Source organism: Dermochelys coriacea, chromosome 22 (assembly GCF_009764565.3).
Source record: "Dermochelys coriacea isolate rDerCor1 chromosome 22, rDerCor1.pri.v4, whole genome shotgun sequence".
In the NCBI taxonomy this organism is placed as follows: domain Eukaryota; kingdom Metazoa; phylum Chordata; order Testudines; family Dermochelyidae; genus Dermochelys; species Dermochelys coriacea.
In genome coordinates, this window is record NC_050089.1 from 4,679,239 (window position 1) to 5,672,697 (window position 993,459).

The window sequence follows — 993,459 nt, forward strand, 5'->3', positions numbered from 1 at the left end:
TGCCACTTACAATCTTGCTGTAAGGAGTTGCAGCTCTAAAGATTTCCCCAAACAGCAACCACCTCCACCTAATCGCTTTGGTAGTGGAAATATTCAGCAGGTCATGAGGCTCAGGGGCCCAGACACCATAGGGTGTGTTGCTCATGAGGAAGGTCCCAACTGAGGACATCCTGATTCCTGACTGGGCTGGACTTACTATTAAGCTTGGGGAGAATACAGGAAGTTTGTCTGTAGCTAGCTGTTGCTACAGAGCTGGTGCTGCTCTTGATTGTGACCCCTGACTTTGGATTTGGGTTGCCAACCCTCCAAGATTGTCCTGCAGTCTCCAAGAATTAAAGATTAATCTTTAAAGATTATAATGCGATGAGAAATCCAGGAATACAGCCAACCAAAATTGGCAACCCTACTGGATCTAATCAATTCCTGATGCCTGAGTCTGGCTGTAGCAGCTAGTCCAGATGCCCATGACCTGGCCTTGACACATACCAAGAAATTGCATTATGGGGCAGTAGACTCACCACTAAACTTCAGGTGAGTGGCTAAAAAGATCTTCTAAGGCTATCTACTGAAAGACCAAGTACAGTCTATGGTGAATAGCTGCCAACCTTCTTTGATAGTTTGCACCAGCCAGTGCCGTCAGCCTCTCATCTGGTTGTTCACTCCATATGTCACCAAGGATCTTGGGCTGCTCTGAGTCCTAGTTCTGCCATTGATATCAATAGCAACCCATACAGAACATGGAAGCAAATGGGAGACAGGCCAGGGTGATGCAACAGCACAGTGGGGCTCTCTTAAGGCAAGAGGAGGCCTGGAGACCAGTCATACACCCCTGAAGGATTGGTACTAGCATGTGCAGCAGTAGTTGGGAACCCATGATCTGTAAGTTAGGAATGATACCGTTGCAGTATGATATGCTTTTCATATCATCAGTGGAAAAAACTATCATCATCTCAGCATACTCAGACACTTCTGTTTCTGGATCACCTGGGCATCTATGATCCCACTGCTCCTGAGATTTAGTTGCTTTAGTGATTCTTTGTCTCTAATCTCTGATTGCCCGTGGTAGTTCCAAGTGTAACATGCTGGCTCTGTGGGTCTTTGTCCCCTTCTAGAAGCTGAGCCATATGGAGACTTTAGAACCTGTTGCTGCTGCAATTGAAGGAAGCTTATCGTTTAGCTCAAGCAGTAGAAATGCATGCTTGTAGATGCAGAGCTCCTGGGTTAAATCCTTGCAGACGACCCTATCAGAAGTTTTATTACATAAGATTAGTGAGATGACTCTATTACTGTTACTGGTACTCTCTAGTCCTAATTCCCCACACAACTCCCACCAAACTCCAAACCACAGTACAAACAATGGTACAAGTATCAATGTTCTAATGCTCCATTTCAATGTCCTGTTGAAATCTGCCGGCTGAGTTGTGGTTTTGAGTTCGTTTCCTCTATTTGCAGCTTGCCCTTAGCCTTCTGAACATCAATAAAACATTAGAGTGAGGTGGGGGTGGGGGGAGATACAAACATAGGCAATTAAAATAAGGGGAGATATCTAGGCATATTGCTATTTTAGGTAAGCTAGGCACTGGTGGTTAGTGTGTACATTACATTAATAGCTATGATTAATGCAACTATCAAATATAATCAACGGGTTTTGTTCTCTTCAAGATGGTGGCATTTGCTATATTAGTAAAGCTGGTGAAAACATTTATGAAAATAGCCCTTTTTTCCCCCCCCAATGAGGATTTTTGTTCAGTTTTCAATGAAACCTACTTTCCATTTTTCCAAAAGCAGAACCTGGAAATGTGGAAACCACTTTTTTTTTTTTTTTTAATTTCTGGGAGGCTTGGTTTTTTTGTTTTGTTTTGTTTTTTTTTTGGAGGGGGGGAGACATTTTGATTTAAATTATTTTCTTTTAAAAATTCTCTATCTATCATGTCCCTAGGAGCTCTCTCTGTTCCTTTTACCAGAAAAAGCAAGGGTACCTCTAGATCCACTTTGAAAACTTCATACTGGGGGGAAAAAATATTTCCCCAAAAAGAAAAATTATTGACCCCGCTCTACAATGGAGAATCACCCAAAAATAAACTTATGGTTAAAACTCTGGACCCTTCAATCCAGATTTAATTTCCTGGTCCTGCCACAGACCTCGAGCAAGTTACTTGGCATTCTATGCCTCAGTTTCCTCATCTGTAGAGCTGTCATAACACTTCCTTTCTCCCCTCGGGCCTGTCTTGTCTATTTAGATTGTTTGCCACTAAGGGCCAGGACAATACATGTATATAGTGCTTAGCACACTGGTCTTTGCTGGGTGCTACTGAAAGATAAATAATCCTACAGGCTCCCTGTTAGAATCCTGAGCCCCTATGAGGCTTTGGCAGTGCAACAGCCCTTGCGTTCCTGTCCTGAGACCCTGGCAGCTTGGAGAAGCAAGTCATTCAACTAGACTGAGGTCTCTCTGATTTGTGTCACCCAGGGTCTCCTTCGAATCCATGTCTCTGGAGTTGAAAGGCTAACTCACCATTCAGCCCTGTCAGGGATGTTTTACCGAAATCCAAAGAATCTCCATAATTCTCCTGTAGGTATGTGTTTTCCAGACGCAGCCCTGCTCTGCTTCTAGCAAACGCATGGCATATATAACTCCCTTGAGTCACCATAAACCTTCAGTGTAATCAGAATCAAAGAGTTCTGCTGGCTGAATAGTCAACAGGCTGCCTATGGACTGTTAGTTCACTTTTCATATTAAAAAAAACAAAACAAAACACTACCCCACCCCTGGAATTGAATTAGGAAAGCAAGAACCAAGGTCTTTCTTTTAATGCATTTCAATTACCAAGGTGCCTGTTGGTCACAGGAACTGCAGGGACTCCGGGTTATTTATTCAGCCGCCTGGATCCTGGTCTCTTTCTCAGCTGGAGTTTAGATCAGGCTCTTGTCTTCCACATATCTCTGAAGAACAATAAGGTGGGTGGGTGGGGATTTATCTTATCACCAGCAGGCAGGACAATAACAGGAAAGGGCAGGGAGCCAGGAGCTGGAGGTGGGGAGGGAAGGGCAGGGAGTGAAGAAGGGTTAAAAGCAGAACCTTGTTGTGCCCCAGGGACGTCTTTAATCAGAGGCCTGGCTGGCGTGCTGATATTTCGCCTGGCAAACACCAGTTGCAATGGGAAAAAAAAGAAAAGCCAATTGTATACGGCCAGGTTGGGAGTAACAAGCAAGTCAGGCAAAGATTAAAGGCCACTTCCCCTATTAGTCCACTCTGAAGGCACTGGGCACTGCACATGGGGAAACTGAAATGCATATATTTCCAACATTAACTATGCTGGGCCACTCTTCAGCTGTTGTAGCCCTCTTGACTGCAATAGAGTTGTACCTGTTGACACCAACTGAAGATCTGGCCTATCCCTCTCTTTAGCTGTGTAGGAAGGCTGGTACCTGTGGGAACTCCTCTTCCTCCTCAGAAGCCTCATGTAACCAGATATTCCAAGTATCCTGTAAGCAGAGCCAGTTGCATCCTAATGTTGAATAACTGACATGACCAGTATTGGAGTATTTTTTTTAAGCAGATTATTCAACAGTTCTCTTCCCTTTATTCATGCCTCGCACAGGCAGAACGAACCAGCTGCTCAGAGAGCGGCGCTGCTGCAGGGAAAACCTTGAAACAGCTACACTTGAGGAGAGAACTTCCAATGACATTTCATTGTTGTTGTGTCCACAAACACAGAAGTAAAAGACCAGTCCCTGACTTCTTATTTATTATTGTTGCCTGATTACAAATGAAGCCCCATTCCCAGGAAGACAGTAAGTTTGGATGATCTATTTAGTGGGCCTATTCTGGAATGGAAGCTCCACCCACATGGGTTTTTGTCTACCTGATAGATAGATACCTGCATCCGCGTGTGAACAAAGGGACTGAGGTGCCAACAGGAGTATTCCTGCACTGCACTTTGCAGAATCAGAACGAGCACGGGCTGAAATGTTTTGAAGTTCAAAAATGTTTGCCAGCCTTTTGAAATTTAAAAATAAAAGGTAAACACTTTAATTTCAGTTTTGTGAAATGCCCCTTCTCCGTTCCTCACTAGCTAGAGATCTTTTTTCCAAATTTCAAACAAATCAACATTTCAAATTTTGAAATAGAAGGGAAATTTCAAAAAACAAACAAAAAAAACCCCACAACTTCCTTCCCTATGCCCCCACCCTGACTTCCCCTAACTACTTTTAATTGAGACCAGTTATGACCACAACATAAGGAAAATTAACTTCTGAAAAATGCATCGTGTGCTTAAGTATGAGTGGTTTTTTTCTGATTGGCTTAGAGAAAAAGCATTGTTGGGTGCTTTAGCCAATCAGCTTCCTTTTTATAACAGTAGGAAAAACAGCTGCCACTGATCCATCTCCTAGAAGAGTGACTTGCCTTGTGATGACATCTCTCTCCCCACTGTTTTTTATTTGATTGTTTAAACCGGCCAGTAGAATACCAGTGAAGACAGGTGCATTGCAACAGGGGAATGGCCCCACCTTTGAAAATCAGATCTGTTTCTCTAGCCTATATCAAGTACCAGGAGACCATTAGCTTGTCACACAGTACCTTGCCCTATTGACAGTATCTTTTAATTATACAGATGTATTGTCTCATCTGCAACATTTGAGAACCCCCATCTCAGTGTCTCTTTATGAATATTTTACTGGCATTTTTATTGCAGGCATCAGAAAATCAAGAAGTGGGGGGGATTGATTAAAGTCTTTTTGGAAATGGAAGAGCAGGGATTAGGAAAGGGCAAAATGTACATTTATGAAGACAATTAAAGGGAAAGTATCATAACATGAGTACTGAAGAACAGATGTGTAGGACTGGGAGCAATGAAAACAAAGAGTAATGCATGTTAAATATGATCCCCGTGAAGAAACAAAATCCATTGACTTGGAATTTTTGCTTACTTTCTTATTGGCACCAGTTCAGACCTTTGGGAGAGATGGCTAGCATATAGCAGTTAGTTGGCCACATTAAACATTGGGCAAAGTAGCAGCAAAGGCAGCTATAGGAGAAAAGTCTGACCCATGTTGTTATATGCAAAGGGATAAATTCTAGCTGCTTATCGAGAGAGCAGGAGTGGTCTAGTGGATGAGGCAAGGATGCGAGAGGGCTGGGTTTGAGTCCCTCTTCTTCCACAGACATCCTGGGTTAAATCACTTGGCGTTAGATCCCAAAGGGATTTAGGTGCGTAGGTCCAAAATTTAGATCCTCAACTGCCCCTGCTGAACTGGCACCTTCCTTTCCGCCAATAAAGTCCCACAGGCTCCTAGATTTCTGACACTGCACTCACACATACACAGCTGCCTAAGTCCTGACACTACTGAGTGGCTTGAACTTCAGCCCCAGTGACATCCTCAAACTAGGTGTCTCCCTCCCCCGTCTCCTAAGCTGGTAGACCTGCTCAGAAGGCCACCTTAGAGCATGCTGACTGACTCAGGCCCTGCATCAGAGTCGATGTGGTGGGATCCGCATTTATACTTAACAGTTCATGGGTTAGATGTTCACCCTGGATGTGGGAGACTTGGCTCCAAATCTCCACTCTGCCTCAGGGGAGCAGGGACTCGAACTCAGGTGTCCCTCACCCGGGTGCCTGCCCTAACCACTGGACTATTGGATAAAATGGAGACAATGGAGCCTCCCTGTTTTTTGTTGTGATAAAGGCTGATCTGGCTTAGGTACCTCCTCTACCTCCGGGAGAGGGTCCATGGCCGAGAATCCCAAGCGGAGGATGGCACCTCCCTCCAAACCAGACTTAGGCACCTAACTCCTAAGCCTCTTTGGCATTTCCTATCGGCTGGCTTAGGCAGTTCCCCGCTGAGCATGCAGGTTTCTATGAATCCTGTTCAAAGGAGGCCAGCTCTGCCCATACAATGTATTGGATGTCTGACTGCTTAACTCAAGACTGAGGAATTCCACAGGGTGGCAGGGTACCTAACCATTAGGAGTGGCAACACTGATACATCCCCTTTGTGGATCTGGCCCTTTCTCTTTCTCTATGCCTCAGTTTCCCCTGTACAGTGGGGATAATAGAACTGCCCTACCAGACAGGGAGGCTGTCAGGCTTCGTACATTGAAGATTGTGACATGCTCTTCGGCCAAGTTTTTTTTACCCTTTCATCAAAGGTCAGGTTTCCTGAACCTTTTATCATTTGTGTTGCTTTCCTCTCTCCCTCTCCCATCTGATCCACATTTCCTAAGGTGTGCGTGCCCAGGATTGCACACAGCTCTCCATCTAAGGCCTCTCCAGGGCCAAGAACAGAGGGATAATTACCTCCCATGTCTTATATACGACACTCCGGTTAATAAACCCCAGAATGGTATTAGCATTTTTTTTATTTGCAGCTGCATCACATTGTCAGCTCATATTCCGTTTGTGATCCACTATACCCCCCAGCCCATTCTAGCAGTGCTGCAGCCAACCCAGTTATTCCCCCTATTGTAGTTGTTCTTTTGCTTTTTTTTTCCTTAAGTGTAGTATTTTGCATTTGTCTTGCTGAATTTCATCTAGTTGATTTCAAACCAATTTATCAAGGTGGTTTTTAATTTGAATCCTGTCCTCCAAAGTGCTTGCTAACCCTCCCAGCTTGGTGTCATTCACAAATATAAGCATACTCTCCACTCCATTATCCAAGTCATTAACAAAATTCTAGAATAGCGCCAGACCCAGGACAGACCCCCCTGTGGGACACTGTTAGATACATCCTCCCAATTTGGCAGCAAACCACTGATAAATAAATACTTTGGTCCCCTGGGACCTCTCCCATCCTCCATGAGATCTCAAAAATAATCACTAATGGTTCTAAGATTGCTTCAGCTTCCTTGAGTACCCTAGAGTGCATTTCATCAGGCTCTGCCGACTTGAATACATCGAATTCATTTAAATAATCTTTAACTTGTTCTTTCCCTTCTCTGGCTTGTGTTCCTTCCCCCTTGTTGTGAATATTAATTGTGTTCAGTGTTTGCTCACAATTACCCTTTTTAGTAAAGATTGAAAGAAGATGGACACTAAACTGGGTTCAGGGCATTGATCTTTCCTAATGTCTGACTGGGTCTTTCACAAAGAGAACCTGGGAGGGCCAGTGAGAAGAAGGGGAAAATGAGAAAAAAACAAACAGCATCAGATTCTGAAAAGCTTCATACCCACTCTCCCAATTCCCACCACATGATGGATGGGCTAACGGAAATGGCACTGGAAGATCAGGCTTCAATTCCCAGATCCTCAAAGGCATTTAGATGCCTAACTCCCATTGAAATCAGCTAAAATGATTGGTCCTTTAGGAGTCTGCATTCCTCCAAAGTGATGATCCCAAAGCAATTTATAGCACCAAAGTTTTGCAATAAAGTGCAGTTTCCTAATCTAAGCAAGGGAGAAAGTGTCATGCCTAATGAAGCCTTGTTCATCTAGTCTATGTCTGAAATGTTTTGCAGGTGTTTGTTTCAGAGATGAGGACAGATAATGAATAAAACATGTTTGTTCTTTAGTCTTCAGCAAATGTGACAAGCTCCAATCTTATGACTGGAGGAATGATATGAAATACGAGTTTGAGCTCATCTGAAAAGCTCCTAACTAATCCAAGATGTTGCATTGAGTATTCTTGCTTATACGGGTTATGTTTTGGGCCAGGGTTTATAAGGGACCAGGGAGATAAAGAGGGGGCGGAATGATCTTTAAAAAGACAGCAGGATGTGATCTCTGACCGATGAGGATATAATACCAAGCATTCAAGCAAATGCTGGCTTTGTCCCTTTGCTTTAAGACTAATTTGACCTGGCTGTTTTGGAGCCCAAAGGAAAAGCAAAATGGGGGGAGGGATAATACGCCAAAGTTTATTACATTAAAGTACACATGCAAAACAAGCCTCCAGAGTCTATTGGCATTAGCATAATGAGGTCACTGTTTGAACAGAGAATCCAACAAGATTCTGCTATTGATTATTAACGTCACCCCTAGAGGTGCCACTATGGATCAGGGCCCCATTGTGCTGGGTGTTGGACCAAGGCAGAGATAGATCTGCTGAAACTCAGCACTCCAAATCAGGGCCAGATTTGCATAAGAACCCAGCATGGTGGGTGTACATTGGCTGCAGAGCACATCTGAAAAATCTGACATCTTAGTTAGATGCATTAAAGTGAGCTAAGCAGTTTGGAAAACCTGGAGTCTACAATGTAGATAGACAGCTTTCGCCTCAAAGAGAAGAGCTTCACAGAACTGTGACTCATCATTGTCACTTCTCGGACATTTATTCTGCCCAGAAAACGATGAGGGTTAGAGCACTACTGAAGCCCTTAGCTGGATGTTATTATGTATAGACATAAGAAATATTATAAGATCACATTGGCTGAAGTCAGTTTTTCAAGCAATAATGAATAATTCCCCAAAAGACGGGACAAACTCTGCTCTCGCTCCCGTATTCTGCAGATATGAAGCAATTCCACTGACATAAACGGGTGATTGTTCTGAAGTAAGGGCCTGCTCCTTCTCCCACAGACATCAGCTGGAGTTTTTCCATAGGCCCTTACCCTTGAGTAACTAAATTCAACCCACCGATTGTAACAAACAGGTATTTTCAGTGCTGCTGTCAAGATAACATTGTTCTAGCCTTATCCTTGCATAAGCAGTTGCTAAGAGCCACTAGGTGTCGCTGCAATATAATTTACTGTATCAGCATCAAGAAAAGGAGGACTTGTGGCACCTTAGAGACTAACACATTTATTTGAGCATAAGCTTTCGGGAGCTACAGCTCACTTCATCGGATGCATTCAGTGGAAAATACAGTGGGGAGATTTTATATACACAGAGAACACGAAACAATGGGTGTTACCATACACACTGTAACGAGAGTGATTGGGTAAGGTGAGCTATTACCGAGGGGAGGGGCTCACCTGACCTGATCACTCTCGTTACAGTGTGTATGGTAACACCCATTGTTTCGTGTTCTCTGTGTATATAAAATCTCCCCACTGTATTTTCCACTGCATGCATCCAATGAAGTGAGCTGTAGCTCACAAAGCTTATGCTCAAATAAATGTGTTAGTCTCTAAGGTGCCACAAGTCCTCCTTTTCTTTTTGCGGATACAGACTAACACGGTTGCTACTCTGAAACCTGTATCAGCATCATGAATGCAGTGGTGTTGTAGCTGTCAGTCCCAGGATATCAGAGAGACAAAGTGGGGGAGGTAATATCTTTTATTGGACCAACTTAAGTTGATGAAAGAGACAAGCTTTTGAGCTGAGACAGAGTCCTTCCTCAGGTCTGGAGAAAGTACTCCGAATGTCACAGATAAATACAAGGTCGAAAAGATAGTTTAGCATAAGTAGCTAGCACCCTGAGTATGTCAGTGAGACCCACCAGGAGGATACCTGGGAAAGAATTCTCTGTAGTAACTCAGAGCCCTCGCTGTCTAATGTCCCATCTTTGGTTATTGGGGATATTTGCTACCAGCAGTCCCAGATGGGCCACCTCAATAAATGTATCAAGCTCAGTCTTGAAGCCAGTTAGGATTTTGCCCCCACAGGTCCCCTGGGAAGGCTGTTCTAGAACTTCATTCCTCTGATGGTTAGAAACCTTAATCTAATCTCAAACCTAAACTTGTTGATGGCCAGTTTATAGCAATTTGTTCTTCTGTCAACATTGGCACTTAATTTAAATACCTCGTCTCCCTCCCTGGTGTTTATCCCTCTGATGTATTTAGAGAGAGCAGATCCTCAAAGGTATTTAGGCTCCTTGATTCCAATGGAAACAATGGACGTTAAGACTCTAAATAACTTTTGAGGATGTGGGCCAAAAGCACTGTATAAAAGTGTGGTTAAAAACCAGTGGTAAATGGGCTCAGCTACCCTAATGATGAGTAATGAATGTGAAATTATAAACCACCCCCTTGCCGCCTTCTTCTCTAATTCCAGGCTTCTGGCTTACTTACAATTGGAAAAGCCTCATCCCTCGGCCTGATCAAAAATTCCCCAACAAAACTTGGAAAATTGGGGTTTTGACAAAAAGAAAACTTTCATGGCTGTTTTTTTTTTTTTTTTAAATTTTGGCAGTTTTCAGCTAAATATTTTAAGTTGGGGGGTGGGGAAGGAGGTCAATTTGTTTTGACAAAAGGTCAAACATTTTCCTGGAAAAAAGCCCTCATTTTTTCTGACCAGCTCAATCAGTTCAGCAAAACACTTAGACACATGCCAAACTTGTGCTTAAGTTCTTCCCTGTTCACCAATGATTTTAATAGGTTTTTGATCAAGCTCATAGGCGCCGATGCTTCTCCTAGAAGATGTCCTTGATTTAGATTCTAAGCTGGTGTCAATTGGGCTAGTTCCACTGATGTCAATGTAGCTTTGCTGATTTACACTGGCCTCAGTAAAGATTTAATAGAGCATGTATTATTTGACTCTGATGGAAGCATGTTCAACTCCAGCTGGAAGACGGCCAGGGAGTGGGTGTAAGTGATGTTACTTGTGGCATTCAATGAGTGTAGAAAATGAGCCTGATGGACCGGCTGGGGGGAAGAGGACACTTTAGCAAAAAAAACCCACTAACCTTCTGTAAATTGTTCTTTTGCCCAGTGGGTGCGTCAGTTACACTTTTTGGGCCTGATCCTTCTCTTGCACCTCATAATTCCACTTATTTTCCATGGAGGTACTCCCGATGTACTCCAGTTTGAGGAAGAATAGTTTTGGCCCTCTTGAAAATGCTCATTGAATGCCAAAAAACAGCAGCAGTTTACCACTTACACTTCCTCTCTGACCAGTTTACGCTAGATACACAATTCTTTTCAAACCACCATGGCTGAACTTGGATCAGAAACCTCTCTAGGAATTTGCTTACTGAATTTAGGTCTGAATTTAGCACAGAGAGGCTCAACAACTTGCCCAAGCCATCAGTTAATGGCTGTGTGGAGAGATCAGAACTCGGGAGTACCTAGTGCCTTTCCTCAGGCCAAGATACCACTGAAGTTCTTATTTTTGGAACCTTCTCTGGGGTGTCATTATTATCCTGACAACTCAGAATAAGGTGTCTAGGAATGTGACCTCAAAGTAGCCCAAAATACAAATTCCATGGAGAGTGCCATTATCATAACATGCTGCTGCAAATCAGGATGGCTCCAATTGACTCCAATGCAATTTAGCTTAGGCTGAGGACCTGGATCTCTTCCTTTCACACTGATCAGGACTCAACAGAATTCCATTATTCTAAAACTTACTCTCACACCACTGGGGATAAGTGAGCTCTGAGCCTCAAACTTAGAACCCTTTTAGAATTTTATGATCTCTGGGAGGGTGAACTTCCTGGGTTCTAGATTTTAGATGCTTTTAGAACTTCTAGACATCAGAATGGCCTATCAAAGTAAATTGCCCTAACTTTTTGCATTTATTTTCTTCATCCCTTCTGTCATGTTGTAATCTACTCGGTTGTGTTCCTTGAGGATATTCTCCTTCAGTTCCCCATCCAGTCCTTCTGCACCTTGTTGAACATCTTACATGCTGTTAATGGCCCTTCTTTCTGTTGGGTCAACTAATATCTCCTACGAGACTTTGCAGAGCATTCCAACTCTTTAGAAGAATAGCTGGCTCAAATGGTTCGTTCCAGTGTGTATTCCCAGAAGGATCTAATCCCTGACTTCTCGTATTGTGTTATACAAGCACTGGCCACTATTCAGAATCATTTTCCTTTCAGTTCTGTCTGCAAACTCTGTAAATTTTTTAACCCAGATGGCCTTTTCCTATCGAAAACACTAACTGTCAAAACTGGTGAAGGCAGCTGCTAAGTTATTCAGTTTTGGCCTGTTACTTTTTGCAAGAGGAAAGAATAAAATAGTGCATTATGATTCATCCCAGTATGATTTGCCAAAAAACCTCTTGAACCAAATAGTCCTTTTGCACATTATTTTACTATTGGCCAGAGAACAGTTTTGGAAGGAATTTGTGTTCTTTAAAAAAAAAAAAAGACCTAAAAAGAGATCCATGAATATTATTATTTGTATTACAGTGGATTCTCACTGAGACAAGGACCCCATTGTGGTAAGCTCTGCACGTACACATGTTAAGAGATCATTTCTGCCCTGAAAAGCTTACAGACTAGGTAGACAAAGTGTGGGGGAAAGAGTATCCACATAAGATATAGAGAGATTAAGTGACTAGCCCAAGATTAAACAGGGATTTGGTGGCAGAGAAGGGAATTCAGTTTTCTTACTGTCAGTCCAGTACCTTAACTAGAAAACCAACTCTTTAATAAAAAAACAAAACCAAACAAGCAAACAAACAAAAAAACCACCCCAGAACCCCCGTCCTTCTCCCCCCCCCCAAACAACTGAAAATAAAGATACTCTGATTACTTTTGGGTGAACCTCAAAGGCCAGATTTACAAAGCAATTTAGATGCCCAAAGAGGTAGATGCCCAATTTACAACAGGGCCTCGGCAGGTTAGGCACCTAAATCACATGTAAATGGCCCTTAAATTGCTTGTTCTCTTCATAACCTTGCAATCTCCAGTGACTTTAAGGGGGTTGGGTGGGTGCACCTGAGATCAGAATTCAGGCCCCACGTTAAGGGCAGAGGTGCTGACCACCTGCATCTCCCAGTATTGACTTCAGTTGCAACTGGACATGCTTGGTCCCTCTGGGAGTCAACCCCTAACCCTATCCGTTCAAGCAAGCACACACTAGTTTGGATGCTTCTCCTGTCCCTTTGAGGTGCCTTGCCTCTCTGCAACATACCCATGGGCCTCACCTCCCTCTTTACCACTCACTCGAATCTCACCCACGATGATCACAACACAGAATCTTTCCTTTGCATAGCAATGGCTGCTGTGCCAAGTAACGTTATGCTTCCGCAGCAGAATGATCAAAGCTGTTGTACATTCTGTAGGACCCGAAACAGCACCCTTGCTGGTGCCATGTGGTACTTCAATGAGGACTGAAGCAGATTTTAAAATCGCTTATTTATTTAACTAACAGCATGAGATAGCTTATAAAATAAGCACAAGGCTGAGGCTGTTGTGATCTAGCCTGGCTGTGTTTTCCCTCTCATTTTTCGGTGTGTGTGACAGAGAGAGAGAATCAACACACAGCAAGCTTTGCACTGCATAACATCCTGCAGGATGTGTTACAGTTTCCTGCTGGAGTATAACCTTCTAGGGCCCGGCTGCTGCTGAATTCACATCTCAGGGGACCTTTGAACATTTAAACTTCTATTTGGGAAATGTAAGCATTGGCCCCGGAGCCCTATTCCTCTAAGAGTTATGTTCATCCAAGCAGGGAAGAGATGCCCACCATGTGTTCCTGGATCAGCACAGTATGGGTGTTGAATGCTGAATATTCACAATGAACTGCTTGCAAGCAAGCTATGAACTTAGAACTGTTGGTGGAGATTATCTGGCAAGCAAGGAAGGAAAGTTTTCAAGGAAGCAGACATTAGGGGAAATATGAACTGCTCATGGACAACTGGGAAAAGATGCAAGATTTTGTCAGAATGTATTTGTTCAGCTCAGCTCTAGAAAACAGGTATCCAAACCAAAGCAATTGAGAAAGGAAGAGCAGGTGGACAAAGGTGAAGCGAGATCCCTTAACCAAGAACCCATACCTGTAGTGCTGAGCCCTTTTAAATAATTTGTGAGCACTCTAGTGACTCTCCCCTTGTTCTATGGTTTACAAACCATCAGAAATCAACCAGAGAAGCTGGGCTTGCATGGGTGTGTAAAATTAGTATACGTGGTTATGTGGGACTCAGTTGTGCCCTCGTGACTTCTTTATGTTGTTTTGTTGTGTAAATGTAACCCAATCAATTTGTCACTCTCTAGTGGGGGCTGGGTCACAGAGAGAGGTTCATGAGCTTGCTATCGCCTTTGCTACCAGAGGTGAGTCCTTCAGCTCAGGCAGTAGAGATATATGGCCTACTTGATGCAGAGGTCCAAGCAAAGATGTCCCATGCTTGCCAATAGCATGGGGCAGAGTGAGGGCTGCCGGCTTCAGCAGTGTTACTGAGCATGCTCAGGACAAGCCAAGCAACAAATCTTGGGGGCCGGTGACCCCACATGTCCCCACCATGCATTGCTTCCTGGTCCAAGGTTTGATCCTCACTGTGTAACAATATAATATATCCCCTGATTTCAGTGAGCCCACAAAATGCAGAGCAAACCCCAGCTGGCTAAAAGGGAGCAGCAATTGCTCATGTGCTGTCAGCCATTATTACCATTAACAAGATCTTTCCATACTCTCAGCAGCAATGAACAAATCATGTACAAGTCACGAATCTGTATGTGTTGTACAAACCTAAATGCATTCCCTGCGGATCTGGTTGTCTTACCTCACATGCCTGGCTGTAACCAGAAAGTATGTTTGTCTTCCCTATGGGCAAATCCTTGGCCTTGCAGACAGACACAGAACAATCCAAAATAAGAAAGTGGAAGGAAATGACCCACATGCGCGCACACACTCCCAGCAGCAACCCAGTGTATAAAACTTGGCAACCCACTCCTGGCCGTTAATTGATTCCAAGTGCTGTAGGTCAGCTGTTAGAAAAATTTCCTGCCCACAGCTGAAGAAAGAAGGCGGGGGGGGGGGGGGGGAAGGAGGGGATATCCTACTGTTGGGCCATTAAAAAATGGTTCTTGTTTATCCTCATCATTTATTATTAGTCAATTTCCCCCAAACTGTTTTATGTTTGGACTTGCAGGTTAAAAAAAGAGAAACCCACTTGTTGGGTCATAACTAAAGACTGGGAGAAGGGAGAGATGCTGAAGGTCTGGCAAAAGCTTTACAATGTAAAAATTAATGGTGGCTGGGAGGTAAGTTGATTGGGATCCACTGAGTTCCCCTTGCCACCTGCAAGGGGGAAAAGAATTAGTTGGGATAAAATTATCTAAGAGCGATTTATTTCCCCAGTTCAGAGCAGATTTCCAGACTCTCAGCAACTTTAGTCTGGTTGGGGCAGAGGGTTTCATCCCTTGACAATGTTGATTGGATTAGCTTCTCTCACTTCATAAACTGCCCTTACTGGTCCAGAAACTGCATTCCTACTGATGCTAATGGAAGGTCCTTTTGCCCATCAAAGGCTGCATAAGGGTGACCCTTTTCCTCCACTCTCTATCCCCTGCATATTCTATTCCAGTGCCCAGATTTGCTCTCCCTCTTTCCCTTCCTCACACATGGACTAGGTGTAATTCCCACCACCATGGGGCAGTGTTAAAACACACACACGACATGTTATAAAAATTGTGTGTACAATTTTCAAAAATTCTAAAGTGACTAAAATACTGAAGTCCCATTTTCAAAATTGACTTGAGCACCTAAGAGCCCTTTTGGTCTGTGTTGGTACAGCACCTAGACCTGGTCCATGAGTGGGGCTCTTAGGATATGTCTACACTGCACATTAAGCCCGGGATCTGACTCATGTTTGTGCCCCAGTCCCCCCTGCCGTTCTCACACAAATCAGTCTGACTCAGGTCAACAAGCACTCAGGACCTGGGTCCTAGGACTCCGCTGGGGGTGGTAGGCCAGAGCCTGAGTCTTGCTGAGACTTGGGATGAAGCCCTGCCATTTTGCAGTGTGGAGACAGCTGAAGCTGCAGACCCGACAGTCTGTGTAGTGCAATTCGGATGCATCAGCATGGTTGTGGGACCTGGGTCCAGCAACTGTAAATCCAGGTGTACAGTGCAGTGTGGAGGCACATGCTCAGATCTCTCACATCTGGGTTTACAAAGTAGCGTAGGCACTCCCATAATAATAATTAAATAAGTCTAATTGCAAACCAAAAGGCCTTAGGCCTCTAAATTCCTTAGGAACTTTTGAAAATGTCCTCCTCTATTATCATGGGTTTGGGATAGCCATCCTTCCTCAAAAGTGCCAAAGTGATGGGTAGGTTCTGCTGCGTGTCCAAAATAAAGGCGGATAGAGTTTATCTTAGCAATGGCTTGGAGTGTTTTAGGAAACATTATCAGGATCATCCTTGCTTCTTTCCCCCTGTAATCCCAGGTGATCCAGCTAACACTGACCTGACAAGAGAGTTCCAAGGAACGGCAACATTTACATTGCAAGGCCAGATTCTGTTCCGAGTGGCTGTCGTGTGAGTAGAGTTACTCTGGGCTTACAGTGAGGTAACTGAGAGCAGAAGCCAGTCAATAAAACCAAAATACCTTTAAAATAACCAGGTGTAAAACAGCTCTTCGGTTCATCATAACACAGTGACTTTAATCCCAGGATTGTTGTAGGACTGTATATTCTAGGAATCCAGGGACCAAAACTCCCATGTCTAATTCTGCAGGATTCCCGGGAGCTTAGGCAGGTATAACTTCTGGAGAGGAAATCTCACTACATGAGCATATTAGTAGCCTGTTGCATTTTGCACAAAGGAGTCAATTGGCAGCTGCTGAGAAGTTTGGGATGTCAAAATAAGTGCCAGAGGATACAGTTTTGGGGCAGCGTTGATATTAAACTGTGCAAAATTTTTATTACACTGCATTTGGAATGAGACATAACTGAGGGTATTGGAATTATCCCATGGCCTCTCATATGCACCACGATAGACCGGAGGTGAACCTGACTACATTTCCCAGCAGGCCTCAGGGCTCTTTCATCATTCAACAGCTTCAGTGAAGAAGTGTTAATTTGCTGGGACCCATTGGCACAATAAAGGGAAAAAGCAGGCCTGGAAGAAGGCAGATTGGAAAGGGCTATGTCCCGTGTTTTGGCTCATATCTAACATTTCCCAGGGCAGACAATAGCAAAGTTCCTATTAGAATCCTAAGAGGACTCTGACCAATGATCCACCTTATCGCTCCGTGCAAACATTTGTCAAACAGCCAAAATTCAGGCCCAGTGTCCACTGCTACAATGGCGGATTCAAAATAAACAGACTGAACTGTTTGGGAAAAGCAGAGGCTGAGGAGCATTGCGTAAGGCTAGAAAAGAAGCTGTCTGCTCAGAGCCATTAGATGTGCTTGCCAGAGCTTGTGTTCATCAGCCTACATGGTTTGCTGATGTGAAAGGTGAAGGACCTGAGCTCCCCTCATAACAGTGCCCTGTTATTTGGCATGACATCATCCATCTAAATTGAACCGGCCAGGTCCAGCTGAGCTGTGCTTAGTGCAAAGCCCAGGGTGTTGTGGAAAGTTCATCCCTATGCCAACTTTCTGCTTCCCTCATCCCGGACCTGGCTAAGAATTGAATTGGCCCCTGGTATAATTTAGAATAATGTAAAGGCAGCTTTAAGTTACATGAGACACAGCACTGCCCTAGGAAAGTGTGAGGGTGGGTGAATGTGCAGCTTTATGCCTCCAGGAGACTTAAATTAGGGGAATTTCTAGCTGTTTTTTTAGGGCAGCTGTCCAGGGGCCAGGAATTGTCCCTGTATTCCTAAATGATTGCTAGAGTTCAATAATGCCATTGTAGGGAGAGCTGATATGGTGCTAGCTGGGGAGAAAAGGTACATTGCTTTCAGTTCCATTACAGCTGATCCAGGAAGGCTGTTGAGGTGGCAGGTGATGTCCCAGCAGCCCCAGTCAGCCCATGGGAAAAGCTCGGACAGATAAATGGCGAGAGTAGAGAAAGAGACGCTACAGTCATTGTGTGCCACCCAGATTGTGCAGATCCTCAGCGGTGGTTCAAAGTGGTTCAAATTCATACCCGCGTTAGAGTGAATGGACCGTTAGAGCGAACGACCTTGTGAAAACCAACCAGCAGAGGGCAGCATTGGCATACATACACAGGAGTCAATAGCGGGCGAAGTGATATTAAGGGACTTTCCCTGAATTTATCATCGTTTGTTTACTATTTTAGAGCTTCCGATTTTCGGTTGTAACCAACAAACACCGTGAAAACACCCCCAATAAAAAAATAGGAAAGAAAGCAATTGGTGGTTGTACCATAAACATGAGAAAAACACTGGAAATGGTTACTTGAATCTCAGGGTTTATCTTTATGGAGCAGTTATGCAGAATATGGGGGTGTAATTTCTAGAGTGCACTAACATGTTGAGCATTAATGGGTTTACCTAGACCCTGCTGCTGCGCGTGAAAGGTCCCCTCGTGCGCTTTAATTGAGTGTTGTTTGCAACAGTACAATGTTAAAGAGCCCTGTGGAACATTACAAAGAGATTACTCACTACTGTGCATACTACTGGAATGAATAATGTATAAGATATACAATATGTAGTACATATAAGTATTGCTCATTACAGTATATACAGAGAGAGACCCAACCCCCCTGATTTTTTACATCTTCAAAAACTCAAAATTTGCTAAAAATACCCCCCCACACACACACAATTAAATTAATAACCCCACCCCGCAAACAGAAGCCCTATCTACTTACATTACAGCAGTGCCCTGAGGGCCCAGTCGGGATCAGGGACTGACTTGGCTTGGTTCTGTACAAAGGAAAATTGGAAGAATGTTCATATCCCTTCTCCCAAATGTTCTCCTACATTGTGAATTGCTGCTTTGGGGGAATGGTCCAAAGGGTCAAGGGTGATATTAACTCCTGTTCAGAGGCCCAGCACTGGGTTGTGCCAGGGGCTTTGGGCCCAGTAAAAATAGGACTTATGTGGGACTTGGAATGAGGCGTGGGAGAGTGAGATGCAATGGTTTTAATGCATTTTTAATTGAAAAATGTTTTTGTAAATCGCAGGTTTTTGCAATTTTCTTTTGAATTTGCCATTTGGGGATAAAACGGGAAAATATAATTGATAAACTATTTTTAATACTTTAATATTTTTAAAAATATTTTTGCAGTTTTTTTGGTTTTATCAATTTTCCTGGTTCCCTCTTTTCTCTCTCTCTCTCTCTCTCTCTGCCCCCCCCACCCCCCTTTATCCTCACCTCCTGAAAATTTCCATGGGCAGAATTAAAAAAGGAAATGGGGCTGGAGGGAAGAAAAAAGTGAGAGAAAGTAAGGGAAACCAGAAAAAAAAGGAAAGTGGCCATTTTTCAAAAATGAAGATCAACAATATAAAAATTTTCTATAGAAAAAATTTCAACTGTTTCAAATAAATCAAATTGCTCTTATCTAAAAACTGCCAAATGAAAATGATTTTGAATTTTCAAAAAATTTTCATAACAATTATTTTTTATTTCCCCCCACCAGTTCTAGCACTCCAGGCCTGTGGCTGCCCCTGTGCACATGGAACAATTAGATTGGAAGCACAGCACTGACTATTCTCTGTTTGTACAGCACCTAGCACAAGAGTCTCCTGGTCCATGACTGGGGCTCTTACACACTCCCTCTATACTATTGCTCCTACTGCTAATAATGAGCAAATCCAAGTTAATGGTCTACACAGAGATTGGAGCTTTTTCTTCTCTTTTCTCTTCCCCTGTCCAGGTTAGAACCTGTCCACGGGAAGGAAAAGTGCTTCTACTCTACCAAGAATGGGCCAAATCCTCAGCTGGGGTAAACTGGTGTCACTCCATGTTCAGAGAGCCAATTGCATATTTCTAATTTATACCCCTAGGGATCTGGCTCTCATAGTTCTGGTTACTAGGCTGGAAATCTGGTGAGGCCAAATTTCTAAAGAGATCTCCAGTATTTCTCATTTTCAGCCACATTAGGTATCCAAAGATCTTTAGGCCCCAGATCTTGCCATCAGTAAAATCCCTGGGCATTTTACCACTGATTTCACCAGAACTGGGATGAGATCTTTTATGGAATGTTTCATTCCCGTAAGTAATTATCTTCATATATGTATTATGAAGCTAAGCTTCAGGAAAATGTTTTACAGCTTAAAGGAACTGAACTAACATCACTTTAAGTTACTCCCTTGCTATTTTTCATTTAGATCTTTGCAACATATTTGAGTCCTTCCTGGGCTGGAAGTAGTGATGGATCCAAAAGAATCTGGAGTTTTGGTTTGGATGACATTCAGACATGGGTGCTTCTCTAAACACCATAAATGTGATTCTCCACTGTCCTGTACCTTGTGTCATCATTTATTCTTGACCAAAGTGGTCATAAAACTCTGCAATTCTGAGTCTGATAACACTCTACATCCACGTTGCAGAGATATAAATGTCAACACAGTGGAGAATTAGGTTCCTTGATTTTGCAAAGTTGGGCTTGCAAATCACACGAAAATGGACCTTCTTGAGATATTTTGCTGATTCTGCTTTGAACCAGTACACAGAAATGCAGAAACAGTCACAACAATGAAAAATAAAAGTGGCGGTAAAAAGTTACTTGAAAATTTCCGAACCTCAGGAACTTTTGGATTCAATTTAAATTTCAGACCTAAAAAGAAAAAAACAAACAGAATTAGTTCATATATAAGTAAGATTCAGGAAGTTCTTTGCTCTTTTTAAAATAGCAAACCTGTTCCTTTCTAAGGGTTCAAAAATGTCTAAGAAATTATTTTTTCACATTAATTTTTCAGTTTCACATGCTCTTGCAGCAGTTCTGAGTTCTACCTTGGGCTGGAGGTGGAAAAGCCAAAATGCCATAAGAAAAAGATATCTCACAAGAAGTGTTTTCTTATGGCCCCAATCTTATGGCCCCTGTGATAGGGCCCATATACATGTCTCTTTACTCCTGCATGGAGTTGCTCTGAAATCAATGTGGATTCCACATGGGAGCCATATGTGTATGGATCCCTTTACAAGATCAGGCTTTAATTTTGCAGGCCCAAGACATTTGACTTGTCCACATAAGCCTCCAAACTTCTAAGTGTGTGTCTGAAGCAAACCTTTCTTTGAGGATCTTATTATGTGGGAGCCACTTTGCCCGGCACTACTTTGACAATCTGCTGTTCTGCAGTGAGCAGAAAAAAACAAACCCAGCTTGCTGAAATGTGGCAGGTTGGTTGCCAGCACTTTGACCATATGCCATAAAGAGCAGATACAGACTTACTGTCTCGTGCCCTTTAGAAGTTTCCTATGACAGGTTGACCTAGATTTTTTTTTTTAAGGGACGAGATCTTCAGCTAATGCCAAAAATGCAAACAGAACAAAACAAGAGCCCTGCAGCCATAAATAATTCATCGGCCGAAATCCACTTGGTCAGTAGATATTAAGAGTCAACTTCGCAAGGGTATAAAGAGGACTCTTTACAAAAGGCTCCCATCTTTACGTGACAGATCAGGCCACATGGCGGTTATTGAGGATACAGGAGAGAAGAAAGTCAAGGAATTAAATTAACTGAACCATTCCAAATAAGTAGGGAAGGTGCTGATAGATCACAATAACGACAAAGGCAAGAAGTAGTTTCTCTCCTAGAAACAAATGTGTCTGGCCTGTATCCATGGCTAGATCATATATCTGACAATATCCTCTCTTTAATGCTTTGCAGACCTAAGGTATATTATCATACCCCAAGCCTGAACTCTCCAGGGAAATCATGTCAAGGAATAACCAAGGAAGCGTGTTCATAAAATAGAATGTATAGTGGGCTGGGACTGCCTTATATCCTGCGATAGGCTGCAAGTCATGCCAAGAACCAAAAGGGGGCGCTGTTAGACTGCCATAGGGTTTCATTTATCGCTGGGCCTGTGGGTTCGGTGGTAAGATTAACATGCACGCTCCCCCAGAAAAGGAAAACCGGCACATACCAAAGGCAGTGGTATTTTTAGCCCTTATCTGTGTGCACTCAGGGTGGACTTAGAATTCTCATACAATAATCTTCTCAAGTTTATCCTGCATGGACAACAAATTCCCCAAAGAGGCAGAAAAGCAGCTCATTTTATGAAGCACAGACAGCATGTGGCACGAATCTTTCACTTCTACCGGCTTTATTTGGAGGGACTGCTAATTAAATGAAATGGAAAGGACGATTTTTATTTTTCCTGTCCAAAAAAGCATGATTATTCCTTATGCTAAACTAGAGAATCATATTTTAAGGGGCAATCAAGAGCGGTTGATTCTCATATGGGGAAATACAGAAGGGGTTTTTTTTGCTTTTAATTTATTTTTGGCTCATGAAATGTGCAGGATTGACAGCCTTGGGGCCAGGAGTCTTCAATTTACTCACAGACCAGGGTCAGCATTATAACAGCATAGCAAGTCCCCCACCCCGCAGCAATGTCCAACATCAAGGGTGTAATGGGATCCCCTCAAATAGTCAGTGAAGTCTCTTCTCCATGGACCATTCCGTCTTTGGGGAGATCATCAGCAAATGGGCCACCTGTGGTGGTTGTAGCTTTTGAGAAGTGGGTATTTCTCCAATAGGAGACTCACCAAACACTGTTTTGTTAAGGCTAAGGAACTGTTAGGAACAAACAGACTTCAATGGAGTTACCCCTAATTTACACCAGCGTACGAGAGATGAAAATTGGGCACTTTGAATGTCCTTTATCTGCTGAACCAAACTTAGGGCCTCAGCGTCTGCCTTTAGAGACCCCCTTCATTGACATCACTTTCAGATCTGAGCATTTTAGGGGAAAAGGGATACCAGTTGAAATCCTGTGTAATGGATCTGAGATGAGATTTTTGTTGGCGAGGTGATGGCTGAGAACACAGAGCAGAAGGTTCCCTCCGTTTTGTGCATATTTTAAGCATTTATTATTTCCCTGGGTTGTATGTACTGTGACAAAGTTCCTGCTCTACCTTGGTGGGTCTTGCGCTTATTGGCGGATTTGCTCGCCTTGGAGCTTCACGGCAGCCCTCAGCTTTGCCGTTTTTCTGAATTTACAGTCCAGGTCGATGACTCCTGTGTCTGACCAGGAGTTGGGAGGATTTGGGGGGAACCCGGGCCCGCCCTCTACTCCGGGTTCCAGCCCAGGGCCCTGTGGAATGCAGCTGTCTAGAGAGCCTCCTGGAACAGCTGTGCAACAGCTACAACTCCCTGGGCTACTTCCCCATGGCCTCCTCCCAACACCTACTTTATCCTCACCACAGGACCTTCCTCCTCATGTTTGATAATGCTTGTACACCTCAGTCCTCCAACAGTCCATGTTCTCACTCTCAGCTCCTAGTGCCTCTTGCTCCCAGTTCCTCACACGCACACCACAAACTGAAGTGAGCTCCTTTTTAAAAACCCAGGTGCCTTGATTAGCCTGCCCTAATTGATTCTAGCAGCTTCTTGATTGGCTGCAGGAGTTCTAATCAGCCTGTCTTAATTGTCTCTAGAAGATCCCTGATTGTTCTGGAACCTTCCCTGTTACCTTACCCAGGGAAAAGGGACCTACTTAGCCTGGGGCTAATATATCTGCCTTCTATTACTCTCCTATAGCCATCTGGTCCAACCCTGTCACAGTATGCATTAGTCAAGATGATGTCCAGAGCTGGCTAACCCTCTTGCCCATTTTTTGAAGGTTTGACAAATCTAGGCAAGATTTAGGAGCCTCCATTTCTGGATATCCAACTTGAGACCCTTTAAAGAGGTCTCACTTGGAGGGGGTGAGAGCTCAGCACTTTATGAAAATCAGCCCTTGTAAGGTGTCTCGATTTGTACACCCAGAGATCACTAGTCATTATGGAAAATCCTGGGCTATGTTCACAAAGACAGTCCAAAGGGAGTTTCACAGAAGCTGTTTGTGGTGGACTCCAGGAAACCTTGCATTTTCAGAGAAATAAGCCCCAAAACCACCAATCTTTCAGGGCATGCTTGATAAGAAACCTGAAAAAGCTAGTAACTGCAGGAAAACCCTCACTCAAAGACATGGCCAGCTTTGCTGCTGCTTATATTTCCTCTACACCTCAAGATGCGAAACGCTGCAAGATGCACTAGACATGAGTCACTTTGGAAATACCCACTGTCCCTTGATGTTCTTCCTCTAGGGCACCCCTTCTTAAAATACCCACAAATGCAACTGATGATGTCATCGTGGATATGATGCCATGGCAGCCACTCAGCATTTCCAGTACCAGACTGGACTTTCTGATAATGATGGCGGGGGAAAACATGGTGCTACCTAACCCAGGTAAAAAAAATGCATGCGTTGCTAACCAGCAGGTTTGCAAGCAGTCTAGCACTCAGAGGGTAGTTCTATTTTTTCCGTTTCATCATAAATTAATGGCACGGTCACATTCACTCCTAAGTAGGGGGCCAGTGAAAGGGTTATGCACCACTTTTATCCCATGTAAGTTCTCAAACTAGGGTGTAAATGGTCCATAGACTTCATTCGAGCGCTCTGCACAGGGTTGATTGAAACTTTAAATAGATGCCAAGGATTTACATAGAACATGAATGCCATGTGACCTGGTGACCTTTACATCAAAAGACATATAGGCAGGAAGACTCTTTAGGCCAGATCCAGAGCTGCTATAAATTGGCATAGCTCGACTGAAGTTAACAGACCAAATCTTCATGTGGTGTAAACTGGCATAACTTCATGGAAGTAAATGAGCCAGATTCTGACCCAGTATAAATCAACACCATTTCATTAAAGTTAATACAGCTATGCCAGTTTTAATCCATCTGAAGATTTGGTCTTGGGCTCTAATCACTAATGGGTGAATTGCAAAGGTTCAGTGGTTTGGAATGAGCTAGATAAGTTCCTGAAAGTTTGCAGACAGAGATTAAAAACATGGCAGAAAACACTTAAAAATAAAATTCAGAATGAAAAAAAGAAATGCAAACTAACACATACTTGGGGGAAATAAATTGAAATACAAATATTCAATGGAAGGAGGAGCATAGGGAATATAAACGCTGAAAGAGACTTGGGGTGAAAGTGGGCAACAAATTCAACATGTGATTGTAATGTGATATGGCTGCAGGATGACCAGTGCTACCTATGCAGTATGTTATATATAGAACACATGCAAAAACATCACACAACCAACCAAGGATATAACTGTCTCTCTCTATGGGTGAAATTCAGCTCTGTGTAGAGAGTCAACATAAGATCTAGGTGACACTTAAATCCCATGCTAGCCCTCAAAGTTGGTCTTAAGTGTGATTTAAAACGGAAGAGAAGCTGAGTGGATAGAGCTCTAGACTGAAGCTTGGGAGATCTGGATTCTATTCCCATCTCTGCCACTAGCCTACTTGGTGGCCTTAAGCATGACACTTCCCTTTCTGTGCCTCAGTTTCCCTATCTGTGAAATGGGGACAATGATACTGACCTCCTTTGTAAAGTGCTTTGAGCTGTACTGAGGAGAAGTGCTGTACAAGAACTAAGTGTTATGTAAGTGATGCATAGGTTGTTGACTGACACTCGATATGGTTAAATTCCACCCTATGTAATTCTGGCACAATTGCACCTGGAATAATAGGAATATTAAGCCAGATCCTTAGCTGGTATAAATCAGCGTAGTTCCACTGACTGATCTGGCTAGTTGTGGTCACCTGATTGCCAGAAAACATATTGAGAAATTGGACAGCGTTACACAGGCAACCTTAAATTCAACCATTCCTAACTCAGTGCATGGCTTTGCAATCTTAATAATGTCTTTTCCCCTCAGTTTCTTTTGTGTGTGGCTCTTCTGGGCAAAGTCCAAGATTTTTTCCACTTTGAATTCCCACTGCAGTTTCTGCTGGGTATAATAACCCACGCCACACTCTGTCCCAAAATGTTGAGTAATGCTGCTGTGGGCTTTAACAGAGAGAAAGAGCTGCATTTGAGGAGTTGGGCATGTGATTCCCATAGGTGTAGTTTGTGAAATGGTCAGGGATTTGGGGGATTATAGGGTACACATTTCAAAAGCATCTAGGTGACTTTTGATGGACTTTAGGCGCTTTTGAAGCTTGTTTCCATAATTAGTTATTATTTACACAGCACCACAGATGCACATTGCCCTTTGCAAAACAAATGAAGATGGAGTTGCAGCCCAGAAGAGTTTAGAGTATGTTGACACTGTCTTGTAAAGCTGGGTCTGTGAGACCCGGGCTTGTGGAGTCCCTGCATTGTGAACCTGGATTTGTAAGTGCTAGACCCAGGTCTCACAGCTGTGCTAACACAATCCAAACTGCACTGGACAGACCTTTCGCCTCATGTCTGCAACTTGAGCTGCAGCCACACTGCAGGATGACAGTTGATGCATGACTTGGACCCTGACTCACTCCCTTAGCAGGGTCCTAGAACCTGGGTCTTGAGTCCTTGCTGACCAGCGTCAGACTGATTTATGTGTGGACAGAAAGGGGACTTGGGCTCACATCTGAGTCAATGCCTGGGTTTGATCCTATAAGCACTTATTGCCATGTGGCATTCTTACTATCAGGAACAGACCCCTTTGAAGCCAATGGGACAGCTTAGGAAGATAACCATTCCCCCTGGTAGCCAGGAGTTGTAGCACTGGGCCCCAAATTAAGGCAAGGACAATGGAAAAATAGAAAACTATGGAAGGGCCAGGGAAGAACCAGGCCTATTGGCTTCAGTCTTCATTGAGAGAAAACTCAGTTGCATGCAGTATGAGATGAAGAAGCATATTGTGTGATTACAGGCAGTGGACTGGGACTTGGGAGACCTCAGTTAAATGCTCAGCTCTGCCACAAACTCCGTGTGACCTTCGGCAAGTCACGTGATCTCTGTGCCTCAATTCCCCATTTGTAAAATAGCCATAATAGACAAAGGGTGGGTTTTCATGTCTATTTAGGTTTTAAGGTCTCCAGGGCAGGGGCTGTCTCACACTTTGTGTTTGTGCAGTGCTTAGCAAAAGATGGTCTGGATCTCATTTGGAGTCTCTACACACCACTGTAATACAGTAATAATAACAGGGCAGATTCAGACTCTGCCCATGCCAGGAATAGCACTGTAATGATGCTGCCTCTGGTGGGACCCAACGGAGAGTACCAATTCAGGATAAATTGCTTACAGCAGGGCAGTTACAGCTCAAGGCTGGGGTTCCTTTGCACACCAAGGTAAACAGAGAAGACTTTGGTTTTACCCCACTGGCTAACCATAAGTCATACAAGCAATTCCCTTAGACACTCCAGTTTCCCAGTATCACCACCAGTGCCACTCGTTATGGGGATGAATGGTTATGAAAACCAATACCCCAGTAAAAGAAAAAAGGTTCTCTCGATCCCAAAGGATCAAGCCCCAGACCCAGGTCAATATACAAGTTAGATCTTACCCGCAATCATACTGTTGCCAATCCTTTAGAATCTAAAATCTAAAGGTTTATTCAGAAAAAGAAAGCAATATAAATGAGGGCTAGAATTGGTTAAATGGAATCAGTTACATACAGTAATGGCAAAGTTCTTTGTTCAGGCTTGTAGCCGTGATGGAATAAATCAAGTTGCTGGAATACATCCACAGCTGGGATGGGTCATTTAGTCCTTTGTTCAGAACTTCAGCTTGTAGCAAAGTCCCTCCGGAGGTCAGAAGCAGGACTGAAGACAAAATGGAGGAGATCCAGCATCTTTTTATATCCTCTGCCCTGTGGACGATCACAGCAGCAAGATGGCGCCTGGAGTCACATGGGCAAGCCACATGTCCATGCATGACTCAGTTCTTTATAGACCAATGCCATTGTTTACATGTTAGTTTGAACGTTCCCAGGAAAGCTCAGATGTGGATTGGCATCTTTCAAAGTGCATTGTCAGCTAAGTGTTTCTTGATTGGGTACTTATTGAGAATAGCCACTTCTCAAGAAGTTGATCAAATGCTTCAATGAGGCTACTTAGAATAAAATCATATTAAGATACAAGTACATAGCCAATATTCATAACTTCAACTACAAAAATGATACACGCATACAGACAGCATAATCATAATCAGCAAATCATAATCTTTGAATAGACACCTTACACAACAACCTTTGTACAATATTTTCTGCAAATATATCACCGTGGTTGCAACAATGATTGACATGGTCACAGGGTTATGTCAGTAACATCACAAGCTCATGCATGTAACGGGGAATGGTGCAAGCAAACGGTTCTTGAGTGTGAAGCTGGTCTGTTTTGGGCATAATATGCCTGCAGCATCATTGCCATTTGCACTGGCACATGTTGATTGTGTAGGTGCAACTTCAGTGCCTTGAAAATCAGACCCTTTATATCACCTGTGTGATTCACCTGCAGCAAGATAGGTTTTCCAGTCAAATATTCAGGTGGTCTGAAAAGCTGATCAGAGTCCCAAGTCCCATTTGAATGATATCATTATAGAGGGAATGAAATCAGTGCCTCCAGTCCTGGCCATCTTTTATAAAGCTAACTGTTTCATTGGCCTCTTGAAAGTCCCACGCCTTTTTGTGCCACTTGCTGGCATGGCATCCCGGCATCCTGTATTTGAATCTTCAGCATCATGTCGTGACTTCTGGGACAGCTGCAAAACAGTCTGCGGCTTGGCCTCTGTGTCACTAGGCCCATAAATAACAAAACACACAGAGGCCCCTAATGTTTCAAGCAGCGGGCTTGAAATTGACATGATGGATATCTAAGCAAAGGACAGAGGAGAGAGGAGACTGGGGTGGGAGAGGCTTACAGTGAGCGAACAATGAGAGGAGGCCTAAGTGACTCCACTTTCTAAACAACTCTGCTGTTTCCTAGACGTCATAATTCTAGCGTCCGACAGGGGAATTATGAAGCCGGTCAGGAGTCAAGTGGAGATTTTATCATGAATCGGAGCTGCGAGGCAGGGACTGTGAATAGCACTTGGGTGGAGGACCAAAAAAATAAAAATTGCAATCAGCTTTTCCGTGGCCTACATTTAATGTGATAGGCTGTCTCTGGACTGTACAGCCCTCATCTCCCAGCTATTCTTTACTCCAGTAATGTTATCCAGACTCTTCCCTCTCTCACCATTTTTATTTAATTAATTATTTGTATAAGTTGCATCTAGAGGGTCCAGCCAAGATCAGGGATTCATTGTGCTGGTTGCTGTACTGTCACATAGGGAGATGCATCTAAATAGACCAGACAGAGAAAAAGGTAGGAAGGGAAATTGGCATGGCCAGTACCTTACAAGTCAGTTGCAGAACCAGACATAGAACCCACATCTCCTAATTATTAGTCTAGCTACCTACCCACTCACTAGACCACACAGCCTCTTACAGCATATACTTAGCATTTCTGAATATAAAGTGCATATAACAGTGAACAGTTGTTTGGCTTTGGATTAATGGCAGGCAGCTTGGTTTGCTGAAAATAAAAACGGTACCAAAGCTGTGTGAGAAATTCAAATCAAGCCTCAAACAATTTGTTGAAAGTTAAAAAATGCAGGCTAACTGCTTATTAATACTTCTTCTTATTAATCTGATGTTTGATCACCTGTTATTTCTGGTCCTTTGTTCTTGTGACACTTCTGATCAGAAGCCAGAAGTAGCTGAAATCCTACAAAAGAGTCATTTCTGGGATAACTTTTGAAGATTGAGAAGGATATGGATATAATTTAATATTTATATTGCCATAGGTCCTAGAGACCCTATCCGGATTGAGACCACATTATGCTAGATGCAGAGTAACCACAAAAAGTGATATGATTCCTGTCCTAAGGAAATTAAAACCCTAGAAGGCAAGTGACATATGAAGGGTGAGGGCAGAGCTGTTAATAGATGCTCACTTTTACAATAGAGCTGGTCTGAAAGTGGATTTTTCTTTTTTCTTTCTTTCTTTTTTTTCCTTTGCAGGAAATGTCTTGTTTTTTGCACAAAATCAAAATCCATAATATTTCAGCAGAAAACCCCTTCTAGATATTGAAATGCCTTGTGCTCCTATTCTCTTTTACAGTGTGGGTTCCCTGGTCAGACTACATCTCCCATGATGCACTGTGGTCAGATCTCCCCCTCTTGGTGAAAGAAGCTAGGGTCTCACGGCAGTCCCATGGCTTTCGTACATCATGGGAGTTGAGGTCTGGCTGGAGAGCCTTGTCCGTACAGGAGAATGAGGGTATGAGAAACCTGAACCGTTATTCCTGTGAGGCTCTGCAGTGGCATTTCAGGTTTTTAGTCTTAGGGTGCAACGTTTTACGACAAAAATCTAAATTTTATGTAGAAAATGAAAATTTTAATTTAATCAAAAACCCAATTTCTCATTAAAAAACAGTTTGGACAGATCGTTTTCAACCAGCCCTGATTTATAAACATATATACACTTTTTTAGATTTTTTTTTTTTTTAGAGCTAGTACCAGCTATTACCATACACCCCTCCACCAAGCCACCATGAATGGCCTGATCTCTTACATGGCAAATGTAGCTCCGGCAGAGGGATTTGAAGGAGAGGACAGTTGCCTTGCAGATCAGTTCAGAGAGGGCACTCCATGCATTGGGGCAACGTGGAAGAAGGTGCAGCGACGCTTGTGTGTGAAACTAACCAAAGAACAGACAAAGCTGGCCATATTGGCAGACCACAGAATGCAAGGATGGCAAGACAAACAGGGATGGTGATAGCAGTCAAGAGTGGGCAAGACTCCCCCATTGCTAACAGCGACTAACACCTGAAAGGAACACTTAGGGATTGGACATTTATACGCATATCCAGACCATCATGAGTTATCATAATTATTCTGGAAGGGATAGCAACCCTCATGCTTCAGGTTTTAAATCAATCTCTAAGTATTAGAGATCAGGATGAGACCAGGGTGGGGAGCAGATTATTCCACATCAGCTAGAGCTGGATTCTTATACCCTTCTTGGAAGTAATTGGTGCTAGCCAATGTCTGAGACAGGATACTGATCTAAAGGGACCTCAGGTCTGATCCAGTCTGGCAATGTCTATGTTCCTTTGCACTGCGATCAGCCCCAATTAAGTAAATGTCTAACCCTATTCCTATTTAGCCAAGCACGTAAATATGCCTAACTTTAAGTGATGAACTGCTGAATCATGGATGTAATATCTTTCGTCTAAGGAACTCAAAGCTCATAACCCTCATAACCGTCCTCTGTGGTAGGTAAATACTATTAGTGCTATTTAACTGCAATAACTCCTTGTAAATTATAGTCACAGATAAACAGCACATGATTTGATGTGGATAAAAATAAAAATCCATATTGCCCCATTATCTGGCATTGGTTAAGCTTCTACTCGTATACATTTTTGGCTAATTTCTCGTGCTCTCTCAGTCTCTCTTTTTTAATGAAATGTTATTTATTTATAGCTAACCTCGCTTTGACTTTGAAGCAGGAGCCAAGCGTTTGTGAAGCTGTTCAGATAGGGGGCTTGAAAAGGAGAATTATGTCTGTTTCAGATGTTTTCAAAAGTTATTGTTTATAGCCAGAGAGAACTATGACACTTCTCCAAATTAACTTTCCCTCCCCTCTGCATTTCTATAGGCCATGGGCAAAGCAGATGTCTCCAGAGTTAGGAGAAGAAATCGTAATGAGTGTGGGGGAAAGAGAGATGAAAAGGGATTTTAGACAGGAAGTCTCCAAGGGCCAGCTTGCTGGCTTAGTTGAATATTCTCCACTGCCATATGGGTAGCCTGTCTGGGAGACTCCATTTCTCACTCCCCTGGCCAATATGGGTGTGGAGTGCTATGGACATAACACGCTCTGTAACATTGATCAGAAAATTGGGCAAATGTTGACCTTTTGGCAAAAAATCGAAACCATAAATATTTCAATTGGGAAATTCCGCCATAGTGCCTCTTGGGAGTCATTTTGTGCTCCCGTTCCCTCCTACATGCTCGGCTCTCTAGTCAGAGTGCATCTCTTGTGATGTACAATGGTTTCTCCAGTTGGTCTTCTCCCCTGCCACTGCATCTACTGTCTAGAATACCAGCAATAGGGTCTGATCACGCACATTGGGAGGTAGCTGTTGCCTAGGGTCTTGGCATAACTAGATGTGTTTTTCTTTGGAGATGGCTAAAATTCACCAGCAGTATATTATTTCGTTTCTGTAGTTTTCCATGTAATATACTTGATCCATATTTTCTCACCTTGCACCATCCTTGACTTATAAAGACTCAGGACCATGGCCTATGAAAGATAAGCATTTCCATAAGTGTCTGCAGTCTCATGGCCTATCCAGGCTATGACAACCGCTCAAGCACAGGAAGGGTGGAACCTCCAAAGAGGAGAGAAATTATTTAAGGGTATAAAATCATAGATCTAGGAATAAACCAATGAACTTAAGAAAGGGATAATGCAGACTGACTATAATAAAAGCTTTTATATAGCACTTTTCATCAGTAGATCTCAAAGTGCTTTAAAAAGGTCAGTATCGTTATCCCCATTTGTAAAATGGGGAAACTAAGGCACAGAGCGGCAAAGTGACTTGTCCAAGTTCACCCAGCAAGCCAGTGGCAGAGTGAGGACTAGAACTGAGGTTTCATAAGTCTTACTCCACAGCTGTACCCACTAGGCAATACTGCCTATCAGGAAAAAAACCCCTATCCAATTAGTAGAGCTGGTCAACTTTGTCCTACATTTGGATTTTTTTGGTGAAGGCTTTCACTGAAATTTTTTAATTTCAAGGCAAAACAATGGGAAAAAAATTCAGCCACAACAATTGTATCTGTGTTTCAGCCATCTCTGTCATATCAGCCTCTGGAACAGTCTTGTAAGGGAAATAATAATAATCGCTTGGGATACTTGAAACAAGACTGGACTGATAGCCAGAGTATGTGTGGTGCAGAAAAAACCCCAGCAGTTGTTAGGGTCTGGCTGAATGAGTTCATGAGAGCTGTTTAAGAAAAGGACAGTGTTGGCACAAGAACAAGTGGGGATGAATAACTTTTGGCTGGAAATTAGAAGAAGTTTCTAACTATCAGAGGAGTGAGGTCCTGGAACTGCCTTCCAATAGGAGTAATGGGGCAAACAATCTAACTAGTTTTAAGATGGAGCTTGGTAAGGTTATGAATGGGATTCTATACAGGGTTGCCTGTGAAAGCAGAGGACTGGATTCAACTACCCAGAAGGCCCCTTCCAGCCCTATGTTCCTAATAATTATTTCTCCATATCCAACATTGATTCTTGACTCAGTGCTTGTCAGCTTGTCCCACTTCAAGTTGACCCAAGTAATGACCTTGGTGACCTTCAGGAATAATGCCCCATCTCCAGGCTATTTCTGGCAGTCTGTCCAATAAACAGAACATTTAAATGTCTAGGTGAAGTTAGTTGTTGGAAAGCTCAGATTTTTCTATCAACACATGAGAGAGGCTCATTGAAATACTGGGATATTTCTATGGCTCCATCTTTGGTGTCTGAATTACATCATGCGCTCACGATAAGGTGAGAGGCAGAAAGCATGACAGAGAGTCTTTGATAATGTATGTGGTGGCTCTGGATCCTTGCCAAAAATGATTATGGGAGTCACATACCTTAATCCCATTGCATTTGCCAAGCAATTCCTGGGGAGTGATGTGATTTCCTTCGTTTAAGCCAGGAATGGAGACAAATTGAGCCTCTGTTGTTGACACACAGATTGTTTGGGGGCAGGAGTGAGAGAAGAGATAGAGAATGGTCTTCACAGCTGACCTGTGGTACGTGTATGAAGCAGGATGGACAAGTACCCTGGAAATTGTGGCATCTTTCCCTTGTGTTTCAATGTGCTCCCTATTTGACCTCTATTCACATTATCTAAATAGTTCCAATGCACACTGTGATGTACATATTTACCAAGATCTCTGTGGACAAGAACAAGATGTGTAACAGACTCTCGCTTTGATAAATGAGCCATTGCTGGCGTACACACCCAAACATCCCATAATCACGTTTCACAAACCACATTCAAACTGGTTGCCTTCAAAACAAAGCTACTCTTAGGCAGTTGGGGAGGGAGAATGACTGTTCAGATTGCTGCTGGGACCCAAAAATGTCCTAGGTTAGCTAAGGTGCAGTGATTTGGGAAAATGCTCCTTTCTTCATGAAGGGACACCAAGTGAGAGATGCACAACCTGGTCCCTACAGGTGCTCAGGAAGGACCATACGCTGGCAGCATGGCTGGCAGAGGGGGAGAGTATCTTTGGGGAGGGGGCCAGCCTCACACCCAGGTGCTGCAGGACCTAGTTGAACCCTAGAATGGGGCATATTTCCCTTCTTCTTTTACTGCTGCTGCTACTACTAACTTGCTTTGATTTCTGGTTGGAAACATTATCCCTTGAGAAGAATTTTGCTACATCTGTCTTTTGTTTCTGCTGAGCCATTCATCAGTTTTCCAATGCAAGTGGGGACTCCTGTACAATGGAGGAGCTCCCATGGAAGGACAGACCCATCCTTTCATAAAAGTTATGGCAGAAAGACAGAACAGGTGCATATCACTTCAAGCCTTCCACATGATTCACTGTGTTTATTATTAATCATGTGCATGGAGCAGGTGCAGAGAAAGTCTATTAGGATGACAAGGGGAAGGGAGAGCCTGTCTTTCAAGAAGAGACTAAAAAAGCTTGGCTTGTTTAGCCTAGCAAAACTCAGGCCGAGGGGCCATCTAGTTGCTCTCTATAACTACTTCAGGGGAGTGAACATCAGGGAGGGTGAAGAGAGATGTAAACTAAAGGACAGTGTTGGGACAAGAACAGCTGGGTGCAAACTGGCCCTGAATAACTTTAGGCTGGAAATTAGGTTTCTCACCATCAGAGGAAGGAAGTTCTAGAACAGCATCTCAGCAGGAGCAGTGGGGGGAAAACAACCTAAAAAGTTTTAAGATGGGGTTTGATAAATTTATAAATGGGATTATACAGTGGAGTGGCCCATAATATCAAGGGACAGGATTCAGTGGTTAGAAACCATGTTCTATGTTCCTATATTCATTACGGTAGCGCACTGAGACCAACCAAGATAGCACCATACAAACACAGAGGAGTAGGACAGTCCTTAGTTTGGACCATTCCAGCTTGCAATACAATTCAGTGCAAACCCTGATGTGTTCAGAAATGCATCTCTTTCCCCAGCAGAAGTTTTTGTCCAGGTCTTTTGCCAAATTACATTATTCCTCTGGGAGAAATGGCAGGGTTGGTGATTGTGCATTGTTTTGTTTACATGCTTGTGCTATCTGCCATCATCGTAGCCAGGGGAACTTTTTAGGAACAATTTTAAAGTCATTTAGAAAAGCACTCAATCAGCTACATGTATACAGTGTATCAGGAGACCCAAAATAAATGCAACTTAAAGATTTGCTGGATTTGTAAGATCAAGTATCTTTTTCTTTTTCTTTTTTTTTTTTTTTACAAGCCTTCCTAACATTCAATTAGCTGAGCTTCCCAGCTGGAGACTAAGTTAATGGAGGAATTTGTCTATAAAACAGAAATTGCAGCAACAAAGTTCACTCTAGCAGGATTCTACACTCTATCTGGGCATGCCGGACCACTGGAGCATCCTAAACGTTGGAGCAGAACCATGAAGTGGTTATTTACTGTGCTGAAATCCAGAGTTTGGCTTTATGGAACCCCTGGGTACAGATGGTAACACAATACATATTCCCTGCACCTATCCACCCTAAATGGAATGCAGGGAAGCATTTACTGTGAATGAGCAGGGACAAGATCAGCCCTTGGATGGTGCTCCCATTGAAGTCAGACACATGAGAAATGTCATGGCATAGTGGTCCCCTTACACCACACTACACTCCCATTTGATCATTTTGAAACAGAAGCCAGGAGAGGGAATGAGCCGATCGAGCTGGAGAATTCCAGCCATGGCTACCAAGAAAGGTGCTGGAAAATGCCCCTCCCCACCAAAAAGAAGATGCTATTTTTATTTTGAAGGAGGGAAACCAGTTTGGGACGCAGTTCTCTCTCACTCTCTCTCCCTGTGTGGCAGATCCAAAGAGTTTCCTGCAGTCCTGAGGCTCAAGTCAGGGCTGGTTCGAGGGACAAGGCAAGTAGGGCAGTGGCATTAGAAGCCACCTTCCAGGGGTACCGAACTGCAGTGCAACTCAGCATTGGTCAGTTGCTGGTTGTGGGAAATTTTTTGCCCAGTCACTTGGGAATGGAATACTGGGAATGGAACACTGGGAAACAGACTCTGCTGATGTGTAGAGCCATGGATATGCTTGCTTGGAACTAACCCCAATAAACATTGCATTGCCTGCACTTCAGACTTCCGGTCTTCTGCTTTCTGTCTGCATGACAAGAACCAGAGAGGGGGTGAAGGGAAAGCCCCCAAACAGGGCGGTGCTAAGAATATTTTCCACAACTAGCTGGCAAAATAGCTAGGGCCATGCCTGGCTCAAGGCATCTGTCCATGGTGATAGCACTGTGGAAAGAGAAGAAGAGGATGCACAGACACCCCAATGAATAGCTCCACTTGGGGCCTCTTCTATAGCTATTTGCCCATTCATAGTCAGGGCCAGTCAGCCTAGCATGGAACCTGTCACAGCACATGGGATTAGCAAGTACCAGGTCTGGCACATCTGATAGTTTAGGGAAGAATTTACACACTAACCTGTGATAGAGGTTTATCATGGTACATTTGAGGCAAAGTGAAGAAAGAATGTTTGGGTGAGCTCATCACAAGTCATGGAGATCATGGTAAGAATGTGAAGAAGTCATGGACATGTTCTGTGGGAACCAAATAACAGGTACCCCTGCAGAAAGTGGCCTCTGGGTGCAGGTGTTGTTCGTTTTGGGGGTACCTCACACAATGACTTGTATTTTCGGCTACTGAAATTGTCTTAAATTTTATGAAGTGCCTAATCCTATCCCGGACCCTTGCCTGAGAAGTAACTCTAACCCTAATCCTCCATCTATTTTTCCTGGACCTTTTTGATCTTCTGCTGGTGCCCACAAGGATAGGCTGGTGGTTTCCAGTCAAGTCCTTTTTGTCCCTATAATGTTCTCTGTCTGTCTACTCTCTGATAGACTCCTATGGACTTTTTTCTCAAAACAGATTGTAGACTGTCCACCTGGTCATCCACTCACCCACTCCGTCACCCAGTCACATACATGGTTACCCAACTACCTCTCCTACACTTTGACGTTCACTCCGAAACCCACTCATATGGTCATATGCCCATGAACTCACTCATGCCTTCATCCACCTCCCTGCCAACTCATCTGCTTACTGTATCTGCCTGTACAGGCAGTCCTCAGACTTATGACATGATTGGTTCCAGAAAATTGCGTCTTAAGTCAAAACGTCGTAACTCGATTTGCCCATTGGAACAATGTTGGATCAAGCATCATAAAGTTGAAACCGACCTTGGAAAGTTGAAATAGGATGTCAATTTATAAGTGTCGTAAGTGCCGTTCATCATAACTCAAACATCATAAAGTCAAGGATGGCCTGTACATTCATTAATTCCTTCTTCTGACTAGGCACTTGCCCATCTATCTGTGACCTCTCCATTCGTGCTTGTTCTCACCCATCCACCTTCATACTAGCTCCCTCAAATACCCAAATGTGCAAACTCCAGATAGACTTTTTTTAAGCACAAACTTGAAAACCCTGTGATTCCTCACGCTTATGAAGACCATTGCAAACATCCAGTCTTAGAAATGAAACTCAGCTTTACTGTCTCTTAAGAGTAGCAACAGTAACAATATAATTTATTTCAAGGTTTTTTTTAACAGGAGCTGAGGGAATAATTGAATTTTTGGTTGCGGGGGAGGGGGCAACCTGAAAAATTCCAAAAATATTTTGGACCCTTTCAACCCAAAACTGATTTTTTGTTTGTTTGTTTCAGACAGAAAAAACACTAAAAAATGAAACCAAACCAAAACATTTTTTTCAATTTTTTTTTGTTTTTGGGTGTTTTCAAACAAAAGATTGTTTTGAAACAAGAAGTCTAAACGCACTGTTTAGAAATGATCAAAATGAACAATTTCTCCTTTTTAAAAAACATTTTGATTTTCCTGGTCAAAACTATTCACCAAATTTGACCCATATTCATGATTAGTTTTGGTGTCCTAAAACATGAAGTTTGTGGTGCATGTACTATTCACTGGAAAATAAAAATCTCCCAGCTCTATCCTTAAAGTTTGGGTTTTTTATATATAGTGCTAATGTGCATTCACCCAGTTTGTGAGCATGCAATGTATATGTGCAAATCTGGGATTTGCTTACATAAATGTCTATTTGTGCATGAAACTCTGGCTTGCAAACACATTGGGCATTCCTTGCATGCATTTCAAGTGTGTGCAAAAATATGGATATACAGAGTTTTGAAAACTGGGACCCTGAGCAATGTCTTTAATTTCAGATTGATTCATCTTCTGAACTCAAGATTCAAGGCTGTACAACAGTGGAATTTTTTTGAAAGACACTCCCACGTCTAAAGAATTCATGCAACATCTGGGAGGCACGTCCATGCTGGAAAGGACAGTGCATTATTAATTGGACATTAAGTGGTGGGCCTTATCTGAGGCTATTTCACATTTTATTAATTACAGAGTGGTTAATAACAACCTTCTGTCACTGGTATTTATAGAACCATAAAATGGATCCATGATTCTGGTCTCACATCTGGTGAAACTGACAAACATATTTTCTTTTACCTTCCATCCCCAAACTTTCTAATGGCTTGCAGATTTCCAGGACGACAACTGGAGATAACAGATTAGGGTATTTTGGAGGCATTGCTAGTTGCTCCATTGTGAAGGGTGTATTGAGCTTTGTACTTCAAACAGGACCAAAATCCCTCTGTTCTATACTTTACTGATGGAATTGAGTCTCCAGATTTGGCACAATGACTCTTCAAGGGAAGAGTTGAATTTTCTGTGTAATAAATAGTAAAATACTCCCTCTTTGATATTCTGCCTTTATTTTTGTCACATTGATTTGGTTCCGCTAGCTGAAAACCACAACCCACCCAGCACACCACTTCTGATAACACCTCAGACATAGGCCACTTCTGAAATATTATAGTGAAGCACCCAAAGCAGAGTGGATTGATTTACTTTAAAGTGATGTAAAACTCTGCTTTTAATCATGATTGAAATCGGCAAGCAGGAAACCTTGAATTAAATAAGTGTTTTTAATCATGTTTTGCATTTGTACTTTTCCCCAAAAAAGTTTGATTCTCATTGGTTGATAACCATTAAAACATGCCAATTTGCAACTAAATAATAGCTTTTATACTAATTTTTGACCTCCTTTTTGCTAACCAGGAGGATACACTATCCATACACATTTATTTAAGCAATTATATAACTTAACTTACATTTATTCAGATTCCTAATTTTTATATTTTTATCATGTTAGAAAATGTAAAATGGGGCATTTCTATTAGATTATGGGGTTTTTTTATTTGTGATCTGTATCAAACTCTATTTGTATGGAAACTCAAACTGAAGAAACATGCAAAACAAAAACAGGTTTTTTTAAATTAATTAAAACTACCTTAAATGTGCAGGATACATAAAATTTTCTTGTTATCAAAACATGTTTTGCATTTAAACCTACCTGATTTATTAAACACAGGTACTATTACTAGTAGTTGATTAATTGAACTGATTGTTTCAGATCACTATGCCCTTCAAGATTTTAGAACTAGTAGATCTCATCCTCTCACATCTAATTCATAGCTTGGAAGAGGAAAACAAGCTTTTCTGAATTTTTAACTCCCAATTGGTTTCTTAATTTTGAATGAAGTAGTCATTGAACGGAACTATTTGAATAAACAGAAATGAAGAAAATATTCTCTCTGCACCTGACTACTCTGTCAAAAGCAGGCTCCATGTGCTTAGCCAGTGACTTCCACCAGTTCAGTGGTTTCACTTTTTTTAAAGCATATTAGCAAATGTGCAGTGCTTAATGTTATTTTTTAAAAATAATTTAATTTAATAGATTAAAATAAATTTAGGCCTTAACATAAATTGCCCATTCCAAATTGGCTATTTTTTAAAAAAACCTTCCATTTAAATTTTAAAAAATCTGATTTTTAATTTTTTTTAGAAAGTAATACATTTTTATCCCCCCCCCACCCCCGACCCAAAATGTTGTTCCCAACTGTGAGTGGCTAATGTGGCTGAGAAGGGCCAATTAACCAGCAAGGCCACAGCTGAGGGGAATTAGGTGGCCTACATAATCCCCTGAAGGATGATGGTGCCCAGCTGAGAAGGAACAGACAGGGCTAGGATAAAGCCAACAACAGCAAGGGGTTGCTGGGAAGCAGGCTGTAGTAATTCCCTGGGTGGTGTGTCTGAGGCTATGGAGTTTAGTAGTTTGCAGTCACTCCCTGGGAGTAGGGAGGTGTGTCTGAGTCTATGGAGCTCAGTAGTCTGCAATTATTCCCTGAAGTAGAGCATGTGAGCTGGTACACCCAGAGTGGGGGGAATAGAAGCCATAGGAAGAAGTCCAGAGAAAGAGCAACTGGGTCTGAGGGGAAGCAGATTACAGTTGCCAGGTACAGGGTCCTTGGACTGGAACCCAGAGTAGAAGGTGGACCCATGTTCCCTACCAGCCAGTGGGGAAGTGGCACCATAAGGCAGTGAATGAGAAGACTACCTGAGACCGTTGGTATGGAATGACTTGCATACCCTGGAAGGGGAGGACTCTAGTACCCGGCCAGAAGGCCAAGCCATGAAGACGAAGCCCCCTGAGTCACAGGGAGAGAGAGGTGATGGGGCATGCAGCGTGCAATAGAAGAGGGCTTTGGTCCTGGGAAGAGCCAGTCCCCAGAGCAGCCAGGCAGAGGAGCCACAAGCGGTGCGTGGATCCGGTGACACCCTCATTCGGGGTAGATGACTTGAGTTAGAACAGAGGTTCTCAAACTTATGTACTGGTGACCCCTTTCACATTGCAAGCCTCTAAGTGTGACCCCCTCTCTTATAAATTAAAAACACTTTCAAAATATATTTAACACCATTATAAATGCAGGAGGCAAAGCGGGGTTTAGGGTAGAGGCTGACAGCTTGTGGATCCCCCCGTGTAATAACCTCTTCACCCCGAGGGGTCCCAACCCCCAGTTTGAGAACCCCCGAGTTAAAAGATTAGCCAATGGATCTGTCACACTTCCTCAGGGCTGCTTGCCTGAATGACCATGCCACTACTCCCAGGCGCCATGGAGAGTTAGGCTGGGGGAGGTGGAGAGGGCTCTGGGCGGGAGAAGAAGCCCTAGATGCCATCAGAGGGCGAGAGGTGATACCATCACATTGAGTGCATGTGGGTTACGATGTCCCACTGTCACGGTGGTTGGTGGATGAGCCTACTGCAGCCCTGGCTGACAGACCTGGTCCTGGTGCTCCGACAATAAAGGCTCATGCTTTAAGATCCAGCTATCTGAGGTTCAGTTTTCCACTGCTGATGACCCAGCTTGGGAGCGGCACAGCCTGGGCTTTGGGAATCCAGTGGTGGTTAGCAGGGATGTGGAGGGGTTGCTTGTGTGCTACAGAATCAGTGGTGTTGGACTCCGTGGCTGTGCCAAGGGTGTTTGGGTTGGGGGGGAAGCTCTGGGCTGCAGCATTGGTGCAGGGGGCTGTTCCCTTGGAGATGCTACCTCAGATCTCCAGAACATCATGCAGCAGCCAAGAAAACACCAGGTAACTCCTCACTCAACCCATGCGACCTGTAACAGTCACAGGAGGCTGAACTTTGCAGAGATGGGGGGGCTTATCAGGGAGAGTGGGGACGGGAGCCTGGTGGAGAAAAGGCTTGTGTAGGGTGAGGGGTCTGAACTGGCAGGTGGCGTGGAGGGGGAGTTCTCCACATCTACCTCAAAAACATGTTTCCTTCCTTTACCTACACACAAAGCATGGTGCTAGATGCATGTAGCCATTGTTGTTGGCTTTTGGGCCAAATATACTGTTTACAAATGATAGCTGGATGCTTATTAGTGTCAAACATCATTGTATGGTCTTCAAAGTCATCTCTGTAGGTGGAAGCTCAGACGGCCCGGGCAATTCCTGGCTTTTTTGTCATGTATGGAGAGAAGTGTAAATTATGGCTTACAAGGCAATTCTTCAGCTGGTGTGAACTCTGCTGGAGTTAGTGTATAGGGAGGGTAGGTTTGTGGTTAAGGCTGCTACAAGTTTCCTGTGTTACCTTGGACAAGACACTTAATCTGTTCCTCATCTGTAAGGGGGGTAAGATGACATCATGGAGGTTTGGGGAGGATTAACTCATTAATGGTTGTGAGGTGCTCAGATACTAGCAAGATGGGGGACTTGGAGGTACCTGGATGGATGGATTTTACAACATTGACTTCAGTGAAGCTATTCTGATTTAGGGCCCGATGCTCTGATGCCATAAAAGTACCTGAGTTCTTTGTTCTATTCCTAGTTCTGCTGTAGATGCAAAGTGTGACCTTGCCCAAGTCGCTTCCCCTCCTCTCATTTGTAACATGGGGACTAATATTTACCTGCCACATGGGAGGGAATATTATGATGTCTAATTCAGTAATATTTGCCAAATGCTTTCCGTTCTTTGCCATGGCAGGTGCTCTTGGAGTATGAAGTGCTGTTATAATAATGTATTTCTGTATAATAATGAAAATCACTTGCACTAAAAAATTAAGATTAATTTAACAAATCATCTCAGTCAATTCCAGGAAAGAGATCCAGATCCTAGAAATATCCTTTCCCTCTTCAGGCTTGTCTGTCTGAAACATCCAGGCAAACTTTATTAGCCTGCTGCAAGCTTAAGCTTTTCATTAGTTGTGGAGGAATGCTGTAAAAGATCACACCATGTATGTTTAGAACCCACAGTCTGGAGATTGCAGAAGGTCCACAGCTGTGGTGTAAAAGAACAGAATCTCCCAGCTCCGAGACAATCTATTGAAACAACTGTCAGGAACATGGCAACAATAGATTGAAAGGAGACAAATGCAAGGCACACCTTCATATTTGCTATGCCAAGGGTCAGTTTTTTGTATTTATTTTTAAAGTACATAGGAGCACCCATTGTGCACACAGCACACACTGTTTGGGTTCATAAGTCAGGTGTTTGCATACATGGCAATTCCCTGGCTTGAAGAAGCAAATGCATGATTTTGCAGGGGTGATCAGTACCCAGAAATTTTGTAGGCACAAAATAGTTGGCTGCATTGGAACGTTTGGCCCCCCCAGAGTCAAATTTTATCTAGAAACACTGCAGAAAACAAGGACCCCCGGACAGTGCAGGAGGCAGATGGTGTAGATGGCATTGTGGGTCAGCCTGAGCAACCTGTCTTAGCAGGGGGAAGCATTGACAGTGTTGGAGAATTTTCCCCCAGGGATTCTTGGGGTAGAGACTATACTCCCTTTGACAGAGACAGAGTTAACTGAAGCCAGACAGCAAAGACTGTCCCAGGTAGCACCTGGATGGTGGGCCAGGCCCGACCTGGCCCAGTTTAGGATAAGGCCTAGCTGAGAAGAGAGGGGTGACTATTAAAGGAAGGACTTCAAGAGGGAGCAGAAGGCCTGGGGGAGAGGAGGCCTTGGGACCATCTCCTAAGCAGGAGCTCTGGCAAAAGACCCGGAGAGACACTGAGAAGGACCAGAAGCACAGTGAGATCCTGTGATGAGCCTGGACAAAAGGGCCACATCCTAAGGAAGCAACCTGAAGGGCAGGGTTTCTGGAGGAAAGAGACTGGACACACGAGCTCAGGGAGAGGCAGAGGGGAGCCGGGTCTCCAGGGAGAAAGCTCTGGACAAGAGTAGGAGAGCACTCTTCGTCCCTTCCCAGGCTCTGCAGAGGAGTGAACCCAGGAAAGGGCTCAGGAAAAGGACTTGAGACAAGCTGAGGTAGAGAGTCGAGGGAGGCTGACAAGGCAGACCTTAGCTGCTTGTTACATGATCCCTGGCTGGAATCCAGAGTAGAGGGAGGGCCTGGCTTCTCCTACCAGTCACTGAGGAGGAAGGTGGAGTGAAAGCTCCTAGATATCAGGGGTGTAAGGACTACAGGGTTTGTTGACATTGCAATTACACATCCGTGGCTGGCCCATGCCATCTGTCTCTGGCTCGGGCTAAAAGGCTGTATTAATTGTGGGGCAGGTGTTTGGGCTCCAGCTGCAGCCCAAGTTCTGGGACCCTCCCACCTCACCGGGTCCTAGAGCCCAGGCTCCAGCCTGAGCCCAGTGCCATGTCTAGCTAACATGGTGACTGGAAATGTTACCCAGTCTTTCCATAGACTGGAGACTAGCTAGACAAGGATGGCACCGCTAGGAGTATCATCTCTTTGGTCCTGAATCTGATTTTTGCAACCCTTATTCATGTCGGTGAGCAGCTATTCACTGGAATAGTCTTACTGGCTTCATTGGGATCATCGCAGCAGGGACAGAATTTAGCAGCCAGGGGTCAAAAGAATCCCTCGCAGACGTGAAGTCAGGGAGGTGCAAGCCAACTAGCCTGTCTTGGCTCTAGCAACAATGCAGAGGGGAACCAGGACTCTAGAGTCTAGTCATAGGAGCCAGACTCTCCGGCTGTGTTGTTTGTGCCTTGTTTTCTCTAGTGCTTTCTCTTTATATAATAACAAATAATAACAAATGGAGACCAGGATGGCTGACGTCCTTTGTGCAAAATCTTTGGGGCTGAGAGCTCAGAGGGTTTTGTTGGGAATCCATGTCACAGACTTGTAGAAAAGCTCATGGCAAGTTGGCACTTTGCCTCCTTGCTGCACGTGGATGCAAAACGCTGCTCAAGGAGTGTTGCACTGGGGCTTGCTTCTTCCTGGGATGAGGGAAGGAAACAGTCAGTGCCAGGTGATAGGGAGGGTGCTGTGAGGGTGAGCAAGAGAGTCTGAGCTCTCTGCGTGGGAGGATTGGAAAGGTTTGGTGCTGTGGAGGGCAATAGGGCATTAGGGCTTGAATCTGCCCCCATTGAAGTAAAATTGCAAAGTTTCCATTGACTTCAGTGGTGCAGGATCAGGGCTTTTGTGGGTGGGTTCTCCAAGCAGAGTTATCCTGGGGCCCATGTACTTGCCACCCATGTATCAGCAGCCACAGAAAACCCCAATACGCTACAGACATGGTGTAGAGGGAGAGCTGTAACTTCAGTGTGGTTTGCTAGGATCCTGATGGGGGAGGAGGGAACAGCCATTGGAGAGTGGGTAGAAGTCAGCCTGCTGCAAGTATCTAAAATACTGGTCCTTGAGGCCAAGTTCTGCCTGACATCTTGGTGGTCTCAGCCCAGTCCTCCGTGAACAGCAGTCCACCTTCGAAGAACGACCATAAAAAATAACACGAATTGGAGCCTTTTTTAGAGGGACTTAGCTGCCTTGGTGATGGACAGAACTTCAGGCTCCAAAAAGACACCTGTCACCAGCCCATTTAGGGTCTATGTAGCTTCTTTGTTGAATTTGATACCACCCTGATTGCAGTAGGTGTTTAGCATTACCTTATGGCCAAGGCTTTGATCAAACACTCAAGCATGCCCCTAATTGTAAGCACGTGAATAGCCCTGGTGCAGTCAACAAGATGAGCACATGCTTAACTTCATGCAGGTGAGCAAAGTGCTTTGCTGAATCTCCTTGCTCCTTGGATGACTTGTCTCTTGAAAACAAAGCTCTGTTTTTTTGTTTTTGGTTTTTAACAGCTGGGGCTGGTTCACAAAGCTGAGCAGGCAATTGGCGTGGGACAGCAGACAAGTGGGATGTGGCTGCGGGGTGGATGGTGTTAATCTGTGACCTCCAGTCTCCTGGCTGACAGCCTGATGCGCCTTTGTCTTTCCCAGTGTGGTTCCCCACCCTGCTGAGGTTCCCCTTCCACAGCACTGTCTGCTCATTCCATTGTGAATTACAACTGTCTGTGGCTGATATCTGACCAGGAGATAACATTTCATGTGCGGTGATGGCATAGTTTGGCTACCGAGGTTGTGGCCCAGCATCTGAAGTATCTGTCAGGATGAGGTTTACAGAGCTGTCACTCTCAAGGCAGAGCGGGTTTGTGCTCACAAAGTTTGGTAAGGAAGGCAACAGGGTGGTGGCTTTCGGCTAGACGCCGAACTAATTAATAGCAAGTAGCAAAACCTCCTGTTACACTGCAGCTTCTAGCATGCTTCATAACAGATACGTTCACACATGGTTGTGATCCAGAATTCAGTGTTCCCTCTAATTTTTCCCACGTGTGTGTGGAATGAATTTTATGTGCAGCAATATGGAGGTGATGTGTAAGGAACATGGAGGCAGGTCCAGGCCGGGACTGGGTTGGAGCCGCGGGAAGGGTGCCCCTTCCCCAGCCATGGCAGGTCCAGGCTGGGGGAGAGGCATCTCTCCCCATTGCAGCCTGAGTGCCTGCATGGCACTTAATAGGCTGCTGCACGGCAGCACACAGCTTAGAGGGCACTTAGATCCAGATCCTGAATAAATCTGGAACATGCCACCAGTGCTGTCTGGATATGATAGCCCTGACCTTTCTCTCCCTGTCCTTTGTCTAGCTAGAGAAGTCTGTTCCATCCTCAAGCACTGTTAACAACTTCAGATCCAGTCATGGGAATGAGCCTGATTTCTCCATTGTTACCAGCACCTTCCCTCCATAAAACATTATTAAGAATAGAAGCCCATCATGTAACACACTTGCCAGGTCCATGCAAACTATTATTTAGTAGACACCACAGATTTCCCCTGAATCAGTTTCAATGGAAATTTTTCAGCCAACTCATGTGTCTCTTTTCTGTTCTGTCCTCTGCATTTCCTTCCCTTCAGCAACTTTCAGTTTCCACCGTCCTCAGCTTTACTCCTCCTACTTCTCCAGTCCATTCACTAAAATGATCAGCAATTAAATCATTAATGCTGACATTAACCCAATGCAATCGATGTGGGGTGAGGCCATTCTTCTCTCTCTAAACCGTTGTTTCAGGAAGTCTGTAGGTTCAGACAGATGTCACTGACCTGGTTTTCACTCCATTTACATTTGGAAGGTTTTCGTTGCAGTTGTAAGAGCCAGAAATGTCGTAGGCTGGATCAGGCCCATGAACGAAGTAGGCACTGGACACCTCTACTTTATTCATCCCTCATTTGAGTTCCAAGTAGATTTCTAAACCCCTGCAAAATACTGGGCCTGATTCTTAACTGTTTTCCCCTCTCTTATGTCCGTGTGATTCCACTGAGGTCAGCAGAGTCATGCTGGAGTAACATCTTTGTAACACAGTGGAGAAGGAGACTATTTAGGTTTCTCTCCTACACACAACGAGCTGGTCATTCAGAATGACTTTGTTTAAACTGAGAGCACCAAACCCCAGAAAAAGCAAAAGGAAAGTTGCTGAGAAAGAGCATGGTGTGAGCCTCTCTGCTCACAGTCTGCACTGACTGAGCCCAAAATGGCTCCCTCACCCTTTCCGTAGCAGAGCCTTTACAAATGGAAAGGTGTGATACAAGTATATTCATTACATACCCTGCAAAACAGGTGGCTTTTGTGAGTGTGTATATCCTTTGGGCCACATTTTGCACCTTCCTAGCTCACATACTGAGAGAGCCTTCTTTGTTCTAGTGCCATTACTAATGTGGAATTCCTTAGATGAGACACTCCATCAGTGGCACATAGTGGAGGAAGGCTGGATCACATTTTCTGCACCCAGCTGGAGTGGATTTTGCCTCTAGCCCTTGGGTCCAGCACTCAGCGAAACTCTACACATCCAAAAGCTCAAGTGATTTATTTTATTTGTATGTGCGTAAAATGTCTTGGCACTCTATGAAGAGGGCCCTGCCAATTGCAGTCTAGAGATGATATACCCTGGTGTAAAACAAAAAGGATGAACAAGAGATGTTTTCCATGATACCACAAAAAAGAATGATCTACGAACTATATTCTTCTAACATCCAGCTCTCCCTCTAATTCCCCAACTCACTGACCTCCGAGCAGTTTGGCAGCTGGCCCCCGAGATGTGTAGAGATGATAAAGCTGCTGGCCAAACCCTTGCTGCTTTCCTAGCTCCATCAGGGATGTCATGCAGCAAACTCTTTTGTCAGATTCACTCCCTGAAGCTCCCCCAGGGCCATATCCAAAGCAGCTCTTGTGAAAATGGGGAAAAGGCCCCAAACCATTTACAAGTGAAATTGTTCTGCCTCTTTCCACCTTCCCCTCAAAAAAAGTTTTTTGTTTTTTTTTTTGTCCAGATTTGGGATGAATTTTATTCAAAAATGCAAAAAAATGTTGTGGGAAAGGATTTCTGTTTTCAGCCTCCTGTACTGCTGGCCCTGGGGTTCCACAGGGAACAGGCAGTCAGGACTCCTGCCTTCTATTCTGAATTCTGTCTCTAACTTGGACAAGTCACTTCACTGCCCTCAGTTAACCCATCTGTCAAATGGTGGAGGGATTTAGGTGTGAAAACTCAGTTATGAGCTTCTACTGGGTTCAAAGTGGATCAATATCTATGAAGTTTCCTGTGACCGTTTTCTCTGGAAGATTTATCTGCATGAATCAAATGAATCACTCTGCTCTGACATTCCTCTCCTGCTAAACATCAGAAGAGTGAGAATTTGATCACTTCAAATATATCCTTGATCCTGCTAAAATAGAAGTTAAGTAAAATATTCTCGGTGACCAGTTAAATTCAGCTGTCTGTGACCATGGTGGAGATCCAGAGAGACTCCATCAGAGCCAATGAGTTACTCCAGATATAAACCAGAGTAAGGGAAATAGTAGAACATGGCCTTTAGAGTTTAAAAGAAAACAAAATTTTCACCATTAGATTATAACACTGGGAGGTGGAATTTTCAAAAGCACTCTGTGTTGACCTAGCTTTTTGTTCATATTGCATCACTGGTTTTGGGGCAGGAGAACTAGATCAGCACTGACAGCCAGATCTTTAGGCAGCTGATTGGAATTGAAATCAATGGGTATTACGTGCCTAAATAACATTAAATATCTGTCTGTGTGCTTTGGAAAACCCACCTGTAATGCAGATTATAAATGTCTGTACAATCTGGAACTGCCATAGTATCCTATTAGCTACTTTGCTCTGGGATTGAACACTGAACCTATTACATGGATGCTAATGAGAGTTTTCCACTAGGCCAAATCCTGTTCTCTATTATACCAGTGTAAATCTGGAGCTACTCCATGGATTTACACCAACGTAACTCAGATTAGGGATTGGCCCATTGACATCAAACTGGCTAGCTCCCTCCCCTCTTCATTCAAAACTCCCTTGATCTGAAGGCTTTGGGTGTCTCCTGAGACCTACGGCTAAATGGGGTTGTGATCTATGGTTCCAAAACGAGCAGAACAAGCCTGTAAGAGGAAAAGGGCTTTGTGAAGGAGGGAGCTCTGGTGTGACAAGGTTATCTCTCTAACAGGTTCCTCCTGTATTCCAAACACATGTGCAGTCACACAAATCTGGAAAATATGTGAACAGGGGAGCCTGGACACAGCTTGTTCCCAGATGGGACATTACACAGCCCACATCACAAAACTGCCAGGTGCTGGTTGACAGAGCTGCTAGCCTGCTCCGGGAGGGGCCCAGAAATGACCATATGATCCTTTCTCTCCCCCACCCTCCTCCCCTTGCTTTGCTCTTGGTCAGGAGCAGGAAACACTGGCAAATGGGCTTGGCCAGAGTGAGACATGCAGGGATGGGGGCAGGAGGGAAACAAAGCTTTCTCCCTCTTTCTGTAAGAAGATGCATAGGAGCAAATGCATTGGCAGTGCTGGGTGTTTTGTGAGGTCGGCAATGGGATATAGGTTACTGGCTCAGCTCAGAAGTGACCATCTGGCATCACCAGCTGATAACTCTTCTGTGGCCTGGGTGACATGAGTTGGTCAGTCCCAGTCCCATTCCTGATGGCTATGGGGCGGTCCATAAATCACACAACGCATGAGGAGTTTCACTTTGCATGTTTATTTCCGTGTTGTAAAGTGGTACAAGGGGGTTGGGCAGGTCTTGAAACTCTCAAAAAAGCATCATGTAACGCCCCCTGACCACAGCCCCACTGCCACAGATTGACCCCCTTCGTGGCAACTTCAGTGGAATGGAGAAGGATGGACTAGGCCATGGAAACAGCACTATCCCTGCCTATAGGGGTGCCCTATAAGGGGTGAGTGGGGCAACCTAGAGGAAGCTTGCATTGCTGTTGTCCATATAGTAATTGCCCTGTAGATAAATAGAGGGCTTCAGTCATTGCAAGTGAATCAGTCCGGCACCTTTTACTAACACCGAAGTGACTAACCAGTAATATAGTGTGTATGTCTATATACCCTATGCTGCTAGCCAGTACCACTGTAAGTGGGCATGTATTGCAGCATACAGAACACCCAGAACAGGAAATCTCTTCTGCAGGCTAATAGCAATATTTTGAGAACTTAAGTAGTGCCTAGGCCTTTGATACGTGGATTGTCATACTGCTCTTTGGGTGGGGGGCAGGCAGTGTCCTTTTTGACATGTTTGTACAGCTCCTAGTCAGTCTCTGCCCCGCTCCCCACCATATAAACGTTAAATAATATCAGACACAGAAGGAAATAAATCAATTTGTATCTGTACGACAAGGGGTTTCTGAATGAAACAACCACAGCTGGGCGGTCTTTTCCCAGCTCTAATGATCTGTCAGAGCAGGGAGCTATTTTCCTGCTACTAATGGGATGTAATTCTCAGGAAAACTGTCTAAGCCCTTAGCCTTGGCTCAAAATGCATTAGAAAAATACAAACATTTATTTTATCCAATTTCTCTCCAGAGCTTTGCTCAACGTTATCCAGGACAAGGAGGCTTATTAGTCTTCATTTTGCGACGTGCAGACATTTACCTTTCATAGCCCTGCATCTTGTTCATACATTATATATATACACACACACACACACACACATATACTGTCTGAGTAACTACCTTTAATACCCCATTCTTATTCATTATTCCCCTTTTGGCTGCTTGTCTATTGCTTCCTAGCTCAGTTGATGTGTCAGTCTTAATTATTATTAACTACTTTGATAGCATCTTTCCTCCAAAGATCTCAAAGCCCATTACAGGCAAGTGATTAATTAGCCACCTGGAAGACTCATTCAATAATTATAACGCACTTGTGATTCAATTAGATCCTGTTTTAGGGCCTGATTTCAAAGCCTTTGAAGTCAAAGAAGAGATGCCCATGGGCTTCAATGGGCTTTGGATCAGGCCCTTATGCCCAGACCCTCCAAGGTACTGAGGTGCTCAGCTCCTTTGAGATGCCTAAATACCTTCTGAGGATCAGGACAGTGAGTGCTCTCATCCATCACTAAGGGAGTGGAGGGTGCATGCTATCTTGCAGAATCAGGTCACCGATCCCTAAATAACCCTCCTCTGGCTGTGACAGCCCCGAGCGTTGTAAGGGCGGAGAGCAGTGGTGGATGACAGAGTGCAGATAGGTAATGCTTAAACATCCCATTCCACCCCCTTGAATCCTGACCTCTCCAGTCCTGTTTGAAGTCTCTGCGGAGAGTATAACTGGGTAACACTAGTGGTGAGTTCACGGTATGGGGGGGGGTTGCTTTTTTTTAAACCAATAAGCCACACTTGATCACTAATTCAGGGGCTGCAGATAGCTGATGTCAGCCATTGACCTTTTCTATCTCAAACCCTGGGTTCAAATCCCAGTTTACAAAATTGATGACACATTTGAGTAGAGCTGTGAGAGAAATGGTTTTTCCATCCCAGGAGAATTTTTGAGCTTTTTGAAAAAATTTCTCCTCCCAAATTGGGATAAAAAGTTGAAATCTTGAAAGTTTTAACAAACTGAACATCTGGAAAAAAGGGATCAGGTCGATCAAAAAAAAATGTTTTTTTGTTTCAATTCTGACCTCTAAATTTTATTTTATTTTTTTAACATTTTTTGTCATAAATTAACTGGTTTCTAAACAAAGTCAGTTTGAACTGAAAAATGGAACACCTATGTTTCAGAAACACTGCGGATTCTGTTCCAACAATGTCAAATAAAATTTCAAAACAGGAAACTCGTAAAAACTGGCCATTTCCCATGAAGCATTCTGGTTCCGATGAATTAGCATTTTCCAACCAAAAAATATTGTCAGCTAATTCCAGACCAGCTCTACATTTGAGCATCTGACACTAAACCCCACATCATTTTGTCACTGGTGACCGTCTGCCCTGGGGAGGCCCACGTCTGGAATGACAGGCAGTGCAGTCAGGATTGGGGTGCATTGGCAGAGGTGGGTTTGAAAGCCAGGAGCTGGGGAGTGAGAGGTCAGAATTGAGGATGGCTGTTGTGTGAGCGCCACATCAGGGTTAGTAGGCCAGGGGAGGTTGGGTAGGGTGGTGGTGGAGCAATCAGGTATGAAGTGCAGTGGCTGAGCTGGGCAGGATTCCAGGTCAGGATTCAGGTATGTTTGTCAGAGTGAGTGAGTATGCATCTTGCCAGCGCTCTTAGCCCATTGTTTTCATCACAAATCAAACTGCTTCCTTGCCTCCACCTTCTCCCCCAATTTGGCATGGGTGGCGACAATGGAAGAAACAACTCCGTGTCTGAGATGCCCTTTAGCAGCTCATCAACTGTCCCCAAAGACAGGGGGATCCAGGCAGCATTAAGCCCATAGCAGTACTTCAGCACTTGGAAATGATTTCACTGGGACATTGGCTTGCTCTGAGGTTTGACAGAGGCCTATTCTTCTCCATAGATTTGACTCAAAGTAAAACTGGAACTTGCGAGAAGAAGAGACCCTCCCTGTCCATTGCTGGAAATCTTTCTGTTTCCTTTGGATGGCCCTGGTGCATATTTAAGGGATATGAAAGGGAATGATTGCACCCATTTAGAACCCAGGTGATAGGTGCTGGCACAGAAGTTAATAACCCTTGTATTATTGCTCTATTGCTCATTATGGAATTAGCACAATGACTGACAACCAAATTCCTTCCCTCTTTGCATATGGAAGGAAATCTAATGCTGGTCAAAGGGGCCAGGGAACATTCACCACATTTGTGACCCATGAGAACCTGAGACCTCTTACAGTATGTCTACACTGCAGCAAAAGCCCTGTGGCACTGTTGCAACTGGCTCAGATCAGCTGACTTAGGTTTATAGGGCTCGAACTGCAGGGCTAAAAATGGCAGTGTAAGATATTCGGGCTCAGAGACCCTGCAAGGGGGTTGGGGATCTCGGAGCCCATGTTCAGCCCAAGCCTGAATATCTACAATATAACTTTTCATCCTGCGAGCCAGAGTCAATTGACGCAGGCTCTGAGACAGTGCTGCAGGTATTTTCTATTGCAGGGGAGATGTTCCCTTACATACGGAGCAGAAGACTTTCCAACGCTCCACTTACCCGCTATGCTGTGTGGCCGCCAGATTGACAACTCAGAAACTGATGTTGCCTATCCAGAGAATTGCAACATTGCAGGACCAGCTTCCTCCACACCACCCTCCCGGTATATACAGTCCCTGTTGTGGCAGGCCGACTTCTTAATGGGTGGAATTCAATCTTCTGGAAAACCAAGTCAAGGAAGTATGGTCTAGTGGGCAGCGAACCAGACTGAAAATTTGTTGTTTCTAGCTGTACCACTGACTTACTATGGGATCTTGGCCAGTCACTTCCCTTTTCTGTGCCTCTTTGTCGTCCCCCCCCCCCATCCCCCCATACCCTTTCTCTGTCTTTCCTACTTAGACGGTGTGTTCTTCAGGGCTGGGACTGTTTCTCACTGTGTATATGTGCAGCCACTGAGGCAATGGGACCTCTAAATCCCTCTATGCTACTTTGGAAATCACTGGCAGGTTGGGTTAATTTTGTTGAAGTTTGGGGCATGGGTGAGTGAAATAAGACTTAACTATGGAGGGACCCATATCTCCTCTCCGGGATAAGGTATGGAACAGTTCTGCTGTGGCTGGCAATAGGGGATGCAGAAGCAACCACTGGGGTTGAAAAGATGGAACGTACGCCCCATTTGGGGATGCTTTGATGGTACCACTTTGCAGTGGACAATGCAGTTCCATAGACATCCAAATGCTTTGCAAAATTTGCCAATTGTATCAAAGTTTCAGTCCAGGACAAAATCCTGGTTTGCTGTCATAATGATGGGAGCAAATAATTCTAAACATCTCTTCTGCATTCCACTCTTCTTTTTCTTTTTCAGAATCTTTAAGCAGCATGAAATAGCTGAAATTAATCTTTCTCTGTGCAGGTCTTTTTCCCTATTTCCTTGGTTTTTGGCTCTGTGCACCAGCTCTAATTAAGCAGGAAAGCAGCTTGTGGTTTTCTACTAATGACCCAAATGTTGCTCTCTGCTTGGAATTTCATTAGCTTGAAGTTATCTCCTTGTCCTGCAGTGCACTGCCCCACCTCTGGGGTACACTGAGGAGGGTGATCAGAGTCAGACACAGGAGCTCTGCTAGATCTGCATGAGGGTATTTATCACTTTAGCACATTGCATCTGTGCTGTAGGATCTGCTTTGGATGCCATTTAGGGCCATAAGAACTGCCACACTGGGTCAGACCAATGGTCCATCTAGCCCAGTGTTCTGTCTTTTCCCAGTAGGCAATGCCAGATGCTTCAGGGGGAATGAACAGAACAGGGTAATTGAGTGATCCATCCCCAGTTGTCCAGTCTCAGCATTTGGCCAGATTTTTAAAGGTATCTAGGCATGTAAAGATGCAGATAGGCACCTAATGGAGACTTCAAAAGTGCCTCACCATCTAACTCCTCTTTATTCTCCCCCCCCCCCCCCGGTTTTGGCTTCTCCTGCATTCAGAGAAGCAGGACTTTGCACATTCCTTGTAAATCAGATTTCATCAAAGAAAATACCAAACTCCTCTATAAATATCTACTGTATAGAGGAACACCCTCAGGGTCATGAACTTTGACTAGGTGCTTGGGTCAAAAAGGGGTAAGTTACATGCCTTGGTGCTTTTGCAACTTTAGGGTCCCAAATACTTTTAAAAATCTGGCCTTCCTTTCCAGGTGAGGATTAAGGTGTTGCTTTTTGACCTATAAAGCCCAAAATGTTTCAGACCCTGCCTCGTCCACTGCTTGATTCAACAGTAGTGGCAATTAGCTGAAGAATTTGACTGAACACTCCCTGGTTTAGAGGGACGGGTATTCTGGATTTGGCAGACGTTGCTGTCTTGGAGGGAGGTGACAGGACAGGCTCAAAATGAATCAGAAAACCAATGGTATAGCCAGCTACAGAACCCAGCTTTCTGAGTCTCAATACAATGACCACGCTGGTTGAGTGACACAAAGGTCACCTGCTCTCTGAGGAATGGAATGGGAGCGGGTTGCTGAAGAGGGTTGGAAGGCAAAGGGAGAAGCTGGGGTGTTTATTCAGGTGGGCAGGGAGGGCTTGGGGTCACTTTGACTTGCTGAGCTCTGGCCATAAGCAAGAGACTCCATAGCACTCCAGGCCAAGCTTCCATCAGCAAGGTGCCTGGGGTCTGCAGCTCTCCGGTATGTCCACCTGGAAATTCTGTGCTGGCTATTGAATGAATAATAATTGGTAGCTCCCCATTTGTTTGTTTTTATATATGAAATTCAGTTCATTTGACACTCACCCGAAAGGTTCAATATGCCAAAGATATTTCTATTGGCAACACAGGAGTCTAAGAGGACTCTGAAGGTTTTGGCAATGAGTAGGGAACAGTTGGGGCTCTCAGCACTGAGATGGGGCATGGAAAAGCGTGTTGGGGGAAAAATCACACTCACTATCTGTTCCTGCTACCATTATCAGCAGTGAAATCACCTAACGATGTCGACATTCAATTAGCCATCTTTAGGTTTCAGAATCAACAACTCATTGGGATGAATGGGACAGGTCACACCTTTCTTAGAGCACTGATTCAGGCTTGTCTACAAGCTCAGGAAGGTAGCACTGCATCAGTTTGCTTTAGAAGATTTTCTTCCCAAATATAACAACTAGAAACTCAACACCACCTTGGTATCTCTTGGACTGTGTGGGTTCTGGGGGCTGGTTCAGAGGCTCTAATTTATGCCCTGGTTACAGCAGTCACCAAGGGACCATCCAGCAGCTGAACGCAGAAGGAGCTCAGTGCATACTCTGACCATAACATCTCCTGCTCTCAACTTTATACCTGTGCTGAGTGCTTTTCTGAATTGAGACTCAAAGGCCCAGTCCTGCAAGAGACTGTGCATGTCCCAGGAGGTGCTGAGCACCCTCGTATCATGCTGGAGTCTAAGATGTGCAGCTCGGACTCATGCCAGTTAGGTGTCACTCAAATAGGCGAGCTGCTCAGTGACGGCCTGTTCCTTATTCCGGGGAGGAAGCAGAGTTTACTGTGCTACTGCATTTAAATGGGCGGCTGTTTTATTTGCCGGCTGGTGATCATACACTGAAGCTCACTTCAGTGCCTAGCAAAGCTCCCAGCCTCTGTGTGCCACTCCAGCCCAGACTCGCACCGGGGCCTGTCAGCTGCGTCAAAAGGGGTCTTGAGGGCAAGCGTGTTTTACGGCACTCCTCTCCAGTGGCGGCTACCCTTTGCCCACTCAAACCTCCAACTGCCCCATGGCTCCATCTTGGTTAGTTCTGGACCCCACTGCCTTGTGTTGCTGGAGCAGGGGACGTTGTAACCTGATGCACATGGCAGCGTTAGCATCCTGCTGACCCAGAAAAATGCAGTGTTTGTCTAGTATCTGTTACGCCCCCCCCTCGTCTTGTGATTGATAGCGGCTCGCGGCTAGTCGGCCATTTGGAATTCATTAGTGCAATCACAGATGGAGCCCTCTCAAATAATCTCTCCCTCCTGTGCTTTCCCAGGCTTATTATGAGAGGCCGAACTGTGCTTTTAGAACCCCTCCAGGTCCTCCAGGGTGGCTCAGCGCTTCAGTGGCCATGCTCTAAGCTGGAGCAGACTGCTGTGTTTCAAGGCTCATAGCTGGATAGACTGTCAGGGTGGGGGGTTGGGGGCGTCTCCCTCCTCCAAAAGGGTGAAATTTGGCCTTTTGCACAGGAGCAGCACAAGGGCTGAAGTGAGACTTAAGGGGTCCATAGGACTGGCTCTGGCCCTCTACAGGGGGTTGAATTTACCTATGTATGCACCTCCCTCTTCAGGGTGGATCCCCTGACAATAAGTCATCTGAGGCCAGGTCCTGGGTAGGGTGCCCAATTGTTCAGCCACTGCTGCCTGGCAAATAGATACCTCTTCGCTCAGCAGTTGTGACTTTGATTCCCTCTCAATATGCTGGTCAGCATACACAACAGGCACCACTACATAGCAGAGAAAGCCCTGGACTAGGACGTTAGAAACCTGTTTCTGTTCCCATCTCTGCTGGTGACCTCATTCAAGTCACTCCCCTTCTCTGTGCCTCAGTTTCCCCATCAATAAAATGGGAGCCATGCTCCTGAGTCCCTCTGAAAAGCACCTTGAGGTTGAGGGATGAGAACAACCCCTACGAGTGCTTATCTTTCAGTAGTATTGCCGGGGGGAATGCTATAGATGGAGGCTGTTGTTGCTGAAATTTGGCTGCAGTGAAGCAGAATGATGCAGGGATAGTGTTGTAATAATGGGTGGTAGTGGGGGGAATGGAGAGCTGCCTGGTTTGCACACCCCTACACAGGCCACTGCTGCGTGTATGACCTGCACTTTGTGTAGTGTCCCAGATGCTGATGCAGTTTTTCTCTGCCATGGTCATGTGGGTATTGGGGGGGACTTTGTCCAGTTCAGTGGATGTGGGGACACACAGGTCCCATCTGAGATCAGACCCCTCATGGGTTTCCCCTATGAAAATTCAACTCCCACTCTCCAATCTCTAGAGTGGTGCAGCACCGGAAGAGATGGAATAGAGCCAGCTCGATTCTAAGCTCATTTTAAACACCAGTTTTCAGATGAGATATAAAACATATCCTGGCCATCTGCAGTCCTTCAAGAGCTCATGGCCTTTCTGCAAGAAGGGGGTAGCAACCCTGTGTCCTGCTCAAATTCCAGTTTGAGGAATTTACAGGAGTAATTTAGGGCTGCAGATTGTAATTACTCAATTTCCTGCCCTAAACTGCTATACAGTGTTGCTGCGTGCTGTTAAATAGCATCCACCCACCCCAGAGGTGGCTGCATTTCAGTGGTGAAAGAGATCTCTGTTCATAAAATTTGTCAACTTTTTCTGGATCTTTAGCTAAAACATGCCTTTTCTGGGTTGACAAACGGGTGCCCTGCAGAAATGACCGCTTATTGTCACACTTTGCAGAGAACCAGCCAGAAAGAAATTTACCATTGGACCAGATATACCCATTCTTTGGACAGTGGAAACTGGGGAAAAGAGAAGAATAGGTGAAAGGAAAAACTGTACAATTTTATTATATAATCTCATTAGGAAACTAATTTCTCACCCCCTCTAGGTTGCCTTTCATGTTATCACTTTTTATTTGTGATGATCCTATTTTAATTGTTTGTGCAGCACCACTAGTGACTTACCAGCAGTTTGGGAGGTACTTGATTAATAGCATTATTCTGAGAGGACAGCTAGTCCAGTGGTTACAGCACTCACCTAGGACAGGAAAGACCTTGGATAAGTTCCCTGCTCTAACATACCCTTCCTGTGTGACTTGAGCAAGTTATTTTAAACTTACGGCTGTTTCTCCTCTATAAACTGGAGAAAATGAAACTTCCCTATATCACAGCAGTGTTGTAAGGACACATATATTAAAGACTGTAAAGTGCTTTGACATGTGTTGACAAAAAGCTCTAAATAAGACAGATATTATGATGTTAGGTATTAGTATTCCTTGCCTTATCACGGTCCTTATAGAATTATGCCCCACATAAGAGAATCTTTATTTATTGAATCTTTTTCTCTTTTCCTCTGGCTGGGTTGAACTAATCCTTTTTCTCTGATATTACTGTCAATTTGAGCTCACTGGGAATTTTTCAACAAAAAAATTTGTTTCAAAAATATCAATTCTTTGCAGGAAAATCTTTTTGTGATTTGACAAATTTCTCAAGTGGGAAATTGTTTGGTTTTAGGTTTTTAGGGTTTTTTTAATGGGGGAGGGTGTTTGGGGGAAAGTTTTGAAATTCTTGAAACATTTAATTTTGAAATGCATTTTTGTTTTGAAATTTAAACTAATTGGGATTAACAAAAGAAATTACAAGTAATTGAAATTAAAATGAAATACTTCAGAATTATCAAAACAAAAGCTTTCATTTGACCTTGAACTGAATTTTTCCCCCCAAATTTCAGTTTGCAAAAATTGAGATTTTTGACTTTGTCCTAAATCAGGATGGATTTTTTTTTTTTTAAATCTCAAAATTTTCACGGGACAAAAAAACCTGTTACCCATCCAGCTCTAACATCATAGAATCATAGAAGAATAGGGTTGGAAGAGACCTCAGGAGATCATCTAGTCCAACCCCCTGCTCAAAGCAGGACCAACCCCAACTAATTCATCCCAGTCAGGGCTTTGTCAAGCTGGGCCTTAAAAACTTCAAAGGAAGAAGATTCCACCACCTCCCTAGGTAACCCATTCCAGTGCTTCACCACCCTCTAGTGAAATAATGTTTCCTAATATCCAACCTAGACCTCCCCCACGGCAACTTGAGACCATTGCTCCTTGTTCTGTCATCTGCCACCCCTGAGAACAGCCTAGTTCAGTGGTGGGCAAACCACTTCCTGCAGCTCCCGTTGGCCAGAAACAGCAAACTGTGGCCACTGGGTGCTGTGGGTGGCCATGCCTGCCAGAGGATTACCCTGGTGGGCCGCAGGTTGCCCACCATTAGCCGAGCTCCATCCTCTTTGGAACCCCCCTTCAGGTAGTTCAAGGCTTCTTTTAAATCCCCCCTCACTCTTCTCTTCTGCAGATTAAATAAGTCCAGTTCCCTCAGCCTCTCCTCAAAAGTCATGTGCCCCAGCCCCCTAATCATTTGTGTTGCCCTCCGCTGGACTCTCTCCAATTTGTCCACATCCTTTCTGTAGTGGGGGGCCCAAAACTGGACGCAGTACTCCAGATGCAGCCTCATCAGTGCCAAATAGAGGGGAATAATCACTTCCCTCGATCTGCTGGCAATGCTCCTACTAATGCAGCCCAATATGCCGTTAGCCTTCTTGGCAACAAGAGCACACTGTTGACTCATATCCAGCTTGTCACCCACCTTAATCCCCAGGTCCTTTTCTGCAGAACTGCCATTTAGCTAATCAGCCTGTAGCAGTGCATGGGATTCTTCTTTCCTAAGTGCAGGACTCTGCACTTGTCCATGTTGAACCTCATCAGATTTCTTTTGGTCCAATCCTCCAATTTGTCTAGATCACTCTGGACCTTATCCCTACCCTCCAGCATATCTACCTCTTCCCCCAGCTTAGTGTCATCCGTGAACTTGCTGAGAGTGCAATCCATACCATCATTCAGATCATTAATGAAGATGTTGAACAAAACTGGCCCCAGGACCGACCTCTGGGGCACTCCGCTTGACACCAGCTGCCAACTAGACATGGAGCCATTGATCACTACTCATAGGGCCCGACAATTTAGCCAGCTTTCTATCCACCTTGTAGTCCATTCATCCAATCTATACTTCTTTAACTTGCTGGCAAGAATACTGAGGGAGACTGTATCAAAAGCTTTGCTAGTATAGCAAAAGTATATCATGTCCACCGCTTATCCACTGAGCCAGTTATCTCATCATAGAAGGCAACCAGGTTGGTCAGGCATGACTTGCCCTTGGTGAATCCATGTTTACTGTTCCTGATCACCTTCCTCTCCTCCAAGTGTTTCAAAATGGATGCCTTGAGGATCTGCTCCATGATTTTTCCAGGGGCGGAAGTGAGGCTGACTGGTCTGTAGTTCCCCATATTCTCCTTCTTCCCTTTTTAAAAGATGGACACTATATTTGCCTTTTTCCAGTTGTCTGGGACCTTCCCCGATTGCCACGAGTTTTCAAAGATAATGGCCAATGGCTCTGCAATCACATCAGCCAGCTCCCTCGGCACCCTTGGATGCATTGCATCCGGCCCCATGGAGTTGTGCATGTCCAGCTTTTCTAAATAGTCCTTAACCTGTTCTTTCGCCACTGAGGGCTGCTCACCTCTTCCCCATTCTGTGCTGTCCAGTGCTAACATACCTGTAGAAACCCTTTGTGTTACCCTTCACATCCCTTGCTAGCTGCAACTCCAATTGTGCTTTGGCCTTCCTGATTACACCCCTGCATGCTCATGCAATATTTTATATCCATCCCTGGTCATCTGTCCAGGCTTCCATTTCTTGTAAGTTCTGTTTTGTGTTTAAGCTCACTGAAGATTTCTCTGTTAAGCCAAGCTGGCTGCCTGCCATATTTGCTATTCCTTCTGCATATTGGGATGGTTTGTTCCTGCACCCTCAATAAGACCTATTTAAAATACTGCCAGCTCTCCTGGACTCCTTGCCCCCCTCATATTAGCTGCCCAGGGGATCCTGCCCATCAGTTCCCTGAGGGAGTTAAAGTCCGCTTTTCTGAAGTCCAGGGTCCGTATTGTGCTGCTCTCCTTTCTTCCTTATGTCAGAATCCTGAACTCGACCATCTCACGTCCATGCCATTGTGTCCATTGGGCCTGATTCTCTGTTGCCAAGCCCCTTTGCTGCTTCATTAACGCAGAGCAGCCTCTGTATCGGAACCCACCATCCTAATGGTTTTGGCTGTAGGCCAGTTTCAAAATAGGAGGGAGCCGAATTTTTTTTTATCTGCTTTGGCCAAAACCCAAACGGGGGAAAATCTCTCCAGCACAGCAATTCCTTAGCAATTTCAATCCAAGATGGGGATAAAACTAACAAGAATACAAGCAGGTGGGTGAGATGGCTACCAATCTAGTGGAAATCTAGAAAGAATCTAGCCAGTCTGGAGAGAAGGTGGCCATTAAGATGGTGGAAATCTTGTGACTTTAATTAGCTGATCTCATGAGGCTCCTGACATTTTGTTCATATTCCCATAGAAATAGCTCATGAGATTTCACCTCTGCAAACCCAAGACCTAGTTTGCCCTCTAGCCCAAAAGCAGAATGAGGCCTAAACCTAATCCAGATGTGCATGTGAAAGCTCGCCACTCAGCTCTTCTTTTTTCATGGAACACACTTAGGCTTTCACTTGGCATTTTTAGCCAGCTAGGGTCTTTCCATAGAGACTTGGCAGCAGTTGTGACTGAAATCAAAGGGTGCCCTGCATGTGTATTTTGAGGGCAGAAGCAGTGGGTACAGGCAGTTAGCTCTGCACACAGGAATTTTAATTTCTGCACGCCCACAGCCAAGCTCTGCTTTTACAGCCAAGAGCACAAGTGATCCCTAAGGGGAGAAAGCTGTTTAGAAAGCAGATTTGATCCAGGCTTCTGTTTTCATATAGGCTTCTGTTTCAGAGCTGTAGCATCAACTTTTCTGGGCAAACTCGCTAGGGGAACAGGAACACTGATAAACTGGCTGGGAAGTCTTCATGCATATTCACGGACACATCCCATTGGGGTTATTCTCCTCCCCAGGAATGATCTCAGACAAATGAGATAACATTAAGGTTCAGCTCTGAGTCACAGGCCATGTGGATTTTCTCAGAGGCTGCAGGGTGAGGATCCTGCTCTGAGGCACGTTTATTTATAATTTGCCTCCTTGATGTTAGTCTTGGCTACAGTTTGTGGATTGGAAAGGAGGCTGCTCCTAGAGATGGACCCAAAACCAGACTCCTGGATCCAAATAGCTCCAGGGTTTGATTTTGTGGGGAAGGCAGCCCAGAACACCAAGCTTTTGGCAGAACCGCAGCTTTGGATCAGAAAAATCTGAGCTTGGTGGAGAAGAAAGCAGGGGTCAAAATCGGAGCTAAATTTTAATAGCTTGGTCTCCGTCTCTACTTTCTTCTGCCGTTCAACACAGCCTGCTTGTGAATGACACCCTGGAAGTGGCATGAAAATCTGAGCTCAGTCCCACATCCTTTGGTATGGCAAACCATGTCCACATACAGATACCATGGCTGTCTAAGATCATCAGACCCAGGACCTTAAGCAAAAGCCTCTACAACTTGAGCTAACAAAGTAACTCCCTGGGGTGTAAGCAAATATCAGGCTGTTATAGCCCCAGCCACTAGGGGGAGACATGATCAAGACCATTAAGGAGTCAATGTATGTAAGGGAACCACCTATGTAAGTATCTGGGGCCAATTTTTAAAGGTTTTAATTGGCATGACCAAGTCCACCACACTGAGCCTCATTCGGGTGAGCTTCTCTGCTGATAGCATCTTTTAGGGGCTCCTCTATCATGCAAGTTCAGGTTCATTGCTCCATCTTTCAGCTTCAGACGAGTATTGGAACAAAATGCCGACTCAGCCAGTACTGCTGTGGGACTGTGTGGGTGTCCACTAAAGGAATTGAGCCAGCGGCTCAGCCGGTATAAATCAGCATTGGATCTATGCTGCTTTACACTAACTGAGTATCTGGCCCATAGGGGCCAATTCTTCCCTGCTTTTAATCTTGTGTTATCTTTTACATCAGTGCAAAATAGGTGTGAATGACCGTCATTGTGATCTGGAAGCATTTTACATGTGGGGCTTCCTCCTCAGTTTATCCTGTTTGTTTTAATGACTATTTGTTACCAAGATCCAGCTGACCTGCTACTTGCACAGCCCTCCACCCCCGCCCCCCCCATAGATATTCTGGTTCAGTAGCATTTTACAAACATTTTGTGCTCATTTTGCTCTGTGTTAATGAAGCAGCAAAGGGGCTTGGCAACAGAGAATCAGGCCCAATGGGCACAATGGCATGGACGTGAGATGGTCAAGTTCAGGATTCTGACAAATTTTGGGGTGTTCAGGTTTAAATTCCTGGATCGGAACCCACCATCCCAAAGGTTTTGGCTGTAGGCCAGTTCCAAAATAGGAAGGAGCTGAATTTTTTGCATCTGCTTTGGCCAAATCCCAAACCGGGGGAAATCTCTCCAGCACAGCAATTCCTTAGCGATTTCAATCCCAGATGGGGATAAAACTAGCAAGATTACAAGCAATTCACCACCACTTGTCTGAAGCTGAAAGATGGCATGGAGCAATGAACCTGAACTTGTGATCTGAAAATCAGCTCCACTCTAACAATCCCCAAGACTGTGCAGGCCAACCCAACGGCAACAGAGATGGTCAATAGGAGGTGTCTCTGAAGCGTGGCATGATGAAGGAGGCACATGCTGCACGGAAAGTGAGTACCACACTTGAGGGGGCTGTCACAGCAAGAACTCAGGCTTTTCTGTTTCCTCAATTTCCATAGGATACAGGACTCTTCTTTACTTCCTGACCAGTGCTATTACTATTGCTGTGCGTTGCTGTACACTCATAAACAGCTATGTTCCACCCCAGAGGTGGCTGCTTTTCAGTTGTGGCTGGGATGATGCTCATAGATACTCTTTCACCTGGTGGATGTGGTGTGAGGTACATTGACTCAATATTTAGAAAGTGCTTTGGGATCCTCCCATGGAAAGACTAAAGAAAGTGCAAAGTACTCATGCTAATCATTCCCCTATGGGTTTTCAGTCTCCGATTTCTCTGTCTCTTTCATGTCATTTGATTAACTTATCTCATTTCCTGTTCTCTCTCTGATGTCTCCTAGAAGATGCTCCACCCTAGTTTTTGTTGCAGCCTGAGATATCTGTAAATTATGGGAGGGAGTTTGGGAAGTGTAACCTTGTCATAGTTCTATGTTTTGATTGGTTACACTCTCGGCCTCTGGTTCTCCCAGTGGAGACCAAGTTGCATTTCTTCTGACCCACTGTAAAGAGATGAGTTAGTTCAAATTATCAAGAAAAATGGTTTGGCTCTTACAGGCCACCCATGGAGTGCTGAAACATCCCCAGATATCTTGGCCCAGACCATGACCGCAGCTCATAAGGTGCTGGTGGTGCTGTGTGAAACTTAAATGGTTTTAGCACTATGAATTTGAACTGAACCAGTGGGTTTGCTTTGTATAGGTTCTTGACTGTCTGTGGTAGAATCACTTTGAGTCCCAAGTTAGTGCAAATCCAGATGTTCAAAGAGTCTGATTTTCAGCCAGGAGTCCTTTATTTTTTTAATTGCTCCCACAGTTTGTTGGTGCAAATAATTGATGTCCCATTCCAGCAAAGCACTTACACATGTGCTAAGTATGAGCACACGAGTAGTGGGTCTGCTTAAAGTTATGCTTGTGCTTTGCTGGAAGGGAGCCTAACTGAGGTTAGTTAGATGACTGACCACTGAACTGCACCAAAACAATAGCCTCCTCTCAGTGGCATAGGAATATATTTGAGTACAGAAACCCATTTGTGGGCTATGGGAAACTGAGACATCACTTGACAAAGGCACCTACAGCCAAAATGTTGTCGTCTTGAACCTGCTCTCACTTACACCCATTTTCTACTGGTGTAGTAGCTCTATTGAGTTGCTCCATGTTTGCATCCAGGCAAGTCCGATATGAATCAGACCCTTGTGCTCTTATCTTCCCCTTATCAGTCATAACCTTGCTGCTTAAATAGCTTTGTTCCTTCAAAAAATAAACAAAAGTTGGACGAGTTTTGATTTTTCCAATCCCCTACCTGGCAGTGCTCCTAGAATAGCCACGAGGCTTACACAGATTTTTATCCTAATATTTGGTATTTCTATAGCCCTTTCATCCCAAAGTGCTTTGTAAATTGCACGCCCACCCTCAAGTCCAGGCTCCTCTCCAGTGGAGCACAGTTGCTCTTTAAGGAACCAATCCTGCAAGGTGCTGAGAGCCTCCCATATGATACAGAGGACTCCTTTCCCTGAAGTCAATTAGAGGTTGGAAGTTTGCAAATAGAAGGGGTCACAAGCACCAGTATTGTGAATCTACAATTTTTATTCTTTGCTATCCTCACCCAGCTCAAATGAGCAGTAACCGCCAGTATCAGGAGCATGCCTTCCACCAACTGCCTTTAAACATCCTAGTGGACCCTGCCTTTACATCAGCCCCATGGGCATGAAGTGGCAATCAAGGTATGGAAACAGCAAAGGGGTAATTCATGAAGCGTTTATAATTTGCCCTTAAAAATTGGCTTGGGCCCATTGCTGTGGCCAAGGCGTGAGCAGGTCATTAAAGAGTCCGTGTTTGGATGAGCACCTGGGATCCTTTGCTGTGCAGGTGTTGGGATGCGAGACCCATTGCATGTGGCAGCCTTTTACACCCATTTTGCACAGGTGCAAATGATGACACAAGGTGCAAGAGACCAGGGAATCCATTCCAAGGAAGGTAGTGGTGAAGTGAACGACATCTGTGACTCTTGGTTTTGGTTGAGCAGCCCTCCTGGGTGGAAAAACACATTTTGATAGGTGGGAGGGATGGCGGTGAATTTGGAAATTACGTTTTTTTTTTCAAATCCATCTTGGCCTTATGACAAAGTCCAGCTCAGTGGAGTTGAAGGACAATTATGGGTCCAGACTGGGCAGCAGTCTTAGGTCCTGTCTCAATAAAGGCATTCAGAACTCAGCTTCATCCCATACTAAGACTCTTTCTCCCCTGTATGCGAGGCATTTCTGAAAACTCCAGCTCTTGCTGCTAAATTGTTTATCAAGAAGTAGATAACATCTTAGATGTGGGTGATAAAAATACCCCTTGGCCCCGTAATTAAATGTGACACTGGACAAACTCCTGTATCGCTTGGGTATGAAACCCTACCAGATCATTGGCAGGTCACAGAAACCACACAAAGAGCATTCAGTGTGAATGCCCAATCTCAGCTGTTTCACTTGGAACTCTATCCTTTGAGCTTGAGGAGGTTTTAATCTTGTTTTCCTTATAATCGCCACAAAGAACCCCTATCCTGAACGCATTAAACCTTTCAATTCATGGCTGATTGTAGCTTTGTGTTTTCCCCCGGGAGGTTAATCGGTGGGTTTTGGGGGCTGGGGAAGGCTGACAAGGAGTCCAGCGGGTGTAATGAGTTTGGCGGTCTCAGCAATGCAGTGCTGGTGAGGAGCAGGGTGTTAGTCTAACCCCAACAGGAGTTAGTGAGAGTTTTGTTACTGACTGCAGTGAGAGAAGGCCTGAGTTGATCTGTTGGGGAGACGGTGAATCCTTTCAGAGGTGATGTGAATGTGATGCTAATTAATATCTTGTTAGTGAGTTTTCCAGGGTGTCATACTGCAGCTTTCTACTGTCACCTCACCTCCGCACCATGAGTTCCTGTAACAAAGCTCTCTCCCTTATCATGCCCTGGATACTTTGGCCACCACCTGGAAAACGCTTCCAAATGCAGCATCATCTCATCCAAAGTAAACTCACTCACTACCCTGGTGCTGACCCCTGTGGGATTATTAGTTCTGGAAGCCACTTGCCCTGCCTCCTGCCAAAACCCCCACACAGCCCTGTCCGAAGTCATCTCTTCTCTGGCCTCTGAGATGCCCAAATGTTGGGATTCCCCACAGTGGAAATAGCCTCATTAGTTCTCTCATTCTCCTGAAACTGGAGAATTGACCGTTTCCACAGGGAGTAGACAGGGAACCCAGTTTAAATCAACAGGCACATGCTCCAAGGGAGGTCTGCATGGGGCTGCATCGAGATGCTAGCCAGGAGCAGGACAGAAGGTTCTTATTGGTAAAAGGGAAAATCCAAGGGCTTAGATTCCTAGGTGTCTGGGAAAAAAAACCCACACACTCCTTAGAGAGAGACCCTTGAGAGACGCTCAAGTGGAAGGAAGCCCATTATCCCTTATAATGTCGATCCTTTTGCCACAACCTTGCACTGCTGGGATCTGGTAACAGCCCCCTGAGCCCAAAGGGATGTTAGGATATAGCCACTCTACTCAGTGTCTACACGTGTCCTACCCGGCTGTACCTGGAAGCTTCAGCAGCAGAGCAGATGTATTCTAACTGGGCATACCTGGAAAACTCAGTCAGCACGTCCAACCGTGCTACCCTGACGTCCAGGGAGGTGGCAGTTGTTCCGTCTGGCTGTAGCTGGAAAGTTCAGCAGTGAAGCATTTCAACCCCAGTTCTTTTAGAGCTGGTTGCAAGATCTGCTGACCTCCTGTACACACGTGTCTATAAAGGGAAGGCAATTAAGTGATTATCCGCTAATGAATCAAAATTGGAATTGGCCAGGTTGCCTGGGAATGAGGCCAGCCTTTAAGCATCTGGTGAGATAACATTATAGTGCTTTCATCTTAGAGCTGCAGTAATAGAATACATCAATGGTACATCTAGACTGGGATCAGGGGCAGATGAGGGGCGGAATAGGTATTTCCATCAGCCGGGGGAACGCTTTGAGACTTTCTCCTCACTGCCAAGGAACGTTGCCAATTGAAAGTTTAATCTCCCTACCATATCGTTGGGCAGATGTGGTTTTAGTGTCATTGGCATATGGGTGCAGGAAAGCAGAGCCCCCACTGTCCTGGGGAGTGGGAGTGGGGCTGGACAAAATGTTTCTATCAAAACTGTTTTCTGCTGGAAAATTGAGGATTTTTTCCTGCAAAATAATTTTTTTTTTGCGAGAAAGTGTCTGCTGGAAAATGTTAATATTCATCAATAAGTCAAACGCCCAAAAACGGAAGTATTTTGGGTTTTGATAAGTCAATTTTCTGCAGAAAATGTTGACCAAATAAAGGTGGTCAATTTTCAGTGGAAACTAAACTTTATTTTCGAACCAGCTCCATCTGTCATTTTAAAAATAATCTTCCCCCCCCACACACACACTTGGGAACTGGATACTTTTCCCCCTGGAGTGCCACACACTATGCAAACATTCACTGTTCCAACAGTGGCATACACCTGTCAGTATTCTCATATTGGATATTCACCTTACAAACACAGATCACTTAAAGGGTTACTAATGCTGTGTGCTTACATATCACACATACTTTCAAAATTGTCGAAGCACTTTGCAAATCTGAGTAAATACAATTAGCCTCATTTTACAGATTTGGAAACTGAGGCATTCTGAAGGAAAATGATTTACTAAGGGTCTCATACACTGAAACGATAGCTGACCCAAGCATTTTAGGTTTACTGAAACCCAGACCCCCACTCTAAGTCCCTTCTCAGAACTGTTGCTAGATTACTATTATATATTTTATTAGGATGTCAGGTTAGTTTGTTATTATCTGAGGCATATCAGTAGAGTTAGTGCTGGAGTGAGATTAATATTATCATGTTGTATTATGGAAACTAATTGATTTATGGTGCCCTAGAGCACTGGCTGGATGCTCATTTGTGCTTTATAAATAAATAAAACTGTAACAGTGCCATGCTTTCCCCCAAAGCTTAAACTAACCTTGTAAATGAAGAGAAACCTTGTTCCAGAGAGGACTGAAAGCCAGAGTCTTGTTTAATGAATAAATGAACTCTATCTACCTTTCAGCTGTCCAGGACCCCAGCTGGCCCTCTAGCAGAAATTTTGTTCAGAGGAAAGCTCTTAGAAAGAGACAGTCAGAGTTGAGGGAAACTGTTATCTGATGACAGATCTCACTTATGCCTTCAGGGGTTCAAATACACATTTCACAGAGATTTTTTAAAAGCCAATTATTGTTATAGGTAGAGATGGGCAAAGCCTACTGGAGAAATGAGGCACCAACCTGAATTTTCACCCAATTCTCAGCTCTTAGCTTTTTAATTTCCATTATCTTTTTGTTTATATTCACAGCATATAAACAGAAGTTAAATAAAAAACATAAATACTCTTGCTAGAATGTTGTAACATAACGCTGCTTTATTTCTTAGACTCAAGAACCCCCAAACCAGAGAAAGGCAAAGCAGGCTGCTCCTTAAGCAGAGAGGCACAATTCACCCCACCCCTGCTCCAGGCAGGCTCTTTGCAGACTGACTGCTGAAGACCCTCAGATCACACACTTCCCTACAGGGCTCCTTAGCCTGCAAACAGAACCAGGAAACTTTTACCATTAAAGTGATCGCTTCAATTTTTACACAGTTTTCAATGTATCACACTTTTTATGCCCTTCTGTGCTGTGTAATCCTGAATTCAGTCAGAGAGCAGATTCATAAGCCCCAAAATACCATGCTAGAGGCTGATCCTTCCGTTTTTTGACGTAGCTGGTAGCAGAGAGCCCCAGAAATCTCATAGGAGAAAGTGTTCCCACCAGATTCACAACCTAGTTTTGCAAGTTTAAGAGGCTCAGATGAGGTTCAAAGGAACCTCCACAGTTCAGAATGCTTGTCCGAACTGAACCTCGGCACATTTGGAAGCTCATGCATTACCCACATTGACAATCAGAATGATAGCATATAACTGCTAATAGTAATATGCCATGAGGCTGAGGAGGGACAAAGGGGCAAGAGATGCATTTTCCATGCTCTGGAAAGTACATCAGATGATTGAAGGCCTGAATCAGCCGTTGGGCTTCTCTTTCTTTCGTGTGCAGCTGTGCTATATTTACTGCCTCCAGATCCTGGCAGGGTGTGAAAGCACCAAGGCCAGCTGCATTAGAGCTGTATTTCCTGGAGACAGGTGAAAGGGTCATCAGTGGGAACTGAACCCAAGACTGCTGGAGCTAACATGTGTACAGCTACAGCTGGAGCTAAAAAAGCAGGCTTCCTGGCTGTTGCCTGTAGGTAACTCATATCTCTGAGGACCAGGCACAGAGGGCAATGCACAGCATATATTGAACAGTGACGTTAGGCCTTCTGAATGCCGAGTTCTTTGCAGGTCCAGTGGAGGATGCTAGCTTCGTAACTCCGTCATTTCTAACACTTGAGGCTACCGGATCCAGAGGAAGGATGCAATGTGTGCAGATGAATTTCCTTCTCTAGGGCCGCCCCCTCAGCCTCGTGTGGAACCCTCTTTCCATAAGAGGCCAACAGGCTGGCGTGCTACAGCTCTCCTATCCTGCTGTGTTCAGCTCCCGTCGTGCATTGGCAGCTGTGGGGAAAAGGCTGCTCTGCACCCTCTGAACTAACAGCGGCATCCTAAGGATTTGAATGCTTTGCTGAACCCCTGCAAAGTTCCAATGGAGCATTGTGATTTGGTCTCTCGTTGTGGGCTGTGCTTTCAGCCTAAGCTCAGGCCTCTGAGGCGTTCCTCCTGTCTCTTCCCTAAACTGCAGCGTAAGTGGAAAAAAGCTACAGCTACACCCCGGGCCCCAAGGAAATGAATGATGCTCTTCAGTAGACATAACCCCTCCCCCCTCACGCCACCATCAGTACTGGGCTTGATGTGCAGACAGCAGATCTGTCTGGGGCTGGAGGAGGGAGTTTGGGGATGCTGAGCAGCGCTGATAACAGGACCGGAAACCCATCAGAGACACCCAGCCCAGGCCCTCTGGGCCTCATCAAAATTACCTGCCAAAAGAGGCTTTGCTCCAGACCTGCACCTTGTCAGCCTTTATGGTAATAGGAAACAGCTGCTTGTGGGGGAGGGCGAAACATAAGTGAAAGGGGATTGGGAGAAGGGGGAGAAACTATTCATAATTTTTTGCTCCTTGCACAAGGCTACAGTGTGCATTGGGTAGGGAAAACAGAGATCTTTAAAGGGCCAGGAACAGGAATTCTCAGACGTTGAGATGCTGAGTTCTGAGATCTGCCTAGCGGCTGGGCTGTTATTAATTTACCTACCAATCTGCTTAAATTGGGCAGTTAATTTATTTTCCTGTGTAAGATACTGCTAAGTGTCCGGCAGCTATTTCTGTCTGCCTAGCTTTAACAAACCCACCCGCACCTCGGACTTCCTGGTCGGTGCTGTTCTTCCGGCCATGCCCTACTTGGAACAGCACAGCAACGTCAAGGATAGAATTTGGAACCTCTTGCAGGCCTCTGCCATGTGGGCTAAAGGAGAATCTTCCATAACTGTGAGCAATACAAGGCTTATGACACACCATTGAGCTGTTTTGATTTCATGCAGGAGAAAGCAGTGATGTGTGCATGCATGCCAACACACTAACTAGTTTGTTACATATGTGTTTGTACAATGCCTGACACAATGGGATCCTGATCCATGATTGGAGATCCCATAATAATAATTAGAATAATAGAATATCAGGGTTGGAAGGGACCTCAGGAGGTCGTCTAGTCCAACCCCCTGCTCAAAGCAGGATCAGTTCCCAATTTTTGCCCCAGATTCCTAAATGGCCCCCTCAAGGATTGAACTCACAACCCTGGGTTTAGCAAACCAATGCTCAAACCACTAATAGTGTCTGAAGCAAACCCCCAGATCTGCACTAGCGTGTATTTGGGTCTGAACTGCAGAGCTAAGATCCAAATCCTGCTCAGAGCATTCGTTATCTTTAATTACATGCAGAGCATTGTAGGTACAGTTTACCAAGCTCCTAAAGAGACCAGGTCCCCATGCCAAAGAGCTTACAATAGAATCCTGACAAGCACAATACATGGGACAATAGTTCATCCATAAGAAGATAAGTGGGGAGTTGAATGTATCGGGAAGATTTTGGGTAACAGTAGAGTGCTCATTGCTAAGGGAGTAGGATGCTTTTCCAAATGGTGGTAGCCAAAGGAACGTGGGCCAAAGCAGAAGGTAGGAAAAGGAGACAAAGGTTCAGTGAAAGTGCACAAATCCAGCCAAGGCTAGTTATCCCACAAGTGCATGGCATTGGAAAGATGGGCATATTTGCCCTGATGAGAGTCATTGATGCTCATTTCCTTGTGTAGTTGCTGCAGGGTGAACCTCTAGGATAGACAGGCAATACTGGTATTGATGCAACTAATCCCAGCTTCAATCAGGTGTGAGCTGCACCAGTGCATAGCCTTCTCCTACAGGCTTTACCTGCTTACACAAGGCCTTTCAGCTTTGATGGTGACTGGGTGCCCATGACTGGAATCCCCAGTATGGGCAAAACAATGTGTATGGATAAACACAGAGTAATGCTCATCCCCGGCCTGGCCCAAATGCTCCCACTGCCAGATAATAAGGGGTCCATGACTTTGGCCTGGCCTACTCCAAAGTTTTGCCAGTTTAGCTATGCCAGCTAGGAGAAACCAGAGGCCTGTCCATCTGATATCAATACTGGGCAAGATAATGGAGCTGCTGGTATAGGACTCAATTAATAAAAAAATTAAGGGAGGGTAATATAACGAATGACGAACAACATGGGTTTTGGGAAGATAAATCCTGTCAAACTAACTTGATTTTTTTTTAATATTACAAGTTTGATTGATAGAGGTAATAGTGTTGATGTGATATATTTAGACAAATGCCTTACATCAGTCTTTGTCCCACATGGCATTTTTATTAAAAAAACTAGAATGAGAAATTTTCCCTGGCACACATTGAGTGGATTAAAATCTGGCTAACTGATAGGTCTCAAAATGTAATTGTAAATGGACAATCATCATTCGTGGATACTATGATAGGTGTTCTGTGGCTGGGCAATCTAGTGGCTAGATCATTGGGCTTTCAGCTTGTAAGGCCAGAGAGAGTACGAGGGGCACCTAGGCCCTCCCTCTCCACTGGGTCCCAGTCCAGGGCTCTGTGTAGGTCAACCCCCAAACTGGGGAGATGGGGGGGGTCGGGTCAAGACTGGCTTCCCTGGGCTACTTCCTACAAGTCTCTTTAGTTTGGTGCGTGGCCGCACTAGTCCAGTTGTCCCACAGCTGTGCTTATTTGCAGGCTCTGCATGTCGGGGAAGCTTTACTTGCCTCAAGTGGCTGTGCTAACTGGCAGGTCGCTGGTCTGTCCCTTCCAGCAGGCAGGCAGAGAGCTCGTGCCCCAACTGAGCCAGTCTCCCTTCTCTTCTCCCTCCTCCATGCCGGGTATTGACTGCAGGTATAGCAGGGCAGCGCTAGCGGAACCCCAAGGTTTTCTTTAACCCCTGCTGTGTCAAACGGCAGCTTAGCTGCTTCCTCACAGATACGTAAATGGGAATCTCAAGTAAGAGAAGAGAAGTTATTTTACCTTTCTGTTTGGCAGTGGTGCAGCTGCTGCTGGAATACTCTGTTCAGTTCTGGTGTCCACAGTTCAAGAAGGATGTTGGTACATTGGAGAGGGTTCAGAGAAGAGCCACAAGAATGATTAAAGGTTTAGAAAACCTGCCTTATAGTGATAGACTCAAGGAGTTCATTTACGTAGGTTAACAAAGAGAAAGTTAAGGAGTGTGTTGATCACAGTTTATAAGTACCCATATGGGGACAGATATTTGATAATGGGCTCTTCAATCTATCGGAGACAAATCTAACAGCATCGAATGGCTGTAAGTTGAAGCTAGACGAATTCAGACTGTAAATAAGGCAGACATTTTTCACAGTGAGGGTAGTTAACCACTGGAGCAATTTACCAAGAGTCTCCATCACTGACAAATTGTAAATCAAGACGGGATGTTTTTCTAAAAGGTCTGCTCTCGGGGGGAACTTGGGGGAAGTTCTCTGTGCTGTGTGATCACAGTGGTCCCTTCTGGTCGTGTAATCTACGAATGTGGGAAAAATCACCCCCTACAAACCAGGGCTATGCCAGCAGAATCCCCAGTGTGGACACAGCTATGCTGACAGAGGGTGTTTGTTGACAGAGGTAATGCGGTTGGGCCAGCAGAAGAACTCCTTACACTGCATTTACACTACGGGGGGGTCTGCCAGAATAGCTATACCGGCCAGGACTTTGTAGTGTAGGCAAGCCCTCAGCACAGAGCAAGCCCAGGCTGGAGTTTTGTGATCTTTTCGATAACCACTGAAATGAGACACTAGGCCCAACTGTTGAGCATGCCTGCCTGAACTATCCAGAACTCTTGGGTCTGCAGCATGGGTCTGGCAACCTTGGGTTCAGAGACACCCTGGGCAGGCTTCTGTTTTTACAGTCCTTCCTTCTCCTTGCCTCATCTCCAGCCCCCTTTCAAAGCCATTAGGATTCCAGCAAGCCTCCTCTCCCTGTTCCAATGCTCGACCGTAGCTGCCAGTTTTACTTCCCTACACTCACAAGTGGGAGCTGCCCAGATCCCTCGCTGGCAATCCCATCAGCTCATTTATAGCATCAGATGGAGCCTCTGGCACCAGCCCTGAGAGCTGCAGGGGCTCAGTTGCCATCCTGGCCTTATCAGAACATCAGACCCCATAACCCCAGGAGTTTCACCGTTGTGAAATAGGGTGAACTCTGCTATGAAATGGGGTGTGTGGAGGGTAAGCTTGTGCGAACAGTATTATTAAGGCACCAGCTGCGTAATTAGGTTTGCCAGGCTCGCTTTCAGTAATAGGGGGCTGTTGATGAGTTTTAATTAAAACCAACTTCACTGTGCCAGCAAGTGCAATAAAGCCCAGTGAGGAATATTGGACGTAATTTCCAAATATGGCTCTGCACGCAGACAGATGGTAGGTGCAGTGCATTGTCCAAGGGCATTGATAAGTTCAAAGAAAACAATGAGCAATGATGACTCATCGGGGGAAGAGTCTACAAATCTCTCCTAGCTTCTTCCGGAAACTGTGGAACATCCTAGATTGTGTTTGTTCATCCCCAAACAACCCTTGAATTTCCAGAAGGGTCATGGAACAGCAGTCACTTTTTGCATATATTGTATGCTGCCAGGAAAAGAGGGGTCTAGTGGCTAGATGGCTGAGCCTTGGCAAATTTACATACTATTATCTCTGCACTTGACCTGGTATGTAATATTGGGCAAGTCACTTTCCCTCTCTTTAGACTGTAACTAGTTGGGGCAGGTCTCTGGCCCATGTGTTTGTACAGCACCTAGCACAATGGGGGTACTGTTTGAGAAAATCATTAAGTTGCAAAATCAAGCACTCAAACGTTAGGAAATGCCAGTTTTACAGTTGCTCATACAATGTCAATTCTGCCCCGTAGTGCATCCAGCCTCTGCACTGAATGAGGCGGGTGTCCCTTGGAAAAACTCGTGTGTGATCATGTAATTAAAGACTGCAGTGTAATGCAGACACACAAGGGGGCTGAATTAAGGATGCATGAGCCACTGCAAACCTAGCTTTTCTTAATTTCTGTATACTGTGAGTACGGTCAATAGAGGTTTCATTTTCAGCCTGACACTATCTAGTCTATTCCACTTCTGCCAAATTAGGAGCATTCACAGACTTGTGGATTGCGAAGCCTGGAAGGGACCACTATGATCATCTAATATGACCTCCTGTCTAATACAGGCAACTGCGAACTGCCCCCATATAATTCCTAGAGCAGATCTTTTAGAAAATGATCCAATCTTGATTTAAAAATGGTTAGTGATGGAGAATCCACCATGACTCTTAGTTAGTTGTTTCAATGTTTAATTATTCTCTGTTTAAAATGTGCACATTGCCAATATTATACTGTCTATGTTTTTTTCAAATCTAGTTTTAAAAGTCTCAAGTGATGTGGCTTCCACCAGTTGCACTGGGAGACACTTTCACAGCCAGATACTCTCACACTAAGAAGGGACTTTCCTGATAGCCTCAAGTGCTGCTTTTTCAATGGAGTTCAAACCCTGTGAAGTGGATTGCTCTCGCTCCTTCTCAATCCTGGTGCTGTTCTTGGGTGTCACAGCTCATTTCAGCTGAACTTTGAGTGCATCTTGAGTGCATTAAAGAGGATTCTTTTATACTGTCTCCAGTTTTTAATGCATGAGTGTAGCTGAGGGCTCCTCTTTAAAAATAACTGGCCTTCCGGATGCCAGGGAGCTCCTCTCAACTGGTGGGATCACATACTTCAGTTCCGTGCTTGTTTTGTGGTGGTCTTGGATGTACCTTGGTAGGTCCTCATTAATTTACCTCATTTTCTACTTCATTAATTACGTAATTATTTTCCTCAGAAAATGGGACACTGCCATGAAATCTTCCCTGCAAACACTTTATCTCTCAAGCTGTTTTACTGTAAGAACTGTCCCTTTTCTACTACACTTACGAGTTCATTGCCTCCCATGAGAGGAAAGCTAAACAGCGCTAACAAGTATATCCTTGCAGGAATGCATGATTCCAGGCTCATGGTAAACCCCTCACAGCCATGTCTGCAGGCCCATGTTTTATGCTTCATCAGCACACCTTGCTGATTTGGCATATGCTCTGTGATGGAGACCTTGGGGGGGGGGAGGGAATGTCAACAGAGCTTGCAGGGTCAGTGGTTGGCAATGGATGTTGCTTAACATCAATGAGTGCTATAGAAGGTCAAGTGAAAAGGACATACCAGATATCTTCAGTTCTCCTTTAAGAGGGCCTGTAAAATCACCTTGACAAAGGTGCTGTACATTCCAATAAACTCTTGGCATGGAATATCCCCCATGTCCTTTTATTTCAGCTGGTTTTGACGGTTGGGTTTTCTCCAATCTTCCTAGCTAGGATCACAGAAAGCTCTGTTGCTCTATCTTTCTGCTCAATGCAGGCATTTCTACAATGCTTGTCACCACTCTATCTGAGCATCTACCCATGGATCATGGAAAAAATACAGCCCCAAATTTGTTTTATGATGTTTATCTTTAATCTTGAGATAGACCTTCTTTATAGCAGTGGACTTCCATGCTCCCAGAGCATCACCACTCAGGTGTTTAGATATAGTGGAGATACCAGTAAATTTTTGAGTTAGCTCATGACACTGTGGTATCAGTGCTTACTTCCTTCAGTGAAGGATGCTGTACAAAACCCCAAGATGGATACATATTTTTTGTTGTTAGTTTTATTTCTTGTTTGTATTGCAGTACAATCCAAAGACCCCTCTCATGATTGTGGCTGCTTTGCGCTAGGCACTGTACAAATGTGACCCATACTAGGAGATTCTAGGTCTTTGTGTCCCCCTGGCCGCTAGTCCACATGCATCCAGTGCTTAAAGTGGTCTGAAAAAGGTGGGGGAGGTCTATCACAATCTGTTAATGGCACATTTGGGTAAGACGGTGCTTAAAGTTTATCCCTCAACAATCCAGCTTGATTTTTATTTTTTTTCTTTACTATGTCTGTGACCCCTGCCCCCCTCCCCACAACTTTAAGCACTTCATGAATCAGCTACTGTTTCTAGCTATGCGACTCAGTTCCCTACCTGAAGTGGTAGAAATGCTGCTTTTAGGTTACAGTCCAAATCCTGCAGTGGGCCAAGTAAGTTACATAAACACATGAGAACAACTTGTGATATATACTAGATAGATTTTATTTTTCCACTGAATGCATCCGATGAAGTGAGCTGTAGCTCACAGAAGCTTATTCTCAAATAAATTTGTTAGTCTCTAAGATGCCACAAGTCCTCCTTTTCTTTTTGTGAATACAGACTAACACGGCTGCTACTCTGAAACCTGTCACTAGATAGTAAGTAAGACAAGAAGCAATCAGCAGGGACTCTGTTGCTGTTTTGCAAGTAATGGCATTTGAGGAAATTGCTTCTTTTTTCATAAAAATCCACAGAAATTCTGTACAAATAACTACACGAAGAGAAAGCTGTGCCTGCAAAGTGAAACATAGGAAATGACAAACGTTAGCACTGTGCTCTTGTGCACAGGCATCATGATACTGTCTTCAATTAGCGCATCACATACTGTTTTGTCTGCATGATCCCTGCCTTAGAGCCTGATTCAAACCCCAATGAAGCCAACAGAGTCTTGCTGGCTTTGGTTTTGATTGGTTTTGGATCAGGACTCTCCTCAAGTTAGGGCTGGTTCACATTGAAACGTTACATAGCTATGTCTCTTAGGGGTGTGAAAAATCCACATCCCGGTGATACATAATTAAACCATCCTAATCCCTGGTATCATCCACCTTGGACAGGGAACCCCTCCCATCAGGTTAGATAGTGTCTACATTGAGGGCAGGTCTACGCTTAAAATGCTGCATTGGCACAGCTGCGCTACTGTAGTGCTGAAGTGAAGCCGCTCCAACGCCGACAGGAGACTTTGCTAATCCATCTCCCTGAGAGGTGGTAGCTATCTCGATGGGAGAAGCTCTCCTGTTGACATAGTGCTGTCTACACAGTGGGCTAAGGTCTGTATTACTACATCGCTATGGGGGGTGGATTTTTCACACTCCATAGTGACGTCGTTATGCCGACACAGGTCTGTAGTGTACACCTGGCCTCAGGTGCCACAGCATTTCAAATGTAGACAAGCCCTAAGTGGCTATAGTGAAGTCCTGCAGCTACGTTGCTGTAGTGTTTTAAGTGTAGACATAGCATGAGTCTAGCTCCAGTGAGAGCAGCCACACTGTGAAATGAACCTCAAGTCGCTGTGTCCACACTTGCACAGCACTCTCTCATGTGTGGTGCTTAGATTTCTGAAGCACATTGTATGGTTCTTAGAGCTGCAGTAAGCTGATCCAGTCCACAAATTGTTTTCCAGTGAATTGTGGGAGAACTTGTTTGTCTTTTCTGGCCACACTGGGGGAATTGTGGGAAGGAGGACTAGCAGCGCTCACAGGGTGTTAGCCTGAGTCCTCACTACAGAGTGGTTGTGTTAGCAGATGATGAGTTGTGCTTACTCAAGATTTAGCCAGTGTCCCATGATGGGCTAACCAACTTGCGTAAAAAGCACCAATGCACTTGTGTGAAAGTATTTTGTGTGGACAGGACTTGAGTTAGGGGCAACCCTAGAGTTATAACTCGAGTTAGCTTTACAGTGAAATCAAATCCTAGGGTAGATGGTTATTTAGGTTACTTCTCATGCTGTCATTTGGAAAGTGGAGGTGCATAACATGTCTGGTGACATCTAGAAGGTGTTCTGTCCTGAAACAAACACGGCACATTAGAGAATAGGGTGCTTGTGAGGGAAATGTCTGTCTGCTATCCAGCCATTGTGCTTTAGGTCTCCCAGAGTGTTTTTCATCCTGCTGCTGTTGGATCAAAATTAGAGACAATTCTTGCAGGGAAGCTGGAAGGCATTCGGAGCAGATAATCATGCCACCTTAGAGAGTGATGGGCAACTGTTTGAGAGAGTGGGACCTGTTTAGTTAGAAGACAGATCACTTCATTCGACTTGAATTTGTACCATTTTACGTTTTTGATCAGTTGGAGATGCTTCATCTAAATGGTGTCCAACTTCTTTTCAATCTTGACAGTGAGGGGCCATACTTAAGACCCAAAGGTAAGAGTACTGGCCACCAAAGACTTATATATACTCAGCTTCATCTGTCTACTTATCAGGGTGCTCATTTCATGAAAAATGTTCTTGATCAGGTGCCCCATTACTGAAGATGTTTTTGCAGTGCAGGCTTCAAGTTCTTTCTCAATGCCACCCATGTTATCAACAACAGAGTTGAGGTCAGTGACATCACTGAAAATCTTGACTAGGTGGTCACCTACTAGGAAGCTAAAGCCTGCAGCAGGTTCAAAATCACTAACTGAAAGAATTTTGGTTTTACCCCAGTTAAGTTTTGGGTAGTTAGGTATCTGAATACCATTGGCCTTATCTTCACTGTGAAAAAAGGTGTTTTCTCAACTTGAATTAACTAACTTGAGGCACAGTCTAAGGAAAGAAGACAATAATAACAAACATAGCAATGGTTGAAGTGTTAAATGCCTTTTTGTTTCAGTTTTCACCACAAAGGTTGTAGCGCTTGGACAACCAACATAGTAAACATCAGTGCAAACAGGGTAGGATCTGAGGTTAAATAGGGAAAGAACAGGTTCAGAATTACTTGGACAAGTTAGATGTCTTCAAATTGGCATGGTCTGATGAAATACATTCTTGAATACTTAAGGGACTGGCTGAAGAGATCTCTGAGCCATTAGCAATTATCTTTGACAACTCATGAGGACAGGAGAGAGCCCAGAAGACTGGAAAACGGCAAAATAAGGCTTTTTTTATAAAAAGGGAAATAAGGACTACCCATAGAATTATAGACCAGTCAGTTTAACTTCAGTACCTGAAAAGGTAATGGAGCAAATAATCAATCAATTTGTAAGGACCTAGAAGATAAGTAACAGTCAACATGGATTTGTCAAGAACAAATCATGTCAAACCAACACACTATCCTTCCATGACAGAGTAACAAGCCTTGTCAATGGGGGAAAGCAGTCCCTGTGATATATCTCAACTTTAGTAAAACTTCTGATAATGTGTCTCACATGAGCTTCTCATAAACAAACTAGGGAAATATTGCTAGATGAACCTACTAGAAGGTGGTTGTGCAACTGGTTGGGAAACCATTCTCAGAGTGTAGTTGTCAATGGTTCACAATCAATCTGGAAGGGCATATCAAGTGGAATACCCCATAGATCTGTCCTGGGCTTGGTCTATTCAATATCTTCATAAATGATTTGGATATTGACATAGAGAGAGTACACTTAAAAAGTTGGTGGATTATATCAAGCAGGGAGGGGTTATAAATGCTTTGGAGGACAGGATTATAATTTGAAATAATTTTGACAATCTGGAGAAATGGTCTGAAATAAATAGGATGAAATTCAATAAGGACAAATGACCTTTGGGGCAAGATAGGAAAAAAACCTGGGTCTTCTTAGTCTGGAGAAGAAGATTGAAGGGGGACATAACAGTCTTCAAGTGGATAAAAGATGGTTATAAAGAGGAGGGTGATGAATTGTTCTCCTCAGCACTGAGGAGTAGCAATGGGCTTAAATTTGCAAGAAGGAAGAGTTAGGTTAGACAGTGGGAAAAGTTCCAGACTGTGAGGATAGTTAAGCACTGGAACAAATTACCTAGGGAGGTAGTGGAATCCCCATCATTGTAAGTTTTTAAGAACAGGTTGGACAAACACCTGTCAGGGATGGTCTAGATAATACTTAGGCCTGCCTCAGTGCAGGGGACAGGACAGACTGCTGTGCTGGGCATCACAAAATGGGGAAGAGATGGCCAGCCCTCTGTAGAGATAGAGGTGGTTAGGGACTATTTAGAAAAGCTGGACGTGCACAAGTCCATGGGGCCGGACGAATTGCATCCGAGAGTGCTGAGGGAATTGGCGGCTGTGATTGCAGAGCCCTTGGCCATTATCTTTGAAAACTCGTGGCGAACGAGGGAAGTCCCGGATGACTGGAAAAAGGCTAATGTAGTGCCCATCTTTAAAAAAGGGAAGAAGGAGGATCCTGGGAACTACAGGCCGGTCAGCCTCACCTCAGTCCCTGGAAAAATCATGGAGCAGGTCCTCAAAGAATCAATCCTGAAGCACTTGGAGGAGAGGAAAGTGATCAGGAACAGTCAGCATGGATTCACCAAGGGAAGGTCATGCCTGACTAATCTAATCGCCTTTTATGATGAGATTACTGGTTCTGTGGATGAAGGGAAAGCAGTGGATGTATTGTTTCTTGACTTTAGCAAAGCTTTTGACACGGTCTCCCACAGCATTCTTGTCAGCAAGTTAAGGAAGTATGGGCTGGATGAATGCACTATAAGGTGGGTAGAAAGCTGGCTAGATTGTCGGGCTCAACGGGTAGTGATCAATGGCTCCATGTCTAGTTGGCAGCCGGTGTCAAGTGGAGTGCCCCAGGGGTCGGTCCTGGGGCCTGTTTTGTTCAATATCTTCATAAATGATCTGGAGGATGGTGTGGATTGCACTCTCAGCAAATTTGCGGATGATACTAAACTGGGAGGAGTGGTAGATACGCTGGAGGGGAGGGATAGGATACAGAAGGACCTAGACAAATTGGAAGATTGGGCCAAAAGAAATCTAATGAGGTTCAATAAGGATAAGTGCAGGGTCCTGCACTTAGGATGGAAGAATCCAATGCACCGCTACAGACTAGGGACCGAATGGCTTGGCAGCAGTTCTGCGGAAAAGGACCTAGGGGTGACAGTGGACGAGAAGCTGGATATGAGTCAGCAGTGTGCCCTTGTTGCCAAGAAGGCCAATGGCATTTTGGGATGTATAAGTAGGGGCATAGCGAGCAGATCGAGGGACGTGATCGTTCCCCTCTATTCGACACTGGTGAGGCCTCATCTGGAGTACTGTGTCCAGTTTTGGGCCCCACACTACAAGAAGGATGTGGATAAATTGGAAAGAGTACAGCGAAGGGCAACAAAAATGATTAGGGGTCTAGAGCACATGACTTATGAGGAGAGGCTGAGGGAGCTGGGATTGTTTAGTCTGCAGAAGAGAAGAATGAGGGGGGATTTGATAGCTGCTTTCAACTACCTGAAAGGGGGTTTCAAAGAGGATGGCTCTAGACTGTTCTCAATGGTAGCAGATGACAGAACGAGGAGTAATGGTCTCAAGTTGCAATGGGGGAGGTTTAGATTGGATATTAGGAAAAACTTTTTCACTAAGAGGGTGGTGAAACACTGGAATGCGTTACCTAGGGAGGTGGTAGAATCTCCTTCCTTAGAGGTTTTTAAGGTCAGGCTTGACAAAGCCCTGGCTAGGATGATTTAACTGGGACTTGGTCCTGCTTTGAGCAGGGGGTTGGACTAGATGACCTTCTGGGGTCCCTTCCAACCCTGATATTCTATGATTCTATGATTCTATGACTAGATGACCTATTGAGGATGCTTCCAGTCCTATATTTCTATCATTCTATGAAGACAAGGCAGTTTGTATTTTCCACAAGTTAGCATGTTAATTAAGTCTCAAACTCAACTTGCTAACTTGTGTGAAAGCTACTTATCATCACTAAGATTTTTCCTCAAGTTAGTAACACACCTTTTTTCATGGTGAAGACAAAGCGTTGGCATTCAGTGACATTTAGTCACCTAATTCCAATGAGTTCTTTTTTGAAAATCCCAGTCTAAGGGTTCAAGTGGTACAAAGGGACATGTGTGGTCCCTCTGGACAGGAACGGATTTCACCAGGAGAGTCTCAGACTTAATTTGTCAGCTCCTTGGGGCAGGGACCATCTTTTTGTTCTGTTTGTACAGCACATGGCACAATGGGGGTCCTGGTCCATGTCTGGGGCTCATAGGGGCTACCACGATACAAATAAATAATACTAAGCTGATTTAACAGTGAACCTGCACTGGAAGTGCAGCTTCCTTGCTTCCTCCATGGATTCACATGATGCACATTGCATGCAGACCGGCATTGGTCTGTGAGGTTGTTAGAATGGGCGCTAGCCCATTCTACCTCAGCTGGCTGAAACAACACATGGTACTGTGGAGTAAGCACTTATATTTTACAGATCTCCTATTCCTTATATTCAGGCAATTAAAAAAAAAAGTCGGAGGGTCGATGAACACTAATTTGTACAGATTTCTTTTAAAAGAACCTGATTTGCCTGATTTGACAATCAAACGAAGGCTGGGGGATCTGGGAACACCCATTCAGTTCAGCCTGCAGTGCATTTGAGGAGCTGATAACAGGCCTACAGTGAGAAGGCTGCTAGCGACCAGGCAGTGTAACTAGTGGAAATCGTGCGTATAAGAAATTCCTGGGTCAGGAGTCAGCCCCAAGGGCGGGGATATTTTTAAGTCTAGGCCACATCTCAGGTTGTCCTTGGGAGACAAGGCAGTTATTTGGTTTTTCCATGCGCTGTGCCTTTAAGACTCCAAGCTGCAGTGAAAGCTTCCCTTTTTTCCCAGCACTGGTCAAATGAACATGCAATTGAAAGCAGATGTGCCAGGCGGCGTCTTGTTGCATGGGGGCGAGTGGGGCACGGGGAAGGGTTAGAGCGGCGGGGGCTGCGCAGAGCCCAGCATCAGCAGCCCAGCGCTCTCATCACTCGAGGGGGTCTGAACTCCGAGCTCTGCCAGCCTCGCGCTCCCAAAATGAACTCCTAACAGAAAACAGATGGAGGTGCTGGGGGAAGAAGAAGAGCGGAGGAGGGAGTGAATGAGAATAAAGAACCTGAGAGCTTGGGCGCTGGAAATATATTGTCTGCAAGGAGAGTAGAGGCTCCTGGGAAGGGAAGTAAAACATAAGAAGAGACATGGCTTCTCTCAGCTGGAGCTAGCTTTCTTCTCCCCCAGTAATAAAAATGCTCGATGCTACCCATCCCACCCTCCGTCCCAGTCCTCACAGGGGTCACTCCCTGTGTGCCCCCATTGGCTGCCCAATTCCAAGGCCAGGAGAATCAATGTGTGTAACACTGAGCACTCCTCTCCTACTGGAGGCAGGGCCTTATAGGGGTTCAGAGAGCACCCCCTCTTCTGCATAGAAGCAGAGAGCCCGGTCCTGGGTGGGTGCAGAGCCCTCCTTGTGTGATGGCAGAATGGGTCCCTGTCCCCAGTGGGCCCACAATGCTCTGCTCCCCATGCAAAATTCAAAGCCCCCCCCCACCTTTCTGCACACCCAGCTCCTGCAGGATGCACCCCACTCACTCGACTTCCAAGCCAGTTTTGTTCCTTGGAAGTCAATGGGAATCTGCCCTGGGTAGCAGCCATGTGCTCCAGGCAGGATCGGGCCCTTCATCAGCACAAGACTGCTGGCTGCAGGATGCCAGCAGTTCAGATAAATCAAAGTGGCTGGAGTCAGCACAATCCTCCTTCCTTTTCATAAGGGTTGTTAGCTTAGGTGGAATATGCCAGGCGGAGTCAGCTGCGTAGGAGGTGGTACAGTCAATAGCCTGGATAATAATAACTCGTGGGCCTTTTCCGCCCTGGGAACTAGAGTTAATCCACTTTGATTTCCAAGATGCAACTTATCAGAGGGTTGACAATACCCAGGCCAGGGTTAGCATATTTTCCCCTCCCCTTCTATTTCTAAGAGAAATGAGGCTGTATCTCTTTCCTATGAGAATCGAATGCTGTGTGGGTGACAAACTCTAACACTGACATTGATACACTCTGCCTTTATAGGATCCCAGAGTGACAGCATGCCTGTATCTGTTATCATTCTGGGCGCCAAAGCCCTGTATGCAGTTTAACATTAACCTGTGGAACTCCTAGCTGGTGGAGGTCATCAGTCCACGCTGGCTGCTTTGTATTCAATAAATCCATTTGCTGCTGCCAGGTACTAATCTAGTGTGAAATTCATCCTTGGGTGATGTAAGTGATGCATCATTCTGTGCACGGGGTGGATTTGAAACTTTTGGTGAAAACCCATGGCTCCCACTGATGTCAATGAGCATTTTGCCATCAACATTAATGGATGATGGTTCAGGCCCTAATGAATTAATCCTCCAAAGCATAGGTAGGTTGGCATTATTTATTATGCCCATTCCACAGATAGAGAAGTCAATGCAGAGAGATTAAGGAGCAAATTTTCAAAGGCAGCCTTTAAAACCATAGCTGCAATTTTTCATTCCCAGCTATTTGGGCAACATTTCAAGTGGGCATGAGAAATGGGATGTGTAAAGCCCAGCTGCACAAGATTGTCTCTGCAATTAGGGAGTAAGGGGTGTCTTTTACAAAATATTATTCTGAGGCCCAAATCTTCAGAAATGACATTGATTTTTGGGCATCCAGCACTTGGGGACAGATTTTCAGAGGTGCTGGGCACCTACTGTTCCCATTGACTTCAGGTGGAATTGTGGCTGCTCAGCAAGGTTGAAAATTAGATTCCTGGGGTCAGTTTTTACTCTCTCTCAAACTTGAGTTAATTAGGTAGTTCAGTGGAACTTGAGTGATGAGCACAGCATAAAAATCAATATAGATTGGAACACAAGCCAGTGTAGTTACATCAGTATAAAACTGAGATCAGAATAAGGTCCCTGGTGACAATAACTTCTAGCATTTTTCATCTGTAGAGCTCCAAGCACTTTACAAATGAGATCAGTGTAATTATCCCCATTTTACAAATGGGGAAACTGAGGCATGAAGTAGGGATGAGACTAGCCCAAGGTTTCCCAGCAGGTGAATAGAATAGAACCCAGCTGTCCTGAGTCCCGGGCCAGCACACTGTCCAGTAAATGTCTAAAACTGGGCACCTAAAATAAGAGACACTTTCTGAAAATCTGTGCCAAAAGTTTAAGCTCCAGGAAACAACTGTGAAGCAGAAATAACCATGGTCCACTCCAATCTGTCCTTAGCCATTGGTTACTCTTAAGTTAACTGTTAACCTTGTTGGGCCTCAGACAAATCAAGCTGCAAAACTAGGTTTAAAAGCAGGCATGTAGCTGGAAAAACTACATGCAGCCTTTGATCTTTCTGTGGGTCGATAGGGAGGGAAAGACAAGAGTTTAGAAGGTGGATGATGGCTCTTCTAGCTGCAGTCAGACTATAGTTGGAAGTCAGTCAACATAGAGATTATGGTCTTCAAGAGATCTAGCTGTAAATCCCAAGCAGAAAGGACTCCTGGTTCATTTTAGCCTTGACTCACTCCCAGGGTCTTTTCCATTTGCTTCTCACTATCCTCCCACCTGTCTCAGTTGCCTATCTCACTCAGCGAGCTCAGTAACGATATCATCAAGAGAAGCCACCTGCCGTTACCTGCATTCACAGGTGAAATTTCACCCACTGCTTTAATGTAGTCCCCTCTGGAGTGGAACATGGTAGATGTTTAACAGCACAGAGTGACAGTTCAGGGCAAAAGATGAAGTTGAAGCCTACCTCCAACTGGAAATCTCAGAGAATTGTAGGTAGATAGAAAATAATAAACCACAGTGGAATTTGGCCAGGACATTGAGTCTTGGCAAGTCAAACCCATCTCTTGAGGAAGAAAGAAAGGAACCATAGGGTCTTTTCCTTAAAAACTTGTCTTTGCTTTTTATTTAAGAAATAATGAAATATAAGGAAAGACAAAACATTCACCGAGTTCAACTGAAAATTAATCAACATTTGTCCTTTTCTGTTACATCCCCAAATAGACCACTGCTTGTAAAGGAAACTGACAATAAAAACTTTTTAAGTGGCAGGATAAACCATAAAAAACAAGAGGGGAGAAGATGAAGCATGATGAAAAAGAAAATGCATGGAAATGTTTTGTTTACAGCAATGATTTTGTTTTCTTTTAATTGTCCCTTTAAATTTCCAAGATACCTGCCTGTCTGCAGGGGCAGCTGTTTCATGAGCCAGAGTTGATACAGCATGTTACAGAGAGGACACACATGCTGTGTGCGCTCTCTCTCTCTCTCCTGGTAGCCTTACTTTGAGACTTGTTGTTTTCCTTAATCTGCAATAAAATAATTTGTGTACAGAAAAATAGAAGAGACAGAATTAAAGGAGAAAAACAAAGAAAATAATTTCACATGAGTCATACAAATCTATGCATCAGGCCTGGAGCAAGGCTGGCCTATAGGGGTATCACAATGCTATTTATGCAGGCATATCTTGTAGACATGGGGCCTTTCAAAAGCACAAGAAAGTGAGGAACTTGATTACGTTTTTTATCCAAACAACAACAGTGCTTCCACCTGCCAGCACTATATTGGGGTTTTGGGTAGCTAGCGACCTGGAGGCTTAGGGTTAGGCTTGGGGCCTGCAAGGGATCCCAGGTTAGGGTTGGGGTCAGCAGGGGTTTCAGCCTAGGTTTAGGATTTGGCTGTCAGGTGGACCTGAGCTGGAGTTAGATTGAGGCCAGCAGGAGGCCCTGGACTGGGATTAGAGTCCCCTCCAGAGATCTCAGCCCACTATGATATGGACACATGGGGTTTGGCTTGATCCCTCACAGAGCCTCTTGATCTCACTTTGACGTAGCTTCATAAATTGCAATGCAAACAAACTGCCGGGATGGGATCAAGCTGGAATTTTCCTCCCGGAGCCAAGATTGCACAGAGCTGTGTGCTGGGATCCCCCGTGGTGCTACTGCTCCAGCTGACAACTTTACACACGCGGAGGCTTGGAGCGCATTCCTATTGTGAAAAGTTCCCAGAGCTGTCACCAGAAAGTCTTGGAGGAGAGGAATGTAGACAGCAGCAACATATGGTCAGAGGCTGATCGCTGTATGGCTTCAGTGGGGCCTGCTGTTCTCAAACCAATGATGATGCTTTGGTCCCCTTCTGCTCTGACCATTTTTCACTAGTTTGGGGCTGTGGTAGGGCTTTTTACCCCAAGGGCAGTCATGGATTTTACGTGCTTTGGAGCTGTTCAGCAACACTAATATTGTATGGTATTGCAAATTTCAAAAGGTGATTACTACTTTGTATTGCAACAGCACTGAGGGTGAACAAGACCCGTTGTGCTGGGCGCTGTACCGTCGTAAGAGACATCCCCTGCCCCATACCGCTTACATTCTAACTAGATGAGACTGACAAAGAGTAGGAGGGGACACAGAAGCTCGAAGAGATGAAGTCGTCTGCCCACGGTCGTACAATAGAGCTGAGAATAGAACCCAAGAATCCTGAGCCCCAGTCCAGGGTCCTGTCCAGTGCCTAATGCTAAGAGAGCCAGTTTCACCTATGAGCCATAGAGTGTGTTTGTACAGCACCTATCACGGTGGGGTCCTGAGCCATGATGGGAGATCCTGGGCCATGTTTTAAGGGAAGATCCCCCAGTGATGATGCTTCTCAGACCTGGTGCAAAAATGGAGACAATTTTTTTTCCAAAAAAATAATCAATTTTTGGTGTGAAAAAAATCAACATATTTGGTGAAAATAATTAATCTAAAATTTGAAAACTCCAATGACCAGTGCCCGCCAGGCTTGGAAATAGTTACGTATAGACTTAGAGGGTGGATGTATATAGACTTAGAGGACTCAGATGGGAGTCCTGCTGGACAGCCAAGCAGGGGAGCAAGGGACATGGGGAGCCCCTTGCTCCTCTCTGCAGGCTGACCATATCCCTGGACCCTGCACAAGGACTGACCAGAGCAGGTGTGGGACTGGCACTCCCATGGAGGTGAGCAGTAACTAGACAGGCAGGGGTAGGAAGTGAGCAGAGCCTTGACTCTACCCACCCTCCAAACCTGCCACCTAGTGCCCTGGGGCTGCTGACGCACAGTGGGAAGCAATCTGCACCAGAGAAAGGGCTGGCAGAGGAGTCGAGACCAGATTGTGACTCTCTCAGAGAGTGCTTGGGCTCCAAAGCCCTTGAGCCAGGTGCTCAGTTGCCCTGTGCCTTGTGCAGTCACTTGCACTAGTGCAGACTGGGTGTGAAACACTATTAAAGCAGCATGGTGACAATTCACACCCACTGTTCACTGGTGTAAATGATGACAGAAGGCGCAGGGCAATGGAGAATCTGCCACTTCGTACCCTGACACTGCACAACTGCAGTCGGAAGCCAGACTGCCCTGCAGGTGGATTTAACTCAAACATCATCACTCTTCTCTCAGCCTGGGCAGTTGCAATAGCTGAGGCTGCTGCAAGATGCCATCTCAGGCCAGTTCACTTCTTTGATGTTTTCCATGGGTTTGCACCTGGTTACATTCATTAGGGGGCCATTGCATTCGCGCTCCTGCTATGTCTCATGCAGATCTGCGCGTGTACTGGCTTGCAATTACCGTCGGTGTGCTGACACACTCCTGCTTGTGCATCTGATGCACACACGCTTTCTCTCACTCACACTCTCTAGTCAATGCCTCATTCTGCTTTATGAGCCTGTGACTGCACAGTCTGTATTCATAAATTCCACAACCTCCCTTCCAAACTGGCCTTGGAAAAGAGAGAGAAATTGGTGGATTAGCCAAGTTAATCAGGTGAGCCTCGGACGCACCTCATTTATCTTTCTTTCAAGACTGGGCAGGGGAGACCCAAGAGTAGGATTAGCTGCAACGATAAACAAAAAATCCCAGACTGACGAGAGATTTGTAGATTTTCCCCTGCTCTGAACTTTAGACTGTACAATTCAACATTTGTTTCTTATTTTTGAATCCTAACAAGTGGCTGGCTTGGGCTTTCTGCACGTTTTATCTACCGAATGAGGCATTTAATTCTTGATGTAAAAGGATTGTACTGTTAATTCACCCTTTTCCCTATAGAAAATAAAGAACTAAGCCACTGCAGTCAGTTTTTAAAAGCCAGTGCAGTCTAATATTCTGTATAGCATGATGTGTATTACTATCATGCTTATAGGCCCTAAATGAGATCCAGGTCCCATTAGAACAGGCACTGTAATTACTTATAGTAAGAGAAAGCCCCTGTCTCAAAGAGCTTCTAGTCTAAATAGATGGGGAGGGAAAACATAGGCAAAGGGTCAGCACTAGGAATGGAACCGAGGTTTTTGGCTCCTGGGAGTACTGCTCTACCCACTGGATAACACTGTCTTTCGCTTTTTATCCAAGCTTTATCCCCAGCCACTTTCCAGCTTCAAATACAAGTCAGTGATCAGTGTGTGGTGTAAATTATGAAAGTCACTGATGCAAAGATACTAGGTTTGATCCTTCCCTTCAAACTAGTTACTCCTGGCTCGGGGCTGGGCTCACCCAATAGGAGTATTTCCATTGACTTCAATGCATGGTGCAGGCATGACAAAGACATGCGGTCTTGCCCCAAAGCCCCCAGTATAGGGTGAAATTCATCCCTGTGCACACTGGTACAAAGGCTGTGCACCATTTAGGCCCTCAAAATAGGGTATACATTGGTTTTAAGCTGGTCCTCTGACTAGGGACAAAAGTTACTCATGCATGAATAAAAGGCTATGATGCCCAGTGCTTCAACATAAAGATATCCTGTGAAGTCGAACATGGTGGGGTCTCTGTGTATGTGAAGCTGTGAGATTCTTCATGTATGTGCCTCCCTGGTTTCATGTCTGCATATCTTTGTCATGTGTGCACCAAGACAAAGCCACAGTCTGTCCCCATGGGCACATATGCCAGTATGAGCATCAGAGTGTGTTGAGTGAATGTGTGAATTTTCAGGCAGGAGACTGAGGAAAGACCAGGGATGCAAATGTTAAATCTCCAGTAATTTACCAGATCTGGGAACACAGAGCAATGGAGCTAGCAGGGCAAACTAAATGGCTGAGAGCCCCTAATCAAGATCTTGATTTATATTCTACCAAGCCCCATTTGCAATCTCTTAAAAATTAGGTCAAGAACAGAGCAATATGATTATTATTTTCTATTACACTAATGCTTTGCAAAAAGAAAAGGAGTACTTGTGGCACCTTAGAGACTAACAAATTTGTTAGTCTCTAAGGTGCCACAAGTACTCCTTTTAAATTTGTTAGTCTCTAAGGTGCCACAAGTACTCCTTTTCTTTTTGCGAATACAGACTAACACGGCTGCTACTCTGAAACCTATCACTAATGCTTTGAGTTCCAACTGAGATTGCAGATGCATTGTGCTAGGCAGTGCACAAACTCTCATTCTCTGAATGAGAAACAGTCTCTGCCCCAAAGACTTTGCCATAAGGCAAGCAAAGGGTGGAGAGATGAAAGATTATTTCCTACATTTTACACATGGAGAATTAAGCAAGAGAGAAATTAAATGATTTGCCCAAGAACACAAATGAAGATTTTTGGCAGACGCAAGAACCGACTTGGATTGCCTGGTAAACTGGGCATAAGAAAACAATATAAGGTTTAATATAAATGTATACATCTAGGAAGAAAGAAGGTAGATGATACAGGATAGGGGCTGTTATCCTGGGAAGCAGTAGCTCTGAAAGAGATTTGGGTGTCATAGTGAGCTCCCAGTGTAATGCTGTGGCCAAACAGGCTCATGCAATAGCCCTCATAAACAGCGGAATCTCAGATAGGAGTCGAGAGGTTATTTTTCCTCTGTATTTGGCACTGATGTGACCACAGTTGGAATCCTGTGTCCAGGTCTGATGCCCACAATTCAAGAAGGATGTTGATAAATTGGTGAGGGTTCAGAGAAGAGCTATGGGAATGATTAAAGGATTAGAGAACATGCCTTAATAGTGATACAGTTAACGAGCTCAATCTACTTAGTTTAATAAAGAGAAGGTTAAGAGGTGACTTGATTAGTCTGAAAGTACTTACATGGGGAATAAGTATTTAAGTATTCTCTTCAGTCTAGCAAAGAAAGGTCTAACACGATGCAATGGCTGGAAGTTGAAGCTAGACACATTCATCCACTGGAAATAAGGTGTAACAGGGAGGGTAATTAACCACTGGAACAGTTTACCCAGCGTGTTGGTGGTGGATTCTCCATCACTGACAATTTTTCAAATCCAGATTGGACTTTTCTCTCAAAGCTCTGCTCTAGGAATTATCTGGGGGGCAGTTCTCTGGCTTCTGTTATGGGGAGGGGGGTCAGACTAGATGATCACAGTGGTCCCTTCTGGCCTTGGAATCCACTAGTCTATTAATCTATGAAAAATGAGATCTTCTAAAGCTCAGCCCTTACTCCTAACACCATCACCAACCTTCCCTTCCCTCTGCGGTACCTGTGGCTCTATTCATGGCCATGCCTACCTCTGTAGCGGGATACTGGGACCCCTCTCTTTGGCTAGGTATGTGCTGAAAATGGAGAGAATCGTTTAGCTTTCAAAGATTCTGCAAACAGAATCAGACACCCGGCCTAGGCCATATATCACCCTCAATCTGCCTGTATATGCAGCTCTTTGACTACCGCAGTCCTGTCTCATTGTACATTTCTGTTGAAAGGTTGCAGGCACTGAATGGAATCCTTATCTCTCTCTGCAAGGCATGATGCCAACTGCCTTCTCCGTGGTCTATTGAACAGACAGAACTTGGGTCGAGAAACAATTCAGGATCTGGGACAGCTGGTCCCAACCTCTCCTGAGCTGGCTGGATGTGGTGGTTGTGATGGGCTCATGAATAACATACAAATATTGGCAGTTAAGTTTGTGTGTTACGCCCTGCCCTAGAGTGAAATGCTTTACTTAGATGTTAGTTCCAACCCCAAACGGCTATCTTCTTCCTCTGGGTTGGTATAGCTCCTAGCACAATGGCGGCCTCTTGCGTGCTACTGCAATGTATACAATAATAACCCAAACAAAATACAGTACAATATACAATACAATATATGTAACAATGGAGGGGATGCAATACCGTATAATTAAATGACACCTTCAAATACAAACACACAAACAATACGGTCCATTTACCTGGAGGATAAATTGAAAGAGAAGGTGATAAAGGCGGTGTGGGGTACAGGTGATCATGGCAGATAGGAGGCATTGTTTCCTACTGGCTAGAGCACAGGACTTGGGAGATATTAGTTCTATTCCCAGCTCTGCTGCTGCGTGGCCTTAGGCAAGTCACTTCACCACTCTGTGCCTTTGTTTCCTCAACTATAAAAATGGGTTATGAGCTCCATATGAGTATTAAATACAGAGGTGGTAATTGGCTACACCAGCCAAGGAGCTAACTCTGAGTCACCCAGGGATTGTTCTAAAAAGACCTTTAAAAATAAAAAAAAACTTTAAGGTTGAAATTGGATAGATTTCACAGGCAAGTCTCTTCGTGCAATTGCATACTGGCAAAGCTAGGGAGAGTCTTAGCTGAAAAGGTAGAAACCCCAAATGGCAGTTGCTGTGTGAGCACAGATCCCTACTTTACAAGGGCTATTCAAAATGTTTTGACTTTTGAATAAATTTTAGAAATTTGAAATTTCAGAACTTGTGGGGGAAATCTTTTTTTTAAATGAACTCTTCATGAATTTTTCCCAGATATATATATATTTGGCCAACTATAGAATTGGTCAGAAGCTTTTACATTTCAAAATTTCTTTAAAATGAAATTTGGAATTAAAAACCATCAAGATTTTTTTCCTCAAAAATATTTGTAATTCCTCCTCTCCCAAGCACTATCTATCGACCGCTAATATTTTTAAGCCACCCACATCCTTGGGGAATGCAAGCGCCAAAGATAACAAGCAGGGTTTGAAAGCACTCAGGCTAACTCTGTTAAGATTCTTAGAAACCTGCAAGGTCAGTTTTCAGTTGATCAACTGTTTTTATAGACAGACAATATTAAAGAAGGCAGCATGTGTATAATATTGTTATGGCAGTCGTCACCAGATGGCACTCTTACACTGAATCTTCTAATTGTTTTTTCTTGGAGTACAAGCGAGTTTTTAGTCTTTGAAGAAAGTTTTTGGTGATATGATATTCTGAGCAGAGGAAGCTGTGCAAGCAGCAGGAGAGTTTATGCTGTCTAGGTCTCTGACCATAGAACTGGGCATCGGTATTGGACTTAGAATCCTGAAATAAGGTCTCAACCTGCACTCTGCTTCACTGTCTTGGTTCAGGAGTGGTGTATGTGTGTAAAGAAAGTACATTACAAAACTCTGCATCACTAATTTCTCCTCTGCTGGGAAGCTGTCCTATTGTTATTGGGCAGCAACTCACATTGGACCAACAACAAATGGAAGGCGAAAAAGATTGAGGTCCCAATTGCGCCCTAGAGCTGGGCTGGTCCCTGGTCAGGATATTGTTGAAACCTGTTAGTGGAACAGCAGGGGGAAAAGCAGTGCCAGATGCTCATGCCTTAGGAATAAATAAGAGACTTTAGGGTAGCTTTTCAAAAAGGCCTTAAGAGGTTTAGATGTCCAGATCACTAGAACCAATTCCATCAAGCCTTTTTTTGGACAGACAGTGGGCCATTTTCTACTTCAGTTTCATTTGACGTTTTCTAGTTTTTCAAAAAGGGACATTCAGCATTTTTCGGGGTTTCACAAACCAAAAAAGTCTAGTTTCAGAGGCGCAGCCGTGTTAATCAGTATCCGGAAAAAGAAAAGGAGGACTTGTGACACCTTAGAGACTAACAAATTTATTTGAGCATAAGCTTTCGTGAGCTACAGCTCACTTCGTCGGATGCATTCAGTGGAAAATACAGTGGGGAGATTTATATACATATGTATTTTCCACTGAATGCATCCGATGAAGTGAGCTGTAGCTCACGAAAGCTTATGTTCAAATAAATTTGTTAGTCTCTAAGGTGCCACAAGTCCTCCTTTTCTTTTCGCAAAAAAGTCTAGAGTTTCCGTTTCAATTTTCATTTTAAAAAATTGCAGGATATTTCATTAAAAATGTTTTTTTTCTAAATTCCCTGCAAAAAGTAATTGGCATTTTTCTCACTGGCTCTTGAAATCTCTTTGGAATTAATATGATGTAATGGCTGGAAGTTGAAGCTAGACATATTCAGATGGGAAATAAGGCATAATTTTTTTTAAAAGTGAGAGTAACTAACCATTGGAACAATTTACCAAAGGTTCTGGTGGATTCGTCATCACTGGCAGTTTTTAACTCAAGAATGGATGTCTTTCTAGAAGCTCTGCTCTAGGGATTATGTCCGGGAAGTTCTCTGGCCTGTTACCCAGGAGGTCAGATTAGATTATCACATTGGTCTCTTCTGGCCTTGGAATCTCTAAATCCTTCAACCTTTTTCCAAAAGCCCAGTCCCTAGACTGCTAACCTGGCATTTTTTGTAAGCACTAAATCTTAAAGAATAAACAAAAAAGCTGCTTTTTAAAAAAAAACTTAACATGAAACTAGCACAGGAAGAAATCAGTCCCTCGGCATGACTTTATTGTTGAATCTTTTTTCTTGTTGCTGGCTTTACATCATACCTGACCTACCGAAATGTTCCCAGATGCCCCCCTCTCCCCAGAGTACAGCAGTAGAAAGCAGCTGTAAGCACTGGGGCTAGAGGCATCTACTGTGGCATAGTTCAAGGCCCTACGCTGCTGAGTGCTGAGCAGCTCCCTGAGACCGCTGTGGGAGTTTAGTCTGTCCAGGCAGGCATGCAGGATTGGGCCACAGAGAAAGCACTTCCACCAGGTGTGATTATATTAAACCCATATTTCACTTTAATAGAGGAGGATGTGCAGGGGGGGGAAGGTGACTCAGGCCTCCATTTGGTCTAATAAAAGGCCACTTAGCAATGCAGGCTCATTAGAAATAGATTATCTCTGTCAGCTTCCTTCCCGGGGAGTGGCTGAAGCAGGCCAGGTTGTGCGCAGGGCTCTGAACGCAGAGCTTTCCGTGCTTCCTTCCCTCCCTCTCCCTGGGCTTGCTTTTAGAGCAGGCACAGGTCTCATCTTCTTGGCTGGCTGAGGTGGTTCCTTTCAGAGAGCTCTGCGGTAGATTTGGGGTTGGCTCAGGGCAGGAAATTAGACTGCGATTAAAAACACGGGAGTGCATGTGACTGGTTTGCCCCAGATGCTGTCTGCGTGCAGAGAAGGAGATCTGGGTGCTGATAGGTCTCTGAATAGCTAGGTGCTAAAGAACATGCCCCCTGTGAAACCTCCACACGGCCTGGATCCAGACCTCTAAGGCCATAACTTGTATGAAGTCATGCTCTGAAAAGCTGCAAAGACTTTGTGCAGAATGTTGTATTAGACCAAAGAGACACTTATTGAATACTCGCTGCTAGAGTGCAGAGCTCAGATCTGCTCAGTACAGTGTTCAGGGATCCCCTATATAGCTTCCTCGTCAGCAGGTGATTATATCGTTAACTGACAGTTCACTTAAAGCCAGATACTGATGCTTTCAGTAGTACCTAACTCCACAAATGGTGGGACCTCCTGCAGTGAGATGCTACTCAACAGAAGTAAAGGTATCAGAGTCCGGTCCTTAAACAGTCAGTAATTAAAGACACAAAATAGATCACATAGGCAATGATGACTACTGCTAAGATTGTATAACACTTCCTATTGTAAGACCCTGGTTTCAGTTGCTTGGAACGAGTTTATGAAGGACAGGATTTTTATTGGTAAATGTCAGTAAACATCGATTTCACCAGACATACACCCCCCGACAAAAAATATTTCCATCCATATAACCAAAATGTACAGATAGGCAAAGTATGAAAAATGCCACTTGAGACCTTATTAGAATTTGATTTAAGGATATTTACTTTATATATTTTGATATATGATGTTGACAGCTTGTGTTTTAACAGTTATAAAGCTTTAACTTTTTAAATCTCAGTGTCTACTGTAATAATTATTCTCTTGGCCTCCATAATTTTTCACAACTGTGAAATTTTAAATTGATAAAAATACAAAAAAAATGCTTAAACCCAGAATTTTGTGCAACTGTGAAAATTTAAAGTAATAAAATTTTTTAAAAAATAAAATAAACTATTATATCTCAAAAATTATACATAAAAATTTAATTCAGCCAAGCCTACTTGTAACTTTGCCAACTTTACCTGTTCATGGTCCAATTTCCCCAAGCTGGGTGTCTTGAATTTCTTTTGAAAGTTTTCAGCAAAATTGGCTCAACAATTTCTGAGGATAGGATTAGGGGGAAAGTTGTTTTGTCCGTGTTAACAAATTCACTTTAACTAGAGTTGATCGTCAAATGGATTTTCCATCCACAAAAAAATTTGAGATTTTGAAAAAAAATCATCCTTAAACCAGGAAGAAAAACCTAAGATTTTTCATGAAATGAAATTCTAAAAAAATTTCATTTTGGGTCAAACAAAATGTTTAATTTAAATAAATGAATACATTTCATTTCAGTTTTGACCCTTTTAATTTTTTTTATATAAAAGAAAGTAAATTTTGAAACAAAAAGTCATTCTGAAATTAAAAAAATGAAACTTTTCATTCCAAAAATATCAGAAGGGGATGTTTTGGCCTATTTAAAAAAAATGTTTCCATCTTTTATTTTTCTAAATGCAATTTCACTCAAATTGATGATTTCATGAAAAACGTGTTTCTTCAAAAGGCATTTTCCAATGGAAAACTGTTTCACTGATTTTTTTCTGACCAGCTGTAGTTGTAAGGTTTTTATTTAGATGCTCTATAGCCTACATGACTGAGACCAGGGACTTGAAATTAGTCAGTGGGTGTCCGGGTGTTGGGGATGTGTCTTTTACTTTTTCCAAGACAAACAAATACTAGAAGGCAAGATACTGATACCTTGATTCATGCTGAGTACCATCTTACTACTGGCTGGCTAGGAACTGTGCACATCATATGATATTGATTTGTTCTTCTCTCCTCCATCTCGTCCAGCCCAATTATGTGTTCCATCCACCTCTTTAGATCTTTTCTTTTTGATTTTAAAGAGGGAAGAGAGAAAATGTTCCACCAAAACCATTTTTTGCAACAGAAATTGGCTTTCTGACAAAACCAAAATTTTTGCTGGTCATTTTCTGTCTTTTTGACATAAAAAGTTAACCCTGAAAACTGAAAAATGTCTAATTTTTGGCAACTGATATTTTAACCCTGTTTATTTTTGGATGATGAATATTAAAGACAATTCTTTATGAAAATGGGGGCGGGGAATAATTTTTGCCAAAATTTTCATGGGGGAAAGTCATTTCCCAAGCAGTGTTAATTGTAAGCTCTTTGAGGTGGGAATTCTCATGTATTATATATTTCTACATTGCAGGGGGCTCTGACCTGGTTGTTGTCTTTAGGTGTGATTGCAATAATAATAATTAATAGTAATAAATCAGTCAGACCACTCACTAAAGTAAGGTGCTTCTCAATATGAGTGAAGATTTCAGGCCCTTAAAAGCTCCCAGGAACATTGCACTTAGGGGATCACTAATAATAATACCTAACTCTTTCCTAGCATTTTTCATCAGTAGATCTCAAAGCGCTTTACAAAGGAGGTCTGGAGACACTGAGAGCTGTGAGCTGCGGTGTGTCTTTCCTGCCTCAGCTAGAGTGAACTCTGCTGGAGGTTAAACCTCGTGTCAGCTCCCTGCCCCACCAGTCTACTCCTCAAGGCTCTCCCAAACCTCGCCATGCAGGTAACAATCAGTCAACTCCAATCCCCGAGTTCCTCAGAGACGGCCCTCTGCCATGCACAGCCCCATCACCAAAGATCTTAAGTTTGCTGCTCTTTTAAAGAGTCTACAGCCTGTAAACTTAACTGGGGCAAACATGCCCTCCCCTTCAAACACAGCACGTTTTACAACAGAAATAAAATGAGTTTATTAACAAAAAGATATAGGGGAAGTGACACCAAGTAGCAGGGACGGATAAAGGTAGAAATGGTTACAAGCAAACAAAAGTAAACAATGCTTTCTAGTAGCTAAATACAAGTGCCTTAACAAAATGCAGTCTTTCTTCAAGGTCGTTTCCTCACCAATCTCCCCTTCCCAGCAATAGCTGGCTCACTCTTAGCCAGGATGGTCCAAGGTGCTGGTTTTCCTCATTTTCTAGACTGAAGGCTAACTTAAGGGTTCCGTCCCGCTCTCTTTATAGTCCAGTAAACCTTTGCAATGTATTCTTCTGAAATGCATCCCCAGATCAAGTTTGCTTTCCTTGGTGGGGGTGGATGCCATGCTCTCTGGTGCAGACTCCATGTTGTCTTCCCCCCAGGTGATGATTATTACAATGCAATTCTTTTCCTGAAACCTCTGATACAAAGGAATAGCCCATTGAATTTGTCCACACCTGGTCTGAGGTGCTGACCTCTTCCCTTTGTCTGGAGAAAACCTGTTTATCACCCCCCCCCCAGTTTATTCACCTTTTAATCACAGACTTCAAGGCTATAATATCAGTGAGATCCATAACTCCACATGCCAGCATTGTCTCAAATGGTCCAGAACAACAGCAGTACCCTGTGGCCTTTGGGTTGGCCCATGTTCACTATTTAACCCTGGAGGCGCTGTAAGAAGTTGTCTGGGTGACCAGGATGACTTCTGGCTTTCTGTGACTCCAGACCTCACCTCGCTTGCTGATCTCCAGCCTCTGACCCCAGCCTGACCTTGACCTTGCCTCTTGCCTCCAGCTCTAGTGATTACTCTGATCCCTGCCCACTGACCACCGCCTCAGGGCCATCCTTGACTTGTGGACACCAGAGCAGCTGTGACCACTAGGCCTGACCAGCTATGCCCCAATCCCTTACAGTTCTTGGGCCTGTGGACCTGAGTAAAACACCACCTCCCTTGAGAGAAGGGTTTTTGTATGTAGATGGGACTCGAGTCAGGGGCAACCCTCAACCTATAGCTTGTGAACTTTGCCATAAAGACAAACCCTAAGACTCCTGGTGCAATAAAATGAATCCTGGGGTTCTGCCCCCATCAATGCAGGTCGAAGCCTCTAGTTCTATGCTAACCCCACGAGTCTTTAGCTGGGACCTGGTGATTTTCAAGCTGGTTATAAAATGGCTTGTCCCAGCCCTAAGTTCAGATAGGCCCGAGTGGGTCCCTGCCAGCCCTAACGCTGCTTGTAAGAGTTGGCTTGGTGAGTAGCTGCAGGCCAGAAGACTCACTTCTCCATGGCAATACATTGGTTTTGCAGCAAGACATCTTCATTTAAGCCATTCTTGTGGTCTGTTATGGGGGACCTTTGTCTACCAGGACCCCCTTCACCCTGTCTCAGCAGGATCAGCACCAGCTAACAGGGTGGGGCATTTCATGCAAACGCTGCCCTCCTAGGACAGGATCACACACTCACCCTGTCTTATACCAAGGCAGGGGAGGGTACTCTGCTTTAAACATCAGCTTTGTTCTGCATCTTTCACCCAATGGAGGTGGTTCTCCCAGCCTCCTGAGCCATAAAATAATATTTCACAACACAAAGAGGACGACAGCCATTTTCACTCAATTAGCTATGTAATGATCCGACACCCCATTGGGCCAGCCTGGGCTATTATTAACTGAGGCTGTGGTGGGGTATTCCAGTCCCCACACACAAACCCTTCACTGAACTGTAATTAGAAAGATTTATGTAGACAGGCCTGGCCTGTCTGTGATCAGATTTTCAGAAGAGCTCCCACATAGCCACCAAACTATGTTGCCAGATCTACGAAAGAGCCCAGCACATAGGACAAATCTGCCCAGTATTGTGTTGGGAACTGCTGGAGTGCTGAGTGGCTTTGAAACTCTTGGGCCTTAGTTAGATATTTAAATGGGAGCTGAGTTCGTCTGAAACTCAGAGCTCAGGTGTGGGTGCAGAACACTTGAAAATGGAGTCCAAAAGTCCTGTTCTTTGAAAGTATAATGTACCCCTACAACACGGGGCTATAGTGAGGTCTAATTCATCTTTCAAAATCATGATGAATAACCATTAGAACATCAATAATTGTTTATGCAGTCTCTTTTTGTCTTCCCCCATTTTATTGCCAGAATTATTTGTGTGAACACAAGATCTCCGCTTCTTTTGGAGAGAGAGAGAGAGAGAGAGGGAGAGAGAGACCAGTACCCATCAGTAGCACATTCCATCCCTCTCCATCCCCCGCAGAGATCTGGGAGTCGCTCTGATTCTGAATCCAGGTTCAGAGTTCTCTTTCCTGTTTAATGGGTCATTAAGAACAGCATATCCAAACACGCACCCCCCAAACCCGAGGATATTTAAAAAGTAATAAAGCCTGAGTTTTTTTCATCTGCATTCTGGGTTTTGAGCCTTTAGGTTTCACATTTTCATGTTTTTCTCTGCAACCACAAAGGTTAGAAACTGACTTTATTTTTTACATGACTGTTGCGGTTCTAATGCAATCGGATTATCGCATGACTTCAGAAGCTGGGGCTCTAAGACAAATACCAAATATCACAATAAAATCGCGGATAGTTGGCAGCACTGCTCAACTACAAACTCCAGATCTAAACAGCACTGGATTTTGGGAACTTGGGAATCTGGCTCTGGATCTATTATGTTCTCTACAAGTTCTTATAGACCCCTCATCATAGTAGTATCTGAGCGACTTTCATTAAATGGCATGACTTAGAACAGACCATGCCTTACAGATGTTCTCTCATCATCCTCTCCTGAGGGAGAGAGGGAAACTTGTGGGTGCACTGGGCTGATCTGTTTGGGTAGGGACTTGGGATGGGGGGAAAGGGGATTTATATGGCCAAGCTGCTCTGAGTTTATAAAGAAGGCAGGTGGAAAAGAGCATCTTGCTCTTGGAGTGGAGGATGAGGAAGTTTTTGATGGCGCTTAGTTTTGCTCTCCAGTCAGACCAGCCCCTGGAATGCTCTGGCTCCCGCATGGATAAGCTTTACCCTTATGGTTCCATTGTGTATCTGAGTTATGCCCCCCTGGAACCACCTCTAATAAAAAACAAACACAATGTCACCAAAGCAGAGCGAGCCCCCTGTAGAGCACTGTCACGACCTCAGCTCTACAGCAAAGTGCCTCCCCAGAATGCACTGGGGCTGAACGAGGTTCTAGCCTTGTCTTTGCCTTAGCAGAAAGATTTGGCTGGGGATCATGCTGGGCTTATAGCTAAAGCACAGCTCTGCGTTGGGACTGTAAAGCGAGAGGCCTCGTAACCCTTGCAGCTCTGCAACAGCAGCCAGAGTTACTAGGCATTGCGTATACCCATCCCAGGTAACGGTGGTACCACATCAGAACAAACCACAGGTGGCAGAGACAAAGAGAGAATAATGCTCAGCAGAGGTGGGACTCTGTATACAGGAAGCCACCTCTCTTCTCACCCTCCGCCCGGTCTGGCTCACCTTTTCCTTTAGCTGCTGTTTTTTTATCTTTCAACAAACAGCTACACTTCAGACAAAAGCCACTGCTGACAGGCGACGGCAGGGTTTGCAGGTTCCACTGCGCATCCCAAAGCTCAGCTGGGTGTGTTCTTTAGGGGTCTGTTACTGGGTGGGGGAAGGTTCTGAGGCCTGCCACGTGCGGGAGGTCGGACTAGATGATCATGATGGTCCCTTGTGACCTTCAAGTCGATGAGTTTATCAAGCCCCTAGAGAACCGTCCTGGGTGCTTAGGTACAAACGCAGATCAGATTTGGCTGAGTGGCTCGATAAGGGCGGTGAATTTTCTGAGTGACTTTGGGGGCCCCGTTTCAAGAAAACCTGGCCTGGTAATAGCTAATTGAACGAAGTGGAAAAGTGCAATACATACTAACTCCCAAAAAGAAAAGGAGTACTTGTGGCACCTTAAAGACTAACAAATTTATTAGAGCATAAGCTTTCGCGAAAGCTTATGCTCTAATAAATTTGTTAGTCTCTAAGGTGCCACAAGTACTCCTTTTCTTTTTGCGAATACAGACTAACACGGCTACTACTCTGAATACTAACTCCCACTAGATGGAGCTGTGGAAAGGAGCCTGAAGGAGGAGAACAAGTTGAAGGAGATGCCCACACCACCCAAAAGCTCTCATACATGGCACCCTCCACAGAGAAGTCAATAACCAGGCAGGGCGGTTTATTACTATGAATTTTAGTCATAGCAGCAAAGTTCAGGGGCTCCTTGTGCTGCCCCAACACCGAGTGAGAGGTAGTCTCCCAAGGGTTTGCAATCTGCACAGATAAGGGCAAACCAACTATTATCCACATCTTACAGATGCGATTTGCCCACCATCAAGCCAGAAGTCATTTCTGGAGACATGGCAGAGGTTGGATTTGAACCTCGCGCTCCCAAGCCCAGGCTTGAACCACAAGCCCACCCAAGTGTCATCTGGGATATCACATGTTTTCCGAGACAGAGAGATGGTCCCTCCAGTGAGCCTGACACCTGCACTCTCACAGTCTATGGATGCCCTGAAAATCCAGCACTTTCTATCTCCACTAAATTCACTTCGGAAACCTAAACAAGGCCACATGATCTATTCAGACTATGCCATTACCTGCCCTGATATTTCAGGAGCCTTTACCAGCATATTTCCTTGTTCACAAAACCTTCTTCTTCCCATTGTTTCTACTTTACTCCCCTCCTTCACACTCCATTCATATAAACATTGGTCTCTCCCGTGTCCCTTCCCATCATTCTAATGCAAGAGCCTTCTCCTCTGCAGCTCCTGTCCCTTCCCATGCCTCTCTGCCTTATCAGATCCCTCGCCTCATCTAAAAATTTTTGCGATGCATATGCCAAACAGGAGACTCACAGCTTATCTCCAGCCCACTGCATCATCTCTGAGGATCATTTATTATTTGCAGTGGTGCCAACTCTCATGATTTCATTGCAACTCTTGCAGTATTTAATGTCTTACTTAACCTCCCCGGTTCCTGACATCACTTGATGACTTGAGACTCTGAGCTTTCGTTTTCTAAAAGAAGCCAGTTTCTATCCCTCAGAGTTGCACAGAAAAGCTTGAAAAAATGACACAAGGGAACACTAAAGACTCAAAACCAAGCAAGCAAATAGAAAAAACCCCACCCATTTAAAAAAAAAACACCTCATGATTTTTACGCCAACCTCCTGGCTGTTTGTGGTCTTACTCATGATTTTTAAACAGTTGGAGTTGGCAGCCCTGTATCTGCATTACAAGACCACCTTTAGGTTATATTGGGGAAGTTGGTGTACCTAGTGAGGAAGAATTCTTATCCCAAGGAGCTTGGAGTCTAAATAGGCAAAGAACTTGAAGGGAAACAGGCAGAGAGAGCAGAAATAACTTGTCCAAAGTCACACAGTAAGTTAAGGGAAGAGGTGGGCGTAGAACTCAGGTTTCCCAGCGCCTTGGCCAGACCTCCCAGCCCCACTGCATTTCTTCGGTTAAGTCTTTATTGTTCTCCCCTGCCTATTTCGTTCCCTCTGGTAACTCAGCCAGCAAATTTCATTCACTTTGTACAATGTAGTTAGGGATAGAAATTGCAAACACAAAACAAGTGATTTGGCACGATGAGGGACTGCTTCACCCAACACTGAAATGCAGCCACCCCTGAGGTGGAAGGTGGCAACTTGTAAACAGGGAAGAGCACTGGCAGTAATTGGCAGCACACTTAGTCTTTGCTAAAACATCCTCCAATTATTGTTGTCTTATTCTGCCTGCTGTGCTGCCTGCTTGTGTGTATGTGTGTGTGTCACACACCCATAATATCTTGTCTATTCAGACCATAGACTTTGTGAGGCAGGGACGGTCATTTACTTCTCCCGCCCCAACAAATAAGGAGCAAACAGGGAGAGGGAAGGAAGAGCAGGGAGGGGAAAGGGGAGCAATATCTTAGCTTGGTTTCCATTTGCTAGGAATTAATCAAAGGTTTCTAAAATGCCAGACCAAATCTTATTTGTCTGAGGTTCCTCTTTTCTGAAATGATACCTGCTCCTTAGTGCCAGGTCAGCTAATTGGCTGTGCCAGGCTTCAGCTGGCAGGCAGCCTGCTCTTAAAAATGACTTCCCAGGGACTTATTTACTAGATGATTGTACATCTTCTAGGACAGTGGGGCTCCAACCAATCCGAGGTTGCCAGGTGCTTTCACAATATAAGTGAATGTAATACTAATCAGTGAACAGTGCACAGCAACTCAGCAAAGAGAACTGCATGCAAGTGAAGCTGCTGGGGGAATTTTAGGGAAGCAGAATGCATGGTAGAATACAGGCAGCACACTGTGGCTAAATGTTACCCAGATTCAACTGAGCTGAGTACCTAAGAAGTGTGTGTGGGGGTTAATTAGAAGTGTGAAGTCATGCTTATTACAGTAGGGTCTCATGTTTCTATTGAAGGAGAGGACCACCACGAGAATATATTGATGACATTTGGGTGCCGTGTCCTCATGGCACAGACCCACAGATTTTGTGGTGCCCACTTTCTCTTATGCAAGGCCAGATCTGTGCCTAGAAGTTATTTACGGGAGCATTTGTCAATTACATGGCGAGCTGTCTCCTGTTACAAGATCAAAAGAGATCTTCCTCATTTAGCTCCCTGAGACAGCTAACATTTCCAAAATATCTAAAACCAGAGTGAATTTTTTCTGTGGTTGTCATTCTCTTTGAATCTCCCATTGTTGCCGTATCTCACCATTTCAAAGCAAGTCTTGTGATATCTGGTATTTCTTGTGAAAGCCCCAGGTCCCATGATGGCTTGTGAATCTCCACTTTCATTTTAAAAAGCACAGTAAACGTCCAGCCCTCAAGGTTGAATAGAGAAGCTTGGAAATGTGACCCAAGGCCTCTTGAAAGGCTCAGAAACCAGAAGACAAACAAAAAGAACTCATCGTTTACTATTGATTTAAAATCATGAGGGTTTTTTTTTTTTTTTAAATCTCATGATTTTTACGGGTCTGACTCATAATTTTTGAACCCTTGGGACTGCCCAGGCTGCTCTCCCCTTTCTCTGATCCCAAGCCCAGAGTTCCCTCAAAGGGCTCAGCACGCAACCAGGGTCATATTTTCAAAACCTCAGCTCCTCGAGTCACAAATCTGTCCATACGTTTCACACTGGGAACTGCCTGCGGCTGTGCCCTTTTGAAAATCTGCCTCTTATTTTGGAGCCTAGATGGCAGCTGAATACTTATAAAAATATAAACCCCCATTGTGGGTGCTGAGCTTAGAGGGGCGTGGGGCTCTTTTGAAATTCAGACCCTACTTATAAGGTGCTGAGCACTTACCGTGTGATTTCTGAGGATATTTCTGTGGCTGCTTTATACCATCTCACCACCGGAGGGAGGCCGACCTCATAAAACCCACCTTGGCCAATGGATCGAGGGCTGCTGCCTTGTGCAGTACATTGCAATGGTTTTACCTTTTGGTTTAAAAATAACAAATCTTCGGTGATTCTTGTGTGCAGGGTGGTGGGGGGGGGGGGGAGAGAGAGAAGCAGCCAGCAGCATCTGGTGTCTTGCGGTTCCTAGTTCTAAAAATATTGTGTTTGAAAGAGAAAAAAAAATCACCCTCGTAGTCTAGAGTTATTAACAACACAGAGAACCGAAAGGAGGGAGGGGGTGTCTTTACAACAACCTCATCAGTGTTATACAGGAGCAAAGAGAAAAGCCCTCGGAGGATGAGGAAGGCTTGTTCAGTGGTTAGGCCGCTCACCTGTGTATAATTCCCAGCCCTCTCACAGACTTTCTGTATGACATTGGACAAGTCACTTGGCCTCTCTGTGTCTCAGTTTCCCATCTGTACAATGGGGATAATGGCATTGCCCTGTCTCCCAAAGGTGCTGTGAGGGATAAATATATTAAAGACTAGAGGCACTATGGGGGTGGGAACCCGTTAGGTATCTTAGATAGAGAGGGCTACAGCTAACAATTCTCCTGTGTGCTGAGTTAACCCAAGTGGTGGTGAGATGTCTCCAAGATCTAGGAGGAAACAGTGGTAGATTAATGCACAGGCCCATGGGCTGGCCAGTTTGGATGGCTCCGGCCCTGGGATCCAGCCCCAGGGCTTCAGGATCTGGCCGTGGGGCTTCAGGCTCCAGCCCTGGGATCATAGAATATCAGGGTTGGAAGGGACCTCAGGAGGTCATCTAGTCCCACCCCCTGCTCAAAGCAGGACCAATCCCAATCATCACCTCTTCCCCATTGCCCTTGGCCCCCACTATCTCCTCCAGCCCCGATCTTCAGCTGCATGCGCCATACCCTGGCCTCAGGGTTTCAGGCCCTAGGATCTGGCCCCGGGTCCCAGCTGTGAGGCGGCGAGTGCTGGCCCCGGGCTCACCCTCCCCCCATTGCCCTTGCCCCCTCTGGCCCCAGGCTTCAGCTGCATGCTCCGTCCCCCAGCCATGGGGCTTTAGGCTCGGGCCCTGGGACGCAGCCATGGGGCTTCAGGTTCCTGGGCTCTGGCCACACAGTAGAAGGCCCTAGGCTCATTCACCATTGCCCCTATCCATTCCCCCCATAGCCCCTGGCCCCCACTGCTTTCCTACCTGCCTCCCCATCCAGGGCTTAATTTGCTGGAGCTGAGTAAGTCTGCTGTGAAAGGTGATATTTATATGTTCATGTCACTTTTCACAGCAGACTTAGTAGCTAGCTGGGAGATTGTGAAAAGTGATATTAATGTCCAAGTATCACTTTTCACAGCAGCAGATTTACTAGCTAGCAAGACTATTTAAAAAAAAAGCCATCAAAACAGCAAAAGAAACAACAACAGACAAGAACGTGCAAAGCACTTTATTTGTGTTTCTATTCTGTTTAGGTCCAGTAAAGAATAGAGACAACTGTCCATTATTTTTATTATTGAGTCTGCAAAAAACAAAACAAAACAAGAAACAACCCTCTATAAATAAATGACAATGATTTGGACATGTGTATGTGCATATTTATTTGTTTTTCCAAATGTTCATGAAGTATTTTAGGAAAAAGCATCAGAGCGGCCACCTGGCAGAATCACTGCTGCTCGTGAGGGACTTCTCCCTGCATAATGGTCAGGTTTTAGAAAACTGGAAGAGATGAAAGAACCACTTATTGGCCGGCAAACAACTGATTTTCGTAACACCAGTGTTGCCCACAATAGCAGAGAACATTTTGTGTAATGGTCTATATCCATATTAATTTTCTATGTGGAAAAAATGAGCAGTTAATTTAGGCATAATGAACAGGGATATGATTTGCTTCATTATTAAGGCAGTGTGTAAACACTGAATGGAGTCTTTGCATTAATGCATTGTGATACATTTGTATTTTTAATGGGGAGGGGCAAATGTTCTTTGTGCCCAGGGCCTCAATAAATCATACCCCTCCTCTGGGGGGCAGTAATTGCATTGGGAGAAGTCAGCCCCATAGGTCCTGCCAGAGAGGATTCTAGGCATTTCTCCAGTGAAGGGAGTGGAGTTGTTAGTTGGTAACAGGTATTTCATACGCCTGATGCATTGCAAAGTATCCCCCCACTTCCTCCGCTCCATCATTTCCCAGCCAGCCATCTTCCATGCTTCACATAGTCCCCTAACACCTCCCCTGGCTTAGGAGGAACGGGTGAAGCATGGTCAGCCCTGAGACTGGCCTGAGCCATCCAGATTTCAGTGTCATCATCCCCACAGGTGCAGGAGGTATTTGGGTAGCTGGGACAGAGGAGAGGATCTGGACTGCAGAAGCACTGCCCTGGGTCTCTCTCTGCCCACTCAGAAAGGAGAATGATCATTCCTGCCTTGAGGCCGCTCCTGGAGAACCTGGCTGGTTCACACTGCATCTCCTTCAGTTCTCTGAATTGTTCACAATAGCTACATGCTCAGTTCTCTGTTAGGGCCTGATCCAATCTCCAGTGAAGACAACAGGAGTCTTTCCAGGGCCTTCAATGGGTGATGGACTGTCCTTAAAGGTGGCAGCAAACCTAGTTCCAAAACGTTATCACAGGCCTGTGAAAAAGAATAGGGAAGTCCCTGTGGTGGTATCAATAGCTGATATCAACCCAGGGTTGATAACATGTGGGAGGAAAAAAAATTAACCATATCACGTGGATCAACGAAGCTGCTTCTGGGCTATCTCTTTGACACTTGACGTGTAAAACCAAGAGATTAAGGGGAAGGGGGATTTACCCTGTCAGGTGATGGGCATTCAGAAAAAGGCCGAGGCTGAACTATTTTTCCTATTTTGATAACTCCAGACCCCAGAGGTAACAAACAAAAGGCCCATTTCCAAACCTTGCCTTGCTCAATAGTTGTGTTTGCACCCAGGTGATGAGTGAAAATAAAGGCAAGGGGAGGAAGCATGGTCTAGTGGTTAGGACAGTGGCTTGGGGCATTTGGAGTGGAGAACCTGGTATAGAGCTCAGATCAGGATGCTTGTGGAGTCCCAGTGAAGTGTGGGGGCCTTGCTAGAGGTCCCTGAGGCAGGCTCAGAGCCCCAGATTCTACCATAACATTTCCTGCATGGCCTTGGGCAAGTTGCTTTGCTGCTGTGTGACTCAGTTTCCCCATCTGTAAAATGGGGATGACAAAACATCATAGTCACACAGAGAACAATGAGGATTCCTCGGTAGCGTTTGCAAAGGTTTCTGGAATCCGTGGATGGAAGGGGGCTATAGAAAGGCAAAATATTCTTTACTATTATGCTCTCACTGGACCTCTGCTGACAGGGTTAGGATAAGCAGTTTGGGGAAAAAGGCACGTTCTCCTCCCTCACTTTTACCTTACGTTTTAGAACCAAATCTTTTTAGCTGATGTTAGTATTGTGGTTTGTATTCTAGTTGCACCTAAAGTGCCACCTAGGATCAGGGCCACACCTACAACATGGCATCACAGGCCACGTAAGGATGGGGCACAGCAAGGAAAACCACAGTTTTACGTACACTAACGTGAGAACCACGGCTGGTGTATGTGTAGCCACAACAGACTATATTTGTGCACTCCAATGGACAGAAATGTTCACTTCCGTTTCCATTTTAACATTCAACCCCATTAATTTGTGTCAAAAATGTGTATCACATTGCCGGCAAGTGTTTTGCACATTGTTTTTCTGCATGGTTTTCCCCACTCCATAAAGTTCTATCTTTAGAAAATCAAATTATCTTTATTAGTTCACAACAAAAACTGCAGAATGCACAGTGGTACTCCAAGCAAACAGTACTTATAAATGCACACCAAGCACTATAGAACTGCTAGGTCCAGGAAAATACACAGTCCTATTTACGAATGTACAGCAAGTACTACATAATTCTTAGCAGCACTCAATGCTGCAGGCCTAGAGAATGCTACAGTAGCTGACAGAGTGCTTCATCAAAGCCTCCCTCACCCACCCAGCTCCATGCTGAGCTCTGGTAATGAACCTTGTGTGTGGCTGTTCAAAGGCAGCAGACAGCTTTCCACCTCCACCCTGGTGGCACAGATGTTATGCAGGACACAACAGGCTCCTATAAGCAGTGGGTTATTTTTTCTCCCTGAGACCAATCTTGCAAGTAAACACCCACCAGCATCCCTTCCATCTACTGAAAGTACAAACAACTGTCATTCCAAACCTGTTGGGCTGGTAGGTGAATCTTTCTTTGGTGCTGTCCAGGTGGTCAGTGTCCAGTTTCATGAGCCAGAGCTAGGTTGGGTCCCCCAGAATCACTATTGACATTTCAACCTCACCAGTGGTAATCTGCTGGTCAGGAAAGAATGTTCCTGCTTGTAGCTTTCTGATCCGTCCTGTGTTCTTAAAAATGTGTGCATCATGAACCTTCCCTGACTACCCACCCTGATGTCAGTGAAGCGTCCCGGTGATCCACCAATGCTTGCATAACCATAAAAGAAATATAGCCTTTTCTCTTGATGTAGTCTGTGCCCAAATGGACTGGTCCCAAAATAAGGTGCCCCTTGCTGCACATCCATCCACTATGGCCTGCACATTGCCAAGAATCATAGTCCTACATAAAGAAAAGGAGTACTTGTGGCACCTTAGAGATTAACAAATTTATTTGAGCATAAGCTTTCGTGAGCTACAGCTCACTTCATCCAATGCATTCAGTGGAAAATATAGTGGAGAGATATATATACACAGAGAACATGAAACAATGGGTTACCATACACACTGTAAGCAGAGTGATCACTTAAGATGAGCTATTACCAGCAGGCGAAGGTTGGGTGGGGGGGAAGAAAACCTTTTGTAGTGATAATCAAGGTGGGCCCAACACGGCTGTTACTCTGAAACCAGTCCTGCATAGAAGGAGGCGATTAATGGCCCTATGCACTTGTATGACAAACAGCCTCCACACCGGATTTTCCAACTTCAAAATGATTTCCCACTGACTGGTAGCAGTCTAGCTTTGGAAGCTGCCATGGTGCAGTTGTTACTCGCTTCTCCATGGTCAATGCAGCTCTTGTTCTATGGTCCCTGCATGGCAATTGGAACTGGTTGAAAAAAATGGAAGACATTTTTGACCCTTGGTGCACTCGGACAAAGTGTGAGCAACCCAAGATCCAGCCATCCTGCTCCAGTGAGTCTTTTGTTACTTATCCTTGGGCGATAGCGATGGAAGAGTCCCTTACTCTCTGCTGTTGACTCCGTTGCTCTGTGGATAAGAGCCCATGCCTGAGAGATGGCAGATCCTTGTTCAAATCCCTTCTCCCATCTCCTGAACCATGGTGCTGAAAGGTATGAAGGAAGTCCTTCCCTGTAGCTTCTTGTTAAAATGGAGTAGTAAAAAGAGACGTCCTGGCTGAGAATCACAAGCAGAAGGATCCTCCCTGCAGCCTGGACTTAGGCATAGGTCTCAGAGGGGCATGGGGATTAGCACCCCCCACCCTCTGGGTGGCAGCTCCCTGCCTGACCTTCAGAATTTGGGGAATCGCAGTGTAAGGCACCTATTTTCCCCCATTCGTTGTGTAGGAGCCTAGGTTTTTCTCAAGCATTGAGAATCACAGCGGTTTTTCCAGGCACCTAAATCCTTTTGCACATTCAGTTCTAAGTGTCCTAGGAGCCCAAGTCCCAGTGACTTAGGTTTCAACATCTCTACCCCTGATCTCTATGCTCCAGGACATGCGTGAGCCTCCAGGTCAATAGCACTGTCAGCTAAGGTGAGGGGCCAAATTCTCACCTGCTATTAACTTCATTGAATTTGGCCCAGCATGTTTCCCCACCCCCAAGTGTTCTTTGTCCCCGCTCTCATCCAAGCTCCTACCTGGGTCATTCCTTCCTTCAGAGGGATGTCCCTGTTCTCTGCTCTGCTCAGTATCCTTTTCTGCCCAGTCAACTTCAACTGGCAGCTTGTCCCAACCGTGCCCCAGAATCCTTTGCACAGTGCCTGTGCCCCAGCCCTTAGATGAAGCAGACTCATTGGCCAGCTGTCCACCCCTGCCTCTTTGGGATTGAATAGAGTAAACATGCACCTCTTCTACTTCCTTGCCCTTTCCCCTGCATGTTTCCATCCTTGGGAACCAGCTGCGGCGTGTAGGAGAAAACGACCCTGTCACGGCTGTCTCTAGTGTGTTATTGTTAGTATTACATTACAAATCCCGTTTCCATGCAGAGGTCTCCTGGGGGTCATAAACAGGCGAGGTCGTGACCTTGTCAATAAACAGAACCCCAATCCCGAACACGACCTCTCGGCATTGATGGGAGCAATGCAAAGGGGATTTATGTGCTGTTGTTACCAGAAGGCCATATGCCTCCCCCACGCTCTGCCCTGAGACGCAGGAGGTTTTTGGTGCCTGTGGAAGTGGGCAGACTTGCCACACTGCTGCCCTTGCCAATGCAGCTCAGTTCTGACTAGACCTGGTGTCCCACCTGCAGCTCTGCTGGTCCATCCAGTCCTCACCTGCTATACCCCAAGCTATTCCAATCCTGTGCCCTCATGCTCAGCTCCTTTGATGCATCTCAGCTCTGACCACAGTGCCCCCTGCCCTTCCAGCTGTGGACTCCTGTGCACAGCTCTGTGGATAGACCTCAGTCTTGGCCTACAGGACATTTTAGTAATCTAGCCTGGAACCCCTCTGGAACAAACTGTGTTGCACAGTGCCAAGTTGCAACGTGTTACTTCCAGTCTTGCCGATTCTCATAATTTTTTTTCATGAGTCCCACTATACTTGGTGTTTGTCTTAAAACCCCAGCTACTAGAGTCAGGTGATTACATGACAGTCTCTGCTTTTGCTTTAAAAAAAAGAGTAAAATTCTAACCCTTATGGTGAAGAAGAGAAGCTAGAAAACGTGACCTGAGTGCGCCCGAGGGATCAAAGACCTTCACTGTAACTAAAAAGAATGAAAATGTATTTTAAAAAATCCAAACACACAAAAAATAGCCATGATTTTTAACCCAATCTCATGATTTCTTTTGGAGACTGCCTCAGACTTTTGGAAGGTTTGGGGTTGGCCATACTATGCTAAGTTTAAGGTGCACAGAGTGAGCATATGCTGGGAGACCTACAGATTCATTCCCATTTCTGACCAGCTCTCAATGCAAACGGAATGATCTCAGGCTGAGCTGGAATCCCCAGTCCTCACAGGTGAGAGGGGGAAATTTTCCTTCAGGAAAACGTCTCCGTTTCACAGATCTCCTCCAGCAAAATGTTGCCGCATCATAGAGGCGCCATTTTGGCTTCCATCCTCTGAGGGGATCCCCGTGGTCTGCTTAGAAGCTTGGCCCAGGCAACGTCCCAGGGAGGACAGACCGTGACCATCTCTCACCAGCGACAGCAGTCCCCTCTGAAGGTACAAAGGATAAACTGCACGAGAGAAGATCTCCCATGGGACCCGGAGTTGCCACTTTTAAAGTGACAGTGTTCTGTTTTATGTCTCAAGTGGTGTTGCTCAGGTCAGACTGGGAAAAGTTTATGAGCTGAGCTCTGCAGGTGGGATGTTGATGGAACCAGCCCTGCTTCTCTTCTCCTCCACTTTAAAGACTTCCAAACATCAGGGCTGCTGGGCTCCTACCCCACAGCTCCCCCCTCCACCCCCACAGATGACCTTAGACAAGTTGCTTCATCTCTCTGTGTTGTGGCTTCCCCATCTGTAAAATGGGGGCAGTGATGCTGCCCCACCTCACAGGGGGCGCTGTACACTGTTGTTGGCACGGTGCTTTGTGATGGGAGCAGAGAGAGAAATACTGGGCAACTACCCATCCAGTAGCCTTCTTCGCCCAGCTACTAAAGGGCTCTTTAATTTAACAGAGAAAGACCGAACAAAAACCAATGGCTGGAAGTTAAATCCAGACAAATTCAAATTAGAAATAAGGCCCCTGCTTTTAACAGTGAGGGTGATTAACTATTGGCACCAGCTATCAAAGAAAGTGCCAGATTCTCCATCTCTTGATGGCTTCAGATCTAGACTGGGCACCTCGCTGGAAGAGACGCTTTAATAACACAAAAGTTATTGGGCTCAAATGCAGGAGCAACTGGGTGAAATGATCTGCCCTGCGATATACTGGAGGTCAGACTAAATGATCTCATGCATCCTTCTGGCCTTAATCTCTATGAACTTTCATAATCCGTTCTCAGAAAGAGCCATGGGCCAAGAAATATTTTGATGCAGGTATTTTGTTCCTTCATATTTCTTTAGTATTAAAAGAAGAGCGGTACATGAGAAGAACCATCTTCCAGCTTGGCCCGAAGCTGGCATTTATCTAGCACACATCAACTGTGATCCATGAAGCTTGCTTCAGTTACATCCCAACCCAGGGCAGCCTCACCGCCTGGGGCAGTCACTATTGTGTGCAGCTATTTTGAATGCATTCCATAACGTAGGCATGAGCAGGAATAGTTTTTTCCCCCAGTTAGCTTGGGTGTTTAGCCAGTTTTGTTTCCTAGTGCCAGGGCTCAGCCAAATAAATATTAACATCACAATAAATATCATCATCACAATTGCCATTCATAGGCTCGTGAAGCACCCGAGTCCCAAAGAGTCTTAAAATTGGGTGAGAGTACAAACACAGGGCCGGACGATAGGCTTCTCCATACCTAGCCTGCTTCTTTATTGACGCTAAGGGCCAGATTTTCCAGGGTATTTAGGTGCCTAGTGAGATTTTCAAAAGCAAGACACCTAACTCCCATGGGAATCGGGCACCTAACTTCCCACTAGGCACGTAAATACCTTGGAAAATCTGGTCCTGAGGCCCCTCTACACCTCTTCGGTAATGTAAAAGGGCCTTAATATAAAAGGGAACCAGGTCCTTTAAGTAGCACCTTTCTCTATCTGTTACCTTATTGGTTTCACTGGAACAGCACATGGAGTAAGGGAGCAATCAGCATATGTAAAGCTGCCAGGACTGGGACCTTAGAGAGGTCTGTAGCAGCCTGTTTGGGGAGCTCCCGAATTAGAAGATCTTAAGCAGACCATGTACAAAGGAGGATTAAGCGTAGTGCTGATACTGCTGTCATACATGGGACAGTGGCAGCTGCACGTTTGCAGGGGAGCCGGGCAGACTTTTGCTTTGTGTCTTGAACTCAAAGACTAAGGTCCAAGGAGGAAGGGTGGTCTTGGGGTGAGGCCTGGACCAAGCACTCATGAGACTCTGGTTCTAAGCCTGACCTTACTACAGCCTTCATCGATGGGCTTTGGCATATCCCATAGACTCTGATGCTCCAACTGGAGGGAAGCCAGCTGAGCTCTGTGTAAATGCAAGTGTTTGCCCAGGTAGATCTGACTGGGGTCTGAGCCTGATATTCAAATGTAGATGCCTATCAAAGGGTCAGATTTTTAAAAGTGCTCTGAACCCAATGCACAGAGCTCTTTGGAAAACCTCATCCCTCTGTTTCTGCTGCCAGTGGGTGAAGGGTTAACTTTAAATAAAGTGGAAATGTGAGGAATGGGACCAATGAGGTGAATGACACAAGACGAGATGTAGCCTGTAGCTGCTTCATTCCCCCTTGCCCCCCCCCATCACTGGGCCAAGCTGTTGAGCATGTTTCTTATTATTCTGTGGATTTGTTTTGCACTGAAGGGTGGGAAAAAGCTGGGGAAGCCATAATCCCTTCAGTGAATGCTAAAACACTCCTGCCTTGCCTAGCAATTTCCCACAGTCTTCTCCAGCGCCTACAGCTCTCTCGTGGTTTGGGATTACAGCGCTTGGTAACTATTCACAGAGCAGAACACGCTCCAGCGACGCTCCGGCTCTTGGAACACTTGGGCAGGGCACTGATTGGAAACTGGAGGGGGCGTGGGGAAAGGCAAATGGGTCTCATTCTCCTCACACTCATGAAGCCAGTGGAGGGGGCTGGATAGCTTAGGATAGAATCATAGAATATCAGGGTTGGAAGGGACCTCAGGAGGTCATCTAGTCCCACCCCCTGCTCAAAGCAGGTTGTGGGGATGCTGCCTTGCTGAGAGCACCATGTCATTGCTCTGGTGCTAGGGCCCAGATAGCCCTGTGTGACCCTGGTGGCGCATGCTGCTAACTACCCTGTGCCCTGGGGGAGGGGGAGGGCAGGGCAGGAGCTGACTTTGCTTCCTCGCCTGCCAGCCACGCCCCGCCGAGACCTTACTGCATTATCTGCTGCCCCTACCTTGTAGAATCACATGGTTTTTTCTCCCTCTAGTGCTTGGTTCCAGATACTGAAACAGCCTGCTAGATACCCACAGGTCAGGCTGTTCCTGCTCTAATTCAAGGTCTTTTGGTGCAGAAAATCGTGGTTTGGATCCCCACGCACAACCCTGGTGTTTTCAGCTACCATTTCTTAGACATAGTAACATCCTACGGAATCCTACTCTGTGGTTGCATAGAATAGGGGATGATTTCTTCCCCACTAGCACCTCTATGCAACATAGGGTGGGACATGTCGGTAGTGAGCTAATTTGAGCTTGTCTTATAATATAGGAAGCATTGTTGTGCTGTATCTCTTGTTAAACATGGGATGCTAAACAGGTACCAGAAACAGTGTCTGTTGCACCAAGTTCCAGCCAGAAGAGATGTGTATAAATAACTGTGTTATCAAAGCCACTAAAAACAGAGACATCCTTAACTTCACAAACAGATCTAATGCAGAGCTGGTTGTTTGTCACTGCCTTTTCTTCTTAAGGTTGCAGCTGTGATAGCATCTCGCCACCATGGTGACTGTCTGGCCTGGCATCTCTGTTTTGTGTGTTGAAATTTGGGTGGTTTCTGAACGCAGGTGCAAACTTCTTGAAGGAAGCGGAGCCACAAAAATAAAAGTGTCTGTGACTCAAGAATGGCTGATCTGCTGCTGAGATGTCGCCCAGCCTCCCTGAGAGCTGGGGGTTAAAAAGGCTGCTCAGAAACGGGGTTTGCTCTGTTTATTTTTGTGTTTTGGCATCTTTGGAGACCAAAAAGCAAGTGCAGAAGGAACATGAGAGAGGAATTATTTATTCAGAGTTGCTAAGCGTTAGGGCCAAGATTTTCAAAAGTGGGTGCCTAAGCTTAAGTCTCCCAAGTCCATATCGAGGTGCCTGAATAAATGGCTGAATTTTGAGAAGTGCGTGAAATTAGAATGTGCTGGCTGAAATTAACAAGAGCAAAATTAGGCTCCATGTCAGGAAAAGTCTCCAGACAGTGAGATGCGCAAGGCTTAAAAACCCCATGAGTTATATAAATAATTAGATATGTTCAAAAATGCCAATTGTTTTTCACTGGCAGTTTAGAGGGGGAAATGGTGGGGTTTTATTTCTTGCTTTTTTTTTCAAAATTGACTGTGAATAACGTTCATTTCCTTTACATTAAAAACTTTAAAATGGGGAGGGGGGGAGAGATGCTTCAAATTTTTTACATCAAAACTGGAAAATTTCTAGTGAAATTTCTAGAAAAAAAATTCCACCACAAACAAATTTATTTTTGGATAGAAAAATTTTAGCCAGCTCTCTGAACAAATAATAATGAGAATAATAAAACGGCAAGAAAATATTTATGAACTTTTTTTGCATAAAAACCACAAATTCACTGGGGTCTTTGCTCCCTAACCTCTGTTACCTGCACTCCCCGCACAGGAGTGTGAAGGACCGGTTTTCTCACAAGACTGTTCCTGGGAAGGAAATGTTTCACAAATAGTCATGCGAATATGAGTTTGCAAGGAGTTTGTGTTTGGGAGCCCATCTCTAAATCAATATTAGAAATGACAGCAGGTAAATCAAAAAGTGAACAGGCAACAGAAACAAAAGGGTGGGATTTGCAAAATGAGCGCAGGACCCATTGAAAATTATCAGGACTTGTGTGCCTGAGCCACTGAGGCACTTTTGAAAAGCATGCCTATAGGCAGTAGATTTACAAAGATGCAAGTGGCGGTTAAATGCCTGACTCCTGACTTTCATTTGAAAATCCTACTCTAAGGGTCTGTCCACTCTGCAACTAGGTGGTGTGATTGCAGCACTTGTAGACTTACTCAAGCTAGTTTGGATCTAGCTGGATCAAAGGTAGCTCGAGTCATAATGACTGTGTAGTAGCAGTGGCATAAGCTAGTCACTCACGTATTTACCCTATATGTACATCTCATGCTGACGCCAATGCTGCTGTGACTTCACTACTAGTAGTGCTCAAGCTCATTAGATTTGGTGCACCTAAGTGACCTGCAACCACAGCCCCAGCAGCAATATAGACAGGCGCTCGACATGAAGGGTTGCTGACAGCCTGAAGGCTGCAAGGTGTTTGCGTAAGTGTACAAGCAGTACTGTCTCATTCACACATTCATCAGAGCACAAGTCTGTTTGTGGGTAATTCACAAACAGGAAAAAGGAGTAAACACATCGAGCACATTGCAAATTGTTCGCCCAACTACACTCTTCATCGTAGGCTGACCATGAACGTTCTAGCCTATTGGACTGTCTGAGGGGGCCCTCAGCAGCAGAACTCTACAAGGTGCCAAACCACAATAGCAGCATAGAATCATAGAGGATTAGGGCTGGAAGGGACCTCAGGAGGTCATCTAGTCCAACGCCTGCTCCAAGCAGGACCAACCCAAACTAAATCATCCCAGCCAGGGCTTTGTCAAGCGGGGCCTTAAAAACCTCTAAGGATGGAGATTCCACCACCTCCCTAGGTAACCCATTCCAGGGCTTCACCACCCTTCTAGTGAAATAGTGTTTCCTAATATCCAACCTAGACCGCCACCACTGCAACTTGAGACCATTACTCCTTGTTCTGTCATCTGCCACCACTGAGAACAGCCGAGCTCCATCCTCTTTCGAACCCTCCCTTCAGGTAGTTGAAGGCTGCTATCAAATCCCCCCTCATTCTTCTCTTCTGCAGACCAAATAAACGCAGTTCTCTCAGTCTCTCCTCATAAGTCATATGCCCCAACCCCCTAATAATTTTCGTTGACCTCAGCTGGACTCTCTCCAATTTGTCCATATCCCTTCTGTAATGGGAGGCCCAAAACTAGACACAATACTCCAGATGTGGCCTCACCAGTGCCAAATAGAGGGGAATAATCACTTCCCTCGATCTCCTGGCAATGCTTCTACTATTGCAGCCCAATATGCCATTAGCCTTCTTGGCAACAATGGCACACTGTTGACTCGTATCCAGTTTCTTGTCCACTGTAATCCCCAGGTCCTTTTCTACAAAACTGCTGTTTAGCCAGTCGGTCCCCAGCCTGTAGCAGTGCATGGGATTCTTCTTTCCTAAGTGCAGGACTCTGCACTTGTCCTTGTTGAACCTCATCAGATTTCTTTTGGCCCAATCCTCCAATTTGTCTAGGTCACTCTGGACCCTATCCCTACCCTCCAGCATATCTACCTCTCCCCCCAGCTTAGTGTCATCCGTGAACTTGCTGGGGGTGCAATCCATCCCATCATCCAGACCATTAATGAAGATGTTGAACAAAAGCAGCCCCAGGACAGACCCCTGGGGCACTCCACTTGATACCGGCTGCCAACTAGACAGAGCCGTTGATCACTACCCATTGAGCCCAACGATATAGCCAGCTTTCTATCCACCTTATAGTCTATTCATCCAATCCATGGTTTTTTTAACTTGCTGGCAATAATACCGAGGGAGACTGTATCAAAAGCTTTGCTAAAGTCAAGATATATCATGCCCAGCATTTTCCCCTTATCCACAGAGCCAGTTATCTCATCATAGAAGGCAATCAGGTTGGTCAGGCATGACTTGCCCTTGGTGAATCCATGTGAACTGTCCCTGATCACCTTCCTCTCCCCAAAGTGCTTCAAAATGGATTCCTTGAGGACCTGCTCCATGATTTTTTCTGGGGATTGAAGTGAGGCTGAATGGTCTGTAGTTCCCCGGATTCTCCTTCTTCCCTTTTTTAAAGATGGGCACTATATATTTGCCTTTTTCCAATCGTCCAATATTTCCTTTTGTTTGTTTTAAACCTGCTGCCTTTTAATTTCATTTGGTGACTCCTAGTTCTTGTGTTATGAGAAGGAGTAAATAACACTTCCTTCTTTACTTTCTCCATACCAGTCATGATTTTATAGACCTCTATCATATCCCCCTTACTCGTCTCTTTTCCAAGCTGAAAAGTTCCAATCTTATTAATCTCTCCTCATACGGAAGCCGTTCCATACCCCTAATAATTATTGTTGCCCTTTTCTGTACCTTTTCCAATTCCAATATACCTTTTTGAGATGGGCTGACCACATCTGCACGCAGTATTCATGACGTGGGCGTACCATGGATTTATATAGAGGCAATATGATATTTTCGGTCTTATTATCTATCCCTTTCCTAATGATTCCCAACATTCTGTTTGCTTTTTTGACTGTCGCTGCACAGTGAGTGGATGAAACACCCCCAGCTTTGGATCTCTGAATGTTTGCCCTATTTTATAGTCACAGAGCCCAATCGCTCTTGCTCTGTGGAGCTGGAGCAAATGGGCCGTATATCCACTATATCTTGCCACAGGAGAATTCTCCCAGCATAAGGGGCTGACAACATGGTAACGAACCAGTGTCACAGCTCTATGAGGCATGGCTGGGTTGTACCTGTGGAAGAGAAGGTGTGGCTGGAAAATCATTGAACTTCCACTATTCCTGCCTGCTGGAATAGCCCTTGGAGCCATAGGAAGTGGTCACAATACCTTCACCGGGGTCAGCCCCAAAATAAGGGAGGTGCAAAGGTGGCTGAAAGCCAACCTTGCTCTGTCCACTTTGATCCCAGCTACACCAAACAGAGCTGAGCTGAAATGATGTCAGGCCCATAGGTATTAGAGATGGAGGGATGTCCCATTAGCCCTGCTAGTGAAGAATCATCCCCTAGTGTAAACTGAGAAGTGTTTTGTCCAGCCTGGCAGTACATGTGCCACATGATGGGGCTCCTACCACTTCCCTAAGAGGCTGTTTCTCAAACCTGTAGCTCTGTCAGGTGTGGGTTCCCTCCCAACCTTGATATTCAGTCTAGTTTTGAGGGTAACCCCTATCTCCACAACAGGCTGAGTCCAAGCCCAGGAGCCAAACACCCCCAAACTTGGGGGAAGTTTGGATCTGGCCCACATCAACAATCCACATAGAAAATTAGGTGTCCGGCTTCACTTGGAGTTTAATTCATCTCTGTGCAGAGCCCTGAAGGTGGACCCAAATGGTGATGACGACCCATGCTGGCCCCCTGCACAGGGGTTAATTTCACCCCACATCCTTAACCCATGCTGTTCCAGGACTCCTGGGTCAATGATTGGTGCCCTCTGTAGAGTCAGTGATTTGCTATAACTTGTGATTGTCAAGGATCCCATGTAAGGGTTAAAAAGTAAATGCAAACACACAGAATCCTCTGCTTTAGTAAAGATCCCCCTTTCCCCATCCCCCTATTCTCTCCCTGTCCTTCCCTATGAAATAGAGATTCCAGCCATAATACTAACAGCCACAATACAAATGGAGCTATTAACTGGTGGAAACAGGCATGTGAACATGGGAACTGACAGAGTGAAGTGTTTTAGACTAAATATTGGTTTAGAATGAAGTCCCACGGCAATTAATCCACACACTCATAATATAAACAGTTTCTTTCTTCCCTGAGTCGACAGCACTGCTAGTCTCTCAATAACAGTAGGCATCAGAGGGTCCCAAGGGGAGCCTTTTTTCTTTAGTCTCCTATGAAAGCTTGGTCATTTTTTCCCCGCAATTGTTATAAAGGGCCACCCGTACCTGTGGTGCTATGTAAATAATAACTGGCATTCCTGTGCAGTTCTACCCTGCACCACTGGTGGTCTGTGGGAGTTTGGCTCTCAAAGTGCTTTACAAAGGCGATTCATGTTCCTAGCCTCATGTTGACTGATGGGGAAACTGAGGCACAGAGCAGTGACATGACCTATTCAAAGGTCACAGAGTGGATCAGGGCCAGGAATAGAACCAATGGCCTCACTGGAGGTGTGGATTCTCAGCACTTACTGAAAATCAGCCCTTAGCCCCAACCCACAACTTCCAGTCCCTACTCTAACTAGACAAATTCCATTTGCAGCTAGCCACCTGCAGCTCTCTTTGGCTTTCCTAGGAGTTCTATGTATGTCTTTGAAGATAGAGTTTGTTCTTATCTGGGCCTTTTACTACCCACTCCCCTTTATTCAAGGGTTATTTAGCACTTAATTAGCGATTTGATGAAGAAGAATAAGAGTTCATAACTAGAGCTGGTAGGAAAAGGGGGTATATGGGGTTCTCCCAGGGAAAATGTTGATGAAAACAACCAGAAAATTCCACTGAATATTTCCCCTCTTTGTTGAAACCCCAAAAGCTTAAGTGGAAATTTCAGGATTGACTCAGAATCAGGATTGGCAAAGGGTTCTTCTACACAGCAAAGTAAAACCCCTGGCTGGCCCGGGCCAGCTGACTCGGGGTCACGGGGCTCAGACTGCGGGGCTGTTCCATTGCTGAAGGGACTTCCAGGCTCGGGCTGGAGCCTGGCCTCTAGGACTCTGCAGGGTGGGAGGGTCCCAGAATTCTACACATGACAACGAAAGAATCTTAGAGAAACAAATGAAAATGAGAAACAAGATGGTAAATGTGCCAATGGAAAAGATCTTTCAGCACAACGCTGAAGCCCCTCACTTCCAAAGTATGAGCCTAGACAAGGCCCACAGCACAAGACACTTTTTGCAAGTGGTTTCTTCTCTAACCTTTCCATCTGAGAAAGAAAACTTGTCAGATCAGTATTAAAGAACCATTGAAAAGGCAGCAAGCCGGGTGTCCTTGGCCTGGAGAGCTCTACGCAACGGGACAGCAGCTGTCCTAAAACCCCCCACTCCACCCCAGCGCTTTTTATCTTTGCAGGCAAAAGAGATCTGCATGGAAATGGGCAAAATGGGCCCTTGATGGAAATTTGGAACATGGTGCATCCTCGCTGGTTGGAGAAGGGTTGGTCCTGCCAAAGACCTTGAAGGATTAAACTACCAGTTCCACACACCACACGTCCTTACGCACCATCTCTCCCAGTGATTATCTTGCATCTTGGAGGTATATGCCCATTGGAATCTTGACTTAATGTGGTGGTCTTGGGTAAGTCCCACCCACCCCACAAAAAAAGCCCCCCCTCCTCCCCCAACAAACAGTTTTTCTGATGGAAAAAAGATTGGATTGGTAATGAAGTTCTAATGTAATTGTATTCCCATACCATGCTACTGTAACCTTCAGTAGATCCTAGATGAATGCTGTTGTTGGCACGTTCAATCCCATCTCTCTTCTCGCTATCCTCCCTGCCTCCCCAACCACAAGCAAGCTTCTCTGCCTTGTAAAAGGTTTTTCTCCCTGAAAAATTTAGTTATCATTTTACTGACGAGGTCATAACCTTTCTTTTGTGTATTTTATTGGCTCCCGGGAGTTAGGGCTTTCCATATGGGGGATGTGTAATACAATCCAAAAATAACAGCACTCGGCCAACATTGGGTGTCACTCAGCTCCTTTTAAGCCTGGCTCGCCCAATGTCACAGTTAGTAAAAAGACAGCCTTCAATTTGAGGGGGTGCTGACCCCCGGGTCGAATGTGCAAGGCCCTGAATGTTGCTGGCAGAGATGGAAGCAGTACTGCAGAGTGGAGTAGGGGTGTTTATAGTAGATTGGCCAAACGCAGCAACCTAAATGAAAACTACAAAGGTTTTGTTCATCTCTTTCATTTTGCAGCCATCGCGCTGCATGTAATTTTCAACCTCTTTATCTTTTTTTCCCAAGCTCTTCCTCTCCGTTCATTGCTCTGTGAAGCTCTGTTATTTTTGGATTATGTTTCATGCGTGCACACACACACACCCCTCATCTGGAAAGACCAGTAACCAGATTACAGTTACATGGTCATGTGAGAGCAGTAGCAAACCAGAGGCCTTCCATAAGAACAGAGAACTCTTTTATAGCACGTCCCAGCCATGGATCTCAAAGCACTTAATACATTTAGGCAAATAAGCATTTTCCCCATTTTACAGATGGAGAAACAACTAACCCATGATCAGTAATAGAGCTGAGACCAGAACTCAGCACACTTGAGTGCCAGACTAGATCCAAATCCACTGGACTTATTTGAGTGCTAAGCGGTACTTAATTTGTGCCAGGGCTGAGCCCTGGCACCTCTAGGCTGGGCAGTTCATAGCCCTGGCACCTCTGGGTTTGCTAAGTCAGTTATGAATGTAAAAAAAATTGCTCAAGGCAATGGCATGGCAAATTAAGTGCTGCCGCTAAGCTTTAATAACAACCCTGCCACCTCTCTCTTTCTCTCCCACTGTTGTGCCAGAAGAGGGAGAAATCACACCAGAAAAAGTGAGAGAATCAAACTATTGAGCCTGGAAGAACACAACAGGCTAAGATAAAATATCAACATAAAAAACACTTAAAGTTGACCCACAAATAAAGGGCCAGACTGTGGGGACCACTTTCCTCTACCCTGCATCATGTGTCATCTTGTACATCAGTGCAAAGCCGGTGTCAACTGCTACCATGCTGAATGGGGAGCATTTTATGCCTGCCTTGTAGTGAAGTACATGATGATACCAGGGGAAGGGCAACGCAGAATTAGACTCTGTGGCTTTAAGGCCTGTGTTCCTAGGGGCTGCTCTGTAGCAGAGGGGCCCCATCAGGAATTCTGGCTGACTTGGCTAAGCTTGGAAGAGTGTGTGCTAGAGCGGTAGCTCTGCCCCCACCTTCTGAAAGGCCCCGCCACTTACCCTGGGCTCTGTAGCAGGGCTCATGGCCCCATTGATGCTAGCAGGGATCCAGTCCCTAGGCCTACTGGTCAACCTTACCAACAATCACCTTCTCCCATGCATGGGAGGAGCTCTCCGTAACCCCACAAAGCCACCAGGGCTATCCCCTTTCACAGCCGGCTTTCATGACGACCTCCAAGGAGCTTGACCACAGCTAGGTAGCTGGTGTGCCACGACTGCTGCTTCTCATCTGGATCACAGCTGACTCCCTAAAAAGAAAAGAAGGACTTGTGGCACCTTAGAGACTAACAAATTTATGTGAGCATAAGCTTTCATGAGCTACAGCTCACTTCAGCTCCCGAAAACTTATGCTCAAATAAATTTATTAGTCTCTAAGGTGCCACAAGTCCTCCTTTTCTTTTTGCGAATACAGACTAACACTGCTACTCTGAAAGCGGACTCCATGTTACCTTGGGCTCTCTCTCTCCCCGTCTGTTGGGTGTGGCCACCGGTTGTCTCCTCTCATACTAAGATTGTAAGCTCTTCTGGGCAGCTTTTTGTTATGCGTTGGTATGGTGCCAGGCTAGGTGCTACCAGAATAGAAATAGTCATAAATAACCATTGAGTGAGATCCTTAGCCCTGCTCCTGCCCCTTTGTACCATGTAAAGGGGCTGGCATCACAGGCAGGGGCCTTATCTGGCTGCAGGTACTGTGGATGACAGCTGCAGGGCTGCCCACTGAAGACATAGGAAGTTTGCTGGGGGCTGATCTACGCTGGGCTTGAGCACCCAGCACCATGGGGATTCCAGGCCATGGCTTGGGCCCAGAAAGCAGCCTGCGAAGTCTGCCATATGTTAGCATTGTCCAAAATTACACTTCACAGCCCACGGAGCAGCTGTGCCCAAAGATGGTTTAAAGGCCCCTTAGCCTCCGTCATCCCTGGGTGCTGAGTTCTGGCCTGAACCTCTCAGAGGAACAAATCCATCCTCACCCAACTGTGTCTGGCCCCAGAGAGTGGGTCTCGTGGTGAAAGGGCATTTGGGCCCTCTCTTTCTACCCCGTCACTCACCTGGTGCAATGCAGCCCCTAATATCAAAAACCTCTCTCCCCCATACTATACAAATGGGGAATTTATCATCTTATGTGTTTTTTAAAAAGGCACCTAAACCTTGTTCAGCCTTTTCCCCCAATTCAAGCCAGGTTACTCTGATATATCATGATTTCCCACTATGTTGCAGGCTGTGAGGTCACAACCACCTTGGGGCTCCTGCCTGGTCCACTTACTTCTCTTTCTTTAAATACTTGGCACATTTTTCCCCCCAAGTTCCTTTGTTTATTTTATTAGGAAGGGCCTCTGACAGGAAAAATAAACCCCCAGCCTGCAGCTGATGGACATGGAAACTGGCTGTGTTCTTTGCCGGCCACCTTTCAGAGGAACGAGCTGCCGTGCCTATGCATTGGCATACTCCAAGTGGCACGGGGTTTCATTAGGGTGAGTCATAGGCTGACTCCAGCCCACGCAGCTCACTGAAATATTAGGCAGAGCTGCTGTCTTTCGCGAGAGACCCAAAACCAAGGGCCTGGCAACTTGTGGTCATTAAAGTTCCCATGGCACTTTTTTAGCAAGTCTTGAGGTTTGCAGCCAAATTCCATCTCTGGTAACTACATTCAGCTAACCTCAGTCCTACGCCACTTTCCACTGGATTCAGTATTCTTCCCTTCTGTCCCTAACTGATTGTGTTGTGAGGCATCATGAAGCTGTGTTGCACCCCAGAGAAGGCTTCATTTCAACTAATGGGTAGGGGTGACAGATGTACCTACCTCTTGGGGGACTCTTCTAGATGAAGGGTGTCTGGTGAGGTAGTTTCCCATATGCAAGGAACAATGTTTTACAGCCTAGGGGCCTGATCCAAATGACATTGGAGCTTTTTCATCCATTTAAATGGGCTTTGGATCACACCCTGGATGGCTGACTTTAAATAAAAGGAATCAGCAGACAAATCAAAAGTTCCCATGAGAGGGAGGGTGCATGGTGACTCGAATTCTGCATGCAAACTGAAACCCAGCATTGCAGCTTCCTCATAGCAGGTAAAGAGAGACAGCTACAACATCTAACAGTGCAGTACACAGGGTTTAAAATGAAAGACCTTGTCTCCTTTAATTTACTCTAACTTTACTATAAATGACAGGTGGGTCTGAGACATATAGGCATGAACCACCTGTCAAGGATGATTCTAGATAATATTTAGTCCTGCCTTGAGTGCAGGGGACTGGACTAGAAGACCTTTTGTAGTCCCTTCCAGTCCTACAGTTCTATGATTCTATATCCAGGCATCCCTTTGGAGAAATGTGCATCCCTGACTCAGAGGTGGATCTGAGCTTTGCAACTCAGGCCCAGTGCTGTTATACATGTGCTCTGGTAATACCTGCATTTTGTGGCTTCTTTTTCAGCTATACTTGGAATAAGGGAGATGGAAGTCTCTGGTGTCTGCCTATGCTCCATCTGCCCATCTTCAAAGTGATCATACAAAGGCAAGAAGAGTCTGCCCATGTTGCACCCTTTAGTATGTATAGCAGCCAGTGGTGATTCCAGTGAAAATCTGCATGCCTGCACTTCCCCTGGGTGGGATTTGGATTATATTATCACCTCTAATGACCCCACCCTTTGTTCATCAGCAAGAATTAAACCCAGGACCTTCAGCACAGGCTTCTACCACACTTGCCAGTAGCAGGTCTTATATTCTGTGACACAGCCAGGAGCACAGGATCCAACACATTTAGCAGGTGTGTCACAGGCAGCTAAATGTGCTAGGACACAAATATTTTCCCTGACGATCCTGCAAACTAAGCGCCAGGCACATGGGACATTGGATGTTCTGGGAAGAGCAGCTCTTAGCAAAGTGGTAGCTGTTTCATGTTTCCTTCTTCCTCCCCACTCTCTTCATCCTACCTTTCCCCAGTTTATAAACTCCCTTCCTCCAGGGATTACCAGAAGAATGGCTTCCTGTTTAGCGAAGAGTAGCTGGTGGCTTGGAGAACCTGGCTGGGAGAAAGTCCTTTCATGATTAGAGGGCAGCAGGTGGGTGTGGGAGAAAGACATTTCCCCTCTGCTTTGCCTGTGGACTCTCTCGATTAACAATCTGTAGAGGCCATGATGGGGAGTGGCCAGGGTGGATGTGGGCCACCTCTAGATCACAAGTCAGGCTCTCTCTGACTGAAGTAACCCATCAATCCATGCTTTCATTGTGTGCTGATTTCAATTGGGTGCCATAGCAATGGCATCTGACGTTGCACTGTGACTTAGTAACATTTTCCCAACTCTCTGTTGGAGTAGGAGGAGGTGTCAGCAGGAAGAAATGCCGGTGTTAACCTCAGGGTTCTTTGTCTTTCTTTCTAGAAAGAAACAGACGTGTTACTTACGATGGGTGGCATTGCTGCTGAACTGCTCAGCTTCTGGGCAAAGGAATTGCAAATAGAGGGTCTGATTCGACACCTGTTGAAGACAATGGCAGTTTGACTTTAAGGGGGAAAACCCAGCTATACAGGAAATGAAGAGATACAGAGCTCATTCTCCAACTGTATGGAAACCTCAGAATATGCCATCAGTGGTGGCCACTCTACATGGACAAATGAGAGGATGGTCCAAAAAAATGAGACCTTCCAGATCTTTCTGTGTTAGCTAATTCAGACTCTTTCCATTCAGTATTCCCTTTCAGTGAAGGCCAAACAGCAGCAAGACTGGGTACCACAAAAATAATGCTTTTCATTTCCATCCTGGCATCTCAGTTGCTGATTAAGTCTCACAGCACTTTTCTAGTGGTACTAAAGTATAATTATCCTGAGTTTACAGATGGGGAAACTGAGACACTGATGGTTGTGAATTGCCCCATGAAACACAGCTACTCAATGGCAGAGTCTGGAATAAAATCCACAAGTCGTGACTCTCAGGCCCTTGATGAAACTGGCCATAAGATATCTATTTTTATTTTTAAACAATGAGGGTAATTAGTCATTGGAACAGATTACCCAGTGATGTGGTATTTTTTCTGTCACGTAGAATCTTTAGATCAAGTTTGGGTGTCGTTCAAAGCAGGAATTACTGGGTGAAATTCCCTTGCCTATGTTATGTAGGAGGTCAGACTAGATTATAACAATGGTCCCTTCTGGCCTCATAATCTATGCTACATTAGCGACAAATCCTCCTTGTGTAATATGTTTCTAGACGATGAGTTAACGTTGCCCATCTTCAGGGAAGTGTGATGAAACAGGGTGAATCTATAGCAGTTCGGCCTTGAAAACGGCAGTTTGGAGGACCCCATTCATCAGCGCTGGGAGGGCAGCCCTCGATCACTGAGTCCACCCCTCTGCACCCACTCATCTCTGGAACAGTGACTCAGAATGAGATCTCAGAAGGCAGAGAAACAAAAACCTTTATTCTCAATAAGTGGGTGCATTATAGAATATTTACCCTCTGCTTCTCCCCCACCTACCTTTCAATGTGCCCTCTCCTTTCTCTTTTCTTTCTGTTTAGCTAATCCCCTTCTAGCTAAATGCCTCCCCTCAGCTACCACCGAAAAAATTTAAATCATCATAGAACTAATGTGACAGTTGTCACTGTCATGTTGTTCACTCTGCTGGTGTCTTCTACTCCGTTCCCCACCCAGTGTCTGCTCTACTTAGACTCTAAGCCCTCTGAGGGAGGTTCTGCCCACCAAAATGGGCCCCCAATCTTGGTTGACCCTTACACACTACCATAATACACATAATGAATAATAATTAAAGGATAGGGGGATATCGGGCTGGGCAAAGCAGGAAAAATAAAACCCTCCCAGCTCCCAGCATTTGGCTTAGTCCAGGAATTGAATTCAGACTTTTCCTTAAATGTTTACAGAATGTTTGAACACTTTCTTTTACTTTTAGCCTGGGATTTTCAAAGGAGCCTTTGGGAGTTTGGCGCTCAAATCCCACTGAAATTCAATTGGACTTGGATGCTGAATGCCTTTAAATGCCTTTCAGAATCAAGTCCTAATTCCTGATGGTCAGTTTTGAACTGTACGTGAGCTTTGTGGTGATGACAAATGATGCTAGGTGGACATCCCTGGGGGCTGAAGTCCTATGTTTGTGGCTACAGTGCAAGTAAAATTCCCCCGGCCTGGGTTGCCAATATGCCTCCACTTGGATCTGGAGTCACCCCCTCCCTTCTAACAATGAGCGTTCGTTCTATATGGCTTTTCTGCTTAGGGTGCAGACTAATGAGTCAGATTATGGTGGTGCTTGTCCACTGGGATGTTATCTGAGTCCACCAAAGTGCTTCCCCATAGGAACGGCAATTGGACTTTTCCAGGTCAAAAACCTGGGCATGTTTTGGGGGTGGAGGAAGGGGTCATGGGATGGTTTCGGCTGGGATCAGATTGGTGTGTATAGGGACATTTGGTCAGATGCAGGGATGGGAGGCTAGGGGTAATATGATTCAATAGCAAGTGAGGTCACCACTCCAGAACTGCCTGGAATCAGAGCTGCCTGCATGTGGCTTTGACTCCTCATAACAAAGTTCAGCAACTACCAGGCCTAAGTTAGATTGGAATAGGGCGACAAGACAGCAAATGTGAAAAATCGGGACAGGGAATGGGGGGGAGGAGGTAATAGGAGCCTATATAAGAAAAACACCCAAAAATCGGGACTGTCCTATAAAATCGGGACATCTGGTCACTCTAGATTGTAATGGGTGACCTAGGGCTCAGTAGGAATCTGATCTCTGCAGTGACTTTCCCCAGCACAGAATCCCACCTGAAAAAATGAGAGACAGGGCCAGAATCAAAACCTGGGATGTAAATCTCCCCAAATGCTGGATCTGGATTCACATCTTGGGGCTTAAATCTTTGTGAAAAGGTTGACAGTCCAGCCTAGTGGATCAATCCCTGGACTAGGACTCAGAAGACCTAGGTTCTAACTGCTAGCTCTGCCACTGGTCTGTTGGGTGACCTTGCACAATTAATTTTCCCCTCTCTGTGTCTCAGTTTCCACACCTATAAAATGGTGATCGCGATACTGACTTCCTTTGTGAAGCATGTTGTGATCTGTTGATGAGACGCTCTCTATAAGACTCATTTCAGAATAGCAGCCGTGTTAGTCTGTATTCGCAAAAAGAAAAGGAGGACTTGTGGCACCTTAGAGGTTAACAATTTTATTTGAGCATAAGCTTTTGTGGGCTACAGCCCACTTCATCAGATGCATTCAGTCTAAGACTAGGTATTCTTCAAAAGAAGGAGTGGGGAGAATTACTTTTGTTTTGAAAGTGTGCAAGACTGTGGCAGGTGCTTTTAAAGGGGAGACTGAGAAGAAAATAGGCCCTTTTCTATGTGGCTTTCTTTCTCTGCTGTCAAATAAAGGAATCAGTCAATATTTATCAAAATAAATATTCCTAAGGAACCAAGGGGCTCAGAGTTCAGCCAGGGCAATGGTCCCGTTCACATGCATGTTTGAAAGGAGTCAGGCCTGTGGCTCAGGCAGACTGTTTGCAGCCCTGATCACTGATCTTATCAGAGCATGTGTGAGAAACCTTGCTGCGGTCCCCTAAAAAGGAGCAGGCTGGGTAACACTTTGAGCCATTTCTGCCGAGGGCTGCACAATTGAAAGAGGCTCATGGGGGGGGGGGAAATGATGCCCTTTAGCATCGAGAAAACACCTACAGAAACTGAAAGGCTGCTCAATGAAATACCACAAAATGCTGAGAGCTGAAGGCAGGGCTGGGAAGGGGGACAAAATAAGACATGAGCTGTTCTGTGAGTAAGAGGAGATGCTGATGTGTCCTGGATAAAGTGTACCTGTACATCTCCTAACTTAACCCACGTGAGGAACTTACAACTGGCTACACAGGCTAATTATGGTAACAGGACCTCTATCAGAGATCAGTGCCCCATTGTATGAAGTATTCTATACATGTAGTAAGAGACAGTTCCTACCCTATATTGCAAAAAGAAAAGGAGTACTTGTGGCACCTTAGAGACTAACAAATTTATTTGAGCATAAGCTTTCGTGAGCTACAGCTCACTTCATCGGGTGCATCCGATGAAGTGAGCTGTAGCTCACGAAAGTTTATGCTCAAATAAATTTGTTAGTCTCTAAGGTGCCACAAGTACTCCTTTTCTTTTTGCGAATACAGACTAACACGGCTGCTACTCTATACCCTATATTGCTCACAGTCTAACAACGCAAGACATAGAAAGGATGGGAGGGGAAGTAACTTGCCCTTGGTGAATGGCAGAGCTAGGAACACAGCTGATATAGCCTGGCTCTTAGGCCAGTGCCCTATCCCCTAGACTTCACCTAGCCTCCAAAGTGGCCACGTTTTCCAGGATGGTCCCCAAACTATGCAGGAGTATGCCTGATGCTTGTGAGCACTAAGGAGGTCAAGTGAGAAGGCTACACAGGCTTAAATTAACATCAAGCAGCTATTGTGTCTAATTATCTTTAGGTTTAATCTTGCTCTCTTAGCGTTTCTAAGGCACCTAACATCATGGCAGCTGGTGCCGCTATTTTAACTGGTAGTAGGTAGGCGAGGGGGTACATTATTAATCTAAAGGCCACAAGATACACATTCATGCTTAGCCTTTTTATAGTGCTCTTAGAGCTTCATGCAGAAGGGTCCATGTTGTTATTGTCATTTTACAGCTGGGGAAACTGACTTGTCCACTGTCACACAGCAAGGCTAGTGGCAAAAAGAATGCAAGCCTCACGGTTCACAGACCAATGCTGAGCCCACTGGACTACACTTCTATTGTTCTTAGACTGTGCTCTTGCTGTTAGGAGACAGTATTGTCTAGTGGTTAAAGTAATGGACTTAGGAGACCTAGGTTCTGTTCCTAGCTGTGCTACTGGGTGACCGTTGGCATGTTGTTTCCCTGGTGTATGTCTCAGTTTCTCCATCTGTAAAATGGTGATAATGATACTGGCCACATTTGTAAAGTGCCTTGAAATCTACTGATGAAAGGTGTGAGGTATTATTAGGTTTAAAACTGCCCTTGATACTGGGGGCTCTGAAACTGTAATAGGCTTGGCCTGCAGGCCTGAGTACAACACTGAACTCTAGGAACATCTGATTTCTGATGCAAAATCTGTCAATAGTTATGTCCTGACCTTCTCTGCCTCGGATATTTCCACGTGTGCAGCTTGGGCTTTGCATTGCAGCCGCTCCATCAGTGCAACAACAATGGTGCAAATCACCCCAATCCTTGGTCTCTCAAACTGCACAACTCTGTGTGTGTGTGAGAGAGTGTGTGTATGTGTACGTGTATGGTTAACAACCCATAACCCCCTCCCACGCAGGCCGTGTGGCTTTACTGCTTAATGCTTTAATTGTGCTTTGATGATGAAAAGCACTAAATAACTGTCCGTTCTGTCGACATGCTAAACCCACAAGAGCTGGGCAAGTGGACAGAGCTATTAAACTGCACGGATGATTAACGATCTGCTGGGTATTTATAAAACAAAAGTCTTTGTCTACACACACACACACACACACACACACACACACACACACACACCAGTTGAGGTGCTTTAATTATACTGGTATAGTTCAAGTGGTACAACCCCTGTAGTGTGGAAGCAGTTAAAAGGGGAATAGGCTATAGCAGCATAAGATACTACCAGAGATTGCCTCTATGTGGAAATTGACCAGAATTGCTCTTTGTGTGGATACTCTTATTCTGAAATAGACTCAGACTTTAAGGCCAAAGGAATCATTATGATCATCTAGTCTGACCTCCTGCACATCGAAGGCCACAAAATCTCACCCACCTACTCCTGTAAGAGATCCCTAACCTCTAGCTGAGTCACTGAAGTCCTCCAATTATGGTTTAAAGACTTCAAGTTACAGAGAATCCACCATTGTCTCTAGTTTAAACCGGCAAGTGACCCATGCCCTATGCTGCAGAGGAAGGTGAAAAAAACTGCCAATCTGACCAGGAGGAAAATTTCTTCCCAGCCCCAAATATTCTGATCAGTTAGACCCTGAGCATTGCAGCAAGACCCACCAGCCAAACACCTGGGAAAGAATGATCTGAAGCTCAGCATTCTCCCTATTTAGTGCCCCATCTCCAGCCATTGGAATATTTGCTACTAGCAGTCACAGATGTGCCACGTGCCACTGTAGGCAGTCTCATCATACCATCCCCTCCATAAACTTATCAAGCTCACTCCTGAAGCCAGTTAGGTTTTTTGACCCCCCTGTTCCCCTTGGAAGGCTGTTCCAGAACTTCACTTCTCTGATGGTTAGAAACCTTCAACTAATTTGAAGCCTAATCCACTTCCCTGACACTATGGTGCTAATAAGCGATGGTCACATAAACACCACCCTATATCAGAAACCTATTGACCGCTATACTTACCTACATGCCTCCAGCTTTCATCCAGACCACACCAGACGATCCATTGTCTACAGCCAAGCTCTACGATATAACCGCATTTGCTCCAACCCCTCAGACAGAGACAAACACCTACAAGATCTCTATCAAGCGTTCTTACAACAACAATACCCACCTGTTGAAGTGAAGAAAGATAGACAGAGCCAGAAGAGTACCCAGAAGTTACCTACTACAGGACAGGTCCAACAAAGAAAATAATAAAACGCCACTAGCCATCACCTTCAGCCCCCAACTAAAACCTCTCCAACACATCATCACGGATCTACAACCTATCCTGAAGGACGACCCATCACTCTCACAGGTCTTGGGAGACAGACAGCCCCCCAACCTGAAGCAAATACTCACCAGCAACCACACACCACACAACAAAAACACTAACCCAGGAACATATCCTTGCAACAAAGTCCGTTGCCAACTGTGTCTACATATCTATTCAGGGGACACCATCATAGGGCCTAATGACATCAGCCACACTATCAGACGCTCGTTCACCTGCACATCTACCAATGTGATATATGCCATCATGTGCCAGCAATGCTCCTCTGCCATGTCCAGTTTGGCCAATGTACAGTCTCTACATAAAAGAATAAATGGACACAAATCAGACGTCAAGAATTGTAACATTCAAAAATCAGTCGTAGAACACTTCAGTCTCTTTGGTCACTTGATTACAGACCTAAAAGTGGCAATTCTTCCAAAAAAAAAAAAAACCTTCAAAAACAGACTCCAACAAGAGACTGCTGAATTGGAATTAATTTGCAAACTGGATACAATTAACTTAAGTTTGAATAAAGACTGGGAGTGAATGTGTCATTACACAACGTAAAACTATTTTCCCTTGTTTATTTCCCCTCCTACTGTTCTTGTAAAGTGCTGGAAATGGCCCATCTTGATTATCACTACAAAAGGTCCCCACCCCTCCAATCCGCTCTCCTGCTGGTAATTGCTTACCTTTCCTGATCACTCTTGTTATAGTCTGTATGGTAACACCCATTGTTTCATGTTCTCTGTGTATATAAAATCTCTCCATTTTATTTTCCACTGAATGCATCCAATGAAGTGAGCTGTAGCTCACAAAAGCTTATGCTCTAATAAATTTGTTAGTCTCTAAGGAGCCACAAGTACTCCTTTTCTTTTTACGGATACAGACTAACATGGCTGCTACTCTGAAGCCTAAACCTGTGGATGGCCAGTTTATAGCAGTTCTTATGTCCACACTAGCCCATAACTTAAATAACTCCTCTTTCTGCTTGGTATTTATCCCTCTGATGTATTTATGGCCAGCAATCATATCTTCCCCCAGCCTTCTTTTGGATAAGCTAATCAAGCCACACTCAGGTAGGTTCTCCATTCCTCTGATCATCCTAGTAACCCTTTTCTGCACCTGTTCCAGTTTCAATTAATCTTTCTTAAACATGGAAGACCAAAATTGCTCACAGTATTCCTGATGAGGTCTCACCAGTGTCATGGCATTAATACTTCCTTATCTCTACTGGGAATACCTTGCGTGAGGCATCCTCAGACTGCATTAGCCTTTTTTCACAGCTGCATCACATCGGTGGCTCCTAGATATCCTGTGATCAACCGATATACCCAGGTCCTTCTTCTCCTCTGTTGCTTCCAACCTATATGTCTTCAGCTTAAAGCAAAAATTCTTGTTGTTAGTCCCTACGTGAATGATCTTGCACTTTGCACTATTAAATTTCATGCCAATTCTATGACTCCAGTTTTCAAGGTCCCCCAGATCTTCTTGTATGATATTCCGGTCCTCCTCGGTATTGGCAATACCTCCCAACTTTGTGTCATCTGCAAATTTTATTAGCACACCCCCACTTTTTCTGCCAAGGTCACTAATGAAAATGTTAATGAAGATTGGTGCCAAGACCGATCCCTGAGGCACTCCAGTAGCAACCTCCCTCCAGCCTGACAGTTCACATTTCAGCGTGACCCATTGTAGTCTCCCATTTAACCAGTTCCTTATCCACTTTTCAGTTCTCATATTAATCCCCATCTTCACCAATTTAATTAATAATTTCCTGTGTGGAACTGTATCAAATGCCTTACTGACACCTGGGTAGATTAGATCTACCACATTTCCTTTGTCTAAAAAAATCAGTTATCTTTTCAAAGAAAGATTAGGTTGGTCTGGCATGATCTACTTTTTATAAAACCACATTGTATTTTATCCCAATTACCTCTATGTCCTTAAATATTGTCTCTTTCAAAATTTGTTGCAAGACCTTGCAAACAGTTGAGGTCAAATTAACGGGCCTGTAATTTCTTGAATCCCTTTCTTTTCCCTTTCTTGAAATTAGGTACTACAGTATATTAGCAATTCTCTAATCATAGCATATGACCCCCGAGTTTACGATTCATTAAAAATCCTTGTTATTGGGCTTGCAATTTCATGTGCCGGTTCCTTTAATATTCCTGGATTGAGATTATCCAGGCCCCCCGATTTAGTCGCACTAAACTGTTCGTATTTGACTTCTACCTCAGATGTGGTAATTTCTACTTCCATAGCCTCGTTTCCATTAGCTACCCTGCCCCCACTCCTGAGCTCCTCATTACCCTTATTAAAAACTGAGGCAAAGTATTCATTTAGGTGATGGGCCATCCCCAGATGGGAAAACCGGCCACCCAGAAAATCAAGTGGGAAAGAACAGAACCTGATTCCTAAGCCAATACTGACACCACTGAAAACTTTCTGGAAAAACGTCCTTATTTAGACAAGCCATTATACCAGTATAACTGTGTCCGAGCTACGAGTTTTTAGTAAAAAATATCACACCCCTAATTTATGTAGCCATATAGGTCAAACTTTATTTATCAGGCTTCAAATCAGAGTTGATCCAAAAATGCTACATATTTTCCATGGGAAATTGTGACTATTTAAAAAATGGACTCTCTTTCCTTCTTTCTAAATGAAAAACAAAAATATTCAGGGAGTTGTGGATTTTTGCTGGTTTTGGTTTCCCCCCTTTATGTCAATGAGAGAAGGGGCAGAGTGAAACAAACAAAAAACTGGAAAAAAAATTGACCAAAATTAAAATTTGCTTTTCGGTAAAAATGACTTTTTGTTTTGTTTTTTTTCTTTCAAAGTATGTTTTGATGAAAATTTGTAACCAGTTCTACTTATAATCACGTCCCATTGAACATGCAGTTCAGATAGGGTGACCAGATGTCCCAATTTTATAGGGACAGTCCCGATTTTTGGGTGTTTTTCTTATATAGGCTCCTATTACTCCCCACCCCCGTCCTGATTTTTCACATTTGCTGTCTGGTTGCCCTAAGTTCAGACCTCAGTGTATTTCAAACACCTTTAAAGCATTAGTGTTTGTTCATTGCATTCACTTACTCATCCAACCCACCCACCCCCACTCCAAAGTTAGCCCCAGTACATTCATCCCTGAAAGCCACTTGAGATATGGAAAAACGGACTGCAGAGGCGTTGTTGAAGAGTTGTGTCCAATGACAGACAAACACAGGACTAATTGTTTTGCTTTCATTGAGCCTGTGTAGGAGGCGTAAGGACTTTGAGATCCCCCCTGGAAGCAATCATCAGGTGTGGAGCCCGATTGAACACTGTCATGGAGCCAGTTTCAATTTCAATGGGCTGTCACTTAGAGCCGCCTTACTAAGGATTGGGAGAGCGGACTATTTATGGTGTGTCTTTGCTCTGACGAAACCACATGGGCACAGTTGCATCCCAAATAACCATGTCTGCTCACTAGACAGATAGACAGACACATACAGAGAGCCTAGCTTCATACACACTGCTGCTCTGGCTGATTTCTGTTGGCTTCTAAAACATCAAACACAGTGAGTGCCACTAGAGGGCTCACAAGCTGTTTAATGGGATACTACTCTATTCGTATACCGTACCATTTGGGTCACAACTCTCTTGAAAGGCAATGGAGTTATTTTTGCCTCCAACCTTTTTATTACTATTATTATCATCATACGTTTTGTTTTCTTTAAGTATAAAAAGAGAAAGGGAAAAAGCTCTGTGATTAAAATGAGTGCAGCATCTCTACGGTTGGTCCCCAGGACATAATCTGTGCTAAAGAGAGAATCAAGAAAAGTGCATTTAGGGTATGTCTACCCAGCAAAGAAAAACCCACTGCTGACCTGTGCCAGCCACCTTGGGCTTGGGCTGCGAGGCTGTTTCATTGCTGGGTAGGCTTCCAGGGTTGGGCTGGAGCCTGAACTTTGAGACCCTCCCACCCTGCAAGGTCCTATAGCCCAGGCTCCAGTCCAAGACCAGAAGTCTACCCAGCAATGAAACAGCCCAAGCCCCACGAGCCTGAGTCAGCTGGCACGGGCCAGTCATGGGTTTGTTCTTTGCTGTGTAGACATATGCATGCAAGTTGATGACTCTGCTATAGCTGTGGCTGATGGAAATGAATCTTTTAGCTCAGGTAGAAGAGGCTCATGCTTTATGATCCAAAGGTCCCATGTTCAATCCCCATAGGCTATGGCCCAGCCAGGGATGTGGCACTACAATTGCCCCGTCTAGTTAGATAGAAGCTTCTCTTGTGGCTGCCGCAGAGGAATGGAGGAGGGTACAGAACTATAACAAAGGGAGAGGCTGGAGGGGTTGGATCTGAGGGAGGCTAAAGTGATGGACTTAATGCTCATTACGCTCAAGTGACAGCACACGAGGCAACTCCATTCTGTTCCTTGTGGCAGTGGTAAGCACAGTGCAATGGGCAAACATGTGCATCCATCTGTTCCCAGCCTTACCTGCCAGAGGATTTTGAGCAAGTCATTTCAACTCCCTGTGTCCCAGTTCCCCACCTGTAAAATAAACAGGGATGAGCATTCCTACCAAGTCTTGTAAAGCACTTTTTGACCTTGGAATGAAAGGCACTACATTAAACACAAAGTACTGTGATTACTGTCCCCCTCTGTTTGTATCCTGTGCTGTAGCCAGCATCCCAGCTGATCACGTCATTTGGGCATTTCACAGCTGGGCCTCTGTCACATCACACTGTGACACTTGTCCTGTGAATGAGCCCTGCTGTTGGGGAGATACCTATCTCAATGGGGAGATATGGTGGACACACAGTCCACTAGCGACTTTGCTATTGCCATTGATCTTACATGGAAGGCCCTCAGATACTACAGCAACGGGCAGCTGTAAAGAACCCTAAAATAGATAGAGATGCTGAATCTAGTTTAACCTCCCCACAAATCTTGGGCTTCATGAGGTGGATCGTTGTCTCTTTTTAATTCCAAAAGTTCATGGGCCTCCAGATGGGCTGTGGAGAGAGAAAGGGCTGATAATATTTTGCAGAAATATTCATCTGGAGATTATTAGCAGGCCCTTATTACCAGGGATACTTCACAACTGCAGCTCCCATTGTCTTCTATGGGTGGCTCGGCAACCTCTGGAAATCAGGCCCAATAAACTTCACATAGGTGGGAGCTGAGCGCCTTTCTCTCCCCACAACGGACTTGCAGAAGATAGCGAACAAAGGCCTCTGAAAAGTAATGGAGGAAAGTATTATTCCAGGCACAGACCTAGTCCCTTCTAGGCTGTCATGACTAATTGATGCCTCTCCCTGAGCCCCATCTCTTCCCACCTCTTGCATCCTGGTGTTCTGTTGGAAATTAACCCTGTCTCTTTGTCTAATTCTTAGAGGGCGAGAGGCATTTGCAGCAGGTGGCTTGTCGGCAGGGTCACCATTAAGGGAGAGCAATGGGAAATGAAGTGTTTAATAAGGACAGTAATGAGAGGAGATCTTTAGAGCAGCAGAGCAATTGGAATGAAGGGAGATTTATGCGGCTCAGGAGGGAAATCTCTGTCTACTAGCTGATAAACAGAACATTCTTGGTGCAAGATAGATAGAAGTCTCATCCCAAAGCCAGGGGAGCAGAACAGGATCCCTGGTTCCCAATATTTTTTGAAGTCTTGGGCTCAGCACAAAAGTATTTTGTCCCCCTGGAAACATCTGTGGCATTCTCTCTTGCACCGTGTTTTGAGATCTGTGACGGAAAGCATTCCAGAAATGCCTTTCACCGCAGACTGACACTCCAGACTGTTGATGAAAATCGTTTCTCCCATCACTGAACTGCAGCTTCCTCTGGCGCGAAAGGGAGCAACTATTGAATGGTGCCTATTAATGCTACAACAACTCGGTCAGGAAGTGAAAAATAATTCTGTCTCCAGTCGAAGCTGCCGGGAGGATTTAGGGAGATGAGTGCAATTGGGCCAAGATGCTGGAGTTCACACCCCTATCACCACACACACACACACACGCTCCTCTGTAGGCCATTGTGATCATAGATGGCCAGGGTGTTGGTTTATTTAGAATCATAGAATCTCCGGGTTGGAAGGGACCTCAGGAGGTCATCTAGTCCAACTCCCTGCCCAAAGCAGGACCAATCCCCAATTTTTGCCCCAGATCCCTAAATGGCCCCCTCAAGGATTGAACTCACAACCCTGGGTTTAGCAGGCTGATGCTCAAACCCCTGAGCTATCCCTCTCCCCTCCCTCATAGCCAAGAGAGGGAACCTCCAGCAGCACACAACCTCCTAACCCCATGTTAGGTACTGGTTTCTCTGGAAGACAGACAGACAGTCTCCTGTTGATGCACCAGTACTACTTCCAGCAGAACCCTAGAGGCTGGATTCTGCTCTCATCTCATACCAGATGGTATGTCAAATGGAGTTGGATGATTGTGTGTTTATTGTAAGTTAGAGCAGAATTAGGCTTTATGTTTTGCACTGGGTGGGTGTATCATGCAGGTATTTATCAGTAGTATTATTTGTATTGCTGGAGCACTGAGAGGCTCCAGCCTCATGGTGCTAGGGTTAGCACACAAGAGAAAGTCCCTGCTCCAAAGAGCTTATCATCTGAGCAGGGTGTTTGCCAGGCCCCCACCCCATTGAGCCTCAGGCCCTGTTGGGATCACAGCCCAAGGTAACGTGGCCCTGGGCCATACATTGACACATTCCTACAGCCCTTTTCCAGTAAACAAGCATTCCAAGCTTTCCGGTTGTTGTTTTCTACAATATGTGCTTACAGGCCAGATTCAGTCACTTGACCAATGCTGACAACATCGGTGCACCCAGGCCTGCAATTCCTTCTGACTTGGCGGCTTCTTGATGCGCTTTTGAGGAGCGAGGCACCAGTTTGTCTTCGTGGCGGAAGGGCCCCCCCTCCCTCCTTGCCCCCTCAGCACCACCTAGCCGCTCTCTCCAGAAGTCGTGAGTGCTTAAGAGGTTTCCTGCAATTCTTCACAGGCTGGCGAGTCACTTAACCCCGCTTTCATTATCAAGTGAGAATCCGGCAATCTGAGCCTCTCCTGGGATTGATAAACAACTGACTCCGACCTCCTTGTGCCAAAACACCCTTATGAACCAACGCTGAGTTTCACGCAGGCAAGACTGTCACCTTCCTGTTATATCCACACATGCTGTTTGCGTCCCTTGACGCTCTTAGATTAGTTCAGAGCACACGTAATTTCTCGGAACAGATTTCAGAGGTGGACACGACCCCAACCCCTTAGGTCTGCCAGAATTGGACGATTTGCACGCTGTGAATTTGAAGACTATGCTAATTAAACATTGAATCTAAAAGGAGAACCCTCACTCTTTCCCATTCATCTGTTCCAATCTGTTTAGGAACAGTCTATGCCATTTGGATCATGTATTTAGAGTTCTTAGTGACTATTTATTTACCATATGCATTGGTGTAGCAGCCCCAGGTCCCAGCTGGGATTAGAGCATTGTTGCGCTAGTTGCTGGACAAATACTTAGCAAGAAAAGGGGTGTCCCTCTCAAAAGTGACTAAATGACTTAGGAGCCAAAGCCCCATTTTCAAAAGTGACTTAGGCACTTAGGAGACGAAAGCTCATTGAAAGTTAATGAGACTTAACTAAGGGCCAGATTTTTAAAGGAATGTGGACACCTAAAGAAGCAAATAAGAGCCTAGTGGGGTTTTCAAAAGTTAGGTGCCTAACTCCTATCAAAATCAATGGGACACTGTTGAAAATCCCACTATCTGCATCTAAAGACACCTAAGTGCCTTTAAAAATCTGGCCCTAAGTACCTAAAGCACTTGTGGAAATTGGACTACACCATTTAGCTGCTTTTGAAACATGTAGCCTTGGCCCATCCCCAGAGCAGTAGGAGAACTGCTGGATTGTTTGATCAACAGCTCTCATTTGTACATCAGCATTCAATGTTAAGAGCTGTCAGAGCTCATGATTACCTGAATGATTTGTTTCAGATTATAAACTCACCGGGGTAGGGACTGCAGCTATCTTTGCATTTAGTTCGATGGGCCTCAATACTGATTGGGGTATCTGGGTCGTACCATAATACAAATATTTACTAACAAGTAATTCAGTGCGTTGGCCTGTCACTTACTGGGGTCAGGGAACATAGTGGAAAAATGTTATTTATGAATCGTTTATTGATCAAATGGTGGGGGGAAAACCATCAAATAAATGATTTGTGAGTATTATCCGATCAGTTCTAGCAACTGTTTTTGTTCTCTTCTGTGTTCATATTTATAGGTCATGAGATAGCCTGTGTCAAGGGGCAGCAGAGACTGATATAAGGTCTAACTGCTGGGAGGCAATATACCACCCATCAGAGGCGAAGTGACAACAGTCGCTGCTTTGCGGCAGGGGTATATGTACAGAGCAATTCTCAGAAGTGTTCACCATTGGCCTAACTCTGCTCCTGCTGGCTACACTGGGAGCAGCATTAGGTTTGCCATAAGGTGTGCATGGAACTACAGCTACACACATACAGGTGCTGAAGTTGTCAATGGGAGTCTCCTCCAGGTCATCAGCATCACAAGCAGTGGCCTCCACCGCTTAGGAGAAAAGAGCAGCATCCGTGGATGTACGTAAATCGCAGGAGCCTTTCCTCACTCGGATCAGCCAATGGAGAAAGGCATAGCCATACAAGTAAACCAGCTACATGCAGATGAGCAGCATTGCTGAATACATACTGTAGGGATGGGAGGGTGCCAGGGGACCTCTAAACCTTATATATTTGCATCAATTAATTTTTTGCTGCCATCCCTGGCTCTGGATGCATCAAAATACCAGTGAGTTAGGCTGTTCTTGCTGTATTTCTAACCCAGCCAGAAGTGGGAGCTAGTGGGAATCACATGCAGGGGGTAGAATATGAGGTCTCCGGTCTAATTTTGCAGTCCAAAGTTGCTCAGATAATTTGGCCTAGGCCAAATCTAAACTACTGGGTGTTTGCCTGAATCAAGCCGGGACTCTGGAACAGTTCTGGGCTCTGCCTGTTGTCCTCCTGAAGTGCTATGTCTCTTAAGAAGGATTGTGTGGGTGTCTTAAAGTGGAACATGCAACTTTTGGAGTGGGGGGAGGTGATTAGGAAAGCCATAAGACCATAGGCCTGCCATATTGGGTCAGACCAATGGTCCACCTAGCCTAGTGCTCTATCTTTCACAGTGGCCAGTACCAGAGCATTAGGGGGAGCATACAGAACAGGAAAATTTTAGAGAGATCCACCCTTGTCTTCCCCTCCTAGTTTCTGGCAGTCAGAGGTTTAGGGTTGCCCTGAGCGTAGGGTTGCATCCCTGACTATATTGGCTAACAGCCATTGATGGACCTATCCTTCATGAACTTCTCTAGTTCTTTTTTGAACCCAGTTATACTTTTGGCCTTCACAACATCCCTAGGCAATGAGTTCCACAGGTTAACTGTGGACAGTAGTAAGGGTGTGCAAAGCACTCACCATCCCCAAATGACTACGCGCTTCACCAACCAGCTAAAGAAAGCCATGCTGCAGAGAACAAAACTCAGGCATGCAGGAGAAAGGTCCCCGTGGGGCTGAGGGAAAGGAGCAGGGAGAGGTTCAGGAAGTCACGATGGCCTGATTTAGTTCATGCCGCTCTCAGCCGGGCTCGTTAGCAACCAATGAATCCCAAAGAGCTAAGCTTCAATGCTGCAATGGTATTGTTCAGGCCCCTCCTCTAGGCCTCCATCTCTCTCCCTGCCCTTGGCCATTGTCAGTCTGATAGACGCGTCCTTGCCTGCCCCTCCATGTTCCTTTCCCCTATTGTTCTCCGGGTCCTGTCCCTGACCCCTGTGTATTTATGAATGCCACTTTCCGCTGCGTTATTGTGTGCTCGACAGACACAGCGCGCACTCTGCTTCCTGCTGAGCAGCAACTCCTGGATGAGCCTGGGGCTGACTCCTCTCTTCCTCTCCTTCCTGTTTACGGGGCTCCTGGAGGGGCCCACGCCAGCCACTCCTCAGAGGCCTCCATGAAACCCTATTTATCCTTCCAAACAGGAACAAAGCCGCAGCTGTGAAGTGAGCAGGGCTGAGGGCATGCCACTCATTTTGGGAAGCAATGGGGGTTCACCCCAAGGCTAGTGCCACAGAGGCAACAGGCCAGGAGTTCAGCTGATATCAGTCTGTGTCACTTCCCTCAGCAAGGCCACTGACCCCTGTTGAGGATCTGGCCCAACATCTTTATGGACAGGTGCAGAGACACTGGTGTGGTTCTCGCAGTCCATTGTCTTGTGGCCAGCCCCACAAAGGGCCCCCTCTCCAGTGCTAACCAGCTCCTTTCCTTACAGCCCAAGACGACTCTGTGCTAATGCAACCCTCTTCAGCTTAGTCGCTGCCTCTGGATGATGACACAACCCCAGGCTGGGGTGGGATCCCAACTAGAGATGGGGCCAAATCAAACCCCCAACCCTGACTGCACCCCAACACTGGGGAAGTTTGGATCTGGATCCCAGGCCTGTATCTACTTGAACCCTCCTTTCTTTCTTGGCCACCATGAGCACTGTGCTGAAGAAAACCCTTTTGTTAGCCTGCTGTGAGTGTGAAGGCCAGTGTGATGGGCCTAGCTTCTGCTGGGCTCCCCTGGAAAAGAATGACTAGGGCTGGCAGAGAAGGAGGGTCCAGATGCCCCCAGCACAGAGTTATAGTCAATTATGGAAAATTCCCATCTTGACCCCTTCAGGGAGATAAGAGAACTCTGCCCCTGGTGGGGCACATTGGGTCTTATATTCAGTCAGTGCCTCTCTAGGGGTCTGATCTAAGGCTCATTGAAGTCAGGGGAAAGATATCTTTGGTTGTTAGGTCTTTGCTTGGCCCTCACTCTGGTGCCTGGGGCTGGTCTCCTGGGGATTTGTCTGTATTGTGTCCACTGGTGGCCCCTTTTCTTGCCCTAAGCTATGCCATTCCCCGTATTGCTCCATTCACCTGATTTAGGCCCAAGTTCCAAGTGGCTCTGTTCATGAGCCTCTTGGTTTATGTTCCCTCTTCCCAAATGGGATAATCATGTAGCCTGCTCGAGCAGCTGTTGCCTTAATTGTATATCTGAGGCCTCTTCCCCTCGGGGACACCACATGGGGTCCTATCAGCTGTCCCTGGGGCTAACCTCTAAGACCTTGCGGCACGTCTGTCTATATCAGTATATCACAGGTACTATAACTGGCCTTCTTGTGTGGCTCAGGAGTCAGTGCACCTGTGAATACACTGAAGCCAAATCTTCTCCTGGAATTTGACTTCATCTGCAGCATCTCATCCAGCTGTCGAGCAAAGGGCCTCAACTTCTGGGATCAGCTAAGCTGGACTTGGAATCTGCCTTATTATATTATTGTTAGTATTGCTTGGAGTAGGGCCTCAGGAAACCTGGTGCTATCCCTGGCTCTGGAGCTAGCATGCTGTAGGGTGTTAGGCATGTCATTGTAACTGCTCTCTAACTCAGTTTCCCCATCGAGATTGCTGAGATCTACTAATGAAAACCGCTAACTAAGAGCTAGGGTTTATTACTTATATTTTCATAGTGTCTAAGAGCCCCAGCCATGGCCAAGGACCCCATTGGGGGAGGTGCTGTTTAAACCCAGAACAAAAGGACATTCCCTGCCCCCAAAGTGCTTAAAGTCTAAGCCAAGAAGCAACAGGTGGGTCCAGATGTGGAGCACATCTGTGTCCAGTCCCCCAGTGGAACCCAGAATGTCACACATCAGTTTGATTACTCAGCTGGTATTAAGTTAACTAAAATTTTTCAACTCTTCAAAAAAAAAAAACCCCACAAAAGTTTCAGTTCAGGTTTTGAGTGGATGCCAAGTTGAGTCAGTTAAATTTGAGGTATGGCCCAAAGACAGACATTGCTCCCCCCCTCGAATCGTTAGGCTGGCCCTGCACATAATGGTGGGATATAGTGGACAAAAGCTTATGTTTAAGCAGGGAAGCAGAAGTTCCTTTGCAGCCCCACTCACCCAGTCCAGCGAGGGCTGGCTCTGCTGCCAACCTCCCCCCCCCAATGCTTACGGCGTCACTGGACAATCTGGGCTCAGCTATGTCCAGTCCTGTGTAGCGCACACAGGGGTTGGGTGCGGGGGAGAAGAGCCAGTCGAGCTGTTCCCCCAGCCTATCCACACACACAAATACACTTGCACAGGAACTGGCCTCAGGTCCATTGCTGCCCTGTGTGTAATGACTCAGTGAGCCCCACCCCAGAGTGGGCGGAGTGGGGTGGGGTGAGGGCGGAGCTAAAGCTAGCGGAGACGACCTCGTGTGTGGGGAAGCACATGCTCTATCCTTGCAGACAACGCTACCAGGAGATGCCCTGGAAGGGACGGGCTCCCAACATTGGGCTGAGCCTGAACGGCAAATTATAGCCCTATATGGGCCAGCGAGGCAATGGGAAGATTGCCTTTACCGGGCGGGTATTAGTCTTGTTATTTGGTTGGCCACAGCAGCACTCTCTTCCCAGGCCCTTGTTCACCTGTCAGATAACCCCTTCTTCTGCGCTCTCAGCATCCAGCACTCTCACATCTCCTCCAGGACACACTGGCCCAGAATGGGCACAGTCTGGGCTATATTGAGTCCTTTTACCTCATCTCCCGGCATCCTGTTTCACTCAGGCCGAAGCTGCCGCCAGCTCCACTGCAGCCGACGTGGCATGGAGCCAGTCTCAGCACAGCTGGCGGCTGGGTGAGTAACGCACGGCCTGACCTGCATTTCAGAGGCCTGGCAACGGGCAGGGCTCATCTCCCTCGGCAGATGAGGTGTTATGAATGAGTGCCTGTGTGGGAAGGTGAGTGGAGCTGATGAGAAATACAGCCAGGGGCTGCAGAAGTGAGGAGGGATTTCAGATACCTGCCTTTTCTGGGGCCTGACTTGAGACACCTTTAAAGGGGCTGGATTCTGATTTTCAGCAAGCGCGAAGCAACTGTCTGCTGAAAACCTGGCCTCTCTAAAGTGGCTTAGGCTGGGCACCCAAGCTCACGAGTCCCTTCTGAAAATGGTGGTCCCAATTTCAAGGGTATTGGGCAGACAGTCCATTCTTCCACCCAGTATCTCTGACACTCTCCCATATGCTGCTGATCACCTCCAAGTTTTTGCCTCAGGCTTCAGCCCCTGGATGAGTCAGTTTGGAGGTTCTGGGGAGCAAGGCAGCTACCGTCCAACATGTTATGTAGAAACACCCCCCATACATCTTCTAGGAGCACTGGGATGGGCCTTGAACCTGACCTTCCATAGGGCAATAGCACTGGCACACACATGTCCCTGCTCCTGCCTCCCTCTCACTATTTTTCCATGCCATCTTTACTGCCTGCTGCAGAAGGGTTGGCTGGGAACCTGTCCCACACTTGCCTGGAGTTAGGAGTCCAGGCTGCTTTATTGATTCTTTTCATTCGGACCTTAAAGGGCCAGATTGTTCTTTATGTAGGACTTGACTATTCAGGGAACTGGAAACCCAGCAAGACTCCCTGGCATCGTTCTTCCAGGGAAGGGGCCAGAAACTGGTCCCACTCATTTTGTACCAACGCTCATAGAGATTCATAGATTCTGATGGCTTGAAGGGACCATTAGACCATCTAGTCTCACTGCCTGTATGTTACAGGTCAGCGAATTTCACCCAGTAACTCCTGGATTGAGCCCAGATCTCAGGGAATGGGCAGAGCCCAGGGTTCTGGTTCCAGAATGGTGGCTGGCCAACATGCATTCTCCTCTCTGCTCCACAGGTGGGAGTCTGTCAGGGCAGGTCAAAAAATGGGATTAATTTTTCCCCACAAGATTTTTGCAAATCCTCCTCATCATAAGGTTGATCAAAATTTCAACAAAAATATTTGTCAATCCGCCTTCCTTCCCCGCTCCAAATTTGGAAAATTTTGATCCACTCTGCTTTGTTGGTGGTTGACAAACTCAAGGCCTACAAAGTAGCCGTCAACCCCTGTAAGAGTCCCCCAGTGCCTGAGGCGTAAGGGGAACATGATCAGGATAGGCCTGCGGAGGGACAGAGAGAGGCTGGAGTGGTTCTACATCCCAGATGCCAGAATGGGCCATCGGGAGCATAGCAGCTGAGACTGGAGTTGGGCAGCCTATGGTTTCTTGAACAGGACTGGGAGCTGATCCAGCGTCCAGCCAGCATAGGGAAAACATTATTACCGCCTTTCTCGGTCCCTCCACCAGGCTAAATCAGGCCCCTTTTCTTTAGTTGCCTAAATATGGATTTAGCTACTTAGAACTAGGACCCGAAGACAGAAAGTTTTACTTTAAGGGCCCAATTCTGCCTGGTGTTCAGTGCTCTTGTTTCCTCTAGATTTCAATGGATGCTAGGGGCACTCTCTATCTCTCAAGATGAGTCCCCAAGCCTTCTCCTCTGGAAGCTGCTAGATATAAGAATAGGGTGACTCAGCACATCCAGGGAAGCCCTCAGGCCCAGATCAGGTGCCTAACTCCCATTGGTTTCAATGGGAGTTAGGCACTTAAATGCCATTGAGGCTTTTTGAGCAGGGGTTGGACTAGATGACCTCCTTAGGTCTCTTCCAACCCTAATATTCTATGATTCTATGATCTGGGTCTCAGGGCCTTTCAGAAACAGGCCCAAAGTACATTAAATAAAAAAGAAAAACCCAACCCTGCATGACTCTATTCCATCTAAAAGCTGGGTGGAGCAATCGCTCAGCTCAACTCCAGGAAGTCCTGGTTTGAAGTCATTCATTAGTCAAACGCTGTGTAAATAATTATCTTTGCTTCTGGATACAATCGGCCCAGAACACAGATCATCAGTCCAGGTGGGGACGTCAGTCCTGGAGTCTAGTCATCACTATAGGAACATAGTATTTCTTCCCCAAACACCAAAACACCAGCCTAGCAAACAATAGCATTACATCAGCAACGAGCCAGCTGGGGCAGCCCACCACCCCCATAGTGACTTGCAAAACTAAGTGTTTAGTTATTTTTCCCCTTCCAAACTGCTGATTGAAAATTAGAAGCTGAAACTCCACCTGGAATCCTGGCTCGGCCCTCAGATGTTTTAAGGTCTGTGGCCCCACCGGTTGTCCGTTGACACTTATTCTTTATCTAGCTATGACAGCCGAAGCAAACACATTTCCAGATGTTTCCTACTCCAAGTGAGGCCTTAGGACTAGTGCTTTTTTGGCAGAATCTGAGCATGAGAGAGAGATTTTGCACTGCCATGTTAACTAAAAAGTTAGTGACTGACAAGAGTTCCAGGGTTTTGAAAAAGCAAAAGCTGTCCTGACAACTAAATGTTTGGTTAGAAAATAACATTAAAGCAAAGCACAAATACAGACTTTAAAAAAAAAAGTTCTCCTAAAATTTAGTATCTTAATCAAAGTAAAATCTATCCATCTTTCTTATCTGGTCCCCATCACCGCGCACCGCAAAACCCTGAATGCATTTATCCTCTCAATGCTCCTTGAGGCAGGGCAGTGCTCTTAGCCCCATTGTACAGATAGGGAACTGAGGTTCAGAGAGGCCAAAAGTCACATAGGAAGCCTGTGACACAGCAGAGAATTGGACCTAGGTCTTCCGAGTTCTAGATTAGTGCCCTTTCTAGACCACCGTTCCTCCCTTCGCTGAAGGGTTTTTGCTTAGAAAGGAGATTACAATTATTTGTGACCTGAAAAAAAGCTAGGTCTCCAAAACCTAGTGTTAGAGTGTGCTGCGTGTGCAAGTGCACATGTATAAATAAAGGGACTTGCTCGCCCTTGCCTTGCGCTTTGGGACATCATTTTCATCTTTGTAAAGTCAATGTAACATGCTGCCAGATGAGACTGTCAACACTTTCCCAGTGTCCCCAACCGCAGCCATTCAAAAATTATGGGAATGGCTTAAACATAATGGGTGAGACTCAGTGCGACTAAGAGGCACAGAGCTCACAGCGTGGGGTAGGGAGGGAAGGTGGCTTTAAGCTGTTTTGTACCCTCCTGATTCTGGGCTACTCCAGGGGCTGAAGAAATCCCTGTCATCATGTACACAGCTCTGGTGTATGGTGGAGAGGGGAGGTAAATTACGGCAGCCCTTCCTCCCCCTCACATTTCAGTCTCACACACTCCCGTTCTTTGTTAGAGCTGGTTGACAAATGTCTGACTAAATGTTTTTCCGATGGAAAATGCTGTTTTGTCAGATTGAAACTTTTTACAGGACCAGGTTGATTTCAGCAAAATTGCATTTAGAAAACAAAATGGGTTAACGGGGACCTTATCAGAGTAGAACATTTTGATTCTTTGATGTGAAATGACCTTTTGATTCCAAATGTATTTTGTTTTATATCATAAATGAAAACAGCATAAATTTCTAAATAGTCCTGATCAGAATACAATATTCAGATTCTATGATAATGGAGCATTTTGACTGACTTGAAAAGATTTTAATTTCTTATTACAGAAATTTCAATTTTTGGGGTCCAGGGAGGAGGGTTGTTCCAATTAGGAAGGAAACAAATTTTGAAAAGTCAGAATTTCCAGTGGAACAGAAAGTGTGTGTGTGTGTGTGTGTGTAGAGGGACTTTTTCAAGTGTTTTCACTGCCTTTGGTTAGAAAGGTGCTAAAGGAATAGAAAATATTAATACAAGATCATTTTAAAATAAGTTGTCCAACAATTTTTGAATTTCAAAAATCTTCAGTTTAGGGCAAAAAGATTTTGTGAAGATATGTTATCCACACTGATTCATAATGCCATAACACTAGTCTCGATCTCATATAAATGTAGCTGATATTATTGGCAAAAAGAAAAGGAGTACCCGTGGCACCTTAGAGACTAACAAATTTATTAGAGCATAAGCTTTCGTGAGCTACAGCTCACTTCATCGGATGCATTTGGTGGAAAAAGCAGAGGAGAGATTTATATATACACACACACACAGAGAACATGAAACAATGGGTTTATCATACACACTGTAAGGAGAGTGATCACTTAAGATAAGCCATCACCAGCAGCGGGGGGAGGGGAGGAGGAAAACCTTTCATGGTGACAAGCAAGGTAGGCTAATTCCAGCAGTTAACAAGAATATCAGAGGAACAGTGGGGGGGGGGGGGGTGGGAGGGAGAAATACCATGGGGAAATAGTTTTACTTTGTGTAATGACTGGTGGCTGACCTTTGTGACTTTGTCCTGACCCATAACTATTTCACATTTGGTGACAATGTATACCTTCAAATCAGCGGCACTGCGATGGGTACCCGCATGGCCCCACAGTATGCCAACATTTTTATGGCTGACTTAGAACAACGCTTCCTCAGCTCTCGTTCCCTAATGCCCCTACTCTATTTGCGCTACATTGATGACATCTTCATCATCTGGACCCATGGAAAAGAAGCTCTTGAGGAATTCCACCATGATTTCAACAATTTCCATCCCACCATCAACCTCAGCCTGGACCAGTCCACACAAGAGATCCACTTCCTGGACACTACGGTGCTAATAAGCGATGGTCACATAAACACCACCCTACATCGGAAACCTACTGACCGCTATTCCTACCTACATGCCTCTAGCTTTCATCCAGATCATACCACTCGATCCATTGTGTACAGCCAAGCGCTACGATATAACCGCATTTGCTCCAACCCCTCAGACAGAGACAAACACCTACAAGATCTCTATCATGCATTCCTACAACTACAATACCCACCTGCTGAAGTGAAGAAACAGATTGACAGAGCCAGAAGAGTACCCAGAAGTCACCTACTACAGGACAGGCCCAATAAAGAAAACAACAGAACGCCACTAGCCATCACCTTCAGCCCCCAACTAAAACCTCTCCAACACATCATCAAGGATCTACAACCTATCCTGAAGGACGACCCATCACTCTCACAGATCTTGGGAGACAGACCAGTCCTTGCTTACAGACAGCCCCCCAGGCTGAAGCAAATACTCACCAGCAACCACACACCACACAACAGAACCACTAACCCAGGAACCTATCCTTGCAACAAAGCCCGTTGCCAACTCTGTCCACATATCTATTCAGGGGATACCATCATAGGGCCTAATCACATCAGCCACACTATCAGAGGCTCGTTCACCTGCGCATCTACCAATGTGATATATGCCATCATGTGCCAGCAATGCCCCTCTGCCATGTACATTGGCCAAACTGGACAGTCTCTACGTAAAAGAATGAATGGACACAAATCAGACGTCAAGAATTATAACATTCAAAAACCAGTTGGAGAACACTTCAATCTCTCTGGTCACTCGATCACAGACCTAAGAGTGGCTATACTTCAACAAAAAAGCTTCAAAAACAGACTCCAACGAGAGACTGCTGAATTGGAATTAATTTGCAAACTGGATACCATTAAGTTAGGCTTGAATAGAGACTGGGAATGGATGAGTCATTACACAAAGTAAAACTATTTCCCCATGGTATTTCTCTCTCCCTCCCACCCACCCACCCCACCCCCACTGTTCCTCTGATATTCTTGTTAACTGCTGGAATTAGCCTACCTTGCTTGTCACCATGAAAGGTTTTCCTCCTCCCCCCCCCCCGCCCCGCTGCTGGTGATGGCTTATCTTAAGTGATCACTCTCCTTACAGTGTGTATGATAAACCCATTGTTTCATGTTCTCTCTCTGTGTGTGTGTGTGTGTGTGTGTGTGTATATAAATCTCTCTGCTTTTTCCACCAAATGCATCTGATGAAGTGAGCTGTAGCTCACGAAAGCTTATGCTCTAATAAATTTGTTAGTCTCTAAGGTGCCACAAGTACTCCTTTTCTTTTTGCGAATACAGACTAACACGGCTGCTACTCTGAAACCTGATATTATTGGGTAACTTTAAAAAGTCCCTTTATACACAACATCACTTAAATGGTAGAGATTAGAATCTGAGTATAAAACATGATATATAACAGCATCCAGACAGTTTTCCTATCCCCAATCTAGGCTTGCACGTCTCTCTGCGGTGATTATTTACTCACCTGTTGCATCCTCTTTGTAAAATACAAAGCAAAGCCGCCTATAAGTAGCCTTTGATGTAGACTGGCAATAACCTATCACTCGTAAACCTTGTTCTGAATTGTATCTATGGAGATCACACCAAACACAGCTCATCTGCTATTGACAAGGCTCTTCATTCAAACTGCGAACAGTTAAAGAAGGGACAATATTGTCTTTATTTTTGTATGGATGGGAATTATTTGTTGGTGACAGGTGTCACGTTATGCACAGGGTATGCTTTTCCTCAAGGGCGCACAAAAGGCGGTAGGTGTCTAAGTCCCTGTTTTAGGCACCTAAGTCCCAATTTTGGCTGCACTTGTGATGTTCAAAACACCTGCCTAAACCCTCTAAGTGCCTAAACATTGAGCGTATATTTAAAAAAAAAAAAACTTAACACCCCTGTGTGCCCTTAGTTCCAATGACATTTTCTCAACGCTGTGATGCATCCTAAAACATCAGACTGAATGGGGATTGCATGCCGGGATTATGCAGGACCTGAAATATATTGGTCATTGGAGGTTTTCTTCTTTTCTTTATTAGCCCCTCTTCCGCTGGTTAGTGGAGGCAACTAGTGTGTATCTCTGCAGAAAGTGTCATTTTCCTTTATTTATAGGCAGGACATTTAAAAAGAAATACTCACAGCCGTGTTTTTTATCTTCTGGGACTGTAGATCAAAGGATGCCTAAAGAGTCCGACAAACCCTCTTTAAGCACACCCACTCATATTAGCTTCTGCTCGGCAGTGCACAGAGCCAGCACAAGACCTGGGTATCATTTACATCCCATTGAAGCACTGTTGTGTGGCCTTAAATGGGGCTTAGTGGCAGATAGGCTTTGTGCTGTCTGGGGCGACTATTTACATGGGCTGCGGGGGATTGCAGAACCTCTCCAATTCCCAAATCAAATCTTTCATGACCTTTAAAAATAAAAAGTTTGGTTAATATATATCCATTATTTTTCATTCCCATGGCAGGCTCGTGTTCTGGGGGACAGGAAGTGGAAATGCCAGAATGCCTTCAATATTTCAAGTACTTCCTTATTGACTTTCACTCTGACCAGGAAAGATGGTCGCATGGTGAAAGCCTTAGCATGTGTCTCAGGATACATGGGTCCAAATTTGAGCTTGGTCACAGATTTCCTGCATGCCCTGGAGTTACTTAAGCATTGAGGCCCAAATCCTCACAGGTATTTAGATGCTTAATTCCTGTTGGTTTCGATAAGAGTTAGATGCCTAAATACCTTTGAGGATCTGGGCCTGAGCTGTCTTTCTGCAAATAACAATGCTTCCTTTCTCTTGTCCACTTAGACTGTAAACCCTTTTTGGGCAGGGGCTGTCTTTCACTCTCGCCGATGCCTGGTGTAATGGGGTCCTGTTAAGCCTTGGAAGTGCTATTGTAAAATTAATAAATGGAACTACCAGAACCTGTCCTGCTAAATTTTACTGCTGCAAGTGGTTCTGAGATCAGCTAAATGATTGATTCATGCTCCACTCTGAATTTCCTGAGGTTCACCTATTGGTAAAGAGAAAACTGTCAAAAATATAGAGTGGAAAATATTTGCCCTGAGAGGTTATTTTACAAGGAAACCTGTGTTCCCTCCAGGGAATCATGATCCAGTGCTTAGGGTGCAAACATAGCATCTAGAATAGCTGGGTTCAGGTCTTTGCTTTGCTGCAGATTCCATGGGTGGCCACAGGCAAAATTGCTTAGCTTTTTGGTGACCATCAGTACAATAAGGATGATCATGCATACCTGCCTCCCACTGGTGTTGTAAAGACAAAATCCATTAAAGGCTGTGAGGCGCTCAAATACCACTGTAACGGGGGCCACCTCAGTACCTAAGTTAGGTGGAAAAAGATAGGTTGACCCAGTCAGTGTTGCTTATTTATTTTTTTTAATCAACACACAGGATATGTGTTTTCTTCAGTCAACCTCAGCTCAGGTCAGCATTGTATGGCACATGTTATCCCCAGGATTTTGGAGGTATTCTTCTCTACCCCATGGCCTCTATACACAGCTGTGGCCATAAACGCCTCTTCTTGGCTGTCTAGAGGAGAATTATTCCACTGGAGGCATTGCATAGTTTGGCCCCCTCTTCCGTGTAGCAGACGTCTTGTGGTGAGGCTAGAGGCGGGAGGGGGCGTGTTGGGAATGTGTCAGAGATGGGACTATAACACATGCTGCTCCAGAAAGCCTGGACTCCTGGGTTGCTTGACTTGTGCCATGAGCATTTTGGCTCCAGCTCAGAATGCTGAAGGCACAAAGGTGGGGGCCCACTACAGAATTTCACCCCCTGAATGTACAGGACGTAGACAATAGCTCTAATGCTCCTGAAGATCAGTATCTGATATAACTCTACCGATTTAGCTAAAGCAGTAACTCTAGGGGAGGCAACAAGATGCCGGTGTCTGTCATCTTACGCATCCCAACACAGAAACTGTGCAAACCGCCTCACACCCACCCACACACTCTCTTCAGCTATTCGGTTTATAGCTATGAGTCAGGAAACCAGAACCTCGCAGCAAACCTGCCAGCAGACATGATTGGGTTTGTAAATTCAGCAGCTTTTATTGGAACGCAGGCTTCAGCAATGTAAGAGAGCGGCTGCTGTGAAACACACAAGGCACTGTGTCAGAGGCAAATGCTAGCGGAAAATAAAAGCATTTGAGATCTGCAATTGTATTGCAAGGAGGGGGGGATGCTTTGCTTAACTCGTCTGAGAACTTTAGATGCTATGCCACATATTAATTGACTGCTGATGAAAAGTGCTGTGTAAGAGCAAGGTATTGTTATTATCTGAGTGAGCATATCTTGGAGATGTTTGGATCTGTACTTTTTGACTCTGGTCTGTCTCCCATTAGAAACTAGCCCAGGATGGTAGTAACTGAAAGTCGTTACCATCTGGGAACAGTGGGGTAAACTATTTAAACAGAACTTCACACCCACTGGGAGGGTGTGGTCAAGCTCAGAGGCGAGGCACGTTAATGCGAGTAGCTTGCACTGCCTATGCCATGGCTGAACTGTTCTATGGATAAACAGAGCCCTTGACCCAGCTGGGCTGTAAACCTGCACCTTCCACAATCAGTAAATTCATGCAACACACAATAAGACCTGTCTGCTGCAGGTATGAGCCATGAAACTACCTTGATATTTTGGATGAAGCTCCCCCATTCAAAAAAACACTCTAGTTCTGTGCAACTGTTCCAGTTCTGGAGCAATTAGCAGGGATCTCGGTTTTTCAGAACATGGTCAGGCCATCTTGCTAACACAGAGCCACATTCTGCTTTCAGTTACACCGATGTAGAGTCGTGCATCTGACTGATTTTTCAGCAAGTTGGCAGAACCAAAAAATTGAGGGGGCGGGGGAGATAATTTCAGGTCAAATGAAACATTTGTTTTCATTTTAAAAAAAGAATAAAATTCAACTACAATTTGAAATGAAAAGTCATTTTGAATCAAAATATGTCATGTCATTTCAGCTTTTTCTGAATTTGTTATTTTCAACCACAACAATTCATCGAATTTTCCACGCAATCACAAAATATTGCAGTCAACCCGAATTGGTATTTTTTGGCAAAGGATGGTTTTGTCAACAAGAATTAGCCCAGCTCTACGCCAATGGGACCTCGCTGACTTTTGTGGTCTTTGCACTGGTGTAACTCAGACCAGATCACTTTGCAAGGCACAACTTCTACATATTAACCCCTCAGTATCCCCCAGGCATAGACCTATGGATTTCTTCACAAGATGCAATTTCACAATTTCATGCAATTCATCACAGTATCGTGCAATTTATTTAACAGTGAAGGTAATTATCCTTTTGGAATGGACTATCAAAGGAAGTGGGGGATTCTCCATCTCTTGAGGTCTTCAAGTCAAGACTGGATGCCTTTCTGGAAGAGATGCTTTAGCCAAACACAAGTTGTTGGACCCAGTACAGGGGTAACTGGGTGAAATGTAATGGCTTGTGATATGCAGGAGGTCCGACTAGATGTTCTAATGATCCCTTCTGGCCTTAAACTCTATGAACCTATGCTAAGATGCCATGATAGTGATTTATTACTGATCTAGCACTGTGAGATGTTCTTGGCCCTTTGCAATACTAATAAACTCCCTGCCTCAGAGAGCTTACAACCAAAGTAAAGATAACAACAACAGAAAGAAACGATAGACACAAGGATAGTTTCACTTGAGAGACTATTGCCCATGCCCTGGGCCAGATCCCCAGCTGGGATGAATTAACAAAGTCCATTAACTTCAATGGAGTGATGCCCGTTTACTCCAGCTGAGGTTCCTTGAGGAGGAGAACATGGGATTATATTTCCAATATTTTCTGGGATTTGTTTCTTTGATGTGTGGAAGAGGTTCTGGTTTATGGGCAGGATCTTCCAAAGTATTCAGCACTGGCCTATCTCCACATCCAATCAAGCCAAGGCCAATATTCCAGTGGGAGCAGAGATAGGTCAATGCTGAGTACTTTAAAAACCCCACCACGTAGGTCTCCTTGAAGGAAGTGAGTTTTGAGAAGGGACTTAGTGGAAGGAAGCAAAGAGGTGGATGAGGTCAGGAAGGAGATTTCCAGGCACGTAGGGCTTAGGCCAATCAGGAGTCCCAAGCAATGTCTCCTTATGCTAGCACCAGTACAACAATGAGGATGTATGGAAATGTTTGCGGGCACCTTGGAGTATGTCAAGATTGCAAAAAAACTGCCCCATGGCAATGAGTCTCATAGCCCAGGTCAACTGACTTGAGCTCACAGGGCTTGCGCAGTGGGGCTAAAAATATCAGATGTTCTCACTTGGGCTGGAGCCCAGTCTCTGAGACCCTCCCTCCTTGCTGAGTTTCAGAGCCCAGATCCAAAGGGAACATCTGCACTGCTATTTTAGCCCATTCTGTGAGTCATTTGACCTGGGCTCTGAGACTCGCCCCTCTAGTGTAGACGTACCCTTACAGGTCTCTTACTGGAAATAGTGGCAAATTTGCCCATACCTGCAAACTCCCATCATTTTTCCCCAAAGTATCATCTGCCTTTCCTAGCTGGAAGCAGTGGCTGCTGAAAGTTCAGTTCCTGGACCCTAGAAGATACTTACATTTAAAAAGTCTCAATGAGGACTTGGGCCTCAATTCTCCACTACTTTTGAATGTGGGTGGCTGCAGAGCGTGTTCCCCAGATGTCCAGCACAGTGGAAGGCAGAGCAGCAAGGGACCTGTTTTAATTTCCGCTTTTGCTGCAAATTGGGTAGATCATCCTTTCTTTGGGATTGGCTGGCAGGCTGTGCAGAGTAACCACCCCATTATCACACTTCTCTTTGGAAAACGGGACACGAACAAAGTGACATTCTTACGGTTGGTCACAAATTTTCTGTCCCAAACTTTCTTTAACAGAAAACGTCTTTTTAGACTAAAAGGAAATTTTTACAAATCAATTAAATCTCATTGATAATTTTAGGTTTGGGGGGCTTTTTAATCCAAACCCCCAGATTTTTTTCAGCACCAGAAGAATTTCAACAAAAAGCTACAAAGATTTTTTTTTGTTGAAACTTTTCAGTGGGGGAAAACGCTCACTTTCCAACCAGTGCTACGAGTCACTTTTCTGACCATCAACTGCCCTTTCAAAACCCTGATCCATTCCCCCCTCTCCCCTTTTACTCCTAAGAGTCCAGCCTAAAGGAGGGAAGATTGTTTAGACAGGAGGATAAACAATACTGCGGGGAAGGGAGACGTGCTTGGGACAGAGACATCTGCAGCAGCTGCTGAAAGGCTGTCTATTTTGTCTTCCTATTGTATACGTCTGGCCCTCTGGGCAAGAACCTTTCTACCTACTGTATGTCCATGCAGGGCTTTCCAAAGCTGTGTGCGTGGAGCTACTCTGAATTCAGATTCCCAGTCCATAACATCTCTCTCTCCAGATCACCATTGTGTAAACTGAGCGCTAGGACCTGGGCCATCTTCTTCCTAAAACGTTCATGCTCATAAAAGTGATCCATTATTTCCTACCTTGATACAAACCAGCAGGTTCCTGAGCCTGGAGACCCTTTGTAGCCAGTGATCGATCCCTTCTGGCTCGTGTTCAGACGCCAGAGGATGAACACAGTTGGGTTTAAGGTGCTTTTGCAAGTGCTTTTACAGTCTTAGCAGGAAGGCTGGGTGTGCGGTTAAGGGTAGTATACCAGAAGTTCAATTCCAGGCTTTTCTACTAACTTGTGTGCCCAGGGGCTAATCACTTAATGGCTCTGTGCTTCAGTTTCCTATCTGTAAATGGGATAATAACATCCCTTTTATGGCTCTGTTTATCTAGGTTGTAAACTTTTTGGGGCAGGGGCCATAACTTACTCTGTGGTTGTATACCTCCTAGCACACTGGGGCCCTGCTTGTGGTTATGACATCTCCATACCCTGTAGATATGGATAATAGCCATAGGTTTGAATCTGAACAGAGCTATACTGTGGTGTTCTTTGGTGAGAAAAGAGGAATGAAAGACGGGGAGTTCTGGGTTTTACTCTTGGTTCCAATACTGACTCACTATGCATCCTTCGGAAAGTCTCTTACCTACCCTGTGCTTCATTTTATCCAACTGCAAAATGGGCATAGTGCTGGGGGTAGATGGATGGCACTAGAGAAGGATGAAGGATAATTGTTCCACTTCTGAATGGTTGCTGGCATCTTTTCACGGGGCTCAGGAGCTCCTTATGAATTCATTCCTCCTAGTCACCTTTGTTAAGTGCACACCATACAGCTCCAAACCACAGCTCAGAAAATGGCAATACCCTGTGAATAGCGCCAACACCCTTGAGTTTTGAGAAGGGACCTGGTTGCCAGGATTAAGTTTGGCCATTGGTCACAGCACAAAGCAGAGTATTCACCTGGCAACTGGAAGGAAACGATAAATAAAAAAGATAACATTGTTTCCCCCGAAAATCTCATAGAAATCTCAGACCAGCAGCTCCAAATGGCAAAACAGCTATCTGACTGTGCACACACATGCTTCCTATTTCATGCCAACCCCAGAGGCCAGAGGCTTGTGCACAGGGCTAGGAGCCAGGAACATAAGGTCTAAGACTAGCTCTGCCACCGATTTTTTTGTTTGGTTTTGGGCAAGTCACTTAGGGCCTGATCCATAGTCAGTCTTGAGCCTGAGCCACCACCCGTGCCACCATGGACACACTGCTATTTTAAGGTGCTAGCTAGAGCAAAGCTAGCATAGGTACATATATGCAAGCTGGGAATCACATCTCCCAGCTCAAATGTAGACATACCCATAGTCTGTTCCCATTGACGTCAATGGGAGTTTTAGCACTGGCTTTGATGGGAGCAGGGTTAGGTCAATAATGTGCACTGTTGAATCCCGCTCATCTGCCTCTGTTTCCCCAACTAATAACCCTTACTGACCTGCCACGCAGGCTGCAAGGATCAATCGGTGAATGTTTCCACAGCACTTTGAAAATATGTAATGCTAACCATTATTTTTATGCCACTATGGCATTTAATATGCCCATCTCCATAATGATGGAGCTTGCAATTGTTTTTATAGTTCATGGAAAATCACCACTGAACAAAGGGCCTTTATTATTACATTGCATTGTTACAAACACAGGCTATTGGTGAACACATAGCAAATGACACACTTTTTTCAGAAATCTCTTACCAAATGGTCAATCTTATTTTTCTGAAATTGTGCTTCAAAGCTTTTAACTCTACAAGACAAAATCATCTTTGTCTAATTTTCATCATTTAAAAATAATAAATAATAAATAATAATAATAATAATCCTATGTAGAGTGATCACTTCTTCGCTCACACACTGGTCAGAAAAGAACCAGGGAGTATAATTTATCTTTGGCCAAACAAACCCAAATGCATCTGGGAGACATCAGACCTGTCAATGCTGATAAGTTATTAATAACAATGAATGATGACCAGAAAAGAAAAAGGTTATCATCTCCTCTTATTGTTTCTGGAGCATCTTTCCAGTGCTTCTGATTGAGGCCAGATTGTCTGGCAAGGAACAGAAGTACTGTTCATAGTTGGCACTGAGTCTAGGGGCTTTCTTTTTTATTTCTACTCTTGAAACCTTTATAAGTATTTAAGAGAAAGGAAAGCATGAATGGGAGCACGTGGTCCTATGGAAATTCATAAAAGCTGACTATAAAAAAAAATGTGTGCATCTCTCTCTCTTTCTCTCTCCCTCCCCATTATATATATATATATATATATATATATATATATATATATAGACACTCACTCACTCAGTGAAATATGTGTGAAAACAAAGAAAACACTGAAAAACTTCCAAGCCAAAAGGAAATCAGACATAATAACATGTATCCTCCAGTTTGCCTTCACCCATCCTCCCTTTTCCCCAGAGCTATTCTCCGCCTCTGCAAATTTGCTCTCAGAATGTAGCTGTTGCCCAAACTTGACTTCCTACAAGAGTAGGGACTGTGCAAAAGGTTGATTGGTCCATGTCCTGACATGCTCCCAATGCATTTGATCAGTTCTAAGTGCCTTCTGGGCCAATGAGAGTTGAGGGCACTCAGAATTTGCCAATATCAGGTCTTCATTGAGATGGATCTTCAAGTGATCTATGGCATCCCACCTGTGATGAGGATGGAATCAGGTGTTAGCTAATTGGTTTCCAGATAATTTACTCTTTGCAATAGGAGAAAAACATGGGATGATGTTTATCTTAGAAGACATCAAGTTGTGGAGAGATTTGACCCATTGTATTGTCTTTTACTTTCACATTGGACATATATTTTGCATGAAAGGTATTTATACTGCATGGTCTCTATTGCTAGTGGGGTTCATCACTGACATGGGGGATGAAGAATGATTATCTGGTAATGAAGATGGTAATGAACTGGCTATGGCCAGTGGTTTGCAAGCACCATGGACAGTTCCCTCCTGTACACCGCCTCCATTTGTTGTGTCTTTCCAGTTCGGGGTCACCTATTCCTTGATTATGGGCTGCCATTCTTCTTTGGTTTAGATCTCACCCAGAATAAGGGCTCTCACTGCAACACAAGTCCTGGAGTCTATGGGTGTGAAAAACACCCTTCAAAGTAGAAGCATCACTCTATCTTTAGAGGGTGGTTAATATGATGTGAGCTTCACCATCACCCTCTCCTTCAACCTTCACTCCGTCCTCATGCACACCACTTTTTCAAGACCATCCCTTCTTGACCGAGGAATGAGGTTCCATTGGAGACAGTATGTGATGGCATCTAATGCAGCTGGCTGAGTTACTGAGCTGTTCCTCTGGGTTTGGTTCTCCCCACTGCATCTGTATCATTCATTTCCCCACAAGTTAGTGGGCCGCATGAGGCAAAACACTGGGTAATTTGCTAGTCTACAAAATGCAACTGACACTAACCAAGAAACGCTGGGCTTGATTCTCCTCTCACTCACACCGGTGTCCACCTTGAATAACCCCAATGAGGTCAATAGGGCCAACTTTGATCTCCCACTGTTTTTACCCCAGAGTTATTCCACTGATTTCAAAGGCATTCCCCTGCCCATCCCCCCGGCTTACCCCAGGGTAACTGAGGTCAAAATCAGACCCACTATACAGATAAATACAGGCCTCTGTTATGTGGTGTGTTAAAGCAAGCTGCCTTTTCCCATGTGGTGAGCTGAATTAAAACACAAGACATAAATAACACATGGGGAATAAGACCAATGGACTAGGGCCTATTTATCCATGTCATACAATAACCTGATTTGGCACTGTTGAGTTAGACTGGCAGTCTCTGCTCAGGAATGGCATGGCACTAGGTTAAAAGGGGTTTCTGATGCCATGTTTGAGGTGCTTTGGCACAAGTGCATGGGGATTATGAAGCATTAAGAATGAAATCCTGGCTCATGTTAAATTGAACCTTACTGTGTGAGCAGTGGCCTAAATTTCCACCCTTTCACTTGTTTCCCAAAACTAACTCTTTGGGTGGCACTCAGCAGCCCGGTAGCAGGGCTCTGTCACTTTGCATTGACTGAAACACAATGAGCCCCTTTGTGCATGTGCATCCTAGCCAGCCCAGTGCATTGGCAGAACCAAGGAAGGTGCTTGGACTGAATGAAGAGGGAGGCTGGATGTCAGAAGTGAAGGGCATTGGCAGATCTGAAAGTTAAAAGACTAATGCAGGTGTGTCTGTTGTATTCTGCAGCAGCCAGGGAATGTGTGCGGGATAAGCATACCAGCTATGCCTCCCCCTGCCACTGATCTACCCAGGGTGATTCCCTGGGAATGGGGAGGGGCCCCTATTGGCTCATTTGGTCAGGTACAGCCCCACAAAGTGGCAATGGCACAGGGATGGATTCCTCATGTAGGGTCTCATTGCTCATGCCAGGCGAGTTATGCTGCCAACTGTAATTCCAAGCTTGACAGTTAAATCTCCCTGCCCCAAGGCTGGTCTTTTTTGGAAGAGGTCACCCTTGGCAAGAACTAAGAGCAGTTCTCGCCCACTGCCCTCCCCAGCGCTGGTCATGGTCCAGCACTCACCCACATACCCACAGCCCAAATCTCCTTCAAGTCAAATTCGCTGCAACCTCAGGGACTGACAAGACCTCGAGTCCTTTTCTGCAGTCACAGTAAGGTCTGACTGGGCACTGCAGGCCAGACAGTAAAAACAAGAAGCTGATTTTCTTTTCAGTAAAGTAAAAACAAATGCCCTCATTACTAAGCATACTGAAAGAGATCTAACCTATCTATCTATCCATCTATCCAAAAATATCTTCTGCAAGATAAGAAACCCTCCCATTTACTTCTGCATCACTCAGAGTACTGCAATATTAACCCATTGCCTAGGGGATGTGCATGCCCACTGCTGTGCTTTTAATGAAAATGCATATCAGTGGGTTTAATTATGCCCTTTCAGAGGCGTAGGGAGCTTCACACAAGGGGAGTGTTTGGCATCAGGGGGCTGTTTCCCTTCAGGGTCACTTCTCCAGCAGTTAATGAGCTAAAAGAATATCAAAGGCAATAAATAAGGAAGAAACCTTATATTTATAGGTGTGAACTTCAGGCTGCTGAGAGGTTCCAAGCAAATAGGCCTGAGATTGAAGGCTTGTGTTTATCTACAGGATGGGGATAACGCAGGCAGCATCAATTCCCACTTCACCATCACCTGACAATACACCTTAGCCCTAAGCTGAAGAGGGTAGTTCAATCAACCTGTCCATTTAGCCGTTGGCTTGTGGGCCGGCAAGGCGGTCAGTGAGCACCGATGGTTGTGAAGTTGATTTTGTGGTTTTGGAAGCCTGTATCCACTGCGGCAGTGCTAAGATCCACCAAACTCACTCCACTGAGGTCGCTGGATGAGCATTACATAGGAACAGTTGTTAGTCTGGGTTGGATTTGACCCAGCAAGCTGAGCCATGCATACTTTTAAAATAGTAATAATTAGCTCTAGTTCAAACAGGAATGAATTGGGGGAAGTCCTCTGGCCTGTGTTACGCAGGCGGTCAGATTAGATAATCACAGTGGTCCCTTCTGGCCTTAGAATCCATGGCATTTTCACCATTCATTTCAGAGTGTGTTACAGAGGACGATAAGTATAATTATGACCATTTTACAGAGGGAGGAACTGAGGTAGGTAGAGGGGAAGTGACTTACCCTAGGTCATCCAGCAGGCCAGGGGCAGAGCTGGGAATAGAGTTCTGTGGTGGATTCTCCACCACTTGCAATCTCTAAATCAAGACTGGATGTCTTACATAACATAAGAATGGCAATACTGGGTCAGACCAAAAGACCATCTAGCCCAGTATCCTGTCTTCTGAGAGCAGCCAATGCCAGATGCTTCAGAGGGAATGAACAGAACAGATACTTATCAGGTTTCAGAGTAGCAGCCGTGTTAGTCTGTATTCGCAAAAAGAAAAGGAGTACTTGTGGCACCTTAGAGACTAACAAATTTATTAGAGCATAAGCTTTCGTGAGCTACAGCTCACTTCATCGGATGCATTTGGTGGAAAAAACAGAGGAGAGATTTATATACACACACACAGAGAACATGAAACAATGGGTTTATCATACACACTGTAAGGAGAGTGATCACTTAAGATAAGCCATCACCAACAGCAGGGGGGGGAAGGAGGAAAACCTTTCATGGTGACAAGCAGGTAGGCTAATTCCAGCAGTTAACAAGAATATCAGAGGAACAGTGGGGGGTGGGGTGGGAGGGAGAAATACCATGGGGAAATAGTTTTACTTTGTGTAATGACTCATCCATTCCCAGTCTCTATTCAAGCCTAAGTTAATTGTATCCAGTTTGCAAATTAATTCCAATTCAGCAGTCTCTCGTTGGAGTCTGTTTTTGAAGCTTTTTTGTTGAAGTATAGCCACTCTTAGGTCTGTGATCGAGTGACCAGAGAGATTGAAGTGTTCTCCAACTGGTTTTTGAATGTTATAATTCTTGACGTCTGATTTGTGTCCATTCATTCTTTTACGTAGAGACTGTCCAGTTTGGCCAATGTACATGGCAGAGGGGCATTGCTGGCACATGATGGCATATATCACACGTTTCCTCAGGAAATCGGTGGTGTCTCGAAGATAGCTGGGAGTGCTGGTAACGAAGGGCCTGAGGAGGGAGTCTACATAGCCAGACAATCCTGCTGTCAGGGTGCCAATGCCTGAGATGATGGGGCGTCCAGGATTTCCAGGTTTATGGATCTTGGGTAGCAGATAGAATACCCCAGGTCCTGGCTCCAGGGGTGTGTCTGTGCTGACAGCAGGATTGTCTGGCTATGTAGACTCCCTCCTCAGGCCCTTCGTTACCAGCACTCCCAGCTATCTTCGAGACACCACCGATTTCCTGAGGAAACTACAGTCCATTGGTGATCTTCCTAAAAACACCATCCTAGCCACTATGGATGTAGAAGCCTCTACACCAACATTCCACACAAAGATGGACTACAAGCCGTCAGGAACAGTATCCCCGATACTGTCACGGCTAACCTGGTGGCAGAACTTTGTGACTTTGTCCTGACCCATAACTATTTCACATTTGGTGACAATGTATACCTTCAAATCAGCGGCACTGCGATGGGTACCCGCATGGCCCCACAGTATGCCAACATTTTTATGGCTGACTTAGAACAACGCTTCCTCAGCTCTCGTCCCCTAATGCCCCTACTCTACTTGCGCTACATTGATGACATCTTCATCATCTGGACCCATGGAAAAGAAGCTCTTGAGGAATTCCACCATGATTTCAACAATTTCCATCCCACCATCAACCTCAGCCTGGACCAGTCCACACAAGAGATCCACTTCCTGGACACTACGGTGCTAATAAGCGATGGTCACATAAACACCACCCTATATCGGAAACCTACTGACCGCTATTCCTACCTACATGCCTCTAGCTTTCATCCAGATCATACCACTCGATCCATTGTCTACAGCCAAGCGCTACGATATAACCGCATTTGCTCCAACCCCTCAGACAGAGACAAACACCTACAAGATCTCTATCATGCATTCCTACAACTACAGTACCCACCTGCTGAAGTGAAGAAACAGATTGACAGAGCCAGAAGAGTACCCAGAAGTCACCTACTACAGGACAGGCCCAACAAAGAAAACAACAGAACGCCACTAGCCATCACCTTCAGCCCCCAACTAAAACCCCTCCAACGCATCATCAAGGATCTACAACCTATCCTGAAGGACGAGCCATCGCTCTCTCAGATCTTGGGAGACAGACCAGTCCTTGCTTACAGACAGCCCCCCAATCTGAAGCAAATACTCACCAGCAACCACACACCACACAACAGAACCACTAACCCAGGAACCTATCCTTGCAACAAGGCCCGTTGCCAACTCTGTCCACATATCTATTCAGGGGATACCATCATAGGGCCTAATCACATCAGCCACACTATCAGAGGCTCGTTCACCTGCGCATCTACCAATGTGATATATGCCATCATGTGCCAGCAATGCCCCTCTGCCATGTACATTGGCCAAACTGGACAGTCTCTACGTAAAAGAATGAATGGACACAAATCAGACGTCAAGAATTATAACATTCAAAAACCAGTTGGAGAACACTTCAATCTCTCTGGTCACTCGATCACAGACCTAAGAGTGGCTATACTTCAGCAAAAAAGCTTCAAAAACAGACTCCAACGAGAGACTGCTGAATTGGAATTAATTTGCAAACTGGATACAATTAACTTAGGCTTGAATAGAGACTGGGAATGGATGAGTCATTACACAAAGTAAAACTATTTCCCCATGGTATTTCTCCCTCCCACCCCACCCCCCACTGTTCCTCTGATATTCTTGTTAACTGCTGGAATTAGCCTATCTGCTTGTCACCATGAAAGGTTTTCCTCCTTCCCCCCCCTGCTGTTGGTGATGGCTTATATTAAGTGATCACTCTCCTTACAGTGTGTATGATAAACCCATTGTTTCATGTTCTCTGTGTGTGTGTATATAAATCTCTCCTCTGTTTTTTCCACCAAATGCATCTGATGAAGTGAGCTGTAGCTCACGAAAGCTTATGCTCTAATAAATTTGTTAGTCTCTAAGGTGCCACAAGTACTCCTTTTCTTTTTGCGGATACTTATCAGGTGATCCATCTCCAATCTTTCTGAAAGCAATGCTGTAGACCAAAGAGAAGTTGATGCAGAAATTACTGAGTGAGGTTCTTTGACCTGTGTTATACAGGAGGTCAGACTAGATGATCACAATAGTCCATTCCAGCTTAGGACTCTTAGCTTAATTAGTGCCTTATCCACTAGGCTACACTGCAACCAGTTAAAATCGTAGTTGTCTTCCAGATTCACAGGAGTTTTGCAAAGACTTAACCAGATCATCCTGTAGGACTTTGGCTAGACAAATTCCCACTGTATGATCAACAGAGGTAAGAAAAATGTCATTGCACAAGACAACAAAAAGGTGGACACCTTCTATTTTCCTGGAGGCGCAGTAATGTCCTGCACAATAGAAGACCATCTGGTGGCTTTTCTGATCCCTGCTGCCAATGGTAACTCTGCAGAGAAGGACAGTGGAGTTTTGTTAGAATTCTGGCTATGAACATGCGGTGACTTTGAGGATGTGCAATGTTTAGATAAAAGCTGATTTACCATTTTGGCCTTGTCTCTGAGCAATGCAAGGAACAGAGTTGGAAAGGTTTATTTTGCTTCTTGCGGAGGCCGGTAGTATTAAAGTTTGTCCCTATTTAGTTTTTGCTGTTTGTTTGTTCAGAGTTGGATGCAGTCGAGAGACATTACAATTCAGGAAAATAAAAATAACCTTTTGGGAAGAGTTGCTGAGTCTGAAAGTATTTGTTCATAGATTTAATAAAAAAGAAAACATTTTAGTTAAACTCCAGTGCATGTGTTTTTAATACCTCCATTTAATTAACATCCCACCGATCTGTCCTATTAAATCTAAATTAAATCCTTATTTGAGATGTTTCATACATCACGCAGCCTCTGTGTAAAGTCAGCCACAGATGTGTGAGAGTCAGAAGGAGACGCTCAGGCATGCCCATGCCTACTTTTGTTGCAGTGGGGCCAGTTTCTGCTCTCACTTACTGGTGTAACCCCATTGGGCCAGTTCCACAGCTGTGGTAATCAGTGCAACTACACTGGAGCCGAGGATGATTTCCCTCAGCTGAGAATCTGGCTCGTTAACGGTAAGGAAGCTACTGCTGCTTGACCCCAGCAGTACTGCCAACCTCAAGCACTCAGATCGCCAAAGTCAGCCCTTCTTTCAAAATATCATGAGATTCATTTTAAAATCACGCTATTAAAAATAATAAATGTGTGGGTCTATTTATTTCCCTTCTGCTTTATCAGTCATTAGGGTTCACCCTATGTGACCATGAGGGCTTAAAACTTTTTTAAAAAATGCAAGCTGAGATTCTGACTTCATCAGAGGACTCCAAGAGCTGCAGCTTTCTGGAAAAAAAACGCCAAATATTGTGAAAGCTCTGATCAAATTGAAACTGGAGAGAGTACTGCAGCATAAATGGGACTAGAATCAGGCCCTACAGTGTTGCTTTTCTGTAGCTGAGCTGCATCCAGGAAGTTAAAGGACAGATCACATGTCTGTTTGCAATCAGTCACAGAGAGCTATTTTTGTTAACTATAGGGCTATCAAGTGATTAAACAAATTAATCACAATTAATCACACTGGTTTCAGAGTAGCAGCCGTGTTAGTCTGTATTCGCAAAAAAGAAAAGATGAACTTGTGGCACCTTAGAGACTAACAAATTTATTTGAGCATAAGCTTTCGTGAGCTACAGCTCACTTCATCGGATGCATTCGGTGGAATGGTTTTCCACCGAATGCATCCGATGAAGTGAGCTGTAGCTCACGTAAGCTTATGCTCAAATAAATTTGTTAGTCTCTAAGGTGCCACAAGTTCTCCTTTTCTTTTTTTTAATTAATTGCACTGTTAAACAATAATAGAATACCATTTATTTAAATATTTTTGGATGCTTTCTACATTTTTAAATATATTGATTTCAATTACGAGAGAATACAAAGTGTACAGTACTCTGTATTTATTTTTGATTACAAGTATTTGCACTGTAAAAAAACAAAAGAAATAGTATTTCAATTCACCTAATACAAGTACTATAATGCAATCCCTTTATCATGAAAGTTGAACCTTCAAATGTAGAATTATGTACAAAAAAACCTTCATTCAAAAATAAAACAAATTAAAATTTTACAGCTTGAAAGTCCCCTCAGTCCTATTTCTTGTTCAGCTAATTGCTCAGTCAAACAAGTTTGTTTACATTTGCAGGATGTAAATACTGCCCACTTCTTGCTTACAATGTCACCTGAAAGTGAGAACAGGCATTGTCATGGCACAGTTATAGCTGGCGTTGCAAGATATTTACATGCTAGATGTGCTAAAGATTCATATGTCTCTTCATGCTTCAGCCACCATTCCAGGGGACACGCGTCCATGCTGATGACGGGTTCTGTTCAATAACGATCCAAAGCAATGCAGACCGACGCATGTTCATTTTCATTATCTGACTCAGATACCACCAGCAGAAGGTTGATTTTCTTCTTTGGTGGTTCAAGTTCTGTAGTTTCTGCATCAGAGTGTTGCTTTTTTAAAGATTTTTTAAGCTCCACACCTTGTGCCTCTCAGATTTTGGAAGGCACTTCAGATTCTTAAACCTTGGGTTGAGTGCGGTAGCTATCTTTAGAAATCTCACATTGGTACCTTCTTTGGGTTTTGTGAAATCTGCATTGAAAGTGTTCTAAAAATGAACAACATGTGCTGGGTTATCATCCGAGACAGCTCTAACATGAAATATACAGCAAAATATGAGTAAAACAGAACAGGGGACATACAATTCTTCCCAAGGAGTTCAGTCAGAAATTTAATTAACACATTATTTTTTTAACGAGCATCTTCAGCACGGAAGCATGTCCTCTGGAATGGTGGCCGAAGTATGAAGGGGCATATGAATGTTTAGCATATCTGGCATGTAAATAACTTGCAATGCTGGCTACAAAAGTGCCATGCAAATGCCTGTTCTCACTTTCTGGTGACATTGTAAATAAGAGAGCGGCATTATCTCCTGTAAATGTAAACAAACGTGTTTGTCTTAGCGATTGGCTGAACAAGAAGTAGGACTGAGTGGACTTGTAGGCTCTGAAGTTTTATGTTGTTTTGTTTTTGAGTGCAGTTATGTAACCAAAGAAAAAAAATCTACATTTGTAAGTTGCACTTTCACAACAAAGAGATTGCACTACAGTACTTGTATGAGGTAAATTGAAATATACGATTTCTTTTGTTTATCATTTTTACAGTTCAAATATTCATAATCAAAAATACTATACACTTTGATTTCAATTCAAACACAACATATATGAAAATGTAGAAAAACATCCAAAAATATTTAATAAATGTCAATTAGTATTCTATTGTTTAACAGTGCAATGAAAACTGATTAATCATAATTCATTTTTTTCAGTTAATCGCGTGAGTTAATTGCGATTAATCAACAGCCCTAGTTAACATCAGGTGAAATTCACCTGTTTGGGGGGCTTCACTGAAAGTTAAGTGGTGCCTGGGAAGGTATGAATGTCACCCATCCAGAGCAGCCATAGAAGAACTGGTATGCAACATATTCATAACATATGCCTAGGGAGATTGGGGAATCTCCACCACTGGAGAATTTTAAGAGCAGATCAGACAAATCCCTTCCAAGGGTGCTCTAGAGACTGTCCTGCCATGAGTGCAGGGGACTGGCCTGACCTCTCAAGGTCCCTTCCAGTCCTACTATTCTATGATTCTATGACTTCACAACAGCGAGGGGGAAAAGACACTTTGGTTTTGTTTCACAAGGCAAACTGCCTCCTTCCCAAAGCACCAAAGGAGCTTTAATATCCATCTGGAGCAGATGAGACTTTGGCTTTCCAGGCTGAGTCAACTATGCCAGGATGTAATGGAATCTGAGCACTTCAAACCTGAAGGTTAGACATCCAAGTCACCCCCTCCTGCACTAAACAGCCTCATGCCCTGGCAGAGTGAGCATGTCACAATCAATCAGACTGCCATTTACCAAGGATGAGCAATGAGCTGAGTTCTGTTCCCTTTGCAAAGCTCCCATTGCTTTCAATGAGAGCAAGGCTGAGCCCTGTAGGCCTGAAGTTAATGAATGGCTCCCATTGTCTTCAATGGGCTTTGGCTCAGGCTCACAGATAGGGCTGAATGAAATAAACATGCCAGAGAAACTAGGAGTTGGGAAGAAAGAATCACATTTCCTTAGTTTATTCCAAACGGAAAATGCTTTGCTCCACGTTTTGAGCCGTAATAGTGTGAAAGGTTGATTTTCAGTTCCTTTCATTCTGTTTTTTGCTCCAACACCTTTTCCCAATTTCACGCCTGAGCGCACACTCAGTAGCATTGAATGTGGCACAAGAAGTAGATTTTTCCAGACCGTGACTAAAGAAACCATTTTTTCATGCAGAAGCACAGGATGATATCCTGGTCCCATTGAAGCCAATAGGGTGCTTTGCCATTGACTTCAATGGGGCTATGTGCAGAAAGGCTCTGATCCCTTGAAAAAGATTTCAGTGGGCTATCTGCAAAGCACTCCTGCAGTGATTTCACAGGTATGTGGATATTCTATAGATAATGCAGATTGATTTATACGAAGATTGGTGTTCACATAATGCACTGAGGGAGGGTGTGTGTGTGTGTGTGTGTGTGTGTGTGTGTGTGTGTGTGTGTGTGTGTGTGTGTGAGAGAGAGAGAGAGAGAGAGATTGATTCCAAACTTACAAAAGTTTAGGTGTGTTAGATTTGTAGTTTTGGTTTGGCTCAGCCATGGAAGGAAGGAAGGAAATTGTACAGAGTATTTGCACATCGTAGAAGGATAGTTTTATTGCAGGGCATTAGGAGAGCAGAATGGTATCTAGGTCTCTGTTTGGGCCATTGCACTTTTACAGTCATTCGGGTTTCCCTGTTGTACCTTTCAGGAGGTACTACGGTGAATACACTCTGGAGACTTTTCACAATTGCTTTTGTGCATTGTTCTTAATCATGATGCCTCCCATCTCCTGAATCAGTGACTAATCACTTACTTCTTTCCCCACCACCAGCTGGGGCTTACTTTCATGTTCTGCTCCTAGCAGGATTAATCATAGCCATTCCAGGAGGCCTAGCCTCAGCTCCTTGTTAATTTCATCCCCATCATGTGCCCAGTGGATCTTCCCTAGCTTCTAAAGACTTAGGAAACACACAGCCACCTTTGACCCTTGTCATGAGGTCACTTTGTGGCAGGGAAGGGGTTTTACAATGTGGGCCTATTGTTTATTCATCGTGTGGGAGACAAGAAGCATTTGGAAGGCAACATCAGACATATCCACTAGGCCCTATGGGAAGAGATATCAATCAGGCCCTATGGGGCGGGATGCACATTGAAAAAATAATATTTCTCCTTGTGTTTTAATTGTCAAATCAGCTGCCCTGGCCTTTTCCTTGTTGGCTATTCCTTTTTCCCTTATGCCAATACCCTTCTTTCCCTTCATTTTCCCCCTGGTCTGGTGTCTCTTTCTTACTTAATCTCTTTCTTCTTTTTGCCCTCACCTTACCCAGTTCTGATCTATGTCCTTGAGCTAAGAAATGTTCATGCAAGTACTTCTCATCATGTGTTCCCCACCGGAACAGCAAGACGACAAAGAAGCCATCTGCTTTGTGTCACACCTGGCAGGCATGACTTAGATCTCTTCCAGCTTAAGGCTGGCCATCACATTAAATAGATCAAACCAGATTAAAACCATGTTCAAATAACGTTAACTCAAAGCCACTGTGGCCTGACTCTTCTGAGTTCAAAGGACACTGTTTGCGTTCATGAATTCAAAACAGCCTAAAAACAATGCACTGCCTCTACAATGATTTCTTGACACCCTTTCCCAATTCTCTTTGGCTCTCAAAACTAGGGGTGAAAACACAGACCAAATTCCAACTACTCAGTGGAGCTGATCCTGTTAATAATATTTATGTGTACTTCAGTAATGCATAAATGCCCAAGGTGAAATCAGGGCTTCATTGCGCAAGGTGCTGTACAATCTCATAAGAGTGGGTCTTTGCCCCAGAAAGTTTATAAACTAAATAAATAAGACAAAGGAAGGACATTTTACAAATGGGAACTGAGACACAAAGACTTAGTGACTTGACAAGTGAACCCAAATCTCCTAAATCAGGATGGGCAGGAAATGGTTTTCCAGTCCTCTGTGAATTTTTGAGATTAAAAAAAAAATCCTGAATTTGGGACAGTCAAAATTTAATATTTTTTGTGAACCGACAAACCAAAAAAAAAATGATTCAGGTCAATTGAGACATTTTATTTCAATAATTTCAAAATGTTTTGTTTTGATTGATGATTTTTCTCTTTATTAACCATTTTTAAGTAAAAATTTACTAAAATTTGAAAACACAATGTCATTTCGACTCAAAAAACCAAAACTATTCCTTTCCAAAAATGCCAAACTGGGACCTTTCAACTATCACAACATTTTTTTTTAAAAAAACCCACAAATGTTGTCAGGGGATTTCCTTGAAACTAACCCTGTTTTGCAAAGTTTTGGTTTTGATGAACCCACATTTTTCAGTGAAAAAACAGTCTGTCAAATGATTCCTTACCACCTCTACTCCTGAGTCCAGTCCATTCACTTACTGATAAGGCCGTCTTGCTGGGGTAGAAAACTCATGCTGCTTTGGGATCATGTAGGCAGAGAACAAATCACCAAAGCCGTGTTTCAAACATTAAGTACTGGACTGTTTACAACAAAGCGGGAGGGAGTTTAATTAAATTAATTTTACTTGATGAGCACAGGTTTCCTAAAGAAGACATGCATATCCTTATTTTGGGTATTAAAATGGGCACCTATACACATGTTTCCTGCAGATAAGTGCTGATATTTTGGGTGAGGCGTGGGATTTGGCCATTATTTAGTTGACCTTATTTGAAAATTGGACCCTTCAATTTGAAGTGCCAACAAAATGTCCTTTAACTTTAGGAAACAAAGGACCACATATTCAGCTAATGTTCCCCAGCGTAATTCCATTGACTCAATCAAGCTACTCTAATGTCTGTGCCCATTGATGGCAGTGGAGTTGCACAGCTGAGGATCTGGCTCAAAGTTATTTTGAACAACAGGGGTGTAACTGCGGGGCCTGATTCTCCTTTCACTTTCCCTGGCGTGATTCAAGAATAAGTATGTTGTGATCAATGCAGCTACACTAGGGAAAAATCATTATAAGGAGGAGATAAATCAGACCTGAGTTATCTAGTTCTGGAAAAATTCGATTGTATTTTTATTTATGGCCCTGACATTTAAAAACTCTCCAAATTCAGAGACTGGGCTGCAGAGGTTGCTCCGTGAGAAGCATTACCCTCTTCTCTTCTGGAAACTGTGTTTCAGCTGAACACATTAGCTTCCAGGTGGACTTAACAGCACCTCTCCAAAATCCCACTACATCCTCATCTGGTTATGTTACTTGGGGGATTGAGAGTTGGAACCTTGGTCTTATTTTCACTGTAACTTTTTTTTAAAAAACAGTGGAAGATAAAAATCATGTGATAATTGCCATGGTGTGAAAGAGATAACGGATGTCAATTTCACAATAGTGCTTGACTTATATGAACTCACAGGCAAAAATGTTTGGGTCTTGTCCTGCTGTCACACCGTCTTTTGGTTAGGTTATTCTAAATTAACATCAGCATAAAAAAGGCATGAATGAGCTCAGAATCAGGCCTTTCTCTCATCAATCATGAGCTGAATTCTGCTGAACAGTGTTCATTTCATTTACACTGATTATGATGTATAAAATGGGGTCTGTGCCATGCTCTTGATTTGAAATCTTAGCCTTTATTTCTGGAAGTTGCAAGCTACCTGCATATAGCTAGTTGAGCTAGCAGGACCTAAGGCTGATTGCAAGTTCCATAAATATAGACAGAGATTTTCAAAAGCATCATTTCACTTTAGCAAACAAAGGGCCAGATCTTCAGCTGGCGTGCACCATAGACTTCAGTGGAGCTAAAGCAATGTTCACCTGTTGAGGGATGGGCCCACTGACTTCAATGAAGCTTTCCTGATATACACCAGTTAATGATCTGGCAAACTGACTTCGTAATTTTAATGGGTGTCTGGAACCATTAGGGAATTTTAAAAATTTCAACCATATTTTCTAAGTTTATGATGAAACCAAGGCTTTTTTAGAATGTCAGGCTGGAGTTGCAGGGAGGAATGAATGATTAGAACCTGGACTCTGTGTTAGAATTATTTTAAAATAAAAAAAAATTTCGAAAATTTAGAAATTATTTTCATTCTATTGTTGATTTTGCTTTGTGCTGAATGGAGCACTGGTTTGATTTTCAACATTTTGTGTGGGATTTTTTAATTTTTTTTTCTCATTTAAAAAAATGATCATTTGTGCATGTGGGTTTTTTTCAATTGCCAAACGTTTTTGAAAGTGAAAATTTTCAGTTCGGGCGGGGGGGGGAGAGAGCGTGACGAGGATGACCAGGCAAAACCAGTACAGAGGAAAAAATGAGGGGAAAAAACCCAACATTTAAAAATGGAAAATGAGAACCAAAGAGATAGATAAAAAAATGAAATAAAAATTTTACTGGCAAAAGGAAAAAATATAGAAAATTAAGATACTTTCCCAAATATGGTCAAATTTAATTCCAAATATATTCAGCCAGCTTTAATGAGGAATCAAGCTGGATGAATCCTGCAGACAATGTTGTGTGGGTTTATTACTGGGGGGGAAGGAAGGGGGGAGGCATTGTGTGTGATGTCTCTTCCTTATTGTATAATTCTTTCCTTGTAATGTTTACTTTTGATTAAGTATTTTATAGAAGAAAAGGAATGTTTTGTTTCCCACATGTGCATCTGTCTCTGAGTATGTTCAGTGACTGGTCAATATGTCAATCCTGTATCTAGAGTTTGTAACAGTGTATTGAAATACATATATAATTTTTTTAAGCAATCCATTCTCAGAATGAGATCCTGTCTGCCTTATTTCACCCTCCACCCCCCAGAGCAGCCATGTAATGAATGAACTCTATAAAGTCCCTTTGGAATGGGGGTTCTTTCCTCCTGAGTCTAATGGAAATCTAGACATATCCCTCCTCTCTGTTCTAGTAATGTGATAATCTGAGCCTGGGAGGGAAGGGGGGAAAAAAAACATCAAAGAGGAAGGAATCAGGCCTGGCATACAGAAGCTGGGGGTTCGTTTCAAGGGCTTCAGACAGTGAAATCCCAAAATGAATCTCCAGTTTGAACCGGAGAGGTTAATGTGTCCATTTATAGATCGAATCAGGAGATTAGACATGTTGAAAGGAGAGAGGGTTGGAGCATTGCTTTTGATCACACTTTGGCACGCCCCAAAAGCCACCATGTGCCCGACACCTGATAAATGCTATTTATAAACCTTGAGGCAAAGTGGGAGCCATAAATCTCCTTTCTTTTCTTTTCTCTTCTCTCTCTCTCTCTCTCTCTCTCTCTCAATGGATCTAGAGGAAAATTAAAACCATGCTCTTGATTTTTTAACATGATGCCTCATCTTCCTGTCAAAGCCACTGAAGTGAACTTCAGGGCACTGTCAGTTCTGAAGACTGGGGCAGGCTCTCGTGTTTCTGAGCTGCCAGATGCTCAGGTGATGGGCTTGGTGAGAGAGAACCTAGGTGGGGTAGCTAGCTGTTGTGGTCAGATAGAGTTTAATCCTGCAAGGTGCTGAGTACAAGTGGTCAGATTTTATTGGGAGGGTGGTGAGAGGGAAGGGTGGGACAATTCTGCCACAAATTTAGAGTTTTTACCAAAAAAGGTCCATTAAAACATATTTTTGTTCCATTTTAGCAACTGAAATGTGAAAAAATTCAGCTGGATTTTTGGTTTGAGGTTTTGTTTGTTTGTTTTTGTTCTAGATTTTTCAGTTGTCCAATGGGGTGGAGGGCAGGGAAAGAGGCAAGAATTTTTTGGTGACAGTTATCCACAGAAATGTTTGTTTAGTCAACAAACACCATTTTTTTGATGCACAAAAAATTTCAGCAGCAAATTTTTGACCAGCTCCCGTGCTGAGCACTACAGTCCCACGACCACAAAAAAATTAAACTGGGATTTTCAAGGCACCCTAATGGAATTAGGTGGTCAAATCCCATTAAAATTCAGTGGAAGTTGACTGCCTAACTCCTCAGAATCAGTCCTTGGTTCTTAATCAGGTCATGTGCTTAATGTGAAGCAAGTGAATAGTGCCATTGAATTCAATGGACACTGGATCAGGCCCTGATCCAAGTGTAAATCAGGCCTTACAGTTGAAGTCAGTGGAGTTATGTCAGTATAAAACTATGTAAGTGAGGGTATTCAACTCCTCTGTGTCTGAAATTGTGTGTGTGTGTGTGTGTGTGTGTGTTAAGTGCATTGGGAGCAAGTATGTATATACACACAAATGGATGTTGGTAGAAATTCTGTTGATAAGTCTGTGATTTCTTGGGAGAAATCACGGCCCGCAATTTGCAAACACTAAGGCATGGGCTTAACTTTACCTAGAAGCCAATGGGGCTAGTGGTCAGATGGGTTCACCCAATGAATGAATATCGCACAAAACCACCCCACCATTGGTGCATGGTTTACAGCCACTAACCCAACAGAGCTCCAAGACTGGAAAGACTGTTGTGTATAGTGTTTGAGGTGCATTGGCAGAGTAGCATTGGCAATTGGGATAAGCCTGTATGACTCTTCTCTGCCCATTACTTCATGTCTTAACCAACTGCATTAGCCAACAAGGCATGCAAATGATATTTTACCAGAAATATTTTACAAGGGCTAGATCTACCCAATGGATCACTCTAAAGTGGATCCCTCCAGTGGATCACCTCTTCAGAAAGGCCTTCCCACCATAAGAATGATGCTATTCTATACAGATTTGCATATGGCGCTCAGAACTGTAGTATCTCAGCACTTACTAGAAACATAGTAAGCAACGTGACTACACATCTGCCAAGTAGGAGAAGCATCTGCAGTGAAGGGTTTTGTTTTGGTAGGGTTTTTTATTGTTTGTTTTGTTTTTATAAGTACACCTGTTGCTCTGTTTTTATATTAGCGAGGATGAAATCAAAGAAACATGCATTTGAGATTTACTCAGCCAGTGGTTACCTTATACAATTTTTTAGCCCAAAACTCTTGGCCAAAGATTGATAATTTGAGAGTTGCTTGGAACAGAGATTTGGATATACAACTATCTCTGACCCAATGGAATACAATAATATGTAATGTTAAAGAAAAGCAACTACAGACTTGAGACTACGTCTTATTTATCAAAAGACACTGTTTTGAATATACATGTCCCCACAGAGGCTATTGGTAATGGGCCTAATGAATGCTGATCTCTGTTACAAATGGAATTTCCTTCTTGCGACATTAGCTCATATGTTTCGGGAGTGTCCTATATGAAGAATTTCTGGTATGACATGGGTCAAAGGGCCAATTTGATATATGATGCTAAGTTGGAGCCTTCCTCTTTAAGTTTCATCCTTGTATATATTCCTGATACCTGGAGGTTACCTTGTGACAACCTGGCATGATTCCAATATGCAGCTCTGGTCACTAAAAAATTAATCCTGCAAAAAAGGCAAAGTCAATCTCCACCAAACATTGATGCCTGGTGGAGTGACATGGCTCACATCAGAGCTAGCAAATGACTGGCAATTCCACAGAAGGGGAATGCCCAAAAAATTCGAGAGAGACAAGGTGCGGGAAGTAATATCTTTTATTGGATCCAACTTCTGTTGGTGAAAGAGACAAGCTTTAGACCTGAAGAAGAGCTCTGTGTAGCTTGAAAGTTTGTCTCTTTCACCAACAGAAGTTGGTCCAATAAAAGGCATTAACTCACCCAGGTTGTCTCTGTCATATCCTGGGCCCAACATGGTTACAACAACACTGTGTACCAAAAATTAAGAGCAATTTGGATTGACTTTGTAGAGATCTATAATTAGCGTAGGCCCTGAAGACAGACATGTCACTTCCACTCTCCTCCCTTTATCCTAATCCTCTATACATACTTTGTGTATGAGGATGAATCTGGCATATTTGTTGTATTTGGAAAAATTAACACTTGTAAATATTACAAAAAATAGAAAAGTACCTCTCCCTTGTAGCAGAAAGTGGTGAGGTTTGTGATCGTCCTTACTTGTGATGGTCACAGCAGTGGCACCCTTTCTACTCAGTAAACACCCCAAAAGAGAAATTACAATCACACTTAGGGAAATAGGAAAAGTACCAGAGACTCCTAGAAGTTGAATAGGGTCTTCACTATTGCTATAAATTTTATGCAACAGATACTATGGGGAAGGGTGGCAGTATAAAACCCTGAGTGAGAGAGAGAGAGAGAGAGAAACGGGTGTCAAGATCCAGCATCAATAAGCTGAGTAAGCTGTTAGTACTGCTGTTGCGGATCTCTCTAAAGAAGAGCATCAGGATGAAGCAAAGTGAGCAAAGCTATTGAGAGATCAGCCAGCTACAGTGAAACTCACTGGCACAGGATGTCTGTGAAGCCAAGATTCCAAAACGGATTGGATGTTTATGCGGATAAACTAGACTATCCATCTCTCCCAGGCACTGGTACTGGGTTCATCATCATAGCACCTGTGTACCTCACTACTTTTAACACACTTATCCTCACAGCACCACCGGTAGGTTGAACAATTATCCCTATTTTACAGATGTGGAACTGAGGCAGAAAGGGACTTACCCAAGATCATACAGAGAATCTGTAGCAAAGCAAAGGCTTGAACTTCAGTCTCCTGGGAACTAGGCTGTGCCCTAACCACTCATAATACTGACACTAACACACACACGTATGTACATTTTGGAAGGAAGATAAACCTGCACATCCTTTGCCCTATCAATGAGAAAAATTTATGGGAACATAATGGACTCAATTCATGTCATTGACTTGAGTGGAGTTCCGCCAGGCATGAATTGGGGCTCTTGCTTCTAGCAATTGCCTTCTTTTAGCTAGGTAGGTTTGTCTGACATTGTTGGAGGGAGGGGGTCAAAGGCCACCATGGGTAAATGTGAGCTGCAAGGATGACCTCTCTGTGCAGGGGAGATAAGGCTGCTTGGAGGAAGTCTGGGTCCCAGGCTCAATTTATGGAATAAGCCTGGGAATCCAGGAGCTGTGGGCGTGCCCCAGAAATCTGGGGGAGGGAGAGGCAGATTTCTTTAGCCTGCCCCGGCTGAGTGAGAGGAGGTGAAAGGCGAGGTTGCCGGCCAGAGTCAGTGACCCAGAAGGCCAGGGAAGAAGTAGTAACAGATGTTAAACAGAAGCTCTCAGTGTTGCAGTGGCCAGCAGGAGCCCTGAAGGAAATGACCCCGAGTAAGATGCATTGTCACTGCGATTTCTTGACATGGGATGGCAGCTTGCTGATTAGACTAGCTGACAAAGGGCTACAGCAGCTAAAAATACCAGAGCTGCCCTTCCCAGCCGCACAAAGCTGCAAAGCAGGGAGAGAAGCCCTCTGCCAAACAGGGAGGCAATTCCTTTGTAGGCTTGAAGGATCATGCATTGGATTCAGGAAATTAGACTCAAAGGATCATCATTTCTGGGAACATTAGGATGGGAGCATTACAAATATAACCCCTTACCTCCAATAGCCACAAACCCAAGGTCTGGCTGTGTGCAAGAACACACGGCTCAGCCTCTTCATGATCATTCTACTGAGCTCTTCTATTGCACTGGTCATCCATACAGCTCAAAGCACTTTACGAAGGTGGAGCACTATTGTTACCCCCATTTTAGATGTGTGGAAACTGAGGCACAGAGCAGGGAAGTGACTTGCACAAGGTCATCCAGGAACTCAACCATGAATAGTCTCTAGGCCTCTCTGTTTCCAGTGTGATGTCCTATCCACTGGACCACCCTGCTGAAATAACTACAGCAGCTGTTGCTTAATACTGCTCAGAAGTTTAGGGCAGGAAGTGAAGAAAAATGCCATAGCTACCTGAAACTACAGTGGGGGTTTAAGGAAGCAGAATGGAGCAGCCAATGCTGGAGGTAATCAGGACATCAGTCCAGGACTAACACTTGTGTTCCTGAAAGAAGTCTCCAAAAGGAGACTCATCTAGCAGGACACTGCCCCATAACTATATAGGTTCAATAAGGATGGGAAGACACACAGACACAATCATCTGCACCACTTTCCTGCAACACCTAGGTCATCTTCAAAAGCCTGAAGTCCAAGTACCAGCCGCAGCTGAATCTTCATAGTTTGCTGCTTAGCTCTTAGAGTGGAGACCAAGGATAGGCCAATGGTTATACTCTGGGATGCCTATGTGACCTTGGGAAAAGCATTTAATCTCTCTTTGCCTCCGTTCTCCCCCCGTAAAGGGAGCATAACAACCCTTCCTCGGTCCATCTTGTCTATTTAGGTTCTAAGCTCTTTGAGCTGGAGACAGTCTGTAATCATATATGATCCACACCTAGGAAGTTGGGGGCCTGCTCTCAGCTAGTGCCTCTCTTTATTGTTTGCATTACAATAATGACTAGTCAAGCAGATTTGTGCTGTGTGTGACCCACTGCTCCGTGTCTGGTCCCTGCTGTGCCTGATCCACAGAGGATACGAGTCTGTTACCATTCCAGCTGAAGAGCCTTAGATACGTAGCTCAAGCTGGAGTAGGTTATGCTTTTAGCTCTGGAAGTCCCTGTTTCAATCATGGGTGCGTTGGCCAAGATAGTGGCCATCCTGCAGATGTCCCCCAAACAGAGACACTGAGTGATATTTTTTCATCTAGAGTCAAATCTTCAGCTCCTTGACCCTCCAGATCCCAGATCGCTTTAATTCTGTTTCTCCACTGGTGGAAAACCTCACAAACATAAAAGCACAAAATCCTCACCACTGGCAGTGAGTCAACTCATCCAACCCGGTAGCCGGATCACTCTGCTGAGAGCTCTCCCAGTTTATTTTCCATCTGCTTGTGAGAGGTCCAGGAGGGGGAATTGAAACCTCCGAGTTTCACATGCATGGAACAGCTGAAATGAGCAGAGATTAGATTTAAAAGCAAAGCCAGCCCCCCTGGGTAAGAACCAACCTATGCCAAGTGTCAGCGCTTCCAATGGGATTTCAAAGAGCCAGAGGGAATCTCCTGATCTCCAAAGGGAAAGTCGTGTATGAGCCCAGTGGTGATGTATGAATCCCAGGGGGATAATTAAAGTGAAAATGGGATGGATTTATGTTATCTAAACTGCTCTTGTTGCTGAGATAATGGGCTGGGGAAGGAGGGGGATGCAGGTTTGGGCAACCAGTGTGTTTTTCCAATGCTTCCCCCTGATTAATAACAAAACCCTTGGATGTCCCTGCATTATTGCCAAAGACTTTCCATTTGGTTTGGAACAAGAATGTTGCAAGTGATGATGACAGTGAAAAATAGCTCCCTTCGGAGCTGCCCCTGGGTTCGGGAAAACAAAGTGGCAACTGGCTGTCTGGTTGTTTGGAGTAGGGGGGCAGGGTGGAAAATCTCTTTGATAAGAGCTAAAACCAAGCCCTGAAAGCAGCTGAAATCCCAGAGAAACCAATTTAATGTGTGTGGAAAAGCAGAGGCAGGAATGTGCCAATGGGATGCTTCCTTTGCATGGCTGTCTGACCAGAAAGCTCACTCATATCTGATTTCCTTTGGTTTGGGATGTTTCAATGGCTGGGGGCTGATACACGTTAGGACCTTGGTTCATAAAAGGGCGGGAATACACTGTGGGCAGTGGGCCAGTGAAAAAGCCTAAGCACCAATTAAGGCTCAGCTAGGCCTTCGAAATAATAGGACCATAGCAATAAATCCCGAGGCTAATTACACCCCAAAAGAAGCTTTTCTTAGCATTCCATGTTAAGGGTCAGGTCTTCAGGAGATGGGTTCTGTTTCTGTACACACAATGTAAGTCACATGGCTCACAGTTTCAACAGCGACGACTGAGCTTGGATGCCTACCTTTTTAGGATGCCTGATGTGACATACCTTAAAGGAGCCTAATTTCCAGAGGACGGGTGCTTGGCATTTTCTGAAAATGAGGCTCCTTTAACCTGTTTTAGGTCAATCACCTAATACTGGAAGCACCCAACATCACAAATTACTTGAAAATTTGAGCCTGCATATCAGTGCCTATGCAAGCTGGGAATCACATCTCCAGTGTAGATGTAGCCTGTGTTTGATGGTGTCCCAACGTTATTCAGTCAGTGGAGTACAGAAGGAATTGTAACGGTTCCAGGATTATTGGTGGCCACACATTTGTGAGAGCAGAAAAGAGGGGTGGGGTAACTGGTAGGGAATTAACTGGATTTCTTTGAACCTCAAGAGAGGTTGATTTCTAGTTCAGATTGAGCCCCGAACAAGATGGAAATAAGTTTCTGAAAGGAACTCCCCCGCTGGGTGAAGGCAGCCTGTGTTGCAAGGCTAGCAAGGCTTTAGCTCCATTCACAAAAAAAAAAAAAAAAAAAAGTTTCCTATGACAGAAGGGGGAAATGGTTCTTGGCCTTGCCCATGGCACGAGGCCAAGAGGAGAGGCCACGAGGTCAACGAGGGGGAGGGGAATTCTCATAGAAAGCCTCGATCCGGCCTCTCTTGATTATTATTTGGCAACGTTTAATGCCCGGCCTCTGAGTGTCATATTACCCTGGTGGCTGCGTTGGTGTCGGAATATCACAGGGCTGAGGCATCCAGCCTCGTTATTGCCCCCATTAAAAGATAAGGCTGGCTGGAGCACATGAAATTCAATCTTTATCAATCTCAACTCCAGGCTTTGGATTTTACACTCCCAGGGAGGGGGTAACTCAAATGCCGTTTGTGTCAGGGTGAGTAAATCAGCAAGATCTGCATTGTGAGCAAATCCCTGCTTTTGGCTCCTCGTGGAGCAACTGGACAAGATCCCACCAGGCACCTTGGAACATGCAGTGAGCATTGCACATAGGAAGCATATCTTTGGTCTCTGCACCATTACTTCATTCATTCAGCTAAGAGAGGCTGCAATTTTGGTCTCATCTTCCCCCCCCCATTTTTTTTTTAGGTGTGGGTGCAGTCTTGGGGTGTGAGACTAGAGTTGGGCTCATGCACAGCTGATTCCTACTCTCAGTTGTGCCGCTGACTTGCAGAGTGGTCTTGACAAAGTTATTTCTCCCCACTGTTCCCCGTTTCAGTTTCCCCGTTTGGTGAGGTTTCAGCGAAGCTTAAATAACTGGGCTCCAGATTCTCAGATGCAAGGAGCAACCGAAGCAAAAAGTTCTTACCATTTGGAAGTTGTTACTATCATACCACAATGGTCCTCTTCCATTTAACAATACATTTACCTCTGTCTTTCCCTTGTTTCTTAGGGCGCTCCAGGCAACATAGCTTCACTTGATGGCTTCTCTGTTTGCTATCAGCTCATTAAGGGAGACAACAGAGCTCCGGGAGTTGCTTTGATCACTTTAAGGAGTTAAACCTCTCAACCCACCTGTTGGATAGGTAAATATCATTATCAGCATTTTATAGGCTGAGAAAATAAGATCTAGAGCAGGGATGCAAATGACACAAAGCTGGGAACAGAACCTAAGTTGCACCACTTCTGTGCTTTAACCACAAAACCATCCATCCATCATCTTTTACTATTTCACCTTCAAGATGGTTACCTTATGGGGTGTCTACACAGGGCAATTGACCAGAATAGCTATTGCGGGAACAAGCTACCCCTGTGGACGCTCTATTCCAGAATACAGGTCACTTTTTCCCCAGAATTATCAGTGGCTTCCAAAGTGCAGCAATTATTCCAGAATAAAGTGACAAGATCCTGTGTTGTGGCTCAATTGTATTCTTGGCCAGAAGCTGAATACAGAGAGCCCTTGGATAACAGATTCCCTGCTTGGGTCTGGGCTCAGTCCTGCTCCCCACAAAGTCAATGAAATTCAGTTGTCTTTGATTTCAGCAGTCAGGATGGGGCTCTCAGAATAGAAGCAATTATGCCACAGCCATCCTGGTTCCTATCCAGCGCAGAGGCTCACATTAGAGCTCAGATCCACCCATGCAAAAATAGGGCCTAATCCTGACATTCTACTCCAGGAAATGCTTCCATTGTTCTCAGTGGGTCCGCCAACTGAGTACGAACTACAGAATCAGGTTCTGCTCAGTCTATAACTGTCTGATCTCAAAAAGGAAAGGAGGACTTGTGGCACCTTAGAGACTAACAAATTTATACAATCGGTGCTCGACATTATGTCCCTTTGATATAGCTGGCTTGAGCAGCACAGTAATATCAGAGAGAAAGGGGAATTATGTGGGATCCTTCCTGCTACAAGCTGAAAAATCTGCCTACGGGGCCATTCCCAGCGCGACCTAAGAACTGGGACAGCTTAAGAGAATCTCGGCATTGAACATTCCTCCAGGGAATGTCATGAGTCTGGAATGGGGCTGGGATTGTCATCACATTTTTAACATTTCTAGTAAGTGTCCAAGCTTTTTTCTGGTGGGAAAATCCTTAGCAAAGGAGGAATGCTTTTTTCTCCCCACTACTGTTTTTATTTATATATATATATATATATATATATATATATATATACATACATATATACACACACACACACACACACACACACACACACACACACAGAGAGAGAGAGCCATGCTATTTCTTTAGAAGTGGTCCAATGACCCCTGAGCTTGGTGTAAATATCCTATGGAATTTCATACAAAATTATCACCTATCGATCGGTTTTTGGCACTGTCCTAGAGATAATATCCCTATCCTAGCAATCCATGGCATGGCTCCAAAGCACCAGCAAAAGGCAATCATTGGATGTGCTGTGGAGTTATTTGAATAGAAGCCTGTAAATCTCTCCAGAATCAGTCCATCTTAGGTACTTATGCTGCCCCCCCATTACCACACTATCTCAGCACCATTTTTTATTGAAGAAATAAAGTTTTGAATGAAAATTTTCAACCAGTTCCACTCCGAGCTCCTCCCCCCTCATTGATAGGGGAGGGGCAGGATGTTTCCAGCAAGAGAGGTCTTCAAGTTTGGAATGCCCACCCTTCCTTGCTTCAGCAGCAGCTATAGCTGCTAACCGTCAAGGCCTGCTTACTTTCCCAGGCATTTCCCAAGGGCATAGGTTGATGGAGGTGAACGTGAAGGGGGAGACAGGAGAATTTCTGGGCGCATGGTTGAGAGTTTTCCTGTATATTGATCCTGCACAATGTTCTTAATGAACACTTTTCAGTCACAAGAAACATGCTGAAGCCTCATGCTCAGGACCTGTGTTATGGGTGAATCAAAATACACCGGGACCACCTTGGGACTGGCTTTAACATTAACATCTGATGGCCACCATCTTGGCTGACACACCAGGGATTGAATCAGGGACCTCCAGAGCCACAGCTCCCTAAACAGGCCTGTACCAGACTCATAGCCGCAGCAGATTAGCCACCTGCAACACACATCAGGGAGTCATACCTGCTCGGGGGGTATCAGGGAGAATAAAGCCTCCCTTCTCCATGCATGGCAGCTGGAGTATAAACATCATGGGAGGGAGAAAGCAGCGTGTGGCATACCCAACACTCCCCACTGAGCTGGTGAGCGGGGCCAAGGTGGAGCAGGATAGGGAATGGGCAGAACTTTGGCTCCACCTCCCCAGGGCTAGAATAAGAAGGGACATAACAAACACCCAGCAATGGGGCATAGCAGGTTGTGGATCCTGGGGGCTGGAATTATTTCTCTCGGAGTGCTCCTCCTAGGGCAGTGCAGCTACGAATCAGCCCTTCGCTCAAGGCTGAAGGCTCAATCTAGCTCAAATAAATCATTTGAAGCCTAAATCTCCTGACCCTGAGCTGAGCATGTCACTAACTCATCGAGACACCACCCACACAGGAGTCACTTTTCTCTAGTAATCCTGCGTCCTGCCCCACAATGAAGCAATTAAATGGCTTGGCCTTTGAGTAACGTATAGGAAATGAGAAGAAAAGGTTGGATTTTTTTTTTCTTCCTTGCAGATCTTTAGAAGTTTGTGGGGCTTTTTTGTTTTTTTGTTTTTTTTTTTTTGTCGCTGCTCCTATTTTTACTCCCTTTATGTTTTTCCGGTTACAAAATTCCTTCAGCACAAAAAAGAAGCCTGCCTGGAATTTCTTTCATGCCCAGTTCCCAGCTCATGTGCATATTTCCCAATGTGTTTTTAAAAGGTTGCATTGACTCAGCGGGGACAAGAGCCAGCTCTGGTTTCTATTACCGATGATTAATGCAAGGGCCCGTGTTTAGACTCTCAGAGTTTACTTGTTAGGGACTGAGAGAATTTTGGGACCAGCTCTGATAAAATGTTTCATGCCTAGGGGGTGGAGGAGGAGGGCATGAGGTTGACATTAGTGGGGCAGGGTTTTGAAGTCAGCTCAACAGGAGGGTGGGAGTGAACCTTGTAGGCAGAGTGTCAGAGAAGCAATCACAATGTGGATCACTCTGCGTTCCTGGCTGCTGTCACTAGTCTGGTTTTATTGGTCTTTAAACACCATTTCTTTGTGTTCAGAAGTAGAATCTTGATGTCTCTGGTTGGCGACATTTGATACAATACGAGGAACGGGGATTAATGACAATAGGAGATTTAAAATAGCAGTAAGGAAACAAAACAAAGCAGATCAACTTAAGAACACAAAAGTTTCTTCCTTCCATGTTCTCCTCCACCCTGCCCATGACATGCCAACATTTCCCCAAAGAAGGGACATTTATATTGTACGTTCCTCAGAGTAGATGTGAGCATCAATGGCGCAGTAACAAGAATACACTGTAATAATAATGCGAATTTAGGAATTGCCAAACTAGATCAGACCAGTGGGTCAACAAGTCCAATATCAACTCCCTGAGGGTGTGTCTACATTGCAGCTAAGAGTGTTCCCCCCAGCCTGGGTAGACAGACTTGTGCTAGTGTGCTACAAATAGTAGCATGTGCAGGCAACCGCCAGGGTACAAGCTTGCCTGATCCCCTGGCTCAGTATTCAAGTAGCTAGTCTGTGCCACTGCCCATGCCAGAATGTCACGCGGCTCCTTTTAGCGAGCTAGCTTGAGCAGAGCTAGAGCAAGTTTGTCTACCCAGACTGCAACGCTCACTCTTAGCCACAGTGTAGACATACCATGAGAGTGTCCAGCATAAAACTCTTGAAAGAAACATTAGGGGGGCATGGTCACAGGGAAAGTTTCTGCCAGACACCCCCTCCTGCCCTGCATCAGTTAGTAGTTGACAGAGCTGGTCAGGAGTTATTTGACAAAAATGTCAATTATAGGTGGTTGGCTTTTTTTAAATGGGCAACATTGAAATGAAACATTTTGATTGAGCTGAACTGAATTGTTTTTTCAGATTTTTGATTCAGGAAAATTTTCATCCTGATTCAGGATGGGAAATATTTTTTATAACTTCAAAATGTTTGAGGGTTTTGGGAAACCATTTTCCTCCTGACTCTAGTAGTTGAGTTATGCCCTACCACAAAGGTTTATTCCCCTTCTGTTCCTTATTCCCTATCTAATGTCCTTGTGGGTTCGATTCTATTCTGTATAGCTTTTGTGGATGTTTCCAATCTCCATAGAAATGTCTAATCCTCTTTCCAGTCCTGTTAAGCTTTTGGTTTCTTTTTCATGTGGTGGCAGTGTGTTCCACAGGCTAATAAAATTAGTAAAGTTAATAAAAAAAAGTATCTCTTTTCATCTGTTTAAAATTTGCCACCCGTCAATATCAATGTGGGTGTGTGGCAATATTGTCCCCTGCATGGCAGAAAGTCACTTAAGAAACATGAAACTCTATATGTTGCTACTAAAGTTCTTTCAGAGTTTCCCTCTGATTGTTCCATTTGGGGCTGCAGGGGTAAGTCCATATAGAACTGGCAAGGGGAGGTTGGTGTGCATCCCTAAATATGCAGATCTCCCGAGATGAAGAGATTTCAGGTGGAAATCAGCAGAATGTTTCTAACAGCAAAAGCTGTTATGCTCAGCAAAGGGGGAAGCACAAATACTGAGTCCTTTAAAACTGACCTGTACAAAGCTCTGGAGGACAGACTGTAGGGTCTGATTCTGCATTGACACCAGGGGTCTTCACAGTGATTCTTCTCCATTTCTGAGGTGGCAAACGGACCTTCAGATAGCACAGCCCTGGTGTTGTCTATCTAACGCCAGTTTCGTTCCCTACTGGGAGAATTAGCTGGAGGTGGCACTGGCCATAGCTGTGGGATGCTACTGCCATATCATTAAAAAAAAACTACTGTATACTATGGTAATGCCTCCCCCCCACAAAAAACCCTACCTGTTGTCAGAGGTAGGATTTCAGGACTAGCTCTACAGGATTAGCAATGACATTCACCCTTGTTTAATCACATTCGGCCTTATCCTCTGGGGGTTATGGGCCATGAGAGGGTGCCATAGCATTCGAGGGTGCCAGGCAGCATTCAGGGGGTGTGACACTCCTATCACTATAAGGCAGCTGTGCACAGGTGCATTGTGGGGGTGGGGCAGGCAGCTATAATATTTTCTTTAGTCTGGGTCTAACTGAGGGAGATAGCAGAGAGGCAGCCAGAGGTTTGGAATAATTCCTCAGTGACACAGGACCTCTTGCTGTGCTGGTCCCATTTGCCTTCCACATCGCAGCCCGCAAAAGGCCATGCTTGTCCAGTGCCCCAGAAAGGCCTCCTCACCCTGGTCCAAGGACACCTGCAGGATGGGGGAATCAAAAGGGGGTGATTCATGGTCCTAGGAAGGGACTGTGCAGCCGCCAGCTCTCCGAGCCCAGCCCTGGCACGGCTCAGGAGCGTGAAATTCTTCACCCTCTGGAGAGAGCTGTGGGAAACGATTCTCAGTCCAGTTACCCACTTCACAATCAGGCCCACTTGGCAGTCTCAGGAGAGTAAGACCAAGGACTGAACAGGCCCTGGAGATGGAACACTTCTCCCCACCTAGGGTGGTCGCCCCCTGGTCAGGGTTGGTACACGTTCTGTAGGGACGTCTGCCCTGCTGTTTCCCATCTCATGCCTCCTCTACGGCTAAATGGAGCACTTCAGGGCTGTCAATCCCATCCCCTTCCTCAGCGGCCGTGGGATAGCATCGGGTGAGAATGCCATCTTGGAAACAGAGGCAGGCCAGTTTATTCTTTGTGGAGTCTGTTTTGGGTGTGGCCCTGATCAGCCTTTGTGGGAAGCTCTTCTGGTCATAGTGAGGTATGACCTTCTCCTTCACGCCTTGCTAGTCCGAGGGGCCTCCGATTCTCACGATATATAGCACTTTCCCTTCCACCAGGCTTTTTTCCCCCAGCCCTGTGGCCCAGACGTGAGGAGTGTTTTATCTCACTGTCTTAACTCATGCTCTCCAGGCCTGGCTTTGGAGACGAAGCTGCTTCTCAGCTGCTCTTCACCAAGAAAGCTAATCCCACCCATTTCCTTCTACAGCTCCCCTCGCAGTCTGATTTGTGTTCGAGGTTTCCCTAGACAAGCCATGAATCAGTGTGGTTTTTCCAGGCCTGATCAGGATCCGCCATTAATCAGCACTTCAAATAGAAGGCTGAGGTTCTGGCTTTTCATTTTTCCAACAGGGCCCTGCGGGCATCATAGACCAGCTCGTATTCCTTCTTGTGCATGGTTGGTCCCTTCAAAAGTCACCCAGACTCCAAGGGATACAGGAGCCAAATGCCTAAGAGAATCTAACTGGCTTAATAAATTTTCCCGGTGTCCTGCTCTATCTGAGGAGGTTATAATGGGATTAGTACTGTAAGGACTCCCAAAATGCCTATGAAAACAGATGATTTAGAAACTGCTGCAGCAAAAAATAAAGTAAGCCTTGCAGGTAGTTTAGAGGTGTAATTAACTACTCTGGTCCTGATGCTGTAAATCAGGGGCCTGACCCAAAGCAAACTGAAGTCAATGAGGGCTCGTCTTCCCTGCAGCGTGAGCTTGAGTGACCTACACAGGAGTTACACCTCTGGAATCAGCTAACTAGGAACTAACACTGGCACTGCTGTGTCCACACTGGTGCCACACTCACTCATATGTGAGACTCCTGGGGCACAATCCCTGGTACTCAGTGCTGCAGGAAGCTCTATGAATTCTTCCTCAGTGAATTGTGGGGGAACCTGTCCATCCTGTCAGGGCCCCTGGGGGAGAGGGGGCGGAATTGTGGGAAGGCCCCGGAGGACTAGCAACAGTCGAGCAGTGCTAGCTTGCGTCCACACAGAGTGGTGTGTGAGCAGCTGATGATTTATGCTGACTCAAGCGTTAGCCTGTACCCCATGCCGGGCCAGCCAGTTCAAGTTAAATGCACCACCTCATGCAAGTGAAGGGTTTTGTGTGTGGACAGCCTCGATTTAGGGCCAACACTTGTGTTATAGGTGTCATTAACTTTGCAGGGAAGACTAGCCCTGGGAGGCAGGGTACACAAAAGTATACCACAATCCTGTATAAGGGAAAGTGGAACCAATACAGAGGCTCAGTTAAACTCAAGCACTAGATCACACTCTTTGTACTGAGTATTGGCAGGTCTCAAGCCTCTTAAAAGAACAGGGTAACAAGGGGATGGGGCATGGAGGCTAATGGGGCTGTCTGAGGTCACATGGACTTAAGGCTCTGCCCCCATCACGCTAATGAGGTGCTCAAAAGCATCTGATGCTGGCGGGATTGGGGTCCCTATTGCACAAAGGTCCAGTTCCTGCAGCAGGTTCATCCTGCGCCCTTCCAGCTCACAGCCATCACGTCTGTTTTGAGATGCAGCCCATGTTCCCTGTGAGTTCTGCTACCTTTTGTGCACTGTCATCCCGAGGCCACACCCCAGGCCCACTAGTGAGGGCACATCTCCCGACTAAGCCTTCCCTGCCACCATCCACCATTGTGGCAAGGGGGCACAGAACATGTGGGGCCTTGTTTCTCCCTGCCTTGCACCTGGTCGTCATCGACACCCGCACAAAGGAGGTACAAAGCCACATTGCAACAGCAGCCGTTCACACATGCATTGCATGGGTAGAAACTCAAATGTGGGAGGGGCAGTAGGGCTGCCAGTGCCACTTTGCAATTTGGCCACTAGATAATGTTGAAGAGAAGGAGTGGCCCATTGGGACCTCAAGCCCTGGTGCTTGCCCTTAAGAGCCACACAGGGCCAGAGCCCCAGCTGGCGTAAATGAATGCAGAGCTATCGATTTACAGGTAGGAAAGAACCTAGCAGTTAAGGCTGGCCTAAGGAGACCTGGGTTCAACTCCTGGTCTAGCCACAATCTTCTTGAATCTTAGGTTACTTAAAGTAGGTCCACACTGCAGTTAAACACCGAGGGCCAGCCTGTGTTAGCTAACTTGGGATCGCAGGACTGTTTAATTGTGTAGATATTTGGACTCAGGCTGGAGCCTGGGCTCTGGGACCCACCCTTTGCCTGCAGTCCCAGAACCTGGGCGCAAGCCTGAACATCTGCACTGCAGTTACGCATATGGGCAACCTCACTAGATGATGGCCCAAGCTGCACCAGCTCACCCTCTCCAAATGAGATGCTTAAGCCTCTCCATGAGTCATCCCTTTGCTCACATGCAGGGCTGTTCCAGTTGATTGGGACCTTCCCTTTTGCTAAGAAAGACATTTCAGTGCATTTGCCCAATGCTCTCCTTTAAAAAGGCAGGCGGGAGCTGAACATCATACTGTCACTGCCATCAGGGCGGGGTGGGGGGGGGATGAAACCTTGGGTTGCCGCTTGAACAACATAATGAATGGGTCCCTTCTACACCAACGGGGGTGGGGAGAGAGTGGCACAGGGAGCTCTGACATTTCCATTCAGTTCAGGGAAGTGCTGTAGCAGGGGGACAGATCCAAGCCAGGAAGGGGCCCAGCAGCAAGCTAATAATTTTTCCATCATTACAACCTGGGTTATTTTTGGCAGACCCAGCTCCATTGGTGGAAGGGACCTCCCATGATGGCTGGCAGAGCTCTGGGAAGATCAGAAGGGGGTGAAGGGGTGGTGCTTTAGTTAACATTTTAAATACTACGATTTCTTTTGTAATGTAGGGGTGTAATTGGCTCCACTCCCGGCCTTATTTAAAGAAAGAGAAGACCAGGCTTACATGAAAAGGGGAGCAGGAGGATAGTTGGGTTGTGGGTACCAAGCAGAGGGAGGGCCCACAGCTGCATCAGGGAGCCACTGCCAGTCTTAAGGGTGGGTGACGTGGGCGACTGCCCAAGGCTCTGTGGTTTGGGGGGGTGTCATCAGGGTGTTTAATTTGTGCCAGGGCTTGTCGGGGCTGAGCCCCAGCACCTCTAGACCTGGCAGTTCATAGCCTCAGCACCTCTGGGCTCCCAGCCAGCAGCTCTCTGGTCACCCAGCTCTGAAGGCAGCGCTCCTGCCAGTGCAGAAGTAAGGGTGACAACACCCTACCCTGGTGGCTCATTTCCCCCTCTGCCTGGGAAGAGAGGGTTTGAACAGGTCTTTCCTGCAGCCCAGGTGTGCACCTCAACAATTGGGCTAATGCAATGGGGTGGCTCCCTCACTCTTGCCACTTGAGGTTCTTCCACTTGAATCAACTGTTCTTTGCACCAGCCCAAATGCTCGCCTCCTTCTCCAGCTTGCTGGCAAAGCAGTGAGTCTGGTCTGTGGGGGATGCTGGTTTAAATCCCCTTCCCCCCAGGGCGGGGGTGGCTGTGGAGAAGCAGTTTGAAAAGAGATCTTCAGAGGCTCTGGTGTACACTCTGCCCTTCAGGCTAGTGTGATAGGGTGACTCCTTGCCTTGTGAAGCTGTTCCACTTGACTTAAATATTCTTTGGGGTAAGCCAAAGCTCAGAAGCACTCTCTAGTCCAGTAGTTAGGGTACTTGCTTGGGTTGTAGGAGATCCTGGTTCATATCTCCAAGCTACCTATGCATCAGGGGCTTGCACAGGGATTTATTGCTTTCTTGTTGACAGTCCTTTGTGGTGGGCCATCCTTGTCCGAACCCCCTCTCTTTCTCAAGAGGCCATTGTGGGGATCGCTCACCAGTGACTCTCCCCAGGAGGTGAGAGCCCCCAGTTCACACCCCTCAGCAGAGAAGGGGAGTGCCCTGGGGTCTGCCACAACCCGGGTGAGTATCCCAGCCACTGGGGACAAAAGAGTGATTCAGGTCTTTTAATTAACTAGTAATTGGGGCCATACAAAAGAGCAAGAGCCCCTCTGAAGAATCCACAGTTGATTTACAAGGGCTCACACCTGAGATGCCAGATTCCCCTACTGGAGCAGAGTGGAGTCTTGAACCAGCATCACTCACACCCTAACCACCATATTATGGAGGGTCTTGGATAGAGAGTTTGGCCCAGTTAATATGTAGTTAGAGTGGAACAGCTTCAACAGAAAAGAAAGACTAAGGGAACTTCCACATCAGAATACCTCCCAGTCCCGCACTTTAGGCCATTCATTTCCAAGGCACAAGATCAAGGTTCAATTCCCTCCTCAACAAGAAGATGGTGGATTTGAACCAGACCATCCTGGGGCAGGATGGGAGATGGAGTATACAAATCGCTCAATGACAGGGGGTTCATGTCTGTGATCCTTTGGGCCAATTAATATGTAGTGGAAGTGGAACAGCTTCAAGAGAAAAGGCTGAGGGAGCCTGCCCGCATCAGAATACCTCTGAGTCCAACAGTTGGAACATTAACTTGAGAGAAGGTTCTTCAGCAGGCTGAAAAGGGAGTTGAACCTGCCCCATCCACGTCACAACCACATTGCCAAACCACGGGATGACAGGCTACTGAGAGGTCCAATTACTGTTTAATGAAAATAGCACAACCTCAATAAGATGCAAACTGCAACCCTCATCAGACTCTCCCATAGATCAGCCACCAGGGCACTCACGAGAAAGAATGCAGATCACTGTTCAAATCCCTTCTCAGCAGGCTTGGAGGGGAATTGAAGCACATTCTACCACCTCTCAGGTACCCAGTGCTGCTTGCACTCCACAGCCAGGAAGCACTCAGCTGCTTTATCCACCCCTTGTGAGATATCAGTAGGGCATCTGAGATAACAATGGCAACTCCAATTGCCTGGACATTGAAACCTAGCAAGCAACAGACCCAGAGGGCTATTGACTTCCTGGCCTCTCCTGAGCCCCTGAACAGCATTTCCACAGCTAGAGAAGAAAGGCCTGGGGAAGTGGGGGATAAGAGCTGGCTGCTGGAAGGAGGCAGGCTGTCAACTGGAGCTTGAGGAAGGAAGTCTTAGGGAGAGAGACACCCAGTGCTTGAACCATGGGGTTCACTATGGCTTGGCTAACCCAGATGGGGTGAGCCTGGGTAGGTAGTGGGGGGCCACGGGAATGGGTGGGGAGCCCAGCCGTGGGCGATGGATGGGGAGGTAGCAGGGGCCAGGTGCACCAAAATACAAGTTCACCCAGGGCGCCATTTTCCCTAAGGCTGGTCCTGTAGGGAGCTGGCGAAGGGTAGCAAATGCAAGGCTCGTTGAGTGGTGCTGGGTTCTCAGGAGCAAAGAAAGAGCCGACTGTCCCCATTTCATTTCTGTTGGAGGCCTAACAATGCATTCAGGAGCAGGCGGGGCCTTTCCTCCCTGGTTCTGTTGGTCCAGGGCAGCATTGGGGGAATGGGTTGTGTCACACCTGGCCTAGTGCTGTGCAAAAAGGGTGTTTAGCCCAATGACTGCTCCCCCCCCTTTCCGATCATGGTATAAGAGAGGGGAGAATTGGGGAGTGGATGAGAGCATGGGCTAAAACCTATGAGAGAGATTGACTATAGATTAGATAGCTAGATAGATCAGACAAGGGGTGAGAAGGGCCCACCCCACATCACACAGAAAGACAGAGCCAGGAATAAAATTCAAGCCTCCTTATTTCCATGACAAGGCCCTATCCACTAGACCCAAGCTGCATCTCAACCATTTGCCTCCTTCTTATCACTTTGAGCACCTCAGCAACCGCTGAAGTTGAGCTAAGGTTGTTGTCACCTCACAGGATCGAACCCTAGAAGAGGCCATGGAAAAGTTGAGTCCCAAAAGGTAAATTATGCGGTTTTATGTATGTGGGAGCAGCACGACTCCTTGTCCTGTTTTACAGTAAATAAGATGCCTCCTCCAAAGCCCATTCAAGGTAATGGGAATCTTTCAGTGAGTGTTGGACCTGGCACCGTTTGGTGGAGAGAGGCATCCGCAGAGGATAATCAGCAAGGATCTGTTTGTCTTGGCAGCTATGAATGTAGCCAACTGCAAAGACAGCTTAAGCCACAGGAAGTGGATTTATTGAGCAGATGCAGTTGAGTTCTACATGCAAATCTGTAGCCCAGTCACATGACCTGAAATGTGAAGTCCTCAATTTTCAGATAGCATCTTTCTCTGAACAAGAAAAACATTGCAGTGATCCACCCTGGACTTTTTGAGCAGGTAGAAACTTTTTGAATAGTGTTCTTCTGCTGAAAAATGGTATTTTTTCAGAAATGATTGGGGGTGGGGGGGCAGGCAAAAATGTGCTATTTCTAGTAAACTATTGATGGAAATATCAAAATGCCATTGAAATGGTTGTGGAAATCTTTCACCCACCAAACAGTGGTATTTCAGTAAATGAAAAACGTCATTAACATTTGCAGTGATGTTTTTGATAAACTTTCTGCTAAAAAATTGGTGAAACTTTTTGGGGAAAAAATTAAAAATGATTCTATTTCCAATCCTTCACACTGAAACCAACTGTGAAATTTACATTTTCCCCCCATATCTAATTTTCCATTTTTCACCCATTACTATTCAAAAGTATCTTTCTAACCTCAGAAACTGACTACCATTTACAGTCAATAGGAGAGAGTGGTCCATGAATGAATGGGGAATTGGCTGAAAATTATATTCACCTTTCAGGATTGGAAGAAATGTCAGTGATCAAAATCATTTTCTACCTCACTTTCACTGGTAAAGTTAAAATGAATATAATCTGTCTGTCTAGTTACTGTAGCTAATCTCTCTCGCTCGCTCATTTCAATCTAATCTAAACTAAACTATCTAGGCATTTATATCTCATAGAACATGACATCATTCATAACTTCCTCCTTTCAGGTGCTTATAAACTTCTGAAAAATTCTATAACTTTTTATGGGCACAATCATGCCTTGACTTTTGCACCCATGTAGGGAAATAAGGGGGTTTAGAAGTATTCTTTGGTCCTCTGTTTTGGCTCCGTGCACTGCAAACCATGCAAGCACATGCCAGCGGTTTGTCCAGGCATTGATGCGCTTTTGGAAGGAGAAATGGAGAGATTTTTTTCTTGAAGAGGGTCAAAAAATGTTTTGTTTTTTCCCCATTGAAAATTTCAAATTTTTAGGCAGAAATTCAAGCGCCAACACATTTTGGCCAAAACCCCAAAATATGTCATTTTCAGCCAAAATATTTTGATGGGGAGAGGGTGTTTTATTAAATGAAAAATCAAAATTATCTGCAGAAAGCAGACACTTTTTGTCAACAATTTCACTCCGTCGAAAACCACACTTGCAGAAAGATCTCTTTGGATGGGAAAGTTTCAACCGGTGCTAACTTTTCCCTTTTCAGACTGTTTTTGCCCACTAAGAACCCCTCAGATGAACAAGAAGAATATCAGACTTGGTATGTGACTAAGACCCCAATTCAGAAATGTACTTAAGCATGTGCCATTGGGTATATACACTGCAGAGTGTACTCCAGTCTGGGCTTCTGTGCCTGCAAAGTTGTGCTTGCTAAGCCCGTCTGTGAGTGTACTCACTGTAGACCACCCCTCTTCATACTGGTGTAGCCACGTCCACCATGGTACTGCACTGACGTGCTTGGGGGTAGGATTTCTGGGGGCATATCCCAGAGTTCACAGCACCTCGCTGGGCTGCTCTAGGAGATAGTTCACAGAGCACTGTGGAAGAACATGTCTGTCATCCCTAGGCCCTTGTATGGAAGTGTTCTGAGCCTGCCAACACATCCAGCTGACGGGTTGCCAGCTCTGCATGCTCCTTGCTTTTGTCTGTTCCAGCCAGAGCCACGCCATGGATCCAACGTCAGTGGAACAGCTTTTCCTGCTCGCGGCTGCACTGTTATTGCAAAAAGAAAAGGAGTACTTGTGGCACCTTAGAGACTAACAAATTTATTAGAGCATAAGCTTTAGTGAGCTACAGCTCACTTCATCAAATGCATCCGATGAAGTGAGTTGTAGCTCATGAAAGCTTATGCTCTAATAAATTTGTTAGTCTCTAAGGTGCCACAAGTACTCCTTTTTTTTTTTGCAAATACAGACTAACACGGCTGCTACCATGAAAACTGTTATTGCAGGATCTAGAGGGTCTGCAAGACAGGGGTGGACGTTTGAGCAGCAGCTTCTGTCCTTTGGAGGGCAAGGGCAGCAGGCTATCGGGGCTGTCGAAGGGGCTTCATTAGGTGCCCTCCACAAGAGGTTTCATGACTTTGTAGGACTGTGTCCAGAGTGTTTGCTGATTGGGATTGGGGCACGTGTGTAAAGCAGTGAGCGCTGGCGAGGGAAACTTGCCTAGCATCTGCAGTCACTGTGCCCAACTCTGCTCAGTGCTATGGGCCAGCAGGTTCCTTACCTCTAAAATTCAGCCCCTGAAAATAAAAACATTTTGCTTCACCATCAAATCTCAGGCTTCCACTCATTACACACACACACACACACAGGCCTTGTCTAGTAAATTAAACAACACACGCACAAACCGTTCCCACCGACTTCAGCCAGATCTCCTGTCTGCTTCCCTCACTAGCTTTCATAGAGGGAGAGAGGGAAAGACAAGTGGTGGGAAAGTTATTTTCCAGGACACCCAGCTGGCTGAGGCAGCGTCTTCAGGCTTGAAATGAGACTTGGATGGGAAGGGGAAAAAAAAAAAAAAAAAGTCAAGGATGGCTGTGAATTAGCTTATCCAAGCAGCAGTGGGACATAGTTTGTGGTGGAAACGTCCTAGAGCTATTTACTATAGGAATCTGGTTTGGTTTAGACAGCCCTGCTGCTGGACTCAGTGCTTGGGAGCTCCTAGTACCCTCCCCAGACAGTCTTTCATTTGCTATGCCCCATCCTGCGAGGGGGCTTTGCTGAACTGAGGTGCTGCCAGCACATTAAGGCCTGGCACATTAACTAGTCGCTCTACCCAGCCCCTGCGCCATATCATTTGCTTCAGGATGGTCCCACACCCCATTTGGCAGTGGTTTGGAGCCTGAAGGTTGAATCTGGGAACTTTGCAGCATTTGCCAATAGTGATCTGGAGATGCTGAGCCAGATTTCCAGTTACATCTGGGGCCCTCCGCCCAACCTGGAGAGAGCCCCTTAGGGGCTATACATCCACAGGGGATAGCTAGAGCAGGGTGCTTGCTGGCTTCGCCCATGCCACCCCACCTCTGGCCTGCTTTCTGTGCCCGGGCTTTGGAGAAGGAGCCAGAGGGGCCAGCGCTGTGCCTGCTGGGGATTCCCCCCAGCATTGGGAATTTCCCCAGCATGGATTTAGGAATGTGTCTCTTCCCTTTGCACCACTCAGCCACGCAAACGAAGATTGGTGCAGAGGATTCTGGACTAGTTGCAGGACTAGAGATCTAGAGCAGAAGCTTTCTGAACCCCCCCCCCCTCCTCCCCCGGAAGGGGCGAGATGTTGGCTCTTTCACAAAGAGAGCTTTCCTCCCAACTGTTTGTCAACCATTTGGATTAAATAAGTGTCAACTGAACTGAAGAGAACCAAAAGTGTCTTAAACATGCCTTCCCCTCTAGAATCACTCAAGTTTCATGTCAACTAATCTCTGCCAAAATGAATGGAATACGTTCTCCCATTTCTCCTTAGGTGCCCCGCTGTTTGTTTGCTCCATTCAAGTTTTACACTAAGCATGTAAACTCTTCCAGGCAGGGACTGGCCATCACTATGTGTTTGTATTGCATGTAGCACAATGGGACACCAATCAAGTTTTAACCTCTATCTTGTAGTAGTATTGTAGCTATTGTAGTAGGAGTCATTAATAATAATAATTAAGCAGAATAATGTGATGGCAGAATCTTACTAGTTTGAACATGTCAAAATGAAACCTCCAACTTTCAAAAGTTTCTATCAGGAACAATTTGCTGAATTCATCTTGAATTCATGAATAGTTTTGGTCCACCCGGAACTGTATTTTTTGGTGAGTAAACTATGTGTCCAGAAAATTTCTGCCAACACTAGTTCCGGACCAGTACACATTGGCAACAGCATACTAAGGGTGGCTTAGGCCTTGTCCACACATGCACGAGTTGAACTAAAACTGGTTTTAAAAAACTGATGCAAACCTCAGTGTGAACACACATCTCAGTTTACACCTGGCTTATATCGGTTTCACCTGTGTGGGCAAATGGGTTCGCATCGTAAATTGTGGATTAAATCCATTTAGTTAAACTGGCTCAACTTCCTTGTGTAGACAGGGCCTCAACCCTGTCACTGATGATCGGCAATTGGAATGCTTCAGCAGTCGACATTTCCAAATCCAGACAGAAACCAATGCATCCGATGAAGTGAGCTGTAGCTCACGAAAGCTTATGCTCAAATAAATTTGTTAGACTCTTCTTTGTTCTGTATCTGGGCTTCGTTTTCGTAAGTCATCCCTTTAGAAATTGCGCATCCCTCATTATTCATTTGACCATCGACTGATCGTGCAGCTCCCCAGGATGCTTCCAGGAAGTCTGCTATAGACATGCAGGGTTGCATGGTAGTATGTTTCCTGCATATTCTGTTTGTAGGATGGGAGGCCTTTAATTACACCTGTTTGGCCTGTAGAGGAAGATTGCAAACTTTTTCTTTCTGGTGGGTGACCGAGGGGCTGGAACTGGCTCCTGGGTTCCGTTTTTGACCTGGCTGCTGACCCACAGCTTGACAGTGAGCAAATCCTTCCCTTTCTGTCTGCCTCTCCCCAGTTGTCATCACATGTTTGTTGTCTTATATTCAGATTGTAAGTTGCATGGGGCAGGGACCATCTTTTTGCTCTGTATTTGTACAGCGCCTAGCACAATGGTGTCCTGGCCATGACCAGGGCTCTTATGGTATGTTTACACAGCCTGCGGCAGCAAACCACCAAGCCTGTAGTGCAGGACTCATGCTACCAGTAGCTGTGTAGACATTACAGCTTGTGCTGGAGCTCAGGCACTGAAGTTTAGGGGAGAGTGACCAAATAGCAAGTGTGAAAATCGGGACACTTTTTTTTGGGGTCGGGGGGCGCAGTAGTTGCATATATAAAACAAAGCCCGTAATATTGGGATGGTCCCAATAATATCAGGATGTCTGCTCACCCTAGTCTAGGGATGGGGGGACGGGGGTTTCAGAGCCCGAGCTCCAGTCCAAGCCACAACTTAAAAGCAAGGTCCACATGGCTACTTTTAGTGCTGTAGCATGAGCCCAAGTCTGTCGACCTGGGCTCGGAGGCATGTTGCTGCGGGCTACCAGGATGTACCCATTTCCAGTACATAATAATGAGTAATAATAATAATAATAATAATAATAATAATAATAATTATTATTATTATTAGGATTGGATTCCCTGCTCCTAATGAGATATGGGTGATCAACTCTCTTAGGATCTTTTAAAAATCTTAGTCTTAATTACTCTATGCCTCAGATGAGCCATTCATTATTATTATTTCATATTTATATTACTATAGTCCCCAAGCACTATAAAAACACATACCAAGACATGGTCCCAATCCCCAGAAATGTACCAACAAAGAGACCAAGTTAAGATAAGAGTTTACTATCTGCAAAAATAGGTATGCACAGGGAAGGTTGCAATTTAAATATTTGCAGAAAGAAAACTGAAAGAAGCAGCTTCTTTGCCCTTCCATGTGAAAATGTTCAGGGATTTTTTTCCCATCATCAATCAAGAAGAAATGAAAAGTTTCAGTTAGATTAATTTTTTAAACAACTGTCTCAATTGTTTTGGCCCAAATTAAATTTGGGGCAGGGAAAAATTCAGTTTGGTCAAAACATCATTTTTCATTGAAAAAAAAATTGTTTGATGGGAAAGTTTCAACCAGCTGTAAGTGTGGGCAATATTTCCCCACCTCAAAGGGGTGTTTTGTGGTTTAATTCAGGTTTGCAAGTTGCTTCAGATCCTTGGATGAAAGCTGCAACATAAATTCATCAATATGCACACACATTTATATATGATACCTACATAAAGTATATCTACTATAAAATCAAAGACAGGGTGGATGAGATATCTTTTAATAAAAGATATACCTCATCCTCCTGTCTCTCTAATATCCTGGGACCGACACAGCTACAACTACACTGAATATTATAAAATCATGCATTTAGCTCCTGAATATATCCTTCCTTTCTACAAATTTCTTCCCATCTGGCAGTGAAGTAAAAGGCAAGAAACTACCAGAGAATGTTTTCTGCTTAGCCTCATGTTTGACTCCAATATATTATACCTCCACTATCTGGCTAATCCTCTGTCCTCTGGCATCTGTAAGATGATCATGGGAAGGAGGGGGAGAAGACAGAGGTCCTGGTGATGAACCCAGAAGGTTGTGAATCTTCTTGTCTGCTACATGCAAACAATCGTTATCCGGGGAGCATGAACATTGTTGAAAGGGCTTCTGTTGGTAGGTAATTTACTGTCCAGTAGCAATGCAGATGCCCTGAGCAATGGGTGGTGTGGAATCCTTCAGACAAACACAGCACATCTGACCCTACTTAACTGCAAGCCCAGAGAAGACCAAAGCCAGGTATTTTATAGAAACTGGGAACCTGCTGGACATGAAGGGAAATCCTAGAGAAAGGTCATCTCCAGGTTAGGAGACACACACAGGATATTAGTCAATCACACCTTTGCGGTCTTTGAGTGAGGAATAAACTGCACTGGGGCTTTAGAAACACTTGCAGCTCATAGGAAAAGGCTTGATGTCTAGTTAGCAGCCGGTATCAAGTGAAGTGCCCCAGGGTCGGTCCTGGGGCCGGTTTTGTTCAACAACCATCTGGATTGCACTCTCAGCAAGTTTGCAGGTGACACTAAGCTGTGGGGAAAGGTAGATGCACTGGAGGGTAGGGATAGGGTCCAGAGTGACCTAGACAAATTGGAGGATTGGGCCAAAAGAAATCTGATGAGGTTCAACAAGGACAAGTGCTGAGTCCTGCACTTAGGACGGAAGAATCCCATGCACCACTACAGGCTGAGGATCGATTGGCTAAGCAGCAGAACTGCAGAAAAGGACCTGGGGATTACAGTGGACAAGAAGCTGGATATGAGTTAACAATGTGCCCTTGTTGCCAAGAAGGCTAACGACATATTAGGCTGCATTAGTAGGAATACTGCCAGCAAATCGAGGGAAGTGGTTATTCCCCTCTATTCGGCACTGGTGAGGCCACATCTGGAGTATTGTGTCCAGTTTAGGGCCCCCCACTACAGAAAATGTGGGCCAATTGGAAAGAGTCCAACTGAGGGCAATGAAAATTATTAGGGGGCTGGGGCACATGACTTATGAGGAGAGGCTAAGGAAACTGGGCTTATTTAGTCTACTTTGGCCAAAGAGGTCCATCCTGAATTTGGTTGTGTGGCAGCTAGAGATAGGTGAAATTCATAATTCTTGGAAGATGTGTTTGGTTTGAAGATGTCTGGTCTGGACTTCAGCGGGACCTAAAGCAAACCTCCTTAATTATAATTACAGAACAGACAGGCACAGTTCTATTCTCCTGGAGATGGGACGTTTGAAGCCAAGCCCTGCGAGTCACAGACCTGCTGAAAGCTTTATTATGTGGCAATTAATAAGCTGGGGCAGGTATCCAAGACATACAAGAATATGTGACAGGTTTCAGAGTAGCAGGCGTGTTAGTCTGTATTCGCAAAAAGAAAAGGAGTACTTGTGGCACCTCAGAGACTAACAAATTTATTAGAGCATAAGCTTTCGTGAGCTACAGCTCACTTGAAGTGAGCTGTAGCTCATGAAAGCTTATGCTCTAATAAATTTGTTAGTCTCTAAGGTGCCACAAGTACTCCTTTTCTTTTTTTAAGAATATGTGAGTAGCTGAGAGTCATACAAGCCATCGTCGGAACAGATGGTTAAAGACACAGCTCTCCATTGTACTCCACCCAACCTATGGCAGGAGGATGCTTTGAATAGCCACCCAACCACCAGTCACATCTCCCCATTGCTGAAAAGCTGAACCTGCCTCTGGCTCCAATCTGGGAACGCCATGAAGCGCAGTGGCACATTTTAAAAGCCCTCAAGGATTCAGACGAGTCAAGGTGAAAGGACCGCAAGAACGTCCTAGAAGCTCAGATACGGGAGGGGGGCAGTTCCTGAGGGAATCAAGAGAACAAGGTGGCTTGAGGGCTTGTCTGCATGTTGCACTGGTCTGCACTAGAGGGGTGGAAATCCGAGTGTTGCTAGCATATTGCACACTAAGGGGCCTGTGTGGATCCCGCTGGCCTGCACTCAACGTTCCCTAGTGCACGTTTATTGAAGTACTGTCTCAAAACCAGACTAAGTAGCACACACTGGGGAATTCTCTCTCTTACAGAGGGTGTCTCAGGCCCTGGCTGGCCTTAATCTAGCCCTGGGTCTAGTTCTCTGGGATAACATTCATTGTGTTGCCAGTGGCACACAGCTCCCAGGGGGGACAAGAAGGGTAGCGATCCTCTGTGCTTGGTTGGTCCCGGCTGCCGGGATCACTCCGGAAGCTCTTGGCAACTGGCATAAATTACATCTGGGGGGAACCCCAAGGAGGGAGAAGAGCCATTGGAGCTGATGGATAATAGTGGCACAGGAATAAATGTAGGTTGGACATTCGGAGGTTTCTAACCCTCAGGGGCATGACATTGTGGAACAGCCTAACTAGTTTTAAGATGGAGTTGAAATGGGATTATAATGCGGGGTCACCTGCAATAGCAGGGGAATGGACAAGGTGACCCAGAGGTTCAAGTCCTATGACCTACGCTCCTATAGATTACCGCAGCTTTCAGGCCAGGGAGTCTCCAAATCCTTGACATTCTCCAGTGGGGATGGGGAATCAGCGCAGGCTTGGAACAAACCAACATAGACATGAGGCTCAGTAGGGGTACGGGATCTAAAAGTATTCAGATCCAGTGCCCTCCCTCGGTTGTGGGAGGGGGGAGTACCAACTCCACTAGCCCCTATGTCAGAATAGCAACCACACAAGAGCTGCCCATGATTTCTGTCTCCACCACCACCACACATACACAGTCCAGTTAGCTTGAGATGCCAGCTTTGTGCAGGGAGAGGTTAATTACTCTTGGAGAGGTGGATGCCCTGCATGGATCTAAATCTGAGCCACGAAAGAGCTGTAGGTGCCAGGGGAACAAACACTTGACTACAGGATGTACAGACAATTATTTTTGAAGGAATGACTTGTTAATGTATTGATCATTTCTCTTGTGGTAGCACACAGAATCTGGGCCCTGGTGTGCTGTTTTGTGTGGGATACGAACATGTAGTCTCCGCCCCAAACAGCTCACAGTCTAAGGTCACTATAAATTAATTTAATTATAATGATGAGTCAGAGCCTTGGGCTTGAAATAACATCTGGCTTTTAGAGAGAGCTTGCAGGGCTTTCCAAAGACAGCCCAGACCAGCTCCTCCGCCCGTGTGAACCGGCACAGCGCCATTGACAAAGCAACTGTGCTTTACACCAATGGAGGAGCTGGCCCCATATTGCCCAAGCACTGCAGCAAACAAGTTCTGAGACATTCCCTGAGAGCAGCTGCCAGTGCAGGCTTGTGGCCTCCCACCCCCATGCTGCAGGCTTGGCTGTAGAGTATGATTCCTGGATGTCCCTTTGCTTTCCTTTATTTATTTATTTTCACTTCAGCTTGCTTGCTTTTTTTTCTCTGCTGGCACAAGCCGCCCGGTGCCTATTTTTGCCAGCAGGGATTGGATTGGACATGAAAGTTGGACCTCACAGAAGCAACAACAAGACCCCAAAAGGGGAAGAAGAAGGAGAAGAAGAGGGGGAAAAAACTCCAAACAAGTCCCAACCTTTCAAATGCAGGCGGTATTTCTCATGGCAAAGCTAAGCCTACACCTAAGCAGAAACTGGGCCATGCCAGGGTCGCTGACCCAGGCGCTTTCTCAGCGAATGGGGCAGCTGCACTTAGCGCTGACGGCAGCAGTTCCTGTGCTACCCTCTGTTTGCTTTTTGCCTTGCCAATGAAAAATGAGCCTCCAGTGATCCAGAGTACTGCAGCGTTCCCAGTGATTTACCGAGAACTTTGCTCCGACAAGGTCTTTCCGCTTAACCAGACTGGGGAGGGAGGGGGGTGGGGGGGTTGTAAGCTGGCAGGAAGATTAGAAACAGATGTTTCAAGTGTTCACATGAAGGGTCTTGTAGAGTTTTCTGCCAAAGTCTGTGGATTGCTGCTGAAGAGAAGGGCCAGCTTCGGCCTGAATTCCTGTCATATACCTGTGAGACTCAAGGGCTTGGCTGTTTATTCCGGTACCGCTGCCATTGAAATCTATGGGCATTCTGGCCTTTGGGTATCTCTATGATGCCTATCATCATGGTAACTAAACTGCAGGAAGATCTGCCCTGGCAACACATTGTCTGAGATGGTGACAGCTGGAAGAATGGTTGCCCTTGGGGCTATTAGTTTGTTTTGTACTTCATTGAGTTTGGACACTGAAAACAGATTGTTCAATTTCACTTTTGTTCCTAGTCAGTTTCAATGTAATTGGCTGACAGGGTTAGCTTAAACCCGCCTATTCTCCTAACAGAGATTGGTCCTGCTGGGAAAGGGTTATGGTGACTTTGTTGACTCGTTGAATCAAATGACCCAGGGAAATAGGGGAGTGGCTCTCTCAGAAGAAAGGATCTAGGGTGTAGGCTGAGCAGTTGTGAGGGAAGAATTTTAGCAGCTGCCAAGCCTAGTCAGATGGCTGGAGCTGACTTTGGTTATTTTATTGTTAATTTCTTTGTTGATAGGGCCAAATCCCAGGAGTTTGGATTTTACAGGTCAGATTCTCACTTAGTGTAAATTGATGGGACTCCATTGAAGTCAATGGGGCTATTCTAGTTCACACAGGCTGAGAATCTGGTCCTCTGTGCTTTGTGGAGGGTACTAGAGACCAGGTTAGGAAAAGCTCCTACTCATATTCCTTTACTGGTTCTTTTGCACGAGTGAGATGCTGCTATATTTGGGTTCTCTGTGACTGTATTCATATCAAGCTTCATAATGCCCAGCCCACATCCTCCACTTTAAGACACTCTATATTTAAACTCTTCAGTTAGTTGGTAGTGTGACCATGACCCTTTCAAAACATTTTATATCACCTGAGACCAGTGTATTCCTGTTCCTTATAATCTTTCCAGGAAAAATTCACAATCAGCAGAGATATTGGGCACACCTCAGTCAAAATGAAAAAGGTCCTAAAAGTTTGACTGTTCCTGCAAGCTAGCTGATCAGGTTTCTGCTGCAAACCTGGGTGGAAAATCTTATCAAACCAGGCTTTTCCATGAGATTTCAAACACTTCTGGCTGGGCCAGAAATTCTTCAAGACCCGCCTAGCTTGACATATTCCAGCCCATCCTAGTCCAGGACCCAGAAAAGAACTGGCCAAAAAAAAAAAAAAAGGGAGGGGGGATTCCAAAACATTTTGGAACCTTTTTTTTGTGGGGGGGGGGCAGGGGGGAATGTGACAAGACCAGCTCCCATCCAAATCCAATATAGGACCCAGACCCAGCCAAAAAACAGGATGTACAGAGGTATAAAAATGAAAAATAGCAGCAAGATAATTAACCAAACATTTTTGGACATGAAACTTTTTCTGTACAGGTTTTATTAGGAAGATGTGTAGGGCCAGTTCTTATTTTATCTGGCATGTCCTGCATGGTGCTAATGTTCATTATAATCTATTATAATTATAGATTATAGATCATAGAGCCAAATTCATCTCTGCTGCAGCTCCATTCACTTTAGTGTCATTAAACCAGAACTTAGAAGTGAATTATAACCACAGAAAATAGAGCTGGTAGATCAATTAGGTCCCCCAATCAGCCCATCTTCTTAGTCAATGCAGGATTCTTCTCCACAGGACATCAATTAGCACTTTGTCATCATCAGATCTATATTTGTAAAATTCCCAGGCAACTAGGTTTCCACTGTTTCCCTTCAGAAACTATTCACAGCTGAATCTATCCCTTTGTCAGGAAGTTTTCTCTGATAGCCAGCTTCATTTTTTCTTGGCTTAAATACACCAGGTTACTGTAAAAGTTCCACATAATCACACTTAAATAATTCCTCTTCCTCCTTGATGTTTATACCCTTCAAATATTTTCAAAATAGTACTCTGTCCCTTCTGAGTCATCTGTTAAGTAAGCTTCACACATTTAACCAGAATCTCCAGGCCCCACCTCATTTCTGGAGCTCTGAAATCCCTCCAGATTGTTGCTGTCTTTTTGGTAATGAATTACCCCAAACGGAAGGCAAAACAGCCCAGCTGCCATTGTACCAGATCTACACAGAGAGGGGCTGTTACCTTCCTTCTCTGGGATGTGATTCTTTTCTGAGCCTCACACTTGGGTGTGGATGTTGAAAAAGAACCTGACCCAGTTCCATAAATAGTGAATAGTTTGAAGAGTAACCAAGAGTTTTGGAAGGGCGTTAGATCCTCCTGCCTCAGGGCATAAGCCCCAAGCTCTAAACAATGAGGGTTGGACAGAAATTTTCCCTGGGGGGCACAATTATTTCACTATTGCCAGCCACAGTGTTTCTTGCACCTGCCTCTGAAGCATCCGGTACTGGCCACTGCCTATGGTACATACATAGTCCCTCATCATAGAATTTCAGCACCTGACCATCTTTATTGTACGGACAAGGTGGGGAGGTAATAGCTTTTCATGGATGAACGTTCTGTTGGTGAGAGAGACAAGCCTTCAAGCTACACAGAGATCTTCTTTGGGTCTTTATTGTAATTATTTTCACAGCCCTCTACTAAGGCAAGAAAATGTCATTATCTCCATTGTATTTTACAGCTGGAGAACCAAGGTGCAGAGAGCCGAAGTGACTTACTTAAGGTCCTATTGAATGGTGCTGGGGAAAGTAGGGAATTGGATCTGGGTTTCCTGAAATGCTGGCTGGCATCTAACCGCTAGGTCATCCTTCCTCAGAACAGCAGGATCTAGGATTTGGGAGACTACTGAGCCAATCCAGTAGGGCATTTTCTAGGATGCCAGATATATAACCAAACTGCGTGAACGGAAAGAAAAGACCTTTCCATGCCATTACAAACACTCTTAAACAAGTTAATATCAGGCTATCTTCTCCCTGCACCCTTGATCCTGCTTCACTGCAGCTTCTATAGATCTCACACAGTACAGTGGCATATGGGGCTTTCAAACAAGCCAATGTTTTTAATTCTTCCTGCATTCAGGTTCATGAATGAAGAGATGTTCTGGGCTTTTGCTTTGTGGAGGAAGTCGGGATGCACTATGTTACATGCCACGCAGGCTTATTTACAGCTGGGAAGGAAAAGTCTGGAGGGGAAATTAGACATTGAGAGGCTAATGCCACATGAACTGTTATCTAATGAAAAGGCATTGGCATTCATTTCCCAGCTTGGCACATTCATGGGGGTGGGGGAAACTCAGCTCCCATGTGGGGGTGAGTAACTCTTTCCATGACACACAATTTGTGTGTCTGTATCACTCATCACCTGGTCTGGGATTCATCAGGGAAATATTTATGATATGACAAAGGGAGGGAATGCCAAGGCTCCACTTCCCGTGGCCTGATTCAGGGGACGGTGGCCGTCACTCCTTGTTTTTGTTAATGAGCATAGTAAAAATTAAAAGTGAGGCTTCAAAAATGCTGCAGTGAGCTCCTTGCCTGGAACGGACAGAAACTGGTTTTCAGCAGCACCTAATTCATTCTTAAATGGTGATCACCCAGTGCTCATTTAATGCATTTCAGCCAGAGATCACCGAGCACTTTACAAAGAATGGGAAATGTTATCCCCATTTTACAGATGGGGAAACAGAGGCACACAGAGTGGGGACAGTGCCACCATCTGTTGCAGAGATGGAAAGGAACCCAGATTTCCTGGCGCCAAGGCCAGTGCCTATTAAAATAGGTTTCAGAGTAGCAGCCGTGTTAGTCTGTATTCGCAAAAAGAAAAGGAGTACCCGTGGCACCTTAGAGACTAACAAATTTATTAGAGCATAAGCTTTCATGAGCTACAGCTCACTTCATCGGATGCATTTATTATTAAATAGCTATTAAAATAGCTACTGTACATGCTTGATGTAAGCTATGGATAACTGTTTCAATGGAGTATTGAACCCTACCTTCCTGTTCTCCGCTAGGTAGTTTTATTTTCTAGCTACCCAAATCCTGCCCTGTGCACCACTCACTACTGGTCTGGCACCTCCCCCTGGTCACTCTGGCAATTATCTCTTGAGGTCAACTCCCTCATCTGTGGTTTGCATATTGTCATTCTGTCTCTCCTTCTGGCCTGCAGCCCTTCTCTCAAACTGAAGAAACACAGAGTCCTCTTTGTGACTCAGCCCTCCAGCCAGCTCACTCAGTGTTCCCCCCTTCTGGGGTAGCAAAGTCCCTTCTCCCAAGCAGTCTTTCCTCCCACTGCCACATGGTGTCACTCCCTCAGTGGTCGGTGGGGGAACCCAGGACCACCCTCTACTCTGGTTTCAGTCCAAAGACCTTCAGTTCAGGACTTTGCTCTCACTGCTCCTTCCCAGAACTGCTTCCTAACACACCTGGTTCCCTTTCTCTCTGTATCTGTGCCAGTTTCCCTTTGCTCACTTCCCAGAGAATTGCTACCTGCCTTTCCCAGAAGCTCCTGTTTCTTACCAGCTACCTGGTTTTATACAGGCTCCCCCTGTTCCTGCCCAGCTGAGCCTGCTCTCAATTAGTTCCCTGCTCCTTGGCTCCTCCTCCAGGTGCAGCCTGTGGAGTTAATTGGCCTCCCTAGCCACGTTATCCGCTGTGAAGCCCTGTGTCGGGTGCACACACCCCATCACATGCCCCCTTGCAGTTACTAGTGGGTGTCATATCCTTCCTCATAGTCCAGCCCAAATCATTATGTAATGCTGCTGCAGCATGCTTTTCACTACAAAAGTGAGGCAAGTGATCATTGTACATTAAGGGTTTTTTTTCAGGATAAGAGGTGCTTAACATAAGAATGGCCTTACTGGGTCAGACCAAAGGTCTATCTAGCCCATTATTCTGTCTGCTGACAGTGGCCAATGCCAGGTGCTTCAGAGGGAATGAACAAAACAGGGCAATTATTAAATGAGCCTGTTGTCCACTCCCAGATTCTGGCAGTCAGAGGCTATGGACACCCAGAGCATGGGGTTGCATCCGTGACCATCTTGTCTAATAGCCATTGACAGACCTATCCTCCAGGAACTGATCTCATTCTTCTTTGAACTCGGTTATAGTTTTGGCTTTCACTACATCCTCTGGCACTGAGTCCCACAGGTTGACTGTGTGTTGTGTGAAGAAATACCCTCTTACGTTTGTTTTAAACCCACTGCCTATTCATTTCATTGGGTGACCCGGGGTTTTTGTGTGATGTGAAGGAGTAAATAACACTTCCCTATTCACTTTCTCCCCACCGGTCACGGCTTTATAAATCTCTATCATAGTCTCCCCCCTTAGTTGTCTCTTTTCCAAGCTGAACAGTCCATCTTATTCATCTCCCTTCATCCCCCTAATCCCCCTAATTTTGTTGCCCTTCTCTGTACCTGTTTCACTTATAACTTATCTTTATTGAGATGGGGCAGCCAGAACTGCAAGGCCTGCGTATATTATATAGTGGTATTATGAGAAGAAAGAAGAATGCTCTTGGAGTTAAGGTGGGATTTTTGAGTCCACAGCTGGTTAGAGCAAGGGTGGGAAGAAAACCCAGATATCCTGACTTGTAGATTAGTGCCCTGTTTACTAGGCCATAGACCATCTAACTCAGACAGTAGACTGGAATACTGGTTTAAAATTTGATGTTCCTATGAACCTTCCAGCCAGCAAGGTGCTTCAGTACTACTGGGGTGGGTATAGTCAGAGACTGTAGCTAGATTGGCGAGGTAGATTGGTGAAAAGCGAGCACAGAAAGGTCATGAACCCCGCTGAAACAAAAAGCATTGAAAAACTTAAACCTGATTTTTTGCAGTGGCTCAGCCAGGATGAAATTCATCCCCAAGTAGAGAGACAAGCACAAGACCCATGTGCCCACTTAAGCCCTATTTGGGAGCTTAGATGAGATCTACAGGTTGCTTGGCTGTTTGAAGGCTTTCTGAACAGGTGATAATTTCCCTCCCTGGCTTAGCTTTAGCAAGAAGTGCAGATTCCAGTTGACTGCCACATTTCATGAATTCATGTTGAATGTGCTGAATTATTTCAGTTAAAATCTAAAAGAATCAAAACATTTCATTGGACATTGTCAAAAGGAAACGGTTTTGACTCTTCAATTTGAAACAATTCTTTGTTTCGATGTTTCCTTCAATTTTATTAAAAAAAACTTTAAAAGCTGGGAAACAAAGTATTTCATTGCACCAAAAAACCTGCACTCTTTGGTTTGCTGAACATTTACAAAAAAAATGTGTGGGTGGTCCCCAAATGATTGATTTTCCCCAATTTTTTGGGGGGGCAGGGGGCTCCTGGTGCACTTAAAAAAATTCAGTGAATCTCACAACTCTAAAAGCAGATAAAGAACCGAATTTTAATTTTGAAAGCTTCAAGAGCCTCTTCGTCCTGTTCAGAAAGGACTATTTTCTGCTTTATATGTAGCTACGTTCCACTCCACTTCCCATGCGCTGCAGCATCTGCAGGAAGACTGTAATGGTCGCACAAGCTAGACTTGCTTTCGTTTTCACTGCCCCCTGCCAGGGGCATATGTCACATTTTCTGACAGTGTGCACAGCTGTAATCAGTCACTTGGTAAAGACAAATCAGTAAGTTGGATGCTGAGTTTCAGCTCCTAGATACTGTGGTGATTGATGCTGGGTAAATCAGAGGGATCATTAGTCCTCTACTTGTGACCCATTGATCACTGGTGGTCTGCAGTGCGCTTGCTGGTGGTCTGTGGACAGCTGGCTGATTACATGCTGATGGCTCCTCCTTCCCGTTTCCAGCTGGTAAATCTCATTAAAAGCAGCTAAAAAATACATGGAATACTTCCCCGTTACTTCTTTTCCAAGTTGCTGAAGTTGTCACTGGAACATTGTGAGATTGCAAATGGGGAAGCAGGAGAGATATGGGCCATGACAAATGGGAAGGGTGGTGGGTCTGCTTGAACATAAGAACGGCCATACTGGGTCAGAGCAAAGGTCCATCTAGCCCAGTATCCTGTCTTCTGATAGTGGCTAATGCCAGGTGCTGCAGGGGTAATGAACAGACCAGGCAATCACAGAGTGATCCATCCCATGTCATCTACTCCCAGCATCTGACACCTAGAGCATGGGGTTGCATCCCCACCATCTTAGCTCATAGCCATTGATGGATCGATCCCATAAGTATGGTTATGAAATGGTGGGTCTACTCTGCCATGAATGGAAAGGGAATTGTGTGTTGGGGGGGCGGGATCTAGCAATAGGGAAGTAGGCCAGGTGGGGAACAAGAGGGGAGTTGCATTTTGATGAATGGGCAGAAAAGTGAGGCTGGATCATGAGAAACGAAAGGGGAGTTAAGACCAGGCAATGGGGAATGGGAGAGGAGGTGGGGCCAGGTGATGGGGAAGTGAGTCCAGCTCATGAGGAAAGTGAAGGGAAGTGGGGTTGGGTGATGGGAAATGAGAGGAGAGATGGGTCTGACGAATGAGGACGGGGAAGGGAAGCAGGATAGGTGATGGGCAAGGGGGAGGGAAGGAGAGGTTGAGTAATGGGGAAGGGGAGATGTGTGAGAGACCATCTCTCTATTAAGATGTGGTCCATGCTAGGAGAAAAGAGGGAGGAAGCAGACGGGGGTGGTCCCATATTATCGCAATTCTGAGCCCTTGCAATGCCTTATGGGACCGCTGAGGCGAAGAACACGCTGGGGCAGACCTTAGGGCTGCTTAGCCTGTGCTGGTCCTGGAAACCAGCACCCCTGCCCCCCAATAGGGGAGGTGCAGCCTGTTCCTCACTGTGCCTGCTCCAGCTCGGGGATGAACCAAGGCCTCCATGCAGCTTAGACCTGAGCAGGCAGCCTGGAATGGGTCCTTCCAATCTCTACCCTCTAGCCCTAGTGTCCAATTCTTGCCCATCTTGGGAGCCAATAGTATCATCCAGCAGCATGAAAAGAATTCACCGGCTGTGGGGGACAGTCAGGGCTGCACAGAGACACCCTCCAGGGGGGCGGGGGATGTTTCCCTTCTTGGGCCATTTTCATGTTTGTAGCTGTTTATGTTCCCTTTCATTCCTCCACCCACATCCCCACCATGGAATCACAGAGGCATAGAAATGTTGGGCTGGAAGGGACCTCGAGAGGTCACCCGGGCCAGCCCCCTGCGCTGAGGCAGGACCAAGTAAACCTACATCAGCCCTGACAGATGTTTGTCCAACCTGTTCTTAGACACCTCCAGTGATGGGGATTCCACAACCTCCCTTGGAAGCGTGTTCCAGAGCTTAACTACCCTTAGAGATGGCTAGTTTTTCCTATGATCTAACCTAAATCCCGCTTTCTGCAGATTAAGCCCGTTACACCTTGTCCTACTTTCAGTGGACATGGAGAACAATTGATCGCTGTCCTCTTTATAACATCTGTGATAGAACAGTCTGCCCCAATGGTAGTGGGGGGCTAATGGTTAGCTCACCCTGTCACTGGGCAGAGCCCTTTTTGAAAGGTCCCAATTATAAAATTTGAAAGGTGCAAGTATATGTACAAGAACCTGGGACAGAGGAAGCAGACCCGGGAGTAAGAAGTGTTTAGAAGGTCATTTTGTTACTGTTTCTTTAAGATCCTGGGGCCAGGAGCCTTGTAAAGAGGTGGAAAGAAGGCTCCCAGGGGGGTGAGTTGGGAGAAGGGGACCAGCATAAACGTGGCCTCCTCCAACATAGGAGGGTAGCCACCAGGAGACATCAGTAGGCGAAGGGAGGCCCACTGGGCACTCTGAAACTGGAGGCTAATTAAGGAAAAAGGGAGAAATTGTCAAAGGCTCTTAAGCTGGTTAACCCAGAACTGAGCTCCAGAGAGGAGAGCTGCAGGGAGTCCTGGTTAAGGATGGAGTAGCCCAGAGCAGGAATGGTTCCAGAAACACAAGACTGCTCTCAGGTGCAGGAAAGAAGAGCATCCTGAAGAACGGAGCCAGAGACTGTTGGTTGGACTGAGCCAGAGGTTACTTCCCGTGTCTTATGCTTGTTAATACACCCCACGATATTAGCCTTTTTCACAACTGCATCACATTGTAAGCCCCAGCTCTGTTCCAGCTGTACCATCACTTCGCCGGTTATTCCCTGGTACGGGGTGGTGCATTTGTTTGTTTTTCCCCTTCTGAAGTGCAGTACTTTGCCCTTGTCTTGATTGATTTCCATCCTGCTGATTTCAGGCCAGTTCTCCAATTGCTCAAGGTAATTCCCCAGCCAGAGGCCACTATTACCCCAAAAGGGATGGGGGCAATATGGAGACATTCACCCTGTCCTGCAGCAGCCTGTGGAGCTGGCTAAGTAGGCCGATAGCCCCTGGGATGGGCCATCCAAAAGGAGGTGGTTGCCCCAGCGACCCATGGGTCTCAGGGATGGTGGTACCACCCACAAGGGCATGGCCATTTCAACCCATCCCATTGCAGGCCAGGCCCTCATGTTGCAATCAGCCCTTACTCAGCACCATGGCTTCCAAGGACCCAGTCTCCAGTGGCTCTGAAATCCCCTCTCTGTTCCTTCTCACAAAGCTGCCGGGCACAATTGCGCATTGTGCGAATGGCTTCAAAGCAGGGCCAGAAAACGCCAGCTCTCGTTGGAGTGGAGGTGGCTAAGGGGAAAGGAGATTGGAGAGGGTGGAAAGTTTCTGTTGGAGGGGATTCAAAAGCCTCCGTGCAGCAGGAGAGACCCAGGGTGGAATGAAAACAGTGCGAGGAGTGGAAAATGCTGACCGGCCCTGGCATCCCCAGCCTGCCAGGCACAGGAGCCGCCACTTGAAGCTGTAATACCAAGCGGGTTCCCTTGCCACACACATGCCCACCTTGGGGGGGGGGGCTTTCCACAGGGAAAAGAGTAAACAGGGCCCAAGGGTTTGAATTCCCCAGCTAAGTGACCCACCCATCCCCTCCTGGCTCAGTGCCCCCATCCCCCTGTATCCCAGCTCAGTGCTCCTCCCTGACCCTCTCCTACTCCCATCCCAGCTCAGTTTAATAGGGAATGATCTGCTTTGTCTAGAATGTTTAAAGCACCCCATAGGGCTCTCTAGCAGGGACTGAATTCTCTGTTCTACACAATTTCCAGTGTATCTCCAACAGCTCTCCTTTGGCGCTTTTACCTTACGGATCATTTCACATTCCCAGAGCCTTTCCCCTCACCCTTTATGCTTCTTAATTCTTCACTGAGCAACTGCATTTGAGGGTGACATGGTTCCTCTCTCTGACTGACAGAGAAGTCTCTTCTCATAAAGATGCTAATCTCTCCCAAGGAGCCCCGGTCAACTGGTCGAGCACGAACCTGGTCCAAATGAAAGGCAGAAATTAAAGACGGCTCACATCAGACCTTAAATTAGCAACAAGCATCAATATCAATTTCTCATCTCAGAGGGGAAAGCTAGTCTAGAGATCTTACTGATTTGCAAGATATTCACACACACACACCCAGCTCTGTTCAGAATTCATCAAGGCAATTAATCTACTAGAATAAAAATGTAATTACAGGTAGTATGCCCCTGCCTGGCGACGCTGTGTGTGCCGCATTAGAAAGAATCACTCTGTTCAAAACACTCAACTCTTCATCATTCGGAATCCTGTCCGATCTCTCTATAGTATTTCTAAAGAGCCCATCATTAAGTTTAGTCTTCAGCAATTTCATTTCCTGTTTTCAATATCACTTAGTTCCCTCCCCACCCACCCATTTAGTTTTTTCAGCCCAAAGAGATCACACTGGAAAAAAAAAAAAACAACACCAAATTACCTACATGTTTTACCCTCTGTTTATGTGCCTATTTGCTGTTTCACTGGCCTCCTTTTGAGTATGTGCCTTCTTGGATGCATGCTCCAGGCCATCAGATCTGCACCTTCCCTTCCTTAAGTGTACACCTCAGTCATAAACCCTGCATTGGGCCCAGTCATAGGGAGTTCCCAAACATCCTCCCAAGCTCTCCAATTATGCAGGAGTTCTAGCCATCAGCTCTGCACTATGCCCCACAAACATGCAACCAGTCAGTGCCCTGCTTCTACCCAACCCAGGCCTGACCCCATCAACGCACTGATGATGGAACACCACACCACTCAGTGCAGATCACTGGTGCAACCCTCAGCTAGGCACAGTGTGGGTCTTTCATTGGCCCCTTAACCGCTGCTGAGTGATCCAGCCAGCAAAACGCACTAATACACCTCTGGATTCAATGGAGCAAAGAACAAGACCAGCAGCAAAAGGGTTAATAGTCTAGTGATGACCTCCCCTCTCGCCCACACCCCCAACAGCGAGAATTGCTTTCATTATTATCACTGGGCCAAATTCGTCCCTGATGTGGCTCCATAAAAGCCATGCGGGTTACCCCAGCGAGGGGCTCTCAGTGAGGCGTGGATAGAAAGCAGATCCTGAATCCACCTCTTCCCCTCTTGAGGGCTGACAAGTAGCTGCGGAAAGGCCATTGCTCCTTGAGACCTTATCAGCTGGGACTGCTGTGGCTGAGCTAGGCATGTGAGAAGCTTGTTGACGGATCCTGGGAAAGACGAGGGCATGAATGAGACCGAAAGGAGAGCCAGGGGGTGGCAACCCCCAGCTGGCTACTACCAGGCAATCAGAAAAATACTAGATGGTTTGCTCTCGTGCCTGCCTAGCAGGATCTCCAGTTATTCATGCTGGAGTCTGATTGCTCTAGCTCATGTTAAGGGTAGCTCTTTTTAGTGCTGGTGGAAGGTGCTGGAGTGACCTCCCTGCAGATCAAGGCCCACTGGCAATCCACACAGATGTTAAGACCCAGGCAGCTGGGTAAGTTTTCCCCACAAACACCTGCCTTATCCTGACCTGGAGGGATGAGATGTAGGGGTGGGAATGAAGCATACAGCCCATTCAGTCCTTAGCCCCTCCACTTAGAAAATCGCTTAGTGTCAGTGACAGGTGGACTTTTGTGTCCACTTCAAACTAGACTGGGATGCACCCGGTCATTTCGTATAAGGCATCCTTATAATTCAGTGATGGTTTGGGATCATGAGTTCTGACTTGGCCTGGATTCAAACCCCTGGGTTTGCGGTGAAAGTCTCTGTGTCACTTGCCAGCTGGACATTCAAGTGGCTGTACGTGAATGGCACTAACTAAGCACGAGTGTCCTCATATCACTAGGCATTACATTTCACTCTTGGCTAGGGAATTCTATTGGTATTGCATGCTCTGGTTAAATTGCATCGGCACATCATACTCCGACTGTGTGCGTAGTTGCATAACCACAGTGGTTGTGCCGGTATCAGATACCTTACGTTTGTGCCATGTGTCCACTCTGCACTACACAGATTGTAGCTCACTGAATTCTGGGTAGGTCTCCCAAGATTACTGGTACAGCTCCCAGACACAAATGCATTCTTGACATGTTTTGCACTCAATGTGTGTTACCTTCCAGAGTATTGGAGGAAGTGGTGTCAAACTCCCATAATCCCCTTGGTGTAGCCCAGAACTCTCCAGTGCTGGTGTCATAGCCAGTCTGGTCCTTCACAGGACGGAGGTGGCCCAGAGGCTGCTGGGATCCTATCCATTGATGGGGCAGAGTCTGGGAGGTGGTGGTTCCACTGCATTCGCCCACTAACCCTGTTGTAACACCACATTACTAAATTCACTTTAAATAAAAAGAAAAGGCTACAGCGGGGAGATATTTTCCAACCCGGTGAGAACTTGTGACATTTTCTAATTGTTTCCTGTCCCAAATTGTAAGGAAAATTCAAAACCGTTTGCAAACCAAAGAGCCAGAAGATTTTTAGGTTGGGGTCAGTCAAAGCATTTTGTTTCTATAACTTCAAAAGAGTTCAGCCTCCTCCCTCCCTCCCCATTTTAAGTACAACTTTACCAAAATTTCTAAACAGAAAATCATATCCTCTGGAAAACCATAACTTTGTGGTTCAACAATCTCAAAACATTTTACCCAAAAATGTTTTGAGCAGGGTGTTTCATTGAACTTGACTCTTGGTTTCAATGAATTGGCAACTACTGGCAAAAAAATAAAAACATTCACCAAAAAATTCCCAACCAGCTCTCTCTCTCTCTCTTCCCTGCCCTGTCTCTTGCTGCCTTTGCTTTTGCTTTCTGCTTTCATTTTTCTCTGCAACATCATGAATAATGCACAATCTTTGCCCTCTTCAGCCAACCTTCAAAAAGCCAAAGGAGGAGAAGACTGTGTAGGGACAAAGAGTTTTGTGTTTCCTAGCACCAATTAACTTGGCCTCCTATTAATAATAACAACAACAACACTTTGCACTTCTATAGCATTCCTCCATCTGTCAGTCTCAAAACATTTTATAACTATTTGCAATGACTAAAAACAGACCAGTTATGAAGTATTATTATTCCTATTTCACAGATGGGAAAACTGAGGCACAGAGAGTGAATGGGGGGAAAATTTGTGGAAGCTGTTGGGACTAGAATGCAGATCTCTCAATTCTGCTAGGGGGCATTAGCCATGAGAGCCATAACTAATGCAGTCTATTCCTACCAAACCGAACAATGATTGTACTACCAACAGCTGAGATTGTATTGTGAGTCACACAATATTTAATGTTTTTCCCCACAAATCTCCAGTTCCAGGAAGCATCTGATTATGAAAGACACTAAGCTGGCTTGTTTTTTTTTTCTTTTTTTTAAGTTTCTCACTCTTGTGGTTGTGAAGAACAACTTGAAAACACTGCTCAAGTGCCCCCTGAAGGTTCAAAGAAAAAACAATCAACCAACAACAACAACAACCCAGAAGGCAAATAAAATGAACCACAATTTATTATTTTGAAAAATCTTATGATTTTTCTGACAGTCTCATGATTTTGAGGTCTGAATTGTGATTTTTTTTTTTAAGACTTGAGGCTAGCAACACTGCAAGGGAGGCAGAATAAAGCAGAGCTGGATCCAAATTGGAAAAACAGGTCAGAACCAGAATCTGGGGAAGTTCTTTGTGCAATCACAGCAACCCAAAACTTTGGAGACATTTGAATTGGGCTCCAGCTCCGAACCCCATGACCTGGGCTCATCTCCGCAGTCAGGCAGTACTAAGGCCAGTCATAGCGCTGAACAAACTGTTGTGGGTGATGGAACAATCAACAATGATTTTTTCCTGCCTTCTTAAACTCAACCCTGAGGCTTGAAAGTGTTTAGATCATTTCCTCCCCTACTCTCCCAGGTCCAACCACACAATCTACTGCAGCTTTTCATCGGCATCATAGGCTCCATGGATGTGGGAGTATTTGCTGTCAGTTTTGTGGCCTGTTATCAATAACACACCAAACTGAGATCCATCCAGTCATTTAGGAACTACCAAATACTTAGTGATTAGAGGAGGGGACTACTAGCTAAGACACCTGGGTCACTACATTTGAGTGATGTTCTGTTCACAGCATTAGTTGCTTTGTGATTTGATTTACCCATAGGTCAAACAAAAATAAGAGGGCTTACCTACAGTGGGTAGCAAGGCTAATGAGATCCTAAGATGAACACTCAGTAGAGGCGTAGGATGTTTCACCAGGAAGGAACCACATTCCAAACTCCCATAGAACATGGACGTGGTTCAGAACTGCTGGTCTTTTAAGAGGGTTGAGGTCCTCAGCTGCATCTGTGCCAGATTTGGCTGGCATCCTCGGATGGAGACAATGTTCTAAGTCATTGTACAAGGGGCTGTAGGACTAATGAGGGGCCTGCTGGGAGATGGGTGAGCCGACCTGGGAGAGAACATTGGGAAAAAGGAAGACATCAGAGCCTGTAGGAGGCCCTGGGTGAGGAAATGGGGCCTGGGGGAGCTTCTGGGGCTGATGTCCATGGTGGGCAAGAGCTTTGCTGCATTTGGAAGTTTTCCCATAAGGTTAGTGTTAACCAGTGGTGCCCAGAGGCAAGGGTCTGAGATGAGCTTGAGCGATTGTCTTCCTGGGAAAGGCTCCAGCTGCTCCCCACTGCCTCTCCCCCCACCCCCCTTGGCCAGAGCCTTTCATTGCTGCATGGAGCTACACACCGCAATGTGGATGCAGAGTGCTTTTCACTGTGGTGTGCAGCTGCATAGACCCTACTCACCTCCACCAGGGAGCGTGCAGTGTGGCTATACCCGAAGTGCCGTGCCCGTGGGTCACCCAGTATGGTTAACCTTAAAGGGGCCTAAGGACAATAACACGACTCTTGCTGCAGGAGGTGTTTCCTTCTAGGTGAGCAATATGACCCCACGTACCAATGCTGAAGGCCCTTGCAAGGGAAGAGCAAGGCAGCAGCAGGAGGCGGCTAGGGAGTATTTGTTCATCTGCAGTTGTTTTAGTCACAACACCCCAGAATGTTTCCTCTTGTACTATTGTCTCTGCCGGAACAATGAGGCATCTGTGTTTCTGCAAAGGCCGGGCGCAGCGACTCTTACACTAACAGTGCCTGACACAACTGGCTGCCGTTGCCAGGGCCCCAGGTGCAGAGGGGATTCCCCTTTGAGGCCGCCAGACTGTATTTTGAGCGCAGTCGTTAAAACACTGTTCCCTGGCTCACTCTTGGCGGCACTTTCCGTGCCCTGCTGGCTCTGGGGCTCACTGGGGAAGACGCATATTGGAGCAGGCCTAAGGGGGGGCCATCTTCCTCCTCGGTCACCCTCCTGTCCCCATCAGGGCATCAAAATAGTTAGGAAATGGAGCCTTAATCCCTGTGGCTATATACAAAATTGCACACCCTAACATCACCCCTGTAGCCCCTCCCACACTCACCTGTGCACCCTACATAAACCCCTCCCCTACAGGTACACAACCCCCTGGCTTCTCTCACACACTCACCTATGCATGCTTCATAGGCATCCTTCTTCATAGGTACACACCCCTCTGGCCCCTTCCACGCTCATAGGCCTCCTCCCCTCCCACACCACTTACACACACCCAGAGACCCTCCCACGGGCCCCTAAATCTAATTTCCTACAGGCATGCTGTAAGGAAGGTAGATGTTGGCTAAATTAAAATCTTGGTATTGATAACCCTCAGGGTATGTCTATACTACAATAAAAGACCTATGGCACAGCTGCGGCTTGCTCCTCCCCTCCCTTACTCCCCCCGCCTCCCACATTGGGGGTCCCAGACTTCAGGCTCCAGCTGGAGCCTGAACATCTACACTGCAATTTTACGGCCCTGGACCGCAGCTCATGCCTGAGTCAGCTGACCCAGGCCAGCCCTGGTGTTTAATTGCAGTGTAGACATACGGTAAGTGGAGAGTCCACCTCACTTCTGACCTTACTGCACTGCTGCTATTCCAGTCCTGGCTTCCCCCACCCAGCTCAGTCCTGGTTTTAGCTTGAACAGAGACTAATGTTGAGGGGGATGGTAGTCTTTTGTGATGTGTACAAATGTCTCGCATGATCTAGAATGAGGCCACCGAACTGATTTTCAGTGTGATTTGCAGTGAGGCCCCCAGAGAGGTGTGCAGTAACCCTATGAGAAAGACTTAAAGAAACAGCTGAGAACAGAGCAACCCTATCCATTTATTTATCCTGGGCAGCTTCACTTCACTGCTGCATGAGGTTTTGTTGCCTTCTCCAACTTTCCAGCTGGGATGAAAGGAGGCACAAAGAGATCAAAAGATGTAGCTAAGGTCACACAGCCTGTTGGTGAGCTCAGCTGAGATTACAACCCAGGTTTGCTCCTGGCTGCCAGACCTTTTCACTAACCACTAGACCACATGACCTCATTGCCTAGGATTGTATCAAGCAAGCTTTGCATTCCCACAGTGGGAAGAGACACGCTTTCAAAGACAGCAGCCTCATTGTGTGCTAAAATGTTTCAATCTGTTAGGCCAGCATCATCCTCCAGATTTGGGCATTATTTAAACCAGTCCAGCTGTCAGAACATGAGGGAGTCAGTAACCATTAGCATCAAGAACTCGTGGAAACAACCCATTAGGTCACCTCCCATCCCATCCCTCTGCTACGCCACCCTCGTCGTCCCCCCCACACACACTTCTCATCCTTGCCTTCAATACCCTGCTCAACTCTGCCCCCAAAATATATTTCACAACAAGTGTCTTAGTACCTGGATAGCTAGATGGCCACCAACCTGTCACAGTTCATATCTGCCTAAGCATTTGTTGCTTGCATGGTGCCTCCAAGCTGTAAGCTCAAGTTATTTCCTCTTTGGCATTTCCCCATGGCACTCCGTATACTTGATATCCATCTTCCGTTTATCCACTACATTGCAAATATAAATATGCATTGTGTAATCTCAAGTGCTTTGTTTAATCCAGTTCATAGAATATCAGGGTTGGAAGGGACCTCAGGAGATCATCTAGTCCAACCCCCTGCTCAAAGCAGGGCCAATCCCCAATTTTTGCTCTAGATCCCTAAGTGGCCCCCTCAAGGATTGAACTCACAACCCTGGGTTTAGCAGACCAATGCTCAAACCACTGAGCTATCCCTCCCCCCTGCTTGCTTTAACTCAAGCAAATGAACATCCATCATGTCCCCACTTTAATAGACGTCCCTACTAGAGGTTCCTTTTACTGCTATCCAAAAAGATTTTCTTTTTTCAGTTTAGGAAGTGACATTGACAATATAACTTCCCCGTAGCTAGGGCTGTGCATTTATCTATTGATGAGCCTAGTTAAGGGTGAAATGTCCTTCTGTGTGAAGGCTCACTACCAGGCCTGCAAGCAAGATGTTAAGCGGTCTATATGTCTAGTGCTGACTCCTCTATGTTGGGGTGAATTTCACCCATCCATGCACGGTACGATTGGAATATGACCTCAACATGCTCCCACAGGACACTGATGAGGAGTTGGATTCCTCATCACCCCACTGCATTGGTTAGGCAATCTTGGGCCCGAGTGTGTAGGATCTAAACCAATTGGAGCTCAAGGGAGGAAAAGTGCCAAGTGTTGCAGTTACTTCGTGCAGCAGATGGGCTGGGAACAAGACTTCGCCTCCAGTCCCACAATGATTTGGCCACATGTTGCAATTTGCTGTCAAGCTAGCCCAGTAGAGCTGCTTGAAAATTTACAAAGAGAACAGTTGTCCCTTGGACAGTGCTGATTCCATGGTATCAAAATGATTTGCGGGAATAGACTGAACATACACCTTTTGTCCCTGTAGAACAGGACCCGCGATGTGGCTGTTCCCTCAGTAGGGGATATCATGGGAAAGAGGCGAGCAGGAAGGTAAATGGGTTGGCTGTGAGAGGCCAAGTCTGAGATGGAGGTTGGAGGCAGAGTTGCGTAGGACATTGATGGCAAGGTTGAGGAGTGATATGGGGTATTATCAAAACAGAATTTTTAATTGTACAGAAGATGCTGACTTTTTGTTCTGCTTTTGGAGGAAAGGAAATTTTGAAGTCTTAGAACATCCCACAGAATGGAAATTCTGAGTTTTGAACAGCTCACACCCAGCAACAACTTATTACACAGAAATGCCCTGGAGCAAAGAGGTAGCTGGGAAAGTGTTGTGCCTTTGAGGGGTCTCTAAGTCACAACATCTTAGGACCACTCTAGCAGTTGTGCACCTTACAGGCAACCTCTTTGCTGAGGACTCAGCGGAACATCAGTATTGTGTGACTTCTGAGATTTGATGCTTTTCTTAAAGCCAAAGCTCCTGGAATCCTGTGATTACATGAAAATTTCAGCTTTCATTTAATGAAAGAAAAATAAGTTTCATGCCCTTGCAACTCAAAAATGTGACTGCTAAAGGCTCAGAAACCAGAAGGAAATAAAAAGAACCCCCCATTTATTGCTTGTACAATCTCCTTATTTTTATGACAATCTCATGATTTTTTGGTGTCTGAATCATGTTGTTTGAACACTGGCAATACCACGAAAGACACAATCTAACTCTCTTCAGCAGGACAGGGGAGAAATAATCACGCTGACACCATAACTTTATGGTTTTTATTTTATTTCACATGGTTTAAAATACAATATGAAATAAGGCTACAGTATATAAAAAATTCTCCATCAAAATGATGTGCCAGCATCAGCAATTAAAACAAAACCAATCCCTCCCTTAAGAATCCATGTTCTGAGGGGAGATTTTTGTATTTTTTTTTAAACATACACAGAGACACACACACATCTCTACATCTCTAAGCTAGCTCAGTTCTGTTTTTTTTTTAAAAAAAAGCACCTGCTTTTTCCTCTTTTTTTTAATCTTGCTTTTAAATTTTTTTCACTTTTAAAAAATATAAATTATATGAAAATACAAATTGGAAAATAGTTGAACAGCACAATATAACAATCTTTTTTTTTCTCTATGTTTATCAGCTTAAAAAAATCCCATGTGTAAAAACAAAACAAAAAAAACGTTCTTTTACTGAGGCAGTAAATTCCTGGAGATATTCCATTATAACACATATGTATACATATATTTATCATGTATTTGAAATTCTTTGGAATGTAGACAACAGCTCGACTGATGTTCTATAGACCCCATCAAAGAGATGCATGCCAAGGAAAGCACATTTGCAGTGTTTAGAATGAAAAGAAACTCAACAAGCTCTAATAACCCCACCAAGGTCACCTCCCAAACAGCGATGCTCAAAAAGTGCAGGGATTTGGATGTGTCCTAAATTTCAGATGCATATTGGAACCCTTTTTTTTTTTTTAAATATCTTGACATTGGGCTGGAAATCTCCTGAGAGAAGGTTAAATTTCAGGCCAATGATGAATCATGCTAGAAATATACCGCTGGAAGAGACCTCAAGAGGTCATCTAGGCCAACGTCCTATGCTGAGGCAACAATAAATAAACCTAGACCGTCCCTGACAGGTGCGTGTTTAACCTGTTCTTGAAAATCCCCATGATGGGGATTCCACAACCTCCCCTGGAAGCCTGGTCCAGAGCTCACCTATCCGTACAATTAGAAAGATACTCCTAATATCTAACCTAAATCCCCCTTGCTGCAGATTAAGCCCATTACTTCTTGTCCTTCCTTCAGTAGACATGGAGAACAAGTGATCACCATCTTCTTTATAAAAGCCCTTAGAATATTTGAAGACTATCAGTTCCCCCTCAGTCTTCTTGTGTCAAAACCGTGCATAACTGGGTTCGTGTCCTGTTAAGAGTGGACTTTCACAGAATGATAATACTCTTCTGGACAGAACCCCGAAGTGTAATTAGTGTAAAAATGATGCACACACATACACATGTGTGTATGTGATTCTAATACACACAAATGTATAGGTGACTGTGTATCATCTTTTGTGTATTATAAATCATCTACACATACACAGCAAGAGATGGGCAAATGCTGTAATGCAAAAATGTTTGTAAATAGCTGTTCAAATGTTTTAAATGAATTCGCTTTGTCTGAGGTCCCTTTTCATGATCTTTCCAGGGCACAATTTTACTGGAAGAAAGCTACTTTTAAACAAATGTCCCAGAATATTCCCAACAAGCAAACTTTGAATTCCCAATCACAAGTATTCAACCATACAAAGAATCCTGCCTCAGCGAGGAGGGGATGGGCTAGCTGACCTCTTGAGGTCCCTTCCAGCCCTTCATTTCTAGGCATGTAAGAATTATATGCATAGAATTAGGCTCATCCAGTTGGAAAAATGGGCCCATATCATGTGACTTGGGTGCCGAAGCACAATATGCTGGATATTAAGTACCCACACTGAACTCCGAGATCAAGAATTAGTCATAAAAATATTTGGAATCAATTAACAGATTTGAGAAATTCCAGAACAAAAGACAGGTTTCAGAGTAGCAGCCGTGTTAGTCTGTATTGCAAAAAGAAAAGGAGGATTTGTGGCACCTTAGAGACTAACACATTTATTTGAGCATAAGCTTTCGTGAGCTACAGCTCACTTCATCGGATGCATTCAGTGAAATCAAGTGAGCTGTAGCTCACGAAAGCTTATGCTCAAATACATTTTTCAGAACAAAAGAGAAATTAACTGAATTAAATCTGGTTTAAATATCTGTCCAGGGTGCAATTCACCTCAGTCCAGAGGGGTCAGTACTAGACACCACTTAACCCATCAAAATAAGACTTGTGCTGGATCTTTGCACAGAGGTGAATTGCAACCCCAGTGCATGCTCTCTTTCACACACATTATATAGATATTGCGCGTATGTAGGTTAACCAAACTTTTTCACACCTCATAAAAGATGCAGTTGGAGGTTTAGGTGCAGGTACATATTTGGCCTTAACTTTATCTCATCTGGGTCACACATCCCTGTTCAATAGTCAACATGCATTTTAAAAAAAAATCTGCAAATTTCCAGTGTATAAACAGCACACTGTGCTTTCTGTGACCATCTCTAGCCTAGAAGGGGGGAAAGCAAATTGTGGGTCAAGTCACTACATGTCACCAAGGCTATTCTGTCTGTCGCTTGTGCATTTACATGCAGATTGCAATTTGGATGGCAAAGGGTGGTGAGTAAACTTGGCAAAGCATTGGTAGGAGCATGTTGGCAAAGATGGCACCATTCATTTTGTAGCCCTTCTAGATCGCTTTGAGAACATATCCCTGCACGTTATGGAAACAGATTGTCTTGGGTAGAAACAGCTTAATACAGAAAATCTGCCCGCAATCAACCCTCGTGGAATGAATGAGTAGATCAGGTCTGGCAGAAATATTGGGGGTCAGCACATGAACCCAAGTCCCAACTGTTCATAGTAAAGTATTACTGACTGACTTTCTGCTTGAACTGAACTAGGGGACCCTGCACTGTGACCAACCCCAGGGGACAGACACTTGCTGGGTGGGTTAGAAGGCAGAAAGAGTGCTGGGATGGTGTGACATCTGCCCCAGTTACTAACACCCTTTACAGGAGTAATCCTGTAAAATAAAAGGTGATGATTTAAGATCTGGCTACAAACTGCCCAGAATGGACACTGTAAAATGTGAACCTAAGGGCACTTTCTATGGCTCTATGGAACGTATAAGACCCTAAAAGCCTAGGAGATTTGTGTTACCAGTTGAAAATTGAAAGAGTCCATCTAAAGAGTCACAGTCTACTCTCCTGGTTTTATTTGGGGCCAGTGTATTTTGCTGGAATCACCTCTGGTTCAAGTGGTTCTCTGCCTCCCTGGAAAACAGAGTCTGAAATCTTCCTCTTTATATATCTTCTCAGAAGCCCAGACTAACTCTCTGCACTCAGCTACCACCAACTTTATCACTCAAAATCTCCATCAAGTTGCCTTCAGCCTACTCAAAGTGCAGGGAGCAGCCTCACTCAGCTGTCCCACTACAGCGCAGCCTGCCGTACACAGCTATAAATGAGTAACCTTCTGGACGGGCGTTTGACTTTACCTATTCTCTCTTTGCATCTAATTTCTAGCAGGGAGGAGGAGCACCTGGCCTACAGCAGTACATCAGCATCTTCCTTTGCTTCCTCCAGCTTGAGCTGAACTCCAATCCCCTTTTGCATCAGCCCTCCTCTCTCACTTCTGCAATCTCTCACCTGCCACAGCTGCCAGTCTCCCTTTGCTCAGGATGCTAGATGAGAACTACTCTTTCAGAAAGCAGACTGTCCTTTCTTCATTCAGTGCATGCTCCTTTCACCTTCCTTCCATCCCACTTTCCTTCAGCTGCACCAGTCCTCTCTGTATGTTGGGTGGGATCATGTCTTAGCCCCAGCCATGTGCTCTGACACCTGGACTTCCCTTGCCCCATAGCCACCATCTGCCTTCAACATTCTTGCTTTAAACGCCCCCCTAATCAGCTTGCTACATTTTTCCATGTGTTCAGCTTTACACCTACCAGCCTGCTAAGCCAGGCTAAGCTCTCTGACACGCTGGGGCTGACTGAGTTTCAATCAAACAAAGCTTCCTTAAAAACGAACTTCCCGATATTCACAGGGCCTGAACACATGCCGTTCTTGTAGAGTCCAATGGGAGCTCAGCACCTTTGTGTCAGGGCATCATCTTTCCATAGAACTCAACTGACAGCCTCCCATGGCTTCCTGTTTGACCCTGCCCTCCTATACCACAGTACTCTGGCTACACAGAGATGGGAAAACAGGAAGCAAACTGGATGTTCAGACTAAATACAAGCATGTTTTTAGCAACTTTTATTCAGAGCCCAGTTCTGCAGACCTGATATATGATCTCCCATTGTTATAATTTCCCCTGCATTGATCTACAAAGTCTCTCCACCCTCCTAGTCTCTGTGGTGAATCAATACAGAGCTTCAGAAATTAGTTCAGCCATTAAAGAAAATATATTCAGTTCAAATATTTAATACTGTCTTTACCAAAAAAAAAAATATTTAAAGTCGAAAGCCGAAATCCTACAGTCAGACCGGCAGAAATTTGGCAAGACGGGAGGGTCATGAAGCCCAGGCTCCAGCCCGAACCCGAATATCCACACTGATATTTTTAAGCCAGTGGTGTGAGCCCCAGTCAGTTGAGCCAGGCTCGGAGACTTGCTCCTGCAGGGAGAAGCTTGTTGTGCAGATACATTCTCCGTGTCTAAGCTGTATCCACACACTCCGGGCTCAAAGGAATTGCTAGCCTGATCCAGCAAAGCAGTTAAGCACATGCTTAACATCGAGCATATGAATGGTCCCACTCACTTCAATGGGGCTATTCACGAGTTTAACCATGTGCGTGCGTGTTTCACTGGACTGGGCTTGCGTGCTCAGCATCTTGAGGGATTGTTCCCCATTTGTGAGTCTGAGTTTCCATTTTGGATGTGCCTAGAATGGCTGACCGTACATTATTACAGGCAGCACTGGTCAAAAATGGAGGGAAAAATCATCAAAAGTTTCCAAATCATCCTTGTTTCACTTTTCACTGTTCAAAGCTTTTCATGATTTTTTTTCCTAACACACTTCTCCATTTTCCCTTCAGCACTGACTGCGTTCAAAATAGGAAAATGTCAAATCTGAACTTTGCTCAGCTTAGTCACTGGGTGGGATATTAAAACTATAAAAACTAGCAGTTACTTCAAAGTGTAAAAAACATTCCTTTTACCAAAAAAAAAAAAAAAAAAGAAACCCACTTTCTGATTTTGAAAATGATACGTGAAAATGTCAGCAACATTTTCGATACATCAGAAATTTTAAAAACGTGGTTTTGAAAATATGGTGGTCCCCAAAAGATGTTTTTTAACAACAAACAACAACAACAAAATTTCCTTTTGAGAAATTTCATCCAGCTTTAGCAATATACAACAGAGCAAAGTGCATGGGGCTCAATGCAAATGCAAAGCATCCTCCCAGAATTTTTGGTGACTGATTTGGCACTCATTTTCCTTCATATAAGATTCAGAGATCATAAGTCAGAGCGCTACACTTCTCCAGTGGGGTCTACATAAACTTTTTTTTTCTTCACTGTGATAAAACTCTCTGCTGGCATAACAGAAACATACATACACACACAATATTGCAAGACTGAGATCATCTTAGAGCTTAAGACTATTTAAAAAAAATACTGGCACAAAATTTAATAAAATAAAATTTTAACAAATAATAATTAAAAAAAATCTTGGTCCCTCCTAAAAAAATCTGTTCTTTGTAACAGAAAAATAACCGACAGAAAAGCAAAGTAACAAGAACTGTTCTTGTTTTTTCCTATGTCATCCCCTCCCACAAAACAGGAAGTTCCACCTTCCCTTTGTCCCTCCCATCAATAAAAGAACCAATCGCATAATCCTTAGGAGTCTTGTCACTTCCTGAATTATCAGTTTGTTGCACTGTTAACACAGTAATCAAGGGGATCTTTTCGTTAATAATGTTTCCAGATGGTGCGAGATAGGGAAGGATTATTTTAATTTTTTTTAAGTGAGCTGTATTTTTCTGGCTTTCTTAAAACTAAAAAAATTCACCCCCAAAAACCTCTCTGAGAACTTTCAGATAAAAAGTTCCATCTTTCTTTTCTCAACCAAACATTGCCAGATTCAGCCAAAAGCTTGACTTTGCCCATCCCTCCTCGCCCCATCAAAAATGTCAAATTTGAGTTGCTCTTGAAAAAAATATAGATAGATATTTAACTGCAAAAAAAAAAATGTTTTAAGGTCTCGTCGAATCTCCACACCGACACGACGCAACCTTCCACACAGTCTGGCTGGTCCGATTCACTCATCGGCATCGGGTTTGACGTCCAGCATGGCATGGAGTTCCTCGGGCGTGTAGCCCAGAAGGCTCTGCAGGTCGCAGACGAAACGGTACACGTAGCGCTTGCCAGCCGTCTTGTGGATGATGTTCTTGTCATAGTAGTAGCGAAGCCCACGGCTCAGCTTCTCGTAGTTCATCTTGGGCTTGTTTTTCCTCTTGCCCCATCGCCTGGCAACCTGGAAGAGGAGGAAAACAAAGGTGAAGAAGGGCTCAGAGATTAAGTGTAGATATTAAAATAAGTCTCTTCCTCCTGGCTCGGCTGGGTGATAAGAGGCTGGGAACTCCTGCCACAGGGAGAGCTAATGGTGATATGTTTTTTCTCCCCCTCGTCATGAAGAATGGACTCAGGGAGAAGTTGAGTGCCAGCGTTTGCAGAAGGCCAGCAGATCAAACCCCTCCTGGGCTGTAGAAACAGCACCCATGGACTCTGCTGGGGGATCATGAAGTGGAATCAGATGAAGACAGGAGATGGGGAAAGGGATAATTTTAAGCTCTTTGGGGCAGTAGCTGTCTTTTTGTGCATATGGCGCTTAGCATGCTTGGGGCCTGGTCCACGCCTGGTGGCCTCTAGAGCTGTGCAAATAACATTGAGGGGAAATAGTGTCGGGGAAAACTGAAAAAAAAAAAATTTCAACATTTTTGGCAAATCAAGAAAAATTGTTTCGGCTCCAACTAAACTTTTTTTTTTCCTTTTACAACATTGCAATATTTTGTTTCAATTTCAACCATTTAAACCATTTTGACTGTTTTTTTAAATACAATTAAAGGACATTTTGAACTGAAAAATGGAAATGCTTCATTTATCTCGGAATTATCTTTCCTCCCGACAGAAACGATTTGGCAAAAATGACACAAAGAGGTGATACCTTTTGCTGTTGCTGAATCTTTATTTTTCACCCCCAAGCCCCAACTTTGGTATGAAATATTTCACCTAACTTCTAGGTGCCACTGCAATACAATTAATAATTGCTCATTAATAATCAGACTTTCATGGGCACTCTCTAAACCATTGATTTTTCCAGAAATTACTGAGAGAGCAACACCCTGCTACCTTATTCCCCCACACAGGATCATATTGACATGACTTGTAGCATCTCAGCCATGAAGAGAGAGGACTTAGGTTATTCTCCTAAGCATTTTCAATGGTCTCTGATCAGTTAGAATCATAGAATATCAGGTTGGAAGGGACCTCAGGAGTTCATCTAGTCCAACTCCCTGCTCAAAGCAGGACCAATCCCCAATTTTTGCCCCAGATCCTTAAATGGCCCCCTAAGGATTGAGCTCACAACCCTGGGTTTAGTAGGCCAATGCTCAAACCACTGAGCTATCCCTCCCCCCAGTTATAATGGGCATACCTCATCTGGGTCTGAGAGCTTGAATTCCCAGCCATCGCCTGTCCAACTGATGAAGGATTGGCAGGACTTGTCGGTGAGCAGCTCCAGCAGGAACTGCCACAGCTGGATGGGTCCACTGCCTAGGAATGCAAAGAAGCCACAAGTTGTTAAAACAAGGTGAGCCAGGAATGCAACGGATGCAGATTTCTTTCCACCCAACCCCCTCCATGGGAAGACACATGCAAGCAGATGAATACAAAATGCATTGGCTGTTTGTTAGTATAGAGAGCACTGGGATCTGTGACTCTGGTTCTGTTATATGCTTCACCCCTGACTCCGATGCCTTCAACTCCCTTTCTAAACTCCATGGATGCACTTGAGGCCTTCTTAGACTTCGGGTTTCTTGAGGCAAGGCCTATGATTCCCTCTGTGTTTGTAAATTGTGCTTAGCACAGTGGGAGCCTGATCTGGAATGGGGTCTTTGAGTGTGACCTTAATATTAGTTATTAATATTAATAGGTGACGTTCACTGTATACAAAAACTGACATCTCAGGGGCCTACAGTAGCAGTCCAAGTGAAGATCTGAGCTGAACTGGCAGTTTGAGAGTTAACTCGTACAGGTAAAGCTGCTTCCTATTGCAGTCTGAGTGGAATGTTCAACCACTGGCATGTTTCACCTCAGTCTAAGTTACATAAAGAGGATTATTTCTTGGCATTAAAAAAGGGAGGAATCATTTTTCTGCCACTGAAGCGCTGTCTTCTCTTACGTGCCAAAAAGCTCCCAGCCACTGCTTGAACTCCTACACTATCACACGCTGCCTCCCGACCGTCACATTCTGATCCATGGCTGTGCACTGAGATGTGATAAAGGGGACATAGGTATGAAAATTATTTGGCCGCTCTCTAGGACATGTTGCTGCAGGAACCACCTACATAAACTCGCAGAGAACAAGAGGCAACTCAGTGCGGCTGGCACAGCTATTGCTGCAAGGAATAGGGTTGGCTGGGCAGGTGAGCACCCGGGAAGCAGGAAGGCATTTCTAATGAGTGCTGTAATAACATAACAGAACGGAGGGTAGGCAGAAGGTGGTCTCACACGTTAGCATCTTGAATAATTCAAAATTTAGAACTAGAGCCTCAGCAAGATTGGAGTGGGCAGGCTGACACTAGGGTCTTCTGCACTAAAGGTGCTTGTATATTTTCCAGCAGCGTCCTAGCACATTGGAAATGGAATCCCTCCCAGCCATGACATCCTGAAATCAGTTGGGCCTGAATCCCTTTGTATACTGTGCAGCCCGGAGTCAACAGAAGAGGAGAGCATGCAATATCCAACAAACTCCTAGCTGGCCAGAAGCAAGTTCCCCGGTTGATTGTTCTCATGATGTATCATCATTGATATGGAGGTGAAGGGTCTGTGGGTGAAGCCTCCTGTGTTATATACATTTGAGTCATAAAAAGCTACTTGTTTTGCAGCTCCATTGTCTTCTAAGTACCATAAGGGTGCTAATTTTGGCCACCAGCTATTTGTCAAGAAATGCCTCAGAAATGGCAATGCACACATGCATCTGCTGTCAAAAACCTCCCAGTGGTCATCTTGTGGACTTCCCTGTGCCTTTAATACCAGCTGGCACTGTGTGGTGTCCTCCTGTCTGCAGTGTGCAACATGGTGGCTTTAAATCAGAACCGTCTCTTGCTGACTAACTTTTTCCGTCTGTGTCCGGGATAACAATTCTGGGAGGAGAGCACCACTCATCTGATCAGATGAAAACAAACAAGCTACTTGTCAACAGCGATCAGATTCCCAGGGATGCCAAATTCTCCTTGCCCCCAGAACTGATTTTTCTCTAGGGGGCCTCAGCTGTACTTGGCTGAGGCTGGACAGTTAATTTAAAGGCACTATACTCCCTGTCTATTTGCATTGTATCTTGCCATGCCTCAGGGCATTTGATTCCTACGTGCTTAAGCACAGCTGATGCAAAGTACATAGCGCATTGCCGTTTGAGAGATTGTGGCTTTACACACTTTCCAGTTGGGCTTTCACTGGATTAGTCACATGCTGAGTGATTCCTAAATACTGATCTCTTTTTTCACTCATGTCCCAGCCAAAGCCAAAATGGATGCCCTCAAGCCAAAACCTGTCTGATTAGGGCCACACCTAGAACACTGTGTTCAGCTTCGGACAACATATTTCCAGCAAGATACTGACACATCTAAGAGGCGCTCAGAAAAGGGCAAAAAAAATGATCCAGGGAATGACTTGCAAGAAAAGAATTAAATATATAAAGCTGGGTTATGCAACAGCTAAGGTGAGGGAAAGGAGAACAGACTGACAATGGCAATGGGTGTAAGCCTGAGCTGGCAGAAGGGGTGGCTAATGGAACAACGGGATGAAGTTACTGGATGACAGTTCACGCTGCATGTCAGGATAAAATTCCTGCCGGTGGGAATGGGAGGATGCGGAATAATCCCCAAGGGATGTGATGGACGATGTGCTATTGCCTTTAGAGTCATAGATTCCAAGGCCAGAAGGGACCACTGTGATCATCTAGTCTGACTTCCTGTAGAACACAGGCCAGAGACCTGTCCCCAAAGAATTCCTGCTGGAACAAATGCAGATCTTTTAGAAGAAACATCCAACTTTTGATTTAAAAATTGCCAGTAATGGAGACATTTAAAACTGTTGGAAACTAGACAAACTGCTAGTAGAGAGGGAACCATCCTGCCTGGTGAAGGGACAGACTAAATGGGACCTAGTGTGTCTTTTCTGGCTTTAGAGCCAATGGGCTCAGTTCTGATCTCACTGCAGTTCCATCTTGGTGTAACCCGAATGACTTCAGTGGAGCTACTCCTGATTTACTAAGGTGTGAGAGTACATCAGGCCATGGGAACAGAGGTGCAAAAAACTACCATGGCAGCCAGCCTCAGAGCCCAGGTCTACAGACTCTGACTCACGCTATGACACCTCTTGCTGGAGCTCAGGCACTGAGACCCACATAGCAACTGACAGAACTCAAACTCCAACCTGGATGGGAATGTCTACACTGCTATTCTTAGCACCTTATCGTGTACCTTGTGAACTCAAGTCTGGGCTCAGAGAGCTGCTGCTGTAGGGGTATTTTTGTTAGTTTGTTTGCAACGTAGACGTACCCTGATAGATTCCTGACTATCTGCTAGCTATTCTTTTATTTAAAGGGTATCTGAGTGATTCTGAGACTCTTGGTTATCAGTGCATTGATATGCAAACCAAATCAGGTTCATAGTATCTCTCTTATCCCAGATATGAACAAGAGAGATACTACATTCTTCAGGGAAATATGTGAGCAAACTGTCCTCGGCAAGTTTGCCAAATATTGGTTCAGAGGATTTTGTCACACACTGTCTATATTTAGTAGGGATTGAGCAGCAACCACACTTCCCAGAGTGCTACACTGGGGAAGCTCAGATAGGGACTTTGCAGCTGCCTGTATTATAATGGGCTGATCCAGATGCTCCCAAACTTTGGGGATCCCAGCTTTGCCACTCGAGCTTCTTGCTAACATTCTGAATTACAGCTCAGGGGGGTGCACGGGTAGAAGATTAATTCATCCATCCGAAGTATGCCAGTAAGGCAACATAGGTGGATACTGCTGAGGCTGAGCAAAGTGAACATATTCTAGCCTTAAATAGACAGAGAATTCCCCTTGTGGATGGGGATGTCCCAATGTCAAATATACCAACCGAACCAGCTTCTGTGCCTGCCACTGTCACTGGGGAAGGGGAGGTGCCAGGGATGAAAGAGGCAAGAAAGAGCAGGCCAGAGCAGATGCCTCTACACCAATGCTCCCATACAGTAAGTTAGAGCAGCCCCTTAGCTGCTCTAACTAATGTCTGGGCAGGCTGACACTAGGATGCAGAGTAAAAAGAAGACCAGTATCTCCCTAGCCTGTTGATTTCCCTTAACCTTTGATGCATGTTCCAACTAATGGGAGGGGCTGTAATTAAGCATTCATTGAGACAAGTGATTGCCCTGGCCTGGCACATCACCAGGTCACACCAGCTTTAACGAGCACTTTCGAGGCTTTCCAAGCTTGCAGAGAGAAATTTCTCTAACCTTAGGCCAAGGAGCCCCGTGCTGTTAGCATGTTCTCCTCACACTCTGCTGCCAGCTGGCATGCAGAGGTGCAGGGAAGCCCAGCAATTTATCACTGTAAGCGGCATGGAGTCACATGGCGCGGCATCCTGCAGGGTGTTTTTTTCCTTTGCTGGAAGGAATGCTGTCCAATGGCTAGCGCAGAGGATTAGGAGTCAGGCTCCACGGGTGCAATTCCTGGCTGCCCATTGGAGGATCAGTAGTCTGAAAATGAACGTGTTTACTGCATGGCTAGCAAGCAGACTTCAGCTCACGCACACATGCACCGAGCTGTACAGAAGCATCACAGCCCTGCTGCTGCTGGGGCAACACCTTGTTTGAAATGTCAGAGAGTCAACAGATGCAGGAGGCAGCAGGAACTAACACACACTGCATGTCTCAGCCTGTGCGACAGAGCACAGCTCCGGGGAGACGGCATTATCTGACACCACCTCTCTCAGTATTTGCATCTCTTTCCTAGAGAAGATTCAATTGTTAAGAAAGAGAGTTCTGAGTACTGAGGACGTATGATGAATTGGGCTATACATGAGTTATAGTGAGGATAGGATCTGGGATGAGCACCTTGGAGAATGAGGCTCTCATCTAGTCATGGAACAGGCATTAATAATGGGTGAGATTTTCAAGTGCTCAAGGGAGGTAGGAGCCCAGGAGCTGGGTACCTAACTCCCTGAGGCATTTTTTAAAATCCCAGCCAATAAGACACAGCACTGACATGGCGTTACATTTTCAAAGTGCTGGGTGGTGCAGGTAGCTAAGGAACACGTGTTTGTTCTCTGCGATCGGCACCTTCATCTCTCCAAGCACTTAGCACTTTATCCCTCTAGTGGCACCTGGTGACCCATCTCCCACATCTTCTGTTCCAGCCTTCATTGTTCTTCCACATCCAGGATCCATCTAGCCGAGCAGGGGGGCAGTTACCAACTAAGACACTGGGGCCCAGATCTGCGGTAAATCGACATGGCTCTGTTGATTTACACCAAGAGAAGAGCTTGCCATTGATGTTTCTAAAAGCCAATTGCCAGTGGAATATTAAGAAGAATCATTAGGAAATGAGGCAACTTCAATCCTGACTGGAAAAGACTTCCTTCCGGTGACAGAAGCAGCCTCTGAAACTAGAGGAGATCCCCAGCATCCCTCTGCTTCTGCCAGTCCTACAATCCCCTAACCTGTGGTTTCAGATTCTCAGCTGGTGTAAATTGGTACAGCTGCGCCCTAGATAAGACACTGGCCCAAGGCGAGGCAGAACCCCCAGCTAAGATGCAGCCCTTCCTGGGAGGGCCAGACAAACCCCATGCACTGCTGACCTCGTGCGGAAATCCCGACACAGATATCAGCCCTTGGACACAGATGCAAGTAGGGAGGATGCAGACACAAGCTGCCTTTTGTGATGGGGTCACTTCAAACACCTCTGGGAGCTTTCAGCCATGCCCGGAGGAGGGTTCGCTGAACCCACTCATTTCCATACGAGCCCTGGAAAGATGATAACCTCACACGCACACCACCCCCAAGGCAAGGCCTCTGATTTCTGGGCTGTCCCTTGAGTGCAGCCGGATGACCTTTGTCCCTTGTAGGGAGGAAGGGCGTGCTAAGAATAGAGCCAGTCAGAGGGGGCTCACATGCTAAATGTGACTCACAATGGCCACCCTGTCTCGCTTCCCTCACACTGAAGAGCATTGGGTAGCATCACGCACTAGGAATTCTTGAACGTCATGGGGAAAATATGCCTCATAACCCTGGTTATGAAATGCTGCCACAGTGCTACCCTGTCTGAGCAAAGCCTCTTTGCATGAGGGTGCGCACATGCTCCTGGGCATCCATTGCATGAGTCCTAGCCAGGTCACTTTCCCAGGTTGTCCCTCCGGCTCTGCCTTCCCATGGGGCTGCTAGGAGATGGCTTAGAAGGGAACTTCTGTGGCCCTCAGGATTTCAGCTGGCTGTCTGCACAGGGGAGAATTTCACCTCCTGAGCAGATTCTCCCCCTATAGCCTCCCACTGGCAGCTGTACCATCTTGGCCTACAATGTCATTAGGTCTCGCCAGTTAAGCAGTGCTGGGCCTAGTCATTCCAACAGGGGAAAATGCAGGTGGACGCAGGAAGAGATGCTGGCGATAAAGCAGGTGCCACTCTTCTGGACCAGCGCTGAAAGAAGGCATGCTGCAGCATGGTACTATGGGGTGCTGTGCTGTTCACAGCGCTTGCTTTCCAAGGAGATGCAAAGCCCAGATCCAAGACACATGAGGCCTAAATGTCCGGTATGCTTCACTTCCTGCCCTACACTGTTGCTGGTGAGCTGTTAAACAGCTGCCATAGCCCACCCCAGAAGTGGGCACATTTCAGCAGTGTCTGATGTGGTTACAAATCACTTTTAGATGAAAGTATCTGTTATAACTATGAGGCATTGCTAGAAACACAGCAATCTGTGGCAACATTGGGTTTTTATGAAGGCTTTAGGAAGGGGAACTTCTGGGGTGCTATTAACAGTGGGATTGAGCCCAGAGGGGCAGGCGGGCCTCGACTCAGGAAACTTGCATCTCTTCACAAGTGCTTGCATGAGTAACAGATGGGGTTTACGCCAGGGCAATGTACTGTGGTAAATCACTTTGGTTCAAGCCCTCTCTTGCACTGAATCTATAGGTGCAATGAATCTACAGAGACTATTTGTACTAGTGTGGCTACATCTGTGCTACTCCCCCTCCATGCTTCTTTCCTCCTTCCCGCCACCAGCATAGACAGGCCATTACTTTACATGGTAAGGCCCTATCTGAAACATGTCACCCACTCCTTCTCTGGATGATTTTCACACCCCCTCCCCCAACAACATTGTTTGAAAGAAACAAAACAAAAAACGAGAGCGGCGCACCTATTCTTTTCGCTGTGTGGTTTGTGGTTCCAACCAAACACAACAAGTGGGCATAGAAACATCTCCAGAGCAGCCTTCCCTTCTGTCATGCACTGACCTTGGCCTGGACCTCCTATGTCAGAGCTTCAGAGACCAGTGTAATCAGGAGGACCGAGGCCTGTTTGCTGGCCCTGGGCAGGTTTGGGCAGTGGTGAGGGTGTGCCTCTGCATTTCATCCCCCATATCAGCCATGGGCAGTTCTTCCCTGTCTCTCCCTCACCAAATTTTGCTTTGTTAGGAGCATCCTAGAGGAGCGTCAGAGATGGATCTCAGTGGCAAAGCTCAGCTCCAGATTGCCTCAAAGGTTGGGTATGATCAGAGCCAGCATTTTGGTTTGGGGTCATCCCTAGTTTCAGAAGAATCCAGGAAGCATCCACGGGGGAGCATGCAAGCTAGGGAGTGCCAGCCCACATGACAGGTGGAGAGTGGATTGTGGGTACTGATGAGTCTCAGACCTCTGTCATGAAGGTGGCACTGGGAGTCCAACATACTATCTGTGTTCATGGCACCCAAAACCTGCTATGCCATAGTCTGATTAACTGCTCTGAGGAGTGACTAGTAAAATGGTATCACTGAAGAGTCAACTCTGAATTGCAAAGGTCATGCCACTCGGTGGTTCGGGCTGTACGTTTTTGTTTTAAAAGCTGAGCTACGGTCACGGTTGGGCAGCATTGCATGGGGCTGATTTTACTGTCATTTGCATATGTCTGGCAGGTGGCACATGGACCATTGAACCAAGCCCAGGCCCCATCCGCTGGGTTCCACCTTAGGGTGAGAAACGGGCCTTGAAGAGCCATTTGCAGTGGAAGCTAGAAGCAGGTCGTAGGGGAAACTAGGATGTAAAGTTACGCTTGAAATCATCCCTCAACAGCAGGTAAAGTTCATACTGAACCGGAATCCAAACAGGGTAGGCAAGGAAACAACCACTCGCCCACAGCTGCCTGCCCCTAAGAACAGCCATTTTTTGTCTGTCCACCAGGGGCAACTGAATGCACTTATGAACTCCCACAACCGACCCACTCCAGCTTCACAGGGATGGCCGACTTCACCCTTCTCCAGCAGCAGGGAGTAGTCAAGAATACCATATGGACTCTGACTTTTCTCCCCAAGCAGCTGCACTGAATGTAGGTGTCCAGGCTGCCACATTCCATGTGGCTCCCTGAGCATCTCTTCCTGTGACTTGAGAGGAACTGAGAAGAGCGCAGTTAACAGGCTTTCTGACGTTGGCCGGAGACAGCACATTTCCGCCCCCCAACCCCATCAGATCGCACCTGTCGGGCCTGTAAGTTTCAGACGGCAGCGTGGGTGGCAGCATGAAGAGGAGGAGTACGCAGATCTCCTAAAGAGACCCACTTTCTTCGATACCGTTGTTTCTTTCTTGTAAACCAGCAGCTGTGTTCTTTCACTTTTAAATGGAACAGGCAATCCTCACTCAGAAATAACAACTTGTCCAACATGGGCCCCTGGCCTTTGCAATAGGGAGTGGGATTTGTGGGGAGAGAAGGGTTTTCCAATGCATATTCTGGAGACATCTGTCAGACCTTTGGCAGCTGTGGAATGGGAGGCTCAGGTCTGGATCTCAGCTGAGCAACGTGGTGGTGACACTTGCAGGAGTGATTTGTTCAATGGAAATGCTTCTGCATGTATCACGGAGCTGAAGTCTCACGGGAGCCAGATAGTCCCCTGCAGTCTCATGTTGGCTGTCTTCTTCCCTGACAGCACAGTAAAGATGTGGCAGCACTTCTGTCACTAAGAATGAAATTAAGACCATGCATACTAGTGCCTAATTTGCATAATTGCATAATACTCTTGCATACTAATGCATGCTATTAATTAAGACCCGGTATAGTATTAATTTGGAGCTATAAATACCTTAGGCACCAGGCTACTCTCTAAACCTGTAACTTCTTACTCATTAGTGATGGCCTAAGACTCAGGAGATCTAGGTTCAGTTCCTCATTCTACCACTGATCTGCTGTATAAGTTTGGGTAAATTGCTCTCTGGGTCTTGCTTCACCATCCATGAAATGGCGGGGGGGGGGGTAATAGTTCTGCCTTGTTTATTTAGGTTCTAAGCAGTTTGGGCAGGAGCTGTCTTTGATCAGGTCTCTGTACAGTGACTAGCACAACCGAGCTCTGAAATCAACTGGGTTCCAGGCACTACTGCAATACAAATAATAACTCTATGGAAAGCCACAGCCAAATGTCAGGTGCTTTGCAGAGAAGCTGACGCACTACGCCTTGTGAAGCGAACATACCCCACATTTCTGCTCTGTCTGCTATTTTGTTTGCTGGAGACCAGCCCACAGTGGAGCAGGCAAGTGACCACAATGGGCAGAAGGAGGTGTGAAGCACTAGATGGTCCCCCTGGCTAAGATCAGAGGCTGAAGTGGGTCAGGCTAAAGATTCCCGGCACACATCATGGAAAAAACAGGTCACAGAATTCAGAGAGAGTTAAGAGCTAACTCATTACATTGGACCATGCAGTTTTGTTCTCTGCACTATATTCTCCAGTGTTTTGTGTGTCCAGTTTTAAAAGCCTCAAGGGATGGAGGTTCTACTGCTTCCCTTTGGGAGACCTTTCCAGAGTCGAACAGGTCTCACTCTTTGACCCGACTCGCCCTACTGTAATGGAAGAGTTGTGTCAAAATCCCCTAGACTGCTTTGAAAATCTCAACGCTGGAGCTGGCATTTGGGCACCAAACTTTGAAAATGCCCACCCAGTAGGTAAGGGGAATCATCTTTCAGAAGAGCAGTCTCAGCTGACCTAGCTATGTCCCTGTAAGTGTGAAAACAGGTTAGAAACTGAATTTTCATGAACTCTTGCGAAGTTACATTCTTCCCCCAAAGATAAGAAAATTGCATCAACCTCTCCGAGCAACCATGGCAACTTGTTAAATTAGGTCAAGATGTGGGGGCAGATAAGGCGGCTTTGAAAGTCTGCTCGCTAGCTGAGTTACGAACACATCAAATGCAAGCTGGGCTTCCGCCAGAATGCACCTTCTCTACAAACTGTGCGCCTCCTAGAGCTGATACCATCGGCGTGCTGTTTCTCTTGTGATAAAGCACACCGGCACCTCCCAGTGCCATCGGCAAAGCAGGCTCTTGAGAACAAAAGCCAAATGATCTTTTCAATGTCTTACATACAAAACAGGGATCGCGGCCAAAAATACCACACGCTTGCCTAAAGTCTTTGCTCAGAGGAGCTCAAAGCGCTTGGCAAACATCAACGGAGCCTTGATGCACGGGTAAAGATCGTTGTGCCCATTTTACAGAATGGTGACCAGAGGCATGGAGACTCGGACCTCCTCAAGCCACTATGTGAGTCGGTGACCGAGTGAGGAATAGAACCCAGGAGTCCTGACTGCAAGTCCCCTGCTCTAGCCGCTAGAGCACACTTCCTTACCAGAACTGGGAACAGAACCCGGCATCCTGGCTCCCAGGTCTCCTGCTCCAGTCACTAGAAATCACTTCTCTCCCAGCACTAAGGATAGAACTCAGGAGTCCTGACTCCCACTCTACCATCTCACTTGCCCTGTTTTGCCTTTTCTGCTATTTATTATTATTTTTATATGGGGAAGCCCTGTCCCTTCCCAGTGGAAGCTTTGGGCATTATCTCCCGGAGGGAAGGAGCTTGTGAAATACCAGCACTTTTCTGGGCTTACCACTGTCTCTATTAATTTAAAAGCTGCAGCATGCAGTAAAACCAGAGGTTGTAAACGCCCATTATAAAGATAGCCTGAACCAAAACCTCAGCTCCAAACACCCCCAGAATTCAGAAATGTCTTAATCCAGTTTAGAATTTTGGAGGCTAAATTTTCCTCTGCTTTGGAGCTTGTTTTGTCATTTGCACCTGGCAAAGTGGTTGTATCCTGTAACCAGGTCCACATGGCTGCATTTTATACCCATACTGTATTCTCTTTTCCAGGTGTAAATGATGAAAGAAAATGCAAGGCCCTGGAAAATCAGGGATCTTTATAATCACACCTTTGGATTGACACATCCACAGACATCCACATCCTACAATAATGAGGCAGGTCCAGTCCCTTACTAAACTGAGCTCTAAAGACACCAACTCCACTAGACTGAGCAAAGACCAATGACCTAAAGTCATGATTTTCACAGTGACTGGTGATTTTGAGTGCCTCAATTTCCAGGAACCCAACCTGAGATGCTTGTAAAGAGCCTGTCTTTCAGAGGACAGGTGCTCAGCACTTCCCCAAAATCAAGCCCCTTTAAAGTCTGGGCAGTGAAAAATGGAGGCATCCCAAATCACCAGTCACTTTGGAAAAACCTTGGGTCTGGTGTTTAGGGATCCCCCCCCCCCGATTCAAAATGGAATTTGAAACATGGCTAGGGAGATTACCATAAAAGCATGCATATTTCTTACACTAACATGTAGCATGCAGCATTTGGATTGTAGTCAAGAGTGCTTTTGTATGGGAATAAGTAAAGATGGCACTTCTTGGAGGCATGAGTCCAAAGAGATGCTCTGGACTGGTGGCAGTGTTGGGTGGAATAAAGGATCTAACTCGTTATGGGGATTAGCGCGCTGGTTTTCTGTCAAATGTCCATCACACATAATAATGAAGTGAAATGCCTGGGTTTAGTTTGGAGCAGACAGTGAGGTGAGAATAGTTCAGTTTCACCAATGCACGGTGCACCCAGAGGTCTTTGGGAGATACTTGACCTTCTGTTAAGCACATGCTCTGTGTTATATACATCCTACCTATTGACAGCTGATTATGAATACAGCTGAATGAGTCAAAACAATCTGAAAGAAAATTCACTTTGGGTTAAACTAAATGCTTTTTTTGCCCCAAAATGAATGGGTGGGGTTTTCCCTTTCTTATTTCTGTCATTTAAAATAAATCTACCTAAATATCTACTCCAAAATGTAAAAAAAAAAAAAAATAGGCAAAACATCGCATTTCGAAAACGTCAAAACAAAATTCTGTATGCAGTGTTGTTCTACCATATTGGTCCAAGGATATTACAGAGACAAGGTAAGTGAGGTAACATTTTTTATTGGACCAACTTCTCTCTCACCAACAAGAAGTTGGTCCAATTAAAGATATTACCTCACCCACCTTGTCTCTCTAGAACAAAATGTGTTGACTTTAAATATATATATATTTATATTTTGGCCAAATCTATTCACCGAATTTGAGCCAAATTCACAAACAGTTTTGGTCGAACAGAAACTGTCTTTTTTTTGAGAATAACTTATTTGTCTGAAAAACTTTGCCAGGCTCTAAATGATGAGCTTCAAAGCTGGAGAGAAACAGCAGAAGCACTTGTAACTAGGGAGAGGGCACAGTCTCAAGACCTAGCTCAAGGCAAAACTCTTACTGACTGATGAGCAGAACAAAGATTGAGTAGAGCCTTCCTTGATGCTGGAGGAGGGGAAAGGCCGCTCCCTCTGTATGGTCGGCTGTCTAGAAGATTCAGTCAAGTTTCTGCAAAGAGTGTGATCACACTAGGCCTAGAGTCACACTGTATGAGTGGGCTTTGGAAAGGGACTCACATGTGAGATGCCTTCCTGACAAATATTGGCCCCAGCAACCCTGCTAAGTGTCTCCCATTGAAGAATGTGATGGCACTGAATACGAAGAGGAGGGGTATAAAGAAATGGGAGGAAACTGAGCAAAGGAAAACATAGGCCTGATCATCAGCATAAAATGTCCTAAAACGTTTACCACTACTTGCAAAGTAACTGTACATGAAAATGGGCACTTGGGTGCCCTGTATGGCATATGCCAAGACCCCCTGCTGAAGGAGAGACTGTGGTCCCATACTCAGAGAGTATGGGACTGGGAAACAGGAGATCTTGATTCTATACCCAGCTCTGCCCCTAACTGAGCAACATACTTTTGTGCCTCAGTTTCCTTCATTAAATGGGGATTGGCACTAGTGCATAGGGCCGTCAGGATTCCAAAGCACTTTGAGATTCCCGTGGTGAAAAGCTCTATTAGAAGTGGAAAGAATTCATTGGCTTGGGGGAAAAATAATGCCAGGGCTGTTTATGGGCCTATTTTGTGGAAACAAATGAACTGTATTATGGAATGGAACCACGATGAATGTACGGTACTATGTCGCACGGCCCCTCCCACAGCTGTATGTTTCACCAGTCACGTCCTATAGGACAGTATTTAACACAGGAATGCAACATGATTCAATTGGTTTTTTTGCACAGGTCACTTAAAAGACTCCCATTCAGTCGGCTGGGTTGATGTCTCTCTAAAATTAAAGCTATAGCAACACACCACTTCCTTTTTACACATAGCTCCAAAAATTATCTTCCCACCTCCCCGTCATCCCCCCCGCAAAAAATAAAATTATCAGCCCTAAGAGTAACTGTGTGAGTGGGTGGAGATTTCTTGGAGGGTCTCACCTCAGGATCTGCTCTGAGCATCTTGATCTTTATCTGCATATGCTATTTCTGCCTCATGACTCCTCCAGCACACAGCTGCCACCAGTAGGTGCATGAGAGGTCACTATTCACGAGTGGAAGGGGAACTGACAAAATGCCACGCCTCTTTGGCTCTTTGATCCAGGTTTCAAATAAGTTCTGAAGTCCGATCAACTTCCCCCCTCCCCTACTCCCCCCCCAAACTGAAAAATCAGTATAAAGTTCAATAACAAAATCTGCTTGCCTAGATTCCGAAACAAATAAGGACAAAATGTTCCAATATTGCAGGGGAAAGACCCAGCCATCCACACACTTGAAAAGCTCTCCATGGATTGCGTGCATGCCCCGAGTCCCATTCTGCCAACCTTGCTCACAGTGAGTAAGGACAGATGGAGGCTGGTATTGCTCCTGGAGTACTGTGCAACATAGCATCAGAAAGAAGCACTTCACGAATGTATACAGCCTAATTCTCCATTGCCATATACCTGTTCAAAGCAAATGGCAAGTGCTAATATTCGGTGTATAGGACAGCATAAAGGGTAAAGCCATGAAAAAATCAGGCTCTTTACACCTCCATCACTTTCCATTCCCAAGGCTAAAAAAGCATTTTGCAACCTATACTCAGACTGTGCAGCGCCTCGCAAAATGCAGCCACCTCTGGGGTTGAGGGCTGCAGAGAAGTGGACTGCACGCTGCATAACAGTACGGAGAGGCGAAAAATTGTCCTAGATGATGATGAAAACACCTACCTTGAAAAGTAAGGGGCCTGACTCTCCAGCGCCTTGCACATGGTGTATTCACAGCTGTGCAAAGTAAGGGTAAACCGCTATTGGACTCAGCAAGGTGGCAATTTTGCACCTGCTTTGCACAGGTACAAATGAGACCAAGACCGACCGGCTCAAGAGACATGATGGGATAACAGGGACTCTCACCTCTAGGTCACTGCTAGGAATCTGCTCCCACACCAATGCCCAAAAGCTATTTCCTTCCAATAGATAGTTGGAGACTGAAGTGAGATGGCCCGTGAGAAGGGCCCATGTCACGACATTGGGACCCAGACTCTGGGTATCTCCAAAGTTATGGGGTATTTGGACCAGCCTCCTCCAGAGACAGGAAACTGAGGTAACCTGCAGACTCTGATGTAGGTTCTCAGAGTACAGGGCTGAGCTCATCTGTAGTTGGTGCATCTCAGTCCCACTCCTAAAGGGAGAGGGGTTCACATCCCAAACGCCATCACTAAGACTGGTGTGCTGGAGGCCACTCAAAGGGAACCATTCATCTCTCCCCCTATAGACCCCACCCCTCTCAGTCAGGGCTGAGACCCGTAAACGAGGGGGATGGTTTGCTCACTGCACCTGTCCTGTGCATCAAGGCCTCCAGTCTCCAAGTCAACCAATTTCACCCCTTTCACCAGTCCCAGATTCGCTTCTGAACGGAACCCAAGAGCTGTCTTGGAAAGGCTCTGTGGTGACCCTACCTGTGTAGCCAGCGAGGGCAGCAGCAGGAATGACTGGCTTGTCCTTGTTCATGTCAGCCCGGTCTCGAACATAGTCCTTGAAGGTGCCTTTGGGCTTGTGGTTGGGCAGTGCCGCTGGGTAGTCCTCAGAATCAAAGCTGTCATAGGAGGGGACGCGCTGAAGACTCTGGAAGGACGACTGGCTGTTCCAGGACTGCGTCAGGCGGTCACAACTATCATAGCTCTCTATGCTCTCGAAGGAGTCCTGGCCCCCTAGTTTACCTGGCAAGCAGAAGGGAGAATGAGAATCACCCGGCCTGCGAGGAGGCAGTTTAAATGAGATCCACAAATCAAGGTCAGGAGTAGGACAACGCCCCAGGTGTGCACTCCATCTGCCAGCCAGGCAGACAGCAGAAGGAGCCACAGCCCTGCTAACTACATTCAGCTCCAAGCCAGACAAGACACTGCTGTTCCAGTGCACTCTGCACCTCAGAGCAAATGTTAATCGAGCATTGACATCCATGAGGCTGGTGTATCATTTCTGTCCCCATGTTACAGAGCAGGGCAATCTGAGGCACACAGAAGTGAAAGGACTCGCTCCAGGTCTCAGAGTGAGTCACCTAGAGCGTCAAGAAAAGAACCCAGGAATCCAGACTCCAAGTCTCCACCCCAGATGCAGAGAAATACCCTGAACTGTATTTGTGGCCACCTAAATTTGACCCACCTTCTGAAAGGGGATTGCTCTGGGGCTTGAAGAGAAATACACCACTAAAACAGACAGGCAGGACCACATGTTCCAAAGACAGGTGTGGAAGCTACAGCCACAATGTACAGGTGCAAAGGAAAATCCAAGATCCACATATGCAGGATCTGGGTTTGAATCTCCTGACCTGACCCCATCTCTACTGATCATTTGTACAGCACCATAGGCCTCCACAACACTTTACAAAGCCCTGGAGAGCTTACATACAAACCGGTATATTCATAGAGTAAATTATGCAGTTGCACATTCCAAACAGTGTAAGCAGAGGTACGATTCATGCCCTGTGCAGAAGGCTGGCACAAGGTCCTGATAACCCTCATTCTCAGTTTCTTTGCTACAAGACTCTACTGCCCCATTTTATTGCAGGAAATCATAACAGAAGCTCTTAGCACCCCAACGCCCCCAAGCAGCAGTAAACCAAGGGGGAAAGATGTGGGTTGAGAATTCAAACAACTATTTTTTCTCCTCCAGTAAGATGCTCACATCTGGGCTACACTTATGCTACTGATTGTTTTTTATACAGAGAACAATATATTAGGGGCCAGTTCCTTAGCCAGTGTAAAGCAGGGAGCTCTGCTGAATTCAATGGAGCGATGTTGGAGCTATATTCAATCCAGCTAATATATGTTGGAGCTATATTCAATCCAGCTAAGGATTGGGTTCCCTGTATTTAAAAAAAAAGTGCTGGGGGCTAAAAAGGGACCCAAAAATAGCCTTCAACTGCACTCTCTGGGTTCCCTTACTCTGTCTATTGCTCAACCTCTTTACTGACTAGCTAAGAGCGTAACAGGATCATTCAAGTTCATTAATTTCCCAAACTAGGCTAAAAACAGCTGCTGGGATTGTGTAAGAGTTCCTGGAGAAATTTCCACTGACTGAGCTGCCTGCGGCTCAGACCCAAATAGTAAATCTCACAGGGGAAAGGAGGGCGGAATTGAGCTGGCATGCTCACCCAAATATTTGTTGTGTTCTAGTTTAAACAGCTCTCGCAGCAAGAAAAGCTTAACTAATGCGGGTGAGAAAGCCTATTGACATTTTCTTCAATGACTGATGGGCTGAGTTTTAGGACATTAGCTCCCATTCATCCTAATGGTGTGTTGACTCTGAAGCCTAATTATGATGATTTATAGGGCAATAATAATTATTTCACTTCTGTCTTGAAGGACTTCAAATTTGAGGTTCCAGCACAGGTCCATCTCTAATTTAAATTATTTTACTACAGGTGAGGCAGGTAACGATGCCTATAATTAAGATTGGCCAACACTTTCCAGTTATAATTCCTTGTTTTCAGTTGCTTATAACTTGCCAAATTTCATCGATTTGGCCTGAAAATGTCCATACTTCAAGCTGCTATATTTGGGGGGAGGGGGGAAATTTCAGCAAAAATGATTCAGCATTTTCTCAGAACAGGGTTAGAGAAAAAGTGTTTTGCCCATGTTAAAAAATTCATACAACCATTTTGTTGAGAAGCTCTAGCCCCTCCACGCTTTGTACCAGGAACTTGAAATTTGGCAGAGAGGTCAGGCCTTTTGTCATCTGTGTGAAAATCCACCTACATTCAGTCAAGTTATGAGTCTTTGAAAAAAAATCCCTAAAGATTCTATCTGCCCTGAGCATGCTAAGGTGGGAAAAAAGGTCTGTGATCATGTAATTAAAGACTGTATCATCATGCATATGCACAAGGGGCCCAAATTCAGGTTGCACGGGTAGCCTTAATGCTGGCATTCCTTAGCTTTTAAGGGCTTAAATTTGCAACCTTAACACTCTTCTAATGTTGTTTTTGTATAGAATTTATAATAAGCTTATAATAATAAACTTCGGGGCTGGATACCCATTTATACTAAGTCCCCCTGAACACCACTCTGGCTGTATTAAGGGAACTTATCCCTAATATATTTACACCAACATGGATGGTGCATTTGCACTATCAGAGCAGGATTTTGTGTCAGCCAGGATCCTGACCATTGTGTTTCTTCAATCACAAATGAAATGTTAAGGAGTTCACTGATAGAAGCCTCTCTCTCTGATCTTCTTTCCCTAGCACTAGGTTGAGAGGCTGTTATGTCAGAAGAACACCCTTCCCTTGAGGCTTGTGGGGCCTGTAGGCCGGTATAAGATTGAGTCATGATAGTGAAAGTCTTTCAGTAAGAATTACCAAGATGCCTGCTTTAAAGTTCAAGAGAAGAGAAGGAACCAAATTAGAAGCTGATCTGCAAAAACAGCCCTTGCAAAAGGGCTTGCCTAAAATTGCAACACAGCTGCCCCTTGGCTTGCCACATCTGCGTAATTTGCCTGTGTTATATAAATGTTTAACCAGCCGAAGTTTTTTTGTTTTTTTAAAATAATCCTCCCAAACAACCTTTTCCCAGCTTGGAAATTAAAAAAAAAGAAGAGGAGAATAATGAAAATAGCCCTGATAGTGTGACATACATGTGATTCCAGTGAGTGGGGGCATGATGCTGGGATTGGCAAAGCAGCTTGATTTTTCACAAAGATACAACCCATGGCATTTTTCAGTTCTTTTTCCACATTAAAAAATTAAACAGATGTAACATTGAGCATCAAGACCAATTCGTATCGACACTGGCATTCTGATAAGTACTGGAAGATACCGGGTTCTGCTCAGTGTGCAATCTCTGGCAGGTCATGTTGCTGCTCTCTGCCTCAGTTTCTCCATCTGTAAAATTGGGATAATGATCCCCTCCTTTGTAAATGGCTTTGTGCTCTATGGATAACACCCACTCTTTGCATAGGACTTATAAGCCAGAGGCTCAGCTGGTGTAAATCAGTGTAGCTGCTTTGACTTCAGTGGAGCCAAATCCACTCAGACCAGGGCAGGATCTGGTTCTGTGTGTTTGGAGTTAAATAATGTTACCCTAGAAAGGCATTTGGTGTTGGTTTAAGGTGTTCCAGGTTCTATTCCTGGCTCTGCTATTGACCTCATTTTGAACTGAGACAAGCAAGTGCACTTCTCTCCGCCGCAGTTAACCCACCTCTAAAATGGGGATAACAACACTCGCCTCACATTGGAGCATTGAGGTTCCATTCATTGGGCCAGATTCTCAGCTAATGTAAACAGCAGTAGTGCCACTGAAATCAAACGGGAGGCAGTGCTACCGAGGGGCTAGAGCACCGGACTGGGACTCAGAAGACCTAGGTTCCATTCCTGGCTCTGCTGCTGGCCTACTGAGTGATTTAGGGCAAGTCACCGCTCCGTGCCTCAGTTTCCCCAGTTGTAAAATGATATGGGCCTCCTTTGTAAAACGCTTTGAGATCTAATATTCATTATGATTATTTTATATCTGCGGAGGCTTTGGGACATTATATGTAAGTGCTTCCAGACCCTGAGCTAACAGACACTGTAGAACTAGTTATGGGGCACTGATGGTTTCTTTGACTGTGACTCCTGAAAAGGAACATCCAGGGTAGAGGGGACCCTTCTGCGTGTATAGGGGAAGGGAAGGAAACACCCAGGGTGCAGGGAGGTAGTGGGAAACCAAGCAGAGACTCTAGAGACTCCAGGCCCTTACCTCGACTGGTACGCCCCATGCACATGTTATCTGGCGTTACAACTTCCTGCTTGATCGTGAAGTAGTCTGTCTGCAGGGAGTCCGTCTGGACAGGGTCACGCAGGATGACCGACGGGTAGTCATTCTCGTACTTGAGGGAGAAGAGCTCCTCTGAGCTGATCGGATGGAGGGTCTGGTAGGACTCTGTGATAAAGCTGGGCTCAGAGAACTCTGACGGAGGTACGCACTGAGCATGTTCAATGCCATAACCTGCAGGTGGAACAACTGGGTGGGTTAATGTTAGCTATTGACCGAAAAGACAACGACTCAAAGCTAAACAGACCACTGCTGTTTCTACCTCTCGTCTCCTATAACATGCTGATATTGTGAGATCTTTGGGTATATTTTTAATTACTATTGTCTGGATGTACAACGCCTAGCACAAAGGCACCCTGATTTCAGTTGGGGCTGCTAAGTGCTACCACAGTATAAATAATAAACAGTAACAATAAGAAGAACTCCCGTTGATTTCAGTGGGCACCAGATTGGGCTATAAGCAAATAGGAGCAACCTCAGAGCTGTTATGGGAGGAAGGCTTGGATAAACCACCAGAGGGAGGGCTCCTAGCAGTTTCCCCAGGAAATGGAGTATGAAAAGGCGGAGAAGGGTCCTTGACATCACAATGGAGCTGGATGCCAACTGACATAGCAGACATGGAGGTTGCTCACCTTGACAATCACTAGGACAGAATATTAGGTTTCAGAGTAAACAGCATGTTAGGATAATCGGAAGCAATGGGACTTACGCAAGAGTTGCACTGCTGCTCTGTGTAGCATGCTGGAGTAGGATTAGCACTTTCTTCCTCCCTAAAAAGCAGTGGCAGCCAGGAGAATCCCCCCTGTAGAATGACATCTCCCTGCTCCACATTTATTCTCCTTCAGCCACTTTCAGATTAAATCTGCTATTTACATATCAAAAATAAGATTCCCCTCACTGCTGGCCCAGCATGCTTCACCTGGCATCAAAGCCAAGCGAGTTCCTTTCTGCTCCAACCCTTCCCACTGACTGGAGAGAGTCTGGAATCCAAATTTAGCTGATGATTCTGTCAATGGTGCATGAAGCACAATAGAATCTTTCCCTGCTGTATGTATCCGACGATCATGCCAGATTAGGTACCCAGCACTTTCCCTGGATGGCTGCCATCTGGTGCTCCAAAGTCTAAACTCTCATTTAAATGATATTCAAAAATGCCTGGATTTTGATGTACCTGATTTGAGACACTGTGGGCCTTTTTTTCAGAAATGCTGAGAACTCACAACGCCACTCAAAATCAATGGGAGGGGCAGATGCTCTGACAGTCAGGTCCTAAGGGTCTCAGGTTGATTGCCCAGAATCCAGGCAACAAAAAGCAGAGACCACTTCTAAAAATGTAGGCTTAAGTTTTAGACTGATGAAGTGATGTCTGTCTGAGACCACAGAACGTCTGATGCAACAGCTTGAAAGTGTGCACTTCTCCAGGTCAGTCGCAGTGAATGTTAACTCTGAAGCCTAATAATGACCCCCACATTAACTATCTTTCTGATGATCAAAAGACACAAGACAGAAGAGGGATAATCATACATGAAAGCTGCACATTCTGCCATGACTGGGGCAGTAATTTGTCAGCACACAAATCAGCTGGGGCTCAGAAGACTGAGAAAAGAGATAACCCTAGAACAACTGTCACTTTTCTAACTACTTCCAGCTATTTTAAATAGGCTAGTGGCCAGCCCACTATAAGCCAAATGCAATCACGTTAATACGCTGGACTATTTGGAGGAAAAGAGGAGCAGCTTTGGGAAAAAGGGGCTCAGACTTACTAATGAAGTAATCCGATGTATAGCGGGATTCTGGGTATGCAGGGTTCACTCCGTTAGCTGAGTATGGCTTTATCTCATCTAAAAGAAGAAAGGGGAGTTAAAGAAACAAGCTCATAGGAATCTCACCTGTGCTGAAACTCTCAGTTATACATGGAGGTCAGAATTTCCAAAAGCATTCAGCTTCCATTTAACCTGGGATTTTCAAAGGATCAGAATCAAGCTAGGTGTCCAAATCCCATTGAACTGAGTGCCTAACTCCCTTAGATTCTTTGGAAAAACCTAGCCATATGCCCCAATAAGTTGCCTGATTTTTGAGATTGCTGAATAGGGTTCCCATCTCACCTGGAAGCTCTAGGCACTACTGAAATATTATTAATTACTTGGGGTGATATGGATCGAGTGTAAAAGAGCTGATGACTGAACCTGGTGATATTCAGAACAAAAAGAGCTCTCAACCAGGTTTCACGCTGGTTCAACATTCTAAGATTCAGAGCGACAATCGTGTAATCTCGCTATATAGATTATTATATTTTAATTGTTTTGTTTCCATTAATTTTGGCTCCTTTTCATTCTTTAACCTTTTTTTTTTAAATGAAAAACAGGGACACATTGTTTCAGAAAAATTTCCCCATTTTTCAACCAGCTTTAGCTATGTGTGTATGCCCAAAACACATCTGTGTTTTGGGCATTCACTCCTCTGCTGCTCCTACCCTACTCATGTGCAAAAGAAAAAGTGCAAGGCACAGAAGACGCTGTTCCTAAACTCATGAGGCATTGCTGCAGAGCCACCAACTTACTCCTACTTAATACTCTTTGGTGTGTGTAAGGTAGCACCTCAGAGTTACGAACAACAGAGTCATGAACTTACCAGTCAACCACACACCTGATTTGGAAACAGATGTAAGCAATCAGGCAGCAGGAGAGACAAAACGAAAGACCAAAAAAAAAAAAAAAAAAAGCAAATACAGTACAGAACTGAGTTAAAGGTAAACTCCTAAAACAATAAAGGGAAAACTGCATTTTTCTTCTGCATAGTAAAGTTTCAAAGCTGTATAAAGTCAATGTCCAATTGTAAACTTTTGGAAGAACAACCAGAACTTTTTGTTCAGAGTTACAAATAGTTCAGAGTTAAGAACAACCTCCAATCCCAGGGTGTTCGGAACTCGGAGGTTCTGCTGTATGTACAGTGCCTAGCACAATGGGGCCTGATCTTGGAAATTAATTAATAATAATAATAACTGTACACTCAGTACACATCTCATTTCACCCCTTTCCATCCATCACATCAGTGCTTTCCTGTGCGGAAGCCAATTTTGTCTTCCCAGTTTGGAAGCTACACAGTGTCTGCTCTAGCTCTTGTCGTTCCCACCTCGCTCATTGCAGGAGCAGCTGCAAAGCGCACAGGGCATGGACAGAAACGGGGTAATGGGACATTACAAAGGGCAACAAAAATAAAAGCACGAATTGCTCTGCTTTTGTTTATTTCTGCTGAGGCTGGAGAAAAACTAACCAAAGATAATGCACGTTCACTCGAAGGAGGCTAATTTTGGCCTCCTCTCCTGGGATTGCAGGGTGGAAAATATTCTTAAACAAAGGAAGGCTTTGTGGGGAGAGACCTAATCCCGAGTGTGCTTTTCCCCTCCCCACGGAGTCTGCCAAGCGGCAGGGTGGGTGACCACAGGGAAAGGGTGGGACTAGGTTAAAAAGGGCAACTTTCAGCTAGGTTTACAGTCATGCAGAGGGCACTGATGGCTGCTGGTAAATGAGAGTTATTTTAGGAAGAAATCTGGAAAAATACGACTGCAAACACCCAAATACATGAAGGAAAAGTCGCCCAGCTGCTGCCATTTTTATACCTTGTGCAGCCTGTGGTAGGTGAGTCACTCGCTCTGAAAGAGCTAACAGGAGAGGCATGTTAATAAGAGGGACCGGGAGGTTGCCGTGTGTCCTCATGTGACCTAATGCTTCTGGGTGGTTTAGTGAAGGTGAAGCTACATGCTTTGGGTCTAACAGACAAGGCCCCGGTACCACGCCCGCTGATGAGAATGACCAGCTACTCTTGGGAACGAAGGGCTCATGATTAAGACACTAGATTAAGGTTCAAGAAATATTCACTCAATTCCCAGCTCGGCCAATGCACAATGGGTATTTGCTCCATTGCTCTGTGCCTCAGTTTTCCATCTGTAAAACATGAATAGAAAAATCTGTCTTGTCCAATTAGATTTTAAAACCTAGCAGAGACTCTATGTTTGTACAGCACCTAGCACAATGAAGCCCTGATTTGGGGCAGAGCTTTTGGGTGACATGATAATGTGAATAATAAGGAGCCTTCCCATTGACTGGTTTCAGAGTAGCAGCCGTGTTAGTCTGTATTCGCAAAAAGAAAAGGAGTACTTGTGGCACCTTAGAGACTAACAAATTTATTAGAGCATAAGCTTTCGTGAGCTACAGCTCACTTCATCGGATGCATTTGGTGGAAAAAACAGAGGGGAGATTGATATACACACACAGAGAACATGAAACAATGGGTTTATCATACACACTGTAAGGAGAGTGATCACTTAAGATAAGCCATCACCAGCAGCAGGGGGGGGAAGGAGGAAAACCTTTCACGGTGACAAGCAAGGTAGGCTATTTCCAGCAGTTAACAAGAATATCTGAGGAACAGTGGGGGGTGGGGTGGGGGGAGAAATAACATGGGGAAATAGTTTTACTTTGTGTAATGACTGTGCCAGCAATGCCCCTCTACCATGTACATTGGTCAAACTGGACAGTCTCTACATAAAAGAATGAATGGACACAAATCAGACGTCAAGAATTATAACATTCAAAAACCAGTTGGAGAACACTTCAATCTCTCTGGTCACTCGATCACAGACCTAAGAGTGGCTATCCTTCAACAAAAAAGCTTCAAAAATAGACTCCAACGAGAGACTGCTGAATTGGAATTAATTTGCAAACTGGATACAATTAACTTAGGCTTGAATAGAGACTGGGAATGGATGAGTCATTACACAAAGTAAAACTATTTCCCCATGGTATTTCTCCCCCACCCCCCACCCCCCACTGTTCCTCAGATATTCTTGTTAACTGCTGGAATTAGCCTACCTGCTTGTCACCATGAAAGGTTTTCCTCCTTTCCCCCCCCTGCTGCTGGTGATGGCTTATCTTAAGTGATCACTCTCCTTACAGTGTGTATGATAAAACCCATTGTTTCATGTTCTCTGGGTGTGTATATCAATCTCCCCTCTGCTTTTTCCACCAAATGCATCCGATGAAGTGAGCTGTAGCTCACGAAAGCTTATGCTCTAATAAATTTGTTAGTCTCTAAGGTGCCACAAGTACTCCTTTTCTTTTTCCCATTGACTGTATTAGGAGCAGGATTGGGCCCCGTCTTCCCAGTTTGGAAATCACAAGGTTTCTGCCCTTTTTATTATTCATAAGTACTTTTCAGCCAAGGATCACAAACTGATTTACAAACATTCCCCTGGGCCTCTGAGAGGCATGCAGATAACTGTGTTTTACAGACAGGGAAACTGAGGCATGGAGGCTCTACATGATTTGCACAAGGTGACACAGCATGTGTGGAGAACAGCTGGAAATAGAACCCAGGCATCCTGAGTCCCAGTTCCTCACCCGGAGGATAAGATGGACAGAACTGCATCTTTATTCTTGTCCTCACACTCTTGCAGGAGAAACAGCCAGTGCTGAATCCAGGACCTAACCTGTAAAAAGACTTAGTTTTCTTCTAAGGACATCTATCTACCTAGGTAATTACATGACCTTCATTACCGCAGAGTCTGAGCCCCTATACATATAATAGATTTAACCTCACAACACCCCCTGTGAGGTAGGAAGGCATTCTCCATATTTTACAGCTGGGAAAACTGAGGCATAGAACACCATATCCTCAAAGGTATTTAGGCACCTAGCTCCCACTGAATCAATTCCCAGCTCTGCGATAGACCCCATTGGGGATGTCACTTCGGCCCAGATGCTCAAACGGAAATCAATGGGAGTTCAACACTTAAATACCTTTTAGGATCTCAGCCCAAGTGACTTGTCCCAGGGAGCTGGTAGAAGAGCTGGGAATTGAAACCACACCTCCTGAGTACCAATGGAGTGCCTTAACCACAAGACCATCCCGCTACCGTGGGTGACTTTACCAAGCGCTCAATAAAAACGAACGGAAAAAGAAAAGAACTGAAAAGACGCTGGAGCCAAACAAGGAGCAGAAAAACACAGGCTTCTGCAGCTCCCATGAACACCCATGTTTACCTTCTCAAACCACTGGTGACAGTAAAATTAGCAATCAGTAATTAACCTCCATTTGACAATGCGTTTCTTGGACGACACAGAATCCCCCTCCTCTCTGAGCCACCCAAGTCGATTACTGGCAAGGGCAGGCGGTGGATGCAGTGGATATAGATACATAATGCAATGGAAGCTTGGGCTATGGAACAGCCCTAGGAAGAACTAGCTGCTGTATCACCAGGTCGAGAGTGGGCTACAGAGTGTTTTAATTTGCTCAGTGCCCCCTGAGTTTTCTGGGCCCTTTGCCGTGTGTTAGTAATTCCTTAGTAGCCCAGTAGGGAGAATGCAGCAAGGTAGTCTCAAGATTGCCACTGATTCAAACTGGGGCAGCTGCTCCTTTAAATTCTCAGTGAAGGAAAAGTATCTTCAGGGGGTCCTAAAACCCACCGTCTTCCTCACTTGCTCCAGACCTTTAGCCCCCATTCAGCAAAGCAATTCAGCACATGCCAGATCCAATGCTCATTCTACTGACTTCAGTGGGCCATAAATCTTGGGGAAATGAATGAGATTACAGCAGATGCTTAAAGTCAAGCATGTGCTTTAGTACTTTGCTGAACTGGATGTGCCTGTTGCCACTATTCATGTCTCAATTACACAGCCCAGGCTCCTCATCAGCCATTTAAGTAGCTCTCAAAAAAGAAAAGGAGTACTTGTGGCACCTTAGAGACTAACAAATTTATTTGAGCATAAGCTTTCGTGAGCTACAGCTCACTTCATCGGATGCATTCGATGAAGTGAGCTGTAGCTCACGAAAGCTTATGCTCAAATAAATTCGTTAGTCTCTAAGGTGCCACAAGTACTCCTTTTCTTTTTTGTGAATACAGACTAACACGGCTGCTACTCTGAAACCTATTAGGTAGCTCTGTCACTCCAAGATATCAGATCAGACAGAGATCACTTCACCCATCCCCTCTGAAATGCAGCCACCTCTGGTTTGGAACACAGCTGCTGTTTAACCACACCCAAGGAACAAAGAAAAATAGTTTCCAATTGCGACTGGAAAGTTTGGGTGTGATTTAAAAGTGTTGGCCTAGCTGGTCCCATTGAAGTCAATGATTAAAATTCCCAATGGAACCAGTTAGGCCAAGGGTGAATGCCTTGGAAAAAAAAAACACTTTCATTTCTAGGAATGCAGAATGTCTCTGTCTTGCCCTGGAATTCAGCCAAGAAGCTGGCGTTAACACCCTTCCTCTTTCAAAGAGTGCCAGGAGCTCTTCACTGACCACCACTGGCCAGGACCCTCTGCTTTATGTTTTATCGGAACGACATCTCCAGCAGCACCCAGTGTCAACTCGGGTATGTCTACATTTGAGCAGGGCGCTGTGATTCCCAGCGTGCACTGGTGTACCCAAGCTAGAGCCTAAAAGCAGCCATGCATCCACAGCAGCACGGGCCACAGCGCCGGCTACCCATCTGAGTGTGTGCCAGGGGTCCAGCAGGGTTGAACTTAGGGTGACTAACGTGAGCCCCGCCCCTGCTGCCATGGACACGCTCCTATTTTTAGGCACTCAGTCAAGCTGAGCTAGCCTGGGTGTGTGCATACAAGCTGGGAATCACCCCTCCCTTCCCCCCCCCGAAAGGTAGACAGACCCTCAGAGAAAAGGGCATCAGCTGCATAGGGTAGCCAACTTTCTAATCGCACAAAACCGAACACCCCGGCCCCGCCCCTTCCCAAGGCCCCGCCCCTGCTCCGAGGCCCCACCCCCGCTCACTCCATCCCCCCTACCTCCGTTGCTCACTTTCCCCCACTCTCACTCACTTTCACCGGGCTGGGGTGCGAGAGTGGGGTGAAAGCTCCAGCTGGGGGTGCGGGCTCTGGGGTGGGGCTGAGGGTGAAGGGTTTGGGGTGCATGAGAGGGCTCCAGGCTGGGTGCCAGGGGGATATTGGGCTCTGGGCTGGGGGTGTGGGCTCCGGGTGGGGCCAGAAATGAGGGGCTCAGGGTGTGGGAGAGGGCTCCAGGCTGAGGCAGGGGGTTGGGGGGCAGCGGTTTGAGGACTCTGCCTTTGGGGGGTGGGTTCTGGAGTGGGGCCAGGGGTGAGGGGTTTGGAGTGAAGGAGGGGGATCCGGGATGGGAGTTGGGGTCCGGGGGGGGGAGGGCTCAGGCTAGAGGTGCGAGATCCGGGGTGGGGCTGGGGATGAGAGGTTTGGGCTGCAGGAAGGGGCTCAGGGCTGGGGCAGGGTGTTGGGGGGGTACAAGCTCTGGGAGGAAGTTTGGGTGTGGGAGGGGATGCCAGGCTGGGGCACGGGGTTGGGGTGCAGAATGGGGTGTGGGGTCCCAGCGGCGCTTACCACGGCTCCCAGGACGTGGCCATCAGGTCCCTGCAGCCCCTAGGTGCATGGGCAGCCAGGGGGGCTTCATGTGCTGCCCTCGTGCCTGTAGGCACCGACCCTGCAGCTCCCACTGGTCGCAGTTCCCGGCCAATGGGAGCTGCGGAGTTGGCACTCAAGGCAGGGGCAGCGCGGGGAGCCTCCCTGGCCGCCCATATGCCTAGGAGCTGCAAGAACCTGGCGGCCACTTCCAGGAGCCATGCAGAGGTAGGGCAGGCAGGGAGCCCGCCATAGCCCCAGGCCCGTCAGCCTGACTTGGCAACCCTAGCTGCACAGAGCCACAAACACCACTTGCGGCCACACCTGTATCTTCCTTAGAGGGCTCCCATCCACATACAGCCTCACCAGATTCTGTTTAGCCAAAAAGTCTGGAGGCATCACTGTGCCAGGGGTTGGTAAATTACTGAATCCTACTGTAGTCAGACCGTAAGCTGGGCTCTTGGAGGGCCTGAGATTCAGTTTGCCTCTTTAATACATGCATCCAAGGCCCCTTGGTGTAGCCCATGTGGTGACCCACTCAATTACCTTTCTGTAGGATCTCCAGATGTTCCCACAGAATATCTCCCACGAAGTCAGGCGCTAGCTCGAGGAAGCAGTCCTTGCCCAGAGCGCAGAGGGCAGCCCCGTTCATGCAGAACTTTTGGAAATCCACATCCTTCAGACTGAATTCATTCACAGCCCACATCACCCAGTCCCGTACATGAGTCTCCGTCCACTGCTGGGGGTCTGCACCAAGGGATCACGGGAGAGAGCCATTAATAAGACTTCTCAGGAAGTTAATAGTCAGGGATCTACAGTGGTCACTTCACCCGCCCCACTGAAATGCAGCTACTTCTAATGTGGAACATAGCAGCTGTTTAATCACCATGTGTTACAGACACACCACATCAGTGGGGAGCAAAATATCAGCAATCCCTACAACTATACAGACAGGTGCAGTGTCCCACAGATCCCACCTTTGGGTTGACATAAGTATAACGTACAATGGTGGGGAACATCATCAGTTTAGCTTCATCCTGTAGGGCTGAATGTTACTTTAGTCTGACATTGCAGCGGCTTTCTGTGCTCCTAACCCTGGCTTGAGACGAAGTTTATAACAGCCCATGTTCTCCCTAAGGGCATCAGTCTTCCAGTATCTTTTTTTTTTTTTTTCATTCAAACCACAAGCACCTTGCAGGTTATGACAAAAGACACCTGACACTTCTGCCCATAGTAAAAATTAACGGAGCTGAAAATCTCCCATGGCACAATATTCATGACCCATTGGATAGAGGGCCCCTCTGCTGCCTCGAGAGGGAACTCAATTAAAGCGGTATTGCTCACTGGGTTAGATGAGAGCAAAGGTTGTCTCAGCTTCTGAATGGGGTGGACAGAGATCACATAGATCAATCCATCAAGCAATGGAGGAAGATATCACTTGTGTATTCCTCCAGCCAGAGAAGCCAGGGATCAAGGTGATGGCAAGAGAGAAGGAATGGAAAGGAGCAAGAGGTTGGGAGAAGAGGATATTTCAGATGAAGAAATGTCTCTGGTTTATCACGGGTTTTGCCAGTTGCACAGGGCTCTGCCCATTGTGCACTACTGTGCCATACCTTTGGGGATTCCCAGCCGCTGTTGCTCTTTCGTGAAGCCGCTGAAGGTGGCCTTCAGCGCCTGGGACATCATTTCTTTACTGCTCGGGGTTAGCAAAGGCACATCTGCACATTCCATATCTGAAAGAAGCAGAGGAAGAGACAAATAAACAACTCACCGAATCTCATGCCCCACTAAGGCAGAGGATTATGGAGTTTGGAGCCACAGGAATTATACATCCAGAACTGAATCAGAAAAATAAGTGAGCCTAACAACGTGAATTTAAACCTCCTCCCAACTGCCTTATAACTTCACCCACAAACTCCCCAGCAGGATATCATGTGACAACATATCACATCAATGCTGCACAGGTTGGAAGTGGTAGTTTTAACCTGGGGTCATGCCACGATTTCAAGGATGTTCTTGGGTGAGGGACACTGCTGGGTTAAAAACAATGGGCCTGATTCTCTTTTCAGTTATCTGGTGTAAAACAGGAGTAACTCCTTCACTGATGTCAATGGAGTTATACCAATGCAAAAGCACATAATGATACTGACTTTGTTTGCAAAGTGCTTTGAGATCTACTGATATAAAGCACTATGCAAGAGCTAGGTTTATTATTATTAAAATGGGGAAAGTCAGACCTTAGTGATTTTTAAACAGAAAACCACAAATCTATTATCTACACTATAATTATATCTTAAAATTGTTTACTACAAATGATTTTTAAAAGACCTCTTAGGGTCTGCTCCAAAGCCCATTGAAATCAATGCAAAGTTTCCCATTGACTTCACTCAGCTTTGGGAAATTCCTCTAGGACCTGATCCTGAGAGATGCTGAGCACCAGCACATCCCATTGAAATCAGTAGAAACTGTAGGTTTCCCACATGAATGGTCCTATTGATTACAACCAGATTATTCAGATCCTTAAAAGAGACATGTGCTTCAGTGCTTTGCTGGACTGGGGCATTTACATAGTACTGTAATGTTCTGATGTGGTGTAGCCGAGATAGAATTTCATTGACGCAGATGCAAAAGGGAATCTCTAGGTTGATAGACACAGACACGCCCTCTCCGGCTCTCTGATTTACAGGGTTTAAGTAGTATATCATCACTCCACAAGGTCTAAGGGCTGGCTAGGATTGAGACATCACAGAATGAGCTGCTGGCTACCCTACAACCAAAGCGCTTCACGGACATCAATCAGTTAAGCCTCACAAGTCCCCTGTGGAACCCGGTAGCATGAAAAAGGGAAAAATATAGTTGGCTGAACACTTCAAAGTGCCTCAAAAGGTGAAAGCTAAAAGGGGTGTGTGTGTGTGGGGGGGAGTATTACTTCCCCTGAGTTGGTTTGCCCCATGCCCAGCGCTTGATTCCCAGCCACAGATCCTAGGGAAAAAGAGAGAGAGGAGGAGGTGGAAACACAGGGAACCCTGGAAAAAGTCCTTTTGTAACAAGACGCAGCATGACGAAAACCCAGCAGAAAAGCCATTCAAGGAAGGAGGCGAACAAAGAGCTGGAAAATCCCGGATTAACACAGAGTTACATAACGCACAATCCATACAGTGAAGCAATTGCTGAGTCAGTCACTGAGCAATGCATGGCCACCCCTCCCAGAGCCAGTGATGTCAGCCCAGAAATTTGGATCTTGGAGTAAATCCTGGTGAGAAGCATTTATATGGCAAGAACCAATTCAGTTTTCAGGGAGGCTGCAATAATATATGTTTGTTAAAAAATCCCTGTCCTCCCAATTAGAGATCTGACCCTTGAAGTGCTCATTTTTCAAACACACTCCTGAAATATAATGCGACTGGAGAAGGAAGTCATTATAAAATAATCATCACCAAGCCCTTAACCCTGCTGTAGCACTGTAGGTCTCAAAGCACTTTATGTAGGCAGGTCAGGTTGATTTTACAAATGGGGAAACTGAGGTACAGAGTGGTGACATGACTTGCTTAAGGTCAGTGGCAGATCCGAGAGTTCATCTAAATGTTTTTGTTTGAACGACAAAAAGATTTTCAATAAAAGGGAAATTTTCACGGCAAAAAAATTCCATTTGTGTAAAAAAACTGATTTTTTTTTTAATGAATGTCTGGCTCTGGTTGCCAAAAACTAAAAATTGTAGCTCTCGTTGAAATCCCAGCCAACTCTATTGAAGCCATGTCTACACTCCCACTTATGTCGGTAGAACTTGTGTCGTTCACGGGTGTGAATAAACCTCCCCCCCAAGCGACACAAGTTACACCGACCTAACCACTAGTGTGGACAGCGCTATATTGGCAGGAGAGCTTCTCCCACCAACATAGCTACCGCCACTTGTTGGAGGTGGATTAATTAAGTTGATGGGAGAGCTCTCTCCCATCGGGTTAGAGCAGCTACACTAGAGACCTTACAGCAGTGAAGCTGCAGCTGTACCTCTGTCCTGTAGCCACAGGCCTTATTACCCTTTCAAAACGTGTGTGAGAATTTAGGCCCCAGATCAGCAACGCACTTCACTTTCAGCATGTGCTGAAGTCCCCCTGACTTCCATGGGAGTTAAGCGCTAAGTGCTGTGTTGAACCAGGCTAGCGAAAGGTCTAGATGGCTCTGAAGACCTGAAGTCCCCTATTCATCCATGGAGTAGATGCAGCCCAGCATCAGCCAAGCAAACTTCCTGCTCCATTCCTGGCCTGCAGGGACCCTTTCAAGGGCAGATAGGGGAGCTCAGCCCTTGTGGTTAATTCAGTCTCTGGTCCTTCTGCAGAGACTGCCCAATGAGAGCCAGTTGTGGTGGTGGGTGCTTTTGGAATACAGACAGTAAGAACTTGTGTGAAGGCTGGAAATTCATTTCACATAGGCCAGTCATCGGGCAGTAACAATCTCCAGTGCTCAAAGAGTTGGGCTGGATTTCAACTGGTGACCTACACAGTGAAAGGCTCTGAATACTCCATGACCATCCCAGCCTGCCAACCACCCATCTTTGACTGAGACTTAAATACTAAAAATAGAAGCATGTCCACAGAAATATATCAAGGGGCTGCATTATCATAAAACTGCGCCCACTATATTTGCATGCTCAAAGCCCATCTCTGCATGCACAAATCAATCAACGTCTAAGTGCCTTGCTACAGTATTTGCACATGCAGAAGGATTTGCACATGGAGATGGGCACAGGCATTTGTTTTGGTTTTTTACAGGCACTATTTAAAGGGCTGATACTTCAATGGGATCCTCTAGTGCAGACGCCCTGTGCTTCTGGGGAAGCCCTTTGAATTCCACAGGGGTCCATATGAACAGATCCTATTGCAGCTTGAGCGCTGAAGAGCCACCTTTGAGCCCGCAGCCTTGCATAGCGACTAGAGGGGATGCCATTTTAGATTTAATTTTGGTGAGTAGCGAGAACCTCATAGAAGAAATGGTTGTAGGGGAAAATCTTGGCTCAAGTGATCATGAGCTAATTCAGTTCAAACTAAATGGAAGGATTAACAAAAATAAATCTGCAACTAGAGTTTTTGATTTCAAAAGGGCTGACTTTCAAAAATTAAGGAAATTAGTTAGGGAAGTGGATTGGACTGAAGAACTTATGGATCTAAAGGTAGAGGAGGCCTGGGATTACTTTAAATCAAAGCTGCAGAAGCTATCGGAAGCCTGTATCCCAAGAAAGGGGAAAAAATTCATAGGAAGGAGTTGTAGACCAAGCTGGATGAGCAAGCATCTTAGAGAGGTGATTAAGAAGAAGCAGAAAGCATACAGGGAGTGGAAGATGGGAGAGATCAGCAAGGAAAGCTACCTAATTGAGGTCAGAACATGTAGGGATAAAGTGAGACAGGCTAAAAGTCGAGTAGAGTTGGACCTTGCAAAGGGAATTAAAACCAATAGTAAAAGGTTCTATAGCCATATAAATAAGAAGAAAACTAAGAAAGAAGAAGTGGGGCCACTAAACACTGAGGATGGAGGTTAAGGATAATCTAGGCATGGCCCAATATCTAAACAAATACTTTGCCTCAGTCTTTAATAAGGCTAAAGAGGATCTTAGGGATAATAGTAGCATGACAAATGGGAATGAGGATATGGAGGTAGATATTACCATATTTGAGGTAGAAGCGAAACTGAAACAGCTTAATTGGACTAGATCGGGGGGCCCAGATAATCTTCATCCAAGAATATTAAAGGAATTGGCACCTGAAATTGCAAGCCCGTTAGCAAGAATTTTTAATGAATCTGTAAACTCAGGAGTAGTACCGAATGATTGGAGAATTGCTAATATAGTTCCTATTTTTAAGAAAGGGAAAAAAAAGTGATCCGGGTAACTACAGGTCAGTTAGTTTGACATCTGCAGTATGCACGGTCCTGGAAAAAATTTTGAAGGAGAAATTAGTTAAGGACATTGAAGTCAATGGTAAATGGGACAAAATACAACATGGTTTTACAAAAGGTAGATCGTGCCAAACCAACCTAATCTCCTTTTTTGAAAAAGTAACAGATTTTTTAGATAAAGGAAATGTAGTGGATCTAATTTACCTAGATTTCAGTAAGGCATTTGATACCGTGCCACATGGGGAATTATTAGTTAAATTGGAGAAGATGGGGATCAATATGAACATCAAAAGGTGGATAAGGAATTGGTTAAAGGGGAGACTGCAACGGGTCCTACTGAAAGGCGAACTGTCAGGTTGGAGGGAGGTTACCAGTGGAGTTCCTCAGGGATCGGTTTTGGGACCAATCTTATTTAATCTTTTTATTACTGACCTTGGCACAAAAAGTGGGAGTGTGCTAATAAAGTTTGCAGATGATACAAAGCTGGGAGGTATTGCCAATTCAGAGAAGGATCGGGATATTATACAGGAGGATCTGGATGACCTTGTAAACTGGAGTAATAGTAATAGGATGACATTTAATAGTGAGAAGTGTAAGGTTCTGCATTTAGGGATTAATAACAAGAATTTTAGTTATAAGTTGGGGACGCATCAATTAGAAGTAACGGAAGAGGAGAAGGACCTTGGAGAATTGGTTGATCATAGGATGACTATGAGCTGCCAATGTGATATGGCTGTGAAAAAAGCTAATGCGGTTTTGGGATGCATCAGGAGAGGCATTTCCAGTAGGGATAAGGAGGTTTTAGTACCGTTATACAAGGCACTGGTGAGACCTCACCTGGAATACTGTGTGCAGTTCTGGTCTCCCATGTTTAAAAAGGATGAATTCAAACTGGAGCAGGTACAGAGATGGGCTACTAGGATGATCCGAGGAATGGAAAACTTGTCTTATGAAAAGAGACTTAAGGAGCTTGGCTTGTTTAGCCAAACTAAAAGAAGGTTGAGGGGAGATATGATTGCCCTCTATAAATATATCAGAGGGATAAATACAGGAGAGGGAGAGGAATTATTTAAGCTCAGCACCAATGTGGACACAAGAACAAATGGGTATAAACTGGCCACCAGGAAGTTTAGACTTGAAATTAGACGAAGGTTTTTAACCATCAGAGGAGTGAAGTTTTGGAATAGCCTTCCAAGGGAAGCAGTGGGGGCAAAAGATCTATCTGGCTTTAAGATTCTACTCGATAAGTTTATGGAGGAGATGGTATGATGGGATAATGGGATTTTGGTAAGTAATTGATCTTTAAATATTCAGGGTAAAGAGGACTAATCCCCTGAGATGGGATATTGGATGGGATCTGAGTTACCCAGGAAAGAATTTTCTGTAGTATCTGGCTGGTGAATCTTGCCCATATGCTCAGGGTTTAGCTGATCGCCATATTTGGGGTCGGGAAGGAATTTTCCTCCAGGGCAGATTGGAGAGGCCCTGGAGGTTTTTCGCCTTCCTCTGTAGCATGGGGCATGGGTGGCTTGAGGGAGGCTTCTCTGCTCCTTGAAGTCTTTAAACCATGATTTAAGGACTTCAATAGCTCAGACATAGGTGAGGTTTTTGGTAGGAGTGGGTGGGTGAGATTCTGTGGCCTGCGCTGTGCAGGAGGTCGGACTAGATGATCAGAATGGTCCCTTCTGACCTTAGTATCTATGAATCTATCTATGATCTGCCCACGACCCATACATTCAGCTGTGCTGTTCAGAGTGAGGATGCAAAATCCACATTCCTTTCTTGGATTCTGTCACACAGCTTGGTCTAAACTCTGTCCCATCACAAACCAAACCAAACTATTTCACTGTCTCCACCCTTGCCCCTTCTGCCTTTTGTCACCACATGCATGATGGGCAGCTGGCTCTAACAGAGGAGACAGAGAGGCTAATTCAAAACTGGCTCTTGCTTTTTAACTCCCTTCCCCATGAGTCACTCCAACCAGTCACCCTGCCACTCATCTATTACGAATTACAGAATTCCATGCTTAAATAGCTTTTAAACTGCTACAGATACCGCCCCCCCACACACACACTCCATTCAAAATTCATGACCTGATTCTCTGCTCCCTCATGCCAGGGTAAAAAGAAAAGGAGTACTTGTGGCACCTTAGAGACTAACAAATTTATTTGAGCATAAGCTTTCGTGAGCTACAGCATCCGATGAAGTGAGCTGTAGCTCACGAAAGCTTATGCTCAAATAAATTTGTTAGTCTCTAAGGTGCCACAAGTACTCCTTTTCTTTTTGCGAATACAGACTAACACGGCTGCTACTCTGAAACCTGTCATGCCATGGTGTAAATCAAGGAGTTATTTTGCTATGATAGGAGAATCAGGACCTTAGAAAACAACAGATTCAAATGCTGCATTCAGTTATTTACTGGGTTTATTAGAGAAGGCTTGAAGGAATGAGCAGGAACCCTAGAAAGCTCTACTATCCAACTTCTGCTTTGAGATCATGCTGAGTGAAAATGGATCAATGAACCTTTCCCTGCTTCATCATGTTACTTTTTAAGACTTTGCTTTCTGTACTTTGTGGTTACAGGGACCACACAGGCATACATTGTCCCCTGCCCTTAGCAGGCTGGTTACACTGCAGCTCATTGCGCTCTCTCTCTGTATGGGAGAATGATTCAGGACTAACCTAAGAAAACTTCTCTAGCCTTGTTTCCCACTGAGTCAACCATGTAAACATGAGCAAAGCAGAATTCTTTAGGCAATGTACCGGGAAAAGGAAGGGACGTTTAGATGTGCAAAACTGTGAAACTGTTTGTAAATATTGTCACCATTTTATTACAGGCAAATTAGCATCTGCAAAGTTGTTTATATGTGGGGTCCCCAGCCCCCTGTTCAAATGTCAAGAATTTAGGAATTCCCCATGAACATTTTGCACAAAGGAAGTTTGGTAAATTTGAGGAAAAAGTGGGCCCATTTTCAAGCTAAAGCAAGAAAAACAGAAATTTGCATGTTTCTTGGGGATTTTTTTTTTGGTATGAAACTAGATCATTGAAACAAGTACAAAACCTTAAATTTCCAAATTTGCTGTTTCAAATATGTGGCACTAGTTTCTTTGTTGGAGAGTGTACATTAGACTCATAGTGTGTTCTGACATGTTCTATTGTATTTTTTCCTATTTGATCTGTAGCTATGAGTGAAACGAATTCTCTTTAGAACTTCATACATTAGGGCCCGATCCTCAAAAAATACACACAGGCCTGAGTGCAATGGGAATGGTGCCTGGTGAAGTTACATACATGCATAAACCTTGGCAGGACTGAGACATCCATTTGTGGGCTAGTCCCAGACAGCTGATTTGGAGGCTTTTTTGGAGAAGGAACCCCTCTCTACCTCAGCTCTGCCTCCCTTGGTTTTGAGATACTTAAATTAGACCCATCAACTTCTTTTTTGCCCCTTTAAACCAGTCAATATTTCTCCGAAGTGCAGAGCGGACTTGATTTTCCTCTCACAGGTACGGATGTAGCCCCACTGAACTCAATGCAGTTACTTCTGATTTACACCAGGGTATATAAGAGAAAAATCAGGCCCTAGCGTTCTGTCTCCCATAGATCTCAGTGCAGTGTCACAGGTGCTGTGGGTTTGTAGCAGGTCCCCAGAGGTCAGAACCAAGAAGAACGTTTATACCAAAGACAGATGAGGCTAAAGTCTGATGGTTCAATTTCCGTTGCCACCTTAAACTTGGTTTCCAAGACCAAACCTGAGCCAAATATCATGTGCTCCTCTCTGTACTTCCCCTGTCCTCAACACATACACACACACCCACAACAAGGGCTTGGAAAGGATTTCTCTAGGGACAGGGGGTATTAAACCAGGTCAAACTCATGTGTTTCTCCTAAGCGTCTCTTGGAATTTGCAGCATCATTTAGAAGCACCAGAAAACAGACTAGAGTAGTGGTCTGCATGCCGGTCAGGAGATTAGGCGTTCTAATCCCAGCACTGACTCACTACATGGCTTCATACCAGTTACTAAGGTCTTGTCTGAGCTGGGATAACGTGTTGTTCTGCTCGGGTGCTACGAATAATGGGCCACCCCTCATTCCTTAAAACCCAGCTCCACTGCGATGCCTATAAGAAACTAGCTCATTTATAATAGCCAGCTTGACAAGCCCATCAGGAATTTGGGAACACTGGAACAATGTGTTTGATATGTTTGTACAACACCTACCTGGGGGCCCTGATTCTGTATGGGGCCCTCTGGGCATTACTCGGTAACCCACACACCTCTTGGGTGTGGTGTTCTGTCCCATCTAGTGGCACTGAGACCAATTAGAGAGATAAAATGAGTCTGCTCTACAGCCTGCACTAACAGCCAGTTGGCTTTTAGCTCATGCCGTAGAGGATCATGCAATAAGCTCCAGAGGTACCAGGGTTCAATCCTTCCCGCTGATGACCAGGGTCTGTCGGCGTTACAACTGCACAAAAAATATTTAACAAAAGTGGAAGCTGTCAGGCAGACAGGGCCCAGGAGATTTTACCACCATGTCCACACGACAGCTTCTACTGTAGTTACCACTGCTGGAGTTGTACTGCTGGTGAAATACGCTTTATCCTGCTCCTGCTGAAATCAATGACAAAACTCTCCTTGACGTCTAAGGTATAGGATCAGCATCATGACAGACAAGGTCATATGACCTGATTTCCAACAGCCAATGGGAGTTGTTGCTCTGAAAATCAGGCTATTTTCTTCTGTGGCTTAGCTACCCCATGTCTGAAAAGGGGATAGATAATGTTTAAGCACTTCATATGGGTGGTTATGAGGATTGATTCATGAGGCCAAGGTTTTCCAGAGTGACAAGGGATTTGGTGGGCCCAGCTTCAGGATCTCTATATGGGCCTGATTTTCAGAAAGGGCCAAGTCCACGCCCTCCACCAATCCAGTCTCTTTCAGGCATCTCCGGATGGGCTCCCTAAACCACCAGGCACTGGAAAACCTTGCCCTGACTGGAGATCCTGGGACAAACAGCTCTAGCAGCAGCATCAGTTACATAGGCCAGCTTTTATTATTACCGATTATTTGTATGGCGGTAGCACCTAAGAGACCCAACCAGGGACCATTGGGCATTGTACATTGTTTATTAGGTGTATTACAGTAGCACTAGGAACCCCAGTCATGCACCAGGACCCCATTGCGCTAGGTGCTGTACATACACAAAACAAAAAGACAGAAGGTCTGAATTTTCAGGTGCCTGATGCCCACTGAAACCAATGGGCATTAGGCATCTAAATACCTTTTACAAAAGCAGAGCTGGAGAGATTAAGATAGCAAACGAGCAAAGAGTCAGAGTATCCCAGAGTTTACCCCACTGCTACAAGCACATGCTGTCCCGAATTGACTTTGCATTCAGAAACTATTTATTCACTTTTTTTTTTTTTTAAAGGGAGAGGTTGAAAACTTACAAACTTTAGGGAATTTGACCTCAAAAAGCAAGTGCCTCTAACTGATGCCAAGGTACTAGCATCTGGTTGCTTAAGCAAAATAAACAACATTTAGGCTGTGTAGGGGAGAGCAAAGTCATTTTTATCCCAAGTTTCCACACCACGGAGTCAATGCCCCTGGAAAACTCCCATTAGCAGCTCATTTTCTTTCCCACCGAAAGCACCAGTGTGTCCTTGTCCAGCCCCCGCTACGTTACACAGTAGCCTGCACATAAATGGATGTCCGGTGGGTCAGAGTGGAGCTGGCTGACCTGGCCACCCCTGCGCCTGCCCCTCCTGTCCTCTCTATGATGGATGGACGCAGAGGTCAGGAACCAGGGCACTGTTAGCTCAGGTAAAAGAGAAATGCCTCCTGCCCCCGCTCCCAGGCCCCCTCATGCTCCCCGGCTAATCAAGCAAGATGCCTGGAATTCTGCTGCATGGTTATCAGGCAGGAGTCTGAGAGCTCCCTTGGTCAGGGCAATGCCCCCTGCTCCTCAGGCGCCTGACGCCAAGCAGAGGGGGGCCGGCAGCTACAAGCTTATGATACCAGGATGCCCTGCAGCAGAAGCTGTTTGGCTTGGCTCAGCGGAGCGGAGGCCCTGTTCCTCCAGCTCTGACAGCAAAGCCGGTCCCTGCCTCGAGGGGTGTGAAGGGGTGACATGAGGAAGGCAGGAGGGCCGGGAAGCCCAGAGCAGAGAAAACGTGGGGGGGGGGGTCGCGGCTGCTGACTCAACGCAGAAGGTGTGAGCCATGAGGCAGGAACTGGAGAACATGGGAGCAGCGGTGGCTAAGAGGACTGCGGGGGAGACGTAGAAAGGAACAGGGAAATGGACGGGGCATTCAGACTGGCATCCAACTCACCCTGCGAGGAGAGAAAGGGCCAGCCGGGGAGAGCAAAGAGGAACAGCCTTGTGGCAGAAGGGAAAGGATGGATTCCCGCCAGTGCCCACCTTAGCACCTCACTCCTCGAAGGACAAAGACACACAGCTCTGGGGGTGGGGGGTGCACAGCCCCGAGCTAGTTGCAGCGCTGGTCTGTGCTACGCACACAGCACCTCCGACACCCTGTGTGCCTTCTGCTCCAGAACAGACCGCAGGGCGGTAATGAGCAATCTGCTCATCCTAGGCACCTTGGATCACCCCAAGGCCTGCCCCCTCTTTCCAATGAGCCCTAAGCCACACTCCCTGCTGGGTTTGCCAAACTCCCCTCCCACACCCCTTCTCTGCACTTATGGGCAGACTCACTTTCCATCTACCTGCTTTCACTTGCCAGCCAGCTGGGAGTCATGGAGGCTTTGCCCTCAGAGCTCTCCACACCCCTGTTGCTCAGCTGTCCATCCCCTTGCTGGTTCCCCTCATGGGGGAAGGGGAACAGAAGGTAGATCACAGACAGGGAGCGGGGATGAGGGTGGATCTTGCTAAGGAGAGGTGGGGGCCGCCAAAACTCACTGAAAGCAGGGACAGGTTCAGGTGGCCTAAACCCAAGACTCAGGCAAGTTTCTCCAAAGTGTCTGCTGAGGCCACTTGGGTGTGAGCTTCAAATAGGCCCAAACCCATCCACAGCTTCAGGTGGAGGACAGGCAAAGCTGTGCCCCTTTGAGACCTGGAAGAGCTGAGGTTCCCAGGGCTCTGGATGGAGCACGCCCTGCCTGGACCATGGATATGGTGTGACACCAAGGAAGGACTTTCACAGCAGCTGTAGAATCGCAGGTGGGCACATCTGCACAAAAGCGCCTGTGAGAAGGGGCCTCCACACCGAAATCCAGTGATTTACCTGCCTCACGCATGCTTCCAATGAGCCCTTGACCATGGCAGGGGAGCAGGAAAAACAAACGAAGGCAGCTGGTAATTCGGCAGCAAGAGTGGGGACCTGCCAGATGACTGATCTGGTAAACGCTTCCCCAATTCAGCCTGGCACCTGACAGCTGGAGCAATTTTTAATGCGTTTGTTTAATTTTTTTCCCCCTCCCTTCTTAAAGTGTCCAGAAGCAGCCAAGATGCACCCAGAGGAACAGGGTGGAAGGAATCTGGACAAGGCTGCTCTAAGAGGACAAAGCCCACTAGCTGGCCAGGTGCAGAGTTTACAAGCTCACTCCTGAGACAGACACGTGGGAATCCTAGACCTCTCTCCCATCGGATGAGCTGCACCAGGGAAAATCCTGGTCTGGATGTTTGTGCCCATTCCTACAAGTTTCTGAGCAGAAAATAGGGGGCAGAGCTGGTCCCTAAGACTTCAGGAGATGTATGCTTTAAGCACCTTCCAGCACTGGTAGTGAAAAGGCCTTCTGCTCCTCATCTCCTGCCACTGGGAACCATCTGGCTGTCTGTTGTTGCACCTCTCTAGAGGGGAGTAATTCAAGGACTCAGCTCATCTCTGGGCTGTTTGGAGGTTGCTTGAAATGATCCTTGCCTTATACTCCACAATACTGCAACAAACCAGCTCAGTGGGAATATGGGGGACGGGGGTGATCCAGAGAGGGAGGCGGAAGGACCCTGGACCTTCAAACCTGAATGACGGAGCTCAGCGGCCGCACACTTCTGTTGGGACTAAAATGGAAGGGCCCTCTCCATGCCCTCCCCCGTAGGAGTCCATGTTAGAGGGCGTCTTGCCAAAGTCTAAGCCTTGCACCCAGGGCACCCCAGCCTGTCCCAGAACAGCCTTGCCTTTCCTAGGTGCCCTGCTTGGGGTGCCGGAAGCGGGCAGGAACACCTGGGCAAATAATCCCAGCTGAGCCCGTTCATTTAGGCAAGATCAGGCAAAATTTGTCTGCACTTCTGAACTGTTTTCACAAGCGCAGCCTGTCCCTCCCACACAGGAAGCAGGAGCTGAGCCAGGCTGTTCCAATTAGGGCCCTTTCACGCACCCAGCCTAGAGAGCTCCAAAATGGGGGGCTGGAGGAAGAGGCCGAAGCTTGGGAGAGGGCAGGAAAAAGGAAAAGGAGCAGAGGATGTGGATGGAGAGAAAGCAATGGGGATGCATGGAGACAGGAGGGAGAGTGGGTAGAGGAATGAGGTTGGGAGAAGTAATGGAGAAGACATCGAGCAGGGCAGGAGAAAGGGACCAAAGACGTTCTGGAGAGGAGAGATTTGTATCCCATCTTGGTAGCAATTTATTCAGAAACTCTCATTCTTTCAGGAAAAGAAGAAAGGGGACAGACATTAGGTCTTTCCATTGAAAATAAATAATTTTGGGGAGAGGTAGGGATGAGAAAAGGGAGTGGGGAGGGATGAAGGCGTTTTCCCAAACAGGGAAAAATAAATATTCTGTGTCGGAGATGAAAGCCGGGCTTCAAAAAGGAGCAAGAGCGGAAACTGACACCCCACATTGCTTAGCACTGCAGAAAGAACAACAAAGCCAGCGTTCTTCCGGAGTGCGGCAGCTTTCTTATGGAGATGGGCGGGGGGAGAGAGGTTCTTCCAAATAAGTAAATTGAAGGTTTGAAAAATGTCTCCCCCCAACTCAGAGCAAAGGATTTGTGCTACGTTTAGACCCTTTGGGGCCCCATCAGCCTCCTAGGGAAACATGGGTTCAAAGAGAAGTCCTGGGCTGGGATTGGGAGTCAGGATTCCTTGATTCTATTTCCATCTCTGCCCAGGCTTGCTGCCACTGGCCTTGGGGAAAGACATGTCCCGTTTCTATGCCTCAGTTTCCCCATGAGTAAGACAGAAAGGATTCTGACTGGTGCAAGGCTTAATTCATGGTTATAAAGTACTTTGAGATCCTCAGATTCTAGAGAAGCAGCGTACTCTAGCTCGGCAGTACACTCCTGTGATATCACCAGGGCTTTAGCTACTGCTGGAGCATCCTGCACTCAAAGCAAAGCCATCTGTCACAGATTTCCAAAATATGAACACCTCCCTGCAATCCTCAGGCAAGCCTCTGCTGTATGCCAGAAACACTCGGCCCAATTCCCCCTGCTAGCTCGGTGCACAGGACCAAACTCTGCCCTGCAGGCCAGAGCCCCTGCAGCATGGAGAAACTCAAGGCTGAAGGTCTCTCTTAGTCCAACCTCCGTCATGTCCCGTCCCTTCAACCCACTATTGGAATCTTTAATGTCTCAAGTCCAGACCCGATCTGGATTACAACAGCTTGTGTAGTGCAGGGCTTGTTATTCTGAATGGAACCATACTGATGGCAATAAAAGGGAACGTGACTGAAATAAATTTAACAGGGACAGCGATGAGGGGTGGAAGCTCATCTGGCTAATTTGGCTTCTGCTTCCTGCCCCTCCATTACAGGTCTGCAATCAAATTGGACAAGAGAAGGTTCCCAATCACCTGTTCTCCATATGCTATCACTGATTGCTAGTGGGGACCAGAACCAACCAGATCTCCTGATATTATCAGGCTGTCGGCGGATGGGCCCCGATCTTTATACTAAAGCAAGGTATGACCTCTCGAGATTTCTTGTCCCCTTAGGATGGAGGTATTGGACTGAGCGTCCTAGACAATGAGGTCCCCTGTTTATCCACAGAGATACAGTAGTCCAGGACTTCAATCCCTGGAAGTATGACTCAGCCCTGCCTTTGGCGGGGTACTATAGTTTGACCTCCACTGAGACAAAGGGAAACAATACCAAACATGGTCCTAAGAGGCATCCTCAGTGGGCTGCACTTCCAGACCGGACGAAATTAATGATGTCAGAATAGATGGGGGGTTTGCAGAAGAGGATTTTGAGTAAAGAGACCTGTGGTGTATTCCATGTCTCTGTCACAGGCTTGCCGGGTGGCCTTGGGCAAGTCACTTCCCCTTTCTGTGCCTCAGTTTCCCCATCTGTAAAATGGGGGTGACACCTACCTTCAGAGCGGTGTAGCGAGGGCTAGGAAATGCTTGTCAAGTGCTATGAATGACAGATTTTAAAAGCCCTACAGCAGGACAACAAGAGAGAAAAGCACAAGCCAAAAAGTTCAGAGCAGAATTAGAACTTTCCTCGAGTTTGCACCACTCTGGATCTGGAGTTTTGGGGGGCAGGTCCTTTTCTGTGCAGAGACATTTATTTAGTGCCTGTCATCTCAAATGTTGGGGGGAACGCAGTACACACAGTAATAACTTCACCCACTACCACTGCAATGCAGCCCCTCTGGGCTGTTTGACGGCGGTTTGACAGTGTCCAGCAAAACTATGCAAACACCTCTGGGAAATTTAGGGCCCTGTCAACTTGCAAACTTGCTCTGGTTTAATTAAAGCGATTTAGTTAACTGCAAAGCCCCTCTGCAGGCACTCTTAAACTGATTTAGATTAAACAGCACTCGCCTATATTAGCCATTTCTAAACTGGTTTATGTCCACAAAAGGGTTTACCCTGGCCGAGTTGTACTGGTTTAACTAACCTGTGCAAGTCCCAAGTCGGCACTATCTAACTGTCCAGATTAGGATGCCAGAGCCTACAGTGGAGGGAAAGGAGCCAACAAAACATCCCTTCTCAGGAGCCAGCCCTTCACAGACAATCATATTTCAATGGCCAGAGTCTTGTCACTTTTGCTGCCTGCTAATATTCTAGGAGGAAGGAGAATTATGATGCAAACAGTGTAGGGAGGTGGGAAATCCCCTTTAAAAGGGGGATTAGCTCTTTCACTTTCAGGTTTGTTTTTCTTAAATCCCTTTTTAGCAGGGACAGAAGGGCATTGCCAGATTTACAGATCCAGTGTTCTTCTTTGGGACATGCCTCCCCGTGATAATCATCTCTAATCCCTACTAACCACTTTGCTAAATAGCTCTAATTTGCAGGCACACACTGGTTGCCTCTGGAAAGATAAACTAAGGGGAGCACAGGGTGGGGTCAGCAAAGCCTGTAATAGGCACCAGGCTCAGAATGAAAGGAGGTCAAGTGAACCCAGCGAGGGGCGCAGAAGTGAACAAAGCTTGGATGGAGGCAGCGCTCATCCATGTGTGAGCAGCTATGCGCTCAGCAATGAGACATTGCACCATGCACAAAGGGCTAAGACCCAGATCGGACTGAACCACCCTGATTCCCAGGAGCAGAGCTGAACTGTTCAACGGCAATGGGAAAAACCTCCAAAACTACAGAGCTCCCGATTGTTTAAGCGACCAGAAGTTCATCTGCCTCTTGGAATCAGTCCTGAGTATTCAAACTGCTCATGTCTGGGCTCTCTGGGCTGGAAGTCTCTGGAGGTTTAGCTCTGTCTTCTAGACAGGCTGGAGATGCAGTGAGACCTGCCTCACTGCCCTGGTGGCACTTTCACGTGATGAAGCTAAGACTGGCCAGCCTGAGCTCTTCCAAGGCAAACCCATGTCTGGGCTCCAGCATTCCACGAAAGAGCCAGAGTGCGTTTAGGCTGCTGGCTGCACGGGCTCTGCTGCCCGAAGTGTGAACTGTATTGCTTTTCCAATGCAGGTTACAAGCACAACAGTCTGTTGTGCTAACCTCTAATCTGAGCCAGTGCAACATTACGCGGTGCTATGAGCACCCATTCAGCTGCACGGACCAGAGGAGTGAGAAAGCTGAGGAACTGCTGCGAGTTCACAGTTTGGTTCTGACTCTGACCCTGGCCACCAAAATTCTTCTGTAGGTGAAGCTGGAATATCTGAAAACGCTGGCAGAATGAGTCTGTTAGCCTTCTCCGATTCTATCACTGACAGGCTGACATTTCTGGGGTGTCATTTATTCCTCCTTCCCGCCCCTTAGGTCTTGCCCCCGGATTTGGCCCTATATGGGTTTTTATACTGCACTCATCTGAATACCTTCCAGTAGAGCATTAAGCAGCGTGACTACACATCTGTCCAGCGTTGGTTGTTCTCTCATCCTCTCTCCAGTGGGAGGGAGAAGCATGTGGAGTGGCATTTTGGAAGGTTAAGACTCCAAAGCACACACTCTCCAGGGACTTGGTTTTGAGTCTCCTGAAGGTCAACCACGTGAAATGGGTTTGCTAGTTTTCCTGTCTCCATCACCGATGTGTGGCTGCCCCATCACTGCTCAAGAGAGGCTCAGATGCTCCGGCTCAGCAAGGAGCTGTCGTGCACAAGGCACTGTGAAGGCCCAGGACAGGGAGAGCAGAGCTATTTGCAAGTCAGGAAGGTGATGAATTGGCAGCATGGTGTCAGGCGTGCTCTAGAAAGGATGCATTGAAAGGGAAGGCTGCCCACAGCGTGAGCTCGCTAAGCAGGGCTACCAGCCCCTACACTGCACTAAAATCAAATTATAAATGAAATTCACCATTGCAGGGCTCTCTGCTCATAGACAGGGCCATAATAAATCCATCAGATGCCTTCCCTAGCTGTGATTCCTCTAGTAAGACTCTGAAGTTCACAGTCTGATTGGCTAATTGCTCTCTCCCACACCCTAATACTCTTAGGACAACCCCTCCCACACCCAACCCCGCTCTCCTCCACCAGCCCATCACACACACACACCCATCTCCATGGCCAACCCTTTCCAGTATCACAGCCCCACTCTCCCTCCTTGGAAAGTCAATGGACAGTGACACCATGCGTCTCAAACCAGGCCATCAAAAAAAAGAGGACACTTCGGTCTAAAGCCACATCTACACTACAAATTATTTCAACCTAACTGATGTCAGGGTCCTCACCAGGAGCACTTGCATCGATTGTACTGTCTGTGTGGGGCATTGTGGGACGGCTCCTGAAGGCCAGTTACAGTCGACGTAAGCAACACAGTGTCTACACTTATACTGCGTTGGCCTAACTACGTCGACTGTGACTGTACGCCACTCGGGGAGGTGGGGTACTAAATCAGCATAGAGAGCCAAATTTGAGCGAAGACGCTTGCACAGCTAGGTCGACACAAGGCAGCTTATGTCTACCTGACCATGTAGTGTAGACTAGGCCTAAGGGTGCTATAACACTCAGGGGTGGTTACATAGCAACTTAACTCCCAGGAGCTGGGAGTTATCTGCCTTAATCCTATTTGCATCCAATAGGGACACTGGACACACCAAAACCCAACACCAGCCCCCTCCTCCCACCCCCCAGCCATCCCAGCCTGGAATTCCCCAATCCCAGTTTGACTGACTGCCAAAGTCTTGGAGACACTGCTCTCTCTGTGTCCCTAGTGCTTGCCCCCAGGCAGAGTCAGTGACATGTAATGCCAGACACATGGCCACATGGCGGAAGATAGACCCTCAAGCTAGGGTGACGTTCCATGCCAAACATCTCTCTCCCCAGCATACACCCGCCCCCCCTCCCCACCACTGGTGCACAGAAAGACCGTCTATATGCTAGCAGATGAGTGCAAGCCCCTGCACGTCTGGTGACTCCTGCTGAGGCTAGACCTACTACTGAAATGACTGCCTGGTTTGGGAGTTGGCAGTGCTCGGTGAGCTCAGCTCAGTTTAGCACTGAGCCTCTAACTGTGCAGATGTGCTAAGAGCACTGAGCTGGCTGCAGGTTGTCACTGGACTGTCCTTCTGCTAGAGACGGGCTATCTTTAGGGGAGCAGCTGTCTGCTCAGACCGAGATCACATCCTTGAGAGGCAGAAAGCATGAGGCCATGGTCCAGCAGGACTCCTCAGACACAACACGGCGGGGTCACCTCCCAGGAGTGTGTGTGCTTGGAAAGCCGAGAAGGTAGAGGAAGGGTGACCAAGAGCTCACTCCCTAGCTCTGCAGCTGAAGATACCTGCAGCTCTCTCCACTCCCACCTTTGCTTCAGCAAGATGAGCAACTAGGCCGATGATCAAATGGGGGCGGTTGCTCAGAGGGAGCGCACAGGTTGTAAGTCCCCCATGCATCACTACAGGCCCTTTATGGTTTCATCATTCCTGAGAGAGGGTCCCTTTCTATAAAACATGGCTACTGAGGCATCTCTTTCCATACAGCGTATACAACTCCTCTCCCCTGTGGCTTCACTGCTCCGGTACCCACACTGGGTTAAGATTAAAGCTAGCTTGGGTACACCTACACAAGCTGCAATCTCTACACATACCCTTAGCATATGCCACTTTCCAGCAGGGCTTGATGAGAGAGGACAGGAAGTGTGGAGGAAAGAACAATAGCTCTGTGTTATACTGTCTCGAACACTAGGGTCGCCTCTGATCACTCTGCTCTTTGGCCTGCCCAGTTCTTTTCTGCTCAGAGACCTCGCCATCAAATCTGAGGCTAAAATCTATTTCCTTACCGAGAGCTTTTCGCCATCCAGCACAGGATGTGCACTCCCGAATTTACGATAGCGGAGCAGGCCTCAGTCCCCCCCCGCATGGTTCTCACGCCTAGTGGCCCTACTTGGTTTGCCATAGTTCTTTTTTTTTTTTTTTTTAAGGAAATAAAATACCCGTGTCTTTGCTTTTAAATCAAACAAATAATTGTGCAGGCTTTGCAAGCAGATCAGGACTGGGAGTTCAGAGCAAGGCTGATAAATCTCAAGAGGGTTTGTTCAGACCAAATAATATTAGACCAAGAATAATAGCACGGGGTACGGGTCACTTGAGGGAGGATTCTCTGCTCCTTGAAGTCTTTAATCCACGATTTGAGGACTTCAATAGCTCAGACATAGGTAAGGTTTTTCGTAGGAGTGGGTGGGTGAGATTCTGTGGCCTGCGTTGTGCAGGAGGTCAGACTAGATGATCATAATGGTCCCTTCTGACCTTAGTATCTATGAATCTATAATCACCAAAATAACATATGGCTCCTCCGAACAAGTAACCAATTCCTGTAGCTACTGGCCAGAGCTCATGTGACTTTTAATGGTCTCAGCCCCTTTTCTCCCCTGCCCTACAATCAGAATTGCCTCTCTGCACCATTGTGTCTATTGATAATGGAGTTTTGCACTTGGAAAGGTCCCCTCCTCGTCTGCTCTTTCTGGCCCTCATGCCTCCCCGCACTATGGTTCAGCTGCACATGGAGCAGCCCCTGCATCAGATGTTGAAAGCAGGGGAATTCACAGAATTCACAATCAACTTTAACCACCTTCCCCAGCTTGGCTGAATGTTTCTTCCCCTCCTTGGAATTATGTTGCATTAAAAGACAAGAGAGCGAGTCAGAGACTGGATCAGAAATGCCAACGACAAGGGGAAGCTGGGGCCTCGCAATCAACCAAGTTTCAGAGTAGCAGCCATGTTAGTCTGTATCCGCAAAAAGAAAAGGAGTGCTCTCTAAGGTGCCACAAGTACTCCTTTTCTTTCAATCAACCAGGCATCTCCCCTCTTCTCTAGTGTGCCGCTCCATTGGCTGAGCAAGCCCTTTTCCTTCAGTCCCCCCCGGCACCTGGCATCATGGCCTCCATCCTTCCAGCAATCATGGCACCAGCAATGCCACCATGTGGTCAGACTCAGAGGGCGCTGCTGAGCCCTGCAAGGCACTTCCCTCCTGCAGTGCTCAGCCTGGTCTGTAGCTCTTCTGCCTCCAGGCTGCGAGGAGTGGAGTGGCCACTAGCCACCAGCCCTGCCCAGCTGGGTTCAGATTACTTAAGGCCCCTGGCAGAAGGCTAAATAAGCACCACTCTCAAAGGCACTGGAAACCTGGACTCCAGGGCCTCTACTGCTTGAGCTAAAGGTGCTCGTTCCCAGTAGTGGAGCAAATCCTGCCTCCCCGTGCCCCGGGGCTAGCCTGAAGAGAGAAACAGCCCACATTCATGCACACAGCACCAGGGCATTCAATCCTAGCACCGGCCCTGGGTAAATTCCAGGGAACAGGTAGGTTTGCAGCACGAGTCCCCCTTGCGGTCTGTGAGCCAGGCATACGCTGCACAACGGCTGATGCTCCCTGGCCGCAGAGAAGCAGGGAGATTTCTCTGGTTCGGATGAAAAGCATTTACAGTCGGTGTGTTGCTGGAGAAAGGTGCTAGATGGGCAGCCTCTGTCTAGCCAGAGAGTAGATACAGCCTGGGCAGTAGCAGGGCAATCGTGCGCGCAAACACACACCCCCTCACTCCACCCATGCACTCCATGCCAGCTGGGGGAGGACATCTCAGTTGCACTCTCCGTGAGCCCTCAGCCTCTTGCTGAGATTGCAAAACAGGGGGCCAGTTGTGGTGATTCCTACACTGCATAAACCTGTCTGCTGGGAAATGGACGGAGCTCGTCAGCTGAACTGGCCGGCAGCCATCCCACATTTTATTATCCACTATAATTATTGCTGGAGTGAAGTTAGTGCTGGCAACAGTCCTCTGTTTATCCCATTCTTAGGGCTTCCGCAGGGATTCTCAACCTGGGGGCCATAACCCCAAGGGCTGGGAGGTGTGGCTGGATGACAGGGAGTCTCCGGGATCCTGCTCTTCCCATATTGGTGAAGAGGAGTTTGGGAGGGTGGCGGGTCCCTGGTTGGATCCTGGCCAGCTGGGAGGTGAATCTGGAAAGAGAGAATGGGGGCTAAGGATGGTCCAGTGGTTCGGGTGCAAGCCTGGGATTTAGGAGAGCAGCGTTCAAGTCCCTGCTCTGCAGCAGACGTGTGTGACTGTGGGTGAGGCACTTTGCCTCTCTGTGCATCATTTCCCATCTGCACAATGGAAATAGGACACTGCCTTGCCTCCCGAGCAGGTTGTGAAGGTACATTAACGATAGCGAGGTGCTTCAGTAACAGAGGCAAGAGAAGTACCTCCAACCGCGAGCCAGTGGCCCAGAGCAGATACTGTAGTGTCTGAGTACTTTTACCGGGAGGGAGTTTCCAAGCGCAAATGGCAGGGAGGTGGCCTTCACCCGCCACCCAGTCCTCCCGTCCCCGGAAGGCAATTGTCAGACAGCTGCCACAACACAGGGTTCCTGAGCCCGCACCACCATCGTCCTTCCAGTCTTGTCCTTTAGGACCACACGATGCAGCCACCAGGCAAGGCACCCGGTCTGCCAAGTTGCAGGGAGCTGACCTGCTGTGACCTCCCCACCAAGGGGAAACAAGGCCACATTGACCCCTAGGCTAGAGGGATGCACCAGATAGGCCATGAAAGGCCTTTGCTAGCCCTGATTTCCTACCAGGGATGGGACAAAGCAAACACAGGGAAGAGGAGGAGGTGGGAGTGAGCTGTGGAAGGCAGCCAGAGACGTGTTCCTTCCCACAGGGCTGCCCTGAGAGCCTTGCTTGTCCCAGCTGCAGAGCCAAAGGCCTGGATGAGGGTCCGTTCCATGAATGACTCCGGGCGGGGATTACGTCACTTCCCAGCCTCCTCCTCGCTCTCTCGATGGACAGCTGGGAAAGCGGGGGGGGGGGCGGAGGGGGAGAGGGGTGTAGTGGGATTAAATCAAAGTGGCTGAGGGCCTTCGGATTGGCTCTCAGGCAGGCTGAGCCTGGAAGCAAGGGGGAGAGGTGGAGGTACACTCAGGATGCAGCACGCAGCATTTGCAAGCTGTTAAAGAATTACAGCCAGTCTGGCCCCAAGCCTTCCCCGGCAGAAGCAGATGGTGAAAGGGCTGATTGACTGTGGCCGCTTTGACCAAGTGGCATTTGGGGAGAGGGGGGAGGGCATGTCCTTTGGCTACTTGGGGTCCGGAGGTCCTTGACAAAGGGATTCGGGGAATCCTCAGCGGATTGTAAGCGCCCATGGTGAGGCTCAGCTCGGATAGCTCAGGCGATCAGCCATGGGCAATGGATCCTGTCACCTCTAGCTCACCATGTGACGTCAGGTCTATAGCAACTGAAAGTTCTCACCATCTCATGGCTTATATGAGATTGGGGGGGGGGGGTTTGAGGGGCCGCAGTCCATCTCCTTCCGGCATGTAGCTGGTCTGTGACTGCTAGCATCGAATATCTCCAATGGCCAGTTAGAGGACACTAGATGGGGAGGGCTCTGTGTTACTACAGGGAATTCTTTCCCAGGTACCTGCCTGGTGGGTCTCGCCCACATGCTCAGGGTCTAACTGATCATTGTATTTGGGGTCAGGAAGGAATTTTCCCCCCAGGCAGGCTGTCAGAGATCCTGGGGGGTTTCATCTTCCTCTGCAGCATGAGGCACAGGCCCCTTGCAGGTTTAAATGAGTATCAATGGTGGAGTCTCTGTAACTCGAAGTCTTGAAATTGTGATTTGAGGACATCAGTGACTCAGCCATAGGTTAAGGGTCTATTACAGGTGTGGGAGGTTCTCTGGCCTGCAATGAGCAGGAGGTCAGACTAGATGATCATGATGGTCCCTGCGAACCTTAAACTCTATGAATGTATCCATATCACAAAAGGTAGCACTGCCACGGTGATGCCAGCAGTTCCCTCCAGGTCACAATGGCAGGTGGAGCCATGGAGCTTGCAAGCCTGTGCTGGATCTGTGGATAGAGGACAGGGAGGCTGCTGGTGTGTGGATGCTGCTGCCTGTCATGGTGACCCATGTTCTCTCATTGTTTCCTTGTACTTCCCCGTCTGTTTGTGTCCATCTCCAGTCCCTTGTCTCATACTTGGTTTGTAAGTGCTTGGGGTGGGGGCTGTTCTTTTTTTCTAGGTTTGTACAGCACCTAGCACAATGGGGTCCCTTGCCATGACTTGGGCTCCTAAGTGCTCCAGTGCTCCAAATACTACACAAGAAGAGAAAGGACTTCAAATCTCCAGGGCTGTCCGCACAGCGCCCTTTACCAACATTGAAGCATGGAAAGACATTGCAGTCACCTTGCCTCTCAGTCAGTCTGCACAACTCAAAACTTCTGGCAAAGATCTGGGTCACGGGCCTGATCCAAACCCACTGAAGTCAATGAAAGAATCTCTGGGTCAAGGCAGGCCGTGCGTTGCAGGTCTCATGATCATGTTTTCGGGGAAACAGAGTATGTCAGGCTTTTCCTGCTATGGCAGACATCTCATTTCTTTCCCTTCAGTTAAACCTGAAATGAACAAATTCCTAGCCTCACTGAAGCCAGCTGAAAGTTTGCCTCAAAAAGGGATGTTATTGGGGTGACATTCTGCGCAGGAGCAATTGTGGGGAAAGAGAGTGAGGTGAGACGGGAGGGGGAACCCACTGAGCAACTGGGGAGGGGGCCGAGGCAGAGAGCCAGAGAGTGGGTGAAACTGAACAGAAAGGGAGAGTGGCAGAGAGGGGGAGAGAGAAAGTGACAGGGAAAACATAAATATGATACACAGTGCCCTCGCTGGGCCAGTCCGGCTGACCAGGACTCAGAGACAGCCAGTCCCTGAGAGGGAGTGCTGGCTTCCCTGGGGCTAGAGAAAACAGGAATCTAAAAGGTGAATCAGTGTCAGGGTGAGGAAAAGGTTTAAAAACCACAGGGCAAAAAAAGATGGAAGGACCAAAAGCAAAACCGAATTCAAATTCTGGGCAGGGCTACAAGCTCCGAACCCTGGGTCAGGCTCCCGGCTCAGGCCTTCGAGCGCCTGGGTTTCTGACTACACAATCTTGCCAAGCAAGAAGCAGCCAGCAGCTCCCACAGCCTGGCTTGGCTCAGGACCCCAGAGGTTGGGAAATCATGAGTCTCGTAAGGGCTCTGACGAAGGCAGTAGCACAAAGAGCTCCATGACCGTAAGGGGATCTTTTTGGAACAATCTTTTCCGAGACAAGTCATGAGATTGTTTCTTCCCTGGAATTTGCTCTGGCAGCTCCCGTTGGCCGGGCGCTGCTGACTCAAGAGACAGCCTGGCTCTGCCCTCCAGATGAGTAAATAAATTGACAGGTGGGGGGGGGCATTCCACATCAGTGCAGGATGAGATGAAAGAGGGGGAACGAGTGCAAGCGTGGCGCTATGACTCCTCATGCCTTGTGCACTCAGTCAGACGAGGATACAGCCCTGACTTGGCAGCACGCTAGTTGCTGCTTTGTAATACACTGAATTAGTCACTGGATTAGCGAGCACATTTACACACACTCGCACCCAGCTGTTTAAAGCCATACTATCTCCCCCCCTCCTTCCACACCCTCTGGCTTTATTTTCCACCTGTATTTTTATATCCCGAGGCCAGATTCTGGCTTTCAATCAGCATTTGCTCTTTGCAGCCAGCAAACTTCAGAGGCAAGAAGCAGCCCTCGATTGCAGACTGGAGATGCAGAATGGCTCACGCCGCTTGAGTCAGCCCCCCTCCAATATGGATGGATCCAGGGAATGGATCAGAAACAGGAGGATAGGAAGTTGGGGAGTGATGGAACCTCCCTGTCCCCACTCATTTCTCACTCTCTTCTGAAGCACGTTAACGTAACCAATTTGCACAGTGGATAGATCGGCCCGACAGACTGCGAGGTCATTCTATAGGATTCATACAGGCCCCATAACGCAGAGTCCAGCTGCTTGAAAGTGGGAACAACAAGGGAGAGTCATCTAGTTTGAAGGCAAAACTCACACATGACCCAGGCCTTTCATGTTTAACGAGTTAGAGCAGGCTTCAAACTGAAGCTGCTTAGAGGGATGGAAAATAGCACCAGTGACTAACAACCCTGCTGGGCCACAGCTACCATGGCAGCTCCAAAACCTCACTGCTTATGTAGGAAGCTGAAGCTTTCCTGGCATGACTGCAGAACACCCGGACTACGATGCTGAGGTACCCAGGTACCAGGAACAGGATGTATCGCTGTGACGCTAGCAGCTCATTCCTCTGCATCTAACTTCATAGATGAGACAAGCCCACAAGAGAAGGTGTATTTTACTCCAGAAGAGAGAACTGCGAGTCTAAGCACAGGTCTGGGAGCCAGGACTCCTCGCTTCTACCCTCCAGAACTAATGCCCTCTGGGGTGAAACCATGAATAATTCTCCTGTTTGATCTCACATAGTTGTTCTGAGAACGCAGCAGTTGACGCTGATCTGGCGCTTTCGAGACAAAGCGCTGAGTGCTCACTATAGAGTTGTTTGGAAAGTGCGTTCTTTTTCACAGTCATATTTTTTCCCTTTCAAAATTTCTCATTACATTTTTCTGCCTTTTCTTTGGAAAAACAATAACAAAAAAAGTGGGGATTCTGAAAGCTAATGATTTTCAGTTTCGGATAAAAAAATTCAATTTTTGAAAAACAAACTTTGATACCGAAAACCAAAAATACAGGGGAGTCCGTTTCTAAAATTTTGACCAAAACAGCACGTTTTCCCATAAACTGTTCATCTGAGTCAAGCAGGCATCTTTCAATAGCTCTGGTTATCGTACCAAACCCATCACCATGTAGGAGCTTCCAGCGGCCACTGTGCTGTACCTTAGCCACTCCCACCTTCATGGCACCAATGGATATAGAATCCAGCTTCTCTTTCTTCAAATCCACAGCTCCTGACTATGCAGTCTGCATCAGGAGCTCTGTTAATTGCAAGCAGCATAGGGCCTATGACACACAATTGAGCAAATCAGATTCCAGCCAATAGAGGACAGTGGTGCATACAAAAATTAACTGTTAATTATATTGACTAGCATGCTTGATGCCAAAATTCTTATGGATGCCAAAATTGCCGGTCCCAACAGCCAAATGCAGCCTGTCCTCCCTTGTAACTACAAAGGAGTCTGCTAGAGAGGTTTTTAATACTGTTGATCTCAGGAAGTTTCAGTTCAGCTGTCAAGGAAAATACCAAGAGAAGCAAAAATGGGTGGTGATGGTACATTTAAAAATAATAATTTAATATGCAACTCAAGAGCAGCTCTACCCCTGCTGCCTTGGCTCTGATGTTACACCTCTGTGCCCATTTTCTACCCTGTGGATGGACAAGGGCAGTATATATAACTGCTCCAGACTGAGCAGGAGAGTGGAAAGAAGATCTTGAGATTAAGCACAGTCGTTGAAGACCAGCACCTCTGGGTTCTGTCCCCAGCTCTATTACAGACCTGCACAGTGACCTTGGATGAGACTAGGTAACTCAGTTTCCCCATAAAAGTGCAATACTGATTCCTTGTCTCATGGAACCTAAGTTAATCAAGCACTTGGAGACCCTTTGATAGGATGTGCTAGAGCAGGGCTGGAACTGAAACGTGCTGAAGTTAACACCAAAACTCCCACTGAATGCAATTTAGTGCAGGCGTAGGCTTTCAGAATGCAAAGTCTCAGCTTAGTTCAGTCACCCCACTTTACGCTTTAACTTGTTTGTCATCACTTTACTCTTTCATGCTCAGAGAAAAAAGTGGGAGCAGCAGGGTACCGAGAGGCTACAATTAGCAGGACAGGGTGTGCATGGCTCACCCAGGCATCTCATGACTAGGTCGATACGCACATTCCACATACATCTGACAGACTCCTTGGAAACACGTCCTCCGTGCAAATATTTGAAACACGAATTGGAGCTGGGGTGGTGGGGGAGGGGCTTTTGGGTTTTTGGCACGGCATCTGGGTTCTCTCATTTAAACCCAAATTCCTAACTGTGCCATCACCCTTTGGGAAAGCGCTATCACATACATAATCCACATGGAGCCAATTTAATCCCCTCCACATACGAAAATGCATTTCATTCCTTAACAATCCACTAACGCTTTGCAGAGTTTGGGTGCCGGTGTGACATTTCCAAGCCACCCCCGACAGTATCTACCACATGGGAATCTCTTCCCTTTGCAGTGTGTAGGGAGAGTTGCAGGCTCAAATCCCAAGAGAGAGTATACACACCAGCACTCCACCCCACAGACACACTAAGTCATGTATGGGACACAGATACAAGCTCCCTGGCCAAGAACCAATCCGACATTAGCTGCATGTCTAGCCAGTAAACACTGATTCACCCCTGTGAGTGCATGCATATTTTTCCTTCTTGTAACATTCGTAGAGCACGGACTATCCTGTGATAAAGAGCTCTACATCTGCAGGTATTACAGGAGCGATTTAGTGGTTGGAACAGAGGACTGAGAGTCAGGATTCCTGGGTTCTAACCCTGGCTCTGCTGCTGATTCCGCTTCAGACAAGTCACTTAGCTTCCCTGCCTCAGTTTCTCTATCTGTAAAGTTTAGCCTGTCTCACAGGTTTTAGAGGTGTTCAGGCCTAATTTGCAAGGTGCCTGGAGATCCTCAGATGAAATGGACTATCCATGAAACTATCATTACACTGAGGGGCGGGGAAATCAAGCTACTGCCACAGCCCTGCTCAACCCCAGGGCAGAACAGCACCAGGAGACACTTTTACACAGGGTCATCTAGGGCCAATGCTGAGACCACGGGAGATGGGGGACACATAGGACGGGGGACAAAAATGGGGTAAATACTAAACCTCCTCTATCCTCATCAGGGAGAAAGATGGGCGAACCCTCAAGGCCTCCTGAGAAGTGGAGTGGCGAGGAGGGAAGACATCAGAGAAGGGGAACAGAGATCTAGCATTTTTACCTACAGAGGCCAGAGTGGATAACCCTGCCCCATGCCAAGAGAATACTGGAGGTAGGGACACACGTAGAGGAAAGAGGCTGTTTGGAGGCCGGAGGGTTTGCTGGCCTCTGTACATTTGGAATAAACCTCCAAACTTCTGCACATCTACCTGGACCCCAAGCTCTGAACCCTGATTATAACAAGCAGCCATATTTTAAATGAGCTAAGAGCCACCAGAATTCACATATAACTTAGCATCACCTACATGTACAAACTCTTAAGGTACAGTTCTTGTCTGCAAAACACAATGTTCAAATGCTGAGAACAAAACATCTGCCTCCCCACGCCCCCCTGGAGCCAAATGCTCTTGAAATCTGGGGAGAGTGGGATCTCGATAAGAACTTGGGGCCCATCAGTAGTTTATACAACATCCAACTCAGTTGCCAGTTTTATTTTTGTACGTCTCTCTGGGCCAGACTGTGAACTCTGTAGTCCCGCTGGGGGAGCAGTTACTCACTAAAGTAAAATGACTTGTGTTTAAGTGTCTGCAGAGCTGGGCTCTGAATGCTCACCATTTGCAAGCACAGCTCACAGCAATCACTAGAATGAAATCAGCGTGGATTTGCACCAGTTGAGACACATGTGTAAACACAGCAGCTAGGCAATACTGAATGCATCATCTTACACAGGACAGCAGTAAAGGCTCTCTTAGTATCCAACATTAACATACTGCTATTATCGTTGGAAACATCGGAGTCAGACCACAGTTTCGTGATAAGCAGAGCCAAAAATAAATACTAGAAAAATCCAGCAAGGCAGGCGGGTGAAATTCAGCCTCATTAGAACTCGAGCAGTCCCCAAAAATCCCACTGCACCTGGGAAAAATGCCGGCGCTTGCTAAAGAATCAATAAATATTTATTGTTTCACCAGCAGTATTTTGAGCGTGGATGTAAGCATGGCCCGACGCCAGCAAAACTGGAATCTTCTTGGCCAGCACGGCAGACAAATTTCTCTCTGTATCTATTTGGAAGATTATAAACTACACAAGGAAAAAAAACAACCCCCCTTCCCCCCCCCCCCCACACACACACAGAGGGCAGGGAGCAGCTTAGTCACGGAATAGGAACAAAGGGGCTGAGAGATAGAGCCAGATCCCAGGTGGTGGGGGAATCGACGTAGTCCCATTGGCTTCAGTGGAGCTCTGCTGATTTGCACCAATTGTGGATCTGGCCTTGTGCCCTACCAGGCTCAAATACCTCATGTTACAAGTCTGGAGAGTTAGGGCCTGGTCCTGTCGCTGGATCTGAGCGAGCAGCACCTTGCATCCAAGAGCAGCTCACTGCAGCATGGGGCCTTAGAAAGGAAGCTGTTGACAATCATACAGCTTGATCAATAGGTAAGACGGCCGCTGACTTCAGTGGGCACAGGATCAGGCCCTTGGCCACTTAAAGGATGCAAGATTTGATTTTGGTAAGCCCTGCAAAACAGCGAACCAGACAGGGGGGCTGAATGGATGAACTGCTGAGCTCCAGCAGTGGAATGATATTGCCTGTGAGCCAGCCCAGACAATGACTGGAAGCAGCTAGAGAATGTTCGTTGCACCTGATGGCAAAGGGCCCAATTCAACAGCCGCTGAAGTCAGTGGGAATCTTGCCATTGACTTCAGTGGACGTTACGTTAAATGCCCTGGATCTAGAAGCTGCCTTGAGCGGCTTGTCCCTGACGCTGGGGTTAGTTGATGCGTGTAGTCAAGGGGCAGAGAATTTCAGAGATGTGTGTCATTCACAGACTGGGCATCTGTCTCTGAGGAAGTCAGGCAATTTGCCCACCTGGCACTGGATAAAATGTCCACATGGTTGCTACCTGACAGGGTAAAAAGAGACAAACTTCCTTCCCCCTCTTTTGGATCAACCCCTCTCAGAAACAGAAATGAAAAATAACCCATGGTAGGATGCCCAGTTCCAGTCTCTAACACCTGACCTCCATTCCCCCCACCCACCAAAAAAGGCTGATGTTAAGGACCATGACTGAAATGCAGCCGCTTCTGGGGTGGGGGGGAAGCAAACAGATGTCACAGAGCACACTGCGACAGCAGTGGGATGGATGGAAAATGCACTCCAAGAATGGTGGGGTCAATCCCCTTGCAAAAGGACCGTGGGATCTGTAATATTGGTGATGAGCAGGCAGAAGCTCAGCTTTTAAGGCCTTGCCACAAAAAGCCAAACACAATAAACTCCTTGTGGTTCACACCAGATGAATATAGGATAGGTGCCACCTAGGATAGGCTGGTCCACCAGAGGATAAGAGCCTACTTAGGAGTTCTTTCACTTGCTCAGGTGGTTCAGGTCCATGCCACAGGTTCATGGTTCAAACGCTGCTGATGACCCAGTACACCTGGAACTCCAACTGGCTAGCTCAGAACAATAAAAGGCTAGAATGCCTCTGGGAGAACTCATACCTGTAGTTTCAAGATAGGGAGGTTCAGCAAACCAGATGCTTAGCCCCCTAAGCCACCTCCCTGCAGCTCAATAAGCTAGAATATCTTTTCTTTAAACCAGACCTCTGCCCGTCTGGCTGCACAAAGAAACACAAAAATTCAGGCAAAGTGAAGAAAAAAAAACCCCAAAGGTTCCTCTTCCACCAACCCTGAGACTGACACCCGGGCTGCTCATGCTCAGCCTTAGCCCTTCAGCGGCATCCAACCTATTGAGAATGGAGGACACCATTAGTGTGATGTGAGTGTGAGTCAGAAAATTCTGCTTGTTTTAAAAGAGTTATGTTCTTACTCAGCGCACACCTGCTCCCTGAGTAGCTGTCTGAGCAAGACAGAAATGGCTGGAGGAAAGTGGGGCTCTGCCATTCTGTCTACAGCAGCAGAGCTATCCTCTGAAGTTCTGGCTGTTGGATCTGTATCAGTGAAGGTAAATGGGACCCACAGCTTGAGTTTCAGATCCCAAGCAGCACTTACAGAGCTGAAAGTTTGGTGGATGGTGGGGAAGTTATCTTCTTACTTGTAAAGCAGACAGAGCTGGAGGAAGGGTGGTCCAATGGTTAGTGCATTAATGGCGGTCTCGGGAGACTCAGGTTCAATTTGTTGCTCTGCTACAGACTTCCTTTGTGAACTTGGGCAAGTCACTTAGCCTCTTTTTACAGCTGGGAAACTGAGGCACAAAGAGGCTGCAGCCCAGTTCTTTAAAGGTATTTAGAATTAAAGATTTCAATGGGAGATAGGCACCTAAATACCTTTCAGAGTAGCAGCCGTGTTAGTCTGTATTCGCAAAAAAGAAAAGGAGTACTTGTGGCACCTTAGAGACTAACAAATTTATTTGAGCATAAGCTTTCGTGAGCTACAGCTCACTTCATCGGATGCATTCCAATGGAATGCATTGGAATGCATCCGATGAAGTGAGCTGTAGCTCACGAAAGCTTATGCTCAAATAAATTTGTTAGTCTCTAAGGTGTCACAAGTACTCCTTTTCTTTTTTGCTAAATACCTTTGAGGATCTGGGCCTAACAGCACTGCCCTACCTCACAGGGGTGTTGTGAAGATAAATCCCTTCCAGACTGGGAGGTGCTCAGATACTGAGCCAATGGGGGCCATATCAATCCCTAGGAACATACCCTTGGGGCTGGATTGTAATTTAACTGTCTACCCTGAGTAAGGGCTGGTGCCTAAATAAATGGAGTCTGTTCACTGATATCAGTGCAAGCAGGCTTGGATCCCAAGGCATCTAAAATTCTGGAATATCAGTTGCAAGTGATTCTGTTCCCAGGTATAATGAATGTTGGACAGTTGTCTTACAAGCAGCTAAACTGGTACAACTATGGAGATTTTGATCCTCTCCTGTAGCACAGCAGTTCATGCAGGCAATTTTAACAACAGTGCTAACTCTGAATTGCCCTTCTGAATTGCCATGGGCAGGAGGAGGGCAATCACTTGCCATAATAACACTATGTCTTCTTAGATAAGATATTTGAAGTAGAATAAACTAGTCTGAGTGAACTGCTGGCCAATGCAGTGAGGGACCTTTTAAAAATATGCATTGCCTTGGATTTTGGATCCTTATAATCCTGTGACAAATTTGCCCCAATTCAGGCAAGAGGGTTTTTCTCTTGGATCAGTGAGACAGACACAGAAGTGGTTTACAGATGCATCCACTAACATGTGAGCATCTTTTCTCATGTAATATAGTTGTCTTGCTATACTTGAGTATTGGTTTGTACCAAGCCTGACCATGGAAAGCAGATCTGCCAGATCAGAGTGACAGTTAGTCTTTTACAGAAACATTTCTTTTAGCTGGTTTCCTTGTAAATATCAGCCTGTCCTATTTTAGGCGAGAGCATGCAAACCCCAGCTACTTTGCTGTATAGCCGCCAGCAGTCAGCTATCAGTGTGCAATGCCTGTCATGAAACTTGAAACTTGACTGCAAACACTCTCTCTCCATGCAGAGCTGAAAAGCAAAAGACCAAAATGCTACTTTACTCTTCCTTCATTTTATAAAGTTTGTCCATCTACATACAGCACATGGAAATGGCATGGCAAATTGGAGGATGCTCCATGTAATTACATTGTAATTGCACAGGTATTACATGGTTATCTGAGTTCTCTGACATAAAGCATTGCCAAGTGCAAGAACAGAAGGTTGGTTTTGCTCCCCTGGACCGGAAATATTGTTCTGTTTTCCATACACAGAGCAAAATATGCCCTATTATTCTAGGTGACTATTTAAATAAAGGAAAAGAAATAAAGAACAAACATCATTTCACGTGAGTGTCTCCCACATTACAATCCTTTTGACTGCCGTTCCCCTTTGCAGACAGATGTTTTACAGTTAAATAAATTGCAACACAGAGAAAACATAATCAAACTATCCAATGGGAGTCAGGAGTCTAACCTGCTTTGGCACTTTTAAAAATTGTCTCTATTTGCATCTTTAGGTACCTAAATACCTTTGAAAACCTAGGCCAAAGTCCTCTCATGTTTCCAGTCCCAAGACCACATTATGGTAAGGTAAGAGCTAAACCTGATGCTACTGAGTCTCTCTTGTACACAATAGTGAAGCACTTCACTGGTAGCTACTGCCACTCCAGACTACCTTGCATGATACATATGTAATATTAAATTGTTATTATTGATGAGTCAAGACACCACATGCCACTGCTGCTACTTATTCGCACAGTACCACAAGGAGACAATTTGCAATGCACTTCTGGAGCAAATACCTTCCCCTGCTGATCATTTGCAAATACCATCATCCACAGGTTCTTTTATTTGTGGCAGTGTTGTCTAGTGAGTAGCGCATTGGCCTAGCTGTCAAGAGACCCAAGTTCTAATCCTGCCTCTGCTGTGTGACCTCAGAAAAGTCACTGCCACTGTTTCTTTGCCCACCTTTTGTTGGCTTATAGTGCATGTTCTTCAGGGCAAAGTCCAATGTCTCATTATGTGTGTGGACAGCACTTAACACAATGGGGTGCTCGTCTCAATTGGGATCCTTAGGCACTACTATAATACAAATAATACTACCAAGGTATAATAAAGAAATTGTCATAGAATAACTAGAAGCAAAGAGACCGTGACGGTGCTTCATCCTCATTGGTGGGTGCATTTGAGCACTGGTGATCAGTACAGTGCATGGGGATGAAAGATGTTATAAGTAGAAGACCAAAAAGAAAAAGTCCCTTAAAATAAGTAGGGAAACAAAGGATGCTGTGGATCCAGAGAGCAGCCCAATGGGACAGCCATGCCCAAGGATGACAAGAGTGTATGATGTGGAACCAGGACTGACTTCGTTAGCACCCTGTGGGGAAAGAAAATCTGCTCCCTTCTCCTAAAGTTATTGCCCCTCCTCCCTTCCTCCCACCCGCTCACCTATCTGAGCAATTGCCTCCTCCCAAGGGATGCTCCCAGTTCTGGAGCAGGTACCTTTAGTTCCCAGATTCTGCTGTGGATGTGCATTGAAGGGAATGTCCCAGCAGTCAGTGCTTAAGATTCTGGAGTACATCCAAGACCCTACGATGCACTGCCTTATCATAACCAATGATCTGGCCCCTCATTCCCCATCTTTCCCCCCCCCACCTCCACACCTTTTATTTCTGCAGGAGTGGGAAGTGGATGGAAAAAAGTTCTGCAGGCCTAAAGAGTAATTCAGGAATAGCTTTCTTCCGAGTAGCTACAGCAATGCCAGTGTTCTTCCCTTAGGCCAATCAGATGGCTCCCCTTGAATGAGACTGCCCTGCTTATTCACCAGTTACCCCTGCCCTAGTCTTGGAGTGCACGTAGCAGGTCCTGCGAGTGAAGGTGTTCCTGTTACACTTGCTAGAGGAAGCAGGGTAAACATTGCATTTTACAAGGGATGAAAGATGGTCTTGTAGGCAATAGACCTCACTGGTCTTGTAGGCCAGACCTCACTGTTTCTATTCCCAGCCCTGCCGCAGACTCACTGTACCACCAAATCACTGTCGCTTTGCCGTGCCTCAGTTTCCCCACCTGGGAAATAGGGATCAGAACACTAAACTCTGGGATGTTGTGAAGGTCTATTCATTCATACTTTCAAAGCACTCAGAGATCCTGCTAGGGAAGGCACTGTAGACATACATAGCATATGTGCACTCATGGGAGGATTTCCTTCATTTGGAAAGCCCCTGAATTACTTGGCTAGGTCACTAGATTGCTTTTGCCTTTAAAGAGGGGAGAACTGAAGGAAGCGACCCTGTCAGTGAAGAGTTAAGCCACGTGATGCATCTTGACCCTATGTCCAAATGCTGATGATCAGAGCCCCCTCACATGTTGCATTGGATTAGATACCACATAGAAGCGTTCCACTTCCCCTTTCCTAACAATAATCTTGCTGAAGAACCTGAATGGAGGTTGGATGCTCCATCTCATCCCTACCCTATAAATCAGGTGAGGGGCTTTCCCAGACAAAAATCTATCATGAAGATGCCACCCCTGCGTGATCCAGTGGAAATAATGAGTCTCATTGCATTCATGGTTACAGGGCTTGGGAATATGCATGGGAAATAATGACATGACAGCGCTCCCACACAGTGTTTGTTACACTGCCCCCGAAGAGATGGATTCTTCTTCTGGTGTAAATGAGGAGCAAGTCCATTCAGCACAACACCCACCTCAAACTGAGAAGAGCAGGAGGAGAATCAGGCCATAATCTCCCCCCATTTTAATGTTCTATTGTCTTGCTGCTCTGTTACCTGTGGAAAACCCTAAGGGCAACAAGTCACAGAGTTCATTAGAGAGAAATGAACTCCTCTCTTCTGAGTTCCAATACACGTCCCCAGCTTTCAGCCAGGGCTGCCAAGTTGCTTTTTTACTCTAACCACAGAGGCTAGGTCAGCGTTTGCAGAGCTGCTGCAAATAGAGGGATGCACCTAGGGCAGGGTTTACCAATTTCAATATTTTTTTTTAAACTGGTAAGCTGTGTCCCACCTTTTATAGAATGGCTGGCAAACTTTGCCCTGCCAAGTACACCCTGCAGGCTGGTTAGGGATTTGGAATTTAACCTGGCTGTACTGTACATTAAATAATGTATTAAATTAGTACTCTGATAACCCACCTAACATGTAATATCTACCTATCTAACTAGGTTCTTATACAGATGCCCATCACCCTGGTATCTGAGTCAACTTCTCATCTCACACACACATAGGCAACAAGGCCTGGATCTCACTTTGGAAAGTTTCATACAACTTTGCATCCATTGGTCAAAGGCAACCCACATTACTTTTAAAACATCTGGGTGTGCTACACATCCCATCTAACTTTCCTGAGTAAAGGTGGGTTGAACAGGGGAGCAAGATTTTATTCCAGGGGAAGGGGGAGAGGAAGCGAGGGGTGGGAAGAGCTTTACCTGGCTATCAGCCCAGCCCATGCATCTTCATTGTTTTACAAGAGCATCAAGCACCTGGCATATTCAACACTGTTGATGCACTGAAATAAACTAAGACTGCAGCAATTCTCACTGCATACAATTAAGCCGGCAGATAACAGGGTGACTCACAGAAGGCAAAAACATCCAAGCATCAGGAAGACTAGATGGGTCAGGGACTGATACCTTGTTCAGTAATGACCAAAAGTTGGCACTATCGGTGTTCGTTGTCCTATTGGAAAGGAGTTTCTGGTCTCCATCTATTCCTAGTGAGGCAAGCGTCCATATCCCAAAACACTGACACCTTTGCTGGCAACCTCGGAGGGAGTCTAAGGTTCATCGGACAGAGCACCATCAGCTTCCAGAGACGGCAGTCCTGAGCCCCACCCCATGATCTTGACATTCATTAAACTACAGGAAGGAAAGTTTCAACTTTTCTTTTAAAAGTTAAGGAGGAGTAGGGGGAGGGTTAAGCTGCCTAATTGACAATACTGACTTTGGCTCACAAGAATAGTACAACCACCAAAACAGAAGCAAAAGGAACTACATGCAATAGGAAGTAGTCTAATTTTTTACTGTTCTTTCGGCCAAAGTTTGAACTTGGGATCAACTGTTAAAAAAATGCCTGCAGTCCGCAAATGTACAGGAAGAATCAGGTTTAAACTTTAATGGGCTTGTTAATGTACAGAAAAGATACTCAGCTTAAGAGAACCTATGGGAAAAGGTTCTCTTTCCAAACAGCACCAGACAACCTGAGCAGGGCAGAATTCTGCTCTCACCTTACCTGCGTGGAACTCCATCAATCCCAAAACTATTGAATGGGTGCAGAGCAGAATTGGGCAAATGGCAAAGAAACCTGTCACTGGCTAGTGCCCGGAGATGTTAAAATTTAAACAGACACCTTAGTATGGGTAGAGAGACAAAATAAATCCCCCAGTCCCTCAATACAAATATCCCCAGTAAATTCAGATACTTCTGGTCATTATATCTCCCTGCCTTTACCTTGCAGACAAAAAGAAAAGGAGTACTTGTGGCACCTTAGAGACTAACAAATTTATTAGAGCATAAGCTTTCGTGAGCTACAGCTCACTTCATCGGATGCATTACAAACAGACAAAGTAACCTTGTTCCTTAAACATGGGAATAATATTTTGTTTAACACTGTCCTAACCAGAGCTTGCAGAAATAGGCATAAATGGCTAACAATGTCAAAGGTGACTCCGGGCCAGACTTTTAAATGTTTTTAGGCACCTAAAGATGCAGATAGGGATTTCCAAAAGAGGGCCGAAGTCCCACTGAAATCAGTGGAAGTTAAGCGCCAAACCTGCGTCACCACTTTTGAAAATTCCAGTAGGTGCTTATCTGCATCTTTTGGTGCTTAAATACCTTTAAAACTCTGTCCATTAGGAGCCTGATTCCCATGGGTTTTCAATGAAACTTAGATTCTTAAGTGCCTAAACTGCTTTTGAAAATGGGACTTAGGTGCTTTTGAAATTTGTACCCAGTATCACAACATTACAGGGCCATAGACATCACTGGTCCGATTGCCAGAGGTGCTGAGCATCTGCAAATTTCCACTGAAGTTGCCTTTGAAAAATCAGGCTGCATATACATGGATGCCTGCACTTGCATGTGATGTTGTGCAACCTAAACATGTATTGATTTACGGTAGCTATCTCCAGACAAGCTGATCTCATACCAGCTTGTAGTTTATCTCTGCTTGCTAACCACTAAACCATTGCTGGCCCCTTGTATTTTTACTGTCAGCTGTCACTTCATTCCCCACATGCAGTCTGAAAGCACGTCAGTTGGCAGGAACAGAGCCCAGACTGGATTTCTTAGAAACTCAATAATTGACCAAGAAATGCAGAACTCTCCAACTGGTTTATTTATTTATTACACTGGTACCCTAAAAAAGCCAGAGACGCCAATTTCAATCAACGGGAGATCTTGCCACTACTCTAGCAATGGAGAGGAGCTATGGGGCTGAGCTTAACCCCTCTTGAACCTAGATGGAAAAGTTTTTACTGCAAGACCTTTCATGATTAAAGACCTACACTCTCCCCCAACAAAAGCTGAAATGGAAGTTACTTGAGCGTTGGGGGACAGACAAGCAAGTTAAATGAGGTTAGAATGAGAACAGCAGCCCTTATTATGGCAGACACTGAACTATTAGTGTTAACCACAGAAAGCAGTAGCTAAACTTATAGCGGGTAACAATAAACACATAAAGAACAGGAGGACTTGTGGCACCTTAGAGACTAACAAATGTATTTGATCATAAGCTTTCGTGAGCCACAGCTCACTTCATCGGATGCATTCAGTGGAAAATACATCTGATGCATCCGATGAAGTGAGCTGTGGCTCACAAAAGCTTATGCTCAAATAAATGTGTTAGTCTCTAAGGTGCCACAAGTCCTCCTCTTCTTTTTGCGAATACAGACTAACACGGCTGCTACTCTGAAACCTGTCAATAAACACATAGCAACATGTTATTGAAACACCCTCTCAAGATAACATCACACCCTTTCCAACACACAAATTCTCCAGAGAAAGAGAGAAGCAACAGTAGCAGCAATGCTCACTGGTTTAAATGTTTAATATGTTTGCTGGTGGGCTCACATGCCAGGCTTGGAATTTGATGGGCACAAGATACTTCCAGGATCTTGTGGAGGCCACTAAGAGCTGCCACAGTAATACAATCGCTCTTATATTTTAATGAGGGAGAGGGGTGGTTTCTCTGTGTAAAAGTGATCAAAGCTTCCCCTTCTCCAAATCTCTCCATAGTCAGACGTCCCTCACTAAGTATAAGAAACCATCTAGAGAAGGGAGAACCACGTGAGAGAAGCATTCGTGTAGGCAATAAAGCAACCGACCCGAGATCAGAGCATTTTGCTTTATCCCCATCTTCCCTAAATGCGTTTCTCGATTTCTCAGGCGTGTATACAGGGAGTTACGAGGGAGGGAGGGGAAAGGGAAGAGGTCGCCTGAAGCAGATCCCGTTACAATAAAAGTTGCGGGGGGGGGGGGCGGGAGAAGAGGGGAAGTGGAGGGGTGGTTACAATTTCAGCCCACACATTTTGCAAACCTCGCAAGGCAAATATTTTACCCCCATCTCCCACCTCCTAAAAGAACAGCTGCAAAAATAAACTGCACCGAGGGGAAAGATTCTCATGAATCCCAGGGGACAAGAATCTTAGAACCTGGTCAAACAAAACCTAAGGGGCCGCAATACAACAGAGCCGCAGCCAACCCTCCTAATGAACTTCAGCTAGAGACCGACTGCCGCTACAGCACACACTTCTCCCCCCTGTGATCGCCTTCCCAGGACCAGTGGTCCCACAGTGCAGGCGATACAGCTCCCGGCACAGATCCAGCAGTGAAATTAACCCCGTGTCCCCCCCCCCCTCCCCAAAAAAAAAGCCAAGATCACAGACCTAAGGCTCCAGCAGTGAAATTTACTACCCAGAGCCAGGATCAGAGCGCGCAGACCAGATAAATGTATTAACCCACCCCACCCAGCCTCCAAGAGCAAGGATCCGGCCGTGAAACTTACCCCCCTCCCTCGCCACACCCCCCCCCCCCCGCTCCTAGCTCCGGTGGGGGTGGGAGGCGGCCGCCGGCAAGCTTACCCGGCGAAGGGAAGAAATCCACATCCACCTTCTCCGTTTTGATGATGGTCAGGGTGGGTTTCAGGTCCACCGCCGCCTTCATGGTTCGCTCCCTGCTTCCCTCGGATGTATTTGGAAATAGTCACTGTCCGGGGGGTAGGGGGAGGAGAGGTTGGTGCCCGGACTCCTGGGCCCCCCTACTGGGACGGGTACTGTGCGCCCCTGCCTGCCGGGCGCAAAGTTGGGCTCTTGGAGAAGAAAGGGGAGCGTCTCTCCTCCCCTCCCTCCGTCCCCGGTCCCACGCTCAGCCTGGCCCGTCTCCTCCTGCTCGGCCCGACGGGGTCGGTATCTCTCCTTTCGCTGCCTTCCGCGCTCCCTCGATTTATTCTTCTAGGGCGGATCTTCTCACAGCCGCCACAGCTGAGTCGCCCCCCCCCTCCCCTCCCCTCACCCCCAGCCCAGCGAGAAGCGGTTGGGGTGAGGAGCTCCGGGCTGCAGGGAAGGGGAGGGAGATGGGCCGGGCTCAGCTTCGGTGACAGCGGCCGGGGGAGGGACCCGGCTTCCCCCGCCCAGCCGGCCTCCAAAGCCCGGAGAGGCGCGCACGGTTCCGGGCGCCTTGGAGAGGGCAGGGCGCACCAGCCCCTCCACAATGGAGAGGGGGCCTGCCCCACCCAGCCGATGGCGGAAGGGGGAGTTCCCTGCCCAACTAGAGGGTTCAGCTAGGGGGGGAAGGCCCCATATTCCAGAAAAGTCCCATGCCCCATAGATAAGGTGTGTGGAGAGGGAAAGTCCCATGCCTCTCCCATTAAGGTGAGTGGGGAGAAGGTCCCATGCCCTATCCACATAGTGCTGGAGGGAAAACAAGTCCCATCTAGGAGCTGGCTGGAGAGAAAGTTCCAGGCGCCTTCTCTAGGGTGGGGTTGGAGGGGAAGGAAAATGTCCTATCGAATTTAATCGGGCTGCTCCCCACTAAAATGCTACAGAATTTACTCTGGAAACCTAGGAAGAACTGAACAGAGAACGAGCTCCAGGCTATAGAGCAACTAAGCCATCCTATCCCTATCATTCTCCATGAAATCCTATAGGTCTTTTCTAGGCAGGATGGATAAAAATAAGCAAATAAGACTACGGCAGGATGATACCACAGTTTGGTCTCAGCTATACACAGAGCTGTTTGAGCCAAAGCCCATTGAAGTCAATGGAGAGACTCTCCATTGATTTCAGTGGGCTATGGCTCAGGCCCAGCTAGGAGATAACTGCATAGCTACATGCCTTCATAGAGCTTTCTGTCACCTAGAGTGTCAGTTCACAGCTAAAAACTGAACAATAAGACATGTATTTATTAAAAAAAACAGCACTAGGAACCTTTGACTAGGACTTGATGAGAAAACACAACTTGTCATGGCAAAGCTACCCCATGGAGACCCTTTTGATTATCCAAGATGTCGAATTCTTGTTGAATCCAAGACAACTGCTTTCCTCCTGCAGTTTCAGCAGAAGATAGTTCTGTTCACTCCCTCACCTGAACTGTCAGAGTTGCTGGGCATGGTTACGCAGCCTGATGCATGCCACACCAGAAGTGGCTGCATTCATTGGGTATCTGCATGGCATGTATGCTCAAGGAAGTGCATGCATGCTGATGGGATTGTGTGTATGCGGGAGAGGGGAAAATGTATGTGCATTCTGGGGTTTGTTTGTGTGTGCATGGGGAGGGGAGAGAAAGGCAGGAAGAGAGAGAGAGAGAGAGAGAAAGTGCGTGTGTGCACACGCATGTGCGGGTGTGAATGCCTGGAATGGTTGGAAGTTATTCAGTACAGCTCTAGTTTGCACAACTGGTTTGTAAAGGGGCTTGAAAGGTGCTATAAAGATGCGAGATCAATATCATGCCAGTGTGTCGTGAACTTAACTGAAGAGAAGAATCTCGGTTTTCACATAAAATACAGTATGTTTTATAGGTAGCAAAAACTTCAGACCACAAACGGCAGAGCAAGAAAGGAGCTTATGACTCAGAGATGTCAATTTACCGGTATAAGTGTAAAAAAGACCAAAACAAATGTCCTTAGCAACCTGCCGTTGTGGTTCTCACTCTCAAAAGCTAACAGTCTCTGTTATATGCTGAGAGAGACTGGATCCTTTTACTCAGAGATGGGCTGAATTCTCCATTCCAGATCTGAACACCACAGAAACGGGAGGTAGTTTGGATCCAAATTGCATGGCTAGCTCCATTATCTAGGAAAGGATGAACCAAAATCCCGATTCCTAACAGGTATAAGAATCTGAATAGACTCGCCTCATCGCCAAAGCTTACCTAAGTCTAGATGCAGATACAAACACTGTAGCTCAGGGCTATTTCTAGTTGTCCCTAGTGGTAGTTTTACCATTGACCTAGAGCACATTTCTAGAGGAAAGAGCCATGTGGCTTAGGAGGCAGTGGGGTTGAATAACAAGGAGTCAGGAGCCAGGGGGCTTGATTTGCACTAATCCCCAAATTTGCCATGTATTTAGGTGCCTAAAGAAGCAGATAGGCTCCTGACTCCCACTGACATTCAATTAAACTTAAAGGCTAGAACCACAAAAAGATTTAGGCACCACTCAAAACCCCCACTCAGCTGTGGCCCAACCCAATAGGTGCCTAAATTGCCATTGCTCTTAAGTTTCTGCTGGTAAAGTTCTGTAGGCACCTAAGCTTCTGCCTGTGGGCATGGGCAAAACTGCCTGTGTTCGGACACCACTGAGCTATTTGGCACCCTACTTCACACTGAAGCCTTGGCAGGATTCTCATACTAGGCTTACTGAGGGGCCCAATACCATGGCACACCTACCGCATCTGAACTATGGCTCAGCATCGCCATGCCCAAGTCCCTTTGCAGATCCAGCGTTAGGCACGTAATCCACTTCAGTGCTTTTCAAAAATCTTACTAAGTGCCCATCTTTAGGCACCTAAATCCCCTTTACCCTACTCTAGCAGTGGAACTCTAGCACAAATGAGAACCAGGCTCCAGGATTCTATTCCCAGCTCAACCACTGATTCACTGCGTGAGCTCAAAAAAGTCAGTCACTGCCTCAGTTTCCACACAGGAATACTAATTCCTACCCACTTTTCAAAAGTGCTTTGAGACCTGCCCATGAAAAGCTGTGCAGAAGTGATAAGCATTCTTCTTCAGTATCTAATGCAGCAATAAAATTGGAAATCTGAATCTGAAAAAGCATGATCAATAGCAATACATGGTTCTTATTTCACCCTGTTCCTCTGTTAATGAGATGCTGTGCTGAGGGCTTGTATTTCCTTTTTGCTCTCTTTGTAGATTTTTATTTTAGTTTTGCTCTTCTCCTGATATGAATGGGAAACAGGGAGAGAGACAAAGTGGAGATGAGTAACAAAGAAAGGATAAGGTTACAGCAGAACCTTTCCAGTTCAAAATCAAAAGCTGATGCAAAAGAAACAGCTGCTTTTCTGTCGGACTTGTTCCAGTGCAGGCTTGGGAAGGGAAACATGATGCAATTTACACAGGCCGATAATCTTTCCCTTCCTATGTTTCCCAGGAATGCTGTAACCTCAAGAACTATGCATGTGTGAGCATATATACATGCATGCTGTAATTTGCTATGGGGAATGGCACGCTGGGGGAGGGGGAGACCGATTACATAGCTGGCTGCAGATTTTTGGCTGTAATGATGAAGCTATCAAAATGCACCTGTGGTCCCCACAGTATTAAAATGACCCAACCATTCAGCGGCGTTCGATAATCCAGGCTCTTCACATTGAGCCCCAGCCTCCTGCAGCAAACCACAATCCTCAGAATGAAACAAGATGACACATGCTACAAGATGAGACATGCTCAGAGTCTTGCCCCAGTGGTTGGCTGATGGGGATGGGCTGTCAACATCAACCATGAGAATGCACCTAGAAGGGAGCATGGAAGGGTCAGCCAGTGGGATATGCAGAGTGCTGTAATGACAGGCAGGAGAATTAAAAAACTCTGCCAGAGGGGCCAAAGCCCTCATCTCCTGTAGTCAAGCCCTAGTCCCATGGGGCAATAATCCTATTTCAAGTGATAAAATTCCATGGACTGGCTGGGATCCCGAGCACCTGAAGCGAGCATCTTCCCTTCTGGTAAAATGCAATAAAGAGGTTTTTCTTAGGAAGTATATTTAGGTATACACACAGATTCTTGGACTCCCCACTACGCTCTGGCCCAGCCAAACGAACGAGATGAGGTCACAGCATGGTTGTAGTAGCTTCTTGCTCCCCCAACCTTCTGTTTCACTTCACTGCTCCAGGGATGAAAAAGGAGGCACTAAAATCCAACCACAAATTCTGGAAAACCAGAGGCTGGAGACGGTATTGGTAGGAGAACCCACAAGATCAGGAGAGACGGGAACATCTGGGAGGCTGCAGCTAGAGAATTCCTAGTAGTCCAGCCTCTCTCTTTCAGACCAGCAACAGCCGCATTGCTGCCTTAATTTGGACTCATTTCAGAGCTTGATACATGAAAGCCCTGGCTCTGAACTCCAGCTGAGACACTCAAGGGCTGTGTGAGTTTGGGAAGGCATGGAAAAAGTCCACTGAGTAGTTTCTTCAGCTGGGATGTGACCATTTGCATTCAAGTCCTCCCATTTGTGTTCAAGTTAGCCTCAGCACTTACCAGAGCAATTCCTGTTTGCAAACATTAGAAAAATCTTTCCTCTTGAACATTCAAGATTCTCCCTTTCTTTCCATGCTCTCTCATTATTGAATGTTCATCACCATTAAGCTTCTCTCCTACAGAGGAGGACATGATCTCGTAGCTGAGATGTTGAGAACGGCCCTCTTCTCACTGATATGTTAAAAAGATTCTGCTGTTGTTCAGAGATAACCATTTGCCCTCCTTCTACAGTGGAGCCCAGTTGCTTCTCAGTCCTTTGGAACAAAGAAAAGGCAGACAAAGTCCCCTTGTTCCCAGTGAGGCCTTTGTTTTGTTTTGTTTGTTTTACATAATAACAACTGTAAAGGAATTTAGTGTTAGTGAAAGGTGTCGCAGATTGGGGCCTCATTCGTGACTTGGGGTTAGCAATACTGCTCTTCCCAGCATGTCTTTCTGGTTCTGGCCCTTTCAATTTGGCAGAGCCAAACTGCAGTCTGAAAATAGCCATTCTGTGAACTTCCAGATTTTATGCAGCTGTAATGCCCCACTCTTCTCCCCTCCTCCAAATTTTCCCTCTTATTGCTGAGGAGAGCACACTCTCAAACTGATATCCTACTGACTGCATAAAGGAATTACTTCCACTCCCTCCCCTCAACCACTGAGATGCAGTCAGGTCTGGGTGGTGTTGTGTTTTAACAGCACACAACACCACCACGCAGCAGTTAAGGACAGGAAATTAAGGATACCCTGGCCAATTAAAACCACAGGGGGATATTTATAGCAGAACATAATTAGCCAAATTGAAGCCCAGCCCAAAATTGCAATGAGATTTTCTTAATGGCTGCAAGTGGCCAGGGCCTCAGTTTGATGACCTGTCAAGTAAACAATATCCAGAGGGCATCAGACAAAAAATCAGGAGCAAAGGGAACAAATGGCACGTGATTCCAAGGGGAAACAGAGACATGAAAGAATTTATTGGAAGAGGGTCACTGAGGGAAAGCACAGCGGTCACCTCCCCAAGAAAGGAAAAGAGCAAGGAAGGAGGCTGCTGGGTGTGGAGCTGGTGAAAGGCGATGAGAGGAAAACGTAAGTGGCTGCTATGTATGTTCCTCAGGGAGATACCTTTCCTGGAATTTAAAAGGATATGAGAAATTCTTTCACGCATCGTTATAGCTGGGCAGCATTAGAGATGGTTGGTTTATGCTGGTAAATGGGGCTGGATTGGCAGCCTGGTGACCCAAGTCTTTTCTTTACAGACAGGAAGCAGCAGGGTAAATCTAACCCATTAGTCAGCATGTGCTGTGTGTTCCTCCTGATCCCCAGGGAACCGCAGTCTGTTACAGGGCCCACAGCTTTAACTGCAGAGACTTACGTTTTGAGGTCCCTAGTTTGGTCCCCAATATCAGCTAACATGGCACATAAATGGGGACTTCTCCAGCATTCAAACTGCTCTGGCCCGTGACTCCCAGGACCTACTATTGCTGTGTGTTACAGGTCCGTGACTTGCAGAGGATGTAAGCAACTTGCGCATCTTACCTTAAAAGCCTGGAAAGACTCATACACTTGAGTTTCGGAGGTCCCCAGTGAACCGAGATCTGAATGACAGTTATCACCCAAGCTTTCCCTAATTGCCCCTCAGTGCAGATCTAAGAACATAAGAATGGCCATACTGGGTCAGAGCAAAGGTTCATCTAGCCCAGTATCCTGTCTTCTGACAGTGGCCAATGCCAGGGAATGAACAGAGCAGGGAATCATCAAGTGATCCATCCCCTGTCGCCCATTCCCAGCTTATGGGAAACAGAAATTAGGGACACCATCCCTGCCCATCCTGGCTAATAGCCATTGATGGACCTATCCTCCATGAATTTATCTAGTTCTTTTTTAAACTTTGTTATAGTCTTGACCTTCACAACATCCTCTGGCAAGGAATTCCACAGACTGACTGTATGTCGTGTAGAGAAATACTTCCTTTTGTTTGTTTTAAACCTGCTGTCTATTGATTTCATTTGGTGACCCCTAGTTCTTGTGTTATGAGAAGGAGTAAATAACACTTCCTTATTTACTTTCTCCTCACCAGTCATGATTTTATAGCCCTCGATCATATCCCCCCTTAGTGTCTCTTTTCCAAGCTGAAAAGTCCCAATCTGATTAATCTCTCCTCATATGGCAGCCGTTCCATATACCTAATCACTTTCTATTGCCCTTTTCTGAATTCCAGTATATCTTTTTTGAGATGGGGTGATCACATCTGCACGCAATATTAAAGATGTGGGCATACCATGGATTTATATAGAGGCAATATGATATTTTCTGTCTTATCTATCCCTTTCTTAACGATTCCCAACATTCTGTTCGCTTTTTTGATGGCCGCTGCACACTGAGTGGATGTTTTCAGAGAACTATCCACAATGACTCCAAGATCTTTTTCTTGAGTGGTAATAGCTAATTTAGACCCCATCATTTTATATGTATAGTTGGGATGATATTTTCCCATGTGCATTACTTTGCATTTATCAACACTGAATTTAATCTGCCATTTTATTGCCCAGTCACCCATCTGGGGGAACTGTCTCTGACAAACAGCCTCCACTATTCATCCACTCATTAGCTTCTCAGCTGAGATGGCTCACAAAGGGCTGTGAAATGCCTCCAGCTATGCACTGGCCACCACTTCAGTTCACACAGATCTTCACACAGCCATCAGGGGGTAACAACGTTGGTCCTATGGAGTGAACTGAAACAGAATTTTCCACTGCATGCATCCGATGAAGTGAGCTGTAGCTCACGAAATCTTACGCTCAAATAAATTTGTTAGTCTCTAAGGTGCCACATGTGCTCCTAATCTTTGGAAGGTGACTCTCGGCTTTGGTTTCACCTTGAGTAGCCAGTCTGTGTCCTAGCAAGGTAACCCTTCTCTGCTGAAGTTCATTAGTGGGGCACATTGGCACTCATTCGTTACCCTGCTTGGATAGCTGAGCAGGTGGAAATCTTTGTAACCACCCTGAAGTACTGGCTGCTCACAGACTGTTCCAATTCCCTATCTCAGGCAGTTGCATTGAACTCCTAAAAAAAGTATCCCTTTTTTTGTTGTTCCTTCGCGCTAGACTCTTCACAATTACTCCAAACACAACAAGCACCCTACCTTCCTCACCCCATGCCAACACACCTCAAGCCTGACTTGAGGTTATTCCATTCTCAAGGTCACCCCCACACTCAGGTCTACTCAGTCCAATATGCAGCATCCCTGCTAGTCCAGCCCTGGGCTTCTTTGGAGCCAAGAGCATCAAACGTTTGTGAAGTATGTCAACAAGCTCAGTAGCTTTGTAATATGAACAAATAGAGGCCAGGCTGAGACCCAGAGAACTTATTTGTGCTTGTGACTTTGATTTTGGTATTCCATAGGTCTCTGGCAGTGAACAAATAGTGAACATGCTCACGCTGTATTTCTAGAAACGAGTCTAGACTGTAACATCAGGTCTGACCCCACTTGGACTTCAGGGAAATTCTGATTCTTATTCTGGGTTCATCTCTATACATTGCCCAGCCTCTCCCTTCACCCCAGATTTGTAGATTTAATCTGCTCTGTTATCCTCTCCCACTGGGAAATTGGGATTTTTGTTCCCAAATGTGCAATGGAATCACATGCTACTACTACTCTGACAAACCAGGGGAAAATTTTCCACACAGCAAACAGCTATTTGGAATGCATATTTCTCGGCTTTGTCATGGTTATTGAACAACTTCACTCCAAGAGAGATCACGCAATTTGTTTCCATTAGGGCATTGGCAATCAGACAGTCCAAGCCCAAAGCTCAGCCTAGTACAATACTCAGCCTAAGAAATTGCAGCCATCAAACAGAATTGCATGTGTTGAATGCTTCAGACATATGAGCAAAATGAACATGAGTGGTTCAGGAAATGAAATTCTTGAGCACATCCCTCAACACCCTAAGGATGGCCATGCGGGGAAGACACCAGTCAGGGGCTCAGAAGCAGAACTACTGAGGAATTTTCTGACAAAGGGTATTTTACTTGAAAAATGCTGATTCACAGAAACCAAAACAGTTCAAGGGAACGGGAGAGACAAGGCCGGTGAGGGAATATCTTATATTGGACAACTTTGGTTGGTGAGAGAGGCAAGTTTTGGGTCCACAGAGCTCTTTTTCAGGTCACGGGAATGGGTCAGTTTCAATGAGTTTCCCAATTTGGAAAAAAATTGAAAAAAAAGTTTCCACACATTTGAAACCAAACATTTCAAGGGTGGGGTTGTTTCAAAACAACTTTTCATTTTGAAATTTAACGTAAGTAACACTAAGAAAAGTTACAAAGAAAGAAGGCAGCAATCAGAATGAAACATTTCAATTGACCTGAACTGATATTTTTTTTTTCGGTTTGCTGGTCCCTGAAAATTTTGCGTTTGACTTTTCATCCCGATTCCAGACAAGAACGTTTTTCAAAACCCTGAAAATTCTCAGAGGATGGGAAAACAGTTTCCCAGCCCAGCCCCACTCAACTGTTGCAAGATCAATTCCTAGTGGTGTCAGATACATCTTCTGTGACCTGGTGCAGATCATTCTGTGTGTCTCAGTTCCTAATCTCTACTAGAATAATAAATAATAAATAATAATAATAATACTTTCCTTCTTTGCAGGGGTGTTGTAAAGATCAATCCATAAGTACCTGGGAAGTGCTTAGCTCCTGAAGTGGTGGGGGCTGTGTAATTACTTAGACTGAGAGAGAACCTTTACACTGGCTTTGATAGAAAGACTCAGTAGAGGGAGAATTATGGTTAGTCATCTTTCCTATTGGAGTAGCAGCAGGAGGCTCCAATCAGGAAACCGGGTCCCACTGTGCCAGGTGCTGTACACACATAGTATGGAAAGACAGTCCCTGCCCCAGAGAGATGTCAATCAAACATTTGAGGAGACACAACACACAGATGGAGGAAGCTCAAGTGAAGGATTATGATTAGTGTAACAAGTTGTGTTCCTGGCATACCAGCTGCCTGTCTATTGAGGTGCAGGATCAGGCCCTTAACTAGTTTGCTGCTGGCATTTTGAATGGGCCCACTCCCAGTAAAGTCCTAATCTATCCTCTGCCAGAGCTGCCCGTTCAGAAAGGAGATGCTTATTCGGTAGCTGTTTCTAATGAGTTCCTCACTCTCACAGTAAAGGATTTTGTCTGTGTGCATTTCATTTCAAAAAGTCTTGCTCAGCATTCTCCGCACGGGAAATCTTGCCCCTCCCAATTGTCTCCGTTGGGCAGCCCTGCCTTACAGAGAATAAATGGCCGAGGAAATACTCCACTCTACACGTGTTTGCATTTTTCAGGGTGGGTGTTTTGGATGGCAATCCTGGCCGCACAACAATGCTGCTCTTGTTCTGCCTTGCGCTACAGAGCGAGCCTGAATAGATCTGTCTAAAATTATAAGCGGGGCAGCCCCTGGGCTCTGAGAGATCACAGGCCGCATGCTTGTCCTGAACAAAGACCCCGCTATTTCCTAACAATTAGCCCAGCTAAAAGGGCATCTATCTCCCTCTCTTAGAGCCACCACGTGTCTCCAAGTCAGTCCATTGTAAGGCTAATTAAATAACACGCCTCTTTCCCCATGAGGGTCTCCTGATTAGCTTCCCTGGGCCCAGAAGCCTTGTCGGTACAAATGGGAAGGAGACAGCTGGTCTGCAGGGCCTTCCACCCCCAGTGGAAAGATCCTCACCCTTATTTATCTGTTATCACTGTCACCACCAGTGACTTCAGTTTTTGAAATGTTTAAAATCAGTAGAATGGAACTTTCAGGACATAGTGGTTTTAGGAGTACAAGATCATTTCACTTCCCTATCTGTCTGCCCACCCTCAGCCCCCATCATGGCTAGCTAACAACAACATGCATGCCTGCAGCTCCCACTGGCTCCAACTGGAATTGGAGACACTCAGCGCTTCTGCAAATCAGACCCTTTGTATTCATACAGTCATAGATCATTGTGATTATCTAGACTGACCTCCTGAATCGCACAGGCCAGGGAATTTCACCCAGCAGTTCCTACATCCAGTTGCTGGTCAAGCCTAGAGTGTATCTTTCAGAAGATACCCAGGTGTGACAAAGATGTCATGTGGTGGATTCTCCATCTCATCCCTTGGTAAGTTTATCCAATGGTTAATTACCATCACTTAAAAAAATACCTTGTGCCTTATTTCAGATCTGAATTTAACTAGCTCTAGTTTCCAGTCACTTTGTTCTCTAGACTGAAGAAGCTATCCAAAATCTTTCAAAGTACTGAACATTTATTGATTAATCTTCACACGCTCTTCTCGAGTGGTTTAATATTACTATCCCTTTTTGACAGGCAAGCAAACTGAAGCAGAGAGGTTAAATGACTTGGCCAAAGTAAATCTGTGACAGAACTGGGATTAGAACTATTAGAACGCAGGACTTCCTGATTCCCAAAACTATATTTTTTCCTCTACATGGGTTTATATTGCATAAATCCCCCTCCTATAAATATAGGATATAGTTCTCCAAAAAGAGGATGTGTTTAATATCTATGTACATCTTGCAAACATTCTATGTTCTTCCTAGGAATAGAGTAGCCCCAAAATTATAGTAGCACGAGTAGACAGAAACTGGATCCTTCTCACATGAGTTTGCCATTGACTGTGACCGCAAAAAGACTGGATCCATAACCTGAGTACAACATAATATAGATAAAGACTCATTAGTGGTTTGGCATCAAGGGCAAGAGGGCAAAATATGTCTCTCAAATAGAGGCCAACCTGGTCTGGATAAAATAAGAACTGACCTGAACCTTCACCCCAAATCTATCTTGAAACATTTTTGGCCTGTCAGGAAAGTTCAGATGATTTTTCTCCACATGGTAGGCACACAGGAGCTGCCAGAACAGCCGAGCCCATCGGCTCAGCAAGTCTAGTAAGCCATCTTGACTCAACTTCAATTCAGAATCATGTGAATGGGTCACGCAGAAGCAGAGCGGTCAAACATAACGTGTTCCTGCTCAGAATAAGAAGCTAGTTTCACTTTCTCCATCCATCGCCTTCTGCTTCTTTGGGGAAATTTGCTGGGCTTTAGCTCATGTGTAAACACAAACAAAAGAGCACAATACTGCTAAATTGCTCCAGATGTCCAACACCTCCCCCTACCATGTCACACATGCTCCCCAGACCAAGGAGAAATACGGTTGATTTCTGCCAAGTCTGTGGTCAGCATTAGTGGAGTGCATCCCCCTTGCCCCAATTAAATCATTATTTTCTATCCTTGGCCATTGAAATAGTTATTTTCACACCAACAGAGTATGGCTAGAAGACCAGGAGGAGGATCTGCAGACTAATGAGCTGATTTCCTGTGGACCTCCAGTTCCAGCTCTGGAACAGCTGGAGCTGCTAGTGTGGTCAAACTTCTTTCCATACAAGTGAAGTAGAAAGATCCCAGATCCCAACTCTTGTCCTGGGGAGAAAGTGAGAGGAAGGAGATGGGGGAGGAGACAGAGATTTGTTTCCGTTCTGGTGGGAACTGGACATGAAGCTAGCTCCTGTTTTCAAAACCCACACATCTCCCTTATTGCTCCTGGCCCATTCTTGACAGCCATTGCTGCTGGAGCATGGGTAGGAAAGTATTGAGGAGGTTTAGAGATGCTTTGCAGCTTGCCAGAAAAAAAAATAATGAGTGTGCATGTGCACACAAATATATATGTGGGATTTTGTAGTAAAAGCACAAAGAATAACTTGCCACCATGCACATTGCTATTCAAATCATACTTACTGTACCCTCTGCCAATGCAAACGTTTTAGGTCAGATTACAGGGAGGTTTTCACTCATCCAAATATTTCATTCCAGGAGGTTAAGTGACTTGCCCAAAGCCATGCAATAAGCCAATAGCAGAGCTACAGAGTAGCACCTACTTCTTCTGATACCCGGTCCTCTATGGTAACCAGTAGACAGAGCTTCTCTGATCTAAGAGCCTCTGAATTGTGGTGAGTTGAAAAGCATAGATCCAGGTCTGAACTTTGCAGCTTGAGTTCCTCCCTAATTCATCTCAAGAAATGGATCGAGAAGGAGAGAGCAGAAAGGTTCAACACATTAACCTGGGCCCCCTCTCACCCAGCCAGTGCCCTTTCTCCTGAGAGCTATGGGAATGGCTCCCCTAGCCACTCGATTAATAAGAGCCCAGGAGGAAAAGCCGTTTATATAACCTCCTCTTCTCTAAACTTCCTAAGTGCTTTAGAAAGTGGCTGCCCTGGAAACTCAAACTGGAAACTAAAAATATTATCTCTTCCATTTATAAACATCTAGAAAGCTAATGAAGTGAGGAATGGCAGAGATGGGGATTGGGATGTTGAATTCCACTTGGCAAATGTGGGAAAGCCCTGATAAAACCATCTTGTTTTGGGTGGGCGTGGAGCGGAAAGCACAGCTGGAATGATCTGATGTCACCATAAACTGGTGGCTAATGAATCATGAGAGGGCCGGAGAGGATTTCAGAAGGTACTTTCTATTCTCAGTGGCTACAAAATTTGGAGGGAGATGAGCCAACTTGAAATGAAGTGAAATGACATTTTCAAGGCACTGTGCAATTTCATTCTCACCTGGATGTTTTAGCCCAAATGAAAGGGTAAGTCAGTGGTTCTCATGTATCTCACAAAAGCTTATGCTCAAATACATTTGTTAGTCTCTAAGGTGCCACAAGTACTCCTTTGCTTTTTGCGAATACAGACTAACATGGCTGCTACTCTGAAACCGGGGTAGGTGTCCTCTAGGGAGTACATCAAGTCATCTAGATATTTGTCTAGGTTTTACAACAGGACACATAAAAAGCACTAGCAAAGCCAGTACAAACTAAAATTCCATACAGACTATGTTTATACTGCTGTAAATACTATACACTGAAATGTAAGTACAATATTTATATTCCAATAGATTTATATTATATGTATATGGTAAAAATGAGAAAGTAAGCAATTTTTCAGTAGTAGGGTGCTGGGACACTTTTGCATTTTTATGTCTGATTTTGTAAGCAAGTATCATAGAATATCAGGGTTGGAAGGGACCTCAGGAGGTCATCTAGTTCAACCCCCTGCTCAAAGCAGGACCAATCCCCAACTAAATCAAGTAGTTTTTAAGTGAGGTGAAACTTGGAGATACGCAAGACAAACCAGACTCCTGAAAGGTGCACAGTTGTCTGTAAAGGTTGAGAACCACTGGAGTAGGTTTCCCAGGCTAGAAAATGTGGAATGAATGTGATCCACAAATACTGTTGTGGAGAGTTACAGGGTGACACACAAATTGCATGAAAGAAAGATCCTTTCAAACGCTGTCTGATCTGAGATAGGAGGTCAATTCTTTCCATGCGTGGGTCACTCTCTTTAATCTGGTGCAGAGTTCCCCCTCTGCAGGCTTAGTTTAGATAATCACTAGTTCAGAATCCTGGATTCAGATAGTCCTGCACTATGGAGCAATTCGGATCTGTTCCTGGGATTTTAGAGCTGGTGGGAAAACAGGGTTTTGTTTCCGCAAAAAATTGAGAAAAAATTCATTCTTTTTTTGTTTTTGTTGGCTTTTTCCGTGGAAAACTCCCACTTTTTATGGAAATATCAAAAACTAAAACATTTGGTTTTCAGCTGAGAAATATTTGGGTTTGGACATTCAGTTTATTGACAAAACACTGGAATTTTCCATAGAAAGCAGACAAATTTGTGAGCAAATTTGTTGAAGTCGAAGCCCCAAGTTTTCCATCAAAAAACAGTTTTGACCGACAACTTCTGAGCAGCCTTACTGAAATTGGCAGCCTCGGGCCTCACTCTGATAAGAGCCTAGGGGTTGCAGTCCCTGTTGCATTACACCTTGTTTAGTCATTTAAACCAGTGCAGAGAGGGTGTAAACTGTAACCATTTGGTTTTAGTAGCCTCCTTTACAAAATGCTAATCAGAGCTGAAAGCACTGGAGTAGAGCTAACTAATATAAACAACAACACACAGTACAGGGCAAGGGAAGAAGAAGGAAAAAATTGCCTCATCCAGTCTGGATTAAAAGTCCCAAGTGGTGAAATTATCACCAATTCCATGGGACGCTGATCCGAAATTTCTCCTGACATATTCAAATTTTTCCTTCTTACTTTTTATCTAGGTAGCATAAAGTATTAAACATCTAGGGCCAGACTCTCCTTTGCCCTGCGTCTTGTGTTGTCATTCACGTTAGTAACACCACACAGCATTGCAACTGGCATGGGTTGACCTTTTCCATCTCTAGCATCTACAATTATCCCAATCCCACTGGCCTGCAAAATCAGGTTGAAATCTCACAATGAGAGATCCTTTCGTAAGATTCCTGGCACTGACCAGGTCAGAAATCCCACCTGAACGGCCTCCCTTAAGGCATATCCTCACTTTTTTTCCCTATTCTCTTCTACTTAGATCCTTACACCTTGCCCACCACCATGAATGCCTTAGATCCTGTTTGAATCGTGGTGATGCAGAGACCACCATGACAATAAAGAAGAAGAAGAAGGAAGGGAAGGAGTTATCTCACCACTTTTGTTTGGCAAAAAATAGTTATATAGGACCTCGGGGGGAAAAGGTTTGGGTTAGTTCTTATTTACCAAAACCAGCTTGCCCATCGCTAGCTGAGAGACATATATTGCTCAGTCTTCTTTTTCCATGCAAATACTCTAATACCATCCATTGTCATTACCTGAGATGTTTTCTAGGAGGATACATTGTTGGTTATGCATGGTCTGTTGAGTCTGCATGTATAGTTCCATGAAGAGCTTTATTGACCTCTTGTTCTTTATCCTACTGCAGTTGCAGTCAATGGCAAAGTTCCCACTGAGCACACTTGGGCCGTTAATACTTTCATGCTGCACTAGAGTCAGATGCAGGCCCACTGAAGTCAATGGGAGATTTGCAAGTGACTTAAGTGGGGCCAGGATTTGGCCCTTATATTTTAAAGGATAGATTAGGTCCTCATGTACAATTTGCACTGAAGTCAGTGGGAGTTGCTCATGCCTCCAAGAGCCAAATTTGGCCGGCGTTTATGATCCCAATAGCCAAGAAGCTAATGTCACATGGGAAGCATAGGGATGAAATTCAGATTTCACAAACCTCACAACTATTTTCTGGGTTCAAGTGCACAAAACATTTTAACTGAAACCCAAGGGAAGGTCAATGTAATATACATCTATTTTTGAGCTAAAGGGAAGCCTCTGCTAATAGTGATGGTTGAGTGGGTTTTTATATGGGGTACGTCAACATGGGGATAAAAGCCCTGTGGCACGACCCCATGATTGCAGGGCTTGGGCTGCAAGGCTAAAAATCACTGTGTAGATGTTTGGGCTCAGTCTGGAGTCTGAGCTCTAGGACCTTCCCTGAGTCGCAGAGGTCAGGCTCCAGCCGACACCCGAATGTCTATGCAGCAATTTTTCAGACCCAGAGCCCAAGTCAACTGACCCAGGCCAGCCACAGGTTTTTTGATCCCTGTGTAGACATACCCATGGAGGAAACACTGATTTGTTCATGACCATTTGCTAACCTCCACATCCCAGAGGGGCATGCGTGCGCCCGGCGGGTGCACTGGCACAGGATTAAACCATGAACATTGGAAATATGGAATTGTCCTTTTAAGAAGTGAAGTGTCTCAGCTGGTGTAAATGACATTGACATTAATGGAGCTGCACCAATTCACACCAGGTGAGAATCTAGCACCGTAATTATAACACAGCAGAGCGGGTTTATAAAGCAAGCTCCACCAGCAAATCCCAACCCACTTCTAATAGGAACCACCCCAGCAAAAACACAACCCATTCTGCTGCTCGCCCCTGGCTAAGAGCTATTGCCACACCATCCCCTTCACTTTCTATGCAAACTCTCTGCCCAAACCCTTCACACACACAATCTCGTTAGCCCCTCCAACTGCCGGAGAGATCCAGCCTGCCTCCCCGCGAAACAGCTGCGAGGAGAGGAGCAGTATTTAATCCATTGTGAAATATTCAACAGTCAACACACTGCAACTTTACAAAGCCTTTTGAAACTAAAAACCCACAAGGAAGGGCCCATCCTGTGTGCTGAAAAGCAGCTTTCCCGCAATTAGGCTTGCTATTCAAGAGGAGACCAGAGATTCGGGGCAAACTTCGGCACGTGTTCTGAAGACTGTGCATAGCTTCATGGGGACAGCATAGCAAGGCTTTCTAGTGCCTTGGTATTGCTTAAGACATCTACCAAGCAGAGGGGTTTTTCTGCTTCGTGGGAGGAGAGGTTTGTCTGTCCAACATTTTTTGGAAAGGGGAGGGAGCAAATGATTGCAATACTCAGCATTTGTACAGCACCTTCCTTCCTTGGGTCTGAAAGCTCATTACTAATGTTAATTAATTAAGCCTCCCAACACACTTGCAAGGTATTAATCCCCACACATGCACATCTTCAGTAAGGGCAAAGAGAAGAATCAAATCCAGGTCTCCCAGTCCAGTGTTTTCATCACAAGAAAATCTTTCCTTCTTGACAGGATCATAGAAGCAAGAGACAAAACAGCCATGATGGCAGAGACCTCAACTAAATGTATCTGCCGGCTACTTAGGCCAACAAGGAGCTGCAGAATGTTCTTTCCAATTGAATTATGAGCCCTATTCAAGTGGCAGCATTGAAGAGGAACAAGGTTTAGTGAGCAGGCAGAAAGCACAGTAAAAACCCAATATTCCTATTTGGGTTATCTATGGAAGGTGAGAAACCCAATTTGGAGAGCACAAGATCCAGAGATGAGACTGAACTAAAACCACACATAGGAGTTACCCCAAACTTCAGAAAGATCTGGGCAGGGTCCTTTTGCCACCAAAAAAGGAGCCAAAATCCACATCTAAGATATGAAAGTTCAAAGTCATTTGGGTACCTTCATGCCATTATTACTGGCATTCACATACCTCTGCAATGCTGGGATCCAAACAAGGCCAGAAATCAGAAGAACCAGCATGGCAGTGGATAAGACACTACATAAGAAGTCAGGAGACTTGGGTACTACTTCAACTCCTCCCACTCACCTGCTGTCCAAGTCACTTCTGCTCAGTTTCACCTCCCACCCTTACAGTGCGAGCTCTTTGGGATCTGGGACTCTCTCTTACTATATGTTTGCATAGTGCCTAGCACAATGAAGGTCCAATCTGGACTGGGATCTCTAGACACTACATATAATTATACAAACCCAAAACAGCACAAGAAAGGCTGCTCCCATGACATTTCCAGCCCAGTTTTGCAGACTCAAGGCATTCAAATAGCTCAGATAAGACACAGAGAGGCATCTAAACTCGGGTGCTTATCTGAGCTGGACACCAACTCCAAACCTTTCGAAATCTGCCCAACAGTAGTATCCACATGGAATTTAGTTTGCATTCAAGTCCTCAATCCCCCCTAAGCTGTGGTAACATGTACTTATACAGGGGCATTCTTGAGATAGCACGGGGGAAGCCTGGTGACTCTGCCAGTCTCCATCACACTGCGCTCTTGGGACGTGCTGCATTATAGTGGTGGCACTGAAGGGGGCTGGATGATGGCTGAGGGGACCATAGGTGGAACTTTTCACCACTGGGTCACTGGTGTAAATCCGGCCGAGATCAGTAGTGATCTGGCTGGATAGTCAGACATGATCTGTGAGACTGTTTTAAGTAAAAGAAGGCTGCCCAGGATTATCATTGCAAAGATCGTGTCTCCTAGATTTAAAATAAGGTCTTGGGTTTTGCTCCTGCCTTGATCTTCACAAAATATTAATGCTGGGGAAGACAGAGAGTCATGTTGGAAAACACTGGGCTAAGTCTTAAGAGACCTGTACTCAGTTCCCAACTCTACTGCAGACTCCCTGTGCTCTGTGACACATAGGCTGGGATTTCCAAAGCATAAGAAAAGACATACTGGGTCAGACCAATGCTCCAGCTAGCCCAGTATCCTGTGTTCTGACAGTTGCCAATGCCATGTGCTTCAGAGGGAATGAATAGAACAGAGCAATTATCAAGTGATCGATCCCCTGTCATCCAGTCCCAGCATCTGGCAGTCAAAGGCTTAGGGACACCCACAGCATGGGATTGTGTCCCTGACTATCTTAGCTAATAGCCATAGATAGACCTATCCTTCAAGAACTTATCAGATTCTTTTCTGAACACAGTTATATGTTTGGCCTCACAAAATCCCCTGGCAATGAGTTCCACAGGCTGACTGTGCATTGTGTGAAAGAAATACTTCCTTATGTTTGTTTTAAACCTGCCGCCTATTAATTTAATAGGGTGATCCCCAGTGCTTGTGTTATATGAAGAGGTAAATATTACTTCCTTATGCAACTGCTCCACACCATTCATGATGTTACAGATCTCTATCATGTCTCCCCTTAGTCATCTCTTTTCTAAGGTGAGCTGCCCCAGTCTTTTTAATCTCTCCTCTGTATGGAAGCTGTTCCATTCCCCTAATAATTTTTTTTTTGCCCCTCTCTGTACCTCTTCCACTCTGAATATCTTTTTTGAGATGGGGCAACCAGATCTGCAGGCAGTATTCAAGGTGTGGGCATACCATGGATTTAAATAGTGACATTATGATATTTCTGTCTTATCTATCCCTTTCCTAACGGTTTCTAACATTCTGCTAGTTTTTTTGACTGCCACTGTACATTGAGTGGATGTTTTCTGAGAACTATCCATGATGACTCCAAGATCACTTTCTTGAGTGGCAACAGCTAATTGAGATCCCATCATTTGGTACGTATAATTGGGATGACGTTTTCCAGCATGCATCACTTTGCATTTATCATCCCTGAGTTTCATCTGTCATTTTGTTGTCCAGCAAGCTAAGGGAATTAGGTCCCAAACCCTGTGGAGTGGGCTGCCTAACTTTCTAAGAAGCCCAAGGAAATCCCAGCTATAACCTCTCCAACTCAGTTTCCCATCTGTTAAATGAGCCTTCCCTAGCTCCAGGGATGTAGAGAGGATAAACAGATTATGACAGAGTGCTGCTCAGATCCTAGGGTGATGGGTGCCAGATGAGTACCTCGCTAGAGTTTGCAGGTAGCATAAATTGCCTAATATTATTTATTAATTTACAATGATCTTTTTTAAAATGATCTGAGCCTTTCAAACTCAGTTACTTTTAGAAATTTGTCTGCACCGTCCCTTTTATGCAGAGCACCACTAACACCTGTCCATTGATCGGAGCTAGCTCCAGGACCACAAACTGGACATGGGAAAGGTCCAAGTGCAGAGTTAGAGGCAATAGCTTGAGACCTATTGGAAAATTTGGTCCAAAGAGTGCGTGACTCAGTCATACGTACCTTACTCATTGTTATTAGCATAGCAGTAGCACCTAATCATGGCCCAGGTCCCCACTGTGCTAGACGCTGTGCAAACACACAACAAACATATGGTCCCCATCCCAACGAAATTACAGTCTAAATATTCATAATCTAATGACTCATTTCTCTTATGCAAAAGTCTTCCACAATTTAAAACTAAGAGGGTTCTATGGAAGTTGAATAGGACCCTGTAATCTTATTGATTCTAATAGAGAATGATCTCCTCTCTATAGGTTTTTGGAACCATTCTATAAAATTCTAAAATAGAGATAAAATTTGCTGTGAAATTCTATAAGATGGTCCATAAACCTTGTAGAATTTAGTAGGAAATCATAACTTCTCTGTTGGATTTTTGTAAAAGGCCTGCCATTTCAAGGGTTAATATCAAACGCTGCCTCCTGCCTCCCCCCCCCCCGTCCCCCTTCCCTTGCTGGCTGTATCCCATTCTGGCTGAAAATCGGGGGTGGGGTGGGGGGGAAGAGGGGATGTTTGAGCAAACTCAGAGTTTTCCCTGGCTCACCATCACTCAGCTGTGGTGGCAGCACTGGGGTTAACCATGGAGGAGCCCTGTAATGCAATGATTTCTGGTTTATTTCAGCAGGGGAAGTGTGTCCCTGCCTGATTAGGCCGATGGTTTCCTCTTTTCCCATAACCTCCAGACCCCCATGGCCTGAGTGTTTACTTTCTGAAATAAAAAATCTGCTAGTGTTTTTTCTTTTTCAGGGCATGTGTATTTTGGGAGGATTTGGGGGCGGGGGGAAGTTGACTGGGATGGGAGGTTCGCACACACCTCCCCTCTCTCTTCCCCACCCCCAGCTCTTATCCAGCTGCAGTCTCTGAGCTGAGACTTCTGGCTTCAATGTAAAAGAGCAAGCAAGAAAAACGTATTAATGAGGGAGTTCTGTCTCCTGCTTCAGCAGCTATAAACACAGTGAACATCTGGAAGGATGGGGGTGGGGGGGAGCTCCATTCTGCCAGGAGCTGAAAGAAACAGGCTGTTTTTCCAGGGTTCCAGCCCCCACGCTCCCCCCTCCCCTGCACGCACGCACACACACACACAGACACACACCTCCTCTGCACATCATCCAGCCAACCATTTCCATTCAAAGATAAATTAAAGAGGAAGACTTGCTGGAAAGCTCTTGCGGCCCTGTTCAGATGGCACTATGACAGGACTAGACAGTAGAGTCTACTTCAAGCCCTGTTTGAAGCTGGGCTTAAGGGCAGGCTAGCCCTTGGCCCGTCCCCTCCGCCCCCCACTCCTTCACCCTAAACTCAAAGTGAAGCACTCAGGTTCAAACACCTTGCCGATAATTCTCTCCTCCCCGTGACCCACCAGCCCCCTGCCTCATTCTGCAGGCCAGAAAGGTGGGAATGGCTCAGATGAGGCCTATCTGAAGTAAATGCAAGCTCTGAATCTTCGGAGAGTGACCCATTCCGAGATAGAATGCATCTTCCATGGTGACCCTCAAGAGCTTTGTGGCAGCATCTCCCAGCTTGTTGCTTATCTGACCCAATGAAGATCTTTACTCCTTCTTTCCTACATGACTCTCAGTTCTCTACTCCTTTCCCTGCAGCCTCTTTACAGCAGGCTATTTACGACAGGCAGCTAGAACTGCTGGTCACTTTTTTGCCAAGGTCTTTGTGCTTCTCTCTGCAAGTCTGCCAGCAGCATTCCAGGGCATCTCTGTTACTGGCTTTTAGAGTGCACAACATGCCTCACAGACTGGAAGCTCTGGACCTGGAAAGAGATCCCACTCACCTGTTCCTCTGTGATGAGCTTCAGGACTCAGCAGATATGGTGGTTCACCTCTTGGTGCCCATCTAGACCTGGACAGGTCTTTTCAATCACTGGTTTAACTATTGCAGGCATAACCCACTGTTGAATGCACTTCAATGGCTGGGCCACAGAGGATATGAGTCTACTACTGCTACTGCATGGAGGAGTTGCTCCTTCAGCTCTAGTGATAAAGGCTTTAATGCTGGATGTCCCAAGCTCAATCCCTGGTGTTGACCTACTACAAAGGGCTCTTGAATCTCATCAAGCAAGAGGCAGGATTTTCTAGACTCAGACAAGAAACAAATAGAAAATCAAAACCCTGGATTTTTATCATCCCGCTGATTAAATGAAAATAAATCTTCAACATCGGCACCGTTTTATAGAGGGGATACATGGAGCTGGAGCCAGGCAGTTTCCCCCACTGTCTTGCCTCTAGAGAGATTCAAAAAGTGCTTTCCACATAGACTTGAAAAAATTATAGTCTCAGGGTGCTGAGCGACTCATATAGGGTGTGGAATGCCCTCAACTCCCACTGACACAAACGGCAGTTGGGAGCTTCTCAGCACAGCTCAGAGAGAGCTCATCCCTTGCAGGATCTCGCCCTAAGTAGGGGAGATCAATCACTTCACCCACCTCTGGGGTGGAAAGTAACACTGCACAATGGCTCAGCACATGGAGTGGAGCATGATTCCCTGTCCCACTAATGCTGCAGAGGGGATTGAGAGGTGGAGTGCAATTACCCAGCTGGATTTGAGCCACAACACCAGGACTGAGAGGCCTTTGCTCCCAGTGCCATGGGAGATTTAGCAACCACAAATGGTCCATGGTTTTATGATTTATCTGAAAAGAACAGAGGCACCCTCACTCTTTGCTGTTGGGCCAGAATACGTGCCCCTTAATGGGGAGAGTTGTGTCTGTTCTCCACCAATTCCAGAGCCTTCATTTGGAGCAGGCGGTGTGATGCAATTAAGTTCCCAGCCAATGAGACATCATGGGGGTGAAGGGGTCCAATGAAACCAACTCCAGTTAGGTTATAAACAGAAGCAGACTCCCAGGCTGTAGCTGTCATGAGGGGCTACATTGACTCAGGCTGGAGGATGAGAGACCGAGGCAGAAAGGGCCCATTCATTCATCCATCCATCCATCCATCCATCCCCGGCTCCCGTTAAGGGCCCTGAGCTGGGCTGCTGCAGACAGGGTGGCAGTGAATAAAGAGGGGTGGGGCAGGGGAGAAAGGAGGCAGGAAAGAAAGACAGTGAGTGATGGGATGCTTTGCAGGGAATTTCATGCAAATACACTCCCTTCCTTTGTCTAGTAGTGAGCAAATATCCTCAGCTCCCATCTCCCCTGCCCTTAGTCCAACCCGTCTTCCTTGAATGCCCCCTATGTTTTTCTCTGCCCCATTCCACCCCACCCCCCCTGCTGGAGGGGCAGCGGAAGGGATGGTCCAGTGGAAGCCCTGCCCAAGGGTGCCTGAGAACGGCTGTCGGGGCTCCCAGGCACACGCAGATGTGCTTTCCCTGTGAAAAGCAGCCCATTCATCTCTGAAGAGAGAGCGCGGGGGAGGCAGCGGCATTTGGGGGCATGGGGGGCAAGTGTCAGAGGAGGCTGAGAAAGGGAAGGAGGCTGCTGTTAAAAATAGGATAAAAGTACATGGAAAAATGCAGAGCTTTTTTTTTTCTTTTTTTAAAAAGCGTCACTTCGAAAACGTGCTGCAGCTGGAGAAGCCATTGGGGGCTGAGCCATGCTGGCCTTCATTCCCCTCCTTCCCCGTCCCCCTTCCTCTGAGAGAGGGCCTGGAAAACAGCCCAGAAAATGCACACAAAGAGAGCCTTCCTCTGGGGAGCTCCACTAGAGATCGAATCTGGAGCCACGGAGGTGGGATCTTTGTGGGGGAGCCCTCACAGTCCCCAGTCACCCAGCTGAGAGCAGTCCCAGTGAATTTATTTCTCATTCCTGAGCCACAAGCCCTTCCTCTGCCTGATTCTGAGTGGAGATCACAGCAAAGCGAAGTGTGTATGGGGCATGGGGGAGAAATCGGGGGGTTCTTCCTTGGTCCTGGGAGGGACAATACAGGACATTTTGCCAGCCATTAGGACTAGGCCCCCACTTGCATTCAGCACTGAGTTCTGCAAGACAAGAAGAGTTTGAACTTGGGTTAGTAGCCATCACTTCAGACCCAGCTCCTTGGATTCTAATAAGTAGATGCCACAGAAGTACCATTGCACTGGCCCAGCTCTGGCCAGAGCTCAGCTGGTGGAGCAGTTTCTATGGGTCTGCCACAGCCAGCTAACTTAGAGCAGCCAGGGACAATTTCACACTCCAGCAGCCCTATAAACAGGGATCAGAAAGGTGGCACAGAGACAGCTTGTCCCACCGTTGCTGCATCAAGCATGAGCTCCATTCTGCAGAGGATTCAGCCCTGGAGCAGCAGTTGGGAATAAGATAGTTTCTGATAACAAAGGCCGGCTTGGTAGCATGAGTAGTCACACACACCTTGTGGGGTCACACACTGCTCTGTTGCAGCCCCCCACGTCCAATCAATCAGGAAAGAGGGTTTCTGATTGCCTCAAGGGTTGCACAGGGCAAGACCTGGAACCCCGTGCAACACTCAGGCGGCTAGAGTGGTTAGCAAGATGAGGCCTGGCTCCAGGCAGCTGGGCAAGGGCACCCTTCTGAAGCATCACATCCTCACCCCATCAATTTTGTTGGCTTCCTCTGTACTGATTAACCAGAACAGCTGAATGATTTGGGAAAGGCAGGTGGAGGGAGGGGGGGAAATGAAGAGGCTGATTTGGATGAACCAGCTCAGCCATTAGAACAAGATGAACCTGCACCAAACTGTTGGAGTTCCCATCTGAGCACAAAAGGGCAGATTGATAGACACAGCGGGAATTATGGCAAGTAAGAGCAGGGAGAGAGATTCCCAGGCCAGGTCCGAGAAACATTCAGGGACTCAGCAGAACATTTCAAGACAACCAGCAGAGTGTTCTGAGCAGGTGTGGCAAAATTCAATTTTTATTGTCCTAATGGTGGCAGGTATCTATGTTTAAGTATTTTTTTCTATTTTTACCTTTTTAGATTTTGGGGAAGGGGGGCAGCGGGAAAATCAGACAATGGGGAATCAGAGTCATTTGAATCTCAAGGTCTACAGTCATTAAAGAGTTAAAGCTTTATAACTGTTAAAACACAAAATGATCAACATCATCTGTCAAAATATACAAAGCAAATATCCTAAAGTCAAACTCTAATTTTCTAAAGCAGCATTTTTCTTACTTAGCCCATCTGTAAATGTTGATTATTAACCATGGACATATTTTTTCATTGATTGGTGTGTGTGTGTGTGTGTGTGTGTGTGTAATCCTTCAAAGCCTATTTCTGAGGCTCATCAAAGCCTTTATCCTGCCTCCCCCGCATTCATGGTGGACAGTATCTTTTATGCAAGTATCCTCACTGGAAACAATGGGACCATTTGCATAGTAAGGGGGGGCAGAATCAAGCTCTTTCTATCACCTATAGCTATTTCTGTCACCTCCTAGGCTAGCTTTTATTCGCATTTATTGCTGAACAAATAGTGGACCCAGGCCCATTGTCCTCAACAATTTAATGAAGTGATGCTAAGGTATGATCTGCGGGGGGACACACCTCGCTGTTAGGATCTGTTGAATGCAGCACAAAAAGATTCATAAAAATTTCCTCTTCCTGAACTAAAGTCATTTCAGCCATCTCTCCCATTAAGAACAAGCTTATCTTGTTATCTTGACAAGTTATCTTACCTGTGTATAATGGCAGAGACCACTGAAATATCCCTAGCTACAGAAGATGCTGACAAGAATATTTCAGTTCCCAAATCTGAATATTGCCCTCAGATCCTCTCCAATAGTTTTGTGCTAGTCATGGCACCAGGCTGACAACTGGGGAGGCTGAAGGCATCTTTCATTCCACTGAATAGTATATCCCGGGCAATGGTAGAGCGAGATTCCACCTCAACGTACCCCTCTAGGGGTCACATGCTACCCCTCTAGGGGTCGCACTTGGTTGGGTTAGTCATTATGCCCCTGGGAATTGGCTCCCCTTGCATTCTGAACAGGTGCAGGAGTGGAGGGATCACCTGACACCAGATGAGCGCAAGGGGAACCAATTCCCAGGGGCCTAATCCTGCCAGGTGCAGAGACCCTCATGCAAAGGCAGAGCACCCTCATCTCCCACCAAGGCAGGAAGGCTCAGGCCTCCGACACTGCAAAATTTGACACTGTTAAATCACCTTTCTGATTTTCCATAAAGATTGAGGCCATGATACGAGTAGAGATTTCGCTTTTCTGACTCCCACTTGCCCATCTGTACTGCAAGACCCCAGATTTGGATCCTCCTCCACCACTGCGGGTTTCCGTGCACCAGGGGACAGCTTGCTGGGCTGTTTCCCTTTTTGTTTGGGAAATGTAATGCTTATAGAAGAGAGGCGGAGAGCTTAGGCTAGTTACATAATGAGCTGGCAGGTACAGACACAGTAAATACACCTCAGTCCTGCAGTACCATTCCACTGCCCCACACTGTCCACCTCCCTCAATGCACCTTACCCCTGACCTGCGGCATCCCCTGTTGTTTCAATCCTGTGCCTCTCTCTACCCCCAAACACACCCCTCAATCACCCATCCTGATATTCCAGTCTTCAATCCTGAACTACACCCCACCCTGCTATTCCACTCCTAGAGCTCCCACCCAGCTCTGCCAAGGCCCCTCTGTGCTGACAAGCCACCCCCTCAATTACATCAGCCCATGGGAATTAACGCATCTCATGGGCCTCACTCCTGACTTGGAGCATGTCCTAAAATTTCAGTCCTAGGCCCTCAAAAGCCTCTGTTACTGCACTTCATTCCTCAGCAACACTTGATTTTCCCCTCACTTGAGCAGACAGAACAAGTGGTGCAGTAGGTACATTACACCTGGGAAAGTTCACCATGGATTCAAGATGAGCCATTCACTTTAAGGCTCACAACCAGAGAAGAAAGAAAAGGAGTACTTGTGGCACCTTAGAGACTAACAAATTTATTAGAGCATAAGCTTTCGTGAGCTACAGCTCACTTCATCGGATGCATCCGATGAAGTGAGCTGTAGCTCACGAAAGCTTATGCTCTAATAAATTTGTTAGTCTCTAAGGTGCCACAAGTACTCCTTTTCTTTTTGCGAATACAGACTAACACGGCTGCTACTCTGAAACCAACCAGAGAAGAGCAAACCTTTCCTGACACTCTGCACAAGAACACTCTGCCCAGCTGCAGCAAGTTACGCTCTCGCATCTCTGTGATGCAAAAAGAGCAATCAACATTCCAGTTGCAAATTCTTGCATTTTTTTTTTAAATCATAACTCCTCCTCCCACCCACCCCCAATGTTTATAGTCCAGTTAAACTCCAAGTCACGCTTACCCTATTCATATCACTCCATAATCTTATCTGACTTAGAGCACAATGTAAATAAACTCTCTCTGGCATCAAAGGCAAAAATTCTTCTGTTAGTGCAAGTGAGCCTGAAACTTTTAGCAAAGCTGCAGTTTTGTATCACAAAGGGACATTTTTACACTTTGGTTTTCCTTCTGTTTCTTTTATCAACACGAGGACCATCAAAACAAAATAGCCTCCCCTCCACTATCCATAAAGAGATTAGAAGACAGTGTAGGACCTGCATGTGTAACCAAAGTGCAGAGGAGCAGAAATGAAAGTGCGGAGCGATATATGCAAATAAGGGTTTCCTCTCAAGTAAAATTAGAAACTCTTCTAGACCATAAAGGCAAGACACCATAAAAGAAAAGAAGCCAAAAGGTAGATAAAATTAAAGTACAGTAGAGAGAATTGAAGAGAAGAATCCCCTACAGATTATCAGAGGTCCTGCCAGGGGAAATCAGATTTCTTTTACAGATACTGCTCCATTAAGGACCTGATCTAAAGCCCATTGAAGCCAATGGGAGTTTTTCCATTGATTTCGAACAGGCTTTGGATCAGGCCTTGAGTCCTGCAGCTGTGATATTTCACAGACCCTGTAGGAGGATTGGAGGGCTGGGTCCCAGGTACTCTACTTTCTGGAGAGTACATTCTCGCAGAGAAGAAGAGAAACACAAAACTTTTCCAGATTACAGATTTGCCAACGTTCAAGTACATCTAAATGTTGCGAGGACAGATTTTGTCAGTGCAGAGAACCAGCATTGTGGTCAGACAGGTCACCCACAGAGTGGAGCGAATATCCAAATTAAGAAATGAGGAGAATATTCACTTGCATACAAAAGGGAATTTGAGTCCAACCGCATTCACAGCCTGCCTTCTGCTAACATACCAAGGCTTGAGCTTCATTACCACGACTGCTGGCACACAAACACACACACACACACACACACAGAGCAAACATTTTTAGTTGAAATGCTTGAATATTTGCCAAGAATGAATTTTGAATGATACACTTGATTGTAAAGTCCACCAGTTCTGTTGCATTGTTTTGTTGCATTAATCATGTGGGTTCATTGCTTTTCCCTGAACAGCCAGCCAATTTATGTAACCAACAGTGGGTGAAAAGGACAGAGGGCCAGCACAGGCCCTATGCAGTGCTGAAACCTGCACAACACGTGATAGGCTTACATGGGACATAAATGATGCAATAACCTCATACTGGCTTTCTGCCGGGGTCACTTTTGCCCAGCCTGAATTTTATTTTAAGTGCTTATTTGGCCATGCATCACCATAGTATGTGATCATCTGTCTGTCTTTAATGTATCTATTCTCATGACCCCCTTGGAAGACAGGGCAGTGCTATTATCCCCATTTTACAGATGGGGAAACTGAGGCACAGAACAGCTAAGTGATTTTCTCTGCTCTGCCACAGACTTTTTGTCTAACCAGGGCTGCCAAGTCTTAGACAAGTGTTCTAACGCACTGGACAATCCTGCCTCTTTGAAAGTATTCAGGTTGAACATGCAATCTGAGATTCACATTGTGTCGGTTAGTGACACGAGACAGAACAAATTGAAGACATGACTGTAGTATTCCCAGTCTGAACAATCTACAGAGCAAGAATTAGTCATTGATTAAATTTGTAATGACTTTCAAATTATGAATAAATTGGAGAACCTCATGCTCTGTTTGAGGATCGGAAAAAAAAAAAAGCTAAAAGCGATTACTTGTATTACAGTGTCACACAAAGTCCCGCAGTCAGGATCACAGCCCCATGGGGCTAGGTTCTGTACAAACACTTGGTTACTTGTCTGTTTCTAACTTGGGCTCAGCTCCACAAGTAGGTAGGCCTGTGAAAAAGAGGTAGGTGCTTCCAACCCACAAACAGAGACCCGGTGGTAGGGAAGACACCCACTGATACTTAGTGCTTTGACACTTTTACCTGGAAGGGCCACCTGATTTTCAGTGTTATTTCTGTGGAAGTCTGGTCTCTTGAAGTCATGTTCTAGGGAGAGCAATTAGTATGGTATCACCTAAGAACCCCAATCATTGATCAAGGCCCCACTGTTCTAGATGCTGGTCAGACAATAAAAAACAAAGACAATCCCTGCCCCCAAAAGCTCAGAATCATTTTGACAGACAGGACACACGTGGACGAGACAGACAGAAATGAGCAGGGAGGACACGAAGCCAACCCACGAAGCGAAGAATTTGGTAGTAAAGTTGGAGTCACAGCTCATCGCTTAGCCGGACAAGATCAGATTGCGGACAGCAGATGGGTATGAAGGTACACGAGAGGGCTCGCCTCTTTAGTGTGACTACAGCCTTCCCCTCTGAGTTAGTTGCAACACACGGTTCTGAACTATGGGGGAGGAGAAGAAAGACTGCGGTCCTAGCTGGAGAATACTTTCATTCACAAAAAAGGAAACCAAGACCTTTGGCTATGAAGCCATCTTAAGGAAACGCTGCTGAATTTAATAATATTCCCTCACTCTTATGTAAATTTTCATCAGCAGATATCAAAGAATAGGAGATCAGTATCATTATCCCCATTTTGCAGAGGGGGAAACTGAGGCCTAGGGGAACTCACCCAGCAGCCGAGCCAGGAATAGACACCGGGTCTCCTGAGTCCAAGTCCCATGCTCTATCCACTGGGTCATACTGTCTTCTTGTTGCCTCTGTAGTGGCATTCACCAATTATTCCTCACACCATCCCCAAGAGGTCATCCACATTTTACAGATGGGGAAAACTCAGGCACAGCATCATTAACTTGACACTGGGATCAGAACTCAGGAGTCCAGGGTCCCACTCCTGTGTACAAAAACAATCTGCGAGGAAGTCAGTCCAGGTGGAGGATGGGCCAACTCTGTTAACCAGGCCCAGAATCACAGAGGATGTGACCTGCTGTTCATATTCCACTTGCTCCTCGGTGCACAATCCTCTTTGCAGTCAGCAAAGACCACATGAGGATCTTGTAGCAGCGAGGCCTGGAATTCCATTCAGCATGGAACAGAAGTGTAGGTACATACTAGAGCGTACCAGGCAGTCCCCTCTTCAGAAGAGAGAGCCAGGGAGTCTCCAGCAACATCACTTCACAGGAGTCCAAATCCTTGTCCTAGCACTCATCTACGTCACAAGAGACAGACTCCACAGTAAGCTACACAGATGACAAGGGGGAGAATAGAACCCTGTCTCCCCACACATAGGCCTCTACCTCGTGAGCTAAAAGGAGAATCTCTAATTGGTCTAAATAATACTAGGGTTTTTATCTTTGTAGGCCTATCGCCACCAGAGGGAGACAGTAACAAGTGTAATGTTCACTCCAGAAGAGCGTAGCAAGACAGACTCACGCTAGACATAGTATTGGTATTACACACACTTTTTAAGCAGGGTGGCCATGCCTGTCCCCACCCCCACCTTTTGAGAACCTGAACTCAGCAGGGACACAACAACAGGACAGACAGGGAGTTCAGCCCCCCATCCCTTGGCCAGAGCTGGTTGGAATGACTGAGGGGCAGCGGGGCCAGATTTCAATGAATGACACTGCAACCTGCTGCTTGCCTCTCCCTTTCCCCCTGCCACACACACACTTTTGCAGTCCTGGAACCCCTGTTAGAGGCTCCATTGGGCTAGGCACTGCACAGTTATTTCAGCAAGAAGAAAGTAAGCCAAAGAACTTACAATTTTATATCAAGACAAGACCATGGCAGAAGCCAGAGGGATGATAACAAGATAACATTAAGATTAAGATTGTCCAGTAAGCAGTAATTTATTGCTCAACCCAGCCTAGCCGGAGTCAGATAACAGGCTTCTATAGGCACCGCTGTAAAAGAGGAAGTTAGCACATTGAGACAAGGAGGTTGCAAAGTTCCCCCAAGAAGCTCTCCTCCCAAAGACCCAGAATGCTGCTCTTTAGATGTAAGCCATCTGCAGAATCCTACAGAGGACACAAATAAAATCCCTCCCATGCTCACAAAGGCACCTTAAACTCATCCACCATCTTTTAGTAGAAAGTGGGCCTACCTGAGTTGTAGCGTTCTAAGCCAGTGGGCACTTCTTGAATTGCCGACTCATCCCAGACTGGGTAGCAAATCCTTTGCTGGTAGCAGGTGGACTGAAAGCCACAGCTCATCCAAGGATCTTCATAGGGATTGGCAGCACCCTGCCTCAAATACAAGGGAGAGATATCAGCTGATAACCAGATCTATTCAAAACATAGCACAACCGCTCCTTCCAAAAAGTCTCATGAAAATGTCTTCCAGGAGAAACGTCAAAACAGACATTTTGATCTGGAGTCAAATAAAAAGATATTTTGTTTGGGACTTTGGAAACAAAAAGGAAACAAAAACCCAGAGGGATGCAGAATGTTCTGGGACTCTCACTGGAAAGCCCAGAATATTTTCCTTCCCATTTCTGCAGGCCTGAGAGGTTTGGAAAATGCAGCATGCAAAGCTTAAGGTTGACATGAATCCAAACACCAAAACATCTATTGTTCGGCCTTCGCTCATTAGCAGACCACAGCCCAAGACAGGCTCCAATTAGTGTGGATCCATAGCCACCAATTAAAGCAGGCAGCAGAAACCCAACAGACAGCAGCTGTGCACCCATCTCCAGCCCTCTCCCAGAAATCTCTCTCCTCAGCACTCTGTTGCCCACAGGTGCAAGCTGCGCCCCTCTTCACCCATGGGGGAGAACTGAGCTGATATTTGGGACCAGAAACTGGCTGATAACATCCCTTTCTATATTCGCCCATGCTTATGGCCTTATTCACACCACCTCAGTCCAGGAACCATCAGGAAGCTGCTGCCTTTTAACAGCCGTTCTTCATTCCCTTTTACTAGAGTCAGTTCTTTCCAAGACACCTGGCTCTTTTCAATATTTGGGCAGCATATTTTGAACAGCTTGGCATATTGGGTGATTGGCCTTGACCGAGGGTGCTAAGCCCTTGAAAACCTGGCCCTGACCTCATCTGAAAAATTGGACCCACCTGAACTAACCCTAAAAATATGAGAATTACTCAGAGAGAGAAACTGTATCATGTAGAATGATTCATCTCAAAAGCACCTCAGCTGGGTATCAAGCTGGGTCATTAGAAGGTCACAAAGGCCTTTTTGCCCAAATCTGGCATGAGACATTGTCAGAAGTTAAGAGATCACCAGTCTCTTGTCTTGAATTTCAGGACACTGAAGATAACGACGTTTGGACAAATATCCCTTCCTCATTCCCTTCCCGGGGATGGTCTGTCTGCAGAAGACACCTTTCGGAAGAGATCTTGGAATGCAGAGTTTTGCTTTGCTTGGGCATTAACGCTTGGTATTTCTTAGCCTGATGCATTTCACGACACCACCAATTAGAGCTTTGCTAATGATGGGGGCCACATTCATTCCTGAAACAGGAGGGCATATAATCTGTGCCCCCTCTGCTCAGAGGTGCAGCTGCACAAGGGAAAATGATACAAGGAGGGAAGTGTACTTTGCCACAAAGGAAGAGCAGCCTTATTCCAACTGGGGTAAGGCTCAGCCCCCTTCCTCAGGAGAGGCACTAAGTGGTCAGACCTCCCAGCTGGTCTTGACGCATCGTCTCCACCCTACACGCTGTTGGGACCACAGAATATGTTTCCTGGGAGAGGCAGGGTTGTTTTAATTGTATCATGTAACCCATCTCTGAGGAACTAGGAGCCCCTCATGATTATAAGCCTATTATAAGGACAATGGTTTGTCCATGCCTCAGAGTGATGGCAGGTTCCAGGGAAGAAGGCATTGGGGGGAGGGACAATCACCCATTAAACTGGTGATGTCAGGAAACGTGGAACCCCCTTCATTCCATGAGGCTGTTTTTAGGAGCAGCACTGAGCCAACCAAGAACACATTCTTTCAGGCTCACCAGCAGTTTTAAGCCACAACTGAAGAATTGCTCAGCCAGCTTCTGGGAAAAGGGCTGTCGTGAGCCTGGACAGAGTCGAAAAGAGCAGGTAGGTGGGCTCAGGGTAGTGCAGCAGGGGGGCAGGCTAGACACCGCAATGGTAGGAAGTTGCAGGAAGGAGAAGATAATTTTAGACGTGACATCAGGAACGATTAGTTTGGAAACAATAAGAATAGTTCAGCTGGAGAATGCTGCAGAGGCTCAAAAATAGGCTAGAAAAAGGACTCGAGACTAGTCACCGAGACACAATGCCGAAGCCAGCCCTCCATCACTCTTGTGCTTCAGGGCTAGGATGGCTGTTTGCAAAGCTCTTTGAAAGGGTATATAGGCGCTCAGCCCCCTTGCCTCCCAATGACTTCAGTATCAATCAGGATTAGGCATTAAAAAGACTTGATGGCTCGGAGGGTCTAGTCCAATCCTCCAACCAGGGATACTGGAGGAGGAGTTTCCAGCTGCATTATTATATCTGGTTATTTTGCAACATGACAGAATCCCTGCCTTTGATTTAGTCACCAGCGTCATTTCAAAGGGGACCCCACACATAATGCAAACCTCGGACTCTGAATGGGAGGTGCTGAGGTCTAGAAAACAGGTCTCCTCATCGTGACTCATTGACCTGCTGTACAACCTCAGACAAGCCATTGCCCCACTCTGTGCCTCAGTTTCCCCTATGCACATGAAACCCTCACATGCTATCAGGGAAACTTGCAGTGCCCATATTCCTCCCCCAGTCCCTGCAGCAGTTGCCAGTGGCGGAGCGACTTCTCCTAGCAAAGTGCAATGGTCGCTGGAAGGGGTTTCTGAAGAAGCAGTAAGGACATGGAATGAGACTGAAATGGGCAAGGGTTGATGGACCTCTAGTTACTCCCACAGGCTCCCACTATAAACATGTGCCCCCAAGCTCCTGTCCAAGAGACCACATCTAAGTGGGAGCAAGAGGGTGTGAATAGCAAGAGCAATGGGCACAATGGAGCCTTCCCAGCCCAATACAATTACACTGCCATTATTCAAGATAAGAGAACCAGGCCTGTTTACACAGCTAGATTGTAAAGCGGGTGGGCTGACATGCACCATATTCCCAAAGAACTTTGATCTGCTGGCAGGGAGATTCTTGCTGGTGAGGAGGAGGAAGGTTAAGAGATCAGGGTCTCTCCAGCAAAGACCCACCTACCACTAGCTCTGCACACTCTGGGACCACAGGAGGATGTCTGAGCTGACAGTCAGTAGGAGGTCTTAGCCCTGAGCTGTCGGGAACTCAATGAGCCGGAGACAAAGGGTAAAGGAGGAGGACAAGGAGGCCAGAGGCAATAAGAGAAAAGAAATATAGTGCTAAATTCCACCAGCAGCTACCAAAAATAGAGAAGAGTTGTTTGAAGGTAGGAACATCTTGTGGTTAAGACACTGGGCTGGGACTCGGAAACCTATGGCAGAGGATGGAAACAAATCTGGATCACCCAAGTCACTTTCCCTCTATGAGACTTCACTTCCAAACTGTAGAACAGGGATAATATTACCCTCTCCTGTAGCACTGGGGTCTGATCCTGTTACGCAGGCCATTGGGCCAGTTTTAAACCAGGTAGTCCTGCTTTTCTAAGAAGAAAAGGAGTACTTGTGGCACCTTAGAGACTAACAAATTCTCTAAGGTGCCACAAGTACTCCTTTTCTTTTTGCGAATACAGACTAACACGGCTGCTACTCTGAAACCTGCTTTTCTAAGGTTTGTCCTCCATCCGGTCCTTAGACAAACCCAGACAATGAGGACACACCAGCAGGGGCAGGATGGAGGACTCTTCAAAATGGCATTCTACCTTGTGTGTGAGGCCACACCAGCGGAGTTGTGGTCACAGAGATGGGGTCGCACCATTCGCAGAAGTACAGGAATGCCCAGTATTCTGGGAAGGCATGAGTGGCCACCCTAAATCTTGGAGCTGCTCCATGCATAGGACTGCCGTCCGCCCCAGTGAGAGTATTGAGTGGCTGCAGATTCTCCTCAGAAGGGCCGAGTCTGACAAACACTTTCTGGCACAGTGCTTACTACCATGAGTAGCGTGGTCCTGCAGAAGCCATGCCATGTGGTAAGATTTAACAGGACTGGGCCCTTGGCATGCAGTTCTGCAGGGCACCTTAGTGCTCCAAAGATGCACAATAGATATGAACCCAAAGAATAGGGGATGTAGTCAGCTAGCAGCAGCTGTATATGGCCTGGAGCCCGGCTCTTTCTCCAACAAAAGGAGCACAAGAAGGACCGCGTTTAAGACGCACGGCACATGCCCAGATACAGGAGCGTGGGCGATGAATAAACTCCAGGAGTCAGTTCTTAATAGTAAGTAAATCTAAGATGCAAAATCAGAGTAAACAAGCGCTTGACTCCAATCGAACAAACGCTTCTCCCCACTGAAATTCCCAGCAACAAGTTCTTTGGTGCTGATGGCAGCAGGATCAAGTCCTGGGTTAACGCCTGGCCACAGGGTTACTCCATTCAAATAAGGCGTATTTAGGGCACAGGAAGAGCAGGCAGGATGAGCCAGGTAACCTCCCGCACAGTGCGGGAGATCGATGTTGTCACTTGCGATAACAGGAAAGAGAGTTTCCTTCCCCGCCTCCAGCCATCCCTAGGGCTGCCACCATGCAGGCATCTGCAGAGCGCCTGTCTCTTCCATGCACACCCTGTCCCAGCTGCTGCCAAGCCATGTTCTCTCCATCGCTGGCTACACATTAACCATTTCCTTCCCACTCTGCTCCTCCTAAAACCATGCGAAGGTCAGTGGAGCTCTGAGGTATCTGATCCCTGGAGCTGATGGAAATTTTTCCAAAAAGAAAAATTTCCCCCCAAATCAGAAAAAAAAATAAATGTAGTTTTGTTGGCGATGGGGGAGGGGGCGGGGTGGAGGGATGAAAGATTTTCTGTGGGGAAACATGTCCATTTCAGTTACATTTTTCAATTTTCCATCAAGGAAACAGCTCTCCTCCCCAACCCAGCCCTGGTTCAAATCTATAGTTTGAAACTGAAATGTATTTATTTTTTTAAAAATTTCATTCTGAAGTGATCAAATAGTTTCCTTTTTTTGTTTCTGAACAGAGATTTTTCCAGAACTTTTTGTTGTGTGAATTTTCACTATACCAACTTTGTCCCATTTGGGGATCAAAAAAAATCAATCAAAATATTGAACTTTTCTGTGAAATGGAAATTCCACTTTCCAACCAGCTCTGCTTAGCACCTAATATCCCCATCCCAAATCTACAGCTTTCATGTTCCCTATCTAGGTTCTTATACTGTGCTCAGCACTGTGATGGATGAGTGCCTGCTGATGTAATTTTAAGGTATATATCTATGCCTATGTGATAGAAATATTAGAGACACTGAGGTAGAGAGTTAGATTCTGGCCTCTGCAGCAGCCTCTTTACCCCACTCCATCGGCACAAAGGAAACAGAATATCCCAGCTCAGGAACAGTGTGCAACTCTATATGATCCCCCTATGCCACTATCATTACTATGTGCCAGCCATTGCCGTGTGCCAGGGGCTGACTGGCAAGTGTCTGCTGTGCTTTGTGCTCTGGTTGTTCTGGACTGTGGAGCCATTCATAGTCACCCATGCCAAGATGTTCTATGTTCCATATAAGGTCCCCTTGGCCTGTTCCAATAAACCTAAAACCACCTTTCCCCCACCTCCCAAGAAGCAGAACAGAATCTGGTCTAGAACCTTCACCCAAACTCAAATCAAACTTTGTCTGACATTTGAAAAAGCTGGGATGCCTTTAGCCCTTCCCCAGTACATGTGCATTCATCCATGGAAGTCATAAGACTTTGGGTTAGGGCCAGCTTTGGAAGAGGAGGCACGGTTACATCAAAGGTCATTATCTTAATGTTTCTGCTCTGACTCATGTAAGAATTTGTGCTCCTATGTCCAGCTCAGGTTTGCAAGCCCAAGAGGTTCAGATAAGGTTTGGATAAGAACTGAACATGGAGTGGCGTCTCTGAAGTAAACAGTATCTCTCAACTATTTGGCATTAGACTGTCCATGCTGCCAAGCAGAGTTTCTCCAGAGTCCTGCAATGCTGTGCCAAACTCCTATGGGATAAAAGAAAAATAACCCAACATCCTTCCTTACCATTACTCCTGGACGGGCCAGAGGATAAGCAGCTGGGCTTCCAATGGTTGTGTCCATGTAGTAACTCATCCTCCCAGAGACACCTATAGAAACAGAAGTGAATCATTAGATGCACTGCTGAGGAAGCCAGGTCTAACAGAGGAGATAGGGTTGCAGGATTAGGTCCTTAGTCATAAGAAGGCTCCTTATTCACACAAATAAGTCCTATTGACCTCAATGCAAGGAAGGGTGGCAGAACTGGGGTTCAGAGGTGGAAGAGACTATTAGGTCAGTTAGTTTATCCCCGCCATCCCCGCACCCATGACCAACACAGGAGCGTTCCCTACAGTATATTTTCGAGGGTCTTACCTAGTCCAGTTTTAATTGGCACTTACACCTGTGAAAAAATAGCAGCCTCACACAGAGGGCCCAATCCAACACACACTATCCCTAGTGATCTCCAATGAAAATGGAGATCAGTTAGCAGAGATATTATGCTGACAGGCTCCTTTTCTACCCTCCAGATGGGGATGACCTGCTTCCATGTAGGATAGAAAGAGGGAAAGGCCCAGTGTCCTCCTCCCAACACACATAGAAGTTCATAGCATGGGCCATTCAGACTGTGATCTGCAGTGCACCAAGGTGGAATGACATGTGACTCTCTTTCCTTCCCCATCGAGGAAAGTGAGCTGACTTGATTGTGCCACAGTGAAATATCATCTAGAACACAAGGCAAACCCAGCCCCTGTGAAAAGGCACCAGACTGACTGACAACCTAGGCCCACAGACAACAGCAGTGAAAGCTTCCCCTCGCCCTGCCGTGCAACCACAGGCTTCAGCCATCTTCCTGAGGGACCAGCTCCAGAGGGCAGACAGCAGCTTGCTCATTCTCCAGGGCCCTTTCTCCCTAAGGCTTTTCCTGAGGGAGCCAGTTGTAGCCCAATTCAACACCCCTTTAAAGTCAAAGGGAGTATTTCCACTGAAGTCAATGGGTCAGAGCCTTAGGTCCAATTGTGGTGGTGTTTTTATGACGTTGACCCCCATCCGGTAGAGGACTGGACTGAGACCTTCACCTCAACCACTGCACGGTCCAACTCCTTAGCACCACCCTAACAGCCAACCCTAATGATCTGATATTTATATATTAGCAGTACACACAAATCTCAGGTGATATCATGGCAGTCAGAGCTACTCTGGATTTTACACTGCTTCACAGTAGCTGAGATCAGAGTCTGGCCCATGTATCAAATGCACTTAGTTCTTTGAGCCATTGATATCATATTTAATGTACATGTATATGTATCCTATTCTTTACGGAGCACATTCATCTGGGGCTGCAATAGTGAAGCCATTGTAGCCTCTGGCAAAGGTCAGACTCTCCCTGAGGGCTGCTCTAAGTTACACCCTCTGACGCATGGTTATAGCCCTTGTGGGAAAATCTCCAAGGTACAAAGTCCACTCCAGTTCCCCCATCTCCCCTGAGAGCTCTGTCAGGATAGTGCAGAACCATTGCTGTGCCTGGTATATACTGGCCCCTTGCACCAGTGCTGTTCACTGTGGAGACTTTTTACCTGCCCTATGGCCCTTTTGCAGAGTTGGGGTGAAGGAGCTGAAACCTGGCTCTATGTATGTGCAAATAAAGCAGGAAATATGTGCCTCCCCTGCAATGATTAAACTCATAGGAGAAAATGTAGAGCCAACATGCTTTCCATGCCATGTGAAGCATAAGATACGTGTGTACTCAGTGTCACTTCCCCTACGTACAGAGCCTTTTGCCTGGAAGGAAACTGTAAAGAGGGAGTTGTCAGAGATTCGCAGGGCTCTTTTGCAGGAAATAAGGCAGGGCCAGACGGCATTACTATTTTTATAAATTTATTTATTTAAAACAAATCCATTCAGCCACTACAGGCTGTGCCATGGAACAGCGGTCAATGGTATAACAAGTCTCCACCCTGAAAAGGCAGCGACTCCATCACCCTCTGGAGAATGTGTCATTCTATTTCTTTAAACCCCCAGCGCTACTGTCTAACTAGACAATTGTAACCAGAAACACTGAACCTTATTCTCCCTTGACTTCAGATTTACTCCTGATTTGCACTTTATGTTCTCTGTCTTGCTCAACTTTATGTTCTCTGTCTGTGCCTAATCTGCACTAACCCTAAGAGGTGCTGTGACTCAAGGCATAAATTCTTCCCTGCTTGTCCCTTGCTTTTGAGCGGTGTATAGTAATTTATTGTCGGCTAACAGCAGCAGCAAATGGCAATCCCCTCTGTACTGTCTGACCAGCGGTGAGATAGAAGAGTCAAAGTTCTGGCCTTTCCCCATTCCACCCCATTCATCTACCTACACTTTTCAACTCAGCCTCAAATCTGCTAGTATTTGATTTCCAGCAACCAAAACATGCAGGAAATGACCAAAACATGAAACACCTGTATTTTGTTGTGTCACGCCATAATTTATAGATAATGGGTTTTTAGGATAGCTTTCCTTAAAAGTTTTTTCCCCATTCACACTGTGAATTAAAAAAATTTAACAGAAAACTGGAAAAACAAAATTTTGTTACATGCAACAATAAAATTCCTCCCACTCCCACTCATGTGTCAGTGAAGTTTTAACTGTGTTTGAACTAGAGTTGGTCAAAATATTTTTTCAATGCAAGGTTTTTTTAAAGGCCCCCCCCAAAAAAAGTTTCTTGTGAAAGATTCTGTTTTCAGATGAAAAACCAAATCCCCCAAGTTTGTTTTTAATAAGGATTTTTACATAAAAAGACAGTTTCTATCCCTTGTGGCTATGGGAAAAGCTTCAAAATGTGACCCCGGTGCACTCTAGAGGCTCTAAAAGCTGAAGGCAAATAAAAATCTATTATTTTAAAGCCAATATGTCATAATATTTTGGTGAGCCTGATTCATGATTTTTGAACATTTGGGGTTGGCAATACTGACATCATGACATGACTCCATACTTGTAAAACTAAAAGGGCTTTTTATTAACAGAATCATTAACTGAAATGTTGCGACTGATATTCTAGCCATGTGCACATAGACTGACTTCCAAGAGTGGTGCATCCTCCCAACTCTTCCTTCCAGCAAACTGTGTTCCTCCCTCTAAGTTCCACACCGATTGCTATAGTGAGATTTTTTTTTTTTTTTGCGCTGTGAACACCACTGAAATCAAAACTGTTGGAAAGGGTCAGTTCTGATGAATTTCTCTTTTTGAAAATTTTTGGAAAAAGAGGTTCAAAAGTGTCAATACATCCTATTTCAGTGTTTTCTAAATGAAAAGTTCCGATTTTGGTTGAAAATGACTTTCAGAAAGTAAGTTAATTCATAATAAAAAAAATTTACAAAGAGAAATGGTAACAATAGAAAGGAACATTTTGATTGACCTAATCCAATTTTTTTTTCTTTCAGGTGTTTGTGAAAAGTTTTGAGATTTTGATTTCTCAATCATAATTCAGGACACAAAGTTTTTTTGAAATCCTGAAAATTCTTCTGAGATGGGAAAAATCGTTTCCTGAACAGCTCTATAAAATACTTTGTCTAGTTATCAGTCCAACCCCTCACTTGGATTACTCCAATGACTTGGTATCTCAGAGATTTAGACACCATCTTTCCAGTCCAGGACTGCCTCACAGCTAAGCACCCTGGAGCTCATTGCTGAACACTGTTATAAGTGATCAGCCATGCTGTCTCACCAGTCATCATGGTCATAAATTAAGGCACTTTAGGTTCTTCATCAACATGAGCAAGGTAACAATAAACAGGGATCAGGAGACCAGGGCACTGTCCCTGAAAAATTCCATTGTGAGAAGATCAGAAAGTGGTTTGCTCACACATCCTGAGGATTTGAGCGAAATAGCACTTTGGCCTTTGCTACATGAGGAAGTTGTAATGGTTTAACTAACAGGGTGAATTTAAATAGGTTTAGCTAAACGGATGCAAATCCCAGTTTGAACCATCCTGCCCACCCAGATCCCCTCTTTCAGAGCGGTTGTGGTTTGGCTTAGACAGATTCCTAACCTTAAACTAGTACAACTCTCTTATGTTGGCAGGGTCTCTGTCTCTCCTGCTGTAAGGTAAAAATGACATTGCCAAACAGGTCACTTCCCAAAATAAAGTAGACTTTGCAAAACAAAGGCATAAAGAAATAGGAGATCAGTGGGCTCAAGCTGTCTCTACAGAGACTCTTTAAGTAATGCAAGTGTGTCCTGGAGCAGAGATGCATTTGATTAAAACCGCAATACTCACTAGAAGTTGCCTTTCCTTGCTCTGCAGCTAGCACAATAGGAAAATGTTTCCTGAACAACCTCTCAACCACACAGACGCTCAAGAACTGATTTCATTGCTCACTGAATATCATTTGCATTTTTCTCTAGTTACCTTTGTCGTTTGAGCCTTCCAGGAATGTGCTACACTCTGAGTGTTGCCTGCTACAGCCAGGAGTGGCCAGTCCTGGGGTTATGAATTTGTAAGCACTCCAATAGTATTGAACCAACACTGACACCCAAGACAAGGTTACATGTGACGTTCTTTAGTGTGACTTCGCATTACAAGCTCCAAACATCCAAAAATCATGAGTTGGGCTCCAAAAATAAAAATAAAAATAAAAAAAGATTTTTTTTTGGTAAACAAAAATCCTGAGAATTTTAAGCCACGTACATATGGGGTTCTTTCTCCTTGCCTTCTGGTTTTTGAGCCTTTGGATACACTTGGATCATATTTTCAAGCTTTGTGGCCAGGAGGGATAGCAACTTTCAGCTTTCATTTAACAAAATCAAAAAAGTAAGTGGAGTTCTCATGACTCTAGAATCCAGGGCTTTAAGAAAAACACCAATTATCTCAAGACTTGTGATAAAGTCACCAGGGTTGGCAAAACTGCATTCCACTCAGATCATCCCATAGCACTAATTAAATGCTCCTAGCCACCATGAGCCACAATATGGGCCTCAGTAGGTTTATAACAAGGACGGTGTTTTGTTTTTTTATTTGAGAGTCTATTCAGGACTTCGCAAAAAGAAAAGGAGTACTTGTGGCACCTTAGAGACTAACAAATTTATTAGAGCATAAGCTTTCGTGAGCTACAGCTCACTTCATCGGATGCATTTGGTGGAAAAAACAGAGGAGAGATTTATATACACACACACAGAGAACATGAAACAATGGGTTTATCAGACTTATATCATGCCCCTCACCATGGTATCAGAGCTTGAAGAGTTCTGCTATTTGTTTTTCTTCTGCCAAAAAAGATTTCAGTTCCCCAATTAGGGATCAGACATACCATGTGACTTAGGTCACCAATCACATACCCCAAGTTTGACTTCCTTTCCCTAACCTATCCAGATCCATGATCTATGAACAGGCTCAAAAAATTCAGTGAGGCAGTATATGCCACCCTCTGAGCAAACTCCTGACCCAACTGAAGTCTATAGAAGTTTTGACATTTACTCCCAAGATTTCACCCAATATTTTTAGCCATCTGCATCTACACTGAAGGAGATAATTGACCACTGAAATTTGATCTATACCAAAGGATCTGTATGTTGTAGAGCTGGTTAAAAGGGGGGAAGGGGAATCAATATTTTGAAGTTGTACCATTTTGAACCTTATGAAACAGGAACCATGTTTTGGTTACTTTGCAAAAAAAAAAAAAAAAAAGAAGTTTTTAAAATGTTTATTTGCTCCCCCTTTTCTCCATTTTGCAAGTGGGAGCAATAAAATAAGTGTCCAAGTTTGTTTCCCCTCCCCCCCCACACTTTTGCAGTTGCATTTTTTCCCTTTTTGCCAGTCTGTAACTTTTCCAAAGTTGAGGATGTTTTGGAAAATTGCAGAGTAGCAAAAAAGAAATTTTGAATGGGGGTGGGGGGAAATTCCCCTTCTGATATGGAAACGAGGTATGGAAATGAGGTATTACAACTACTTTTATACCAGTGTAACCGTACCCACAAAAGGGGGTGGGTTGGTTTACTTAGCACTGCTGCATAGTTAAAGGGTACGACTTTTGTGTTTAGATGAGGCTTCAGAGTTGATGTTCTTACACGAGGTGAATGAACGTTGTGAGTGATAGAGTTACCTTAGCAAGTTAAGCTTACTGAGCCTTCTGCTGTACATGATAGGAAGCAGACATTAAGGAGCATGTGGTGATTTGGGGGGGATTTCACCTGGACCACGGAAGATCTTTTAGAGGAAGGCAGGTGAACAGGTTCTTTATCTTCATAGGGATCTACCAAAATGATGCCCACAGGGAATGAGCCCCTGGGATGGAACAGTAAGGAGAGCAGCAGGAGGCAGGAATATTTACATGGCTTCAGAAAGGAAGATCCTGAGTGCTTTGCCCAAGCTAATTTTTAAGGACTCAGCTGATAGAGCTGCCACCATTTCCCATAGGAATTTTTCTCCACAGCCTAATACATCTCACTGTCAACAAGTATCTCTGATATTCAGGCTATATTTTTCCCTCTTTGGTTTCCTCTCATACAACCCTAAATAATTCTTCGTGTTCCTGAGAGTTTACTTCCCATAGGTACAATTAGATGGCTTTTTTGGCCACTCAGGCAACTTTTAGCTGAACTAAATTTTACCCTCAGTTACACTGGTGTAACTGCAGAGTAACTTCGCTGATAGCAATGGAATTACACCACAGTAACTGAGAACCAAAGCTGGGGGAATACTATTCCAATAAAAGAACAGGAGGACCTGTGGCACCTTAGAGACTAACAAATTTATTTGGGCATAAGCTTTCATGGACTAAAACCCACTTCATCAGATGCATGGAGTGAAAAATAAAGAAAGCAGTATTTCACTCCATGCATCTGATGAAGTGGGTTTCAGTCCATGAAAGCTTATGATCAAATAAATTTGTTAGTCTCTAAGGTGCCACAAGTCCTCCTTTTGTTTTTGCGGATCCAGACTAACACGGCTGCTACTCTGAAACCTATTCCAAAAAAAAAAAAAAAGTGTTCACAAACATTTGGTTGAATTGCCTAGTAGAATACCTTTGCTATTATTTGAACAGACATACGCTCTCTTTTTATTCTCCTGTTTCTGTTTCTTGATTGGAGGAAGGAAGCTCGTTAAATGTCATTATTCGACCAATCACATACACAAATAATGATTAACAAAGGCAACCTGCAAACTTCCCATAGAAGTTGAACGAGTTATTCAAGAAATACCAAATCCTGGAGCTGGTTGAAATTTTTCAACTTGCAAACAAAAAACAAACAAATAAACCCCAAAATTAATTTAAAAAACCCAAACACACACACAAAAATACACACAAAAACTTTTCCACCAGTAGAAGGGAACAATACACAAATTCCCATAGGGAAAAATGTCATTTTCAACTATATTTTTAGATGGGAAATTTATAAACTAATGAAAATTTTGGTTTCATTTAGACTTGCATTTTTCCTTTAGTTTCAGTTTTCAAAAAAATTGAATCAAAATTAAAAATGCTCATATTAAAAACATTTCGTTGCAAAGTTTCCTGTGACAAAGGTTGCTAGCAAAAAATGATTTGTCCCAAATTTCTTAGGGTTAAAAAAAACCACACCAAAACAAGTTTTGACCAGCTCTAACACACATTTTTGCAGAAAGACAGTCACAAAAATATAAATATAAATATAATGGTCTAAATTAATTTATTTTTGAAATAATTTGTGTGTGTTCTTAGAAATTACTATACCCATTTTAAAGATGGAGAAACTGAGGCACAAAGAAATTAAGTGACTTGCCCAAGGTCACCTAGCAGGTCAGTGATAGAGCCAGAGATAGAAGCCAAATATTCTGAGCTCCAGGATAATGTCCTCTCCATGAAGTACAGTGCTTTTCAATACAGTTTGTGTGACTCAGCCCATGTCTAGTTCTGGGTGACAGTGCTATGCTCAGACCATGCCTCTCCCATAGGTTCAATACCCTGCAGCATAGGGCTGGTGGGCCATTTACGGTGCCCACAGAGCATGGCAATGGGCACAGCAGCAGAATAGAACTGGTGGCCTTCTGTCTTTCCCTTTCTGTAAATTGAAAGGATTCCCATCCAGGCCTTTGCCTCAGAAGCACTGATAGATGGGAACGGGATAGGACAGGGGCAGGGGAATTTAGCAGCTACAAACAATCATTTTTAATCTTGAGTCCAAACATCATTAAAGGCAAGAGGAACTCAAATGAAGTAAGTGGGCTCAGCGGACTGGCTGACCCAAGGTCCTTAGTTATTGCCACTGGATTTTTGTAGTAAGCAATAATTTATCGTCGTTGGAGAAAGATAGCCTGTGGAACTGACATTCTTCGGCAGTACTTTTAACCCTCAAAATGCTGGCATTTTCCAGGTTGCCTGCCAATTTAAAGCATAGGGCAAAGTGTGTCTATGGATCCAATAATACATCATACACTTGTTCGGCTCATCAATCTTGGGCACTGATTTAAAAAATAAGATCTTGCCAATGAAGGGCTCAAATGGGCTAAGGAGAACAGGAGGGAGAGTTCTTGGTATGCTGCAGAAAAAACAATTTATAAGACATTTCTTTAATATCCTCCTTCCTCAGTTATTCTTTGATGTCATTGTAGTTTCTCTCATTAATGTTTAGTACTTTTTATCGGAGAACCTCAAAGCTCATGTGATATTTAAAATATCTCATCTAGAACATGTTATATACAATTTACTGGAAGGAAACTGAGGCACAGAATATTCTAGTGCAAACTCTTCAAGACAGGTGTTTTACAGCACATATATACTGTCCTATCACACTTCTGACTAAGAAGGATTAAATGACTTGACCAATGACTTGACCAAGGTCAGCAACTCAATGAGAGAACCCAGGTATCTTGGCTCCCATGCTCCTGTCCTAACCACTACAATATGAAATGATTATGTCAGTTGGTTGATCATTCCTTTAACAGTTTTTTCCACCACAGAGAGGTTTCTGAAGGGAGGGTTTGTACAACAGTCTCTGCTCTAATGCAGAGTAAGGTCGTTTTTGTAGTAGTGGGCTAGAACTTAAGCAGAGTTTGTGACACCATAACACCCTGCACCCCTTACAGGACAAATTGTAGCCTTAGCCTAAGCCAAGATGAGCAAATCCTGGCACACATCTCTCCCCTCCCCCTTTGGGAAAAGTGCCCTCTGGATAAAAATTTTCATATTCTATACCCAGCTCATTAGCCTTTGACAAAATTACTAGTCTGCAGCTAATTCCATAATTTGATTTGAATAGTAGCCCCATTAACAGGACTGCAAGCCAGTTGGTAAGCTGACAGCTGGAGGTCATTTCAAGGGCACCTAATGCTAGCCAAACAGTTTGCTGATTCGGGCAAGCACCTAACCCAAAGAGGTTGCTGCTGTTTCATCTCTCGCAGCTGCTATATATGAAATTACAGGAAGATGTGAATGGGGGATGGGAGCAGTGAGGTCACTTGTTATTCCACTTACAGTGTTTCCAGCAATGAAACAGTAGATTGAAAAGAAAACATCTTGGGCCATATCCTCAGCTGGTGTAAATTGACATAATTCCTTTGTGGGGCTATAGTGGTTTTCAGCAGCCAAGGATCTGGCTGGATGAACAAGATGCAGTTGCTAAATGCAGAGGAAAGATGACCCAGTGGAAAAGTGGGCTATCCTAGGATTTGCAGCACCCACGTTCGGTTTCCTATTCTGCCATAGATTGGAGCAAGTCACTTGAGTCAGATTGTTAGAAGTATTTAAATGCCTTGAGGCATCTAATGGAGGGCTTTTGAAAAGTGCCTAACTCATGAGAGTGAGTGGGATTTTTTGAGAGCAACTGACTCCCATGAATTAGGCACTTTTGACAATTCCTCTCTGCATCTCTAGACACTTAAATACGTTTAACAACCTGGCCCTCAGTCTTTCTGTGCCTCGGTTTCCCATTTACACACTGGGGATAATAGCACTTCCCGACCTCACAGGGATGAAAAGAGACTTGGGGTTGAGGGTAGAAAATAGGCTGAACACAGGCTCCCAGTGTGACACTGTGGCCAGAAGATTTAATGAGATCCCAGGACGCATAAACAGGAATCTTAAGTAGGAATAGAGAGGTTATTTTACCTCTGTATTTGCACTGGTGCAACTGCAATACTGTATCTAGGTCTGATGCCCACAATTCAAGAAGGAGGTTGATAAATTGGGGAGGGCTCAGAGAAGAGCCACCAGAATGATTAAAGGATTGGGAAGCAAGCCTTATAGTGACAGACTCATGGTTCTCCATCTATTTAGCTTAACAAAGAGAAGGTTAAGGGGTAACTTGGTTAGAGTCTGTAAGTACCTACGTGGAAAACATATTTAATAATGGGCTCTTCAGTCTAGCAGAGAAAGGTACAACATGATCCAACAGCTGGAAGTTGAAGCTAGACAAATTCAGACTGAAATAAGGAGTAAATTTTTTAAGGGTGGGGGTAAATTGTTCCATTTGTTAATTACTAAGGGTCATAATGGATTCTCCATCACTGACCATTTTTAAATCAAGATTGGATGGTTTTTTAAAAGCTCTGCTCTAGGGATTATTTGGGGGCAGTTCTCTGGCCTGTTTTATATTGGAGGTCAGACTAGATTATCACAATGGCCCCTTCTGGCTTTGGAATCTATGAATCTAGCTATATTGTGAGGATCAATATACCAAAGGTTGCAAGGTGCCCAGATAAGTACCAAAGATAATACATATATCTATATAAGCAACCTGACCACAATGAAAGTGAGAGCTCTGAGCCATAACTGGTTAAACTGTTCAAGCACCAAGACTTTCATAATAAAAATCAAAGCCACTGAGCAATCCATGTTCTGGCCAGCATTTCCTGTTGTTTAAAGCGAACGTTCCCATGTAACACCAAATTTGCTTTGACAGAAAGTTTTTTTTAAATGACAGGAAAAAAAAAAAGATCAAGAACATAATAAAGTCAGCACTGAATAAATATTCACCAGTAAACCCCCTCTGGATCCAACCCCCTCTCCCTGAAGGTATCAGATGGCAGAGTGAGAGCCAATGGGACCTTAATAGCAAATTAGTGGCCACATGCAAAGCATCAAATTAAAGACTAATGGAAAGATGGAAGGCCTGACTCTGCATTTATCGGGGGCTCAAAGCTCCCAGTGACTTCTAGAGAGCCAGCAGGAGTGCTGGTTATGCAAAGGATGCAGGCTTGCGTCCTTAATGATGAGGAATTGCAATCCTGCACCTACAAAGCCCGACAGCCTTTCCTGCCACTCACTGTTCCCAACTTCAGTCACTTTCGGAAGCGGCGAACCAAAGCTGGCACACATCTGCATGACACTGGCTGTTTTCCAGCCCATCTTCAGTCTTGAGGATATTTTAAGGCATGCTACTATTGTGATTTGTAACGTGATGGGGGAAAGGAGTTGGAAGCAATGTTTCCTGCAAAGATATAAATGGCCAAATTATTCGCTGGTGGAAATCAGCTTCTCCACAAAAGTCAGTGGAGTTACACTGATTTACACCAGATGAAAGTTTGGCACTAAACATTTTGCTGTCCCCACTTCCCTGCCTCTTCCCTTTGGAACAAAACTCTTTAGCCTACTGAACAAAAAAGCAAACATACATATGATTAATGAAAATAAAATTGAACTCAACTATCTGTCTTTAAGTGCAATTTGCTCCAATATAGTGTCATCAGTAACACCAAGAAGCAACTTTCCACCCCAGACAAGTAAACAGTAATATTATCTTAAACTCGTTTAATACAAAAAGTATTTTTAAAGGACCCTAAAAACACCTAGATTGAATCATAAATATTTGCTGATTACATCAACTGGGTTAAATTGCTAATGAAAAGAGAAGGAGTAAATATCCTGGCAGGTCACCAGGAAAGTAGATAGCCTGAAAATTAGCATAGGTAAATAACACTCCAAATAGAGTTTAGCATAGAATCCCGAGCTTTACTTACTACTTGTCTGAAAGACCAGAGAAAAGAGTTGTGTTCTCCAGAGCTTCCCACACTTGTCTAAGGACTCTTGCCAACTACCTGGTGAAATCCTCTGCACCAGTGCTAAAGAGGATGGAAATACCATAATGTTTCTAGCAGGGCCGCCTATCAAATAGAAAGGGGGTGTGGTCAGGACAGCAAGCCAGGGGCGGCTGGAAAAGGCCAGCTCTGAACTAGGCTCTGACACAGCACCAGCAGCAGGGAAGGGAAGCTGCCAGATGTGATTACCCACAATGTGAACTCGTTAAAATCCAACTTCTGTTCGTTATAATCAGAGAAAGCCTCTGTCCGAATCAGTTGCCAGTGTTCCAGGGTGGGGGGAACTGTGATATTTGCTTTTGGTGATTTGGATCCTTGGAAATCCATCACATAATTTAATAAAACAAATTAGCTGAAGATCTCCAAGCATTTTACAAGTATTAGTCACTTAAGCTTCCCAAAAAGAAAAGGAGTACTTGTGGCACCTTAGAGACTAACAAATTTATTAGAGCATAAGCTTTCGTGAGCTACAGCAAGTTTATGCTCTAATAAATTTGTTAGTCTCTAAGGTGCCACAAGTACTCCTTTTCTTTTTGCGAATACAGACTAACATGGCTGCTACTCTGAAACCTGTCATTAAGCTTCCCAGCATCTCTGCAAGGTATTAGTGCACGCACGAGGCAGAGGGACTAATGAGTGTACACAGCAAAACATTTCCACATTTGAAGTCTTAAGTGAATTTGCTTCAAATGTGTTCCAATACCATGATGAAGGGCATTAATATAAGGAGCTGAAAGTACACTGAATAGATTTTTACTACAGACAATTCTTTCCTATGTGTCTGGCTGGCAGGTCTTGCCCCCATACTCAGGGTTTAACTGACTGCCATATTTGGGGTTGGGAAGGAATTTTCCCTCTGGTCAGATTGGCAGAGACCCTGGGGAGTGGAATTGCCTTCCTCTGCAGCATGGAGCCAGGTCACTTGCTGATATGAACTAGAGTAAATGGTGGATTCTCTGTAACTTGAAGTCTTTACATCAAGATTTGAAGCTATCACTAACACAGTCAGAGGTTATGGGCCTATTCAGGTGTAGGTGGATGAGGTTCTGTGGTCTGCGATATGCAGGAGGATGAGGTGATCATGATGGTCCCTTCTGGCCTTAAATTTTATGAACCTTTTGTTAGTTTCCTCTGAATATTCTTAGGCAAGTTTACTTGCTGGAACATTTGCAGAAGTGGCCAGTTTTAAACCAAGATTGCAGAATACTCATGGGAAATGAATTTTGAACGTTCAGTTAATTATTGACACTGGAAACCCAAACTTAACAGTTATCCTTATCCAATCAGGAAACAGAAATATGCTATGTGACTCAAGTGTCCAGTCAAAGCAGCCTGGATATTCCATGCTCACAACAAATTGCATAAGAGCAAGCTGCAGACCAAGCATTCTTTGCAGAAATTATTCAGGGAAAAAATTCTATCTATAGGTGGGTTTTATTGCATCCATTATCATAGCATCTAATTGCTTTCCAGGGAATTAAATACACAAAGTGAAGCCCCAGTGGACGTTATGGCGTCTCTTGCTCTTCCAGCCTCCCTGCTTCTCGGAGGCGCTGCTTACTCAAATACATACAGGGGCTGATTTACAGAGTTATTTAGGTATCTACAGATGCAGATAGGTACCTAGTGAGGTTTTCAATCTGCATCTTTAGTCATCTAAATACCTTTGTAAATCGGGCCCCCATAAGCTTTTTGATTTTTTTTTAAAGTTATGGGTGAAGTTTCTGTGAATAATGAATACATTCTAGAAATCTGCTGATCTCAAAAGATTTCCACCATCATGAGGATGATTATAACCATGAGATTTCAGGCACACCAATCAGGATCAGAAGATTGGCTCCTTTGGGGTTCTGATCCAACTGGGAGCCAAAACCAGAGGCGCAGATTCAGAAATTCAAAGCTAACACCTCCTCTAGCCCCCCAAATTCTAATGGTCTCCATTTCAAGGTTCCATTTTAGCCCCTACCTACATTACTGAGAAATATATGACAACAGGTGGCATGACTATACATTACCTGTTGAACTCACAGTCATAAGGCATGTGACATTCCTGTAGCTATTTTAGTCCAGAAAATTATTTACAGGGTTCCATATTCTAAGGAAGGAATCCAGCCTGCTGGACGTCAATAAAAAGGCTCTTTCAAATCTGAGCCAATAAGAATGGAATGTATCCAACGATCAATGTGTAATCTGAACAACTCTTCCTGAGGCTGGAGCATGATGGCAGCTGCGAACAAGATGTCTTTGAGATGTGCAGTAATATGAGTTTATTTAACTATAGCAATAGATTATTTATATCAGTAGCACCTATTGGCCTCAAGTGAGATCAGGGTCCCATTGTGCCAGGCATTGTACATACAACTAGGCAGACACAGTCCCTGCCCCAAAAAGTTTGCAATCTAAATAGACAAAGGGAATATTCTCAACTCCATTTTGCAGATAGGTTAATGTTAAACCCAAGATCATACAGAGAAGTGGGTGAATATAGTATTGAACCCAGTTCTACTGAGTTACAGCCCATTGTTTTAACCACAAGTCTACCTTTCCAAGCTAGAAATGGGAAGTACGTATAACCATCTACCACTGAAGGGCCTCAGGGACCCATATATTCTGTACCCTGTACAGAGCCATTTTCTGTGTCAGCATTTAACGAGCAGCAATCAATTATCAAAAAACATGACAGTGTCTCAAAAATAAATATCAACATTAAACACTCTGCAGAGATGTTTTGTTTTTTGTTAAGTGTTCTTGGGTATTGGGTGCAGAAAAAGTTCTATTTATTATTGGTTTTAATCATGCATGTGGTTTATTTTAATTAATACCCACTCCGGAGGTTTTAAGTGTGTAGGGCCTGATCCCAAGAGCTGCTGGATGGCTGCAATTCCAAAGGAAATCAGTAAAAGTGGGAGTGCTCTGCACCTCACAGGATCTGAATGACCCTTCTCCCATTGGAAGCCCATTGACTCTAGAGGGGAGCGAGAAGAGACCCTCAGGGCCTGATCCTGGAAGGTGCTGAGTGCTAGCAAAACTCCCCTTGAGTGCACTGGCAGCAGGGATGAGTCATACCTCGACGATGGCAAAATCCTTCAGTCATTATTCATGCTAAATTCAGAGTGGAAGTTTTGCCTGAGTAATTACCAAGTATGGTATGAAAGGGACGGTTCTTTTTATGTGTGTATTCTTCATGGTGATATAGGAAGTCAGGTGCTTTTTCTGCACCACCATCACCTGTGATGCTCTTTACATTGTCAGTACGTGAAGGGCACAGGCCAGCCAAGCATCGCGCTTCTCGTGGGCAAAGCTGGGCTTTTCTTTGGTCATCACCTTCCCAAAGATATGGCGCTTGGGAGGAGTTAAGCATTCCCCAGGGGAGAAAGGGCCAAATCCTCAGCTGGCATGTCCGCCAAGAGAGACATGGCTTTGCTGTACCAGTCACCAGCGACCCACACTAGAACGAACAATGCGAGAAGGAGATGGGGTGGCAGGCCCTTTGGTTGAGCAGAAGCTGTGCATCACTCTGGCACTCCCCCTGCAGGGACCTGAATGTGTTCCCATGACAAATCTGAAAAGCTGATTTGGCTGGTTTCCTTCCAGCTGAGGATCTAGGGGCACGAAGAATCCACCCCCTGTCCACCCCACTCTGGCTTGGTGGGGAATTCACCTCATCCCCCTTTAGTAGATGAAAACGTTGGGGAGATAAAGAGCAGTGAAGTCTCAGCAGATGCCTGACTGGCCGCTGCTTTGCCATTTGGTGTCATCATTCACACCCTGCAAAGGCCATGCAAGCCAGGCTCCCCGAGTACCAGTTGGAGCCAGGTTTTGCAGCCAGGAGGGTCGCTGGTGGTGCTACCTTCAGTTATGCTGCTGCCTACTCCTACTCCTTGCCCTGCCAAGGGGGCACTGATGACTTACACCAGCACGTCAACCCTAATCCCAGCCTGGCATGGAGGGGAGACCTTGGTGGGAGGTTGGGGAGAGACCCCCACCTCACTCTCACCAGGCAGTGGTGGCTCCAGTGGGCTCAGCTTCCTGCTCCGAGCGTTGCACAGGGCCACAGCATCATTCACATTTGGGTCGGCTGCCCTTCCGTCTTGATGGAGGAGCCGCCGGGCCAAATCTGAGTAAGTAGCCTCACGATATGGTGCGCACTTGCAGTGCTCTGCGAACCACATCACAGTGCCCGGAGCAGGGAGCTGGGACCAGGAGCTGCTGCTGTGGAATTTCTGCAAGTGAAACTGTGCCCATGAACCTCCCCACTAAGGATGCTCCTGGTGGACCTTTTCCATTGATCCAAGGCCAAACTAAGAACAGCAGGTGCCACATAGTAGGATTTTAGTTCAGCCATGGATAGTTAGTGCTCATTTCCCTTTGCCCATCAAACAGAAAAAACATTTGACAAAGGCGGTGCACAACCAAATTTTCACTTGTAGAACATACTTGAAAAGGCACCACATACACCGAAAAGGTGCCAAGGAGAGCAGTCGCCACCACCTGCCTCCCTGTTAGCGCCACCACTGCCTGAGGAGAGAATTGTCATCTGGTGGCATTTTACAAGCTACTGTGCACAAGTGTGAGTGACTGGACAAGGTGCAGGGCAGCAGCGAGCGTATGGTAATGCCAAGGGAAGGACTAGCTGGCCTAGTTCGTAGCTTAAGGCTCCAACCATAATACCATTTTCCCTCCTTACTGCTGAGCAGTGATTGGACAGTGGCTGCATATCCAGGGCTTGAGCCACCACTCCATTGCCCTGCTTTACCCCGTCACGTTGCCAGGAGTGGTGTGACAGCATGAATGCAGAGTAATGGAGCACCTGGTCTCTGGAGGCACACCTCCCCCACCTCCCTCACCACCCTGAGAGGAAGTGAAACAGCCCAAGCTGGTTATCTCTACAAAATGCAAAAGGACGGTTCGCCACTTGAATGAATTGCATAAAAACAGTCGCTTGGGGCGGCACCAAATGTTATCCCTTGGCTGGTCAGAATCAGTGCGACAGCCACCGGGGAGAGACAATGGAACCAGGTGGAAAGGGAAGGAGACCAGAGAGAAAACAAATATCTCCGCGCTTCTTGTAAATTGCATTGTAGATTTACCCAGGCTGGAATAGCGCCCCCTCCTTGACCCATTCTCCGCCACACAAACTGGTGTGTGCTACAGATGGCTCAGTGATGGCCCACGTACAGCTGTGCACATCTGGTCCACAGGTGTTTAGGCTTCCATTTGCTAGCTACCCCTCGAGAACAGCCAGCGCTTTTGGCAGAGTCAGCCCACTCCCACATAATTGCTGGAGACAAGGAGAGAAATTAGTTCACTCACTGTCCTAATGGCCTCCCTGATATGAGTAACTCCCATCCCGGTCAACAGGGGTCAGACATGTCCTACAGCAGGAGATTGGGGTTTTTGCATCTCAGGGGTAAGGATTAAGTAGGAGCAGGGAGGTACTGAGATATTACAGAGCTGTTCAGATGCTATGGTGATGGGCACAGGATAAAAACTAGATTGATGTGGGTAATTTAGTTCATGTGGCCCTCATTAAGGAGTTAATGTGCACGAAGGGCTGGTCTCAACCCAGGTTTTGTACCACTATATTGATTTAGAAACTGATATACAGCACATTTATACCGAACCTGAAGGTGTCACTTCTGATCAAGCTAGGATGCTACCAAAGGAAGTGTAGCCTTGGCAATGCAAACAGCAGGAATGGCTAGGAGCCCTGAGTACAGTCCTGTCTAAAACCCTAGACACGTACTCGGAGTGGCTAGCATGCTCGCTCGGTCAGACCTAGTGCAGGTATGTCTCCTCAAAGTGGGAATTGCACTGTTAGCTCCAATGTGGATGTACCCATAGTGAAACCAGTGCAACGCCCTAGAGCAGGCACAATTATGCAGCTATAGCGGTGCTGTGACAGGGACCGCGTCCTTGGTGCTGCCTTGGGGTCCATCAGGGCACCACTCGCTCAAGTACAGGTCTCCGATGGTTGGTTGCTACCTCTCATGGGGCCCCAGGCAGTGATGTTTAGCTCTCCAACTACAGCACGTTTGAGTCCCATCCCCCTTTCCAGAGCACTGAAGTCCAAAAAGAAAAGAATGCTAAGAACTCCAAACAGGGTCACCCTTCCATACAGGGCTTGTCTTCATGAAGCCAGTCCCTTGGTTGGTCTCCTTGGGCCTGTATTTCCCATCCACCCAGATGCTCATCCAAGCATCAAGCTCTCCACACCTGATATCTGCTGCAAGTGTGTGTAGCAGCGGGGAGCCAGCTGGGTCCACAGGCCCTCATTAACCCTCTTCTTGCCAACATGGGCCCCATATGCTCCATCACAGTTGCTCACACTAGTGTATTTTACTCCTGTAAGTGGTACAAAGGCTGTGTGGAGACCAATCCCATGTAATATTGGTCAGTGTCTGCATATGTAAAGTTTTTTATAAGTGCAAAATATTATTAGCAGAGCTGGTTGAGAATTTTCCATTGAAATTTCAGCTGTGCAAATAATGAATTTTTCAGGTTGATGGCAATTCCAGAAAATTGGGAAGACATTCAATTGGGGCTGACCCAGACATGAAATTTATCAAAATTTTCAGGGACTCAAAAAGTCAAATGTTTCATTTTGACTTTGACCATTTTAGGCTTTTGTTTTTTTGTTTTTTAATAAAATCAAAGGACATTTCAAAATGAGAAGTTGTTTTGAAATGAAAGATCAAAACATTTTGTTTCAAAAATGTCAGGACAAAATGTTTCAGTTGTTTTCATATTTTTGTAGGTTTTGTTTTGTTTTTTGACTGAAGCAATAAAAAAATCTACACACATTGGTGAAATATTTCAGTTGACCCAAATCTGCATTTTTTTTACTCAAAAAACAAACAACAACAAAAAGAATAGCTTAGAAAACTTTTGCCAAGCTCTAGTTGAAATGCTATTGTTGTTTTGCTTTTTTTCTTTCCTAGATAAAAATGGCATTTTATCAAAATGGAAAGTTGAGTCAAAAAAAATTATTTTGGTTAACAATTTGTTTTCAGCATTGTTGATTGCTTTCTGGCTTGCTTATTTTGGGGCTTTGGGAGTGGATTTGGTGTGTGGGTTTTTTTGTTTTTGTTTTTTTTACAAATTTTGAGAAAACCAAAAAATACTCATTTTTGTGAAGATTTTGTACAGGGATAAAAATCTTTCCCAATCAGCTCTAATTATTAGATTAATGAAAGCCAATACCTCTGAGAAACTGCTAATAATAATTTGTTAGTCTCTAAGGTGCCACAAGTACTCCTTTTCTTTTTGCTAATAATAATGTGAACATTAAGGCTTAGCGCACAGAAAGCATTGCATGTTCAAATTCGTGTACAAACATGAATGCTTTTCATCTTGGAATATGTGAGGAGAGTTGCAAAGTGCTCAGCAGCTGACAGCTCCCATTGTGACACTTTTGGTGAGCTTTTCAAATGAACTTAGCAGCCAGTAGTTAGTTTAATGTATTCATTGTTGGTTAATTTGTTAGTTAATTGTGGTTAGAGCTGGTAGAAAAACAAGAAGAATTTTTGTCAAAAAAAAAACAACCTCCCCCCACTTTGTTTTGGTGAAATTTAAAATTTTGATAAATATATTGACATTTGACTCTCCCCCCCACCCCAAAAAAAAAGCACCTGTCTCTATTGAAGTCAGAACTTAAATGAAAAATTTGTCATCCAAAAAAAGGAGATTTGGAAAACGTGCCTCTGAGGTATGGACCAAGCAATATTGGCAGGGCTTATTCTCTTTGAAACCATCCTTTGATTATGGAATGTAAAGGAAGCTTAGAAGCTAAGGGATTGTCACAGGGTGACACTGGCCTTTTAAAAGAGACGAGGCCAGTGCACCTCTGACTGGTCAGTTGACACTTTCCCCCCCACCCCAGTTAGACTTCAGAGAGGGAACTGGGGCCCTAGAGGGACGAGACTAGGTGAGTCAGAGACCTGAAAAGTCAGGAAGGAGAGGCAGAGAGTTGCCTGGAGTTGCTTGGATGCAAGTTGTTGAGAACTGTCCAGAGCTGGGGGCTACCGAGGAGTGGAGGGCTCAGGCAGTGGCCCCTAGGAAAAGGGGAAGGTCCAGCTTGGTGAGGAGAAGCTTATCTGGAAGCAAGAGGGTGCACTCTGAAGGGACATTCCCCAAGCAAGGGCAAGACTCAGAAGCAGGGAGTCCTGGGGAGTAGAATGCTGTGGAGAGCTCTCTTGTGGGACACCTGAGGTAGTGGGCAGATAAGAGTCAGGAGACTGATTGCTCACAGTTGGACAGCCTGGAGAGCGGGGCCCTGGATTGGGGCAGAAGAATTAGTATTACAGTGCTGCTGTCGATTCTCCGGGGGGTGGCGGGTTGGGGGGGGGGGTATCCTGAAGGTGAAGTGGGTATGGGATTGAGGTGGATTCACAGAATTGGGGTAGATCCTTAAGGGGTAGGAACATCTGGCCAGGGACAGCATGATGCAGCATGTCAGCTGCATTCATAAATCAGCTCCTAATATCAATGCATTAGTCTAAGCCTGAAGAAATGAGTGGCTTGCTTTCTGTGGCCACAGCTTCATGCAGTGTCTCTTGACTTGGACCAAACATGGCGCTGCTGCTGAAGGGTCTGTGGGTTTTCTTTCTCGGTTCACAACTTCTCCGCATCAGGAGTGCTACGAGGAAGAAGAAAACTCAGATGATCTGGGAACTAAGAGATATTGCATTGTGCTTCTTGGTATGTTGGTTTCATGACTCGCTGGATTTTCCCTTCTCCTGGCCCTTTCCCATCTGGCAGCCCTTGTTGTTGTCCATTGACTGACATACATGTGACAGAATGTAGCAATGGCTCAGCAGTTACTGTTTGTATTACAGTTATACCTGGAGGTACAAATGAGCCCCGTTGTGCTAGGTGCAGCACAAATATATATAGGAAGAGACTAGGGTTGCCAATTTTGGTTGGATGTATTCCTGGAGATTTCATCACATGACATAATCTTTAATTAAAGATTAATCTTTAATTCCTGGAAACTCCCAGACAATTCTGGATGGTTGGCAACCCTAGAGACAGTCCTAGCCCTGAGAGTTTACAATCTCAATAGACAAAATAAGCATGGTTACCCTCTTTTATGCATGAGGAGCTATGGTGCAGAGAGGTGAAGTAACTTGTGCAAGAACTTGGTAGCACAGCCATGAGCTGAACCTAGTTCTTTCAAGGCCCAGTCCAGTGTTTTACCTGCAGGTCCACCCTTCCTCGTGAATTTAGAAAATCAGTGTAAAACTATATTCAAAATGCTGTTATTGAAATGTGCAGGAAGAAAGTATCAGAAATGTTGTGTTGATCTTTTTTCCTGGATTTTGGGAGGATGAAATCAAGTGTCCCTTAGTGCCTTGTTTTTCCATGTGGTTCCATGGGGAACACTTGTTCTGCAAAGCTCAACCTTAGGATAAGATGAGACCAGAGATAAACCTATAATTTCTCAAACATAATGTCCAAGGCTCCTTTCCCTGAAGCGCTCATATTGTCCCGTCTTTTATCTTTAGTCCAGAATATGAGATTTAGCTCTCCTTTTTTTTAGTGCTGCTGCTAGCACTACACGCTATGGTTGCTTGTGCCGTGGCCCCGGCTTCAGTGGGGCTAGCATGGGTGTAGGCATCTCTTGTGTGGAGACTCAACAAGTAACTTTGCCCCTCTAGAATGACAGCAAGGGTCTCATTATAATTTGTACAGCGCCTAGCACAACTGAGTCCCAATCTTGCATTCTATAATAATTATGAGGGTCTGATCTGAAGTCATTGGTAGCCTTCCCATCCACTTCAATGGGCTTTGGATCAGGCCCCATGGTGAGCAAGAATCCCCCAAGGTTAAGTATCTAGTCCTAGCTCTACCAGGTATATCTGGATTCATTTTATTTTTTCCCCTTCGCATTAATGTGAGCACATCATCTGAGAGAACAGGATATGACACTGGCGATGGTGCAAGAGAGATGCTGCATTCCACAACCCTAAAAGCTTCAGTAAAAAGTGCTTATGCAGGCAGGCTTAATCTAGTCTGTGACCATTTAATGGTCAGTAATGGAGGGACTTATTTATTGTATGTGCTGTGGGTCTAGAGAGCTGGTACCCAAATGTCAAGTGAAAGTGCGTGGGAGGGGAAATAGCAGCACATCTCGGTTATTTACGAACATGCACATCTGTGAGCTGATGAGGATTCCACCCAGACAGAGGCTGCATTAAAGAGGCTGCTGATCATTCTGCATCTCCAGAGGCACTTTCTCTCTGCGGCCACTTAACCTCATCTGTGTGCTGGAATGTCATGCATTATTCAGTGAATGGGCACTCAGGCCTGGGAGCACATGCCCCTGGCCCCTTGGAAACACTGACATGGGCTAAATATTGCATGGCTCTGGACATGCAGGAGGAATACATTGCAAGAGGCACCCATAAAGAACCTCCAATGAAGTGAGCTGTAGCTCACGAAAGCTTGTGCTCAAACAAATTTGTTAGTCTCTAAGGTGCCACAAGTCCTTCTTTGCTTTTTATAAAGCTAGCTCTTTGTTGTGAGCTCTGTGCCTAATAATAGAAGGCAGTAAAGGGCCATTGTAACAACAACACAATAGTTCCATGAATCATACGCTCACGTTGGGATTCAAGTCTAGAACCTGGTCCTTATGCTTTAAAAACACATGATGCTGTCACTCAAGCTAAAGGAAATCTCCCAGAGACAGATGTAGTAGGAGGATCCTTATCTTCTCTGTTGTCCAGCCACTACATGATAACAACTCTTAACACACTTTTTCTGTGTCTCTCTCACACAGAGTACATTGTAACATCCAAACTGAAGTCAGTAATAATCATTGGCAATACCCGGTTCTCAAAGCCCCTTATACTCATGAATGAATTAAGCTTCCTACACCCCTGAATGTCAGTACAATTACTCACATTTCACAGATATGGAAACTGAGTGACAGCAAGTCCATACAAGTCAGCGTATATACCAGAATTAGAACTCAGGACCTCCTGGTGCCTAATCCCATGCTGGATCCACTAGATCACACTGCCTCTACAAAGCAAGCAAGCAAAAAAATTAAAACAGTTATCCAAAGCATGGGTGAGCTCTTCAGCTGGTGTAGGTTGGCATGGTAGTGACATATCATTAACTTCCATGGAGCTACACTGATTTATGCTAGTTGAGGATCTACTGCTGTGTGTTTAATCATGGCTCGAGTGTTGAGTGAAGGTTCCAGTGGAGTCCAGTTTCATCTGAACCAATTCTCCATGCTGCCCTAGAGGCAAAGTGAAGGGCTACAGACAGGAGTGGATGGTTCCAACAGAGAGAACCACTTCATTAAAGGTAACCTAGAAGCAACACAGACATCCAGCATTTATGGGTGAAGTAAGACCTACAACGTTAACTCTTTAAATGATGGCCAATCACCGAGTTTGACAAATGATGGGATTAATACATAATGACGATGCATTCAGCTCAAAGGACATAAAGAAAAACTGCTCTCAGTGCTGTGATGAGCACAGGTTGGTCTGGATAGGTTTGTACCATACTCCTTGGGGCCCATCACTCAATGTAGTTGGTTGGCTTTTTTTGTATGAGTTGCCACAAGAGCGATAAAGACAAAGAAACTGAAGGGAACTATGTTTCTACAGTGCATTCCTGGCCTGTGGAACTCACTGCCTCAGGATAGCATATAACTGACAGTGAGAGCTTAGGGTTCAAAAAAGGGTAAGATGTTTAAATTGATGAGGCCTGTCACAGTTACACTAGAAGGGATTCATTTATTTTAACAAGGGCTGTAAACACTCATGCTTCAAAGCATGAACCAACCGTTAACTTCCTGGGGTTAGGAAGAAACTTATCCAATGGGCAAGTTATTCCCTAACTTCCCACCACAGGCTTTCTTGTACATTCCCCTGTTTACCTTGGGTACTTGTAGGGCCCATCTAGTGTAGTATCTCACAGCCTGACAATCTTTAATGTACTTAGCCTCACAACGCCCCCCAGGGGGTAGAGAAATGCTATTACCCCCTTTTAACAATGGCAAACTGTGATCCAGAGAAACCCATGGGAGTTGGAGGCCTAAATACCTTTGAGGCTCTGGGCCTGAGGTCACACAAGGAATCTGTGTCCTGAGTTCCAGATCCACTTCTGACAAACCTTCCTCTTTTTCCTTCAGGAGCTGGCATTGGCCTCTTCAGAAGATAGCCTACTGGTCTTAGTCAGCCCACTGCTCTGCCCTGTTATGGTGGTTGCTATGTTCCCACAAAAGCTACACTGCCCAGTCTGTCCATCCTGTGCACTTACAAGACACTTCTCCCACTGAGACAAAATCCCCATTAAAATCGACAGGAACAGGCCCGGGTCCATTGTTTTTAAGCAGAGCGCGGGGACCTCGGGAGAGGAGGGGTCAAGCCTGGGCTAGCTGATGACCAGCAAACAAGCATAATTTATGCAAAAAAACAGTCTGGAAAATCGACATTCCTGGTTGTCTGCATATATAATATACAGAAATCCCTAATAAAGGAGCCAAAGATGTGCCTATGAATCAGAGCTTTCTTCTTCAGTCACCCAGCACAAAGCACATGAATTTGGGTGCATTTTCCTTTTTAATTGCTCTGTCTTTTAAGGCAGGCTATTAGAGCTGCCTGACTTAGGAGAACAATCCTTTATTAGAAAACAAACCAGTCATTTGGGCTATGACTTTTATCTGTTTTTCCACCATCTCCAACTTGGCTCTGAGACAACAAACAAGCCATTAATGTCTGGAAAATGGCTTTGATTTAGATTTAGCAGCCATGGCACAGATTTCTCCTGGTGGTGCCAAGTGTCATGATTAAGGCCGGACCATCTACCAGTGTGTGTGATTAATTACACCCAGCACTGACACAGTGCCTTCCATGTGCAAAGAGCTTTATGTATATGATCGGCCAGATGCCACTCTCAGTGACACGGGAGCAAATCCACAGTCAGCCCATTGACTCCACTGCTGGTACTTTGGGTTTACAGCATTGTAATCAGAATTTGGCCTTAAAACTTACAGTAGGCCTGTGAAGTAGGTAAATGTTATTATGCTCATTTTGCAGATGGGGAAACTGAGGTAGAGAGTGGTCAACGGACATGCAAAAGGCCACACAGCAAGAGTGGCAGAGCCTGGAAAATAACTCAGGAATCCTGGCTCCAAGGGTATGTCTAAGCTATAGAGACAAAGTTGGAATAGCTCCGGAGCGTAGACGCAGCCTACAGTCAGAGAATGGGCTTTTCTGTCATGATGGGAAGATCACCTTCTTGAATTATGTTAGCTGTATTGGCAGAAGCACTCTTCTAGTGATACAGCTCCCCTCTTCTAATCACTATTGTTATATGCTGTTTGTATTATAGTAACAGCTTGAGGCCCTGGAGAAGATCAGGGCCCCATTGTGCTGGCTATTGTTCCACCCCACAGAAAGAGAAAGCCCTTGCCCAGAAGAGCTTACAATTTAAAAAGACAAGTTTGATTTTAAAGGCAGGAGGGGAAGCAGAGGCATATGCCTCAAGGTCAGTAGCCAAGCTAGGCCCAGGCCAGAACCCAGATCTTTCAGCTCTGAGCCCACTGCGTTATCCTACCACAGTAGCTAGCCTTCCCTGCTAGAAGAAGCTACTTTACTGTTAGTCACAGCTTATATTTACAGGGCCAGGCTCCCTGAGTGGCCATCTTTGCCCAGTCACCCATTGCCACAGATGAAACTGGCAAGTCAGGGTCTGTCAGCCATTCCTAACCTCCTCCAGTGAAGGCCCACACCTCTGGAAGGCTCTTCCTTTCCTGGGCTGGCATCCAGATGTTTCCATTTTATTTGTGTTGCGGGGGTGGGAATCTCCTGTTCGCCGGTCTATTTGGTCATGCTGCTTTCTCTGGAAAAGCATGGTTCCAGTTATCCTTTGTTAAGGTAGCCAGAGGCCTCCAGGCAAGGGTAGCTTGTTAGAGCTAGCAAATTAGTTCCAATTGCATGAGAAGTCTGTGAGGCAAAGGTCTGAATATCTGGCTAGCCACGGTAACAGGTGTACAGAATTATATCCAGGCCTGGAGCCTGAAAATACCACTCTCCAGCTGGGAGAGGGTAACTTCCCCCGCCTCTCCAGAACCTCAGTGTTATTCAGCAGAATTCACTCTGCAAGACTGGAGACTTTCAGCCTGCAGTATCTGTGTCCGTCTACCTAACTGAGGGGTATATCATGTGCCCATCAATAAGCTGGGATCTCAAAGCTCTGTATAAACATTAATGAATTAAACCGCCGCACCTGTCCTGGAAGTTCAGGAAGTGTCATTCTGAAAATGAGCAAAATTGAGGCACAGGGATGTAAAGAGACTTGTACAGACAATACAAGAAGTCTGTAGAAAAGCCAGGAACACATCTCCTGATTCCAGCTGTAGCTGAGTAATCAAAAAACGATCTTTCCTCCTCCAGGTTCTCCCTGTTTCTCTCCAAATTCAATCATTTGACACCTTTGACACTGGAGACTCCATAGCAATTGGTATTTCCCACCCAGGTGCTGCTGCCATCAGGAGTTAGGCACCTAAATACCTTTGAGGATCTAGGCCAAAAAGCCCCCACTCTAAGCCTCATCAGCCAGAATTTGTATATCCAGCAAGGCTGCCCCAAGAGCTAAGAGTTTGGGCCCCAGTGTTCAAGGTTGGGTGCTTAAAGTTAGGGGGAGATTTTCAAAGACCCAAAGAGCAGCTTTATGCTCAACCCCCATAGACAGTTCAGCAGATAAATCCCATTTGTGTCTCTGAAAACTACCCGCCTAACGCCATATCTAGGCCCTTGAATAGAAGTGGCTGTGACAGCAGAAGAGGTAGGTGCTCAGCACCTCTAAAAATCAGGCCCCTGATTCAGGTGCCCAACTCCCAATGGCAAACAGCACCTTGATGGGATTCAAGGCACCCAAGTCTGAATGGTTTAGCCAAAGGGGATAACCGTGGTGCTAACGATGGGTAAGTGAGTTGTGGGAGGACCTGCCTCTGCTTCCAAAGGACATAGTGAGCAGTCCCAACAAGAAATGGAGCAGGGTTTGGAGATGCCGTGGAAACTGCAGCTCTAACCAGCTCAGCTTCCAGGAAATTCTCATTTCCAGCCACCTGGAGCAGCACAACGGGACTGTCATTTCAGCCTTGGTGTACGATCCTTTTCCCAGACAGGGCGCATCTCTCCTTCACCGGGCAGTGGTGAGTTACTGAGGCAGCAGCAGCGATAATGCTCTGCCAGTCATGCAAAGGGACATTCCCAGTGGCTCAATCCACTGTACAAGATTTGCTTCAACATCAGCTAGCGCACCTTAGCCATAGAGGGCTAGATTGTGCCTTTAACCACAACCTTGAGCAAGGGATGATGATAAACTGCACCGTGGTAGGAGTAGCCTTGGGGGTGATGGTGCGGGAGGGGGGTGCTGTGATGCAGAGCTAAAGCCACAAGCCCTTGCTTCCTGGGTCTCATCTAAACCAGCAGCAAATTACCTGAAGGAGAAACGAGAGGGAAAGGAATGCAATCACTGAAATATCTATAGCAAACTTATTGAATGGCCTGTACATATAAGAGAATTAAGAGTGGAAGGCTGACCCTGTGGACAGGAACTCAGAACACTTCTGCTCATTTCCCACCTCTGCCACGCACTTGCTGTGAAACTTTGAACATGTAGTTTCATCTTGCTCATGGGGACTCAGCTACCCATCTGTACAATGGGGATAATAATCATTCCTTGGTCTCTCTTGTCTAGCTAGATTGTAAGCTCTTTGGGACAGGCACTGTCTCTTACTGTTTGTATGCACAGCACCTAGCACAATGGGGCCTTGAGATCAGTTATGGCTTTTACAGCTTCTATTTTTATGCTAATAAAAATGATAAAACTCAGGGTCTCCTTTACGGTCTCCTTTTAGTTCATGGTGGACAGGTGTTCCCCTAAAAATACATCATAGAAGGCACTAATTGGTACCCAGCATTAAACAGCACGTGCCCTGTTGTCTAGATTGTTAGCAAGATGCAACATCTCATCATACGTTGTAGTTTATATGTGTCTTTAAATGGTGAATAGTTCCATGGTTAAGAGAATTGGGTGTCTTTTTATTTCAACTCAGGACAGGTGCGGCGGTTGGGGTAATATAACCTTATTGCATCTAAATCACATTTTTGGAGAAATGATGCTCTGTTTGCTGAGGTATGAATGTATATTATTATTTTTATTTTTTATTATTATTATTATTATTATTTCAGATCCTGAGTTTTTACTCGGCTTTTACTCAGGTAAAATTCCTATTGAAGTCAGCGGGAGTTTTGCCTGTGTGAGAACTGCAGGATTTTGGCTGCCATCATTAAAGCCATTTCCAAAAAACAAAAACAATGGCTGCAATTTTTAAAGTGACCCAAGGGATTTAGACATACAGCTCCCATTCACTTCAATGGAAATCGTGCCTCTCACTTCCCCAAAATGGCTTTACAAATCCCGGCCTCAGGTACAGATGTCGTGGGCACGAACAATGGACTATGGGGTGAACTTTGACCCAGCCCTGCCTATCATAATACAATCAAGAAGAGAATCCTTTCTAGTTTTACTCTCCGCGACTGTGAGATGGGAGGGATCCCGCTGGAATGTCCAAAAATCTGAGCTTCTTCCCCCTTTGAATGGCCTCATTAGCTCGAGCAGCCAGCAGTTCCACATTGTAATGTATTCAGCAAATGGCAGGGATAAAACAAATACTATAATCAAAGTGTTTAAACCTCTGCCTCATCTATGCCAACACAAACCCTGAATCTGAGGAAGCATTAAGCTAAATATAGATCCACCAGAAAAACCCAAGTGTGTTCCTTTTTTTTTTTTTTTTTTTTGCGTTTCATACTGTAAAACATCTGCTGAACAGTTTCCTATAACTGTTTTTGGCCCTTAAATCAAAGAAAAGAGAAACAATGTCCCATTTTGGTAGCGAGAGGGGAGAGGGAAATAATAGACCTTCCTCTCAAAGCAGGATGACAATAAGGATGGAAATAGAAAGGGGAATGTGTTGAAACATCTTGAGACCAGACTAGAAGTAGGGGTGGAGGCAGGGCCAGGTATTTCAGCTTCGCCTGGCCATTTCCCATTGTAAGAGAGAATGGCAAGTCCATCAGGAATGGGAGGGAGCAATGCAAAGCACCATGGGAGCTTTTGCCATGCAAATCAATTTTGAATTGATCTGATTGGGCTGAATGGGTTACTGGTGGGTGGAGGGTAGTGTATGGGTAGGCTTGAAAGTGTTAGATTTTTATCAGTACTTATTGGTAAGTGTTGATTTCACCAGACACACACAAACCTAAGAAAAAATTATAGTCGAAATGTACAGCTAGGTAAAGTAAGAAAATATGGCTTGAGAACTTATTAGAATTGGATTTGACTTTGTATATTTTGACATGTGATGTTGACAATTTGTGCGTGAACAGTTATGAACCTTTAATTTCTTCAAAGTCAGCATCTACTGTCATTAAATAATTATTGTCTGACACACACACCCTAATTTCCTGCAACTGTGACAATGTAAATTGATAAAAATCAGGGGAAAATGCTTAAAATATTGATATTATCTGTCAAAACGATTACACAAATAAAAACCAAATTCTTCCAAGCCTCTGTCTGGAGAAGGTATGTAAGGAGAGGCGGAGCCAGGGGTTTGGGGAACTGGGGAATGGCAGGGGTAGAAGGCCAATGCTTTGCTTTTTCCCTGAGGGGAAAAGTCAAACTTGTTGTAGTGATTAACAAAATAATAATAATCATAATCTGAAAGAAAATAAATGGGGATGGTGCAAATGTAATGACCTTCTAACATGGATTGCATCCAAGACCTTCAGAACCAAAGCACAGACCTCTGCCATTTGCGCTAAAGGAGCAACTCCATTAGGTGGTAGCAGCAGTAGGCTCTTTTCCTGTAGCTGATAGGGCTAGGATTTTCAAAGGTATCTGAATTCCCCTGTTGCACTCAGTTCAGGGATGTAATGGTCAAACATGGGATTCTAAATGGGGGTTTCCTCACAGACTTGGGCACGGTAGACGCTGGAGCCAGCTCTAGTATATATGGAGTGATCACTACTGCTAAGGATATAGGGTGTGGTCCCAGCACATCTGGAGTGAGCACTACTGCTAAGGATAGTACAGCCATAGCATATCTTGAGAGATCACCATCACAGAACCTCAAGGTTGGCCCCAGCACATCTGGACTGGTGAATATCTATGCAGTGGCCTGCCACCTATATATGCAAGGCATGCACTGGATGCCCAACCAACTGTATGTTGTCTAACTGGCAGCCCACAGGCCAGATCCAGCCCATGGGATGATTCAGTCTGGCCCCCATGGAGGACGCCATTTTGAAGAACAAACATCTACAAAATGACATCCTCCACACATCATAGCCTCATAAACCCTGTACATGCGAGTCCACGTTGCATGGAGCACACCATTTTGGACTGCCTAAGACAGTGGTTTCATGCCTTATTAAAACTGTCCCGGCATGCCACTGCATCTGTGAGACCCCAGGGCTGGCCCCAACACATGTGGATTTGCCAGTGTTCCAAGAATGGCCCCAGCACCTCTGGTATTGTCCCTTGACTGATTTAAAGGTGCCCACACTCAAGAGCAGCTGCAGTTGTCTGGCTTCAAATGCTTTGGTCATTAGGCTCCTGCTCTCCCCACAGCCGGTCCCATCACACCTCTTTGGCTTCTTGGCCACAGTACCTCCCCAAAGTCTTTCCTGCCAAGACACAGGATGTGATGACGATGCGGCTGGGAAAACTTCAGAACAGCAAAAACAATCAAAGATTGTCTGTGGAGCATGCTCTAAAAATGGCTCTTTGGATTAGCACCAGGTTCATCCCTGGGGCCTTCGTAAGAAGAGCTCAGCTTGTAACGTATGACGGAGAATGATCTAATCTTGCTTCCTATCTGTAACAGGGATTAAATTTTTCCCAACCTTCATGACCTTTCGCAGCCCAGTGGCAGAGTCTCCATTGTTCAGTGCCAAACCAAGTCCCACGGAGCTGTGGATCCTAAGGACCAAGTCCTTAGGAGTCTTAGTCTAAGTGAAAGTCAATGAGATTGCGGCTGCTCATCACCTAATAATGGGATTTTCAAAAGCTCTTAACTCCATAGGAGTAATAAATAATAATAGATGCCCAGGTCCATAGGTGTTAGGGGCCTAGTAGCTTTTGACATTCCTACTACAAGTGCCTAATGCCAAGATTTTCTAAGATCTGGGCCTAAGTGACTTTTGAAAATAGGACATAAGCTCCCAAATCCCTTAGACATTTTTGAAAATGTTTCCCCAGAAAAGTAGTCCAACCCCTAATTAGTCAACCCAGAAGTGTCATCAAGTTCTTTTTGGCTGAACAAATTCTGGGTGTTTAATGCAGGGTGGAAATGAAAGTGTTGCTAACTTTCAGAATTTCATCGTGATTTGTGATATTTGGTCTTTTTTTTGTAAAGCATTAGCTCTCAGAGTCAGGTGATTATGTGAGACTCTCAGCTTTTGTTGTTGTTTTAAGTATGTGTCTAACCATTATGGTTGCAGAGAAAAGCTTGAAAATGTGACTTGAGTGAGCTCTGATGGCTCAGAAACCAGAAGGGAAAAAAGAAGGACCCAACATTTATTCTTCTTTATAAAATCTTATGATGTTTAATCCAGTCTTATTATTTTTGAGGGCCTGACTCATGATTTTTGAACACAGGTGTTGGCAATACTAGAATTGGCAGAGCCAGATCAAGACATACGCACTAGGGGCCCATGTCTTGGGCACTAGCTCCTAGAGCCTCATGATGATATCAGAATTGCAGCTTTTATTTATAATAAAAGGAAGCTTCTAGTTCTTGTGGTTATGAACAAAAGCTTGAAAATGTGACCTGACCACAACTGGCATGGTGACATCTGCCTGAATCTACAGACGCCGGCCATCAGCACTGCTCCATGAATCTCAGTGGGGTGTCAACTCCAAGATCCACTGGCCCATCAGAGGACTCTGTGTATAGCAGAAGGAGAGAAGTACAGTGGGTCTGGCCAGCCTACCCACCCACACAGGTACAGCCCCGTGTAGGGGTAAGTACTGCAGAATCCCACCTACTGTCTCTGCCCCTTTGAGGGGGAGAGGGGCATTTGTTTTCCTCCAGTAGGAAGAAGGGGGCCCTCGATGCTACTGCCCCTACCTCTTTGGGAGGAGTGAGACACCTCTCCCCAATGCTGGCATTCCAAATAGAGGATGAGGCCACAGCATGGGAGGGGCCACAACACAAAGAGGCTGTGGGGGTGAGGCCATGGGGTTCCCCATGGCACGGTGTATCTTGGGCCCTGATTTGCCTCATTGGGCTTTTCTCGAGTTCTCAGCCCTGTGTGACACAGAGGCACTTCTCCGGCCCCATCAGCAGCAAGGGGATAATGATTGCCTGCTCTCTAGGGGCAGATTGTGAGGCTCACTGAGTTGATCCCAGTCCAGTGCTTTGAGATCCTTGGCTTGAAGCTGCTCTAGAAGGGTGTGGAACCTGGGCTGACATGGTCACCACCCCCACAGCCCCTCCCCGGGGACCATGCTGCAATCAGCCATGTCATGCAGCAGAGATTAATCCACTGCCCCTTTGCCCTCTCTGAAAGGGGAAAAATCAACCAGCCCTACCTCCTCAGTGGGAGTTTGACAGGACAAAGAAGAGCAGAACGAAAGCCAGGAGGGCGGAAGTGGCAGGCGTGGGGCTGTATCGAATCAGCCTGATCCGTGGCAAAGAGGTGATAATTAAAACAAGCTTTGAGCACGTGCCAGGGGAAGGGATGAGCCTGTGGAAAGCCAGCTCCCAGACTCCCCACCCCACTTTGAACAGGAGGGATTAATCAGCTGCCCATCTCCCTTGAGCTTGTGTGTTCAACTGCTGGGTCAGGGAACAGAGAGAGAAGCAGAAGGAGAATCAGAGGGGTGGAGGGGGTCTGGAGAGAGAAGAGGCGACATAGGGGTCCCAGGAAGGGGTCAGTGCAGCTTCTACTTATTATTTAGTATTTGTATTGCTGGAGCATCCAGAAGCAGGACCCCACTGTTCTAGGCACTGTACAAACCCACAACAACAAGACCCAAAGAGCTCACAATCTAAGTGAGGACCAGATGAGCCCTCACCCACACAACGTAACATCCCACCAGGACCCCCTGGAAGAAAGTGTGCACTGTCCTTTTAAACCAGCAGCGGGAAGCCAGCCAAAAGGCACCCAGGGAAAATTCGAGGCAGAATCTCTCCAGTGAGGCAGAGAGAGATGGGCTCTGGTTCCCTGTTCCCCTGCGGGGCAGAGTGGGTGTAAACCACAACGGTTCTGACCCTCTAGCATCATGTCCCCTCTTTATGTTTGCTTCGGAAGTGGCCAGAGGTGCAGGGCAGCAGGTCCGCAGAGACACTTACTGGGGGGCAGTTCCTGGAGTGGGGTGGAACGGGGTTGTGTTGGAAAATGAAATTTTTGGGGGCGGGGGGGGGAGTGTCTGCTTTCTTTGCAGCTTGGGAGTTTTCATTAGAAAAATAAACCTCAGAAACCAAAGAAAAGGAGTATTTGTGGCACCTTAGAGACTAACAAATTTATTTGAGCATAAGCTTTCGTGAGCTACAGCTCACTTCATCGGATGTATTCGGTGAAAAATACAGTGGGGAGATTTATATACACACAGAGAGAACATGAAACAATGGGTTTTATCATACACACTGTAAGGAGAGTGATCACTTAAGATGAGCTATTACCAGCAGGAAGTGGGGGGGGAGAACCTTTTTTGGTGATAATCAATGGATTTTGGTCGAAACCTCATGTTTTTAGGCTGAAAACCAATAACTTCTGTCCCTCATCCAAAAAAATCTGATTTTTCAATGAAAAGTCCATTTTTTTCCATGCCGGGGTGGGGGTAGGGCATTTTCCAACTAGCTCTAGTCAGAACAATGGTCCCTTATTCGAACATAGCTCCTTCTTCGGTGTTAGAAGAAAATAAGGCTCTCTGGAATTCGTCCCCATTGTCACACACAAGAGAAAGAAGGGGTGAGGAGGGGGAGAAATGGAAGGAGAGAGGGAGATGGAGGAAGGAAAGATAACAAGAGCGAGAGCAAGGTGAGGCGGGAGGAAACAGAGGGGCTGGGATTTGACACAGCTGATTAACGACCCCACGTCTCTCACTCCCAGTCACGACTCTCTTGACGAAACAGAAAGCTTGACTTAAACCAGGTTTGGTTTTGATTCTTCCTTGCAGTGATTTCTCTTCCCCCTGGCCTGCCCTGCTCACCCCATGCCCCCAACCTCTGAGACTTTTACCTCCTCACCCGTCTCCCTCATGGGGTTGCACCGACATGGGGGAGAATGCACTAGAATCATAGAAGATTAGGGTTGGAAGAGACCTCAGGAGGTCATCTAGTCCAATCCCCTGCTCAAAGCAGGACCAGCACCCACTAAATCATCCCAGCCAGGGCTTTGTCAAGCCAGGCCTTAAAAACCTCTAAGGATGGAGATTCCACCACCTCTCTAGGTAACCCATTCCAGTGCTTCACCACCCTCCTAGTGAAATAGTGTTTCCTAATATCCAACCTAGACCGCCACCACTGCAACCTGAGACCATTGCTCCTTGTTCGGTCATCTGCCACCACTGAAAACAGCCGAGCTCCATCCTCTTTGGAACCAACCTTCGGGTAGTTGAAGGCTGCTATCAAATCTCCCCTAACTCTTCTCTTCTGCAGACTAAATAACCCCAGTTCCCTCAGCTTCTCCTCATAAGTCTTGTGCTCCAGCCCCTTAATCATTTTTGTTGCCCTCCTCTGAACTCTCTCCAATTTGTCCACATCCCTTCTGTAGTGGGGGGACCAAAACAATACTCCAGGTGTGGCCTCACCAGTGCCGAATTACTTCCCTCGATCTGCTGGCAATGCTCCTACTAATACAGCCCAATATCCCATTGGTCTTCTTGACAACAAGGGCACACTGTTGACTCATATCCAGCTTCTTGTCCACTGTAATCCCCAAGTCCTTTTCTGCAGAACTGCTGCTCAGCCAGTCAGTCCTCAGCCTGTAGCGGTGCATGGGATTCTTCCTTCCTAAGGAGGAAGTTACAGCTAGGAGTGAGAACTTTGTCCCCCTCCCCTCCTTCGCTCTTCCTGCTCCTAAGGTCCTGCTCATTCACTCCTGCAAGCACACAGCCGACATGGCAACCGTTATGTTCACAGCATCCACCCAGAGAAGTTTGATGAAAACATCCAGACTGTGGCTGGAAGGCTGCAATGTAACACTGCTTATTTCTTAGAATTCAGAACAACAACACACAGAGAGAAACAAAGCAGGCTGCACCCTAAGAGAGGGAGGTACAACTCACCCTACTGTACTCTAATTGGTCTCTTTGCAGATAGACGCTTGAAGTCCCAGATTGCACACTTCCCTACAGAGCCCCCTAGCCTGCAAGCAGGGCCAGGAACACCTCCCTGCCTTTTCCCCCCACACATACACTTCTAAAGTTTTTTTCCACCAAATGCATCCGATGAAGTGAGCTGTAGCTCACAAAAGCTTATGCTCTAATAAATTTGTTAGTCGCTAAGGTGCCACAAGTACTCCTTTTCTTTTTGCGAATACAGACCAACACGGCTGCTACTCTGAAACTTCTAAAGTTATAGCTTGAAAATCCAACACAGTCCTCAATACGCCCTGGGAACCTTCTGGGCCACTGTCCTCCCAACGGGAGCCAGGAAAGAAATAGCCCCAGAGATACAGCTTTAAGGGCTGCTCTAATCACAGCCCCTGCTTCCTTGTAAGCAGTTCAAGTACTGTGCACCCTTTGAACTGATCCTCTGAGACCAGGGTGGGGGGACAAACTACCCCTCAGCAAATGCCCTGTCTGCACCCACTTCTTAATAAACCAGAGGAGATCCAGCGGGGTACTGCCACAGTGCCACATGGAGAGAGAAGGGCAGGTCTCGGAGTCAATGCCCAAGCATTAAGAGTCAATTCCTATACCCCAATTCAGCAACTCACTTCCCCCTTGGGACTGACGAGCCACAAGACACGCTGCAAGGCCCCTCTCTGGCTATGCAGGGAGTGGGTGGGATCCAAAGTGGTCAGTTGAGAGGTCACATAGGTGGTAAGTGCTTTCGGATAGGGACTGTCTTTTTATTCTGTGTTTGTACAGTCCCTAGCACAACGGGGGCCTGGCCATAACTTGGAATCCTAGGCTCTACTCCAATCAAATAATGAATAATAATTATATGGTGAGTCTTTAAGTATCCTTTAGTGATAGGAACAGGCTATATCGGGAGGTGTCCTAGTGTGGTGAAGTCTTTTGTCTGTCAGGGAATGTATTCGTGTGTGTGTGTGTTTTTGAGATCTGTGCAGGTGCCTGGGGCTTACAGAGGGGAAAGGCAATAACAAACATTTACATTGTTTTTGAGAAGAATGAATAAAGAATGATTGAGGAACAACAATTGCGCTTGGTGTGTTTTCCCAAGGCTGCTCTGCAGGTGTGATGGCTACCGTCTCGGCCAACCATGGGGATTGAACTAGGACCCTCTAGAAAAATAAACTTGAATTGCAACAACTTGAGCTAAAAAACCAGCTTCTGTAGGAATGCACTGTAAAAATTTCACATCATTTGTGGCTTGGCCCCAGAAGGGGATGTATAACATGTGGCTCAGTGGGTCCAATTGTGCATGCATGCATGCATGTGTGTATGAGCATGTATGCTATCTGTATGCAAGTATGCATGCTGGCTTGGTGTGGGGGGGGGGTGGGGGGGTGCACATTTGTAAGCACATACGTGTGTGTTGTCATTTCCCTCCCCTCTGTGGTTCATCATTTACTGCAGACTAGGTGGGGTCAGTGACTCTGCCTAGCTCAAAGGGAGCAGATCCTGCCAGACCCACAATTATCTGGGGCCAGATTCTAATAGGTACACAACCACAAAACCGGTCATGCCTGCACCATGGATATTTGCACATACACAACAGAGAATCAAATGAACACGGAAGAATTTATACAGCAGAGTTATCTGCAATAGCAGAGGATGAACTCGACCCACAAGGCCCTTTCTAGTCCTATATGCCTATGATTTGTGCTTGCCCAATTATGTATTTGCAAGGGTATCATTTGCAGGCAAAAGTTTAGTGCCTGAAAATTTTGGAAAATTATATCCATGCTCCCTCTCTCATGTTTTCATTCATGCTTCCTCTCTCTTCTCCCTAGTGCATTTCTTGCTCACACACTCATTCATGCTCGCTCTCATTCTCATTTTCCTGGCTGTATTTTTAGCTCCCTTGCTGTTCTGAGGATGTGAACATTATCCCTGAGTCATGACTTTGTAAGGAAACAGGCAGACAGAGCTCTCATTACAACTAGTAAGGGCTCTTATCAGCTGCAAGGCAGGCCTGCTGGTGGGGTGGGGTGGGGGCAGCTTTATCACCAAGTTCCTCTTCTCTTCCTTTTTCTCCAGCTGCTGTGTCCACAGAACCTTTGCTGGGGCCATCATTTTTCTGCCTCTTCTTGCAGCACCCAATGAGTTATTTTGAAATCAATGGCAGGGGGTGGAAGCCAAGCCCTGGGGCAGGGGAGAACCATGCTGAGTAGAACCCCAGTATTGGGGTAATTATTGTGAGTCGCTAGCCTGACATAGAATAAAAAAGGAATTATGTGGTGTTCAACGCTGAATTTTACTGAGGTAATTCACAACCCACACCAAGCAAATGTGATGGAATGGGATCTGGGGGCTTAGTCTCAGAGCTTGCTCCAGATTCTGATGGCCCAAAGCCTACAAGCATTTGGATCTGGGATTTCAGTTCAGCACTATGTCTGCTGGGAGAAAGGGCTTATCACCACACTGGATCTGTTCCTGCAAATGGACAAACTGGTGCCTCTAAAATAAGAACCATCCCAAACTGGTAGAGCTGATCTGATTTTTGTTTTTTTAATTTGGGTTAAATTTTGAACTTTTGGGGGAGGGGGATCAGCAATATGTCCACTTTGATGTCAACCAATTATAAAACGGATCTCATTTTTTTCAAAATTATTATTAATAATGGGGAGAAATGCCATAATTTTTCCCCTTGTTTTTTTCTGACCAGATCTAGCATCAATTCTTGACCTGCTGTCTCCAAATACTTTACAGGATTATATGCTCTAGATCTAGTGTTTAAAGCAAAAGGGAGAAAGAAAGGGACCAGCCTGGCCAAGGAGAAAAGATGTTTTGAAATGACTTGGAGAGTTTCAGGGAGGCTATTCCAGGTGTCAGAAGCTGCAGAGGAGAAGGCTCTCTCGCTAGCAGGGTCAGGCTGAGGGGAAGGAACAGAAAGTAGCCAAGTGTTAGATGAACAGAGTCAGCACAGAGGAGGGACAAGAGAGGCAAAGTTTGGGAGATTATGTAACGCCAACAGCATGCTAGGTGACAGTGTGAAGAACTGCAAACTGTCTGTAGATTCAATTTTTGACCTGGCTCCTAAAATGAAAGCACAGCCATTGTGATAACTGCTAGCGCAACAGATGGCTTTAGGCCCGGGGCCTGATTTCCATTAGGCACAGCAGGCCACGTGCCTGGGGTGCCGGGGTTCTGGGTCTGGGCCCTAAAAGTTAAAAGTGGGTTAAAAGTTTCATTTTTTATGGAAAGCGTGAAGGTCAGCTGTAGGCGGGGGAGGGGACACTGAAGATGCTGTGCCTAAGGGCATGTAAGGGGTAAATCTGGTGCTGTTTGGGGCAAGGGTGTCTATTACAAAATGTTTGCGAGCTACTTCCAGTAAGCTCCTGGTAAGTCTAAATGGTACAAGCAACAGCCCTGACACTACAGCTGATTTTTAAAACGCATCCTGAGAAATAAGTTTGCATGTTTCAAAGATGGTTGAATCTGAGGACAAAACCACTGTCTGGATTGGATGATCAGTCTAACTAGGCTCATATGACTAGGCTTTATATGATCCTCATCACCAAGGTACAGTATGTGAACATCACTTTCTGCCTTCCTAGTTGCTAATGGGTCCCGTATATATTTATTTTGCCCATGTGTCCTGTATTAGTCTTGAGGTTCGGATCACAGTAGATTCACCTTCTCATGACATTCAAGCTGCTTTCGGCTCATTTCCTGAGATTTTCCTCTCTAACCTTTATGTTATCTGTTTAATATTCTTTCCCTTTTCCACCCAACTGCTTATTTTAGCTTCTTCCTGCCTCTTTCATGGCTTCTGTATACGTCTCCCCTCCCCCGCCCCGCCCCATACTCCATACATCCATCCCCTCTTCTATCCACTAATTACACTCCTCTCTCCTCATCAGCAGGTAATTTTGCAGTCAGCCCTTCAGTGCCCTTTCCGTTCAGATAGCACCTATTCTGCTTAAACCTAAGTATTCTGGCTCCACCACACTTCCTAAAATTCACAGTTTTTGTTTTCTAGCAAGTCCTCTCTTTATTTCCGGCATGGTGGGGATACTGCTGTGCCGTGACTGAAAGACACAAACATTATGCCATCCCAGCATTGAGACAGGGTTATTTATTGTATCCTGCAGGACAAGCAGAAATAGCTGCTCTTACAAACTGCCCTACAAGTCCTGATTTACAACCTGACAGACACACTTTATGCACCTCACTGCAAGCACTAACTTTGTTGGTTTTCATGGGAGGCTAATCTCTCTCCCCCTGGTCCTACTGACCTTGCATTAGAGAGTTGATGTGACTCAAAGGTTCGTTTGACAGGCCCTTGGTAACTTCTTCATCTTAATGTGGCATTTTCATTTGTTAACGTGAATCTCTGCTTGTGTTAGTAGGTTGGGAGGATGCAGAAGTTGAGAGACACAACAGTAACAGTCACTCATCACTGATATGCACTGAACTGGACAGCTCAGAACATTGGTAACAGGACTCAGGACAGAAACAACATCTGTAAGGTGGCACCATTTGAAATGGGTCTGTGGCCATTCTCTTGTATCCGGCTCATTGTAAACATTATACCCATTGGCACTAATTACCAAATAGATCCCAATATGGTAGGTATCAGAGATACATAACCAGCCAACTTATTGGCCATCTCAGCAGAGAGACCAAGGACTGAGTAGCTGATCTAGTGTCTTCCCATGGGGAACATCTCCTTAGCGGGGGACAGTGTATGGGGGAAAACTTGCTCTGCTCCTGGCTGATGTGTGCCTATTACCTGGGGCAAGAGAGGCCCCTGATTCCCAAGGCTGCCACTCCAGCTTCTCTCACCAGCATTAGATTTGCTATCAAATAAAATTAGCCCGGTCCATTTGGGGGGAGAGGGATGGGGGAAACACAGGCTCCTAATTATTGTGTTTGTCCAAGAAATCAGTGAGTTTATAATTCCAGAGTCAAAACACTCGAGGAGTGGAAGCCAGGGTTTCCTGGGCTGAGCCCAGTTGCTAAATAAAAGACAAAGGAAAGAGTAATTAGATGTCATTAATTGTTGTTAAGAGCATTTTTGTTGGCTGCCAATGCTTCTCTCCAGGGGATGCAGCACCGGCATGGCTGCAATAACACTCATGTGTGGATTGTGTTTATTTTAAGCAGACCCCCCCCCCTCTATTTTAAGCAGACCCCCCCCCCATTCTCACAGCCCAGCTCCTGCCAACCCTCCGGGCTCCTTTGTCTTCCCTGATTGCCTTAGCTCTCCTATTCATGATGAGGCCACTCAGCACTCTAGTTTGCCCTGGTAGAGCAGGGCCAACGTTTAGGGTGGGTGGGGGATGGAATCTCAGCTCATCCTAACTGGTCTGATACCCAAACCTTGTGAGTTCTGTGGGCACCTCTCAAACATTCACAGCTGAATCTTGTATTGTCACCACATGCCATCGGGGTGTCCATGCCAGCTGGCCCAGAAGAGCCCTGCGGCCATCCCTACAGGGTGGCAACTGTTGCGGCTCTGGCTCTGTGAAACTACAGGCAAGAGCAGACCATAAATCGGAATCCGAATTTCTCCTGCTGCTCCCAGCCTGGATGCCGAGTCTTCACTTTGTAACGTGAGTGAGATCCAGCAGCAGCCTTGAGACATTTCCAAACCAGTGAAACAAGCACAAGAACAACCTGGGGGGACTGGAAGATGCAGGTGTGTAAGAATGGGAGATGAAGCCATTCATCTTTCAGGCAGCACTTTGAATCCAGCCCAGCAGGGTAGCTATGGGAGGCTGTTTGGTGACCAGTGTGAAATGAGCTGGTGATCTAGGTTCAGGCCCCACTGGACAGAAATCTTAAACCCACAACCACCCATGACACTACTGGCCTCTTTGAGTCTCATTGCTGAAGCCAAGAACTGACTAAGACACTAGATCACCTGGGGCAGGGCCACTGATGTGCATGTCAAGATTTTGCCCCAGAGCATGGAGTACTTTGGTTTATATACTCAAACGTTACCATAGTGATTTCAGGGGGCCCGACCGGAGACTCTTTTAAGAATATGTCTACACTGCAGTGGGGAACGACCTCCCAGCCTGCGTAGACAGACTCACCCCAGCTGCCCTTGACTGAGCAGGCTGAAAATAGCTGTGTAGATGTTGCAGTCATCCCTCAGCTTCAAAGCCCAAGCCCCAGCCCCAGCCACTAGGTCTACACCTCTATTTTTAGTGCTGTATCAGGAGCCCCACCAGCCTGCCAAGCTAGACTTGTGGGCTGCCACTCACTGTGTAGACTCACCTTCTACAGTATCCCAAATTAAGCACCCAAAATCACAAGCCACATTTGAAAATTCCAGCCCCCATATTTGCTACTCACCCTTTCCAGCACTCGTAAATTAGGCAACACTTCCATACCCTCTCCATGCAGGATAGGACCCAAAATGACTTATACAAAATACACGAGACAATGAGAAATAGACTCTTGAAGGAAAAGAGCAAAGTGTGTAGATGACTGGAAAAATCGGTTAAGACACAACTATCAATGGGATGTCTGTGAAACACATGTGGGTTATTTTGTCCTTTAAAGTAATTGAAAGATGCTCTAGCTTCTTCACTCACTGTACCGAGGCTCTGAGTTCTTATTTCCCCATTAGAGGTGAATTATTATAGCTATTGTTTTATTGTATGGTAATTAATATAGCACTTTTCACCAGCTTTGTAGCACAGTCTAGAAATTATAACCAATTTAATAACCAGGTGCCAAACATTTGAGTCCTTAATTTCATATTTACTCAGTCTTTGCTGGCTCAAAACTCCATTAGCTTAAGTCAAGAGTATCGCCAAGGAAGCAGTGAGTTAAAGCAGAGTAAGAGAGCTCAGGATTTATCCCTTATTATTGTGGCTATCAACCAGACTTAGAAATGTTGAACAAAAGAGCTGGGCAACAATTTTCTGCCAAAACTTTGACTTTTTGATTCAAAATTTTCAGTTTTGGTGACCCCAAATGATTTCTTTTTTACTTTTCAACATTGCCAATGAACCAAACAAAAATCCACTGTTCGCCCAGCTCTAAGAATCTTGTGAAGAAAGGAAGTATTATTATACCCATTTTATAGCTGGGGAACACAGACACACAAAGGGAAAGTGACTTGACAAGCGCCCGACAGAGGCTGTATCAGATCCAGATTTAGAACTCAGGAATTCCTAGTTCCCAGTCCCTCAGTTCAGTTTACCATGATTCACTCCCTGAAGTGGTCACTGTACCAAGGAAATGCAGCCACCTCTGGAGTAGAATGTATCAGCAGGGTTTATCAATGCCCAGCCCTAGAGTTTGGGATGGAAATTGAGGAAGTCTGCTGTGTCCATTGGAAACTGAAGGAGAGATTTATGTAGGTGGTCAGCTCAAACAGCACAGAGAATGTTCGTTCCTCTTTCGCGGTTTGTAATGTCATGAGTTCTGGCAGGTGAAGCAAATTCTGGAGCTTTGGCCTGGACTCTGGAGCACATATCTAATCTGAGGCCTCAACCAAAATCAGACCCCCACTGTGCCGAGCCCTGTACAGATGCTTAGTGAGAGACAGTGTCTGTCCAGAAGAGTTTATAATCTAAATAGACAAAACCAACAAAGCCCTGATCTACACTTAAATTCTTTGCTGGCATAGCAATGGCAGTTAGGAGAGTAGAGAAAGAGTCACACCCCTAACCAACAATGCTGCGCCAGCAAAAGCCCTAGTGTACGCACAGTTAAACTAGCACCAAAAAAAAAAAAAATCCATTTGCTGGTATAGCTTATTGTGTTCAGGGAACTGACGTATGCTATACCGGCACAAACACTCTTTTGCTGGCATAAGCTGTGTCTCCGTGAGGAGGGTTTGCTGATATAGCGGTATAGCTACCTGTGGGGGTAGATAATGCGGGAGGTGGGGAGGTGAAATAGATGTACCCGGAGGGAAACTGGCTTGCCCACTGTCATATAGCAAGACACTGGCAGATCCAACAGTAAAATCCAATTCTACTTGAACACCCTGTCCATTGGAGCACACTGCCTTTTAGTATGGAAATTCCCCTGCTTAATGTTAAGCACGTGCTTAAGTACCTTACTGAATCAAGGCCACTGTGCATCAATCCACTTTAGCCTGGCTGCAGATCAGACCTCTGCACTGAGGAAAGAATAGAGCTGTTGGGTAATTCTTTGTTATGTTTAAGTCAACAGCTATAGTCTGCTCCTGACCTGGTAGTCTAGAAGTTGTTTTTGTGTTTTCAAAAATGCCAAACCTTTGTAGTTCACCTTTAAAGCTTTTTTTTTTTCTTCACAGTTGTGGCAAGCAGCGATTTCCCAGAAAGCTCCATCTCCTGCAGTGAAGCCTCTGTGTTTTCAAGAGACGTTTTGCTACAAACAGGAGGGATTTCTTCTCTAGTTTGAATTTCATTGTTAGAAGCCGGCAGTGGTTTCTTTTCACATCTCGTTCCTTCTAGGGACGCTGGCTGCTAATAAAGCTCAACGGTGCCCCCTAAAGGTGGCTTTATGCCACAATGCCCTGTCAGATCAAGTGGCATGGCATGCTGCAGCTGAGGTGAAGGGTTCAATGGCCAGGCTGGGAGCCAGCAGAAGAGGTTTAATCAGCCTGTGCTGTGATAACAAAAACTGCAGCAGAGGCAATGGGCCTTGTCCTCTGTTCACAAGAAGCCCTGGCTATGAATCCAGATCTGGCAGAGAAAAACTGGCCTGTTTTCCAGATTAGCTTTCCAGCGTGGGCTGCTCCAGGAACACTGCAGACCCCCGAGTGTTGGCAATGTGGCTCCAGTTGAGCAATTGCCTATGGACTGGAGTCACGTCAGCCAGTCGGAATCTACTTCCAAGGTGTGTTAAGTGAGGAGCAAGTGGTGACTCAGGGCAGTTGGGGGAATCCCTATTTTCACTGCTGGAAACAGAAAAAAAATCACAGTGCTACGGATTAGTGGAAAAGGAAACCACTTGAGCCCTTAAGAACGTGATTGGAGGCTCCCGCAGATAGGGAAACAGTCACTTAATGATGGGGAAAGAAGGCCCATCTCTCCCTGAAAGTGAAGGGCGACCATTCTCTAACCCAGCACATTGTTTCACTGGTCAGTGAGTCTACTCTGCAAAGGATCAGATCACTCCTTTCTTGACCCAAAGTAGCTCACTCCTCTCCAGCTGTTCAGATAGGAAGGTGCTGGGAAAGTGCCTCTCAGGACTCTGCCTGTTATTGATGCAAACTGGAATTCTTGTTCTATATTATTTATAGTGCAGCAGTGCCTAGAGAGCTAGGCCTCACCCTGACCCAGGTCCTCAAAGGCATTCAGGTGCCCAACTCCCATTGATCCCAATGAGAGTTAGGGGCCTAACAACCTTTGGAGGATCTGAGCCTAAACAAACGTAGTAAATGACAGCCCCTGCTGCAAAGAGCTTAAAATCAAAAAGACCAAGGGTAGAGAGATATTCTAAAAGGAAAGAGGATTTTTACTTTAGCATTGCCATGGAGGAGGGAGGAAAGCCATCCCCCACCTATCTATTTAAGGTATTGGCATAGCCCCCAGTCACCGTGGAATCTGACCACCTCCCAATGTTAAGGTGTTTATCCTCCCGAGACACATGTGAGGTAAGGAAGTATTAGTATCCCATTTAAAAAAAAAAAAAAAAAGATGGGAAACTGTGGCCCAGAGAGAGGCTCAGTAACTTGCCTAGATAGACTCTGGTGGAGCAAGAATTTGAAGCTAGGTCTCCCAGAATCCAGGCTAACACCCTGGCCACTGACCCATGACATCCCCACTGATATAACAGCTGAACACACCTCCAGTATGTTAAACCTCAGCCCACTCCTGAGAGACAAGAAATTAGTATTATCCCTATTGCACAGAGAGATTCAGTGACTTGACAAAGATTGCATGGGACATTCATGACAGAGCTGGGAAATCAACCCTGATCTCCTGTGTTCCAGGGGGCAGTGCCCTCCCACAACAGTGATACAGGTTTTCATGGGTTGATCACAAAGTACTTTATAAAGGAGGCAAATTCCATTATTCCCATTTCACAGATGGGGAAACCAAGGTATAGAAAAGTGAAGTGACTTTTCCTAGGTCACCCAGCAGGTTAATGGCAGAATTGAGAACAACACCCAGGTCTCCTGAGTCACAGTCATTATCCACTAGGCCACAAGAGCAAACTTCCTCCTTCAACCAGATTAATACACTTCTAGCATATTCCAGTCAACCAAGAAATGCACTTTTTCGACCATGTGGATATTTTTTATTTACTTTCTTATTTTAACTGAGTTAAAAGTACAATGTCAAATTCAAAGTACTAAATTAAAATCCTCACCTGTGTTACAAATAATATCTTAGATCAGGAGTGGCCAACCTGAGCCTGAGAAGGAGCCAGAATTTACCAATGTACATTGCCAAAGAGCCACAGTAATACGTCAGCAGCCCCCCCATCAGTTCCCACCCCCTGCTCCCAGCACCTCCCACCCACCAGCAGCACTGCCAGTCAGTGCCTCTCCCTTCCTCCCCGCACCTCCCGATCAGCTGTTTCGTGGCGTGCAGGAGGGTCTGGGGGCGGGGAGGCGGAGGAGCGAGGGCATGGCAGGCTCAAAGGAGGGGGCGGGAAGGGATGGAGTGGGGGCAGGGCCTGTTGCAGAGCCAGGGGTTAAGCAGTGAGCACCCCCGGTACATTGGAAAGTTGGCGCCTGTAGCTCCAGCCCCAGAGTCGGTGTCTATACAAGAAGCCGCGTATTAACTTCTGAAGAGCCTCATGTGGCTCCGGAGCCCCAGGTTGGCCACCCCAGATGATTAGAATTGAAAGAATTCTTAAAAGCTAATTTACTTTGTTTATGTTAGATTTTTTTTTTAATTTTCTCTCCGCTTGATCAATGAAAGAAAATATTCTAATCAGTTTCACTTCCCTTTAGAGTCAGTTTCGAATCCATTTCACTCTCAGGTTCTCATGCATTAGCACAAGGCTAGAGCCTTTGGACTGCAAACATTGTGGGAGAATGTTAGGGTTTGTTTGGGGTTTTTAATGTTTTTACTGGAATTAAAAATGAATGCAAATCATAGAAACATGTCTATACGTGTTAGGTTTCCCAGAAGCTTTCTTTTTTTTTTTTTGAAAAAAAAAATATATATATATACATATACACACACACACACACACACACAAACTGAAATTTTGAGCCAGATTTGACGAACCAGATTCCTTTTAAGAGCATTTCTAAACCCTCAACTGGACCATTATATTGGAAGATACCGCTCACTACTGGATAAATTTATAAAGCAATGTTGGAGTGGATTGATAAAAAAACCACAGCATTAGCATTTTGCATTGATGGGCGAGCAGCTGTCACAGCTGAACACCTGCATGCACTCAGAGTTACTCCCCTTGTGTTTCTGTGTCTGTAGCACGAAGCATATATGCACGCACACACACACGAAATTTTGCTTTTCTATTAACTGATCTGGTTGACTTGCGAGTTTCTGCAAGGAGGCTGTTTGCTTCAATTCCCTGTGCGCTGTGCTGCATCATAGGGAGACCCCTGCTGTCCAGTCTCTCCAACTGCAACCACTTGGCTGTGGGGAAAAGAGCGAAATTAGAGCTCAAGAGAGCTCAGCTAAAGTTGAGTGATTCTCACCGAAGTGTAGTAAAAATATTCCCTCCTCTTCGTTACAGATCACGAGATCTGACAGGTGCAGACAGACTTCTAGCTGAAGAAAGGGTCTCCTATTATCTTCACCCCTTTCTTTTCAGTATCCTCCCCTTGAGTGGTTTGAAGGTTGCTTCATTTTAAAGATTCAGGGGGGTAGCCGTGTTAGTCTGGATCTGTAAAAGCGGCAAAGAGTCCTGTGGCACCTTATAAACTAACAGACGTATTGGAGCATGAGCTTTCGTGAGTGAATACCCACTTCATATAAGGTGCCACAGAACTCTGCCTCATTTTAAAGAGGGGCTTTCACATTGGAGCATGTCATGTACATATATGTATATGCTACAGTGTTTTAGCTACACTGCATTGCCCTGCTCTGTATTTCTTGACGTTATTTGATCTAGAAGCCAGACACCTCACTGGCTTTTTTTTAAAACATACAGTTGACTCGGAGAATTCTTTTCATTGTGAGTTTTTGTCCCCCTGTCTGAGGAAACTGATTTTCTGGCCTGTTTTCTACAGCCGTCTCCCAAGGACAGGAAAGAAGAGAGGGGAATGAAATGTCTCGAATTCACTGACTTTGGCAAGACGGCTCACGGGACTAGGAAATCTGCACTGTCCTGTCCTGCATCTATAATGATTTGGGGGCAGGGGTGGGGAGTTAGACTTGAGCCAGTGGAACTTTCTAGCGAGATGACTGCAGACACCTGGGCACCTAACGCAGGTGGCTTAGAAGGCGAATAACGAGATGTGGCCCTTTTCACCTCGAGGCCGCTGCCTTGAATCTGCCTCCGAGCAAACGACACGACCCTCTGTGGGCCTGGTGAGATGAATGTGGTGAGTTCTCAGTCCATTTCCTAGCAGGCATCTCATGCTGCACCCCCAGGCTGGCCGCTTTAGCAAAGGTCTGACGGGGCCATAGAGACTGAACTCCCCTCTTACCACAGAGATAATCTCTCCAGTTCAGCAGGGCGAGGGAGCATGCACTTCTGCCTGTGCCACTCATCCTTCAAGGGGCCCAGAGAGAGGAATGAGGCAGGAAAAGCCGCTAACAGAGAGGCATTGGGATGTGTGAGGCAAACCAGGCCACCCCCTTCCTATAACGTACAGGTGTGTAAGTGATGCCAGCTTATGGTCCCTTGCCCACCTGTAGGTGGGCCTGTAGAAGTCTAGCTTACACTAGCTCACTCCTGAACTTCGAACCTGTGTGTCAAGCCTGGCTCTTTGATTGATGAGGCCTTCGTTTACTATATTCCTATAGTCTCCCATTTCTCCTCAGAGGGAGAAAATAACACCCCAGATTTGGGGGGGGTCTCTTTCTCGGCGAGACACAGAGCTCAAGAGAAGTCAAATCTGACATGCATCGGTGCTCATGTCTTAGACACACAAGGCTTTCCTGTCTCCCCCTCCCAAGATTATTTACCTCTGAAGGCAGCAAATCTGAACACTTCTCAAAGGGACACCTAACCTTAGCTCTCTAGAGCAACTGTGCCCAAGTTACTGACCACTCCTTATTTGCTCAGAATCAGCACACAGACAAATTCAAGCCAGCCCTGACACTGAAGGTAGTTGCACTCGCTTGTGCCAGGGCTGAACTCAGTTCTTAGTGCTCATGCTAAATATCCTGTATGTAGCACCTTTCCTCCCAATGCATCCCAACACTCATCACTGACAACTGATCCTATATTGGGTATATAGCATAGTCATTTTGTCCATCACCGAAAGGCAGCCACTTCTGAAATAAACCAGACACCTCGTTCTCCTTTGTCCTTTCCCCCCCCACACACACCAAATGCATCTGATAAAGTGAGCTGTAGCTCACGAAAGCTTATGCTCAAATAAATTTGTTAGTCTCTAAGGTGCCACAAGTACTCCTTTACTTTTTGTGAATACAGACTAACGCAGTTGCTACTCTGAAACTTTGTCCTTCTGACTCACAATGCTAGCACTGGTATAAATGCTTGCCCCAGGTGAGCCAGGCCTCAGCTGTTCAATGCTGCAGAAGTCTTTACACAACAGCTTAGTGCAGGAGTGAGTATTATATCCCTATTTGAAACCACAGGTGGAGTTTAGAGGCAGAATGTACTTACCCGAGTTGGAATTTGGACACAACATGCAGTTAATACCTGGCAGGCCCCTGCAGAAAACACCATGGAATCTTCAATGACCACAAAAAGATCAAGGCCCTGGTTCTCTGTTCATCTAAGAGACAAGCCCTCCAGCAGACCCTAACTCGACAGGTAAGAGCACAACATGCTGGATCACAGCATTGCTTCCTGCAGTATGCACCAAGTTTCCCCTAGAGCTCTCCTGTTGATCCTGTCCGACCCTTCTTCACAGACCAGTTCTAGCAGAGAATGAGTTCAGCTGGAAATGTCATAGTTCCAGGTACCCAAGAAAACACCCACAAACCAGCATCATTGCAATCTCTCTCGATGCCTGATTCACACCCCAGGTAGACTTTGTTTTAAGATGAGCAAAAACACAAAATACATGAGATGCATCTCACACATAGTTCAAACTGAGCTGTGGAACCATTCATAGAAATAAAGATTTTAAGGCCAGAAGGAATGGTTTAGATCATCTAGTCTCGCCTCCTGCACATCACAGATCGTAGCATTTCATCCACTTACTCCTGTATTGAGTCCAACAGCCTGTGTTTTACTCAAGTATGTCTTCCAGAAAGGCCAGACTTTTCTGACTGGATCTGAAGCCATCAAGAGATGGAGAATCCAGCAAACCCCTGGAAATCTGTTCTAATGGTTAATCACTCTCACTGTTAAAATACTGACAGGTTTCAGAGTAGCAGCCGTGTTAGTCTGTATTCGCAAAAAGAAAAGGAGTACTTGTGGCACCTTAGAGACTAACAAATTTATTAGAGCTACAGCTCACTCATGAAAGCTTATGCTCTAATAAATTTGTTAGTCTCTAAGGTGCCACAAGTACTCCTTTTCTTTTTGTTAAAATACTGAGCCCTATTTCTAAAATCGAGGATATTGAGAGCCAGGATTACAGGTCAGGACCATTTCTATGTAAAGAAACACTCAGAGTGTCTCTCCAACTAGAGGAAAAATGAAAAAAAAGCTACAGGGAAAGTGTAAACAGCACAACAAGCCAACACATTCCTTATCAACTGGTTGTACTTCCATAAGCAACTCAGGATATTTCACAAGACACTCCCTCTAAGCAGCTTGCCCCAAGATTGTTAGCAGTCACTGGTTGATCCCAAACAGCTCCTTTGCCTCTGACTTTGCTACCAGAGTCAGTTTACTCATCATGCTGGGGAAGATGAGGGGGAATCAAATCAAAGGCATGTCAGGGAGGTGGGGGAATAACAAACCAATGTATTTCGGGTTCTCACCTCTTGTTTCTATTGGCTCTGGAAAGGTGAGAGTCCAAGGCAAGCAGAGGTGGAAAGGACAATGTGAAACTCAAGGAGGGGGATGATCACTTGACTAGAGATAAGAACTTTAGCTTTTTGGACTATGGCTGCACATTGAGTGAACAGAATGTTAGGAACCATTAGGAAAGGGAAAAATAATAAGACCAAAAATATCAATGCCACAACATAAATCCATGCTACTCCCACACCTTGAATACTGCATACAGTTCTGGTCACCCCATCTCAAAAAAGATATTAGAATTGGACAAGGTACAGAAAAGGGCAACAAAAATGACTAGGGGTATGGAACAGCTCCTATCTGAGGAGAGATGAAAAAGACTGACTTGTGCAGCTTGGAAAAGAGACAACTAAGGGGGGGGAATAGAATAGAGATCCATAAAATCGTGAATGGTGTAGAGAAAGTGAATAGGAAACTATTATTTACCCCTTCACATTACACAAGAATCAGGGGTCACCCAATGAAATTAATAGGCAGCAGGTTTCATACAACATAAGGATGTACTTGTTCACACAACACACAGTCAATCGTGGAACTCATTGCCGGGGATGTTTGGAAAGGCCAAAAGTATAACTGGGTTCAAAAAAATAATTAGATAAGTTCATGCAGGATAGGTCCAACAAGGGCTATTGCCAAGATGTCAGGAACACAACCCCATGCTCTGGGTGTCCCTAAGCCTCTGACGGCCAGATGCTGGGACTGGACCAAAGGGACGGATAGCTCAATAACTGCCCTGTTCTGTTCATTCCCTCTAAAGTATGTGGCACTGGCCACTGTCAGAAGACAGGGTACTGAGCTAGATGAACCATTGGTTTGCCCCAGTCTGGCTGCTCTTATGTTCTTAAGTCTGCATCTCTTCTGCTTACTCCAAGGCTCTTTGCTTTCCCAGCGTCTGGCTGAGATAGGGTCTTGGCTGAATGCCAGCTGGCTGACGCTCAACCCAGACAGGACACAGTCAATGTTGGTAGGCAGAAGGAAGCATTTGGAGGAGCTGATGACAAGTCTGACTCCCGCATAGATTGGGGTCATATGCCCACCCACGCCACTAGCCTTGGAGTCGTCCCCGCTCCTGGATTGCCCAGGGACAGTAAAGGCCCAAAGTGCCTTTGATCGCTGACTAGCCTGGAGGCTGTGACCTGGTGGATCTTGCCACATTTTTACTTACCTTGGTCACCTCCAGGTCAGGCCACCGCAATACTCTCTGACTCTGTTGGAATCTTCCAGATGGCAGGGGGTGGACATGGAGTTTTTGCAGTTTCCATCTTTTCCCCAGGCCATTGGGCAAACGAGGTCTGAGAGCTCAAGCCATAGATGCCGACTCCATGGGTGCTCCTGGGCTCAAGCAATCATGAAAAAAAAATAGTGGCTGCTCAGCATCCACCAGCCACAGCGGTTCGGGGGGGGGGCACCGATCAACTGTTTGGAGGCTGCCAGGAGGTGCTTGGGGGAGGGCGGAGAGCAGCAAGCAGGGGGTTTTGGGGGAGGGGGCGGAGTGGGGGACAGGAAGAGGTAGGGCGAGGGTGGGGCCTCAGAGAAGGGGCAGAATGGGGGTGTGGCCTTGGGGCAGAGCAGGGGTGGAGCACCCACCTGGAAAAATAAAAGGCAGCCCCTGTGGCTCACACCACAGTTGAAAGGCAGGAAGTAGTGCCGCCACTTGCGGCAGCCTAGAACCAAACAAACAAGACTCAGCCCAAAAAGCACCTACAAATCCCCTACTGGATACCTTCCCTGTGAGCCTGGAAGCTCTCCTGGGCAGAGAGCTGCAGGTGGTGGTGTGGAGCAGTGACAGTTGGAGCATAGGGATCTACGTTCAGCTTTCTGACACACCCCCTTTGGGCCAAGCTTTCCTCTGAAGATCCCCAGGAGCTAGTAGCTGAGGATGGAAGAGGAAGCCCTTTTTGGAACCACAGTTCTCAGAGTCCCTTCTCGTCCTACACAGAGATAGGATGTCTTGACAGCATCGTTCTCCTAACACTACAGCAGCGTGTAGAACTGTGTGAAACCAGATGTCCCTTGTAGCCAACTTTTACCGAGTTATTTATATTCATATAATATTTGACATTTCCTGTTCTATTAAAGGGCTCCAGGTCCCTGATACATTTTAAAAGGACTCAGATACTACAGGATGGGGTCCATATAAGCACCTGGGTAGAGAGGACAGTGCCTGTGTTTTATGAGTCAACTTTGCCTCCTGGGAACATGGATGTCAAAGCACCAGAGTGGGGAAGGGAATCAGTCTGGTAAATGGATGCACTGAGAAGACAATATTTTGCATTTCTATAGCACTCTTCATGCAAGACTGTCAAACTAGTACTGAATACCCAGGGACCCTGGTGAAGGGGCGTGGATTCATCTATGTGCTTATTTGCACCAATCCTTAACTCTGCACCTTTGGCTTAAGGAACCCAAAGTTGACCACAGTTCACAGTGTTGTGATTGGGTTCAGCAGACTCCATTTTGGGCATTAATAAAATGGATGTAAGTAGGTTTAAGGCAGGCTAGTTCGTGTTTGTATCTGTACTCCCCATGCAGCGCTGCTGGCTATTGGAGATGGAACCCCAGCCAAGCCCTAAATCTGAACACTCCCCAACTTCAGAGATCCAAACTTAAATATGCCTCTGAATTTCAGAGTTGCTCCCTGTTTCTATAAGTGGTTGAACCAAAATCCCAGCTCAGATATCACAGTGATAGGCTAAGTAGCAAAACTTTAAGGGGCAAAATGTGATGGAGTGGGAGATTGTTCGAAATCCAGAATGGAACTTTGTAACTAGAGATGGCACACATTTCCCAGTGCAGGACAGACATTAAGAGTTAAGACTGACAACACTTATTATTCAGAACATGGTATCCCCTCTACTTTCCCACAGTCTAATGCCCAGAAATAAGAAAATATGCCTGATCGATCTCTGTTTAGCAAAGTTTCTTCCACTTTGGAGCATATTGCAAATAATAATAATAATAATTTTAAAAAATAGAAGTTGACTGGAATTGTCTTAAATTAAATAATGTTATGTTTCTGAACTGCCACAAGGTGGAAGTGTTTCAGAACATTACTGTTCCACTTAACCAGCAACTGGTAAATCTAAACTTGGGTGGAGGATCTTAATGTTTGTGAACCCATCTTTCTTTTTCCCCCATTCCAGCTAGCTCCAGTCCACCCTGAAAAACTGGAGGTGCCACTGAACACCTCCACCTCACTATAGAGTAGTCTTGTTTATGGGTGTAGTGAGGAAGGGAGAAGGAAGTATAACTGGAGGCTACAGTTTGTTGAGCTAAGAACACGCAGAGACCGATTTGCTTAGGGTCTACATGAGCTACATTGCAGAATTCGGTTAATCGTGAACCCACTTGTGAACCAAACCCCCTAGAGTTAAACAGCAGCTTTTTTGACTCCACCTGGAACAGAGAAAGGGATGTGGTTCGGCAAAAAGAGGTGTGGCTAAGGAGAATTGCCAACTCCCACAATTTTATCATGTGTTTCATAGTATCTGGGATTTTTTTTGTGAAGTTCGAGCAGCTGGAGTCAAGCGATTACAAGAGCATCTCAGCTTTTATTTAAAAATATAGTACATTTCTAGCCCTCACGGTTGCAGAACAAAGTTTGAAAACGTGATCCCTAATGGCTTACCAGAGGGCTATTAATTTATTATATATTTAAAATTCATTCACAATTTGCTTAAATCCATGAGCCAATTTAATTCAGCATTCATTGTCTATTTTAAAACCTCATGATATTAAGCTACTCTTGTGGTTTTTTGGGGGCCTGTCTCAAGATTTTTGTTTGGGGTTGGGCATGTGGTTTGGTAAGAGGGGCTAGGAGCGGAATTGAGCTGCTGTTTGTGCATGTTCGAGAAGTGCCTGGCCTGCCTCCACTTCTGGCTGCATCCAGAGGTCTAACCCCAGAGACAAAAGTTTATACACATTCAAAGCCTGGATCGCTTGAAATTGGACCTCTGGACGTCAGTGCCACCATGCATTGCAGAGATTGCCCATGGTCTCCCTCTGACTGAAGAGGAGTGCAGGGGAGGGGGAGTTGCTGGGTTCAATTTCTTATGAGCATCACCTGGCTTAATTGAAACATACCATTTGTAACCGAACCCACTCGGCGCAAGGCGTCTCCTCGTAGCCTGCCATGCATAGCAGCTCCCTCACTGGGCTAGCGTCCCCTGCCCCGATTGCTCTTCCCCTGACTCAGCACAGGGCCAGCCTTAGGGAAAATGGCGCCCTGGGCCACTGCTGCCTTCCCGCACTCCTCCCCTTCGCCCTCAGGCCCCGCTGCCTCCCTCCCCACCCCATTTCCTCAAGCTCCCTTCTGCGGCCTCACGGCCCAGCCCCACCCCACTCGTGGCTTCTTGACCATGTCACCCCTCCAGCCGGGTCACCGTCTTAACTCCACCCCTCCCAGGGTCACCATTATCCAAACTAAAAGTCCCAAAACCACAAACAAAATCTTTCCTCCTCTGGGGGGCTCCTTCTCAGCCTGTAAACCCCCTTCCCCCAAGGCTTGATAACCCTTGGCGGGGGGCTTGGGGTCAGTAGGGAAACCCAGTCCCCCCTATACTCTGGGTTCTGCCCCAGCTAGGTACCTGTGCTGGAGTTTTGCCTAGGCCATTTCCTATCCAGCCTCTTAAGCTCTCCTTTGGGTCTCTGTCTCACTGCTGCTTAATCGGGGTCTCTCCCCGGCCTCCCTGTCCAAAGAACTTTCCTTACTCTCAGAGCTTTCTGTGTGGCTCTCTCTCTAGCCTTATCCCGGCTAGGCTTTATCGTAAGCCTGGCTCTTATTCCCAGTACCGCAGCCCCCTTCTGCTCTTGACGAGGAATGTGCCTGATTCCCCTCAAGTGCGGCTTGTTCTGTTGTCAGGGGGCTTAGCCCCAGACTCTCCAACACCCCTACCACCACCCTCGGCAAGCCACCCTGTTACGTTAACAGATGGCATGGTTGGATGCTCACACATCCCTGGCTCTGCCACGGACCCGCTGTGTGATTGGGTACACCACATGCCCTCTTTTTACCTCACTTTCCCCTGTGGGAAATCAGTGACCTACCTCGCAGAATGGTTGTGAGGATTGTCTTTGTTCATATTCATGGATCCTCAACTGCAAGGTGCTATGAGAGGGCTTAATTTGAAGGATCAGAGAAACAGTTCAGATAAAATGAGAACCTACCTGAATCATCTCTGAAATCCCAAATGGAGCCAAATGTGCAGTTTTATTGCCGTCCAAAGAAGCTTGGTTAATGTGTGTCTGTGCACCTCTGGATTGGATCAGACCTAGGAATGAAAATACCACGAAAAAGGTGAGTGGTCAAGCATTTGTGACCCAGCTGAAACAAAAAGGGCTAGAGACCTTCTGAAATGTATTCATTCTTCTCATGACCTTTCCAGTGTGGCTCCCAGCTCAGAGTGCTTCAGAGAAACCTTCAAAGGGCAGTTGTTGATGTTCTTCTAACTAGTTAATTCTCTTCCTCTCCTGGAGGAAGGTACAAGAGTACAATTACCCTACCAGGCTGATATCCATCTGACCCCCTGCTGGCTCTTTGCCTGCCCCACTTAGGAAGAACAAGCCCTTCATAATTCCTCTAAGTGTTGTTACATCCCTGATCTTCCGATAGGGACTAAAAGAGCCCATCCACTCCATAAGGAGCTGAGTCAGTGGGAGTACCACCTGGGGCATGGCAATTTGTAACTGCAGCTTAAACGCTTGATCATTCCAGATCTCCCCCTTAACCCTTTAAAGGCTTAGCCACAGTAGCAGGTGAGTTCCAAGATATCTTGTTAACTGAGTCCCAGCTGGGAGCAAGACAGCTTGTGATCAGTGCAGCATAGCAGTTGTAATGCTACCTTGCATTCAGAAGCTTCTTTCCCTCTGTGGATCTCAATTTGTTTATGAACTCTCTATCCCCATTTTATGGATGAGGAAACTGAGACACGGAGGGGTCAAATGACATTTCTGCCAGTTCTAGAATAAGACCCAGGAGTCATGACTCTCCACCCACTTCTGTAATCGCTTGACTAGCCTACCTCCCCTGCAGCCATAGAGAAGTGATGTTCATCCCATGATAAGTGGACATACCTGACTCAGACCTGCAGGGGATTTGCTGAGATAGGTATAGAAACCAAATTTCCCCATTCTCGTACCAATGCCTGACCCTCCTCTCTTTGTGACTTAGTGCAGATAAATGGTGAATCCTATTGGGTCAGAATTGGGTGCACCCATACTAAGAGTAGGGAGATGTAGTATATTATGAAATCCTGTGGATAACTAGCTGAGTTATCTGATTATCTGGAGATGTCTGTTGCAATGGAACATCAATCCAATGGACCGTTCCATTCTCAGTGCTGCAGGTAGGTTTTCAGCTCAATAACTTCATTTCAATAGAATGGCATCTGTTTCCTTCACGGTCCTTCTGGTCTCCCCAAACAGGTTTGATTCACATATGAAGAAAGATACCATTTGAAACAGACTGATCTTCATGTTCCTGGAAATATTTCTGACCACATGTAAGATGGAGCCGTTTGCCAGTTTGGACTGACAGAGGTGAGGTCAAGTTGCCATTATAGACTACATTTATTATCATTTATTCTCTCATACAATAACAGAGTATAATTTATCCTAGGCTCTCGAGTCCTTTGCAAATATCGAGCCAGATGCTGAGCTCGTGTATATTGGCACACCAGCTGAGGATCAAGTCAATTATTTCCATATTTCTGAATATTATTTTCTACATCACATAGTTTTTCAGTTAGTCTGCTTCTGCACAATGCCCCAGTAAGGTAGGGGATATGTTATTCCCACTTAACAAGTGGGGGAAACTGAGGCACAGACTCACCCATAGTCACACAGTGAGTCAGCAGTGGGCCTGGGAATAAAACTTTGTTGCCCTGTCTCCTAGCCCCTGGTCTAGGCAACATTGCTTCCTCACTAAAAGAAGAGTTGTGAAGATTGTCCTGGGGAGTCATTCCACTCCTGGCTCACCACCGGCCTTGCAACTCAGTAGAATATCTGGGGATCTGACAGACTGCTGAAGGTTTTCTTTTCAAGCAGATTGGTGATGCTCACATATACAGCTGGCGAATAATGGAGTATTTTCCACTGATAATTTAGACTTTTCATTGGGGAAAAAAACCTTGAACATTTTTGGCTAAAATCCAAAACTTTTTGGTTAAAAACTGCCAACAATTGGAAGAAAAAAAATGTTGTCAAAAAGCTGCAAGACCCTCAACATATTGGGATTTGGGGACTCTGGGTTTCTGGTGCAATACTGAAAGGTTTTGAGGAAAGCAGACACTTTGTGTGAAGTTGTCCATTTAGTCAAAACCCCAGTTTTCCATCAAAACTCTTTTTCAACTGAAAATTTTCAACCAGCACTATTCCCATCTATACCTAGCACTAAGATGGAGCAGCACTTTCCATCTGAGGATCTCGAAGTGCTTTGTAATGGCAGGCAGGTATTTAACAGAGAGAGAAACTGACTCGCCCAGGGTTGCAAATGAGAGTAGGGTCAAAGCCAAACCTGTGCCACAATCTACTGTCCTATGGATTGGACCACACTGCCGTACTTTGGGGGTTGCCTAGGTTTACCAACATGGGAAGAAAGCCAGTGGGTTTGTACTCTGCTGTTAGCTGCCAACAAGCAGGGTTGCACTTGGCACTAGCTGACTAACAGAAAAGACCCTGGAACATATGGATACTGTGGTAAAAGATGTGACTCCACTGCCATGCTGCTAACACAACACAGAAGAGCTTAAAAAACAAACATGCCGTCACCAGATGTTTATAACATCTGGTGAGACCAGTAAAACAAAAACAACCAAAAAAAAAACCTGTTAAAAAAAGAAAGGCTTTACGAAGCCTGCAGGTTAAATCTTTTAGCTGAGATGGAACGTTCCACCGAAGCACGACAGCATCCGCATTACCAGTGTGCAACGAACATACCTGCTCCCAGAGGCAAGTTACCTTTAACTTACTAATATACCAAGCTCCTGAATTTCAATGGACACCTGATGTCCTTAAGTCTGTAGTGCTATTGTTACATGGGTATCTACCTAAGGTACTTATATGCCCCCCATCCACACACATCTCACAATCTTTAACATATTCACCCCTGTGGAGTAGGGAAATACTGTCATCATCATTGTACAGGCATGGACTTGAGAGAATAAGTGAGTAGCATAAGGTCATACAGCAAGTCTGTGGTGGAGCAGGGAATTAAACCCACATCTCCAGCTAGCACTCTAACCACTGGACCATCCTGCCTCCAGCCATCATTGCTATGTGAACTAAATGTAAGCCAACGCAGTGATGTCTCCTTGAGTCGGCAGACTGCCTGAAACCAAAGCTGAGCGAGAGAGAACAATGCTCCCCTTCAGTGAACTCAGGATTGTGCTCAGTGAAATGGCAGCATAGGGAACTATAGTGAGGCTGCTCAAAGCATGCAAGGAAGAAGAGGGACCATCAGTATTGCCATCCTTAAGAGATCAGAACCTATGAGTCAGACCTCCAAAACCATGAGATGGGCCCCAAAAACCATGAGGTTCTTTTTAAAATAATAATAATGACATTGTAGTTTTGGTGTGTCACTTGATTGTTGACTCCCCCAGCCCATCCCAAGTGCATGGGTGATGGGCAGGGTTGTCCACTCTCCCAGATGTATTGGGTAAGAGGATTTTGGCTCCAGCTGCAGGAGCTTGTCTCACCCCCACATCTGCCTGACCGCAGCCCAGCAATATTAATACTGCCCCCACCCCAACCTCCAAATCAATCCTGTCCCTGCATCAGTTCTTCCAACCCCACCTATGCATCTCCCCAGCCCTCACCCTCCCTTCCCCCAGTCTCTCCTCTGCTCCTCCTGGGGTTCTGCACCCCCCTCTCAGACTTGAGGGGCTCACCTCTGCTCTTTCAAGGGATCCTCCCCCCCCACTTCCCAGGCCAGGTGCTGCTGGGAGACAGGAGGAGGAGGAGGAAGGAGCTGTCTGGACCCCTTGTTGATGGGGAGTAGAGCTGCCCTGAGGCTCTGGGTCCTTTAGTTTCTTTTTCCCTCTTGCCAGCATGGCTTAGGGCTGCTGAGAGCGAGAGCACACACTCTCCTGCAGCAGCTCTGAGCAGCTGCTCAGCCCCAGGAGATGGGCTGGTGGGGCAGAGAGTCCATCCGAAGGGGACTTCCGCCTGGTCGGGCTCCAACTCGCAACAGGGCTGAGACAGGCTCCAGCTGTGGCTGAAATTCTGCCCCTGCAAGAACACTGTGAGCATTGGCAACTCCAAGCCATTGGCTTGTGAATGGCATCTCATTCTGGAGCGGGTGGAGTTTGGATTGTGGGTGGAGCTTGGCAGAGAACCCCAGGATGACCTCTTCTCCTGTAAATGCCTGGCCTGGGCCCAGCTAGTCCTAGTTACTAAGCAGCCACAGCTGAGCGGGGATCAGCCGATTCCCATATAAAGGGCAGCAGGAAGGTGCAGAGAGGGAGTCCCCAGGCAGGCCAGCAAGGGGATGGAGAGAGATGGCACAAGCTACAGGCAGTGAGCAGGCTTCAGCACAGGAACCTGGGACTTGGGGAAGTGAGACTACAGGCAGGAAAGGCCTGGCAGCGACCCGATAGGAGGTGCAAATGGATGGATTTGAGAACTTCATCGTGAATATTTGTTAGTGTATAAATCAAACCCCAAGAAGGATCTGAATGGGCATAATGATTTGCAGTTACTGAAGAAGTCCCTTGCAGGGGGAACTGAGGCAGGGCGGGTGCACCGGAGGTAGCCACCCAATGATATATACACACAAACTTTCACAGGGTCCGTTTAAACCAACTTTGTTAAAATGTCCGTTCCCCCCCCGCCAGCGGACATTCCTATTTCACTTGAAGAGCAGCTTCTTTCAGGTTAGCTTAAAATCTGTTTTGATCGAGGTAAGCTAAAATAAACAAGCCTGGTTTAAAATGAAATACAGGGGGTCCACCCTGCCTGTTGCACCAATTTAACCATGTTGATAAAATCACACCTTCAGTTAACAGGCATAACTCTGGGTGTAGACAACTCTTACTTTTTTTCCTCAGCCTGCATCAAGCTGACCCCACAAATCACTGACTGGCCAAATGAAAACAAGAGTCCCACGCTTTGCAGTGCTCAGGGTTGCACCGGTAACTTGCTGGGAATGTGCCTCTGTGCTTTTCACGTACGTTTGCATAATTGTTTTAAAAAGCGCAGTGCTCCCTTATTGCTTGCGCTTGGATCGCTCTGGGTGATGAGTGCCAGTTGTTCAAATCTGCTCATCCCTCTGCTCATGGGGCTGTTACGGGAGAGGGCAGCTGCTGCTGGATGTTGTGATTTGGAAGGCTACGTTTGGCCCTGCTGATGAGCACAGGACAGTGCTCTGAGAGCTTCTGTGTTAGCGTGGCTGTAATAATACCTGACACTTGCATCCTGCTGAGCCGCTCAAAGAATTTTAGAAAGCTGAGCAAAATTGTATGGAAGGGCAAATTAAGGCAGAGGGAGGTTTTGGCCTAAGCATCTGTAGTTCAAGAGGAGGTGCCAGAGCTCTGGTCCTCTGAAAAATCAGGTCCTTACTGACCTGTCCAACTCTTGCTTCAAAAATAACAACAGAAGTGGGACTAAAACCCAGGTCCTCCTGACGCCTGTGCCCCTGCTCAACCACCAGACCGTGCTACCTCCCACCAAGCACACGCTCTCTGCCAGTTTCTCCTGCCAGAGTGGGAGGCTTGATTGGGAGCCCGGCCAGGGAACATTTTGCCACAAGAGGGCACTTTTGCCTCCCAGACGCCGCTGCGGTAGGTTATTTTTAATTGAAAGGCTGAGGCCAGGATGAATCAATCATCTGGGCAGAGCCAGGGCTCTCGTCTGGTGACATGCGCTGGCTGTGTGAGCAGGTCTCCCGGTGAGACTGGGAATGGACGGCCCAAATAAAAGCAACCGTTAACGGGGGTGTATGGAGAGGATCAAACATGAGGCGGCTCAGGTGGTGCATTCCAACAGCCGGGGAGCCAAGAGTATGACGGCCCTTCGGCAGGCCTGCAGGAATGACCTCAGTCGGCAACAGAAAGGCTTACCAGTGCTGCTTTCCAAGTTAAATAAAGACAGATATTCCACTTGATGCTTCCACCGCCTCTTCTCGCCTGAATAAACTCCATTCCTCTTCAGCCATTTAAAGAGGAAGACAGAGCAGAAAATGCGGGAGTTTTCTCCCTGCCAGCCACCTAGCTCACCAGCTCTACCAATCACAACCCAACATGGCATTTAGTACCCCAGGAGCATGGGGGGAAGGTTGTCTATAGATAGATTAGATAGATATGGAAAAGAAAAGCTGTGAATCCCAGGGAGTGGAAACTGGCAATCTTGACTGGTTTCTTCCTATAAAAATGATTTTGTCTCCTGGTTTCTCCGGGCAGTGCTGTTCTCTTTCCAGCCAGCAGGGACTGCTCTGGCATGACAAATTTGACTCTCTCAGCCCGCGGGTGGTCAAGCCATATGTGCATCGGACCTGGCACATCCTGTGGAGCCATGTTGCTACTGGGTCAAATGGAAAAAACATGATTCACATCTTTCCTTGGCAATTTGAGACACGTCTGCCAGAGAGTAGCCTGCGGCCTAGGATGTTGGGAGAAGCAGGAATTTGACTGCGTGCAGCAAAACGAGGAGAGAGGCTAAAAAGAGGATTCTTCATAAAAATTAATTAATATCAGGATTTGTTTTTTTAATGAAGACACTTGCCCAGATTTGGATCCCATCCATGTGCTATTGAGTTCATGGACTTGCCTGGCTGTCTGTGGATGTGGAGGGAAAATGTGAGTAATGTTAATGTGACTAACTGATTGTATTTCCAATGGTGGGCTGAAGACCTTCCAAGAGTTGACAAGATCTTCAGGACCAATTCCCAAGACTTTTGGGGACACAGCTGATGCAAAGAAGGAGGGAGAGGGAATTTGCAAAGGCTTTTGTGAAATGTTTTGTCCCCAGTTATATTGGAAATTCAACAACAATTCAAGTGATTGTAGAGTTGGTCAAAAACAGGGAGAGGTTGGGGTGGGGTTTTTTTTTCAAATTTTGAAATGGAGAACATTTCAGCCATCTCTATTGGGACCTCAGTGGGAACCATTTGCTAGTCTGAAGAGGGAATTCAAGGCACCAAGAAGGAAGAATTGAGTTGCTATAGGGCTGTGTAATAATAGCCCAGTGGATGCTGTATGAATCAGCCAATAATGGTACATTTGGACTAAATTCGACTCTCTTCATTTAATAAGTACTTTTACAGCACCCAGCACAACTGGTTGAGTCCTCTAGGTGCCTACTTAACATAAATATTGTTAATAATAAAACAACAATAAATCCACTCGGGGGTGGGGGGACGAATCTTATGCATCATTTAAGTGGTGCATTGGCTTTCTGCTGACCCTCTGACAGGGACAAGTCTCACCCTCTATAAGCAGATATTTTAGACCCAATTGCTCTGCAGAGCAGGATCCATCTTTCTCCAGTGTTTGGAAAACTCCCAGCACAAAGCAGGCACTGTTAGTTAAGAAATAGATAAATCATCATCTTGATTCCATTCAGGGCAACACTGTATCATTTTCACCTGGAGGCACAGCTTTTGAGGAGAATGAACTCAGGTCCACCCAATTAGAGGGAAAGTCATCACTGCATCACTCCATTTTTTGAGGTTAATCAGCATTTTTCCATTGGCAAAATGGGTCAAAATAAGAGTCGAGAAGTTAATTTCTCCCCCCCCCCCCCCAACCCATAGAAAACAGGGTAGTGAGGAGGAAGGTTGCATTGTTTTAAATCTGATGGTGTGAACTTCATGCTTGTGAATGGAATACTTCATCCCGAGTGACATCAATGGTCCTTTCTTTAATTATGGATCAGATCTAGCATGGCCAACAACAGTACTAAAGTGACTCACATTATTCTAACCGTCTCTGTTAACAGCCAGCCTCACAATAGCTCAATCTCCAGGTGAGTCAGTCCTGGCCTATGACTGCCAGCAAAGGGCAACCATTATGCCAAATGGAATGGTATTTTTGGTGATACATCCACTAGGAATAGGACTATCACTGGTAGCATGGGTGACTGATCTAAGGTGCTCAATGGATGAAGGCTCCAGTCCCTCAAGATCTGCTCTACTTCAAACAGGAATGAATTCCGGGAAGTCTTATGGCTTGTGTTATGCAGGAGGTTGGACTAGATAACCGCACTGGTCCCTTCTGGCCTTTATATCTATAAATCTGTGACTAAATCCTGCAAAACCACATCATCTATGGCACCAAAGAGCCATCAACAGCTTCCAGTCCCTGCAGGATGAAAGGATTCATATTGCCAAATCCCTGAAATATCTAGTCCTTGGGCCAAATCCTTGTCCCACTGAAGCCAATAGCAACAGTCCTGCTTTCACTAGGACAGGGAATTGATCCAGTAACAGCCGGAGGTAAGGGAGAAATTTTTCCCATGGACCTAATTCTCCATGATAGAGTTTCTCGAACCTTCCTCTGAAGTATGAGTGCTGGCAGTGGTCACAGACAGGATACTGGTCTGAGTGGGGCATTGGTGTGAGCAGGTCTGGTAGTTCTCCTGTTCCACCAGTGGTGCTCTTTGTTCCTCTCACACGGCGGGGTACTCCTCTCTCTGCCCTGTGCTGGCTTACTAGCCTTCTGCTTCTGTTTATTTGTCTTCTGTTGCGCCTTTTTCTTAAGCAGAGACATGAAAAGCAAGCCCACTTGTGTTGCTTCACCGTCTGGCTGATGGCTAATATTACAGTAGCAAACAAAACCCAAACATTGAAAATAGCGCCAATGAAGTTCCTTTTTATGAAAAGGCTTGGGGAGAATGGGGGAGGAAAAACATGTCCGAATCCCTTTTTTCTCTCTAGCTGCTGAAGAACTTTAGTAACCTGATGCCTTTCAGCTGAGGATCTCAAAGAGCTTTGCAAACAGTGAGGCATCATCAACCTGCTTTGCAGGTGGGGAAACTGAGGCATGAAGCCACATAGCAAGTTAGTGGCAGAGCCAGGAATAGCCCCCAGGTCTCCTGATTCCAAGTTCCTTTGCTCTAACTGCTAGATGCCACCACGTAGTCAGATGAAGACTGCAGTTCCTCCAGCTGCTGAGTTTATTTCCCTTTTGGTGACCGAAGAAGGATTTTTCTCCTTTTGTTTTCTTCATGGAAAATCTCATTCTGTGCAGATAGAGCTTGAATAGATGGTTGGAAGAGATATGCTTTTCCAGTGCTGGGAGAAATGTTCTGTTGTCTTGAGATTGTCATAATAAGGCAAATCCAGGAAAGTAGGTCACTGGAAACAAGAGATTACTGTGTTCCCTCTAATATTTAATTGTATTTAATTGAGTGTATTACAATAACACCCAGAGGGCCCACTCAAGATCAGGACCCACATTGTGCCAGGCACTGTATGGCCACATAGTAAGGAACAATCCCTGTCCAAAAATTCTTACAATCCCAACAGAGAAGGCAGACAAAAGAGGGATTAACATCAACTCCAAAGAGGGGGCGCTCAGGTACAGAAAGTTTAAGTAACTTGCACAGGGTCATTTGTGAAGCTCTCAGAAGAGCTAACAACTGACCCTACCTTTTCTGATTTTTAAGCTAGTCCCTTAGCCATAAGACTAGCTTTTCTCGCTTATGCCTGGTCTCAGCCCCATGGCCCGTGTTTGCTTGTCAGCCGGAGCTACGTGCATTAAAATGATCCATGACTCTTTCTGTTTTGTTTTTGCTGGGACTTGGATACAAGGCAGATACAGATACAGCCAGTAAAGGCCACAATGTAATTTAAGTAATTTCCAGGACTATGATCATTACAAGAAGAACCAATAAAGAGGATAATGAGAGGTAAACTCAACAGTCCATAGGAAATCTATTTGCTACAGTGAATATTACACCAGCTGGTTTCGCTGTTTGTGTTCAGCCTTTTTAAAATTAGGCAGCCAAATAGCAACATGTAACCTTATTCCTACATGCAACATCTTGGATTTCTTGGTGGTGGGGAAATATGTGGCACTTGCTTGCCTGCAGTTTATCACCCTTTTTCTCTCTGGTGCACAGACCCTCCATAGCTCATCTTGCATCTGTAAAAAGGGATGAATAACTGATTTTTTTGGATCAAGGGCTGAACCCAAAAAGCCAAAAAAAAGTATTTCTTTTCAAATGGAAACAGATTTTTTTGTTTTTTTCTCACTGAAATGAAAAACTGAAAAACGGTTCAGGCGGAAGAACACCTGAAATTAAGAAAACAAAACAAACTAATTTTTATTTTCAGTTTTTCTTCCCTAAAATGAAAACCGGGCAAAATTAGTTTTGAATAGAAAAACATCTGCAACAAAACAAAACAAAATGAAATGTAACTAATTGTTTCAGTTTTTTGGTTTTTGTTCAGTTTGATTCTGGGTGTTTCTCACCTTTTGGGTTTTTTTTAATAAATATAGCTACATTTCAAAACAAAATGGCTTTTCAAAATAAAAAGCCAAATTCTTCTTTTTTGGAACAGTCAAAAACAGTTTCAACTTTTCCAGGGGGGAAAAAAATCCATCCCCCCGGGAAATGATTTGCCGAATTCAACCCAAATTCACTAATAGTTTTGGTGCCCCCCAAAATGCGTTTTTCTGCAAATTTATTATTCACTGGAAAAATGTTCCAGCACATTAATCAAAAGCCAGATTTCAATGGGCATGCTATGCAGCTCCCTTGCACTTATGCTGCAGACAATGCAAATGTAAAGCAGAGGGAATCAAAATCATTGCATATCACTTATTGAGCAAATCCCCCCTCCCTGCACCAGCAAGGGGAGGAGAGGGAATTTGCACTGGCAATCAGTATTTCCTGGCAGTCAGTATTTCCACTCCCTCAGGGGTTCATCTGTGGGCTTGGGGGCAGCTTTCCTTTCCACTGGGTGATCAGTAGGTGAATTTTATGGAAATACACTGGATTAGATCCACTACAGTCTCTTCACCCTCTGTATGAACGAGGGGTGAATTTAACCCGTTTTGTCACAAAGCTCTGCCTTCTGGCAAAGCCACACGGACTCCTGTTGATATCCTACATCTTCTTAAAAGGGAATCATGTTTTCCTCTTGGGCCAGGGCAGTCCCAAAATTAGGTTATATCAGACAGCAACGAGTGACTAGCCAAAGCTTCTGCAAACCCATATACCATAGATTAACTAGTAGTCTCTGGATTGAGAAAGAGGAGGCCATGGTAATGATGAGGAAGTTTGATCCTTAATCCTGCACTGATTTTTGCACTAAGATTGGGACCCTGGCCCCCGTCAAAGTCAATAGCCATTTTGCCCTTAACTCCAGTGGGATCAGCGGAGTGAGAGTTGATCAGAAAGGACAGCAGTGAAAAATGGACCTTGGCTTAAATGAAGTGATCTTATCTTTGGCCCTCTTTCCTCCCCCTGAGGGGAGAGTGAATGAGTTGGGTGCTTGTTTGGCCTTTATTTCCCTGGGTGGTCACGGGTGACTGGGTCCTTCAAATCAAAGTGGGGCGGCAAGAGGCAGGAAATGGGGTTGCGGGGGCTGAAATCACTCCACCATGAGGGCTGCAGAATAGGGGGCTTTCCAGAGCCTCACTTGGGCACTGGATGTGATGCTCTGGCAACTGAACCCTTCTGTTTACTGCTCATTTCTCCAAGACACAGCTTCCAGAATGAGAAAACAAGGGCCTTCAGTTTCCGAAGTGACTAGTGATTTTAGGTGCCTCCATTTTTGGAACTCTAACTAGAGACACCTTAAAGGGCCTGATTGTTGGTGGTGTATGTGTGTGTGTGTGTGGGGGGGGGGTGCTCAGCACGTTCAGAACATCACTAATTGCTCTTGACATCATAAGGACTCTTGGGGATTTTGCCTAAAGAGTCACCGGCTCTGATTCTCTGCTGCCTTGTCCTGCGTCACCTTTCTGAATCTGTGGCGTTATACAGATGTAAATGATGACACAAAGGGTGAGAACTAGGCTCTAGGTCTTTATTTGGACTCCAGCTGAGGGAAGCCCTGTGGTATTTGTGTTTGGTCCTTAAAGGGGTACAATATTCTTTGTGTATATTCCCCTATTTTATAATAAAGCCCCTTCCACAAAGGGACAGATTTACAAAGTTAGTGAAGCACCTAAAGAAGGGGAATTGAACCTAACTCTGGGGAGTGCTTGGTTAGCAGCCCAATCATACATCCATCCTTCCTCTGTCTTGTCGGCTAGAACCAGAGGTTCTTTTGATGTTGATGTATGAGGCAACACCTCCCAGAACAAGGCACTGCTTGTACGTTATGATAAGAGAGGTGTTCCCCATGCTCAAGCGCCTCGTTCCCACATAGATGCATGCTGTTTCTCCTCCCATAGCTCTCCACCCCAATGACTCTTTTCTTCCTGGCTTCTGCCTCTAAATTTCTCCCCATTTGTTATTTTTGATTAATTCACTCTCTAAAAGCACTGCTTGCAGCTTGCATGAAAGACGCTATACAAAATATGGATATTTCTGTACATTCCCATTAAAGCCAGTTGGAGTTTTGAGGGTATATGGAAAGAAGGATTGAACCCTAAAGTTTGACCATGTTACATGGTTCCAACCTCCATCAAGGGACATGCTCCAGACGTTGCATTTCTGTAATATCAACTTGATTGCACAAACTGGGGACTAGCTCTTTTTCACAATGGGGTCAATATCAAAAGTTCTGTTGACTTCAATAGCATCAGGAGGTTAATTGATAAAAATGCATAGTACTTTTCATCCACAGATCTCCAGTTGCTTTAGACCACAGTTGCCTCAGGCCCTGGGTCGTTATCAGATCCATGGTAGTCTGTATATCTCCAAAATATCTTGGTTCATTAAAGATCAAAGGAAATTTGCAAGGTCCAGAGAGAAGCATTCTGGGGGGTTGTTCTTGTATGTCTTTGCTCTGGGTGTGATCCTGCTCCTGTGGAAATCAATGGGAACTTTGCCATTGACTTCAGTGGGAGCAGAATTGTGGCCTTAGAGTTAGGCTTTGTCTACATTAAAAAGTTTTGCTGCTTTACGTGTACCAATATAGTTAAAGTGGCAACAACATCCCACCACCTCCTATCCCCAGTGTGGACACAGTTATAATGGTATAAAAGGTGTTGATCCTCAAATGTATTTAGGTGCCTAACTCCCAGATCCACTAGGGTAGATTATTCTTGTTCAGGAAGTGAAATCAGCTTTATACTGGTATAACTGCCTCCATTCTAAGGCTTATGCCAGTATAACAATATCAGTAAAAAAAATCACACCCACTGACTGGCATAGCATGCTAGTAAAACTTTTCTAGTGTACACCAGGCCTGAGATCCTGCCTTGACTTATACCTCCTTGACTTCAGTGGGGTGCTATGGAGTGTAATTCAAGGCAGAATTTGTCTCCTAATTTCTTAGAAGGATTTTCACACTGGGGTTCAGCTATGAAAACACCACCTCCTCTTTGAAACTGATCAATTGCGTAGGGACCTAACAGGATAACAGAAGCACATAGTTTACAAGGGCTTGTTGCAGTGGGACCTTCATCAAACTTCCTCCATCAATCTCCATTAATTCTTCTTTTCATATATCCCAGTTTGGGCTCTGAAACAACCTTCTTCCTCCTTTCTCCTCCCCTTTCCAGATCCCCCCAACACACGTTTCCTTTTCCTTGCGCAAACAATTTCAGATTGAAAAGTGAATTCTCAGGACAGGCTGAAAAAAGACAATGTGCCTCCTACTCCTTATCTCCTGCTATATGCTGCAGCCTACATTCACAGCAAGCTGCCAGCCTAGATTGGTCTTACAGGAGATTTCAAGTGTTTATGGGTTGCAGGAGAGAGAGAGGATGGGAAATCTGCTAAGCAAGATAAGTCCAGGAAATAGAGCTAGTGACTGGAGCAGAGTCAACAAGTTGAGTTAGCAACTGGACCCCCCCTTGATACCCAAGGATGTGTGACTCAGTGTCACGACTTCAGTTTCCACAACACACAGGAGCACTTAATGGGGATTAACTTGTAATTCTGCAACAAGGTTTTGTGCATGTGGCGGAGAAGGGAGCTTGTCAGTTTACATATTTCTATCTGTACAATTTTGAGCCAAGATTTTCAAAATTAGGAGCCCCGAGTTGCCTAAATCCATATTTAGGCTCTTAAATGAGCAGCCTGATTTTCAAAAAGTGCTGAGCACTCACTGACTTCAGTGCAGGCTGCTGGGTCTGTCTACCATCTGCGCTAGCGTTTTATATTGTGTTGATTAAGATTGTAAGCTCGTTTGGGCTGGGGCAGTCTTCTAATCTTTCTTTGTACAGCTCCAGGCCTGGTTAGGCCATCTAGGTGGTCCCAGGATGATGATAAAAAAGTGTGTTTACTAACACACTAAAAGCCCACCTTTTATTCTGGTCTAAAAAAAGCCCCTCCTTCTAACTAGTAATACCAGTACAACCCCTAGTGTGGGTGCAGTTATAACAGTATAAAGATTTATACTCATATAGCTTTTTCTCCTTCCCATGTGGGAATAGCTATCCCAGTACAAATCACCTTTATACTGATGTAATTGCAGCCACATTAGAGGGATTTGTACCAGTTAAAGCCATTCAGCATTTGTGCATAGAGAAGGCCTAGGTTATAATAACTCTTAAAGGAAAAGCCCTACATCGGACTCTTTTACAATATTGCTCTGAATTTCCTTTTATTTCATGGCTCATTTAATTTGAAAAGAAACCTTCTCCATGGAGATGCGGAATGGCAAAGAAACGTCCATGTCAAAGATCTTGGAAGCAAATCAGACTCCTGCCTTCTCCAGGTATTTGGGTTTGTTGTTTTTGTTTTTTAATTCACCTCATTTCTCATTTTTTCATCTATTTATGCTGCTCTTCAGTGGAGCTGGCTTAGTTCTATCCATTTTAGGATTTTATACTGCCATGCATCAATGTAGTACTCTGAGCGCCTGCCATGCAAAATCAATAAACAAAAAGCAATAGCCAGTGTTCCTAGTGGGCTTCATGGAGTCTCTGGCACCTCTCCCATCTCAGAGTAAAAACTCTGCTTGCAGGAGGGGTTTGATTTTTAGATTTTATTAATTTCATCTTTCTTCATTGACTGTGGCTGATTGGTGTTTATTGGGTAGAATGGGTGTCATTCTAATGATAGAAAGGCTTTTTTTTTTTTAAGGTTTTGCAGCATTTCCTGAAGATGCTCAGACTCTAGTTTCACCTTATTACTTCTAAAGGTTTGTTCCCCTGGACCGAGGATGCTTTACCCCAGCTCTGACACCCTTTGTCCTGGGCTTAGTGATCTGCCTTGTTCCAGAGGAGCACAGCTGTGATGGGGGTTCATAGATCCAAACTAGATCATTCATGGAGCTGGGGCTCAAACCATGAATTGCCTTGAAAATTAAGACACAAGCCTTAAACTGGCATTGGAAGCTGACCTGGAGCTAGTGAAGGGATTTGAACACAAACATGATGTGCTCACAGCAGCCTAAACCATAGAGAAGGTGGTTCACTACATTCTGTGCCAGCTGGAATCTGTGCATCAGCTTCACATTGAACTTCAGACACCAGGAATTACAATAATCTGGCCTGGAGGTGACGAATGCATGGATCACGTCCTCATCTGAAAAGAAGGGATAAGCAAGCTGGAAGTGAAAGAAGGTATTTTTGGATAGTGCTGCTACCTGGGCATCCAATAGAAATATTTATGTGTATTGATCTGTAATAAGTAGTAATTACGTTGGGCTTGTTTTATTATTCTTGAGGTCCTATTCAGGAGCACCAGGACAACCACTGTGTATTTCTGAAGATGATCATGAATCCCAAAAGTTTCCTAAATTTGACTACAAGCGATTATGGATCTAAAAAATAAATACTAGCAACTGTATTATCAACTGTTTCTTAATTTTTCTACTCTGATTTTAAAAGATTCAGCCATTCAATTGTTGGGGCTCATCCAAAAATAATTGTAAGTGTCTTAAGTATTAGGAAGCACTTACGGCTGGGGGACTGGGCAGTGAGCCATAAGACCTGGATTTTGCTCCTGCTTTTGGTGCTGACCTAGTGTCTGAGCTTAGTTAAGTCTGAGCAGTGTGACTCAGTTTCCCCATCTACAAATCAGGGGTGTTGACATTAACCTTCCATTGTAAAATATTTCAAGGCCCGTTGATTAAAATCACTATAAATTAGCAAGCTCTGAAAATCAGAGGTAGTGTTGCTCAGTAGACCGGGCAATGGACTGGAAGTCAAGTAACGTGGATTCTGTTCCCATCTCTGCCACTGACCTGCTACGTGACCTTGGGGAAAATCACTTGACCTTACTGTGCTTATGTTTTCCTTTCATCCACTTGTCTATTTAGATGATAAACTATTCAGGGCATTTATATGATGCCTAGCCCTCATCTTGACTGCGACCTCTAGGAGGTATTGTTATATACTTAATTAATAATAATACATAAGAACTAAATAGTATTATTTATTACTTATTTCTAAGTGATAAGTCCCATGCCAGGCTTGATGACTGGCCTTCATGAACAGAAAGACAATATTCTATCACCTGCAAATCATTCCCGCAAACTATTCTGCAAATAATGAAGACAAAGGAAGGAAATCAGGATGGTTTTATGAATGATTCATTAATAGATAAAAGAGACACTAGCTCACAACAAATATTATTAATGAAGAATAATTTGAGAAGCTCTGCTCTTCAGTTAAATACCTTAAATCCAAGAAACAGGCAAGGATTCCTGTTTGCCTCCTTCTGTCTCCTTGCCCCAACAGATCCATTCTGCATCTGGAGGATGTATGAAATTTCAACTGCATAACTAATTCTTTTTTCTTAATAATAATATAAAATAAAAATAATACTGTGAGAGAAATATTTTTTCATCCACTTATCTTGGGAGACCAGTTGAAACAAAAAAAATTTTCCACAGAATGGAAATTGTGAGGTTTTGATCAGTTCTGCTTCTTGTTACTGTCATTTTATTATTTATTGCAGGTAGCACTTAGGAGCCGCAATTATGGACCAAGACTCCATTGTGCTAAGTGCTGTGCAAATCCAGAACAAAAAGACAGTCTTTCCCCCCAAATCTCCCCATTATAGTATCCAAGAATCTTCCAGAAGTACATTGAGCAACCAGTCCAACATCTCTTCCCATGAGGTTCATTCTTCCTCCCTTGCTCCCCCTAGGGGAAAATTGTGTGAGATTTTTTTTAATATATCAGTGATAGTTACATTGTGCTCTGCTTCTAGTAGCAAAAACAAGGTCGCAGGAGTATACTTTGCAGTGGAAGGTGGGATTGTGCTTCTTTCCTGGGGGAGTTCACTTTAGTCTTGGTCTGGCCACCAAGAAAACTCTCTCTCCTGCTCAGACAAACTTTACCCTTGCTGGTGGACAATTCTATTTTGCCACAAAGGAGCTGTCAATTACCGTCCTCATTCTGGAGCTTTTGGATGATCTTTTAGGTACCCTGACCCTAGGCTGTTCATTAAGTGCCTTGAAGATTAGAACTCAGACCTTGAAAATAATGAAAACTGGTTTTCTTCTTAGGTGTAGAAAGGATGATGTCCTGTTAAAAGTGACCATGTTTTCCTCTTAGGGAAAAAACCCTGAAGAACTGAGGTGGGAGGGGGTTATTTGGCCAGTACTGGGCTCCTTTTCATTTTCCATATTCCTTTTATTTTTAATTAGCATGTTGGGGAATTTTAAAACACAGTAAACGGTTACTTCTAAAATCCAGAACGCAGGGCTTGCTTATTTCAGGTTTTGATGTAACCTTTGATAGCACCAGCTCCATCCTTAAACAGTTAATCTTATAGTGACCTATTAAAATAAAATGAATTGTGTTATAATTCATCCTAAAGCAACCCCAGGGTTGGTGTATCAGGTAACTCCTGCCTTTGCAGCCCTCATGACGTTTTTAATCAAGTTCAGCTGTAATTGCTGGACTATACACATGCCTCTTTTAATACTCTTCCTACGTTTGGGACTAGCGAGTCTGTTTTCTCTTAACGTAGCTAATAAATAGAAAACATGAAAAGAGCCCAGTTTGCAGGACTCTGAGCTTTTCCACCGTTCAGTTCGGTCTAGCCATTGTCCAGCAGGCTCATGAGAATCAAGCATTTGTCCGGAGGTGTTTGGGGTTTTTTTTTTAATAAAAATTATTTGTGGATTTTTGTTGCTTGGGTTGCTAGTACCTTGTTTAATACGTTGGAGGCAGCCAGCAACAACCTCCACAAAGGCAGTCTGTGTGTGTGATAGAGATGGAGATTTCATAGGCATCTTTAAGAGCTCACTGCCTGTGATGAATGTTGAAATGTTGTTTACGTACAAGTCACCTACAGTTTGCGGATGAGAACTTGACATGGCATGCCGGTGTTGAAGCTATTTGTGTAAACAAAACTTCTGTAACTTTCTCTGCTTAGGGGTAAAGTTTTCTTTTTGTTTCTGAGTAACAGCCGTGTTAGTCTGTATCCGCAAAAAGAAAAGGAGGACTTGTGGCACCTTAGAGACTCACAAATTTGTTCCAGAGTAGCAGCCGTGTTCGTCTGTATTCGCAAAAAGAAAAGGAGGACTTGTGGCACCTTAGAGACTCACAAATTTATTAGAGCATAAGCTTTGGCGAGCTATTTGTTCGTCTCTAAGGTGCCACAAGTCCTCCTTTTCTTTTTGTTTCTGAGGCTGCAGCTGTTTCCCATTTCCCAGCAATTTTCATCTGGACTAGTAAAGCTCCCAAGACGACTTCAGCTAGCCACATGGGTATCTGGACTCACTGTGGGGTTTGATTACAAGGACGAAAAAACAGCTCTCTGTATTAGGGAATCTCTCCCCAATCCCCCCACCCCAAATCCCTTTGCAACCTGACCCTTTGTTAGCTCTAGCCATTAAAATTATTTCACTGCTCCTTATTGGGTGTATGTTAGACAGGTTCGAGTCTGCATTCGGGTAGGGCTGAGGAGTTGGACACATTTGCTGAAAAGAAAAACAGGGGAAAAGAAAATCGAAGCTTCAGCTATATTTAGATAATTTTTTAACCAAATAATAATCATCATCATCATAGGAAGAGAAATACTAGCCCTGTGGGTTTTCTCTTCAGTGTGTGTGTTTTGTGTCAAACGTGTTGAAAACGCAGGAACAACATTCGTGTAAAAAATGGCTTTGAAATGGGGTCTGAGTTAATCACTGCTTTTCTTGTTTCTGTCATTATGTGTGTGTGTGAGAGAGAGAGAGAGAGATGTCTGCACATACAATCATCAGGACACTGAATAACATCCTCCTCTTAAATTCTGCAGCGCATGATTTTATAAATCAGTTTAACATAAATGAAATACCTATGCCTTTCTTTTTAAACCCGAGCACTGGCGCTTAAAACCAGAAAGAGTCGCTTTTCTCCTGAACAGTTTGGGAAGTAGCTTCTGTCACCTCTTTCATATTCCTCCCAGCACAGTTATCTTTTGAGATCTTCCTCTTGAAATCCATGGCTTTTACCTTGCATAGGAAACTGGCTCTAAATAACAAATCCAAAGAATTTCTATATTAGAAAGTGACTCTTGGTAGGTGCCCCGTCCCTTGATACAAGTCTGGAGGGTTGTTTTCCTTAGGAATTGTCAGGAATGCTAAACGCCTCGTCTGCCAGAGTAAATTGTACTCGGAGCTACGGGCACAGCTCCTTGGGCTGCCCTTTCACCCCTTTCACTTTATATGTTCCTCTTATTAAGGAGAAAAATGTTTCAATATGTTGGAATTTGGGGTAAAGCTGGGAAAGGGAGAAACGGAGCCGAGTGGGGAAGGAAATTTTCCAAATACTTTTGGTAACCCCTAGAAGGGTTACATTAAAATGCGTTTCAGAGTAGCAGCCGTGTTAGTCTGTATTCGCAAAAAGAAAAGGAGGACTTGTGGCACCTTAGAAACTAACAAATTTATTAGAGCATAAGCTTTCGTGAGCTACAGCTCACTTCATCGGATGCATGAGCTGTAGCTCACGAAAGCTTATGCTCTAATAAATTTGTTAGTCTCTAAGGTGCCACAAGTCCTCCTTTTCTTTTTATTAAAATGCGTATCTGTCTCACTGAACTTCATATGTGTTCCTACCTCAGATCAGAGCAAATGATCTCCCGGTGCAACTCCACTGATTTCATATCATTACACCAGCAGATACATTTGGCTCTGTAGAGTTCCTAGAAGATGTTTTTTTTTCCTCCCTGTTTTGTTTTTGTTTTGCTGCTTGATAGACTGGTTGCAGTAAATAGCTAAGAAAATCGTGGAGGTTTTGATTGGCAAAGAGAATCAAAGTGTTCAAATTCTTGATCCTGTGCGTGCAACAGCTAGTTCAATTCCCCTTTGTGTGTGTGTGTGTGTGTGAATTTGGTTTGTCTTATTTTCAGATCCGTTTCAGTGGGAAATAGGTGACCTGTTTTGCAAGGTAGGCTCGGTTTGTTTGTTTGTTTGTTTGTTTGTTTGTTTGTTTGTTTGTTTGTTTGTTTAAAACCAAGGCACGATGATTTAAAAACGGAGATTTGAAACTTCCTTGCTTAAAAAGGGGGCTTAAGGTAGTCCTTGAGCTCCACTCAGCGTCCCTTTCTGGCTTGACTCCTCAGCAATATTTTCCTTTTAAACCCGTGGAATTTTTTAAAAAAAGTTCCTTAAAGTTGCTGGCAGGACAAGGGAGGGTCTTTTGCGGGGGGTCGGGGGGGGGCCTGTGACAGAGGCGAGGATGTCACATTCGGACGATTAACCAGAGACAGAGGCTGAAATATTGATAAGGGGAAAACGGAAATCAAATTTAAAGTCGCGGCAGGGAGGGGGCTGGGATAGGAGAGAAGAAGAAGAAAAGCGCTCGCTCGAGCTGAGCGCATTACAGAAGCCCCCTGAGGATATGCAGACTGTCTGGATGTACTAGGGAAATTTAACTTCAGTGCTGCTCTGGATCCAGCAGGTTTAATCTCTCCTTTGCCACACTGCCGCAGCAGGGTTACAGTACAGACCTGGTGGGGATTTTATTTTTGGTCTCAACCTGGATCTTTACAAACTGCTCTTCCACTGGTTGAGAGGAAAGGGTATAAAAGGTGAGTCCTTTGCAAACAATTAAACAAGAGCAGATAACACAAAAGCCCCTTTTAGGCTGTGGATGATGCTGGCTGGGTGAAGCTATTGGGAAATAATCCAGAGTTGCCTTTTAAGGTTGAATCTGAATATGCAGATGTGTTTATTGATTTGAAACATGCCTAATTATGCACGGGGAGCAAATGAGGGGGCTGATTCAGAGGGAGGGATAAAATGGGGGAGGGAAATTGAGTATGATGAATCCCTGACTACAGCAAATTTAATGCCCAAGGAACATTCCCTTGTCCCCTCAACTCATGAGAGACTTGGAGGTTCCCCCCACCCCCTCCTTGTTGCAAGTTCAGAAGCAAAAGAAACTGGAGTGTATTAGGGAGGAAGGAGAGACAAATGAATTGTGCTTATCAGAAACACATTGTCGATTCTGTAATCAGTTGCCCTTCTCTGCCAGCTGGCCACGTAACAAATGCTTTAAAAATCAATAAAAAGGGGGTCACGTGCAGATACAGAACAATTTCTTTGCCAGAGTGGGATTTTTTTTTTTTAAATCAACAGATGTTTTCGAGCAGTTCAACCGCGAAGGCTGTGGGGGTTATAGAGGTGTTCTCCTGGCATTGCAAACGCGGATCGGTGAAGGAAACGCTGGATGCTGCGTGATTAGCTCATTGCCGTGGGGTGCTAACTGTGGGCTGGAGGTGCATTTAGAGGGGCATTCGCTGGCGGATAGCCTTGCAGCTAAACCGATCGTGAAGCAAAAACCCGGTTACGTGTCAGTTGGGTGGCATAATTTATTGTCTGCGTTTTGTGTAAATACAACAGGGATCTATACTTCGCAGTTGGGCGTTCTATCCGTCGTTGCGCGTGTAAACACACCTACCATACAAGACAGAGTTATAGCCCTCCAGCCTTTCCTCAACAGCCCCACAAAGGGATTTATTAGCCATTTGTAGCAAAACTACTCCTGCATACGTTGAATGTTGCCGTATAACCTTGATCTTGATGGGTTTTTAATCCAAATTCTGAGCAAAAATCTGCCTCTGATAAATGCTCCTCCGGAAAACGCGAGCGTCATAATTAGCAACAGTGCGAGTGGGAAGTAAAGGGGGGCTTTTGCTTCTTTTAACGATGGATTTATTACAGTTTCGTGGACATTTTATAGCACGGCTTGGAGGGAATAAAGAGTTTCCTCTAATCTAGGGAACGGGTGTTATGGGTGTGCGGAGAGAGATTTTAATTTGATTGCAAATTTCATTTGATCACTGAAGTTTGTTGTTGTTCTCCTGAATGGAAACTCGACTTTCTCCAGCCATCACCTTGCACGATCCTTCTATTGTTAAGCTCTGAATTGTGCAGTCCTGACCTTAGAAAACCTAAAAAGAAAAGGAGGACTTGTGGCACCTTAGAGACTAACAAATGTATTAGAGCATAAGCTTTCGTGAGCTACAGCTCACTTCATCGGATGTAGCTCACGAAAGCTTATGCTCTAATAAATTTGTTAGTCTCTAAGGTGCCACAAGTCCTCCTTTTCTTTTTGCGAATACAGACTAACACGGCTGCTACTCTGAAACCTTAGAAAACCTGTTCGTGATGCGATCATTATGTCACAAACCTGAGACTTCAGAGAGACATATTCTGCTTTGGTACAAGCTCTGAAGCACAGCTACATTTGACAATGTTACAGCACCATCCCAAATGGGAGAATTGCAGTTGACAACCCCATACAATTTTTGTTGCCATTTAGGATCATATTTTCGTTCTCTATTATCATTATTGTTTTGCAATACAATTTTTGGCAAGCTATGATTCGTGGGAAAGGTTTCTCTACATTGGCGCGTTAATGACCCACAGTGGTTCTAATGAGTAAAGAAATACAACTGCATTTCATTCATTTAACCAAGAGAAACCCCTAGGTTCAAGTCAATAGGGTTAACTAGTCTCAACATGAAAACATGGATATTTCTGCTAGCTTTTAATTGCTGATTACGAAATTCACTTAATCAAACGTCAAACTCTCCCCCCACCCCAGTCAAAACTGGAGAGGGTTCTTTTCTGTGAAGCCTATAGTTAAAAGATAGATATTCAGTCTTGGTTATTAGTTTACACTTCCTTGTTTTGATAGAAGTTGTCCTATGTCCCTTCTTTTAAAAAAGGAAACATTCAAATGCTTGATCACAACATTTTAAATGTTTATTACTGCTTTTAATTTTCAAAACAAAGGTATTGTTTGTTTGCTGGTCTTCATTTTTATTTTTTTTTCTTATTTTCAGGTCAATTTTAGGACCTTTTAAATAGCTATTAAACATATAAGGATGTTTCAGACAGTACCAGACACTTCGTCTTACGTCAAGGTAAGACATGACAGCATCTTTAAACAGGTAATGTCAAAAATTACAATCCTCGAAAATTCAAGATAATTTATATCTGTTTAAGAGCCTCCTCCACCGCTAATTGAAGTTGATGGAGAAACTACCATTGACTTCAGTGGGAGTTGGTTTAATCCTAAATGATCACACTTACACTTAGATTCATCTTTTGAGCTCTGTATATCTATCAGTGACCAATAACATATTACGGTGGTCTCTTCTTTTATATTATAATCAATATTATCCTGAGGTGTCCTGAATTACAGTATAGACACTAGATGTTAACCAATATGATAGTGATGATGTTCTAGCAATATTTTATCATAATGGTTTCTTATATTGGTTTCCAATTTTCTGCTTTCCTGGCTACTATCTAATCTTGAACCAAAACTAAATTTCATTTCAAAAAATGCCTTTACCTCTCTGCTGTGCAAACCACTGAACTCAATGTACAAAAAATGATTGTCTAGATATGGAAAGTGCTACATTTCATCAAAATGAGTTTAAAGACAAAGCAAAATGGAATTAACTGAATAATAAGCATCTCTTTCAATTGTTGAGGTAAATAGATTGCTGGATCAGATAGTGGTGTATGATATTGGAACTTGATTCACATTGTTCCTGATGGCTTTCCTATACAACCTATCCAGATTATTTAGCAGGTACATAGATTCACCTGGTAACATCAGACAATGGCTAAATGCCACATATTGCCAATTCTTGCCCTCCAGATATGTGTCTGATTGTTAAATTGGAGAAAGCAAAGTGTGGGTCTTAGCTTGTATTGTGATGGGTCATTATTGTCTTTACTTCTTTTTCTACCAATCCCAAAGCAAATTCCAAGGAAAGGGTGGTAGATTCTTGTCCCTTTATAGTGCCATTGAGCACTATATTATATTTGACATCATATAGGGGTGTTTTTTTTCCACAACAGTTCCCAAGAATGTAAATAAACCGAGCCCAAGACATCTGGGTTACACGTTTAAGGCAAATCCTGCATGCCACAGCACTTAAGGAAAATCTAAAACACAAGACTCTTGTCTCACAGGCTCAAGGAATACAAGGTGGTGTTAACTAGAGCTGGGTGAATTGTATGTAATGAAAAATTTTATTATATTAATTCTGCCTCTTTTTCTCTTTGTTAATGGTCCATGAGCAGGTTATGATTTTCATGTTCATAAGCCATTATTTTAAATGATTCTTTGAATAATTTCTGCATGCAATCCCTAGCTTGTAGTTTGTTTTGCAAACACTTTGTTGGGAGTATTCAAAATGCCCATTTTGTGGTGTGACATGTGGCATTGTTTCTGTTTCCTGGTGGGATGAGTGTAAATCGCAGGGTCAGGTTTTTAAGCAAAAACTTGCATTGGAAATATTCAGAATTCCATGTTCTGTGAATATTCTACAATGCTCACTTAAAACTCAGTGTTTCCATGAGTACTGCTACTGGTAAATGTTGTTCATTATATTCAGTGGGGTCTGGATCAGACCCTAGAATGCTAGAAACTTAGTTGGAAGTGACCTTAAAAGAGATGCAAATACCATCAGAGCAAAAACTCAAATGACTACTCCTGGAAATGTGTGTGCAGTCTATACCCAGCAGTAGAGTCACCTAACTTAATCTTTAGAGCGCCAGTAGGCAGGAAATAATCAGGCACATGTTCTGGTATCAATGAAGAGGTGAACCCACTTTGTTATCCCATAGAAAGGTATCCCATCAGGTTTGCCTTTCATTGTAAGATGGGATCCTGCTGCCACTGAAATCAGCCTATGGAATAGCTAAAGCCTACTGAATTAGGTTTGAGGCCTAAATTGTTAACATTCATATGGAATGGAATTGGTCAACACAGAACTGCATCAAATTAGCTGTGATGGTGGGTATGCTTTACTCGGGCAACGCTCCCATTGACCTCAGAGGGTGCTTTTCCTGGGGGAGACCTTTCCAACCGGACCTATGTTCCTAGTTTCAATTGAACAGAGATAAATGGTTCATAGGATGTTGAATTCACGCCGCAACATTTCATCATCATCTGCCATTTATTTTGGGGAAGGGACCCTGTCTCCTGGTATTTGTCACCAAAGCATCGTGTGCACTGATGTCATTGGGGAAATAACTTGTTTCCATACTTAAAAAATCAACAGGGTTTTGAGTGATGTCTTTTAAGAGCCTGATCCAAAGTCAGTGGAAAGTTTTCTGATTACTTTGGATCAGGCAATTAGACGTCAATGTTGCAATCACATAAGCAGATGTTTAATTTTATTCACAAGTAGTTGCACTGAGGTCAGTGGGGCTGCTCACGTGATTAAAGTTAAGAACGTGCTTAAGTGTTTGCAAGCTCAGGGACTTAATCATTAAATGTAAAACAGATAGGGTGAAATCCTGGCCCTGCTGAAGTCAATGGCAAAACTGTTTTAATTCCTTCTTCTGGGAAGCCGCTGGGCATTTTTTGCCTCTCGTTTCATCTCCTCTGGAAAATGGAGATTATATTTATTTGCCTACCTCTCAGAAGAGGTTGAGAGATTTATTTTAAGAAATGGGCCAAACCCCAATTGCCCATTGGTCGCTGGGGCTACTTGCATGAAGGAGAAAAGCGGGACTGGGGTTTTTATAAAGCTCCTTGACTAACAGTGTCATATCTATAAGCATTATGTCAAGACTTTATCCCTTAACTTATGAAGATAAGTGTCCTGTCTTTAACTGTCACAGCTGGAGCTCCACTGGTATGAATGAGAAGGGGCTGCTGACAGGGTATTCTCTGGAAGGGTCCCATGGTGATGGAATTTGCTTTCCCCACCCAAATTAGCCTAAATATGATGAGCTTTCTTTGGGCTACATTGCAAAGCTCATCTTTTCCCTCAAATATCTGAAATGGGGATGGGGGAGTATTGTAAGGGTGGGGAATTGTTGGAGGGGGAAAGGCATCTGAGTTTTTAAATTGCCTGGTTCACTGATGGTGGTTATATTGAATCATACTGCTGAATTTCGGATATTTCTGTGATGCATTTTTAAGTTGCACCTAAAGCACATAGATGGGTGCTTTTATTCTGCATTGGCATAAATCTAGTACATAATTATAACAATTTTAGATAGTTATTTATGAGTAATTATTTATATCTGAGCATGTGAACAAACCATCCTGATGTGCCTTTATATGATAAAGTGGTAGGCAAACATAATTATTATAAACTAATTATAGGTCCCTATTGTTGTCTTCAACATAATTATATGTATATCCCTTATGTCATTACTGTACTTGCTGATCTACAAGGGCTGAATAATCTGCAGAGTACATCAGTGTGCGCTAATCTCATCTAAATATAAGTACTTGACTTTAGAGAATGAAACGTGTAACGTAAATTGGAAAATTAAATTTAAAAAGAGAGCACTGGAATGAGAACTGAGACTTAACTGTCTGGGTATGGAAAGTATTAAGGCTATAAGCAAAGCAATATGACATCTGAATACTGATTTTTCCCTGTTCTTACCATTGGACTCTGGCTTTGCTGAATCATAGTAGCATTTACTCCCCTTTTGCACTGTCTGTGCTAGAGGCAGTGCACGAATGGTTTTTGATTGCTATATTCTGTCATACCTCTCCTCCTCCCTCTCAATAAGGATCCAAGCCACAATTTCCCCTCTCTTTAAGGCAAGGCCTAAAGTTAGTCAGGCCATGCAAAATCACACAGGTGGCCAACAGACCCTGCAAAATTGGAGATAAGTGAGGTTGGGAGGAACAGTGACGGGGGCCTTGTTGGAAGTTCCCATTCATAGGTGTTGCCTAGATGGGCCTGATGCAGGAATCACGAGGTGAAGTGCTATGTTAGGAGGTCAGACCAGATGATCACAATGGTCCCTTCTGTGGACCACTAATGTATAAGGCATTATGGGGTGGGGGGTGATAGGTACAGTTTTCACCTTCTCCTCATCCTTCAAATTCTCGTGTTTCAGAATGGCAGAAGAAATGCTGCATCTCCACACTAGATCTCCTTCCAATATTTTTTAGGGGTTGTGTTCCCACATTTAAATGGTGAGCTCCACATATTGGGATAATTTTCTTGCTCTTTTCAGGACACAGAGGAGAAATCCACATGCCCATGATTAATAAAAATGCCTATTTCACATCTAGCATTTTTCCTCAGTAGATCTCATAGCACTTCACAATCTTTTAATGTATTTATCCTCGCAATATCCATGGAAGGAAGCATTGTTATCCCCATTTTACAGATAGGAAACTGAGGCACAGAGAGAATAAGTGACTTGCCCAAGGTCACACAGGAAGTCTGTGGCAGAGCAGGGAACTGAACCTAGGTCTGCCACAGCCTAAGCCAGTACTCTAAGCACATGCATTTCAGGTAGTTGTAAGCAAAACTCTTTGATCTTCTGATATTTGAACTCCTGGAGCTGGTAATACTCTTGTGTTTCAGGTGGGCACAACAAACTCTGCTCTCTTGCCCACCATTAATAGCACCTGATGCAGTCACATAGCACAGTCAAATTTCAGACCAGTCCACATCTGGCTGCCCAAGAAGTAGCTTCCACAATGTATTTGAAAGCCTTTTGTTACAAAACAATCAAGTTCCATTCTCAAACAAAGATAGCTCTGGCGCTTCCTTGGAGAGACTTTAAACCTTCTCCAGCTTTGGACTGTGTGGCCACACACTTATGAAAGTTGAACAAAGCCACCATGCATATTCCACTGTAGTCATTTGCACACAAAAAGGGTCTCGGATTTTATGCAAGCCAGAAAAGGGAATTCACTCCAGTCTGAATGAGATGGGGAGGAAAGAACCATAGTTTAAGTGCAGGAGTTTGTGGGGTTTTTTTTTTTTTTTGGAATGATTTTCATACAGCCATAATGTTTGTGGTGTTATACAAAGAAGCATATTCATAGAAGCAAAATAGCCTGGGTGGATGGAAACAATATTTGGTTTGTTCTTGGTTTCACCCTGCCTGGAGGGTTTACAAGAAACCCAAAGAGAGAATTTTTGATGGCCAAAACACTGACATTTTAATTGGAGAGGAAAATATTAAGAGTATTGACAAACACTGACATTGACATGTTATCATTTCCTGCTCCACAGTAGAAGCCAAAGACTATTGCTGGAACAGGCTGTGAGACAAATAATCATATAAAAACTTTTGAGAAGGGAAACTTTCTGGGGAAATCATGCCAAACTAACCTAGTGAGGGGAAATATTGTAGTTAGTGAATTCATTGTTAAAAAAATAAAAAAAGAAAAGGAAAGAAAAATCTGGGAGGCTTGACCGACAATGGAATGTTTCCTACAGGTGTTCAGTGAGAAGAATGCTGGAACTATAATTGTGTAGAGCAAGGAGAAATTCCAGCATCTTGCATCTTAAGAACTGATATAAAACCATAGTAGCAGGGAGAGGAGAAATGCAAAGACTTCGTAGACTGAAGTTTCAATCCATGCAGCAGTTTTCCCACTCAATCCACTTTCTAGTACTTAATCCATTGCTGCATCGTTGTTGGGGTTTTTTTTTTAAACTCCTGGTTTCCAACAGAAGTTGTCAATTTCCCCCAACTACACTCAGGAGGGCTGGAGCAGGTATTCTCTAGGAAAGCTGGGAATTGCAAAAGATTTGTAGCCATGAATATGTTTGAACTTTGTTTTAAAACATTCCAGGCGGGTGCATGAACATGGGAGTTGGAAAGGAACTCCTATGTCATCCACATACTTACTATTGATTAATACAAGAGCATACCAAATCTTTCTTTCTTTTTTTTTTATGCTCATATCTTGAGCCAGCAACACGGCTAAGTGTTATACTCCAGCGGGGTCTTGATTAATGTGTTATGACAACTTAGTGATGAAGGATTTAATTCTTGTTTGCACCTACCTTTTATTTTAGAACATTTAAACTTTAAAAATAATCACCCCTACCCCAGTCGTGTGAATCTTGACTTGTTCTTCAACCCTATAAAATGCAAACGATGGGTGAAAAAGAATTTTACAGTTTCTTTCGTGCTTTACCTTAAAGGTAGCCTTTGAATTTAAACAGGGGAGGGGGAAAACATTGTTTACCCTGGAAGCGTAGCATACTAAGCCCCTTTTTAAAATAAAACAGGCTTTAGGGCACAGGGGACAAGCTTTTATATTCAAAGACTCCTGCTTTTCCAGACACCAGAATCCAAGTAACCAACCCCCCCGCTGTAAGTCACTACCTCTTCTGACCTTCTAAAGACTATTAAAAAAAAAAAACAACCAAAAAACACCCCTCTCTCTTTCTCTGAATATGTATTTGGTATTCTAGCTCCCTCTGCATCCTCCCGACCACTGTGTCCAAAAAAAAAAAAAAGTGGATGGTAAGAGGGGGGAAAATGCTTTAAATCTTTTCTTCAAATCTCCAAATATCTGAAGTCGGAGGAACAAATTCAAAGCAGGCACGGAGGCCCGAAGAGAAGTTAGAAATATTCTGTTCCATTCAAGCGCATCAAGGGTCTAGCTGAAGTCTTGTTTGGCTAAGGTCAGACGAGACTGGGTTCTCCAATAAAAATAAATCTCAAATTAATTATGGCCTCAAGCGAGGGGCCAGACTCTTGGAGCTGGTGCGCTGCAGTCTGTGTTTTTGGCCTTCGGTATTTTTGTTTTTTTCGTGCTTAACTTTTCAATAATTGTGAGGTGGTTTGGTTGGCGGGGAGAGAAGGCAGGGAATGGGGACTGGATTTTTGGGACATGGATCTCAAATAAAACCATCAGGACAGTTCAATTGCCAAGACACTAGATTTTATTTAAAGGTTTATTAGCATCACACACTTTTTTTTTTTTTTTTTTTTTAGGACTTGGTTTCCAAAAAATCGTTCGTATTCAGCAAGAGCTATGGGTCCTGGGACCCGATCCTGCACTCCACTGCTCTGTTACGTGGGTGGAAATCTGGAGGGATTCCAAAGTAGTCAGGTTTTACCCTTGTAGCTGAGAGCAGAATTTTGGCCCCGGGTTCGAATGGGGATCGGGCCCTAGGCTTGGCTCGCCTTCTTTGCTTTGTAAGAAAGTGGATTTTAAAACCACATCGCCTTTTAATTCTGCAGTGAAGTTAGTGCCATATCGCAACCCCACCCTGAAACTCCTATTGAAGTCGATGGGACCTTTTCCTCTAGTTAGGACAAGCTCCACTCCCCTTTCTCTCCCCCCTCCCCCGCTAATGCAGATCTATGACTTATTTTTAAGAGGCACTTTTAACACAATTTGTGGGAAATGGGCCACTTTCTAGGTATAGAGTCAAAGGGGGTTGGCTGACCAGTTGCTGACCGATTTCCTTCATTTGCTGCAAAATGACGAAGGAGCTCAAAATATTGCATTCTTAACCAGAGCACAAGGTGATACTGTCTGATTACGACAGGCAACAAGATAGATTCATGCAAGCTAATGCCCTACACGCTTTTAAACCCGCCGCTCAGGCCCAAATATGCTGCAATCGTTACTTCACCTTTGAAGAAAAAGTAGATGTAAAAGAAATATACAAAGTCTGAATTTGTGGCCAAAATATTTCTGCATGAATCAAAGACAAAAATACACATTTGCGGGTATCTCCCCATGCGAAAGGCTGGCAATGGACTACAACGTGCCTTTAACTCCTTTGATGCTGGATATTTTAGGCTAAATATCATAGGCCAAATTCCAGCCTGGTGTATACCCCATTAATTTCAGTAGGGTTACTCCCAGAGATGAGTATCCACCTTCGATGTGTGTGAGGCCGAACTCTGTCTGATTCAATTAAAGGATAAAGAAAAAAAATGCCAGGAGATTATGAGCAACATTTAACTCAATATTTTAGACTAGAATTTCGTTTCCTTCATAAGTGTATCGAGAGAGAGCGAGAGAGAGTCGTGTAACCTACCTGAATGCAAACATTTGAAACCTGTTAAGGAAAAAGTTATGGTAGGTGCCAAGATCAGATAATTTCCAAGTTGTTAATTAACTTAATTAAATAAATCAGAATTGTTTTCTCTACATAATTATGCACCAAAAAGTCGATTAAAAGTTACACACATTTACCAGAATTGTACACAAGCATTTCATTTTAAAATAACGTTTGCCTTTTTCTGGGCATTAAAATATTAAACGTTAAGGATATCACATCCTGTATTATTATGATTTTATTATTATTTGGGATTTCTTTCCCCTTGCACCGATTCTATCAAGCTGTTAAATCTGAGTCGGTGCACATCAGTTGGGATGATCCAGAATTTGGCAAACCACATTTATGAATATCCCAGCCTTTTTCAAAAGTTTGAGATAACTTCAGGGGGTGGGGGTTAGAGAAAGTCAGGAAGTAAAATTTCTTTTGTTGCATTATTATGGGAAAATAATAGTGTGTTCAACTTGTCTTGTTTAATGTTTTACAAGTTCACTTATTTTGTCTCTTGGGACTTTTCACCAAACTTTTTTTTTTTTTTTTTTTGCTAAGACCAAACAGAAGGGTAATGGAGGTGGGGGGGGGGAGGGGTGAGTGGATGACAAAACACTGTGTAAAAAGAAAAGGAGTACTTGTGGCACCTTAGAGACTAACAAATTTATTTGAGCATAGGCTTTCGTGAGCTAATTATAGACCCACTCTATCAGGCAGCCCTAATATGCTTCAATTTGACTCATTTTCTTTAAGTCACTTCTAAGGAAATAGCTGTGGTATCAGATTTCAGGGTTTTTTGCAGTTAAACGCTGAGGTATTGAGAACCAAAAAACATCTCCTAAGAGAGAGAGAGAGAGAGAGTAAGAGAGAGAGAGAGAGATTACTGTCTATATTCTTACATTTGTGGAGAAATTGGGATCCAAAATAATTTTTAAAGTGTGCGTGCATTTATTTGCTGCGTCCTGGCATCTTGGAGATGGCGCTATTACCAGAAATCGGCGTTTGTAAATTTCCGATTGTTTTTAATATATTTTGTACATTTCAGATGATTTTTCACTGCAGTTCTTCAGAATCATCCTCTCTCTCCAGCCTTTAGCCCATCAAAAGAGGAGTCCATATTTCAGTTTAAAGACCAAAGCGCCTTTTTCTTGGTCTTTGGGTGACATAGGCGCTTTTTATCGCCCTTTAGGGGGTATAAATCCTCTGTGTGACCTTACCCCCACCGTCACTGTTCGAAGCTTGGTATTAATGTTGTCCAGAAAGGAAATAATTTGGGTTTTGGGAGGATGCGTTTCATTCTTCTCCTTAACCTCTTGCTTTTCTGAAGCTAGCGGCTCCCATGTGGTGATACTGAAAGGGAAGTGGAGGAAAGAGGTTTTGGTGTTTTATTTGATGGCGGGGGGGGGGGGGGGAGAAAAGAATGAAATGGGGGATGAGGGAAAGGGTTAACAGTGATTTCTTTTAATTGAACTCCAGTTCTTGTGGCCCTAGGCACAGGGGGACCTGACCTCGCTAGCTGTATCCAGATGTGCTGCTCTCAAGGGACACCACTGCAGACCCCTGGATTGTAAAGCAGACAGGAGTGGGGGTAGGAGGGGAGAGGGAAGGCGGTCGGTCGGTCCCCTCTCCAACCTCCCCCCTCCTTTCCCCCTCCTGGCTGGAGACGTCCACAGTCGCTAGCAAACAGCAAAAGCCAAAACGCTCCAGGTCTGATCCCGTTCAGTCCCCCCCTGCCTCTGCACTGAAAATTGTAGCTGAATTGATGAGGCTAATTTCGCGGGGGGTTAGCGGGAGGGGCAAGAGGGGTCTGATCTGCTACTGCTTTGCTCTTGGAGAAATAAAGTTTCAATAAGGAGCCTCTGTTGCAGCTGACTAGAAACACGAGGGTCACTTTGTTATTTTGGGGGGTGCACATTAATTTGGATAGAGGTGTGACTCCCCCCCCCCCCCCGCGGTGGTTGGATTAAAATCAGGGGGGGGAAGCAAGACTGGACGCAGCTGCACTGGATAAGGTAACCAACTCCATAAAGGGACGATGATGTTGAAAGGACTCACAGAAGTGTCCTATCTTGAAATGGATTTCTTGGTTCCATCTCCCTGGATTGCTGTCTATCTTTCGGCTTCCTCTCGGGCTACAGCAGCTTGCATTGCAGAAGCGGGGAATAAAAAGATGCCCACCATGTTAGATGATGTGCCCTGTTGCTAGATAGTTTTGTGGGAGGGTTTTTTGGAGGGGAGAGAGGGTGGAAAGGAGTGTTTGTCTCTTTTACCTTGACCGTTTTGAGAGCTTTTCCAAAGCTTGTTTTGTTTTGTTGTTGTTTGTTTGGATGTACAATTTAGAAGAGGAAATAAATGGCCTTTTCTTTGGGATCAATGTTCTAGTTGGATGAAATGCTACATCTGTTGTCATCTACTCTTTAGTTCCAGAAGAAGGATTGAGGAGAGTGTCCCCTCGCCCCGCTTTCAATGAGAGTAGCACCAAATTTGCCCCAGCCGGGAAGTAGAGGGGGGTTTGGGGTAGCTTGGACTTTTATTTGCTGTTATTATTTTTGTCACTTTCCAGTTCGTAAACTAGTGATCTGTGGCTTTTTCGCCGAAGATAGCTGGGCAAATTGACTGGGGGCCCTGATCCAAAGCCTATTGCAATGAAACTTGCACTCTCCCTTTGACTCCATGGGGCTTTGGACCAGACCCTGAGGTTCAATAAACATTTCAAATGTTAAATACCGATGGGAAACAATGACATGGTTTTAAATAGAGACATAGTCGAATAATGGAACCCAGCTTACTGTAATGCACAATTTAAAATCTGTTCTACCCCCCCCCCCCTTTTTTTGTAAAGCACAGTATACTTCGACGTAGTGGAAGCTTTCACAGGGCTTTTTTTCTTTTAAAGGGGTGAGAAAGCAAAGCCAAAAAAAAAAAAGCTTTCTAAAAATAATGTTCCTTTCAAAACTACTGCGAACTTTTAGTTCCCTTGCTTGGAAAGGCATCAAAAATGGTATGTGAGTGGAAGAAGGCACTTGACATGCTTACATTGAATGGGGTTGCCTGCCCTGAATTATACTCACAGCTATTTTCTGGTAATAGCTAGCAACTAATCTAGCCTTCCTCCCTCAGGCCAAAGTCACTGGGATCCTTGCCTGAGTAAGGACTGCAGCAGGGGGACAGGAGCGTGTTCTGAATAGACCATTTAAATCGGTAATCTTTCCCTGTGTGCCCCAGACTGAATTATATTTACGGTTCTCTCTCTCTCTCTCTCTCCCCCCCCCCCCCGCCTTAATTTTGCCTTTGACTGGAAAAAGCATTAATAAAAAAATCTGTGGGAAGAGAAGGAAATTCAGACTCAGGCTACTTGGCTTCAACCCCCCCCCCAAAAAAAAAACAAAAAAAAAAAGTTCAACTAAACTTTCTGATGACACGCAGTGCGTGATAACGCAGCTTGTGCCGCGAAGCGGAGTTCCCCTGGGCTAGCCAACAAGAGCTACCCCCAAAAGAAACCGCTATTGTTCTGCCCCCTCTTATCTGAATGGAGCAAATATCCTGGATGTAAAATACAGATCTAGTTTAATCGAGAGGGCAGGACCAGTGGGGAGACAGAATGTTTCCTCCTCAAGTGACTTCACTTCCCAAAATTAGCAGAAAAAAAAGTTTCATCCGGTTAACTGTCTCTTTTTCGCTCCACTGCACCAACCAAAAGTAAAAAAGAGCGAGCGGGCCGAGGAAAGGAAAGTAAAAAATCATTGGAGGGGGGGGGGGGGAAGAAAAGCCAGCGAGAGAAAGGAAGATAAGATCTTCAGGGGGCTTCGGTTCCAGGCTAAACCGGGTCAATGTGTGGAATATTGGTGGGATCGGCTGGAGATTATTCTCGATGGACGGAACTATTAAAGTAAGAGGAATATCGGGCGGTGGGGGGGGGGATCAGAGGGGGCGGTTGTGGGGAGGAGACAGCCCCCACTCCAGGAGGGTGTGGGGGAGGGCTGCGCTTTGGAGCAGTGCGCGTTTGGGGGAGGGACGGGGGAGCTGGAGCTTGTTCAAGCCCCGATCCCGGGACGAGTGGCCCGTTTCTCCTCCTCCGGCCAGCCTCCCCCTTTCACGCTTTCCGCGTCTTCCCCTTCGCGGGGCTGCGGGAGGTCGCGGTGGGGAGGGTATGGGCCGGCCAGCGCGCAGCGGGTGTCCCCCGGCCACATAGCGCACGGCTGGGGCGCGGCATGGAGGCGGCGGGGTGTGTGTAGGCGGGTGGGCGGGGGTGCCTCTGACACGCGATCCGTGCGTTTCGGGGCATTTGCCCCCGCTGGGAAACGCGGGGAGGGGGGGGGGGCCGGAGCGCTGCCGCGAACCGCCCACGCAGGAAGGGGCCGGGGGGTGCGCGGACCCCGTTTAGCGAGCGATGTGGCGGAGCGCTGCGGAGCCAGCCCCCCGCCCTCGGGAGCAGGGCTCAGCCCCAGCCCGGCCTGCCCGCTGGGTTGGGAAGCAAGCCACCCTTATCATAGAATCATAGAATATCAGGGTTGGAAGGGACCTCAGGAGGTCATCTAGTCCACCCTGCTCAAAGCAGGACCAATCCCCAATTTTTGCCCCAGATCCCTAAATGGCCCCCTCAAGGATTGAACTCACAACCCTAGGTTTAGCAGGCCAATGCTCAAACCATTGAGCTATCCCTCTCCCCCCGCCGCCGGGCGCCCCGACAGTTTCCCCCCCAGCTCCGCTTGCGCACGAGTTGAGGAGACGCTCCCGGTCTTTGCGCTCGGTTGGATGCAGACGCGGGGGGGGGGGGGGGGGGGGCAGAAAAGCGCGTCTTATTTTCAGCCCAGACTAAAAGCGCCTGGGGCTGGCGCAGGGGACCGGCTGCCCGGCTCGCCCCAGATGTTTGCCCTCCCCCGCCATGGTTAGAGCTCAGCAGGCTCCGATCTCCCCACTCTTGGCCCGGTCTGGTTGAAACGCCGAGCCGCGAAGGTGGCCGCCTGTCTGTTCCCCCAGCCGGTTTATTCGAGGGTGGGTGTAACAGAAACGGTTCCCTCTCGTGGCAAAAAGACCACCACAAAAATCGTCGTGTGCTTTTCTAATCCATGGCCATCGCGATAAGCTGAGGAAGCTCAGTCCTTACTCCCTTGTGAGACAGGACAGAGCAGCCACTATTGCAAGCAGAGTTGCATCCTCTCCCCCTCAGCTCTGCTGCAAAGGGACTTGTGCACATTTGTGATCCTCTCTCTGGGAGGTTTTTGTTGTTGTTGTTGTTGTTGTTGTTTTTAATTTCGCTCTGCAGCGCAGAGGCAGTTGCAGCAGACCCGTCTTGAAGCGAGAGACGCTGTGGGTGTGTTTGGGTTGGAGGATTTCGAAAGATGTCTATCGCATGGGTGGGGTGTTGGTCTCTGAATTTTTTGCTGACCTGGGGGAAAAGAAGCTGCAGACTGGCAGGAACTGAAACTTCTCCATTAGGTTGCAGATTGGAACAAGTGCAAAGTTTGGAAGAGTCCCCCTACAGCCGGGGTTCTCAGTTTTTTCCTTTCTGAGCCCCTCTCCTACCACATGCTATAAAAACTCCCCCCCACACACACAACAACGGTTTTCCTGCATATAAGAGCTAGGGCCGGCGTTTGGGGGGTAGCAAGCAGGGCAAGTGGTCCCATGCCATAGGGGGCCCCACAAAGCTTAGTTGCTCCGGCTTTGGCATTGGCCCCTGGTAGCAGGGCTCAGGGCCAGGGCTGATGCCAAAGCCAGAGCAACTAGTCAGTTGCTCTCTATGGAAGATATTTATGTGGTTCCCATCGCCTCACTACTTGAGCCTCTCATGGCATCCCTGTGAGGCCCAGAGGGTTATTTTTATTCCCAGTTTACTGCTGTGGTACTGACACACACTGACTTGCTCAAGTCACACTGGGAATCTGCATCAGAACAGGCACTTGGATGTAGGTCTCCTAAGTCCTAGGCTCTGTTCTAACCATTGGACTGGCCTCAGGGCCTTCAGTTATAACCAAAGGCCTATTTCCTTCCCATCTGAAACCAGCAATACCCTGTTTAAAGAAGCCCTATTGTTTGAACTAAGATACCAGGATTCAAGAGTTCTGCCCCCAGTCATTGTCTGGCCTGCCTTCCTGTGCCTCACTTACCTGTCTGTAAAGTGGGGATAACACTTATCCGCTTCAGTAAAGTGCTGCGAGATTTATGGTTTAAAGTTGCTCCATTCGCACCCTGGGGATACAGGTGAAGGGCAGTGGGAGAGGATGTGGCTTGCTTAGGTTGCTCTAGCATATTGTGCCCAGAATGTCATGCACAGAGCAACCCCAGGATCAGCTGAGTGCAAGAAGAGCTTTAAACACTACCTACTGCCTTGCCTTGTGTATTATTGCTGTATCCCAGCATCTGGCCCAATGGCTTTAATAATGTGTGTATGGGGTGGGGGTGGGTCTTTATAAATGTTTGTCTCTTCAAAAACCCAATCCATTATTAGGGGGACAAACCCAAACGTATACCACATTCTCCAGGGAATCATATTAGTGTCTAATTCTGGAAAGGGTTTTGGAGAGGCTGATATGAAAGATGATCCAGAATAACACTATGTCTTGTACTGAGTGGGCAGTCAAACATGCCAGAGGATGAAGTTGTGTAAATCTTTTATCTTAATTGACTTCAGTTGTGTTCGTGTTCTGTAAATGGCAATGGCAAAAGATGGCTGGGAGAAAATGAATCGGGTGTACTCTCTCCAACTTGTTCCAAATAAGTAAACCAGTTTTAAGTCACGCCTTTAGTTGTTTCCATACAAATTTACATGCGCACAGTCTTATTTTGGATTAAGAGTGCCCTATTTTGATTTAACTGATGTTGATTTTTTTTATCACCTTACATTAAATGAAAATAGGAACATTTTTCTTCTGAAATGTGTCCCACACAAACTTCCAACAAAATAACTAAAGATGTGAATTAAAACCAAATTAGCTGTTTCACTTCTAGTTAGTGTGTAAACAAGACATGAGTGTGTTCTTCTGTCATGCACAAGGGTGTACATACACCTGGCAAAGGCCTTTTGTTACTAAAAAGCACGTTTGGGTGATTGTCGCTCCCCTGCTGCAAAAAACTCAGTTTGCCACAATGTAGCAGACATAAGAAAGGCTTAGACCATTTAAAGGGCATACAGTGAAAAGCCCACATCACTCAAATGGTCAACAACAACCATCTGCCTCTTTCTCTGGTGTGTTGGTGCCGCTGCAGCCAAGGGTGTGGTGGGGTTTCTATTGCAATCACTGTTTCTTGCCACTTGTAAACCGGAGGCATTCATACTCTCTCTGAAATCTGGCCCACAGGGCCTCAGACCAGGAATGTGTTTCTTTTTGAGAAACTTGGTTTAAAAATCTGTCTGGCCATTTTAAAACTCTCTGGCTCTAACCTTTTCTGGCAAGAAGACTTTTGACTCCAAGTGCAAAAGCGTTAATTTGCAGGTGGAGAAAATAGCTGACACACACACACCCACATTCATCACTCAGGGTGTCTTTCTGTGTGATCATTAAAAAACAGCTTGGACTTCAAACACATGACATTTGCAAGACATATGTTCTTAGACCCCTGATCCTGCAGTCCTTATTCAGGTGAAACATCTGCTTGAACTGCATTGTAGACTTTTAATGGATGATCAAAAAAATCCCTGTTAAAAGTTATTACAGAATATTCTTAGTAGCCCCTTCCTACACAAGGATATTTTAACACTGTGACTTATTTTACTGAGTCATTTCCCCAGAGAGACCTGTACCCAGGTGCATGACTTGATCAATGGGATTTCTGCCTGAGCAAGGATTGCAGGATCATGCCTCAAACCGGTGCACTCTCCACTCCAGGTATTTAAACAAAGGGTTTGATTCTGCTCCCATGGAAGCCAAAGGAAATTTTTGTCAATGACTTCAGTGGGTTGGGTGCAAGAGCAGATAATCAGCACCTAAAATATACAGATTAGAAAAGTTGAGCATGTCCGTTAATAAACCCTTGGGAGGGATCATGAAGGCTACTGCAGTAAGGGTGATATTCCCCTTGGCATGCTGGCCACTCTGCACTCCCCTGGGCACCAGGGAGGTGGGTCTCCATGATAACCACGCTGCTCTGAAGAGGAGGCAGCGAGGAGGCTGGCAGGGGAAGGGTAGAATCAGAGTTGACAGGAAGCCAGAGACTCAGGCCCCCTGCACTAGCAGCTCTAGGATTGTGCCCATTACTGTAGCCTGTAGGCTGACTTGCCTGGAGTGGGGGGCTGTGCTGTGGCATATTTCCCTTCCTCATTCCCAGCTTTTCACCGGTTTGCAACCCAACCGCTTCAGCTTTGGGCTGGCGGGGTTTCACCCTGAGCTGCTGCACTGCTGTGGCGTTCACTCTAAGAGGAAGTGGCCACTTTGCTTGGCAACTAGCACTTTTTGAGGGTTTCATAGTTTTATTTATTTATTTAAAATGTTCTGATACCCTTGCTAGGAAGAGGGAAGAGAGAGACAAGGGCTCCTAACCCTCCTGTGCAACATGCACGTTTAAGGAGCAACCCCAGAGGCGAGTTGGCAAATCAGAGTAGAATTGATTCATTATAATGTTAAGGGGACCAAAAGCAAGAAGAGAAGAGCAAGGGGGAAGACTGCTTTTCCTGGAGAGATTTGAAATGGCATGGCAAGCTGATGAGATACTGACTCTTGTGGCAATTAGACAGAAGCCATAATTTAATGCATTATCGTCTCCTCTTGTGATCCTTATGTAGGGCCTCCCCTGGATTTGAATTCACGTCTTCTCTACAGGATCAGGCCCTGAGTGTATACAATACAACTTTATGTCATGGAGCATCTTGATACAAATCTTCACTTATAATGTTAGTGGGTAAAGTAAAGTACTTCTATAGCTTCGCAAGTTGACTCGCAGTAGTAAAATAAATGTATATCATTTTGCTCAGGCTTATGTGACCAGTTAATGAAAGACCCTATGTCCCATCTCATGTGTGCGTGAGCTGGAGAGTTAAAGGACCCACAGGAGACTTATCCTTAGATTTCCAGACATTTGTGGTTTTGTTTGACACCTAACGTTGCAGTAGCATAGTGCTAGTATTTGTCTGTGTGAGCTTGTGAAATATGAGTCTGTGCCTGCCTCTATGAGATAGGCCTGATTTATAAATTTAGTTCCACAAACTAGAATCCAAATGGGAATCCAAATGTCCCAAAAATGTGGAGGGCTGTTGTGATCCATAATTCTGGCTATACCTTGTGTCTGTGTGTGTATGTATATATATGGTGGGTGAGAATAGGGATATATATCATTGGCATGAACAAAGACCTCATTTTGGGTGTGCATACTGAGTCCTGATGTGCGTGCATGGATGCTGTTTGAGGGAATTGGGTGGCAGGGGTTTCCTAGTGTGCAAATATCGATTGACCCAAAACTGTGGATGCAAATGTACAGGCTGTTTTTCGAAAATATGGCTTAGAATAGCAACATGCAAATGACCCATTTCCAGACCCAGCAGAAAGTGACATTAGATTGCGGGCATGGTTCTCTGCTACCCTGCACCTTGTGTCATTATTGACACCGGTGCAATGGGAGTGCAAAGTCCATGTAAATTTTTACCATTCTGATTGAAGAGTGTTTCACGCTCACTCGTGCACTAGTATAAATGACAACATGAGGTAGACGGCAATGCAGAGTCTGGCATGCAATGTTCAAAATATCAGTGCTTTTAAAATGGTGATGCAACGACAATCTATTTTCTCTCTTCCCCTCTTTACCCGCGGCCACATAATTACTGATGAGCCAGTAACAGCAATTGAAAAACCTGCCTTTCGCATGGAAGCAGCAAGGACTTAACCCCAAGAGGATTTTCCTTCAACTCGGTCACAAGGGCTTAAACTGACAGGATATCCCTGGTGTAGGTTATTGGAGAGGCGTCCTGATTCTCTTCTTGTTCCTTAAGTGGCCGCGAGCACTGTAATCAGTGGGGATGTTGATACAGTCATGAGATCAGGCCCATAAAATATCCAATTAAATGAAACACGGTATTTGAATATACAGAGTTCAACTAGCCCAAAATGTTTAAATGCAAGGGTCTAAAGTTAGGCACCTAAGTGCACCTAAATAAGCAGCCTGGTTTGCAAAGGTGCTGACTGAATGTCTACAGCTCCCACTGATCTCAGTGAATGCCCAGCTCCTCTGAAAATCAGGACCTTACTTAGGTGCCTGAATATGGTTTTACATGCCTAACTTCAGGCCCCCACACAGGAACAGTTTGGCTGGGATTTGCAAAGCCAGCTAGGGGACTTAGCTGCACAACTCCCAGTGAAATGAATAAGAGTGACATGGCTAAATCCACCTCATCCTCATCTAAAATCGCAGTCTCTGCCTTTCTCTCAGTAATGGTATCGAACTCACTTCAAATCACATGTCACATGGGAAGAGGGAAGGAGTTTTATTTACAGTTCAGTAAGGAAATAGCATTTTGCCCCCCATGGATACCAAGTTTTCTGTCCTTTCCTGCTTCATTCTTCCTAAATTTCAGTTCAGTAATCCAGCAGAACACACCGTTCTGTGGAAAACATAATGCACAACATTAGGCTGACTGATTTACATACATAGGCCTTGTTCATGCACTGAGATCTACCATGTGGGGAAGGGGGAAAATTAGAGGGGGCTAAGAGGGAGGGTTTTCACACTTGCTCAAAGCTCAGTAGGCCGTGGAGCCAGGGGGGAAGCGGGAGCATGGCCCAAGCATTTTAAATAGTAGTCCTGGGCTGCCAGAGCCATGTGGAGTATCACTCTGGCTGTGTGATCACGTTGCCTCTGAAATTTGACTAGGCTGTCCCCCCGTCCAGATGGAGGGGCAGCTGGGCCAAATGCAGTTGTAACATGGCACACGGGAAGTCTGTTCCTGTACAACAGAGCACGGAGGAGTGCATCAAAAACATGACTCTTGAAGGCACCGCTCATGCTCTGAGTGGGTAAGAGAGAGGGGAGACCCCTCCTGGCTGAGGGAGACCTGGGGTCTCTGTGGGGGAGGGAGGACACAAGATGAGCAGGGCTGGAATGGGGTCTCTGCCATAGGAGGGGGACTGGAATTAGCCCCCCCAAGAAATATCCGATTTGGTGCCAAGGATGTGGAGTCCAACTGACATCATGATCAGGGCCATAAAGAAGGGCTAGATCCACGGTCAAATTTGAAGCTGCCTCTCCAGGAATCAGATCTAAATACAACCTGTCAATTGTGCAGATGCAGTAAGAATAATGGAATGGGCAGGAGATCCTTTCGTTAGTCATTTGCTGATTTCTCACACAGCAAAAACTGCCCTTCTTCACCAACGCTGGTTTTGATTTGCAAAGGGAAGGAGGGAAATTAGCAAAAGTACAGTATTCTAAGCTAACTGATGAGCAAAAATAAGATACCCAAGTGGGGTATGTGGGTCTCAGTGTAAGGCGTGGTGAGAAGTGGAAACTGATTTCATTTGCATTGAAAAGAGGATTGATTCTTATTGAAGCCAGTTTGTAGTGGATTTTTTTATATATGTATAAAAAGAAGCAAAGCAAGGGGTTAACAGTGAAATGGTTAAAGTGAAATGGTCAGTTTTTACAATAAGCAACACAGTTTGGCTCTCTGGTTTCTTCTGAATAGCTCTTCTTGTTGTTCCAAGCTTGATTGACTTATAACTGCATCTGAACCTACTTCACATCAGTTCCTTTTATCAGCCCAAGTGAGACTTCCTGTGCTCCACAGTCTGGTTTCCTGATGTATTTCCTTTTTCCTTTTAACAGAACAAAGGAAACTATAACTCCTCACTGCTCCTGTTCCAAATCTCCTTGGGATTTCACATAATGTTAACACTGAACATTCATCTTTTTCTCTGCCTGCACTCTGAGACATCTTGCCCAGTGTGCTAGAGCCCTCCTCATATTTAATAGTGTTTTGCATCACTGACAAGAATCATTTTGCTATTGAAATGCAGCCACCTCTGGGGCAGTGGGCAGCAGCAAGGCAGACAAACCACTATAACATCAGGATGGGGAAGGGATATTTTGGCCAAGTACTCCTTATTCTATCAAATAGAGAGATGGGGTCTGTCCAGGAAAAGCAGTCAGGTAATCAGTTGTGAAGATGTCATAAAGAAACATGCACAAAGTAGATGATATGTAACTCAGTTCATCAACCTTGGAAGCATGAAGATATCTGTTGGTATTTTAACCTGTAGCTAGATATTTTAGCCATGGTACCAGTTTCCAGCATACACATGTTGAATAAAGCAGCATTACTGTGTGCACATGTTCTGACTGGCAATGCTTCTATTCCTAGCAGGAATGAGCTGATGTTAAAAAGTACTTTGCAAACTTAGATTTTCTCCCTTGCCTCTTATTTTTCATTCTCCTAACTTGCTGCTATTTAACTCTGTAATAATATTCCAGTCCTGTAAAGCACTTAAGGATACAGTGTGTGTGTGACAGGTGCTATGCAAAGACAAAGTCATTTTGTACTGCATGTAGCCTGCCCCTCTGTCGTCTACGGGTAAGAACTACTTTTCCCAAGATGCTGCAACCCCTTCCTGCAATATGTATTGTTCTGCTGAGCTACGCTGGATATTTTGTGTTTGTGAACCTCACAAATGGGCTCTGGCATACTAGTCCTTATAATAATCCAGAATAATCCTGAATAATAATGGTTCATGGCAATTTGAGCCGAACATGTCATTATAAAGAGACAGAACATGAGGCACTGCTCATCTGCAATTCTCACTGAGGTCAATATGATTTTGTGTATGCTCTGAGTCCAGTTGGATCAGGCCCTTTAGCATTCAGACACTTAGAAGAGACGTGAGAGGAAACCGTGCTGGAATGATAGCTTTCTGTTGCAGTATCAGAAAGCTCTGTGTGTGTAAGAAAGAGAAATAGAAGCAGTCAATCAGAGACAGGCCTTTTCAAAAGCAAGGATAGTTGTGGTCCAGGCTTCATTTATTCCAACCCACTAAACTTCAGCAGGGCTTAGAAAAAAGGTCCCGCTTTCATCCTATCTCTGTCATAGAGCAAACTAGGGCGGTTTTGCTTTGGGTCTTGCAAAAGCAATCAAACCTTCAAAAAGGGGTGGTTTAGATCCAGGGGTCATGTTATCCAAACCACTAAAATTCAGAAGTCAGGAGAATGTGGAACTGGATAAAATGGTCCTTGGTCTTACCTCATTTGTAATGTGTGGATTTTTAATGTATGTGGTGCATGTTTTTACATAGGAGGGCAGTGATGAGCAATCGTAAAAATAGACTGAAACAGGAGGGAGTACTCTCACCACACCAGCTAAGGAGGAGAGAGCAGTGAGGGATCGGGTGATCAGACATCCCAATATTAGGGGCTTTGTCTTATATCAGCAACATCCCCCACCCAAAAAAAAAACAAGTGTCCTGATTTTTCTCACTTGATATCTGGTGACCCGAGTGAGGGACCATTGCTTCCCCCAGTCAGAGAGAGGAGGGGGAGCTGTGCTTCTTTAACCCCTGGGGAGGGGTGAATAACATTACCTCCCCTCACCCTGAACCCCAGATCAAACCTACTCAGCCTCTGCTCATTGCTAGAACCAAATATGAACCAAACCTGTTGCAGGTTCCAGAGTGTTTGGTTGAGTTTTTCTCCCATTATGTGTTATTTCATAGAAAATGATCATTTTCTGTCTTTTTTTTTAAAAAATGTGGACCATCCAAGATCATTTCATAAAGGTAGGTTAGCATTTCTATTACATCCTGCATATTTTTAATATAATCTCTGTAGAGCCGTATTCACTTCTGTGAAACCCTATTGGTTGCATTGCAGTTTAGCTTCTTGGATCTGCTTAGAACTGAAACCCAAAGTTATTAGTCTTATTAATTATTTGTATGACTATTATCGCTCCTAGAGGCCTCAACCAAGATCAGGGCCCCATTGTGCTACTCATTGTACACACAGCAAAAAAAGTGTCTTGGAGACTTAACAATTTAAATAGACAAGGAGGACAAAGGGTGGGAGAGAAAACAGTCAGGAGGCAATTTGTCCCAGGTCACTGTCAAAGCTGGGAATAGAATCCAGGTGTCCCGAAACCCACACCAGTACCCCACTCATTAGAATATCATATCATCCTATAGATTTTGAGCCAATCGTCCATTGTAGGATTAATGGTTGAAAGGCCCATGGAGGCTCCCCCAGTCCTGCAGCACCCTGTAGCACAGCTGTGAAAGGATGGCTTACCATTAGCCCAGTGAAAAATCATTCGGTCAGAAATTAGAGTGAAATATGCACAGCACTGGAAAGCACCTTGATTTCTGTCTGTAAATTAGTCCTGAAAGACTGAGACTCCTCGTGAGTAGTAAAACTTTACACGGGTGCATGTGCCTTTGAGGCATGCTAAGAATCTAGCGTTAGCTCTGTGTATTGTTGTGAGTCACGGTGCTACAGATTCAGAGCGCTGCTGTGAGAAGTGCTCAGATAAGTTGGGACGACATTGGGGGCCTGATCTTCTGCTCCCACTGAAGTCATTGTCAAAATTCATGCATGTGATCCTATCCTCACTGGGCTCCCTCAGGCTTAAAGTTAAGCAGGGGTTCAAGTGCTTTGCTGCATCAGGGCCAGAGTGCTCAGCATTTCATAGCAACGTGGCTCAAGTACCACGGGGCAGGATCCACGAATGTGTTAAGGCACCTAAGTCCTGTTTTTAGGAACCACTCTGAGTCACAAAATTCTCGCTGCTGAACTCTGTAGGGTCCTTAGCTTACTTGGCACATAAGTTCTTTCCTCACTGTAGGTGCCCGGGTGCCTGTCTCCTATCTGAGCCCATGTACTACTGCCTCATGATCAGCATCTGGGCGTCTGTCTCCCACCTAAGCCCCTGAGCAATTCACAGATAGGAAAAGACAGGTGTTTGGCTGCCTAGGGCATGTACAGGGGCCCGATCCGGTAGGTGACCTCTGAGCACACTTACTAGATTGGGCCCCTCAGATGAGTTTACACAAAAGAGCCAGGGAGAATCTTCATTATACTATTTAGCCTTGTGGATAGGGTACTCACCCAACATGTGGGAGACCCTTCTGGTTTAAGTTTCCCCTCTGCCAGAGAGAGTAAAGGGATTAGAACAGGATCTGCACCTCTGTGAGTGCTCAAACCACTAGGCTATAAAGCAGCGGTTCTCAAACTGTGGGTCGGGACCTCAAAGTGGGTCACAACCCCGTTTTAATGGGGTCACCAGGGCTGGCATTAGACTTGCTCAGGCCCAGAGCTGAAGCCAAAGCCCCAGCCCCACTGCCTGAGACTGAAGCCGAAGCCTGAAGGCTTCAACCCTGGGTGGTGGGAGCTCAGATTACAGTCCCCCCCATTTGAGGACAAAGCCCTCAGACTTTAGTTTCAGCCTTCCACCACCACCACCCCCCCATCCACCCCTGCTGGGTTGGCAGGACTTGGGCTTGGGCTCAAGCTTTGGTCCCCTTTCTTGGGGTCGTGTAGTAATTTTTGTTGTCAGAAGGGGGTCGTGATGCAATGAAGTTTGAGAACCCCTGCTACAGAATTCACATTTAAGTATCCCATTTTTAACAGCAGAGATTGAGGGGGCCCCAGATTAGAACATCCCATAGCCTAACAGTTCAGCATACAATGTAGACAGCCCAGCACTCATCTTCCTCTCGTTCATGGATCACTAGCAGTGCTAGGCACCTCCTTGCAGCCTAGATTTAGGCACCTATTTCAGAGGGAGGGGCAGGGCTTAGCACACCCCTCTCTAGTCAGCATCTCCCATTGGCTAGTTTAGGCAATTCCCTGCCTAACATGCTGGCTTTGTGGATCACAGCATAAGGCACGTATCTCTCCCCATCCATCATGTCGGTGGCCTTACTCAGGCTTTGTGGATCGAAGTGGTGGTCCTGGGATTTTTCTAGGCACCATGGGTGCCCAGCATTGCAAGGCCTACATCCCTTTCTGGATCCCAGCCCATGTATCTGAGTGCCAGGCACGTGACTGAATTTACCCTCATAACACCCCTCTGAGGAGAAGAACCATCATTCCTCTTTTACAGATGGGGAGCTGAGGCATGGAGAAATTAAGTGCCTTGTCAGTATCACACAAGAAATCTGTGTCAGAGCCAGAAATTGAACCCATGTCTCCTGAATCCCAGTCTAGTGCCTTAACTACCAAACAATCACGTGTGTGAATTTGTTCTCTCTATGTTTTAGCTCAGTGATTGTTAAACCCTCATGGTACCAAGATCATAGCTGAACTCTGAGACATCTATTGCAAATTACCTGCATTGGTATATGGCCCAAGCTTCAGCTCCCAACAGTCTAGCAGAAGATCAAGTCTGTGTGTTTGTTCTGAATTTCTGTGCCTTTGTGCTTCCCGGATCATTACATGGAGATAAATGAACATAAGGCGATATGGACAGAAATAAACTGGATGTTCTGAAGATCTGACTGGTCTAACGGTTGCATCATAATCAAAACATTTTCCGCTGAGTGCAGATTCCTAGAAATGCTACATGGCTAATTACCCACACTTGTTCTTTTCATTCCTTTGATACTTTTTATTTCTGCTAAACGACATGGTATAATTTAAAAACCAACACTGTAGCACATTGAAATCACGATAGCTCATGGCTCGTCTTAAGTATCAAATATGGGATGAATGGGAGTTTTTCGGTTGACTTCAGTTGGCTTTGAAACAGGCCATAAATGTGGCAGTTGGAACTGAGGTCTGCATGTAGTGATGCTGCATGTTAGTTTCACAATAAGAACAGAATACCATGGGCTAATTTTATTGAAAACATGTGGCTACCTCACAGGGTTTCCTTCAGAAACAATATAATTTCTAGGTCATAAAATGGCCAAAATGAAGATGGTATAATAATGAAAATGAAATATTGAAAATGGATTTTTTTTAAACCAGATTTGTGTGTGTGTGTGTGCCTGTGACCTTCACCTGGTTCTGTTTGTGACTCAAAGTTGTGGTTGTCTAAGGTCTAGTTGGCGTCTGTGTTATATTTTATTTATTCTGTATTATTAATTATTATTATTATTTGTGATTATTTATCTATATATTACTGGATCAGGGCCCCATTGTGCTAGACACTTAGCAAAGGAGCAATAAAGAATTGATGATCTTGGTTCCTAGGAGCCAGGTAATCTATCTTATAAACGCACCACCTCAGTGTTACTAGATGCTGTCTCAGCCAAGGACTGACCATCTGATCTTGCATGACTGAATGCAATGGGAACTTTTCCATTGGGTCCAATGAGCGCAAGGTCTGACTCTGAAAGTGCCATGGGGACTGGACTCTCCTCCCCAGAGATGAACCCCTTAAGATTGTACAGGGTTTCTCTGTTTAGGGTTTCTCTCTCTTAGGATAAAAAACATAACACCAACATAAAAATGGCAGCTCCAGGACTTTACTCCTCTGCTGGGAAGGAGCTAGCAAGTCCTCTGGATTCATTCTCAGGGGGGACAGGTAGTTTCTCTATGCTGTGCATCAGTATTAAAAATGACGCTGGTCTCAACCTGCTTTGCAGAGCTCTGCAGGACACTCTCAGTCCAGCCTAGATGTAATGGGAAATCTGTGTGTACATCCCTAGCATTTGTATAGGAATGGGGCAACATCATTAGTCACTGGGTGGAATTCTACCCTCTTACAGATACAGAGTAAATCCAGTGAAGTTCATAAGCCTAGTCTTGCTCCCACTGAAGCCAATGGAGTTGCTCTGGATTTATGCCAGGTTATCTGAGAGAAGAATTTACCTCTCTTTAATGAAGTGATAAGAGGTTACAAAACTGCTCTTCAGAGTGCTTGTGTGTGATCTTTACTTCAGGAAGGAGTTCTTGTGGTCATTTATTATTATTGTTCTGTATTATTTGTGTTACTCTGGTATCTTGAGGCCTCAACCTAGACCAGGGCCTGCCTGTGCTAGGCCATGTAGATGCACATAGTAAAAGACAGTCCCTGCCCAAATTGCTTACAGTCTAGAAGACAAGTTAAGGCACTAGACTGGGACTCGGCAGATCTGGCTCAATTTGTTGCTCTGTCCCATGTGGCAAATCAATTAATCTCTCTGTGCCGCAGTTCCTGTCTGCAAAATTAGGATAACACTCCCTTTGTTCATCTTTTGTCTTGTCTATTGCAATTGGATGTTCAGTGGGGCAGGGACTGTCTCTTGTTATGTGGATATACAGCACCTGGCACAATGGGGCCCTGCTCTCTTCAAGCGTAGCTAGATTTTTCAGATTCATTGTCTTCAGCACCTTGTGCTGCCCTGTGCATGAGTCCTGCTGAGTGAGTGTGTGTGTCTGTGCTGCTGCTCAACAGATGCATGTGCAGAGTGCACCCACAGCTACAATTTCAGCTAAACCTAAATATCAGATGGGTTATTTTACACATTTTTTATACACGTAGTGGCTGCTGTTAGTTTAAAACAGTCTCTTTTCTTCAGTCAGACCCCTGCACCAATCCTCCTCTCTCTCTCCCACTGATTTCTTTACCTCTCCTCTCTTGCTTAGTTGTGAGTTATAGCTCTGTTCTTTCTTTCTTTCTTTCGTTTGTTTGTTTAATGAGCTGCTCCAGGGCTGGTAGTTTCAGAACTAGCAGCTGCAGACACACAAAAAAAGTAAAATAAACCCAAACCACAGAAACCCTGTCTTGTGCAACACACTTTGCTCACCGAGCCCTGCTCTGTGCCAGTCTAAGAGTAATGGGCGGGGGAAAGAGGCTGGCTGACATGCCAAGCAAACATGCCCAGAGATTTGCGACTGAGGCTGGCTGTTTATGGCGGCAAAGCATTGTAACATGTGTGTCAGAGGGATCAGCGCAGCGAGACACAGAGGGAGTGGGAGGAGACCAGGCGGGAAACCCCTCCATCTCCTACAGGGACAGGGTGGGTCCTGTGGGGAGCAGTTCATTGCACCAGCTGAGCTCTCTCCCAGCACCTCACATGCTGTCCAGACCATTCTCTACGAGCTTACTACCATGTGCTCTATCCAGGAACAGGTTAGATTTATCTTTTGCTTTCAAGCTCTGAGGCTAGCCCCCATCCTGCCTGCAACTCTCCCGGCACCTCATTTGTGATTTCACTCTCCTTTCTCCCTCATTCATGCTCTGTCTCAGGTGCTTATATGACTCCCATCCCCACAGCAGCTAAGCACCTCCTAATCGTTAAAGTATTTGTCCTCACAACCCCTCTGTGAGGCAGGGCAGTGCTATTATCCCCAACTGAACAGGGAGGCAAAGTGGCTTACTCAGAGGCACACGAGAAGTCTGTGGCAGAGCATGAAATTCAGTCTGGGTTTCCCAAGTCCTGTGAGTGCCCTAACCAGGACTCTTCACTCTAGCTCCCTCCTTCGCCCGTCCATCTTCCCCTTAACACCCTTCTCTATACCACGGGCCAGAAATTCAGCGGGTGAAAATCAGCACCGCTTCATTCAAGGGCCACATCCTCAGCGACACCACTTTACACCAGCTGAGGATCTGGCCCTATCAGCTAATCCAAGAGACACGTGCTCTGTAATGAAAGACCAACTCATACTCACACCCTGCTCCCCTTTGCCCCCCATGGGTCCTCAGAGTACCACAACCCATTCCAGTGCACACCTTGCACACACCCCCCCATAAAACACACACATTCCTACTTCTAAACATGGACATTTCCAAACATTGAACCATCAACATCAAAGCACTACCAGCACAGCCAGCGCATGCCCCTTCTTCGCCTGTCTAAGTACCAGTGCAGCGCAGATGAACCTAACTGGTTCAAGTACACTCAGGGGACTCAGGGGAGTTATTTCCTCCTCACTGCTTCTGCATGCGGATCATCCCTGAACAGCAGAATGACCCAGCAGGGAGAGACAGCTGATTGGACCTATGATGCCCTTTCTGACAATAGATCACTTGTTCGAGGTGTCCCTCATGGAATGACATTGCTGGGAGGGGATACGCCCTGACTGAGTGAAGCACTTAACCACGTGCTTAAGCCCCATTGACTTGTGATGGGATTTACACACATGCATTAACACTTTGCTGAACTGGGATGGACTTAAGCAAGTGGTTACATTTGTGCACCTGCTTAAGTGCTTTGCTGAATCAAGGCCATTCAAAGTACCCAAGGCTGCATGGAGTACTTGAGACAACATACAACATGGGGGCGCAGGGTAAATAAAATACCTGAGGATTTATGTTCTAGCATGTGGTTACAGGCAGCATCTGAGTGTTAGGGAGATCTTTGACTGTGTTGTATACCCGAGATAATACTGGACACAATACCTGGGAGTACATACTGCACTTATCTATATAAAGATCAATGGATATATAACTTGTGAGTAGATACAAAGTGTCTGTGAATGGACAAAGCTATTGTGGATTCCAGGAGCATTGTTCTTCTCTCCTTTATTCCAGTGTAAATCAGGGGTTAAATCAATGGGGCCACACAGATGCAGGTGACAGGTAGATCAGTCCCCAGCGGTATTTGTACGTAAAATGACTTGTCTGCCTTACACTTTTATTATGCCTTCTCTGTCACTCCATTGACTTCATCAGCGTTACTCCTGAGTCACACGTGTGTCAGAGCAGAATCAGCTCATGGCACGGCTAGACTGACGATTGCTGTTGATTTCTATAGTGCCACAGGTGTGGGTAGTGATTCAAAAGTCATTTTAGAAGCTGGGTCTTTGTTCCAAGTCACTTACGTCCAAGACCACCTCCCTTAACAATAGCATTGCTATCCCAATGTGCAATATCCTGTGATTATAGGTAGAGCATGTGGCTATGCAGATGATGCGTTTTAGCGTGGTTGCTTGCTGGCCAGCTCACTCCTAGAATAGGGTCATTGTTCCAGAATACGAATCCTGAGCCAGAGCTGCCATAAAGAAGATGTCAAGGAGTTAGAGCCAACTGTTGGTTCTACTTTGGAGAAGACAATTGCTCTTGTGGTGAGGGCACTAAACTGGGATTCAGGAGATTCATAGAGTTTAAAGCTAGAAGGGACCATTAGATCATCTAGTATGACCTCCTGTATAATACAGGTCCTTTCTTTTCATCTGGTTACTCCTGTACTCAGCCCTGTAAGTTGTGTTTGACTAAAGTGTGCCAGTTTAGAAGAAGATTGAGAGATCTGGCTTCGATTCTTGACTCGCTTCCTGCGTGACCTGGGTCAACACCCTTAATCTCTCTGTATTTCCGTTCCCCATCTGTCAAATAGGGGTAATAATTCTTCCTTTGCTTTGTCTATTTAGATTGTAAGCTCTCTGGGAGTAGAAACTGTCCTTTCCAGTGTGTTTTTACAGCGCCTAGCACAATGGGGATTCTAGGCACCTGTGTAATATGAAAAGTAAAAGTAATAACTTTAGTAATAACAATGGGAGTTTTGCCTTTGACTTCAAGGGGTCCAGGAATTTGGCCCTGAATTCTGACCTCTTGGCTGCTATTTTTGTGATTTGGCCAATTGTTTGGGGCTATCACAAGTAGAGCTGGGGTGTGTGTGAGAGAGAGAGAGAGAGAGAGAATTTCAGGATTTTAACATGAAACAGGATAAAATGTTCTGTCACATTTTCAGCAGAAAATATTTTCCATGCTTTTGAGCAGCTCAAATCATCAAATGGTATCATATAAATAAAGTGAAGATACAAAAGGGTGGGTAGTTTAGAAGATATCGAACCTGATACTGATACTGAATCAAGCTCACGTGTCCCTGCGTTTTGATTGGTGGAATATACAGTCACTGACTGTAGATTTGAAGGGAAGGGAATGTGGGCTAGTGGCCAGAACAGGACCCTGGGAGTCGCATCTACTGGGCTCTATTCCTGGCTCTGTCATTGACTTGCTGTGTAACTTTGGGCAAATCACTTCATCGCTCTGACCTACCTCACAGGGAGAACTGACAAATGTTTGTCAGTGAGAACTGACAAATGTTTGCAAATAGCTTGGATAAATATGCTATCCATGTTTAAAGTGTTAATATAGGAAAATCCTTCTGAATCTAAGATCAAACCAGCTGGATGTAAGTAGAGGAGAATGTGGAAGGAAGTGTGAAAAGGAAGGAAATACATTTATTCTCACACCCAAAATTTGCCCGATGCTTTCAAATTACAGAGGACACGTTTCCGGCTGTGAAGAGTACATAATCTAAAATAATAGAACAAACAAAAAATCCCATGAAGCATTGTCTTGAGTTAGTGTCATTCTTATTTGTTTAGCACCAATAATGTGCTCTGTGGCATGTAGCTGGGAACTGTTATGATTTCTAGAGCCCTGCTGGAGGGAAGTTGCCATTGTGTGTTCAGTGCTGTAGCCATATGTTCTAGGAGAGACACACACTGATGCTCTCTCATGGAGATTTGACTTTTGTCTTTCTTTCTTTCTTTCTTTCTTGTTCTCTTAATCCACCATTGAGAGGTCATGCCAGCCAAGGGCTGCTGTATGGAAAAGAATAGCACTGAACAGTGGTTTATAAGGCACAACCAAGCCCCTGCTCTGATGATCTCATTAAAAGAACCTGATGTGTTTTCAATGCAGGATATGTGCAGTGCTTTGGTGGAGAGGTACCAAACGCACATGCACCCATTCTGCCTGACTCTCACTGCTTGCTAACTGACTTGCCCTCTGAACACCATCATTGTATTATCCCAGTCTGCTGAGACAGGTGCAAATCTGCTCCCGGATCACATTTATATACGTGGCAAGTGAATTTTCATTACAGGCTGGAAAGGCTCTTGTCTCTCAGTCCTCTATAGAATTGGGAGTCTCTTTGGCATGCACCTGACAGGCTCTGTAAGCAGGCCAGAGAGCCCATTTTGCCAACAACAAGTGGTTTCCAGTGAAGAGGGTTGCATCACCTGTTTGTCTCATTAGACTGTCATTTAGCCAGTGCTGTTTGCTGCAAACTCATTGTTAGTGCACATTTTGACGGGGTTTTCTCCCCCTCTTTGTTTTCTGTTTCCTGAGTAACCTTGGGGCCTTGCCTGATTCATTAAACTCCAAGCAGGTCGTGTCACTCACTGAAGCGTGGACATTGGAGGACCTGATCCGGCTAAGAAATGCAAGGCCCTGTCACTAGTACTAATGCTTTGGACTTCTACGGTTCCTTTCACCCAAAGACATCAGAGCTTTCCTGATGTTAATTCAGATGCACAGCACCCCTGGGAGGTAGGTGGGATGAGTAAATGGAGGCACTCAGAGGGAAAGGCCTGATCTTCAGACAGGTTGAGTACTCACAGCTCTTAACAAAGTCAATGGGGTACGGGTGCTCAGCACTTCTGTAAAACGGGCCTTTAAGTGACTTGGCCAAGGTCACACAGTAAGTTATTGCTGGAGCTGAGAAATGAACCCAGGAGTCCTGAGTCCCATTTTCCTGCTCTCACCACATGGCAGGAAAGGGAAAGGTTCGAGCAGCGTGGGGGCGATTTGGAATGGGTTTTCAGAAGCACTAAAAAATCCAAGGATTGCCATAGTGAGATACTGAAAATAAGAGCTAGAACCTGAGCTGGTGTCATCTAACTTCAGTGCAGCGGTGCCACTGGACCAACCCGGATTTACCCCAACAAAGAATCTGGCCCAAGGATTCTTCCTAGGGATCTTAGCTGGATAATTCTTTGTGCAGGCTGGTTGAACAGCTGAGAGCGATAACCAGTGTCGATAAGGAGGTGTTGGAGCAAGCGGAAGTGCATAAAAGGCTGTGACTTGAGGAAGACTGAGCAGCAAACTGGATATTTCCAAGGAAGATATAAGAGGAGGAGGAGGGAGGCTGAAGGCCCAGAAGGGTTATGTGCACCAAGTACAAGCTTGTTTCTTCTCTATAGGAAAAGGTACAATGGACATGAGTGGGGAAAAAACCAAGCAGGTGAAATCTGCAAAAAGTGCTGGTGCAGTTTTGATCTGCATCTGCATTTATGCTCTCAGGTCAGAGGGCAGGGCTCATAATAATCCCTCTATGTGGCTCTGATGTGAAGGCACATGGCATATTGCATTTAGTTCCAGATATCATAAGGTTCAGAGACAAGCAGCGAACATGATGAGGAGGGTTGGATAAATTGACTTCTGTGGAACGATTTAAAGTGGAAGAAGTGCTGAAGTGTTGCAATATTTGGTGTTTTTCCGAACCCCCTGGATTTAATTCTAACTACTAAAGAGTCTCAGGTTTCATTTTTAAAAAAGGAAGTTTCTAGTCCTCATTCTTGCCGAGGGAAGCTAGAAAATATGCCCCCTAAAGACTAAAAAGCCAGAAGTTAAATAAAATGAAATTTTAAATTAAAAGCATGTAAAGGACAAAGACCCCAAGATTATTATTATAAAAATCTCATGATTATTAAACTGTTCTCCTGCCATCTGGGAGTCTGATTTGTCATCTTTCAATGCTTTAGGCAGTCAGGACTGAATTAGTGACTGTGAGGGCATATGAACATAGAAATATGTTCTAAGGGTATAAACACCAAGGATGGAGAGCAAGTGTTTCCAGTGGTAGAACTAGACCTGAGAGGCTAAAAGGAAATGAAGGGTATCCTGACATTTAGGAAGTGCAATAGTCTCCTAAAGGTAATGGAGGATGTCCCATCACTTAAAAACTAAACCTGACAAAGCCCAAGAAAGAGTCTTGTAGAGGAGAATACTGCATTGCCTGGGGAGAGGCGGTCAAATTGGTCTTTCTTCTATCTCTACATTTCTATTCTTCCTTCCCCACACAAATGATAATTATTGGAGGTTGGACTGCTTTATTAATTCATGCTTCAGAACGACAATAGGACACCTGGACTAGCACCTGTCAGAATATGATGCAAATAAGCCCCGCAAATCTAGGCTAGATCAATGCTACCATAATGAAGCCCTAATAGAACTGCTAAGGATTTGAATGGCATTCATACAAATGGGCCATGCTCGGATATTGACTCAATTGCATTAATTAATGCAGCACACACAAGAAAGAAAGAAAGAAAGAAAGAAAGAAAGAAAGAAAGAAAGAAAGAAAGAAAGATTGCTCACATTTACAAAGATTTTCTAATGCTTTGTTGTTGCTGTTTTGTTTTTTAAATGGACAAAAAGGGAACTTATTATATTTGCAAACAAAGAAATAATGGGATGCTCTGATTTATAGATAGAAGGGTATTCAGGACCATTGTTGGAAGCTTAAGTTACAGCAGGATTTCCTTCTGTATGTTCAGAGAAAAGGTTAAAATTTGTTAATAACAGTCACAAGCTGTAAGCAGCTCCAGCATCATATGATTGATTTTCTGATTCTTTTAAATTAGGTTTACAGAAACTGTGTAGCGTACATACTGATATGAACTGTTGAACAGCTTTGTAAAGACAAGGCAGAGATGACTGAAGATAACATAAACTGGTCTGACAATGAAGTAATATCTGCTTCTTTGCTTCCTGAGTCACAATTCTTTTTAAAAAATTATTTTATCTTTACTTCTGTATCACTGGCTGAAATTGAACTTGCCTGCGTGGGTGGGTTTTTGTGCTGCCTGGATATTAACTTGTTATATTATCTACTTCATCTCTCCTGTGTTGTTTCTGTAATACTTTTATGCCAAGTTGGGAGATGTGCGTGGATTAGCAAAAGTCTATTTCACTTTCCCATTCAGTGTAGGGATGGCAAGGATGAGCCAGCAGTAGGCTGGCAGTTTGTATTAAACACCTCACCTTGTTAATGGGTTCTGGTCTTGGTGAGAAAGGGTGTAAGTGTATTCTGCTGACTCACCAAAGCAGCTGATTCATTATCTCATCCAGATATAAGAGAGATGGGGGTGGCTCTGTGAACAGAGAGGATCCAAGATGTGGGCTGAGCAGTCCAGAGGGAGGAACTCTAGAATTTGCTATACCTAGACAGATGGCTTGAGTTGAGCTTGATTATCTTACTGATTTCTTTGTTGGCAGTGCTGAAATCTAGGAAGTGGGTGAGTTTTTGACTGCAGTGTGTGGATTTTAGAGCAGGCAGGGAATGACATAGAGACCCATTTGATTTTTTTTTTGAGTGACCATTTGTAATAGATATGGGGCAGATTCTCCTTTCTCACTCAGTTCCACACTCGTAAATCTGGTGTTACTTCAGACTTACACTGGTAGGGCTGAAGGGAGAAATGGCTCATCACATCTGTCTTTGGAAACCATAAGATAAACCTTTCTAAAAGGGGGAGGGGGGAGATGGACAGGAATGTACAAGCCAGCCGGGAGTACCAGGGATAAAACACATGCAAATCTCCAGCTGACACAAGCTATGTCCTCTCCCATGAAAAAGTTCATAATAATCTGTGCAGAACATCACTTCAGGATAAACATAATAATGCTATAAATACTTGTACCCATTTCCTGTTGTTTGTATTGCAGCTTGCGCAGGGCTTTGAGTCTGGGTGAGGGTGTGACCGTGAGCTACATAATGACACACATACTAACCATCCACTCTGCTCCTTTTGCTATTTGCAGCATGGGCTGGAATAATGGCATTTTTTAAAAAAGTGGATTCTTTGCCATTTGGATTGAGGTTCATTTGAAAAAACAGAAAATAAATCTTTAATGAATGGAGAGGTATTTATTTACTTATTTCTAATATAACAGGTTTAGGGCAGCAATCCTGCCAGAGTTTACACAGGTGAGTGGTTCCATTGACTTCACTGGGATGACTCATGTGAGAAAAGTCACTCCTCATAGATTATTTAGCCTCCAAATTTAGTTTTACTTTGGACTTTAATATATAATGAAGATTGAACAAAACTTAACAGTGGGAGGTTGATTTGTTTGTTCCATTTTTTAAAAATACTGCTCTGGGAGAAAAAAGGGACCCATTTTCCTGAGCTGTTTGCAACTGAAATTCAATAGCATTGGACATTTTTGTTGAGTGGATTTCCTTTCTTTGAGCCAGAAGTGAAAGTGACCAGAAATAATAGTGATATTGAGCAATCTAGTTTTTAACATCCAAGTTCCAGTGGAATGCAAAGAAAACAGATAACTCTATTGCCAGAATCACAAGATTATTTTAATAATCTCATGATTTTTAACACAGTCAGTTGGAGGTTATGGTTTTTTAAAATTTAGGGTGTACTTAGATCATGTTTTCAAGCTTTTTTTCCACAACCATGAGGTCTAGAAATTTACCTTTATTATTATTTTTAAATGAAATCTACACTCAGATTATCACATGATTCCAGGAACTGAGGCTTCATGAGAAACACCAAATACCACAAAATTCATGATAAAATCATGAGAGTTAGCAGCACTAAGGTTAATCTCAAACTCTTTGATGTTAAAGATCTAAGATGTTGCTAGTAACAAAGGTCATTTTGCAAACGTGTAAGATAGCACGGTCACAGTTTGCAGTTTAAGACTTGATCCTGCAAAGACTTACACCTTGACTTCAGTGCAGCTACTTGCATGCCTGAAGTTAAACACATGCATTAAGTATTTGCAGGATTGACCAAAAAAAGTGTTTTGTGCTAAACATGAGAAACTTTAAGGCTGGATAATGAATATTTGCCTACTTGAAGAATGGCAGAGCTTTGTAGGTCCCAGTTCAGCAAAGCATTGAAGGGTACTCTCAGTTTTAAATGTGGAACCAATCCCATCTCTATTCAGCAAAACAATTAAGTACATGCTTTGCTGAATCAGGGCCGGGAAAAACAGCTACTTCACTCTATGGGAAAAACTCTTAAATAACAGAACGTTGCCAAGATAGCATGAAGCAGCTGTGTTCTGTAATCTAATTCCTATCCTATCAGTAATTATTATTGCTTCCAAATTGTGTGTGAATAGAAACTGTTCCTTCTATGAAATTAACCAACTCCTTTTAGCTGATTGATTCACTGATGTAATCTGACTATGCATAACAGGAGTGGGTTTGGTATGTTAGTTTTGTGTGAAACTAACAAGGAGGGAGATGAGAATAACAGACACAGACAGAAAAAACCCTGATGGATGAAAAGGAAAAGCTTCAGCTGGGGATCTGTGTTTCTGTTCCTAAGTATTCAATGTTCAATAGCATTTGATATTTATACTAAACAAGTTAATCCAGAGAGGGATTTTCAAAGGCATAAAAGGCAGTTCAGGCAGGAATGCCTAATTCCCATTTATGCCTCCTCCAAATGCAATGCATTTGCTACAGTGTGGTTCAGTAGTTAAGACCCTCAATTGGGATTGGAGAGACATGGGCTCTAACCCCTGTCTTGCTGAATGATATTAGGCAAGCCATGAGAATGCTGTGCACTTTACTTTCCTTATCTGTAAAAACTGGGATAATGATACTGACCTCCTTTGTAAAGGGCTTTGAGAGCTATGAGTAGAGAGCCTTATATAAATGCTAAGTATTAATATATGAAATCAAGGAAGTGAAGACTTTTGATGTGCCTAGTCCACAGCAACAGTCACAATTCCTTTAATTGCATCAGAATTGCTTTCTTAGCTATGAATTCTGTTGTCCCAGGTATTACATTATGGCAGCTGTGAATAACTCACATGGAATAAGGGGGTGGGTATTGAGGGCAAAGAGTCTGATATCATGAAGATACCATGATATGCAACCATGATGGGAGTGGGTACTGCACAAATGCATAGGGGCTGATCCTGCTTCCATGGAAGCTAATAGGAGATCTGCCCCTTCTGTCGAGAGAGAGAGAGAGAGAGAGAGAGAGAGAGATTTAAAGGTTGCTGGCATGTGGCAGAGGAGTGAAGGGCTTAAAGGATATATTTATGGGCTCATTGCATTAGGACTGTGAGAATCCGTGGGTTTTGTAGATTCAGATTTGGGCTTATTACTGTTTGTTTGTGCTGCAGCAGCTCCTAAATGCTCCAGTCAAGGACTGGGGGCCCCTTGTGTTAGGTGCTATACAAACACAGCACAAAAAGAGAGTCCCTGCCCCAAAGAGCTTACAATCTAAGCCCGAGAGTAGAGACAAGAGGTGAATACAACAAACGCATACGTGTGGGGTTGGGCACAAGAAAACAGCGCGACAAGTATCTGAGGAATGCGATGAGCAGTGCACGCATATTAAACAGCTTTCAAGTTCTAACCTTTTTATGAGTATTTCATAACATTTATGTAGAGAAAAGAACCTAAGGCCCAGCTCATTTGTATAGAGTATACTGTATACAGTAAATAGTGCACAATAACTTGTGACCATCCAATCCTGTAACCGCCTTGATTTTAGCTTCAAGGAATGAAAACTTTGCATCTTTACATGAGCAAGATCCATTGGGCTCTGGGATAATTTTTTATCCTGAATCTTGTATATTTTGATTATGAGGTATGTAATATAGCACTTCCTTCCTCCACCCTTTGACTGTCTTGTCTAGGTAGGTTAGGGCAGGGACTGTCTCTTAGGCCATGTCTACACTACAAAATTGTCAACCTAACTTACACCAGCATACAGCCACCACAGTAATTACGTCGCTGTGCATGTCTATACCTTCCTTGTGTCGGTGGTGCATGTCCTCACCAGGAGCACGTGTATTGATTGTACTGTCAGTGTGGAGCATTATGGGATGGCTTGTGAAAGCCAGGAACAGTCCACATAAGCAACGCAATGTCTACACTGATACTGCGTCAACCTAACTACATCAACCTTCACTCTACGCTGCTCGTGGAAATGGTGTTATTAAGTCGGCAGAGCAGGGCAGTTAGGTCAGTGGGAATGAAATTTAAGTGTAGACACTTCCATAGTTAGGTTGAAGTAAGCTGCCTTGCATCGACCTAACTCTGTAGTGTAGACAGGCCTTACTATGTGTTTTCACAGGGTCTAACACAATGGGGCCCTGAACTCAGTAGAATCTCTAGGTGCTGCAGTAATATGGAATTAGCCTTCCCTGTCTTCTTGGGTGGATCAACAATAGAGTTCATTTTCCAGTATCTTCTCTGACTCATGACTGTATTCTGGGAACTGCATCGGCTGCTGCTACAACACCTGCTGTGAGTTCTTTGCCTCTTGTGCTGTCTTGAATAATAATAATCCCTAGTTCTTATCTAGCACTTTTCATTCATAGGTCTCAAAGCACTTTACAAAGGAGATCAGTACCATTATTCCCATTTTATAGATGGGGAAACTGAGGCACTGGGCGATGCACATTGGAAAAACATAATCCCAACTATACATATAAAATGATGAGGTCTAAATTAGCTGTTACCACTCAAGAAACTGATCTTGGAATCTTTGTGGATAGTTCTCTGACAACAGCCGCTCAGTGTGCAGCGGCCATCAAAAAAGCGAACAGAATGTTAGGAACTATTAGGAAAGGGATAGATAATAAGATGGTAAATATTATAATGCCATGTATGAATCCTTAGTACGCCCACACCTTGAGTAATGCGTGGAGTGCTGGTTATCCGTCTTAAAAAAGATATATTAGAACTGGAAAAGATACAGAGAAGGGCAACAAAAAATAATTAAGTGTATGGAACAGCTTCCATATAAGAAGAGATTAAAAAGACAGGGACTTTTCAGCTTGGAAAAGAGATGACTAAGAGGGGATATAATAGAGATCTATAAAATTGTGACTGGTGGGGAGAAAGTGAATAAGGATGTGTTGTTTATTCTTTCTCATAACACAAGAACCCAGGATCACCCAATGAAATGAATAGGCAGCAGGCTTAAAACAAACAAAAGGAAGTACTTCTTCACACAGCGCATGGTCAACCTGTGGAACTCCTTGCCAAGAGATGTTGTGAAGGCCAAAACTATGACAGGGTTCAAAAAAGAACTGGATAGGTCCATCAATGGCTATTAACCAGGATGGGCAGGGATGCAAAACCGTGCTATGGGTGTCCCTAGCCTCTCTTTGCCAGAAGCTGGGAATGGCCGACAGGAGATGGATCACTTAATAATTGCCCTGTTCTGTTCATTCCCTCTGAAGCACCTGGCACTTGCCACTGTCAGCATACAGGATACTGGGCTAGATGGACCATTGGTGTGACCATTCTTATGTGCTTAGGAAGTGACTGACCCAAGGTCACCCAGAAGCAGACTGGGATTAGAACCCAGATCTCCTGAGTCCCAGCCCAGTGGTCTAGCCAGCCTCGATAGTAACAATAATTTATTATTATAATACTCACATTCCTTATTCAGTCTCAGCAGCATTCTTGATGCCTTGCAAACCCACAAGGAATTTTCAGATGCAGACAAAACACTTGAGACACCCGGAGGCTGTTTTGAGCCAGTTCCAAAATACTGTGGGGTTGGCCACGGAAAGGTCCATTTCACGGGGATTTGGAGGACAAGGGTGGAGTGTAGGGGCTGCTGCTATTCAGGTTGGCAAGCGCATTGATGCTAAGCTGTATTCGTGGCCAGCTGGCTAGATAGTGATCAGCGGAATCATTTTCCTCGAATTCGGGCCAGTCTCTGACTGGTACCCAACGGAGCAGACTGCAGCCAGCTTTCTCCTCTAGGGGGTTCTCTTTGTTCTCTTGTGGGACCTGGGCAAATGCTTTGAGCAGCCACTGAACTGCTGCTGCTGCTGTGTTTAAGAGCCGGTCTGCTGACTCTTCCCACTAATTGAGCAACTGAGCTGCTCAGGCAGCCTACCGCAGACCAGCTGTGCTCGCTAGGTTGCCCAGATACTGGCTCTGCTGTAGGCCTTGATTCCTGACACTCCGGTCTCTATCTGGGATTATAGCACTGTCCTACTACCCTGGGGTGTTGAAAGCATAAATCCATTAAAGCTGGTGAGGCACTGCAACACTAGGCAATGGGGAGCCCTATAAGTAAATAAAACAGGGAGATTATTACTAAGGAACTAATGCAGAGCACATGGCAGCCAAAAGAAAGCATCCCCTTGACTTTGATGGGCCTGGAATCAGCCTTAATTGCAACTAGTGCAAAACCGCAATTGGCCACCATGATAATGTTCACACGCAAAACCAGATATTTTGGCAAATAATTGGAACGGGTAAAATGTCACCCTTTCCAGGAACAACATGTGTAGTTATGCAGTGAAATTCCATCTGGCGGGAGAAAGGGGGGAGGAGTTCAGCCATTTAAAAAAAATGTGTATAATCTGGAAAGGAATCCAAGCCTTTTCCCAGAAAAAACACTTCCTGGTGGCACAATTCTAGTTTTCTGATGATGACCAAACTGGCTTTCGTTATCTCCCGAAACTTTTGACAAGTTTCTGTTGCTAGTTTGCGACCGTGAAAATGGTGACACTGTGTTTCCTAGAGATGAAAATGCTTCTAATCTCACTGGCAAATTAGAGCCCGATACTTGTAGTCCTTGCATGGGTGACGTTCCCACTTTCTTCAAGGTCCAGCTAAAACAAAAGTTCTGAGCTTAATGCAAAATTTATTGGGGGATGTTCTATGCTGAGGGTCAGACTAGATGATCACAATGGTCCCTTCTGGCCTTGGAATCTACGAATGGGAGTCAGGCAGGCGCAAGGAATGCTGGATCAGAGCCATCTTCCTCTCTTATGGCCCGACCCTGCCACTGTTAAAGTCAAAAGGTATTGACTGTTTAGGAAGTGGGATTGAGGCTATTTTCAAAGGTGTCTAAGAGAATTAGGCACCCATATCAATGCGATTTAGGCACCTGATTCTTTTCTGCTGCTTTAAAATCCCAGTGAAACCAATACACATTTTCTCCAGCCTCATATGTGACTTAATAGTTACTTACCAGGAATTCCCACTTTAGCAGAGGCATGGCGAATATAGCTGCCTCTCTTTAAGGGTGGCTTGGCTCAGTCAGAATTAAGAGGGGGCCTGTTTTATTGGCCGGTAAAGCTGATTGATTTATTAGAGCAGAAATCTCTTGCTAGCTCCCAACACAGGTTATTCTCCAAGTGCAAACTCTATTTCACTGCACACACACACAACACGGCCACAGTGCCCATGTTATGAATAGGCCCCTTTGTTAGCCTGCGAATCGACAAGACAGACTGTTTAGTTCATGTCTGTGCATTAGTGAAGGAGGACGGGGGTCTGCGAGACAGATGTGCCTTTAATTGCATGGAAATATTAGAAGATCGTTAAGCCATTTTTGACAGGTTTCCCTCTTGCTGAGGGAGCAGAGCGCTGTTCCAGAAGAGGTGTGGGGAGCAGTCCTGTCCTGCCTGCCCCGTAAAAAGAACCCCATACTAGACTATCACCCTGCTATGGAATAAAACAAAGGGTTTAGCTAACAGCCTTGCTTTCCTACCAGAGCCGCAGCGCTGATGCTGCATCTGAGAAAGAAACCTCCTCAAATTGCATCTGAGAAAGGGCTTTTCAACACTGTTTGGGGGACTAGCCATGTCACAGATAAGATGGAGCATATCAGCTCTGCTGAGAACATGGAGCTGCACCGACTGGCCTGCTTCTTATTTGTATTAGCATGGTCTGAGTCCATGAACCTCCTCAGCAAATACTTGAGGAGAGGAAAACTGAGCTCCAATCACCCTCAGAAAACTTCACAAGCCATTGCTGTAGAGACAGCCCTCCTTTCTAGAGGCAGAGCAGACATTGGTCTGAGCAGGATTCTTGGGTTCTATTTTCAGTTTTGCTACAGACCTACTGGGTGACCTTTGGCAAGACACTTTGCCAGTGTGCCTCAGTCCCTCCCCCTCCCCCACCCGTGAAATAGGGATAACAATGCTTAGCCATATTTGTAAGGTGCTTTGAGATCCTCAGATGAAAGACACTATAAAAGAGCAAAGTATTGCTGACATATTTTCTTTGTTCCTGTGGATCTTAGAGACATCCTCATGAAAACAAGGATCCCGGCTGCTTACACCTTAGCAGTTATCAAGCAACAGCTACCGATCCTCACCACATCCCTGGAGTTAAGTACTACACATGGGATCTTCAGCAGCTCTCAGTGTTGTCCACCTGAGTCAACAGGAGCTTTACTACTGACTTCACTGAGAGCAGCTAGGCCAACATTGAGCCCACCATCATCATCCTCATTTCATAGTTTTGTAGAGTTCAAGGGCACAAGGAACCATCTAGTCTGACCTCCTCTATATCACAATCCATTAAACATTACCCAGATACCCCTGTATTGAGCCCAAAGGCTTTAGTTAGACCAAAGCATTTCACTCCTCCTCCTCTTCTTCTCCAGATGTCTTACTGTAGGTCTTGACTGCAAGGTGCAATTGTAGCAAGCTAGCTCTGCTAGCTCACATCTAGCTAGCATGGGTAACGACAGCCACAAAGACACGGCAGCAGATCCTAGCAACCCAAGTATCTACCCAAGGTCTCTGGTAGACTTGGCCTCTGGTTGCTTGCCCAAGTACAAGCCTTTACAGCTGGGTTTTCACTATTGTCATTAGCTAGATTCAGGCTAGCACAGGTGTGCCCATCTATCCTACATTCACACCGTCGCCTCACAGTCAAGATATACCTTAAAGCCATAAATGTGAGTCAGTATCAGCAGGGGGATTTGAGCCCAGACACTTGCCCTTGCCTGTGCTCGGCTCTCTCGTGCTTTGCCCGGAGTGAAAGGTTTGGAAGTGCTTGCCATGAGCTCATTTAAGTTCCCTGATACTCAGGCCTGCATCACTGTGGATTGGAGAGCAGGGGCTGGGTTGGAAAAATCTATTGGCTGTTGCTTGTGTGGAAAATGAGCCGTGAGAAAGGATTTTTTTTTTACGTTTTTTTTTTTTTGAGATGTGCAACACAGCAATGAGATGCCATCTATCTGAGCCTCAAATCGGGGCTTTTCTCGGTAAAGGGCCGATAAAGCCAACAGGCTCACACATATCACTGTCAATGGTAGCTGATAAGAGGTTTTTTGCAAGTCCGTTGCCCAGCACTCAACCAGAATCGAATTTGGTTTTATCAAGCAGCCGTGCTTTGAGGATAACGCTTTGCATTTCTGTGACTGGTTTCTGCCAAGGAACTCAGAGTTCCTCACAATTGTTAAGGATCAGCACACCCTTGGGAGGAATGCATAGCACGTACAGGGAAATTGACTCATGGAGACATTAAATGACTTGGCTAGGGTGACGCAGTTCGAAATAGAACCCAGGTCTGCTGATTCCAAACCCCCCTGCTCCAACAACTGGACAGTGGGTGATAGTGGTTAGCGGGGAAGAAGCAGACGTGCTATATCTTGATTTTAGTGAGGCATTTAACAGTCCCACAAAACATTCTCATAGTTAAACTAGGGAAATGTGCTCTAGATGTAATTACTAGCAGTCGGGTGCAAAACTGGTTGAAAGATCATATTCAAACAGTAGTTATCAATGGTTCGTTGTCAGGCTGGGAGGGCGTATCTAGTGGTGTCCCATAGGGGTCAAGCTTTGGTCCACTGCCATTCAATATTTTCCTTTATGACTTGGCTAATGGAGTGGAGAGTATGTTTAGAAAATTTGCAGATGACGCCCAAGCTAGGAGGGGTTACAACCTGTTTGGAGAACAGGATTAGAATTCAAAACTACCTTGACAAATTGGAGAGTTGGTCTGAAATCGAGAAGATGAAATTCAATAAAGACAAGTGCAAAGTACTTCACTTAGGAAGGAAAAATCAAATGCACAGCTACAAAATGGGGAATAACTGGCTAGGTGGTTGTACTGCTGAAAAGGTCCTGGAGGTTATAGTGGATCACAAACTGAATATGAGTCAACAATGTGATGCAGTTGAGAAAAATGCTAATATTATTCTGGAGTGTATTAACAGCGCTGTGGTATGTAAGACATAACAGGCAATTGTCCTGTTCTGTCCTAGTGAGGCCTCAGCTGGAGTATTTTGTCCAGTTCTGGGTGCCACACTTTAAGGAAGATGTGGACAAATTGGAGAAAGTGCAGAGGAGAGCAAAAAAATGATAAATGTTTTAGCAAACCTGATCTATGAGGAAAGGTTAAAAAACTGGGCAAGTTTAGTCTTGAGAAAATTAGTCTGAGGACGGACCTAATAACAGTCTTTAAATATGTTAAGGGGTGTTAGCAAGAAGATGGTTGTCAGTTGTTCTCCATGTCCACTGAAGGTAGGACAAGAAGTAAGGGGCTTAATCTGCAGTGAGGAAGATTTAGGTTAGATATTAGGAAAAACTTTCAAACTAGAAGGGTAGTTAAGCTCTGGAATAGGCTTCCAAGGGAGGTTGTGGAATCCCCATCACTGGAGGTTTTTAAGAACAGTCTGAACAGACTTTTGTCAGGGATGGTCTAGGTTGACTTGATTTTGCCTCAGTGCAGGAGTCTGGACTAGATGACTTCTCGTGGTCCCTTCCAGCTCTACATTTCTAGCATATTATTCTACTGACCTCAGTAGATTTACAGCAGAGATGGATTTGGCCCTATATTCCCAGTCAGTGAGGTCTTGCCTATATGGCAAATGTTTTGCCAGTATAACCTCCACTAGTTTATAGATGGTGCTTATGCCGACAGAAGGAGTTTTTCTGTCATCCCACTAATATCACCTCCCTGCATGACGCTAAGGGCTTGTACACACTGGCTCTTACTTTGGTGTAACTTAAGTTATGCAGGGAGATGGAAAAGCCACCCCTTGAGCAATGTAAATTACACTGATCTAAGCACCAGTGTGTACAGCGCTCTGTCAGTGAGAGATGCTCTCCCACCAACACAGCTACTGCTGCTGGGGGAGGAAGGAGAGCTCTCTCTCGTCAGCCTAGAGGATCTGCACCAGCAGTACTACAGCTGTCATACCTCTAGTCTAGCAGAGAGTGGCCCTAGTTCTGGCAACAGGAGAACTCTTCTGTCAGCATAGCTGCAGCTACACGGGAAGTTTTGACGCACAGCTAGAGTGTATGTGGGGGTTTTTTCACACCGCTGGCTGACATAGCTTCATAGTGTAAACCTGGCCACAGGCTTACACTATGAAGCTATGTCAGCCAGCGGTGTGAAACAACCTAACACTTAGGTATTTAGGTATCTAACACTTAGGTATCTAACAACACTTAGGTATTTAGGTGCTCATAGATAGCGCTGGATATTAGGTTTCAGAGTAGCAGCCGTGTTAGTCTGTATTCGCAAAAAGAAAAGGAGTACTTGTGGCACCTTAGAGACTAACAAATTTATTTGAGCATAAGCTTTCATGAGCTACAGCTCACTTCATCGGATGCAAGCTGTTTTATTGACACAGCGTTTGTCAGGATATGAGGTTCTGTCCTTCCTGGAGCTGCCATGGGAATCTCTGGGCACTCACTAGGAAGTAAGATAGTCACTTCTGTCAATCCCCTTTTGTATTGCAGTGTTGGCTTTGGGTTATAGCCCAAGACCTAGTGTGGGATTTGAACCCCTAACCTTCTGTCCTACAGAAACCATGCAGCACACTGAGCCATGCTAGTACCTGCTGTTGCTTGCAGATTAGAACAGTAATGTCTCTTTGTAGAGAAATTAGATCCATCAAAAATCTCTGGGAACTTTCAGTGGTTTAAGTCAGGTTTTCCTGTTCAAATCTCTCAATTGAGATTGACAAAGAAAATATCTTGGTATAGTCCTGCCGAACTGTTTTGCTTGGAATGCCGTGAGCAGGCTTGCTCACAAAATCGCTGCTTTTCCTATAGGTGTATGCGGAGACAAGCTCATCAGTGGAGCCATCGGGGCTGGGGCAGGCGTGCAAGGAAAACACAGATGAATGCCATCCCAGTTGGGCAGCCGCTTTCAATTGCGCTGCCAAGCTGGGGAGACCAGTTGAGAACTAGACAAGGAGCCAGCAGAGGCCGGGCATGCTGCAGAGGGCATCAATGCAAGGCTTTTATAAACTCCCCTGATGGGCAGCGCTGACATCAGCCCTTGCCTTCCCTCCTGGAGGAAGGAATGTCCAGCTTTGGCTGCCACGATCATTGGGTGAGGGCTAGAAAGGGAGAGGCTGGTGAAAATGCAGAGGATCCTGAAGTGTGGAAAACAGGCCATTTTAGCTCATAGGTTTTATTGTTTGTATCACAGTCGCACCTAGAAAATGTTCGATTATCAACTGCACTGCTGGTGGAAGCGATCATTTTGGATCCTCTGTTGAATTCATGAATGGAGAGCACTGGTTCAAGTCAGAAAGGATCATTTGCCGATTGTTAAAGGCCATTAGAATTAGACACAGCAATGGAGCCCTACAGGTGCTGAATAAGAGACAGCCCTGGCACTGTGGAACTCACAGTCTAAACAGAAAAGACCAACAAAGGGTGGAGGGGAGGAAGGAAAGATTATCCCCATTTTACAGATGGGCAAGTGTGTCACAAAGAGATTGAGTAACTCACCCAAGGTCATACAGGAAGTCAGTGGCAGTTCTGGGAAGGGAATACAGATCCCAGCAAGACCATCGTTTCTCTGAGTCTGTGTAGGAAGCCCACATTCACATTTGCAGATGGGCTATAGGGGGTGTGAAAACTAGTAATGGTGCATCTAAGTGCCCATTGGCACATCCAGTTAGACATCCACCTATCTATCTGAGATACCTTAGGTACTTACCTGACCTCACCACCGTGGTATCTGAGCACCTCACAGTACTTAACAGATTTATCCACACAACACCCCTGCGAGGCAGGGCAGTGCTATTATCCCATTTTACAGACTGGGAACTGAGGCACAGAGAGGCTAAGTGTCATGTTCAAGGTCACACAGGATGTCTGTGGAAGGGCAGCGACTTTTGCCAATTATGGTGCATATGTAAATATACAAAGAGGAGCAAAAATGATAATGAACCAGAGACTATGCATGAAAGAGAAATGAGAGAAAAGAATGAAAGCAAGAATAAGAGCCAAAAAATGAGGGAGAATGAAGAAGAGCAGAGAAAAGGGCAACAAAGAAAGGAGCAAGATCATAATGAAAGCAGGGAATGCAAAATGATGGAGTGATTGAGGAAGAGCAAGTGAGAGACAGAGAAAGCAGGAGCAAAATGTTACACAATCCAGAAAGCAGTCTTCATCTAGGGGATCAATGTGACAGGCCATGGGGGACAGGTGATGTTATCTGGGTCATGGATGAGTGAGCTCACCATTCACGTGCTAGCATATACATTTGATATGTTACTTTTGTGAGCCCTTTTCTTGCTGATCCAGTATCTTAGCTCTTTTCTACACACGCACTTGCACCTAGTTTAGTTAAACCGGATTAGTTTATCTGGTGCAAACCCCAGTGTGGACATCCCTATATCGGTTTAGAAATGACTTACAGTGATTTACCTCAAGTTGGGAAGGAGTTGTCCCACAAACTTTTGTGTGTGGATAAACCCTTGCACAGGGTGAACGTATGTGCTAACAGATATGGTGGTTGCTGCTCAGCCCTTTCCAGGCACATCAGTTTGGCACATCTCCAGCAGGAATAGGAAAGTAGGGCTGCGGAAGTCAGCACATTGTGTTGCTAACTGAGCCCGTTGGCTGGCTGGTCCCTTTACCAGCTGAGATACTTTGTCAAGGTTAAGGCTGGAACTTCAAAGTGATCCAATGGAGTGAGGCACCCAATTCCCATCAAACATGAATGGGCACCTAACTCCCTTAAGCTCTGTTGAAAATCCCAGCCTTAGGGGTTTTCTATCCCATTGAGGAAGGGTTCCTGGACTGGTTAGAAGGCAGGTGAGGTCTGGGCAGCAGACATCATTTGAACACACACTTGCATGCATTAAGACTGCATTTCAACTTACTGCAGCTAATGTATATACCAAGACAGATAATGTGCAGCATGGAACTAGGGGACAGCACATTCCCACAAGTCCTGAACCATCCCCACTTTCCCCTTTTCCATGCTTCACATTGCATAGCTTGAGAATAAGCATCAGCAACCATTGTGCCAGCTTCTAGTGGTTCTTCCATTGCAGAGTCTAATGCTAACAGCCATTAACGATGGGCAACTGATCCTTTCTGACTTAAACCACCGCTCTCCATGCATGGAGTCAACAGATGATCCAGAATGACTGCTGTCACCAGCAATGAAGTAGATATTGGAACACTGGCAGGTGTAGCCTTTGCTGCTTGGGGCCCCTTCACTTCCCATCTCATCCAAAGAGAGACACTGGCTAGGGATGGGTCTGGATTGAAAGGCTGGATCCAAACACATGCTGAACGTTACAGGTACTCAAAATCTGAACCTTGATAGGCATCCAAATGTCACACATGGGCCATGCCATAACTTTAAAGGCAAAAAGCCCAAACCCTTGGATGTGTAAAATCCTAAACCAGTTCAGGCCTTGGAGCCATCTGTTGAACCTACCTTGACCTAAACAGGTCCTGGGTCTAACAGCTGTCTTCTCTAAGGCACCCTCTGCTTGACATAAGGGGATAGGATCTGAAAATTTGATTAGTAACCTGTGCTGTATATGGCTGATTGCCATGCCTTTTCTTTCCTTTACATTTCTAAGCACTCCTCACGTGGGTAGAGGTCAGCAGTTCTCAGAGTTGCTGCCACCTGTTTCTGGAGGAGACATACACTGTGCTCTCTCCTGGAGACTTTACTTTGATTCTTTCATGCCGTTGTTTTTCCTTAGTATGGAATAAATCATCTGGGGCTGAACGTGCACATTTTGGTTTTTGTGGATGGAAACATAACAGCACCCGGAGAACATTTCCTGATGGGCTTCCTGCAATTGTGATGGGAACGGTGTCAGAGAACAAAACAGGATACAATCACAGTGTTTGTGAATGTAACTCGGACAATGGTATCACAGTGAAATGATGAATGGATGTGATGGGTCAGAGCTTCAGTTTGGAGAAGCCCCCTCATTTTAATGCTTCTCTGAACTACACAAACTTCTTGGGTCTGAAAAACTAAACTTGAAATCTTCTGAGAACAGACGTATTTGCCAGATCTCTGAAACTTTGGCTCTTAGCAACCAAGGTGAGAGTTGTGATGTTCAGAGCTATCCAATGGCTATGATTTTGGTTTTTAACTATTGAGCCTTTAAACTTCTGCTAAACTGGTCTGCTACAATCAGGTCTTTCGTGTCCTTTTCTGATGCAGCATGTTATAGAGAGGACATACACATACACGCACACACGCACTGCCACTGTGCTCTCTCACAACAACTTTCCTTTCCCTCTGCTACCGTCTAAAAACACCAATTTAGACTGGAAGTATCACAGAAAAAAAATGAGAGCATGCTAGGGAATATGATAGATCGCTCGATAGCCTCAGTTTCTAGTCTGGCTGAAAATATCACCAGAGATGCTTTATACTTCCAGTCCAGATAAAAACGTGGAAGCTGCCACAAAAGAATAAAATGATGAACTTGAAAGTTAACTGAATTTATATGAGCGAAAGTTTCAGTCTGCATTGAGAGGGATAGTTTGAGGTACTTCTTAGCTTCTCCAGATGAAGTTTTCCTTTCCTAGTCACTGGACAAACAGAAGTCTTAGGACTGGGAATTGATAATTATTCTGTGCTGAACGTTGGTTCATGCTGCAGGCCGCTGATCTGAATTTTGGAATGGAAAGCAAGCTCTACTTCTAAAGAGGGCATACGGGTAAACAGGTGGTGTTTCAGGACAAAGCAGAGGTCACTTCAAGGTTTGTGTGGAGGAACATCTTACTTCAGGAGAGACCTTTAGGTTTTCTAGGAAACCATCTGGCAATCCTCTAAGAGTCTTCAGCAGAACAGCCCATAAAAATGCTAAAATAATATTTACCGAAGAGTGTGTGTGCATATTCATATCCATGAGCCTCTTTTGACTAATACAGATGCTTAAAGGAAATCATACAATTATTTCACAAGGGTAAGGAAAAAATAACCCAAAAGGAAGGTGAATGTACACCTCTAGGGTAGTGAGTGCATGAGTTCCCAGGGACAGAGGGCCAATTCAGTGGTGATATAAGTAATGTAAATGAAATGTGTGTATAGGTAGAGTAACTTGCAATAATTTGGCAGCATAGGTGAATCTGTCAGCACATGACAGTTCCATTTGGATTAGCCTTCAAGGGTGAATCCTGGCCCTGTTCCAGTCGATGGCAAAACTACTAATGACTTCAGTGGGGCTAGGGTTTCACCCCAAATGTTCAGCATACAATGTTTATCCCCACAACATTTTGCAGATGAATTTTATGCCAGAGCAACCCTGGATCATGGATTTAAAAGAGCCCAGGAGTATAGTAACAGCACAGACATATGGCTGTCAGTATAGCCCACTAGATGAGGTTGATGTGGGCATAGATGGATTCTGTGTAGCAACTGATAATGGTTATTCAATGGTTAATAGCATATCTCGACAGATCAGAAGTTTAAGTTCTCTTAGAATTTAGCACAGCTGTTGCAAAAAAGGCCAGTTTCCAAGTTATCAGTGTGCAGTATGGAGTTCCAATTTGAGAATTCAGGATTGCATTTAAGCATGTGCCTAACTTAAGTCCCCTAAGCATGTGTTTAAATTAAACATGTGCATAAGAGGTGTTCTGAACTGGGAGGAGCTAAGTGCATCTATGAGGGTTTGTTTGAATCAGGGCCTTAGTGGATGTGGAGCTATGATGAATCCAGGCCTCCCTTCCAACATGTCTCATCTTCAAGCTGGGGCAGGGTGGGGTTTGAAACAGTGAATTTCAAAAACTGTCCGATCTAAAAAAGGAACTTTTTTTTTTTCAAAACTGATTGTGAAAAAATGTTCCCATTATCTTACCAGCTCTAGTGTGAGCCCTAATTTCAGGATATTCTTGCTGTTAAGAATCCCCTGACTTTGTATCAATCTTCTGTCCTCTTTGCTTTTCCTCCTTACACAAGTTACCAGGTTCATCTTTCTTTGAGTTGTAAAGAAATGAGTCTTATTTTGGGATTATCGCATGGTAAGCACTGTCATTTCAAGAGTACTTCTCATAATGGAAATGAAAACTAAAGGCAGTGTGATCTAGTGGCTTGAGCATGAGCCTGGGTGCTGGGAATTCCTGAGCTGTATTCCTGGCTGTGTCACTGCCTAGCTATGTGACTTTGAGCAAGTCACTGAATCTCCCTGTGCCTGGTTTTCTCCATCTCTATAGTGGAGAATAATGGACCTGATCTTCAGAGGGGCTCAACACCTACAAGTCTCACCTACAAGAAATCAGTGGCAGGTGGGAGCTTCAGTTGTCCTGTGCCTTTGAAAGTTGGGCCAAAAAATATTTGCCTATCTCCCGAGCATTTTAAAAATATCTTGTATTTTGGATGCCGTTTAATTTAAAATGACGATTGAGCTAATCTAATCTCAGTGGGCCAGGAAATCAGTTACTGCTTATATATTGTATAAGCATCTTAAACAGATCCCTCTACAAAGCCAAAGCAAATGAGCCAAGGGAAATGTCCATAAAAATAGAACCATTCAGTTGTAGATCCCAAAGTGTTGTACAAAGGGGAGAAAGCATTATTAGCCCCCATGTGGAGATGGAGAAACTGATGCACAGAGCGCCTGAGACACTTGAGCCAGATTGCAAACTCCTCACTCTACCAGTGAGCAGTTCCTCACTGGAGAAGTACCAGGCTTCATTGTGACTGCTCTAGTGAGTAACTTCTCCCCAGAGCAAGTATGGGGCTCGCAGTCAGGCATTTGGTAAATAGACAGTGGGCAGCAAGTCAATGATAGAGCCAAGAATAGACCCTGTGTGCCTGATTCTCCATCCTCCTGCACTTTGTGCAGTGTGAGTGTAAAACGGGGCCAGATGATGGCCTAGATACTATAGGGTAGGGCCTGAGCTCCTGAAGTTATGTAATAATATCACAATGTCAGCTTTCATTAAAACATTAATGAATTAACATTAAAAACAATGTTCCTAGCTGTCATGCATGCAACGGAAAGCTTGGAAGCATTAACTGAGCTGCCTGAGTCTGCAGAGAGCCTGAAACAATAGCTCCAAGAGGTGTGAACTGCCCCATTTGTCTCGCTTCTGAAAGCTGCTGCTGTCCCCAAGGAGGGGTGGGGCCAGACAACGCAGGGACAGAGCTTTTGGCATGCGGGGTGGGGACTCAAAGTTATCAAAAGATAATATCAGAGGGATAAACACAGGAGAGGGAGAGGAATTATTTAAGCTCAGCACCAATGAGGACACAAGAACAAATGGGTATAAACTGGCCACCAGGATGTTTAGACTTGAAATCAGATGAAGGTTTTTAACCATCAGAGGAGTGAAGTTTTGGAACAGCCTTCCAAGGGAAGCAGTGGGGGCAAAAGATCTATCTGGCTTTAAGATTCTACTTGATACGTTTATGGAGGAGATGGTATGATGGGATAATGTGATTTTGGTAAGTATTTGATCTTTAAATATTCAGGGTAAAGAGGACTAATCCCCTGAGATGGGATATTAGATGGATGGGATCTGAGTTACCCAGGAAAGAATTTTCTGTAGTATCCGGCTGGTGAATCTTGCCCATATGCTCAGGGTTTAGCTGATTGCCATATTTGGGGTCAGGAAGGAATTTTCCTCCAGGGCAGATTGGAGAGGCCCTGGAGGTTTTTCGCCTTCCTCTGTAGCATGGGGCACGGGTCACTTGAGGGAGGCTTCTCTGCTCCTTGAAGTCTTTCAACCACGATTTGAGGACTTCAATAGCTCAGACATAGGTGAGGTTTTTGGTAGGAGTGGGTGGGTGAGATTCTGTGGCCTGCGCTGTGCAGGACGTCGGACTAGATGATCAGAATGGTCCCTTCTGACCTTAGTATCTATGAATCTATGAAAAGATGTTCTTAGGGCTGTGGATTGTCTTAATTCTGCCCTTGTGTAAAGTGCTACCAAGGCAGACTGGCTTCACACCCACTTTGCACACACGGTGCAAAGCAAAGGAGAATCAAACCTCCAACAACTCCCAGTTTGGGGCTCTCATTACTGCATCACTATGGCTGCTTTCTTTTAGCTGCAGTCAAGCAAAGTCTCAGCTAAATAGGCATGCCTTAAAGGGGGCTCTGAAGGCCAAAAAGTTAGGACTGTGGTTGTACCAATAAAACACCCATGATTGCCATTTTCCAGGAAGGGTTATGTGGGTTCCCCGCATAGCGCACACAGAGGTGGAGTAGTGTGGACAAAGCTCAAGAAAGCCCAGTTCCAATAAGCTTCCAGTCCTTCAGTGAATCAACCAAACCTCCTCCTTCTGTCCATCTGGGCAGGAAATACTTTGTAACCTTAGGTTTGGTTTTAAAAATAGGTAAGGATTTTTTGGGGCAGGGGAGGGGTAGGCTGGTATGATTTTGGACCCCACTAAGGCTCAGGTATTTGGGTTTTGGTTTGGTGAATTATAAAGATTGGGACATTTCAGATCTGAAACTAAGCTTTGATCTGAGACACTGCCAATGTTCAGAGGTGTCCAAATCCTAGAGGTTGCGATTTGTATTGTGCTAGGTACATACATACACTGTGAGTGACGTCCTCTGTCCCAAAGATCTCATCATCTGAATAGACCAGACAGACAAACTGTGGGAAGGAAGACAGGGCATGGAGAGGAGAAGTGAGTGGCCAAAGGTCACACAGCAGATCAATGGCAGAGTTGAGAATAGTATCCAGCTTTCCTGACTCCCAGCTCAGTGTCCTATCCACTAGACCCCACTTACTCAAGGTTGACTATGGGCTCATCTCTAGTGCATTTTAAATTCACCTCAGTCTCCATCCCTCATAAGCCTGATGCTATTTCACTTTCACTAGCATAAGTTATTGGCAGCAGAAATGCTGATTCATAAAACTGCAATTCCAGAAACTGTTGTTTATATTTAAGGAATAGATTTTTTTATGTTAATTACAAGTATGTGCAAGGTCATTTGCTGTGGGCACCTCATTTTTAGCTCCTTTGCATCCCACATTTGGGTCCTGGCAGGTGGAGGGGAATGGATCTGTAATATGCCCTTTGCAAAGAAGTTCAGGAGTGATCCCTAATACCGCAGAGGAAGAGAAAGCAAAACATTTGACTGCAATTTCCCTGCTCTGGAGAGCAAAGAAATCTTTCTGTGATTGCACAGTGGTTTGTGTTCAGCATTTTTCTCTCTGATGAAGTCAGCCTTTGTGGCAGGAGGCTGAACCTTTGATCATTTGCAACGCCCTTTAAATGTGGTTATGGTCAGAAAAGTGACTGTACAGAGCACAGAGTCAATATTCAGTGCAGGTGCATCACTGAGGCCTGGAGAGAGCCCTCATTGTAGACATATACAGGGGGTGAGACCACTGATTACTTTCACATCACAATCTCTGATTCTCATGGCAGTTGGAGCTCAGTCAAAGCCAGGAAACCCTGACCATCTTGTGAAATTTCCTTGCTGTTGAGCTTTGGGTCACATTGGAAGACAAAGCTTCAGAATTTGTGGGCTTTGTCCAGCTGAACCTCTTAAGGTTTAAGCTGATTCTGCCAAGAGCCTGTCTCAAGGTGAACTCTTTCCGTGCAAATGGCTCATTGCGAGCCAGGCACCATCACTGCTTTGGGGGCCTCAAATACAAGGATGTGTAGTTGGATGGGACGATCTTAGAACTTTCAAATGAGCACCCAGTTGGGGCCTGTCTTCACTAAAAACTTAACTCACATCCTGCTTTTAGCCCCCCTCTTGTCTACACACACACAGCTCTCTCTCTCTGAATCTGGTTTGCTTCAAACCAGGCTAGCTGGCCTGGCTGGGGGCTGACTTCAGGTGTTTCTTTCTGCTTTCACTCAGGCTGGAACCTGGCCATTTTGCAGTGAAGACACAGGCTAAATCATTCGAGTGCTGATAGCCCTCCAATGCCTTCCCCCAGTTCTCTCCGTGTACCCCAAAGGACAGGCAAGTTCTCCCACAATTCACTGGGAAAGAATAATACTAATTCCTGTAGCACAAAGAACTATGGGTGGTGCCCACCTAACAAAACACGTCTCCCTTTCAATAGGAGAAGCTCTCCTTTACTTCCTCTCTTACTTATAGTATCATGGGTGCACAATGTCAGCTGTGGTTCACCCCAGAAGCAGCTGCATTTCATCAACTGAAGAATGGTTACTATTCACAACAATGCTCTGTATTAATCAGCCATTCAATACACCAACATACATTTCTTGTCAAGGAGAGGTGGGTTGTCAAGGAGAGGTAAATTCCAGGTGGATAATATAGTATGGGTGAATTTGGGGGTATTTGAAAGAGATGGCTTAAAACAGATTGCTGCTTATTGGAGCCATCCTGTTCTCTCTGTAATCTATAAAACAGACATAGGCATGCAGCCAGATTTTCAAAAGTGGCCATTCCAAATTTTGGAAGCCCAACCTGAGATGATTTTCAGAGATGCTGAATACCAGCAGCTCCACTGACAGCAGCTGAAGTTCTGTGTGCTCCGCAACTTGTACAATCAAGCCCAGCATGTCTCCCACTGGAGACCCCCAAAACGGAAGCACCTACATTTTTGGAAATCTTGGCCTTCATCTATAATGTATTGTTGGAGCCACAGGATCAAAGTCACAATAGGATCAAATTCTGATATTTTCACTCAGTCTCAGGCAAAACTCTCATATAAAGTCACTAGACGTTTTGTCTGAGAAAGGACTGTGGATTTTGCTTCCTAGGAACACAAGGTAATAATCGTCTGACATTGCTGCAACTCCATTCATTCTTCAGGATCCAACGGTGTTTTGTCAACTCCACACAGGATCACTTCAGTAGAAGGAGCAGCAATAAACTTTCCTCTGGGGCAGGCAGCTGTATGGCTCATGAGATGCCTTGAGAAGGCAGGGACTGGTTTATGAAGGGAACTGAGTTTGTCTGTGATGTACTCTGAGCTGCTGTAGACGGGACTGGCCGCATGATGCTGGGAATGTGATTTAAAAACTGGAAAAGCTGAAGCCAGCGTATTCCCAGAGGCATTATAATGTAATGTGTATGCCCAAGTAATAAACACAAGACCCCTGTCTCGGACTCAGTCTGGCCAGTCAAGGACAAAGCTCAGGAGGCGACAGCTTGGGGCAGAACTCCAATCCTCTGCGGCTTGTTTAGTTAGGTTGTGTTAGCACCCTTAATATCCCGCAGGGGTTTCCCAATTGCCCAGCTACCCCAGACTCCATGTAACTCCAGATTCCAATAGGATGAAACATTTACCTGCTGGTGTCCATCTGAGCTGTGGATCTCTTCATTAACCACAGCTGAAGCCAGACTCTTCTCAGTCAGGTTAGGCTCCTAGGTATTGAATGTATCCACATGTTTATAGCTAGGGAAGTCATTTAGGGACTGATCCAGAGGGAATGAACTAAACATCAGCCTTCCCTGACCTTGGACTATAGATTTAGATCCAGCTGGGCCAGTTGTATTCTTCCAAGGAAGTGGAATTGAGTTCCAGGTATTGGGTTTGTCAGATGAGACTTTTAAAAGATGAGTGACTGTAGTCTGTCCATGGAAGTTAAAGATTCCCTGGCACTGGCCACCCCTCTGTATTTATGCTGAGTCTTAGGTGCATGGAGATGCCACAGCAAGGCTGGGGGTGGGGGGTCGGGGGGGAGGAGGGAGACATGCCTCTTAGCTCTCCTCCTACACATCTAGCCATATTTGTTTGGTGTTTGCATGTGTAAACCAGTAGAAAACTTGTGTTACAAGTCCCCAGCTGTGTCTGAGCTACAGAGGATAGGTTTTACAGCTGCATCTAGGGAGGCTTGCATTAGCAGTTTGTGATTTTAGCTTTGGAGGTCGCTGGTTCAGTGCCCAGTCTGGCAGCCAAAATGGCAGCTGTCATAGATACCTTTGTTCTCCTCTGTGCCTTGCAACTGAGGGGAAAGTAGGGTCCTTAGGCTCCATGCATTTAATCAGTAAAGTGTCTAACATCTGGAGGAAGCTACTGTATTCATGAACTCTGGTTCATTACCAGCTCCCTGCACAAGAGAGTCATTTCTTCATTCACAGAATGTGCTGCACTTAGGAAATAAATCTCCCCAGCTGGTATTATCTACAATGGCAGGAAATGTGGACTTGTCCCATTATTTAGTCCTACCCAAACCAACGTATCAGTCCATGCCCGAGCTGAGCTCAACTGGACCTTTCCTAAGCCTGATGAATAAGCCTGAACACAAATTTTCCATCAAAATGTTTTTTTCAACAGAAAATTGAGTTTCTGACCAAATGAAAATTTTCATGGGAAGTGTCTGCTTTCCTCGAATTTTCAATTTTTTTTGCCAGAAAACTGAACCCCTCCTCCCAAACTGAACATTTTGGGGGGTTGCCAAAAAAAGAGTCAGGTGTTTTGATGAAAAATCAAAATTTTCTGCTGAAAATTGCCAAAAAAAAAAAGTCCCCGTTTGTGTCCACGAGGGGAAAATAATTCGTTTTCCAACCAGCTCCATTGCTAAGTGTATTTGGTACGCGGCACAGAATCCCGCCAACCGAGATCCCCTTTGACTTTAGCAGCTCACATCATGGTGCTAAGCAGCTACAACAATCATAGATTCATAGATACTAAGGTCAAAAGGGACCATTCTGATCATCTAGTCTGACCTCCTGCACAGCGCAGGCCACAGAATCTCACCCACCCACTCCTATGAGAAACCTCACCCATGTCTGAGCTATTGAAGTCCTTAATCTTGGTTTAAAGACTTCAAGGAGCAGAGAAGCCTCCCTCAAGTGACCCGTGCCCCATGCCACAGAGGAAGGCGAAAAACCTCCAGGGCCTCTCCAATCTGCCCTGGAGGAAAATTCCTTCCCGACCCCAAATATGGCGATCAGCTAAACCCTGAGCATATGGGCAAGATTCACCAGCCAGATACTACAGAAAATTCTTTCCTGGGTAACTCAGATCAACAATCTTTACACTGGCCCTTGGCATGCACGGCTCTTGCCTGCAACTGAGCACGGGATGTTCTCTTTAAGGTTCACCTAGGCCCTCCTGCCATAAAGGGAAACCCCCAGAGTTTTGTGTTGAGATGCACCTAGGAGGCCAATGAAGACTACTTCCTGCCTTTGTCATTTCAGAATCCCTGTCTGACACACCCTGGCTTCAGCAAAGCAGATACTAGATCAGTAACCACATCCTTGCTGCCTATGAAAAGGCTTACACTTTGCTTTAAGAAAAAGACACTGGCAGTGTCACTGCTTTTATTAAGCCTTTGCAAGGTCTTGAGGAGACGGGAATGGGGATTTCCAGCATACGTAATGGACTAACAATGTCCACAGATGCATCTGCTTGAATCCCTAACACAAACCAGGGTTTGGGGTCGGCCAGGGCTGAATTCCCAAATCTTGCTGGGCAGATTTCTGGCAAAAATCTGACCCGTCCTTGTGAAAGTATTTTCTAGGGGTATCTTCAATCCCCCAAGTGTTCTGAAATTAGTACAATAAATGAGCGAAGGGGCACCATATGAAGATACAAACCTACCTGGTAAAGGCAGCTAGAAAATTAAGTGAGTATTACAGGTTCCTTTTAATTTCAGCTCAGAGAAAGCTGCCCAGTGATCATAGGTGTTGGTGCTGGGGGTGCTGCAACCCCCTGGTTTAAAGTGGTTTCCATCATTTATAGGGTTTACAGTTTGGTTCAATGACTCTCAGCACCCCCACTATACAAATTGTTCCAGCACCCCTGTCAGCGATGGCTGATCATGCTGGCAGTATTATCTCATTGTTTACTTGCACTCCCCCATTTATATATATAACCCTCTGTTGTCTCTTGTCTTATACTTAGATGGTAAGCCACTTGGGCCAGGGACTGTCTCTTTGTTCTGTGTTTGTACAGTGTCTGGCCTAATGGATTTGTCCAGGCTGGGGCTCTTAGGGACTACAGAAACACAAATAATAAATAGTAATAATGACAACAGTAGAAGCCACTTGCAAAACTATTAGGGCAAATACTTCTTGATTTCAAGGGGACTTTAAGCACATGCTTAAAGTAAAGCATGTGCTTAAGGGCCAAAAAGGCTTATCCTTCTTTGCTAAGTGCTTTGAGATCTGCAGCTGGAAAACCATCGGCGCTTTAGCTTGCGCTATAGCAGCTTGTGCTTTTAGCTCTGAAGATCCCTGGTTCAGTTGTCAGCCAAGCTAGCAGCCTTCGCACATGCACGGCTAACTTTGCTACATGAAGAGCATGCAGACCTTGTCAGATGCGCTTTGGATGAGGCAGGAATCTGCCACAGTCTTAGCTTGGCAGGCACCATTTATAAGGCATGTAAATGCAAGGAAATTGATGGTCAGAATCTTTTGGTCAAATTTTTGAATTTCAGCAGGGAAAACAAGGAAAATAATTTCCTGGTTTTCAAGTGGCTCTAGAAGTGAATAGCTAGGTACATCATAAGTCCTATATCTCCCACATAACAAACACATCATTCTCTTTGAATGTGAAGTAACTTATGTTTCATCACACCACAATCACCTCCACTCTGACTCTTAATGAAAGCTACTCCTTCAGCAGTGATCTCAAAATAGAAACACTGCACAAAACTTTTTTAAAAGATACATGAAAATTATACAGACATTCAAATGACTCATTAGAGATGATCTGTATTGTATGTGCTGTTCGGTTATTTTGGGAGTGAGAGCAGATGGAGGCAGGCAGGTAATTGGGCATCTGATTGAAAGTGGGGTGGTAAAAGGTTCTCAAGGACAGTTTGCAGCAGGCAGTGAAGAGAGTACTGTACCCAGCTCCCTAAGTTAACTGTATCCAATTAACCTCAGCTCCTGCCCTGCTCAGGCACAGAGTAACCAGAAAAAGAACCCACTGGTTTTGCATAAGGGTTCATGGACCCCAAAGAATTGGATTCAATCTGTGATGCTGGCAGATGTCATTTTCAGGCAAGGCTTGGCAGCTGTGGGGCGCTCGCAGCTGCCAGCCAGCTCAAAGGGAGAATGTGATCGGAGTTGCTGGTTTAGTCATGACACTGGGCTCTTGTTTCTTCTCTTCAGGAGGCCCTTTCGGTGGTGAGTGACGACCAGTCCCTCTTCGATTCCACGTACGGTGCTGCCGCTCACCTCCCCAAGGCGGACATGACGGCCTCAGGGAACCCCGACTATGGCCAGCCACACAAAATCAACCCTTTACCTCCCCAGCAGGAGTGGATCAATCAGCCGGTCCGGGTCAATGTCAAGCGGGAATATGATCATATGAACGGATCCAGGTAAGGAAAGGCGTGTGTCTGCCCATCTGGTATGTTCCTATATCAGGGAAACCTTGCTCACAAAAGTTACCCATATACCTGTGTACATACAAACCCATCCCTTCACTTCGGGGCAGATCCGGTTCCTACTGGAATCAAGGGGAGTTTTGTCATGGCCTTGAATGGGGTCAGGGTTGGAACCTTGCAGTTTTGCAACTTGCATCTCCATAGCTATTGTTAGGGCTGGGATTAGAGGCCTCCAAGGACCGACCCGGTGCTGCGGGCACTGATGTAGACGGCACACTCCAGTGCCCTCCCAGTAGGTCAGTACTGAATCCAGCCCTGCTAGTGGATGCTGTGCTGCTGGAGATAGTGTTGACAATACAGTAGGTGGCGCTCTCCCCACTGTCTACACTCAATGTCTCGAGGGGCCATGCTGCGGCTGGAGGTGCTGTCTTTCAGATAAGATTTAATACTGAGGCTCTGGTCATATGTGACTTTCCCCCAGGTACAGTGGATCAAAAGCCATAAATCCGCTATCTTGCGGAATATCACAACATTTAAACCCCACCAATGAAAAAGAGAGCTTGGGCAATAGTTGTGCCCCATGGTGATAATGATCAAGAAGTCAAAGGAATGAAGTGCTGGCCAGGATGGCTATAGAACTGCATGGGCTAGCAACTATAGGTGCCCCTCCACCCGGCATACACTCCAGTCAGTCCAGTCAGAGGTGCATGGGAAGTGGTTGTCCCATCCCAGGAGAATTTTAGAGATATTTTGAAAAATTTTCCTGTCCCAAACTGGGATAAAACATTGAAATCTTGCAAAATGTTTACAAACTGAAAATCGGGGGGACAATCAAATTGTGTCAATCAAAATGTTTCTTTTTGCTCATTTCGATTTAACCTTGATTTCTAAGAAGAGCCTTACAATGAACTACATTTGAAACAGGAAGCCCTGCAGCCTACCACTTTTAAATCTCTGGGGAGAGGCAACATAGCTAAAGATCAGTACTGCAGTATATGTGGGGTTTGCCCTGTAAGTGCAGGGTAGAGATATGTTTGTAGCGTTGTTGTAGACATGTTGGTCCCAGGATATGAGAGAGACAAGGTAGGTGAAATAATATCTTGTATTGGACCAACTTCTGTTGGTGGAAAGGATAAGGTGTCAAGATTCAGAGAGTTTTTCTCCAGATCTGAGGAAGAGCTGTGTGAAGCTCAAAAACTTGTCCCTTCCACCAACAGAAGTTGGTCCAATACAAGATATTATTTCACCTGCCTTGTCTTTAGAGAAAATGAAGAATAGATATAAAAAATGATAGCTTTGTGTGATCGTTAATCTTTGTCCACGGTCTGCTGAGGGTTGAGTTTGATCCCACGCTGGTTTGACTCTGATATAATTCCATTGATGCCGATGGCAGGGTGGGGTGGGGAGAGGGTCGCCCCACCAGTTTTGCACCAATGTTTATGAATACAGAATGGGATTCCCAAGTGCAGAGTAAAAATAGAATAGCAGGTGTGTTCTGGAGAATCTCATCCTTCCAGAGGAATGGAAGCAATAGAATGGATCCGGCAAATGCAAGCAGGTTAGCATAATCTTACCACTGTAGCCTAAAATATATTTTATAATATGCTGTTCCTCCTTTTGACCCAAATAACAGGCCAAAACATTTGAGGTCTAGTAGGTTGTTCCAGTTAGGAGAAGGAATTGTTAATAGTCAGGTATTTCTTGGATGCAGTTTTGTTTATTTACAAAGAATGTACAAAGTCCTGTTTCTCTGACTGCAGAAGGAATCATATAGCAGGAAAGACCTTCTTTAACTTACAGCACCAAGAACATTCTTGTCAGCTTGCATACCCAACCCAAAAACCTCTCCTCAGGTTTCTTCCAGGGTCAGAAACCATGCTTTCAGCACTCTTTCAGGCTGTCTCTCTCGCTCAGTCTGTCCCAGGTTTTTGTCTGTTCTGCCTTTCCATACACATACACCTTTGCCCAAACCAATACTCAGCAAAAGCTCCTAGCTGGGTTCACATGCTTCTTTTGTCTTAGGTAGAGGGTCCTCATTACAGTTATGTTAATTGAAGTGTGAGTGTACACCCTCAACCTCAAAGAGATTTTATCTCAACCCGAAACAAGGTTCACATAGCTCATAACAAAAGAGTGGCAGTATGGAGCATGCAGCTGGCATAAAAACATGTCTTCATGTGGGATGAAGATTTGTGCACTATGCTGGACAGAAGGTTTGACTGTTTTGTCTTATGATTAGTTCACTGATAAGTTCTGAGATGGCTGAGTTGGCTTAGATGGTGACTTGGACTACATGACCCACAGGGGCATAAGGAGGAGTAGGAACCCCTTTATACCTCTCCATGGGGTACCCAAATCTTGGGCAGGGTGTGTTAACCTGAGAGCTCACAACCACCGAGGAGATTGGAGGCCCAGTCCATTACTAGACAGAAGACCCACCTACCGCCTACTCACGACTGAGAGATTTGCCCTGTCCCCCAGTCTCCGTCACAGCTCATTGTCATGGCTTGGGCCATTCCAGTCACCCCGTTCCTCCGCCCATCAGCTGCCTGCCAAAACTGACACACCATCTGAGCAGCGAACACCAGCCTCAATACAGATGAACTCGAACTGTGGACTGAACAATAAAACCTTCCTCCCACCCCTCTGTCACTGCCTTTTTCTCTCTTGTTTTTCAAGTGCGCCCTCTTACCAGGCTCCAGCTGCCTTGTTAGAGAGAGCAGCCTTTATTCTGCGCTTCACCTGTGCTTGACGCAATAGCATTTGCTGCTTGACGGGAGAATGGCTTGTATTCTCTAGGGAGTTATTAAGCTATATACTTCCTGACAGTGGAGGGAGCTGGATGGGGGTAAGTGGCCATGTCCAGCTTTCCCTTTTTTTTCTTTTCTTAGCAACTAGAGACAGGCCCGACTGGTACGGTTTAAGGAGATGAGTTGCAGGTGGGATGGGAGCAGGGGTCTCGGAAGATTGGGGATCTGTGGGAAGGATCTCTGCATGTCTGTCCTCCTGATCTATCCTCCCATCAGATAGAATACAACCTCAGCAGTCCTTTTAGCCTGCAAACACTATTGCAAGATGAACAAGCTTTTCAGTGCAAGTCATATCTGCCCAGTTCATTCCTAAACAGGGGCTGGAGATGCTTCCCATACATTTGGCATCTATGTAATCACATATATTGCACTTTCAATCAGTGGCAGCTCAAGACCTATATTCTTGGCGAGACACCGGGCTCAAAATACCACTGCAGGATTTGGGAAATGGATCCTTTGGGAAAGTTTCAAGCTAAATTTTCAAATCTGAGTGTAATTTATGCAGCCACAAAATATGTGCTTGCCGTCACACATAGCTGGCAAGTCTCCGCTGGCATAGTCATATTCTGCAGTGGTTAATATGTCTGAATGTGGAGCAGTTAAAAGCCAATGTGGAAAATGTAACATTCTTCAGCCTCTTAGACCACCTTACACATTAGGGAGGGAGGATGGACTTGTGATTAAAGCATTGACTTGTCACTCAAGAAATGTGGGTTCCCTCTCTAGTTCTTCCACAGATTTAATGTGTAAATCGTTTAATTAGAACTGGTCAAAAAATTTTTAGTGAAACTGAAATGTTTCTCAGGTCCAGGACAGAATCTCGTGGTGGCAGAGAGGAAGAAAGAGACACAACTCCAAATAGTCATTAGCTCAGTGTTTAGGGTACTGGCATGGGAGAGCCATGTTCAAGTGCCTTCTCTGCCTGCTTCAGAGCTTGGATTTCAGTCTGGGTCTCCCACATTACATGCAAGTGCCCTACCCCTGGCTAGTCCGGAAAAAAAATGTCTAAAGGTCTCTGTTTCATTCTGCTGCAGAATGAAAACATGTTTGAAACCTTGATATTATTTTGCAAAACAGAATTCTTGTTTTCCAGCCAGCCCTCCATTAAACCGCTCTGTGCATTGTTCTAACATGCCTTGTTCTAGCATCAGTTCCCCCCACCTGTAACTAGGGGAGACAATCTTTCTTTTCTCCCCCTCTTTGTCTCTTTGGTCTGTTTTGAGACCAAGTTGGGAAAGAGGTGATCTCTTCCTATGTATTTGTACAGCACAAAGGACCCCAATTTCAGCTGGGGCCTGTGGGCACTGCCAGAATACAAATACAGCTGGTTAATTTTTTCCAAAATGTGGGTGGTTTTTTTAACAAAAATGTTCATTGAAATGTTGAATTTCAATGAAGGAAAATCAGGATGAGTGTTTTGCAGAAATTTTGCATGAAATGTGCATTCTGCTTTTCAATCAGCTGCTCCAAATTTCAATGGAAAAGTTTGAAGTTCAGTGAGGGGGAAAAATGGAAGGATTTGGTCATCAAAACTATCACCAAAAAAGCCCAGTTTTTTAAACTAGCTTTAAATACAAATAATAACCCATAATACAAAAATCCCAAAGCTCTGCTGTCTTTAGTGATTTATCATGAATTACATCACCGTAACCGAGAGCAGAAGGTGGCCTTTCAGACATGCGAGTTCTGAATTTCATGACAATAGTATCAATTTAATCACATAAATAAAGTGGGGTAAAATGTCCAAGTGCTTGGTATGTGCATGTGTGTGGAGGAATTTAGCTGTATAATTCTCACTGATGTTAGAGTTTTGCTTGGCTAACGATCAAATCAATGCTTTGAAAACATCCCCTGAAATATTAAAATATTATTAAGGTTCAGGCAGCTCATTTTATGGCATAATAAATGTTGCCACAAAATTGTCTCTAAGTAAAACAAAAGGACTCCCTGAACTTATTACGCTTTTCCTATTTTCTCTTTGCTGAAGTGTATATGAATAGCAGTTTCCCTTTAACTAGTATGTGAGCCCTCTAGGGGCGCTCACTGTGTTCTGTTGTAGAAGCCTTGCAGAGCAGCTGGGTGTATATGTAACTAGTCCTTCCATGTTGGGTATGGTCAGTAAACACTGTTATCGGGACCCTGCTGTGCCTATGTGGTTTCTTCATACTACTTTGTTGTTGTTGTTGTGTTAAAGAGCAAAAGACACAACCCTGCACCATTTCTTTTCTATCGTCCATTCTCCATCTATCCTGATGCACCTTTTCCTCTGTCCCTCACACAATGTAGGCCATTTTCCAAAAGTGAGTCTTTTCTTAGGGTGTTTCAGTCCATCATATAAACCAGAGATTGGCCTGAATTCTACCACTAGATCCAAATCACAAGGAACTCTGGATCTGAACTTGATAGGTTTGACCCATCAACCATCTGATCTGATGGATCAGAACCAGAATACTGCTGGTATCTGCTCCCACTTCCCTTCTTCAACTATAGGGAAATTCAAATCTAATTCTAGCTGTAAACTTTAGAGCTCAGACCAGCTTTAGTTCAAATGAGGATTTAAACACACAAGCTGCCTGTTTACATAGTGTGTTTAGGGTTCTGGAGCTTTAGAGATTTGGGTTTGGTTCTCACCTGTGCCACAGACTCATTGTGTGACTTTGGCCAAGTCACTTAATCGTGGTGTGACTCAGTTTCTGATCCTAGAATGAGGATAATTCTTCTGTCCTGCACAGGAGTGTTATGACAATAAATATTCTTGAGGCTCTTGGATTTGGAGATGATATAACGAGATGTGCTCATTTGACTCACTACATTCAGGATTAGTACAATCTAAGTGAGGGACCTGTGTTTGAGAATTGGTTTGTGCTTTTCCTATCATTCTGTTTCTCAGTAAGAATGGGGGTTTGTCAACATTCATGCACTTGTGTCTAACATCACTCTTCTTTCATCTCTGCACTCTCCCTCTCTCTCTGGTCCCTTCTTGTTCATCCTTTGCCCCTTTTCTGTACATCTTCGTATTCTGATTATTTTATTTGCATTATCGCAGTGGCCAGACACACCAATTATGATCCAGGCTCTGCTGTACAAACATAAAGAGGGAATACAAGTCCAAGAGACAATGAGAAGGGGGCAAGGAGAGTGTAATGTAGTGGGAAGATCCCCTTCAGATTTCAAACAGAACTTTTGAACACTGGGGAAGAGACCATTATCCCAAACATTCCCTCCAGGGTTTTATGTGATACCGAATACATGTCAGGGCAGGACTTGGGAAGCCCCAGTCACTGATGTTTAAGAACATAAGAACGGCCATCCTGGGTCAGATCAAAGGTCCATCAAGCCCAGTATCCTGTCTTCTAACAGTGGCCAATGCCAGGTACTTCAGAAGGAATGAACAGAACATGTAATCATCAAGTGACCCAAAGTGATATTTAGATGCCCATTCAGTGTGAAGGTGTTAGTTACATGAATACCAAGTTAGCACATCAATTTAAGGATGTCCCAGTAATCTGGGCCACTACAGGAGGGGAAGGAGAAGGAAAGATGAGTAACAGGGAGGAGAGGGGAGAAGAGACAAAAGGACATAAAGTGGGGAGAGGAATAAAAAAAAAGATGAAAGAAGTAGGAACAGGAGAGAAGGGAGAAGAGATAAGAGGGGAGAGGAAAGGAAGAGAAAAAAGTGGAAATCTCCTGCTGAGTGAGTTTCCGAAATCACTGGAATCCCTTATGTTGCTAATTCAAACTCAAGCTCAGGGTGATTCCTAGACAGAGGCCCTGGTACAGTGGTTGCTTTGTTTCCACATATCTGGAGCTCTAGGTGAGGTTGCACAGAGTAGCTCTTTGTCAATGCCAGGTTAGCTGCTTGTCTCCTTTGGCAAGGCCAACCTAACCCTTCCCCAAACACTGAGCTCCTGATGTCCTCTTGGAAGGAGCATAAATCGAACGTTGCTGTCAGGATGAAGGGTGTTGGGATCTGCACAGCCCCATGCTCTTTGGGTTCCCTCCTCCCAGAGTGAGTGCCCGTAAAGGAACTCCTACAAATGGGCCTAGTTGTACTGAACTCAGCAGACCGATGCTGATCTACACCTGCTCAGGGCGTAGCCCAGAATTTTCATTCTGGATTGTGTAGCCACTGGAAAACTTGAAGCCCCAGACTCCGGGTACAACCAAAAAGCAACCCAGTGCCTGAAATAGAATCACATAAACAATTCTGAATTACAAATAAATTGATAAAAAGTCTAAGTCTGCTCATGGGTAGTTAATGAACGAAAAATGGGGCTGTGATTAGTGAATAAACTATTAACTGGGAATGGCTCTCCCGCTTCTCTACTACATTCCTCTTTGTGTAGCTTGCAGCTACACCACCTTCTGCTGGGATCATGTCAAATTCCCTGTCCTAGAAAAGGCCAGGCTGGGACAATACTTGGAGGGAGAACTTCACGGGAAATCCAGGTGTTGCAAATGCGATTTGGTTGGGGAGCGCTGGGTTGGTCACTGAGCTAATGTCCAGCATGGTGTTCGGGGCTGCTGTGCAGCGAGTGGTGATTAAAGTAAGGTCCTGCCCACTTACAATCATTAATGAATTCATGGCATTTTTCTCAAAAGATGGGTTGTTTATGTTGGGTAAATGCATAGCTTCTACTAACAATGCCCCCCAGCGCTGGACTTTTGGCTGGGGAAGAGGTCTGTGCTTGCCAGGTGCAAAATCATAATGAAAATGCTTTGGAGCCATCTTGTTATTGATGTGATCATTATTAATGAAACGCCGGTATACAGCACCATTGCCATGCATGGTATGTTGCAAAGAGAATAAAGAAACCCTCCTTTCTCTATGGAGCTGATAGCATAAGTAGGAGTGTTGGGTTACTCTATTAAAAAGCACTTGGATGTGTTTATATCTAATGCAGATTGGATTCTAAGAGAGAGATTCACATGCACAAATCTGGGAGAGGGAGATATGAACACAGACATATGTATATATTATTGCTCTATTATCTGCAAGAGAAAAGCTCAAGTCAGAGGAATGTTTTCCAAGGGAAATGCAGTACAGAACAGTGGGGTTTGGATCAGTCCATTATAGGGATACTGACCAACCAGACAGCACTGTGACAGAGGCTGTGTAAGAAGTAAGGTAGATCCCAGGGGTGAAATCTTGACTCTGCTGAGATCAGTGAGAGCCAGGATTTCACCTGAAATCGAAATTTCCTCAAATCTGGGAGTGTGAGGATCTGGGGGTTTTGATCAGACCCATCAAATGGGCCATTAAAGTCTGAGCTGAAAGGTACAGTTGCTGAAAGATGTGAAACCCCCTCAACAACCATTGAAGCCGACGAGAGTGGAAGCTGCCAGGCACCTCCTAGAGCCCATCAGCACTGTACTGGATTGGGTCCTACAGCTCAAGCCTGGATACTCCTCTAGTTTCCTCCAAACAGGACCGTTCTTGCTCCCAGTACATGCAACATTTAACACCTGACACCGAGCATTTCTGCAGCGAATGGGAAGTGCTCAGACTCTCTGAAAAGCCTGACGTCCCAGCAGTTGCTCAGACCTTGCTCCGGCTGCCATGGGACATTAAACCTTCAGCAGTTTGCCTCTCCGAAGGTGGATTTTGGTTCTCTGCCTGGAAAAACAGTAGGCGAAATAGTAAAACCTTAAACTCAAACATGTGTAAGTTATACATCTTATTTCCATTTTCAAGCCACATTCCCCCAGCAAGACATGAGGAAAAAATTACCATCTGCCTTAGAATCTCTCAGTGGAGTATTTATCTCCCAGTCATGATCAGTGAACTTCAGTAATTCCCCCACCCTCCGTTAGATTCAGAAACAAACTCATTTACTGTGCTATATTGGAAAACCTTCCCAACTGGCTCCCAGGACGGGATGAATGCACTGGCATGTTCTTTACCCTGAAGTGAGTAGCTTCCTCCCAAAGCACTTCTTTGCAGTATTGGTAAAGAAGAAGGATGGTCATGTGGATAAGTCACCGGACGGGGATCCGGGTTCAACCCTTACTTCAGCCACACACTTAAGCCCTGATTTCTAAAGGTATTTAAGCATTGCTGTGCTCAGCATTTCAAAGCCTCGCTGATTTAGGAGCCTCTGTCTTATTTTCAATAGTGATTTTGGCACTTCCAACCCTAAAAGTCATTGATTGTTAATGAGATTTTGGCTCTGAAGTGCCTAAATCCTTTTTGAAAATGAGACTTGGGTTCATAAATCAGTTAGTCACTGCAACCCTGAGAACCACAGGGCCTAAATACCTTTAAAAATCTGGACCTTAATCTCACTGTGCCTCAGTTCCCATCTGTGAACTGATGGCAACTCCCTCTTCTCTATTTACATTGTGAACTCATCGGCCAGGGACTGCCTCTGACTGCAGATATGTGGTGGCTGCCATCCCTGACATGCCAAGAATTAAACTGGGGAATCTCTACAGCATGAGCTACTGCAGTTCAGGCTTCTTAGCTAGCGGCTGTAATGGACAGATATCCTCTGCAGATCAGCACAGAAGGGGACCTGCAGCACACATTCGCCAGTGGGTTACATGGACAGCACCTAGCACGGTGAGACCCGAATCTCTAGGCACTGCAATAATATAAATGATCATTAGCACGTTTTTATTATCTTCCTGGGAGCATTCTGTAGCTCTGTGTTTCCAGACATTCTGTGGCCTTTAATAACAAAATGGGGAGGGAGTGCTGTATTTCTTATTATTTAGCACTTTCAGGTACTAGTCAAAGATTAAAGCCTTGTGCTAGGTGCTGGAGCGACACACGGTAAAAAAAAAAAACAGCCCTCAACCAACCAAACCAACAACAGACAGTTCTTGTCTCCCATGAGCTGACCATCAAGGTTATGACACCGCACAACTGGTGGGTGAGACAAACCAACTGGGGGCTTCTAACACCAAGTTGCATCTGCTTTACTGCAGACACTAACGTGATATCAAGCAATGCAGGATGTTTCCAGTAAGGGTAACGCAATGTGGCATTGACTGGAGCTCACTGCTTCACGTGAAGGGAGGAGGGGAATACTTTCATAGGGAGGTAGCACAGCCAGTGGCTAGAGGACTGGGAGTCCGGGCTATTGGGATCCCAACTTTGCCACTGCCTTACTATGCGATTTCGAGCAAGGCACTTGGAGCTTGATTTTTCAGAGGTGCTAAGCACCTGCAGCTGCCATTGATGCCAGCTGGAATTTGGGGTGCTCAGCACACCTGAATACCAGGATGCTACATGCCTGAGTTTATCCTTCTGTTGAATAGATTAATAATTAACACGCTCCTGCTGTGAGGTGTGTAGATTACCTGGGATTGTCACGTGACAGGTGATACAGAAGTACAAGGTGCCCTCTAGACACTCCCCCTGTTTCTGACCTACAACTTGCTCCCCCTCCACTGCCATTTCTGTGGCACCCCCGCACATATTCCCTGTCGTTTTGCTTCAGCAGGGAGGAAGGGTCAGCAATGACAACATTGACAAGATGTCTGCTTCCTTTCCTGTTTCAGGGAATCGCCGGTAGACTGCAGCATTAACAAATGCAGCAAACTGGTGGGCGCGGGGACAGAGTCCAACCCGATGAGTTACAGCACCTACATGGATGAAAAGAATGGCCCTCCCCCAAACATGACCACCAATGAGAGGAGAGTCATCGTCCCAGCAGGTACCGTCGGCATCACAATATTCATGTTCTAATCTCTTTCCGCCACTGTCCATCTTTGATTTAACAGGAAGGGTGGGGGAGAGTTATTGGTTCTCTGCTGAGTTCTCTGTATTAATAGCCATATAAAGCTAAGCAAAAATTTGGCTTTCCATCCTGTGGGGAACTCCAGTATTTTGTTTCAGTGTCATGAACCAATGTGATTCCCGTGATGCACCGCGCAACTTGGTCAGAGGGGAAATTGTGGTGCACCATGGGTGATGGTGCCCAGCTCATAGAATTGAATGGGGACCTGAAATACTGATCTAAATCTCCCATGAGGCTCAAAGCACCTTAGGCAGATGCACTTTATTGTAGAACTGACTAAAAATGAAATAGTTTGCTTTGGTATTTCCAATGAAAAATCAGAAAATTTCAGTATCTTCTATCAAAAAACTATTCTGTTGGAAAATTCCCAAGCAGCGGTGTGGCCTTATACAATATCTGACTGTACCTATCCAAATGTAACAGGGCATATGAAATCCATTCAGATGATCAGGGGTTTGAGAATCACTGCTGTGGAGAACCTGCAGAATTTATGCTTGGAAGGGGAGGGCATCTTTCCCCTGCATAGTATGGAAACTCTCTGTGTATAAGCACTTTAGCATAGGAATTTCCCTATGAAGGAAACTGTATGAGTGAAGTTCTCACCCCATTGACGTCACTGGCAAAACTTCCATTGATTTCAGTGGGACCAGGATTCCCCCTGTGTTCTGAAGGATGCAGCTAATGAACTGTTCATAGATTCCAAGGCCAAAAGGGACCATTGTGATAGTCTAGTCTGACCTCCTGTGTAACACAGGCCACAGGACATTTCTGAGTTATTTCCTGTTTGAACCAGAGAAAATCCAATCCTAATTTTAAAATGGCCCAGGATGGAGAATCCACCACAATCTTTAGTCAATTGTTCCAACGGTTAATTGTCCTCAGTGTTAAAAAAAAAATTGCATCTTGTTTCTAATCTGAATTTGTCTCACTTCAATTTCCAGCCTCTGGATTTGTTAGACCTTTTTCTGCCAGTCTGAAGAGCCAATTATCAATTTTTTGTTCCCCATGCACGTACTGATAAACTATGATCAAGTCACCCCTTAACCTTCTCTTTGTTAAGCTAAACAGATTGAGCTACTGGAGTCTATCATTGTAAGGCATGTTCCCCAATCCTTTAAGCATTCTCTTGGCTCTTCTCTGAATTCTTTCCAATTTATAGGCAGAAAGAGGTGTATTTGTCAAATTTAGCTCTGTTTTCGGTTCATGAACTGACCGTGAACAGATGACAATTCCAGTGCATTTGTTTACCATTTGGAATAAGGACAAGATGCTTGAACTGAATGCAGTAAGAGAGGGGAAGCCAATAAAAGATTGACCCCTGTGCTCACGGTCCCATTTAAGCCCAGTTAAGCCTTTACATGGGGTGAATTTTACCCTCAGAAAGGCAAATGACCTAAGCAGAATGACAGGAAAGGACAAGTTTTCAGCATCAACATAGACAAACAACCCAAAGGAACTCTCTAGAATCTTCTCCCGACATTGTTAATGAACATGCCTGAGATTTAGAAAAATGTTTCCGGAATTCTGTCAGGTCATCCTGGGCCCTAAATGTAGGGATCTTACAAAACTAACTAAATAAACATTCTCCTTTAATATTTACAACCAAAAGGCCAACTTTCTCCAGAACTTGAAAGTGAAATGGATGGAAACAGAAGTGCAGCTGATCAGGGTATTTTCATTGCCTAAACTCAGAGGAAATGCAAAAAGTAAATTAACAGTGAAGGATAGTAACTTACATGGTTAAAATTCAGTTTTAAAGAGCTCAGGTGCTATTAGGAAGTAGGTAAGTAAATCTCACTATGTATTTTTACAGGTTTCAGAGTAGCAGCCGTGTTAGTCTGTATTCGCAAAAAGAAAAGGAGTACTTGTGGCACCTTAGAGACTAACAAATTTATTAGAGCATAAGCTTTCGTGAGCTGTAGCTCACAAAAGCTTATGCTCTAATAAATTTGTTAGTCTCTAAGGTGCCACAAGTACTCCTTTTCTTTTTATGTATTTTTAGTATTTTCTGGAGTGATTTTCCATTGCCATTTCACTCTGGTATGAAGCAGCCCTGAAACCCAGCAGATGCAGCCACTAGATGATGCCCTCTGTATAAGGGGATGCTTGGGTGGCATAGGGCTGCCAGCCAATCCCATCCCCCAAACTGTGCTAAACACCCAGCCGTGATTTGTGCCCCACATCTCTGGATATTCTAGTGTTGGAGGGACCATAGATTCATAGATACTAAGGTCAGAAGGGACCATTCTGATCATCTAGTCTGACCTCCTGCACAGCGCAGGCCACAGAATCTCACCCACCCACTCCTACGAAAAACCTCACCTATGTCTGAGCTATTGAAGTCCTTAGAATTGAAGTGGCAGGAAACTGTGATGCTGGATACTTCCAGTCTCATCAAAAGCAGGAATTGCCAAGTGAGGCGTGGTCATGCAATCAAGTTCTAGTCTATAGCCAAACTCCGCCGAAGTTCTTGAGTGTTTGAATAGAGTACCTCATAGAGAGAGGTGCCAGATGTAAAGGACAGGCCCAGATCCAAAATTCCAGGGTGATAGGATCCAGAGTCTGGGCACAGACCACTCCCTCATTTCAAGTAATTTTGCAAGAGAACCTAATTTGTGGCTCAAATTTCCAGATGAGGGAACATGAGAAAAATAGCACAGGAAGAATCTGACAGTGGAGACAGTCTCTGAAAATGATTCTGTTTAAATGGTATCAAGGCTCGGCATGTTTAATTCTCTCTGGGACTTTTTGATCCAACCCATCATCTTAAAACTCAGGATGATTTCCTTTTGTAACTGCCGGTGCAGCGAACTCTCGACATGGGTGCTGACACCTCCAGCTGAATTCCATCCGCCTCTTCTATCTTTGCCATTAATAACAATTCTGCAACTGGACCTTAGTTGACAATTGACAACGATGCATGAGACAGTATAGAATCCAGCTCACCCTCCAATAGCTATGTTGGTTTTGCAAGGCTAATGGGGTAGAAAGCTTGTGTTTGTCAGCTGAGTCAGCAAACATGACTCAGATACATGGTTAACAGAGCTGTTTAGGCAAGAATTTTTCAGCCTCCCTTTGCTGACCATAATAACCACCCTTCTCAAAGTTAAAAGGCCATCTGTTAGGAGTTTGTAATGCACTCAGGACAGGCTGAGTGACTTCCATATCCCTGCTATAGCTGTGCAGCTTAAAAGGACCTGACGGTGTGACAAGTCCATCTCTTCAAAGGGATGAGCTTTTTATTCAAAGAGGTGAGTCATAAATCAGCTACTACAAAGATGGCCTGGGAGATAATGCATCTGAGTGCAAACCTAGTGAGTTGGATGCTACTCTTGGCTCTGCTATTGATTCATTATCTCACTAGGCATGAGTCCCTTGCTGCTCCGTGCCTCAGTTTCCCCATGTGTAAACCAGAGTTAATTATACTTTCCCACCTTTGAGATGTGTAGATGAAATCTGCTCTATTGCTAACATTATTAATGGGCTAACTGACTGATAGTGTGACACTCCTGTGACAGGCTGTCCCTTTGGGCATTGTATTTACCAGCTGTCTCTTCTTCTGCCAGATCCCACCTTGTGGACCCAGGAACATGTGCGCCAGTGGCTGGAGTGGGCTATAAAGGAGTATGGATTAATGGAGATTGACACATCCCTCTTCCAGAACATGGACGGCAAGGAACTGTGCAAAATGAACAAAGAAGGTTTCCTCCGAGCCACCTCCCTTTACAACACAGAAGTTCTGTTGTCTCACCTCAGTTACCTCAGGGAAAGTAAGTACCCCTCTGATGCTCGTGCAATGTTTTCTTGGGGGGTGGGGGGGAGGAGGGAAACAGGCAATGGTGAGTTTTGAACATCTCACGATGCACTTGGATGATAAATGGAGGGGAAGGGGAAGAGAGAGGAAAAAGGGAAAGAGTGGAGAAAAGAGAGAGAGAGAGGAAAAGGAAGAACAAAAGGGAGTGAAAGATAAATCAAAACTAAACTCATGAAATATTGTTTTACACCAACAAAAATTAGCCTGCGGAACCCTCTGCCTCAAGATATCACTGAGGGGAAGAACTTAGTAGCAGTCAACAAAGACCTGCGTATTTATATAGATAATAGGAACATCCACGGCTATATGATTAAAAAAAATACAGACTCTCTTCAGTGACTGAGCCAACTACTAAGTGATGGGGTTATGGGGAGATTATTCCATAATTTTCCATTTTGGAGTACTTTCACCTGCCTCCAAAGAACTGGTGTGCACCACCATCAGAGACAGGATATTGACCTGGCTATGAGCCAGGCTGGCAAGTCCTGTGTTCTTCTGGATCTGGCTGGGAATTTTGCTGAAGGAGGAGAAAGTACTAAAGAGACGTTCACTGACTATGGCTGCTCAAAAGCCGGCATGGTGTGAATAACCCTGTGTTCAAAGGTAGCAGGATTTTGTTAACCCTCTTTGGTCCTGTCCCCCGCAGCACCGCCCTACCCCAGCAGGGCCTGGGAGGGTCTGCTCTTCTTTTAATAGCCCATTTTGCTTTAGTAAGGTCCTGCAGTGGGCTACCAAACAGGGATGGGCTACTCTTTTAAAAGAGCTATAGCATTACCCAGAGAGAAAGGGTGATCCAGTGGTTAGCCCAGTAGTTTGGGACTTGGGAGACCTTGGTTCAAGTCCTTCCTCTGCCACAGATTTCCTATAGAACCTTAGGCAAATCCCTTAGCACTCTCTGCATGTAAAACAGGGATAATAACACTTCCCTATGTAAGGCTGATAGATCCCAGTTGCTGGCAGGCAGGATCAAACCTGAGACCTCTGAAGCTAAATGCATGAGCTAAAAGCCTTGTGGCTGTTAGCTAAGGCTGTAGAGCAGACTCGTTAATCTCTTTCTAAGTGGCCGTAGGGTCACTTGATGGGACAGAGCACCACACCCAGGAGATGTGTGGGTTACACCTACATCCTGGAAGTGTCTTGAGGATAAATATATTATGAGGAGCTCAGATGTGATGATGAGAGGCCGTATAAGTAGATAGATCCTACATGACCCCAGCTCATCAATTTTCTTTTCTATCACTGCATTTGCACTCCTTTCTTCCGCCCCTGATTTCATCCTTCCAGAGCTCAGAGGGTTATGACTTCGATTGGAACAGGTTTCATGGGGATGTAAAAACTGAGAAATGAAAGGTAGAAAACTGATCAGGAACAATATGCTGCACAGCAAGGTGTGGGAGACAGACAAATGTGTATTTTCTTACAAACTGACAGTGTATAACTCTTATAATCTACAGAGAGCTGGAGATGTCTCCTGTCTGGCCACTGCAGAACACAGTTAGGCAATGCAGTCAGATATTTAGGATGGAATTTTCAAAAGCATTCAGAATTAGTCTAACTCTGCTCCCACTGAAAACAATGGGAATTTTACCACTGATGGGAGAGGGAGCACAGTTAGATCAGTGCAAACCCCACCCATATTTTGTAAGATGAGCTAAGACGAGCTGAATGAACTGATGGATTTGAACTCACCACCTCCCTGTAGCTGGATGATCACAAAATAATCAAATTTATCCAAAGTCATTTGCAAATTTCTTCAAGAAATGGTTGTTGGTCCACATAACATTCCAAGGGTGAATGTCACAAATGAATGTACAAATCACTCTGACACTTACATAACAAATGTGCACCTATTTAACTAAAGGAAGTGATTTTTCCATGTGCTCCCCCCATCTGTCTGTATCCATCTGTTGTCTCATGTTTTATACTTAGATTGTAATCTCCTGGGGGCAGGGACTGTCTTTTTGTTCTGTGTTTGTACAGCGCCTAGCACAATGGTGTGCTGGTCCATGCTTAGGGCTCCTTGCCACTAGGAAAATAGAAAAATGATTATTTAAAACTGATTTACTGAAATTGGCACCGTTTCTGTGTATAGACAATGTCTGACTCAAGGGAGCAGTGTGAATTTTGCAAGCAGATAAATTATTTTCAATTCTGGTAGGGTGAATATTTGCATGAAACATTCACTTTTCTTGAGCATTGGGAAAGGTTGAGCATTCACAGAAAATGACTGTGAAAGAGTCATGCACGCTTCTAAATCACCAATTGTTGCTGAATTTGAGCAGATAAATAGCAAAATTTATTCCCTCTATTGCCCCAGCTCCAATCAGGAACCTTCTCCCACCTCTATCCATAGGTAAAGAGCACACATAGTAGATGGGTGAATGAAAAACTGTAGGAATCTTTTCCATGCTTTTTTGCTGTTTACAGGCTATGTTGGGCCAAGTTAAGCCCTGTGTAAATAGGTGCAACTCTCAATTATTTTAGCAGGAGTTGCAGTCTTTTACACCAAAGCTATATTGTAAAACAATAGTTGTGTATAGTTGTGTGTGCAGTACCATAAATGTGTGCATCTAACAACAATCCAGGTAGACCTTGCTTAGTCTGGGGTTTAAGCCCAAAATTTGGGCCAGATTCTAAGAGGTTTCCAAGCTTTCTGAAGAGACTGGCTGAATCAGGGCTTGTGGGTTGAAAGCACACGTTTCATGACTGCCACCTGCTCTGTGGATAAATAGAAGGTTCCATTCCCCAGAGATAGCAGCCTGGCAACTTGCAAGGGCATGAAATTAACTTTATAATAAATATACTTGTCCCATCCTTGGTACAGAGCAGATCTTTGGGTCTAAGAAGATTGCAGGTGATAGATAGATAGATAGACAGAAGGTGTGCGTGCCCTATAATGTATGTATGTATGTATGTATATGCAATCTCCTTAGACCCAAAGAGTCACGATGCAGAAAGGATGGGACAGGTATTACACTGCAGAAGAGTGTCTTTGACATTCTGTCAAAGTGTCTTGCTGTCTCATTACAACCCAAAGAGAAAACACTTTTATCAAGAAGAGAAGATGCTTCAATCAGCACTAAGAAGCAGCTGCCTTTAATGATTTTGAAAATAAAATAAAAATAATAGGGTATTCTAACTATTCTGTTATGACATGACAGCAGTAGTGATTATAGAACCATAGAATATCAGGGTTGGAAGAGACCTCAGGAGGTATCTAGTCCAACCCCCTGCTCAAAGCAGGACCAATCCCCAACTAAATCATCCCAGCCAGGGCTTTATCAAGCCGGCCTTAAAAACCTCTAAGGATGGAGATTCCACCATCTTCCTAGGTAACCCATTCCAGTGCTTCACCACCCTCCTAGTGAAATAGTGTTTCCTAATATCCAACCTAGACCTCTCCCACTGCAACTTGAGACCATTGCTCCTTGTTCTGTCATCTGCCACCACTGAGAACAGCCGAGCTCCATCCTCTTTGGAACCCCCCTTCAGGTAGCTGAAGGCTGCTATCAAATCCCCCCTCACTCTTCTCTTCTGTGATGTGTATTACAAAATGCCCAGATATCTAACCCCAGACTCGAACACCCCAAACTAGGGAAGAGTTGGATCCATCTCTGAGCTGAACAGTTAGCACCTATTTCTGTAATGGACTGAGCCATGTGATGCCCTCCTATTACAGGAATGCTATGCAAGAGTGTGAAAATAATATAAAAATGAAAAAAAACCCACATAAACTAAAATTCCAGACAAGGTTTCGAAATTCTAAAACAAACATTTTCTGAGACTGACATTTTTAGGACATCCTGCTTCAAAGGCAATTTTAGAAATATTTGTTTTCATTCCAGTTTGGGACAAAATCAAATGTTCAATTCATACCTCTACCACTAAATTTCCCATTTAGCACTGGGCAAATCAATTCATCGCTCTCTGCCTCAGTTTCCCCAACTGTAACATGAAGATAAGATCTTTCTGCCTCCTTTGGTCTGTCTTATCTATTTCAATTGCAGTCATTTTGGGGCTGACTGTCTCTCATTAGGTGTTTTTACAGTGCCTACCACAATGGGCCATGACCTCAGCTGCAGCCTTTAAGGTGCTAACATAATACAAATGGATAACAATCATAAAAGATAATGTCCCAGCAAAAGAATAGACTAGATGAGCTCATCCCAATTAAGCAAGTACAAACCTGAGTGACTCTGTTGGATTCAGAGTAGTCAGTAACTCCAGATTTACACTGGTGTAACTGAGAGCAGACTCTAGCCCCAAGACTCCAGTCCATCTCTGACTTTTGCACTCATACATTTTACCCAGTTCAGACCCATTGGCTTCTTTAGCCTTAGTTGGGCAGCTCTGCCAAAGCCATGCAAGCATTGATCTTAAAGCAAGCTCCTGTGTGAGCGTAGGTCAGGCAGCCTTCTGAAGAGAATTCCTTTCCACCCAGCTGTTCCCATGTCTGCCTAATGACAGTCTGGTTTCTGGATTGCTGGGTAACTCCCTGGTGGAGTAACGCCTTCGAAGGGAGTTTATTGTTTTTCCAGACTGATTTCCAGCGGATGTTTAGTGCTGAGCCTCTGAGCTCAGTGCCATGGGGAGATGGTCTTTTATTTTCCTTTTGTGGCCTTGTTTGTTTCGGAGACATCCGGTTGCATTACTGCAGGGGAGGGGCGGAGGACACATGGTGGCAACAAAGTACAGAAGGAGTTGGAAGGAGGAGGAGTTGGAAGTCTATAGGCTAAAATATATCCCCCATTTATGGGTGAAGGGGGTTATCTATCTATCACATTTATGTGGCTCCCATCACCATAGTATCTGACCCTTCACAATCTTTACTGTATTTATCATCAGAACATGCTTGTGAAGCAGAGCAGTTCTATTATGCCCATTTTACAGATAGGACACTGAGGCATAGAGAAACTAAGTGACTTGCCCAAGGTCACACCGGAAGTCTGTGATAAGCAGGAAATTGAACCCAGGCCTAGGTTGTGCCCTAACCACTGGACCATCCTGTCTCTATAGCATTTCAGAGTTTCTCCCCACCCCACAATGACCCCGGCAGAAACGAGCCACTGCTAAGCCAAGTCCAACAGGCAAGTTCTGTCCAATCTGTCTCATCTATGGTGTCCCTCCTCAGAGGGTCCTGAAGTTGGTTTGCAGTGATGGGGAACCCCAATTCTTAGGTGTTCTGTTCAGAGAGGCAGTCAAAGCTAATCAGAAATCTCTGAACCTCTTTGGCAGAAATGAGCTGAGAGTCCTTTGTCATAAGCTTCCTGGCAAGGTTTCCTTTGGTTCCTGTTCCCCTCTGGCTTGATGTGTAATGAGAGCAGCCCATGAAGCGTGGTATGTTGGCACTGCTGCTCCCAGTCCTGGACCGAACCAGAAAGCACCAAGGGGAGCAAAAAGTGGAAGGAAAAATCAATCGGTAGCATTCATCAGACTTCAATGAAGACTCTGTTTGGGCCTGGCATGAAGGTTCCAATCAACTCTTAAGACAAGCTGGTCTGAACTAACCCAGATCCCAACACCTGCAAACTTGGGGAGAGTTTGGATCCTAAAATGGACGGAATCAAACCCTTGGATCCGAATACCTCCAGATCTCTAGGAACTAACAGACCCTGATCCCAGCTTTGCAGTGTAGGCCCATCTCCAGTTATTATAGTGGAACTGGCTCATCTATCCCTATTTGTCTGAGACTACCCAAACCTTCACTGCTTTTCCCAGTACATCCGCCATTCGTTCCCCCATAGAAATACTCTTTCCTTAAGCTTGCCTTGTAGCCTCTTGACTGGAAAGATAAAGATTAGGCCAAACCTATCACCATCCCCAACCCTTTCCCACTCCCCACTCTCCCCCCTTCAGTCTCCAGCCCGGACTGACCACTGTGCTGGTATCTTTCTCAAACACAGTCTGCCTGGTGAAGCCTCAGTACTCAGCCAGCCAGCTGTGGGAAGCAAGATTTGGATGTCTTCGTGCTATGTTTGGGATGAACTTCAAACAACGGTCGCCTCCCATCCTTTCCTTCTGCAGTCACTGGGGGCAGGTTATGTGGTGTGTGCAAAAGAAAAGAGGCTGGAAAAAACAACAACAATCAGCCTGTATTTAGGGGTAGTAGCAGAGGAGAAGTTTGTGGGTTTGACCCCATATTGAAGCCAAACAAAACTCTGGCTCCAAAGACAGTAGAACCTTGATTCTCCCAAGCGATCTGGAGACACCCAGAACCTTTGTAAAATCAGGGGGTTGCATCGTTGGGGAAATGGGTACAACCCCTCTTGGCTGGAGGGATGCAAAGGCATCTCAGGTTCCATTGTGTTTGAGCCAGGGTCAAGGGATGGATTTGTGGATAAAAATCTCTCTGTGTCACACTCTCTCCATCTCCCCTTATTAAAAGAATACAGCTGTAAACCCACCCCTCCCACACACACCAAACACTATGCAGTTCCTCCTGCATGATGGAGAATTTGAGAACAACCACTGTAATATTCTATGCCTTCATTCCTAAGGCTCTGTCTTGGGGACAAACCCTGATGTCTTTACACAGTAGTGATTCTGCCCAAACTCCCGTTGACTTGGGTAGGTGTTGACAAGGGCGAAAACGGAGCTCTCGGTCACAGCTCCAGGATGAATTAACTCAGGGCTGGCGGGGGGCTGGCCCTTTTTCTCTCCGTCTGCCTCTCTCTGTCCAGATCTCTGTGTCACTGGCTCTCTCTCTCTTTCTTCCTCCTTTATTTAAACCCCTAATAGGAACCACATTTCCTTTTCTGTGGCGTTCCCACCAGAAACCTCAGACCGTTGGGCAAAGGTGAGAACTTTCAGCAATTAAACTGAGGGAGGCTCCTTCCCTTCCAGCAGTTCAGCCTGCATTTTTGAGCATCAAGTAACTGTAGGTTGCTCTTACACACTCACTCAGTTCTATTCCCTCCCCGCCCACCTCCTTTGCTCCGCCAGTCTGCTCGACCAGGCATTTGCAGCCTGTTTAGTCATAGGAAGCTGTGTTTCTGAATCAGCCAGCACTTCCCTTTCTGGCTGAGGCAAGCTGTGTGGTGCTTTGCAGTCAGGATCCAGTTCAAATAAGCCTGCAAATGAAAGGGGTGGAGATGTTAGGCCGGTCCCTCCTGAGCATTATGAAACAAATACTTGAACCACAAACCCACTTATATGAATATGAACAAAGTGGCCAAAGCAATTGCATGCCTTCAACAGCAGCAAGAGGACATTGGTCTAATTTCTCTTGGTATATATACTACACCCTTCATTATGGCATCTGGGCACCACATTGGAAGCATCTTGTTCCAAGCTGCTTCCTTCCCCTTTCCCCCACTTGTCCCAACTTGCCAAATTGTCCATTGACCGCTCTTTAAAAGTTCCACTGTGCTATGCTTCAACTGGCAGCATCAAGCATCAGCTCAGGATGGAGGGGACTACATTTTACAGCTACCCCAAGGCTGCCTTTCAACACCTCCAAACTGTTTTCAGATGCTGGCTTGCACAAGGCTATAGTTTTGTTTGTGTTTGAGGTGCTGGGAATGCAGTGCTCATCTGGGCCAGCATCGCTAGTGCTGCTGGTGTTTGGAGCCTACATCCTATCTAGCAGGAAAGCAAGGCTCGCAACAGATGCCAGTGGAGTAAGGGTCTGGCTGGTGTGGGTAGGAGGGAGGTAGACGCTGCTTGTGCCGAGCTCAGTATTTAGACCCTAATCAGTCAGTGCGAGAGAGATGCACACCAATCCCAGACCCCTGCCAGAGTGTTTGCCACACTCGAGGTACAGTCACGTTCTAAATATATAGGACCAGGTCTCCCAGAGTAAGGGGGTTCAAATCATTTCTGAGCAGTGGAGAGCTGGTCCAGCCACAGCAGGACAGGATGCTCCCTGCACTAGGTCACGTCATCAGCCCTCAGTGAGAGAGGTCCCAGTCCCATTAAGAATGTCGCCCCCCCACACACGCACACACGCATACCCTCCTGATTTCAGAGTAGCAGCCATGTGAGTCTGTATTCTGTACCCTCCTGAGTAGAGGCTCCTCAGAGAGTTGGATTGAAAAGTGACCCCAGAAGCACATGCAGGGTAAATATAACGAGACGACCATGAAATGCATATTACACACCTGCCTTCAAGCACTCCCACTGCATCCATAAGAGTTCATGGGGGATGGGATCAGTGCTTAATTTGTGCCAGGACTAGCCAGGGCTGAGCCCTGGCACCTCTGGGCTTGGCAGTTCACAGCCCTGCCAACTCCGGGCTTGCCACATCAGTTCTGAATGTAAAAACATTGCTTGAGCCTCGGCACCTCTTTCATTACAAATTAAGCGCTGGATGGGAAAGGGATGTTCCCTCTGGGGAACCCACACACGTCACCAACTTGAACCATAAATCCTTCCCTCTGCGACTTGTTCTTTACTGTGGTACTTAGTGCACTTCTGTCTCCAATACATTTGCTTAGAGAAGGGACTGAGCAAAAGACCTGGGATGTGCACCAAAAACCCAGCCACCTTGGAACACTGGAACTCAGACCTGATGGTTATAACTGCTGATCCAAAACCCTGGATGTGAATGTTCAGATCCCACCTTCACAGTTCATGCCCATCTCCAATCTCTATGTGTGAAACAGGAAATGTTTCACAGCCAGAGACGGGGACAATCTGGTTTGGATAAAATAAGAGCTTCCTCCTTCTCCTTTATGACTATTCGTGTTACAGTAGCTTCTAGAAGCACTGTGGGCCCAGGTGCTGTACAATCACATCTATAATAATACCTAACTCTTAGATGGCACTTTTTAATCAGTGGATGGGGAACCTGAGGCATAGAGCAATGAAGCGAAGTGATCAAGCCAAGCTCATCCTGCATGCCCCTGGCAGAGCCGGGGCTAGAACCCCAGTATTTTGAGTCCCAGTTCAGTGTTCTAGCTTCTAAGCAACACCATGTCCCACACTGTAAGCCAATGAGACATTTGCAGGGGCATCAGTTTCAGGGCTGTGTTTCTCCTGGAGGGAAGTGGGAGTCAACAGCAGGGCATGCAACAGGCATTCAGGACACCACTTGACACTGACTTGCTTTGTGACCTTGAGCAGATCACTTAGACTCTCCATGCCTTCGTTTTGCCATCCACAGAATGCCTAGAATACCGTTGCCGAGCACAGCAGCACTGAGAGGGTTAACTGACTGATGCATGCAAAATACTTAGAGATCCCAGCACAGCAGGTGCTTAGGAAGTGCGAAGCAGGGATGGGTGGAACAGTATGGGGAAAATAAAGAAGTGGCTGAACCCTCAGCTGAGACGGAGGGGACTGAAATCCTGACCCATTAGTGAGGTTACCAAACTGCCCGTTCACTTTTCCACCCGTTACTCTTGCCTAGCAGCTCCAGCCAGGTCCGGTAACAGCAACACCAGAGAGATGCTGCTACTGAGCCATCCCTAGGCGTTATCTCTAGTTTACAGAGTGGGGCAACTTACCCCAGGTCACACATTAAGGCCTGGTCTACACTTCAGGTTAGAGCCAGAGCTACGTGGAGGGAAGAATGCTTCTGTCTGCATAGTTCCCATCGCTCGGGGAGGTGGGATTCTTATACCCATGGAACCTACCCCCTCTGTCTACACGAAGGGGTCATGCCAACAGAACTACAGCAAAGTCCAAGGTGTAGACATACCCTGAGTCAGTAGCAGTGGCAGGAAGCCCTGCCTAGCAGCCTACCATTCCACCCACTAGATACAGACCCAAACCAGAGCTGATAAGGGACCAGACGGTTCACTGTGGACGGTGATTCAGGCTCTTTCTTAGGAATAGATTTTGTACAAGCATTCAGGGCCAGATTTTCAAGCTCAAAGTCCACAGCCCGGGCTAGATTTCCCAGAGAATTCACCTCCCATTGAGACACCTCACTCACGGGTCAGATCCTCAGCCTAGCTCAGCATGCAGCAGCCCCTACTGGGACATTTATGGCCAGGTGTTCAAGAGAGCTCAGCGGCCCACGTGCAACCAACATACTGAGCTCTTTGAAAATCTGGCCCTTAGTTCCGGGTGATGACATCTTCCCATCCCTCCCACCTCCTGGCTCTCCTCTGCCCTCCCTAAAATACACTGAATTCACATCACTGTAACCCCCTTTGTTTGCCTTCCAGGTAGCTCATTGCTGGTCTACAACACTCCAACCCACACAGAACCCTCCTCACGACTTGCGGCCAAAGAAGGTCAGTCTGCTTTTTTTCTCTCCCGTCCCCTTTCTTTTCTCTCTCTCCCACACTCTTCCCCTTCCTCTTTCTCCATCTCACCATCTCTTCCCTCCTCTCCCTCTTTTAAATCCAAAAGGGGATTCAGCTCAAAGCAGAGAGGATCTAAACAAACTGGTTGCTTATGTGCATTTCCCCGCATGGGGACTGAGATGCTCCGGGAATTGATTCCCCTATGAATCCTTCCAGGGCACCGAGGTTTGCCTCCTTGCAGTTAGACAGTTCAGGCTTTCAGCCTCCATGACTCACAGATGTCCCAAGATGCACCCTCAGGAGATATATTGCCACACAGTCTCCCCCAGTGGCTGCATGTTAACCCTCAATGGAGGCATGCAGCCCCCCGGGGGAGATTGCTGCTGGTTGAATAACTGTCTAGACCTACGGGAAGCCTGGAGCAGGGGGCAGCTGCGTTTGCAGTTCTGATCCCAGATCCTGTGTTGGGTTCGCTATAGCTGAAGGGGAAACTTACCAGCTGCTTTTCCCACAGCATGGCTTAGTGGGACTTTGTGTTATTCTATTCTCTGTTCTGCAGTGGTTCAGTGTAAGATTCACATTCTGCTGTAAATCCACTCCACCGAGGTGTGACACCCTCCCCACAACTCACAATCCCACATACAGATTCCACATCCTACATTACACCATTCTATTTCCCCTAGAAAACACTCAATCTAAATCCCAGCTTCACCCAGCATTTACAGGCCTAACCTCCTCCACCTACACAAAAACAAGCACAACGTGTTTCAAAACCCTGGAGCATACACCAAGAATGGCAAGTTTGGCTTCAGAAGAATCCCGTGGTTTGAGCTAATAAATAATCTGCCTTCCTCTGTTCCTGGAATATTTCTGATTGTGTTAAAAACAGAGTCCACTTTTTTATGCCCATTGCATGAAAAGATGAGTTTCCATGCATACAGATTACTGGTAACACCTCCATTTGCAGACACACCCATGCTGAAATGCAAACCACCACTTCACCAGCGAGCCCCATTGCATAAAACTGCGTGATTGTTATTTTCACGTGTTTGTTAGTGAGTCAGTTAACTGATTATACTATTGCTGTTCTTTACATGAACAAGTTTTAAACCTTGCTTTTTTGCATGTTGCAGGCACTAGGTCAGTAGTTCTCACTCTGCCCACTGGTGAGCTGAACTCTGGTCCCAGTGTGATGCCCAAGGTCCTGTGTTGCAATAAGTCCTAGAACCTGGATCCTAACCACCTATGATCACAGTGTTTTTCACATGAACCCTGATCAAATGCCAATTCTGGGGTCAGGAAGAAACTTGTTTGCACCTTTCTTTGAAGCAGCCGATCTTGGCTACTAGCAGGATACTGGGCTAGATAGGCCTTGAGTCTGATGCATGAATTCCTTCTGCAGTATTTCAATTGCATACTGTAGCTGGGACTTAACCAGCCTAGTATCACGCCCATCCTTTACCTCAGTTTCTCCTTCTTGGGTTCCCAAATAACTTCACATAGGTTTTCACATGTCAAGTGATGCCTCCTTGGGACCTGGTTTTATTAATCTATTTATTAATTCGATAGGATACACAAAATCTTCCACCCAGCCTTTCTAGCTGGCTCACAACCCCAGGTGCCGTGTTCTAAGTCCTGTCCCGGCTCAGGCTTTTGTCCAGCAACCTTGCTCCCCACACAGCCTTCCTGACTGCCCATTTGCACTTCTCTGCCTGAAGCTAAAGAGAATGTCTTACCAACTGATCTCAGGCTGCTCTTATATTCCCCAGTCAGCCTGGGTCTCAGTCACATGCTCCCATCATATGACTCCTGGACTCCTTCCCTTCACATGAAGAAACAGGAAAGTTTGAAACCCAACCCTCTTTGGCTCTCATTTAAATGCCTAAATGGGAGTTGAGCTTTTCTGAAAATCTGGCCCCAACTGTGGGTGCTGAGACCTTCTGAAAATTCAGGTCTGACAGTATATCTTCCATGCAAGTGACCAGGAATTAGTTAAATCTTGGTATTTATCCAAAGGATTGGGATCTACTTATCATTTCTTTCCGTAACAGTCTTATTTCTCTGCATTGTATGTAGGGCCCTCTTTGAAACATGCAAGTAAAGTTTGTCCCTTAAAGATTTCGGCCTGTTCTCACACACACAAGATGCACAGTTTTCAGCAAAGCCAAAGGAATATTTTGGTTTAACAGTGTTGTACCTCCCATCCTATCAGAAGTCATTTGTATTTGTAGACATGAGCCTGGCATGCAGGTTAGCCAATGAACCAGAAAGGGGTGCTCACAGCATGGGACTCTTGTTATTTACAAGCCCTCTTCTGCGGATGCATTGATGCAGAAAAGAAAAAGAGGCGGGGAAAATCCACCTCACCAGTTAGAAACTGGAGAATCCAGGTGATTAGAGTTCGGAGAGGATTTACATTTCAGGCCCGAAAACGTCCACATTGCATCTCGAGAAGTAACATTTTCAAAGACTGAAAAATGTTTGCAGTGTGTAAATAGACATGTTTGGATAAAAGAGCATCTGGGGGAGACTGGAGGACTCAGGGTAGTAGCGTTATTAATTATTTGTGCTATGGTAGCTCATAGAGGCCCCAGCCAGGTTTGGGGCCTCATTGTGCTAGGTTCTGTACAGACATATCGTCCCTGCCTCGAGGAGTTTACAATTAAAATAGACAGGAGAAAGGGGGAAAGTCCAAGCTCACACAGCAGGGACAGGATTAGAATCCAGGGCAACTAAGTGCCCTTCTATGTAAGGTACTTATCTGTCCCCTATTACTGGGGTATCCACACACCTCTCTGTCTTCAATGTATTTATAGCCTCATGCCCCTGTGAGCTAGGGCAGGAGGTGAAGCTCAGGCTAATTGATTTGCTCCTGAGCATAGCAGGAGACAGGACCAAGCACAGAACTGAACCAGGGTTTCCTCTCTCCCAATCAAATGGCCTGATTACTGGTCCATCCTTCTCTAGCTAGTACCCCTGCTGCTAGACCATGCTGCAGACTATTGTAGTATTGCCAAGCCTAAGCATGCAAAAATCTTGAGATGGGGCTTAAAAACCATGACAGTTAACAAATAATATATTTGGGGTTCTTTTTATTTGCCGTCTGGTTTTTGGGCCTTTAGGATACAACCCAATCATGTTTTCAAGCTGTTCTCTGGAACTCTAAGGGCTAGAAATGTAGGGTTTTTTTAAAAATGAAAGCAAAGATTCTCATTGTGTCACTTGACTCCAAGAGCTGGGGCTTGAATAAAAATAAACAAATATTGGACAACTCAAAAAAGTTGACAACACTGATATTGGCAATCCATATTTAATGATGTATATTACCTGTATCCACATGGGGGAACTGAGGCACAGAGAGGTCAAGTGACTTTTTCAAGGTCTCACAATGAGCTACTGTCTGAACTGGAAGCAGAACCAGGAATCCTAGCTCCCTGTCCCATACTTGGTAACCATGTGACACTTCTTCCCAGGGCCCAAAAACAGAACCCAGGAGTCCTGTCTCATTTCCTCCAACTGTAAACGCTAGTAAGGGTGTCCTGTCTCCCAGTTCTCTGCCCTGACACTAGGGGTGTGCCGCTATCATGGCTGCATGGCTATTTACAGTTGCATGAACTCGCTGAGAGCTAGCACATGTGTACGCAAGCAGGGGAATCACACCCCTAGCTCGTCAGGCAGACGTAGCCTGAGATCACAAATTTAAAGAGCGGCAGCACGCGATGTCTGAAGATGCTCCATTTAACTAGATACACTCTCTAAGCGAGCACTTTAGTACAGGCCTCTTTCCAAGTGCACCACCATGCGTTTAACTCAAACATCCTTAGAGGGTGAGGAGCCCTGGTGGGCCGGCCTCTATTCCACATTGGTCCCGAGACCCGCCGGGGATATCAGTTGGCGTCTCCTTCATGGGGCCATGAGCATGGGTGTGTACTTGGCGCGGTTTACCCCAATCCCAGACACCTGCCCCTTTTGCGGCGTGAGGGAAACCCTGGCACACGTCTACCTAGAGTGAGCCAGGCTGCAGCCCCTATTCCGGCTCCTCACGAATATTTTGTTAAGATTCTGGTTGCACTTTTCCCCTCACCTTCTTATCTATGCACTCCCTGTCCGTGGCCCCACCAGGTCACAGGACCTCCTGGTCAACCTCCTCCTGGCCCTGGCTAAAGTGGCCATCTATAAAACCAGGGTGAGGAGGTTGGCCGATGGAGTCTCCTGTGACTGTGGGGCCTATTTCCAATCCTCCGTCCGTTCACGCCTCCGGGCAGAGTTCCTCTGGGCGGCGTCCACTAACTCCCTTGACACCTTTGAGGAGCAGTGGGCGCTGTCCGGGGTTCTCTGCTCGGTGTCCCCGTCCGGTTCCCTTCATTTGACCCTTTAACCGCATCCCTGTCCCTGTTGTTCATTAGTTGTCCCCCGTAATTATTTGGCTTTCCAGATCCTGTGGACCCCCCTCTTAGGTTTGGGGGTGATCCTTTAGCAGTGGACGGGCTTCGCCGGCCCACTTCCTGGATCCCAATATGGTTAACCTCAAACATCTGCCCTGGTCCCTAGTTTCAGAGAGAGATGGGTTAATGTTGCTGGTTACAGGTGCTGCTTTTGTCCCAAATATAGCCACCCACTTGCGCTGCCTGTTCCCTGGTGCCCCCTCCTCTTCGCTGTCTCTGTATGAGCCAGTCATCAGTTAGTAAAACACGGCATATTACAGAGACAAACCCAACCAGGCCTTTCTCCCACTCTCTTTCTACTCTAATAGCTATCTATTTAAAAATAATAAAAGCTTGGCAAGGTCCTGTTTGAATAAGAAAACACATTAAGCACCCACTTCCTCACTATCCCCCCATAAACACAAATAGACACACACACATCCAGGATGGTGCTCCTTCTGTCTGAGGCCAGGTGGTGTTGCTAAAAATAAAAGCAAGAGAGCTGGGACATGGTCATGTTTGTTAAAGGGAGACCCTCCATGTAAAAATCACACTTCTTTCTGACTTCTTTTTTTTTTGCCTACTGTCACTGCAAGTCGCACTTAAGATCACAGAAAATGAAGGGTGGGGTTTTCCATTTCCTCCCATCCCCAATTTGTTCCTTGAGTGCATTTGATGGAGCTTCTAGTATTGTCAGTTTCACCATAGTCAGTTTCCCCTGTTATTTGTGTGGCTCTTTCAGGGAGTACCAAGGAAGATAAAAACATTCTTAAAAAGAAAACACGGCTGCTACTCTGAAAAACATTCTTGTTTAGTAGGAAAACGTGGCAGCAAAGCCATAGATATTAGCAGTGTTAGTACCTGTCACTACTTTTATTATTGCATTGCAGCTGCACCAAGAGGCCTCAGCTGAGCTTTGGGCCCCATTGCATTGGTGCTGTACTATCTCATAATATGAAATAGTTCCAGTCCAAACAGTGCAATCTAAACAGAGAAGTCAAGACTCTGGGAACTATTATATCTGCATTTTAGAGATGGGAACCTGATGCACAGAGAGGTTAAGTAATTGGCCCAAGGTTACACAATAAATCTGTGGCAGAGATGAGAATTGAACCCAGTTGCCTATGCCTCAGGCTGGTTCTCAAATACAAGGCCTTTCTTGCTTCCTTTTAGCTCACTTTTTAAAATATACTAGATTTCAAGTTGACACTTCCTTTGACTGGGAAATGCTCAGGTTAAAAATCATCCATTTTTTTCATGCAAATGTATTTTTCCTCCTCTGTTTAACATCTCAAATGATTAAACATGAAAGGATTTTTTTAAAATCTAATTTATGCTCTACCATTTAAGCTGTTCATTTATTTTCTGTCTTTCTTTTCTCTTTGAAAATGCAACAGACTTAGTCAGTTTCTTCTAGTCACTTTCACTTTGCAGCACAAGGTCACAATGATTTGGATAGAAACCTTGCAGGGGAATGATTATTTGGCTTTGTTCCTACTGAATTTAAGTAATAAATAATCATCATCACAGAAGAATTTTGATTGGCCGTAGTTCTTTGTAAAACTTGTTTTTACAAAATCTGAACCGGGGGCCAGTTGTGGGCTTTAATGTTGTTTCTTTGTGATTATTCAATTAAGAATGTATTTATTTGTTCAAAAGCTAGGATGGAATGATGAATCCTGAAGGCTGCGTTCGTTTTCATTGGGTAACATCCTCATGTTGTCGAATGAGCAATCAGTGGACACATCTGCCTCCACTTTGTCTGTCTGTCCTTACTTCCTTTCTTTCAATAATTATTATAGCTGTTAGTATTCCAGTAGTGCCTAGAGATCCACACCTAATATCAGGGCCCCATTGTGCTAGGTGCAGTATAGACACATAATAAGAGACCCCAATAGACAAGACAGACAAAGGATGGTAGCTAGAAGGGGAAACAGAAATAGAGAGAGAGATGAAGCAACACACACAACAGGATGGTGCAGAGAACTTGGTACAGAACCAAGATTACCTGTATCCCAGCCCATTCCTCGCTTCACTGGACCACATTGCTTCTGTGTCTGTCATGGCATCATAGAAGAGTCAGAGACAGAAAAGATCCTGTTAGCTTCTTGGGTTAACCCTACTGTATTTTCCCTGTGTGCTTTCTAGGAACCCACATGGATAATGCAAAGGATCTATTTATTCAAGGTCAAATGCAAAACACATATCTGATGCATATTCTTACACAATATTATACAAAGCATATTCAATCCTTGTATCATGTGTCTGTGACTATTGCCCTATTGACGGTCTGGGCATCCCTTTTAAGGGCTAACTATGACTAAAGCAACCCCTTTGAAGAAGAGCTTTAGCCATTAACTAGCAAACAAGAATAGTCAATTTTCCATCAGGCTAAATGGACTGGTTGCAGGTGTCCTCTGCCTTAGATCCCTCTCCTAGAAACCACTTAAGTGTCTGTTTCAGCACAGACTTAAAGTTAAGTACATGCATAAGTGCCTTTCAGAATCGGCGCTCAACTTTATACTGTACTGTAAACTTGGAAGGCAGGTGCTCATGGCATATTCATTTTCTCCTCTGATTATTTTGGCTATGTTTGCACGCAGCTGTAGGTAGACAGACACTGCTAGCTCTGCTCAGGCCAGCATGCTAAAAATAACAGTGTGGCCACAGCGACCTGGGCTAGCCACCTGGGTACAAACCTGCCTAACCCCCTGGGTACATACTTGTGTGGCTAGCCTGAGCCACGGCTATTTATAGCTCACTAGCTCAAGCAGAGCTAACACGTGTCTTTCTGCCCAGCTGCTGCATAGACATACCCTTAGGGTCTAAAGGACTCTGAACATTGAGTTTCTTTGCTCCTGAACCTCGTAAACTCTCAAATGTGCAGTATTTAGCATCATCGGTACAAATTGTCTTCAACTGCCTTTGAGAAAGAAATTGCTTTAATGAGACTCATCAGGCATTTTTGGCTGCACAGCAATTTTCTGGTAAAGGAAATGAGGTTACTCTCCTTGCTAAACAGAAAGGTTTGGGCCCATTGAGTGCTTTTCAATGGAGGGAAAGTCTGTTTCTTTTTCCATGGCTTGACTGGAGTGCTGGGTAGGATAGTGTAGATATCCGAGACACAAGAGAAGAATCTGGGAGCGCATTAACTGTACACATCCATGGAGACTCTAAATGACTTGGTAGCTCAGTAACTCACTCCTTACAATACTGTACCATTCAAATAGGGTTCTGCAGGGAAAAGCAAAGTTTATGCATATATAAGTATGATTTAATCCCTAAGGGTTCAGCCCTACAAAGTGCTCAGCACTCTGGCCCCAATCCAGCAAAGCACTTTAAATGGGTGCTTAATTTTAAGCATATACATATTCCCCATAAGACCAATGAGACTGTGCTTAAATATATGTGTGAGCCTAAGAGCTGTGCTGCACTGGGACAGAATGCTCAGCCCCTGGCAGGACTGAGCCCTTTGTTACCACAAGTGCAGAAGCACTTTGTGTGGACATGCGAGATTCCATATGTGTGCATGTGAGTAGTGTTGTCTCGTGCGTCCTGGCGCACATGTGTGTTAAGGTTTGCTCGTAGGAAGTAGGGTGGGTGTTTGTTGAGTACAGAGGTGATGCATGGGGGGACGTGGGGGCATGTGGCCCCCAGATTTCTGCCAGGGTTTATATGTCCTACCCTGAACCCCACTGCATATCACCAGAACTTTTAAATTGTGCCCCCTTCTCCATCAACAGTTACGCATTGGTTTGCTTGTAGAGAGGATGTGAAGGTTTGGGTGGGAGGGGCCTGTTTGTGTGTTTGCAGGGTGTGGCAGATTGTGAAACGTATTGTGTGTGTGTTTTAAAAATCTGGAGGTCTTTCCACTTCTCCCTCACTGTCTGTCCCATGCCAGCTTCATTCTCCCTTCCTTCCACTCTTATCCCTAACCTACAGCAAATCTGGGTGTCTAAAGTAAGGCTCCTAAATCCATCCATCCAAGTAACCATTACCCTTCATTTTCTCTGAGCAAAAAGAGCTATTATTTTTTGCACAGTGTGCAATCTTATCATCCAGCTGCCACTGGAGAAGGTTAGAGGGAAAGCAGATAAGACATGAACTAAAATTTCGAAGGAGCCCTACATAGCTTCCAGTTAGGTGCCCGAATATGGATTTAGGAACCAGCACCTAGCCTAGAAAATTAGGGCTAATGTGTCTGCTTGACTTATGTACATCTTTGTGTTTCTATGCAGAGTAGGGTTGCGCATTCGTGTGAGCATGCATTTGCTTGCATGGTGTGCACGGTTGCATGGAAGGGGTTATGAATAGGTGAGGTGGACATGGCAGCACATGTGCAACAAAAGGCCATTTCACTCCATCAGGTAAGAGCTAAGACTGGATGGAAATCGGGAGACTGAAAATCCCCCAAATGTAGACATTTTGAAAATATTTTCGTTTTTCAATTTTCTAAAAGAACTTGATTTTGAAAAATGTAGGGACGTCATTAACTGAGGATGTTTGGTGTCAAATTTTTCAAAATTTCAGGTTTTTTTCAGTTTTGCAGTTAGAAAGTGGGGTGGAGAGGAATAAAAGAAAAAAACGGGACACTGGAAAAATAGCTTTTTTATTTTCAGTTTTCATCAAAAATTTTTTAAAAAGAAACTGAAAATTCTCTGCTGAATTTTTGTGTTCATAAACAAAGCCATTTTTTGACTAAGAAAAGGTTTTCATGTGAAAAATATTAGCCAGCTCAAGCGACCAGAGGTTCTTTATTTTATTTATTTATTTATTGCATGTTGGTAACGCTCTTTCTTTGTGTGGAAGGTTTTTGGACCACTTCGACTTTTATCCATGTTAGAGAATGTGCAGTGGTAGCTCTGTGCCTTTTAATTGTCTCTGAGTGTGATGATTTTTGTTGATGCTGTTTGTTCTGCTGATGAAATACTCCTACTCCATTTTTAGTTCCATTGCACAGGAAATGAGCAGGGTTGGTGGTTGGGTTTTGTTTTGGGGTTGTTGTTGTTTGCTTTTGTTGTTGTTGTTGTTAGAGAGAGAGAGAGAATGTGTATGTGTATGCGTGCGCTTATTATGATGATTCTGTGGCCAAATGGGGATTTAGGATTCCAGGAGAGACGGTAGCTAGCACTCTTGGTTTCTTTTCTTTTTTAAAAAATTGTTTTCCTTTGAAATTCCAAAGTTAGTGTTTTGTCTCCTTTCTCCCTGACCCTCTTCGGAGGCAGCCCTGTGTTTTTTCACCAAAAATACTTGAAACAAAGAATCGTTGTCTGTAAACCGTAGCAGGCAGGAAACCCAACTCACAGGGGATCGCTCTGAGCCAGCGCTGTCCCAGAGCTAGACTCCAGTTCTCTGAATTCAACCTGACAGCTTGTCTGGAGCACTTTCTAAGTAACCATTATCCTTCCTTTTCTCCTAGCAAAAAGAGCTATTATTTTTTTTTGCCTTGGGTGCGCTGTGTGCAATGTTATCGCACATATGTGTGTGGGTTGCACATTTGCTGGGATGCGGTCACTCCCTCCAAAAGTGCTTGGAATCACTCAGGCTGTTTCCCAAGACAAGAGTAAATTTGTTTCTTGATAATGAGACGAATGGGCAAATGCTGTAAAAGCAGCCGCAGCAGCGTGCGTGTGTGTGTTTGTGTGTGTGTCCGCCTTCCTTTTCTCTTATGTGAGTGTCTGTCTGCTTTCTCTGTGGAGGTGTTTGTGCATGTCTTTGCAGAATAAATATTTGTGGGTGTCTCTATTTCTGTGTGTGTTTCTTTGCATTTTTGACTGTGTATGTTTGGGGGAGTGTATCTGTGTCTGTGCATACACCTGTACGAGTATGTGCATTTGAGTGCTGGTCTGTGTGTCTGTGCTAGAGTTGTAAATGGGTGTGTGGGTGAGGGTGTGTTTGTGTGCACACACACATCTATATGTCTTGTGTGTACATGCAAACTTACAAAGGCAGTTTTTCTTACAAACCTGAGTTTGGGAGAGATTGTCTTGATCGATATTTTTGCTTCCACTCTGCTCTGTGCACTGGGGGTTCTTTGGCTGATGTCCAAGCAACAAGCAAAACATTTCTCTGTGCTTGCTCCTTTTCTTTGTAATGTGTCATCATAAGCTGTGTGTAGGGTGGCGGCGAATCCAGACAGGAATCAAGAAGTTCCACTGCTCTAAGGCTCTGGGATGTTTTTCTAGGCAAGTTCTCACAACGGGGGGCTGTCGCCAATGGCCCCCAAAAAACCCAGAGCAATTCCATTCCTGCAGGCAGGGCCATTGCTCTGACGAAGGGAGCGAAACCCAGGCTCTAGGTTTCCTAGCTCAGAGAGGTTTTAGTTACACGTCACCCCCAATGGAATCAGCTCCTGCAAGGGAAGAGATCAGAGATGAATACAAAGGAGCGACCCACTTCAGAAGAAATCAGAACTGCCCCCAAGCATTTGCCCATTGCTAGAACCTAAACAGAACCTTGCTGAAGGTGTTGAACTGTGTTTTCATTCCAGGCACCTCCTGCTTCCTGGTTCTGGTTGGTTCCAGAAACTGGAAATGGGCTTCAGCTACAATGTTCGAATCCAGAACTAGATCTGGATTAGGATCCAGACTGTGAACACTAGCATTTATGGTGTTCTCTGAGGATAAATATGTTAAAAGATAGTCAGTTGCTCAGAAACTATTATAATAGGGCCACACAAGTACCTAAAATAGACAGGTTATAGAATTATTTTTAGTGAACTAGCTGCTGCCCCTACTGGATAGAATCAGAATTACTCAACTGTGTGCCTGAGCCCCTATACTGCTCAGTGATTCTCCTTTAGAACAAGTGGTAAGGGGCTGTGCTTCTGAAGCAGGGAACTCTGTGTTCTGTCCCTGTTGCCACAGTGAAGAGTTCTGAGTGGCCAGGGTGGGATAGTGACAGAGGATGTGGGTTGGGTACAGCATAAGAGCTAGGCATTTATTATTACTGTTATTGATGATGATGATGATGATGATAATGCCATTATAAGGTACTGTTAATTTAAATGTAAAACATGCAGGTATCTAGGGACAGGCATTACTATAAATAAAATGTTGAACAGAAAGTCATAGTGCAGTGATTAGTTATTGAAAATATAACACCATTAAATAATGCTTAATAATACAGCTAGAAAAGTATAAGGGTTACAGACATTAAGTGCCAGATTTTTAAAGTTTTAGCACCCATGATTGGGACACCCCATGTGGCTCCCATCTAGGCACCTAAATAAAGGCCAGATTTGCAATGTGCGTTCGGCATGCTGAACCAGTCAATGTGCGCTCAGCATGCTGAACTCTTTTGAATACAGAGCTCTCTTTAATTCAGCCGCAGAGTAGCAAAGGAGAGAAATAAAGGGGAGTAGGTGGGGCCCAACGGCATGTTTTCAGCAGAGATTGCGAATGAGCTGGAGCGACACGAGGAGGGTGTTCAAGATACTGGGCACTGCGGAGGAGAAGGCTCTTGCACCAGTACTGGGGTGGTAAGGAAATAAGGAGGCAGGAATGCCTAACTGTCTGCTAAGGGCTGGATTGCTCCCAAGTATTGGTAGAGTGGATCAAAGCGAATGTTGGGATTCCATGGGGAAAACCTCACCTGTAGACTAGAAGCTCTCCACGCCCTCCCCTACAAGCATGATCTAAGCATGTGAGTCGAAGGGGAGCTCAGCGTGGTGTTACTTTAACCCCTGGAGTTGGCAGCATAGGTTTCGTGTGGCATGGGTTGAGAGCATGTGGCACGCAGCCTTAGGGACATGCAGTGCTTGGGCAGAGTCCACAACCAGTTACCTTTACTGCCATCATTTAAAATGGTGCATCTAACATTTCAGGGTGGGGGTTGAGGTGCTTTTGGTTTCCCCTGCCGCTCCAGAAACCTACTGTCTACGATTCCTCATGCAAAAAGGTTTCAAAAATACACACACATGCTCCGGGCGTAAACACCAGGGGATTACATGCCACAGAGTGTCAGGGCTGGGAACTCCAGGGCTTGGCCTGCAGTTCCCTGCAACTCTAGATTTTCCTTGCTCCCATGTGCATCCCCTGCTCCAAGGTACCAGAATCATGCCAGCTCCAGCTGTCCCTCTCTCATTAGGAGGGAAGCAATGAGGTCTTGTGCTCTCTGCTCTCTCTTTCAGCTTCTTTTCAGTGGTCATTCAGATGAATCACAAGCCTGCATCCTGCAAAGAATGCCTGGCCCAGCTTTTCCATTTAGAGCCAATAATCTAAATTCCAGCTACCCAGCCAGGATCCGTCTTCCTACTGAGGACAAAGGACCCACTGCAAAAACCAGTGTGTGTTCGACACGAAGAATCCCACAGGCTATTTCAAGTTCTCAGCCCTCTTCTCCTTCCGTTGATTTGCATCAGAGGAGTTTGTAAGGCTGGATACGGGCCAGGCTTGGGTCCTCCAGGACCCAATTGGAAGTCAGATGTACAAGGTCCACCCCATTGTGGCCTGCTCTGAGGGCAGGGTGGGTGAGAGTGTAGGGGGAATTCTGGATTCCTAGTGCCTTAGATTCCTTGGTTTCCCCATCTGTAAAATGGAGATAATTTCACTGACCTGCTTTGTAAAGCTCCACAGATAAAAAGTTCTGTGTAAGAGTGAGGTGTTGTTATGCGGTAGCTGTATAAATAGGATAGACTAAGCCAAAGGCTACCAATAGACAGGGCTGGTAATGGAGGTAGTGTCATCTAGTGGCTAGGACAATGGGCTAGGACTCAGGAGACTTGTGCTCTAGTCCCGGCTCTGACCCTGCCCAAGTGGCTTTACCTCTGTTTCTGCTTCTAGCCTTTGTCTGCCTGGTTTGTTTAAATTGTGAGTTCTTTAGGGCTGGGATTGTCTGTTACTGGGTGTTTGTACAGAACCTGGTACATGGGGCCCTTCAGTGCTACTGTAATTACAAGCTGAGCAGGTGTTCCTTGGGAACACGCTGAGTGGGAAAGAGCCCTGTCTCAGAAGCTAGCTGCTGCCAGTGATAAATGGGGTGTGGTTCTGCTGTTTTGCTGGGCTCATGCATGTGCCATGACTCCAGAGACTCAGCCTGGCTGTGCTAACCCACCAAGAAGCAGATTGCAAGGTTGTGCAAAGTGGCTTGATCCTGCAAGGCGCTGCGTGCCTCCTGGGAGGACCTGAGCACCCTCAAGGCTCACAGAAAGGCCCACAACTGCAGGATGGTGGGAGACGTTCTGGTGCCTCCTGGGGCAGTTCCTCTAATCTCCTCCAAATGCTCCATGCACAGCAAGGGAAGGTTAGCAAAGGAGGCATGTGGGGAATGGGATTAGCTGTTTGGACACCGCAGCATTAAACAATACTATAAAATCCCAGGACCCTGAACCACTTGGGCACCCAGGGCAGAGCCCCACTGACCCGTACATTAATCGAGTGCTGACACTGCCAACTCATTTGGCATCAGAGGGCCATGGTTCAGACCCATCATTTCACAATCAAGGCTTCTTGCCTAGCATCCCCAATCCAGAATGTAGAGCGGTTGGGCTGTGCTTGGCTGGGAGACCTCTGGTCCTGTCGCAGGTGGGGACATGGACTGGTAGGTTTCAGAGTAGCAGCTGTGTTAGTCTATATTCGCAAAAAAGAAAAGGAGTACTTGTGGTACCTTAGAGACTAACAAATTTATTTGAGCATAAGCTTTCGTGAACTACAGCTCACTTCATCGGAGGCAACTGATGAAGTGAGCAGTAGCTCACGAAAGCTTATGGACTGGTAGGTGACGCTCTCCTCTGCTGAGTCAGTACTGCCCCAGAAGACGCACAGACAGATATTTTCTGGAGTGTCTCGGCGCCTCTCTCCTGTGGATTTCACTGGGAGTTAGGCACCTAGGTGCCCTGTAAACAAAACCCTGGCACCTATCTGCATCTTTAGGCACCTAAGAGCCCTTTAAAAACCTGACCTCTAGCCCCCTGGGATCCAGCTGGAGGGAAGGTGCCCTAGAAAGATGAGATCGTTATCACAAGCCACTGCAAATGTGACCGAGCCAGCGCTGTGTCCAGCGAAATCAAAAGGCCTTGCCGAAAGAGGCCCACTGCTCATGCTTCCCCCAGAGTGTTTGTGAGGGCGACGCTGACTAACAAGTCTGCTCCCCTGACTCTGGTTTGATGGAGTAAGCTTCTAAGGAGGCAGCGGGATACAGGAGCTGTCAGCACTCACTGAGCGGCTGGGGAAGCCAAGGGACTGTGAGCTCCATTGTTCAGTGGGAACGCTGGCCCCCAACGGTACCCTCAGCCTTTCAGATTCGAAAAACATCGCTTTTTCCTTTTTAAAGCTTTCTTTTCTTTTTTCTGGGGGATTTATTGTCCAACCTTTAATATCCTGAACAGGGCCTTCCTGATACCATGTTCTCTCAGCTGGCGTGCAGACTTCAGAGGCTGGTGGGAGTACAGGAGGGGATCCCGAGCTGTGCACATTTGATCAGGGATTTTTTTTCCTCGGGGGAGGGAAAGGAGCATCTGTGAACTCCACCCCTGTGCCAGAAGCCCTGCACAGGATAACTCTGCAGAGCATTAAGGGCATGACCTTGCACCAGTGAAGCCGGTCGGAAGTTTGTTGTTGACTTTGGCATGTGCAGGATCTGAAGCTCTGAGATCTGGATGGAGAGAAGGGTCAGAGGAGGTGGGCACAAGGTCCTGCTTCAACTGTGCTCTCATCCTAGAAACCACTACCAGAGCTCACCTCCCTGGAACAGCAGGGCAGTAGACTTAAGGCCTCCTTGACTTCAATGAGAGGATGAGCCGGACCTTCCCACTGCTTATTGCAAGCCTTAAGGGCTTGATTCACCACCGAGTTATTTCAGTTTTACATCTGCGTAGCTGCATGGAAATCGTGGGTCTTCACACCTGAAGTAACCCAGCAGGGAATCAGGAATTCCATCAGGGGCCCTATCCTACCAAGTCCTGTGTGCTATCGGCTTCCACTACAGTCAGGAGGAGGTCCATGGGGAGGGATTTAGGGTGAAAGGTTATAGCAGAGGGCTGAGAACCACTTTCAGGATTCTGATTCTACCACTGTGTGACTTTAGGTAAGTCACGTCACCCAGTGCCTCAGTTTACCCCACCCACATAATAGCACCTGGAGAGGTGCATTTATAAATGTGAATAAATAAAATGACACTAATGATGCCTCACCTCCTTCCAAAGCATGTCGCAAGCATGAACGTTTGCAAAGCTGTTAGATCCTCAGTTGAAAGGTACTATGAAAGTGCAAAGTGTTATTAATATCCCATACCTTGCCTCTAATAGAGTCTGCATTCATTCTGGGGAATTTCTGGATATAAACCAGACAGCTGCAGAATGACATTTCTTGAAAACATCTATGATTTATTTTCTGCTCTTTAATTCCATTTTGTATTGAATACACGTTTGTCACAGGGCCGCTGTTCAAATGGGCCTTTTAAGTCTAAAACAGACCTAGGGCAGGCGTAATTTACTTCAGCTGGCGTAAACTGGCCTTGCTTAGTTGAAGTCAATTGCTGATTTACACCAGAAGGGGACCTGGCCTCATATTTTTAAATTGAAACTCAGTAACTTGGAGCGTTTGAGTGTGAAAATTGAGCCACTTTACGGCAGATAACGACTCTCTGCATAACTAACCGTCTGGCCAGAGTTCTGTAGAATCTCTTTGAGCCACTGGGCGTCAGATCCTGGGAACAATATTGTTTTTGCAGAAACCCAAGTCTCTGGATGGATTCCCTGGCTCTGCCTTTTCCATTTTGTTTTGAACACGTTCAGCTTTAGAGTCTGGGACTAGAAGCTGGCCGGGCTGCTGTGGTTCGTTCACGTTGCACAACTTTTTGTGAAGAAGAGAAAAAAACAAAAAAAAGTTGGCAGATTTGATTGTTTTGTTTTTTGAGAGAGGTGGAAACTTGCACTGCTTGAGAGAGAGCACGAATGAGCTGTTTTCCACAGCAAAACGTGCATGACTGGCTGCTGTTCTTAATCCCTCTCACCCATTGTGCCATACAATGGAGGAACTATTTATTAACCTTATTCAGCCCCTTCCCAATAGTACTGAAGGGGCTTATGAGGTATTAATCCTCACAACCCACCTCAAGAGGTAGAGAAGTATCTTATACCTATCTTGTAGATGGGGAACTGAGACAAAGGGAAACTAAGTAACTTATCCAAAGTCACACAGAAGGAGAGGGGGGGAATTGAACTGGGTTTTCTGATTGCTACTGTAAACATAATACTGCCCTTGCACTCCCAAGTCAGCTGCCTTGAAAGAAGGGTGCAAAGAAACCAGTGCAGGGAGCTTTAAAATGATTAATGACTTTAACGTCATTTTGGGCAATCTCCACCCAAGAGCAGATTCTCAGCAGGTGTAAATCAGCCTCATTCGGTTGAAGTCAATGCAGCTACACTGATTTACACCTTCTGAGAATCTGGCCCTCTGTGTCTTGATCCAGTATTTTTAATCACAAGAGTGAGCACTGATTTGCAGTTAAAGCACTGGAATGGCAAGCAGGAGATGTGGGCTACACTCTGGCTCTACATGACCATGGGTAAGTCACATTGCTGCTCTATGCCTCAGTTTCCCCATCTGTAAAATGTGGCTTATTATCCAGACCACCGCTATGGAATGCCTGGGATCTTTAGACGCAAAATTTTCTACAGTTATCTTTTCTTTTTTGTTGTGTTGATTCACTGTGGGTCAGCCAGTCATGTCGTGTGCATTGGCAAGGTTCTGCTTTCGGCCCCTAACCCAATCTAGAAATGATGCCGTCGCTCATGGGATCTGAAGGTGGCAAGTTGTGAGTTGAATCAGAAAAGTTGAAAGAAACTTCAAAGTTCTCTGGCTGCAACTCAGAAACAACCTCCTTCCTTCTTTAACCAGAGCTGGGTCCACCCACTGTAGTGCCACTCTGCCATCTTTCTGTCACAGTTTTAGTGGGGCTCCTGGGCCTTAGCTTGTTGGCAAATGATGCCAAAAGCTTAGAATTAATATGCAGTTTTATGTACCTGCCAAGGATTATCAAAGGGAAGGAATGAAAGTCACTGGCTGGCTGCCAAGGATGGGGAAGAAGAAGCCATTTGGTTACAAGGGGAATGGGCTACAATTTAAGCCTTGTCTATTGTGTGCTCTGATTTCAACCACTACCATACTGACACTGGTGCAAGCCCCTAGTGTAGACAGCACAAGGTGCAATTTCCACCAATGGTTTCAAGCAGGGGAAAACTCCACTGGTACATATATAGCAGCTTTGCTTGTTTACACCAATGGCTCTTAGCTGGGCAGAAAGGTTCACTCAGCAAAATGAGGCTGGGAACCAATCCCCAGCACTGCCACTGGAAGAACAAGAAACCCAGACTGGCCTCTATCATTGAGAGATGTCTTGTCGGATTCTTAATGCACAGTGGGTTGTTTTTTAAGTCTGACCTATTTGCAGCAGGAATTGTGGTTTCTATTACAACCAACAGTAAAATAAAAATAAAAACGGACAAGTTAAATGAGCTCCTTTCCCCCCCTTTTCTCTCTCTTCCCTCCCTCTCTCCCCCACTCTCTCTCTTTCTTTTTTTTGTTTCATGCCAATAACTAATTTAAAAAACTGAAGAGGCTTTTGCAGAGCCAGATTGACTGGGCGAGTGCACATAGATTTTTCCACAAGGAGATTCGCTCTAATCTCCTTGCTCATTTCCAGCCCCAAACCATGAGAATGGACAAGGGCATCAGCAGCGCCATCTCCTGGCTCTTATTCACTCAAGGGGTCATGGAAGAAGTTTGGGGGCAGCAGTTCGTTTGCTGAGGTGCTTTCTGATGAGGGTGGTTGTTATTTTGAATGTTGGGTGTTAGCCTGGTTTTTATGGTTTCTTTGTTATCCACAAGGAGACTTTGGAATCCTTTTTGGTTTAAAGCCCTGGCTTGGTTCATGTTGAATAACCTAATGGCTCATCCCTTCACTACCTTTCAGTCTGGTTCTTGAGTGGTTTTTCTGACCAGCCTCTCCAGGATGAGAGTGAGAAGATGGGCTGGGGAAAATGTGGATTGTGAACTGTTCAGCAATAAACAATAAAAAATCTAGAAATTTAAAATGCAAGATTCTGATGACACATCTTTGCCCCAAGCCAATCCTCACTCACCAGTGTTGCTTGTTGGGAAATCAGAGCCCATTGTTTCCTCCACTTTCTCTAACACAGTGCTTTTCTGCATCCTTCCAGGGCCCTTCAATGTCCTTGGAAGGTTTCCTGCAGCTTCCAAATCAATCATGGGCCAGATCCTCACTTGATGTCAATCGGCATGGAGCTTCGCTGATTGACACCTGCTGGGGATCTGGACCCATAACTCAGGGCTGCCCATGATCCGCAGAAGTGAGAGACAGAAAAGACTTGCTGTGGTCACCAGTCAGTGTTTAGCAAGGTTCTTTCTTCTAAGTGTGAGGAAATAACTGTGGCATCGCAGATACTCTGTGCAGTAATAAGTGTTGGGAAATGTTGACTCTTTTTAATAGCAGCGACTCTACCAACTCATCTAGTACATCTCCCTGCAGAGACCTAGATTTTCCAAAGCTTTACCCAGGCCAGCTGTTAAAGTGCATGGGCTTCCACCCTTCCCCTTAGGAGCCCAGTACATCTCCCCATCAGGATGTTTTTCATGATCTCCATTGTGAACTTTCCTTTCTATCCAACCTCTCCTAGACCATGAACAGTTCCTCTGTTTCCTGGATATTTACCAGCTCTTAAGGCAGGCTCCTTGGGATACATACCCCACAATCACAGGGGGGCCAGAAGAAGCAGTGAGGCAGAGGAGCAGGTGGTTGTGCAAGGCACACCTGATTGCTGCCTCGCGATGGGCCAGGAGGATGAGGAAGGGCTCTGAAATGGAAAGAAGGCACAGATATTTGGGAGGGTGGGAGGTAGCTGAGAGGCAGATTTTGACTAGACGGGAACTCAAATTTTGTTGGGTTCAGTTTACGTTTAGCCTCAGTCCACCCCATCTATTCCCATGGGACCAGATGGTGCCTAACAGTAGCACGGGTGTACAAAATGGGGTGGAGAGCACTAAGCTGTTTTGTTTTCCTCCCTGCCTTCCATCGCCAACTTGTGCCCCATGCAGGAGTCAAGCATAGGCCCAGTCTATGCTACCACCACCTGTGCCAGGAGTAGATGGAGGCCTCACCCCTGCTCCCATCCTCTGCCAGCCACACCCTGAACCAAGTCTCCCAAAGCTCCACTTGTCCCATGCCATGTCTTATTATTTAACATTCATATTTTGGCAGTGCCTACAGGTCAGACAGGTCACAGTCCCATTGTGCTAGGCACTGTACAGACAGATCAAAAAATGGCAGGCCCTGCCCCAAGGCCCTTGCACTCTAATGGACAATACATAAGAGGTGGCTGAAACGCATATATAACCCAGGGCATGGAGACAAAGTAACTATAGCGTGTGTGAAATTTCTTAAGCAATAATCACAACTAGCCACCTCTCTAACCTTCCTTGGACAGTCTGGACTCACCTCCCCCTTCCTTCTTGTCGTTTGTCATTAGATCCCTCCTACGACGCAGTCAGAAGAGCCGGATGGGGCAATAACATGAACTCCAGCCTCACCAAAAGTAAGCAGCCATGTTGGGGGTGGCAAATTCTGAGGCAGAGGGTCGGAACCTGGTCATGAGTTGGGCTAGGTTTGGTTTGCATGTTCTACAGGCATCAGAACGACTGAGGATCCAGGCCTTATTAACTTCCAGTCCCTTGTGAGACTTAATTCATTAGAGCCATCTTTGCATTGGGCCAGATTCTGATACCATTAATCATGATGAATAAGGCCATACTCCAATCCCTTACTACTGTTCAAAGGAGAAAGGTGCCACTCAGCATGAGAAAGAGTAGCAGATTCTGGTCCTTAATATTTGTAAAGCACATTGAAGTCATCATATTGAAGATCCTATAGACATGCAAATTATTCTAGTTGTTAATTATTTTCATAATGCATATAATTTTGCAATACTACGGGGTGGGGCCAGATTTCCTGCTGCCCCCAAATAGTAGGTTTATGCCCTGAAGGAGGAGGATTGCTAGCCCATGCAATTTTTATCTTAGCTAGTATAACTGGCTGTCACTGGGGCATATTCTGTTCTTCTTTCACTGGTGTCACATGTCCTGGGCCACAAGTTGTCCATGAGCAAGATACTACTCAGCTGGGGTAAGGCTGGCAGAATTTGGCTCTAAATCAGTACTTTCTGTTTAGGAGCTTTATGGAAAATGCTCAGTCAGAATGGGAAGGCCATCCTTTGGTTTATAGATTCTCTCTGTTATAAGTGATAATCTGAATGGATGGAGCAGATGCTAGGGCTAAGGTTGAACTGATTTGTAGTGCTGGTCGGGAATTTTTTTGACCAAACATTTTTTTTTATCAGAAAATGTTGATTTGCCAAAACCAAAATTGTTCATGGGAAAGGCTCATTTGGAAAATTTCCCGTTTCAAAAAACATTCCAGAAAAAAGTTGAGAAATTGTTGACATCCCATTTTGCCCTTTTCGAAACAAAAAATTCCATTTTTCAATTTGAAGCAAACATTGGTTTCGATATTTAAGTTAACTGAGAGTAAAAAAGAATTTCAAAAGGTCAAAGTGGTCAAAATGAAGCATTTAGTTTGGCCTGATTCAAAATTCTTTAAAATTTTTCCATTGATGAAAATTGTGATTTTGACTTTTCATCCCTGTTCAGGGTAATAAATATGTATGAAAACTCAGTAATTCCCATATGACCACAAAACTGTTTCCTGCCCATTTCCACTGGCTTGGCCATGTTCATGTATACATTGTATCCATTTTGTTTCCTAATTGTTCCCTCTTGTCTGCTTGCAGTACATCTACGATCTCACTTTTCCTGTTATTACAGGTCCCCCGGTAGCAGGGACTCAAACTGTGAATAAGAATACAGAACAGCAACGGCCCCAACCAGGTAAATGTGTCCAGTGTGTGCTCGGCTGTATCCCATAAATAATTTCATTTCCCAACCTTTTATTGTAATGCTTCAGGCAGGGACAGTCTTAGGCTCAAGTTAAGTGGGCTCAAACACTTGGTCAGCTCTGCTCATCCACCAACAAGGCTTATCCAAAACTACTTTCTTCTGGCTGCTTATGGACACTCCTCCCCCCATTTAAAAGAGATGTCCCTGTATCAGCTTTGTCATGTGCAGGGTCCAAAATCCTTAGTGTCAGCTGCTTTGGTGTCTCCTTTGATATCCCACAGCAGGCATTGTAAAGGATTCTGAAGCAGCTAGTCAATGGAGCTGCTTCTGCCACAATGGTGAAGGGTCTATGGGCTGGATTCTAACCTCCCTTACACCCAGTGGTGAGCTGGAGCCGGTTCACACCGGTTCACGTGAACCAGTTGTTAAATTTTGAAGCCAGTTTAGAACTGGTTGTTAAAGGGGTGGGCAAACTGTGGCCTGTGGGCCACATGCGGCCTGTGGGACTGTCCTTTCCGTCCCACCTGAGCTCTGAGCTGGGGAAGCTCCCCTGAGAATTTTTACTCACCCAGCGGCACTCTGGGCCTTCGGCAGCACTTCGGCAGCAGGTCCTTCAGTGCCGCCGAAGACCCGGAGCGACTGAAGGACGTGCCGCCAAAGTGCCACAGAAGACCCCGAGCAACTGAAGGAACCGGTTCTTCAGCTTCTGGCAGCTCATCGCTGCTTACACCAATATAAATTGGGAGCATCTCCAACAAAGTCGACAGAGGTACACCACTATCAAAGCACCATAAATAAGAGAATCAAGTCCTGTCAGGCTTCAAGCAGTGATACTTCTTGCTTGGGTTTCCCAATGGGTTGGGTTTCCCAACTAAATGATGCCTTCTCAGTGTTCTGCACAGCTGCTTTGTAGCTTTCTTTGTTAAGGTATAAATTCAGCCATGAGCCAACACCAAAATCCAAGGGACAATGAAAGGAAGTAGAGAGATTACAACAGTGGGGCCCCTGGAAAAGGGGGAAGATTCATTCCTAATAAATGCATGATGGAATTTCTAAAAAGCATTCAGCATGAGCCTCATTCTGCTTCTGTTAGCATCGGCAGTAAAACACCCATTGACTTTAGTCAGAGCTGAGTTGGACCGATCTTCCATTGACTTCATTGGGAGCAGATCTGAGCCAATGTGGAGTGTTTTTGAAAAATCCCACCTGCACACAAGAAGAGGAAATAATCAGCCTGACTAGAAAATGAGGCACACTTAAGCAAGTGGCCCAACTGCTCACATTAAAGCAAATGTATTTGCTCAGATCCCATCATGTTGTGCTGGCCTGACATTATGTTTTCATGCAGCCAACTGCTGTAGCTGGTGCTGTGGCATGTGTCCAGTGGGGATTTTGATCTTAAAAAGTGGGACACTCTATGAAAAGAGTATAGCAGCCGCTACGTTATTTAATCCTCCCTAAATAATTTGTGTCTGTTCATTAAACAACATAAGAGGCCAATGGGACTGATTTGTAGGAGGGGAGTAGCAATGTAAAAAAGGAAGGAAAATGGACATCTGGATCATTCTGGTTAAGAAAAATAGAGAAGTACTTTGTTTCTTTTTGTGCAATAGAGTAAAAAAAAGATTTCTTGTCTCTTTGTTTAGATCCCTATCAAATTCTGGGACCCACCAGCAGCCGCCTCGCCAACCCAGGTGAGTTCAGTTAGGGACACTAGACCACGATCTTAAAGACAAATTCCAGCTCCTGTTTAAAGGGCCAACTCTCTCATGAGCCACTGCTCCAGACTGGGCTGGAATCGTAGCTTTTGTCTCTCTGCTGCTTGTGTAGAGTATATGGGCCATTGGATTGAATAGGAGTGGATCCCACATCTGCCCTTACCACTTCCCTCTGTGCTGGTCATGGCAGCTGGTGTGGAGAATTTCTTCATGGTCCTGCACATGGCTGTTCTATAGGTAGCTTCCATGCGCAGCCCCCATCATGGGCCTTAAATAGTAAGAAGGCTCTTGAGCTGACTGTCTTCCCCAGGAGTGACGTTTCACTATTATAAGGCAAGGGTAGGCAAATGATATAGTACAAGGACTATGCAAGAGTAAAACTAGGTGGATAGTTCCAAATAGTCTTTGAATACAAACAATGAAGTCATTTCTTCGGTATTGGTCACCGCATGAAGTTGCTCACCACAAGCATTTTACCCCTCCCCCTCAAAGCAGCTAACCAGATTTGAACCCAGGAACTTTACTACTACGCCACAGAGTAGAAGACCTAAATCACTTAAAGCTCTTAGCTAGCCTCTGTGGACACCCTTTGCAGGCTTTCAATGCAGGCAGGCTTACACAATGACCCCCTGATCAAGTCATCTACAGACCTCTGGTAATAAGAGCAAGAGCATGAGCATCTCTTGCTTGAGCTAACGGACAAGGTCGATTAGCACTGAGGCTGTTGCAATCTTGTAAACCTCTTTACATGGCCCAGCCACAAGAGGGGGACAAAGACCCACCTTGGCATTAATTTGGGTTACATTTGCACAAGCATGTGTTCTGTTCACAGAGGGATAAGGTGTTGAATGCTCATGAAAAAACAGATTCTCATGAGCCACCTTACAGGAAGTGTTAGTACGGCCATCTTGAAAGAGTCTACGAGTTCTCCAGTCGGAGAGAAGAAATCAGACTGTGATTTAGTGATCAGCCACAAGGCCGCACATGGCAAATTATGAACTGCAGGTATTTTCAGCAATAGTTATGAAAATAGTGAGCAAAGCGAGGTTGAAATATGTTTATGTCAGCTATTTAGTGAATAATTCTGAATAATGACCATGTTCATAAAAAGCCCATTTATGAATGCTTTGTAGATTTGTTGATTTTAATGCCAGTGGGGACCATTCTGATCAGCTTTTCTGATCTCAAACGGAAGAAGAGGCTGAGTGACTTGCTTTCTGGGAATAGGTGGGCCAGCCCTCCACCAGAGTTTGTAAGGCTTGAAGGAAACTTTCCCATCAAAGATAGAGATAGTCCCTCTGTTTCCTGGCTTTGTCTTTCATTTAAGCAGGAAATGGAATGTCATTTCCTTTTCTCTTTGGCTCACTTCATGTAGGGAGCGGGCAGATCCAGCTGTGGCAGTTCCTCCTTGAGTTGCTCTCGGACAGTTCCAATGCCAACTGCATCACGTGGGAGGGGACCAACGGGGAGTTCAAGATGACAGACCCTGACGAGGTGGCCAGGCGCTGGGGAGAGCGCAAGAGCAAGCCCAACATGAATTATGACAAGCTGAGCCGAGCCCTCCGATACTACTACGATAAGAACATTATGACCAAAGTGCATGGCAAAAGGTATGCCTACAAATTTGACTTCCATGGCATTGCCCAGGCTCTCCAGCCTCATCCAACTGAGTCTTCAATGTACAAGTATCCATCAGATCTTTCCTATATGCCTTCTTACCATGCCCACCAACAGAAGGTGAACTTTGTGCCCCCCCATGCTTCCTCCATGCCTGTCACATCATCCAGTTTCTTCGGAGCAGCAGCATCCTATTGGACCTCCCCTACGGGCAGCATCTACCCAAATCCCAATGTCCCGCGTCATCCCAACACTCATGTACCATCGCACTTGGGCAGCTACTACTAGATGTTTTTTTACCTTCAGTGGCCTTTATCAATCTGGTTGGATGCTCTCTTTACTTCTGGGATTTTCTGGACCATTTTTGGGTATTTTGTGGCCATTGTTGGGTGGGGGGAATTAAAAACTGGATATTAGTTATTCTTGGATCAAACCTTCTCTTTTTTTTCTTTTGTAATTTTGCCTCTTCTGTCTTGAACTGAGAGATGGATACCTCTGCAGGCCAGTACTCTGTGTTTTTATTTTGGTTCTAAGTCTTATGTCCTCTGTAGAAATTGTCCATGAAGATTGCTCACCACAACCTGGAATGATTATCAGCATTTGAATTTTTACAAGACAAGAGAAAATTTTTTTTAGCAGTCTGAAGGCTCTTAACAAGACATAGATCCAGCCGTGGGTCTTAGAAGAATGCTATGTTTGTTTAACGGGGACTTAGGACTACATTTGTGTTTTTGGTGGGAAGGTTTCCAGTTTCGGGGGCGGGGGAATTGAAGACTCAGATATTATGTTGTGAGGACCTGGGGCTGCAGAGGATGGCAACTGGAATCTTAGCTTTAATTAAGGCCAATGAGGTTTTTCACCCAACTGGAAATTTTATATATATATAAAGAAGTAAAGGGCATTGAAGGAACCTTTCTAGAGTGTGCAACTTGTGTTGGACTGTATATTAACTCCAGAAACATCTGAGACCAGAACAAAAGAAAGTAACCTAACATCAAGCACAGACATTCCTTGAGAGCAAAAATGAAATAAACGACAGCAGATCCTGGAGAGCTCTGCCAAAGCTTACGGGATCGCTAAGCGCTACCGATTCACGAACGCTGTGCGTTTGTCAGACCGTCATTCTAAGGGTCAGCTAATCAGAAGGCTACTTACTGTATAAGTTATGCAGAGTTATTTTTTCCCTATATCTCACAATATTAAAAGAAAGATGAAATAAAACGAGTTGACCTCAGTCACAAATGCAGGTTATTTTTACTATCAGATCAGTTGTTCGTGGGTTTTTATGTTGTTGTTTGTCTTGTTTTTTTGTTTGTTTTTTTTAAATGTAATTTGTACATCTTTTCAATCTGTACATTTGGGCTGTAGCTTTGTACTTTTGCTAAAAAAATTAAAATGAAAAAAAGATACATGTTACGTATCTGGTGGGAATAGAGCCCTGATCCCACAACTGGATCCAGGCAGATTTCTTTCCTATACTAGTGTGGAACACATCGGAGTTCACTGGGAGTGTCTAAAGCACAGGGTTTGTGCTCCTGTTTTAGCTTGAGTTCGTTGATTGCTAATTAACTCAAAGTCAGCCAACATGTTTGTATTCAAGCTAGTTGAAAAAATGCATCAATGTTTTCCAAATTTTTCACAACAATTTTCCATCAAAACTGAGTTTTTCAAACATTTTGATAATTCTATCAAGCTGGATTAAAATCAGCAAACATTCCTCCCCCACGCACAAAAAATGTGTGAAAAGCTTTTGCAGAACATTTTCATCATCATTTCAAACATTTCAAAATTTTCATCTATCTCTAATTTGCGAAGCTAGACTTGATGATCCAGGAATGTTCATTTAAGGACAGAAACATGAAGGTCTTGGAACAAATGTTTATAGAGGTCTTAGATTGGTATTTACAAGCTTATTAGCTAATTTGGAATTAACTGGCAATCATTTAACAGGAGCAAAAATATCTAGTGTAGACATAACCTCTGAATGTCTGTGTCAGTGCAAGGTTTAGTCCACGTGTATTTGTTTGCAGAACTGGGACCTTAAAACAGAACATTATAGTTTGGTCATAACTTTAAACAGAAGCACTGATGCCATTATTTAACAAAAGGGGGAAAAGAGATCAAGCTAACCAGTTTAGGTATTAGTGCTTTTGGAATGTTATAGGTAACATTACTGCAATAATCGCAAAAAAATTTTAAAAATTATTAAAAAAATTTCCCCATGGAAATGGGCTTTTGCTACTATATATATGCAATGTATTTTGGATATTAAAATATATATAATTTTGCAAGTAATCTTTGTGGGGTTTTTAAAAAAATTGTATTAAATGTTATGCTGACAACTGTTGTATGAGGATTATGATGTAAAAAAAATTGAGAAAATAAATGGGTGTTTTCTTCTCTAAGACATCATATTGTTATACTTTTTTCCCCAAGCTCACAGCAAAACCATAAACTTTAAGTCTAAACTATATTTATTTTCAATTCAGAGAAAAAAAATAAGAGCAAACTAAATAATACTTACACTTTGTATACCACTATTCATCAATAGATTTCAAAGTGCTTGACAAAAGAGGCAATTATCATTCATTATCCCCATCTTACAAATAGGGAGACTGAGGTACAGGGAAGTGCAGTGACTTGCCCAATGTTACCCAGCAGGCCAGCAGAAGAACTCAGGTGTCCTGAGTTCTAGTCCAGTGCTTCAATCACTAGAATACACTTCTCTAATGGCTTCCCTATTGCTTTAGTCTATGCTGGTTCCCTGCGTTACAGTCGTAATTGAGGGTATAGACTTACCTCTTATTATCCAACCTTTGGGGGGTTTTAACAAATTATTAATAGAGAATCTCAGTGTATTTCCCCCCTCCACACACAACCTGTCACAAGCAAGTCTCCATTCCAATAATCTTAACGTGCTTGATTAATGAAGCTTCACTCTGAACAGTGACTCTAAAAATGGCACCTTCTTACCCAACAGATCTGTTCCCTGGGTGTATTCCACTGGACCTGCTGATTTTAGTTACAAACGTAAGTGTTTCCTTGTTTAACTGTTTGTTAAACACAGCTATGGTAGAGCGAGCTGTGGTCTATTCCGGCTGTGCCCCACCAATGAATTGCTAAGTTGTTTCCAGAGGCATGCATGTGCTTTCACAGGTGTCAGTGTTGGCAAAATGTGAAGACCACGAGTTTGCACACATGTCATTTGGGGCAGAATTGCAGAGCAGTAAGGGTATACAGGTGCCACCGAGGGCAAAATTTGCCCTGCAGAATCCTTGGCCAAGATGTTCAAAAGTGAGTCGTGGCTTGGGGAACATCAGTTTTCATCTTAAACCTTTTGAAATGGATGTGTCTCAAGTTGGCTGCTGCAAAATGGAACCACTTCAGATCATTGGTCAGGTTCCAAAATCTTGGAATTGATAACTAGAGATGCCGTACAAGTCACTAGTGGCTCATCTTGACTCCCAGGCTGAGTTTGCAGGATTGAAGTTCTGAGGAAAACCCATTTTTTAATGGGTAAACAGAGCACATTTGCACTAGGAGTGATTGAGAGAATATAAACATGGAGTCTAATGGTACTAATTCTACACAGTTGCTTTTCTGAGGAGAAAAGAGCAGATGGGAGCTGAGGTACAGCAGGCTTATGTCAGAAAGTTTTATAGTAAGGATGGTTTACAACTCGTGAATGAGAATTTTTTGTGTGGACAGGGCAGTGTTAAGGGTTAGGGTTAAGTAGTGTTAAGAGTCTGACTTCAGTGGACATATAAAGCCCTGTGCCCTGAGGCCACAGAGAAAAAAAGTGCTCACTAGGGACACTTGTTGGTGACTACAGAAAAGAGCAGCCTTGAGCTGCTTGAGAATGCCAGAGGGGCCGAGGGTCCCTTGGGGATGGAGCTCTCTGTTGGTGACCTAGGGATTGAGTGGGCCAGGCCTCATTTGCATTTCAGTTATGTGACAATTTGGGACCTTTTGGCATGTAGGCTTTGGAGGCAATAAAATACTCTTGTCCCAGTTGGGAAATGAAGGAGAAAAGATCTGCACCATACAGGCTGCAGGTGAAGGGTCACCTAGTAATGAGGCACCGTTGGGTAAGGAAGCTTAGGCAGCCCTGGGGAGAGATGGATGACATTCCAGTTTTTGTGAGGAGTGTATTTCTGCTGGGAAGGACTTTGTCCAGGGTCCCAGATCCTGCTGATGACTCATGAAACGGCCGCAGTAACACAGTTTCAAGGCAGTGGGCTGAAGCAATTTTGTGGCAGGCTGAGGTGGTGGGGCAGAACACCCAGAGAGCTGCCGTGTAGCTTAGGGTCTCTGCTGGGGGCCTCCCTACTCAGCAATCAGAGCCCAAATCACATCAGCTGGGTCGGAAGGCGAAGTCTCTGCAACAGCCCAGAGCACCAACCTGCCAGGGTCCTTGGACCGCAGCAACCCCGGACAACAGACGGCGAGTGGGGAGGTGGGGCAGAAGGCAGTGGCCGGAGCGCGGCAGCCACTCACAATGGCAAGAGGAGGGCTAGGTTGGGATTATCGTTAAGACACCCTAGAGGAGAGAGAGTTTTACCTCATAGAAAGTCTTAATTGATTAATTGCTGGCTTTCCCAAGTGCATTCTGTCATCCCTTCTAATAAGTTCTCTTTGTTGTAAACCCCAGGAGTCAGTGCTTATGAGCGGGGAAGTATTGCCTATCAAGGGTGCCCAGGGTGGTATACATAGTGACCCAGGTTTCTGGGCTGGGGATCGAGCTGCTATTGTTTAGATTTTCCGAAGGAACCCCTAGAAAATTGAACCTGGCCTCTTTTGCTGCTGACAGCACCTGGCAGAAGGGTTACATACAAGACCTGGAAACTGACTTTTTACCTCCCCCTTTTTGCCTAGGTATTAAGACATATAAGACAATGGTTCACAGCCAGGGGTACGTTGCAGGGGTCTTCCAGGCGCTACATCAACTTTTCTAGATATTTGCCTAGTCTTACAGCAGGCTACATAAAAAGCACTAGCAAAGTCAGTACAAACTAAAATTTCATACAGACAATGACTTGTTTATACTTCTCTATATACTCTACACTGAAATGTAAGTACAATATTTATATTCCAATTGATTTATTTTATAATTATGTGGTAAAAATGAGAAAGGAAGCAATTTGTCAGTAATAGTGTGCTGGGACACTTTTGTATTTTTATGTCTGATTTTGTAGGCAAGTAGATTTTAAGTGAGGTGAAACTTGGGGGTACGCAAGACAAATCAGACTCCTGAAAGGGGTACAGTAGTCTGGAAAGGTTGAAAACCATTGATATAAGAGATGCAGGATCAGCCATTATTAAATGGGGCTGGGGTCATTATGAGGGCTGCCTTAATTTTCATTTGAGATGTGCCTGAGTATTTTGGAGCCAAATCTTGAGGTGAAAGACACCACATTTCAGGTGTCTAGGTGTACAACTATCTCTGATCCTCATCTTCAAAACATAAACAGATTAGCAGATGTGGAAAGGAAGAAACCTGCTTTGGTAGCGTGTTCTCTGTGTAGGTCTGTGAATGGCACACATTCTTCTGCAGTCTACAACATTGACCACCACTGGAGACTGGATGCTAGGCCTAGTGTCAAATCTTTATGGGCTTAAGAGATCCATTTCAGCCGTGACACTGAATTTTCTGACAGCTGTGACAGACTTTTAATCTTATTTAAATGCAGAGGAATTTTCCTGTCTTAACACCTTTTTGTTTTTACATTAGTAAGGACTAGAAGGGAAAGGAAATAATAAATGTCTATCATACCCTTGACTAGCAAAGGGCTCTGAGACTCCTTCAGGCTTGATGCGATCTCATTGGAACACTGACTGCAGGAAATATGCAATTCTGAGTTCCTTTTTTGCAAACTTTTACCCTGAAGCTGGACCATTATCTGATGAAACTTCCCATAATTTTTTATATTCAAGTGGGGCTGTTGCTGTGGCCATATCAAGGTTTGCACCAAAACCATGGATGCAGCCTTCTGCTGTTGACCAGAAGAGCAGAGTCTAGGAAGATCACCTAAAGGAGCTGGGGTATTATTTGTGGCATTATTATCGTAGGGTTGCTTCTGAGCAGTGGGCTGTGCATGCCGATTTGTTGCAATGAAATAGCATTTTTAATAGCGCTGGTTGGGAATTTTTCAACCAAACATTTTTCTGTTTGAAAATGTTTCGTCGAAGCAGAAACTTTTTGTGGAAACAAATCGCTTTGAATGCACAGAATGCACTTTCCCATCAAAAGTGGAGTAAGACCTGGCCTAGTGGTTTGGACCATTCATCTGGTAAGTGCCCTGGCCGCTGGCCTCTTTCAAAAAAAATTGTGAAAAAGCAGAGAAAGGTCTCTGTTTTGAAACCTCGTCATAATTTTTCCCAAAAATGGAATTCTGGTTTCCAGCCAGCCCTAATTGTGAATGGCCTACATGGAATGAATTTGGTAGGCCTCAACCCAGATCCTAGCACAGAGGTGGGAAACTACAGCCCACGGGCCACATCCGGCCTGCGGGACCGTCCTGCCTGGCCCCTGAGCTCCCGGCTGGGGAGGCTGCCCCCAGCCCCTCCCCTGCTGTCCCCCCCTCCCCTGTAGCCTCAGCGCTCTGGCCCACTGCTCCTGCGGGGCAGCGCGGGAGCCGTGGCTGGCTCTGGCATGGTAAGGGGGTGGGGAGTGGAGGGTCCCCAGGGGCAGACGGGGAGCAGGGGGCAGTTGGATGGGGCGGAAGTTTGGGGGGAGGGCGGTCAAGGGAGGGGGAATGGGAGTGGGGGGTTGGATAGGCGTGGGAGTCCCGGTGGGCCTGTCAGGGGTGTGGATAGGGGTCGGGGCAGTCAGGAGACAGGGAGAAGAGGAGGTTGGATAGGGGGTAGAGTCCTGGGGGGTGCAGTAAGGGGCGGGAAGTGGGAGGGGTCGGATAGAGGGCAGGGGCCAGGCTGTTTGGGGAGGCACAGCCTTCCCTACCCGGCCATCCATATAGTTTTGCAACCCCGATGTGGCTCTCAGGCCACAAAGTTTGCCCACCCCTGTCCTACATCACATGAGCTCCTACATCACATGAGGCATTACTGCATTTGACATTAATTGGAACCACAGCTGCTGTTTGGATAAATCCAGGGCTGTCAAGCTGGCACCTTTAACTAGCACGAAACCCACTAGAGAAAAATCAAATAGAAATGACCTTCTCTTCACTGATTTCCCCTTGTTACTTCACCTCCTACTCTCTGTTCATGCTGTGCCCTTCCAAGCCTTCCTACCAGCTGTTTGTCTCAGCCTCAAGCCTAGTGAATTGGCTGCATTTAAACATCCTTGACAAGGCGCTACATGGCTGGCCTGCAGAACAGTAGATTATAGGTGGTGTTGATGCCAACCAGGTGTGTTTGAGACAGGGCGTCTGCTTGAAAGCAATGTAAATATTTGCCAGCACAAAGGAGGAGCCGAGTCTCTTATTGGATGGGGTTGGTGGGAGTGAAGGGAGGTTTCTAAGACCTGCTTTATGCCTCTGCACATTATCTGCATGGGAAGAAAACAGGAGGTTAGGAGACAGGCATAATAGGGACCGCTAAGCTGATGGGGAGGCAGAGCACACTGGATGGACCCCTGTGTTTCCTAAATTAAAATGCAGGTGCTGGGAGAGGAGGAACACACTCAAGCATTTGGGGTGCAAAGCCATATTTCCCCAGGGGGCTGCGGCTGCTTCCCCAGGAGCAGGGCTAAATGCAGGACTTAGTTTCCTGGTGCCCTATGTACGCAGCCCAGCCATGCTTTCAGTTGCCTGGCATCTCAAGTGACACGCATGTGTTCAGTCACTCCCTGGTACCCATGCCCACTTCTCGCCTGGGCTGTGGGGCCGAGCCTGCAGCTGCTCCTCTCTCCTCTCAGCCATGGGGGGGATGATGCAGCACCTTTTTTGCCAGACACCAGGTAGCTCATCCGCTATGCTGGATCCTGCCTGGGGAAGAGCAGGGGCAGCAGCAGCGCTGGGAACAAAAATGAGAGAGGCCCTAGATTTGTTATTTTCTTTGGCTTTTCATTAACTTTTCATTAATCCCGACCACTCCCCCCAGAACTGCAGAATCCTGTCCTGGCTCCCCTTTCAGTCTTCCTGCTGCTGCAGAGAACTGCATGCAGGGCAGCAGAGTCTCTTCTGCTGCAGTAAGTGTCTAGCCCTTCTGGTTGTGGAGCAAAAATTAGAAAAGGCAAACCCTAAAGGCTCAAACCCCAGCAGGCAAATAGACAGACGCATCCTCTCACTCCTACCCCACACACATTTGTTATTTGGTAGAATATCATGATTTTGGAGGGGGCCGAATGTGATATTTAAATACTTGAGGTTGGCAATACTAGAGCTGGCTGTGTGCACGGGGCCACATTCTGATCTGAGCAGTGTTGGTGTAAAGCTGGAATAATGCTCTCAAAGCCAGCAATGCAACACCAGAGGAAATGGCACCGCCTTTGGCCCTAAGAGTCTGCCCTGCATCCACAATGGGTTTACAGCTACCTGTCGACTTATTTGGTCCCCATCACTCTGGTATCTGAAGTGGCTACAGCAGAGATCACCATAACAAACTCTGGTGAGCTTTAAATGTCATATCTAGATTAACCATCCTCTTCTGGGATATGGCGTCATACTTCACAGGGCCAGGAGGGTCAGCAGCCTCTCCCCAGCTAGCATGCCAGGTAAATGCAGGACTTAGTTTTCTGGTGCCCTATGTACGCAGCCCAGCTGTGCTTCCAGTTGCCTGGAGTGACACGCATGTGTTCAGTCACTCCCTGGTACCCATGCCCACTTCTCGCCTGGGCTGTGGGGCCGAGCCTGCAGCTGCTCCTCTCTCCTCTCAGCCATGGGGGGATGATGCAGCACCTTTTGTGCCAGACACCAGGTAGCTCATCTGCTATGCTGGATCCTGCCTGGGGAAGAGCAGGGGCAGCAGCAGCGCTGGGAACAAAAATGAGAGAGGCCCAATGTAAGCCCCACCCCACCCCCCCCTCACTGGCTGGGCATCCCCACCCACAGAAATACCCCAGCTGGCAGCTCCTGGCCAGACACCCCCAGCTGCTTCCCACTCTCAGCTCCCCCTTACACAGCCCCCCAGTGAGCTACCTCCCAACGAGCACCCTGTAGCACCCACCCACACCTCATATCCCAGCACCCTCTAGCACCCACCCCAGATATCCCAGCACCCTCTCATCTCCCCTGATACTCCAGCACCCTCTAGCATCCACCCATCTACCCCAGATACCCTAGCACTCTTTAGCACTCACTTACTCACTTCTGTGCTGACCATAAGCTGAAGTGTATGGTTACATACAAATTCTCTGCAGACAAGCTCCTTAACTAATGCACATAGCATGTCACACATGGCACTGCACTTCTTGGCAGCTGCAATGCAGAGCAGCGCGGGGTCAGTTTGCGATGCCGGGTTATCTACTATATTCTCTTTCTTCTGTAGAAATATGGGGAATCTGTGGGCCTGAGTCTGCTCTCACTTGCACTGGTGTAATTCAGGTGTAAACCCAGGGAGAGGGATGAGATTATAATGGCGCACAAATGTTGTGTATTTTTGTGTCAGCTTCTGCAGCAATTCAGCACACCAGATACAGGCTGGACTGTGCATCAAATCCATGCTAGCACTATGGGGGCCTCAATTTGGCTGGAGCGTCTGGGCACTACGGCAATATCAATACATGGTAATAATAACACTAGCTGTTGTTTGGTGCTTTTCTTCAATCTATCTCTGAGCGCTTTACAAAGTATCAGCTGGGGAAACTGAGGTACTGAGCGGCATATAGTGTTTTTCATCCATAGATATCAATGCTCTTTACAAGGTGAGTAAGCAGCTTTATTGCTCTTCTACAGCTGGGGAAACTGAGGCATGGATGGTATCATCTAGTATCAGCTGGGGAAACTGAGGCAAAGGGTTGGGACTTGCCCAAGGCCACAAAACAATTCATCAGAGGAGCTGGAAACAGATCAGAGGCTTCCCCACACCCAGTGCAGTGCTCTAGGTACTAAACTGCCCTGCCAGTTTGAAACTCCCTGAAGGCTGCTTAGAGGCAGTTGCAGATACGTGGTTAGCAGTGCCCCACTTACACGGCACCTCTGCATTCATCTCAATGATTTAAGCTGCGATGCCTCTGTGAAGGAGCGAAATATACCCAGCCTGCCTGGCTCGTGCCAGAAAAGAGTCACTAAATGCATTCAACTTTATGTAATAAAATAAGGAGCAGTCCCAATAAATTCTTGCTTGATGCTTTACGCACTGCTGTGTCCATGCTGCTAGGTTTTTCTGAGTTTAGGGCAACTATCCACTTAGGAACTGGCTTTGTTATGTGGAGGTGACGGGTGCCACCTCCTGGCCGCTGGGAACACAACACAATTGAACAGATCCCTTCATTCCACTAGCATCGCTATGCGGCCTCAGAGGCCCCCTGCCTGTCTCCTGCGGTAGGATATAATAATAGAATAATGCAGTCGATTTGCCTGTGAAATGCAGAGCATGTGTGGGATGCATGGACCCAGAAAAGCAGGGGCTTGAGTGAGCTGTTGAACTTTGTGAGGGGAGGTTTGAGGAAGTCAAGATGTTTCATTTCCAGCCTCTCCTGATTTGCCCTGCTTGGCTCCATTGAAAGGGGAGGGTTCTCTGCTCTCTCCCGTGCTGCAGAGAACTTATTCCAAATATAAACTTCCTTGGGGCAGATTCCTCCACCTCAGCAGTGATAGCTTGGCCCCTAAAACATTCTCACTCTTGGCACAGTATTGTCCAGTGAAATCTCCACATTGTTAGGAGCAACTCAGTGCCAGCGGCTGTCCTGGCATTGAGGGTCCCTAGACTGAAGTAGCAGGGGGCATAAAGTGGAGACTTGTCACCTCAGGACTGAGGAGGAACATTTGCAGAGGAGGCAAGAGGTGTATGGAAGAGGGAAACCGTCAGGGCACCTGGTCAGAAGTAGCCAGCCTAGGCCTGCTAATGTGGGGAGGTGGAAGAAGGAGGAGATGGCAAGTGGTCAGAGACCATCACAGCCAGACAGTGGAGCTAAAGCACTGCTAGCAATGGCAAGAAAATGTTGGCAAAGTAGTAAGTCTGATAGCCTCACTGTGCTTCAATTTTCTCCTCTGTGGAATGGGGATAATGCTTTTTCCCTGTCTCACTGGTGGGGAGAAGGAGTATTTTGAAGATCCATTTATGTCTGTAAAGGGCTTTAGAGGAGCGTATGGACCGTGGCAACAAAAGCACTGACTGAAAAGAGACAGAGCTTTGTTTTCCAGCACTGGGTCAGGGGCTCCATCTGGCTCTGCGAGATTACATTTATTTTTGTCCTCCTAACTGAACTTTCTTTTAATGGCAATGGAGTGACAGACCCCGAAATAGATTTCCTATGGACTCCCTCCCGAGTGGCATTGTACCCAGCGTGTCTCCTGATAACCTTTCTTCCCTGCCCTGGGACTTTATCTGCCGCGTGACAAACACTCTCACTGGACAGAAAGAGGAAATTCCACTCATTGTTCTGCCACTACTGGGGTCTGACTAACACACTCTATCTTCTGCCTGCTGCACCACTGTCAGGCCGGGATTGGCAGGCGTTTCCTGCGGTGACAGTCAGCGGGGGCTTTGTGGGAGGAATATGTTTCATTCCAAAACTCCCAGTTACGTCCCAGCATGAGCCAACTTAAAGGAACAGGTTTGCCGTTCCATTTTGGCCATGTTGTCATTGACCCAAGGATTATCCCGCTCCGATTCTCTTCTCTGTTGTCCCAGCTCATGGGCTCTAGGGTTCATGTGGCGGGGAGCTATGGTTCAAGAGACCCTTTCCCATGTTGTCAAGTGGGAGAGGAATCCTCACTAGATGAGCAGGGATCCTGGTGATGGAAAAGGCTGAGAACTATTGTCCTAGCTATTTAATGTATACTAGCATTATTACTTCCCATGGTATAGCAGGGCCATCTTGGAGCCATATAGGTAAGAGCTAATGAGCTAATAAAAATAATCTTATTGATACCCATACCACCCAGACAGTGAGCTGTAGGGAATCAGGCACCAGACTGGCAGTCAGAAGACCTGGGTACTGTTCTTGGCTCTGCCCATGACCCTGGCCAAGTGGCTTTGCCCCAGTTTCCCCATCTGTAAAATGGGGGTTGAGCCTCCTTTCGTGAAGTACTTTGAGATCTGCAGCTGCAAGGTGCTGGGTAGCATTTCTTCCATCCGAGGTTCTTGAAGCGCTCTGCAAATTGTACCGCCTCATGTGCCATATGAGTTAGGGCATGTGAGCCCCATTGTTCAGAGGAGAAAAGTAAGGCACAGAAAGGTGAAGTGTCTCACCCTATGTCAAGGCCAGGAACGATCCCAGATCTCTTGCCTGCCAATCCAGTGCTCTAACCACGGCAGAAGGCTTCCTCTCATGCATCTCTAAGCAGGTTAAGGATGGTTAAGTAGGAAAGTGATAAAAAGAAAAGGTAAAATGCCTCACAATGGGCTAAATTCTGGTTTATCCTTGGTGAGCGCTCTGGCGGATTGGGAGGGGCAGGGACATGTTCTCACACCCAGCGCATCTGCGCAGGACTTAGGAAGAGCTCCATGAACCCAAGAGGAGGTGGCTAGTGGGCCTTTAACTTGTCTTCTCTTGTCCACTTCATTCTCTTTTTCTTTCGGTTTCTTTTCTCTCTACTCTGTTGGGTTTTTTTTCAAGCCAACTTTTATTTCCTTCCTTTGGCTGACCAACAACTATAGGGAATCATCATAACCACCCACAGATAGCTGAAGGGTGCCAAGGCAAAGGATGGTCCTTTGTCCTGGTACAGAACCGGGTGGGGCCCCACTGGCAGTGCAGGGAGGAAACTAGTAGAAAAGAAAATATAGCCTAAAAACCAAGGTGGAAACCATCCTGACACTGAGATCTGCTCCCTTTTTACAATTATGATGATTCAGAGGAGCCCCAGTCATGGCCAGGACCCCATTGTGCAAGGCGCTGTTCAAACACAGAGCAAAAAGACAGCTCCTCCCCCAAAGAGCTTGTGGGATTCCTTGTGCCTTGTGGGATAGACTTCTAAGGGCAGTGAAGGGAGCCCCCTCCCACTGAGATCTTTCAAAGGGATCTGAAGAACATGCAGTAGGGAGTCAGCCAGCCTTGGTGTTGGAGAGGAACTAGATGGAACCTACCAGTCTGTTTCCAGTCCTAAGACCCCAAACCAGCAATGGGATTCTTTCCATTTACTTTGTTGGGAGTTGACTCAGGCTCTGGAGTTTCAATGGCTCTTTCAGCCTTTGTAGAATTCTTCCCTTTGTTCGAGGGGAAACAGAATCTTCTTAGTTTTAATTTTGAAGGCAGCCTGGTGTTTGTTGGGACAGCGCGGTATAGCTCCTCCCTCCTTGGGCCTGGGCTGTATTCCTCTCAGGGGATGCCATGCAAGTGGTAGCAGTACGGGAAGCTTGTAAATGTTAGACTAGGCTACATCCAGAGAAAGGACATGAGTGACAGGATGGCCCAGTGTTTAGGGGTTGAGAGACCTGGGTTCAAGTTCTTGCTTTGCCAAAGATTTCCTGTGTGATCTTGAGCATATCACTTAGCCTCTCTGGGCCTCAGTTCCTCATGTGTAAACTGGGGATAAAAAAACTTTCCTACCTCCCAGAGGTGTGGAGAGGATGAAGATTGTGAGGTACTCAGATACATGGTGGTAACTGTCCTATAAGTACCTTAGACAGACTGAGGAAGTTTTACCATCACAACACTGACATGAAACAAGACCATCTTAACAGTGACATTTATGAGGTTGCAAAACTGAACCAACACCAAGGTATTGGGCAATTAGTACCATGCAGGTGCTAAAGGAGGTTGACTCAGGAAGCAGGCTAGACAGAGACCCAGACAGTGGACAAACTCAGCATGCCATCTTCTATGACATTTATTTTAATAACTTACAGTGTACTCATCACTGTTGCATCTAGACGCACAACATTAAAACAAACATCTCTTTGTATCCACCTGCACTGAGAAGCAATGCTAATCTTTCTGCCCACAAGAAAAGAAGTAGTGGGTGAAGGAGTAGAGACAATATACAATGAAGGGTTGGTCACTCTTTATACTTAGGGCTGACTAATCTTCAAATGCTTTACAGGCATTAACTAATTGTTCCTCATAACACCCCTGGGAGGTAGGTGAGTACTGTCATCCCATATTATAGGTGGAGACCCCAAAGTATGTGTTAAAGTGATTTGCCCAAAGCCAAAGAAAGAGTTGCTATGAGAAATGAGATTGGGACATGAGAGTTCCTGGCTCCCTGTCCTATACCCAGAACTCTACACTACACTCCATCCCACTCATTCTCAAAATAACTCTCAGTATGATTCTTGTAATTTTGCCTGCTTAATTCTCCTTTTCCGTTCAAACTGTTCAGATCTGTCAGCATTTAGAAGGGGATGAAGTAAAATCTTTCATTGGACCAACTTCTGTTGGTGAAAGAGACAAGAAGTTGGTACAGTAAAAAATATTACCTCACCCACCTTGTCTCTCTAATATCTTGGGACCAATGCGGCTACGACACTGCAAACAACATTTAGCATGTCATTTGCATCATAACCACGTTCAACATGGACTTGTGTTGATTAAACTGATGGGGAAAAGCCCCAGGATCACCCACATCTCTTTGGTCCACCATTTGGACACTCAAAAGTAGAATTCAGTTGAAAAAACAAGGAGGGCATGGTGAAAAATTCACAAAATGTTGGCTGAAACTTCTCATTGGTGTTTCAAACTTCACTGAAAAATGGAATTTTTCAGACTTTTTCCTCCTGCAAAAAAATTTAAATTTTTGACATTTTGTTCTGATTTGGGACAAAAAATATTCTTCCACAAAATCAGAATATTTCATGGGAAGGAAATTCAATTTTCTCGCCAGCTCTAAATACATCATCATGACCCAAACTTTTCCTTTGCTTCTAGCTCTCCAAGAAACTAGAACCTACTAAGGCTTCACTAAAATTGATTAACAAGAGTCAAACACAGAAAGAAAGAAAGAAAGAAAGAAAGAAAGAAAGAAAGAAAGAAAGAAAGAAAGAAAGAAAGAAAGAAAGAAAGAAAGAAAGAAAAGAGATCCTGGGGTCAAATTTTCTAAGGAACCTATGTCCCATTTTCAAAAGTGACTTAGGCTACTAGGAGAAAATCTATGGCCCAGTTTCTCAAAAGTATTTAGGCACCTAACTCTCATTGATTTCAATTATGAAAATGGGGTTTAGGTTCCTATGCCACTTAGGATATGTCTACACAGTAGCTGGGAGGTGTAATTATCATCTTAGGTAGATGTACATGCATTAGTTCTGCTCAAATAATCCCAACTGCCCTAGTACATAACTAGGGAGCCACGTGGGATAGTCGATGTACCATTAGGCACTTTTGATGATTTTTTACCTATCTCTTCTTTTCACATTTCATCCCAAGAACCACTCCTCTTCAGCACATCTGAAGCCCTCCCTGTGTCTCTTCTTTTAAGGCATGTTGTCAGACTTGCTTATGGCTCAAATGCCTTTGGGAACTTAATTGAGTGAGTCGGACATTCCAATTTAGCAGCTTAAATGAACATCCCATAGCTATAAAAATATACGTTCTATGAAAATATATTTATATATATATAATGCAGTTAAATAGCCTCTTGGAGATCACTGGTGTGGTGGTCTGCTTTGATTTAATTCTTTTGAGAAATCAGGAGCTATTTTCAAGTCAAAACAGCCCTGTTCATTTTTCTTCTGTGCTACTAGGTTATTGGGCACCTCCATATTGAGTTTGTGTTACGATAAAAAATGCCCCAGTCCCATGAGCATACAGAGCTACATTTTTGTGTCACTGGTTTCATTGACTTCTGACAGAATGAAGCCAGGGTTGTCATAACCTCTCTTTGCCTTCGCTTTAGCATCCTTCTCATTGTAGAGGCAAAAGGCACAGTGAGGAGTCTCTACTTCCACGGTCTTACTGAAGTTGTGGAAGTCTACTCTATACTTCCCTTCCTTGGTCTTGGACACAATGGGAGCAAAACGGTAGCCCCAGAGTACCTCCTCTGGGATATAGGATGTCCTGACCTGACAGGTAGCACTAGTGGCTTCCACTGTACCATCTAAAAATACCACTAGCTCAAAATCCTGCTGGAGGATGGTTTCCACTGACATGTGGAAGAATGGGCTGGTCTTATCAATGATGTGGTAAATAGTCAAGGGGGAGATGAAGAAGAGGTTCTCATTGCCAGCATCCACCACAAAGTCTATGTTGACCTGGTCCAAGATGATAGTCTCTCCTTCTGGAGTGATGGTGGTCTTCAGAAGCTTCCCATAGATGTGGCTCCCAATCAGTAGACTCTTCCTAAGGTTGGCCACCCGGATAAGGAGGCACAGCTTGCCGCCTCGTTTGCTAATGACCGCATTCTTGCTGAAGGTGATGGTCTTGGCCCGTTTCTTGGACCTAGAAATCTTAGCCAAGATAGCGCCACACATGAAAGAGTTGATGATGACCCCAAGGATAGACTGAAAGATCAGCAGGAAAATGGCAGTGGCACACTGCTCTGTGACACACCTGAAGCCATAGCCAATGGTAACCTGGGTTTCCAGGGAGAACAGGAAAGCAGAGGTCAAGCCGTTTATGTTCTCCACACATGGGGTGTGGTTTATGGAAGGACTGAATTCAGGAAGATCTTTATGTATATATGCCACAACGTACCAAAGGAGACCAAATAGGAACCAACTGCCTAAGAATGCTGAGATGAAGATGGTCATCTTGTACCTCCATCTTAGGTCCAGGATCGTGGTCCATATATCAATCAAGAAGACAAACCGTGACTGTTCTTCCACATTTCCAAACTCTATGTTACACCTTCCATCTTTAGATACCAGCCTTGCTCTTCGGCGACAGTGTTCCGTCAGATGGCTGGCAAAGCGCTTCCGGAAGTATTTGAACATTCCCTCTATCGACAAAGTAGTCTGGACAAAGAACAACATTTTATAAACATTATGGCAGATGATAGTTTTATTTACAGTTGGAGAGAGAGGAATGAATCCTGTATAAGACTTAAGATGCTGACTTGCTTATGAAAAGTTATGACATTAGCACATTGGCCTTTGGCCATTTGGGAAGGATTCCAATTCATATATAAGGAAACAAATGTGTTCTTGCCCCACGGAGCATTCCAGTGAAAAATAATAATAGCAGTTTGCTCAATAAGCTTTGCAAACATGAATGAATTAAATCTCACAACCCCCTGTGAAGCAGCTAAGTATTGGTATTCCCACTCTCATATGAAAAAACTTGAGGCACAGAAAAGTTAGATGATTTTTCCAAGATCATACAATGGCCATAATTTTCAAAAGTGACTAGTGAGTTTAGATGCACAATTCAAGACACCTTAAAGGGGCCTGGTTTTCAGAAACTGCAAAGTTTGGATATGGGGATTTTCATTCAGCTGCTGAAAAGATAGAGGGGCCAGTCTTAGCAATTTTGTATCTTTATGTATCAGCATTAGAAGAGGAGGGAATGTGAAATGGATAATGAACACTGGGAGGTAGGGGGAAAGATGGAGAAGGACTTATACTAGCAATGTGAGATGTGAATGTCCGTATAGTTATTGTTAATATGCCTATTGCTCTGCCTGAGTGCAAATCTCAGATCCAGCTTCAGGTTTCAAACTCTCCCACAGTCCAAGGTTGGCTGGAATTTGTGTTTTGGTTCAGGTTCATCATTAATAAGAAATGACAAAACTAGAAGGGAAGGGGAGTTTTCTGGCTTCCCAAGAGATACTGCTAAAACTAAAAAGCCAGATTTTGGCCTCCGTCCTCTGTCTCCTTGCTCATTTGGTCCCCTGTGACTGGCAAACACTAATAAGCGGGACATGAAATATGAGAGTCACTGATGGGAAAATAGTAGAGATGGGTTCAAACTGCAAAATTTGAGTCTGGGTTTGGAACCCCTCCAGAACTAGATGTGGAGTTTTGATTCAGCCCATTATAGAGCTAGGGACTAGCTGCAAAATCCATATGCAGATCTGGGTTCAGATTTTGAATTGCCCCAAAATTCAAGGATGTTCTGTTTCACAGGCTTGATTTGGCTTGTGACAAAAAGACTTATTTGAGCCAGTAGCCAGTCCCCCTGAAAATGTAAGATATAGTTCCCCAGAGAGAGGACATATTAGACTAACAGGCAATACTAACCCATCATAGGAGTGTACAGTATGTACATGTACTCAGCCTTTGTTGAACCACATTCTTCTCACACAGCCAAGTTTCATTTCATGCTCTAATCATATTTCCTGGGGCCAAAGAGTTTCAGCTTAAAAACAACTAAAGTAAATTAAAATAAAAAGTGAGGCCCTGTGGGAAATGCTCTCACTGGTGATTCACTGGCTGTTCCGAGGTTAACATTACTACGTCTTTTGAGGACATTGGATCCCCAACTGCACAGAGATGTGTGTATTTCAGAGGGCTGGAGCCTGCATGACTGACCATCTGTTTTAGAGATACCCAGCCCTGGAATAGTAGGAATGATGCAGATCAGACTCCGGACTGATGGGCATTTGGCAGAGCCCAGGGCTGGAACCTCTGCATGGTGAAGCAAGCCAGGATGGGTGTGCTTAGGTAGAGCTTTGTGTTCCACATTGTTCTAGATCCCTCACCATCACTGGCATCAAATCAGACACCCAACAGAAAATGACCTTAAACTTTCCCGCAAAAAAACTACTGGACTCTGAGATGTTGTGATGGGGGAAGAGCCCCACACTAGGCCTGCAAGAGCCAAATTGGGCCAGGTGGACCCAATCAGCTAATTAGGCTGCAAATGGGAGCTTTTGTCTGGAGGCAGCTAATTAGAGAACAGGCTCACCTGTGCCTGTAAAGTGGGCTAAGACTAGACTACTGCTGCTGAGAGAGGGCAGGTGTTTCCTGGGAAGAGGGTTTGGGGCTGCTAGGGAAGGCTGCAGGAAGAAGTCAGTCCCTGGGAAAAGGGTTCTTGGAGCTAGGACACCCAGAGAGAGAAGGGGAGCCGGGTGTGGTTGGGAGCAGTGAGGGCTGGGAGAGGAAAGCCCAGAACTGCTGAGTTGAGTGTCCCTGGACTGGAACCCGGAACAGAGGGCAGACCCAGGTTCCCCTACCAGCCACTGAGGGCAGTGAATGGACCCACTGCCTAGAACTGCTGATGGACTGAACCTTGGAAAGGGGAATGCTGGAGGGCTGTGTCTCAAAGAAGACACTGAAGGTCCTGGAGCGAGAGTAGCCACAGACCCGAGTTGGAGTGATGGCATCCAAATTGCGGACAGAGGCGTTGACCTCAAGAACTAATCCCCAGAGTGACCAGGGGGAGGCACCAGACTGGAGGTGAGTGGGTCACCCCGTGACAGATGTCTGCATCTCTGATCTCTGTTGGGGGACAAAACAGCTAAGGTCATGTTTCAGCTCCTTAGCACTTGGTCTTGTTCTCTCTGAACTCAGAGGGAATTTCATCATTGGCCTCAAGAGGAGCAGGAGCCACTCTTTAATGAAGGTGGTTGGCTGATGGTTAAGGAGGGAGAGGCACCTCAGGCTATTGTATTAGGTCTTTTACCTCTCGTGTGCTGTGGTTTGGAAAGGAGATGAACTGAGTCTCTGAATGATCCTTAGGTATAACATTATTTTAGTGCCTAATCTCTGGCTCTCTTTCCCTGGCCCAAATTCTGGCTGGTGGTACAGAATCCCATCATGACAGGTTTCAGAGTAGCAGCCGTGTTAGTCTGTATTCGCAAAAAGAAAAGGAGTACTTGTGGCACCTTAGAGACTAACACATTTATCTGAGCATAAGCTTTCGTGAGCTACAGCTCACTTCATCGGATGCATTCAGTGGAATGAAGTGAGCTGTAGCTCACGAAAGCTTATGCTCAGATAAATTTGTTAGTCTCTAAGGGGCCACAAGTCTTCCTCTTCTTTTTGAGAATCCCATCAGCAATTCTAGCCTCTTGCCTACTGAAATGGCCACCACACAGGCTCTCTGCTGTACAAGCCACACAGGGATTAGAGAGCATAGCACAGAGGATGGATTGTGGTCTGCAAGTCTGGTTCTGTAATGTCACCTACATGTACACACACCTACATGCATGTTATTTATGCTCCTAGTCGGAATAATCAGGGTGGGGTCACGCAGGCCCACCAACAGGGAAGGCACAGGGGGCAATTGCTCAGGGGTCTGGGCGATTTAAACAGGCCCGGGGCTGCCACCACTGGCAGCGCAGAGGGACTAAAGCAGGCTTCCTGCCCACCCTTGCTCCACACTACTCCCAGAAGAGGCCAGCCAGTCCCTGTGGACCCTGGGGAGCGGGTTTCCATTCACTGCCCCTGCCCCAAGTGCCAACTCCACAGCTCCTATTGGCCGGGAACTGTGGCCAATGGGAGCTGCAGGGGTGGTGCCCTGGCCTCCTGCCGAGGAGCTACTGTCAGAGGGGTATGCCAGTCATTTTCGGGAGCTGCCCAAGGTAAGCGCCGACTCCCCTGACTCCCTCCTGCACCCCTGCCCCAGCCTAGAGCCTGCATCCTGCATCCAAACTCCCTCCCAGAACCCATACCCCACACCCAAACTTCCTGACCTCTCACCTCCTCCCGCACCCCAACCCTCTGCCCCAACCTAGAGCCCACACACCCTCCCACACCCAAACTCCCTCCCAGAGTCTGCACCCCCTCCTGCACTCAAACTCACTCCCAGAGCCTGCACCCCGCACTCCCTCCTGCACCCCAACCCCTGCTGCAGCCTGGTGAAAGTGAGTGAGAGTGGAGGAGAGCGAGCAATGGAGGGAGCAGGGGGCAGGGCCCCGGAAAGAGGCATGACAGAGGCGTGGTCTCAGGGAAGGGGTAGGGCAAGGGTAAGGGTGGGGCAAGGGTCTTTGAGTTTGCACGAGTAGACAGTTGGCACCCTACCAGCATGTGGAAGCCCTGGCCGTGCCACAAAAGTACGCCCAGCAGTGCAGCCGGCAGCTTGCTGGGCACCAGCCAGCACAGGTGCAGCACTGCCCAAATGTCAGGTGGACCACGTCCATTCGGGTGTGGCTTGTGCATGCATGGGGGCCCATTGACTGTCCTGCCCTGGGGCCCAGAATTGCTGTGGGGCAAACCTGGGGTCATGGATGGCTTTTCCTGGGTCTTCTGCCAGCTAGAATATGGGTGTGCTTAACACTGCTTTGGCTGCATATTTTGGGGGTATTTCCTCCAGGAGCCATGATTTGGCCCTTGTTTGTATCTATACCTGGGTTTGCAAACTCCCATAGAATGGGCTACATGTTAATACATTGTCTCATGGACACTGCCCCTCCCATTCCACATCATCACTCAACAACCTTGTGACAACTAAAGCAATTGATTCTGTAGGAAAGAAAGTTGTTAATGTATTTTTAGTTTGTTTTAATGAGAGCGGGCAGCTGGAAACACCATAAATTATGGCTCTTGGAGGAAATACGCTCCAAATATGCTCCCCCCAAATATGCTGCCAAAGCTGATGAATTATTATTCTGTGACCTATCACTGGCTGCCTCTACCAATGTATAGTGATAAAGAGAGGCTGCAGAAAGAAGAAGGGTGGCCCAGTGGTTAGGGAACTAGCCTGGAACCAAGCAGACCCAGGATCAATTCACTGTTCTGCCATAGACTTCCTATATGGCCTTAGGCAAGTCACTTAGTGTATGTCTACAGTGCAATCACAGAGCGTGACAAGAGCTAAGAGAGATGTATCCAAACTAGCTTTAATCTAGCTAGCTCAGGAACTGGAGCAGTGTGCCCATCAGCATGGGTTAGACAAGCCCACATGGAATCCATGGCAATTACTCAAATTAAAGCTAGTTGGGGCATGTCTACTTGAGATGCAATAACCGGCCCTTCCCACCCACTGATTGCAATGTAGCAAAACCCTGGGTCACTTTGTGCCTCAGTTCCCCATCTGTGAAACTGGTATGCTAGCACTTTCCTACCTCACAGAAGTGTGAGGGAGGTTAAATACATCAGCATGTGAGGTGTTCAGATAATACAGTCAGGAGGGCAATGGAAGTGTCTTAGACTAAACAACAATAAATGGAAAAACACATTAAAGAAAATCAAAGATGAAAGATTACAAATAAATTCCATCTTGCAAAGCTGGCAGCAAAAGGCATTCTCTGCAGCCCTAGTTCATAGCCCCAGCCCCTGATGGGATGGACGTGCCGCTGTGTCTCACATGGCTGCATTCTTACTATGGATATCCCCCTATTCCTGTTAAAACTGGAACAGAACTAAAGTAGCTTTTTACTGTTTGAAACTTCTGCTGCTGAATTAATTGACTAGGGAAGGTACCAAAGCAGGTTAAATTTTAAACAGACTTCAACTGGGAAGAGGGAACAAGGTCACTTTCCAAGCTCTCCTCCAGTTTTATTTCCCTTGGATGCTTTTAATGAGTTCCTGTTACAATACAGCTTGAACAAAAAGAAAAGGTTCTTGTGCAACAGACCATTCCTTGTAGTTTCCCAATAAATAAGTCTTTTTTTTTCCTGCTCTTCTTCTGCCCAGAAACACATGCCTTGAAATCTCATTACTATCCCCCATCTCTGGCTCTTGTTTGTGATAACACTGTGCTGAGGCATTGTGATTGCAGGTGTCCACTAGTCAGCACTTACTGGCTTTGCAAAATGGACTGATATTACTCACTGTTTACACACACCACACTTTATATAGCTGATCCATAGCAGATACCCACCTGCTACCACTCCTAGCTAAAAGATGTAGTCCTTTAACTCAGGTGGTAGAAGTCTGTAATGAAGGTCCTGGGTTGAGATCCTACAGTCAGCCTACACCACGGGATGTTACATAAATAGCCACCAAAGAACACATAGAGGGCAGGATCCTGCTTCTATTGAAATCAGTGGGAATTTAACTAGCGAACAGGATCGGGCCCTCAATTCAACAGAATGAGCACGTAGGAAGTAATGAGTAACCTCATTAGACTATATTCCGTGTTTTAGACTCAAAGCCTGGAAAATAAATCCCAAAATTCCTTTGCCTGATTCCATTATGGGAATGTGTAAGACTTTAGGACTGTTCTAAGAGTCTAGCTCAAGCAATCCCAAGTAGATCAAACCGCCTGAAGAATTACACCCTTGTCTAGGAAAGGTGACAAAGGATTTCACCCTTCAACAAACCTTTTCACTCCCACACACCACTTGCGTGCACTGATTTGCTTCAGCAAGAGCTAATGTTCCCTTCTCTATAAGTATACTGCAAGTATATGTCATAGTTCATCTAGAGAAGCTTATGTAAAGCATGTTGGATAATATACAGGGTTCTCAAGGTCCCTTTGGTTTAAATCGGCAAATAGTAACCCAAGTCTGTCTTAGCTAATTTTTACCAGGGCATATTTATTGCTTGGGCAGATCATGTGGAAATATTGCCGTCTTTCTATTCATTGCAACTGAAGTCCTTGTTGCTCTAATCAGTGACATTTGTCTGTTCCCAGAACATAAAATGCCTATAGAAGGTGCACTGCATCACCTGGCCTCTTAAACAATGGGACATTTAAAAAATACAAACCCCATCATCCTAGGTAGACACCTCTGGTAGTTCGCTCCCAAGGAACCAGAAAGCTCCATGGCTGTGCTCCAGTTTCATGTTTCCCTTGATCAGTGTAATAAGCAGAAACCTTTATATTTCTATGAATTAAGGTTCCTGATCTCTGGATTAATTGCCAACCTCTCCCCCATCCTCCCTCCCTTCCTCCATCTAGGATCTCCGACAAATGCCCAGAATGGTATGGCTTTCTTCCAACCCTCTGTTGCTATTACAGATACTTCTCCCACCTCCCTTCTTTTCCCTGAAGTCCTGCCCACTCACAAGCAGGTAACAATGGTCTAATATCTACATACCAGCTGGAGTCCTTCAGTGCGCCCAGAAATGTAACTGAATGTTCCTCCCCTTGTTTGTTTGTTTAATTGTTGTTGTTGCTGATTGGGGGTGGCTGGCACTTTAATTGTTTTCTGGGTAAATCCTTTGTACAGCATTGTGTGCAGAGCATGCTAATCCAAGGAAACAGCTTTAATCTGACCCACGTGCAGCAATTTAGCAGAATCATGACTGAAGACAAGGGAAAAGATTTGGGGGCTGGTAAATTTGGTTCAGATCTTAGAAGGAAAACATGTAGCCCTTTAAAGCCCTTTGGATGGGTCCTACCACCCAGTCTTGCATTGGATAGTACCTTACCCCATGGTTTCAACTTCATCCAGAGAAATGTATTATTCCATGTGAGAAAGGGTGGCAAAATCTAACCACTGGGAGGAGAGATCAACAAAACTCACTGAACCTGAGGTTCTTGGCAAAACACAAAACATTGTGAGGGGCTCCAATGAAGTTCTAGGAAGCTTAGGGAGAATAAGGGGAATACAGAGTTAAGGGATTATTCTTTACAGCCTTGGTCTTATCTTTCCAAAAACATTTCTCTTTTTTCACCCCCTTCTGTATATTTTCCTTTGCTGAACATGCTCTGGAGAAACTATGCCAAATACCCTCGTCCTAATTCCTTCCAAAATCCTTTTTATTAAAAAATGCTTGTGAGATTCAGAAGCAGAGCAGGCTGTGCATTGTCCACCAGTTGCCGTTGCCAGGGAGTAAATGCTAGGCGGCTGTGAGACCCTCGGAAGGTACGGCACGTTTTCTCTTGGCTCGCTGTCCAGGGAAGCCTAGGAATTTGCCTGTTGCAGCAGCTTAACTGTTACAACATCTTCCCCACTCCACCTGCTGCTTAGATCACAAGTTTTACAAGCATGTCAGAGTGAGGTGGCCCTGTGATGAAACAAACACAAGTACAGTAAGAATATAAATCATGCCTAAAATAGCCTGTTGAGCTACATCCATAGTGGTAACTTCAAACAAAAACCTGCGACCTGGACATTCTACACCCCCAACTTCAAACTTTGTAGGGGTGTAATACCACCCCAGCTCTGGATATGAATTCTCCAACTGACCCTTAGCTCTGTGCTGGACTTAAATCCCAGATTCAAAGTCCTCTGCTGTATTTTTGGGTGCATCTGAATTTCAGATCAGGATTTGAGTTTTCAGGCTTGGGAACCTAGTTAGCACTAGTGTTGCAATTTAATCAAGAGTTGAAATGGAGCAGGAAGTGGGGAGATAATAGTTTAAAATACAGTATTATAGAGGGGCTTCTCTTGCTAAATCTTTCCTGTCTAACTTGTGTGCCCTGTGGTTGGCTGAGGGGCACCAATCAGGTCCCGGAGGCCCCATGGATAGCTGGTGTCTGACCCCAGGTGGGCTCGAATAGACCTTGAGATGGTTTGTGTGTGGCCCTGTAGTTGAATGGCACAGGTTGGACTCCAGTGCCGCTGCGGATGGAATAGGGATGCCCTTGGCAGTGTGGGCTGGAAAGTCCTGTGGATGGTATGTGTCCACCCAGAGTCACTTGAGTGACCCACTGGATGGATGGTGTATACGCAAGGTAGGGACACTGGGAATGGTGTATGTGCAGAGGTACCCAAGAGGCTCCATGGATGAATGATCTGATCTGGAGGACTAGATGGCCTCCAGAAGGATAGTGCATGCCCACAGCATTGGGGCCCAACTGAGCCTGTGAAAGGAAGCTGAACACTCATGGCAGGGAGCTCATGTGGCACTCAGGAATTGGGGTGTGAGGAGCTCCCTGTCCATATGAGACCCAGTTGAGCCCTACATGGATAGATGGAGCATGTCTTGAAAACTTCCAAATGTTGGAAAAGCTGCTATCTCCTGTTCTAGCCATGCTCCCTGCCGTGCCTGAGGGACCCAGAAGAAAGCTTGCTGGAGTGCCAGCTCAGCACCAGCATCACCATTTAGCATTTGTTCATGACCGTGACTCCCAACATCATTGGTGCAGTAGCATTACCTTCTTAGTGTTGAGAGACAAGCGAGTTCTGCTGGGCAATGTGATCCATCCGTTCGGCTCAGCCTGCTAATCCAGGAATCCTGGCCCCATTCCCTTTTGGGTGATTATATTCTGCCAGCCTAAATTCCCCTGTAGTTTCAGATGGACACAGCAATGCTCTTTATTCCCTGCCTTGCCCTCGCTCTGTCGTGTAGTGTTGCTGTGAGCTTTGAAGAGCTGCTCCTTTCCATTCCAGTGATGCTGCACTTCAGTGGTTGGTGAAGTGATTCCTATACATAGCTTTTATATTGGTTTGTAAAAACATCCTCCTGGATGAAACATCCACTAAAAATATAAACCATTATCTTTATAGGAGGAATCTTCCATTTCTAACAGAAACCCATGGTCCCATCATCTGTGGGAGTTCAATGGTAAGAACAGAGGGCTGGAAGCCAGGACACCTGCTTTCTAGTCTCAGTTCTGCCACTGATTTACTGCATGCCCTGAGGCAAGTCACTTAAACTATCTGTGCCTCAGTTTCTTCTGTAAAACAGGGATTAAAATACTTTCACAACACCCCATGTGATATAGGAGGCTGGACTGACTTACATTTGTAAAGTACTTTGCGATCCTGTGATGAAAATCTATATTAAAGTACAATGTCTTCATCCTCATTCAAGCGGACATCACTGTAAATTCATGCATGTACCTTTTTGTGAAAGGGTTTTTAAAAAGAAGCACAGTTTTTGAGGTTCCAAACTTTCTTCTTACGTTATTTTTATTACTACACTGACACCTAGATGCCTCATTGTACTTGGCCTGAACATACATATGGTAAGAGACAGTCAGTGCTCCATGGATCTCACAATCTAAATAGGTGAGACAACGGATAGGAGAAATATATTATCTTTATTTTACGGATAGGAAACTGAAGCTCACAGAGGTTAAATGATTTGCCCAAGGTCATACAAGGAGTGTGTGACAAAGCTTGGAATGGAGGTGTCCTGCGTCCCAGCCTTCTATTTACTAGACTGTCATTCCTTGCTATTTACATACATAACTTTAAAAACATCATGCTGGTTTGCTTCCCTGATTTCTCTCCTGCTGAGCAACATGAGGATATGAGCAATGTGAGGTATGAGCTGAGCAATATGAGGATTTGCAATTCAAAATATGCCCAGTGTGTATTGGTTGAGGAGGCAGGCTTTGGCAGGGGAAATTTGCAGCCTGACTAAAGGAATAATTCATTCACAAGAAAGTTGCCAAATGGATACGTGCAAAAAAAAATGCCATAGTAATGGAGATCCCAGCAAATAATGCCTTCTGAAAGGCTATGAATGCTTACATAGAGCCTCAGATTAAAATGCATAGATGCAGATGTATGTATAAATGGTCTACAGCAGTAAGACTATTACAGTTATTAGGAATGAATATTCTCACTGTGAATATTGCAACACAAAGGAAATGCAATAACTGCATTCATTAAAAGTGGCAGCTTAATGCCTGGAACCAAATGGACAGAATTTGACTCTTCTCATAGCTGCAAACAACTCCCGAGCTGGAGGCAGTTTGTAGATAGTGGCATTCCTTTCTCCTCTGCGTCCCACGGGGGAAGAAAGATCTGTGTGGGCTCCTATAGATGGCTGGTCCTTTATCATCTCCTTATGGCTCTGTCTAGACAGAATCATTTGCTAGTATTCTTCAGCAAGGATGGTGTCATTGCCGATAAAGGGGTTCCATTGTTTGTTATTCATGAGACTAAATTAATTCCCTGGCCACACTGGAGTCCATATGAGTTGCTGTGTCCTCTATCAGTTTAGAAACATAAAGGAACCAGCAAAAGAGGATCCACTGAAACAAATGTTCTCAAAGTGTGAGATACAATGAACAGAGTGCTTCAGTTTAATTAAGTGACTAGATTTTTTTTTCTAGCAGTGCTGCAGCCTGAGGTGATCAATTATGCACTCACCTACTGTACTGAAGGGGCTGGCTGAAAATTTTCCATTTAAACCTTTTTAACAGAAATTTTTTTAACTGAACACTTTTTTTTCATGAAGTGCCTGCTTTCCATGGAAAAATTCAAATCTTCATTAAAAAACCAAATGCCTGCAAACACAATATTTTAGCCAAAAAAAATTTTGATTCCACTATGCTACCATGATGCCTCCTTGGAGTTGTAGTTTGATTTCTTCATGTCCCCATTCTCATCTATGATCTGGACTCACCAGCCAGATTACACCTTCCATGATGCACCTGGCCAGAGACTCCCATGGTGGGAGACTGTGGTGCATCATGAGAGATGTAGTCCCGCAGGGAGCCTGGCTTTATAGAGAATGGGAATATTAGGCACCTGAACTACAACTCCCAGGAGGCACCATGGCAGCATTTCCAAATCAAAATATTTCAGTTTTTGATTTTTTTGCTGAAAAGTCACTTTTTTTTTCATGGAAAACATCAATATTTTTTTCCCTTTACATAGACCTTTTCTGGGTGGGGGAGCACCTTTTCTAACCATCTCTAGTCTCCTCATCTTCATGTTGCCAGGAAAAGGCACCACAGCCAAGATGCAGAGGTGGGGGAAAGACTCTGAAATTGGAGGACTCTCCTTTGTGTAAGTGAGAACAGAAGTCACAAATAACCCCAGAACTCAGTGAGAATTGGGGACAGAGAGGGATGGGCCGGCACAACTCGCATAAAATGTTAATGATTCAAGTCAGGAGGGAAATGCACAAAGTGCAGGTCACATGAGTCTGGTGCGTCTCCCTTTTTATTTATTTTTATTTTTACTTCTCTGAAGTATTAAGGGTGAATCATTAATCTGAAATTTGGTACTGCAGAACTGACCAAAGTCACGTCTCAGTCACTTGCTCAGTGCACTGAGGGTATATCCACACAGCAATTAAACACTCTGGCTGGCCCTTGTCAGCTGACTTGGGCTGGCGGGACTTGGGCTACAGTGCTGTAAAATTGTAGGGTAGACATTCGAGACACCACGAGGCAGGAGGGTTCCAGAGCCCAGGCTCCAGCCCAAACTTCTACAGTGCAATTTTACAGCCCCGCAGTCTAAGCCTGCCAAGTCTGAGTCAGCTGACATGGACCAGCCGTGGATGTTTAATTGCTGCGTACACATACCCTGAGAGAGCTTCCTACATAAACTGTTTCAAACAGAAACAGGGCTGAGAGGCAGTTGGCCTCACACAGCTAGAAGACATCCACTGCCTGAGGCCATTGCTTCTTTGAGTACAGTGACATGGTTAAGGTTGCTTCAGCATCAAATCTCAAGGCACCCCAATGTTCAGAGCTACCATGAGAGAAGAGCTTAGAGTCGCATAGAACCTCTCATCCCAAAGTGTGTTATGAACCTAAACTGGTACAGTTACTCCATCCAATGCCAAAAAGCACCCAGCTCTGAGGCGGGGGTACAAAGCATTGGTTTAAAAGCTTGGTTCTGTTACCACTGCTCCGTAGGGGTGTGCAAGACAGTGCAGGAAGTCCCTAGCATACCATATACTCAAGGCAACCACAACATTGCTCTCTGCACTTCCAGGTTGCAAAGAGGATGGTAGTGGAGAGGCTACTGCTGCCACAGATAGACAGAATTCTCCAGGAACCACCAGGACAGCTCTTGGAGCAGCCAGTTCTACACTCAATCTAGAGGTATAAGAAGTATTGCTGCTCAGCACTCGCTTGCTAGTGCCTCCTATAGGCACCATGCCTCCCTTCTCACCACTTTGGAACTGCAGGCATCTTCCCCCTCCCTCCCTGGCCACACAGCCATACACCGCATGCTGCAGCAAATCACACAGGCATGATTTGGCCCCCCAGTACTCTTTAAATCCCTGAGCTCTGTCACATTCCATCAGTCTGAGACTGAGGAAACAGAAGAGCAGAGGGAGCCCAGCTTGCATTATGCTGCATTGCAAATAGCTCTTCTGAAAGCTGCTGCAATGTTCTTGCTCTGCAGGCCTGTGCTTGGGTTGTATTGATACAGCTACTGAATATTTACAGCGGAAGCTCTTTCTGAAATGAATTAGCCACAGTGCTACTGGCCCCCTATTGGGGATCCTCTCCATGCTCACAACCTGAGGAGTAGCCCTGGGTTGGAAACTCAACAGACGACATTCTCCGGTCGGAATCAGTATTAAGGAAGTACCCTCATGTCACTTTAAGGGCCATATCCTGCTGCAGTCACTCTTTTTGTTAAGTTGTAAATCTAACGTCCTGATCTTCTGTGGTTAGCAGAGTTCACGTGGCACTGTCCTCGGGTGTATAGGAATTAGCACTGCTGTCCTAGCTAGTGTTATGAAGGGGAAGTTGTTCTGTGGATACGCTCTAGCCTAGGACTTGAATGATAGGGAGTCTGTTCTCTGCTGTGCTATTGACTCCCTCTATGACCTTGAGCAGGAGTCTCTGTGCCTCAGTTCCCCACCTGTAAAATGTGTGATACCAGCACTGCCCTACCTCACAGGGGTGTTGTGAGGAAAAGCACATTAAAGATGATGACTAAGTGCTCAGACACTGGCATATAAGTACCTTAGTAGTTGTATTCAGCCTCCTTGAATTTACCCTGCAGTTTTAACTGGATATATCTTTCTTCTTCACTTCCTGTCCTAAACTGCTACCAGAAGCAATGGCCAGTAACTCTTGCATTATAATCCCGACCCTACCATTTACTTGCTGTGTGGACTTGGGATAATCCCATCACCTTTCTGTCTCAAGTTCCCCCTCCCTTGAATGGGAATAATAATAATTTAGCTATCTCACAGTGGTGCTGCAAGGAGTATTGATGTCTGTATAGTGCTTTTGATGCAACATATTGTTTTATTGCTAAGTGGTATGTGTACTGCTATTCATTGTTAACCAGTAGCCATGTTTCACCTCCATGGCAGGTGGCATGAGCTCTATACCCAGCTATTTAGATTGGGTTGGGATCCTTCAGATCCTATAAATATAAGCAATTCTTATTTTTCCATACACAAAGGGAAGCCATTTACACCTTTATTTTGTATTAAGAAAGCAAAAAATGTCCGACCTGGAGAGCATTATGTGAGTGTGTGACTCCAGAGCCAGTCTGCCATTGAGCTAGGCATAAAATGGCTGCCTGTCCTGACTCTTTGGGTCGGGTCTGTCTTTGTTCTGTGTTCATTCAACACCTTGCACAAGGGAGTCCTGGCCCATGACTGCGGTTCCTCGGCATGATGTTAATACAATTATAATAGTCCTTAGAGTTTTAATGGCACAGTACACAGAAAACAGCATTAATTACATAACTAATACTGCACAATTTCTGATTTTTAGCTGTAATATTTCAATTGTTTCTGAGTCCCCATTGTGCTGATTTCTGATATCCTCATCAGAGTTCCCACAAAATGAATCTGCAGAGTTCTTTTCTTAATTGCTCTTCCTATTAGCTACTTCACTTTTTGTTTCTTTTTTTCCCCTGTTTCATCCACTGACTCTCTACTGATGCTTTTGAACATAAAATGGGTTGCCATCAAGTTCTTCGTTTGGTTCTTGAAACTGCTTTAGCCCAGGAACATGGCTTCCCATGGGGCAGAAACCTCTGCAGCAGGGCTGGATTTATACTTTACGCACCCTTAGACACAGCATCTTCAGCGCTCCTCCCCCCCGTCTACAGCTGACCTTTGTGTTTGCACACAGTTTTAGAGAGGTAAGGTGCCCCAAGAACACCAGCACCCCTAGGCACATACTTACTGTGCCTAATTGGAAATCCAGCTCTGCTCACAGACTATCCCTCTCATGATCTCCTTCTGAAGAACTTGGCCTTTCCAAGTTGATGTACATTTAGAATTTTGCTGGCCAATTTCCAGCACGTTTCCATTGCTGACATTTCCATTCAATTCCACTCTCAAACAGAGAGCTCTGTTTTGTTTGTTTGTTTTAAATTTACCTTCCCCATCCCTTCCCCTCCTCCCCACCCCCAAAAATATCCCACAACCACTAAAGTTGTTTTCATTCTTAACTTAATACTATTCTTTCCAATTCCTTGGTCACATGATTTGGAAGTCACTGGCCATGACCAAGTCAGAGTAGGTTAAAGCTGGTACCCAAATGAGTGTGAGTATCTGAGAAAAGAGTTTATGGCCTCTAGTTATTTCTTGCTGCAAGTCTAAAGGTGACGAGGTCAACGGTTCAAGCATCAACTGCTCTTGTAAATAACTAACTTAATCCACCTCCATCTTGAAAGATGGTTATACAAAGACATACAGATGCTCATAAATATATACACATACACACTTTTAATTTGCAGATACTCTAGTTCCTTTCTCTTCTATACAAATTCTTCCTCTTTAGGTCTCACTTTAGCATGTGTTGGGGGCTTGAGAGATTATGTACTATCTCATACCCCTATGGAATGTTCCCTAGTTTTGCTAAGGTCCCAAAGACAATGGCAATGGAAGCTCAGGTTGTAACAGTGCAAAGCTTATTTCACCTTTCAATTCAGTAATTTTCCATCCCTCAAACATGCACGTTCGTAAGCCCACAATCTGCCATGCAAAGCTAAAGCCTGTCAGCTGTCTGTCAACAAATCTCTGTGCTGCTTTCCTCTGCTAAATTGGCCAGCAACTTTGCCTCTAAATGACCTGCAGCTTAGGCTTTTATTTGTACAATTCCACCTTGATCACTTAGTTGATTGAGATGCAACACTAAGAGCATCGTGGGCCAGAAGGCTGAAAGATTTCTTTTCATGCTCCAGCACCCCAACTGCAAGTATATGTGGGGAGTCTCGGAGCAACCCACTCAACTGCTGGCGTTGCAATCCCCAGCAGAGCAGTCTTTAGCCTTGTCCTGCTTCCAGGACCCCTCATTTCTGTCATACTCGGGTATTGCCTATACTCATCTTCCCTTATTCTTTGTCTTCTGAACTCTGTTTCACAACCAGTTGTGGGAATCACTGTTTTTAATCCACATAATGACAAGGAGAATAGTGGCTGGCACTGTTATAGTACCTTTCATAAGGGGCAGGCCAGGACATGTGGAGACCCTGTGTTGTGACAGTAGAACCTGATTTCCATAGACTTCTGACTTCAACTGGGGTGATAAGTACTTGGCACTTCTGCAGACCCCATCCCCTTCTGCAGCCCAAGCTGGTATAGTCAGTCTGTGAGCCAAAGGATCCATCTATGTCTTGCAGCCTCATTAAAGAATCTCCTTGCTATTTATTACAACCAAATCCTGTTTCTTCTCTACCATAAAGGACAGGATGGGGTACTAAGCTATTAATGAATTAAGCCTCACAATAGGCCTGTGTCTGTCTAATCTGTCGTCCTGGCCTTTTATAATGTCATCCTTCCTCCAGGAAGCAAATGTCTTTATTACAGGAAATCAACATTATTCCCTGGAATTCACCCCTCTTGGAATCCAGGGTGTTCCTGCTTATGTCTGGTGTTTGTTTGTTTTGTTTCTTAAGGGCTCTCAGGTATACCTGGCCAACTCCCTTTGAAGACCAGTGGAGTGCTATGTGCAGATCTAAATGCAGAACTTGGCCCTACTCTTCTTAAAATGTATGTTAAATTTTCACCAGCAGAGCCACTTCCATTCTAGTCCTTCAGATACCTTTTCTATTCCTAATTATTTATTTAAGTGTAATTGACTTGCAAGACATTCCTAGCTTTCAATTTGCATTGAGTGAATTATTGACCCATCACCTGGGTCATCGATGTGAAGAGATGTATGAACAAGCTGAATGCAAAAAAGCTACTTTGCATTCCCCATAGCAGATATAACTATTAATAACGTTGCTGCACAATGCATTAAGTGCCTGCTCAATTTTAATTTAAAAATATATGGCCAAATTCATCCTTGGTGTAACCTTGCTGAAGTCCACTGAGTTTTGCCAGGCATGGATTTGCCCTCGTAGGCTGCTTTAAAATTTCTCCCATGCTAAGATCTGATATGCTTATTTCCAGAATTTTTACAGCTGATTTCTAATCAAACCCCTTAGAAAATCAAACCCAAATAGCTGGACCTATTTTCAAGGTGAGCAAGCAATATCCAGCTCAGCTTTTTTCTTTGCTATTCCATAACAAACAAACTTACTGAGCATGCTCTGTCTCAACGCATAAACAAAAACAACTTCCTCTAGCAAGAAGGCATCTTTCTGTAGGCCTTGGGAAACACAGTCTAACAATAAAGCATTGCCTTAAGAGTCACGTGATCTAAGGTCAATTGCTGGCTCTGCCACAGACTTTGTGTGACCTTGAGCAAGTCACTTCTCTTTTCTGTGCCTCAGTCTTCCCATCTGTAATATAGCAATAATTACATCAGGGGAGTTAGGAGGATATGTTCATTACTGCTTATAAAAGGCTCAGAGATCCTCACATGGAAGGTTGCTGTGGAGAGGCAAAATAGTATTCGTCTGGGAGCTGGCATAGTTCTAGTGGCGCTCAGATACTTTGAAAATACCTCTACCATCTCAAAGCAAACTTGTACAGTCCCCAGAGAGAAGAAAATCTGCTGTGTCCCTAACTAATATCTCAACACCCGGGAAAACAAATACAGAAAAAAATACACAACGGTTTGGGGAAAAGGGGATCGTAGAGCAGCTCCAATAGTAAATTGAGTTGTAGATATTTTCACAAGTAAAAGTGTTTGAGTTAGATTCAGTATGATCATATTATATTTATCATTCATATTACTGAGATCAGGACCTCATTTTGCTGGGTGCGGTACATAGCAAGAGACAGTTCCTGCTAGAAATGCTTACATTCTAAAGAGACAAGACCGACAAAGGTGAGAGAAAGGAAGCACGCTTATGAACGTGTCTCAGAGGGGGAATTGAGGCACGCTGAAAGGAAAGGGGGTCAGGCACCTTACCTGTACATGTACTCTTGAAAATCCCACTAGCTGCATATTTGGGCACCTAAATCCCCTTTAAAAAGTAGTCTGTAGAGATCAAGCACCTTAGTCCCAGTTTCAAGTGTAACTTTGGCATTTAAGAGTCTAAATCAGTGGGACTTAGGCATCTAAGTCTCTTACTTGCTTTTGAACATAGTACCCTAAAAGACTTATCCAAGTTCACACACAATTCAAGTCTGTGGCAGAGCCAGGAATGCAATATCTGTCCCAGTCAAATATCTTAAGCACAAGATCCTCCATCTCCCATATTCTTTGCAAGTATTTGAATGACTACCCAATAGCTTTGAAAATGAAAGTTGCACAAATGATGATTTGTCCAAAAATTCATATTTATTGTTCTTCTGTTTTGAGGGGGAAGCACCTTTCAGTCATCCGATCAGGGAACGGAAACAATAGCATGTGAACAATCAGTTTTATAACACGCAAATAGCAAATCCAAGAGCCACTCAGAGTCTGAACATTCGCTGTCCAGATTGTTTGTTTGTTCTGAATAACAAATCACTTTTGAAGCCCAGGATGGGCTCACGGGCAGCTTCGCTAACCAGAAAAGGGGCTATATTTTGAAATGAATAATATTTATACTGATGAACACAGGCTGTTTTGTGGACAGCATGGAGCCACAATATAGAGAGCATTAGGGACATGCTTGTACCACACCTTCCCTGCAACAGAGGGGTGGCATACACAATGCTCTCTCATGGGGGATTTTGCTTTGTTGTTCCTTTTCTTGTCACAGAAGGAAACCTAAAACTAAGCACCTTCTACAAGCTGCTGAGCTCCCTCCACTCCTATTGCTGAAGCTGCACACAGCATCCTGTAGGGGGCACTCAACCGCTTGCATAATCAGGTGCATGGTGCTGTACAGTTAAGTTCTTTAACGACCTCAAAAGGTGATCAGCTTGCAGACAGATCCAGAGGCCCCATCACACTTAGTCTTATGGGCTGCCCTGTTGCCCCAGAATATCAGGACTTACCAGCGTATTTGTGGGAGTGACTACCTGGTTCACATAGAGGGCAGCTCCATCAGGCGTCTTGGCTGTCAATAAATATGAACATGAATTTCCAGGGCTATGGTAAGTCGTATCATGCCCCAAACGGTCAAGGACAAACAACAGATCTGGATGGAGCTGGAAACTGGCAAGTAACTTAATCAGGGGAAATGAAGCATGAGAGCCTCTTTCCTCCCGCCTACCTCATTCTCCCCCCTCAGCAGGGTCCGAAGGCCAGGGATAGTCATTTGGTTAGTCTGTGCAAGTCAAAGCTCGCTAAGCACCTTGGAAGTTTCTGAAAACAAAGTTAGTCTGTTGCTGGTAGGAATGTGGGATTTGCACTTAAATACTAGAGACTGGATTAAGTGAATTGATGCCAAGATAAATACTGCTGAGGTGTAAAACACCAGGGAATGAGGGGGAGGAGGCAGTGGTCCAGATAAATTGTAGTATCTAGGGATGATTTCCAGGGTAGTTGGATGATAAGTGTCTTGGGGCAGGGCTGTCTGTAAAGCTCTGTGCACTATCAATAATAATTCTAATGGGGCAGCAGCTGCATCTTTCTGCAAGTGCAGAAGGCCCCATTAGTAGAGTAAGAAGCATGGAAAAGGGCAGGATCTGGGAGCCCATGAACAAGGTCTGCATCTGTGCAGAGATTTCAGACTCCTTGCATCCCTGCAGCAGCTGCATGTGCACCACAGTGAGAGGATGCTTTGGGAGGTAGGAACAGAACACCTGGTCAACCTCCTGCTTGGAGAGAGGACAAAGCCCAGAGAAGCTATCTGAGGAGTCCATCTCTCTCACCATCCCAGAACTCCTCTGCTTCCTGATGAATTTGTTGGGCGTGCTGTGCACGAAGTGGCTGCAGACTTGATCACAATAGTAAAAACTCGTAGATATTCACCTGAACTAGAACCCCTGCATCTGAGCCAGCTTGAACATTTGTAATTCAGGTCTTGTCTAGGCTGGAAGACTCTATAGTGAATGAAGAACCAGTAAAATGATAACATTTAAAAAAAAAAAAAACCCAAGAGTGAAAATTTGAGCCATTGAGAAGGGAAGTGATCTTTAGGCACGCACTGGGGCTGATTCACAACTGTTACCCCAATTTTAATCAGTGTAACTCTTGAAACCAGGGGCGTGACCCCTGAATTAAACTGGGATAATGATGCAGTGAACCACCTCTTTGCTGACACCTCATTAACTTCAATGACTTGTTCATATTTTTGGAGAAAAGAAGCCTTTGTTGAACCCAGGCTCCAACCCATTCAATTAAGGTGTGGGAGCTCACAATAAACTTCCCTGATATCTCCAGAAAGTCCTCCAGAGAGACCAATCTTAATGTGCCTGATAATTCTAAGGTACAAACCAAGCAGGAAAAAAACATTTAGGTAAATAAAAACATCTTTGGCTAGAAAAGGGCACACATTCAAAGTTTAAAAAAAAATCTGTTTGTAGCTCACTGTACAAGCTGTCATGTAATCAGTCAGACCTGTCCCTGACCCAATGCATATTAGTTACCTTGTCTGTTTCTTTTCTATGGATGTTTACATGCAGGATAACAATATTTGATAAACAGCCAAGTACTACAAGGATATTAATAAATCAAAGCTTGTGGATACTATCAACCACAAAACAGAAAAGCTTTGCTCTTGGGTGCCTATTTTTATTGTTTACGTTTCATAAGCACATGGGATGCTTCTGTCAATGAGGAATTCACCCCTCCCATCTGGTCCCAGGCCACTCTTACCTCTATATCAGTGATACTCAGACCTCAGTGGTTCAGGAGCCAAATTAGCGATCGACATTACCCAAAAGAGCCACCGTAGTGTGAATTCATTGTTTCATTTACTATTTTATATATATGTATAGTTTTGCTTCCCTCTTTAAAGCCAACGTCATTATCTAGATCCTGCAGAAGGAAGGCTTCTATCTCATCTGTGTTAGGGGATTCTATAGGACTCATTATCAACATATTAAAAGAAAGGAGTTAAATTAGAGCTGCACAGTGAGGCCCATTATGGACTTAATTGAGTTTCCAGTCTCCCTGGCTGCAGGAGATTCTTCTCTGAGCTATTTACTATGTTTCATATCTAAGTCTCTTCAGCTGCAGTGGAAAATGCTTCCATTTTAAGTTAATCTAAATCAATGGTTCTCAACCTTTTCATAGTGTGAGCCTCTTTCCCATACCTAGATCCCCTTCCCATCTAGCCAGGATCCAATTCCTCCCAAAATGAATACAGTCAAAGCAGGGTGGTCGTGACCCTGATGCCTTTCATTTTCATGACACCTCTAGAGGTCATGACTCCTAGGCTGAAAGCCCCTGATGTGATCTCCTCAATAGCACATTCAAAACCCCCTTAACTGCGATGCTTTGTCTTCTGCTCCATTCCCTTTTCTTGGGTTTTGTTCACGGCATAGCCTTGGAGGAGAAATGCAGCTATCTTGATGGGTCATAGGTGGAGATGTAGTTGCTGATGTAGCTAGGTCCTGACCTATTGGTAGCTCTGAAGATCAGGATGAAGGCCTTGAATCGGCCAAGGAAGTAGGATAGAATCCATTAGCGGATGCAAGGCACGGGTACAATAAGTTGCAGTAGTACAGTCTGGAAGTGGCAAATATATGGTTTGCTATGGCTAGGTCTTTGTCCAGGAGGAAGGGGCAAAAACCTCATAGGCAGCTGCATGCTTTGCTCAACACTGTCACACCCTGATCATCCAGGGTTAGTTATGGCTCTGAAAGGGTCCTGACACTCTACCCTTGTTTGCCTAAAGTCTCGGCTAGTCCTTCAAAACATTGCCAGAGTGAGGGATCAAAGCTAGATCTCCTGCATTTCAATCCAGCGCTTCATCACAAGGTTTGACTGCTCCATTCATCTCCTTTACCCAGCCCTATCTCTGGGAATTCTCTCGCATTTCTCCTTATGCTTGGAACAGATGCTCATCAAACGTGCTCCGTCTCTTATGGAAAAATATTCCTGAAGACTTACCTGTTCTCCAAAGAACATGAGCTCCAAAGACTATGCTGCACTCTGGGGCTGATCCTGTCAGCTGGTCTGTAATAATGTTGTTACAGGTGCAACAAACAAATTTCAGCCATTTAGATTTGCTGGGGACTCAGCTATTGCCCCCTGCTATGGAGGTGGATAATTGATCCAATGGGATATGGAAGGTTCTCACACAGCCTAGCAGCAAAATTCTTGGCTATCCAGAGAAGGAAGAGAATCTTGGAAGTAGGCTGGAATCCAACACAAGTAAATCCTTGAAATGGGATTGTTGTCTGCTGGTATCTTACCTCAGTCTACACTAGTGTGGAAATATTTTATACTGTGAAGCTCTCTGTCCAGTACCTGGGACAGAAACTGGAAAAATGGGATCATCCCACCAGCAACAGCCCAGATGGTGTCTCTCTTTTTGGAAATTCAGGAGGGATGTTGCAGGGGCCAGATTTTCAGCTGATGTAAATCATCATAGTTCTAATGTCTACACACACATACACCAGCTGGGCACCTGGATGTAGATCTTTACAAATCACTCAGCCATTCCAAAGCTGTGATCTGTCTGATCTTAAGTACAAGAGAGAGACGTGCACGCCCAGTCCAAAGCAAACCCCTTCTGGCAGTTCTGAGCTTCTTATCAGAAATAAAAGAAACCCACATGAGCAACAATTATGAAATCCATTCAGAGAGTATCCACTAGCCCCCATCCTCTCCCTTTTCTTATTCAAATTCTGAGCCTGGCTTAGGTTAAAAATATTTGTTTTTTACAAAGCAAAGTTCCAGGAACTTTCAAGATTCTTTTAAAGCATTTCAAAACAAGATTTTTATCTGGCTACTATTGCTTTCTGGCTTCTTTTAATCAAAATTGGTTTTAAATACAATATTATCAGACACAAGTAATAATTGGCTCTTGTACAGAGCATTTCATTCATCTGCCTCAATACAATGTACAAAGCAAAATCAGTGTCGTCAGCCCCTTTTTAAAGTTGGGGAAACCAAGGCATGGAGCAGCAAAATGGCTTACTCAGAGCCCATAGCAGGTCAGTGTCAGAGAAAGGAGTGACATTCCAGTCCAATACTCTGTGAAGGCAGCATTCTCATTTAAAACAAGGTTCTTTTGCATCACTTTAGAATAAATATAATTTACCTTTCCATCAAGAACCCCTTTACACTGCAGAGTGCTGTAAAGGGACCTTTGTAGAAATGAGAATCAGGCCCTAAGTGTGTGTGTGTGTGTGTGTGTGTGTGTGTGTGTGTGTGTGTGTTTTTTTTTAAAATAATAAACTGAACCTTGTGTCTCTCTCTTTTATGGTTTTGTGATATTTAGGCACAACCAAACACTGTGTGTGATGACCACAAACTATATGTCACTTAGATTTCACAGATTTTTGCATTTGTTCAGGCTAGAAATTAAAAAGAAAACAATTGTGTTCATTAGCCAGTAAGTGCTTTGAGAGAAGGTTTGGTCTCTGGAAATAGAAGAGGTGTTATAAAAGAGATGTGGTACAAAGGATAAAGCAACATGGTATTAGCAAACACAAGCTTTCTGAACTGTTTTTCTGTAAGTCTGTATAAAAATACTATACAGGATCTTTAACATGGCTAGAAGTTGGTAGCTTGACAATTTGTGTCTCTTGGGATGTTGGTGATATTGCAAATTAGGAGTCAGGAGTTTCAAAGGACGCCTATTACCTTTGCTGAGAGTTCAAGTTGTCACTTGGTTATTTTCTAACTTTTAATAGAAGGGATGTTTTATTCTTTCTCTGCTGTAATGTCACCATGCAAAGAAAGATCCTTTGGGTTCTTTCCATCTTCCAGTAAGAACTCTTTGCCCTTTTATGTTGCCGTTCATCAAAGGACCTCAAGGAATGCTACAAATATTTCATTAAAGGGTCACCTTAAACTGGAATTTTAAAAAAATTGTTAATTTTTTTAAAATTACCAGCTTCTGACAAAGCACTCTTTAAACAGGATGTCCTGCTTTCTAAATTCATTTTTTACATGTATACATATTTTTCTGCCTCCCTGCTGATATTTGTAAGGCTCCTTGCAGCTGTGGAAAAGTAACTGACTCTATCCTGGGATCAAAGAAACTGACTATGTACAAGATGCTGTCATAGGCACAAAATGGAACAAGTAGAGAATTAAAGGGTTTTCTGCCATTTCTTTCAGTTTTAGTAATCCATCTATATTCCATACCCCATCACGCTAGTATCTGAGCCCCTCAGTCTCTAATGTATTTATCCTCACAGCACTCTGTGAGGTAAGGCAGTGTTGTTATCCCATTGTACAGATGGAGAACTGAGTCATGGAGAGCCTAAGTGACTTGCCCAAAATCACATTGGAAGTCTGTGGCAGAGTAGGAAATTGAAGCCAGGTCTCCCAAATCTCAGGCTAGTGCCCTGACCAGTTGATCATCCTGCCTCTCTAATCTTAGTAATTCTAGATGTTTACATGTAACTAAAATAGGTGCAAAATGTTCATGTTGATAGCATCTTGTTAAGCCCTGCAGCACCTTTGTGTTTTTATACCTATTTCACAGATGTGTAAACTGAGGCAGAGGGAGCTTAATAACATGCCAAAGTCCCAGAGCAAGTCAATGAGCAAACCAAGACTAGAACCCAGATGTCCTGACTCCATGTCTCCTGTTTCAATCATTAGGCTGCACTTCGACCCTAAGGAGGTGAGAGGACATAAGGCACAAAGGATGCAGTCCTCAAGTTGCACTTAGGGTGCATCTGGATGGTACAGTATGACTAATTGTACCCATACATGAGCCTAGAAATGGCTGGGCAAGCCCTTCTGGAACTGAGGTGGGTAAAGATTCATCTCCATCAGCTTTCAAGAAGACAACCTAAAATTTCACTCCTTACCTTGTTTGCTAAGCAGTAAGAGAGAGAAGGCTGCCCTGCTTCTTCCACAATGAGTAACTCGCAATATCCCTGGAGCTGTAGGTTTCTTCAGTGCTTTGGTCCTGCAGGTCCTGTATGAGATGGAAGAGAGCTCAAGGTCTCCTTTGGTATTTATGTCACCGTGTTAGCTCAAACTGGTTGACAGCTCATCTATATGCAATGGCACATTAAGGCTGTGCTTTACTTTATAAACTCTGCTAGAAAGGCACAGCAGTGGCGGCTAAATGGTTTAGATATAGCAGCGGTGTCGAGCTGGCAAAGCTAACTAAGGGAACCTGTGCAGAAGGACCTCTGAGGGCTGAAAGAAGCTGCAAGCCACCCCCTGCAAGCCTCCCTCCCCTGCACCCTCAGGGTAGTCACAGTGGAAATTGCTCAGCACTTGTTAGAATCAAGTGACCTATGTTACTTGTGGGCTCAGCAGGTTAAGGAATAGCCAGGGATCTCCTGACACCTGCCTCTTTTCTGGGCAGGGCTGCTCACACTCTGCATGGTTCATATAATCTGATCTATGGAGTTATGTGGACATCTCTGCCCTCCCGTCCTGATCCCTGACTAGGACTTTGGGACAAACAAAGGAGACGCCATCCCCAGCACATCCTTATATTGAGCCCAGTGCATCCTGGGAGAGGACTCTGGGAGTTTGATTATTACTGGGTGGTTGCTGTCATTGTCGTGCGGTGCAGACACAGTCACAGAAGCTCATAGTAATGTATATCTCCAGTGTTTCTCTGCTTTGGTTTAAGGTGCTCCCAATCCCCTTGGTCCTAACATGGATTCAAGGAACTGAAACACTCTTGGGTTGGCAGCTGACCAAGCCTTGCAGACTCCGTTGGAATTTCTGGTTAGACAGCAATCTGATCTCCAAGAAGAAGCTCCCTGTCTGAACACCCAGGTTACCCATCATTCATGGGTCAATGGAACTCAGAGCTTCAAGCAAACAGAGACATAGTCAAGCATTGCCTCCTGCAAGGTTTGGACAGTCATGCTGGAGAAGATCTTTCCCCTCCTGTTATGACTCTTTGATGGAGTGGTGGTGCGGCATCCGTGCTTGGTGGCTATTTCCCAACAGCTGATGTACAACAACATAATGGAACTACAGATTTAAAGGGCCAGATCCTACTCCTGTTGAAGCCAATGGGAGTTTTGCCACTTTTTAGTAAAAGAAGCATTTGCCCCAAACTGTTCTGAAGAGGAAAAAGCACCAATATAAAGGCTTATTGGTCATCCCCTTGTCTTACTGGCTCAGTCATTAATAACCAATCTAATAACACTTTTATGCAGCACTTTTCAACTTCAAAGCATGCTAATCCATCAGCTACTCCTCCCAACACCCCTCTGAGGCAGGTAAATAAATTCTCTGGCAGGGCTCCAAATAGCCCCCATCTCTCTCCTTCCCAGTTTCTTTCAATAGGTGGGTCTCCTTGAGTGCTAGTGCTCCAGAAAGGTGCTGCCACCGTGGCCCTGGAGAGAGGCATCTGCCCTGTGATGAGTGAAGGGGATGGATTTCTCGAAGAAAGCCCAGTCTGCCCAATGCAAAAGGAAAGTCAAATACTCTGGGGATATTATTGAGAGTGGTCTTTTCAGCAACCCTATCAACTACCAGCTGTCTCATGGTCCCATCGAGCTCACATGTATTTTCTCATGGGCCCATAAGCTTAATACCCTAAGTCAATAGCCTGTTCTGTTGTCCCAATTGTTTCTTCTGCCCCATTGACTGGCATTCCAGCACCATCGAGCAAGGTGGTGGAGTCATCTGCAGTTGTCCTGTGCTTTTTCACAGGCTAGACAGTCAATACATGCACATGATGCATTTCAAGCCATGTGCTTTCACTGCTGGGGCCACCTAATTCTTAAAGCAAGGAAATTGAAAGTGAAGTGTAATACCAACAAAAGGTGCTCGATTGGCAGCCCCTGAGACCAGAACCCTCTGTTTCTCCATAGAACAGCATGGAAAGCCTCAGCTCCAAACTTGCTTCCTTTTAGCAAAGAATCTGAGGACTGACCATGTCTGGCCACTAAACTCTTCTCTCACCCCAAAATGCCTCGGTGCCTGACTCATCCCAATATCACTCTCCAAGTTGGCGGTTGAGGCATATTGGGATAATAGGACAGTGCAGCAGCCGTATCTGGTCAGTCCTTGGCCTCTCTTCAGATGAGGAGCCAATTAATGCCTGTTATGGTGGTGGTAGCTTTTCAGTGTGGACCCCTGTCAACTGGGAACTAGATCGAGATCCACCAGCAGATTTCACATGTGCCACCAACTCAACCGTAAGTAGCAGAGGCTGGAAGGAGAATTGATAGGGTGTTGGTGGCTCATCAATCGGGGACAATCCGATGAAGGGGAATTTAGAAGTCCCCAAAATGGCACCTCTGTGGTGTCTAGGTGTCTTTAGGATATGCATTCATGCAGTGCTCTGCAAATTCTTCCTGATACTTGCAGACAAGAAGAACATTGCTGTGTGGGAGAGGTTTCCTGTAATCGGATAGCCCAATACTTCCCCCATGGCAAGCCCTCAGGGTAAGACACCTGCACTGAAAATGCCACATTGAAAAGAAATTCTGTTGTGTGGCTTGGATGGCAGGGGAAACAAAGCCAAATTCTCACCGGAAGGAGTAAAGCTCATTACTTTAGTCGAGTTTAGCAGCTTTGGCCAGATCAGTGACCAAGGATTGTTACAAAATGAGAGGGGCAGGGAAGGTGACTGCCAAAGTATTGCTTGGTTCACTAGAAAATGTAGGGCACTGGTGGTCTGTGCCAAGAGCAGTTCCTCCTTCCACTCTCTGTAAACTGGGTGGATTTAATGAATAATACTTGGCTCCAGGTGATCTAGCCCCAACAGGGTGATGGAGCAATGAGTCTGAATCAGAGCAGTGAGCAGCACAGCTGATTGCAACCTGTGGCAGGACCTGGGAGCAGAGGGGATTGGCAAAGAGTCCATGGCAGAACAGGGAAATGAAACCCAGGAGTCCTGAATCCCCTTCCCCTAGTCTAATTATCAGACAACACAGCCTTCATTCTGTGGCCTAAGGTAAGCATACAGTAGGAGGCAAGAGGTAGGGGAAAGTACGATGCTTCTTCCATAGCCTTTCATTGGCAGCGAGTGGGATTTCCTTATATTGACAGCTGTGGACACATCAGCCGCATGGCCCTGCTACTTCCCCAGTTCAGTCCTAAGCAAAGCGATACAGGCTCTGGGCTGCAGGTGTCCCATTTGTCCAAGGCTGCCATGCCTAGGGCTGATATTACAAACCTACAGAGTTTAGATATGACTCCAGCCTTCTCCAAAATAGATGTTTGGATCCGTGATTTTTGGTTTGATAGCTGAAGAAATGAGTCAACCATGACATTTGGGGGTGTTTAGACTGTACAGTCCACATCTCCAACTAGTGTAACTTGACACAGCTCCACTTTACATCAGCTGAAGTTCTGAGGTTAGGTTTTGATATGGGTTCATCTCTGGGCATGGCCGGCTCTGGGCCCCAGCTTTCCAAGCAGGTGCGTGGGGCAGCAGTTAGAAAGGGGCGGCAGTTCCTCCAGCCGCAGTGGCAATTCGGCTGCAGCTTCTCCCCTTTGTCGGCCACAGCAGCAAATCTGTGGCAGCTTCTTCCTTTTGCCAACCGTGGCAGCAGTTTTTTTTTCACTGCTTGGGGTGGCAAAAACAGTAGAGCCGGCCCTGCCTCTGGTCAAGGCAGGCTTCTGTGAGAGACATAGGAGTTCACATCCTTCATTTGTTTTTGAAGGGCTTAAAGTCAGCAATGAGTTACAGCCCAATGACCAGGCATATTAATTTGATACAAGTACAAAGCATCTGTTCCTTACAGTACATACCATCCTGTAACAAACCTCCTGAGCTGAGACAGATTAAAATGACACCAAGCCCCAAAAGAAGGGCGTTTCATCTCAGACGCTGCATTTTTCTCCTTCCCCTCCCCTCCACTGCCTTCTTATCTACCCACACACAAAGAAGAATAGATTTCGATAGCTAGCAGAAGTTTACATCATAGTAGATGGTATAAGAAGCATCTAATCTAAACTCAGTAGTATTCAGCAGTAAGAGTCAGTAAGCCCTATGGCCTGTGTTATGCAGGAGGTCGGACCAGATGATCACAATGGTCCCCGTCTGGCTTTATAAATCTAAGGATGAATCTATTCCTGGCTGTGGCACTGAGCTTGATCAAGTCACATTAATGCTCTGTGCCTCAGTTTCCCCATCTGTAAACTTGAGATCATAACCCACTTTTTTAAAGTGCTTGCAGAGCTGGGAATAAAAAGTTCTACCTAAATTCAGTGCAAAGCATTATTCGTCTCGCTGCAGCCATCTGTCACTTTACAATTCTTTCAAAGCAGCTGACAATGGGCTGGATTGTCATGGTTGCTCATCTGGAAGTTCTGAATGGATCGGGGTTGGGCCTTTTGAATCAAGGGTTCACTTCCCTGCGGATGCCCCCAGGTGTCTGTTTTTGTCTTGAAAGCCTCTATTTTCAGCTCAGCCCACTGTTGACCATTTTGACCTTCCTTTTTCACCAGCTCTTACTTTGGGGAGTCATTCCATTCTCTGCTTGCTGTCCTGCTAGCTTTCGTAGAGTGGCTGCATCTTCTGTGCTGTTAGACCCAGAGTTGGGGGAGGTGGGGCGTTATTAGCAGTATCATTATTATTTTTATTTTGGACAACATCCCAGTTACCTAGAAACAGTATTAATAGAACAGAATCCGTCCCCAGGGTGCATTGCTACATTATGCTTCTCACAGGGCCTTTCTTTTGAGGATCTCAAAGCACTTTCTCAGCATTAATAAATGAAACTCCTCCATGCCCCAAGGAGGTGGGGAATGTCATTATCCTTGTTTTGCAGGGAGCCACAGAAGGCCAAAGAAATATGAAAGGCTTGGGTTGAAATCCTGGCTCCACTGAATCCAATCCCACCCCTGCTCTCCCATGTAATTTGTGAGGAAGCTGAAAAGCATGTTATCAGTGTCTTGCCCAGTATCACTTGGGGCCCTATCCAACTCCCACTGAAGCCAATGGAAAGCCCCCCCCCCAGGCTTGTCATGAGCTGGATTGAGCCCACGGTGAGCAGCAGGTTGAGCACAGAAGAGAGCAGCGGGCCCTAAAGTTGTGCAAAGTGCAATCTAATTATTTCTCAGTGATGGGAATGTGGTACCAGAATAGAGTGACCAGGAAGCCAGTGTGAAAAATCAGGACAGGGTGGGGGATAATAGGTGCCTATATAAGACACCGCTCCCGAATATCGGGACTGTCCCTATAAAATTGGGACATCTGGTCACCCTATACCAGAGGTAGCACAGCCAGCCCTCAAATAGGCTAGGAATGGCTACTGCTACTGAATGGCTAGGAATTTCATCTCTCCTATTCTATTACCTTCTCTACCCTGTTCCTCAGCCCGCCTGTGCGTGCCCACCCAGCTGTTCCACTTTGCCTTTCCGATTGTAAGCTCTCTTGGGAAGCGGCAGCCATTGATTATACATTGGTATAGCACACAGAATAATGGGACCTGACCTGCTTGTGACATTTAGGCAGTACTTTTAATATAAATGTTAAATCATAATAATACTACGACTAAGTAATTCATTGAATAATAGACTTTAAGTGGTAGCTTTGCCATAAATTCCAAGGGCAGCAGGACTCACTGAAAATTAGTTTTGTTAATAAGTGTAATTAGTTACACTTTAAAAAGACATCATATTTTTGTGTGATGTTACTGGCATCAAATAAAGCCTTGATTTGAAATATCCCATTATTTTCTGAGCTGAAAATTGCAGATATTTCTGATACATGCTGCATAGTAACTTGTGTGTTTAACAGAGGGTTTTGCAAAAATCATGGGAAGTGGCTAGTTTGATATCTTTTGTATCAGCCTTATTTCTGAAGGTCACAGACATTAGAAATGACCACTCAAAGAATTATTGTGTTACAGCTGAGTAAACATGTGAAAAAGCTCCGTTAGGGACGGCACTAAGAACAGGTTGGATGGCAGGTATGACCACATTTGGTAACAAAAAATCAGGCAGAGACAAATACCAGCTGTTCTGCAACAACCTTTCACCAGCACTGGAGAAAAGATGGGAGATTTGATGTGGCTTCATGGACATTAGACTCTGTAAATGTGTTGTAAAAAGAGAGTGGTTAATGAATAGAACTAGCTGGAAAAGGGAAATCCCTTTCTACCAAAACAAATCATGTTTTTGAGGAAAATTTTTTTTTCCCAAAACAGGATGAAAAGTCACAAGTCTGAACTTTTAGCAGGAAGGGGAGAACTGAAACTGAACTTTTTTTCAGCTTCCCAGCTGCCTGCAGGTAGAAAGTGAACTTGACAAGAGCCTTCAAGCCCATTTGCTAGAGAGGCACTCAACCTCCTTGTCTCACCTCCAGCTCCAGAAATCAGAGAGGCAGAGCAGCTCCCTGCCTGGGAGCTGGAGAAGCAGGAAGGTTCTCAGCCTCTCTTGCCCTGGAGCTGGGGGAAGGTGGAGAGGCTGGGCACATGGGATCTCTGTCTGTTTGGCACTGGAGCTGTAGGGGAGGCTGAGAGCCAGGGAGGGCAGAGGATCTGGGCGCTTAGCCTGGACAAAGGATCCGGGCACTTAGCCTTGGCAGCCCTCCTGGCAGGTTTTTGTCAATTTCCCTTTCTGCCTGAAGGACCAGTGCTTTTCAGCCAAGCAGTCAGGGAGCCATCATTTCAATTTGCCTGATGGAAAGTCAACATTTTAAAACAAAAATTAAAATTTTCCCACAGCAAATTTTGATTTTTGTGAAAGGGCATTTTCCATTGGAAAATTATTCTGACAGAAAATTCCTGACCATCTCTATTGTTGGAGTCAGTGTGGCCCAGGGGATAGGACACCATCCTGGCAGTCAGAAATTCTGAGTCCTTTTACTTACCTGCTGTGTGACCTGGAATAAATCTGTATGCCTCTGTCACCCCTCTCATCCCTTGTCTACTTAGACTGTAATCTTTGGGACAGGAGCTGTCCCTTACTATACGTTTGTGCTGTGCCTAATACAAAGGGGCCCCAACTTCACTGGGACTTCAGCATGCATAAGTTTTTTCACATACTCACAGGTGTCTTTCCATGGCACCAGCAGAATGGAGCTGCCACCATGAGGAAGGAGTGATCATTCTCAAAAAGAGATTGTCTCTACCTACATGAGCGCCCATCTTGTGGACAATATATGCCAGAATATATTTACTTAGTGCAGCAGTTCATGCTGCTGTAGAATGAGGTAAATGCACAGCATCAGATCCTGCATCCGATTTGTTTCTACATACATCCAAAGTCTGATCCATGCACACAACTATGTAAAATATCCATATGTAGTACATGGGTAAATATCCTTTTTCAATAAGGCTTTTAGCTAGTGCTTCACCCTTTTTTTTTTTTTTTAAAAAAAGCTCCCCCCCCCCCCAACACTGGAATAAGATGTGTGTGTTTGTTTTCAGGAGGTGTTCAGGATAGCATGAAATGAGCATGGCATGCAAGCCCCCTCTGCTGGTTAAAGCAGGGACGACTAGAGGTGATTGTTTGCCAGCACTATACGGGTGGGGGGAAGTTCAAAACAAAAAGTTGAAATCCTCAGCCTCGGAGGTTTGCATTTTCGCAAATTGTTCAGTCTGATGATCAAAAAACACACCCAAACCAAAACTTGGTTTTGATTTGAAATTTGGAAGAGTTTCTCAAGTCAAAAATGTGATATTCAAAATTTCCTTTTGTGCCCAAATCCTTTACCCTTGCCAATATGCAGAGTTGGATAGGCTGAGTGCTTTTAATGGGAAAATGACCATTTTGCAGAAATGTTGTGGGAGAGGAAGGGAGGGAAAATATTTTGGGGTCATTAAATGGCCCAAAACAAAGAAATGCCAGAAAAACGGTGTCCGTTTTGCAATAGACTTTTGCATACATTAGCTATTAATGCATAAGGTGGGATGTGTTGAGAAGATAGTAAGACATTGCCAAAAGTTGAAGCACACATAATGAAAGCTTTTGTGACACTCATCATCTTTGACTGACATGCTGGGGATTGAACCGGGCTCTCCCCAACTGAAAGTGTGAACTGCAACAGCTTGACCTAAAGAGTCAGTTTCTATAGCTCTGTCAGACTTATTGGCTCTAATTTGGGATCCATGTGGAACTTGTAACTCACTGGTAAGTGTGTGGGACATTTGCTTCTTTGGCTCTGATTTAAAGCTTTAAGACTGGGAGGAGGATTCAGTTCAAGCACTGATCTCTGTTACGCCAGTGTAAATCTGGGGTGACTCCACTGAGTTCGGTAGAGTAATCCCTGATTGAATATGGTTTAAATGAGATGAGAATCTGGACTAAGTATACAAAGGAATTTTCTTGGCACAGACGGGTGAGCCACTGATATATAATCATACATCAGATTCATAGCCATTCTGGTAGTGCAGCAATTCAGTTTCAATATCTGTATTGGCATGACAAGGTATATGAGAGTTGTCAGAGTGAATGCATCAGTTTCCTGTGTGTAGGCCTGCATTCATTCTACAAGGTTTCAATGGTATTTTTAGTGTGGAAAGATCGTACCCTGGGGCAATTTAAGTGCTGAGATGATGACACAGCTCAACAATCTCTCTAGATCTTGTGACATACAGAATCTTGGGGGCTAGGGGTGACACACAAAGCCACGTTGTCTCGGCCAACTTTTTGTCCATTCTGCTTCTGTTAAACTTCCATGTTCAGAACAGGTAAGAGTTATGCTAGCCCCCAAAAGGATAGAGGTGGGCTAAGCCAAGAGCAGAACAGCTTTGAACAAAGCAAGTGCTGGACAAGCTTCCCCAATGACTCCTTGCCTACAACACCATGTAGGGGATTTATTGCTCCAAGCTCCGTGCTTCTTTGATGAAAATCTTTCTCCTGGCACTTCCCCACAACTGATTCCTCCTCAGCCCTTTTGAAAGCTTCAGGATTCCCTGGGGATGCTTGTACGCTTCCCAGCTGGTATACTAATAGGATGTCACCATTAAGCATCTTCCTGGTTATTGGCTCCTGGAGACAGTCCCTGCAGCCAGCAGCCCACAATCCCAATGACCTCTGTTCAAACAGCTGTGTTTCTGGACTGAGTTTCTGAGGCTGCAGAGTTCTCTACAGCACAGGGATGTTATGAAGATAGATAAATTAAAGATTGTTCAGTGCTCTGACACTATAGTGATGGAGGCTGTATACAGAGCTGGATGCATTTGGTGGGGGCAAATAGAAATTTAGCTGAAAATGTATTTTTGGGAGTTCCAAAACTGTTCATGAATTTGGGTCAAATGTGACAAATAGTTTTAAACAGAAAAACCTGAACAATCAAGAAGTCTCAATGTTTCATTTTGGCTTTTCATTTCAAAACAGCATTTTGTTTTCAAATTTGGCCAATTTAAACACACTCACGCCCCCGCAAAAGGGGGTGAAAAACACCTGCAAATTTTTCAAATGAAAATGAAATACTAGGGGGGAAAAAAAACCATAATGATTTGACTGAAACATTTTGGTTCACTAGGAATATATAGAAAACCCCCCAAATTTTTGTTCTGAGTTGACCTGAAACATTTCAGATGATTCGAAGACCTCTTTTTTTTTTTTTTTTTTTTTTTGATTCAATGAAAAATTTAGAAAAAAGATTGTTTGGGTTTGAATCAAAATGGATTTTTTTTCCCAGATTTTTTGATTCAGCTGCCGAATTCAAAATCAGTTATTCACTCAGCTCTAGCCAGATAAATCACTTGGATACACTGAATGAACTTGAGATCTTTGGTCCCAAAGCACAGAGCTCTACCATTTGAGCAAAAAGGAGTTACTCCCTTAGCAGGCAGTAACAGTAGGAGGCTGTCATCCTATGTGTACCAGCAGAGGTAGATGCAAACACGACTTTACAAACATATTACACAAGCAATACACTATCGGCAGCTCAGCCCCATAGCAAATGCATGACTAATTCCATCCTGTGCAGATAGGCAATGAAAATAAGTGATGGGGAAAGCCCCTTTGCTCCCAGAGTACTGGGAATGTGGAGGAGGTAGAAATGGGAAGGCTGGAACCCACAGGATGTTTTGTCCTTATTGCCTGAGCCAGACAATGACTGAAATTTTACATTTATGAATTCATATTGGGGGATTGCTGGATAGGTCTGTAATTGCCTTCAGGATTACTCTGTACGAGGGATAGGGAGAACATTCCCAGAGTTATTGGATGTCATCTCACTGCAGACTGAACAGAGGGAAAACATTCCAAGCGCAGCTATGACATATCTATGTGTGGGAGGAGAGGCTTTCAAGCTGCAGTCTTCCTCCGTCGAGACTGTTACAAGGTCAGCTGGCTCTGTAGATGCAAATATGCCGAGAACAAGATGTACAGATGTGCTGGGAGGCAGGGACCCAGGCATGCTGGCATCATCAATAGACCTGGATCCTGGCCAAGGTAGATGGCAATGAAGACACAGCGAGGTTCATAAAAATGTGCTTTGCTGCACAGATCTATCAGAATTCACCTTCTCATTGCATTGCATCATTTGACATTTTGGAGTCCTGGCTTCAGCAGACTCTCTGAATTTTATTTGGAGGGAGAGAAGACTCTTCTTATTAAAGTGCTACGTATTCCCACAGTAGTGATCAGAGGCTATTGTAGGCCTAGTGAATCGACTATTGGCCTATGCATCAGGAAACCTAAATTGTATTCCTGACTCTGCCACTGATCTGCTGTGTGACCTTGGGCAAATCATTTCATGACTCTGTGCCTGTTTGCCACACATCCCCTTTGTCTGCCTAGAGCAATATGAATATGCTACTATTAATAAATAATACATCTTACAATGCTTATTTCCATCTATATGCCAGCATGAATGGGAGTGTTATATATAGTTAGATTAAGTTTAGAATTGGTTTTACTATTGTGCATTAGAAATACTTCTACAGACTATCATAGTATTTTTCTCCTTTTAATAAAGGCTAAATTCTGCTGGAGCCATGAAAAGTCCTAATATTTCATTGCCTCTATTTCCCTCCATCACGCCTATATCAGTCCACTTATCCTTCCAACAGAGGAGTTTCGGATGCAGTTCTTTTCATATAAAAGGTGTCAGTATTAAATTTCTTTAGAATGAAATACCATCTCCAAGGGGTAGATCAAGGTATAGGCACTAGAGACTTGTGATTAAGGGCCCAGCTCTTGGAGTCATGTGATGAGAGCAGGATCTCAGAAGTGAGTCTCATCCATGTGGGTGCAAGAAAAGGCTTGAAAGTATAATCCAAATCTGGGATATTTGCCAGAGTGTGAAGACCACCTGAAACAGTAGCTGTTAGAGGTGTGCACTACCCCATGCAGCTCAGTGGGGTGTTAACTCCAAGTCTCACTGCTCTTGGGGGCCCTAGCAATCACCATCTCAGGAATGGACTCTGTGGGGCAAGAGAAGAGCATACAAGGCCTGGTCTATGCTTCCAAGCAGATACATTCCAGCTGCTGAAGTTAACCCTGGGATTTTCTATGCTGCAACACCTGTCTCTCCAGCAGAGAGAAGAGACCCCTGCAGCTGGTCCTAGGGAGGAAAAAGAGATTCCCGCACTTCTGTGGAAGGGGAGTGGGGATCCGTGCCAATCCAGGTGGGGGATAGGGACACAGCACAGGGGTGGAGTTATGGAGAATCCAAGCTGCATTGTACCTGGGCTGTCAGATTGCCTTAACCCAAACAGGCTGTCTCCATCTGAGGTCAGAGGCAGAAAGCACAGATACTTCCCCTCCTCAGCCCCTTTAAGCTTATGCAGATCCATCAAAAGAAAACTGAGTCAGTACTGACAGCTGAATGACCCAGGCCTTGGTGATCAAGCAAAGTCAGATACTTTCTCCACTGAGCTCATCTCCCACTGGGCTTCTCAGCCTCAAGTCGCTTCTTCCTGGCCAGCATAGCAGCTGAGCTTGTGTCAGCTGAACATTTCTGGCCAGGCTAGCTCATCTGAACCCCACTCTAATGTCTCAGGGTGACACAATCAAATGAAACCTCTGCCTAGACTGGACTCAACATGGAGAACAGAACCTGTGCTAGAATATAAAGGAAGTGGCCCCAATTCTGGGTTCCCATCTGTTTACTTGACATTGCAGTGGCTGTAGAAAAGATGGCTTAGTTGCCCACCTGGGAACGCGGCTGCAGCCATATAAAATTCTAGAGCAGCTACACCTGCTTTCTTCAGGATAACACTGGGTCTGGAACAGGGTGGCTTGCCCCATGGACAGGAAAGCCTGGGGCTAAGCCAACCCTGATTCCAGAATGAGCCCCACCTGAGATGAATCAGGTGATTCCAATATAAAAAGAAAGCGTGCACCCCTCCCTCCCCCGAGATGGGTACTTCAGCAATGTTGGTAGGTGCTGCAGGGATCAAGAAAGTGTTGGAATCAGCTGAAGGAAAGTGCCAGAAGCAGGAGAGAGTAAGGAATGCTCTCCAGGCAGGGAAACCAGGGGAGAGAACTTATCCAAACATAGAAAGACTGGAAAGACCTCTGAAGAGAACAAATTCTGGTGAAGGAAATGCTAGGAAAGAGAGAGACAGTCCCTCAGGGAGGTGGGGCTGTGCCAAGAAGAAACTGGGTTGACAGCTGTGTGAGTTTGTATTCTATGTTTGAAAGATTTTGTGTTATTTTTGGATTACTGGGAGAGAGACTGAACTAGGGTTGGAGTCTGGAAGACCAATATGTACCTGAGATGTAAATAAATGGGTCCCCTTGTGGGGGTGGTTTGAGTTACCTTTGAAGTGTGAGCTCTTAAAGGAGCCCTGAAAAGTGGGGAAATGAGGGAGGGTGCTATAGAGTGACCTCTGGCCATGAGGGGGTGCTCAGGAGATGGCTGCCCATGGTACAGGGTCCTATGGTTTAGGGTTTGGCTCCTCCACAGAACACTCTGCTCTTCTGATAGAGATGGGCAGTCTCCCTGGTGTAGCGTGTTCACTGCTGAGCACTCAAGAGGTTGACCTAGGTCTTCGCCAGGGATGGGAACACTGATTTCAGGGGAAGGGGAGTAACTCCCTCCAATTCCTTGAATGCGCTCTCTCTGTCTGTGTGATGCTTTTGTCGGGAACAGAAAAGGAATGGAGTCTTAGAACTTAGTAAGTAATCTAGCTAGATATGCGTTAGATTCTGTTTTGTTTAAATGGCTGATAAAATAAGCTGTGCTGAATGGAATGTATATTAAGGTTTTGCCTAGAGGGATTCTCTGTTTTGAATCTGATTACACTGTAAGGTATTTACCATCCTGATTACAGAGGTGATTCTTTTATTTTTTCTTCAATTAAAATTCTTCTTTTAAGAACCTGATTGTTTTTTCATTGTTCTTAAGATCCAAGGGTTTGGGTCTGTGTTCACCTATGCAAACTGGTGAGGATTTTTATCAAGTCTTCCCCAGGAAAGGGGGTGTAGGGTTTGGGAGGATTTTGGGGGGAGGGGAAGACGTTTCCAAGCAGGCTCTTTCCCTGTGAGACGCTTGGTGGTGGCAGCAATAAAGTCCAAAGGCAAAAGGTAAAATAGTTTGTACCTTGGGGAAGTTTTAACCTAAGCTGGTAAAAATAAGCTTAGGGGGTTTTTCATGCAGGTCCCCACATCTGTACCCTAAGTTCAGAGTGGGGAAAGAAACTTGACATAGATGACAGAGGACCATCACAAGGTCTATATGCTACTTGAACCCTCATGTTAGGGAACTGGTGCCTTTCTGGAAAATATGCTTTAGTCAAACATATATTATAGGGCTATTAGAAATAACTGGATGAAATTCTCTGGCCTGTATTGCACAGAAGGTCACGTTAGATGATCTATTGGTGCCTTCTGGCCTTAAAACCAGTGACTTCAGGAGTGCTTAATCTTTGTGCTGGGTGAATTTCACCCCAATCAACATATATTCAGTAAGCACTACTGCCTCATTGGTGAGGGAAACGTGTTCCCTCCCCTCCCCACCCCACCCAGAATATAATTTCCTTTTGACAGTTATTTATTTGAACTATGTATGAATGAGTTAGCTGGATACATTCATCAGTCCATGATAGTTTTGAAATATTCATGCATTTTTATTGTATATTTTATGTCCTCTTTAGTCATTTATGTGCTGCCGCTGGGGCAGGGGATTTTTTCCTGCATTTATAAATGTTAGATTTTGCTGCACGGCCTGGAAATTCTTGAAACGGTTCCCTTAAGTCCCAAGTTGCTTGAAGAACTGCTGGGAATGTTCCCAATGGTTGCTGAGGCTGTGGAAGGCCAGAAGCTTGCGTGCCACCTGGTGTAACTGGGTTTTTCCAAGAAACTGTCATAGGCTCTGCACCTAAAATAGCCTCTATACAATAGGAGTGTAGCTGTTTAATGGAGGTAGACTTTTTTAGGACAAGGAATGTGTCAGTTGTCACATGTCAGGAACACATTGTACGGGACACTCAGCTGAGAAATTGCACTGAAATTCAGCTACATGCAAGAGAAGCTGGAATCTGGCCACAACTGCTTAGCTGAGAAGTCTCTGAGCAGAGCTAGTTGCTGTCCCAATACAGCAGAAGGAGAGGAGATAGGGAAGAAGCGTTCTGCTGCTACCTGCTGCGAATTGCATATGGTGCACTGCCCTTAGACTGATCTAACTGATGCTGGGGTGGGAGGACATAAGTGGTTTCCTGATGACCCCCCCCCCCCCCCAAACTTTTCCTATACCAAATGAAGCTGGCACGAGAGACAAACTGGCCTTTCTTAACAGAGAGATGGATGTCTCAGGAAGTGGCAATGGGACATGGAGCCTGCCCTCTCCCAACAGATCTCTAGTTCAAATCAAGCCCAGGTTAGCTGTAAGTGACCCTTTTGATCTCTGGTCAATGTCTAGTGACCTCAGTACAGATCTCAAAGGGCCAGGCTCCGTGTTCCAAAAACCACCACAGCAAAGTGGCACTAATGGCAATAGAGAAGCCAAGGATTTATTGGTCAGGCACTATAAGCTCATCCATCTACATATGTATGCCACGCCCACCACCGTAGTGTCTGGGCTCCTTACCACTCTCTCCTGGCTCTAGGCCTGGTCCTGTCCGGTCTCCTGGATAAGGTTGGGACCTACTGCCAGAGCAGTGTGGCGGAAGCTCTGTTTCTGCTGGAGCTGTTTTTCTGAGGCCTTCAGCTCCACGGCTGCCAGCCTGGAGCACAGGTCTTACAACGGCACATCTTGAGTCACCCAGAATTGCTGAAAGTAGACTGCAGACAGCACTGAGATGAGAATGAGATTGATCCAATATTTGGCACAACCCCATTGCTATCACTTATTTAATAGCATATAGTCTCAGGCAGCCAAAATACCCAGCAAAAGGATCCGATTCTGGTCTCTTGCTGGTGTAAATTGGGAGTGACTTCATTGAAATCAGTGGAAACCCCCCTGAATTTACACCAATGTAAGTGGGCAGAAAATAAAGCCTAAAGAGTCCAAACTTTGTGAATATGCTCCCACATCCAGTGGTTAAAGTAGAGAAATGGACTCTGAAAGGCCATTAATGTGGATTGAAACAGGACACTTAGCTCTGACTGTACAAGGCAATGGGGTGGGTGGAATGGTAGGGCAATGTGACTTTCCCAAGCCAGGGATAAGAGCCGGAGCTGTGCTAGTCCATGCTCCCATTCATTTTAACTCCTATCTCTCCCCACAGCCCCCCCACCCCACCCCTGGCATGGCCAAAGATGAATGTCAACACCACATAGCACCAGCAGATGGCACTGCCTGTTAATCACTAGAGCTGCAGTCTCTGGACGGGGAAAAGGTGGGAACCTGCTCGAAAGATGGAAAGTTTTTATTTTAACTGTCTGAAAAGCAGTCACACGTCGCTCACGCAAAACAGCGTGAATTAGGCTGGTCGGTCAGAGTCCAGTTGTAGGTGGGAAGGGGCCCACATCCCAGAAAGAGTTCTATCCTTGGTCCGCTTGTCAGCATTTTCCGCAGAGAGCCCGAGGACTGAATGGGCCATACAGCCTGCAACCCACTCTCACCCTTAAAGGGGGTCCCTTCCATTCAGAGTTGGGTGTGTTGGTGGGGGATGTCATGGAGCAAGCATGTCTTCGTGCTGCACATGCCCTGTTGGCTCTGTGGATATAAAGGACCCCGTGCTCCACAGCAGTCAGTCTGACAGCTTTCCCCAGCACAAAGTCATTTCACATTTTATTGAAAGATTTTAGAAAGAAGCAGAGCTGATGCCTGTGTGAAGGTGACACCATCCTCAGTGCTGTGCTGGAAACAGCATCCGGAGCCATGTCCTGGTCCCAAAAGAGGCAGAGCCAATACTCCATCCCCACTAGGAACTTGCTCTCTGAGAACATAAACAACAACTGCCACCGAACAAAAGGGGAGGCGGTGCAAAGGTAAGTGATTTTATTTTACATAAATCTCATAGGATTAGGAATGTGGGGTCAGCTGGATACATCCATATCCAGTCTGAGATTTCTGGTGTGAGATCTTGCTTCATCTCGATCAAGACTTCAGGAGGCTCCTGCTCCTTTGATATGCTGTCTGACATTCTGCCTACCTGTAGAGGAGCTGCCTCTTTCTGCAGCATATCTAGCCAGGGTGGGCTGGCCTCTATCATCAAAAGTCAAGGGTCACACATGCATAATGCAAACTATTCAGTGTTAATGCAAGGAATGTACAAAGGCTGTCTTTAATGAGCATTGGTCCCTGCATCCTGCATATACAACACTTGCATTCTTACTGGTATTGGGGTTTGGTGGGGGGGTTGCTCTACTCTGGGCCTGTTGGTGGGAAAGCTCTATCTTCTGCACCCATGGCTTTCTTGCTCCCAGGGCTGATGGTTCCAAGGCAATGTCGCTACCATGGGGAGGGTGGGGAGGTGATGATCATGTAGGGCAATGCTCAGGTACTGGAACTTGAACCAGTCTGATGGAGGGATTTTGAAGGTAAAGGTTGATAACTTGAATTCAGCCATGTATTGAATGGTAAGTCAGTGCAGAGAGTGGAGCACTGGGTGGATGGGCTCTCCATGGCCTATGTTGCTGCGTGGACGGGTTACTGCGTTCTGCACTAATTGTAATAAAAGTGGGCATCATCTACAGAGCATTTTGGCGACAAGCCATGGCAATTCGCACACTTGCCTCCTCCAGGCAGCAGTCTGAATCAGACAGGAGGGGGTAGTGTCCTCTTGCTAGCTGGAGATGAGAAAAAGACATTTCACAGCTGCGGCACTTTATATATCCAGAAGCTGTGGACCATGTTAATAATCTGAAGGCAGATGCCCTCAAAGGAGGCCATTGTTTATAGATGTGAATGCCCAAAAGTATCCGCTCCAGCCTAACTCATCCAATTCCCATTTGCTTTAAACCAAAGCCTCTCCTAAACTGAACTGTGTGGTTAGCTCTCCCCAGGAATCATTTTCCAGTTGCTTCTCAAATACCTGGACCTACTTCTTTTCATCCAGTTTTTGATGTCCCCCAAACCTGTCAAATTAATAGGGCTGTAGGTATCATTAATCAGCATTTATTCCAATAGGCTGGTTGACTCTCTAAATACGGTAATCAGATAATTTAGGCCCCAAACTAGGGTTTCTGTAATCTACTAACCTAATACTTCATGCATCCCATTTCTGATGGCATTATCAGGAAAGACATGGACCTAGATGGTAAAATGAAGTCTTGATGTGAAGAACATGCCCAGCAGATGTTGCATCTCAGAAGGGACAGCCGATCTCTTGTTTTCTAACAGGTGGAAGTTCTAACGTCTAACCTAATAATAACCAGAGGTTTTTCATTAACAGTGCTTTTAAAACCTCTCTGGAAACAGCTTTGCTATTGGTGGTGCATGGATTTAAAGAGTCCTCTGCAGTGTTTGCATCCCAGACATCATAGCACTGGCCTAGTGCATGAAAACCAATGACTAGTCTCATTGTCTAAGCTGTGTGAAATGCAAAAAGTAACATTCTTTCATTTTTACAGGTCCTAAAACATTGGTAACGAGGCTGGTAAGGAAGTGAGTTTAAGTACATGATTTTGAAACCCAAGTAACATTCTGATCCACGTTTACTGAGCTTTATTTAAAGCTGCAAGTATTTCCTATTAATTAGTGTGGCCAACACTTTTTGAAGTTTAAAAACTGATACTATTCCAGGCTGACTGTGGGGTGAATAAGAAGGGGGTTATGCACTGCACACTAATGTGATTTTTCCATTTTGCAAGAAATTCCAAAGCTTTCCCATAAAAATGAGTCTGAAACAGAACACAAACGAATACTGAAATTTCCCACAAACTGAAATTCGGGGACGGGGGGAAATCGTTTTGGATCAATCAAATTGTTCCACTTTGGTAAAATTTAAATGTTTGATTTCAACTTTGATTTTTTTGTCACTTTATATAAAATTGTTAAACAGAAAATGGGAACATTCCATTCTGGATTTTTTTTTTCCTGAATGAAATGTTGTCAAAATCAACACACTTGTGAAAAATGTTTTGCTTTCAGTGAATTGGCATTTTCCAAAGGAAAAACGTTTGTTGGAGAATTTCCGACTAGGGCCAAAATCAGGGTTGATTTATAAATAGACACCCCCACTTCCACTGTTTGTTTCTCTTAGACCACTTACCAGCTGCTACCAATGTGTAAGGGAGTTTCAACTGGTATAACTTACATACAAGATATAAGAAGGTGTAATTGAAAGTAGGGTGGAGGTTCTTATCTTGCACCATCTTATGCATTCTCTGGGCCTTTAGCACGTGCCTCATGCCAGCTTAGACTCCTACACAACTCCCTTAGATTCACACCCACTTGCTAATGTGTAGCTTACAACTCAGCATGTCTGAACTTGGCCTACTGAGTCTGAATGTCAGGGAAAGTCTATCTACTGTAGACTGACTTGTACTCACAAGTGAATTTGGCCCTTAGTCCCTGCAGGTCTCACCTGCTAGAAAACAAGAGATCAAGATTTCCTTCCAGAGGTAATATCTCCTGGGCATGTTCTTCACATCAAGACCATCTAGGTCCACGTCTTTCCTTATGATGCCATGGAACCTGGGATTAATGCATGTGACATTTACATTTTGGATGAGGGAGCGCTTTTTTCTGGTGCCCGCTAACGTTTGACAGCAACAAAGAGGAGTTAAACAGCACCAGGGAAATGTGTCCATGTGGACTGGGAGACTGAGAGCCAGTTGCCTGGCAGCTAAGCTCTGACAAGCAGAGCAGTAGCACATGCCCACACAAAATTCTCACTGCTGTCAAAACCAACAAACAATGGCCAAGGTTTGGGAGGTTTGCAAACAGAGCAAAATGCCTTTCCGTCCTGCCTCAACAATTTTGCAGGGAAAAAACAGGATGCTGTGGGTGGGGCAGAAGTGGACGGCACAACTTTTATTCGTTGCTACAAACGTGGTGACATGATCTGACTTTCCACTGGAGAAAATTTGTGGTTTTGCTCAGGGGAGTTTACAAGTTCGGTGTGAAAGTAGCAGGAGGGATGCTGCAGGGCATGGCGGAGCTGTGTCCGCAGGCCTATGTGCGGATAGAATGACTGGAATAACAGTGAGTGCAGAAGCTCAGGTGGGACATGCGTTGAGACAGAAGCATGCGAGCCCACACCTAAAAAATGAAGTGGGGCTCTGGGGCCAGGATTGAGGAGCACAATGAGGAAGCTTGTGCTGGTGTGACTTGTTCTGTGACTACCCTTCAGTCTCCAAGCCTAGCAGTCGGACATCTGCAACTGGCCTGACGTTTGCTTGCCAAAAGATAAAATCTCCTATTAAACCTAGTGGGACTGCTCCTGATATTCTCAAATGAAGGCTATACAAATCAAAACCGAAAAAGCAAGCAGGCCGGGGGAGCATGGGGAACGTGCCTCTTGATCCAGCTGGACCAGAGGAAACCCCCACTGCAGGGCGAGTCCTTGTGCAACAATCTGATAGTTGACATGCAAAAGACAAGCGCCAGAGAAATCACTCTCTCCCTCTGCCTGCTGCCCCTTTCCGCTCCTTGATCCATCCCAGAAGAGAAACCCGCTATGCTTTTCACAGCGCTGATGAACACACATGAGTTCTCTGATAGCCATGCAACACTCCAGCTACTGCATTTCCCTTGCCCTTCACTTTAAGAGCTGCCTTTTGCATGATTTTGAAAAAAATACCAATACAACAGAGGCGGGAACAGGGGAGCTCAGAACCTTGTAGACAGAGAGGGGTGATGCATATGCATTGGGTCGCAGACACGCACAGAATTAGCAGGGAGAGCAAAGACCATGCAGTTGATAGAAGAGCACAATATCCTTTGCATTTTGCCAAGGAGATGAAGGATTCTCCTCTTTCCCCCAACCCCTCCCCAGACTGGCCTATTCTGTCCAAAGACATGGCCCAAACCCCTCCCTCCCCCGGCTGCTTTCACTCTCAACCACCTTTCCCTTTCCTGTTCATTCAGAACAGATGATGCTCCTGATCACATGTGCACAGCTCTTCTCCCTCCTCCCTTTCACGGCCTTTTAAGTAGCTTTATTACGCAGAGAATTCATTTGTACTACACACAGCCAGAGAGAGGGAGCAGGCAAAGGGAGGGAGATTTAACGGGCAAAAATAGCACCGTGGTGCTGGAGGGTAGGGGATCTGGGGAACCATGGCATTTCTGTCAGAGCCAGCAAAGGCCTGGGATGGCTAGGGGCAGAGGACGTGTGCACTTAAATCCACAGCACAATATAAATGTTCTGTAATACCAGGCAGGAGGCGGTACGGAGGAGAGAGCCTGGGAGAAGAAGACCCCAATGCTCTGGTGATGGCATGGACCGGACGCCCTTCCAGCGACTGTTTTTACCTTCCTCCCAGCTCTGTCTCCTCTGGGTCTCCCAAAAACATGAGGGAGCAAGACTGATGCAGAGCCATTGTTAGCAAGTAAGTTACCCTATTGTGTGTTTGCTTCCCATCTCTCTCTCTTTCTCTCTCTCTTCTCTGGCTGCTGCCCAGAAGGCAGGAGGATTTCAGTGGACCGGTTCCTAGGGCAGCCAAGCACAAGGATGCTCTACCCAGCCACATGAGGGAAATAATGGGTAAATAGGTGCTGTCTAACCGCCAGGGGACTACTGGGGAAGACAGGAGCCAGATTCTTATCTTGGACACGCCATTGTCAGCTCTGACAAAGGTGTTGTGAGGGTAAATTGTGAGGCACCCCCATACTACAGCAATGGGCACTGTATAAGGACCAAAGAGAGGGGAGCTGCCCAGCCCTGGAGTCAATGGAGATACTCTGGGTTTGCACCTGGGGTTAAAGGCTAAACTGTAAGTTTAGGGCATTTACTGATTCATTTGGGGTTCAAAGAGCAGCTGGAGTTTAGCCTCTGCGTTGTTGTTGTTGTTAAAGCGAACCTTTGAAGTGCATGGGGCTGCTTAGTGCCTGGGGAATCTCAGTTCGTTCTGTGGGCGTATGTTGCCATGTCACATATTGGGGTGTCCTGTTTGTGGGCTGTCTGAGGTGATTGCCCAGGGCACTCTGACCCCCCTGGCTTGGCTGTTTTCCAGCATGCTGGACTGACCTAATGCCCTAACTTTTATTCAAACTATTTTTCACTCCTTGGTGAACTGAGTGTCATGAACTGCCTGGGAATCGCATCTTAGGGCAAATCATAGGACTGACTGATCAGCATTCAGAGCCAGCTTGATTTGTTAGGGGTTGACCCTGGGTGGGACATCAGGGGCCAGGGTCTGAGCTGGCCTTTACTGGATTGGTTAATTAATATTATTATTATTATTCAATATTTGTATTACTAGAGCTCCTAGGGGCCCTGGTCATAAACCAGGACCCCATTGTGCTAGGTGTTGTACATACACAGAACAAAAAGGTGGTCCTTCCCCTAAAGAACTGACAATCTGGCTTCCCAGCTCTGAAATCCTGCTAGCAAACAGAGCCTGTGCCCTAGATAAGGAAATAATTTTGTGCTAGGAATGTAGTGGACCAAGCTTGAGGGTGGGGAGAAGTGAAATTGGACCTTCCCACTAACTGTCTGCCATGAGTTGGCGAGTCCAGACAGCTAGGGAGGATCTAAGTAAGTTTCGTGTCAGTCAGATAAGCATGTCTAGAAGCAGGCTGTCTAACTTCTGGGGCTCAATTCTTCTCCCCCTTGCCCTTAATTCCATCAGTCATCTCTCTCTCAGAAGTCTTCCAGCCCAGTTGCGCAGCCCCAGGAGCTTTGAAGAGTCCAGAGAGGCAGGCAGGATTCTAAGTGCTGATCCAAGCCGAATCTCTGAATATTTTAATATTAGAGACAGCCCCTTCCTTTGGGTCTAAAGAGCCACCTGGATGTTTGCAGTGAAACCTGGGTTCCAATCTGCACCTTGACACTTAACCAGCTGTGTAACCTTGGGTAGGTCACTTCACCTGTCAGTGCCTCAGTTTCCCCCTCTGTGAAATGGAGATAACAGTACCATCCTATCTCATGGGGACGGGGGGGATGGGAGGTTTGCTTAGCCAGTTCATCTTTGAAATCCTCAGAAGGAAGGTGCTGTAGAAGTGCTAAGCAGTGGTCGTATTATCGGCCATTTTCCAAGCAGGTGCAGGATTATATAGTGACTCTTGATTGCTATTGGAGATGGGAGAATTGAATAATATATGTGCTCAACGGCAGGAGTATTTTTGCCCTTTGGCCTGGGTTTCCCCATAGTCTGGGTAGGGGAACTCCTTAACCCAGTTCTCTCTTGGGGCATCCAGAGAACATGAATTGCCAGTAAAATGATGATGATCAATAACTCATGATCAGCTGGGAGATGGGGCATTGATATTTTGGGGGCTGATTTGGCAGTGCCAGAGAGGCAACAGGAATCTCCAGAAATAGTGGGACAGGTGTATGGGAAGCAGCGCTGCTTCATAGAGAACCCAGCCCTGGGGAGAGCCACTTCCTTGGAAAAGGGCTGGATCAAATAGGCTTATTTTCAGGTTTGGTTCATTGGGGAACCAGCTATCAACTGAATATTAGAGACTCAGTTAAGGATCTCTGAACATCAGCTTATGCATGCATCCCTCATCGTACTGTGTTTATCCACACTCTCCACTTACAGCTGCCCAGTTATTTTATATTAATTACATTTCCCCATCCACCCCTTGCAATATTTACACTCCCACTGAGCCAGTCATTATACCAGGCAATATACACTCTCTGGTCTCTATATTATGGTAACTACATGCTCTCCAGTCATTATTTTATATAAAATAACACTTGCTCTGTTAATTCCCAGGCTGCTTGTGGGGTCATTAGAACAGCTCATAAAGCATTTCCCAGTCTCTATCTTTTGTGAAAAATACAATTGTTTTGTTTTTCATTAAAATGTTAGTTCCTCCACTGTATTTTTATTAGACTAACCTCCGTATATTTGTAATACACCCACAAGTTTGTATTTTACATATGATTTTTCATGCTTTAATTCCTGTTGGAAAAATGCATTCACAGCCCCCTCCTACTCTCCACAAAACTGGCATAAATAGAAATAAAATAACAGATTTTATTTTTTTAGCTTATTCCACTTTTCAAAAAGCTAGCAGTAAAAACAAATTTTTTTACCCGTAGCAATCAAAATAAGATGTCAATTTGTTCTGTCTCATAGAAGGACAAAGGTCAGATTCTCTGCTGGTGTGAATGGGTTTGACTACATTAAAGCTGATGGAGCTGCAACTGTTTACACCAGCTGTGGATTAGGCCCCAGTCTAATTAGGCAGAGGCCATTATTGGTTTAAAATTTTTTGAAGCAGGTCTGGTGAAAAAGCCCCATCTAATTTAGTGGGTATGAGGTGCTGTAGAAAACTCTATAGAAATTACTCTAAAAATCTATAGGATTTCACAGAGAATGATTACAAGTTTCATTGAGCAACTGAAGTTGTCTATAGTAGGAATATAATTCCATTAAATTCTATATAGGATAGTTCAGAAAACCTTTCTGCCATTGAATCACTGTTTGGTCTTGGGCCAGGCCTTCTGTGCCTCCGTTTTAGCCATCTGGGACGTTATGTTCAGTACTGACTTAAGAGTAAGGGTCACCTATTCAACAATCAACACCACTTCCCATGGCAACTTCCACGACCACGTGCACTTGGAATTCCCTTGCTCTCCAATACCAATCAGTCCTGACCCTGCTTCCAGTTGAGAGCTAAGGGGCTCTTTGCAGAAGATGGTGTGAATACAGATCATTAACTAGAGCAGTATTTGTACAACACTGAAATCCATTGGGCATTCTGTATGAAGATAATATATGATCAGCTGAAGATATGTGATCAATTGTTCTTCATGTTCACTGAAGGCAGGACAAGGAGTAATGGGCTTAATCTGCAGCCAAGGGGACTTGGGTTAGGTATTAGGGAAAATGTTCTAACTCTCAGGGTAGTTAAACTCTGGAACAGGCTTCAAAGGGAGGTTGTAGAATCCCCATCATTGGAGAATTATAAGAAAAGGTTGGACAAACACCTGTCAGGGATGGTCTAGGTTATGTGATCCCGACTTAGCACAGGAGGGAGGTCCCTTCTCCATGGGGTGCAGGAGATGTTACCTTGATTTTTCAAAACAATTTTCAGCCATACAAGAAATCTTAGGTCTTTTATTCAGTGGAAGGAACGGAGAGAGGGCCAGAGTTCAAGGCACTATCCTCACATTTGGGAGTCCTGGGTTCAAGTCCTTGCTCTGACGCAGGCCTCCTGTGTGACCTTGGGCAAGTCATTTAGCCTCTCTGTGCCTCAGTTCCCACTCTGTCAAATGGGATTTATAGCATTTCCTAGGCTCACAGAGGTATTGGGAGGATAAATGCATTGAAATGACGACGTGGTCACTATGGCAACGGGGACCATATTAGAACCTGACTGAGGACAAAAGAGCTCTGGAATATTTGAATGCTGATCATCCAGTGTTGGGCGGAGGAATAGACAGACGGGAAGCATACCGACAAAGAAGTGCATCCGATGAAGTGAGCTGTAGCTCACGAAAGCTTATGCTCTAATAAATTTGTTAGTCTCTAAGGTGCCACAAGTACTCCTTTTCTTTTATCCATAAACCTTGTCTCTCCCCGTATTCTGCCAACTTTCTGCCCAGAGAAATTTTCTTACCACCCATTTTCTGAAAGACTAAACAGCTGGTGTTACAATATTTCTAAGCATAACAAACTCTGAGCAGACAAGCAGTCATCAACCTGGCTCTGTAACAAACAGCAAAGCCATCTCACTTCCTTTGGTAGCTGCCTAACAAATCATCAATCAGCCCCCTTTTTGTTTCTGTGGGTAGGTATCTCCTGCAGCCCCAGAGGAATTTCATTGCAAGTCGGCACTCGGTTTTGTCAATGTGTTAGAAAAGTGATCCTGCCAAGCTAATGAAAACTCAGAGGAAATTAAAGGAATAGAGATACTTTGGTGCTGAGTGAGTTTACACTTTGAAAAGGAATTATTTGGGCGGGAGGGGAGAGAGAGACAAGATAATTCAGCTTCTATGATTTGAACCGCACGTTTATCACTGAAGTGCTGTCAGTTTCCCTCCTATACACTTTTTCTTAAATATTTTGCCTTGTATATTAATAACAGCAGAGTAGCTCTCACACAGTACTTTTCATCCATAGATCTCAAAGCACTTTACAAAGGAAGCAGATCCCATTAGCTCCATTTTAAAGATGGGGAAACGGAAGCATAGGGAAAAGGATTGATTTGCCCAAGATCGGTCAGGTCGGTCTGTTTCTCCCATGTACTTTCACTTAGGTGCCACAGACAGATTCACCCTCATGAAATACAGGCAATAAATGAAATAGGTGAATGGAAAGCTACCTTCTTTCAGGGAAATAAAGATTCATTTGGCAATAATCATCTCTCTAGCATGCATCCACTACCCAATAGATTTGCAAGGGCCAGCCCTCCCTAATGGTGTCCCTCCATTCCACTCTGGCTTCTGCTCAGTTTGCCTTCTTTGAGCTCTTCTGTTTCAATCCATTTGCCTGCAAATCTGTTTATCTGCCCCTGGTGATAAGGATCTACCTCTATGGGTGTCCTTCAGTCAAGTACTTTCATTTGATTGCTGTGCTGTAACAAGAAGGGACTCTGCCTCTCAGTGGAGTCTATGGATTGAGGACTGGGGCTGCATTTGATGTGGCATGGGCAGAGGGGCTGCAAAAGAACCACTCTTTCAGTAATAATAATTCTGTCAGACTCTTTATCCAGCAGTCTATTACTGTACCTGACTGACTGCTTGTCCCTCTGCCCTGGCCTCTTTCTCAGACTCCATTCCTGCATTGTTATTGGGCAGCCTGGCTTCTACAGCTTTGAAGTGATAGAATTTAGAGAGATTTCAGAGTAGCAGCCGTGTTAGTCTGTATTCGCAAAAAGAAAAGCAGTACTTGTGGCACCTTAGAGACTAACAAATTTATTACAGCATAAGCTTTCATGAGCTACAGCTCACTAGTGCAGACAGGTGCAGCATTCACACAGCTCTGCTGGTGCACCACAGTCCTGACCTGCAGCACCCCTTGATATTCCAGTCCTGGGCCCTACACTGCTCTGCTAATGCACGTAAATCCAAACTTGCAGAACCAGTCCTCGGCTCCCATGCAACTAGCAGTGCATCTCAGCCCTGATCTGCATTGCAGTTGCCCTGGCCCATTATTCCAAGCCCCTCTGGAACAGAGATTGGCAGTTCTGCTCTCTTAGGGGTGGTAGTTTTATAAATATAAATGTCTTATTGTTAATAGACGGGCAGTTTCATAGATTCATAGATTCATAGATACTAAGGTCAGAAGGGACCACTCTGATCATCTAGTCCGACCTCCTGCACAGCGCAGGCCACAGAATGTCACCCACCACTCCTATGAAAAACCTCACCCATGTCTGAGCTATTGAAGTCCTCAAATCATGGTTCAAAACTTCAAGGAGCAGAGAAGCCTCCCTCCAGTCAACCATGCCCCATGCTACAGAGGAAGGCGAAAAACCTCCAGGGCCTCTCCAATCTGCCCTGGAGGAAAATTCCTTCCCAACCCCAGATATGGCAATCAGCTAAACCCTGAGCATATGGGCAAGATTCACCAGCCAGATACCCAGGAAAGAATTTTCTATAGTAACTCAGATCCCATCCATCTAATATCCCATCTCAGGGGATTTGGCCTATTTACCCTGAATATTTAAAGATCAGTTACTTACCAAAATCCCATTATCCCATCATACCATCTCCTCCATAAACTTATCGAGTAGAATCTTAAAACCAGATAGATCTTTTGCCCCCACTGCTTCCCTTGGAAGGTTATTCCAAAACTTCACTCCTCTGATGGTTAAAAACCTTCGTCTGATTTCAAGTCTAAACTTCCTGGTGGCCAGTTTATACCCATTTGTTCTTGTGTCCACATTGGTATTTGTTCTTGTGTCCACATTGGTGCTGAGCTTAAATAATTCCTCTCCCTCTCCTATATTTATCCCTCTGATATATTTATAGAGAGCAATCATATCTCCCCTCAACCTTCTTTTAGTTAGGCTAAACAAGCCAAGCTCCTTAAGTCTCCTTTCATAAGACAAGTTTTCCATTCCTCGGATCATCCTAGTAGCCCTTCTCTGTTCCTGCTCCAGTTTGAATTCATCCTTTTTAAACATGGGAGACCAGAACTGCACACAGTATTCTAGGTGAGGTCTCACCAGTGCCTTGTATAACGGTACTAAAACCTCCTTATCCCTACTGGAAATGCCTCTCCTGATGCATCCCAAAACCGCATTAGCTTTTTTCACAGCCATATCACATTGGCAGCTCATAGTCATCCTATGATCAACCAATACTCCAAGGTCCTTCTCCTCTTCCGTTACTTCTAATTGATGCGTCCCCAGCTTATAACTAAAATTCTTGTTATTAATCCCTAAATGCATAACCTTACACTTCTCACTATTAAATTTCATCCTATTACTATTACTCCAGTTTACAAGGTCATCCAGATCCTCCTGTATAATATCCCGATCCTTCTCCGAATTGGCAATACCTCCCAGCTTTGTATCATCTGCAAACTTTATTAGCACACTCCCACTTTTTGTGCCAAGGTCAGTAACAAAAAGATTAAATAAGATTGGTCCCAAAACCGATCCCTGAGGAACTCCACTGGTAACCTCCCTCCAACCTGACAGTTCGCCTTTCAGTAGGACCCGTTGCAGTCTCCCCTTTAACCAATTCCTTATCCACCTTCTGATGTTCATATTGATCCCCATCTTCTCCAATTTAACTAATAATTCCCCATGTGGCACGGTATCAAATGCCTTACTGAAATCTAGGTAAATTAGATCCACTGCATTTCCTTTATCTAAAAAATCTGTTACTTTTTCAAAAAAGGAGATTAGGTTGGTTTGGCACGATCTACCTTTTGTAAAACCATGTTGTATTTTGTCCCATTTACCATTGACTTCAATGTCCTTAACTAATTTCTCCTTCAAAATTTTTTCCAGGACCTTGCATACTACAGATGTCAAACTAACTGGCCTGTAGTTACCTGGATCACTTTTTTTTCCTTTCTTAAAAATAGGAACTATATTAGCAATTCTCCAATCATTCGGTACTACTCCTGAGTTTACAGATTCATTAAAAATTCTTGCTAATGGGCTTGCAATTTCAGGTGCCAATTCCTTTAATATTCTTGGATGAAGATTATCTGGGCCCCCCGATTTAGTCCCATTAAGCTGTTTCAGTTTCGCTTCTACCAGTTCACATGGCTGTAGAAAGTTTTGAACCATGTGTTTCTGTTAAGGAAAAAATTATTTAACCTACCACTGTAATAAGGTGAGAAAAGGGATTTGTTTAGATTTTCCATCTGTTTTCATGATTCTCTGGATTCTCACACAATACATTGCCAGATTATTATTATTATTCTATTATACAAATAATTCCCACAGTGCCTAGAGGCATCAGCCATGATTAAGATCCCACCGTGCTAGGCACTGTACAAACACCTGGTAAGAAACAGTCCCAAAGGGTTATGATTCCAACTGCCAAAACAGAAGAAAGGGTGGAAGAAAGGAAGAGGTATAATCCTCACTTTATAAAAAGGAAACTGAGGCAAAAGAGATTAAGTGATTTAATCAAGGTCATGTAGGAAGTCTCTGGCAGAGGTAAAAATTGAACCTAGCTCTCCTGAGTCCTGTATCTTTTTGCCTTAACCATAAGGCCATCCTTCCCCTCCAAGAAAAATGTCAAAACCTGTCCCTGTTGAAGTTAATGGTTAAATCCTTATTGCCATCAGTGAAATCTGAATTTGACATAAATTCTTCACAAGAAAAAAAAAAAAGTAACCCTGCTAAGAAAACAGAAGTCTGCTCTGACTTTTTGGGGAGGTGCAAGAGGTACGTCGACCCTGTATTGAAGCAGCCATGGAAAAATGATGCCCTCTGAAGTTCAGATAAAATCCATCTCTTTCTATTTCATCATTTCTAAGATCCTTTCACTTAGTGCCCCCTCCTCTCCTCAAGTTTGGCATCTGGGCAAAAGCTGAGCGATACCGAGAAGCCTGATAAAAGGCCTCTTTGCAGAACTGATAATGCACCAACTCTCATCTCCTTTTGCAGCAGCTCCAGCAGCCTGTCTAAAAGGAGCATGAGGCTTTGTACAAAAGTGACATTTTTATTATCCTGGCCTTGTTTAACCAAGGACGGTAAATGTGGTACCTGTGACTGACCATCACAGGCAGTTCCAGTCTCTGAGTCCACTGCTAGAGAGAGAGCAGTGTTTCACAAACTGAAGGCTAATTCTCCCTTGCATGCTTGCACACAATTACCATTAACCAGAGGGGATGTGTGTGCATGGTGAGGCTGGTTATGGATGTGGAATAAAGGAGGAATTCAAACTTATCTCTGCACTGTTCTCCCTTTTTGCTATATGTTATGTTGACAAATGGATGATTTCAAACCTCTAAGGTCAGGGGAAGTTCCCTACAAGACTTACAATTATATTTGTCTAGTTTTATAACTAAAAGAATCGTTAAACCCCCATTTTACAGATGGGGAACTGAGGCTCTGAGAGGGGAAGCAATTTGCTCAGGGTTACAAGTCGGTCATTGACAGAGTCAGGAATAGAACCCAGGTTGGTCTCTTGTCTCCTAACCCTGTTCTCTAACTGCTAGATCATGCTTCCTCCTTTAAGAAGAAGAATTAATCTCCTTCATGAAGAGGACTGTGATCAATTACTTGTATCACTCAGCTAGAAGAGACTTAAACTGCAACAGGGGAAATGATTAAATAGTAGGACAAATTCTAATTACAGTGAAAAGGGGAGTACAGTTCACTTTCAACAGGCAACACTTCTGCTTTGAGGGATCTCTTTTAAGGATCCCCAAGATTTGCCAAACAATTTCACTTGACCTGTAGTTAAAGACCAGCTATCCTAGCAACCAATTTTTGCCAGTCCCCTGTGTGCTTTTGCTTATGGCAGGTTTCAGTGTCCTTTCATTAACAGCTAGTCTCTCCAGGCTGTTTTTCATGAGTCAGGGTTGCAGGACACTTCTTTTTTTTTTTCTTTCCACACCCCTCGAGCAACCAGAACCTGTGAATTTCAGTAATTAGGTTTTTAGATTAATAAAAAGAGGGCAAGCAAAGAAAGAAAATTTCTATCCAGCGTGTTTCTTCTGCACTTATCTCCACTGCACTGAACCTCTGTTTCTGTGCAGATTCTCCACTGACCGGCACTGGCATTTACAAAGGGAGGGTAAGCGGGCCCTGCCATTCTGACACCCGCACTGGGCACAGATGTCAGCAGACACGCATTATGTGAGGTGGCAGAGAATCAGGCCTGACATTCCAAGAGAGTTAAAGGGGGCAGTACACAGAAAACATTATGCGAATAGCTACACAGCTCACTCTGCCACCAGCCATCACTACCCAGTCCCCCTCCCTCCAGAACAGAAAGCCAAAAAAATATTTCTCCCTCGTCCCTATCAGCTGCCAACCCCCTACTTCTCCCATCTTGGTCACACCACACTGCCCCCCACCAAAGGTCATAGCAACCTCCCCTGCACTCTGGGGCTGTCACCAGGCAGGCTCTGAATTGCTGGGTATTCTGATGCTTCAGTGCCAGGAGGGCAGGAGAGTTTGGTAAACGATGGCAGAGGAGAAGTTGGGTCCAGCTGCCCATAGCTGCGGTAACAGTATTTATCTTCTCCCCCTTTACAAAGGGGGACATCCGGTGGCAGTAACATCTCTCTTTCACGTGCCTCCTTCTCCTGTACAGGAAGAACTCTGCTGAGGGAGCCAACTTGCAAGCACTGGGACTAGAACCCAGATCTAGACTCTCAGTCTCTTACTCTAACTACAAAGGCAGGTTGCCATCTTGACTCAGGTGACTGGTCAATCACTGGCACCCATGCTGTAGTGAGCAGTAGACATGGCTCCATCAATAAACTCTGGCTGCTTTTTTTGAAATTCTGATTTTGGTTGATTTATGTAGCTTTGATACAAGGGGTAAGAGAAATTCCCTGCTGGGAATTGCAGAACTGGCTGCCATACAGTGGAAGCAGAAATCCGCTACCTCATTTATTTGTTTTTCTGCTTCCTTTCCACCCATCCTTAATACTTTTTTATATTGAAAAACTGAAACCACTTTGCTCAGCCTTAAGCTTTGTCTTTCCCAGGACACTCTTAATTGTATCTCTGTACCTCTTCCCATTTGCAGATGCATAAGATTAAAGATAGAACTGTAATAGATTTGGTTAGGTTTTAATAAGATTTGCTAAGGATACTGCAGAGAGCGCATATCATGGAGAATGTTGCTACTGTTTCTCTTTCATATACTGAATGCAGCTCTCCACAGGAAACTCTTTCTCTTCCCTGAGTTTGAAGATGGAATTTTTGGTTTTCAGTAGAAGAAATAGTTTCCATTAAAGAAAGCAATATCTACTTTATAATCTTAATGTTCGGTGAAGATGATGTTACATTGTAACCTAACAGGAGTGACTGGTGCTCATATCATCATCTGTTTATAATTAGTCAAGAAAAGATTTGGACAAAGACCATGGGCCTTTTAGAAGCGATCTAAGAAACCAGATTTTCAAAAGTGATGAGTGATTTTGGGTTGCCTTCAAGGGCATCTGATTTGCCGTGAGTTGGTGTAAACCAGCCCCTTCAAGGTCTCTTCAGTTGAGCCCCCAAAAATTGAGGCACCAGAAATCACTAGTCCTTTTTGAAAATGTCCAAATTGTCTTCACTTCTCATCCCTCTCTGCCTTGTATAAAAGGAGCCTAAAGAGCTTTTATTAAAAAAAAAAAAAAAAAAAAAAAGTAATGACCCAAATCAGTAACAAGGTATGTGCAAACTTACTACCAAGGGAAAGGGGCTATTCAAAGTAGTTCACCACTCCTGCTTCACTCAGTTAGCATTCTCTACAAATGAGGTAATGATAAAGGTGTTAAATAATTACTTCTCATTATTTAACCTTAAAAGAGGCATCAAAAAATAATACCAGAAGAAGGGAATGGCCCTACCAAAAAGCTTCTCTAATGCAGGATGCACTTGTGCCCAGCATTCTATGACTAGGAAACAAAGTTTTTCAATATGGTATCAATGTTGCATAGTGTGCTATCACTCCTTTGTGTAATCTGAAAGCAGCACTGGTTTGGCAAAGCTATTTTCCCCATGTCTTAAATGTTGTTTCCTTTTATCCTGCCCTAGCCCAACCATGGCTGGAGATTCTAGGATCTTCATGAACCAGGACATGGAAATTGGAGTCACAACTATGGATCCCAAGAAGATTCCCAGACAGCCGCGGGACTATGTCCCTATCGCCACTGACCGAACCCGTCTCCTGGCAGCAGAAATGAAGAAGCCGCGCCAGCGTTACATGGAGAAGAGTGGCAAGTGCAATGTGCACCATGGAAATGTCCATGAAACCTACCGGTACCTTAGCGACCTCTTTACTACTCTGGTGGACCTCAAGTGGCGCTTTAACCTCCTTGTCTTTACCATGGTTTATACTGTCACATGGTTGTTTTTTGGATTCATTTGGTGGCTTATTGCCTACATCCGTGGAGATCTGGACCATCTTGAAGATGAGAACTGGATCCCCTGTGTTGAAAATCTCAGTGGATTTGTCTCCGCGTTTCTGTTTTCCATCGAGACCGAGACCACAATTGGGTACGGCTACAGGGTTATCACTGAAAAGTGCCCCGAGGGCATCATACTGCTCCTGGTTCAGGCTATTCTAGGCTCCATTGTCAATGCGTTCATGGTAGGGTGCATGTTTGTCAAAATCAGCCAACCAAAGAAGAGGGCCGAGACCCTCATGTTTTCCAACAATGCAGTGATTTCTATCAGGGATGAGAAGCTCTGTCTAATGTTCCGGGTCGGGGACCTCCGGAATTCCCACATTGTTGAGGCTTCCATTAGAGCCAAGCTGATCAAGTCCAAACAGACCAAAGAAGGGGAGTTTATCCCCTTGAACCAAACGGACATCAATGTGGGCTTTGATACGGGGGACGACAGGCTATTCCTGGTGTCACCACTCATCATCTCACACGAAATCAACGAGAAGAGCCCCTTCTGGGAGATGTCCCGTGCCCAGCTGGAGAAGGAGGAATTTGAAATCGTGGTCATCTTGGAAGGAATGGTCGAAGCAACAGGTAAGGCTTTGCCAAAAATAACCAGCACAGAGCAAAAAGGCAATGCACCTGGTATTAAAATGTCAACATTTGCCAGGTTTCAGAGTAGCAGCCATGTTAGTCTGTATTCACAAAAAGAAAAGGAGTACTTGTGGCACCTTAGAGACTAACAAATTTGTGGTCAATGACACCTAAGCTAAGAATATGGGTCTTTGTCCCCCGCTCCCCCCAAGGGCTGGTCCATATAAGTGAAATGAGTCTTATACAGCTTCTAAATACAAGAGGGGGTTCTGTGTGACATCACGCTAAGCATGGGAAGGAGATCCAGTTTTGGGAGAAGTAAGAATGCCCATGTACTTTGTCCACAACTCAAAGCAAACCTGGACTTTCAGTGTTCTGAAGTGTTTGGCTAAAGGGCCATCTCTGTCTCCCACCCAGAGGCAGCTGAAGGAGAGCTTCTGGGGCCCCCTACCCAACACTCCCTTCTTAACTGTGTGGTTGGCACCATGGTCTGATAGTTAGGGTGATGGACTGGGTTTTAAGAGACCTGGGTTTGATTCCTGGCATTCTTCTGCTGGAGGCCATTAGCCAGAAGCTGGGAATCGGTGATAGGAGATGGAATACTTGATGATTACCTCTTCTGTTCATTCCCTCTGGGGCACCTGGCATTGGCCAGTGTTGGAAGAAAGGACAGTGCGCTGGATGGACCTTTGGTCTAAGCAGTATGGCTGTTCTTATGTTTTAGCTCAAGTAGTTGTGGCTGAGGCATTTAGTTCTGTAAGTCTTGGGTTCAACCCCAACCGTTGTCATAGTTCTATCCTGTATTTAAAATAGGCTATGCTTGAGCTATTTTAGATATCTGTTGTTGCTACTGTTCAGTGATGATCCCTATACCTCCAGTCACCACTCTGATGGAGGAGGAGAAGGGTAAATATTTGTTACACTTTACATTTTCACCAGCTGGGCTAAACTAAATGTGTCAGAAACATAGCAGCTTTCTTGTTTGTGTCAAGCATAATCATTAGGTGAGTTGGAACAATAGGTGCAGAGCTGGAGTTAAATGGGGATTATTATGTTCTAGTCTGCAATAGTCTCCCAAGAGAACTGGAGGGATCTTTGTTGCCTAGGTCATTTTAAACCGGACTGAGCAAAGCACTGGGGGATATGCTGTAGGAAACAATCAACTCTGCACTAGCCAGAAGTGACCTAATTAGAGAGGGGGTCCAACAGCCACAAAGTCCTGATTTTGAACACTCCCATGTTCAGCCTGTTTTGGATCTGGGGGTTTGTTTGGGGACCTCATCTTTCAACTTTATGGGTCTTTTTCCATCTCTTGTGTCTTTTAAACTATTTAAAACCAAGAATTCTGGTAGAATCTCTGGTTGTGATATGGGACAGAACTGGCCAAAAACTGGATTGAGGGTCAATAGTCTAAAATGGCACTCATAATGAATATGAATTAGTATTTACTTTATTTGCATGTATGTAGTATATCTCATGATACATTATAGGTACATGATAAAAGATACTTGATCTCTTCACAAACCTCTTTACAATTATGCAGAAAATACGTCTCACTGAGGATCAGAGAGAGAGAGAGAATATGTACAGATCATTTCCCCCCTACTACAGTACAACCACCTCTAGGTGGAATGTAGTAGCCATTAAACAGCACAGAACAGCACTATGTAACAGATAGGATGGGAGAGATATGACTGGCTGAGCTTTCTTTCCACGCCAAAGCCTCATTGCACATGGATGTGTGGTGCCAAATCTGCAGCTAAAAGCAGTGCTGACTTTCTCAAGGGGAGTTTGAAGAGGGTGCAGGAAGACAGAGAACAGACAAGTGTTATGCAGTGTCTTCGGGTGTCACCCGGTTTCAATCAATTGAGTCCCAGTGTCCTCTCATGGATAGGTGTTCCTGGCCAGTTCTTCGTAAAACTGGAATGCAAAAGTATTTGTAGCACAACATGAAATTATTCTGTTTCTTCAATCCCTGTCTCATTTTCCAGTAAGTATGAGAAGGCAGATGCATAGGGGAGTCCTTTTAGATCAGAGGAGCTGGAAACAGTCTGAACTCCCTGGAATACAGGAAGTGACTACTTGTTGGCTACTGTAACATCTGTTCCTGATGATTCCCTTTGCAACACTAAATATACATGCACCCATTTTCTAGGGCACATTGTTTTTGGAGTGCTCTGTGTAAGGTGGAAAGCGTGTCTCTCTTACCAACAGAAGTGGGTCCAACAAAAGACGTCACCTCACCCACTTTGTCTCTAGCATCCTGGCACCGACACAGCTACAATACTCCAGACAAGTTGTCTCCATGTCATTTTCTTCCTACCTCACCTTAACAGCTGGCATCACGCTAAGCATGGAAGGGAGACCCGGTTTGGGGAGAAGAACTCCCGCGAGCTTTGTCAAAGCAAAGTTAGACTTTCAACATTCTGAAGTGTTTGGTTAAAGGCCCATCTTCATCTCCCACCCAGAAGGAGTTGGAGGAGAGCATCTGGGGCCCTCTACCCAATGCTCCCTTCTGAACTGTGTGGTTGGCACCATGGCCTAGTAGTTAGGGTGGTGAATTGGGTTTTAAGAGACCTGGGTTTGATTCTCGGTATTCTTCTGCTAGAGGCCTCCAGGCCCAGGTCTCTATTTCTGGCTATTCTGCTGACTCTCGGTGTAACCTTTGGTCCATAAAGTAATCTCTCTGGGACCCACTATCAGATGGAGGAAATGCCTGCTTACCCCACCCCAGGGGTGCTATGAGTATTAAAGTGCTGGATGAGTACTTGTGAAGGGCAGGGCAGTTCTTTCAATGCTCCCTGGAATAGGGTAGGGGTATCTGCAACCGTGTCTATCCTCAGTGTAGCCTGTAGGGGGGCACTACCCAGCCAGCAGCATGGGGCATTAAGAATTAAGTCCCAGCTGGGGAATTCAGAGTTGGCTCAGTGAGGCTGGGAAGCAAAGATGCACCTGAGCCTTGGTAAGTTCAGTGCCTTAGAGTGTGGTTGGGCTAATATCAGGAGAGAGGAAGGCATTGTTATCTAGAAGCCGGGACCAAGCATTCTGGAGACAGAAGAGCCACCGCTAGTATTGTGCATTTATAGGAAGATCAGCCTTCTTAAGTTTAAGGGGTTAAGCCACAGGAGAGGACTGAGGCTGGTGACTGGGATGAGTTGGGGGGAGGGGTTAGCCCTGTACAGCTGGACTCTGAAATGCCAAAGAGGGCTTTTTAACTTAAGCTGAGCCCCCTGCAAAGTTTCTCTCCCTGCCCCAATTTTACTATCATGTCTTACTGGTGGTGATTGAATGGGATGCAGTTATTCATGACTCTTAAAACAACCTTCAAGGGGACTAGGGGTAGAAAACCTACCTTCTATGAAATTTGCCCCCTCCCCCGGTGGCATTCAAGAGCCACTTCTGCTTCCCCCAGAGATGCCTGTTACCATAATTGTGTCAGGAATACTCAAATGGACAAATAAGCAGGTTTTTTAACCAATCAAATGCTAATTAAATATGACTGCATTGTGCCTTAGAATCATAGACTATCAGGGTTGGAAGGGACCTCAGGAGCTCATCTAGTCCAACCCCCTGCTCAAAGCAGGGCCAATCTCCAATTTCTGCCCCAGATCTCGAAATGGCCCCCTCAAGGATTGAACTCACAATCCTGGGTTTAGCAAGCCAATGCTCAAACCACTGAGCAAATCCCTCCTCCACATGACCCTGCCTTGATCCTGCCAAATCTCTGAACACAGACAGTCCCAAAGATGGGAGAGCCCTGGCTGCCTGTTTCAGAGTGTGCTTTAACACAGATGCAAGCAACCCATTGGTAAAAATTGGCAGAGCTACGTTCCAACCCTCCCACTCAATCCGCTGCAAATGAGTTTGATTACTTTCCGTTTATGGTGATCATGCCGTTCACCGCCAGGGGGCTCCATAATTCTCTAGAACAGGGATTCTCAACCCATGGGTCGGGACCCAAAATTGGGTCACCAGAATGTTTCAAAGGGGTGTGTGTCAGCTTCTGACCCACGGGGCTGGCTGGGCTCGCCTCCCTGCTCCAGGACCTGCAACCTCTTGGGTCCCAGCACCACTCAAGTTCGGCCCAGCCATAATGATGGGAGCCTGGGTAGGCCAAATTTGAGTGAGTGGCTCTGCAACATCATCAGCCAGGTCACAGCTCCACTCACACAAATTTGGTCCAATCAGGGTGCCAGGGACCTGAGCAGCAGTGCAGCCCCAGAGATTGCACTGCCTCGATTGGAGAGTCAGCCCCACAGCACAGGAGCTGCAGGAGCCACCATTGTGGGGTGAGTGCCAGGCAGGATGCAAGCCCCTGCTTTCCCCCACACAGACACACAGGTGACAGGACCTGACCAAAACCACACCAGGGCTTCCAACTCCAGACTATTTGCTAGGTCACGACAGGCCATAAACATTTACAAATAGGTCCTGAGCCTTCAAAAGGTTTAGAATCCCTGCCCTAGAAGGTTTTACTCCCAGAACTCACAGCGAGAGTCACCTACCGGGGCAGACTTTGCTGCAACAGGGCCTAGAAGAAGGTGATCCCTCAAACCATTGGATCCCAGACCATCCCCAGCTTTCAAAATTATCAGCCACACCTCAGAAGCAAACAGGATGCCAGGACAAAGATATGCATCGGTGGTGCCCCCAGCTTCTTTCCTTGGTCTTCGGGTGGGTAGTGGCCCTCAGCAATCGCTGCAGCTTTTAAGCAGAGTTTGAGGGTAGTTCTGAATAGATTACATGGCAGCAGTGTAACCTCTTTGCAATGCATGCAAGGGCTAATGTAGCATTACTAGGGCATATTCTTTTACCAGAGGTCTATTGTAGAGATGGGTCAATTTGCAGATCTGGATGCGAACATTACCAAAGCTCATGAGAATTGGAATGACAGATTCTGTTTAGGGACCATATCTAGTATATTGGGCTGCTGTGTAGTATGTTAGTTGTGTGTCTTGTTGGTGCTGTAGAATAACACTGTTATAGCTACTAGCAATCCACGCCCAATTTTCCATTCATTTACAGCAGTGTACATCAGGAGTCACTCTACTGATGTCAATACAGTTACAGCAGTGTAAAACAAAAGGCAAATTAGGGCCTCGCCTAGACTGTGAGGCTCTTAATACACTCTTGGGCATTATAAAAAATAACAGCATTTCAGGGTGTTATAGAGGAGAGAGATTGATAATGGAATTTTATTTGGTAGCCCTGGGTTGGCTGATATCAAAGAGAGCCCTGCACTGAGGTTGGAGGTTAATACCTAGAAGTATCTTAGTGGCCCAAGGCCCATTTCACCATCACAAACTAGCACCATCAAGTCCTGGTTGAATAGATACTCTGTGGCTTTAGACTGTACTTCCTCTGACAAAAAGCTCAGCCACTGCTAATGATGTGCAAAAGGAAGTCATTACCACAACAACCTCAAAATTAAAAGCATGGCAGAGGAATCGGATTGCTTTACAAATGGACTCCTCTCCCAGTGGAATTGCCCAGACCTGAGTGTAATGACATTAAGAAGCCTGGATTTATGGAAATTAATTACTCCAGTCTCAGGAGACAGTGTCGTATCTGCTGTTAACCCCAAAAGATGCAACTGGAAGAGCTCTTCCCGTTGGCTCTAGGGCTGGGCGGACATCAGACTGTACCAAGGTTTGACTAAAGCATTCAGAATCCAGGTGGCTTTCTGTATGGCTCATGTGTAGAGTGGTGGGGAGACATCTCACTAGAACAGGGTGTTCTGCAATGCAGCATGTATCTCTAGTTTGGGGCCTTTACTAAGACTGCCCAGGAATGGTCATCCTTGTGATTTTTGTGAGATGAACTCCTGTTATTAGGAACTGAATGAAGGTCCTCAATTTAGAATATTGCATAGAGAAATGAACAATACTTGGTCCTTGTTAATGAAGCTGGATCCCTTTTTTTTTTTTTTTTTTTTTTTTTGCTGTATATGTGAATTATTTCCTGATACGCTGCTGATTGTGCTAGGTCCAATATTTATACAGGTGGCCTGATATTTGGAGATGAGGCTAGAACTTGTCAGTGGTAGATAGGATGATGTTGGAGAGACCAGACCTAATGAAATGAACACTGCAGACAGGCATATTAATAATCAGTTTACTTTTGGTTTACACAAAAGCTTATTCAGTACAAACTTGCTCCAGTTAGACTACATGGAAAGAGCTGCTAGTCCTCATTTCTACAGTCATATTTCAGAGAACTATAAAAATGGCACCATGGGGCTCGATGGTTATCATTAGTCAATCACTGGAGAGCAATTCACTCCGTTTCCAAGGAGCAAAAAACGTTGGTTGGGATTTTTTAAAAAACTAAGGAATTTAGAGACATGGCTCCTACTGAAAATCAATGGGAGCAGAGGACCAAATTTTAAAGGTATTTAGGTGCCTGAAGAAGCAGTTAAAGACCCAGTAGGATTTTCAAAAGCACATAGGCACCTAACTCCTATTGATTTCAGTGGGCAATAGGTGCCCAATGGGATTTTCAAAAGTGCCTATCTGCATCTTAAGCACCTAAATACTTCTGAGGATCTGGGCCTGAGCATGTACCACCCTGAGCCTGCTTTTAAAATCCCACCCCATTATTTGTAACTGCTAGTGCTACCAACTCAATCTGGGATCCGAGAGCAATGCTGGGTTCTTTCCTTCTCACATATGGCTGTCAGCACTAGAATTGCAGCAGGCCAAATTGTGCCCTCGTTATCACCTGTGTTATCCTATTAGCCTGCAGGAGAGGGGGCACAGACGTAGCTAATTGGAACTAAACCATTCTGTTGATGATGCAAAAGAATGAATAGACTACAGCTCACTCTCCCAGAACTGGGTCGGCTCTGCATTGGTTGTCATGGGTACAAATTAGTAGAAACTCACTTTAGTCCCTGCAAGACAGACATAGTGGGTGAGGTAATATATTTTATTGGACCAATGTCTCTTAGTGAAAGAGACAAGTTTCTGGCTGCACCAAGCTCTTCTTCAGGTCACTGCAGTCACCAACAAGAAAAGGAGTACTTGTGGCACCTTAGAGACTAACACATTTATTAGAGCATAAGCTTTCGTGAGCTATAGCTCACGAAAGCTTATGCTCTAATAAATGTGTTAGTCTCTAAGGTGCCACAAGTACTCCTTTTCTTTTTGCGAATACAGACTAACACGGCTGCTACTCTGAAACCTGCAGTCACCAACATATCTGAATATACACCTACCTGGTGAGGAAGAAGGTAATATTAGTTCAGTCATTTTTTCAAAGCATTTCAGGACAGATTTTCAAAGATATTTAGGTACCTAAAGATGCCCATGAGCACCTAGTGGGGTTTTCAAACACCCCGAAGCAGGTTAGGTGCCTCCCTGCCATTGAAAGTCAATGAGACTTAGGTGCCTATCTTTGTGAGATTATTTTGAAAATCCCAGTAGGTGCCTAGCTGAATTTTTAAGATCCTAAATACCTTTGACAATCAGGCGCTTCAAGCCTGACCACTGTACCATATAAATGGCTAGAGGTATAAACACATAACTAGAACTGGGCAAAAAATAGTGAATATTTTTTCATTAACATTTTTGGGGGAAATTATTTATTGCAATTTCCAAAAGTTTCAGCCAGCTGTAGAGGAAAAAATTAACCACTAATTCCCGCTCACCCTCCAGTTTTCATCCCTGCCTGCCCCATTTCCATCAGACACACTCCCTCATTGTAGCATTAGTCCTACCTAAAGCAGCATCCTGTAGAAACTATAGATCAGTAAGTGTGCCTTGGCACTCTTGGCGCCACAGCTTTGAAAACACCAGAGAGAGGCTCAGTTCCGGGCAGACCTCTGTTGATTATTCCCTGAGTGAAATGACTACAGCAGGGGCTAAATCAATAGAGGTGACAAACATTCCAGCAGCCAGTGCTGCTTTTATGGGCATCTTGAAAGCAACCGAATCACTTACAGTGCCAGCTTAATGAACTGGGCACAGCAATGACTTTAGGGAATTAATTCTCCCTTGCCTTATCTTCAAGGGACACTCTTCAAGATTGGTTGCTCCAAATTTGACTTGCAAGAGAAGAAAATGGGAAGGAATCTGTTTGTAAAGTCCATACAATTTTGCTTTCAATGCTCTTTCTTTCTTTCTCTCTTCCCCACCCCAGGGCAACAAAAATCCAAAGCCAGTAGCCCCAGTCCACTGACAGAATTAGTCTGGCCTGTTGTGTGCAATAAACATGGATGTGCCACTAACCTCTTCATTGCTTAATAGAAGAGAGAGAGAGTATGAAGCAATGCTGCCAGAGACTAAAGAGCAGTTGAAAACCAATCCCCCACTTGCACTCAGATTCATCGGGGTTGGGAGATGAACGACTTGGCTGATTCAATTAGTGAACATTAGAGAGCCCAGCTTTTTCCCCTGAAGCCATCATTCCCTATGATGAAGGAGTCTGCATATCTTATAAGTCTCTCTGGATGAGTCTTGCTTCCCTCCCATCTTTTATCCTCCTCTCCGCCTTCGCTGACAATTAACCAAAGATTGATTTATCAATATAGCTACTTGCAAACCTCATTCTGTGCTCACCAGTCATCGTCTTCTTAGCATATGTGCAATGTGCCTCGGGTGGCTCGTGACCAGGATTCATCTCCGAATTTGGTCCGCTAGTTGGATCATTAGCTTCTGCAGTCCAGGTTTTGACGGGGAATGCAATATGAACGCTGATCCATGCCCCCTTGCCTACCAGTGCTGTTGCCTTAATGTGATTATAGGTGATAACTGGGCATTCAGGAGGTATCAAGTCATCTTATTTCACCACTGATGTTCACTGGTTTTCTTTGACTCCCCCCCATTTACATTAAATAGACAGTTGGAGATAATAGAGCTGACTTGTTAATCCAGTGACCCAATACAGTATTAGCACACAGTTTCAAAAGGACAGAACTATACTTAGACATCGTTGGAAGGAAGATGGTCTAATAGTTAGAGCAACTGGCTGTGAGTCAGGACTCCTGGGTTCTATTCCTTATGTTGTCACTGTGTAACCTTGAGCAAATCATACCCTTTCTACACCCCAGTTCATCCATTTTTTAAATAATAGAATAATAATCCCTTCCTACCAAGGTAGAATGGTGTGAAATAATCACAATGAAGCTTGAAATCTGAGGGATTTGTATTTCATTCTGATGTCCTGAAATTAATCAAACTTTGCATGCAAAACACAGTAAAATTAGTGCTAGCTTGTTGGCTGGTTGGTTTTGCTTATCCATAGGCTCATTTTCATTCTTAAAAATGCGCATCAGTAAAAAGGACATTATAGTATGTTCCTCTCACAAAGTGGGGATTGTGATGTAAACTGATTCATATTTGTAAATGTCTTTGATATCCCTGGCTTCAAGGTGTAGGAATGAAGTAGTGAACCAGATTACCACTGACTTGCCCTGAAAAGAGTGCTCTTGCTGAACTATTTAAGCTGCTTGTTAAGGGCTTTCCCTACACCCTTCCCCTGGACTGGAAGTCCTAAGTGCAGGCAATGCGATGTTTATTCAAGTTAGTTTCAAGCAACTATATAATTGTCCCTTGCCTTATCTTCAAGGGACACTCTTCAAGATTGGTTGCTCCAAATTTGACTTGCAAGAGAAGAAAATGGGAAGGAATCTGTTTGTAAAGTCCATACAATTTTGCTTTCAATGCTCTTTCTTTCTTTCTCTCTTCCCTACCCCAGGGCAACAAAAATCCAAAGCCAGTAGCCCCAGTCCACTGACAGAATTAGGCTGGCCTGTTGTGCGCAATAAACATGGATGTGCCACTAACCTCTTCATTGCTTAATAGAAGAGAGAGAGAGTATGAAGCAATGCTGCCAGAGACTAAAAAGCAGTCGAAAGCCAATCCCCCACGTGCTCCATAGCTCCCCAGAGCCTTTTTTCCCAGTGTTCCAGTTTCCACCTCCTTAGCAGGCATAATTATACCTGTCGTGCCCACCCTGGGTCCCACCCCTTACAATTTATGGTCATGTTCCGTTTTGGAAGGTCGTGAGTCAGGGGGCTTCGGTACCACCTCTTTTGTATCCCATGGGAGAGGTAAGAAGTGAGGTTGTGCTTCAGTCAGGGACAGGCCTTTCTTTGGCTTTTAGTGTTTCTTATACCTTCCCCCTGCATCCCCTCGCCCCTCCTGACCTTGGCTCAAGATAGGAGTCAAGGCAGTCGTATATTAAATGCCCACCAAAACCAGCAACACTTGAGTTCTGTCTCTCATCTTTTCTCATACTGACAAACCCATCTGGCTGAGCAGAAGCAACACACAGTGTCTTTGTTCTTTGTTCACACCTATTAATAAGAATATAAAAATATTAAAAGTTAAATGGGCAAACAAGACCCAAAATTCTATCTCAGGCAAATATTCAGGCCTGACTACTACATCATCATTATCACTAACATGCCTAACAGTGCTTATAGGGCTCCTTTACCATAGTATCTGAGCATCTCCCCATCTTTTAAATACATCCAATACCATTAGGAGGTAGGATAGTATCATGAACCCCCTTTTACAGATGGGTAACTGAGAGCCTAAATACCTCTCTCCCCTCCCACCACCCTTTTCAGATCCACAAAGGTATTTAGGCACCTAACTTCCATTGATTTCAGTGGGAGTAAGGTACCTAAATAAATGTTGACAATCTGGGCCTATGTGATTTACAGGGTCATGGAAGTGACATCTGTGACAGAGCAGGGGATTAAACCCAGGTTTCTCACCTAACCCCTAGCCCATCCTCGCTCTCTCACAGAGCAACACATATCAGTGCCATTGAAATTTCAGTTCATTTGTTCCTCTGACAAATCCAAGGGTCTGATCTTAGAGGAGATATGTCAATCTTGTGCAACCGCTTCCTGAAACATAACAAGGCAAGAAATGATAGATTAAATGACATAGTAGAGTAATTAAATAAAGTGGAGTCATAATATAAAGAAGTGAAAGTGGTCTCTCTCTCTCTCTCTCTTTATAACCTGTTGAGTTTGCCAAGTTTTCTATCTCTTTAAACTTTTTTGCATATTCCATTTCATTGCCTACATTAGACCCTTAGTCTTTTGACTTTCCAACACCCAGGAGCATTTCCACGCCTGGAGAACATTCAGAAAAATTAAAATTTCAGTCTTCTTCCCCTCTGGCATGAAAATCAAAGTGAATCAAGTATGGACGTGTCCTCCTCCTCCGAAGATGTGCAGAAATAATTGGGGGACCATGCTCCCACCTTCAAATATTCCTTTTGAAGTCAGAGGAACAATATTGGTTTTGTCATAGGCCAGGGTGTTCCTTGGACTAATTAGTGTAAATGGCCCAGCACTTTCCACAACCATTTGAGCGATACTTCAACATCTTTGATGCTAATTTAAGGACATGTATTGCTTAATTAGAATAATAGGATTTTAAATATTGATAACTATTCCCTGCACCCTAGCTAGTCATCAGTGTTCATTTCAACACCATCTTCTTTGTCCATGCTTTGTAGGTGAAATTCACCTCTGAGGACTTAAATGGCACATTGGCCTTGCGCTATCCCTCTGATCAGGGGTGAGTTTCACTCTGCATATGTGGAAAAAGACTTTGTCATTAATTTGCTGTACAGGAAAAAGAGAGGAATGGACATACCTGGGAAATTCATTCAGTATGTGTGCGTGGGAGGGGGCGGGAATTACCAGTAACGCCTGGGTCTTCATTGTAAAAAGAGCCCATCTAGTATCGCAAGCGTAGAATTAGCATCCATGTGATGGCAGATAACATCTTAGAGATCAGTGTGATGCTCTGTACCTCAGGGGAATACCCAGCACCCCCATGTTCATCCTTGTAAAATGATTGTGTGGTATCCAATGCAAAATTTTTCATGTGGGGTGTCTTCGGAAGGCTCGTGATGTACTGAGCATTGTTGTTACAGTAATGTTATAGTAAGTTATAGGTTATAACTTCATGTATGTTGTTATGAAGCTGAAAATGTATCCTTATGGCTTAAAATAAGCCCAGGCAAAAACTCTCCAAGAGTTGAGATGCAGTTCACACCTCATCAGGACATGTATGGGACAAATCCAGCCCAGCCTCACGGAAACAAAGGACGCTGGCCTAGGCAGCAACAAAAGAATCTGCTGGACTCTTGAGGGGGTTACCCCCACTTCCTTTGGTCAATTTGGAACTGCAATGAGGTAATGCTCACTTGACTCTGGGGGGGGGCAAAGCCAAGAGGGAAGAAAGAACATGATAAAAGAAAGAGATGTTTGCCATGCTCTTCCTCTCTCTTCCACCTACATCTAGAGACACCACAGCAAGCGACTGAAGCGCTGATCAAAGGGGAGAGCCTGGCTGAAGAGCAACCAGCCAGCCTGTGGTGAGAAGAATCTAAGTTTGTAAGGGCATTGAAAGTGTTAAGATCATCTTAGAATGTGTTTTGCTTTTATTTCATTTGACCAAACCTGACTTGTTATGCTTTGACTTATAATCACTTAAAATCTATCTTTATAATTAATACATTTGTTTGTTTGTTCTATCTGAAGCAGTATGTTTGGTTTGAAGAGTGTCAGAGGCTCAACTTGGCATAACAAGCTTGGTACATATCAATTTCTTTGTTAAATTGACAAATTTATATAAGCTTGCAGCTTCCAACAGGCATAACTGGACACTGCAAGACGGAGGTTCCTAAGGTTGTATCTGGGACCAGAGATATTAGCTAGTGTCATTCAGTTGCACAACCCAAGGAGCAGCTTGCATGCCAGAGGCTGTGCGTGAACAGCCCAGGAATGGGGGTTCTCACGACACATCAGGGTAAGGCTGGCTCCCAGAGTCAAGGATTGGAGTGACCTAGCAGATCACCGATCCAGATAACACCAGAGGGGAATGTCACACTCAGCTCTATGGTATTTAAATAAAAAAAGTTAATTTTATGCTGGTGAAAAATGTTGGCTTGCAGCCCTAGATGCTGGATGTTTATATCCACTGAACAGGTCTAGCCAGGTGGCAGTAGTGAAAGTTTTCCCTACCATCATCCTGCTGATGTGCTTCAAATTAAACTTCTTAATCTAGGGTACTGCTAGTTAATTCTCCATGATCCATTCAATATTTGTCCTCTGTAATGAAATTGCCAACAAGGTTGCTAGCTGCGATGGTATGTTTGATACAGGCATCTATGTCCTCCAACAGCTAGACTAAGACCATCAACTAATCCATAGCCAATCTAATGCCCATGAGATAGCAGTAACATAGGCTGTTGCTGAATGGGGCTAGATTTGAACTGTGACCTAATAATTATATAAAAGCCTGTCACTCATGAGCAATCTTCTGCAGAATTTTTCTTTTCTTATCAATGTAACAGAGCCAGAGGCTTCTATTTTAGCTGCATAATCAGTGGCATTGCAATCAGTGAAAGGTGTTGAAGTCTGCAGCTCCCATTGAGTACCTAGTGGGAAAAAAAAGACTTCTTTCTGAGGGGGACATCAAGATTCCCTTTCTTCTCTGCATATTAGCATTCTCCCTTCTTTGAAATAGTGTGATCAGCTTGATTCTGACTGATTTTGATGTCAAGAAAGTGTCTTCTTGGTACACTTCCCTGACACCTATTTTACACACCAATTGCTTCTCTGTGACTTTCCCTGCTTTTGAATGTAATGAAAGAAACCTGTCTTCATTAATTTATTGGAAACCAGAAATCCAGCAGTTTATAAAACAAAGCATGTATGGCTGCCCCAAGAAGGAACATTCTCGACCACTGACATTAATACTCTGAAGTCGGACTCCAGCCCAATAAACTAAAACTTCACCTCTGTGGATTGAATTGCAGTACAGTGCACTTAAAAATTTCAACCTCTGTGAAAGTTTTATTACAGAACTTGAAACTGAGGAATACTCTTCTGGCTTCTCGCTTTGCTACAAGCCTGAGACAGAGCACAGCCTCTTTGTAAAGGTGATGCATCTGGGCCCAGTTTTATGCAAAATTTATTCAGGTTTCAACTTACTTTCAATTTTATTTGCACTGAAACTCAAGCTGGTGACTGCAGAGAGGCAAAAGATCCAATGCTTACATGTGAAAGTCTGAAAGTTGAAGTTTTCCCATTTCATTTCAAATTTTCTAAAATGGACTGACTTTCCAGTTAAAAATTAAGCATACTTTTCTTTCATTTTAAAATAGGACCATTTGTGAACCATTTCCATGGAAAATATGGTCATATGTTCCAGAAAAATAAATAAAATTAGAAAGTATTTTGTTCTGAAACTTATTCCAGATGAAAATGGATTTTCCCACATTTTGAATCTTTCATGCATTTGATCAAAGCTTTTTTTTTCATTAAAGTTTTCTCATTGAAATGAAATTTCTGGGTCACAAAATGCTCAAAATCAAAATAAAAAAGGGCAAAAAAATTACTTTCTCAAAGCTTTACGAGAAAGTTCTTAAATCCAAAAGTTCATAATTACCCTCCATTTTGAGAAAAGAGCTAAGAAACTATGTCGGCACCAATGGCCTTCTGGGATTTTCCCCCGAGGAATTCTGGAAGTTTGACACCTCCCACAATTCCTCTGCATGCTCGAAAGGCCTTTTGAAATCTCCCAAGAGCAAGTGCTTCAAGCAACTGTACTTGGGGCTATGGCATATCTACTTAGAAAGCAGTGACACTTTAGAGGTGATGTACAACAATGGCAAAACGGCTGTGGTCCTTGTCTAAGGTGAACACAGTGCATTGTGGGTAATCATGCCAATGAAGGTTTAGGTCTTTTATTACAGATAAAGCCTGCTGATTTCTACTAATAACCACTGCAGAATTGGAAAGCGACTGGTCCAGCGAGCTACGCTGCCTATTGCAGAGTGCTGAACATTCAGAATCCTATTGCGGATTCTGAAAGTTTGGCACGCACAGGGACGAGGACACATTGTGTGAGAGTGGAAAGCAGCTGCACCCCGTTCTGTTAATGAAAATAAGACTTATTGTTTTCAGCACCTCCATTGTCATCTTCTTTCAGCTGGAGGCAATAATTAGCTAGGGCCATTAATTAGCCGGGCTGGAGAGCAGGACTTAAGGGAACTGGCAGCCGGAGCAATGCTGTTGTTTGCTGTGTGGTGTAGAGGTTGCCAGGCAGTCAGTCCCCATGCAATTAAATTCCGATGCACATGTGCAAAAAAAAAAAAAAAGAATATCTGAATGAGATTATGGAGTGATTGCAAGTTGTTTTATTGTGTTGGCTCTGTGCACCCCAGCAGTATGCAGTCCTTGGTCAATGACAGGTTTCCATTGTTCCTGTCTTAATTGAATACTTACAGCAGGACATAAATGTGATTGTTTCTGTGGAGCTCAGGATCAGGGTAAGGTATTCCCCCAAGTAAAAGAGCTATTCCAAGATCTTGATTGCAAGGCAGGAGTTCCTTTTATATGTCTGAGGCTGATTCTCTCTGGTGGTAAGAGGGGAACTCCCTTCTGATCTGATCATAAGCAAACTAGGGAAATGTAGTCTAGATGAAAGGTGGGTGCACAACTGGTTAAAAGATCATACTCAAAGAGTAGTTATCAATGGTCAAACTAGGATGACGGATCAAGGGTGTCTCACAGAGGTCAGTCCTGGGTCTGGTACTATTCAATATTTTCATTAATGACTTGGAATGGAAAGTATGCTTATAAAATCTGTAGATGACACCAAGCTGGGAGAGGTTACAAGCACTTTGGAGGACAGGATTAGAATTTAAAACAATCTTGACAAATTGGAGAATTGGTCTGAATTCAACAAGATAAAATTCAGTAAAGACAAGTGCACAGTACTTCACTTAGGAAGGAAAAATCAAATGCACAACTACAAAATGGGGAATAACTGGCTAGGTGGTTGTACTGCTGAAAAGGATCTGGGGGTTATGGTGGATCACAAATTGCATATAAGTCAACAATGTGATGCAGTTGCAAAAAAGGCTAATATTCAAGGATCTATTAACATAGTGTTGTATGTAAGACGTGGGAGGTAATTGTCCCGCTTTACTCAGGACCTGTGAGGCCTCAACTGGGACACTGTGTCCAATTCTGGGCACCACGCTTTAGGAAAGATGTGGACAAATTGGAGAGAGTCCACGGGAGAGCAACAAAAATTATCAAAGGTTTATAAAACCTGACTTATGAGGAAAGGTTAAAAAAAACTGGGCATGATTAGCCTTGAGACAAGAACATTGTGGGGGACCTGAGAACAGTCTTTAAATACAGTGAGGGCTGCTATGGAGAACAGTTGAGCATTGTCCTTCCTGTGTCCATTGAAGGTAGGACAAGAATCAATGGGCTTCATCTGCAGCACAGGTGATTTAAGTTAGATATTGGCAAAATCCTTCTAACTATAAGGGTAGCTAAGGTCTGGAATAGGCTTCCAAGGAAGGCTATGGCATCCCCATCATTGGAAGATTTTAAGAACTCGTTGGACAAACACCTACCAGGGATAGTGTAGGCTTACTTTGTCCAAGCTCAGCACAGGGGGCTGGACTAAATGACCTCTTGAGGTCCTTTAAGCCCTACATTTCTATGATTCAAAGAGTGCTGAGATTTTATTATAGAACACAGGTCATCTACTCAGCAGTGGGAAAGCCAGGCTGGGAGATGGGTTATCCATTGATGGGGCCTAATTCTGCGAGGGGAAAAAATGCCCCTTTCTCCCACTACCATTTCTGGGCATTTGGAGCACTAAGCAGCTCAGCAGCAGTATTTAGGTACCTTAACGGATTCTAGTTATGTCCAAGGAGGAGCATTGCTCATTTTAGATCCAATTTCAGCCCTCTAAGGCCCAGATTCTCAAGGGTATTGAGATACCTAATTCCCAATGAAATCAAAATCCAGCATGAGGCGCTATTTATGTAAAAGGCATCTTTAAGCCAGTCCTGGCATCCCAAATATGTCCCACCAGGTTTTAAAATGGCTTGCAACAAAACCTCTCACTAAGGGATAAGGAGGTAGGTAGAAGCTAGTGCTATCTGGTGGTGGGTGAGGATGGGGGAGCGATCCACATCTCTTGGAGAAAAGCAGGTGAGTACTCAGCAGCATAACAGGACCTGAGAGCTACATAAGTCTTCTGCTCTTGTATGCCAACCTGGCATAAGGGAATGAATGTCAAGCACGATCTATCCTGATGGTGCAGTGCCGTAGCATCTATGTCTGGGCACTCGCTGGCCTGCCCATAAGAAGCTTGTTACTAGAGATCTGCAGACTGTTTTGTATCCCCTGTTCCTGAATGGTTGCCCAGATCTCAAACAGACCCTCTCCTCAAAGCTCAGAACAGTTGGGATAACTTTCCTCCTTCCTTATTTTATTTTTCACAGCAGCCTCTGCACTTCCTAGTTCCTGGCAGTTCAGGAAGCAGAAGTGCCAGAACACTGTGACTAACACTGTACTTGTTGTTCTTGCCTGGAAGCAAGTAATTCTGGAAATCTCCTTGAAAAGAACTGTGTGAGAAATTTCCAGCCCTGTTTTGCAGCCCAAAATGTTACATTTCTTCCCCCAAGCACAAAAAGCAGCCATATACCTACTGGCCTGAATGCCTTTTGTTTTAGGTTAAGGAAAGCAACAAGAAAGAACAAAAGTAAAGTCTCCAGGCAAGAGCTGTGTGTGTGACTCTCCAGGAGAGAGGGTGGAGGTGTGTGCAGGCTCTCTAAAAGGTTACAGCATCTGTGAGAACAAAATGTGCTGACAGGCACAGTTACTACAAAGGAAGACTATTCCAGTGGCTAGTACTAGCTCAGGAGACCCAGGTTCAGTTCTTTGCTCCACCACAGATTTCCTCTGTGACCTCGGGCAAGTCAGTTAGCCTCTCTGTGCTGCAGTTTCCCACTTATATTATAGTAACATTGCACTTCGTTCCCTCCAAGGAGGGTTGTGAAGATAAATACATCAGAGATTGTGAGGTGCTCAGATACTATGGTAGTTAGGACCACATAAGTTCCTATGTTACATTTCAAATGTAAAGGTGCAGTGTGCATAAAATGAAGGCATCATTGTCATAACTGTATCCACTATGCAGATCAGGGTGCACATCTGAAACCAGCCTCTGCACTGATCTGCTAAGGTTTTCCCACTGCTGGGTATTGCCAGCCACAGAGACAGTTTAAGATCGCTCTCTCTCTTTTTTTTTTAAATTGGCCAAATTTTTCTCTGATGTAACTAAGCTTTAACCTGACTGAATTCAGTGGAATTACAACAGCAATGAATTGGACCCTAAGAGTTTATACAGAAAAGGCAGGCCCTGTTGCAGTCAGAATTTTGGTTGTATATGCCCATGACTGATCCCCTGGTTGCCATAATGGTCTTTGAAGTATAGATCTGGAAACCAGGGGACGTAGTTTCATTTCCTGGCTCTGCCATTGACTTGCTGTGTGGCAAATTCACTTCACTTCTCCATACCTCAGTTTCCACAGATCATAATGCTACTTGGGAGGGAAAGGGAATAGCTAATGACAGCTTTCAGAGTAGCAGCCGTGTTAGTCTGTATTCGCAAAAAGAAAAGGAGGACTTGTGGCACCTTAGAGACTAACAAATTTATTTGAGCATAAGCTTTCGTGAGCTACAGCTCACTTCATCGGATGCATTTGGTGGAAAATACAGTGGGGAGATTTATATACACACACAGAGAATATGAAACAATGGGTTTTATCATACACACTGTAAGGAGAGTGATCACTTAAGATGAGCCATCACCAGCAGCGGGAGGGAGGGGGGGAAAGGAGGAAAACCTTTCATGGTGACAAGCAAGGTAGGCCATTTCCAGCAGTTAACAAGAACATCTGAGGAACAGTGGGGGGTGGGGTGGGGGGGAGAAATACATGGGGAAATAGTTTTACTTTGTGTAATGACTCATCCTTTCCCAGTCTCTATTCAAGCCTAAGTTAATTGTATCCAGTTTGCAAATTAATTCCAATTCAGCAGTCTCTCGTTGGAGTCTGTTTTTGAAGTTTTTTTGTTGATGGATAGCCACCCTCAGGTCTGTAATCGAGTGACCGGAGAGATTGAAGTGTTCTCTGACTGGTTTTTGAATGTTATAATTCTTGACGTCTGATTTGTGTCCATTTATTCCTTTACGTAGAGACTGTCCAGTTTGATCAATGTACATGGCAGAGGGGCATTGCTGGCACATGATGGCATATATCACATTGGTAGATGCGCAGGTGAACGAGCCTCTGATAGTGTGGCTGATGTGATTAGGCCCTATGATGGTGTCCCCTGAATAGATATGTGGACAGAGTTGGCAACGGGCTTTGTTGCAAGGATAGGTTCCTGGTTTAGTGGTTCTGTTGTGTGGTGTGTGGTTGCTGGTGAGTATTTGCTTCAGGTTGGGGGGCTGTCTGTAAACAAGGACTGGTCTGTCTCCCAAGATCTGTGAGAGTGATGGGTCATCCTTCAGGATAGGTTGTAGATCCTTGATGATGCGGTTGGAGAGGTTTTAGTTGGGGACTGAAGGTGATGGCTAGTGGCGTTCTGTTATTTTCTTTGTTGGGCCTGTCCTGTAGTAGGTGACTTCTGGGTACTCTTCTGGCTCTGTCAGTCTGTTTCTTCACTTCAGCAGGTGAGTATTGTAGTTGTAAGAATGCATGATAGAGATCTTGTAGGTGTTTGTCTCTGTCTGAGGAGTTGGAGTAAATACGGTTATATCGTAGAGCTTGGCTGTAGACAATGGATCGTGTGGTATGATCTGGATGAAAGCTAGAGGCATGTAGGTAGGAATAGTGGTCAGTAGGTTTCCGATATAGGGTGGTGTTTATGTGACCATCGTGTATTAGCACCGGAGTGTCCAGGAAGTGGATCTCTTGTGTGGACTGGTCCAGGCTGAGGTTGATGGTGGGATGGAAATTGTTGAAATCATGGTGGAATTCCTCAAGGGCTTCTTTTCCATGGGTCCAGATGATGAAGATGTCATCAATGTAGCACAAGTAGAGTAGGGGCATTAGGGGACAAGAGCTGAGGAAGCGTTTCCACCAAATGCATCCGACGGAATAGCTAATGTTTGCACAGCCCTTGAAAGGCCCAAATGGAAGTTACCAAGCATTACTGCTACCGTGGGGGGTGGGGAGGAGGTTGTCCCATTATAAAGGCCTAAGCCTGCATGGTATGAGGTACCCACATCACTTCCGCCATGGTGCTGCTCCCTCCACTATGGTAGACTAAGGTATGGGGCATCCCCTGAGAAGGCCCCCTGGAAATGCCTGTGTTAGTGGAGCAAGTTGAGTCTTCCTCTTCCTATATTATCTGCCTGGAGCTGCAAATCTTTCTCCCTCACTGCTAACCCCTGTGGTTGTGGGTACCTCTCTAGCTCCCTCATTTGCAGTCAATTTCATCCTTCAGCACAGGGACTTAGTGTATATTCTACCCAGTGACCGTGCTCCTCTCTGGCTGCATTCCAGCCCAGGGGCTGAAACCAATCCATGGATGAAGGAAAAGAAGACCGTTAGGGAATATCCACAAATAAAACAGAACGGATGGGGTCCTGATGGACAGACACAGCTCAGTCATGTTAATGTGAATTCCAGAGGTGCCTCCAAAGAAGAAGAACCCTTGAGGCTGTGAGAGGAGAGAATGATAGGAATGGTAGGCTGTGAGAGGAGAGAGAGGCTGTTCTCAGCTCTGGGAGAAGAGGTACCTTATGTCTTCCCACACCTGAGCTTGACAGGATGGGGACATTTCCTAGCCCAACTTGTTTGTCCCCTGTTGTGCCCAGGTGTTAGAGGACATATGGTATATTTCTCCCTGAACCATAAATGCCCCGGCACTAACATTTCCCCCCATCACAGCCTTCTTCTTATGGTGATGTTGTTTGGGTTGTGAGAATGAGATCGGGGAGTATCAGCTTGGAATTGAATTGAATAGATGTTCTGATCTCATTCCAGGCAGGCCTCTCTCTCTCTCATGCACCAATGAGAGTGTCGGGAGGTCGAACTTTCCACATCTCCCTGGAATGAATTCCATGTAAACCAAACAAAAGGCAAATATTTGGGACAGAATTCAGCCTTGCAATAGGCAGGTGATTTCACTTATTCCAAGACTGAATTTTTGCCCTTGAAAGGGTTTTCCTCAAACTTCCCCAAAACATATGAATATGTAAAATGAGCACTCGGCCTTGGGCTGAGAACAAGTTGGACAAATTTCAGTCTCATTCAGTGGAGATCCTCCCATTGCCTTCAATGGGCTTCGGTTCAGGCTCCTATAGTTAGCTCCGGGCCCTCAGTGCCTAGCACATGCAGGTGCCATAGTGGAATGGCAGAGCAGGTGTTTCTGCAGGTGAGCTGAGTTAGATCAGGGAGAACTGGAATTGCAGGGGGCTGTGTAGGTCTGTCCTGGGGGGCTTCAACAGAGCAGTCGGGGGAACTGAAGTTAGATTAACAAGGTGCTATATAAGCCAGGTCTGATGCGTTTTGGCAGAACCGGGGGGAGTTCAGGGCTGGAATAGGGGGGACACGGCAGGTCAGGGATGAGGTGTAATGGCAGGGATGGTGTGATCCCAGCACTGGACTAGCCAGAAGGTCAAGACTGACTTGCATCAGCTGAGCAGTGAGGGGAGATGGGAATCTAGCATGGGGCCATGCCAGAACCACTCTGGCCTACTAATTAGTGTCATCAAACCTCATCCCCCCATAAGTCCCAGTGTCAGGACTGCAAACATTCCACCTGTCTGCAGAAGCTGTAGTGGGGCCGTTCAGTTCCCTGTGTTTGAATACCCGGCTTTTTGTGCTACAGCCTCTTCTGAGGCTTGTTACGAGAAGACCTTTTCCATGTCCCAGAGCTAGCAGGTATGGAAATCCACCAAAGCACTTGTAAATAGTAGCAGGATAGCATGGGCACGCAACAGAGCTTTGCATTTAATATGTCTTTGTCTCCTCTCCTGACGCAGGGATGACTTGCCAGGCCCGGAGCTCCTACATGGACACTGAGGTGCTATGGGGACACCGCTTCACGCCTGTCCTCACCCTCGAGAAAGACTTTTACGAAGTCGACTACAACAGCTTCCACAGCACCTACGAAACCAACACCCCCACGTGCTGTGCCAAGGAGCTGTCCGAATCTTTTCAAGAGGGCCGGCTCCTCCGCCACCTCTCCAGCGCCACCCTCCTGAACAGTGGCAGGGAAGCAGAGACAGCAAAAGAGGAACAGGAAGTGGAAGATGAAGGAAGGGAGGTGGCTGGGATGAATGGAGCCAATGGAACAGCAGGAGAGGTGAAGGCAGATATGTCTGTATAGCACGTGGATCTGTACTGGACAATAGACAATACATGTGCTCCTACTGGGGAAACAGTGGGATCCAGTGGTTAGGGTACTAGCCTGGCAGTCAAGAGATATGGGTTCTATTCCCAGCTCTGCTACCCACCTTTGGGTGACCTTGGACAAGTCACTCCATAGCCCTGTGCCTCAGTTTCTCCCATCTGTAAAACTAGGGTAATGGTACTTTATCCACATTTTCAAAGCATTTTGAGGACTATGGACAAGACATGCTAGATAAGAGGTGTTATTACTGTTGACGTTCCCCCACAGATTGCTCTGGAAGAGACTCTTTGATTGGTCAAAATTATTTCTCTTTCAGGGGATATTTAAAAAGAGAAAACATAAAACAAGCTAACAATCTCCCATCTCAGTAAGAAGAATGTAGTTTCGTACCTTCACTTAATTTACAAGTCCATGCACTGTAGACATTATTACTGCTAAATTAAAAGAGAGGAAAGAAAAATCCCCTCCTGTATCCAGCTTCCTAGTGATTGCACATGGTGTTTTAGAGTTTTCCTCCTGAACTGTGTCCACCATGATTCATTTCCGACAGGCTGAAACATCTAACAGTGGGATGACGGGTCTCTCTTCTGAGATAAATCAGGCATTTCTCACCCTGGCTTTGTGTTGTGGCCTCTTTATCATGTGCATCCTACTGGTCAGGCTTTCTTCCGAAACTGGTACAGTGCCATCTCTGGTGTAATTGTTTTGGACAGCCATGCTGCTCAGTGCATGGTTTGTCGTCATGGGCTGTATAAATCTTGCCCATGATAATGGTTTTTGGACCTGTGTGTCCCAGATTCAATCCCCACTTTTGATCCATGGCAATGAGTTCCAGGTCCCTCTCTAAAGTCTGGTCCATTTAGAGGATAAATGGTACTACTGCTACCGGTTAAGATGTATTCCGTTTGCTTATCAATTTGAGTGGAGATATTCCAGATTTACACAACGGTAACAGAATTTAATTTGGCCACATGTTGCTTCTGCGAGCAATTGGGGTGGGGAGGAGGAGACTCGGGGCTATCTACACAGCTCCACGGTTTAGAAAAAGGGGGTGTGAATTGTAGCATACGGTCTCATGCTATGCTGTAACTCCCCTGTATGGATGCTGTGGGCACAGACTAACAGGTACCTCATTTCCGTTAACTTAGTCCTGTTTAAAGATGGCGACATTAAGGCAAACTAGGTACCTTTTAGTTCGCACCTGCAGTGTCCACACAGGGAAGTCACAACATGCTAATGCATGCTGCAATTCATACCCCCGTGGTCCGAACTGCTGGGCCATGTAGACATAACCTTAATCTGTATTTCTGTGCCCACCTGGCATTGATTCTGGATTTATATGTAATCACTAGGTGAAATTCAGCTCTTGCAGAAGCAGCTTCGATATAACTGAAATCATTGGGATTGCATCCACTTACAACAGATCTGAATTTGGTTCACGAGCAATGTTCCCTGTAATTTTTGACAGGCCGTGTGAGCAAAAAATTTCTTCTGTGCAAATTTTTATGTGCGCGGTGTTTTGCTGTGCGCACGGGGTTTAGGATCTGTGTTCATGCACACAACTTAGAGGGAACAGTGTTCACGAGGCTTTAGAAATTAAACACACACACAAATCTGTTTTACATAATCTCTGGGGTGATAACCAGAAAGCTAAAAGAAAAGGAGTACTTGTGGCACCTTAGAGACTAACAAATTTATTTGAGCATAAGCTTTCGTGAGCTACAGCTCACTTCTGAACATCGTGTTTCCAGTTAGGGGTGGAGAGGTGCCAAAGGTGACCTTGTTACTCTGCTTCACTGTATGCAAAGTTCTCTGCTTTTCTTTAAAACAAATGTTTCAATGCTGTTTTTCCTTACGGTTTCTTTAGACAATGGAAATTTGCTTTCACATAAGTACAGCATGTAGTTAAGCTAGTGTAAACACATGGGCCCTGATTCTCAAAGGCTTACAATGGAAATTGGGAGCCTAAACACCTTTGAGGATCTGGGTCATGAGTTGAAATCCTGGCTCCACCAAAGTCAATGGCAAAACCCCTGTTGATGTCAGGGGGGTCAGGATGTCACCCTTAATGTAGACACACTGCATTGGTTCAGAATGGGGCTCACATGAGTGTGATTTACCCCAGTAAGCTGCATTGTTTATCACAGGTTCAATGTGTCCACATTAGGTGGCTTCACTAGTTTAACTACATCCAGGTATTTCCACTGATATAAAGTGGTATTTCCCTCATATAAAGAGCCCTAACTGGACTATCAGTGCCATTGTCCTGGCACTCTCAAGCCATACCATCCCAGGGTGTTCATGAAGGACTCTTCAGTAACATCTTGGTGGGCTCACCATTGACCTACCAGTTACATCTCCCAGTATATTGGGAATGCTTTATCTTGGAGATCAGCTGTCCTCCAGCTAAAGGGCTCCTGAAGCCCCTGGGAGTTCTTGGACATGACTACAATGGGAGCAGGGTTGGGCTCTAGTTCCACAAAGCAGGACAGAAAAACGACTAAACCCAGGAGGGGACAGGGGAAAGCTGCCTACATCTAAGAAATAATTATCTGTGAAAATTGTTTTCCAGGAGCCTTCAGTCCATGGCTCAAGTGTGCTCCTGATGTCAGGGAGAATAAGTGGAAAGTGAAACCAGAGCTGATCTTTGCAAGGCAGAGGTAATTTCACACCTTCCAAAGGAGCAGTTAAGCTCTGCACGATGAACTGACCTGTCCAGTTTATTCAGCATTCAAGTCCTGGGAAGCTGGGGCTCCTGTGTGATTATAGGGATGGGGAGCTGCAAAGATTGCACTGGGGTTTGATCCTGAGGCCTCAGCTTAAGATGATTGCTGTTCTGTACCCTCTTGAGATAAACTGGCCAATTCATAAAGGACCTGTCCAGGCAACGTGAAGCTTATTCTTTCACACTGGGATGAGGATTATCACCAGGTCCCCTGTGCCATAGGAGTGGGCATGCTCCATGTGGTCCTACCAGACCTTGTGTTTCTCTGGGGCCCTGGCTTGATTCTCCCTGGACAAACTCATGAGCTCAGTGAGCTTTTCCCAGATAGTATAATGGTCCACCACTGAATGTCCAGCAGGAGAGGTCTTCACCTCCCATTTATCCCTCATCAAGTCCAGGGGTCCCCTCATTCTCCTCCCATACAGCAGCTCGAAAGGGGAGAACCCTGTGGATTCCTGGGGCTCAGTGCCCTGGAAAACTGCTTTTGAAAATAGTGTCAAACCTGCAAATCATGCATCGTATGCTGTTAGGATTCTTCCTAAAATCAAGCACTCCACACCGTCGACCACTAGGGCCTGGGTCTGCACTTAAAATGTAGATTAACAAAGCTATGGCTGTGCCAGCCTAACCCCTGGTATAGAATAAGCTAGGGCAACAGAAGAATATTTCCATCAGTAGCTTTACCTGGAGAGGTGGATTCCTACAGCGATGGGAAAACCCCTTCTGGCATTGTAGGAAGTGTCTACGGATCTACAGCAGCATACCTGTGGCATCATGGCCTTGCCCCATGGCATCAGTAGTGCAGACAAGCCCTGAAGCTGCTTAAATGTAGCAGTGTGCCCAATGATAGCATAACTCTATCTCAGAATGCATTGGCCTTTCGGCATGTGTGATGACACAAGCACCTTAATGTCCCTGCTATTCAGCAAGGTCCTTAGATGATTAATTTGCCTGGGCAGACTCATGGGTTTAAAATTAAACACATGCTGAATTGGTCCCCCAAGCCTCATCAGTGTGATTTCTGCTATTATTGTTTCCTATACTGGAAAAAAATACCACTCTATGGTTTTCCATGTACTTTTAATATGTTCCGTTAAAGCTGATGAGATATATAAGAACTACTGAGACAACAGATTTATAATAGACCTATCTAAAGCAGGCCAAACTTTCACACTTGAACACAATGGAAATAACTACATCTATCTATCTAACCCCATACACCCCATCTATCTATCTAATCTATCTATCTGTCTAGGAACTAAAGTACCCTTTGTCAATGTCGTATCTGAGAACCACTCCGTTATGTCAATGTAATTCCATTGACTTGAAAGGAGTTATTCCAGAATTGCAGCCTTTGCAGAGAGAGCAAAATATGATCTGTTGACATCACTGAGACTTTACACTGAACTCTTTGGGGTGGGGACTGTCTCTCACTATGTGTTTGTACAGCACCTAGCACAACAGGGTCCTGGTCTCATTTGAGACCTCTAGGTGCTGCCGTAATTCAAACAATGAATGCTGATAATAATACTAATTTGAGCAAGAATTGTAAGATCAGGCGCTAATTGTAGTAGAAGAAATATTATCAACACCCTCTTGTTGGCCTCAAACCAGCTTTGTGTATATTTTGGCACGTTCAATAAGGTGTGCAAATGAAACCATCCTCTTCCGAATGCTATCCCATCCTTTGATATTTAAGGGTCAAGTTCTGCTCTGTTACACCAGTACGAATCTGGAGTGACTCACTATGCTTCATTGGAGCCACTCCAGATTTACCTGGGCCTGGCATAACCTAGAGCAGAACTCAGCCTTGAATTTATATAACAAAATACCAGTGGCCAATTCTCCTGTATCTTACAACAGTCTAAGTGTACTGGAGTTATTCCTGATTTTGTCATCATGCATGAGATCAGACTCGAGGTCCTCTGTATTTGTCTTCCTTTCACTGGCCTTGAAATGGGAACTGCTACCACTTTTATAAATAGATTGAAAGCTTGTCTAGTTTCTCTGTAACTTAATTAAGTATCCTCTCCATCATTTGCCAAACTGCTGCTTAATACATTCTGGCAACAATCCTCCCTCCCATGAATTGTAGCAGATATGGCTGGCAATGCAGAAGGCTTATCATGGGATATTAATTACTTGAGCATAAATAACATTCTCCCTTATCTCAGCTTCATGATTCAGTGTTTCTGATGGAAATAAATTCAAAACAATAAATGAGAGATAACAGCAAGGGGGTAGATCTGGGTCTAAAAATGAATGACAGCTCTTCCAATGGCTGGAAGCTGCAGCTAGACAAATTCAAATTAGAAATTACAAGAGTTACAAAGGGATCTCACAAAACTGGGTGACTGGGCAACAAAATGGCAGATGAAATTCAATGTTGATAAATGCAAAGTAATGCACATTAGAAAACATAATCCCAGCTATATATAAAATGATGGGGTCTAAATTAGCTGTTACCACTCAAGAAAGTGATCTTGGAGTCATTGTGGATAGTTTTCTCAAAACATGCTCCGTGTGCAGCGGCAGTCAAAAAAATGAACAGAATTTTGGGGATCATTAGGAAAGGGGTAGATAATAAGGCAGAAAACATCATATTGCCTCTATATAAATCCATGGTATGCCCACATCTTGAATGCAGACTTGGTCTCCCCATCTCAAAAAAGATATATTGGAATTGGAAAAGGTACAACAAAAATGATTAGGGGTTTGGAATGGCTTCCATATGAGAAGAGATGTGTAAGATTGAGACTTTTCAGCTTGGAAAAGAGATTACTATAGATGTCTATAAAATCATGACTGGCTTGGAGAACATAAATAAGGAAGTGTTATTTATTCCTTCTCATAACTCAAGAACTAGGAGTCATCAAATTAAATTAACAGCAAGGTGTTGTGAAGGCCAAGCCTATAACAGGGTTCAGTAAAATCTAGATAAGTTCATGGAGGATAAGTCCAACAATAGCTATAAGCTAGGATGGGCAGGGATGCAATGCCATGTTCTGAAGTGTCCTTAACCTCTGTTTGCCAGAAGCTGGGAATGGGTGACAGAGGATGGATCACTTGATGATTACCTGGTCTGTTTATTCCCTCTGAAGCACATGGCATTGGCCACTGTTGGAAGACAGGATACTGGGCTAGATGGACCTTTGGTCTGACCCAGTATAACCATTCTTATGTTAAATAAGGTGTAAATTTTAACAGTGCAATTAACCACTGGACCAAACTACCAAAGGAAGTGATGGATTCTCCAACTCTTGAAATCTTCAGATCAAGACTGGATGCCTTTCTAGGTGATATGCTTTAGTCAAACACAAGTAACTAGGCTCAATACGGGGGTAACTGGATGAAGTTCTCTGGCCTGTGTTATATAGGAGGACAGACTAGATGAGCTACTATCTCTTCTGGCAATACAATCTCTGAGTCTATGAAAGGGGAACGGATGTGGGAGGGGGGCAACAGCCAGGTCTACTTCTTTCTAAGTATATTTTAGCAGCAGAGGCATTAGACAAAAATAGAAGGGTTTAAAAAAATCCTGCACTGGGGAAAACCAGTGGACACAGGATTTTAAAGTGCCTTTGCTTGAGAAAAACAAGAGAAACCCCCCTCCACAAACCAAACCAAGCTGAACAAGGAAGGCTTCACAATAAGCAATTCTCTCTTTGTATCTACTCTCACAGCTCATTAATTCCCCAGCATTAGCAAGGTGTTTCCTGAATATCCTGCCACAACGAGAAAAATGCAGGCGGATTAAAAAACGAAGCAAAAGCACACAGTAAAAATGCCTTTGTTTGATCCAAAACTATTGTAATGGTCGCATAGTGGAAACAAACAACTGAAATTAAATTTAGAATGGTGGGCCTGAGCTGGAGCATGCTGTGTATATGTGGGGCTTGGGCTGTTTGCGTGAATGGCTATTGAGTAAGTCTTTGTTTGTGGAGATTTGTGTATTGGGATGGGAATTGATACGTACCATGTGGGGTATTTAGGTGCATAGGTTTCCATGTTGGTATGGACATGGTTGTGTATGCCTTGTGTTTGTGTGTGTAGCTACTGATGTGTGTTGGTGTGTGCACAGGGCTCATGTAAATAGTATATGTGGCTGTTTTTGAGCAAGGAGTGTAAATGCAGTATGTTTCTGGGGGATGTTCAGGATATGTGTGTTAGGTTGAGTGCATTCAGTTATGTAATTTTGTTTGTGTGTTGGTATGTTTCCAGGATAGCAATAATTGCAGTGTTTGTTGTGTATATTTTTGTGTGTTTGCAGTGTGCGTAGGGTGTACGTAATTAGGAGTGCATATGGGAGCGATGTGTTTGTGTGTGTTGTAGTGTGTTTTGAGTGTGTGTGTGGGGGGGAGATTGGTGTGTGGTACGTGATGTGTGTGTATTGATGGATCTGAGTTTGCAAGACAAAAGTAGATCCATATCTCATTACAATAAAGCTTGGGTCCATTATTCTTTGTTTCCATGATTTATTAACAAGTCTAATGTATGTATGTACGTATGTATTTATTTTTAAGAACCAGGGAAATTGGTGGCATGTGCAGAAATCATGCTTCTGGGGAGGAGGTCCTCACATATCTTCATAATCTTTTAAAATGTGCAATAAACCAAGTCTCTCCCTGGGGTGAACTACAGGGAAAGAAAAGAACAGAAGTAGCCAATGGCAGGGACCCCTTTAAAGCCCTTTGGAATGGGGATGTTTTACCCGATGTTACAAAAGAATTTCGTTTAGTGCACGCCTCTGCCTTCACTAGGTGAAATCAATCATCTGAAGTTTGGATCATACTCTGCAACCTTTTTTTCTGTGATCCCTGGGAGTAGATCCAAGGACATCTCCAGAGCAAGGGCTGTGAGATCAGCCCCTGTAGTTATACTTGGTAATTGATTGTCAGTTATCACATGGCCGACTGTACACGGGAAGGGAAGTCATGAAGGGCCTGTCTTGCCCTCACGGCTGAGACTCACGGGAGCCTGTTGTTGCAGAAGTAGTATGGCTCTATCACTGCGAACCAGTGATGGGAACACAGGGTGGTAGAATTTGGGGCTTCCCGCCTAGAACTGGGGGCAAAGAATGTCAGCTGCAGGGTCTTTGCATCTGTGGAGGAAGGGCAGTGGGCTCTCAGAGGCTACTCCAGCCTCTAAGATAGAGTAGTTTTCACAGAACACCACGGGGACTTGTCCCTAAATAGCTTAATTCCTGCATTTTAAATGACACTGAAGATAATACATTAAATTTTCATCTCTGGAAACCTGGATTCCAAAGTGGACTAAAGGTGTAAACAAAATCAGCTCCACAACATCACCCCACAAAAGATGCCCCATTTGGCATCATTATTAATCATAGAATCATAGAATCATAGAATATCAGGGTTGGAAGGGACCCCAGAAGGTCATCTAGTCCAACCCCCTGCTCAAAGCAGGACCAAGTCCCAGTTAAATCATCCCAGCTAGGGCTTTGTCAAGCCTGACCTTAAAAACCTCTAAGGAAGGAGATTCTACCACCTCCCTAGGTAACGCATTCCAGTGTTTCACCACCCTCTTAGTGAAAAGTTTTTCCTAATATCCAATCTAAACCTCCCCCATTGCAACTTGAGACCATTACTCCTCGTTCTGTCATCTGCTACCATTGAGAACAGTCTAGAGCCATCCTCTTTGAAACCCCCTTTCAGGTAGTTGAAAGCAGCTATCAAATCCCCCCTCATTCTTCTCTTCTGCAGACTAAACAATCCCAGCTCCCTCAGCCTCTCCTCATAAGTCATGTGCTCTAGACCCCTAATCATTTTCGTTGCCCTTCGTTGTACTCTTTCCAATTTATCCACATCCTTCCTGTAGTGTGGGGCCCAAAACTGGACACAGTACTCCAGATGAGGCCTCACCAGTGTCGAATAGAGGGGAACGATCACGTCCCTCGATCTGCTCGCTATGCCCCTACTTATACAACCCAAAATGCCATTGGCCTTCTTGGCAACAAGGGCACACTGCTGACTCATATCCAGAGTTCCATGCCGACAATTCTTCTTTTGAGATGGGCAATATTGGAACAACAAGAGGATGCTAAAGAGTGGGGGCTGAGTGGCAGAGCTGTGTGGGGACAGCCCAGGAATGGAATAGCTGAGTCCTACAGATCAAAACAGAGGTGTCTGGGCACAAGAGTGGAGCAGGAGGAGATGCTGCAGAGCTGGGGAAAGGACCGCGGACAGTGCTCTGCAAGTATGAGTGTTATGAGGGTAGAAGACAAGAGAGACATGAATCTTGAGGGAGATTAATATTAAATATCTTGGATCAAATTTTAATATAAACCTATATGGAAAACAGGGACATGCACCTTAGGTACTGCCCCAAAAGGCATCTACACCCCAGAAATGTTTGCACACCCCAAAGCTCTGCATTGGCATTTGCCAAGCATCTAATTATTCATGGACATACCAAGCTACCCGCATTGTAGGTGCAACTACTCAGGTTTTGCACACCAATTACTCAAAGTACAAAGTGTATTTATGTATGCCAGGGTGGTTTAGCCCTGTTGGTCCCAAAGAGCTCTGTGTAAGCCTGAAAGCTTGTCTCTCTCACCAACAAAAATTGGTCGTCTCTCTGAAGTTTATTTAGATATTTCTATTGTGCTCAAGTGTAAAAGTTTGGCCTGCTTTAGATAGGTCTATTATAAATCTGTTGTCTCAGTCGTTCTTATATACCTCATCAGTTTAATGGAACATATTAAAAGTACAGAGAACGGTATTTTTTTACCATTTGATAGATTAGATAGATATAGATGGTGTGTATGGGGGTAGATTAGATTAGATAATGGTGGTAATCAGGGTGAATAAGGTTACTCCAAATGAATATATACTGGTGTAACCGAGTTTGGCACAGTGGGACGACTCACATGAATAAAAACTATGGACCAAATCTTGAGCTCCTTTACACCAGTATAAACCAGTAAGAATGAGGCCTTATTCATGTGAGGAGAAAGGATTGTATAATTATGCTGTTCTATTCACATGCTATTTGAATGTCAGCCCACCTTCGGGCACTGGCAAAAGGGAATGTCAGGGACATCTCTGTACATAAAGGTACACATGAGATGGTCATTTGCTAATGCCCAGGTTACTCATCAGTCTAACTACCCCCTGAAATGACAGAACTAGTTCAGCAGACACAGCAGATGGATAGCCACATTAGCGCTTCTGACAGTGATTAGGGGGCAGGTGCAGAACTCAGCAGAAAGCTGAGCCTTTAAATTAGCGCTACACAAACACGCAGAGAAATAGCAGGGAAGAAACAGCCTCGCCTGAGCCACTGGTAAAGTAGCACAGACCTAAATAAACAAGCTTCCATTTGCCAACAGTGATGACAAGTGTTCAGAGGCTCCTAAATGAGGCTGTATAGATTGCATTCAAAGCAATGGCTGTAGAAGCAAGGATGGGGTCATGAGCAAGAGGCAGCACAATTGCAATTGGTTTATTGAGTATCTATTGAATTTAATTGAATCTCATTTAACATTGAAAAGGGAGAATTGTAACAGAGAGCAAATTCAAGCCTCAAATGCTCCCTTCTTTGGCTCCCAACTTTTCAATTGAAATATACATAAAACTCCTACCAACTGTGAAACCCACACTGGAATATTAAATGGCCTGATTCTTTTTTTTCAGTCACGTTGGTCCCAGTGCAATTTCACTGATTTCAGTGACAGTAGTCCTGATTCACCCCTGGTGAGAAGTGGTGCAGAATCAGAACCTCTGGGGGAAATCCTGGCCCCATTGAGCTCAAGGGGAGTTTTGCCATTGACATCAATTGTGGCCAAGATTGCATCCTATATTGGCCAAGGAGCACCTTCCTCTGTCAAAAACATATCATTGTTCCTTTCAGATGTTTGTAGGATTTGTTTTTATGTCATCTGTCAGGCTACCCAGCTCTGTCGATTCACCTCAATCCTGAGCTGCAACACTCTCTGTTCTTCCAGTCTTGGCTCCAAACACAACTCTACCAGTGCTCCTCAATCCTGACCTACTGCACCCGCTGCTATGCTGTCCTGCTCCCCTTCCACCTGTAATAACTCTGCCAATGCTCCTCATGACTGACTTGCCACACCTTCTGATATTCCAGTCTTGGGGTCCCCAGACAGCTCTGCCAATGCACCTTGCTCTGACCTGTAGCAGTTTCTCCTCGGGAGAATATTAACCAGCTCAAATGATGTGGTGTTTTAGTAACATGCACAAATAGGCCCAAATCCTCAAAGGTATTCAGACTCCTAACTTCCAGTGATTTCAATGAGACGAGGCAGGTGAGGTAATATCTTTCATTGGACCAACTTCTGTTGGTGAGCGAGACAAGCTTTCAAGCTTACAGAGAGCTCTTCAGAAGTTAGGAGCCTAAATACCTCTGAGGATCTGGGCCATAGCCATTAGGCTAAGAACCCACCGAACTCATTGTATTTGTGGCCTAAGGCATTTTGAGGTTCTGGTCACAAATGAGAGGCACAAATAACTTATTCAAAAATTTGCTCACATGGTATATTGTCTTAGTCCACAAGCTGCCACATTGATTTAGATTTTGCATACTTAAACTGTTACAAAACCCCAGGCTAATGAAACATTCCACAAATTTATGTTTTCACTCCAGTGGAGACCGTTGGAAACCAAATACTTTAACCATGCTGCTTTTGCAACTCAAACATTGCATTATGGAGCTAGTACATGAGAACCTAAGCGTGGAAATGACTGGGGAGCGAAACTGATTGGTCGTTTTCATTGCCCCAAGCCAAGAGAAATGCACCATGGGAAAGCAGTTCACTGGAACTGCTCACTGAGTAAGGTACTATTTAGCATGTGTCAAGATGGCAAAATGAGACTCTAAATATTGAGGTTATAGTGGCAGTTGAATGACAGTGAAAATCACAAGAATAGACACAAATATGACAAATATTAAAGGGAGAAAAATTAAATAACAATAGCCCCTCCCTGTGCTCATCTCTCACTGTTCATCATTTGTCCATCATTTTTATGCCAAACAAGTGAGCAATGCAATCACTACTGAATTCACACCCCATCTGCCTCCCTCACATACAGCATCTGAGCTCAGCTGTTTCTGTTCCTCCCAGAATAGAAAGAGGAGAGACAGATGCCAGGCACAGACAGGGAGATTCTTTTCCTGATGGAAGGAAGCAAACAGAAGCTCATTTGGGTTCTGTTCTCCCCAGAATGTGACATCTTTTCATCACCAGACAGGCCACATAGTTCAAGCAGTGATTAGCACAGGAAGGAAGTGGGAACTCAGAGATCATGATTCAGGCAGGAGCGACTCCCCAAATGCTGTATGAAACAGTAGCAGAGAGAAGTGCATTTGATTGTATTGTGGCATATTTAATTTCACAATATATAATTTTATTGATTCATAATTGTCTCTTTGTTACCATGTGCTCTTCCTGTCTGTCTGCTTTACCGACCTGTGGTCTGCCATCTTACAGTTAGGTTGTAAGCTCTTTGGGGCAGGGACTATCTCTTTGTTATGCCTTTGTACAGCACTCAGCATGGTGGGGCTCAGGTGTCCAGGTGCTACCACAATATAAATAATAAAGATTTAGACTAATGATGAATTTGATGTGGTGGTATGACTGAATAGCTAGCTTAGCACAGGGTGCTACAGCTGATTACTTGTAGTAGCAAGGGTTGCTGTGTGGCTCAATGGCTAGGCCAGCAGCTGGAGGGCTGGGTTCTGTTCCTGCCTCTGCCCCTGACTTACTGTGTGACCTTGGGCAAGTCACTTTTTCTCTGTGTGCCTCTATTTCTCTTCCTTTCTATTCACTATCATGTCTACTTAGACTCTGAGTCAGGAGAATACGTGAGCATATGTTTAGCTTTAAGCTTTCCTGAATTAGGGCCATTGACTGTAAGCTCTTTGAGGCAGGATCTGTCCCTTATTCAGTGTTTGTACAGCACCTAGAAAAATGGGACAGCGTCCCAGGCTGTAAACTAGCCCTTTAAGGACATTTAGGCTGAGCCTCACCTGTGACTACTTTACCTCTCCAGGCAGGAATGTCCTGCGATAAGGGAGCATGTGGTTAAGAACCAAGCCTGCTGGGAGATAGAGGGGCAGCCTGAAGGCAGTCAGGAGAGAGATGCAAAGGAGAACAGGCCTGGGTGTGAGTGTTTTGGTAGAGAGCAGGCACTCAGGCAGAAAAGGGCCAGGAAGAGACCCCTGGAAGGAAAGGTTATGAGGTGCACAGCCTGACTGTTTAGAGTTGCAGGGCTGGTGACTTGTAGTGCAGGGAAGATGTAGATTCCCCTATGCTAGCACGGTAGGGGTAGGGGAGCCATGGCTGTGAACAAGGAAAGAAGGGGTTAAGTCAGTGCTAGTAAAACACTGAAGCTCCTTCATAAGAGCACCACAGCAGCCCACAAATGACTGCTGAGAGGAGAAACTGAGGCTGGGAACAGGCCTGAGGCCAGACTGGGTAAGTCTCTGCTACAGGCACAAATTTCAAGTGCGGCTTCTAGAAGTGATAAGAGTGCAGATCCTTAATAGGAGAGTTGCAAAGCCACATGGGTACAATATTAGTGCAGGGCACAGAAAACATTCTGCTAACACCACAGCTGTGTGCACCATGCACACCTTGTATATTGCTGTACTTGACAGCTTCAACACTTCAGATGCAGGCTAACCGAAAAGCTGTTGGCAGACTAGTGAAGTGAGATAATAACAACAGTCTACCTGCTCTGATGCGACTACCCACAAATACATGAAAAGGAGAAACAAAAAATTGAGACCAGAGATGTGTGCGCAGCACTAGATGCATAAAAATGGTGGGCAAACAATGGTGCAGAACTAGGGACGAAAACAGACAGGGGCAGTAACTCATTAACATTTATCAGTTTCATATTGTTGTAATATTTCTTCTAACTTACAGTGCTAATGGAAGCACGGAAAACTACTTCAGAAATCTTCATATAGGGAAAGATGCACTTGAGGTTAAGACCCTGGACTGGGACTTGGGGAAAACTTGGGTTCAGTTTCCAGTTCTGCCACAATTCTGTGTGACATTGGGCAAGTCATTTAACCTCTGGGCCTCAGCTCTCCTCTAAACGAGAGTACAGGCTTGTTACACAATGCATTAGTCTGCACCAACGGGGGTGTAAGTTTTAGTCTGCACTAAACAGTCCATGTGGACCCTGCTGGTATGCACTGAAAGTTCCCTATTGTGTATTACACTAATTACAGTATTACATTAATATGCACACAAACAGGGTCCACATGGCCCAGTTAGTGGGAACCACACTGGTGCAGACTTAAACTTAAACCCTGTCAGTGTGGACTAGTGCACTGTGCAGAGAAGCCCAAATATTTCAAGTCTCCCCCACTTTGTCATGTCTGTCTGACTGTAAATTCTTTGGGGCAGGGACTGTATCTTACAATGTGTTTGTCAAGGGCCTAATGCAATGGGCCCCCGATCTCAGCTGTAGCTTCTACATGCTACAATAATTCTAATAATATTCAGATTACTTGAGAACCAAGCAAGTGCTTCTAGCTAAATATCTTGGAGATGAACTAAAACTCTGACCAAAACATTCTTTTACTGGGGAAATCCAGATCTAGATCAGAACTTTGTGGTGTAAGCCCCTCTCTCTTTAATTAGGCTTCCTCTGCCCTTGTCCCTCAGTTCACTTTCTCCAGAGACAATTCCTACTAGCATGACTCAGCAGCAATTCTGCATCTTCATACAGGGTTCAAGCCCATAACAAGCTGACTCAGAAGAACCTTATATGGGATCCTAGAGTTTGCCAGTATTGCTTTTATTGTTGATGCACATGAACTTCAGTAATGTGGGTGATCATAACCCTCCTCCCTCTATTTAACTTTTGAAAGGGCAAGTGTGGGTCAAGGTGGAAGTGGGTTACCTTACCCTCCTGATTTTATGTAACATGCTGCCAAGAAGATGCTAATATATGGGAACAATGGAAAACCAGCAAAGGGAGGGGGGAATGGTTCCCATTTCAATCCTCTGCTCCATTCTGGAGGTAGGAGCTACCCATGTGAACCATAAACAGAGCTCCATCAGAAAATATCCTATCATCCCTTAGCCTCACTGAGCCCCAACATACACACACAGAGCAAACAATGACTACTTAAATCATTGGCTAGGGACTATCACGAGTGTCTGAACTGTTCAGCTCCTCTTTGGTTTGTTGTTATGCTAACAGAATGAACACACCTTAGAAGACTAATTGTGTCATGGAACAAAATGTCTCTAGGCTGTTTGTGGTCACTGAAAGGACTGTTATTGCATCCATGGTAACTTTGGCAATATTAGCATAATTTGAATTCCCTATTAAATCAAAATAGAGAAGATTCCATCATTTCCAGGAAAGCCTTGTAAAAAGGAATTCAAGACAGTGCCTTCTTTATATCCTTGGGACCCTTGAGTTGATATATGATCATGTCTACCTGTTCTGACCAGTGAAGATTGTTCAACATGCCTGTAGATATATGTGGTGGATAGCTAAGCCAGTTGCAAAGACCAAAGTGTAGTGTCTTGGCTAAGGTCACATAATAAGTCAATTGAACTGAAACGCAGAGTCCTGACTCAGTCCAACATGACTTCCACAGACACACCACAGCCATGAGGCTGCCCTGTATTTATATCAGCCTAAATCAACCCTTCCTTTCAATTTTTGCACCTTCATAGGATTCAGATGAGCTGAGACATGCCTCAACTCAAGATTCTGAAGTAGGCTGGGGCACCAACTTCTGGTCAGGGCAAGATTTATCTGTTTTAGATCTTTCAGCACCACGGACAGTAATTTTCACAGCTCAAGCTATCCTTCTGCCCCCTTATTTTACAGCAGGGGTATCAAACCTTTCCAACCGGAGAGATGAGCATCTTATTTCAAAAAGGTCAAGGAGCCACAAACAGAACTAGTAATCCAACTGGGGAGCACAAAGGAGGTAGAAATCACCTGCAAGTGATTCCCTCAGGGTAAGGACATCCCCAGTAGATATGTAACTGGCTCCTGCCCTTTATGCTCTATAGTGTTAGCTCCTCCCATAAGGGTTGCAGTCTGTTCCCACCTACGTGGTGGATGATCTCTGGTCCTATGGCCATTTTCCTCATCAGCAACAGGATAGCCCGGGAGATGTTCCTCTTCCTCCTACCACCTGTCTCCCTTGACAGAAAGGAGTAAATTGTATCTCCTCTCACAACAGTTCGACAGCAACACAACTCCATTAACTTCAACAGAGTCACTCCTGGCTTACACCACTACATGCGAGAGAAGTATTGAGTTTTTGCTGTGTAATTAACGCTGCCATCTGTCACTGACTAATGTGCCAACAGACTTCAGTGAGAGTCCCATTTGCTTAAGCGAGGCTGAATTTGGCACTAAATCAGCTCAAACCAATCTTTATCCTCAAAGGTGTGTGTAAACCAAGGTTATATGAAGCGACTCACACTCTTGGGTACTTAGTGTAAGACCCCTTACAGCAAGGCCTGGGTTTTCAGAGCCTGGTTGCTAAGCTCTTTATGAAAATCAAGCCCTTTCCAGATGTCTCGGGGTGGGCACCCAAAAATGGAGGCACATGAAGTCACTAGTCACTCTTGGAAATCTCAGCTGTAGAAAGCTAATCAATGGTGTGCATCCTAATAAGGAATCCTCAGAGGTGATGAGCAATTCAATTCCCACTGACTTCATTGGGAGTAATTAGCCATACCACAGAAGCACCCAAAATGTGCTAAGTGCACTACAAACATATAGAAAGGCATGGTCCCTGCCTGGAAGAGCTTATGGTCTAAAAAAGAGAACTTCACATCGCTCTGGATTTGGCTGTTTAATATAGGTCAAGAACCTCTGCTAGTGTAAACTGGCATATAATGGAGCTACACTGATTTAATCAACTGAGGATCTAGTCATCAATTATATCTTCCTTTTCCAAATACCCCCAGTTAAAATTTCTCTGTCACCAGTAAGTGGGTGAATATTTGAAACAATGGAATTTTGCAAGGACAGAAATTTCAATTTTCTACCCAATCCAGTTACTGCTACTTTACATTGAATGGAACATCAGGCCTGCTCCACATTTGAGAGAATTAAAAGGTGTTTAGAAAATACTGCTGTACAAATGATGATTTTGGTCTAACAGCTACTTTTGGCCATGCAAAATTAAAAGCACTCACTACACATTTTTCATAACTTAAAAAAAAAACACAGTCAAGTTGCACTTTTATAAAGTGGTTTTGAAATGGAAAGGTTTAGGTGTCATCTGTACTGTATTTTCACCCTTATTTTTGTTGAGGCAAAGTGGGTAGACCAGAAGTTCTGCATATATTTAATTTGCAAGTGTGAGACTAGGTTAGAGAGAGAGCTTTACGGATTCTTATCAGTTCATAATATCTTCATTGTGTTTGTGGCTTTCTAAGACAGACACCACATTAATTCTATGAGGCAGCTGCTATAGTATATTTGTGTAATATAATATCTCATGCATATAGTAAAGGAAACTGTCCCCTTTTTCAAATGAGGAGAGCCCCAATCTTAATAAATATTTTATTATAAAAAGCCTGTGTAGGGAATGAGTTAATTGTCTTTCCCTTTCACCAGCTGCAAACTGCCACATGCAATGTGTGGGACAAACGCTCAAGGAAAGAGGAACGAAATGAAAATGTTTCCCCTGTGGGTTTCCCTTTTTAGACTTGACGGGACTATGAAATTCACAGGACACAGCTCATTAAAACCAAGCTGCTAATCTCTGACCTCTTGACTAGGAAGATAAGATCAATGCAAAAAACCAGCAGTTTTGATTGTTAGATAATTCAACTGCAGATCAGAAGAATTTGCAGATCCGGCTGTTAACCCAATAGATACCCAGGCATATTTCTCTCTATAAAATGGATCTTGAGGAAAAAAGAAAGCAAACTGCCCATGCAAGTGTCTAGTGCTACTGCCTCTTGGCTGGGACTCAGCCAATGGTTAATAAAAGATACATAACAAAAGTCAAAGACCCACACCTCCTGTTATACTGGAGACCCAGCATTGCTGAGCAGGTGGGAGAATGGGAGAAATTGGCCTTCAGCGCTGAATCTTGCAATATACCTGCATGGAATGGATACTTATCAGGGATGAAATTCACCCACAAGTCCAGCGCAGGCCTGAATTCTACAGTAATTCTGAAACTAGGACTTTGGAGGGACTGAAGTGGAGCACAGGTCTTGTGCAAGCTGCTCTACCCAGGGGTAAATGTCACCCTACGATTACCTACCTTGGGCCATATCCTCAACTGGTGTAAATCAATGTAGCTCTGCTGACTTTGATGTAAATCAGCATAGCTCCACCAGCCATGTGTCTGGTTTCTACAGAAAACAATGCTATATCAATACTGAATACAGACATACTTTCCAAATCTCATAGCCCATATTTGTCCTTGATGTACCTCCATGGAAATCACTGCGGGCTTCACCAAGGATGAGTTTGGACTTTGGAGTTTAATATAAGAATATTTAGCATCTGTTTCAACAGAAAATTGGGTTTGGGCAAAATGAGTGAGTTATTTATCTATTTATTTATTTATTTATTTATTTGCAGAGTTTGGCTCCTGGAAAAAAAAATGGATCTTTTGTTGTTAAAGCTGAACAACCAAAATGCTTTCAGGTTTCAGCTGAAACCCCCCCCCCAAAAAAATCATTCATAAATGCTGCCAAAATGCCTCCTGGAAGTTGTAGTTCAGATGTCTTATGCTCCATCCTCTTTTTATGGGCCAAGTTCTTGAGTCAGACTACATCTCCCATGGTGTGTGACAGTCAGGGACTCCCCTGATACCTCACCGTGGCTCACCAAGGGAGATCACATGAGGCATCATGGGAGATGTAGTCCACCCAAGGAACCCAGTTGATTGAGAAGAGTAGGAGCATGAGGCACCTGAACTGCAATTCCCGGGAGGCATCCTGATAGCACTTCAGAATCCAAATATTTCCTTTTGATTTTTTGCACCAAAATAAAAATTTTCCATGGAGGGGAAAAAAATTTCCAAGCAGCTCTAATCTTTTGTTTACTGAGTTCAATGAGGGTCTCATTCAGTCAGACTGAACTCCACCTCTGTACAGGGCCATCAGAAAAGCTATTTCTTCCGATTTATAAATTATATTTGAGGCCTTAAGTGGTACAATGGACCATCCAATAATGGCTTTATGCACAAAAGACAGAAGGTTTCATTCCCATTCTCAGCTCTCCCATTGTTCTTACTTTGGATATGCACTTTGTAACCATTCCCTCTCCTGCAAGGAAAGACGAGCTTTAAGGGAGACTGCAATCTGGAATTCCAGCCCTCTGCTGACTGTGACCATTGAGAGCGCCCTGCTTTGAAGGTGTGAATTAAGCCTTGCTCATGGAAAATTAGATACAGAGCGAGATTTCTCAGCTGGCGTAAATCAGCCATAGTGCTCTTGAAGTCAATTGCCAGCTAAGAATCAAGTCCACAATATGAGCAACATCAGAATCTGTGCTTGCATCCATCAAATATGCAAAACTCATGTTGACTTAAGGGGGAGTTATGTACTGTTTGCAGATTCAGCCTCTGATGTGTAGAAGCCAGAGCTGGTGTAGCCCAGTTCTGTGTTGAATAAAGTAGATGACCAGCTGAATAGCATTAGCTTCTCTGCAATATTCGCCTTCTCCAGATGATTTTCCAGGGACTCTCTCCAGGCTGTAATGAGTGTCCTCCATTCCCATACTACCAGAACCCAGAGAGGAAAAAGTGTGGCAAGGATTCATGTTACTGATTGAAACAGAAGCTTTCTTGGTAAATAGGTTCAGTCCCTAATGTGATCCTCCAATCCCAATCTCGGATGTTCTTTTGAAATTAACAAAACTGCATCTTAATTCTAAACCTGCCAAAGATTAAATTATTCAGTGTCAGTTCTTTAAGATGGATATCCTGAATAAATACAATGAAAATTGTAGCAAAGTTGGAAATGTGCAACAAAATAATCTCTTTGATTGAATGTTCTGTAGCTCCACCAGTTCCACATTTGTGACATTAGTTAAAAAAAGAAAAGGAAAAATTGCCATCATGCTTAGACCAATGTCATTTTGCATGAGGCAGAACAGAATCCGAATACAAAATAAAGAGCAAGAAATAAGCACCATACTGCTAGCCTATCAATGCTTTGGCTTTAATGTGAGCGGCACTGTGCATAAACCAAATATAGCGAGATACTGGAGACAGAACCCAGGGGTCATGATTTTCAGAAACGACTAGTGATTTTGTGTGTCTTCATTTTTGGGTGCCCAATATGAAGCAGCTTAGAGGCCTGAGTTTCAGAGAGTGCAGAGGCAGCTGCTGAAATCCAGGGTCCTTTAAGATATCCCAAGCTGGGCTTTGAAAATCACAGCCCAAGTCTCTCAGCTCCCAGGTCTAGGAACAGGCTACACCTGACACACTAGACTAGAGGTTTGCAAACTCATCTACCGAAATTTCCATATCAGCAGTGGCAGTAGTTGCCATACAGACATTCTGAGATTGTGAATAGGAGGGCAGGTGCCCATGTGGAAAAGTGACACTTGTCACACACACACACAGGGAACAGGCACAGGGGTGCTGGAACAATTTGTATAGGGTGGGCAGTGCTTAGAACCATTGAACCAAACTGTAAACCCTGTATATGACGGAAATCACTTCAAGGTGTTCCCCCGTTTTAGTTCCAACACCTAAGAACAGGCAGAGGATGGTCAAAAATTAAATGACAGACCAAAAAATGCAACATAATCTTTAAAAATCTCAGGATTTGGGGGCCAATCTTGTGATGAGGGTGTCTAACTCATGGTTTTTGCTTTTAACTTCTCGGGTTGGCAACACTGTCAGGAAAATATTTGTCGCTACTCTAATAAGCTTGGACAGCTGCAAACCAAAAGGAGGAGCCAGTGTCATGTGTCCAGCCCTCGTCCATGGGCCACCACGAGCACCCAGTAGTGAATGGTCAGTTTGGAAACAACTACATTTGCCTGCCCACCCACCTCTTTACATATCTCATCCCCTATGGCCTGTTCTACACTTAGAAGTTTTGCTCTCATAATTTCAGGACTATGTCAGTTAGGAGACTGGAAAAAAATCACACCCCTAATAGACATAGCTGTGTTATCAAAAGTCCTGGTATAGACGTAGTTATCCTTTTGTCAGCATACATTATATTTTTGGGGTGGGGCATCTGGTATAAGCTGTACCAGCAAAGGCACTCTTTTGCTTGTACAAGCTGCATCTCCACCCTGGGCTTGTTTGCTGGTATAGCTACTCCAGCAAATCTTTTCTAGTGTAGACAAGGCCTGTCTGTAAAATGGAAGCAATGATGTCTGAAAATATATGGGATTCAAGTTGTCTGCAGCACAGGTTGGAAGGTCAGTATTTTTCTCAGTTTGTAGGTTCGGTAACTGAGGCAGAGAGAAATTGAACGGTTTACATGAAGAGATTCGTGTTCTGGAGCTAGGTCTAATCTGTACAACCAGAATGAGAATCTGACACTGATTTGCCATATGAGTTTGGGCAAGTCATGTTGTCTGTGCCTCAGTCTCCCCATCTGTAGAATGGAAACATTGCTAGTAACTCATGTTTGTAACATTTTTAAGAATCATACCGGCAGGGGGCACTCTGAGGACAGAACACAGTAATTCCTGGTTTCCCAGCTCTGTACTCCTCTGTGTCATGTGGTTTTTGAGGGAAATGAGCTGTGATTTCCAAGTTTCACAGGCTTTTCAAAATTCACAAGTATGAATCTTCAGGCCAAAAAAGTGACATTGATTTTTCCTTTCTTCCCATCCCTACTCCCCACACTTAACTGTGAATAACATTCAGTTCCCTGGAGTTTCACAAAAATTTGCCATTTGAAAACTGAGATTTCAAAGCCATAAAAACCATATGAAACAAATTGTCAAAAAAGTTGCATTCACTTTGCGGGGCGGGGGGGGAGGGCAGGGGCAATTAAACTGGTGATTTCTTTTGTTTATTGAAAACATTGGTCTGAATTCACCCCTTGTCTATACCTTATTGATTTTTGGGGGTGATTTTCCCTGATCCAAACCCAGTGACTGTCCCCCCCACCCTCACCCCCGCCCCCAATGTAATCCTACAGACTTCAATTGTTACACCAATGATTCATTTCTGTTCTTCTTATGCTGTCTGGTCCCTGTTTATCCAGAATAGTGGGGTGTTTGAGGTTGGGAAGGAGCTTCTTTGGGGGACACAGGTTCTGATTACAACAGGAGTAGTGAATCAAGGGCTTTAACTAAATCATTGTCACCTCACATCAATTCATTTAATATCTGCTAATCTATGTGAAATAGTTTTATACATTTTTTAGTCTTTTTATCAGTAATTTAGGTAAGTGGACTTCACTCTATCATAAGTAATTCTATCTGACAGGAGGCTTCCAGTCTCACTCTGCCTCCGAGGAAAGAACTTTTTTGACTATGAGGTCCAAATGAAGTGCAAAATTCCAGAAGATGGAGAAAATGAAGGCTGGAAAAGGAGATGTTTATTCTCAGGAAGTGCTAAATCCCCATCCCAAATGGCCCCAGCAAAGCATTTGTACATGTTGTTCCAAAATGCAAGCATCCAAATTCCTTTCAAGATCACAATATCTAGGATGTAAGTTGGCCAACTTCTTCTTGGCATGTTTCATCACAGGAACAGTGTCTGGGGTTTATTTTCCATGTGGGACTATTAATAACCAGTGTGACACGGGAGAGGAAAGCTAACTGTTGACGTTCATTGTAACTGTCCCTAAATACTAGGATCCAGGTAAAGTCAGCACCTAGGTTTCCATGTCAAATGTCTCCATCACAGGTGGAGGCTTCCAACTCGGCTGGAGATGTGGCCCACGTCCTGCCAACGTGGGCTCTGGTGTAAATGCTGGTGGTTCCAAGGATGACCTGGGCCAGTCCAAAGCCTATTGAAACCATAAGATCAGCCATGAAAGAGAGCACTTTGCAGGAAACAAGCAGCACACTCTAAGTCGAAGGAACTGGGCCTTGTGCTTACATGGTTCTCTTCTCAACTGGCTTTACCCCCACACGTTTGAGGCTGGGGAGAGACAGAGCAGAAACCAAACAGCAATTGCGAAGAATTGGGGAACTGGACTGTATTCCTCTGCCTGTAAATGGCAGAATGGATGGGGGCCATCTGGTTTCCCCTGTGTAGGCCCAAGCGCTGACAGCATCCCTGTTTTCCCCTCTTCCTATCAGAGCATGTGGTTGTCTAAATTAGGAATCCTTTCATACCTATCTTAGAAGCCATTGAGAGGTGTTAAGAGTAAATTACGTGTGAACAATATATGAAGTGGGCACACAAACCAGGCCCAAAGTGTTAATCACTTGCTTAGTAAAAATAGAAGGCACCCGGAGGCGATTGCAGGGCTGGCAGGGAGAGGTGCAGGGGCACTGGGATTGTGTTTTAATACAATGCTATCACAAAATTAATATCTCTTGGTTCTATACAAGTCAACAAAGAGAGTGCTACCCCAGTCTGTCACCTCCTGTGCTTAATGGAATTGGAATGGCCTGTCAGAGGGCATGAAAAATCCCCAATTGCTGCTTATCCCATAAACATGTTAGTAGCACAGTACAGCTCCACTCCTCTTGCCTTTGATGTGAGGTAGATTTTATTAGGGCCCAAGTGACTGACAGGAGCAACAGTGAGCTGTTGAGTCCCTAGCAACAATACAAGGCATTATCCATCCTCCCTTGGCAACGCCAGGATTGTATTGTGAGCATTTGAGTTCCGCGTGGTTGAAAAGTGGAAGGGATTTTGTAGGTGGATTATTTACAATTCAAGCATTTTGTTGGGTAAGAAATAAATTGCAGCATGGGTTTAGTCTGAGCATTCTTAATACATAACCATAATGCATTGTGTGTTCTATAGCACCTTCAGTCCAAAGATCTCAAAGCATTCACAATCAATGGTGATCGGCACAGCACGACTAGGGAATGGTTTACAAGGCATGTTGCAGTTCTTTGCTGCGTCACTGCGTGGTGTCTCACTGAGTTGGATGGCAGTTCAGATGTGGGAGCTCTAGTTGGAGAGCATAGTAGAGATGTCTGCGCTGCACTGGCTGTATTGCAACAGAAGAGTGTTAGAACTACTGAGCCAGATACTCAACTGAGGTATATCAGTGTAGCTACGTAGAGTTCAATCTATATACACTAGCTGAGGATCTGGCCCACCGTCTCAGTCAATCTCAATCAGATATTGTACAAGCCCTAACCTTTCCTCTTTGCACCTGCGGAGGGTCATGAGGAAAGTGAATTGCCAGCATCAACAGATCAAATGCACACAGCATATCTCATTTATGACAGTCTACTGAATGGGCAACAGAAGGGGAAGTTAACACAGCTGCTACTCTGAAACTTAAAAAAGACAAAAAGAAAAGGAGTACTTGTGGCACCTTAGAGATTAACAAATTTATTAGAGCATAAGCTTTCGTGAGCTACAGCTCACTTCATCGGATGCATTTGGTGGAAAAAACAGAGGGGAGATTTATATACACACACAGAGAACATGAAACAATGGATTTATCATACACACTGTAAGGAGAGTGATCACTTAAGATAAGCCATCACAGTGTGTATGATAAACCCATTGTTTCATGTTCTCTGTGTGTGTATATAAATCTCCCCTCTGTTTTTTCCACCAAATGCATCCGATGAAGTGAGCTGTAGCTCACGAAAGCTTATGCTCTAATAAATTTGTTAGTCTCTAAGGTGCCACAAGTACTCCTTTTCTTTTTGCGAATACAGACTAACACGGCTGCTACTCTGAAACCTGTTAAAAAAGACAGTGAGTCAAACACATGCAATTCAATGGGAGTTTTGCCATTGACTTCAATGGGATCTGGATTTGGCCCACTGAGAACAAACACTGAGAGTGAAACATCACTCTGTGGCTATAGATGCACTTAAATTTTTTAAAAGCGCTACTAGTGCTTCCAAATTTAGATGGCTACACTTCTGTTTCATTAAAAATTTGACTTTTATTCCAGCTAGACTCCACAGAATCTGTCCCCGCAAAATGAACCATGCTCTGCTCTGTGGGCTGCACAATGCAGCCAAATCTCTTTTTTTTTTAAATTTGACCTTACCTAACCTGGAGGTGCTCAAGACAATGTCTCTGGCATCTGTTATCACGCATAGAAACTTGAACCTCCAAAGACTCCCAGATGCAAACAGACATGCTTTAGTTCAAACAGGAATTAATTCAAGGAAGTCTTATATGGCCTATGTTATACAGGAAATCAGACTGGATGCTCACAGAGGTCACTTCTGGCCTTATAATGTATGAATTATTATCCTGCATGTTTTACAGATGGGGAAACTGAGGCACGAAAGTTGAATGACTAGATCGAGGTCACACAGCAAATCCTTAGCAGAGCTAGGAATGAAAACCAGGAGTCCTGATTTTTGGTGGCCCTCATGCCTTTCTCTAACCATGAAACAGTGTTGCCTCCATGACCCCAAACTCTCTGGAGCCTCTTTCTAATGGATCATATGCTGAATGAGACCCAGCAGAGCTTCCTGGCTTTTTATTATACTTGCCATTCAGCTGTTATGGGAGCATGCTTTAAAAAATGACTCCATCTAGAAATGTTCAAGTAGTTTAAGTTTCAAGTAGTATAGATTAAGCAAGATGTACAACCACATCTTTTAAAGGCTCTGAGTGTATCCTTCCTGTTGCTTATTGTGCTTAGAAGGGGGCATTTGTAGATTTCCAGGACCGTGGGCAGTAACTCTTACAGATGAGTGCAATATGATGGACCACGCATGCACACATACAGACACAGCAGTCTTCAGTGGGAATCAATGACCTTCAGCACCAAAAAAACAAGCCTCTTGACCTTCAGCTGAAGGAGTAACTCCTTTAGTGGTAAGTAGCCAGCTGCATTAGTAAGGGGGCCAGCCACTAGGGGGAAATTTGATCCAACATTTTATGCCACTATATATTATACGCAGGGCTATGATTTTGTCCTGGAGAAACTATGAATTTGAATAAAGTCTGTGAAATCTTGGAAGTGGTTGTAAAAATGCATTTGATTAGGCTCCCATACTGAATGGGGTTGCTACCTGGTGCATAGAGTTGCAGAACCATTCAGGTTTAGCTGTCTACCCCCAAAGATGGAGGGGCAGACATACCAAACCTGAGTGGTGCTGCAACCCCGTGTGCCAGGTTGTAATGCCTGGAGCTGGGAGACAGGCTCAGGTCAGTAGGACACCCAACCACCACCACCCACTCTGGCCCTCATCTTTCAGCATCCCCACTTTGCTCCTGTGTACGTTGCTATAGTGAGAACTATATTATTTGGTGACTTTCCTCGACTTATCTTTTTTTTTTTTCCACACCTCTATGGTGAAATTTACTAAAAATGTTCATACCAAAATGGTAGTCTTAATTATTCTCCCCAGTGTGAGAACCTAGAGATGGGCTGCCTACTCTGCAGTAGGGAGAGCTGTCTAATGCTGAGAGCCTAGAAATCATGATTCCTGGGACCTAATACCTGCTCAGAGTGATCTTGAGCAAGTCACTTTGGCTGAGACTTTCAAATGTGCTGCGCGTTTCAAGTGCTCAAGTGCCCATGAGACATCTCAGGACTCTGCAGAGATAATTAGCAACTGCAGATGCTCCCACTGAGTGGTCACTTTGATGTTGTCCTTCACTTTTTTGTGTCTCAACTGAGCCACCTGTACAACAGGGACAAGGATACTTCCCTCCCAGGATGCGGCTTCATTAACGCTTTTGAATTGCTCTGAGCCCCTCTGCAGAGACAGCAGTGGAATGCTGTTACTAGTTAGATCTTTCCCTATACAGAGAGAAATCTCCCTGCCAGCGCATGACTCTTTCCTTTGACATTTTTTTCACCGTCTAGGCTAGAGGACCTTAAACACTAGAGAGGGAGATCAGTGCTTCCCAAACTGACAGAGCAGCACATTGCAAGGACAATTGTACTGTCAGCGTCCAGCTGACAAAACAAAAGGCTCCAGGAAAGTGCTGATGAAAACTTATATGCTAGGAGATGTAGCTCTAAAGGAATTTCTAAATATGCCAGTTTGTTTTTAAACAAGACATACAGTAGCTCAGTGGCAAACCAGGAATTTCCATTGTGTTACACCAGCTAAATAAATGCAGGGAAATCTTGGGCAGATTGCTGACTGTTTTGAAGTTTGAATTTTGATCAGACCAGATGCTGAGCAGCCTCAACTCTCATGTGGGTGCTCTGACTTGGCCAAGTCATGACTTTGGAGGGAGACAAAGATTACAAAATTGCTTGGGTGAATTATAAATTTACCAAAAAATATTCTGGGGGCACCAAAACTATCTGTGAATTTGGGCTGATGGTGGTGAATAGTTTCTGCAGAAAAAAAATTGATTTTTTTTAAAGTCAAAATGCTTCATTTCAGCCAGTTTGAAACAACCCATTTGACTGTTTGTGTCAAAATGACATTTCATTTAGAAATGTAGCTGTATTTATTTACTTTTTTAAAAGGTGAAAGCCACCCAAAAACTAAAAAACAAAATGAAAAAAAAAAGGTTTTGATGTTTTGTTTCGTTATGAGTGGGTTTTTTATCCAAGATGGGGTTTTTTGGTTTTTGGGGTTTTTTTTCCATTTCGGTGAGAAAAAAAAAAAAAAAAAAAAGATCAGTTTAGGTTTGAAATGAACCAATTGATTTAATTATTTATTTTGATTCAGCCCCGAAACTGAAAAATGAATTATTTGCTCATCTCTAATGAGGACACACAGCACATCGCCTTTCACAATGGGGCCCCTGTCATTTTGCCCCTCCTTTGAGCAGGGGTTGCCCACGTATGGCCCTGGTGTTCTGAAAGTTCTAGATACCAAAGCCTGGAATATAGGTCAGAACCCTGCTAGAACTTCCAAACTCTGCTTGTGAATAGGAGGAGCAAATATTCCTTCCATTAATGAGCCAAATTCTCCTCTCTGTCAAATTAATGAGACCCCATTGGGTCAACAGAAAGAGAACAAAGTATGTGCAAGAAAGAGGAACATGTCTTTCAATGGAATGGACCAAAACAAAACCCTAATAGCAGACAGCTGGGAGGTCAGTGGCACTGCAGATTTAAAAAGATAATCTGGGGACACATACTAAAGGAGGCAGTGAGATCTAGTGGATACAGCAGTAGACTAGGACTCAGGAGACCTGGGTTCTCATCCCAGTTTTGTCCCTGGATTTTTGCATGACTTTGGCCAGGTCATTTCATCTCTGTGCCTGAGGTTCCCTATCTGTAAAATGGAGGTAATGATAATGACCCCCTATGTAAAGCATTTTGAGCTCTATGGATGAAAAGTGCTCTGTAAAGCCAAGTATTATTACAGTGATGGGTGTATTGGGAATATCCACAATGGATAGTTTAGAAGAATAGATTAGATCCAATGGGAGGCTGGCATCAGCAATAATTAAACATGAGAATTCTGTGTCATGCAGTGAACCTGCCCATAGAAATGCCTCATTCTGTCACGTTGCCCATTTAGTGTGGGGCCCTATCTGATGCTGACCAACAGCAGGGGCTTCACAGAGAATTTTAGAAACCCAATACTGGACAATTATGGAATAACCTGTACATAGGCACAGCTTCTTCCTAACCCCAGACACTTAACAGTTGGCTCATCTCCCCCAGGAGGAGGATTTAAGCCTCATATATACATATATATAATTTTCTCATGTGAATATAGTTCTTTATATAAATATCAAATCCTTTTTTAAAATGTTCACTTCACTAATATCATGTGGCAGTGAGTTACATAGATTAACACTTTCTGCCCTTGCCATCAGGCTTGCATTTGCTAGTCCAGCTCTGATTGGGTAGATGTGGTGGCCACCGTCTTGGCTGACACACCAGTGGATGTCCAGAGCCAAAAGCCTGACTCAACCTAACGAGCCAAGGCTAGCTGTGGTAGACTCGTATCCTCTGTGGACTGGCACAGAGTGAGCTGAGTAATACATGGTCACAGGACAAGAGAACCATCTCCCCACCCAGCCCTAAATATAACATACCAGCTACATCTCAGAAGTGCCAATGTTTCAGAGACCGCAGGCATCTCCAAGAATCTTACCTACTGTAAGGAGTTACCTGCAAACAGAACAGAAGGCTGTTTAATGAAGTAAGTGGTTGTGAATGGGGGAGGGAGATTCTGGCCCACAGGGGTTCAGGGGGAGAAGCCAGCCTGCCCCAGACTGTCCCAGGCAATAGCTCTAATACCCCTCTATAGAACTGCTTGAATTTTCTGTGAATGAATCATTTTTCTCTTGGGGGGGGGGGGGAAGGCCCTTTTTTAAAATGAATTCAAACCTTTCAGTTGTCAACCATGAAAATAAAATGGGCTTTTGCCCCCCACTCCACCTCCCTTTTCTTTCCAAAGTGGAAACCCTGAGGTGGGGAGGGGGAATTGGAAGATTTTTCGAGACCAAAAATTCTCAAGACACGTTTTTGTGAGGGGGGGGGGGAAACGGGAGGAAACAAAAGCTCCCTTTTGAGAGCCACAGACCAGAAATTAGTTTGTAGCGTTATTGTAGCCCTGTTGATCCCAGAATATGAGAGAGACAAAGTGGCTGAGGCAATACCTTTTTATTTCACCAACTTCTGTGGGTGAAAGACCTCTGTGTAAGCTCAAAAGCTCGTCTCTTTTACCCATAGAAGTTGGTAAAAAAAATATTACCTCACCCACCTGCTTTCTCTAGAAATTAATTTGAAATTTTCTCACAAAATCACCGCACTAATTTTCAACTAGCTTCCCCACAGGGCTGCCCTGAGGGCCAATAAGGGGTTAAGAAGTAGTGAGAGCTGGCTGGTGGCCCTCATCCCCTCTGCCAAGTAACCCAGCTGGAGAGAATTAACCCTTGATTGCTGCTGAGGGAACAGAGTTGCACAGAACTAAGCTGTTTGGGTGATTTCTGATGTCCATTTGCAATGAAGGGAGCAGCTAGTCAGGGACTAAAGGACTTTGGGGCTGAGTTTCTTGCTTGTTCGGTTGAAAGCTGACTGAGTTTGAACCCCGTGCAGAAAAGAACCATTCTTTCAGTCAAATTAAAGAGCAGGGGTAGCCGCTTAACTTTGCCAGAATGCTTGGTTTACCATGCCCTGTGCTCTCTTTGCCTGCCATTCAGAGTTCCCCATAGCTGTATGCCCTTTTTTTTTAAGGGAGATGATTGGCTTCCCTTTGGAAAGGACAGAGCAAGAGGAAAAACCTCTGTGTTTCCAGAAAGCAAAGATGGCCTCGAAGAAGACCATGACCCCCTCTTGGAGGTAAGGGGGATGGAAAGGGCTGGACTGTTGCCTTTGCAGGCTGTCTGCAGAGAGAGAGAGACAGCTCCTAAGTGGGAGGTCAAAACCAGGCTTTGGAGCACCAGATAGCAGCCCCCTACCCTAGTTGTACTGTAGGAAGTTGCGGTAAGTCCTAGCCTGATGCATACGTTGTCATGGTGTATTTCTAGAATTGTTCATTGTCCTAGAGCCAAACATGTCCTTTCCAGCTAGGAAAGGCGATTAAGGTGAAGAACAAATGCATGCTCTGCTCTGGCTCATGGGTGCTGCATGGGTCCCTCTGCGATTTCCCCTTCCTAAACTCCCTTGCTACACTATCCCCGAGCAGAGGAACCTTACATTTAAAAGTGCAGTACACAAAAAACAAAATACTTGCATATCCACAAGCTATGGTTCTTGTTAATAATATTAACTTGTCAGTAGCCTAAAGGCACCCCTCTCTAGTAGAGTGTTTAAGCTCTATGGGGCAAGGACTGTGTGTGTGTGTGTGTGTGTGTGTGTGTGTGCGCGCAGATCCCAGCCCAACAGTATATCTTTTTCCCCCCCTCCCCAAGTCCCTGACTGGGCCCTGTCACACAAGTAAAAGCACTTAGAATCAGGGCCTCATTGTGCTAGGTGCTGTACAAATAAATGGTACGAAACAATCCCTGCTGCCTAATGGGCTGAGACACCTAAATGTAGTGAGATTAATTAGTACAGACTCTTGCACTTGTGATCTTGACAAGGACCTCTATACAGGCCCAGGGCATTGCAGTAGCTGGTCTGATTGCAGGATGGGGGTTCACATGGACAAGGCAAAAAAACAATGGGAGGATGGCAGTGCTGTTGTACGCATTTTGAAGAGGGGGAAATTGAGGCTCTGAGAGATTGAATGACTTGCCCAAGTTTCTATGTAACGCCCAGTCTTGAAAATTTCAGGATAGCTGTACAACATGAATTTGACACGGGAGCAGCAAAGTTTTGGTGTGATGTGCTGGTTGGTAAAGGGGGTCCTTAATCGTATGCCAGTGCATGTATTGAGAAGAGCCCCACCCATTTCATACTGAAGCTACAGAACTTAAAGGGGGCTGGCAGGGAGGTGGGGTGGAGCAGCAAGAGGCAGGTGATGGTAGGAGTGAGGCAGAGAGGGGTGTGTTCTTTTCTCTTTCCTTCTGTTCACCTCAGTGCCTGGCAGGTGGGAGCTGGATGTTTGTTGGTATGTCTACACTGCATTGTAAATCCGATCAATAGGACCAGGGCTTGTGGTCTTGGTGTTTCCAAGGCTGTGCTTGAGCATCTATGCTGCATTGTAAGCCTGGGTTTGCAATTGCCAGACCCAGGTCTCGCAGCTGTGCTAATCCATCCGTATTGCACTATGTAGGCCTGGCTAGGGTCAAATCCACACTGCAAAATGGCAGGGGTTGGACCCGAGTCACAACAGGACTTGGGCTCAGATTCACCCTCCTGGGCAGGTCCTAGGACCCAGGTCCCGAGTTGCTTGCTGACAAAGTCAGACAAACTGTGTCTAGACAATAGGGGTTTGGGGCTCAAACCTGAGTCTGGGCCCAGGTTTACAATGCCATGTAGATATACCCAAAGGGTATGAGAGTACTGAGGGGAGCCTCAACTCCTTCAAACTCAGGTTACAGAACTTAGAGGGGGCTGGTAGGGAGATTGTGACAGGGCAGCGAGAGGCAGGTGACAGACGGAGTATGGAAGGGTATGTCTACACTGCAATCAGAGATGCCTCTGCAACGCATGTAGACACACCTGAGATAGCTCTGATCTAGCTCAGATAACAAAAGCTGTGAGGCCAGGGCAGCACAGACTAGCCACTTGAGTACAAACCCAGGGTCCCAGGAAAGGATGCACAATCCATGCTGCCATAGCTTCACTGACAGCTATTTGAGCTAGCTAGTCCAGATACACTTCCTGCAGTCACACCTCTGACTGCAGTGTAAACAGACCCTTTTTCTGCAGCAGAGCCAGGCCTGTGATCACTGGCACTGTCATCTCAATGCTGCTGAGTCTCATCTCCTAGAAGAGCAGGATTCTTCTGTTTCCTCTTGTAGCACTGAAATGGCAGCACCTTCTGCAGGTGACAATTCAGCAGTGAGTCTCGCCCATCCAATTGCCTCCTCCTGACCTAGATGCTGACCACAGTCACTTTCTCTACTTCTCTAGCCTGCTCATAGCATTTAATGCTAATACTGCCTTTCGTATGGCTAACGAAGTCCTGACCTGGGGAATTTCCAGCCTGTCTAGATAATTAATCTTCTCACTTTCTTGGTATTTGCAGAATCGGGAGGGGGATGTGTATCTTTAAACCACATGTAGCATTAGCAAAACACAAATGCCTCTGGTTCATTGCACACACTCCACTCACCAAATCAAGGCAGTGAGAACAAATACTTCTCCTTGCACTGAAGGAAATTACTTTAGACACAGCTGCAAATTACTATTTGTTTAATGCTGGAGGAAAACAGACTAGAGCTATAGTAATTCCAGTGGCAGAGTCAGCACCCTGTGATTAGCTCTTTCATAAGGTTAAATTTATAGTGATGTTTTTTTTTTTCAGCACAGAAAAGGAAAGGTAGGGGCGGCCAACATGGGGAGGGACGGACAGCTGTGGTACGGGGAGGAGGGGAAGGGTTGAGTGGGGTGTACAGGTGGGTTTAGGCAGCTGGGGGAAGGGGCTCATAGGGAGAAGACTCATTGGGAGGACTTGTGGGGACAGGCACGGTGGCAATGTGATGGGGAGGAGGACGTAGTCTCTAGTGACAACACATGATTGGAAGAAGCAGATGCATTACTTTTGTGGATTCAGTTGGCCAGACTCTGCAGCAGTAAAATCAACAGGGACAAGAGACAGGTTCTGAAAGTGAGGAGGGCTTATTGAGGACACATGACCTGGCCAAAGGAAGATGACGTGCCATCTGAAATGCAGTTAAACAGGAGGCGGCTGCTGTTCCTGTTGATTTCAGTGGTAGCAGAAGCAGTGCCCCAGTTGTGTAGCGATGATCTCAATGGTCTGAATCATGATGGCAGCTATCAATGCTGTTTGCTAACAGCTAGTGTGTGGTTAAAACGTTGCTAAGGGTAGTTGAAAATGGGGGAAGGCAAATTCTTCTATCTGACTTAAGGGAAGGGGGGGAAACATTCTGGCTTGCAGGGATGTTTTAGTGGAGGTGTTAGCAGAACTGACCCAAACTGGGTTACCAACCAGTGATTTGTGCTATACCACAAAGTGGCTTCTAACTAGGTCAAACACAGACTTTTTGAAAGTGCCAGAAATACCAGACAGAGAAGGATAGCTGTTTTGATGGGTCAGTAACACGTCTTCTATCTGTTACACATGAGGGCCAAAAGTTTCAAAACCCAATGATGATTTTTGGATGTCTCTGTTCTTGGATGCCCAACCTGAGACACCTTAAAGGGGCCAGATTTTGGGAAAGTGCTGAGCACCTGGCCTCTGAAAATCAGGCTCCTTAAAAGTGCCTCAAACCCAGGCAACCAAAATCACTAGTCACTCTTGAAAACCCTGGTCTTGATCCTCCCCAACCTGAATTCTTTGCAACTTCCAGCATCTCCCCAGATATCAACAAAGAGTTAACAGCAGAGCAAGGTCTGTTACAAGGATTCCTATTATTCCATCTGAAATAGCTTTACAAAATAGATTACAGTGCATTATAAAGGACCTTGCAGTCATTAATGTGAATTGAGTTCCTACTGTATGAAGATTGATTTCCTGCATCAGCCATCTATTGGGTGAATAATGCGTGTGAAGATGCAGAAACTCTAGGCATCAGCCTGTTTATCAGAATAAACAGTGTACCGTAAAAATGCTCAAAAAGAGACTTAAAGATGCTTTAACAGGAATTTGTAGGAGTAATCTCAATTTTTTTTTTTTGCGGATGGTGAGATGCACATAAGCAGGGATTAATTAAAATGCGGTCCCTGGCCAGGGCCTTGTTAAAGTACAGGCAGAATAAGCCTAAGTGTAGGGCTCCAGGAATCATATGATGATCTCGGCTCTCATTTTAAATATGTTACATGTGTGCAAACTGAGTTAAAAGAACATTAAAGTTGCAAAGGTCAGTCATTCAAAAGAGAGTAAATGCCAACATTAAAGTTGTGTGCGCAACCTTATTTTGCCCCCTTTGTGGGTAAGCGGTCTGGAATCAGAGACATGTAGGGCTGCAAAGGATCTTGAGAAGACTGAAGCAAAATGGGCATTAAATATTTCAGCCTTCCTGCTGTCATGTGTTGTGAGGTTCTAGACTTTTGTTAATCTTTCTCTTGCTCTGAATGTATGTAAAGAATCTTTCCTTATTGCCTTTTCTGTCCCGTGGGAGGTGCAACTCATTTTCTGCCTTAGCCTTTTTGATTTTGCCCCTACGTATTTGTGCTATTCTTTTGTGTACCTCCTTAGCAATTTGTCCATGTTTCCCCTTTTTATAGGATTCCTTTTTGATCTTCAGGTCATCAGAAAGCTCCTAATACAGCCACCATGGCCTCTTCCTGTCTTTCCTCTGCATCAGGATAGTTTGCTATTGCAACTTTTTAAATATTGTCTTTCTGAGAATCTGCCAGTTGTCCTTAATTCCTTTTTCCCTTAGATTTTCTTCCCATGGGACCTTTCGTACCAGTTCTCCGAGTTCTGTTAGTCTGCTTTTTTTGAAGTCCATTGTCCTTTATTCTACTGCTCTCCGTCCTTCCTTTCCTTAGAATCACAAAATCTATTATTCCATGATCACTTTCACCCAGATTGTTGCAAATCTAAAGGTTGAAGGCAAATTTCTCTTGTTAGAACCAAATCTGAAACAAAACATTGTCCCTGATACATACTGGATATTTTAATGTTTTTTGCCATGTTACAGCTATGCTTTGTCTTGAGGAGATTTTTAATTACAGGGTCTCATGTTATCTTTACCACAGGCCTCCTGCCTTATTCAATGCGCAGGATGAACAGCGCTCACTTAATGAGCAGCTATTCAATATTTTGTTTTCTCCTCGTTGTTCAAGGTATGGACACATGTTTTATTGACTGCACTCTAAATTCAAAACATACCCTAAAAACAGTTCTTAATTTCCCCACTAACTTTTCTATAATGTCCAGCACTATAGTATTTGAGTGCTTCTCAAATATTAATGAATTTATTTTCACAAAACTCCTGTGGGGTGAGAAATTCCATCATGTGGCATCATTTCCGCCCCCCACACACACACACAGAAAGGATGTGGACAAATTGGAGAGAGTCCAGCAGAGGGCAACTAAAATGATTAGGGGGCTGGGACACTCACATGACTTATGAGGAGAGGCTGAGGGAACTGGGCTTATTTAGTATGCAGAAGAGTGAGGCGGGGATTTGATAGCCGCCTTCAACTACCTGAAGGGGGGTTCCAAAGAGGATGGAGCTGGGCTGTTCTCAGTGGTGGCGGATGACAGAACAAGAAGCAATGGTCTCAAGTTGCAGTTTGGGAGGTTTACGTTGGATATTGGAAAAAACTACTTCACTAAGAGGGTGGTGAAGCACTGAAATAGGTTACCTAGGGAGGTGTTGGAATCTCCATCCTTAGTGGTTTTTAAGGCCCAACTTGACAAAGCCCTGGCTGGGATGATTTAGTTGGGGTTGGTCCTGCTTTGAGCAGGGGGTTGGACTAGATGACCTCCTGAGGTCTCTTCCAACCCTACTCTTCTATGATTATCTTGACACCTACATGAACCATCAGCTGGGCTGGAACCTTTTAGCAGTGCTGCACAGTCTTCTGCTGTTTGAGCTACTGGAGTAATTGATAACAATAGTAACTTGTCATCCTTGACGTGGACTGGGACTCAACAGAGCTAGGACAAATTGCCCATTGGTTTCGCAGGTATTTGCTGGGGGAAATCCTCAGAATACACAGACTGTAATAAACAAGGAATGTTGCTGACAGCAGAGGAAGGGTGAGACTGAGGAAACATGGGTGCCATTACAGGCTCGAGAGGGCAAAGTCGTCCCAGACACTTCTGCCTGTTCCCTGCCCCATCCTCTCCAACCTGCCCTAGTCCTGTGTCTTCCTCACTCCAAGTTCCTCATCCCAGTACCATGGTCCTCATCTAGCTAGCCCCAGTCTCCACGCCTCTAGTTTCTCATACCAGTTTTAGGGCTTGTCCACAGGGGAAGTTATTCCAGAATCACTCCACATGTAGATGCTTTTATTCTGAAATAAGAGTGCCTTATTTTGAATTAGCTTAATCTACTCCCAAAGTGGATTAAACTAATTTTGGAATAAGGCACACTTATTCTAGAATAAATGTGTCCACAGATGAAGTTAATCAGGGATAGTTAAGGCTACAATTTTTGTCATGGAGGTCGCGGAAGTCATGAATCCATGCATTTCGGAGACCACCGCGACTTCAGCCCTGGGGCAGTGGCGCTGGAGCTGTCAGCTGAGAATCCACAGCTCCCGACCCCTGTAGGTGGCAGGGGGCCCTCTGGTACAACTGAGCTGCCAGCCCCTGTGGGCATCATGGGGCCCCAGAGCCCCAGCAGTGATGGGTGCTGGAGCCTTCCCCCTACGCATTTTGTCTCAGATATTTTTAGTAAAAGTCACCGATGCACCACGGGCTTCCATGAATTTTTCTTTATTGCCCGTGACCTGTCCATGACTTTTACTAAAAATACCTGTTACCAAATCTTAGCCTAAGGGATAGTTAATTCACTTTAAATTCACATACTACCTTATTCCAGATTGATTTTTTTGCATGTGTAGACAAGTCCCTAGCCTTCATTTCAGATCTTCCCATCTCAGTCCAAATCTCCTTGTCCAGTTAGTCTCAGCTCCCCCCCCTTCCAGGCCACTCCTCTGATCTCTCTCTCTCTGTCTCCTTCCCATCCAGCCAACAGTTGCACTCTCTGACCACATTGCTCCATCTCACAGGCTTCTAGTTTCTCTCTCTGAGCTCCTCAGCCAATCTCAATGCCCCATCCAAGCTACTTGTCCCAGTGTCTTTGTCCAGACAGTCCCAGCCCCCTGGTTTCTCAGCTGATCTCAGTCTCTTCTCTCCCATCCATACACGCAGCAATGTGTCCCAGCCCAGCATTTTCCTCTCCCGTCAACCCCCATTAGCCTTTAGTTCTGCTCCCTCCAAAAACTCCTCGCAGTCTTCTACTCTGCTTTGCTTCCCCCCTCCACTTACATCAGGCACCTTCCTCCTCTGTGCCACTTTGGCAGAGTGGGGAGGAGACAACCTAATAATATATACACATACCAGCCCTGCCTATAATATATTTCTCTCCCCCATGGGGAGGTGAAGAAATGAAAGCGTAACTGATGCAGCAGTGTCTGCCTAAATCTGCAGAGAGCCTGAACCAATAGCTCCAGAGATCTGAACAACCCCATTGATCTCTGAAATCTGCTTCTCTGGGATACTCACACTAACAGCACCCCAACAGAGCCCAGTAGTGGGCGTGGGGGGAGTTGCAGCTTGCTCTTGCCATGCCCCATTGTAGCAATGCTGGGAGGGGGCAGACAAGGCCCTCCCCACGCACACGCTCAGTACTATGCTCAGGTGGGTGGAGGTTGAATCTTCTGTCCTCTGAGACAGTGCTGAACACAGGGAGCAGAGCTCCAGGAAGGCCCAGCCAAGGAGTAGTGCCATGTCCCTCACCAACACAGCTGATGGTTCTTACGTAGCTGGTCACTGCCAAGCTGAGAGAGGTTGGAGCCTGGGGTTCAGAATGCTTTGCTCCAGCTCTGGCTGGTGGCCTTCCCAAAGGACTGTACTCCTGCTCCGTAAGATGAAGGGTCCAGCAAGTCTCATCTGGCTTTCTGAGCTGCCTGTAAAAGGGCTAGACTAGTCAGAGCAAAGGCCGTTAAAGAGGCCTGGTGTACAGCATGTTGGTGCTGTCTTTGCCATGCTCGTAGAGCAGAAGATGACAGTGTTTTGGAAGCTATTCAAAGTTAGGCCCTAATCCTGTGTGGGGATCTGCTGCTGCAAAATCCCCCTGGCTCTTTGTACAGGTGTAGAAACCCACATAAGCAAATCCTGATGCAGGCTTCAGTCCTAGAGGAGCCGGCTGATAGTGCCACCTCTTCATTGCCCAGCCCTTGGGGAGAGATTACATCTTCAGCCAACTGAGGAGTTTGGTACCAGAGTTCAGGGTCTTGGGGTTGAACTGTAGGGGTGGGAATGGGGGATTCCAGGGGAGCCTTCCAGAGCATCTCCACTGTTAACCGAACAAGGCTCCCATAAAATTCGTTAGCTGTAGCTATAAATTAATAATCCCTGCTGCAACTGTTTTGTAGCAAGATGGCAATCCTGACTGTATCTGTAAATAATTCATGCTATTAAATTCATTACATCCAGCACTCGTTTACCCGCTGTGATGACAAATATTTCTCTCTCTCCATAGACCGCATATGTTAGAATCCACCAGGCACAGAGAGTTAGTAGTCATCATGAAGAGCCTGTACCATTCGATGCATGGCTGTGGATGTGGGGGAGCGGGGTTTGGGGAAAACAATGCAGAGCTGACTCGAGTGTTTCTATTAATCAAATGTCCAGAAATGAAATGGCACCCACATTCCTTCATGTACCCATAGGTTTGGCAGAATTCAACATTTATTTTTTTAGGATTTCAATGGATAATACTGATTTATTTTTAATTTTTTCAGTTTGTATCTACTTTTAATTTTTTACAGTTGTGGGAAATTATGGGAGAGTCAAATAATTATTGTTTAATGACCGTAAACATTGATTCCAGAAAGTTAACTGTTTATAACAATTAAAGCACAAGCTGTCAACATCACATGTCAAAATATACAAAGTAAATATCCTTGAATCCAACTCTAAGTTTTTGAGCAGAACGTTTTTTGCCTTTTTGTAAATTTTAATGATTATGATGATGTGATCATAAAAGGGAGCTACTCCCCTCATTTCGTTTGACACCCAGCCAGCCTGTAGCTATAAAATCCCTCTTAGTAGCTGTTTTCTAATTGCTCTACCTGTAAAGGGTTAAAAAGGCTCTCTGCTATGAGGAAGTGGAGTGGGCACCTGGCCAAAAGAGCCAATGGGAAGGCTAGAACTTTTAAAAATTGAAACACAGACTCCCCTTTTGTCTGTCTATTTGTTGTTCTCCCGGGGAGAGGCGGACAGGGCAGCAGTGATGCTGTAAGAAGCTTGGGGCCAGGTATGAAAAATCCTCGGTATCACACCTAGAAACTACTCATTTGAAGCCCCAGATATGTAAGAAGATCAGGAAATGTCTAGGAAGATACGATTAGGTTTCTCTTTTATTTCTTCATGGCTTGTGGACTCTTCTTTGCTAACCCCAGGTGCTTTGTTTCACTTGTAACCTTTAAGCTGGACCTTAAGAAAGCTGCTATTGGTGCTTAATCCTTGTAGTTGCTCTTTTAAAATCTAGCAATAGCCTGAGTTCCCAGATATATTTTCTTTTTTTATAATACAATTTACCTTTTTTAAGAACAGCTTTGGGTTTTTGTGTCTTAAGAGGTTTGTGCACATGTTGTTTAATTAGCTGGTGGCAACAGCTGATTTCTTTTGTTTTTTCTTTCTCAGCTCTTACCTGGAAGGGGGGAGGGTGAAGGGGCTTGAGGGTACCCCACAGGAAGGAATTCCCACGTGCACCTTCCTGGGCTCTCAAAGGGGTTCTGCACTTGGGTGGTGGAAGCATCTACCAATCCAAGGCCAGAGAAAAGCTGTAACCTTGGGAGTTTAATACCAGCCTAGAGTGGCCGATATTAATTTTTAGAATCCTTGCGGGCCCCCACCTTCTGCACTCGAAGCGCCAGAGTGGGGGAATTAGCCTTGACAGATGGAAATATTTTTTTTATCAGTTTGAGTACACAGTGAAATTGATATTTACCGATTTTAAAAATCTCTAATCCTTCCAAGCCTATGTAGACAAAGAGGCACAATCCAAAAAGACTGAATCTGACTTCAAATTCAAACATCCTCAGTGTATCGTACAAGGTGCTCAGCCATGTGAGTTTGTTTTGGACTCACTTCTGACATAAATTGAACTGGGCTTTTAAAAATGTAGCCCCGACGTTAATCTTCTCACCAGCCATCTGCTAGCCAGCGGGCTTTACAGGAGAATGCTGAGCCGTAGGTATGAGACCAACCCATTTATCTGATGACTAGCAGTACAGGGCTATGCCTCTGGAAACTGCTTCTGCTAACTGTTCACCCAAGCAATAGGGTTGTAATAAAGTCTAGGCCCCACTGCAAGATCTGTGTGGTTCTTCCCACTCCCCCATCCCCCCCCACACACACACCCCAAAAGAGGAAATAGCAAGTTTGGGTGTAAATGGTGCAGGGAGAGTCACCACTTGAAAATAAATTTCCAGTAGGGAGGCCTGAAAGGTGGGTGAGAGTGGGTTTAAAAATGGGATGGCCTTTGTTTGGAAAGTGAATGTTCTGGGTTCTTTCCAAGCTTTGCTGCAGACTCACTAGAAGATCTTGGGCAAATCACTTCATCTCTCAATGCCTCAGTTTCCTTGTCTGTAATATGGGGCTTGTACTTCTCTACCTCACCGAGGGATTGGGAGTCTTAACAAACATGTGTAAAGACCTGAGATTTTTGGAGAGCAGGGACTATCATTCTATGATTTTGTGCTTCTAATCATTTCCCCATAACTGAGCTTGAAACAGGGAATCTAGGTGTTTAAGCCAGCACAAAAGAGAGATGATACCAATTCAGAGATGGACCAAAATTCTCTCTCAAAACACATGTAGCATATTTAACTATGTAAATGGTCGAGCAACATCATGTCTACTGCACCTTTAAATCTCAAAAGATTTTGCTATCTGCGGAAATGGGGAGCCATTTTGTGCTCAGTTGAAAGCAGAATGCTGGAGGCACACACATTGTGCTTCCACCTAGACACTTTGCTCCAGTTCTATTTTTTTGTTGTTGGACTAAAATAAAGGTAACTGTTACTGAGAGCATTTTATTCTTTGTGCATAGAAAAAAACTAACACTTAGGCACAACTTCTGAAGTGTTTAAGTATATTGGGGAAATCAGATGACTTGATTCCTACACTCCCAATGTTTCTAATATTTCTATATTGCTGTACTAATAGGGCATAAGATGATTGAAAGGTTCACAAATATGCTTGTCACTCTTTGGAGCTCGTAATCTTGTAATTAACTGAAGTTTTAAATTAATTTTACAGTGTGATCTCTATCAGCTTTGTCATCTGGGCTGCCCAGGCATGATCATCCACAGCAAGACTCAGACAGAACCATTTGGGGATGCTATTGAGTCATCTTTAATCCCTTTCCTACATACTTCCTTGGAGTCCTTCCAGTAAGTACAGTATACACCTGCCCATATTCCCACGTAACCTATTAAAAAAAAAAAAAGTCACGTTATTGTCAAGTTAGCTACAGGTATCCAAATTTTAGATGCTCTCTGTGAGCAGTTAAAGTTAGTAAGTTATTTATTTCCACACACAAGTAATAATTGATTGGAAGTTGGGGGCGCATTTTCATGTAGGAAATACTTGGGGATTTTTGTCCATGACACATTTATGAAGAAGTGATGCAATTCCTTAAGCTCTTTCATTTAAAGCTATATTATACAAAACCCAACGCTCTGTCACTTTAATGTATGGATAACTTGTATGATAAATTTTAGACTAAGTCCTTCATAGGTTTGCCTAGTAAATAAGTGTCTCTTTTAATACATTGAGGATCATTGGTGGGGAGTAAAGGCCTGTTGCTGATGGGTTTATAGGAGTGTTTTTAATGTGCTTGCATGCAAAGGAACCGTGTAAGAAGAGGTGGCTTATTGATCATCTGAGCTGGAAGAAAGGATGAGATGTGCATGTTAATTTGATGAGCTAATAAGTATCGGGACTCCCTCAATCAGGGGGATTGGGGAGAAAAATGGCACTCGGCTTTCCTATAAACCAGAAAGGGCTACTGTGGTATGCAGACTTCCTTAGTCAGAGATTTGCCTTTTTGGGATGCTGAAAGAGAGAGGCTCCAGCCAGCCTGAGAGAGTGAATGTTTTAATCTATCAGGTGTCTTCATCTTGTTTAATCAAAATGACTCTAAGCTTGGAGGCTATCCAGCTGTGTCTGTCTATTCTGGTTAACCTTGATGTTGGGATGTGCACCTGATCTATGCCCAACGCAGCTGGTTTTTGTTTAAGATAACTGGAAACAGCAAGGAGTGACTTGTGGTGTTCACAGGAGGAGGGGTGCCTTGGCAAACAGCTGCCTGAACTCTGACCTCAGAGGTGGGAGGCTAAGCCAGGAGGGGAGTAGCAGCTGGAGAGGTCAGTCAAAGGCAAAAAATAAATTGCTATCTCCCCAGAGATGCACATGGCTCATTCCTGGGCTTAGTTACACTGAGCATGGTTTGCTGAGACAGATCACCAACAGGTAATTGGTAATTAAATCTTGTACATGGCCAGTCTCTATGGCTCCCTCATTGTTTGGAGTGTCAAAGATTTTTGTTTGTTTTTAATGTGGCCGGCTATCTTACTCTAGCTTTTCCACATAATACACAGTATAATGAAACATGAAATATTATGTTCTCTCCAAACCTATTTAAATGGTTTAATTAACATCAGATTTTTACTGAGCATGTCAAGATTGGAGACATCTCATAAGAAAGAGAAATGCAATCTAATCCAAGGGTATAGGACTCTCAGATATGGCTAAGCCAAGAGATGAGGAATGAGCTTAAAATGGCCAAATCAGCTGATACAGATGGAAAAAATATTACTACCCTCCCATCTCCCCCCCCCCCAAAAAAAACCCCTTCAAAATTAAAATTCCTCCCACAACTTGAAATTCTATGGCAACAATACAATGTCATAACCAGCTGTGTATCTTTTGAAAGATTAAAAGACATAAAGTGAAAAGTAAGAAAAAAAGAACAGAATGATTATGGGGGTGGGAGAATGCTTAGTTGTGGTTGACGGGGCAGGGAGGGAACATCCCCTACATCAAAACTCCAAATACATCTGTGTCCTCTTTTGCCATGGGAGTTTCATAGGCTGGTTGCATGAAATTCCAAGCAATGTAATCTTTAAAATAAATAAATAAATAAATAAAAATAGAAACTGTAAATGAGGACTTCTGGCAGAATGACAATACAGTCCCAGCAGTGAACAAGCTAGATAAGATGACAAATGAGGTAATTAAAGTAAATGGTATAAACTGAGTCTCAGCCATGGCTAGGAATCCTTATTATGATAGACATGTTTCAGAGTAGCAGCCATGTTAATCTGTATTCGCAAAAAGAAAAGGAGTACTTGTGGCACCTTAGAGACTAACAAATGTATTTGAGCATAAGCTTGCATGAGCTACAGTCTGAATGCATCCGATGAAGTGAGCTTTAGCTCACAAAAGCTTGTGCTCAAATAAATTTGTTAGTCTCTTAGTTTCTTATTATGATAGAGGATATTAACATGAATTCACGGATGACAAGTTTATCTGGGGCATGGGAGTGGTGCATCTCTGTTTAGCAGATCCAATTATTTACTTTCCTTGTAAAGTGCTAAATCCATTCTATTTAGCTGAGAATTAATAGAACATGTTTTAGAAGCATATTAAAGATTATAAACTGCCACCTCGCTAAGCAGCATGCACAATGCCTCTGAGCTTAGTGTGGGGTCTTCTGTGGTTTGATTCAACTGGGTTTTGTGACTTTGGATTTATAGGAAATGGTTCTCTCCCTCTTCCATATCTACAGACTATTGCTTGAGAGCACTCCTCCACTTTCCAGCCCTGATCTTTTGCTTTCCTCTGAGCAATTACACTGCTTGGTTACAGGAAACATCAATATTAGGGTAAGAACAGAGCATGTGCTGCAAAATTAATCTTTCCACAAATATTTGTAGAAACTTCTAAGCTAACTTGACTGCCAGAGGTGCTCTAACTATAGCTGGTAAGAAAGCATGACTTAGTTGTGATTAAAAACTTCATGGAATTTTCATCCTTTTGTTGTTGCTGTTATGAAGCTGCAAATTTCCTGTCAACTCCAGTTGAGTTTACGGATGAGAATGCTCACTTGTGACTCCGTCCTCCAATGTTCTGAACACCTCCTCTTCCATTTATCTTAACAGGAGATAAATAGCTCAGTACATCAAAAGATATCAAGACTGGGAACAGCACATTGTCAGCTAAGGATGGAGAATTTTTGTGGGTTGTGAACTTTTGAAATCTCACATTAAACCTGATTTAAAAGTGAAATTTGTCCAATTGGGAGAAACACGCCATGTGCGCTGTGTGTCCAATCAAAACTAGCCAGTGCACCTTAGATGTTTGTTTACTTACAACCAACTGCTTGTGAACAGTCTACAGAGCGAGAACATGTTTAGCAAGTAACTGCATAATGAATACATTCAGGGGATTTGGAAGCTGTTCATGGATGACTCCTGAATGGAAAAAGAGGCAAAATTATCATCCGAGTTATTCGCTTGGCTCTAACAGGGACAGTATTAAAGAGACAAAATGAGGCTGTTCCCTATTTGTAGCATGTTACATTTATTAGGACTGACTTTCCTGTGACAACTTACTGTCCCTGACACTCTAATCTCATCAGCCCAGTTTGTTTTTTTTCCAGTTTGGTTCTATCCCTCTGTGTTTGTTCCCTTCTTTAATTTTGGTGTCATCTGCAAATCTGATCATGGTTGAATTTATACACAAGAAACATTACACAGTGAAGGTTTAAAGCAGCTACATGAGGTGCAGTAGGGTGTTGGTCTGCTAATGACTTTAGGTGGCTAAACAACTTGCAAGAAACTCTAAGAGTTGTGGACAGGGCTACAAATAGCAGAAACTATCACTAGAGGAAGATGTGCCGATGCTGCATCATAATGCAAAGCAACTCTGCACACCCTCTGCAAGCTGTCGCTATGAGACACAGTTTTAGAACCTGATACAAAGCCCATTGACATCAATGGGAGGTCCCGCACCACCACTCATCAACTTCAGTGCGCTTTTCGTTGTACATTACTACTCGGTGTGATGGAGTCCAGCGATGGGCATTGTCCAAGGTGCTGAAGGACAATGTTCACTCCTCAAACCTCATTGGCTTTGCTGTGCTCTCATCAGAATTACTAATTCATACCCTTGTATCAAAGTGCACTTGAGGAATCTTGTACCCTTTAGATTCCTGAAGGGGATCCTGGCTTTTGTCTCTCTTATAAAACAAGGCTTTGGTAAGGGAGGCAGTGTTGTCTAGTGGATGGGGCACTGGACTGGGAATCTTCAGCCCTGGGTTCTATCCCCAGTTCTGCCACTGGCCTATGTGTGACCTTGGGCAAATCGCTACCCTACTCACTGCCTCAGTTTCCCCAGCTGTAGAATGGAGATAATGATATTTGCTTACCCTGTGTAAAGGCACCTTACTAGTGATATATAAGAATTAAGTTATAACGGGGTGAACCCAGACATTGAAAAGAGCCACTTCCAAAATTTAGATCTAGGTTTTGGTTTCGCCCCACAGTTTTAGGGTGTTTTGGAGCCAGGATTTTAATTTCAGCCCACCTCTAATAAAGCTAAAATCACTATTAAAGTAGTGTCCAAAGACTCCAACCAAGGTCAGGCCCTTTTATGCTCTGCATTATACAAACACATAGTCAGAGGCACTCCATTCCCTGAGGAGCTTAAAATCTGTCTTCACAAGACAGACAAAAAGCGAGGAGGGAAATGGACGTACGAAGACATGAGATGACTCACCCAAGGTCACGTACCAAGTCACAGGTAGTGCACAAGAGAGCATAACAACCTGCTATAGCTGCCAGCTAGTGGATGTACAAAACAGGTCAATGTTATGGTGTGAAAGATCCTAGGTTCAAATCCTGCTGATGATCCATGATAGAATCATTGCACAAAGGGATCCTCGCATGTTAAGTATCACAAAAAGAGAACAATGTTTGAGGGCCAAATGCTGGGGTGTAAATCTGGATAAATGCCAGTGGAAACCACTGGCTTAACAGAGAGCGCAGTTTGCCCCTCTCTGTTATGTAGCGATACATATTTTTTTTCCATTTGACTTGCAAAGGAGATGTTGCCTTAAAAGCATGTTTGTCTCTCTCCTCTCCAACACTGGCTCATTCCATTCCTCACTGCACGCCCTTTAAAGATGGAGCAGAAAGGGAAACCATGTAATTATTTCCTCTGCACAGCAAATGCAGACTTCATTCTAATTTATCATGGCAGGGAAATATTGATTTGCATGAATTGTTAAACAGAAGGTATACTGAAGTCTCTCTTGAGGCTGAGAGTGGTGATACAGCTGTGTGAAGGAGAGCAAGATGGGAATGTTAAGAATTATTCAAGGCTTTTTTTTTAAACAAACGTGACTTTTATTAGACACACAACGTGAAGTATATTTTTGGAAATTACTTAATATTTCTTTCTTTCAATCATGGACTCAATGGACTAAAATTTTTCACGGCTTTTGTTATATATATATTTGGAGAAATACTGTGGGTTGGATTAGAGGAATCTATTTTTTTTTTTTTTTAAAAAGGGGGGGGCATAAATCATGAAAGGCAGGAGAGCTGTAAGCAGGATGGGGGATGATTAATAAGGTCTCTTAGAATGAGGTTCTCCCAAGTGATTAGGGCTCATGGAAAGTTCCTGATGTGGAGATTCAGCTGCATAGGGAGGAGGGCAGATGCAGAACACATGTGCAGGAGCTATTTGCCATTCTATAAGCAGCAGGAAGGTGGACTCCATGCCAGCAGCCTATGGACTACATCTTTGCATTGTGAGATGGTGGGGTAGCCACTGAATCTCTATTGCACAGTTCAGGCCTACGAAAACCCATGCAGTGGGTTGCATGAGAGTTGCAATTGCTATCCTAGCTCAGGAACTAAAGTAGAGGCAGCAGAGCTGTCCTGTGCCCTGTGTGTGTAATCTTCCCTTATGGTTTGAACTGGGATGGAGATGTCATTTACAAGTGAAATTCATACAATTGTCCCCATAGAAATTCTTTCCCTAAACTCCATTCAGGGCAGATGTGCCTATATTTACCAACCTTAAAACCAAAAATTTGCCATAGGAGATCAGCACAGCAGGGCATCTGGTTCAGCCTCCTGTCTGATGCTTCAGAGCAGGGTCAAAAAAAAATATCTCCAATGCAACTGGCTGACTGGCCCATGCACATGGGGTCTGCTTCTGCTTTATTGAAGTCACTAGGACCTGCAAGTGCTCAGTTCTTCTGAAAATCAGGCTCCAAGGCCGAGATTCTCAAAGGTAGCAAAGTGAAATCATTGGGAGTTAGCCACCAAAACACCTGTGAGAATCTGGGCCCAAGAACTTAAGTGGAGCTTCAGCGGTGAGAGAGTACAGTGAGAGGAGCTAGGAAAAGTGGGTAGGCTAGCAGGGAGCAGAACACGCCAGTTCTCAGGCTTCCAATCCTGTTTGGCAGATCTCTGCAGTTTGGGTGAAGTCTGAAGTGACTGATGTGAAGCCTTCTTGAGGTTTGTCTCTTATTAAGTAGCATCACCTGGAGCTCCAGAAGAAGTACTGACAGGTTTCAGAGTAACAGCAGTGTTAGTCTGTATCCGCAAAAAGAAAAGGAGTAATTGTGGCACCTTAGAGACTAACAAATTTATTAGAGCATAAGCTTTTGTGAGGTCCTTTTCTTTTTTAGAAGTAGTACTGTAACATTAGAATCACAGCTAAAAGGCACCAATTCCTGTTTCTGACAAAAGCCCTACTCCCTCCTTCCCTTTTTTTTTTTTTTTAAATAATCCTATGGGGCTATAATTAACAACCCAAAATGTATGAGCCCTGCACAGGGGCAACCACCTTCCTGGGGCAGATGGGGCATTATTGGCCCAATGAGAGAATGTTTCAGAGCAGAGTCATTCTCTATATTGACCAAAAAGAAAAGGAGTACTTGTGGCACCTTAGAGACTAACAAATTTTTTTTGAGAGTGTGTGGCACAAGCTGTCAGCATAGTCTGTGTGGGATGTAAATTTGTTAGTCTCTAAGGTGCCACAAGTACTCCTTTTCTTTTTGCGAATACAGACTAACACGGCTGCTACTCTGAAATCTATATTGACCCAAATTTTTTCCCCTTAAAATCTGCACACTGGGGCAGCCATCACTGAAGCTTGTTCTGATCTTACTCCCAACCCAGGTAAATCTGGTGGACCTTGTTGGAGAAACCCTGTTGCATCAGCATTATGCGTGTGTCACCGAACTCCGAATCTGGCAGGGTATTATTCAATTCACAGCAGAGAACTCAAACTGAATTAGCTGTGCCAATCTGAGTGCCGACATTAAACAAGCCAGGGCATGTCTGCTGCAGTGCATGAGCCCACGCATTGCTAAACACTGGCTGAGCTTGGTGAATAGGGAGGGATGTTTTTTATGTCTGCAAATTGGAGCCCTCCAGTGGGTTCAACATTGAAGGCAGGAACTCTCTGAATTGTGGTCTGCTCCCTCTTGTCCTGGTGTAAAGCAAGAGTGACTCCTTTGAGGTCAGTGAACTTACTCTGGATTCTCACTGGTGTAGCTGAGCTGGAATCTCTTCCCCCCCCCCCCCGCCCAGTATTTGCACCTGCAGCTGGACTGGTTCTTTTATTCCCCTGCTGTGTTGAGGGGTGCAGTGGACAGCATCTCCTCTTCACAAGCTATTCTAGCATTGGTGAGGAGGTACAATACACTTCCCTGTCAACTCCCATTAGTTTCTGTGGTTACTGATTTCCAGTAACTCACCTGTGTGCTCCTGGCCTCTGTGAGAACATTCTCTCTGTCTCTCTCCACACACGCACACAACCGCCTTATAGTGTCAGCTTATCTGCAAGCTACTTTTTTTTTTTTTTTTTTTTTGTAAAGCTTTTAACAAAGTGTCAGCATCTGATACTAGACAAAGCCTGTGGAGGATGGGGAAGCATGAAGCGTATCAAACTTCAGAGGCTGCATAATTTGCTTAATTATTAAAAAGAAGCAGGGATTGAAAACTAAAAGCTCAATTTTTATTCTCGCCACGCCCTGAGTTGCCAAATGCCCACAATCCAAACTGAAGTTGGGGAGCATTGAACACTTCTGAAAATCAGGCTATTTTCAGACAGTGCTGGTTTATGAGTCTCTCTATTTTGAGCAGGGTGGAGGGGGTACAGGTCCTAGTAGAATGGTGATGAGTCACATAGCATATGGCCAGCCAAGCTGGTGAAATTATATGTTTTGGGAGGAGCTGACCTTGGGTTTGGTTTTTCTTTCCTTTTAATTAAAATTTCCTGGTAATGAGACTTCTGCAAAAGTGGAATCAAGTTTTCAACTAGTTTGCCCTCCCTTCCTCTGGATGTTTCACTTTTTAAAAAAATCCTTCACTAGAGAATTCACATCAGAAGAGTCCATAGAGGCCCCCTGGCTGCAATGAATGGGTACAGGGCCAGGTGCCTGAGGTCCTGAATTCTATTCTCAGGTCTGCTCCTGATTGGCCCTAATAATGCTTTGCACTAAAGCCTGGCTTTTGAAAGGAGCCCCAAAAGAATTAGACATAGAATAGCCAATGGGAACAGGGTACCAAATTCCCTTTGATTTCTTTGAAAGGCTTATCCTTAAACATTATATTATATTAGAATTGTAAAAGGTTCAGAAAAAGGCAACAAAAAAATTATTAGGGGTATGGAACAGTTTCCATATGAGGCGAGATGAATAAGATTGGGACTTTTCAGCTTGGAAAAGAGACAACTAAGTGGGATATGAAAGAGGGCTATAAAATCATGACTGGTGTGGAGAAAGTAAATATGGAAGTGTTATTTACTCCTTCTCAAAACATGCAAAATAGGGGTCGCCAAATGAAATTGATAGGCAGCAGGTTTAAAACAAACAAAAGGAAGTATTTCTTCACACAATGCACAGTCAACCTGTAGAACTCCTTGCCAGAGGGATGTTGTGAAGGCCAAGACTATAACAGGGTTCAAAAAGAACTAGATAAATTCATGGAGGACAGGTCCATCAATGGCTATTAGCTAGGATGGGCAGGGATGGTGTCCCTAGCCTCTGTTTGCCAGAAGCTAGGAATGGGTGACAGAGGATGGATCACTTGATGATTCCCTGTTCTGTTCATTCCCCCTGGGGCACCTGGCATTGGCCACTGAGGGAAGACGGGTACTGGCCTAGATGGACCTTTGGTCTGACCCAGTATGGCCATTCTTGTGTTCTTATCACCTAGTCAGACTTCCTAAACCCCTGAAAAGTGGGCTCATGATCGCCAGCCTCCTTGCACTCAGAGCCTCTGTTTCAGCCATCTGTAAGTGACTTGTCTAAAGCATCACAGCAAATCAGTGTCCAAACTGGGCTTACAATCAAGTCTTGTGATTTCTGGTCTGTGATTATTTTGCTAGAACATAAAGCCCAATGGCAAATTATATCACCTGGCTGTAAAATGGGAGGGGTGGGGAGCAGGCAACAATGACTGCCCCAGTGGAAATCCTGCAATCTAAGCCTTTAGAGTACAGACCATAAGTGTCTTCTACCCATTTTACAGATGAAGGAACTGAGAATATATATCTCAGCAGTGTCTGGCCAGTCCAGTGCACTCATTCCCATAAACATGAACAAAGGAAAGAGTTCTCATTTTATTAATGAAGACATAAGAGTTGATGGCTGCTTCCTAAAGGTCTGCAAGACTGTCTCTACCCAGGCAAAATGGGTTGTGTAATTGGCTCCCAATCCCAGTCACGGCATAGACAAATGCTCACTGTGGACTAGATGGACTAATTCCTACCAGCATTTTGTGGGAATTGCCACGTGTGGATTGGCAGGCTTCTGAAAGTGGAAGCCTGGCATCTGCTGAGAGGACTATTATATCCTTAGAACAATGCAGTACAGAAATAGCTGACAGCTCCCCATTCAAATTCTAGACCTCCCCTCACCTTTTACTATAGTCTTGTCCTGGGACTCCCCAGAGGTACCTATGTTGGGAAATGCTTTGCCTTCTTCAGGAGGAAGCATGTACTCCGTTGTGCTGTGTCTAACTCCATATTTCTTTGCTGCTTCCTTTCTGCTCCTTCACGCTTTTGTTTTTCATCCCTCTACAACATCTACTTAGATTAGCAATTCATAAAACTAGGCCAGAGTCATATGTAAGTGGGTGGAGAGAACAATCTTTCTGCTGCTGAAGGACAGATCCCTCTTTGTTACTAGCTCTCTGCCTGACATGGAAATAGATGGGAGGGTGGGAAACAGGCAAGATGGGCGTTAACTGACCCCTTGGCATCTGGTGATCTAGATTTAAAATGGACAGCAGGAAACATGAGCTCTCAACCTATTGGCTACTTGTCAAACTGCAACATAGGCCTGTGTCTGCCCATTTGGGAGGAAGTGGCAATGTATTTTGCTACCACAAACTGAATGAATACTTATGACACGTTTTCCATGAATGTTAATTCATAAAATTATTGAATTTACTGCTAGAAATGTTCAATGCATTTTATGCAAACATTGGAGAAAACTCTCTGGAAAACGAAGTTTGGAAAGTTTGGATCTTCTAACAGGGTATTTCTCCTCCCCGAAGCCTGATTCTAAGTTATGCTCTTTCAGTAATAGCCCAAAAATACAGTGCAAGTAATATAAATCCCACACTAACCAATGCAGCTTGAATAATTGATTTACTCAGGAGCAATTTGTCATGAATAAACTTAGAGATCAATAAGAAAATATTCTGCAAATTTCTCATTATGAATAAACTCACGAATAGTATAAATTGCTCCAGACCATCAGTGAGCTGGAAAAGGTTAAATTAATTATTCCACTAACTCTGATACTAATAGACACAACTCTCTTTTAACTGCTTGAAGTTCCTAATGGAACTATTCTTAGTCCAAGATCACATCTGCACTAGAAAATGCTGGTTTAATTAAATCAATTCAAAAATCGATCTTGTTAATCTAGTACAAATTCTTGATGTAGATACACTGCAACCAGTTTATAAGCAAGCATTAAAGCAGTGTAAGTGCATCTACAGTAGAGGTTTGCACAAGTTGAACTAGATCATTTTAAAAAGTAATCAGATCTAGTTAAACCGATGCATTCTTCTAGTAAAAACACAGTTTCTATCTAAAATTGTGTGTATCAGTGAGGTTAAGGTCTAATCAGATGCTTTTATTTTTAATCTTAAACTATTGTTAGTACTTGTGGTGCCATTAAAAGAAGGGAGGGTGGAACACATTTGTCCTGGGTGTAAATCTATTGGTTTCATCAGGGATAAATTTTACTCAAAGGGAGAACAAAATCATGTATCCTGATGAAATTGCAACACCTGAAGTCTTTAAACCATGATTTGAGGACTTCAGTAGCTCAGATATAGGTGAGAGGTTTATTGCAGGAGTGGGTGGGTGAGATTCTGTGTCCTGCATTGTGTAGGAGGTCAGATTAGATGATCATAATGGTCCCTTCTGACCTTAATATCTGAGTCACTTCAGCCAACTTCCTGCTGATTAGACTAAAATCATCTTGATTAAACCAGCTCCAAAAAAGGATCTTTCCAGAACGATAACGTGTTTCCTAATACGTTGTACGTTTGCTATTGTCACCACAAGGGACTCCGATTGACAACAGCCCTGGTCAAATAAGCATATGCATGTGATGTGAATGCAGGCTTGTGGGGAGCAGATGTTTATTGGATCAACCAGGATCCTTTTATTTTGGAGTCACTCTCCCGTCAGCCCGGTTGCAGATGATGATCTATCACAGTGCAAGCTGTCTGTCTAGTCGTGTATGAAACCTTCCCTTTTTCATTCATTGCCTTGCTAACACAACTGTGTCTATTCAGCATTTTCCCTTTCAAATGTAGCCAGTAACTCAATCCAGGCAGCTCACTCCTGTGATGCCGATAAAGCGATTCCAATGGCTTAGTCTCTTGTTAGGCACTCTTGTTAGGTATTTTGGTCCTTGTCAGCGGCCTCTTTGGAAGAGATTAAAGTTCCCTTTTCCCTGATCCCCCCCCTCTCTTCCTGCTCCTAACTAGTTTGCATGTGTAGCCTAGTCAAAATGGCTCTCGAAGGAAAAGAGCCGAGAGCCCAAATGCTGCCTCACTGCTAGCTCTGAGCAGCAAATCTGGGGAGATTGTTTTGTCAGCTGGATGATGTTGCTGCTGCTTCAGTTCACCTCAAAGAACTGAAAGTGAATCATCACCACCTGATCACAGGGGGAGCTAAAATCACCCCTGAACTAGCCTGACCCTGCTACTCTCTGGCTGTGTCAAGGCAGAGCGCCTGTCTCCATACTTCTGTCTGAGGCTGCTCCAAGGGGTAATCCAATAAACAGAGGGGTCTTGTGCAATGTCTCCATTTGGGGAGCACATTACTTCAGGGAAAGGCAATCCAGGGTGACCCAGTGATCGCAATCGGAACTCGTGCTGTACTAAACTCTGTGACCTTGGGCAACTCCTTTAACCTTTCCATACTCCACTGCAAGATGGGGATACGTAGCCAGCTCACTGGGAAATGCTCGTTTGCCCGAGAACTGCTGCTGATGTGCCTTCCTCCCATAGCATGTCAATGTGATCGTAAATGAATGGCTTTAGCGTCTCTAGCCTGATTACTTCTTCATGAGCAGCAGAGGGTTCATGGCTGTGGGACAGTCCCTGTCGCTTGGATGTCCAAATGAATGTGCCAAGCAGTGTGCCACGTTGCCCCCTTTTGTTGGTTAGCTTGGCACTGAACAGGGTGGCGATACCCATCGGGAGATGTGATGCTGCAGCGGCCCACTATCACCTCTCCCTCACCATGTCGCCATCCTAGATGTGGCATCAGAGGTGATAATTGGGAGGCTGGCTGGGGGTGTGAAGTGCAGCCTCTCTCTGGGAGGTCACTGGTTCTGTTCCCAGGCTATGTCAGAGAGCGGAAGTTGCTGTTAAGTAGGCCTCTGACAAACACATTCTGGAGATCTCTGTTCTGTGCCCAGATCATAAAAATTGCCACCTAGCTCTGCTCTTGTTACCAGTCTTGACAAAGAGGCCCGAGGACTGAAAAGCTATTGAGAGTGAGCCATGGTCTAACCCCATCAGGTGGCCACTCTAGATCAGGACTGAGCTATGTTTGCAGAGCACATTGTGGGGGAAGCTCATGCTGATGGGTCCCAGGCTGATCTGTGAGTCTGGAGCCTCCTGTCAGCAGGGAACCAACACACCCCTTCAATAGTGAGAGACCAGAAGCCGTGAGCTGAGTCCAATGGCTCCTTTTTGGATGGACTTTAATGGTATGGCAGGGTAGTGATAGGGCCTCATCTTATGGGTTTCCCTCAATATTGCAATGGCCATGAAGGCTGAAGATACCTGTGAGTCTCAATAAGACAGGGGAACGTGCCTGTTCAGTGAGACCTCTTGCAACATATCTCACTCTTCTCTAAGATGAAGTGTTTTGGTGCTGTGACCAATTGTAAGCTCCTGTAGGGCAAGGATTATCCCTAGCAGGTGCTTTCTGTTCGAAGATTCCAAGTCCAGAAAGAACTATTGGGATCATCCAGTCTGATCTGGGGGTCGTAGTGGGTCACCAGTTGAATGCGAGTCATCAATGTGACTCAGCTGTGAAACAGGCGAACATCATATGGGATGCGTTAACAGCAGTGTTACATGTAAGACACAGAAGATAGTTGTCCTGCACTGCTGGGCACTGGTGAGGCCTTAGCTGGAGCACTGTGTCCAGTTCTGGGGCCATACTTTAGGGTGGGCTTAATCTGCAGCAAGGGGGGTTTAGATTAGATATTGGGAGTGGGGAGGGGGAACTTTCTAACTCTAAGGGTAGTTAACCTCTGAAACAGGCTTCCAAGAGAGATTGTGAAACCCCCGTCACTGGAGGTTTTTAAGAATGGGTTGGACAAACACTTGTCAGGGATAGCCTAGGTTTACTTGGTCCTGCCTGAGTGCAGGGGGCTGGACTTGATGACTTTTCGAGGTCCCTTCCAGTCCTACATTTCTATGAACTTCTGTACAACACAGGCCATGGAACCTCTCCATCATAATTTATAGAGCATATCTTTTAGAGAAACTTCCAGTATTGATTTCAAAATTGTTAGTGATGGAGAATTCACGACCCTTGAGCAGCACGTAGCCAATTTGTGGAGGAAATCTGCACTGACTGGATTAAGATCACTTTAAAGTTACACACAGAACCTGCACAACATTGTGTGCTAAACTTATAAAGTGTCATTAGAGTTAAAATGGCAGGCGTGAACCAGTTTACAACATGTATCAGTTCATGCTCTTGTGGCTCTCTGGAGCTTTCTAGCCTATATGACCCAAATCCTCTCTGGACGGTATCCCAGAGTGCACAGGAATTGGGTTTCCTTCAACACACCATCTAAAATGTCATAACAGGCTCATGATCCTGATTAATGCCCCAAGGGTTCCCTGTTGCCACTATCAATAGTTTATGATAAACTCCTTCTTTGTGTGTGCCCAGAATTGGGATTTGTTTTCGATGTTTCGGAAAACTCTTAGAATGTCCTCTACATTACATCGTCCTACATCACAGCAGCTGCTGTTCAGGACTCCTTTTTTGTAGACCATCCCCACTCCACCTGAAATCGCCAGTGGCTTTTTTGTTTTTTTTTGTTTTGTTTTATTTGTTTTCAAACATTTTTTGAAAATTTTCTTTGTTTCCATTTTGCAGGGTTTGAAATGTTCTCAAATATCAGAACCAGTTTTGGTAACTTTCATTTTCAGTAAAGGAAAAATTTCAATAGCTGTTTCCATGGAAAATCAAAATTTTCAGTCAGAATTTTCTAGTTTCTGGTTTTCAACCAAAAAAACCCATGTATGTGTTTTTGTGTTTTTTTTTTTTTTTTTTTTTTTTTTTGTGTTGTTGAGAAACTTTCAACCTGCTGACATGCAGAACTCCCAAATACCCCAGCCCTGACTTTTGTGTCCACTGGGAATAAGGAAGGTTCAGATTCCTATGTATTTATCTTAGGAACTTGTATGGCCCCCTGCACCTCACAGTCTTTAATGTGTTTACGCCCAGAACACTCCTGTGAGGTAGGGAAGTGTGTTATCCCCATTGTAAAGCTGGGGAGCGGAGACCTAGGGAGGCAAAGGGCCAGGTTTTTAAGGGTGTTTTGGTGCCTAACTCCCATTGATTTAAAAAATCTGGCCCAAAGTGACTTGTTCTAGAAGTCTGTGGCAGAGCAGGCAGTTGAATCTGGGTCTCCTGAATCCTGCACTTGTGCCCTAACCACTGGACCATCTTTCCTCTCATCTGACTCCTCCCACTGTGTCACTGGCCCTCTTGTTTTTAGTTACAGCATTGTAGGCTTGATATCCATGGCAGGCTGTATGATCAACAGCAGTGGTAGTAACCATTCTCTCTAAACAGCATAATCTGCAGTGTCCAATCAGCAAACTAGCCATGCTGGTAATCTATATCCTGGCTGCTAGTAGCCCACATCCCCGTCCTCCTACAATCCCATGTCTTTAGACTGCCTAGAAAATGCAACAGCTGCATGAAGACATTGCCAGAGCAGGTCTGTCACATTCTGTCTCACCAGAGCCCGTGCAATGACTAAAGAGAACTGAATTCCTTTCCTAAAGAAGGATGAGAGGAAAAGGAAATGAGCAACACCTACATAAGACAGGAGGGAGATGCAGAGGGAGGGATGTTGTTGGTATTAATGTCTTTTCCACTTTAATAAGACTCAAACTGTAGTTCTCCAGTCTAAAAATACCCCCTCAATCTCAGCAGCACGTCACAGCCATGATAATGAAAGGGTAGCAGCATTCCTCCGCTACTGGCCTTTGCTCTGGGATTAGCAGCAACGGTCACAGCCCATGCAAACTGCAAAAGCAGATTTAATGAAAACTCGAGGGGATCTATAACCATAGCTATCTGCCTCTTGCTTCTCTGATATAGCCAGGTTGGTCCCAGACACCTACCTCTGGAAGAAGGCCACAACTTGGAAAATTGTTTCTGCTTCCGCAGAACTGGGCTTAAGTTACGATTCTGAAAAGTCACTTCTCTGAGCCAGCAAGCAATACAGAATGTGAAAGCAAAGGGCACTTGATGGCATCAAAAAGGACAAATTCAAAACTAGTCAAAGCAAATACTTTTTCTACACAAGTCACAATTAGCCAGCAGCACTTGTTGCCCCAAGATACTATTGGAGCCAAGAGCTTGGCAGAATTAGGAAAAGAGGTTGGACATTTATCCAACTCACCAGAACATCCAGAGTTGTTGGTGATTTGTATTCTAGTCACAGCTTAGATGCTCCAAGTGAGATCAGGGTCCCTGTGTGCTCTACAAACGCACAGTGAGAGACAGTCCCTGCCCTGGAAAACTTGCAATCCAAATAGACAAGGTAAACTAAGTATGGGAAGTGAAATAAGCACTGAGAGGTTAAGTGACTTGTCCAAGGTCACCGTGTGTCTTTCTCTGACGCTAAACTAGATGATCACTTATTTCACCTGAGATGGCAATTCCTATGTTCTCAAGTAGCATCTTGGGTAGTAGCATGGTGGGCCCCAAACCCCCACCTGTCTAGAGACCAGTTGTCTCTAGACCAGCATAGCTAGCTCATTAAGGTTGAGAAATTAAGCTAATGAAAGTGGGATGTAGGGCTAAATCCCACACTATGATGTTGTAAACTATAATGGAGACTATATTCAGCCCAAAGTTTTATTTGGCATAAACTCTGTCACGCTGTGTGCTTGTTGTCATAAGTTTAACTTCTAAATTGAGTTATACCCCCAGTCCCAAGGAAAATGGGAATGGAGGTACTGCATGGTCATGGATGGAGCATTGGATTGGGACTCAGGAGACCTGGGGTCTATTCCTGGCTCTGACACAGGCCTGCTCGGTGATCTTGGGAAAGTCACTTCTCTCTATACCTCAGTTTCCCCATCTGCAAAATGGGGATAACGATATTGACCTTCTCTGTAAAGCTCTTTGAGAGCTACAGAAGAAAAGTGCTATATCAGAATTGGGTATTTATTACTGATGCTACTGGAGAAACCTTAAGTGTCCCGATTTTGAGTGTGGATTTGTTTGGAGGGTTTTATTTTTTTTTTAAAACCTTAACTGCAGGAAATTAATGCACCTATTATGAAAGGAGAGAGGAAAGTGGAGGGTTGGGCTGGAAGTATGCTTTAATACTCCTTCACTGGACAACAGTGGCCATGACTCTGGAATCTGCTGATTTAGAGTCAAATATTCCTTTTTAAGCACCATAAGTGGCCAGAAATGTGCAGAGTCTCTTTAAAGAAAATCTGGTGAGAAGCATCACAATGGTATCACAACTGAACAATCTTGGAAATCTGCACCTTATTCCCGTGTCTAAATGGGAACAAATCTGTTGAGAATTTGATCCCAGTTGTGGGTGCTGAGCGCTCCTCCCCACTCCCCCGCCAAAATCTGGCTCTGAGCTCTTGTGAAAATGTGGCTTCTCGGCATGCAGGGACCTATGTATTCAGTAAGGTCACCCATTGAATTGGCAGAACATACTGGAAAGGACCCACTTATTCAGTAACCACTCCTCAACTGGAAAGCACTGGGGATCCCACAGTATTGGGTATCTGTACACTAGACTCTCTTGATTTCCAATTACCTGAACCCTTGGATAAGCCACAAAACTTTGTGGCCTGCAACAGACATTAGGGTATGTCCAGACTAGCCTTTACTAAAGTATTAATTACTTTGAATTAATTGGCAATGTTGGTTAGGGGTTTGTGAGTACGTGAGAGTGACATTATTATATGGCCAAAAATCGCTAGTGTAGACAGTTATACTGGCATAAAAGTGCTTTTGCCAGGATAGCTTATTCTATTTGGAGAATCAGTATAAACTGTATTGGCTTTTTTTGCAAGTATGAGCTATGTCTGTATCAGAAAGGTTTGCTGGTGTAGCTATAGTAACAAATCTCTCTCTCGTTTAGTTTAGACCTGGGCTAGAGGTAAAAAGGCATGTGTAGACATACCCTCCCCATTATACACCTGACATCCAGCCTTGGGGAAAGAGAACTGTGGAATGTTGTTGTAACCCATAGGCATGTGTGGTTTTTGGTTTTTACAGGTCCCTCTCTGTGCCAATCCACAGAGGATATGAGCTATTACAGGCCTCATCCACAGAGCTGTGGTGGCTTAGTTCACGTTTTTAGCTCTGGACATCCCTGGTTCAGTCCCTGGTGTATTGGCCAAGATGTTTCCCATCACATTACATCCCCTGAGAATATTTGGTGTTCTAACCACAGAGCGCAGTTGCCTAGGTTACACGGGCTGGCTAGGGCCTGGCTGATCTGGCAGGTCCCTTGTCAATCGGGAGGAACTCGGCTGGAGTCAAAGGAGCAATGCTAGCATGATATCCGAACTGGGATCCAGCTCTAAAGGGTGTGCCTACACTGCAGCTGGGAGCCACCCTCTCAGCCCGGGTAGACAGAATAGCACTAGCAGGCTAAAAACCGTAGTGTGGACGTCATGGCTCAGGCTGGAGCTCGGGCTCTCACACTTATAGGGGTCAGGTGGGATTGGGAGCCCGAGTTCCAGCCCGAGCCGAGACGTCCACGCTGCTGTTTTTTAGCACACTAGCTCGAGTCCCGCTAGCATGAGGCTTGCTCCCAGCTGTGGTGTAGATGTGCCCAAAGGGACCCACAGAGCAGGCATCCTTTCCTGAATGTTACAGGGTCTTCACGATAACATTAACCCTTTATATAGCGCCTACAGTATAGCGCATACAGTTGTCATTGCCGGGTAGGTCAGGAAACCGATCAGCCTTAGCCAAGGCCATGCAGCGAGACCCCTGTCTCCTGACTCTCATCCCAGGCCTATGTTCTGCCTTTCCTCTCTCCTGGCAGGTCCTCTCTTCACTCCCCTGATCCCCTGCACAGAGACTGTCTTCCACTGCTCAGCTCACTGTTTCAAAGGGAGGAAGGATCCTGTATTGTTGCTCTTTCCCTGGAGGCTGAATGTCTGTTTCCATCAGCACTGAGTAGTCTGGCTTGACTTTTCTAACACCTCTCCAGGAGCCTGATTGGCAAGCTTTAGACAGCGAAGGTGGCAGAGACAAGCTTTGTAACGAGTTTCATTTCTATTCCTAATTCCACTGCACTCCCCCAAGAGGCAGAAACAAGGGCTGCCTCTGAATGTTCCCAGGTGGGCGAGTTTCATTCACAGCCTTTGCTTCCACTGGTACTTGCTGCCAATGGCTTTGATTTCTCAAAAAGAAAAGGAGGACTTGTGGCACCTTAGAGACTAACAAATTTATTTGAGCATAAGCTTTCGTGAGCTACAGCTCACTTCATCGAATGCATTCAGTGGAAAATACAGTGGGGAGATTTATATTTTCCACTGAATGCATCCGATGAAGTGAGCTGTAGCTCATGAAAGCTTATGCTCAAATAAATTTTAGTCTCTAAGGTGCCACAAGTCCTCCTTTTCTTTTTGCAGATACAGACTAACACAGCTGCTACTCTGAAACCTTTGATTTCTCAGCGTTCCTTGCCAGATGAAGGGAAGATACGGTGATTGATCTGCTGCTACCAGCTTTGGAGCCAGCAGGAAAGAACACCCAGAGGTTCTGAGTGTTAGTTGGAGTCCCTCGGGGCAAAGGAAAAATTGATTTTTCTCTCTGCTCATTTGAAGCTCCCCATCTCTCTTTGTTTTGCTTATGTAATCCAAGCTGTGCAAGGGTGATGCCCCCAGCAGGGATGGGGAGAAAGCACCCTGGGGCTGGGTAACAATGAAACTTGTTTCTCCAGCTAATCTGCTCACTTCAACTGTTTAACCCTCCCAGAAGTAAACCACAGCTCAACCATACAGGCAGCCTGTTGCCTTTCTTAGGCCTTGGGATTGGTATAGAGCAGAGGTGGGCAAACTGTGGCCCATGGGCCACATCCGTACTGCAGGACTGTCCTGCCCTGCCCTTGAGCTCTTGTTCCCCCCTCTCCTGCAGCCATGCCGCCAGCACTCTGGGCGGTGGGGCTGCACACTCCTGCAAGGCAGCGCATCTGGCTCCGGCCGAGTGGCGCGTTAAGGGGGCTGGGGGGGGGGTTGGATAAGGGTCAGGGGCAGTCAGGGGACAGGGAGCAGGGGGCGGTTGGATGGGGCAGAGGTTCAGGGGGGGCAGTCGGGATGGGGAAGAGGGGCGGGGTTTGGATCAGCATGGGAGTCTGGGGGGGGGGCTGTCAGATGGTGGGGACGTGGATAGGGGGTCGGAGCAGGCAGGGAGGCTGGGGGTCCCAGGAGGAGGCAGTCACGGGACAAGGAGCAGGGGATTGGATATGGGGTGAGACACTGGGGGGGGCACGGTTGGGGGTCCCGGGAGGGGGTAGTCAGAGGACAAGGAGCGGGGGGGGTTGGATTGGTCAGGGGTTCTGAGGGGGGCAGTCAGGGGGTAGGAAGTGGAAGGGGTTGGATAGAGGGTGGGTCCAGGGTGTTTGGGGAGGCACAGCCTTCCCTACCCAGCCCTCCATACAGTTTTGCAACGCTGATGTGGCCCTTGGGCCAAAAAGTTTGCCCACCCCTGGAGTAGAGGTAACCCCAGCCTGCAGCAAACACGGCAGCGCACACAGACCTAGCTGAAGGGGATCACTTAGCCATGCCAGTTTGTTACACTGACGGGGAGACCGCAAGTGAAGGGCTACGGAGATCGAGACAGGGACATGTCCCAACCACACAGTCTTCAGTTCAGTGTTCAGTCGCTGTGACTCTAGACCAGGCTTGCTGTGGGGGATCAGAGGAAGGACAAGGGAGTCTTTTGTCTCTGAGGAGCTAGGAGGAGGGGTAATAGGTAATGCAGTCCTACCCTGCTGTCTCCTAAGTGGCTTCATAATTTGGAGTTTGCAGGGACTGGTGTTGACTCACAATGAGCTGGTCAAGAACATGCAAGGCACAAGAGAGGCTGACAGAAGGCCTAAGGAAAAACAGCTGCAAAGCTTCCTGCCTGAGCAACCTGTGTAATTAATATTCAGTGCTAGGTGGGGGAGGGATTGGAGTGGATTTGGCCTCAGGAGCCAGGCAGAAAGAGGCCTGAAAGACTGCAGAAAGACTAGGCAGGCTAGTTCCTTGTTTCTCCTCCTCCTACCTCTCCATGAGGAACCAGAGTTGCTTTGCACTAGTACTCTGGGAAGGATCCACAATTGATTTCATTCTGCAGAAAAAACTTACTGCAGACTTCATTCTTGAAAGAGCAGCATAGATAATGTAATTGACTCCTGCCAAAATCATGGATAGCATGGAGTAATGGCAAGAGCAGGAGGTCTTGGAGTCAGGACACCTGGGTTCTGTGTGTCTGTGGGCCAAATTCTTTTTCATGTTCATTTGCTTGCTCACCTGGGCCTAGCTGCTCAAAAACTTTGACTTTAAATCGCCCATTTCAGTCACACGCGTTTAATGTTCTGCTGTCAATATACATGACATAATTTCTTGGCACCTCATATAAGTCTGCCTGTAAAGGGAAGTGGGGCTGCCTCATTCTTTGGTTATCATGAGAAGAGAACATTTTAATAAGGTATATTGTATGTGGGTATATATGGGAGAAGACAAAAAGCAGCATGTGACAAACTTTAGTTACATCACTTAATAATAACTGGCTTCTATCAAGTGCTTTTCATCAGTAGATATCAAAGTGCTTTACAAAGGAGGACAGTATCATTATCCCTATTTTACAGGTGGGGAAACTGAGGCACAGGGCAGGGAAGTGACTTGCTTAAGGTCCCCCAGCAGGCCTGTTGCAGGGCCTGGAACAGAACCCGCCTCTTTGGAGTCATAGTCCAGGGCTCTGTCCACTGCATCAATGCACAACCCTCTCACAGATGAGAGGGGGAAACTCTGAGAACCCCTTGCTGAAATAACAGCAGAACATCCTTGCAGGGAATGGAGCACCTCGTGACTGCTACTCATGAGGGCTGCTCAGAAATAGCATTTTCCCTTTGGAATTTTTCACAAACTATATATATATAATATATATTTCTTTGAAAGCTTTTGCTGATTTTTTTTAATGAAAATTTTCCGTTTCAAATGAAGAATTGGAAAGTTTGGGAATCCGTGTGGGGAGAGGGAGACAACAAGGGGTTGGGGAAACAATCACAGCACTTTTTGTACTGAATCAAAATGCAATCATTTTTGTTTTGATGAAAAATTTCCAATAGGAAAACGTTCTGCTAAAATGTTCATGTTGTTCCATTTAAAAAAAAAATCTTGCAGACCAAAAGTCTTAAACTGACAATTTCTCAAGTGCTTCCCCCCCCCCCCCCGAGCAGTTCAGCTAGATCTGTTTAACTGTCTCAATGCGTTTTAGCATAAATATTGTGTGCCTGGAGCAAAAGGAAACTCCAGGGCATGTATGGTATGCGTGAGGACATGTTCAGGGATCTGTATGCAAATTTAGCTCTCTGTTCCCCTCTAGTGGTTGCTAAACATAAGAGGTTTAAGTCTTCTAAGGTTTCCAGCTAAAGGAGTTAGGGATAGCTTTTAAAGGTATTTAGGCACCTAACTCTCTCTGAAATCAAACCGAGTTAGACACCTAATTATCTTTTAAAAGCTGGCCCTTAGTTCTTTCTGCCATCTGATGTATGCTAATGTAGCTCTGAAGGTCCCAGGTTCAAATCCCAGAGTCCGTTACATAGTCAAGTTTTGTCTGTTAAATACTGTGGAACTACAGAGTAACTGGAAAAAAGCAAAGGAGGACTTGTGGCACCTTAACAAATGTATTTCAGCTTAAGCTTTTGTGAGCTACAGCTCACTTCATCGGATGCATACTTGAGCATTTCACATCCATGTCCAAGAGTAAATTACCATAGCATCTGGAGACCTGTAATGCAGAATTACCCAACACTGGCATATGGCTTACTCTGGGCACTGTACGGTTGAGACTTGGCTCTGAAATCCAGGTCCTAAGCACATTTTGTCTCTGTGGCTTGCAGTGTGACCTTGGGGAAACTGAGGCACAAACATGAACTGATTTGTCCATCTGTAAAATGGGTATAATACCTACTCTTGGGGCTGTTACGAGATTTCGTTAATACGATGCTCGTATAGTGCTTTGAAATTTGATACTGTAGGTGTGCTTTTATAAAGTACAAAGGCAAGCATTATTGCTAGAGATGCACGTCAGGCTTCAGCAACTCATAAGAGGAGCTGCTTCTAGAGACTTGCATGGATACCAGGCTTCCTGAGAGAAGTTTGGGGCCCTGGTACATCGTTTGCTGGGACTCCACCTCCTCCAAATTTATTTACACAGAGGACATGAGTCTCTTTTCCTCCCCCCCCCCCCACCCGAGCTCTGGGCCCCTGGTACAATTGTCCACCCCCTTTTTCTTCCCATCGGTCCTGGATTCAGTGCAGAGAAAGCTTAACACTGAGTCAAAGCAAGGTTGCATCAATTGAGCAGTCTTTCACATGCATCTCCTCTCTCTGCTTGGCACATTGTAAGATTTGCCAAGGGCTTTGGGCTCCAAATGAATGCAGGGTGCTCTAATTATGTGTCTTCATTATTCTCACTGTAGCTGTAATTAAATAGGGACCATTTACTCTGGGTCAGGGGACTCTCACATTTGAGCCAAAGGCTACCCAGAGAAGTCTCTGGACTTCTGAACATATATAAATCAAATAGTTGTTTCCAAAACTGCCTGGCCCCTTAAGTACAAACTGTGCCTTAAAGGAGCTGTCTTATTCGGTGTCAGCTTAATCTTGACAGGAACTCTTCTATCTGTGATAGACTTAGCACAACAGCTAACAGGGAAGGTCTTGGAGAGGGGCAAAGTGCAAAAGGTGTCAGTGGAAATGCAAGGAATAGATTGGAAGGATGATTCAGTGGTGAAGACAGTAGCCTAAGACTTGGGGGACATGGGTTTGAGTCCCTGCTCCATCACAGACTCCCTGTGTGACCTTGGCCAAGTTGCTTGGTGTCTCCGTGCCTCAGTTTCCCATCTGTACCATGGGATAATAGCACTGCTGTACCATACTGGGGGGATGGGTGCAACTGAGACCACAATAGAGCTGGAGAAATATCACTTTTGTTCTGACCTTCCGCTATTATGCAGGACCAGTAAATCCTTCCCCAACCCCAGGGCCAAACTCTCTTTGGCCTGTTGAGACCCTTCAAACCTGCCAGTTGAGTTTTAGCTGCATGGCTCCAATAACTTTCCACTCAGCTTAGCTACCAGGACATGCTCATCTCTCCTGTGGTGCCCGGATGAGTCAGTCCAGGGGCCTGTAAGCAGGCTGGCTGCATTGTCCGCTCCAGCTCTATGAAGCTGGATTCCCCCGGGACGAGGGTGCGACTCCACACTTGTGGCTGACAATGGCAGAAAGTTGATCACCCCAGCGATGGGGCATGTTACAGAAGCGCTGGCATGGAGACAATTTTTGGAACTTTAATTACGCTTACCAGTTTGGGGGAGTGGCTCTTGTAACTGCATACGATTAAAAAGAGAAGGGCAGGGGGAAAGTAAAGCACTGGAGTGGAGAGCAAGATGTGGAGAACTCTGCTGCCCTGGAGACTTAGGAACTTTATTTGCTAATCGTCGTGTCTCCCAGCCAGATCTGTCACTTCTCGTGCATCAGAGGCATTTCCCGGACTTCATGTTCAGGGTGGCTCAGGGCCGACCGCTTCCCTGACCTTGATTTTAATTGCAAACTCATAGGTGCTATGTTCTGGAGAATCATTTCGCCAAGGAGCTATATGAACCTGAGGAATTTCCACCATTCTGCTGTGTCATTAACGTGCAGGCAGCAGGCACTCGTGTAGCTGTGCACGATCCTTTGCTCTGTTACAGAGGCATTGCAAATGGCTTCTTGCCAGCTATTTTACATCAGCTCTTACCAGCTGTTGATTGGCTGGGTGGCCACCACACTAGAGGATTTTGGAGCTTTTGTTTCCTGAAGCCTTAGAAGGGAGCATTTTGATCATCTAGTTCTGAGCTCCGATCTATCACAGCCCATAGAATCTCACCCCGTGATCCCTGCATCACACCCATAACCTGTAGTTGCACTAGAGTGTATCTTTTAGGAAGACATTGATCTTGATTTAAAGACACTAAGTGACAAAGAATCCCCCGCATCTCTAGGTAAATTGTTCCACTGGTTAATTACCCTTTCTTTAAAAAATAAATAAAAAAATAAAATTGTGCCTTATTTTTAGTCTGAATTTGTCTAACTTCAACTTCCAGCAATTGGATCCTGTTCTGCCTTTGTATGTGGCGTTAAAGAAACCTCCACCTGTGTGGGTAACTGTAGAACATGATCAGATCACCTCCTGATCTCTAGAACAACTGGTGTTCCAGACTGATTCTTGTCGCTTTCTTTTGATCCCTCTCCATATTTTCAGCATCCTTTTTATTAAAGGGTGGCCATTGGAAGGTGACGGGGTATTCCAGAAATGGTCTTACTAATGAGGTATACGGAGATGATACCTACTCCCGCTAGGGAAGCCAATGTGGCTAGAGAATCCAGTGTCTTGCAAGCCAATCCTTGAGCTTCAATGTTATTTCTGTGCAGGGAAGATGCTGTGTGTCACTGCTAGAAAAGGATAAATGCATTGTAAACAGGTACCGCACACTCTGAGACGCCTTACCCCATGGAAAGCGTTGTTCATTACTGAATATATCTGATCGGGGGACACCCGCTTTAGTTTCTTCATGGCACCAGTTTGGACATGCCCCCTTCCACACAATCCCCAAACCCTCGTTCGTCCTACGGGAATCAAAACACCTGTGAGGGCTGATGATTGAATTTGTGCAGCGACCGCACTGAGGCTGGAGTAATGCTGAGACAGCCTCCGAATCTGTCACCTGTGCATTGAACTTGATCAGCCTTCGATATAAATATGGACCTTATTCTTCCACCTTTACTCATGGAGAATAATCCCATTGACTAGGATTTACCATGTGAGTAAGTGCTACTCAGCATGAGCACAGGTGCCAAAACCAGGCCCCTAAATAACTCCCTGTGGCATAACCTCAGCAAGCAGACCAGTGACTGGTTGACATTTATTTGGGTATGTCAGGCAGCTGTTCCTGCTTGGCAGGTGAGCATTTATGGCATGCTGCCAATCCAGACTAGCACATCTGTGATGGCTGCCATTTTGGCTGCCATATTGCTCCCCATCACGGAGATTGAATCAGGGACCTCCAGAGCTAAAAGCACGATCGCCAACAGCTTAAGCTAAAGAGCCAAGCCTCTGGAGCTGTATGCCTTGTTTCCTCTGTGGCTTGGCACAGAGGGGAACCTGTATACCACACGCTGCCCAATGGGTGGCACTTTGCATGGGGGACACTTAGCCAGCATGGACTGGGGCCCAAGTCCTTGGGGAAGCACATGTTGTGGGGAAGGCTGGCTAGGCATGGGGATGTGAATGTACCAGGGAGAGAGAAAAATCTAATAGGTGAGAGCAGGAAAGAAGTGAAGAGCAAAAGAAGCTAGTGTGTGTTTCCCTAAAGCACAAGTGCCTGTTGCATTCAATAGTTAGGAAAGGCCTTTCTTTATTTACAGTGTCCATTTCCATACAGAGAACTGCTGGAATTGTTCTAGGGATGCTGCCCACTTGTGCATGGGAGACATCTGAAGATGCAGCATCAGTCTGAGTTATGGGCCACATCTTCAGCTGGCACGAGATGGGGGCAGCTGCATTGTGTTCAGTGGAGCTGTGTAGATTTACAGCCAGCAGAGAATCTGGCCCTGGGTGTTGGCGGGTGGCTGTGTTTTAAAGCCAAACTGCCAGATCATTTTTCCACCAAATGCATCCGATGAAGTGAGCTGTAGCTTATGCTCTAATAAATTTGTTAGTCTCTAAGGTGCCACAAGTACTCCTTTTCTTTTTGCGAATACAGACTAACACGGCTGCTACTCTGAAACCTGCCAGATCATTGACACACATTCCTGCCTCGCTGATTTTCACTTGTACCTCAGGAAGGCTAATAGCAGCTCCTTCTAGCAGATGCCACGGGGGAGTGCTATCAGTCAGGCGTACAGCTGCTGTTGGCATCTGGGCACCCGGAGCTCTTCTCCCAGAGTGCCATGGATTCTTGACGCATTTAATGGCCCAGAACACGAACACTAGTCTCAGTTGTGCCAAGCACCCTCCACTCCACTGGGAGCCAATGGGAACGCCAAGGGCTCGAGTTAGTGATGCTGAGGGTTGCCAGGCCTAACTTTTAGGTGCCTAGAAATTCACAAAGCCTGAGTTCAGTGCCTGGGCTCCCTGTAGAGCAATGGGGAGAGGCAGGTACCTTAGACTGGGATTCACAAAAGCTAGCGTGCGAGACGGCTCCTCTCCTCAAGTAGCTAATGGCAGATGCCCAGCTCGGGGGGTGGGCTATGCTGTCCTTCTCTCTGGGAGATAGGAGCCTAGATCCAGGCTGCAGGGAGGTGCCTTCCTCTGCTTGAGATTCTTTGCTGCAAACCCTCTCTGGGCATTGGGTCTCAGCACCTACCCCACCCCCTCCCCGAATGGCAATCACCCAGCCTTGTAACTTTTAGCTCAGTGGTCATAACACTTGCCTGAGAAACACCCCTCCCCCCCAGTTCAAGCTCCTAATCCACATGATGGGGAGAAGGAATTTGAACTGGGCTCTGCTGTCTCTCAAGTGAGTGCCCTAAGCACCAGGCTATGAGACAGTCTGATGTCTGGATCCCACCATCTTTCCTGTTGAAACTGCTCCACTGTGGATTGTTTTTATATATATATATATAAATATATAAATATATATATTAAAAAAAAAAACCATTGGCACAGGGTGACTGGAGCCTGGATCTCCCACCTGCCAGGTGAGTGCCCTAACCACTGGGCAGCACCCCCTCCTCTGGCTATTTTGGGTAATCTGGTCCTTGGGGGCCGATCCGGTAGGCGAGCTCTGAACATGCTTACTGGCTTGGGCCCTGCAGGCAAGTTAGGAAGAGAAGCATCTCTTACCCCGGTTCATGCATCGCTCTGGGATGTAAGAATCCAGGTGCCTGGTGTGGGGCTGCAGCGCATGTGCTCAGAGGCAGGACCATAGGCACCCAAGCAAAAATGTAGGTGCTGAAGGATTTTAGGTTCAGCAGCAGCTGATGGGGGTTTTATGCATCCACATGCAGCCTGATTTTGGGATTTGGATGCTGAAGTCTCTGTCAGTCCTGCTCACAGAGCCTCCTAGAAGATGCTGAGTGTCCTCCAGCTAAAAGCTTCAATCGTGCAGCAAACTTTTCATGGCTTCCTATAAACAAAACCCAACCAGAGTTGGGAGATCTGACTAGGACACAATTTTAACAGTGGGGGCAGTTATCTTTTAGTAATTGGTTCCAATAGGTAAGGTACACTCTCAGTCCCCTGACTTCAGTGGGACTAGTTGCAAGCTTTAAAGTTAGGCGCGTGTGTCAGTAGTTCACTGAATCAGGGCCTGAATCGAGATTGCACATCTTTCCAAAAAAGATGCGCTAGTTCAGACAAAAGTTGTTGGGCTCAGCCCGGGGATCATAGGGAAGGTCAGCATAGATTACAGGTAGAAGTTTCCAAAAGTGTTGAAGTCCCTTTGAAAATGGGATTTAGGCTCTTAAATTGCTTAGAACCAAATTTACAAGGGGATTTAGGTGCCTAAAGATGCAGATCAGTGACTAGTGGGACTTTCAAAAGAGCCTAAGCATGCTAGGCATTTTGGAAAAATGAACAGGTGTCACTCTGCATCTTTGGGCACCCAAGTCCCTTTGTATACCTGTCCCTGAGGCACTTCGGAAAATTCTACCCTCAGTGGTCACAACGGTCCCTTCTGATCTTAAAATCTATGAAATGGGGGTCCAATTCCCAGCCTTTTCACAGATTTCCTGCAGGGCCTTTGGCAAGTCACTTAATCTCCCTTTTGTTTCTTCATCTGTGAAACGGGGACAAGGATGCTTCCTTACCTCTCAGGAGTGTTGAAAGAATAAATTCCTTAGTGCTTGTGAGGGACCTGGATACTACAGTGATAAGGGCTTTGTAAGTAGCTAGATCTAGCAAGGCAGCATGAGACCAACACAGATTGCACAGTTGCCACTGTTTTATAGAGAATATAAAATCTGTATTTATCTTTGATTATATCTCTGAAAATTTGTATCATAACAGAGCAAATTACTTTATAATGGTGGCCACTGTGTGTTAAATGGCAGTTTTGTTATTTTAAATCCCTTCTAATGGTGTAACAGCAAGGAGAGCCGTCTCTCACACTTCCTTAATCATGCTGTTTAATATTCAGCTGATGGACCACTGCCTCTCTTATTTTAGAGCTAGATTTAACAGAAGTGCTAATGGGTGTGTTAACGTGGAAATGAAAAGCTGATCCTAGTCTCCTGATGAAGACCAGGGTTTAATTTAAACAGATGCTTGGCTGATGCAGAAGGGCACAAAAAGATATATAGCAGACCCATGCTTTGCAGCTTGGTTCCTTTCTGCTGTAGCTGGGTTCTTATACTGCATTTCATTGCTATAGGTTAAATCACCTTCCAGTCAAGCAGTAAGAGACACAATTAGCACTTGTTACATGTGATTCACGTTCTCATTCTCATTCGTTGGCGCTCGCTCGTGCTCTCTCACTCTCACTCTCACTCTCACTCTCACACACACACACACACACACACACACACACACACACACAAATGGACAATTATATGAGGCAGTGGGTTTTGTTAATTTTAGGTTTGCTGTGCTGTGTAATTGTTATTGAAATCAAAGAAGCGAGCCTTACGCTTGCAATGCCAAGTGGTGACGCTGGAGATGGTTCTTAGTTCTTGGGGAAGTTGGTTCCACAGCCTTGGACCAGCCCCGAGAGAAAGGCCCGTCTCTTGAACAGACCAGGTTTATCCTTGTAGCAGGCAATTCTGCTGTGCCTAAGGAGCGGAGCTCTCAACCAGAGGGCTCCTTCTGGAGCATAAGGCGATCTTTGAGGTATCCAGATCCCAGAATATTGAGGGGGTTTAAATAAGAATGGAGATCTTGAAGTGTGTAAAGCCAGCAAAGGACGGGTTTGACGAGCTCATGGTAGTCTCTGTTTCAGAGATCAGCTAAAATGCTGGTACCTTGCTGCTACAGAGAAATGGTGTGTAGTGGTGTGTGTGTTGGGGGGTGGAGGGAGGTTGTCTGTGAAATAATTTTTATTGTATGGGTTTCAGAAAGTGGAGAGGCTTTTGTTTATAGAGTTCAAGGTCAGAAGGATCATGTCTGACCTCCTGCACATCACAGACCACAGAACCTCACCCACGTGCTTGAAAATCTGAGTGAAATCGCCAATTATGTTTTCATTTTCAGCTTCACGTTTTGCGTTTTACCACTGAAACAGGAGAGAGGGAAATGGAGATGAAAGTAAAAATCAAATCATGGAATGTAAGAATGGCCATAAATGGGTCAGACCAATAGTTCATCTAGCCCATTATCCAGTCTTCTGAGTGGCTGGTGCCTGGGGCTTCAGAGGGAAGGAACCGAACAGGGCAATCACAGAGTGATCTATCCCCTGTCGTCCACTCCCAGCTTGGAGAAGCTTGTTTGTTTCAGGGGATTATTGATTATAGGGAAATTAGTATGGAAAAGAAGAACTAGATAAGTTCCTGGAGGATAGGTCCATCAATGGCTATTAGCCAAGATGAGATGGGTGCATAATCCATTCTGAAAAGTGTAGCCGAAACTAGCATTGGGCAAGGTGAAGTGAGAGGGTCTCTGGAGAGACTGATAGGCAGATGCTGTGAAGTAACACGTAGCAGTAGAGAGGGGCTCAAGGTGCAGTGCTCAAATCCAGATCCCAAGTCCAGGGCTATCTGTATGTGGAGTGTGGCTCAGTCCAGGTTGGAAATGAAGTATCAGCGGTGGACATCTGGACTTGAATCTGAACTTTGCTTCAGTCAAGCTGCTCCTGCCAGGTGTAGGCTGGGGCTACTCTGCAGCTGGCAGATGGATGGGTGAAAAGATGTTATATGTAGCTCAATTGCTGCTATGTATAGCAGTGAAAAAAGTACCTTGGCTAAGGGATACTGCTCGCAGGAAACACCTCAGAGTTGTGCTCCGTAGCCTGATTCAGTTCATGGCGTACGCTTGACTTGGCTACATCAGCAGCTGCCTCTCTGTTCCCGTGATGCTGAGACCCTGGCGCTAGCAGTCTGCCAGGTTTGAGTGAATGGGTCTGGAGGGCTAGCTGGCAGGATAGTCAGTGAATAGGTCCTTTGTCTCCAGAACTCGCTCCACCCCTTGGTTGGATTGAGACAGAGTTAGAAAAGCAACAGTCTGAAATTCAACAAACTACCCGGCCTTCTGGAGAGAGGAGACAGTTTAGCCCCACTTGGGTGGAAGGAGAAGTGACCAGTTTTTGGCCTGTATCACTTTAAATGCCTCATGCATGTTTCCCCGTGTCTGTGATGGCCACATTGTATGGATCTAAATAAATAACTACCATGGGTAGATAAGGAATACTAGAGAGCTACTCTGAAATAATGAATCCTGTACTAGATGCTGCTGGACAATAGCCAGATAAGCAGACTGTGGATGGATGGGGAGATAAGGCTGGCTGGTGAAAGAATGAAGTGCTAGATTGCTAGAGTAACACTCCTTTGTCTATAGATTGAGGTACAGAGAATCTAAAACTAGATGAAAAGCTCTGTGCAGAATCCCTTAATTTCATCTCTCTGTGGTAACCATGCAACTGAACTGACCCTAGGTGGTGTCATACACACCAACTTGAGCGGCAAAGAGTCCTGTGGCACCTTATAGACTAACAGACATACTGGAGCATAAGCTCATCCGACGAAGTAGGTATTCACCCATGAAAGCTTATGCTCCAATACGTCCATTAGTCTATACGGTGCCACAGGACTGTTAGTCTGGATCTGTAAAAGTGGCAAACACGGCTACCCCTCTGATACTTGACACCAGCTTGCGTGAATGCCCCACTGACTAGCTAGGAGGAAAAATCCATTAGGCAGAAGCCAACAACAAGCAGGGTGAGGGAACGTGGAGAATCAGTCATGTGGTATTGCCTGTGGTGGGGCAGGTGAAATGTTCCCTTAGCAGACAACAGCTATATCTTGGTACCTCGGGAAGAACTCTAGATTAGGACCTCCTGGGTCATCGGGTCTAGTCTCTGCTATCTCAAGCCCCCGCCTCATATGATCCTGTTCCTAAATACCCTGGGCTAAGAGAGCGCGTGGAATAAATGCTGCCACTTTGCCAAACTGCACGGGTGCATTCCTCTCTGCACATCCATTCTCTAGGGACAGAGAGAAAATGCTGGTTGGAAGTTTTGGACAGAACATTTTTTCTCATTGGACAGTGTCATTTTGTCAAAGCCAAAATTGAATGGGAAAGGATCAGTTCTGACGAGCTTCCTATTTCAAAAGGCCTTTGGATTTTTCCCCTCCAAATGGGGCATTTCAACATTTTTTCAGATTGAAAGTTCCATTTCTCATTTTGAAACAAGTTTTTGGTCTGAAATGTAAGTTAATTTATAGCAAAATACATAAACAAAAACACACACAGGTCAAAATTGAAATGAAAATTTTCAATTAACCTGATCTGCATTTTTTGGTTCATGGGGGGGAAAAATGGAGATTGTTTATTCATCCTGTTCTTGATAAATGGTATAATCAGTTGATTGACCATGCTTTGGTTTGTTGTGAAATATACTCAAAAGATCACATAACCAAAGTCAGACAGGTTTGTTTCTGAGTATAGGAAAAACATTCAATATGATACCAGTCTCCGCAAAGCGCTGTTACATTCATCTTACGCGGAAGGTGTGCTCCCGGGTTGCACCTCTAAAGCTATCTTTTTATACCTTATTTGGTTACAAGTACAATGTACTGTGTATGTCATATGAAACTACATTTAACCAATCAGCTTTCTATCTTGTTTTTCTGGTGTCTTTGTTCTGAACACATGCATTCCAGATAGCAAGGAGCATGAAGGCATCTTCTGGGTTTGTACTAGGGTAGAACAATCCTGTCCACTTGTCCTTTCCCTTTGGGATGTTCTAGTACTGGCTTGTGAGAATAACTCTCTGCTTGTTGCCACGAGAAAATAGTCATATGTCCTGATCCTGACAGCTTTCCTGTTTACCTAAGCCAAAACTTACTTCAGCTGATGCAAGGAATTATGGGATACTTAGCATAAAGCAATGGGACTATAGTAAAGGAATAGGCCAAGTTAGGTGATATAACTGCTATAATATTTGTGCTTAATGCATACCAATATTTATGGTGAGGATAATACATATTATGATCTATAATATTCATGCTAGCCAGCATATATTGGTCAACTCTGTTTTGTGATTGGAAATTTTTTTGAAATCTCCTTTCTCTCTCCAATTTTATATACAATCAGATAGCTCTGTCCCCCTCGGGAGGCTGGGAGGGGGCCCGGCTCAGGATTAAGGTGAAGGAGGGAAGCAGAATCCTGGTTCTTGCCCAGTCCTGTGCTAGAGTACAATCAGTGAATTGGCTCCCGGTTCAGAGTTTTCCTGGCTTGTTGCTCTGAGACACCTGGGATGATCTGCTTTGAGAGCCTGTCGCACTTGTGTACGTTTGACCCTCCTGGGACCTCTCTGTTTCAGACCTAAGGTGTTCAGCTTTGTAATCAGTAGTAACGGGACATTCAATTCAATCCCAGTGATGAGAAAGGCAAAACACTAGCCAGGCTCTGTGTCTCCCTGTCTTTTCCAGTGCAGGACCATTCTCTGCAGTATATTACCTAGTGCTACCATCCAGCTCTTTAAGGGCAGATTCCTTCTGCATTCACAAGTGCTCTTGCATATTTTTTTTTGTCTTCCTCTCCCCACCACAACTTTCTCCAATGCCCCTGCTGACATGCATATGTATTAGTGACCCAGCAGCAACTGGGTCTTTTTAAAGTGGAAGGAAACAAGCTGGCACCATGGCTTCCTTGATTTAGCTTTTGTGGGAGGTCTCTAGTAACTATCTCAGGCTTAAGGATACAGGTCAAAAAGTTTAAAGTGGACAATTTTTTTTACTTTTTATTACTGGCTCTGTTTTTGGGTGTCCTGCTTGGCTTCTGGAGGCTGCTTTTATTTTTAAAGAGATGCTGTGCTCTCACAATTCCAGTTGGAGTCAGTGGGAGCTGCAGGAGCTCAGCCCTCCTGAAAATCAGGTCCCCGGGTGCCTCGCGCTGCACCCTTAGACACCAAAGCAATCCGAATCAAAGGCTGCTTCTGAAGATCTCTTGTTTCAACAGCGCAAATGTGATTCAACAGCGCTACCTGGTGGATAGCAGTTCCCAGTCTCCAAGTTTCAGAGTAGCAGCTGTGTTAATCTGTATTCGCAAAAAGGAAAAGGAGGACTTGTGGCACCTTAGAGACCAACAAATTTATTTGAGCATAAGCTTTCGTGAGCTACAGCTCACTTCATCGGATGTCTCCAAGTATCACCCTTGTTTAAATGGCTTGCCAGATTCTCAGTCATTTCTAAAATCCTCATGTGTCCCCTTTTCTGCCTGGATTTCCATTGTCCTGAAAGGTAGGCACCAGCTGGGGAGGGGCTGTCAGAGAAGGTTGTATTTTGTAACAGGGCAAGTAAAACATACTTATTTCTCGAAAACGAGGTGCAAAGCTCAGAGCTGCCCAGGGCATGGCTTGTTCCTATTGTGGCCTCCTCCGAGGTGCAATAAATCAGTACGGATGCCAAGCTACGGGGACTGGACTATCTTGTTAAAGAAACATCACTGTCTAAAGGGAAAGTGGGGCACTGAGGAAGCAGCTTTAAATGCCAGAGGTATAGAGCCGGGAGGGGAGATGGCACTTGGAAAAGAGAGCATCTCTGGGAGCATGCACTGTGGAGCAACGCTGACAGATCTCCATGCCTTCCCTTGCCACTGAAACAGTCTATTGGGATGTATTTAAACTATGGGGCCAGACTCCCTGACAATAAATCTGCCATGCAGAAAGCTGGTGCCAGGCTCCCCCTACTACCTATTAAAATGATGGGGGGGGGGGGTGGCGGGTGGCTATCAAAGCTCCACAGATAGATGGCTGCAGACTGGAAAGGAAGCAAAAGGAGGTGCTAATCTAGGCCCTATGCAGTAATTTTAACACCCCCCCCCCCCATGAGAACTCCATCACCTTAGGGGCACCAAGGCCCTTGGCCGCTGAGGGATAGGAAATGTACACCTCTGGTGCTTGCTATAGAGAATCCAGTCCATTGTGGCCCCGAGCCACACACTTCCAAATCTTTCTGCTTGTGGATTTAGGTGTCCAGTGCAACTAAGTGGGAGAAATCAAATCCAGGTCTCCTCAGAGGTGTCTTGCTGATCCATCTTAGCACCTGCTCTGTGTCTCCCTTCACTCGGAGAGCTCCATTCTGCAGAGAGCGCCCCTCATTCATTTCAAAACTGTTGGTGTTGCCAAAGGCTGAACTAACATTGCAAGTGTCCGTAGCAGGGAATCCTGTTAAACCTTCTTCCTCTGTCTCCCCCCTTAGGGCTTGATGGGTTGAGGGCCATGCTTATATAGGGTGTCCCATTTCATGTACAACAAAAGCCCAGTGATGTGTACAGGGATCACGTGTCTCAAGTGACTTGGAGGCCTTTTCTGTTTTTCTGCCATGAGTCTTTGCTCACAAGCAGCAAAGCCATGGCCTAGTGACTAGCTGGGATGAACAGATGGAGCACATTGTCTCTGTGTGATCTTTCAGCCTCGAGCCTGGCTTCATAGCGGGCTTAGATGCGGCAAGATGCTCCGTTTATTAGAGGTGAAATTCACCACTATGCAGAGGATTGGCACAAGGCCTGAAGTGGTGCATAAGCCTTTGTGCTGATCCTCTGCGTGGTTGTTGGCCACAGTCAGGCCCAATGTGAGACACAGTCCCTGCCCAAGTCTAACTAGTCAGGACAGATGCCGGCTGGGTGGAGAAACTGAGGCACAGAGAGCTGAAGTGACTTTCTCAAGGTCCCACAGCAAGTTTAGTGGCAGAGGTGTGACTAGAATCCAAGTGTCCTGACTCAAAGGCCACTGACCTGTTCATTGGACCATGCTTCTCTCACCGGTGTTAATTTTACCCTAGGTGCTTTCTGTTTCAAGCCTGTGCAGCTATCTTCAATTTACATAGAAACGGAGTGAATGGTTGTCATCACCCACCTGTGGCTCCAGTCATCCAAAGCTAGAGCTTCCTCCACCGTACTGACCACTGCTGAAGAAAAACACCAGGGCCTTGTCCTACGTGGGCATAAAGGCCTGGTTGAGTTAGCCCTCCCCTTTGTAGTCATGTTGACCCATTTGAACAGCTTTCAGGTCACTTGTGCTGGTTGGGATCATTTGTAGTCTTCCACCCAGGCTATAATGCAACCAGACCAAATGTTAGTTGTGTCCGTGGTACTGAAGGGGGCTGGAGGTGTCAGTCAAGTTAAGACCACTCGATTGAGCTAACTTAATTGAGACACATTTTTTCATCTCTATATAGATAGACCTGCAGCCTTTGATGGTGAGGCCTGGAGTTAAGGGGCCAAAACCCTGGTGGGTGGTATCAGTTTTTAATAATGCCTTACGTGTATTTTCTTGAAGCTTTGGTTTCCTTGCCTTGTGGCCTGAAATGGCCTTGGTGCCATCTTGTGCAGTGGCATCTTATTGAGCTGGGATGATGAAGGGCTCTTTAATATTTGGATGCAGCCCGTGTGTTTTATGTGAGTGACTGCGACTGAATGTTTTTCAGGATCAACTTTTAACCACCTTTTGCAGGAGTAGCTTTGGGGCATTCGGAATCGGAAATTTAAAATTTCATTGTTGAGTAGCCCCTCCTGCCAGCCAGGCTACTGCCCTCACAATGCTATTTTTAGCATGGTAACTTGATCAAAGCTAGCATGTGTACATCTACCAGAGCTGGAAGGTACATCTCCAGCTGCAGTGTAGACATACCGTGAATGTCTTCCAGTAACACCTCTGTGTGTCCTTTGAATGTCCTTCCCTGAGTGGGTTAGTTTCACTATTATCTCAGTGCTGCTTGTGGAGAGAGATTTCCATGGAGAACGGGGACGTTGCTTAAGATCCAAGCCTACTTGCTTGCCTGAATGCTTCCAGACACTCCAATGCTATGGTGATGAACCACGGTAATGAAGGGCCATCTAAGGTTCCTGGGTAGATAAACTTGGCTCTTGCCCTTCTCTTTGATTCTGTTTAGTAATTGAGTTCTGCAAGCCATGAATCTGGCTGCGGTGATGAGACCGGACGTAGCCAATATTGGGTTTTGAACATTGAGGGCAGGGTGGGGCGGGGGAGGGAGGAGGATGCAGTAAAGTGGCATTTTGTGTATAAAGGGCCAGCAGCCTGGATCTGCACAGCCCTTTGGGTCAGTGACTGCCTTCCAGTGATGGAGAGATCTGAGAAATAGTCAGCCCTGGGAGACCATGGAGGTGGGAAGGGATGGCCGTTGTGCTCACTGGGGAGCCTTGCTGCAGACTGTCCTGAAATGCCCTTTCAACAGAGATGTGAGGTGCCACTTGCCTAGAGCTACGGTAGAGCTAGAAGCCCTTGCATGCTTGGTTGCGTTCTTCTCTTTCCTCCATCTTTTATTGTTTGCCCCTTTGCTCTGCCCAAGTCAAATAAATGACTTCAGTCCCTTGTGATGTTCTCCACCCATGTGCTGCCACTATGCTGAACCTCTGATTCGACCTGACATCTCCCACTGTCTCCAAGTCCCTCCTGAAAATGGCCTTTGCTGGGAGGCCTGCAGAGTGGCTTTCACTTCCTTAGCTCCCCTGCATAGAGCTAGGATGCCTGGCTAACATGTGTTTGATCTTTACAGAGAAGGGTCCCATGGGGGAAAAATAGTATGTTGTTGTGACCTTAGCGTGGGCGCTTCCTGACTTGGGAGTGCTTCATCCTGTGACTTCAGGAGAATGTTAGTGTTGTTCTTTAGGCTATAGAAATAACTTTATTGGAGTGTTCAGACCATTCTTGTCAGCTGGTGACAGGCCATAGCAATGGCTTTATTGAGCTAAACATCATGTTTTGGAAATGACTCCTAAAAACTTGCAGTCAAATCTTGGCAAGGCTGGCCCAGCTGTCACGTGGCACATACTGATTGTCTAGTTCAGCGGTTCTAACTGTGGATCGGGACCCTAAAGTGAGTCCTGATCCCCTTTGAATAGGGTCGCCACAGCTGGCTTAGACTTGCTGGGGCCTGGGCTTTGGGGATCGTGCAGTAAATTTTCTTGTCAGAAGGGTGTGGCGGTGTTTTTGAGAACCCCTGGGCTAGTTGTATCTTTGTGGCTCTTTTGGGTGACACCTTTGATAAGGAGAGATGCTGTCGGCTTGCTGTGGACACTCAAGTTTCTGTGGCCCCGTTTGTTAGAACGGGTTGGCCTGGGTGTGCCCCACATCCCAAAGGTGGCTGTTTTTCTGTGTCAGTGGTTCCTATGTGGTAGTAGTTTAAAGTTCTTTGGGATCTTTCCGGAGGAAAGCCATCCTATAAATAAAAAGCACTTGATGCAGATATTCAGACTGAGGGAAGGCACAGCTGAGCAGCAGCAATCTTTAGAGGCGGTGAAGGCTGGATGGCTTGACAAAAGGCTGTCAAAGGCACTTGTCTCCTGAGTTGGGCTGATGGGAGTTGGGCTTGATCACCTCCAGTTCAGCTTTGAAAGCCACCAGTTGAGAGAAACTTTATTTTCTGGAGCTCTCTTACTTTACATGCCCCATAAAGTGGTGAGCACCTCAGGGTTCCCCAGTTGGATTGTGCATGAGGCACTCGCTAATTCAAACAGGCTAGGGCCGCCTAGCTGCACCCCACTGCCCTGAATGTCCAATGTCTCTGAGCTGCCTACTCATTCCAATCAGGGTAACCTCACCGTGTGACCGCTCGCTTTATGCAAACATTTGAGCGTATGAGTTCTCCTAGCATGAATACTTGGCAATATGTATGAATACAAGGTGATCAAGTTTCACTTATGTGTTCCAACAGCCACCAAAAGCAAATTCCAGATAGTAAAATGAGCAATGCATAGTTCCAGAAAGGACGTGGTGCTGTGTGCCTTCCCTGAGTGGAGGTCTTGGTAACGAACTACAGGGCAAATAGCTAAAGGACGGCTTCAGTCTGAAAAAGACACTAAAAATGGTGCTGTCAGAGCTGCTGTGTGTGGGCATGTACCTAGTTTTTCACTCCTATGAGCTTAGTTGGGGTCTATTCCTCCTTGTGCACCATGAACAGAATCCAGATTGTGCATTGGGTCCTAGTTACACCTGAAGGTAATGCGGCGGACAGGGATTGCCAAGAGTCACTTGGCCAGCATGCTGTTACTTGTGACTCAGAAGGGTTAAAAACACTCCCCCCAAACTCCAAATGATGCTCGCTAGACATGCATGGACTATTGCCTCAGATGAAAAGCAGCTTTATAAAGAGCTTAAAACAGGCCCCCAGATTGCTGGTGTTTACCTGCTGCTTCATTTTCAGGCACTACTATTTATAGCTAACCCTGTAGCCAGCAACCCTGGTTGCCAGGTGGTTTTCCTCTCCCCCCCCCCCCATCTTCGCCATTGTTTTTTCTAACCCTTCTAACACAGCATGATGTCCATCATGTGCACAAGATTGCAATGTTTCTACTAGACACCTGTTTTCATGGAGCCCCCTTAACTTAATAATTAATTTGACTCCCCTTTTTGCTGCATTCAGCGTAGAACAAAGGTGGCATTCAGGAAATTGGGCTGTAGAAGATGTGAGCCACGGAAGCCCAGAATCTCTTAGCGCAGCAAAAGCGTTAAGGCTTGAGCCCTGCCACCCAGTGGAATTTACAGCCCTGAAAGGCCACTCCGGCTCCCCAGGTGCCAACAAGCCAACTGGGGAGTTGCCTAAGCTAGCCAATAAGATATGCCTAACTCTGGAGGTGCCTGCTGTTCCTGGTCTTAGGCACCTAAGCCAGGTCAGCTGCTCAGGTAGTCTATTACAGCCATTAGCCCAGTGGCTGGGGCACACATCTGGGATGCAGGAGACCTGGGTTCAGGTCAAAATGTGGACCTGAGTCAGGTTGTCTGTGTAGTGTAATATGCACACTAATCCCATGTCCCACAGACCCAGGTTTACAATGCAGTATAGATATATCCTAAATGCTGTGACTTGTGAGAGAAGAGCAGCATTAAAACCTCTAAAACAGATGGGGAGTGGTCATAAAGCAGCCCTTTGACATTTCTGTTATCTTGCAAGGAGGGGGAGAGCTTCTTGGTATAAAGATGCTGTTATCCACAGGCATTCAGTCTGCAGGGCAACTTTAATATATCACGTCTGTGTGGTTACTTTCAGGAGCGGGAGATTTAACTTCTCAGGGTGTGGGTGTAGGCTGGTGGCATCAACTGAAATGGTTAGACCATGTTAATGGTAGAAAAAGATAAATCTGATGCTGTTTAATGAATTTTGTTGATACCTGTAAATACAGTAGTACTCAGGATCCTTAATTGTAGGGTACAGCTAGTTCCTGCCCACAAGAGTTCACTTCACTTCTCCCACCATCCACCTGTTTTAATGGCCAAACCCAATTTTGGAATCCCACTGTTGTTGGGAAACTGCCATCTGCCTTTCGTGCTATTCCTGCAGCGTTGCTCCTTGCCTAGTAATTCTGGATGAGAAGAAAAGGAGACTAGGAAAGCCAAGGTTGGTTTATTTTTTCTTTTCAGAACAGTTATGCCACAGGTGTAACTGAACAGAGAAGCGCCGGGACAGACTGACAGGTGGCAATTTGCAATAGGCTTGGCACATAAATACAGCACTTATCACCTCTCTTGTCTTTCGAGGTACCTGGCCCCAAAACCTCATGGCTCTAAACTAGTTTTCCCATGCCTTCTCTCTTTACAGCATATTGTTAATTAACCTGGCCGAGGCACAAACACACACAAATGCAAAGGAGTAGGTTTTAACCTGGCTCAATTAATGCTGTTGGGTTGTACATCTGAATGTGAGCTCAGTGGAACTGCTGACTTATTTTTTTTAAATACCACAAGACACCTCAGTCTGGATCATTGCATTACAGTACAAATAAAACAAAACCACATCCGCATCATACAAAGTGGAAAGAAAATGAGAATCTAAGTATTTACAGGGCGGGGCTGGGAAAACCACAAAAATATTTACATAAAAATACATGAGCTTGTCAGCATATACATTTTACACCAGTTCACAAAAAACCCAAACACGAAAATAAGACACTCTATAAATTAAAGTGAAGGGAACGCTGAAGGTAATCCTAAGGCTTTCTGGGATTTCTCTCTCGTGCGGCTTAGGGCAAAAAGGGTCAAATTTCTACAGCAGAAAAATGAACTGCAAAAATCACCATGTGTTGCACGCACTGGGGTTACCGTGTACACCTCTTTAAACTACACCATGTCTGTGGCATCAGACTTCTGTAGCACAAGGTTCTGGAAAAGTGTCACAGGCCCTTTAAAAAATAAATGTTCAATGCAACTTTTCATTCAGATTTTCTAGTACATTACAAACTCTTTCAGTCAATGCTTTGTCTACATACCAATGAGATGAAATGACAAAGACTACACACAAGGGTCTGTCCCTTTTGTAGCTAAAGGGAACAATACATTTTTCAAGTTTGTTTTGGTTTTGTGTAGCAATTTGCTACACCTGTGCAATCCTCACCGATACCCCCACCCCCAAGCGATAAACACAAGCCTATTACCTCTGTAAAGACCTGTAGGCACAAAGTTTTTACTGTCATATGCATAAAGTTTAAACCTGATCAGAAGTTTTAAAATCAGAACTGAAGTAGATGTGCCAGGGCCCACGCCTTGGTTGTTATCTCAACATCTGTACTCTTGAAGAGCTTGCTTTATGGGCCACATTCTGCTCTGAGTTGCAGATGCAAATCCAGAGCAGATCTCTACACCACTCCCAGAGCAGAATTGGGCCCAAACTTGCTCACATGGTAATGAGAAATTAAGCTGAAAACTCAGCAAGTGGCAATAAAGAGGCAGGGATACAGGTATAGGGAACTTGCCAAGTCTGCTACTGCTCCTGGATTCTTATTCAAGTTATACTTAGACAATAGGTTACTACAGATGAGCAGAAACTGGCACATAATCATCCTATTTTTTCCCCTCCTTACCCCATTCACTGATGGGACTTCTAAATAATCCCCCTATATGCCATAGTGTGCATCATACCCAACTATTACTTGGCCAAGGGCCACCTGAGACTCTTTAGTGCTCATCTCTATTGTTCTTGAGTGACCTGGGGCAATTCCCATCCCCTTCTTCCTGAAGAATGGACACTGTTGGGTGTATAAGCTAATGAAGAGGGTGGGACCATTTCTCTAAAGGCCATCAAGTTCCAAAATTTAACCACAGTACAAGAGCAGAACTGCATAGTTCACTATATGGCTTTGTCAAGGGGGAAAGAAGGTTCAAAATGTTAGCAGCTGTTAACAGTGGAGTGCCCATGAAGGGTTCATGTTCCTTGCTTGCTGCTCTAGTCTCATCCCTTCATTAGGGCACCTGCCCTAACACTGGAGTACAGTTACCAGTTGGGCTGCTGGCCCTCCAATCACGTGTTGATAAGGCTGGACATGGGAGGAGATTAGGGATAAACTTGTTCCCAAGTACATTAAAGGGAAGAGGCTGAATGAATGCCTCATGCTGGAACAAAAAAGAAAGATCCCTGATCTCTTAAGATGTGACAAAGTGGGGGATTTTCTTGTGTTTCCAATGGTTTGCATACAGAGTGCGACCCCCAAGAAGGGCTGTCTCACTGAAGGGGGGACCATACAGGGCCCAGAGTGGGCACAACCTGTGAGCATGACAGATGTGATGCCATTAATCAGTTTGTCTACATAGGGAGTTAGTCTGAATTCACTATTTCCTGACTAACTCCAGGTGTGGATGCTCTTATTCTGGTATATGAGCATCCATCGATGGAAGTTAATCAGGAAGAGCTAGTCTGCTCTAAAGTCACACCCTACCTTATTCCAGATTAATTTACATGTCTAGACAAGGCCTTAGTGATGGGGTCAGTTGTTCACTTATGGGGCCATTCCCGTGTAGTGCTGAGGGGCCTTGACTTCCAAGGAAACCAGTGACAGTAGAGTGCTGTGAACAACGGAGCAGGCCGAGATCCCAGGCTCTATCTCTTGCTGCTACTGCTCATAAGAAGTGGAAATCTTTTGAAGATAGTGTTTACGCCCTATAGGAGCAGGCAAATGAGCAGAGACATTCAAAGTGTTCAAGAGGGCTTAGTTCCACTATTTCAAGTGGAGGATTCTCTGGGTAACTTAAGGCCAACACAGAGAGGTTGAGGGGGAGAGGTTTGACAGGCTGTCCTTGTCACCTGAATAGCCTGAGCCAATGAGTTTGTTCCTGCCCCAAATCCAGAACAAGGGAGGCTGACGTGCTAAGACCCGATACTAGTCTCTAAACATAGCTTGACTGACTACTGCAGCTAGACTCCCCTGGACAGATTGTATCGGGGAAAGCCAGATTTACTAGCAGAAGTGGCCCCGTGTTCTCAACTAACAGCCCTTTCCGCGCACCCCCACCCAAAAAAGAAAAATACCCTCTAGTTGATAGTTAGTCACAAGGTGAACGATATTGAGGTAACCTGGATCACAGTGCTTTTTTCCTGACAGCTAAATTTATTTCCATAACATTTAGGAAAAACTCTATATTGAACACATTCTTCTTAAAACAATACATTGCACAATAAAATCAGACCATCCTAGTTGAAACAGACCCAGAAAAGGCTATGAGAGTAAAAGAACCAAAATGCTAATGACTAGGTACCTACTAGAAGTGTGGTGTTCCCCTGTGAGCGCTGACAGGTTTTTATTATTACTTTAAAAGCCCAAAATAGCAATGAATAAAACACTTGTTCTAGGAGGCTCTAACATGAGTTCCTTTAATAATCTTAGCTATGCTAGCTGCAGGACTTCCAGCTAAGAGAACTTCTCAGGTGCTTTCTTTACGTAAACCCTCTGAATTTCAAAACAGGTAGAGAAGTTGTGTGATCCACCAGTACATGAAAGATCCCAGTATCATGAGTGAACTCTGAACATTTTAAATCTCAAGGATTTTCTAGGAAGCCCTGTCTCATAAATGTGCTTTACGGCGGGGTTAAAATGGCTGTGAATCCAGAGAGGCTGCAGATGAAATGCTGTCTTGTTTCTATTAAATAGGCAAGGCAACACCAGGTGTGTGTTATAAAGAGGTGCATTGTCCCGTCCCTTCCCTTCCCCCTGCCTGAACGACACTTGCAAGAAGGGAGGCAATGCTATTTCATAGCGTGCACACAGCACGTAACAGCTCTGTACTTACATCAACTCACTGCAATCTCATGAGCGAGGCTGTATGAAGAGGGCCCCATCCTGTAGGCCGCATATGAAAGTCAACAGGAGTTTGCCCTGAAGTAAGGACTGAGTTATTTGGCCCAGAGCAACTCCATGGTTGTGCAGCTAACTCGGTTGTTATGCAAGTCGCTCCCAGCAGGGAACCTGTGCACTAGTTTACAGGCTGGATGCAATCATCTAGTGACATTGTAAATAGATGGTAGTTTCTGGCCAGCTAGGACGTGCAATTAAATAGCTGGTACTGCGGGTAGCCTGTAAGTAAAGAGGAATTAGCATGAAATGTGTGTGCTGCTCAATCACCTGTACCCAAGTGTGTGTGTGTGGGGGAAGGGGGTAGTTTTTTTACTTTCAGAGCTCATCTCCATTTATAGTATCAGGATGAGGGTGAAAGCTTGAGTTTCGGTAAATATCCCTTCTAGAGCCAGAAGCTGCTTGTTCAATGAGCCTTTAAAAACCAGACTGTGTTCTGTAACAGCTCTGTGCCCTGTCTTGGGGCCAATCTCTCTCACTTCAGTGGGAACTGGATTAGGCCCAGTCTACCCCTGCACAATTTTCAAGGGGAGGCAGAGCACCAATAATCTAGGAGGAAACAAACACTTTGAAGCTGTCCTTTTCCCACAGCTTGCAGTGTGTTACTGATGCAATCTGAAAGGGTCAGAACAGACTCCCCCACAGCATCTCATTCAAAGGGTAAAACATATCCATGCAACTCCTCTAATGTTGGCAGCTGGGAGAGTGACTGGATATGCCAAGAGAAGAGCTGCATGCAACCAGCAGCCCGTGTCAAACCAGGAGAAGGAAAACCCCTTTTCCCCTCCCCACCATGCCTCTTTCAGATCTGCTCTGCCTCTCTGGGTCCTGGCTCATCTTTCCACATGCCAACACAGCCTGCGCGATCATTCCAACCTCTCAAACGACACAAAAGAAAACTATACACCTAGGACAAACACTGAGTGGTGAGCTGGTGGCAGGGTTGAGAGTGGGTTTGCTCTGCTCATGGGGGTGCGCTTTTTTTTAAATTTTGTCATTGAAAAAATAAAACAGTCCACTGTCCAGCAGAGGCTGCTTAGGCTCTATCCCTCCTTCCCCCAGCTCACTCGGCATGGATCTCTGTCTCCGGCCTCTGCAAGCACAGCTCTGTAGGGAGAAAGGCCCCCTGGCCCAAGGCTGTGGCGTATGTCCTACTGTGTGAATGGGGAAAGCCAGGGGGCATGAACCCTCCACCTCCAAGGTAGCCCCCTCTTTGGTGCTGAGGCATGGTATGGTAATCCTCCAAATTATCGTACTGGGACAACACTGTCATACTGCTTTGGCGTTTGCCAAGGGTTTGGTATGGGTACAGGAGGCTAGGGTCCCTGTCCATGCTCTCCGGATGCCGGATTCTGAGGCTGTGGCTCCGTTCTGGCTTGGGAGGTGGTGCCATGGGTTGGACATGGTGCTCCTCCTCTTTATTATAGCAGTCTCTGGTGTGTTTCTCGCCAGGGGCTATTTGCCTGGCTCGAGGCCTTTCCAAGTCTGGCCGGTCCTCTGCCAGCTTCGCCTCTTTGTGGTTGAGTCTCAGGGCCTCCTGGCCAGCTGTGATGTACTTCCCACCTGAGTGCTGGAAACCAATGGGCTCCATGGGTTCCTGGCCACCCTTTGGCCTGTAGTCGGGGTAAGGGGGCCCATTTTTGGATTCCGAAGGCTGCCGATGGCTTGCTTCCTGCTGCAGGTGTCCCCTGTGCTCTGTAGCGCTGCAGCCTGGCTCGTGCAGCTTTCTGCTCCTGATGCTGCTCTGCTTCTGGGGAAGGGAAGGCTTCTCTGACTGCCCGTTCCCATAGGCCCCGTGGTAATGGGCTCTGTCCGGCTCCGGCTCTGAGTGCTGCAGATAGTAATGTTCGTCCCCTTCAGGGGTGGCTGTCTTGGTTGGATACCTCCCTTCTTTCCCTTCGGTCACAGTCAGGAGACCAGTTTTCCCAGGATCCGATTTGCTGCGGAGGTGGATGATGTCCAGCTCCTCCTGCAGCAGTGGAGCCACGTTGTCATACTGGGACATCACTGGCCCTTTCACTTTCTGGCGTGAGCGGCTCTCCCGGCGGATGGATTGCAGGCGGTATTTCTCCATGTCCTCCAGGTCCCATGACATGTAAGTGTGCTTGATGTCCGGGGCTGGGGGCACATCTCTGCTGATGAAGCTGTGCTCTTTCCCCGCCAGGTGACTCATCAGGCCTCCCCGAGGATAGGCAGGCAGGCCGGGATAGCGGTACAGATTCTTACTTTGCAGCCTCGAGGTGTAGGATGCAAAGTCTCGGCTAGGAAGGGGGTGGAAATGCCTGAGCCGCATTGTGCTGTAGGGGTCCAGGTCATAAACCGCCCCCTCTGCTGCTGTGGGGTAATAGGAGGAGCCAGATGAGCTGGAATAAGGGCTATACCTGTAATGCACACGCCCGTTCTCAAAATAAGGCTGCAGCTGAGTGACATGATAATCTGAGTGGGGCTGGCATGGCTTGTACTGATAGAGGGGCCGCGGGCAGTACATGGGTTCGTCATCGGGAGGCACCTCTGTCCGTGAAATGGGGACGGAGCGGATGGTGGAAGGGGTGGAGACGTGCAGCGACTGCACCCTTCGGATGGTGGGGTAGGGTGGAGCCTCCTCCGTGTAGCCGGTGCTCCGCAGGGTGGTAGGGCTCATGGAGGACGCATACTCCATGCGGCTGCGAGGCTTGGAGTGATGGGCTGATGTGCTCTTCCCTTGGCTGGGATAGGCGGTGTAGCGAGGGCCCATGGACGTGGGCGTTTCCAATCTGGAGCCGTAAGCTTGGTGCTGGTCGGACTTGCTGTGGTAGGAGAGATGCGGTGGGACGCTCTCCGGCCTGTACTGATGGACGGATGCTGGCTTGTGGTGCAGATAGTTCTCTGGCATGGGCGGCTCAGGGGAACTCTCTGGCTTGGGAGGGGGGAGATATGCAGACTGCAAAGAGGCATGCTTGGGCAGCGGTGGTGGGGGCAAGGCCTCCTCCCCGGACGATGGCAGAATGGAGGAAGCCAGGAAAGAATGGTAAGTGGAGGTATTCACTGCATCCAGACTGGTGGAGTGCATGGCTGCAGCTATCTTACTCTCCAGTGTCCTCACGGGCGGGATAGGAGGTGCAAAGCCATAGGAGGAGTGTGCAGGGACTGACTCGGAACGCAGGTGCAAAGAGGGAGCCCTGACGTTCTCCCAGGCCTTTTCCAAATGGCCCTGGTGGGACACAGCAGTGGACGAAGTACATGGGGTAGCGGAACTACTTTCGGTGACAAAAACTGGAGCAGGCTCGGCTAGTCGAGGCTCAGGTGGCTTTTCTGGAGGCAGTGCTCCTCGTACCTAGTATGGAGAAACCACATTGAGGTTAGTGTGTGAGAATTCCTCCCCCTCCACTGCAGAGTCTCTATACCGGATACCCGTATCATTAGCTCTACAGAATGTATCACACTCCCCTACAATATAGCTCAGGCTGCTGGACTGAACATGGGGGTGCAGGGGGTGTTCTAGTGCCTTTTGAGAGGTATTCTAGTGATCTTTGGGACATGCTGCCATTTGCACCTGTTTTCCCCAGGCTTAATAGGGACTAGTGGATGGGCTGGGAAGGGCAGAGATTGTGCATTTATTTCTGTAATCAAACAGGGGGGAGAAGGCTGTTGTCAGTCTGTGGTCTCTAAAGACCAATTGGCCAAAACTTTTTTTGTACAAAGCTTAGAACACTTTGACAGGTGGCTTTTATAAAGATATGTATTTTAGCACATGTGAACCTTGTTTCAAATCTATATACGCAGCTCTGTTAATGCATGATCTATAGTAGCATATCAGTAGTGTACAAATATTTTAACTTCCTGTGAATTAACAACACTATTCCTTAGTGTGTGTCTCAGACAATGATTAGATTCCAAGTGTGTGTGAATGCAGTTGCCCTGTTGGTGTGGCTCAAAGTTGGTATCATGTGGCATTGTGATGTCTAAAGCCATTTGAGCCTACAACCAAACCCCAGGATTCAGGGCTGTTACTGAACTGTGCCAGTAACTGGCTAAGGGGAGATCCCAGCACTGTTAAAAATACCATCCTCAAGAAGAGATTAAAGGGTTTGTTCGAGCCACTTCTGATAGAATTTCAGAGCATGTTTGAGATAGGGGATGCTAGTTAAGACACCAAAGGCATGTTCTTGTATTCAAAGCTATGTGTAAATTACTCATTGTACACAGTCCAGTATCTAGCCCATTTTCCTACCAGGACCCAAGTCATTGTTTCCAAAAAAAATGTGGGATGATAAGAATAATGGTATGTTGGCATCACTGAGAAGGGAAAAGTGCCTTTCCCCTTTAAACTAGTGTAGGAGGGAGTGTACTGGGGTAGGTATTCCCTGGAAAGCATCGGTGAACATACTGTGATATTTCTGAGTGGGTGTATATATTATACATACACTAATAATTCCTGGGAATCTGGAGCAGAAAGTATGTCTCTTGCTCCTCTGTGGATAAGCCCATACTTTGTGTCTCAAAGTTCCACCCCTACTATTATTACACACAAGGGGTGGGGGCATATGTGTGCATCACTTACGTGGTTGGAACTACTTGATCCTTTGGTGGCTACTGCTGGAACTTGTCCCATGGCTGGCTGATGGTCTGCTTGTCTCTGAGATGGTGCTAGGGAATTGGTCATAAGAACGTGAGCAGTCGTGACAATAACATCTGCCTGAGCCATGGGTTCAGGGGCCGTGTGCTGACCTGCTGTTCCATGACTCATCTCAGTTGCTGGCGTCTGGATAGTTGTCATGTATGTCATTGTAGCCGTGGAGTTTTTCTCCCTGGCAGCTACAGGAGGAGGCTGGAGTTTGTCATCAGCTGCGCTGGCAGGGAGGTGAAGCTTCTCCAGAGGGATGTGATACTTATCCATAGATATGCAAGTATGGAGGTGGGGCTTGTCTATAGGCACATCTGTTGTGGATGGTTCCTGGCCAAGCAAAGCACCTGTATGGAGAGGAGTGTGCTCCCAATGCCCAGGGCCACCTGGATGGAAGGAGAAGTGGTCCTTGTCCCCCACTGTTCCAGTATGGAAGTTGGAGTGGTCCCAGTCCACCTTTGTGCCACTATGCAGGTCCCCAGGCATGCCAGTACGCAGATGGGGCTGGTCCCTATTTCCAGGTGTACTACTGTGTAGATGGTTGCGGTCCCCAGGTGTCCTAGTGAGGTCCTGGTCTACAGGTGCCCCACTCTGGAAGTGGATTTGGTTCTCAGGAACACCAGTATACAAATGGAGCTTGTCTGGAGCAGCCCCAGCAGAGAGATGGACCTTTTCTATAGCTATGTCAGTCCCTCCGTAATTTGTACAGTCAGAATGAGCATCTCCTGGCTTCTTCTGGGACTGAGTAGATGCTTGCTGTGCGGACTCAGCTAATGCTAAGGCCAGCATGCGCGCTGCATTTTTCGGAGGAGGAGGAGGGATAAGAGAGACAGAACTGACAGGAACAGGATCCTGGGGGGAGTCGAGGGCAACTGCTCCTAATGGGGGGAAAATTGAGAGAGAGAGAGAGAGAGAGAGAGAGAGAGATGTGTTACTCTGTAAGGATAGTGACCTAATCCTATAGACCATTATAAAAACAGAGGCTTTTCACAGTAGCATTTCCTTGATGTGAAATACTGTATCTTCCGTCCCACATGCAACCGTTGCTGAATAGTACAGCTGTTCAGCAGGAAAACCACACCAAGAGATTGTCTAAAGGTTCCTCTTGCATTTCTAGAGAGGTAGGAAGAAGGTAAGGCAGAGAACGAGACCCCCTTATAACCAATTTAGACCACATGCTTTGGGGCTGAAAAAAAGACCCTTCTTCAAGTGTTGGCAGGTGGGTTTTTTTCATTGAGTGTCTTAGGTGGTCAATTCACTTGTTTACTGATATGCAAGGGTACGCTACAGACAGATTCATTTTATGATAGGATGAAAAAAACAAGACGGGGGGGCACATAAGGTATTGTGGAAAGTATCCAAGAATTCTGTGATGGAGGGAAAAGACGGAGGTTTCTAATGCGACCGTAGCAACCTGCACTGCCCTGCAAGATACTCCCTCTGATTTAGGATTGGAATCGAGGTGTATTCCCCTCTCCTAAAAGGCACGCAGAGAAGTTTCTGGGAGCAGGTCCCTTTAGAACTTAAAGAAAGAATGGAGGAAAACGCACTGTACCTGGCTGTGTGTGTCCAGAAGGTACAGTCTTATTCTGGCTGGTTGGCATGGGTCGCTCCCCTTCTTCTTGCAACTCTGGCTTGGCAGCAGTCACCTGGGTCTGGGCCTCTTGGTGGCATCCCTCACCTGTTGCCATTTCATTGGCTTTCAGGGGCAAAGACACCCTCTGGGTTGGGGACCTGTTTGTGGCTTCGTTGACGCTAATGCTTTTGCTCCAGTTTGGAGAAGCGGCACTCCCCACAGCACTAGGCATCCCTTCGCATGCTTGTCTGGGCAGTGTCAAAGAGACTGGCTCTGATATAGTCACCAGCGGAGACTTGATTGGCTTTCGCCCCATCTTAGGTGAGAAGGCATGGGCGACCTTCTCCTCAGTTGGGCTCAGGTCCAGAGTGAAGAAGGGACTCATTTTCTCTTGGAATGGGGAGACTGGTTCAGAGCTCGTGGCACTGCCAGGGGTCTGACTCTGGCTACCAGCTTCCAAGTCCTTCTTAGCTACGCTTGGCTTGTCCTTGTTAAAATCCATGCACTCCAACAGACAGATGCTGCTATCCAGGCACTCAGACTCTGCCTTGGGTGGACTGCACTGAAAAGACATAGGGTCAAAATCCAGGCTAGCTACTCCAATATCCGGTGGGCTCAGGTCAACATCTTCTGCTGACCTAGGAGAGATGAGGGCAGGAACATGAATCAGCCCCTCGTCCCCATCGCTCTCATTGTCATGGGGCAGGTTATCATAAGAATTGCAGTGGTTCATGGTCTCCAGGAGCTCCCCATTGAAGGAAGCAGACAGTGCATCACTACTGGACCTGGGTCTTCTAGGCCGGAACAGTTTAGATTCACCTAGCAACGAGGAGACGGATAAGTATTAATAGGGCACTAGATAAATGTTCATTAAAAACCGCATGAGGCCATGAGTTACTAGCTGTTTTTGTTTATTTAGTTTAAAACTCTGCACACTGAGGCACTAATCTCAGCTGTGGCCTCTTGGCAGTAAAGTAATACAAATAATAATAAACCAGTGCAGGCTAACTTAGTTTAAAGGGAGGGTGGGAAACTAATGTAGATGTACTTGAAACCATTTGCTAGGCCAAAACAGTTGATAAAACTATTTAAATTTAGTTTGCCTGGATGATGTAGGATGGATCAAATGGTTTTTAGAAAACACAGTCCCAAAACTAGTTAACAAATGCAGTCGAAGTCCCAATATGGTCTAGGTCAAGAAAGTGAATGTTAAACATAAGCAGATCTGATACAAACACTGTCTTAATAATATCTGGTTTTACCTTTTGATCCTAGAAGGAAAATAACATGCAGTAAAGATCTCTGAAGATTACTGCATTGGCCCATGGTACCACTTGAATGCACAAGCAAATCTAGTCCATTAAGTATTTATGCATACCTTTTATTTAGTTATCTAATCAAGAAAGCTATATGGTCTACCGGTGTGAAGGAGCTGTGGCACCCCCAAAGTTAAGCTTACAGTCAGGTATCCAGACAGTCAGTAACTTTGCCAAATGTATTCATATGCTTAAGAGATTTTTGCTAATAGAAAATGTTTTAGGGTCAGTCTCTTTTTACTTTATCACATTCTGGTGCGGAGTGACAGTAAAGTACTCTTAGATTTCAAATGCATTTTAAATTGAATTATTGCTATATAAAGGCCAGACGGGGTAATGTTTACTAGATTAGTTTGTTTTGGTTTTCCACCTCTGTGGTTGGGGTTAACTAAGCAATGCTATTTCTTGGTCAGTAATGTATTACATTTTATTCACTATATGCCAACCTCTCTATACCTTTCTTTTTAAAAATTAGAATAAGGCAAGGGCTACATACTTTGCCCCCCTACCTATGTATGTTAGGGGTGTCACCCTTGACCGCCAGAGCTATGCTGGCAAAAGCCTGTAGTGCAGTTGCAGGTATACTGGCAAAACTGCTTTTGCTGGGGGAGTGGAGGAGGAAGAAAGCTGGAATAAGCTATGGGAGCAGAAGCAGAGTTTTGCTGGTATATTATACAGGGATATCCATACTGGCAAAGTGCTTCTAGTGTAGATCTGGCCTAAATTTGCAGCGGCACAGGATAGCAAACAGAGCTGTAAACAGGGGAGTTTGTAAGGTGGTGCTTGTTTGGGGTTTGTTTTTGCTGTGGGGGTGGCTTGCGTTTCCCAGATTAACAGGATTTAGGTGGGAAGGCTATGACCAATACGGAGGCAGCAGTGGGAGTGACTCATTTAGTGGAAGACACAATGAGGATGACTGGATGTGGAAGCTGTGGTATGTACATGATCCTGGAGGGACGACCTGGTAAGAGTTTTTTCTGCATGAAATGCCGTCTGATAGAGCTGATGGAGGAAAAGATCCGAGGTTTGGAGATGCAGGTGGAAAGTCTGGTTGAGTTTAGGAAGAGGTTTGAGCAGATGATGGAGCAAAGACATGAGATATCTGAAGGGAAAAGCTCAGACTTGCAGATGGAAGCAGGGCTGGGGAATTTTGAGGGGAGACTGGGTGAGGAAAATGGTCAGTGGAAGCATGTGACTAAAAGAACCAGGCCGAGGAAAAGACGGGCTAGTGAAAGAGAAATGGAGCTTAGGAACAGGTTTGCAGAGTTGGAAAATGAAGAAGGGGCTCAGCAGGTAGTTGCTGAAGGTGGAAGGGCAAGGAAGAAGAGAAGAGAGGCTAGTCCTATAGGAAAAGGGGAAGAGGCAAGGGAGACTACACCAAATATGAGCCCCAGGAGGATATAGGATGGGTTGAAGAGGATTATAAGGGAAAACAGGAATGGAAAGAACTTGCAGCCAGAGGGAACAGGGGAGAGACTGGAGAATAGCACCGTCGCCAGGAAAAGGCAGGTCTATGTGATCGGGGACTCTTTATTGAGAAGAATAGACAGGCCTGTAACTAGAGCTGATCCAGAGAATAGAAGGGGGTGCTGTCTTCCAGGTGCTAAGATACGGGATGTAGACCTGAGGTTGAAAAGGATCCTAAAGGGAGCGGGAAAGAATCCCCTAATTACCCTTCATGTGGGAACAAATGATACGGCTAGATTCTCACTGGAAAGTATTAAGGGAGACTATGCTAGGCTGGGGAAGACACTTAAGGAAATTGAGGCTCAGGTGATCTTTAGCGGGATCCTTCCTGTTCCGAGAGAAGGGCAACAAAGGTGTGACAAGATTGACTGTCAACAGATGGCTTAGGCAGTGGTGCTATAAGGAGGGCTTTGGGATGTATGGCCACTGGGAGGCATTCACGGACAGAGGACAGTTCTCTCGGGATGGCCTTCATCTGAGTAGGGAAGGAAACAGACTTCTAGGATGGAGGCTGGCACAACTGATAAAGAGAGCTTTAAACTAGGAATTGGGGGGAGATGTCCAGGTAATCTTCACGCCAGATTTTAGCATTGAGAGGGAAGAAGACAAAGTAAGAAAGGATACAGCTGTGGGTAGGAGAATGTATACAAGGAGCAAGGGCAGTGTGGATACCAGTCTAATACGTTATACTGGCTGTAGAATGACTGTGCCTAATAGCGTACAAAATGTGAGCGAGGCCAAACAGCAAAAATGAAGATGTTTGTACACCAATGCAAGGAGCCTAGGTAACAAAATGGAGGAACTAGAGCTACTGGTGCAGGAAGTGAAACCAGATATTATAGGGTTAACAGAAACATGGTGGAATAGTAGTCATGACTGGACTACAGGTATTGAAGGGTATGTGCTGTTTAGGAAAGACAGAAAGGTAAAGGTGGTGGAGTAGCATTGTATATCAATGATGAGGTAGAATGTAAAGAAATAAGAAGCGATGCAATGGATAAGACAGAGTCCGTCTGGGCAAAAATTACATTGGGGAAGATAGCTAGTAGAGCCTCTCCTACAATAGTGCTTGGGGTGTGCTATAGACTGCTGGGATCTAATCTGGATATGGATAGAGCCCTTTTTAATGTTTTTAAATACTAATGGAAACTGCGTGATCATGGGAGACTAACTTCCCAGATATAGACTGGAGGACCAGTGCTAGTAATAATAATAGGGCTCAGATTTTCCTAGATGCGATACCTGACGGATTCCTTCATCAAGCAGTTGCTGAACCGACGAGAGGGGATGCCATTTTAGATTTGGTGAGTAGTGAGGACCTCATAGAAGAAATGGTTGTAGGGGATAATCTTGGTTTAAGTGATCATGAGCTAATTTAGTTCAAACTGAACGGAAGGATTAACAAAAATAAATCTGCAACTAGGGTTTTTGATTTCAAAAGGGCTGACTTTCAAAAATTAAGGAAATTAGTTAGGGAAGTGGATTGGACTGAAGAACTTATGGATCTAAAGGTAGAGGAGGCCTGGGATTACTTTAAATCAAAGCTATCGGAAGCCTGTATCCCAAGAAAGGGGACAAAATTCATAGGCAGGAGTTGTAGACCAAGCTGGATGAGCAAGCATCTTAGAGAGGTGATTAAGCAGAAAGCATACAGGGAGGGGAAGATGGGAGGGATCAGCAAGGAAAGTTAACTTATTGAGGTCAGAACATGTAGGGATAAAAGTGAGGCAGGCTAAAAGTCAAGTAGAGTTGGTTTTAATTCCCTTTGCAAGCTCCAATAGTAAAAGGTTCTATAGCCATATAAATAAGAAGAAAACTAAGAAAGAAGTGGGGCCGCTAAACACTGAGGATGGAGTGGAGGTTAAAGATAATCTAGGCATGGCCCAATATCTAAACAAATACTTTGCCTCAGTCTTTAATAAGGCTAAAGAGGATCTTGGAGATAATGGTAGCATGACAAATGGGAATGAGGATATGGAGGTAGATGCGAAACTCAAACAGCTTAATGGGACTAAATAGGGGGGGCCCAGATAATCTTTATCCAAGAATATTAAAAGAATTGCAAACCTATTAGCAAGAATTTTTAATGAATCTGTAAACTCAGGAGTTGTACCGAATGATTGGAGAATTGTTAATATAGTTCCTCTTTTTAAGAAAGGGAAAAAAAAGTGATCCGGGTAACTATAGGCCAGTTAGTTTGACATCTGTAGTATGCAAGGTCCTGGAAAAAATTATGAAGGAGAAATTAGTTAAGGACATTGAAGTCAATGGTAAATGGGACAAAATACAACCTGGTTTTACAAAAGGTAGATCGTGCCAAACCAACCTGATCTTCTTTGAGAAAGTAACAGATTTTTTAGATAAAGGAAATGCAGTGGATCTAATTTACCTAGATTTCAGTAAGGCGTTTGATACCGTGCCACATGGGGAATTATTAGTTAAATTGGAAAAGATGGGGATAAATATGAACATCAAAAGGTGGATAAGGAATTGGTTAAAGGGGAGACTACAACAGGTCCTACTGTAAGGCTGGAGGGAGGTTACCAGTGGAGTTCCTCAGGGATCAGTTTTGGGACCAATCTTTTTATTACTGACCTCAGCACAAAAAGTGGGAATGTGCTAATAAAGTTTGCAGATGATACAAAGCTGGGAGGTATTGCCAATTTAGAGAAGGATCGGGATATTATACAGGAGGCTCTGGATGACCTTGTAAAGTGGAGTAATAGGATGAAATTTAATATTGAGAAGTGTAAGGTTATGCATTTCGGGATTAATAACAAGAATTTTAGTTATAAGCTGGGGACACATCAATTAGAAGTAACGGAGGAGGAGAAGGACCTTGGAGAATTGGTTGATCATAGGATGACTATGAGCTGCCAATGTGATATGGCTGTGAAAAAAGCTAATGCGGTTTTGGGATGCATCAGGAGAGGTATTTCCAGTAGGGATAAGGAGGTGAGACCTCACCTGGAATACTGTGTGCAGTTCTGGTCTCCCATGTTTAAAAAGGATGAATTCAAACTGGAGCAGGTACAGAGAAGGGCTACTAGGATGATCCGAGGAATGGAAAACTTGTCTTATGAAAGGAGACTTAAGGAGCTTGGCTTGTTTAGCCTAACTAAAAGAAGGTTGAGGGGAGATATGATTGCTCTCTATAAATATATCAGAGGGATAAATACAGGAGAGGAAGAGGAATTATTTAAGCTCAGCACCAATGTGGACACAAGAACAAATAGGTATAAACTGGCCACCAGGAAGTTTAGACTTGAAATTAGATGAAGGTTTCTAATCATTAGAGGAGTGAAGTTTTGGAATAGCCTTCCAAGGGAAGTGGTGGGGGTAAAAGATCTATCTGGCTTTAAGATTCTACTCAATAAGTTTATGGAGGAGATGGTATGATGGGATTTTTGGTAATTAATTGATCTTTAAATATTCAGGGTAAATAGGCCTAATCTCGAGATGGGATATTGGATGGATGGGATCTGAGTTACCCAGGAAAGAATTTTCTGTAGTATCTGGTTGGTGAATCTTGCCCATATACTCAGGGTTTAGCTGATCGCCGTATTTGGGGTCGGGAAGGAATTTTCTTCCAGGGCAGATTGGAAGAGGCCCTGGACGTTTTTCACCTTCCTCTGTAGCATGGGGCACGGGTCACTTGCTGGAGAATTCTCTGCTCCTTGAAGTCTTTCAACCACGATTTGAGGACTTCAATAGCTCAGACATAGGTGAGGTTTTTTGTAGGAGTGGGTGGGTGAGATTCTGTGGCCTGCGCTGTGCAGGAGGTCGGACTAGATGATCAGAATGGTCCCTTCTGACCTTAGTATCTATGAATAAATTGTAGTGCTTGTGAAATGAAGTCCATTGAGTTTTCCCAGCTTATATAATACTACTTCACCTTTAGAAACATCCCAAGGAGCCAACATCCATTGTTGTAAGTTTTTACACAACTGCGAGATAGTTATGTGGTGATTATAAACTTCCAGTAAAAACTAGGATAGTCCAAGCTAATTTCACTTTTGACCTATAGAGGAGTTGCAGATTCAAGGGGGATTACCTGAACCTTGCTCTGACTTTAATGGGTTCTTTCTTATACCCTAATGTTACAGTGGGAATAGAGGATGAAACCACCCTGACTTTGCCACCACAGTCATGCAAAAATCTGCTTTGCAACATTTAGCTCCAAAGCCTGCCTCTGTTCTAAAGCAAGAACAACTCCCATTGGCCTCAGTCACTCTGGATTGACACCATTAAGTTGTTGCTACAGGACTGCTTACGAGTTACATGCACTAACAAAGGCAGACGCACTGAAACATGAGCACAGCGTGACCCTGTTTGGCAACAGATTCCAAGGCCAGAAGGGACCATTGTGATCATCTCATCTGATCTCCTCTCTAGCACAGGCCACAGGATGTCTCCTAGATAGAAGACTGGGCAGTTGCTGGCTATTTATAAAAAACAATTTTACAGGAGAAGCCATAAGTCTTAGTTACAGATACCACCATCTACTTTATGAAGTGCTGTAACATTCACAGGTCTATAGAAATGTCACGCTGCCTTTTACACCTTGTGAACCAGTTTTTCTATCTTACCATCAACAGCATGCAGGGAAGTGAGAGACTCTTCACTTTTAGCTGAGCGCAGGGTCCCGCTATCTCCTCTCCCACCTACAGAACGAAACATCAAAGAAGCTTTTTTATAATCTGCCCCGTGTTCATGGCATGAAGATAGACGGGTTTCTGCCAGCCGCATCACTCGCTTGAATATAAGCAGCTTTTCTACTCTCCGACATGCTTGTACAAAAGCTCCAGTCACAACTGTATCCTCTTTGTATCCCATACCACAATTTATACTACTGGGCATTTCTACAGTGTCTTCCATCAAACACGAGCGAATTAACAGAGGTGCCCAGGGTTAGGGAGTGGTAATATTCTTCCCTATAAAGGGAGAAACTGACGACAAGCTGTTAATCTCTGCAGAGGGATGGGTTGGGAAGCAAACAGGCCATAGCTCCCCAGCATGGATTCCTTTTGGGGGAAAGGGTGCAGGCTCACTTGAATCTGAAGTGGGAGGAATGGGGAAGGATGCCCCTTGCCTGGGACAATGGAAATGTATCTCACTGATCCATTGGTGAAATTCAGAGTAGCCTGAAGGCTGCTCTAACTTTCACAATCTACCAGTGGCTCCAAGGGCCATTACAGTAACGAGGATCATTGGAAGCCCTCACCCCCTGTACTCTAGCAGCTGGAGAGCGGCATGGTAACCTCTATGTAAGCAAAAGATGCCCCTCTAGTTGCTGTATCAGCTTTTAGTACTGCTTTGTGGTGGTAGCACAATCAAAGCAGCCAAAGGCAGGGAAGAACTCGGGCTGCATATTTTGTGGGCACCAAATAAGTATTAACTTTAACCCTGAAGTACTGGGGAAATTTTTGAAACCACTATGCCATAAACTATACAAGGGTTCCCTAATATGACCAAGTTGGGACTTTCATCCCCTCAATCTAATTTCATTTTGTACTAAGGAAAATTGTAAATGATTCAAAGTTACTGAAAACTATAAGGTGGTATTTTAAGAGAATTTGGAGAGAGATACTAGATGGATATACATAAAAGGGGGCTGTGAGTAAGGGAGAGGCACATCTCTATCTACATCACATTACACACAGTCTTAGTGATACTAAGCATTTGTCTACATGGGGAAGTTACTATACTGGTATAACTATAGTAGTATAAACTCCCTTATTTACTCTGGAATGAGGGCCCTTTTCCAGGTTAGTTTATACTGCTCCCAAGAGAGACGAGCTAAACCAGAAAAACACACTCTTATTCTGGCATAAGAGTTATACCTGTTTAGTAATGTCAGTAAATTTTCCCAGGACACTGAGCTGTCAGTCCTGAATATTCCATCTTAGAGGGGATGGATCCGTTGGGTTGCTTTTATAGCAATGACACCCCTGGATCTAAAAGCATGACTGAATCTCTACTGCCTCAGCTAAAGAACTCAGGTTCCATTCATGAAAGGCTGTAGCAGATTCAAACCTCTATTTATGGATTATGGCCTAAGCACTGGAGGGGAACAGAGAAATGTGTTAAGTGTGGGTTACTTTCCCAGCAGCGCCCTGTTTGGTAGGAACAAAGGGCACCCTACTTACCTGCCAGTGCTATGGCTTTCATTTCAGAGGGCTCGCTTGGGTTGCGCTGCAGTTTCCTCTTCGAGACAGAAGAGGATTTTCCCAGGTTGAAGAAGGAGCGCCAACTGCCAACGGGGGATTTCTTCATCTTGTTGGGTGGTCTTTTTCTGGAGCAAGAAAGCAGAAGGGGATCTGCATTCAAGTCACATTGCCAGTCACTACGTTTTACCAACCAGACCTGACTCCTTCTGCACTTGGCCTGCTGGCTTTGACAGAAAAATAGACATGTATATTTCAGCAGCAGAGCATATTTATGCTCCTCTACCTGGAAAGGTCCAGTCCCAGATCTTGTGGGGTCAGTTCCATTCAACAAAGGACATTCATTTCCTTCTTGTAGCAGGCAGGTGCAATTTTTAAGGCGCTAGGCCTGAACAGGATTCAGAGTCTGAACCAAGAATGCCTCTTATTTTATAGGCAAATGTACCTGTTCCCTCAATTTATAACTAAACTAAACATATCAGGAAAGGGATTTCATTTGCAGTATAAAAGCTACTTGACCCCATGCTGCATCTCCATGCACATGTACGTACACGAATCTCTGGAGGGACAGAGGGAGTTGAATGGCCAGCTCACTCAAGGCATACAACAAACGTGCACAGACATCTGAGGTGTAAATTGAGCCATGTGTGTCTTGCTGCACCCTCATGGATACAGAACAACCCCATCCCCACTGGGGGTGGGATGCTAGCTATGATCCTGCATTGTAATCAATTCTTGCTGAGATCAGAGCGCTGTCATCATTAAAAGCCTGTTGAAACACGCCTCTAGAGATAGAAAAGTAAAAGCCTCTACCTTTCAGATGGAAAGTCTATGACAGTGTGGAATTTCCCCTGTAATGCAGCAGGGCCTTCTCCCACTTCAATGTATTTACTGTCTGCCACTATAGGGGAGTTGATCTGGGCTTGCGTCCTTGCTTGCGCCTCCTCCAGGGTGAGCAGCTTAGTTGAGGGAGAGGACACCAGCAGTGATTTGGGGCGTGATAAGGAAGTGTGACCTGCAAATGAAAACCAGAGAGAAGCAGCAGGAAAAGTAAGGCCCATGAATAGATTATAGCATTTCCTGAGCCCGTAGAAACCCAAGAAAAGGCCAGCATACCTTCTATTACACACATCGTTATGGCAGAGCTAACAGTGGAATTAATAATTGGCAAAGTTTTACAGAATCCTAATGGTTTCCTCCCTCCCAGTTGCATCCTATGTCAATTACTCTAGAAGCCTACAGGACTTGATCTCCATTCTGTAGTGGTTTGCTTGTAACCATCTCTGAATTCTAGGGCTAGAATATTTTCAGTTATCCTACAGGATGATTCAAAACCCTGTACAGAAAGGTGATCGTTTTCTTTCTAATTGCTGGTTTTACTTGCACTCCCCAATCTTGGTTCTAGCTCAGAGTATGCGGAAGAATGGCTACATCTAAACATTTTAAATGGGAGCTATTTAAAATGTTACAAACATGCTTGCAACTAGTAAGTATGCTTTAAATCACTCCTAACAATCTTGGGGTAGAGCATAATAAATTAAGAGCTGGACTGTTGTGTTTTTGCTACTTAAATAAAGTTTTGGGTTTTGTTTCTTTAAAGTGAGTTAAATACTTTTGTTTTGTAAGATCAAAACTAGTTAAAATTACTTCCCAGGGCTACAACTCTGTCTGTCAACTTTCCTTGCAAAGGAACCTATTACAAGAGAGCTAGTTTATAGAGTGGTTTAGTAAATCATATGCAACCCTGTTACGACAGCCCTCCTGCGTATGAATTTTGCCAATGTTATCATGATTATCCCTTGCCAGCTTACTGAACAACACAACTCTGCATAAAATGTGCATGTAGGCCCTTGCCTGCACTGGCCTTTGAGCCATGTTTAAAAGTTATTCTACACTGAACAGTGCCCCAATCCCCACACTGGCTTGGAAAAATGGTATAGAAAACATGTCCTGGCTCAGGCTGATCAGCAGTGGCCACTCAAATCATGTTAGAAACAGTCTTCGACATCACCTAAAGAGATGCACTAGAAATGCGTACACTTCCATCGGGAGGTGTGACTGCAGCTTGTGTATATAAACTCAAGCTAGATCCTCGTTACATACTGGAGCTAGCTTGAGTAACAGTAATAGTGACGCTTCAGCAGCATCGCTGGCAACACAGATGGTACAACCCCACCAGGGACACAGTGTATGTCCACATGTGCTGTAATCATACCTCCCAAGTGCAGTGTAGACAGCCCCCCCCTTACAGGATGATACATGCTGTCTCGCTCCTGTAAACTGTTCCCCGAGCTTTGCTACTACCAAATGACAAGCCCCAGCATTCCTGCTCACCGTTGAGAGCAACCAACCAATTAAAACAGAGACTGGTTCACTAATTGGTAAATCAGCTGAATTAAACACAGACAAACCATGCTGAGAACTTGAGCCAAATAATTGCCTTCCCCTGGAAGAAAACAGCCTGGACCAGGTATAATTAACTCTGAAAGATCAGCTAGAATCAGGGTGGAAATATGCCTGCATCATTCAAGTGGGACTCTTATCATAAACTCCTCACTCCTGCTGCTTTATAATTACCTCTTGTGTGGAAAGCTGGACTGACAGCAAATCTACTATGCTGAAGACAATGAGGTCCTAACACGGAAATGGAAAGCATCAAATACACTGGCAAACAGCTTAACTCTGCCCATAGTTAGTGACAACTGCACTGACAAAGCCCATTTTGTACTAAGGATGAGCTTCATTAAATCAGTTACTTTATATTTTAATATCTATTAGATTCATATATATGCAACCCCCAGGCTGTATTTCTAACAAATGGAGTCAAATCCATTCCTGGTGTAACTTCACTGGGGAGATAGCAGGCATTTGCAAGGAATGGGAATTTTAGTTTTGAACTGTGACCATTTTCTGCACCAAGAAAAGCCTTCACAGACTGGGCTCATTGTGTTTTGGTGTATCACACAGAGCAGTGAATGCAGAACTCATCTGTCCAAGTGGAGCTATACCTTTAATCAATATTTGATTATCATCCCTGCTGAATCGTAACTTTGTCTAAAATCTACGTGGAGCTGTTAGCAGTATTAATTTTACAGGCTAAACAAATGACAAATCCTTTAATCATTCCAATGACCTGTACAATATGGTTCAGTTCATTGCTAGGCCTCCAACCTCATGGGGTGCCTCGTAGCCTCATCCCATAGATCGGTGGTTCTCAACCTGTCTAGACGACTTACTGAACCCCTTTCAGGAGTCTGATTTGAGCCCTGGATGGGTGGAGCTTGGGCTTCTGCATATGTCTTAAGCTTCATGGGGGCCCCTGCCTGCCACCCTCTAAGGTCAGCCGTGCACTTGAGACCCCTCGCAAAACCCATCCCATGACACCCGCCCTCATGTTGAGAAACATTGATATAGTAATTGTATGAAATAGTAGTTTGTACAGACTTCACTAATGCTTTTTAGGCAGCATGTTGTAAAACCAGGCACACATCTGGAACAGTTGATGTATCCCTGTTTGAAAACCACTGCCAAAGGTGGGAACTGGCCACTAATTACAAGAATATGGGTCTAGTTGTGTGGATAACAAGTCAGAGCCATGCTAATGAATGCCTCCAGGCTCCATGGAAAATGGACCCTTTAGTGTTTAAGATTTAAAATGTTTCTTATCAAAAGTAACAAATTTATTTGGACATAAGTTTTTTACCCATGAAAGCTTATGCCCAAATAAATCAGTTAGTCTTTAAGGTGCCACCGGACTCCTCGTTTTTATGGATACAGACTAACATGGCTACCCCTCTGATTCTTATCAAAAGTGGGGCCCAAATTTGAAATTTGGGTGTCTAAAGTTAGGCACCTACTAAAGCAGCCCCATTATTAGAGGTGCTGACAACCACCACTTCGCACTAAGGTCAGCGGGAGCTGTGGCTGCTCAGTATGTCAGGGTGCCACACTTTCAGCACGTAAGCTTGAAAATGCTGGCCTTGAGGGCAGGAGTATGTACCATATGGCACAAGCCTGTGTTGCAAAGACAGGGAGGAGTGTGCAGAGCAAAAACTTGGTAATAAAGCCCCTTAAAGATTACCACAGACCTTCCACAAGGGAAAAACTGCAACTGTGCCAAGACAGAGAAACATTCATGAATCGCAGGAGCAAAGAACAGTAATCGCTGATGTCAAATTATTAGGCCCCATTCTACAGAGCACCCTTGATTGCTATCAACGTCAATGGGAGAGAAAGGTTGCCACAACCCCCAAAACTCAGGCCACATCTATCAACTTTAGGCACCCATCCCTGAAAATTTTGGACTTTGTTTTTACTGTAAACACTATTTTTACTGGAGAGGCTAGAGTTTCTGCTAAAATTCTGCCCCTAATTTTGGTACAATTAAACCCCCAAAGGAATGTACATACCTGCTCCATCTCGTATGACTGAGCTGAGTTTGGAGCTGAAGAGGACATCAACGTGATTCAGGATGAATTCCACCACCACTGACTGGATTCGGACCTCCATGAAGGCAGCTGTTCCACTGAAACAGGCAGACTCTATCTGCTTCGATCTAAGGAAATGCACATCAGATTAAATTTCAATGCAACTTCACCATAGGTACGGGCTCATTGTGCATAGTGACTTGTCTGCTGAGACCAGGTATATAACACCACTTAGGCCAGGCTCCATAATGGATCCAGATAGCACTTGAAGGGCCAGATTCTCTGCTGATGTAACTCCCTTAGTTTTCAAACATCTATGCAAATCATCACGCTGAATTTGGTGCAGTGATGACTTCAGTCTGGATCTGACTCCTGAAGTCAATGGGAGCAGTGAACCCCTAGAGGAGGGAGGAGCAGCTGTTGCAGGCCCAGACTGAGGTGAGTGAGGCATGTCAAAGGCTTGCCTGTTTTGTCCCCTTCCCTCCATGTGCACTTGTAATTGCATTGTCAACTTCATGAACAAGCTCACTGTAGCCTTTTAAATGAATTTTTCCCCATGAGCTAGGAAAATCTCCAACTAGCCCTGCTCAGCAAGGACCCCAACATTCAAAAGCAGCCTCAACCAAGAGAAAATTGTCAGACAGAAGAAACTGGCTCACACTTGTTAACTGCCCATGAGGGACTCTGACTCGGATATGTCAGGATGGTAATTGGACAGTCCAGAAACTAACACAACCAAACCCCTTGTCCTTGTCATATTGGTGTTTTTTTTTTTTAAGTAAGGTTTTGAAATTAGGGATGGCATTGTAAGATTGTCATGTGACATTCCAGAAGACAAAATTCATCCAAGGGTCTGGCAAGATCATTTCCATATGTCTGAAACCTACAAGAGGTGCTGGGGGTTCTACTTCACTTCCTGGCTTGAAACAGTTTCCATCATCTATAGGGTTTACAGTTTGGCTCAATGACTCGCAGCACCCCCACTATACAAATTGTTCCAGCACCCCTGAAACCTACTAGCCATATGTATTCATGTCAGACTATACAGACTGCTGCAATGGGATGTCAGTGGTTCCACAGAATGGAACCAGTTTTCCTGCATGACCAAAGGAGATAGTATCCACATCTAACCAAGAGAGAGGAAAAAAATGACACTGGAGGGAAAAGGTGGGCCTGATTCTCCATTCATTTACACTGCTGTAAATAAGAAGTAATTCTGTCAAAATCAGTGGAATTATAATGGTGAAACAGGCCCAGTGGGCACAGAAGGTCAGCTGCTGTAGTTCCACTGACGTCAATGGGAATGATGCTGTTTTACACCAGTAGAAGACCTGGCCCAGCATGTCCAAACCTGCCCAGTCTCAAAGCACTTTCTCCGGAGAATCTCCCACTGAAAAACCAATAGCAGTTGTACTTGAATAAGAACTGCAGAATCAAAACCATAGTGGTTTTTCTGGGTGTTGACATTTACCATCCTCTTGGGAACATAGCATGAAATAACTTCAGCATGCAGTGTTTACTTGGAGGAACAGGTTCTATGTGTGTTTTTTAAATGTAAGGTGAGAGAAAATCTAATAGAAGTACCTTAGTAGGTTTGGTGCCCAGACAATTGCTAAGTTCTTGGTATGCATGTTTGTGATGGAGCAGTAATCAGCTAGATGAGCCAAGTGCCTCATTAGGAACTCCAGTGTCCTGAAAAATATGAGAGATGCAAAAATCTGTTACGGATAGGCAAACATTCAACACCCATTAGCAAGCCTTGCTGCAATTGGCAGCACAGAAAAACGCAATTAATTAATTTGTATTTGGTAGCAAAAGAAGGAATGATGTGCCGCCCTAAGCAAGACAAAAATGTTGCCTCAGGCAGATAATTACAGCAGGCTCTCCTCACTGTCCAGCTGAAGGAACGTGCACTTGTTAGATTGAACAGAACACAAGGGCGGGCAAACAAAACTTGATGTGGGCAAAAATACCTGCAACTCCACTAGCTCAACAGGCTACAGAACCAGCTAGTCACTCGAGTTCATTACTTGGCTGCTTTACCACCATGTTGAGCAAGAGAAATAAAACAGTTGCTCAGGCAGAACCTGATAACTTCTTGGGCATGCTGCAAACCTATCTCAGGGTTTTGGGAAGGGGTTTGTTTTATTTTCTTTGTGTAAAGTGGAGGATGCTTTTATTTAGGTACCTGAGAGGGGATTGGTGAGAGGCTGCTTTGAAAATCCCGGCTTTAAGCACCAAGTTAGGATGATCTCTGTTAGGTTTTGTACGGTGTATTTTAGTTTACGGGATGGACACTTGCAGAGATATATTTATACATCTAAATAAGATACAGGGTGAAACTTTCCAAGCTAGCATTCACACACTCAGAGACCATTACTTTTCAGCAGCACAGAGGGCAAGCACCCCTGGGAATTTTCAGGGGCTAACTGTATTTATTACAGCCCGCGGGGGGGAGGGGGGTGTCAGTTCTGCATGGTACTAGTGTGGATCACTGAGGGTATAACTGATAGGTGGTACAAGAGAACCTGCTCTCACACTAACAAGAGTGCTGATGAGCAACCCCCAAGTTAAGTCTGCTCTATCACTTAGTAGCAGCAATAAACTTTAAGAGGTGAGTGCAGAATCTCAAGTCTCCCCAGACCTGTCCGGTCTTCATTTCTTCCCTACCCTACTTGGCATCCCTGCCTGGTTTCTCTTTGCACGCATGACCTATGCAAAGACATGCACGGATAAAAAGTCTGCATTACTGGAGATGAAATGGACAAAACCCCACAAGACTTGCACTGCCCTTCCACAGCCTGTGCTGCCAAACACCACCATCAGCAGCCTGGAAACTCTTGCTTGGCCAAAGATTATTAAAAGAATAAAAACGCTCTTTTCTTCCAAAAAGGCTGCACAGAAACGTTGAGGAGGAAACCTCAAGTGAACCACCATCTCTGCCCAGTCACCACTAGGGGGAACACTTGCAGCAGAGTTGTCTCATGTAAAAGAAAAGGAGTACTTATGGCACCTTAGAGACTAACAAATTTTATTCGAGCATAAGCTTTCGTGAGCTACAGCTCACTTCATCGAATGTAGCTCACGAAGCTTATGCTCAAATAAATTTGTTAGTCTCTAAGGTGCCACAAGTACTCCTTTTCTTTTTGCAAATACAGACTAACATGGCTGCTACTCTGATACCTCTCATGTAAAAGGTGACTGCTCTCATTCCTGCTTTATCTCTCTGCTAGGTTTTTCTCCTTTCCTAGCCCCCTCTCTGTTCCAAGAACAAGGCTGCTACATTAAAATCAGACATTAGGGCAGAGTGTGATTGCAGAAGCATCTCCGGGCCGCAGCTTAAATAAGTGAGGGGGCTGGGAAAGACAACATGCTTTAGGTTAAAAGAAAAGGAGTACTTGTGGCACCTTAGCGACTAACAAATTTATTTGAGCATAAGCTTTCGTGAGCTACAGCTCACTTCATCGGATGCATCAGTAGCTCACGAAAGCTTATGCTCAAATAAATTAGTTAGTCTCTAAGGTGCCACAAGTCCTCCTTTTCTTTTTGCGAATACAGACTAACACGGCTGCTACTCTGAAACATGCTTTAGGTTGATGGGGATTTCCTAAATGGGGTTTTTCAGGGGAGGTTTTAAATACAGAGCTACTCTGTCCCCCCAGTGCAGATGGGATCGGGTGGCAATACGGAAGCCCAGGCACTGAAATGGGTCAAAGGAAGAACCTCACATCCAACCCACTCTAAATTTCAGTGTGAGGGCAGGGAGAGGAACGTTCAGAGTTGAATATAGCCAATTTGCCCTTAGGCTCTTATCAGAGTCAGACCAGAACAAGAGGGGGCTGCTTCCGGCTCAGCTTTGGCTGAAATTCTACAAGAGCAGCCCACGATATTTTGGTGCCATCAAATCTGAACCTTCTCCTTTGGCCATTCCTAGACCTACCTGGCCAGGGTAACTGGGCACAGAGCAGGAGCCACTGGGGTGGAACAGGACAAAGACTGCAAGCTGAGATATCCCAGCCCCCTGCCATGAATGACCGGGAGGTGGCTGGGGCACGTGAGGAAAGTAAACCGGAAAGAGGCACAGAATAGAAAAAAACTGAATTAAGGCCTAAAGGGGTACAAGGTTGTCCTGCAATGGTATAAATAGTTAGGGTCACCCCTGAGACTGTTTTATGGCACACTGGCATCATGACAACCATCAGAAAGGCCAATCTGCCCACCAGCCAACAGGACAGAACAACTTGCCCCTATAAAACAGGCATGGTCCAGCCACTTACTGCACACTCCAGTGTGGGGATAGTCTACGGCAGGGCAACCGATGGCACGTGTGCCAAAGGCAGCATGCGAGTGGACTTTCAGTGGCACTCACACTGCTCGGGTCCTGGCCACCGGCCCGGGGGGCTCTGCATTTAATTTAATTTTAAATGCGCTTCTAAACACCCTATTTACTTTACATACAACAACAGTTTAGTTATAATTATAGACTTATAGAAAGACTTCTAAAAACGTTTAAAATGTATGACTGGCACGCGAAGCCTGAAATTAGAGTGAATGAATGAAGCTGGGCACACCACTTCTGAAAGGCTGCGACCCCTGCTCTACGGTATAACTGAGGGCATTTGAGGCCATGCTGGGAGAGTCCCAGGGCAAAGGAGAGGGTTGAGTGGCTGCAGCACGGCATGGCAGTTTACGATGTCCAAAAAAGAGAGGCTCAGATTCCTATGCTGCTTTTCCAACTGCCACATTCACAAATGCTCCCTCCCTTTCTTTAATGCCTGTGGGGGAGCAGTTCCCCTGTGCTGCCAGCAGAACCCCTTCCCTGCCAGTCCTGCTAGTTAAACACACGTGCTGCCCACAGCTGCACTCAGCGCAATTACATGTGTGCTGCTGCAGTGCTTCCTTTTTCACCTGATTTCAGGTGCTGCATCTTCATCTGTCTCACCAGATCAACTGGCCTTGCTGGGCAAACCCCTGACAAAGTTCCGAGTCTTCTGCTACTTGCTTCATTTCTCTCCCTTAATGTTATTTCAACCAATGGTTTTTGTCATCATTAAAAATATCCCGTGGAAAGTCTCACCACCCACCTCCCCTCTCCGTAATGAAATCTGACAGCCTGCCCAGCCCCTGAGCTCCTGACCCGGGAGGCTAGTCTCCGGCCCCTCCCTCGCTGTACCCTTTCCCCACAGCCGTTGTGGACAGCACTCTGGGTGGCGGGGCTGCGTGCTCACGCAGGGCAACATGGCAGCGTGTCTGGCTCTGGCCGGGTGGTGTGGCAGCCAGACATGCGGCCCTGTATTCACTCCCTCCTGGCATATTGTATAGAATAAAGCAGATGAGATTTATGTACAGTATGTGTTGTCTGTTTTGTTACTGCTCTAATTAAAATATAAGTCATGTTATGCAGTCAGCAATCCTTCCAAGCGTGCTCACTATGCAGGAAGAATGCGGCCATCTTAGGTGGGGAAATCGGAAAGCACACAATAATGTCAGCCCTCTCTTCGTAAGTGATGATGTATAATGGCCGAGTTTTTTTTCATCCTCCAAACAAGTGACATCATTGTGCTGCAGTGCAAGTCCCAATATTTAGCCTAACGTGATTTTCGGTTTAGTCTGCATTGGTGATCTTCGTCCTAGACAGGCTGAGGATGGAAAGCTAGGACCCTGGTGCACTGTCAGAGCGGCAAAAAGAATGAAAGGAGTGCGATGGGGTAAGGCTACGCAAACTAACCTGTAGTGTGGTGGGGGTAGTTGCTGGATGACATCATGAATTTAACCAATCGTTCTTCATCTGTAGCCAGCAGACACAGCATCCTGGAACAAAATAACAAATTAAGATGCTAACACTGGTCATTTGCTAATGCAAATGAAATAGTCTGGCTCGCGCTCAGTTTGCTGGCATTTAGTTTGTATAGATCTACCTTCCCAACCTAAGCCTTTAGGCTGCCCCCTTCATCTGTGGTATCTGTGTGCTGAGGAGGTGGGCCTGAATACAACTAACATTAAAGCAAGATGAAATGAAGCTGGCCAGGAGCTATAAGTTGCACCTTGATGGCACAGAGTGACTCCTTGTGCTGCAGGGAGGGTGATATTCATCTCAAAGAAGGGCAGCAGCAGATGTTCCCACCAATGCCCTCCTTACTGGCTGTGCCACTGGGGGACATCTTTAATTCTCGTTGGGGACTCCTCAATGATGAGGGGATTCACACTATCATTTCAAATCGTCAAGTGCCTCCCTCCTGGTGCTGCAAAGTCTAGAGCAGGGTTATTGTGCCCTAGCACAACTGCACTCGGATTCAGAGGGAACATCAAAAAGCGCTGCGAGTCTGGAGTGTTGGACATGAGCACAGCAGAGTGTGGCCTCCTAGTCTGGATTCAGCAGCAGAGCTGTTGGAGTAGCATGCCCAATGGGATTGGCCTAAGCCAATGCTTTTGAGAGTCCCATATTCATGGGTAACCCTTTTTAAACATAAACGGAAAGAAAGATCTTCAGCAAGATCCATTTCAGAATCTGTCTATCTTATATGGCCCCCGTTACCAGGCTTTACAAAACAGGTGGCTCTCTCATTCCTGTTGATCAAACCCACAGTGACGTTGCCCAATCCGTGGAAACTGAGATACCGGCTGGTACTTACTGAGAACTTCTCGTACAGCTGATATGTGAGCAGGGGGGTTGGGGAGCTCGCGGAAGTAGAGTTTACAGAGGGAGCCCACGCAGTGGATATCTTGAATGTAAACATCTTTAGTCAAGTCGGGGATCTGCTCAGAGTCAAACTCGTGGCTAGAGATGAGAAAGGCAGACGGTGGTGGGAGATGGGGGGATGGAGAAAAACTCAAAACAAATCAGAGTCAAAGGAACACAAGAGCATGCTTCACAGGAAGAAGAGTTAGGCTTGTGCTGTTGCAAGCTCACGTTTTTCCAAAATGGGATGGTTTCTTACAAGGCATTGTTGGTTGCATTTACATCTGACTGGCTAGCCCAGAAATCAGATTTCCCATAACAAGGCAGATGCCCTTGTATTTTATAGGGTATATTCTCAACGCTGTTGCAGGCAATTTACATCTCTAACCCCAGCGATTGTGACTGAGAACTGCGTAGGTAAAATTCACCATGGGCCAAAATGAAAACTTTACCCCCTTTAAATTTCAAAGGCCTAGAAACTGAAATCAAAAGCAACATTGAACATCAGGGCTTATCAGCAGCTGCTGTACATCAAAACTACTGTGTGCAGAAATTCCTTGGAGGCAAGCTAGAGAGCCCAGCAACAATGAACCGAGCCAGGAACCACATGAAGAAAACCCGTGTGCATTCCCTTGGTTTTCACAGAGAGAGGAAAAAGAGAGAGAAACCCAAAGCACAAATGTTTATGAAATAAAAGCTGCACTCAGAGGGCCAGGGCTGGCAAGCCTCGCTTCCCACTAGAATATGTGCATGGAAATTCCTGTTTCCAATTAGCCAGGGACTAGCATAGTGAGTCAGGCCACTGTGAGGGGTGAGCAGAGGATTGCTGTAGCTGAAGCTCACTTCTCCACGAGATGTAAATCAAACTGCTGATCCCCTATGCAGCAAATAGCCACGTCTACACTACAACAGCCTGGTCAGAGGCTTGGTTCTCACACAGCTATACTATCATTCTGGCTTGTAACATGCATGGAAGACAAACCATGTTGAATGCTTTGGCGTACTTCTAGGGCCTAGTCAAAGCATTAAGTCCTTCCCTGTACTACATAATGGAGAATCTTGTACCCGTGTCCTTAGCCATAGATATATTTGTAGCCCCGTGGGAATGTCTTCACTGCACAGTTAACCTGCTTTTTAGGCCAAATTCCACTGCTACAGAAAACATGTCGGGCCAGGTTTGGAGGTCCTTTGAGCCCAACCCCTGGCTAGTTTACCCAGCTACAGGAGTGGGTTAGAACCCCAGCTCCACTTTAACTCAGGTCAGAACACACCCACTTTGCAATGAGGATGCAGGCTAAATCACTTGAGTGCAGATAATTCTCCAGTGCCTTCCCACAATTCCCTCCGAAGGGTGGAAAAGTTCTCCCACCATTTGCAGGGAAAGAATCCTAGAGCATCTCAGTAAAAGCAAACCAGCTCATGGGGCTAAGGCAGCCAAGAGTAGACAAAACAAAACCCATCTAGCAGCTGGGTAAGCTAGTCCGGCAGTTAATTGTTATTGTTCATAATTAAGGAGCCTCCTGCGCTGCATGTGGGGAGCTGTGCAATGAAAACATAAAACACCTGGGAAAACTTCAAAAGGGAACAAAACAGACTGGGTCAGACCCAAGGAAAAATGTTAAAATGGGGGGCCAGCAAAAGTCACTCTAAGGCAGTGGTCCTCAACCTATTTACCATTGTGGGCCGCATATGATTGGGTCACAAACAACCTGCGGGCCAAGAACCACTACTCTAAGGGCTTGTCTATACATGGAGTTATTAAGGAACAGGTATTCCTGAATAACACTGTGCGTGGACGCTCTTATTCTGCAGTAAGAGTGCCTTGGTCCAGTTTAGCTTAATCCCACTTTCGAAGTGGGTTAAAGCTAAACCAGAACAAGACACGCATTCCAGAATAAGAGACCCCAAACATGGAGGTATTCAGGAATAGTTATTCCAGAATAGTTGTGGCTGAATAACTCCAGGTGTAGATAAGCTCTTTGGGGAAGGAGCAGGGAGAATTTTAAGATATTATTTAAAAGTAAAGTGGGGTGGACTGAGGTGAAGGCAAAGGAGAATGAGTTCCTTCTGGGAGCAACCTGCACTGCAAGGGTGTGGGTTCCTTGCCCATTGGAGATGTGCTGATGCTATTCTAGAAAGACAGGCAATGTATAAGCATGGCCAAGGCCTTGTCTATGGGGAAACCTGCACTAGTATAAACTAAAGGTGGGAATTTAAACTGATATAGTTACAATTAATACAAACCCATGAGGACCCACTTATTTCAGACTAAGAGTGGCCTTTCTTTAAGTTTTGTTTAAGTCAACTGGAAATAGGTTTCGGCTAAATCAAAATATGCTGTCCTTAAACTGAAGGAAGGGCCTACACACAGGGAGTTTGCACCAGTTTAATAAACTGGTTTTAAAAGGTGATTTAAGTTAAACCAGTCACACTTTGTCATGTAGACAAAGTTTGTCATTTCACTTCAGAACCTCTCTGAAAAAGAGACAGGTGAGATTTTAAATGTTCCAGAGCTACAGCATGTTGTTCATGAAGCAGACACGAGCACTGGGGAGCTGCTGTGATGGTACCTCCCCATCTGTTCTCCAAGACACCCACCGCCTGTCATCACTGAACTCTAGGATTCTGAAACCAAAGCATTTAAAAGAACATGTGCTGGGATTCATCGAATACAATGCAATCATACCGTAGCTTCTGGATATTGGATGCAATTCCTGACAGGCGGTATATTCCATCCACAATGCCATGTTTCTCAATGAATTCGGTGCAGCTCTTGAGGACCTGGGGGACTAAAAAGAAAAAAGGGCCAGTGTTTAGTTGACCATGTTACTGAGGGCCTATGATAGTGTCGGATCTCATAAGCTAAGCACAAATGGGCTGCTTCCCTAGTTGCTTTTTGGATGGGAGACGAAGGAAAACCAAGGAGGTGCGGGAAGTAATGCTGTTAACTGGTAGTAGGCAGGCTTTCCTTAAAGTCAGTATTAAAGCATGATGTTAGCGGGGCAGCGCTGCAGGAGATGCCATTTCTCAGATGAGACACAAAACAGGGTCTCACTAACTGTGGTTGTGGAAGATCTACAACACTTACAAACGAGCCATGGTGTTACCGCCCCTATCCCGGCCAATCTGAAACTGAGCAATTGCGTTCAGTCTACCCAACATTCTTTCTGCAGCTTCAATTCAACATGGAATTCTTCTCCCCTGCTTGGTTTAAACTGTTGTACGCTGTTAAAGAAATATCATGTTCTACCCCAGGGTTACCTGCATTTTTATGATTAGTAATTTGATCTCTGTATGTGCAGGGCACTGATGCATTTGAGCGTCCCTGGATTTAGAAAGTTACATGACACAATGCACCCACAGAAACTGCAGTGCAAAACTTGTTACAAAGAAAGACCCAGATAAGACTGGACTGAAAGTAAGACCCAGTGGATGTAATTAGGTTTACAGTAACATTCAGGCCACTTCACCAACCAGTTTTCTCCAGATGGTTTCTCAATACAACTGAAATTCCACTATGTGATCTAACTATCCATCCCGCTGGATTTAAGGGGGGAGCAAAGCTGATCCCCTTTAACAGGGAAATGAGACTTGATATGAGCCCAGACAGGAAATTAGGATCAGACCCGTGTAAGCATCATCCAGTCCTCATGGAAAAACTAAGATTTTTGTGGATTCCTCAGCAGGAGACTTTCTTGCCACAGCTCCTACAATGATCTAGATTTAGTCTTACACAAAATGCCAACTCTTATCAATTTGCCATGTGACACAGATTGTGAATAGGTCATGTGGCAAATTCCCTTTTATCAAGTGATATATACCATCTGCCAGGAACATTGTTGAACTTAGATGCCCTATTCCTCCTCCCCACCCCATCCACCCTACTGCTGTTCTGCTTCACATCAGGCACAGAAGCAGATGTGCAACCTGGGCAAGGAAAGGAGCAGACATTTTCAGTGGTTTCCTAAACAGATGCATCTCAGACTAATGTACCATGAAACATAGAAGGTAAAACACCAAACTGAAGACCGTTGCAGTATCTCGAGCTGCTCTTCAGAGACTGTTGGGCAAATGGACCCCCTTCTGCCCCATAGAGCCTTGGAAACAAAATCCTTCTTTACAGAGCAAGGCATTGACCAGAACTGGTTACCTTCTGCTCAAACCTGCAAGTGCCTTGGGATCTTCACCTTTCACTGAAGGGCAACCTAGAGGAGTGGTTCTCAACCTTTCCAGACTCCCTTTCAGGAAGCTCATTTGTCTTGCGTACCCTCAAGTTTCACCTCACTTAAAAACTACTTGCTTACAAAATCAGACAAAAATACAAAAGTGTCCCAGTACATATTACTGCACAATTGGTTCCGTTCTCATTTTTTACCATACAACTATAAATCAATTGGAATATAAATATTGTTCTTACATTTCAGGGTATAGTATATAGAGCAGTATAAACAAGTCATTGCCTGTATGAAATTTAGTATGTACTGATTTTTGCTAGTACTTTTTATGTAGCCTGTTGTAAAACTAGGGAAATATCTAGATGAGTTGATGTACCCCCTGGAAGACCTCTGTGTACCCCCAGGGTACACGTACCCCTGGTTTCAGAGTAGCAGCCATGTTAGTCTGTAATCGCAAAAAGAAAAGGAGTACTTGTGGCACCTCAGAGACTAACAGGGTTGAGAACCCTGACCTAGAATACCGGCTTGAGCTGCCTAACCAAAGTCCTGTGTCACAAGAGAACAAACTCAGCATGCTTCCGTGGCTTTACACTCCTGGGGCTTCTCTAGCTGTACAGACAGACAGCATGGTGAGTAGTGTATGTAAGTCATAATTGGACTTCAGGAGCAGCCTGTTGTGACACTTTGCATCAAGTCAAGGAAAAGAGGGGGAAAAAAACCCCAAAGAAGGGGATGTAGTCATAGGAATACATTTACTGCACTGGCTTATTCATGATAGCAAGAGATTGGATAGTGCGGTTAGAGTCAGCATGGGGCAAAAACCACAAAATCAAAATACTATGGGCCCATTCACACCAGAAATTCCACTGGATCAGGCTATGTGTTCGTCTCCTGATCTTGCTACAACATTGATCCATCCTGTAGCAGAGAAGGGACACTGAACATATACTGAACTGTGCTAAAGCTCTGGATGCAGCATGGCTTGGAGACCCCTGACATAACTGTAGTTAAAAAGGGTCTTTTGCTGGCAGGATGACCTCAGTCTGCTATTTTTAAAAAAAAAAAAGGGGGGGGGGGGGGTGGCATAGGAAGATTACATGAGTTTTTTTAATTTTTCCCCTACAATTCCCACCTTTCCTCAGCCCCGGTATCTGCATGTTTCTGGTACCAACAAGAAATATGAAATTGCAGTAAAAACAGCCAAAGCTAATACTGAAGTTGCGTCCCAAAAATTTGACACTAAAGAGGCAGCTAGTGGCCTGAGACCACTCCCTAACATGATGACTAGTACTGTGTCATTGCGTGCTTGGGCTCCTGTTGTCTGTTGTATGCACCTGTCTCTTGCCTTATACTTATTGTAAGCACCTTGGGGCAGGGACCATCTGTTTGTACAGCGCCTGGCACCTGATCCATGACAGGAGCTCCCACACATCACCATAATTCAAATAAATAACAACAAAAGCTTAACAACGAGCACTGTTGTTTTTATTCTCTTTCTGGGCAATATCATGCCCAACCTCCGGACACCAGATAATCACCCTTCAGGGAAACAACTCAAAGAAACAACCACCTCACCTGCATGTCAGGGAGCTAGAGTTAATTGCTAATTGCTGCATTTAAACATCCACATCCTGTGAGGCCCTGAGCACCTTATACATCTCTTGCTCCGGGATCAGGCATCCCATTCCCACCTCTTCCTCTCTTTGCTGTCCCCAAGTGCCTGACATTCCAGGCACTGAACCGTAAAAGCCTGGGGCTGTGGAAGCATTACCAGAGGAGACCCCAGGATGTTTTATCACTGGGGTGACTCAAGGAATTTTTCAGCTCATTCCTCAGCATCTCCCAGCGGGTTTGAGAGTTTTACAGCATCTCTCCTCAGGCTTTTATTTTATTTACTCATTGACTGAAAGGGTTCATTCTTCCCCCCAGGATGAAGTGTAAGTTTTATAGCTCTCATTTTCAAGGGTGTTTTAATTCATCTTGAAATCAGACTCTTTACAGTCCTCTAACCTCATTTTGTTTTCCCCTTTTAATCTTTCATAACTTTAGCAGCCTTCTTTTTGTTGTTGTTGGATGTTTTTTTTTGTGCACATTACTGGAATCTGAATTATTTGTTCAGCCTGGGGAATGAGACCTCCCACTGAGTTCCCCTGCAGCAATGTCATTTTTACAGTATTTCAGCAATCAGGTGAACTACTGCACAAACCAGGGCCTTCTGGCTGGTTAATGGACCATATCACATAGAACTGCAGCTGCTCAGCTGAATCTCACACATATCAAACGACTGTAAAAGGGTAAATGATCACGCGAACAGGAACAAAGAATATAAACTGAACTGTTGTACACACTGTATCTAATCTTCTAAACAAACACTGTCCAACTACGGATGTCATTAAGTTCCAATATTGTCTAAGAAGCTTAGCAAAAAGCAATTAAATGAAGGACCAAGACTGTAAGGCAGTGAGATGGGAAGATAACTAATTGTTCTCAGTTAAAAGAATACCAATATAACCCATGAGCTCCCATATGAACTCACATACCATTGGTAGATACACATCCCCAACAGCTGTTGAAATACTACAGCTATTTTTACTCCCACTTCCGTCTCCATCTTACTTTTGATGTCATAAGGTATGTCTGCACTGCAATTAAGACACCCAAAGGTGGCCTGTGCCAGCTGACTTGGGCTTGCTGTATAATCGCAGTGTAGATGCTCTAGTCGGCTGCAGCAGGATCCTAGAGCCCAAGCTCCAGCCTGAGACTGGACACCTACATTGCAATTAAACAGCCCAAGCCCTGAGAGCCTGAGTCAGCTGGCAAGGGCCAGCCACGGGTTTGTTTGTTTTTTTTTATCTGTAGCGTAGACATACCCATACTTGCTAAGAGACCCATAACAATTTTTTTTTAAAAAACCACCCCCCTAACTACAGCTTACTGCAAGTACTTTGTGTGCTTTTTCACTGAAGCTGGCTGAAAATTTTGGAAGATACAGACTTTTTAAAAATCATCAAAAAAAACAAACTCACAAAATTGTTACCATTTTACAACCAGCTCTGCTTTTCAGCTGTTTAGCCATTTTAATTTCAACAGCCTATTCTTTCTTCTTTAAACCTGCCCTCCCAGCTGTCCTTCCCATCTTAGGGCACAATTGCATGGGGATGCGCTTCTATATCAAGATGAGATTTGGAAGTGTTAATTACTTCCTTGTTATTACCCCATCCATGCCAAGCAAAACATGGCCTGCAGGGGACATTTTATAAGCAAGTAGCCCCATTCCGCCCTCTACTCCTGCATATTCAGATAACTTTACTAATCTCCTCCTGCAGTTCACTCCTAAATCCTGAGCCTAACATCCTCCCTTGAGCTACCAAAATTTAAAAATAAAAGATCAAGCCACAAACATGGACTTCCTTCAAGATGCTGTAGGGTTTGCAAGAAATGACCCATGTTAAAAATACACATATTACTAAAGAACGAAGATAAAGTCTAAGTTAGTATCTTGAGCTACACTGCTTCCTGGACATATCTCTCTCTTATCTGACAGAGTGACTTTTGTACTGTAGGTCTTAAGGTAATGGCAAAGAGGGTTATAAAAAATAAATGAGACAGCTACAAGAACAAAAAGAAAAGGAGTACTTGTGGCACCTTAGAGACTAACAAATTTATTAGAGCATAAGCTTTCGTGAGCTACAGCTCACTTCATCGGATGCATTTGGTGGAAAAAACAGAGGAGAGATTTATATACACAAAGAGAACATGAAACAATGGGTTTATCATACACACTGTAAGGAGAGTAAAAAGAAAAGGAGTACTTGTGGCACCTTAGAGACTAACAAATTTATTAGAGCATAAGCTTTCGTGAGCTACAGCTCACTTCATCGGATGCATGAAGTGAGCTGTAGCTCACGAAAGCTTATGCTCTAATAAATTTGTTAGTCTCTAAGGTGCCACAAGTACTCCTTTTCTTTTTGCGAATACAGACTAACAGGGCTGCTACTCTGAAACCTGTAAGGAGAGTGATCACTTAAGATAAGCCATCACCAGCAGCAGGGGGGGGAAAGGAGGAAAACCTTTCATGGTGACAAGCAAGATAGGCTAATTCCAGCAGTTAACAAGAATATCAGAGGAACAATGGGGGGTGGGGTGGGAGGGAGAAATACCATGGGGAAATAGTTTTACGTTGTGTAACGACTCATCCATTCCCAGTCTCTATTCAAGCCTAAGTTAATTGTATCCAGTTTGCAAATTAATTCCAATTCAGCAGTCTCTCGTTGGAGTCTGTTTTTGAAGCTTTTTTGTTGAAGTATAGCCACTCTTAGGTCTGTGATCGAGTGACCAGAGAGATTGAAGTGTTCTCTGACTGGTTTTTGAATGTTATAATTCTTGACGTCTGATTTGTGTCCATTCATTCTTTTACGTAGAGACTGTCCAGTTTGGCCAATGTACATGGCAGAGGGGCATTGCTGGCACATGATGGCATATATCACATTGGTAGATACGCAGGTGAACGAGCCTCTGATAGCTACAAGAACAGAGACCTTGTGGTGCCTAGGAATGGAATCAGCTTTCTACAATGAAATCTACTTAAGGCTGGATTGTCTTTTAACCTATGGTAACTTAACTAGGATTGTGTAAAGGCAAAGTGCAATGCTCAGCTTTCTGAAGTGTAAACCCAATGAGTTGCACCACTCAGGAAAGCACTTAGCCACACATGCTTAAGTCCCACTGACATTTATGGGACTTAAGCATATGCTGTATGCGCTTACCTGAAGGCTCAGGCTCTGCCTACACAAGACAGTTGTACCACTTTAACTATAACAGTACAGCAATCAGTGCACCCCTGAATATGGATGCAGTTATAAAGTGGTTTTGTATAGGAAGGGGAATAACTGTACTAGCATAAGACACCTTTATACTGGTGTAGCTGTGTCCACGCTAGGGCTTTTATCAGTACAACTATTTTGATTTTTTTTTTAAATCACACCTTAACAGCAATAGTTATACCAGTAAAACCTTCAAGTGTAGTCCAGGTCTTAGTGTTCCATGGACAGGTCCCTAAAACTTACTGCACGAAAAAAATTAATTAAAGAGAAATAAAATACCTTTCTTGACATCTAAACAGAGGAGAAGACATACAAGCTGTTGCTGTACAGCATGAGCTATTTCTTCCCATGGTTTTATTCTCCTCGTGGCACTGGTATTTCAAAATGCAACTTAATTACCAAGCCCCTGGTGTCCTTTGCATAGGTGAGGCATAAGGAATTTCTCTTATCAAGGTTGTTACTTTCAGCCGCTCCAAAGGAGGCAGGCTGGAAAGGAGTGGAGAGAGTTTTCCTTTTAGTAATTTTAATAGCTTATGTGTCCTTCTCAATTCCCCTTTCATACAGCTCAGAAGACCCGCCCCCTCAAAGAGCTGTGAAGCTACAGCGGGCGGGGTCTTTGTCACAATGCTAAGCTGAGCCAAAAGGAGCATGGGATCCATTGGTTTGAAAGACGGCAAGGACACAAGTGCCCTTTGACTATGGAAACTGGACCAAAATAACTCAAAGTCATTGACCTTCAAAGGTACCAACGCTCACGTTTTTAATGGTGCTCTTGGAGAGTGATGCCTGTGCAAGGTGGGGTCCACAGCAATCTTCTGCTGTATGGGTTAGCTGGTTATTGCTATCAGATGGTGGAGTCTGCTGCTGGAGTCAGCTTCTAGGTTATGATTTCTGTGTCACGCGCACATAGGGACAGATTTCCAAAGTGATACAGATGCCCAAAGATGCAACTAGGCACCTAGTGGGATTTACAAAAGTGTTTCAGTGAATCAAGTACCTAACTCACATTGACTTTCCATGGGAGTTAGGCTCCTAACCTGCTTAAATGCACTTTCATAGTCCTATCAATCTAAGGAACCAAATATATATAAATAAATAAAAATAGGCCACACAAAACATGTGTTGTTATTCCCATTTTGAAGGTCACAGAGGAAGTATAAGAGATGGGATCAGAGCACAGGTGTGCACTGTTCCCAGTCCTTTGTTCAGACCACAAGATCACACCTGTGTTTCACTAAACTCTCCCTCTCTGATCACATCTACCCTTTATAATCATTACAGATCATCCTCAAAGGACTGCAAGCTGCAACAAATGTGATTTTAGATTTGCATTTATCTGATGTCAACCAGCAGGTTCCAGGAAACAAAATACTAGGCCACACATTGAAATCAGCAGTAAAAACTGGCCAAACAGAAAAGCAACTGGCAGGACAGCAATATAAACATAGGAGCTGGAAGGCATTAGAACCCACAAGAGAAAAAAGCTGAAGTGGGCTGTAAAATCTTTCCAAATAGCCTCACCGAATGACTGCCCCATAATGCACCTTTACAAGTCACTTCCTCCAGTTTACAAAGTATGCGTGGAATTGTGATAAATATCACCTCAAATAGATTTATGCAAAATTGTATGAGCAAGACAACATTTCTGTCATGTACAAGGTAAAACTGACGGGAAAAGAGTAATAAAGGTTCACAAGAGACAGATAGAATAAGTCTGGTCTGATAAATGCATGGTGCAAGTCACAGAGAATACATGTGTTAATCACCCTGTGTCCTGGTTAATGACTTATCAGCCTCAGAAAAGCCACTTGAAAGCATCCAGGGCAAAACTTATGCTTATTCAATATATAGAAACACAGAGGGCACACCTAAGTTTCTAGCGTTTGGAAAAAATTTACTGGTGTGAAAGATATTCTCTACACCTATAATGGGGAGTAAAATCAGTACGTATAAAACTGGTTAACACTTAAGATACACTCACTGTATTAACTCTGCATGAATTAAATATTCTGAGCTAGATTCTGCCACTCTTACTCACACAGAGTAGTAATTTATCCCATAAATAGTCCAACCAATCTCCATGGCCCTACTCACAGAGCAAGGTACTACTAAGAGTGGCAGAATGAGGTAGTCACAGGGCTTCCATGCCTGGGGTGCCCTCCTGCTACAGGCTGCAGTATGACAGGTGCACCTGCCTCAGTTTCCCTCCTTCAGACTTCCCAGAAATACTCCAAAGCATCTTCCCAAGTATAAATATAGCCCTTGTGAAGTTCATTTATTACAAAAGTCCCACGAACATAAATCATAACAGAAATCCCGCAGTCATAATTCAGAAGTGTCCAAACATCCAGCTCTGGTGTCCCTTGCCAAGCCCTGGCTATCCAGTGCAGTCCTCTTCTGTCCTTGTGCCAGGACAGCCTTCTGGCTTCAGCTCTACATCTCTCCAGCCCTTCTGCTCCCAGCCTTCAGCCCTCTATAAAGCCTTATAAGGTCTTGGCTTTCTCTGGCTCAGGAAGGAGGGCAGCTGATTGTAGACCATCCACTGACTTACTAGCCCTCAGCCCTTTTTCAGCCTTCTGGCTTCCTGATACCTCCTCCCTTTTCCCAGAGAAGACCTGCAGAGAGCTTTCTGATCTCTGCAGCCTTCAGAAACCTCCTCCAGTCTCCTGACTTACCTTAACTGATTCTCACCAGGGTAACATCAGAACATAAGAATGGCCATACTGGGTCAGATCAAAGGTCCATCTAGCCCAGTATCCTGTCTTCTCGAAAATGCCAGGTACCCCAGAGGGAATGAACAGAACAGGGCTTTCTGAAAATCTAAGTACACTATATCCACTAGATCCCCTTTGTCCGCATGCTTGTTGATCCCCTCAAAGAATTCTAGTAGATTGGCGAGGCATGATTTCCCTTTACAAAAGCCATGTTGACTCTTCCCCAACAAATTATGTTCCTCCCTCACTGGACCTCTCCCTGACCTTTCAGAGCCCCAAGTGCTACCCAACCCTCTGAACTGACCACTATGGGAGCTGGACCTATTTTGTTTACTAAGACCAGCCGCCCTGTGACAGGGGCTTTCTGCATTTTAAATATTCACATGAGATTGGATTGTACTCAGGAAATGTAAGAAAGGATGCACCTACCTTAGCCAGATGTCCAAATCCTGCACTGGGGGCTCAGATTTTATCTGTTTAAGGTACCTATCTGGTCCCTGATCACCGTAGTTATCTGAAAGCCTCACAAACTTTAATGTATTTATCCTCATAATGGCTCTGTGAGGCAGGGCAGTGCTATTATCCTCATTTTACAGAAGAGGAACTCAGGCACACACAGACTAAGGACATGTCTACACAATGCACCTCACAATGATGCGGTTTTGCCGCTGCAGACACACCATTGTAAGGTGCACTATGTGGCTGCTCTTTATTGCTGGGAGAGAGCTCTCACCCCCAACGAGGGGCAGTAGCTTTGTAAACGGGAGCGCGGCTCCCACCGACAAAGCGCTATCCACACTGGTGCTTTTTGTCGTTAAAATTTTTGTTGTTCAGGGGAGTGTTTTTTCACACCCTCGAGAGACAAAAGTTTTAGCGATCAAAGTGCCAGAGTAGACAATGCCTAAGTGACTTGCCTAAGGTCACAAAGAAAATCTTTGGCAGAACAGGGAATTGACACAGGTCACTTAAGTCCCAGGCCACTGCTCTTACCACTGGACTATCCTGCATCTTTTAGCATGTAGGTGCTTAAAAGCAGAGCAAGGATCAAACCAAAATGTCACACTCGAACACCCCTGAAGTTCTGCGAAGTTCAGACCAGGTTTGAAACTCTCACCTCAGGCCTATCTGTTTTTAAAATAGATATCTAGGTACCCCCTTTGAGTCACCACACGTGGGATATGTGCATCTAACACAGGGGTTAAGACCTGTCAACAGCCAGTGTTTTGTTTTGGCCTGCAAAATTCAGATCCATATTTTACATTCCACATGCATGATCTTCAGGCAGCAATTAATGGACTTTTGTGTAAGAAAAAAGAGTTGCTGCTTAAATAAATCTATTGATGTCAGTTGCTAAGATTCAAACATGAAGTGTTTTGGAACTGAACTCCAGGATTTTTACACTTTCACATGATTACTGTTATTTACTATTTGTATTATAGTAGCACTCGCAGCCCCCAATGTGCTGCAAGCATAAAAAAAGACAGCTTCTGAAGCGAAGCCCTAGCAATCTAAATGCATTCATCTTTAAAATGGCAGTTTCATAGAAAATTTCTAGACGGAAAACAATTAGCCATAAAGGTCAGTTTGTGAGTAAGATTACACTTAGGCCTGTGTAACATTTCGAAGTACACTGGGCATGTGAATTTCACAGATTGTCCATATTTTTTTTACATAGATTTATGCAATTTTAAAAGAAGAGAAAGAAAACAGAAGCATATGTTTTACATAGCTTTCTATTTTTTAAATTAATTTTTGCCTTATTGCTTGTTTGCAGTTTTCCACATTGTTTTCTTATTCTCCAACAAAAGCAAGAAGTGGCAGCATAAACAGGGCCAATGCGGGTCGTCAGTGTTAGGACCTCAAGGAAGGATTAAACCAGACCTAACCAAGTAGGGTTAGATTATCCTAACCCCTAAAAGCAAGGCCCTGAACTGTGTTTTCCTCAAGTTGGCCAAGATTCAAGGGCAGCCAGCCAGACATCTATTTTAATTAAAAATTAAACAATCAAGGGACTAATGAAATGAAAGTGAAGAACCAAAGATGACATATAGGTTGGAAGGTCTGAGCTAAAGGAAAAATGAGAATGGAGCTGGTTTTACTCTGTCCACACAGAGCATCCCAGCTGAAATGTTGCCTCAGATGATCCTTTCTTGTTCTAACCTGTTTTACTAACCACATTCTTCCCCTTTGGAAGCCTGCAACAATTTATCACTGAAAATATTATATAAACAATGGGGAGCTGGAGAATCATAAGGAAGCTGGGATCCCTGGGGATGATAAATCACCAACAGAACTAGAACGGGTGGTGATGTCATCAGAAACTCCAAGGAGGCAGAAATGTCTTGGTTTAAAGGTTATTTAAAAGCACAAGGGAACAAAGCCCTCCCTTGGAAGTGAGTGGAGTTTAGAAGACTTAGCACATGGCAGGCTAAAGACCCTATCTCCTACAGAGATTCAGGCTAAGACTTTCAAAACCATATAGGGGATTTGGATATCCAGTTCCTGCTAAAATTAAATCCCCTACATGATTTTGAAAATTGCAGTCTCAATTTTTAAACCCTATACATTTCCCTCTCAAAAACTGTTTTCAATAGAAGGAAGACCAAAAAAAAAAAAAAAAAAGTCAGATGCATCAATATATTCTCCCTGTTTCAGGGATGGTAAATTTTGCAGCAGAGAGGTCAAGAAAAGGTTACTCACCTTGTGCAGTAACTGGAGTTCTTTGATGTGTGCGCTCCACTTCAGGTGTGCATGCGCCTTGCACCACTGATCGCAGATTTTTGGTAGCTGTGTCCGTTCAGCCCATGCTCTACACATCCTCCTGCCCCGTACTAAGGCTATATAGGGCTGTGTGAGCTAACTGCCCTCAGTTCCTTCTCTACCACAAAGTCCCACAGAGAAACTTTGAAGCAGTGAGGAAGGAAAGTGGGTAGTGTGGCACCATCTTGAAGAACTGCAGTTACTGCACAAGATGAGAAACCGCTCCTTTTTCTTCTTAGAGTAGTGTCCCTGTTGGTGCTCCACTTCCAGTGACTTCCTAGCAGTAATCCCTTAGCAAGGTGGGAGGTTCAGAAAAGAGTCCTGCACTGAAGAGAGGACTGTGTTGCGTATTGCAGATCTGATTTAGCAGCGTGAACCAAAGTGTAATGGCTGGAAAACGTATGTACTGAGGTTCATGTTGTAGCTCTGTAGGTTTCCGTAACTAGAATGTCCTTGAGTAGGGCTACAGGCATAGACTGTGATCTACTAGAATGTGTAGCCACTCGTAGGGGAGGCTAAACATAAGCCAAGCAATAACAAGTAATAATACACCCAGACATCCATTTAGAGAGTCTCCGCATGGAGACAGTGGATCCCTTAGACCTATCCGCAACAGAGACAAAAAGTTCAGAGAACTTCCTGAATTCTGTTCAAGTGAAAGGCTGATGTCCATCTAGTACATGGAAGATGGCTTCCTGTACATTCTTATGCAGCTTAGGAAATAAAACTGGAAGGCGAATAGTGTGGTTAATGTGAAACCCAGAAGAAACCTTAGGTAAAAAATTTGAATGGGGTTGTTATGATACCTTCTCCCTGGAGAACATAGTATATGGAGGGCTTGCCATTAGAACCCCAATCTCCTTGACCTTTTGAGCAGAAGTGATGGCCACCAAAAAGACTGTCTTCACAGACAAATGTAACAAGAGAGCATGTGGCAAGAGCTCAACAGACTGTTCCATGAGATGGTTGAGGATAAGGTAGAGATACCAAAATGGAGTAGGGTCTCTGATGTGTGGAAAGATTCATGAGACGTTTCAGAAACCTTGTTGTGCAAAAACCTTGGATGTTCAAAAACTGAGAAACCTTCCACTGGCAAGTGGAAAGCTGTTATTGATGCTAACTGAAACTTGATGAAACTTATGGAGACTGGCTGTCTTCAATTCCAGCACGTAATCCAAGACTGTGGAAACAGATGACTGGATAGGTGAAAGATGACTGCAGTTACACCAAAGACGGTATCTTCTCCATTTCTGGAGGGATGTGTGTCTTGTAGATTCTGTCTTGCTATTTAACAGATTTAATAATTTTATTAAGATAATGTTGAAGTAAAAAGAAAACGGTACAGAGTTTAGGCATAGAAGTTTCTGGTTATCAGGGAATAAGGTACAGATTATCAAGGGGTGCGAAGTTCAGTTTAGGAGTGGGTGGCGTAAGGAATACATAATCTGCAATCTCCCCGATTGGGGGTAAAAGTTTAACGGGTCAAAGTACAGACATTGAGATATGGGGTATGTTGTCCATATAATGGCTATGTTCAGGTGTGGAGTATAATGAGCGGGTACGATGATGAGGATGGATCTACCCTCATTTGGTGGGATTTAATGTTCTGTGAGTTTATGGTTCCAGTTCATATGGTCCAATGAAAAAAAAAAAAAAAAAAATCTCTCAGTCTCTTTCCCATGGTTGATGCACGATGTTGTACCAGCTCACACCTCCTGGTACTGTCGGTGGCCAGTGATGTGTTCGATGTAGATGTCCCTGGACCATCGGATTGTGTCCGAGACCATGAGTTGCCGCATGAGCCGTGCGTACCATCGACCGATCCCGCAGGTCTGCAGCACACGCTCATTGCAGGGGTCCCAAGCGCCCAGGGCTCCGACAATCAGGGCATCCATCTGCACCTCGTAGCCCTTCGCTCTCAGGGTGTTGGCTAGGGGGGCGTATTTTTCCAGCTTACGAGCTCGGGATTCGCGGAAGGCCGGGGTCCTGTTCTCAAAGGAGACCGTGATGTCGATGAGGATGATCTTTTTCTGGTCCTCGTAGGTGACTACCACGTCAGGTCGCAACTGGCTGTCTGTCCCGGGGATGGTGGAATTCACAGCGACCTCCCCCAGGCATGGTGCTATGGCTTTCACCAGGCGATTCTGGATGGCGTTGTGGCACAGCTGCCAGGCTCTGGAATGGGGCTTGCAGCTGCACAGGACATGGGGCAGGGTCTCATTGGAGTAGCCGCACTTCCTGCAACGCTTGTCTTGTTTCCTGTGGCGGACGGCTCCGGTGAGCGGGATGCAGTTGAGCCTGCGGTGGATGAACCGCCATCAGCAAAACGGAGGAAGCTGCCATGTTCTCCCAATGAACGGGACCCTCTTGTCCTAAGAACCATTGAGGACCATATTTGGTGTTGCAGAATGTTCAGACTTGGATGAAGTGTTTGACCTGCATTCTGCCAGAAGTTGAGACTTGATTGGGAGTCCGCGACAAAGGGAAAGAGGTGAGTCTGATAAAGCAAGGATACCAAAATTGTCTTGGCCAAGTTGGTGAAATCAAAAGGACCCTGGCTTGGTCCTGCTTGATCTTGTTGAGAACCTTTAAAACCAACAGAGTCGGTGAATATGAATAAAAAAAGATCCTTTGTCCATGTAATGAGAAAGGCATCCAGTTCTCAAACTGTGGGTCATGACCCCAAAATGGGTTGTGACCCCATTTTAATGGTGTTGCCAGGGCTGGTGTTAGACTTGTTCGGGCCCGGGGCTGAAGCTCGAGCCCCTCCCGACTGGGGCTGAAGCTGGGGCTCAGGCTTCAGCCCCACCTCCCAGGGTCATGCAGTAATTTTTGTTGTCAAAAGGGGGTTGCGGTACAATGAAGTTTGAGAACTGCTGTCCTAGAGATTGAGGGTTGGATCCTACAAGAGGAAAATTTTCTGCACTTCGTGTTGGCTGCAGTGGTGAAAAGTTCGACCTCTGGAAACCCCCAAGCTGGGAATATGTTTTAGAGGACTCAAGATTCCAACTCCCATTTGTAATTTAAGGAAAAATGTCTGCTGAGGTCATCTGCCATGGTGTTTTGTATACCAGGAAGGTAAGAACCCGAAATGATTATCTGGTTGGCTATGCACCAATTCCAAAGCTTTATTTTTGCAGTGCAGTGCAAGGGGGAACACACTCCTCCCTGATGACTGATATAATATGTACAAGCTATGTTGTAATTCGGACTTGTTTTTGAGTAGGGGAAGAAAGTGAAGGCCACCATTTATGACTGCCCTCAGTTCTAACAGATTGATGTGCAAGCATTGTTCTTGTGGTGACCATTTGCCTTGGGCTGCGTGAGGACCCAAATGTGCTCTCCATCCCAAGAGAGAAGTGTGCATCGTTATGACTCTAGGGGTATTCTGGTTGAACAGGATTCCCCCTACAAACTGAGGAAGTCCTTTCACCAGGTGAGTGACTATAGTACCCAGCTGAGTACAGAAACCTGTTTGTTGGGCACAAACTATCCTTGGCCACATCTGGAGACATCGAAAACCTGGCCTTCTGTGTTACAAAAAATGCAAGTTGCCATCTTTGGTGCAGACATGGCCTTGCTGGCACTTGAGGACTGAGCAGCATTCTTTGGAAAAGGTTCTTTTGAGCGAGAAACCTGTCAGAAGGAAGATAAGCCTTGACCACGATCGAATTCAGAAACTCACCCTTGACCAAACCATCAAAACTGGTGTTTGGAAGATGATGGCAGCTGGGATAAAACAGTCAAGGTAGTAGCCTTCTTTTTATAAAAATCTCGACCACTTAGCTGGCAGTTCAGATGGTCTACAGAAGGTGGAAAATTGAGTAGGATGGAATCTTTCCGCTGACAAAGAACTGCTGAATTTCCTTTTATTTGCAGACATATATATCCCCAAGGATCTAAGTGTAGCCCTAAAGTCCTTTAAGACATGAAGTGAGTCGTCTGTGCAGAGTTTGTGGCCATTAAATGGTAAGTCCTCAATGGTTGATTGAACCTCCTGGGGAAAACCAGACAACTGAAGCCAGGAAGCTCATCTCATTGCTATTGTGGCAGAAATAGACCTGGCTGCAGTGTCAGACGCATCAAGTGAAGCCTGCAAAGATGTCTTCGTCAAGAGGTGACCTCCTTTATTATAGGTTTCAGAGTAGCAGCCGTGTTAGTCTGTATTCGCAAAAAGAAAAGGAGTACTTGTGGCACCTTAGAGACTAACCAATTTATTTGAGCATAAGCTTTCGTGAGCTACAGTGAGCTGTAGCTCACGAAAGCTTATGCTCAAATAGATTTGTTAGTCTCTAAGGTGCCACAAGTACTCCTTTTCTCCTTTATTATGACACTAAATTGATCTCGATGTTCCTGTCATAAATGGCCAATAAAAGTATTGAACTTCTCATAATTCAGGTAGCCACATTCTGACATAGGTGCTTGTCGCTTCATTTCCAAAGCGTGTTCTGTCAGCCCTTGGAATGCTAATGAGCGTGGTGTGAGCTGTACCCAGAATGAAAAGGAGTACTTGCGGCACCTTAGAGACTAACAAATTTATTTGAGCATAAGCTTCCATGAGCTACAGCTCACTTCGTCGGATGCATAAAGGGTACCCAGAATGTATCACACTTTTTCCACGTGTCATCTGTTTGCTAGATTAATTCAAACTGGAACTAAGGTGCAATTTTTTTAATCAGTGAGATGGTAATTAACCATCGACACGGCTTCCCAGGTCATGGGGTGAGTTCTCCAGCACCGAGGAGCCTTTACATCAGAAGTGAACGACTCTTTCTGAAAGAGAAGAGCTAGCGCAGCCCGACATTCTGGGCTTGATGCAGGAAGCACGCGGGGAATTTCTCTGGTGGCTGGCCTGTGCTATGCCAGAGGCCAGACCAGGTGATCCTGATGGTCCTTCTTGCCTTAAGATCTAGGATTGTTTAATAAGCAAAGTACGTCTCTTAGTACTAAACTTACACCCATGTCCACGCATTCATCTCTTCCAAAGCCTGGGCCACAGGGGAGCTGAGCAATGGGGACATTGCGTGGGATGGTGGTGTGTGATGGGGGCAGGGCATGGGGACAAACCAGATAATCGTTCGTCTCTCCCACTGATGCATGCCCTCAATGGAAGTGCAAGGGGGGGAGAATTAACCTTTTGAGGTTCAACAGGATCTCTTCCACGCTGTTCCCACCCTCCTCCCCAGTACTCAGGAAGCGTGATACTTTTGTCACATGTATTACCATGGTGCTGCGGAGCCCCGGTCATCGGCCTGGGCCCCATTCTGCCAGGAGCTTAGACACAGAGCAAAGGGACAGAAGGATCTCATGCACCTCTACAGACTAAGGACCGAATGGCTCGGCAGCAGTTCTGCAGAAAAGGACCTAGGGGTTACAGTGGACGAGAAGCTGGATATGAGTCAACACTATGCCCTTAGTGCCAAGAAGGCCAATGGCATTTTGGGATGTATAAGTAGGAGCATTGCCAGCAGATCGAGGGACGTGATGGTTCCCCTCTATTCGACATTGGTGAGGCCTCATCTGGAGTACTGTATCCAGTTTTGGGTCCCACACTACAAGAAGGATGTGGAAAATTAGAAAGAGTCCAGCAGAGGGCAACAAAAATGATTAGGGAGCAGAACACATGACTTATGAGGAGAGGCTGAGGGAACTGGGATCGTTTAGTCTGCGGAAGAGAAGAATGAGGGGGGATTTGATAGCTGCTTTCAACTACCTGAAAGGGGGTTCCAAAAAGGATGGATCTAGACTGTTCTCAGTGGTAGCAGATAACAGAACAAGGAGTAATGGTCTCAATGGGGGAGGTTTAGGTTGGATATTAGGAAAAAAATTTTCACTAGGAGGGTGGAGAAACACTGGAATGGGTTACCTAGGGAGGTGGTGGAATCTCCTTCCTTAGAAGTTTTTAAGGTCAGGCTTGTCAAAGCTCTGGCTGGGATGATTTAGTTGGGGTTGGTCCTGCTTTGAGCAGGGGGTGGACTAGATGATCTCCTGAGGTCCCTTCCAACCCTGATATTCTATGATTCTATGATTCGTAATCCTGAACTGTAAATGTTGCTGAAGAGTAGCTTTTACGACCAAAAAAGTTCAGTTACTTCTGATCCTTGTTACATGGGGTAGCTTTACAAATATGCCGTCTCCCCTTTTATTAACTGTGTCCACAATCAGAGAATTTGGTGCCAGGTGTGAAAACAAAAACTTAATCTCTGTCTGGGACAAGGTATTTTTTTTATTGGAACACTGGCATGGAGGGGGTCCCGCTGCTGGCGTTTGCCACATGGTCTTGGCTGGCTCAACAAGAGCTTCATTAATTGGCAGTGCCAACTGTGCTGAAGCAGAAGTATGCAATATATCCAGGATGGGAAGCCCGGACTTCTTTCAGAGGATTCTGAACTGTGTCTGCAAACTACCCAAAGTTATCAGCTAATGATGGCATTACTGCCTCATCAGGCTATGAAGAAGCAATATTTGTAAGGGGGGAGGGAGGCGGTTGACCTTCTTGTCGGCCCTCACCTCTTGCTCCTCAAAGGTCTCCTCTACTGATTCGGCGTGGAGGGAAGGGATCAAAGGTGCCGAAGAAGAGGTCTTTTAAGTTCCTTATGAAACTGAATCAGGGCCCTCAAAACTGCTGGTGGTACATTGCCCATGGGGCCACTGAAGACCACTGAGGAGGACTCTAAGGCATTGGGGGCGGGGAGGGAAGGGGGTAGACATTGTTGGTTCTCCCAGGTATTAACAAGAAGGGATCTTGTATCCTGCCTTCTTGCATCTGCAAAGGGGAATAACGTCTCCTAAAGTAAACTAGAGAGCCTTGAACTGACAGTTCTGAGCCTTACTCCGAATGCTCCTTCACATATTGTACAGGTGACGACAATCCTTCCCTGCAGAGGCTCAGGAAGTAGTGGATCTCACTACAATACGTGCATTCAGTAACCCTGCAGATCTTGGTTCAGAGAGGTGTCTGGAGGCTGCAAAGGGGGGAGACTCAGGCTCATTCGGGACCATGAGGTCTTTAGGGTACCAGAACACCTGTGGTACCAGGAACACAACAGACCTTCGTAAAGGCACTGTGGTTCCCGATGTTGCTGTCCGGGGTGCTGACGATGGTATCAATGGTACCGCAGATTCCAGTGAGGCTGCTCTCTCGCTACCATGGGCTCCAATGATAGTCATAATAGTAGTCTTCAGTAGCATGCCCTTTACTGCTGAGGCATGGGACTTAGGTGAAGTCTTAGAGTGCTTCACAGTACCTGAAGAACTTGGAGCATCAATAGCACTCCTATCGGGCTTGATGTCTCCAGTGACTGAATCATCTTTGAGGAGGAACTCTCTATTCTGATCCTCTGATCCCTTTCCTTGGTCTTTGAGTTGGAAGCCCTTGGTACCGAAGGAGCGATTATAGGTACCTCATTCGTGGAGCGTGTCAAAGACCAGGGTCTCGACACTGCCTTCACCTGTATCTCTGTGACCATGATCTTGATGTAGACAGGGAACTAACAAAAGTAGTAGGTTCCTGTTTGAGGGGTTCGCGGCATCTCGGTCCAAAGCCAGTTTTAAGGCTTGCTCCTTCATTAATAACCTATATTTAATTTCCCTGTTTTCAGGATCTTCCCTTAAAAGAAGTGCAAATCTTACATTTGCTTGGCATATGCAAGTTTTCCAAGCAATGAACACAGAATTCCTATTCCTGTTGCTCAACAGGAGACACACCTATTAAAATCCAGGGAGCTCAGCAACCCAGACATAAGAAAAAAATTGCTTTTGACCCCCACAATAGGGGGGGAAAACAACATTTTTTTTTTTTTTAAAGAAAACAGGATCAGCAATTCCAACAACTAAAAAGTAATAGAAATCTTATAACTAACTAAAGAACTAACTCCATATACTATATTCTAACTCTAAAAAGAAAAGTGGCATACATTAAACTCCGTCTCTGGCTGAAGGCAGTCGAGAAGGAACTATGGACGGTCGCCCATGCAGCCGTATCTAGCCTCAGTCCAGGGCACGAGACTGTGTAGGGTGCCTGCATGGACTGAATGGGCACTACTACCAAAAATCTCTGATCTAAGGTGCGGGACACATATGCCCCTGAAATGGAGCACCCACAGGGACACTACTCCAAGAAGAGTATTTATTATTGTTAATAACACATCACTGCCACATTCCAAAAGTGTTCTGCCCATCTAGACACACACAAACTGTTCATAACCTTGCATCCATATTTAATAATAAAATAAACAATAAAAATATCTAGCTCCTCTAGAGCACTTTTCAGTTTTAGTTTTCAAAGCAGTTTATGAATGACGTCAGGATCATTATCCCCATTCTACAGATGGGAAAACTGATGCACAGAATGGTGAGTTCTCCACATTTACAATCAATTTCAGGATTCACACAGAAAGTTTCATGTCTAAGGCCTTGTCTACACTGCCACTTACAGGGCTGAAACTTTCTTCGCTCAGGGGTTTGAAAAAACACCCCCTTGAGCGATGCAAGTTTCAGTGCTGTAAAGTGGCATAGCTCCCAGTGCTGGTAGCTATTCCTCTCACAGAGGTAGTTTTATTACAGCACTTTAATGTTGACTGTGTAGACATACCCTAATTCTCCTTAAGAGCAAATGAGTATGTTGCATAGGCATTGCAATGCATGGCATACCCAACTCCTCTCCTGAACTCATGCATCCCTTGTAAATAGGATTCTTCACATTTGGAGAGGAGCGTGGCAGGTGTGCTTTTGGAAAGACACTTTGCTTCCATCCCTACCTGTGCCATAATGGGAAGAACTAAAATGCTTCCCTTATCAGGGACTCTACTCTAATGAGAGTGCTGCGGGTTGCCACTCCATAAAATACCGCAGCATGGCAGATGTCAGCAGAGCGGAACAAATAGGGTATCTCTCCCGCCTTATGAAAAAAGAACTACTCCCTAACAAGCTTGGGCTGCTTCCAAATGACTTCATCAGTGGGGAAAGGTATTTAAAAGCTAAAGTAGTCGCACACTAAAATTAAATGGAGGCACACATCCCATAGGCATGCAAGTGACCATAATTGAATTGAGCCGCACAATAAAAACCAATATACCTCAACAGGATTTTTACACATTCATTATTTGTAGAGATAAACCTGAAACAGAACTCCACTTGAACTCAACAGCCCCTAAATCTATAACATTGACAGCTGAAGTTAAAGAAAGAGAAAGGACAGAGAGGAGACAGCCTTTGTATCTGTATAAAATGTGTGTATCGTCATAATCTAGTATCGCAAGCGGAAACCACTGACAGATATTAGCTGCAGTTGTTTCACTGAGACATATTCAGGTCTGTACGCACAAAGCTGTAGCATGGGCTAGAGTTTAGAGCACAGTAATGGGAGTTGGAAGGCCTGGATTCTTCACTCTTCCACTTGCTTACTGTATAGCATGGGACAAGTTACTTAATCTCCGACTCAGTTTCCGTATTAGTAAATGGGAGAAATGCTACCTGGGATGTTGTGAGGACTTATTACTTAATGTTTGTAATGCACACTGAGCATATGAAGTGCTCAATAAACGGTACACCTTACATCACTGCTACCACCCACATAAGACCTTGCTCTGCATTTTAAAGGGGCAGAAACCTTTATTTAGAAAATGTTGGTGCTGGATTCTTAACAGTGATGGGAAGGATTATCTTAGGGCTAAAACACTGGATTTAGGAGATGTGGGTTCAGTTCCAGAATCTGCCCAGACTTCCTGTGTGACCTTGGGCAGATCATTTAGGAGCCTAGGTCCCACTGACTTTGACTTTGCAAAATGGGTATAATGGTACCTCCCATCTCTCATAAGAACAGCCACACTGCGTCAGACCAAAGGTCCATCTAGCCCAGCATCCTGTCTTCCAAGAGTGGCCAATGCCAGGTGCCCCAGAGGGAATGAACAGAGCAGTTAATCCTCAAGTGATCCATCCCATCACTCATTCCCACCTTCTGTCAAACAGAGGCTAGGGACACCATTCCTGCCCAACCTGGATAACCACCACTGATGGACATATCCTCTATGAATTTATCTAGTTCTTTTTTGAACCCTGTTATAGTCTTGGCCTTCACAACATCCTCTGACAAAGAGTTCCACAGATTTGACTGTGCGTTGTGTGAAGAAATACTTCCTTTTGTTTGTTTTAAACTTGCTGCCTATTAATTTCATTTGGTGATCCCTAGTTCTTGTGTTATGAGAAGGAGTAAATAACACTTCCTTATTTACTTTCTCCACATCAGTCATGATTTTATAGACCTCTACCATATCCCCCTTAGTCATCCCTTTTCCAAGCTGAAAAGTCCCAATCTTATTAATCTCTCCTCATACGGAAACCGTTCCATACCCCTAATCATTTTTACAGGTTTCAGAGTAGCAGCCGTGTTAGTCTGTATTTGCAAAAAGAAAAGGAATACTTGTGGCACCTTAGAGACTAACACATTTATTTGAGCATAAGCTTTCGTGAGCCACAGCATCCGATGAAGTGAGCTGTAGCTCACGAAAGCTTATGCTCTAATAAATTTGTTAGTCTCTAAAGTGCCACAAGTACTCCTTTTCTTTTTGCGAATACAGACTAACATGGCTGCTACTCTGAAACCAACAAATTATGTTCCTCTCCCACCTTTTGTCTTTCTTGCCTGTTTAGTTAGATAAGCACTTTGGGGCAGGGGCTGTCTCTCACTAAGTGTATGTGGAGTCCTAATACTGGTTGACCCGTCTAGTGCTAACATAAAATAGATAAACAGGACACTGTCTCCCATACAATTACGAGCACTCATTTGTCATTCAGGGGGTACAGAATTGTTTCAATATTAAAATATTCCTCTGTTGCCTCTATTACAAACATTATATTTTTATTTCTCTCCTCTTCCCCCTCTCCTCCCCCCGCAATAGTGTGCAGTGTAACCTGCTGGCCCAAACCCAATTATACAACAACAACAAATTGCAGCCATATACCAAACTGATAAAGTCAACAACAACCACCAACTATTGAACCCACCCAATTGCAACAGAGACTTGCTGCACAGACACCTCCCTTAAAAAGAAGTCAGAGTAAATAGATGGATTATGCCCTGAAGGGTGACAGATACAGGTTCTGTCATGCCAACAAGAAAAACTGGCAGACTCAAGAGCTCTCTTTTGAGAACTCCGTGCCCTAAATCTAGGGATATCTGCTAAAGCATCATTGCTGGTCTTAAATGTAGAGATGGTAGACAGACAGGTATTCTTCCAAGTATTCTTAAGGTGTACATGGGACCACAAGTTTGTGAGTAGATAACTCTGGTCATTCCACAGCTGGTCCGCTGTCGTATGACTTGTCTAATAATAAGATGTTTAACTCTTCTTTCACAGTACTTTTTTGTTGTAGATTTCAAACCGATTTATCAAAGAAGGTAAGTATACTTAGACAAAGAGAGAGGAAACTGAGGCAGAGAAATGAAAAGACTTGCCAAAAGTTATAGCAAAGACCTGGGAACAGAACCCAGGTCTTCTGACTCCTAGTCCAGTGCCCTATCCACCGAACCACACTTCCACCCTTTTCTTTGCCTCATTTGGATTGTAAACTCTTTGTGGCAGGCAACGTGTTTCACCTATGTTTGCAAACTCCCTTATAGATTGATGGCACTATATAAATGCTTTATACCACCACTACCCTACACCAGTTGTACTCTAGACTTTCATTAATAAAAACAGCCATCTGCACTGGCTATGATCAATTATACCAAAGTTTACCTGTTTAATATTAAAGCGTATTAAAGCTTAAAACACTAACTATGCACACCATCAAGATGTGACCATTCCCTAAATCAAGTAACCTATTGCAACCTTCATCCTTCCTTACCCTTTGCTCCTCTTTGTCTGTCTGTTATTCTCACTCATCATCCCATGTCAAAAAACTAAGGCCCAGTACTGCAAATACTTACACTTAATTATGTAAGCAGTCTTACTGGATTCAAAGGAACTACTTACATGAGGAAAGTAACTCAAGTGTTTGCAGGATCGGGACAGCAGATTGCCAATTTAACTTTTCCTTGCACTACAAAGCATTTAGCACATTTCTGGGTGTTGTAAATAAAATACCCATCTATATGAAGGGCAGCCTGCAGCATCTCAGACGCATGGGATTGGAACTACTCAGATTGTCCCAAGATAAATTCTTGAAAGGCGAGGCCTCTGCGACTCGACAGTTCTCAACACACAGAGCACAACAGCTCAATTCTGCACTTCTCGAGAGCATGTGAATGTGCTGTTGCCCGTTTTGAAGACATTTTGTCCCAAAATTTTTTGCTTAAGCCAGGCAGACGCTTTTGGTTATTGGGTAGCAAAGTGTCGACATTTATTATTAATTTAAGAAAATGATATTTTTTTCTGTGAATTGAGACACCATCAAATGCTTTCTGGATGTAAACAAGTCCCTTGCTGTTTCATCAGCTAAAACCGACGCACGTATAAAGTACTGCATGGTAGCAGCTACTCTGAAAACATTTTTGAGCTATTGTCTGATCTCACAGATGAAAGGATATTATTGTATCCACGCTCTATCTAACTCATCTAGGTTCTCATGTGATATCTCAATTTCCCTTTAAGCAGATCAACCAGTTCTGCTTAACAATTTGCTCAGAGACCGAGCTATCTAACGCTTCAGAATGAGGGGTACTTCAAATGCTGTCTGCGTACGCATAGTTTGATTCACCAGAATGCAAAAATGTCTCTGCAAAACTAATCCCTAGAACTATCTCATTTGGAATATGGGTCAGGGAGCTGAATCACACTGAAAAAAACCAACCCTGCTGTGAGAAACGGAGATCTGCCCCTGTTAACAACATTCAGATTGGATCTGCTTTGCTCCAGGGAGTTGTGAAAGAGTTATTAAGTCAAGGCTGAAAAGAACTGGAAACTGCATAGATGAAGAGACCGCACGAATGAAGCACAGACATAATCATGGAGGAGTGTGCCGTGAGGAGGTGGTTCAAAAACTAGGGGGCAAGTCCTCAGATGGTGTAAATGCTCACAGATGAACCATCACTGGAGCGCTGACAATTTACTCTAGTTGAGGATCTGCCCCTTGTCTCTTATGAAATTTAATAAATCATCTTCAGTTTTGCCCAACTCAATGAACAAGAGGGGGCTTTGGGGATTAAACAGAATTCCTGCTTTGCCCAGTTACGAGCTCGCTCGCTCTGCATGCCTTTTGATTGCCTTGATTTCTCCCACTTGGAGATAAAACAAATATTCTACAGCAACGAGGTGGCGTAAACTAGCCATCCTGGATCCATTTCTTAAATGGGACATTAGTACAGTTTCTGCTTCCAAACCATCCAGTTTCTGGCTCTCTCAGACTTTTCCAGCCCCAATCATAACGACCTTCACTGGCTCTAATTAACAAACCAATGAGCTTTGGCACAGTCCTGATTTCACAAGTACAGTTTGATGCTGTCCACCAAAACTGGCAGTGAAATACTTAAAGTCAGTGACAAGATTAAACCCTGCTGTTCCCCAAATGGAATCATTTAAGGCAACACATCGCTTGCCCTCCACCAGCCCCTACCCTTCAAGCCATCTGTATGAGCAAGGAGTCTAAAGTACAACTGGTGTAAACTCAGCAAAGAAACCCCTCTTCCCTGCCCCCTTGTCCTTCAGCCTCAAGGAAAAAGCTGTAAGACATGACAGTATGGACTTTGACATATGATGTTAGCCGCTTGCCCAGACTCAATCTATTGGTTAAGCAAGAGGAAAAATATGAAGGAAACAAAAACTGACATAGCTGGAAGTGATGCTGTATCCCTTTCTACCTTCTTGATGCCCTTAACTGCTTGATACTCTGGCTGCTCTGCTACATACTGGTCTGCTGCTTTCCTAAACAGACGTCACCAGAAGGGGCTGTGTACGTGAACGACTTCCGACTACTGCTGAACTGTGAAAGAATCGGTTTGAATAGCTCTCCCTCTCTGGCTTGGTACTCAGTGGTTCTGGAGCCTCCCTGATTCACCAGCCTCTGATCAGAGGTGTCACTGTGAGATGAGAGAGCAGATCATATCAAACAAACCTACCCTAAGAAGAGAAATAGTAGGTGTGGCTTTTTCCTGGCCTGGACATCCCTTCCCTGACACTTGTTTAGTAGCTGTTGGGGAGACAAGGGAGGAGCAATGGGCTTGTCACGGACTTGAGGAAAGCAAAATTCTAAAGTAAAAAATAAAATCCAACTAGTTCCTGTACCTTGTGTATTTTTTGGGAGCAGTGGGAAAGGCAGATGGAAAGACCCCAGTTTGCAGACTGAGCTGGAATCATGTAAAGATAAGGGACAGAAATATTGATAGACATTGGAAAGATAAGTGGCATTACAATGTATCTGATTTCTAATACCTGTGTAGTTCTAATTTCCTATTTCCTAACCCTCTCTACCATTTGCCTACAGGGATTCTGACTTGTATAAAAACAATCTGTTTGGTGTTACCTTCCCCATCCTCTGTTTACTTGTCTGTGTCTCTTTAGACTGTGAATTTCTTGTGGCAAGGACCATCCTTGCTGGAAAGTGTCCTAGCACATCAGGGACATTGCCATAAACAAATAAACTGCAAAACTCTGAGCCTAGTTTTTATCTCATTCATAACAGTGTAACTCCACTGACTCCAGTGGGGGTTACTCCTCGCGTACATACGCACGAAAAGAGAATCAGTCCCATGGATTCAGAGACTGAAAGGTCAGAAGCGACCATTACATCATCAAGTCTGACTCCTGTAACACAGGCCAGGGATCTTCATCCCCTTATTCCTGTGTTGAGGTCCAATACTTACGTTCAACTAAAGTATATCTTTCATAAAGGCATCCAGGCCATAATCTGAAGACTTCAAGAGTAGAAGTATCCACTGCTCCCCTTGCCAGTTTGTCCCACTGGCTATTTACCCTCAGTTAAAATGTGCACCTTAGTTCGAATTTGATTTTGTCTGACTTCAACTTTAGCCATTGGTTCTTGTTCTGCCATTAGCTGCTATATTAACAGTCCTTGGGAACCGAACAGGATAGTTTCTCCCTGTGAAGGTACTAAAACACCAGGATAAAAATCACCCTTTAAACAAGACCACAAGCATCAGTGTGAATGAGGAACTCAGGAGTTTCTCTCTTACCATCATGGCCAGAGTTGAGGAGATGCTCTCCCAGGTCGCACCCGAACACCCTCTCTTTCAGGATCCCGCGTTGCTTCAGTTTCTGTTTCGTTGGGCGCGACTTCATGAATGTTCTCAGGAAAGTGATGAGCTTGCCGTGTTTTTTTGACACTGCACAATAAAACAAACCAACCCCCACGTTTAGGTTCAAGTAACCAGGCAAGACAACACCTAATACATCCTACTGAGAGCATGAATCTCAGAGTAACATCAATGCTGATTATTCACACAAGCCTATGCGCTCAATTCCAAAGTTAAAACAAGGCTCTGATTTTTATTTTGGCCAGTACAGGAATAAAAGGCCGACTTCGGAAGCGCTGAGCACTTCAGTTACAGCTGAAGATTGGACCCTAAGTATTATTTGTAAACTAAATTTTATCCAGCTCCTTGGGCGGTAGGTGAATTTCATGGAAGAGAAAACTGAAGAACCAGAGTTCAAGTGATTTGCCCTCCAAGGCCACAAAGTTGAGTCTGTGGCAGAGACAAGAACAGAACCTAAGAGTATTGATTCTCAACGTCCTGCTGAATTCTTCTACATATGCTGCTTCTCTTGAGCTTTGTATCAAGTTGGGGAAAATAAGGTCAGTTTGTTAAGACCTTCCAATTCCACTAAGAAGTGAAATCTGCAATCAATGCCATGAAGATTATAACGGGTTTACTGCCTTCTAAGGGTGGAGAGAAGCGGGAGCTACACAATAGCCTGCGGTCAATGGGAGGGCAGATCTGGCATTCATTTGAGTCAGGAAGCAAGACAATGGTCTGTAATGACAGACTCTCTTCCCGGGGTTCCCTCCGAAAGCAATGAGGTAGCACAAAAGAACTCTCCTGGCTTTCCTGACGAAAGTACCTTTATGGACATGATTTAACAGCAATTTAGCTTGAACCAGAGGAGTTCTATTTAAAAAAATCATGAGGCATAAAAGGACTTGCTTTTGTCATTGAGCCTTACAGTTTCAGGAAGTTGTAAAGGTCCCTGCAGCACTGTGCTGCAATGTTAGCAATTAGCCTCCTACCATTCCTGTGACTCAATGAGGCAGCCAGACCTATATTTTACCTGCATTAAAACAGTTACTACAGTCATAAAAATTCAGCAGAGTAACGTCATCTTGAACAAAGCAAGGGAACACGAGCCTCCGTTTCTGCTTGCTCAGAATGACAAAGGTGCTTTTCTTCGCACTGCCATTACTGCTGTGTGATATCGCACTCAAGCTTGAAATTTCTTGCACCACTTTGGACTTGAGACTTCCCAGAACAGAGGGATGTGCTTCACCTGGGCAGGTGGGTTCTTTTACACTCACTTCCAACTAGCTGCCTTGAAAATTCTCATTGCAGAACGAAAGAACCCCTGGCACAGGGCATTACATTTTAACCACTTTGAACAGCTGCATATTTTCCCTTTATTTCAATGAATACTGAAGTATTCTCTCTACTCTTCAATGGAAATATTTTTTTTAAGGGTTGGGGTTAGGGCTTTGCATCAGGCCTCTTTTCCTCTAAGCTAGACTCATTCAATACAAAATTCAGCCTTTTTATTATCAAGCATCAACTTGGGGGGAAAAAAATCACATTTCTGTCTGAAATTCTTTTCGGCTTTGTAATGGTTAAAATTACACCCATGATTAAGAAATATATAAAGATATCAGGGAAAAATATATTTTTCTCTGTGTCTTTTTCCCAGTTTATTACTTAGCTCAGATTTTAAGATATTTAGGCACTGCTGCACTCAGCATTGCAACATCTAGCTGATTTAGGGCCTAAATATCATTTTCTAGAAGGATTTAGGTACTTAGGAGACCAAAGCAGATGGGAAGTTGATGGATTTAGACTCCTAGTGACTAAATCATTTTTGAAAATGGTATTTGCTGTCCTAAATCATCACTGCAATGCTGAATATAACACCTGAATACCTTCAAAATCTGGGCCCAAATGCATAGACACATTTCATGTCAGTTTCACATGTTTCATCTGTATAGTAAGCCAGACTCAGCATAGGTGCAGGAATCCCCACTAGCGATAGCGTAACAGACTCGGCGCCTGGTCAATGATTTATTCCTTTTGTTTATGTCAGTTTCTCCACTCACCAACAGGGAGAAAAACCAGTTGGAAAATGTGATTGTAAACCACAAAAACTGGTTAGGGGACTCAGAGGCACAAATAAAACCTGAAGCTATTTTAACTTAATTGTAAAAACTAGTTAGACTTAAAGCTGGGCCTGCATATGGAGCAGCTCTTTAAACACTCTGCAGCTTTGTATCCAAATGATCTAACTTTTTACAGCAGGATTATAAGAAACCAAAGTCACAGTGGGTCCCAAAGTACATCAAGCTTTTGCCATTACTAGCCTGGCAGGCTGCTGATGCAATGCTGTTTCCTGGCTGGGAGACTGTAAACACTGCCCTTAGCTTTGGGTGCCTACTATACTAGCAAAGCAGCAACAGAAGTAAAGGAGGCAGGCAGTTTTCTTTCCTGTCTTTCTCTATAAAACCTTGCAAACCTTTTAGGATGGATGAACCCAGTTACCTGTCAGAGTGTTTATACAGCTCATGTGTCACACGTACATTACACAATAGTACAGTTAATTAAGGCAGGTGTTATGTAAGGATATCACGTTATCAATAAAACTCTACCTATGGCATAAGGGGATCCAATAGAAGTAATTCTACTCTCCACTCTGACTCCAGAGAATGCCCACTCATCCTCATCACACCTGATCTTTCCTGTGTTCTCAGTCTTTGAACCGGGAAAAAGGGGTAGAGCAGAAGTTAGGGAGCCCTTGAACCTCTGGCTCCTGGGTGAGTGCTGCATTCTGTGAAACTCTGGGTGCTCACATGCAAAGATCAGCAAGCGGTTATGGAAGGAATGCTGTCTACTCCCTCTCTAGCTTCACTCCCTCTCTACTGGAGACTTGAGGGTATACACGCACCTGGGAAGGGGCAATAGAGCAATAAAAACAGCAACGTGGTCATGACAGGACAGGGGGTAGGTTGGGCTAGTCACCCAAGGACAAACCTGCCTCACCCCATGGTACATACTAAGGTGGCCAGGCCAAGCCACACCTGAGCCCCACGGCAACACTGCCTATTTTAATCACATTAGCTTGAGCAGAGCTAGTGCGTGTCTGTCTACCTGCGCTGGGAAGCACGTGCCTTTGGATGTTATGCCAGCTACAGTCATGAACTCTCAAAGATGCACTATACACATGCAAGGTGCATTAAGTTTAGTTTCCCTGGACTTTAAAGGCAATGGCAGCAAACTAGTAGATCTGAATATGCAGCTTCTTAAATCTCCAACTAGCAGCTTCACCTTCCACTGTTAAAAATGAATTATTTAACAGTGACCTGAAGCACCAAGAGTGCCTTATACTGTGATTTTGGTTCCACGCCGGTTTATTTTTTAATTTAAGGAAAAAATTAGACATACCCTGCTATCATACAAGCCCAGGATCAGGATAGATTTGTATTCAGTCCATTTCGTTACCAACCCCAGAGTATCTGAGCCTCTCTGTGACTTTACGGAGCAGCATCAGTATGCTAGGCATTGTGCAGCAGCGAGAGAGAGTGACATGGGTCCCAACCCTCATGGGAGCAGGTGATAAACCTTTTGGGCCATATGTCTATTTCTCACTCAGCTTCACAGATGGTGTAACCTGCAGGGTGAGTGTTTGAAAAGTTCTGGCCTGACTCTGCTCCCACTGCAGTTAGCCCCACTGACTGCAATTGGAGCTGACGCAGTACAATGTCGAGTGCTTCAGAAGGTCCCACATGCAAATTGCAGCCACCAAAAGGAGCTATATTTCTTGGTCTTATAGCGGGTTGGTTGAATCACAGCAGTGTAAACTGAGATGTAGGCAAAGGCTTGGTCTACATCTCTAAACTGATCAATTTAGCTAGATTGATTTTCTCCAGGCTGAGAAAAATGTCAAACCCTGAGCACTGTAGCTAGGTCACCTAGCCCCCTGTGTAAACATGGCTAGGTCAATGGAAAAAAAAAGTTTCCGTCAACCTAGCTACCAACTCTCAGAAAGCTAGATTCCAACCGTTTACCACCACAGAGGCAAACTGCAGTGCAGTAGCTTAGGGTTAGTATAGTATAGTATAGTATAGTATAGGCTGGCTTTAGTATAGACATACCCCTTAGAATCACAGGCACTAACACCTATTGACTGTCAACAGAACTTGGGTGCCTAATTCCCTGAGGCCCCTATGAAAATCCTAGCTATAATTAATAAATATAGGAAACTCTTCTAAAAACTTTTGCTACAGTATGGCAAATGTAAAAAAATATTGTAAATATTTTTATTTGAATCATTTCACAAACTGGGTATATAACTGTGAATGTATAGCCCATCCTGGTGTTCTGGGTGAATAACAAAACAATCAAATAATGTATTTGAGAAATTATATACAACTCCATCATCTCTACAGATTACCTTGGTCACTGGGAAAGGTGACAGCACTTAGCAGGTGACTGTTAGCAGAGGTTTCACCACAGTCATTAAAATGTTCTAAGTGTACCGTATATATTTATACGGTTTAAGGAAATATGTCATGTTCGGTATTTAAAGTGTTACAGGCTTAAAACAAAAGCAAAAAAGTAGATTGGGTTTCTTAATCAAAATAAATGTCAGGTGATTTTAAGCCACTCAGTCCATGTAGGCTAAAATAATTGCTTGTTTTCTGCCCCATTAAAGAGACATAAATATGTTCCCACATTACACCTGTTTGGCAATCCAAGGCGCTGCCTGTCCAATGCCTGAAGAAGTTAGATACCCAGATATTCAATTATCAACAGCCTGTTGATACTTTTACATGGCTCTTTTCTGCCCTTCAGTTAAACACAATTTCCTCTGCTGATCTCATTTGAATTGCCACCTATTATAGACAGGAATGTGTCTTGGATTAAAACGACTTGATACGTTTTACATATACAGGATGACTCCTGATCAGAGAAATCAACTTCCTCTGGACAAAAGTTATGAAAAAAAAACCCAAGCAGCCATGTGATTAGAACACAGGGTTTATACCAAATATAATCCCAACCTTCCCTCAAACTTCCGGTATTGCCTTGGGTCAGTAACTTATACCTCAGTTTCCCCATTTTAAAATGAGGATATTAATACTTGTTGTACCTCTCACAGAAGTTATGAAAAATAAATTACTACATGTAAGGTGCTCAGATAACCCACTAGTATCATTTGTCCAATTTATATGCAGCTTGTATAGCTGGGAAGATACTTACACCTGGATCACAAGCTGACAAGCAGAGATAAGGACAATTCTAGATAGTTTGACATATCACTTCAACTCAGAGCTAATCACCATTAAAGAAATCATCTGCCAGCAGATTGGTGCTCTCCTGGAAGAGATAGGGCAAGCCTTTCCTCTGACTGGCAGGTCCGGCTCTGAATCCTGGCCAGCAGAAACAGAGATAAATCCATTGCTTGAAATGGAAAAACTGAGAAGAAGAAACTTAAGACCTGGCCAACATTTAAAAGTTTCAGTTACAAATCATCCATCCCGTCATCCAGTCCAAGCGTCTGGCAGTCAGAAGCTTTGGGACACCTAGAGCATGAGATTACGTCCCTGACCATTCTGGCTATTAGCCATTGATGGACCTATCATTCATGAACTATCTAATACTTTTTTGAACCCACTTATACTTTGGCTTTCACAACATCCCCTGCACTGAGCTCCATAAATGACTGTGCATTGTGTGAAGAAGTACTTCCTTTTGTTCGTTTAAACCTGCTGCATATTAATTCATTGGGTGATCTGATCTCTGGTTCTGTGTTATATAAAGGAGTAAATGAAAGAACTATCCATAGTAACTCCAAGATCTGTTTTCTTGAGTGGCACCAGCTAATTTACACCTCCATCGTTTTTTATGTATAGTTGGGATTATGTGTGCCAATGTTCATTGCTATGCAGTTATCAACACTGAATTTCATCTGCCATTTTGTTGCCCAGTCACCCAGTTTTGTGAGATCCCTCTGTAACTCTTCGCAGTCAGCCGTGGATGTACTGTTTTGAATAACTTGTATCATTTGCAAACTTTGCCACCTCACTGTGTACCCCCTTTTCCAGAGTCATTTATAATATGTTTCAACAGAACTGATCCCAATACAGATCCATGGGAGACTCCACTACTTACTCTCTCCACTCTGAAAACTGGCCATTTATTCCTTCCCTTTGTTTCCTATCTTTTAACCAGTTACTGATCCAGAATGGGGATATTCCCTCTTAACCCATGACTGCTTACTTTGTTAAGAGCCTTTGGTGTGGGACCTTGTCAAAGGTTTTCAGGAAAAAGTCCAAGCACTCTGTATCAACTGGATCCCCTTGCCACATGCTTGCTGACACCTTCAAAGAATCTGAATAGAGTGGGGAAGGCACGATTATATCGACAGTACATTAAACCCATCTGAGGTATGGTACATTAAAAATGGTGGTGATATTGGGGTTATAGCTCCAATTGGATACCTTACGTTCTTATGTTAATTATTACAAATGGCCAGAGGAGGAGAGGAAGAGATAGTGGAGCGGTAATGCCGCTGTTGGTGGTCCCCCACACAATTTTAGCCCAGTGGTTAGGAGACTCACCTGGGATATGGGAGACCCAGATTCAAATCTCTGCTCTGAAACAGACATGAATGGACTTTCTCAACTCACCAAAAATTATGAAAATGTTATAGTTTGTGCAACCTGAATTGATTTTTTCTTCAATTTTTCAGAACCGCAACTGAACCAAAATATCAATTATTTGCCTAGCTCTAGTTTGGAGCATGAAAAAAAAAAAAAAGGTGACCCCCCCCCAACAAAATTAGCTATGCTAGCAAAAGCCGTAGAGTAGATGCAATTATACAGGCCAAAAACTGCTTTTGATGCTATAACTTATTTTATTCAGGGAACTGGTATAAGCTACACAGGTTTTGCCAGCATAAGCTATGCGAGGATGGTTTGTTGGTACATCAATTCACCAGACACACAAATTGACCGTACACAAATGTGGTGACGGTAAGATTATAAAGCCAGTGCTCACATTTTCACTGTCTAACTGCAATCCAATTACATTTAGCAAGAATAAGTTCAAGAATGCAAATATCTGTCTTAATATTTATCACTAATAAGTATGTGTATAATTATTTTGTTTTAAATCTATCCCTAGACAGACTGTTCTTCCCGAGACTCCTGATGGCAGTGTGATCTCTAATACAGGATTAGTAAACTTTAACTCAAAGAGAAAATCGGACAGCATATCTGCTGACCCACATTTTCAGCATTTGGCAGTGCGTTACTTTCTCCTATTAAGAGTGATTTTATACACTACAGAACACAGCTGTCCCCTGCTGCGAGGAGAATGTTGTGTTAAGGTCAAAAACTAGAACATAGATAGCTGCATGATTTAAAATATATAAATCTACAAACTCCAGTGGCAAAAAATCAAAAAAGGAAGGGAATGCAGAAGACGCCTTAAAAAAGCACATTCAGGTCCACCTAGATATCACATACCAAGGAGAAAATCCATTCTCTGGAAGATGATAGTTTACAGTAAGTCAGGCTAGAGGGATATTCGTCAGGGCTACTGGCCCCAAAATAAGACTGAGTCTACTCTAAAACTAGACTTTAGAGTGGAGAGAGGAGAAGTAGCACCACGCTCTTGTGGCTAAAGAACAGGAAGTCAGGAGCTGTGAGTTCTATTCCTAGCTCTTCTATTCCAAGACTCATTGTGTTCCTGCAAACACTTATGCTGTGCTTAGCCTTACATGCTGAGTAGTCCCATTTACTTCAGTTGACTCCAAAGACTCCCACTGACTTCAATGATTTTTAGTTAGGCCCCATGAGACACTGGGTAAATTACTCAACCCTGCTTTGTGCATCAGTTTCTCCATCTGTAAAATGGAGATAAGACTGCTTTCCCTTAAGACTTATTAAAAATAACTTTTATAGAACCAAACATTTACACTTACCATTGAGCACAGTGCTTACTACTCTGAGTAGTGCCATGGACTTCAAGTTGAAGCTAATACAATACAAATAAATGCAACGGCACTAATCACCGTTAGTGAGCACTGTGCTTGGTCCTAAGCATTTGCAGGATCGCTTCCCTATATATTCTTCGAATGCCATAGATGCAGGAACCTACAAAAATAATTCTCCATCGCCAATTATAAAATCTTCACCAATTTCACTTATTGCTCAGTAAAAACACATTGTGTATTGCTTGCTGCTGCAGCACTTCTCCAGGGCTGGGCCAACACTTGTTAAGGCAGGACCTTGTGGTGGAAGAAGTTGCTACGTATCTTAAAGATTGTTCATTTCAGGGTCATTAAACAAAATAATCAACATCAATCATTGTGGTGAAAGAGATGAAAAAAATCAGTAGGGAATAATATTTTCCAAGCTGCGAAGTGGGCACTGTGAACAGAAGAGTAGATGAGGTCATTACAAATGATAAATGGCATGACTGCTCTTATTTATAAGTAGCTGTTAGACTTCTCCTTCGAGTGCGGAGTCTATGTGCAATTACTTCAGCAAAACTACAGCTCTCCTTGGCCATATCCTTATCTCCTCGGCCTTTGGCTGGGATGTAAGTGTCAGGGTATTATTTGGGGATGAAGCTCCAGCTTGAGCACAGAAAATCCTCTCCATGGCCATTAACTCCTCACTCAGTCGACACTAGACTTTTCAGAGAACATGAGCAAGTTCCCCAATATTTAGGTCACATTGTTCCCCTATCAGAGCCAAAACCGTGAATCAGCAAACTAATGTTATATCTGTCCAGCATCAGTTACCTCTCTCAGCATCTTTCTTTTGATATATGCTAACATACACAGATACAGATACATCCGATGAAGTGAGCTGTAGCTCACAAAAGCTTATGCTCAAATAAATTTGTTAGTCTCTAAGGTGCCACAAGTCCTCCTTTTCTTTTTGCGGATACAGACTAACACGGCCGCTACTCTGAAACCAGACACATATAGACATACATACATTTAAGCATGCACGCACGCTTCATTTCATAGGGACTGAGCATCCATATTCCCACTGACTTTCTGCAGAAGCTCAGCAGCACCTCTGGAAATCAGGCCCATATTATTAACTTAACCCAAGAGTGCTGTTGAAACTGACAGATCTATTACACTGGCAAGGATGCTGGGTTTGGATGCTTCCTATTTACTTTGTATATAGAGATGCTGCAGAACTGGTTGAGGATTTGTAACAGGATGGGAAGTATCGTCAAGGTTAGTGAGTCAGAAAACTAGGTCTCCTACATAGGGCAATTTGTACTTGGAAGAGGAAACTGCTATATCTCACGTGCCAGAGACATGTCTGATCTTCCTGGTTAGGGATTCTAAACTAAGGTCCAATGTAAGAGAAGAAGGCGGGTGTAGGGGTAGCTTAAAATGTGCCCCTTCCAACAGAAGTGTGGGCAGAAAAGGTTAGGGCATTACATCCTACTCTACTTTTATATTTATATATCCTGAATATAACTGGTGCTGACAAACAGGGCCCTGTTTACTTTTATGGCAGCATCATGGGGCTTTACCTAGCTAGGACACAGTCCCTACCTTGAAGGACTTGCAATCAAAGTCAGGCAAATAAATGGGGCAGCAGTTCAAATGCAAGAAGGCATCAGTGGGAAGACCAGCACAGGAAAGCTTTGCCAGAGGAGAATGATTTAAAGAGAGGGTATGGAAGGCATTTAACACACAGTGGCGGCTAGGAATGGTTTGGAAGACAGCAAAAGACAAAGGAGGGATGAAGACAAAAGGACTAGAGAAAGGAGACAGCAGAGCAGGTGATTTCTGCAGATGTCTAATTTCTGCCTCTCCCAGTCCTGCTGCACTTTATTAAATTCCTTCTCATCGTAGTGGAGTTTAATTCAGTCCTTTTGCTTTTTTCTGTTAGTTTGGAGACTAGTGATCCATCTGAAAGCGTTCTGAGCCTCTGATAAATGTATGATTAGCACAGCTGAATGCCTGATCCATCCATCAGGGAGACAGTGTTGGTCTATCCCTAGTGTTCACCTTGGGAGAGCATCAATGTTTGATTTAACATGGCCTGGCATGCGCTATATCAATACATAAACCCTTCAGATAGATGTGTGCTCAAGTCTTGGTTTAATGATGAAGTTATTTGCATTGAAGAGGCCCAGTAGAGTAACTAGTGCCTAATCAATATTCAGATCACAAACTATTGGGGAGATATTATGAAGGCATATATTGGGACAACACTAAATATGCTCCACTGAGCCTCGTCACCACTACTATTGTTCGGTAAATCTCCCACCAAAACACCTCCAATGGTGGAAGAGCTAACGTCAACCGGGTACTGCAGTTTTAAACATTGTGTCTTCTATGTCTGTTCATAGATATTAAGGCCGGAAGGGACAATTAGATTATCTAGTCTAGACATTCTCAAACTGGAGGGTGGGCCACCTGGGGAGCGGGGGAGGGGGCATGAGAAGCTTTGGGGGAGGGGGAACTGCACACATTTTACAACACTGCAACATATAACTAGCAATGCTGATTCCGCTAGACATATCAGGTCCTCAGATAACACTGTGAATTTTGACATATTTCTGTTAAGCTTGGATAGCATTATACAAAATCACTGCCATCTGTGCATTAATCCGTTTGCTACAATGTGTTGTACACGTTTAATTGTAAGCATCGAACAAAATTGCAGTTTCGCTTTTGCTCTTATTACAATGGATCATTGCCTCTGTTTGAATCAATGCCTTATTGTTTTTAATATTTAGTGAGAGTTGCGTGTTCATTTTTTTTTTTAAATGGTATATGTACGTGTGTGGTGGCGGGGAGAGGAGAGCCCTTAAACTACTACAGACACAAAGAAAGGGGGAGCGATCAAATACGTTTGAGAACCACTGATCTGGTCTGATCTTCTGTATAACATAGGCCATAGCATCTAATCTACTCACCCCATATCGAGTCAAACAACATGTATCTGACTAAAGCACATTTTGTCTTCATTTGAAGACTTCAAGAGCAGGTCCACATGATACAGTAGTACAAACGGCTGAGCCATGTCCACCACTGTTGCATCTATTGTGGCTGCTACCGGTGGAATTTCACAAATGGTAATGCAACAGAGGGAGATTTACCAACAAAAATCCACTAGTGTAGACACAGCCATCCTGGACTGGCACAGAAGCACTGCTCAGGACCTCTAGGTGCGAGATTCACATTCAATTCCCAGTCCAGAGCTTTCACTACCCAGTCTAATGAGGACGGTGGGTCTGATTCTGATTTCAGTTAAACGAGCATAAATCTGGAGTGATTCCAGTCAAAGGTGCTCTTGCTTTACACTGTAACCCATTCAGATCTTGGTAGTGGGAGGAGAGGAGAACAGTTAGCTGGATCGCCAGCAAAGCTGATTAAAAAGGCTTTTGACAGGCTTTTGCGGGAGCCCAATCCTGAACTGGAGGGATGATTGGGGAGGAACCTCCACGACTCCAGCAGGATGGACTGTGTGTGACCCACCTGGAAGGGGGAGGAGTATGATGTCAGAACCCAGTATGTGCGTTTTCAAAAGACACAGCATAGCTGTCACGAGAGATTTTTTTGGTGACTCTGTGGAATGGTGCGATACTGTTAATGACACTGTGCCTTCCCTCAGAGCTTAACATGGGTCTCCTGCCCTCTCCACCAGGCGTCACACCTCCATTATTATCAGCCAGAGAGTGGCTATTTCCCTGGTCTGAGGCCCCGGGGTAAGCAGCCTTGGAATTGGAGACACTGCAGTCAAGGGCCTGTCGTTTTTTCCATTCTCTACCAGCATTCTTTAAGGTGACTGTAAATAAGACAATCACTTTACTCAAGTCCGGCATATCTGACTTAAGAGACCCTGAGCTCCCATTAACTTCAACAGGGAGGGCTTGAGCTTGCATGGCTAGACTGAGCCTCCAACAGTGTTGCTGTCTACACCACTGTTTTTAGTGAGCTAATGCAAACCTGCTAGCAGAAGGCTGGCTCCCAGCTGCAGTGTAGACACAAAGGCACCTTACACCACACTGGCAGAGTGAAGTGGTCTTAAAGCTGATGCAAATTCCACCTGTGCTCACTTTACAGCCCTTTTACACTGCCAGGGTGGTATAAAAGGGCCTTAGAGTACATGAGAATCAGGCCCAATATGTCTGTGACTGGCAACAAGTTTAATTTGATTTATAAATCCTAGGAATGCATTGCATTGTACAGTTGTTTCACATGGTTTCTGCTTTCCTTTATCTTACTAATACCCTGGTTTAATTTCAAAAGGGACTGTTCTTACCACTGAATGCATCCGATGAAGTGAGCTGTAGCTCACGAAAGCTTATGCTCAAATAAATTTGTTAGTCTCTAAGGTGCCACAAGTCCTCCTTTTGTTTTTGTTCTTACTATGTTTGTCTTGTGCCTATAACAATGGAGCCCTGACTTAACTGGGGGCACTGCAGTCAGAAATCACAACCTCTTGCAGGCTATTTAGTCCTTAAAATGGACTAGAGCCGGGTGCCCAAACTATGGCCCACGAGAGCATTTTATAAGGCCCCGGGGTCTGCTTCAACACAACATACTAACAGCCGACTCACTAGCGTTTTGTTGTCATGCTTATATTTTAGTTTAGTTATGTGTTCTTTACTGTTTTTTTCTGATGCACATTCTATGCACTGATCTCTTTATTTATTTTTAAATAGACAATGCTGTACATCACAACCTATCTAAATACATACAGAACAGAATCAGTTTTGGCCCTCACATGGGGTGGCCCTCTTCTATAATAAGGTTGGGCACCACTGGCCTAGAGCCTCATTGAGGTATCGTGAATAAATAAAAACAGACAAGCAACTGCCTGCTATGCATACACTAACTGCTTTCAATGAGGATTTTATTTTTAGACAGTACATTCACTGCCCACCAGCTGCAGCACACAGTGGACTAGTATTTTTAAACATGCAAGCCCCTATAGGAACAGTAGTATCAGTGATCTATAGCAGTGGCTCTCAACCTTTCCAGTCTACTGTACCCCTTTCAGGAGTCTGGTTTGTCTTTTGTACCCCCAAGTCTCACCTCACTTAGAAAGTACTTGCTAACAAAACCAGACATAAAACTACAAAAAAGCGTCCCAGCACAGTAGTACTGCAAAATTGCTGACTTTCTCATTTTTACCATCTAACTATAAAATAAATCAATTGGAATATAAATATTATACTTACATTTCAGTGTATAGTAGATACCGCAGTCTAAACAATTCATTGTCTGTATGACATTTTAGTTTATACTGACTTCGCTAGTGCTTTTTATATAGGCTGATGTAAAACTAGGCAAATACATAGACAAGTTGATGTACCCCCTGGAAGATCTCTGTGTCCCCCATTGATACGTGAACCCCTGGTTGAAAACCACTAATCTGTAGGCTGAAGGACAGGCAATCCCTAAGGCGATTTGCCTGCCTCAAGTTGCAATTAAAAGGAGAAGAAAAAAAGATGAAACTGATATGCAGAACCTATAGAAATTCAAATTTTATATACTCCCATTTGTCCTATGGCTTTTTTGCATCCAGGTGTAGCTGCACATTTGCTAGGAGCAGGAAGGGCTTAACTCAGACAGCTGCAATCCAAACAATATGCACAAGGAGGAAAATTGAGGATGGCGTGGGAGTTTACGCGTTCTGAAATTCCTTCTCTTCTAGGGTTTTAGTGAGTACTTTCATGGGTGTCGGAAATGTGGTTCCTGAATTCAGGACTGCTCTAGTGGTTTGCAATGCATTCATGACCCTAACTCTGTGTATAATAAAATTCTGTTTACTATTAGGGACCCAGTAAAGATAAATGATTAAAATGGACCCAGGAACAGATATGTGCAGAAGAGAAAATAGAGTTACAACAATTAACAGAAGCTGTGTGTATATGCATACACATGTGCTTTAATAAAATATTTTGTTGGCATGACAAGTGAACTCCAGAGCCAAGCAATCTGCCCAAGGGCATGGATCCCAGGGGGAGCTTATTTCTCTTAAAACAAAAACAAGTTTGTCGAGATACAGCAGTTACGGTCCCAGACAACCAAATTCCACTGCCTATTCCTGAGTAAAAGGTATTTTTCATCTAGAATAGGAAGGCAAAGAGATAGTCAGGTAAGATACGGCTGCTGCAGCTGAAATAAGGCACCTGGGCTCCTCTAGTTCCTGAATCCTGGATGACCAATTCCTACCATACATAATGACAGGTTTCAGAGTAGCAGTCGTGTTAGTCTGTATCTGCAAAAAGAAAAGGAGGACTTGTGGCACCTTAGAGACTAACAAATTTATTTGAGCATAAGCTTTCGTGAGCTACAGCTCACTTCATCGGATGCATTCAAACAGTGCGCTGCTAGATAGTAAATATTAATACTACCAACACTAACAGTAATTAAACAACAAGCAAGCTTCTAAGCAACAAGTAGTGAAGAGAACCAAAAAACCCTGCAAGTCCTAGACACGAGAGACACCAGAGCAAGGCAAAAAGCACCTCTTACCTTGTCCTTGCTGCAGGCCAGAAAATCAGTAACCCAGCAGTGGCAGGCTAACTCCACAAAACTCATTAACAAAGCAATGGAGTTTCTTAATCAGCTCAGCTCTCTAGTCCAAGGATTAGATCCAGACAGAGTAAAAGGTCATTTTCCACTGCACAATGCTTCCAGTTCAAATATCCACCACACTTGTATGCCCTCGCAGCTCAACCTTCCCACCTCTCTGCTCCCAGTCCCAGCTCAGCTTCTCATGCTGTGGCTTTTGTCTCCTGATCAGCAAAACCTCTGAGGCTCACACACACTGTCTCAGGCAGTACATGCTGTGATTTATGATTGAAACTCCACAAGAGGCCCCTCCCAAAGCTCACACTTGCAAAACAAGCTACACTAGTCTAGCTCCACCCTTTTACTCAGGTGACTGCTTATTACACAGACAACAGCCCCAAATGGCTGAATTTCTAGTTTACCTCCTCCTGGATCTGGGTTCGCTTCACTTGCAGCTTTTTGTTTATTCCAGCAAGCCCAGGTTTGTAAGGCACAAGGAGTGGCCTGTTGACAGGACAATACCTTGGGCTCCAGAGATAAGAAAAATGATTTAATCAACAGAAAGGGAGGGCAATAAAAAGCTGACTCATGCATTCACACAGAGGAATTCTAGTCCTGCAGGGTGTAATAGTAAGAGTCTCACTCCATGTGGTCTTGGGTGGAAAATCTAATCTAAATAAACCATTCTCCTTTCCTCCCTAAACTGTAAATTGCTGAGGGCAGGGATTTCATCCTTTATTGGTCGCTGAAGTGTTAGGCATACCTATGGTGCTGTATAAATAAATAAGTAATAATAATATGAGTCAGGAAAAAAATCTCCCTTGTTCCTTTCTCACTTGTGGGCATGTGTACACACACACACACTCTTACACTTCCTGAATGTCAGTCTCTCTCTCTCTCACACACACACACACACACTTACTTCCTGAATGGATGAGTCATTACACAAAGTAAAACTATTTCCCCATGGTATTTCTCCCCCCCCCCCCTTCCTTTGATATTCTTGTTAACTGCTGGAATTAGCCTACCTTGCTTGTCACCATGAAAGGTTTTCCTCTCCCTCCCCCCCCCCCCCCCCCCCCCCCCCCCCCCCCGCTGCTGGTGATGGCTTATCTTAAGTGATCACTCTCCTTACAGTGTGTATGATAAACCCATTGTTTCATGTTCTCTGTGTGTGTGTATATAAATCTCTCCTCTGCTTTTTCCACCAAATGCATCCAATGAAGTGAGCTGTAGCTCACGAAAGCTTATGCTCTAATAAATTTGTTAGTCTCTAAGGTGCCACGGGTACTCCTTTTCTTTTTACTTTAACCAGGTAATTAATCAAATTAAACAGATTTAAGCAAGTTTAAGCGAGTCTACATTAGGTGATTGCACAAGTGTAACTACATTGATTTTAAATCAGTTTACGGTTACATTGGTGCAACTTTTCTAGACAAGCCCTATGGATGATCTGGTTTTGTTAATCCAATTAGCAGAGAACTCAAGGTTTCTGTTCTGCAGTTAGTCAGCTGTTTGGATCCACTTGGCAGAAGAGAAAACAAATAAGGCCAATTCTCTTTGACATCAATACCACTTTTTTTAACCCACTGAAGAGCATTTAGGTAACAGGTTAAAACCCTAGCTGGTTGGAAAATGTACATAAAATACTCAAAAAAAAATTTCCTCATATTTCCCTCACCACCATTTTCTGACACGCTAGAAGTAAACTTGCCTGCCTGCCTAACTCAGCTCTGAAGCAGCCTGCAGGAAGGTGGGAAGAAAACGGCAGCTGCCTCTTCTTCTCTAGGGCAGATTCTCTGAATGAGGCCTGATCAGCACTAGGATTTTATATGACAATAGGTATGTCTCTCGGGGTATGAAAAACCCACACCCTTGGCAGACAGATATACCAGCCTAATGCCCAGTGTAGACAGTGCGAGGTCAAGGGAAGAATTACCTAGCTACTGCCTCTTGGGGAGGTGAATTACCTTCACCGACAGGAGAACCCCTCCTGTTGGTGTAGGTAATGTCTACATTGAAGTTACAGAGGCATAGCTGCAACGGTACAGCTGTGTCACTGTATGTAGATAAACCCTGAGCTTCTGCAGGTTCTTTCCAAAGGTTTGATTGACTGACTAAAAGCACTGCTGATTTACACCAGCCATGATGAACATATGGTCTGTAGCCTCCTGTTTAACTCGGCACTCTCAAAGATTTCAGTAAACAGCTTGGTCAATGTCACTACCACATTCACTGATCCTCAGTTCCAAAATGGCAAGATACGGGACTATGAAAACATCATAAACTAAAACAGAACATGAAAGTCATAGAATCCATGGCTCCTCGGACTAAAACTAAGTCACAGCAACAGGTGACTATAACATTACCTAACTCACTGGCTGTTGACCCTCGAAAACCTGAGATCCACACTCTATAAGGACTTCTTTTTATCAGTTTTCATTAGCATGCACACGTGAGCACTTTTGCTGTATGGGTGCTAGAAGGCACGTCAGCATAATAGTAAATTCCGTATATTTTCAGCACATGCTTTAATGAAAAGCTATTACAAAATCATAGAAACATAGGGTTCGAAAGGACCTCGAGAGATCCTAGACCATCCCTGACAGGTGTTTGTCTAAGCTGTTTTAAAAACCTCCCATGATGGGGATTCCACAACCTCCCTTTGAATCCTATTCCAGAGCTTAACTATTGTTACAGTTAGAAATATTTTCCTAATATCTAACCTTGCTGCAGATTAAGCCCATTACTTCTTATACTACCTTAAGTGGAGAACAACTGATCCTCTGTATAACAGTCCTTATCATATTTGAAGACTATCATTACCATAGAATATCAGGGTTGGAAGGGACCTCAGGTCGTCTAGTCCAACCCTCTGCTCAAAGCAGGACCAATCCCCAATTTTTGGCCCAGATCCCTAAATGGCCCCCTCAGGGATTGAACTCAAAATCCTGGGTTTAGCAGGCCAATGCTCAAACCACTGAGCTATCCCTCCCCCAATCCCATTCCCCTTCCAGTCTTCTTTTCTCAAGACTAAACATGCCCAAGTTTTTTAACCTTTCCTCATAGATCAGGTTTCTTGAACCTTTTTCATGTTTGTTGCTCTAATTTGATGCACATTCTCTCCAATTTGATGCATTCTTCTTAAAGTGTAGCACCCAGAACTGCACACAGTACTCCAGCTGAGCCCTCACAAGTGCTGAGTACAGCAGGACAACTACCTCAGGTGTCTTTCAGATGACACTGCTGTTAATACACTCCAGGATGACATCAGCCTTTTTTGCAACTGAACCACGTTGACGATTCATTTTTAGGCTTGGAAGGATTAGATTTTTATGGGTAAACGTTGATTTCACTGTATGCAAACAAACTGACAAAGTAGTATTTCCACTGATAATAAGTGAAATTTACATATAGGCAAAGTAAGAAAAATTCCGCTTGAGAACTTACTTAAGTCTGATTTAAGACTAAAATTTTGACATATGATGTTGACAATTTGCATTTTAATGGTTTATAAAGTTTTAACTTTTTGATTCTCAACATCTGTTGTAATTAAATAATTATGGTCTGACACCCCCCATAATCTCCCACAACTGCGAAAATTTAAATCAAGTATCATAAAAAATGTTTTAAAATAAACATTGCTATCCATCAAAATGATAAAAAATTAAAAATCGAATAATGTCAAGCCTATTCAATTTGTGATCCACTATAACCCCCCAGCTTCTTTTCAGCAGTGTCTAGCAACCAGACGGTCATTCCCCATTTTGTAGTTGTGCAATTGATTTTTTCCTTCCTAACTGAAGTACTTTGCACTTGTCTTTATTGAATTTCATCTTGTAGATTTGAGACCCATTTCTCTTATTTGTCAAGGTAATTTTGAATTCTAATCCTTTCCTCCAAAGTGCTAGCAATTCATCCCACCTTGGTGTCATCTGCAAATTTTATAAGCACACTCTCCACTCTGTTATCCAAGCCATTAATGAAAACATTGAATAGTACCAGATCCAGGACCAATGTTGGCTTTGGTCAGATGTTTTCAGCTTTAACCCCAAACTGGAAACCCTACTTACTGTTCTTGGCAGCCTGTGAAGATTCTCCCAGGGCCACTAACGATTCTTTAGGGAAAACATGAGCCTCTACTTATTTGAAGAGAACAAAGATGTACCAGAGAAGCTGAGTAGCATTGGCAAACCGTAACAACCTGGTAAAAGGAGGCTCCTTTACCTCAAAAAGGAGTTTTAAAACATGGCTGCATCCAGGGCTAGATTAAAACATAGGCACATGCCTTGGGTCTCCAACCTTCTGGAGTCACAGGATGACATGAGAATTACAGCTTTCATTTTTTAAAAACAAAATGTTTCTAGCCCTTATGATCGTGGAGATAGCCTTGAAACTGTGATCTGAGCCCTGGTGTAGACAGCGCTATGTTGGTGGGAGAGCTTCTCCCACTGAAATAGCTACCGCCTCTCATGGAGGTAGAGTTATTAAGCTGACAGGAGAGCTCTCTCCCATTGGCTTAGAGTGTCTTCACTAGAAGCACTAAAGCGGCACAGCTGCACCACTGCAAGTTTATAGTGTAGACCTGCTGTGAGTTTGGAGACTGTCTGAAACAATGGCTCTGCGAAGTGTGAACTGCCCCTCGCATCTCAATGAGCTTTTAACTCTGATACCTGGCAGCAATGTGGGGTGGGCTGGGGGGGGAACATGAGTAAGATATCACCTCAGCAGAGGACTCAATGGATGGAAGTTCCTTGTTGCCATCGCCTCACCACTGTTCTGCTGGGGTGGTGGTGGTAGGGGCCTTCACACAAGTCATCTTCTGGGATGGGGACTGAGTTCTCCCTTCTCCAGAACAGACCCTAGCCCAGGAGTTCTCAAACTGGGAGTTGTGACCCCTCAGGAGGTCGCGAGGTTATTACATGGGGGGTTGTGAGCGGTCAGCCTCCATCCCCAAACCCCGCTTCGCCTCCAGCATTTATAATAGTGTTAAATATAAATAAGTGTTCTTAATTTATAAAGGCAAGTCACACTTTGAGGCTTGATGTGTGAAAGGGGTCACCAGTACAAAAGTTTGAGAACCACTGCCCTAGCCCATCTGAAGATCAGAGAATGGTGGTCTAGGTAGGGAGCAGGCTGCCCAAAAAAGAGTTATGGTTGGCCCCTGACACTGCAGACACAAGGCAGGGCAGAGCCACAGGGAGCCCCATTTGGTATGTGCCCAGGTCCCTGGATTTTCTTAATATGGCCCTGGTCACATCCACCCATCTCAGCTAACAAGTCAGACCCAAGAACTCTAAATTCTTCACACCACTGCTTTGGATGATTATAGTAACTCAGGACTCTGGAAAATTCAATCGAATTAGCTGAAGGTGTGAATTTAAAGTGGATTAGTTAAACTTCATTAAAACTCTGTGGACACTCACTCAGAGCTGGTCTATACAGGATACTCAGGCCTGGTCTACACTTAAGAATTTATACCAGCATAGCTATATTGGTCAGGGATGCAAAAAACCAAAACCAAAACAAAACCCCAATCACCCCACATCTCCTAGCGATACAGCTATGTCAAACCCCCCACCCCTCCAAAAAAAAACACCCAAGCTCCCAGTGTAGACACTGCTACTTGGACAGAAAAGTGCTTCTGCTGATGTAGCTAATGTTGTTTGGGGAGGTGGTATTCCTACAATGGCAGAGAAATTCCCGCTGTGGTATTAAAGTGGCCTTAATTCAGTTCCGAATTTTACTTTTGAATGAGAATAACCACATAGGGGTTTAATGTGATTTAACTATTCCACTTTAAATTTGCACTTCTAGTTAATTGGAATTAATTTCTCTGAGAGTTCCCTTGTAGACAAAGGAAGCAGCTTCTTTGAAGTGGAAGCTAAGAAATCTGAGTTCTATTTCCAGTTCCAGTTTCCCCATCTGTAAAATGGGGGCTAATATAAACGTTTGTGCTTTGAGATCTACAGGTGAAAACTGCTGTTTAAGTGCCAAGGCCATTATGTATTACAAGAATTCCAATGACAGGTTTCAGAGTAGCAGCCGTGTTAGTCTGTATTCACAAAAAGAAAAGGAGTACTTGTGGCACCTTAGAGACTAACAAATTTATTAGAGCATAAGCTTTCTGTAGCTCACGAAAGCTTATGCTCTAATAAATTTGTTAGTCTCTAAGGTGCCACAAGTACTCCTTTTCTTTTTAAGAATTCCAATGAAGTCAATGGGACTACCCACCGTGTGTCACCTTTAGTCTTCGCACTCTATTATTATTTTAAGGCTAATATACTATAGTAATAAATTTGATTTGATTACTATTATTGTGTATAATCAGTCTGTTCCTGAATGTACCCAATTTATGCAGGGATGTCACACAATGAAATGTCTAACATCACAGTGAGGTCACAAACTCAGATGTAGAATCTGTGGATAAATTAAGCAAACTGGAGGCCAGAGGGATTAAAGAGGAATCTGCTTCTGTTTACACAGGCATCTTGGCAAACAGTAGGGCTGGGTGAGCAATTCACAATGAATAATTTGTTCAACACATTTTGTTTCTTTTACTGTTCACAGATGGTCCTCAAGCAACTCACAATTTTCTTGAATGTATTTGTTCAAAATCATTCACCAAGTCAAGCCTACCGATAATGCTTGTTCTCAGTTTGATATTCATAATTTGAGCTGTTTTGGTTGGAAACAGATTACAATATCATATTTTTTTTCTCTGCCTGGATGAGTTTAACTTGCAGAATGAGGTTTCCTGTGTGTATATTTATGATGCTGACTTTAAAATTATCTTTCTGCAAATACTGTCTAATATTCACTTATAATTAACACAAACATTCCTACTACCAAATTAATTTGCCAAAACATTTGTAGAAAATGCATACAAAAGGGGTGTGAATACAATGAAAGTAAATTCAATTAAAAATTCAGATCAGCAAGGCTAAGACAGGAAATACGGAAACACAAGACAGGTATATCAGTCACACAAATATTCAGGAAAACATACTTGGCTGGGCCTCAACTCCACTCATCCCCTTTAACTATGATGAACTGAACCAAAACATTACTTACAGCTTGCCTTAGGCAAGAATTCTGCAAGGCTGAATTAATTAAATATTCAATTTTACACAGTTTGATTTAAAAGCAAGGCTGCACGTTATAAATGCTCCTACTTCCCGATAATTGGAATGAGAATGCAAGGGTCATGTCATAAACAACATTAACTCCTTTCCTAATTTAAAATGGTGGTTTTATTAACTGGAGATTATCTCTCTGATGATGATCATGGTGCTTGAGGAAAGATTTTATTACGTGTTTTACAAAGTGTGCTTTAAAGGTGGAGCCGTCAGCCCTGAGGAAATCTGGAAAACACGACAAAAACATGGTTCCATGCCACAGGCAATGCCGCACAAAATATTCACACTGCAAGGCAGTCTAAATTCTTGCATGGCATGGCATAGGGTTTTTATTACGTTTAACATGGGTGCAATTGTGTTGATTTAATTTTCCACAATTTTTCCAAGGCTTATATTTTTCCTCTGACAATTTATTGTGCATGGATCAAAATATCTAATGGTAGTACAAATGAACAACTTGCATGAAATGAAACCAGAACAATATGGTTCACATTCTGCTTCATCCACGAAAGGCAAGGGATATATATCACAAATGTAAAATATGTATAAATGAGAGGCAAATCAGACCCTGTATCTTCTTACTTCAGACAGAGGGTGAAGTATCGGGAAGACAGTGTAGTCTAGCGGCTAGGACAAGGGACTGGAAGCTAGGAGACCCAGGTTGGAATTCTGACCTTGCTGAAGACAGTGACAAAACTTACACCAACTTCAATGGTGCCAGGATTTCATCGCATGAGTTCATCATGACTGAGGTGCTGCATGGCCTTAGACAAGTCACTTTGCCTCTCTTTCACATGCTATAACTTTTGTCCATCTTGTCTATTTAGACTATAAACTCTTTAGGATGGGGACTGTCTCCCCTAAATTATGTCTACACAGCCCCTGGGATAGTGCTGCCCAGCGCAGGCAGGCAGACGTGTGCTAGCTCTGCTTGAGCTAGTGTTATTAAAATAGTAGCATGTGGTGACAGCACGGGAGTAGCTGTCTGAACACAGTCCTGCCTGACCCCCTGGGTACATGCTCCAGCAGCAAGCCCAAGCTGCCTGCCAAGGCCAAGGCCAAGGCCACATTGCTATTTTTAGTATGTTCACTCAAGCAGAGCTAGTGTGTCTGTCTACAGGCATTGGAAAGTGCCCTCCCAGCTGCTGTGTAGACATAATCATATACAGTGCCTAGCACAATGGGCCCCGATATTGCAACACTAATACGTAAATACAAAACAACAAATTAAAGAATACAAGACCTAATCCAAAACTCGCTGAAGTCAAAACTGACTTGAATGCATTTCTAACCAGGCCCATACGTTGTACAGTTTAGCCTGAATTCTGTCCTTTGTTTTCCTGAGGCTACTTCTGAGCTATCTGCAGAGGTGCCTTGATTAATCTGTCTGGGGTTCATTCTCATATGACTGGGCTAACGTTAACAGTAGTAATTTGGCTAAAAAAATCATCATGCTGTCTGTTCACCTTGTAACTTTCTCCATCTTCCAAACTGGCAAACTCAACCATGGAAGGAAGGGACCTTATTTTGCGGTGTCATTTCATGTTTTGCCACACCTATCCTGTAATCAAGTCCTCTGAAAAAGCCTGTTTATAAGCTAATTTGGGAGACATTAACATTACAGCTGAAAGCTGGTGGGGAGCCAAGAGAAGCAAAACATCACACTACTAAGGAAGAGGCTGGCTTGGGAACAAAATCAGGATTCGCACTCACAGGGCCCCTGCAGATTTGCCATAAAGATGTCTGGGTACCGTATAGTATTTTGGGATTGATGGGAGTGCCTCACTCTTATGTTCTCCCTTTGTGGTTGGAGCCATAGTGGAATAGCCTGCCTTGCATGCCCAGGTTTATAAGAAATGAATCAGTGCATGTGTGTTTCACTGACCAAGGTAAAAGTAGTTTCGGAAGATATATGGCCAATGGTGGATCAAGCAGACAGCTGAAGACTTTTATCTGCCTTTTCCTGAACAAAGCAAGTTCCTGAGAGACTGGTTCACGAATTAAATGAAAAGATTCACACTATACTTATAGGATTAAATCCTGAGAAAGAATGAGTGTGAGGTTGACACAGGCCTTAAATAAAACCATGCGAATGAAGCTTCAAACCAGCGGAGCCTTCTGAATTAATCATAAGCGCAAGCTGATTCACAAACTAATGAAGCAGGCCCTGAAAGCCAGAGTAATGTCCAAACTATATCTTGCAGCAAGTTTAAACTCATTGGAAAAGAGAGAAAAACCCTGCCTCAGCAATGTCTGGGCCTTCTGATAGAAACAATTAGATCTGTCATTGACTGTAGTAGGAGACCTTGTAAAGTATTTTAAACTATGCCTTCTGTGCTAATTTAAGGATTCTCCCCAAACGTATGCAATGGGGCACATACAAACCAAGGGACAATTAACTGCTCTAAGAACGCCTCAAAGATTATTATCTCCCACGTGGTTTAGATGACACGATGTCTCCTTTTTGACCTGCTGTTTAAGTCTCTTTTCACTTTCTCTGGAGATGTAGCAATATTAATGTTAAACCAATAGAGCACAAGAGCCGCAGGCACGTATATTCAGAGCCCAAGTGCTACCCCCTGCTGACAGATAGACTAAGCAGACATTCTGCTGCCTGTGTGAATTTTCATGGGGCCAGGGTGTAATCGGAGAGTCAAGGTATGCACCAGCACAACCCTTGATAAATCCCCATGCAAAAGCAGGACCAGATTGGAGGTATGTGCCACGCATCTGTGGTTAAATCTGCCTGAAAATATTTCCACTCCACAGCTTGACTTCCATAGTAATTTACAGGTACACAATGCTATAATGAAAGAATAGGAAATGGAGGGAAGGGTAATCTGCCTTTTGCCTAATTTCAAACCTACCGTAATAACTTGTGGATTGGAAGCTCAAACTGACTGCTACAAGGTTCAGGTCTGTCTTTGACACAAATGGTGAGAAAAACAAATCCACTTTAAAAGACCATCTTGAAAACTGGAATAGAGAGCAGGCAGAGTGAAAAAGAAGATAGTGTGTGAAAAGAAGGCACGTTTTATTATTAGTACTTTGGTGCTTGCAAAAAGCACTGCTTATGGCCCAGTTCTACCATATTGCTCATGTTACCTTACTCCACAAGTAGTCCCACTGATTTCAGTGGGACTCTATTTCTTGATGTTAGTTGCCAGAATAAAGTCACAAAAACTGCAATAAGGTATAAAATACCAGTCTCTCTCCTTCTGTCTATGCACATGCATATAGACTGTATTTATGTTTACCCTGATGCACACAAACCTAAATATGCTAAATTTGTCTGCAAGTCTCTTTCCTGATTAAAATTCCACAGAAAACAAGGCCAAGACAGGATTAGATTAATGCAGACTAGGAGCTTTTTAGTTCCTGCCTACAGTGTCCACACAGGAGAGTGCAGCAAAGCAATTGGTGTGCACAGCTATTCATAATCCCAGAGTCCAAAATGCAGGGCAGTGTAGACAAAGCCTAAATGCTCCCTGATTGCTTTTGAAGTTGAGTCTCTCTCTCTACGCTAGCTCCCTGGGGCTGCTAGAGACCAAGTGCAATGCAGAAATCCCCGGGGTGTGTGTGTGTGTGCGCACGTGCGTGCACATCACTAAAATTGTCCCTGCACTCCACCTCTATCTCCTTTAGCAAGCATTTCCCAACTGCTGATAGACTCTCAGATTGAGGCAGGGGAGAGGGCTGGTTCTCTGTTGGCCTGCACCTTGTGTGGTGATTGACATCTGGGCACAATGGGTGTATAGTGCAATCAAATCAAGAGTGGCCACATTGTGCGTTCACTTTGTATTGGTGAAAAAGACTACAAAAGGTGCAAGGCAATAACCACCAGCCATGTCTGGAAACTATCTACTACTTAGGCCTTGTCTTCAAGGGAAAATTATTTCATCATAACCTAAAGTGTGAATTTAAATAGATATAGTTGTATCGTATACCCGCCCTGTAGGCAATCTTATGTAGGTACCTGTTTTCCATTTAACTTACGTTGCCTGAGAAGGATTTTAAGATGAAGTGAAAAAAGCCACTGGAATAAGAACGTCCATATGTTGGCTCATATCAGTATAACTATATTGCGATACTTTCTTGTGTGGACAAGCATGTAATTGGAAGAGATACATGTCCAGGACCTAATGACTGGAGCTTCAAAAATGGAGGCCGGGTTAACCCTGGGTATACCAAAATTTACACTTCCAAAGAGAACAACCCATTTACACACAAAAACCTGGTAATAATTTTCTGTAACATCTTGGAAACCCTAAGAAAATATGATGCTGTTTAGATTACAAATAAAATTTATTTGACTGCAAATATTACCCATTACTCCATGGAGTTTGTGTCTAAGAAACACTACCATGAATGCCTGAGAGCCATTTCGGCACTGCCAACATTTATACTCGCTTCTTTTTACTCCTGCAGGGAAATATCTACACTATTAAAGGATTAGAAAGGAGGAAAAAATGCACTGACCTTCTAATGCTATGTATTCTTAGGAATTTATTTGAAATGCTTTAAATTATTGCTTGTCTCTCACTTGCTAAACCAGCCAGTGATTTACGGACTTTACTTATGTGCACGTACAGAGTACTTTTAGATCTACCCGCAAAAAAACATTCAAAACTGAGTTAAATTCAGAAATATATGCTCAAAGCCCCAGACTCTTAGCTTTCTGTGGAGGGAGCATTCCGCACATACAGTTTTACAGCTTTCTAAACTTCTTTTCATGCTCCCTGAAAATCCACTGCTCTTCGTCGTTTGCTGGAGACCTCCTCTAAACCATCATCGATAGACACCAAAAGCCTCTTTTAACTGCTGACACTCTTGGTATCTGTGCTTAAATAACTGCCCTTTTCAACAGGAGGTGAACAGGGGCATTCAGGGCATATTTCACAACTTCATGTCGAGTTCAGCTGTGCGATTCTAATCCTAGGTCTGCCACTGACTCACTGTCTGGCTTTGGGAAAGTCCTATGCTCCTATCTGCTTCCTCGCATGGAGCAGAGCAGCTATGGGCCTGGGTGCTGGTGAGGTGGGAGGAAACTACTCCATGACATGCTCCTGTGTTGTTGCAGAGTGCAGGCACTGCGGAACTGGGCTGGGGGTATACTGCTGGACTGTCCTCTCAAAGCTAATACTGAGGAAACCGAAGGAAACTACGGCAGGCGGAGGGACTGATTCTGGAGGCCTTATGCGCACACAATCCTCTGAAGTCAATGGTGCAAGTGTAGCTTTGGGCTGCTACAGGCCATGTTGGGTCCAGGTCTGGGCACCTGAACTGAGAGCAGGGTTTCTGTCTTTCCTGTGCTCTCAATGATCCCTGCTGAGCCCAGAAGGCATGGAGGAGGATGCAGAGGGGACAAGAGCCAGAACTGATTGGATGGAGCGGGGGGGAGGAGGATGGAGGGAAAAGGTTAGACTGGCACAAGGAGTTGGTGGGAGGGGACTGGAGGCTGGCAATGGTGTGTGTGGCGGGGAGGGAAATGGGGTCTGAGAAGTGATATGTGGAGAGACTGGGGCTGGGTGCTGGGCAGGTAAATGGAGCAGAGGAGAGCCGGGAGCCAAAAGGTGGGGGGTGCGGGCAGACTGAGATCAGATGACGAGCTAAGAGGGCTGGAGCCGACTAGGCAAAGACACTGGGACTGAGAACCAGGGGGGTGGACTGGAGACAGATCTGATGAGGAGCCAGGACATGGGGGGAGAACTGGGACCGGTTGTGCAATGAGACTGAGACAAGGAGTACTGGGGGGTTTGGGGAGAGGTTTGGAGATGGCGAGTGGGACTGGGAGCTAGTGGGGATGGGGAATGTGGGTGGCAGGGAAGGAACGACGGGAGGCCAGGGCGGCAGGAGAGAGACAGATTGGATGAGGAGTCAAGAATGGGGACTGGACCGGAGAAGGGAATCCTGAAATGCGAGACTAGGACTTCCTGGGTGAAGAGACTGGGACAAAAAGCCTGAGGACAGAGACAGGGACAGGTTGGAGGGGACAGGGCAGGAGAGGATGGACTGAAGAGCCTGTGCCACTAGAGAACACTCTCCTGCAGGACCTGACTTAAGTCGCACCATTCCTCTGCTCTTAGCGAAACTCTGTGACATCTACTGGCAAAGTGGGTGTCCCACACCCTCTTGTGCTGATCCACATGGCAGAATTCTACTGCTATCAGTTACTCCATCAGCTCAGGTGGATCTAAAGGACCCCGCCATGCTGATGGGTGTCAATATCATGCCTCATGATGAAAATTATTTTTCAGGTTGCTTTTTTAAAAGCCTAGGGGCAAATACACAAATGAACTACATTAGAAAACATTATTAAGGTTGCAAAATCAAACACTCAAATGTTAAGTGCCAGAATTAAGGTTTCCTATGCAACCCTTAATTCAGTCCCTTTCTGCAGACACATTATGATAGTGTTTAATTATATGAACACATACTTTTTTTCCCCACAGATCCCTGCATCATTCACTGCACAGGATGGACCTGCTGTGAAGAAGAATCAGGGCTGTGTAGCAAAGGAGGCTGTTGTCCGTAAAACCACTGCCTCATTTGTTAGAGAAGTTGACAGTGTAGTGAGCGAGGCAGGTGACTGCTGGAAGAGAAAGTGTGGTCTCGTGGTTAAGACAGTTGAGTTCTGCCCTGGAGAACTGGATTCTATCCCACAGAGTTCCTACGTGATACTAGCCAAGTCACTTAAACTAAACTTTTCACAGGCTGTCGCTAATTGTGAGTTCCTCATTTGCTGAGTGCCCAACTTGAGATCCTTGGCATCTGTCTGACACACAGAAGCGCTGAGCATTCACAGCTGAATCTGAAGTCAATGGGAGCTGTGCTTTAAACATATCAAGTGCTATACGATGCTAGAAAGCACTGAAATGTTAGGGCCTAGGCATCTCAAATTGGGCACCCAAAATTAGTGGGTATTTTTGACCATAATCTCTTTTTGTCTTGGTTCCCCATTTGTAAAACAGGGATAACATTACCCCCTTCACCTCATGGGGCGAGGCTGCACTGCAATAATTTATGAATACTGTATACTGACCTAGCTATTGGGATGTTTATTGTATGGTGTAGGATGTTTACTGTAGGAATGTGTTGGTTTAGGTCAAAGCAAGATGTTGGGAAAACAAACAGGAAGCATAAGAGCTTGAGACAGTCACTCCTCTGCCAACACTTGGGGAGAATGTCTCCTGTATTGTCCCTGGTGATGTTCTATCTCTGTCCCCTGCTGAGCTCACTGGACCAGTCTGTCAAGGGGGTAGAGGGTCCAAACTTGTGAACACGGACCATGATTAGATTTAAACAGACAAGCAGGAGAGAGCCAGTAAAGTGAAACAGACAGACAGAACTAGGTTGCGGGGTGACTGGGAAAGTGAGGCCTGACTAGGATCTTTACCAAGAATAGGTAAAATATTAATTGATCGACCTTTGGTTGTTTTAAAACCCTTTTTCTTCTACTATGCTTTATACCTGCTGTTAAAATTAAACAGTACCTTGGGTTTTAGAAGGCTGTCTGGAAACTGTATTCACCATATGTCACAGAATCCCGAAGGGAAGAACTGCAGATGCCAAACCCAGCAAGATCTGCTTGGGAAACCATGGTCGATCCCATTTGCCTGGTCTAAGAGTGAAAGAATCATGTGCTTTCGCCCCAGGAGAGGTATAAGGTACAAAGCCTAACACCGAAGCGGGTGAACTCAGAGAGACCAAAGTGGGAAGAGAGGTGCAGCTAGCCCTGGAGCCATGATATAGCAGTGTAGTGAAAATAAATTCATTAGTGTTTGTGATGAATGCCATGGAAATGCCAGTGACAAAATTAACTCTGTCTTCAGAGGAGGGTTTGACTAGTATGCACTAAATAAGGCCCGGGGCAACACACTGAACAAGCAGAAGGAAAAAAATATATGGAATAACTGCCCATTAAGTGAGCACCATCCATTCTGTGCACTGAATGAGGCAGAGGTCATGTGGAAAAAACAGCATGTGACCATGTCATTAAAGACTATATCATAATATAAAAAAAGGGGGGGAGAATCTTAATGGTGTGTGTGTGTTCGTGTTCAAGACTTTTACTCAAATTAAGAATTTGGGCCAGATCATCTGCCTGGAAACTGCGCGCAGAGACTTCTGCCCTTTTTGGGTGGGGCTGAGGCATTCATGTGGCACTGTTTCTCTGTAGGTGGAGAGCAGGCAGGCTTTGGCTAAAGGGAGGCTAAATATCTCTCCCACAAAGCCTGCAGAAAATGAGTCAACCTCTGTGCTAGGATTTCCCCCTTCTGGGTTTCAACAGAACTGTGCCACCAGGAACCCAGAGGGAGGCCAGAAGCCAGAGGGATGGGTGCATAGGGGGTCTCTATGCAGAATGCTCTTCCCGGCCCAGCTGATAACCTGTCACTCTCAACCTTGGGATGTGTGTTTTCTGGGAACAGAACTGTCTTTTCCTCACCGACCCCCAATCCTGCTCGTTCCATGAGGGTGAGCGGCAAATCCCACAGCGCCTGATGGAACTAACTGGACATAACACCATGAAGAGATGGTGATGTCTGTTCCTGGCATTGATGCACCCCTTCCAGTGGAAAATCCCACAGGAGGATGAGGATGTATGGCCTTTTGGTTGCATACATTGCTTGACTTCCTATGTTCTGAAGCTGATTTGGGTGGCTGGGGTGGAGAGTAGGTTATTAACGGCAGCTATAGCCATACTATGACAGATCATCTTGGATCCCAGCTTCCTGCCGACACAGACCAAAGAGGGAGATATTCCACCTTCAGCCTATTTCAAGGACAGCTTTTCCTTCATTTGTTACATTAAATGTCCTACCAGGTCACCTCAAACTGTGAGACACTTGTCCTTTAAAACAGCACTTTTCACTGTCTCCATTTCTGCAAAGAGCTTGAGATTTCCATCTAGACTGTGGCTGATATATAGATGGAGGACATGCACTTAGGGGATTTATCACTCCTGTAAATCCTCTGGGAAGCTCTTTGAATTGCATATAAAGCACAGTGAGTAATTTAATGGCAGGCAGTTTCTAGAGATTTGTGGGGAGCGGTGCGAAGATGTCCTTTTGATAGTGTTTTCAAGGAACAGACGCTGGATGTTTCCCACACTCAATTTATTAGGCCTTTTATACATTGTTACAGCACACAGACTAGTTTGCAGAGGATACTTCAGATCTTCTACAATAAACATTTATGAGAGCATCTAATGTCCACAGTTTATTAATACTCATTCCTAGAATATTAAAAATTGAAGTTCTTCCAAGTTCACACTGTCTGCTACAGGTTTTAGGGTTTAGAATTCAATGTAGAGCAGGTGAATCTTGCATATAGCAGCACCCCATTATGTCAGCACTCTCCTCTGGTCTCCCACTTTTTTATGTATTTATTTACTGCAGCGAGAAAGGGGAAAATGGTACAGGACAAGAGGCAGAGTGAAAGAGAAACATGGGTGCTGTTAAATGATATCAGAGGAAAATGTTACTGCTATTTTTGTAACCCTGCACATGAATTTAAAGAGCAAAAAAGGCAGTCAGTGTTTCCAATGAGATACCATATCCCACACCTCTGTTATGGTCCTGGGCAGTCACTTAAAGACACTATGACTGTCCCCCAAGAAATCCAATCTTCTAATGATAGGAAGTCACTGGAGTTACTCGTGGTAAGCATTATGCCTGGAGTTCAAAATAAACATCCTGAAACTTCCCAAACAGTAAAACTAAGGAAGACTTGCCTTGGTTCTGCTGATATTTCTCAAGTACAAAATAGCAGCAAAATAATACTGAGAAAGAACTGGAGGGAGTGGCGGGTGGAAATGTCCAGCCCTTCTTTATCCCTTATAAAGAAGCAAAAGAGGGCAAAAGCCCAATAAAAAAAATTTCTTTGCTGCTGACCTTTATAGTGAGAAGATAAAAGTATCCAGGAGGATTTCAGCTGAGGTAGGTAGAGTCGAGGCAGTGGTAAACACGGGCAATACTGAAAAGGTGGCAATAGGGAGATATGCAATTATGAGAGACAGTGAAAATAATACTTGGCCCTTCTGAAGCACTTTCCATCAAAGCACTGTACAAACTTTAAGCTCATTAATTGGCCCTCATATGCGGGAAAGAAAGAACCATGATGATAATATTGTGGACAGTGCAGGCAAAAGGAAGATCTGACAGGTACTTGTAAGTGTTGGTGACTCACTTATTAGAGAAACACCAATGGCAACATTCATTAACATTAATGACACCCATGGAAACACAATCAGCTTACTAAACAGGGAGTGTGTGAATAATGTATAGCAGGGACATGAGTACACTTCAGTTCCAATTCAAGGGGGTAGAGTAAAGTGCTTCAAAGACATATATGGTGACAGCATGTGATCCACAGCCCTGAGTTCTGTGGGATCATGACTCATTGCACAAGATATTAAATTTTTACTGCACAACATCGATCCAGAACGCCAATAACTGTACTTTATGGCTCTTGGTCACTTTATTAAGTTCAGCTTACAAAGATTTTATTTTATTTTTTTAAAGTGCACCCAAGGAATTCAGGAGCACAAAATCCCACTATTTTCAATGGAACACCCATGTTCCTAAGTCCTGAAGGCACTTTGGGAAAATCCCACTTGTAATATCTCCCCGGCCCCTCTCTTTTTTTTTTTTTTAAACTATTTTAGGTGAATTTAGTGCTGGTGGAAAGATGTTGTGCTGACAGCTCTGAAGAATGAAATCCTCTGTTCACCAGCAGAATGGGCACAGAAGTGCAAGCTTCCCCCCACACTGACCCTTGCCAGCATGTCTCAGCCCTCCCTCGGAAAAACAACTTCTGCTGCCCTGATGGTTGCTTTGTGCACGCATTCCATCCTCGACCTCTCTCTGCTGAGAACGCCCGCAAAGGCAACATACCCCATTACCACTCACCTCCCTTAGGCTGTAGTTTTGTATAAAATTATGTCAAAGACAACTCCAGATATTCATTCATAAAAACAAGACATTAAAATGTACGTTAGTGAGTCATTCGCAATAACTGCCAAATGGATAGATGGATCTATCCGTGGCACACTACAGTCCCTCAGCTCCTGTACAGTGCTTTTATTTTACCTCCTGTTTCTCCTGAGAGGCTGTTGCTAGGGAGTCATGACAACGATAACACAGCGGTTCTTAGCTATCACTGTAACAGTGCACACATCATGGCCATTTAAGATGCTGCTAAACTGCAGCATTTAAACCAAATTTCTTCTCTTTCCTCTCTGAGCAAGCTCTCCTCTGTGATGAACGAACAAGACAGTTTTGGTACCATGTATTTTTATAAGCACCATAAAAGGAATCGTGTTTTAGATTCAGACCTTATGCAGGTGAGGAGATTTCTGAGTTAACCCATGATGCAAATGGTCAGTACTGCCATGATAAAATAAGCCTATCCTGCTAATCTTATTCTAGAATACTGTTCCACTGACTTCAATGGGATTACTCATGGAAAAACTGCTTGCATGAAGAAGGATTTTCAGGATCAGGCTTTTGCTTTTTCAGACTTCAGAAAGAAATAAAAATCAACATAGTCTATATCTAGTGTCTGTAACCAAACCTAAGGTGTTAGTACATAGCTACTACTATCACGTACAGTGTTAGACTTTGGGTTAGGACACTGAGAAGCTAATTGTCCATAATGGCTCTACCTGAGCTCAGCTGGGACTGGTTCAGAGTCTCTGTAACACATGCAGAACCTGGCTTTACACTAGCCATCTCCAAATCTGCATGCAATTGGGGGTGGGGGGGAGGGGGTGCAGAGAGGGACAAGGCAAGAGAAAGGACAAACATGGTTAATTTAAAAAAAAAGCTAATGGAACAAACTCTAGGAGACTAACTATTTCATTTGCAGAGAGAGTATTAACAGAATGAACACGTCAAAAGTCTGGGTTCTGATCTGATGTGCTCTGAGGCACAGATTCTGTAGGACACACCACACATTCTACACATTTATGAGGGTGAAACTAGATGTAGGCAGCCTACCCACAAGTCTATCCTTTGAAAAGACCTGGGTTATCTGCAACCACATGTAAATATGATTGCTGTCAGCAGGTTCCTAGCACTGGTGTATAAGGATTTCGCTAATGGTAGTGCTAGAACCTTGCTAGTACCGGTGGTGTTTAAACGTGGCTGTAGCTTGCACAGTCCCGGTGTCAGGTGTAGTAAGGCCCGAAAGATATAGGGCCACATTTTCAGAGGTGCTCAGTTCCCGCTGAAGTCAACGGGAGTTATGGATGCTCAGCAAATCTTTAAATTAGGCTCATGCTCTATAAACCTTTCCTCCTAGATGAACATGCATCTCCTTCTAACTCTAAAGAAAGCTACATGAGCAGAAAAACGAAGAAGGAGATACCCACCCCCTAACACTGGCAAAGTCTGGGGGGAGGAGGGAAACTTCTATTAAAAAATAAAACACACAGTCTTCCTAAATTACTAGGAACAGGAGATGTTTCACTGGGACCCTTTGATATAGGGAAATATTACAAACAAGAACCACCGGTGTAGAGCAGAAGATGAATACTTAAGCATGTCAATGAAGTCTCACATGGTATTTACTGGCGTTTCGTGTACTGTGCAGCCAAATTTCTAATCTATTTGCTTCAAATGTATTACTCAGAAAGGGGTATGGCTGCCAAAAGAAATTAATTTCACATAAAAAACAAGCAAAACCACTAATAAGCTTTATACCTTTGAGCAGAAATACAATACTTGATTGAGTGTTTGAACTCTTCCCTCTAACGAAATGGTTTTAAAGCAGAATAAGTCTGAGAGTTGACCTTTCGGGTTGCATTAAGTAACCAGAGAGATAGCCACTCTTTTTTTCATGTTAGGAAAGGAAAAAAAAACATGTCATCTGTGGTTAACTGCTGCTGAACCCTAGAAAGAATGGCATTTCTGGAGGAATCAAGGTTTACTTCTTTCCACAAAGTTTCTCTGTACAAGAAGAAACGAAGAAGATTCTCCTCTCTCCGTTTTTTCCACACATCCAAAAAAACTCAAAACCAAAACCCCTCTTGGCTCTCACTAGTACTCATTATCCTCACTGCAAAATTTGTTTACATTATAATGTCAATAATATGGCCTCTTGTGTCAATCGACTTTACCCTCTTTCACAGAGTTTCTGCCCCAATATCAATACCCTCAGGCTCTTTGCTGTGTCACTGAAAGTTGGGATGACAAAGAAAACAGCTCCTTTATGATTATGGACACTGCTGGCAATATTTAAAGAAGGAAAGCCTTCCCCTATTGCATGACCCTATCGGAGACACAAGCAGGCACTGCTCTGTTTCTCTCTTTCATGGCCTCATGGGTGGCCATATCCTTCTCCCAAATCTGTAAGCCCACTGCCTCACTGGGGGCATTCATCAAAGAAGCTCCTCATAACAGACAGGAGTGCTGTCAAATGACACCCAGAGATGTCTCTGCAATGGTCCCCAAATCCCGGCTGATCCACATAGAAAGATATTGGGAATAGGAACCACATTCCCATTCCCCATCATGCAGTGCAAAGCACCATCTTTAGACCAATTTGCTGGGAAGGGTGGGGCAGGGAGATGGGAACTTTTTAAATAATCAATTTGTTTAAAAGTTTATTCTTTGAATTATGGAAACCCAAGAATAAAAAAGCATCTTACAGTGGGGGATGTACAAGGGAGGCTCAACATGTATCAGGTTTCCACCTTTAAGATCTTAAATTTCTGACAGGGGGATATAATTTTACTATCACTGGACTGATTATTATTTGTGTTGCATCAGTGTCTAGAGGCCCCAACCAAAATCAGGGCCCCGCTGTACTGGGCACCAAAAGAATACTGCTCCCAGGTCACCTCACAGAATCATTCTGGGGCTGGGAAGTGCCTGGTACTAATAAAATTATCTACCCACTTTTAAGAAAATCAGCTTAATGATTTTTCTCCTGAAGATTGTTTTAAAATATATAATGCGCTGTCCGCGCTATATTTAGTTCTCTTCCATCTCCCAACTCTTTAGCCTTTCTTTCTTCCAGCTGACACCCTCATTTTGTTTGCATGGGAGTTATGAAGGTGTTTTTTTCATCTTTAATCATGGTTTTAATGCCATATATGACCCTAGCATATTTGGCAGAAGAGGGTTAGAATTATCATTGTCTTTGTTTCCCAGTTGCATTTGTTTTATGTTTAAAGATCTTAAAGGCACACATTGCAATACAGTCTGGCTTTGGCTTCCTTGAACATCCCTTAAAGCATTGCAGCTACTGACTGGCATGTATGCAAAAAAGAAAGAGAAAAAAGGAATAAATGAAAACGTACAAGGGGGGAAGTAGCTCCAAGACGCTGGACGGGCTCCGTGGGCAGGGGATACTGGGAAGGTACAATTAAAAAAAAAAGAAAGAAAGAAATGGTTAAAACATGCACCCATTCAAAATGGGTCAATTTCAATTCAAGCGTGACTAGACTGCAAGCGGTGTCATTTCCTTGCAAACCCACATATGGATGTACATTAATATGGAACTATCAATCCTGCAAGGTGCTGGAAATCTTCTGAGAGGTGCGGAGTGCCCTAAACCCCACTAAAATCAACCAAGAGTTCAAGGGACTCAGCACCTAACAAAGGGCCTGATTCAGAAAAGCACTTGAGCGTATGTTTTAACCTTTATCCTATCTCTGCTGAGCAACACACTTGAACATGATTTAGTCCCATTATCTGAATGAGATGTAAGCATGTGTTTAAGGTCACGCATGTGCTTTGTTGAATCAGAGCCAAGTATGGGAGCTGTATCATCTCTATAAAGATGGACAATTCCAACCAGGAAAGAAATCATCTCCGGAGTTTGCAACATTACATTTACAAAAATAATATACTTCTCTACCTGACTGGGTCCCCTTTTACATTTTATTTTGCTTAATTTCTAATGGCGCTCAAGCAAAATCTGCTTTAACTTACTTCTCAGTCTGTGCATGATGGCCCACGAAGATGTGAAGGAAAATGCAGGGCTTTGACAACAGGGTTACTCTATAACTCACTGCAGAATAGCAAGGGGAGCGTATTTGATGTGTCAGCCTGAAGGGCTGGTTTGCTTTTATAATTAATTTTAAAAATCAAATGCCAATAAGAATCCAGAAGTAATTTTGCACCAGATTAGAACACTTTAAATCTGAGTCCTAAACAAGTTGACTTTGTCCTGTTAAAGTCATGTTAACATGTATTATGAGCACTCAACCTGATGGGCTGACTGACAGGCGGTGCCCATAACACCTGAGACATGGACATGGAAGATGCTTTGCAAAAAATTATTTAACAACAAGATGCATGTGGAGAAGAGAGTCCCCCAGTCCTGCAAGGTGTTGACCACCTGCAGCACCTATTAAATTCAAGGGGAGCTGAGATTACATAACATCTCGTAGAACTGGTGTCTAAGTTTGTCAATATTACAAGAACATTTTCAGGCTACTACACAGAGAACTACATGTATCAGCCCCAGGCACATTGCTGCATTTCGCTCCTTTCCAGCAGCACACTGAAAGTGTAGCCTCAAGCTGGCTCACTAAAATTCCAATTCAATTTAGATTTAACAGGGAAGTTATACATTAAAAACTCAATAAATTAATTATTTTTAAATCATGGCTGAGGGTTAACAAAAATGGTACTACATTTAATTACACGTTTTAACAATCAATTTGTATTTTGTCTAGAGTAACTGCCAGCTAGAATCTATTTCCAATGGGCATTAACCAGTGTTAACTGATCTGCTAAAATACAGGATCTGCATTACTGAATCTATGTTGTTTTCTCCCTTCATCTGCATATTCCAGTACATCTTAAACAAAACACTTTGTCCTTGTCTCCAGAGTTTACAACTAGCTTATTTTAATGCAGGTTCAACTTCTTCAGCGTTTGTTTTGTTAGCAACCATCTCTTAAACAATTGGTGCAACTCAGTTTTACATCTTTGCATTTAAAATGATGGATTCATTTTCAATACTCAGTTCATACCACAGACCTGCATTTTAAACACCTCTGAAGTTCAGTGGGTTATTTGAATCTGGAGTTTTGATTCATCTTCATTATTATGTTAAAAATATTTATTTGTGGTTAACCACTTGCAACACATGTATTAAAATATTAGCTAATCCTCATTAAGGCTTAACACCATACATATAAGTATAATACACATTATATATATGGTGTTAAGCTTTAATGAGGATTTGCTAGTATATATGTGCATACAGATAGTAGATAAGTAAATGTACTTGTTAAATCTAAACAAAACGAACTCCTTGGTCATAAACAAGGGTGCTATTCGGGTTAGTGGTGGCACAGCCGCACTGGAGTTTTAAAGAGCTTGGAGCTTTGAAAGAGTAATGAGTGAGAGAGAGATGTCCCGCATCAACCCACCCCTTCTCCACTACGCTCAGAACTTCATGCCGTCAACTGCTTATGTTTATGCTTTGTTTTCATATTGGCACTAATCTCTCCCAATTTAAGAGGTGACAATGTTCAAACACCTTCCAACAAACTATCAAGCCAAAGTATTTCTGAGACAAAATTTGGTAAGCAATGCTTTATGCAGGATAAGACACACGATAACAAGTTACATGTTAACATGCAAGACATACAACGAGTTCATGCATGAGGATAAGCATGATACCCTTTTTTAAATGACATTCAACTACCATAGCGGATATCCAAAGATTAGTGACCAAAGATGACACATAAAAGAGATGATGCCTAAAATCATTATAATGAAAAACTGATAAACTGAGATGATATGAACAAATGCACATCCTGTTCCCAGACAACACTTACCAGAGATGAACAATACTGGATGAGAGGAGTAAATAACACTTGAAAGGCACTTCCAAACATTCCACTTAGAGGAAAAACACTGATGGTTTTCCCTCAGCTAAGCAGCAGGCTGAAAGTTCAAAAGGCTCACGTCTCACTAGGAAGAATAATAGTATCTGGAATGTGTGTGTCATCTGTCATCTCCAAGTGTCCCAAAACTCTTTAAAAACCATACAGCCGGGCATTACTTCCGTCTACGGTACCACTCAAGTTTAGTCACCTCTGGGGTGGGAATTACTAATTGTCAAACAATGTATAGCAACACTACATAATAATTTGGGACAGGAAGTGAAGATTAGAATTCCATTGCCAAACGAAATGGAATTGAAGAAGGTAGATTACAGTTACTCAAACAAATGGGAATTTGGCCAGCATACTCTTGCTCTGTACTATGGAGTTTTTAATAAACAGAGACACGTCATTGGTTGCGGGTCTCAACTGAAAGAGGAGGGTGCCTTGCTCGGAGCTCGGCAAAATATTTTAGCAAATAGTTTATTCGCTGAAAAATGAAGTTTCAGTCAACCCAAAATTATTCACGAATTTGGGTAGAGTTCAATCCCACTTGAAATATTTTCCAACTTTTGGATAGCCAAAATTTTCAAAAAATTCCATTATTAGTTTGCCCCCAAATGAATGTTTTTGATTTTTCAGAATTGCCAGTGAACCAAAAAATCCATTATTTGCCCAGCTCTACTTCTGTGGTATTGGGCTCACTAGAAATAATCTGGGGGACTGGTCAATGCAAATTCAAAAGGGAAAATGCTACTCAAAGAATAACTCTCACTGATTCCTGAAGCACCTAGCTTTTCTATGTACTGCCCCATGGAGGTACTCATTGAGTCTTCTCCAGCTAAGCTTGTGAGGTCTCACTGGATCATGACTTGAGATGCTATGTTTGCAGAATAAATACTGAAATACACTTGAAATTAAAGCTTGGTATTTATAAACCCGATGTTGGTGACAGAGATCATGGTTATAAAAAGACAATTCATTCCAAGAAATATAGGAACCCACTTTAGCTATCATAAATTGGGTTGTTTATTTTGAATTAATAAAATATAGGTCTACATATATATCTACACACAACTACAAATTCTGTATTAAAGCAGAATTGAAACTGATTTAAAGTGTTACACTGGGCTTTCATTTCACAAATGATACCATCAATACATTCAGAAATGCTAGTTTTAATTACAAGCTTTATTGTCAAATATATCTTAAAGCAAACTCATGGCTAGAAGCATTTTTTCTTTTCTTAGTCCTTTGAATGTCAGAATAACTGGACAAAATGGATAAAATTTTCACTTAAATCCAGGTTTCCTGTTATTCTTATTTTCCTGTTATTTCCTGTTTTCCACCAAACGCATCCGATGAAGTGAGCTGTAGCTCACGAAAACTTATGCTCAAATAAATTTGTTAGTCTCTAAGGTGCCACAAGTTCTCCTTTTCTTTTTGTTATTCTTTAGACAGTTATTCAGCTCATATCTCTGGTGTTAGCAAACACCTCTATAATTAAAGAAACATTATTCCTAAATGCAGCCTGTACCTAGTCCCAACTCTCCTCTTTAGCCTCCAACATCTCATTTTCATTTGAATCTCACTCATTAATTGTACTTCATTTAAGCCCAACCTAGTATTTTATGAGTCTATTAAAGTGTTACTCCCATCACTTCTGCAAATCAAGATCTCAGTCATTATGAATAATAATAAATAGCAGGGCAGGAAATTCTTTGTTTTACATCTGCTTTTCATTAGATTACTTAATCCAGCAAAATCTATGAGCAATTAAACAACACAATCAGTTCTATGTTTGTAAATTCCTTCATGGCAAACAACTCAATGCTGTAGATACAAAACATCCTGAATGCTTTACACACAAAATTCTGATTAAGGAAACAAAGGTCACATTTTGCTAAATATGCCTTACTGAGTCGAAATCTAAAATCTTAGCTTGATTCTGGTTGGAATACCCTGCTAAGGTAAAGTAAGGACAATAACCCCAACCAATTCCTGTTGGAAAAGCATCTCGCTGTTCTCTGGAAAAGCTAATGGCAACACTAAAATATAGATAATTAAAAAGATATCTGAAAGATATAAAAAGATATCTTTAACGTGTTTGGAAATTGCTCTGGAAACCTGAGTCACGCATTATATTCACAGAACGCACACAATACAGGTAAGGGAAATATAGATTTCTCCATACTGTCCCACCAACACAACTTTAACCATGTCGTGGATGGAATGCTTCTAAAAATTGAATGTATAGTTCAGTCTCCATGCCTTGTCTTTTCAGCTGAGATTGCCAGCAAGGTGCTGACCTGGTGCTAATTTAGGGACCACTTTAGCAAAGCACCTACGCACATTCTTAACTTTAAGCACATTCTTAAATCAATCCCTTTTCAACAAGGCAGTTAAGCATGTGCAGAAGTGCCTGATTGAACTGGGCCTCTGATGCATTTCTTTGTGATGCTGGATATAAGGCTATAGAGTAAATTTTCAAAAGCACTAAAGTGATACAGGAGCCTAAGTCCAATCTTCAAAAGGGAGTTGGCTACTTCAGAGCCTATCGCCCAGATTTTTTAAGGCATTTAGGGGTTGCTGCACTCAGTATTGCAATACCTAACTGGTTTAGAAGCCTAAATCTCATTTTCAAAGGGTCTTAGACACATAGGAGCCAAAATACCAATGTTTGTCAATGGGATTTTGGCTCCTAGGTGCCTTTTGAAAATGACGCTTAGCCTCCTAAATCAGTTACATGTCGCAATGCTGAATACAGCAATGCCTCGATATCTTTAAAAATTGGGGCCTACGTCTCACTGAAAGTCAATGGCACTTTTGAAAATTTTATCCATAGGCACCAGTTTGGCCTGTCCTATCTAGGCAGCTCTTCTATATTAGGTCATTTCTCAGAAGAGACTAAAAAACGGACCACTGTTAAAAAGTATTTTTTGATTCTTCAGATATGCAGGCTGCTGAGCTGCCTACTATAAATGTAAATACCTCTCTCCATTCACAAACCAGGTTACTTACAATGGGACAGATGGCAATTCAAGATTCTATTTTTAATGTGAAGGTTCTATTGATTGTAGGCTTAAGATATCGCTTTGTTTTTTTCTTGGTAGCCTTAAGTAAATCCTGAATCCTTGGGGCCTACCATATTTATGGGGTAACTATTAAGGAAGGTTAACACTGAGACCTAATAATCCTTTCATGTACTAACTGCAATAGAGCTTGCACTTTTTATACTGAATCTAAAACAAATGTTTTCTTTGATTGTGAAAAAAAAAACCTCTCTCCAGTTAAAGCCAAACAGAATATATTAATCTATGCTGCTTCATTATCTCTCATTAAGGCTTACTAAGAAACTACTCACCAGCAATTAATGACATTTAATTTAATTGCCTGAGCCATATTTAATGATAAACACTTGTGACTGTGATTGTCTTCCTCAGCCCAGCTTATATTAGGGTCTAAAGTTGCCTTTGTCTACATGTTCGGACTGACAAAAACACGGTTGGAGGAGTGAATGACTGCAGTACTTACAGATCAAGTTCAAGCTTTGAGAAATGCGTACTGGATTTACTGAGCGCACACCTGCTGCAATGACTTGACTTGCTAATGAGCTGTGCGACAGAGAAGCTAACACAAGTGCATTCCCATGTTCCTGGAGAGAATGAAGGCAGGGCAGGGGGACTGGGGCAACAGTGGAAAGTATTCTTTCCGAATGTTCAGCCATTCAAAGCATGCAGATTGATGCACTGCACAGATATCTTAGTGTTCATGACTCTTTACTGATGAGCCACAAGCCCTGAGAACTAAAATGGAATTTGTCAAAAGGAATTTCACTTAGTAAAATCAATCCCTGGAACGACAGTTTTTTAAAAAAGTGTCAGATTGGCACTCTTGGCAGATAAAACACATCATTAAGGTGAGTGTTCTCCCAGGCATTCCCCAGAAAAGGGGAAAACCCTTCATCCCCTATCACTCAATTATCCTAGAAGGACTGCTTGCTGCTAAACTGCATCATTTTAACGCAGCCAGATCAGTGATCTCAAGATGTTTCCCTCGACACAGAGACAGCAGTTAGGGTGACCTTTTAAAGCAGGATTTATAATAATAAATTTAAAAAAAACTACAGAGCAAAGAACAATCTCAGTATCATTAGGATGTGCAGAAATACATGGGGTCATGCATGCATGTGCACCAGTCAGTGGAGTTAGCCCTGAACTAGACTAATGGAACTGAGAGCAGAATTAGGTCCAACATCTTTTTCTCCATTTAATTTTTCCTTGATCAATTCATTCCCGTAATAATGGTCCTTCACTTTATACAACACCTCGCTATCCAGAAAACAAGTGGGGTGAGAAAGGTGGGTTTGGGCTTTGGATTTGCAGATCCAGAATCAGGGGTGATTAGGATCTGAGTTCTATTGTATCCAAGGGCTTGTTTATATAGGAGATACCAGGAAAATTAATCCAAATTAACTAACACTGTGAATTTAAAGTAGATTAGTTAAACCGCATTAAATTCCTGTGTACATGATTTTATTCAGAATGTGAAAGGGCCTCAATTCTGTTTAACTGAACTTAAGTGAATTAAGTTAAACCAAATTAAGGGACCTTTAAATAAATAAGAGTGCCCACACATGGATTTAATGAGGTTTAACTAATCCACTTTAAAAGTTAAGTTTCGCTGAGTGTTCCTGTGTAAACAAGACCTTACTCCACCCCCAGGTCCCACTGTATGAATCTCCCCCATTGTATCAAAGCTGACATAACCATTTTTGGATCATCCATACATTCCATACGGAAAAAAAAAAAACGTACTACACTCTGACAAAGGCATTAAAAGCAGGATTGGTGAAGGAAGCATACTCAGAAGTTGCTGAAGGGATCCCAAAACGTTGGAAGTCTAAATATTTCAAAACACATATGAAACGAACATTGATATTAGCTAACAAAACAAAGAGAACGCAAGACGCTCAACACAGTGTAACATATGGGTGATGCAGCGAAAAACAGATCATGAGAAGTGTAAAAGAAGTGATAAAACGTGGAGCACGGAAAAGAGGAGTTCCATAAAATGTTTTGAATAACTGCACACACACACCTACCTGGTTTTGGCACAGAGTTGGTCATAGATTGAGGAACTTTGTCGTTAATTAGCTCAACACACTCACTCGGAAAGAATCCCACCTGTATGACAAGAAAAACAGAAATGGGTATAAATGCAAAATATTAAAGATCGTATAGTCAAATTATTGTGTGTGAGAAGCCATGTTAGTTACCTTTTCTCTTTTAAGCCTGTTTGTATACTACTCCACAACTGTATGAAACATACACATGGATTAGTATCACTATGATTTTTCAAAAATGATGTAACCAGAAAGTCAATGAGCCAAGTACTTTATATTGTGTAATACACTAAACTTTGTTATAAATCTGAAAGCTTTTTCCAAAGGACATAAATATTTCAGCTTGCAACAAACTGCGTTTGTTCATACAGATGAGATGGCCTGCAGGCTCAAGTGAAATCTGAGGGGTGCAAAGCCCTGTTCTACTCTACATCAGGGTTAATTTCAAACACCGTGTGTACTATGGAAGGGGAAACTCTTCAGGTCTTGATATATCACTCAGCTAATTCAAAATGTTAGCAGTAATGATGTCTTTTCCACTGCCAATGTATTACACTCACAGATATCTTCTATGTTTATTGCTTTTTTAAAAATTAATTTAAATGCAGACTAATATATTTGTGCATTTTTCTCTCGCAGTTGCTTTCAAAATGCCCTGCCTACAGAAACATGCAGCTGCCAGCTCAGGGAGCACATTAGGGAATGAATGATGCAGCAGTGTTCACTTTCCGAGTCTCTACTGCAAACACTAAGAAAGTTATATCGTTGCTTCTAGACATCTTCGAACCCACTCCACACAGCTGTTTCTTTCCAAAGAAAATACGGCACATGCTCGGGACATCTCCATCTTGCCAGGTTAACAACAAACGTCACTAATTGCCATTTAAAGGAGAAAATTTTTAGTTGTACTTGTCTCAACAGGTTCCTGAATCATTTTGCTGGTACCAGTTCTAAAGACTTATATCCTGAAAGAGAATCATCTTTTCTTCCCAGCTTCTCAAGAGATCATTCTTTCAGGGTCACAACCAACCCCTTATGCCTTGTTTGACCCACTTTAAGTCTGTGTCCTTGCCTTCCATACAAAGTTTTCATGATTTTGTATTAGAAGTGAATTCAGTCCAAGAGTTAATCTCAACAGATGCAGCAGGGCACTGTTAGAGCATGATCCAGGATTAAAGGATTTGGCAATGTACTAAAATTAATAGCGGGGATGATATATACTTAGATGAATGCAAGGTCATCTAAAGGTAAAGATTGCTGAACATCTTAAATCAAGCGGGGAGAGGTTGGGTTATTGTAACACAATCATAAATAATGTTTCTATTATCACTGTAATTATACTTCAGCCTTAGTTTTTATGCCAGGCCCATGGTAGCTCATGATGACAACACGGGAAGACACATGAGGCTCTTAAGCATCTTTATGGGGAAACTGTTCACATCTTAGTGGATCTAAGCAAACAGGAGGCATTACTGTTCTAATAGCCGCTACCAAACAAAATGAGAACTTTTCTTTTTCATGGGCTAAGGATAGGTTAAATCTCATCCAATGGATGTACGTCCCTTTAAAATTTACACAATGATGAGCGAGCAAGCTGCAATTTTAAAACAGCATTGCTAGTTTGGGTTTCATTATAATGATTTACTGCCTTATTGACAAGTTAATGTCTTTGGTTTCATTACATGGTCATTGCCAGATAATTACATTAGTGATTGAGATGGAGTGGAGAGAAAAGCCCCTCACTAATACAACATCAGGAAGTCCAGGAAGAATTTAATTTACTTACTCTGTTCCCATTGCCACCCCTAGTTAGTATTGCATTTTCTTTTTGGCATATAGAAGAGTGTACATTTCCTTCTCTCCCCCTCTCTGGGGTCTCCAGCACTTTTTAAAAAATTGTTTATTTAAGCCACAGATAAACCCATATAAAACACCTTTCTAGGTAATACAATTCAAGAGGATGGTGATACTTTGCACAGTGTCAAACAGGGACTTCAAGTCTGACAACCTAATAAACCCCACCCTCTATTTTCTCTTCGCATCAAAAGCACCATCACCCATTATCTAATGCAGAGAGTCATCTTCCCCCACTAGCATATGCCAAACACCACATCACAACAGTAGACCCGTCATCAGAGTGCAGGGAAGCACCACCGATTGCACAGATTCCTACTATGGCTTAAAGGCAATCTTCAATTTTATTTTCTATCTACATTTCAAGGCCATAACGCAAGCTGAATTTAGGAGGGGCCTTCACACCACACATGAAATTTGCTTGAAAAAACAATGCTGGGATAAGCCCTCGTACTAATGACCTGCTGCAGGTTTTGCTGTACTTCAACACCTATATGAAAAAAATATACACTTATCTTGCCTCTCGGAGTCTCAGTTTACTCCTCTGGAAGACCCTGATTCAGGAAATCAAGGCGGGTATGTAAGTGCATGCTTGTAGTTAAGCATGTGCCTAAGCAATTTCCTCAAATGGGTGTAATGATTCTTTCATTGCAGCCGAGGTCTGACGTTTAATTAATGCTTGCAAAGTATTCAGTGAAAGAGTCTACAAAAGGGTAAAGAAATTATTATTAAGACATTCCAGGGTGTTGCCATATTTCCTTGTATCACAGGATACTTTGGGAGACATAAGACCATTATACTATATAGATATAGGGCAGTATTACAATGCCAGGATGCATCTTACTGCTATTATAAAAATGAACCATTAAAAAAAAATTGTGAGCAACAAGAACTCAAAGTTTGGCTACAATATTTACCACCATCACCACCACCACCAATGCCCAAGTCGAATCAGCCTTTTGGAAATGTTGCTTTATAATATATAATCATCCTACTTTACCTTGTCACAGTGTCATGTCTGGACCATAATCTTCCCCTTAATGGAAGTACTGCCTGCAGGTCAGTCCACCCTGCCTCATGGTTTGACTCTTTAAGTGTTGTATGATCTGATTATAGATACAAAGACCTGGTAGATACTGGGAGAGAGAGAAACAGTCCTGGGAGCAAGCAGGGTTTGGAAGGAAACTCTGGTATTGCTTCTTTAAAGGCCTGGGCAAGGCTCCCCTCTCTCTCAACTACGGATGAGTTGGGACAAGGGGACAAGCGTAAATGCTGCCTCTTCCTTCACGCAAGGCAGATGCCTGCAGACACTGAAGGGAGTGAGAGAAGGCTACTGCAGGGTCACAGAATCATAGATTAGGGTTGGAAGAGACCTCAGGAGGTCATCTAGTCCAATCCCCTGCTCAAAGCAGGACCAACCCCAACTCAGGTGTCCTGAGTCACCAGCCTGAGGACTAAGTGGGGCCAACTGTTTCAATTACCTAGCTGCAGGAGGTGGGCAGGAGCTGCTGCTGTAAGAAGACACAGGAATAGAGGTAAATTGCAACCCAGCTCCAGGAGGAGAGCTGGGAACTCCTGGTAAAGGAGAGGGACAAGAACTGCTTGAACTACACAAGTTCCAAGAGGAGGGCTGGGCTCCTGCCATAAAGACAGACATAATGACTGAGAAGATAACTCTGAGATGATTGGGAACAGAGGTTACAGGGCAGGCTCCAGAAAGCCAGAAGCACCTTTTGTTTCTTTGGGACTTTTTGTTATGGAATCTTTTGTATGAGGTTTCATAATAAACAAGCCCCAAGGAGAATATTAAGTCAAGCATCAAGAGTGCCTGAAGTAGAGTTACAAGCTTCTTGAGAAGGGAAACTGAGGCAAGGAGTACATGCAGCACCACATTAATTCAGCAGGGGGCACCACAGGGCAGGCACAACCTACAAGAGATATACAATATGGACCAAATTTCTAACAGAATTACAGACATCGATCCGCATAGTAAACCGACGGTGGGCACAAGTCAGAGTTAGCAGCATGAGGACTCAGATTTTTCCCCTCTAGAGTTTTCTTTGTGCTACATGGTGCTCAGCCCTACATGCCTGCAAAAAGAGGATACAAAGAGTCTCCCCAGTGACGGAAGGGCAAGGCACAGTCCTAGCCCTGGTACAACTGGTATGCGAGGATTGAGGGACTCTAATGCCAACAGCATTGCAAGAAAATGCAGGGCTAGGTGAGGGAATGGCCAAGGAGAGAGAGAGAGAGAGAGAGACAGAGAGAGAGAGACACACACACACTTTGGTCACATACTTACAGGTAAAGTGCAGCCCTTCCACTCAGCAAAGCAGCACAACTTCTCACAGTGTAGGAAACTTTTTGTTGCCAGGACTAAACTCAGATACAATTTTGTCTAAGCTGTTATTGCAATTGGCACCTCAGATCCTGCAGATGGAGGTTGCCGGCTGGCTGAGAAATTCACTGGTGATGCATCCAGTGGGCTCTTTCACAACGCCAGTCTTAAGAGTGACATCTCTCTCCAGCCAGATGGTTGCCTCCAGCAATGGGTTCCCAGAACAACGAACGGAAGCTAGAATTCAATTTTTTCTTTAAAGACTTGAGTTTGCAAACCTGTGCTAAGTCCACATAAACGTGCTTTGCTCTCGCATATGAACATTTTATTTTACTCTAAAAACTTCTACATTGCAAAATTATGCACAAAGAAAAACACTCTCAACTAATAGTCTGTTTCACTATCCTAACCAATCTAAGGCAGATCTCTGGGTCTTTGGGGGAATGCTATACATTCTTGAAATCCCAAAAAGGATTAGGATTTAAGTCAGCAAATTTTAACTGTGCTCAGTATGGAATACAGGTTAGAGGGGACATTTGAAAGGCCAAGGGTTCATGGGTCTAGCTTTCAACAGAGAGCTTATCAAGAATGGCAAAATGTGCCACTGCATCTCAAAAGCAGCTAAGAGAAATGATTGTTTCCAGGGTTTTAGTTCTTGAAGACTGTGGGGATGGAGTGGAAGAATGAAAGAACAGAGGATGAAGAAAAGGAAGGAAGGAAAACACCACACTGCAGAGAATGAGGAGGGTGACACTTAATGAGGAGGAGATTGTGTCTGGGGAATAATCTTATAGTGAATGCCATGATTCATTAAGGACATGTGAACATAAATTTAAGTCAAAATGTCATTAAAAACTCCACTTTACATCATTCTCTGTCTTAAAAGCAAACACTAAGTGGCTGCCTTGTTCCACAGGTAGCGGTGGGTTGCATCACAGACACTAGAGCATCTTTGCCATCTATCAGGAAAGATGCTGCTATAATGGAAGTGCAGACATTTGAAATTTTTTTTTTTTTAAATCATGGGTTCCTTACAAATCCATTTTACTGGAGTGGAGTGAAAACCAGAATGATGAGTTCCCAAACATGTTCCTAAATCTGACCCATGATTCAATCCAACCACATTTGTATTCTTTCATATTTCCTTTTCATAAACATCTGTGTGACTAGTTTTCTTCTCATGAATGACAAGGGGGAAAGGTTTATTATGTGGAAGGGACATGGATATTTGTGTGTGAATGCATATATACTGGCTGGGGAAGGCTCCCCTTGGACAAACATATGCAATTACTCAGTGGGAATGTAAAAATTCAATGTGAAATCTGATAGTTTGCAATGAATAATCCAGTCAGCCTGGTCTTTGGCTACTCTGCTCTGCTCACCCTGCCTGGTTATACCCAGGCCTGGAAAGTGGTTCTAACAAGAGTCCATTTGCTAGATGGGAGCTTCTAAGCTCTAAAACCATGACAATCTTCTCCACAACTGCCCCATGGCAGCTCAGTCTGGGATTTATGTGACACTGTATTTAGGTATAATTCTGGCACTAATGAAACACGACATCCCTTGTCAAACATGAAAATTCATCTACAGTCTAAGGTTTCAGGATGGGGAGCGGGAAGCATTAGCCACCTCAAGTGAAGTAATAAAAACTTGACACTTGCCCTACATTGATGGTATAGATCAGAGGTGGGGAAACTATGGCCTGGTGGCCGGATCTGGCCCGCCAGCTGTTTTAATCTGGCCCTCAAGCTCTCTCTGGGGAGCAGAGTCTGGGGCTTGCCCTGCTCAGGCACTCCAGCCGGGGAGCAGGGTTGAGAGCCGCTCCATGCGGCTCCTGGAGGCAGCCGCATGGCCCCTCTCTGGCTCCTACACGTAGGGGCAGCCGGAGGCTCTGCTCTGCATGCTGCCCCCGCAGCTCCCATTGGCCAAGAACCTCCGCCAATGGGAGCTGTTGCGGCGGTGCCTGCAGGTTGGGGCAGCGTGGAGAGCAGCCTGGCCATGCCTCTGTGTGGGAGCCAGAGAGGGGACATGCTGCTGCTTCTGGGAGCCACTTGAGGTAAGCGGCATCCGGAGCCTGCACTCCTGAGCCTCTCCCTGCGCCCCAACCCTGATCCCCCTCCCACCCTCCAAACCCCTTGGTCCCACCCTGGAGCACCCTCCTACACCCCAAACTCCTCATCCCCAGCTGGAGCCCTCACCCCCCCCACAGCTCAGAGCCCCCTCTTACACCCTGAACTCCTCATTTCTGGCCCCAACCAGAACCCTCACCCCTTCCAGCACCCAAACCAATTTTGTGAGCATTCATGGCCCGCCACACAATTTCTATTTCCAGATGTGGCCCTCGGGCCAAAAAGTTTGCCTATGCCTGGTATAGATCATAATAAGACCACAAGCCCAGGGAAAGAAGGATATTTTCAGGAGTTTAGGGAAGGAAGGAGAGTCCTAATCCAGGGGGGTGGGTGTGAAAGGGGCTTGCTAGGTCGTGGGAAGGAAACCAGGTGATTTGGGGAGATCCAAAATGGGGAGTGAATAAAATGAAGGTGGATGATTGGACTTAGGTGAAATAAGATGGAGAGTGGGGATAACTGATGCTGGTGAGGGTAACCCTGAGAGTTGTAGGTTGATGAGGGTCTGCGAAGAAAGTTTGTGGGGTAGGGAGGTGATGAGAAGGAGCTGAGAGGTTCAAAAGATGGTTTGCAGACTTGATGTATGAAGAGAGGGAAATTGTGACACGTTAGAGCTGCTTGGAGGAGTAGGACTGACTTGGAGGGGGCCTAGGAAGTACTGGGGTGCTGGAATCATGGTTCTGCACCCAAAACGAATAGCACTTGTAGTCTTATACTATGCGCCCTCCCCCCTCGGTGCTACAATACTTACAAAGTGGGATTGAGTTACTACAGAGAATTCTTTCCTGGGTATCTGGCTGATGAATCTTGCCCTATGCTCAGGGTTCAGCTGATCGCTATATTTGGGGTCGGGAAGGAATTTTCCTCCAGGGCAGATTAGAAGAGGCCCTGGAGGTTTTTCGCCTTCCTCTGTAGCATGGGGCATGGGTCACTTGCTGGAGGATTCTCTGCTCCTTGGAGTCTTTAAACCATGATTTGAGGACTTCAATAGCTCAGACATAGGTGAGAGGTTTATCGCAGGAGTGGGTGGGTGAGATTCTGTGGCCTGCATTGTGCAGGAGGTCAGACTAGATGATCATAATGGTCCCTTCTAACCTTAATATCTATGAATCTATGAATCAAGGGGAGCATGGGGAATCAGCTCCCTCACTCCTGAAATTACTACCAACTGCCTGTGATCTTATTTCTGATCTTATCATCATCTTGTGACTGTTGAGTCTTCTGCCAGACATGATGTAACTTTGCAGATGTTATCTGCATGCAAATGCACACATGGTCAATCTGGACTTTCCCTTTAAAAATATCCAGACATGGTGCAAAGTAGCTGATCTTTTTGTGCACATGAATCGTGAGCTAGTTTCCTCCATATTCCTTAATGTGTCAGAGAAATGTTTAACACAGAAGCAGTGGTATAAAACATGCAGGAGCGATGCAATGCTCAGATGGAGCAAAGAGAAATTTAAAAATCAGATAACTCTGCCTACTATTGATCATCATTCAAGTGCAATTGACTCATGCTAACCTTGAAATTTCACTTATTCTGTTTTGCTTCCTCAACATCTCTATCTCATCCAGGTTCTCTTATCCCCAAGACAACTCGAAAGCTTATGCTCTAATAAATTTGTTAGTCTCTAAGGTGCCACAAGTACTCCTTTTCTTTTTGCGAATACAGACTAACACGGCTGCTACTCTGAAACCTACATTTAGAGTCTCTCATTTTATAGTTCTTCTTCCTTCTCCCTCCTGATGTGTCCACAGGTCATTTCTGCAGCTTCTTAGCTCCATAATCTCTTTCCTCACTTACACAACACCTTCCTTTTCCCCAGAATCTTTAAACCAACTCCTCTGTATTCACTTTAGATTTCTCATTTTGTCCTGGTACAAATGACTAGCAGAAGGACAAGGAAAAATATTGTAATAAGAAAAACCCACAAGTTTTTCTTATATCCTAGAGAAAGAGAGAACAATCAAGGGAAACAAGATCAGTTCAGTAAAGACAGACAACATGTTTATGCAGTCAATATCTCAGATAAGAGACAACTAAACAAGAGTGCAACCTTAGATACAGCCACGCATAATAAAGAAAACCCCAGAAAGGGGTCAGAACTTGATCTGCCAGGGGCTAAACAACAGGGCCTGATCCAATAAAGCATTTAAGCACATGCTTAACTTAAAGTACATGAGTAGTCTCATTGGGCTGGACTAGGTTCTTGTTACTTAATACTCTATAGAAACAAGCCCAATGTTTAGTCCCTATCCAGTGTGCGTTCACTGCAGTAGGATCAACCAGGAAGACCACCCTCTGTAGAGTCAGCATGAAGACTCCTTCAAAAAACATGCCCATCTCTGGAACATGTAATGAGCTTAGCTATTTTAAAAATCAAAGCCATTGAGTATATCACAGGAGAAGACTGAAGGTGGCTGGCTCCTTAGCTTAGTGACCATCCTTTTGACACTGGGATCAAAGACAGCTACCACCAGTGCTAATGGCAATTTGTTTAAAAATATTTCTGAGAAAACAAATGAGAAGAGATTTAAAGTGAAACCCAGTTTGCAAATCTTAGTTTGAAATAAACAATCAATCATCATGTATTTCACACAATTCGTAAGATTAGAGAGACGTCTCTGAAAAAGTGTGAATGCCCCACAGGGAACAGAATCATAATGAACTGGCAAGAGCCAATGGATCTCCGCTGATTTCTTTTAATAATTAAAATTATTTGGACACAGATTAGCATTATTTTCACCACCGTTTTTAATTTGAAACGGGAAACAAAGTGTTTGCTTATCCATAAATACTGGAAAGGTTATATGGTTTAAACATAGCTTCTACAAGTGCCAGTTTTGCTTCACTGCACTCTTTTGTAGCATGTTACAACAATACTCTTCACCAATTGTAACACCTCTAGGCCCACTATATCAACAGCAGGATAAGATTTTTTTCCCTCTCTTTTCCCGATAGTGGGCAGCAGTGTCAAAAAGCTGTGCTAATTCAATAAACCGGTTTTTCCTACACTCACACCAATAGGTCTTACATTTAAAAAGAAACATCCTTTTCTTTGTACAGCTATGGGATTTGTGACCATTTATTTCAGATGGTGTTTGACGGAAACAAAAGATCTCTATCAGCACATTGCAAAGAGATTAGACTAAACCCTGTTTGGTCCTACAGAAAACTGCATCCCGCAGTAAACCAGTTTCACGGCTGCAAGTTACTGAGCATGTGTAACAGCTGCTGCATGCGACTGCATAATAATTCCACTGCTAGTGTCTAATTCACTGCTTCATGAATAGCTCTGGAGTATGCTGAGGACAGAAGGTGCAATTAAAAATACTAATTCTATCAACCTTAACTATAATGCTATATTTCTGCAGCTGTTGGGATCCGCTATATGGGTCTGTGAACTGACTGCATGTGCACACAGATGAAGCTATTCTCATGGGTTTACTCAGCAGTGTCTCTTTTTACTTGTGTGCTACATAAGAATCCATATGATTTATTCTGATTTTGGCAAGGGTGGGGGTAGAGAGAGGCGTGCAAGGGAGCCCTGAGCTGTAAACATATGTCCCTGATGCCTTTCATAACCTATACTCTTTGCATATGGTCAGACAGAGAGAGAGAGAACGAGCGAGCGTGTGTGTGTGTGTGTAAAAAGGTGGCAGATTCCGGACCTTTCATGGGGATGCAGTGCTTATCTGCTGAGTCAGCTTGATGTCAGATGTTTGAACTCTGTGTACAGCTAATGGGAACTTTTGCTGATTCTCTCTGAGATTAGTTGAGGTATGTCCTGTTCATTCCTATGAGAGGGTTTAGACTAGAGTCTCTCTCAGGGACAGTGTGAATTAGAAAGGCCTTGCAGGGAAAACCCAATGAACTGCCCAGCTTGGGAAGAAATCTTAGGCTGGTGTTTAAGGTTTTGTTGTTACTTAAATTAACAATAAAGGCAAACCTCAGGAAGTGGGTAAGTTTTGACCCTATTCAGTATGTGTGCCTTCTGTTCAGAGCAAAGGGGGAACTTCACCAGTTTACAATGTGAAACAACTGCAGGATGGAGGACTCACCTGTTTAAAATGAAGCTTTCAGGATGAAACTCAAAGGAAGGCAGCACAAAGAGATGGAAAGTAAGTTCTCTTCTCCTTCAAAGCCTCTATACACTATATTCTTAATTTCATACACTATAGTCTTAATTTCATATTCTGCAAGTCCACACTGGAGTGTTGTGCCAGCATTTGGAAAGCAAGGGCTGGAGTTCTGCTGTAAGGTTGGAATTTTCAAGGGAGTCTAAGGCCTGGTTTACACCTAAATGGTAGATCAACCTAGCGATGTCACTCAGGAGTGTGAAAAACTCACAGCCCTGAGAGCTGTGGTTAAGCCAACCTAAGGCCCTGTATAGACAGTCCTATGTCAGTGGAAGTATTAGTCTATTGATACTGCTACTGCCTCTCGGAGAGATGGATTTATGATAGCGATGGAAGAACTTCTTCCATCTCAGTAGTGAGCATCTACGCTACAGCACTGCAGCTGTAGTGTTTCTCATGTAGACATACCCTGAGAATGTTAGTCACCCAACTCCCATTCAGTTTCAATAGGGTTTGGATGCCTAACTCCTGGGGAGTTTGAAAATTCAGCCTAAATCTCTCCTACAAACTGAGAGGCTCTACTGTCAACAAAGAGAGAGTAACTATGCACACAGTTCTCAGCGTCACACAGACCAGAAAATTCAACCATCAGGTCCCATCCACTTGCCTGGAAACAACTGATCCTCAAAGTATCAAAACAATAAGCACCACTTCTGTAGCATGTTTCATCAACTTTACAAAGGCATACAAGGCTAAATCATTACCTCCGTCCCAGACACAGAAACCGGGGCACAGACTGGTTGAGTGACTTGCCCACAGTCACACAGACCTGGGGCTAGGACCCACGTCTCCTGACTCCCAGTCCCATGCTTTATCCACTGGAACACTGAATCCTGTAGGACACTCTGCATTGCTTTGCCGAGCCTACATTTAATTGGTCCAAATGATGGGAAAATACAGGCAACACCTGAGGACTCAATCAGGATTCCTCCTGGGGCTGGCGGTGTATTTCCAGTTGTCTTTGAAAGGGTGCAATGTAGGCTCCTCACCAATGACAGACCCGCTCTGCCAGACAGCGTGGAGAGACTATGGAGTCCTGGTTCCATCCTTATCTTGGACCCTTTCGAGAAGGTGGCACCACTACTCCTATGCAACAATACCTCCGTTCCCAGGCCCTACTCACTTTGGGGAAGTCATATTACACCTTACCTTCCCCACTCAGGGAGCCAACACTGGGATGCACACTGTGTAGCCCTATCAAAAGTCATGGGCATTAGCAATACCAGCAACATTAGCAGTTCTGGGTAAATCCTACAGGCACCAAAGACTAGATTCTCAAACCTCCATTCATGTCACTCTCTCTGAGCGAATTCCTGGTGCATACCTGAAATCCATGTTTGCCCCTCCACCACGTAGTCAGCTCCTTTGGTGGCATGTCAATAACGGACACAATGTCTCCCACCTGGAAAAGAATTGCAACATAAATACCACCCCCTATGTAGCTAGAGACAGAGACAGGGCACTGCTAGAATGAATGCACATTCTTCTCCACTGCATGAAATCCTAAAGCCATCATCTGCCTTGAGGTACCTGCCCTTGTATAATCTACGGCTGAAGTATGAGACTTAATGCATTATAAATCCTACAAGATGCACCTTTTTAATGTATTCATAAGGAATTGTTTAAGAGTAGCCAATTGGTGCAGGCATGTTCCGATTAAGCGGTGCAGTGTGCACTGGGGTTAATAAGCCCCAAAGCATGAAACCCCTTGGGAAATGTTCTCACACAGCTGAACTCGTTTTTCCCCTTGTACAATATGTGTTTGCATCTCTGACTGTTGCCATCCCCTCACCCTCACAAAGTTAAGAACTGCACTCAGTTCTCCTGACCTGACAAAGACATTCTCCTCTGAATCAGGAAGCTAACAAAGCAGTAAGGCAGCGTGATGTTACTGAAGCAGGATGAGAAGAGACCAAAGGGGACAGGGTGGCCAAGGATGCTTTCTGAAGCTTCCCTCATTCCTCTGGGACCCGTTCCCGAAAAGAACAAACACAAAACCAGATAAATGGTTTGCACTGTTGCTTCAATGGCTGAAAATGACATTGGCAGAACTCATTCTAGATGCTTATACTAGTTTGGTGGGAGGGTGACTTGTGTCCTGCAGCATGTGATACTTTTTTCTGAAATTGAGTAAATTCTGCACCGGATACTATAATAAATGATAACGTAGCTTCCATATAGTGTTTTTCATCACTAGATCTCAAAATGCTTCACAAAGAGATAAGCATCATTACTCCTATTTTTCTGGTGGGGATAGTTGTTGCCAAGCTAAATTATCAACTTGTACAGGGCTTTGACACTGATAAACCGAACGTGCCATATTAGTACAAACCATTTTATTGCTATTATTAATATTGAAACACTGTCAAATAGTCTATGCCCTAAATTGCATATACTGTAATTTAAGAAGGATATAGTCTATTTAACTTACATCTTTCTGTTTCATTCTGTGTGTGTTTGTTTATAGTAGTGAGTGCTGAATAGTGAATCTGAATAAAACCACCAACACTCCTTAAATATCTGTATTATCTGCAAGGTGGCACAACTAAAGCGGTCATCAGAGAAACACCTTCGGGGCAAGGTCTGTGTTGCCCTTTATATTTGTGTGCAATGTTCTCAAAGCTCCAAACAAAATAATAGTGCATACAAGCGAACTGTCACAGCATACTTGCACAGTCCAATGGGCAGCAGAGACAATGGAGAGAGAGATTTTCAAGCGACCAACACCTACAATCAGGGCCCAATTTTCAGAAGGGCTCAGCACCCAGCAGCCCCATGGTGACACGTCTGGCTGGATTTTCAAAAAAGCGCAGAGCCCAACATGCCAAGCTCTTTTGAAACCCTGTCCCCTTATTTTGCGCTCTCTCTCTCTCTCTCTCTCTCTCACACATGCACACACACACAGAGAGTACCAGATGCATTTCCTCTTCTACATTTGACAATGAGGAATGTATGTTCCTCTAGTTATTTACCTCAAAGGACAGTTCATCTGCTGCCTGAGCAATGTATCTCTTAATAACATGGGCAGCCGCAATGGCAGGCACGTTAATAGATGATTCTTCATGGACTAGCAGGTGATTCCCCTTGTTATCGATCTGCAACAAAGAGCACGGTAGATTGTGAGGCAGATGAGGACATGTGGCTCTGCAAATACATTTTACTGGTGCTCATGCGTGGCAGGGATTTCAAGCTGATTCACAAAGACAGCACAGCTTAGGGGCCCCCTGAAGAGAACAGCATGGAGGGACAATGTAGGGCACAGAATACATAGAAATGAAGAGGAAGGACAGTTAATAAATTAAGTTTCAGAAGGTCACATCACCCCTTCCCATCCATTCATTGTTGAGGATGCAGTCTTTGTGCATTTTTGTATAGAACTCTAACATGACAATGAATGTGTATGCCTCCCCAGGATCTGTCATGGCATCATATTCGTTTTCTTCGAGTACTTAGAAAAATAACGGAATAATGACAAAAATGTTTTACAAGCAGGGAATTTAATGACAGGAGGGACAATGAGGATGACAAAGCTACAGAAAAAATATAAAATCTAGTCTATTCCTCTGCCAGTTTCTATAATGTCTGAATTTCCAGTAAGAAATTATGGTTCCACTGGCTTTTTTACCCCCTGCTACGCTTCCCAGTCAGTTTTTAAAACTCAGATTATTGTCCCCATCTGAAAAGCCAGCTGAAAGGCAATTTTGTAAGATTCTCAATTAATTTGGGAAGGTCAGTCAGGAGAACTTAAGTTTTATTAGAGCACTTTCACTAGTGCACATAATAGCCGAGTTGTAACCTTAATTTCCAGTAAATTCTCAAGTTTCATTCACATCTAAAAAGTCCCTGACCATTTCTCCTTTTGTGCTAAAAATCTGCCACACCTCATCTTAACCTAAAGGTTTTTGTTTGCTTGTTTGTTTTTGTTTTTTTGACAAATTTGAGGAGAATCACGCATCCAAATTACAAACATTTAAAATTTAGCTACATGAACATGCTAGCTGGTACATTTCTTAAGATTTGTGAAGTCTAACAACAGTTCTTCCTGTGTGATACAGTAATGTCAGCTGGCAATGGGAAGATCTACATACACCACTACTCAGCCTGACTAGGATCAGCACTGTTGTTGACAAAAGGGAGCAGGTGGTCTTGATCACTTACTCCCATTCTTTCCTCCACCCTCTACCCACTAAGGCTGGTGGTTTAAGTACTAGTGCTCAAGGTGTCTCGAAACAATAAACAGAGAAAGCAGTGCTACAGCTGTACATAAACAGGACCGCTGAGAGCACACAACACAAGCTCTGTTGAGCCATTTAACAGAAGAGATGGCAAAGCAGAGTAGATAATATTGGCGGTTTCAATGCAGCTGTCTTTAAAAAAATATAGAGCCAAAAATAGCAGAGAAGGTATCAACATCAGCAGCTTTCAAAGAGCAATACGTACCCATTGAAATGAGTGCCGGAAGAGGTGAGTGCATCTAGTGCAGCCTATTACCTGGAGCGTCAGTCCATTGCTGAACTTAGCTTATCTAGGTAGCACATTGACCCTATTGCTGTATCACCTGAGTTGCTACCTTCTATTACTTTGTAATCAAACAATGAAAGACTATCATGTCTTTCAGATGAAAAAATCCAAAAAGGAGGAAAAAATCCCTGACCCTTAACATGGAGTCTGATTCTCCCCTGCCTTGTGTAGTCCTTGCCACTTATGCGAAGTGGGTGTGAAATGTTACCAGGGGTGTGACTCCACAAAGTTGGACTACACAACTCCTCTCCATTCACTTTGCACAGGTGTAAGGACTACGCGAGAGGCAGGCTGCTAAGAACAGGGCAGTTGACATGAAAAGCAGTGCTGTGCACTGCACCCTACCTCCATCCATGTGAGGGCAGGCCCACAGTTGATCTTGTTGCCTGCAATGGCTGAGAGCCGTGACAGATAAGCCATCAGCATCTGGGTGACAAGCTGCAGAGGGAAAGAAAGAACAAGTATAATTATTCTGCTGATATACAAAAGTGGAGCCCATTTCTCCGAGCTGGCATAGTTGTCGTCAAATTAACTGGTGAGGGAGGTATGGGCAGTTTGCACTGATACTGATCTAGTTTCTAATACAATGGGATTCTAAAGTTTGGAGAAGGAGAGAAATCAGTGCAAATATTGTTCCAGGAATTACACATTTCTATATATGTAAGATGAGAAAGGTTTCTCAGTGAAGGCTAATTGCCAATGCCAAAATATTTTAAGCCTTGAAGTCCTCTGTTTGCTATGCATTTCACATCCAAACAGATTATTTCAATTATGACAATCCAACACATCTGAGAACCATTGAGTAAAACAAAACAGAGACTTCCATTTCCCCACAAATGGAAAGTGCTTTGGAATGTGGCAGGCCGGAGTGGTGAAACATTCATTTTTCAAACCTAAAATGAGGGCTTTAAAAACATCCTTAGTACTGTCCCGTACGCCGATGTAAAATGACTTTTACCAAGTCACTTTGATCTAAGCTATGGAGATAGTATTAAGAAGTTCCATGACAGCCTGGAGTCTCCAAGACCAAATAAAACACCGTTGACCCAAAAACATCTGTTTTAGCTGTTTAATTTGAAAAAAAAAAAAATCAGAAAAAATGAGAGACATCACACAGCTGCAAAACCACATTCCAAGATGTGGCAGTGTGTTAGATGTCACAGCATCTCCTGTGCACATAAATACTTTGTATCCAACCTCATGCTATACAACCTACAATAGGTGTGTTGGAAAGACAATGGTCCAAACATGAATCTCAAAACCCTGATCCCACTGAAGCTAAGGTCAACACTCCATCAGTGTCAATGGGACTACAATTTGGCTCTGTATCGCCACGCTGTCAGATAACAGTCCTGGATCCCGCTGGCTGCACCCCATGGACCTTTCTAAACCTGCATGGAGCACCAACAAAGTCAAAAGGGCTCCATGAAGGAGCAGGGGTCTAACCCATATGGAGCATTTTGCAGGACTATTCATCACAAATAGTAGATCTTCAAATCCTCTCTCAGGCCAGGCTCTTAGTGACTCCAAATTGCTGCCAAGAGTATTTTTATAGACTGGTCTTTAAATATTAGTTTCTGTGCCCTTTTTAAAGTAATTTCCACAATATTTTACATGAGGCAAGCTTGCAACAGGTAGAGTAATTCACAGCTCCTCTCCCCAATGCCTACATTAACCTCCCAGTGCTGGGAATAACTTAAAAAAAATGTACAAATTCCACTGCCAGCAACTGATGCAGAAAATAATGAGTCTTGAAAGGCCAGCAGAGCCAGTGCCTACAGGATGAGAATGCCACAAAATTAATCTTGGAACATGTTATTCTACTTATTTATTGTTTAACTGCTCTATTCCCATGCCACATTTAGGAGATGATTATTTTTACACTGTCTTCGGCAATATCTTGCATCCAATACAAAACCAACCAATCAGTGTAGGTTCCCTGATGAGATATTGGATGAAATCCTAGACTCGCTGAACACAGTGTCAACAACTCACCACTGACTCCAATGGAGCAATGATTGTCCCCTTTCTCCACCCTCTTCCCATTTGGTTTTAAAGGAGTATAGATCCAGATTTACAGATAGAATAGACTTTGCTTTGTATGCCTGAAATGGCTTTGAGTTTTCTTATTTTCCTCTTTTTCAGTCACAGGGCTTATGGGCAGGCAACATTGGCCTCTTGATGCTGAGAGTCAGGATTTTTCTGCACTCATGCCTTTACAATGGGACTTGTGCTTGCAGCCATCAGGCCTAAGGGAGAAGTGACCTGTGAAATGAAGCAATAGGCATTTTCCATCACTGTAATGCATGCTCTTCACACAGACACTGAGGTTTAACAGAGGATGTTTGGTTATGCTTGTCTGATTCAAATAACCTCCTGCAAACTAGACATATTATTTTTCCCTCCCAGTCTTCCAAAGTGATGCACTTGCTTCCTCCAAGCAGATGATTTTGGACACAAACACTTTAAATGATAAACAAAGACTGAGTATGAGTTGGAAATCTGAAGAGGAATACTATATGCTTTCACAAAAGGCCAGGGTAAAAGTATTCAAACCAACCAGATTTCAGTTCCAAGGAGTTTTTACAGGTAATTGAGAATGAAAAACACCTTTCTACACTGAGAAAAAGAACTTTTCTTTTTAAATACGCTTTTTGAAGCTCCTCCTAAGATCGCTCTAACACACACATATATTTTATTTTTATAAAACCCAAAGCAATTTTTGGTTTATTGATATAAATGTACTATCCCAAATACTGTTTCTTCCTTCAAAACATTACAGACCTTTAACCACTTAATATTGCTGGCAAATCATCACTGTTGAAGTTAAGTCAGCAAATATCCATGTCATTAAAAATGTTTCCAAAGATACAGTAAAATTCTGATCTAAGTAATTGACAGTACAGCATGGATTAAAAGTCTGATTTTCCTTTCTTTGCATTCTGATTCTGCATTTAGCAGTGCAGTAATTTATACTAATTTGCAAAGCACTTTCCTTTGCTAAGGTGAGGAGGAATGTGCTGTTCCAATTACTTTTCTAATCATCTCCCAAAATCTAATTCAGAATCCATAAAACTGCTTTTTAAAAGCTGTGAAGAAAACCCAAACCATCCTCTGTTCATTTGCAGTAGTTCTGATCAGAAGCTTTATCTGCTAACAGGGTTCACATTTTACCTCTGGATTGTCCTTCAGGGCATCGGAGCGGGGTAGCTCTGAGAGCTGAGAGAAACGCCGATCATAGATACATAGGTGGAGATGTTTATCGAGTACTCTGAAATCTTCATAACTCCGTTTCACAATCCAACTCTTGCCCTGCATAGAGAGAGAAAAGCATCACATCAGACCACTTTGATCAGGAGCGTAAAATGACAATCCCAGCAGAAGCAAAGGGAGGCACTGCTTTCTTTGCTGCCAGTCTTCCCTTATGCAATACATGGGTGTAAATAAAAGATGTCCAGTTATTTTTTATTTTAAGCTTTAGTATGGAACAGTTTAAAAACCACAGTGAAACAAGTTCATCCCTGGTATTATTCCTCCAACTTCAACGTACACAAATCTACGCCAATGGGAGGGGTTCTCCCATTGGTGTAGATAATCCACCTCCCTGAGAGGCGGTAGCTAAGTCGACGGAAGGATTCTTATGTCGACCTAGTACTGTCTACATGGGGTCTTTGGGTCAGTTTAAATATGCTGCTCAAGGGTGTGAATTTTTCACTCCCCTGACTGATGTAATTAAACCAACCTAATTTTGTAGTGTAGATCAGGCCAGTAATGTTATACCAGGGCTACATTTGCCTTATTAACTCTAAAAGACATACATAAAACCCATTTGTTCCCTCTGCTTACCTACAAAGGTTTTCATACTGTGCCCACTCCACAGGGGATCTGACTGTGTGCCAGTGAAAATGTAAACTACAATAAACTGTCAAAAATGTCAGATCTTAGTGGCTGCAGTAGGGCTCTGCAGAGACTCAAGAGTCCACCAACACAGATCTGATGGCAGGATTGGGGCCTGTACTATTTGTGGCAGAGTTTACGGGGCAGAGCCTCAGCTGAAATCAGTGCAGCTAAGATAATTTACGTCGGCTGCGCATCTGCCCCTAAGTATATCATTTTCCCAGGTTAAAATATTGACAAAATACATTTCATAACCATGCAGTAAATTGAATAACTACAGTTCCAAGGGTTAGATTTTCATTCTGCTGCATCCAGAGACAAGGAAGCAAAATGCTACCATAGCAACAAAGTGTAATTTACTTTTGTGAAACCTTTAACACACAAGTCCCATATTCCAAGTGCTTCACGGCCTATTACAATCAATAACAACTGCTGCACTAATACAGAAGTTTACAGCTTCAAAGCACTTTATGAACCATAATTAATCCTCTGAACACCCTTCTGAGGGAGGTACGGTTATGTTACCTCCAGTTTACAGACAGAAAAACTAAAGCAGGAATGAAGGACCAACCCAAACCTCACCATGTCCCGTTCCATGTGCAAGGCACACTTCTTTGACCTGCCTTTTCCAATACAAACAAAAAGCAGCATGGACATGTGTTTTTGTTTTTGTTTTTTTAAATCCCTATAAAAAAAACTACACTGAGCACGTAATTCTCCCTCTGGGGAGATGAGGATAAAAAAACAATGAACATATGGCAGATGTTATTCCTGTCGCTTAATGCATGACTGGAAAGTGCTCACATACTACAGTGATGAAGGCAGTATAAAGAATTTCAGTAGAACAGAATCACAGAGAGGAGAAGTGAATTACTCAAGGTCACCACCAGGCTCTTAAATAGTGCTTTTCATCAGCAGATCTCAAAGCGCTTTATTTCACATAATGACATAGTGCAGTGCTATTATCCCCATTGCACAGAGTGGGAATGGAGGCACAGAGAGGCTAAGTAATTTAGCCAAGGTCACACAGGAAGCTTGTGACAGAGCAAGAAATTAAACCCGGGTCTCCCAAGACCTAGACTAGTATCCTAGCCACTGAACCAGCAAACCCATGGGAAAGAGCCCAAGATTAAAACTGGAGAATAATGCATAAGAACAGTCAATACACACAATGGCAAGATACATGGTACAGCGAGTGAAGTGGGATTCGAGAATCGACCACCACCACCCCAAAAAAAAAAAAAAAAAAAAAATCAGAACTTGCCACCTTATTTATTTATGTTTTTAAATAAAAGAGGTACATTTGTAGATCTGCTGGAATTAAGTGTCCAAAATACGGCCAGCAGGCCAAAGACAGCCCAATGAGATCTAGATTCCAGACTGTGGCTTCCTTCACCTATAGCACAAAAGGGGCAGCCAACACAGAATACAGACAACTTCATACAAGCAGCCTTTTGCTCAGAGCAAGACAGAAGACTACCTGCAAGGATCTGCAGTCTCCACAGGTCTAGCAGCTCTCTATTAAAGATTAAGCTGGGTAAAACAAAATGAAAAAATCAATAAAAGATACCAAATATTTACTAGTATCATGTCTCAAATAAGATAAAGATTTTTACATTTATGGCTGTGTTTTATCTCAGCAAAAGTAAGTGACCTAAGGAGATCTTATTGCCTCAAAACAGCCCATGCTATCCTGACGATTATTAAGATGGTCTCACACGCTATTGAGCCAGCTGAGGATAAATGTCCACTCTGCAACCTGGGATTTGCCTTATTTTTTCTGTGTCATAATTTGCTATTTTTAGCTGTTAAATATAAATTTATTTGCCAAGGAAGTGCATGCAGGTATCACTTTTATGGCAGTTAATACAGAGAGGTTCTACACAAGCCATAAATCCTGCCCCATAATCTCATCCATAGCACTAGCTATTTTCTGTCTAAATCATTTATGATGGTCAAAACTCCAGACAACCAATATTGTACTTAAAACTCCACTTTCATACCACAAGCATCAGTCAGTATTTCAGAAGCTCAAAGAGGTGGCCCTTTATCTCTCAGCAAATTAACAACATGACCCTCAGCTGAACCACATCTGGTCACCCCATATCAAAAAAAATAAAAAATCAAGAAATTGTTGCAGTGCTGTAGTTTGTTTTTGCCAGCTGCATTTTAACAGGACATTCCCATGAAGTTCTGAAGGCTACTTGTTCAAAGGACAAGAAGTCATCACAACATGCCTCACTTCTTGATTATTACTGTGTCATTAATGACAATGCCTCCCTGATATCTTGTCCTTAAATACTGGCCTGCTGCAGGTATGCAGCATCTCTCAGTCATAATTAAGATAAAAAGACATGAATTTACAAGACAGGAATTGCTGGGGTCAGCAAACACTACTGTACTGACCAGTAGTGTGTGCTGAATTGGAAGAGAACAAATGAGGAGAACAAATCTTTTTTTTTTTTTTAAATGGAACAGATTCTTCATCCTGAGAGCAACTAGGCTACTGGTAGTTACTAAATTTAACAGATTAATGTATGGATGGATTCTACACTCACTGGACTCTCTGTAACCTCAACATTGGTCAGAACAATGCCACCCCCCTTTGACAGAACAAGAGTGACTCTGATGTGTACATACAAAAAGGTTTGTCAGGGTAGTGCTTCACAGACCATTGCCTCGGAGACACCTGTTCCAATGTAGGAAGTGCAAGTATTTCCTTAAACTCTATAGCTTTGAGCCTGCAAAAATTTACACATGTTCATTTTACACATGTGAGTAGCTCCAATGAGTAATTCTTTGCAGGTTTGGGGCCTAAATAGTTAATGTTTAAGAAAAAAAGTACAGAGGCATGTTTCTTCAGGATGCAGTTTAATTTCACAGGCAGGAAATCTTTGCAGCTGGCTAGCAAGGAACTGGACACCATTTAGGGAGGCTGTGTGCCATTACCACATCTGATCACATCTCCAGTGGGTGGTCAATACAAATTAAATCAGCTTCCTGGACCATTTTCCCTGGATAAAACAAGTAGTAAGGTATTTGACTTAAGCTCCCAGCCAGACTTCTAGAGTTACAGAACAATAGTGAACTAGTGATACATTAATTACATCAAAAATAGCATCACACTCTTCGATACTGACAACAACAACAAAAGAAGTTGCATGTTTTATTCCACTTTGCCAGAAGGGTTTGCAGAGTAAATTGTTTTATTCAGCAATTTATTGAAACCACAGAAACAAGAAACAGAAAATAACTATTAACGCAGCCTCATGGTGCCGACCTCATGTTTGCCAGCATAGGTTTTATCGCAAAGCTAAGCATTAAGGGTGTTAATAAAACACACTGAAAAGTAGGAGTGACGTCTTTTCATTGTGGCTGGTCTCCCTAAATTGCTCCTCAATGTCAATTCCAACTCAGCTGCTAGTTTCTCCATCGCCAGCTTTTGTTTCTCGTTTTTCACTTTGATTTCGGGCTGACCCTGATTCAGAGAAGCTTCTTTGCTCAGAACATTTAAGCATATGGTTAACTTTAAACACATGCTTGAGTCCTACTGAAGTTAAGGGGACATACACATGTGCTTAAGTATTTTCCTGGATCAGGGCAAATCTGGAAATCCAGGGACTGTTCACTTCCAAGGAGTCAGAAATCGCAACCTCGCCCTTTCCCACTCACTGCTGTGTGGGATTTATAATACTCTCTGCTACAAGGGCAGGGTAAAATTTCATGGCATTGCATGAAGCTTATTTCTTACACTTTAGCTCATTGAGAAGAAATGTCATGCTAAACATGATTACAGATTACTGAACTGACTCTTTAATATCCACTGTGCCAGAGACTTGAACTTTCCATGAGTGAGACCCTTATGCTGTATGAGTTCAGAAGGTGCTATTCATGCTGTACATTTAGAGGGACAAAGATTCACAGCCACCGCCCCTCAAACCAATATTTTTAGCTCCTCGGCTCAATGGCATAAGAGGGATGACAGGTGGCCACAGTTCATTCAGTGATATTTCCTCAAAGATGTCAACACACAGTAGAAACTTTCTTTTTTATTTTCAAGTTCAGAGCACACAATGCTTAAGGGGGCCTTACAGCTGGCGTCATTAGTGACAGAATTACACTGCTGTGCCTCCCTGTTATTGTTTGGCTGGGGGGAAAAAGCAAATGATATTTTTCTGTCTCATATTTGTACACCCATTTCACTCCCACCCCACACTAAAGCAGCACTTCAAACCATATGGCTGGTCTCTGCCCCATAGAGGGTCTGAACACTTTTGAGAGCAGCTCCCACAAGCCTGAGAAGAGTTAAATACAGGAAGTTTTAGTGCTGGCTTAGCTGTCTTCACTTAGAATCTGGAAAGCAGCAGCACTCCCCCATTTGCATTCTGAATGGTCTATAATCAGTTCTGCTTTTGCTGAATGCTAAGGTAAAGTGAGCCACCAAGAAAGAAAACAACAGGTTGCCCCATTCTCCAGATATGTGAAATATACTGCCAAAAATAAAAGCACTGTCTTTCCACCAGGATTGTTATTTGGGGAGAGGTCCCGTTCACAACAAACAACACTAATTACACTTGGAACTTTTATAATTTCTTCAAACTTATCAACACAAAACACAGAGATGCCCAAACACTAAAACAGAGACTGGATCCGACCTTCCCCCTATTTATGACCATATGTCAAATCATGTGCTTCCAGGTAGGACAGTTGGGACAGGACTCCTTTTATTCCCATCAATAAAACTCCAAACCAACCAGACAAGTTGCTACTGAGCCCCAGGATATGTTGTCCCAGGGATTGCACATGCACTCTCCATAGTGTCTCCATGAATTTTTTTTGTTTTCCTTTTATAGATGGGGAGATTGTTCTTTTCAGGTTCAGATTCTCAGGCATCCTGAATTCCTGACAGAAATCATGAAATTACAGGGGGTACCCCATGTACAATGTCAGTCAACATGGAGATTGAGACAGGAAAACAAGAAAAAAGTAACTGCTAAAAGACATTAGGCTCTGACCCGAGAGTAAGAAAACTGGAAAGATGCCAGAATTCAACTGGAGGGTTTTACTCTGCCATGTGAGTGACTGACAGCTGTGGGTTTGAGGGTCTGGATGTTAATCCCCTACAACCCTTCCTCCCTTTAATGTAAATCACAGTGGAAAATGGCTTGGAAAATTAGTCAAAACACAGAACAAACCCAATAAAATCTACTACTTATAGTTTATTCAGAAAGTCTGTGTACTGAAATCCTTCAGACGATTTCACACCTTCTAGCGTATTACTACAACTTTCTGGAAATTAAACATAACTGTAAAACTAACACAAAGTGAGTGGAGTTTGACTGAGGCGGATGAAGTAGCTTGTCAGTAAAGTCTATCCTCTGCTCAAAATGGAATATGAAGAAGAGCTTGCTCTCGATTTTGTGTGTGTTAAATTATGTTGCAAGCCAGCCCATGAATTCAGAAAACAGGTAGAAAATTGCTTAATCTAGCATGACTGGCTGGACATGTTTCCACTGTGCTGCAAAGATGGAGGAGTAAAGTTCCACTATCAATCTCTACTTCTCACTTAGGACTTGCCTACACAGGAATTCCAAAGTGAGTTACACTAAAGCGAACTAAGGCCACTTTACTTCTGAATGAGACCATCCACATGGGAGGTGGTTTGATGTGAGGGCCGGTCTAATCTACAAAGTTAGGTCAGCTTAACTACATTGCTCAGAACTATGAAAAATGTCATGCATTGTGTGATGTCATTAAGCTGGCCTAAGCCCCGTGTACACAGCGAATGGAAGAATTCTTCTGTCAGTCTAGCTATCGCCTCTCAGAGAAGCGATCTTAGTACGATGACAGAAGAACCCTTCCCATCTCTGTGATGTCTACACTACAGCAACAGCTGTGTCTCTGCTGTGTTTCTAGTCTAGACATACCCTCAGTGTTCCCATGTAGATACGTCCTTAATGTCTGCAGCAGCCCCTGAAGGGCAGTTTAGAAATAGCATGAACAGCCTCTAGAGATTTCCATGCTGATACGGAGAGGCTGTGAGCAACGGAACCTTTTGAATGTCCCCTCATCACACAAAGGAATAAGCTTTGCAAGAAATATCCAGCCACCAGGCAAATGTTCTGTCCAGTATTTTCTGGGGGCAATTATTTTGCGGAGCTGCAAAGGAACAGGAGCATATAAACAGTGGAACATACAAACAATGCATTGCATCTGAAGCTGTGATGCTCAAATGTCTTCTGAATAAGTCTGTTTTGGAAAGGCAGAGACCTAAAGCTCTTGCAATTTGAAATGAGATTTACATCTCTCAACGCCTTAATAAAACTCCCTTCCCTCCTTATGACTTGTAATTTAAACAATCCAATACCAATCATCTCCTTAGTGAAATTATATGGTAAGGGCAATGGGTCAGAGAGACATGGGGCAGGGAGAGAAAGGGAAGAGAGAAAGCTGTGGCAGGAGACTGGATTTCTACACATCAGAAAATTAACTCAGAACCCAGTGTGAGCTTGCACCGCAGAGGAAATGCTTCAAAGCCACCAACAAGACTGACTGCTAAGCAATGGGAATGAAAACCCTAGCCATCTAAAGGTATCAAGGCAGTGAATGAATGGGTATCTATTTATAGATCACTACACACACACACACATTTTTATTACAATCATGTCAACAGAATAATGCATTGACTCTGTCTTTTTTCCTGGACAGGTCAGATACTGCAAGAGTAATTACTTGGCACTTTTCATAATGTGCTTTACAAAGGTGAAGTAAGCATCATTAACAGCTATTTGACAAATGGGTAACTTTGAAAGTGACTTGCTCAAGGTGACCCACAGAGACAGTGGCAGAGCTGGAAATGGTACTCAGGTTTCTTGATTCTCACTTCCATGTCTCATCCACTAAACTAAGTTGTCTCTTTTTTTTTTTAAAACGGAAGAATGAAGCACATTATTTACTAAAACTAATTTCCACGGAGAAAATCTACTAAAAATAGTTTAGCATTCAAAAAACTTTTGTTTCAAAAATCAGTTATGGTTGCTAGGTTTATGCGCTGCTGTCATTTACCACATCATTTACAAAAACCAGGCACTTAAATGCATGGAAAGGATTAGACATGATATATCTGACCTTGCTCACATCACAAACACACAACTTATTCCTGTCAAATACAAATAAATGCACATTTCATTATAAGAGAATGGGAAACAAGGATTTTCAAAATGTTTGCCAGACATTACCACCATTATCTCTCTAGCTTGATTTGCCAAAGATATTTCACAAGCTAAGGGCATAGATAAAAACTAAATTAGGCTGAAATAAACATGATGTGCTGTCATCAAAGCCTGACGTCCGTGAGCCCCTGCCTCTATCTGCATTTAGGAAACAAGAACAGCAAGAACAAGCAGTAAACCATTTGTGCAACCACTGTCCTCCCTTCCTCAAAATCCACTCCTTTTCCTTGTTGTTGTCTTTCAGTTTTGGCCTCTCACAGACTCCTAATCCTGCATGTTCTGCAAGGATGAACCCTAAATGGGTCAATGCGGTACGAGGCAGGCTCAGGGGTTCACCTGTGTAGCACACCTTGCAGAAACAGAGCTCTAGGACCGGATGGTAAACTCATCACAGCAGTGTGCATGTCCTCTGAAGAAGAGCCCTGTGTAGCTTGAAAGCTGTCTCTCTCACCAGCAAACATTGGTCCAATAAAAGATACTTCTCCCATCTTGTCTCTGCCATTTTTTGAGCACATACAAATAAATAAATCTGTTGAAGCACCCATATTAATTTATGAGAGATTCTGTAGAGGATGGACACTTTCTAGGGCATTTTAAAAGACAGAAAGCATCACCAACTAACAGCTCTTTCAAAGCTGTAGGTGATAAGAAGTCAAGAAAAGAGGGAGTGGGGTAGAATATTAAATACAGCACACACATCAGAAGAAATCCAGGAAGGTTTGCAGAAGTTTTGTAACCAGGGCAGTAGCCAACTTGGAAAAATAGCAGCTTTTTTGGCAACCGCACACATTGGTTTTTAAGAAGAAACAGATTGAATAGTGGCACCAAAACCTAAAAGATGGAACATTTAAGGTACGTAATTTGTAACAACTAACACCACAAATGGGGACTTTTTAAAGGTGAGCCACAAAGCTTAAATAAAATAAATAAATAAAAATAAAATGTCTTAAGACCACAAATCGTGGAGACCAATGCTATTCTTGAAGCTCTTTCAGAACAGGGCATCAGCAGGAAATATATCACATTACTAAAGGAAGCGAACTCTGACTGCAGCATGGATATATCACTGTTCTTCAATAGTAATCGTACCACAATAGTGGCTACCTGTTATAATCACCAAAAAAAATTTTCAGCTCCATTTATTGCAAGTCTCAGGCTATCTGGTGTTTTTCTTAAAGCCCCAGCTCCTGGAATCAGGCGGTTACATGAAAATCTCAGCTTTCATTACAAAAAAGAAATTTAAGATCTTAGCCCTCATGTTTATGGATAAAAAGCTTAAAAACATGACCCCTAACAGCTCAAAGAACAGAAGACATATAAAAAGAATGAATTTGTAATTATATACATATTTTTTTTTTTACCTGCAATCTCATGCACATCAACACACTTTACATAGCTTAAAGACCACTATGGCTTTGTCTACATGGGAGAAATTGATCAGTATCAGCTGTTCGGCTATATTTTAGCTATTCTGGAATAACTATCCTGTGTGGACAGTTTATTCCAGAATAAAAGTGATTTTATTCCAAATTAAGTACTCAGCTACATAAATGCAGTAAATATTCTTGAATAAAGTCACTTCCTTCAGAATAGAATGTCCACATGGAAAGCTAGTCATTCTGGATTAGCTATTGCAGAACAGGTATTCTAGAACAGCTATGCGGGTCAATTTTCTCATGTAGACATGCCCTTTCTTGTTAAAGCTATCCATAGACGATAAACAGCAAGACAGCTAAGAAAAGCAGGAACACCCACCAGAAACCTCTTCTCATTTTGGATTTCCACCAAAACCAGGTCTTGGAACAGCTGTACTACAAGAAAAATTGTAGAGAAACTGTTGGGCTGTGATGCATTTACACTTGTTTAATTATGGGGCAGAAATCAATGTCTCTTTAGAACACTTAAAGCCAACTGTTCTTTTCAATTTATGGTTGAGCCCAGCCTTGCCATACAAGTACCACATTACAATCAGAAGCCCTGCCAAAAGGCATCACTCACAGAAATAAATCATAATCACTAACCTGTCCGTTCATTTTTGCTCCAGATCTAAATGGAATACATTTGGATACAAGAAGATTGACCTCTCTAATTCAAAGTTTTCTCTGCGGGCACAATGCACAAGGAACATGACACTGAAAATCTACCATATAATTGTCAAAGCCTTTATTGCTTCAAAAAACACTTTCAAGATTTTGCATTTTATTCTGAGAAATTTATTCTTTATTTATTCTTGCTCATCCTCCCTTCTTGACCAGCACTGTGTCTGGGTATTCCTTCAGCCATTCTGGCAGGTTTCCATCCACAGAACGATGCACATTAATCAGAAGGGGTCATGTGTCCCTCATTGATCTCCATCCTTGGACAGCAGCTTAGACCAAATCTTATGAACTGGTCAGCTGCTATCCTGGGTGTAACCCCCTCTGAGACACAAATGCCACCATCCTGTTAGTCTCTAAGGTGCGACAAGTACTCCTTTTCTTTTTGCGAATACAGACTAACATGGCTGCTACTCTGAAACCATCCTCAAACTAATTCATTGGATAACTTCTGCACTAGGATTGGAAGCTAAAACTGTATGAGCTCACAGCATTGCTGGCCTGTGCCTTTGTTTGGTAAGCCAAAATGACAGCTTTAAAAGTGTACGTAATTTTGCATCTACTGAAAATATTTGCTGTAGTACAGACAGTTCCATGAAACTGTATTTATCACAGGAGTTTGAATAAATAAATACTCAACCACTCATTTATACACCATTCAAACCAAAACCAAGTGCAACTACGATCCTGCCATTATAGCTGAGCTGTGCAAAAGCCAAGAATAGCAGGAGGCAACATTGTCCCCTTTGCTTCACCAACGTATATTTAAATGAGAAATGATCAAAGGAAGCCATGAATGGAAAAGTTAACTGTAAGAGATTGAGAACCAAAAAAATGAAAGAGGGGAAAGTTCTGCAAGCGGACAAGTTTACACAGAGGAGGGCAACGGTTGCTCAGTGGCTGGGACGGAAGCAGGGGACAAATGACACTAGTGATTGGGCAGTGAACCCTAAGAAGCCCAGATAACACACACATACCAGTATAAGACAACAGTATATTGTTCTAATAATTGATGTGGAGGACAGTGAGTTCAGGAAACCATCAGTACATCTTCAATAACACAGGTCAGTACAACATTGCCAGTGGATTCAATGCAGCCTATCATAGGAGATATGAGAGGAGCAATAACTTCAGGACTCCTGCTCCATAGGATGTCAGTTTCTAAAAATGTATTTGCGTTGTAACTGGTGAAAGAGGGTCATCGGTGTCACTACCTGATCTCTTCATACCAGACAACTTCATACGTAGCATGTAGGCACTGTGCAAAACCATCAGCTGAAATGTAAGAGTAGGCTTCAGAATAAATGGCAGCTCTGAACCATGGGAGAAAATCCTCTATACTCCCTTGAACTGATACTTCTACTACTATAGATTCATAGATTGCAAGGCCAGAAGGGAACACTGTGATCATCCAGTCTGACCTCCTGCATAGCACAGGCCAGAGAACTTCCCCCGAAATAATTCCTAGACCAGATTTTTTAGACAAACATCCAATCTTGATTTAAAATTGATCAGTGATGGAGAATCCCCTACAATCCTTGGTAAAGTGTTCCAATACTTAATTATTCTCTCATTAAAAATGTAGGCCTTATTTTCAGCCTGAATTTGTCTAGCTTCAACTTCCAGCCATTGGATCATATACCTTTCTCTGCTAAACAGAAACAGATTGAGCTCTTTGAGTCTATCATGATAAGGCTGTTTTCCAATCCTTTAATCATTGTCATATGGGAGCTCATGTTCAGCTGATTATCCACCACGAAGCCCAAATCTTTTTCAGAATCACTACTTCCCAGGATAGAGTCCCCCAACCTGTAAGTATGATCTACATTCTTAGTTCCAAGATGTATACATTTACCCGCATTTAAATGCATTGTTTGCTTGTGCCTAGTTTACAAAGCAATCCAGATCACTCTGAATCAGTGACCTCTCCTCTGCTTTATTTAGCACTCTCTCAATTTTTGTGCCATCTGCAAATTTTACCAGTGACGATTTTATGTCTTCTTCCAGGTCATTGATAAAAATGTTAAATAGCACAGGGCCAAGAATTGATCACTGGAAACACACCCACTTAATGACAATTCCCCTTTCACAACTACATTTTGAGACTTATCAGTTAGCCAGTTTGTAATCTATTTAATGTGTGTCATGTTAATTTTACATTGTTCTAGTTTTTTTTAATCAAAATGTTGTGTAGTACCAAATCAAACACCTTAGAGACATCTTAAGTCTATTACATCAGCACTATTATCTTTTTATCAACAAAACTTGTCATTTTATCAAAAAAAGATATCAAGTCAGTTTAACAGGATTTGTTTTCTATAAAACCATGTTTATTTGCAATTGGAACGTTACCTCCCTTTAATTCTTTATTAATCAAATTCATATCAGCCATTACCTTGCCAGGGATCCATGTCAAGCTGACAGGCTTATAATTGCCTGAGTGATCCTGTTTACCCTTTTTAAAAAATTGGCACAACATTAGCTTTCTTCCAGTCTTCTGGATCTTCCCTAGTGCTCCAAATCTTATTGGAAATCAACATTAACAGTCCAGCCAACTGATCAGCCAGTTCTTTTAAAACTCTTGGATGCAAGTTATCTGGATCTGCTCATTTAAAGACGTCTAACTTTAGAAGCTGTTGTTTAACATCACCCAGAGATACCAGTGGAAAGGGGAGTGTTATTATGACCATACGACAAGACAATATCATCTGTTCCCCCCCAATACAGAACAGAAACATTTATTGAACATTTTGCCTTCTCTGCATTAATATTGATAATTGTACCATTTCCATCTAGTAATGGACCAACACTATTGTCAGGATTCTTTTTGTTCCTAATGTATTTAAAAAACTTGTTCTTATTGTCCTTAACTCTGCTGCCCACAGATTTCTCCTTGTGTCCCTTTGCTTCCTTTACCAATTTTCTACACTTCCTACCTGCTGATTTATATTCATTATCAGCAGCTTTTACTTCCTTTCATTTTTTATATATATTATACAGATGCCTTCACTTTCCTACGAAACCAGGTTGTTGTTTTTTAAACCAGTGAAGCCTTCTTCCTTGAGTATCGATTTTTGGGCATCTAGTAAGGTGTTCTTAAATAATTCCCAATTTTCAATCATATTTTTCTGATTAAGTTCTTCCTGCCAGCTGATCTGACTCATAACTGTTTTCAACTTTGTGAAATTGGCCCTACTACAGAACCATGTGTGTGTATATATTTTACTGGTCTGGACTTAATTCTACTTGCACATTATAAATGTGATCAAGTCATGATCACTTGTATCTATGCTACCATTAACATTTAGTTCTGTGATCATTCCCTCTTCATCTGTTAAGACAAAGTCTAATAAAGAATTCCCCCATGTTGGTTGCAACACTTTTTGAGTTAGGAAATTGTCATCTATAACATTTAGTAATTCCAGAGATGTTTTGTACTGGCAGCAGGAGACCTCCAGCATATGTAACTCGCATTACAGGCCCCCTGATCACAGAGCTTTTTTCCTAGATATTATGGTCTAGATAATACTGAGTCCTACCTCACTGCACATTTCTATAATTCTAGGATTATAGATAGGTGCACATGGATGAGGTTGTCTTGTTCCCTAGTGTGTTATAGTGGTTGTTAGCAGACACCAATACTCCATCTTGTGCTTTATCTGTTAGGACATTGATCCATTAGCCTAGGATACTATTGGTGAACTTATACCTGAGTACCCAATTAACCAGGGGAGGTTTGGAGCAGGGTATCTGTCTAAAAGCAAAAGGGCATGACACCCCATTGTTAATCCTGTTTAATGTGGTTGTTACTCCAATGAAATCATGGGCATTACACACATATGAAACCGAAGTGAAGATAACAGTGAATCAATTCCATTGTCTCTAATGATCATTGTATAGATTAATGGATGTACTTAGCCTGTCCTAAGCATCATCATCTACAGAGTAACAGACATTACAGATGATTAGATATGCCACTTGCCTTCTCTGTAGGCAAGAATCTGCAGTTCTTGGAAGTGTCTTAGCAAACCTCTGTTCTCTATTAATATCTCATCCCCTTCCCTTTTTATATTTAAAAAGCATGGAACAACCACTAACTTTGCAAAGACACTAACGCATAGTGCTTTGGCATCATCTTAACTTCCAGTAAATCCAAAAAAGCGGTTTTCAATATACTTGCCAGCTTCATAAATTCTGTATTAAGCTCAATTACTATTGTCACTTAGGTTTTATTTATTGTGTGTTGGGAGCTGAAAACATGGAGTACACCAGGGAGTTCATGAGCTAACTCCAACAACAGACAACCATTCAGACACAGTACTTTAAGTGATGGCTCAGTACAGTGCGGGGAAGGATTTTATTTGCTTTCCATTAATGGAAAAGAGACAGTGGACAGGGAATGAGCGCTGGGGCAGCAAAGCTGGAAAAGACTGATCCAGCGACCCAACCCAAGCGAGCTGGGGAAATAGGAAGATGTATTAATGAAAAACAGTCCTTCACCTTTGAGAGGTGGATTAGAACTGAGAGACTTCAGCTTCAATAAATGCATTTGATGAGGAACTGGAAAGAGAGGTTGGATATACCCTCGACCTATGAGGACCAAGGGCTGGGTTTTCAAAGGTTTTTAGGCACCTGAAGGATGTAGATAGGTGACCAGTGGGATTTTGAAAAACACCTAACCAGCTTAGGCACTTCTGAAAATCCCACTAGGCACCTATCTACGTGTTTAGATACCTAAAGACCTTTAAAAATCTGGCTCCCATATTCCTGACAATTACAGAGGGGGAAAGGTGCAAAAGGGATGGTTTCTGATCAGCACAATGGGACCCCACCACTCCTGAGGCCCTTTTGGGCACTGTCGTCGCCATCAGCATTTACTAGGCATAACTACAGGTCTGAATGAAGCAAAGGAGAAGGGGACATGAGGAGGAGATGACTAGAGTGGAGTGAAATTTTTCAAACAGTTCAGTGATATAAAATGCAGTTTTGGTTGACAAAAAAACCATTAACAAATTTGAGACGAATACTTTCAACCACTCATCATGGCCAGAGGAGGAGATGGTGGTGTTGTCATTGCTCCCATAAGAGCTAGCAGTAAAGCACTGACATGGGAGGTAGGAAGCAAGCTACTGAATCCCTGTTCTGAAACAGCCCTGAAACAGCCTGTTTGGAGGCACTGAAAAGTTTCAGATTCAGTTTGACTCAAATCAATTCTCATTTTTCAGAATTGCCACCTAGCCAAAAAAAAACCAAACTATCAGGAATTCACCCACTTCTAGAAAGAACAATGGCGATCTAGCCCAAAGCAGATCACTGCAAAGAACTGAAGGTGAAGTCTGTGTCCACTCTGGACTTTCTTCCTTAAAATGCCATGCCTTTGTTACTCCCCGTGCAACTCCTGCTGCTGACAACAGGACTAGATGTCACAAAGGGTAAAACACCAGTGGTACATTGTCTACTTTAATGCTCCTACCCTTGCTACCAGCAAAGGAACTGTACCAACTGGAAACTAGGGGGAAAGACCAGCATAGACAATGCTGAAATAGAATGCAAGAAGCAAAAGTGCCGAAGTGCCAAATTCCTCATCAATTCCATGGAGAAATCACTTTCAGCTTTAAACTGCTCTTCAGATTTATCTCTTCCAACAGCAGCCATATTTCCATTCACAAAGCCCTCAACCTCAGCTCACATGCAGTGTTCACATGCTTCCCACTTCTCTTTCACTTAGCACACTTCCAGTCAACTGACTACCCATCTAATCCACTCCACATGCCACAGTGAAGGCACAGAAGCATTTGCACTGTGCAGTAGCTGAACTGTGATTCCTAGAAAACTCTCTTAAGTCCATGTCTATTTTATAGCAGCTACAGCATTACAGCTACAGCACTGCAGCTGTGTTGCTGTAGTGTAGACACTTGTACATCAACGGGCTGGGGGGGTTCAATCCAGGTATGTAATCCACCTTTCTGACTGAGAGACAGGAGCTAGGTTGATGGAAGAATTCTACATTGGGAGTTAGGCCAGCCTAGCTACATTGCAGGGGTACAAATGTTTTCAAAGCTCTGCGTGATGTAGATAGGTCAATCTAATTTTTAGGTGTAGACTAGACCCAAGACTAAAATAGAAAAATGAGATACTAGAACAGACCAAGGAGTCCTTTGCTATGAGAACAAAATGCTGTTTGCCTTTCAGAATGATTGTTGAAAGCACTGATACTCAGACTGCAGCTCAAGAGTCACAAGTAGCTGTTTAATGCGTCTTTAATGCCACAGGCTGAGGAGGGGAAGGAGGTGTTTGGTGGGTAGAGGACAGTGTTTGAAAGAAATTCAGTGTTGGCCAAATGCAAAAGGTCAAAAGCTATAATAAAAAAAGAAACTTCACTGTCAAGTTTCTAAGTGGAGTTTACAACGACACAAGGAAAAAATAAGTAACAATAGATTCTGACAGCACTTAACCAAGCAGGGTTATCACAATCAAATATATGCTGGTCATGATGACAGACTCTTGTTATTCTTCTTTCACATGTGCTATGAATATCACGTGGTTCACAATGTTTTAATCCACCGATCACTAATCTAAAACAAACAGTCTTACAGACAGGAACAATTACAAGTTTTTTTAAAAAGGGGAGGGGAAGAGAGAGAGATTAACATCTTTATGAATAAGAGTTGCTCAGGAACTGTCACCACAAATTGGATATACTGACATTTTAAGACAGTGAATGGTTTATTAAAATTATCTTAAAAAGTAGCAGCAGAAATCCTATGCAAAGAATAAAAGAGAGAGATGAGAAATGCACCCAGTAGCAGATTCAGTGCTTGGTTGTTATCACTCACAAATGGAATCAGCAAAGCATGGCTCATGACATTTCTAGCATGAGTAAGATGTTCCCGTTTCTAAATATATATTCCAACTCTCCTCTTTCCACAAGCCACCTAGGATAGGGAGTCCTGGCTGTTCATCACACTCAGATCCCATTTTTCTGGCTCTCTCTTTACACTCCCCTTAAAGCATGTTATTGCCCCCACGCCTCTGCCTCTGGGATTTTGAATAGAATTCCCTTTGGAACCAAATCAACTCTATAAGAAGATATTGAATATGGATTGAATCTGGCAATGCAGAGAGCTACCACTAGCATAAACGTGCATAACTGCCTTTTTCTACCATATCAAGAGTCTTATTCGTTCAAATAAAACTCACATTAAAGAGCATCAGCTGCCTTGCACAAGGCGCAGGAATAAGACTAAAAACTGTGTGGCCAACACACTACAGAACACAGCATCCAGCTCACTCACTACCAATGTGAAGTCTACAGCCTGGCCTACACTAGAATATTAAGTCATCTTAACTCCATCGCTCAAGGGTGTGAAAAATCCACATACCTGAGTGGCGTAGTTAAGCCAATTTAACCCCCAGTGTAGACAGTGCTAGGTCAATGGAAGAACTGCTTCTCTGGGAGGTGGATTACCTATATGGATGGGAGAACTCCTATTGGAGTTATGGAGCCTTCTCACTTTGGTGTTAGTCTTGACATTTTACCTGCTCTTCAGAAAGGAGGCTCTTTTCTCAGGAACTGCATCCGATGAAGTGAGCTGTAGCTCACGAAAGCTTATGCTCTAATAAATTTGTTAGTCTCTAAGGTGCCACAAGTACTCCTTTTCTTTTTGTGATATTCACTGGAACCCACCCTGCAGCGCAGGTAGATTGTGAATGCTCCAGAACTGCATGGGTAAGGGGCTATTATAGTGAATCTGCAGTTAAAGGGACACCATCAATTTGAGTGCTAGTCAATTTAAAAAAAAAGGATCAACAAATAATTCCAGATGCTTCTCCTGCCTCTGATTTCTCCTGCGATTTTCTGTGGTGTCGCAACTCCACTTTCATATTCTAAAAGGATTTTCCCTCTCCAGTTGCTGTGTAAGGCCCCAGTTCAGCAAAACACTTAAGTATGCATGTAAGCACATCCCAATTCAGCAAAGCATCTAAGCACAGGCTTAGATCTGAGCCTTTTATAGCAGGGCCCAAAAGATGCATCCGAAACAAAGGAAAGCAACTGACAGGGAAAAACCATGAAAACGACTGTACACAAAGTGATGTCAAATGCACAGAAGAAAAACTAAAAAAATGGACAAAAATCTGTTTTCTCGCCCATTTCAATTATAATAATCATAGCTGCTTCTTGTAACAATTGTAGGGAAAAATGTCAGATACTAGAACATTGGTTTTCAAACTGGGGTGCACATACCCCAAGGGATACGCCAGTTCTCGTCGGGGTATGCAAGAAAAACCGTGTAACGCCAGACAACACATTTTATTTAGTAAGACTTGGCAATCTAATCATAAGTATTTTATGACTATCTCAGATGGGTCTAGAATACATTATTTGGAGAGGGATATGCACTCTAAAAAGCTTGAAAACCATTGCACTAGAGTGCTATTTGGAGTTGTCAAAGTTGTGACAATTTCTATCGCAGCCTGACTCTGCTATTTCCCCAGCTTTCATAAAACAGGCTACTTTAAATCTGAAATGCTGTTTGTTTAACCTTAAACTAGAATAGGTTTGATTTTGTGTTTGAATAATTAGATGGGCCATTTTTGAGGTAGAAGATTTTAAATTATATTGATAGTTTGGAAATTAGTCTAACTCGCAAGTCAAATAGATTTTGGCCTACAGATTTCAAATCTGCTTTACAACCCAATAAAAAAACAACTGATAGGATTAGTTCAGCCTTCTTGTAGAACCTAATTTTTGTTTATTTCTCAGTGTACATTATAATCCGCATTAAATGTTTTGCTAAACTTGAATATTTTCTGCTTACCCCTGTGGAGCTTAAAAGGTTTGCAAGTATAGTCCATAGACTTTGAAGGTGCACAGGTATAGCCTGTCCATTCTAGAGGCCTCAGGCACTTCCTGTGGTCACTTAAAGCTCTTTGCTTATCACTATGGTTTGCCACCTCCAAGTATTGTCTACAGAGTTTGCAAGGTTCGCAGGCACATCATCCCTTTGAGGATTTTATACTGGTCTGTTTCCTAAAAGAAAGTTACCACTGTTATCTTTAGAGAGACTCTCCTTCTCTAGTAAAATGCACATTAAATACTGTCAGTATTTTTAAAAGATGGAAACCTAAATTAGCTTTGGTGGAAGGAAAACTAGACTTTACTTGCTTTTAACGCAGCATCCACTCTTCCCCACGAAGGTTTCCTCAGATCTCAAGCATTTGTGTGTTGCTCTAGGGGATTCTATCTATCCCCCTATTTCTCAAAGAGAGAGAGAGAGAATGTGTATGTGTGTTTAACAACAGTGATCCTGTTACCATAGTAACTGGATGCCCTGAAAATACCATTTATCTAGCAACATTTTTAAAATGGTGCAATCTTACCCAAAATCACCTTTCTCAGACTGAACTTTTTAATAAAATTGTAATAAGCATCTCTACATTTGACTCTTTTGCTTCAGAGCTATTAATCTGGCTTAGTTTGTATAGCCCCTAAAATAGAAACAAAAATAAAGAGATTTCAAAATATAAACATCAGTGAAAGAGAGTATTTTATATACTGACAAACAGAAAGCTTTCCCCAAATGATCATTTAAAAAAAATCGTAATCTTATCTGGGAAATAATTCTCTTTACACTAATCAAATGATATTTACAGATGGGAAAGGGGGGAAATAGAATTTCCTAAATGCAACCGCTGGGTGGGAATCTGCCAAGCACAGCTGAGTTTAACTAGCCACTTTAAAGGTCTAGTGTTCAAAAGCTTTTGTTTGGTAATCAGTTGCCGAGTGAAATGACAAAATAAATGTCTTTTCAACAAGCCACACAAAAAACACAAAACTGTATCCATGTACTGTGCCCATCTTGGACTGCACAAGAGCTTCAATACAAACCAGAGAGAGCTTTTTCTGCCCATTTATCCGAGAGCTTTAATCTGTCGTTGCTGAGATTTCTCTCTCACTTTCTACCACACTATTCACATTTGCAATAAAATACTTATAAACATTTCAGAGCTCTTATATTTATGTGGATTCAGACCAAACTAAACAATTATGTTTCTGAATCTGACTTTTAAACATTATGACTGCTTCTCCTTTAGTGGGCATTTTAAAAGATTTTTGTAAACTGCTGTAACTAGCTCGACACCAATGCTAGTAGCAAATCCAAGGTATAACCAAGTGAAATCTGTTTCAGAACTTTTTTCCCCTTTCAATTTTTTGGCCTGTGTGATGGGGCAGAGCGTCCCCGCACTGGTACCGCAGGGATTAACCCTTCCTTCCTAGCAGAGGAAGCCAGACCCCGGAAGCTCTGCTGGGCATGCTCCAACTGGAGAACAGGTATAAAAGCCTGCAGAGCTGCTCAGTCGGGGCTGACTGTCAGAGGGGAAGGAGGCACGCCACCAGCTCCAGAGGAGGAACAGCCTGCACTCCAGGATCCTGAGGCCAGACAAGCTGGGACGCACCCTGATGCCCAGACAGAGTACATCACAGGTGGGGAACAGACCAGAGGACCCCCGGAATTGGAGAACCCGGAGGTTATGGTAGGAAGTGACGCAGGGGAACTGTAGAGGCAAATGGCGTTAGAGCCGCGCAGAGGCTTGGTGTGTTTCGGATGGATCCCTGCTGAGCCGGTGGCAAGGGGAACGTGCCACTACCAGGGCCCTGGGTCAGGACCGAGTGGAGAGGGCAGGCCCAGGTCCCCCTACCAACACCACAGAAATCATACGGACTCTGGCCGCTAGGCCATGCTACCCTGTCTGAGAGGGGTGATTATATGGACGCGGGCCATTGGGCCACACTGCCCTGACACTTGAGGCGAGTTACATGGACTCTGGCTGCTTGGCCGTACTACCCCACCTGTGGGGGAGGAGTTATATGGACTCTAGCCATTGGGCCGCACAGCTCCAATGCTGGGAGCGATTTATAGGGACTCTGGCCATTAGGACACACTTCCCTGACCAAGGACTGATTTTGTGGAGGGAGGCCATTAGGCTGCATCGGGCCGCCTCAGAGAGGCAGGCATGTGAACTTGGGAGTGGCAAGGTCCTGACACCCCATCCCACCCCTGCTACAAAGGGGCGGTGCAGTGCCAGGACCGCCACAGGCTGACATGGACATATCCTGCCAGAATGTCCCCCCACAGTTCGACCATCCTGTACACTATTTTAGACCTCTCGTTAAACTACACCAACATTAACACAGGGTCGAATCCCAGGTGACAGAATGGAACCCTACCCTAGACATCAGGAGAGTATGTGAGAAGTTAGGGCGTGCAATATCTCCCCAGTAGGAATAATACTCGGCTCTGCTGCTCTTTCCATCTCTTTCACTGAATCCAGATGCTGCAAGTTTCTCTGCTTTCTAAGGGCTTATCTACACTGCCCCACAATTCGAACTACAGGGTCCTGAATAGCAGCACACACCAAAGTAATAAGCTGTAATTCCCCTGTAAGGATGCCGTGGGAGCAAACTAAAAGGCTCCTAGTCTGCGTTAACATAGTGCTCTTCGAAAAGGACTATGTTAATGCGAACTAGGAACCTTTTAGATTGCACCTGCAGCGTCCACATGGGGAAGTTACAGTGCAGCCCTTTGGTGCACATTGATATGTGCACCTAGTTCAAACGATGGGGCCATATAGACAGAGTCTAAGTGTTTGAAAGGTGGGAGCATGGACTACGGCAAGAGAGCTGATAAAGAGAAAGTCAGGTGGGTTGGGAGGAATTATCATTTGGAGCAATGGGTGAGTGGCTATATTTCATTTCTTAGTGCCATGGTTCCAGTGACATCAGTTTAGTTCAGAGAAACACTTTAGTGAGAGATTCAGGGGCAGAGAACTTCTCAGCAGGTGGCCCAGGATTCACAGTCTTGGGATTCGCTGCAGCTCCTGGATCCATCAGGAGGCTCAGGGATGGCTGGCTGGGAGGTGGTGACTCCTTCTGTCCAATGTGCAATTGCTCACAGCGATCCACCTCCTTTTCATTCAAGTGCCAAAATTTCAGAAATGCACTCTCCTTAGGGCTACCCTTGAAAAGCACCTTGGAGCTTCAGCAGAAACAGCAGCCTTCCTCCTTGGTGTGTCATTATGGGCATGTAACATCAGCGTCATGCATGTTGTACTAGCTACCAGCCCATTTCTTGGTATGATTCTTAGCTGTTGGGTATCACCTTTAAATTCTGAAGTTTAGGGGCCCAGTTACACTAAGAGGGACCTAGTTAATCCTGAGAGAGCTCCACAAGGTAACTCTGCTGAGCAGGGCCCAAAGCTGTACTCTTCAGGACCACAGGCAGCACATTCACAGATGAAAACCTCTGTATACTGTTCTGGTGGCCCACTTGAGAGGGTGAGCTTTAGGGAAGGATACAAGGCTTATCTGCTGAATCAGGATCTTTAATTGAGTTAGCTACTACTGAGCTAATAATGCTTGATGTCTTCAAACACTTTTGAAGTGCATATGTGCTATGGCCTGAGATGCAAGGTAACAGAAATGCCATATATTTTAATTAAGGCTCGGTTTTTCAGAGACCTAAGGGAGTTAGGCACCCAAAACTTATTGAAGTTCAACTCCTTTAGGTGCTTTGGTAAACCTCAGCCTCAATCCTTAGACACAATCCAGTTGGCCGAGACCTGGGCAGGTAACCTCGATTAGAATTGCAGTCTTGTCTTGTTAGCAATTGCATTGCTCTTTTAATCTATCATCTAGTCTCCAGCTGGCAACAACAGGGTGATATGGTATCTGTGAGATGCCCACAAGGTACAAGCCATTTTGAAAGCCACTCATCTGTGAAACTTCAGCCCCTTCCCTCACTCCCAAAGATATTCATACTATTTTGTGAAAATATAATTTGAAAAATGGACTTCCAACTTTCTGGGAAAAACAGCCCCCTCCCACATAACATAATTAAGATAAGCTATGACCTACTGAAAATAGGCCTATGACTTACACTTACCCGTCGTCTTCAGGAACCTGACAGTAGAACCAAATATAGAGATACAAAATGAAAAGGAGAAACTGCAGCTATTCCCAGTGATGCCCACTACTGAGTCAACAAACTGTGTGCTTAAAAAGGGCCAACTAGGGGAAAATGCTAGACACAGGGTAGAAAAATAACCAATACCTTCTGGCACTACATCCACTGTAGTTTACTTCCACCCAAAATGCAATAGGTCTCCCCACAAGCAACAATGCCAGTCAATATAATAAAATAGTTTGCACTATTTGCACCTGAGGATCTACAAGGATGCGGAAGAGTTCCTAACCCTACGGTAACACAAGGGGAACCCGGGGTACAAAGAGGTGAATTTACCTGTCCCAGGTACTTAAGATACCGCAATAATAGGTGCCATGTAAGAACTAGAACCTCGATCTCCTGATTCGCAGTTGCAAGTTTTTATCAAGAGAATATACTGTCTTCTGTGTTCACACTCATACACTTCATCTATATATTCATACACCTCTACCCCAATATAACGCTGTCCTTGAGAGCAAAAATCTTACCGCGTTATAGGTGAAACCACGTTATATCGAACTTGCTTTGATCCACCGGAGCGTGCAGCCCTCCCCCGCCGGCCCGGAGCACTGCTTTACTGCATTATATCCAAATTCGTGTTATATTGGGTCGCGTTATATCGGGGTAGAGGTGTACACCTAACGTATGCACATGTCCCTAATACGTATGCAGATATATACATACACTCTAAGCATGCATGCAGATAAGAGATCTCCAGGCTAAATATTTTATAGCTTTCCACATACTACAGTTAGGGTTGTTTGCTGAACAAGCTCATCTCTCTGTTTCAAGCTCAGTATTTCTTTCCTTAAAAATTATCCACCTGCTGCACAACACAAAGCATTCTTCTGCAGCCTGCATCAATGAGGTAAAAAAAATGCACACCAAAGTAGCAACACATCAAAATATTATGAGGCCATATTATTTAATATAATGCAATAGTTATGCAATGGGGGGGGGGGAGGAGACATGCATTTACCTGACAAGAGATCTGAACAAGGTAGACCAGTTCCTTGGATTCACAGCCGTTCCTTGTTACTTCATTCTGTTCCTCCGGGAGTGAAAGCTACACCAAGGAGCAGGGAGGGGGAGGGTAGAAGAGAAAGAGAGACAGAGACCAGGTCAGTGAGCAGGGATAAGCCAGGCATGTAATAATGCCTGAAGCACCACATTCACATCAACTTGCTCCGAGACATGCTGGGTATCAGGAACCAGGATTGTGCTTGTCTGACTGGAGCTGCGAGACTGAAAATATTCAGTATTCACTAGATATACAGACCTTGCAAAAAACAATTTGATTTTGTATCTCAGCTGACAGTTTTTTAAATATATGATGCACCAGTCAAACAATTGTCAGCAAGCACAGAGTGAGAGCCCAGGATTAATTCTCTAGAAGTCAGTAAAACTAAATGCCCACTGGAAATATCCTCATAAATATTCATGAATCAGATACCAGTGATCTTTTTTCTAGCTACCCACTTTATTCCATGTTTATTTTATATGTTGGGGCAGGCATTAGATAATAAAACATGTCTCCAGATTTCAACATTATCAAGTAATTTACCACAACAGAGTGCTTTACAGCATCATTCATCAAATACAAAGATCCATTAATATTACCAATATTACCACAATATTACCATGAGCTTTTTCAAAGCAGTGCACAGAGATTTAATTATATCATTCCTGTTCATGTAACGGGAGGTAGAGTACCTAAATCTCAGGCCTTGTCCGCACTTAAAAGCTTTGCTGGTATAGCTCTACAAGCAAACCCTCCAAGTATAGATGCAGTTTATACGGGCAAAAAGGTCCTTTGTATACCAGTTCCCCAAGAGAAATAAGATATATTGGCACAAGGATGTTATTTTGTTGGTATAATGGGGTCTACACTAGAGCTTTTGTCAGTATAATTTATATTGCCCCCTCTCCCTCCAAAAAAAATCACACTATAGCTATGCCAGAAAAATTCTTTTTCACTCTGAAAATTACCCCAAGGTTCTGACTTAACACCATGAAAAAAACTGGATTCACATGGCACCACACTCCATTCCATCTAATTTAACTCACCCAAGCCTAAGTATAGCAAGGACTATGGTCCCCCATCTGGGATCCTCAGAAACACACTAGCCAAGGCCAATGTCTCATGAGCGATGAGGTGGATAAGATGCAATACTTGGGCTCCACAGAGGAACAAGCTATGGAGCAGCCATCTTACACGTCTGAATTCCCCATCCAGTAGTTTTAAGTCAAAATCTTAATGTTCTGGATTTTTGTTTTGGGTGGGGTGTTTTTTTTTTGTTTTTTTTTTTTTAAGCGCTTATGAATCTCATAAGAGACATTTGCATGGAAAAAGCTGGGAAGTTAGATGCTGCAGTTCTCTCCACTATTGGCTTCTCTGGCAGTTCCCAACCCACTGCTCTCTAAAACGTAAGCTGGAGGCTCCAATAGAAATAGCATGTAGCATGTAGTAGTGCCATGCAGCATGAAAATGCCGTCAGCTGACATGAGATGCTCTATCAGCTTCCCATGGCAAACGGATGGTCTCTCAGCTTTCTCATTATGGGCTGAATTCTGTTGTGACATGCGCTACCATGTACTCCGAGTACAACGTGGCTGTGCAACACGGAATATGGCCCTATAATCTGATCTTCCCTTAACATTCTCACACTTCCAACCAACACTGCTATGAGCCCCTCTCTACACACATCTCTCAACCCTCTCCTTTTGACTCCTCTATCAGCTCCCTTTGTGCCCATCTCCAAAGCCTGCTAGCCTGGGAGTTGGGGCGGGGGGTAAAAAACCCTTCGTATTTAAACTCCTGATGAAATCAACAAGAGCTTGTGACTGAAAATCGAAGAACTTCTCACTGGAGACTCTTAATAGGAATAATGAAAAAGAGATAAAATCATAAGATGCATGCTTGGTAATTGATTTTTTACATATAAACATTCTGTCTGAAAACACTTTGCACTTATACCATGATTCCATGAACATTTTCCTCCAAAAATGTTGTAAGATGGGCAACCATTTTACCCTATTTGCCTATTTGACAGATGGGAACACCGAGGCAAGGAATGTATCCGGTGTCACACAGTGAATCAGCCGCAGACCCAGGAATAGAACCTTAGGAGGTTTACATTGACCAATAGACCAGCTTGCTCCAAATATCTCCTGGGCATATGTCCAAATTAGTCACTGCCAATAAAAGGTCATTTTTAAATCTTAATGAAAGTTGGGGGGAGGGGAGAAATAGCCGTATATTTTACTGGTTTTGATATCCCTAATAAAGATGGCTTAAATATTTTTTGAGAAAATAGAAGTTTAAAATTGTACCCAAACAATTTAAGACTATCCACAGATGCAGGCCAATTACTTGAGACATCCAAAATACACTCTTTGAAAAATACAGTTTATAAAAGAATCACAGAGCTTCAGAAAAAAACAATATTACCTCCTGTGAAAGGGGCATTGAACCTAATGAAATAGCTCATCTTCTCTCTCACACACACATGCACACGCTTTCCTGGAAGAGAGGCCCATCCTCATAGTCCTGCTGGCTCATAGGGTGGTAATTAAGTTGAACAGTGGACACATTAGTTATACTTGCCAGAAGAATTATTTGCTTCCTCTTTCAAACAAAAATAAATTCAGCTTAAAAAAAAAAAAGAATGAATGGCTTGAAGAGAAAAATCTTTAAAATGAACTTTGCTTGCTGGGAAATTTGCACCTAATTGATCCATCGATAATACTTAAACTAGTCAGGAGCAAAACTAATCCAGGCAAAAACTGAAAGAGACAAGAGTGAAAGAGAAGATCAAGCAAATGAGTGGCCTATCAGTTCACAGCAGCAGATGAAGTCTTGGTTCTCCCTATATCCTATCTCCCTTTGCATCTTTAGATTAGGTAGCTGCAGAACATATTCAACAAAATTGACAAAACGTGCCAAGAAATTAAACAAATTCTGCATCTTCTTTGACTAGACAATGTCCTGAATTTTAACTACTCTTCTGCTGGCTACATACAGTATGGTAGGAAATACTTTTTTTTTTGGTGTCTAGGGCCAGGAAACACCTTAGGCTTTGGACCATTTATTTTATACTCAAGGTATTAAATACAGAGTTTATCTCACACGTGTCCCTTGCACGGTGCAAATTTTCTGCTGCTCTTAAGCAGTCTAGCCTGTTTAGCAAATGAAAAGTCTCCATTAAGGGGTTATTTGTATGAGAAACAAAGAGGGGGCCCCCAGTATTTGTGCCTGACTGATGGGGTGAATGGACAATTTAGGAGAACAACCTGCCTAAAATGAGGGACATTTAAAACATCTTGTATTGCAGCTGCTGTTCCTGTTGTCAAGGATAAGAATCTTCAGAGAGTTCCTGAAGGTGAAGACACTTCTGCTCTTGGTGTCAACTCCATACTCATTTATTGTCCCACTTGCTTTGCTCTCCAACCCTCGCTCCTAAAAAACACTTCGAGTTTCTCCCCCCCTCTCATCCTCACACCCTCTTCCCTGCTACTGCTTACTACTTGGGCTAATCTCCCTCTTGTCCTCCAGACAACCTCCAGCTATAAATCGTCCTGCAAAGTGCACTTTTCCTTCTAGCAGGATAGATGGAACTGTAAAACTTCAAGACTATTCAAACAGTTCTGTCCCTGCCTGAAAGAGATTTTTCAACACTGGGTATGCCCTGCTGGTTAATATGATTGAATATCATGATAAAGTTATTCAGTTCTGCATTTGTGCCCAGTTTTTCCCCACTAACGTTTTATTTTGCAGCCAAAACTTAACATTTGAAGTGCTGCAGCATATGGAGTATACCTGAATGGTAACAGCAAAAACACACAGTTAAGGAAAAATTAAAGAGTTTGAAATATTTTCCACATTTGTAAAATACCTGGGTGCTCCAGTCCAGTTAAAAAAGTGGGTTTCTTTTTCATGGAGAAATCCCCCCCACCTCAATCTTTGGCCCACATTTGTGATAAGAAAGGAGGTGCAAATTAGTCCTGCTTAGACACACACACACACTCAGTTCTACCAACCTATAAGGGAAGCTCAGGCCTTGCCTACATCAAGAAAGTAGATACTAAGCTACATCAGTATAAGCTCCACATTGAGGAGTTTGCGCCAGTGTAACTACGTTGGTGCAGTTACATCAGTGTCCATATTCTTAATGTAGATAAGACCTCACTTGGTGCGTCTTCCTGCCCCCTGGTAAATCAAGTTAAGTTGGGGATTAATTTATATTATATTTTCTTTCTGCTTTTTACAGTGTAAGTTACAACCATTTAGACCTGCCTTACACTAGCACCTGTAGAGTAAGGTGGGTGGGAGTCAAAGAGAGGGAAAAGTGTATCTAACTCACAGCCCCCTTTCACTTCACCTCTGAATTTGGTCCTTTATCTACTGAAATTCACTTCCGGTCTATTAATTAAGAGCTTGCTGAATTGCTGATGCCCCTCTAGTAAACAGGCAAGGGATTATCCAAGAACAATGTATTTAGCGATAGTATCCAGCCTCCAAGGAGAGAAAGCATGTCATCTAGATACCATTCCTATTACCATTAGAACAATGAGCCAGTGTTGAGGTCTCTGAAAACAAGCTACACAGCTGTTTTTATATGTTCTGTGGTAATAGAGCAAAGTGTACACAGAATATTGCATTAGGCTGCATACTGCTAGCAACTAGCAGATTATTTCTGCTCTTTAATACCTGATATGACATGATGTGACATGATGGGTCATTCCCTAGTAATTTTCTTTCTTTCTAATTGTGTCTCTAATGAGAAGTGAAATTTTAAATGTACCATATTCCCTTGCATATATGCGAACTCCCTAATTTTGGTTTGTAAAAACTCACAAAATGAATGCCTGGCATAGGAACTGGCCATGCTCCTCTCTGTGCAGCCAATCCCACATCCCTTGGTAAAAGAAAAGGAGCAGAGTTGCAGAAGAACCTGTTGAACAGGATAGGAGGTAAGGAAAAACAAGTAGCTTCTGAAACAGCTTCTTCATGTAAAACCCTACCCCACACCTCATTGCCAAAAAAAACCACCCTGGAAATTATGGCAAAAATGTCTCAGTCCATATAGATGACTGAACAAGAAGTTGTTACAATATGTTTCATTAGGTTTACCTTTTACTGTACCTTTCTCTGCAGCAAAACATTCCAGTAGTATGAACAATATTTTGCATACTCCTTTTTCGTCGGCTGAACAATTGCTTTCTTTTTTTTTTTTTTGCTCTCTAAATAGCGTTACTACATGTTATATTAGTATCTTATTTGACTCCGCCCTATTTAGGAGCTTTTCACTCCAAGCATCTCTCGGAGACACAACAGTCCTAAAGAGAACATGTGCATAAAAACATAACATAAGAATGGCCATTCTGGGTCAGACCACTGGTCAATCCAGCCCAATATGCTGTCTTCCGACAGTGACCAGTGCCGGATGCTTCAGAGGGAACGAACAGAACAAGGCAATGTATTGAATAATCATCCCCATCTCCAAATCCCTCCTTCTGGCAGTCGGAAGTTTAGGGTCACCCAGGGCATGGCGTCGTGTCCCTGACCATTTTGACAAATGGTCATTGATGGACCTATCCTCCACGAACCTTATCTAAAATTCTTTTTTTTGAACCCAGTTATATTTATGGCCTTCACAATATCCCATGGCAATGAGTTCCACAGGTTGACTATGTGTTGTGTGAAGAAATACTGCCTTATGCTGTATTAAACCTGCTGCCTATTAATTCCATTGGGTAACCTCTGGTTCATGTGCTATGTCAAGGGGGCAAAGAACACTTCCCTATTCACTTTCTCTACACCATTTATGATTTTATAGACCTCTGTCATATCCCCCCTTAGTTGTCTCTTTTCCAAGCCAAACAGTCCCAGTTTTTTTCATCTCTTCTCCTGTGGAAACTATTCCATACCCTTTATCATATTTGTTCTCTTCTCTGTATTTTTTTTTTCCAATTCCAATATACCTTTTTTGAGACGGGGCGATCAGAATTGCACTCAATATTCTTAAGGGCCTGATCCAAAGCCCACTGAACTCAAAGGAAAGCCTCCCATTGACGTTGGTGGATTTTGAACCAGGTCCTGTGGGCCGAACTGACTGACCCAACCTGGGCAAATTGTTTTGTTCTTCTTAGAAAAGAAGCCAGAGACAGACATTGCTAAAAGAAAAGGGTACTCTCCTCCCCTCCCAGTCCCCGGACTTCAGCTATATCATCTAAGCAAGCACTGAATGGAAACAGCAGTCTCCAACAATTTATAGGTAGTTTAACATTTTTCATATCACTTGAAATGCTCACTTTTCACCTTCAAAATCACAGTCTAGAGCTTCCTGAAAATAACAAACAATTATGTAATAGTATGTTTGGGAGATGTGTGCTCAGCTAACATAAGTAGGTATGTATCAGAGGGGTAGCCATGTTAGTCTGGATCTGTAAAAATGGCAAAGAGTCCTATGGCACCTTATAGACTAACAGACGTAGTGGAGCATAAGCTTTCGTGGGTGAATACACAAATGCATCTGACAAAGTGGATATTCACCCACGAAAGCTAAAGAGTCCTAAAGCTAGGACTCTTTGCCATAAGTAGATATAATTGACTTCATTGATCTTTTTGATTAGACAGCATAATCTTTTCAATGGCAGCATTTTATAACAAGACATGCTAAGATTATGAGGTCACGAGAGAAAAAATTTAGAGCTGCAGATCAACATGGCAAAATGTTTAAATAGATGCCAAACCTGTAAAGAAAACACTCGAAGACTGAACTGCAGAATATGGTACTCAATTACAGACAGGGAAATGGATAACAGCAGCAACGGAATTTTAAGAGAATGCTACAAGAACGCACTTTTTCATTTTAAAGATGACTTTAGGAATAAATTATGCACTGACAGTTGCATGCAAACTCCCAATACTATAAATTTATCCCATATTATCAATCAGCTACACGGGCAAAGACAAGTTTCTGAGCATCGATTCTGCATTATTGGACATGCCAATGAAGGATGGAAGAGTGCAAACATCCTATAGACCTGTGTTAGGTTTCTGTTCGCTTCAGCTGTAGTTTGTCAGAGAGCTGGCATTCATTTTTCTTCCGCCTTCGAATTCACACGTCACTGTGTTCAGCTGACTGTAGTAAGTACCATAGTTCCTAATATAATGATCCACTGAACAATAGCTAACTATAATAAACTGAATAGCAGCAAAGAGTTCCAAAACTAGAAGACCAGCCAAAGCAACAAGCATGATCTCACTGCATCAGTCCACTTAATGGGAATAGTTCCACCCTTGGTATCTTGAAAGGCAACACTAAATTATATATCCCGCTTACATATATTTTGCGGAAAAAAACAATGGTTGCCAGCCAAGACTTTATTGATCATTTATACAGACAAGGCTAGCGGCGGAAAAAATAAAATAAAAACCTTTCTACTTCATTGGCCCCTTCATTGTCTGGGATAAAGCAGCTCATCTCTAGTAAGCTAGCAGCTAAACAGAGTGATTAAATGAGTCTCCTGCAGAGAAGAATTTATTGACTCTCTGCATTTCTCTTCTAGAAATAGATCATAAAAAAACCACGAGTTCACAGCTTATGGTACAACACTGTCTAGAAGTGTGATTTAATTATGTATTTTAATACTATAAACATTTTTACAACACACACACAGAATTTCTAATTTATGTTGCTTTTCTTGCCATGGGACAAAAAAGAAATCATTTGCCCGCTCCGAAGAGACTTGGAAAGTTTCATCCTGGTAGCTCTCCATAAGTAAGTTGTTGTACCGATCTGTGGCACAACGTCATTTGGACCAATGGCAGGCATTTTAAAGTCTCATTCATTTATCTGGAACTCCGCAGTCACAAACCCTGGCTGAGAAGCTGGCTGTATGCAAGGCACACAGGACCTGCTCATTCCACACTGCTGACCACATCATCTAGCTGTCCTGATTAAATAATATTTCATGCCAAAATTAGGAAACAAGGGTTGGTTCATCTGTGTGTGAAACTTGTTCATTCCAACTTCTTTATAAAGCCAGGAATATTCTTTGCTCATCTTGGTCAGAACATACATACACACGCACACTCCTAAACCAGCAAGCATATAATACATGACTATTGGCATAGAGTCACATTGGAAAACGGAGCTTATTAAGGAAAAGGTTTCAAGAGCTTTGCCAAAGGAACCATATGTAATTTGTAAACGATTGCCTTCATTTCCATGACACAAATCCTTCTGCATACGGCAGTAAACAAAGCTTTGCCTAGTTAGCAAGGTTTACCTGCATTTTTCTCAAAAACACGTTTGGGGTTTTCTTTAAGTAATAATAATAATTAGGGTGGAAAGATAACTATTTGAGGTACAAAAAGCTGTTGAAAGCATGCTTGACCCCAAAAGCGTACCCCAGACCCAAATCCACTTCCACTGAAATTAACCAAAGCAAGATCAAATCTCCTGAACCCCACATTCACCTGTCCCATCAAAGAAAGGTATTTTAAATACATCGAACTACTTGCCAAGCCCCATCATGTAGTGGGGGCAACACAACCTACACTGATTCAGGACTACCTCTGGGAAGATCTGACCCTTGGCACAGTCAATGTGTGAGCTCTCACAAGACCTTACAACAGTGATCGGCAACCTTTCAGAAGTGGTGTGCTGAGTCTTCATTTATTTACTTTAATTTAAGGTTTCACATGCCAGTCATACATTTTAACATTTTTTAGAAGGTCTCTCTCTAAGTCTATATATTATATAACTAAACTATTGTCATATGTAAAGTAAACAAGGTTTTCAAAATGTTTAAGAAGCTTCATTTACAATTAAATTAAAATGCTGATCTTGCGCCACCAGCCCGCTCAGCCTGCTGCCAGCCTGGGGTTCCGTTCACCTAGGCCGGCAGCAGGCTGAGCAGCTGGCAAGGCGCCGGCAGCCCGAACCCCACACTGGCAGCAGGCTGAGCAGGGCTGGCGCCCAGGACCCCAGACCAGCAGCGGGCTGAGCGGCTCAGCCTGCTGCCAGCCTGGGATTCCATCCGCCGGCTCCTGCCAGCCAGGGGCCTGGCTGCCAGCCCCGCTCAGCCCGCTGCCAGTCTGGGATCCCGGCCCTGCCCACATAGAGTGGGTACCTACCTTCTCCCCGATTCTAACCCATTCTCTTCCTCTCTCTCTGCACTGAGCTGAGGGTGGGAGTGCACTGAGCACAGGACTGGGGGTGAAAGAGCAGGCTGGGTGTTGGGGTGTAGGGTCTGGTCAGGAGCTAGAATGAGGAAGGGGGCTCAGGGTTGGGGCAGGAGATTTGGGTGTGGAGTGCTTACCTGGGCAGCTCCCATTTGGTGCGAGGGGTGCAGGAGCTCCCATTTGGTACAAGGGGTGGGAGTGGGAAGTGGGGGGGGGCGGGATGCAAGAGTCAGGGCATGGGTGTGGGGGGGCTGGGTATGTGTGGGAGTGCAGGAATCAGGGCAGGGGGTTGGGGGCGTGTGAGGAGGGTGCAGGAGTCAGGGAAGAGGACTGGGGGCATGTGAGGGGGTGCAGGAATCAGGGCATGGGTTGTGGGAGGGCTGGGTATGTGTGTGGGGTTCTGGAGTCAGGGCTGGGCTCGTGGGGGGTTGCAGGGGTCAGTGCAGAAGGCTGCGAGTGTGGGCTAGGGTCATGGGGGTGCTCCCAACCCCCTGCCCAGAGCAGCTCACGGCAGGGGGCTGGAGGGGGTATGCCCGGAGGGGGTATCCCCCTTCCCCAAGGCCCCTTCCCCACCTCTTCTCTGCCTCCTCCCCAGAGCAGCAAGCATGGTGCAGCTCTGCTTCTCCCCCTCCCTCGCAATGGCTATCAACTGATCAGCAGCAGGGAGGGAGAGGAGGAGGGGCAGGAACCCAGCACGCTGGGGAAGAGGTGGGGGAGAGGGGAGCTTGCCTGCCCTGCAGCAGTAGCTGGCAGGACCAAGCTTCTTTACCCCTGCCCCCACGGGGGCAGGACAGAGAAGAGCAGGCCAGGGCAGGCAGGATTTTGAATGGCACGCTGCTGCCTGCCAGGGTGCCAGCCGCCAGATCCGCTCAGCCCGCTGCCTGGGTTCGGCAGCGGGCTGAGCGCAGCCAGCACCTGGGACCCGGCAGTCTTTGGCACGCATGCCATAGGTTGCTGACCCCTGCCTTAGAATATCTTTATGACCAGTGCAATGGAGTTTATGGAACATTTCATGGTAATTCTCTCAAGCAAATGTCTGTGGTAACTGTGCAATGACTGTGCGTCATCAAAAGCAGAGAAGCCTGTATCTTAAGAGGTATTCTTGTATTTGGGGCCAGGTGAATGGCTCCTTTAAAAAGTTCCACTGACAGAACCTTTGCAGGGAAAAGTTCTGGTGCTGATGACCTGGGCCACAGGGGGTTGACTTCTGTATCATTCAACAGAATATGTACTCAAGATCACAGATCTGCTACCAACCCATGCTGTCAAATCCATTTTCTGCATTTCAGGACAAGATATTGACAGAGCATGCCCTTGTACCTGACCCTCCACATTAAGTGCATCAGCTGACACACTGCTGAATATGCTGTTCTGTTTCTGATAATATTGGGTTTGATCTACATAATATATAATATTCTGGGCACCCACCCTCACAAAATGTACCAGGAACATTTAACAGACAAGGCACAAACTACGCTCACCCACCAGATCGTAATTGTCTAAAGAAGCTGCTCTCTGCAAAAGAGGGGATAAGCTGAATTTTGCAAAGCCATGTAGCACTGGTTTTCATCTAACTTTAACTATTACTAGACCAATGGAAGTACACAAGGGGATAGGCATTGATATTTCCTGACAACATGAGATACTGGTTTCTTCTGAGATAGCCCTTCCAAAAGGCAAAGGCAAGTGCCCCACAAGAGAGAGCTCCCAACTGGTGACCTCTCACCTCTGCTAGGACAATGGGAAGGGCATGGGGAAATTGGGGAAGGCATCATTAGGGAATGGCTGAGCCACACAGAAGAACAAAAGCAAAGAAAAGTGGAGTATGGGCAGCCTACCTCAAACCTATGCAGACACAGACCCAGGTGTCTTCACTGCAGAGTTAGGTGGGGCTCTTTCCAGTGATTTGTTCCTAAAGCCCTCTCTTGTCCCTACAATAAACCCTTTGACCTGAGTGATGTGATGCTTCCAATCAGGGCTAGCTGGTCCAGCTTGGGGGGGGGGGGAGCATTACAACCCAGATGCCACTTTTACTCGGGCTGGTAACCCACCCAGTTTCCAATGAGGACTTCAGGCTAAATCGCTTGAGAGTTGATAGTCCTCCAATGCCTTCCCACAGTTCTTCCCTCCACGCACCCTGTGCCCAGAGGACAGACAGATTCTCCTACAAGTCACTGAGAAAGAACAGAGCAGCTCAGCTTGTTACAGCACAAGGAGCTAGGGGACATCCCAGTGACACACAATGGGGGAGTGCAGCACCAGTGAGCACATGGTGATTAGGATATGACTTTGCAGTGTGGCTGCTCACACCAGGGCTATTCCAACTCCAGAAACGATCACCCGAGTTGACTGCAAGGCAGACATACCCCTAGGGAGGTCTAATACATGTCTGGTGAAGTACTGCAATGCATTTATCACAAATAATGCATCAATTCCCCTTCTCAACAATGGCAACCAATCCAAATACAATCACGCTGCATCTCAGAAACCCAGCCGTTAGTCACTGCTGTGCAAAACGTAGAATTATCAAGTCAGAGGAGATGGGGAGAATGCTAAAGAACCATGAGCTGTCTTTTGCCAGGAGTTATAAGTCAGTGGAAAGGTTGATACTTTTCCTGACTAAGAGCATGTCATTGTTCCAAGGAAATCTGGTAATCTTTTTATATTTTTCCAAAATGGAATTTAAGGTTACTCCCTGGCAAAGGCAGCCAGACACATGCAGCTGAAATTGCAGCTGCTCATGCTCAGCTATAGAAAAATCTCATTAAATGTCTAAACCACTATTACAGTTGATAATTTTCTGATATTTGGAACTCACTTTTTTCTTTTTAAACCACCACACTTTTAATGCCCCTTGAAGTCAGTCCTCTCATTAATTTATGTTGTTTGTGCAACTTAGCAAATCAGACGAATGAAACCACAGTACAAATGCCACCTTTATCACTGCTGCGGAATGCACATATTGGGTGAAAATTACATCTGATGGCCAAAAGCAAGAAATATGAGGCTAATTTTTCTTGCAAACTATTTCTATCCCTAATTAAAAAAAATATCCAGGGCCAAATCCTGTAACACACAGCATATTTACTCAGACAAAACTCAAGAGGAGTCTGGCTAGAGTTGGCTTGAGAAAGCACTACAAGATTTGGCCTCTTCTCATTTATTTCCACTGTTGAAGATTAAGAATCACTCTCACTTTAGATTATGTTGCTCAGTTATACACCATGCCCTAAAAGCCTCATTACAGTTAAAAGGGAAACTAAGTATTTATGTAATATCGGAGTACCCTGTGAGGTGCGGAGTACCCTCAACTTCCATTCATGTCAGTTGGAGGGAGGAAATTTGGTACTAGGGCTGGCCAAAACCAAGAATTTAATTTAGCAAAAAATGAAAATGTGTTTTCATTCTGAGAGAGAGAAAGAGACTGACAGACACCCACCCACCTGATTAGGACATTCACCTAGGGTGTGGAAATCCCAGGTGCAAATCCCTACTCTGTGTGATTCCTTCAAGGCAAATGCCCTACCCACAAAGCTATATAGTCAGGCTCTCTCAATTCCATCTCGGACTGGAGAATTATTCCCCAAAAAGTTATGTTGAAACCAATACGTTTCTGCAAAAAGATTTGGTTTCAACAAATCAGCATTTTCCAGTGAAATGACATTTAGCTGAAGGATTCCGAACCAACACTACCTGGCACGTCTCAGTATCAGGCCCTTAAAAATTAATTGAAACAAAGTTTTAATGCTACACAGTCATGAAGCCAAATGTACTTTTTCAGTTTATTACAAAGGTTATCTTCAACAGGAGACAGTAGAAACAGGAGCTATTCCTTCCTTTTTCAAATTCAAAGTTACTCAAGAACAACAGACAGTAATTTCACTAACTCCTAAATTACTCAGGTGACTCAGACACTATTTAATCTCAAATGAGTGCATTGAGTCGATTACCTGCATCTATTTTTCTTATAAATGATGCGCATTCTAAAAGTGGGTTTTGGTAAATTTGCCATTGCTATTTTATTATAAGCACAGTTTGACTGGGAAAGCCTTCCAAGAAATTATGCATAAACTTATTTTCCAGGATTTATTTTTCAGAATTACATCTTTCTAATTTTGTTACTTTCACTCCCACACAGCCCTTTATGTCCTGGCATGGGAACTCACAGTGGCACAGTTATTCAAAAAAATTCAATCTCATGTGCATGAGGCTAATATACTGGAAGAAGAAAATGAGATTATATAGATGAGGACAGAATTTTTTCGTCTGAAGAACCCTTCATTGCTTGTGATGATGCATAAATTGGAAGTAACTCATCTTGACTCTCAGTTCCCAGGTTGAGTTGTCAATGCTAGCAGCTTTATAACATTACTTGTAAACTGAGCGTGTTTGATTTCAAAGTTATTGAGACACACAAAGTGATTTTACAGCTTCCCTTCTCAAAACAGACCTGTACTAACTTGCAGGCTTTTGTGCCTGGTTTGATGGTTCATTCACTGCAAATGTGTGAGAGGAATGATCTTCAGACACAGGCACTTATATATGCACTTTTCTAATTATATGGCTGCAGTCAATCAGGATCTGGTCTATATTAAGCATCAAAACCTTTTTAAAGTTTGAAAGCAGAATATTTTCATGAAGTTAATACAACTGACATTTAAAAACAAGCCTTCCACAGGGCTGTGCCCAGACCATAGCCTTAGGCATTGCATTTGCTGATTGGCTGAGAGTACATAACACCATGCAGTGCTCCATGAGCTGTATTTGCTACTTGTGGGTTTTCTGGGTGGAATATCTTGGTATTACTTTTCTTTAAAACCCTAAATGGTTTGGCTATTGGAGAAGCCAACTCCCTCTCCCCATGCCAGGCTACACAACTTGTGATCAGCAAAGATGCTGGAGCTGAAGCCTACTCGTTATCAGAGAGAAGGTGGATGTCAGCAGGGCATTCTCTATAAGGGCCATTGGCTGTATTTTGCTTCTTACCTTGGGACACTAAAACTTGGATTTGTTAGCATTCCAGGCTTGCAGAATTCCTTTTCTCTAGGGAATTTGGGAAGAGGTGGAGAAGAAGGGGTTGTCATTATTTGCTTTTGGTGGGGGTGCTTTTTATGAATGTATTTTTGGTGTTTTTCTGGAAGCCCAGCTCCTGGAGTCCTATGATTATATGAAAATCTGAGTTTGCTGCTTTTTTCAAGTAAGTTAGTTTCCACTCCCCATGTTTCAGAGAAAAACTTAGAAATATGAAATGAATATTAAAGGCTCAAATACCAAAACATGAAAAAAAACAATTTTTTTTTAATTTCATGATTTTGGGGTGCATGATTCACCATTGTTTCATGTGTGGGGTTGGCAATATCGTGTTTTTTAGAGGACTTATTAGTGATCACTTTTACGTAGGAGAGCTGTTCACTATGTGATTTTGGTGATCGCTGAGCAAATCAAGCAAGAGTGCCCAGATTGTAAGATGGGCCCACCTTTGGGGATATTCATAAATCATAAACAAATAAAAATAGAGATATAGATAGAATAAGTATTTTTGGAGGGATGAGGTAGAATTTTAAAATAAATGCACATAAATTCCTGGGCATCTTTATATTTAATCATATTCCTCTTTAATAATATAAGTGCCATATAAGACATGTGGTGCTACAGGAATCACCCCTCAATTCGCTGAATATAAGTCAGCCTGTTATTTCTCAACATTGAGGCTCGATCTACACTTGGAAGGCTTTGCTGGTACAATTGTGCTGGTATCGTTTACCAGCCAAGCGCTCGTAGCATGGACATAGTTTATACCAGTTTTTGCCATCATAGCTTATTCCACCATCCCCAAATGAAATAAACTATACTGGCAAAAGCGCTGTTTTGCTGGTATAATCTAACTTTTGCCAATACAGCTCTGTTGGTGACAAATCAGACCTCATCAGACCTCTGACACAGCCATGTTGGCAAGTTTGTGACCTGACTTTTAGATGTCAGGTAGGTATCTGACATCCAAACACACTGTCACTACTACGGCATGCTGTTGATTACATAAGCATTTTATTCTGCCAAGAAAACGGAACATTCCAATTTCACAAACAAGGGAGGGGTGGGTGGTTTCTTACTTTACAGACACGGTATTTTCATGAGAGGGTGTCTGAGCGCTGACACCCCTTAAAAGGACCACAGGTCATTTCTGCTGGATGAAATCAGTGCTCATTGCACTGCTTGTAGCCCCCATGTGGTCTGCTGTGCAGATGTCCCGGCTTACCCATGAAGCAAAGAAAGCAATAAAAGTAAAGCAGCCAAAAGGAAATTAAAATGATCTTGAGGAACAAGGGTAATCTATTTCAAATCATTTCCCATAAAACAGTCATCACATAAATGAAATATTTCCTTAATAAAAGCATTTGCAAAGACACATTAAACTTTAAGATATATGATCACATTACTTTTATATGAGTGACAAAGGTTTAGATACATGCACTGCCATACTTCCTGAAAAAGACACCTCAGGGTAAGTTAGGCCCCAAATATGGGGGGATATTGTTTTGTTTTTAAATAAGAGTTTCAAAAACATACACTGGAGCACTTTTAATGGGAAGTGTCCTTTAAATGAAATGAGTAAATGATTGGTACATTTCTTAAAGGCCAAGGCTCATCGAGTTAAGTGATTAGGTGAGAATTTCAGCTTCCAAAATGTGAAAACACGACAAGTGCACCCTCAGGAACCAGAAGCAGAATAAAAAAGAACCCAAAACTATTATTAATTAAAAAAAGCCCTCGTGATTTTTAAGCCAAGCTCATGATTTTTTTCAGACTTACCTCATGATTATGGAACTTTTGGGGTTAGCAATACTGCAAACAATGCAACTTTGCATGAGAACCAAGTGAGAGTAAAAGCAGCTAGATCAGCCAAGTCTAGTGGCACCATTCCCACTGCTGAGCAAAGTGCAAAAAGGTAAACACACCCCAGAAAGGATTACAAATAGCTTCAGTGTTTAAAGTTCTATCAGTTTCTCTGAGCTGAAGGCAGGTGTTTTTTCTTTATTGTGTGATTTGCATCACAGTGTCCCTTTAAGACAGAGATAACTAAGAGGATCTTTTCATTTGTGGTGCCTCAAGTGGAGGGTTCAGTTGTCACTCAGCCACTATGTGGCCAGGCAGAGAAGTAAAGGGCTTTTCCCTATCCTTGCATGGTCCAGCTGGATCACAAATCCAGGTGGAATGGAGAAGGCAGGCTCCAGGGAAAGCAAATGGGCAAACGAAAGCCAGCAGAGCTGAAATGGTGCGAAGTGTGTGCGTGGGAGGGCAGGCGGGGGAGGGACAATAAGCTGCCTTCTGGAAAAGCTGAAGTAACTTACTATCCCTCCCTGCCCCAAGGCAACAGGTAACTCTCAGAGAGCCACAATTCCTTCTGGGGTGCCTTCCGGGTCAATGCACCTATCTGTGACCTCTTACTCAGAGTTCAACCTAGCACCGAATTAGCTGTATCTAGCATGATTTTTAAAAGCCTCATTCTTGAGAAGTCCAGGAAGCAAAAACTGATCTGTTGAGCTACTTATTTATTGGCTATGAAATGAAAAATTGCTCTTAACCCTCTGGAAAGCTTTATCTGTCCATCATGGGGTTCTCTATAGGTCCTGTAGCATGGCATCTAAGCCCTGAATTAGATGCCCTTGTGCATTATTCGGTATCACCTGTATCTTGATAACCTTAAGATGTTAATTAAGTTCCGAATGAGCATTAAAGTTTGGAGTATGTATGCACTCCCTCTCACTCTCTATTCCAAGGATTGTTTCTAGGGGAGAAAGGGGAAGGAAATGATTAACATAGGGAGGAAAAAAAGACAGCTAATATTTAAATCAATTCAAATGCAAACTCTCTAATAAATCCAGTTTCATCAATAAAAACACATTGTGTGTGTTATTAGCAACAACTAAGAGCAGAAGTCCATCAATATAAAATGCAGTTCCTGAAATTAATACTGGTGAATGTACTACAACTTAAAAACAAAATAATAATAATAATTAAAAAATCATTCAGATTTATTGGACAGGGTGGGAAATTAAAAAAACACAAGGTTGTTTTTAAAGATAAACCGTTTATACTGCAGTAACTTTTTGTTATTCACATTGACTTCCTCAGCGTATAAACCCCGCCAACAGGCTAAAGGTTAATATGGGGGAGGAAGAAAAAGGGAGAGGGAAATCTGATCATTTTGCTTCATCCTTGGATTTAATGCTATAAAATAAGAGATTTTACTCAAAAGCCCCTTTCAGCTAGATCTGAAAATTCTACATGGAAAACACTGCCTATTAAGCTGTAGTCTCTTTCATTCGCTTTATTTTCCTGTTAACATTTGGTGCCAAGCTAAAGGCATTTCCCCACTAGCTGTCGATCTAGATTTTAAGATTTTGCAACAGTGAAAGGAAAATAAACAATAAAGATCCTTTGTACAATGTGCAAGATCGCTGCAAGTCCACATTCTACTTACCCCTGCTACAATGATCTATTCTTTCCATGGATGGGATCCCTAGCCAAGGCCTAGCAGTTCCAGGTCTCTCCTTAGTTTCCCAGCAGCTAATTGAAAAAACCTTCCAGGCATCAGCTCCGAAATGCAGGAACTCCAGCCTAGCAAAAATCAAATTAAACTCCCCACATTCAGCTCAGTTGCTCTCCCCTTTTGCTGCTGCTGTTCCTTCAGATGATCGTGCCTTGTTTAAGATCTCCCTCTGTAGCCCTGTTAGCCGTTTCCACACTGCCCATTTCATGCTCAATTTGCACTGTAGAAAAATCAGTGGTGTTCCTTTCCCCCTCTCTCATTGGAAAGGTCCCACAAGACAAGCTGTGGAGCTTAACAAGAGCCAAGAGAAACAGAGAGGGAGGGAATGTGTGCGAGGATTGTGTTCAGAGTAGGCATAAAGTCTGCTGCTACAGCTCAAAAGGCAAAAAAAGTGACAGAAAACGGCCGTGATATGAGCACTGTTTAACTCCAGCTGATTTCTGATTCTTCTTTCATTTCTACTGATATCTAACAGCCAAGACTTACAACCCCATGAAATCTCACTAAAGGCAATGGTGCTTCACAGAGTGCAAGTCAGAACAGAATCTGCCCTCTAATATTTACAATATTACAGCCTTGTTCACTACACAGATTATTAAAGAAAATGAACAGCATTCAAACGATGGAGCATCTGCTTTTGAAAACCAAGGAGCAACCAGAATTGCCCCATTTGAATAATTACCCAAACGTGTTTATATTAAGATGTCAATTTGTTCAAAGGGTCTGTATTATGACCACGGGGGGGCGGGGGGGGGGGCGGCAGAGAGAGATACCCAAGTGCTTGGAAATCAAATTATACAGAGTTTTATCCAATACTGGGATTTTATCATTCAGAACCTGGTGGCAGATAAAATTATTATAAGAGAATCGTTTTCTTTCGCTGGCCCACAGTTTTGGTCTCCGTTTTAAAATGTACATGATAAGTTAATTGTTTAAAAAGAGTCACTGGATCTATTGAAGACTATACTACACAGCTACTACTGCAGTTTCATGGCATTGCTGATGGTCCAGGATATAAGGAGAGTGTAAATGAGCTCTTTGATGCTCTCTTACCAGCATTTCCATTCAGCAAGCAGCAGCACTAGCAAGCCAGTCCTTGCATGGCATTACCTATTTATTACCCCAAGAAAGGGACAGAAATGCAGCTAGCTCTTCTAATCCTTGCTACTGTGGCAATTATAAATTCCTAGGTTAAAATACAATCACCTGAACTTCGTTCCTTTATTTCAACACTCTAGTCAAGCAGCATCCTGGACAAACTAGATTTTGACTCTTCCACTTCAATCCAAAATAATTGGTGGTGTTCTGTAATATCCATAAAAGGGTGAAATCAGCACTCAGAAGTTGCTAGATTACAGTGTCTTTTTTCATGATCATCCATGAGTAGGGCCCTACCAAATTCACGGTCCATTTTGGTCAATTTCATGATCATAGGATTTAAAAAATCGTAAATTTCATGATTTCAGCTATTTAAATCAGAAATGTCACAGTGTTGTAATTGTAGGGATCCTGACTCAAAAAAGAGTGGGGGGGGTAGGTGCATGGCTATTATGGGCGCGGGGGTTGCTGCGGTACTGCTACCCTTACTTCTGCACTGGTGCTGGCGGCAAGGCTGCCTTTAGAGCTGGGCAGCCAGAGAGCGGTGGCTGCTGACCAGGAGCTCGGCTCTGAAGGCAGAGCCACTGCCAGCAGCAGCACAGAAGTAAGCATGGCATGGTATGGTATTGCCACCCTTACTTCTGCCCTGCTGCCTGCAGATCTCGGCCCTCAGTCAACAGCCGCCACACTCCGGCCACCCAGCACTGAAGGCAGCAGCGCAGAAGTAAGGGTGGCAAAGGTATGGTATTGCCATGCTTATTTCTATGATGCTGCTGACAGGGTGCTGCCTTCAGAGCTGGACACGCACCTGGCCAAAAGCTGCCGCTCTCTGGCCGCCCAACTCTGAAGGCAGCACAGAACTAAGGGTGGCAATACCCTGACCCCCCTAAAATAACTTTGTGACACCCCTCCCCGTAACTCCCTTTGGATCAGGACCCCCAATTTGAGAAACGCTGGTCTCCCCCATGAAATCTGTATAGCCGGATAAAAGCACACAAAAGGCCAGATTTCATGGACTGTGATGTATTTTTCATGGCTGTGAATTTGGTAGGGCCCTGTGCATGAGCTACTGCAAGGTTCTTCTGATGATGTAATTATTCCGTCTTCAGTGTGATTAGCTGAGTTTTTTTTTTTTGTTTTTGTTTTTTTTAATATGTTGTGGCAGAGCTGAGCTCTGGAATAAACCTGAGTTGGCCTCTTCCCAATTTGCTTATGTAGTTAAATTTAATTCTTAATAAAATGCCACCTCTCTGTTTACCCCCTTTTCCAGATCATTTATGAACATGTTGAACAGGACTGGTCCCAGCACAGATCCTTGGGGGACCCTGCAATTTACCGCTTTCCATTGTGAAAACTCACCATTTATTCCCACACTTTGCTTCCTATTTTTTAAACCAATTAGCGATCCACGAGAGGACCTTCCCTCTTATCCCATGAATTCTTACTTTCCCTAAGAGCCTTTGGTGTGGGACCTTGTCAAAGGCTTTCTGAAAGTCCGAGTACCCTACACCAACTAGATCTTTCTTGTCCACATGCTTGCTGACTCCCTCCGAGAATTTTAATAGATTGTCGAGACGTGATTTTCCCTTTACAAAAGCCGTGTTGACTCTTCCCCAGCATACTGTATTGATCTGTGTGTCTGATCATTCTGTTCTTTACTATAGTTTCAAACAATTTGCCAGCTACTGAAGTTAGGCTTAGTGGCCTATAATTGCCAGAATGAACGCTGGAACCTTTTTTAAGCATCAGTATCACATTAGCTATCTGCCACTCATCTGATACGGAGGCTGATTTAAGCGATAGATTACATACAAAAATTAGTTCTGCAATTTCATATTTTAGTTCCTTCAGAATTCTTCCAATACCATCTGGTCATGGTGATTTATTACTGCTTAACTTATCAATTTGTTCCAAAAACTCCTCTACTGACACCTCAATTTGGGACAGTCCTCAGATTTGTTGCCTAAACAGAATGTTTCAGGTGTGGGAGTCTCCCCACATCCTCTGCAGTGAAGACCAATGCAAAGAATTCATTTAGTTCTCCACAACAGCCTCGTCTTCCTTAGCACCTTGATCATCCAATGGCCTGACTGACTGGCAGGCTCCCTGCTTCTGATGTACTTTTAAAAAAATGCTGTTCGATGTTAATGTCTTTTGCTAGTTAGACTTCAAATTCTTTTTTGACCTGCCTAATTATATTTTTACACTTGACTTGCCAGAGTTTATGCTCCTTTCTATTTTTGACTTCAAATTTTTGAAAGATACCTTTTTGCCTCTAACTGCCTATTTTAGCTGTTTAGCCATTGTGGAATTTTTTTTGGTCCTCTTGTTGTTTATTATTATTAATTATTTATTATTATTATTATTTAGGGTACACACTTCATTTGAGCCTCTATTATGGTGTTTTTAAATAGTCACCACACAGCTTGCAAGCATTTGACTCTTGTGATTGTTCCTTTTAATTTCCATTTAACTAGCTTTCTCATTCTTATGTAGTTCCCCTTTTTTGAAGTTAAATGCTAGTGTGGTGGGTTTCTTAGGTATTATACACACAGAGATGTAAAATTTAATTACATTATACTATATTCACCTCTTGGACCAGATCCTGTGCTTCACTTAGGACTAAATCAAGAAATATGTATCAGAAAAATGTCATGACTTTGAAGTCTCTGTATGTTCCAATGGGGAACATGGGAAATGTCCCTTTCCAGGAGATAAATCCCCCATTTTTAGTCCTGCAAGGCTGAGAGATGCTGACCATTAAAGTTGTGACATCATCTTTTTTCAGAGAATGCTGTTACTATCCCAGGACTGCCTCTTTGGTCCCATGCAGAAGGAAGTTTTGGTGGGTTGTTTGAGGTTGCTTTGGCATGTGGATGGTTAGGATAAGTCCTGGGGAGGTGGGCTAGTGGGCAGGGTACATGGTGGCAATACATCCCATACCTCTCCAATTTATCACATAAGCACCCTGCATATATTAACACAGTGGTTTGTTTCATTAACCACTCACACGAGAAACTTCCCACAAAGTCAAGTCTTAGGGCTCTTAACTCTATGGACTATGAATTTCAAATAAACTCTCTCCTTTCACACAATTTGTATCCATTTCCTAGCTACGTGGAGTGCGTGCCAATAATCCAAACTGAACCTACTAGCAGCACCTTCACCCAACCCTTGGCTATCCGATTTTTCTGCCCCTGTGGTACACGTCCTTTCACATCCAAAGTCACATGAGCAGCCTGATTCACTCCATTTCACTTCCAGTGTTTCAAATCCTGTGGTGAAATGCCATATACAACCTTGTGGTCTGAAATCTTTTTGCTGTTTTTCTGAGTTCACATTCCTTTACTTCCTGCTGAACTCCTCGGTCTAATACCTTGTGACTCAGAGCTGCCACTTCAGCACAAAACCCACCCACCCCTCCTCAATCAAAGCACTGCAGAATATCCCTCTAAAATGCTACCATTTTCAGACCTAAACTACAAGACAGAATAGCCACTATTGCCTTAACCATTTTTACACCTACACTGTGAATTAATTTTTCTTTTTTTTCCCTCTGTCCACATTAATTAACTCCATTTATATTTGAACGGTAACTTGCTTTTTAAAACAAATTTTGCAACTGTTTAATCATATACATTGTCCCTAGCCCCTTGTTCTTAGAGTGTCCAACTCTCATAGGAATCCTGCCTCCCACACACAGAGATGTGGTTGTCATACACAGAACATTAAAACTGACCTTGCAGTCAAAGTCATCATTTTATTTTCCAACCCCAGCTTAACAGCAGTGTCCATGAGCATTTCCTGCACTCTCTGAAGTTATTGGGTTTAAAAACAAAAGAACAAAAAAAACCCCAAAAACTTCCATACTAACCTGATCAACTTTCTATAATCTAGAATTGCCAACTAATTGTGACTAAGGCTAATTCTTATGTTACTCTATTACTGTACCTCTCCTCCAAAGAGGATCTGTTTCTTTACAAAATTATTATAAAAAGCCACATTTTCTTCACTAGCTGGGCATTTTCCTCCCCTTTAGAAGCTCCCCTTTGTTTTACCAGACACCAAAATACTCCAGTGAATTCCTGTCTACACAACGATCAATGTGACCTAGGGAACTAATGAAGTTTATCGCATTTGTTCGTAGACTGAAAAACAAAAAGGCAAACAGTACATGAAGCTGAGTAACAAATAACTCAGGGTTGTTTTTTTAAGAAACAACGTAGTGTTTCAATACAAGGAGGGAAAAAGCTTTCCCACCAAAAATATGTCTTTTAGGCCATTATTTTACACTGGAGGACTTCTCAGAAGTTACTATTTGAAGTAAACTAACAAACAGTGACAGAACGCCAAGTTCGCACACACTACAGGACAGTTCCCCCACATACGCAATGAAACAGTCTGACTGACCATGCCAAGCAAATCTACATGAGAGAATAAAGCTGTTGCTTTGAAATTTTAAGTTATTACAGCATGAGCCATCTTGCTAGCAGTCTTATTTGTGTGCAAGAAATTGTAATATTCAACAAGTACTGGACTTCCATCCACTTCCTCCATCGTGAAGCTGATTCTCAATTCCCCTATGTGGCTCATTCCAGTGCATCTGGTCCTCCCTGATAAAATTAAAAAGTAATTCCTCATGCAGAACTGCTGCCTCTTATAATGATTTGTAGACCGGCCTCTCAACTGCAAGGGGAGATTGTAGCAGAAAGTAGTGAAGAGAAATCTCTCTGGTCAGAGTGGAAATATGAATGCTATGACAACCAGTGCTCTGAGTTAATCAGTAAAATTGAAAAGAATAAATACCTGACCATATCACCATTCACCTCTATTCCTAGAACTAATGCCACACATTTTCCCCTCTAGCTAGCAAAAACCCCCCAAAAAACAGTAAACCAACAAAAATTGAACCTTTTCCCAATTAGGCAAATAACATGACTCTCATATGCTACTCTGATTATGCCCTGCAGGTACATGCAGCCATCAGTAAAGAGTTACTGCACGCACCCATGCACACAGTAAGATCTGATTCTCATTTGCACTAAGGCCCCTTTACACTGCCAGAGTGGTATAAAGAGGCCTTAGGGCAAATGAGAACCAGGCCCCAGGGATCTCAGACTCTAAAGTAATTTCTTATGTAAATAATAGAAAATAACTACAGGATCTCAAGAACCATAGTGTGGTAGGTGCTGGATATTTAATGGTGAGCTCTGTAACAAACTGTATCTCAGGGTTTTTACACATCCCTTTAGGAGTCTTTCAGAGTAGCAGCCGTGTTAGTCTGTATTCGCAAAAAGAAAAGGTGTACTTGTGGCACCTTAGAGACTAACAAATTTATTAGAGCATAAGCTTTCGTGAGCTACAGCTTAAGTGACTTAAGTCACTTAAGTGAGCTGTAGCTCACGAAAGCTTATGCTCTAATAAATTTGTTAGTCTCTAAGGTGCCACAAGTACACCTTTTCTTTAGGAGTCTGAGACTCTCCTCCCTTCAAAACCTCCCACCCTCTTTCTCTTACTTACACACACACACACACACACACACACACACACACACACACCCACACCCGTGACTAGGAGGCTCTCTTTTTTTCCATCAATCACAACCTACTCCTTAACAGATTAAAAAGCAAAACCCTCCTGCTCCCAACCATGCCCTAAGCACATGGTCTCTGCAGCCAAAATTACCACATACTGGAGCTCGACAGTACTGTGATGCGGTGATAACAGTGTGGCAAAATCTGATCACCAAGTGATGTGATGACATTTTGCAGCTCTAAACCTGACTCAGGAGACTATTAACACCACATAATGCGGGTCACAGCAACACTAGAGCAATCTCAGCATTATGTTGACAGGGGGCACTACCCCCGGCATTCTTACCCTCGACTAAGGGCTATCAACTTTGTAAGAACTCACTGCCTCCGAACACAAAGTAGCGTAGACAGCAATGAAATCTTCAGGCAGTTGTTTCATATTCTGTAGCACTGTTGATTTGTATTACTGTACACATATTAACATATAAATATATATTAATGTCAGTGCACATTTCAGGAATCTCTAGGCACCCCTTCTTTTCATCACAGTAACTGAATTGCTCACATTCACAGAATCATAGAAGATTAGGGTTGGAAGAGACCTCAGGAAGTATCTAGTCCAACTCCCGCTCAAAGCAGGACCAGCACCAACTAAATCATCCCAGCCAGGGCTTTGTCAAGCTGGGCCTTAAAAACCTCTAAAGATGGAGATTCCACTACATCCCTAGGTAACCCATTCTAGGGCTTCACCACCCTCCTAGTGAAATAGTGTTTCCTAATATCCCCTGCAACTTGAGACCATTGCTCCTTGTTCTGTCATCTGCTACCACTGAGAACAGCCGAGCTCCATCCTCTTTGGAACCCCCCTTCAGGTAGTTGAAGGCTGCTTTCAAATCCCCCCTCACTCTTCTCTTCTGCAGACTAAACAAGCCCAGTTCCCTCAGCCTCTCCTCGTAAGTCATGTGCCCCAGCCCTCTGATCATTTTCAGAGCCCTCCGCTAGATGCTCCAATTTGTCCACATCCTTTCTGTAGTGGGGGAACCAAAGCTGGACACAATACTCCAGATGGGGCCTCACCAGTGCCAAATAGAGGGGAATAATCACTTCCCTCGATCTGCTGGCAATGTTCCTACTAATGCAGCCCAATATGCCGTTAGCCTTCTTGGCAACAAGGGCACACTGCTTACTCATATCCAGCTTCTCGTCCGCTATAATCTCCAGGTCTTTTTCTGCAGAACTGCTGCTTAGCCAGTCGGTCCCCAGCCTGTAGCAGTACATAGGATTCTTCCGCCCTAAGTGCAGGACTGTGCACTTGTCCTTGTTGAGCCTCATCAGATCTCTTTTTTTGGCCCAATGCTCCAATTTGTCTAGGTCAGTCTGGACCCGATCCCTACCCTCCAACGCATCTACCTCTCCCCACAGCTTAGTGTCATCTGCAAACTTGCTCAGGGTGAGATTAATCCCATCATCCAGAACATTAATAAAGATGTTGAACAAAACTAGCCACAGGACTGGTCCCCTGGGGCACTCTGCTTGATACCGGCTGCCAACTAGACATTGAGCCATTGATCACTACCTGCTGAGCCCAACAATCTAGCCAGCTTTCTATCCATCTTATAGTCCATTCATCCAATCCATAGTTCTTTAACTTGCTGGCAAGAATACTGTGGGAGATTGTATCAAAAGCTTTGCTAAAGTCAAGATATATCCCATCCACTGCTTCCCCCATCCCCACAGAACCAGTTATCTCATCATAGAAGACAATCACTCAGGTTGGTCAGGCTTGGCTTGCTCTTGGTGAATCCATGTTGACTGTTCCTGATCACCTTCCTCTCCTCCAAGTGCTTCAAAATGGTTTCCTTGAGGATCTGCTCCATGATTTTTCCAGGGACTGAGGTGAGGTGACAGGTCTGTAGTTCCCCAGGTTCTCCATCTTCCCTTTTTTAAAGATGGGCACTATATTTCATTATTGGATTTTATCCTCACAATGCCACAGCATGGCAGGAAGGTACTATTTCCATTTTGCAGATGAGAAACTGAGGTATGGGGTAGATTAAGTGTCCAAGGTCACACAGGAAGTCTGTGGCTGAGTCAAGAATCGAACCCAAGTCTTCCGAGGTAATACTACATATGCTGTGACAAAACTGTAGCCACTTAGGACAGTGGTTTTCAACCTGTGGTCAGTGAGACTCTCCATTAGCTCTTTGCAGTACAGAGCTTTCAACACACATTTGGGCATTCCCAATTACACCCAGGGGAAGGTAGTGGTACAAACACACACACTCTCTAGATAGTTCAAACCAGTACATATAGCCAAGCAGGTCTATTATCTTACTAATGCCATCTCCCATTTGTCAGACTTTAGCTGACAATTTAATTTAATCAACTAAAACTAAACCAACGTTCTTAATATGCTCTTCATCTTGGCATCTACTGACAAGACAGTTTAATTAAAAATAATAGCAAGCTGATTGATTTCCCTCCCCTACACACCCGCAAAAAGAAAAGAAATTGAACTACATCAGATGCTTGTTAATGCAGGTCTGGAACACACACTTACATTCTGAATTTCTGTGATGGAAAGTCTTACAAACACATAGCATGGTGGAGGAATCTGGCATTCTGATAACATGCGTCAACCAAGCTCATAGGTGGCCCCGGGACACTTTTTGCTAAGATGGATGGCTAATGCTCACATTCTGAAGAGAAAACCACCAGCTGTGTGTCATACAAACTCCAATGACTACAGGTTTGGAAGAGGATAAGCGCCTTGACTGCAGAGGAAAGAGGTTTAAAAAGAAACCAGGTGCGCGCACACACACACGCATGCACTTTTTTGGCACACCAACAGTCTTAAGGGAACTGTATGTTTTTATAATCCTGGCAGCACTCGGTCAGTGATGGGTGTGATATAGATTAGAAACTGGATTGAATAGGTGGGTTTTACATAAAGAGCTTTGACAGGTTAAATAAACCAATGTTTCTCAAACCATGGTTCTTGGACCACTGGTGATATGTCGAGAGTGGGCTGGTCACACGATGCTAGTTTCTTCTCTTTGTTGCCAGCTGCTACACTGCATTAAAGACCACTGAAAATGTATTCACTACTTTCCTAAGGATACTCTTCCACGTAAGTAAATTGTCATAGGCATGGAAGGTGATCACAAAGAAGGAGGCTGGTGGGGTTGTGGTGCTCTTTGAAGTCAAGTGTCCAGGAGACTCTCTCTAGGAAGGTAGGCCCATGATGTGAAAAAATTATGAAACCCCTGAAACAGAGAAATCCAGTGGGGAGAGGAAGGGGAAAGTATTCTATCACATGTTTCAGAGTAGCAGCCGTGTTAATCTGTATTCGCAAAAAGAAAAGGAGTACTTGTGGCACCTTAGAGACTAACACATTTATTTGAGCATAAGCTTTCGTGAGCTAATGCATCTGATGAAATGAGCTGTAGCTCACAAAAGCTTATGCTCAAATAAATGTGTTAGTCTCCAAGGTGCCACAAGTCCTCCTTTTCTATTCTATCACATAGAGATTAGACAAGGGATTGAATTGATGGATCTATGGTTCTACTACAAAGAGAAAACAAATGCTCGACTATGAAGGAAGAGGTTGTTGAACTTTAAGATCTCCAATCAGTAGGTAGGAAAGCGCAGCTAGTGATAGTTTAGAAATACCAAACAAAATGTGGAACCAACACCACACGTGTCCGCCATCATGCTGACACCTATGCTTGTAAATCACAATCCTTTCTCTCAGCCCCAAACAAAAAAAAAACAAAACAAAAAACCACAACTCTATTAAAATGGAGTTAAGTTTCAGAGTATGTATCAGTAATTGACAGGTTAAAAAAAAATATTGCAGGGATCTGCAATTATCCAAACACCAAACATTACAAATGCAAGGAATTCAAAGTTAGGGTTACACTTAAATCCAAATATGTTAAGGTAAGAAATGCATTAGTCACCCATTCAACCTTAACTCTGCCCTGTACTGATGTCAATCAATACCACAGGATTAAGATTAAGGGATTGTAAGTGTCTGAGGTCTGAAAAAAGAATTTAAACTGATTTTTTAAGACACATTGTTTTGTTTTTGTTTTTTGCCATATTTTTGCTCCCCACATAGCATCACTACAGGGTAGAGATAAGATTGTTTAGTTGCCTTAACTGTGCATTTCTTACCTTAAGCTGTTTGGCCTTATTTTAAGCGTACCTGCGATGGTTCCCAAGAGTACCCAAGGTTGTTGAGGAAACCTCGCCTACCACCTGCCCTTAGTGTGAGAAAGTCTTGTCTGTGCCTGCTGTCTATCAGCTCCCTGACTCCACCAGCCTCTGTCAACACAAAAACTGCCATCCAGGCCTCCGCAGACCTCGCTCTCTCTATACAGGTTAGCGATAGGCACACGCCAAAACCCCAAGAGAGCCTCTGCAATGCCCAGTCCCTGTTCCACTGAACACTCACAGATTCAGTATGCCCAAAGGAACAGCACACATTAGCTTACTAATTTTAACTCACGATCACCACTCTACTTAACACACACAGCACTTAGAGTGATAGTGAAAACAAGAACAAATTCCTTATCACAGTAGAGAGATTCAAATTATAGAACGTAAGAATACTTTAAACAAATGGTTACATGTAAAAAAAAACCAAACTCATAACACACTTGTTAGAGCCTAAACTTAACTCACAAGACATTCCCTGTCTCCTACAGGATAGTTTACCCCTTTAGTCCTTTTCCCAGCATTTTCAGACAGGTTGGCTGAGATCCCCCCTTCATAAGATCAAGCCCACTAGCGGCTTGTCCTCACAGACTGAACGATATGTGTAGGGAGGCTGGTTCATCTGCACCCCAGCTGTACCAGACTAGACCTTTTGATCTTCACCTGAAAAGCAGGGTTCCCTCCTCCCCTGCTCTTTGTCTCATCCTGCTAATTCTCTTCTGAAGGATCCACACACTCTTCATTAGCATTTGACTCAGTAGGCTAACAGATGCCTATTGTGAGACACACACTATACAATGGTCCACCATGAGGAGAAGCGTCTCCCATCTCCATCTGAAGAAGTCTGTCTCGAGATATGCTACCTTTGAGCATCCTACTTTAACTACACAGCCTAGAGAACACAATTTTCAGTGTACAGACATAACTCCTTACATATTTTCCATACATACATCTCACAATGATGATGATGATGACCAGTGTGACATGTTTGGAACAGAGACCTTACATGACATGACTCTTTTTGGTGAACTCAGGGCATTCCTGTTATCCTGTGTACCCCTGGCTCCTCTGCCAGTTGGCATCAAGAAGTCCTTGGGTCTCTCTAACCTTAACTCTTGGGGCAGGGATGGTGTTTTCTGTGTCTTGCATTATGTGGGCATCACTGTGGCAAAATGAATAAATGAGCAATAGGTCATGTGGCTGGACCTGTTTTGGGGCCAGGGAAGGCTGTCCATGGGCTGAATGGATAGATCCACCCAATAGCCTGCTTCCACTCCAAAAAGCCAACAGTTTCCTGTGATTTTACTAGAGGGTAGCGTTTTCAGAAGACAGCATTCCAGAGGATTGGCTTTCTCTGATGTAGGGAGTTGTCTGTAAGTCTAAAGAGACACTTTGGAGAAACATTTTTATTACTTATATTACACACCTAAAATCACTGAAATATTTCTCCCATTGTCATATGACTGATAGAAGCCTACCTCTAATAAACTGTAAGCTCTATTATTTTTTTTTTATGAACCTGGCACAGAAGATGCTTTTGACACTTCCAGCCTGCATCTTTCCATTGTGAGGGTCTTACAGGGCTGATGCAAAAAGCTTGCTTCCCTACCCTTCCCCCCACTAAGAGCCTTTCCTAGGTCAATCACCTTCCTCATCACTATGGAGACCAATTTTCAAGCAGCACCATCAGGATGCATAAATCTCCCACTTGAGTCCACAGGCTACTAACATTTGCACTGGAGTTTTCAGGAACACAAACTAAATCAGCCTTATGAGCTACCAGGAAAACTCACCAGAAATTGAAATAAATGCACTTCTGCAAGAAATCTTCCCTTACTTATATAATATCATCAACATAACAACAAGGGGACTTCTTTTTTAAATGGCTTAATGGGCTGATACAGTTAATTGGAAATCTTTTTCAGCTATATAACAGTGTTTCCGACACGTATCTCCATAAAATTCTGATGCCTACCATTGAAGAAAAACTAGCAGCCAAAAACCCCAGACTGTCTCCAAAGAAAACCATCTTTAGTCACTAGTTAATTGACCCTGGTGAATATAATACCAGACATGTGGAAACTAGGCACTTTGATATGTGAAGTACATATGCTTGCTGTTGCGTGTTATTCATTTTACCACAGACTATGCTCAAAAAGGGAAAAGAAAATATTTTCCATGTTACTGTTCAAAGGGAAACTAATTCAATGTAACAATGGGTTTCCATAGCATCATTTGGTATCTTCAGTGTTCTGATAGGATTCTGGAATGTTTGCTTCAGGGTTTCATCCTGCCCTTGGCTAAATTTTAGAAGAAGAGCTATTGCCCTTGAACACTTCTACACAATGGAAGATTTTTCAAGATTTGCAACAATGCATGAATCACCTTAAAGACCAGAACTGCACCCTCAGTTTGTATCCTGTATTTTTGGTAAGAGCTGAAATCTAGTTCAGAGAGGGAGTTTTGGAAACTGGGAGAGATCAGGACCCAAATTAGAGGCTCCTCAACACAGCCTACCAAAGAGATATATGTAAGACACTAAATTGAAAACAGCTACCAACCAGATGCTAAGGAGAAATACATGATGGCCATTCAGCTTCTAGTCTCTTCAGAGATTTGAACACTAGATGGTGCTGTGCTACAGAGCACAGTCCTGGAATATTAGATGACTTGTTTTACGCAAACGCATCTAACATTTTGCAAAAAAAAGTTCATCTCCTTGCTCATGTATTCTTATTTCTTAGCAAAAGGGCTGCTGAGTACAACTGATCAAATATTTACAGTGTCATGACAATGGAGACAGATCTATGAAAAGAACCAGCCACTTGGTGGTTTGGGGCAAAAACAAAGACACACATTAAGAGCTAGATTTTTTTTTCCCTAAGTGGTTTCACCACAAAGAAAGCATCCTTTTTTTCAGCCTCTGTCTCTCTCTGGACAAGACAGGGTACTTATTTTAGTTGTTGCCAATTTATTTGTATGAATGCAATAGTCTAGTCATCACACAAAAGCAATCATTTTTGAAGTTACTCCAGCATTCTGAACTATTTGCATATAGCAGCCACTGGAGTGGGCCAAGAATGAGACGTCTTTATTTTTTCTGATGATCACTTTAAAAAAAGGGCATATTTTATATGCCAGCAAAATATAATCAGTAATTGTTTACCCCATTGAGAAACTTCATACTCAAAAAAAAGAAAGCCAGTAAATGCTAACTATTTACAGCACCATAAGATATATACATTCTCCTTCAGCTCTCTCTGAGTGGCACTGTAACTGCCAGTGCTATAACTCTGCCAGTGTAGACATACCTAAAGTCATGAATTGGAGCCTCATTGTGCCAAGTACTTTCTTCGATTCTGTGTTTGCACAGCAGCTAACACAATGGGATCCTGCTCAACGACTGGGACTTCGAGGTACTACTGCAATACAAGTACTAATAAATACATAATCACGCACACGAACATGAACTGATGGGAAAAGGTGGTCCCTGCCCCAAAGTGCTTACAGGATACTAATATGATCATAATATTGGTCTGATGTTGCCGGGGGGCTGACGGCTCCTTGGATCCTTTGCAGCACTGGCTGACTCCTCCAGCAATGGCTCTCTGAGCGCACAGTCTCTGTCTCCTGCCCTCTGCCAAAATCCCCCTCCTACCAAATTGCTTTCAGGAAGGCAAATCTGGGTTCTCCTCTCCTACAGCTCTGGGCTGCCCAGTGAGTGCAGTTACTTCTCCCTCCATCATCACCTCCCCTACAAATTTCTTTTTCCTCCACAGCCACCACCTACCCCTCAGCACAGGGGAGGTATTTTTTAACTTGTTTTGGTGTAGTTTTGGGTTTTGCTTTAAGTTATTATTTATTGTTAATTCATTGGATAGTGGTAGCACCTAGGACCACATTGTGCTAGCAGCTCTACCAAGCACACAATAATGTGCCTAGCACCATGAGACAGACCTTCCCTGTCCACTAACACACTGAGACACAAACTCACCATGGCCACTCTTGGTCTTCCTCTTTTTTCATTTCAAACAGAAAGTGTCAACCATTTCCTTTGCTTTGGTTCCAAAGTGTCAGAATTTGTCAAAGTTCAGATAAAAATGAGAGAGAAGGTGGGTGAGGTAATATCATTTATTGGACCAAATAAATATAGATTAAAATAAACATTCTGTTCTGTTTTGGAATGAAAATTAAGGTTCTTAGATGCATTAGACACAATCTTTGATCAAAATTAACACATCTTGCACAAATGTATGCAACCCGCACATCTCTAAGGGAGGGTTTGCAGGACCAGGCCCTAAATGTGAAAGGAGCCTAGAAGAGACAGTTGGAGACTGGTCTCACTATTAACAGGGACACCAGAAGAAACCTCTTCCCAATCCCCACCGTTACTTCACGACATAGTTGAACACCTACTTCTCCCACTGCCAATGGAGAGGGGAGATGGAGGAAGATAGAAGGGGAGGAGGGATAATTTACTCCTTTCCACCATCCAACAGGGGATTTACTCCACTCCTTCCCATGACTCCAGAGTGGCGGGGGGCTTATAACTTTGCCAAACTTCAGGAGGGGTTGTGTGCCTGTGTACCAGCATTTCCCACCTCAGAGCAGCAACTTTTTGTAGAAGATGAACAACTGAGCTCTCAGGCACTGTGCACAGCTGCCGTGCGTTTCATATCACGGCACCGATTTCTATACAGAAACTCCAGCAAGCGATAAAATGTGGAAGAGACTGGTTGGGAGTGTTCTCCCTACACCTTTTATAGGCTTGGGAGGGGGAAGGCGTGGACTAATTGCTGTCCTGAAAAAAGGAAAGAAAACGAAGACTTTCCCCGCTAAAGCAGCATGCAGGATAAATGAGAGCAACGAGATTAATACGTCTGGCTTTATTGTGCTTATCCTTTTCTCTGTCATCTGGGGTGGGCTCACTTATCCTTCCCATTTCTAAGCAGCAATATGCTGGCTGCTACCATAACCTCAGCAGCAACTCATGGGAATCAGGCCTCTATATCAGTCAGTAACAGGCTCCCCTAACTCTTAAAAGTGGGCCTATGTTGTGTCCCTTCCCTCTCCCTACTCCCTGGCTGGTTTTGCCACTTACACCTGCCAGGGTAGGGCTGAATTGCAATTCTACCCTAAAACGTGAATATGTGAAAACAGCGCAAGAGCCCCAAATTTCCTGTGTCTCCACACACATACACACACTTCCAACACCACATATTTGCCCTGTGCTCTGAACGTCCAGCTGGGCTATCACTATCAAAGAATCTGCAGGGCAAATTGTGCCCTCTGCTGCTTCCCATCGCCACCAAGACCTGTTTTCTTACTGATAGAGGTGTGACTGAAAGAATAATCTGACAACAGTGGGACTGCACAAGTGGAGTTCAAGACTTAGTTTGGCCTGAAGAATTAGAGGAAAGCAAAGTTGAATGAAATATCAAAATAATCACACTTCATAGGTATACAGGACTTGACATGCTGACAGCACTGCACATCATTATTACCTAATGAATCCCCGTATCACCCCTGTGAGCTGGGCACCAATTTTAAAGTTGGGGATATTGAGACAGAAGTCAAGTGACTTGCCCAAGGCTATGCAGTGAGTCAGTGGGAGAGCTTGACTTAGAACTGAGGATCTCCTCAATTCCTGCTCTGTGTTCCTTCCGCCCTGCCGCATGCATTCATGGCCTCATCAAAACCAATGAAATCAATGGAAAGATTCCCAATGAATTTAATGGGCTCTGGATGAGACCCCTAACGGGCAATGTTGCCAAAAACTTGTCCCTGAACTTTGCATATCTGTTGATATCACTACCAGCCCAGCCAGATTGCGAGAATCTTTCTTCCTGTTTTTGTTTTTAAACACACCCCTGTAATAGACATTTGTGTCTCAGGCACCAAGAGACCCTGAAAACTACTAATATGGCTCTAGTCTTCTTCACAGCCAGAAAGAAATTAGGTCAAGTGAAAGACAAAGAAATCTCAGGGCTCTCTCTTCCAGCGGTCTCTAGGGGCAAAACTAGCTCTGTCTCATTGCTTCTATGCTAAGACAGAACACATGTGAAAATGGTCAGAGAAGGGCAGAGCACAAAGCCCCTGCTCAAACTCCAAGCTTAGAGACAATAAAACACGTACCTGGAGAAATTCCGTCTCCTCTCCCGCTTTCTTTTTAAACCATTAAACAAGATTTCCAACAGCCTACTCAAATGCTTCCTGCACAGGTTATCTCAGCCATTAACACCAGTTATAACATTTACATAGGAAACACAAGGATGATTCATCATCCTTAATCGGTAGATTTGGGACACAGATGAGCCATCCATCAGCACAGTGCATTGCTAGACAAAATAAAGTCATAAGTAAACTCAGCCTCATGTGCCAAGGAAGGCTCTCTCTTCTTGTTTGTAATGTGTGCAGGGGAACACACAACAGGAAGCAGAAAATAGCAGGGTTTGTGCTGAACAAACTTCTTGCTATAGCTGTGGTGCTCCATAAGAGCCTCTTCCTGATAATACTTACACACGAGTAACTAGACTTAAGTCAACAGGCAAAGTCACTTACATGTGTAAATGTCAGATCAGACCCTAGTGGTGTGGAATGTATGGCTTTTTAGACAGTTCGTTATTCACAGGCTACAAAGGGTTTGGTTTAAAAAAAAATCTTGTATTAATGCTGACAGATAAAAATGAATGAAATGAAATTCATTAACAGATAAAAAAGTCACTTATTTTCAAGTACTTTTCCTTTTTTGTGTGTCAACTTACGTTTTTCAGCTAAACATACTGAGGTATTAATGGACTGTTTATGAATTTTGATTGCTACAGCAGTTAAATTATAAACAGAAGATGGAATATATTATACCACCAAGATGTAACCATGTTATGTCTGGCTACAACCCATTTCCCTCATCACCCAATTTGCTACCTACCACTTGTCACCCTCACTCATTGCACCGTGCCTAATATTAGGCCCTGAACATGCATTCAGATTGGCTAGCTCAGACCCACTGCATCCATACGAAGCCCCACTGAAGCTTTTGAAATGGAACCTATTTTCAAATGTGCTTATACAGACAGGGCTGATTTAAAGATTTCCAAGAAAACCATTATTTTTTTTTCCATAAAACGTGTCTGCTTTTTATGGAAAATTTTTTATTTATTTTTGAAAAACAGAATGCCCAAAACCAAAATATTTCGGTATTTGAATTTCCACTGAAGAGTTAAAATTTCCTGCAGAAAGCCCCTCTCATTTTTATGAGCTCCAGTCCCAACCACGTTCAGTTCCTGTTGACTATAACCGGAATTGGGGGATTTAGAACCTCTGAAGATCAAGCCCTTATATCTTAAAAATCAAGTGTTTGTTTACAATGCAAGTTAGACATTTATGCTAGTTTTAGGATGAAGACAAATCAGCTGACACGGCACTTTAAAAGTCTCCCAGTTGCTGCACACTTTTTCTCCCTCCACTATATTTCTGTAAGAGATTTTACATTGTGTCATAATTACATAGTTACACAATGCAATTAGATGTTCCTGTGAGGCCTTTGTGTAGTTATGATAAAACCCATCCAATGACATTTACAGCACTTCTATCATTTGAAGAAATTAGCTGGAAATTAAAGAAATTTCAATACATGAAAAGATGTTATTACAGAATACACTGCGTGGTTATAGTTATGCCTATTAGCACATTTACAGTAATTATGGTAATGCTGCACAGTAATTGTTTTTTTAAAAAGGAATAAGAGTGCGAGAAAGAGAGAAAGGAAGAGAGTGAAGGTTAAGTTCTGTTCTCAGGTGCACTTGTACCAATTTGGAGTAACTATCGATTTTAAAAGGGTCACTCTGGACTTGTACTGCTACAGCAGGTTCTAGAATTTGTCTCGGAAATTACAAGACAGAGATGCTGAAAGTCCTAGTACCATGGAGCATCCTGAGTTCTATTCCAGCCAAGCCACTATTGGACACTGAGTTGAGTGATTTGCTTGTCTTCAGGGTTGGCTAAGCCAACCCATGGAAGAAACCCAGTAAAAAAAATTAAAAAGGATTTTGCTGAAAACTAGATGTTCCATTTGAACTGAACTTCCTTGTGTTCTTAAATTGTGAAAGTCTGATACTTTGGTCCAGACTGGAAACAAACAGACTGAAAACCAGCAGAGGGAGTACGGGTGGCATAATATGGAATGGCCCTTACATACAATGTGGCCAATCCTTATCACAAGTCTCATAGCATGTGACAGTTTTCTAGAGCCCCAGCTCTATATGTCATGTGATTACAAGAATCTCAGTTTTTATTAAAAAATTATAATCTAGCTCTCATGGTTGCAAAGAAAAGCTTGAAAATATAACACAAGATATATAACCCTAAGGCAGCAGTTTTCAAACTTTTTTTCTGGGGACCCAGCTGAAGAAAAGATGATGCCCATGACCCAAAGGAGCTGAGGATGAGGGGTTTGAGGTGTAGGAGGGGCTATGGGCTGGGGCAGAGGGCTGGGATGTGGGGGTGAGGGCTGTGGGGTGGGGTCCAAGAATGAGGCTTTCAGGGTGTGGAAGGGGGCTCTGGGCTGGGGCAGGGATGAGGGGTTTGGAGTGCACGAAGGGGTTCCGGGTTGGGGGGGCTCAGGGCTGGGGTTCAGGAGGGGGTCAGGGCTCTGGGCTGGGGCCGGGGATGAGGGGTTTGGAGTGCACGAAGGAGTTCCGGGTTGGGGGGGCTCAGGGCTGGGGTTCAGGAGGGGGTCAGGGCTCTGGGCTAGGGCCGGGGATGAGGGGTTTGGAGTGCAGGAAGGGGTTCCAGGTTTGGGGGAACTCAGGGCTGCAGCAGGGGCTTGGGGCGTGGACTTACCTCTGGCGACTCCTGGTCAGCAGCACAGCCGGAGTGCGGAAGCAGGCTCCCCGCCTGTCCTGGCACCGCAATCAGCGCTGCACCCTGGCAGCGGCCAGCAGCAGGTCTGGCTCCTAGGCAGAGGTACGCAAATGGTTTTGCGCAACTCTTGCCTGCCCCCCACCCAGTTCCCATTGGCCGGGAACCGGTGTGCAGAGCTGGTGCTCAGGGCAAGGGCAGCGCGGGGAGCCCTGTGGCACCCCTGCCTAGAAGCCAGACTTGCTGCTGGCTGCTTCCAGGGCACAACGTGGTGTCGGAAAAGATAGGCAATAGCCTGCCCTTAGCTTGGCAGCATCACCAACAGGATTTTAACGGCCCAGTTGGCGGTGCTGACCAGAGCCACCGCGACCCAGTGTCTGACATGCCCCGACCCATACTGGGGAGTGACCCACGGTTTGAAAAACACTGCCCTAAGGCAGGGGTTCTCAAACTTCATTGCACCGTGACCCACTTCTGACAACAAAAATTACAACCAGGACTGCAGGAGTGGGGACCAAAGCCTGAGCCCGTCCAAGCTGCACATATAACCTGAGCCCTGCTGAAGGCCTCGGGCTTTGGCCCCGGGCCCCAGCAAGTCTAAGCCAGCCCTGGTGACCCATTAAAACAGGGTTGTGACCTACTTTGGGGTCCCAGTTTGAGAACTGCTGCCGTAAAGGAAACCAGCAGGCAATTTTAAAAAAAATCCCATGATTTTTAAGCTAATCTCATTATTTATTTATTTATTTTGAGGCCTGACTCGTGATTCTTGAACCTATGGGATTGTTAATACTGGAACAAAGCTCTCTATATCTGGGCACTCCAAAGCATTCCCTTAAATATTAACTAACTGCATTGCTTTATGTCTAGGCATGGACACTGAAGTTTGAGAAAGAGCTCCTCTGTAAGGTACAAAGGGGTTAAAAGAAGGGCTCCTGTTGGCTTTGGACCAGAATGTGAAGCCTTCACTCACCCCAGAGAGCTCTGATTAGGCAAACAGCCCCACTGACTTCAGTTGGATTATCTGTGTGGGTAAATGCTTGCTAGAACATAAGAATGGCTATACTGGGTCAGACCAAAGGTCCATCTAGCCAGTATCCTATCTTCCAACAGTGGCCAATGTCAGGTGCCCCAGAGGGAAGGAACAGAACAGGTCATCATCAAGTGATCCATCCCCTGTCGCCCATTCCCAGCTTCTGGCAAACAGAGGCTAGGGACACCATCCCTGCCCATCCTGGCTAATGGCCATTGATGGACCTATTCTCCATGAATTTATCTAGTTCCTTTTTTAATCCCGTTACATCTTGGCCTTGGGCAAATGAGGGCTCCACAATATAGCACTTTGTTAGGTGCACATGGGGCTGAGAGAGAAGCTCTGCTAGGTCCCTGTAGACAGCTGCAGACCTGCTAACGCAGGGATCCAAAGGGCAGTAGAGAAAACTGCCCAATACTACGTTATTTGAGAAATAGCATGTGATCATATAAATACAGACTGTATCATGATGCACGAGGGGTCATGAGACCTAAACTTTGACATTTCCTGTCACTGGAAAGCATAAAAGCTTGGTTAACATGGGTGTTTTTCCATGGGTTTACGTAAATACATATTACATACTCAGACACAAATGCCAGCAAGAAATCATGACGTAATCCCCAGCAAACAAGTGCGTGCACACATCACCCCATTACTTGCTTTGCCACAAACTATTTATCTCATGTGGCAAATGCACTATACTGTATATACTCTGAAATTCAAGAGGGGAAAAAAATAAACAGTTTTGCAGCTATAAACAGAAAAAAAAGGATACTTTCCATATGAGACACAGTAAAGGACATGCTGGGAAAAGGAAAACCCTGAGAAATCGCAGTATTGAGGAAATCTTTGCCAAGGAAAAAGCATAATATATTGGATTGTGTGTGGAAACAGTCAACTGATAAACGTCTTCCAAAAGCAAGCATCCATTTGACCCATTCTCTTTAATCTAAGTGTCAAACCCATAAATAGCTGGCTTCAAAGCAAGAATTTAAACAGCTACAAAAAGGACGACCTGTGGTTATAAAAGGTTATGGTCTGATCAGAAGCTCTGTTTTGATTTTTGCTCTTGAAAATTCCACTAAGACACTCAAAGGCAGAAGAATATAATATTCAGTTTCAATCTTTTCTTCTTCATCTTTAATGTTCAGAGATGTCACTTCATTAAGGTAGTAGGCAGTGCAGGGAAAGAGGACTTTGTATTACAACACAGAGGTCAGGGTGAATATGTAAGTCTCGGTCTTACAGGCTTTACACAAGCAGTGTCAAGGTATTGCAGAACCGAGCTTTCTGCAAAAAAAGGTTTTTGGTATATTCCTGCCCCTATGTAGCATAATCTCCAGAAACTCATAAGAATCTTTAACTGTTACATATGTAAAATGTTTGTGTGTGGATGGATGGATGGATGGATATCTTGTAAGGCACACAGTGGACCAGACTCTGCTCTCAGTTATAATAGTGTAAATCTCGAGGTACATCACTGAAGTCAACGGAATTACTCTGAATTTACACTGGTTTCACAGTGCTGAATTTGTCCCAATTCCTCTCCATGCAGGTAAAATGAAGCTCAGAAACAAACCACATCTAAACCATCATCACGTTATCTTATACATTTCTCCCAGCTCATAGCCTTGCGTGTGACATGCATCCTAACTAAACTGCAAGTTCTTTGAGGCAGGGACTGCCTTTTAGTTATAAATATGTGCAGCTCCTAGCACAAAGATCGGCCTGAGCCTTGACCGGGGGGCACAGATGTTACCATAACAACAAATAAATAATAGTACTGCCGTGGAGAAAAATGCTGCTTGAGGACTTATTGGAGTCTGATTTAAGGCTGTTTACACTGCACATGATCTTGACGATGTGTGTTTTAACAGTCATAAAGCTTATCTTTTTTAATCTCAATGTCTACAGTCACTGAATAACTATTGTCTGAGCCTCCTGTTGTCTGAACCCCTCCCATAATTTCCCATAACTGTGAAATTTAAAATAAAAAAATAAAAATGTTTAAAACTGATAATTTTGCACAACCACGAAAAATTAACTCATAAAAATAGAAAAAAATGCTTAAAAATAAACATCTATGATATCCATCAAAATTATAAAAAAAAACATCAAATTCTGCCACGCCTATTTATGTACCATTTGTATAGGCTGAGATTTTCAAAGCCATCATGGGGACGTGGATGGCCAATTACCATCCGGTGCTTGGCAAATCTCAGCCAGAAAGTATACACAAACGCACATCCATCTGTGTGGCAGACATAAAAGAACTACACGCCTATGTGTAGACCAGACTATATTCAGCCACTGACCTGTGTGTATTCAAATATTATACAAATCTCTGAAGCCAATTTATGACTGTTGTACATCAGAGAGTGAGCATACAAGCGACATAGTGTAAGCATTATATGAAGTCTACTGCTACAGCCGTAATGTGTTGAATTCAAAGGAATGTTTTGTTGACAGTGGAGTTTAAAATACTATTACTACTATAACTTATGCTGACAGAAGCTGTTTCATCCTGAATGTGCTCCAAGCAATTCACAAGCTACACACAGCATGAATCCTACACTGAGGACCACCTATACCAGCCCTTCCCCCACCACATCTTAAGCAACAACTTTGAAGTATCCCCCAGGTTTCCAGAATTTTATTCAAATTTTTTTTTAGTAAAAACGCAACTGTGCCAGCCAACAAGATTTGGCTCATCCCTTTAGATGGTTGTTTAAAAATGAGCTACAGAGAAAAAATAAATATTTGCCTGGATTGATCCCTTTTTGGTACTTTATGGTGTATAAAGAAGGCTGTTAAAGGTGTGTATGTGTGCTCTGCTTAAAATATATATATATTTTCCTTCTCTCTCTTTTCATTTTAAATCACCATAGATATTCAGATCTTTGGATGACTGAAGAGATAGCATCTTTATGACAAACTCCACAGAAGTGAAACCTGATTGGGAGAGGAAAGTGATATTTATTCAGACTGTTTAAAACATTTTGGGGGGGAGGGAGTTAACGAACACGGTTGAGATTCACTTGGGAGGAAGAATGTCATTGTTAAAGATTCAGCATTACTGCCCCTTCAAGTATGGGATGAGAAGGTTCACAATCCACATCTGAGACCTCCAATGAGTCCTTCAGCAAAACCAGGTAAAAACCAGACTTGACATTTCAGATAAAAATTAAAACACTCCAAAACACCACCTTTTGTATACATCAGAGATAAGCAAGAAAGGGCAAAAACGCCACTTTCATATACCTTTGAGATATCTCATTTCACTGTATACAGGAATCACTTCACTTACCCTCAAAAGGCAGCCACATCTGTGGCATTTCACAAAGGCTGTCTAACAACTGACATCAACGCTAACCAGTTTAGGATGGGTAACGTAATTTACTGTAAAGGAGCCTTAATGTAAATGAGAGTCAGGTTGAGGATCTTCAACCAACACACTGATTGGGGTCTCTGATTTATATCAGCTGTTCAAAAGAAACTGGCCAAGATTTCCAAAAGTGACCAGTGATTTTGAGGGCCCAACTTGAGATACCTTACAATGGCCTGATCTTCAGAGGGTGGCTGCTCCACACATTCTGAAAATCGGAACTCTTTAAGGTGTCTCAAGTAGGAAATCCAATATCACTACACACTTTTGAAAACCTTGGCCATTACGTCCAGCTGCAACATGCTTGGGCATTGGTTGAGCATTAACTAGAGGGAAGATAATCGCCTATGGAAATTAACAGCATCAGACACTGTGGTACTCAATTCAAGGTACTGACCAAGTCCAACCCTGCTTCACCTCTGACATTTGACAAGATCACACCCACAGGTGGTAAGGCTTAGGATGCAGTTAGATAGGCTACTAATTAGCAGGCTTCAAAACCAGCCTTAATGAGAAGCCGCTATCATTTTTTGGTCTCTCTGGACTATAACTGGATTTATGGATAATTAATCTTAAAAATATCACAGTTCTCATGGTGAGTTTCCAGCAGCACGAGAGGCAGTGAAGGACATGGCATCATTTTGGAGAAGAAAGGACTCCCCCCCCCCCATTATAAAAAGAACGGCTCACTAAGGGACCTGATTTTAATTTAACAATATCCCTGTTAATAAGAATTTCTATACGACTTACTCATGAGTAAGGCTACGATTTTGTCATGGATATTTTTAGTAGAAGTCAGGGACAGGTCATGGGCAATAAATAAAAAGTCACAGACGCCGTAACCTGTCCCTGACTTTTACTAAAAACATTCCTGACAAAATGGGGAGGGAGGATCTAGCACCCTACTTCCCCCCCCACACTCCCTGCAGCACCTGGGAGCTGCAGGGACCCCATTGCCCAGTGAATGGGAGAGGTCCCCCATCACCCTGCCTGGCTGCTGTTACCGGTGGCTGGAGGGGTGGGGTGTGTGTGTGTGTGTGTGTGTGTGTGTGCGCGTGCGCGCCAACTGCTCACGATGGCAAGGGAGCTGCAGGGGGGCCTCTCCGCCCGCAGCCACTGAGCTGCTCTGGTGTCCCTCTGAAGCCACTGGCAGCAGTGGCTGGAAGCTGTAGGTGCCCCGACTGCTCGCAGCGGGGGGGGACCTCTGCCAGCAGTGGCAGCTGGGCAATTCAGGGGTTGCTGCCAGCAGCACGTCAGTTGCGGGGGTCCCGCTGCCTGCAGAGGTTGGGCTGCTGCGGGGTCACGGAGGTCACTGGAAGTCATGGATTCTGTGACCTCCATGACATAAATTTGCCTTACTCATGAGTTTGCAAGCCTGACTTAACTCCCAATCATGTAGCTTTAGAAAAATGCCTAGAAATCAGGTGGGGAAAAAAATCTGCTTGGAACACATGCTTTAAAGTTACCAGACTGGGTCTCTCCCACAGATGCTAAGTTGAGACTCAAGTCTAGTATTCTGTTCTAGTCGACACAGGTTCTTATACTGTGCTCATTACCATGATATCTGAGCACATTAAGCAATCTGATTAACATCTGTCAGGGACTCGGGTTATGAAACAATAAGGGGGAAAAAATAAAGATATTTTATTCTTTAAAGATGACCTGAAAAATATTTTTCTGTCCTTTTTTTCTTTTTTGATTCACTAAGAAGGATCTGCTCTTTTTGTTGTTGTTTTTAGAGGTTAGGTTTTATTTTTCTGCCTTTTTTTTTTTTGAAGCTTCAAAATATCAGGAATATCAAGCCTGACCCTTCCAGAGTTTTACTGGAGGAGTTTGGGGCCTCAGATCTAGTTGAAGAGCTCTTTCACCACTTCAATCGAGGGGTTGGGGTGCTGAGTCTTTAACAAAGATGTCCTTTCTGCCAAACGTTTCTTAGATGTTTCAGTTAAAAGGGAGCGAACAAAAAGAAAAGAGTTCTAAATAGCCTAATCAAAAATCCCCTCATCTCTCAAGTGCTCAGTATTCAGCTTCTTGCCTCCTGTGATATGGAGTTCCACGTTGAACAAGACCTGAATTTCTTACATAAAAACAAGCAGAAAGAGCAAAACAGGACACAAACCCTTTTTTTTCTATTTTCCAGGTCACCTTTAAACATGGAAGGCACTCAAATCACAGTGATAGATGCAGTGTAAATACCTAGAGAAACAAACACATTCCTGCCAGTGCAGCTACACTCTACCTGCCTCCCTGGGGAAGAGAATAGCAGCATATCACTCATTCAGGCGTAAAAAAGAAAAAAAGAACTAGCCTGCTGGCTTAAGAACTTTAGAAACCAGGACTGGAAATCAAAATTAAACTCCCAGAGTTTGGAGATGCAGAAGCAGTGTGCTCAGGGAAGAGGGAATGCTTTGTCCTGACCCGCAGAAACCATCTCTGTCTGATTAAAGAACTGCACTCAATGGGTGCTAAAGGAAGCTCCATTCAGTCCTGCTAAACTGGAATTAAGAGGAAAGCAGCCACATGGCTCCTGACTCAGAGTATAAAGGGGAAGGGGTTTTGCAAGAGCTCAAAACAGGATGCAAAGACTCCACACCAGGAGGAATAAAAACCAAGGGACAGACAAAAACTAGTATGGGGTGTAATCAAAGCATTAGTTACAGCTCTAACAATATGGTGAAAATGCATATGCATTAATAATTCAAAGTGAGTACACTAGCACCAGGGATCACTATAAACTGGTCAAAAACCTGTAATATTAAATCCAACCTCAAACCATAAAACAAGACAGACAGCAGGCAGCTCATGAAACAGATTCTGCGGCAACCTGAAGTCCTCTTCCCTCCCGCCCCCCCCCATCCAAGTAATCCTATGGTCCCCATTGCTACCTTATCAGAGCGCCCCATCCTGTTGAAACTCACCAGCTCTCTTACCTAAACCTTTCTGACCCCCAGGGTTCCGCTCCCTCATGCTTGCTCCTCAAGCTGTTCCAGTAATTAGTTATTACTGGGGCTAACCACATCGACAATATATTACTTTTGAGCCAGCACGTCCAATATAAAGTCCTATTTTCAGGTAATCAAACCTCAAATTGTAAAACTAAGGTTTAAAAAAAAAAATCACTCCAAGCTAAAATTTGATAAATAAGAACTTAGCCCACAATCATTTTTAAGTCAGCTTGTAAAAGTCTGACCCTTTTGAAATTTAATATTTGCAATAAAAAAGGCAATATTAAAGCCCCACACAACAGCTATGCAGATATAGTGAATATAACAGCAAGTTGGGAAGAATTTTATTAATATCTAAACACAAACTGGCATGACAAGACCATAAAGACTGCCTGAAAATGTGGTTTTCTGATAGATCATCTGCTTTATAACCACATGAATAAACTTTATCATTCACCCAATAAAGTTAATTTTAAGGCAGGCACATGGATTATGAACATCTATATTTTGAAGCATATGCCATTTTGTATTTTTATTTCAATAGCTCATTACTCCTGGGGTTGGTTGGTGATTCATTAGGTAACATTCTTCCTTCTGAATTATTACTGGCATCACCTCAGTATGGTGATGCAGAGGTTTACTCTGTTGCTGGAGTCTTTGAATGAGGCTTGAAAAACCCTATGTCCTAACCGCTGAGAATCAATAGAAACCTTTTGGTGCTTTTCAGAAGGGTATGCATGTTAACCTCAGTCCCTGACCACATCAAATTCAGGCTCTTACTCAACCTATCCATATCAGCTTTCTGTAAAAGTCATCTGGGGAACTGAAGAACTTTCAAGAGAACCGTCAAGTTTGTCAATGTGGTAAGATGGCAGATCTTGCGTGCTGAAAACATGTATGCCACATTGATAGGTCATTAGCTGTTTATTAAAGTTCCGTTAATTGGGTGAAGGAGGAGAGAAAAAAAACCCAGGAAGTTTGCTTATCAGGAGCAAGGGATGTGTTATGTGGGCTTTAGTGCAGTTAGAAATTAGAGAAGAGCAATGCTTTAGCAGAGTAAAGCTTGAAGATGGAGAGTCCTGCAGAGGTAGCATCACACATTTCAGTTTAAATATTACATCAATATGAGCCACAGAGACAAGTCCTGAGTGTGTTGTTAAACTGTACTTCCAGCCAGTGTGTACTGGGAGCATTCAGCTTCAAATGTCTCTAGCGCCATGAAGGCAACCTGAATTTTACGTACTTGATGGCATAATGGCCAGAAGTAAAAGGAGAAGTAAGAGTGAGCAAGGGAGAGCGATAATTGATACTTGTGGAATCTATTACAGAGATCAAAGTTGCCTCTCAATACTTAAGTCCCTTAGGCTTTTAAGGTCACAGCCTTCATTCAGGAACAACTCGGAAACAGGAGCCTTCTCATCCTATGCACACTGCCTCATCAGGGAACAAAGCAGATCATATTTAAAACAAAGAAAACATCAAAGTCTGCAGACTTGCAAGAACACCTCTGGCATATAGGTCCATGGTCATGTGCGCATTTCATTTTAAATCTAGAAAAGGGCCCAAATCAAAAACCCATAAATCAACACCCAGGAACCCTGAGAAGTTCTGTCCAGTTCCTTATCTCTAAGAGCTAAAACAAAACCCTGGAGCTCAACTCTGAAGATCTTATAACAACCTCTCTGACATGTGAAGCTGTCAAGACGGCCATTCATAGCTGTGCCATGGAGAGAGATTCCCCCATGGCTACAGCCCTGCCAAATTCAGGGTCCATTTTGGTCAATTTCACAGTTGTTTAAATCTGAAATTTCACGGTGTTTCAATTACAGGGGTCCTGACTCAAAAAGGAGTGTGTGTGTGGGGGGGGGGGGCGTTCCGCAAGGTTATTGTCAGAGGAGTTGCAGTACTGCTACCCTGTCTTGTGCGCTGCTGCTGGCGGGTTGTTACCTTCAGAGCTGGGTTGGAGAGCGGCGGCTACTGACCGGAAGCCCAGCTCTGACGGCAGAGCCCCGCCTGCAGCAGCGCAGAAGGAAGGATGGCATGGTAAGGTATTGGCACCCTTACTTCTGCGCTGCTGACAGCAGAGCTGAGCCCTCAGTCAGCAGCCGCCGCTCTCCGACCACCCAACTCTGAAGGCAGCAGTGCAGAAGTAAAGGATGGCATGGTATGGTATTGTATAATATATATGTATAGTATAGGGTAAAAGCACACGAAAGACAAGATTTCACAGGGGGAAACCAGATTTCACGGTCCGTGACGTGTTTTTCATGGCCGTGTATTTGGTGGGGCCCTACCCGTGGCATTCATGCAAACGTTTTAATGTACAATATATAAATACGGCCTTTCAGCCTCATGTGCCCCTCTCTCTGCATTTCCTTGCTGTATGGTGCAGATTATCAAGATGTGTGCACAAAGAGCAGCTCTCTTCTTGGTATTCAAAAGGCCCTCCCTCTCCCCAGTTTGTACAGTGACACCACAATCCAATGTTTGATTGACACATCCGAGAAAATGGATTATGACATTGTTGAGTGGGGGAAAACTGCTGCCTTTTAAAAGTGAAAGCAACCTAGAAAGTAGATCATACTGCAAAAGCTGGTAAATAATTTCCCGAGTTCCAGCCTATGGACCCAATCTGGCAATCCTTATTTACATGAATAACTCTTAACCCAGCAAGTAGTCCCAATGAAGTCAATGCAGTTACTCATATGAACAAAATTTGTAGAATTAGGCAATTTGTTATCCAGATTTCTTGAGCAAGAAGTGCACTATAAGATACCTACATACCACTGAAAATCTAAAGCTAATTAAGAGCAGCATTAAAACCAGAATTTCTGGCACATAAGAACAACTAAATAAACTGTCTTTTATGAAAGCAGGTAAACACACAATGCAAATGTTCCAAATGAACCTCCACTGGAGAATAAAAATATTACCTGCTACTATAAAAGCAAGGGATCACATCTATAGAAAGTTTGTTAGATATTAAAAACATATCACCTTAGCATATTTTTAAAACAGTGTCACTCAATGTATTTTTAATGTTCTTCTTAACAGAATGACTTATTGTTTATAAAAATGTAAAAGTTGAATTGCATCTCAAACTATATAACATTATGAAATAAGGATTACTTTTCTGGCGTACGTGGGTTCTTTATAAATATTTTTTAAATATATTTTAATTATACATTTTTCTGTTTTTCCAGGTCATTAACCTTTAGTGAAGAACAATTTTCCAACACTTCTATGCTCCAGTTGCTAATTAAAACTTTTTATATATTTATTTATTTCTGTGACATGCCACTAACGATGATTTATGATGATGGCAAATATTGTACGTCATTGCCGAAGTTAATCGCTGGGCTAGTTCCAGCATTAGTTGTTCTTAAGATTTACTCAGGTCATTGAATAGCCAGTGCATGCTGAAAAAAAACAGAACTGCTCAAGTGAGTTCCACATACCTTTGGTGGTCAAAGAAAAGAAGTTGCACACATGTTGCAGGCCAAATTTTTCAACCTTGGCTTCCAAAAGTTAGGCACCTAAATAAAAATGACCTAATTTGCAAAGAGATGCGAAGCACTCAGATTTCACTGACACCAATCTGAGTTGTGCGTGTTCTGCAAATCTGAAGCATCCGGGGCCCAATACGTGGATTTAGAGCCTACATTTTAGGCACCCAAGTTGGAAAATTTCATCCAGATCTTTGCATGCATAGCATTTTCTAGGTTATCAATGAAAGCAGGAGCACACCCATGTACAGCAAATTCAAATTAAGTCAATTAATGAAAGGTATAAGATTCATCAAAGTGTCCCAGATTTAGGAAAACAGCATGGGTTCGATTCTCCCCGATACAAATTATGGCTGTCAAGCGATTAAAAAAAATTATCGCAATTAATCGCAGTTAAACATTAATAGAATACCATTTATTTAAATATTTTGGATGTTTTCTACATGTTCAAATATATTGATTTCAATTACAATGCAGAATACCTTATATTTATTTTTGATTACAAGCATTTGCCCTGTTTAAAAAAAAAAAAAAGCATTTTTCAATTCACCTAATAGAAGTACTGTTGTGTAATTGCTTTATCATGAAAATTGAACTTACAAATGTAGAATTATGTTCCAAAAAAACTGCATTCAAAAATAAAACAATGTAAAACTTTAGAGGCTGCAAGTCCACTCAGTTCAGCCAATCGCTCAAATGAACAAGTTGTTTACAAGAGATAATGCTGGAGATAATGCTGCCCACATCTTGTTTCCTGAAAGTGAGAAAAGGCGTTCGCATGGCACTGTTGTAGCCGGCATTGCAAGATATTTACATGTCAGATGCACTAACCATTCATATGTCCTTTCATGCTTCAACCACCATTCCAGGGGACATGGGTCCATGCAGATGACGGGTTCTGCTCGATAACAATCCCAAGCAGTACGGACCGATGTATGTTCATTTTCAGTTTCCACATCCGAGTGTTGTTCTTTTAAGACTTCTGTGTAGCATCTCTGGCAGATAAATACCTTGCAATGCCAACTACAAAATGTGCCAAGTAAATGCCTGTTCTCTATTTCAGGTGACATTGTAAATAAGAAGAGGGCAGCATTATCTCCTGCAAATGTAAACCAACTTGTCTGTCTCTTAGTGATTGGCTGAAAAATGAGTAGGACTGAGTGAACTTGTAGGCTCTGAAGTTTTACACTGTTTTGGTTCTGAGTGCAGTTATGTAACCAAAAAAAAAAAAATCTACATTTGTAAGTTGCATTTTCAGGACAGAGACTGCACTACTGTACTTGTATGAGGTGAACTGAAAAATACTACTTCTTTTGTTTATCATTTTTACAGTGCAAATATTTGTAATCAAAAATATACACTTTGATTTCAGTTATAAAATAGAATACAATATATATGAAAATGTAGAAAAAAATCCAATGTTTTATAAATTACAATTGGTATTCTATTGTTTAACAGTGTGATTAAAACTGTGATTAATCGCGATTAATTTTTTTTGAGTTAATCACATGAGTTAACTGCGATTAATCGACAATCCTAATACAAATGCTTGGAAGAAAGATTAGATGTCTTAAATATGCTTATAAAACATCTTATAAAAAAAAGTCTGGCATGCTTAATAAGTCTGGCAGTATTTTTCCAAGAAATGTCTGTTTCTAAATATTTGTTATACTCAGCCACCATCAACTGCAAGTACCCAAACCAAGTGGAACAGGAACATGGGCATCAGGAAATATAGATATTTATTAGAGGTGGGCCCAAACTCTGTTTGAAATCACCTCCTGATCCTCTGGGAACATTCAGATGCACATCAACAAACCTAGCCACTTGGGCTCACGATGTGTCGTATTTAGCTGATGATCTTACCCTATTCATGGCAAGAGATGGAAGAATAATGGTCATATGAATCAACACCTAAAGTTTCCTTGTTCACTTGTGATCAATTTTAGTGAGTTACACTGCATCATGATTCAATTTAAACTTAAAGACAATTTGGGCTAAAGTGAATGGGATATTTGTGATCAGATATAGGCATTTAATCCCAAGTGAAGGTATCAGAGAGAACCTCTCCTATGAGAGATAACTCAATAGCAACATACAACATTCGATTTAGTATTGGTAGAAAACTGAATTCCTCTTTTATGAAGAGAAAGAAAAACAGGTTTTGCAGCGCTTTGGTTCCAGGACTTGTCAGTCTGGGAGGAGGTGCTGTATACAGTACATTTAGAGAGAAGACTAGGCAGCTGGAAACACACTCAGGTTTCAAAAGAAAACCCAGAACAGAATGAAATTGGTCATTCATATACACTTCAGTACTATATCTTTAACTGCAAAGTAGAAACACCCTTTACTTCTTTTAAAGATGGCCATATTCTGCTCTGAATTACTCCAGTACAACAGTGAAGTCAGCTCCACCCCACTGGAGAATCTGACCCACATATTCCATTTAACCCTATTTCTAGCAATATGATTTACACATGCACAACAACAGAAGGGACTTGATTGTCTCCTTCGGGTGGAAAGATATAATTGTAAAAGGCTATATAAAAATGTTAACCTATCCAGCTCCACTTGGGCCTTCAGCAGCATTTGAACCTAATATCTTCAGAGTTAGAAGTATGTGTTACTATGGCTTGACCTAAAGGGTTCCTCTTATGGGGACAAACCTCTAGAGAGGGACAAAGGTCCTAACATGTCAATTTGCGTGGCTCCCCAGAAGAGTAAATACAGGTACGTGCAACAATTTTATTGTATTATGGAGAGACATCAATCATTGCACAGTTAAGATTTAAATTACCCTTCCTTCATAAGTTCAAGTTTGATTTTTCCCCAATTTGCTGGAAGAAAACCAATCTGGCTGAAATTTCACAGGTGTGATCTTACTCCAGCGTAGACTTTTTCTGAGGTAAATTGCATAAGTCATGTGGGAAATACAAGGATCCAAAACCTGAGGTGAACTTGCTACTTGAATATTTTCCTAACTTTTTTGGCATCAAAAGCCTAGCCTAGAAATTCATTAAAAAAAAAATCTGTTGATGTTGGCAAGAGCTGGTGCCAACTTTGGGAGAGTCACTGGCAGAATTATTTCGTTATTAGAAGCACTTCCACATTCAGTATGAGCTCTGCTGTTCTTCATTTCCTAGGCTGCCAAAGAAGACCTTGCAAAGTCTCCAATGGCCTCCATTGGGCGTGGCTGAGAAGGGAAGAAAGCATGTGGAAGGGACAGGTGACTCTGATCTGGAAGAAACAGAGTAGAGCACCACAGAGAGGATGAGAGGCAAGGTGAGGGCAGAAGGTGGTATCTAGTCTGGGGATAGGAAATCCCGTTTGCAGTTGAAGGCAGGCTGGCAAGTACTGTAGCAGGGCTCACCCTGCACAGCTTGCAAACTCGAAAGGGATTCTTGCTTCTCAGCCTCTCAAACATTTTTTTAAAAACCTAAAGCAAATTCCCAGCCTTACTGACTCCTGTGGGCAATGATATAGGGCAGAATTATGGTTATTTGATTGATTTCTACTCTGCATATCCCCTTTTCTTTTTATGGAAGGGAAGGGAGAGAGAGGCCGTTTTGTGCTTGTAAGGTTAACAGGGAATTTCAAGCCTAACATTTGTGCTTCCTTTTGAATCTTTTGCATGCTCTTTGGAGATTTTTTTCACCTTAGATAACAAATAAATAAATAATTATAAGCTTCCCCCCCCCCCCTGAACATTATTTAAAAACAAAAAACAAAGAAAACCCCTTAACAACAGGCTTTGCTCACGAAAGGCACAAAGAGAACCAAGGGTTCTCTACAAGGGTCTGCTTCCTAAGACACACCAGGAAAAGACGCTTACAGGCTCCAACTACAGCCACAGCAGAAACGTGGTGTGTCTTCTTGGCTGCAAAGTCTCAGCTTGCTGAAGGCATTCTGCAGCAAAACTGCTCAATATATAATAGGGATTCCTAGCAGCTGCTGCCTAGACCGGTGGAAGTGATTCCAAGTTCAAGTACTTCCTCTACTCCTGATCATACGCTTATACCACTTGCAATGCCAGGGGTTGATGGATGACAGAGAGTGGACCTTCCATGCGCAGCAATCCGGTCCTCCTCAGACAGCTATCCCTTTTGGGGTTTTAGTCAGTCAGTCATTGTGCTGGTACATAAATATACACACAGAACATATGGCCTGAAGGGGTAATCTGTCAAATGGTAGGGCGCCTGAGGAAAGAATGATCATAACCCTTTATTCCATCCCACTGGACTCTGGAAAGAACAAAAAATGTGACCAGATAACCATTATGTTCCTCAGCTGTTCATATTGCAGTTCTAATGCACACTCAACCAAACAGCATGACAAATCAAGAATAAACTTGAATTTTATTTCTAAAAGAATTAAAGCTACCTCCAGTGCCCATTATCTCTGCCTCTCCCTGCCTTACGAGAATATCCTATATTGATAGACTTACCTTTCTTCTAGTATTACTGCATTCACCTTAGGAGGACTGTGCGGCACTACTCTATTAATTGTTTAAAACTGTACGGTTTTGTGCGTAGTCAAGCCTTAGGTTTTACTCGGGATCAATGAGTCCTAAGTCGCTTTTAGAAATGGACTTCAGGTGCTTTTTTGGAGAAGTGGAGTTAGTACAGTTTTAGATAAAGTGACGTGGGAATGTGGAGTGGTTGTGAACAGGGTAAGTGACAAGGCAATTTTGGTTAAGTCAGCTCTTGAAAATGGCCACCCCCTACACGTTCTACTACTGGTGTACCTTTAAAATTGAGTGTACACTAAAGCGTTTTGCTTGACGGGGTTCTAAATGATTTGCCCAAGGTCACACAGTCAGTGGAAGAGCTAGGAATAATACCCAGGTCTTCTGACTCGCACCTCAGTATTTTCCACGACTGCCTTTCTAATACTATAAACAGTGTTGGCTACGAGACCTGCTAGTCTTTTCACCATGGGACATCCAATTGAATTGTGAAGGGCTATGGACATGTGCAAGGCCCCACATCACAATTACCAGACAGAGAACAAGAAGGGTGGAAAGGGAAAAGGAACTAAGCAGGGGAGGGGGAAGATTACAGTCCAGTCTAATGACACAGAGTCACCACATTCTGACTGCCGCATAATAACATTTGGTGTAGACGGTATGTTCTGCAGACAGGGCTGCATTACATACATCTTCCCTCCTCCCCATGCCAAAACCAGTCAGACTTGTGAAAGCTCACCAATTGTTAGATTTTAAAAAATTTATCATGCAGAGCCTGACCTTTCAGCATATAATTAAAAATTCAATTATGCAAACCTGAAGGATAAATGCAATACTAAATATAATTTATTTCCTCAATATACCAGTAAATTCTTTACAGTGTTGAGATCAACAAAGCGCATCCCATTACGAAAGTTTTGATCCCAACTGGGTGTACCAATAAATTCCATTAGTTGGCTGATGAGCTAACATTTTGCCTTACAGCAATCTTGTAGAAAGATTTGTGGGGTTTTTTTTAAATGATAACACAGTCTTTGTGAAAGGATTTTTCCACCCTTCATTTCAGTGCCTCAAATCAAGACTGCATATGTATTTGCTGCATAGCTTCAATGCGGAAAAAAATATAAACATTAGTAAGCAAGGCAATGCTTCAGAGGTTCTTTATTCATTTACTGCTGACTAATGGAAACTTCTGTTCTTCAATGGATTGGTAGGATGACAATAGTTAACATTCATATAGTATTCAGAGTAGCAGCCGTGTTAGTCTGTATTCGCAAAAAGAAAAGGAGTACTTGTGGCACCTTAGAGACTAACAAATTTATTTGAGCATAAGCTTTTGTGAGCTACAGCTGCATCTGATGAAGTGAGCTGTAACTCATGAAAGTTGATTCATATAGTACTTCATGTTTTCAAAGCTCTGTACAAACCTTAACAAATTACGCCTCAGTACATCCTCATGAGGTAAGGAAGTGTTATCCCTATTTATACATGGGGAAACTGAGGCAGAGAGGTTAAATTAACATTCTCGAGGCCAGAGTAAGCAAGTAATCGAATCAGAATTAGAAATCAAAAAAGTTTCTGGGACCCAGGGCTGTGTTCAGTCCATTAATCCATGCAGCCTTTGGGACACAACATGCTAATCCAGCCACAGAGGAATGTGCATAAATAAACCACATGTAAAAGCTATCAGGCCACCTCTCACAATGACAGAACAGAGCTGGTATGTTTGTACAGTGTTAGCACAATGGGACCTGGTCTATCAGTAGTATGGTAAGGCAACTCATCCAACAACAAGATTTTTGGGGTCATAAAACTCTCTGAACTGGGGCACTGGTTGGACATATAAATAATAAATGGGTTTATGGATTGTGTAACACTTTATAATAAACTGATGCAGCTTGTTCTTCAGTAACAATAAATTGTGGCACTTTGTTTGGATTTACTGACTACATGAATGGTCAGCTCTACTGCCCTCTGGTGACTCAGTCCTCAGAAGAATTCGTCATCATTTGTATAATAAATTTCAGTTGGTTTGTGTTCCATGGAAAGTAGCAAGAAAAGTTTTTAAAAACCCTTTTCAGGTTATGATTTAGAGAATTTCCTTGGATACTACAAAAAGAAAAGGAGTACTTGTGGCACCTTAGAGACTAACAAATTTATTAGAACATAAGCTTTCGTGAGCTACAGCTCACTTCATCGGATGCATTTACTGTAGTTCACGAAAGCTTATGCTCTAATAAATTTGTTAGTCTCTAAGGTGCCACAAGTACTCCTTTTCTTTTTGCGAATACAGACTAACACGACTGCTACTCTGAAACCTTGGATACTACAGCATCCAACACCCATTAATTTCTTTGGGGGATGAACATCTAAATCCCTGAAACCCAGTAGATATATCCAGTACCACATGCAGTTCTTTAATGCTGACCAGCACCACCCAGGCAATCAACGTTTAGCACTATTGCCAGATATAGCTCTGCCAAAGCACCTCATCACTGACATGCAACACCCCAGATATATCACTCCTGGGTCTCTTTCAACAGGAAAATCGTGCAGAAATGAGCATGGTTTGGTTAATCCAGCACTATGGTAAAAAGAGGGCAACTCCATTTTCACCCATCTCATGAGACTGATCGAGGAGCTAGTTTCTAGAAGTGAATCGTCAAGCAGTCAAGTCCCATTGCTCCACCAAACCCCTATCACAGATGACAAACATTAAAAATCAATTTGAAAGCTGGCCAAACTGTTATTAGACCCCTTTATATAATTACTGATGTCGCCATAAAATACTGCCTGTCTATTATGCTAATTTTTAAGAGTGAATAGTTCTTCAAAGGGAATTACACCCACTACCCCTTCAGATTAAAGTTAGTAATTTGCTATTAGGTGTCAAACTATCATTTAAAAGTATGTCATTCCAGCCTACTCCTATTGTCTCATCTACTTCAATTTATTAGCACAAATGCACCACTTAAGATGTGTGAGCCCTATCCAATGCTATTCTCTACCGCAGGGGACTATATTCATGCTGTACTAACTGTTTTAATTTGTTTTTCTTCTTTGGCCTTTTAATACTCAGTCTTCTGCTACCAAGGAAGCATCATAATGCCCCTTATCTTTCATAGCGAGAGACCTGGGCTCAAATGTGGTTTAGTTCACAAGAGCAATGATCTCAACCTGTGCCTGCGTGTGTTTTTGCTCACATTACAAAATCACTGCACAACTTGACTTGACTAGTAGTCACTGTTCAGCAGAAACTAGGAATTAGAGGAATAGGGCAGGTAATTAGGGCCCCGATTCAGCGAAGCATTGAACCACATACTTAACATTAAGCATATGACTAGTTCCACTGTTAAGTTAAGCATGTGTTTAACTGTTTTCTAAATAAGAACCTGGGGGGGAGGGGGATTTTCACAAGTGCCTACGTTATGGGATCCAAAGTCCCATTTTCAAAAATAATGTAGGCACTTAGGAGCCTAAGGACATAGCTACACAAGGATACTCAGAAAAGTTCACCCAAATCAACTAAAGGTTTGAATTTAAAGTGGATTAGTTAAACTGCATTTAGTCCCTTTGTGGACATTCTGATTCATAATTAAAGTGACCTCAAATCAGTTTAGCTCAATTCACTTCCAAAGTGAATTACAGTAAACAAAATTAAGGCCACTTTAATTCTAAATCAAAGCATCCACACAGGGATTTAATTCTGTTTATCCAATCCACTTTCAATTCACACCTTTAGTGAATTCAGATTAATTTTTCTAAATTCCACATGTAGATAAGCCCTAAATCTCATTTTGGAAAACTTTACCCCAGATGAGGATTCAGATTCATTGGAAGAACAATGTGAAGAAAATTTGTACTGAACACCTCGATCTGACTTCACATTGTGATAGCGTCTCCCTGTCATCAGTCTTGTAACTGTGCCTGCAGCATTAGGAAAAGTCAATATATACTTCAACCACAAATGCAATTCAATCATTTGTCTTCAAAATATTTTAAGCAAAAATAATATGAAACCGGATGCAATTTCACTAAAGTACATGCATTATGCATTCTGAAGACTAAGTACTCACTATCTCTGAATGACAAAAGTGAAAGAAAACTCTCGGAGGAATGCACAATGCTGTAAAACATAAATCTATAGAGAGAGAGATGTACTTAGCAGCTACTCCATTATAAAACCTTTTTTATAATAACTAAAAGATTAACAGCGTCACTTCCGAAAAAACAAAGGGAGGCATAGGTAGGAATGCAGAGTTAGCCACACTTTTCCAGAACTACACTGCAGTACAAGGACTGGATCCTGATCCTGTTGGTACATTTCCTACTGACCAATGACAATGGAGATGGCGTACCCTTATAGCATGGAGAGTGGGTATAGTCGAGGGGAGAAGGCACTGATATGGAATTCAGAAGTTATAGGTTCTATCCTAGATTCGCCACTGTAACCATGGGCAAGTCACTTCACCACTCTGCCTGTTTCCTCTCCAACTCATTGCCTGTTTTTTCTGTTTAGACTGTTAGGTCTAATGTGTGCATGTACAGTGTCTTGCACAATGGGGCTCTGAACTCAGCGGGGGCCTAAAGGTGCTAACAACAACAATAAATCCTGAACGTTGTTGACTTATTTTTATACAAGTCATCTCCTGCAAGACTGTTTCACCTTATCCCTCTAACCAACGATACTGGGACAACCCTGTGACCTGACAGCAGCTGCCTTTGATAAATTAAATCCCACATGGGACTCGATTGCTGTCATACTCCTTAGCAGTCAGAACATTCCATAGCGATGGCTCAGAAGATGCACATAAACAGAACCAGAACTCTCAAGGTAAGCCGTTAACCAAATTATTCTAAATGAAAGAAAATGGTTTAGATCTCAAAGGGTTGCGGCTTGGGGATTCTACCCTCCCTCCAGCTATAAGGCTGCTTCTCTGGCTGGCACATGCTGAAGGCATTAACGATGCTTTCTGTCTCTGAAGACAGAGGACAAGACTTGTACCATTTATGAGTCTCTGATAGTGCTTCTTGGTCCAGGACAAGTCCAGGGTACAATTCAATAAAGGGAGGTTCTGCCTGGAGGGAACTACAGATTCACAGAGGAAGGTAAACTGGCATCGCAAACCGATTGCAACTCAACCTGACTGGCAGCCCCTTGTTGTATTCTGCCTTACGGAGGGCAGAGCTGCTGGAATACAAGACCCGGGTCTAGGGTCATGTGAACAGAATAGGGAAACCTGAATTCAAATCTATTCTTACAACATATACTCCATCTACATTAATAGGCACACACATGCTTATTCTCACACATATATATGTACACACACAGACACACACAAAAAAGAAACACCCTCATTATTAAATGACTTGTCCGTAAAAATTTAAGTTCTGTGCCAATTGCAGTCTTTACAGCCACTGCCATCAACTCACCCAGGTGCAATATATACTATTGTTTACTTCAAGGGAGTGCACAAATGTAACTGAGGGCATAAACTGGCCCAGTTTATCAAACCAGCTCCCAAAAAAGGGACCCTTTCTGCTCCAAGTTCCTATTATCAGACATTCTAACAAACTAAGCAAACCTATCTGGAGCTCTATGAAGTGTTTTGCTCAGATTAGTTAGCTAGTCAGACAAACACAACCCAATTTTGTACGTAAAAGAAATCTGAAACTTACCTGTATGTTGCCGAAGTCCACATTCTCATAATGGAAATGTGCACACTCCGCCATCTTTGGGAAGTGGCCCTTGGTAAAGGATAACCTGAAGTACATTAAAAGCAATCCATAAGATGCACATCACTGAAACAACTGTCAGAATTGCATGTCATGATGAAATGCGACTAGACCATCTACATTTAAGCACCTGACCAAGACAATCCATCATCCTGAAGCTAAGGGAAATTAAAGTGCTGCTTATTTTGATGCACTAAAGCAATGAGGAAAGGGATTTGGTGAGGGAGGTAAACTAAACTGCAAAGTGACATTTATCATTATCTTTTTAGGGAAACACGTGCATTCCATCACCACCAAAGCCAGTGTCTACTGGGAAGGATGCAGGGACAAGCCGTTCCACCTGTACTTGCACTGGAGAAATTAATCTGTAAACAGCCTGAGATAAGAGACACATGAAAGTCAAATTTTACCTGTGAAAGGCATCACAGCCCATCAGTTCTGGGTTGATGGATCTGAGGGTGCAGAACAAATGCTATTTATCCTTTGGCTTTTTAAAATTCAGCGGTGAGGCATAATCATCTCCAAGCATCCCCAACTACAGCAATGGCTGACAGGGAGATGCTCTGGTTCTGCAACAGGATCTTCCTTCTGCTGAAGGTGCTGCAGACTCCTATAGATACTTCTGGTTGTGAGCCAATGAGATTGTCTTTATCTGGCTCACTCTTCCCACGGGAATATAAGTGGGACGCGAGATACAGCATCTAGCTGCTCAGCAATAGAACAAAGAGCCATTTTCCCTAACAGCATCAGAACATGATAGAGCATGATTGCTCTGAATGCACAGACCAATGCTGATAGCTGTGGACCTTCTGCCAGCACTTTAAATAAGGATGGGCCAAGTCATTTTTGCCTAATTTGGACCCCAATCACAGATCATTGGGTTGAATTCTGCAAATGAGCACAAAAGGGGAACAGAACGAGGGCAGAGAGAAAATACAGTCCAATGGAAAAAACAGCGTGAAAACTGGAAGGAAAAAAAAAAACACCCTGAAAAACAGAGCAGACATGCTGACAGAAAAATTCTAATGAAAAAATAAAGGTCATCAACTTGTCCCAGTTTAGCTTTCCTTCTGTGTCAGGAGCATAGGGGAACTACTACACTTATACCTTGCACAGGCTTGCCTTTAGCCTTCTTTTTTTTTTTTTATGAATCATCTTTGGGGGAAAATCCCACAGTTTAAATTACAGGAAGAGTGTGATTCAAAATTCAAACTAGTTTTGAATTTTCCTTCTCCCCAAAAGCAAGTGTAAGGTTTACAAAACCTCCACCTCTATAAGCTTCATACATCCCAAGCTTTAATATTTAGAACATGCCAACTGGCAGTTTTGCTTTTCCTAGGCAGCAGGTCCACGCTGCTCTGATAAGGAGACTATCAGAAATCTTTTAGTGCTTACAGCCTGGCTTCTGGATGCACTGGGGCTCTACTGCACTATGACAGTCTTGAGCACAGATAGAAATCACAGAAACTAAGACTGGGGGCACAGAGGACAGAAAAGCTACAGAATTAACTCTCAGACAAAATAAGCCCATTGTTCTTACTTTTTCACATTCTTCACTTTCATGCTCGCTGTGCTGCCACACGTCCGAAGAGGCAGCTCCCCTGGAATCTCAGGGATATCTGCACCTCTCGCCTACACACACCAAAAAAAAAAAAAAAAAGGAAAGAGAAACGTTAAATTTGATCACACACTACATATTGGTGTCTCCAACACTAGATCAATACATGCACTGACTGTGCACGTCTCACATATGTATGCAAGATATACTTTAGTAACCTGCAGCACAGAAATATTGAATCCATGGATTCCGACCTAAAATATGGTTAGTTGCTTACACACAATAAAACCTTGCTAATTCTCACTAATTATTGGGAGAGCCAATACATTATAGACCCAAAGAATAAGAGGAAAAAGGAAGAGATTTTCAAAACTAGTAACCTAACTTTAGGCTTCCAAGTCTACATTTAGGCTCCTAATTAAGCATCTTGACTTTCAACACTGCTGAAGCTGCTGGGTACCCAGGACTGTTGAAAATCAGGTTAGCTACTTATGTGCCTAAATATGGAAGAATTATTTGAAATATTTAAACAAGCTGGGCCTAAGCAAACAAAAATAATTAAAAAAAAACATGAATCAATAATAAAAGACACAATGAAAAGGCATCACAAAATTTACATCTGTGTTATTTTGTGGGTGGCAGAAGCTTTCAATTTATGTGGTGGCTTTAACATTCATAATCTTCTATCCATACCCATTTCAGACACTTAATTTTCCTACTCCATCATCTAATGGCGTTTCAGTACTGAAAAGAAACAGTGAAATGGACATGTAATATTTTATATTATATTTTATATTATAATATTTTTATAATATTTTATATTATACACGGATAAATGTGAGTTGTATCTGTGCCATTCAGTTCTTATCTTAGCCTCCCTCAAAAAAATGTAATGTTATTTAAGACCTAAGTTACCTCATAAATTCTCGATATATCACGTATCTTCCACTGGAATAATTAAGAGCTTCCTTGGTATATACACATATAGGAATTAAAATCATTTTGTTTTAACTGAGCTATTTTCTATAATGGTTTGCCAATTTTACATGACTTCTAATACCATATAAATTATCTTTTATACCCCCAACAGATCAAAAGGTATGTTTGTGGGTGGGATTTCTATTTAATTTATATTTCAGTAAGATACAAATGTATCTTACTGAAATATAAGGCACAAAGTTGTTCACCTGGGGAAGAATTTCATGTTTATGTGCTGTGGCTTTGACTATTTGAAATATCTCAGGATTAAAAACATTTAACCCACAGACCAGGTGCTCAGAAAGTCCTTCATAAGGATGTTCATTGGTCCAGAAATTTACATAGGAAACAGGGCTATGACATTCATTTTGCTGCAATAACTGTCAATACATTTTTAAATAGATTTTGTTCATGTTTTAGTGTTAGATGCTAGACAGACATTAAGGAGTTCCAATGAGTTCAGGAGAAACTGGAATTATTTTTAGTATTACCAGAGAACCAAATTCTCTTTCAACCTTACATCCAGTTTTCTTCTCTTGTTCTCTTTACATTTAACAGATAAAAATAAAATCAAAATATTGTACCTGTCTATATCATTCTGTGCATTACTGTTTCATATTAACCTTTTTATTCTCACTATAGGGAAGACTGTTTATGTACCAAGCCATGGGCAAATGGGATACTGCAGCTTTAATTAAACCTGTGTGTATATTTTTTCCCCGTGACAGTTCCTATATGCATTGCAGTTTATCCAGAAGAGAAATTCCCACCTTGGCTACTTAATAGAGATGGATCCCTTTCCCAAAATCCAGATTCACTGGAAATATGCCATAATTCAGGAGGTTTGGCATCCACGGCTTTGGTGTACCCTAAGCCCTTTTAAGGCTTTAAAAATTATTTTCACTGGAGAAAAATCAATGAAGTGGTATAGACATACACAGAACCTTACAGTCCATTTAACATGTCCCTGCTCTGAGCAGCTTCCCATATAAATAAGGATGTAACATAGTGATGGATGGCAGTATACAATGCTAGGACTACGGCTACAACAGCAAAGTCACGAGAAGCCCAGTTTTCCTCCTCACTTACAGCAGGCTAAATTGGGAGTATTTCCACTGAAGATCACAGAAAAATATATGTGTAAGTGTGAGGAGAATCAGGCCTCAGTGGTGCTCACTGTTACATACAGAATTTGCTATATATCTATATAAGAGAGGCACAATGGTTCACAGGTTAGGGCACCAGCCTAGGACTTGAGAAACTTGGGTTCAATTCCCTGCTCTGCCAGAGTCTTCCTGTGTGATCTTGGGCCAATCAATCACTTAGCCCCTCTGTGCCTCAGGTTTCCATTTGTAAAATGGAGATAATAGCAATGCCGTACTTCAGAGGTGTTGTGAGGATAAATGCATTAAAACCTGTGAAGCACTACAGTGATGAGGTCTATAAGTACACACCAGTGGGAGTGTTTCAATTTACTTGCACGGGTTTTAGGCTGGGCCCATAATGGGATGCAGAAGGAACCAATTATGTCCAAGTTAGCAGAGAGGCCAAGGATGGCAAGGAAAAAGCAATGATCCTTGGTCTTGTCCGGGAGCAGCTCATTAATGACCATGGCAAGAGCAGTGGAGTGAGCACAGTGCAGAATGCAGAGGTCAGATACAGTATTTCCTGCTTCACATACAAAACTATAAAACATGAGTGGTGTCCAAAACCATGGCTGGCAAAGAGATGACAATGTGGGCACTTCAATGTACCTTCTCTCATAAGGCAAGAACAATGAGAACGCTGAGTAAAACCCATTCACCAACGTTGGGAGTAGATGGACCAGTGCTCTGCTCCAGAATGCCATTCTTATGTTCCTAAACTTGTCTGCAGAGAGGTCTCTGACCAGAATTGAACAGCTGCCAGAAGTTATTAGGTTTAATAGAGAGAGTAAGTGTACACTGTGATTTACAAACATGGAAAAAGACATGGCCTTTGCCCCCAAAGAGACCATTATAATTCAAGGTAACAGCACACTATATGATATATGAAATTTGCAATGATCATATATGTATTTCAGAGATACTCACCACTGAAATATATGCATACCAAGACTCAGTTTCAGACAAATCTACACGGTAACATTGGTGTTGCCATTACAGATCAGGTTAGTGGCCTCCCCTCGCACAGTACCCTGCAGCTACCATTCACCAACACCTGAAGCTTCAGTGAAAAGAAGGCAACCTCCATGAAGCACTTTTCAAATTGTGCAGTTCCATCAATGGGATGTGGGAAAGGGATCCTTCTTGTTCCCTTCAAGCAATCAATCATCTCTGACCAGGGGGGATAAAATCTGATTGCTTCCACAAACAGCTGAAAAATGATTATTGAGAAGTATCCACCATTCATTATTTGGTTTCTTTTTTAAATAAGAGGTCTGTGCAAAAAGGATAAGGACTTTAAGCAACAAAGGTGAAATTCCTGAGGGCTGACGTAGGACTTAAGTAGTGTACAGGTTCTCTGCACAGAGTCGAATTCCACTCTAGTTGCATTTAGCACTGCCCTGGAAAGAAAAGGGTTATTGCAATTAAGAAGGTTTCCTGGAAAGAAAAGGGTTACTGCAATTAAGAAGGTTTCAGAGTAGCAACCGTGTTAGTCTGTATTCGCAAAAAGAAAAGGAGTACTTGTGGCACCTTAGAGACTAACAAATTTATCTGAGCATAAGCTTTCGTGAGCTACAGCTCACTTCATCGGATGCAATTAAGACCATGCCTACTCCATCTTTCGGACCATCTGCCTACTCCATCTATTGATTTAAACTGGAGCTGAGGATATTCAGCCCTTCTCATAATTGGGCTTTTGATAGCCTAAGCAATATTTTAACACCATTGCCTCACAAAGAGTCTATGTGTAAAACATCCAGTACGCATTGCAGAAAAACAAATACAATATTTAATTCCTTAAATAAAAGCAATCCCTGACCTATCTGCGCCCATGGTCAATTAATTTGGTCAATGGCATTAATAAAACACTGGATAGTCTCATTGTGAATTCCAGTGTTAAGACAGCCAATGTAATACATGTTGTATTTCTTAATACATAACACAGTAACTACCTACAGCAATAAATGTGCCACTCCTGTGAGCAGTTTAAGGGAGAGCCTGAAATAGATTGCCTATCTCGATTTCCATGGAAAAGAACTTCTGTGGGATGAAAAATAATTTTCCATTTCCCATTTGCAGTAGAAGCTGGTGCCATGTGAAACCAGGTAAGTGAAACTGACAGGAAAAGATGTGCTCAGAGCCAAATGACAGCAGTAGATAAAGCTCACCCCATGTCGGACTCAAAGCAGAGTGGGCAAAGTGCACAGCGCAGGACACTTCAGAACCAGCATTTATCTTTGGAAAACTCATCTTGTTCTCTCCCTTCCCAACTGAATTATGTCCAAATCATACTAGGAAAAGATCCATGCCTCTCTCTATCCTATCAGTGTTTATTAATTTAGATGGTCCACAATGAGATACAATATATTTTTTTTAAATGTTAAAATCAAGGGATTGCTGCAGAAAAGCAATCCAGTGGGCTCACTGAGAAATCTTAAATCAGGAAGCATTAGTGGGATAAGACATTTTTGGTTCTCATCCGAGTCAGAAGTCATTACTGGAAATACTAATAGAAAAAAGAAAGTTTGATTGATGAAAGAAGAAAAATTGAGATAAATAATAATACTAACACAGTTATATTGCAATTATATAATTGTTTGCCTCCCAACTAAATGTAATTACTTTCCATCCCAAACATGCACACATTGAAGTTCCCATTATCAGTTTACACTTGTTTTGTTCTGAAACCTTCCATGGAAATTGTCACCCTAAATTATTTTTCTCTCCAAATATAAACAAAATCCATTACAAAGGAATTTGTCATCTTTTGTGCTCCTTGTCACAGTAATTTGTTTTTAAATATCATTTTGAAACAGCTGAATTATTTACATTTGAAAATTAGCTAGAGATCCTTTGCAGCTGCTACTTTTCATTCCTTATTTTTTATGCATCAGTGTCCCGTGGAAAACTAGTAATTGCATAATAAATCCTCATATGCAAATTATTTACTCCAATTCTCACGGCTAAATGTCAGTGCTATTTCAATCTGCATTGGTCCAAAACTTGGTAAACAAGTTAGGGCCTGATCCAAGCCCAGCCTATTGACTTCAATGGGTTTTGAAGCAAGCTGTTCCACGACAAGAGAGTGGTTTTAACTAGAGACAATCAGAAATTTTCCAACAAACATTTTTCCCCATCAGAAAATGTTGATTTGTCAAAACCGAAACTTTCACCGGGTAGTTTATTAGGTCAAGGATGGAATTTCTGGTCAAAAAATAGAGACCCCGCCAGAAGTGCCAATAGCCCAAGTGGTTGAGGTGCTCAGCTGCTATGTGGCCAGCCCAACTGCAAGTCCCTGCTCTGGCTGCCTCTCTCTCTGGCCCACTAAATAGTTAATTATTTATATACCACAGGAGAGATTGAGAGAGCTACCACAACTTGATGGTTAGGGAACTTCCCTCACCTGGGATACAGCAGATAAAGCAGGGACTTGAACCCGAGGGCCCGCCTATTCCAAGCAATTGTCCTAACCATGTAGCTGTTGGGCTGGGGGGGGGGGGGGGGGAATGCAATGTGCTTCTTTCCCCTTGCCCCCCACCCCTTTGCAACAATTTTTGAGGTCTCAGTTTCATCCTGATGCAGAACAAAAGCCAACACTTTGAAATTTTTCACAATATGGAATTCTTATTTTAACCAATAACATTTTTCAAGTTAAAGCCAGAACGAACATACATGGCATAAGACATTCATACATTCAAAACCCATACATTCACCATAAACAACTAGGCCAATGTTTTCAAACTTTGGGTGCCTAATTTAAGGCACCCAAAGGCCATATTTAGGCATAGAGATGCTTTTCAAAAGGCTAACCTATGTGATTTAGATGCTTAAGTCTCACTGGAAGTCAATGAGACTTTAACACTTAGGTGCACTGGAAAATGTTACTGCTAAATTCAGGAGGCACTGTGGGGTCCCAGCACCTGTAATATTCACTTCCTGAGTTGCCTTGTTTTCAGCACCCAGGTTTGAAATGTTTGAGCTTGATATCTGCAATCGTTTTTAGTGTAGCTGAAGTGAAATTTAAATGACACAAAACCTCTCAGGCATAAATAATTTAAATCCAACAAGTTCACAGCATACCAGAGCATGAAAGAGTTCTCACTCAAAACAAACCTGACTGGATTTATTAGAAAACGTACCTTTCAAGCACAGAAGACAAGATGCCCGATTTGCTAATGCAAGTAAAATTAGAGAACAGTCCGATAAAAGTTTTCCAGTAGTTGTAACAGTTAACAAGGTGGCACAAAGGGAGTGAAAGCCTCCCTTAACATATGGGAGTGCCCAGTATGGACAGAAGCAGCTCCTACATCTCTCTCCCTGCAGACTCTGGCGCAAGCGCGCACTGAGGTGCGGAGGGGCAGGGCAAGCAGAAAGGTTGGAGCACAAAGCACTCCAGGAATCCTCGGCTGCTTTATTGGTGCCTAGGGCAGATTGTCTCCAAGGCTACTCTATGCCACTCTGGGGCTTAGCAAAGAATCAGGGAGCCATAACCAGTTTCCTGAGATTTGCTCCTCCCACGCTCTGCATTCTGCTGTGCACAGTGTAACCTCAAGGTGGAACTGTGATGAGCGTTCTTCAAAGAAAATCGTAAATATTACCTCTGAATGTTAGTCTACTTTGACAACCAAGTAACCGTGCCATCCTGTTATCAGAATCTTTGTCCCTACTTTTCCTTTTACAGTCTGCACTTGCAATGTCAAGTCTGAATCCTGCAAACTCTACACGTTCTTAGTCCTACTGAGTTCCATGGAGCTACAACCACCTGTGCAGAGCTCACTGCAAGCCCTATGTACCACTTTGAGCTGATCCTCTGCGCAGGAATGAAGGTTACCTGTACAAAATGGATACTAGATAGCCATGTACAAGCTTCCTCCCTCCCAGTCAGTACGTCTCAAACCTGGGATGGAGGGAGCTGACTGCCTCTGAGTATGAAGGATGGTCCAGCTGACGGGTTTTTTCAATCCTTGGCATCTTTGCTAAAAGTTAGAGCTAGTCAAAAATATCACTTGCTTCTGGTGGGGATTTTTGAAAGAATGTTTCCCCTTAATTTTCTATAAAATATTTTCATTTTTTTCGCTTTTACCATTAAAAACATGGATGAAGATGGAAAATTTCATTTTGGTCAAAAAGCCATTTTTCATCAAAAACAGGGTTTTTATGAGAAAATACTGCCCGGCTCTACTGAAAGGGCTAAAAAGGGGGCCAGTCACTGTGGACCATGATGGGGTTTCTTTCTGAAGCAGACACTTGTCCACACAGAACTCAATGGCAACTCAGAATCCTTTAGAAGGTAATAAATACAAACCAGAGCTGGCTTGATACCAGTGCCATGTGGAGTATTTACAGTGATTGCCACTTTTCATTTTTAAAAAATGTTCTACAAATAACCACTGGTCACTCAGAGGTAAAAGACTAGTACCATCAATCTCTCCCTGCTCTTATCACTTGCTAGATACACAGATAGCGTGCCTGAGGTGCAATGAAGTTAGGACAATTGTTCGGCTCAGATTCTAACCTACTCCCTAGCCTTGAAACCACACAGCCTTCTTGAAAACAAAGGTTTCAGAGTAGCAGCCGTGTTAGTCTGTATTCGCAAAAAGAAAAGGAGTACTTGTGTGCACCTTAGAGACTAACACATTTATTTGAGTATAAGCTTTCGTGAACTATAGCTCATTTCATCGGATGCTGTAGCTCACGAAAGCTTATGCTCAAATAAATCTCTAAGGTGCCACAAGTACTCTTTTTCTTGAAAACAAAAGTTCTTGTCACCCCTCCTTCAGATGATACCAAAAACATCCTGATCACAATACATGAAATAAAATAAAACCACCCTGTTAAAAACCCAACGTTAGCAATAACAAACTTTTTATGTATTTAGTAAAAAATAAATAAATAAATAAAGGGGGGGGTTAATCCCAACAGAAGCTGTTGGCCCAATCCTGCAGTATTAACTTGCCAGCGCAGCACCCTTGAAGGTAAATGAGGGCTGCAGAATTGGGCCCTTTGTTTGAACTGGACAGAGTATAGAAACTGGACAAAAATAATTGCATACATTACTGAAGTCTCTTGCATACAGTAGCACTGTTTGACACGAATACAAGTATTTGGGAGTTCTTTATGATCAGCTGACACTGTTTAAATTGCTGGATGCAAGTACTGTATGTGGTTTTATAAGAAATTTTTGCATATGCAGTTAAATATCACAGTAGGTGCATTTCAATACTTTCAGAGTGACGTTTTCAAGACTGCTTATGAGATTTGTACACCCAATAAAAATTAATAGGAAATTCAAATCCTTTAGGCAGGTTGAAATTCTCAGCTTGAAAACAAAATCTAAGTTGTACATTATTCGATTAAGAGCTTCCAAAGGGGGAAAAAAACTGGATTTCCAACTTGAGTCTGTTTGCAAAAATGTATTGGATTTAGATGCTATTTATGGCCTGATCAGCAGAGTGCACCAGTTGAACACTGAACAATCATTTATGGCTATGCAAAACTGCTAACCAAGGGCTCTCTTCTGGTACAAGAGCATAATTATGTAATCTAGTGCACCCTCGCACAGAAAAGATTGGGGCCCCACACTGCAGTTAGAAAGGATTAAATACATTTCACGTTCCAGATACAGCAAGTAGGGATTGAAGGTCCTGATGTATTCTTTAATTATAGCAACTCATGCCACTCCGTGCAGAGAAATAGCTGTGAGAACTTAGTGCAGGTCACAAAGGCGTTTTCAGGAATGAATGAAGGATTGTGAACTCTATCAAAATGTTACCAAAAAAGGAGTTACTGTACAAAATCAATCAATCAATCAATCACTCGGTATTATTAAATCTTCTCCTTGTTCCTCACCCAGTGCAGAGTTCTTTGATCCCCACTGCACAAAGGCATGAAAAGATCTAGTTATGTCACACTGAGAAGCTGCATGTTTCTTGTGTTTTTTAAAGCAGAGCAAGAAATTCTTGTCATTTTAATTGGAGGACGTGTAATCTCGCTGATTAAGACACAAGACTGGCGATTCAGGGAGACGTGGGATCTGTTTTCAGCTCTGTCACATAATTACTACATCACCTTGGGCAAGTCACTTCATCTCTGACTCTCTTCATTTCCTCCTCTGTAAAATCGTAATAAAACTTAGAGACATCACAAGGATGTTGTAGGGTCACAGTCACTGAAGTCTCCAAGTACTTTTGAGATTCTTGGATAGGGTGACCAGACTGTGTGAAAAATCAGCGTGCGTGCGTGCGTGCGAGAGAGAGAGAGAGAGGGGCGCCTATATATGACAAAGCTCCAAATATCAGGACTGTCCCTATAAAATTGGGACATCTGGTCATTCTATTCTTGGATGAAAGACACTGGAGAAGTGCAAATATTGCTATTTATTTGTGGACAGCTATCCCTACAATGAGACAACCCTTTTGCTCAAGAGAATAAAGACAGCAATCCAGTTGCCTGCGCCTCTTCTATAGCTCGTGACGGATGAGAGAAATATGATAGAAAAGAGCTAGTGAGAGAAAGGGCGGTGCTTGCTGTCAGTACAGTGCATCAACTCTGAACATTGCCCATTCCAGCACTCAGAAACCAAGATTAAAAAAAAAAAAGATTTTGATTTGTATTATTTTTGGAGTTTAGAACGTTCAACTGCATTTTTCACATTCTTTGTCACTGTTTGAATTTTTTTAGCCAATAATTATTGCATGGTGTAATTTACAGTGAATTGTTCTCTTTCAAGGACTACACAGGGTGCATTTTTCTATTCCTAGCATCTCTTCTCCAAAGATAGGCTTTTAAATACTGCCATGAGCAGGCAAATTTAAGGGATGCTTCTATCTTCACAGCAGCAGTGGTGTCTTGGAGGAGGAGTTGGGTCATCCATTTATTGGCCTCATGTACCTTTACAGGTAATGAAAAATGTAGCTCACACTCACTCATGGTTATTCATCTCTCACTCTTCTGGAATTTGCACTGTATATTGATTTGCCCTACATATATGTCACTAAAAGCAAGGATCCAGCCCCCTGGGCCTAAGGATAGTATGTAATACAAGTCCTGGAAATGGAGCCTGTCACACAGAGTGACACATACTGCAGCACCTCCGAACACACCCTAGCAGAAACCTCCGCATGGTATGTGAAATTCATCCTTGTATAGACAGACAACATAAGACTTACACAAAATTTAAGTCCCACTTAGTGTGACCCAAATGGTGCATGGGCTTTCTGCTGGCCTTCTGCACGGGAATGAATTTCATCTGTACTTGCTGGGAAGAACCACCACAGAAGTCCCACACTTGCATTTCCTGTCTGTTATTTCATAGGTGAGGTTTGTTTTTAAGAGAGACACAATAGATGCACCAAGCCAAATGAGTGCTTAGCTCCTAACGACAACATGAGCATGATAACTACCTGGGAGCCTTAAGGTTGGATTTGACACTGCTCTGGAGAGGCTACAGTGAAAGCCCCTTACTACCATTCACAAAGACGAGCTCAACACAAGGAGCTGCATACAGTACACTGCCCTACTTAACAGTATATTGGCTAAGGAATGTACTTTAAGGAACAAAAACCTCACATACAATATGCGTGGGAAAGGCAGCCAGGATTAAAGTCTTCTGTACAGCTTACAGAATGTATCTGAAAACAAACCACAGGGAACAAAATATCCAGTGAACATCAAGCCTTGATTTCAGTTACTTGCTTTAAAAAAAAAATCAACGCTGTTAAGAGGCACGATTTCTATAGTCTATTGATTTACTGCAGTTTAAATACAAAAGAACAAGGGAGGCTTTGGGTTATTGTGCTGAAATACATTTCTTTTACATGGAAAAAGAATCAAAATTATTGGCTTGAAGTCAGCTCGGAACCAGCAGGTGCAACTTTAGTGAAGACCCCTTGGCCATATTCAGTGATGATGTAAAATGACAATAAGTAAGATGGTCATATACGGTGTGTCTACAAACAAAGTGATTTGGACATGGAGTGGGGGAAGAGAAGGGGCAGAAGCTGGGAAGGCAGAAGGAAAAGCAATGTATACTCAGCTCTGTCATATGCTTCTGCCATTGAGAGCAAAACTGGGCCCTGATTTTGACTTCCATGGGAGTTGCAGGCACTTTAAGTAGATTCTGAATGCACAACCAGTGTAAGATCCACTTGTTTCGCACACCTGAATGTCACAGCAATCTAAGTTATATACAGACCAACAAAATGCCGTTAACCATCCACAAGGTTCTGAACAGCAGAAGTTAAACTGACCAGAGTTTAATTAACTTTTAGCTTTCCCGTGCAGCAGTAAATTAAGAGCAGCAACAGAGGCTGTAGTGGTTTCAGCAGAATCAGGAAGGCAGTTAGCAACGTTTTGTACATTTGTTTGTTTAAACGAAAGCTGCGATTTTGCAGAAACTGATAGCTTAGCCCCTTAATCCTCCAAGGAAATTTTCCTTCTCTCCTGCAGCGACTAGATGGGAAGAGTTTTAAATCCTGGGCCTTTTCGACCATGCATCTCCCACACGTTTAGACTACAGCACCAAGAAGCTGAGGTAAAACCAGGCCAGCCCTAAAACGTACATAGCTGTAATACAGTACATCGTATCCAGTTTCAGTAACCAATATTACTCAGTTGACCACATACAAACAAAAGGAAAAATGCTGTACCACAAACTAAGAATTAATAGTTACAATTTTTGGTTCTCTAACAACGCCAAGTAGTCCCTCTGGATGCTTTCAAGCAGAGCAGTAATTTCTTGATTGCAGCTTAGGCCACATACCAGATCAAGAGGAAATGCAGAACCAAAAGTTTCCCTTCTCTACAGCTCTCAGCTTGTTTGAAACAGAATGATCAACAAGACAATTGTGAGGATGCATGGCCAGTTTGTAGTATGAGGGTCTGAGAGCAAGATGACTGACTGTATTGAGATAGGACAAAATAATCGTAGGACCAAATCTGTTCTGAGGTACTTTGATATAACCCTAGAGTAACTCCATTTAAGCCACTGGAGTTATTCCAGATTTGCACTGGAATAATTTTAAGTAAAATTTGACTCAGATGCCCTAATTCTGATCTCCCTTACACCAGTGTAAACCAGATTTCACTATTCTCCTGATACACCAATACAAGATTAAAATGAGGTCTTTAGGCTGAGATTTTCAGAAGTGAAGTCTGACAACTGCTTTCTGAGATCTATAGTAGACAACTGCTTTCTGAGATCTATAGTAGAACCTCCGAGTTATGAACACCTCCGGAATGGAGGTTGTTTGCAACTCTAAAATGTTCGTATCTCTGAAAGAAACATTATGGTTGTTTTTCAGAAGTTTGCAACTGAACATTGACTTAAAAAAGCTTTGAAACTTTTTACTATGCAGAAGAAAAATGCTGCTTTCCCTTTTTATTAGTAGTTTAGATTTAACACAGTACTGACTTAGATTTTTGGGTTTTTTTTTGTTTTGGTTTGTTTTTTTTGCTGCTGCCTGATTGCATACTTCAGGTTCCAAATGAGGTGTGCGGGTGACTGGTCAGTTCGTAACTCTTCTGTTTGTAACTCTGAGATTCTACTGTACTGTGAAAGATAGATGAAACAATTTCCAGTGAAAGATGGAGCAAGTATGTGAGTGCTCTAAATTAACTTATATTTATGGCCTAAAAATAAACAGTTCCTGCTCTTTCTGGTGTTCACAGCATCTCAAGCCACCACCTCTTCGCAATCTAGAAACACATACAGAGACCATTAGTTATTTATTATGCATTAGTCCAGCGCTTTGAAAACATAAAGCACTCTATAAGTGCTTATTATTACTTTCTGGCAGGAAAGGGGGAAAAAAAAATATTGTAATCATCTTAGTGCAAATAAATACGTGAATTATTCCAAGAGAAAAGAATGCATGCGCAAACGCAAACAGCACAGTCCGACACACTAATGGATGAGCACTGCAGACCCATTTTGACAGCACTTCCAAGCCCTCAGTATTGCTGCTAGGGTCAGCATTTGCTTACCTGGGCAGAATGCATAATTTGCTTACAATGACAAAGTCCTGCATATATCTGTGCCAGCTGTTTACCCCTGGAAGCAGTGGGTGAAAAAAAAAAATCAGTACTTTTCCCAAAGAACAGCCATCCATTAGCACTTCCATTATCCATGGGCTAAATTAAGAAACAGCAAAACCTGTAATTTGTGACCTCTGCAGATACTAACCAAAAATAAATCTTAATTTATGAAAGTATGAGCTTCTCATGCATAAAACAAGGAATCAGATATTGGAGGAGTCAGCAAACCGAATGGCTGATAGGAATGCAGTGAAAGAATCAGAGAAACGAAGGGTTGGAAGGGACTCCAAGAGGTCATATAATCCCCTACCCCCGATGCAGAAGCAGGACCAAGTAAACCTAGGTTTCAGAGTAGCAGCTGTGTTAGTCTGTACTCCTTTTCTTTTTGCAAGTAAACCTAGAAGACCATCCCTGGCAGGTGTTTGTCTAACCTGTTCTTAAAAGCTTCCAGTGGTAGGGATTCCAAAACCTCCCTTGGTAATCTGATCCAGTGCTTAACTATCCCTATATTTTTCTTAACATCTAATCTAAATGTCCCTTGCTGCAAACGAAGCGGATTACTTTTTGTCTTCCTCTCAGTGGACGTGGAGAGCAATCCATCACTGTCCTTCTTAGCATATTTGAAGACATACCAGGTCTCCCGTCAGTCATCACTATCCTAAACTAACATGCCCAATTCTTTCAACCTTTCCTCACAAGACATGTTTTCTTAAAAAAAAAAAAAAAAGGAAGAGAGCAAAGGGGGAAATCCCAGGTTTAATATATTACCTGGAAAGATACAATATACGGTAAATGGCACAGTCTAGACAGACGACAGAAATCTACAATTCAGGACATCTAAATCAAACACCCTGAAAACATTAACTCCTCTCTCTATATACTTCTGATGTCATTAGTAATGTTAACTTTTAATTTTCTAATTGAGCCAACGTCACCTCTGGAAAAACACGGCAACGAAAACTTGAACCACATCCATTTCCTTACGCTCAGGACTTGTGACTTGGGCCACTGGAAACGTCCTGTGAGCAGCTAAATGCATTTTCTGAATTTCACTCCAGGAGGCCCAACATTTTCAACCCAATTCTCCTGAGTTTTTAGCTGTAGGACACAAATTGCGACAAAATTATTGGCTGCCTGGCCTGAAGTCACTCTCTTTCTCCACCTTCCCACAACTGACATCCATATTCTCCTTCCTTTCCTGCAAGGTATGTGATCCTGAAGCTCTCCTGCAGGGAAAAAAAGGAGAGGAAATGGAGGGCATCTGGAGTGTTTGTCTGGGGAAGGTGTTTACTCAAGAATCAGTGGGGGGGGGGGGGCACAGAGAGGGGAGAGAGCCTGGGGTGGTGTTCTTGGTGACATTAGGCAGACAATCCCTACAGAATTCACAGGCTATTTCTATGGGATTTTTAATCATTTCCTCTAGCATCACAGTGGCCCAAACTCGCAACTACTTGCTAATTCATATTGCCATTCAAATGGATAATCATTCAGATTCATCATTAGAAAATGATAGTTATTCTCTATATCAGAGAACTGTACATACAAGAGAGGCACTAGAACAAGAAAAGAATCAAAATGAACATTTTCTGGAAACTTGCCACTCTCAGATGTAGCACAGGTTAAATAGGGTATATATTTTAAAAAACCCAAAAGTCTTCACCTGTCTTATTACCTCAAGCCCTGACATCAACTGCCAAGCTTCTATTGACTTTAATGGGAACAGGATCATGTCCCTAAGCTGCAAAAAATAATTTTACATAAGCTCCTCACTTTATGGTTCCTGTTTATACTTTTTTTTTAAAAACGATTCCCTTCATGTCTCTCCTTACATACGCAATTCTTAAATAGAAAATAAAACAAAACAAAAATATTCCAACACCTAGATAGCGCCTCAAAGAAATTATAAACTAGGAAACAGAGTGGATTAAAAAACAGATCTACTGATAAAAGAAATAGTGAATTAACAACACGAAAGATAAATTTCACTACTCAATCATTTGCGAGCTGTTGCATCCCCTCCATTGGCTAGTTAGGCCCCAATCCAAATCGTTTAAGCCCATGTATAAGTAGGCACACAAACAGTCCCATGGAAGTCAATAGGACCACTGATGAATGAACTGGAGATCTGCAGTCCTGAGATACATCTAGAGGTTACCGGCAATGAGTTGCCCATCAGTGATATACACAAAGACTACCAAGCTCTAGGATCTTGGGAAGCACTCAGAAGCATGGTGCTAGCTTATGACACAAGCACGTACTCCTTGCTGAACAAGATGGATTAGGAGTAGACCTTGTTCTCATGCATGCGGTATCTATGGCGTACCTATGCAGCTACCCGCTAAGTTATAGTGAAGGAGCAGTATGAGATACAGACAAGAAAAGGAGACATATAGAGGAAAAACAATCCAGGAGGGAATTATTGGAGACAGGTAGAATTAACAAAGGATGGATAGGAGGTAAAGAGTCACAAAGAGAAAAAGCAACACAGGGAAGCAATAGGGAGCACAAACACTGATGAACCCAAAACATTATTGTTTTTGCTTGAAAATAAACTTTGGAACAAAATATCATATTAAGTGTGCATGGTGCTCTCTCTGCTTGTTTCCCCATCTGTAAAATGAAGATACAACCCCACTAGATGGTAACTCATTTTCTACATACACTTGCTATCTGCACATTTTCTGAACATTATGTAAAAGAACAGTCAACACAAAATACCCCCCATTTGACACCATCAGATATCAAATCACCTTTCATGCTTTAGTGATCCATGTAGGTATATCTTCTTCCAATTCTTCTAGCAAATATGATTTTGAATTCAAAATGTCCTGCTTGATTATTCTGTCTGTCTGATTCTTATATGGCTTCATAAGCAGCACTGTGTTTCACCTGAATTAAGCTTCAACAAGGCTTGTTGGTTCTGTGAAACTAAGTGATGTTGAAAAGTATGCTTTCTCACTGTCAGGCAAAGAATGAATCCAGGGTATCCAATGTCCTTGCTTTAAAGGTCAATTGGAAAGGTACTGCGGTATAAACACTGCTGCATATGTGACAGGATTATAACTTATGGTGGGACAATTCCATTGTCACTCAGAGCTTCTGTAGGGAGTATGATGACTTTACCTTGCCACAAAGACAGACCAAGAAAACCTCAAGAAATCTTTTCAAGTGAAAAAAGGTCCTAGTTTTTTTAAGAAGAGCCCACTGGATTTAGAGTTGGGTTGTTGGCCTGGAACATATAATGGATATACTTGCAAGACCTCCGTAGAAGCAACTGAAACTGTGTTTCCAATGCAGCATTACCAAAGTATTCAACCAGCCCTGTCAGTGCATTAGGATTCCTTACATGGAGGAATACCTTGAAAGGTCATTGTTTGAATGTCCTGATCACAAACACTGGAAAAGCCAAGGACACCCACCCCAGTGTGGCAGGGGAGGAGTTAATACAATTCTAAGCCCACTGTTCATTTCAAAGTGTGGGATTTAGATACACACTCCCTGTGCAATAATGCAAATTTTCCCCAGCGCCTAGACAGCATGGTATGCTATCTCAGCAGGGACAGCAAGAAGCTCTACTAGCATTAGATATGTACTGCCAATAGAACTTATTAGACGTCAGAACTGCTGCTACCATCTAATGCTTGAAGCGTGCTATGGGGCGAGGCACATGCAGAGGGAAGGAAAGGAGAGAGAATGACGTCAGACACAGTAGGAAGAGAAGAGAAAAATTAGAAGAAAAGGATATTTATCCTGCCAGCAATAACATCTCCTATCAGTTCCAGACAATAAGAAGTGACTCCTCCAGAAAAACCAATTCAGGCATCAGAAGGTGCATAAGTGACACAGATGAGTCAGAATCATCTGACCAAAAAGTAAGAAAATTATTGGGGCACGAGGCTTACTTTTAAAATGGCCAATCTTTGCCATTGTTGGTAAAGAGTCCCACCTTGATACTCATGCAAAATGAGCCCTGCAAATCCAAAGGGGACACAACAAAAGCACAAAATATTTACTGATCACAAGTGAAGAATTTTTTACTATCAAGCGTTTACTTGGAAGGGTGTTGCACCCAGCTCTTCTGAAGCAGGAGATTAAAAACCCATCCCACACACAGAGAATCAATATCTCAGTCACTGGAGTAGAATTTTCCCACCGGACTCAGTTAATAAGGCAATTTGGTTCACATTAGAAATTATAAAATGAACATACACCACAAGCTCCAGCTAGCCTTACGCTAACAGAAGTCAGGCCATGGTGCTGTGATGTAAGATCACTTAACGAAGCCACCAAGTAAGGAAGTCCGCTGAAGTTGCTAATAGAGTAACAGCCTGATTTCCAAAACTGAGCAATCCCAGCTCTCACTAGAGTCAACCTGAGCTCAAGGTGCTCAGCTCATTTGAAAAATCAGGCCACAACTATCATGGTCCGACTCAATGCCCGCTTTCCATTGGCTTCACTGAGCATGGAAACATGCACTAGCTGGTTATTTTTCCACTGATCTATTCACTGTGGGGGTTTAGTTTTCAAGCCAATGTTTTATTTATGTAGACACAGCCAACATATTGCTAATTTTCTCTGTGCAACGCTGTGTGCTTCAAAGAGCATGTTTTTACTAGATGTTCCCCTCGTACTGGAGATAGTTGCTGAATAAGAGGTTAATGCAGACTGAAAATCACTATGACATTATGGAGCATTTAATTGATTACTAGGCCTGCTTAGGGGCATATATTAATAGGACAGAAACTCCATGCGTGCGTTTCTCCCCCATCAGTGAATTGCAAGAGGAAGGAATGCATCCCACTATTCTTCAGACTCCTGTGTAATCCGCATAATGATTTGAAATAGAAGAACATAACTTCAAAATCTATAACTATAAAAGAACCAATGGGCAGATCATTCTAACACTGATCAGGACAGAAAGCAAGGCATATATAAAATATAGCAATGCTTTACCATAGCACTGAGAGTCTCTTCCCAATCCGGCCTCTCTCGGGGATGAATGCTTCTCTGAAGCTCTGGAACAAAGTCATCCTCTTCTGTATGTACAAAGGACTTCATCATTCTAGAGAGAAAAAGACAGACATGATTGTTTCTTGCTTACAAATTCCTAGTAAAGCTTACTTATGGCTTCACATCGGTGCTGCATGTATGAAATACTCTCTCAAATCAAAATGCAAAGGCATTAAATATCTGGTATTCATGGTTTTCTTTTTCTTTTTTTTCTTTCCCCCTGAGAATATCAGCAGCTCAAGAACGTAATCTAGTTTGGAAATTTGCATTCCCAAACCAACTTTAAATTATTGGTTGATTTTGATATTTTTAAGTCTTCATCCTAATCACTGGACACTTGAAAAAAAAATTTAAAAAAAAACGAAACAAAAAATTAAAATCTTCTAACACATTGAACAGATTCAATGAATTCAAAAGACTAGCCAGACAAGCAAAATTAACCACATGAACAACAATATCTGTCAACAATCACTTCTAGCACCATCTCCTGCCCCACTTTTTCCCCAAATTCTTGAGGGGGAAAAAAGATGGCCTTTGCAGCATGCCTGCAAGATTAGTATACCAAGACCCTGATAGCACAAGGTCTGGGTCATCAGTTGTTGCAGTGTTTTTCCTTACCCTGTGTGGTGCACAGTGCCCTTGACTCACACTTATTTCAATAGTATTTGAGGGGGTTCAGCACCTAAATTTCTCAGGCTAAAAATTTCTGCAGATAAGGAGGATCTCATTTTCATACACCTTACACAATTTATTTGTATTCCAACACAGAGACCATTATGGACGTGGCTGGGAACTCAAATCTTCTATTAAAAAAAAAAATGTACTTACAAAAGCTTCCCAGTTCACCTTTAAGGCATCTCTATCGTTATGAACGAAGTTAAGCAGGCCATAAAAACGACACTTTGCAGGGGATAGCAGCAAAGATCTAAAGCACTAAATCCTGCTGAGTATCTGGTGTGATCCATCCCAGCTTCATTAACAACATGCACAATTCAAAGCTAATCTTTAATAATAGGCTGCCATATATTTATTTATTTAGGCAAACCATTTCATTAATCAGCACTGCATATACATGAACCCAAAGGAAGGAAGGGTGAGCCAAATGTTAGCTATGATGAATCATCTAGTTTGACTAAAGGAATAGCTATACTGAAAGCCTTTACATAGCATTGCTATGCACTTTGCAATTCTTTAAAATGTTGCTAAGTAAGCATTAAGAAAGATTTGCTAGTGATGTTCCACCTTTTTTCCTGAACAGATCACCAATCTTAATTGCTAGCTTCGTACCATAAAAACTTAAACTATAAAGCTGTAAAAGGCATATGTACGTATATAGTTGAAAACATGAAGCACTCCATAAATAGTGATTTTGCAATGCAGATCAATTAAGCAGAGAATGCAAATAACTAAAATATTTTAGTTACAATTCCATAAAAAGAAAAATAGTCAAATAAATGTATGATATCAATAGCCAGATTCAATAATTGCAATCTACTTTATAATCTAATTCTACATCTGTTATGGCCCTGACACTTGGGCAAACTAGTTTTTGATTCAACAAAGGAAACCCATTGTGTAGGAGCTTTGCATAAATACACAGCAATGTGCCATACACATGGACATATTCCATTGCCCTGCATCTTATGTAGCTATATACACCCGGAGCAAAGAGAGTGTAATTCATTCCCATTCTGATTTGGTAGCATTTTGCACTGGTGTACATTGCAAGACAATGCAGGTACAGGATAATGGAAAATGCGGCTGACAAATTTTGAGAGATTCATCAAATGCATATAAAAGCAGGGTGGCATACACTGCATTTATTTTACAATGGATGGTAAGAGCAGATGCAGAGTACAGAACAACTGGGTTTGCTACATGTATGAAATCTCCATTTAAACTTCTGGTCTATGCACCACACAAAGATACCAATGCCTTAGGCGAGTGCTGGCTTCCACAGCATATCAAACATGGAATAAAGCTCAATTATTTGCCCTCTTGCCACACACCATGTACCAGTTATGCGATATAAACCTTGGTTTCCTCTATCAGAGTTGCCAACAACTCAGACACAATACAGCTGGAGAAGTGGTAAGACTTAAAGGTTAGCTGTATTGTACGTGTAGGCTTTGGACAGGGATCTCTGCGAATATCTATGGGTTTCATCTTCTCTTCCATTGCCCTTCTCACACCCCCAGACCCAAGTTTATGAGGGGGAAATTCCTCGCTTCAGAAGTGAGACCATATAAAAAGGTATCCTGGAGGACAAAACATCTCAGAAGCCACCTAGCCACCTTACACAAAGCCCCATAAACTGTTCCATAACCACAACGGCCAGACATGAAGCCAGGGAAGAAGCCAGAAGAGATGGCTAACGAAACACTGGCCTCAGATCTAGATCTATTAAACGCACACGTTCCAAAGCTTGCACATATGTTTTGCGGCACACTTCACACATCATACTAATGGATTGTGTACTATACACATGAGGTAAGGAGTGCATGACTAACACCTTTAGCAATAGGGTGGCCTTGTTTGTAGACGGTTTTTGTGTTATTTTATACTTTGCTTCACACCTGCATTTTGTCATCTCACACCATTAAAAACAAGCAAAATACAGAATGGATGTTTTTAAGTATGAATTTACACCTTTATGATCACTTCAAATTATAAATGTGTTTACTACACTATTCCTCATACCTGATGGCAATTCCCACCTTTGATTTCTTATCAGACAGCTGGTTTCTTAGTATGATCACTCTCCTGCCAAAAAAGGTTGAGGGTTTTTTTTTTGTTTTTGTATACCTGAGATTCCACCTGCAATATGAGACCAAGGACAGGTTCCTCCAGTGACTAAGCATGGCAGGGTTTGCACATTTTGCTCAAACATTTTAAGGAAGTTTTCAGGCAGCAAGCAAATGGTAATTTTACCTTGAAAAATCACAGGTATTAGGGAATTTCTCAGGCTAGTGAAGGAACCAAATTGGGTATATAAAGATGCACAGGAATCAGTGGGGAACTTTGACCAAACAGCCAGTCTACAAAAACTGAATATATTCTCCCACTGTAACTAACACACACAGCATTTAGGAGAGCTTAACTCGTAATTTCCCTCCAAACCCACCAACCTACATTGCTATAGTAGCAGGTCACTGAACCTTGGAAGCAGAATGAGTCAACGGACCCATCTGTATGAGTTCTCACTGGTTGCTCAAGACTGCAAGCTGCAGTGAGCTCACTTACCCCATCCTTTAATTACTGCATACACCCCACGAGCTAGGAATTGTCATAAATATAAAGGGAAGGGTAAACACCTTTAAAATCCCTCCCGGCCAGAGGAAAAACCCTTTCACCTGTAAAGGGTTAAGAAGCTAGGATAACCTCGCTGGCACCTGACCACAATGACCAATGAGGAGACAAGATACTTTCAAAGCTGGAGGGGGGGGAAAAACAAAGGGTCTGGGTCTGTCTGGGTGATGCTTTTGCCGGGGACAGAAAAGGAATAGAGTCTTAGAACTTAGTAAGTAATCTAACTAAATATGCGTTAGATTATGATTTCTTTAAATGGCTGAGAAAATAAGCTGTGCTGAATGGAATGGAAATTCCTGTTTTTGTGTCTTTTTGTAACTTAAGGTTTTGCCTAGAGGGATTCTCTATGTTTTGAATCTAATTACCCTGTAAGGTATTTATCATCCTGATTTTACAGAGGTGATTCTTTTTACTTTTTCTTCTATTAAAATTCTTTTTTTAAGAAACTGAATGCTTTTTCATTGTTCTTAAGATCCAAGGGTTTGGGTCTGTGGTCACCTATGCAAATTGGTGAGGATTTTTACCAAACTTTCCCCAGGAAGGGGGGTGCAAGGCTTTGATGAGGATTTTTTGGGGGAAAGACGTTTCCAAACGGCTTTTTCCTAATAAAAAACCCGGTTAGACGTTTGGTGGTGGCAGTGAAAGTCCAAGGGCAAAAGGTAAAATAGTTTGTACCTTGGGGAAGTTTTAACCTAAGCTGGTAAAAGTAAGCTTAGGAGGTTTTCATGCAGGTCCCCACATCTGTACCCTAGCGTTCAGAGTGGGGAAAGAACCTTGACAGGAGTGAACCCAGAGCACACAACTGTAGGTCTGGCTGTTTCTTTCGCAAGGATTTATGACGGGATAGTTCCAGGTGGACGGAGAGAAAAACATTCCTGTTGGCATGACACTATGTACCTTGTGTCATTTAGGAGCTGGCAGGAGACCCAGCCCTCCGGTTTCCTGATCTCAGTGATCAAAAATACAGTCCTGACAAGATGATTAGTTGTTGTGCAATGTGTGGAATTAATTTACAGCAAGTTCATTCAAAGACTATAAAATGGGGAAGTGGATTTACAGATGATGGATAATAAAATGCACGCACACTGTATAAGCTATATGCCTGCTCCTGACCCCAGTCAAGTCGCTGGGAGTTCTGCCATTGACTCTAATGGGAAGAGACTTGTCCCCCATACAGTGTATTCTAAAAATAAGCCTGCAAATCAGCAATCATGCTTTCCTGCAAGTTTCCCAGGAGCTCTCCGACAACCTTAATTATGTCCCATGACAAACTGGAACAGCTCCACAGGAGCCATTCCTGTTTATTAGGCAGCTAGTATCGTTTTTTAAAGCTGCCTGATTGTGCATACAAACCAGAGACTCCCTGCCCAGCAATAAATTCTTCCCATCCCATCCCCACTAAGAATTTGAAATACATCTAATGTATTTACTAAAACAAGCTGTTCTGGCCTCTCTCAGCTCATGAAGGGGTAAGAGTGATTATGAATTCCCAATTATACATTTTAAACAAACAACTGATTTTGGTATTTGCCAGAGTTGTCCTCCAGGACGCCTCAAGATTCAAGCAAGTAGCATGCAATTAGGCCAAACACTAAACACAATTACCCCCGGAAATCAAAAGAGTTAGTTTCTCAGAAAACTATACACGTTATATCTTTCCTTATTCTTCAGTATTTTAACAAAAACTGCTCTGAAGTCACGTCTCTGAAAGAGAGGCTGACTGAAGATCGAAAATGCAACGTGCAAGGGGATGATTGTTCCGACTCCTACTTTCTCATGTCGCATGGCTTTTTCCTCCCCCGCAAATTTGGCCTGGATTAAGCATAATAGCCCCTATGTCTCTTCCCTCCCCCATCCCACTAAGCAGCACAAAGGACATAAAAAGTCATGGTCAGAGGAGGTGGGCACTACTCCAGATACTCTCCCTGCCTCCAAAATCTGTGTAAAACCCCCACATGTCCATGTGGAGAAAGGGAACATGGCATTTGACCTAGGTGGAGCAGGGGAAAATTAACCTAAACATGTCTATGGACTGAAGTCTGCATAGACAAGAATTAATTTCTCCTCATCCAGCCTCAGCTCATCCTCCACACTTTCAAACGGTGTTTTGCCATTGACTTCCATAGTAGCAGACTCTGGCCGCCCCAAGAGTCCTCCCAGAGAGGTTATAAAGCACACACTATAGTCACATGCCAATTTCAATTCAGCTGGGAGCCTGTCATGCTACTGTTGCAGGAGATGAAGGGAGCATATGGGGGGGGGGGTTATGTACCATGGCACATACGTAAGCCCTTTCGTTTTCAGTTTAAATCCATTTTTACCCAAAAAATCCCCAGTTTTACCAAAAAGTATTATTCATTTTTTTCTGATTTTCACCCTACTTTTGTATCATTCAAATATATAAAAAATAACTTGTTTTATTAGGAAAATACAATACGTTGCAGGAGATACATGTATTACGATAATAAATGAGTCTTATCAAACAATGGTTTAAAGATTTGACACACTAAAATGGAAAGAAAACAAAAATCTGTATCAGAATACGTTTCAGAACGCAAGGAAGTATTCAAAAGTTTTAAAAAACAAAAACAGGAAAAAAGGATGAAGTTGAGTGTATGAACTGCAAATGGCGTGGCCTAATTATTAAATGTAAATATTTATAGACTAACAGTTCGAAGTCTACAACAGTAAACATTCTATGCAAATGAAAAGTTTTATTTGGGGACTAGAGATACGTTGTTTTCTTAAACTCAGAGATGGCATTGTGTTTTCAGTTCTGTTTTAGTTGTGCAACAAACTACACTGATGAGCGGAATTCAAAGCATTAATATACTGAATACTTCCCCCCCCCCCCGTCTTTCCATCCACCAAAATAAACCCCGATATTTACCCAGAAAAAATATTAATAGTTTTTTGCACTGATTTTCACATGTTTTTGTTGCTGTGGTAAAGAACACTGAAAATTCCTGGGAAAAATTAAATAAAATAAAAACTGAAAACAAAGGGCCCTGCATATATTAGAGGGGGCCGCATAGCTGGGGGAAGTTTCCTAGTGGTCCACAGACCCCATAACTTTTCCTGGCCCCATCCCATAGGAGTCCTGGTCCCAAGAAACAGGGATTTTTTTTTTTAAGGGCATGTCTACACATGCAGTGCTACAACTTCACTGCTGCAGCGCATCTGGAGAAGACACGCTATACCGACAGGAGAGAGCTCTCAAATCACCTCTTAGAACAGCAAAAGCTATGTCGGCAAGAGAGCTTCTCCCACCGACACAGTGCTGTGCGCATAAAATCATAGAAAATTAAGGTTGGAAGAGACCTCAGGAGGTCATCTAGTCCAACCCCCTGCTTCAAGCAGGACCAACCCCAACTAAATCATCCCAGCCAGGGCTTTGTCAAGCTGGGCCTTAAAAACCTCTAAAAATGGAGATTCCACCACCTCCCTAGGTAACCCATTCCAGTGCTTCACCACCCTCCAAGTGAAATAGTTTTTCTCCTAATATCCAACCTAGACTTCCCCCACTGCACTTGAGACCATTGCTCCTTGTTTTGTCATCTGCCACCACTGAGAACAGCCGAGCTCCATCCTCTTTGGAACCCCCCCTTCAGGTATTTGAAGGCTGCTATCAAATCCCCCCTCACTCTTCTCTTCTGCAAATTACATAAGACCAGTACCCTCAACCTCTCTTCATAAGTCATGTGCCCCAGTAGCCTATTCATTTTTGTTGCCCTCTGCTGGACCCTCTCCAATTTGTTCACATCCTTTCTGTAGTGGGGGGCCCACAGCTGGACACAATACTCCAGGTGTGGCCTCATCAGTGCCCAATAGAGGGGAATAATCACTTCCCTCGATCTGTTTGCAATGCTCCTACTAATGCAGCCTAATATGTTGTTAGCCTTCTTGGTAACAAGGACACACTGTTGACTCATAACCAGCTTCTTGTCTACTGTAATCCCCCAGTCCTTTTCTGCAGAACTGCTGCTTAGCCAGTCGGTCCCTAGCCTGTAGCAGTGCATGGGATTCTTCCGCCCTAAGTGCAGGACTCTGCACTTGTCCCTGTTAAACCTCATCAGTTTTCTTTTGGCCCAATCCTCCAATTTGTCTAGGTCACTCTGGACCCTATCCCTACTCACCAGCATATCTACCTCTCCCCACTGCTCAGTGTCATCTGTGAACTTGCTGAGAGTGCAATTAATCCCATCATCCAGATCATTAATGAAGATGTTGAACAAAACCGGCCCCAGGAACAACCCCTGGGGCACTCTGCTTGATACCGGCTGCCAACTAGATAGACATCGAGCCGTTGAGTCCAACAATCTAGCCAGCTTTCTATCCATTTTATAGTACATTCATCCAATCCACAGTTCTTTAACTTGTTAGCAAGAATACTGTGGGAGACCGTATCAAAAGCTTTGCTAAAGTCAAGGTATATCACATTAACCGCTTTCCCCATATCCACAGAGTCAGTTATCTCATCATAGCAGGCAATCAGGTTGGTCAGGCATCACTTGCACATGAGCCCCATACGTCAGTGTAGATTATTTTGCATCCGATGAAGTGAGCTGTAGCTCATGAAAGCTTATGCTCAAATAAATTTGTTAGTCTCTAAGGTGCCACAAGTACTCTTTTTTTTTTTTTGGTGTAGTTTATGTGACTCAGGGGGGTTGTTTATTCACATCCGAGCAACATAAATTATGCTGACATAGGTTATGTCTACACTACAGTCTAAGAATACCTAGCACAATCTGCACATTTTACCTGCCATATATCAGAAATGTGAACAGGAAGGTTGATTAGCTTGTTCCCTTCCACAGATTTCTTACACACAGGAGGGGAACAAATTAAGTCTCAGTGTTAGTTTACATAAAATATTTAATACAGACATATTGTAGATATTAAATACAAAACAAAAAGTCTCCCTCATACTCTCACAGGAGCCTCAAATGCATCAAAACATAAAAGGGCATTTACCCATAATGAAAACAAATACCTTTACTATTTAAAATGGCATTTCTTAGTCTCTTTAGTATCTCTGAATGCCCTTCAAATGCAATCTGGCACCATTACATTAATAAAAAAGTTCTGTCCATGTAGGAGGTCATTACGCAATCTCTCTTCAGATGAATGAACCCTTCTTCATTGTAAATTGAGAATCAAATGTACTGGAACAAATATTTACAGGACATTTTTCTAAATTCACAGCTTGCATTTGCACCTATTTCTGGTAACCTTAAAGATTTCTGGTAGGGTGAGTTTATCAATTTCAAATTACAGCTGGATACATTTAATGTCACATTAACACCAGTATCAGAAAAAACATTGTGATGCCCTTTTCGGGATCCTCAAATCTAATTTGCTGATCCCATTAAGTACTGCATTTCCATTTCTCTCGATGAGGAATTAAACACTCCAATTTAACAACTGCAATATTCTCCTGGCAGGGATCACTTACTATGCTGCATGACCAAGGGTTAGACGCTACTGCAGCACACACATCTATGCAGCAACATGCTATCGTCATGAGATCTTCTTTACATTGACCAAGTTTTCTGTCTAACTATTCTCCTTTTCATGATTACATCTGAATGTCCTGGGTTCCCCCTAGAGATGTTGCCTGAATCAAAACATGAACTGAAACATTACTGGTGAGAGTCTTGTCACTCTGTTACTCTAAGGCCTGGTCTAGACACAATTTTTATACCAATGTAACTATGTCATCAGTTTGGGGTGCGATTGTTTACAGATACAGTTATGCCAGTACAAGCCCCACCGGAGATGCAGTTATACCGTATAAAGGTGTCTTACACCATAACAGCTATACTATATAAAGCATCTTTATACTGATATAACTGCATCCACACTAGTCGGGATTGTACTACATTAAGTATACCAGTATAGTTAGAGACCTACAACCTTCTAGTGTAGACAAGGCCTTACTTTTCTGAAAATGGGCAACGATCATGTTTTGCTGGCTCCTGCTCTTGCTCAGGATGCACATGAGAATCTGAAGGGATTTGCCTTAGTAAGTGTAAGGCCTTGTCGACACTTGTCGACAAAACAGTGGATGCGCACATATTGCGATGCGACTTTTGGCGGCCAAAATGCCCTGTTTTGGCGACAAAATAAAACCACCCCGACGAAAAACAAGACTTTTTGCGCAACACTTTTGTTGACAAAGTGCCAATGTAAACACCACGCTTTCTTTTATCACTTTAATTGGCTTCCACAAGGTGTCCCACAATGCCCATCGTGACCGCTCTGGCCAGCAGTTTGAACTCCAATGCCCTGCAGCCAGGTGAGCAACCATCTGTTCCTCCCCCTTCGAAGCCCTGAGAATTTTTGAAATTCTGTTTCTTGTTTGCTTGGCCAGGGGAGGTCTCATCACATTTTCCCACGTGACCCTGGTCCCACTTGGACCACCTGCTCAGTATATGGGGATAGGAGGCTGTGCAATTACAGCTACACTTAGATTCATAGATACTAAGATCAGAAGGGACAATTCTGATCATCTAGTCTGACCTCCTGCACAGCGCAGGCCACAGAATCTCACCCACCCACTCCTACGAAAAACCTCATCTATATCTGAGCTATTGAAGTCCTCAAATCGTAGTTTAAAGACTTCAAGGAGCAGAGAAGCCTCCCTCAAGTGACCCGTGCCCCATGCTACAGAGGAAGGCGAAAAACCTCCAGGGCCTCTCCAATCTGCCCTGGAGGAAAATTCCTTCCCGACCCCAAATATGGCGATCAGCTAAACCCTGAGCATATGGGCAAGATTCACTTGAGCCAGAGGAACTGGGATACCTACGAGGAGATTTCTCGAGGCTTGTGTGAAAAGGGCTATGATTAGGACATGCTGCAGTGCACAGCGAAGATAAAGGAGCGGAGGCATGCACACCATAAGGGCAAGGGAGGCAAATCGGCGCTCCGGTGCTGCATCTAAGACCTGCCAGTTCTATCTGGATGCTATCCTCAGTGGCAACCCCACCTCCACCGCCAAGAGCCACGGATACTTCGGTGGGCTTGGAGGCAGCGGAAAGAGGATCTAACCCAGAGGATGAAGACATTGATGAAGAGGAGGAGTTAGACAACTAAGTGAAGCTCCCGGCGGGGTCACCGCAGCCAGGAACTCTTCACCGCTCTGGAGGTGTTTTGGCAGTGGCTCGCTGGTGAACAAGAAGCTGTCAGTGAAATGCCCACAGTGATCCACAAGCGCCTGCAACACCATGGAGAAGTACCCCTTCCTACTGATGTACTCTGTCGCAAGGTGGTCTGGTGCCAAAATTGAATGTGTGTGTCATCTATCGCCCACCCACAGTTAGGGAAACCCATTTCTGCAAAGCCATCCACTATTTCACGCACATTTCCCAGAGTAACGGTCCTTCGTAGCAGGATGCAATAAATTGCCCTGCCCACCTGCATTAACACAGCCCCAACTGTCAACTTCCCAACTCAAAATTGATTCATGACCAACAAGTAGCAATCTGGAGTCACCAGCTTCCCACAGCGATTGCCACACGCTTGTCTACCAATAGAGCAGCTCTCATTCTGGTGTCCTTGCACCACAGTGCTGGGGCGAGCTCCAGACACGGTTCCAGGAAGGTGGCTTTCCGCAGCCGAAAGTTCTGTAGCCACTGCTCATCATCCCACACCTGCATGACGATATGATCCCACCATTCAGTGCTCCTTTCCCAAGCCCAAAACAGTGGTCCACCCTCTGCCATTGTTCTGTGAATGCCAAAAGCAATCTAAAGTTTCTCCTATTCATATCACACCGCATGTCAGGCAACTGGAAGTCTTCAGTTAGGAACTTTGTGATTAACTGCACTGCCATTCGCAATGTCTTCATGATAGTTAAAAGAGGATAGGAGAGCAGTGCGGGATCCATCCCTTCTCACAAAGATGCCAGGCTGCACAGCAAAGAAGGGCCACTGAAAAATGCCGCAAAAGAAAGCCAGAAGCCCAAGGAATGCTGGGACAGAAAGCAATGCATCACAGGACAATGAGCCCAGTCCCAAGATGTGCCGCAATCCACTCCACCTTCCCACAAGACCTAGTGGGCAGAAGGTGTCGAGCTGGACTGTGGGATAAGTACCTACAGTGCACTGCTCACACTGTTGATGCTAGTGCCCCAAGTGTGGATGCGCTCTGCTGACAGAGGGAGCGAGTGTGACCATGCAATGCCAATTTTTATAATCATGCTTTTTGAGTGTCGACAAAACACTGTAGTGTAGACAAGGCCTAATTTACTTAATACTTGAGGCCAGATCCTCAGCCAGTAAAAATCAGCGTAGTTCCATTGACTTCAAAAGAGCTATGCCAAATTACACCCGCCAAGGATCTAACTCTTAGAATCTTACAAGCCAATAAGCACTTAGATACCATGATGACAGATGCTCTAAAAACAGACAGGCAAGACAGAAACAGTGTCAGTGTTGGCAGTATTCCTTTAATTTCCTACAGGAAATACTGCAAACACTACTTCCACTGGGTGGCAAATTATCATGCATCTTAAATGCCCCTCATTTGGAGGTGGTCCTTGGTCCTATCTACACTGCGCACAAATAAGGTGTCCCTTCACTCTTGTTGTTGAAAATTATTTACATCAGAAACAAAGATTCATGAAACTGGAGTTAGAGAGTCATTTAAACTAGCGGTAAAAATCCCACAGCATTTTAAGTCTCCTAATAGAATATCCACACTCTAGTCTTTGACACACACGTGGGCCTTGGTAGGCTGAGACGTACGATAATCGTGGTCATGGACTACTGCATGCTGGCAACATTCAGATTGATGGCACTCCTTTCCCAGGGAGTTGACAAATTGCCTCCTAGGTGTTTGATGGCTTGGAAGCTCTGTGCTAGCATAGAAGCATTATGCATTTGGAAAGTTAGGCTCCTCACACCAGACAGTTCATTGTCTGTTTGACAGATACTCATTCTTTGGTGGCTATATTTTTTTTTAAATTAAATGCCAGGCCTGAACTTTGGGTTATGCTCCCCCAAGGAGATATTAGGCATTTCAGCCATCCATGCTGTTTTCCCCTCCAGTGACTTTTCCCTCTGACCTCAATCTAGGGGGTGAGGATTGCTGAAAACTGATTATTGTATTTAGTATTTATACAGCAACATTGTTGTGCCGAGACTTCTCCACCTAATGAGAAAGCATTGCCCCCAGCACTGGGGAATTGATGATCCAAGTGGATTTACAACTCTACTGATAGTGATGTTTCTTGAGATGTTATTACCACCCAAGGAATCCTCCTTTAATAAAAGTCTCTACCAATACAAATTGATGTTGAAGACCAGTAGCCTTCAAACGCTACTCAATAGGAATTGGAACTGGCATTGTTCAAGTGGACAGTACGGCAGGCCTAGATAGTGTATTCTTGACCAGGGTGCTAAGAAGCATGGTGTGTTAAGGAATTTGCTTTGCACCGCTTGCTGGAAGCATACTTTCACTTCCTTCTGATTGCTCTCCCTTGCTCATTGGAGATGTCCGTCCACACAACAAATGCAGGTTTCAGAGTAGAAGCCATGTTAGTCTGTATTCGCAAAAAGAAAAGGAGTACTTGTGGCACCTTAGAGACTAACAAATTTATTTGAGCATAAGCTTTCGTGAGCTAATGCATCCGATGAAGTGAGATGTAGCTCACGAAAGCTTATGCTCAAATAAATTTGTTAGTCTCTAAGGTGCCACAAGTACTCCTTTTCTTCTTACAACAAATGCAGTATGTAATTTGGCACAGTTGACAGACACTATTCAAGAGAGGCCTAAAATAGAATAGCACGGGTGTTGCAGACTGGGACGAAGGTAAACTGGCAGAACAGGGGTCCAGGGCTAGAATAGCAGTGGGTCCTGCAAGACAGGAGTGAGGCACATTGGCAGAGTTGTGAGGCATCCCAGAATTGGCATTAACAGGGCACTGTGACGATCACAGCTGAGGCGCGAGTTGATTTCAGCCATCAGGACTGCACTACAGGCGAACCATCGGCCTAGGGCTTTGCAGCAATCCAAACCCGAAAGTTAGTTCAGTTCAGGAAGCCAAATATGACAGTTTAAACATAACTGGGCAGTGGGCCAAATTCTCCCCATCAGGCTTTTTCCTTACCTTAAGGCCCCTAGTTGCCTCTGATTTGCACTGGAGCGTCATCCCTCTTCAACTTGTGCCTGATCCAACTCATGCTGGAGCCAAGACTTCTCCAAATCCTTGAGCACACCAGACAGCACAAGAGTGGGATTTGCAATACCACAATATACTGAGTGCATAATTGAGCAGGGGAGGTGCTACAAGACCTTATTGGAGGAGCTGTTGGGGTTTAAGATCCTCTAATATAGGGATCAAGGAAGGCCATGGTGACTGTTGAGGGCAGGAGGCTGCAAAGCCACTGCCAAGGAAAGACAGTATGAGTGAACATCTACCACCACAACCAGCCAGAAACACCATGTGTCCTTCCCAGCTCCCAAAACCTTCCATTAACCTTCAACACCAGAGAATAGTAGTAATTAAGGCATCTTGGTTTCCCCAACTTAAGAGCTTTAAAATTTGGTCACCCTAACCTAGAGGGGCTTTTTGATCTTGTACTACAGCTGCAGGAGTCAGTAACATGAGGGTAAGAAAGCAATGCTTTGCTAACAAACTACAACTGTGGTCACTGCAACCAGACAGCACAAGATCTCACACAACACATCCCCTCAAATGACCAGTACTCCCTTTCCATAGCCAAACCTAACAGCAAAATAAAAACTGTGGAGTCTCTACGAACACAACTGCCTCCTACAAATTCAGGACCAAGAACAGAACTGTATGGAAGGGATTAACAAGCAGACTGACAGCACAAAATTAAAAGCAGTGAAACCAGAGGAATGTAGCACTTCCCAGAGCTTTGCAAATGTTAACTGATTAATCCTTTTATCGCCTATGCGGGGAAAGTAAGTATTATTTCCATTGTACAGATGGAAAAATGAAGGCACTAAGAGATACAGTGATCTGCGCAAGGCTACACAGGGAGTTCGTGCCAGAGACACAATCACAACTCAAAAGCTCCTGGGTTCCAGACCTTTGCTCAGACCATGCCTCTCATTCGCCTGATCACAAGAGTCAAACTATAACATGGGCAGCAAACAAAACATATTTGGAATATTGGGTAAATGAGCAATGATACAGTAACATCAGAGTCCTGGGCTGGCTGACCTACATGGCGGATGAGACTGTAAAAATTAGGGAGATGTTAATGCAAAATATACTATATACAGTGAAAAGAAATCTCTTCATGTCAAACACTTCTAACTTATCTCCAGGAAGAGGAAAGCTGGAAAAGAGAAAACTGGAAAACTACAACTACAGCATGATTTGTGTGATGCTGGTGCAATTCCCAAAGCACCTAAACAGAAAACTAGAAAGTACTCAACTTGTCTTTATTCCAGACCCAAGACCCAGGGGGAAAGACAGGCACTAACTGGGGAAAGACAAATGTTTCTTCAAGCAAACACCGCCTGAGTCTCCTCTGCCCCCCAAAACTAAGGCTAGTACAGTGAGTCTACTGGGAATAATCATGCATTCTGGAAATCAGAGCCAACACAATAGCTCCTGAAAACGTGAAACAAGAGATGGGAATTGAAGGCTCAGACTACTGACCTTGGAGACTAATTCATTTCAAGTGTTTTAAATCAGCATTGTCAACACCTTACTGATTACGTTATGTCTGTCTGCATTATGTGAAACAGAATGTTGAAGTCTGTCTCGAGAAATTGTGCAAGCTGGAGATGGAAAAGACCTAGTAGGTCAGCTAATCCATCTCCCTGCCAATGCAGAATTGTTCTGGAGTGTCCCCCAATGTAGGTAGAACAAACAAACAGGTGTATTATATTTCCTCATCACATATAAAATGAGAAACTGGCATAACAAATTGTTTCAGTTGCATTTTTGTTTTATTTAAATTTGGTTGTTTTTATGCTCTACAAAGTTGCAAACTACAACCCCAGCTCTTGTACACAAATTCATTTCTTTATAACAAAAAGTTCTAAAGAAATGAAAAGCCAACGAAAAAAAGTACTGCTATGGGCTAAATATTAGGGATCAGAAATCAAAACGCAATTGTACAAACCACTCTGTGCATCATTTTCTCCCTCTGTCATATAGGGTTATTGATACTTCCACACTTTTGTAGCTTTAGATGAATACAAGCATTATTTCTATCATTACACTACTATGTACTGGAAAACAGAAGTCTGTTGTATTTCTAGAATTTTTTCACAAATAAATGTTTTAAAGTAAGAGCCACAGTACTATCATGAAAAAAAAAAAAAAACCTTAGTGTTGGAAATTTCAAATCTCCCATATATGCAAATTCCAAAATTCAGAACAGTAAACGGTGTATACTCCAGAAATCAACCATGAGTTGGAGATCACCCATTTGTGAGGGCATTAAGAAAAAAAGGGCAGGGCTTCTTTTTTAGTTAGTTTTAAGGATCGCATATCTAAGGCTATGGCTTACACTATGAGGCTTTTAGCAACATGGTTGTGGCATTACAGCCATGCTGCTAAAAGCCACGCGGCGTAGCTGCTGTTTGTCAGCAGGAGAGAGCCCTCCTGCCGACAAAAAAAACTTTCACCCCCCACGAGTGGCAGCGGCTATGTCGGCAGGAGAGCGCTCCTGCCAACAAAGTGCAGTTCACACCGGCGCTTTTCATAGGTAAAACTTTTGTCGTTTGGGGGGGCGGAGGGGGTGTTTTCTTAACATCCCTGAATGACAATAGTTTTTCCCACAAAGTGCCAGTGTAGACAAACCCAAAGTGAAAGTTTCAAGAACCAGGTTTTAAGCACATTTTTATTTTTGGTTGTTCAGTGTAATCAAAAACAGTCGATCATTCTCACTTCATATGCATCACCACATGTTAAAAGGTTGAGATTCCCCGTAAACTGATTGTCACAAGAAAACATCTCTTTCCTGTAGAAGGAAAAGCATGTCTTATTTGTCCAGCATTCGATTTTCATTTGGGACTGTAAAACCTTAGAAAAGAGCAGCTGATAAAAAGAAAAATGAGAAGCTTTAAATAAACCCTTTTAAAGGCTAGTAATGGCACTCTAATTAATTTTAGAAAATGCCACGGTGAATAGGTCATTCCTACCATTGTTAATAAACCCTGTGACTGACTGCACTTAGTAAACTAGCACTACTGCAGCATTTAATCAACATATTGTTTCCTCGCCCTCTGAAACCTTGATCATTCTCTCTTTATTCTCTGGACAAGCTTTTAATACAGGCTGTGAGGCAACCAACCTAGTTAAATGTTCTGCACATCCAAGTTTCAGTTGAACTTTGGGACTCAAAGGTATCTATCGATTTGCCTAAACTGTTTATTAATTTGCATGAATATTTAAAAGGCAGTTTCTATGCTGCCATTAAAAAAAAATGGCATTGGAAAGACTGGTTTCAGAGTAGCAGCCGTGTTAGTCTGTAATCGCAAAAAGAAAAGGAGTACTTGTGGCACCTTAGAGACTCTAAGGTGCCACAAGTACTCCTTTTCTTTTTACTGGAAAGACTGGATCACTCAGAGTTCAGTAGTTACGGGCAACTTGTATTGTTCGATAGCAATTCTTTTTGCTAAAATACAATCTAAGGTTGTACAGCAGCAACATTTCAGCATTGCAATGGTCTTACACATTTTTCAGGTATACGTACACTCCCACTCCACACATACTTTATTCCACTGAATCGTTTGTGACCCCTACTTGACAAAAAACGAAAAACAAAACACACATTCCAATGCTGGATGGCATTTCATATGTTTTCAGTTGTAAATACACTTCGACTGGCTGTCAAGGTGACTCACTTTGTTCAGTCAGCTAAAACAGTTCTGCCAGAAGGACCTTGACACCACTGATCAGATTGCAAGTACCTTGAAGGTGTCAAATGGCCAATTTTCAAAAGATGCCTTTCAAGTCCACTAGGTAAAAAAAAAAACAAAAAAACCCACAACAAAACAACCAGACAAAAATAAAAACAAAGCCGCAGCCACTCATTTTAAAGTTGCATTTAAGAAAGTAATCTTAATCCCAAAGCAACAGATTCACTTCAACATCTAAAATAGGCTATGACTACATTAGCACTTGTGTCTGTCAGGCATGTAGAAAAACCACACCTCTGAATGAGATCAGTTTTGCCAACAAAAGCACCAGTGTGGACAATGCTATGTCGACAAGAGATGCTCTCCCACAGACACAGCTACCGCTGCTGGTTAGGGGTGGTTTAATTATGTCAACAGGAGAGCTCTCTCCTGTCAGCATAGAGCGGCTACACAGGAGACCTTACAGCAGGCATAGCTGCAGCAGTACAGCTGTGCCACTGTAAGGTCTGTAGTGTAGACATAGCTATAATCAATTCATCATCATGCTATGAAAGAGCCAGAGTGGCCAAGATTCAATAGAGCTGTCTATTATGGATTCTAATCTTCACCTCTCCTAGGTTTGGCAGCTTTGTTTACTGTTTTTAATCTCTCACACTGTTGTTCTGTTAGGTCCCAATTCAACAGTACTTCCCTCTTCAGCAAAGCACTGACATTTGCACGTAAATGCTTTGCTGAACTCAGATTCATTTAAGTCAGAGAAAAAATGAATGTACCAAGTGAAGCTCGCTAGTGCATTTCACTGTGCGAGTTAAGAGTAGTGCAAAGGGTACAACTGCACTAATGGCGAAAAATAAAATAGATATTTACAATTCCGTTTTAACGATCTAAGGCCTTGTGGAGTAACAAAAGGTCAAGATTTTTTTTTTATATATATATAAATTGTCACCCTCACACTGCTCCCTTAGAACTTCCAAAGCACAAATCATCATTCTGGCCCCAATCCATTTACATACATGCTTAACTTTACTATCATGAATAGACCCATTGAAATCATCCATGTTTGCAGGATTGCAGCCCAACATAACAAAAGGTCAATTTTTTATGTGAGGAGCCTCTAAATTTAGGATGGGCTCACACTAAAACAGCACAACTGAACACTGGGGATTCGAAACAAGGAAAGACAGTCTAGTTGTTAAGGCACTAGGCTGGAACTCAGGAAATCTGAGGCAAGTGTTGAGCTATGGTAATTTGCACCAGCTGAAGAGCTGCCTTTTGGTTTTAATTCTTGCCTCTGCCACAGATTTTCCGTGCCTTAGTTCCCCTTCTATAAAATGAGGTTATTACTACTCTCTTCCCTATCCCTTGTCTTGTTTGTTGAGACTGTAAACTCTTAAGGGCAGGGACTTTCTCTCACTATGTGTCCATACAGCATTTAGCACAAAGGTGTTCTGATCTCTATTGTGGCCTTCAGGTGCTATCTTAACACAAAATAAGAAGAATCTGAATCCATACTGCCTTAAATTTGGGGATATTCAGATTTGGTCCAAGGTGTGTTCAAATGGCAAACTCTGACCTAAACTGGGCTACAGGAAATTAATTCAGGCCCATCTCTACTTTGAAATGTTTACTAAACATTTTGATGGCAATGCAAAACTATGACAACACATTTAGTCTTCCCAAAAGCAAACTGGGAAAAGACGTTTGCAACACACTGAATAACCAAGTGCAATAAGTTACTATTAGCCTTGCATGCCATACAGTGACAATTACTGTTCCTAACACGAGACAATACTTAAAACATGTTCAGTCAGCTAGCCAGTTCATCCGAAAAAGCCTCTCTCTAGCTGAACCAAATGTTACTGTTATTCTCATTCATTCATACAGGGTCAACTGTTTAACTGATCATACCTTTATGCAGAGAAGCCCCCATCTACACTACAAAAATAGCCATGTTTAGACTAGTCTGTGTATCATAGTTATAAACCGTGTTGTAGCCATGTCAGTCCCAGAATATTAGAGAGACAAGATGGGTGAGGTAATATCTTTTACTGCACCAACTTCTATTGGTGAGAGAGACAAGCTTTCGAGCTACACACAGTTCTTCTTCAAGTTTGGGAAAGGTACTCAAGTGCCACAGTTAAATACAAAGTCGAGCAGATAGTTTAACATAAGTAGTTAGTACATATTCTAAGGGACCATTCGCGGTGAAGTGGCCCATTAATACCCCTGCAGTCATTGGACAACGAAGCGTGTTAGCGAATGAACTCTCAGAGGAAAATGATAAAAGTCAAAATCACCATATCACCTGTGGGTGAACTCTTTTCACAAAAAGAAAAGGAGTACTTGTGGCACCTTAGAGACTAACAAATTTATTTGAGCATAAGCTTCCGTGAGCAACAGCTCACTTCATCAGATGCATCAAGGTGCCACAAGTACTCCTTTTCTTTTTGTGAATATAGACTAACACGGCTGCTACTCAGAAATCTTTTCACAAAGAGATCACTCCATATCTGACCTCTCAGTCCTCATCCTCAAAGGAAACCTGCATGACACTTTCAAATAATGAGCCTGGGAGCTTAAATTCATAAGTTTGCTAGACACTAAAAATCATGTCTTAATAAAGAGAGTGGACTTATTGCTTATTACAGCAATCTGTAACCCACTAACCGCCCTTTTTGTCCTATGATTACAGGGGTGTTAATGGGCCACTTCACCTTGAATGGCCCCTTAGAATATGTTTTAGCTACTTATGCTAAACTATCTGTTTGACCTTATATTTAACTGCGAGTACTTCTCCTGGACCTGAGGAAGAGCTCTGTGTAGCTCGAAAGCTTGTCTCTCTCACCAACAGAAGTTGGTCCAATAAAAGATATTACTGCACCCACCTTGTCTCTCTGTCAGGGTTATGGCTAACCATGCCATTTTTTCATGCCTGGAGGTGGTGAGGGGAAAAAAAAAACAAAATGTGACTATCACGTAGGCCCCCTATTCACTAGCAAATTTAGACCTGTCATCAACCCATTGCAACAACTGGTGGAACCAACGTTGAAGGCTGTTGCACAGAAAGACCTCCGGCATTTTTACCACATGTGGTTTGACTATATCAGTAGCATCCTGGACAGCATGGTGGTTTAAATGTCGGTGGTCACAGGCATCCTATTTACACCTGCACTCCCACCCTTGCAACCATTATTGCAGCAGAGTGTGTAATTATAGAGCATAAAAGGCTAGCATAGGCACCACCTTAGTGAACCACATTTTAGCCTGGTACATACCCAGGTTAAACCATGATTATGACATTCTCCCCTCGCTCCCCCACTTTCATCCACAAAAGGTCTGAGAAAACTGCATTAGAGCCCTCAACGTGACATCTCAATCTCTGTTTTAAAAGAATACGTTAAAGAAACCAGAGTCTGGAAGACCGCGGAGAAACATAAGGTGGTATCTTTGGGATTTTCTCACACTGCATGGTGCACATTCCTGGATGGGATAAGTGCCAGTTCAGTGGTGGCAGAAATCACTTTCATGGACGCTGAAATAAAACTGCTGTCAGCTTGGTCCTAATGCAAAAAGCTAGAAGAAGGTGGCATATCGAACAATCACAGCTTTCGTGACAGCCACCATAATTCCTCTAGGCTATCTCTTAAAGCAAGAGGTCACTGATACCGGTGTACACTAGGCAATCTGCAAAAGAGACCTCTCTCGAAGATCATTTTGTACAGGGAAGGAAGATAGCTCAGACATTCTTTTTTAAAGCTTTCATTTAAATGTAGGGCAGGTTCTACTGAAATAACACCCATAAGCTAGTTAGTTAATATTCTAATATATAAAGATAAAAAATACTAGTAATTCTCTCCAGGTTTCCTTGTTCTATATGCAGGTTTCCTTGTTCTATATGAGTCTCTAAGGTGCCCTAAGTACTCCTTTTCTTTTTGCGAATATAGACTAACACGGCTGCTACTCTGAAACTTGTTCTATATGGATTGACTTTAAAGTAAGGGCCCTGAGAGCTTGTGTACCAAGTGCCTTTTTGTACTTAAAATCCCGGGGAAGGCTCAGCATCCATAAGTGGACCCAAATTTTCAAAGAACTCAACTTCCATTTAGGCCTCTAGATTACTGTGGCCAGATTTTTTAAAAATCTCAGCTCTTATTGCAAGCAACAGCAGCTGCTATGTGCTGAGCCTTTGAAAATATCCCTGCTTACTTAAGGTGCCTAACTAGGTGCTGTGAAGCGCTCGGTTGTTTTGAAAATTTGCCACTAAATAATTAAGTGGGGAAAATGTTCAGTGTCTGTCTTACAGGAACTGTCTGCATTTGGGGACTTTTGTGCAATACTGTCAACGTTGCTGAGGTTTAAACCATTTGAGGACATCAGTAACTCAGCAAAGTGGTTAGGGGCCCATTACAGGAGTGGGTGGGTGAGGTTCTGTGGCCTGCAATATGCAGGAGGTCAGAGATGATCATAATGGTCACTTCTGGCCTTAAAGTCTGAGTGTCTATATGAGTCTAGAGAAGCTTAAAGCAGCAGAATTTTGTGTCTCTGCTGCTGGATAAGGAAAACGCTATCTGGCCCTCTCCACATCTGAAAATTATTACTCCAACGAGAAACTGCTGAGCTTTAATTAATATGCAAACTAGATACCATTAACTTGGGTTTGAATAGAGATTGGGAGTGGCTGGGTCATTACACATATTGAATCTATTTCCTTAAGTTAAGTATCCTTACACCTTCTTTTAAACTGTCTAAATGGGCCATCTCAATTATCACTACAAAAGTTTTTTTCTCCTGCTGATAATAGCTCATCTTAACTAATTAGCCTCTCACAGTTCGTATGGTAACTCCAACTTATCTGTATGTGTATATGTTCCATTCTATGCATCCGATGAAGTGAGCTGTAGCTCACGAAAGCTTATGCTCTAATAAATTTGTTAGTCTCTAAGGTGCCACAAGTACTCCTGTTCTTTTTGTGGCTACAGACTAAAATGGCTGCTACTCTGAAACCTACTAAAACTCCTCACTGTTTAAGAATCATGCACACACATTGACCTTGACCAGCTAAATGAAGAAAAAGTGTTAACTTGTGTCTACCCTTGGTAAAAGGGCGTGGAAGCGTCAGGGTCAGCTAATACATGTTCGCTAATTCCAACTTAACCTCAATGTTTTAACCTAACAAGGACAAAGCAATAGTGTAAGGACTGGTCTATGTCAGGAAAATTTGTACCAATGCACCTTCACTGGTGAAATCCTCTAACAAAACCATGCTGACCCAGTGCAAAATACTCTGCCCCAGTGTGATTACTGGTGCAACTCCTATGTCACACTAATACAGAATAATAGCTACACCACTATGAATATCCCAATATCAACAGCCCCTCAGAGAATCAAACAGCAATTACTTTGTCCGGCTGGAATAATTTTTGATTGTTAAATCTATTTTAAAAGAAAAACACTTGTCTAATGTTCTCAAGGGCACAGCTGCAACCACTACTATCCAATCATTTCGCCTTCAACACCCACACACGCATTTGTGTTATAAAGCATTGGAGCTGGCATGCATGTCTGCTATGAATGGAACCCTGCTGCTAGGGAATAGGAGAAGAACAGTTAGCGAAAGCTTCAATCTAATTTAGATGGGGGGGGCAGACAAAGGGATAGTTACATCATGAAACAAAATTTAACTCTAAAGACCATTTGGAGGGTTTTTGGGGAGTTGGTTTGTTGCATTGTAAGTCAGAGCATTGGTGGTGGTGGTGGTGGTAGCAGTGGTGGCAGCTTGGCTTTTTGTTTGGAGGTGGAGGGAGGAAAAGCAAAAGCATTTTTTTTCCCATGGAATTAACTTTGCTTAAACATGAAGTTGTTGCCTTTGTGTCTGAGCATTCTAAGTCTTCCAAAATGGATAAGGGTGCTATCTTATCATAAGTCTTATTATTACAATTATTTACTACTACTACTACATTTGTATAGTATTCATTTTTTGATAGGAATTTTATTGACATGTATAAACATGGAAGTCCTGCCCCAAAGGGCTCGCAATCTAAAGCATGCTTTGAAATTCAATGTGGCATGGAGAGGCCCAAATTGAGATTGGATCCCAGCTGTGCTAAGCACGGCCCTTACACATGGTAGGAGATTGTAAGATCTTTGAGGCAAGGACTAGCTAAATAGACTAAGACAGACAAAAGATGAGAGGAGGAAATATTTATCCTCCATTTTACTCACAGGAACTGAAGTACAGAAAAAAAGATCAAGTGACTTGTCTAAGATCAGAAAGGACGTCTGTAGCAGAGGCAAAATTGAACCCAGAGTCTCTGTGAGAGCCTTAACTACAAAGAGCATTCTTGATTTTCAAGAAGCATTTGCCAAATAATCAATATTATACATATTTTATATAGCAAGTAGCTGAAAACAAGATATTCATTCACCTTTGCCTCCCTAAGGCCACAAATAAACTGCGCTACAGACTTTCCTTTTACAGTCTACCACATCCGTGGCGGTTTCATGAAGAAATCTATGTGAACATCGTGAAATATCTTCCATATATCCCAAGAACACTTATCTAGCTGTGTGGCCATCAAATGCCTACTAACTGCCAAAGACCATAATTTCCAGAGTCCATGAAGCATCTCTGTATTGTTTGATTAGTTTCAAGAAAAAAGCTACACATTTGAGTAAAGATGAAGGTGTGTGGTATTTGGGGGATTTTTTTTTTAAGCGTACTGGGAATAATTCAGATAGTCCAGAAAAGTGTGACCAAAACCAAAAGCTTTTTAAATTACACCATGAAAAAGTATTAACCAGGAATTTTCACCCATCATTAAACAGAAGTGCTAATCAGAGTGCTTTAAACCATTATGTTCTTCTGCGAGCCCTATAATTTTAAATCACAGGCAGGCAAAGAAAGTGCCCCTGAATTATTTGCCAAACTCCAACTTGGTTTTAAGAAAAAAAAGGTGAACTGCATATTCACAAACTATGCAAGAGTAACGATAAGAACAATAGGATGCTCACTTGACAAGCGTTCATGGGGGAAAAGGTATAAAAGTTGTTTAATTACGTATGTAGGTGGCAATGGTGGAATATGAAAAAGCTCCAGCAAAAGGGTTTTTGCATTTCCTTCTCCCCAAGAGAATTCATTTGCATTAATAAGCTACTTCTGTGTGGGGAATGCCAGAAAAAATAATTTTAAAATGATTACAGGAATAATAACTTACTGAGAACAGGCCACAGTCTGCCACCACTGCATGCCCCACTCAACCCGAATAAATACAGATACCAAAGAGACTATCAAAGAGGATTGGCTGTGCAGAGCCAATTGCAATTATACTACACGTATAAGGAACAGAAAAGGTGCATGATGCAAACTGATTAAAGACTCCAGGAAACCAAGCATAGAAATAATTGAAGTGTGGTGGAATGACTCAGTAGTAAGAAAGCCAGCTGCAGACCGCATGGTCTTTTCCCCAACCAACAATATTTATCACAAGAAAGTAAAATAAATGAAGATAAACAGAAATAGTTCCCAGCTTGGGATTCAACCCAGCCCTATGGACTCCTGTGTGAGCAGCTGGACCTTCTGTCTCCTAAGCAGCCATTTTTTACGGCCCTTCTCTGAATACCTGAGCAAGTAAAGAGAGGGAACTGAGCTGGAGTTAAGCTCTTGTTCACCAGTGCTTCTGCACTGCGTTTACAATGCATTTTTCTACACAGAGAAAGCTTTGAATGAGGAATAATGGGCTAGGAAGATACAGCAGCTGAAGCTGCAACCACAAAAGCTATTTGAGAGCAGTTAGATAAGTGCACAGAAGAGACATGCACTAGTGCAGAGGAGCTGGCACAAATCAGGGCACAGGCCAACAACAGGGTGGGGCTGCAGCAGAAGAAGGATGCAGTAGTCTCCTTTCTCCTGAGGCATCAAGCCAGAGAGGGGGTGGTGTTAGGGCAGCAAAATAACCAGCCAATTCCTCACATTTCTGCTGAAGCCTTCTCCAATGGGGGGCCTCTGTTGAGTAACAGGCCCAAACTAAAGCTTCCCTTCCTTCTGCATTTTCCCAATGGACAGAATAGGTGGAAATGCTCCCTGCCCTCCTCTGGCGGTGTAATCCTCTTGAGGCTCAGCAGTCCTGGCTAGTAGACCCCGCGGCAACTCGACCTAAGGTACGTCGACTCCAACGACGTTATTCGCGTAGCTGGAGTTGCATAGCGTAGGTTGACTTACCGAGGTAATGTAGGCATACCCTTAGATAAGTATGTATTGGTATCCCTATTTAGCAGACAGGGGAAATGCTGCACAAGAAGAGATTAAATGATTTAACCCTCCCCTTCCCTTTGCTGAATCAGAGTCTGGGAATAGAAGGAATCCAGGAGTCCTTTCCTAATTACCATTAAAGAACACTCCCTTCTCTCACATAGAGCAGTCTCCTTTTCATAAGATTTGACCAACAACTCCTCTCTTTCAACTTCATTCTGATCATCTGATTGCACACAAGAGCAGCACTGACGTAATACAGAAGTGTAAATTTTCCCTTTGGGGGCAGCCTGCAAAAAATAATGAGAGGTGAGAGGGAAATGTTGTTGCAAACAGAGAGCTACTAGAGAGCAGTCTGAACGGTAGCATATAGCAATTCAACTGTTTTCCCACAACGACTAAAGTGAAGCTAGTATTTCTGTTCAATCCACATTGACTTATGTCAGAGGCAGGAATATTTCACTGCAAACTTTTAATTGTCCCGAGTCACACTGTCGGTCATAAAATGCCTTTACGAACAAAGTATAAAAAAGCTGAGTGATCTGGCAAAGTGCATAAAAGAAGAAAACAGGTTTGTGCCATAATTTTACGGCACAGATCTGGTTTTTTATTTTATTTTTGAAGACCTAAAAAGGGTCAGAGGAGCTGTAATGGCTTAAAAAAAATGCTGTACATACCGAACTCCACCAAAAAGAAGAGCTTAAAAAGGAAAAGTTAAAAAGATAGTGAAATGAAGTGATAGAAAGTAGAAATATAATGCATCTTCTAGGGAACAAACTGGTGTGATAGACAGCACTTGCAAAAGAATTCTGCTAAGAATAATGCTTACAAAGCAGCCCAACAGCCAACAAAATCTCCTGGAAAGTGAGTCAACTGCCACTCATTCCCTGAATTGTTAGCCTCATTACCATAATGCTATGAAAAGAAAACTCATCCTGTCAGCAGGTCTCAAGCCAGTCAAAGGAAAAACCCTAGTGTAATATAAAAGAGATTCTAAACACTAAATCTGATTACAAAAAAGAGGAAAACCGCTCTAGAGAAAAATGAAGAGCCTGAAATAGAACCCCCCGAAAAAGAATTATTAATAACCAAAGGGGAGGGCATCAGGCTGACAGAGGAAATTCAAGACCCATTAGAAATCAATGGAAATTAGACTATTTCAAGCTATTTACATTAAGGACACTAGGAAACTTTGAAATTTTTACCCAAGTGACTTAGAAGACTAAATTGCCAGGAGATGTTGTGATGTCCAAAACTATAACAAGGTACAAAAAGGCATGCATCCGATGAACTGAGCTGTAGCTCACAAAAGCTTATGCTCAAAAAAATGTGTTAGTCTCTAAGGTGCCACAAGTACTCTTTTTCTTTTTGAGGGTGCAAAAAAGAACTAGATAAGCTAATGGAGTATAGATCCAATAGCCAATGGCTATTAGCCAAGATGGTCAGGGATGCAACCCCATGCTCTGGGTGTCCCTAGCCTCAATTATTGCCCGTTCCGTTCATTCCCTCTGAAGCACCTGACAATGGCCACTGTTGGAAGACAGGACACTGGGCTAGATGGACCATTGGTCTGACCCTGTATGGCCGTTCTTATGTTAAGTCCCCAATTTTCAAAAAGAATTTAGATATTTAAGACCTAGCTTTCACTGAAAGTCAATGGGACTTACACTTCTGTATGTCTGAGTCCCTTTTGAAAGTTATACCCGTCGTCCAAAAATTTTTCATTGTAAAAATTGTTATTCTACTCCCGTTAGCATTATTGGGATCCCCAATGTACACATGCACCAGTATTTTTTTTTAACATTGAGCAGCATTAAAGGCAGAGAGAGAGTATATCAAGTGACTTTGTGCTGAAAATGGTGGAGGTAACCAGTGACTTATCTACACTCATGCTAGCAAGATGTTAGCAAGGGTGGGAAACATTTAGAAAGTTTCCCTAATGTAGATATGGTCTCAAAGTTGTAGCTTTTAAGGTAAATTTTAACTCCTTGATTTTTTTTTTTAACGGTTAATGTAATATCTTGTTTGAAAGTTATCTTTGAAAAAGAAACAACTCTGAAATGGCTGATTTCCAAAGGATTCTAATGAGTCTTAAATATTCTCACTTCCCCCGTGCATCAGGAAACATGGTCTCTTTCAGGGAAATACAAAGCTGGATCACCCAGGTGACATCTCCCCCACGGCAAACTGCCACCCTGAGATACATCAAACACCACTGAATGGAGCTACTGGTACCGTAGGCCAGATTGTTTCCTTGGGGACCTTCCTGTGCAGCTCTGTCCCAGCATGCACAGAAGACGAACATACCACCATTCCCAAATTGTCCCCCGTGCAGAACACTCTAGGGTCCACATGGGCAGGTGGCTGTATTTCCTTATGCACACCCCCTTTCTATGTTATGGACTCTCCTTCCCTTTAGAGGGCCTGGGGACAGTTATGCACAGTGGAAGCTCAGTCTGTGTGGCCCAGTTAAGCGGATAGCCTAGGCCTCCAGCAAATTGGATCTCCCAAAAAGGCACTTCAGCCTGGCGAAAAATTATTGGGTGAGATTCTTCAGCCTGTGTTATTGCAGGAGAGTCAGACCAGACAATCATGCTGCTTCCCTTTGGCCTTAAAATCTAGCAACCTATGACCTGGGACTGTATCTCCTGACTGTTTGACAGAGATCTTCCCCTTCCCCTCCCCCCAGTGACACCTCCTGTTCATTCCTATGTACATACACACACAGAATAACCTGCTGGAAAGTCAGTGGCAGAACCCCCATTGAGAGAGAATGAGTCTGTCATCCTCAACTCTTTCTGAATAGTACTTACCTCCGTGAATATTCCCTGTGATTTTAATGCACAACTCACAGAATAAGGTACACTCAGCCTAAGCAGAGGTGGCAGAATTTAAACATGAGTTTCCTATCTCCTACCTGGGTCTTTCCACGCAAAGGAACAATCTGGCCCCATGACAAGTATTTAAAAAAAAAAACAAACAAACCTGTTTTGAAAATTCAAGTTTAACAGTTCCATTCTTATTTAGAAAATATTGAGCTATCTACTGCAGCTTTCCTTTAATGGAACATGAATGAAGATGCTATTGCTCTGTTCTTACCTAATCTCTGCAATTTATCATGTTAATCAGATAATTATCCACAGAATCTTATATCAAACGCAAGACTTAGTGACAAGTTTTACAAGAGAACTCTCAGCATTAATTTCCTAGGATTCTCAAGGCTAATTTTAAAAGCTTTTCAAGCAAAATTTAAAAAGGCCTCCAACTTCATTAATACCACCCATCTGTGTTATGCTTTACTTTTCTCTTTAATGAATAAGTGAACAATACCATCCTACACTTTTATGTCATCTGCTGCCATCTCATCACCAAATTATGAAAACCCTACAGGGGAGAGCAAGTTTAGTCAAGAAGCACATTTTCTTTTCTTGGCATATCATCTTGCCTCTTAGTTGGACAAAGATTGATACTGCGTTCCATTACCATTACAGTGTATAATAAGTGCTTTCTACCCATTCTTGTTTTATAATAAATATAGAAGCCTCTGGATGTGCTCATTAAAATGATATAATTTTATTTTTCTCCTGAGTACAGTAAGTAAGTAAGCAAATACAAAATATTATAAGAAAGAAGCAAGATCAACTGAACAAAGCATGGGAGTGGAGCTCAAAATTAGCAGCTCTGCAACCAACTCACCGTGTTACTTTGGTCAAGTGACCTAGGCCAAAGTTTTCATAAGTGTCAATTTTGACTGCCTCAGATTTGGGCCCTAGGGGTCTAAAAATGGGCACTTAAAAACTAGGGCACCCAAAATGAGTAGACAATTGTGAAAATTCTGGCCTGAACCAATATGTACCTCAGTATCCCCATTGGTAAAGTAAGGATATTGCTACTTGCCTACTGGTGCGCAGGGATCTTGGGATGTTCAATTTATTACTATTTGTAAGCCACTTTTAGGATCGAAGGTGCTAATGTATTATTATTATTATTGTAGACTTGGACTTGAAGGCCAGAAGGGACCATCATGATGATCTAGTCTGCACCACGCATCTAGTCAAGCCACACTGCAGACCAGAGAACCTCACCCACCCACTGCGCTCTTACAGGAACAGAGTCCTAATTGAATATTAAAAAATAAGTCTTTTAGGCTCCAAGACTCATTACAATTCCATCAAGGGCTCTTTGACACACAAATATTTCTACTCTATTCAATTTAGGTTCATATACTGCATCCAGCATTGTAGAATCTGAGCCACAACCCTGAACTATGTGTTCCTTTGAAATAGCCACAGAGCAGAGAGTCTGTGTGTTCCAAAAGAGATTGGTCACAAGACCAGTAGGTGCTCGGATATCATAATAATAGTGAGCATGGAAGAAGATACATTTGACCAATAGGATAGTTAGAGCTGTACACATTCTGGTGCAGTATATACCAGATTAAAAAATAAATGTCCTAAACAACGTTTATCTGCTTCCTTCAGGATTAGTACCATAAATGAATGTTCCAAGTAAGCATTATGTTTAGATCTTTAAGAAATATATATTGTACATTAAACCCACTATTGCCAAGTTACTCTTCTAGGTGTATAATAAATAACTAGCAGATAATTCTGGTGGCCATCTAATTAACCCCCTATTACAACAGCTTTGAGGACGACAAAGAAAATGATTTATAAAACCCGTATTTCCTGTTCTGTTCTACACATTTGTACTACCGTGGCATCTACAGATCAGCACTTTTGCAACAGCACTGAGAGACAGAGGAAAAACTAAAATAGTTTAAACAGACATTTCCCCAAGGATGCAGTTGTCATAGATCCCAACTCTTGCGTTCAAGCTCCTTGTACATGATTTGCGGGCACATTATTATAGCTAAAGGGCTTTCTGACTCTCAGCAAATCGCGAAGCACCATGTTCCTGCACCTGCCCATAATATTGGTTCCCCCTAGTACAGACCGTTAATGAGGCACGCACTTCAGCTCTATTGATATGCTATTTCAAGAGTTCTCATTAATCAGGGCACTGCTGCTATTTTACTCCCATCCACCTGAAACTCCCCACCCTCATTTAGCAGTATGGGACGGGCAGGATGTTTGCAACCCCTTCAACTTCTATTCATAGTTACACCAGGGTGCCTAAATTAAACCAATCTCTGCAAATGAACATCTAGCGCACGCACCTGGGTGGTTGCTCAACATGGTTGAGCATTCTCCTCATTGGTTTTCTTCAACTTTGCATTTCAACATTACTTATTTTATACAAGTGTGTATTGGGTTAATAAAAATCCTGCAATTTTCACACACCTTGGTGCAGTGTGCACTACTATTTAACTCAGGTTCCCAAGAATGACTAGATGAATGAACAAATCCAAAATTTCCAAAGGGTTTTGTTTTAACCAGCCAGGTCCAGTCAGCAACATCTGTTCATTATTTGCAATATTCCTAGTCTTTCTTGTCAGGAAGGTGGCTGGTCTGGTGGTTGTGTGGATTCCATCAGTAATTCAGCATCAGGGTAAACTGCCAAATAAGTTCCTTCCATAAACCCCAAATATGCAATGCCATTTTGTGAAATTCTGCCTGTAGATGCATAAATATTTTCTTCCATTACATAGCAGTTTGCAGTTTCTTAGGGCTTGTCTACACAGGGAAACTATGCGAAATAGGCTAAGGTGTGAATTTAAAGTGTAGTAGGTATTCTACACTAGCTCTTCATATGGACACTCTTATTTCACACTAAGAGACTTTTTGCACTTAATCCCCTTCCAAAAGTGGCATAAGAGTGACCGCACAGGGAGCTCCTGAGGGATAACTAGAGACATGGTGGGTGAAATAATATCTTTTGTTGGGCCAACTTCTGTTGGTGAGAGAGAAACGTTTCAAGCTTACACACAGCTCTTCTTCAGATATGCAATAGTTATTTCGGGCTATTTCCATATGTAGACAACCCCTCAGAATGACTTTCAACTTCCGGAGATGTCAGTCTTTGGTAATGCATTTTCTAGCACAATGCCAGAACGACGTGTGTATGGGTGAGAAAGAAAAGAAAAATGGGATTATCTTGTATTTCCTTGTGGGCCACAGGAGACTCATCAGAAACTTCATCTTATAAAGAACAACTTGATTCAAAAACAAGCCATATTTTAATTTCAAAGTCTGTGTAAACATCTGCTGCTGTTCAACAAAATATTTTTAATAACAATGGGTATTTGTAATCAATTCCATATCCAATGTCAATATTTTGTTAGCAGTAATCTGATATGAAATCTAATTTGCACAGCCTACAATGCTAGCCCAAGAGACATCTTGTCTCCCATTGGCTGATAAGAGAAATAAAGAAAAAATAAATAAACTGGAAGAAGATTGTTAATCTTATTTTGTTGTTTCTCAAGGGGTGGATTTCATTATTTTGTTGCAAGTCCCCCAATATTTGGCATTTTTCTATAAGCCTCAGCTCCTGGAGTCAGGAGATTAGTGTGTGTGTGTGTGTGTGTGTGTGTGTGTGTGTGTGTGTGTGTGTGTGTGTGTGAGAGAGAGAGAGAGAGAGAGAGAGAGAGAGACCGACCGACCGACCGACCGACCCACACCGTTCTGGTTGTGGAGAAAAGATTGAAAACATGACCTGAGTGCACCCTAAAGACTCAAAAACCGGAAGACAAATAAAAAGAATTCAAATTCTATAATTAAAAAATAGTAATAGAATGATTTTTGGGTCTTAACTCGTGGCTTTTTTTAATGCCTTAGATCATCAATACTATAGATGAAAAGCAACCATGTGAGACCCTCATTGACTTCAGACGAGACTGCTGGTCTCCTGGGGGATTGTGCACAGAGTCCTTAGTCTCAGTTGGGAAGCCCCAAGAGGATATTTGCCTTCCCAGTCAACGTGTACATGCTACAGATGGAATTTTAAAAAGCATTCACCACTGACCTAATTGCTCCCATTGGAGTTGATGGTAAAACCCCACACAGCAACCAAATCAGCTGCCTTCCTAAAAAGAATGTTTAGGCAACTACAGAACGTGGAAACTCCCACTAATGGGAGCGAAACTAGGCTAACACCGCGTGCCACACTTCTGCATACCCAGGATGGGAATTATATGACTGGAGGGAGATACGGAGAGTCCGGAATTAAAGAGCTGGTCTGTACCCCTTTAAAATCTTCCCTTCAATAGTCTCTGATTCATGAGAATTTGTCTAGCCACGTTAACAACATTTAATGATGCCATTTTTGGGCCTTACACAGAACCTTACACAGAACTGAGGATCCCAAAGCATTTTACACAGCTACCTGACAGAGAGGCTTATCCTCATTTTACTCATAGCATGGGATTGTGAATCAGCATAAAATCATGAATCATCTCCTCCCTCCTGCCAAGGAAGGGAAGCTGGTATCACATTTAATTTCATCACTTTAGCACGTGCCGTGATCAGTGTCAGCACATACAGGAAGGAAATTAAGACCTCCCTGAAGTCAAAAACAAACAAACAAAAAATTCAAGGAAAATTAAACAAAAAGCACCAAAGTATTGAGCGTATACCACAATTTAGATGTAAATCTCAAATCAATATCAACCTTTTAAAATTATTCCCCTGCGCCAGCATGCCAAGACAAATACATTAGCTAAAGTACTTGTACTATTTTAACGGAACAAAATCCAAAATTCCCCTTCCACAAAAGTAAGAGAGAAAGCAAGGAGAGGAAACAAGTCAAACGCGTGGGTATTGTCTCTTTCAGTTCACCCATATTTTGTATATATATGCCCTTAAAAAGGTATGGTATGTATGTGTCTGACATCTTTTCATCAGTTTTAAGAGAGGCCTGTTTCCCTTTCACATGGCTGCATCTCATTCATCTGTGCAACACTTGTACATGAAAAGAGGGCCAAGGTCTGGGCAACAGCCAAGAAAGCAGATGTCAGGAAAATAAAAACTGTAAAACACATGGACTATTTACCACCACAATATTACAGTTCTTCCCTCCACCCAGGCCCCCCTCCAATCTGATCCCTGATGGCGGTTTGGTAGCATTACTTTTCAGGACACCCTACTCATTTATGGAGAACCAAAGCTGCTAAGGTGAACAGTAGAAAGACAAATGAGCATAGTTCAACGAGGCTGAGCAACAACCTTCGCTATCACACAACGTAACAGGTAATTGAAAATGAACAAAAGCAGTTTGTTGTAAATATGTACCACGGTATCTTTCAAGACACACTAAGCATGAAGAATCAAACCACAGGAAAAGAAAATATTGGTTTACCAGGCCAATTTCAACCTCAGGCTTTTATGAAACACCTGGCAATTTAGCATCACTGATAAAAATCATTTTAGAACCTAAGTGTATCTGTGACCTATTTAGTACCGACTGAAGGAAGCAAAAAATATTTAAAATGCATGCAAGTGGAATTCCCCAACGTAACCTAATATCCTGTCTTAAAAAGTGGTTGCTAATGAAATTAATGAAGTTTGCATTTATATACACCTCTACCCGGATATAACACGACCCAATATAACACGAATTCAGATATAACGTGGTAAAGCAGCGCTCTGGTGGGCAGGGCTGCGCGCTCCAGCAGATCAGTGCATCAGTGTGTCTGGCTCCGACACGCTGCTCTGAGCGGCGTGTTAAGGGTGCCGAGCCAGGGCCGAGGGGATGGATAAGGGGCCGAGGGTCTCGGGGGCGGTCAGGGGACAGGGCGGGTTGGATGGTTCGGAGGTTCTAGGGGCAGTGCAGTCAGGGGACAGGGAAACGGGGGCGTCGGATAGGGCGCGGGCGTCCTGGGGGCCCTGTCAGGAGGCGGGGGGATAGGGGGCAGGGCAGTCAGGGGACACGAAGGAAGAGGGTTGGGTAGAGGGTGGGGTCCTGGGGTTGATTAGGGACGGGAGGATCTCTGGAGGGGGAGATCAGGGGACAAGGAGGAGGGGGGTTTATACAGGGGTGAGGTGGTTAGGGGCAGAAGGTCTCTGGAGGCGGTAGTCAGGGGACAAAGAGCGGGGGGGTTGGATGGGTCGGGGGTTCTGAGGGGTCAGTCAGAGGGTGGGAACTGACTATTAATAATGGAAATGCTCGAGGCCAAAGCAAGTTCGATATAACGCGGTTTCACCTATAACGCGGTATATCAGGGGAGAGGTGTAGTACCTTTCATCTGCAAACAATGAACAGAAAAATCACTAAGACATGACAAACCCTTCATAGCGCTGCTAGTTAACTTCTGCCTGTTGAATAGTAGGAATCATCTTGGGGTAACAGGTCAATAGTGGGCCACAGACATTGGTGGAAATGGAATCACCGTTAACTTCTAAAGACTGATTCTCCCACTGAGGGATTCAAATAACCTCCATTTGTTTCAACTTCAGAGATTCAGGATATGTTTTCCCACTTAGATGCTTTTTGGACCCACATGTCGCTTCACAGAAAAATTCAAATTTTCCACAAGCCCAGAATTGACAAAAAAAAAAAAAAAAAATCACACACAACTGGAGTCATGCCAGTTTCTACCTGTGTAAAACCTCCACTGAAAAGTGCCTTGCACTGCTCCAGATGATCAGAGTGGACTGCAGCGACAAGATGTCCTTTGACATGACCCAGAGCGTGGTGCCAGATTTGAAGAGCAGCTGCCTTCCAGCTGGCCTGGCTATATATATTCTTTCATGCAAAATAGGCAGCCAAAAGGTTCTCAAGCTACTCCACTGTTTTGGGGGATTATAATTATTATTATTTTCCATCATTTAGTTATTTGTTTCTTTGTTCTAAGTGTGGTCAACGATACGTTCCCACACTAAACCCTACGGCATGTTGACTCATCTGAAAATAATTCAGATAATAATTATCTTTGCACCAACACCCCCTTGCCAAAAAATAAGCCCACAATGGAACACTCGCACTCAAGAAACTGAGTTTTATATTCCTTGAAGGGAATTTTAAAAACCATCACGGTAGCTGACAGGCCTGGAGTTTTAGAATTCCACCTGTCCTGCCAGGTCAAAATTTCAGATGTTGACACCTGAAGATGATCTGGTTTTTAGACATGCCCAGCACACAGAATACCTATTGAAGTTAGTGGAGTTACACTGGATTAAGTGTATATTGGTGTAATAGAGCTCTGAATCTAGTCAAATATGTAGGAAGGATGGTTTTGCAATTACGGCATGGGACTGGGATTCAGGATATCTGGGTTCAGTTCCCAGTTCTGCCACAGAATTTGTCTATGATCCTGGGCAAATCACAATCTCTGTGCCTCAGTTATTCATCTGTAAAATGGAGACACTGATACTTCCTTTCTCCTACTCAGTGACTTGTTTATTTGGATTGTAAGTTCTTCAGGGCAGGAACTATATCTCACTACACCAGAGGTGGGCAAACTACGTCCTGCCCGGCCCCAGAGCTCCCGACTAGGGAGGCTAGCCCTTGGCCCCTCCCGCACCATCCCCTCTCCCCTGCAGCCTCAGCACGATGCCAGCGCTCTGGCCCGCCGCTCCTGCCAGGCAGTGCGGCAGCAGCAGCATGGCTGGCTCTGGCCGGGCGCCGGGGCTTTGCTACTCTGAGCAGCATGGTGGGGGGGGGGGGGGCTGAATAAGGGGTAAGGGGTCCCGGGCGCAGTCAGGGAACAAGAAGCTGGGGGCGGTTGGATGGGGTGGAGGTTCGGGGGGGCAGTCAGGGGACAGGGGGGTTTGGATAGGCATGGGAGTCCAGGAGGGAGGGGGGAAACACCTGTCTGGAGGCAGGGGTGCGAATAGGGGTCAGGGCAGTCAGGGGACAGGGAGAAGGGGGGGTTTGATAGGGGTGGGGTCCTGGGGGATGGTTAGGGGCCGGGGGTCCCAGGAGGGGGTGGTCAGCGGACAAGGAGCATTGGATGGGTCAGGGGTTCGGAGGGGGGTGGGAAGTGGAGGGGGCAGATAGGGAGCGGGGTCCAGGCTCTTTGGGGAGCCACAGCCTTCCCTACCCCGCCCTCCATACAGTTTTGCAACACCAATGTGGCCCTTGGGCCAAAAAGTTAGCCCACCCCTGCACTACACGTATGTACAATATCTAGCCCAATGACATCAATTGGTGCTTTTAGGCATAACCATTAGACAAATAACAATTTGTAGCAGAAAACAGCCATTTTGCTTAACTTGCAGAGTTCCGAGTACTGTATTTCATACTGTAATAAAATCCATATATAAGAAAAAAATTAATGTTTTAACTGTAAAAAATATTTTAGTATACAATTACTAACTGCAGTTCCAAATAATGGATTAAAACTTGGCAATAAAGCTAAGTTGCCTGCAGACAGAACTTTTCCTCTATGTAAGTTTAAAATCAGTCACCATGAGAGATGGAAAATCTGTCAAATTTGGGGTGGGGGAGGGTAAAGAGGGATTTCGTTCTGTATTGAAAAATGGAACACTGAAGAACATAAACTTCAGATTTTTAAATTCTAGTCATATGCAGAAATAACTTGATTCTATCCTTAAAATGACTTGAGTGAGATTTCTAGGTTGCAAAGCCAACAAAAAAGATTGTCACGGCTAGAGTACTCCTGGTACTCCACCTCGGCGAGAAGATTAACGCTTGCTGCATCTTGGCTGAAACGCCTGGACGTCAGAGGTGTTGCATTACTGCGCTCTGATCAGCCTCCGGAAATGTCCCATAATCCCCTTAAGTCAAGTGGCCACTCTTGTCATGGTTTTTGAATCGCTGCAGGAATGTGGATATGCCCTTTGAAAGTTGTTTCTGACAGCCGGCTATTTATCTGCTCCGAGACAAAGCAACCATTAGTGTGGAATGCTGTGCATGAGAGAGAGGCGGGGGGGGGGGGGGGGGAGTAGGGGAGGAGCGGGTCTGCTGCTGTCTGAACTTACAGAACAGCATGCTGACATGCTCTCAGCCCCCCAAAAACTCACTCTCTCTCTCCCCCTACATACACACAACACACTCCGTCACACTCCACCACCACCCCCATTTGAAAAGCACGTTGCAGTCATTTGCATGCTGGGATAGCTGCCCATAATGCACCCCTCCCAATGCCACCGTAAGTGCCGCAAATGTGGCCACGCCAGTGTGCTTGAAGCTGTCAGTGTGGACAGACTGCAGCGCTTTTCCTACTGCGTTCTCTGAAGGCTGGTTTAACTCAAAGCGCTCTACATCTGCAAGCGTAGCCATGCCCAAGGTCAGTCTGTGGATGACTGATGCAGTACACTGAGCTGCAGTCAGGGCTTATCTAGAGCTCTTCAGAAACAGCTATTCCTGAATAAATCCATGTGTAGACACTCTTATTCCAGAACAACAGTGCCTTGATCTTGTTCAGCTTAACCCACTAATTTAACTTTCAAAGGGGTTACACTTAATATGAACAAGGCACCTTCACTGCAGAATAATAGTGTCCATACATGGAGTTATTGGAAATGATTCCCACTAAGGCCTGGTCTACACCAGCAAATTAGATTGGTATAACTACTTCACTCATGGGTGTGAAAAATCCACACCACTGAACGAAGCAGTTAAACCAAACTAATTCTCCCATCGACCTACCTACCACCTCTTGGGGAGGTGGATTACCTACCCCCAAAGGAAGAAACTCTCCTGTCAGCATAGGTAGTGTCTATGCTGAAATGCTACAATGTTTTAAGTGTGGACAAGCCCTAAGTACAAGTCTCCCTAACCACTATCCATGAAGCATGAGCTTCACCCAGCTACCAGGTGCCACTTAAAGAGTTGGCAAACTGCCATTTTCCCAAAAGGAAATACCCCACTGGGATATGGGGGAAACTAATTAAAAAGGAGAACATCCGCACCTTAAATAAAGGAGGCTGGGAGCTAATGACATGCATACAAATAGGTCTGAAAGAAATGTTCAGAATTTTTCCAAATATGTACCATAGTAATGTCTCAAAGAAGCTACCAGGCACAGGTTCAAGAAACCATGGGAACACACAACATTGCCTCACCGTGACCACTGAACAGGGTAAAGCATTCATTTCTAAAATTACATAAGCCCTTTTTTTTTTTTTTAAATACAGCCTCCAGTTTGTACCCACAATCAATCCGTCATAGATGTATTTTATAAGCAAAGGAAAATATAATTTAGACATCTACCTATACTCACTAATCAGACTCACAGCACTGGTACTTGAGAAATTTTGCAGACACATTCAATTTAGCAGGTCAGGTCTACGCTGTGGGTGGCACAACTATGCCACTATAACCCAGTAAACACAAACTACAGCGACTGAAGGGGTTTCTCCATTGCTATGGGAACTTCACCTCCCCAAGTCATAGTAGCTTGGTCCACGGAAGCATTCTTCCCTGTAGCTAACTGCATCTACATTGGGGACTATGTCAGCACAGCTATAGCACGCAGGGGGGTGGATTTTTCACTTCCCCAAGCACTGTAACTATGTTGACCTAAGTTTTAAATGTAGACCAGCCTCACTACCCAGAAGACACAAAACGGAAGGGCGGGGAGGCAGCCACCAAGCAGTCCAGGGATAACACCAGCTGTCCTCTACCATATCTATCTGGGGACAATTTGGGAATGGTAGTATGTTCCTCTTCTGTGCATGCTGGAACAGAGCTGCACCGAAAGGTGACTGAGTAATCCCTTGTCACATTTCACTTTTTAAAGACAAAACACACAGAATACCACAATTGAAGAAATGCCACCAGAAGTTGAAACAATTTTGTGTGTTTGTGGGGTGTTTTTTTTTTTTTTTATTGATTCAGGGCTGAAATTTCATCAGCTACATTACAGTCCTGAGCAATTCCAGCTACATTCCAGTCCTTAGTTTTTAGCACTAATTTATAAGCCCTTTGGGAGGGGGAGGGAGTTGAAAAACCACTGACTATTCAGCAGCATTGCGAGTAGGAAAATTACTATATAATAAATAATGAAAAAAAAGGAAACATGTTGCTGGAATCCATTAGTATGTCACATTTGGTTTACGAAAACAAACTGCACCCAGAGATTCAGATCAAGTGGACAGTCACGAAAACAGAGCTGTGTCCATCACAGAGCAGTATATTCCAGTGGGGTTAGACATTGCACTGAATTCACTTGCTAAGAGAAACTAAACCACTAATGTTGTATGCGTGAGAGAGCAAGAGAGAGCTCAGCGTACAGCAAAGCCATCATCTTATCTCAGCAAAAGCAAAGGAACATTTGAGATCACTCAGGTAAAACTGCCTCCAGCCTGAATTGTCTCAATTAAAAAACAAAATGTGATGTGAAACAATCAGCATGCTGCTATAAAGAGGGCTTTTTCATTTTTTAATGTTATGACAAGTGTCATGTTAAAAGGTTTAATTTCCTTCTCTAAATTTGATTAGCCAGAGATTTTAATCCTCCAGGGTGTATTCAACTAACCTACAGTACTTGTAAATACATGTAATCCAACTAGCAGTAATGCAAACTTATCTTCAGCATGCTTCACAAGTTTACCCAACCATGCTGCTTAATAAAAGGGAATTCTTCAAGACAAGAGTGCTCTCTACCAGCAGAGCAGGACTACGCAATTCTCTATTCTGGTATGGCAAAGTGGAAACCAAGATGATAATGCAACACAGATCATGCAACTAAATGCTATTCTGGGCCCAACTAGCTGAATGGAGATCATACTCCGCTGGATGTTCTGCTACCAACCAGGACAACTACCTCCCTCTATTTAGTGCCTTCTGCCCTCAGCCCACTGAAAGGACAGTATTACAGATGAAATATAGGACAAGTGTCTGCTTAAAAGAAAAGCTGTGGTGATGTCTCTGAGCAATGCCATTTTACTTCTCCTTCCCAACAGGAAAGGCGAATGACACAGCCTGGAAGGGAAAGAAGACGAGGAAGAGGAGAGAAAGCAGTACACAGAAAGATAGGTCTTCAATCAGTTCTCAGCTACCTTTCAGGATAGCCAGCCCCATTATATAATTTTAAAACCCGTGCTCCGGTCCAAAATGAAGTGCTGGAACACACTTCCGGTAAGTGGCCATACCAGAACTACCCAGAATGCTGTTGTGGATCCCAAAAATATGCCAAAACAGCATCCCAGAGCATTCCAGCACAACTCGAGGCCTGTTTAAAAGGCACAAAGAGAAGTAATGAATTGGACTTAACTGCAAACAAACTTTAAACTGTGGTGTTCACTGGAGAAGCTGAGTTCAGACTCTTTACCCTTTCTCCCACATCCCAGCTCCTGCCATGCCCTGTTACTTCTGCCTATATCTATTACCAGTCAGATGTATCCTTTCCGCTCTGTCCCAGCCGCCCAATCCTCTGTACATACCTTGGTAATTTCTCACCTTCATTATTGTGACCTCCTCCTTTTCTAGCTCACCCTCGCCTACTTCTTCCTAAAAAAGAAAAGGAGTACTTGTGGCACCTTAGAGAGTAATAAATTTATTTGTGCATAAGCTTTAGAGAGCGTGAGCTGTAGCTCACGAAAGCTTATGCTCAAATAAATTTGTTAGTCGCTAAGGTGCCACAAGTCCTCCTTTTCTTTTTGCGAATACAGACTAACACGGTTGCTACTCTGAAACCTACTTCTTCCTGCTTCTCACTGACCCGCTCGACACCACAATCTTACTTTCCAATAGTTCCTTCACCACCTCTTTGCATCTCTGATCTTGCCTTCTCCTATTTACCCTTCCACTCCTTACATTCCTCCTAGTCCTCTCTCCTTAGATCTCTCTTCCAGTCTCAGTTCTGAACCTTCCCTGCCCACTATACTTGAAGCACCTTCTTACTTCCTGTAAGTCAAGTGATTTCCTTCTGTCCTTCAAATATTAGAGTCAGCTGACAATTTTCTTTGGAAAAGTTTTTGCAACAGAAAATTTCTATTTTCTTAACATGGTATTATCTGCAGGAAACATCCACTTGAGATTATTTTGGCAGGTACTTGTTGAAAACAAACATTTTCAAAGTTTTTGGGTTTTGGCACCCAAAAAATGATGTTTTAACCAGTCAGGTGAAAATTTTCAGGAAAACCAAAATTTTAGCTTGATTGGCCAAAACAAAATGTTTGTTGCCAAAAATTAGGGGGAAAGTTGTTATTTTTGTATTTTCAACAACTGAAGAATTCTGTTTTTAGCTTCCCAACCAAAAAAATGTAAAAACATCATTTTCACTCAAATTCTTGTTTTTGTCAAATTTTTCATGAAGGAAAAGTTAATGTCCCAAATAGCTCTCTCATATATATTTTTAAACTCCACCTCTATTAGGAATCCATCCTGTTCTCCTTCACAATAGTTTCTACACACCACACACATCCTTACCTGAACTTCTTTCCCACATCAGGTTTTGTCTGTATCAGATTATAAACTATTCAGGGTAGAGTTCTACTCTGTGTTTGCAACGCACTGTATACTATATAAATCAATAATAATAATAGTTAGAGATACCGAAATTAATGGATAGTAGACAGGGCTCACCAGGCAGCCACTCCTATTTGCAATGCAGGAACAAGAGGGCCTTTGATATTTTAGCAATACATTTAAAATATCGGAAGGGAAATAGTTTAATACAAATCTATAAATTAACCCATGGAACTCACTAGTGCAGGATATTGAAGCAAATGGATTAGAAAGATTTAAAACAAGGATTAGAGGCCTATGAATAACAATAGCATCTGCTCTCACTAGCTAGTAAAAAGGCACAAAAGCTATCAATCCTCATGGCTTTAAACCTATCATTAGTTGGGATCAGGAAGAAATTTCCTTTTGTGATACAAATGCTGTAAAACTGGGTGCAAATATAGGTGAAAGCTTCGAGATTTATACCTTCCTTTAAAATATCTATCACTGACCACTCTCAGAGATAGATACTGGAATATCATGCTCTATTCCCGTAAGCCAACACCTGTGTTTCTCTAAACTTTTCAGATGTAAAGAAACAATACAGTTTAATAAAGAAAAATTCTAAATTGGTAAACTCGTAATTTAGTTTTAAATTACTAGTTTTCTTTATTCTCTACATTAAAGTGGAATTTTTAAGCCACATAAAGACAACCATTTGATTGTTCACTGCAAAAAGTACACTGCCAAAAATGTTAAAGCACACACACACATGCACACACTGAAAAGGTATACGTTTCACGTTACAGATCCATAACGATAGTAAGTTACCCTCTCTTTCAATATTTGTTTTTACTAGTGATGATATTGGAATACTTTTTCCAAGAAAAGCACAAAGATCCTGAGAGGGGAAATTCAGAAGAATGTGTAGGTACTTCTCACCAGTTAAATGCAAGAAAATAAAGTAAGGAGGAGCAGGGGACATGTTCAGGTCACAAATAAAAGCGAGCTCAGCGGTCTCAGGGTAGGTCTTCATCGACACAAGGCCACATCACACAAAGCATCCCACAACTTGGCACATATATAACATGAAATGCCAAAGACTGGCATTAGTGTCAGGTGTTGCAAGTCAGAAATAAAGCATACTGCTTTGTTGCAAGAGAGAAACTTGGGCAATCGTTGCCTGCACTACATCTGGCCATCTTTTAATAGCCGTTCCATTCTTACCAGCACCAAGTTTACACCTAAAAGAAAGAAAATATTCGAAACAATTACTACGTCTGGACCCCATCCTTCAGTCCTAACTTGTGCAAGGAGGAGGGGTTTTTTGCCCAAGTAAGGTCAGGGAGGATTAGGCCTTGAGTTTGCACTATTTAGCATCATGTCTCTGTACCAACCATCAGAATTCCCTAACACACAACAGCAAAACAAGATGTCAGCATCGGGAGCACAGGATGGGCAGTGCAAAAAGTTAAAAATATTCCCATAATCCTTTCAAATTGAATCCTGACCAAAAATCAATGCAAATTTTTACCTATACTCTGAAAAGCAGGATGCAGGAGGGCCAAAAACGCTAATTCCATCATATCTTGGACTATTTGCACAACAGAGGAAAAAAAGGCTAGCACTCCTGGAATTAAAACAGATTTCACCTATAGACAACCCTGAAATTTGGAATCCATTTAGATGAATGCTGAACATTCTCTATAAGGAAAAACAGACCTCCAGCAAATAACCACATTCTTGCACCTTAAGCAATGGAAACAGTATATCATAACGTAACACTGTTATCTGCTTGCAAACAATTGCTGCCTCATTTAGTACACAAAACTATGCACCTAACACGTGCATATCCTAAGGAATTAACATGAAACAAGAAAATCCCATGATGTTCCTATCACAAAACCCTGCACATTGGTGTGGGCACAGCAACCTGGAATATGTAAAGTACTGCATATTTATTATTACACGGCCAATGGAAATTAGGAAATGTGGGGGTTCCAGTATTTTTATCTCTGGTATTTGTGTTTAGGTTTTTGCCAGGCTTTTCTATATAAGTGAATAAGGGAGCCTATAATGGAGCCAACGTTATACAACATCCAATCTTCTCATGGTATTTTAGTTCCTGGATGGTTCAAATACTGTATGGAGACTACATTAAGAGTTCTCACGGGGGGGTGGGGAGGGGGCCCTATGAGAAAACAAATTCAAAGAAATCTGGATTTATTTGGGTTCCTTTGCAATGCTAGTAGGAATTATCCACTGCACCCCTACGGCTGTGTAAACCCAAGTGGGTGGAGTCAGCATAAAATAGCTAAACTTTATTTATATGCATCATACATTGAAATAGGAGAGTCCGAGTCTTCTGCTTCCTGGAGCTATGTTCGTAAATAACTTTTGGTTTTGCAAAACAATCTGCAAACCAGGTAGGAAGCGACAGCCATGCCAGAGAAGGCAAATTTTAAATAAAACTGCCTTTCCACCCCTCTTTCTCAGCAAAAAAATATTTATGTGCTCTTAGCCCAGAAATACAAAAACCCAATTGGACTGGAACAGCAATAGGCTTATTTCATATCAGCCACTGTATAAAGCCAAGGGTGAAGGAGAAGATTCGCCCTGAAGATCATCAGCTCTGCCTCATTCCACAAGAATTTTAACTACATGATAACCTGGACCTCCAAAGCTGGGTTTCTAAAATAGTACAGTGGCAAAGGCAGTTAGTTAACCAAGAAAAGCATTAAAAGTACACTGAGAACACCAACCACTATTGCTCTTTTAATACAGTCACAGAAAGGATTATGTATTTTACCCTATTTAAGACAGCATCACACAAAACATTTTATTTTTAGATTAAATAAATGCAAGTTTCAATTACACTAATTCCTACATTTCATACCAATTTTACTGGAAAAAGCTTCAGAAGAGACTATCATATAAAGGGTGAGGGATGAAGAAATACCAAATTATTATACCCGACTACGTTTTATATGCTAGTATAATCTATAATAAAAATCTGACTGCATGACATAGTTTACCCTTCTTCCATACCAATATCCTATAACTTAAATTCTGGATAGTCTTAAATTTAGACTCTCTCTCTGTATTTTTAAAGGAACTTGCATTGTCTAAGTGGTAATGACATGCTCGCTTTTTAAAAAAACACTGTCATGCTCTAATTTTTTATTAGACATTGTTGGCTAAGACAGCGTGAAATGATTCTGTTCCTTGCAGCAGCTAAAATATCTGCCTAATATTCTTTTTATGAGAGGAGGATTAAAAAAAATCTTCTTTCAGGAGCATATATCTGTGCGTGATTTATTGCTAGTACTGACCTTTCAGATTCATCAAGATTGCTTCCAGTTCCTAGCGTCCCTGCAATGGAAGCAGCTGTACAGATATTGGTAAAAGCAGCAGCAGCAGCTCCAGTCCCTCCTTCCATGTTGCGCGCACGCATGCACACACACGCTCACTCTGCAGGAGCAGCTGGCTAAAGGCAGTGAGAGAAGGAGAACGCGGAGGAGGCAGAAAGAAAGGGCTAAAAACTGAGGTTGTTTCCCCACCCGACCCCACACCCCTTCTTTAATGATACAGTACATACAGACTGCTTTCCACCTCAGGCGGGCTCAGAAATGTCAGTTGTGTGCACGCACCTCCGAAAACATCAGAAGGAAAAATCAGCAATGAGAAGTACAAAGCAGCTTGCAAGCCTGGGTTCCCATTCTTTCTTTGCTCACTAATACCAATTCATGTTTTGCTGAGGCTGACACAGGCATTTCCAGCTGTAACCCTTTCCAAGCCGAAGCAGGAAGGCTAAGAGACAGTTTCTGTGCCATGTAGCACCCAGGCAGGGATGTGCTCACCTGGGTTGGACATTCTGATTCCTAAATAATTTTTAATAATTTTGCAGAAAATGGCCAACTAGGACTAAAAGGTATGAAATTTAGCTTTTATTCCCAGCTCTGCCACATACTGACATAACTTCTCTGCCATTCTGTTTTGGGGATATTTACTTGCTTCCTCTGAGGCTTCATTCATTGACACTGGTAAAGTACTTTGACGTCCTAAATTTAAGGAACTGTGGACAAGCAAAGTTTTGTTACATTTATTAATTTAACACTGAACCATAAAGTAGGACGCAAACATCAATTTAATTTAGAGCCTAACGTGCAAATCCACTCAAAAGAGTGACGACAGACCATTCATCTATGGGAAAGTGATCTTCTAACAGGCGATTAAATATATATAAGAGGCAGCATGGTCTATTTATTGACTAGAACTGAGGACAGCTCTACAGTACAAATATATCGGTATAATCAAATCGCTCGAGGTTGTGAAAAATCCACACCCCTGTGAATTGCTTGCATTATTACCATCATCAGCTGAGACCCTGGGTCAAAACTGAAAGCCATTACTTTAACGAATATTCAGTGTTTACATTGCAACAGCAACAAGAAGGTCCAATCAGGAGCAAATGTTGATTGTGCCAGGGCTATACACACCACATACAAAGACATGTCCTCTTCCAAGCAAAGTTTACAATCTAAGGGCTACATTCTGCCTTTCTTACTCATGCCAATTAACACTTGGTGACTAGCCCCATTGATTTCAATGGGATTACTCTCAGTGTACGATGTTACTCAATGTGAACAGTGACAGAACTGTTCAGACAGTGAGTACAATGTTACTCAATGTGAACAATGACAGTGACAAAACATCCCTGTGACAGAAACTGGCCCTAAGGAAGGCGCTAACAACATACGTCAGGTAAGCAAAGCCACCAGAGTGCTCAGAGAGCATCATCTCCCATGATATCTGAATTATAACACCTGGCATGCATCAGAATATTTCATTTGAATAGAGAATGAAATAGGTCCAATCATATAGCACCCAGCTCCTTGCATGTTGCAAAACACTTGATTAACCCTAAAATTTGCTCTCCACAATGGTCCAATGGAACAAAAATCAGGCATCTTTTTTAAATTCTACTGCTGCTTTGAAAACTCTACCAAAATATGCCCCAGAGTCTTCTAGAAGAGGTAACGTGATTTTATTTGGCAGTATTTTAATCACAGAGGTGCCCCAAGGGTCACTGGACTCCATGATAGTCATCGGAAGTTTAGAAAGATGAGGGATATACAGACCAAACAAAAAAACAAACACACACACACACACACACACCTATCACCACCGTGGATTAAAAGCCCTCCAAACATCCCTGTGGGAGCCTACGCATTCCTGGATTATGCAATTTAGAAATGACTGAGAAGATACTCTGGATAAAACGGGAGTTTGACCATTGCCTTCAATGGAGCCAGGATTTCACCCTCTATATTTTTTTCACCCTTTCTACAGACAGCTAAAATTCATAAAAAGACAAGAAGATAATCTAACACCACAGGTGCCCCTTAAATTATTAGCTGGAAACCAAAGAAACTACAGCATCCCCAGTCTGTTCCAAACAAGCTGTTTGAATGGCTTCTTGGAATCTCACCGATTTAAATACAGATTAAACTTCAAAGTCAACTACAGGACAACATGGAAGGAGATCAAATCTTGCAATGAAAAGCCCGCGCAGAGTATGAGCCAAGTAATGAATACTGCTAGAACGCTCATAAACAGGCACCTCTGAATCCTCATGCTGCTCGCAGCTACTTCCATGGACATTCCTGGGCCCTTTCTTGTAAGTTGTATCACCTTTTTGTTGCCACAGCACACCAAAATGAAGAGAACCTCAAAACATGGTTAACCAGAGTTGCAAAATAACCGTCAGTCATAAGGAACTATTAATCATTTTTCCCCTACATTACAAGCCAATCAAAGTCATCCTCACCAGACCCAGTATCAGAAAAAATAAATTCAGGGTTGCTTCAGTGTACGGGCTGGGGGGGGCACTGGTGCTCATTATTCATCTAGGCATTTTAATACAACCGCCATCACAGTACTTGGGAGCCAAGTGAAACTACTGTGTAAGAAGAGTAATTATTTAGATCTAAGAACCCTAATGCCACAAAGACAAGTAACTATACTCACATGAGCAGTCCTTACAATTTATTTATTTTTTTGCAGGACCAAGCCCTTCCATTCTAGGCTCTTTGGGGAAGGAAATAAGTCTTATTTATGAATCTGATGGTCTGAAAATACTTATTACTGATCATAGATCTGATCACAGAGTATAGTCCAACTGCAACCATTTCAACAGGACTGTTAGTGGAAATAAGCATTACACTCAGTTGTAAAGATTAGCAAGATTGACTGATGTTTGCAAAGTGTTGTGTAAATGAATAGCAATATATTTCTTTAATAATTCTAATACCTAAGCATGGTCTTCTTAAACATTAGTTCAATAGGTTGCAGGAAGAATGGAGGCTAGTCGATTGGCAAGGTTTGGTAGAGGTGAACAGCTGCAGGGAAAAACAATGAAACAGGTTAGACTGGTTCAATGCCTAGAGAGCCTGATTATTGTTCTTAGGGCCCTTTCTTCCAGAGTCTGACCAATACAAATGTATCTTTGCTCACCAAAACAAGTATGCACAAGTGGGATAGGCTAATCCCGACTCCACTGGAGAAACAAAGGATGCATAGGAAAGGAAAAAAACGGACATGTGATGTAAATGCAAATAAGAGTCCTAGACTAGGGAGCTACACACTTCGTTGTTTCATTGCACAAATCAGGGCTCCTTGCATCCCCCACATGCTCCCTCTATGTGCCCCCTACCATCCCCTTCTATTTCAGGGACTCTCTGCAACCCCCCACCCCCACCACCCTCAAGCTAGAGGTGCTGTGTGCCCCACAGTCCTTCACCATTATTATTTACCTTCGTTCTGTCCAGGAGATAAGTCATCCCGTGTGTCAACATGTTAAAGTCCACTGGGAGGATGGGCAGAGATGAGATAGGGAGTATTGTTACACTGGAAAGCATTACTTGGGGCCATCAGCCAGTTCTTTGATCTACAGACAACTACAGAGGTGCTTGAAGGGGGTTCCGTCCATGTGGCCCCATTTTCTCCCTTCTGGTATTCCAATTTTCCCCAAATGAATAGGATTCTTCACATTGAGCCCTAGAGCATTCCCTGAAATTTTAGAATGGATGTGACGTAGTATTTAGAAGTGATTGCATTACATCCAAACACAGAAATGCCTCACCAAGCTCAGCTGAAGATGTAGGATAAATGGTTTCACAGATTGTATGGGATGAGATAAGAAGGTGATGAGTGATCTCTTTTGGGGTGTGGTGGGGGAGCCAGGTTTCAAGTTTTCAAAAATGGATTCTTTAAGAAATTATTAAATATTCTAATGAACTTTAGAACGTTCACACAAATCCCATCTGTTGCTTAGCTACCTCTTAGGTGAGGAATATATATTAAGGACCTACTTATCAGTATTCAGAAAGCTAGGATCCTCTGGCAGCTTGTACGTATTGTAATGTACATGTCGCTACTGCAGAAAGGGGAAAAAAGTTCCTTGTTTCTATGATGGTATCACCTAGAGACCTCAGATAAGATTAGGACCCCATTGTGCTAAACACTGTGCAAACCCTTTAAGAAGAAGAGTTTTTGCCCCAAAGCACTTGCAACCTAATTAGACAAGATGGACAATGGCTGGGAGGGAGAAAAGGCATACAGCAAAGGTGACGAGATTTGCCCAGAGTCACACAGCAAGTCGTGACAGAGCCAGAAATGGAATCCAAGTCTCCTCAGTAAGTGTTTCCCAAACAGTGGGTTATGGGAAGGTTGTAGATGGGTCACAGGCCCAGTACAGAGGGGGGATGGTTGGAAAGCAAGCCTGGCCAAACCTGAGTGGCGCTGTGACTCCACACACTAGGTCGCAACACCACTCATTCACACTTGGCCCAGCCATCCCCCTGAGAGGTGTATCTGAGATAAACCCAAGTGGCACTGCAATCCCATGTGCCAGGTTTCAACACCCAGACTGGGGAGTCAGACCCAGTGCCCAGCTTCTGTCCTGTGGCTGCAGGATGAGTGTGGGGTGGGGTTGCTCTCCAACACCCCATCTTCTGGCACCTCCCTCTCAGCACTGGGTTCCAGTGCCAGGGTGGAGGGTGCTGCTTGGAGTGGCTGATGCAGGTGCCCCTTCACTGGGGCAAGGAGAAGGACTCTTGCCTATGATTTTTACAACACGCACCCCAGCCCCAAAAATTTGGACACTGTGTGGATCACAGAAAAAAGGCAAAATGCAGTTTCAATGTCCTTAGTAAAAAGTTTGGGATCCACTGTCCTAGGTCAGAATCTAGTGCCCTATCAGTCAGAGTACAATGAGAATGAGGTGAAAATATCTGAGATTCAGCAAAAATGTATGCTGGAAGCTAGAAGAGAATACTCTTCTGCACCTCAAAGTAGCTGCAGGACAGGGGTTTTTTAGTAAAGGATTACAGAGGAACTCACAGCAGTGAAACTAAACCCACCTTGTCAAACCAGCTACAATTTCCAATTCAAAACTGATGAATAACAATATTACTAAGCAAAGAAAACTAACGTGTATTTTATGAAGTGATAAGTTATAGTAACAGCCAGCAGGTACTCAAATACCTCTGTCCAAAATCCATTGTTATTAGAACTCCCCACTGTTGCTACCATAGGTTAAGGTCCCCTGATGATAGTGTTGCAACTACAGACAAGATGTCAGTAGCTGCTAGCGTTTTAGGCACCATATTGTGAAGACACTATACAAGGTTAGAGGCCAGTGCTTAAAATGTCAGCCAAAGCCAATCTATATCAGCATTTGCATCATTACATTTTTAAATCAGCAGGTCCAGATAACCTGAATTTGAGAGTTTTAAAAGAGCTGTCCAAGGAACTCTCTGAACCATTCATTTTGATTTTCAGTATCACTGGGAAGACTGGGGAAGTTCCAGAAGACAGGAAGAAAGCTAATTTGTGCCAATATTTTAAAAGGGGAAATGGGCTGATCTGGGAATTATAGGCCCATCACCCTGACATCGATCCCAGGCAAAACAACAGAATGACCAGTCTGGGACTGACTATTAAAGAATTCAAGAAGAGGAGTATATTTATTGCCAATCAATATAGGCTTATGGAAAATAAATCCTGTCAAATTAACTTGATATCTTTTTCTGATAAGATGACAAATTTGGTCATTCCAGGCAATACTGTTGATGTAATATACTTAGACTTCTATGAGGCGTTTGACATAGTACCACACAACATTTTGATTGGGAAAGCAGAAACAAATTAACATGGGAGACATGAAATGGCTTGAAAACAAGCTAGCTGACAGATCTCAAAACGTAACTGTAAATGGGGAATCATCATCAAATGCGTGCGTTTTTATTGAGGTTCCACAGAGATCGGTTCCTGGTCTATAACACGCAGCACTTTTATCGATGACCTAAATTAGAAAACAAAATCAACACTGATAAAGTTTACAGATGACACAAAGCGTAAGGGACTGGCCAACAATGAAGAGGACAGGTCACTGATAGAGTGTTCTTCTGGCAAACTGGGCACAAGCCAACAATGTGTGTTTTAATATGGCCAAATATAAAGTTATACATCTAGGAACAAACAATGCAAGCCATAGTTACAGGGTGACAGGGACCCTAGCCTGAACAGGGGTGATCCAGAAAAAGACTTGGGGGTCATAGTGGCTAATCATCTGAACATGAGCTCCCAGTGCAAATCTGTGGCCAAAAGGGCTAATGCAATCCTTGGATGTATGAACAGGGAATATCACGTTGGAACAGGGAGATTACATTATCTCTGCATCTGGAACTGGTACAACCACTATACGAAATCTGTGCCCAGTTCCGCTGTCCACAGTTCAAGAAGGATATTGATAAGCTGGAGATGATTCAGAGAAGAGCCACAAATAATTAAAGGATTGGAAAACATGCCTCATAATGATAGACTCCAGGATCCCAAGCTGTTTAATTTAACAGAGGTGATGTGACCATGGTCTAGAAGTAGCTACTTGAGGAACAAACATTTGATGATAAAGGACTTTTCAATCTACCAAATAAAGGTATAACAAAATCTAATGGCTGGAAGTTGAAGCTAGACAAATTCAGACTACAAATATTATGCTAATTTGTAATTGAGGGTAACTAACTATTGGAAAAATTTACCAAGACTTGCGATGGATTCTCCATCGCTGGCAGTTTTTAAATCAAGAATGGATGTTCTTCTAAAATTTATGCTCTAGTTCGAACAGGAATTAAATTCAGGGAAATCCTATGGCCTGCGTTATGCAGGATGTCAGACTAGATTATCACAACCGTCCCTTCTTGCTTTAAAATCTCTGAACCTCTGACTAGTAGAGTTTAAACTGTGCTGGTAGCAGTCACAGAACTTTTAGCAAACATATCCTTGCAAAGACACCACCAGGGGCTCTTGTCAACTAACACGAGCACACACATTGAGAAGAGATTCCAATTACATGGCAGTCTGAAATTCCATAATGGTAGCATCTGGCCATTCAACATACCATACAGCATACAAGATTATACTTTAATGTCCCTTTTCATGCTAGGAGGACAGAGTATGACAATAAGACTGGTCTGCAACACATTTCGGGGAAAGCCAGGTTGCAAACTCCAATTCCTGAATTCTGTCTGCCTTTATGTATTCGTGAAGTTAAACTACGTTCTGCACTGGTGTAGCTATCCCCATTGCAATGGGTAATTTTTCCATACAGACAAAGCCTTGACTGCAGGCCAACTGTTTTTCACCTACATTTGTGCTGAAATAATTACCATGGTGGCAAAACAAAGCTAATCTTTTTGCCCTTGGAGGCTTCAAAGAAGTATCCCAAATTGTGATTTGTTGGGAGGCAGCATGAAGCAGCAGCTACAGCACTGAACTGTGACTCAGGAGACTTGGTTTTTATTCTTAACTGCCATGAATCTGCTGGGTGACTCTGGGAAAGTCACTTGACACTCTGTGTACCACAGTTTCCCATCTCTAAAAAAAAATATTGACTTCCTTTGTCATGCACTTTGAGATCTATGGATGAAAAGCACCATCAAGAGCTAAGTATTTACAATATTAACGCTGACCACACCACTGCGCTACATTCCAAGGGCATATTTAATTGTATTATGTGAAACTCAAGAAAGGATCAGAATTATGTAATTAACTGCAGGCAGTGACTTGCTGTTAAATTAGCAACAGATTGGGAAACCATTTATCTTTTAATCCTGAGGGGGAGAAAGCATCAAATGTAAGAACTCGTCTCCAACCCAGAAAGCGGTTTTCTGGCAGTCCCACTCATACCCAGCTTCCGGGTTTGTATCTCCCAACAACGATAGTTCCCCGAGTTCCATATCGATTCATCTTTATACCACTTCAATAACTGTGGGGGGGAGGGAGGGGGGCTGAACCAGGGCTCCTATCACAAACAGAATTAATTCTTAAAAACAGCACCTGTCATCTTCATGAAGAATGGGACTATCAATCTTGAACAGCATTGGTCATCTTTGTCAATACATCCACTCTCCTTAGATAATTTCCATGAGTTTAAATCTTGCTCCATTTAAAAAGATACAAACCCAGAGCTAGACTGCCAGATTTTAAATTTAACCTCGAGCAACCACTGAGATTATCTAGGCAACAAATGAGCAGAATGCTGAAAGACAAGCTTCCTGCTTTGCTCTTTGCATAATTTTTCATGAAATTAAAAATGGATTGTAATTAATAATTTATGCCTGGCAAGATAATGTAAGACTGCTTTTGATACCAAAAGCAAACCAAATTTAATGGGAAAATATTTCAAATTTCAGAGTAGAATATTAAAAAATGTTTTAAGTAGAGCTTTCTCTGATTCCACATTCCAATTTCGATTTTAGCTTTGCCATAATTTAATGTACACGGGAACAGTTTCAGAAAACATGACAATAAATTGGCCAGCTAGAACAAATGTAAACTAAATATTTCCAAGAAAATCTATTTAGTAGTCTAGAACATCAAAGGAAATTTCACCGCCAACAGGTGACAGAGGTACAAAATACCTCTCTTATGAGAGTACATAACAGCACATTTTACCTATTTCGAACCATGCTAAAAGCACATAGTCTTTCATGGTCTGTTCAGTCTCTCATGCCCCCTAAAACATGACAATGGAAGGATTTCAGCTACTGGCATTACAGGGAGAGAAAAAAAGTTATCCTCTGACAAGCTACACTGAAATTCTGATTGACACGGACTGAGTCCAACCACCTCACTTTGTTACCATGCCAGCCACTCCTTTGGATGATTACATTTTAGCCCCAACCTTCAATAATTCATATAAGCTACACCCCCAGCCCAAAAACAATGGAAATGTTGAGCAAGCAGCAGCATGAAGCTTTCAGCTCTCTTCAAAAGAAGGTTTGAATTTCTGGATCTTCTCCCATCTTGGCATATAATAAGAACGATGCACAGAGCATTCGGCTTTTGCCATCATCACTCACCTCAGCAATTAATCACCTTCAAAAGCCATTTCCCACTCTCTATTTTTACTCCACCAAGACAAGTATCCCCTCGGTAGATCTCCTGGTATAGTCTCAATCACCTCTATGATACAATAAGCAAACTTACTGATGTCTCACAGATTTGTTGAAAAAACAAAAGAAGCCATTAATAAATCTAAATAAAAAGGTAGGTAAATAAACCCACCAACCCTTCTAAACACTTAGGACCAAATATGCTTAACCCTGCTTGGGTGCATGATGGAGAAATGAATGTGTAATGAAGGACAGCAGCAGGCTCCCCCTCACCCTTGCACTCGTGGGGCCTGACTCCACAAGAAGCACACACAGCACCATTGTAAGGCTGAGGCCCAAAAAGGACAAAAGGGTTCACAAATCTAGCTGGTACTAGAGAGTTCTCGCAACAAATTTTTCAGTGGCCTCAGAGTTTAGCCACCAACTCTCGCTGATGGCCGCTCTGACATTTTTCCTAAAATACTTAATTAGCTTTAGGGGGGAAAAATTACACATACACACATCCAAATCATTGTAATATATTTATGTAGGGTTTTTTTATTTTTTGTTGTTGTTTTTTTTTTTGCAGACTCAATATAAATATAATCTCCAGTTGTCTCTATTCTTTACTGGACCTAAACAGAACAGAAACACAAATAAGGTGCTTTGCACGTTCTTGTCTTTTTTCTTCTAGTTTCTTTTGCTTTTTTTGGTTTTTTTAAAAAAAAAACTTGCTAGCTATTAAGTCTGCTGTGAAAAGTGATATTAACAAACATACAAATATCACTTTTCACAGCAGACTTACTCAGCCCCGGCAAGCCCGGGTACAAATTAAGCCCAGGATGGGGCGCTAGGTACGGAGACAGAGGGGGCCAGGGCCAATGGGGAAGGCAGCAGAGGCCAGGAGTGATGGGGCGGGGGGGAGGTGAGCTCTGAGCCAGAGCCCGCCATTGCACAGCCAGGGAATGGAGCCTGAAGCCACGTGGCTGGAGCCTGCCTCCTGCCACCTGCCACCCCAGGGCAGAAGCCCAACCACACTGTCCCTCAGAAAGTGGAGAACTCACACCTCCTGCCTGCTCCTCCAGAGGGAAGCAGGGCCCAACCAATGCCCTAGGGAAGGGTCTGCACTTTGCGCCTCCCCCCCACAATCACCATCCAGGAGGCTGTGGTTATAAGAAAAGCCCCTGATGGCCACATTTGAGAAACGCTGTGCTAGACACACAAATGCCTCTCCTCTAGGTGGGCAGAGTAAGTGTGGGGTCACACTTATCACCCCTAACTGGCCAGGAGGTCGGGTCCCTCTCAACCAGACAGCACTGTATTGTAAATCCTTACAATGGTTGTAGCAACAGCTGCAGTCTTAGAGGCATCATGCTTGCCTGAGGCATACAGCTTGTGAGAGCTTCCACTGAGATGCCCGGCCTCTGCAGCACTGCAAAGCTGAAAGCAGCTGTGCAGCCACAATCTGGCCACAAGTGAAAGAATATATGTTAAAAACCATACTTCCCAAAAATATAACAAGCAGCTAAAACAACAAATATCTAGTTTAGCTGGACTAAAACCAGCACATGGAAGTAGAGTTAGCAGGTAGCCAGTTCAGTTACTGATCCTACACCAGGCATTTGACTTAAATTGTTAAAGGAAGAGGACACTTTTCCCTGCCACAACCACCAGTGGGGCTTTGAAGAAACAGCTACTGTAACATTTTGCTGTTGAAACATTATTCCAGGGCAAAGAGAGACCAAGCCTTGCAAAGTAGACACTAACTAGATGACTAATTATATTATTTCCACACGACTTTTCTCTCCCAGCAACGCAGTCTGAATAAGCAGCCATTTGGTACAGGTCTATACTTGTATATTTTGTAATACTGTGTTCAAGGAGCGTCTGTGGTATCCACCTGCTTAGTACTATAAAATGTCTCAGCCACCTGCCCTCTAGGGAACTGAAGACAAGGATTCATCTTTCTTTATCCTACATAACAGGGAGCAAAAACGGAGTGTAAGTTTGAAATACATTTGCCTCATACAAGTCTCTCTAATTAGCACAATGACAATTCTGTGTTATCATAGTAATAATGCAGCTTTGCTTCAGATCTAAACACCAAGCAATCAGATGACCAGAAATGGATCTTCGACTTTAAAAATGAGGAGTATTTTGTTCCTTACACTGGCTTTTCTTCAAAATCTTTCTACCAAGGCTTGAAAAACCCACTTGCCGTGAGTAAGAAAAAGATTTAAGATCCGCTAGAGGGCTGAGAGGAGAAGACAACCCTTTCCTAGAAAGGATAGTGAGATGTGGAAGCAGAGACCCCAAAGTGCTGCTAGTTTTTTCCTCTCTCTAGATAGACGGGAGAGCCAGGGTCAGGCAGCAGCCACCTCCCCTCAGCCCTCAGGAACAGGTGGTGAAGAAAAGAGTGGGGAGGAGGGGAAGGTTGTCAGGCAGCTGCTGCGGCAGCAACAAGATGCCCTCCAAAGAATGAAGTACAAAGGAAAGGGAGAGCAGAACTGGTTTCTCTGTGTGCCAATGTAAATTAAGTGTGTGGCTTTCAGGGCCGGGGGGAAACATGGCAGTGTTGCTATTTTGCAGGTAATTTTTCTAATCTCGGTTTTATACCATTGATGGCCAGAAATGGGCACCAATGGCCTAATTCAATCTTCGATCAATAATTGTGCGTAGAGGTTGGGAAACGGATGGGAGTGGGGTGGAGAGAAGGCTGGAAGGAGGTGGCAGAGGGAAATCTAGAACTGGGGCAAGGCTAGCAGTGGGGTGGGGTGGAGTTGAATGGTGTCTGGAACCAGAGGGGGAGCTGAACAGTAAGAAGCAGTAGAGGAGGGCAACTGAAACCAGGGGAAAGGAGGGCTGAACTCAGCAGGCCCTCTGCTCTGTCTCACAACGCTGATCATCCCAAGGGCTCTCTACAGCTTCCCCAGTATGCATGCCCCAGAGAGAGCACTTCTGCCACTAGGGTTTCAGAAGCATTGTGCATTCTGGCATGTGAATACCAGGGAACTGCACACTGCAGTTTCAGTGGCGCTGAAGAACACCTAATAGAGCCCATGCTGTGCCATTCTATTCTATACAGGTTCTTATACTAGTTTTCACCACTGTAGTATCTAAGCACCTTCCAGTAGTACATTAAGTGACATGACTAACATCTGTCACATGTGGTTTGTTCTCTCTCTCTCTCTCATCCTTTCCCCAGAAGGAGAATTCTATGTGTGGTGTAAGGGTTTTGCTTGGGTAGGGTTTTGTTTTTCAGGGAAAATTGGGGTTTTTTTTTAGTTTTGTTTTTTAACATACACGCTGCTTTGTGTTTATACCGGTGAAGGCAGGTTGGAGAAGTGCCCCATGGCATGGAAGATGGTCAGGTTTGTGATGATCCTTAGTTCTTGTGGGAGTTTATTCCAGAATCTTGCACCAGCTCCCAAGAAGGTTCTGTCTCCTGCACAGACGAACTTTACCCTTAGATTACAAAGTTCCATTGTGGCAGAGGAGTGGAGCTGTCAACCAGGGTTCTCACCCTGGAGATGAGATCATTTATATGTGCTTGGTCCAGATCATTGAGCACCCTGAAGAAAAGGGCTGAAACCTTCAATTTGACTTGATAGTCTACAGGAAGCCCGTGTAGAGTGGAGGACAAGTGTGATTCATTTGCAACCGCTCGTGTTGCTGAGGCGACACTACAGCATCCTGTATCAAGTGGCATTTCCTAAGGACAAAGGGCTTTAAGCCCAGGTATACTGTATCGCTGTAGTCCAGATGGGAGTCGACAAAGGCATATATAACTGAGGCCAAATTAGCATCCGCCAGGATGAGATGGAGTCTTCTGACCACCTGAAGACAGTAGAAAGCATTACTCAGACACTGCTGTGAGAGAGCTTCATGTCAGTGAGGAATCCAGGGGCATTCTTAAACGAAAGACTCAACTGACTAATGTGAGTGTGTAACCTTCAGCCAAAAGGAGAGTGCACCGTGGATGCAAACTCTTCAGTGTTATTTTCTCTGCCCACCAGAATTACCTCTGTCCTGCGCAGGTTCAGCTTCAGGTATGGCTCAAATCATTTTTAGCGCATTCCCCTTGACCCCTCCCATCTCTCACACTTGGGACAGCAATATCCCATGATGAGGCAGCTCCCATGTGATTATAATGCAACATTCACCCAGATATTCAGGTGTTTGAGGGTTGGTTGGTTGGTTTTTTAGTTTTCGTTTTTTCTGGCACACAGACACCAGCAAAATGCTATTATTGTTCATACATTAACCAACTAGGACTCCAACATTTGACCCACTGAAATAAATTTTAGCCATTACGAATAAAACTATTCTACATGTCTTGCCTCTATATTCAATGCTCAGTCTCGTGGAGACTATCGTCTAAAATATCTCATGGATCCAAAAGTTCCCTCATTTCAATACATTAAAAATCTTTAATTAGTATTAACGATGATATAATCACAATAGGATCCAGGTCCATGACTATGATAAAACAAATAAAATACATAATAAATAGCAGCAACCACCACCACCATTTATATAGTGCCATAACATTGCATGGTGAGTCCCAGATGTTAAATAACGTCAATTTAAAAAAGGACAAAAGACCCTGCCCCGAAGAGCTTATATGAACTAAGGCCCTGAGCCTGCAATTGGATCTGCGAAGGTGGACCCTTGTGCCTGTGTGAGGCATCACTGATTTCAGTTGGATTATGTATGGATCCAACTGCAGGATGAGCAGCTAAATCTTCACCCACAAAAGAAAACAAAACCCCACCCTGCTGCAATATCTACCTATGCTGGAGTTCAAAAATCTCATCTTCAGCCACTTCAGTTGACACAAACCAGGCAGCCCATCTGATCTTCATTTTGCCTTACTGTTCACAACTTCCTTCTCTTTGCTATACACCTTACTGGATTCCTACCCAACAGCACTTCCTTTTTAAAATTCTCACTCTTTCATTTCATGCCATAATTCTTACTACTCTCTACTCTCCTGTTTATACCTTTCATCTCACTATTATTTTACTGTTCATTCCCATTCCTAAATATCTACCTCTCTCTCTCTCCCTCCCCGAGCCTCAAATTCTTCTTTCCATCTCTAGGACGTACTTCATCATTTCAAAACTTGTGTTTTCCTCTCCCAAACACTGTTACTCCTAGTGAAGCAAAGCTCATCTTTTTTTTTTTTTCCCCCAAAAATTGGTATCTTGTTCTCACTTGGGACCACCCGTAGCCAGTGCTTTGAATCTAAGACACTTTATAGACAAATAAAATATACATTACTCCCCACTGAAAATTAAGTCATGTAGCCAAGGTCCTTATTAATGCAAAACTGTCTTCCTTACCATCACACACGCTTGTCCAGAATGCTTCAGATTAAGCACAAACAGCTATTAAGAAATATTTATCAGATGGTTCCCTGAGATTTTTGTTAATAAGATTCTGAGGATTCTGTCCTATAAGCAAAGCACATCACTGTGAATCCTGCAAAGTCACTCGTGCACCAGCATAGGAGTTAATTTTATGAGATACTGCATGTGCCAATGCACCATGGGCAGAACCGAGACCTAGAAGTACTGGTTTAAATACAGAGTGACAACCAGGGCTCAAGCAGGTCTCAAATATAACCAGGGGCTTTCCCCAATAAGGACTGGACTCTCTCCAATTTGTCCACATTCCTTCTGTAGTGGGGCGACCAAAACTGGACACAACTTCAGGTATGGCCTCACCGGTGCCGAAGCATTGATAATCCCTCTCAAAAATACCACACACACACACACACACACACACACACCCCTGGGTTTAAGTAATCAGGACAGACAAGACGACAAAAATCACAGGTGTTTTGGTACCCAGGAAACCAGAAAAATATTAACACAAATGGTGGTGAAATCTGAGTGAGCATATTTCAATGAGTATATATTACCCACACACTCCCCACATAGTGTCCATATACATGGATTTATAAAAATAGAATGCATAATTTAAGTTGAGAATTTTGTGACAATATAAATAAGGTTTTACTGAGACTCATAAATCCTATTTTCCAGAGCTTACGAAAAACGCATAAACATTTGCTCAGGGCTGTAATTCCATATACAAAGTCTTATTTCAGGAGCATTATTTTTAGACATTTTTCAGTTTTGTACAATGCAGTTTTTCCAAGAAAAAAAATTTACTGGCTTTGCATAGCTTTTCACACTCTCCTCCAAAAACATCTTTAAGAAATGTGACTTAGTATTTAAATGATCCACAGTATGGCTTAGTCACTGTATTTTGAAAATAAAATTAAAACTTAGCTACAATATGGTTTCCCATAAATTTGCATATAGAGTTCGGGATTGTTTCATCCCAAGAGGTGGTGAAATGGGTTCTGAACCCATTCAACCACATCATCTACCTTTAGTCCCAGCCTCCCTCACCCATGGCTCACCATCCTTTGTTCTGACAGAGAATAGCAGCAGCATCCAGAGCTTATCAAAGCTACTCATGAGCCGGAAGAAGTGAGTCACTAGAAAGTAACACGCAATCCCCTACTCCCATGGGTAAGATTACTGCTACTACAGAACTCCTAGATGGGGAGCATGGAAAGTTACTGAAGTCCTGTGTTGATCCCCCTGCCAGTTAGGGACATGCTCTCCCCCTAGAACACTGTGTTGCCTTGTGGGGATTTTCATGATGGAAAACTTTGCCAGTTAGATCACTGGATAATTAAACGGAACTCAGGGAATGGTTCCTACTAACTGCAAATTCTAGATTTAAAACCATACCAACCATACCAACAAGTATTTGACTAGAGACACGCAAACTCTGTTAACACCTTCAAAACACAAAAAGGTACTGATCTCAATCCAAACACAGCAGAGACCCTCACTAGTTCACACTTCACAAACCCATACTCAAAATGGATTTTAGGGCTTGCTGAAGAAGAGGCCATTCAGATTCTGCTGGTGTGTCAGGAGAAGCGCCACTGTGGATTCTTCGTGTACTGGCATTTTTATGGGGAGGAGACCGTCAGTACCTGAGCTCCTCAAAAACCATGAGTTAGGCCTCCCAACACGCATCTGAACTGAGCACTATCCCTGTTTTGCAGATGGGGAAACAGCCTCAGAGAAGTAAAACGTCTTGTGCAAGATCACACAGTGAGTCTGTTGTAGAGCTGGGAACAGAACCCAGCAGTTCTGACTCTCATGCCGAACACCTTAACCACAAGCCCATCCCTCCTCCCAAACCCAACACAGTAACACCATGTAACCTGGCACTCAGTAATACACAGAGACCCTGCACTTACAATTGGCTGGAAGAAGTAGTACTCTTTCTACACTGCTGGCACTCCCTCACTGGTCAATGTGAGTAATCTAACACCCTCTATTAGGGTAAATTAGTGATATGAACAAAGTATGACATTACATGAAAGAGATATGAAGCGAAAACACAATTACATGCAACACCCTACACTGATCACAAATTGAAACACTCCTAACCAGAAAGAAAGGGGGGGTAGGAGGGGGAAGAAAGTGAGAAAAAACACACACTCCAAAAAATGAACATTGGTGACTTTCTAAAGCAAGGCTGACAGTCTCACTGATATATTCCAAGACCAGAAGGGACAAATGTGATCATCTAGTCTGACCGCCTGTATAACCCAAACCAAAGAACTTCCCAAAAATGGATTCCTAGAGCAGATCTTTGTGAAAAACATCCAATTGTGATTTTAAAATTGTCAGTGGTGGAGAATCCATCACGACCCTTGGTAAGTTGTTCCAATGGTTAATTACTCTTGCTGTTAAAAATGTTCATCTTGTTTCCACAAGCGGTGCCAATGCCTTGTGCCTACCTCTATTAAGAATTCTTTATCAGCCTTAATACTGTATTTGTGACTTTTTCCACTGGCGTGCAAGTTTTAATTTTAATATGTACATACACCAATTTCATATGAATTTTTTTCTAAAAGCCTCTTCTGTAACTATGATTGCCATCACTCAGTAAACATGTCTTCCCAGATGATGAATCAACGTAGCCGATAGCAGACATCAGCCGATGATATTTCAATATTTTTTACATTGGAGTCGGTGGTTAAAAAGGGAAATTTACCTTATTCACATACAGTCCGTAACAGCCATGAAGCAGCAGACAATGATCAATTCACTTTTACCTGGGAATGTACCTGAAATTTAAATCCTAGCTAACGGCTTCACTTTCAAAGCGGAAGACTAATCCCCCCCTGAAAATCTAGACCATAAGCACGTAAATAGCTATATGTTTGTGATTATATATTTCAGAAACTGAGAGAAGTGGGGAAATTGTATAACCATGTACATAGGTACCCAGTCTGAGCACTGTCGGTAGAAGCCTATGTTAATGTGCATTGTGGATTGGAAGGATGGATTTCCAGCAAGTCTCCAGATGGTAGCACTGAGCAAGACAAATTCCCAGATGTGTAGAGTAGGGCTGGCTCAAACAACAATTATTTTCTCTGAAAAATTTTGGAATGAAAAAAAAAAAATCAGATGTTTTGACAAAATTATTCGAAGCAAAACATTTTCATTTGGAGTAGAATCAAATAGAATCAGAAGCATCTCACTCCCCCAAATGAAGTGTTTCCCCTCTCTTCCCCATTTTCCCCCTACAAAAAAGAAAGAGAAAGGGAAGAAAAAAACAAAAACTTAACATTTTTCATTTCAATTCCATGGGACTGAAATAGAAATTAATTTCTCGTTTTGTCAAAAATCTGAACATTTCACACTATAGGGAAAAATATGAACTCGCACAAAAATTTATTTAAAAGCAAAAAAAAAGCTATTTGATGAAAAACTTCCATCAGCCCTAGTGTGGAGAGAGGACAAGAGCACCCCAACAAGAGCAGGTGCATATTACAATATCAGACAACTTAAAAGGAAGTCAGCAGTGAGGTCTGGAAGTTAAAATGTCAAGCATTGTTTTCAAGGCCCAACGTCTAGAATAAACAACACACAGTGGGTGCTGAGGTGGGTAAAAAAATATTACAAGTATTTAAGAAACCAAAGAACTGATGCTAGAAAAATAAAAAGAAAAGGAGTACCCGTGGCACCTTAGAGACTAACAAATTTATTAGAGCATAAGCTTTCGTGAGCTACAGCTCACACGGGTACTCCTTTTCTTTTTGCGAATACAGACTAACACGGCTGCTACTCTGAAACCTAGAAAAATAAACTCAGCGTGCCATGAAATCTGTTAATAGGTTGCCTCCAAAATAGTTCAGTTAATAGCCACAGAAACTCAACATCTCAAAGCACTGGGTCCTTAGATTTCAAGGCCCTACTGATCCTTCAGCTCCTGAACCTTCATCACTGAAAAAAGACAGCAGAGATCTAACAGATAAAGTGGAAACAGCCCCCACAAGGCCAATAGGTTGTTTCCTGATTAAATTTAATCAGTTTAATGGGCATGAAAGATGTTAAATCAGCAATTAAGAAACAAATATATCCACCCTCTTTCATCCCTACAAGATACTATTTACAAATATACAGAAATCCATAGGTAACATTAAACACAAACTTGGAAAATGTATTTACCACATTTCACCAGTAATTGGAACTAATTGAGGATTTCACAGCTACAGAAAGAACGAGCCTTTGCTTCATGCCCTGATTTCTGCTACACAGTTGTTTTTACAGGTTTCAGAGTAGCAGCCGTGTTAGTCTGTATTCGCAAAAAGAAAAGGAGTACTTGTGGCACCTTAGAGACTAACAAATTTATTAGAGCATAAGCTTTCGTGAGCTACAGATGAAGTGAGCTGTAGCTCACGAAAGC

At 44.2% G+C, this 993,459-nt stretch overlaps 5 protein-coding genes and 3 long non-coding RNA genes across 20 annotated transcripts; 2 read left to right on the top strand and 6 right to left on the bottom strand.

Moving 5' to 3' along the window:
* Positions 1-9,376: 9,376 nt before the first annotated feature.
* On the bottom strand, positions 9,377-22,775 carry LOC122457198. Its single transcript, XR_006276610.1, has 4 exons — positions 22,527-22,775; positions 19,172-19,175; positions 11,540-11,545; positions 9,377-9,389 (listed from the first exon to the last, which is right to left on the bottom strand). It is a non-coding gene; the product is annotated as an uncharacterized LOC122457198 (long non-coding RNA).
* A 191,538-nt stretch (positions 22,776-214,313) lies between these two features.
* Positions 214,314-222,559, bottom strand: LOC122457232. The gene is made up of 2 exons (XR_006276697.1): positions 222,226-222,559; positions 214,314-217,479 (listed from the first exon to the last, which is right to left on the bottom strand). It is a non-coding gene; the product is annotated as an uncharacterized LOC122457232 (long non-coding RNA).
* A 3,471-nt stretch (positions 222,560-226,030) lies between these two features.
* ETS1 (ETS proto-oncogene 1, transcription factor) lies at positions 226,031-351,328 on the bottom strand. 2 transcript variants are annotated; one of them, XM_038380734.2, is made up of 10 exons: positions 351,213-351,328; positions 339,331-339,413; positions 333,322-333,460; positions 262,815-262,934; positions 261,748-261,948; positions 254,580-254,657; positions 252,742-252,990; positions 248,470-248,730; positions 233,573-233,691; positions 226,031-232,393 (listed from the first exon to the last, which is right to left on the bottom strand). In XM_038380734.2, exons 2-10 carry the CDS (start codon positions 339,397-339,399, stop codon positions 232,178-232,180), a joined length of 1,452 nt encoding a protein of 483 aa, XP_038236662.1. In that variant the 5' UTR covers positions 339,400-339,413; positions 351,213-351,328; the 3' UTR covers positions 226,031-232,177. The 2 variants fall into 2 exon arrangements, with proteins under 2 accessions (XP_038236662.1, XP_038236664.1); XM_038380736.2 differs by lacking the exons at positions 333,322-333,460; positions 339,331-339,413; positions 351,213-351,328 and adding an exon at positions 302,156-302,690.
* A 25,135-nt stretch (positions 351,329-376,463) lies between these two features.
* LOC122457216 lies at positions 376,464-395,140 on the bottom strand. 2 transcript variants are annotated; one of them, XR_006276656.1, is made up of 3 exons: positions 395,055-395,140; positions 394,845-394,948; positions 376,464-376,895 (listed from the first exon to the last, which is right to left on the bottom strand). It is a non-coding gene; the product is annotated as an uncharacterized LOC122457216 (long non-coding RNA). The 2 variants fall into 2 exon arrangements; XR_006276655.1 differs by having other exon boundaries at positions 395,025-395,140.
* A 19,736-nt stretch (positions 395,141-414,876) lies between these two features.
* FLI1 (Fli-1 proto-oncogene, ETS transcription factor) lies at positions 414,877-529,351 on the top strand. Of its 9 annotated transcripts, none has more exons than XM_043501042.1 (10): positions 414,877-415,069; positions 417,975-418,082; positions 477,498-477,709; positions 488,032-488,186; positions 491,837-492,040; positions 502,197-502,265; positions 522,189-522,254; positions 523,540-523,602; positions 525,258-525,305; positions 526,705-529,351. In XM_043501042.1, the coding sequence occupies exons 2-10, from the start codon at positions 418,017-418,019 to the stop codon at positions 527,232-527,234; spliced, it is 1,413 nt and encodes a 470-aa protein (XP_043356977.1). In that variant the 5' UTR covers positions 414,877-415,069; positions 417,975-418,016; the 3' UTR covers positions 527,235-529,351. The 9 variants fall into 9 exon arrangements, with proteins under 9 accessions (XP_043356977.1, XP_043356980.1, XP_038236667.1 ...); XM_043501045.1 differs by having other exon boundaries at positions 414,973-415,069; positions 417,975-418,055; XM_038380739.2 differs by lacking the exon at positions 414,877-415,069 and adding an exon at positions 415,286-415,712.
* Positions 529,352-532,649: 3,298 nt separating this feature from the next.
* KCNJ5 (potassium inwardly rectifying channel subfamily J member 5) lies at positions 532,650-726,289 on the top strand. The gene is made up of 8 exons (XM_043501047.1): positions 532,650-532,988; positions 533,176-533,236; positions 556,343-556,452; positions 584,745-584,934; positions 601,181-602,127; positions 623,970-627,000; positions 665,537-665,670; positions 724,706-726,289. Exons 4-6 carry the CDS (start codon positions 584,825-584,827, stop codon positions 624,314-624,316), a joined length of 1,404 nt encoding a protein of 467 aa, XP_043356982.1. The 5' UTR covers positions 532,650-532,988; positions 533,176-533,236; positions 556,343-556,452; positions 584,745-584,824; the 3' UTR covers positions 624,317-627,000; positions 665,537-665,670; positions 724,706-726,289.
* KCNJ1 (potassium inwardly rectifying channel subfamily J member 1) lies at positions 542,030-568,848 on the bottom strand. 3 transcript variants are annotated; one of them, XM_043501048.1, is made up of 2 exons: positions 568,536-568,848; positions 542,030-543,899 (listed from the first exon to the last, which is right to left on the bottom strand). In XM_043501048.1, exon 2 carries the CDS (start codon positions 543,876-543,878, stop codon positions 542,760-542,762), a length of 1,119 nt encoding a protein of 372 aa, XP_043356983.1. In that variant the 5' UTR covers positions 543,879-543,899; positions 568,536-568,848; the 3' UTR covers positions 542,030-542,759. The 3 variants fall into 3 exon arrangements, with proteins under 3 accessions (XP_043356983.1, XP_043356984.1, XP_038236790.1); XM_043501049.1 differs by lacking the exon at positions 568,536-568,848 and adding an exon at positions 562,650-562,856; XM_038380862.2 differs by lacking the exon at positions 568,536-568,848 and adding an exon at positions 550,811-550,930.
* ARHGAP32 (Rho GTPase activating protein 32) lies at positions 710,072-974,692 on the bottom strand. Its single transcript, XM_043501046.1, is given in 26 exon segments — positions 710,072-712,880; positions 714,108-715,048; positions 715,726-716,565; positions 723,119-723,193; positions 724,679-724,824; positions 725,510-725,711; positions 729,106-729,251; positions 730,708-730,815; positions 734,852-734,934; positions 735,756-735,791; positions 735,793-735,901; positions 738,489-738,591; positions 765,405-765,554; positions 798,799-798,873; positions 801,439-801,489; positions 809,087-809,168; positions 820,890-820,967; positions 822,538-822,660; positions 824,432-824,524; positions 827,261-827,398; positions 851,295-851,381; positions 909,784-909,868; positions 910,251-910,292; positions 911,381-911,472; positions 929,509-929,617; positions 974,563-974,692. Coding segments are annotated over 26 exon segments (6,366 nt in total). The 5' UTR covers positions 974,685-974,692; the 3' UTR covers positions 710,072-710,630.
* Positions 974,693-993,459: the final 18,767 nt, after the last annotated feature.

Excerpts from the sequence above, each read along its gene's own strand:
- ETS1 (XM_038380734.2), bottom strand. The coding sequence starts at position 339,399 with ATGAGTTACTACATGGACACAACCATTGGAAGCCCAGCTGCTTATCCT. Across the intron at positions 262,935-333,321 it reads CTTAGAACGCTACAACTCAG|ATATGGAATGTGCAGATGTG; the intron begins GTAGGCCCACTT and ends TGCTTCTTTCAG. Across the intron at positions 248,731-252,741 it reads CATGGGGCGTACCAGTCGAG|GTAAACTAGGGGGCCAGGAC; the intron begins GTAAGGGCCTGG and ends TCTGCTTGCCAG.
- FLI1 (XM_043501042.1), top strand. The coding sequence starts at position 418,017 with ATGTTTCAGACAGTACCAGACACTTCGTCTTACGTCAAGGTAAGACAT. Across the intron at positions 418,083-477,497 it reads ATGACAGCATCTTTAAACAG|GAGGCCCTTTCGGTGGTGAG; the intron begins GTAATGTCAAAA and ends TCTTCTCTTCAG. Across the intron at positions 477,710-488,031 it reads GATCATATGAACGGATCCAG|GGAATCGCCGGTAGACTGCA; the intron begins GTAAGGAAAGGC and ends TTCCTGTTTCAG.
- KCNJ1 (XM_043501048.1), bottom strand. The coding sequence starts at position 543,878 with ATGTTCAAATACTTCCGGAAGCGCTTTGCCAGCCATCTGACGGAACAC.
- KCNJ5 (XM_043501047.1), top strand. The coding sequence starts at position 584,825 with ATGTCCTGGTCCCAAAAGAGGCAGAGCCAATACTCCATCCCCACTAGG. Across the intron at positions 584,935-601,180 it reads AAAGGGGAGGCGGTGCAAAG|CCCAACCATGGCTGGAGATT; the intron begins GTAAGTGATTTT and ends ATCCTGCCCTAG. Across the intron at positions 602,128-623,969 it reads AGGAATGGTCGAAGCAACAG|GGATGACTTGCCAGGCCCGG; the intron begins GTAAGGCTTTGC and ends CTCCTGACGCAG.